Here is a 966,162-nt window from a genome sequence, read left to right on the forward strand (position 1 = left end):
AGACACCGGCTTGTCGTAGTCAATGACGTCACAGACTTGAGACTGGGGTGGAGGTTCATCTTTCAGCAGGACAACGACCCTAAACATACAGCCAGAGCTACAATATAATGGTTTAGATCAAACCATATCCATGTGTTAGAATGGCCCAGTCAAAGTGTAGCCCTAAATCCAATTGAGAATCTGAGACAAGACTTGAAAATTGCTGTTCACAGATGCTCCCCATCCAATACGAAAAAGTGTGAGCTATTTTGCAAAGAAGAATAGGCAAACATTTCACTCTTTAGGTGCACAAAGCTGGTAGAGACATCCCCAAAAAGACTGGTAGCATGCCACACTTTTCTCATATTTATTTGTAAAAAAAAAATTGAAAACCATTTATAATTTTCCTTCCACTTCACAATTATGTGCCACTTTGCTACAATTATGTGTCACATTAAATCCCAATAAAATTTGGAAAATTTCAAGGTGTAAGAATGCTTTTTCAAGGCACTGTATGCAACACAAACTGACCAGTGAGAAGTATCATAATATGATTGTGTTACAATCTGTACAGATACAGAGCTCTACACCTATAATGTGATCAGACCGTACCAGGATACTAGCACAGTTGTTTTAAACCCCCTTTTGATGTGATAGAACACAGCACATCAATATGGTTTTACCATTTTTAGAATTTAGAATTTTCAAAAGCCTATAGAGAGGATGTATCATGCATACCTGACTAATGTTTACCACAAGGCTATGAATTTGGTATTCTAGATTACAACAGAATTTCTTGGCACGTCAAACTCATGTCCAAGGACCAGCCCCAAAAGCAGTCGCATCTTTATACTGCGAGACACATTTTGACAGATATCCTGTTAGTACTCCTACGGAAAAGTATGTGTCTTTGATCTTCTGTTTGATTTGTGTGTTAAAGGGCAGTTTAATCTGCAGAGGCTGCCTGCCCCTTACACAAGGTTAAAATCCCTGCCAGTTTTTTTTTTTGTTTTTTTATAAATATTTTATTATTGCCAGTTCCCCTTGGGAAAAATCCAGGTTTTGTCAGAGGTGTAGCATTATATGTGTGTACAAAGGGCAATAATGTTCAGCTATTAGTTCATGCTGATGAATGTGGTATTCTATGGACTGGGCAAAGTGTAATTGAATTGCATTGTCCATTCTAATAATATCCTTTTATTCTTCTAATAAAAGTATGATCTGTGAGGTAAGTTTTCCTGGTTAATGACAACATAGGGTGTCACTGTGATACTGTATAATTAGGAGTGTTGGTTGGTTTGGGGGTATGTTGGTTTGGTGGGAAATAAGGATATGTAGTAATCTGTAAAAGTTGTATTGATAGCAACAGGGTCTGGCACAACATAATGCAGGTATATTGAATAAAAGAGAAATCGTTTTTTAATAATTTTGCCAGAAATGTCTCTGTATGGGCCCCCTGCTCATGAATATATTGTGTTTGATATGGGAAAGACTTTGGATTCACTGCAACTTGTTTTAAGTGGACATGTGCTTTAGCTCTACTTTACTGCCAGCCACTGCAGTTGCCTATTTTTACCTTTCCTTTACTTCCCAGTTGCCCCTATTGGTCACCAAGAGCAAAGAGAGGAAGCGCTGTGTAAGTTCAAGGTCATGACTTAGAGCTTTCACAGGATGGAGGGTTCTGTTCCCTCCCCCATGTGACAGTACTCCATGACTGAGTGGCCAGTAGCCAAATATCAGACCTGTGAAGGTTAGGAAGGAGTGAGGCACATGTTTGTCTTTTCCTGGAATTAATGGGTATTTTTCTGACGCTAAATACAAAGCTTCTGCAGGGGCCAACATTAAAATACACCTGTTGCTTTCCCTAATTCCCTGTTCTTAATACAGTCCAATACATATTACAGACTTCCATTGCCTTTAACCTTTACCAAGTCTTCCACTTCCAGTAAAAAGGCTCTTGAGTGGTGCCGCTATAGGACAGAAACAATGATTACATTGACACAGTGTCCCAGACAATGTGAGGTGCTGTCTAGTCCCCACTGTTTTCCCAGAAAGGTGAAATTATCTCAGATACACTGGATGAAATTGAACAGCTAGAAGCAGAACAGACAATATCGTTTATTTGAATTGCTGACCATATGTAGTAAGAATGAACACTAAGTCAGGTTAGGAATCAATCATCAAGTCTCGTCAGCAAATCACATGCCTAAAATAGAACAATGTATCAATCACAGTTAAAAAAGCACATAGCCCTTCCTTAGACAAACAGTGGTCACCTAATGGGTAAAGGGGGAGGGAAAGTGGGAAATTTGCGCTAGGTGCTAAATGTAAGTGAATAAATAAATATATATAAAAATGAATAAAAATAATCCCTAACGGATGTCCTGCTGCTAAACACCACAACCCTGATATAAGGTGCAACAAAAATATATACAAAAAGTGTAGCGCTGGAATAAATAATGAAACCATATATTACAATGAGTGAAAACGATGTGAAAAAAGTATAAAAAATCTATCAAAAAGTAAAAAATCAATCAATAGTGATAGATGCAGTCCACAGGTGAAAATTCCCAAGAAGGAGAACTTCAATCAGTGCAAATGAACATCCAGTGTGAAAAGGAAAATACATGGAATCCAATACGTGACTATACCCATCACCAAAGGATAAATTCAAGGCTTACCGACTAGCCAGTGACCGCCCTTCTCAGGGGGGTCAAACAGGCTAAGTAGATAGATGGTCCTCGCAGGGATGTTATGGAGTCCTCCTGCCTGTACTGAATCAAGAGGTTTAGATCCACGATTCCCAAGCAGAGTCAGGGTGTAATCCACAGAATTCTTCAGGGATGTGATGTACATACACCCGAGTTATTGGTGCCTGCTGTCATTGACTGTTCCTCAGAATGAAATGCTGCCTCTCTGGATGCTTGAATCTGAGGAACAGTCAATGACAGCTGGCACCAATAACTCCGCACCATCGGGTGTATGTAAATCACATCCCGGAAGCATTCTGTGGATTACACCCTGACTCTGCTTGGGAAACGTGGATCTGAACACCTTGATTCAGTACAGGCGGGAGGACTTCATAACATCCCTGCGAGGACCATCTATCTACTTAGCCTGTTTGACCCCCCTGAGAAGGGCGGTCACTGGCTAGTCGGTAAGCCTTGAATTTATCCTTTGGTGACGGGTATCTTCACGTATTGGATTCCACATATTTTCCTTTTCACACTGGATGTTCATTTGAAGTTGTCACCTAACAAATCAATTGGTTCCTACAGCACGGCTAAATAAAACAATTTGCAGAAGCTAAACTGAAGTGGATAGATCCCCAATTATCCAAATAAGAATGTGTCTACATAAATCGTAATGTTACCATAAGCCTGATGAAGAGGCTATTTTCTCTAACACTGTAGGTCTCTTTTATAATGTGATCAATCACACTCAATTGTAGGTGGGGTGTAGCGTCGTGCAGCGATGATAATTCACACAGTCAGGTGAAATAATAAACTTGTATTGAAGCAATGCAGCAATAGTTCACAACAATCCCGGTGGGAAGACTGTCCAACCAGGTGCACTCACGGTTCCAGCAACACGACCAGAGTAGGTTCCAGACAGAATGACAGCATCTGTAGAGAAGGTCAGAATGTGGCCTGGCCGTTTCATGCCCAATCGGGAAAATGTCCAGAAGAGATTAAACCCTACACTTTTCCTCCTCTTTAGGAACTTTCCCCTACCGCTAATACTGTCCCTAACAGACAGGGTACCTTTACCTGCACTACCTACTTGCATACAGCACGGCAATCCCGGGAGGCAGAGCCTTAAATAGGCTCTGCCCAACTGAAGGTCCACCAGAGTCACATGGGGCAACAGCATCCAACCAGAAACAAACTGCACATGCCTAAACACTGCTGTGTCATCCAGGGCCAATCCTTTTCTGGGCTGAATGATGCCTGGTGCCATCTAAACTACTTTCTGTGGACCTAGATTATCATGGATATACCCCCTGGGGTGTTTGCCGTCAAACCAGCTTAGGCTTAGAGTATTGCTAGCCAGAATGGTGCTTAAATGTCATTATGTGGGCACCACTTTGTCCAGCAGTAAAGATCACAGCCAATGCCAGAGGACAAGAGAAAGTGACTTGTGAGGTCATGTGACTGGTTAGAAGACTGGTGAATTTAAACAACATCTAAAACCTGTAGTTGGGCTTGAAAGTGAATTTAAAGGCATATTAAATATGCCAGCAGTATGTAATTCTAGGTATCTAAAAGTGTCTGCACATCATTTTAGCTTTCCTACTGAGTCCTTTATGATTCCCCTAATTCCAAGGAGCTGTGACCTGCTAAATTTGACTAGTTCCTGTGCTCAACAGCCTGACTCGGACTCCTGCTATACTCTGCGCCACTATTGGGCCATTGATTGTTGAGTAGTCTCCATCGATAATTGGTGGGAGGTAAAAGGGCCAGTCTTATCACTGAAAACTGGTTGATATTAGCCAGATCAATTGACCAAAATCAAACTGATGGCAAACTACTTAAAAGTGTATCTCTTACTCAAAACTGAAGATCTACCATGTTTAACCCCCCTGGAGGTATTCCAGAGTCTGACTCGGGGTTACATTTTCGTGCTGTGATCGGTAACCCCGAGTCAGACTCTGGCTCGCCTCGCTGACTCCAAAGGCATGGTTTACTTACCTTGTCTCTGGATCCAGTGATGCCACCGCGCTGTGTGAGCGAGCGGGTGCTCGCTCGATTCACACAGTGCCTCTGTGTGCCGCCGATCTCCGTTCCCTGCGACGTTACGACGCACTGGGGCGGAGAATGGCGCCAAATTCAAAAAGGTAAACAAACACATTACATACAGTATACTGTAATCTTATAGATTACAGTACTGTATGTAAAAAATACACACCCCCTTGTCCCTAGTGGTCTCCCAGTGCCCTACATGTTCTTTTATATAATAAAAACTGTTCTTTCTGCCTGAAAACTGTAGATTGTCCATAGCAACCAAAAGTGTCCCTTTATGTCAAAAATGGTTTTAGAGCAGCTAGAAAACAACGATAATAAATTATAATCACTTGCAGAATTGTGCGATAGCGATTTGTGGGGAAATTCGTCATAAAAAAATAAAAGTAATGACAGCGACAATTCTGCAACTGAGCAAATTTCAGTGATTTTGAGTTGATTACATTATTGAATAATTTTTATTATAATTATATTATTATTTGTTATAATTATTTATAATTATTTATTATATTATAATTTTGTTTTTAAAAACATTTCATACCCGGGAGTTATTCCTAAAAATTACAGGCCTACAATGTAAAACACCAAATTTCCTTGCAAATAATGGTACCGCTTTCAGCACCTAAAATCTGAAATAATCATACCGCTAGGGGGGTTAATATGGCCTCAAGATCACAGTAAACTGTTGTTAACTATATCAGACAGTTAGCGAGTCTCAATACTGTCACAGCATGCATGCATAGCATGGAACCCCTCTGTTCACCTTATCAGTATTTTGGTCAGTTAGCAGGATTGGGTTAACACTTTGCAAATTTCTTTGAAATAAGGTTGACAGGTTTTTTATGCTGTGTGTGGTTGATCAACAGCACCACTGAAACTGACTGCCACTCATATAGTGAGCGGAAAAATAGAACAATCATTATGGAGACTATGAAGGGCTTAACAGGCTTCAGTGAACAGTGATTGGTACAAGCTCCTGAAATGGACCTTTCACACCAGTGATTTTAGTATATGAGATGTCACTTCAGGAATGTGATTTACCGTAATGTTTTACTGCAACAATGTCCGAGAATTCGAGTGTCACAGCTGTCAACGTACATCACAATGATGAAGGCATCATTCATACAGCAGCATGATCAGTTGTCATGGCTTCAGAATATTATCCTGTCTAGTCTAAGGACAACCATTACAGTTATAGTTGAATACTGCTAGTACTCTTGGTATGATTATGCTATAAGCTATAAAGTTTAATGAAAGAGCACCAAACTGAAAATACATTTAGCAAGTAAATGCTAGCGTTATTGTGTTTTGACTGAAAAATGTACCCTCTATTGCTGTTTTTGTGGCAACTCAAACTTTTGGATTTACATCACTTTCATTCCCGGTGACACTGATGATCAGTGCAATTAGTGGGAGCAAACATCCCTGATGGAGACACACATAGCAATAAAGATTTGACAGCGGTGCTAACTCCTCACTTCTCAAGCCAAATAAAAATGCCTTTATTTGTACTGCAATTATGAATTTATATTACTCATTGAAACTAGATTTAGCAATCTTTACACATTATATCTGGGTAGGCCTGAAACCCATTGTCACATGACTGAGCTTTCCAACCTCCCGTTTGAAAAACTACACAGGGCAGTGGCTGGAACATGCATAGATGTCCATTAAACAGTACAATGAAACCAGTCTCACAGGTGCACACTGTATTAAAGTAAATCTAAACACAGTCACTAAACTCTCATGTCATTTTTAACATGCTAATGTAAGTGTTCTAAATATTACATTTTTTTATTCCAAAATTGTATGCAGGAACAGGGCTGCTATCTAAATGTTGTCATGTTGGGTGGTAGTCAGATTAGCTGATTTATAGTGGGTTTACTCAACTGGTTTTGCCCTATATGCATCCTGGGTGTCAATTCTCCCTTCTGCCAGTAGGTATCACTGGTACCTATCATTAGTGTGAAGATACACAGTGGGCTTGGGTTATGAATATTCATACCGTTTCCCAACCAGCCATTAGGATTTTTTTGCCAGTGGAGCATCATAGAAAAGGGTATACATATTTGAGGAATAAGAGGTGATTTCTCTCTTTCCCTGGGCTGCGACCTGGGGAAGGTGCATGTGAAGAACAGCTGAGTGATTAGGCCTAAGCCTTAGAGACCTACTGTATGCATGTGCTTGGAGCAGAGGGAGCCTGTCTGTCCAGGGTGTCCTGTTGCTTGAGGCCCTTGGCTCAGGGGCCTCACAGAGAACAGGAGAGGAAAATATGATGTTTGAGATGACGTATCAGAGGTGACTCTGCTGCCTGAGGTCCTATCTAGGAGGAACTTATGGAGAGCCTGGGAAAAACATCAAGATGGGTTCATCAAGGTTGCTGCTGCTGCTGCTGCTGCTGCTGCTGCTAATGGGAGAGATATGGTTGCTAACAGATGGGTGTTTACCTGTAACAAGTTATAGGCTGCTGGATTCAGCTTAAAGGCCCTCTTACTCTATTGGAGTCTATCATTGTTCTATGGAGTCTGCAGGTAGGTAACTGGTCTTCTTAACTCTCTTCCCAACCTTCCTGGAGTTTAAGTGTGAGTCAATAAACTTATTTTGTTTTGCATCTTAAAGTGACTGGTGCCCATCTGTTCACCTCCCCATTATTTCCTAAAAACTACACCCTGAGGTGAAATGTCAGCCTACCCTGTCAATGCAGAGATCACCATGCATCCAGGGGTCAGGTGAAAATATTACTTGGCATTGCTGCCATTAGGATCCTTGTTCAGAAATCTCTGTTGATGGCAATGCTGTGTCTCTGTCTCTCGCTTGCTGTCCAATGTTGCCAACCTGTAACTTATGCTTTCAGTGGAGGCTGTAAACAGCCTTACCAGTGCTTATTCTGCAGACATGTTCCATTGTTATCACCATTATACAAAATGGATGAAAAAAAAACTGTAACTGTTTATGATACACACAGGGGAAGACTGACCATTAGGGCTCTCGGGTACAGCCCAAGGGCCAGGGACCAGTAGGGGGCCCCATGAGCGTACCTCCATCCCAAGGAATCTGTGCTTATCCCAGCGCCCAGTGCCAGAACAAGATCCAGCACTAAGCTCTGGCAATTGGCCTGACAGGGGCTCGCTTGTGTCAGGCACTCAGGACACCTTCCCCGCATCTATTGGGGGGTGTCTGGGCTCCCTCTTGCGATCGCCTCTCTGTAGCAGCCGTGGCATCTCTCCCTCCTGAGCTTGCACACTACAGAGACTAACTGAGGATCCTCCTCCTCATCTTTGATGTACACAGACAGGAGGAGCCAGGAGGAGGGACATTGACTGCAAGAGCCACACTAAACATCTGAGGTCTGTGCATAGTTTATGGATAGATGAGGGGGACACAGTAACTAGAAAGGGGGGCAAGTAACAAGGATACAGACAAGGAGAAGTGATGGGAGAGGGGCTGCTCTCATCCCAGGGCCCCCCCCTCTCTCTGCTCTCATCCCAGGGCCCCCTCTTTGCTCTCATCCCATGGCCCCCCTCTCTGTTCTCATCCCAGGGCCCCCTCTCTGCTTTTTGTTTCCTTTGCCACCGCTAGAGGTCCGCCGGCCACCATTTTACAGAAGACCGGCTATCGTGAGGAAGAAACAAGAGGCGAAACCCAGGCTCCGCCTCTTCGTTCTTTTCTTCCGCCTCCACGAGCTGGTCTTCTGTAAATGGCACGGAGACAATAAGGAGGATGTAAGGAGGGACTGCCCTCATGTGGACACCTGTGATGTAAGGAGGGACTTTGCTGGGGATACCTGTGATGTAAGGAGGGACTCTGCTGGGGACACCTGTGATGTAAGGAGGGACTCCGCTGGGGACACCTGTGATGTAAGGAGGGACTCTGCTGGGGACACCTGTGATGTAAGGAGGGACTCTGCTGGAGACACATGATGTAAGGAGGGACTCTGCTGGAGACACCTGATGTAAGGAGGGACTCCGCTGAGGACACCTGATGTAAGGAGGGCCTCCGCTGAGGACACCTGATGTAAGACGGGACTCATAATCCTCTCAATATTTTGTTTAAACAACACCCTGCATTTTTCTTCCCCACTATGGCCCACCTAGAAATGAATGCCCCGTCCCCTAATTATAATAAGGCTCTGCCTACAGACAAAAAACTGTCCCTATACATTTTTTGACAATGTTGGCAACTATGGCAATGTGGGCAGTGTGATAGAGACACATGGGGGCCCCATGATCTCTGATTGCCTGGGGTCCCATGAGTTGTCAGTCCACCCCTGGATACACAGTAATTTAGTAAATTAATGGTGTCCATACACAAATACATATTTTCATTTGCAGGGTTAACAAATAAAATCTAACAGATTCTCCATCCACCTGTGGATGAATGAATCTCTCACTGTGCCTCCTTTTTTCTAACAGCTGATCCCTTTGGCTATCAAAATACTTGAACAGTGGCTACAATTGATTTGATGCAGGTGCTGTTTGGCTGACAATCTTCTGCCCGGCGCCTTTGATTTTCCAGTTAAAGGATGTTGGGTGTATGAATGAAGAAAGGGTCTCCCAACAAATCAAATTTTGTGCAGTTCTTTCAAATTTGGCCCTGGCGGGCTAGTATCTGTATAGCAACTGAACTGTGAGCATGTAGCCACCCTGCTATCTTGATATCTTCCCACATGTCCTTCAGCATTGAGGATGCTTTGAAATTGCCTGCTGAAAAACAGGGGTGAATAGGGGGCATGGAGTTTCCTATGACCTCATCCAAAGTTCCCTGGGCACATAAAACTATGCCATGCTCAGTTAATAGGTCAGTAATCAAACAGCAGTTTGAACAGAGAAGGGGGAATGCGCGCCTCCTTCCGTTCACCTATCAACTGGATGGATGCTGAAGGAGATCTTTGGACAGTGCTGTAAGATGGAAATATACATATTCATTAAAATAGATAACTGACATTTTTTGCAGTGTTTTTGCCTTTTTACAAATGTTATTATACTTTTAACCATGGGTTCCCTAAAACCAGTTCAGCAAAGAGTAGCTGAACACCTACTGCCCCCCAAGTAATCTTGTCTACTCAACCGATTCTGAGCTGCACAACACTTTTTGAGAACTTCAGAAGGTGACAAAGTTTCACAGATATATTCAAATGTATTCAGAAAATACAGGTTTAGCAAGAAAGATAACTAACATGGATTTAGCGAAGAGGGCATGAAAAATTCAAAGTTAAATGTTAGAGATACTAAGCAGCAGGCTATTTCCCCTGGGTAAGTTTAAACACAAAATGCACCTTGCACAAATTATTTTCAGCATCAGTTTTGTCAAACATAGGCTATTAATGATTACTGTAACACACTTATGTTTCTACAATCTATGTATGAAAGCAGTGAAGCATTTCAGACCACAAGTGAATGTGCTTAATGGTGCGTATATAGAGAAAATAGTCCCATAAAGAGAAATTAGTACTCTGCTATCATAACAATGACAATTGGCTTGAGCTGGAATAGACACTCAATGTAAAATAAAAAATAACAATTCCCTCGAGAAGTGGAAGAATTGTTTTATGTTTCCCATGTAGATACATCCTTTTCATACAGAGCCAGGAGGTATAGAGTGCATGGATTTATGTCCACTGATTAATAATTTTCTCCAAATGTTATAATTATCGTTAATTAGCTGCATCATCATCAGTTTTGAAGAGCAATTCCAAACAATAAGTGGAATCAATCAGTGAGCTAAACAGAAAAACTGCAAATTTGCTAAAATACGAACATCTACATAGTTCACACCCATAGTCAATACACATGTATTTCCTAAAACTTGTGTCATATATTTCCGCCCCTCCCTCTTTTTCTTGTTTTACCATTCACATTCAATTTTGTCTGGAGCAGTGGTGTGCAGAGGTCAGGGCCTCTCATGTGGCCCTCGGGCAATAGGAGATTATGGGCCCCCCAGGCAATAGGAGATTATAGGGCCCCCGGACAATAGGAGATTATAGGGCCCCTGGCAATAGATTATGGGGCCACACAGTATACACACACATACAGTATACATACACTGTATGCAGGGGCGTTGCTAGGTGCCAAGAAGACCAGGGGCTTCAGCCCGAAGCCTAACCGGGAACCCGGGGGGGGGGGGGGGTTTCGCGCGGTCGGTGGAGTGGCGCGGCACATGACACATGAGTGTGTGTGTGTCACATACACTGACATAACCTGCATACACTAACATGTGACCTGACTACACTGACCTGTGACCTGACTACACTGACCTGTGACCTGACTACACTGACCTGTGACCTGACTACACTGACCAGTGACCTGACTACACTGGCCAGTGACCTGACTACTCTGGCCAGTGACCTGACTATACTGACCTGACTACACTGACCTGACTACACTGACCTGTAACCTGACTACACTGACCAGTGACCTGACTACAGTGACCTGACTACACTGACCTGTGACCTGACTACACTGACCTGTGACCTGACTACACTGACCTGTGACCTGACTACACTAACCTGTAAACTGACTACACTAACCTGTAACCTGACTACACTAACCTGTAACCTGACTACACTGACCAGTGACCTGACTACACTGACCTGTAACCTGACTACAGTGACCTGTGACCTGACTACAGTGACCTGTGACCTGACTATAGTGACCTGTGACCTGACTATACTGACCTGACTACACTGACCTGACTACACTGACCAGTGACCTGACTATACTGACCAGTGACCCGACTACACTGACCAGTGACCCGACTACACTGACCAGTGACCCGACTACACTGACCAGTGACCCGACTACACTGACCTGTGACCCGACTACACTGACCTGTGACCCGACTACACTGACCTGTGACCCGACTACACTGACCTGTGACCCGACTACACTGACCAGTGACCCGACTACACTGACCTGTGACCCGACTACACTGACCTGTGACCCGACTACACTGACCAGTGACCCGAATACACTGACCCGACTACACTGACCAGTGACCTCACTACACTGACCTGTGACCTCACTACACTGACCTACATACACAATCACTGACCCCCATCCACTCCAGATCTGACCTCCCCCAGTACATTGTGTCCATTGTTTATTTTGGGTGGACTATTCCTTTAATATCATTAGATCATAGCTGGATCAGACACGGAGCATTGATCAGATTTGTGCACAGATCACCGATCCATCATCAGCCACAACACCGAGCACAGTGGAAATCAGACCAGATGAGCCCATTACACATCCCTCCTCCTCCCCCCACCTCGGGGCACACTGACCCACTGGACACCAGGAGGAAATCCGATCAGATAAGTGGGAGACATCCATCCATCCCCTGTCAGTGCAAACAGAGAGCTGTGCGTTTAAGGAGTTATTTTTTGTTTCAGAAGATTTGCAAAATCATTTGCTGTAGCCTTCTTGTACCTGCAGGCTGCAGTGCTCGGGTGTCCTTTTCTCCTGTCACACTGCCTGGATGGCCGCCGGCGCAACGATCCATCTCCTCATCACAGACTCCAGCCTGGCTGTGCGTGACGTCACGCTTGGCGCGATTTGTCTCCCGTTTTGAAGGGGCCAGCCGTGCATGACGTGACGCATTATCACGTCCCGGCCGCGAATCGCAATAGCCCATTGGTCCACTGTGATGTCCATCATAACAGAACAGCGCAGCGCGCGCCTTTGATGGACAGCTCACTGGCCAATCCTGGGATCGCGGGCGGGACCGTGGATGGACGCTCCCGACGCACGGCACAGACAGACTCAGTGACACTTATCCCTGCGCTCACAGTTTTTCAGGGGATTCGCATTCGCCGATTCGGGGCTATTAATGTTAATATAAATGGCCGAGACTCGGGGCTTTTCAGGGTACCATTCGGGGCTCCAGCCCACCAAGCCCCGCCCTAACGACGCCCCTGACTGTATGCACACAGAGACACACAATATACACACACAGTATACATACACGCAGAATACACATACACACACTGAAAAGGTACTGGAGAGGCGGGTCAGCTATAATCTTGGGATTTAAAAAAAAACACCGATTTTTACATACTGTCCCTGGTTTTACTGAGGCTGGCAACCCTGATGGGGCCCTCTAGTGGCATGGGGCCGAGAGCCCGAATGGTCACTCCCGACAGAATTTTGACTCAAACTTGTGTTGCATACACATGATCACACAAATGTTGTCGGAAATTCCGAACATCAAGAAAGTAGTGACGTACAACACTACGACGAGCTGGGAAAAATTTAGTCTAATGATCCCAAGTATGCGTAGGATTTTTGTGCGTCGGATTTGCATACAGAAGAACTTTTGCCATCGGGAAAACCAGCTCTCAAATTTTTCTTGGCGGAAATTCCAACAGAAAATGTCCAATGGGGCCTACAAACGGTCGGAATTTCCGACCAAAAGCTCCCATCGAACATATTTACAAATTCAATGGCTGACTCAATCATTTACATGTAGGTCCTTCAAGTGTAAAATGAAACTGTCTGAAATTAATGTCCTCTTAAAGTGAACCAGTCAGAATTGGGCCTAAGCAAGAATCTGGATACTCAGGCCCAGATTCACAACCGAGATACGACGGCGTAGAGTATGCAAATTAGGTAGATACGCGAATTCCCGAACGTACACCCGGCCGACGCAGTAAAGTTACGCTGTTTACGTTAGGCTTTTCCCGGCGTATAGTTGCCCCTGCTATATGGTGGCATAAGTGCGGCGTAACAATGTTAAGTATGGCCGTCGTTCCCGCGTCGAAATTTGAAAATTTTGCGTTGTTTGCCTAACTCGTCCGTGAATGGGGTTGGACGTAATTTACGTCCACGTCAAAACCAATACGTCCTTGCGGCGTATTAGGAGCAATGCACACTGGGAGATTTCCACGGACGGCGCATGCGCCGTTCGTGAAAAACTTCAATCACGTTGGGTCGCAGTACATTTACATAAAACACGCCCCCCTGATCCAAATTTGAATTAGGTGGGCTTACGCCAGCTGATTTACGCTACGCCGCCACAACTTACGGAGCAAGTGCTTTGAGAATACAGCACTTGCCTGTCTAAGTTGCGGCGGCATAACGTAAATCGGATACGTTACGCCGCCGCAGAGATACGCGGATGTACAAGAATCTGGCACTCAGCCTTTAATGTTTAAAATCATGCAAACTTGAGCTGGCCATACATGGCTCACATTTTTGAAAGATTTCTTCTGAATTGGCCAAAACTCGAGATGTGGATGGCCTTGTCAGCACCACCCAGCTCAAAAATGTTAACTGAAAATGTATGCACCAAAGCTGAGACCACAACATGCATTCCCCAAAAGGCCTGACCATTCTTGCCTTTTTTACCACCTGAACTAAGATTATCTTCTAGTTAGTGTGTTCATAACTGTATCTAATGACAGAACTCTACCTATGGAGCTAATATTCGATTCTGCATGTTAAAGTGGATCTAAAGGCGAAAGGCTTTTTATTTGTAATGCATTCTATGCATTAAGATAAAAAACTTCTGTGTGCAGCAGCTCCCCCCAGTCCCCATAATACATAAACCCCATCTCGATCCAGTTAAGTGTCCAAGACTCTCCCTACTGATTGGCTGAGACACGCAATGGGCACCATTGGCTCCCTCTTCTGTCAATCAAAGTCAGGGAGCCAATGAGGAGAGAGAGGGGGCATGGCCGAACCACGGTTCCATGTCTGAATGGACACACAGAGCAGTAGCTCGGCTTGGGTGACCCTAGAGCAAGCTGCTTGCTGTGGGAGCACTCGGCAGAAGCTAGGGGCCAGGATTGCCAGCGTGGGACCCAAGAAGAGGAGGATCTGGGCTGCTTTGTGCAAAACCATTACACAGAGCAGGTAAGTAAAACATGTTTGTTATTTTTAAACAAAAAAACAACAAGACTTTAGCATCTCTTTAAGGCTCTATTCTAACCTATGCACGCTTCATTTCAATGGACTGCCCTACACACAAAATTCACACCAAAGAATTGCAAGCACTTTTTTTTTATAATTGCAACACACCATAGCACGTGGTATTTTGTTATCACACATTTGATATGTCGGTCAGCAAGGTGCATTGGGCTGCCATAAATAATTTTTATGATTTTCGGGAATGTGTATGATTTTACAAGCATTCCCCCATCACACAAATATGAACCTAGAATTAAGGGCTGGGATGCTCTCCAGCATGAGGTCAAGCAGTTAACAAGGCATCATCTAACAAACCAAATAGGTCCTCTTGATACTGACTCCAAGCTCCAGAATAGACCTCAAAGTATGCAAAGCTAAATAGGGGGATACATATAAATCCTTCTGCACAATCCTTCTGCACAATAATATCAACATGCGGATTAATATGCAAACGCTTGGATACGCCTAGTTGTGACTAGTCCTCTTTCGAACACGCATCTTGACACATGCCTATACTCTGTATGAATGTGGTTTGTTGTATAAGAACATCTTACCTTCCCTTGCTTGAAACATGATGTCAATCCCGCTGTAAGCAAAACAATCCAGAGAAACTACAGATATAAATGTGTTACCCAGATCAAGTAGACACATGGCAGCTCCACATTTCTTGAGAGGTGTCATCCTATAATCATTGCATGCGTTTGAATGTACTGCTGTGCCAAGTTATCTTCTACATGGATTCGATTCACAGCTTTGTTATTGATTCCAGCAGTGTGTGAAGTGTCTCATTTTATGCTGATCCGTCTGATAATTGAGTCTGCAGATAAGGTTTCCCCACAAAGTGGCTGTAGATGGGAAGATCTTTTCTTGGCCAATGAATGACATGATTGACATATCTCAGGAATGTGTTTCTTCAAGTCTGATGTCTGTCAACTCAATGTAACACATTATTTTCTGTGAATGATCATCTAATGAATCTGTACTGGACTTAACTTGTATCAGAATGGACATTAGAGTTTCTTCTGGGCAAACAGCCTGGCAGTAAAATCGATTGGTTCTTTAACTGTTTCCTGTTTTAGCGCACAGACATGCTACACCTGAGATGTTGCACATCTTATTCAGCTTAAACACACAGTAGTGGAGCATAATCTCAAAGCTTGGGTTTTTGATTTTGTAGCTTTACTGCACCAGTGCACCTGCTTTGTCAGACATTGCTTGGCCTAGTAAAAATGAAGGCTAAGTGAACTTGACCTGACCCTTGTAGTCCAAGCAAAAGAGGTTGTACAGCATCCAGTTATGAGTTAAAAAATACCAGTTTCACACAGGGCCGTCTTAATAGCATCATGGACCCCTGGGCAAAGTAATACTCTGGGGCCCCTACAATGATGACAGTGCAGGTAAACAGACATCAAGTAGGTAGGAGGCAGACTGCCTCCTCTGTGTACAGACTGCCTCCTCTGTGTATCTATCACTCTCAGTGCCATCATGGGGTCCCCAATTTTGGGGCAGCGTGGGCTCAAGGACCAGCTGCTTTGGGGAAAGTGCAGGGCCCCCCATGCAGCTGGGACAGTGCCCAAGTGTGCCCTCTCATTAAGACAGCCCTGGTCTCACACAAAGTAGGGTGGTTAATATGGTTTCCTTGTGTTAGGTCAGCCACTCTCAACTAGGGTTCCTGCAGAGTCTTCTGGGGGTTCATTGAGCTCTAACGAAATGACCACCCTTCTGATGATGCCTGCATAGTTCTAGGGCCGGCACCACTTGGAAGGAAATGGGATACCTGGGGCTGCTCCAGACATGCCCCTGGTAAAGTAGAGAAACAATATCTCGGCACCCAAGGATTAGGCAAAGATTATAATTAAAATAACATTTGTTTAATAAAAAAGCATGAGAATTTTTCTTTTTTAATCATGCTTCTTTATTAAACAATTGTTATTTTAATTATAAACTTTACCGAATCCTTGGTAACAAAATCACTTTTTTGACTATAGATACAATATTTTTTGAGTATAGATACTTATCCTGGGTATGTTAGTTTTTTTAATTGAGCCCATAGTCTCCTGAAAACATAAAATGACTCCTGAAGGCGCATGCGCGGGGACTCCAAGATGGCCGCCGGCGTCTAAAGCTCCGCTCCACCGCGGCCAGCAATCACTCACCGGAGCTATCTGAGCGCCCCATCGGCTACATCACCGGGTCCCTTCGGTAGCGGACACTCGCTGGTCTCCGCGGATGTCATCGCCGACCGCCAGGACGACCGGGACGGCCCGGATGGCGGAATCTCCTGGCCCCCTCAGCTATGCCAAGATGGCGGCGCCGCGGGGCCTACATGAGGCGGACCAGCCTGGGGCCTCGATTGCGGATCAGGACCAGCCCCACCCGCAATCGCCAGGTACAGACTTCCCTCCCCTGGCTGTAGCAGCGTCCCCTGCCTCCACAGAATCCCTGCTGGGCAGGATGGGAGACGGATTCCCCACTACTCCCATGATGGATCCACACACAGGGATGCTGCTGTCTGTTTCCTCTGTGTGTGAGGCACAGGAGGAAACCCCTGTCCCCACGGATTTCCCATCCATGATGGCAGCCTTCTCACAAATGCTGTCAAAAAGCTTGGCTTTAAATGCAGCACAGATCACCTCATCCATACATGCGGATATGATGCACTTGGGGATGAGAATAGACACTATGGAACAGAAGGCAGATCAGGCGGTGGCACGGATTAACCAGAATTCTGACAGGTTGCAGGAGGTTCAGGACCAATTGGAGATGGCGTTTTCTAAGATCGACGATTTGGAGAACCGTTCGAGACGCTATAACTTTAGGGTACGGGGGGTCCCGGAGTCAGACAAGGAGGTGCACCTGGCGATTAAAACACTCATTAAAAGCCTCATTCCGGATATTGCGGAGCACCGTCTGGAGCTGGATAGAGCTCACAGGGCATTGCAAGCCCCCCGATCGGATGGACTCCCCAGGGACATTATAGTGAAACCGCACTTCTATGCAGTAAAAGAGGAGGTGATGAAAAGGGCTAGGCGCGCGGACAATCTCACTTTAAATGGTCACAAAATTCAAATCTTCGCGGACCTGTCTCCCTACACAGTACAGAAGAGGCGAGCTCTCAAGCCACTGCTGCAGGTCCTTATGGGACGAGAAATAACTTACAGGTGGTCCTTCCCGCTCCGTGTGAACTTTTCATACAGAAACAAAAGTTTTGGCTTCTCATCATTTCCAGAAGGAGAGCGCCTGCTAACCCAGCTGGGTCTGATCATCCTGGAACATCAGACCCCACAAAACAGTCGGGGGGCTCCCGGTTCCACGAAGAGGCCTCCGCCGGCAAGTCCGCTGCAGCAAACCTGGCTGACACAGAACCATAAGCGTTCCAAAGAGAACTGTCAAACATGAGAGCTTTTCCCCGAGGTCAGCTTTATCCGACGGCGACTCTGGCCTCTGGAGACATACCCCGTCCGGGACAGGATGGGGTTCCTCTGTCTCCCCCTGGTGAATCAGACTTTGCCTTACTGAAAACGGATGGTACCCTTTAATGGCCCGGAGGCATTAATGCGGCCTTGTAAAACTAGTTGAAAACTTTTTCTTTTCCCTTTTTGCATTAATGACTTTTTTTTTTTTTTTTTTTGTGTTTTTTGTTCGTAGTTTTTATGGCTATTAAGCTCCAAATCTCTTTTTTGGACTTGGGGTACCTGACTGGGACTAATTGGGGGAGGGGGGGAGGAGGTCTAGGATCACCGGTGCTCACGGGGGAACAGCACTCTTTACTTAGTTAAACTTGGTTCCTGTTTTTTTTTTTTTTTTTTTTTTATATACACTTGTTGGCATGTACTTCAGCCATTCCTGGGAGAGGGGTGGGCGTTTGGAGGTAGTTCACAGTGGTTGGGGAGGGGGAAGGGGGGCGCTAATTTTGGATTGTTTTATGCCTAGCGTTCATATTCCACATGAGAGGGATTTACCGGTTCCCCAGGAGGGGGGTAGGGGGGGCTGGCTAGGGAGGCTCAGGTTCTTTTTCCTAAACTCTCCCCTGTTTATATTTTTCTTACTGGTTTAGGGGCTCTGTAGGGCCTTTACTTGTCTGGGAGGGGCGTTCAGACACAGGGTATCATGGGCTCTAGGATAGCCCTCTGCTATGGTTTAAAGGTGAATTGGTCGCGGTGGGCTCAGTGCACCTCCATTGGATCAGGAACACCGCTGGTGTAGCCAGATCCGTATCCGGAATCCCGATCTTAGGGATTTACCGGCTCTCTAGGGCTATTGGGGTGGGGGCAGGCTTGCCCTTTTCACCCCAGGGTGGGGAGGGGTCAGGGGACCCCAAGTTTCATGTTACATACTGGTTGCTCTTTTTGGGCTATAATTTGATATGCTACTGCTATGTAATGACACTGTTTCTTTCCCCCTTTCTCTCTTTTTCATCTCTTTCAGTTCTACTCTCTCAGCATCAACAGTGGAGTTCTCCCAGGCTTCGTGATGGGTTCCGGTCCTCCATACCAGTCGACTGGTCACGGGTGCTCAGCAGACAAGTCCTCAGCGGCTCATTGGCCCTACGGGATAAAGGTAGGCTATTATTCTCTGGTATAGCTCACACACCTCTGATCCATGGCTGATGCACACTCTCCCCCGCCAACACTCAAGCTTATCTCCCATAATACGCAGGGCCTAAATTCTCCGGTGAAACGCAGGAAGCTCTTTCAATTATATCACTCTATGCACGCAGATGTACTTCTGCTGCAGGAGACGCATTTCCCATCCTCCTACAGACCTACGTTCCTACACCACCGCTATCCTCAATTTTTTCTCTCCTCAGCAGATAACAAAACTAAGGGGGTGGCCATCTGCTTCGCTAGACACATTAATTTGTCCCTGGTAGAATCGATAATTGACCCACAGGGACGCTACGTCCTTATCTCAGGACATATAGATGGGGAACTATACACTTTTGTCTCTTACTACACTCCTAATAAGGGACAAAGATTTTTTTTTGAAGCGTTATTACACAAACTGCAACCGCATTTTAGGGGCACGGTGTTTATGGGGGGAGACTCTAACACAGCGTTTGACTTTTCGCTGGATAAGTCAGCCAACGGCACGACGAAACCTAAACGACCCTCCAAACAGAGCAGCAAAATAGCCAAGCTCCTACACACTGCAGGACTTATAGACATCTGGCGGGAGGCCAACCCGCGCACAAAGGACTACACACACTTTTCTGCCCCCCACAACTCCTATGCCAGGATAGACCACATATTCACACAGGCCACGTCAATTCCTTTGCTGTGTACCGCAAAAATCGTTGACTCCCCCCTCTCGGACCACTCCATGGTGACTCTGGTTACACGGAGGCCACAGGGCTCTAAGAATCCGCCTCGCTGGCGACTGAGGGAATCGCTTTTAAGCGACCCTATGCATTGCTCGTTATTAGAGGAGGACATCAGGGAATATTTCCATATTAACGCCACAGGTGAAGTGTCTCCGGCCACGGTTTGGGCTGCGCACAAGACGGTCATCAGGGGAAAATTGATCCAATTGACCGCTAAACTTAGACGGGAACACAGGGCGGACAATTTTAAACTTACGGAAGACTTCCGTACACTGCAAAAAGCACACAAACGCCAACCTACGCCCGAGACACTGGCACGACTGGACGAAGCCCGCGCGCTTCTTAACCTCTCCCTCACAACGGCAGCGGAGCAGCATCTTCGGTGGTCCGGGGCAAAATTCTACTCCCAAAATGATAGGATGGGGTCTCGTCTGGCCACTAAATTAAGTCCCAAACAGAGGTCTTTGGCCTTCCCTAAAATCCGGGAGCCCACAGGGGACCTGACTCAGAACCCTACTAAGATAATGCACTCCTTTCTGCGTTTTTACTCAGACCTGTACAGCCCTGCTGGGGCGCCTCCCAGCCCGAGGAGGGGGGAATTCCTTGACGGACTCCCATTACCATCTCTTAATAGGGACCACAGGGATATCATGGAAGCCCCTTTTACCCAGGAGGAGGTTATGTCTACTATTAAGGCGCTCAAGCTGGGTTCTTCGCCGGGACCGGATGGCTTTTCCACCGGTTACTACAAAAAATTTGGTGAATGCCTAGCACCACACCTGACGCGACTGTTCAACTCTCTCCGGGATGGAGCCCGATTGGATACTGATCTAAACTCCGCCTATATATCGGTCATTCCGAAACCAGATAAAGACCCTAGCGAGGTGTGTAATTATCGGCCGATTTCCCTGATAAACAATGACATTAAGATAATGACAAAAATGGTAGCGAACAGATTGGCCAGCTTCATACCTTCCTATATCCACAAAGATCAGGTGGGCTTCATCCCTGGGAGACAGGGAACGGACCAGATCAGACGGGCTATTGATGTCATCTCCCTCCTTAGAGCACATTGGGATGGGGGTGCGTCACAGGAGGGCTACCTGCTATCTATTGACTTACATAAGGCCTTTGACTCTATTGACTGGGGGTACTTGACGGGGGTACTGGGAAGGTGGGGCTTTGGGCCTAGCTTCCTTAACCTCATTGGATCACTGTATGCGAGCCCCACAGCACAGGTACGGTTAATGGGCAGATATTCGGACTCCTTCCAGATAGGCAGGGGAACTAGACAGGGGTGTCCTCTCTCCCCTCTCCTCTTTGCAATAGCCATTGAGACTCTAGCGGTAGCGTTGAGATCAAATCCTGACATCAAAGGGGTAACATGCGGGCCTAGGGAGCACAAATGTGCACTGTACGCCGATGACCTCTTGCTCTTCGTTACTTCTCCCCTGCTCTCCACCCCAATCATTCTTAAGACATTACGGGAATTCAGTGAGATTTCGGGTTTGCGGGTCAATTTGGGAAAATCCCTGGCTATGAATGTCTCCGTCCCCCCGCTCCTGCTCAAACAGCTCTCCGGGAACTTCATTTTCCCTTGGGCTCCAGCTCAGATTCCATATTTAGGCGTCAAACTGACACCGGATTATACTGGCCTTTTTAAGGCGAACTATCCTCATACGATCAGTAAGTGCAGGGGGGACCTCGAGAGATGGGCCAAGTGTGGCTTGTCTTGGCTGGGTAGGGTGAATGCGGTGAAAATGACCCTCTTGCCACGTCTGCTGTATTTGTTCCGTGCCCTCCCGATCCCGGTAAAGAAACAGTTTCTCACTAAATTCCAGGCGGAGGTTGTCCGGTTCATTTGGGGGAAAAAGGGATATAGGTGTCCCTCGAGCGTCCTCTTTCGGTTAAAGACCCACGGTGGTCTAGGGCTTCCTAACTTTTGGGGATATTATCGAGCGGCACAAATGACAAATTTCGACGACTTTCTTCCGGGGCCCTAAGCCTGACTGGCTTGCGATGGAACGTCAAGCTATCCCTACGCATACCATTGACTATGTGTTGGGGTGCGACTCCAAACGCAGACCAGCCATTTTATCTCCCACGCTCTCCCACTCTGTAGCACTTTATACCAAACTATTCTCCATTGGCACCCTGATATCACCCTTGACACCTCTCTCGCACCTATTTCATAACCCTGACTTTCCACCGGGGATGGATATCAGGGCTTTTAGGTGGTGGACGGATAAAGGCTTGTATAGGATAGGACACTTTCTCTCCCCAGCGGGCCCACTTTCCCTTTTACATTGCAAATCTCAACTCGACATGCCCGACGGTGAAACCTTTAGGTTCTCCCAAATCTCCCACTTTCTCCGCACTACATGGACGGATAAATCAGTGCCCCCAACTATAACTCCATATGAACACTGGTGTGCGAACTCCAGGGATCAGAGGGGTGGGATATCACTGATATATATAGCACTAATGACCAGAACCGATAAACCCTCGTATGCAAGGGCCTGGGAGGAGGACCTGAACACCACATGGAACACGGAGGTGTGGCTCCGCGCCTCGAAGCAAGCGTATAAAGGTATTCTAAATGTGTGTCTCATAGAAGCTAGTCTTAAACTAATGTTCCGGTGGTACTACGTCCCCGCCAGGCTGGCGAGAATGTTCCCGGGGTCCTCTCCACTGTGCTTTCGGGGATGCGAATTGGAAGGTAATTTATTACATACCTGGTGGTCCTGCCCCCGCGTTAGATCATTCTGGAAAAGGGTGTTTCGCACCATCGGATCCTTACTGGGGATAGTGGTAACCCCGCAGCCTAATGTGGCCCTGCTGAACCAATGCATCCCAGGCCTTCCTAAACATTCCCGGATTTTGAGCACTTTTATTCTATTGGGGGCCAAAATGACCGTTGCCAAATCCTGGAAGAAATCCTCAGTTTCCTTCATGATGTTTAAAAGAAAAGTATCCTGGATCATGTCCCAGGAACAAATTGTAGCTAAGCGGGAGGATCAGGTGGATAAATTTAGGTTTATTTGGGAACCCTGGGCTACCTATTGCAAGGTGTCGCTCATCCCTGGGATGCCGCCTGGTAGCGAGTCCACTCCACTCACTGTCTGATTGAGCCTCTCTGTCCTTCTCCTCTCTCTCTCTCTACCACGTTTCTCTCTCCCTTACCTCTCTGACACCTCTCTTGGTGGTCTGGACTGCAAACTGGTTCCTTACAATGCTATTTTCGAAGCTCCATTCGATACTGTTTGACCCGGAACGGGCAAGCTTTAGCAAGAGGGCGTTTTGGCGGCTGCAGGTCGGTGGCGGCGTGGGGCCTGGGGCCCCGGCTCTCAGGACGCAGCATGATCCCTAATAGGGGCGTCCGGGGAGCGGGGGGTCGGGGGCGCCGCATGGCTTAGCGGGAGTGGCTAGTGCGCCTTTGGAACAGTCACAAGCTTAAATCTCCTTCCACGGCGTGTTTATTATAGGGGGGCTGAACTGAGAGTTTCTTTGGGTATGGTTAGACGGGAGACTTGCTCTCTGGACTTTATACAGCTGTCTGGAATAGCTAGAGCGTTTTAATTGTTTACATACCACTGTTCTTTTATGACATTGTATTGGAAAATTCTTCAATAAAAACTTTAAATATAAAGTTTAAGCTGAAAAAAAAAAATAAAAAAAAAAAAAATGACTCCTGAAATATCATAGGCCCAGATTCACAAAGCACTTACGCCTCGAGATACGCCGCGTAAGTCTAAATATGCGCCGTCGTATCTGTGCGCCGTGCCCACAAACTGAGATACGCCTAAAAATAGGCTTCATCCTACCGACGTAACTTGCCTACGCCGGTGTATCGTAGGCGCATATTTACACTGGGCGCATTTGCCACTCCCAAGGATTTTCTATGCATATATGCAAATGAGGGAGAAACGCCGAATCACAAACGTACTTGCACCCGGCGCATAATATACGCGGTTTGCGTAAGTCCTACGCCCGGCGTAAAGTTATGCCCCATAAAGGAGGTGTAACTCAGCAGCACCAATGCAAAAGGCTGCACCAGGGAACACAAGCCATCGTATTTTACGTTGTTTACATAGTACGTGAATAGGGCTGGGCGTAAGTTATGTTCACGTCATAGGCAGTGATCCGTCGTATCTTAGGGAGTAGTTCCCGACGTGATTCTGAGCATGCGCACAGGGATACGTCCACGGGACGGCGCATGCGCCGTTCGTTTTAAGTACTTGTATGGCGCTTGGCCCATCATTAGCATGGGGTCACGCCTCATTAGCATGACTCACGCCCACTTCCACCTACGCTGGCTTACGCCGAGAAAGCCCAGCGTAGATTTGAGAGCGAGTAAGGGCAAGTGCATTGTGAAAACTGTGCTTGCCTCTCTGCGCTGCGCCGGCGTGGCGTATATTAGATGCGCTACGCCGGCATAAATATGCGCCGATGTATGTGAATCCGGGCCATAGTGTTTAATAAAATAAGCTCCAAATAAACTCCAAAAAGTGCTTTCTTTTTATATGAAAAGACTCATTTGTTGCAGCATAGGCACATATTTGAATGGTTCTTTATTTATTTATATGCATCTATGAAACTGAGTTAATTTTTTTTGTTTTTATTATGCACAATATTTATCCAATTGTATGCCTTGAGGGTATGTACCTATAGATGATTGTGTATGTAATTGAACACAAGTGCATTGTGAGGACTAATACTATAATAATAACATAAGGCACATTTGGATTTGACACTTCAAAGGTTAAATACTATAAAGACACAACCTTATACATTGAATATTAATTGACAAGAGGTGGCATGACAACCAGGCATTTAGCAGAATGAGAAGTCAGCAGAGGCAGCCTCCACGTTTCGTTTCAGAAAAATTTCCTTCCTTAACTTTAGTAGGATAAATACAGTAAAATGTCAAGACAGTTTATGAGAAAGTGAGGTTTAAAGGTGTGATAAAATTGTGTGTTTTTGCTTCAAATGTACTATACCTGTGTCCTAAAAACAAGCCAGCAAACCTGCTAATTTGCTTCTGTATCCACATCCAGACTGTACTAAACCCTGTCCTTTCCCTGGCTTTGATCCCAACACCACCACCATTACCACCCAGAAATAATCCAATGCCAGCTGTCTAGAGCTCTTGGAATAACTAACTGTAAGGATATGGTGATGGGGTGGTCATCATGTACTCCATGTTGACCTCCACACTGGGTGCCAAGCAAGGGTCACATGATTGACCTACCCCTACCTACCCCTGGGCTATGTTAGGCACTTTATATAGGGTCACTGCCTTACACATTGGGTACCTTTGCTGGAACAAACCAACTGACCTCCTTATAAACTCTCTCAATGTAATGTACATCGCCGCGGTTTACGTGTGCATCAAGGAGGGACATGCAGAGCCCTTGCACTCTCCACCTGTCCAGCGTATAACAACTACCTCACTCCCAGTAACGGTATGGAGCCCCACCCTGTACCTAGCACTGACTCCATGAGTGCACTTCACTTAAAGCGGTTGTATCCCCTGCTTGCACATCTTTACCTACATGTAAGGCTATAATAAGGCTTACCTGTAGGTAAAATGAATATCTACAGCATACAACCGCTTTAACTCTTCCTCTTCCATACCTGTGTACAGTTTGGGGGCTTCTGTGGTGCTGATCTGCTCCAGTTGCTATAGGAGGCGGATCGCTGAGATGGAGTGCCGACATTATCTCCTGTGCTGCAATTAGCTATCCCACCTGTCACGTGCACATGCTTACAACAGGCTGCTAGAGGAACCTTTGTTACCCCTGGTAAGCACTTGTATTGTCACACTGTATTAACTCTTGTTCCGTTATCTTCATACCCCACAGTGTTTAGTGACCTGAGCTGTAGACTGTATGTGCCGGTTACTTGCATTACACCCCTTCAGTAACTTCAGACTTGGCAAAGGCAAAGTTTTACTGAAGAATAATTTAACATGATGATGTACAAAGGTAACAATCCAACATAAAGTGCAGTCTTTTCCTAACATCCCTAGTCCTTAACTTCAGTCTTGTGGCTGCCCCAGTGTACCTGTATATGATGAGAGTCTATACTTGGTAAAGTCCATAGGAGGCAGGGGCGGACTGACAACTCATGGGGCCCCCGGGCAATAGAAGATTATGGGGCCCCCGGGTTTACAGATGGCTGTCACACCAGGAGTAAGTAACAAACAAAAGAACATATAGAGTACAACAGTCAGGATGAGCTCCACGCTCACATCAGAGTCCCAACATTCTCCATATACATCACAATCCCCAGTGTGCCACCCTACGGCAGAGCCCCCCAGACTTCCACCTTCCATCAGTGTCCCATTACACACAACTTTGCACCTTAGTGCTTGGTGTGGCAGGCAGCTGTTGGGAAAAGGCTTTTAATTAGAAAAAATCCACTTGTTGCCGCCTCTGAACTGCACAAGTTAGTCGTAGAGCCAGCAGAATAGTGAACTGCTGTGGTTGGCCTCAGATTGGGCAGCGGGGCATGTAAATAAAGGCCACACTTAAAGGTTGCCATGATGTCACTGCACAGGTGTGCACCCAGCCCTGCCCTTCTGCCTGATCCAAGGTCGAGCTCTGCAGTGCACCATTCACATGGCTCCAAATGGTAACAAGTGCATTTTTCACAAGCATGCGATTGTTAGCTCGACTTCTGTTGAGCAGCAGTGGGCACACATGGAACATACTGTATACACAAACGCATGCACAGTATACATACACACGCATACACTATACATACATACACATATACAGTATACACACACAGTATATACACACACTCAGTGCCGATCCTGACCTCCCTGGGACCCTAAGCAAAATTCTGCTAAGAGGCCCTCTACGGTGGTAAGAAATGGGCGTGTTTACAGAAAATAGTGGGCCTAGCTTACATGGACGTGGCTCGCGGGTGTGGTTAGAGTCTGAGGGGTAGAGGGAGAGAAAAAAAAGAGGAGAAAGAAAAAAAAAAAGAGGAGAAAGAAGAAAAAAAAGAGGAGAAAAAAAAAAAAAAAGAAAGAAAGCCGAGATCCTACACCACAATAGAAATATGTGTATTCCAGAAAGTTTAACAAATCAGCAGAAAAAGATCCTCCAAACATCTGGTGTTAGCGCTTTAATCATCCCGGCACCATGGTTGTTATGGTGTCAGGATGATTGCAGCACATTATTTCTATTATTACATTGTAATATAAAATGAAATTATTCAACTCACCATAATGCCAAATCAGTGGAAGCCCGGAGTCCCTTCTTACATCAGGCTTTCCCAGCGAAGTCCCTCCTTACATCAGGTGTCCCCAGTGGAGCCCCTCCTTACATCAGGTGTCCCCAGCGAAGTCCCTCCTTACATCAGGTGTCCCCAGTGGAGCCCCTCCTTACATCAGGTGTCCCCAGTGGAGCCCCTCCTTACATCAGGTGTCCCCAGCGAAGTCCCTCCTTACATCAGGTGTCCCCAGTGGAGCCCCTCCTTACATCAGGTGTCCCCAGTGGAGCCCCTCCTTACATCAGGTGTCCCCAGCGAAGCCCCTCCTTACATCAGGTGTCCCCAGCGAAGTCCCTCCTTACATCAGGTGTCCCCAGTGGAGCCCCTCCTTACATCAGGTGTCCCCAGTGGAGCCCCTCCTTACATCAGGTGTCCCCAGTGGAGCCCCTCCTTACATCAGGTGTCCCCAGTGGAGTGCCTCCTTACATCAGGTGTCCCCAGCGAAGTCCCTCCTTACATCAGGTGTCCTCAGTGGAGCCCCTCCTTACATCAGGTGTCCCCAGCGAAGCCCCTCCTTACATCAGGTGTCCCCAGTGGAGCCCCTCCTTACATCAGGTGTCCCCAGTGGAGCCCCTCCTTACATCAGGTGTCCCCAGCGGAGTCCCTCCTTACATTGGGTATTCCCAGCGCAGTCCCTCTTACACCAGGCATTCCCAGCGGAGCCCCCCATACATCAGGCAATCCCAGCCCCGACTTACATCATCAGGTATGAAGCCATAGCAGCAGAGATTCACTCCGCCGCCATTACAGTACAGAGTGGACAGGAGTGTGGAGAGGCGGCCGGTTGGCTGCCAATAGGAATTGAGCTGCGGCATCGCCCGCCCCTTTCCCACATCATTTCACAGACAAACATCAGCGGGGCAGGAGGTGGGTGGTGCCACAGCTCAATTCCTATTATTTGGTCTACAAGAAAATGGCGGCCGGCAAAGAAATTGTCTCCGCCTGGCCACGGACCGCTAGCAGCGGTGACGGCGGCAGTGGGGAAGAATCGGGGGCCCCGAGTATTACTCGGGCCCTACGCAGCTTGCGTAGCTAGCGTATGGGGTGAATTGGCCCTGCACACACTATACATACACACACACACATGCAGTATATACACACACACACAGTATATACGCACTCTATACATACACACACACAGTATATACGTACACTATACATACACACACAGTATATACGTACACTATACATACACACACATACAGTGTATATATATATACATACACACACATACAGTGTATATATATATATATATATATATATATATATATATATATATATATATACACACACATATATACACACACACACACACACACACACACACATACACACACACTCTCTATATATACACATACAGTATATACGCACACTATACATACACACAGTATATACGCACACTATACATACACACAGTATATACGCACACTATACATACACACACACATACAGTAATATATATATATATATATATATATATATACACATACATACATACATACATACATACATACATACACACACACACACACACACACACACACACACACACACACACACACACACACACACACACACACACACACACATATATACACATACAGTATACATACTACAGCATTTTTCACCCAAAAATGTGCTTGATTGAACACACTGCTGCCCCCATCTCCTGACATGCTGGGACTTGTAGTTCCCCAGCAGCTGACAGGCACATTAGTTGGAAATACAGGAGAGGAGGGGGGCTGTGCCTGTGTACAGCTAATAAGTAGGGAGATGTAGTTAGTAGATATTGGGGAGACATTCAGGACATGTTCTTCCTCCAGGAGCATTGCACTTATCACACACAAAATCGATCTTATAGTCAGGAAGAGCCATGTTAGAGGTAACACATCCCCTCCCTCTCTGCTCTCCAGGGGAATCCACTGACAAGAATCCATCTTGTAAAACATAGCCAGTTTACCTTATCAGGCAGCAGTCCGTCCCACACTGTAAGCTGTCCCCGCCTCCCTCTCCTCTAGCAGTCGGACTCTGTCAGCATCTCCTGCTACTGTGTCAAAATAGCCGCGCTGTGGAAGGGGGCGTGTACAACATGTTCCTATTGGCTGAGGGGGCAGTGCAGAGGCGGAGCAGCTATAATCTTACGATTTCTACATCAAAATAGTGTCGGTGTCAGGCATTTCAGGAACAGATGTAAAAAAAACACTGTTTTTTACATTCTGTCCCTAGTTTTACCGAGGCTGGCCACCCTGATGGGGCCCCCTAGTGGCACGGGCCCTCGGTCACTGCCCGAATGACCGAATGGTCAGTCCGCCCCTGATAGGAGGTTTCTTCAGGGAGAACTGCAAGTCCCAGGGATCTCCCCTAATAGTGGGAACGCCGACCCCAGCATGTCACTGGTGATTCAGACTCCGGCAACGATGAAGAACAGTACATCTCTCCAAGCCCTAGGCCTCGGGACACTAGGGTACTAGCCCCTGTTTATATCCCAAGGAATCAATGTGACAGACCCAACAAAGCCCACCAAGAAGCAATCCCAGGAACATACTTAACCATATTCTTCCCAACCCTGGCAGCATTAACCTCTGCCTACCTGAATATCTGTATGCCAAATACCTTCAAACCTAGACATGCTATGTCTATATTTTGCATTAAAGTTCCTTACCTGCCAGTATGCCCTGTAAAATGAGCTGCGTACACGCAACTCAGTGTACAATATTGGTAATGCCAAGACAAATGAACTCTCACACATGCACAGGAGTAATGTGATCTTAGCCTCGTCAACGAAAATTGCCAAAGATCAGTTCCCATAAGCTGACCGACTGAAGACGTCAGCAGCCTGCAGGGAACTCCAGGACACTGCAGCCTTGGAAACAAGGTGACTTTAGTTCCACTTTAATACTGGTAAAGTCTAGTGTTATTTTATAAAGTGTTGTTTAGTATTTTAAATATATATTTTTTATTTTATTTATGAATTTTATTTTGTGGTTGTTGTTGGTGATTTTGTGGGTTATTTATTTATTTATATTTATTAAAATGCTTATTGAGAACGCAGTCTTTACCCGAGGGCCTCGATGCGCTCATAGAACCAACATATCCCATATACAGAAAAAGATCTCTCAGCATAGTACACAATAAAACAATCATAAAACCAGGTAAAAGCAGAATTTAAAAGAAAATTAAAAGTGATGCTAATGTCTGACCCTAATTTGGGTCATAAGCTTGTGAAAATAAAAAAGTTTTTAAAAACTTCCTAAACTTTAATAGATCATTCTCAAGTCTCATATATAGAGGTAAGGAATTCCAAAATGTGGATCATTGTACATTCAACGTCCTCCCTCCGCATTTTGCTTTTTGAATTTAGGAATGATCAATTTAGCCTGATTAGCAGATCTCAATGATCTGCTAGGAGCGTAGTAGGCAAATTTTTCCTGCAGGTACCCTGGGCCTTTCCCATGGATGGCTTTGTGCACAACACAACCCACTTTAAACAAAACCCGTTCAGTAACGGGTGGCCAGTGCAGGTCTTTCAAGGATCAAGTGATGTGGTCCCTACGACCCACACCCGTTAGTAGCCTCGCTGCAGCATTTTGAATAAGCTGGAGTTTGTGTAAGATGGTTTTTGGAAGCCCCATGTACAGAGCATTGCAATAGTCCAGCCGACTGCCGATAAAAGCATTGACCATGGGGACTTTATCTGCTTCGTCGATGAAATGGAATGTGGAACGCAGAAGTTTCAGTTGGTAGTAACATGATCTTACCACCTGGTGCCTTCAGTGTAAATTTAGAGTCTAGGATGATTCCCAAGTCCCGAACCTGGGTGGCCGGGGCCAGAGATGGAATAAACAAAGCCGGCCAAGAGGGAAAGTCAGTCAAACTGACTTTGCTCTGATTACTGAAGATGATACATTCAGTTTTGGAGCCATTTAGTTTTAAATAATTGGCTCCCATCCAGGACAGTATTTCCTCTAAGCAGGATGTCAGATCCAACTGGACTTCCTCATTCTTGGGCAGCTTGAATCTCCCAACTATCGGTCTCCCATTATGCTGCTAAAGCCACACTGAAATTATGTAACTTAAGATCGGACTCTCATAGGGAAACTGATGTGGGGGGACTCTCATGGGGACCGTGATGTAAGGGTGACTTTGATGTGCTATCGGACACTGTTGTAGAGTCTAATGTAAGGGGGAACTCTGATGGGGATCCTTATGATAGGGGGGCTTTGATGTGGACTGCAATGTAAGGGGGGATTATAATAGGGGCTCTGATGAGGAAGGTGCAGAAGAATGTATTTTTGATAAATCTATATTAACGACTCACGTTTTTATGGAATTTCTTTGCTTAGGTTTAATATCATGTTGATTGCAAAACTAAAAACACTTCAAGTAAAATATATTAATTCACTACTGATTTTATGGCCGTCATACTAAAAGGTTTGCAGACCCCTGGTCTAAGTCATTGTATTTTAGAACTGGCATTCAAATTTCAAACTTGTATGACAATAAAGGCTTTCTCATTTTAATTTATGGGAAGTGTGATTTGAATGTTAAGAGACAGCAGCAACTGAATGAAAATATATATTAAGCTAGTTGCACAATTTATATCAAGCAATGTTGTATGCGAAGTGCTGTGCTCAATAGTTAGGTCATTGCTATATTTCCATTAACACAGCTTATAATAACAGCCTGTTATGTTGTCCAGTTCTTAAAAGGGATCAGGACAGCCAAGTCATTTCCTTGTATTGTAATTAATATTTCCTCTAATTAGTATTATCTCTCCAGCAGTCTAAACATGGTGCATGACTGTGAAAATGTTAATTATGGATTAGCAAATGCGTAGAATTTTATAAATATATGTATGTTAATGCAACAAGGTCTTAAAAATAGGAGGAAAAACATGAGTGTATGCTGGGGAAGAAATAAAGTCCTTTCATGTGTCAGGTTTTTATGCATTATTTGGAAAGGAAAAAATTATAGGATTTCACATGTTCAGCATGATACAAAAATGAAAAGTCTTCAGCAGCATCCCGTGTAATGAAAACAACTATGCTTTCAGTTTATTTGCATGGGCAGCGAGTAATAGAAATTAAATTTAGTTTAGTATAGTATATCAGTCCATTTAAAGTGGTTCTAAAGCCTTATGCCCTGTACACACGATCGATCCATCCGATGAAGCTGACTGATGATCAGTCGTGCCTACACACCATTGGTTAAAAAAACGATGGTGTCAGAACGCGGTCATGTAAACCACGTACGACGGCACTATAAAGGGGAAGTTCAAATCCAATGGCGCCACCCTTGGGGCTGCTTTAGCTGATTTTGTGTTAGTAAAAGACGATTCGCGATTTTCTGTCTGTTACAGCGTGATTAATGTGCTATCTCCATAACGAACGCTAGTTTTACCAGAACGACCGCTCCCGTCCCCTAATTTAGTCTGAGCATGCGTGGATTTTTAACCGATGGACGTGCCTACAGACGTGCCTATCGGTTAGTTAACCATCAGATCATTTTAAAACAAGTTCCTAGTTTTTTAACCGATGGATAAAAAACCAATGGGGCCCACACACGATCGGTTAGTCTGATGAAAACGGTCAATCAGACCGGAGATCACGGAAAATGGCACAGTTATTTGGTTCTGTAGAAATAGCACTTGAAAAAAGTTGGAGAACGTTATCACTGATCAGGGCTCACATTACCACAGCAGCATCCCAGTAGGGAAGTGGCTGTTAGGTAGGGCACAGGGGCGTACCTAGGGCATTTGGCACCCGGGGAGGATCCTATTTCTGGCACCCCCCTGACAAAGTCGTAGCGCGCAAAATCTGTCGCTTGAAAAGGAGCAGGAGCTTCTTTTGAGCGACAGTGTGTGATTTGCCACGACTGCAGCTCAATTTAAGACGGTTAGAGTATTATAGTGGCAGGCTAGGGCTGTATAAGGTATTATGGTGGCAGGTCAGGGCAGTATAGGGTATTATAGGGGTAGGTCAGGGCAGTATAGAGTATTATGGTGGCAGGTCAGGGCAGTATAGGGTATTATAGGGGCCGGTCAGGGCAGTGTAGGGTATTATTGTGGCAGGCTAGGGGTGTATAGGGTATTATAGGGGCAGGTCAGGGTAGTATAGGGTATTATTGTGGAAGAATAGTGGTGTATAGGTTATTATAGGGGCAGGTCAGGGTAGTATAGGGTATTATGGTGGCAGGTTAGGGCTGTGTAGGGTATTATAGGGGCAGGTTAGGGCTGTATAGGGTATTATAGGGCAGGTCAGGACAGTATAGGGCATCATAGGGGCAGGTTAGGACAGTATAGGACAGGGACAGGTTAGTACAGTATAGGGTATTATAGGGGCAGATTAGGACAGTATAGGATACTATAGGGACAGGTTATGGCTGTATAGGGTACTATAGGGGCAGGTTAGGACTGTATAAGGTACTATAGGGACAGGTTAGGGCTTTATAGGGTATTATGGTGGCAGGCTAGGGGTGTATAGGGTATTATAGGGGCAGGTCAGGGTAGTATAGGGTATTATGGTGGCAGGTTAGGGGTGTATAGGGTATTATAGGGGCAGATTAGGGTCGTATTGGGTACTATGGGTGCAGGTTAGGGCCGTATAGGGTACTATAGGTGCAGGTTAGGGCTGTATATAGTACTATATGGATGGGTTAGGGCTGTATAGGGTACTATAGGGACAGGTTAGTGCTGTGTAGGGTACTATAGGTGCAGGTTAGGGCTGTATAGGGTACTATAGGGACAGGTTAGGGCTGTATAGGGTACTATAGGGACAGGTCAGGGCTGTATAGTAGAGCTGCACGATTCTGGCTAAATTGAGAATCACAATTTTTTTGCTTAGAAGATAGATCACGATTCTCTCACGATTCTCGCGGCATAATCTCATCTTTCAAAACAAAATAAATTGGGCTAACTTAACCGTTTCGTTTTTTTTTATTTATTTTTTATTAATTGAAGTGTATTTTTTCCCAAAATATTATTCCCCAGGGTCTCTGCTAAAATATATATAATGTTTGGGTGTTCCAAGTAATTTTCTAGCAAAAATATTGATTTTAATTTAAAGGGGTTGTAAAGGAAAAAAATGTTTTCCCCTAAATAGCTTCCTTTACCTTAGTGCAGTCCTCCTTCACTTACCTCATCCTTCCATTTTGCTTTTGAATGTCCTTATTTCTTCTGAGAAATCCTCGCTTCCTGTTCTTCTGTCTGTAACTCACCATCGTAATGCGAGGCTTTCTTCCTGGTGTGGAGAACGCCTCTTGAGGGGGCGAGCAGGAGTGTCAGGACACCCACTAACACACAGCTCCTTTATCTATCTGCAAAGTAGAGAGTGTCCTGACTTGCCAGACAGAAGAACAGGAAGTGAGCATTTCTCAGAAGAAATAAGGACATTTAAAAGCAAAATCGAAGGATGAGGTAAGTGAAGGAGGACTGCACCAGTGCGGGGGATAAAGGACACCCCTGTCTCGTCCCCCTCCTAATCGGAAAGGGGGGCGAAAGCCTGCCATTTAATTTAATACAGGCCGTAGGGGCCCTATATAATAGGCCGATCCATTTCCGGAAGGTAGGGCCGAAACCAAAGCCCTCCAGAACCTGCATCATATACGACCATCGAACCGTATGTAAAGCCTTTTCGATGTCGAGGGACACCAAGACTTGGGAAGCATTCTCCTCAGATGGGAGCTGGAGATGGGTAAAGACCCGTCTAAGGTTTATGTCTGTGGATTTGCCGGGCATGAAGCCGGTCTGATCTATATTGACAAGGGATGGTAAAACCTTCATGATTCTGTCGGCTAATACTTTAGTTTGTATCTTAAGATCATAGTTCAGCAACGAAATGGGTCTATATGATGAGCAGCTATTGGGGTCCTTCCCTGGTTCAGGCAGCAGTACTATGTGTGCCTGATACATGCTATCAGGCAACCTTTCGGATTCCAGGAAATCTGCAAATAACTGAGTTAGTCTGGGGACCAGTAAAGTAGCATGTGTTTTGTACCATTCCCCAGGTAGACCATTGGGGCCCGGGGATTTATTGTTGGGCAAGGAGTAGATTGCATTTTCTATTTCCTGATGAGATAAGGGTTTGTCTAATGCCTTCCCGTCCTCCTCAGAAAGGAGAGGCAAAGTAATTCCCCCTAGATCCTCCAATCTGGCATCAGCAGAGCCAGAGAAGGGGTCACCGTACAGGTTGCCATAAAAGAGATGAAATTAATTCAGTATACCCTCTGGGTCTGTAACCTGGCAACCAGTGGAAGTCTGAATTCTAGGGATTACCGTTTGAAGCGTGGGTTCTGCCACCCGGTTGGCCAGCAGTTTGCCATTTTTGTCCCCTGATTGAGATCATGATTTTTTTAACGATTAATTGTGCAGCTCTACTGTATAGGATACTATAGGTGCAGGTTAGGGCTGTATAGGATACTATAGGTGCAGGTTAGGGCTGTATAGGGTACTATAGGGACAGGTTAGGACAGTATAGGGTACTATAGGTGCAGGTCAGGGCTGTATAGGGTATTATTTGTGCAGGTTTCGGCTGTATACAGTGAGTGACAATGTGCTCACTTACAGCATAGCTGCAGATGCAGACACTCGTGGCTCCTGTGTGCTCTCCTCTTTCTCCTCCATGCTCAGCCAGTGAACAAGCCTTTGGGAGGAGTGGAGGTGGCAGCCACACCCCAGGCTCCGCCCACCAACTGCAGCTTCCTCGGGAGGCATTGAAGATCGTCGAGGGACAGCCTGCCTGATTGGATGACTGGGGAGACAGGCAGCTCCCCTCCCCCGCACTGCTGGACCCCCTGCCAACCTCATCCGATGCTTACAAAGCTGCAATCTCCTCTCACACTGCACACCCCTGGACTGACACCCCCTTATGTGCAGCACCCGGGGGCGGAGCCCACCACCACCCCCCCTCTTGGTACGCTTGTGGTAGAGCAGCGGTATATGTGGCACTTAGAGGACCGATGACAGGATCTATGTCGCAGCTCTGGAGTCCTAGCAGTAGTACACTACAGCCAGTAGCAACATCCTTAAAGCGGAGTTCCGGCCACAATTTCACTTTTTAAATATAAATACCCCTGTAATACACAAGCTTAATGTATTCTAGTAAAGTTAGTCTGTAAACTAAGGTCCGTTTTGTTAGGTTGTTACAGCATTTAGACACTTTATAAAATAGAAATTGACTGGGGCCATCTTAAGTGTGGTCATCATGAAGCCAGACTGTATGACTTCCTGGATTTCAGCCTTGCAGATCTCGCACATGCTCAGTGCTGCACAAGCAGTGTCAGATCAGGTTTCAGCACCTGTGCTGTCCAAGTCACATGATTCTTTGAGACTGGGGAGTGCACAGACTCCTGGAAAGTTACACCCACTACATTCCCAGGAGTCTGTGCGGCATAGGTTAAGGAAGCATTAAGCACCTAGGTGCAGGAAGTGGGAAGATTAACTATTCTGCCTAGCAACAACACTTTGAAGGCATCTAAAAAAAAAATTTTTTTTCGTAAAGGACTAATGACATTTTTTTAAAACTACTGATGTAATGTTATATTTATGGGTGGAACTCCACTTTAAAGGGGTTATAAAGGTTATTTATTTTTTCTAAATAGGTTCCTTTAAGCTAGTGCATTGTTGGTTCACTTACCTTATCCTTCGATATCCCTTCTAAATGTTTTTTTTTCTTTGTCTGAATTTCTCAATTCCTGTTTCTCCTCAGTAGGCTTGCCCCCATCATCCATGGGGGTTAGTCAGACAGAACAGCTTACAGAAGAGGAACAGGAAGTGAGAAATTCAGACAAAGAAAACAAAGAAAAAAAAAATTTAGAAGGGAAATCGAAGGAAAAGGTTATTGAACCAACAATGCACTAGCTTAATGGAACCTATTTAGAAAATAAAAAACAAACCTTTACAACCCCTTTAATCTGTCCCTCCTTGTCAAGAACCTTTCGGTAGGGCTAATTACGCTGACCCGATCTAGCGTAGATCCTGTCCCTACACTATCCACTTCAGAAATGCGCGCCAACTGCAGTGCTATTTATAACCACTGCCCTCACTAAAGATGACCACTGAGGTTATCCAGTGTTGCAGTGTCCAGTCAGACTGCTGCTCCCCTGGTGGCACATACGGAGGCTTTAGAGAAACAAAGTTCCTCTCATCCTACATTCTCTCAGCAACACAGGAGCCACCTACAGAGGGTAGGATAAACTGTACCTGCCTACAGACTATGGACATGTTACATTTGACTGCTAGAGATCTCTGTGGTTATATCCTCTTTACAGGGAGTGCAGAATTATTAGGCAAGTTGTATTTCTGAGGATTAATTTTATTATTGAACAACAACCATGTTCTCAGTGAACCCAAAAAACTCATTAATATCAAAGCTGAATATTTTTGGAAGTAGTTTTTAGTTTGTTTTTAGTTTTAGCTATTTTAGGGGGATATCTGTGTGTGCAGGTGACTATTACTGTGCATAATTATTAGGCAACTTAACAAAAAAAAAATATATACCCTTTTAAATTATTTATTTTTACCAGTGAAACCAATATAACATCCCAACATTCACAAATATACATTTCTGACATTCAAAAACAAAACAAAAACAAATCAGTGACCAATATAGCCACCTTTCTTTGCAAGGACACTCAAAAGCCTGCCATCCATGGATTCTGTCAGTGTTTTGATCTGTTCACCATCAACATTGCGTCCAGCAGCAACCACAGCCTCCCAGACACTGTTCAGAGAGGTGTACTGTTTTCCCTCCTTGTAAATCTCACATTTGATGATGGACCACAGGTTCTTAATGGGGTTGAGATCAGGTGAACAAGGAGGCCATGTCATTAGTTTTTCTTCTTTTATACCCTTTCTTGCCAGCCACGCTGTGGAGTACTTGGACGCGTGTAATGGAGCATTGTCCTGCATGAAAATCATGGTTTTCTTGAAGGATGCAGACTTCTTCCTGTACCACTGCTTGAAGAAGGTGTCTTCCAGAAACTGGCAGTAGGACTGGGAGTTGAGCTTGACTCCATCCTCAACCCGAAAAGGCCCCACAAGCTCATCTTTGATGATACCAGCCCAAACCAGTACTCCACCTCCACCTTGCTGGCGTCTGAGTCGGACTGGAGCTCTCTGCCCTTTACCAATCCAGCCACGGGCCCATCCATCTGGCCCATCAAGACTCGCTCTCATTTCATCAGTCCATAAAACCTTAGAAAAATCAGTCTTGAGATATTTCTTGGCCCAGTCTTGACGTTTCAGCTTGTGTGTCTTGTTCAGTGGTGGTCGTCTTTCAGCCTTTCTTACCTTGGCCATGTCTCTGAGTATTGCACACCTTGTGCTTTTGGGCACTCCAGTGATTTTGCAGCTCTAAAATATGGCCAAACTGGTGGCAAGTGGCATCTTGGCAGCTGCACGCTTGACTTATCTCAGTTCATGGGCAGTTATTTTGCGCCTTGGTTTTTCCACACGCTTCTTGCGACCCTGTTGACTATTTTGAATGAAACGCTTGATTGTTCGATGATCACGCTTCAGAAGCTTTGCAATTTTAAGAGTGCTGCATCCCTCTGCAAGATATCTCACTATTTTTGACTTTTCTGAGCCTGTCAAGTCCTTCTTTTGACCCATTTTGCCAAAGGAAAGGAAGTTGACTAATAATTATGCACACCTGATATAGGGTGTTGATGTCATTAGACCACACACCTTCTCATTACAGAGATGCACATCACCTAATATGCTTAATTGGTAGTAGGCTTTCGAGCCTATACAGCTTGAAGTAAGACAACATGCATAAAGAGGATGATGTGGTCAAAATACTAATTTGCCTAATAATTCTGCACTCCCTGTACAAGACAGTGCTCCCTATCCCAGTACCAGCTGCTGGGACCCAAGAGTCACACAATGGGAAGCAAAGGACTGCATGCAGGGCTGCTGTTAGAAACCACAGGGACCAATACAGCCTACCCGACAGGGCCCCCCAACAAATAAATAATATTTTTTCGAAACATACACTGAAATTAGTGCACACAAACACAACAAAATTCCAACTAAATCTAAAAGATAAGACTTTATTGTGTTAGTAAATAAAGTTCTGTGTGTGTTTGGAGCTGTGTGCAGGCAGCCTATGTTACACAGCAACACAGCAGCTGTACAACACAACTGTAGGTTTTCGTTTTACAGTTGTGTGGGTGTATGACCCTAAACACAGTGTTAATTTGGGGCCACTCACCTGTACCTACCTACCTGTCAAATCAGCATCTGCGGCTGTGTTTGTACACCTGCTACCTCCCTTTATAGTAACAGGTGGCCAGCCACATGAACAATCCACTCATTCACACAGTCAGAGTACCTTTGAAATGAGTCCTTAGTGCTTTTTTATACTTCTAACGTCGGGGTGGGGGTAAAAAAAACAACATTTTGCCACGCTTTTACCGCCCACCAGCCACTACCCTCGTTAGGCAGTGGATAGGGGTGTACACATGCCACAGCCATGATGCTATGTTTTCGCAGGCATGGCAGAAATTATACCCCTTTCAAAGTGGACCCATACAAGTGAATAGCACTGCTAAGCAAGTGCTACGCAACTACATGAAAAACATGCTGTTGCGGCGCACCATAGCGGGGTTAAAGCAGGCAGTGGGGAGGCAATATACCTCCTCACTCCGTTTTAACACCCACCCGCTGCAAAGATTTAGATAAGTATGATGATTTGTGGTCACAAGAACAGCAAATAAAAAACTAAAAAATGAATTATGTTTGGCGATTTTTATTATTATGGTAACCTGCAAAGCTAATGCTACAAGTCACACTGCCGTGTTTATAGATGTTGACCTATACAACTACTTTATAAAATAATAAGTAGCGTCTGAGTGTCTGAAAGTCCCTAGCACCACAACCCTGAAAATGCAAAATGAGCAGGTAGGGAAAATAATGGGGCGTTGAACTGGTGAAAATACACAACAATCATAAATTGTATAAAAGTATTCAATTTTATTAGTTGGCAGTAAATCCAGTTTACCTTGACATGTTTCGCTATACAAATAGCTTCTTCAGGAGATAAAGTATATGTACGCTGCACATGTAAACTACAAAAAGAAATGACAGTTAATCACTCCACATTAACTACTAATAGAACAATCCAAAAAGGATCAAAAAATTACAACTATAAATATAATAAAAACAATTGGTGCTTACATTAATTAGGTCCCCAGGGGGAAATAATTGTCTTGTATATACTTTATAGAATAACTGCACTTTCAGACAAAGTGCACTTTGTTCGTTTTTTTGCCCATTTGCCCTATCCTAAACGATCCTCCCCCTCCACAGATGTATATTTACTAAAATCTAATGGTATTGACCTCTGTTGCATTGCTGGTTTATATCTGGTGATTATAGGCTCCCTCTCATGGCCGCACCTGCACATTACAGCCTCATATAAGCAAAAAGCTAGAATTATCCATGCTTATTGCCAACTCAGAAGACACTTGAGTTTTGCTTGGTAAATAAAAACAAAATCAGCTTAGAGAAAGCCACTGTATTGGTCCACTGTAAATAATCCTACAATTTGCACTTATTTCTAAAATGAACTTTCAACAAGTAGAAGTTGGAAAACTGCCCTTTTAGTTCATTTGATGCATTGTCCTTATGGCTAATAAACATAATTAAAAAAAGGCCCAACTGGTTTAATTTCGGGACCGTGTAATTAACATAACAACTTGTCAATTTCCTCTTAAGAAATAATAATTGCGTACAGTTATTTGTGTTCAGCCTTTGTTAGAGCTCTGGAACCAAATGTAATTAGTTTATTCCTTGACGTAACACGTGTCGCAAGATCATCAGTAGAAACAGAGCTATGTGAACCTTTCCTGACTCTTTTGGATCTACAGAACTAAGAACAAATACATGCGATAATAAACCACTTAGTTGCTGAGATAATTGCTAGGGTTTTTGGACGTTGAGTGATTGCACAAAAGAGGCAGGTACAACTGTTTGATGCTAGAATCTGAGTTTCACGAAACAGCAAATTTAAAAATGACCCTGTCACCACAGGAACAACCTGAAAGCAAAAGCACCCTGTGAAATAAAAAGGTTTATATTTACCTGTCCGACTGGGCAGTGAGTTAAATTAATGCTCTCCTGAAAAACTGGTGTTGTCTGCCTGCTGTATTTTATTGTTCTGTGAATTGCCCTGCCCTAGTTTGTTTTAAACATTATTATAAGTGTACATTGACCTGAGTGGTTGCCATTTTTAGTTTGCTTGTTTTTCTGCAGATAGATACTAGAGGTATTTAGCTGCCATTTGAGCTGAGCTGGGTTTCTGGTCTGTCCCTGTAACTCTCTACATTTATTTATTCCTATGCATGCCCCAATATGGGAGCTCCGTTAGGCTGGAGTTAGGGACCTCACTAACTTTACAGAGAGGTTTTGATGGTTTACAGAGTTTGGCTTTGGTTGGAAGAACCCAGACTCTGCTTCAAGTGGATGAGTTTTCATATCTCTGCTGTGATTTATGTATCACTGAAATCTTTAACACAGCCAATCTCAACCAGGGTTCTGTGGAACCCAAGGGTGCCTCAAGGGGTGGCTAGGGGTTATTTGAGCTGTGACCTCCCAATTCATGTTTCCTTCATAGTTCCAGGTCCAGTGCCATTTGGCAAAGCCAGCGGCGTGACTGTTATGCCGCGTACACACGATCAGGCTTTTGCCTGGCCAAATCACATCGGAATTGCAACGGAATTCCATCTGAGAAAAATAGAACATGTTCTATATCTAAACTCTGATGGAATTCATCGGAATTTCCAATGAAAAAACTCAGATGGGGCTACACATGATGGGAATATCCGCTGGAAAAAGTCAGTCTGATTTTTTCCATCAGAAATTTACAATCATGTGTACGCGGCATAAGGGTGTCATTCTGGTCACCCTGTAAGGTGAGGGGCATATTTTCCACTTACCACCAATGCAAGGGGCATTTTCCCAATGACTGCCCTGATGAATAATCATACCAAAAGTTCCATGAATCCTGAAAATAATTTCAAGGGTTCCTCTGAGATAAAAAAAAAGGTCAGAAATGCTGCTTTAATACTTTGCATTTGTTTAAAGGATCCCAACAAAGTCTTCTAATTCAGATGGCAAAGTATGGATAATTATGAAAACAGAACAGTTCTCATGCAGCTGCACATGACTTCATAATGACACCTAATTAAATTGTTAACACAATTTATTTAGGACTGTGGTAATTCTATCAAATATAAAGTCAAGCTCTAGTAGACATCCTCTGGCCATATCTCATCACTGGCCAAAGGGCATGGAGAGGACAAAAAAAACTTGAATTTCAACAATAAGCTTCTGGTTAGGGCTGAAAATGGAAAACTCTTATTAAACTCAAAAATAATTCTAAATTCAAAGGGGCACTCTACCCAAAACGAATATAATTTGTTTGGCTGAAGCTAATGAGTTCTACAGTCCCCTGGCCTATTTTATCTCTTGGAAAAGGCAAACAGATATAATAATGAACCACTTGGTTGTTGAGATAATTACAAGTACTTGAGATGAAAGATCAACTAAGTAAATAAAGTATGTTGAGCTGTATCATGTTAGAACCTGTGGTATCCAATATACTGTAGCACATTTAAAGTAAACATATCTTCTTCACCCTGCTGAAATAAAAAAAAAATGTTTTATCAGTTAAATAAAAAGCTAAAAAAGCAATAAGAATTATGAAATCCCCACTCATAATTGCATTGAAAGTTGGGTGTGGCTGTGAACTCTATGCTTTTTAAATTTAGAGCTTAAAATATATATATTTTTTTTAAATAAAAAACATATTATACTTGCCTCTACTGTGCAGTTCACAGTTTGCACAGAGTGGCCCCAACCCTCATCTTCTGGGGTCCCCCAGCGGTGCTCGTGGCTCCTACTCGCATCGATAAACCCCCTGGGAGAAGCACTCTCCCTGGGGGTTACCTTTCGGGCGCACACCCGAGTGCAGCATTTGCGTGCATAGACACAGAATGCCGGACTTGGCCCCACCCCTGGCGCCCACATCATTGGATTTGATTGACAGCAGTGGGAGCCAATCGCTGTAATGCTATGAATCTATCCAATCAAGAGCCGAGAACCAAAGGCAGAGAGGTACAGCATGTCTCCGTCGAGGGAACAAATGGGTACAGGTGAGTAAAAAGGGGGGGCTAGGGGGCCGGTCAGTGTCAGACGTTTTTTTCACCTTAATGCATAGGATGCATTAAGGTGAAAAAAACACAAGGGTTTACAGCCCCTTTAAGGTAAATCCCTGCCCTAGCTAGGTTAGATTCAGTTTTTGGCTCTGCTGTACTCATAGGAGTAGTGATCTGTTTTCTAGGTATGGCCAGGTTTCCCCAATCTTGATAGTTGATTAGTCCTGTCTGCCTCTGGAAGAAGCTTCCAGAGAATAGTGTAGGAGGGTCAGCTACTGAAATTATGAATATTTATCTGCACTCAGTCAATCCATGGGAGGGGCACTGAGAAGGTGGCTGTGGGAGAAGATAAGTGTTTGGGGGGCTTGCTCAGAGCTGTTGGTGTACTGAAGTGGCTGTTTGGACTTTAGTGTGTGCTGGGCTGAGGGCCCAGAAGTGGTTAAACTAAAGAAGACTGCTGGAGGGCAGCACCTGGGAACACTGGTCTGGAGAAGGATCCTTTTTCCTCCAACACTGGAGACTGTCACATGGAAGCTGTCATTGGACTGTGTGAGTAAAGACAAATATTTGGGATCTCAGGTGTGCATGTGCTTGGGGAGGTAAGTGTGAGGACTGAAGCTGCTTTTATATAGTTCTAGATTAACTCACTATTCTCTACTACATCCAGTCAAAGCTGTTTCAAATGCTCAAAATCCTTATTAAAAATGTTTTCTGTAACTTTTTTGCAACCTCTAACCGATGCTTTATTGTTTGTGGGTGATCTACGCTTTATGTAGTAATTTTGCTCTGGTGCTTTTATTATGAATGATATCTACTGTCGTGCAAGACCTTTATTTAATCTCTTGTTCATGTTTTTTTTTTTTTTCGTACTGTCATTGTTTGTGCAATAAAATCTTTTCTGTTAAAAAAAAAAAAGGATTTAGTAGGACGTTTGTCCTCCTGTGGATTTTTGCTACTGTTTTGGAGTATCCTGAACCCTTAAATCCCCTCCTGTTCAAATTTCTAAAAATAAAATCTAATAAAAGATATCCCCTGATGTATTTTCAGTGTGTTTGAGAGGTAGTGTCTGTACTTCATGTAGAAAAAAATGATGCGCTAAACAAAAATCACATATCGTGTTATTAAATCCAACTGTAGAAAACACAAATCTGTGACAAGAAGTTGAATCCATAAAAACCTACACCTTGTGTGCGCACTGTCACCGCAGGCAATATAGACTCTTACCAGAGAGCCTGGACCCTTTATTATGAAGGGTCAAACAGGCTTGATGTAACAATCTTTGCAGGGGTCATCAGCTGGAGCTGTGTCCTCAGATCAAACAGGGCATAAGCAGGATATTCCAACCAAGCTCCATCCATTCACCACACGATCAGATTGATCATAAAATGAAAGACGCAAGATAGTGTAAGATGCCAAAAGGTTTGTTTAATATAAAGCAGGGGTCTTCAAACTATGGCCCTCCAGTTGTTCAGGAACTACAATTCCCATCATGCCTTGTCATGTCTGTGAATGTCAGATTTTTACAATGCCTCATAGGAAGTGTAGTTCCACCACAGCTGGAGGGCCGTAGTTTGAAGATCCCCGATATAAAGTATCGCACTTACATTAATTCAGGTAAAACCAGCAATGTGTACAATATAGGAGGCTGCCTTAAGATATCCAGGCACTGTGCAAACAAACGCAATAGCAGGAACATGTACATTACATACCCAAATGTTCATGAACATTTAATCTAAATTCAATATTTTGAGGAGGTACAAATATGTCTGTGAAGATTCTCGTTTATGCAGGTCATCGTACAGACACTGGTAGTTAGTCACATTCAAGGAAGGGAGGAAAAAAAAGGGGGGGGTTCCCTTGTGCACCTTCCTGTAAGTATTCACAGTATGGAAATATATGTGCTATCAAGATGTCCTGTATCTATAAGAATGTTTGATAAACTGGAAAGAGAGGAGAAAGGAGAAGAAAAGAAAAAAAAAGAAGGAGGGTCAGCCAGACGTTTATTAGGATGAAGATACATATTTTATCCACGGATCCCATATCACATCAAATGTCTTAGTAGTGTTGCGAATGATACATGTGAGTCTATCATTAACCATGATCCAGTTAAGCTTATTCTTCACAGAATCAAGAGTAACCATCGACTGCTTCCAATATTTAGCAATGGTTATTCTGGCAGCTTAAAATATATATATATAACTAGCTTCACCGATTTTTTAGGGACCCACTCAGGAAGCTTTTGGAAAAGCGCCGCTTTGGGGATCTACGGATATTAATCCCTGTCACAGAGTACCCCTGGGTTAAATACACAAATCCAAAATCTAGTATAGTTGGACACTGCCACCAAACACGATACATTGTGCCCACCTGGTCACACCATCTAAAGCAAATGGGTGATGCAGATGGATGCATTCTAGCGACCCTGGTTGGTACTAAATACTAGCGAAGAAGAGTTTTATAATTAGCTTCAATGAGCGACGTATTAATAGATACTTTGGATAAAGCATAAGCAATATCTTGCCAGTCAGATCATTTAAAAGTAGTATTTAAGTCCCGTTCCCACTGAGTCGTGTACGGGAGTTAAGTATTCGGGTCAGTAAGAGTAGCATGAAAATTCAAAGGGCCAGATTCTTGTAGAATCTGCGGCGGCGTCGCGTAAGCCATTTACACTACGCCGCTGCAACTTACTGGAGCAAGTGCCGTATTCTCCAAGCACTTGCTCCGTAATTTGCGTCGGCGTAGTGTAATTGGCCCGGCGTAAGGCCGCGTAATTCAAAGGGGGCGGCTTGTATTTAAATTAAGCGTGCCCCCGCGCCGATCGAACTGCGCATGCGCCGGGCTTAAAATAGTCCAGTGCGCATGCTCCAGTTCTCGACGGAAAACGTCAATGACGCCGACGTGGGTGTCATTGACGTAAAGTCGTATTCGCGGACGACTTAGGAAAACAAAGTAACCGACAGAACAAGCCGACGCTGACCCGACGCCATACTTAACATGGCATACGACGGGCCTACGTAAACTTGCCCCTCATATTAGCAGGGGCAAGTTTACGCTTATGTAGACGTTGTAAATTCTCTGCGTCGTTCGCGCGTACATTCGGGAATCGTCGTAAATTGCTAATTTACATAAGCGACGGGGAAAACGACGTCGGCGACACCTAGCGGCGGGAAAAAAAATGCATTTAAGATCTGACAGCGTAAGAGCCTTACGCTTGTCAGATCTAAGGGATATCTATGCGTAACTGATTCTAAGAATCAGTCGCATAGATAGGACGGGCCAGATTAGGACTTACGACGGCGCAAATGGCTTTGCGCCGTCGTAACGCCTTTGAAAATCTGGCTCAAAGTTTGTAAGTGTAAAGCACTGTACACACGATCGGTTTGTCTGATGAAAACAGACCGATGGACCATTTTCATCAGACAAACCGATCGTGTGTGGGCCCCATCGGTTTGTTTTCCATCAGTGAAAAAAAATAGAACATGTTTTAAAACTTTTCTATGGATAGAAAACCTATAGAAAAAAACGATCGTCTGTGTGGAAGTCCATCGGTCAAAAATCGACGCATGCTCAGAATCAAGTCGACGCATGCTCGGAAGCATTGAACTTAATTTTTCTCAGCACGTCATAGTGTTTTACGTCACCACATTGGACACGGTCGGATTTTTGACTGATGGTGTGTAGACAAGACTGAAGAAAGTCAGCTTCATCGGATATCCGATGAAAAAATCTATCGGGTTCGATTCCATCAGCTATCCGATCGTGTGTACAGGGCTTAAGAGGTCCATCTAACAAATTAAGTTTAGAATGTACAAAGGAAATAAGCTGATTGTACCTAAACAATTCACTAGAGGGCATCTGTAACGTGTCTTTAAAATATTGCAAAGAGTATGGTTGATCGCCATCAAGATAATCTCCTATCCTAAGAAGTCCTTTATTGAGCCACCACTGAAATAACAATGGAATCTGGCCTTGGGGAATTCAGGACTACAGAACAAGGGGGCTAGTGTGGTATGTGGAGACAACAGGGATCTACGATGTCGCACCCTGTCCCAAATCGCTAGGGTGTGAGACAGGGTGGGCACAAAAATGGGGGGGCAGAGGCGGTTTGGAAGCCAAGTTAGGGAGCCAATGGCAAATGGGTGGCATGAAAGAGCATCGATAGAGACCTAAAGGGGTGGGGGGGTCCCTTGGCCGTTGTATAGGTAGGCTGTGTTATTTCAGCTTCTTGATAGTAAGCTTGTACATTAGGGAGGCAAAGCCCACCACATGGCTTAGAGACATACGTCAGTTTGTTCATGCAAGGCTTTTTATTACCCCAAATAAAACGGAGAACATACGATTGTAGTCGTTGTAGATCTCCCCTCGGGACTGCAATTGGTAAAGTTCTAAAATAATAAAGTATCCTGGGTAGAAATGTCATCTTAATGGAATTGATAATAACGAACCACGATAAGGGATAATCTGCCCATCGTTGAAGATCTTCCCGAGTCGGCGAAAATGTGGAGAATAGTTAGCCCGATACAGAGTATCAATTGAAGGCATCAGCTGGATGCCTAGATATGGAAGGGAGTTTGATGCCCATTGAAAATGATAAGTAGTTCGTAATTTCTGTTAAGGGTTCAATTGCTACCGCAAAGAGTAATGGGGAAAGTGGACAGCCCTGTCTTGTACTGTGTCAGATAGGAAATGAAAGTGATCTATAACCCTGAATGGAAACCTGGGCCGAACGGGTTGCTGTATAGTGTTTTTAATAATGAGATAAAGGTAGAACCAAGCCCAAAGGCCTCTAAAGTGGTGAATAAGTAGTCCCAGTTCAAGCTATTAAAGGCCTTATGAAGGTCCAATGATAGTAGTAGCAGTACCCTAGACCAAGGAGCATCCCATTTAGAATAAACTGCAGAAATCAATGTTATAGCTCGGTCTAGCGTTTGACATTGATTTATAAATCCGGATTGGTCTTTATGGTTATTATATTGCGGTGGAAATGCACTAAGACGCCAAGCTAAAAGTTGTGTCTTTATTTGAGATCACAATTAATCAGCGATATAGCAGCTGGTTCTTTTTAAAGCATAAATACCCTTTAAAGTTGCACACAATGTTACCATGGAATTTGAGGCAGGAGTTAGCTGTTCATGGTACGTGGATGAATGTGCAAATTGATGTCAAAACCTATCCCACACTGCCCTCTGCAGAAAGTCCTCTCTATATAGCGCAAAATAATGTATGTAGTGCTTTGTTACGAAAATGTAGTGATAACATTATTGCCCATAGCTGTAATGTAGAAAATTCTCTGGTCCATAAGGAGTACAACGATACCGGAAATGTAGTGGTCCCAAGGACAGAAAAGAGTGACAAAATTAGTACCTTTTATCTCTATAACTTTTCGCCTTTGGTTTTTACTTAAAATAATATTCTTAGGTTGAATTCCATATGTTTCTAACAAGTTTACTTTAAATTGCAATAATATGACCTGAGATTGAATCAACACATAGCAGGCAATAAAACAGAGAATCACACCTGATGCAAGATAATAAAATGGTACAGCACTTCTATGTGGAATTGTACTACAGTGATGTATAATTATCAGAAATAATTGTTCTAACAAAATTCAGCATAGCAGCACATCTGAGCTTTCCAAAAATTCTCCTGTAATTATACACCCTCGTGAATTACTGCTGCGAGATTCTCCCTTATAATTATCCCTGCATTGTCTGATTTATCTGTGAAGAGGTGAGCCATCATTTCAACCCGTAGACAAGACTTCAATGCACCTTTCAACAACTTTATTAGAACACTGACATTTCACTTGACACAAATCTGAAAATCCATTTTCTGTTTTACAGCTTCCTATCCGACAAGTATGATAAAGAACGGTAATCATTTCTAAAGTGAACCTTTCATAACATAAATTAGGAATCTGCTATTGTCATTTTTTTTTTCTTAGATGTTGCTATTTCTTGGTCTGTAATACTGATCCTGAGATGATTGTTAAAGGAACACTAAAGGTTTGTTTTTTATTAGATCAATTGATTGCTGTAAGCTAGAGCATTTAAATATCACTTACCTCGTTTTTCCTTTTGACCTCCAAAATACAGTAATCCAGGTTTGAAAATGCCATTTACTGTCACTCCTCTTCTTGCTTTCCACCAGCATCTGAGCTGTTTTGCATGGTGGAAAGCAGAATGTGCTCACCCCCTCCCTATGACTACAGCCCTGCGTGAATGTGACCATACTGGTCGGAGTAAATGTTTATTGCAAACACTAGACTGTTATATATGAGTATATTTCAACCTGATTTATGCAAAGTTACATATATTAGAAGCACATGTTAAAACTACATGAGAGGATTAATAGCCACATGGAAAGGTTATACACTGCTTGTACATTTATATAATTGCGCCATCTAGTGGTCAAAAGAGAGAATTGCTTTAGGATGTATATATAGAACAGCTGTATAGCCTCGCTATTACGCTGAATGATGAAAGAGACGTGGACGTTCCATCAGTGACTGGTGCAAACGAAATGGAATTCGTTGAATTTATTGTAGACTACAAGTGATCAGCTGGCGAAGTTAGAAGATCAAGGCATGTCTTACCTGCTCATCATCCAAGACAAGATCGATTAACTAAAACTCAATAAGGAAAAGACACCAACTGTGAACATTGCAACCACTGCTAAAGAAATGAGTAGTGGGACTGCAAGGACTGAACAGGGATCGGAGGTGGTGAGATTAACTGATGTTGTTGCTTTATTGCCACGTAGGGAATTCAAAATGCATGGTGGTGTAATTTCAGATCATGGTTCGGACATGAGTTACAGTAGCGTGTGCCGTCAGATTGACGAGGGCCTAAGTGAAAAATTCCCTGAATCTGAAATTATACGCACAGTGTTGAGGATAATCAAACCTGGTCATTTTAAAGATATGTTGATTGACAAAGAGGATCTTACTGTTGTTGAATTGAAAAAGTTTTTGAAGTCACATATGAGAGAACGAAGTGGTACTGAGTTATTTCAGAAACTTAGCAATGCTACACAGCAAGAAAAAGAGACAGCACAACAATTTGTTTACAGGCTAGCAGGGTTAAAACAAAAAATTCTGTCTACATCACAACATGATAGGCTAGAGTTTAACTATGACAAAAAACGAGTGCAAGGCGTATTCCTTCATACACTGTATCAGGGACTAAACGAGAAAAATTCTAATGTCAGACAAGATATCAAGCCTTACGTGTCTGATTTGACAGTAACTGATGACTTTGTCATAGAGCAGGTCACCAGATCAGTTGATGAAGAAACAGAAAGGCAGAGACGCTTAAACAGTGCACCTAAACATAAACATCTTACTGTTCATTCGTCACAGACACCAGGGAATAGTGAAAAAGAAACAGTGAAAAAGAGAGTTGAGGGAGATGCTAGAGCAAATCACACTGCACTAATGGAACTAACAACACAGGTTTCGGCTCTCACGAAGAACCTGGAGAAGATGATGAAGCAAACTCCTGTTGTGGAAAACCGAATGACTAAGCCACTAACCAATGTTCAAGTTCCAGATACAGCTCACTGCAAGCCCAGGTGTGATGATTGCATCTAACGAGAGAGTCAGAACTGCTACCATTGTTTCTACTGTGGTTGGACAGGACACAGAGCAGTGGATTGCTTGAATAAAAGAAGGCAGTCGGGAAACGACAGACGGTCACTGGGAAAGGGACAACCAGTGACCACCTCAAATAATCTGTCCCATGCTAAGATAAATAGGGTATTCACCCACCGGTCAACTAGAACACTCCCAAAAGAGAATGGATGCTCCAAACAACGCGTAGCACAATTAATTGGAGGAAAATGCATATTGTCTTGTCGGATGAATGGTGTTACCGTTGACATGTTGATGGACACAGGAGCTCAGGTCAGCATTGTCGGGAAGGCATGGTTAGAAAAGTTTCTACCCAGTGTCTCTATTAGACACATACAAGATTTACTTTGTGACGACAACTTATCCATTACAGCTGCAAATGGTTCTATCATTCCATTCATTGGATGGATTGAAGTCCTCCTGGAATTCGAAAGTAGTGGACATGGAAACTCAGCCATCCATGTGCCAATACTGGTGAGCGACTGCTGTAATGACAATCCACTCCTTGGGTTTAATGTTATCGAAGAATTGATTAGAGAAAACCATGACCGATCAAACAGCACCCAAAACCTGACTATCTTGCTAAGTGAAGCCATGAAAGTAAGACAGAGTGTAGCGAATAACATTGTCAATGCTGTCAGTCAAGCAACTGACCCAGGAGAAATATCCGATAGTCGTGTGGTCAAAGTGGGGAAGAAAGGACTCCAGATCAAAGGAGGCGAGCTTGGTGAAGTCAAATGCAGAATTAGAGCATGGCCGAAAGGAGGAATTATGCCATTTGAACCACCAGAATATCCAGTTGAAGAAACATTTGAACTATTTCCTTCAGTGGTAGATGTACCAAACGGTTTCTCTAAACTAGTGAAGATACCCATACTGAACCATGCTGAACATGATATCTACCTTCCGCCCAGAACAGTATTGGGTACCATTTCTCCAGCAGCTGAGATTCTACCGTTTTCTCCAAATAAAGACGATGAAAAGGGAATTGACCAGAAGAAAAGAATGTTTCATGTAAACCAGTTGAATCAAGTGGACGCTGAAAATCAGCTACCCACTAACGAATTTGTTAAGTGGCACCCACCTGTCAATTTGGATAATCTCTCAGAAGAAGAACAGGAGATAGCGAGACAAATGTTATATGACGAATCAGATGTCTTTGCTCGAGATGAGGGAGACATAGGAAGCATTCCAAACCTGAAACTGAAGATAAATCTGAAAGATGAAACTCCTGTCCAGAAACGCTACAATTCGATACTGAAACCCCTATATCAGGAAGTGAAAAAATATGTCCAAAACCTTCTTGACCAAGGTTGGGTAACGAAATCTTCTTCCGCATACTCGTCACCAGTTGTCTGAGTTCGGAAGAAGGACAGGAGCCTACGACTACGTGTGGACTTTAGGGAGCTAAACCTAGACCTAGACTATTCCAGATAGACATCCACTACCTAGAATACAAGATCTGCTGGATAGCTTAGGAGGATTTACATGGTTCTCAATCCTGGACCAGGGTAGTGCGTATCATCAAGGCTTTGTAGATAAAGACTCCAGACACCTGACAGCTTTCAGCACCCCCTAGGGACTCCTGGAGTGGAATCGTATTCCGTTCGGATTAACTAATGCCCCAGCAGCTTTTCAGAGATGCATGGAGAATGTACTAGAGGGCATCAGAGACAAATGTTGTTCTCCATACCTGGATGACGTACTTTGCTACTCCAAAACATTTCAGGAGCATGTCGATGATCTTAGACAAGTGCTTAGCCGAATGCGCGAGCATGGTATCAAACTTAGACCGAAGAAGTGTGAACTCTTTAAACGACAGATTTGATACCTTGGGCGAATGGTGTCAGAAGAAGGCATAAAAATTGACCCAAATGATCTTGAAGCGGTATTGCAGTTGAAAAGGAAAGAACCAAAAACAGTTGGAGGAGTCAGAACTTTGTTAGGATTCCTGAGCTACTACAGGTCCTTCATTCAAGATTTCTCTCGACTTGCTAAACCACTGTATGAACTTTTGCAGAACACTGAGAAAGAATCTGCTACATCTACATCCATCACCAAAAACCGGCGCGGGGAACCTACAAAGAGAGACGGGAATAAAACACAAGTGCCATCTAAAACACCGATCCAATGGACACCCAAACATCAAGCTGTGGTAGTCAGATTGGTGGACATGCTAACCAATAGTCAGGAGAGTATAGTAGACCAGTACTGTGTGACTGCACAGAGGAGACCCACAATGTATGCGGTGAAGTTAAAAGGTGTTTATTAACAAATAAATGAAGACAACCAGTGCGTAACAAAATAGCATATACAATCAGGGGAAATACCGTATTCATAAACGAAGCCAGGCCGAGGTCATACACAGGGGAAGTCAGCAGATGGGTGAGGATGGGAACACAGCGGATCAGGGAGCGGATGGATGGACAGGCTGCGGGGCAGGAATCCAAGAGGGAACAGGAATCAGGACACAGGGAGGACAAGTCCAGGCAGGATGGATGGACAGGCTGCGGGGCAGGAATCCAAGAGGGAACAGGAATCAGGACACAGGGAGGACAAGTCCAGGCAGGGATCAAGGATCAGGTCCAGAAATCAGGGTCAAATACAAGCTCAGGTCCAGGAGGTATGACGATACCAGGGCGAGGAGTGATTACACACGCCGGGTATTTATAGAGGCGTGCTGATTGCATTCAGGTCACACCTGAACGCAGGAAGGGCTGTGTGCTCCACACTGCTAAGAACGCCCCGCTGGTGGACGCCAGTACTGCAGCCCAAGGATAACATAGCAGTAACACCAGCAGGGGGAACCTTCCCTGACAGTACCCCCCCCAAAGGAGCGGCCTCCGGACGCTCCAATTAGATGTTGCTGGGGAAAGTCCGTGGTGTCAAGCTGGGCAGCAGATAAAGTCACATCAGGTTGGGCCGGATGAAAGTCCATGACTTTTAACAGGGCAAAGTGCAGCTCAAGCTGGGCAGCGGGTACAGAAATCTTAAGTTGGGCAAAAAGTACATCAAGCTGGGATGCAGATAGGGGCAAATCAAGCTGGGCAGCAGGCTCCGGGTCGTCGAGCTGGGCAGCAGGCTCCGGGTCGTCGAGCTGGGCAGCAGGCTCCGGGACGTCGAGCTGGGCAGCAGGCTCCGGGACGTCGAGCTGGGCAGCAGGCTCCGGGACGTCGAGCTGGGCAGCAAAATCCGGGTCGTCGAGCTGGGCAGCAAGCTCCGGGTCGTCGAGCTGGGCAGCAGGCTCCGGGTCGTCGAGCTGGGCAGCAAACTCTGGGTCGTCGAGCTGGGCAGCAAACTCCGGGTCGTCGAGCTGGGCAGCGGGCAGGGACACCTCAGACTGGGCAGCGGATGGCACTGAAACAGGCAGGGCAGATGGCACTGAAACAGGAACTTCAGGCTGGCAAACTGGCACAGCAACTTCAGGCTGGCAAACTGGCACAGCAACTTCAGGCTGGCAAACTGGCACAGCAACTTCAGGCTGGCAAACTGGCACAGCAACTTCAGGCTGGCAAACTGGCACAGCAACTTCAGGCTGGCAAACTGGCACAGCAACTTCAGGCTGGCAAACTGGCACAGCAACTTCAGGCTGGCAAACTGGCACAGCAACTTTAGGCTGGCAAACTGGCACAGCAACTTTAGGCTGGCAAACTGGCACAGCAACTTCAGGCTGGCAAACTGGCACAGCAACTTCAGGTTGGCAAACTGGCACAGGAACTTCAGGCTGGCATACAGGATCAGGCTGGCAAACTGGCCGCATAGCAGGTAGAGGTTTGGCAGAATCAGGTTCAGCTGGCATGCAAGCAGACTGGAGCAGGTTGGTTGGTGTGGAGACAGGTTGGGTTACTGGCAGGATCATCTTGGTTGGGAAAAACTTTCGTTTTTTCTTGGGCTTAGCCACAGAAGCTCTGTAGGTAAGGGGTGCAGCAGACTGGAAAGGAGGATTGGGATATGGCAGAGTAGAGGGAACAGTAGCTGGAGGAAGTTTTTGTGGGTTAGTAGGCGGCTGAGAAGAGACAGATGGGTTGGATGCAGGATAGGTACAGGGAGCAGAGACTGGATATTGGTATCTGGTGGGAAGCAGTGTATACTGAGCTTCGACTGGGGTTGCCATTGGTGATGGACAGATGGATCTTTGGGAAGGTGAGTGGTTAATGGCAGGGCTGGAAACAGGTGGATTTGCTGGAATCAGGAGATCTGACCAGGCCTGCAGCACAGGCTGAACAAAAGCAGATTCACACACACCTTGTCTAATCAGAGACTGCACTGAACTAATGCACTCAGACAACTTCTGCTGGGAACAAGAGGAATAATGCTCATCAAAAGAAACTGGATCATCCTCTAATAACCATATCAAGGATTCAACTTGGTCACGACTGAAGGGAGGAGAGAAATCATCACTACCATCTGGAATGAACGACAGGGCCGGTTTAACACATAACTGGATTAATGCCTGAACATCATCATAAGACATATAACCATGATCCACCATGGAATGGGCTGATCGGATGGTTTCCATCAGCTGGTCACTTGTCCATCCCTCAAAAACCTGGCGACAATACTCCTCATCCTCCTCTGCCAGCAGAGAAAAGTAAGTGATTTCATTGAAATCCATCTTCAAAAAACGCACCGCAACAGGATGGTTCCTCAATGCAGGCACGTCTGGTCAGGGATGGCCCTGGTATACTGTCAGGAGAGTATAGTAGACCAGTACTGTGTGACTGCACAGAGGAGACCCACAATGTATGCGGTGAAGTTAAAAGGTGTTTATTAACAAATAAATGAAGACAACCAGTGCGTAACAAAATAGCATATACAATCAGGGGAAATACCGTATTCATAAACGAAGCCAGGCCGAGGTCATACACAGGGGAAGTCAGCAGATGGGTGAGGATGGGAACACAGCGGATCAGGGAGCGGATGGATGGACAGGCTGCGGGGCAGGAATCCAAGAGGGAACAGGAATCAGGACACAGGGAGGACAAGTCCAGGCAGGATGGATGGACAGGCTGCGGGGCAGGAATCCAAGAGGGAACAGGAATCAGGACACAGGGAGGACAAGTCCAGGCAGGGATCAAGGATCAGGTCCAGAAATCAGGGTCAAATACAAGCTCAGGTCCAGGAGGTATGACGATACCAGGGCGAGGAGTGATTACACACGCCGGGTATTTATAGAGGCGTGCTGATTGCATTCAGGTCACACCTGAACGCAGGAAGGGCTGTGTGCTCCACACTGCTAAGAACGCCCCGCTGGTGGACGCCAGTACTGCAGCCCAAGGATAACATAGCAGTAACACCAGCAGGGGGAACCTTCCCTGACACCAATCCACCGATACTAGCATACCCTGATTTTGACTTACCCTTCATCTTACACACTGATGCTTCCAATGAAGGCCTAGGTGCTGTACTGTACCAACGACAAGGAGAACACCTTCGTGTTATTGGATATGGCTCCAGAACATTGACCCCAGCGGAACGCAATTACCATCTCCACTCTGGTAAACTTGAGTTTTTAGCTCTCAAGTGGGCAATCTGTGACAAATTCAGAGATTACCTGTATTACGCTCCAACATTCACAGTCTATACAGACAACAACCCATTGACATATGTCTTGAGTACCGCCAAACTGAATGCTGTGGGTCATCGCTGGGTTGGTGAGCTGGCCGATTTCCACTTCGATATCAAGTACAGGCCAGGTAAACAGAATGCTGACGCGGATACACTGTCACGATTTCCGGTGGAACTCACTGAGAATCTGAGTGAGTACACAGAGCTTGTACCATTCGAGGTTGTGTCAGCTATGTGGCAAGGGAGCAAAGCTGTCAGCGAAGAAGAGGCACCATGGGTGGCCTCATTGACTCTTCACTCAGAAAGTGATGTGGCAGAAGAATTGCTGAAAGGATGGACAATCTGCCCAATGACTCAGGAGAATATCAGAGCATTACAAGAAGACGATACCAACATTAGAGAAGTGGTCTGGCTTAAGGAGAATAATTAGACTCCAAACCACAAAGAAAAGGAGAGTATGAACAGTAAAACAAGACGTTTGATACACGAATGGAACAAACTCATAGTGGAGGAAGGAATCCTATATCGACACTCTGGAACCCGAAAACAGCTAGTTCTACCAGAAAAGCTAAAACCATTGGTCTTAAGAAGTCTTCACAATGACATGGGTCACATTGGCACTTACAAGGTAATCCACCTAGCACGTGAACGGTTTTACTGGCCATTTATGCAGAGACATTGATGAATATGTGCTGAAGACGTGTAACTGCATCAAACAAAAGCGTCCAAATATCCCAGAAAGAGCACCTATGGGTGGGATCACTACCAGTTCACCCTTGGAGCTAGTATCCATTGATTACCTCCACTTGGAGAGAAGCAAAGGAGGATATGAGTATATACTCGTAATGGTAGACCATTTCACACGCTTTGCACAAGCGTATCCAACTAAGAACAAATCTGGAAAAACGGCAGCAGAAAAGATCTTTCAAGATTTCATACCACGTTTTGGATATCCAGAGAAACTCCACCATGATCAAGGAAGAGAATTTGAAAACAACTTGTTTCAGACATTGCAACGATTGGCAGGGATTTCTCATTCAAGAACAACCCCATACCATCCACAGGGTAACCCAGTGGAGAGACTGAACCGTACTTTGTTACAGATGCTTCGTACCTTAGAGGAAGAAAAAAGTCAGATTGGAAAGAACATCTTCCACACATGGTTCATGCATACAATTGCACCAGGCATGAAGCCACTGGATACTCGCCATTCTTTCTATTGCATGGGAGATCTCCCCGTTTGCCGATTGACCTAATGCTCAATCTAAATTTGGAAAAGGAACCAGAAAGTCAACCAACATTTACTCAGAAATGGGCATCCAGAATGCAAGAAGCTTACAAGATCTCATTCGAGAATAGCCAAAAATCATCTGCCAAAGGGAAGAAGTACTATGACAAGAAGATAAAAGGAGCACCTCTTCAACCGGGTGATCGGGTCTTTGTGCGAAATCTCTCTGAAAGAGGGGGTCCTGGTAAACTTCGTTCATACTGGGAAGAATCAGTACATAAAATAATAGAAAGAATCAAAGAATGGCCTGTGTACAAAATTCAGCCTGAAAGTGGTAAAAAGACTATTCGAGTACTGCACAGAAATCTGTTACTACCAGTAAATGACCTACCCATTGAAAGACACATTCCAAGAGTACCGATGAACAAAAGACAATCAAGTAACAGAAAGAGACTAGCATGGATCTGAACCAGGAGAAGGAAGGTTCCGATGATGAAGGATGGTATTATTCTTATGTACCGGAGACTACAGAAAGTCATGATCACGTTGTGCCTCAACAAAACTCTCAAAACGTACAGAAACCGCCATTAAGAATTTCTGCTCCAGAGTTCTATCCTACAACTACCACACCCAATCTTGAACAAGAACAAAATGATGGAACAGTAGTTGGCGACCAAGTTTGGGCTTCAGACATGGTGGAACTACACACTGCAGAATTACCCCCATTAAGTCAAGACTTGCCTGTGAGCCAAGGTATGCTAATGGAGAATGATATTGATGGAGAAGACTCAACTCCTGTAGGAAGATCTACCAGGCAAACTAAGTCTAAAGAGATCTTTACATATGATACACTAGGTCAGCCAACCTACAGACCAAGTCAGGTTCACACTGTACAAACTCCTACAATGCTAGCTACTGCCATGACATACCAGGTAGTTAACATAGCTCCGTGGTGGCAGCAAGTACCTATTTGGGTTTCTTAAATCACTCAATAGAGTTCAGAGAACAATTAAGTGTAATGTCAGGAGCCATTAACTAAAGGAGGGGAGAGTATGACGGGCTGGGGTATCACTTGAAAGACAAAACAGGCACCCCATAGCTACATTCATTTATTTTTATTGTTATTTTTTGCTATTCTATAAAACAACCAGTAGATGGCAGAGAGGGTACCCGAACAGAGTCTATATAAGGCCACATGCATCATGTGACTAAGTGAAACACATTTTAGTCATAAAAAGAGCATGGTCATATATCTTCCTGTTCGTGTATTCTTGCAGGTACAGTATGTACTTTAAATCATTCTCATTCTTACTAAACTGTACTAGAAAGATTCCTAAACATCTAGAGCAGATGCAGGAGAAAGTTTTAGTAGATTTTGTGCAATAGTTTTGTTGTGATTGTATTTTCAAAGCAACATGTGTTGAGAGCAGTGAAAATGGCGCCAAAAACCATACTGGTCGGAGTAAATGTTTATTGCAAGCACTAGACTGTTATATATGAGTATATTTCAACCTGATTTATGCAAAGTTACATATATTAGAAGCACATGTTAAAACTACATGAGAGGATTAATAGCCACATGGAAAGGTTATACACTGCTTGTACATTTATATAATTGCGCCATCTAGTGGTCAAAAGAGAGAATTGCTTTAGGATGTATATATATTATAAGCAATGCAGTGTAACTCTCATTATGACACAGCTAAAGTGTGCCATAGAGATAAAGATAAGTGTCTATAACAAGAAAAAAAAAGGAAAATGTATGTTTATTAAAATATAATGGTATTCATTGTTGCAACAATGTTTTAAAGTATTTCAGTCTAATCTGTACTGTTGTTATGTTGGCAATTATGAACATGTAACTATAAAAAACTGTATGTATTGTTATGTAAAAGTGAAACACATTTTAGTCATAAAAAGAGCATGGTCATATATCTTCCTGTTCGTGTATTCTTGCAGTACCCGCCGAGATGATCTCATCACATCAGTACGTCTACAATCATCGGTTCCCTTAATCTATATTTTGGGACCGGTAACATGAAGATGCTCTCTTATCCCTCACAGGCATGGAGGCCAAGCCTAAAGGGAACTGTAGTTCCCATTAGGCCGTGATGTAGCAAGAATGAATGCGCACCGCAAACCAGGAAGTCAGTGAGAATAATGATTCAGGAGTGACGGAGGTGAATAAAACCGCTCGATTTCAACAGGTATCAAACTAGTTATAATGCAAAACATTACTTTTTACTTCATCAGCTACTGTCAGACTTTCATTTAAGAGGAAAATATTTTTGTCTTTACAACCCCTTTAAAAGAGAAAAGGATGCTACACTGTGGTAAACATAGCCATCTCCTAAATTATGTAGATGTGTTGCTGCCATCAACTTCAAAATGACCTTGTTTTTTCCTAACCCCTTCAGCCCCAGAAGGTTTCACCCCCTTCATGACCAGGCCATTTTTTGCGATACGGCGCTGCGTTGCTTTAACTGACAATTGCGCTGTCATGCGGCGCTGTACACAAACAAAATCTAGGTCCTTTTTTCCCCACAAATAGAGCTTTCTTTTGGTGGTATTTGATTACCTCTGTGGTTTTTATTCTTTACGCTATAAACAAAAAAAGACTGACAATTTTGAGGAAAAAAAACAATGTTTTTTACTTTCTGCTATAAAACATATCCAATTATCGTCATGAATTTAGGCCAATATGTATTATGCTACATATTTTTGGTAAAAAAAAAAAACACAATAAGCATATCTTGATTGGTTTGCGCAAAAGTTATTGCGTCTACAAACTATGGGATATTTTATGGCATTTTTATTTAGATTTGTACTAGTAATGGAGGCAATCAGTGATTTTTAATGGGACTGGAACATTGCAGCGGACAAATTTTCTTCACTGGGCCTTCTGGTCCCTGATGCCAGTATACTAACAGTGGGCAGCTGGCTCTGACTGCTTGTAGCTTCACAGGTGGCTAATTGCCGTGCTGCGAGATCTGATTGGTCCTGCAGCCTTCTGTGACCTGTCACGTGTCCGACTCCAGGGATAAGGAAGGAGGCCAAACTTCAGCTTGGATTGCCACGGAGATCCAACCAGAAGTGGGGGGGTGGGTACCAGACAATTTTGGTACCCGTTCCTCCAAAAAATGGTGCCAAGTGTGAGGGGGGAGGATCATCTTTTGGGTGAAGTTCCGCTATAAACAGGTCAGTTGTCATTGCTCTAATTATATAGGGCACTTTTATGTTTCTTAGGGAAGTGGATCCATTTTTATTACTCCATAAAAGCTCAGAATCTTCTGTAATGTTTACTTTGATCAACAATTTATACTATAATTACTTGCGAAACCATGCTCTGGGCTTTTGTATAGTATAATTTATAAACCAGTGGCAGCTTGTCAAAACAAAATCAGCCCTAATTACTTCTTCATGTCAGTTAATTTGTCTGTTTTCTGCCCTTCTTGCTAATCTGTAGTCAGGAAACAAAAAGATGTCCTTATGACACCCATCTACTGATATGTTACTCTTTTTTCAAGGTTCACACCTTGTTCAAGCTATTTGGTATTCATCCTTCATATGCTCCGGTAAACATGACCATATTTTAATATAATTTGCATAACAAATGACAGTTTTTTTTTTGCCCACTTATGGTAATTCTGTGTATTGTTGATGGAAACCTGAAATGCAAAAACACATTGCGGACGATTACAGCTACTGTATGTGCTGCATTATCATGGTGATTATTATCAGGTATTATGGAGACTTATTTGACAAATTTCAAGCAAAATTAGCCACTGAATCACATAATTGTCACATATTCATAAGTTATAAGGAGTGAGCATTAGGCATTTTGTTGTATGAAAAGTAAAATGGAACAGCTGCAGTATCCGGAACACAGCACAGACATCAATCTGGAAAATATGTTTTTAAGGGGGGGAGATGTCCTTTTGGAAAACTAGCCATAGATAAGTAGGCAGAGGCTGTATAGATATTTTGTTCATGCAATATTTTACAGTGCACTACTCTATCATACTTGTCAGCAGACATGTGCAGAACGGAAAAATGTGTTTAGTTTCGCTATTGCCCAGCAATAGAAAAATGTCAAAGCGGTAGTAAACCCGCTACTGTTTTTTTTTTTTTTTACCTACCTGAAAGGCAAAAGCCATAATGAGCTAGTATGCACCGCATACTAGCTCATTATGAAATACTTACCTTGGAACGAGGCGTGGGGAACTTACCTGGTCCACGCCAGGGGAGATGTCATCTTGCCTCGGCGTGTCTTCCGGGTATCGCCGCTCCAGCGCTGTGAGTGGCTGGAGCGGCGATGTCGTCACTCCCGCGCATGTCGTCACTGCCGGGCCTTTAGCCGAGGATCCCCACTGCACATGCGCCACTGCAGTCAGCGGCGCATTTCGAGGGGAATATCTCCTAAATCGTACAGGTTTAGGAGATATTCTTTATACCTACAGGTAAGCCTTATTATAGGCTTACCTGTAGGTAAAAATAGTAGTACAGAGTTTACTACCACTTTAAAAGAAATGGCATAAGGTTCCCCCCCCCCCCAGTCTATACGGTATGGTATGGATTTTAAGGGGACTCCCCCTAAAATCCATGCCAGACCCTTATTCGAGTATGCAGTCTGGCAGGCCAGGAAAAGGGGGGGACATGAGCGAGCGCCCGAACCATACCAGGCACCATGCCCTTAACATGGGCTGGGTGCTTTGGGGCAGGGGGACAAGGGCCTCTTCCCGAGAACCCTTATCTGTGGTTGTGCGTGTTCCCCAGATCCCGACCCTCCCTATGTGAATGGGTATACCCATTCACCAAAAAAAGAGTCAAAAAGTAAGAAACACAGGAAACTGTTTTTGACAAATCCTTTATTAAAAAGAAAGAAAAGTGTCCCTCGATGTCCATCCATCGTCCATCGCGATGCCCGCTGACCTGAAAAATATCAAAAAGTGCTTTGCCTCCTAAGAGGCTACCCGCTGTATGCCCTCTCTTTGGCTTTGGCAGCTCTTATATAGGCAAGGGGCGCTGTACCCAATACCCATTCACATGGGGGGGTCAAGATCTGGTATGTTTTTTTGGGGAGTTTTGTTTGTTTTTTTTTGGTCTGTGTTTGGCCGTGTTTGGAAGAAGAAAAATGCTGACTCTGACCCGAAGAACACCATCCCTACAGTCAAGCACAGCGGTGTAAACATAATTCTTTGGGTCTGTTTCACTGCTAAATGTACAGGCCGACTTTGCCACATTAACCACTTAAGCCCCGGACCTTTAGGCAGCTTAATGCCCAGGCCAGGTTTTGCGATTCGGCACTGCGTCGCTTTAACAGACAATTGCGCGGTCGTGCGACGTGGCTCCCAAACAAAATTGGAGTCCTTTTCTCCCCACAAATAGAGCTTTCTTTTGGTGGTATTTGATCACCTCTGCGGTTTTTATTTTTTGCGCTATAAACAAAAATAGAGCGACAATTTTGAAAAAAATTCAATATTTTTTACTTTTTGCTATAATAAATATCCCCCAAAAACATATATAAAAATGTATTTTTTCCTCAGTTTAGGCCGATACGTATTCTTCTACCTATGATTGGCTTGCGCAAAATTTATAGCGTTTACAAAATAGGGGATAGTTTTATTGCATTTTTATTAATTTTTTTTTTTTTACTACTAATAGCGGCGATCAGCGATTTTTTTCGTGACTGCGACATTATGGCGGACACTTCGGACAATTTTGACACATTTTTGGGACCATTGTCATTTTCACAGCAAAAAATGCATTTAAATTGCATTGTTTATTGTGAAAATGACAGTTGCAGTTCGGGAGTTAACCACAGGGGGCGCTGTAGGAGTTAGTGTTCACTTAGTGTGTGTTTACAACTGTAGGGGGGTGTGGCTGTAGGACTGACGTCATCGATCGAGTCTCCCTACATAAGGGATCACTCGATCGATGCAGCGCCATAGTGAAGCACAGGGAAGCCGTGTTTACATACGGCTCTCCCCGTTCTTCAGCTCCGGGGAGCGATCGCGACGGAGCGGCTATAAACGAATAGCCGCGCCGTCGTCCCGGATCGCTCCCCGCGGGAATCCGACCACCACATGTAGCGGGGGGGGTCCCGATCGGACCCCCCACCCGCTAGAAGGCAAGGACGTACATGTACGCCCATGTGCCTGTACGTGCCATTCTGTGGACGTACATTTACATGCAGCGGTCGGGAAGTGGTTAAGGGGCCAATGGACTTAAGGTCATGGAGTGGCTGAGTCACTCTACAGACCTTAATCCTATAGAAAATTTATGGAGGGAGCTGAAACTTCGAGTTGCCAAGAGAAATCCCTCATGAGATATGTGCAAACCTGGTAACCAACTACAAGAAACGTCCAGGGGCGGACTGACAACTCATGGGGCCCCCAGGCAATAGGTGATTATGGGGCCCCCGGGCAATAGGAGATTATGGGGCCCCCGGGCAGTATACACACACACATATAGTATACATGCACAGTATACACACACACAGACACACAATATACACACACAGTATACATACACACTGAAAAGGTACTGGAGAGGCGGTTATAATCTTGGGATTTTTTTAAAAACACAGATTTCCATGGTTTTACTGAGGCTGGCAACTCTGATGGGGCCCCCTAGTGGCATGGGGCCCTCGGGCAGTGCCCAAGTGCCCGAATGGTCAGTCCGCCCCTGGAAACGTCTTACCTCTGTGCTTGCTAACAAGGGTTTCTCCACCAAGTACTAAGTCATGTTTTGCTTGGGGATCAAATACTTATTTTACACACTGAACTGCAGCTTAATTTCTACAGTAGCATTTGTTTTATGTGTTTTTTCTGGATTTTTTGTTGATATTCTGTCCACATTAAATGAAAAGAAAAGTACATCTGCCGGCCCATGGGACACATCCAAAATCCACATAGGCCAAAAAGGTAAATTGGAATTAAGAAGGAGCTGGTCATAGGCCACAGCAAAATTATTATATGTATATGTATATACTGTAAATGTACCGAAAAAAGGTGGAGATCTTACCCTAGGGGTTTGACTGATGAGATATATATTATAAACACCAGATGGATGATATTTTGGAACCCTTGTATTAGACTGGCATGTATGTATAAGATATCCGAGGGTCCAATCAAATCCCACATGAACCCGATACACTCAGATGGCCTCCATGATTTAGCACATTTATTTGGCTGTCTCCACTTTGTCAGTATTACTCTATGGCTGCTGCTAAATGGCCTGTTAATCCTGGGACTTTTCGGGAAGCTGTCCTCAGAGTCTCTTGTGCCTCAGGTATTCTGCATCCTAAACCCACTACCTGCTTTTGTTTGAGACCAGCAATAAACAGCAATCTGCACCCCCTCCCCCTTAAAGGTGCCAAATGTGACACCGGAGGGGGGGAGGGATCCAAAAAGTGGAGGTTCACTTTTTGTGTGAACCTCCGCTTTAAAGCATTCAACACACTACCATGTGGTCAACATAAGTAAACATAACCAGACACCATATAATAACAATAAACAAGTATTGTAGAAACAACACTGAATTTTTATTCATACTAATTAGGCTGTAGTCTTATAGACCATTGTGGCTCCGATACATGGAAATACACATGCTCCATGCTATATGTGGTAATCTTACATTTCTGCAGTAATGTTTTGTGTGTTTAATATGTTCGAGTGAGTCTCTTTAATATATTTTTTATACAACCATTTTATAGTGCTTAGAAGGTACGGTATTTTTTCATCATTATTTCACTATATTATATTTTTTTCTCTAATAAAGTTTGAATACCATGGCTTGGTCCTCCATTTTCAACTTCTTGTCCTTCCCCGTCTTTTTCCCTATTATTGTTAGGCTGTAGTCAGCTTGAGCTTTGATTTTTTAATGCTTTCTGCATTTGTTGGGTTTTCCTCAAGCCTAATGCCGCGTACACACGACCGTTTTTCGGGTTCTAAAAAATTTCATTTTTTAATGGTCTAGAAAAAACAAAGTTTTTTTCAACCTGATCGTTAAAACGGCCTTGCCTACACATGATCGTGAAAAAAAATGCTCTAGCAAAGCGCGGTGACGTACAACACGTACAACAGCACTATAAAGGGGAAGTTCCATTCAGATGGCGCCATCCTTGGGGCTGCTTTTGCTGATTTCGTGTTAGTAAAAGACGATTTGCGCTACAGCGTGATGAATGTGCTTACTCCATTACGAACGCTAGTTTTACCAGAACGAGCGCTCCCGTCTCATAACTTGCTTCTGAGCATGCGCGTTTTTTTCACGTCGTTGAAGCCCACATACGACCATTTTTTACGACGTTAAAAACGTTGTGAAAAATTAGAGCATGTTCTAAATTTTTAATACCCATTTTTTACATCGTGAAAAATGCTCTGGAGCCCACACACAATCGCTTTTAATGACATAAAAAAAAAACGTCATTTTTTACAACCCGAAAAACGGTCGTGTGTACGCGGCATCAGCATTTTTTATTTCTGCCTGCTAATGGGGAGTTTTTTTTCAGTAGACAGAGCAAAAAGCTATAATGTATAATGTTATGGGTCACTTATATTAACTGTATATCACTCCAGCCATTCATTAGGAGGATTGTTGCCAGTGATGTAGGCTAAGGAAGGCCCTCTGTTCCGGTCTTTATTTAGAGATGATGCCATTGTGAAGGCTTCAGTCATAGCACCCCAGGGCTGCATGCTGGAGAGGAGCCAAGTCTCAAAGATTGGAAATGGGCCTATGCCAGGAACTGGAAGATCTAAGTTTTGCTGATCTTGGAATAAAGTCATGCTATTAGCATGACGTTTCCTTGCTGGAAGTTCTCCTTGCTGGAAGTTCTAGAAAAGAGTATTTTAAAAATGGTAATTTGCCATTTTTAAAGATTTTTTGTGAATGTGAACATATAACAAATATGGAGCAGGTCCCATTTTCCCTGGAAATACCTCTTAGGCCCCATACACACGATAGAATCCATCCGCAGATAAATCCCAGCAAATGGGTTTCTGCGGATAGATCCTATGGTGTGTACACGCCAGCGGATCTGTTTCCGCGGAGAAATCTCCTCTGGGATGGATTCCAGCAGATCGGATATTTGCTGACATGCACAACAAATCCATCTGCTGGAATCCATTCCAATGGATGGATCCGCTCGTCTGTACAGACTTACCGGATCCATCCGTCCAAAGGGATTCCCCGCACGCGTCGTAATGATTTGACGCATGCGTGGAATTCCTTATATGACAGCGTCGCGCCCGTCGCCGCGTCATAATAGCGGCGACGGCGCGACACGTCATCGCCAGAGGATTTCAGCGCGGATTTCAATGCGATGGTGTGTACACGCCATCGCATAGAAATCTTCTGAAATCCTCGAGAGGATTTATCCGCGGATACGGTCCGTGTGTATGGGGCCTTAGGCCGCGTGCACACGATAGGATTGCCAGAGGAGAACGGTCTGAAGAACCGTTTTCATCAGTCCAAACCGATCGTGTGTAGGCCCCATAGGTTGTTTAACCTTTGGTCAAAAAAATGAGAACTTGCTTTAAAATTGAACTGATGGACTGGTAACCGATAGGTCAAAACCGATCGTTAGTATGGAAAACCATCGGTCAAAAACCTGTGCATGCTCAGAATCACGTCGTTGTGTTTTACGGCACCGCGTTCTGACACGATTGTTTTTTTAACTGATGGTGTGTACGCACGACGGACCATCAGTCAGCTTCATCGGCTAACCGATGACAACAGTCCTTCGGACCGTTCTCATCGGATGGACTGATCGTGTGTACGCGGACTTAAACAAATTGACTCACGTCAAGTCTATAATGTCAGGTGACCTAAAGTAAAAGAACATTTTACCATGGACAAACTTTCTTCTCTTCCTCAAAGCAGGCAAGAAGTGGCAGCTGGTACAATGAAATGCTTATAATTTTTGTTATGGAAAAGTTGTAATCAGCAGAACACCCATTATCTGTAATTGGTCAGCTGTGAACATTCACATTGTATGTGCATCATGTATTCCTAACTTTAAAGAGTAAGTGATAAGCAGATGTTCATCACAAATTCTGCTGAACTTCCAAATTATTTTGTAATTGAATCTACACCTGTGTCAAAGTTTCCTTGTTTCCGCCTCAGGAAGAACGTCTGTTATTATTTTTTTAACTACCATATGCTGCAAATTGTTCAGGGGCAATTTTATTTATTCACTTTCTTGACATAAAAGAATATGAACATTTTAATATTTAAATAGTAAGTCCATGCATATTTAACATGGCTCAGTGAGTGCACAAGCCAAAAAAAGTTTATTTTCATTTTGATAGAGTGAGCAAGGATTAGAACTTTTCTCTCTTTTCATTGGTGTCTATGGCTTCATTGAGCAGATGTTCCACACGTCTTGGTGCCACTAGGACAGAAAGCCAAGAAAATCATTCTCCAATGGGAAAACAGCAATTAAATATGTATTAACCCTACTCTACTCAATCCAAACTGGAAAAAATAAATGTCTGTGCTGGACTTACACTTTACCCACTGGACCTCCAGAAGATTTTACCCCCTTCATGACAAGGCCATTTTTTTATATTCTGCACTACGCTACTTTAACTGACAATTGCGCGGTCATGCAACACTGTACACAAATGAAATTTAGATCATGTTTTCACACACATAGAGGTTTCTTTTGGTGGTATTTGATCACCACTGGGTTTTTTTTGTGCTATTAACTAAAAAAGCCCCAAAAAAATAAATAAAAAAAAACAACAACATTTTTTACTTTTGCTATAAAACATATCTAATAACATTTAAAAAAAAAAAAATGTTCATAGATTTTGGCCAAAATGTGTTCTGCCACATGTCTTTGGTAAAAAAAAAAATCCAATAAGTGTATATTAATTGTTTTTTTTAAATGTTATAGAGTCTACAAATATATATACTGTAATTTTTTTCAAAACAAATGTATACAGGTAATGGCAGCGATCAGTGACTTATAGCAGGACTGTGACAGTGCGGCAGACAATTTGACACTAACGGACATTGAGTGGGAACTGACTAACTGCTACTGACATCTCCAGTGACACTAATACAGTAAAACCTTGGTTTGAGAGTGTTTTGCAAGACAAGCAAACATTTTTAATAAATTTTGCCTTGATATACAAGCGATGTCTTGATATAAGAGTAGTGTCATGTCACAACTGAGTATAAAAAAGAAGAGAGGAGCCTCTAAGTGTAGCAATATGGTTACATTTAATGAAGGTACAACATTTAGCAACTTATTGCTACACTTAGAAGTGCCTCTCTTCTCTTTTATACCCTGTAAAACAAATGCTTTGATACACAAGTGCTTTGGATTACAAGCATGTTTCTGGAACGAATAATGCTCGCAAACCAAGGTTTTACTGTACAGTAATCATTGCTAATAATATGCACTGTCACTATACTAATTATACTGGAAAAGAAAGGGTTAACATTGGGGCAATCAAAGGTTTAACTGCATGCCTAGTAAAGTGTTTACACACATCCTGCTGTCAGTAGAGAGATCTGTGTTGTTAACCAACACAGATCTCTTCCCTGTCATTCGCTCTGCCGAATGGCGGTCCCGGACCATGAATTACTTTTATGTGCTGGAGCCAGTGATGAACGTGCACGCCCCCTACCTGGAAGTAAACAATTACGTATATATACCTGATTCTATGCAGCCAGCCCACGCTGTAGCAGTAAAATGACAGTGCGCGGTCGGCAAGTGGTTAATATACAACGATTGCTAAAAAAATATTGTACTCGGTATGCAGTTAATACTGCTGTAATAATAGCATTCAATATAAGAATAACCTTTTTCTTAAGCATTTATTCATATTGTCTTAATTTACCTGCTAATAATGCTTACATACACTGACTGTACATACCAGGAATTACTTTGTACATTTTGAAAATTCTTGACCAAAATAATAATTTTTACACAAATAATTGAGTAGGAGCTGCACAGGAAAAGAGACACCGGTCAAAAAACAAGATGAAAAAGCTATCTCTTTTAAAAATAGAAAAAAATGTCTACAGTACATGTGAAAAAATATCAATATTAGCATATTAATATTTTAAATTAAATTGTTTGAGTGCTTACATAATGAATACATAAATTATTATTGTATACATTTTATTGTAGATTGAAGAAATATGAAATCCTATCTTAATCCTTAATAGTTAACTATTATTTATTGATTATTCATTATTTAATAATTGTTTAATATTTATTATCATTAGGAACTATAAAAATAAATTACATTCAATGGGTCATTTGTGCTTATACAGTAGAAAACAATATAGACTTGAAACATAACTTGACAAAATAAAGGTTCTTTAAGGTTTTTTAACTATACTGTACAAATACCATAGTACTGGTTATGTGTGGGATTACTAGGATTAGCCCATTTACAAACAGATTTACTGTATTAGTGTAGCAAGGTCCTGTGTACCCTCTGGTCTAATGAGAATCTCCAGAATTAGGACCAGCTGACATCCTTCTGTATAGAGTGGGTTACAACAATGCTGTATCCTGGCCTAGGCCAACAAGGCCCAGGCCTAGGGCAGCATTTTGCAGGGGGGCAGCACGTAAAGAGTCCCCGCCGATTTGCGCTACACTGTTAGTGTAGCACCAGTCTTATGGGGTGGACTGGGCTGAGAGGCAAATTAGTCTATCGCCCCATAAAGCGGCTGCACTGCTTCCTGTATGCGGGTGGCCGGCATTCCACAACTGTGGGGGCGGGGGGGGGGCTTCTAATTTTGACTGTCCTATCATGCTGGACTACAAACCTTCCACATTGTGCTATATGTTTTCTGTTGCACCATTGGCATGGTTATATCTTCTTAGTCCTCTCCATAAAATTATCAGAAATTTGTGCTTAAAGTAGAACTATAGGCAACACTTTTTTTTCATTTTGGATAGAGTAAGGGAAGGTTATTGCCCCGGTCAGTTCATTTTTTACCATCCCTGTCCCATTGCAGAGATTTCCCTTCACTTCTTGCCCCATAGCCAAACAGGAAGTGAGAGGAAATCTATGCAAATTAAGGAATTAAGGGAATCCATTGCCCCCCCCCCCCCCCCCCCCGGCCCTCAGAACTAGTGTCCCCACTTGAAAAATTCAAGGCGGGTCTTAAACAGCAAGGGGTGTGGCCTTGACAGGGAGGGATAGGTCATATTTAAATTAGGGGGTGCACAAGTTTAGTCAGGCCTAGGGAAGCACAAAACCTAAATACACTACTGGGTTGCATGGCATGGTGGGTGTAGTGCAAGATAGATTCATGGGCACCAGACACTTCTTGAATGCAAAGAAATCATTTTTTTAACAGAACTGTGGGAGAGAGGGTTAGGGTCAGGACACCCTTAAGAGGTTTCAATGTCAATTAGCAGACTCCGAGACTTCTACAGTTAGACAGCAATGCAGGGAAAGGCATCCAGCAGGACACCACATCTGCATGTGTAGGATCGCTGTCTCCTATGGCACAGTCTTATAACAGTTTCCAACACTAATTATAACAAACTCCTTTACTTCCTCTACAATCACTTCTTTTAGATCTTCACTCAACTGAGCTCCCAGTCTCTCATACTAGACTTGCTGATACACTGCCACTGGATCCCCTGAACTCTTCCAATCTTCACACTTAGTATCTTCCTCAAGCGTCACCCCACTTCCCTGCTGTGTCCCTAGCTTGGCATTTACAGATACTTCTCAAGCGTCACCCCACTGTCTTGCTTGGTCCCTGGCTTGGCACACAAGGCTGCTCTGCAAGCGTCACCTCCGCTGACTGGGTCCCTGGCTTGACACCTGCTGAAGTTTCCTAATTCTTCACTGTCCCCGGTTGGGGAGAATGCTGCTCCGGTACTTGCTACAGCTGTTCACTGTGGTCCCTGATAATAAGGTGGTTGGTTCCTTAGGGGCGACAGCTTCCCCTCTACCTCTGACCACGTCAGGTTCTCCGGCGAGCAGAACCGTCACTTCTGGTTGGACTGCAAGCCGCAATCCTAACCCTAGGCTGCTCACTTGCTTCTGGATTGGCCCTCAGACAGCCTAGCAGCCAGATGTCCCAGAGATAGGCCTCAGAATCTGGCCTAGCAGCCTGGGGCAGCACAACACACTTACACCCAGACAGCCATCCAGGTGGCACCGAACATAGATCACCTGACCCCACCAAAATATATATGTTCTACAAGGAAGGCAAGGGAATCAAGAAAACCCTTGTCCATTGGCTGAGATACCCAATATACTCCAAATCTGTCCTTGCATTGCCCTTATCTTATCTAATGTTGCCAGGTACCCGGCCACCTAGCGCCAGAAGAGAGAAGTGCATCAATTTCAGACTTAGGGTAAAATCAATTGATCCCTAACAATTGACCAAGAGAACTATACATGGCAGGTAAATTTAAGAGCAACCCTGCCTAAACATCAGGGTGCTACATCAGGCTGGTAAAAAGTGAGGTTGGAACAACCAAGGGAGGGAGTTTGAAGAGAAAAACGAGAGCCCCGAACCTAAAAAATAAAATTGCTCCCAGAAAACGAAAATCTACTCCCAATCCACCCGTCATACCCAGTCTTATACCCCTGGTGGGTATGTATCAATGTCGGAAACCTCAGTGCAAGACCTGTCGCTTCGTCCAACATGGACAAAAAACATTTAGCACAAAAGGCAAAACCTATCCTCTTAAAGAATTTTACAATTGCTCTTCAAATTTCGTGGTATATGGACTGAGCTGCCCCTGTGGTCTTATGTATGTAGGCCGAACCATACGACCTTTGAGACAAAGGTTCGGGGAACATAGGAGGAACATAGAGGGTGGCACAGACCCTCACAGTGTACCTAAACACTTTACCACTACACATCAAAAATCTACCTCAGGACTTCAGGTATGGGTCATCGAACAAATAAACAAATCTTTTTCAGCAGCAGAAAGATTCAAAAAAACTGTGCGCCCGAGAAACCTACTGGATTTACAGTTTAGATACACTCTCGCCTGGAGACATCAATGAGAGTATAGAAATCGCCACAATTTTATAATTTTACATATTATATATATTTTTTATATAATTCATAATATCCTTTAGCATTACCATAATCTTTTATATCCATTATCAGTCTTATATATATATATATATATATATATATATATATATATATTTTGTAAATCCTACTCTTCCCTTAAATAGAAACCTATTTGGTTTCTTATGCCCCCCCTTCTCCCTATAACAATACCTTCCCCTTATTTAAAACCCCAACCCTAAAATACCCATTATGTTTTCAGCTAATTTTATACATTTGTAATTTCAGGTGTCTAATATCAAAAGGCCCGTTTATAGCCTGGGGGTTGGCGGGATTAAGTATAGTCCCCCCCCCCTTTTTTCCCCTTCTTTTTTCTCCCTTCCAGCACCCCCCCCCCTCCCTCTCTTTCCCCCTCCCCCTCTTTTTTCCCCTTCCCATTCCCACTCCTCCCCCCCCATCCCTTCCCCTCCCCCTATCCAAAAGCTTCCTTCCCCATCTCTTCCCCTACCTCCAAAAGCCCCCTCCCCCCCTTCCCCCTCTCCCTAGTGCGCGTGTGCTTTTGCATATATGTGCGTGTATATATATATATATATGTATGTATGCGCATATGTGTGCTCAATTGTACACTATATTCTTGTTGTTGCTACCATATATTATATGTTTATTATATATCATATGTATAAATATATACTTTTTTTTTTTTTTTTTTTTATTATTTCTACTTAACTTCACAAATTTTTATATCTATTGTTCATACTTGTATGTTACATATTGTATTTACAATTCATGATGTATTCTTTATGCCATTTTTACATGTATATTGCCCATCTGTTTGGTTTTTAAACATCTTATATACCCCCATTCTGATGCAACATTCCTTACTCCTTAGTTCCCCAGCCCCCACCCCTTCAAAACCCCCCTCCCTTTTTTACTCTTTCATCATAACCTTTATCCCCAGACCACCGGCTCCATTTATCCTTATAATATGTCTTATACAAATGCCTTTACTTCCACATTACCACCTATGTGCAGTAATCCCCCATTAGTTCAATTACACTCAGTTAATCTAATATCCACTCATTTAGTTAACACCTTAAGTTTTTACACCTCCCGCGTGCGGCGCCCCCCCCCCCCCCCCATTCCGTTATCCTCTTCGCCACCCATATATCGTAATATCGCAATTTATTATTCGACTGTCAAATACTCTATTAGCCGGTCCTTATTATTTTATTTTATTATATTATTTTATTTCATTTCATTTTGTTCGTTTTCCTCCTTTTTTCATTTTTTCCTCCCCCCTGTTGCTTTAATCCCCTTCTTGCATTTCTGATGTCAGATTCTGCACGTCTGATACCTTTTACTGTGCGAGCCCTCCCCCCCTTCACCACCACCCCTGTTAGCTCCTTCCTTCTCGTACAGCATCACCCCTCCCACTCCCCGTTCGCTCCGCTCTGTCCCCTCCCCACCACTACCACGTAAATCTAGCTCCATGCTCCCCATCCAACAGCTTGAGAAAGGAGTGCGGCAGCCGCGTCACACGCTGCCTGATCACTCGGAAACGCGTCGCATACCCGGTAACATCATCATCCTCCGCCTGCTGTCCACCAGCGTTCCAGGCCTCGGTTTGAGGATCCCCTATCGCAGCCAGCTTTCTTCACCAGCGATGGAAGGATAACCTCACCACACAACACTCCAGCAGGACCAGGAAGTGAGCGACGGCCGTATGACACCCTTCCCTCCCTGGGAACTTTTTACATGCCTACCTGTCACTTCTAAAATGTGAGTGACCATTACCTGTGCTTATAATAAATTGTGTTTTAAACTACTACACCCAGAGGCGCCTCTTACCTTGTTGTCTTTTATAGAATTGGAACATGGTTTCTGTTCCCCTCTGATGGCAGCCCTGAAAGTGTGTACACCTATCAAACTTTACAGACTTTTTTACCCCTCTTGTCAGACCTTGTAATTTATTGCTTGCTGACACTGCCCATCTTGTGTGTACCTATGGTGCTGATTTGATGCCTGATGCATTGGCTTTACTGCACATTTTTTACTTGTTTTGAAGAGAAAAACGGAAAGCAAAAGTAATACCCCCCAGTTTAAAACAGTGATTGACAATGAACCAAGCCTGCAATAGAATTGGAAAAGACAAACCCTCCAAGTCAGTGTTTCTGAAACTTTTTTTCAGCCACAGGACCCTTTAAAAGTATGCAAAATCCTGAGGCATCTCATTTTTAAATGGGGTCCCCCTAATCATATTAGTGTCCCCCAGTTACATCAGAAGCTCCTCCTTCTATATTAGTTCCCTCAGCTCCTCTCCTTCATTATTTTCCACTCCCCTTCTCACATTAGAATCCTCAGCCCCCCCACCTTCACAGGAAAGTCTACGGTCCCCCCTTCTTTTACATTAGAGTTCCCAGTCGCCCCTTTCACATCAGAGCCTTCAGTCCCTCCCAATATTCTCAGTTCACCTCTTTTCACATAAGAGTCCTCAGCCCCCTCCCCAGGTCAAAGACAAGTAACATGGTTGAAAAATAGGTAGTCAACCAAATCTTTTTTAATTCTATTCTTCTGTTTGTGCCACTCCTCTCAGTGTAATCAGCCACCATTATACAGCAACATGTGTATTGTTAGCTCATGGTTAGTGGCCTGGCAATCAAATCATTCTCATTTAATATGTGACCATCACTCTACATCATTGACATGTGACATAAAGGCCCTACTTTTCCCCTCCACCCAGCCAGCACAAGAATAATGTATTGTATGAGGAGCTGGAGACATGTGACCCCGAGTTTTATATACAGTATAAAAAAAAATATATAAAGCTATGTACAGCAGTTTTTTACACTAATTATGTTTAGGGAGAAAAGATGGGGAAAACGTAATTTGGATGTGTTCGGCATTCAACTGAAACTGTTTCACCTTGGTGTTCTAGGCCATCATCTCTAAGTTTTACTAATCTTCTGGCCTGTGGACATCTTAATTTTTTTAGTACCATCAGGGTTGTATTAACCTTAACCACTTGCCGACCGCCGCCAGTACATATATGTCGGCAGAATGGCACAGCTGCGCAAAGCAACGTATAGGTACGTTGCTTTGAATTTGCCGCTGTGCGCGCATGCGCGCCCCTGCCGCGAGCTCCGTGGCAATGCCCGCGGAGCGACAGAACAGGGAGATGCCTGTTTAAACAAGGCATTTCCCCGTTCTGCTTTGTGACAGGACACTGATCTACTGCTCCCTATGATCGGGAGCAGTGATCAGTGTCGTGTTACTTGTAGCCCAGCCCCCACACAGTTAGAATCACTACCTAGGACACACTTAACCCCTTCTTCGCCCCTAGCGGTTCACCCCTTCCCTGCCAGTGTCATTTACACAGTAATCAGTGCATTTTTATAGCACTGATCGTTGTATAAATGACAATGATCCCAAAATTACGTCAAAAGTGTCGATGTGTCCACCATAATGTTGCACTCGCGATAAAAATCGCAGATCGCCGCCATTGGACCCCTTTTACACTGGGTCGTTTTGCAGGCGCTATTGCGCTAACAATAGCGCCTGCAAACCGACCTGAAACAGCCGCTGCTGTGTCTCCAGTGCGAAAGCCCGATGGCTTTCACACTGGAGCAGTGCGCTAGCATTACAGTAAAAAAGTCTTTGGAGCGTTGTGTATACCTCTCGTTGACCACTCCTGCCTCTTGCCTTGTGGGTTTATGTGAAATCTTCATTAATAGCTGTAAAATATTGTAATTATAATTATATTTCATTTAGCTTGCATCTATGAAAGGAGTGCAAAAGAGCGTCACAGAAGCTTTTGTTAAAGAAAAAAGAAAAAATCGCGCCAGCCTAATTAAATAACGATCAAGTCCTTGTGAATACACAAAATAAATGTGATAATAAAGTCCAAAAAAACACTGAAGATCTGGAACGAACAACACCCGGTGCACTGATGATTAAGTGAGCCACCACCACATGGACTGAGGCTTACCAGAAAATAAATAAATAACAGCGTTATCTATTAATCCACAGCAGGATATCCAGGGAATGTGGTCACAACACAGGATGAAATCAGATGTGCAGCATAGATCCTTAAGCCATAAATCCACGGAGGGATATACCAGACTTGACACAGACAGATCCTCTTAGACCGTTTCAGGAGCCCAGCAGTATGTCATATAGGAAGAGAACCGCACATAGCGTAATACGTCCAAAATGATTTTATTTAAAAAGTAAAAACCTACTTACATCATTAAAATGCAATACAGGCATATAGGAAACAAATGCCGGCCGGCATAGACAGGAGCCCTTCCTCCTCGTACGAACGCGGTGACGTCACTGCACGCCGTTGACCCAGACGCGTTTCGTCATACGTTGATGTTTTCAATGGGATTGGGCCTTGCAGTGATTCACCGCTTTAAATAACCAAGCCTCGCTTTGATCGCCAGGAAACGGAAGTGACAGAAACTCAATTTTGAAATTGGGAAACTGTATTCTGGCCGTATAACGAGACATAAGTCACTACGGCCAAAGACAGGGAGATCCATGCCCATGAAACTGGACACGGAAAAATGTAAAAACTTAAGAAAATCTATTTAAAGATGAGTCAATTATAGAAATAATAAATGTGTCATAAATTATTATTAACGATATGTTGAGGCCAAAAACGTGTAAAAAGTGCCTGTGACAATAACGAGCAAAGGCAATCAGTCCCCCTCCTGGAAAGGAAAGGAACTGCATGCTAAAATTAACTACATAAATAGGAATTAACCCATTAACAAATACATTAATATTAATCAACTGATAAGCCACATTGATAGGCCTTATAAAATAATTAAAAATATATAAAGTATATATATAAAAAATATGTAAAAATGTGGAAAAAATTTGAAAAAAATATAGCGAAAAGATATTTATAGTGAAAAAATATATGTTCTCCCATTTTGATATTAATAAAAGATACAATTGTGTAATGAAACAACAAAAAGCTCCCATCATGGTGAGATGAAAGCAAGGCTAATATGAATAAACAACCGATATATACATAAAATGGCCATACAGACCGACACCAATGAATACATTAAAACATTAAAAAACTTTAAAAACATACCATCAAGCATTGTTAATGAACGCATTCACATCGGTGTCTACATTGAGACCATGGGGTGTGTAGCATTTGAGGTGGTGTATCCAGGCCATTTCTAGCTTCGATATTTCCCTCACCAGGGAGCTACCCTGTTAAAGAGCAGACTATGCGGGCCCAAAACTTGTATATACAAACCATTGAGAGACAATTCAATTGTTACACCTACTCCCTTCAAAGGATCCAATGCTGGGATATGCATTGAAGAGAGGCCACCCTGTAATCAACACCTAACTTCCTGGGAATGTAATTCAATGTAATCTCCTGCCCAGAATAGTCACCGGGATTTGCATTAAAGGGGGCTGACTTATGTAGTAAGCCCTCCAATCATGATCCAGGCTAGGTCAACCTATGGGGCATCAACATGGAGGGATATAGGCAGAGGAGATAGGAGAGGGAGCTCTCTTGATGGAACACCAGCCTGCAGGATGGTTCTAAGGGGTATTTATGGAAAAAGGTCTGTCTTACATGTAACTGAATATGCTTGTACATTAATGTTTTAAAGGAATATACTCTGTATTCCTCCATGTAAATATTTGTATTTTAACCTACTATTTCATTCTTGCTTAAGACTATAGATATTATCTGTGTATTAGATATACTTGTCAAGAATACATAATAAATGTTATTATGTTAACTCTTTAACTTCTGGTCAAAAGAACGCTCATTTAACCCACATCATATCTTTGTAATCAATGGGGCATCGCGGCTATACCGCTGGCAAAGCACCTCTCCAGCTAGCTAGATAGCGGGGGGTAAAACCGAATAGTGCCGCAAATCCGACAGTAAAGCGCTGCTAAAAATAGCCCCAGTGTGAAAGGGGCCTAACTAATAAAAGAAAATTAAAGTAAAAATGCCATAAAACGATCCCCTATTTTGTAGACACTATAACTTATGTGCATACCAATCAATATACGCTTATTGCGATTTTTTTTTGCCAAAAATATGTAGAAGAATACATATCAGCCTAAACTGAGAAAAAAATTATATATTTTTTGGGGATATTTATTATAGCAACAAGTTAAAAATATTGAATTTTTTTCAAAATGATTGCTCTTTTTTTGTTTATAGCGCAAAAAACACAGAGGTGATCAAATACCACCAAAAAAAAGCTCTATTTGTGAGAAAAAAAAGGATTTCAATTTTGTTTGGGAAAGGGAAAAACTTGCACGCTACTATGTTCTAATTTTTAAGTAAATATAAACCATCAACCTCCAGTGAATATAGTTAAAATAAAATCAGAAAAAAAGATATATATGTATATGTATACATGTATAGTGACCGTGAATTAGCTGCAACCACTTAGTAGTGTCACTGGTCATCCCTGGGGAAGTCATGTGACCAGTGACGTTAAGCGTCGGGTAGAGCCTTGTGACGTCAGTTCTGGTGGTGTTTTAACAGAAGTACGGTGAGGAGGCCTGTGTGTCACTACTCCCATTGCTTTTTACTGTGGTTTTTATTCTTACTTGATGTAAGCAGTTTTTACTAAATAAATTTACTTTTCATTTGGCAATATTGCACTATGGCTGTTCTTTGTTTCCTTTGAGTGCCATTTATACAAGAAGTGCCATTCCTTTGGAGCAAGCGGTTTCCTATATATGTGGAATTACCCAAGATATTTTGATGCCAAGTTTTGGACGTACTTCTTTGTCTTCACTTGGAACATGGATGCAGATCCATCAGCAGGATTCCTTATCTGACTATCTGATGAGCCTTGTTTGACCCTTGGGTCATTGTTGGAGGTGAGCGGCCAAATGAATGGGCAGCGCTGCCGAAGCACGTGCAAAGCACTTCGGTAGTGCTGCAACACAGGTGCTTTTAACCATTTCCTCGGCCGTTAGTGGAGGTTAAAAGTGCCCAGCTAGTGGCCGAAAAGCACCACTATAACAGCAATATTGCCCCAGTGTGAGAGTACCCTAAAAAAACCTGAAACCAACTCTTATTATCTTGTTCTGTACCGTTAATAAGTTGCAATCAAGTAAAACGGACAGCATTCTTCCTCAAATACTATATTTCAGTTTTTACTGGAAGAATGATATGCTATAATGTTTAGAACTTAAAAGAGAATTATGGGTTTCATTAAAAAAATATATAATACCCACATAGGTGGATGCAGCATCCGTCCAATGCTGCATCTGTCCCTCACTGGCTCTAAGCCTGAGAACTGAGTGATCAAACACCACTGATTACTCATCTCAGTCTTCAGACTGCAGAGAGGTGGTGACTGTCAGTCACTGGCACTCTGCTCTGCCATGCTCTGCTGTGTCCTGCTCTCCAGCTGGCTCATGCTCTCCTTGGCTCGCAGAGAGGCTAAACCAGCTGTCAGGAATCTTTAGGTCGCTGTCAGCTGAAAACTGGTAACAGGAGTGCAAAACACACTGCACACCTGTGATCCATAGGAGAAGTACAGCCCAAAACACTTTGGCTATACTTCTCTTTTAAAAGAGAAGCATGGGGTTCTGAGTGTGAATGCAACATCGCTCCGATGCTGCATCTGTTCTTTGCCAGCATGGGGTTCTGAGTGTGAATGCAACATCGCTCCGATGCTGCAACTGTTCTCTGCCAGCTCTGCACTAAGAACTGAGCAATCAAAGACCACTAATCGTTCAGTTCTCAGGACCGCTTTCAGCAGAGAGCCTGTGACTGTCAGTCACTGATTCTCTGCTCTGTCCCTCCAGCGCTTACTGGAGTGTTGAGCTGTGTAGAGGGTGGGAGCAACTAGCTCAGGCTCTCAGCTGCTCACTTGTCCAGACATCTTGACAGGGGAGGGCTGGCAGCCCTAGGTCTGGGGGGCAAGTCCAGTCAAGTGGCCCATTGAACCATCAATGCAGCCTGATCAGTGCCCATTAACGTAGCCTCACCAGTGCAGACAGTGCCCATCAGTGAAGCCTTATCAGTGCCTATCAACACAGCCTGATTAGTGCCCAACAGTACAGACAGTGCCCATCAGTGCAGCCTGGTCAGTGCCCATGGGATGTGGGGGGTCAGCTGGGGCTGTCAGGAACTGTCTCACCTAGGTAGGTCCTTGCACTATCCATGGCCTCTTCGAGGGGGTTATGACAACTTCCAAGCTGCCTCTCTGCTTGTCTCTTGTTCAAAGACTTCGGGAGTGTAGTGGAGAGAGGTAAGAGGTAAGTAGTGAGATGAGCAGGCAGTGCCTCTCAGACATGTCTTCTCTCTCATTTAAGAGGGTAAGATATATTATATAAAGAAAAAAAATTAAAATGAAAAATGTTGGCCCATGTAGCCCAATACAACTAAACCCTCTGTGTGTGGGTGCTACTGGAGGTCCAGAATTATTTTCCAATTGCCCATCAGTGCAACCTGATCAGTGCCCATCAATGCAGCTTTGCCAGTGCCCATCAGCACAGACTCACCAGTGCCCAACAATGCAGCCTCACCAGTGCAGACAGTGCCCATCAGTGCAGACAGTGCACATCAGTGCAGACTCGCCAGTGCAAACAGTGCCTACCAGTGCAGCCTTATGAAATCCCATCAATGCAGCCTCACCAGTGCAGACAGTGCCCATCATAGCAGCCTCACTGGTGCCCATCATAGCAGCCTCACTGGTGCCCATCAGCACAGCCTCACCGGTGCCCATCAATGCAACCTCAACGGTGCCAATCAGCGCAGCCTCACTGGTGCCCCTCAATGCACTCTCATTGGTACCCATCAATGCAGCCTCATTGGTACCCATCAGCACAACCTCACCAGTGCCCGATAATGCAGCTTCACCAGTGCCTATCAATGCAGCCTCACCACCAGTGCAGCTTTTCAGTGGCCAACAGTGCGGCCTCATCAGTGCCCATCAGTGTAGCATATCAGTGCTGCATTAGCAGTGCAGCTTAAAGCGGGGGTTCACCCAAAAAAAAATTTTTAACATTAGATTGAGGCTAATTTTACTAAGCAGAATCGGGTGTTTTTTTTTAAATGAATGCAGTACTTACCGTTTTAGAGATAGATGTTCTCCGTGGCTTCCGGGTATGATCTTCGGGACTGGGCGTTCCTATTTGATTGACATCCTTCCGACGGTCGCATACATCGCGTCACGAGTTGTCGAACGTCGGTGCGGCTCTATACGGCGCCTGCGCACCGACATTCGGCTACTTTCGGGAACTCGTGACGCGCTGTATGCGACCATCGGAAAGGCTGTCAATCAAATAGGAACGCCCAGTCCCGCAGCCCATACCCGGAAGACGCGGAGAACATCGATCTCTAAAACGGTAAGTACTGCATTCATTTTAAAAAAAACACCCGATTCTGCTTAGTAAAATTAGCCTCAATCTAATGTTAAAAATTGTTTTTTTTGGGTGAACCTCCACTTTAAGGCTACTTTCACACTAAGGCGCTTTGCAGGTGCTATAGCGCTACAAATAGCGCCAGTAAAGTGCCCTGAAAGAGCCTCTCCTTTCACTCTGGAGCAGTGCGCTGGCAGGAGGGTAAAAAAGGTCCTACAAGCCGCATCTTTGAGGCGCTGTAGGAGCGGTGTATACACCGCTCCTACAGCGCCCCTGCCTGGAATCAATGGGCAGCGCCACCAAACTGCCAGCAAAGAGCTGCTGCAGCGGCGCTTTGCGGGCAGTTTTAACCATTTTTTGGCCACTAGTGAGGGTTAAAAGTGCCCTGCTAGTGGCCGAATAGCACTGCAAAAACGACAGTAAAGTGCCACTAAAAATAGCGGCGCTTTACCGCTTATGCCTCAGTGTCAAAGTAGCCTTATGCCTCGTACACACAATCCGAATATAGTACGACCGATCGTACGACTTTTTTCGCTTAATAGTCGCAAGTAAAATTGAATAGGTTATGAAAGTCACGAAAATTCTCGTACGACAGGAAAAAAAAATCCGAAGTGATGTCATGTATTGTAATGTATTTGTATTTTATTTTCGGACGAGAACTATACTGACTAAACGAAAATCGTACGATCTGACATCGTACGAGGAAAATTTTCGTGCTTGTCCGATCGAATAATATCGGATGAACTGTCGTGATCGGCTCTCGAAAGTAGTGTACACACGATCCGAAAATCGTACGATTCTTCCTCGGACGATCGTTTTTGTCCGATATTCGGATGGTGTGTACGGGCCATTAGAGTGCCGCCTAATCAGTGGCAATGAGTGCAGCCTCAACCTCCTTAATGAGTTTGCATTGATTTCAGCATGCATGAAACACTTTGCACATGCTGAAATCAATGCAAACTCGTTAAACAGACCACATTCAGTGAAAGTTCATTAATATACAGATCATGATTTTGCAATAAAGTGATCCATGCTGCAAACTCATTAAACAGTTTCCACCTTCAGTGAAAGTTCATGCACTGCAAAGTTTGCAAAACATGAACTTTCACTGAAGATGGAAACTGTTTAATGAGTTTGCAGCATGGATCACTTTATTGCAAAATCATGATCTGTATATCATGAAATGTCACCTGCTGTCCTTAGCAGGGGGTTCCCCTTGTGCTTCTCTGTCTCCTCCTCCTCCTCCTATCATCTCTGACTCGCTAGTCCAATATCGAATTCAGTGAGCAGTCATCGCTTATAGAGGTCGCTCCGTACAGGCCCCCCGCCGCAGCCGCCTGCGCCGCCCTGGCGCCGCCAATACACATTCACAATACTCGCAAGTACCGCTGCAAGCCGGCCACCACACTGCACAGACTGAACAAAAAAAAAGTAAAACAGGCTAAGGCAGTGCCGCGGCCGTTTTATCAATAAGGTAGGCGGCCTGGGGGGAAATCTCCACCCCCCCCCCCCCAGCCCAGCCCTCCCCTCCCCTACATCTGGGTGGATCCCAGATGCAGGGGGCTTTGCCCAGGAACCTTTAATGCTTTTCATAGAACGCCACATCCAAATATTATCCACAGACCTCTTACATTCCCGGTGAAGATAATAAAACGCAAAGCTTTGCCTCCAGGACATTACCGCGGTTGCTCTTAAAGGGGACACAACACGGGTATTGAGATCATTTCACTGGGTGTGTACAAGAAGAATCGTAGGCCGGCCTGGGGTTCCTCTTTAGCCACAGCATTCCACACACACCAATAGTTATTGGGGAGTCTATTTAATCTGTACATATTGTTACCTATTGCTTTTGTTGTTTGCATAGTGTTTCTGACTGTTTTCTTTAAACTGTTTCAACCAAGTCCTGGGTATTTACACAGGTCCTGGCTGACTAATGTTAACCTGAATTTTACTTTTCTTCAAGTAAACTACAAGAAGTGCTGCTGAGTTATTCCATTAATCACATTGCTAGGTGTGCCAGAGGGGCTGGTACAGTTCATTGGGGTTGAAAGGCAGAGTAACGAACTGAACAAACAAAACAAACAAAAATAGCTCTCTCTGGGGTTTGCTACACACAGTTTATACAGCGCATACAGCGCCACTGCATGTGTAAGTAACGGAAATAGATACTTAGACAATCTTAATCCAAACAAACAGTTTAAATTTAACTATAACCTGGAGTTAGGTTGTAAACAAACTGTTGTGTTTTCACTTATGCTTAAATGTGCAATCTGTTTTGTTGCCAGTAGATGGCAACAGTTACTAGCAGTTGTTATACATGATTTCTGCATGTTCTAGTCTAGAGTGGAAGTACTAAATTTTGCCTATGCAGTGGCTAAGCTAGACTATCTGCACTGGGGTAGATTCAAATAGAATTTACGCCGGCGTATCCATAGATACGCCGCGTAAATTCAAATCTGCGCCGGCGTATCTACTTTATGTATTCAGAAAGCTAGATACGCCGACATTTGCCCAAGATACGACTGGCATAAGTCTCTTACGCCGTCGTATCTTAGGGTGCATTCTCACGCTGGCCGCTAGGTGGCGCTCCCGTAGTTTTCAGCGTAGAGTATGCAAATTACCTACTTACGCCGATTCACAAACGTACGTGGGCCCGGCGGTAGTTTTTTACGTTGTTTGCGTTAGTCGTTTTCGTCGCAACGTTGCTCCTGCTATTAGCAGGCGCAGCCAATGTTAAGTATGGACGTCGTTCCCGCGCCGAGTTTTGAATTTTCATGTCGTTTGCGTAAGTCGCTCGCGAATACGGATGGACGTAATTTACGTTCATGTCGAAACCAATGACGTCCTTGCGACGTCATTTACCGCAATGCACGTCGGGAAATTTTAGGGACGGCGCATGCGCAGTACGTTCGGCACGGGAACGCGCCTAATTTAAATGATCCACGCCCCCTACCCGGATCATTTGAATTAGGCGGGCTTGCGCCGGGGAATTTACGCTACGCCGCCGCAACTTTACAGGCAAGTGCTTTGTGAATCAAGCACTTGCCCGTAAAACTTGCGGCGGCGTAACGTAAATGCAATATGTTACGCCGCCGCAGATCTACGTGAATCTGCCCCACTGAAAGGAAAGATGCTAAACAGTGGATATTCTCTAGAGTCTAGCACTGCATTTGTTTTATAGCATGTTATTTAAACAGGGGTCTCCAAAATTTTCAGTCTGGGGCCACATCATACATTTTACATATGTTTTAAGTGCTAAAAAAAAAATCTGTTTTATGAATGAATGCATAAAATTCAAATGAATGAATGCGTTTTACTTCCAGAATCTAGAATAATTTCAGTAACTTTTAGTATTTCTTATAGTGTATCCAGTTACCAGCAGCCACTTTGATGGACAGCATAGATTGTGTGTGTGTGTGTGTGTGTGTGTGTGTGTGTGTGCGCTACTTGCAGCAAATTTCAACTCTCTCTCCAAATCAGGCAGCCCATCTTGATGTGGGCACCTTACCGCCAGAGGTGTATCTAGTAAAAATGGCGCCTATGGCAAGCACTGAAACTGTGCCCCTTTCAAAACATTTGAAACACATCTTTTAGATAATACTGTCATTATATACAGGTATATAGGGAGAACAGTAGGTTAGTGGTTGGCACTTGCCTCACTTGGCTTGTATCTGGGCCAGGAAGCTATTTGCATGTTCTCTTGGTGTGGGCATCCTCCAGGTACCCCAGTTTCCTGGCACACTCCAAAGCCATGTTGGTAGGTGATGGTGCCCTGTCTGTATGAAGTAGCAATGTACATGGGTGATCACATTCTGCATGCCACCCCCCATGTCCAAAAAATGATCCAAGATGAGTGTCGGGCCCAAAATCCACCAAGAGCTGGACAAGACTGAATGGAAGTATACATAGATATGTGTAGGGTGCTCTATGATTGTAGTATCAGTGTAGAATGTGATCAACCGATCAGCCATGTACACTGTCAGTCTGTACACAGAGTACAATTCACCTACCTGCATATGTTTGGAGTGGGAGAGGAACCCCACAGGGAAAACTCCATGCAGCTAGTGTCAGGCGCAGGAGTGAAGCCCAGTGTGTATATGTGTGTGTGATATATGTAGCGCCACCTTTACTTTCAGTAAGGGCACTACGCTAAAGTTAGTGTGAGAATGAGAGAGGTAAGTTGCTCTCATTCTAAATTTTGCTAAATTTGGCTGTCGCCAAATCCTGGATTGTCTGTGGGTAAGTCTGTGTGTCCAGAGATACGGTCTCATCTCTGGACGGCAGGTGGCGCCAGAGGGATCCAGGCAGAGCCGCTTCTTCCCAGCAGCCAATAAGAGGAGTTGGGCCTCGCTGTGCATGCTGGGAGGGGGTATTTCTGTGGCCGAGGCCGTTGTTCTTGGTTCTTCGCGGGTTCCTGGTTCCAGGTGCGGCACCCACCTTTAGGGTGTGCGCACATCGCGGGCCCCACCACTATGGCCTACCTGGCCTGGGGTCGCGCGCTATGCGGAGTTCCAGACTCTGGGCCCTCCTGGTCTGGAGCAACTGATGCTACCAAGGGGCCCCAGTGACTTACTGGGTCCCCCTTCTACTGAGGAGATCCCAGGCTGTATGCCGTTTGGTGGGGGATCGGCTTGAGGAGAACCCGGAGGCAGGTTATCCAAAAGGGCTTGAACGAACCATTGAGGATCTGGTGACCGGGACATTGACAGGTACACTTCTACTGTAAACCGGTGACCCTAATGCTAATTACTGGGAGGATTTGCTCAACCGTTTAGCTCATCCAAGTACTAGGCCTGTGGCAGAGGTCTCACTAGAGCCAGGCCTGTGGCAGAGGCCTGTTCCTCCCAGCAACCTTAAAGTGACGCTCCGGCTGCCAGGCCTGTGGCAGAGGTTTGTCTGGGGGTACTTCACCCACTCTGGCTGGAGTGGCAACGAACTGTACTATTACAGAAAGCAGGATTGCTTTCCTACTATCCAAAGCCTGATACCGCAAAGTTCCTTTACTTCATCAACCTTTTCTGTCTACCTCAAGTTGATGTTGGTCGTGTTGGGCCAAGAAATAAAGCATCCAGAAAACCTTATCTACTGACTAGACATTCAATTAATGCTCTACTCACTACCTTCACCCCTAGAAAACACACAGAGGTAACTTAATACGCTGTTCCCAAATCAATCAGTGGCTCTTGAGGGGGTAGCGCTACATACATATATATATATATATATATATATATATATATATATATATATATATATATACCGTATTTTCCGGCGTATAAGACAACTTTTTGCATCTAAAATCATGCCCCAAAAGTCAGGGGTCGTCTTATACGCCGGGTACCTGTCTGTCAGACAGCGACCATCCATTATTCAAAAGCCGCGCCTCCTCCTCAGACTGTTCCGTGATAGGCGGAACACTAATTTTCCCAGCAGAGCCTCTGTTCAGTGTTCCGCCTATCCCTATATAAGAGGGATAATAATAAAGATAGGAGGGTTAACAATCAATAATATAAAATTATAGAAGTGAGATAAAATAATATGAAGAGATAATAATGATAATGTGTATATTGATATTGATATATATAATATATTATAATAATAATAATAGATGGGGGGAGTAATAATAATAATGATGTGTACACTGATATATGTGTAGCGCTCACCCCCGAAGGAGCTGCTGGTTATAAATTGGGTGGCATGTTACCTCTGTGACTCCGCCGTCTAGGGTAGTTGAAAAGAGCCATAGCAATGAAATGTCCACACAGCAGGTGTCTTTTTCTTGTGCTTTTATTCACTCAACAAGGTGAAACAGTAAAACTTGAGGTAGAGAGTAAAGATGTATGAGGAAAAGAACAGCAGACTCAGGCGAAACAGTATGGAAACAGTCCTGCATCCAACAACACTTTGCTTTCGTCGCCACGCCGGAGTGGGTATAGTGTACCTGGACAGGCCTCTCACACCGACCTGGCAGCCAGAGTATCACTCGGAACTTTAAGGGAACGGGTCTCTGCCACAGACCCTCCATAGAATTTAGATTAATGGAGACAATCCTCCTCAGTAGACTTTTTGCCTAGATCTTCTTCAGGTAGTTTTACAATTAGGTACCAACTGACAGCTGACTGACATCCAGCCTCTCAGTGTCTGGTTACCTCGATCCCCGGTGGATTGTCGAAATCCTATTGGAAGGCCAGCCTCTCTTGGCTCTCCTCAGGTGGACTCCCCACCGAACAGCTTTTCCACAGAGGAACAACGCTTGGGATCTTCTTAGGATTGGGGACCCAGTCAATCACTGGGGCCCCGCCACAGCTTAAATGTTCCGAACCATCATAGTCACGGAACCAGGAGCACCGCATGGCACGCGCACCCCGGCCCTTGCAGGCCATCTCGCCATGATGTGTGGTCACCCTAAAGGTGGGCGCCACAACGGAAAAAGACCCAGCCTCAATGGTGCCTGTCCCAGAAGTACCCCCTCCCAGCATGCCCCGCGAGAGAACCTCTGTCCTCATTGGCTGCTGGCAAGAGGCACCCTAACCTTGACTCCACTGCCACAACAGAATGGGCATACAGCACAGCCAAGCCGAAACAGAGACCCTTTTAGAATTCAAATTGAAATCAGAGTCGAACTACACTCTGATTAACCCAATAACTTTTATCAGCACCGGCACTTAGAAGTGACCCGGCGCTACATATGTATAGTACATATATGGCAGACACATTACAATGTAATTTGCTGTGCAGCAGAGGACCTGTATGGAGTATGAATGATGATCCCAGATCTCTAATGAGTATTGATATTCAGGAGCTACAATTGGCAGACTGGTGCAGGCATGGAGAGGCCATATAATGATATAAAATGTGGTGGTGGGGTATTTTATCATGCATCTACTAAAACAGGTTTCCCCCATGAAAACCGAGGGTGCACACGGGGGCAGCAGAAGGGTGAAAGAAATTCCGAGGGAGAGTGGGAGGAGCTGCAGTGCAGAGGGCAGGAGGGGCGGAGGATAGGCGGAGCAGGACGGCAGTTGGCTAGAGGGGTGGAGTTCCAATCTCTGCCGAGAGCCATGGGAAGCCGGCACCCTGGAGTACACCCCTCACATTTTTGTAAATATTTTATTATATCTATGTGACAACACTGAAGAAATTACACTTTGCTACAATGTAAAGTAGTGAGTGTACAGTTTGTATAACAGTGTAAATTTGCTGTCCCCTCAAAATAACTCAACACACAGCCATTAATGTCTAAACTGCTGACAACAAAAGTGAGCACACCCCTAAGCGAAAATGTCCAAATTGGGCCCAATTAGCCATTTTCCCTCCCCGGTGTCATGTGACTCGTTAGTGTTACAAGGTCTCAGATGTGAATGGGGAGCAGGTGTGTTAAATTTGGTGTTATTGCTCTCACTTTCTCATACTGGTCACTGGAAGTTAAACATGGCACTGCATGGCAAAAAACTCTGAGGATCTGAAAAAATAATTGTTGCTCTACATAAAGATGGCATAGGCTATAAGTCGATTGCCAAGACCCTGAAACTGAGCTGCAGCCCCGTGGCCAAAACCCTACAGTGGTTTACCAGGACAAGTTCCACTCAGAACAGGCCTCGCCATGGTTGACCAAAGAGTTGAGTGCACGTGGTCATCGTCATATCTAGAGGTTGTCTTTGGGAAATAGACATTTGAGTGCTGCCAGCATTGCTGCAGAGGTTGAAGGGGTGGGGGTTCAGCCTGTCAGTGCTTAGATCATACGTCGCACACTGCATAAAATTAGTCTGTATGGCTGTCGTCCCAGAAGGAAGCCTCTTCGAAAGATGATGCACAAGAAAGTCCGCAAACAGTTGCTGAAGACAAGCAGACGAAGGACATGGATTACTGGAACCATGTCCTGTGGTCTGATGGGACCAAGATAAACTTATTTGGTTCAGATGGTGTCAATCGTGTGTGGCGGCAACCAGGTGAGAAGTACAAAGACAAGTGTGTCTTGCCTACAATCAAGCATGGTGTTGGCAGTGTCATGGTCTGGGGCTGCATGAGTGCTGCTGACACTGGGGAGCTACAGTTCATTGAGAGGAACCATGAATGCCAACATGTACTGGGACTTAATGAAGTAGAGCATGATCCCCTCTCTTCAGAGACTGGGCCGCGGGGCAGAATTCTAACATGATAATGACCCCAAACTTACCTCCAAGACGACCACTGCCTTGCTAAAGAAGCTGAGGGTAAAGGTGATGGACTGGCCAGGCATGTCTCCAGATCTAAACCCCATTGAGCATCTATGGGGCATCCTCAAATGGAGGGTGGAGAAGCGCAAGGTCTCTAACATCCACCAGCTTTGTGATTTCGTCATGGAGGATGGAAGAGGACTCCAGTGGCAACCTGTGAAGCTCTGGTGAACTCCATGCCCAAGAGGGTTAAGGCGGTGCTGAAAAATAATGGTAGCCACACAAAATATTGACACTTTGGGCCCAATTTGGACATTTTCACTGAGAGGTGTACTCACTTTTGTTGCCAGTGGTTTAGACATTAATGGCTGTATGTTGAGTTATTTTGAGGGGACACCAAATTTCCACTGTTATACAAGCTGTACACTCACTACTTTAAATTGTAGCAAAGTGTAATTTCTTCAGTGTTGTCACATGAAAAGATATATAAAATATTTACAAAAATGTGAGGGGTGTACTCCCTTTTGTCAGAATAAGTAATTAGGGGGCAGGGCATTCATTCGTAGGCATGAAGGGGGGAATGCAGCAATTACAACGAGCCGCTGCAAAAAAAAATTGGCGTGGTTTAAACTAAATAGTAGGCGTGGCTCAAAGGGGGTGTGGTTCGAGTCTGAGATGAACCCTGAGATGGAGGGAGAGAGAGTCAAAGAAAGAAAGAGATAGGGAGGGAAGGCGAGAGAAGAAAGGAAAGAAAGAGTGATGGAGGGACAGCAGGCCCAGACCCTACACCACAATAGCAATATGTGTATTCCAGAAAGTTTAATCAGCCGATAAATATACTCCAAACACCTGGTGTTATCGCTTCAATCATCACGGCACCATGGTTGGTATGGTGTCAGGATGATTGAAGTACATTTTTTCTATTATTACATTGTAATATAAAATGAAATTGTTCAACTCGCCATAATGCTGAATCAGTGAGAACCCTGAGTGTGTCACTTGCCACGTCGCCTGCCACCAGATGCCATCAAGTGTCCCCAGCAGAGTCCCTCCTTACACCAGGCATTCCCAGCAGAGTCCCTTCTTACATCAGGTGTCCCTAGCAGAGTCTCTCCTTACACCAGACATTCCCAGAAGAGTCCCTCCTCACATCAGGTGTCCCTAGCAGAGTCCCTCCTTACATCAGGTGTCCCCAGCAGAGTCTCTCCTTACACCAGACATTCCCAGCAGAGTCCCTCCTCATATCAGGTGTCCCCAGCACAGTCCCTCCTCACATCAGGTGTCCCCAGCAGAGTCCCTCCTTACATCAGGTGCCCCAGCAGGGGTTGCTTGCTGCAGGGCTCTGAGCTGAGAGTGTATCTTTCATACAGCTCAGAGTCTGCACTGACAGTCCCCCCCTCTCTCGCATAGACAGGCCAGAAGAGACGATCTGCCCCTTTTCATCCCCCACTTCTCCACCTGTGTGCACCGCGGGAACTGTGAATCTAAGCAGCTGAGTTTGATCATTCAGCTGCTTTCATTACAGGTCAGACTTGTTGTCACTGAGCTTCACACAGTAGATCATACATTATCATAAGTATAAACACAGGAAACCTTCACACAATAGCAGGAGCTCCAGCAGGAGTCGGACTGTCTCCTACATTGTACAGAGGCCAATGTGATCAGCTCTCTCAACTAACTTGTTGAGTGCAGAATCAAATAAACCAAGTATAGCCTCTACATATATCCTGGGAGATATTGTGGATAAATATTACTGTCCCATTTTAAGAGGTGCATGGGGAGCTGAAACAAGGGTTTACCAACCTTTCAAAGGAATTCTGGGTTCCACGGGCCCCCCTGTCACAACAGCCATATCCAAGGTAGAGATGGGCTTGGGCGTGTTCGAAATCGACACTGCACATCGCTAATGCAGTGAGACATTTCCTGGTCCGCAGCTGCACAGATCGGGAAATGTTTCACTGCCTGTGATTAGCACTGTGCAGTGTCAGCTTCCTGGCATGGGATCTCGAACACGCCCAAGGCCATCTCTAATCCAGGGTGTAACATGTTACAAATACACTGGCCCACGCAACTAGGGTTGCCACCTCATCCCTATAAACACGAACACATATTTATTACACAAGTTCTGTGGCTGATTAAGGTGGTAATTAACCTCACTTAGCGCCTTAGCTGCATTAAAGTGGATGTAAACCCATTTCATGAAAATTGAGCTGGGCACATATATCTGCAGTGTTTTCTTATCTCTCTTCAAAGCCCTAAGTCCCATAGCTCTGTCTTGCCCTGTTCTGTTATCAGCTTTATAACTTCTGACAAGTTCTCTGTCACAGGAGATAAAAGCAGCCAGAGATTTGTGTTGGGGAGAATACTATAAATAGATTAGCAGAGCCCTGAACCATTCAACAAACAGAACTAAAAATCTCCACCTACTGTATGACATACCTACCAACTGTGCCTGATTTCGAGGGACTGCTCCTGATTTGGAACAGTGTCCCTCTGTCCCTCTTTCCACCTAATTTGTCCCTCATTTTGGTCTGATCGTCATAGTTGTATAAAAAAAAATGAACTATTTATCTTTTAAAAAGTGTTTCCTAGTGCTAAACCTTTCATCCAAAATGTTTTTTCCTAAATTGCTGCATTTATAGGTGTCAAAAGCCATTGTAATAGGAATAATAGTGGTAAAAAAAAGCAATTGTGGGTTTAACTAATCTTTTTTTGTAGAATTCTCCTTTAAGGGGGCATGGCAGGGGGTGTGTCCTATGCCTACACATTTTTGCTAATAGGTGTCCCTTGTGCAATGAGGAGAGGGGGGTGTGTGCCTTTTCTTCAGTCAGCTGTCTTGGCTGTATGCCCAGGCTTCACTGCAGTGCTGAACAGGAAGAAAATCTGCTAACAAGATCTGAACTTTCTAAAGAATATATAAAGCTGAAGACAGCAGATATACATGTAAAACTTATGTAGGGATATTTGTTTCATCCTTGTGTATCATCTGAGGCTGTTCACTTCACTGGGTATATGTGAGGGTTTACATCCACATTAAATTTGTCTCAGAACCTGTGTAATTAATATGTGCTCTGGTTTAAAGGGATGAGGTGGCAACACCTGCAACACCACGCCCCCCCCTTCTTTGAGTCCATGTTTTGACAGCGAGCACAGTATCTTCTCCCCCCACTCGCTACCACAATGTAAAGAAATCACAGCCTTGTGTGGCTTTGCCTGCCTGGCATTCATGGGCATCCGCTCCATAGGGCAAGGGGGGGCAAATGAACCCCCCTGGAAAATCAAGCAGGTGTTGAAGAGTCTCGCGGCCGCGGGCTGTCTGAGCAGTCCCGGGCCGGATGTCACACACGCACAGCGAGCAGTGTGAAGCCGCCTCCCCCTCCAATGTTTATGTGTACACAGGGGGAGGGAACCTGCTGCCTGTGCCGCGCTGATGGCTGATTTGAAGTACTGAATGGGATGGGGGAGGGGGGTCCGTCTGTGCTGAAGGGGGGTTGGGCTGAATAGGGGGGTCCATCTGTGCTGAAGGGGGGTCTGTGCCTAAAGGGGGTCCATCTGTGCTGAAGGGGGTGTCTGTGCTGAATGGAGGGATCTGTGCGGAATGGGGGGGTCTGTGCTGAAGGGGGGTCCATCTGTGCTGAATGGAGGGGTCTGTGCTGAATGGGGGGTCCATCTGTACTGAATGGTGGGGTCTGTGCAGAATGGGGGGGTCTGTACATTCTCTAGGCTATATTTATATGGGCATTGAGTGAAGCTGAATTATCTCAAGAGCTATTTCACACTGCCAGCTGGCCGCGTTATCGGTAACGCGCCGCTAAAAAGTGGCATTTTACCATCGTTTTAGTTGCGCTATTCGGCCGTTAGCGGCCACTTTTAACCCCTGCTAGCATTTGAAGAAAGGGTTAAATGTGACTGTATCGCCGCTGCCAAAGTGCCCCCCCTGAAAAAATTTCAGGGGATGCCCATGCTGGCATTCAGTGTTCTGTGAATGGGAAAACTCCATCCTTTGCAGCTGTCTGCTTGTAGTTTTCATTGAACTATAAGGCCACTGTTAATCGCTCTATGTAATTCATTGAGCTTCCTGCCTGCATGTATCATAGGTACAGGCAGACAGATACAAAGACAGTCTGCAGGACTGTAGCATTACACATGGGTGCAATGCTTGACAGGTCCCTACCAAAAAAAAATTATAATAAATGCATATTTTTGTACCTGCAACATAATGTGCGTTTATTATTAAATTTTTTTGTAAAAGTGAACTTATCCTTTAAAATAAAAAATACCACATTTGGCCACTAGATAGCACCATAGCATTTATAGGAATTGTCTAATAAAACCAAAAGCAAACATTTAATATATTGCAGCTTACCAATCATTAGATGTGGTGACTACATTAATTTTCTTTTTTGAGACTTTTTCCTTCATAGTAAGATAGTAAATATGTTACTATGTAACAAATTGAAGCTAAACTCCAGCTCACACTGCAGATCCACAAGCAGTGACAGCAACCTTTTTTTTCTTTTGGGATAAAAGTTTTATATGAATAAATAAAAGCTGATCATTGTAAGCACCTCTTTCAGTGGTAAATAATTTGTCTCAGCACTCTAACTTTCACATTTAAAGAACCTTTCACACTAGAGGTAGGATCGGGTCCGCCTGTCCATTTTTCAGGTGGACTCAATCAGACCCTCTATTCTCCTCTATAGAGTGGTGAAATGTGTCCGCTTACACCTGCTTACATTCCATTACATCGGCAATAAACAAACAGATGGGGATCTATTCCCATTCCATCTAGCAGATCGGATTGGATGGTGTAAACAAACAGGTGGTCTGCCCATAGATGAAAGTGGACTGTGTCTATGTCTGCTCTGCATAAGCGGAGCAGACACGGAACAGTCATCTGCCTGCTTTGTAGGGATCAGCAGACAGATTTCCTGCTGACTGAGTCCACCCCATGTGAAAGGGGCCTATTGGAGAGCTTGCTCTGTTAAAAAACGGACTGAAACGCACTGCTCTGGTGTGAACTATGCCACTGGAACCCATATAACCTACTGTAGCGCTACCCCCTCAGGAGCCGCTGGTTGTTGTTGGGATCGGCATATTAAGTTACCTTCTTAGTGTTGTCTAGGGGTGAGGTTGATGAGTAGATCAGTGAGCGAATGTCCAGTCAATAAATGAAGGTTTTCAAATGCTTTATTTCCAGGCCCAACACGGCCAACATCAACATGAGGTAAAGCAAGAAGGTTGATGAAGAGAGAGAGAACTTTGCAGTATCAGGCCTGGATGTGAACCGAGCAATCCTGCTCTTGGTAGCAATAGTTTCAGTTCGTTGCCACTCCAGCCAGAGTGGGTGAAGTGCCCCCGGACAGACTCCTGCCACGAGCCTGGCAGCCGAACCGTCACTTTAGGTTACTGGGAGGAACATGCCTCTGCCTCAGGCCTAAAACTTGAATTAGCCAAACGGATTGAGCAAATCCACCCAGTGGATTAGACTAGGGTCACCGGGTGACAGTTGTAGTGTACCTGTCAGTGTCCCGGTCACCAGATCCCCGATGGTTCGTTCAAGCCCTCTTGGAAAACCTGCCTCCGGGTTCTCCTCAAGCCGACCCCCCATCGAACGGCATAAAGCCTGGGATCTCCTTAATAGAGCTGGGAACCCAGTAAGTCATTGGGGCCCCTGTCAGTAACATGGAGCTCCGCGTTGCATGCGACCCCGGCCTGGAAGGCCATATCGCCGGGGTCCGTTGGATGCGCACACCCTAAAGGTGAGTGCCGCACCTGGAACCTGGAACCCGCGGAGAAGAAGGAACCACCCAAGATGGCGTCTGCCACAGATATACTCTCCCCCAGCATGCCCTGCAAGGGAAAACTCCTCTAATTGGCTGCTGGGGAAAAGCAGCTCCGCCAGAACCCCTCTAGCGCCAACTGTCGCCCAGGGGTGGTATCAACACCCCTGGAGCGCAGACTGACCTACAGGACAGTTCTGAAATGACAGCAGCCCAAATTTAGCAAAATTGTGAATGGGAGCAAAATAACTCTCCCATTCCCCACTAACTTTAGCGTAGTGCCCATACTGAAAGTAAGGGGGCGCTACACTACTGTCTATGCATTTTTGATGCAGAAAAAAATGCACTGGACTGCATCTGGTGTAAACCGACCCCAAACATATATGTAAATCAAAGCCCCAGTACTTCTTTCATATTCTAGTGCTATAAGACTGGCCAGATTTTCATCAACAAATTGAAAATTTAGAACAAGTGTAGACCTGTTTAAAGGCCAGATGGATAATTATTTCATAGACATGCTATTTCATTTTAATGAGTAATTGGTTTCCGTTGCTGAATGGGGAAACTCCACTGGAATGTGTCCTACCCTGACATTGTCTGAATATTTGCACTTAAATGATGAGCTCCTGGAATGCTGTGCTTAGGTTAATGGCCATGTTTCAAAAATGAAATGGCACAGGCACTATCCATATTTTTGCCAAAGGCCACTTATTCTTACCTCTTTTTTTACAGCTGTCTTCGTATTAGAGATCCTACCCAAGAGCGTATACAGTAATTTAGTCATGAAAATACATTTCTGGACAGTGCATGTCAGGTAAGGTTTTCACTGAGTGCCACATGTGACCATGGCTCTTTACATAATTGGAAAATATAGGCTTTAAAGGAGGGGGTACAGAGGGGTGATAGGGCATTTCAAAACCAATAATATATGTTGTCAGAAGCTGACTATTATGCATGCAATTTAGAGACATTTTTGCTGTGTTATTAATCTCTGGTTGGCACCCTCTAGTGTTTGCTGGATCTGTGTCATTTCCTTTATTTGTGACTCAGAATCAGAGCAAAGCATCGTGGGATGTGTAGTTCAGAATGCTAAAGTTTTAATGGCAGCAGGATTGATCTGAACTACAATTAACAGAATGCTGAGTGGACAGAACAGACTGCTGGGAAAGGATATAAAAGTGTTGGCGCAGCCTAGATCTTTCTCTTGGGATGCCGTTTGACTCTGCCAGCTGGAGGTCTGTGTGACAGTGAACTGCTGTTGATTTGCGGCCTACACAGCGCAGAGCCAGTCAGCTATACCCAGAGGGACCTCTGTGGACAGCATCGCTTCTTCCCACCCCGGGCAGCTAAGCCAGAGATTGGGCCTATCCGGGGGCATCTGGCTGCCAGGGTGTGTGAGGGCCTATCCAGAAGTAGGAGGACAACGCAGAGTTGGGACTGCGGCTTGCAATCCAACCAAAAGTGATGGTTCTGTCGGCCGGAGAACCTGTTGTGATCGGAGGTAGAAGGGGAGATGTCGCCACTAAGGGACCAACCACCTTTACCAGGGACCACAGCAGGGCTCAAGTCCTGCGGGAACGCGTGGGAACGGAGTTTCTGCACTTTTTTCACAGCAGGAACTCAGTTCCCTTTGCAGGACTAGAGCAGCCGAGAGCAGCCGAGCAGCCTGAGCCAATCCTTCACTAAGCGACGATGCCCAGCTCGAGTCACTGTCAGGGGCAGGCAAACCTTAGTAATCCTTATTGTTACTGGCCGCTTCCTGTATATGGATTCATCAGGTAGTGTGTGGGTATTCCGTCACTTCCTCGATGCCGCAATGTCTCCTGGGAGCTTTTGTCATTGTTCCCAGGAGACATTGCGGAGGTCTGCCGCGAGTTATCGTGGGATTTAGAAAGAACTTGCTTCTTTCTAAATCCCGCGATAACTCGCGGCAGACCTCCTCATAATCTTACTACCCGATGAATCCATATACAGAAAGCGGCCAGTAACAAAGCATTACTAAGGTACAGTGGATCGAAAAAAAAGAAAAACATGCGGTTGTCATAGAAAAATTAATAACGCACGTACATAATCAATAATCAGAGAAATATTAATATCGCACGTGAATAATTAAGATAAGCTATAAAAATCTTTTTGTCTATATAAAAATTAAAACAAAGAATAGCGCTGCGAAAAAGAGAAAAGTATTACATTTATTGATACAGAGAAGAAACTTGTATTACTCTAATATTTACAACTATAACATAAAGGATATCACTTGTTAAAACAGAGAGGATATTGCTGAATGCTGATACAACATACATTTATGGCTATAGAGAATTCAACAATAAGTAATACTAAGTGGTAGAGAGAGACAGAGAGACAGAGAGAGAGAGAGAGAGAGAGAGAGACAGAGGGAGAGAGAGAGAGAGAGAGAGAGAGAGACAGAGGGAGAGAGAGAGAGAGAGAGACAGAGAGAGAGACAGAGACAGAGAGACAGACAGAGAGAGAGAGAGAGAGAGAGAGACAGAGGGAGAGAGAGAGAGAGAGAGAGAGAGACAGAGGGAGAGAGAGAGAGAGAGAGAGAGAGAGAGAGACAGAGAGAGATTACATCACCAGACTTTTAGGTCAGCTCCTTCATCATGCTTCAGTCTGCTTGGTCAAGGCATCATACACTGGACCTCAGTTAGTTGGTTCTGCTATTCAGTGGATCAGCACATGTAACCCCCACTAGGTGGTCCAAAAACATAGCCAAATGGACTGACCACTAGACGTTCCCACTAGATAATGGTCATGCAAACCTAAACCTTGTGAAACCCGACCGACTAACCAACCTAAAGATTTCCTCTTATTCTGAAATCCTGAAAAACACAGTTATCGATTCTGAGGGATAAAACACAAAATAAAAGTTTAGTAATAAACATTCAATTTTTTCTTAACCTGGAAACAAAAAACAATGGTTATATATCTGTAACAAGACATTATCATATAAAACACAAATATACATTACATTATATTACATAAACCGTGCACTTTCTTTTAAAATACCAAAAATTGTTGAGCTCAACGTTTCATTAATATGTATTACTATAATACATATTAATGCCATATGGATTTTTGTTCTATGGTATACCAATAATTCCCCCCTAAAAAATGTATTCACCATGGTTAAAAATGAGCAGTTTTAAAACAAACACATTTTTTTATACGTTTCCCTTTTGTCTTGCAAGACAGTCCTACTTCATCACAACGTTTTCGCAGAACCTTCTGTAAAGAAAAACAAACAAATTTTTGTAATTGCCCTTTTCAATTCACCATTACAGAATGCAGGTCATTTGCAAGTCAATAAGCTCTCTTTTTCCACTCTCCCAGACCTAGAGAAAAAAAGGAGACCTGGAGAAAAAAAAAAAAAAGGAGACCTGGAGAAAAAAAAAAAAGAGACCTGGAGAAAAAAAGGAGGGGGGTAAGTTGGGCTGTCAGCAGCAGAGAACACACGTCACACACTCTCACAGAATAGAAGGATCTCACACATTTCCGCAAAACCTGTTTAGCTAGGTCAAATATGACCTCAAGACCTTACACAGATCCACATGTTCTATATCCTACTTAAACCCATAACCTCTGTTTATCACTTCAAGTTTTAGGCTCTCTGGGAATGTGGATTCTCTATTAAAAATACTCCCCTCATCAGTTCTGATATCCTACCATCCCTGCCCTCCAAGCATCTCGCATTTCTCTTAAAAATACAGTTTCCAGTCTAGCGATTCCCATCATTTATATATTTTACAGCCCAAGGTCCATATTTATCTATCATTTCTTCCCTCGGAGTCACGTGGTAAGGTTCCCCACAGTAACTCTGTTTTGAAGCGATTCGATTTCCCATCTTTTTACGAATGTAGGACTTTGAGCTGATCCCGCAACCCTTAGAGGGCGCTTATATTCCAAAGCTAGCTACACTTTGACATGATTGGGTCGGCGGGTACCTCCCCCGTCCACCTTTACCGATTTTTTTTCACTACTTGCCAGAACAATCCATGTACTGATTATAGTCCTTCAAAAAATTAGCACCGGAGATTTTCCAAACCAAACGGTTCAACCTCCCCGCAGACGTTCCAAAGTATTCTAAAAGAAATGCTTACTGTACAACAGGGCTTCCCAAGCGTTAAGCATGATTAGACCCTATTGGCTTGTACTACAGGAGGCAATTTTAACTGACGAACCCCTAATTACACTATGATTTTTTTTTTTAGTTACAATATAGCCAGTGTTTCCAGATTCAATTACACCGCTTACAATCCCCAGTTATTTGTTTAAACAGAGGAATAGATTCACATACATCCAGATAATTCAGTGTGATTTTAGTCTCCGCTTCCACTGATGCGATTTGCCATGCGACTTTGGACCCAAAGTCGCATTACAACTCGCAGCCCCTTGATTTCAATAGCACCCATTCCAATCTATGTGGCTCAATCCTGCAGCGACCGATAAAGGTACCTGCACCATTTTGATGCGACTTCTGGATCAAAAAAACGCATTCAAAGCCACACCACAGTCGCACTAAAGCTGCATTTCCAAATCGCACCCTGAATCAGGCCACATTGGAGTTGCACCAGTGGAAACGCAGCCCAAAAGCATAGGTGCTGACAACAACTGAAAATTAACATTTGTGAGATGGATAGGGAAGCTTTGCTCAACAAGAAAAAGCTTCATTAAGCAGCTACCATGGATCTGGCCTTTATCACAGTATACAGCAACCAATACCAACAATTGGAAAAGATCTTCAAATAGTATTGGCCCATTTTGCGAGAGCACAGAACTTTAGCAGCGGTATTGCCATCACGACCCAGACTCACCCACCGCAGAGCACCAACACCACTAACACACCCCGTCCACAATGCACTCGATCCCCCCAGGGAAGCGAACACCTGTCCAGAACCTGAAGGACTCCACGGATGCCAGAGATACCCACCGTGCAAAACAAATAAACCCCAGCCTCGGAGAAAAACAACATTCAAGTCCCATGTACCCAATAGAGAATTCCAGACAAAATAACATATTACTTGTAATAGCACCCATGTGACCTACGTCATAGAGTGCCGCTGCCGACTCCAGTATGTGGGCCGTATCACCAGACCCTTACGTGTAAGAACACGTGAGCACATCCAAAACATACGTAATGGATTCCCAAAACATAGTCTCTCTAGACATTTTGAGGAAAAACATCATAAGGATCCATCTTGCCTCACGTTCTATGGGGTTCACATTATTAAAGACCACTGGTGGGGGCAACAAGAAGATCCAGGTCTCACAAAATGAGACCCGTTGGATACACAGGTTGGGGTCTCTAGTTCCTAGAGGCCTCAACCTGGATATTCATTTGAACTGCTTTATTTCTAATTTTAAATGTTTTTTTTATCACAAGTCACTTCTCTTTGCTGGCCTGCACAGGGTCCTGACTTTATTCATTCATCTATTTCTCCTACTATCGTGGAGGTTTCTTGGACACCAACTATTGGTGGAGGTTCACCAACTGAGTCACATAGGTTTAATAACCACTACACCCACACCTTATTGAATATTAATCATTATAGCGGCGCCATCGCCCCACTGTTTATTTACAAAAGCATAGGTGTGTTTCACTCACAAAGATTGGCCTAATCTTATTCAAAGGGTCAACTGCATAGACGCACACAGGCCCAGATTCACAGTCAGCGGGGTAAATTTGTGCGGGTGTAACGTATCCGCTCTACGCTACGCCTCTGCAACCCAGACGGGCAAGCGCTGTATTCTCAAAGCACTAGCTCTGTAAGTTGCGGCGGCGTAGCGCAAATCAGCCGGCGCAAGCCCGCCTAATTCAAATCTGGATCAGGGGCGTGTTTTTTTTTTTTTTTTTTTTTTTTTTAAATCTACTGTGACTCGACGTGATAGGCGTTTTTACCGAACGGCGCATGCGCCGTCCGTGGAATTTCCCAGTGTACATTGCTCCAAAGTATGCTGCAAGGACGTCATTGATTTTGACGTGAACGTAGATGACGTCCAGCCCCATTCACGGATGACTTACGCAAACTACGTAACTTTTTCAAATTTCGACGCGGGAACGACAGCCATACTTATGCTTCATATACCAGGGGCAACTATACGCCGGGAAAAGCCTAACGTAACTTTACTGCGTCGGCCGGGCGTACTTTCGGGAATTCGCGTATCTAGCTAATTTGCATACTCAACGCGGAATTCGACGGAAGCGCCACCTAGTGGTCAGAAAAAAAAAAAAAAAAAAAAAAAAAATAATATGCAGTTACGATCCGACGGTGTAAGAGACCTGCGCCTGTCGGATCTTATGGATATCTATGCGTGAGCGATTCTAAGAATCAGGCGCATAGATACGACGGCTCGGATTAGGACCCACGGCTGCGCACCTGGCGTTGCGCCGTTTTAAGTCCTTTCTGAACCTGGGCCACTGTCTCCAAGATTCCAAACAGAAATCCCTGCTACAATTTCATTCTATATATATATATCTACATTATTCAAAATCAGTCTCATCAACCCATTCGCATAGACAAAAAAGAAAAGGTTAAGTTCTGAAGAGTAAGTTTGTTAGGTATTCAGACAGGTTAAAACAAAATAGACCTAAACCAGTTCTGTCTACCATACAATAAATCATATCTATCCAAACTTTAAACCCTCCTCACTACACGGGGCACCATCTTGTCATAGAAAAATTAATAACGCACGTACATAATCAATAATCAGAGAAATATTAATATCGCACGTGAATAATTAAGATAAGCTATAAAAATCTTTTTGTCTATATAAAAATTAAAACAAAGAATAGCGCTGCGAAAAAGAGAAAAGTATTACATTTATTGATACAGAGAAGAAACTTGTATTACTCTAATATTTACAACTATAACATAAAGGATATCACTTGTTAAAACAGAGAGGATATTGCTGAATGCTGATACAACATACATTTATGGCTATAGAGAATTCAACAATAAGTAATACTAAGTGGTAGAGAGAGACAGAGAGAGAGAGGGAGAGAGAGAGAGAGAGAGAGACAGAGGGAGAGAGAGAGAGAGAGAGAGAGAGAGACAGAGGGAGAGAGAGAGAGAGAGAGACAGAGAGAGAGACAGAGACAGAGAGACAGACAGAGAGAGAGAGAGAGAGAGAGAGAGAGAGACAGAGGGAGAGAGAGAGAGAGAGAGAGAGACAGAGGGAGAGAGAGAGAGAGAGAGAGAGAGAGAGAGACAGAGAGAGATTACATCACCAGACTTTTAGGTCAGCTCCTTCATCATGCTTCACTCTGCTTGGTCAAGGCATCATACACTGGACACTGTCAAGCTGACTTGACTGGCTTTATACCCTTCAGACTACACCTTTTCCCTCAAGTTCCCGAGGATTCGATTGGTTGCCTCTATGAGTCTTTTCAGTAATGACCCCCAACCGGTAACCTCCTCTTGACACCTACCAACTTCCCTTGTGATCACCCACTCACATATTTCCCACACTTAGTATCTCACAAGGACATCATTGGACATGTTCAATTAACACAGGGAGACCTATTGTGTTCCTTAATCAGACAGAAGATGAAAGTAACCTCTCTTAATATACACACACACCTGGTATTATTATCTAAATAACACAGTTCAACTAAATGTGGTCTTCATACAGGAGGTTGCAGGAAATTCTCTTAATTCAATGAGGGACAATTCCTATCAGATTCCACCCCCCCATTGAGATAACATCCTTATGCTAACGTAGGTTCAAAAGCCTTTTGTTTGGTGAACTTTAACACTGGGTCACGCTGTTGACAAAAAAAACCTGTCCCAGTCACATTAATAAAAAACCTTGTAACCGAACGACATATACCTCTTCATACAGATTTTTCATATGGATATGAAAAATCTCTACCACAGTTCCCCCTGAAGTTCATCCTTGAACTTATGTCCTCCTTCAATGATTCGGTACACACCCACAACGGCCCAGAAGCCCCGACCCTTCCCCCACCACCACTGCGGCCTCTTCCCTTCTTGAACTCGCCGTAACTCATCAAGGTAGACTTGAGACAGTCCTGGTGCCTTTGAGACTTCCGATCCGAACCCTGAGTGTCTGTACTGCAATGTTTCATCGCCCCTCTGCATTGGAGGAGTGGAATTCCAACATTGATGGCGGGATCCTTATATATTTAGTCCTGTATCTTGGAAAGATGGTGTTCTGATTGTCACCATTGGATCGGACTGCGAGACCGCACTTTTTCAGCATGATGAAGAAGGGTTTCAGAGTGTCTTATTCATGGCACGTTTGTCTTCTAAAAGAAAAATGACTTGGTTGTCGTTGTTTCTTCAGGTGGTGGTTGGGTGGGCCTCCAGACAGTCATGTATGAATACAAAAGGAGAAAGGAAAACGTCAGTGTACAGTTATTGGAGGAATGTCAGACAGGAGCCGTGGGGTGGCCTTTATAACTATAAAGCCGTAGGTAGACTAGGGGAGGTAGAATTACTTTAAGACATGAAAACCTGGATGTCCAGGGATACAATATGGCACTGGCGGGCAGGAATGCTCACGTGCCTTAAAAACAAAATATGACTGAAGTTCTAGTTACATTATCCTGAGAAGATGTATGATGGAAGCCAAAAATAAAAACTTAGAGAGCATAAAATTAAAGGAGGAAAGGAAGAGAGGTGAGTAATGAAAAAGAATATGGAGAATAGAAAAAAACAAAAAAATAAAAACTACAGATTTAATGCTGCTCCAACCAAGCTCTCCAGTTTAGATTCCACTTTCGATTGTTAAAGAGCATTGAATCGGTATTCAAAAAACGTAATAAAAAATAAAAAATAGAACATTGTTCCGTTCAAAAAAACGACTCCTCTCTCCTACTAGTAATTGGTGGTATTTTTGCTGGTCAGGTATACAGATAATAACGAGAGAGAGATGATTTAAATTTGTAGACTTTGGGTAAACCTGACCGCACGTTATTATTACAAATTGAAGAGGCTTATTCCTAGATCAACAGGAAAAAAATATAGTTCTAGGGTCCTCTCTTAAAAAAAAACAAGAACAAAACACAAAAAAAACAAACAAATAAATAGAAAAATTAAAACTGACAACAAAAAAACTGATAAAAATGAGAAATGAGAAAAATTGATTAAAAATTACTAAAAATTGAAATAAAACTGAGCGAGAAAAAAATGAATAAAAAAAATGAATAAAAAATTAAAAAAAATGTATAAAAATTAAATGTAAAAATTGTAATGGATAAAAAATGAATACAAAATAAAAAATAGAAATAAAAATTACTAAAAAAATTACATGAACATGATAAAAATTTAAACTAGGAGTATAAAAAAACGGTACGTTTGTACTGGTCTGGATTTGGACAGGCTTCTTCGGAAATTTGTTTCTGAGTTAGTGACTTTTCTGTTCCTTGAGAGAAGATACCTCGTTGAGGTGCACATTCTCATAGTTTTGGCGTTCATTCTCCTGATAGTAATGCACATCATTACTTGCATCAGGGAAAGCAATACAGCTACACAGATTAGGACAACGACAGGGTGGAGCAAAATGTTTAGGAACGCTGACGCGTTAGGACTATACCCAAATATACTTTCCCACCAGGAAATCTTAGCGTCTTCCTCTAAAGCGTGGGATACTTGGATCAACTTATTTTGATCATGGGTGAGTCGTATAGTGGCTTGTTTCTCAGCATCTTTCAGCACATTTAATATTTCATCCTGTTGTCCAAAATCTACCAGCCAAGCCTTTAACTCAGCCCCAAATCCCAGAGGAAGTTTCTGTAGATGTATGGGGGTGTCAGGTTTGATATCAAGCCTTTTCTCTGGGGTAATAGGGGTACGTCCTTGTGTCCCGGCTATATCTATTCCCAGGACCGGGGAAGATGTACAGTAGACTCCCTGAGGTAATGTACCCCGTTGAGTACAGTTCAACCCGTAGGCCGAATATAGAGCATCATTGGACATTTGATACCAGCACCAATACCCTTGCCCCAAGTATTTTACATAAGGTTGGGACAATTCCTCGGCATCCATGAGACATGACCCTTCTTTGTGCCAGCATTGTTGTCTCATGATCCTATCCTGTTTCCCTTGACACAATACCACCCCTTCCTTCCTCCAGCACCCATCCGTATCAATCATTTGAGGTTGTTTGGACTCATAAACCATCAGATCATGATGGACTCGGGGGTGTAACACGGTAGCCCGCTATCTGTCCGGTGAACTTCTGTTTCATTATCTCAGACAATGAGGCAGTAGCATCAATATGAGCATGTTGTAGATTTTCAAGAATATGATTCACCTCTAGCTGCCCCTCAACCCCTTCCCCAACCTGCTGTGCCAACCTACCTAGCTTGTTTATGAGTACCTCTAAATCCCTTGAGACGGGCCTTTTTATTCACACCTTGCACAAACTGTTGGCACCATTTAAATCCTGTTGCCCGAAGTTTAACTACCTAACTTTTAATTCCTCCCCGAATCCCAACGGAAGTTTCAATAAGTGTAAAGGGGATGTCAGGTTTGCTATAAAACCTTTCTTCAGGGCAACTCGGGGTGCAACCCGGGGTTCCGTCTATATCCATCCCAAGGACAAGAGAATAGGTACAATAGACTCCCCGAGGTAGCGTGCCCAGCTTGGTACAGTTCAACCTAGTGCTGATAACCGTGCATCATTAGACATGTGATACCATCATTCGGTATTGAGTCCCACAGCACATATACCATTGAAACAATGACAAAACCCACAAAAACTCCATCCCTGTGACTTGATTTCAGTGACCATGCCCCACTACCACCAGGTAGGTCCAAGGAACACCCTAGTTCCATGACTAACACCCCATCGGTATCCTCTAGGACAAAGAAACAAAACCCGCCTATGTCCTAAATTATACCTAGGTGTTTCCTCCCCCGTAATGATCTTCCCATCCAGAACCCACAGTGAAATACCTTCCCAACCTTCCTCCTTCACTACCGGGTATTGACCTGGAATGCAAAAGACATCGTGGTCACACTTCTGACAGGGGGAAATATCAACCTGCTCTCAGCTTCCGTGCCCTCTGATCACATGTGGGTCACTTAGCCCCAAATGCACCAAGATAGAATCCCCAGTCAGTAAGCTCATTGATGCCAACCTATCTACAGACCGAGTCTGCACTTCCGTATATGGGATCATACAGCACCTCATTTCTCACCATCCAAACCAGTACAGCCCATCCCGGCATTTGACTACCATTTTGGATTAGTGTACGCGACGAGTTTTGTCAAAGTCTTACTGAATGGTGATGCTAACTCCTCAGGCTACCGCCCATCATACAGAGATTTGGACACTCAGCATGATCCTGGTCAATAACTCCGCCTGCCCCTGCATGTACGCCAGAGCCAATGACATATTTTTGTTCTATACCCTTTCATACTCTCTTCCAACCTCTTAACATGGTCGATAAAATCGTGAGCCATATTGAACTGGGTTTTCATGTAACTTTGTTGCATGTTGTCACAATTGTCACCAATCTCTCTGAGCAACAAAGCCGTGCTTATTGTCTGAAGCCATGGCTGCGGGTCTGTTCCTCAGGAGACCGCTGTCCACTCTATTACTAACACCCATCCCAGCTCCTATTCCCCCTATATAGTGCTGAATACCCCCCTCCTCTGTTGGGTTACTCCCCAGAAAGAAGCGTCCTGCGTGAACCTTATGCTGTGTCTGCACATCTCTGGGAGAAAGCCACTGGTCACTTAACAATCACTTGATTCAGCGTATACTCAGCACATACAGGGTAATAGTCTTATCAACCACTCTGTACCCTGTTAGCCCGCGTGTATTCCCTTTATTTGACAGGGCATGTTCCTGTATGTAGTTACTGTCATTACTTGTGCAGGGATTCAACCTCTCAGGTGAGACATCAACTAGGTGTACCTCTCCCATGTCCAGTAAGCGAAAGCTTCTTTATAGGACTGATAAGCATGAGACACTGCCTCTACGAGGAAGTTTTCACCCTATTGATGTATCACCTGGCACCCTCTAGTTTGGCCAATAGACACCCTATTATGCATAGGTGTCAGTCTCCTGGGTACCTGCACCACATACCTTTATGTCATACTAGTCACCCATTCCAACATTTCTTTCAATTCCTGTCTGGACTCACAACCCTCGGAACAGGATGGACTCCAGGGTGTAACCCAGTAGAGTCTGATAGGATAGTACCTAACCTAACTGTGATATATGCCCAAAGTTCCGTCCATGCCCTTATGGATGAGAATAGAACGAGTTGGATTTTCCTAACCCTTCCCTGATATGTAGCCCAGGGCCTCCCAATGTGTTCCTGATTATCTCCAGCTCTATGGTGATTACGGTACCCAATGACCCATCTCTCACTCCCAAGACAGTCGCATGTATGAAGAGGTATATGTCGTTCGGTTACAAGGTTTTTTATTAATGTGACTGGGACAGGTTTTTTTTGTCAACAGCGTGACCCAGTGTTAAAGTTCACCAAACAAAAGGCTTTTGAACCTACGTTAGCATAAGGATGTTATCTCAATGGGGGGGTGGAATCTGATAGGAATTGTCCCTCATTGAATTAAGAGAATTTCCTGCAACCTCCTGTATGAAGACCACATTTAGTTGAACTGTGTTATTTAGATAATAATACCAGGTGTGTGTGTATATTAAGAGAGGTTACTTTCATCTTCTGTCTGATTAAGGAACACAATAGGTCTCCCTGTGTTAATTGAACATGTCCAATGATGTCCTTGTGAGATACTAAGTGTGGGAAATATGTGAGTGGGTGATCACAAGGGAAGTTGGTAGGTGTCAAGAGGAGGTTACCGGTTGGGGGTCATTACTGAAAAGACTCATAGAGGCAACCAATCGAATCCTCGGGAACTTGAGGGAAAAGGTGTAGTCTGAAGGGTATAAAGCCAGTCAAGTCAGCTTGACAGTGTCCAGTGTATGATGCCTTGACCAAGCAGAGTGAAGCATGATGAAGGAGCTGACCTAAAAGTCTGGTGATGTAATCTCTCTCTGTCTCTCTCTCTCTCTCTCTCTCTCTCTCTCTCCCTCTGTCTCTCTCTCTCTCTCTCTCTCTCTCTCCCTCTGTCTCTCTCTCTCTCTCTCTCTCTCTCTCTCTCTGTCTGTCTCTCTGTCTCTGTCTCTCTCTCTGTCTCTCTCTCTCTCTCTCTCCCTCTGTCTCTCTCTCTCTCTCTCTCTCTCTCTCCCTCTCTCTCTCTCTCTCTCTCTCTCTCCCTCTGTCTCTCTGTCTCTCTCTACCACTTAGTATTACTTATTGTTGAATTCTCTATAGCCATAAATGTATGTTGTATCAGCATTCAGCAATATCCTCTCTGTTTTAACAAGTGATATCCTTTATGTTATAGTTGTAAATATTAGAGTAATACAAGTTTCTTCTCTGTATCAATAAATGTAATACTTTTCTCTTTTTCGCAGCGCTATTCTTTGTTTTAATTTTTATATAGACAAAAAGATTTTTATAGCTTATCTTAATTATTCACGTGCGATATTAATATTTCTCTGATTATTGATTATGTACGTGCGTTATTAATTTTTCTATGACACGGTTTAGTAATTATGCATATAAGCGTATCATTTTTTTTTTTTTGGTGGGGGAGTGGATCTTGGGTGAGAGTTCCCACACTTTTTTCCCCAGGACTTGACCCCTGGACCACAGTGAGTAACTGAAGAAAGTACCAGAACAATATTCTCACTGAACGGGCACGGTGTAGAATCGGGGAAACTTCAGGTGGTGATCAAGTCAGGGACCCAACCAGGGGAGGTGACGCTTGCAGAGCAGCCTTGCGTGTCAAGCCAGGGACCGAGCCGGTCAGCAGGGTTGAAGCTTGTGGAGTATCTGGAGTGCCAAGCTAGGGACCCAGCCAGGAAGCGGGGGTGATGGTTGAGGGAGAGACCACTGCAAAGATTGAAGGAGCTCAAGGGTAGGGTGACCAGACATCCCCGGTTTCCAGGGACAGTCCCCAGATTGAGGACATTGTCCCCGGACCAAGTCTGTCCCCAGTTTTGTCCTCAGATGGGATTTGAACAGGGGCTGGGGCAATTTCAAATACAGTCAGTGCAGAATTAAAAAAAAAAAATCTGAATTACACCCCCCGCTCCGCCACTCCTACTAGCTTAGGGGGGTGAATTTTTTTCCATCATCTGTGCCCCTTTTTGTTGATCATGTGCTGGTTTGGGTGCATGCCCATTCAACTCCGCTCGCATGTTTTTCTGCCTTGGCTCAAGTCCCGGCCAGCCGCCTGCCTGCTTATCTCCTTGCCTTCCCTGGCAGAGTGACCTTCCTCTGCTTCCCACCCAGTAGGGGGCCGGAGAGAGAGAATTGACAGGCTGTGAGGCGGGCAGCACAGAGTCGCTGATTGTCGCCATTACTAGTAAAAAAAAAAAAATGTGTCCCCGGATTTCATTTTAAAAATCTGGTCAAAGCAGTTGTAGTGAAGCTGAAGTAACTGTTACGCTTGTGTTAGGAACTTTTAACCACTTCATTACTGGGCACTTAAACCCCCTTCATGCCCAGACCAATTTTCAGCTTTCAGGCCTGACGCATTTTGAATGACAATTGCGCGGTCATACAACACTGTACCCAAATTAAATTTTTATAGTTTTTTTCCCACAAATAGAGATTTCTTTTGGTGGTATTTGATCACCTCTGCGGTTTTTATTTTTTGCGTTATATACAAAAAAAGACAGACATTTTTTTTTTTATATTTTTTTCCTTGGTTTAGGCCAAAACGTATTCTTCTACATATTTTTGTTAAAAAAAAAATCGCAATAAGCGTATATTGATTGGTTTGCGCAAAAGTTATAGCGCCTACAAAATAGGGGATAGATTTATGATTTATTTTTTACTAGTAATGGCGGCGATTTTTTTTTTTGTCAGGCCTGCGATATAGCGGCGGACATATTGGACACTTTTGACACAATTTTGGGACCATTCACATTTATACAGCGATCAGTGCTATAAAAATGCACTAATTACTGAATAAATGTGACTGGCAGGGAAGGGGTTAACACTAGGGGGCGAGGAAGGGGTTAAATGTATTCCCTGGGTGTGTTCTAACTGTGTGTGTGGAGGGGACTGACTGGGGGAGGTGACCGATGCTGTGTCCCTATGTACAAGGGACACAGATCGGTCTCCCCTCTCCCTGACAGGATGTGAAGCTCTGTGTTTACACACAGAGCTCCACGTCCCTGCTGTCACCGCCGATCGTGGGTACCTGGCGGACATCGCGGCTGCCAGGCACGCGCGTCGGCTTCCCAGCGATGCGCCGGGCACAGTGTTTCCCCGCTGCGCTCCCCCAGTGGTGGGCACAGGGAATGTAAACAACAGGACGTCCAGGGACGTCCACCCGGCACTTGAGAGCCGCGCTGTGGACGTCTTTCGTCTACAGCGCGGGTCTCAAGTGGTTAAAGACTGTTGCCATAAGAGACAGCATTCCTGCATGTGCAGATGTGGTCGCCTTGCTGGGGCCTTTCCCTGCATAGCTGTCCTATTGAAGTCTCGGTGTCTGCCAATTGAATCTACAACTACTTAAGGGTGTCCTGGCCCAACCCCCCCCCCCCCCCCCAAAAAAAAAACTACAAAAAGTACTGTTAAAAGAATAAAACCTCTTTTGCATCCAGGTAGTGTCTGGTGCCTACTGACTTTGCACCCACTATGCCTCACAACCCGCTACATATTGAAGGTAGGGTGACCAGGTGTCCCGGTCTGCCTGGGATCGTCCCGTAATGTACATATTTGTCCCGGACACCTTCATTGCGGGACAATACAGTGTCCTGCAATGAAACTGACAGTCTGGGAACAGGGGCGGACCAAGCCGCCATAGCGTTGGCTCTGACTCCACCTCTTCCACCTACTCCTGATCACTGGTTGCTATAGCCGGTTGGCGTCTGGCAACCAGTGATGTCATTGCCCATGTTCACTTCCTCCTCCTCCGCGCTAGTGCTGCTGGGGAATCATGCTGGTTCTCTCACCTCCGCTTCAGTCCAGTGACTGGCTTGCTGCTTGGCTGTGGGGTGTTTCTGTTCCCACAGCTGCGAGGCATCTCTCCCTCTCACTTCCTCCCCCCTCCTGCCCACCTCACACTAACACACGGACTGAAGTCCCCCCCCCCTTCTCCTTGGCTCGGATGTCACAGGAGGAGAATAGACACACAGCACTCAACAGGAGGACGGGACAAGCTGATCTGAGGTTAGTACACAAAATATTAATGCTTGGCACTTGCGGGAGAAGGAGACACAGAGACAGGGGGCAAGTTGTCAAAAAATAATACTTGCAGTGATTTTGGGGAGAAGAGCATGTTGTATGTGCTAGGGGGCACTTTTTCTCTCCCCTTCCAAAGTGTGCCCCCTAGCACATACAGCATGCTCTTATCCCCAAAATCACTGCCAGTATTCTTCTTTGACAACTTGCCCCCTTCCCCATCTTCAAAGACAAACTGGAAACTTTGCTAGACATTCAGGGCAATTGCTCCAGGTGCCAGCGCCCCCCTGTCAGGCAAGTCAGTGAAGCCAAGTGCCTGACCTTTTTTCAGAAATGGGCTCCAAGACTCAGGGCCGGTTTACACCACAAATCACATAGGAACATGCTCTGTGTTCCTTTGCGATTCACATGCCTTCCAGGTGCTGTGCGATTTCAGCCCTTTCATTTGAATGGGCTGAAACCATGGCGGTCTGCACCAAGAGCTGTGCATGCGCTACTTTACAAAACGCACAGCAACTGGATCGCATGGTACTGCTGATTATACATTCTGGTGCAGGCAAACACTGCATTTGCTACCTGCATTTGGGTAGTCATTAATCCCTTGGCACCAGCCACACACAAATATGTGGCTTCTCTGTGCCTGGGCCTTGGCACAGAGAGGTCACATATTTGAATGAATTGCGATCAGTAGCGCTGTTCCCGAGTGTAATGCCTCGGCTGTGTGTGTTGCTTTAGGTACACAGCTTAACATCAAGTATAAACCAAGTCCCAATGAAAGACGCGCTGGTTGTTGAACTGATGCAATCTTTACTGAGATATAATGAACAGGAATGTGTACAATAGTATGATGATATGGGATGAGATGTGATGTGATTTGATATGATTTGATTTGATATGATATGGTAAAACTGTGAAACAAACATAGAAAACAAATGTAAGCATGGCTATTCAAGCAACATACATTATACATAGCTAATACAAAAGATAGGCCTAACATGTGCTTGCCTACTACTCTGAAACACACATTATCTATCTGCAATGTCTAGCATCCCTCTACACAAGCTGAACTAGCAAAACCCCTTTACTCACAGGCTTTGGTGTTCGTCAGGTTTGCAAATTGTGATAGCTTTAAGATGTCTTGTGGATCTGGTCACTACAGTAGCTAGAGCTGGAATGAAACAGGAAATGTCCCAGCAAGCCTTAGACATACAGAGAAGACCCGCCTCTAGGCATCAAGAAAATGGAGGGTCTTAAAGAAACAGACACTGCTGAGTGCCAAGCATGTAATATACATTGCAAAGGCAGCACACTCCCCACCTGGCATACCTTTTGTTATGCCACTAACCTTTGGACAGAAGTAAAACTACTTCGGAAATTGGCCTAGCATACACCTTGGGAATGCCCTGTCTAACAATTCTAACTTCAACCTTTCTAACTCTAGCATCACTACTAGGATCAGTCCCCACAATGAGTCCAATAGGCCATTCGTTCCTGTGGGCCTGAGTGTCTTTTAATAAGACAATGTCTCCAACTTGTAAGTTGGGTTTGTCATCTTGCCATTTCTTGCGTGGCTGGAGTGTCACCAGGTATTCCTGTCTCCACCTCTTCCAGAAAATGTCCGCAAGACTTTGAACTTGTCTCCATTGCTTGGTGTACAAGTCCTTGAGGTCAAAGTCTCCTGAGGGAGCTGTCACTGGTTCCATCTTCTGGGTCAGCAGCATTGCGGGTGTCAAGACTGACGGCATCTCCGGATCTGTAGACACTGGAACCAAAGGTCTGGCGTTCATAATGGCCATGACTTCAGCCATTAGTGTAGTCAAAGCTTCATGAGTGAGGCGAGTAGACCCAACCTTCAGGAGCATGGCATCCAGAATACGACGAGCTACTCCAATCATCCTCTCCCAGGCTCCTCCCATATGCGATGCGTGTGGAGGATTAAAAGTCCAAGTGCATCCTTGATCTTGAAGATAGGAACCTGTTTCAGAGTCTGTAGAGATGATCTTCAACTCCTTGCAGGCCCCAATAAAGTTTGTGCCACGGTCTGAACGAATCAATTTCGCTGGTCCTCTGATAGAGAAGAATCTTCTCAAGGCATTGATGAAACTTGAAGTGGATAAAGATTCAATCACTTCAATATGAACTGCTCTAGTACTCAGACAGGAGAACAGAACAGCCCAACGTTTACTTTCGGCACTGCCTCCTCTGGTCTTGCGAGAAGAGATGTTCCATGGTCCAAAAACGTCTAGACCTACGTGAGTGAACGGAGGATCTGAAGCAAGTCTGTCTGCAGGTAAGTTTGACATCTTCTGAACCTCAAGTTTCCCTCTAATCTTCTTACAGGTAACGCATTTGCTGATCACGCTGGAGACTAGTCTCTTACCTCCTATGATCCACAATCCTGCTGACCGTACTGCTCCTTCAGTGAAGTGTCGTCCTTGATGTGCAACTTGCTCATGATAGTGTCTTACCAGAAGAAGAGCGATGTGATGATTCTTAGGTATGATGAAGGGATGTCTCTCTTGAATAGTCATATCTGCTGCCGACAAACGACCTCCAATTCTTAGTACTCCGTTTTCGTCGAGGATAGGGTTCAACTTCTTGAGCGAACTGAGTCGAGAAATCTCTTCCTTTTTCAGAAGGCTTTGAATTTCTTCTTTAAAGACTTCCTGCTGGATGCATTTGATGATCGCGACCTTAGCTTGTTCAAGATGGTCGTTGCTACGCTGATCAGTATTAGTAGCTCTGCAGGAGTATCTAGCTAGACAGATAAGTTTTCCGATTGCACGGGTTAAAGACTTCCAACTGGAAAACCTTTCAAATCTATGGGCGCCCAGACTGTCTCTGGTAACTAAAGTCTTACAAACTGCAACTTGAGGTCTTACCTCTTTGTCTTGATCTGGTTCTATGAGCTGAAAGGTCTCTACCTGAGTAGTCTCTTTGGTTTCTGGCTTACCAAGAAACGATGGACCTACGAACCAGTTAGTTTGCTTGAGTACAGCGGCTGACACCAATCTTGTCCCATGATCAGCTGGGTTCTTGTCTGTGCTGATGTGATGCCACTGATCTGGACTTGTAGACTTTCTGATACGTGTCACTCTGTTGGTCACGTATGTGTAAAATCTTTTTGAAGCGTTGTGAATATATCCTAACACAATCTTGCTGTCTGTATAAAAGTTCACTGCATGGATCTCAATGTCCAGTTCAGTAGTAATCATGTCTGCCATCTCTACCGCTAAGACAGCAGCACAAAGTTCTAGACGTGAGACAGTGTGAGCAGGTCTGGGAGCTAGTTTAGATTTTCCCATGATGAACCCAACATGGCTTTGTCCCTCAGTGTCTATTACCCTAAGGTAAGTTACAGCTGCAATAGCCATAGTGGAAGCGTCAGAGAATACGCATAATTCTCTCCTCTTTGTAGCAGACAAGGAAACAAATACGTACGGTCTTGGAATGTTGAGTTGTTCAAGCTCTAACAATGAGTCTTTCCACAACTTCCACTGCATTTGCTTCTCTTCAGGAAGAAGTACGTCCCAGTCAATTTGTTCTTGCTCAGTAGTGATCTGTCTCAAAAGAGCTTTGCCTTGCATGATGATGGGTGCTACGAATCCCAGGGGGTCATAAAGACTGTTGACTGTAGATAGGACGCCTCTTTTTGTGAATGGTTTCTCTTCTCTGGAGACCCTGAAGGTGAAACTGTCAGTCTTTAGGTCCCAACTAAGCCCAAGACTTCTTTGCAAGGGTGGTGATTCTGTTCCTAGATCTAAGTCTTTGAGGTCTTTAGCACGGTCTTCCATTGGAAATGCTTCCATGACTCTGTAGCTGTTGGAAGCTACCTTGTTTAATCTTATGTTGGATTCTGCCAACATTTCTTTTGTACTTTTCAGGACGTTAATAGCTTCTTCGTTGCTGGAGAAAGAAGCAAGTCCATCGTCCACGTAGAAGTTCTTCATGACGAACTGTTTGGCTTCTTGACCATGTCTTTCACCTTGCTGTGCTGCTCGTTTCAGATTGTAGATAGCTACAGCTGGGGAAGGGCTGTTTCCAAACACATGTACCTTCATCCTGTACGCTGTGATGTCTTTGTTAAAGTCATTGTCTGCATACCACAGGAACCTTAAGTAGTCTCTGTGATCTTCTCGAACGAAGAAACAGTAGAACATCTGTTGTACATCTAAAAGAAAAAAAGAAAAAAGCAGTGCAGCGCTAATGAGTGATAATGTGCTCATAAAAATTAATAATAAACAAAAAAGTCATTCCGGGATAAACTGAAAATTTAGCCAGAAAAAAACTTTAGATTTGCAGATGGATATATGAAGAAAAAAGTCTTGAAAAGCCACGAAACAAAGTTCATATGACTCTATCCAGTAATTCTCCTTGTGAAAGAAAAGTGGATTGTGCAGACAATGTGAAAGACTCCTGATTGATGTGAGGTAAGCTGTCACCAATACACCCGTGAAGAAGGATAAGATTGCCTGCTTACCAGATGAAAAGACTGTTTTGCATCAGTCTAATAGGGCCTGTGGGAAGTCTGGTCTCCCAATACCTTAGCCGTCAAGATAACTGCGGTATAGCTCAGCATACAATCCGAAGAGTCATAAACCAAAAAAAAAAGAAGAAGAAGGACCTCTCATAGCGTATAACGTTTGAAAATAGAAGAGGGTTTAATAAAAAGTTGCACTTACAATTAGGCAATGTAAATACAGCATGGATAGCAAATCGTCTCCGATCTCTTGTTCCGATGCTTCTCGCTACTCGGTCAGGAAAACACAACCGGCGTTCAGGACGGAACGCGATGACGTCACGGCACCCTACGATCGTTTCGTCGCTAATGGACTTCAACGGGGGAGTAAGCTTACTCCCCCGTTGAAGTCCATTAGCGACGAAACGATCGTAGGGTGCCGTGACGTCATCGCGTTCCGTCCTGAACGCCGGTTGTGTTTTCCTGACCGAGTAGCGAGAAGCATCGGAACAAGAGATCGGAGACGATTTGCTATCCATGCTGTATTTACATTGCCTAATTGTAAGTGCAACTTTTTATTAAACCCTCTTCTATTTTCAAACGTTATACGCTATGAGAGGTCCTTCTTCTTCTTTTTTTTTTGGTTTATGACTCTTCGGATTGTATGCTGAGCTATACCGCAGTTATCTTGACGGCTAAGGTATTGGGAGACCAGACTTCCCACAGGCCCTATTAGACTGATGCAAAACAGTCTTTTCATCTGGTAAGCAGGCAATCTTATCCTTCTTCACGGGTGTATTGGTGACAGCTTACCTCACATCAATCAGGAGTCTTTCACATTGTCTGCACAATCCACTTTTCTTTCACAAGGAGAATTACTGGATAGAGTCATATGAACTTTGTTTCGTGGCTTTTCAAGACTTTTTTCTTCATATATCCATCTGCAAATCTAAAGTTTTTTTCTGGCTAAATTTTCAGTTTATCCCGGAATGACTTTTTTGTTTATTATTAATTTTTATGAGCACATTATCACTCATTAGCGCTGCACTGCTTTTTTCTTTTTTATGTTACCAAGTTGTTGTACACAATTTAGTGCTAGCAGCTATTTACATTTATATTTCAATATTTAATTTAGCGCAGCGTCAACCTTTTGGTTTTTCTTTATTTCTGTTGTACATCTGCTGTTACTGCTACGAGTTCTTTTCTGAACCTGATGAGTACTCCAAGGAGTGTGTTGTTCAGGTCAGGTCCGCTGAGAAGGACGTCATTTAATGAGATGCCTTCGTGCTTCGCACTAGAGTCAAATACTACACGTATCTGACCTGGTTTCTGAGGATGATACACCCCAAATATTGGTAAGTACCAGTGTTCTTGGTTTTCTTGTAGTGGTGGTGCCCTTTCTGCCTGCTTGTTGTCAAAAATCTTTTGCATGAAGGCTTGGAAGTGTTTCTTCATATTTGGCTTTCTTTGTAGAGTGCGCTGCAACAAACTGAAGCGTTTCTCTGCTTGTACCCTGTTGTCAGGAAGGCGATGGCGTGGTGACTGGAAGGGTAGAGGGGCTACCCAGCTGCCTGACTTGTCTCTGTAGACTTCTCTGTCCATGATCTCAAGGAAGAGGGTATCTTCCACCGAGGGTGCTGGCTTGTCGTCGTCTCGTGTTCTTTCAAACACCTTACAACCCAGTTTATCTGTATTTCCAGTTGAGGCTAAGTCTTCCATGCACCTCTGTATACTTCGATGATGTTTTGGGTTATCTAATCTCTCTTTAATGTGTAGACTGTTGGTACATGGGCAAAGACAAGATGTACGACCATTCTGCAACAGATGTGTTCTGTAGACATTTACCTTTGCTGGTTTGTGCAGTCCGTCTAGACATACTTCTCCAACGATGACCCATCCGAGATCAAGGCGTTGTGCAAATGGTGCATTGTGTGGCCCATTGTACTGTTCTCTGACTTTGTGCACTCTGAGAATATCTCTCCCGAGTAGAAGGGTAATTGCAGCATCTGGATCTAGTGCTGGTATTTGGTCTGCTATTCGCACCAGATGTGGGTGATGACGAGCAACTTCAGGTGTGGGAATCTCTGACCTGTCGTCTGGTATCTCATCACATTCTATGAGGGTAGGAAGAGTCACCTTTGTCTTTCCATCTAATGACTCGATGATGTAGTTATTTGCTCTTCTCCCTATTGTCTCTACAACTCCAGAACAAGTCTTCAAGGTGTATGGAGTTGGACTTCCTTTGTCACCGAAGAGGTCAAAGAATTCTGTTTTTGCCAGAGATCTGTTACTCTGTTCATCCAAGACTGTGTACATTTTGATTGCCTTCTCTCTGAAACCTGCTGGATACACCTTGACTAAGCATATCTTGGAGCATGATCTTGAGCGGCCCTGCTCTGTACAGATCTCAGTGCACTTTGAGGTTACTGCTGGCATTGTACTCTCGCCTTGCTCCCCACCATGGTCTTCTTGAGTTGCCGGAACTTCTTGTTTCCATGGTGGTGGTCCCGGGTGCAGTGTTGACAAGTGTTTGTCACTGTTACACTCTGCGCATTGTATTGTTTTTGTACAGTCTTTTGCAAGATGCTGAATTGAAGCGCAGCATTTGAAACAAATGCGATTGTCTTTAAGATAAGCTTTGCGCTCTTCTAATGTCTTACTTCTGAAACTGCGACATTTTCTTAGTGGATGAGGCTTGTTGTGGATAGGACATATTTTGTCTGGCTCCTCAACTTTCTTCCTTGTGTTGTCTTCCTGATTGGCTGCAGATTCAGGCGGAACTTCTGTCTTCCTTACAGAAACTGTTGCTCTGCGTTCTTTGTAAAGCCCTGGAGGTTTCTGCTCTACCTTTGGGAAGCTTGCCGTTCTCTTGTTCAGGAAAGCAAAGCTTGGGTCATTGCGTATTTCAGCTTGGTCTTCTATGAATTCAGCGAAGAAGGCGAACGGTGGAAATGCAACTCGATGATCTTTCTTGTATCTTGAAGCTTGAGCTACCCACCTTTCTTGCAAGTTGTAAGGAAGTTTCTCGATTATGGGCTCAACTCCACGTGCTGTATCCAGATATGAGAGACCTGGCAGATATCCACTAGACTTAGCGGCTTCTATTTCTAAGAGTAGGTCTCCCAAACCTCTCAGCTTTTGGTAATCCTTACTTGTTATTCTTGGATAGTTTTCTATCCTTTTCAGCAGAGCATCCTCGATCACTTCAGGTGATCCATAGCATTGTTCTAGTCTCCGCCACACCATTGCAAGTCCTGCTGCTGCGTCATGAACATGTACTGATCTGATCCTTTGGGCTTGCTCAGTGGACTCTGGTCCTAGCCATCTGACGAGCTGGTCAAACTTTTCTTTCTCTGTCAGATTTAAGTCTTGGGTACCACTCAGGAAAGATGACTTCCAGGCCCAGTAGTTTTCTGGACGGTCATCGAATTTCATGAGACCAGCGCCTACTATCTCATGGTGCATCAGGAATTTTGCCACTTCTATAGCACTTGTTGCGTCTGGCGAATACATCTCGGGTGTAAACTCAGGGTATGGCTGCTGCTGGTAAGGCTGATGAGGCGCTTGACTGAATCCACTTTGTTTAGGTGGTTGTTCTCGTCTGTTGTAAGTCTTTCTGCTATAGTCCAGACTTGTATTTGCTTGAGGAGGGAGTACGCGAGCATCCGTTTGCACTCTTGGAGGGTTGGCAGATTGGTCTCCGAGCATGCGACCACTTGACTTCCCACTCTGGGATCCTGATTCAGCCTTGCAATGTTGCGTAGTATCAAAGTTGCTTATTGCTAGTGGAGTCAATGAAGACCTAGGTGCGTCGTTGGACTGCTGGTCGGTGTACATGGTTGCTTGTGACTGTACGTACTCACGGGTGCGCTGGATTGCGCTGTGGGATGACGTCTGGTTTTCTATGCCATCGTACTGAGCTTCGGCAGCCCTTGTGAAAACTTCTGCCTCGGCTAAAGCTGCTGCAGCGTTTTTCTGCTGTTTGAGTAAGTGTAAAGATGCTTCCACTTCTGCTTTCTTTTTGAGTGCTTCAGATTCACTCTTTGCTTTTTCTCTCATCAATTCAGCTTCTTGCTCCGCATAAGAAGCCATGGCGCAAGCTGCCTCTGCTTTTGCTCTTGCCTTAGTCGCTTTGTCGCTAGCCGATGACAGACTGGTGATGCTTGAATGTCTAGAACTAGTACGCTTAGATCTTGCTGAATCTGCGCTAGCTGAAGTCAGATTTGTTTGACTAGATGCTCTAGACAATGTTGTGCATCTAGACTTGATTCTTGGCAAGCTGTGTGTGTCATCCTCCTTATAGGAGCATTGAGGGTTAACTGTCAGAGTGTTGTTCTCTGTGTTCTGCATCTTGATTTAGCTGGCAGAGTGGATAATGATGATGACTGGACACAGGCAGTATCAGTGTTGTAGTGAGTGAGAGAAATTAGTTTCACTTTAGCTTCACTCCACGTGGCTGAAAGGAGTTAATAGTTCTTTTACTGCTGAGGACGATTCAAAGCTGTTTAACTGCTTCTGACAACGATTTAAAGCCTTTTTACTGTAATGCCTCGGCTGTGTGTGTTGCTTTAGGTACACAGCTTAACATCAAGTATAAACCAAGTCCCAATGAAAGACGCGCTGGTTGTTGAACTGATGCAATCTTTACTGAGATATAATGAACAGGAATGTGTACAATAGTATGATGATATGGGATGAGATGTGATGTGATTTGATATGATTTGATTTGATATGATATGGTAAAACTGTGAAACAAACATAGAAAACAAATGTAAGCATGGCTATTCAAGCAACATACATTATACATAGCTAATACAAAAGATAGGCCTAACATGTGCTTGCCTACTACTCTGAAACACACATTATCTATCTGCAATGTCTAGCATCCCTCTACACAAGCTGAACTAGCAAAACCCCTTTACTCACAGGCTTTGGTGTTCGTCAGGTTTGCAAATTGTGATAGCTTTAAGATGTCTTGTGGATCTGGTCACTACAGTAGCTAGAGCTGGAATGAAACAGGAAATGTCCCAGCAAGTCTTAGACATACAGAGAAGACCCGCCTCTAGGCATCAAGAAAATGGAGGGTCTTAAAGAAACAGACACTGCTGAGTGCCAAGCATGTAATATACATTGCAAAGGCAGCACACCGAGAGTGCACGCCCTGAGCACCCCCTTCACAGTTACCGGCGTCTAAGCGAAAGCTTGCGATTGCTGCAAGCGATCAGGAGTTTTTGGACCGTGTGTGCCAGGAGGCAAAGTGTAAAGTTGACACCCACTACAGATCGCTATGGGAGTGCATTTTGAAATGCACACAAAACGCAGGATTCCCTCACAGCATTCTGGTATAAATAGACCCTTTAGTCCGGATACACAGGATTTAATTTGTATCTCAGGAAGGTCCCACCAAAATCTTGCACACTGGCCCAGCTGATTTCATACGCCCATTCCCCAAAAGTCGGCAAAAAAATATGTAAACAATCGTCTTTTTGTGGGGGTGGTGTCCCTGAATGGCAGTTTGGAAATGTGGTCCCCCTAAGGCTGGGTTCACAATATGATTTTCCCGTCCGTCAGCCGCATACGATTTATATGAAAAACCGTATGCGGCTGAAACGGACGGGAACGTATGGAACCGCACATATGTGCGTTTTCCATTGACGTTAATGTTAAAGAAAAACGTATGCGTTTGCCATACTGTTTTAAAAACGGCCGCAAAACCGTGGTTGAACACGGTTTTGCGTACGTTTAAAAAACGTTTTGCCAGCAAATCGTACGCACCCGGATGCATCTGAGTGCATACGATTTGCAATGCATTGTCTATCTATACGTTTTCCCGTCCGGGCCCGTACGTTTTCAATACTGAAATCGTATGCGGCTGACGGACGGGAAAATCGTAGTGTGAACCCAGCCTAACTGAAGGATGTCAGCTACCTTTGGCCTTGGAGGTCCTCATTAGACTGGAAGAGGTTAAAGACTTTGCTACACAGTAAACAAACTTGAACTGTTTTATTGATACTGCATGAGTCTCTCCTCATTAATACAGTTGGTAAAATGACAGAATCCAGGGTGTCAGAGGTAATGGAGGATTTGCAGCCTTGAGGTAATCAGTGGGGTACAGAGTCTATTAGCAGCCCTCATGGGAGTACTGCTACATATATTATACTCCCAGTGTAGGGCTCTCATTCTGAAGTTACAGCACACCAAGAAAGGACACCCTCTTGCATATTCAAACAGTTGAGACAGACTTGTTCAGCTGACTTATTTACCTTTGAGGCTTACCCAAGGATTGCCACCTAGTCAGTTCCAAACTAGACAGTCTAGTTTTCATAATTTGCAATAGGACCCATTAATTCCTTGACAATATGTGCAGATGTTGCAAAAAAAAAAAAAAAAACACTGTTTGCAGGCCTCATTTCTAAATTACTTTATTTCAGTGTTATAGTTGTTAGTGTTAAAGTGGACCTGAAAAGTGAAGATTTTCTACCTTTTGGGGACAATCTAAAAATGTAGATATACAGCTTTATAGCTGTATGCCTGCATGGTGAAATCTAAGGCACTGCTGCCTCTGACTCCTAGTCTAACAAGACAAACCGTGATAAGCCGAGATCATGATGATCACCGCTTATCACAGAGCATTGCCGGTTTAATAAACTGTGATAAGGAGCAGAGAACACATTCTCCACTTCACATCACAGCACATGGATGTTTTGTCACAAACGGCCAGTTTAATAAACCGTGATCTGAAGATTTCACAGCTCTTCACCTGAAATATCTCCCTTCCAGATTCACCAGCTCAGAGGTGGAGAATCTGGGAGAGAAGCTGGTGCGATAAGAGGAAGAAGGCTTATTTCTTCCTAATTTCAACACCAGTGGGTTAAAAATGAATATTAACAACAATATACATGTGTATATAGATACTGTGTGTATATACACACACATACACAGTATCTATATAACACGTGTGTGTATGTGTGTGTATATATATATATATATATATATATATATACACACACACACACATATATATATATATGTATGTATACACACATATATACAGTGGCCCGGATTCATGTAGAATGGCGTATCTTTGTGCGGGCGTAACGTATCTTATTTACGTTACGCCTCCGCAACTTTTACAGGCAAGTGCCGTATTCTCAAACGAAAGTTGCGGCGGCGTAGCGTAAATAGGCCGGCGTAAGCAGGGGTAACTTTACGCCGGAAAAAGCCTAACGTAAACAGCGTATCTGTACTGCGTCGTCCGGTGCGTACGTTCGTAAATTCGCGCCCCTAGCGGCCAGCGTAAATATGCAGTTAAAGCGGAGGTTCACCCTTAGAGGGCACTTTTCCCCCTTAGATTCCTGCTCGTTTTTACTAGGGGAATCGACTATTTATTTTAAAATATGTGCAGTACTTACCCGTTTACGAGATGCATCCTCTCCGTCGCTTCCGGGTATGGGCTTCGGGAATGGGCGTTCCTTCTTGATTGACAGGCTTCCGAGAGGCTTCCGACGGTCGCATCCATCGCGTCACGATTTTCCGAAAGAAGCCGAACGTCGGTGCGCAGGCGCAGTATAGAGCCGCACCGACGTTCGGCTTCTTTCGGCTACGAGTGACGCGATGGATGCGACCGTCGGAAGCCTCTCGGAAGGCTGTCAATCAAGAAGGAACGCCCGCTCCCGAAGACCCATACCCGGAAGCGACGGAAGAAGATGCAGCTCGAAAACGGGTAAGTACTGCTCATATTTTAATACAAATAGCCGATTCCCCTAGACCGAACGAGCAGGAAGCTAAGGGGAGAAATTTTTTTTTTTTACAAATGGGTGAACTCCCGCTTTAAGATCCGACAGCGTAAGAGACTCCGGTTGGATCTATGCGTTACTGATTCTAGGAATCAGGCGCATAGATACGACCGCCCAGACTCAGAGATATGACGGCGAATCTCCTTTGAGAATCTGAGCCAGTATTTATATATGTACACACACACACATATATACAGTATTTATATATATGTATACACACACATATATACACAAACACATGAATATATATATTCATGTATTTGTGTATATATATTGTATTTAAATCCGGTATATATATGTGTGTGTGTGTGTGTGTATATATATATACACACACACACACACAAACGTGTATATATACAGGATATATATATATGTGTTATCACATGTCTGAAAACTTTAATTACATGTTCTTTTAAACTTTAGTTTCACTTTTTGAACTGCACCATAATCTCACAACATCTCACGAGATTACAGGCAGTCCACCCACTTTTACACAGATCTCGGCTGTTTTTAGAGAACAAAAATCACCTCTGTTCACCATCTGAGAACTGAAGTTCTCAGTTTATTAACCCGGCTGCAGAGGAGATAATTTTCCTCCTGAGAACTGCTGTGAACTGAACTGAGAAAAAACTTCACAGTTTATTAAACAGACACCTTGGAGTGAGATTTGGTGATGTCCTTACTGTGCTGCTCATGGTTCTCCTTATTGGAGAGAAAGCTACAGTGCTTCTATTTTATCCAATCTGAAGATCTGTGCTTCCTGCACCTCTACATCTGCTTCTAATGATAATCCCCCACCAGGCAACAATCACCAATCATCATGAGGGGGTGTAGCACTGACATGAGGAAGTACAGTCCTGCGTCTACCAAAATGGTGGCCTCCATACCGAGTGATTGGTTACTTGTCTGTTGCACTCTGCCTGTCTTTTTTAGGCACAAGTTCCACAACTCGTGTCTTGATGCCAGGACCCTAGATCACTAGAGTGCAGGGGGTGCAAAAGCTGCAGGGACAGTCAAGCAGCACTGCGCCCTGAGCCCACCTAATTGCGTGACAATAGCGAATTATTATTTAATATTGCCTTCCTTATTCTTCTCATGGCCAATTAGGAAGCGGACTCCCGGTCAATCAGGTCTCAGGACCCACTTCCTGTTTAGCCGTGAGGAGAAGCGGTCCTACCATCTGCCTCCTAAGGTAAGGAGGCCTCTGTTTGCTGTCTCCTGCATAATAATTTGCAGCCTTGTTTAACTTTACCAGGAGCTGCACAGTTAGGCTCCTTTCACACTGGGGCGGAAGGCGCGGTGGCGGTATAGCGCCACTAAAAATAGCGGCGATATACCGTCGGAATTGGCGCGGGATTTGGCTGCTAGCGGTGCGGTATTAACCCCCGCTAGCGGCCGATAAAGGGTTAATACTGCCCGCAATGCGCCTCTGCAGAGGCGCATTGCGGGTGGTATTACCGCGGTTTCCCATTGTTTTAAATGGAACGGAGCGGTATACATACCGCTCCAAAGAGATTTTTTTCTCTCCTGCCAGCGCATCGCCTCAGTGTGAAAACCCTCAGGCTTTCACATTGAGAAGGCTGGGCAGGAGTTTTTCAGGCGGTATTTAGGCGTTATTTTTAGCGCTGTACCGCCTGAAAAACTCCTCAGTGTGAAAGGGGCCTTACACTCAGTATTTAAACTTAAAAAAAAATAAGTGCAACAGAATAATGGTCAATTTTGACTGACGCTATCATAATCCACCTACAAATAGGAGGAGAGCCATAGAAAGTATTTTAGTTTTATAACTTCCTTTTGTTATCAATTGGCCCTCTCCATGTTTTATTATACAGGAACATTTTTCTTTATTATAGATCTATATTTATCTAGCAAGACCATAGATGAAAGGGATCAAAAACAGATCACAAGCCACACCCTGTGCTGTAGACTATTGTGTAAATGAATGAACCAAATTTTTATCTGCTGATCTGCCAACAAATCTTGCAAAGCTTGTATACAGTCACTAATTCATGTTTTGAATTAATTAGTCTGCACTTTAGGAGTTCCCTGTGAGGTTGTCCAGTGAGGCTTGCCATTTGAGGATGAGGCTTCATTTCCACTGGCGTTTTTACAGCCACTTTTCTGAGCGTTTTTTACAGCTTAAAAACGCCTGTCCATGTTATTCTATGGCATCATGCCCACATAGGCGTTTTTGAGCTGCAAATGGCATAGGCGTTTTTGAGCTGTAAAAAAAACGCAGGACCAGGGCGTTTTGAAGCTCCAGAGTAGAGCTGTAAAAACGCCAGACGTTAAAAAACGCTTAAAACGCTCAAAAACTCGCAAACACGCTCAAAAACGCGACCGCTGCATTTTTAAAGCTGCAGCTCACAAAAAAAATTTTTTTTTTTTTTTTTTTTTACAAAATAAACATGGACAGGCGTTTTTAAGCTGTAAAAAAGGCTAACAACAGTGGCTGTAAAAACGCCAGTGGAAATGAAGCCTGAGAGTTACAAAACTCATGTATGGAGTCTGCAAAGATTTAGGCTGGGTTCACACTACTACACTACTTTCATCCTACTTTGCTCTGTGTTCAATGTTTCCCTATGAGAGCGTCTTGTAGCGTCCTACACAAGTCGGTCCGACTTTGAAAATGCTCCCTGTACTACTTTTGGTCCTACATTGATCCTACTTCAGGCCCATTGAATATCATTGAAGTCGGACCAAAGTAGTATCCTGTTCATGAAAGTAGGATGGATGTAGGACCAATGTAGGATAAATGTAGGACCAATGTAGCAGAGCAAAGTAGGATGAAAGTAGTGTAGTAGTGTGAACCCAGCCTGAGGCTGCATTTACACCTGTGAATGGGCCCAACACTGATTACATGCAGAAACCTCAGCAGGCATTTCTAGCAATTAGCTGCAGAAAGCAGCCCATTCAAAGCAATGAGAGACTGCTCCCACAGGTAATCGATTCATTAGCTGCTGCAGCCAGTAGTCTTAAAGGGGTTGTAAAAGTTCGTTTTTTTTATTTTCTAAATAGGTTCCTTGAGCCCTGGTTCACACTGGGTACAATTTGGAACGATTTGAGATGCGATTTGACATGTCAAATCGCATCTCAAATCGGCGGCAATTGTCGGCAATGGCACTGTCCTAATCAGTGCGACGCCGCATCTGCGATTTCAAAAAGTAGTTCCTGTACTACTTTTTGCGATTTCGGGCCGCGATTTACGTTAAATTGCGGCCGAAATCACGGCAAAATCACGGCAAAATCGCAGCCGCGATTTTGAATTCGCAGCAGTGTGAACCTAGGCTTAGACCCCATTCACATCTGAGCGACAGCCGCGTTCGCGTGTAGCGGCGTATTTTGCCGCGAGTACAAAACTTTCACTTTTTTTTTTCTCAAAGTCTTCCCATTGCTGTCAATGGGAAAACGCCTATGTCGCCTGAAAAAAAGGGTCCGGGACTTTTTTTCAGGCGACAGGCGTTCGGCGTCTATGAGATGTGAACCATCTCCATAGACAGCAATGGGAATTCTCCCCTCGAGCGACAGAAGCGTCCGGCGTCGGGCGTTTTGTCGCTCAGGTGTGAATGCAGCCTTAAAGGGGTTGTAAAGGTTTGTTTTTTATTTTCTAAATAGGTTCCTTTAAGCTAGTGCATTGTTGGTTCACCTACCTTTTCCTTAAATTTCCCTTCTAAATTATCTATTTCTTTGTCTGGATTTCTCACTTCCTGTTTCTCCTCAGTAAAGTGTTCAGTAAGCTGTTCTAAATGACTTTCCACCGCTCGGATGATGGTGGAAAGCTTACTGAGGAGGAACAGGAAGTGAGAAATTCAAACAAAGAAAACAAACATTTAGAAGGGAAATCAAAGGAAAAGGTAAGTGAACCAACAATGCACTAGCTTAACCACTTGAGCCCCGGGCCATCGTCAAATGACGGCTTCACGGTGGCTCTGAATATCCAACAGGACGTCAATTGACGTCCTGGATTCCTCCGGGCACTGGGGGGCGCGCGAGCGCGCCCCAGAGATGCCGATGCGCGTGCCTGGCGGTCGCGATGTCCGCCAGGTACCCGCGATCGGTAATGACAGAGCAGGGACGTGGAGCTCTGTGTGTAAACACAGAGCTCCACGTCCTCTCAGGGGAGAGAGGAGACCGATCTGTGTCCCTTATACATAGGGACACAGATCGGTCACCTCCCCCAGTCACCCCCCTCCACACACAGTGAGAACACAATACAGGCACACATTTAACCCCTTCCTCACCCCCTTGTGTTAACCCCTTGAATGGCAGTCACATTTATACAGTAATTAGTGCATATTTATCGCACTGATCGCTGTATAAATGTGAATGGCGCCAAAAATGTGTCAAAAGTGTCCGATGTGTCCGCCATAATGTCGCAGTCCCAATTAAAAAAATCGCAGATCGCCGCCATTACTAGTAAAAAAAAAAATTTAAAATAATAATAATAATAATTCTGTCCCATATTTTGTAAGCGCTTATTGCGATTTTTTTTATTTTTTTTTTTTTACCAAAAATATGTAGAAGAATACGTATCGACCTAAACTGAGAAAAAAAAATTTTTGGAAAAAAAAATTGGGCTATTTATTATAGCAACAAGTAAAAAATATTGATTTTTTTTTCAAAATTGTTGCATTTTTTTGTTTATAGCGCAAAAAATAAAAATCGCAGAGGTGATCAAATACCACCAAAAGAAAGCTCTATTTGTGGGGAAAAAAGGACGTCAATTTTGTTTGGGAGTGTTTGCCCTGAGGGGGGTCTGTACCAATGGAGGGGGGTCTGTATTGAGGAAGGTCTGTACTGAGGGAGGGGTTTATACTTAATGGGGAGTCTGCACTGACTGAGGGGGTCTATACTTAGTGGAGGGGGGTCTGTACCAGATGTAAGAAGGGGCTCCGCTGCTGGGGGCACCTGATGCAAAGACGGACTCTGCTGGGGGCACCTGATGCAAGGACGGACTCTGCTGGGGGCACCTGATGCAAGGACAGACTCTGCTGGGGGGCACCTGATGCAAGGACGGACTCTGCTGGGGGCACCTGATGCAAGGACGGACTCTGCTGGGGGCAACTGATGCAAGGACGGGCTCTGCTGGGGGCACCTGATGCAAGGATGGACTCTGCTGGGGGCACCTGATGGCATCTGGTGGCAGGTGACACGTTTAGGGGTCCCACTGATTATGCATTATGGTGAGTTGAATGATTTCGTTTTATATTACAATGCAATAATATAAATAATGCGCTTCAATCATACTGACATCATACAACCACGGTGCCGTGATGATTAAAGAACCAACTTTGGGTGTTTGGAGTATATTTATCTGCTGATTGTTAAACTCTATTAGCCAGATTCAGGTACAGTTACGACGGCGTATCAGTAGATACGCCGTCGTAACTCCGAATACGCGCCGTCGTATATTTAAGTGTATGCTCAAACTGAGATACGCTTAAATGTTGCTAAGATACGACCGGCGTAAGTCTCCTACGCCATCGTATCTTAGCTGTCTATTTACGCTGGCCGCTAGGGGCGTGTACGCTGATTTACACCTAGAATATTTAAATCAGCAAGATACGCCTATTCCCGAACGTACGCACGGCCGTCGCAGTAAAGATACGCTGTTTACGTAAGGCGTTTTCAGGCGTAAAGATAAACCACCAAAAAGATGGTGCAGCTAATGTTAAGTATGGACGTCGGAACAGCGTCAAATTTTTCACGTTTTACGTCGTTTGCGTAACTCGTCCGTGAATGGGGCTGGGCGTAAGTTATGTTCACGTCGAAAGCATTGACTATTTGCGACGTGATTTGGAGCATGCGCACTGGGATACGTCCACGGACGGCGCATGCGCCGTTCGTTCGAAGCGTCATTTACGTGGGGTCACGATTAATTTACATAAAACACGCCCACCTCTTCCACATTTGAATTAGACGGGCTTACGCCGGCCAATTTACGCTACGCCGCCGCAACTTACGGAGCAAGTGCTTTGTGAATACTGCACTTGCCTCTCTAAATTGCGGCGGCGTAACGTAAATAAAATACGCTACGCCCGCATAATGTTAAGCCGCCCTACCTGAATCTGGCTATATATTTCTATTGTGGTGTAGGATCTGGGCCTGCTGTCTGTCCATCCCTCTTTCTTTCTCTCCCTCTCCATCTCAGACTCTAACCACACACCTTCCGAGCCACACCCATTTAAGCCATGTCCACTATTTCACGTAAACCATGCCACATTTTTCTGTCACACTATGCCTGCAAACGAATGCCCTGCCCCCTATTTATAGCAAGGCTCCGCCTACATGAAAAAAAGTGTTCCGATTTTTTTTATTTTTTTTTGCAATGTTGGCAACTATGCAAGGCTAAGGGGAGTGTCTCTAACTGTGTTTAAAAGGTGTATGTTTTATACTTATGTAGCACTACCCCCGAAGAAACTGCTGGTTTGTTTTCGGCGGCATGTTACCTCTAATTCTTCGCTGTCTAAGGTATCAGATGAGAGTTGAAAAAAACTTCAATGTCCACACTTTTGGCTTCTTTTTCTTTGCTTTATTTACCCAACGTGGTAAAAGAATAGAAGTAGTAGTTGAAGAGGTGGAAGGGTGATAGGTAACAAGTTTAGGTGTATAACTTTTGTTCGGAAACACTCCTGCTTCCAGCAACGTAGCTTTCGTCGCCACTCTAGTCAGAGTGGTACTGTGCACCTGGATAGGCCTCTCTCACTAACCTTGCAGCCAGGATGTCACACGGAAACTTGGTAAAGTCTCTGCCACAGACCTTCCCAAAAATGAAGATATATTCGGTCCAGAATCCTCTCAGCACAGGATTAAAGCGGAGCTCCACCCTAAAGTGGAACTCACGCTGATCGGAACCCGCCCCCCCCTCCGGTGTCACATTTGACACCTTTCAGGGGGAGGGGGGTGCAGATACCTGTCTAAAGACAGGTATTTGCACCCACTTCCGGCCACACGTCTCGGGCAAAAGACGGGTTTTTCCAGACTTCCCGTCTGTCCCCCGTTGTGTGCTGGGAACACTCGGCTCCCAGCACACAGCATGTGAGCCAATCGGCGGGCGCAGCGCGACTCGCGCATGCGCCGTAGGGAACCGGGTAGTGAAGCTTGAGCGCTTCACTTCCTGGTTCCCTCACTGAGGTTGGCGGGGGGAGCAGCAGAGAGACGAGCGATCGCTCGTCTGCTGCGGACGGCGCTGGACTCCAGGACAGGTAAGTGTCCTAATATTAAAAGTCAGCAGCTGCAGTATTTGTAGCTGCTGGCTTTTAATATTTTTTTTTTACTGGCACGTCCGCTTTAAGCACCCGGATCTCTCTCTCTTGAATAAATTCTTGTGAACTTAGAACTGACAGGCGACCATCACTCAGCCTTTCAGTAATGGTGCGTCCTTCGATGAAGTTCAAGGCCTCTCCTGAGATTCCAGCCTCTTGCTCGGTGCTCTCCAAGACAGGTTCTTCATTGAGTGGCTTCCTCCCTCAGGACGGACAGCACAGGACCACTCTGCAAATGTAGACCCAGTCTGACTACCAGGCCTACTTAGCAGATCACAACCCCGGACCAACGTGGTCCCGAAGCCAGGAACACTTGAACACGCACCCCGGCCGGGAGGGCCACACACGGGGGGTGGTGGGAAGACAGACCAGGATCGGCGACGACCCCGAACTAATGACGTCTGTCCCCTAAGTACTCCTCCCAGCATGCACAGCGGAAGGATCAAATCCCTCTGGCTGCTGAAGGGGAAAACCCAAAACACCTTGACCTGACTGCTGCCAACCTCGGCCTGGAGTGATAAGGACACCCCAGACAACCATAGTGGTCACTCACGTGAGCGGGCGTGACCGGATGCAGGTGAGCATGGTGGAGTGAGTGAGCGTGTGTCCCTGTCTGCTCTCTCTCCCTGTGCGTTAATATCGCCTGGAAGCACAAGCGTTACTTGATGGACATAGGACCTGAGTGACCCGGGTGGCACCGTCTCCCTCCCTACGGTAGTACCAGAAGCCTTACCAGTGATCGGAGCCCGGCTGTACCAGCACTCTGTGCCCTGCGGAGCGCTGCAGCACTTTCTTTCAGTTTCTTCCCCCTGGTTTAGCGTGGCTGCGCCCCCCCCCCTCGTCTTACCTGGAGATTGGGTGCAGTGGGTGCAGATCGCGAGGAGACGCGGCGGCAGCGGGGCTCGGATTGTGGCGCTGAGAGAGCTCGGATGCCTGCCTGGAAGCAGGAGAAGCAAGCCCCATAGTGCACGGAGCCTCCCGGAAATCCCGCGAGATTTCGGGTGCCGCGAGAACTCGAGGGGCTAGCCGTGCACCACTGTGAAGCAGGACTCTGGGTAAAACAGGGGACAGTGGGGGACCTTGTAGGCGGTGGGCTAATCGTTCTATCATTAACTGCTACACTGCTTGTCACCCCCGAATGAGAGCTGCTGCCAGAGGTTCTCTCCTCCCCCTTTTTTTTTTTTGTGGCTAAAGTTTTTTAAAGTCCCATGCAGCCAATTTACTTCCCTATGGTATATTAACTCACTATCATACCTTCATGCCTATAATTTAACAGTAAAAAAATATATACATAAGGGGTTTGTACTTTACCCATTGGTCTCATTGGCTCAGCAGCCCAGGATTGTTTACCTAGTAAAACACAGTATTATCCCCTGCCTGCTATATTCCCCGCCCCAAGGGTGATGTGATAAGGGCTGTAAATTGCCCCTTAACCTTGCCTGCACTACTCCTAGCAGCCTTGCAGGGTTTTTTTTTTTTTTTTATTCCCCACATAGCGGCGGAAGATTGGCGCTACAGCTGGGCTTAACCTAAGGTGGGGAGAGGAGTGAAGGGAAAAGAAAAACCTAGAGTCATAACATGACCAATACAGCAAATACAGCTAAGAAACGGGGGCTTGAGGACCAACAGCTCCAGGACGCGATGTCAACTACCAGATCTGCTAAGAGCAACCAGGCAGCAGCAGCGGCTAAGTTATTTGCACATACAGCGTCTAATTCACCAGCAAAAGGTCATCTCCCCCCAGCTACATCACAGGCCAAGCCACAGACGGGATCCGCGTCTGATAGAAGAAGTCAGGGCCCAGCAGCGGCAAAATTAACCAGCACATCCAGTACAGCCAGCGCATCAAGCGTCAAAAATGTGAGTACCAAAGGGCCGGAGGGAGAAATCTGTGGAACCCGGTAATATCTGCTATGCCTGCGCCCTCAGCAGTCGCAGAGGAGGAACCCACATTAAGGGATGTGTTATGTGCAGTTAACTTGTGTAAGGACTATATAGTTAATTTTGATAACTAGCTAATAAGTCTTAGAGGAACTGTTAACTATGAATCAAGAGCTGCAAAGGACTGTGGCAAGGACTAACGAATTGGAGGAAAGATTAAGTGCTGTAGAAGATGCTTTGTATCCCCTTCAGGGTGAACTCAGGGGGTTTCAGGAGCAAACAGGCCTCCAAGCAATTAAGTTAGACATAATGGAAAATAGGCTCCGTAGGAACAACGTGAGAGTGATAGGCCTCCCTGAGCGTTGCGAAGGCCCAAATCCCATAGTTTTTATGGAGGGATGGTGCAGGGAAATCTTCGGTGCTAGTACTTTATCATCATTTTTTTCTATAGAGAGGGCTCACAGAGTCCCCTTTAAAGCACCTCAGCAAGGGGGGTACCCCAGGCCCATGCTACTGAAGCTTCTCAACTATAATGATAAAATGACTATGCTTTAAAAAGCTTGAGAGCTAGGAGACATCACATATAATGGAGTAAGGGTCTCAATATACCCTGATTTTTCCCCTGAACTACAGAAGCGCAGAGCTGCGTTTATCTCTATCAAACGGACTCTACAAAAATTTAAGGTCACTTATGCTCTTTTGTACCCGGCCCGACTGAGGGTAACAGCTCTGGGTAGGACTTTCTTTTTTGATGCTCCAGAGGAGGTGGCAAGATGGCTGGAAGACAAGAAAATAGAACTATAGCTTCCTAGAGACAGTGAGGCCTAGTATATAATTTTTTGGATTGTTTTGCCCCCATTTCTTTAGACGGGGAGAAATGGAAGATGGACATATACACGTCCTCTTTGTTGTTTTTTTTTTTTTTTTTTTTCTTTTATATATATATATATTTTTTTTTTTTTTGTTTCTAGCCCCTTTCCCCCCCCCCTTTTTTTTGTTTAATTTTTTCCTCCCCCTTTTTAGTATGTTTTTTTTTTTTTGTGTGTGTGTGTTGGAGGGGGTTTCTCCTCCCCCCCCCCTTTTTTTTTTTTTTGTTTTTTTTGGGTGTCTTTTTGTGGTGCTTAATAATGTTTTATATGTATGAAGGTTCACCAAATAGTTTAAAATGCAGCCCATTTAGGGCATAGACACTAGGTGGTTTGTTTACTGGGGGGGGAGCGTCTCCCTTCCCCCCCTTTTTTTTCTCTCCCCCTCTTCTTCCCCTCTTTTTGAGGGGGGGAAGAGAAGGGGGGGTTTGGGGGCTCTTATATTTTTTTTTTGTTTTTGTTTTTTGTTGGCTTCTTTTTTTGGGCCCTTTTTTTTTAAAGAGTGGAATGGGAACAGAGAAACACATATATGTAACGGCACCTTGGCACTTTGGTAGCAGTCTACGTAACACTTAAGTAATAATATATTTTTATGCTTCCTCTCTAAAAGTCTTTTCAGGAGGGGGGAGGTTTACCTTCACGCTCTTAACACTAGGTGATTCACCAGAGAGGGGGGTAGCACCCCTTTTCTACTTTTTTACATTACTAGAAGTGGAATGATTATAGAGAAACAAATACTTTTTGATGCCACTTTGGCAAATTGTTTTCAATATATTGGTGGTATGGGAAAAAATGTAGCAATGTTGATATGGTTTTTTTTTTTCTTCCCTTTTTATAATGATCATTAATTATTGAGGACCCTCACCTCTACGTCTTAAACATTAGGAGACTTAAAGAGGGGGGTTGAACCTTTTCCCCCTTTTTTTGGGGGGCTTTAATTTTTTTTTTTTTTTTTTTTTTACTAGTGGGGAAGGTCTACAGAGAAACAAATATTTTTTTTTTTTTTATCTTTTTTTATATGCCATTTTGGCAAAATGTATGTAATATCTAGGTAGCATTTGATAAGATGTAGGAATATAGGAGTAATGATGATTTGGGCTCTTTTTCTTTTTCTTTTTTTTTTTTTTTTTTTCTCCGCTTATTTATTAATTATTGAGGATGACTATGTTTATGTCTTAAACACTTAAATCACTAGGGGCTTCGCCCTTCTTTTTTTTCTTTTTCCCCTGTTAGGGGCAAACATCTTTAGGGGGGGAGTCTAGTCTCTTCTTCTTTGAAGTAAACATCAACTACTAGAGTATCTTTCTCTTACCTTGGGGGGAGAGAGGGTGGGAGGGAATTGGACGAGTGTCTTAGTTGGGATGTGTGAGGGAGTGAGAAGGGAGGTCACAGGACAAGCCCCAAAGGGGAGCCTAGTTGGGCAGGGCGAGGGTGGGTTGGGAGGGAAGGAGGGAGGGATTAGGGTAGGAACTAGGGAGCGTGCATCACAAACATTAATGTCTTTGAAGTTACAGGAGAAGTGGACGGGAAGGGGCGAGCCAAGAGGAGGAAGGTTAGAGCCTGATCTGGGAGACTGTACATCGTGGGGCAGGATAAATATAGATCTTTGCTACCGGAAGGGACTTGACTTGCTTGTCACTATATCTATATCCCCATATGCAGGATAAAACATTGGCTATTACCTCATGGAATGTAAGAGGTATGGGGGACCCAATTAAGAGGATATCAGCTATGTCACTCCTGGAGGGTGGAATGCCAGGACTTCTGTGCCTGCAGGAGACACATTTGACTAGGGATACAGTCGCTCTGTTAAATAGCCGGAGATTTCAAGCCCAGTACACTCCTCCTATTCAAGGGGGGTGAGTGTACTGGTGGGGAGAGGAATAATGTTCTCTTGCATAAAATCCTGTATTGACGATCAGGGTCGGTATATATTCCTTTTTTGTTCAATTGAGAATAGACCATATATTCTGGCTAATATTTATATTCCACCCCCATTTAAGTTTGAGGTTCTATATAGGCTCCTTGAGTTTACGTCAGACAAAACCGGAGTCCCAGTGATAGCTGTTGGTGACTACAACGAGGTGCTGGATAGAAGCCTTGATAGATTCCCCCCTGGGAACAAATCTACCACTTTAAGTGAGGGCCGACTGGCAAGGTTCCTGGAGGAAATAGGGTTGAAGGACATATGGCGCACCTGCAACCCACGGACACGTCAATATTCGTGCTATTCTAGCTCTTACCGAACCCTTTCTAGAATCGACATGGCGGTGGGTAGTGAGGAAATATTACCCTTGGTGAAGGGGGTAGAGTATGGCCTCAGGGGGGTTTCGGACCATTCCCCGCTGGTGCTGACAATCAAAATGGGGGTTAAGGCTCCCCGTAACGAGTGGAAAATAAACCCGGGCTGGCTTGAGTTGATTGGTGACTCGGGAGATCTGGTGCCTAGTTTGAAAGAGTACCTACAAATCAACACAGGGTCGGCACCGACGGGGGTGGTCTGGGACTCTTTTAAAGCTTTTTTAAGAGGCCTTTTGATCCAACAGGTAGCAAGAGTCAAAAGAGAAGGAAGAGAGCGAGAGGGTAAACTTGGATTGGAGGTGGCCCAAGCAGAAGTGAGGTTTATTGAGGAGCCTATTCCAACCAGGCAGAAAGAATGGCTGGGGAAGCAGCTGGAGTATAAAACGGTCATCATGAGGAAGTTAGAGAGCAAGAGAATATTACAGAGGCAGTGTCAATTTGGTGAAGGGGAGAAAGTGGGCCGTATGCTATCGCTTTTGTGTAGAACTAACTCCCCTCCATCAAATGTTCCAGCAATAAGGACAGAAGGGGGAGAAATCTCGACCAATGGCCAAGCGGTGATAAACACGTTTTGCGAGTATTACAAAACGTTGTATAAATCCAAAAAAGGGGAGAGGAGTGGTGATATGGAAGATTTTTTTCAAGTAATAACAGTCCCCACTTTACCAGTTAAGGACATGCAAGACCTGGAGGCACCAATCACCCTAGAGGAAATAAAGCAAGCAGTGGCTGGTATGCCTAACCAGAAGTCCCCAGGCCCTGATGGGCTACCAATAGAGGTATATAGGCGATATGGGGAGGTATTACTACCAGAATTGCTTAGGACCTTGGAAGGGGCAGCAAGTGGGGGGGCACTTCCTAGCTCAATGGCGGAAGCGACCATAATTGTAATCCACAAGGAGGGGAAGGACCGACTGGACCCTTCATCCTACCGCCCAATATCGCTATTATCTACTGATGTAAAGATCTTGGCCAGAGTACTAGCGACTCGTTTAAATAGATGTATCAATCACCTAGTCCATCCAGACCAGTCAGGTTTCATACCAGGTAGAGCAACTAGCACCAATATTAGAAGGCTATTTCTGAATTTACAGGCACCAATAGACAACGGGGGCTCTAGAGCGGTGTTGTCACTTGACGCGGCAAAAGCCTTCGATAGCCTAGAATGGTCGTACTTATGGAAGGCGCTAGAAAATTTTGGTTTTGGACCTCTCTTTATCAACTGGGTTAGATTACTGTATAGGGAACCAAGAGCTAAAGTTAGAATAAACAATGAGTTGTCAGAAGTGTTCCATTTGGAAAGAGGGACGAGGCAGGGGTGCCCTCTGTCCCCCCTGTTGTTTGCCCTTGCCATGGAGCCCCTGGCTATTATGACCAGGATGAGGGCGGACATAAGGGGGTTCAGAAGACAGATGGGGGAGGACAGGATCGCATTATTTGCAGATGACGTTTTGTTCTTTCTAGGGGACGTGGAAACTTCACTAGATAAAGTGATGAAAATGGTCGGGGAATTTGGGCAGTTCTCAGGCCTTACTATCAATTGGGAAAAATCTGCCCTGTTACCATTGGACCCACTCGGTCCTCAGACATTTCCAGGAATCTCGCAATTAAGTGTGGTTACCAAACTAAAATATCTGGGGATCTTGGTTACGAAGGATGTCACGCAATATGCAAATATTAATATCTCCCCACTTCTACTCAAATTAAAACAAAAATGTGATATATGGAAACGCCTACCGCTGTCGGTAGCAGGACGCTGTATTTTAATAAAAAAAATGATATGGCAGCCACAGATACTATATCTGCTCCATAACTCTCCGATCTGGCTAGGGCAATCTTGGTTCAAAAAAATGGAGACGCTATTCAGAGATTTAATATGGAGGAGGGGTCAAGCCTGGATTAGCTTGCAAACATTACAACTGCCGGTAAAAGAGGGGGGAATGGCGGTTCCACACCCTAGATTATACTTTGTAGCAGCCCAGCTGCAACATCTGGCGGGTTGTGGAACCATGGAGCTAGAAAATCCCAATAGCCGATTGCTGCTAGCAGGAAATCCCCATAGGTTACTCGTGGAAGCCTTAGAGGCAGATTTTTTTGTTTATAAATGCCCGACTACAAAATTAGTGAGTAAAATATGGCAGAGAGCAAAGGTTTTATTGGGGTATGCCGGGGCAACACAATTTTCCCCTCTATGGAACAATACAAATTTACAGGAGGTGATGAACATAGAGAAACCAGGGGAATGGGAGAGACAGGGTATAACCCGGTTAATACACTTATTCGAGGGGGATACCATAAAACCATTTTCTGTATTGACAAGGGAATATAACATCCCAAATAAGACATTTTATAAATATCTTCAGGTGCGCCATGCCATTCAATCACAATTTGCTTCACAGACACTTATATGGACCCAGATTCCCGCCCTCCTTAGATTAATTAACGCAAGAACAGCGAAAGGACTAATTTCAGTAATGTACATCACTCTGGGGACTAAAGCAATAAGCCGAGCGGGCCCCAATAAGAGCAGAGAAGGATGGGAAAGGGACAAGATCAGTGGGACAAGATCCTGCATCGAGGAGTTTTGGTCTCAATAGCTCTAGCGCAGAGACTGTCCCACCTGTTCTTATTGCACAGGGTGTACTATACTCCCCAAAAATTGTTCACACTAGGGTGGAGGCAAAACAATGAATGCCCAAGATGTGGAGCGAAAGGAGATTTCCTGCATATGGTCTGGATGTGCCCAAAGCTTTACAGTTATTGGGTGGAGATAACTGAGAGGATTAATAGGGTTTTCGGGTCTTCCCTCGACCCAGTGGCGTTGACCTGTCTGCTAGGATGTATGGAGGACAATCAAGTTCCACCTGGCAATCTGGAAGCAATATTAAGATGCCTTTTTCAGGCATGCAAGATAATAGCTCAAAATTGGCAAGCACATGTCCCCCCGTCAGTAGAAAATTGGGTAGCGACCATTAATATAACTATTTCCAGCGAGAGAGTGACCTTTACCAGACAAGGGAACCATGGGAAATTTGTGAGACTCTGGGGACCTTGGATGAGGGATGTGGGAGATCCCTCATGAAGGGACATAGCGGCAAAGATGCCCTGGCTCACTGAGACGTCACCTCCTCTGGCAACAAGGGATATCTATAGTTTAACTGCCCAACCGTCTCCATAGCGGTGACCCCTGGGGGAGGGGCCTAGATAGAAGGTGCGCTAGCCAGATTTTTTTCGACAATGACCCATGGAGGTAATGAGGTTAGCAGACTGACCCGCCCATCTCCTAAGCAAGGAAAAGATGAGGGTGGCACGCTACCTAGGATTGGGGGAGGGAGGGGGAGGGGGGAGGAAGACACAAGGTAATAGACACAGGGGGGAAGAGTAAAAGGAAGTTGGCTCTCTTTTATTTTACTTTCTTTTGCTTTCTTTTTTTTTTTGCTTTTCTTTTCCTCTTCTTCCTCTTTTGTCTTTTGTGGGTTAACCGCAATTGTATACTCTCTCAGCATGGCACAAGGTCGTTGTTTGATATACTATTGTTACTTTGTAATCATGAACCTGAACCGAACTTGTTAACCACTGAATCAAAAAAATAAAATAAAAATAAATGATATATAAAAAAATAGTGGTCACTCACAGTACAGCCATGGCTGGAACAGAGGCCCAAATTTAGTGAAAGATCATACAGTCTGTCTGAGTCAACTAACTCTCAGACTAGCCTCTAAATTTAAAGCAGCGCCAGCTAGAAAGTAGCAGGCCGCTACATTTAATAAACAGTTTATGCTCTGCATGTTTAACCCTCATTACCTGTGTGATTTGCCTTGTGATTGGCGGGTTAAGTCTGCCGGCTGCGGATGCGTTTGGCGTACAGGATACACAGATCTGGCGGAGGAGCATTAAAAATGTAGCATCTGATACGTTCTCCCAACATGTTGGTGTCAATCGTCCAATTGAAAAGAATGCATTTCTGATGTCTAATGCCGCGTACACAGGACTGTTTTTCGGGTTGTAAAAAATTTAGTTTTTAAGGGTCTAGAAAAAACAACGTTTTTTTTCAACCCGATCATTAAAACGGCCTTGCCTACACGCGATCGTGAAAAAAAAATCCTCTAGCAAAGCGCGGTGACGTACAGCACGTACGACGGCACTAACACTGATTTTGTGTTAGTAATTGACGATTTGTGCTTTTCAGTCTGTTACAGCGTGATGAATGTGCTTACTCCATTACAAACGCTAGTTTTACCAGAACGAGCGTTCCCGTCTCACGTCCCGTTTTTTTCACGTCGTTAAAGCCCACACACGACCATTTTTTACAACCTTAAAAACGACAACGTTAAAAATGTCCTGAAAGAATAGAGCATGTTCGAAATTTTTAATGCCCACAGACGATCGTTTTTAATGACATTAAAAAAAAAATTGTTTTTTACAACCCGAAAAACGGTATACCTGCATTTTAAAGCATAGTAAAATGCACAACAACACAAGCAGTGATAACGAACCCTGAAGCGTAAACTTCTCAGTTTTTTGTCATACTGAATACGCCCAAATATAAAATGTGGCAATCTTGCCAGAAACCTTAGCAGAGCTGTCACAATCATGTGAGCTATGGTGGTTAGAAATGAAACTAGGATGAAATGCATTTCAGATAAAATGAAACTTCTGCTGAATAGCAGGAAATACCCATACTTGCTATTCAGGTTTAGGCACATTTATCAGGATCGAAGTACAGAGTCATGGAATGTATATATCTCAAAAGATATGAGAGTTGAAATGATTTCTTTACTTACTACTTCACTCTCTAAACGTTGACTGTGAATAGGCAGTTACATTTTTGATAGTTTCAGTGAAGACGGATAAGAAACTTGGTGCTTTAGCCCTGGTCAGTGAAGACGGTATTAAAGTCATTAGTTGCCTGAGAAAGCCTGACATACTGTAGTTGCAGAAAAGTTTGCCTTGTTCAGGTAGGCTCAGTGTTGGTACAAGGTCATTTGGTGCACTGGGCCAGGATGGCAAACTGCCCCCCCCCCCCATGACATTTACTGACAGAACCACATATTTTTTACTGGCACTGCAAAAAAAGTACCTAAATTACAGTTTTCAGTGCCAAACAGTGCAAATATTAACATTTAAACTATAAACATATAGCTAGTGCTATTAGCAATATGTTTACGTTAAACAAAAGTAAAAAATATTTCTCCATTGACATGAACAGAGTTCCCTCTTACATCAGAGCCTGCGGGGATCCCCCTTACAGTGAAAGGAAACTCTTATGTAAAGGGGAACGCTGCAGATCATGATCTAAGGGGGAACTCTGATGTAGAGGAGGGCTCTGGTGACTGCTTTTATCCTTACATCAGAGTTCCCACTTAGATCAGGGTGTGCAGACCGAGTTCCCGCTTGCACTGTAAGGGGGAATCCTGCAGACTCTGATGTAAAGGGGAACGCCAGTAACTCTGATGTGGGGGGAACTCTGGTGACCAGAGACCACCTTCCATAGAGTAAATACACTAAGGTAAGGGGAGATCACTAATATAGGGGGGGACCTTTATATCTGTGCCCCTTACATTATTGTATTCACTCCCCCTTACATCAGACTCCCCCTCCCCTCAGACTGGCCTGGCGATGCTGTCACTGACCTCCTCTTAGGTGCACTGCGCAGGGCTCAGTTAGATGGCTTCAGCTTGGTGGCTCTGGTTTTTCTCCTATAGTCTCCTCTCCATGGTCAGAGGCTGCGAACATGATACAAGAGATGGTCAGAGGCTGAAGACATCATACAGGAGTTGGTCAGAGACTGCAGACATGATACAAGAGATCCTCTGCCCCCCTTCATATTACCATACTTCTCTACATCAGTGTCCTTTCTCCCCATCTTCCCCCCCCCCCCCCTATCTTCTACTCAGGAAAAAAAAATGTGTGATGGCGGTGGGCACTGCAAGCTTACCTATTAATCATGGTTACTGATCTTAAAAAAAAAAAAAAAAAAAACAGCAAGGGGAATAGCAGGAGAGAGAAGGGGGTTGCAGAAAGCAAGGTAGGTGGGTGGGTGTACAGAGCTAGCAGTGGGGTAGGATACTGCCAAACAGAGGGAGTAATAATATACAAGCCAGTATCCTTTCCAGCACCCTCCCAGCCCTGACATATGAGCTTGCTGTGGGAGGCTAGGAAAAAGAAAAATCTTTAGGATCAGTCCTCCTGAGTCTTCCAGACGACCGACCACTTTGTGCAATCTGCAGTGCACAGCCACTCACCGTCCGACTGGCTGGGCAGGTTATAGGCTCACGACAGCAGTCCAACTCCGCCGCATTCTCCTTAGAAGATGTCTGCTGCTCTGTCCACTGACACCAACACAAGGCTCTTCTGTCCATCCACCCTCAGATCCTGCTTTTTTTAAGTCGCGCGGGTGCCACGGCTGACATCATCGCATGGCGCCGGTGTCAATCCTGAGCAATTACATTGTACTGGGGACGCACACGGGGGCGGGGCGGCATTAGCATAGAGTAGGAGGAGCGGCAATGCAGAGGGCAGCCGAGAGCCAGGGGAAACCATTGACAGAGGGAGAGCGGGACGGGAGAGCTCAAACACATGAAGCCTGCAACTGTCCCGCTCTCCTGTTATAATGTGGCCTCTGCTTGGGAGTGCGGGGGGGATTGGCTGCTCTCGCTACCCTGGGAAAACTGTGGACAACGCAGGGCTTAAGAGTAGCATGACAGCCCTGACTGCGCCCCCCCCTTCCTCCAGTAAATGGTCGCGCCCAGGGCATCCGTCCCTTCTGCCCACCCCTTGTACCGGCCCTGGGTAGGCTGCATGTTGCATGCCTGAGATAGAGCTAGAACTGGATGCAGAGACCACTGTTAAAATAGGGACCTGCTCCCATGAAAAGAAAGTGTGACAGGAGTGACTTTGGGTCGGGGGTTTGTGGAACTCAGCTTGCCATGGAGAGTTCTGGAGGCTCCTTGTCCAGCTTCCCCGACGCCTTGTATATGTAAATCACCCTGTGTCTCTAATAGGGGCACAGGGTGAATGAGAACCCCACTATGATCTGTGCTAGTCAGACTCAATGCTGTATATATGTGTACATATAACCTGTTCTGTCTTATGCTATTGGACTATTTGCTGTGATGGTTTTGTTGTGACTGTATTCTATTGTCTATTGTGGCTGCCTGCCTCAACTATTATGGGATGTGTAAGTGTCTTGCTGTGAAGAAAGAGGGAGGGGGGATTCTTCCAGCACCCCTCTGCAGATAAGACTGTTTACTGATGAGAAGTTTGAACACACCTGACCTGTGTGTCCATTGTCATTGGACAGTTTAACCTGCCCTGTTTTCCAAGGGTGGGAGGGAAGTGTTTTGAAGTGAGATATCTGTGTGTCCATGTGTGATAATAAAATCAGTTTGTTTTTTCCACTTTACACTGAGGTGTTGTCTGGTGACTGGGGGGGGTCTGGAGATTCTTGGATGGGGCTGGTTCTGGACAGAGGAAGCATTGACGACGGACCAATTTTTGTTTGAGGATTGTGTCACAGGAAGCCTCATCACTTTCAGCAGTTTAAGTGTTTGCAGGCCTTGGGTAGAGCAAATGTTTATGAAGAAAATTGGGTTTAACGTATATCCCCACAGGGTGATACTTTGTGGATATACTAGTAATAATGTGCCAACGTCCCGATAATGTGTAGATTTTAACGAGGAGCTAGTGGATTTAGACTTTTAAAGGCACACAGTAGATATCATATAGAAAACAGTTTATATATATATATATATATATATATAAATCTGTGGGTGTTGTCACAGACGGGAGATCCATTTCTGCCTTGTTTAGACAATACACCAATTATTATTAGATGTCGGCTGCAGGAGTAGCCATAAAGGTTTAAGGGCGTTGGAAAACTTCAGCTGTTCAGAATGAGGCAATTAAGGCCTCTATTAGTAATCCAGAGGATTACCACTGATTGCTGCATCCTGAGGCTTTCTGAGTGAAGGAGTGCAGTGAACATAAATACTTCTGAAGAGGTGAGGTGCTGTTGATTTTTCTGTGTGATAAAAATCAAAAAAGACTTTGGTTTTCTGCTGTATGACCAGCAGTGTCTGCCCAGCAATAGGCTGTGCCAGACTCCATAGATAGGTTCCTGTGTGGTGAAGGTAGACGCCCCAAGTGGCCAGGGTTTATTTTATGTTTGATTTTGTTTATGCTGTTTGGACGCTTGCACTTGTTTCCAGCAAGATGGATGAATAAACCCAAATCTTTGTTTTCAACCGTCTTCGACTGCCTTTCTATATAAATTCAGTGTGTAGTGAACCCATCCAGGGGGTCACACACCCCACTACTGAGCTAACCCCTTACAATATATATATATCTCTCTCTCAAAAAAGAGAAAAGAACTCTGCGCTTGACCTAATAAAAAAGTGAATGTGAAAAATCTGATGAACGTCTGATGAACAGCTGAAGGTGATATCCTCATCCAACAAGACAGAAGCATCCCTCCTTGATCGAGGTGGTCGTTTATCGTGGTTGGCAGGCTGATGCACACGCTCTAGAGATCTCTATAACCTGAGGTCCTCTCAGTCCGGTAAGCGGCAGTAATATTACACTCTTTTGGCTGAAAATAAGACCAAGGCTCCTTCCAGATACTCCATTGAGTATTGCAGTAGCTATTGGATTAAATCCTAGAAGTGTCCTATTTTTATGCTTTGGGACTTTGTTCTTTTTTTCACACAATGAACATTCAGCACATAATTTACTTTTACATTTTGCCTCTTGTTGTTGTTCACTGTTTTTTTTGCGTATTTTTATATGCACAATCATTACTGATTTGACTATTTCACATAGGGATTTCTATAATGACACTTTATTGAAATTTTTTGCGTGCTTGTTTATAATTTATATATATATATATATATAATATATATATATATATATATATATATATAATAAATTAATAATCAAAGGAATTTAAATCAATATTATAACTGGTCCACACAGGTTATCACAATATTAGCGATGAAATAGAGTTTACTTATCAAAAATCCAATGAGTATAATAGAAACAATCAGAGATATAACTGTATAGTGTATAACCAGGCGGTGGGTCCAAAGGAAAGGAGGGCTGGCTCTACATGTTACGCTTTGTTGAAACGCTTCCTCAGGAGCATAGACATACAAATCTATTAAAATATATACCGGTACAAACAGAAAAAATATAAATAAACAACATTTTAATACATAGAATAATACATCATTGTACATAAATAATTGCTAGCATGTGGCAAGACAACAGCAGGACGGGCCCCAAGAGCCCCACGGAGCAGAAAAGCAGCACCTCTGTTAAGGCACAAACAAACATACCAATAAAAATTGTTCAATTAGAACAAATCAACTATAAGTGGCATAAAGGTAATGAATAAAGTAGAAGAAAAAAACATACTCGCACAGTTAGCCGTGTTGAAAGAAACAACAGTCAGCTTTTTTGCCTAGACAATGGCAATGTGTTGTAACATATAGCAAGTCAAGGAGGTAGTATCTGTGGGGGCGTGGCCAGGACAGGCATGTGAGAGGACGTATCTCCCACAGCTCCCAGCAGTGATCCGGTATTGATCCTCCCCCGGCAGCTTTTCCGGTTCGGAACCACCATATGCTGACAGCCAGCACTCCCGGGATCACAGCGGTACCACCACCGGCTCTCTGCACCAGGGGGATGACCCGCAAAGGACAGGCGGAGATCTCGGGGTCAGAGCTCCAAGATGGCGCCGCCGCCTCGCTGTGAAGGGGACGCCTTGTGACACGGACAAGCAGGGACCAGGGGCGGACTGACAACTCATGGGGCCCCCGGGCAATAGAAGAGTATGGGGCCCCTCTGGCTTACAGATGGCCACCACGCCAGGAGGTAGTGCAGAGGCGGGCAGCTAAAATCTTGGGATATTCACATTAAAAGCATGTCATTTTCGGACATATCGGGGACAGATCTAAAAAAAACACAGATTTTTACATACTGTCCTTGGTTTTACTGAGCCTGGCAACCCGGATGGGGCCCCCTAGTGGCATGGGGCCCTCGGGCAGTGCCCGAGTGACTCAATGGTCAGTCCGCCCCTGGCAGGGACCAAAGCACAGTAAGCTACCCAATTTCCCTGGCAAAGATCCCCCTAAGGACATGGTCTATTACGCCCAAAAGCTATCTGGGGACGTGGGGACAGAGATGCCTTCCCGATCAAGTGACCCAAAACTTAAACAGCCTGCTGTGCAGGAAGACATTGTCCCGGATCACTGGGGAGAGGAGGAGGATAGGGATCAGGCAGACCCCATGCTGGAGGGTAATCAGGCCACAGGAACGCAGGCTGTAACCGCAGCGCAACCCACTCTGGCAGATATTCTTAAGGCTGTAAATAAATGCACAGCCTCTGTTGATACCCTAAAAGAACAGTTTGGTTTGCTGCGACAAGACATGCAAAAAATCCGCGAACGCACCACGGCCGTGGAAAGCAGAGTTAGTGAGGTGGAGGATCAGATAAAGCCCATGGCCCAGGACACTAGAGCTGCTCTGTAGATGGCTAGAGACGCATACGATCGGGTGGAAGATATGGAGAACCGTCTCAGACGAAACAACGTGCGTATAGTGGGTCTGCCGGAACAGGTGGAGGGTAGAGATCCTACCACATTTGTGGAAAATTGGCTGATCGAGGTCTTTGGTAAAAATGCACTTTCGCCATTTTTTGCAGTTGAGCGGGCCCACAGAGTGCCTTCACGGCCGCCTCCACAGGGGGGCCCCCCCAGACCCATCCTGGCAAAATTGCTTCATTACTGGAATAGGGAGGCGGTGTTACACCAAGCTTGGGAGCGAGCGAATGTCCAACATAATGGCATCAGGGTGTCTTTCTATACGGATTTCTCGCCAGAGGTCCAGAGGCGTAGGGCTAAATTCTTTGATGTGAAACGTCGTTTGCGACTTCTGCAATTTCCCTATGCCATGCTCTACCCTGCGAAGCTCCGAGTAGTGGTGCGGGGCCAGGCCCAGTTTTTTTAATCTGCTAAGGAGGCCATGACCTGGCTGGATCGTAATGAACAATCCTTACAACGCCGAGCGCAGGAGGAAGGGGTATGAGGCCTGATTTTTCAGTTTGCCTTTGGGCACCTATTCTACATTATTGGCAGTTATCCTGTATTTCTCCTGTTTAGGGGGGAGCCCCTACTTTTTTGATCTTTTTTGGCTGGGGGACATGCTAAATGGCAGCGTAGCGCAAGGAGAGCTGTTTTTATCAAGAAGTTCACTATGCTGATAGTCAGCTTGACCAACATGAGGCGACGGTTAGTCGTACACAGAGTTACAACCGCCCTGTTGGCGGTCTGTGGAGTTCCAGGACCCGTTCGGTCCGAAGGTTTTACTAACTTTTATTTTTTCAGCTGCCATACATTGAAAGAGGTACATTGCACCAGACTTGGGCCCTTGGCCCCTTTGCACGCTACTGGACAGGTGTGGACAGTTCTGGGGGAGAGCTCTCCCAACCATGGGGACATTATGTGAGTTTTTGCCCGTAATTATCCGTTCATTTTATTTTAGAGGAGGATACTCATGGCTAAGGTTCCTATTGTTTCATGGAATGTGAGGGGTATGCATTCTCCCTTGAAGCGTACAATGTTGTTTATGTGCGTAAAGAAATTTTTACCGGGGGTGATTTGTTTTCGAAAAACGCACTTGACGGCAGAGACTGTGTGTTTTCTGAAATATTTATGGGTGGGTAAGGCCTATCACTCTACACACACCTCCTTCTCTAGGGGGGTGAGTGTATTGGTACACGCTGCTGTGGATTTCCAGGAGATTGACAGTGTCATAGACTCAGAGGGGCGCTATGTATTTATCCATTGCAAACTTGGTACATTGGTATGTGTATTGGCATGTATATATATCCCCCCGCCGTTAACGGCAGCGGTGCTCCGGCTCCTCCTTGCTTTTTTGGACGGTAGGCCGGAGGTTCCGCTGCTTGTGGTTGGCGACTTTAACTGCTGTTTGGACCAGGTGGCGGATAGACACCCGGGCCCTAGACCCTCTGCCCTCGCTAGGAGTACTCCCCTGGCGCGGTTGTTGCAAGAGGTGGGCTGGGTGGATATCTGGAGGCACCGTAATCCGGGGGGTAGGCAGTTTACATGTTTTTCAAAGACTCACGGATGTCTGTCCAGGATAGATCTGGGGGTGGGAAATCTGAGCATGCTCCCGTTGATAGCAGACTTGTCACATAGACCCCGCAGTGTGTCAGATCACTCTGCTTTGGTGGTACAGCTCTTTGTGGCGCCACCGACAAAATTAATTAGGGCACCCTGAAAATTCAACGCATTCTGGCTGAAACTGTTTCGTTCCCATGAAGAGATAGTGGAGGGCATACGAGGGTACTTTGCCGCCGGGGACGGGACGGAGCTTAATGTGCTGCAGTGGGACGCCTTTAAAGCGGATGTGCCAGTATAAAAAAATATTAAAAGCCAGCAGGTACAAATACTGCAGCTGCTGACTTTTAATATTAGGACACGTACCTGTCCTGGAGTCCAGCGCCGTCCGCAGCAGAGGACGAGCGATCGCTCGTCTCTCTGCTGCTCCCCCCGCCATCCTCAGTGAGGGAACCAGGAAGTGAAGCGCTCAAGCTTCACTACCCGGTTCCCTACGGCGCATGCGCGAGTCGCGCTGCGCCCGCCGATTGGCTCACACGCTGTGTGCTGGGAGCCGAGTGTTCCCAGCACACAACGGGCGACAGACGGGAAGTCAGAAAAACACGTCTTTTGCCCGTAGCGTGTGGCCGGAAGTGGTTGCAAATACCTGTCTTTAGACAGGTATCTGCACCCCCCTCCCCCCTGAAAGGTGTCAAATGTGACACCGGAGGGGGGGCCGGTGCCGATCAGCGTGAGTTACACTTTAGGGTGGAGCTCCGCTTTAAGGCATATTTTCGGGGCCTCTTGATAAGGGAAGTAATTGGGGTCAAGAGGGCTTCTTCTGCACTGATAATGGAAGTGGAAAATAGGGTTCAGGAACTGGAACGGGCTTTCATTGCGGATCCTTCTGATTTGACCAGGGAGGCCTGGCAGGCTGCTCAATCTGCCTACCAGCAATTGCTCTCCTCGTCGGCTGAGAAGAAGAGGTTCTTTGCTAAGCAGGCGTTCTTTGAGGAGGGTGAGAAAACCGGCCGTATATTGGCGCGGATTGCAAACTCCCATCAACACTCGCCTGCTATAGGGGCTATTAGATCTGGAACGGGTGGTGTGTTTTCTCAACCAGAGCAGATTATGCAGGAACTGGCGGGTTTCTATGAGACCCTGTACAGTTCTGGCACGGCGTATGCTCAGGAGGACCTGGAGCTATATCTAGCCCAAATGGTCTTCCCTGAGCTGTCCGATGACCAGCGCACCCAGTTAGAAAATCCAGTCACTGTTGAGGAGTTACTAGAGACAGTTAGTGCTTTCCCTAATTGTAAGGCCCCGGGGGAGGATGGTTTGCCCATGGAAGTGTACAAACAATATTCTGAGGTGCTATTGCCACAGCTGATAAAGGTCTTCAACAGTGCCATGGTGGGAGGGACTCTTCCCCCCTCGATGTCAAAGGCGAACATAGTACTGCTGCTTAAGCCAGGCAAGGATCCCGTAGATCCGGGGGCGTATCGCGCCATCTCTTTATTACAAAGCGACGTGAAGATACTAGCCAAGGTGCTTGCCATTCGGCTGAATGGGGTGATAACTTCAATAGTACATGGAGACTAGGGATGAGCTTCGAGTTCGAGTCGAACTGATGTTCGACTCGAACATTGCCTGTTCGCCCGTTCGGCGAACAACAAACAATTAGGGGCTGTTAAAGTCTATGGGAGAAATCTAAAGTGTTAATTTTAAAGGCTAATATGCAAGTTATTGTCCTAAAAAGTGTTTGGGGACCCAGGTCCTGCCCCAGGAAACATGTATCAATGCAAAAAAAAAGTTTTAAAAACGGCTGTTTTTTCAGGAGCAGTGAATTTAATAATGCTAAAAGTGAAACAATAAAAGTGTAATATTACTTTAAATTTCATACCTAGGGGGGGGGGGGGTGTAAAGTCAGCATGTGAAAAAGCGCATGTTTCCCGTACATAGAACTGTCCCTGCACAAAGTGTAATTTCTGAAAGAAAAAAATGCCTTTAAAACCGGCTTTGCGGCTCTAATGAATTGTCGGCTCTGGCAATTCAGAGATGATTCATTCATAATTTTTTTTTTTTAAAAACGTGGGGTCCCCCCAAATTCCATTAACAGGCCCTTCAGGTCTGATATGGATATTAAGGGGAACTCCACCCCAAATTTAAAAAAAAAATGGCGTGGAGTTCCCCCAAAAATCCACACCAGACCCTTATCCGAGCACACTAACCTGGCCGGCCGCAGAAAAGAGGGGGGGACAGAGTGCGCCCCCCCCTCTCCTGAACCGCACCAGGCCACATGCCCTCAACATGGGGAGGATGTCCCCATGTTGATGGGGACAAGGGCCTCATCCCCACAACCCTTGCCCGGTGGTTGTGGGGATCTGCGGGCGGGGGGCTTATCAGAATCTGGAAGACCCCTTTAACAAAGGGGACCCCCATATCCTGCCCCCCCTATGTGAATTGGTAATGGGGTACACTGTACCTCTACCATTTCACGAAGGAAGTGTAAATAGTTAAAAAAAACACACAGACACCGTAGAAAAAATTCCTTTATTAATAAAAATAAATAAAAACCCAGCGGTGGTAATCCACTCTCAACCGGACTTTCCCAGTGACGTACGAGGGTGCGTCAGAGTGGGCGGGGTCACGATAAGGGTTGCCGCTCCCCTATATAAGAAATGTCAAAGCTCCAGCGTGTCATTCAGCTGGGCTGAGTCCAGCGGAGAGTGGAGCTCACCTGCTGCGCTCTGGACAGATGGATCTTCTCATCGCTGGACCGGACCGCTGATCACCCGTCGCTGGATAGAAGACAACTTTGGAGTAGGAAACCGCATCGAAAGTGGATTACCACCGCTGGATTTTTTTTTTTTTTTATTATTAATAAAGGAATTTTTTCTACGGTGTCTGTTTTTTTTTTAAACTATTTACACTTCCTTCGTGAAATGGTAGAGGTACAGTGTACCCCATTACCAATTCACATAGGGGGGGGCCAGGATCTGGGGGTCCCCTTTGTTAAAGGGGTCTTCCAGATTCTGATAAGCCCCCCGCCCGCAGACCCCCACAACCCCTGGGCAAGGGTTGTGGGGATGAGGCTCTTGTCCCCATCAACATGGGGACATCCTCCCCATGTTGAGGGCATGTAGCCTGGTGCGGTTCAGGAGAGGGGGGGCGCACTCTGTCCCCCCCTCTTTTCTGCGGCCGGCCAGGTTAACGTGCTCGGATAAGGGTCTAGTGTGGATTTTTGGGGGAACTCCACGCCATTTTTTTTTATTATTTGGGGTGGAGTTCCCCTTAAAATCCACACCAGACCTGAAGGGTCTGGTATGGATATTTGGGGGGAACCACACGTCATTTTTTTTTTAAATTGACGGCGGGGTTCCCCTTAATATCCATATAAGACCTGAAGGGCCTGTTAATGGAATTTGGGGGACCCCCACTTTTTTTTTATGAATGAATCATCTCTGAATTGCCAGAGCCGACAATTCATTAGAGCCGCAAAGCCGGTTTTAAATGCCACTTTGTGCAGGGACAGTTCTATGTACGGGAAACGTGCACTTTTTCACATGCTGACTTTACACCCCCCCCTAGGTACGAAATTTAAAGTAATATTACACTTTTATTGTTTCACTTTTAGCATTATTAAATTACTGCTCCTGAAAAAACGTCCGTTTTTGAAACTTGTTTTTGCATTGATACATGTTTCCTGGGACAGGACCCAGGTCCCCAAACACTTTTTAGGACAATAACTTGCATATTAGCCTTTAAAATTAACACTTTCGATTTCAAATGTTCGAGTCCCATAGACTTTAACGGGGTTCTAAAGTTCACACGAACATTTGGTGTGTTCGCAAGTTCTGATGCGAACCGAACAGGGGGGTGTTCGGCTCATCCTTAATGGAGACCAGGCTGGCTTCATGCCTAATAAATATACGGCGGTTAATTTGCGAATGTTGTTCCTTAATATGCAAGCAGGAGAGGATAATATGGGCAGTAGGGCACTGCTGTCCCTAGACGCTACAAAAGCGTTTTACAGCATAGATTGGAATTATCTTTGGACGGTGTTGCAGAAATTCGGGTTTGGCCCTGTCTAGGTTTCCTGGGTGAGGTTGTTGTACAGTCAGCCGCAGGCGGCAATAAGGACCTTTTGGCTCCTTGTTGGGGAGCTTTGCATTGAGGAGGGGGACGCGGCAGGGATGTACCCTGTCTCTCCTCCTTTTTTCTTTGGCTATTGAGCCGCTGGCTATTAGTATTAGGGCAAATTCCCGCATCACTGGGTTCTGTTATGGTGACATGCAGGAAAAAGTGATGTTGTATGCTGATGATACCCTTCTTCTGCTGGGGGACACAGATTCCTCTGCTTCAGTCAGCTGTGCCGTTACCGGTGGCTCCCGCATGCATGCGCAGGAGTGAAGTCATAACGGATCCGGCCAATCACAGCACTGGAGCCTGCGATACCCAGAAGCAAGCCCCCTGGGAGAGATGTCCGTGGCTAGAAGGGGGGGGTACGAGGATGGCTGCAGGGGCTTCGATGTAAGGTAAGTAATACATAATGAGCTAGTGTAGCGCCTGGTTACTTCTAAGAACCGGTCTCGACCATCCACTGGGGATCAAGGTAACTGGTTACTGAGAGGCTGGACATCGGTCACCTATCAGTCAGTAACCTAACTGCAAACTACCCGAAGGAGATCCAGGTGTAAAGTCTATTAAGGAGGATTACCTCCGCTATCTCAATTCTAAGGACGGTCTGTGGCAGAGACTTTTCCCTACGTTCCGAGTGATGCTCTGGCTGCCAGGTCAGTGAGAGAGGCCTGTCCAGGTACACTACACCCACTCCGGCTGGAGTGACGAAGAAGAAAGTGTTGTTGGAAGCAGGACTGTTAACCTATTGCTACGCCTGAATCTGCTGTTTCTCCTTCTGCTGAATCTCTACTCTTCACCACAAGTTTTATTGTTTTTACCCGGGTGGGTAATAAAGAGCACAGAAAAAGACACCTGTCGTGGACATTTCATTACTACAACTTTCACCATACACCCCTAGACGACGGAGGAGCCACGAGGTAACATGCCACCCTAAACAAACCAGCAGCTCCTTTGGTGGTAGTGCTACACTAGTATGCTATGCATACTAGCTCATTATGCCTTTGTCTTGCAGGTTTTTATTTAAAACATTTTTTACCACTTCCATACCGCGTCATTGTGAAATGACCGCGGCAGGAACCCCTCGCCGATCCGGGTGGACCTGTATTCACGGCGATCTAGGGCGCGTGCGCCCGCGACCCGGCGCGGTTGCCCGGCGGCCGCGATTGCCGCCGGGTGCCCGTGATTGTCGGTAATCACGGCAGGAGTGTGGATCTGTGTGTGTAAACACACAGATCCACCTCCTGTCAGCGGTGAGGAGACCAATGTGTGTTCCCAGTACAGTGGGAACACACATTGGTCTCCTCCCCTTGAGAGTCCCCTCCCTTCTACAGTTTGAACACGCCTTAGGGAACATATTAACCCCTTCAACGCCCCCTAGTGGTTAACCCCTTCCCTGCAAGTCACATTTACACAGTAATCAATGCATATTTATAGCATTAATCGCTGTATAAATGTGAATGGTCCCAAAAAACGTGTCAGAAGTGTCCGATGTGTTCGCCGCAATGTCACGGTCACAGTAAAAAATCGCAAATCACCGCCAATACTAGTAAAAAAATTAATAAAATAAAAATGCCATACATCTATCACCTATTTTGTAGATGCTATAACTTTTGCGCAAACCAGGGCTTTTTTTCAGGGGGAACTTGGGGGAACTCAGTTCCACCACCTTTTGACCCTTTGGTGCCTGCTCACCACAATCACTTGAAAACACAGAAGTCTGGTTTCTGTGTTTACAAGTGACAGCTCTGCACTCTGTGTGTAACCCCCCTGAACTCTGCACTCTGTGTGTAATGCAATTCTGGTATTTAATGCCCCTTTAAGACCCTTTTACTGTTTGTGAAATCTGAACAGGGTCGTGGTTGAGTTCCTGCACCTATTTTCTGAGAAAAAAAGCTCTGGCGCAAACCAATCAATATACGATTATTGCGATTTTTTTTTTTTACCAAAAATATGTAGAAGAATACGTATCGGCCTAAACTGAGGAAAAAAAATGATTTTTTTTAAAAAAAATTGTGATATTTATTAAATAAAAAGGTAAAAAATATTGTGTTTTTTAAAAATTGTCGCTCCTCTTTTGTTTATAGCGCAAAAAATAAAAAATGCAGAGATGATCAAATACCACCAAACGAAAGCTCTATTTGTGGGGGGAAAAAAACATAAAGATTTAGTTTGGGTACAATGTTGCATGACCACGCAATTGTCATTCAAAGTGCAACAGCGCTGAAAACTAAAAATTGGTCTGGGCAGGAAGGGGGTGAAAATGCCCTGTATGGAAGGGGTGTAAGGTTTACAAACTACAAACACTGTATGTATGACCACTGATATAGAAGCCTATCCTTTCCTGCTCCATCAAAATAAAGAAGAAAAAATATGCTGGGTTTGCTCTTGAATAATATTGCCATCAAGGCTGCAGAGTATTCCCTAAATATATTATGTGTATGTATTTTATATATTTGTAAATTTCCCAAGTCGGCTCATACAGTTTGGAAACTTATGTCCCTTTAATATAAAAGGATTACCACTGAACAATAAATTTACATATTCAGTGCTGATTGGTTGCTTCATGATCACCTGATCCACTGCTATTCCCCTCCATGTGAAGACGGAAGTGTTGCTAGCTGGATGCTGCGCATTTTCTATAGGCTGGTGGGTGGATTTGTTAGTGTGCATCTAATCTGTCCTGTTATATGTCACTAATAACTGATCAGGTCGATCTGGTAGAAGATATTTTGGGCTGTAAATGTGCACTCCTCAGATCTCAGTGTGTATTTCTGTCTTTGTGTGATGAAATGCAGTGTTGTGTGTCTTTGGCAGTCTGTGTTAAACTATACAAATAGCAGCATATCTTTCCAACTACAGCAGATCTGTGTTTGCACTATATTGCTGGACATGCCCACAATGCAAACATAGTGCTTGTGTATAACTCTCACATACCGACATCACTTCTGTTCAAAGTCCAGTCATGTGATCATCATAATTTGTGCATCAGCATTTCCTGGAAACGCATCATCCCGCTCACCACGTAAGTTTTTACTGTCAGTAGTGTGATATAGTGCTTTGAGGCCTCATTCACACTGACAGCTGCAGTTTGCGCCGTGGTAGCGGTGGCCACTATTGCTGTTTACCTTACGTACGTGTTGCTTTGTGGCACACTAGTTTTGATTTGGTATGTTGAGTTTGCGCCTGACAAAAGTTCCCATTATAGGGTAAGTTCACCTTTACAGAAAAATCTGTAAGCTGAACTTACACAGGTCCTCCCCCAGGAAGTTGGCAACGTGCTGCGCTAATCACAGGCAGTGAGACATTGTCCCGATGTGCGGCTGCAGAGATCGGTTAATGTCGCTCTGCCTGTGATTAGCGCAGTGCTGACCTCCTGGCAGGCTCTACACGTGGGCTGTGCGAACACGCCTGAGCTCATCCTTGGTAGAGATGGGCTCGGGCATGTCCCATGTGCCTGATCCCTCCAGGAAGCCGACACTGCACACAGCTAATCACAGGCAGTGAGCCATTCCCCGATCTCTGCAGCTGCAGACTGGGAAATGTCTCACAGCCTGTAATTAGCCGCGTGCAGTGTCAGCTTCCTGGCGGGATCACGTACATGGGATTTCAAACACGCTCAAGCCCATCTTTATCTGCAAGGTCCCTCGCCGGCTCTGGCACCTTCTCTACTTTTTCTGGTCGCTGGCTGTCTTGATTGGAGGGTGTGGGTTGACGACATGCATTAGAGTCACTGATTCTGGCACGCTGTCACTGTGCAGGAAATATAAAGTGGGCTGTGCATGTGCAACTCGGTGTACAGTAGTAGATTCTGCAGAGGATTGCGAACTAGCAGGTATGTTTATTGCAAAAGAGACTTTGAATGTCTCTTTTACAATCAAGAGCCTGTCTACTCACTTTAGGCCTCATGCACACTGGACTTTTTTTTACAGCCGCTGCTTTTGGCTGCAAGCGGAACTTCAGTAAGTTTTTCAACCATTTTTTTTTCTACGAGTAAATACCTCATACAGCCCACTTCCTGTTTCTTGTCTGGTAAAAAGCCTAGGCTTATGACATAATGCACAGCTCTCTCTCTCACTTTCGTGAGAGTTTGACAGAAATTAGTCATAAGCGGGCCAATCAGAGCTGGAGGCGTGCATCTGTGTAAATCCAGGAAGTGAACAGGCAGCAGCTTCAGCTGCCCACAGTTAAAATGGATGCAGCCAGACTCAGTGGAGGGAGATTTCTGCAGCATATTTGGCAAGTACAGAATCACAGTATATATAAAATATTATGCAAAGTGGTTGGAGGGAAGCTTCAGAATGGCAAAGATGTTTTTATTACAAATTATGTGAGCAGACTGCAGTTCCGCTTTAACCACTTGCCGACCGCTGCATGCTGATATATGTTGGCACAATGGCAGCGGTGGGCAAATGGGCGTACAGGTACGACCACTTTAAAATGCAGTGCCGCAAGCTCTCCGTGACTAATCACCCGGGCCCGGCAAACTTGATGTTCACCGGCGGCCTGCGATCATGTCACAGAGAGGCAGAACATGGAGATGCCTATGTAAACAAAGCTCTATTTGTGGTAAAAGAACGTCAATGTTGTTTGGGTACAACTTTGCACGACTACGCAATTGTCAGTTAAAGCGTTGATGTACCCAAATAAAATGTGCTTTTTTTTTACCCCCACAAATAGAGCTGTCTTTTGGCGGTAGTTGATCACGTCTGCGGTCTTTATTTTTTGCATTATAAACAAAAAAAGAGCGACAATTTAAAAAAATTAACTATATTTTTTACTTTCTGCTTTAATATCTATCCAATAAAAAAATGTAATAACTAAAAAAAGAAAAAAAATCCAGAGAAGAGGGGGAGGGGGGAGGGGGGAGGGAAGGATAAACAAAACTTCCTGTTTTGCTGTAGGCTATTTTACTTGAAAGTTTCCACATAGTGCTAAAAAGTAGTGAAAATCATTTCATCGTTCACACTGTATTGAGTCAAGAAGAACTGATAGCTGGACTGCAGAGCCAAGGCAGAAGTTTTCTTTTATCTTAATGCATTCTATGCATTAAAGGGGCATCCTATACTCGGAGGGCGGGGTCAAGTGATACAGTCTGCGGCTGTATCACAGGAGCGCACCCACAAGAACTAACCCCCATGGGAGACAGCTCCCATGAAGGGGGTTGGTTCTTGCAGGGAGGCGCTGAAACAGCTGCCGAGGGACCCCAAAGGATCCGGATCAGGGCCACTGTGTGCAAAACGAGCTGGAGATAAGTATAACATGTTTGTTATTTATTTTTATTTTTTAAATGGGAACTTTTAGTGTCCCTTTAAGATAAAAAAAAAACCTAGTGTGTGCAGCAGCCCCCCCCCCTAACACTTACCTGAGGTCCCTATCTGTCCAGCGATGTCCACAAGTGTCTCAGGCCTCCAAGATTCTCCTTCCTGATTGCTGAGACACCGCAGTGGCACCATTAGCTCCAGCTGCTGTCAAAGTCAGCTAGCCAATCAGGGGGGGCAGGGCCAGGTCGGGGCTCCGTGTCTGAATGGACAAGGGAGCTGTGACTTGGCTTGGGTGCCCTCATAGCAAGAGGCTTGCTGTGGGGGTACTGAATAGGAGGGAGGGGACAGGAGCACAGAAGAGGATACAGACTGCTCTGTGCAAATCCACTGCAAAAGAAAAAAAAACAAGCCTTTACAATCACTTTAAGGTGGCTATAGATGGAGTGCTTTTCAGTTGCAGGAAAGAAAATCGCTTGATTTCTCCCAACAGTCCAATAGTCAGTGTTCTCCCAGTGGGGAGAGTTGTCGCAGCTGGGAGAACACACAGTGACTATTGCCATGAAAAATCTTACAGGCTGGTTGTCCAAAAGTTGATAGATCCATTAACTTGGGAACAATTAAAGGGGTTGTAAACCCTTGTGTTTTTTCATCCTATGCATTAAGGTGAAAAAACTGAGCCCGTTCGTTCCCATGCCGGAGATGCGCACACCCTCTCTGGCTGGGGTCTTGTCTCTTGATTGGATAGATTGATAGCAGTGCAGCCATTGGCTCCCGCTACTGTCAATCAAATCCAATGACGCGGGCGCCGTGGGGGATGGGCCCGAGTCCGGCTTTCTGTGTCTAAGGACACAAAATCTGGACTCGGGAGCCTACCCTGGGAGAGCGCTTCTCCTAGGTTGTTTCCTGATGCAGGGAGGAGCCACAAGCGCTGCTGAGGGACGCCAGAAGAGGAGGATCCGGGCCACTCTGTGCAAAAGATCTGCACAGTGGAGGTAAGTATGACATGTTTGTTATTTAAAAAAAAAAGAACACAAGGGTTTAGTAACCATTTAACCTGTCCATACATGGCTCCAATCTCGGCCAGTCCCTGCTGAATGGGCCAAGCTTCGAACCATTTATGCCCGGCTTAAAACTCAGTACATTGTTTTAGAACAAGCTCTTGACTGGGCTTAGATTGAATCCACTTGTAAGTGTAGAAATAATGGTCTGAATGACCACAGTGTAATGCCCTGTACACACGATCGGAATTTCCGATGGGATAAAATCCGATGGAATTTTCTGTCGGAATTCCGTTCAAGCTGTCTTGCATGCACACCATCAGACCAAATTCCGACCGTCCAAAACGCAGTAACGTAAAACACTTAGACGAGCCGAGAAAAATGAAGTTCAATGCTTCCGAGCATGCGTCTACTTGATTCTGAGCATGCATGTTTTTTTTCTCCGTCGGAGTTTGACACAGATGATTGGAATTTCCATCGGGAAAAAAATAAAACATGTTACATTTCTAAACTCCGACGGAAAAAAGTCTGATGGGGCCCACACACGGTCGGCATATCAGATGAAAAAATTCCGTCTGACTTTTTTAATCGAAAATTCTGATCAAAAAATTTCGTCTGACTTTTTTCATTCATAAATTCCGATCGTGTGTACAAGGCATAAGGTCTGGCTCACACCTATGCATTTTTTTGTGCGCTTTCAGTTTTGCAGAAACACTACAGTCCATTTATCATTGTTTCCTATGGATGTAGTTCACATCTGTGCATTTTATGGAAAGGGACATGTTTTAGGCCCCTTTCACACAGACGGACCGTTCAGGTCCGCCTGTCAGTTTTGATTGCGGACCTGAACGGCAGCTCCATGCATCTCTATGGAGCGTCGGATGTCAGCGGAGACTTGTCCGCTGACATCCAACCCGATCTGCTAAAAACAGACGTATGGGGATATGTCCCCATCCGTCCATATCGGATCGGGTAAGATCTGATGAAAACTGAACTTTTTTTACTTCAGATCGCTCCATAGGAGACATCGGCTAGCGACCACCCCCCCGGCTCAGTGAGCAGAGAGGAGACGGAGTCCACTTAGTGTGAAAAGAGCCTTAGGCCCCTTTCACACCTGCGGACCGTATGTCCGCTTTTTCATCCATCCGTGTGCGGATGAAAATACATTGGTCTCTATGAGATCGCGGGTGTCAGCGGATGAAACCCCTATTTTTCCTTCCGTTTGCGGATTGGATCGGGTGAACACGGACATACGGTCCGTTTTCATCCGATCCCCCCCCATAGGGGAGAGCGGAGAAAAGACAGTGTGCGGGGACCGCCCTGTCATACGCCGGCTCGGCGGTGATCAACGGAGCGATCCCCCCTGAGCAAGCGGAGGTTCACGGGGCGGATCATTACTGATCCGCCCCGTGTGAAAGAGCCCTTATGGTTTTTGGTTCCATAGACTTTAATGGTTTAAAGATGTGTATTGAAAAAAACGCAAAATGCACCTGGAATATGCAAACTGCAACCTGCACATTTGTGAATCAGGACTGAACGAGCCATAATGCATGCCTTTCTACAAACAGAAATAATATCAATGTATAGAAATATATATGAGCATTTTTTTTTTTTCAAATAATTTTTATTGATTTTCAAAGACATACAAGGGGAAGTAAAAAACAGAAAAATAACAGTAAGGCCGGGTACTCACGAGCAAACATGTACGGTGAAACCGGTCCGTCGGACCGTTTTCACCGTACATGCCTGCCAGAGGGCTTCTGTACGATGGTTGTACTAACCATCGTACAGAAGTCCGCGCGTAAACACTACGCGGGGCGTGTCCGCGTTGTCGCCGCGGCGATGACGCGGCGACGTGGGCGGGCCTGCCATTTAAAGGCTTCTACGCATGCGTCGAAGTCATTCGACGCATGCGAGGGACGGCGGGCGCTCGGACATGTACGGTAGGTCTGTACTGACGACCGTACATGTCCGAGCGGGCAGGATTCCAGCGGACGGTTTTAAAACACGTCCAGGAATATTTGCCCGCTGGGAAAAGGCCCCGCGGGCAAATGTTTGCTGGAATTCGGCCCGCTCGCTCCTACACACGACCAAACATGTATGCTGAAACTGGCCCGCGGACCAGTTTCAGCATACATGTTTGGTCGTGTGTACGTGGGCCTAAGGGACGGGATAGTGGCGGATGCATCCGCATTGTACAAATAGAGTACATACATTAAATGAAAATAAATGAAAGAAATAATTGAAAAAATAAACGGGTATAAGCATAAAGAGGGTATGCTGATAGCGGGTATAGGGGGGGGGGGGGGTAGATAAATGTGCATGTCGGATACCCATGCAAAGAACCATCATAGGACCTACCAGATGAGCGTGTAAAAAGAAAGGAACATATACACAGAGATATCGGTCAGTTAGTACCTTATAACAATCAGGCAACTGGGTGGATCTTGTAATTTAGTAGAGTCCTAAGAATACTACAGGAGCAAAATAAATACATACAACTCTTTATAGAAGATAACCTCGGGGGGGAGGGGGGGGGGCACTCAGGGGGGGGGGGGGGGGGGTTTATCGTGGCATTGTTGCCTAGGAAACCTCATGGGAGACTGTCACTCCTGGTTACGGATGGTGGGGGAGATTTGAAGTAGGAGAAGGTGTAGTGTTCGAAGTTGGAGCATTCCTCTGGAGATGGAGTAGAGCGCATGAAGGGTCCCCAGGTTGATAGAAAGCGAGATTTAGAGGTAACGCGGTTGAAGTCTGTGGTGGCACGTTCCTTGTAGAGAAGGAGGAGGAGCTCACGCTGTACTTGGGTTACAGAGGGACAGTGAGCAGAGGTACAATTTTTTAAGATGGCTCTCCTTTGCGACAAGGAGGCAGAGCAGAGACCAGTCTTTGTTGACACTTGCAGGAGTCAGGGGAGCAGATGAAGATGGGCATGCCTGCCGGGACCATTGTAGCAGTAGGGGGTCCCAATAACCAAAAATGAGGAGCAGGGGGTCTTTGGGCAGTTTTAGCAAGGTGATTCCGAAGATGTAGGCCAGTACCTGTTCCCAGAAGGAGGATATGTACGAGCATGACCAGAAACGATAAGTTAGGGAGGGACTCTGTTGGTGACACATGGGGCATTTAGCAGCAGTTTGATCCGTTGTGGAATGTAGAAAGGGTATGTGAGCCCGGTGGAGGATTTTCAATTGGGTTCCTCTCCAGATTTCGTTGGGGGTCAGGCGTTGGACTTTGTTGAAACCCTGGATCATCTTGTTGACCAAGTCATCATCTGGGAAGTCCTTTCCCCAGTTGGCTGCAGATGAGGAATGCAGAGTAGGGGTTGTTTGAAGGAGTAGTGGTTTGTAGATGGCTGAAATTTTGTAGGAGCCTTCCACTAGTAGTTGGTCAGAAGTTGGGAGAAAAACGTTTTGCAGCTTCATTGCAGGCAGCTTTCAGGTAGTTGGTACGCTGCCAGAAGTGGAACACATGGGAGGGGGGGTAATGAAAAGGTTGCAGCAACAGAGTCAAAGGGTAAGGGGCGACCAGAAGAAATGTCACATAGGGATGAGAACTTTGTGAGACCTTTGTCCCTCCAGATTTGGAAGGGCCTGTGGTCCAGACCGGGGGGGAAGCTCGGGTTTCCTTGGATTGGTACATGCCGAGACATGAAAGGGGGAAGCCGAAGGCTTTTTCTGATTTCTCTCCAAGCAATAACAGTGTCTCTTAGTAGTAGGTTATGTTGGTAGAGGGTCGGAACCGACTTCCATTTGCAGTGGAGAAGGGCTGTGAGGGAGAAAGGGTGTGCCATAGCAGATTCCAGGGGGTAATTAGAATAACGTGACGATTGCGCAATCCAATCTAAACCAATTCTCATCAAGCAAGCTAAATTATAGGTTCTAACACTTGGGAGACGAACACCCCCCTCGCGTCTGGGAAGAAAAAGTTTCTTTAGTGCTATGCGTGGTCTCCTTCCCCGCCATATGAATTTGGATACGGCCGATTCAATTTGTTTGACATCTTTATGGCGGAGGAGTAGTGGAATAGTTTGCATCGGGTACAACAGCCGAGCAAAGCTGACCATGTTGACGAGGTGACATCTTCCCAGAAGCGAAAGGGGCAGATCCAGCCAGTTCACCAGTTCTTGAGATATTTTAGCAATCAGAGGGGGATAGTTCAGGCAATATAAGGAGGAAGGAGTTTTCCCAATTGAGATACCAAGGTAGGTGATATGGGATCTAGCAACAGAGAAGATGGAGTTATGGGACCAGGAGGGGGCAGGTTTAGTCCCTAAAGGGAGAATTTCGCTTTTGCCATAATTAATTTGGAGGCCCGAACAGGACTGGAATATGTCGAAGACCTGTTTTATGGTGGACATATCGGAGGAGGGGTCAGCTGAGAAAATTAGGACGTCGTCCGCGAAGAGAGAGGTGCGCAGATCATATGTGCCGATTTGTATACCGTGGAGGGGTGCTACCTGCGTGAGGTGTCTGGATAAGGGTTCTAGGGCAATGTTAAATAAAAGTGGTGATAGGGGGCAGCCTTGGTGGGTGCCTTTATGTAAACGAAATTCGTCCGAGAGTAAGCCCGCGGCCACCAATTTTGCCGTAGGGGTAGAGTACATGGCGCTAATGAGGTGACAGAAGGGACCTGAGAAGCCCATCTTCGACATGGTCAAGGCAAGCCAATCGAAGCTGACATTGTCGAAGGCTTTCTCCGAGTCCAATGTAATGGTAGCGAAATCGCCGTTGGGATGTTGTTTAGCGTGTTCCAGGGCCAACATAACTTTCCGTATATTTAGGGTGGCCGTTCTGCCCTTTACAAAACCCGATTGTGCTGGATGGATTAGGGAGGGGATGATGTCAGAGAGTCGATTGGCTATGATTTTAGATAAGATCTTGACATCCAGGTTAAGAAGGGAGATGGGTCTATAAGAACCTGGTTCTAGGGGGTCCTTACCCTTCTTCGATAGCAGTTTGATGATGGCCTGATTCCCTGATGGTAGATAAGGGCCACCGGACCACATGCCAGCATACACCTTGTGAAGGGTGGGTTCCACTATTTTTTGAAGGGTCTTGTAAAATTCACCCGTGAATCCGTCTGGACCCTGGGCCTTGGAGGGGGTAAGCTTGCGGATAGTGTATGATACTTCGGAGAGGGTTATGGGAGCGTTAAGGGCCTCTAATTGGGAGGGGGTGACCGTGGGAATGGCCAAACTTTTTAGGAAGGCATCGGCCGCCTGCTTATCAATAGGGTCTGGGGCATATAGGGTTGAATAATATTGAAGCATTGCCTTATTTATCGTTTGGGGTGTGGTATTTACGGTGCCTTTGGGGCCTTGTGGGACGAAAAGAGCCCTTGCAGAGTCTAGCGAGTAGCTTGCCAGTTTTATTTCCGAACTTGTGAAGTGTAGCGTCTAAATTATCTTTCTTAATCGGTTCAAGGGTGTCTGCCCAAGTGTCGAAAGAGCTCTTAGCTGCTAGCCATTCCTCTCTGTCGCTTGGGGAGTCGGTGGAGTATAAAGCCCTCTGGGCCTGGTGCAGTCGAGAACTGGCTAGTTTGTATTTGGATAGGGTGTTTTTGGCGAAAGGAAAATGCATAAGAAATTATCTGACCCCTGAGGAACGCCTTGCCAGCGTCCCAGAAGAGGTTGGGGTTATCAGGTTGGTGAGAGGCATTTGCTGAAGAATATTCTAACCATGCCTTCTCCATAAATTGTTGGAAGTCAGCTAGATTGTGAAGGTACGAGGTGTAACGCCAAATCCGGGGGTGGGAGGTAGATCTAGGTTGTCAAGGTGAATGAGGATCGGGGCATGGTCTGAGATGGCAATGTCTAAAATATCGGTACCTGACAGGGGATTAAGTCGTCCGAGCCAAAGAAGTAGTCAATCCTAGTGAAAACGGTGTGGGGATTGGAGTAGAAGGTGAATTCCCTGTCTGCGGGGTGTTGCAGGCGCCAAAGGTCTCGGAGGTGGAGAGAGTCCATAGTGGATGAGAAAAGTGATGGGATGAGAGGGTCGGTCCCTGACCTGTGGCGTTTAGGGGAGGATCTGTCATCTACCTGATGTATAATGTCATTAAAACCACCCCCAACTAGATGGGGAAGGTGCGTGTTTTGTAATGGCCAAGCAGACAATTCGCCATAGAAAGTCTTACCAGGGCTGTTAGGGGCGTACACATTGGAGATCACCAATTCCTTGGTTCCTATTTTTACGTGGGCTGATAAGACGGCCTTGAGTGTCCGACTTTAACGCGAGGACTGTGCACAGGAGATTTTTATGGATCAGCAGTAGGACCCCTGCTTTGCGGCCAATGGCGTCTGAGCCCAGGACTGTACCTACCCATAGTTTCTGCATGCGATGGAAATCGGGAGTGGACAAATGGGTCTCCTGCAAGAGTGCTATGTCAGTTTTAAGTCTTTTGAGGTGACGGAGGACCTTCATTCTCTTATTAGGGGATCTAAGGCCCTTTACATTCCAAGAGACTATTTTCATGTTATGGAGTCAGCAAAAGGGGGAGTCTGAGGGGACGTTACATAGATATTACCGCGGTGTTGTTTAGCTCGTGGGGAGGTCTCCGGAGCGAGGAGAGGAGCGTTGTTTGCGCCAGGGGGGGGGGGGGTGGAGTTGGAGGACATAAGTGTATACCAGTGCCTGGGAGGAAGGAGGCAACGAGGGAGTGGGAGAGGGGAAACCAAAACCGAAAACATCAAAAGTAACAATAAATGTAGGAACTTCACTTTTTTCCGCATTGGATCACTGCGAGAGCCGGCTCCCATGTCACGACCCTGCCAGCATGATACCTGGGAGCCCGCGAATGGGTAGGCGTTGTCATGCGGCCAGGGAGAGTCGTAATAGGGGAGGGAAACACCATGCTGTGCGCAGTGAGGCCAGAAGGCGCTTGCAAAAATAAAATAAAAGCATCACAATGGCATTAAAGATTGAAACCAGAACATGTACAGTGCAACTGCTACTCACGCTAGATGAGCAGAACTGGATTAAGACAGTGTGTTGGGCAATCAAGGCCTAGTTAACGGGCATCAATAAAAGCAAACAATAAGCAAAAAGGGGGGTACCTCGGCCGGTCGACCGCCGAGGGTCAGTTCAAGTGCAGGTGGGGAGGGGGGGTCGAGGTGTCCCCAACGGGGCGAGTCACCGTGGACAGTCCCAAAAAAGAGAGCAAAAAAGAAAAGAGACCGGGGCGATGCCTCCGGTACAGTCGGAAGACAAATAAAGGCCAAGATATCACTTAGGCTGGATCAGGTCAGGTTCAGGGTGATCCGGGTGGGGTCCGAGATCGTGGCTCTGAAGCGTTTAGGGGAGTCCTTACGCGGGCTTCTCTGGTCCATGGGACGGTTGAGTGGAGGGGCTTTCGAAGGGGTCTGGGATTGTCGACCAGGGTGGTGTGAGCGCAGGAAGGCTTCGGCCTCAGAGGGATCGTGAAACGAGAGTTGATCGCCATTCGGGGCCCTGAGGCGAAGAATGGCCGGGAAGGCCAAAGTAAATTTGACTTGCTGTTTAAAGAGTTCCGTGCATACCTGCTGGAATGCTTTCCTCTTCTTCGAGACCTCTATTGAGTAGTCAGCAAATATCAGGATCTTTATTCCATCAATTTGTACCTGCCGGGCTTGTCTGAACTTCTGCAGTATAAGGGACTTGTCCGAGTAGTTTAAATATTTAGCGATGATAGGACGAGGTGTTTTGCGGTCAGAGTTAAACGCTCCCATGCGGTGAGCTCTTTCTACTGTGTAGGGGCCTGGATGGCCCAGGGCTTCTGGAATGCGCTGCGCGCTGAAATCTGCGAGTGCGGCGGATTGAAGTGATTCACGGACCCCTACGAAACGAAGGTTACTCCTTCTGGATCTATTCTCCAAATCATCCAGCTTTTGCAGTATATACTGATTCGTTTTGTCTTGTGCATGTTCGGTGGCCTGTGCTTGGTACATTTCATCCTCAGCATTAGATAAGCGGTGTTCCAGATCATTGATCCTGGTGCCATGCTCCTTGAGCTGGGATTTGATCTGCGCCATCCCAGCATTCACTGCCTTCTTTACAGACGCGGTGATCATGGGGTTTAAAAGAGCTGCCACTGCCTGGGCTATGCGCTCTGTGGTATTATCCCCATCTAATGGTGTCCCCAAGGTGTGTGGAGAAGGGGGGGAGGATGAGCTGCCGCTTACCTCCATCGCCGTTTGCGGCGCCGCCGCGTGTGTTGCTGAGTAGGCCGAGACTGGGGCCTCGATTTGCGGGAGAGCCGTCTGGGCCGTTTGGGTGCGAGCACCCGATTTTTCAATGAATCGGTCCATGACGACCGCGGTGTGTCCCCGGAGGTGGAGGGGGGTCTGCTGGGCGTTTCAGGCCGGTTTTTCAGGCAGGATGAGGTCGTGCTGCGGGAGCCGAGGAGAGGAGCAGCTACTCCATGCGGCGCCGGAACCGGAAGTCTATATGAGCATTTTATTCAACAATCTTACAGGTTTTTTTTCTTAAAGCGGAGCTCTACCATAAAGTGGAACTCCTGCTGATTGGAACACTCCCCCCCCCCCCCTCCGGTGTCACATTTGACACCTTTCAGGGGGGAGGGGGGTGCAGATATCTGTCTAAAGACAGGTATTTGCACCCACTTCCGGCCACACAGTCTCGGGCAGACTGCGGGCATGACGTCGCCTCACGTTTCTCCCCCCCCCTGTTGTCTTCTGGGAACACTCGGCTCCCAGTACACAGTGGGAGCCAATCGGCAGGCGTAGCGCGACGCAAGCGCCGTAGGGAACCGGTCAGTGAAGCCGGAGTGCTTCACTTCCTGGTTCCCTCACCGAGGATGGCGGGGGGCAGCAGAGTGACGAGCGATCGCTCGTCCTCTGCTGCGGACGGCGCTGGTCTCCAGGACAGGTAAGTGTCTTAATATTAAAAGTCAGCAGCTGCAGTATTTGTAGCTGCTGGCTTTTAATATTTTTTTTTCAGCGGACATCCGCTTTAAAGCGGGAGTTCACCCGAAAAAAGTAGTTTTTTTAAAAACGAAGCAGTACTTACCGTTTTAGAGAGCGATCTTCTCCGCCGCTTCCGGGTATGGTCTTCGGGACTGGGCGTTCCTATTTGATTGACAGTCTTCCGACAGTCGCATACATCGCGTCACGGGTAGCCGAAAGAAGCCGAACGTCGGTGCGGCTCTATACGGCGCCTGCGCACCGACGGTCAGCTACTTTCAGAAAATTGTGACGCGATAGATTCGACCGTCGGAAGCCTGTCGGAAGACTGTCAATCAAATAGGAACGCCCAGTCCCGCAGCCCATACCTGGAAGCGGCGGAGAAGATCGCTCTCTAAAACGGTATGTACAGCTTAGTTTTTAAAAAAAATACCCGATTCCCCTTGACAAAATGAGCATCAATCTAATGTTAAAAATTAACATTTCCAGGTGAAAACCTCCACTTTAACTTCTTTATAAACGTAGTGGCTTTAATGCCGCGTACACACGATCTTTTCAGCATGAAAAAAAACGTAATTTTTCAGCATGACAAAAAAAACGATGTTTTCCCAATTCATCATTTAAACGATGTTGCCTACACACCATCGTTTTTAAAAAATGATCTAGCAAAGCGCGGTGACGTACAACACGTACGACGGCACTTTAAAGGGGAAGTTCCAATCACCTTTGGGCTGCTTTAGCTGATTCCGTGTTAGTAAAAGACGATTCGCGCTTTTTTGTCTGTTACAGCGTGATGAATGTGCTTACTCCATTATGAACGGTAGTTTTACCAGAAGGAGCGCTCCCGTCTCATAACTTGCTTCTGAGCATGCGTGTTTTTTGCTTTTGTCGTTTTAGCCCACATAAAATCATTTTTTACAACCCGAAAAACGACAACGTTTAAAACGACGTTAAAAAATGCAGCATGGTCGAAAAAAAATGTTGGTCGTTTTTCAGAACCTTAAATGACGTTTTTGAAAAACTATGTTTTTTTTATGCCGAAAAATGATCGTGTGTACTCGGCATTAGTTCTGTGCCTCCCCATCAGCCCTTTGGGAATGAGACTGATGACCGCTCTATTTAGAGGTATATGCGATCATTCCTATAAGATTTGTACACAAATGAGTATTGATAAAAAGCCATAAGCACCAGATATCATTTGGAAAACACCAGCAATGTGATACAAATTGGGAAACACTGATATAGAGTAGTCAAGGTTCCTTTTCATTGAGACTTTCATTTCAGATCAATGTATCTTAGAGGAACTTCCCCCAGGGGTGGGGTAGAGCTGAGAAATGAAAGTGAAACTAATTCTAACATAAAAGTGCAGGAACAGCTTGTTTATTTCAGTCATTACTGTGAGCTCAGGCTGAGGTGATTCAAACGAATTTCTTTTCACTTTAACGGCGTGCCCCAACCAAGGTGAAGATTGAAAGGTAAGTGGGCATACTTCTGATAAATTTTTGTAAGTGGGTATGCTTTCTTTGCTCAAAAATGTTTTATTGTTTTCACAATATAAAATATAACAACAGATTGTTTAAATCACAATGGATTACATGGGTGTGTAAGGAGGTATGTTAAAAAATGAGCCTGTAGTAAGCAGGGCCGGATGAACAAGGGGGCTGATGGAGCTGCAGCTCCAGGCCCCTTTCTCAAGATAGGCCCATTTGCCCAAAAAAATAAAAAAAATAAAAAAAATTCTAAAAAAATGATCGACTTTGGGGGGTTGTAGCTCGACGACCAGAGGTCACAGAAACCCCATATTTGGGGGGTAGGCATGAGAAGACCTACCCCACAACTGGTCAAAATATGGGACGTCTATCATTTATGGTTCCGGAGATACGGGCCTGCTTGCACAGCCTGTCAGAAGCTACATTTAGAGCGGCCAATATAAATACAAGCTGACACACTGCAGCAGACTGATAGGATCACAAGGCTTATAATAATTATTTGTATATTACTCATGGTAATTAACCCCTTGTCACCCAGGCCAATTCTGACACATGTAAAAATCATCATTTGTTTTTTGCTAGAAAATGACTCTATGGTGGTCTTTGCAACTTTTTATGTTGCACGGTATAGAGCTGCACGATTCTGGCTAAAATGAGAATTGCAATTCTTTTGCTTAGAAGATAGATCACGATTCTGTCACAATTCTTGCAGGGTAACATCATCTTTCACATTAAAACAAAAAAACAAACAAAAAAAAAAATGGGCTAACTGCACCGTTTTGTTTTTATGGTTTTTATTATTCATTGAAATGGGCAAATGCAGTGTGACATAAAATATTGCAGCAATAGTCATTGTATTCCCTAGAGTCTCTGCTAAAATATATATAATGTTTGGCGGTTCCAAGTAATTTTCTAGCAAATAATATTGCTTTTTAACTTAAGAAACAAGTGTTGGACTTTAAAGAGGAGTTCCACCCAAATTTGGAACTTCCTCTTAACCCACTCCTCTCCCCCTTACATGCCACATTTGGCATGTAATTTTTTTAGGGGGGAGTGGGGGCTTCAGGAGGAGTGGGACTTCCTGTCCCACTTCCTCCTTCCGGGTAGACGATTAAGCCTAATCGCCTAGGCGATTAAGCTTAATCACCTACAGGAAGGGGCTGCTGTAGGCGATCGCCCAGGACACGTCACAGGTCCTCGGCGATCGCCTGTCCAATCAGACGGCGCCGCGCCGCTCGTGCATGCGCAGTGCCGCTCGCGCATGCGCAGTGGGTGCCCGGCCGTGAAGCCGAAAGCTGTCATGGCCGGGTGCCCACACTGAGCATGAAGACGCCGGCCGGCGAGGGGGGGCGAGGAGCGGAGCCCCGTCCGGCGCGTCGCTGGAGCCGTAGAGCAGGTAAGTGTCGGTTTATTAAAAGCCAGCAGCTACACTTTTTGTAGCTGCTGACTTTTAATAAACGTACAAAATGGGTGGAAAACCCCTTTAAGTGGTTACATTTAGTTACAATGTTAGTTAGTTACAATGTTTCATTTTGTTTACAAACTTCGCAGACTGCCCAGATTTTTTCTTTACACACAGAAGTGTATCCATTTGATCTAAGAAGGAAGCGTTCGTTACAATGTTTCCCTTTAAAAAACTTGGCAGACTGCCCAGATATTTTCTTTTGATAGCTGAAAGTCTCTCCACTTGTTATATGAAAGAATCAGCAAACTCTGCATTGGAGATCGTCAGGGGGGTTGAATCGAGATCACAATTTTTTTAACGATTAATTGTGCAGCTCTAGCATGGTATTTGCGCAGCAATTCTTCAAACATGTTTTTAAAAAATAAAATAAAAAATGTTATTCATTAAAAAAAAAACACTAGTTAGTTAAGTAAGCACAATTTTTTTTGGTATCCTAAGCGATGCTTTACATTTTTTTAGGTTACATGTTTAGAGTTACAGAGGAGGTCTAGTACTAGAATTATTGTTCTTGCTCTAACGATCGTGGCGTATGTAACCTGTGTGTATTTGGCTCTGATACTACCAGTGCCTACCCAGCCACTGACTAGTATCTCTCCCCAGCCTGTCCCCACACACCCTCTCACCTGCTGACCTGTGGATGGGGGAATCACTCCTGCAGTGTTATTGTGTTCTGCCAGTGAGTACAATGATCAGTGTTGCTAACTATAGCTGGCAGCACTGATTGTTTTGGGAAAAACCTAACAGGCTGGTTGTACTCGATTAATAGATTGACTTGTGTAAAACCAGCTAGCCCATACATAGATTGACTATGGCTGGTCTCTGCATAATTGGCGTAATTTCAATCCACGTATGACCCGCTTAACCACTACGCAGCCCCTAAATATCCTTCCACTCCTGTACATAGTGCTCACTGTCATACTCTCCACACTCCTCTCCTGAACATAGTGCCCACTGTCATACTCTCCACACTTCTCTCCTATACATAGTGCCCACTGTCATACCCCACACACTCCTCTCCTGTACATAGTGCCCACTTCATACCCTTCACACTCCTCTCCTGTACATAGTGCCTGCTGTCATACACTTCTCTCCTGTACATAGTGCCCACTGTCGCACCCTCCACACTCCTCTCCTGTGCATACTGCTCACTGTCATACCCTCCACACTCCTCTCCTATACATAGTGCCCACTGTCATACCCTCCACACTCCTCTCCTATACATAGTGTTCACTGTCATACCCTCCACACTCCTCTCCTATACATAGTGCCCACTATCATACCATCTACATTCCTCTCCTGTACATACTGCCCACTGTCATACCCTCCACACTCCTCTCCTGTACATACGGCCCCATCATACCCTCCACACTTCTCTCTGGTACGTACTACCCTCTGTCATCCCCCCACACTCTTCCTGTACATACTGCCCATTGTCATACCCTTCACACTCCTCTCCTGTACATACTGCCCCATCATACCCTTCACACTTCTCTCTGGTACGTACTACCCTCTGTCATCCCCCCACACTCTTCCTGTACATACTGCCCATTGTCATACCCTTCACACTCCTCTCCTGTACATAGTGCCTTTTGCCGTACCCTTTGCACTCCTTTCCTGTACATAGTGCCCACTGTTAGACCCTCCACATTCCTCTCCCTCACCTGCACATACTTCCCACTTATATACCGTCCATACTCCTCCCTTATGACGCTTACCCACAGAAACAGTTCTTTGAAATTATACTGAATACCCTCAATGTTACCAGCTCTAGAATAGACACACTTTTGTTAGTTCAACTAAAGGAAATCTCAGTTCTCATATTTGTTCTGCCCCATTATTAGTACTCCTTTAATTTTGTGATTACTACTGTGATGTATAGACGAACATCGGGGATCTCAGCTACTCTAAATATAGCACTTATATAAAAAAGTGTCCCTGAAAATATTTTTTAAATGTTGGCAACTGTGCACTTAGGCACTGCCCAAGGACCACTGGGTCAGTAGGGGGCCCCATGAGAGGCTCCTGGGATCCTGTGATAATAAAGCGGTAGTAAACTTTCCTGACATTACTACTTTTTAGAGGCCCTGGGGTAGGTTATGCCACAATGTACAAGTATGCACAGCATATTATCAAATTAGTGTACACTTAAATTTTCAGACTGAGCCCTCCAGTGCTGCGCTGTGATGAATCTGGCGGGGCCCGGGCGCTTCCATCTTCACCCGGTCTTCCTTTTGGGTTCTGTGCCATTGGTCACTTGCCTTGGCCGGGCTGCGTTCATGTCATTCCCACGCATTTATTATTTATAAAAGGCCCCACCAAAAAAATGGCTCATTCACACTGTTGGCATTAGGCTGACTTGGGCAATGCAGCCCCAATGCAAAAACAGGGCAAATAGCTTTATGTCTTGTGGCTTCATTTGTGGCAATGGTGCTTTGTTTATTTGTGCTGAAAAAATGAAGAAATGTACCATTGCAGAAAAGATGCAACGCAGAACATGTTGAACACGTTGCAGCACACCTTTTAGCAGGGCAACTTTTTAGAGATGGGGATCTACTTCAACAACACTGATGAAGTCAAAAATAACCGGGCATAGTTTTTTTACTAAAATATTTTTACTCAGAACAAAAATAAGTATTACGAGAGAGTGCAGGGTTTAGGAGTGTGTTATGTAGAGAATGCAGTGTTCACCAGTGCATTACACTCGGAATTCAGGGATCGGGGAGTGGGCTGTACTCAGAATACATGGTTCAGGAGTGTGTTACGCTCAGAATGCAGGGTTAATGAGTGCGTGATGCTCAGAATGCAGGGTTCAGGAGTGCGTGACGCTCAGAATGCAGGGTTCAGGAGTGCGTGACGCTCAGAATGCAGGGTTCAGGAGTGCGTGACGCTCAGAATGCAGGGTTCAGGAGTGCGTGACGCTCAGAATGCAGGGTTCAGGAGTGCGTGACGCTCAGAATGCAGGGTTCAGGAGTGCGTGACGCTCAGAATGCAGGGTTCAGGAGTGCGTGACGCTCAGAATGCAGGGATCGGAGGGGGAGAGGTGGGGGAGTTAGAAAGCACTGCTATAGAGGTGATCCTGCCCATAACCGTGTCCTCTGTCCCTTCACATCGCCTGCACACACACACACACACACACACACACACTGGTGTCATCTGCCCCCCTATAGCAGTAACCTCTGCCCCCCCCCCCCTCCAGTTCTCTCTCGTAGCAGTGTCCTACCTGTTTCCACAGCAGAGACCGGGAGGCAGCACAACTCTGGACAGCGGGTGGGAGCTGGCAGAGTGACTTTTCATATTAGCAATCTGGTGATTGGCTGCTTAGGCCCACCCTGTGTCTTGGCAACCAATTACCAGCAGTTAAACATAAACATTTTATTTGGCCCGCTTCTCCTCCTGCCCTCAGACCTGAGCTGTGCTTCCTCCCGGTCTCTGCTGTTCACTGATCACAGCGGCGTAGGAGGATGGAGGCGGGAGGGAGCGAGAGAGAGAAACCGGGACATAGAAGGTGCAGCAGAGCCGTGGAGGAGGCTCCAGGCTGGGAGGGGAGACAAGGACCGGCACCTAGAAGGCAGGGGTTGGTGGCTCAGAAATTTGGCAGGAGCTGAGCAATCACATAACAGCCATTGGAGCAAAGCTATAGTATTCAAAGCAGGTCCCTGGAAGTCTGTAAAACTGGAAGCTCACCATAAACCATATAATCTCCTGTAAATCTACTGTCAGATTTGTAGTGAAAGCACCTGCCCAATTGGATACAGAGTGATTGGATAGATAGGTGTGTTCTCCTGCTATATGGTTTTGGTAAAGTTGTATATACAATCAGATTGTGTAGTGTATGGTTACCTTTATACACCTAAAAATTAACTAGTCACACCCTTGGTGCCATTAATTGTTAATAGAAGTAAAAGTGCATTTTGTTAAGTGCAAACATTTTCAACAAACTTGGCAAAACGCACGATAAATGTGCAAACCACAACGCACCAAAATGCCCCATGATCCACCTTGCCAAGCTTGTTGTATGTAGGGTAAGCCATTGAATTAAATGAACTTGTCATATGTGTATCACAGGAAAAACGTGAAAAAAAATGTGCTCACCCAGTGCACTAGGACTGAATGGGGCCTGAAAGTGAAATTGGTGTGTTTACACTAGAACGGTGACAGCTGAGTGTCTCTATCCCACGCCCTCCCATGTACTTTGTATAAAGATGGCTGTACACTATGTAATCTGATTGTACAATATCTGTACAATTTCCTTAGGAGTCACTAGAACTTTGGAATCAGAGGACCCTCGTGAACATTCTATTCAGTTTTATGTCAAATCAGACAGGCCCTTGCTCTACATAGCTGAAGGTAGACATACATTAAAGGGGTTGTAAAGGTTTGTTTTTTATTTTCTAAATGGGTTCTTTAAGCTAGTGCATTGTTGGTTCACTTGCCTATTTCCTTAGATTTCCCTTCTAAATGTTTTTTTTCTTTGTCTGAATTTCTCACTTCCTGTTCCTCCTGAGTAAGCTTGCCCCCATCATCCGAGCTGTTGTGGCTGGGGGTTAGTCAGCATGCTCGCCCCTTCCCTTGAGACTACATCCCTGCAGGAGATGCTGTGGAGGGGGCGAGGACGCTGACTAACCCCCAGCCAGAACAGCTCAGATGATGGGGGCAAGCTTACTGAGGAGGAACAGGAAGTGAGAACATCAGACAAAGAAAAAAAACATTTAGAAAGGAAATCTAAGGAAAAGGCAAGTGAACCAACAATGCACTAGCTTAAAGGAACCTATTTAGAAAATAAAAAACAAACCCTTACAACCCCTTTTAAGCAAAAAAAAAAGGCTCAAGTCCCCATTCAACACAGTGTTGATGGAGGAATTACTCCTGCGGAGCTATTGTATTCTGACAGTGGGAGGTTTCCCAGCTGCCAGAGTGGAATTATCACTGCTGGCAGATCTATCTGCTGACTTGGTTGTATTTAAGTTGGTCATCAGATTGACGTCAGTACAACCAGCCTACACATAGATGGATTGAGATTTAGATCCATCTATGGCTGGCTTAAAGGAAGTTGTACAATCAAACTTTAGAATGTATGGCCCCCTTAAGTGGGTCTAATGCCGCGTACAGACGGTCGTTTTTTGTGATGGAAAAAAAACGACGTTTTTGAAAACGTCATTTAAAATGACCGTGTGTGGGGAAAACGTTGTTTTATGTCTTTTGAAAAACGACATAAAAAAAATTTGAACATGCTCGAATTTTTTGTGTCGTTTTTCAAAACATCGTTTTTTGTGTCAATGAAAATGATAGTGTGTGGGCAAAACGACATTTCAAAACGACGTTTTTAAACCCGCGCATGCTCAGAAGCAAGTTATGAAGCTAGCTTCAATGGAAAAGAGTGCCGTCGTACGTGCTGAACGTAACCGCGCCTTGCTAGAGCATTTTAAAAAACGATGGTGTGTAGGCAACGTCGTTTTTGAAAATTAAGTTTCAAAAACGTTGTTTTATTTCATGATTCAAAACGTCGTTTTTTTTTAATCACAAAAAACGACCGTCTGTACGCGGCATAAAGGCTGAAGATTTTTTATCTTCATGCATTCTATGCATGAAGATACAAAAAAAACCTTCTGTGTGCAGCCCCCCTAATAATTACCTGAGCCTGAGCTCGACCTAATGATGTGCACAAGAGCAGCAGCTTTATCAAATCTTTCCCGCCTCATTGGTTCAGAGACAGCAGCAGGAACTATTTGCTGGTACTATCAATCACAGACATTGAAAAGGAAAGGGTGGCTTTGGGATGGGTTGATTTACTAAAGGAAAATCCACTTTGCACTACAAGTGCACTTGTAAGTGCAGTTGCTGTAAATCGCTGTAGATCTGAGGGGAAGCTCTGACATGAGGGGAAGCTCTGCTGATTTTATCATCCAATCATGTGCAAGCTAAAATGCTGTTTTTTATTTTCCTTGCATATCCCCTTCAGATTTAGAGCGACTGCACTTAAAAGTGCACTTTCAAGTGCACTTGTAGAGCAAAGTGGATTTTCCTTTTGTAAATAACCCCCTGTGTACAATGCCTACATTGCAAGCAGATTACTGTGAAGGCACTCAGCAGGAGGGAGGAGCATGTGACCCAGGAAGCGGAGAATCCGGGGTTGCTTTGTGTAAAACCATTGCACAGAGCAGGTAAGGTTCACATGCTTTTTTTTTTTTTTTTTTAAACACCTTTTAGTATTTTTTTTTGTATAATCTTTATTTTATATTTTCAAAATAACATACATTGAGGAAAAAAAAAACACAAAAAAAAAAACCAATAAGGGGAACAAGGGGGGCATTGGGTTACAAGAGCAAAGAAACCTTTAATACATTCAGTAGGTAGCTTCATATGACTTCATCAAGTTATACCCCAACAATAGAGGGGCTTGTGGGCTTTTTAACTGTTGTATCAAAACAGGATTGCGCTCTCACATTTAGGATACAACACTACACGCGCTGCATCCATTATAACCCAAAATTAAATGGTGGGGGAAGGAACAAGTGGGAATGGGCATACCTGATAACATAACGATCAAGTAGCACAACAGCATTAGGTGTAAATCTGTAACCGTTATAAAGAACCTATGGCTTTGTGGCACGCAGGTCTCACCCTCCAGGAAATTATGTACCATCATCCTCTAATGAGCCTGCCTGGGGGTGGCATTAGGTGGCGTCTGCATCATATTGGATGTATAATGTATCCAAGTGGCCCATATAGCGTAAAATTTATCATACCTGTCCTTGCACTTCGCCATACACTCCTCCGCTGCCATAATAGAGTTGAGCAGACGCACCTAGTCAGGTCACCCCAGGACCAGGGCCGACTTCCAGTGTATGGGAATCAGACGCCAGGCAGCAATTTTAAGAGGTGTGGGAGAATCGATTCACGGTAAAGGCTGAGAGGAGAGGAATCCTGCAAATCTACATCTAAAGTAATTTTTTATCTGGGCCCTGATATCCTGCCAGAAGGGCTGAAGCCTCAGGCATTCCCACCAAATATGCAGGAAGGTGCCTCGAAAGCCCACAGCCCCTCCAACAGGCAGCAGAAGCCATCGGATATATATCCTAGCCAAGGTCGCTGGGTGCTAGGTGCAACAGAAAAATATTCCAGGATTTAAAAATAAAACATAAAAATGATAGTAGTTGCAATTGTTTTTACAGTATGTTGCATAACATTTGCACCAGAGTTTATAAAATCGAAATTTTCAGTTATAATAAAAATATACACTCAAACAAATGCGGAAGGCTACTGGCCAGGGCCCTTAACCACTTGTTTACTGGGCACATAAACCCCCTTCGTTCCCAGGCGAAATTTCAGCTTCCGGCACTGCGTCGCTTTAACTAAACAAAATTGACGTCCTTTTTTTCCCCACAAATAGAGCTTTATTTTGGTGGTATTTGATCACCTCTGCTGTTTTTATTTTTTGCGCTATAAACAAAAAAAGAGCGACAATTTAAAAAAAATATATATATTTTTTTACTTGTTGCTATAATAAATGTCCCAATTTTTTTAAAAAAAAAACATTTTTTTTCTCAGTTAAGGCCGATACGTATTTTTTGACGTATTTCTGTAAAAAAAAAAAAATCGCAATAAGCGACTGGTTTGCGCAAAAGTTATAGCGCCTACAAAATAGGGGACAGAATTAAGATTTTTTTTTATTTTTTTTTACTAGTAATGGTGGCGATCTGCGATTTTTATTGGGACTGCGATATTGCGACGGACGTATCGGACACTTTTGACACAAATTTGGGACCATTTGCATTTATACAGCGATCAGTGCTATAAAAATGCACTAATTACTGTATAAATGTGACTGGCAGTGAAGGGGTTAACACTAGGGGGTGAGGAAGGCGTTAAATGTGTATCCTAGGTGTGTTCTAACTGTGTGGGGGGAGGGGGGGGTGACTGGGGGAGGTGACCGATGCTGTGTCCCTATGTACAAGAGACACAGATCGGTCTCCTCTCCTCTGACAGCACGTGGAGCTCTGTGTTTACACACAGAGCTCCACGTCGCTGCTGTGTTCCCGACGATCGCGTGTACCCGGCGGACATCGCGGCCAACAGGTACACGCATCGGTTTCCCAGCGATGCGCCGGGACAGTGTTTACCCGTTGCGCGCCCCCCAGAGGCGCCCGTGGGTAATGCACTTTAAATGACGTCCAAAGACGTCCAGTTGGCACCTGAGAGCCGCGCTGTTGACGTCTTTTGTCAATAGCGCGGGTCTCAAGTGGTTAAATGACAACGCACGTCCGACCACGTTCATAACCTGCAAACTGCCTCAGGCTCCCAAACGGTACTGTCCTCCAAAATTGTGGACACCTTTCGGGAATTCTATGCCCAACTTTACCAGCTCCCTGCCACACTCACGGGTCACATGCCCTTACAGAAAACAGACTTTCTCTTATCGTCCATGGACGGACACCGCTCCTTAAATCTTGACAAGTGGGTTATGTTCCCTGTTTACAGGAGAGGACTAGGCAGAAACATGTTAAATTGTTAAATACATGTTACATTAACAGAGTTGAACAGCCCCGCCCAGGGGGCGGTCCCTCCAGACATAACCCTCCTCACTGCAGCTTGCAGCCTCAGTTTCGTTCTGCCTAGCAAAGGAGAAGGACGTATGGCTCCCTTTGGGCCCAGCGCCCTGAGGAAAAGATTTTATTTTATTTTTATTTTGTCTTTTGACTTCTGTCAACTGTCGGCTGAGAGACAGGCTGGATATTATAGATCCTTGTAGTCTTCTCAGTTCGGCCAGCGAGCGTGAGCACACCCTTGCAAAGAGGCTGGGTCTGCCACGACATGCCCCATGACTCCTGGGGAGGCCAGTGAGCTTGCGGTTGTATGCCTGTCTGGAATGCGTCAGCGAGTCGTCACGTGGACGGGTAAGTACAGTCCCTCCCTCTTAGGGGGGGTAGTATGGCTGAGCATTCCTGGGGTTTGAGTATCCTCTCGTCCCTGCTCCCTTTTTTCCCTCCGTTTAATTGCTGTCGGGGGGGGGCATCTGGGTGAGGGGACTGTGCGCCTGGCCTGTGGTATTTTACTGTGAGAGTCCACTTTTCTGGATGTTTTGGGGTGCTGGGCAGCCTTTCTAGGTGTTCCCCTTTTGAAATGCTGTGTTTTGCCACCGTTTCTGAGGCGCTGGCACAATTTTTTGGGTGATTTTCAGTTTCTATTTAAAATCCCATTGGTGGCCATTTTGTTGTAGCCCGCCATGATACAGTATATTTTGACCATGTGCTGCGCTCAGCGGCCATCTTCCCTGAGCCTCTAGCATGATTCCTACGGCGCGCATCGCCGTTTTCTTCACACAGCACCTCACAGCTTCCTCACGTTTTTCTTCTCACACGCACACAGTGGTTGTGCGGGACACGGGCGGCGGCGCTGGACAGTCCCCTCCGGTGTGGTGAGTGCGGGACACGGGCGGCGGCGCTGGACAGTCCCCTCCGGTAGGGTGAGTCCTGGACCCCTCTCCTTCCTCTCACCCCCCCCCAGGCAGTGCAGCAGGAGTGTTGGCTGGGAGGCTTTTATTACTTAAATGGAGTCAGTGGTTTTGTCTGCATGGACAGGTGCTGCATGCACCTGCATGTTTGCATAAGCCACAAAGCAATATCTGGGTTTTTCCCCAACATGATTCCCACACAGGGTTCATTATTGGTCCTGGATACTTTTGTGCCAGGGTGGGGCTGGAAGGCGGACGGGGGTTAAAAGGAGTGCTCCCTCCCCCCCTTATCCCCTGGGGAATGCTCTGTAATGGAGCCGTGGACCAGATCTCTGGGTCAGCAGGTTAAGGCATTATGGGTGCGCTTCTCACTGCTGTAGGGACTCTCTTCAGCTGGTTAGTGCAGCTGGGTTTCCGCCAAGGGCTCGGTCTTTTTTGATTCACAATTCAGACCGCTATGTGTAAACAGGTTTCTTCCTTCTGTGCCCTTCTTTGGTAATTTCTTAGATGCGGAAATGAGAAAAGCCGCTGAGGGCTTTTGTAGTCCCTTACCGCCGGGCAGTTTAGTGCTCCTTTGAGGGAAGCCCTTTCCAGAGGTGGGCCTCCCCTCCAGTGGTGGACCCTCCGGGCATGTATAGGTGATACTTCCCTATTGCACGGGACCCCCGCTTATATGGATCTGACTGAAAGCAGATCCGAAGTATTGACCCTTTCCATGTTTTCATGCTGGGGTCTGACCAGCGGCCTATTGGGCCACTACTATGGGGTCTCATTTACTCACAGACCTGTTCCCCCTTTTGGAGAAACAAAAGTGATGAATGGAGGAGGATGAGTGCTGGTTATCTCTCCCCCTGCCTTGAATGACAACACGGGGTGGTGTAATTCTGATGCTAATCACGATGTGGCATTTTGCACTGGACAGGGGAGGAGCGCGACTCTCTCCCGAAGTGATTAGGCTAGCGGACCAGGGCCTTCATATAGGTCTGTTTCAGAATGGTTTTACGCACACGGCAGTGTAGTGGTTAATTTCATTACTTGGCAGCAAGTGAGCCATTCTTTCGAATCGGACACTGACACCAATCTGCCTGGAGCTTGCATTGTCGCTCCCTGTATCTGTGTGCGTTTCCTACGGCACTCCGGTTTCCTCCAAGGGTGTGTGCATGCACCTACATAATATTCATATGCGCTATGTGTGTGTATTGATGAGGGGCAACCCTCCCAGCCCGTCAAGGGCCCAGCTGGGGGTCTAATCTGACCCTGGGTGTGTATGCGGCCACGCCGGCACCCTGTACATGGCCAATGTATGTAGCCTTCCCTCCCTGTCTCTAGGGGAGGGGGCAGCTGGCAGGTTCACAATTCGGTAAAACCTTTCTGCTCTCCAACCGGTGGGTCTGCGAGGTGGTCTCTTCGGAGTACTAGATAGGGTTTTCTCCTATCCACAGAACAAAGTTCTTTCCTCGTGTCTTCCTCTCCCGGCCCATCGGTCTGCCTTGGGCAGTGTTGTTAAACTGCAGGGTAATTTTAATTTTCCTGCAGGACGAGAGGTTGGGGGTGTTTTCTAGGGGCCTCAGGCCCTGAATACCTTTTTGAACATCGGGTGATTCCGCACGGAACCATTTGTTTGGTAGTTGCGCTCCATCCGGGGGTCGTCCTGGCGCCCTCTGACATCAGGGATACATGCATGCACGTCCCTTTTTTGCACATGTCAGTGTTCTTCCTGTGCTTTATGGTGAGAGAGGGTCTCTGTCAGCCTGTGGCCCTCCCTGTCGATCTTGCATCAGCACCATGGGTCTCCAGCTAGGACCTTGCACTTGTCCTAACTCTGTTGGGACAGCAAGGTTTTGCCTCGTTGGCCACTTGGACGACCTTCTTCTGAGAGTATCTTCTGTCTCAGACCTTGTGGATGTGTTATTCCCATTTGGTCCCTCCGAAGACTCGGATGGGCGTTAAACACCGGAAGGTGTAGCTCAGTGGCGGCAAGTCCGCCTCCATGTGTGCAACCCAGGATTCAAATTCTGGGCATCCTAGGTTCCGACTCAGCATTGGGGTATCTAGGGTTGGTCCAGACTCCTCATCGGCGAAGGTCCTTTTCTCCCTGGAGAAATTGCAGACTCTTCAGTCTGCAGTGAAGGCATCGCGCAGGCATCGCGCAATCGGTCTTCCTGCTGGTCCGGGACCTGTGGGTAGCCTCTTTCGAGGCGGTACCGTATGCCCAGCTCCGAACTCGGGTTTTCCGGGGGAAGTATTATCCGGGTGTTAAAGATTGCTTGTTTCTGGAATCTTCAGATTCCAGCTTCCTTCCGGTGGTCGGTATTTACGACGGATGCCAGCCTCAAGGGTTGTGGGCCTGGGGGGTCCCGTTGGGTCTAAATCGCTGGACTTTAAGAGACCAGGGTCTGTCAGATTCGGTCATCCCCACAATGCTGAGGGCACGGTAGTCTTCTTACGGGGGATCTACCGTCGCGCCTGGCAGGCTTTTATCTCTTGGCGCGAGGAGATGAAGTGGCGTCTACGGACGTACTCGGTGTCCAGGGTCCTGCTGTTTTTACAGCTTGGAGTGGATGTAAGAGTTGCTTAAAGCACCGTTTGGGGGCAGATTTCAGCCTTGGCTGTGTTCTGTCAGTGGCCTTTGTTTACGGCCCGTTCTCTGGTGGGCCCCTTGTTTGTGCAGGGGGGTTGTCATATTCTTCCCCTCTTGGCTCGTCTCTCCTCCCATGAGTTTTGACTCTGGTGCCCTTGGTTCTTCTGGAACCTTCCTTTTGGTAACATCAGAGAGATTCTCTCTTGACACTATCTCAGAAGGTGGTCCCTTTAGTGGTCTTTACCTCTGTTTGAGGGGTTCTGAGACGGCGGTCTTGTCTTGCAGGCCGCCATGCCTGATCCTCCATACGAATTAGGTGGTGGTTCACCTGCGACCCTCCCTTCTTCCGAAGGTGGTTTCGGCTTTTCGCAGGAATAAGGACATTGTTCTTCCATCCTTCTGTCCTCGGCCGGCACATCCTATGGAGGTTGTCTTTCATACTTTAGGCGTGGTACATGCTTTGCTACGACTCTGTTTCGGAGTTCTGACTCTCTTTTGTGTCAGTGTCTGGTCCACAAAAGGGCCTGACAGTCTCGTCGACCACCATATCTCGGTGGATCGGGTAGACTGTTACACAGGCCTATGCTCTTTCGGGGCGGGCTCCCTTTCCAGTCGCGGCACCTTCGACCAGGGAAATTGGTGTTTCCTGTTTTTTTTTCCGACATCATATGTCGGTGTTCACGAATACGCGAGGAGGCGTCTTGGTCGTCCGTTCACGTTTCTTTACAGAAAGTGGTTACTGTGAGTGCGTCAAGATTTAAGGAGCTGTGTCCGTCCATGGACCATAAGAGAAAATAGGATTTTTTGTACTCACCGTAAAATCCTTTTCTCTGGAGTCCATGGACGGACACAGCTCCCATCCCTCCTTTTTAGGTTTGTACTGCTTATTACAAACTGAGGCTGCAAGCTGCAGTGAGGAGGGTTATGTCTGGAGGGACCGCCCCATGGGCGGGGCTGTTCAACTCTGTTAATGTAACATGTATTTAACATGTTTCTGCCTAGTCCTCTCCTGTAAACAGGGAACATAACCCACTTGTCAAGATTTAAGGAGCTGTGTCCGTCCATGGACTCCAGAGAAAAGGATTTTACGGTGAGTACAACAAATCCTATTATTTCACAATATTTAGAAGAAGCACTAGCCAAGCCCCCCAACTGTTGACACAACTTAGTCAGCAGCTTGATAGGCCTATAGCTGTAACGGAGTTTGAAGCAGTTATTAAAGACCTTCCACTAGGAAAGAGTCCTGGCCCAGATGGGTTCACCAATACATATTCCTGCAAATTTTCACCTCTCCTGTCTGATCGCATGTGTACATATTTTAATGCCCTGGAATTAGGCACTTCCCTTCCAAACGAGGCACTGTTAGCACATATTGCTGTCCTCCTGAAGGAAGGGAAGGACCCATCCACCCCCAGTAGCTATAGGCCGATCTCGTTGTTGAACACTGACATCAAGATCTCAAAGGTCTTGGCAAATCGACTTAAACCCGTCCTACCGGCAGTAATTTACCAGGACCAAACAGATTCCTAAAGGGGAGGGAGGCTAGGGACAACTCCAACCGAGCTAAACAACTGATTCACTGGGCAAACCTGCAGCGGCCCAGCTCACCCTGTCTCCTATTATCCATGGATGCCAAAAAGGCTTTCGACCGGATAGACTGGGCCTACCTTCAGGTGGTACTATCCAGATTGGGCCTATGACATACAGTATTTTAAAGCAAAAGATCACTTTTTTTTTTTTTGATCTTTTCTTTTTAGGCTCCTTTCACGCAAAGCAGATCCACTCAGCGGACTCTATATCAGCGGGTGATCCCCGCTGTGCAGGCGGGTGACAGCTCTGTCTCTGCTCATTGTACAGGGATGGACCTGTCAAAGCCCCACTCTCCTGTAAGGAAAGATCGGATGATAGTGGACAGCATGTTCGTTTTTATCCGGTCCAATCCACCAGACGGATTGGCAAATGTATTGGCATTCTTCTGTTTTGAGCGGATCTTGTCGGATTGGATGCCAGGCGGGTGTCAGCGGACACATCTCCGCTGACATCTGCCTGCCCATACGAGTCATGGGGTGGCCTGCTTGGATCCGCCTGAAAAATGGACAGGTGGATCCGAGCAGGGCGATCATGTGAAATGGGCCTAAAGGTAGAGGAGAGGAGAGATTTGGGGTATTATTGACCCCAGATTTCTCCATAAAGAGGACCTGTCATGCTGTATTATCGCAAGGGATGTTTACATTTTATAGTGATGGCAATAAAAGTAATACATAAAAAAACTTTAAAGGGACAGTGTAAGAATAAAAAAATAATAAAAAATAAAAATGTGCAGTGGTGAATGCATAAGTCACGCCCACATATGTAAACGGTATTCGCACCACACGTGAGGTATCGCTGTGAACGTTAGAGCGAGAGCAATAATTCGAGCACTAGACCTCCTCTGTAACTCTAAACTGGTAACCTGTAGAATTTTTTAAAGCGTTGCCTATGGATATTTCTAAGTGTATTTACTCGGCGTAACATCATCTTTCATCTTGTACAAAAGAATTGGGGTATATACTGTGGCCCAGATTCACAAAGAGTTACGCCGGCGTATCAGTAGATATGCCGACGTAACTCCGAATCTAAGCCCGTCGTATGTTTAAATGTATTCTCAAACTGAGATACACTTAAACATGCCTAAGATACGACGGCCTGCGGGAAATTTTAGGGACGGCGCATGTGCAGTACGTTCGGCGCCGGAACGCGCCTAATTTAAATGATCCACGCCCCCTACCCGGATAATTTGAATTAGGCGGGCTTGCGCCGGGGGATTTACGCTACGCCGCCGCAACTTTACAGGCAAGTGCTTTGTGAATCGAGCACTTGCCCGTAAAACTTGCGGCGGCGTAGCGTAAATGTCATACGCTACGCCGCCGCAGTTTTGCGCGAGTCTGCGTCAATCTGGCCCTGTGTGTTTGTTTTTTTTTAGCAATAAAGTGTATCTTTTTAAAAAAATAATAAATTGTGTTTGAAAAAACGCTGTGCAAGAACCGTGCGACATACAAAATTGCAACAACCGCCATTTTATCCTCTAAAGCCTCTGCTTAAAAAATATATATATAATGTTTTTGTGGGTGCTAAGTAACTTTCTAGCAAAAAATACATTACATATCTTTACTTGTAAACAGTGTCAGAAAAAGCCCTGGTCTTCAAGTGGTTAGTGGAATTAAACTCGCTCAATCAACAAAAACTATTTTTAATGATTATGCTGCTAGCATTAGTTAATAGATATGAGGGCATATTCTATTACTTTTTACACCATGTCGATCATCCCAGGAGTCTTGGACTTTGTTTTTTGTTTTTTTTCTTTCAACTAGAGAAGGGACGAAGGGACTATGAATCCTCTGACCTTACTCAGGATGACTGCAGCTAAAATTGTAGGGGGTGTTTTTCAAAGTGGTTTCTCAGTAAAATAAAGCATGGAGTCGTGGATGGAGGGGTGAGCTTGCTTTTGAATATTAAAAATGAATTAAGTTAGTGTTTTCATTTTGTGGTTCTGAAATACACTTTAGTTCCTCTTTAAATTACACTGTATAGCAGGGGTGCCCAACCTTTTGAAGAGCGAGGGCCACCTAAGCAACTTGGTAACCAGTCGCGGGCCACAATGAGCGGAGCGGACAGATGGCAGGTCACGGCTACTCTATAGATCCTCTGATCTGCCCAGATGGAAGGGGATGAATTCCCTTCTGTTTTTCAGATTGGAGGTAGGTGGGCGTAAACGGATGTCTATCCTGCAGGTTAGCTGAACTTTGTCATAGACTCCGCCTGTCGCATAAGCCAGTGCTGTAGAGGAAGCATTGGCTTATGGGGCTCTGCTCCACAGCCACTTTCTTCCTCTACCACCAGCTTCATTCACAACACTGATGCTGTGGTATGGCGGTTCGGCAACCTGTGGTCTGGGCTTGCCATTCCAGAGCAGGAGGTCGCGGGCCACATCAGAGGGCTCCGCGGGCCACTTGTTGGCCACCCCTGCTATATAGTTTTCCCTTTTTATTCTTCACCCAGCAGGATTTTACTAGGGACACTTCCTAAAGAAGTTTTTTTTTTTTTTTTTTCAAATTCTATGCATTAGGTTAAAAAAAAACTTCTGGGTGCAGCTTCCCCCCCACCCCATCTTACACTTACCTCAGCACCATCTGGATCCAGCAATTTCCATGAGAACAGTGGCTCTCCCGAGTCTCTCTTTCCTCATTGGCTCAAACGGTAGCGGGAGCCATTGGCGTCAATCACAGCCAATGAGGAGAGAGCAGGGGGTTGGGCCTAACCTGCGCTCTGTGTGTGAATGGACCATGTCTATTCAGAGGAGCGAGACTGCTCGAGTTCCCTCATAGCAAGAAGCTTGCTATTGGGGGCATTTTGCAGGGGGGAGGAGCCAGGCCCGCCAGCAGGTGACCTAAAAAAAGAGGATCTGGGCTGCTCTATGCAAAACCATTACACAGAGCAGGTATGTTTAGCATGTTTTTTGTTAAAGAGGAAGTAAACCCTTGAATACATTTAAAACAAAAAACAAAAAAAACTGCAAGAGAAAGGCATAATGAGCTAGTATGCATATACTAGCTCATTATGAATTACGGTACCTGAGATCGAAGCCCCCGAAGCGACTCTCGTTCCTTGTCTCCCCCCTCATTGCGCACGGGAGCCGTCGGTGACGGCACGATTGCCTTCACTAACGGCACGCTCAGTGTGCCTGTGCCGTTGTCTATAGTGCGAATGCGCCGTAGACATCGGTGCAGTCTTTTCAGCAAATATCTCCTAAGCCGTGTAGGTTTAGGAGATATTTGTTGCACCTACAGGTAAGCCTTACTCTAGGCTTACCTGTAGGTTAAAGTGGTCTGTAAGGGTTTACAACCACTTTAAAAAAACAATTGCAACTTTAGAATCACTAAAGTGACTGTATTTTATTTTAAATAACAAACATGTTATACTCCCCTGCTTTGTACATTGGTTTTGCACAGCACAGAGAAGCACAGATTCTCCTCTTCTCGCATTCCCCCCCGTGCTTCTGGTTCCTCCTGAACCCCCCCCTAGCGTGTTATCCAACAGGAAGTTGCCTCCCATAGGGGCACTCGTGCATGCTCGATCCTGATCCAGACACACATCCTGGCTTGGCTCCACCCCCGCTCTCTGCTCAGAATGGCAATCTGTTTTGTTTACATAGGTAGACCGCCATTCTGTCTCTGTGCGGGATGATCGGCAGTTGCTGGCAGACATAAAGTCCGTAATACCTGCCGCTAGGCAGAGCGCATGCGCACACCCTACTCACAGGAGCCGGATCATGAATATATTCATGATCCGGCACACAGCTGTGACTTGTATCAGTAAAACTGCTATGGGGCAGACAGCAAGTAATTGCAATTTGTGAAATTGCTAGTCTCTCTGTTGGATGCTGTGGTTCCTCCTACTGGCCCCTAGTCACTGTAGGACACAGTAGTAACATTTAGGTCTGTGGGAGGAACCCCAGCAGTCGGTGAGGTACACATTATTCCACACACCCAGGAGCATTAAATGGGATTGGTGTTGGGAGCTCTGCTACAAAGCAAGGTTTTAATAAATTGGCCACCTCACAGTATTATGATACTTCACGGGGTACTGCCAGTGTAAATTTCTTCACCTCCTGACAGGGTCACTTTAAAGTAACCGTGTCATGAGACATATGGGCACTGCCATTTCTAACCTCTGTGGAAATGCAAGGCTGGGCTGACCCAGTCAAAAACAAGCACTCGGATCGCAGAAAAGTCTGTAAACTCTATCTGCATACTTGCTTCAGTTAAGTGACTCAGGAAGTATGGAAACAAGAGGGGCAACAAGACAGCAAGGAAACTAGCTTTGTCAAATGTAGACCTTCTATGTTTCTTTCATGAACTATACTTTTTTTTCTGTTTCTTTAATATAATGATTATTTATATGGTGCAATAGATTTACGAAAGCACATCGAAGGAAGATGAAGTGTTACCAATGTGGTCATCAATCAAAGGAAGAACACCCCAAATTCTGTTGCGAATGTGGGACGTTGCTACGTACCTCCTTGCCAGTCTCCGTGAATCAAGGTAGGTCATTCCTCATAGTAGATACAGCAAACACCTTCACTTTTGATGGTTGAGGGGTGAGCTGTATTTACCACAAAGTATTCTGAAAACAGTACAGAAGGGCTGCACCAGGCAAGACCATTATTTTTTGTGCTGAATTTTTTTTTTCCTGTTCTAAATTCATCTGGGTACAGTGAATATATCCTAAACGTACAACTTTTAGGAAATATTCACTTTTTCTGCAGTTGTGACATCACCAGCACTCTGAATTGAGGGCACACTAAATGTGCTGTCAGTCCAGAGCATTGTGCAGTAATAGTGACTCCCGTCCGCATGCGGGGGGGGGGGGGAACTTCATTGTGGCTCAGTCATTCAAATGGCCAGAGCCTGTGAACCCGGAAGGAAGCACGGGTGCGGATGGAAGCCCTGGCAGCAGTGATAGTATGATATTGGAGGAATTCTGTGATAATGTACCAGTGTGCAGATCATACTAGCACATTATGCCATTAAAGCGTTTGTAACCCTGTGCTCTGTAATTTGGCCCATTGTAACACCTGAAATACCTGGCTGATCCTGCCTGGTTCTTCTTTCACCCCTGTAAACTGACCACGGTTTATCACGGCTGCTGAGCCCTGACACTGTGGTCCATTTATGTGCCTCCGTCATCCACTGTGTCTCCTCTCTACCCCACCTGTTAGCTCTGTGTCAGTGCCTGCCACTCCCCCTGCTGCTGATATAACTGTGTAATGTACATGCAATCCTCTCTGTTAGAAAACATCCTATGCTCCTGCTCCATTGTCTGTGCTTTGTTAAAAATATGCCCATTACTACCTTATTTCATGTGACTTCTTGCTGCTCTCCTCCCCTCCTCCCGACTGACGTTAGCAGGGGATTCTTGGTCCCTCTCTCTGTAGCTGGCAGATCGGGAGAGGGAGCAGCAAGGAGTCACATGAGCGGCACTGTGAATTAAGGTAGAAATAGAAAACATTCTATGCTTTGTAAAAAATATGCCTAACAGAGGGGATTGCGTGTACTTTACACAGTGGCTTTAACAGCCACGTTAGCAGGGAGCCAGAATTATTATTTTTTATTAACCACTTAAGGACCCCCTACCGATCATATACATCGGCAGAATGGCATGGCTGGGCACAATCGCGTACCTGTACGTGTCTCTTTAGGGCCCAGCCGTGGGGTCGCAAGCACGCCACCGCCGGCGAGCTCGCGACCCAGTCCAAAGCTCCGTGGTCGCGCCCGCGGGACCCGCGGACCCAATCGCCGCCGGTGTCCCGCGATCGGTCACCAGAGCTGAAGAACGGGGAGATGTGTGTGTAAACACACCTTCCCCGTTCTTCATTGTGGCAGTGTCAGTGATCATCTGTTCCCTGATATAGGGAAAGACGATCACTGATGTCACACGTCCAGCCCCGCCCCCCTACAGTTAGAAACACATATGAGGTCACACTTAACCACTAGGGGGCACTGTAGGGGTTAACTCCTAAACTGCAATTGTCATTTTCACAGTAATCCTTGCATTTTTATAGCACTTTTTTGCTGTGAAAATGACAATGGTCCCAAAATGTGTGAAAATTGTCCGATGTGTCCGCCATAATGTCGCAGTCACGAACAAAATCGCTGATCCCCCGCTATTAGTAGTAAAAAAATAAATTATTAATAGAAATGCAATAAAACTATCCCCTATTTTGTAAGCGCTATAAATTTTGCGCAAACCAATCGATAAACGCTTATTGAGATTTTTTTTTATTTACCAAGAATAGGTAGAAGAATACGTATCGGCCTAAACTGAGGGGAACATTTTTTTTTTTATATATATATTTTTGGGGGATATTTATTATAGCAAAAAGTAAAAAATATTGCATTTTTTTCAAAATTGTCGCTCTATTTTTGTTTATAGCGCAAAAAATAAAAACCGCAGAGGTGATCAAATACCACCAAAAGAAAGCTCTATTTGTTGGAAAAAAAGGACGCCAATTTTGTTTGGGAGCCACGTCGTACGACCGCGCAATTGTCAGTTAAAGCGACGCAGTGCCGAATCGCAAAAAGGGGCAAGGTCCTTAACCTGCATAATGGTCCAGGTCTTAAGTGGAGAATGTGTAGGAGTTTTTTTATATGTCTAGCTTAATTTTTCTGGTGCTTCCAAGTGCCCGTGGAGCCATAGGTGCCGCATACAGCCTGCCATACAAGTAACTGGTCGTATGCAGCTCGTGTTGTAAACGCCAATGCTTCTTTGCATTGTGTTAACCTGCACACACATGTTGGACGTATTAACTGAAGGTAAAAATTCCACATTCGGTAAATGTGTTGGATGCACATGCATGGGTAAATGGCAATACAAAGAAGTATTGGCATTGACAAGAGTACAGCCCTGTACTGTAAGTCAATTGCATAACAGGCTGTAAGCAGTACCTGTGGCTCACCAAGAGCTGGAAAAATTCCTAGAAAACCTCCATGTGCATGAACTTTAAATGATCTTTTGTCATTACTTTCCTGGGAAATCTAAAGATATAGTGGTAATAGTAACCACAAAATCGCAAATTGTACCTGAATTGCGAAGTTCCTGCCGTTTTTTTTTTATTTATAATTTGGTGCATAGCCTGCCCCGCACAGCTTCATCATTCAACCCAATATCTGTCCACTGGGGCAGAGGGACCAATAGATCTCAATAGAGTACTGAAGTAATAAAGTGTGTGTTTGTTTTTTTCATTGATTATTTCCAGCCCCATAATGGTGGGTCCGTACCTCCGTGTATGCCAGGTTTTGGAAAAATAATTTGCAGGAACCTGCGCATTGTAACCACGATGCACTGCTTGCAGTTGAAATGCTTTGCCAGCACCAATGCAAAAAAATGAATACATTCACACATTTTTTTTTCTTAAAAGATAGAGTATGCCTTTAAGTAATACTTAGTGTAAAGCCATGTACACACGGGCAAGAATCTCGTCAGGAAAAAAACGTTGTTTTCCCTGACAAGATTCTTGGCAACAATCTCTTGCTGCCCGAGTGTACAGACTCTTGTTTCAAAAGAACCGCGGTTCTCTTGAAAGGAAAGAACACGGTGACGTCATCGCGTACGACGAGCATGCACCCGTCACATTCGATGCCGTCGCCGCCATCTTGCTGCACCCTACCTTTGCCTAGGAAGCTACCGCACATGCGTCAAAGTCATTTCAAGCATTCACGGGTTTCCACAGCGACAGGTAAGTATACACACTCTCGGGTTTCTCGGCAAGTAAACAGCCAAGAATCTTACGACGAGAAAAATAGAGAACATGTTCTCTATTTTTCTCGTCTAGATTCTCGGCAGTTTACTTGTCGAGAAACCTGAAGCCTCATACACACGCTCGGTATACTCGACAAGAAACCTCTGCCAGCAGTTTTCTTGCTGGTTCTTGCCAAGTAAACCGAGCGTGTGTACGAGGCTTTACACTTACAGGTACATGTTATTGCTTAAAGAGATCGCAGTACTCTCCTTGACAATGTCTTTGCATGTCTTTCTTGAAGGCTCTGTTCAACATCTATCTCCTGCACTGAGACGTTGTATCTCAGAGATGATAGAGCCATGTAAATCCTGGTACCTAATGGAAAAAAACTTCCACAGACAAGAGTAGACAGTTTTCTTAGTTCTATTAGAACCAAATTTTTATTAGACATTTCCCAAAACCTTACAGTCAATGTGCTGCTGAGAGTCAAGTATGGATGATGCACAGTAATTTCAAAGCACCCGTAATACTGTAAAAAGTGTATTTATAATATATGTGTGGCTAATTTACTTGTCTAATGTGCTTTTAATTACTTTGCAGAAATGAATGATGCAAAAATTGCTTCTGAAACTGGAGAACATACTCCTTATTTTCTAAATGAGTTGGAACCTGGAAAAGAATTGATTGCAGATATAACCAAAACAAGTAACACCAGTGACCAATTAAAAATAAGTGAGGATGAACCACAGTCCCTAAAGGATACTGGCCCTCCAGTTAAGAAAAGAAAGGCAAGAGTTTTATTTCTATGTGCTCTTCTCTTTTGGAAGACTACCTATGCTCTGCTTGCTGCATCCTCTTGTTCGGCTTGTTTTATGTTGTGTTTCTTCTATCCCCACTGGGTCATGCTGACTCTCTCTGTTCCTGTTTCTTTTCCTTTTTTTTCATTAAGTTTTTATCAAAGTTTTAATATGAAGTACAAACATGACAGCCATATGTTGAACATAAAAATAAAAGAAACAGAACAAGAAACAAAAGAATAATCTTCAGTTAAAAAGATATCTCTGCGACAGTCAGTAGAGAAAAAGAGATGAACAGAGTTCACCATGGTAGCCAGAAACCACATACAGCAGTTTTGAAAATTTCAGAAATATTAATTTTCACAAAGTCTGCTGCCTCAGTTTGTATGATGTCAATTTGCATATACTCCAAAATCTTATGAAGAGTGATCAGAAGAATCACAATTAATTGCAAAGTCCCACTTTGCCATGAAAATTGACTTCATCCCATAAAAAACTTTGTCCACTGCATTTTAGAAGAAGGTTTCAAGCCACCCAAGAAAGTCCAGCAAGTGCCAGGACCGTCTCCTACAGTTGATTTAGCTGCAGGATCGGGGCACCACCAGTGCAGAGTTTGCTCAGGAATGGCAGTATGCAGCTTTTGAGGCAAAGACTTTTGGAGGATGGCCTGGTGTCAAGAAGGGCAGAAAATAAGCCACTTCTCTCCAGGAAAAACGTCAGGGACTGATATTCTGCAAAAGGTACAGGGGTTGGACTGACATAAAGTACCATATATACATGAGTATAAACCGACCCGAATATAAGCTGAGGCACCTAATTTTACTACAAAAAAATGGGAAAACTTATTGACTCGAGTTTAAGCCTAGGGTGGGAAAAGCAGCAGCTATTGGTAAACAATGCCCATCTGCAGCCTCATTGTGCCTATCTGCAGCCTCATGTACCTTTTGATTACGGTCTTCCCCTATGTCATGCAGTCTTAAAGGGGTTTTAAAGGTACAATTTTTTTTCCTAAATAGCTTCCTTTACCTTAGTGCAGTCCTCCTTCACTTACCTCATCCTTCGATTTTGCTTTTAAATGTCCTTATTTCTTCTGAGAAATCCTCACTTCCTGTTCTTCTGTCTGTAACTCCACCCAGTAATGCAAGGCTTTCTCCATGGTGTGGAGTGTCGTGCTCGCCCCCTCCCTTGGACTACAGGAGAGTGAGGACACCCACTAACACACAGCTCCTTTATCTGCAACGTAGAGAGCGTCCTGACTCTCCTGTAGTCCAAGGGAGGGGGCGAGCATGACACTCCACACCAGGGAGAAAGCCTTGCATTACTGTGTGGAGTTACAGACAGAAGAACAGGAAGTGAGGATTTCTCAGAAGAAATAAGGACATTTAAAAGCAAAATCGAAGGATGAGGTAAGTGGAGGACTGCACTAAGGTAAATGAAGCTATTTAGGAAAATAAAATTGTACCTTTACAACCCCTTTAACTGTTCGGCGGCCGTCCACTGTAACAAAGCCCGCCTCTTCCACGTCCGTGATGGATGGAACACAGATCCAGTTTCCCAGCATTGTATCAGTGTTCCGCCTATCACGGACGAGGAGGGGGCGGGGCTTTGTTACAGCGGAAGGCTGCCGAACAGTTAAGACTGCATTAAACAGCGGGGGACCGTCACTTGAGTATAAGCAGAGGGGGGCTTTCTCAGCATAAACAATGTGTTGGAAAAAGTATATACAGTAATTTTCTCTGATGAATCCCATTTCCGAATGAGGCATCAGGAAAAAACCGTGTCCGGCGAAAAAAGGTGAGCCCAACCGTCAGTCCTGTGAATTTGCCAACAGTTAAGCATTCTGAGACCATTCATGTATGGGGTTTTTTCTCTTCTCAGCCAAGGGAGTGGGCTCACTCACAATTTTGCCTAAAAACGCAGCCATGAATAAAGAATGGTACAAAAACATCCTTCGAGAGCAACTTCTCCCAACCATCCAAGAACAGTTTGGTGATGAACAATGCCTTTTCCATCATGATGGAGCACCTTGCCATAAAGAAAAAGTGATAAGGAAGTGGCTTGGGGAGCAAAACATCAACATTTTGGGTCCATAGCCAGCAAACTCCCCAGACCTTAATCCCATTGAGGACTTGTGGTCAATCCTCAAAAGGCGGGTGATCAAAAAAAAAAAACACAAATTCTGTCAAGCTCCAAGCATTGATTATGCAAGAATGGGCTGCCATCAGTCAGGACATGACCCAGAAGTTGGTTGACAGCATGCCAGGGCAAATTGCAGAGGTCTTGAAACAGAAGGGTCAACATTGAAAATATTGGCTCTTTTGCATAAACTTAAAGCGGAGTTCCACCCAAAAATGGAACTTCCGCTTATCCCACTCCTCACCCCCTTACATGCCACATTTGGCATGTAATTGTTTTGGGGGGGGGAGTGGGGGCTTCAGGAGAAGGGGACTTCCTGTCCCACTTCCTCCTTCCGCCGAGGGGCTGCAAAGGCGATTAAGCTTAAGCGCCTTTTGGCAGCCCCTCCCTGTAGGCGATCGCCTAGGACACGTGACAGGTCCTAGGCGATCGCCTGTCCAATCAAACAGCGCCGGGCCGCGCGCGCATGCGCAGTGCTGCTCACGCATGCGCAGTGCTGCTCACGCATGCGCAGTGGGTGCCCAGCCGTGAAGCCGAAAGCTGTCACGGCAGGGTGCCCACTGTGACAATAAAGACGCCGGCCGGGGAGGGGGGGAGAGGAGCAGAGCCCCGGCCGGGGCGTCGCTCGAACGCTGGAGCAGGTAAGTGTCTGTTTATTAAAAGCCAGCAGCTACACTTTTTGTAGCTGCTGACTTTTAATAAACATAAATATTGTCTGGAACTCCCCTTTAAAGGGGTTGTAAAACCTCTTTTCTTTTAAAATAACAATCATATCATACTTGCCTCCACTGTGCATGTCCCCCAACGGTGCCCAGGGCTCCTCCCTGCATTGGTAAAACCCCCTAGGAGAAGCGATCTCCCTGGGGTTTACTGTGCGGGTGCACTCCCGAGTCCAGCATTTGTGTCCATAGACGCAGAATGCCAAACTCGCCCCGCTCCCGGCACCTGCGTCATTGGATTTGATTGACAGCAGCTGGAGCCAATGACTGTGCTGCTAACAATCTATCAAATCAAGAGCCGTGAACCCCAGCCAGAAAGGTAAAGTGTGTCTCCCGCGTGGGAATGAACAAGCTCAGGTGAGTAAAACGGGGGGCTGGTCAGTGACAAGTTTTTTTTTACCTTCATGCATCCTATCCTAAAAAACGCAAGGGTTTACAACCCCTTTTAATGTAATTGTCAATAAAAGCCTTTGACACTTATGAAATTCTTGTAATTATATTTTAGTATACCATAGTAATATCTGACAAAAAGATCTAAAAAACACTGAAGCAACAGATTTTGTGAAACACATATTTGTTATTCTCAAAACTTTTGCCCATGGCTGTAGAATGACTCTTCTTTTCACAAGGGGAACAATGAAAGGTTTTTAGTTTCAAAACGCAGGCATAGAGGTAATGCCGATAACCGCCACATGGGGTCTAAATACGAGGAGAGGGAAAGAAAAAAAGAAAGAAAAATTGCACATACAGGGGAAGGGAAAGATGTAATTGAATGGGGAGGGGAGACCAGTAATGCAGCAGAAGAAAGAAAAGATAGGAGTGGTTACAGTATATAAGTGGAGGAAGGTGGGGCACAGGAGAAAACATTTTACTTTCACCACTGACACAGCTTGGCAGCTAGCTATCTGCGAATTGAGTCCTCCATAGATTAAGCTCACTGTGTGGGCTCTCGCATCCTATGTTTCCTATTGTTCAAGATACACCTGAAAAGATATTTTTGTAGTAAGTGGTAATTTTAAAATTACACCAGTGTGAGCATATTTTACTATATTTGGAAATTCTGTCTTATGAATGATATATTGTCTCATCTATTTCAACTATCTTATTTAGTCTTGTTAAGGGGCAAGTTGATTCCACAAATGTGTAGGGATGTACATCCATGCCGCACTAACCATATGCATAGCTAAAGATTTAGCGTAAACTCTGCCTAATTTAATTGTGTGAACTTGTGTCCAATATTGTTAAATACTGGGGGCACATGCATCATGTCTCCTTTCACAGTCCTGCATCTCCAACAGCGATCTGTCATATAGAGATACATTTTGTGAAGTAGAGACTGAGTCCTGTATCGTTTTGAAAACATCTTGTAATTAAAGTGATTGTAAAGGCAGAAGTTTTTTTTATCCTAATGAATTCTATGCTTTAAAATAAAAAACCTGTGCTGCAGCCTCCCTAATACTTATCTGAGCCCCCTCTCTATCCAGTGATGTCCCTAATTGAATTGAATCCCTAAGCATGTGATTTCACCTATTTTCCAAACAAATATGAATTCTCTGTGGCAACAGTGAACCATGTCAGGTGTGAGTCACTTTCAACTCATATGATTTATTACAGGCCTCGACAAAATCCGGGCGCCCGGTCACAATTGCGACAAAAAAATTGGGACCTGGCGCCTGGGGAAGCTAAGGGCTGCAGAAGGCCACAAATATTGTGAAAGATAATGTTACACCGAGTAAATTGATACCCAACATGTCACGCTTCAAAATTGCATCCGCTCGTGGAATGGCGACAAACTTTTACCCTTTAAAACCTCCATAGGCAACGTTTAAAAAAATCTACAGGTTGCATTTTTTGAGTTACAGAGGAGGTCTAGGGCTAGAATTATTGCTCTTGCTCTACCAATCGCGGCGATACCTCACATGTGTGGTTTGAAAACCGTTTACATATGCGGGCGCTACTCACGTATGCGTTCGCTTAGCTGGCTCCTAGATTCCAAGCAAATTTGTCAAACCCTGATTTATTATTATTTATCTTTTGGATTTGATATTTGACTAAAATGTTCTTGGTTGGGTACAGTTATAAGAGGCTCAGGCAGAAAAAGGGGGATATCATTCGCATATGCTAGAATTTTGTATTCTTTTTCTGGGATAGAAATATCTTTTATGGTCAGGGTTGTTGCATAGAATATGTAAAAAAAAAAGAAAAGGTTCTAGTTACAGAACAAAAATGTGTGAGGGGGCACTTGTGCGGATTCCCGTTAAATATCAAGAATGCATCCGATAGGTGGCCCTTCACTTTAACTTTGGCCTGAGGTTATGTGTACAAATTCTTTTGCACATTTTCTCTTTTAAACCAAGCGCCATAAGTACTTTAGCCACATATGCCCAGACCATTCAATCGAATGCCTTCTCCGCATCCATTGCGAGGAAGAAACCTGAGTTCCCATGCTTAATTAACCAGTGATACACAGTATAATGAGGGCTTTTATAGTTTTATCGGACCACTCTCTTCTGGGAATGGAACAGACCTGAATGAGAGAAATTAAGGATGGAATTAAGGATAGCAGATGGTGTGGCGAGCGGCGGTACATTAGCTGGACAATGAAGACTGGGAAGACATGTGGGATTACCCGCTTCAGCCACTAGTTGCAACTAGGGACAAGCTAATCCAATTCAAAATCCTGCACAGAATATACTATATGCCCCAACGCCTTCACTGCATTTTCCCAACCTCATCAGCTGCTTGCTGGAGATGCTCTGACACCCCTGCAGGCTTCCTACACATATTCTGGGATTCACTACCAGTTCAAGAGCATTTGAGGGAGGTAACTCAATTCATTCATGGGTTAACCACCATACCTATTCCTCTGACAATCGGCGTCTGCCTCCTCTGGCTTGTGGAACATCTGGCGTTGGCTAAAGCAACCTGTACTCTAATAAATATTCTATTTTATGCAATGACAGCAGTGGTGCTAAAATGGAAGTCAGCCAATCCCTCTACACTGTCCTCATGGAAAATAAAAATCAATACTATGGTACCGCTCTACAAAGCAACATATTTGTCCCGAGGATGCCCCAAAAAATATGAAAAAGTTTGGCACTTGTGGACAGACTCAGAGTCTACGACGGATGATCAGCCCATGGGGGATCGCCCTGGTTAAATACACTTCATAATTACCTGGCCCTGTTGAGTGCTGAGGCCCATGCCTCAGACAAGTGAGTAGTGGGGTTAGTCCAGTGATCACACTTAACCCTAACCGTTCCCATAACGTCCAGCTCAGACGGATGGGAGGGAAGAGTAGTTCCACAGGAAAAGATGCCTCCTATGTGAAACCTGGGTACCAAATTTGTGGTTGTTTTGATTCTTTAGTTATAGCTATATATGTTTTAGTTTTGAGATGCACAGTAAGTTGTACGCTATTATGCACATGAAACAATTGGCCAGGGTATGCCCCAATGGCCCTGTTTTTGTACTTTCACAGTGAAAATTTCTAATAAAAAAAATAAGGGATAGCAGACGATTGGCTAGGATCTAAGTCTAGATTTAAAGATAGACATTAAGGAATAAAATAGGCCTGTAATTTGTGATCTGGGTGGGGTCTTATGTATGATCGTGGCATGGACCTTCAGTAGTAGTTGTGAGGGGCTAGGACAATCTGCAAAAGTGTTAAAATCTTTCAGAAAATGGGGGAGAGTAATTCAGAGAAGCATTTGTAGCGTAAGGCCATCTGGGCCCAGGCTTTTACCCACTTTCATCTGTTTAAGAGCCAATTTAACTTCTTCCTCCACAATAGGCATGCCCAACTTTGCCGCTGCTGACCGCAAAATAGTGGGTTGAGGGGCGGATATGCTTTCAGAGAGAAGGTGTTGTCATGATCAGGGCTGTGGAGTCGGAGTCGAGAAGTCGGAGTCGGGGGAAATTTTGGGTACCTGGAGTCGGAGTTAAATGTCCCAATTCACAAAAAGTTATAATTAATGACTTCTCTACTGTAAGAATAAAGACCAATGCATGCAGTGCCTCACGTAACCGCAAAACGAACACGTTAAGTGACCGTGAAGAAGCATGCTTTTTATGTGCTTCACTATATGGCACACAACGCACAATTAGGAGCTGCAATACTTATACTTTCCATAGTGATGTGTTCTGCTTTTACAGGGAACGCATGTTAGAGAACCAGTAAGTGTCCAAATAAAAAAATTCCAACAGGAGTTTTATAAAGCACTAAAAGAAGTTGAAAAGTATGATCGCTCATCAAAACTTACTGTTGAAGAAGCCATCCTTGTTTATCCAGAGATCGTTAGTGATGTGGCCAGAAAAGTTACTGCAATGCCACCCACCCAAGTCAGTGTCGAAAGATTATTTTCAGCCCTAAAAATAATAATGTCTGACTTAAGAGCCTCTATGAAAGAGGATCTGGCAGAGGCAATTCTCTTCCTTAGAACTCTACATTGAATTGATTTGCATTTGCTAAGCCTATAACTACATTTCAAGATTAATATAAACCATTTCTAGGTTTTACAGATTTTGTTTTTGGTTCATTATAGATAAGCTTTGTTTTTGTTCTAAAACAACCAAATAATGTGGTTTGTATTTTTGAACTGGTAAAGATCCTGATGTTTATGCCTGCTGCTACTATCCAGCCACTTGATTGATTAATACAAAAAAATTTATTAAACGTTGTTTTCATTGTGTTTGTCTTTTGCTTAATACAGTAGACTGTTGGCTTCCCAGCCAGTAGTCCTGTGGTAGGTTGCGTTTCTTTCCCTCAAGGAATGTATAAAATACATTCTGTAACAGGATTAACTTTAGGGGCACAGGGTGAATGAGAACCCCACTATGGTCTGTGCTAGTCACATTTAATGCGGTCAGATATTGTATATATTGTGTATATATATTGTGTGTTGGCTGATGTATACTAGTAAGCTTGCTGTGATGAAAGGGGTGGGGTGTGATTGCATTCCATTGTCTATTGTGGTAATTAAGTCTGCTATGTGGATTGGAGCTTGGTAGGCAGTCTGCGTACCTATTATGGGATGTTAAAGTGTCTTGCTGTGAGGAAAGGGGGGGAATCACTCCAGCAACCCCCCCCCCCCTGCTAAGACTGTTTACTGAAGGAGAAGTTTGAACACACCTCACCTGTATCACCATTGTCATTGGACAATTTAACCCACCCTGTTTCCCAAGGGTGGGAGGGATGTATTTTGAAGAGGAATGTGTTACCATGTGCAGATAATAAAGATTCATTCCCTGTTTTGAACCTCAAACCGAGCTGTGTGTCTCGTTTCTGGGGGAAATTCTTATCGGTCGTGTTCGTTTGCCTGATTGTGGAGTGTCGATAAGCTGTCTTGGGTGGAATGGAATATCGTGAACAGATTTAACCCCTGTCCCATTTGGGGTTCCGTTACAATTGGTGGCAGCAGTGGGATGATCCCACAGCCTTAAAGGACAGCTACAAGCACACAGGACAATGGAGACACAGTAGGAACGGCTGAAGCTCTCTACCCTCAAGGACTTACTGGAGAACCGGGGCAGACCGGCCAGCAACCATAAGAAGATGGACGTGATCACAGAACTTGTCCAAATGGATGGAGCGGAAAGACCCAACATAACGGAAAGGCCCAGCGTTAGACAGGACCCTGGAGGAGGCAAGCTTTGATCGGGCTGTTAAGCTAAGATTGGCACACTATGGTCCTAACCCTCCACCGGAGATCATAGACCGAGTTATAGCTGCTGTGGACGCAAATTGGCTACAGCAAAGACGTTCTGCAGCAGCAGAAGTCACAGCAGCACCAACTGAAAGGAGAAAGATACATTTTGCTGCTTTTAAGAACTTCATTGAAACGGAAGGGGAGATTGATGGGTATCTTGCTGATTTTGAACGGCAATGTGCCCTACACCGGGTGCCCACAGAGGAATGGGTTACCATTTTGTCTGGGAAATTGTCCGGCCAGGCCAGTGAAGCGTTCAGGGCCATCCCAGACAAGGATATTATGAACTATGGACTGGTAAAAGAAGCACTTTTGGCCAGGTATGCCGTCACACCAGAGGCATACCGGAGGCGGTTCCGAGAGACGAGCAAGCAGACTGGAGACTCATATACCGAGTGGGCATGCCGCCTACACCGCACAGCATCCCACTGGGTCGATGGATGCCAAGCAGAATCCGGGGAAGAGGTGCTGCAGGTGTTCCTGCTGGAGCACTTCTTTGACAAACTGTCCCGGGAAGTCAGAGAATGGGTCCGGGACAAAAACCCTTTCTCCTTGTCTGAAGCAGCTCGCCTGGCGGACGAATACACAGACGCCCGCAAACTGGACAACTCTGTGGTCAAGACCACAGCTCGGGTGGATTATCGATCAGCGGCACCCCCGCCGGCTATTGCCTACAAACCCCAGTCGGACCGTCCTACAACACCACCTCCAGTGGCCACATATCCTCAGCAGCCTAGGTTCAACTCCCAGGACTACTCACAGCCCATCAGGTGTTTTGGGTGTAAACAGCTAGGACACAGAAAGCTAAACTGTCCATTGAATCCACCCAGGCAGTCACAGTCATGGAGACAGCCAGAAAGGGGGAACCCCCGCACATCCATGCCTGCGGCCCACTGCGTTGAGGAGGAAGAACATTGGGGCGTCCTGCATGAGGCAGATCCGATACAAGCAGCTAACCAGGACAACAGGCAGCAACACATGCAGACTGTCTGGGTCAATGGAAAGGTAGCCAATGTACTACGCGATTCTGGGGCCACGATGACCCTGCTACAGAAGAAACTCATCCCAGAGAGCCAGCACACCGGAGACACCGTAGCCGTAAGAGTAGCGGGAGGCACCATCTTCCGGCTACCCGTTCCCCGGGTTCACCTGGATTGGGGGGTTTGTTCGGGACATGTGAATGTGGGGGTGATGAAGGATTTGCCAGCAGATGTACTACTGGGGAATGATTTGGCCCCCCTTGTTTCTGCGTACGCCCCGATGTGCCCCGCTGAAGCCCACACAGTGACTACCTGTGCCCAGAACCGCGTTGCTGGAACCAACTCGCTTGCTGCTGAGACCCGGGTAAGACTACCTTCCCCGACATGTACTGTAGATCCGGGACAATATCACAGTCTAAAATGGGAATGTGACAAGTTGGCCCGTGAGAAATCAGAGATGCAACGACACTACGTCATGTATTATGAGATGTCCCGTGGCTTGAACATTGAAATGCACAAACAGGCTGAAATTGTCAAAAGATTAAATGGGATTTGCATCCAGGTGGTGCCTTATCTGTCCCAAGAACATCAGCAACAGGTTTTGGGAGCCATTGAGAGAGCAAAGCAAGTGACTTTTCCTGAACTGAATTCCATTATTCACCTTCACCATCAGCTACAGACCTGGTAAGCCAAATGGCAATGCTGATGGGTTATCCTGGCAAACAGACGTCATCCCGGCCTCCTAGTTCCGGACATCCCCAAGTTGACCCGAAAAGGATCAAGCCGGGTCTGCCGGAGTGTTCCACAAGGAGGGAGCCATGTAACAGGATTAACTTTAGGGGCACAGGGTGAATGAGAACCCCACTATGGTCTGTGCTAGTCACATTTAATGCGGTCAGATATTGTATATATTGTATATATATTGTGTGTTGGCTGATGTATACTAGTAAGCTTGCTGTGATGAAAGGGGTGGGGTGTGATTGCATTCCATTGTCTATTGTGGTAATTAAGTCTGCTATGTGGATTGGAGCTTGGTAGGCAGTCTGCGTACCTATTATGGGATGTTAAAGTGTCTTGCTGTGAGGAAAGGGGGGGAATCACTCCAGCAACCCCCCCCCCCCCCTGCTAAGACTGTTTACTGAAGGAGAAGTTTGAACACACCTGACCTGTATCACCATTGTCATTGGACAATTTAACCCACCCTGTTTCCCAAGGGTGGGAGGGATGTATTTTGAAGAGGAATGTGTTACCATGTGCAGATAATAAAGATTCATTCCCTGTTTTGAACCTCAAACCGAGCTGTGTGTCTCGTTTCTGGGGGGAATTCTTATCGGTCGTGTTTGTTTGCCTGATTGTGGAGTGTCGATAAGCTGTCTTGGGTGGAATGGAATATCGTGAACAGATTTAACCCCTGTCCCATTTGGGGTTCCGTTACACATTCGCATATTAATACAGAGGAGTCGGAGTCGGAAGTACATAAAACTGAGGAGTCGGTGTCGGAACATTTATCTACCGACTCCACAGCCCTGGTCATGATGAGGAAAGGCGATTTGCTGTATCTAGAGACTCAAGGTTATGCAATTTCTCGTAATATTGTTTAAACTCTCTTTAGTTTTGTGATGCGCTGTTCCCTGTCTGTCATGGATAGCATGTACAGGCATGTCAGGTTTCCTTGCCTGTACAGATCTAGCTAGAAGGCTTCTGCTTTTTTTAAGCTTGTTGGTAAAATATTTTTTGAGCCAGAATGAAACGCTGCTTTTGTCTTTCCCTAGTTACTAAAGTAGTTTGCTTCAAAGTTGATGCTGGATGGTCAACATACCTGCTACCACTGATCTTTTTATAGACTGCTTCTACTTTTTGTATTGTATGAGCCATACTTCTGTTAATCATGAACTGGTGGACTTAGAGTAAACACACTCAACAGTAGTGGGTTATAGGCAGGTAAGTGTGTCTTATATGGAATAAAAGTACTGCCAAAGGCATACTACAAACATATCAGCAAGAATCCTGGTACCATTCTGAGATCTTCTGGCATCTGCAAGATGGCTGTTCTACCTTAATGTGTTGCAGAGAGGCCAAAAAGAAATTTCCACTGATAGGAGATGTTGTTCTCCCTTCGCACATTTAACAATGGTCGTAGTGCTCTACGGTTTGAAAAGTAATGGGGAAAAGATCTTGAAATACCTTTTCTCTTCCGTTCATAGACGGACACAGCCTTCTTTGACATTAGGGTTATGCTTCTTCCTACCAGGAGAGTTTAGGCAGAATTTAACAGCACTTAGTGTTAAAACCTTTCCTTCGTGCCGCTCCTCCCAGGGGGCGTGGCTCCCCCAGGCATAACCCACACTCTGCTCTAGGAGCCTCAGTCTTTTTCTGCCTAACGACAGGAGAGGAGTCAGGCACTTCTGGAGTCCCTGTACTCCAGTACTAGTTTTTTTCTTGCGATTTTTCTTGCTTTTATTATTTTGTTCCTGCATTTTTGAATCCTGTGATTCTTCTATCAACAGCCGACTGGGTGACAGGCTGGGTCTTGACTCTTGTAGTCCCCCCATGTTCGGCCATCGAGCGTGGGCCAGCCCTTAGCTCAGCTTTGGGACGTCCACGACAGGCCCCGTTGCTCCAGGGGCGGCCGGGGAACTTCGGTTCTAGGGCACACATATGACCGGTCTCTATGGCTTTGTCACAGTGTGTCTGGCCGACAGCCATGCCGTTTACGGACGTTGGTTCTGTCTGGAATACCTCCAGCCGGGTAGTCGCAGGACGGGTAAGTAGTGGGCTAGTGGCCCCTTACTCAGGTAAGTGGTCTGGCTGGTGTTTTCCCTGGGGAGGTCGACTGAGGGTCCGCCCTGCTTTCCTCTCCCTCCTTCCCCTGACTGGGTAGTGGCTGTGAAGGGGGGCCTCCTGGGTTTTCTTTATTACCACCGGGGCCCGTGTGTTGTTGGGGGACTGTGTTGTTACTCTGGGGGGTGCTGCTGTGTGCTGCTGTGTTCTATGAGGTGATTTTTACCTCAGACGGCGGCCATCTTGGAAAGTTTTAGTGCTGTGAAACGCTGTGATTCTTCCCTGAGGTGACAGACACATCACAGCCAGCACATCAGAGCACACCTCAGGTTTTCAGCTAGCTCTGCAGCTGGGTGGGGTGGTGAGTACCAGGGGCCCCCATGCTCTGCAATGGCAGCAAGGAGGTGACTAGTGTTTTTTTTTTGTCCTGCCTTGCAGGGTGGGTGACTCAGCGCTGACACTATGGAACCTGAGCCAGGTCTCCCTCTCCAGCTAAGCCTGAGTTAACCCTTAACGCCCCTTCCCCTGCCATATCTGTTATGTTGGCTGTCCTGGGTTTCTTGCCAGGTTTGAAGCAGCTAGTGCCCGGATGGGGGGTAAAAAGCGCCCCCTCCCTGAGCCTGCTTCTGGGGATGTCTCTGACACAGAATCGCTGTTTTTTCTGGTTCTGTTATGTCAGAGGCTGCGGGCTTAACCCTTATGGATAGTGAGGATGACTCTGCTGCAGTCAGTTGCTGGCAAGAATTTGTTGGAGCTCTTGTTTCTGCGGTGCGTGAGACTCTAAAAATTGAGGATGTGGCGGAGACACCTCCGTGTCAGTACCTTTTGGGTTTCCGCAGACCGCCACGCACCGCTGAAGTGTTTCATTGTGTTCCTTATTTGGACAATATGTTATACAAGGAATGGGATGCACCGCAAAAAGTTTGTCAAAAAACTTTGCAACCCGTTACCCCCTTAAGGGGGGCTTTAAAAAAAAAAAAGTAGGTCTCTCCTCCGCCAGTGGACCCTCCCGTGTCCAGACTGCGCAAGGCCACCACGTTGCCTGTCGAAGGGGCTCCTGCATTTCAGGATCCCGCTGATAGGAGAGTGGAGGCCGTGGCCCGCTCCCTATTCACGGTGGTGGGTTCGTCGGTGAGGCCGGCTCTGGCCGGGGCCCTGGTTAGGCCCCGACTAAAAGGGCGAAGCTCCTGCTGCAGGAGCTGGATGAAGGGGCTTCCGAATCCTCTAGGGACCTGGCTAAACAATTGGTTCAGGGTCATAATTTTCTCTGCGAGGCGGCCATGGATACGATCCGGGGCTTCCGTCTATGCAGTGGTTCTGCGCCGCCTTGTGTGGCTGACGAGCTGGTCTGCGGACTAGTCCTCTAAGGAGGCCTTGGTGATGGCCTTTAAGGGTGAACGGTCCTTTTGGGACTTCCCTGAATGGCATCATTGAGGATGCCACGGGTGGTAAGCGCATGCTGTTTCCACAGTCTGGGAAGGGCTAGGGACCTCGCCCTGTGCAAGGACCCTCCTTGCCTACCTCCGAGCGTTTTTTCGCCCGCCCTGTGCGGTGGGGGTAGGTCTACATGGTGCTTGAATCCCCGTTGCGGGGTAGCAGCGCACCTGATACCGCATGCCTAACAAGTCTACGGACATACCTGCTTCCGCCTGAAGGTCTGCTCCCGCCCGTGTCTCGGGTGGGAGACTGGCTTCGCATTGCGAAGTGTTTTCCTTGGGGTACAAGATTGAGTTTCTCTCTTGTCTGCCAAACAGTTTTTTTCCCTCCGGCCTCCTCCGGTTCGCCGGTTGGCTCTGTCAGGGGCTGTCCAGGATCTTCTGGTCAGGGGAGTGATTGTGCCAGTTCCCTCGTTGGAATGGTCTCGGGGTTTTACTTCATTCTGTTTTGTCAAGGTGCAAACTTTTAGGTGGTGTCGATTCGCTTGGTAATAGCGGCACTCCATCAGGGGGATTTTCTGGCATCCTTGGATGTCATGAACGTGTACCTGCATGTTCGCATATGCTCAAAGCACCAGAGATTCTGTGCTTTGCGGTCGGGGGGGGCCATTTTCAATTGGTGTCCTTCCCATTCGGCGGGTTTTCGCGTTTCGTGTTTTTCTCCTAACGGAAAAACTTCAGACTCTGCTATCTGCTGTGCAGCAGTTGCCGACCCAGAAGCGGTCATCTCTGCGATTCTGCAGGAAGGTTCTGGGTCCGTTGATGGCCTCTTTCGAGGCGGTTCCGTATGTCTAATTCCACACCAGGGTGCTACGGTGGGAATTGCTGTCACGTTGGGACAAGCTTCCATCATCTCTGGATTACCAGATTTAATTGAGTCATCTGCTCATGTCTCCCCTGGTGTGGTGGCTGGCGTTTCCGGTGCTTCAGGCCGGAAAGTCGTTTTTCTGCAGGCCACTGGACAGTGGTCACGACGGATGCCAGCCTCTCCGGTTGGGGAGGGGGCACCCAGTCAGCCCAGGGGCACTGGACTCAGGTGGAGTCCTGCCTACTGATCAACGTTCTGGAGCTCCGAGCAATCAAGCTTTGCCTTGCCAGGTGGTCCCTGGATCTACAGGGCCGACAGGTCGGGATCCTGTCCGATGACGCCACGGCCGTGGCGTAGGTTGATCATCAAGGAGGCACACGGAGTTCTGTTGCAGCGATGGGGGGTCACGCACATCCTTTCGATGGGGCGAAGGGTCCGTTCCGGCTCTATCGGCCGGGTACATTCCGGGAGTACGGAATTGGCTAGCCGACCTCCTAAGTCGCACTACACTGGGCCAAGGAGAGTGGTCTCTCCACCCGCAGGTATTTCGGGGTCTGTGCCAAAAAGTGGGGCACTCTGGACGTGGACCTTCTAGCGTCCCGTCTCCATTGGTAGGTGCCAGGTTTAAGGACCCTTGGGCGGACGCGTCAGGCGCGTTGGTGGCTCCTTGGGGTCACTATCGTCTACTTTACACCTTCACTCCTCGGAAGCTTCTTCCTCGCCTGCTGCGCAGAGTGGAAGCTGTAGGGATTCTATCAATCCTGATTGCCCCAGATTAGCCGCGTCGCTCCTTGTACGCGGACCTGGTGCGTCTGGTGGCAGATGCCCCCTAGCGTCTTCCCCTGGGAGTTGATCTTCTGGTCTTGCAAGGCTCCCTACTTGGTCATCCGTAAGGATGAGGTGGTGCTGCGGCCGCAGCCGTTTTTCTCCCTAAGGTCGTTTCGGCTTTTCACATTGATGGGGACATTGTTCTTCCATCCTTATGTCCTCGGCCGAAATGCCAGGAGGAGGCCACTTTGCATCCTCTGGATGTGGTTCAGGCCCTACGAGTGTACTTATATGTTACGGTTCCGTTACGGAAGTCGGACTCACTGTTTGTGTCGGTGGCTGGCCCTACAAGAGGGCCTGGCAGTCTCGTCGGCCACCGTTCCCAGGTGGTTCCGACGGATGGTGCTTCAGGCCTATGCCCTAAAGGGGCGTGCGCCCCCCTTTCGGGTTATGGCGCATTAGACCAGGGCGATCGGGGCCTCTTGGGCTTTCCGGCATCATGCCTCTGTGTTACAGCGGTGTTAGGATGCATCCTGGTCGTCAATCCACGCTTTTTCCAAGTTTTACGAGGTGGATGTGTGTGCATCTTTTGATGCCTCCTTCAGCCGCAGGTGTTACGGGGGCAGTTTATGATTGGAGTTTCTCCGTTGAGCAACTCCGGTTTTTGTTTGGGGGTGTAACCTGGTTTGCTGTGTTATTTTCCCACCCCTCAAATTTTTTTGACACTGCTTGGGGACGTCCATAATGTCAAAGAAGGCTGTGTCTGTCTATGAACGGAAGAGAAAATAGGATTTTTGTACTCACTGTAAAATCCATTTCTCTGAGTTCATAGACGGACACAGCACCCACCCCTCCTTGGTTTGTACTGCTTGTTACGGACTGAGGTTCCTAGAGCAGGGTGTGGGTTATGCCTGGGGGAGCCACGTCCCCTGGGAGGAGCGGCACGAAGGAAAGGTTTTAACACTTTAGATGCTGTTAAATTCTGCCTAAACTCTCCTGGTAGGAAGAAGCATAACCCTAATGTCAAAGAAGGCTGTGTCCGTCTTTGAACTCAGAGAAATGGATTTTACGGTGAGTACAAAAATCCTATTTTCATCTGAGCCGCTAAATGTTACAGCTTCTCGTTCTCTCTCCATTTGGGCTATTTCTTCTTTTAGGTGAAAGTCCACAAAGCAGCAAATGAAAATATTGTATTTCACCTCACAAAAAACAGGTTTTGGGGAAAGAGGGCAGTTGTTGGAACAAATTTCAGGCACAGAGCTTTTGAATTGAATGGTTTAGGCCATTGCCATAGATAAGGCTACTCCAGCCAAAACAGAAAAGTGTCAGGTGAAACCGCTTGAACAGATATAGGCAATAAAGCTGCTGATGAGCAAAGAATTTGGATGAATTGAAATTTTGATAATTTTTTTTTTTTTTATTTCACTTTTTTCTTGAGGCTACATTCAGAAGTTTACAAAATTTTCATAAGAAGGCTGTTCCAGTCTAGGAACGTTTTTGAAGGTAATATGTACAGAGAGAATACCTAGGCTGCCTTTTACTGAAGTTTACTTTAAAAAAATAGGAGTTGCCTGTTTGTTAAGTTGACCCAAAGGCCAAGGCCAATACTTTCTGGGTCATCGACTCAGGTCAAGTATACCGATCAGCAGTGCAGGCCTTTCTCCAGCTTTTAGTACTACTTGCTTTCTTCAGGTCAATGAGTGGGTATATATTTAGACAAGAGATAGCCAAGAAAAGTTTTTTTTTTTTTCAATCGTATTTGTGGTCTTGTATTAGAAGAAAATGTAAAAAGATATAGTACATTTTGGGACATCAAAATGCATATGTATATGTAACGGAATGACCCGTGACACCCAAAGACTTTGTGAGGATGGAGGATACTCCTGTGTCAGCGTCACTGATAACTCTTGGGTCTGAGTCCACTCTGTGCCCTTTGGGCATGGAGTGGCAAGTGAATCATAATTCATGTATTACATGAGATTTGACATCACTGATAGTTCGTATTGCAGGATTTTGAGACACTGCAAGATGTTGGTTAATTGTGACCCCAACCAGTCAATAGTGACTCATCTCTCTCTGAAGACTGTTAATATGTTAAATAAGGCTAGCTTTTGAAAGGCCTATAATTGTGTGATAACACTGTCTAAAACCTATTGATGCTCAGAGGTGTGAATAGGTGTCAAGCTGTATGCGGAGACGAAACGTCTGCCTGGGGAACTCAGTGGGTGAAGGTGTTTTGTTGTTATGCTGTTGATTAAGGAATGTTAAGTAATTAGCCTTAGTGTGTGATTAGGGGGGTGGAGATCTCATTGTTGCTTTAATGCCTTGTACTGTATAAAAAGCTGAGAAGAAACCATTAAAGTGTCATTACATTTGGAACAAGCACAGAGCTGTGTCTCGTCTTGATTCTGGGCAAATGAAATGGGATCGGGTCCTGTCGGTTGGAGTGTCGATAAGCTGTCTTGGATGTGATGGAAGGTCGTAAACGGTGGTGACCGTTACAGTGGTGGCACAGCAGTGGGATAATTCCATCCCTTAAAGGACAGCTACAAGGACACAGGACGATGGAGACGCTGTATGAACGGCTAAAGCTCTCTTCCCTCAAGGACTTTCTGGAGAGCCGGGGCAGATCGGCCAGCAACCGTAAGAGAAGGGACATTATCGCACAACTTGTCAAAATGGATAGAGCTGAGAGGCCCAGCGTAACAGACAGGACACCCGATGAAGAGTTTTGGGACCGGGCTGTTAGACGTGGACTGGCACAGTATGGACCTTATCCTCCACCGGAGATCATAGACCGGGTTATAGCGGCTGTGGATGCCACTTGGCTAGAGCAAAGAGGTGCTGCAGCAGCAGAAGTCACAGCAGCACCAACTGAAGAGAGGGGAGAGGTAGAGAGACCAGTCACCATGGAAGTGGAGTTCCAGGGAGCCGGGGGAAATTGGCCCCTCTCCCCAGCAACAAGCTGTGGTGGTAAAGCATTTATCCCCAGCTGAATCCCTGGCAGCAGGGCAGGATGCGACTGGCTGCGGCACACAACTGCAGCTTGAGCTGACATAGGGGGATGGGACTGTGGTCTCCACTCAAAGCGACCCAGCAGAAGAGCTGGCAACAGAGCAGAGTGCCACAAGCCTCTGCTCTCACCTAGCAGGAGAGGGAGTTCCTGGGGCAGTGGATGGGACTGTGGTCTCCACTCAAAGCGACCCAGCAGAAGAGCTGGCAACAGAGCAGAGTGCCACAAGCCTCTGCTCTCACCTAGCAGGAGAGGGAGTTCCTGGGGCAGTGGATGGGACTGTGGTCTCCACTCCAAGCGACCCAGCAGAAGAGCTGGCAACAGAGCAGAGTGCCACAAGCCTCTGCTCTCACCTAGCAGGAGAGGGAGTTTCTGGGGCAGTGGATGGGACTTCAGTCTCCACTGGTATACCCCAGGGATGGGGGCCAGTAGGCCCAGATCCCCAACCACATGATGGACTGAGCCCAGTCACCCTGTCTTCTCTCCAGCGGCTGAAAGGACTCCAGGGAGAAGGGCCAGTCCAGGCCTCTCCCCAGCGGCAGGCAGGTTCTCTGAGAGAGACAGAGGTTGGCGGGGTGAGTAAGGCTCTGTTTGGAGCAATTTATTTGGGGTACGGTATGGATACCAGCATTGGAGGACTGGATCTACTGACTGACTTCGGAGTCAACCCGTTCGGGGTCTCCTCCTGTGTCAGTCTCCCACCGAAAGGGGAGAGATGTAACGGAATGACCCGTGACACCCAAAGACTTTGTGAGGATGGAGGATACTCCTGTGTCAGCGTCACTGATAACTCTTGGGTCTCTGTGCCCTTTGGGCATGGAGTGGCAAGTGAATCATAATTCATGTATTACATGAGATTTGACATCACTGATAGTTCGTATTGCAGGATTTTGAGACACTGCAAGATGTTGGTTAATTGTGACCCCAACCAGTCAATAGTGACTCATCTCTCTCTGAAGACTGTTAATATGTTAAATAAGGCTAGCTTTTGAAAGGCCTTTAATTGTGTGATAACACTGTCTAAAACCTATTGATGCTCAGAGGCGTGAATAGGTGTCAAGCTGTATGCGGAGACGAAACGTCTGCCTAGGGAACTCAGTGGGTGAAGGTGTTTTGTTGTTATGCTGTTGATTAAGGAATGTTAAGTAATTAGCCTTAGTGTGTGATTATGGGGGTGGAGAAACCATTAAAGTGTCATTACATTTGGAACAAGCACAGAGCTGTGTCTCGTCTTGATTCTGGGCAAATGAAATGGGATCGGGTCCTGTCGGTTGGAGTGTCGATAAGCTGTCTTGGATGTGATGGAAGGTCGTAAACGGTGGTGACCGTTACAGTATATTTATATAACTGTTTTAAAACGGTAGTAAACTCTGCAAACACACACACATATATATATATATATATATATATATATATATATATATATATATATATATATATATATATATATATATATATATATATATATATAATATATTGTGTAAGGGGTTAGCTCGGTAGCGGGGTGTGTGACCCCCTGGATGGGTTCACTACACACTGAATTTATACAGACAGGCAGTCGAAGACGGTTGAAAACAAAGATTTTGGTTTATTCTCCCATCTTGCTGGAAACAAGTGCAAGCATCGAAACAGCATAAACAAAATCAAACATAAAATAAACCCTGGCCACTTTGGGCGTCTACCTTCCACACAGGAACCTATCTATGGAGTCTGGCACAGCCTAGTGCTGGGCAGACACTGCTGTTCATACAGCAGAAAAACAATAGTCTCTTTTTGATTTTTTTCACACAGAAAAATCAGTCACCACCTCACCTCCTCAGAAGACTTTCAGCTACTGCTCTCCTTCACTCACAAAGCCTCAGGAAGCAGCAAATCAGTGGTAATCCTCTGGATTACTTATAGAGGCCTTAATTGCCTCATTCTGAACAGCTGGAGTTTTTCCAACACCCTTAAACCTTTTCTGGCTGCTTCTGCAGCCGACGCCTAATAACAATTGGTGTATTGTCTGAACAAGGCAGAAATGTATCTCCCGTCTGTGACAACACCCACAGATTTACCTGACTTCCTGTCACAATATATATATAAAAAATAATTAATGGGCCCCTGCTGTTTTATGCCATTATGTGCTAGTATGTACTGAACACTAGCACATTATGACAGACCAACCTTCAAATAGAGCCCCCCATTACTGATCTGTAACAGCCCCCAGCTCTTCCATTTTGTCCGTTCTTCTTTCTGGACTTGCGCTCTCTGGCTGTTTGCTTGCCTGGCCTGCGATGACGTCACTTTTGCGCTTGTGCATTGGAGTCACTTTTACAGCAATGGCGCTCCTGTACAAGCACAATTCTCTAAACGTGTCATGAATGCAGAGCGTACAGTGCATATGCGGTTTATGTCATTGGCTGGGAACAATGTGAATATCTCCTAAATTGTGCAAGTTTAGGAGATATTCACAGTAGCTACAGGTAAGATTTATCATAGGTTTACTTGTAGAGAAGTTTATATTGTACTTATGGTTAGCTTTTGGGTAAACATGTATATAAAAGTTCTGAACTAAGAAGCTGTGTGGTCTCTTCTTAAGGAGTGTTCTCTGTTTTAGTGTCGCCATAGGATAATAAATACGGAATGGGGGCGTGCACACGTGCATCAGCTCTTTGACAAAAAACTATACAGCTTATCTCTTAAGGTCCAAAGTATGTGCAGTAACAAACCTTACGATTCCCGGCATCTCCTAAGCTGATTAGGCTTGATAGGCTAATAACATGTATAACCCATGGGATTCTATGCCACAAATAAATAATTTTTTATAGGTTTATGTTTATAAATACTGCAGATGGTAGTTCTAAGTGCCGGTTCATAAAAGGGCGACTTGTCAGGCGACTTAGCCGCCTGACAAGTCGCGATCCGTTCTGTACTATGGAACCGTTCTTCTTTTTTTTTTTTTCTTCCAACCAAAAAGATACACGAGAGTTGCTCACATTTTATTTGCTTATAACGTCTGCTATGGTTTCGCATCATTTGTGGTTATTCCTTTTTTTCCCCCCTTTTTTATAGCTTTTTTTTTTTTTCTGGTAGTCGTAAACACTCCCATTTGGTTCCGAAGTATAAAAATATCAAATATGTGACCATATATACAGACATTTAGGGAAGAAAAAACAAATATTAAATAAACTGCTCCCTATTTTATCCCACCCCCCCCCCCCCCATCCCTTCCCCTACTACCTCCACGTTGCTACCTTACAACCATACAATATTGTTCCTTCTTACCCTGAACCCTATTCAAGTCTTAATTCTTAGGTTTTCCGCATAGCTCCAGGTTTTCTTGAATTCCTTCAATTTTTGCCATTTCTCTTTGTATCCTGTTTTTCCCTCCTCTATGCTGTTCTTTAGTCCTTCCATACTATACGTTTCTTCTACCGAGTCGATCCACTCCCAAATAGATGGACAATCCACCTCCTGCCATTTCTTTGGGATCAGCCTTTTGGCCGCGTTTAACAGATGTGGTATCAGGGATTCTTTATAGGGTTTCACTGCTTCCATACCTCCATGGAATAACAATATCCATGGATCGTTTTTTATCTCCTTCCTGGTGATGTCTTTTATCAGACCTAAAATTTTCTCCCAGAATTTTTTAACTTTTGGGCATAGGTGGGCCATTGTGCCCAAGGACCTGCAGCCCCGCCAACACTTGGCCGACTGACCCTCTTTAAATTTACTCAATTTGTCTGGTGTTACATACCAGCCCGTTATGCACTTGTAATTTATTTCTGCGGTCCTATTGTCCATGGCCAAGGAGTGGGTCAGTTTTAAAAAATTTCCTACTGTAATATTATCCTTCTGTGTTCCTATTTCCCATTCCCATTTTTTGATGAATGGAGGCATCTCCAGTACGTCCACTGCTAATTATATCTTGTAGAGCCTTGATATATAATGCCTTTAGATTTACCTATAGTACATAACCTTTCCAATGGTGTAAGCTATTCTCCTGACCTTAATGGTTGGGGTAACTTTGGTAAAGTGGCACAACTGTCGATATCTCCACTCATCAATTCCCATTAATTCCTCGTTGTGTTTTAGCTCCTGTAGTGTTATTAATTTTTTTTATTATGTCCCTTAACTGTGCTTTCTCTTTTTTTATCCAATTCCCACCCACTGTTTTTTTTTTCACTGGTGCAAAATATTTGTTTTCCTTTAACTCTATAAGAGGTGAATTATATTCCTTATCTATTTGTTTGTGCAATATGTCCCATATTTTAAGTGCATTACATCTCGTGAGTATTCACATCCAGTGCTCTATACTGAGGGGGATTCTAAATTATGCTTCCCAATTTTGTCTTGGACAGAGCTTTTTCTATCTTTACCCATCTTTTTTCCTGATTATCTCTGGTCCACTCCACGACCCTAGACAGGACCGCTGCATTATAGTATTTTCTAATGTCCGGGACCGCAAGTCCTCCGTGTTTTTTTTCCTGTTTTAAAACCAGGAAGGAGATTCTGTGTTTTTTATTTTTCCATATGTAATTCATTAACATAGTTTTAAGTACTCGAAGGAAAGACTGCGGCAATGCGATTGATATCATCTGAAATTTATAAAGAATTTTTGGGAGCAGGACCATCTTCAGGATATTAATTCGACCAATCCAAGAAATTGGTCTGTTTAACATCCTATTTATTTCTGTTTTAATTTCATCAAGTAGGGGGATATAATTAATTTCATATATTTTCTTGATTGAATTGGCAAGTTTAATTCCTAAATATTTAAGTCCCTTCTGCCAAGGAAACTCAAACACCGCCCTTAAGAGCCGTTCTTCTGACTTGCTAATATTTATATTTGGGATCTCGGTCTTGGTTACATTAATTAAAAAAATTGAGATATCTCCATACTGTTTAAGTATTTTTAATAAATTCAGGATTGACGTTCTGGGGTTGACTATATAGAGCAATACATCATCCGCAAAGGCGGATAATTTATGCTCCTCTTCATCCACTTTAATCCCGTTTGACGTCTGGACTATTAGGGATACTGGCCAGAAGGGGCTCTAAAGACAGCACAAACAAGAGCGGCAAGAGGGGGCACCCCTGTCTCGTGCCGTTTTTCATTTCAAATACTGGGGATAGCCTACCATTTATAATTTTCCTGGCCATTGGGTGGTGGTGCAGTGTTTTAATCCATTGTAGCATCCTAGGTCCTAAGCCCATAGTTTCCAGGGTTTGAATCATGAGACCCCAGTCTACCCTGTTGAACGCCTTCTCCGCGTCAATCGACAGGAGTAGCCCTGGGGACCCATTCTCTTTCATCTTTCTAAGGAGTAACAGTGCTCTCACACCATTATCCATCCCCTCTCTTCCCGGGATAAATCCCACCTGATCCGGGTGGACCAGTGTGGTCATCGGCCGTTTCATTCGTTCTGCTAATACCTTTGCATACAGTTTAGTATCAGCGTTGAGTAACGAAATCGGCCTGTACCCTGAGCAGAGCCTTTCATCTTTCCCTTCCTTCGGAATTACTATGATTGTAGCTGCAAGGGCTTCCCTATTAATTTCGTATTCAGTCCCTAGTCCGTTGTAATACTGACACAGTCTTGGAATCAGGATCTCCTTACACTTTTTAAAGTAGAGCGTTGTAAACCCATCTGTTCCAGGGCTTTTGCCCAAGGCTGAGTCTACCAACGCTCCACTTATTTCTTCTTCAGTTATTGGTTTGTCCAGGGCCAATCTTTCGCTCTGTCCGATATTGGGCAATCTTGCACCTTCTAGGAGCTCTTTTGTTTTAACCTTTTTCTCCCCTTACCGCCAGCTTTTCTGCTCTACAGAGTATAGCCCCTCATAGTAATTTTTGAAGGTTTCTGCTATGTCCTTTATTGAATATACTGCCTCTACTTTCTTATTATTGATTTTTCCTATGTAATTTCTAGTTTTCTTTTTCTGCACCATTCTTGCTAGATGTTTACTGGATTTATTTCCCCACATATACCTTTCTTTTGCAATAATATTAAATTTCCTTCTAGTCTCTTGTTCCATAAGTTCTTTGAGTTTGTCTCTTTTTCGGACTAAATCATGATGGAGCTCTTGTTGCTTCCCCTGTTTTTATGTGCTTGTTCATTTTCAAATATTTCATCAGCCAGGCTGTTGATTTTCCTACTCCTTTCTTTTTTCTTTCTTGCCCCCTCTGATTTCAGGTTCCCTCTGATAAAAGCTTTATGTGCTTCCCATAGGGTTGCCCTTGAGATTCCTTCAGTATCATTTACCCTAAAGTAATGATTTAGCTCATGTTTCACCCTTTCTAGGCCTACTTCATCTCGGATCAGTTCTTTGTTCAATCTCCAAGTAAGACATGGCCTTTGGTGACCTGGGATATGCAATTTCATACTCACAGGAGCATGATCTGATAGTGAAACAATTTCTATACTCAAGTCTACTATCATTTCCAGCAAACTATGTTCTACCGTGATGTAGTCTATTCTAGAGTACGTCCTGTGTACAGGGGAGTAGAAGGTATAGTCCCGCTGTTTTGGGTGCAGTATTCTCCAGATGTCCACTATCTGGCTACTATGCATTTTTTTTGTATCTTTTTTAGCTGTGCATTGTTTTTCCCCTGTACCCGGGACGTACTATTAACACCCAGCTCCATACAAAAATTAAAATCTCCCATCAAGATAAACTTTCCTGCCTTAAAATCCTTCAGTTTCCCTAAGATTTTACTGAAGTATTTAATTGGACTCGCATTGGGGGCATAGATGTTCACCATGGTACACTCCATCTTCCCTAGTTTCCCTTTTAAAAAGAAAAACCTTCCTTCTACATCCGTCATCTTGTCCTCCAATGTGAATCGCACCCCTTTTGCAAATCCTATTGCCACTCCCCTTGCTCGTTTTGAAATGGTATCCCCATAGTACCATGTCGGGAAGTCTGGGGAATATAATTTTACATTGGATTCCAGGGTCAAGTGGGTCTCCTGCAGGAATACTACCTCCTCTCGGTACCGTCTAAGCTCCCTTAGTATGTTATGCCTCTTGGTAGGGGTATTTAGACCTCTGACATTATAAGACATAAACTTTATAGCCGTCTTCTCGTCCTCTCTTTGCTCTTTTTTCTTTCTTTCTACCCTGTACACTTTTGCCCTATCTGCCATCGGAATTTTCCTTTCTTTCTTGATAGCACCCTCCCATCTCCCTCCCCACCCAACCCCCTTCCTCCCCTCACCCTCCCCATATACCCTCCCCCCTTACACCCCCCTCTGACCCCCCCCCCCCAATGGCCCATTAATGGCCTCAGAACCAATTGTGGCCTCCTCCACATACGCCACTGATTCTCTTATTTGAGATGAGGCTCCGGCCACGCCGCCCATCCCCCCACTCCCGCACAGCAGAAGGGGAGAGAGGCGGGAGACACCAAGCAAAGCCGCATTGGCCCCCTCCACACCAACCCACCCCCAGCGTTTCCATACGATAATTTCCTATAGCCCTCTTGGCCTGACTCCTAATATCTTCTTTTTATGTCCCATTCTCTTTTCATAGCAAGTCTGGTATCTCTGGGGCCTGCAAGTCAAATTTGTCACAAAATCCGGACAGATCTTCTGGGAATCTCCGTCTGGCTGATCTTCCTTCTTTTTGGCCTATCAGACAGGCCGGGAATCCCCAGTTGTACTTGATATTCTTCAGCCGCATTTGCTCCAAGAGAGGTTTCAGATGTCGCCACCTTGCCAGTGTTTCTGGTGCCAAATCTGTAAAGATTTGTAACTCTGACACTTCAAACTGAAGCGGTGGTTTCCCCCTTAGTTTAGCCCAAATTTCTGCCTTATCTTCAAAATACCGAAACCTCACAATTATGTCTCTCGGCCAATCATCTTCTAAGTTTTTTGGTTTTCCAACACGATGTACCCTCTCGATTTTGAGAGCATCCTCTGCTCCTTTATCCCGTAGGGGTTTAAATATTATTAATACAATGAACAATCTCTACATACATAAATGGTACCATAAGGTCTGAAAAAATGGATGAATAAATAGAGTCCAACAATAGAGAAAGCCCACACAGTTCTTGATGGATCTGATGCAGCTGATGGATGAAGGTGAAGCAAGCACTCAGTAGAAGAAGAACCCACAACTAGAAACTGGTGAGATAGGTAAGCCGCACACCTATGTAAATTTCACACACACATCCAGTGATCCCAGCAGCTCACCTCACGGCTAGTATGAATAGCCTGTCAACCAAGCACTTGCATGTAAAGTTCTGATCTTAATGGCAGATATTATTCTTGTGGTCCCAGTACATGTAACAGAAGATCATACAGCAGGATGGTGTAATACTGATAAAACGGGAAGCTCGGCACATAACCAGAATAGAATGCACTCACATGAATGAAAAAATGTTGAGCTTATCTCCACGAGCAGCAAGCTCGTCAGTGTCAATGTCCTGATTCTCCTCTCTTTCAAATTTTCCCGTGGGTCAGACTGGAGACACTAGATGGCTCGAGTGACGATGTCACAACACACAACAAGAAAGAGGGAAGGAGGGCACATCGCATAATCCAGTAAACAAGGTTGAATTTTAATAAAAATGGCATAAAAACTCACATTTGAGCAGGTACAGCTTTTATATCTCCACGGGTAGCGAACTCGTCTTGCCGTCCGTCGGATGCTAGGGTAAATCCAACGCTCCAATCCCGACGCGTATCGTCACACCATGTGACTTCATCATCCCCTATAGTTTATAGTAGGGTTGTCCCGATACCACTTTTTTAGGACCGAGTACTACAGATACCGAATACCGATACTTTTTTTAAATGTCATGTGACCGTTTTCAAACCACAATACAGACTAAGGATATTTTCTTTAGAATTATGAAGAACTGGTACATCATGGTGTGGGGCTGTTTTTTAGCATACGGTACTGGAAAACTACATATCATTGAAGGAGTGATCACTGCCAGTGCCACCTATCAGTGCAGCTCATCGGTGTCAGTGCCCAAAAGTGCAGCTAGCCAGTGCCACCTATCAGTGCCCATTAGTGCATTAGTGCATCTCATCAGTGCCACCCAATCAATGCCAGTGCCACCTATCAGTGCCATCCATTTATGAGTGCCATTCAATCAATGCCAGTGCCACCTATCAGTGCCATCCAATGGCACTGATAGGTGGCACTGGCATTGATTGGATGGCACTCATAAATGGATGGCACTGATAGGTGGCACTGGCATTGATTGGATGGCACTCATACATTTGACACTGATGAGATGCACTAATAAGCTGCCTCCCTGCACTGATATAGCACCCCCCCCCCCCAAAAAAAAAGTTAACCACTTCAGGTTCGTTGCAGCCAGTACTGTACCCACACTTCTTCTGCACAATTATACATTATCTCATCTGTATGACAGTGACTTCCCCAGCGCTCATGGCTTACTTGCTTTTTACTGTACTTTTCCTGTCGATCGTGCGGTGCGGTCCTTTCGCAAGGCAATGGAGACTCCTAGGACGCCGGGGACGGCCTCTGGATGACGTCAAGCTCCGCCTACAGTCAGTGTCTGTGTTCAGTACAGTACTGAAGGGGAGGAGCACGCTCAGCCTCAGCACACTGGCACCGCCCGCGCTACAAGAGGCTGTGTTGTTGTGGATAGCCGCGGCTCTGCTGTGAATCATAGCAGCGGCTCGCGGCCGCTACTCGCGGCCCGTGATTAAATGTTGTTCACTGCGTCGATTGGGCCTATATCATAATGCAGGCTGCAGCTGCCTGGACGTGTGGATTTATTATATAGTGGTCGTCGGCCGGCCGCCGGGCCCTGGTGAGAGAATTAAGTTTGGGCCTATATTATGATGGGGGCCTGGAGCTGCAGCTCCATCAGCCCCACGGTAATCCGGCCCTGCCTCTATGCACCGCTCGATGTCACAAAAAAAAAAAAAAAAGTATTCTATTTTGGTATCGGGAGTATTTGCGCGAGTACGAGTACTAGCGCAAATACTCAGTATCGGTATCGGGACAACCCTAGTTTATAGTCTATAGTTTAAATAGATGGCAGCTTTCCCCTCAGTCAGTCATAGTCCAGTGAATCCTTACTATCATGCACAAAAGCCATACACTTGATCTCTGGTAAGTTGATTTAACCCGCAGAACAGATGTTTGTGTATGGTTTAATAACGGTGGTAAAAAAAAAGTAAGAGAGAATTTGCAATAAAACTGGCCTCGGGTGGATGGGCTGGCTGGAATTTGCTTGAGCCTCTTATTCTTGAGCTGATGCACAGGTGATTAAACTGTGTCTCCAACTCTTATGACTCTTACCACCCCAGCTCTGGGGCACCGTAGATTATTTGGCCCATGTCTACTCTCCCAGCAATTACAGGACTATAACTTATTTTAAGCACAGTATTAATGAGGCTTACACCGTCTCTTTAGTGCCGACTGCTGCAGCTCCTAGGGTTGATTATATATTAATCTATTACCCTCCGGCTGCTTCGGTCTAAAAAGTATATAGGCATATCATAGGCATATTATAGTAATGCTAGAATATACTTATTCCGCCTACCATTCCTTTCAATCAGTTCAGTTAGTATGAAACTTGCAGACTTTGCAGATATCATTCACATTCTAAGCCATATAACAGTTATATCAACTTGTTTGTCTTCTTTAGGCCGAGTGCGACAGAAAAAAGAGGAGATTTATAGCATGTATTTTGCCTGATATTTCCATGAGCCTGCCACTACCAACTCCCACATACTACGCTATACTCAGGTTACCAAGTACCTATACACGCGGCCACAGGCATACAGCTGTCGGATCGTAAAGACACGGCTATGAAAAAAAAGAGATCAATCAAAGCATTTATCTAGGCAAAAAGCATTCTAGTACTTTGCTGAGTCTAAAGTATTCATTTGGTCCTGGGAGCTTGCTTGTACACAGGTCCGGATTTGCTCCCTTTGCCGCCCCAAGGCCGAGTCCTTCAATGCCACCCCCCCCCCCCCACACACACACACCATCATTCTCATCCTTTATCGATGACTGCTACAATAGATCGATTAAAAACATATTTCCACACACAAGAACACTGAAAATAACTGGCTTTAATTGTACAGACTGAAAACCCCCTGTACCTCTGGACTCCCTTACATTACACAGCACTCTGCACCTCTGGACTCTTTTACATTACACGGCACCCTGGCTCTAAATCCCTTTACATTACACAGCACCCTGCACCTCTGGACCCCTTTACATTACTAAACCCCCTGCATCTCTGGACCCCTTTACATTACACAACCTCCTGCACCTCTGGACTCCATTACATTACACAGCAGTCTGGACCCCCTTCACATTACACAGCCCCCCACAGCTCTGGACCCCCTGCACATTACCCCCTACAGCTCTGGACCCCCTGCACATTACCCCCTACAGCTCTGGACCCCCTGCACATTACCCCTCTACAGCTCTGGACCCCTTGCACATTACTCCCCTACAGCTCTGGACCCCCTGCACATTGCACACACACACACACACACACACACACAGCTCTGGACCCCCTGCACAATAACCCCCACACACAGCTCTGGACCCCCATGTTGTATAGCTCTGTGTTCGTTCCTACCTTACTTTTTGCACTTTCCTATTCAGAATCACAAGATAATGATTGGTTGCTAGGACCACCTAGCAATCAATCACCTGCAACTCCTCTGGAATTTCCTGTCCTCTGTTCAACACTGCCTTACCGTCTGTCTCTCTCCCTCCAGTCGTTCACAGCTCTTCAGGGTGAAAACGTCTGCTCCACTTGCATCCTCCTATTCACCCTCCAGTCGCCTTGCTGTATAAGAGAGCGAGATACTGTTTTTTTTCCTCTTCTGCTCGCGGCAGCCGTTCCTGTGTGTGACTGTCACCCGGGTAGCGGTACAGTCCGCACTCGACTCGGGCACCCCCACACTCTCCCTGCATGGTCAGGGTTTTGCTGCTCTACCACGCCGCGCTGTTTCTGATGCATACAGGGCATTTGGAGGACAAGGGTGCCGCAGCCACCCGACACCCCCCCAGCGTGTGACACCCGGGGCGAATCGCCCCGCCCCTTAGTTAGTACGCTACTGAATAGCGCGCCGCGCGCCTGTCTTTCACGGCCTCACCAACCTAGCAGCAAGTGCCGGCCGGCTATGTAAATGCGGGGGGCGGCCGCAAAAGCCGAGAAGTCGCCGCAGGAGCTGTGCCGCCCCTGCACCACTGCCGCCCCGAGGCCTGGCCTCGGTGGCCTTGTGGCAAATCCGGCCCTGCTTGTAAAACGACAGCTCTTTAGAAAATACTTCAGCTTTACCTTATCTTCAGTGATTAATCACTGCTGGGAATCTCTCCTAGTCCCTTCGCATTGTTTGCTTACTTGGACAGGAGCTCTTCCGTCCCGACGAGACTTAGCGAGAGGGGGGGGAGCAGGGGGAGTAGGCACATTGAGCAGGCTAACATGGGCTTCGGTCCTCCTTTCTGTTTCGCTGCAGTTTGACTGGAGCTTAGCTAGGCACTGGTCCGGTGAGTCCCGGGAGCCGAGGCATCATCTGTCGTTTCACAGCCTCTCACGCTGTGAAAGATCCATGGGTCTTCTCAAGCATGCCTCGCACTCTCCTCAGGCACTATCAGGCCCCTCCCTCAGAACGTGTGTGTCATGTTCTCGCCTCCATCCCTCCACCCCCTATGGAACCGTTCTAATAGGAGCAACTCAAGTCGCTCAGACTTAGAAAAAGTTTCCTGTACGACTTTGGAACGACTTCAGGGCGACTTGCATTGACTTAAATACAGAAGTCATTTTGCAAGTCGCCTCTGAAGTCGTGTTCAGATCGCCTTGCAGAGTGGCGCAGCAAGTCTTGCTGCCCCTGTTGAACCGGCACTGAGGGCATTTTTTAAAATTGTTTGTCATGAACTATAAAATTAGGTTATAAAAATAGTTTCCATCGCAGAGGTTTAAGAATGTTATTGTCGCTGCTTTGACAAATGGATATGGGGAATTGTGTGTAAAAAGTGCTACATAGAATAAATATATTCAGCCTTAGAACGGATCTGGCAGTTAAAATGTTGGTGCTCAAAGGTGTGTGCCACCTATTGGTGATCGGTGATTAGTGTCCGTAATTGTTGATGTTGTTTTTTTCATCATAACATTGGTGGTCAAACCATCCACCCCTCCTGAACACTGCTGGGATGTATAACATAATTTTCCTAGGCCTGGAAGCCAGAAAGTAAATGAGGAAATGTAAAAAAAAGTTGGAAACAAGTAAATATAATATGCTTTCCTATCTATTTGCTAATGCTAGCAGTATAGGAATTGCAAATCGTCAATGTTGGTGGTCAATAACAGCAAGATTACAGAGAAGTCATTTGGCAGAAGGGTATGGCTTTGTTGACACTTTTTATTTACATTTGTGATCACTGTGATTGATTTATAGTGATCATATTTTGCTTGTAATCTGCCCTGTCTAATGACCGCTCGATCAGAGGTATTTAAAGGGCCACCCATTTGTGTTTTTAGCAGCACCGTTTATAAATGACGCTCCAAAAAATTGTCTCCACCAAGCTGCCATTTTTGTGTTAATGGTGTTGTAACATGGTGGTTAAACGAAACCTAATGAAAAATTGCTGCATTATCATTTTAAAGGTACCAATGAAGATAAAGACTCATAAAAAAACAATATGCAACCTGTATGAAATATTTGACAGTGTATAAATTCTGCAAACAATAAATGTCCAACAATGTGCATGTTTAACGCAAACATAGAAAAGTGCTCAACTGTGCTCAAATCCCAATAGCTTGTACATGTATTTACCGCTTCAATACCGGGCATTTTCACCCCCTTCCTGCCCAGACCAATTTTTAGTTTTCAGCACTGTCACACTTTGACAATTGCGCGGTCATGCAACACTGTACCCAAATGAGATCATTATGTTTTTTTCCCCACAAATAGAGCTTTCTTTTGGTGGTATTTGATCACCTCTGCGGTTTTTATTTTTTGCGCTATAAACAAAAGAAGAGCGACAATTTTGAAAAAAACACAATATTTTTTACTTTTTGATTTAATAAATATCACCATTTTTTTATTTATTTTTTTAAAGACTTTTTTACCTCAGTTTGGACCGATAAGTATTCAACATATTTTTGTTAGAAAAAAAAAAATCGCAATAATCGTTTATTGATTGGTTTGCGCAAATGTTATAGCATTTACAAAATAAGGGATAGATTTATGGTATTTTTTTTTTTTTTTTACTAGTAATAGCGGCGATCTGCGATTTGTATTGTGACAGTGACATTGCCAAAGGACATATCGGACACTTTTGACATGTTTTTGGGACTGTTCACATTTATACAGCGATTAGTGCTATAAAACGGAACTGATTACTGTGTAGATGTGACTGGCAGGGATGGGGTTAACACTAGGGGGCGATTAAGGGGTTAATATGTTCCCTAGCGAGTGATTCTAACTGTAGGGGGAGGGGACTTGCATAGGGAGGAGACCGATGTGTGTTCCTCTGTATTGGGAACACACATCAGTCTCCTCTGACAGGAAATTGATCTGTGTGTTTACACATACAGATCCATGGTCCTGCCATGATTGCGGGCAATTGCGGGTGCCCGGCGGACATCGCGGCTGCAGGGCACGCGCACCGGGTCCCGAGCGATGCGGTGGGCCCGCTTCCCCCCTTAGCCGCCTGGGAAGCCCAGGACGTCATATGATATCCAACCGGAGGGAGGGAGGGTTCCCACCGACGTCATTTTACAATGACTCGGTAGGGAAGTGGTGAATGATATTGAGGTCAGGAGACTGAGATGGCCACTTCAGAACCTTCACTTTATTCCGCTATAGCCAATGACAGGTTGACTTGGTCTTGTGTTTTGGATCAATGTCGTCCTATGCGCAATTTACGGGCTGATGAATGCAAATGTTCCTCCAGTATTTTTGGATAACATACTCAATTCATCTTGCCATCAATTTTTACCAAATTTCCTGTGCCTTTGTAGCTCACACCCCCAAAACATCAGCGATCCACCTCCGCGTTTTACGGTAGGAATGGGTGTACCTTTCATCACAGGCCTTGTTGACTCCTTTCCAAATGTAGCGTTTATGGTTGTGGCCAAAAAGCTAAATTTTGGTCTTCTAACTCCAAATGAATTTATGCCAGAAGGTTTGAGGCTTGTCTCTGTGCTGTTTGACATGAAGCGGGATACTTTGTGGCATTTGTGTAGTAATGGCTTTCTTCTTGCGACTCGACCAAGCAGCCCATCTTTCTTCAAGTGCCTCCAAACTGTGCATCTTGAAACGGCCACACCACATGTTTTCAGAGAGTCCTGTATTTCACCTGAAGTTATTTGTGGGTTTTTCTTTGCATCCCGAACAATTGTCCTCCCAGTTGTGGCTGAAATTTTAATTGGTCTACCTGACCGTGGTTTGGTTTCAACAGAACCCCTCATTTTGCACTTCTAGGTTAGAGTTTGAACACTGCTGATTGGCATTCTCAATACCTTGGATATCTTTTTATATATCTTTCCTGTTTTATACAGTTCAACTACCTTTTCCCGCAGATCTTTTGACAATTATTTTGCTGACTCAAAATCCAGAAATGTCAGTGCAGCACTGGATGAAAGATGCAAGGGTCTGTCAGGAGTCCAGAAACTCATTGACTTATATTGTTTTTTTTTTTCAATGGATCAAAAATGTTAAACGCTGTTGAGTGTTTATCGATGTTTTTCTGCGTTAGAGCGTTTTTACAGCTGAAAAACATCTCTCGGAACCCATCAGTTTTGTGTTTTATTTTTACTGCTCAAAAATGCCACTTCCCAAAACTGCTGGTAACAGCCTATGTGTGCATGGACACATAGGATAGCATGATAGAGAGTTTAATGACTATAGAAAAAAACGTCTACAGCCAAAAAGTGGCTGGTAAGGTGCTAAAAGGGCATGTCCGCATATTTACACTACAAATTTTGAATGGACCCTTTGGATACTGCTATACACCCTTCAAGCAAACCATGCAAATGTAAAATAGGGATTTTTAGTTCACATATATTGAAATACACGGTTAAGCTGACCAAAGTAATCCATCTTATGGTCAGTCCCACACTGCCTTGCAACTGTAAATGCTACGATGGACAGCCTTTAGCACCTGATAGTTTATCCACTTTAATACTGGGCACCCCCCCCCCCCCTTTCTTGCCCAGACCAATTTTCGGCTTTCTTCGCTGTCGCACTTTGAATGACAATTGCGCAGTCATGTAACACTGTACCCAAACAAAATGTTTATCATTTTGGTCTCACAAATAGAGCTTTCTTTTGGTGATATTTGATCACCAGATTTTTTGCTAACAAAATAAAAAAATGAAAAAAAAATGTATTTTGTTTTTGTTAGAACATTTTGTAAATAAGCAATTATTTCCCCTTCACTAATGGGTACTGATGAGGTGCCACTAATTGGCACTGATAGGCGACACTGGGCACTTAAAAGCGACACTGATAGGCGACACTGATGGGCAATGATTGGTGGGACTGATGGGTGGCACTGATGGGTGGCACTGATGGGTGGCACTGATGGGTGGCACTGAAAGGCAGCACTGATGAGGAGGCACTGGCAGGCTTTACTGCTGTTCACTGATTGGCAACTACAGTGGGCAATGATTGGCACAAGTTCATACCTGGTGGTTCTGAGTGGAATCCCTGGGTGGGTATCCTTGGTCAGCATCCCCGGGAGCCATGGGTGGCATCCCTGGTGCTCCTGGGTGAGCATCCTCGGGGTGGCTGCTGCACTGATAATAAGCACAGATCCCCCCTGTCAGGAGAGTAGCCGATCGACTCTTCTCTACTCGCATCTGGAATATGCAGTTAGCGGTCCTCCAGCTATTGCAGAACTACAGGTCCCATGAGGCATAGCAAGACTCTGACAGCCACAAGCATGACACCCAGAGGCATCATGGGATTTGTAATTTTGCAACAGCTGGAGGTCCGCTAATTGCATATCCCTGCGATAGTGGAAAAGCCGATATATTCGGCTTTTTCTGTTTTACACCGTGATCAGCTGTGATTGGACACAGCTGATCACGTGTTAACAAGCCTCCATCAGAGGCTCTTTAACCAGATCGGAGATGCGGTGTGTCAGACTGACACACCACATCAATGATTGCTGGGTTATCCTGATCACGTTATGTGACATCCGGTCGAGATAACAGAACCACTTTGTGCATGTCATATTGCTATATGGCGGTCAGCAAGTGGTTAAATACATGTACAAGTTATTGGGATTTTAGTGCATGTATATCTTTTTTCTTTGTTGTATTGAAAGTCAATGACCAGACCTGAACCTAGTAGCCCCTTTTCTCGCAGATCTTTTGACAATAATTTTGCTTTTCCCATGACTCAAAATCCAGAAATGTCAGTGCAGCACTGGATGAAAGATGCAAGGGTCTTTCGGAAGTCCAGAAACTCGATGACTTATATTGTTTTTTTTTTTTAAGAATTTTTTTTTTTCAATGGATCAAAAATGTTAAACGCTGTTGAGTGTTTATTGATGTTTTTCTGCGTTAGAGCGTTTTTACAGCTGAAAAACATCTCTCGGAACCCACCAGTTTTGTGTTTTCTTTTTACTGCTCAAAAATGCCACTTCCCAAAACTGCTGATAACAGCCTATGTGTGCATGGACACATAGGATAACATGATAGAGAGTTTAATGACTATAGAAAAAAACGTCTACAGCCAAAAATAGCTTCTACAAAAACATCCAGTGTGCATGAGGCCTTAGGTTCCATGCACACTGGACATTAAAGTGGATGTTCCCTGATGTTGTAAAGCGCTGCGTAAACTGTTGGCGCTATATAAATCCTGTATTATAATAATAATAATAATAATGTAAACCCACTCTCATCAATAGTAAACTACTGCCATAGTGCTGATCTATAAGGCGATACATGCCTCCTGCATATATCCTTACCAGTCAAATGTGTCCCGTTTATTAGTTAGAAGCCCCCAAAAACAGCAGATTCAGTGGGTGGGTCTGTCATCTGCGCTTGGTGGGCGGGGTCATGATGTCAGCAGATGCCCTGCCCACCTCTACACTCCCCTTGGCCAGAGCGTGCATAACTTGTCTATGTATATTCTGATGGCTGTTCACTGGAGCATTTCATCATGACATTGAACTGTGTCTCACCTCATGTTTTGAAAACATTTAATCAAAACACAGGACAAGCAGCCAATTCTAGGAGAGCTCGAAGGGAGAGGGGAGGGGGATGTGAATTGTGCACTGTTTACAGAAACTGTGTGTCTGCAGGCTAGTGCACGAGATATGTAAATAACCTGTCACTCAAAGCATGGGGGCGGAACGGACTTTGCTTTTTCTCTGAAAGTCCGTTTTATTCCCCTGAACAATAAAAAGCTGATTGCTCAGCGCTGGATTAACTCTGTGTGGCAAGACTGGGCACAGATGATAGGAAATCGTATTATCTTCATTGTGACATAAAAAAAAAACATTTTTGGGTTTACATCCACTTTAAAATAACGTTATACAAAGGCCAGTAGCTTTGCGTTGAGTCTTTCAATGTTTAACGTTTGTGCAATTGCGTTTATCGTTTTTTAGCGTTTAAAAAAATCATATTTTTTTTTCAATGGATCAAAAACGTTAAATGCTGGTGAGCCACGTTTCTGAGCGTTTATCAACATTTATCAGCCTTTATGAGTGTTTAGCATTTTTTGTGGTCAGAAAAAACACTCCATAACGCGATTTTAGAGCGTTCAGAAAACAGCCATGTGTGCATGGACACATAGTATAACATAGAGGGGAATTTATGGGATGTTATAAAAAAAAAACGCCCAAACTCCCAAAAAACTGCCATTTATGAGCTTCAGTGTGCATGGAGCCTAATAGCCATTCAAACTTCTTTGCGTCAACTTGCGTCAACTTGATTTAATAAATGGCTTCAGTCAGACACTAACCATGTGTGAAAGAAATATTTTTTGTGTTATCATTCATATATCCTCTGAAAAATTGTAAAGAAAAAATAAATTCTGACAGGGTTAATTTATGAGCACAACTGTGTGTGTGTGTGTGTGTGTATGTACATTATCATATAGATATTGATATATAGATATAAAACATTTAAAAAAAAAAAAGTCATACTTACACAAGAGTGTAATACGGCATACATTTGCACAGAGTAGTCTCGACCCTCCTCTTCGCGTGTCATCTGCTGGTGCTCCTGTCTCCTCCCCCTTGCCAAGTGCTCAGCATAGAAAGCTGCTTGGTATGTGGGCTTGACAAGCTGACGTGTTTCACACTAAACTTTAGTGCTTAATCATAGCTATGATTAAGCACTAAAGTTTAGTGTGAAACGTGTCAGCTTGTACCCCGTTTGCTGTGGCATGTATCCTGTGTTTTTCATTTTACAATAAAAGCAACAAGTTTTAGAGTGCGGCTGTCCAGAAACTGTACCCAAATACATTTTATATCATTTTTTGGATGGTTTTTAATCACCACTGAGTTTTTCCATTTTATTACTATATAAAGGAAAAAGGTTGACATATTTTGATAGCTGCGCTGGTCTGGCAACACTGGCACTAGTGTACAGTACCTGTTGCAGAGAATGTGTTTCCAGCACGACATCATCGCGCTTATTCTCGGCGACAGGGTGCCGACATCTCGCACTCGCTGGAATAGACAAAGCACATTCCAGCGAGCGCGTCATAGAAGCGACTGGGATCCGACTTGGATTCCTGCCAATTCTATCTGCGGCGTTTTGTTTGAATCCTGAGGGGGAACTCCCACGCCAAATTTCAAATAAAAAACCGGCATGGGTTCCCCCCAGGGGCATACCAGGCCCTTAGGTCTGGTATGGGTTGTAAGGAGACCCCCCCCTACACCGAAAAACCGCCGTGGGGGTCCCCCCACAATCCATACCAGACCCGTATCCAAAGCACGCTGCCCGGCCGGCCAGGAAGGGAGTGGGGACGAGCGAGCGCCCCCCCCTCCTGAGCTGTACCAGGCCGCATGGGGGGGTTGGGTGCTCTGGGGCAGGAGGGCGCACTGCGGCCCCCCCACCCCAGAGCACCCTGTCCCCATGTTGAAATGGACAGGGCCTCTTCCCGACAACCCTGGCCGTTGATTGTCGGGGTCTGCGGGCGGGGGGCTTATCGGAATCTGGAAGCCCCCTTTTAATAAGGGGGCCCCCAGATACCGACCCCCCCCACCCTAGGTGAATGAATATCGGGTACATTGCCTCCAGGTGAATGGGTAGGGGTACAAAGTGTAAAAGAAAATAAAAAAACACAGGGTTTTTAAAGTAATTTATTAGTCAGCTCCGGGGGGGCCCCCCTCTCTTCTTTAGCTCTTTTACCAGGGGGGGCCTTCTTCCGCTCTCCGGGGGTCTTCGCTGGCTCCCGCAATGGGGCTCGTAGGTGGTCAATCTCGCTGAGAAAGGGAGCGAGATTGACACAATATCGCGGTCACCCACTGTAGCAGTGATCAGAACATGCTGCTGGCTTACATTGGTCTGGTGACACTGGGACTGATGTGGCAAGCGATCATGAACTTTGCGGACTAACCGTGTTCTGCTGTTCTGTTAACTCCAGGATTGGTGTGGCTGCGATCAGGAGTGCTGTTGCTGGCTGAACTGGTCTGGTGACACTGGGACTGGTGTGGCAGTGATCAGGAACACTGTTTCTCGCTTACACTGGTAATGGTGTGACAGTGATCAAAAACACTGTTCCTAGCTTACACAGGTCTGGTGACACTAGGCCTGGTGTGGAGGCGATCAGGAGTATTGTTGCAGGTTGTACTGTTCTGGTGACCCTGGGACTGGTTTGGCAGCAATCAGAAACACTGTTGCTGGTGACGTGGCAGAATCTGGTTGTATGCAGAGCACACCGCCATTCTGCCTGTGCTATTAAGCACACACTTCATCTTATTGAAATAATCCATCTTTAAGCTAAAAGTTTCACTCGCCATTCATCCGATCTGCCATTCATTCAAGTCAAGAGACCTCAACACCAACTGTTCTCATCATAGCTCCCAGCAATCACTGCCTGCCAACGCCCACACAACGTGCTTTTATTATAAGTTTTCACAAAGCAGCTGATTGGTCACATGCTGTGACCTCCTCCATCGCAAGTGATGTCACAACATGTGACCTCCTCCATGGGAAGTCAGGATACAGCATGGGGGCTCTACACAGCAAATGCCCATATATGGATTTGACAACATATGATAACCCTTCCGACAGGGATATTTAGATACATACAATACATGAATACAACAATAACACAATACAATAATAATACAATAACGATACAGTAATAATACAATAACGATGAGCACAGTTCCTGATGAGGGGAGCTTATCTGCAGGTGTATGTTCTTGTCACAATACAATGTTGATCAGGCACCGAGAGATGACGAGCATATATCCGCTAAACCGACAATGCGTTTGCAGAGTGGACGCATCCCCACAGGCGAATTTCTGTGCATCACACAGGGGCCCTTTCACCGGCTGACATCCCCACTCCGCAAACACCCTTCTCCAAATCAGGAAGTTTATCTCAACCAGTCTAGGTCCGCCCCAGTCAGTTCTTTAGAGCTGGTTGCGGGAGAGCTAACACTGGGTGACGCTATGACAATACATATTAAATACATCTTCATAAGATTTCCACAACACTGGCTGCATTAGTTGTTTTGTTTTTTTAATCAAAAACAACTTTTATTGAGCATAAATAAATAAATGAACAAACGGGTGATAAGTGCAACATGCACTGCAAGTACAAGTAAATCCAATTGACATACACAGGGACATGCAAAAGGGGGGACAGAGAAAATAATAGAGGGAATTGTTTACTTGGCGTGGGCTACAAGGTGTCTATAGCGCCAGCGGGGCGGAGAGGGAAAGGAGGAGGGGGAGTCTCCAAAAAAAGGGCGGGTGTCCGCAGAGCAGAACCACAACTAGTCAACCGTATTAAACGAGGAAGATTCCTCCAGCCACCTGTCCCAGACTTTATTGTACTTCTTCGGGCAGCACCTGCGGGCATACATTGCTTTTTTGTATGGGAGAGTGTCGTTGACGGCACTGAGCCATTGCTGAAAAGTGGGGGGAGCCCCTCTCATCCACAACCTGGCGACTTGCATCTTGGCAAGGAATAATGTTTCCTGCAAAAATATATTTAAGTATTTTTCGCTTTCGGGGAGCGAGAGGAGCCCCAGCACACACTGACAGGGCAGAGGGACACAGGGGAGCCCATGTGATCATGGAGAAACTGAACCACCTGGGTCCAGAACCCTTGAATGGGGGGGGACAGGTCCAGAGCAAGTGAAAGAAGGAGGCGTTGGGGTGGCCACATCTGGGGCAGTTGGGGTCATAGTCTTGTCTGTATTTGGAGATGCGGTAGGGCGTCAGATATGATCTGTGGAGGATAAACAAGTGGGTAAGGCGGTCAGAGAGCTTGTGGGAGACGGTCCTGCAGTTGGCGAGGGCTTCCCCCCAATCCCCGTCAGTCACAGCGCCCAGGTCAGGCTCCCAACGGGTTTTCAACTGGTAGGCAGTGGTGGTTGTCACGGGCTGTAGAAGGTACGTATAGAGTTGGGAGATGAGTCTCTTATGGTCTGTTCCCAGTGCAATGTCTACTAGGAGGGGAACCTCAAGGGCTGGGATAGGGTTACCGAGCTGCGTGTCGAGTGCGTGTTGGAGCTGGAGGAAGCAGAAGAACATGTGATTTTGTAATGTGAAGTTTTCTTTAAGTGTTTGGAATGGCCTGACCGATCTGCGAGCCACCACCTGTGACAGGCATATAACGCCCCTGTCAATGCACAGGCTGTGGTCGGGGACAGAGGCAAGTTCGGGTAAGAGCGGGTTGTCCCAGATGGGTATGTGGGAGTGAGGGGAGGGTGCCCTACCGAAGCGTATAGCAAGCTGCCATATTTTACAGTGGTGGAATAACATGTGCCTGCCCTCATTGGCCCTGGGAGGGCCACGGGGCTCTCGGAACAGGAGCTGAAAGGGGTGGCTCAGGGGGCCCGGGGCAATGCGAGCAGACCAGGGCGGAGTACCAATCCCTGTCAGAGTGGTTGTAGTGGAAAAAGTGTGAGAGCTGGGATGCCAAATAGTAGAGGAGTAGGTCAGGGAGCGCAGAGCCACCCAAGTCGGCCGGGCATTTCAGGGCCCGCCAGGACAACTTGTGCCGGGAGGGACCCCAGACAAATGTGTTGAGGATGGCCTCCATGGCTTTAAATGTACGTTGGGGAAGATACAGAGGGGCCTGCCAGAACACGTAGAGCAGTTTTGGTAGGAGGATCATTTTGATCAGGTTAATCCGGCCCATTACCCCAAGGGGGAGACGGGACCATATCTGTGTTTTTTGTTTCAAAAGAGCAAATGAGGGTTCGAAATTGAGGGCAGCGTAGTCAGAGAGGGACCTAGATACAGTGATACCAAGGTATTTATTGGTGCTGGCTCTGACCAGGGGGAGCGCGGCTTGGTCGGCAGTGGGGGCACCCGCGTCTAGGGGAAGGATTTGGGACTTAGTCCAGTTTATCCGGAGCCCCGAGTAAGTCCTGAAGGCCATGACAACCTGGAGAGCAGTCTGGAGTGAGGGGCCCGCGTCGGGCAGGTAGAGAAGCATGTCGTCGGCGTAGAGGCTAACAACCTCAGTCAGCCGACGGCTGCACTAGTTTTGATCACTGCCACTGGTGTGGTGGCAATCAGGAACAATGTTACTGGTTCTTGGTGTGGCAGCAATTCGAAACACTGTTACTGGCTTACACTGCTTTCGTGACCATAGGACTGGTGTATCGATGATTAGGAACACTGTTGCTGGCTGCACTGGTCTAGTAACACAAGGATTGGTGTGATGGCAATCAGGAACACTGTTGCTGACTTACACTGCTCTGGTGACACTGGGCCTGGTGTGGCAGTAATTAGGAACATTGTTATTGGCTGACACTGCTCTAGTGACACTGGGCATGGTGTGGCAGTGATTAGGAACATTGTTATTTGCTGACACTGATCTGGTGACACTTTGACTTGTGCTATGGGATTCATGAACATTTTTGCTGGCTGCACTGGTCTGGTGACACTGGGAATGGTGTGGTGTTGATCAGTTGATGGCATACACTGGTCTGGTAACATTATCCCTGGAGTTGCAGCAATCAGGAGTACTTTTTATGGCTGCACTAGTCTGGTAACTGGTGTGGCGACGATCGGAACACTGTTGCTGGCTTAAGCTGGTCTGATGACACTAGGACTGGTGTGGCTAGTGATCAAGAATGCTGCTGTTGACTAGCATTGGTTTGGTAACTCATGGACTAGTGCGGCTGAGATCAGGAACACTGATGCTGGCTAGTGTCACTGGGACTAGTGTAGTGGCAATCAGGAAGACTATTTTTAGTGACACTGGGACTGGTGTGGTGGTAATCAGGAACACTGTTACTGGCTTCACTGGTCTGGTGACACTGGAACTGGTGTGACTGGTGTGGTTATCTCAGTACATGTCTCCTTTAAAGAGCTAGGTAACTTGGGCCTCCACATACTGTAGAAGGAAAGGTCCAAATAGTTAGTAATCAGCTGTACTTTGTTTTTAAACCCAGTTGGCAATATGGCCATTACGACTTGTCTAGTCCTGCTCCTATGTCTGCTTTTGCCAACATTTAATGGTTATTAAAAAAAAAGTACTAATTTATCTTTCAGAAGAGAAACCGAAAGAAAAGTAAAAAGAAGAAAGACAGTGACTCGGCATTTATTTCACTTCCAGCTAACTTGGAAAATTCCACTATTGTTGAAAGCGATGATGATGATGATGATGGATGTGGCAGCCTTACAGACCTTGTTACTAGTGAAAGCATACAACCTACTGCATTGACTATAGGAAATGCTGATGCTAATGCTACCAATACACCAGCCGAACCTGACGATGGTGAAACGGTACCAAAAGATAGGGAAGATCCTAGTACTGGACTAGAGAATGCAGTGTTAATACACAATAAAGATGTGCCACCTAACAAGGATGAGCACAAAAAGGAAGCTAAAGATGAAATGCCCAATGTGTCCAAAAGAGAGGAAGTTTTAATATCCTCAAATAAAGAAGTTCCTGAAAGCATAGTGACTAGTTCTTCTGATTTAGAAGTTAAGAGTGTCAGTGAGAAAGAGGCCTCCAAGGATAAGAAGATAATTGCTGTTCAGGTCAAAGAACTAAACATTTCTGAGAGTGCTTTGGACATGTCAACTGACTCTAAACTTAAAAAGGTTGAGCTTGGAAATGAGCATGAGAGTCAAAATGTACAGAACGACGAAGGATCAAAAAATATTCACAGCAGTAGTAAGAAGGACACTATTAACACATGTATGCAAAATACAGGCAAAAGCGGCATAAAACCTGATGTGGTTAAAAAAAATCAAAAGTCAGCTAGTTCTGAAAGAGCACTTGAAGTGGAAACAAAAGCAGAAAACGCCAAAAACAAGGTCCCACCTGCCCACAAGTGTGACAAGAAAGACAAACAGGTAGATGCTGCTACAAAGGTTTTAGCTCATGAAGAGAAAAACAACTGTGGACATGCGACTAAAGATAGTGAATATATTTCTGGTGGTAGAATTTGTGAAACTAAACTGACAACAAAATCACAAAATGAAAAGGAAGCTGAAGAAAGTACTAAAGACAGTCTCCCAGATACCTCTAATACATTAATCCAGAAGGATACAATCAAAAATGAAAACCGCAAAGGATCTAAAAACATAAATGAGAAAAAAGCATCAAAAAATGGAGATGCCAAACAAAATAACAAGGATGCTAAGGTTGGTTACTACAAAATTTTGTCAAACCTTTATGTGTTCATTGTGTTAGTTTGCTGTTGCAAATAGTTTCTTGGTTGTCTAAAAACATGTAGCATCTAACTGAATATGTTGACAGCAAAATAAATATTGCACTCTGCTTTAAGGGGAATCTAGCCTTGCATATTAACAATAGGATCTAGCCTTGGAGACCCAGGCATAATCACTTGACTAGAGCTTAAGAACTGTTTTTTAACATTATGTACCGTATGTTAGTGGCCAGGGGTGTGTGGCTAGAGATGAGTTTAGCTGTCAGTCAAAATGTGCAATGTGTAAATATACACCATGTGCTTAGCTGCACATTTTGGGGTAAGAAGCGGTGTATTTGAAAAGCTTGTTTGGGGGAGTACATTTTTTTTTAAATGGTTAAATTTTAGTGGTTGCTGTCCCCACAGCTTATGCTATTATTAGGTATTGGGTAAATATATCAACAACTTCCATATACAGAACCTTCTGCTCTCATTTGATCCGGCAGAAGGCAAAAAATAAATAAAAAAACTTCTAAAGGGTGGTCCAATTTATTCAACAGTGAAAAAAAACATTTCTTCCTGATTCCCAAATACAATTAGCTATTCCCTGAATCAACAGTCTCTATTATTACTTATACATGTTAATAGCCAGTTAAAGTCTGTACATTTAGGAATGCATCCAGCCTTTAACCACTTAAGGACCGGACCAATATGCTGCCTAAAGACCCAAGGTGTTTTTACAATTTGGCACTGCGCTGCTTTAACTGGTAATTGCGCAGTCATGCAATGTTGTACCGAAACAAAATTTGCGTCCTTTTCTTCCCACAAATAGAGCTTTCTTTTGATGGTATTTGATTGCCCCTGCGATTTTTACCCCTTTCCGAATAAGGGTGACACCAAGTCCCAAACGATCTTGCCAGCGCTCCCCATGTAATCTGGGCATCCTTCCGGCTCTACCTCACTATCTTTGCCCTCATAAACCCTAAAGCTCCATGTGTAGCCTGTTGCCCTGTCACAGAGCTTATAGAGCTTGACCCCGTATCTGGCACGCTTGCTGGGAAGGTACTGCTTGAAAGACAAGCGGACAGAAAATTTAATCAGGGACTCGTCAACGCAGACAACTTGCTGGGGATTAAACAAGGCTGCAAAACGTTTGTTGAAATGGTTTATGAGGGGCCGAATTTTGTAGAGCCGGTAAATTCAGGGTCTCCATGTGGACGACAAAGTGCATTGTCACTGAAATGCAGGAACCGCAGGATCGCCTCGTATCGTTTCCTGACCATGTGAGCAGAGAACACGGGCATATGGTCAATTGGATGTGTGGACCAATACATCCGCAATTCCGGAAATTGGTGTATGCCCATGTTGAGTGTAAGGCCCAGAAAGGTCTTAAATTCGGAAACCTCAAGAGGTTTCCATTCTTTGGTAAGGAGGGTCTGGGGATTAGCGGCGATGTAGGTACCAGCATATAAATTACTCTGGTCCACAATAGATCTATAGAGATCTTCCGTGAAGTACAGCGAATAAAAATCAAGTGGCATAAAATTCGCTGTATCCACCTGAATACCGGGTTGGCCAGTGAATGGGGGAAGTACGGGTGCTGCAGAAGTGGTGGGGACCCAATCAGGATAGGCAAATTTTTCAGGAAGGGCACTATGGGCACGACGGGCCTGTCTTTGTCTTCTTCTTGGTGGCAGCGGGACACTACTTGTGCTTGCCACCTCGCCAGCTTGAACTGCACTTATGGGACTCGCCACGTCACCCCGTCTCACTGCAGTGCTGGATGAACGACCAGGGTGTACTAGGCCGCTGGTGCTTGCCAATCCACCAGAAGGAATAGCGGCGCTAGTACTTCTCTGCTCCATACAAGGGTCCTGCGGTTCTTGCTGCTCCACAACATCAGAACGGGGTCGGGTACGCCTGGCCTTAGCAGGGACCACCACTCCGTCGTCAGAGCTATCTGACATGGAGCCGCTGTCGTAAACAGGTTCGTATTCTGAGCCAGATTCTGACAGATGCGTGACCTCCTCTTCACTATCTGTCATGCTCATGAACAAGTAGGCTTGTTCATCAGTGTATGTTCGCTTTGCCATTTTGGACTCTAAATTTAGTGGTACACTGGTGATGATTCACAGGTAAAAAAGCACCTGACTATAGAAAGGAAAATGTAGAAACCGCTTCAAAAAAACTGTTAGCGATCGCAGGGATCTGTCACTGCGAATGCTGCAGTTATGTTTTTGAAGTGACAGTGATCGATCGATACTGCACTTGGGTGGGTTGGGCTGGGCTGGGCGGCAAAACGCAGGTGCTAGCGGGTATCTGGGCTGATTCCGCTAACAATGCGTTTTTGAGTACCCTAAATTCCCTAGTACGCTAGTATAGATCTGATCAGATCAGGTATCGATCCGTTCAGATACTATACCACTAAGGGGGGTGTATGCTTTGCGAGTGGGTGTAAGCGTTACTGGCACTAACCCAACGCTGCCTGGGGCGACGCAGACCCTGACTGACGCTAAAATTTAATTGATATCACCCGCCGGGCGATCAGAGGGTTAAACCTTTATTGGGTTATATATGGCGGGTGCCCTGATGCTATAAACAGCAAACTAACTAACCAGCGTCAACCGTAACACTTATACGGTGATCACTGGTGAAAGGGTTAACTAGGGGGCAATCAGGGGGTTAAAACCTTTATTAGGTAATATATGGGGGTACCTGACGCTTTCTAAAAACCTAAATAACTAACTGCGTCACCAGTGACGCTTATATAACCTAAATAACTAACTGCGTCACCAGTGACACTTATATGGTGATCACTGGTGAAAGGGTTAACTCTAGGGGCAATCAGGGGTTAAAAACTTTATTTATGGGGGTACCTAATGCTATAGAACCTGGCGGCGAACCTCAAAAAAACTAATTGCCTAGCGGCAACAGTGACGCTAATACAGCGATCAGAAAACCGATCGCTTAGTGACACTGGCAATAGGGGGTGAAAGGATTAACTAGGGCAGTGATCAAGGGGTTAAACCTTTATTAGGGGGGGGTAGGGGGCTACCCTGGACCTAAAGGGGCCTAAGACTAACTGCCCTAACACTTTTTTCTGTCACACTGACACTAAATGCAGTAATCAGAAAATAAATGATCACTGCATTCAGTGACACACTGTGACAGGAGACTGGGGGGGCTGATCGGCGGTGACTGGGGGGGAGGGGGGTAAGTGTGCCTACGTGTACCTGTGTCAGTGTACTGTTGGTGCAACTTACTGTGTGATGTCTTCTCTCCTCAGCGTCGGACCAAAAGACCGACACGAGGAGAGAGCACACCACTTCCCTCTTCCTGTGTTTACAGTTAGCACAGGAAGAGGCGGGGGGGCGCGCACATAGGCTGAGAGCGATCGCGAGGGGGTGGCTGAAAACGAATAGCCGCCCCCTCATCCCGGATCGCTTCTGCAGTCTACCGAACCGCCGCATGTACCGGGGGGGGTCCCGATTGGACCCCCGACCCGCGTCTAGGCAGGGACGTACAGGTACGCCCACGTGCCTGTCCGTGCCATTCTGCCTACGGAAATATACATGCGGCGGTCCGGAACTGGTTAACCACTTGCCTACTGGGTACTTTCACTCCCTTACTGCCCAGGCCAATTTCAGCTTTAATTCTTCAGCTGTCACATTTTGAATGACAATTGCATGGTCATGCAGCACTGTACCCATATCAAATTTTTATATTTTTTGGTACACAAATAGAGCTTTCTTTTGGGGGTAATTAATTACCACTGAGTTTTTTTTTTTTTTTTCATTTTTGCTAAACAAATGAAAAAGACATAAAATGTTTTATATATATATATATATATATATATATATATATATATATATATATATATATATATATATATATATATATATATATATATATATATATATATATATATATATATTTTCATAGTTTGTTATACAATTTTGCAAACAGGTAATGTTTCTCCTTCACTGGTGGCCACGGATAGGCGGCACTGGTGGGCAGCACCACTGATGGGCAGCACTGATGATCGGTGCTGATATCCCTTTAACACAAGCCAGTTATCTATCGGCTTTTTTCTCCTCTCCTCACGCTGTCAGTGTGAGGAAAGAAAAGCCGTGAACCGGCTTGTGTTTGCTTGCATGATCAACTGTCATTGGACACGGCTGATCATATAGTAAAGGGCCAATGTGATTGGCCCTTTACCCTGATATGTGATCAGCGGAGTTGGAAGAACACTGTGCTCACAGAGCGTGCCACAGGGGGTGTGCGAGAAGCATGATCACGTGAGGACATCAGTATACTGCTTTCCGGCAAAGTAAGCCCGCGCTGTAGTCACCATTTGGCTATAGCAGGGGCAGGAAGCGGTTAAAACCATCCAACAGCTGGCTAGAACTAGTTCACAAGGTAGTCCATTCTGCATTTTTTTCAGCTCTAAATGGGAAGAAGCCTTTTTGTATGTAGAGGTTAAAAATTTAGTTGTCCTTTATTTGCAATTTTTCCAGTTGTCCAACATGTTTCTTGTGAACTGGTGTCCAAAACTGAACCCCATGTTCCAGATGAAGAGGTCTTACTAATGCTTTGTACAGGGGCAATAGTCATATTTTCTCTTTCTCTCTCTTAAAGGAGAAGTCCAGCCTGAGCTTTTTAGGCTGGGCTTTTCCTATGGGTCACAGGAGTGCAATTCGTTTTGCACTCCTGTGACCTGTTTTCAGCGGACAGCGGTCTGAAGTCCGCTCTTCGCTGACGTCACTGCCATCAGTCGCGGCAGCGCATCATCTCGACTTCCAAGTAGGGATCCGCCAGCTGCCCTAATTTATGGCAGTCTCAGTGTCTCAGCTCCCCGCTCCTCCACTGCTCAGTGCTCCAATGAGCGCTGAGAAGTAGAGCAGAAGCTATGCTGACTGACAGTTGGCATCGCTCTGCTCGAGGAGGTGAGAGAACTGAGCCATCGGCGGTGTTCGGTCGCCCGCTTCTCAGTGCAGAGACACCGGGGTACAGATGCAGCATCAGTCTGATGCTGCATCCACCGAGGTAAGTATGAATAGGAAAAACAAAACCCATACCTCCTTTTAATACAAAAAAGTATTTTGCTTTCTTTAGATACCTGCAGCTTGGCATTGCTCATTGTTATTAAAGTTGAACTACAGGTAAAAGAAGAAGCCACTGTTGCAGTGAGATGCATTCAGCACTGCAAAGGTTAAAGATTCAAATATGTCTAGGGTAAATTCCAAAAAGATTGGCGGTTCTGGGAACTCTGCAGTGATATGCTGGTGGAGGCCCAGTGTAGCAAGTGTGTGATCACAACAATGACAAAATTCCAAAAAAGAAAAACGTCTGCACATCCAAGAACTACCTCCTTAAATTTATTATGAAAAAATTAACATACAGCATCACAAGTCCCTCAACACCCCCCCCCCCCCCCCATCCATCCATTCTCCACATCTCATCCCACCAGCCATCCCCCGCCAATTAAAACTCTCCCAGGCTCTAAAACAACAACCCCCTTCCTCAACAGTAAATGCAACACCCCCCCCACCTCCTCTGACCTAGAGCTGGGACAGTTCACCCTACAAAATTACCCTCTAGAAATTCATGCTACTAGCACCTGCATTGGATATTAGGATATATCCTGCTCAAGCATTGGTCTAGCTGGCATACCACCTTACAACCACACTGAGCAAATGAAATGCCCACGCTACTCCAAGGCTAGAACCATACACATAAACCACTTAACGATGTGAATATATGGACAGAACTCTGCAGGAACCATGGTGAAATTGTACCCAATATACATGAAGATGTTAATACCCAACACCACGCTCTGCGTATGTAAGTCTAAGTAAGGTCCTAGTTTCAATGAGAACCAGCTAATAGTCCATGATCTATCGGACTGAATGGATGAGTGGATGCTCGGAGGGTAAATCACATGCAGGGAAGGCTGCAGTCAAAGTCCATATTTATGTAGCTCTAGTAAGTAGTGTGGTCAGGTCCCAGTAATTAAGCATTGTAATGGAGTTTGCTGTGAGTATTAGTATACCACCTAAAAGTGTCCACATGAGCCGGAGCCATATGCAAACTGAATAGAGCAGGGGACTAATGTAGTGAGAGCATCAAGAATGTCCATATGCCTATACCATGTACATGCAAACTCTTATTTCCATAAGTGTTATTGATCCGACCTGTGCTGCTGGGCTGGTCCCAAGATGTGGGACTGACCAGTATTGACACGAGGTGTCAGCTGGTACTCGCAGTCCCTGCTATAAAGGTCCAGTTTCCATAGGAATCGATAACCGATCCCACTAGGCTCTTCCTACGATAAGTGGTGTATAAACACCAGGCGCTGCCAGTAGTGGTTTGTGGTGTATTCCCGATTGCTGCGGCGGCTTCTGACTCCTTTCAGTACTGCTTAAACAGGTTGAGCTATGTAATCATATGTGCTTAGGATGCCATGCGGTGCTGCAGGAGGTGGGGAGGGGGCGTCCCGACACCAACATGTTTCGTTCTGCCCACCAGAAGTTTGTCAGGACATAGAGACCAATAGGCTGTCACTGGGTTAAATGCAGGGCTGAGTGCCACCCCCTAACTACATTTCTTACAGTAACCAATGTACAAGTGAGCTAAATTGCCTAATATAGTGCGATTGTGGATACCACCAGCTGCACATGCCAGTGAGGACATACAAAAGATTTTATATATGTATATAAATAAATGGAGTCTGTGTCCTTACCATTATAGCAATGGACACATTAAGGAGGAGCAAAAAAAGGGGAAAGAGTGACGGTAAACTGCCATTTTTGGGGTATAACAAATAGCATATGCAACTAATCGCTATTAGAAATTTTCCATATGTGGTCATTATGTCCACACATTAGCTAATTTTCAAAGGTATCAGCCTTGAAACCAATACCTAGACCTTTAAACATCCCCGGTCCCTATATAAACAGAAGGGTAGTGTACCATAAATAAGTCTAGAAAGAAAGAGAAAACGGCTTAAAACAGGAACTAAGAACATAGTATTAGTATACCTAGGCATTACAGCACTATGACTTCATTATACATAGGGTAACAGGGTAAAGTACTGTACAACAAACACATCTTTGTCAGAGAGGGGGATAGGGAGTGGTTTCAATTGGCAGCATAAGCTATCTGTTCCCTAATTCACAGGAAACATTGTAATGATAAATCACTGTTCAACCCCTTTGGGCACAGTAAATTTAAAATAAAAATCCATTTTACTTCTGTTTGTAATAGTACCTCGACTTAATCACCCCTTCTCTTCTGGTTTTCTCAACATATATCTTGCCACAAGGGCAGATGTTCTGATATACTATAAATGAAGACGAACAGTTAAAGGACTGTATTTTAAAGGTTTGTTTACCTTCAATATCTTTTTAAAGGTTTTTGTTTTCACTACATATTTGCAGTGTCTGCAAGGGTGCATACCATTAAGAGGTGCAATGGATGATAAGAGCAGGTTAGATTTCCTTGCCTGGTTAATACTCACTCTGAACCAGTAGGTCACCAATGGTTGAAGCCATTTTGGCTATTGGATTGATTCAATATTTTCTTAAAGGGGTGGTTCACCCTAAAAACTACTTTTTCTTATTCCACTGCCCCCCCACATTACAATCCGATTAAGGCTCTTATTATTTTTTTCATGCTGTACATACCTTAGTATAGCATATTCACCCGTGCATCCGGGTTGCGAGTCCCGCGGGAGTGGGCGTTCCTCACATGCTGTTGATTGACGTTTTGCCCAAAAACGAGCTCCACCCCTGTCGCGTAAGCCGCTTCACGGTTGGCGAAAGGAGCCGAACGGCGAGTCGGCGCTATACTGCGCATGCGCATCGCCGTTCGGCTCCTTTCGCCAATCGTGACGCGGCTTACGCGACAGGGGGGGAGCTCGTTTTTGGGCAAAACGTCAATCACCAGCATGTGAGGAACGCCCACTCCCGCGGGACTCGCAACCCGGATGCACGGGTGAATATGCTGTACTAAGGTATGTACAGCATGAACAAAATAATAAGAGCCTTAATCGGATTGTAATGTGGGGGGGCAGTGGAATTAGAAAAAGTAGTTTTTAGGGTGAACCACCGCTTTAAGTCTGTTATCTAATAACAGTATATGCCAGTGTTTTGTTCAATACCATAAGTTGGTTCCAATGAGTCCCATAGGTAGTGACTACTACTTTTTTTTGTTTGGATTTCCGTTTGGTACTGAAATCCTTTTGATCCATTTCCAAGGTTGTCTCTACTTGTATTTAGTGCCTTAGACATCAGGCCCTGATAACAGAGTTTGGAATATCCCCTTGCTCTAAATCTAAATATGATCACCTCTACTATCACCGTATAAGTCTTTTATATTTGAACAATTTCTAATTCTCAAAAATTGTCTTGCAAGGATTTCCCTAATCAACGGCCAAGAATGGTGGCATGCAGGAGGGTGTTACCGGCTGTAGGTTTTCTGAAGGTTTTTGTTACTAAGTTGAAACCTTCCTTTCGGCTCAGTATATCCAGGAATTTAATTTGGTATAGGTTCAACTTGAATGTAAGGTCGATATTTCTATTCCAAATTCTTCTTTACCAAATTGTTCCGATGAGCCCTTCCACACCAGCAGCACATCATCAATATAACGAACCCATAAGGCAACGTGTTTTTCAAAGACTGGGTGAACATAGACCTCCTCCCTCTCCCGCCATCCAAGATATAAACAAGCATAAAAGGGGGCACATGCAGCTCCTATGGCAACTCCTCTTCTCTGGCGATAGTACTTTCTGTTGAAAATAAAAAAAAGTTGTTATTCAACACCATATCCAAGAATTCCACCATATGTACAGATGTAAACCTCTCCATTATTAAAAATGAGTGAAAATGGTAATCAAGTTTCTTTAACTCATGATCATACAGTACAGGACACAGGCTGAGTATTCATAGACCCTGGGTTATAGGTGCATTTCTTCAGATGATTGGACACTGGCAAGCTTTTGAAGACACGCCTCTTCTCCCTTATGGAGAAATCACTCTTAACTTAAGCTGTATGTTAGCCCAACTTTTCATATTTCTGATATGTCTTTTTGTACCATGTACTTGTTTAAAAAAGTATCTCTTGTTTATTTGTATTGCTTGCTTTGTGTGAAATCCCTGGTGATCCTGCCAGTTCCTCTGCTTTCCTATTTCAAACTGACCATGCTAGGCATGAAAGCGCATCCATCACAGTTTAGTACATTTTCTGGCAGTGCTGTGAGCACAGCCTGTCTGTGCTCTAATGGTAAGTCTTTTGCGAACGCACCCCCTGTACAGCCATTTACTGGGAGTATCCGTGTACTGATGTTTCTCAGCTTTCTACTGAAACACCCCCCTGCAGTCTCCACCTTATTAGCGCTATAAGCCGCCTGTGCAGCTGGGACCATAGGTCATGTGATCATTAATAAAAAAAAAAAAAAAAAGAAAAAGAAAAGATGTCCTTTTACTGTTTAATACCACAATAGAAGGAGTACATCCGGGTTGGTGCAATCCCAGTAAAACCTTGGGAGCTGGACCCCACACTGCGGGTACAACTTGTAAACTTGCTTTGGGCACTGGATCCTGCAGGGGAGCTCACCTTGGCACTTTGTGTAACATGTATAGTCAGCCATAGAGTGCTGTCCAGGGCCATGGTTCATCCTTATGGAACTCAGACCTTAAATACCCCTATAAGGTTATTTACACTGGAATGAGTGAAGCCTGGGCTCTATATAGGGTCCAACATCATAACCAGGTAAGACAGGGTCAGCTTGTATCTCTGAACATTACTGTAAAAACAGGGCTATGTACCATACAGTGTAAACTTTTCAAACTTGGTGCTAAAGATCCATTACTCAGAACTTAGGCTATGGAGCATGAACAGTTGTTGAATCACACAACTGGTCACACACTCTACCACCACCACATTGAGCCATTATAAAGTACTCAAGTTCTCCCGCCTATTCACAACGAAGACTTGGCTGCAGGATGGTCTTCACTCAGGTTGCTGTGCATGCCTTCTGTACATGATTATCCTGTATTCCATACCCTACTCCATGAGAGCTTCAAAATGAAATACCCTTACCAGTAACAATGGCGAAAACCAGGTGAAGGGGAGCCATGGCAAAATCTCAAACAAACATTCGCCCTGCCGAAGGCCCACACAACACTGATAACACTTTTTAGCGCACACTGGCCCAGAAGAACCTGTTACACAGAAATACTATCGTCAGACAACCCCTGACCTCTTCCCAATAGGCCAGACCTGCTGTCTCTGGGCCTTCTGTTCCATCTTGATTCTCAGTCTCTGGCTTTAATGGCATGTTGAAGCCCAGATCTTAAGAGACAAAAAAATCTTAGGCCCCGTACACACGAGAGGATCGATCCGCTGAAATTTATCCGCGGACCGGTTTCAGCAGATAGATCCGCTGGTGTGTACGATCCAGCTGATATTTATCCGCGGATATTTTTCCGGGCGATGGATTTCCAGCGGATCAAAATTTCTTAGCATGCTAAGAAATCTATCCGCTGGAATCCAGTCCAGCGGATTGATCCGCTGGTCTGTACAGACTCAGCGGATCAATCCGTCCGATTCCATCCCTCGCATGCGTCGTAATGATTCGACGCATGCGTGGAAGTCCTTATATTACAGCGTCGCGCACGTCGCCGCGTCATCATCGTGGCGACGGCGCGACACGTCACCGCGGAGGGAATTCCGCGGGGATTTTGATCTCATGGTTAGTACAACCATGAGATCAAAATCCGCCAGAGGATTTATCCGCGGAAACGGTCCTCCGGACCGTTTCCACGGATCGATCCTCTCGTGAGTACTAGGCCTTAGAGTTTGTTATTCCTACCGTGCAAAAAGCAAGAAAATCCTTATTGTGTTTTCAACAAAACTTGCAATAAAAAGCATATTGAAAAAAAAGCAAGAAAATCCACTTCCAGAAAGATCTAATATTGTACCAGGAAATTCTTCTTGACTGGTGTGAACACAGGCACTTCAGTCCTGGAGATTCTGTGCCTTGCATTCTGGCCTTAAAGTGGAGCTTCACCCAAAAGGGGAAGTTCCGCTTTAAGCACTTCTAATTTTTTTTTTGGGGGGGGGGGGATCAGGTACATAGTTTTGACAGGTACCAGCTTCCACCCCTGCTTGGATTGCCTAGGCCTTACAAGTCCCAGAAGACTGCAGTCCCATTCAGCAGGCGCCGCGCACTGCTCACCTGGCTGTGAAACCGCAAGCTGTCACAGCCGGGTGACCACAGTTGAAATGCTGGCGCCGGAGAGAGGAGAGAGAAGTGATGGTTCGGCTGACCACAACACTGAATCCTGGGGCAGGGGAGTGTGTATTTATTAAAAGCCAACAGCTACACTTTTGGGGCTGTTGGTTCACCCAAAAATCAACTTTCTGCCATTAGATCCAGCATACTGCTGACATCTGCAGTATGTTGCAGTATGCTGTTTTTTTTTGTTGTACTTATCATTTTATCAGCCGTTGTTATCCGGCTCCGAGCGGGGATTTCTGCGGGGAATAGGCGTTCATAAGCCAAGCGGATTTGATTGACGGGCTTCTAAAGCGTTTCACGCCTTCTGAAAATACCCTTAGTGACACTCGGGTGTTTACGGCGCTATACAGCGCCTGCGCCTGCCGTGTAGAGCTGACTGCGCAGGCGCCGTAAACGCCCGAGTGTCGCTTCGGGTATTTTCAGAAGGCGTGACGCGCTTTAGCAGCCCGTCAATCAACTCCGCTTGGCTTAGGAACGCCTATACCCGGAAGGAATCCCCGCTCGGAGCCGGATAACAACGGCTGATAAGACGATAAGTACAAAAAAAACAAAAAAAAAACCAGCATACTGCAGATGTCAGTATGGGTGAACCCCCGCTTTAATAAACGCAAAAACTATTGGAGCTCTGCTTTATGCACTCTGAAAGAACAGGTTTTGTCCTTGTCTTTTCTTTTTCAAAAACCTCCTGGCTTCCAGTCTCCCTTGTCAAAACCTTTATCTTGTATTAAGCCCCCCTTGCAGCACACCACCTTATGCTTCCTTGAAATATCAATTTGATTCTCTCCAACCTGCAGAAACCTCCTTTTAAACCCATCAGGGATATCTTCTTAGACGACTTTTCCTGCAAAGTGGCCTGTTTAGTCTCTATCACATCTGTCAGACTTTACTCTGAGGTGGTAGATGTCTTGTAAGATAGTCTCATAACCACTCTGTCTTTCTAAGGTGGTATCAGTTTTCCACCTCAATGAAGACATAGTTTTTCCACGAGGTGGAAGTCAAGTCTTCTGCAAATGCAGTTTTTGGCCACAAGGTTCTTGCAGTGGCAGTCTAAAGTTTTTTTTTAGTCTTGTTGTTGAGCCTGTTGGCAAAGTTTTGTGTTTGCCAAGTTGTTGCCCAGCTGTCTCATTCAATGCTTTGGGATATCTCAGAGTCTTTGAACACTGAACCTGTGTCCTGTACTGTATAATTAAAGTGGAGTTTCCATCCCAAATTTTTTTTTTCATTATTGTGCTCATTAGACCTAAAAAAGTAAAAAAAAAAAACATTTTTTTTTTTTTACTACTCTGGAAATGCCTGTTATGGCCCACAAAATCTGCCTTTGAAACCACCTAGGATTCTGACATCATCTCCCTCTAATGCTCCTGGGAAATGTGTGTCATCATTTTCCAGGATGCAGTGCGCTGTCCAATTATCACTCCCCATCCAAGACTTCCAGGAAGTAAGTGCTTGTAGGCTTCACAATGCCCACAAGCAAAATGACAACGGTGTAGACATAGTTTTATAAACTCTCTTTTTTAATTATCTATGCAGATCGGCGGCGGATTGTAAAATAGTAAGTGACCGGATTTATATTATAAAAACGCAGGATGAAAGGACATACATTTTAAAAATGCTAATTGTGGTTGGAACTCCACTTTAAGATACGACTTAGTAAATTCCATATTTTGGAGTACAGAACAGGGCACAGGCAACCCCTTTTCCTATACCTTGGTTAGTCTGCATTGCTTTTTACAATGAGGGGTAGGACTATAGGGGGTGGGGTGCCCTGGCGGCATGTCTTGCAAGCTTGCAAGTGTCCAATCATATGAAGGTACAAGCCTTAAAGCTAGGGTCTATGAATACTTGGCCTGAGTCATGTGTACTATACTTCATGATATGGAATTTACAGACTAGTCAAAATTCTTCTTTTTCTAATTTTTTTCATCAGAAGGACAACACTGCTGAACTTTTGCAAGGTGGAGATGGACAAAATGACACAAAGGTTGATGCTTCTACGAAGGCTGGACAAAATGACACAAAGGTAGATGCTTCTACAAAGGCTGGACAAAATGACACACAGGTTTTAGCAAACAAAGAGAAAAACAACTGTGCACTGGAGAATAAAGATAATGAAAATTCTTGTGGTGATAAAATATGTGAAACTGAACCAACAACAAGGCCACAAAATAAAATTGACAATGAAAAAAAAACAAATGAAAGTACTATTGCCTGTCCCCCAGAACCAGGTAATAGAATGATTCAGAAAGATACAAAGAAGGAAGAAGAAAAAGGACCCAAAAACACGACCAATAAAGCACAGAAAAAAGAAAATTCCCAAAACAATAATGCGGATGCTAAGGTGAGTTACTACAGAACTGTGAAATCTTTGTGTTTGGTAGGCAAGTGTGCCATGTTAAGGAGTCTAAGCCCAGGTTCACACTGAGCTGTGGGAAGCTGAACTTGCACGATTTCACTCCCGTCTGTCAGTCCCGATTTCAGCTGCTATTACAGAGACATCTGTGCAGGTGCAAAAAGTAGTACAGAAACTACTTTTTGAAATTGGTGCAGCGCCGCAGATGCGGGGTCGCACCGATTAGGACGGTGCCATTGCCAGCAAATGCTGCCGATTTGACATGTCAAATCACATGAGTGTGAACCAGGGCTAAATGTTACTTGCAGTTTTAAAAAAACATATGGCACCTAACTGAATATATAAAATTATGTGACTTTTTTTGTTTGTGTTAAAGAGGAAGTAAACCCTCTGAAGAAAAAAAATGAAAAAATACACCCTGCAAGACAAAAGCATAATGAGCTAGTATGCAAAGGAGTGAATAGAGAAGCTGTTTAAGGGTGGAATGCAGGCGCTATTTTTAGCGCTATAGCGCCTGCAAAACGCCCTCAGTGTAAAAGGGGTCTTAAAGTATATCTAAAGCTAAAACTTTGTGTTTTATTTTTGTACAGAGTAGGGATAGGTTCAAACAACTGTCAGTTTTTTTTTTTGCCATTACTTCCTGCTCTTTAGAAACAACAGAAAAGCAAGAGGAAATCTATCCATGGAAATGCCCTTTTAAACCATTGGCACCAGAATACACTGACAAAACCTAAAAAATTTACTGGCGGATCACTTTATTATTTTTTTTTAAACTGAAAACCTGAAATATGACAAACTCCTATTATAAACTAAGGCAATCAATATTTAAACAGTAAAAACAATATGTAAACATTACAATACTCATAGCAATTAATATGCCTGACTTTACAATTAAAAACTCAAAACAAAGTGACAGTGTGTACATGACTGGGATTATGAACAGCCTGGGGCAACTTGAGAACAGAAATGTAACAGTATGTATGTCCAGAGGAATGCTACAGACCCTGATGTAAGGGGTAACTCTGGGGACTCTGATGTAAGGGTGGCTTCAGGAAACCTGATTTGAAGCAGGGTTCCACCCAAAAGTGGAACTTCTGCTTATTGTACACCTTCCCCCCTCCTTTCGGGGGGGGGGGCAGGATACCTGTCTTCCACGGTTATGCTGTCCCCACTTCCGGGAGGCTCAGTCGCGAGTATTGATGTCACCACGGGGCTCCTCCCTTCTCCTGCCCTGGCCGACGTCCAGTAGGAGAGAGGAGTTGAGCCCCACGCATGCACAGTAGGGTTACCGGCGTGAAGCCGTAAGGCTACACTGCCAGATTCCCTACTCGCAATGGAGGCGGCAGCAGTGGTGGGCGGACCTGTGCTTTAAACAGGGAGGGGTCACTGGGAACTCTGATGTAAGGGGGAACACTGCAGACCCTGATTTAAAGGAGAACACTTACATTAGAGTCCTGACAGTTCGCTGTTACAGTCCCAATACACAACAGGAATGCACAAGAAATTTTCACCTTTCCCCATCCCCTGCCTCTTCCCTCCTGAATTAAAGTGCCCAGGGTGTGCCCTGTATGTGGTCTCACCTGAGCTGTCCAGCTCTCCCTGTCTCCTTCTCTGCAGCGGACAGGTGTCGGTCATAGCTTGGAAGTGTGGGCACAGAGTGGTATAGTGGCGCTGTCTGTGTGATGAAGGGATCGGACACACAGGCAGACAGACTTGGGTGGTTCTGTGCTCCTTCCTGGAGATGGAGCGGTGAGATGAAATTCTCAACCCCCTAGGCTAGCCAGCTACATGAGAGGGTTGGGTGGACATGTGCTTGGGGCGGAAGGCAAGGCAGCTGACGGCGGGGACCTGGGCCCCAGACTCCCAGCACACACTGAACAAAATGCATGAGTAGAGACCGAGGTCAAACCACTCCACCGTGACAGGGCTACAGCCAGGACTAGAGGAGCAGTATTAGCAAATGTGGTTGCATACTCCTTCCATGGCCTGCGCCTGCTCAACGCTCCCAGTATACTTTGGAGATGGTACCTGCCACTTCTCTGCCAAAAGGCTCTGATTTTTACAGACAGAAAATGTCCATAACAGACATTTATGGACAGTTATAAAAATCACTGATTTGTACAAATTGTAAATTGCTGGATGGTTGGCAACCCTGCCAGAAAGTGTTTCCATTTTAATATTTCCTCTTTCATACATCACAGGACTCTGGGTACTTCATATACATGCCAAAAAAAGCCTCATTTGTCATCAAATTGAGATAGGCAAAAGTGCCTGTGTCTTCAACTATGAGGTTGTTAGTATGTCCCTTGAATTGGTTCTGCATGAGGTTTGTGGATATCTATCAAGATGCTGGATACAAGAGGAACCCTTCCTTTTGATAAATTGTGAGGTCTTAATGGCAGATGACATCTTATGAGACTGGGGAGGTGGGGAGAACCTCTTGGTTCAGGAAACATGGTCATCAGAGAAGCTAAAGTTGCTGATGAGCATCCTGCAAGTTTGGACGATTTGGCTGGCTCTCCTACACTGGTCTATTTGCCTTTTTGGAGGCTTCCCCTTCAGGGTGCAGTCCAAGATGCCACTGTTGCATACATCAGTTGTCAAGGAGGGAAGCAAACCTGATCTTATCTTGGGCAGAACTTCATGTTCCAGCCCTCTTTGCTGTGTTCATTCATTCCCAGTGTGAAACTTTGAAAGCAGACCTTCTCAACTGCCAGCAGCTGAATCAAGAAAAATGGGCCCTTCACATTAGAGTGTTTGCAGATTTTTCTGTGGTGCGGGACACTAAATTTGGATCTCTTGGCATTCAGATTCAACAACAAACTGGATAGGTTTGTGTCCTGAATCAGGGATTGCATTGGATTCACTGGTGACTCCTTGGGATCAGATTTTCTTAACCTATGCCTTCCCTCTATTGCAGCTTTTTCTTTGCCTGTTGTGCAGTATAAAGGATACGGGCATTTCAGTGATTCTGATTGCACCTGCTTGGTCAAGAAGAATGTGGTATGCGGACTGTGACAGACTCACCCAGGATAGAGGCTTTTGGAGGGGACTGAATGCTAGTCTCTTGCCTTGCGATCGCAAGGCAAGAGACTAGCATTCAGTCCCCTCCAAAATCATGGGCCCTGGCATTTGGTGGAACGGTGCTCTTTGTGAGCTGTATGCCTGGGGACCCTGTATATGCCATATTAGAGTGACTGATTCATACTGTTGGGACATACGGTGTAAGGAGATGCTAATGCCGTCACCTCCAGCCATCTGTCTGTTCTCTGTGCTAATTGACCCTACAGGTGAGCGAGGAGACGTGACGTCTAACCTGAAAGGTCTTCATATCTATGAGTCACCTAGTCTGGGTAAATGATTAGTTAATTAGCTCATGTTAATTTATGTTCTGGTTACCTCCTCTTTAACTGTATATAAGGTTGTATTCTTGGTTCTATGAACACTCCATGTTCAGCAGACAAACAAGTCTTGTCTCCTTGTGTGCTTGTGAGCAGCTGGAATATCTGATATTTATATCCAGACTGATAGGAAGCGGTCTATGACGGAAGCACTCAAGCGGAGTGTGGGACATTCCGTTACATGGACATTGTAATTCTTTTGGGGGACAAGCAGCTAAGGGCTACTCCAGATCAGTGTGACTTGCCATTGCAGGGTCCAATCTTCTGTCCTGTTTTGCAATCACTTTATTTGACAGCGTGGTGAAGCCCAAGACCTGAGGAAAGTGTACCATTGTACATGGAAGGCTTATGCCGCGTACACACGATTGGTCAAACCGATGACAACGGTCTGATGGACCGTTTTCATCGGACCAAAGCGATCGTGTGTGGGCCCCATCGGTTATTTTTCCATAGGTTAAAAAAAAGCAATCTTGTTTTAAATATAACCGATGGATACCTAACCGATAGAAAAAAAACGATCCTTTGTAGGCACGTCCATCGGTTAAAAATCCATGCATGCTCAGAATCAAGTCGACGCATGCTTGGAAGCATTGAACTTCATTTTTTTTCAGTACGTCGTCGTGTTTTATGTCACCACGTTCTGACTCGATCGTTTTTTTTAACCAATGGTGTGTAGGCACGACTGACCATCAGTCAGCTTCATCGGTTAACCGATGAAAACGGTCCATCAGACCGTTTTCATCGGATGGACCGATCGTGTGTACAGGGCTTTATTTTGCCTGCTGTGAGGCTTGTTGGTTTTATTCCCCACAGTATGATGTGGTGATGTGGTGCACATATTTGGCTTTTCTCTAGATTGGTGTGGAGATGTCTCTGGCTTCAAGCACTATCAAGTGACAAATTTAAGCCTTGACCATTGTTTCTGAGACATATCATGTCTTATTCTTTTGTAAAAACTTTTGTGCAGAGTGTCACAAAAATTGCTCTGCCTATGCGGCCTATTTGGTCTTGTCTGTTTTGCAAACTTCACCTTTTGAGTCTCTTTGAGAGATTCCCTTGTCGTTCCTTACACTCAAGGTTGTCTTTTTAGCCAAACTTAGCTTGGCTTGCAGAGTCTAGGCATTGGCTATGCTCCTCTCCAAGGAACCTTTACCCAAGGTGATTTTTGTGCTCCAACTGAATCAGCACATTGTGTTGCCCTTTGTCCTATTCCTAAGCATTGTAAGGATCACAGAAATCAGCCATAACATTAGGTGGGTGGTCATATTAGGTAGGTAGCCTTTTTGCCAAAACACACACTATTACCACCAAAACAACCCTGATCCATCAAGACATGCACCCCACTAGACCTCTTACCGTATGCTTTGGTATCTGGAACCAAGACGTAAATATCAGATCCTTGTCCTGTACGTTGCGAGGTGAGAGCTCTGTGGATCGGACTTATTTTTCCAACACATCCATCAGATGCTCGAGTGGATTAAGATCTGGAGAATTTGAAGGGCAAGTCAACATTTCCTCTTACAGGTAATCTGAAAAGGCATCTGAAAGTGGGTGGAATATATTAAGTAGCAAGTGAATATGTTGCCTCTGTAGTTGATGTGTTGAAAGGAGAAAAAAACTTTAAATTGTAAAGATCTGAACGACTTTGATAAGGGCCAAATTGTAATGGCTAGACGATTGGATCAGAGCAACCCCACAACTGCAGCTCTTCTGGGATTTTCCCGATCTGCAGTGGTCAGGACCTGTCAAAAGTGGTCCAAAGAAGGAAAACTGGCAAACTGGTAGGGCAGCAATGGTTCATTGATGCATATGGGGAGCGAAGGCTGACCCATGTAGTCCAATTCAATAGAAGGGCTACTGTACTGTAGCTGGAACTGCTGAAAAAGCTAATGCTGGTTCCAAAGGAAATGGGTCAGAAAGCACAGCACCGCTCAGTTTGTTGTGCATGGGGCTGCGTAGCTGAAGACCCATTAGGCTGCCCAAAAGCCACAGCCAAAACTGCCTACAATGGGCATGAGAGCATCAGAAACGGACCACTGAGCAATGGAAGAAGGTGGCCTAGTCTGATGAATCCTTTTTTTCTTTTACATCATGTGGATGGCTGGGTGTGTCCGCATCTCTTAAGTGGAGAAGAGACGGCAGTAGGATGCACTATGGGAAGAAGGCAAGCCGGCGGAGGCATTGATCTCCTACTGGCAGATTGGTGCAGAAACCACATTAAACCTTCAAAAGTCTAGTGGAGTCCATGCCTTAATGGGTTAGGGTTGTTTTGGTGAAAAAAGGGGACCCTACTCAATAATAGAGGGGGTGGTCATCGTGTTATGGCTGATCGGTGTATGTACCCCCACTAAACCCACCAATCGGCTGCTTCATCCAAGTCAAAATCCCCTGTGCAAACAAATATACCAGTAATGCTGCGCCTAAATTACATCTACCACCTTATGCTCTATAATTAACCATCCAAAATGACAAACTGTGAAATCTCTGTGCACTAAATCTGAATGTAAACACAACACTGTAAGAGCCGGTTCACACTGGGGCAACACGACTTTCAGCGCGACTTTGGGAGGCAACTTGAACACGACTTGAGTATGGATCACAACGCGACTTACAACACGACTTGAAGTCGCCTCCAGGAGGGGGAACTCGATGCCAAATTTTAAATAAAAAACCTGCATGGGTTCCCCCTCTAGGAGCATGCCAGGTCCTTAGGTCTGGTATGGATTTCAAGGAGAACCCCCTACGCTGAAAAAAACGGCGTGGGGGTCCCCCCCAAATCCATACCAGACCCTTATCTGAGCACCTAGACCGTGTGGTCAGGAAGGAGGTGGGGATGGGCGAGCGCCCCCCCTCTTGAACCATACCAGGCGTCATGCCCTCAACATGGGGGGGTGCTTTGGAGCAGGGGGGCATAATTACCCCGCCCCCTTATGTCATCACCACTCGGAGCATGCTGGGACTGTGACGTCATAAGGGGCCTATATAAATCGCCGCACACCCGGCATTACAGCAGGAGGGAGCGTCGAGTCAACATCGCAGAAGAGAAGAAGGCGATGCAGAAGACCGGGCCCCCGCTGGTGAAAGAGCTGTAAGAAGACAGCGGTGGTGCCCGGCAGAAGAGAAAATGAACCGAAGAGCGGGAGATGAGAGCGGAGAAGTCGGAAGACCCCCCGAAGTCGGAAGAAGACACCCAGAAGAAGGGAGAAGACCGGGCCCCCGCTGGTAAAAGAGCTGAAAGAAGACAGCAGTGGTGCCCGGCAGAAGGGAGAAGTCGGAAGACCCCCAAAGTTGGAAGAAGACCCCCGGAGCTGTCTAATAAACTACTTTAAAAACCTGTGTAGTGTTGTTTATTGACATTTTTTTTCCACCAGGTGAATGGATAGGGGTACGATGTACCCCATACTCATTCACATAGGGTGGGGGGCCGGGATCTGGGGGCCCCCCGCCCGCAGACCCTGACACCCAACAGCCAGGGTTGTCCGGAAGAGGCCCTTGTCCCCATCAACATGGGGACAAGGTGCTTTGGGGTGGGGGGCCACAGGGCGCCCCCCCTGCCCCAAAGCACCCCCCCCATGTTGAGGGCATGCCGCCTGGTATGGTTCAGGAGGGACGCTTGCCCGTCCCCACCCACATTCCTGACCAGCCGGTCTGCATGCTCATATTTGGGTCTGGTATAGATTTGGGGGGGACCCCCATGCTGTTTTTTCGGCGTAGGGAGTTCCCCTTGAAATCCATACCAGATCTGATTGCCTGGTATGCCCCTGGAGGGGAACCCATGCCGTTTTTTTATTTAAAATTTCCCGTGGAGTTCCCCTGTGGGTGGGAGGGGCTTGACTTAGAACAGGTTCACACTGGGGCGACTTCCTGTAAAGTTGCCTCACTGTGAACGTGGATCCGACTTGAAGGCGACTTCCATTGAAATCAATGGGTACAGGTCGCCTAGAAGTCGGATTGAAGTAGTACAGGAACCTTTTTGAAGTCGGTAGTGTACATTAAGATGGCTCCCATTCACTTTCATTCATTTTCTCGACCGGTCGACTTGAAGTCGGATCCCAGGTCGCCCCAGTGTGAACCGGCTCTAAAACAAATGAGTCCCAAATAAAACAAAGGCAAATGGAGGGTGAGTGAAGTTTCAGTTGTTGGGGAAGGCATTCATGTGTGTTTGGTTGAAAAGTTACCATCAGGAATAAATAATGGACAGTGTAAAAAGTTCTCACTGTGGTGGAGGAAGATTGATAGTTTTGTGTTGTTAAGTTCTGCATTATTGGTATATACTGTATATTTGATTGTACGGACACAGTATAGATGCCTTTCTGGCTTAGAAAATCGACTGATCTGAATATACAGTATATGAATTTGAGTCTCGTTATTTACTATGTTTAATGTACTTGGAGCATTAAACAGCTCACCATTAGAAATTATTTAAAAAGTTGTTTCATTGTTTGTTTTACTAAGCAAATAATCATATCTCGGTTTTATGATGTTTTTTTATTTTTAACCAGAAGGGCAAAGCTGCTGCAAACCTGCAAGGTGGAGTTGGAAATTCTTCCAGTAAAGAAAAAATAGATAACAAAGAACAACAAGAAGCTTTTAAAAGGTGCAGTATGTTGAAACTCTTTCTGACAGAGTTATACAGGAATGTATGTATTTACAGTTATGTGCAACTGTTTTATGAATTCATTTGAAAACGTTTGTGGTGATGGCTTTGTGTCAAAGCCATTGGAAGGTAAGCTGTTTGTTAGCCTAGTAGCAGCCTACCCCTTTAACCCAGCCGGCTGAATGAAAAAAAACTAACCTGATTTCCCTATTTGCACATTCGATGTGGATGGGGTAATCACACCCACTGAGCTATTGTGTTGTGTCAGCGGGGAGACTTCCTCGCTATAAGAACACTGATGAGTGCTGCTGACTATAGACAGTGGGGATGATCGAATGGAATTTATCCGACAGGATGGTTGCACAGAAGTAAAGATTGACTTCTGTGTAACCAAGGTGCCCTTGCATGGATTGAAAAACAGGTGGTCCATGGGACAAATTTTGATCTATGTATGGCCGACTGCACTTAAAACAAATGTGAGTGGTTAGGCTGCATTCTGTATGTAAAACTGTGAATTCCTGAAAGGCAGCAGTTACGATGCTGTGTCGGTTTCCCTGTGGACTTCACATCAACATTTCTCAAGATGGAGCTGTATTTTGGAGTGCAGGCAATGGGATATATGAGTGTACACAGTCTTCTATTGCTGTATTTGCAATTTTGTAAAGTGATATGGTTGCTTTAAGCTAAATACAAAAGTTTAAAATTCAAGTTTTTTTTTTAAACTACTTAAATAATGGATGCATACAACTTATTAATTCTTATGTCTACAGGGAACATGATCCTGACAATTGCATCACGTTGTATTTCCATGTCATTGTTTCTAAGTATTTTGATGTTAAAGTTAATGAGGACAAAGTGATCGTGAAAGGCGGGAAGATAAAAGGGTATCGTGAATGGACAGACGCCATCTGTGAGATGAATTACTCAAAGTAAGTTATGCAATTTATTGTTTTCTTATGTTAATAGACTTATAAATTTGCCTTATTACCCATAATTTATATCAATGTTAAATGCATAAACCGTCCTGCACATATAGCAAACCACACCGACCACCTCCCCCCAATGACTGCTGATCACAGAAGTAAACACAAGTCGGTTATCGGCTTTTCTTTCTTTCACAATGAGAGCGCGAGGAGAGAAAGAGAGCCGACAACCGGCTTGTGTTAAAGGCACATTGGCACTCATAATCAGGGCACTGATTATTGGTGCAGGCCCATCAGTGCCGCCTATGAGGCCAGCCTTATCAGTGCCCACCAGTGCCGCCCTATCAATGTAGCCTCATCAATGCACATCAGTGAAGGAGAAATATTACCGGTTTACGAAATGTTATAACAAACTATGGCAAATGTTTTTTTTTTTGTTTTTCAATTATTTTTTCCCCCATTTGTTTACCAAAAAAAAAGGTTGATTAAATACCACCAAAAAAAGCTCTATTTGTTTAAAAAAAACGTATGAAAATGTCATATGTGTACAGTGTTGCATGACCACACAATTTTAATTCAAAGTGTGACAGTGCTGAAAGCTGAAAAGTGGCCTGGGCAGGAAAGGGATAAAAGTGCCCAGTAGGCAAGTGGTTAAGTAGACTAGAGCAACGCTAGGAGTTGTAAGTGTAATACTTGAGATTTGTCAGTACTAATAACAAGACAAGGGTCTGCCGATGTTCACAAACAATAAACGCATGACTGGAATGCACAAGGACACACAAAATTTAAGCCATGCCCAAAATGGAACTAAATGCAAAACAATTACAGCAGACGGTCATCAAACCAGAGCCTTAGTGGGGTGTTGGTCATTATGCACAATATCCCCCCCCCCCCCCCCCCAAAAAAAAGCAAGAACTGACAGTAAATAATCTTACCTCTTCTCAGGCAAAGCAATCCCCACTACTACAGTCTGTTAACCACTTCAATACCAGGCACATACGCACCTTCCTGCCCAAGCCAATTTTCAGCTTTCAGCGCGGTTGCAATTTGAATGACAATTGCACGGTTATGCAACACTGTACCGAAACACATTTTTTATCATTTTGTTTCCACAAATAGAACTTTCTTTTGGCGGTCACCTCTGCGATTTTTATTTTTTGCGCAACTAATAAAAAACCCACCAGTCAAGTCTCCCTTATGTCCCTGGGATTGTCAGTCTTGCAAAATCAGCCTTTTGAACCTATCCACCATATTCCTTTGATTTTTTTGAGCAGGAAGTTTGCCTTTTTGATTGCTATCTCTTCAGCTAAAAGAGTATCAGAGTTAGCAGCTCTTTCTTATAAAGAGCCTTATTTAGTTTGTCACAAGGATAAAATTGTACTACGCCCCCATCTGACCTTTCTTCCAAAGGTGGTATCGGCGTTTCATTTGAATCAAGACATTGTTTTGCCTTCCTTTTTTCCTGAGCCACGGTCAGCGGGGGAAAAGTTATTGCACTCTCTAGATGTAGTGAAAAGTTTAAAAGTTTATCTGCAGGAAACTGCCCAGATACATAAAACAGATGTTTTGTTCATTGTGCCAGATGGTCCCAAGAAGGGCCAGCCGGCATGAAAATCATGCTTATGGTTTAAGGAACAAGATTTCTTCTTTTTCTGTTAAGGCACAATCTACCAGGGCTATATGTGCTTCATGGGCAGTGGATCACCAGGCTTCGATCCCTCAGATCTGTAAAGTTGCAACTTGGTCTTCGGTCCATACATTTACCAAATTTTATCAAATAGATGTAAGAGGATTCTGCCTTCGGGAGTAGTGTGCTGCAGGCAGCAGTCTAGGGCTTCTTGTCCGTTAACGGCCTGCTTGGATCTGTGTCTCCCACCCTTCATTGAGCATTGCTCTGGGATGTCCCTTTATTTAATGAATAGAGGCTCTGTGTCCTGTGGTGTACGATAAAGAAAATAGGATTTTTAATATCTGCTTACCTGTAAAATCCTTTTCTTGGAGTACACCATGGGACACAGAGGTCCCCCCCCTTCTTATGGGAACCTTACTGCTTTGCTACAAATACTTCCCTTATGGGAGGGGTTATATGGAGGGGAACGTGTCTTCATTGGTTGTGCCAGTGTCCAATCACCTCTGGTGACCATAAAACCCACTATGTAATGAATAGAGGCTCTGTGTCCCATGGTGTACTTCAAGAAAAGGATTTTACAGGTAAGCTGTTATTAAATGTTTTGTTAAGACTTACAGGAGTGGAGAAAAGCAAGGGTGTCCACAAGCAATGCTGACACTGAACCTGGAGAAGCATGGTATGTTGATACTGAGGATGTTTCGTTTGCACCCTCTGGTGAACAATATGCATGACAACATCTAAGGCCCCGTACACACGACCAAACATGTATGCTGAAACTGGTCCGCGGACCAGTTTCAGCATACATGTTTGGTCGTGTGTAGGCGCGAGCGGGCAGATTTCCAGCAAACATTTGCCCGCCGGGCCTTTTCCCAGCAGACAAATATTCCTGGACGTGTTTTAAAACTGTCCGCTGGAATCCTGCCCGCTCGGACATGTACGGTCGTCAATACAGACCTACCGTACATGTCCGAGCGCCCGCCGTCCCTCGCATGCGTCGAATGAGTTTGACGCATGCGTGGAAGCATTTAAATGGCAGGCCCGCCCACGTCGCCGTGTCATCGTCGCGGCGACGACGCGGCCACGCCCCGTGTATTGTTTACGCGCGGACTTCTGTACGATGGTTAGTACAGCCATCGTACAGAAGCCCTCGGGCAGACATGTACGGTGAAAACGGTCCGACGGACCGGTTTCATCGTACATGTTTTCTCGATAGTACCCGGCCTTACTCATACAAGAAGTCCATAAATAAAACTTAAAGGGTCACTAAAGGAATTGTTTTTTTTTTAGCTAAATGGCTTCCTTTACCTTACTGCAGTCCTGGTTTCATGTCCTCATTGTTCGTTTTTGCTCTGATGTTGCCGTAATTCTGCTCTGTTCTGGACACTTCCTGGTTGTCTGTTTCCTGATCACCACAGTACTGGGAGATTCTAGTTTTGTTTTCCAAACCAATACTGCTCTATGGGTCTGTCCAGCACAGAGGCATCAAATAACATGCAAAAACTAAGCTAGATGCAAAAACGAAACTGAAACTAGGAGGTACATTATATGATTGATTTTTATCTATTTTTAATCGTTTTTAAAAGGAATCCGTTAACTATTATGTCTCTATACCCTGTAAAAACAGTAATTTCAGCTAAAACATTTTTTTCCTTTAGTGACCCTTTAAGGATCTTCTTACACTTACCAGTCCTGCCACAGGGTACTGCTGGAATATCAGACATACCCAACCTTCATCCATCACGGCGGGTCGTTTCATGACAGACCTTCAAGGACTGGGTCCACTCTGTATAGAGTCTCACTGTCTTGGACCTATATAGCACTCTGCCTGGCGAAAAAACTGAGGTGCTCCCGGTATGGGAGGGGTTATATAGGGGGAACTTCCTGTCTTAATTATGCCAGTGTCCAATCACCTGAAGGTGGCCTATTACCCACATAGTAATTACTATGGCTGCTCTGTGTCCCGTGATGTACGATAAAGAAAACTCTTTTTGTTATGTTAAAAGGATTGTTTCTTTTGGGTCTGTTAGCTGTTGTTTGCTGTTGCCTGCGCCTCATAGGTTTGCTTTGTGTCATCCCAGTAGTCTAAGAATTAACTATCCTTTGTGCCATGATGTACACTTAAGAAAACTGGATTCTTGACCGACCTGGCCTTTAAAATCCCCTTCTTGGAGTAAACCCAGGACACACTCCCTCCTCTTTCAATTCAATATTTCTTGCTTACAAAACTGAAGCAATGCTGGGAGGGGTTATGCTGAGAAGCGTCAAGCTTTGCAGTTTACCAGTGTCCAATCACCTGGAGGTGGAACATAACCCAATAGTCTAAGGGCTTGTTTACACGTGACTAAATTTCTAACTCTTAACAAACTCTCCTATAGTGTGAATGTGCTTTAGTATGGCTTTTAGACTGGTGTTAAAATGCTTTAGTATGGGCTCCCTAAACGCCCTATGCATAGTTTTGCCGCATTTAATGCGTGTAAAAGCCGTTTTAAAAACTGCTCCACAAACGCCTATTTTTAAGTGACATAAACAATTTGAGATGTGGCTTCTTGGTGAATGTTTCATTTATTCTCCTCTTCCTTTGGAGAAAATTATTCCCAACTGTTTGCACAGACCAGTTCACGTATTTATAATCTATTCTTCATGCTTTGGTTATGCATCACAATTGCTTGGGTTGCTGGGATCGTATAATTCTAGACAGTTTCCTACCTCCTGGATCAATGGAGACACATTGATGTCAGCCATTTTCAAGCAGCACAAACAGGAAGTGCATAGAAGTGAGTGACTTCAGGACACTCTATGCTCTCCTTTATCATTACCGGGCATTGAGGGACATTCTATTTCTTCTGCATGATTTTCTTAAACTAATCTTAACGCTCGGTTGCAAATGCCTGCCATTGCGTTTGCGGAGCATCACCATAGACTTAAATGAGAGGCGTTGAAGGGTTTAAAACGCTTCCAGATTCGACATGAGGCTTCAATTTTGTCCATTCACACTCAGAGCCACGACTTGGCCCCGCCCCCTCCATCTTCTGATTGGCTCACCGGCTGTGATTGCCAATGGCTCCTGCTGCTGCTGAAAGCCAATCAGGCGTGCACGTCCCCAGAGAGGCAAAGCTCTCGTGGACATCGCTGGATCGAGAGGGCACGCAGGAAACTATGAGAGGGGCTGGGGGGGCTGCATCACAGAGAAGGTTTTTTTTAATTTCATGCAAAGAATGCATGAAGATAAAAAAACATTGTGCCTTTACAACTACTTTAACGCATTCCCTGCTTTAAGTATAACTAAAGGAAAAACTTTTTGAATTTTGGAAAGAGTGGAGAGGGATTAGTACACCTTTCAGTTCTTATTGCTGTCTGTGCCCCCCGTTAAGGAGATTCACCCTCTCTATTTGCCCTGTTATCTTTAAAAGTAAAAGAATATCCCAAAATGTGGGTTGTCCCTAGAAAAGTAATAGAGGGGAAATCTTCCAATGGGGACACTAGTTCAGGTGGCTTGAGGTTCCCCAAGGAATTCCTGTCTGGCCATGAGACAGGAAATGAAGGGAAATCTCAGCAATGGGACATAGATGGTGAAAACATCTGACAGGGATTGTAACCCTCCCTTGCTCTGTCCAAATTGGAAAAAAAAGTTATGACTATAGATCAAATTTAAGATAAAAATGTTCCAGCAGTAGTATAATTTTTTCCCCCGCTTCCAACTGCAAATACTTGTATCGATCCAGAGCAGTGCCTGTCTGCAGTGTATCTCTCTTCTTTCCCTTCTTTCACAGGCAGTAGTGGGAGCCACTGGCAATCAAATTCTGTGAGCAGAGAACAGGGTATGGGGCTTAACAATGCTGTGTGGGTCTATAGAACCACATAGCCTGGCTTGGGAGAGAGCCTTCACATGCACCCCCCATAGAAAGGTGGAGGGGCTTAAAGGTGGAGGTAGTAAAAGCACCAGAGAGGAGGAATACCATTGCACAGAGCAGGTAAGTATAATGAAATATTAAAACTGGTGACATGTCATGGGAACCATTGGCAAGTTTGCATTGGCATCATCCAATAAATATATTGGAAAATAGTACAGTATAGGGTGATGGGACTTTAAATATGCCAAATGAGAACAAAGTATATTTACATTTTATAGTAAAGGAAAAGAAAAAAAGTTACAGAAATAAATTATTAAAAACACTTTTATATAGAATAACCTTTTGGTTAATTTAGAACCATATCAATATACTGTTTACATCTACTTTCACTTTCACGGAATCCCCCACTTCAGGACTGTACTTGTATCGTAGATATGCTATATATAAGGTTCTTGCTATAAATTACAGAAAAATGCATCAATTAATATGAATAAGAACATGTGTTACAATACATAATTGCAAATATAAATTACCTTCAATGATTTTAACAGAGCGGCTCTCTCCCCCTCTCCCCCAGTTAGAACAAAGTAAACGTGTATATATAAATGTTATTGTTGTAAAAATATAGAAAAGGGATATTAATATACATGTACTTGTAAACAGTCTACGCTAATCAGTCAAAATTGGTACTCAGTGACTCTATATTTGTGTCACCTGGAATACATCATCCTGAATCTTTATCTCTAACCTAACTGGATAAGAAGGAATCATTTTATTTAATCATATAATATGCATAATTTTATACGCATACGTTTATTATTTTAATATATAAAAAAACAAAAACATAAGCCTTTACAACCGCCTTAAAGCGGGAGTTCACCCGAAAAAAATGTTTTAACCTTAGATTGATGCTCATTTTGTCAAGGGGAATCGGCTAGTTTTTTTAAAATCGAAGCAGTACTTACCGTTTTAGAAAGCGATCTTCTCCGCCGCTTCCGTGTATGGTCTTCGGGACTGGGCGTTCCTATTTGATTGACAGGCTTCCGACGGTCGCATACATCGTGTCACGAGTAGCCGAAAGAAGCCGAACGTCGGTGCGGCTCTATACGGCGCCTGCGCACCGACGTTCGGCTACTTTCGGAAAATGGTGACACGATGTATGCGACCGTCGGAAGCCTGTCGGAAGACTGTCAATCAAATAGGAACGCCCAGTCCCGCAGCCCATACCCGGAAGCGGCGGAGAAGATCGCTCTCTAAAACGGTAAGTACTGCTTTGATTTAAAAAAAACTAGCCGATTCCCCTTGACAAAATGAGCATCAATCTAAGGTTAAAAATTAACTTTTCGGGTGAACTTCCACTTTAAATATGCACAATATGTGCTAAAATGTTTAACTCATATGTTTGTTTCAAGCATAATGTTTTGTAAGATGTTGACTTGCATTTTTCATTTTAAAGAGAAATCAAGGACCATGGATTTCTGTATGAAGGGCAGACTCAAGTTTCTAAGGAAAGTTTGAATAGAGACATCCCATACAAATATGTCATTGTGCGGGCGAATGGGAATGAGGATTATGAATTCATCTATAACAATGTTTCTGAAATTCTGAATCGTTGCCTGTGTATTCAATCCAAACACCTTTATGGAAAAGGTAAGATTTCAGCAAACTGAATGAATGATGTGGCTGTGTGGGCTGTGCTTTTATTGAAATGTGTCAGCGGGTGCCAGGAAAAGGTCCCCCACCCGCGGTCATTGGGGGGGGGGTATAAGGGGAGTGCAAGCAGGTGCTGTACTGTGACATGTTACACCTACATATGGATGTAACAAAGGTGGACTTCTCCTTTTTAAACTTTTATTAAACCCTTCAAGGTAAATTCAAACCCAAAAAGAAAATCCACAAATTTCTGCACAGTGAGAGCATAAAAATGTTTTCATTTGCTCTTTAAATTCAAATCCATCCTGCCATTGCAAAGCAGTATGGTACAACAATGCTGCTAAAAAAGTGATAGATTTATGAATGACATCTCTGGTCTCTGGCAACGGGTGCAGATCTGGAGAAAAGCGTTGCCATTCACAAAAGATCATACAGCCTTCAGTGCTGTGTATTCAATCAATGGCTGCTTCTAAACGTACACAGTCTTGGCCAATAGATAATATAGCCCCACTTCACTGAGTTGGCAGGGGCCGATTGCATAGCTCCTATTGGGCTGAATAGAGGCTATGGAATCCACCCTGTGCCATGCACTGTCGATCACAAGGGTCACAGACCTGATGGGGAACTATGCTTTCAGAGTACTGTGTGACAGGTGCAGTGTTCAGGCAGGGAGCTCAGAGTTGATGAGCTGCACTGAAGATGAATTGTCCGATATTGACACTCTGACCACAGTGCTGGGCTCTGTGCCCCGTTTCCGACAGGTACATGAATCTGTTGCAAGCACTGGCTTTTGTTGTTCAGAGGCCTGACAGAATACGAAATAGTGCCCATCACGCTCACTATATATTCATGGCTTTTACTATGACTGACAGCAAAGCAACATTTGAGGGGATACAAGGGGCAGAGAGAATTACACAAACAAGGTCTGAGCTCTGTTGTATAAGGGACTGCAAGAGGCTTATACTATGTAAAATCCTGGTGTATTATGAACACAGAGGTTCCTTAATAAATTTGTAAACTTTAAACTTTTCTGCTTTACATGCGAGTAAACATTGAGAACTACAGTGCTGTGAAAAAGAATATGCCCCCTTCGTGACTTTTTATTTTTTTTGCATATTTTTCACAATTAAGACTGCTTTCACACTGGGGCGTGGGTGTTGACGGTAAAACACTGCTAGTTTTAGTGGCAATTTACCGTTTTAGCAGTGCTATTCTCACGCTAGTGGGGCGCTTTTAACCCCCGCTAGCGGCCGAATAAAGGGTTAAATGCGCCCGTGTAGAGCCACTGCCGATGTGCTTTGCAGGCGTTCGTCAGCGGTGTCCATTCATTTCATTTTGACAAATACGCTAGTATTTAGCAAGGGTTCATAAGACTAGTCCCACATATTCCTCAGAGTAGACGAACTCGTGCCAATAAAACCATCTTTTACAAAATCTCTCGTGGAGGCCCTTTTCTGTGGCTACCAAATCTTCCATCGCATGAATGTCAACAACCTTTTTGAGCCAGATGGCAATCGACAGAGGTTGTGTCTGCTTCCAGTACAAGCAGAATGCATCCCTTTGCCGCTATGATCAGGAGGGGCAAAATGGACTTCCTGTATGCTTTTCTTGGTATATCGTGGTGGCGCAAGAGTAAAAAAGCAGGCTCTTTTGGTAGGGTTCTGTCAGTGAATTTTTGGACAATACGATGTACTTCAGTCCAATAGGGCTGCAGAAGCCGACAGGACCAGAAGATGTGGAGCATAGAGCCAACCTCCTCCCCAAATCTCCAGCATAATTTTGAGCATTGGGGAAACATTCTATGGATCTTTTTTTGGGTATGATACCACCGGGTTAGTACCTTGAAACCCGCCTCCTGGTGTTTGGCACAGATCGAAGTCTTATAAGAGAACAGAAAGGGTCTACATGTTTCTCAGTTAACTCCAGCCCAGTTCTATTTCCCAACTGGCAATATATGAAAGCTTGTGGTCCACTGGTGGTGCTATCAGTAGTTGGTAGGTTAAAGAGACCATGTCGTGAAGTGGAGCTTGGTCAAGGCAAAGCAATTAGAAAGTGATGAGTCGCCTCTCAAACGAGTCCGGAGAGGGAAGAGATCCACAGAAGTGAGCCAGCTGTATTTTTTGCCAAAAAGACAATCCTGCCAGATCTGGGTCATCCACAATTTGTTGTCTAGTCATCCAATGACAACAAAATGTCGGGCCTGTGAACGATCCACTATTTTCAGGTCTTGGAAATTGGAGTCTCGGAGTCCGGGAGTAAAAGCCGGATTCCCCACTATGAGCATGAGTGGCGACGATGAGAGCGCTACCGAGAAATCTCGAACGCTTTGTGACAGATCTTCCTAGTTTCTCCTATCTTGGGGTGATCTAGTACCCGCTGGGCTAAATCTGACTGGCACTATGGTAGAGATTCAAGTGGCATTCTCGACAAAATATGCTCACCTTAACCCACTGTTTAAGTTCACTGTGGTGACACCAGTCTAAATGAAAAACAAGGGGGTAATCCTGCGCTAATAGTGGAAATTATTGAAATAATTGGTATGATCTAAATGAAGTGAAAAAAGCTGCAACACAAACCAACATGTGATAATCATGTGATAACAATAGAAAAAAAAACGATATATAGTTGTGCTAAATACATTGAAACAATGATAACTATATTATAAGTATTATTGAATTAAACACCAATATATAACCATATGTGAATGATCATGGTAGAATACCTCTACATAAGAATAAATAAAGAGTAAAAGTGGAAAATAACCCCTGTGATACAGTAGATCTCTCTGACACAATAGGTATATCACTAATTGAATATCCGCAAAAAATGAGTGCATCAAAACAGTGCTGAATGAACTTAATAAATTACAAAACAAATTATAAATCAGTATCCAGTGAGGACAAACCGTGAAAAAGTCCAAAAACATATGATTAGAAAAAAAGAGCAACCAAAAATTAATGTGTACACAGGTAAATGAACAAAAGAAATAGTGATTCCAGGAAAGGAAGTAGTCCAAATTCCACACGAAGGCAGGTAGGTGAGAAGGATTGAGAGCAAGACTGCCATACACCACCACCACACTGAGACTTTCTCCGGTGTAACACAGAATAATAGGGTGCCCTTACCAGATGGATAGGACCTCGGATGTCAAGGTCAGAAGCGCTTCTACAGAAACAAACCTCTGCAATGGTTATCGGGCAAACTGGATCGTCCGACCGCTCAGAATCTCCTTCCTCTGAAGACAGCAGCAGGGATGTGATCTCCTCCACCAATGCGGGTAAGTCCGTGGACCATGGATGAATAAATTAAGGGGCGTGGCCTAACTCCGGACCGGGATGGACGCTTGAGCCTTGTCCTCCGGCGCACAGGGGCACAAATCCGCCGCCATCGGCCACTAAGGTACTAATCAGGACTCAAAAACAGCAGTACACAGCCACCCACCTGTCAGGTCACAGATGGAGCCAGGCCATCAATCCGCCGCCACAATTCCGGCGATGTTCCGGACACCGCCGGGAGAAGGCCCAAAAGCCGCGGCCTCGAGTAAATCCCTTACCCCACACAGCGGTCCAGGACACAGCGCGAGCGGCGCGATCGCTCCAATTACCACACAGAGCCTCACATCCCCTTCCACTCAGCCCCCACAAGCCCTCAGCCTCGCCGATCTGCAGGCAAACCTACAGGCCATGACTACTGACATTAAGGCCTCCTTCTCTGCCGCCATTACAGAGATAAGGGCAGAGATACAGGGGATGGCTGCAAGAACAGGAGCACTTGAGCAAACATCAGGACGTCATGCAGATGCCTTAAAGCAGGTGCAAAGACATACTGACATGCACCTAACACATTTAATTGAAATCCAGCGCCATCTTGAAGATTTGGACAATAGGGGGCGGAGACATAACATAAGAATTAGAGGGGTCCCAGAAATGGCTGACCAGAACCCTGTTGAACAAACAGCCACAGCAATATTTAATGATCTGCTTGACAGACCCCTAGAATCCCCCATTGAGTTTGAAAGGATCCACAGAGCTCTCAGACCCAGGGGAAGGGATAATGAACCGCCAAGAGACATAATATGCTGTTTAGTGAACTTCCCTCTTAAAGAAGCGATTCTCAAAAAAGCCAGAGAAAAAAACAGAATCATCTATAATGGAATGGAGATTAAACTGTTCCAGGATTTATCAAATATCACTCTGAGACAACGCAGGGCTCTGCGTCCCATTACAGAAATGCTCCGCTCCAGGGGAGTTCCCTACAGATGGAAATTTCCATTTTGCCTTTCAGCCAAATGGAGAGGCCATACCGCACTTCTGCGCACACCTGAAGATATCCGACCGTTCTGTGAGGCGTTAAATGTCCCCTTCACAGAGGCTCCAGAATGGTATGAATCTTTTATGTTAAATGATCCATGGATTGCAGTGTCCTCCAACAGCACACCGAGAGCACAAAGAAACAGAGATCGCCGACGCAGATCACTGACTCCCCAACACAACAGGGGAGCCGGAGCCCAGGGAGGCCAAGGCGACTCGCCACCAAGACGAAGAGACCGGATGGATCGGCATGACCAAATGGACACTTAACTCATCTAATCCCAAGAAGGTAACAATGACTTTCCTGACTTCATCCCACAGATGTACGCTGCTTTTGAAATACAGCAATCTTACATGCTTTAACCAGAACACCTACTTGAATATCAGGATTTCTTCCTTCTGACGCCAGGTCCTGCCGCCCCACCTAATCCGCACAATCTCCTCATCATCCAGACCTACACTCACCCCCTTTTGTTCTGTTTTTGCTCTTTCTCCCCTTGTCCCATCTTCTTCTTGTAGAGCCCAGCGCTGCTGTTTTCTCCTTATGTTTTCTTGTTTGCTCGCAGGGGACTCACTCTACACGTATGTGGAGGCAGGGTAAGGAGAGGATTAGGGACAACGGGGAAGGGAGAAGACCGCTGCAACTGCTGAGACTACTAGACTATATACCAAGAAAAGTGCGTGGACTTGCATACGTAGGTATGAAAACAACTTTGCTTTTCACTCCAGGAAAAAAATATAAGGGACAGGCCTGCATTATATCTCACAAGTTTTATCGCATAACACACAGAAGACAAAGCTGGAGACAGATGTCTGAGGTATAGATACCCATGGCTACTATAATAATTTGAGTCTAGCATATGAGGTGGTGACCAGGGGTGTCTAGATCTCATGTTGACAGGAAAAAGCGATTTTCAAACCACGCTCCTTTGATATGGAGGTCAGGGTGTGTTATCCAGATCAACCACAAATATACACGCTGTGGAGAATTGGGGTAACACAACCTATTTACTAAAGACCTGGCGTCACCTATAGATGGTTATTTCTGTTAATGTTACTGATATATTCAGTGCACTTGTTAAGCACTGCACTGTTCAGTTTAAATTTCCTATTCTTATATGTATATGAATATAGCGTAGTACAGGACAGCTACATGTTACATAATTTGTTCTGAATTCGCTACACGGATGAGCAGGGGTATTGGGTAAGCCCTAGCCTTATCCTTACTAAGTTGTGGTGGCACCCAAAACTGGGAACTATTCAACAAAAAATTTCACCTAAGAAATTACGCGAGGTAATGATCTAAATTACGCTGAGTTGTGCTCATTATATTACCTTATTAGCGGATCATAATTTTATAGATTATTAAGCATATGAGATATGCCCTGTGCCTCAGTTAATATATAACATAGTCTAAGGAAAAAGCGAAGTGGATAAATATGTAAATGCATTTAATTTCTGTAGTGGGTTAAGATCCTTTATACACTCTATCTACTAGATAACTTAAACATCTATAGGAAAACACCGCCCTCCAGTGGCGAACTTATAATATTGCTCAAGTCCAATAATTAAGCATCCACCATAGCATATAGTTCACTTGTTTGTAGGCAGAAGTTTGACAACATTACCGAAACATTCGCTAAAAGTTTGCTATAACTTTAAAAGATGTAGCCTATAAGTTACCTTGACCCTAAGTGCAATTATAAGACTGATGAATAGGGTAAGAGGAAAAACATGCATTAGTGACTCGTGAATTTAATTACTATAACCTATACACATACTGCAATTAACAATTATTGGCCAAATTTAAGTCTTTTTATTTTTTATATTTGTCGGCGCATTGCTCCTGTGCGCCAGCGAGTAGAGTGAAATTACAAAACCAGTTAGAGAGATTCACTCTCCTCTATTTGAATCCCCCTGGTTCTACTTAGACCGCATCCCCACACAAGGGGTGTTCTTTACCTCACCTCTTGACCCAACCGGATCATTGTACATTTAGGATAGATTAGCGAGCCTAAATCTATCCCCGGTTTTTCCCCTTCCCGTCCCTAAATACAATACCTTTTTGTCTTTTTTCGCCCCCTAACCACTCACCCCACCAAAGGGGTTTCCCCCCTTTTTTTTTTTTTTTTTTTTTCTTTTTTAATATTCGCATAGACAGACAACACCGCTATCGAGACACTGAATCTCATGATGCCTCCTGATAACTCTAACAAAACGCAATCTATACCTTTATCGCTGAAACTACTTTCAATCAATGCAAAAGGACTTAACATACCGGAAAAAAGGACCAAACTAATTAATGAAATCCATAAACAAAAAGCTAACATTACTCTTATTCAGGAAACTCATTTCAGATCGGACAAAATCCCAAAGCTAGGAGACAAACGATTCCATGTAATCCTACATGCTACTAACCCAATAGGTAAGACAAAAGGAGTTTCGATACTGATATCCAGTCAGACCCCATTCCAGACAATAGACACCCTGATAGACCCTGAAGGGAGATACATTTTCCTGAAAGGGAAACTGGGCCAACACCCCATCACTATCGCTAACATATATGCCCCAAATGTTAGACAGGTAGCCTTCTTCCGCAAAATTAAAGAACTACTGACAACTTTCGCCTCTGGCACCCTCATTCTAGGAGGAGATTTCAACACCCCCCTAAATCCTCTCATCGATACCTCAAATGGAACTTCAAGTTTAACGTACAGGGCCTTGAAACAAATTAAGAACCAATTCCAGGAGCTAGCACTGCATGATGTCTGGAGAATTCTAAACCCTCAGACCAAAGATTATACCTACTTTTCTAATGTCCACCAAAAGTATTCTAGAATTGACTACTTTCTTCTATCACAACCAGACCTACCACTATTGACTAAATCAAAAATTGAGTCAATGACTTTGTCTGACCATCACCCAATCACCATGACGCTTACATTCCCAGATAGAAACAACATAACTAAAACATGGAGACTCAATACCACAGTACTGAAAGATCCAGTGGATATTTCAAAGTTTAAGGACACATTGAATGATTATTTTCTACGTAATGAAAATGAAGACACTTCATTCATAACACAATGGGAGGCGCACAAATGTGTCATTAGGGGAGAGTTTATTAGGAAATTGACAAGCATAAAAAAAGAACAACAGTCCAAAATAAAATCTCTACTAGAACGCATACATCAATTAGAACGAACACATAAAAGAACTGTGGCGGTTTCAACATTCGAAGAATTAACTAAGACAAGAATGCTGCTGTCAGAAGAACTGAATCTGAAAGTTAAAAGGCAATATATCCTGAGACACAGAATATACTATGAACAGGGAAACAAGTGTGGTAGATTGCTGACAAAAGCTGTCCAAGCTAAGAGAACTGCTAATACTGTTCATCACATAAGAGACAAGCACGGCGAGTTGCGTTCTTCGAATGAGGAAATTGCTAAACAGTTTGAGTTATATTATCATGATCTATACAATATTCCATCTAATCCAAAATGCCCACAGGGATCAGACAAACGAAACAAGCTCATCCAAGGATTTCTTGAAAAATATAGTCCACCCCATATTTCAGAGAATATTGCCAAGGAACTTGAAAATCCCATCTCTAGCCCAGAATTTGATAGAGCCCTAAAAGAGATGAAAATAGGCAAAGCCCCGGGCCCAGATGGCCTACCCCTACAATACTACAAGACTTTTACAGATATACTGAAACCAAGGTTTTTGAAAACATTCCAATCCCTGCATTCGGAACAAAACCCCCCCAAACAATTTCTAGAGGCCCACATCACGGTAATACCTAAAGAAGGAAAAGACGGGACACAGGTCAGCAATTACAGACCAATATCACTAATAAATGTCGATGTAAAGATATACGCCAAAATACTGGCAAACAGGATCCTCCCCCTGCTGACCTCTCTCGTAGCCTTAGACCAAGTGGGATTTATCCCGGGTAGGGAGGGACGTGATAACACAATAAAGGCCCTCAACATAAATCACTGGCTAACATCAAAACAGAAACAAGGCTTTTTCTTATCCCTAGACGCCGAGAAGGCGTTCGACAGAGTGGCCTGGGACTTCATGGACGCAGTGTTAACACACATTGGCTTTTTACCTCAAATGAGAGCATACATTAAAGTCCTGTACTCTAATCCCACCGCCAGGGTCCGGGTCAATGGCCACCTGTCGGGCGCCTTCAATCTGCGCAACGGAACCAGACAGGGATGCCCTCTTTCCCCCCTATTATTTGTTTTAACACTTGAACCCCTATTAAATAAAATTAGATCAAACGACGATATCAAAGGAATTAAGATCCAGAATAATACATACAAATTGGCAGCCTTTGCAGACGACCTGCTCCTCTTCCTTTCAGAACCCCACATAACCATACCTAACCTTCTTAAAGACCTGGAACATTTTCATTTATTATCTAATCTAAAAATAAACCATTCCAAATCTAATGCCCTCAACATCTCAATGCCTCCCAGTGTAATAGACCTATGTAAAAAAAACGTTTCATTTAATTGGGCAAAACGAAGCATCAAGTATCTGGGAATTGAAATCTCTTCTGATCTGAAAGACCTCTTCCATCTCAATTTCATCCCGGCAATGAAGGAAACACAGGAGGATCTGAAGAGATGGAATTCACTTAATATTTCTTGGTTCGGACGAGCTTCATTAATCAAAATGACTATCCTACCGCGGTTCCTCTACATCATGCAAACAATGCCTATCAAAATTCCCCTATCGTTTTTCACTACCTTTCGCAAAGCTTGTTCCTCCTTTATCTGGAGAGGTAGGCCTCCGAGAATTAGATTTTCCAGATTGAATCTGCCCAGGAATGGGGGAGGCATAGCTCTACCTGATCTTAGAAAATACCATCAGGCTGCACTATTAACAAGGATTGTAGACTGGAACCTGCATCACATGGTGAAAGATTGGGTGAACCTAGAACAAATACAATCCCCTCATGATTTAAAATATCTATCTTGGATTAATCCCAAGTATCACTCAAACTCTATCAAAACACATCCCATTATAGGCCCCACTCTAGAAATCTTCCGCTACACCTTCAAGAGCATAAATTCTTCCCCTTGGCTAGGCCCTCTAACACCACTTTTGAGCAACCCAGACTTTCCTCCAGGTCTGGAAAAATCGTTCCCGACGCATAAGTGGCCTCACGGTAATGTCCTATCAAAACACTTCTTTAAAAATGACAAGTTCCTATCTAGAGATGACCTAATCAAGACCATCAAGCCCGGTATCTTATCACACTGGAACTACATCCAAATCAAACATTTTTTAACCAAGAGAGAAAATACTCACCATTGGACAAGACCCTTGACAATGCTAGAGAAACTATGCACCAAAAAAACTCCACAAAGACACATTATCTCGTCCCTTTACAATTCGCTATTTGAGGATTCCAACGACTTCTCCAGCTCATCATGTAAGGCTTGGGAAAGAGATTTAGATACTACCCTGTCCACCGAAGATTGGGAGAAAATCTATATGTATGCCCAAAAAGGATCACTCAATGTGGCCACACAAGAAAGTTGTTTCAAGATCATAACCAGATGGTATAGAACCCCTTCTACCCTACACAAAATCTCACCTCAGGTATCTGATAGATGCTGGAGATGTAAACGCGAAGAAGGCTCGATGCTACATATTTGGTGGTCATGCCCTCTAATTCAATCTTTCTGGATATCGGTACACGAAACTATTACTCAGGTCACCTCAGAGAATCTGAGCTTCACGCCGCTTCAATATCTACTGCACTTTAACTCTATCCCTAAGAATCAATACTTGAAATCCCTCCCATGATCATGATCAACGCGGCACGACAATGCATCCCCTGTCACTGGCGTTCCCCCCATGTACCAACGAAAGCTGAATGGTTTAGGAGAATTAATAACATAGAAACAGTTGAGGAAATCATCAGCATTTCCCAAGAGAGAATTGTTAAATTTTCAGCGATTTGGTCCAACTGGACTTCATTTAAGGTTTCCCAAAATTATCAGCGAGTTATTACATAAAAGTGGTCTAAATACAGGAAAACACTTCAGTTTTCAGTATATATATATACTCTTTCCTTTATCTACTTATGTCACTAAGGTTAAAATGTCTGGGATTTTTTTTTTTTTTTTTTTTTATCTTCCCTCTCCCCCTTTTCCTACCCCCTTTCCATGCACCAGTAATAATATGCAACTACATGCGTATACGTATTCTTTGTTTTAGTTAGGAAAAAAAATAAAAAAAAACCATCTTAAGGTGATAGTTCTGCTATTTATGCTTGATTACCAAAGATACTGCTTGTAATGACTGTATGGATGTATTCTATCTATGCCAAAACTATTTTGTTATCAAATTGCCTACTTATTGTATTATGTACTATGTATGGTACACTGTTATCCACCCAATAAAGAATTTGTGAAATAAAAAAAAAAAAAGAATGAAGGCAACAATATGCATTACCTCTAAAAACTTGGTGGTTTATTCAAAGGGCTCAACGAAGCATTACAGACAAAATATTTTACGTTGTTTGCGTAAGTCGTCCGTGAATAGGAATTTACATCCACGTCAAAACCAATAGGCCAGTGCGGCATACGTTGCCGCAATGCACACTGGGATATGTAGGCGCCGTTCCAAAAAAACGTCAATCACGTCAGGTCAACCAAAATTAACATAAAACACTCCCCCTCAGCCTATTTTGAATTCGGCGCCCTTACGCCCGCCCGCTTTAGGCTACGCCGCCGTAACTTGGCAGGCAAGTACATTGTGAATCATGTACTTGCCTCTCTAACTTACGGCGGCGTAGTCTAAATGCCATAAGCTACGCCGCCGCAAGTATGCGCTTGCCATCCTGAATCTAGCTATTATTCTTTATTTATTCTTATGTAGAGGTATTCTACCATGATCATTCACATATGGTTATATATTGGTGTTTATAATATAGCTATCATTGTTTCAATCCATTTAGCGCAACTATATATCGTTTTTTTCTACGCCAGTCTAAAACCTGCGTCAGGTGACATGCTGTATGGTAGAGGTTGGCATCTGGCAAGGCCATGCCACCCCTCAGCTTCGGTAGTCTAGGGGTAGATTGTGCTAACCGGGGAGGTTTTAATGACCATAGGAAGGTGACAAAGGTTCCATTCACCGCCCTAAGGAAAGAACTCGGGACCCGAATGGGGAGCGCTTGAAAGTGGTACAACATGGGCATCGCGTTCATTTTCACAATGTTGCAGCATCCAAACCACGAAAATATTCCGCTCTGCCAGGAATGTAGACCTTTTTAAGAGCAGTCAATACAGGGGGGAGAGGGGGGTTCAGTGAAAACATCTCTTCTATCCGTCTGGGGAGGCGGATGCCCAGATATTTGATATACTCCGATGCCTACTTGAAGGGAAAGTCCCCTCCAACAGTGTCAATGTAGGGTTGGCATAGACACATTCAGCCCCTCCTGACTTCTGATAGTTGACAACGCTTCATAAGGCCCCGTACACACGAGAGGATTATCCGCTGGAAACGGTCCTCCGGACCGTTTCCGCGGATAAATCCTCTGGCGGATTTTGATCTGATGGTTGTACTAACCATCAGATCAAAATCCACGCGGAATTCCCTCCGCGGTGACGTGTCGCCGCGATGATGACGCGGCGACGTGCGCGACGCTGTAATATAAGGACTTCCACGCATGCGTCGGATCATTACGACGCATGCGAGGGAGGGAATCGGACGGATTGATCCGGTGAGTCTGTACAGACCAGCGGATCAATCCGCTGGACTGGATTCCAGCGGATAGATTTCTTAGCATGCTAAGAAATTTTTATCCGCTGGAAATCCGTCGGCCCGAAATATATCCGCGGATAAATATCCGCTGGGTCGTACACACTAGCGGATCTATCCGCTGAAACTGATCCGCGAATAAATTCCAGCGGATAGATCCTCTCGTGTGTACGGGGCCTTAGTCTTTAGCTCTGAAAGCAAGTTTGGAATAGAGGGTTGGACAGAAAGAATAGAAAGTCATCTGCAAATGCTGCAATATTTGGAGAAAGCATACTATCCAGATGGAGACCAGTGATGTCTGGATTGTTTCGAACAGTTCGCAGGAAGGGCTCAAGGATCAAGATGAATATCAAGGGGGGACAGGGGGCATCCCTGGCGTGTGCCATTAGTTATCTCGAATGATTGTGAGAGGTGCCCATTAACCTTCACTCGGGCCAAGGGGCATGAATAAATGGCCTGAATGCAGTGCATCATCCTCTGCCCCAGGCCAATGAAGCTTAGGGTCTCAACCAGAAAAGTCCAATCCACCCTGTCAAATGCCTTTTCGGCATCGGTTGAGAGAAGTATCAGGGATTTTGCGCATCTGCGCGACGTATATCAGGTTGAGCACTTTGGTCGTGTTGTCCCTAGCTTCTCTCGTTGGGACAAACCCCACTTGGTCTGAGTGGATCAATTGGGGTATACGCCCAATCAGGCGCATGGAAAGTATTTTGGTGAAGATTTTAAGATCTACATTTAAGAGAGATATTGGTCGGTAATTTTGTAACTGTAGAGAATCCTTGCCCTCTTTCAGGATCACGGCTATATGAGCCCGGAGGGTGTCCCCTTCCCCGCAGCATTGTATGCAGGAATGAAGTGTGGGGTCAACAGGTCTCCAAAGATTCTATAATATAGGAGAGAGTAGCTGTCTGGGCCCGGCGCTTTTCCCGGCTTCATTTGTGCCATTGCCAAGGTCACTTCATCAGCTGAGAGAGGCTCATCAAGGCCGGTAAGGAGAGGTTCAAGAGGCCAAGCTAACATCAACGGAAATACCCCCGCCCCCACCCTCCGCCCCCCAGGTGAGAGTAATCCCCATTACACAAGCTACCCCAGCACTATCCGGCCATCCAAGATGAGGCGAGAGCCACAGTCTGCCCCCCCCCCACTACATCCACTATCCCCAAAACCATATATTTTCTGAAAGCATATGACCCCTACAATTAAAAAGAAGGTACCCCTGATTTTTTTGACCACGCAGTATTTGCGTAAAAATGTGTATCAAACCAATATATTCCCCAAAAAAACACTAAAACCATTATTAGCAGATAAAAATACAGCTAATTTTACACATTTCCTGCTAAATCCTTACTAAATATAAAAGCTTAATTTGTAAACTTTAAATTGCGCCTTTTTGCAAAATGGTGAAAATCTAACGTTCCCAAAAGCATTTTTTTTATTTATTTTTTATTTTTTCCTTTTTTATATTTTGTTTTCCAGTCTTTGGTGAGATATCAGAGGTCTCTTTTTTTTGAGACAGAGAAAGGGACTGAAGATAGTCATTTTTTGTGTTTCACTTTACTTGAATGAATGCATGGAATCTGTATAGAGATTACATTAATTCGTAAACTGAGGCCTCGTACACACGACAGAGTTTCTCGGCAGAATTCACAGAGAAACTCGGTCAAACCCGGATTCTGCCGAGAAACTCTGTCGTCTGTACACTTTTGGCTCGATGGAGCCGCCGAGGAACTCGTCGAGAAAATAGAGAACATGTTCTCTATTTTCTCGTTGTTCTATGGGAGAAGGCGGCCCGCCGAGCTCCTCGGCGGCTTCATCCCTGAACTCGACGAGGAACTCGACGTGTTTGGCACGTCGAGTTCCTCGGCCGTGTGTACGGGGCCTCAGAGTCTGAAACAGCAGTGGTCATCAACCCTGACCTCAGAACCCACTAGCAGGCCAGGTTTTATGTATTACCTTGGGGAGATGTAGACTAGAATACTGCAAATCACTGAGCAGCATATTATATCACCTGTGATGTATTTCAGTTATCTTGCAAACCTGGCCTGTTAATGGGCCCTGAGGACAGGGTTGATGATCACTGTGATACATGGTAACACTCCCGGTTACTATTATCAGATGTCAGTGGGCACATAGCAGCTCACCGTTATCGCTGCATGCGCCCAGGGTGCCACACTTAGTGGGGTGGTAAACACGTTTACCAAGCCCCCCTAAACCCAAACTTCACCCGCACTGCTCCCCCCCCGCCGCTTTTCGCAGCCTGTCAGCTTACCGGAGCAGAAGCTGCAGGCTGCGGGAGAAGAAGAAGGCATGCTGCCAGAGCAGGGATGGATCGGGGGGTGCTGGGCCGGTATTGGGGGGCTGAGTGATGGGGGGACACATCTGGATCCCCCAAGCCCCCAGAAGAACCTGAAGCCGGCGGGAGCAGCAGAGGAGGGATAAGGTAGTAGCCACTCCAGGTGGGAACCCAGATGAATATCCTCCGCTGCAGATAACTCAGGTGCAGGCAATTCACTTAGCAAAGTAGGAACAAAAATTGTCTCTACAAATTGTAGCCTTTATTAAAAGAAGGACAGCACTACAAGTCACAGCAAAATAAAATAAAACCCGACTTCTGACGTGTTTTGCACTGAAACTAGTGCTTAGTCATAGCTTGCATTTCTGGACCATGGGACAGGTGAGTGTCTGATTATTGAAAGTCAGCAGCTACACTTTTTGTTGTTGCTGACTTTTAAATGGGTATAACTCCGCTTTAATAAATGAAATTGTCATTTAAATACTGCATTTTGTATTTACTCAGATTATCAAAGTAAAAGGTGAAACTAATATATAAGATAGACTCATTACACGCAAAGCAAGATACCGTATTTTCCGGCGTATAAGACGACTTTCTGGATGCAAAAAAATGCATCCAAAGTCGGGGGTCGTCTTATACGCCCGGTACGGTCTCAGTACTCACTTTTTTTTCCCCAGCGGTGACAGTCTCCATACGGCGAGCGCGAGCGTGAATGATTTCAAAGCCGCGCCTTCTCTTCAGAGTGTTCTGTGATAGGAGGAACAAAAATCTTCCCAGCAGCGCCTCTGTTCTGTGTTCCTCCTATCACAGATGCCTTCTCATCCTCAGACGAGATGAGAAGACGTCCGTGATAGGCGGAAACAGAACAGAGGCGCTGCTGGGAAGATTTGTGTGCCGCCTATCACAGAACACTCTGAAGTGAAGGCGCGGCTTTGAAATCATTCACGCTCGCGCTCGCTGTATGGAGACTGTCACCGCTGGGGAAAAAAAAAGTGAGAGTTATTGCACTGGGGGGGCAACAAGTTCAGGCATGTAATGGCACAGTGGCAATGTGGGGGCATGTAATGGCACAGTGGCAATGTGGGGGCATGTAATGGCACAGTGGCAATGTGGGGGCATGTAATGGCACAGTGGCAATGTGGGGGCATGTAATGGCACAGTGGCAATGTGGGGGCATGTAATGGCACTGTCTGGGCATGTAATGTAATGGCACAGTCTGGGCATGTAATGTAATGGCACAGTGAGGAATGTAATGGCACAGTAAGGAATGTAATGTAATGGCACAGTGAGATTTGAAAAAGCCTGTTTCTGTCAGCGGTTCTGGCACCCCCTCAGCTTCCAGAAAGACTAGAAGGAAGGGGGTAGTCTTACAGTGAGTATATCCCAAAATCAAAAATTTTCCTGGAAAATTAGGGGGTCGTCTTATACGCCGGAAAATACGGTAGTTAGAGCCGCAATTTGTCATAATTGTGATGATTATGGCTTACAGCTCATGAAAACCCAAAATCCACAATCTCAGAAAATTTTAATATTGTGAAAAGGTGCAACATTCTAGGCTCAAAGGGCCAAATCCACAGAAAAGCTGCCTTACTTAACTTTTCAGAGTTAAGTTACACGGCCGCAATTCTCCGAATTTAGGTAGCGATCCTCAAAGCACTTACCTGGAAAATTGCGGCAGTGCAACTTAACTCCGTGCATCCTAAGGCGTTCCTAATTAAAATGGGCGATTCCCATTTAAATTAGGCGCGCTCCCGCGCCGGACGTACTGCGCATGCGCGTGACGTCATTTTTCCCGACGGGCAGCGCGCGAACGTAATTTACGCCGGGCTTTGTGGATTGCGACGGGACAATAAAGTTGCGACGGGTTAAAAAAAAGTTACGCGCCGAAAAAAAAAATCAAAATTTAAAAAAAAACGCGGCGATCGAAAAAAAGGTCTGGTTTTACATGGTGTACTAACTTTACACATTGTAAAACCAGCCCTAATTTTGCGCAAGCAAATCGTAACTTACGCAGAAAACACAAAGCTTAAAAGCTTTGTGGATCTGCTTAAGTACTCATTTGCATACGCTAGGCGGCATTTCGACTCGAAATGCCCCCAGCGGCGGATGCGGTACTGCATCTTAAGATCTGACAGTGTAAGTGTCTTACAGATGTCAGATCTTCTGCCTAACTTTGGAAAAATCCTTTTGAGGATCGTTTCCAAAGTTAGGCACAGAGATACGCAGGCTGAACAGCAGTTCCGCCTGCGTATCTCTTTTGTGGATTTGGCCCAAAGTGTCCTACTCTAATCAGATAATTAAGCCATAACACCTGCAAAGGGTTTCTGAGCCTTCAGTCTGGTTCAGTAGGACCCACAATCATGGGAAAGACTGCTGACCTGACAGTTGTGCAGAAAACCATCATTGATACTCTCCATAAGGAGGGAAACCCTCAAAAGGTAATTGCATAAGAAGTTGGATGTTCCCAAAGTGCTGTATCAAAGCACATTAATAGAAAGTTGTGTGGAAGAAAAAGGTGCACAAGCAGCAGGGATGACCGCAGCCTGGAGAGGATTGTCAGGAAAAGGGCATTCACAAGTGTTGGGGACTTTCACAAGGATTCGACTGAGGCTGGAGTCAGTGCATCAAGAGCCACCACACACAGACGGATCCTGGACATGGGCTTCAAATGTTGTATTTCTCTTGTCAAGCCACTCCTGAACAACAAACAACGTCAGAAGTGTTTTTAAACAAAAACACACCTGGTCTGTTGCTCAGTGGTCCAAAGTCCTCTTTTCTGATGAGAGCAAATCTTGCATCTCATTTGTAAACCAAGGACCCACAGTATGGAGAAAGAATGGAGAGGCACACACTGCAAGATGCTTGAAGTCCAGTGTGAAGTTTCCACAGTCTGTGGTGATTTGGGGAGCCGTGTCATCTGTTGGTGTTGGTACACTGTGCTTCATTAAGTCCAGGGTCACCGCAGCCATCTACCAGGAGATTTTGGAACACATCATGCTTCCTTCCACAGACGTGCTCTATGGGGATGCTGACTTAATTTTCCAGCAGGACTTGGCACCTGCCCACACTGCCAAAAGCGCCAAAACCTGGTTCAATGACCGTGGGATTACTGTGCTTGATTGGCCAGCAAACTCGCCTGACCTGAACCCCATAGAGAATCTATGGGGCATTGCCAAGAGAAAGATGAGAGACATGAGACCGAACAATGCAGAAGAGCTGAAGGCCGCTATCAAAGCATCCTGGTCTTTCATAATACCTCAGCAGTGCCACAGGCTGATTGCTTCCATGCCGCACCACATTGAGGCAGTAATTGCTGCAAAAGGGGCCCAAACCAAGTATGAAGTACATATGCATGCTATACTTTTCAGAGGTCTGATTATTGTTCTATGTACAATCCTTGTTTTATTGATTGCATGTAATATTCAAATTTTCTGAGATTGTGGATTTGGGGTTTTCATGAGCTGTAAGCCATAATCATCACAATTATGACAAATCACGGCTTGAACTATCTTGCTTTGCATGTAATGAGTCTATCTCATATATTAGTTTCACCTTTTTAAGTTGCGTTAGTGAAATAAATGAACCTTTGCACAATATTCAAATTTTTCGAGTTTCACCTGTATATAGTGGTATTGCTTGGTTGATAATGGTAAGCCAGAACTTTATAGTTGGTGCGGAATGGGATTTCCAGTGCATGGTTATTGTTTTTTTTTCTGCGTAAAACATCACTATGCGTATAAAGGATTGCACATTTTTGGACAATGCTTCATCATCAACATATCCCAGCAGACATCTAAGAGGATTACAAATGTTTGGTCTCTCAGCTACAAAGCTGATGAAGACTGTAACATCCGACCAAAACTTCCTGATCAGAGCACATTCCCACATCATATGAAAGAACGTGCCATCGGCCATTCCTCATCGAGTGCACACAGGAGTGGATAATCTCTTTAGTCTATATAAAAAAAATATGGTGTAAAATACAATCTATACAGCAGTTTGGTCTGGATCACCTTGTCCCTTGAGGAGATGACGGAGGGCACCTGGAGCAGAAGAATTTCACCCCAGATCTTCTCCGACAGCTCAGGTATGTCCGTGCGCCATTTTTGTTCAATGGTGGTAAGCCTAGTGGTCGTGGCGTGTAGGAGAGCCTTATAGTAAGAGGAAACTAGTTTGGTGTGGGACGGATCAGTCAATACGTTTTTCAAGTGGAGACGTACACATCTCCTATACTTTGCAGCCTGGCAGCGGTATGTCGTATCTGTAGATATTGGAGTGGAAAGTATTGTCTAAAAATAGGTGCTATATCGTTTTTACCCCTTTCTTAAACCAGTATCCTCCATCGGTTCTCTGGTGAAATTCTGGGAGGCATGGGTTTCCCCATAGTGGGGCGTTGGGAGTATATTTAGCCGGGATGCTGGGTGGTAATAGTTTAGAGATTTTAAAGATCCGCATGGTCATGGCCAAAACATTTACCCCTTCCCTCCCCCTAAGCGACAGACGGTGTATTAGGTTCTGCAGAGATTCATATGAGGTGAGGATGGCCGCCTCTAGGGCAGCAGCCGCATTGTTGGCCTCAGGATGAAACCACCAATGGGCATGTGCCAGTTGTGAAGCAATATAGTATGTTTGGAGACAGGGGAGTGCCGTACATTTGTTAGTGGCTAGACCAAAAGATAATTAACACATTTATTTTTCTTTTATGAATTGGCTTCTTTTTGCGGCAATTAACTGTATTGAATTGATACTTTAAATATTGCTTGTTATATTTTGTGTAAAGCACCAGGGGCGGACTGACAACTTATGGGGCCCCCGGGCAATAGAAGATTATGGGGCCCCCCAGGCTTACAGATGGCCACCATGCCAGGAGGCAGTGCAGAGGCAGGGCAGGTAAAATCTCAGGATTTTCACATCAAAAGCATGTCGGTTTCTGACATATCAGGGACAGGTGTAAAAAAAACACAGATTTTTACATACTGTCCCTGGTTTTATTGAGCCTGGCAACCCTGATAGGGCCCCCTAGTGGCATGGGGCCCTCAGGCAGTGCCCGAGAGCCCCAATGGTCAGTCCGCCCCTGTAAAGCACAAATATCGCAGGCAAAAAGTCAGTGAATTGACAAAGAAGTCTTATATGGTTGGTTGTACTGCTGCCTTCAAGAGGACTGGACAATTCTCCCATCTTGCGTAAGTTTTTTTTTTTCTAGTCTCCCACCAGGATGAATATCTTTTTTGCAGCTTTGCTAAAAAAATGTTATCTTTTTTGATAACTTTTCTTCTTAACCACTTCAATATCAGGCACTTCCCCCCTTTCTGGCCAGGACAATTTTTAGCTTTCAGCACTGTCGCACTTTGAATGAAAATTGCGCAGTCATGCAACACTGTACCCAAACAATTTTTATAATTTTCTTCCCACAAATAGAGCTTTCTTTTGGTGGTACTTGATCACCTCTGTGGTTTTAAATTTTTGCGCTAAAAAGACCAACAATTTGAAAAAAAAAAGAAGGGCGGCACTGATAGGCGGCACCCCCCCTCTGAGAGGGAGAGCAGCCGATCAGCTCTCCCTGTCAGCGTGAACCAAGGAATGCTATTTACCGTCACTTCCTGTTTCACGTGATGGTCAGCTGTGATTGGTCACAGCTGATCACATGGTAAGAAGCCTCTGTCAGAGGTAGTGCAGAGGCGGGGCAGCTAAAATCTCGGTTTTACTGTCCCTGGTTTTACTGAGCCTGGCAACGCTGATGGGGCCCCCTAGTGGCATGGGGCCCTCGGGCAGTGCCCGAGGGCCTTAATGGTCAGTCCGCCCCTGCATATGACGTCGGTCTCATTTTGTAAGTAGGCCACTGGGACTGAGCGTCAGGAGGTACCCCATTATTTGGGCCACTCCGCGCCTTCAAAATTCACACTGTCAATTTCACTGCAGAAGGAGTTAAAGCCGAAGTGTTGAGTCATCTGCTGGGTCAAGTGTCGCACGCACTGCACTTTTTCCTGACATTCAGTGCTGCTCCTGCTTGCTAGAGTCACATGGAACTCCAATATCTGACGTGTTCCTACTACTTGCCCACAATGGCTAAATCGCCAGAACCAGCTAGGATCCATGAGTACCTTAGTTGTAGTCTCTCCTGGAATTGGTCTCTTTAAGATCTGGGGCATAGGAGGCGTTCAAGGCTCTATAAAATGCAGTGTGTTCTTATTGTGGGCGTGACTAGATAAAGGTGGCCACACCTCTGAAATTCACAGTCATAGCAACCTATAAACTGGAGTGCGGTACCAGCTAGTCCGTGCAATGTGCAGTAGATCGTGCATGCCACAGCTAAGTCCCAGCGGTCTGGGAACCGTCAGTTGACCAGATGGTGTCCAGCTGTCTCCAAGTGACATCTTACAGGGAAGATCCAGGAGAGGTGGATGAGGAGATATGTACATGCTCTTTTACTAATCGCCTAATGTGAGTGTATTGATTTATAAAGTGCAATAAACATTATCCCATAAGAGCAGACGTGCGCTCCCTGTTTCCCTTTCTCTCTATCTTGCCTTTCTGCCTTGCAGTGAAACTGATTCTAGGCATGGTCTATGATGGATAAAAATGTCTTCTAAGGAGTCACAATCTTTTGCCATTAGCCTTTTCCACCTCTGTATCTAGTGTAGGCTGCTTTAGAGCTCCTAAAGGTGGCCATAGATGACAATAATTTGTATTCAATCAGCCTGCAGGCTGATCGAAAATAGCCAACGGGTTCTTTCATCCACACAAGGGAGATAGATAGAGGAATTCTGGGACATTGTATTTTTACAGTGGGACTCATCTACTGTCAGAACACACTAATCCCTGCTAAGCTGGCCAATTCGATTAATCTATGGCCAGCTTTAGACTGCCAAGACCTTTTCAGTGCACCTGCTATTTGCAGTCTTCCTGGAGTCTGGAAACCTTGTTACAATGTTACATTGTATTTATTTAGTTTGTTATCCTGTATTCAGATAAGTTGAGTATAGTCTCCAGTTTATTTGTTTGAATCTACACGGTTATACGTTTTGCTGAGCGCAGAGTTTCACACAGTTCCCTTTCAACTCTCACTCACAAGACAGCATTTCTTTTTGCCATAATTTTTTGTGAGGCATGTTTCTGAGCTGGTGTCCTTTGTTCTTTAAGACCCCTTTCACACTGGAGCAGTGCGCAGGCAGGGCAACTAAAAAAGTCCTGCCAGCAGCTTCTTTGGAGCGCATTAGGAGCGGTGAACTCAATGGGCAGCACCGCCGGTAAAACTGGTTTTCGGGCGGTTTTAACCCTTTTTTTTGGCCACTAGCGGGGATTAAAAGCACCGCAAAAATGACGGTAAATCGTGGGCTAAACATAGCAGCGTTTTGCCGCCGCTGCCCGGGGGGGCTCAATGTGAAAGGGAAAATGGGGGTGTAGGTATTGCGCTGCTCTAAACAAACCCTGGGGGATAGATGTGATATAGACCCCAGTTTAAAGAAATGGTGAGGCTCAATTGAAGCGTGGAGTTTGCAATATAAAACAGTATTATAAAACATACAAAAATAAATGAATATAAAATGAAAAAAAAATTTGGAAAAAATGAATAAATATGTGTTAGACCCTTGGCCGGGTCCTATTGCAAAGTGCCCTTGTGGGGAATATACTGAATGCTAGGTAGATGCTATCTGTGAATGTGATGTCAGGTTTCAGTGAATCATCATATACATAAAAAGAAAAGTATTGAGACACATTTCTGTCCAGGTGTTAGACCCTCGGCCGGGTGTTAAATTGCATAAATTTTATATTTATATTTTTTCAGATTTTTTTGGTTCACAACACCCGGCCGAGGGTCTAACACCTGGACAGAAATTTGTCTCAATACTTTTCTTTTTATGTATATGATGATTCACTGAAACCTGACATCACATTCCCAGATAGCATCTACCTAGCATTCAATATATTCCCCACAAGGGCACTTTGCAATAGGACCCGGCCGAGGGTCTAACACATATTTATTCATTTTTTCCATTTTTTTTTTTCATTTTATATTCATTTATTTTTGTATGTTTTATAATACTGTTTTATATTGCAAACTCCACGCTTCATTTGAGCCTCACCATTTCTTTAAGCTGGGGACTATATCACATCTATCCCCCTGGGTTTGTTTAGAGCAGTGCCATACCTACACCCCCACTTTCTCATTCATTCTTTACTCCACCTAGTGGTAGTAAATCAGTATGGGCCGCAGCTCTTTTCTATTTTCTATTTTATCTGCTGTGGTGTGTTTGGTCTCCGCTGCGCAGATCCACACCCCTTTCTTCTATCAATGTGAAAGAGGTTTCTGGCCTTTCCGGCCTTGGACCAAGTACTGTTGATGCTCAGAACTTCCTTGCTTCCTTCCTAATGTAGTTTCTGCTTTTCACCTCAACCAAGACATTGATCTTCCATCTTTATCTGTCTGGCTGCAGTTCATCAGAAGGAGATCTTCTATTTCCTAGAACTATGTAGTTCTGGATGTGAGAGTTTATCTCAGAGCCCCTGCTTCCTTCAGAAATACTAACTCTTTGTCATTCCCGATGGTCTCCCTGAAGGAAATACCAGCTTTTTTTTGCAGAAATTTCTCGGTAGCCCAGACAGTCCGTTATTTAAATGCATGATCTTAAGGATCAGGTTCTACCCTTTACTGTCAAGGCCAGGGCTGTGGAGTCGGTAGATAAATGTTCCGACTCCGACTCCGACTCCTCAGTTTTATGTACTTCCGACTCCCCGACTCCGACTCCTCTGTATTAATATGCAAATGTATTTTATACATTCCTTGAGGGAAAGAAACGCAACCTACCACAGGACTACTGGCTGGGAAGCCAACAGGCTACTGTATTGCACAGTTTAAGCAAAAGACAAACACAATCAAAACAATCAAGTGGCTGGATAGTAGCAGCAGGCATTAACATCAGGAACAGGATCTTTACCAGTTCAAAAATACAAACCACATTATTTGGTTGTTTTAGAACAAAAACAAAGCTTATCAATAATGAACCAAAAACAAAATCTGTAAAACCTAGAAATGGTTTATATTAATCTTGAAATGTAGTTCTAGGCTTAGCAAATGCAAATCAATTCAATGTGGAGTTCTAAGGAAGAGAATTGCCTCTGCCAGATCCTCTTTCATAGAGGCTCTTAAGTCAGACTTTATTATTTTTAGGGCTGAAAATAATCTTGCGACACTGACTTGGGTGGGTGGCATTGCAGTAACTATTCTGGCCACATCACTAACGATCTCTGGATAAACAAGGATGGCTTCTTCAACAGTAAGTTTTGATGAGCGATCATACTTTTCAACTTCTTTTAGTGCTTTATAAAACTCCTGTTGGAATTTTTTTATTTGGACACTTACTGGTTCTCTAACATGCGTTCCCTGTAAAAGCAGAACACAACACTATGGAAAGTATAAGTATTGCAGCTCCTAATTGTGCGTTGCGTGCCATATAGTGAAGCACATGAAAAGCATGCTTCTTCACGGTCACTTAACGTGTTCGTTTTGCGGTTACGTGAGGCACTGCATGCATTGGTCTTTATTCTTACAGTAGAGAAGTCATTAATTATAACTTTTTGTGAATTGGGACATTTAAACTTGCTTTTTTTTTATTTTTATTCCAGTCTAAATTTAGTAGGAGTCGGAGTCGGTGCATTGTTTGCCGACTCCGACTCCAGGTACCCAAAATTTCCCCCGACTCCGACTCCTCGACTCCGACTCCACAGCCCTGGTCAAGGCACACGCCACTAGATCTGTAAGTGCGTCTTGGTCTTTTTTCAGGATTAAGCTATTGCAAGCGTATGCACCCAGCATGATGTGCACTTGCATATGCACATACTGTATGTGTGCTCAAAGTCACAGGTCCAGTTAGGCTTCAATGCCCACAAACATTCATGCTTATGTACACATGCATACGGCTGACATGATGTTCTTGACACATGGGTTCCACCCCACTGTGTTTATGATCGTGCTATTAGTATTGCTTTGCCTTAAAACTAAAGCATGCTTGGGACTAGGAGTTTTTTTTTCTTTTTTTTTTGCTATTGTCCAGTCTTCCTGTAGGCGACAGTATAATCCACACTTAATGGCTTCCTTTGGCCCTAAATGGATTCCAAGTGCCATTTATTTGGGTGACTAGGTAGGAAGTAGATAGCAGATGCAAGCAGAAAGATACCAACTTAGGATGATGGCACCTCTGCTCCAAGCAGCTCTGTCCCATCACCATTCCAAGCTAAATACTACAAATGAGCCCCAATTGGGGGAAATGCATAAGCAGGGGCAGTCCTAGGGCAGGAACTGTCGCTGCCATGTGAATGGTTTATACAGTAAACAAGGACATGTTGGCTATATCATAGTGCAGCAGCTTTTCTCACGGTTTCAGGTTAAGATGATGTTATACTCTTTCTCCATGTTTGCTGACATAACATTTAAAAATAAGAGACCACATTTTGGACTAGTCTTCTCAGGAGGGGTTTCTGCAAATGGGTGGAACGTGTAAAACTAATGATACCTGCCCTGAATGTAGGTGGGATACTGAAGAGTTTTTTGCAGAACTGTTTTGTGAGAGAAAATGCTTTTTCTATTGTCAGCTAGCACAGGGAACATGGTCAAATAGCTTAGTTTTTTTGGTGTTCCTATGAATATTTTGGAGAAGACAAAATCCATATTGGATGATGGACTTATAGGTGGTAGGGACATATGATAATTTTTGCGTGGAGTTCACACTGCAAAAATTGAGCTCCTGCTAAAGAGTGAGCAAAGCTGCTCAAGGCAGATGCACATTGCTTGTTGATTTACCTAATATATATTCTTTATTCCTTCGCAGAGTGGCACCAGTACGATGATGTATGTATGAGTGAGAATCCTGGGAAGCTGTATAAGATAAGGCACCTGTGGAAAAATCGATATGAAGTTATTTTTAAGGGAAGGATGGTCGCTGGTGAAGTCATGCTCAGTGGCATTTTCAGTGTTCTCACCAACAGTGATCACATCAATTTGTCAAATTTCTTTGCTCAACTTTGTCAGTTTTATGCTGTGTATGTTGATCCCATTATAATTGGAGACAAAAAAATTTCATGGAAGAGTCTTGACTTTGGAGTAAATCAGGTAATAGTTTTGTACCGTAAGAGACTAATTGCCACATCAAAATCAGTATGTTGTGAAACAATGTGGAGAGCCAGGATAATGAGCAGAGTCCAGCATCACACTCATTGAAAGATTAAAGTAGAACTACAGGTTCTCATTTTGGATAGAGCAAGGGATGGTTATAATTCCCCTGTCATATTTTTTTTTTTGCCATCTGTGTCCCATTGGGGAGATTTGCCTTCACTTCCTGTCCCAAAGCCAAACGGGAAGTGAGAGGAAATCCCTGCAAATTAAGGGAATTTTTTGGGGACCCCTAGGTCACCAGAGCTAGGGTCCCTATGAGAGGATTTCCCCTCTATTTCTTTTCTTGGGACAACCCGACATTTGGGGTTTTCTTTTACTTTTAATGATAATGGTGAACAGAACAAATAGAGAGGGTGACTCTCCCTAACAGTGGCACAGACTGCGATAAAAATGCACAGGTGTTCCAATCCCTCTACGTTATATTCAAGACTAAAATAAATGTTTTGCTTTTAGTTATACTTCTAATTCTAGTTGTTATGGAAGTTTGTACATTGCTTTTTTTAATTGATATAGCATTGCTATATATTGAAGAACAATTTATCAAGCACCAAAAAATTGTTAAGAAAATTAACAATTGTTTTGCCATCTGTGTCCCAATTGGAAGATTTCCCTTCACTTTCTGTCCCATAGCCAAAACTGCCATTTTAAGGAATCCCTTGTGCCCCCCAGGTCACCAGAATTAGTGTCCCCATTGGAAGATTTCCCTTCCATGACTTTTTTGTGGACAACCGAAAATATGGTTTTCCTTCACTTTTATTTCCAGCCCAGGTTCACACTGGGTTGCTGAAATGAAGCTGCGCGAGTTCAGCTGAACTCGCACGATTTCACTGCCGCTTGTCAGTCCCGATTTCAGTCGCGATTTCAGGGACCTCTTTTAAAATCGGTGCAGCCCCGCAGATGTCAAATCGCATGTCAAAATGCACCAGTGTGAATCAGAGCAAAATGATATTAGTAAACAGGACAAATAGAGAGGACAAATCTCCCTAATAGGGGCACAGACAGCAATAAAAACTGACAGGTGTTCTAATCCATCTGCCAAGTTGAAAAGTTTTGCCTTTTAGTTATACAGTACTTTAGGTCCTTCCTCCCTCTCCTCTTAGCTATTATTTTATTCTCATTATTTTCTTTACAATAGTTAATTTTTTTTTGCACCTATATTTGTTTGTTCCCTAATTCTGCCTTAGTGACACATTTAACAAAAAGGGCAAAAAAATAAAGTCTTTCAATTTATCCCTAAATGGCTTCACTATGCTTTGTAATACACAGAAGAAATTACAGAATTGAATGCACATTTTTTATCAAAGGTTATTTTAAAACTAGCAATGGCCACACTAGAGAAAATACACTTGTTTTCATTTTGTGATGCATCTTTTGTCTGTAGATTTGTAATTGCATAAGTAATGACAAAGTTATTGTCAAATTAGTAGGCGCAAAGCTGAGATTTAAATATTGCTCTAGTCCATAAAGAGGAGGTTCAGCCCCCCATGAAAAATTAAAAGTCAGAAACTACAAATACTGCAGCTGCTAACTTTTAGACCCCTTTCTTACTGAGGCGCTTTTCAGGTGTTTTAGCGCTAACAAATAGCACCTGAAAAGCGCCTCTCATGCCTCCCCAGTGTGAAAGCCTCAGTGCTTTCTGCACTGGGGGCGGTGCTCCTAAACCACACCTGCCTTTTGAAATCAATTTGCAGCACTGCAGAAGCGTCTGCAAAGCGCTTCGGTAGCGGCAGTGACGTAGCGTGGGTTGTCAGCGCCCAGGGCAAGGCAAGAAATTTGCGCCCCCTAACCTGCAGACTTTTCACACTCCCCAAATCCCTTCCCTTCCTACAATAGTACTGACCTACCTGATTCCTACACTGACCACTACACTAACCTACCTGATTTCTACATCACTATACTACACTACACTGTCCACTACACTGTCCACTACACTAAACACTACACTTCACTACACACTAAACTGCACACCACACTAAACTACACACTAAACACTACACTGCACACTACGCCAGTGGTGTCTGGTGCTAAAAAAAAAAAATTGGGGGGACGCAAACAAACTAAATTTTTTTTTGAAAAACACCCATCAATAGCAGCCACTGTGCCCATCAGTAGCAGCCACTGTGCCCATCAATAGCTGCCACTGTGCCCATCAGTAGCTGCCACTGTGCCCATCAGTAGCTGCCACTGTGCCCATCAAATGCTGCCACGGTGCCCATCAAATGCTGCCACTGTGCCCATCAATAGCAGCAACTGTGCATCAAATGCTGCGACTGTGCCCATGAAACGCTGACACTGACATCAAATGCTGTGACTGTGCCCATCAAATGTTGTGACTGTGCCCATCAAACGTTGACACTGTGCCATCAAACGTTGACACTGTGCCTTCAAATACTGAGACTGACATCAAATGCTGCGTCTGTGCCATCAAATGCTGCGACTGTGCCATCAAGCGCTGCCACTGTGCCATCAAATACTGGGACTTCCATTAAACGCTGCCACTGTGCCATCAAATACTGCGACTGTGCCATCAAGCGCTGCCACTGTGCCATCAAATACTGAGACTGCCATCAAATACTGAGACTGACATCAAATTCTGCGACTGTGCCCATCAATTGCAGCCACTACACTCTACACTGTCCACTACACTGCACACTACACTAAACTACACACTAAACACTACACTGCACTACACACTAAACTGCACACCACACTAAACACTACACTGCACACTACACCAGTGGTGCAGCCACTTTGCCCATCAAACACTGCCACTGTGCCCATCAATAGCAGCCACTGTGCCCATCAAACGCTGACACTGTGCCCATCAAACGCTGACACTGCCCATCAAACGCTGACACTGCCCATCAAACGCTGACACTGCCCATCAAACGCTGACACTGCCCATCAACGCTGACATTGTGCCCATCAAACACTGCCACTGTGACATCAAAATCTGACACTGTGACATCAAATGCTGCCACTGTGCCCATTAAATCCTGCCACTGGGCCAACAATAGCAGCCACTATGCCATCAATAGCAACAACTGTGCATCAAATGCTGCGACTATGCCCATCAAACGCTGACACTGTGCCCATCAAACGCTGACACTGTGCCCATCAAACGCTGACACTGTGCCCATCAAACGCTGACACTGTGCCCATCAAACGCTGACACTGTGCCCAACAAACGCTGACACTGTGCCCAACAAACGCTGACACTGTGCCCAACAAACGCTGACACTGTGCCCAACAAACGCTGACACTGTGCCCATCAAACGCTGACACTGTGCCCATCAAACGTTGACACTGACATCAAATGCTGCCTCTGTGCCATCAAATACTGTGACAGTGCCATCAAGCGCTGCCACTGTGCCCATCAAGCGCTGCCACTGTGCCCATCAAGCGCTGCCACTGTGCCCATCAAACGCTGCCACTGTGCCCATCAAACGCTGCCACTGTGCCCATCAAACGCTGCCACTGACATCAAGAGCTGCCTCTGTGCCATCAAATGCTGCAACTGTGCCATCAAGCGCTGTGACTGTGCCCATCTAATGCTGCCACTGTGCCCATCAAATGCTGACACTGTGCCCATCAAATGCTGACACTGTGCCCATCAAATACTGAGACTGACATCAAATGCTGCGACTGTGCCATTAAATGCTGTGACTGTGCCCATCTAATGCTGCCACTGTGTCATCAAATGCAGCCACTGTGCCATCAAACACTGAGACTGACATCAAATACTGCGACTGTGCCCCTCAAATACTGTGACTGTGCCCATCAATTGCAGCAACTGTGCCCATCAAATGCTGCAACTGTGCCCAAACTGCCCATCAAACGCTTCCAGTGCCCACCAAATGCTACCAGTGTGAGTGTGCCCCCACCTGTTTACCCTTTTGGAAGCCTATGGCTCTAATCAGGTGCTTCCAAAACACCCCCCGCCACTGTAATTCATATGCCCGGCGCCCAACAAGGGGCCAGGCACATGCACTCTATGGTGATTTAGAGAGTGACAGGAGAGGGGGGCGCTCCTGCAACCTTTATCGACGCACCGCCACTGCACTAAACTCTGCACACTACACTTAACACTGCACACAATATTCTACACACTACACATTACACACTGCACACTACACTAAACACTGCACACAAAACACTACACATTACACACTACACTACAAACTGCACTACACATTACACTACACCGTGCACATTACACTACACACTGCACTACAAACTGCACTACACATTACACACTGCCCACTACACTAAACACTACAAACTGCACTACACATTACACTACACACTACATTACACTACACACTACATTATACACTAAATTACACATTACAATACACACTACACATTACATACTACACACTACATTACACATTACAATACACATTACAATACACACTACATTACACATTACAATACAATACACACTACATTACAATACACACTACACATTACATACTACACACTGCACTACACTAAACACTGCACACTGCAGTGCCTGCACACTAAACTGACTTACTGGCTGCTCCCTCTCCCATGTCCACACCCCTTAGCCAGTAACGCGACTCACAAAGGAGTCTCAGTCTCACTCACCTGCTTTTTTTCCATGTGCTCTGCTCTGCCTCTATCTCCATCTACGCTATACTGTGCAGATGAAAGAATTTCCTGCTGCTGCTATTGTATTCTGACAGCTAGCCAAGTCAGCCATCAAATTATCCGAAAAGTGTCTGCACATGATTGGCTGCTGCCGTTATTTGGCCAACATTTTTCTGCCTGGCTTTTTTGATTTTCAAGTCAAGGGATGACAGGTGGGAGGTGTTCGACAAGGCCATCCATTTAGTGAATTTCAGCCAGTTAATCAGGAACTGTCTAAAATTGTGCTACCCAGTCGGGTTTCTTCCCTTATTCCTGTTATAAAACATGAAATCTGATTGGCCTTTTTTGCAGTATCTATCGTTTTATATAAATAACTTTTTATTTAAATCTAGGTATGCGACCTCATCTTGAAAAGTCTCAATAGAGTCTGTGAACCTTTCCTAGACCAGAGGCCACTGCAGGAGGATGATATCAAGAACAAGTTGACAGCAGGGTTGATCTGTGTCATAGTAGTAAATATGTTCAAAATTAATGTCCAAAGAAAGGGGCTTGCAGATATTTGCAGTGTTCTGTGTTTGGATGACATGTCCAAAGAAAACATGATTCTGCAACTTCAGGGTGCTAAAACTACATTCTGTAAAATTCCAGGGTAAGTTTTTCCTGCCTTATGTGTAGCCATTTAGAAGTCAACTGTACTGTTTTTTGTTCTTTTCAAGTGTGACGTTCCCTAGTTATTTTGTACATGTTTTCTTTGTTTGTTGTGGTCATAACTGAGAATGCGTAAACTTGCTCGGGTTTGGCAAATGTAGCCGTAAATCTACAAACCCTAAACCTTAGTACTGAACTCCTTTGAAGTCTATGAGTGGTAGGGTTGCACCGATATCGATACTAGTATCGGTTTTGGTGCCGATACCAAGCATTTGCACCAGTCTCGGTACTCGTGCTAATGCTCCGAGGCTTGATCCGATACCTGTTGTATTGGACCAGGCATCCTCAGCATAGCGGGAGGGTTCAGCCTCACAGGCGATTGGTGCGGCAATGGGGGGGGTACAAGCACCGATCACCCTGTATAGCTTCTCTGACAGACTTTTCCTCCTCTCCCTCCCGCAGTTGTCGGATGCTTTATTGAAAGCTATACAGGGAATTTGGTGCAGGTACCTCCCCTCACCGCTGCACTGATCATTCCCAATTGTCCCCCTGTGTGCTCCACGGGTCCCCCTCCAGCTCCCCCATGTGCTCGTTGTTCTCTCTGGGTCCCCTGCTGTGCTCCTCTCTCTCTCTCTCCGGGTCCCCCTCTGTACCCCTCGCTCTTTCCTGGTCCTCCTCCGGTCCCCCCTCATCCTGGGTCTGTCAGAATGGAGAGCGGAGGAAGGAGCTGGTAAATCTGTGATTTACCTTCCTTTTCTGAATGCACACTGACTCTGTCCATTTGTAAATGAGCATCATAAACTGTGATTACGATGCTTCAGTTTATGAATGGAGAGAAGCCTCTGTCTCCTGTTCATTCATCTTCAGTGCAGCCGAGGCTGCTGAGAAAGGGACTGGGTAATCAGTGTCCTCCAGTCCTTTTTTCTGTCCCAAGGGAGAGATGTCAGGGGTCTGTTTATCTCTGATCCCCTGATATCTCTCCAAAGCCCCACAACAGGGCTGATTAACCACTTCAATACTGGGCATTTCACCCCCTAAATGTGTGCCCTAGGGAGTGATTCTAACTGTAGGTGGAGGGGACTGACTGGGGGAGGTGACCGATCAGTGTCCCTATGTACAAGGGACACACCATCGGTCTCCTCTCCCTGACCGGATGTGGATCTCTGTTTACACACAGAGATCCACGTCCCTGGCTCTGTAACTGCTGATCGCGGGCTATATGGCGTGCCCCCTAGCGTCATATGATGTCCACCCAGGATGGGACGTTATATGTCAATAGGCGGGATGGGAAGTGGTTAAAAAAAAAAAAACACAGACACTGTCCACTCCCACTCCCTTCCCCCTAAAAAAAAGCATTGCAAAAAAAATATATATAAATTGTTAAAAAAAAAAAAAATTGTAATAAAAAAAATACCAGTCCACGCCTTATCAGTGCCTAGCGGTGCTGCATATTATTGCCATTGTCACGCGGCATTAAAAAAAAGTAATGGTTATCGGTATCAGCGAGAAACAAAAAGTATCGGTACTTGTACTCTGTCTTAAAAAAGTGGTATCGGTCCAACCCACCTTCATTCGTAAGTGCTTATCTGTCTCCACCTTGCCTCTCTAGCACTTTGTCCTGCTCCAGTGACCTTGCCTTCTACTTTCAGAGAATAATTTAAAGGCGGCAGAGCAGTGGCGGCCCGTAATGCAGGGTGTTGGGGTGCCGCCCCCCTATCCATGTGTCCGGCCCTCTAATCTACATGCATTTTTGATGTTACTACGCAGGGTTTGACAAATTTGCTTGGAATCTAGGAGCCAGCTAAAAAAGTTAGGAGCCAGAAAATGTGCCCCGTCCCGACGAGCTCGTGCACAGAAGCGAACACATACGTGAGTAGCGCCCGCATATGTAAACGGTATTCAAACCACACGTGAGGTATCTCCGCGATCGTTAGAGCGAGAGCAATAATTCTAGCTCTAGACCTCCTCTGTAACTCAAAACATGCAACCTGTAGATTTTTTTAAACGTCGCCTATGGAGATTTTAAAGGGTAAAAGTTTGTTGGCATTCCACGAGCAGACGCAATTTTGAAGCGTGACATGTTGGGTATCAATTTACTCGGCGTAACATTATCTTTCACAATATAAAAAAAATTGGGATAACTTTACTGTTGTCTTATTTTTTTAATTAAAAAAAGTGTATTTTTTTCCCAAAAAAGTGTGTTTGTAAGACCGCTGCGCAAATACGGCGTGACAGAAAGTATTGCAACGATCGCCATTTTATTCTCTAGGGTGTTAGAATAAAAAATATATATAATGTTTGGGGGTTCTAATTAGAGGGAAGGAGATGTCAGTGAAAATAGTGAAAAATTACACACATTAGAATTGCGCCAGCTCACAGAAACTTCCGAAGAGCTTGGCACTTCACAAGGCCGCAAAGCCGCAGCCTCAATTACCGGCCGTCGCGGACCCGCCACGATCGCGCGGCGGGGGAGGTAGGGGCTCACAGAGACACAAGATCCTGTGACTCCGTGCGCCCCACCTCCCCTGCCACGCGATCACGGCGGGCCCGCGGCGGCCGGTAATTGAGGTCGCGAAGGCGACCTTATAGGTCGCAAAGCCGCGGCCTCAATTACCAGCGCGCGCCAGGTCACAATTTCTTGTCGCCAATGCGACCTTGTGCCCGGGTATTGTCGACCCCTGTTACTACATATATCATATGTTCACGCTAACTTATAGTGATATGTTACTATTACATTGTAGCAAAGTGTAATTTCTTTAGTGTTGTCACATGAAAAGATATAATAAAATATTTACAAAAATGTGAGGGGTGTACTCACTTTTGTGAGGTACTGTAGCTCAGCCCCACACAGTCAAATATGGGTATGGTCCCCAAGGTATAACATCAAGGGGTACCAATCAGGAAACTGCTAGATAGCCCAGACCAATAAGCAGTGAGATCTTGATAGAATTACAAGAAAAAAAGGCACATTTCAAAGAAAAAACTTCTCCAAAGAAGATCTCCATCATCTTAGGAGTACAGCAAAAAAATGGAGTCTCATGGAGTGGGTGGGATAATATAGGCATAAACTGGGGGTAGCCCAAATAAGTGATCAATCACCTAGAGGTAGACTGCATATAACCAATGGTCTATGAGTACAAGCCCTGTGTCCTAGTGCCGGGTTTTGTGCTCTTGACCTAGCTATTGTCATACAATACTGTATAATGTTTGCTTTGGGGCTTGGATCCTGTGTTAGTTGCTAACATTGGCCCAAAGTGCAATGTGTGTATTTACCCACAGGGTGCTATAAAGGCCCAGGACTGTAGTCCATCTCTATGGTTCCCAGACCTTCTAGACCTCTTTGGGGAATCTCCAATCGGGCCCAGCAAAATTGATCAGGCAAGAAAGGATTTCTATGCGTTCCTGGCTATTGTTGTGATTGATTGACATTTTTGTAATAATAAAAAAATGGTGCCTTCATTCTTTTTTCTTTTTTTTATTATCAAATTTTTTATAAATTTTTCAACAACAATTCCTTTTAACAATATATCACATATCAAAAACATTATAATAATGTAAACCTCATTATCTATATTCTATACACCCCCTCCCAAAAAGAAAAGAAAGAAGAAAAACAAAAAAAACAAAAACAAAGGAAATTGTCCCCCTCACCCCCACTTATTCCCTGTGACTTTCTCCCCCCCCCCCCTATAGAAAAAATAAACAAAAAGGTTCGGGGGGTAGAGAAAAAAATTAATCTTTTTCCTTTCCCTTTTCTTTCTCCCTTTCTTAAAAAATAAATAAAACCCCTTATATAAGAGGCTTCTAAAAAACATTGTTTTTAAAAACGTCATTTAAAATGATCGTGTGTGGGCTGCACATCGTTTTTCAGTTTCTGAAAAACGACAATTTTTTTTTCGAACATGCTGCATTTTTTAACGTTGTTTTAAAAAAAATTGTTTTTCGGGTAGTAAAAAATGATCGTGTGTGGGCTAAAACGACGTTTTAAACCCGCGCATGCTCAGAAGCAAGTTATGAGATGGGAGCGCTCGTTCTGGTAAAACTACTGTTCATAATGGAGTAAGCACATTCATCACGCTGTAACAGACAAAAAAGCGTGAATCGTCTTTTACTAACAAGGATTCGGCTAAAGCAGCCCAAAGTGAATAGAACTTCCTCTTTAGAGTGCCGTTGTACGTCACTGCTCTTTGTTCATCATTTTTTAAAAACGATGGTGTCTGGGCAACGTCATTTTTAATGATGAAGTTGGAAAAACGTTGTTTTTTGGACATGCTGAAAAACAACGTTTTCTTTCATGCCGAAAAATGATCGTGTTTACGCGGCATTAGCCATACTTGAAGATATATGGCAGGGGAATAGTATAGACCAGGCCTCAAAATTTCAGGTCCTGAGCTACTAGCCAGGCCTTAAGAGTTACTCGCCACCTGTTGCCCCACCCAAACCCTACCTTGCCCCGTCCCTTAAACACGCCCTTATAAATGATCTCATGAAATAGCACTGTTAAATGTTTTATTCAGTATTAAGTTACAAAAATACATAACAACAAACATTCTATCATACCTATGCCTCCAATTCTGCCCCATTCTATCATACCTATGCCTCCAATTCTGCCCCCCTGCCCCCATTCTATCATACCTATGCCTCCAATTCTGCCCCCCTGCCCCCATTCTATCATACCTATGCCTAATAATTGGAGGCATAGGTATGATAGATTGGGGGAAGGGGGCAGAATTGGGGGCATAGGTATAATAGAATGGGGGAGGGGGACGGAATTATGGGCATAGGTATAATAGAATGGGGGGAGGGGGACGGAATTATGGGCATAGGTGTAATAGAATGGGGGGAGGGGGACGGAATTGGAGGCATAAGCATGATAGAATGGGGGGAGGGGAACTGAATTGGAGGCCTAGGTATGATAGAATGGGGGTAGGGGGGCAGAATTTAAAGCAAAAGCATGATAGAATGGGGGAGGGGACAGAGCTGGAGGCATAGGCATGATAGAATGGGGGCAGGGGGACGGAATTGGAAGCATAGGTATGATAGAATGGGGGAGGGGGACGGAATTGGAGGCATAAGCATAAGCCCCCCCCCCCAGTCCAGCACATTTGTTCCTTTAATCCCCCCTTACTCCCAGTGTTGGCACTTTGTGCTGCATTAGTGGCAATGTTTAAAAAGGGGTTAATTAACACTGATAGTGCCACTGACTGTCATTAATGCAGCACAAAGGGGTTAATTGCCACTGGTCAATAATACATAGGTGAGTACATTAACCCCCTCCAGGCTCCATGTGCAATATTACAATTAGCATTGTAAATTATTTACCCCCCCCCCTCCCCGCCCCAAAGCATTAACTACTTCACCCATCTAAGAAAAGGTGTTAAATATGGCATTGTTATGTAAATGAGCTACTTGATTACTCACTTGCAGTGCACGGAGCTCTGGCTGGCTACAGGTCCTGACTCTATCAGCAGCATCTTGTCTTCAATTCCGCGCTCCCAGCCTCTGAATCGTGACATCACACCAGCCGGGACTAGGAAGCTCCTGTCGGGTGAAGATCACTCCGCCTGACAGGGAAGTGAAGCAACACTCACCGCTCTGCTGCTACTCTGCCAGTGTGGAGTCTGCAGCGATCCACACCTCTATAGTGACACTACTCTAAATGAACTGATGGGGCAATTGTCCCGTTGCGCCCCCCCCCCCCCCCCGGATCCACCCCTGGTGTCCACTCTGCTGCTAGCCTGTGCGGGACGAAGATGAGTGGGAGGTGGAGAGGGGCGGTCCCAAGCGGCGATGTGGAGCGGTACGGTGCGGCAGCTGTAGTGTACTGCAGGTTAGAGACAGATATTGTACTGGCCGCACTGTGAGTGTGTGAGCGGCGTGACATGAAGGGAAGCCCTGTCCATACTCGCACTGAACATAAATTCCCTCGCCAAATGCGAGGAGGCGAGTACAAATTTTGAGGGCTGTTATAGACTTCTCAAAATTAATCTTAAAATTGGATGAAACTCCAAATTTAGATACTTCTACCATCAGAGCGGGTAATTAGGTCTGTGGTGCGGACAGGTAGAACAACAGGTCATCGGCGTATGCCGAGACCTTATGTTCATCCGGCCCAATACACGTTCCCTGGATTCTATTGTTTTTCCTTATTTTACTGAGAAAAGGTTCCAATATCATCGCAAATAGCAATGGAGACAGAGGACACCCTTGTCTCGTACCATTATATATTTGGAAATAATATGACAAAGTGCCATTCACCTTTACTCTTGCTCTCAGGGACGCATACAACGCCAGTACCCAGCCCATCATACGATCTCCCACTCTCATCCACCTCAGGACCTCTGTCATAAATGCCCAGTTAACCCTGTCAAAAGCCTTTTCGGCATCCATAGATAATATTATTCTAGGGGCTCTGTCTGGGCCATGTTGCATCCAGTGGAGGACATTCGATGCCCTTATGGTGTTGTCTCTGGCCTCACGGCCCTTCATAAAGCCCGTTTGATCAGGGTGAACTAGCTTCACTAAATGATCCTGTAGTCTAAGTGCCAACATTTTTCTTTTAATCATCTTTTATTTGATTTTAAACAGCAAAAAACAGAAAGTCACAGAAACCCAAGAGGCATTCCTCTACTTTGGCCCCCTCAATTCACATATAACAGGGATATCAACATACAATCCAAAGAAAAAATTCAAGAACATTTCCCCATCATATCATTCTCCATATGTAAACGAGGCAAAAGAAAACATGCTACATTTTAGATATTCTTGTCTTATCCTAATTTCCCTCCCAGCTATCGGTCCTCCGAGGTCAGCTCTCTACTCTAGTAGCACCATCCCTACCTCAGTACCGTTTTGTCCCCTTCCTGTCGGGATACCAATGTCCCGCCAGAATTGGGGCAATTAAACTATTAGACTGTCTCTCTCTGTTTTGCTTTACTTAATCTCCCTAATACCCCCCAATCCATAACCCCTCCCCTAGACCAAACAAAAACAAAACCCCCCCAAAAAAAAAAGGAGGAACAAAACCATGCCTGCTTGTCTCTCCCCTTCGCACCCCTCTGCGGCCGCCCCCCCTTCAATCCACATCCATCAGGGCTTTCCCCTCCTCTGAGTATCTAAATATGTTCCATTCCGTCCACGTTTCCAAGTAGACCTTCCTCTTCTGCCTTGAAGTCCATACTAAGTCCTCCATTCTGTTCAGGTCTTCCACTCTATTAAGCCACATCCTAATGGATGGGGCCCTTGTCTGTTTCCACAACCCTGGGATACAGGCCCGGGCCGCGTTTAAGAGGTGGCATACCACTGATTTCCTGTAGCGGCTCACTGGTATCCCCACATCCTGAAGTATAAAAAAGGACCACTCGACTGGTAGTTGTTCCCTACTAAATCTTTGCGTTATTTCCCGGACCTTTCTCCAGTAGGTTAGGATCTTAGGGCAGTCCCAAAAAATATGCATTAAAGTTCCTCCCTTCTTCCCACATCTCCAGCATCTGTCTGTCGTATCTGGGAAACATTTATTCAATATCTCGGGGGTACGATACCACCGAGATAAAATTTTATAATTCATCTCTTGTGTCTTTATACACATGGATGTTTCAAAAATATTCCCTATTATCTTAGTCTTTTGATCTTCTGTAAAGGGTCTTCCCAGTTCCTGTTCCCACTTATTAAAGAAGGGCATCTGAGAGCCATCTGTTGGAATATTGAGCAATTCACTAATTCTTGAAAGGGAGTGCCGTAAGACCCCTCCCCCACTACAAAATCTCTCGAACATTGTCAGTCTTCGGCAATATCTGGCTGGTGGTTTTAATGTATCTAAAAAATGGTGCAGTTGTAAGGATCTCCAATAGCCTAGTTGGTAAGGCAGATCCTCCCTCTCCATCTCCTGCCTGGTAATCCATGCACCCTCCCTCAGAAAGTGCGATGCTTGGAACCGCCCTTGTTCCATCAATTTACTAAAGGGGCCATTCATCGCTCCTGGTTCAAACTGCGGATTTCCCAAAATTGGGAAAAGCGGCGAGTCTTCCGTTGACAGTACCCCCCTCACAAATAGCTTATGTGCCACCCGCAAGGTGGGGCCTATCAACGGGTGCCTCTTCATCTCTATTGGGAGTCCCCGGTAGCACCATGCCGCCCGCCGTAAAATACTACCACACTGATCCTGCTCTAACCCTGGCCATAGCTTTTCTCCAGCATGTCGGCTCCAATCAATCAGTCGACACAGTAATGTCGCTTGATAAAATCTATAGATATCTGGGGCCGCTATTCCTCCGTCCCGTTTAGTCAATGACATTATACGAGCCTTGATTCTTGGGCGTTTGTTTGCCCATATGAACCTATTAATAATAGACTGAACCTGCTTGAAGAAAGATCTGGGTATTGCAATCGGAAGGGTCTGGAAGAGGTACAAAAATTTAGGTAGTATACTCATTTTAATGATGCTAGATCTCCCAAGCCACGAATGGAACCCCCTCTGCCATCCATCCAGGAGGGCCCGCGTTTTGGACACCAAAGGCAAGAAGTTAAGTTTAAAAACTTGTGTTAGGTCCGCCGGGATGGAGGTTCCCAGGTATGTAAGGGCAGTGTCAGACCATTTAAATCTGAATTTTGTTTTCAATATCCTTAATTCTCTCCCCGGAAGTGCCAACATTTTTGATAATAGTTTAGTGTCGGAATTTAACAAAGAAATTGGTCTATAATTGGCGCAGTGTTGGGGATCTTTTCCTGGTTTTGGAAGGACTGTAATGTGTGCCAATAAGGCTTCTGGAGGAAGTGGATTCAAAATGTTAATCGAGTTGAAGTAGTCACATATTTGGGCACCCAGGTTTGAAACAAATTTCTTATAATATAGATTCGTAAAGCCATCTGGCCCTGGGCTTTTCCCTATTGCCAAATTTGCTATTACTCCATTCACTTCTTCAACTGTAATCGGCCTATTTACCTCCGTTGCTTCAGGCGGCAGCGAAGGTAACGATAAATCCGCAATATAGTCCCGGATCTCCCCCAATCGATATTCATTCGTGACACTTGCCGATTCGCGTTGAATATTATATAAAGTCTCCTAAAATTTGTGGAATTCTGCCGCAATAGCCTGGGTTTCTACTGTTTTTTTATTTTGTATTGTTAAATTATGAACATGTCTGAAGTCTTGTTGTTTTTTAAGCTGCCTAACTAAAAGGCGACCGCATTTGTTTCCCTGTTCATAGAACCGATGCACATAATATCTATATTTATTTCTGTTTCTATAATCTAGACACTGTATCAACTTACTTCGCGCGATTTCCAACCTCTTAGCATCTGCTGGATCTAGAGAAGATTTATGTTTTATCTCCATCTTATTTATTTCTTCCAGCAGATCTGTTACTTCTTTTTGTTTTTCTTTTTTTTTCCTTGACCCCAAAGCTATCAATTCCCCCCCTAATCACCGATTTATGGGCCACCCAAATAGCTTGTTCAGAGGTTTCCCCAGACACGTTCATTTCAAAATATGTTTTAATTTTAATAGTTAAATCCTCCACAATGCGACTATCATCTAACAATGTCTCATTTAACCGCCATGTTCGTTCCAGGTGGCCTATTGAGACTGGGTGTAAGGTCATAATGATAGGTGCATGGTCTGAAATCGTTATTGGTTCTATCGTTCATGATCTGATCTTTTCTAAGTAGAACAGGTCCACAAAGAAAATATCTAGACGAGAGTATATATTGTGTATTTTGGAGTAGTAGCTATAGTCCTTTATCCCCTCGTGCATTACTCGCCATCCATCTACCAAGTGGGAAGACCGTAAGAGCTGTTTTATATGTTTTAGGGCCTTAAATGATATGGGTGTTTTGCCCGTTGATGTGTCTATACTTGGGTTTATTGCTAAATTAAAATCTCCCCCCAAAATCAAAAATCCTTCTCTATACTTCTGCAATAATTTCAGAGTTTTTATCAGGATTTTTTTTACCGTTCCTGTGTTTGGCGCATACACTGAGGCAAACGTATAGCAATAGCCGTTCAATTTCGCCTTTAAGAAAAGGTAACGGCCTTCGGGATCTATTTGTGAGGATGTTACAATAACTGGGCATGTCTTTCTAAATGTTATTGTCACTCCTCTTGCCCTTACGATCGGGGACAGAGCATGAAACCACTGATTAAATATGTGTAAGGGCATATTTGGTGTGGCCCCTTTCAAGAAATATGTTTCTTGTAAAAAGGCCACATCTATTGCATAATGGCGGAACTCTTGCCAAAGACGGCCTCTCTTCTGGGGTGAATTTAAACCTCTAACATTATATGTTATTACCTTTATTGGACCTGCCATTGCTAGTTTTTGTATATTATTTTCCCCTGCCCATGTGAGAGAGAGGAGATAGGGAGGCAGAGAGAGAGAAAAAGAAGCAAAAAAAATAAAAAATTCCCCAAAAGAAATAAGGCCGGAAAAATGTCCTCATCCCCAGCCCTCCCTTCCCCTAAGCCAGTACTCTCCTTTGGGTTACCCCCTAATCGGAAGAGTTGTCCGCAGGGGGTATACTCCCCCTCGCCGACCTCTCCACCTTTCTGCAATCTTGCAGATTTTCGTCATTTGTCCCGTATATCAGACCTGGCCTACCGGGTAAAACACCCATTTACCCCCCCCATTACTCTGTCCCTCCCCCCGGGCATTCCCCTTTTACCCCTCCCCCCTTTTACCACGTGCATTGGGTAACCATGACTTTTCCTCTCTACTATAGTTCCCCTCCCTTTCCCCGATACCCAACCACCTCCACATATAGATACCTCACATACAATATACAGTTGTATTCAAGATTATTCAACCCCCACTGAAATAGATTCTTTTGCCCAGTTTGACATTGATTTTGATAATTCAGTCATCCTGCTTACAATTAAATCAAAGAGGCACGTGTAGGTCAGACAAATATAACATAACATTTATAATGAAATAACCACAAATGTCTTTTCTGTGCTCACATCATTATCAGTTTTATTCAACCCCCAGTTGACATTCAATCTTAGTACAACATTCTTTTACAGTTAGAACAGCTTTTAAACTTGAAGCATAGCTTGACACAAGTGTCTTGCAGCGATCTACGGGTATCTTCGCCCATTCGTCATGGGCAAAAGCCTCCAGTTCAGTCACATTCTTAGGCTTGCGCACTGCAACTGCTTTCTTTAAGTCCCACCAGAGGTTCTCAATCGGATTTAAGTCTGGTGACTGCGATGGCCACTCCAAAATGTTCCAGCCTTTAATCTGCAACCATGCTCTAGTGGACTTGGGGGTATGCTTGGGATCATTGTCCTGTTGAAAGGTCCAACGTCTCCCAAGCCTCAGGTTTGTGACGGACTGCATCACATTGTTATCCACTATCTCCTGGTACTGAAGAGAATTCATGATACCTTGCACACGCTGAAGCTTCCCTGTACCTGCAGAAGCAAAACAGCCCCAAAGCATGATTGACCCCCCGCCATGCTTCACAGTAGGCAAGGTGTTCTTTTCATCATAGGCCTTGTTCTTCCTCCTCCAAACATAGCGTTGATCCATGGGCCCAAACACTTCTAATTTTGTTTCATCATTCCACAGAACACAATCCCAAAACTTCTGTGGTTTGTCCACATGATTTGGTAGCGTTTCAACAGTGCCCTTTGCCTTGAATTTGCGAATGTCGCTTCCTATGGTGTCTCTTGGTATGTTTAACATCTTTGCAATCTTCTTATAGCCATTGCCCTTCCTGTGAAGAGTAATCACCTCTTCTCTTGTCTTCCCGGACCATTCTCTTGACTTCACCATGTTTGTAACCACACCAGTAAATGTCTAGAAGGAGCTGAGTATCACAGTCATTTTAAAGCTGCCTGATTGGTGCTTATTAGGCTTTATTGCTGCTCCCTGACATCCACAGGTGTTTTCAATACCTGATTGAAAACACTTCAATGAACCTCTGTTCTTCACAGTGGTAGTCTTTAAGGGGTTGAATAATTGTGTAAATGAAGAATTCACAAAATAAACATTTACTACTGTATTACAAAACCAATTGATGTCATTTTAGTTGCATATGGTTCTTTAAGAAGTCCTTGTAGGATTTCATTCTGAATACAATTACAAATGTACACTAAATTCCCTAAAACCCTTTATAGCATTGGGGGGTTGAATAATTTTGAACACAACTGTATGTGGTCCCTGCAACCCCCTTTTGTTTATTTATTTTCTCCTTCTTTTTTCTCTCTCTCCTTGCCCTTCCCTTTTTCTCTGATAAATACAAATTGTGCTCTTCACCCCTATGCAGACTTCACTCATTATACCAACATTTATATTTAACTTCCCTAAATAGGGAACACCCAAAAACCATTTCCATATACCATTTTAAACAATTATATCAGTGTGTTAATAATTAATATCAACCTTCTCCACAAAAATAAAAACCAAAAAAGGGTAGGTAGTGCCTCAAGTGTCCATATACCATTTTCTCGCATATTATTTCATACACTTCTACCATTATTTATATAATTATTATCTCAACTATATGTATATAAAAAAAAAGGGAAAGGGGGTGGTGTACACCTTCAAATTCATATATTTCATACACCACCTTTTATATAATTATACCAACATTTAAGTTCTACAAATATGTGAGACCCTTATTCCCATATCCTGTTACAAACTTTTGTCCCAACAATCCCGTAATTTCCTTCACCCTTCTTCCAAAAGAAATATACATGTAATAAAAGGAAGGAGAAAACCCCCTCCCCCACCCTCAATCCTTCTCCATATGCCTTCTCTGATCCATTATTTCTTAAAGTTGTACCACCATTTATATAACTTTTAACCATCGGTTTTCTTCCCCATTTTACCTATAGAAATTTGACTCCTGAGGGGAGATAAACAACCCCCCACAAAAACAAACCCCTTCTATATATAAACACCAACAACATATACCCATCCCTTGCAAAAAAAAATAAAAAAATACAAAAACAATAATGCCGCGTACACACGATCGGTCAAACTGATGAGAATGTTCTGATGGACCGTTTTCATCGGTCAAAACCGATCGCGTGTGGGCGCCATTGGTTATTTAACCATCGGTTAAAAAAAAGCAAACTTGCTTTAAATTTAACTGATGGATTCCTAACCGATAGGTCAAAACCGATTGTTAGTAGGCACGAACCATCGGTTAAAAATCCACGCGTGCTCAGACTAAATTAGGGGGCGGGAGCGCTCGTTCTGGTAAAACTTGCGTTCGTTTTGGAGATGGCACATTAAAAATTTTTTTAATTAGTCCCTCGTTTATTGCAGCGCATTTTTTTCTTTGTTCTTTTGCTAGAATAAAGACGTTGTTTTCCTGATGGTATTTTGACAGAGTTCTCCCATACTGACATCTTTTATTTTTGGCTTGTGATCTCATGAATAATGCTTTTTTTGTTAAAAAAAAAAAAAAAAACAGATCTCCAAAATATATATTTTTTTTGTTTTAATTTAAAATTTCTGGTTTTTATTTTTTATCAAGTTTTCACACCAAATTTGGTCCCCCCCCCCAAGGAGGTTGTGTCCTTTGTTAATTACACATTGTATTTCTGAAATGGTTTATGGCTATTCACCAGAAAAACACAATAGACAAGTATTTAACTTAAATTAAATCTCCATTTATTCTGGTTCAAACAATTAAACATGAAGGGCAACAATTGAGCACTCAGCCAAATCTATGTAGACTTTGGAGCCCAAAGGCTCATTCCACCATGATAAACATCAAAATCAATAACCTCTAATTGGGGTCACAATGTGCTCCCCAAATCCCAGAAAGCTGTGGTACTACAACAACAACCTCAGTTTTCTGGCAGATCAGCTTGAAGTCACGGATTCACTTTCTGGTCTTCCTTGCAGCCTTCCTTCCACGGCTGTCTGCACGGCCCCTTGCAGGTGGTGAGAATGTGGAAGCAGGAGGAGGAGACTGGGCCTGGGCACCTGCTGACTGTCACTCGGCTCAGCCTCCTCCTGTCTGCCACTCACCCCTTCCTTCTCCTGGCTGATCTTTTCCTGTGTCTAAAAAAGGGACATGTTTTTTTTTTTGGGCTTCAAGCACACACACATTTTAAAGCTCATGACTGTTGCATTTTTTTGTTTGTTTTTTTGGTAAATTGAACAGACTCTCATTCTGACCCCTGCAGTTGGCATCCCTGTCAGTATATTTTCTGCCCACGACTTTTGTTTGTGTTTTCAAGCTTTCATTTTGGTTCAAAAAACATCTCGTTAAGCCAAAAATTATTTGAGGCCAAGAAATATGTTGGAAACTACTATACCTGACTGAAGGTGTTCAGATCTGGCTCCTCAATCTCAGCCAGCTCAGCGGCACCCTCTGCAGGGGTGGGGGGAACAGTGGAAGGAACGCTGGAGGGAACGGTGGAGGGATAGGTGGAAGAAAGACTGGAAAGTGATTCTCTGGCCTCGATCTGATCGTACAGAAAACTGAGGTGTTTATAGTACCACAGCTTGGGCTCCTGTACTTCATCTGCTGCTGCTCCTGACCTCCGAGAAGCATGGACCTGTATCAAACGCTTCTTGCAAGCATTCCTCATGTTATTGATTTTATTGCTTATCATGGTGGAAGTTAGCTCTGGTATGCAGGTCTGCATATAAGTGACCAATTGATCAATTGTTGCCCTTCGAACATTCTTGTTAGAATAGGATGGATTTTGGATTTCCCACAGGTTTTTAATAGTGCAATATTTGTTGATGAATCGCATCATATTCTCGGGCTAAAATATCCTCTGCCAGGGCCCGTTGTCGCTCATCCATTTTTTGCAGCTGGTCAGCAAGGTAGGTTCTGTAGCCCTCAATAGGGTTAAGGGGGCCCTCATGATGGAAGCTGCCTCCCTAATGACCTGCAGACACTCTTCCTCCAGCTGGGACATGCGCCTCATTTTTTTTGTTTGTTTTTAAAGAAATATGGTCTGGCATAGCAATGGCCCCCCTACCAGTGAAGTACTCCACGTATATATCACGGATATCTCGAGCAGTTCGGGGGGCCAATCCAGTACGGCCAATGTCCAGGCCAGTCAGGTTCTCAGATGATTGTCTGGCCTCAGGCCCAATGTTTGAAAGGTAGGTCTCTGAATGCCTGCGCAAATAATTATGAAAAATACAGCAGGAAAAATGACAGTGTTCAGATTATAGTCCGCCATGTGGATGGCTGTCTGGAACAGGCGGAATCGTCTGGCCATTATTCCGAAGGCATTCTTGACAACCCTCTGGGCTCTGGCCAGCCAGTAATTAGAAACCCTCCTCTCCGGGGTGAGAGTCCTCTGGGGAAACGGCCTCATGAGGTGTGGCCCAAGCCCGAAAGCTTCATCCGTGACAAAAAACACAAAAGGGAGTCCCTCCACATTGTCTTCATCCCGTGGCAGGGCCAGGCCACCAGTCTGGAGACGGTGGGCAAACTCCATCTGCGCAAAGACTCTATCGTCGGACATCCGGCTGTTCTTCCCCACGTACACATACAAAAACTCGTACTGTGCCGACACCATCAACACAATACTATGAAAACCTTTGTAGTTGAAATAGTATGACCCTGGCAAAAGCTGGCAAAAGCTCACGCATCTCCAAAGACTAATCAAGGTGGGGGTTCTGAAAGGTCTTATCTCGGAATTATATGAACAGATTAGCGATCAGTTAATAGGAAAAGAGAAGCTGAGCAGAAACAAACAGAGATGGGAGGAGGATATTGGACTTTTAACGAACGACCAATGGGATAGGATACTGGAACTAGGGACAAGGGTCTCATTAGCCCCGTCACAACGGGTCTCCCATTTATTCCTCCTACACCGGGTATATTATACCCCAAAGAAACTATATGGATTCGGATGGAAGCAGGATGATTAATGTCCCAGATGTCAAAACACAGGGGACCTCATCCACATGATGTGGAAATGCCCAAAATTGCATAAATATTGGGTTAAAATTCTGGACACTATAAATGAAACTTTTAGTACAACTCTGGAACTTGAAGCTAGGGTCTGTCTATTAGGATGCATTGAGGAGGGAATGGGGCAGAGGGACACATTAGAAGCAGTTATAAGATGCCTGTTTCAGGCGAGGAAATTAATAGCACTAAAATGGCAAGCACAAAATCCACCCACAGCAGAGGAATGGTTGAATGTAATGAATAGCACAATTGGGAAGGAAAGGGGAACATGGATTAGAAGGGGTAACCTCAAAAAATTTAATGCAATATGGGAGGACTGGTTACGTAAAATAGGCCGCTCACTTTAAATCAAGCAAAGATGGGTAAAAAAAATAATATAAGGAAAAGAATGGAACTAAAAACGTGTATGCACTTTAAAAGTAAGATGGGAGGGAGGGAGGGAGGGGAGGGGCGGGAATGAGATGAATGGACATTTTTAATCTTTGTATGCACATAAAATGTACTAAGTATATATATAAAAAAAAATGTACATGTAAATTTTTCTTGGCACTTGTATGGAAACAATAAAAAAAGTATTGAAGTTAAAAAAAGAAATAGTATGACCCCAAACGGGGTGGCGGCACTATGCGGACGTGTTTCCCATCTATTGCCCCTCCACAGTTAGAGAAGTCCTACCGCTGGGCCAATTGGGAAGCCACAGTCTGCCATTCCTGTGGCGTGGAAGTAAACTGTGGAGTCAAACAAAAAAAAAACTGTACTTTGGCACATAAACATTGCAATCACAATACAAAAGACATCCTTGTCCAACATCAGTATAACATGTATTAGTGCAGTGCTAATTTCATGCCAGAACTAAAATAGGCCCAATTATCAGACTCCTCACCCCTCTGATGGGCCATTAAACATTTTAAGGGGGGGGGGGGGTTTCTAGCCGAGTTTGGGCCCACAAAAATAAACCCTCTAGCACTCTGCCAAAATGGAATGCGAAAAAATACATTGAGACACATTTTAAGGGGGGGGGGGCAGAACTACAGTGGAGCAGACAAAACAAAGGTGAAAACAGACTAGGCTAGGTGTGTTTGGGCCTAGGATAGCATGCTGGACAGGTTAATGAAGGGAAATATGCATGAAGCCAAAAAAGGAGCCTTCAAAACTTACAACATGCATGGGGACAAAGGGGACATTCACAGCATATTACAATCATGGTAATTAGGGAATGATGCAAGATATACAACACATTAGCGTACATTTAGGACATGTATAGATTGTAATGTGAAAGGAGACAACTTACCTTCATATAGACCTTCTGTATCACGTATGATGGAAGAACACTTAAAACAGAAAGCAACCAAGTACAGCAACGCACTGCAAAACAGATACAACCTGACTGCAAGCACTGAAAAACGGATACGAACCCACAAGCACAAACTGAACCTGAGAAAACCATCTTTAAAGCACGGAGACTGAAAAGCATGAATCGGCTCGAACCAAACTTTTACTAACATGCAGTAACAAGGAATCGGCAAGAGCAGCCCCAAGGGTGGCGCCATTGGATATGACCTTCCCCTTTATAGTGCCGTCGTACGTGGTTTACATGACCGCGTTCTGACACGATCGTTTTTTAACCGATGGTGTGTAGGCGTGACGGACCATCAGTCAGCTTCATCGGTTAACCGATGAAAACGGTCCATCAGTCCGTTTTCATCGGATGGACTGATCGTGTGTACACGGCATAAGTGAGAGACTACAACCCTTTACCCCCCACCCTACCATCCCTCCCCAAGGTTATTCCAAAACAGGGGCCCCCTTCCCATTATCCATAATTTCATCGATTCTTTTTCCTTCCTTTTAATTGTTTTACTTATTTCTGCATGTTTTGGACGTTGTAAATAGTTTCCATTATTACTCCTTCTCCAGTTCACAAAATCTATTGGGGGTAGGTCTAATATTTCTGTAAACGACTGCAAGTCATCCTTTGTACGAAGGGTTGCTGTCCTGCCATTTCGCGACGCCGTGAGGCTAAATGGAAAACCCCACCGGTACTTTACTTCAACGGCTCGTAGGGCTTCCAAGACTGGCCTGACATTCCGTCTTTGCATTAGGGTTCGGTATGATAAGTCAGGATACAGTGATATATGTATTCCATCAAAGACAATTTCATTTTTACCCCGGGGCGGCTTTTATTATGGACTATGGATTCACAAAGCACTTATGCCGACGTATCTCGAGATACGCCGCGTAAGTGTAAATGTGCGCTGTCGTATCTATGCGCCGTGCCCACAAAAGTAGATACGCCTGAAAATAGGCTTCATCCGACCGACGTAACTTTCCTACGCTGTCGTATCGTGGGCGCATATTTACGCTGGGCACATTTCCTGCTCCCATTGATTTTCTATGCACATATGCAAATGAGGGAGATACGCCGATTCACTAACGTAGTTGCGCCCGGCGCATAATATACGCGGTTTTCGTAAGTCGTACGCCCGGCGTAAAGTTATTCCCCATATAGGAGGCGCAACTCATGCAAAGGTATGGACCAGGGAACACAAGCCGTCGTATCTTTTGTCTTTACGTTGTACGTGAATATGAATTGGCGTAGGTTACGTTCACGTCGTAGGCAGTGATCTGTCGTATCTTAGGGAGTAGTTCCGACGTGATTCTGAGCATGCGCACTGGGATGCGTCCCTGGGACGGCGCATGCGCCGTACGTCATTCGTATCTTTATGACGCTCAGTACATCATTTACATGGGGTCACGCCTCATTAGCATGGCTCACGCCCACTTCCACCTACGCTGGCTTACGCCGAGGAAACCCAGCGTAGATTTGGGGGCGAGTGCTTTGTGAATCCAGTGCTTGCCTCTGTGCGCTGCGCGGGCGTAGCGTAAAAGATATACGCTACGCCAGCATAAATATGTGCCGATGTCTGTGAATCCGGGCCATAAACTGCAAATTTGTGTAATTTACATATTATGGCTCGGATTCACGTAGCACTTAGGCCGACGTATCTCGATATACAAAATAGTGAGAGTGATTCTGCGCAACGTATCTCACAACGCTGTGACACACAAAAGTAAAACACAATAAAAAAGTGTGAATAAATATTAAAATGAGTAGTCCATGCAATAAAGTGATATAAGAGAGCTTATCACACTCAAATAGTGCAACAAAATAAAGGTGCAATAAAAAGTCCAAACTGAGAACCAAATGAATGGTTAAATGAGTGATGTGCAAAAAAAGCAAAAAAGAGTCCTCAAGTTCAATATTAAAAGGATGAGAGCTGCCAGATGATATGCTAAATAATGCTGAATCCAGTATTTAGATAATGACAAGCAGGTGATAGATCGTATCCTTTACTAGGCTCACAAGCCTCTTACCTCCAGGCAGATATAAATGAGCATCCAATCTCTCACACAGTGGCAGTCCTCTATGGATAATTCCTGTCCGTCCACCCCTTGAGCTGGCACCGCGTCTCTTTCACAGATCCATACAGTACTCCGCCCAAATTGTAAAAAAGAGAGAGAACAGAGAGGAGCCTCCGATAGTGAAGTACAGTAAACCAGGGTAAAATTTATTAAAGGAAAAGACCTGTGCTTACATCTAAAGACTACAAACGTGCAGCAATTTTTACGACACGGGGTCACGTGTCTTCATCTGGGGCATCTGATTGGCGGTCATTCTACTGTTTATGTATCTGAAAAACGGAAATAGTATCGCCGCCATTTTGTTGAAGTCCAAATGCTATGCATATTGTACCTATCTAGTAGGACGTACTGCATTGGAATGGCACATCTCCGCCTGAAGATATAATTCAAAGATAAACATCTACATGGCGACTAGATAATACAGAATGGCTAAAATTGAAGATTAAATAATATGTAACCGCTACACATCAGGCAAAAATACATATATCATTACAAGTTAAAAATTATATATTGAAAATGTATATATATCTCCGCAGCGTGAGGGGGAAAGGGAAAATAGCCATCCCCATCACGGAAGTATAAAGTATATAAAAATGGGGATAAAACCCTCTCGAACACCTATACTGCGGGAAAAATTATTATATGTATACAGGTCCACCAAAATATATAAATACATGATAACAATCATAATGGGGACATAACTATAAAGTGTTTAAAATAAGACAAGTTCATACACTCGTCAAACACTGAGCATAATATAGACGCAGTATATAAAAATACTATATAAGTATATATAAAAAATATAAAAAATGTACTCCAAATAGTACAATATATATATATAAAAATATATATAAATATATGTAAAAAAATATATATATAAAAAAATGGTGGTCGCACACCTGGTTTGTCGCATCACATAACCACAATCTATATATACATAAAGGTATTCCTATTCTATCATCATGTTAAAGCTAATCTCCCTCGAAATGGTGAGATAGCGAACATACACAGAACGACTTAATATATTGAAGAACTTAAATAGATCGATCAAAAGTTTCTAAGGAAACAATTGAGATCAAACTCAACGTTCATACCACCCGGTACAAGTGTACGCATAGTATGAATCCATTTAGATTCCTTTTGGCTAATTGTACGAATCTTGTGACTCCCTCTCCATAAGGGATTGAATTTCTCCACCCCCCAAAATTGTAATTGGGTGGGGTCACGATTGTGTACTTGATCAAAGTGTCTTGAAACACTGTGTTTCGGAAAGCCTTTTATTATGTTCTCCACATGTTCACTGACCCAAACCTTCAGGGCCCTCTTGGTTCTGCCGACATACTGAAGGTTACAGCTACATTGTAGCACATATACAACCGCCTCAGTATGACATCCAATAAAGTCTCTAATCACATGGGTTTCACCTGTGTTTGTGCTACAAACTCAGTACGTTTCTTTTGAAACCTCTGTGATTTCCGACATGCATTACAGTTCTTGCATGGATAAAAACCTTTTCCTGAAAAGAAGGTATAACCTGGTTTTGGTGGTGGTTCAACTACTGTTTTCACAATCAGGTTTCTCAAAGTAGGTGCTCTCTTGTACACTATCCTCGGTTTTTCTGGAAGTAGTTGCCCTAGATCCTTATCTCCCTTCAAGATGTGCCAATGTCTCCCAATCAATTTGGCCACATCTTTGTATTGGGAGTTATAGTCTAGAATAAGAACTGGTGCAATTTGTTGTTGATGTATTTTCGGTTTATCTTGCAACATCAAATTCCTATCTAGCTTTCTGACAGTATCTATTTGATCTTTCACCCATGGCCCTTCATAGCCTTTTTCTTTAAACCTCATACCAATCATGTCTGCTTGTAATGTGTAGTCACTCTCTTTCGTGCAGTTCCTCCTTATTCTAATAAGTTGCCCCTTCGGGATATTAAACAGCCAAGGTTTAAAATGGCAACTGTCCATCGAAAGATAACTGTTTGTATCAACATTTTTAAAATGTGTTTTGGTGACTACCTTGTCTTTTTCTATACTTATGTTCAAATCTAGGAAGTCTATAGTCTTCTCATCAATTTTCCACACTAGGGAGATATTCTTGTCATTCATATTGAGTGTCTCCAGGAAGTTCTCCAAACCTTCTCTACTCCCGTTCCACAGGATGATGATATCATCTATATACCTCTTATAGAGGGACAACTCAACTGGAGTGTTCTCATATATAGCTGACTCTTACCATAGTGCCATGAAGGCATTCGCTACACTAGGTGCGAACTTTGCTCCCATGGCAATACCAATAGCCTGATGGTAATAGCTCTGATCGTACCAAAAAGAATTGCAATTATTTTTGGTACGATCAGAGCTATTACCATCAGGCTATTGGTATTGCCATGGGAGCAAAGTTCGCACCTAGTGTAGCGAATGCCTTCATGGCACTATGGGAAGAGTCAGCTATATATGAGAACACTCCAGTTGAGTTGTCCCTCTATAAGAGGTATATAGATGATATCATCATCCTGTGGAACGGGAGTAGAGAAGGTTTGGAGAACTTCCTGGAGACACTCAATATGAATGACAAGAATATCTCCCTAGTGTGGAAAATTGATGAGAAGACTATAGACTTCCTAGATTTGAACATAAGTGTAGAAAAAGACATTGATTGGGAGACATTGGCACATCTTGAAGGGAGATAAGGATCTAGGGCAACTACTTCCAGAAAAACCGAGGATAGTGTACAAGAGAGCACCTACTTTGAGAAACCTGATTGTGAAAACAGTAGTTGAACCACCACCAAAACCAGGTTATACCTTCTTTTCAGGAAAAGGTTTTTATCCATGCAAGAACTGTAATGCATGTCGGAAATCACAGAGGTTTCAAAAGAAACGTACTGAGTTTGTAGCACAAACACAGGTGAAACCCATGTGATTAGAGACTTTATTGGATGTCATACTGAGGCGGTTGTATATGTGCTACAATGTAGCTGTAACCTTTAGTATGTCGGCAGAACCAAGAGGGCCCTGAAGGTTCGTGTCAGTGAACATATGGAGAACATAATAAAATGCTTTCCGAAACACAGTGTTTCAAGACACTTTGATCAAGTACACAATCGTGACCCCACCCAATTACAATTTTGGGGGGTGGAGAAATTCAATCCCTCATGGAGAGGGAGTCACAAGATTCGTACAATTAGCCAAAAGGAATCTAAATGGATTTATACTATGCGTACACTTGTACCGGGTGGTATGAACGTTGAGTTTGATCTCAATTGTTTCCTCAGTAACTTTTGATCGATCTATTTAAGTTCTTCAATATATTAAGTCGTTCTGTGTATGTTCGCTATCTCACCATTTCGAGGGAGATTAGCTTTAACATGATGATAGAATAGGAATACCTTTATGTATATATAGATTGTGGTTATGTGATGCGACAAACCAGGTGTGCGACCACCATTTTTTTATATATATATTTTTTACATATATTTATATATATTTTTATATATATATATTGTACTATTTGGAGTACATTTTTTATATTTTTTATATATACTTATATAGTATTTTTATATACTGCGTCTATATTATGCTCAGTGTTTGACGAGTGTATGAACTTGTCTTATTTTAAACACTTTATAGTTATGTCCCCATTATGATTGTTATCATGTATTTATATATTTTGGTGGACCTGTATACATATAATAATTTTTCCCGCAGTATAGGTGTTCGAGAGGTTTTTATCCCCATTTTTATATACTTTATACTTCCGTGATGGGGATGGCTATTTTCCCTTTCCCCCTCACGCTGCGGAGATATATATACATTTTCAATATATAATTTTTAACTTGTAATGATATATGTATTTTTGCCTGATGTGTAGCGGTTATATATTATTTAATCTTCAATTTTAGCCATTCTGTATTATCTAGTCGTCATGTAGATGTTTATCTTTAAATTACCGTATTTATTCGAGTATAACGCACACCCGTGTATAACGCGCACCCCTAATTTTCAATTAAAAATCGGTATAAAATCATTGTAATTGCCAAAAATCATTTATGTCCAGCCATGCCCCCTGTATGTCCAGCCATGCCCCCTGTATGTCCAGCCATGCCCCCTGTATGTCCAGCCATGCCCCCTGTATGTCCAGCCATGCCCCCTGTATGTCCAGCCATGCCCCCTGTATGTCCAGCCATGCCCCCGTATGTCCAGCCATGCCCCCTTACCTTTAATCACGCGGCGCGCGGGAACATTACAGACAGCGTTCGTTTGAACAGCTGTTTTCCCTGCCACGCATAGACACTCCCCCTTGCTCGCGATTGGACAGATCCGTCCAAGGGGGAGTGTCTACGCGCGGCAGGGAAAACAGCTATTCAAACGAAAGCTGTCTAATGTTCCCCCGCGCCGCGTGATTAACGTTGTAGCGGCGTTGGTGGCGGCGGCGGTAGCAGCGGCGTGTGCGGCGGCGGTAGCGGCGGGGGGGACAAAGTCCTCGAATAAGTACGGTATATCTTCAGGCGGAGATGTGCCATTCCAATGCAGTACGTCCTACTAGATAGGTACAATATGCATAGCATTTGGACTTCAACAAAATGGCGGCGATACTATTTCCGTTTTTCAGATACATAAACCGTAGAATGACCGCCAATCAGATGCCCCAGATGAAGACACGTGACCCCGTGTCGTAACGCATAGGGATTGGCGTACACCTGGAGTGACGTAAGCCGGCGCTGTGAACGCCGCTCGTTTTAAAATTGCTGCACGTTTGTAGTTTTTAGATGTAAGCACAGGTCTTTTCCTTTAATACATTTTACCCTGGTTTACTGTACTTCACTATCGGAGGCTCCTCTCTGTTCTCTCTCTTTTTTACAATTTGGGCGGAGTACTGTATGGATCTGTGAAAGAGATGCGGTGCCAGCTCAAGGGGTGGACGGACAGGAATTATCCATAGAGGACTGCCACTGTGTGAGAGATTGGATGCTCATTTATATCTGCCTGGAGGTAAGAGGCTTGTGAGCCTAGTAAAGGATACAATCTATCACCTGCTTGTCATTATCTAAATACTGGATTCAGCATTATTTAGCATATCATCTGGCAGCTCTCATCCTTTTAATATTGAACTTGAGGACTCTTTTTTGCTTTTTTTGCACATCACTCATTTAACCATTCATTTGGTTCTCAGTTTGGACTTTTTATTGCACCTTTATTTTGTTGCACTATTTGAGTGTGATAAGCTCTCTTATATCACTTTATTGCATGGACTACTCATTTTAATATTTATTCACACTTTTTTATTGTGTTTTATTTTTGTGTGTCACAGCGTTGTGAGATATGTTGCGCAGAATCACTCTCACTATTTTGATTTCTGTTTTTGTGTATGGTAAACACTGCTAGGTTTTGCTGCACTGTATATATTTTGTTGAGGTTATCGAAGATTAAGGATCTATATTAGCGCAGAAGCACTTGTCACTTTGTATCTCGATTTAAGCCGCGTAAGTGTAACTGTGCGCCGTCGTATCTGTGCGCCGTGCCCACAAAACTAGATACGCCTGAAAATAGGCTTCCTACGTCCGACGTAACTTTCCTACGCCGGTGTTTCGTGGGCGCATATTTACGCTGGGCGCATTTACCGCTCCCATTGATTTTGTATTCAAATATGCAAATGAGGGAGATACGGCGATTCACAAACGTACGTGCGCCCAGCGCAGGCTATGCGCGGTGCGCGTAAGTTCAACGTCCGGCCTAAAGTTATTCCACATAAAGCAGGTGTAACTCAACACCAGACGTGCACAGGTCAGCTGGACAGCAGCTGCAGCAGCACCGTTACTGACGAGCTGAGCAACCACACTTGCAGGACAACAACTCTATGCCAACATGCCAGGCAGGGCCACCATCAGGAATTATGGGGCCCCTTACACAGCTTCAGGCATGGGCCTGGGGGGGTGCTGCCGCGAATTGAGAAAGACGAAATAAAGAAAAATATATATAAAAAAAGGAACTCAAAAGAATAAAAAAATTTTTTTAAAAAAATTATCAAGAACATTTATTTTTTTTTTTTAATAAAAAAAAAAAAAAAACTTGCCATCTGGGGCCCTGTGCTCACACACACACCACATCCACATCACATTGGTTTAGCCCAAGTCCACCATGCAGGACTTGGGAGCAGCAATGCCACGCCAAGGCCCCAATGGTGTTGCTGTCCATTCATACCACATTCACATGGTCGTGGGGATAACCTCTCCCCGACGACCCAAGGTGACACACCTTGCTGGCAGGCATGTCACCCACACATTCACACACCAGTCACACTGTAGCCTGCACTACTGACCGTGCGCAGTCACTACTAAAATAAAAAAGCTCATAACCTGAGCAAACACAAATAAAAAAGCTCATAACCTGAGCAAAGAAAATAAAAAAATGGCACTCATTTGCCTTGTCGTGGGCCACGCATGGTGCTCCGGCTCCTCAGTTGTCTGGGGGGAACCTCGGGTGTAGGGGGTGGGGCATCAGGAGGAGGATCATTCCCAGGTCTGCCACTCCTGGCAGGTGCTGCCTGCCCTCCAACGCCAGGGCAATGCGGGTGAGGACCGCGTTAGTCTGCGCCTGCATCCGCAGCTGGCGGGTGGTGGTGTGACGCTGGTGGCGCCTCGTCTGCCTCCCCTCTGCCTCGATGGCAGCAGTATTGGCCTGTACAGCCACTGCCAGGCTCTTTACCTCTGCCACGAGGCCTGATGTTGTGGCCTGCAGCTCCCCAACGCAGATGACCAGAGCAGCGCAGTTACCACTCACATCCTGCAGGCTGTCAGTTATCTGGGCCGAGGAGGCCAGGCTGTCTGCCACACGGCGCAGGTCCCCCGCCAAAGCACCCATATGGTGGGTCTGGCGGGCCTGTCCCACTCGCAAGATTTTCCTGGAGGGATTGGGGTACACCCCTTGTCTTGTGTGTAGCCTTCCTGGGAGCAGGAGAGGCTTGGGGCCGTCTGTACGGGGAGGCCCTTGAGGGGCTTTCCCTGATGGGGGAGGCCCTTGAGGGGCTTTCCCTGATGGGGGAGGAGGGTGAGGGGCTTCCCCTGATGGGGGAGGAGGGTGAGGGGCTTCCCCTGATGGGGGAGGAGGTTTGAGAGGGTCCAGGGATGAGGTTCTCCTCATCGAGGTATACACCTTCCTCAAGGTCCCCATGCTCCTCAACTTCCTCTAGAGGAGAGGTGTGGGCACACTCCTTCGGGGATGGCATGGGTTGGACACTGGCAGCAGATGGCCCAGCTCCCTCCAGCACTTCTGTGGATGACACAAAACATTCACATGTTGGTGGACCCACACACTTGTCACATATTCCCTTCCACCCCCTTACATGCTACACACCGGATGGGGGATAAAACACACTTACCTGTCCTCAAGGCCTGGTCACCGGAGTCAAAGCCCTCCATGCCCTCCACCTGCTCCCTCTCCAGACATTGGGCGATGACCTCCTCCTCATCCGTCAACCGCAGAGCAGAGGCTGGTCCTCCCCTGGCGTGCCTCCTCATAAGGGCCAGCTTGTCCCGGACCCGACGTCTCATGTCCTTAATCGTTTTACAGATATCGTTGGGGGTCCTGGTCTCATTACCGATGGCATTGACCTCCAGGGTGATCTCCTCAAGGATCTCCCTCTTACATGCCCTGCTGGTCCTAGCACTGTGGGCACCATGGAGGTACTTGTCAAATTTGGCTATTGCCGAAATCAGGACATCCCTCTGAAAAATTCCTCTTCCTCCTCTCCTTGCCAACATTTGCAGCTGCCATCGCTCAGCAAAAGTACCTTGCTTCAGGGTGGGAAACGAGCAGGATGTACTTTTGCACCGGACAGGCGTATGGCTGGGCGTATTTATGTGCTCAGCGTAAGCCGGTGGGCCGGCGTATCCCAGGAAGTTGCGCCGGCGTAGTTGTGAGCATGCGCACAGGGGTACGGTCATACGTCCGCGTCACTGCGCATGCGCTGTTCATGATACGCCGGGCGTAAAACACTGCTCCACGCTCGGAGCATCATTTGCATGGGGTCACACTCACTTCCACCTACGCCGTCTTACGCCTACGAATTTACGTTACGCTGGTGCAACGTTGGGAGCATTTGCTTTGTGAATTCCATGCTTGTGTAGTGTAAAAAAGATACGCTACTGCGGCATAAATATGCGCCGATGTATGTGAATCCGGACCTATATCTCTTGGTCTTTCAGCATTGGGGGTAACATAGGATTGAGATACGATGTATTCTATCAACCTCAATAGTTTCTAATGCCTCCTCTCCCATTATTTTATGGAATATTTCTTAAACTGTCGGAAGTAGTTCTGCACTCTGAAATGTCACTGGTAGTCCTTTTATGCGAATGTTTTGCCTGCGATCCCTGTTTTCTCGATCGTCTAATTGGTCCCTGAGGGAACTTAGGAGCTCTTTTTTTTTTTTTTACTGCATTTTGTATATCTGCAACTGCCTGTGTCACTGCATCCTGTTCATTCTCAATTGATTCTACCCTGTGCCCCAGCTCACATATCTCCTCTCTAAGGCCCTCTACTGCTTGCTGGCATGATTGTTCTACCGCTGTTATTAATTGAAAAATTTCAGACTTGGTAGGTGTCATGGACCTTGGAATGCGGAAGTGTTCCTCCTTGAAATCTGTTATACAGTGGGGGTCTTCTGCTCTGTCTTATGGCTCCAGACGGCTCCATTGTTCTGTGTCTAGCTATTGTGTACATTGATTGCCCCCTGGGGCTTCTGTCTCATTACACATAGCAGTCCTTCTATTCAAGCTATCGGACCAATCCCTGCTGACTCATTTTCAAGTCCTCATTTGCATGGCTAAGAGGACCTGAAGGAGAACTACATGTACTTTACAATTGACCAATAGGAAAGCGGTTGTTGGGGGCGGGATGTTCCAAATTCTGTATAAAATTGTGTTGTGTGCTTCCAATAAAGGTCTTCCTGTTTGAACTTGCATACAGCCTGCCTGGTGTTTTGTTCTAATGGATTCCGAACGGCACATAAGCTGTAGTTCGGATCCCGGAGCCTTGGATGACCGAACCATCAGACGTTGCAATCTGCAATCTGATCCAATAGTAGCAGAGGAGTGTCGGCAGAGCGGAACTGAGCAAGCAAGCAATCGTTAAAAAACAAACAAAATAAATGTCCATCTAGTAGTGAATAATACTCCAATCGTGAAAGCAGGTTCATCTGCACACTTGACTCCTGTTCCAATCGGTACCCAAAATTGGCCTCTTTCAGCAGGATAATGTAGTCCTGCCACACTGCAAAAATGTTTCAAGAATGGTTTGAGGAACGCAACAAAAAGTTTGAGGTGTTGACTTGGCCTCCATATTCTCCGGATCTCAAGCCAATTGAGCATGTGCTGGAAAAACAAGTCCGATCCATGGAGGCACTATCTCGCAACATACAGGACATAAAGGATGTTACTGACGACTTGGTGCCAGATAGCACGGCATACCTTCAGAGGTCTAATGGCATCCATTCTCTTTCCCTGTCATAATACACTGATCAACAGCCATAGATCAACAGCCATTGATTGCAGAGGCTGATCGAATGCTGGTTTTCCAGCAGGACCATTCATCAAAAACTGGTCTAACATCTGACTTTTTTTGAACAGATGGGGCTAAACGTATACCGAAATTCCTGCTAAACCAACTGAATTCCAATACATGTACACCCATCTTTAGGCTAGCCATTGTGGCAGTGCCGCACCCTTCCAGGGTCTAAATAGAGGTTATAACCCAGGATTCTCAACAAGGCAGGTTGAAGAGCTCCAGGGGGTGCGTTTAATGCAGAGGAACTTGGCTTTTCAGTTCCCTCGTTGTTTCGTAAATTCTTTTTTGGGACCTGGAGCCTGGAGATTTTTTTTAGAGAACCAGGTGGGATAAAAGCTCTAATCTCGGGTCCAGGTTTTGTGAACAGTAAAAGGGGGTAAATACTGCGCTAATTGTACAAATATGACAAAATTAGATTAAGTGAAAAATAAGCTGCGAAACAAAAACATGTGATAATCATGTGAAAACAACTGTGCAAAAGGGAATAGTGGCGCTATAAAATTGCATATGGATATATATTTAGTGATCCAAATACTTATTGAAGTGTGAAAATGAAAAATTAAAAAAATGTATGAATAAAATTAAGAATAAAAATGTGTTAATTAAAAATAAATTAATCTGAATGCTTAAAGATGAAGTAAATAGCATACAATAAGGAGCAACATATATATATATATATATATATATATATATATATATATATATATATATATATATATGCAAATAAAAAGTTGTGATACAGAACGTCACAAGGACATCCTCTGCATGAGTCAAATATCTGTGAATCAAACCAACAACCAGTGTTCACATAAATACACAACGATAAAAATAGGACAAAAAAACAATGGCCCGGATTCAGAAAGGACTTAAGACAGCGTATCTCCAGATACGCCGTCATAAGTCCAAATGTGCGCCGTCGTATCTATGCGCGTATGCTGAGATACGCCTGAATTTTGCAAGATACGACCGACGTAAGTCTCCTTACGCCGTCGTATCTTGGGTGCATATTTATGCTGGCTGCTAGGGGTGCTTCCGTAGATTTACGTGTCGAATATGCAAATGACCTAGATACGCCGATTCACGAACGTACTTGCGCCTGTCGCATTCAGCTACGCCGTTTACGTAAAGGCTTACGTCCGGCGTATAGTTACCCCTGCTATTTGAGGCGCAGGTAATGCAAAGTATGGACGTCGAAACAAGCGTATATTTTTATGTCGTTTACGCAAGTCGTACGTGAATGGGGCTGAGCGTAGGTTACGTTCACGTCACAGGCATTGAGCCGGCGTATGTTATGGAGTAAATTCAACGTGATTGTGAGCATGCGCGCGCATGCGCCGTTCGTTTCGGCGCTTCATTTACATGGGGTCACGCTTCATTATAATACAACATGCCCACCTTACACCTACTTTGAATTAGGCGGGCTTACGCCGGCCGATTTACGTTACGCCGGCGCAACGTTGTCGGCGAGTGCTTTGTGAATATAGTACGATGCCTCTCCAAGTTACGTCGGCGTAGCGCATATGAGATGCGCTACGCCAAACTAAAGATGAGCCGATCTCTCTGAATCCCGGCCACTGTATCTAAAAAGAAAAGTCCAGTCCCACAAAGGAAGATCCATATAAGTTGAAGTGAGGGATGAAGGAGATGAAATGACGATACCTTGGATGAGTATTAAGACCACGCAGAGAGTTATCAATCTGGTAAGGTTCCATCTTTTCACCTGTGTGTGCTGCACGAGGAGGAATTCATCTTGGTGGTGGTGGACAACCTTTAATTTCCTTCATCCCTCACTTCAACTTATATGGATCTTCCTTTTTGGGACTGGACTTTTCTTTTTAGATGCAGAGGGCTAGATTCACAGTTGAAATACGCTGGCGTATCTACTGATACTCCGGCGTATTTTCAAATTTGCCGCGTCGTAGCGTTGTTTTGAATCCTCAAAACAAGTTACGGCGGCTTTAGGCTTCGATCCGACAGGCGTACGGCTTTGTACGCCTTCGGATCGTAGGTGTAATACTCCGGGGCCCGCTGGGTAGAGTTTGCGTCGTTTTCCGCGTCGGGTATGCAAATTTGCTGTTTACGGCGATCCACGAAGGTACACGCGTTCGTCGCATTGTCTTACGTCGTCGCTAGTCGGCTTTTCCCGTCGTAAAGTTGCGGCTTCTATTTCATGGCTTATATTTAGACAGCCCAAGTATGGCCGTCGTTCCCGCGTCGAATTTTAAAAAAAATTTTGTTTGCGTAAGACGTCCGGGAATACGAAAGGACATAACGCATGTCGCCGTTCCAAAAACACGTCGGGCGCCGTAATTTCGCGCAAAGCACGGCAGGAAATTTCCTAACGGAGCATGCGCAGAACGTTCGGCGTGGGAACGTGCCTAATTTAAATGGTACACGCCATTTGAATTAGGCGGGCTTGCGCCGGACGGATTTACGTTACGCAGCCGCAAGTTTACAGGCAAGTGCTTTGTGAATCAAGCACTTACGCTTAAAACTTGCGGCGGTGTAACGTAAATGACATACGTTACGCCGCAGCGCAAGTACCTGAATCTAGCCCAGTGTTTTTTTGTCCTATTTTTATTGTTGTTCATTTATGTGAACACTGGTTGTTGGTTTGATTCACAGATATTTGACTCATGCAGAGGATGTCCTTGTGACGTTCTGTATCACAACTTTTTATTTGCATATATATATATACATATATATATATATATATATATATATATTTGTTGCTCCTTATTGTATGCTATTCACTTCATCGTTTAGCATTCAGATTCATTTTTTTAATAATTAACACATTTTTATTCTTAATTTTATTCATACATGTTTTTCATTTTCACACTTCACATTTTAATAAGTATTTGGATCTCTAAATATACAGTCCTGATCAAAAGTTTAAGACATGTGAAAAATGGCAAAAAATCATATTTTACATTGTTGGATCTTAACAAGGTTCCAAGTCGAGCTTCAACATGCAACAAGAAGAAATGAGAGTGAGACAAAACATTTTTTGAGCATTCAATTTAATGAAAACAAATAAACTGAAACAGGCTGTTTTTCAGCTGATCAAAAGTTTAGGACCACATGCCTTTTAAAAGGCCAAATCTGTGCAAAGATGTGGATTCATTGTCATTTTCTGTCAGGTAGTCACATGTGATGGCAAAGACAAAAAAACTCTCCCTTTTTGAACGTGGTCGGGTTGCTGAACTGCATAAGCAGGGTCTCTCATCAAGACACTGGACGATCCTCGACCCAGATTAAGGCCCTTACTGGTGCTGACTGCAGCCCCATAACCATCAGACGGCATCTGAGACTGTAACCTTGATGGTCCTGATGGTTTCCAACGTTACTGGCATGACAAGCAGATCCCACCTGAGATGTTTTCTACGCGCCACAGTGGAGGGGGCGCCATAATGGTCTGGGGTGCTTTTTCCTTGAGTGGAACAATGGAGCTTCAGGAAGTGCAGGGGCGTCAAACGGCCGCTGGCTATGTCCAGATGTTGCAGAGAGCATTCCTCATGACTGAGGGCCCTCGTCTGTGTGGTAACGACTGGGTTTTTCAACAGGACAACACTACAGTACACAATGCCCGCAGGACAAGGGACTTCTTCCAGGAGAATAACATCACTCTTTTGGCCCATCCTGCGTGTTCCCCTGATCTAAATTGGGGGATGGATGGCAAGGGAAGTTTACAAAAATGGACAACAGTTCCAGACAGTAGATGACCTTCGTGCGGCTGTCTTCACCACTTGGAGAAATGTTCCCACTCACCTCATGGAAACGCTTGCATCAAGCATGCCGAAAAACAAATTTTTTAAGTGATCAACAATAACGGCGGAGCTACTCATTACTGAGTTCATGTTTGGAAGTTGGATTTCTGTTTTGGGGGGGTTTAGGATTTTTTTGGAGGTGTGGTCCTAAACTTTTGATCAGCTGAAAAACAGCCTGTTTCAGTTTATTCGTTGTTTTCATTAAATTGAATGCTCAAAAAATGTTTTGTCTCACTCTCATTTCTTCTTGTTGCATGTTGAAGCTCTACTTGGAACCTTGTTAAGATCCAACAATGTAAAATATGATTTTTTGCCATTTTTCACGTGGTCTTAAACTTTTGATCAGGACTGTATATCCATATGTAATTTTATAGTGCGACTATTCCCTTTTGCACAGGTTTTGTGAATAGCCAGTACACTGATTGCATGGGTGTGTGCAGGGCTTTTTGTAGAGACGTGACCATGGTTCTGGGCTCTACTCCAGCATACAGGAGGTTTATATCCAGGATTCAGGAGCGCTCCACCTAGGAGAGAGGTGGGAGCTAGAGCAGCAAAGGACTGCTAGCTTGTATGGACAAAATGTGTGTCTGAGCATACAGTCTGTAGGTAACAGGCAAGGCCTGAAGAGTAAAGCCAGAACCACAGTGCTGTATGTGTAAGCCAGGAGGCCCAATATCGTCTTGTTTGTATGGTAGACCGATGCTGAATACCCCTGTGAGGGAAACTCATGTTTTGTTTTTGAACTTTCTTTAACCGCTTAACGACCGCTGCATGTATATGTACGTCCACAGAATGGCACGTACAGGCAGATGGGCGTACATGTACGTCCCTGCCTTTCCGCGGGTCGGGGGTCCGATCGGGACCCCCCCGGTACAAGCGGCGGTCGGAAATCGTCGGGGAGCGATCCGGGATGAGGGCGCGGCTATTCGTTTCTAGCCGCCCCCTCGCGATCGCTCCCCGGAGTTGAAGAACGGGGAGAGCCGTATGTAAACACAGCTTCCCCGTGCTTCACTGTGGCGGCTGCATCGATCGCGTGATCCCTTTTATAGGGAGACACGATCGATGACGTCAGACCTACAGCCACACCCCCCTACAGTTGTAAACACAAACTAGGTGAAACATAACTCCTTCAGCGCCCCCTAATCCAGGACTCGGCTGATCAGGTGCCCATGTGCGATCCAGCCCGTTTATGCACTCAAGCAACCTTATGCGATTTTAGGCATTTCTGTGAAAACAAGCCCCTCTGTGTGACCAAATATCCCTGGTTAATCCAGGACTTGGGTGATCAGGTAACCATGTGTAATCCAGCATCTTTATGCATTCAAGCATCCTTATGCGATTTTAGGCATTTCTGTGGGAAAAAAAAACATGTATCTTTATGTGAACAACAATGAAACATGTTCTGTTACTTGTTTTTACCCCACATGCATTTTGAACATTTCAAACTCATGTATTTTATGCAAACATGTGGACTGGTAAAGAGGAAGTTATCCTCTGCAGATGTGCGATTCCTGCAATTATGAGACGTTAGCCATGTTCACCAGCAACTTTGTATCCCCCAGTTATGCATTTAGTTAGCCTGAAGCCAACACCAGGATGAGGACCCTATGGAGGACTTTCTATCAACCTAGGAAAAACCTACTAAACTCCAAGGAGGAGAAGGATGCTCTGGCCGTCTATGCTGAGGTAAGATATATGTAGTCTGATTATCTGAAAAAAGACTGCAGGTGCAACCAGAACTTGTTGGGCTTCTGATAGCTTCCTCGTTAGGCTGCAGCTGTTCCCTGTCCTCTGACAGTGAACCCTCATCCTCAGGTCTTTTAATCCCTTTGTTTAAGGATTTAGAGCAGGGAAAGGGGCTCACCCTGTTCCCTTCCCTTTTTTTTTTTTTTTTTGTGAGGATGCTGCGAATATAGCAGTGAACCTCTTATAGACCAACAAATGCAATGCAAACAAAAAAAAACATATGCAGAGTGGCTGCAAATGTTGGGGGAGGCTGCAATGCCTGACGGGGCTGATGGCTCAAACAATGAGCTGTCTCACTCTATAGGGGAGGATAGTATCATGCATGATAAGGGCCACCAGGTTCAGGTGGCGATGTCTTGGACCCGAGCCAAATGCACGGAGTGTTTGGTATCTGTTTCCTGAGCCAAATTAGATAAGAAGCGTTTGTACAAACTAAAGTAAATAATCTACACTCAGACTCAGGGTGAAGACTATTACTTCTGCTTTTTTATTGCAAGCCGTGTCTTTTATATGGTTTACAAGGTATTCAAGAGCACATGATCACAATCATTAATATTCATTAATATTCAACATTCTCATTAATATGTAATATTCTTGTGACGTCCTGATGACGTTCTGTTGTCTGGCATCTGTCTGGTTCTGTGGTTTCCAGGGACTTTTCATTGTTCTAAAATAGCTGTTTTGCAGACTGAGTTCCTGTTCTGATAAACCATGTGATGCATCTCTGAAATACAACATTATATTAGCAAAGGGGTAAATTATGCATTACGATTATATGTGATTATTCCTATAGCAATCAATAACCTATTTGCATACGTTATATATATATATATTCATATGTGATATGAAGCATGTGTTTGTGCATTGAAATAGGCATTTCATTATCTTAGTTTGACTATTTTTATCACATCCACTACAGCGATACTACCCCCAACCTTCTTTCTATGGGGAGACAAAAAAAGTCCTAAGCAGAGGAACTTAACCCAGGTGCAACAACAACTGAACTTAGTCTAGCAAAAAACAATGCCTGCTAATCTGCACAGCTAGCTGCTGAGTAGGCATCTTTAGATGAATCTGTATCCCACAAGGTGTTTACGTGCCCCCAAGCTACTGCATCCCCCTGGCTTTACAAAGCTCTGATGTCTGGGCCTTTTTGAAGAGCCCGCCCTGCGTCTGTACTATGAGAAGGCGAGCACATGCGCGTGCGCCAGTGGCAACCACATCGTCCCCCCGACTACAAAGCGCGCCCCCTCCTTGCGCACGCATGCGTAGGGAAATGGTGGAGGCGGGGGGAGAGAGAGAGAGAGATCGATCCCCCAAGGCGTGCCGTGGACCCAGACTACAGGGGACCCCCTCATACCACTGTGGCAGAGCCTTAAGCGGAGGGAGTGTGTACACAATAGACTAGCTAACACTAAGCTTCCATTTTATGGAAAGCATGGTAAGCGAAACACCAGGCATGTCTTTTTACTGCCCTTAGTGGTGGAAAACAGATAAGACATGCAGCTACTCATGGAAGGCAATCCCTTTACATCGGATTTAGCGGTACCAGCTCCCTCAAGAGGAGATATATAAGGGTACTACAGCCATCCTGTCTCAACAGACATAGTGGTTTCCAGGCACACATGCCAGCTAGGGGCGGTATATGGGTGTCCAGAGCCATCCTGTCTCAGAAGACATAGTGGTTTACATTGCCCATGCATAGAAGCATAATTTAGGCTAGACCCATAATCCCCAAAGGAAGACCTACTGTCGAACCAAGTTCAGTAGGTACCTCCTCTTACCTTTCCACGCCGCAGGGTATTGCCAAGCAAGAGGCCCAATCTTCACCCTTCACCATGGGTATTGTCCTAGACCTTCAGGGACCAGAATCCGTGGACAGGAACACCACGCCCCTGGACCTATAAAGCACCCTGGCAGCAGAAAACATTTGGTTCCTTGGTAAGGCACAAAGTACTGGAACCCAGGGTCCAGCCCTCCGAAGAGAGGCATTATAGGCAAAACCTCGTTCTTCGTACCGAGGCCCGGGTACCGTCCACTTTGGCCATAAAGCAGCTTGGACGGATCCGGATTTATGGAGGCTTTTTACATCCAGCATGGATCCCTCCAGTGGAGCTCCTTAGAGCACATGTTCACTCGTGACAAACACTGGTGAAAAAACTGAGGTGCTCCCAGTATGGGAGGGGTTATATAGGGAGGGAACTTTCTGTTTTTAATTGATTACACCAGTGTCCAGCACCTGAAGGTGGAATATAACCCATTTAGTAATGACATTTGGGTAGATTCAAAGAGAGCGCCGCAACTTTAAGGCGGTGTAGCATATCGTATTTACGCTATGCCGCCTTAAGTCAGAGAGGCAAGTACTGTATTCTCAAAGTACTTGCCTCCTAACTTACGGCGGCGTAGCGTAAATGCGGCGTGCGCAAGCGCGCCTAATTCAAAATAGACTGAGGGGGCGTGTTTTATGATAATATGCTTTGACCTGACGTGATTGACTTTTTTTTGGAACGGCGCATGCGCCGTCCGCCTACATTTCCCAGTGTGCATTGCGGCAACGTACGCTGCACGGGCCTATTGATTTCGACGTGGACGTAAATTACGTAAATCCCTATTCACGGACGACTTGCGCAAACAACGTAAAATTTTCGAATTTCGAAGCGGGAACCGCGGCCATACTTTAACATTACTATTCCAACAATTTTATGTAATATCTTTAGGCCTGATCAAGCGTTACGTAAACGGCATATCTGTACTGCGTCGGCCAGGCGTACGTTCGTGAATAGGCGTATCTAGTGATTTACATATTCTACGCCGACCGCTATGGAAGCGCCACCTAGCGGCCAGCCTAAATATTGCCCCCTAAGATAGGACGGCGCAAGCCGTCCTAACTTAGGTTTAAGTGTATCTCTGTATGAGAATACACTTAAACTTAGGTGGGCGCAGATTCCGAGTTAGGTCGGCGTATCTTCTGATACGCCGACCTAACTCTACCTGAATCTAGCTATAAGACTCTGTGTCCCGTGATGTACGATAAAGAAAAGAAGAAAGTGAGTGGCTACATGCTTAAACTGAAGCTATACTGATAGATACAGTTTCTAATTTTAAATCCTTATGGAGACCTTAAATCAAACACTATTTACCCCTGGTTTGGACTGTTCACTAATTTCTCCCTGAGAGATTATAATATCCACCCCGCTACTATGATTACCTTAACCTTATTCTCTAACCATTGAGCCCCCTGGACATTTCTTTCTCCTCTGTGCCCTATCCCCTCTACTAGGTTTATCCTTGTTAATTATCTGATGTACCAACTGTAATAGAAGATGCTTTGAATGGTTGGGATTTTTGACCTTCGCACCAGATAAAGCCAAGCCATAAGAAGGAATTTGGCCCTGGTTTTGCCTAATTTATTCCCCCAGCTATTCTACAACACATTAACTTTATATTTCTTTATAGGTTCATTCAATTCTATTCTCTTCATAGATGACATAATTATATTATATTATTTCTATCAACTTAATTTATTAATTACTTGTCCTCAAACAGCTGCCATGAAGCTACGATTATGAGACTTCCTGTTACATAATCGTATGTTATAGGTTATCTATTTTCATTTACATTTATAGGAGTTACTTTCCTGAATGATTTACGCCTTTTTCTACTATACTATTGTACATGTTCTGTCAATGGAATATCTATTTCTATTATATTATTGTACATGCTCTGTTAATTGAATTTTGTTGATTTGTTGATGATTATAATATTCAATAAAATATTTGAAACAAGAAAGCGAGTGGCTGAGGCCTAAAAAGCTCTACTGTTTGATGCTAGTTCTCACACCATACAACAGTTGGATTTCTCTCCTTCAGCCCCATGCTCTGAACAACAGAAAACAATTGATTTTTCCATCCTCCCTTTAAAGTATTACTAAACCCAGGACCTTCATTCACTATATCTGGTCTTTCACAGTACACAGAACATGGAAATGCAATTATTTTAGTAAATTGGTAAAAGTAAAAAACAAAACAAAGACTGAGCTTGCTTTAAACCTACCATTTGCTATTTCAGGTTAATATTGATTCAATTCTACATCTGAGCCTTAATGTGATCATAATTGCTGTCTCATTCTTGTTACAGGATGGATAACTATTTAAGGGCCTTGTGTCAGAAATGTATAGATGACAGTATTGATGAATGGGTATGGGTACTGCCTGTGTTTCATGCATTTACTGCTTCATCAAATCTGGATGCTTCGTATAAAGCAGCAAGAGACAAACAAGAAGATGTATGGGCAGGTCTGGAAGGCTTTGAATATCGTAAAGTGAAAAAATGGGACAGGTAATTAGGTTACATTATTTTTTTTATTTAACTTCCCTGGAATGACCCTGTCACACTTTTAAAAGTGAAAATAAAACAAATCCCTCCCTGCTCCTTTCCTGTACACACATTGTTTACTCCGATTTTACTGTACAGTGTAGATTAGTTAAAACCCCCAAATTATATAGTTTCTGAAATCTGAGACCCTGGAGCAGGGGTCTTCAAACTATGGCCCACCAGTTGTTCAGGAACTACAATTCCCATTCTGCCCAGTCATGTCTGTGAATGTCAGAGTTTTACAATGCCTCATGGGATGTGTAGTCCCACAACAGCTTAAGGGCCGTAGTTTGAGGATCCCTGCCCTGGAGGATAAAATAGTATTTCCAAATTTTCGTGTTATATGATAACGCAGTACAAATTTTCTGTAAAAAATAAATTTAAAGCAGAGCTAAAGTTTTTTTTTTTTTTTAAAAAGCTGCAAACAGGCAGGCTCTTTATTGGAGATGAGATATGCAACGTCTCTTCTGCAATAAAAAAAATACACCTGCCTGTTTGCAGTTATCTGTAGAACATCTACTGCGCGGGCGAGGAAGTGATGACATCCTGCGCTGGCCGAGGACAAGATGCTGAGGAAGAAGCCAAGGACAAGATACTGGCACCCATGAGACCAACCACTTGTCCCACCAAGCAGAAAACGATTACCCGCAGAAACCTTTTCCACTTTATTCCTTCTCTTTTCTACTCTGCAATTGAGCATCTCCATGACAAAATCTCACCCCAACCTGGCTACCTCTACCTACAACAGTTCACCTTTAACCTCACTGGACTCTCTTGCTCCTCTTACTTCACAAAATGTCAGACCCCGACTATTACAACCTTGGCAGACCGACAACACCAGAAAGCTTAAGAGACATAGCCGAGCACAGGAGCAAGTGTGGCAGAAAAAAAACAACTCCCAGCATGCATTCACCCAATATAAATCTCCCTTCTTTAAATACAATTCCTCCCTCCATGCTGCCAAACAAACCTACTTTGTCACCCTCATTAATACTCTGTCCTCCAGTCATCGTTGTCTCTTCTCTACTTTTAAATTTCTACTTTCTCCACTATCATCTCCACCCAGTAACTCGCTCACAAGATTGCCAATCACTTCAAAAACAGCTTTGATGCAATTTGTGGGGACATCTCCCCTGCACAGACATCTAACCCACTTTAACAAATCCACTCTCAACACTCTTCTCCTTTAACTTTGCTACTACCGAAGAGATCAGAAGTCCGCTTTACCACCTGTCCGCTGGATCCTGTTCCCTCTAATCCTACTATGGTCACCCTCTTTATTCTATCTTATGCTCCCTCACTCACATCATCAATCTCTCACTCTCTACTAGTACCTTTCCCTCCCCTCTAAAACATGCCCTTATCAGCCCAATACTTAATAAAGCCCTCACTGGATCCCACCAGCCTCAACAACATAAGACTCATCTACTTACTCACATTTGCGTCAGAACGCTTAGTCTACAACTGTCTTGGCTTCTCTCCCACTGACAACAACCTTCTTGACCCCTTACAGTTTGGCTTTTGCTTGCTACATTCCACTGAAACTGCCCTACTGAAACTCACTAATGACCTACTAACTGCTAAAACCAATGGCCACTACTCCATACTCATATTACGTGACCTTTCTGCAGCCTTTGATACTGTTGACCATCCCCTCCTCCTCAAAAAACTCCACTCTCTTGGCCTTCAAGACTTTGCTCTCTCCTGGCTCTCTCCCTACCTATCATAACACACATTCAGTGTAACCTATAACTCTGTTTGTTTCCTCCTCTCCACTCCCTCTTTCTTTAGGGGTACCTAAAGGTTCTGTCCTCAGACCCCTTCTCTTCTCCATTTACACCTCCTCCCGTGGTCTGTTAAAAAAACTCCCATTCCTTCCAGTACCACCTCTATGCTGACGACACACACAAATCTCTCTACGCCTCACCTCACTCATTCAGTCTCCTCTTGCATTACTTACTTACTAACTGTAATATCAACATGTATGTCACACCACTTTCTCAAACTCCATTTTCTAAAACCAAGCTCATCATTTTTCCTCCAGCCCGTGCCCCCCCCCCCCCCCAAACTTCTCCATCAAGATCAATAATACAACCATCAGTCCCTTCCCTTATGCCAAGGTACTAGGTGTAATGCTAGACTTTGTCCTGTCCTTTCAGCCCCAAATCCAATCACTATCCAAATCATCCAGACTTCACCCCCGAAACATCTCCAAAATACGCCCCTTTCTAACCTTTGACACCACTAAGCAATTTATTCACTCCCTTATTATCTCTCGCCTTGACTATTGTAACTCCCTCCTTATTGGCCTACCTCTCCACAAGCTATCTTTTCTTCAGTCTATCATTAATGCTACTGCCAAACTCCTCCACCTTACCAACTGCTCAGTGTCTGCCACTCCTCTCTGCCAATCCCTCCACTGGTTTCTTATTGCCCACTGAATACAATTAAAAACACTAACAAAAACATACAAAGCCATTCACAAAGCTGCTCTGATCTACAGCACCAATCTTATCTCCAAATATCACCCAAATCGTCCTCTCCGGTTCTCCCAATATCTTCTACTCTCTAGCTCCCTTGTCTCCTATTCCCATGCTCATCTCCAGGACTTCTCCAGAGCTTCTCCTATCCTCTGGAACTCACTACCCCAATCTGTCGGGTTATCTCCTACTCTGTCCACTTTTAGGCGATCCCTGAAAACTCAGTAGGAGGCAGGATAGGCCTTCCTGAAGAGATAACTGAATCTTCTACTCCCCTCATCCGTTCATCCCTCACAGTCCCTGTCTTTTTTTGTTTTACCAGCTCCTCCCTCTTAGATTGTAAGCGTGCAGGAACACCCTTTTGTTTTGATTTGTACTGTTGGTGTAGTCAAGTGTCTCCCTTTACATTGTAAAGTGCTGTGCAAACTGTTGCCGCTATATAAATCCTGTGTAATATAATAATTATAAACTTAAGTTCCAAGTTAAGTTATTTTGGGACATACAGACACAATATATTACCCAATAGTTTGGCAAAATAAAAAAGGATGAGGATACGCTGAGTAGATAGATACAAGTTGCACAAGAGTAATGGCCCTTGAATTATTGCTTTCTACTGAAGATTGCACTCCATTTTTTATATATTTTTCTTTGGAGCTCTGTGGTGTTGTCCTTTTGAGTCCTAGTGATCAAAAAAAAGAAAAACCAGAGTACATCTAAAAAAGGAAAACCTGCATCACTGAACGCCCAGGGGCTCAAGGCACCTGACAGGAGCAAGGTGCTCTGACTTACCTAGACTGAAGGGAGAAGAACCCCTCTCCTTTAGGGACCTGCTGAAACTGGTACACCAAGTACTTAGTGAGGGCTCTCCCGAAGCAACACCCCTTGTAGGAAGAGCAAAAAGACCTGAGGGACAAAGGATAAATATGTGCAATAAAAAAAAAAAAAAGTGCCATGCACAATACACTAGGAAGGCCTTTTGGCTACTTTAATAAAAGCTATGTAAAAAACTGTGTGTGTGTGTGTGTATATATATAATTTTCTGTTTTCTCTAATTTATACATGTAATGAATATGAATCTCATTTTTATTGGCAGCGATTTTCTGAAGAAGATGATTTCAAAAAAATATTTGCTACAGGCAGACATGACACTGATAGAATCTTGGCTGTGTCTGATTCCGATTAACCACATGGCTGAATTTTTGGAAAAGATTCCAGTGAAGATTGTTAGTGCTCTAAAAGCATGTTACTTCAAATTTCCTGAAGCTGAATTTCACCACAGAGAGGTCAGTAAAAACATGTTCATTCAAAGCTAAACTCTAGGCAAAGCTCTAAATACACAAATGAAGTGCATATGATGGAGGCGTTTTACCTGCAAAAGGATTTGTGTTTCTGTCCATCCTGTTCTGAGATTTACACAGCCTTGTAAATCTGATTCTTCTCCTCTCTAGGTGCCGGAAGTGGCATAGATCACCAAGGTGATCTATGCCAGGAAGTGGGAGCAAATACCTGTATTAGACCGGTATCTGCTCCCCCCTGAAAGGTGCCAAATGTGACACCGGAGGGGGAGAGGATTCCAAAAAGTGGAAGTTCCATTTTTGGGTGGAACTCCACTTTAATTTTTTTTTTTGGCGGAACTCCGCTTTAAGGCCTGTTTACACTTCCTGCACTCTAGTAGTTTCGTGTGTGGGCAACTGTCCATTTTGTCTGCAGTGAGTCATGGTGAGGGGGCTTTGTAATGCACATTTCAGGGCACATGACAGGTCCCTTTATTTTTTTCTCAACTTTATTTGTGTTAGGCAACTAGTTCAACTAGACCCGGGTTTAAGGATATTCTGAATGTATGGAAAGTCTGCAATGCATTGCCAGTCAGAAACACACGCACTCGTGGTATGTCCAAGACTAAAGTTTTATTTCTCCTGCGTACTTGTACATAAGAAAATCATACAAGAAGGGACACTCTAGTCCCAGCCAATCATATGTAATTAATTAGGTTATACAAGTAATATTCGTCACAATTATACTACGTGCATAGAATACAGCAATCCCATCTTTGTGCCCTGCTTATCTCATTTCTACTGCAGTTAAAATTAATGTTTTTCATTCTTCATCTAGAACATAATAACAAAATGGCAAGGTTGTTTGTCTATGTAACTTGTTCTAAAAGCTCTGGGTTAAAAGGGTACATAAACATACACACATTTATCACTAAGGGGGAACTCTAACAAGCCTTATAATGCATTTTTAGTATAGGGGAACTATTAGCCTATCAATACATATGGGGGAACTCTAACCGCCTTTCAACCCCTCCTTTTGATTGCGTCGGCTCTAGCCGACGCAATCACTCATTATACCATTACCGTTCTATGGTCAACATCGCCATGCTGACACTCTCACCCCTTTTCATACGGGGTTTAGTCAATTTTTCAATAGCGCAAAGGGTTATTATAGCAATCAGATATATAACAAAAGCGCAAATCAATATAATTTTCCTGGGGTTGCAATAAGGAGAACACAACATGTAACAATCGGTGACAAAAATATTCTGCAACTTGGGCCAATGTGGAGTTGGACGTGGTCTGGGACCGAAACGGGGGAGCAAATTGGGGGTCAGTCTTTGACAATGTTCCAATCCTTGGATCAAGTCCTCCTGTTGTGTGGCTTGTTGATCCCTCCTTTTCTGCTCTTCTGTCGGTGCCTCCGGAGTTGGAAGTAAAAGAGGGGACTTCTTTATCCGGGATGCATGGATCCATTGTGGTCCCTAGGAAGTAAGTACAGCAGTTCTGGAGACTTTTTCTACTTCGTGTGGCCCGGTGTAAACGGGTCCTATGGGCCAGATCCTCAAAAGAGATACGGCGGAGTAACTGCTGTTACTCCGTCGTATCCCTGGTCCTAACTATGGAACTGATCCACAGACTCAGTTTCCCATAGTTAGGACGAAGATCCGACATGTGTAATTGAATTACACTGTCGGATCTTAAGGATGCAATTCTAGGCCGGCCGCTAGGTGGCGAGGCCATTGAGGCCGGCGTAGAATATGCAAATGACCAGTTACGGCGATCCACGAACGCTCCGACGGGCCCGACGCTCTAAATCTACGTCGTTTACGTCGAGTTCCGCCGCGTAAAACTAGGGCTAAGCCCTAGTTGTCCTAAGCCATGTTAAGTATGGCCGTCGTTCCCGCGTCGAATTTTAAATTCTACGTCGTTTGCGTAAGACGTCCGTGAATGGCGCTGGACGCCATTTACGTTAACGTCTAAGCAAATGACGTCGGAGCGACGTCAGTTAGCGCAATGCACGTCGGGTAATTTACCCGACGGAGCATGCGCAGTACGTCCGGCGCGGGAGCGCGCCTAATTTAAATGGGACTCGCCCATTTGAATAGGAACGCCTTGCGCCGGACGGATTTAAGTTACAGCGCCGCAAAATTCCAGGTAAGTGCTTTGTGGATCGGCACCTAACTTGGGAATTTTGCGGCGGAGTAACTTAAATCCGAAAAGTTACGTTGCGCCGCGGCTTTGTGGATAACCCCCTATATGTCTTCTCACTGCGAGTTGTTTTATTAGGACTTGGTCTCCCGGTATGACTCGGTGGGTCGGATCTGTGGAAAGAGGAGGAAAGGTGACAGCCACTGCTTCATAATTTTCACTAAGTGTACTTACCAGATCTCTCACGTACTCTTCCTGTAAAGAATATAAGTTAGGATCCTGCCTAGGGTTCCTATCCTCTCTGTACCATTTCTTCTTCTGAATGGGCTTTCTCATTAAAGTTCATTTCTTGAACTAGGGGTGTTTCTAATTCGGTATAGTATCGAGGGTAAGTGTACTAACCAGTCTTTTAAAGTTCCTTGCGTGGCTTTCCTATTTTCAATTGATAGCCCCACCTAGGGATGATTCCCTGCGTGAGTATGCGCACTACTGTCTGTGTGTCTTCTCTTGTGGTTTTGAATGCTTCCACCCATCGTGAGAATACATCCACGATGACCAAAAGGTATTCTTGCTCTGTTCCTTTCTTTGGCATGTGGGTGAAATCTATTTGCAGATGAGTGAAAGGTGTAGTAGGATACGGGAGGTGTTCATGTTTCACCTTGTGTGATATGTTTGCATGTGATGTGATGATACATGTGATGCACCGTGACACATATGCTTTTAACAAGCTTGGCTTTGAAGAAATCCTTCAGTAAAATGTGTTCTGCCAACCTCTATGACCTACCCCTCTTCGAGGAAAAGTCCATTCATGTCTTTTCCGAGCCAGTCCCCGCCCAAACTTTCAAATCTTTCATGTGTCTGGAAATCTAATAATGAATAATCTAGCAGTGCTATTTTAGGTGTTTAGTACTGGCATTTGGCTATGTGCTGGCTGCTCTAGTAGCTGATTCTGCACTGCAATGTACTTTAAAAACAGCAGAATCTACAAAATCCTTGTGTATATCAGGAAAATCAGTGGAAGTCATAAGTGACCTGGGACAAATGTCCCGTTGAGCAATGTGTATACAGTCATGCTGTGACACTACCTTACCCTGTTCTCCTGCTTAATCCCAAAAAGGCATTTAAAATCCTAGCCTTTGGAATAACTCCATATCCGCCCAAACTTTGAGCAGACATGGGCGTGAAAATTTTAGGTAACATTATAGTTGGTCCGCCCAGGGTAAATGATGTTGCCATTCCCTACCACCATCGCTCAGGAGGTATGCCCTGAACCTGAACCACTCTTGGAAAAAAGACCCCACAGGGCAAAGCTCTCCACCATGTTCTTTTTGGTGAGGACACCTACCATAGACCCACAATTGCCCCCTGCATACAAAACATAACGAGGAGGTCAAATCTGGGTGCTACAACCACAGTACTATTCAGATACCTTCACTTGTGCACCCGGATATATCTCTCATATTTCTGGAAGGGAGGTTCAGCCTTTGGTAACACCTTTGGTAGCAGGTAAAACAAGAAGTGGTATATTATAAAACCAACTGTGGTGAACTTTGCCTCTTAGACTATGTTCATTTACCAGGGCAGCCATAACTGCTTGTGACTGAAGACACGTTCCATGTGTCAGGCTGCAGGGCTGTGGAGGGGCCAGAATCCTTGTGGGGGGGGGGGGGTTTGCATTCATGTTCTTTGTCTGGTTCGTTGGAAGTTAACAACGAGTGAAGGACACGGACCTGTGGGTTGGGGCATCAGGGGTGCTGTGGAGGGGCCCGAGTGGCTGACAGACATAAAAGATCACATTGATTTCGAAGATGCCCCCTGCGGACCACTTGTTCTTCTCGTTCTGGGGTCCTTAAAGTTGAATTATTTTTCCCAGCTATACTGGGCCAGAACTAGGTGGAATCTGTGAGTTGCACAGAACCATCAAGTGTCCGGGGCTGTAATGCAGCATCCTTAGCCGCCTGGCCTTGGGGCCTGGTCTGCTCTTCTGTAGAAGCTAGGGGCTAGAGGCTAGGGCCTGCGCTTCCACATGTGAGCCTCAAATGCTAGAATGGCTACCTCAGCAAGAACCTGGAAAGCTGAAAACAACCAATCAATCTAACTCATTGCTTGATTGATTTACCTGCCGAAGTAAAACAACTTCTGGCCCTTTATGTGAAACCAAGAAAAACCCTCTGTTTCTATACATAAATATATGCACCGACCCCAAGTAAAGGATCCAATGACTCTGAATACAGAGTGTCCTTCTGGGTGCAAACTCAACCCATCCTTACAACCGGCCTCCAAGGAGTAACTACATACTGTAGAAGGGCCGATCTGTGTGCAGGTGTGTCTTGTAGGTGGGCTTGCAAATGTAGTCTGGAGCATAATTGCGTAGACCCCAAAGGTATATAACCCTGTGGATATTATCCACCAGGTTAGTCATCAGCCGTGAAGGATACATTTCCAAAAGATTGGCTAGTTCATAAGGGGATGCCCTCTCCTCGTCTACCAGGACGCTAAAACATATTTGCTGAACCATTCACTATGAAGTGAAAATGGGTGGCATTAGATGGTGTGGCAATGGATTTTGCCAGAAACTTGGCATCCTTCTTAGGTTGGGTCTGAAGAGAGAATTCTTCTGCTCTGACCCTGAACCCATGTTCAAATCAGTGCTCTGCCTTTTTCCAAACTATCTCTTTCCACAAAAACCCGAACTCTACATACATCTACAATTTAAACAATATAAACAATACAAATAATAAATGCACAAGTTCCTTTTAATATTCCGGCATGCTCAACCCACCCGGTCACACAGAATATTCTTAATTCGTTCCAAACTCCTCCGTGAGGCTATTTCCTCATCAGAGAACCCTGAGAAACTTCTGCGGAACCTCACTCAAACTTGACATTTTTCAAATGCTTCCTTTCTGTATTAGCCAATGGACCCCAGACACCGATTAATTATTAACCCCTGATAACAAAAATGGAATGACAATAACCATTTGCCACCGCGGCCGCTCTTTTGTTAACAGCGGGATTCATTCATCTTTTTGGTCTGGGGGTCCATTGACCCTCACTATCAGCATTTGTAAGTTTTTCACATTTACTCATAGAACACCTTTGTTCATGGAGGTACAAGACTTTCATGTACCCTCACATAATCACAAACAATCACTTTGTTCACTTTAATTCAATATCACTCTTACAAACAAACAGTTTATTTTATATTAGTCACACGACAGAAAAGAACAGCGACAGAGGTCTGAGCTTTTTTTTTTTTTTCTCCCCTCACTCATAGTTCTTCCCTACTGTTTTAACAGTTAAACTGTTTTAGGCCTAACAAAAAAAAATCACAGATCCTACATAAAAACGGAACAGACCCGCCTTATGAGTCCTTTCATTTTTGAACCGTGCACAGTTCCACAGCTATGGCTGCAGGGAGGAAGGTTCTTACTTCCCTAAACAAATAACCTCTACCGATCCTATATTTCTACTTATAATATCTTTAATCACTTAATTAAAACTTTTTAAAACCCAGGGTCTTTTACTATGTGCTTCCAAAGCACCGTATATATTCTTGTATATATATGGGACACAGTCTATGACCAACAAAGTTATACAGATGGTCGCAATTTAGCCCCTTCTAGGGTAGACTTATCCCTGACCAGGTTGTCCCTTAAATCATCTTTTACTAGACAGTTTATTCAACCTACTGTCTAGATTCTGTCTACATACCTTTAAGATGCAGTAGGGGGTGTAACTTGTAAGTCTGACCCCCCCTGCTGCCCCCCTTAACGATCCCGTGTCCGTGTTCATACTCACTACTCCAGGAATATCCCTTTCTGCTATGGGGGAACCAAAATAAGGGATCCTTACTGATCCTTGAATGATACACACCCTGCACACTTAATATTAAATATGTGTGACTTCTGTAATAACAAAACAATACACCCACAACACATTCAGAACACATTCAGAACATCTATGAGACATTAATAATGTTCTTATACTCTAAAATATGTCTGATTTACTGAAATAACAAAACAATCCACTCACACTCTGTGCACTTACCAGGCACCAACAATATTCTTATACCTCTATACAAGATTATACTTATCCCTCTATGCGATAGAAAAATAAGCAAAAGCAAACAGAGATATGTATTTTTATGTATACACCTTTAAATTTAAGTTTCTCTTAATAGCCACCTAGGACCTAGGGGGATATAAAAACATATAAACAATAAACCAGTTAAGCAGTAATCACATTTAGATGTCATATATACATGTATATACTTTCAATCATACAGTATAACAACATTTAAAAACATATAAAAATGGCCAATCAAGAAAGAAATCGCGATTATATAACCCCTTAGATTTTCCTTACATCCGTCGTTTTGTGGGAGACATAAATAGCGCTCTAACTCCCTACTCTAGTCCGGCCATCCAAGCGGGACAATATCTATCTTAAACTAAGTCCGGCCAACCTAGCGGGACAATATATATATATATATATATATATATATATATATATATTTATCGGTGTAGAACATGCACAGGGGAATAAAACACACCCTAACTTTAAGAGGAAAGTTTCAGGGGAAAAAAAACCTTTCCACAGCCCCCTGCGTATAACATGCAGGCACAGTTTACCCTCCATTTTCAGGGTAAAAAAAATGAGTATTATACACCAACAAATACAGTATCTCTTAAACTAAGTCCGGCCATCCAAGCGAGACAATATCTTTTACCTTTATTCTGGCCATCCAAGCAGGAAAAATATCTCTAATCTACACAACCCTAACACCTACTACAGGGAAGGCCAACCTAGCGTCCCCTGAGCATATAATAAAAAAAATATTTTTAAATTAAAATATGAGTGCGATCAATCGCTGGCAGAGTAAGTGAATATTCTTCGCAAATAAAATCTTTACAAAGATCTTCACCTACCTGCAAGACGACTGTCCCACCGCTGCCACCATCTGTTAGGCAACTAGTTCAACTAGACCCGGGTTTAAGGATATTCTGAATGTATAGAAAGTCCGCAATGCATTGCCAGTCAGAAACACACGCACTCATGGTATGTCCAAGACTAAAGTTTTATTTCTCCTGCGTACTTGTACATAAGCAAATCATACAAGAAGGGACACTCTAGTCCCAGCCAATCATATGTAAGTAATTAGGTTATACAAGTAATATTCGTCACAATTATACTACGTGCATAGAATACAGCAATCCCATCTTTGTGCCCTGCTTATCTCATTTCTACTGCAGTTAATCTTAATGTTTTTCATTCTTCATCTAGAACATAATAACAAAATGGCAAGGTTGTTTGTCTATGTAACTTGTCCTAAAAGCTCTGGGTAAAAGGGTACATAAACATACACGCATTTATCACTAAGGGGGAACTCTCACAAGCCTTATAATGCATTATTAGTATAGGGGAACTATTAGCCTATCAATACATATGGGGGAACTCTAACCGCCTTTTCAATTTGAAATGCACAAAGAGACACTTCATACTCAGCCATCCAGTGCACTGCAAAAAAAAGGCAGCATGTCTTTATTTTATTGCAGCTCACTGCACCACACATACGGGCTGCATTGCAGTGTTAACGGGGCACATTGAAAACAATTGTTTTCATGGTGTCTTTTCAGTGACCAGTGTTCTTCCAGTGCGGAAGAACTCCTTACTATGTGTGAACAAGTCCTTACTCTGAAGAGACACTACAGATTCAGCAAGACACCTGAGGTACTTGCAACTTCTAAAGAAATGCAAAGGAGGTATTTCTTTCCTTCTTCCCCAAATCCCTTCTCCCAGCACAAATCCTCTTCTTCTCCAATTCCCCCTCCCAGCACAAATCCTCTTCTTCTCCAATTCCCCCTCCCAGCACAAATCCTCTTCTTCTCCAATTCCCCTTCCCAGCACCAACCCCCCCCCCCCCACATAACCCCTTCTAGCACAAATCCTCTCCTCCCCAAATCCCCCTCCCCGCACAAATAATCTTCCCTTCTCAGCACAAATCCTCCCCCCAAATACCTCTTGTAGTACAAATCCTCTTTTCCCCCAACCCCCCAGCACAAATCCCCCAAACTCCCATCCATCCCCCAGCACAAACCCTTTCCCCAATCTCCCCATCTCAGCACAGATCTCTCCCCAGCATAAATCCTTTCCCCCCTGCTGGCACAAATCTATCCCCATACATTTCAAACCCTTGTATTGCCCCCAAATCTCTTTTCCCAACACAAATGATCTGTCTCCCAAAATCCCCCCAGCACACATCCATCCACCCCCCCCCCCCAATCTCCCCTCCCAGCACAAATTCTCACCCTACTGCTATTACAACACCCCAACCCCCTTCTAGCACAAATCCCCTAAATCATCCAAGCACAAATAACCCCCCAATTACCCCCGAGAACAACCCCCCCCGGAAAAACACTCTAACCCTCATTTCCCCCTGTCCGTACAGATCACAAATCCTCACCCCTTTCAGCACACATTCTCCCCCCTCACACACACAAATCTCCCTTCCAGCACAAATACTCTCCACCTTTTAGCACAAATTCCCCCTCCCAGCACAAATCCCACCCCAATCCCTTCAGCACAATCTCTCCTCTGCTAGCATAAATCCTCCCTACCCATACTTCTAGTACAACATTTTTTCAGCCCCAAATCTACTATTCTTGCACAAAACCCCACCAAGCACGAATCATCTTCACCCAAAACTCCCTTGTAGTACAAATTCTCCTAAATCCCCTCCTCCCAACAAAATCCTCTTCCCCCTTCTAGCGCAAATACCCCCTCAGCACAAACTCTCAGCTCCCCACCCCCCTTTAAATCACCCTCCAGCGAAAATCCTCCACCACAAATTCTCCAATTACCCTCCCCTCCCAATAGAAATGCCAGCACAAATCTTTATTATACCCCCCTTCCCACAGGTCAGTTTGACCCCAGTCCCTAAAACTTACAGAGCTTAGATGTCGGAGATGTTCTTCCTCCTGGGCTCCTCCTACTGTGTATCATGCGACATGTCAGAGCCGAAGAGGAGCCTAGGGGAAGCTTCCCTTGGTTTTTATATTTTTTCTTCTGTCAGGCAGCTGGGGGGAGCACATTTTGGACAGCAGCATTGTCAGTCTGAGGGAGGGGAGTGTTGGATGTACTAGCAAATTAAGATACAGCCCTCATCGACACACTTGATGTGGATGTAGGTATTCTTCCTGCTGAGCAATTTAATTTAATGTTGAGACTTCCCTACCGTCAAAATACACTCCTCAGTGCTGCGGGCTATAGCCAGTGGCACTGATTGATTGGGAAAAACCCAACAGGGTGGTTGTACAAAAGTCGATCCGTAGATCAACTTCTGTACTACCAGCCTACCCATACATAGATTGAAATTCGGCTGGTCCCTGCTGAACCGGACGCATTTTGATCCATGCATGGATGGCTTAAGTCTCTGTCTAGGGGGAAAGTATGTCTAGGCATTAATACCTTCTTCTCTTGTTTGGAGTACCTATTTGAAATGGACACTTTGTGTGTTCATCTAAACTGCTTACTGCTATCGCTGAACTTTGAATTAAATTGATATATGAAGATCTACTCCTGTGGGACTTTATTCTAACTAATTTCTCTGCACCTTATATGTTGGACAGTTTATGAACTTATTTGAACAGGCCATTGATATTGCACAGAATTTGCACTTTGAAATTAATTACTGCAGTGAGAGAATTGTACTGTGGGGGGTTTATATGGACTTAGTCATGATCAGGCATCGGGCTTGAAGACCAGTAGCTATAGAAGTTGCAGGACTACCACCCAACCAGCAGGATATGTTTACAGGCAGTCACTCTGGCAGATGACACAGGCTCATCTGAGATGCAGAGTCTAAGTACTAGCCAGTGTTCACCAGAGCTCCTGATGGTGGAGCTAGTACCGTGCTAGTACCAGGTCGCGGTCCTCGGGTTTGCCCCACCAGGGTGTGAGCAAGCCGGGGTCCAGTAGCGGATGAGCAGATAAGGGTTAAACAGCAGAGTGGTCAGTAAAGCCAAAAGGTCGGTAACAAGTAGTTGCAGGTTGGGATCAGGCAGTAGAGTAGTCAAGGAACAAGCCAAGGGTCAATCGCGAGTGGTAGCAAAATACAGATGGCAGCAGGGAAGTCAAGAGCAAGGCACTGGCTGAGAAGGCACAATAACCTGGCAAAGAGGAAGTGCTGAGACAAGGCTTTTATAGGAAGTTCATGGGAGGAGCAAGATGTTCAAGGTTCAACAGCAATCAAGACACAAGACAGGGTTGTCCAATGGATCAGGTAGGATTGTCTGATAGATCAGGCAGGGAGCTGTCCAGCATCCCAGATAGCTCAGTGGGAAGAGTCAACGGTGGACACAGAAGAGGTCCCAGGTCCTGACATACTTTTCACTTCAAGCACTAGTAAACCGAAAAGCAAACCTTTATTATATTGCAGCTTACCAATTATTAGATGTGATAGCTGCATTCGTTTTTTTTTTCAAAGGTTTTTTTTTTCTATTTTTATCTGGCTATTAAAAAGTGTTTATAAACGATTGCCTTGTAAAACAACCCATTCAGGTTAAGGCCAGGTTCACATTGAAGAAATTTGGTGCATGCCAAATCGGTGGCAATTGGTGGCATTGGCACCATCCTGAATCTGTGCTGCACTGCACGGATTCCCAAATGTAGTTCCTGTACTACTTTTGGCGACTTTGGGGGATTTGTATAGACATCTGTGCAGGAACCCGCATAGATGTCTGAAGTCAGACTGCATTGCCGATTTCTAACCCGCATCAGTGTGGACCTAGGCTAAAACTGAAATGAAAAGCAAAATATTTGTGTATAGATATTAAAAAAACATTGCACGATTTCTAACCTGCATCAGTGTGGACCTAGGCTAATACTGAAATGAAAAGCAAAATATTATATAAAAAAAAAAATTATAAATTCTTTTTTTTTTTTTTTTATAAGTTATGACATAATCTCTGTTCTCAGCTGCATAGGAGCTGGGGGAGGAGCAGCAGCAGCAAACTGAACTTTCCAGTGAATGGCTGTGCAGGGACGGCATGTCAGGACAAGTCTGATCATTGAAAGAGAGCAGGCTGATCTCCCAGCATAGCAAGAGAACTGACCATGGTGGGCTCTCCAGCTTGTGTGGTCAGTTTCTAATCGGAAAGCAGAGGGACTGGCAGGAACACCGGGGATTTCACACAAAGGAAGCAATATAAATAGAACAGGATACTTTTCCATGCAAGTACAGCAGGCACATATCAGGAATATGAAATGCTGGGGTAACAAACACATTAAGGCTGGTGTGCGGTGCGCAATGATTTATATAGGTTTCTTATGACGTCACACTCCCAGCATGCTCCGGGTGGTGACAACATAAGGGGGCGGGGTAATTATGTCATCGCCACCCGGAGTATGACGTCATAAGAGGCCTATATAAATCGTTGCACACCGCACACCTGGCATTACAGCGGGAGGGAGCGTCGAGTCAACATCGAAAGAAAAGGGAAGAAGGTGACGAGGAAGACCGGGCTGGCCGCCGCTAGTAAAAGAGCTTCAAAGAAGATAGCGGCGGCCAGCCCCGAAGTAGACACCAGAGAGCGGGAGAAGAACCGGGGAGTGCGGAGAGCAGAAGAAGAGAGCGGAGAAGACCCCCGAAGTCAGAAGAAGACGTCCAGAGAGCGGAGAAGTCGGAAGAAGACCCCCGGAGCTGACTAATAAATTATTTTAAAAACCTGTGTAGTGTGTTTATTTTTTTGACACTTTTCCTCCAGGTGAATGGGTAGGGGTACGATGTACCCCCATACTCATTCACATAGGGTGGGGGCCGGGATCTTATTAAAGGGGGCTCCCGGATTCCGATAAGCCCCCCTCCCGCAGACCCCGATAACCAACGGCCAGGGTTGTCGGGAAGGGGCCCTTGTCCTCATCAAAATGGGGGCAAGGTGCTTTGGGGTGGCGGGTTGCAGTGCCCCCCTGCCCCAAAGCACCCCCCCCATGTTGAGGGCATGTGGCCTGGTACAGCTCAGAAGGGGGGGCGCTCGCTTGTCCCCACCCCCTCTCCTGGGGGTTCCCCTTAAAATCCATACTAGACCGAAGGGCCCGGTATGCTCATGAAGGGGGAACCCATGCCGGGGTTTTTTCCCCCAAAAAATTGGCGTGGAGTTCCCCTTCATGCACAAGTCGCATGCCAAAGTCGGTTCTGTTAATACGGATGCCGTGATGGAGACAAAGCCGTCATAGAAGCGACGGGGATCCGACATGGATTCCCGCCAATTCTAGCTGCAGCGTTTGGTATGAATCCTGAGAGGGAACTCCACGCAAAATTTTAAATAAAAAAAACGGCATGGGTTCCCCCCCCCCAGGGACATACCAGGCCCTTGGGTCTGGTATGGGTTGTAAGGAGACCCCCCCTACGCCGAAAAACAATCCCCACAATCCATACCAGACCCGTATCCAAAGCACGCTGCCCGGCCGGTCAGGAAAGGAGTGGGGACGAGTGAGCGGCCCCCCCTCCTGAGCCGTATGCGCCCCCCCACCCCAGAGCACCCTGTCCCCATGTTGATAAGGACAGGGGCCTCTTCCCAACAACCCTGGCCGTTGGTTGTCGGGGTCTGCGGGTGGGGGGACTATCGTAATCTGGGAGCCCCCTTTAATAAGGGGGCCCCCAGATTCGGCCCACACCCTATGTGAATGAATATGGGGTACCCCTACCCATTCACCTGGAGGCAAAGTGTAAAAGAAAATAAACACACAACACAGGTTTTTAAAAGTAATTTAGTAGTCAGCTCCGGGGGCCCCCCCTCTCTTCTTTAGCTCTTTTTCAAGGGGGGCCTTCTTCGGCGGGGGTGGTCAGTCTTCCGCTCTCCGGGGGTCTTCTTCCATCTTCTCCGCTGTTGTCTCGGCGCTCCCCGGTTCTTCTCCCGCTCGCTCTCCGGTGCCTTCTCCTTCAGGGCTGGCCGCCGCTATCTTCGCGTTATGCTGGGTATGTACCACGTGGGTAGGTACCGGAGCATGATGGGACTGTGACATCATAAGAGGCCTATATAAATCGGTGCGAACCACGCACCCGGCATTGCAGAGGGAAGAAGCATTGTGTCAACATCAGAAGAAGAGAAGAAGGCAAAAGACATCACAGAAGAGCGGGCTGGCCGCCGCTAGTAATTGAGCTAACACGAAGATAGCGGCGGCCAGCCCTGAAGGAGAAGGCACCGGAGAGCGAGCGGGAGAAGAACCGGGGAGCGCCGACACAACAGCGGAGAAGATAGAAGAAGACCCCCGGAGAGCGGAAGACCAACCCCCTCCCGCAGATGAAGGCCCCCCCTTGAAAAAGAGCTAAAGAAGAGAGGGGGGGCCCCCGGAGCTGACTAATAAATTACTTTAAAAACCCTGTGTCGTGTTTATTTTCTTTTACACTTTGCCTCCAGGTGAATGGCTAGGGGTACGATGTACCCCATATTCATTCACCTAGGGTGGGGGGCCGGAATCTGGGGGCCCCCTTATTAAAGGGGGCTCCCAGATTCCGATAAGCCCCCCGCCCGCAGACCCTGACAACCAACGGCCAGGGTTGTTGGGAAGAGGCCCTGTCCTTATCAACATGGGGACAGGGTGCTCTGGGGTGGGGGGGCGCAGTGCGCTCCCCTGCCCCAGAGCACCCAACCCCCCCATGTTGAGAGCATGCGGCCTGGTTTGGCTCAGGAGGGGGGGCCGCTCGCTCGTCCCCACTCCTTTCCTGACCGGCCGGGCAGCGTGCTTTGGATACGGGTCTGGTATGGATTGTGGGGGGGACCCCCACATTGGTTTTTCGGCGTAGGGGGGGTCTCCTTACAACCCATACCAGACCTAAGGGCCTGGTATGCCCCTGGGGGGGGAAACCATGCCGGTTTTTTATTTAAAATTTGGAGTGGAGTTCCCTCTCAGGATTCATACCAAACGCCGCAGCTAGAATTGGCAGGAATGCAAGTTGGATCCCCGTCGCTTCTATGACGCGCTCACTGGAATGTGCTTTTTCTATTCCAGCGAGTGCGAGATGTCGGCAACCTGTCGCCGAGTATCAGCACGATGTTGTCGTGCTGGAAACACATTCTCCGCAACAGGTACAGTAATGCAGGAACTACTTTGAAGTCGGCACGACTTAAAGTCGTGCCAGTATGAATGGTAGTCATTGAAAATCATAAAGAATGACTTGTCATACGATTTTGCCGTCCAAAATCGTGCTACAAGTCGTTTAAGTGTGAAAGGGGACGAAGTCTGTTTTTCAAAAGAACAAGCTCTCTTGCAGATGTATCAGTTACAGGGATGAGACAGACTATTTATCACTGGCAAGGGGTGTGTACACGGATCAGCTTTTATTTATGTAAATCCTTTATCCCAAAAGAAAGAAAATAATTTGCTGTAAGTGCTTATAAACAATTAAGTGGAGTTTGGCTTCTATTTGTTAGTGTACTTGAAGGGATTGTAAAGTCTCCAGGTTTTTCACCTTAATGCATGCATAAAGGTGAAAAAACACCTGTGCTGCAGCTGTCCCCAGAGCCCCCCCTTTCTTACCTGAGCCCATTTGTGCAAGCAATGTGCACAAGCCCAGCGACTCCAGCCGCTGTCTCTATCCTCATTAGATAGATTGATAGAAGCAGGAGCCATTGTCAATCAAATCCAGTGACACAAAAGCAGGGGGGCAGGGCCAAGTCCTGCTGCCTGTGTCAATGGATGCAGCAGCAGGACTCGTGAGCGCAACCGCATGGGTGCCCCAATTGAAAAACGGCTCTCTGTGGGGCACCTGATGAAGAGGAGGGGCCAGGAGTGCCACCGGGGCACCCCAGAAGAAGAGGATTGGGGGTGCTCTGTGCAAAACCCTTGCACAGAGCAGGTAAATATAACTTGTTTGTTATAAAAAAAATAACCTTTATAATCACTTTAAATCTGCCAGTGCATCTAACACTCCTCCCCCAAGCCTCACAATGCTGCTGTCCAAAGGTGCCACTTTTGCTCATTCATGGGTACTTTAATACAGGAGGTGTGTTACTGGCCAAATCACCAGGTGAAAACAGGTAAACATGCCTAAAAAAGAAAATAAATGCAACCACCACATCTAATGATTGGTAAGCTGTAATATATTAAATTTTTGGTTTTAGGTTTAATACCACTTCGTGGGACATTCACATTGGAGGCGGGTTTGAAATCGTGAGAGTTCACCTAATTTCAAACCCACACTTCATCGCGAGTTAGGGGGTGATTTGAAAGACACCTGTGCGGGTTCATGCACAGATATTTATTGAAATCGCCCCTGAAGTCGACTTTGCGGCGCCGCACCGATTCGGGCGGTGCCATTGCTGGCAATAGGCTGAGATTTGGCATGTGATTTGACATGTCAAATATCCCAGATGTGAACGGGGCTTAATGTCTTTGCACTTTGTTTGGGGATTTTGAGCACATATTTATTTATCTCAAATATTTTGCGCTAAGGTGTTATTGTTGGATTTTTTAGTAGTGTAATAATCTACTTATATCCTTAGCAAGATCTTTACAGCAGATAAAATATTTATATTTTTTATTTTAGATTTATTTAGCTTGGACTAATATATTATACTGTAAATACAAATTAAGATGCACAGAAGGATTTGGTTCCAAATAAGAGACCATCCCTTCAAATGAAGGATAGTTAGGAGCTAATTTTACAGGTTTACTTTAAGCTCTATCCACGAGATATCTGAATAAAAAAAGTTTTACACTAAAAAAAATATGGATTAACTTATGCCGCATACACATGGTCGGGCTTTCCAATGGGAAAACCTCAGTCGGAATTTTTCGACGGAAAAATAGAGAAGCTGCTCTCTATCTAAGTCCGTCAGAAATTCCGACAGAAATATCCGACCAAAAGCTCCCATCTGACCCCTTCTGTCGGAAATTCCGACCGTGTGTACGCATCATTAGAATATATAGAAATGGTGATGCACACCTGTAAGGTAAACCAGTCATGACAGATGTATTCAAGAAGCCATTGCTGACCATATCCTGAAAATTCGAGCTGCCTAACTTTGATACTGTAAAAGAAAAAGATAGGAATGGTGCACTTATTCAATAATGTGCCATAAAGTAATATACTCACAGAAAAAAATATGATGAGTATCCAAACATACAAATAAATAAATGTGAATAAAGTCTGACTAAAGCCCAATGGTAGGAGTTAGTTCATATAAAGGAAAAAAATAACTCGTAGAGATAACATGATAGAAGAAAAAACAGATAAAACATCTATCCAAACAACGACTGTTAAATCTATGAATTGGCCGCTCACCACCAACAATGACCCAAGGCTCATCAGATAGTCAGATAAGGAATCTGTAAAGGCATCCAGGTTTCAGGCGAAGACAAATAACTACGTCCAAAACTTGGCATCAAAACATCTTGGGTAATTCCACATATAGAGGAAACAGCTCACTCAAAGGAATGGCACTTCTTGTATAAATGGCGCTCAAAGGAAACAAAGAACAGCCATAGTGCAATATTGCCAAATGAAATGTACATTTATTTAGTAAAAAAACTGCTTGCATCAAGTGAGGATAAAAACCGCAGTAAAAAGCAATGGGAGTAGTGACACACAGGCCTCCTCACCGTACTTCTGTTTAAACACCACCGGAACTGACGTCACAAGGCTCCACCTGATGCGTTGCATCACTGGTCACGTGACTTCCGCAGGGACGCTCCTTCCCTCCCCCTCCTAACACACTTGCCTATTATCAGGCTGCTCCAGTCCGGTCACATGATCTCTGTGTCAGCCAGTGCCTGCTACAGGAGCGTGGAAAGAGCACATGACAATGTCTGGTAATGTCGCAGTGATGTCACCCATAGGCTTACTATGGACCATCCGCTGTTGGTGCTCCCTCTTCTCCCCTGCATTAGCGCTAGCTGACACAGGTGAACCAATCGCATGACCAGACTGGAGTGACGTTAAGATAGGCAAGTATAGATATCTTTTCTACACAGTTTAGTTAGTATCAGTGTTAGGAGGGTGGAGGGAGGGTTTTTAAGCATAGTTAGTAAATGCCCAGGATTCTACTTGAAGTGTTGACGTCAAACGACCAGCATGACAGTCAGGCAAGTAGTATTTTTAGAAGGAGCCTACCTATTTCGCTCATGATAGGTGCAATTAAAACCTGTGGTGTTCTTGTATAATGTGTCATTCTTCACATACTATTAGCTATACTGGGCCAGATTCATGTACAATGGTGCAGATTTGCACCGGCGTGGTGCATCATTTTTAGACTACACCGGTCCAGCGCGGAGCGGCAGTTAGGTGATTCAAGAAACTTTTTTTGTCTACGATGCCCCAGCGGGGCGGATTTTAGACGGCGTAAGGCGGGGTAAGGCCAAATGGGAGTCACCCTATGCTAATGAAGTGCCGACTGTGGCGCAGGGGTCACGCCGGGGCGCATCTTAGACCGCACATGCTCAGTGACATCCAGGGGTAAATGCCCCAATCTGCACATGCTCAGAACTGCGCCCTGGCTTGACCCCTGAGCTATGCCGGCCCACTACCAACGCCCAGTCCATAAATCAGCCCAGACTTCCGCCCTGCAGGTGCAAATGTACTGAAGCTTTTTCTTTCCAAGCTAGGTCGTTTGCATTGTGGTGGGGCAGTTATGGCTGATGAGGAATCCTCAGGTGGGCGGATTACCAATTTCAGCCCAGAGGAGACGGCTGTAATTATTGAGGGCCTCTCCCAACATGGGGACCGCCTCTATGGGCCACAGAGTGGCTGCCCCTGGCATGTTGGCACACAGATGTGTTGTCCAGCAAGTGTTGTTGCTCAGTTCGTTTGTAATGCTGCTGCTTTAGCTGCTCTCCAGCTGACCTCTGCAAGTTTGGTGCAAAGTTACCTCTGCTTTTATGAGGTGTAACTTGGCGCCGGAAATTTCAGCTCCGCGCACCGGGAGTAGCCTGCGCCGGTCAAGCTTAAGTTGATGAATCGGCCCAAAAACCTCATTTGCATGTTTAAAACACAAAAACCATGGCCGCGCCAGATCCGACCAGCGTAAATCTGCGCCAACGCCGCGCCGGCGTGGAAAGGTTACACCGAGGCGATGAAGTCTATTTGGAGGCGTAATCTGGTTCTCTGGGTACAGCGCAGCGATCCGCCGGCGCAAATCTGCACTTACGCCGCGCATCTACCAAAAAAACGGTGTAAGTGCTTCATGAATCTGGCCCACTGTTTCTAAATTGCTACTGGTAGACAAAAGTGCTGTGTACTATATCTAGAGATTTTACTTTTTATTTATTCTTTTTGTAATTGCAGAAAATTAAACCTATATTGAAGAAGTTGATACAACTTATGGAAAAGCAGGGCAAGTAAGTACTTTTTGTATTAATGTGAGCCTGTCCCTTCCCCCTAAGAATAGCTCTGCTCACTGCAATAGAAAACTGTGGATACTAACTTCTCTGGTAGCTGAACTGCTCTCCTCCAATGTTTTCAGCATTGGACAATGTTGGATGCCAGCATTCCCACTGCTCACTGGGGACACAGTAGTAATGTAGGGCCGGTAGGAGGAACCATTGAGCACAATTGTGGTTGTAGGCTTTTGACTCTCCTTGAAGTGTTGAAAGTGGAAACTTTTGCTGGAGGCTGCTGTGTTGGAAGACAGTGGAGTTTGGCTTGTCACCTGCAGTGAAGTATTTCACAATCTTTTATTACAGGGACCATTCTTTAGATTTTCTACGGGAAGCGGCAGAGTTGTGTTTTAACTGAGTAGCGCATTAAGCGGTTTTCAGTGGATGGGCGAGATGTGGTTCTCCCTGTAATTTGAACTCAATTCTGTATAGACCCCCATATAAAAGTTTCTGCTTTAAGCAGAGTATTGTTGCTACAATTGCTGGGAAATATATCATATCTCTCCCTTAGAATGTCCTTTGGCTCCAACCACTCCTGTAGCATGCAAAAATTTTGAGTATAGCCTCACATAATACAAAACGTAACTAGCCATAGTAAAGTACCATCATCCAAATTGGTATAGAGACAGTTGCTGAGGCTAACCCTACACAATTCCCACACAATGGATTATAATGGACAATCTTGGTACTGATGAACAACAACATGAAATGTTATGTAAAAATTTGATATTTATTACATATAAAAATTACATACAAAGTACATTTTAAAAATTGAAAAACAGAAACTTAGGATTCCCCCTAGAGATATCTGTTAATGCAGAGTTTAGATTGGCCTTGTTCTCGACTAGTTTTGCGGTGTAGTACTGCTTTCTCAGGAGGACTAATCTATAAAACAAATGGTACAATAAGTCACAAAGAAAATATAATACAACAGTGATAATAATACAGCAAAAAATTATAAGTTGCTCACCCAACAGATCGATGTCCATGTGTGGAGCAAAGCTGCAGGGGGAAAATTTTTTGAGCGGCTAGGCTCCGCAGATGGCCATCGATCTGTTGGGTGAGCAACTTATACATTTTTTGCTGTATTTTTACCATTGTTGTATTATATTGTTTTTGTGCCTTATTGTACCATTTGTTTTATAGATTAGTTCTCCTGAGGAAGTGGTACTACACCGCAAAACTAGTTGAGAACAAGGCCAATCTATACTCTGCATTAACAGATATCTCTTGGGGGAACCCTGAGTTTCTGTTTTTCGATTTTTAAAATGTACTTTGTATGTAATTTTTATATGTGTATTTTGTATATGTATTTTTTTACATAACATTTCACGTTGTTGTTTATCAGTACCAAGATATAGTCCATTATAATCCGATGGGCAGGCATTGTGTAGGGTTAGCCTCAGCAACTGTCCCTATATTCCCACCCCTCTCTGTTTCCCCACTCCTGTAGCATGTCTGCAATGGATCATCCCCTTTAAGGTGTATGTAAAATCCACTCTCTTGTTTTTGTTTTGGATCGAGAAGAGACGTTTTTAACAGTTTATCTTTTGTTGTCTGTCTCCTGTTGGGATAATTTACCCTAATTTTGGGGTCTGTTTATGAAAAGGATAAAAGCCGTGATACTCAGGATCACAGCTGATCTCTGGTGTGTACGGGTTTATGTAGCTGAGATGGCTTCTTATCACAGCACACAACAGTTCTGTCACAAACGGGCAGTTTATGAAAGTTACACTGAATTATCTCTGTCCCAGATTCGGCAGCTCAGAGGTGGAGAATCTGGGAGAAAAGCTGGTGCGATTAGTGGACGAAGCCTTCTTTCTTCCTATATATCCAAACCGGTCGGTTAAAAATGAATATAATGAATGTGTGTATAGAGCCCATAGTTATCTCTGTAGACTACTGTTGAGGCAATATTCTCCTCCATATATATTTTTTCTTACATCTTCTTCTGATCTTTGTCATCCTGTGTAGGCCTCCTAATGCTGATGCATTTCAGGCATGTTGCAAAGCTAGCCTGGACTTGCACAAATGTATCTGCTGCGATCAAATTTTGAAGAGACTACATGAGCTCCCAGCTCTTTCTGCTGAAATCATTTTAACATTGTTGCGTATTTCGGATCTATCGGTGAGTACATGCTGCAAATGCATAGTATTTTTTAAAAGAAGTCTTCCTGTTCATGAAACCGTTTACTCTTTATGGGATTGAAGGCATCAAACAGTCATGTATTGGTGTAATGTTTACTACACATGTAAGAGTAAAAAAATATATATATATAGGTTCATGATGTCCATTAGCAAAAGCATAGCACTTGAACTCCAACTTCTCCACCCCCCCCCCCCCCCGCACTCCCTAAAACCCCCTCAAATGTAGGTGCAGTAAGTCCGTGGAGGAGTGTTTTAAGGAGTAGGTGAATATTTCAGCTGCTTTTTACATTTTTATTAATTGTTTTTTTCCAGTACTGGGCAAAAGAAAAAAAAAGTTATGTTTCTGCTTACCCATGAAACCTTTGACCCTTGCATGGTAGCATGTTAATATTATTTTTTTTTTTTTACTTTCAAAGTTTTATTAAAGTCATAGTAAAAAAAAAACAATGGAGTACAGTGGAATTTGAATATACAAACATGAACAAAAATTGTATAGGGCATATACAACAAATAGTCCCGAATTGACCGTGCAAGGTCTGAGACAGGTAGAACGAACAGTTATTAAATCTATCACATTCCATAGCAACGGACATGGACTGCAAAATAGAAAGTGTTCAATAAATCTCGTATTCAAGACAAGAACCGTAATGTAAATATAAATTCAGAGGTATGAGAGTCCAAAGGAGAAAATATGAGAGGAGAAAATAAAGGAAATAAAGAAGATGTAGAGGCTCAGAATGAGCTAGCAAGAGAAACATAGAAAATAAGCTTAGCATTGTCTCTTTAAAATTAAGCAAATAATTCCAATTTTAGGATTGGATACGTAATAACCACCATGGATTCCATTTAGCATCATAAATTGGTACCGAATCATGTAATTTATGAAAAATTTGTTCTGAAAGCATGATCTGGTCCATCCTAGAGAGAACCTGAGGGAAGGGGACTGCAGGGGATTTCCAATTGAACGCCACAACCCAGAGAACCGCCGTGCAGAGTGTATATATCAAGCGTCTTAAAGGTCTAGGAGTGTCAGGGATCTTTTCAAAAAGCAGACAATGTCTATATGACAAATCAATGTGATTACCCGCCAATTTGTCTATAAGATCGAAGACATTCTTCCAAACTGATGAGATCTTCTCACAGTCCCAAAAAATGTGGAAAAAAGTGCCCGACGTAGGACATCCCCGAAAACAATTTGGGGAGGCCTGGGAAAAGATCTGGTGTATGCGCTAGGGAGTAGTACCAACGGGTAAACAGTTTGAGTGCAGTTTCCCTAAACGATAATTAAACTGTTCATTGCCGGAGATTTAGCCAATTCCTCTCCCAGTCCCTCCAGCGCATTATCCAGGCCCAACTCTGATTCCCATTTGGTCATATACTTCAATTTGTCCCGAACCTGATCACGTGCCATTGCATTATATAACAAAGAAATCAGACCCCTCTCTCTGGGCCCAGATCTGCACACAGACTCAAAGGATGAGTAAGAAGGGGACAGGGACTGTGAATAATGAGTCATGAAAAAATGCCTGATTTGCATAAATCTATAAAATTCACCTACTGGGGCCCCCTTAAGCGATTGCAGTTGATCAAAGGAGATAAATTTATCATTATGCTGAAAATCCTTCAGAGTTGTCAAACCAGAGGAAATCCACCAACCGAATGAACCAGGGTCCGAAAAGGCAGATGGCAGTCTAGGGTCCCACAGAAACGAAGACCCTGGGGGGGCCGCAGAGGCCAAAGATAAGGAAGAACAATAACGTCTCCATAGTTTCAAACCCTGAGCCACCAGAAGGTTGTGATCAGCCAACTCCGGAGGTCGTGGCCCAGAGAACCACAAAAGACCTGGCAAGTAGAGGGGATAGATAGAATCATATTCAAACTTGACCCATGAGACCTTAGGATTCCTGATGGACCATTGTGCCTATTGAGAGAACCTACCTGCCAAATAATAAAGCCATACCTGAGGGACTCCCAGACCGCCCAATTTACAAGATCTATATAGAACATCCCTAGAGAATCTAGCGGGTTTGTGTTGCCAGATAAATCTGTTGATGCTGGACTGAAACTTGAGGAGATATGCTTTGGGGACCAGAAGAGGGAGGGCACGGAATAAATATAATAAATGGGGAGGATGGTCATTTTGATCGCAGTAATTCTCCCCATAAAAGAGATACTATGAGACCAAGATTTCAGAAGTTTTTTTAAATTAGCAATTAGAGGGAGGAAATTAAGATTAAATAACTCATTATAATCTCCAGAAAGCTTTATTCCAAGGTAGGGAAGGGAAGATTTAGCCCAAGAGAAAGGGAATGTTTTTTTAATGGGTACCAGCTCAGCAGGGGAGAAACCAACCGGAAGGGCTAGAGATTTGGATATATTAACGGTCAGGCCAGAGACATCAGCAAAAATAGATAGAGTGTCAAGAAGGTTCGGCAATGTAACTAAAGGGTCGGTCAAAAAGAGCAGCACATCATCTGCATACATACAGGAGTTTGTATTCCGATCCTGCTTTAACATATCCGGAAATAAGTGGGTGTTGTAATAGAGCAATAGCTAAAGGCTCAATTGCAAGGGCAAAAATTAAAGGGGAAAGTGGGCACCCCTGCCTAGTCCCCCTACCAAGCTGGAAGAATTCAGAATTACATCCTGGAATTTTTATCCGAGTGCAGAGATTTATGTAGAGGGCTCGAAATGCATTAAGAAATTCTCCCCAAAATCCAAAGCGATGTAGCAAGAGGGACACAAAGTTCTATGAGACACAGTCAAAGGCCTTATTTATATCTAGGCTCAACATAAATAGTTTCCTAGAATAGAGGTTAACATCCTGGATGATATTTGTGACTAAGCGGATATTGTCAGTGATAAAACGGTGGGGGATAAAACCTGCCTGATAGGGAGAAATTAGGGAAGAAATCATACTACCAAGTCTATCTACCATAATTCTACTAAAAATGTTAACGTCATTATTCATGACCGAAATGGGCCTATAATTTTGGGGCATAGTATGGTCTCTATTGGGCTTGGGAATCAAGGACATATTTGCCAAAAGCATTTCGTTGGGAAAGGAACCTCCCTGTAAGACAGAGTTAAATAGCCGTGCTAATCTAGGGGAGAGAAGAGCTGAAAATGTCTTATAATAAGGGGCAGAGAATCCATCAGGGCCGGGGGAGGAGGTATTTTTAAGGGAACTAATTACTATAAGGACTTCCGTAACCGAAATAGGGTCGTTAAGCTTCTTTATCTGGGCCGGGGTAAGAGCAGGCAAAGGAAGATCTCTAAACCAAGACATGGAAGCTTCTGCAGGGGAGGGGTGTTGTGGGCCTAACAAAGTAGAATAGTAATCCTGAAAGATCTTCAGGACCTCCTGAGGATGGGAGACTAAACCCCCTGAAGGGGAAGATAACTTATAACTATGTGGAGGCCTGAAGGACTGGTTCAATTTCCTTGCGAACATAGTGGAAGCAGCATTACTATGAAGTAAAAATTTAGCTTTAGCCCAACGCAAAGCCTTTTCGGTCTTAGCGGAGAGCAAAGCATCCAATTCCAACCGCTTCTGCTCAATCAGAGTTCTAGTGGACTCCGAAAGCAGGGAATGCGGAATCTTTATATAATTTATCCAGCTCAGATGAAAGCTGAACAATCTTGAGCTTGTTCATGGCATTACGAGCCAAAGCCAATTTAATAAACACACCCCTAAGCACTGCCTTATGTGCGACCCAGACAGTAGAAATCTGAGTCTCGGGGAGATCATTGATGGAAAAATAGGAGTCAATAGATTGAGATTTCCGATTGAATTAAAGGGTCCGAGAGAAGGGCTTCATTCAACCTCCACGTGAACGCAGAGGGGGGCAACCTAATAAATTCCGTAGAGAAGGACGTGATATGATGGTCTGACCACACACAACTATGTATACTAGCCGAGCTGGAGTTGGCAAGGATAACTGGGGTGGTGAAAATATAGTCAAGTCTAGCGTAACTATGGTGGGGATGTGAAAAAAACGTATATTTCTTCGCACCTGCATTAAGGGCTCGCCAGGAGTCAATCAACTGAAAATCAGTCAATTTGCGAGAAAGGGACTTAGGGAAGGCCTTTGAAAAAGGAGAGGCATTACTTCTATCCAGGGATGGGGTAGATACCAAGTTAAAGTCCCCCCCAATAATCATATGAGGAGACAAAAACTTTTCCAGGACAGTAAAAAAAAGTGTAAAAAAAGTTTGCCGCTGCATCATTAGGGGCATAAACACTTGCTACTGTACACTCCCTATTGTGAAGAATACCTTTAATAATAACAAATCTGCTCTCCTTATCCCTATAAATGTGTTGAACATCAAAATGAAGAGAAGAGTGTAAAAATATAGCTGCACCCCTACTCTTAGTAGAATGGAGGGTGTAATAAGCCCGTGGGAAACCTTTGTTAAAGTATTTCGGATGGGATGCCTGCGAGAAGTGGGTCTCCTGTACAAGTATAATCTTAGCTCCAAGTTGTTTATATTGGGAAAATGCTTTCCTGCGTTTCAGAGGGGAATTAAATCCCTTAACATTATGTGAAACACACTTAATAGCCATAATAACAGCCAGCTAAAAGAGCACCCGAGATGGCCAAAGGGTGATCTAATCGGATAAGCATAAAATAGAAACCTCTCCAGACAGGCACCCTAACCACAAAAGGAACATCTTTATGTGTAAAACCACTAAAGCACACAGCAGTAAATTGTACAATAAACTCAGTATGGAGGCCAGGGATTTCAGAGATCCTTGTAAAATCTCTAAGATACAGGCCTGAATACACATCCAGAGGGCAATAATATTGACACAAGGAAAAAAGATAATGAGACTGCATAGCATAAAAAACAAGACAATATAAAAAAATGTGAAAAAAATGAGAAAAAGAGAAAAGAGTCATTAAAAAACAGATCAGGAAAATAGTAAATCCTGACAAAAAGAAACCTAGGAATCCTGAGACTTCCACGTCTCACAACCAGCTAGTCCAAGACTGCAAGCCAAAAAAGCAAAAAACCTTGTAGCAGCTTGTGGAGTCGCTGGGGGGGGGGGGGGGAGACATGCAGTGGCGCTCTGGAAAGGACATCCATACAGTAAAGTCATCCGGAACCAGAGAAGCATGGGCAGTGCAAACCGTGAGAAATGAACAAGAGTAACAAGTCCTGAAAAGGAAACATAAAAAACAGGGTTTCTGCTGTGAAAACCATAATCAAAAATAAGGACCTAGACTGGTCAGTTCTTCGGGGAGCCTTCACCATATCGAATCCTCCTCCTGTCACGTCTCGATGGTGGTGTCTGCCAGATCTGAGAAGGGTGAGGAGTCAGGGGGGGACGGCGAATCGCTTCAGCATCCAGCAGGCCAAGCTTGACCAGAATCTCCTTCCCCTCAAATACTGAAGTGGCTATATATGTAGACCTATTGTGGGGGATCGACAACTTGAACGGGAACCCCCATCTGTAGCGGATACGAGCCGATTGTAATACAGCCGTGACTTCCTTCATCCCCCTCCGTCTATCAAGAGTGGCGGGGGATAGATCTGGGAAGATTTGAACTGTGAACTCATCCAGGGTGATCCTCTGAGTATTCCTGGCAGCTCTCAAAATTTCCTCTTAAATCAGGAAGTCTTTAAGGCAGAGAACAATGTCTCTAGGAGGTTTATCATCCGGGGGCTTAGGTCTTAACGCCCTATGGATTCTGTCGCACGTAAAAGCTGCGGCCTCCCGATCTGGAAGTAGGGACTTGAATAGTCTAATTACAGCAGGGATCAGGTCTGTGATCGTTTCTGGGAACCCCCGCAGACGTAAATTATGGCGGCGATTGCGATTGTCGAGATCCTCGACTTGAGATTGCAGATGAGCAAAAGCTGCAGACAGATTTTCATGTTCCCTGCTCAGATCACTATATGCCAGGGCCAGCTCATCGTGTTTCGTCTCGAGCAAGTCTGTGCGGGAACCCAGAGAAGAGATCTCCTGAGATAAAGTATGTGAGGTTTTGTTTAGTTCCGATTGGAACTTTGAAGCCAAGCGGGTGTACATGGCCTCCAGGCTTGCATCCAGATCAGCCTTAGGCCCCATACACACCATAGAATCTATCCGCAGATAAATCCCATCAAATGGGTTTCTGCGGATAGATCCTATGGTGTGTACACGCCAACGGATATTTATCCGCAGAGAAATCTCCCCTGGGATGGATTTCCAGCAGATGGATATTTGCTGACATGCACAAAAAATCCATCTGCTGGAATCCATTCCAACGGATGGATCCGCTCGTCTGTACAGACTTACCGGATCCATCCGTCTAAAGGGATTCCCCGCACGCGTCGTAATGATTTGACGCATGCGTGGAATTCCTTATATGACAGCGTCACGCCCGTCGCCGCGTCATAATAGCGGCGACGGCGCGACACGTCATCGGCAGAGGATTTCAGCGCGGATTTCAATGCGATGGTGTGTACACGCCATCGCATAGAAATCCTCTGAAATCCTCGAGAGGATTTATCCGCGGATACGGTCCGCTGGACCGTATCTGCGGATAAATCCTCTCGTGTGTGTATGGGGCCTTAGAGTAGCTGGGTTCTCACAGTTCACGGGATGTGGAGAAGAACTCAGTTCAGGAGGCAAGGCTGGAGCCGAAGCGCCATCTTGGGCCATGCCGTACTGCTCCCTTGTGCGGAGGAGGTAGTGGATTAGAGAGGTTTGGGCAGCTCCCTTGTTTTTTTTCTTCGCCGCCGACATGCACCGTAGTCACCGGAGCCAGGGGGTGTTAATCTGGGAGATGGTCAGAAGAATAATAGCCCCTGGAAGGATGAATTAGTCCCACTGCGCCAGGAGCAGGTCTAATAGGCGTCCATCTCGTTCCGCGCCGCGCATGCGCCCCCCCCCCCCCATGTTAATATTATTTCGGTTTTAGGATCAATTGAAACAAACATGATCTGGGGATGTTCTAAGGTTAGACTATATCGGTCTTGAATTTATTTCTCAAAATGTTCTCATTCCCAATACTTGCAAAACAAAGTGCTTTTTTAGTCTCTTTCTTTTTTTTTTGGTGATATGAAATTAGGTGTGGCTAGGAAACCCTCCTACAACTGCTGCTTTTTTATGCCAGGAAAATTATAGTTTTAAATTGGATGCATACTGAAGTCTTGGAAGTCAACAAGTAGAATAGATTAATAAATAAAGTGCTCCTTCTTTATAGAATAACCTATGAGGCATGGGGATTATCTTGATAAATCTTTATATTTCAGTAAGTGGTAACACTGCTGTTGTGTCTACCTCCTTAACTGAACCTTTTGACTGTGATCATTTTGAATAACATCTACCTGTGTACCTTTTACTTAATACAGTTCATTGTAAAAAAATAAAATTTAAACCAGGAGTTTTGGTTTACAGCTTATTCTGGTTTGGTGTTAAGTGTGTTACTATGAGATGACTGGTAATAAAATCAGGAAACAGATCCAATATGTGTGGATGTACAATACAGATTCATAGGAAATAAGAGTATTTCTTTATCGTACACTGAGCCAGTCATTACATAATGGGTTAAGGGTCACCAGCGGTGATTGGACACTGGCACAACCAATCGAAGACAGTTCCCCTCAATATAACCCCTCCTATCAGGGAAATACCTCCGTTTTTTTTTTGCCAGTGTCTAAGGTGTTGGACGCGATTAGGATGTGCTAAAGTAGGCTCTGCCAAAGAAACCTTTAGGGGGTAAAAAAGCTACACTTATGGGTTCATTCAAGATGTCTAAAATGTTATGTCAAAACTGGATGGTATCCGGGCCTCATGGACGAGGTGTCGCCTGTAATGTCTCTCTTCGAAGGACTGGGCTCTAGGGTCCAGCACTTTCGTTATTACGCTAAAAGTCCTGGCAGAGTCTCTTACAAGGCCCAGGGAAGAGGCCTCCTTTAGGTAGGAACCCATAGCCCTGAAGGTTGGCACGCATACCCCGCCGTGATGGGGGACGATTGGTTCTGCTTGGCAGAAAACCTGCGGCGGGGACAAGGTAAGCCAGGGAAAAGTCCTAAGTTTTAATCTTAAGGGCCTTTCCTATTTAGAGTAGGTGTCTTTTTCTGGCAGCCACTGGGGGGAGTAAAGAGCTGAGTTTCACTCACCATGCTCTAGAGCAGTGTCAGTTCAGACAGCACACTCCTTCCGCTGCAGAAGCACTGCCATGAAAGGCTGCCTTCCTCCTTCTCTCAGGCAGGTATCAGGGGGATCTTCCTCATGTTTTGAGTACCGCCATTACCCCAAGGTCACACGCACGGGGGCGCGCTTTATGCTATCAGCAATGCAAGAAGGGGGGGGGGCCTGTGAGTGTGCGCGGGCACGAGGTTCAGATGGCAAACACAGGCAGAAAGTAATAAGAAGAGCCTCACATGCCTGGAGCTTTCCTTGAAGGGACACAGCAGCGTAAGGGCACGTGAGGTCTCCATGTGGTTGGCTGTGCACTCCCAAGCACTACTCTAGCATCAAACTGTGTGTTATTAGTTGCATACGTATATGTAGATTGCTAAATTAGCACAGTAGTATATGCATTTGTTGGTACCTTTTGGCCTTGCTTGGTAATATGTCTTCCCAAAGAAAAAATTCTGAGACTAAAATCAAAAAAGCATCGCCGCCTAAGACAGGAGGCTCTAGCCGTGCCGTACCTTCCTCTCCTGTAATATCTGATGCACCTGTACAGAATGAGCCATTGCCTCTATCTGGAGTAGCAGCCTCTCCTGTGGTGCCTGCATACAGGGCCGGCCTTAGGCCTTTAGGCGCCCTGTGCGAGAAAGATTTACAGCGCCCTCTAGTGACCATGCCCCTCAGTAACCACGCCCCTCCATAACCACGCCCTTTCAGTGTCCACACCTTTCTCCAATACCGGCTCCATTTAAAGCCTTCCATTCCCAAAAAACAGATTACAAGCTATGATAAAAATACAACTTTTATTCACATAATAACGCCATCTATACTGTATATCACACGCTATAATAACACTGCCTATACTATAAATCACACGCTATAATAACGCCACATATAAAATAAATCACATGGTATAATAACGCCACATATAAAATAAATCACATGGTATAATAACGCCACATATAAAATAAATCACATGGTATAATAACGCCACATATAAAATAAATCACATGGTATAATAACGCCACATATAAAATAAATCACATGGCATAATAACGTCACATATAAAATAAATCACATGGTATAATAACGCCACATATAAAATAAATCACATGGTATAATAACGCCACATATAAAATAAATCACATGGTATAATACCACTACCTGTAAATTTACTATCAAATATCAAACATAATTACAATAAAGTATTTTTTAACTTTTGTATTTACTGTTCCTTTAAGAAACACCCTATTTAAATAAGAAAATACAAAAACAGACAATAAGCAGTACACTGCATTTATAAAAAAATAATTTACTTACAGAAAAAAGTTTTTACATCCGCCGCCTGCTTCTGTGGATTCTTGCGCTCCTTTGTCTTCTCAGTGCGCATGGCATATGAGCTCCTCATTCCTGCTTCTCATAGCAAGGCAAGGACAGCCGCCCACGCCGTCTTTCCGGCAGAATACGCCTGTGGCCTGCCAGTACTTTGTCCAGTTTTAAAGATGGCCGCTGCACTGTTGCCGAGCGGTGGCAATCTTAATGAGTAACCCACAGACTGCCAGTGACAGTGATCTCCGACTCCTAACAAGGCAGGGACAGCCGCCACGCTGTCATTCCTGCAGAATCCGCCTGTGGCCTGGCTGTACCTAGAGCATTTGGCACCCGGGACGGATCCTATATCTGCCCCCCCACGGTAAAATTTAAAATCCCACTGTGCCCCCTGCATCCTTCGATATCTCTGTCACTACTGTGTACCCCTCTCCACAACTGCACCTCTGGACCCCTTTACATTATACATCACCCTGCATCACTTTACAATTCACAGCCCCCCACAGCTCTAGACACCTATATGTTACACAGACACCCCTCTAACCGTTCTGGACCCCCTGCATGTCACACAGACCTCCCTACAGTCTCCCCCTACAGTGCAGGCCCATCCCCCTACAGTGCAAACCCCCCTTACAATACAGACCCACCCACACACAATACAGATCCCCCCACACACACAATACAGACCCCCCCACAATGCAGAACCCCCTCCCCCCTACAATACATAACCCCCTCCCCCTACATTACAGAACCCCCCCACAATACAGAACCCCCTCCTCCCTACAAATCATAACCCCCCCCACAATGCAGAACCCCCCCCCACACACACACAATACAGACCCCCCCACAATGCAGAACCACACACAATACAGACCCCCCCCACAATGCAGAACCCCCCCCCCCCCACACACACACACAATACAGACCCCCCCACAATGCAGAACCACACACAATACAGACCCCCCCACAATACAGAACCCCCCCCCACACACACACAATACAGACCCCCCCACAATGCAGAACCACACACAATACAGACCCCCCCACAATGCAGAACCCCCCCCCCAAAATACAAACCCCCCACAATGCAGAACCACACACAATACAGACCCCCCCACAATGCAGAACCCCCCCCCCACACAATACAGACCCCCCCACAATACAGACCCCCCCACAATGCAGAACCCCCCCCCACAATGCAGAACCACACACAATGCAGAACCCCCCCACACACACAATACAGACCCCCCCACGATGCAGAACCCCCCCCCCCCACACACACACAATCAATATAGATCACCTGAGCCACGTGCTGCACACACACAGCACAGGAAAAGGGGGAGGCGGCTGCACTCAGTGCACTGTGCTGGGCTGCCTGCGACTGAGACAGACAGTCAGGCCGGGTACACACGAACAAACATGTATGGTGAAAGCGGTCCGTCGGACCGTTTTCACCATACATGTCTGCCAGAGGGCTTCTGTACGATGGTTGTACACACCATCGTACAGAAGTCCGCGCGTAAACAATACGCGGGGCGTGTCCGCGGTGTCGCCGCGTCGATGACGCGGTGTCGCCGCGACAATGACGCAGCGACGTGGGCGGCCCGCCTTTAAAATGCTTCCACGCATGCGTCAAAGTCATTCGACGCATGCGAGGGACGGCGGGCGCCTGGACATGTACGGTAGGTCTGTACTGACGACCGTACATGTCCGAGCGGGCAGGATTCCAGCGGACTGTTTTAAAACAAGTCCAGGAATATTTGTCTGCTGGGAAAAGGCCCGGCGGGCAAATGTTTGCTGGAATTCGGCCCGCTCGCGCCCACACACGACCGAACATGTCTGCTGAAACTGGCCCGCGGACCAGTTTCAGCAGACATGTTTGGTCGTGAGTATGGGGCCTCACAGGCAGCTGAGACTCATCAGACCTGCGGCGCTGCAAAGGGAAGGGGGATTATTGCTGCCGGGTCCCGGGTGTCGTGGCTCGCTCGGGTGCGACTTGCACCCTCCATGCCTGCTGTGTGTCTGGGGGGGGGGGGCGCCGCCCACGCGCCGTGCTGCGCTGCGCCGCCGAATCTGACTGTGACCATCGGAATCTGTGCAGGTCGTCAGGCGCCCATGTTGCTATGGCGCCCTGAGCGACCGCACACCGCAAAGGCCGGCCCTGCCTGCATATGTCACTGAGGACTCTCTGGCGACAGCCCTGGACAACTTAGAAGAGAGAATCTGCGCAAAGTCCCCAAAAAAGGACAAAAAGCAAAGCAGATCTCCTTCTGTTGTTTTGGATCTCCTTTCAGAGAAATCTAAGGAGGATGAGGCCCCATCAGGGGATGAGGACTCAGTAATATCAGAGGAACCCTTTTCTGCTTCCCAGGTTACGAAATTACAGGTGCAATGTTATGCTGAAGCGGTACGCTCTACATTCAGACTACCCTCTTCTGAATTAACTGAATCACCTGTCTCCTCTCTGAGTTCTTTAACCACTTCCATACCAGGTACTTACGCAGCTTCCCGCCCAAGCCAATTTTCAGCTTTCAGCACTGTCGCACTTTGAATGGCAATTGCGCGGTCATGCTACACTGTACCCAAACAAAATTGGCGTCCTTTTTCCCCCACAAATAGAGCTTTCTTTTGGTGGTATTTGATCACCTCTGCGATTTTTTTTTTTTGCGCAACAACTAAAAAAAGGCTGAAAATTTGGAAAAAAAATTACGTTTTTATTTTTTTCTGTTAATTTTTTTGTAAATAAGTTTTCTCTTTCAATTACGGGCACTGATATGGCGGCACTAATGGGCACCGATGAGATGGCACTGATGGACATCGATGAGGTAGTACTGACGGGCACAGATGAGGTGGCACTGATTGGCGGCGCTGGTATGCGACACTGATGGGCACACATAGGCGGCACTGATGGGCACACATAGGCGGCACTGATGGGCACACATAGGCGGCACTGATGGGCACACATAGGCGGCACTGATGGGCACTCATGGGCGGCACTGGGCACTCATAGGCGGCACAGATGGGCACTCATGGGCGGCACTGATGGATACTTATGGGTGGCACAGATGGGCACTGCTAGGTGGGCACTGGGCATGGATGGGCACTGTGGGGTGACACTGATGGACACTGGGGTGGCGCTGATGGACACTGGGGTGGCGCTGATGGACACTGGGGTGGCGCTGATGGACACTGGGGTGGCAGCACTGATTGTTGCCAGTCAGTGCCCATTTGTGGGCACTGACTGGCATCTTTTTTCTTTCTTTTTTTTTTTTTTTTTTTTTTTTTTTAGACATTTTTTTTTTTTTTTTTGCTTTTTTTTTTTTTTTTGCCCACCCTGGTGCTCCAGGGTGGGCATCCCTGGTGGTCCAGTGTGGCGATCCGAGGGGGGGCTGCGCTGATAAACAATCAGCGCTAACCCCCCCTGTGAGGAGAGCCGCCGATCGGCTATCCTCTACTCGCGTCTGTCAGACGCGAGTGAGGAAGAGCCATCGGCGGCTCTTCCTGTTTACATCGTGATCAGCCGTGGTTGGACACGGCTGATCACGTGGTAAAGAGTCTCCGCCGGAGGCTCTTTACCGAGATCGGAGATGCAGGGTGTCAGACTGACACCCCGCATCACCGATCGCCGCGATGCGCGCCCCCACGGGCGCGCGCGGCATGAAATCCTGCAGGACGTTCTAGAACGTCCTGTCAGGATTTCATAACCACTTCCCGGACGTAAATCGGCCATAGGCCGGGCGGGAAGTGGTTAAAATCTCCACAGGCTGCTTGTGCTTTTACGATTCATCTGTGATTGGAGAATCTGATTTACGCAGACTGCAAACACCCAGATAAGCATTTTTCTCCTCCTAGAAAGTTTGAAGTACTTTATCTTATGGAGGAGAATTTTACCAAGAAGTGGAGTCTACCTGCTGTGGATGCAGCTATTGTGTAAATAAAAGCCTAACTTGTCCGTTGGACAATGCCCAGGTATTTAAAGATCCTTCTGAGAAGTTGGAATCTTTATTAAAGGGCTTGTAAAGGTTTGTTTTTTATTTTCTAAATAGGTTCCTTTAAGCTAGTGCATTGTTGGTCCACTTACCTTTTCCTTCGATTTCCCTTCTAAATGTTTTCTTCATTGTCTGAATTTCTCACTTCCTGTTTCTCCTCAGTAAACTTGCCACCATCATCTGAGTGGTGGTTTGTCAGCCAGAACAGCTTACTGAGGAGGAACAGGAAGTGAGAAATTCAGACAAAGAAAACAAAGAAAAAACATTTAGAAGGGAAATCAAAGGAAAAGGTATGTGAACCAACAATGCACTAGTTTAAAGGAACCTATTTAGAAAATAAAAAACAAACCTTTACAACCCTTTTAAGGTCTTCCTTTCTCCTGGCGGGCGCAGTAATTCAACCTGCTGTGGCAGCGGTTGGTATGTGTCAGGCCTTCAAGGACCAGGTGAAACAGGGGATGAAAGATCTGCCTTCGGAGCAGATCAAATTTGGGGAAAATATGCCTAGGGCCTTATGTTTCTCATGTAAAAAAAGCAGAAATATAACACCACACTCGTACAGAGCTTGTATATAGTCCTGCAGCAGCGCTGCAAACCCCTGGTTTGCTGTGTGTGCTAAGTATAGTAACCAGATCAGAAGAATCAATATGTGCTCCAATCACCAAAAAAAGGAATTCACCGCGTGGGGGGATATGGGATCCCCTTCGGGGAAAGAACTCACCAGATGGTTACTTTAAAACCGCGTTTCAGTGTAACATGTCACTGTCAGATGGTAGATTGGGTCAGCATACCACTCTATCTCCTTGATCACCGTGTAGTTTTCACTCTCCAGATAATAGCAGTTATGTAAGGGAAGGAAAAATCCACATAGCGCAATATAGTTTTGATAATATTTAATATCACCCAAAAAAACATATAAAAGCGTATCCCCTTAAGACAACATGCGTACCAGATTTGTAAAATAGTCAGGCAAATATATAGAATTGATGTGGATGTTAGTGTCGCTCTCACTGTTAATGGTAGGACCCCTGAAGACCGCTTGGATGACCTTCCTGTAGCTTACTTCCTGGTTTCCTTCACCAAGTGGAGCGCATAACATCACTTCCGGTCGGGATGCTGGATAGCAGCGCTCTGACGTTTCGTCCGTTCGGACTTCCTCTAAGAGCGTGCTAGTCCTATGCATCCCCCGGAATTAAGTAGCATTGCGCCGCCCCCTAGCCAATGACAAAGCTCCGGGTGGTGCTGACACTCCCTCCGTGTGTCATTGGTGAACTCCTCTCCTTTGGGCGCCGTGTGTAACCACGCCCCGAAGGGGAGGAGATCTATGGGACTAGGCTTTGTACTGCGCTCCTATTGCAGTTCACTGCTCCCACCATAGAGCAAGTCTGTGAGCGGAGACCAGGAGCATTGCAGTACATGCTATTACAACAAAAGGGCTGGAACTGATTTCAGGAGCTGAAAGTGTTCAATGCCAGGCGTTCTGTCAAGTGAGGGATTACCCGCACTCACAAGAACAGCCCATGACACGTTTATGTTATAAGTATTCAAACCATAACATGTATGCTCTGAGAGCGTCTCACATATATATGACAGGATCATAACATCCATAAGTCAAATTGATCTGTGTAGTATACATCAAAACATAAATATATATTATATATGCACACATATTAGAAGGGATCCAATCATTACATATATAAAGAAATTATTAAATCATGAATAAAATTATACATATAGGTGATGCAACACAAACAGAGATGTGTGTGCATGCATATGAACCTATATCCATGTATACATATAAAATGAATTATATATATAAAAATTTATTAATAAGATATAGAGTATATATGTATAAAATATGTTAAATGTATTAAAATAATTAAAATTTATTTTAAACGTAGATAAAATAGAACTCTCAAATAATATATGAATGTAAGAATTAAAAATTAATAAAAATTAATAAAATACATCAATCTATATGAAAAAATCTAAAAGTTCTAAAAACGCATAGTGCCGCAGGGATATAAATTAGAGATTGCATATGTATACATAAATATAAGTACACTTGCATACCTCTGGAACACAATGGAAAAAACTTGTGTAAAGACAATAGAATAAACTTATGTAAAGATCTCTATGGCACCAGCAAAGCCCCATAAAATATATACCGTTATTCCATTCTTCCATTGATTTATATATACAGCCTCAATATATATGGAGTGTGTATGGGCAATGTGCGTGGGAAATAATGTATGGATATTTTTAGTCAGGGGTTCCAGTGTCTGGGGTACTGATAGATTTATTAATGCCCTCTTTTATAGTTATAGTTATAAATTGTTATATATATAATTCATTTTATATGTATACATGGATATAGGTTCATATGTATGCACACACATCTCTGTTTGTGTTGCATCACCTATATGTATAATTTTATTCATGATTTAATAATTTCTTTATATATGTAATGATTGGATCCCTTCTAATATGTGTGCATATATAATATATATTTATGTTTTGATGTATACTACACAGATCAATTTGACTTATGGATGTTATGATCCTGTCATATATATGTGAGACGCTCTCAGAGCATACATGTTATGGTTTGAATACTTCTAACATAAACGTGTCATGGGCTGTTCTTGTGAGTGCGGGTAATCCCTCACTTGACAGAACGCCTGGCATTGAACACTTTCAGCTCCTGAAATCAGTTCCAGCCCTTTTGTTGTAATAGCATGTACTGCAATGCTCCTTTTCTCCGCTCACAGACTTGCTCTATGGTGGGAGCAGTGAACTGCAATAGGAGCGTAGTACAAAGCCTAGTCCCATAGATCTCCTCCCCTTCGGGGCGTGGTTACACACGGCGCCCAAAGGAGAGGAGTTCACCAATGACACACGGAGGGAGTGTCAGCACCACCCGGAGCTTTGTCATTGGCTAGGGGGCGGCGCAATGCTACTTAATTCCGGGGGATGCATAGGACTAGCACGCTCTTAGAGGAAGTCCGAACGGACGAAACGTCAGAGCGCTGCTATCCAGCATCCCGACCGGAAGTGATGTTATGCGCTCCACTTGGTGAAGGAAACCAGGAAGTAAGCTACAGGAAGGTCATCCAAGCGGTCTTCAGGGGTCCTACCATTAACAGTGAGAGCGACACTAACATCCACATCAATTCTATATATTTGCCTGACTATTTTACAAATCTGGTACGCATGTTGTCTTAAGGGGATACGCTTTTATATGTTTTTTGGGTGATATTAAATATTATCAAAACTATATTGCGCTATGTGGATTTTTCCTTCCCTTACATAACTGCTATTATCTGGAGAGTGAAAACTACACGGTGATCAAGGAGATAGAGTGGTATGCTGACCCAATCTACCATCTGACAGTGACATGTTACACTGAAACGCGGTTTTAAAGTAACCATCTGGTGAGTTCTTTCCCCGAAGGGGACCCCATATCCCCCCACGCGGTGAATTCCTTTTTTTGGTGATTGGAGCACATATCATTGATTCTTCTGATCTGGTTACTATACTTAGCACACACAGCAAACCAGGGGTTTGCAGCACTGCTGCAGGACTATATACAAGCTCTGTACGAGTGTGGTGTTATATTTCTGCTTTTTTTTACATGTACAATTTTATTTAAGCAGCTGCTATCATTGTTTACATTGTGTCCTATTGTGAACAGATTTTATGATTATTTCCGAATTGTGAGAATCATCCTAAGCGCAGGGCTGTACTGAAGTAGGGGGGCCAGTGTTCAGTACTTTGCATACTTTGTCCTTATGTTTCTCAGTTGATGCCATTAGAGATTCTATCCAACAGGCATCTCGCCTTACGCTCCAGCTGGTGCATATGCGCAGGATTCTTTGGCTAAAGCATTGGTCAGCTGAAGCCCCATGCAAAGGACTTTTGGCCAGTTTCCCCTTTCATGGCGAACACCTGGGGATGATTTGAAAAATATATCCAAAAGATATCGAGCGATAAGACCACTCTGTTGCCAGAGAAGAAGAAAACCAAGCGTCCTTGATTTAAACGTTCTCTTTTCCCGACTCTAGGAAGATCTGCCTCCAACCAGTGGCAAAGGCATTTTCAGCCAGCCACAAAGGCTAAAGAAAACCAGGCCCAGAAGAATAAGAAGCCGTGGGGTTCAAAAGCTAACAAGCAAGACCCCAAAGCCTCTTTATGAAGAGGCACCCCCGCTCGGCCAAGTAGGGGGGACGGCTCCGTCAGTTTTCAGCTGCATGGCAGACAGAAATCCGGGACAAGTGGGTAGTATCCACAGTAACCCTAGGGGACAAGCTGGAATTTCAAGAGATCCCATCTTCTCAGTTCCGATGTTCAAGGATTTCCAAAGATCCACTTAAGAGGATCCTTCTTCAAAGGATTGGATCACTTGCTGTCTCAAGGGGTGATCATCGAAGTACCCCTAAAAGAGCAAGGTTCAGGTTTTTATTCAAACTTCTTTGTGATTCCAATGGAAACTATTCGATCCGTCGCCACCTTACAAGGTGTAAAATTTATGGTGTCTATAGACATCAAGGACGCATATTTACATGTGCCTATGCATCCCGCTCACCAAAAATTCTTAAGGTTTGCGGTAGAATATCGCCACTTCCAGTTTGTGGCTCTGCCCTTTGGTGTGGCTACCGCGCCCAGGGTATTTACAAAGGTGCTAGGCCCTCTGTTGAGGACACAGGGCCTAGCGGTAACAGCCCATCTAGACGATCTTGTGATAGATCAGTCAATGGCAGGTTTAGATCATGTTGTGCTGACTACAGTAAATTAACTGGAGCACTTAGGATGGTTTGTAAACCTACAAAAATCATCTCTACAAGCCCAAAGAAGGGTAGAGTATCTGGGCATGATCATAGACACAGTCCAAAGCAGGGTATTCCTGCAAGAGCCAAAGATCAAGTCTCTAAAGGACCTGATCTACAAGGTCAAGGCAAAAAAGGGCCATCATTTGCATGAGGCTATTAGGAAAGATGGTGGCCTCTTTCGAGGCTGTCCCTTACGCCCAATTTAATTCGAGACTACTTCAAGGCAGTATCTTGGTCGCCTGGAACAGAAAGATCCAAGCTCTGGATATACCCATGTGCCTGTCGCCACAAGTGCGCCAAAGCTTCAGTTGATGGTTAAAAACCAAGAACTTTCGGAAGGGAAGATCCTTTCTCCCAAGGTGGAAGGTTGTGTCTACGGATGCCAGCCTAATGGGCTGAGGAGCCGTTTTAGAAGAAGCTTCAGCCCAGGGAACCTGGGCCAAGACCGAAGAGAACCTGCCCATCAACATTCTAGAGATTCGGCAGTATACTTAGCCCTCAGAACCTGGACACACAGGTTACAGGGCCACCCAGTTCGGATTCAATCCGACAATGCTACTGCAGTAGCTTACATTAATCACCAAGGAGGCACCCGCAGTCAGGGTGCTCAGAAGGAGCTGCTAGCTTCCAGGTTCAACAGGAAGTTGGACAACTTTGTATCAAGGATGAGAGATCCTCTGGCCTACGGATCGGATTCTGGAATCAGTTCTCACTCATCTATGCATTTCCTCCGATCGCTCTTTTACAAAGGCTACTTTGCAGGATCAAGGAGGGAATTCCAGTAATCCTAGTGGCCCCAAATTGGCCCAGAAGGCCCTGGTACGCGAGATCATAAAGATAGCAGTAGGAAAACCTTGGAAGCTTCTGCTTCGTCACGACCTGCTGTCGTAGGGTCCAGTGTTCCATCCTTCCTTACAAAAGCTAAATTTGACGGTCTGGCTAATGAGACCTACATTTTGAGGAAACGAGGGATCTCGGGTCCAGTGCTTTCTTCATTAATGCTAGAAAGTCAGCCTCCAGGCTTATCTACTATAGAGTCTGGAAGGCATATGTTTCCTGGTGTAAAACCAAGAAATAGAATCCTCAGAAGTATGACATAAGTAAGATTCTCGCCTTTTGCCAGTTAGGAGTGTATATGAAATTAGCCCTTAGTACCATCAAGGGTAAAATATCGGCTCTATCAGTCTTTTTTCAAAGACTGCTGGCATCTCATTCCCTAGTTTGGGCTTTCATTCACGGGGTACTGCGGCTCAATCCGCCAGTCAAGTCTCCCTTGTGCCCATGGGATTTGAATTTGGTATTGTCAGTGTTGCAAAGGCAAACTTTTGAACCTATTCGCCATATTCCTTTGATCCTTTTGAGCAGGAAATTGGCCTTTTTGCTATCTCTTCTGCTAGGAGAGTATCAGAATTAGCATCTCTTTCTTGTAAAGAGCCTTATTTAATTTGTCACAAGGACAAGATTGTTCTACGACCCCCATCCTACCTTTTTACCAATGGTGGTATTGGCATTTCATTTGAATCAAGATATTGTTTTGCCTTCCTTTTTTTTCTGACCCGCGGACATCGGAGGAAAAGTTATTACACTCTCTAGATGTAGTGTAGGTGTATCTGCAGGCAACCGCTCACATACGTAAAACAGATGTTTTGTTTATTTTGCCAGATGGTCCCAAGAAGGGACAAGTGGCATCAAGATCCACCATTTCTCGGTGGATTCGACAAGTAATTATTCAAGCTTATGGTTTAAAGAACAGGATTCCTCCTTTTTCTGTTAAGGCGCACTCTACCAGGGCAATAAGTGCTTCATGGGCAGTGCATCACCAGGCTTCGATGGCTCAGATCTGTAAAGCTGCAACTTGGTCTTCAGTCCATACATTTTCCAAATTCTATCAAGTAGATGTGAAAGGACATGAGAATGCCGCCTTTGGGCATAGTGTGCTGCAGGTAGCAGTATAGGGCTTCTTGTCAGTAAGCTGCCTGCTTGATCTGTGTCTCCCACCCTTCATTGAGCATTGCTCTGGGACATCCCATTATGCAATGACTGACTGTGTCCCGTGGTGTACAATAAAGAAAACAGGATTTTTATAACGGCTTACCTGTAAAATCCTTTTCTTGGAGTACACCACGGGACACAGAGGTCCCCCCCTTCTTATGGGAACCTTACTGCTTTGCTACAAAACTGAGGTAGTTCCCTGATGGTAGGGGTTATATGGAGGGGAACTGTCTTCAATTGGTTGTGCCAGTGTCCAATCACCGCTGGTGACCCCTAACCCATTATGTAATGATTGGCTCTGTGTCCCGTGGTGTACTCCAAGAAAAGGATTTTACAGGTAAGCTGTTATAAAAAACCTTTTTTTTTTAACAACCTTGAATGAATGAATGAATGAAAAACGTATAAAGTGCGGCGCATGCGAACTGAATCGCTTAGTACCAGCCTGTATATATGCCTTCATTACCAGGTAATTTTTCTGTTTTCAGTGCTGTGATAGTTTGATTGACAATTGCATGTCACGCAACACTGTACCTAAATGAATTTTGGTGGTATTTATCAGCAACTGGGATTTTTTATTGTTTGCTATACAAAGGAAACCTGAATTCCCTACTGTCCGTTATAGAACGTGTAAAAAAATTGCAGTAACCGCATGTGATACCCCATTTTGGAAAGCAGATACTCCAAGGTGATCCATTTGTAGTGACATTTTTTGGAAATGAAGAAACCTGCTGGTATTGAGGTTGTTAAAATATAGAGTATGGTAATGGTCCACTGATACATTATTATTGTCATACACAGAAGGAGTATGAAGTAAATGGGTTAGTGAACGTGACAGAGCGGAAGAGGATGGAGATGAGTGGTTGATGTGCTGTATAAAGGAGGTGAAGGTGTTAAAGTCGCTAGAGACAGGAATGAGCTGAGATATATAGGAGAGGGGCAGGGTGAAAGTGTTACAATAGTGTTACAATAAAAGAGCCACAATCATAGTATAAGCCAACAAACAAGAAGAACCGAATTGCTGCTCCTTACAAAATTGGGAAAATCTACAAATGGCATACAAACGAACAGCACACACCAAGTGCAGTGGAGTTAAAAGCTTTAATATTAAAACCAAATGCAAATTGACCATTAACAAAATTAAAATGGGAAAGGCATGTACTCAACACTCCCCAGCATGGGTGTCTCTGTTTTCATACTTGTAGTCCTGGACAGCAGGGCTGTCAGATGGAGGAATACCTACAGCTGAAGGATGGACCACCACTCTATACTCATGCACAGTGTGTTACAGGGAATCTTCTGAATGCCATCACATGCAGGTGGAGCAGCGGGGTGGTAACACAGTTTGAAGAACCTCCTTCTTTGATAAGCCTACCTAGAGGGAATACTGTGATTGCTTTATGCAGGAGAAGAGGGAGGGCACATGACACAACACTGCAACCTGATATTCTCAGTGCTGACAAAGACAGCAGCAGATGGACTACGTTAACCAGCTGAACCACATAAAACATCTAACAAAACAAATGGTTTTAGTAAATGCACATAAAATAGGATAGCAGATAGACGTGAGCAAAAGTGCTGTGCCGTGTATATATGTGTATATGTATGTATGTGTGTGTGTGTATATATTAGGGCTGTTACTGATCAAAATTTTTCTGTTCGATTAATCGTTTTTTTTTTTTTACCGATTAATCGACTAATTCCGATTAATTATAACGCACACACAGATCCAACTACTTTTAGCTGATCTCCTTGCAGGCTGATTCCCAGTGCAGCTACCAACCACTGGAAAATAGATAGCAGGATACAAAAAACACACAAAGGCAGAGCTCGATGGGAATGGCATTAAAACTTTTATAGTCTTCAAGTAGGTAACCGAATAAATATTGCACTGGAGATAAAATCGATGTAGCTACATAAACTGTAAAAATGGTGCGAGTAATACCAAACAGTACCAAAAGCAGTCATAAAAACATGTAGCTAAGTATGATACTGTTATAAAAATGTGTATAACGATACCACTGCTGAATCCAGATGAGGAGAGGTTAACATCAGTCCGTCAGGCATGTAGATGTCCCATGAAGGGAACTATCACAACTCCCAGTGGATGGCTGTAGAACCCCAGGTTGATAAAGGGAAGTGTAACAGCCCTTGCTTGTGGCAGATAGTAAGGTCCCGCCGGCATGCAGATATGAAAGCACAGCTAAGGAGCCCTTCAGATGGACACTGCAAGTCCCGCCGGAGTCCGTGACGTTACTGGATCTCCAACGGAACTCCCTGAAGGCCCAGAAGCCGGCGGAGAGGTGAGTACCAATCCAAAAGAATTTTAATAGATCAAAAAAATTAAAGATTAATCGATTAATTAAAAGTTAATTTGCACAGCCCTAATATATATATATATATATATATATATATATATATATATATATATATATATATATATAGTGTACTGGGCATCAGCTAGCGAACTACATTACGTAGCAAACCTGGTGACTTGCTCTAAGGTATTCAAAGGTATATAAAGCTCTTACTAAAATGTACTAGAGAGACATATTGGATTTCTTCTGCCCTTGACTCTCTAGCACGATGGTGACTTAATGATGAACTAGAGATAAACACCATATTGTGACACAGTGGATTCAGAAACATGTACAATAAAAAAAACTCAATATATACAATAGCTATATATTAGGCCCCTTGCACACAGGTGGCTGTTCAAAGCATGTTTTGTTATTTTGAAATTTCAAGACTCCAGGTACAGCGATCACTTGCATTTGTACATTGCTATTAGCTGCATTTACTTGCGTTTACATGCGGATGCGTTTAGCTGCGTTGGAACATTCTTGCCATTTCTGATGTGCTTCCTGTTTTTTTTCTCTCCTTGTTTCCGCTGCTATCTGCAGGTGAAATGGTACACTGCGATTACCTGCAGGTATTTAGCTGCGGTAGATAACTTGATCTATCCGCAGCTAAAAGCTGAATTCTATCTATCCGTGTGAAAGGGGCCTTAATGTCGTTATAAGTTCACATTGTAGGAAAAGTGATCACCATTATTATTTCTGTTTATTACCGGTATTTATGTAGTGCAGACAATTTATGCAACGCTTTTCATGTATGTTGTGCATTTGCATAGGTCCCTGCCCTCAGGGAGCTTACAGTTTGAGATCCCTATCTCGCATTCATATACACACATGCTGGAGCCAATTTGGGACACAAGACAGTTGATTTGCCACCATGTCTTTGGAGTTTAGAGGGGAGACCCGAGCACCCGGAGGAAACCCACACAGGCCCAAGGGGAACATGCAAAAACCTCCCAACCACAGCACTATGTGTGTAGTGCTGTGGTTGGGATTCAAATCACTGACTCTGGTACTACCCTAATTTACAAATTAATATGAGGTCTTTAATTCATTATAGATATTTGAGACAAAACATATGCAAAATAGATTTTTTATAAGGCGGTATGTGTGAGTTTGTGTGTGTGTGTGTGTGTGTTTTTTTTTATATATACAGTGTGTGAGTTTATGTATTTATCTATGTGTATGCATGTTTATATGTGGGTGTGTATGTATGTTTATATGTTTGTATATGCAAGTTTATATCTTGACATTACTGTACTTAAATGTACACCATGCAAGTGATATGTATGTTTGCACGGATATGTAAAGGCATCCTGTGCATCTCAGTGCAGGCAGTCTTGTTCATGTTAGTTGGGGCACAGAGGTTGCACAGACACAACTGCTGCTCCCAATTTATACATCCATGTGGGTGCAGGTCCCTGAACACAGACAGTGTGATTTCAGGGACCCTTACCCACACAGATATCAAATTGGAAGCAGCAGCTGTGTCTGTGCAGTCACTGCATCCCAATTGACATGACTAGGACTGCCTACACAGGAATGCATGGAACAGCTGTGCATCCCTGTGTGAGAAAACATGGCTCTCACACAGATGCACACTTAAGCACACCATTCTCAATGAGGCCTTACTCCTGACCCCTAAACTTTGTATAAGTGTTTTTTTTTTTTTTTAAAGTAAGCAGATATGCTTTTTTAGACTGGGGAGCCTTGAGAATGCAAATACTTTAAAGGTTACCCTGACTGAAAAAAAGTTTGAGAAACACTGTTTCTATTCCAACCTTGGGGAAACGGTTTGTGGGAGGCCCATTTCTTTACATTCAGGCCTTGTACACACGGCCCAGAATCTCGTCAGGAAAAAAACGTTGTTTCTCTTATTGTCCATGGACGGACACAGCTCCTTAAATCTTGACAAGTGGGTTATGTTCCCTGTTTACAGGAGAGGACTAGGCAGAAACATGTTAGATAATTAAATACATGTTACATTAACAGAGTTGAACAGCCCCACCCAGGGGGCGGTCCCTCCAGACATAACCCTCCTCACTGCAGCCTGCAGCCTCAGTTTCGTTCTGCCTAGCAAAGGAGAAGGACATATGGCTCCCTTTTTGGGCCCAGCGCCCTGAGGAGAAATTTTATTTGATTTTACTTTTTCTTGAAGAATCTTCTTTCAACTGTCGGCTGAGAGACAGGCTGGATAATATAGATCCTTGTAGTCTACTCAGTCCGACCAGCAAGCCTGGGCACACCTTTGCAAAGAGGCTGGGTCTGCCACGCCATATCCCATGACTCCTGGGGTGGCTGGTGAGCTTTGCTCCGAGGTCCACATATGACTGGGCTGTGGTGTTGTCTCACTCACAGTGGACTGGGCCGACAGCTACCTCCATTGCAGTTGTAGTTCTGTCAGGAATGCGTCAGCGAGTCCTCGCTCAGACGGGTAAGTACAGTCCCTCCTGCTTCGGTAGGTTGGTACGGCTGGGCATTCCTGGGGTTCGGGGGTCCTCTTCTCCTCCCTTCCTTGCTCCTTTTCCCTTGCTGCATTGCTAACATTGCCGCTGTCAGGGGGGAGGGGGCCTTCCTGAGAGGACTGTGTTATCTGGCCTGTGTTTTTTCACTGTTAAAAAGCCCTGTGATGAGCACAGATGTTTGATTATCCTGTATTATACTTCAGCGAGTAGTTAGACGCTGACTGGTGATCCTTACCCACCTGTAACGGTTTTGTATGGTCATTTTATCTCATGTTCATTGCAATGTATCTGTGTCTTATCCTTAAAAAAAAAAAGCCCTAGGAGGCTTTTCCTGTTTAAACGCGGCATTTTGCCGCCATTTGGCACACAGGTCCCTGCAGATGCCGCACAGTTACCTCACGGTTCTTTTTCTCTCACACGCTGTGTGCTGAGAGCGGACGGCAGCACTGGGCAGTCTCCTCCTGAGGTGAGTCCCCTGGTTAACCCTGGTCAGCGCAGCAAGTGGGTGAGAGGGCCTGAATAGGGCTCTAGGAGCTTTTGTTTATTTGTAAGCACAGGTGTGCATATTATAATACACACTATGTAAATATTATTAATATCTGGAGTCAGTATCTGGGTCCTTCCCCACATGCTGTGGTGGCAGCAGGTGTTAGCACCTGGGATTCCCACAGAGGTTTTATTGTTAGTCCTGGACATGTTTGTGCCAGGGTGGGGGTGGACTGTGGACGGGCAGTAAAAGAGTGCCCCCTTTCCCCGTTATCTCCTGGGGAATGCTCTGTTATCGAGCCATGGACCAGGTACCTGGGTAGTAAAAAAAAAAAAAGAAAAAAGCCGGATAAGGCATTTATGGGTGCGCTTTTTACTGCTGCAAGGGACTCTCTTAAGCTGCATAGGGCAGCTGGGTTTCCGCCGAGGGCTCGGTCTTTTTTGGATCACACAAATCAGACCGCTCTGTGTAGGTTTTTTTCCCTTCTGTGCCCTTTGATAATTTCTGAGATACGGAATGAGAAAAGCCGATGAGGGCTTTTGTAGTCCCTCACCGCCGGGCGGGAACCCCCGCTTCTATGGATCTGACTGATAGAAGATCCGAAGTACTGACCTGTTCCAGGTTTACAATGCTGGAGTCTGACTTGCGGCCTATTGTGGCCACTACTCTGGGGTCTCAGTCAGCGCTGGCGCCATTTTTTGGGAGGTTTTTCAATTACATTGAAAACTCCCATTGGCAGCCATTTTGTCATAGCTGCGCTATGGCGCAGCTTACATTGCTGTCAGCCATTTTCCTGTGGCCGCGGTCTGAACGCTCGGCGGCCATCTTGGAGTAGTCTTGACCCCTAGTGCTGTATACAACTCACGGAGTGAGCATTTTGCATCAGACAGTGGAGCACCGACTCTCTCCCAAAGTTATTAGGCTAGCAGACCAGCTGGTCCAGGGCCTCATATAGGTCTGTGATGCTTCATTGAATTCTGCGCCCTTGTTATCCAGGGCTTCTGTTTCAGAATGGTTTTATGCACACGGTGGTGTAGTGGTTAACTCCATTACTTGGCAGCAAGAGAGTCATTGGTTTGAATCCGGACACTGACGCCAATCTGCCTGGAGCTTGCATTGTTGCTCCCTGTGTCTGCGTGGGTTTCCTCCGGGTACTCCGGTTTCCTCCAAAGGCATGTGTGCATACACCTACATAATATACATACACACTATGTGTGTGTATTATTTAGGGGTAACCCTCCCAGGCCGTTAAAGGCCCAGCTGGGGGACTAATCCGTCCCTGGGTGCATAAGCCGATCACGCCGGCACCCAAATCCTGCCAGTGTATGTAGCCTTCCCTCCCTGTCTCTAGGTGGGAGGGGCGGCTTGCAGGTTCACAATTCGGTGAAACCTCCCTGCTCTCCGACCAGTGGGTCTGCGAGGTAGTCTCTTCGGAGTACTAGATAGGGTTTCCTCCTATCCGCAGAACAAAGTTCTTTCTTTGTGTCTTCCTCTCCCGGCCGTCTGTCTGCCTTGGGCAGTGTGGGATTTGCTAAGCTGCAGGGTAATTTTACCTTTCCTGCAGGACGAGAGGTTTGGGTTTTTTTATGGGCCTCAGGCCCTAAATACCTTTTGTGAACGTCGGGTAGTTCCGCATGGAATCCATTTGTTCGGTGGTAGCTGCGCTCCACCTGGGGGACGTCCTGGCGTCCTCGGACATTAGGAACGCACACATGCATGTCCCGTTTTGCGCATGTCAGTGTTTTTTTCTGTGCTTCGTGATGAGAGAGGGTCTCTGTCAGCCTGTGGCCCTCCCTTTTGATCTGGCGTCAGCACCATGGGTTTTCAGCTAGGAGCTCGCACTTATCCTAACTTTGTTGGGACAGTGAGGCTTTGCCTCATTGGCTACTTGGACGACTTTCTTCTGAGAGCAGCTTCTGTCTCCGACCTAGTGGATGTGTTATTCCCATTCAGACCCTCTGAAGATTCGGGTGGGTGTTAAACATTTAGGCCAGAAGGTGTAGCTCAGTGGCAGCAAGCCTGCCCTCCATGTGTGCGACCCAGGGTTCAAATTCTGGGCATGCTAGATTCCGACTCAGCGTTGGAGTATCTAGTGTTGATCCAGACTCCTCGGTGACAAAGGTCCTCCTTCCCCTGGAGAAATTGCAGACTCTTCAGTCTGCGGTGAAGGTATTGGCATCACGCAATCAGTCTTCTCTCCGGGTGCCTGCTGGTTCGGGGCCTGTGGGTAGTCTCCTTCAAGGCGGTACTGTATGCCCAGTTCCACACTCTGGTTTTCTAGGGGAAATACTGTCCAGGTGGTAAAAATCTCTTGTCTCTGAAATCATCAGATTCCGGTGTGCCACCTAGTCAGAGTCTCTCTGAGTTGGTGACAGAGATCCCTGACTCTTCGGTCCGGGAGGTTGTTTCTTCCTTCCAGTGGTCAGTGTTTACGACGGATGCCAGCTCACGGGTTGTGAACCTGGGGGCTTCACAAACCTGGGGGGTCCAGTCGGCCCTGAGTAGCTGGACTTGCGTGGACCTATGGCCACACCCCCCTGGGTGTGTCTGGTCTCGGTAGCTACCCAGGGTTGGGCCTGGATAGTGCCTGGGTGGGAGACCGCCTGGGAATACCAGGTGCTGTCTACTGTTCATATTTTAGGCGATCAGGCTATGCTTCTCCTTGTGGTCGACCGATCTGGTTTCAGCCGGACAACGACACGGCCGTGGCTTCGGTCTACCATTAGGTATACCGGCAGGCGGACTACTGGAGTCGCCAGATGCTGGACCAGGGCGACTGGTCTTTGTGCTTGGGGTGTTTCGGCTCCCTTGCAGGAGGTGAGCCTCACAGGGCATGGATCTCCTGGCCGCCCGTCTCCGCAAGGGTGTCAAAGTTAGTGGCCAAGTCTAGTGATCTGGTACAGATGCGTCAATCACGCTGGTGGCCCTGTGGGGTCTGTATCGGCGACTTTTTTGCCGTTCCTCCATGGTAGTTGCTTCCTCTGCTGCTCCACAGAGTGGAGGCTGAGGAGATCCTGATGATTCGAATCGCTCCCGATTGACCTCGGTGTCCTTGGTACGCCGATATCGGGCGCCTGGTAGCGGTGGTACCCTGGCGGTTGCCAGGGCAGGAGTTCCCTCTGTCTCGAGGTCCCATACTTCCTCCTGTTGTACAGTCACTGACTTGCTCAACATGGTTATTGGAAGCCAGACTTTAGGTGACCGGGGTCTGTCTGACTCGGTCATCTCAACATTGCTGAGGGCACCATAGTCTTCCGGAGGATCTACCGTCACACCTGTCAGGCCTACAGCTCTTGGTGCGAAGGGATGGAGTGACGTACTCGGTGTCCAGGGTCCTGCTGTTTTTAAAGCTTGGAGTGGATCTAAAAATTGCTTAAAGCACGGTTTGGGGGCAGATTTCAGCCTTGGCTGTGTTCTTTCAGTGGCCTTTTTTGCAGCCTGTTCCCTGGTTGGCCCCTTTTTGTGTGCAGGGGGTTTGTCATATACTTTCCCCTCTTGGCCCATCTCTTCCCCCATGAGTTTTGACTCTGGTGCTCTCGGTTCTTCAGGAACCTTCCTTTTGGAAACATCAGAGAGATTTTCTCTTGACACTGTCTCAGAAGGTGGCCCCTTTAGTGGCCTTTACCTCTGTTAGAGGGGTTTCTGAGATGGCGGTCTTGTCTTGCAAGCCACCATGCTTGATCCTCCATAAGGATTAGGTCATGGTGCGCCCGCGAACTTCCCTTCTTCCGAAGGAGGTTTCGGCCTTTCATACCTTAGGCGTGGTACATGCTTTGCTGGTGTACCAGCCTACTACGGCTCCGTTTCGGAGTTCTGACTCTCTTTTGTGTCGGTGTCTGGTCCACAAAAGGGCCTGTCGGTCTCGTCGACCACCATTTCTCGGTGGATCAGGCAGGCCATCATACAGGCCTATGCTCTTAAGGGGCGGGCCCCCCTTTCCGGTCACGGCAATTGGTGCTTCCTGTTTTTTTTTTTTTTCGACATCATGCGTCGGTCTCACAGGTGAGTGAGTGAGTGAGTGCGAGACTTGTAAAGCGCAACACATGCAAACTGAATCGCATCTGCGAGCTGTATGCATTTCATGGGTAAGGATCCCTTGACCTCCGAAGAGATGTGTTTTAATCTTTCTCCTGAAGGCCAAGTGGTCCGACTCCAGTCGGATGGTGGTTGGTAGTGCATTCCACAGGCGAGGTCCCTGGACTGCAGATCTTCGATCTCCTTTGGACTTGTATCTGGGTTTGGGTATCTGGAGTAGGTTTTTATTGGTGGATCGCAGAATGCGATTGGGGTTATGGGCTTTTATTTTTTCGCATAGATATTGGGGGTCGTTGCCTTGAATACACTTATGTATTAGACAGAGTGCCTTGAAAGTGATTCTGTCTTTTACTGGCAACCAATGAAGGGATCTCAGTGAAGGTGAGATTGATTCCCATGGTTTTTTTCCAGTCACTCGTCGAGCGGCCGTATTTTGAACGACTTGCAGATGAGTGATTTGGTATTTCGGGAGTCCTAGATAGAGTGAATTTGCGTAGTCGAGTCTGGAATTGATGATTGTTCCCACCACGACTGCAATGTCCTCTTTCGGGAAAAAGGGCGTGAGTCTGCGTAGTAGGCGCAGCAGATGGTGGGATCCGCTGACTACTGACCCTATTTGTGCATCCATTGTCATGTAGGTATCGAAAATGACTCTGAGACTTTTGACTTTGGTGCTAGGGGTGATAGTTTTACCCAGAATGGGCGGGGGAGTCCATGTTGACGCGGGGTGATTTTTACGGTTAGCGTGAAACAGGAGAAGTTCTGTTTTCGAACCGTTGAGTTTAAGATAACTGTTTGTCATCCAGTTATCTATTAGAGTAAGGCATTTCTCTAGTCCAAGAGAATGATCCTTTTTGTTGCAGATGCGGAAATACAGTTGTGTGTCGTCTGCATAGGAGTGGTAAAGTAACTTCTGGTTACTGATGATTTCAAAGAGAGGGCGAAGATAGATATTAAACAATACGGGCGATAAGGGAGATCCCTGAGGGACTCCGCATGATACCGTACGTTTTTCAGAAGTGAAAGACCCCAGTTTCACTATTTGTGATCGGTTTTCCAAGAAGGAGGAGAACCAGGGTAAAACACCTTCAGCGACTCCGGCTACTTCATAACCCACTTGTCAAGATTTAAGGAGCTGTGTCCGTCCATGGACATCAGAGAAAAGGATTTTACGGTGAGTACAAAAAATCCTATTATTTCCTGACGAGATTCTTGGCAATAATCTCTTGCCGCCCAATTGTACACACAGTCCTTTCAAAAGAACCGCGGTTTGTTTTGAAAGGCAAGAATGTGGCGACGTCATCGCGTACGACGCTCGTCACATTTGATGCCTTCGCCACCATCTTGCTTTACCCTGGAAGCTACCGCGCATGCGTCAAAGTCATTTCGAGCATGCACGCTTTTCCACGGCGACAGGTAAGTATACACACACTTGGGTTTCTCGTCGGGGAAAAAAAGGCAGACAAGAATCCCCACAAGAAAATAGAAAGCAGGATCCCCATTTTTTTCGTTGAGATTCTGGCCAGATTTCCCGACGAGAAACCTGAAAGCCTCGTACACACGCTCGGTTTACTCGACAAGAAAGCTCTGCCAGCTGTTTTCTTGCTGGTTCTTGCCGAGAAAACCAAACGTGTGAACGAGGCTTAAGATTGTGCCCCTGTGCACAAAGCTAGATTTATGAATACATGGTATGATGAGTTTAGTGTGGAGGAACCCAAGGGGTGCCTACACCCTTTTGGGATGAATTAAAACGTTAAAACAATATCTTCTTGTCCAGCTTCATTACCTGACCACACAAATGCTCATAGTTTTGGAATGTTGTATGCTTCTATAGGTGTGATGCTCTGGTGTCCAAAAATGTTGCCCATATAGTGTGTATCTTCTTTTGTACGTGTACACTGATTCATCTTTGTTTTTATTTAATTTAGCATCATTGTAAAGAAGAGGCATCAGAATCTACTTCACAAGAGCCTGATCTAGAGAAGATTTTAGAAGATGCATTGCTGCTGACGAACAAATGGCTTGAAGATGTGTTTGGGCACAGATTTAATTTCTATGAGTATGGAAAGTTTTCTTCAGAGCTTTGGGTAAATTTTTTTTTATACTTCTATAATTGTTTAATGAAAGATAAGCAGTTACCAGTGCAGCTATTCTACTTATTGATAATTTGTCAGTTTCAATACAGTTTCAATACCCATTTAAAAATGAAAAGTCTGCCGACATGGACTCAAGCACATTAACATGCTTACAGTGTCTTTTAAAAAGTATTCATACCCTTTAAAATTTTCCACATTTTGTCATGTTCCAACCAAAAATGTAAATGTATTTTATTGGGATTTTATGTGATGGACCAACACAAAGTGGCACATAATTGTGAAGTGGAAAGAAAATGATAAATGGTTTTAATTTTTTTTTACAAATAAATATCTGAAAAGTGTGGTGTGCATTTGTGATTATCCCCCTTTACTCTGATACCCCTAAGTAAAAACTGGTGGAACCAATTGCCTTCAGAAGTCACCTAATTAGTAATCTGAGTCCCACCTGTGTGTAATTTAATTTCAGTATCAATACAGTTGTTCTGTGAAGCCCTCAGAGGTTTTTTAGAGAACCTTAGTGAACAAACAGCATCGTGAAGGCCAAGGAACACACCAGACAGATCAGGGATACAGTTGTGGAGAAGGTTATAAAAAAAATATCCCAAGCTTTGAACATCTCACTGAGCACTGTTCAATCCATCATCCGAAAATGGAAAGAGTATGGCACAACTGCAAACCTACCAAGACATGGCCATCCACCTAAACTGACAGGCCGAGCAAGGAGAATATTAATCGTGGAAGCAGCCAAGGTAGCCCTGGATGAGCTGCAGAGATCCACAGCTCAGGTGGGAGAATCTGTCCACAGTACAACTATTAATTGTGCACTCCACAAATCCAGCCTTTATGGAAGAGTGGCAAGAAGAAAGCCATTATTGAAAGAAAGCCATAAGAAGTCCTGTTTTCAGTTTGCGAGAAGCCACATGGGGGACACAGCAAATTGAACTTTTTGGCCTAAAAGCAAAATGCTATGTGAGGTGGAAAACTAACACTGCACATCACCCTGAGCACATCGTCCCCACCGTGAAACATGGTGGTGGCAGCATCATGTTGAGATGCTTTTCTTCAGCAGGGACTGGTCAGAGTTGATGAGTAGATAGATGGCACCAAATACAAGGCAATCTTAGAAGAAAACCTGTTAGTCTGCAAGACTTGAGACTGGGGCGGAGGTTCACCTTTCAGCAGGACAACGTTCCTAAACATGCAGCCTGAACTACAATGGGATGGTTTAGATCAAAGCATATACATGTGATAGAATGGCCCAGTCAAAGTCCAGACCTAAATCTAATTGAGAATCTGTGGCAAGACTTGAAAATTGCTATTCAGAGGTTCTCCATCCAATCTGACAGAGCTTGAGCAATTTTGAAAAGAAGAATGGGCAAAAATGTCACTCTGTAGATGTGCAAAGCTGGTAGAGACATAAACAACAAAACTTGCAGCTGTAATTGCAGTGAAAGGGGGTAAAATATTATGAAAACCATTTATCATTTTCCTTCCAGTTTCAAGTTTTTGGTTGTAACATGACAAAATGTAGAACATTTCAAGGGGTATGAATACCTTTTCAAGGCAATGTATGAGTAATGTCTCTACTATGCCAATCTGGCTCTGGGCTCCCCCTTGAGGCTCAGGCTAGAAGTATGTTATGCTTATTTACATTTTTTTTTTACTTGCCTTCACCTGATGTATTCAGTCCAGTCATGTGACATGCTAGTTCCCTTTTTTCTTTAGACTACTGCTGGTGGTGGTCAGTCCTGGGTGATGCAGAGAACAGTGCTAATGTGATGACATCAGAACTCTTCTCTACATAAATACACTAGATGTGCAGTGTGCTGTGCTCAGGAGGGGGGGGCATTCACAGTATTTTCTTCTTCTACCGGTTTGACCGATTTGAGTAATGCTGTGTGTCATATAACTCGGATGACTGAGAACACCTTGTGGAGAGGAAGAGGAACTGCAGGCAACATGTTGATTTAAGTATTGCGGACCAAGCTACTTTTTTTTTTATCTCCAGAGGGGGGATATTAAAGGGGGAGAGGGAACATTAAAATATATATGTTTAAACTTGGAGTTTGGATTTAATATTGTACCTTTTTCTGATTTTGTGATGCCATTGTATCCCTTTATATTTTCTAAAATGTTAATTATTGATGCCAAAAAAGAGAGTTATAATTAAAAGCCACAATTTGTATTTATGCAAGTATACATGCCATATAGAGAATTGGTGACATTTGCATAGTAATGATATTTTTACTGTTGTTCTGTATTTGATTCAACTTGTCCTGTTTGATCAAGGTATGGGATCAGATTCTGAAGGCTGGTGAAAATGTAACTCCAAAGTGGAAGGACTCTCTTCTGTGTGTTTTACACAGAAAGATAAAACAGGTATCCTATTTTATACAGACATTCACCTAAAAGATTTGTTTGTTTTCTGTTCTGTGTTCTTCCAAACCCTTCAAATTACAGCTTTCCATAGATTTACCTAGCTAACTCAAAGCTATGTTAAAGGGAAGCTACAGTGTTTTTGGTAATATTTTTTTTTTCTTTACTGTTTGCAATTTTTATGTTTTTTCCTTATTTGTATAAATTCTTTACTGATACATACGTAGTACGATGAGCATTTATTAAAGCAGAGTTTCACTTAAAAGTGGAACTTCCGATTATTTGTCTCCTCCCCCCCCCCCTCTGATGCCACATTTGGCACCTTTCAGGGAGAAGGGGGGAACAGATACCTGTTTTTGACAGGTACCATTTCCCACTTTCGAAAGACGGGGCCACGACTCTATCTCTCGAAATTTCGGCCCCCTTTCTGCCTTCACCGCCTGACCAATTGGAAACTGCAGCGTGCTTTGCTCATGCACAGTAGGGAACCGGATGTGAAATCAAAAGGCTCCACTGCTGGGTCCCTTAACAGGAATGGCGGCAGCTGCACCCGACAGCTGATCTGAAGATCGGCTGGGGTGTGGCCATCGTGGGCTCCCTGGATAGGCATGTGTCCATTTATTAAAGCTTGAATTGCAGAGCATGTTAAGATTTCTTATAAGGAAGCCCAGCATTGCCTGCTTTCTTGTTGATTGTCTCTGCAGATTGACCATTCTGACAGTCCAAAGAAGTGGAGTGTGTCTAAAGCCAGCCATAGACGGATTGAAATTTGTTCGGTTCCTGCTTGGCTAGCAGAATTTTGATATGGACTTTAGACAAACTTCACTTGTTTCTCAGAAGAAATGGGCCTGTCAAGATTTTCAATCTGCAGAGGCAACCAAGCAAGAAAGCAGGCAATGCTAGGTTTCCTTATAGTTGATCTTAACGTGCTCTGCAATTCAAGCCTATTGAGTTCTCAGCATATTTTTTATATATATGTATGTATGTATGTATGTATGTATGTATGTGTGTATATATATATATATATATATATATATATATATATATATATATATATATATATATATATATATATATATATATATATATATATATATATATATTAATAAAGGTTTTATTCAATTAAGGGAAGGCTAGCTGTACTGAAGTCGATCCATCAATCAACTTCAGTACAACCAGACAGGTTTTTTTGTATGATATCTGCCCCCGAATATAGTCGCCAGCAGTAATCAATTTATTCTGCTGGTGGGGAAGACTCTGCAAGTGGAATTCCCCCATCAAAACTGACTGTGTTGATGGGGAAATCAAGCAATTTTCTTTCCTTCAACTCGTGGTTGAAGGAAAGAAAATTGCATAATGTATGAGCTAATCACCTGTGTTTGCAATCCAATCTCCTGCTATTCGGGTCAATTCTCAAATTGGGCTATTCAGTCTGTTCACAATGTAAAAGAAGATTAGGCTTCATGAACTGGGGCTGTTACCATGACCTCGCCAGGTGCTAGTAGCAGGTGGTAAAATGTATAAAACATTCCTATGCAATATTTTATGTTTAGATGAAAAAGCAGAGAGGCCAGCTCTCTCAGTTAAATAAAAATAAGATGCAAGTGTGTACACTTGGCATAACTGTTTTACAGTGGAAAGCAGAATTTAAAAAGTGGCTGGACTCCCTTGCTTTTTTTTAAAGTGGAAATTCTGCCAAAACGTTTTTGGTTTGTAATGAATAGCATGGTATTTATTAAGCATTTATTGCTGTCTGCGTTCCATTTGGATGGTTTACCTTCACTTACTCTCCTGGTGACAGCATTGCCACAGGGAAAGCAAGGGACAAATGTCCCTAACAGGGAAACCACAGGAAACGAGCACGTTTTTTTATCCTTTGTAAAATGTCCTGTTTAGGTGACTGAGGTGATTGTAGCCGTATTAGTGCACTTGCAAAAAGAACAATTGAGTACTGTCCATGATACTTTTTTTTTTATTTGCACTAACATCACAATTTTCAGGACAAGCTTCCACTTCTTCAAGGTCAAAGCAGTACTAATACACAAAGTTTTAGCAGAATGTTAAGTAACAGTCTGAGAGGGGGAAAAAAACACATAAACGTACATACTCGGCAATGGTAATTAAACTTGGATCACTGGTACGTTTACAAAGTCCTTCTGTGGAAGGAGAGTTAAAGTGGATGTAAACCCACTCTCATCCTTTCTAAACTACTGACATAGTGGTTATCTATAAGGTTATACATGCCTCCTGCATGTATCCTTACCTGTCAAATGTCTGCCCTCTGTCTGTTATGAGACCTGAAAAACTGCAGATTCTGTGGGTGGGTCTGTTGTCTGAAGCTCGGTGGGTGGAGTCGTGATGTCAGTAGACTCCCCACCCTCCTCTACACTCCCCTTGTCAGCTTGCATTTTCACCTGTGTATTACTTGCACTAAATTCTGCTATGATCACTAACATACAGTCAAAACCCAGAAAAGTAACCACATGACTTCATCATGCCCAATCATGCTGAGATGTGGAACAGCAAATCATGGGAGAGCTGCAGAAGAATGGAGTGGGGGTGGGAAATGTCTCAGGCTCATGCATAAGATATGTAAATCACCTGTCCCAGAGCAGGGGGGGGAGAATAGACAGGGTTTTCTCTGTTTGTCTTAAGCCCCATACACACGGTCACACTTTTTGCCAACCAACTTCAAAATCTGCAAGTTTTCTAATTTGTCCGACCGTGTGTACGCTCCATCGGACCAACTTTTTCGGGTTTCATCCGACAAAAAGTTGGGTCTGCAAACGGACCAACTTTTCAGCAACAAAAGTCCGATGGTGCCTTGTCTGACCGTGTGTACAGCAAGCCAACCAACTTTTGTACAAAGTGAAAATACGCATGCTCAGAACCAATGTTAAAATCAACAAACAATAGCAGAAGTTAACCAAAGGGTGGCGGTAAAGAGCAGAAAAACCACGTGATGTTGGGTAATTTTTAGAAAAGTTTGCAGAAAAGTCTGACCGTGTGTATGCTATGGGTGTGACCGGACAAATCAATTAGGACAAAAATCCAAGGGAAAGTTTGTTGGATGTCTGATCGTGTGTACGAGCCTTAAGAAAGTAATAGAATTCCTGCGAGCCTCAATCAACCCAAAGCCTAATGGATATCACTAACCAACTGCAAGCGTTACACACATCTCATAAGCTCATGCACGTAGACAAAAATAGTAAATAAAATCAGGCAGAAATACCCCTCATGAAGATACGATTACCCTGTATCGAACACGTGTAGGGAAGGGGCCAAGACGACATGACGACCAGTCTACCTGCTTAGGAGGAAAACATACACCATTCCAAAACCAGCCGCTGTAATATTTCATGCCATACACAGAGTGGTGCACTAACGCACCTGGTACATGTGAGTACCCCATTGGGGGGTTGTTCTTATTTGTTTAATAAAACATTTAAAGCAATATCACACTATCAAGGTGTTTTATTCCCCATTATTCCGGAGATACTGGCCCGGATTAAGATAGCAGTTACGGCGGCGTATCTCTGGATACGCCGTCGTAACTCTGAGTTGCAGGGTCGTATCTATGCGACTGATTCATAGAATCAGTTACGCATAGATTTCCCTAAGATCCGACCGGCGTAAGTCTCTTACGCCGTCGTATCTTAGTTGCATATTTACGCTGGCCGCTAGGTGGCGCTTCTGTCGATTTACGCTAGGAATATGCAAATTAGGTAGATACGCCGATTTAGAAACGTACGTCCGCCCGACGCATTTTTTTATGTCGTTTACGTTAGGCTTTTTCCGGCGTAAAGTTACCCCTGCTATGAGGGGTATGCTTTGTTAAGTATGAACGTCGGGCCATGGTCAAATTTTACGTCGATTACGTAGTTTGCGTAAGTCGTTCACGTATAGGGCTGTACGTAAGTTAAGTTCACGTCTAAAGCAATGACGATTTGCGGCGTAATTTCGAGCATGCGCACTTTCGTAAAAAACTTTAAATACGTGGGGTCACAATTAATTTAAATAAAACACGCTCACATCATCCACATTTGAATTCTGCGGGCTTACGCCGGACCATATACGTTACGCCGCCTTAACTTAGGGCGCAAGTTTTTTCTGAATACGGAACTTGCGCCCTAATTTACGCCCGCCGATAGATACACTATTGTATCTGAATCCGGGCCACTGTGTGGGAAGCCCAGGATCCTGTTACCATTATAGAACCCAGGGGGGGTTCACAAGCGTGTACTGTCTGAGCATAATCGCTAAGTTGCACGCTCCAAGGTGAGCATTTAATACCTAGGGGGTCACTGGAATGAGAGCACCAATGCATGATCTGCAACACCTGTCAATCATTTTCAGACGCATGGATTTATAAGCATGTCAGCAGTGCTATTACTGGATACCACGCATATGCACTTTTTTCAACAGGACTGTCACAGCATTGTTTTATAAAACATATAAAACGTATACCACCGGACACTTATATCTGTGTTACAAAGCACATGAACACTTTATTATTAATGTTTTAATTGACATAATTATTATTTTTATTTTGGTCATATCACATCTATGTCACATATGTCACATTAACACTACATGTGTTTGTTTTAATCTTCAGCACACATTTATTGTGTGATATTCAAAAGCGCAGTGTATATATTTGTATTTTTCTCTGTCTGTTTTATCTCACTGACAAAAGATAAGAGGATTGCTCAGAGCTGAATTCTTTTTTTGTGGCAAGACTGGGCACAGATGATCTGAAATCCTATACTATACATTGTGCCAGCCAAAAAATAAATAAAACAATTCAGGTTAACGTCCACTTTAACCACTTAAGGACCGCCGCACGGCAATATACGTCGGCAGAATGGTATGGCTGGGAACAGGGACGTATATACACGTCCCCTTTAAGAGCCCAGACCCCGGTCCGAAGCTCCGTGACCGCACCCGCGATCGGTCACAGGAGCTGAAGAACGGGGAGAGGTGTGTGTAAACACACCTTCCCCATTCTTCTGTGTGGCAGTGACACTGATCATCAGTGACGTCACGCCTACAGCAAGAATCACTCCCTTAGGGCACACTTAACCCCTTAGTGCCACCTAGTGGTTAACCCCTTCACTGCCATTGTCATTTTCACAGTAATCCGTGCATTTTTATAGCACTTTTCGCTGTGAAAATGACAATGGTCCCAAAAATGTGTCAAAAGTGTCCGATGTGTCTGCCATAATGTCACAGTCACGAAAAAAATTGCTGATCGCCGCCATTGGTAGTAAAAAAAAATATTAATAAAAATGCCATAAAACTATCCCCTATTTTGTAAACGCTATACATTTTAGGCAAACCAATCAATAAAGCTTATTGCGATTTTTTTTTTATTTTTTTTTTTTACCAAAAATAGGTAGAAGAATTCGTATCGGCCTAAACTGAGGGAAAAAAACTTTTTTTTTATATATTTTTTGGGGATATTTATTATAGCAAAAAGTAAAAAATATTGCATTTTTTTCAAAATTGTCACTCTACTTTTGTTTATAGCGCAAATTTATTTTTTTGGGAGCCACGTCGCTTGACCGCGCAATTGTCCGTTAAAGCGAAGCAGTGCCAAATCGCAAAAAGGGGCAAGGTCCTTAACCTGCATAATGGTCCTAGTCTTAAGTTGTTAAGTGTATTTGCATAAGGATTTTTAATCCGGAGGCCATGTGGTATAAGATATATATATATTTTTTTTTTATTTCATCTTGGGAGAAAAATTATGTCACTGTTGATCTGTGTTTCCTTTGTGATCAGGTTAGTTAACTTCTTTTTCATTAGGCTATATGCAGGATCTTCCATCATGCTTGATGTGATTCTAGCCATATTAGTGCACTTGCAAAATGACTACAGTCTGTGATCCTTTTTTTTTTGTTTGTGCCAAAATGTTCTGTATTAGAACTGCTTGGACCTTGAAGAAAGGGACACGCTATAAAAGCTTGTCTGAAAATGTTTGTTAGTGCAAAAAGTATCACAAACCGTACTCGGTTGTTTTGTTTAGGTGCCAAAATTGTCACTGCAGTAAGTGAGGGGAAATATCCCTCAAGACAGCAGGTACTATCCAGACAGAGGTTCTTGCCCCATTGCCCCTTTATAAAGCACTTCTAAGAAAGGGTAATGTTGCGGTTATACTCTAAATTGTATATAAATGCTGTGGAAATGGCACCAATCCATGTTTTTTTATATTTTTTTATAGGAAGATGCAGTTGGTCAGATTAACTTGTACTGTAAAGAACAATATCAGTTTAAAGATCTTCATCCATCAATTAATAAATGCTTTGAAGACTGTGCAATTGGAGCTGTGCATATGGCTTGCCTGGTAAATTACTTCACACCAAAGTTTTTTCTTAAATGAATGTAATTTTAGATACATTTTGAGAGGCTGTATATTTTATGTAAGTACGCGATTATTATAATGATTACTTGGAAGCAATTTTTCATGCATATTTCATATGTTTCTAGTTTTCTTTCTTTAAGTACAACAAACTGTTCCCTGCAAAAAAAAATGTTTTAGGTTGCCCTCTCCCCAAGTCCCCGATTGTTGCAGTAGTGAAGATAAACTACTGGCTGAAGTATGTGCATAATCCAACACTTCTGGGAAGGGTTTAAATGTGTTCCCTGGGAGGTGTTTCTAACTGTGTGGGTGCTGGGCTGACTGGAGGAGGAAAGAGATTGCTGTTCCTAATTACTAGGAACAGAAAATCACTCTCAGCTCCCCTGTCAGAACGGGTATCCACTGTGTTTACACTGACAGATCCCCATTCTGTCTCTGTGTGGAGCATCCCACCGGCCACGTACACGGGCTCCGGGGCCGCCATTTGGGCCTGCTATATCTATTAAACGAAGCAATGTACAATGACGCTGATTCGCGTAATAGAGCCAACTTGCTGCAGAGCTTTAAGTGGTTAATATACTGCATCCTGCAGTTATACAGTTTACCTGGCACTAATAGTATCCAGCACAACATGCCTAACCATTTACAGGGATGCAGGAATGATGAAAAAACATTTCTTGTCATCAGTGTATCATTGTGAGGATTGAAATCTTTAGGATTGAAATTTATTAAAAATCAAAAACCCAAAAAATCCCATGTATATAAGTATTCACAGCCTTTACGCAATACTTTGTTGAAGCATCTTTGGCACCAATTACAAGTCTTTTTAAATATGACGGCACACCCATTTTTGGGCAGTTTCTCACATTCTCCTTTTGCAGGACCTCTCAAGCTCCATCAGGTTGGATGGGGAGCGTCAGTGCACAGCCATTTTCAGATCTCTCCCGAGATGGTTAATCGGGTTCAAGTCTGGGCTCTAGCTGGGCCACTCAAGGACATTCAGAGTTGTCCCATAGCCTCTCCTTTGTTATCTTGGCTGTGTGCTTGGGGTTGTTGTCCTGTTAGAAGATGAACCTGCCCTCACAGCGCACAACAGGCAGGAAACCTTTAAAAACACCTGGCAGCTCTGGGATATTTTTAGATACTCGGCTGAGGGCCAGGCACTGAGAGAGCCCTCAGCGGATGTGTGAACATATACCTGTGGGCGGATGCCCTCCAATCCCTGACCGGTTCTGTGCTGGCGCGGAGCGCTACATGCGAGCCCCCCCCCCCCCCCCTCCCTACGGAGGGGCGTGCGACTAGAAGAATTAAACCCCTACTCCCCTCTCTCCTTCTCCCCTCTTTCCCTATCTCTGACCGCCTTCTTCTTCTCCCTCTCCTTCTTCCGAGCTACACCTCTACTCTGTTCCTCTAACCTTGACCTTTTTACATGACCCCCACCTGGGGGTCCTCCTGTATAAAAAGAAAAAGTTGGGGCCGGTTGCGCGGTCCGGGCATGTTGTTATGATGCTTACCACAGGCTGGGGAGCTCCTCCTCCCCTTCCCTGGGGGCCGCCGCGGGCTGTTGGTGCGGGGCGGCTTTCGGGCCTTCCCCCGGGGACGCGGGCCCTTATCGGCGCTGGCGGCCCGCGGGGGGGCTTCCGGGGGGAAGGTAGCACTGTTTCTAATGCAATGTGTTCTGTTGATGTGTGATTCTATGCATTGCGTGCACTGTGTGTACTACTGTATTTTTTGCTTGTCGGCCCGCGCGGCCTTGTCCCTGTTTTTCAAATAAAAAAAAAAAAAAAAAAAAAAGAAGATGAACCTGCACCCCAGTCTGAGGTCCAGAGCGCTCTGGAGCAGGTTTTCATCAAGGCTGTCTCTGTACATTGCTGAATTTCTTGATCCTGACTAGTCTCCCAGTTCCTACCACTGAAAAACATTCCCATACCACCATACCACCATGCTTCACTGTAGGGATGGTATTGGTCAGGTGATGAGTGTTGCCTGGTCTTCTCCAGACATGACGCTTGCCATTCAGGCCAAATCTTTGTTTCATCAGACAAGAGAATTTTGTTTCGTATGGTCTGAGAGCCCTTCAGGTACCTTTTGGTAAACTCCAGGTGAGCTGTCATGTGCCTTTTACTGGGAAGAGGCTTCTGTTGGCCATACAGGTCTGATTGGTGGGGTGCTGCAGAGATGGTTGCTCTTCTGGAAGGTTCTCCTCTCTCCATAGAGTAATGCTGGAGTTTTGTCAGAATGAACATTGAGTCACTGATTAAGGCCCTTCTCCCTCAAAAACTCAGTTTGGCCGGGTGGTCCTTTATGGATTACGGAGGCCATTGGGACCTTCAATGCTGCAGAAGTCTCAGAGGTCTACAAACAATTCCTTGGACTTCATGGCTTGGTCTGTGCTCTGACATGCACTGTGGGACCTTATATAGACAGGTGTGCGCCTTTCCAAAACATGTCCAATCAACTGAATTTGCCACAGTTGGACTTTACTGTAGTAAAGTTGTGGAAACATTTCAAGGATAATCAGTGGAAACAGGATGCACCTGAGCTAAAAAATTTGTGTCATGGCAAAGGCTGTGAATACTTGTGTACATGGGATTTTTTTTATTTTTTATGAATTTGCAAATATTTCAAAAAACCAATTTCACGTTGTCAATATGGGGTATTGTTTTTAGAATTTTGAGGAAAATCATTGATATTTTCTTGGGCTGGTGAGGCAGCTACGTTAAAATGGAAAACACAGGCTTTGACAAGAAGATGACGCCTTTGACCTACTTTTCCCTCAAAAGCACCTTAACCGATTCCCAAAAGCTTCCTGTACATATACGTTGGCAGAATGGCATGGCTGGGCAAAGTAACGTATATATCGCCTGCAGCGAGCTCCGTGATCGGACCCGCGAACTTGATGTCCGCTGGTGTCCCGCGATCGGGTCACAGAACTGCAGAACGGAGAGAGGCAACTGTAAACACTGTCGGGAACAGCCATAAGTGACGTGTTACTCGTAGCCACACCCCCTAACAGTAAGAATCGCTCCCTAGGACACACTTAACCCTTCAGCGCCACCTAGTGGTTAACCCCTTCACCGCCAGTGTCATTTTCACAGTAATCGGTGCATTTTTATAGCACTGATCTCTGTAAAAATGACAGTGGTCCCAAAAACGTGTCAAAAGTGTCCACCACAAAGTCGCAGTCACAATAAAAATCACTGATCGCCGCCATTACTAGTAAAAAATAATTCAATAATAAAAATGCCATAAAACTATCCCCTATTTTGTAGATGCTATAACTCTTGCGCAAATCATGTTATATCAATATATGTTTATTGCGATGTGTTTTACCAAAAATATGTAGAAGAATACGTATCTCCTAAACTGTGGAAACACATAGAATTTTTTTCAAAATTGTCGCTCTATTTTTGTTTATAGCGCAAAAAATAAAAACCACAGAGGTAATCAAATACCACCAAAAGAAAGCTCTATTTGTGGGGAAAAAAAGATCGTCAATTTTGTTTGGGAGCCACATTACACGACCGCACAATTGTCAGTTAAAGCGACGCAGTGCCGAATTGCAAAATAGCATCCTATTAACCACTTAAGCCCCGGACCATTTTGCTGCATCGAAGACCCGCAAAGTAGGTTAATTGTAGCCTCTGAAATGGCTAGTACTGCTCCATTAAAGTCAATGGCAAATTTTTGACTTGCATTTTTGATGTGTTTTTTAAGCACACATCAAACACAGAAAAACAATGCCTGTGCACATGAGTTTTAAGTCTGACCATTAAATTGCCAAGAGTAAGTCTTGTAACCTTTTAGATTTGTTTTATGTGTGTTTGCAATTAAACGTTTTACATAAATCTGTAACTGAAGCTCAACTTTGCTCAATACTTTTTTTTTCCCTCTTTCTCAAATAGTCTGAGTCCAATATTCTTAGTCAGTTAAGTCTGCACAATCTGGGAAATTTTGGCCGTTTGGTTTCAAGTGTTATAGAAAATTCTTGGCCAAAGGATAACCAAGGAAATCATGTAAAAGACAGTGATGGGATTTTACAGCACCTGCTAACATGGCCCGATGCAACATACATATTTAAACTTTATGGTAAGTTACTTTGCTGCAATTAATTACAATGTATTGGTTATGTTTCACCTTAAAATAGGGATTTTAGTGCACTGTGATACTAAGACCCCAGTGCAATGTAGTTCTTGGTATGTGGTATTTGGTGGCAGTAGCAACAAAGGAAGAAAATAGCCCCCATATTATACCTTTATTGCTAATCATAGTCTAAAACCTTAGGGTTTAAAGCGGTGTTTCTCAACCTTGTCTTAGTCACGGAACCACAGCCTAAAGCCCTGTACACGTGGTATGTTTTTTGTCAGGGGATTGTCTGTTGCTGTTGTCCTAAAATCTTACCGGTAGTGCACTCCTTGTGACAATTTTTGACTAACTTTTGGATGGATGGAAGGCTAGTAAATTTTCGGCGGACAACGGTCTGTTGTCTGATTTTCCTATCATCAATACACAAGTCCATCACACAAAAGTCAAAAGTACAAACACGCATGCTCGGAATAGATGCTCACCAAACGCAAAATTAGCAGAAGGGGCCCAAAGGGTGCCGCTCAAGAGCTAAATTTCCTTGTAGTATGTCACTGCGTTTGTGTTTGTGGTACGACAGTTGTGTACTATTAGTATGCAAGACAAGATCCTGGCACACGCCCTATTGACAAAAATCGGACGCTCGGATGGCCAACAATCGTACCGTGTGTAAAAGAACTTTAGTGTTTGTTCTCATGTGAGTTTGGGGGATGGTAAAACCACCAACTACTCCCCGTTTAGCTGCAGCGGCTGGGCTCATGCACATGTTGCGGCTGCAGCAGGAATTGTGCCCCCTCTCACATGCAGCGAGTACTACCACCCCCCATACCATGATCCATTCAGGTGAATGGGGATGTGCTGCAACTGCCCTGCAACCATGCTTAATTAAGCCCAGTTACGGCATGGTAGTTCTGTATTTAAGGGGTTAAAACCTCACCACCGGTCAAATGCCTCTGGAAAAGGATCCGAACATTGATCGCTTTTCGGAAGAGGGGCAGTCCTTGGGTGGTTATGGATTCCCCCTATTTATATTTGTATATGTATTAACTTGTCTATTTCTATAATTAGCTAGTCTAGCAAAGCTCTGATAACGTTAATGGTGGTAGTACAATAATGAGGTTAGCTATTAAAAATAAACACACTGCTTCAGAGCCGGTTCACACACAGGCGGCACGACTTTGGGGGCGACTCGGCAAGGCGATCTTAAGGCGACTTGAGAGGCAACTTGCAAAATGACTTCTGTATTGAAGTCAATGCAAGTCACCCCGAGTCACCCCCAAAGTCGTGCAGAAACCTTTTTCTAAGTCGGAGCGACTTGCGTCGCTCCTATTAGAACGTTTCCATTGACTACTGCGGACCGCGACTTGTCTTGCCTGACAGGTCACCCCTGTGTGAACCGGCTCTAAATAAACAAGGGTCTTATTTATTTCGCAAGAAAATAGAAATGCTAACGTAAAACATTAAAAGTAAATGTTACAGACCATATGAAACAAAAGAACATCAATGATACTTTACATAAAGGTCGTCCTCGGTGTTCAGTAGCTTTCAGCTGGGCTCAATGGCAAAAGGAAGTTCCTCCAGCCAGTCAGAACTTTTAAAGCCCACTCAGACACCACCCACACATAACCCATTGCCAGCCTATCTAGGATTCTGACCAATCTAAATCGATAAGATTTTTACTTTTTTTCTTTTCTTTTCTTTTTTTTTTTTATAGGATTTATTTTTTTAGACACACTGTAACCAGAGCAAAATAATGTTACCATAATAACATTGTACTACTCTGGGGAAGTGATCAGGATTTTGTTTTTATTACACATTATGATAGCTTATAGTAGTGAATTTCATTGCTATCGACAAGCATTTTACTTAATGAGATTGATTCATTCAGTTTCTTTTGTTGTGTTTGGCTGTGATTGGCCAGAGCTAATCACAGGGTACTGATGGGCTGTGATTGGCCCTGTCTGTATCTTTGTGATCACATTGACCGATTACAGCTAGCAACACAAATGTACACAATGGATGGCATGAAAGGAAGCCATCCATTGTTTACAACTGTCATGTGTTCTACTGTGATTGGCATGGCAGTCACATGGTACTGGCAGAGAGTCGGTACACTGATCAGTCATTGGCTCATGACAGATCACGCCACAGCACAATCCGGGAGGACATCATATGAGGTCCACCCAGATTGATAAAAGTCCTACCCGGCTGTCATTATGCAAAAGAACAGGTGAGAACTGAATGAATGAATGACTTGTATAGCGCTACACATGCGAACTGAATCGCCTCTAGGCGCTTTTTCCAGCCAGTGTCTGCTTGGCTGGTGCGGTCATTTTACCCCGTAGGATCTGGACACACTTGGGACACACAGTCATACATATATATACTGGGCCAATTTGGACAAGATCCAATTTACCTACCAGCATGTCTTTGGAGTGTGGGTGGAAACCGGAGTACCCGGAGGAAACCCACGCAGGCACAGGGAGAACATGCAAACTCCAGGCAGATGGTGTCGTGGTCGGGATTCGAACCAGCGACCCTTTTGCTGCTAGGCGAAAGTGTTACTCACTACACCACTGTGCTGCCCCTGGTTAAAAATGCAGATTTACAGTACCTGCACTCGTACTGCCAGGTAAACTGTTTGTTTAGTACTGCTCTGTGGGGGAATGCGGATTAGGTCAGGACTCAGAAAGATGACTATACCTTACATGGTTCTGCCCCTCCCCTGATCGAGTATCCACTGTGCTATCCATACAGGGCTGAGACTGGCAGAGCTATAAACTGTACATTGGCACAGTGGAAACTTTTTTTTTTTTTTTTTTCATCAATATGTTTATTGATCTTTTCCAGAGTACAACAAGAAATCAAAGGTAACAAAGGTAATGTGACATATGTAACTACTGATATGAATCCATACAAATCGTGAAGAAAAAGAGTAAAAGTACCTTACAATGAAGCAACGTGGCAGTACATCATAAAATTTTGGGCCAAATAGCCCAGCAATCGTCAAATTGTTTACATCCCATAGAGTTAATGGCTATTAGTCTTTCAAACGTTTAGTTCCTGTGGGTTACTGTTATGATATCTGATATATTTATGGCCTGACTAGACTTCCAGTTTTGTAGGATCTTGGATCGTGTTTCTAAAAGTATGTGCGAGACCACTGGTCTCATGTTATGTTGGAATTTATCTATGTTCAAATGTAAAAGCGCTAGGGCCGGGTCTGGGGATGTAAGGCCCCGTACACACGACCGGATCGATCCGCTGAAACTGGTCCGCCGGACCAGTTCCAGCGGACAGATCCGGTCGTGTGTAGGCCCGAGCGGACAATTGTCCCGCGGATCGGACAGTTTCCAGCGGATAAAAATTTCTTAGCATGCTAAGAAATCTGTCCGCTGGAATCCCGTCCGTCGGACGTGTTCGGCCGTCTGTACAGACTCACCGGACACGTCCGACCGACCGCCATCCCTCGCATGCGTTGTACTGATTCGACGCATGCGTGGAAGCATTAAACTTCCAGGGCCGCGCACGTCGCTGCGTCATCGTCGTGGCCACACCCCACGTATTGTTTACGCGCGGATTTCTGTCTGATGGTGTGTACAACCATCAGACAGAAATCTCCGGGCGGACATGTCCGCTGAAAAGGGTCCGGCGGACCGTTTTCAGCGGATTATCCGCCCGTGTGTACGGGGCCTGAGAGATAATATGAGTTGGAAAACCTGGTTCCGTAGGCTTTTTATATTTGGACAGTGCCAGAGCATGTGTAGTAGATTTCCCACTTGTCCACAGTTTCTCCAGCAGCTAGGAGACACCCCTGTGAAGAACATGGCTATTCTGAGCGGAGTGTAGTGCCATCTGTTTGCTATCTCAATAGCTAATTCCCAGTGCTTGACACAATGTGAGGCCTTATGTATATTCCTAAAAGCGTGAGTCCATTGTGTGTCTGAAAAAATGGTGCCAAGGTCTGACTCCCACTTTTTCATTGCTGCGTTTTTTGAGAATGTTAGTTTATCCCGAAACAAATTATAGAAGAAGGATATGCCTTTTGTGTCAGGTTTGGCTGTAGAGTAGAAGTGCCATATTCTGCTCGGGAGTGAAATAATGGGAGGTGGTAAGGATTTTAGAAAGTGAGCGATTCTCATGCATTTGAACAGTTTGTCATTCGTGAGATGATATTGTTTCATAATTTGATGTAACGATTTGTGCCTAGATCCCTCATAGAAGTCTGAAATGTGTGTAATGCCTTGTTCCATCAAGTCCCTGATCTTTAACAGTGGGATTTTGGCTTCAAGCAACTTCAATGGAATTTTGAAGTTTGTGTCTTGTATATGTTGGTGATGTTGTTCTAGTAGGAATCTCCAGGCCCTCATGGAAGCCTTTCATTGTAGGGGACAGTGAAGTTGGGTCCCATTGTACCCATCTATCACTCAAGAGCAGCATTTTCAGGTCATTAGTCAGTGAGATACTGTTCTCAATATCCACCCAAAGGGGTTTATCATCCTCCTGTAGCCAGTATTTAATTTTGTCCAACCTCACCGCCCATAGGTAATCATAAATATCCACTAGTCCCGCCCCACCTACATGTCTGTGAGAAGTTAAGTTGTTCCGTGAGCATCTTGCTTTCTTACGGTTCCATATGTATTTCCATCCTATATTCGTGAGTTTCTTAAGATAATGATGGGGTATGGGGATCGGCAGTGTGCGGAACATATACAATATTTGCGTCAATATTAGCATTTTGTAAGCAGATATCCTACCCACCCAAGATATTTCCTTTTTTGATAAGTCCCTGAACTGGGCTTCCAGTTTGGCTATTAGCGGGGATAGGTTGGCTCTGGCAAGTGCCAAGATTTTGGTTGTAAGGGTTATGCCTAGGTATGTGACCTTCCCTGAGCTCGGAGGTTTGTCTCCCCCCCCACAAAACCCATCTGGTCGCGCTGAATGATTTGAGGAATGATATCAGTTAGCCTCTTGGCCAAGAGTTTTGCGTAAATTTTAGTGTCTGTGTTGAGTAGGGAGATGGGCCTAAAGTTCGCCGGCGTATTGGGGTCTTTGCCCGGTTTAGGTAGTGTCACTATGTGAGCCCTTAACATTTCTTGTGGTAGAGAAGCTGAGATTGTGGCTTTATTAAAGACATTTGACATGTGGGGAGACAGAATGGTTTTAAACGTCTTGAAATATTTGTTGGAGAACCCATCGGGACCGGGTGATTTTCCATTGGGGAGTGAGTGAATGATTTTCTCTACTTCCTGAGCCCTAATTTGAGCATTAAGTACCTGTCGCTCAGACAAGGAAGGAAGGTGTATTTTCTGTAGGAAATTTTGAATGTTTTCTGCATTTGGTTGAGGGGTGTTAGGGTCTTCCTGCAGGTTATATAGTGAGCTGTAATATTCAGCAAACTGGTTAGCTATTTCCTGGGGGTTGGTGATTTTGTGTGCGGATGTAGGGCTTTTTAGGTATGCTATTTTTGTTTTTGTGCGAGCTGCCTTTAGTCTATTCGCTAGGTATTTGCCTGCTCTATTAGCATTGGAATAGTAGTTCAATCTTAGTCTCCTTAAATGTTTATCATATTGTTGGGACAGGAGTTCCCTGATTTTTTTCTCTGAGGGCATTCAATTTTGTAGCTAAGGGTGCTGAAGGTGATTTTTTGTTTTGATTTTCTACATCTCGTAGTTCTGCAAGAACTGCGTTAAGTTGTTGTGTTTGTCTTTTTTTTTCAGAAGCTCCTATCTGAATCAGAAAGCCTCTCATGAAGGCTTTGTGCGCGTTCCATATGATAAATGGATCCTCTACCGAACCCGTGTTTTCTAGAAAGTAGTTGTTCAGGTGTTTAGAAATAGAATTCTGATAGTGTTGGACTTGGAGAATTTTGGGATTGCAGTGCCAGATAGGGGGTGAGGAGGAGATTCCCCTCTCCCTGATAGACATTAATATAGCAGCATGGTCTGACCATGTAATATCATGAATTTGAATCCGGAGTTTGAGGTTATTCCTCCTGGATCTGTCCTCGAGATCCGCCATTTTGTCTTTTATCCAGTCTATTTCTTCTCTCTGATCCGTGTGATTCTGTGACTTCATTTAACAGATGTCAATACAAGTTGCACTGAAATAGCACAGGAACCGATTTTCAAGGTCGCTGTGACTTGAGTCAAGTCACATGACCATTTGCATTGGTGTGAATCAGGCTTAAGAATGTCCCAAGAACAAAATGTGGTATTTTGCAGTTCAGCAGTTCTTAGGCTAGATTTGCATCTTTGTGCTGTTTTAATGTACACCCGGTAATGTGCAGAATGCCTAGCGTCTTAACCACTTAACCCTGGGTTGAAGTCATAGGACTTTGTCAGGTTTAAGTGGTTGGACTGGGATGATGCCTGCAGCTACAGGCTTCATCTCAGTATCAAAATGTTCATCAGCCGATACCCTGTAAAGTAGAAGTGATTTAGTGACCCATTTCCACCTCCTGCCGCTGCCTTTCCTGGGCTCCCCTGTCCCATCTGGGAGCTCGGGACTGCTCCAACCAGTGGCATCGGCTACATTTTACCGAGAGAGAGGAACTGACGACGTTCTGACCTCTCTGTGACATCAGAAACCATCGCTTCTGGTTTCAGTTTTGTGTTTACAAGCCACTACCAGCTTTTACAAGCATCTGATCAAACCGATCAGATATATTAAAAATAATAATAATAAAAAGTTTGAAACGGCTACAGGAGAATTGGACAAAGAAACCCTTGGCCAGCCCAGGATAACCCCTCCTGCTAGCAGCATGCCTCATTTTTGTAGCAAAAGAAGTACCGAGAGTATGATCATAAACCAAGGGGAAAGTATTTTATGCTGAATAAAACAAAAATCCTATTTTCTCTCTTGTCCATTGAAAGACACAGTAAATCTATAGCTTTCGAGACATCCACAATCGGTCATACTGAGGGGTGGTCAAAACAGCAAGCAAATGTTAACTGGCCCCAAAAATAAACAGAGCTTGGGGACTGCCTGGAGTTTAAAGAGCCATCTCAAGAGCCCTTCGTCTTTAACTGGCATTGGATTAGATGGAAACATTGATCTGGTAGAACTTGGAGAACTTGTAAACATTACAACAGGTGGCGGCCTTGCAAATCAGGGTTACTTGATGCTGAAAAGCCTATGAAGGACTCACAGATCTAGTAAAATGCTCCCCAACTTGGGAAGGGTGGAATGGAACCCAGTTCTTGGTACCATCAGCTTGGATAATGGTTGTTCAGAGCTGCATAGAAATGCTGTAACAAGAAGCCGGTGTACTTTTTCGGGGTGCATCTGGAATGACAAAAAGGTAATCAATATCTCTATTGAGAGGTTTAATAGGTAGATCCATATGACCACATGCACAAATGTTTCAATGAAATGTTGTATGCTATTCTTGCATTCACTAAATAAAAATGTATTCTGCAAAAAAACCTTGTTGATGCTGCTATTCTCTATCTCCCCTTCTGTCCAAGCCCCCAATTCAGCTAGGAATTTTGCAAAGCAGTTTTGGTAGCTCTGCACATGCTCAGTTTTCACTTTGTGTGTCTATGCTGAGCATTTCCTCCCCATCACATCTTAGCAGCCTATGTGACTATAGAGTCACACGTGGGCATGTCCTTTTTTGGAAACGGACAGCCTATCTTTGTACCATGCTGACTATCGGTAACAGCTGGAATCGTATTTTGACGATAGCATTCTGTTAAATTGTTTCATTGCAGGAACAGATAGCAGCATCATATCGCAATTTGGAGAGGAGATTCAAGAACTGGTGGCTCTTTCGGAATCTGTGTTTCTGGAAGCTGTAAGAAATGTTATAGATGGAGAGGTGCTGTTTAAACATATGGAAAGCATTCTAAATCACAGGAATCAATTTGTAGCCATCTGTAAACTGAGTAAGTCTTTTAATGCAAGACAAAACAATGTATACTTTACTTGACAAGATGAAGGCAGGGTATGTATAATAGAGTTTTGTGGACTGCTTTTCTTTTTAGAAACCGAAAAAAAAGAGAAGCTCTCCTTGTCTGAAATAAATCAAGTGTTGAACTGGAGGAGAGATGAACTACATACACTACATTTAGAGCGTGAATGGGTGGACAGCCTTCTCAAAATGATCCAGAGTGTTTATCAGCACCTAAAAGGTATCAGTCCTAAATAATTCTCTTGCCTTTATTCTTTATTTATGAAGTGATGTAAATCCACACTGGCTCTGAGGCCCATTTACTGCGTTCAGGCGGCATAAGAAAAAGTCTCATTCACAGTGTACGGGCATACAATGTACCTTAATAGTATTTTTCTACCTTGTTCCCTATAGTTACTTCTTATCTTAGCTTTTAAGGTCTCAGACACCTTACCAGGGGTGGAAAAGATTATTCCTCAATTGGTGTATTATAGTTTTAGCTTTTTAGTTTTTTTATGAATTACCGGTATGCTTTGATAAATTCCACTTACATATATGCCTATTTCTTCAAATATGCTAATATATATATATATATATATATATATATATATATATATATATATATATATATATAATATCTCTAGGATAGGATTAAAAGAAAATGAACATTTAGTACTTGTGACAGTGTTTAGATATCTAGCTACACGGCCAGTTCACTCCACATGCAGTCCAGTACATTTTTTTTTCTGCATCAAAGGGGTGTGGTAAGTAGGTTACATGGATTTCAATGGCATAATTGACACCACTGCAGTGTGTTTCAGTACAGTCAGCAAGTGTAGAACATGCTGCATTGTTTTCCACAAGGAACTGCACTGGAACGTGGCAAAATGCACTGGAATGTACCAGAATGCATCAAAAACATGCATGCTGAAATTTATCTGGAACACATTAGAACTGTGTTTCTGTGGTTTAAACCTGCCTTAAATGTGTGCAACAGAAGTGGAGCACTGCATCTGGACTCCTTTCACCCCGTCTGAGCTAGTTAAACTACTAAAACAAAAATGGATGTCTCTTCAAATATATCAGGATAAATCCAAACAAATCAATTATATGATGTGAAATTCAATAAATATATAAAACCAATTCATAAGTGTCATGTGATGATAAATATAATATATACATTCTACAGTGTAAAAATATATAAATACATATATACATTTCATACACCCCAAAAGTGCAAAGAAGTGCTATAGTGCATAAAAATTTATAAAAATTTGTTATTCTGATTTTATTTATACTTTTGACTTTTTCAAGAACTATTGAAGTGTACTTTCCATATTTTACTTAATTTCTCCTCTTTCCCTCTCTTTTTATTTTATTTTATTTCTCTTCCCCTTTTTGTTTTTTATGATGTTTGAGATTGGTTTAGTGAATTTTTTTCCTTAAATAGAACTAATCCTTAGTATAAATCTAAACATATAATCAGATTTATATTATCTATTACGTGTCCTTGTCATTATTCTTACTAATTTACATGTAATGATATACCAATGTATTCTTTCTGATGTTTATCTTGTTGTGTTTATATATGAATACTTGTTTAATATGTTGTTTACTCTAAAATACCAATAAAATCTTTAAACAAAAAAATTATAAAAATTCATTCACTTCATAAATCATCAGACTGGTGCTTGTTAAAAATTCTAGCTGCTGCTGGTGCTTTCCAAACTGTTCCACCACATTCAGAAGTACAACTCCTTACCAAACAGGCATACCCCTAAATTATAGGAGGATGTTACAGCATAAATGGATTGAACCCACAAGCACAGCAGCCTGTGTCTAGGATACACCTCTGGCACTCCACACTAGGTGGCTCTGGCACACTCTCAGGGGCTTTAGTATTCCATCAACTCGATCAGAAAAGCATGTCACTCGGAGAAAAAAGAATAACAATTTCATTGTCCAGTATCAATTCAAATTAAACAATTTATTAAAAAGAGCTACTCACAGGGCAAGGCATAAGATATAGCCAGTGTGATCCAAAAAATAATACATACAGCTGCCCGGTAAGGAGTTTGTATTTGTGAAGGTGATGGAGCACTTTGGAAAGAACCAGCAATAGTTGGAACATTTCACAAGCACCAGCCAGAGATGATTTATGGTCTGAATTAATTTTTGATTTCTTAATTATTTATGCACTATAGCATTTCTTTGTATTTTTGGGAAATACAAAATGTATTCATGTATTAATACATTTTTTTACACTGTAGAATTTATGTATTGTTATATTTATCATCACATAACACTTATGCATTGGTTTTATAAGTTTATTGAATCATATAATTGCTTTGTTTGAGTTGATCCTGATAAATTAGAATACACAGTGCACCCAACTTTTTCAGTTTTTAACATATCTTGTATTCCAGTATTGGGTTGCTGCAGTCTTCGATGATTAACCACTTAACCCCCGGACCATATTGCTGCCCAAAGACCAGAGCACTTTTTGCGATTCTGGACTGCGTCGCTTTAACTGACAATTGCGCGGTCGTGCGACGTGGCTCCCAAACAAAATTGGCGTCCTTTTTTCCCACAAATAGAGCTTTCTTTTGGTGGTATTTGATCACCTCTGCGGTTTTTATTTTTTGCGCTATAAACAAAAATAGAGTGCCAATTTTGAAAAAAATGAATATTTTTTACTTTTTGCTGTAATAAATATCCCCCAAAAATATATAAAAAAAAGTTTTTTTTTTCTTAGTTTAGGCCGATACGTATTCTTCTACATATTTTTCAAAAAAAAATCGCAATAAGCGTTTATTGATTGGTTTGCGCAAAAGTTATAGCGTTTACAAAATAGGGGGTATTTTTATGGCATTTTTATTAATATTTGTTTTTCACTAGTAATGTAACTAGTAAATCAGCGATTTTTTTTCGGTACTGCGAAATTATGGCGGACACTAAGGACACTTTTGACACATTTTTGGGACCATTGGCATTTTTATAGCGATCAGTGCTATGAAAATGCATTGGATTACTATAAAAATGCCACTGGCAGTGAAGGGGTTAACACTAGGGGGCGGGGAAGGGGTTAAGTATGTTGGCTGGGTGTGTTCTTACTGTGGGGGGGGGGGTGGCCTCACTAGGGGAAATTACTGATCTTCTGTTCATACATTGTATGAACAGAGGATCAGCATTTCCCCCCCTGACAGGATCGGGAGCTGTGCCCGCCGGGCACGCGCACGGGACTCGCGCCCCTAGTATCCCGCGAGAGAGCCTTAGACCAAATCTTGGGAAACCATGAAGAGTGTATTTCATCAATAAATGTCTAAAGCATAATTCTTGCATTTCTAACAGGCGCCTTAATGTGGTTGTAAAGGCAGAATTTTTTTTTTTTATCCTTATGCATTAAAGCGGAGGTTCACCCTAAAAAACAACTTTCTACCATGCCATCCAGCATACTAGCGTCAGCTACAGTATGCCTTTATTTTTTTTTTGCGCTGTACTCACAGTTTAATCCATTAGTTTCGTTTCAGACTCCCGCGGGAAGTAGGCGTTCCTATGAAGAGGGGAACATGATTGACGGCCGGCTATGGCGCGTCACGCTTCCCAAAAATAGTCGGAGTAGGACTCGGCTCTTCACGGCGCTATACGGCGCCTGCGCACAGACTAGGAGCTGACTGCGCAGGCGCCGTGAAGAGCCAAGTCCTACTTCGGCTATTTTTGGGAAGCGTGACGCGCCATAGCCGGCCGTCAATCATGTTCCCCTCTTCATAGGAACGCCTACTCCCCGCGGGAGTCTGAAACTTAACTAATGGATTAAACTGTGAGTTCAGTGAAAAAATTAAAAATAAAGGCATACTGTAGCTGACACTAGTATGCTGGATGGCATGGTAGACAAAAAAAAATTTTTTTTTTAGGGTGAACCCCCGCTTTAAGATAAAAATCCTTCTGTGTGTAGAAGCCACCCCAAAACTTAACCAAACCCCTTCAATGTTGCAGCAGTGCCTCGGCTGCCCGGGACCCCCATTCTCATTGGCCAGCCATGATACCTGCTGACTGCTGTCTGTGTAATATCATAGTGCTAATGATCTTAACCTGTTTTGTTTGTTATCAAGGCTTCTTTCGCGTGGGGCAGAATTTGCTTGTCCGCTTATCCCCCACTGAGTGGAATGGACAGATATCAGGTTTGTGTCCACTCAGCTTATGCAGTGCGGACACAGCCCGCTCTGCTCTAAGGATGGCTGGTGTAAACAAACCAGCTGTCCGGTTACACACAACCTTCCAATCTGATCCACAAGATGGTGGGGAACACATCCCTTTCCGTTTTGTTTAGTGGACCAGATTGGAGGTAGGCAGTTGTGAATAGACACAAGTCCATTTACATCCATAGCTCTATAAGAGTGAATTGAGAGCCAGATCGGTTCTGCCTGGAAAATGGACCTGACCTGATCAGACCTGTTGTGTTAAAGAAGCCTACTGCTAATGATCATAAGAGACAGGGTATTACCACCCCCAACCTTTCCCTTTATACTGCTTGCCGCCCTCAGTACATTTACTGCGGCAGGGTGGCAAGGGCAGGCTGAATCACATACGTGTATGTCATCCAGCCTGTTCTGGGTTAGAGATGCGCCTGCTGTTAACCCATGCTGTCACTGGCTACAGCAGGATTATGTCAGCAGGTCCCGACCAATGATTTATGGCCGAGACCAACCTGCACTTCAATTCAAGGCGGGTCTAGGGAGGGGAGTGGAGTTGAGGGGCATGATTTCTATCAGTGGCATGTTGTAGATGGCAGTATATCCTAGGATGAAAGACTTCCTTTGTCCCTCAGTGGCTTTCACGAAAAGGAAATGTAAATGCAAAAATCCTATTTTCCCACTTCAATATGCATTGTAGGATCAAGCAACCAGCTGACCCAGTGCCTTCCACCTATACATTTTGAAACATGTCAGGGCTAAAACATAAGTTGATTTTATTGACCTGTTATAAAGGTGCAAACATCCGTACAATCATCCTTAGGCCCCATACACACGAGAGGATTTATCCGCGGATACGGTCCACCGGACCGTTTCCGCGGATAAATCCTCTCGAGGATTTTGATCCGATGGAGTGTACTCACCATCGGATCGAAATCCGTGCCGAAATCCCATCGCGATGACGTGTCGCGCCGTCGCCGCGATGATGACGCGGCGACGTGCGCGACGCTGTCATATAAGGAATTCCACGCATGCGTCGAATCATTACGACGCATGCGGGGGATTGATTCGGACGGATTGATCCGGTGAGTCTGTACAGACCAGCGGATCAATCCGTTGGGATGGATTCAAGCGGATAGATTTGTAGACATGTCTTCAAATTTTTATCCGCTGGAAATCCATCCCAGGGGATAAAAATCCGCGGAAACAGATCCGCTGGATCGTACACACCAGGGGATCTATCCGCTGGAGCCGGTCCGTGGATCAATTCCAGCGGATGGATCCTCTCGTGTGTATGGGGCCTTAGGCATTATGTCGACAGGCTCCGATGGGCAAATGCAGCACGCATTTGACATCGGTTTGAGACTTTTGCTTCACCTGCTTTTGTAGCGGTATCATAAACAAAAGCAATTTACTATTTAGTAAATTATCAGAAATTATCACAAAAAGTAAGCCAAAAGAGTTACAAGAAGTGTTTTATTGAAGTAAAAAGAAGTAGAAAAAATCTAAATATCAGTTTTACAATAGAAATATACACAGGTGCAAAACAGAGGTTACATGCCAAATTGAGTTGGATTTTTTTACCTGTGTACTGTTTTCTGGTCACAAACTCACAAGAATTTTCAGCCCACAAATATGAGCTATGTCTTCTTACTCATTATAATGACATGTTCCCTTTAAAGGTAATTGAACACCTTTAAACTCTGAAAGATGAATTTGCTGTATCCAACAGCTACATTTTTTTTTGTTATTTACAATGGCATGTTTTTCAAACACAATGGATGCTGTAGTTTACTAGAAACGTATATCCTCCCTGTATCGTATTGTTTTACAACCTAGGGATTTCAGGATTGCTTATGCTAAGAAACCGATGTGGGTGCACTAGATGATGATGAATAGGGAAATGTGTTGGCAACACCAAAATTGGTCTCCGCTTATCACTCAGATAAGCTTTCGCAGGTGTGCTTAATATATTGCAGTTACTAAACCAGGATTAGATTGGCTTGTTGTAAGAAAAACTGGAGTCCATTGTGTCCCAAATGCAGTGGGACATCTGCTAATTTCATAAACTATGGTGGTGCTGCCCACATGTTACGTGCTACTAGAAACAGGTTGTCCAGTTCATATGATATAATAGGCTTCTCTCTGGCTTTGGACCCCAGGGCATGATTCGTGGGCTGCCCTATGGAGCCATCTGTTAGACAAATATGTATCAGATATACTATTTGCTATTGCTTGAAAATGTATTGCTAAATATTATATATCATCTGAAATCCCCACCATGGTAAATGGAAGAGTTGTGTTAAAGTGGTTGTAAATCTATGAGTTGAAAAATTAACAAAGCATAATCTTCTATTGTGTGTATTTGCCTCAATCCAAAGCATATAGTGTGATTTCTGTCTGCAGCCTGGTTTCTCTGCTATCTGCATGAGTCATTTCTGATGAGACTGTGTTGACTCCAGGTATTGGAGGGGGACAGGGATGGAGGTATCTAGCGCAAAGCCGTGAGATTGTGCAGAAGGAGCGTGTCCATTCCCTCTCCTCAGGTCTCAAGTTACACTTGGCTCTCCTCTCTTAGCTGTGCTGTGTGTGACATCAGATCCCCACCCCTGTCCCTGGAAGCTCAGAAAAGCTGTAAATATTCTGGACTATATTTGGCTGTAGAGAAGCAATAGATGTAGATAAACCAGTACAATTAATATAGGAGAGGTTGTTTCACCTCTGTGTCTCACCTGAGGATAGTCACTTCACTGGGTATATGTAAGGGTTTACAACCACTTTAATAGTAGTCTCCCATATTGAAAATTGCTATGTATACATAAGGGGTGCCAAGGAAAATTCAATAGAATTTGGAGGAAAAAAGTAATTAAACCTGTTAACAAGTTGCATCATATTTAACTGTAATTATGTTTTTTTCCTAAGTAAATGTTTGTGAAATCCTCTCAAAGCATTCACAAGACCTGGGACCACAGAAGCTGATGGATATGTTACCAGTGAGGACACTTAATTCATCGAATGAATTTGTGGAACTTGACACTTATTATAACCTCAGTGCCGATTCAATGTCCATGGCCAAATGCCTGAACACTTTCAGGATTAGCCACATCTTCACCACTTGTTGGGAGAGAGAAGCTAGGGCTCTTGCTGACAGATTCCCTAAAGAATCCACTGAAGAAAATAATGATGGCAATGATTTGGAGTTCACAGTTGAAGAAATAAATGATAAACTCTTCAATCCATGTTTTGAAAATTGTAAGGAGATTTATAATGACATTAAATCTGGAAACGTGACATTTGAAGTTGTGGATGAGTTTTTAAAAGATTTCAAAGACAGGTACCAAGAATTGGCAAAAGAATTTAAACACTTGTGTCCCTTGGGAGTCAAAAATGATGGGAAATGGATCTCTGATCGTGTGAGGCAGATAGAACAGTATCACCAACTTGATGTAGCCTTTCGTTCTGCAAAGGTCATCTTTGAATTAAAAGGGTTTTTGAAGCTGACGGGAAACTTCAGAACTTTGGAAACCCTGCTGCAATTTGTAAGTAGGACTAATCTTTGCATTTATGCATCAATATATTATTTTCTTAGATGGTGATTTAGTAAGTAGATTTTGTTGTTGTAGTAATAAATGTTGAAGTTTTGAAAGGATGAGAGCACCACACCAGCTTGTACAGACTTTTAAAAATATTTTTTTTATTTTTGTAACATCCAACACCTTTCAGAGACTCAGAACTCTCCCTTCACCAGGCTTTAAAAACCTAGACAATAAAGAAAATACAAAAAAATCCATAAAATGTGTTAAAAGCTATGGATGTATACAAGTTTTAAAGTACAAATATCTTAATGTAGTAATTATCAGAGCCAAAAATGACATGTGTTACTCAACTAAGAAGAATAAAAACAAAGAAGTAAAAAGAAAACATGTACTTATTAGGGCTAGTGATACGTGTGAGAACTGACAGTAGGCTTATGAACCAATAATTCAAAACTTTTAAGAATAAAGGACTCATTTAGAGCCTAAATTTGTCACACCCCTGATCTTAGTGCCCACAATGATCAGAGTTTTATAGATGCCTGTTGCTAGGGCTGTGTTTGCAGGTTGTTATTGAAGACCGACCCTACAAGATCCTTTAAACAAAAATGGACCTGCAACCTATGTCCCCCCATACCTGCCCATCTAATGTAGAACCCTTGTTTTATAAACCACTACACAGATGTTCCAGCGCTGCTTGTTTTTTGACCATTTGCCTACCCAATAAAAATTCTGATTCATCAATCATGTGGGCAACTGCTTTGGTATACCAAAATAGGGATTTATTTGGCTAAGGCCCCTTTTACACGGGGCGGATCAGTGATGATCCACTTGCTCAGCGGGGATCGCTCCGTTGATCCCCGACGAGCCGGCGGATGACAGGGCGGTCCCCGCACACTGTGTAGGGACCGCCCTGTCTTTTCTCCACTCTCCCCTATGGGGGGATCGGATGAACACGGACCGTGTGTCCGTGTTCATCCGATCCGCAGACGGAAGGAAAAATTGTGTTTTCTTCCTTCTACAGAATCGGATCATTGTGGAGGCAGGTGAGATCGGATGTCAGCGATCTAATAGGGACCAATGTATGTCCCTTTTTCATCTGCAAACGGATTGATGAAAAAGCGGACATACGGTCCGCAGGTGTGAAAGGGGCCTCATGCCGCGTACACACGATCGTTTTTCGGGTTGTAAAAAACAACGTTTTTTAAAAATGTCATTTAAAACGATTGTGTGTGGGCTTCAGAGCGTTTTTCGGGTTCTGAAAAACGACACATTTTTTTTTCAAAACATGCTCTCTTTTTTCACGACTTTTTAAACAATGTCGTTTTTCGGGTTGTAAAAAATGATCGTGTGTGGGCTTTAACGACGTGAAAAACCCGCGCATGCTCAGAAGCAAGTTATGAGACGGGAGCGCTCGTTCTGGTAAAACTACCGTTCATAATGGCGTAAGCACATTCATCACGCTGTAACAGAAAGAAAAGCGCGAATCGTCTTTTACTAACACAAAATCGACTCAAGCAGCCCAAAGGGTGGCGTCATCCACATGGAACTTCCCCTTTATAGTGCCGTCGTACGCGTTGTACGTCACCGCGCTTTGCTAGAGCATTTTTTTCTTTTCACGATCGCGTGTGAGCAACGTAGTTTTAATGATGAAAAAAAAACTTTTTTTCCAGAGGCTGAAAAACGTTGTTTTTTACAAGCCGAAAAATGATCGTGTGTACGCGGCATAAGGCTTATATTTCATGTGTTCTGTTACCTTTTATGACAATAGGGTAGTTGGGAAAGCAAGATAATATGGAGGATCTTATTTCACAATAGGTCTTTCCTGATGATTGCTTGTTTCTGGAGCATCAGAAAGTGACTCCTTTTAATGACCCTTGTGTCTCTCTTCTTTTCAGTTCCGCAATATAGATAAGCAAGAATAAAACAATCACATACTGCCTTTCTTCTGTTGCAACTCTTACCATGTAGCAGTCAGGTCCCTTACCCTACTTTTCTGTACTGCTTTTAAAGTCCTACAACTTTGTCAATGACCTGTGCCAGCCTAAAACTGGTTAGTAGTGGAGGTGCAAGTCAGTGGTGGGAATAATCTCTCTTGCTCTCTCTTCCCTCATCTACAAATCTTTGTAGATGAAAGCACTGTGCAAAGCTGTAGAACCTAATTGGTGCAGGAACAGTATATCAAATCCTACATGCTTTTGCTTTGCACCAAAAGATGCCAGCTCTGCTCTGCCAATGCCAAAAACTCATAATTTGCGATGGCCAGGTGCCTAGAATTTTTTAAAGGGTCAGCTGACCTAATTATCTCAGCACAGCTTTCAAATTAAATAGATTTAAAGGGCAACTCTACTTAAAATGACTAGTTTACAGTGGGGGAGTGTTTAACCATCAATCATGTTAACCTTCTTTGATTAGATCTTTCCTTACAAACCTAGTGAAGGGGAAATTAATTGTAAGTCTTAGGTGCTCTATACGCCAATCTTCCCAGGACTTTTTACCAGAGCATCAGCAAATTCTTATTGTCTTTTTATTGTTATTTGTGTAGGCCAACCAACACATTTCCATCTATGCTTGTATATTTTTAGCGACACTAAAAACGTTCCTTACCTGATGGAGTTATTGAAGCAGTATGCACTGTTACAGATCAGTAATCCTAAAGACTAATAAGAAGCTGGTGAATAATTTTAACTGTTTATAGCCTCCATGATTTGAAATATCAAGATTAGATAAATTTGCTTTGCAGTGTGGTAATTACTAGCCTATCTTGCAGGCGGATAACTTTGAAAATTTTAAGAAAAATCGTCTATCTTGCATCAGTGAAGAAGTAGTGAAAACCAAAAAATTGCTGTCCGAAATGAATGAAAATCACACTGCATGTCTTATGGAGGCTTTGAAAAGAAGAGAGTTTTTCCTCTGGGTTCAAGAAGCATTGGAAGGTATGTCTGTTTTTGTAAAAATTTGAAAATGAAGGAGCAGTAAGGCCTCAGTTTCGGTCATCCTCTGTTCACCCCTTCTTTATAGTTTTTCAAATATTATATTGACAGGACTCTGCCACTCACAATATTGGCCTTATCTCTCTCATTACTTGTCTTGGTGTGCAGAAGATTATGGAATGCTTATAATAAGACAGTTTTCACCTTTATTCAAAAAATAATTTCCTAGAAGTTCCTTTGGCTGCAGAACTTAGAATATCCTAACCCAAAAAACAAAAATGTAATATATTGTAGCTGACCAGTCCTTGGATAGTGGCTGCAGTTTTGTCTTTCTTATGCTAAGAACATTTCTAATGATCTTGCCAGAAATGCAGTGTCCTTGTAAGGCCTTTTTCATACAGAGTTTGTTTTCATCCGTGCAGGGCCATGCTTACTGGCATGGGGATGGACATGTTTTGCGTGCATCGCTGTGTTGCCAGTCCCATTGTTGTCTATTGGATCACAGTGGCTGCACGAACACAGATGCTTCTCTCAATGTGGCACCTGTGCGGGTACACATCCCTAAACACACCCAAGCTGTATGGCCCTGCAGGGGGCACGGATTACCAGCCATGTGTGAACTAGCCCCCAACTTGTGATATACTTTTCCTCAAATTTTTTTTTACCGGGAGGTTTTATTTTCATGTCAACACAATCAGAGGGTAAAGAATTCAACTTTTATTAATCAATGAAATACATTTTGTTTTGCATTTTAACTTTGTGTGTGTTTTATTTTTCTTATTTACATATTGCACCTTCCCATATTTCCAATTAGGATGAGATGCCTACTTGCTATTGTGTACTAACATATACTGTATTCTTTCAATTATCTTTGCTAGTTCTTATATTCATAAATCTGTATGCAGTCTCCTTCCAATTCTACCCTCTTTAAGTGTCAATAAAGTGCTAAATGTTCAAGGTACAATATAAACATTCACACAATTATAAAAAATGACCAAACAAAAAAATTTGTTTATTGATTATTAGGGTTGATTTTATGCCTTCTGATGGGGTTAACATAAAGTTCATACTCTATATGCCATTCTTTTTGCTGTTTTTACATATATTCCTTCCAAGCCATGTTGCGTAAATTACATATTCTCCCTCCCCTGTGTATAGAAGATAAATAGAGGAGGGCATAACTGTAGTTTAAATTGCGAAAGCAGCCTAGGTAGAACGATACTCCCTCCATAGATACAGTTGAGTGATTGTAGCCACCCTAGGACAGAAAGTGTGTAACCCAGGGGTGCCCAACTGCTGGCCCGCGTGCCCCTCTGATTTGGCCCGCCACCAGATTGTGGGCTGCCTTAGGCTCTTTTTACATGATCGGACTCTCCATTCACCTCTATAAAGTGGCAGATGTAAACAGACTTGTTTCCGTTTACACCTGCCTTTCTCCAATCCGATCCACTTAAAAAAAAAAGGGAATCTGTCCCCTTCTGTCTGGGCGGATCGGATTGAAGGGCCCATAGAGGAGAGTGGGTTGTGTCCATGTCTGCTCTGAATATGCAGAGTGGACACGGACCCGTCATCTCCCAGCTCCACTCATTGTGGCCCGTGGCCAGTTTTCAAGTTGCTAAAGTGGCCCTTGTTCCTCAAAAGGTTGGGCACCCCTGGTGTAACTCATAGGATTACCAGGTGAAAACAAAAAGAAAAAGAAAGCCTGAAAAAAAGAAACTTATACAGGCATTACATCTAGGGACTGGCACAACTGATTTGTTACCTGTCTTCCCTAGTCTGATCTTGGCTGTACAGGGACTGCAAGAGGCTGATACAAAATACCTAAAGTGTTTGTAAAAGCTGAAGGTTTTTTACCTTCATGCATCTATGCATGAACGTAAAAAAAAACTTCTGTGTGTAACAGCCCCCCAGCCCCCATTAACTCTTACCTGAGCCTGATCTTCCTCCAGCAATGTGCACAACGAGAGCCTCAGCTTTTCAGAGACTATCCCTCCACGTTGGCTAAGACAGCAGTGGGAGCCATAGGCTCCCACTGCTGTCAATGACAGACAGTGAGCCAATTAGGAGAGGAATGGGGCAGGACCAAGCCGTGGCTCTGTGTATGAATGGGCATGCAGAGTCACGGCTCGTGAAAAAGCCTGCTCAGGTGCCCCCATTGCAAGATGCTTGCTCTGGGGGCACTTGGCAGGGGGGAGGGGCCAGGAGTACCGGCGGGGGGACCAGAGAAGAGGAGCATCGGGGTGCTCTGTGCAAAAACACTGCAGAGAAGCAGGTACGTATGACATGTTTTTTTTTAACTTTGACTTTAATATCACTTTAAACTGCTTGCACTGAAAAATACACGTTTAATTATGTAATAATGAGTACAGAGCTATATTAATATGGGTCTTTTATATCTGCCTAGAATTCAGTTTCAAAATACATGTTGCAAAATAATACATGTACAGTATTGTAAACTTAGGGAATCGAGCCTAAAAGGCTGCTTTCACACTTCGCCATTGAAAAAACGCATATTACTTTTTGTTGTGTTGTGTTTTTGATGTGTTTGCATTGTGTTATTTCCCCATATCTCTGGACTGAACAAAGGTGTGTTGCATTTGTGTCCCAGCAGTGACTGGTATTTTTCCAGTGTGGAAAACTGCTGGTCAACACAGTGGGCCAGATTCAGATACAAGATACGTCGTATCTCTAAATGCGGGAGGTCGTATCTATGCACCTGATTCAGAGAATCAGTTACGTATAGATATCCCTAAGATCCGACAGGTGTAAGTGTCTTACATCGTCGTATCTTAGGCTGCATTTTCTGGCTGGCCGCTAGGTGTCGCTTCCGTATGTTTACGCGATGAATATGCAAATTAGTATTTACGCCGATTCAGAAACGAACGACCGCCCGGCGCTTTTTTTTTACGTTGTTTGCGTTCGGCTTTTTCCGGCGTAAAGTTACCCCTGCTATATGAGGGGTATGTGCGGCGTATCCTATGTTAAGTATGGCCGTCGTTCCCGCGTCGAATTTTGGAAATTTTACGTTGTTTGCGGAAGTCGTTGGCGAATAGGGCTGGACATCATTTACGTTCACGTCGATTCCACATCGATTCACGTCCTTGCGGTGTACTTTGGCGCAATGCACACTGGGATATTGAACGGACGGCACATGCGCCGTTCCAAAAATACGTCAAAAACGCGGGGTCAAGTACAATTTAAATAAAACACGCCCCCAACATCCCCATTTGAATTACGCGGGCTTACGCCAGACCAGATACATTACGCCGCCGTAACATAGGGCGCAAGTTCTTTCTGAATACGGAAATTGCGCCCTAAATTACGGCGGCGTAACGTATCTGAGATACGTTACGCCGTCCGGAGAGATACACAAATGTATCGTATATGTATATGTCCCTAATAATAACTGGCAAGCATGCTTAAACTAGCACTGAAAAAAATCATTACAATATTAATATTGTCCTGTAATTGCTGTCCCTTTCTCACACCTCAGCATTATAGCCTGATTACTGATAGAAAGGTGTCTTTTCCTAGCTTTTTTTGCAGCTTTGTCTTGGTGCCCCAATTTACTTTAATCATGCTTATGGCTAGATGAAGTTGGAGAACAGGCATTTTACATTACTATGTGTGGTCACTGCAGGGAGGTGGATGGTACACCTCTTGTAGGGCCTGGCATAGTGATAATGTGGCAACAATGCGACAAATGAAAGGGAGAAAAATTTGAGATCCCAGATACTTGCCAAAAGATCCAGGGTAGAGATGCCAAACCTTGGCACCCCAGATGTTTTGGAACTACATTGATGCACAGGCACTCTGCAGTGTAGTAGAGCATCATGGGAAATGTAGTTCCAAAACATCTGGGATGCCAAGGTTCTCCATCACTGACTAGGGAATATTCCAGAGGTACCTTGGTATGTAATCGCATTACTTCTTGGCCTATCCACAGGGATGCAGTAAAGTGAGCAATCATAAAGTGCAATCACAGTACTACAGAAAAAGTAGCCTGTATATCTGGTAAGAAAATATGGCTGTACAATGTACTTGTACAAGTGCATTTCCACTAAAAGAAAATTGCATTTCAATGCATTTCTAAGCAAAATCAGTTCTAAAAAAAAACATGGAAAACAGGACTATAAAGAGAAAAAGTGTATGATTTCAGTTAGACTTTAAAAATATTATCGTACATTAATACATATTGTACATTAACGGTAATGTATCTATTTAACCCTTTCATGGTTTATTATTTTCTATTTAGATGTCAATGAGCTAAAAGTGTTTGTTGATCTGGCCTCGATTTCTGCTGGAGAGAATGATATGGATGTTGACCGTGTTGCCTGCTTCCATGATGCAGTGCTGGGGTATTCACCATTACTCTATGACTTAAAGCCTGAGTTTGGGTTCAACGACTTTATGGAATGCCTGAAGAAATTATGGAAAGCCTTAAAAAGTGACCCAAAACTTCCAGAAAAGTTTGTAAGTCAAATGTGCACATCTTATTATTACAAGAGAAACCTATTGAGTTTTTATTTTATTTTTATTATTGAATGGAGAGCAATTAAAGCTGAATGTTTTTTTTGTGTTTCAATATTTTTATTGAGAATTTTAGAAAACATAACACTTACAATTAATTATGTAATAATACAGATGTACAGATATTAATAATTATTGCTTATTAATCATGAAAAGAAAAATGAGAGACAAAAACAAAAAACAAATATATATTAATCATTAAGTGAGTTCGAATGAGGATATATGTATTAAAAAGTAGTATGGTCATATAGACCAATGTAAGAAATAGAACATTTCTAATAAAATGTAAGAAAAGACAAAATATATTATTAGCATAGAGCAGAGAAAAAGAAGGAGAAGGAAGGAAAAAGGGAAGCAAGAGAGGGAAGGGAGGGTGGGTCAGGAAAACGACGAGAGTGCTCTCCAATTTAGTATAGACCATAAACTTCAAAAGATCACAGATAAATTTAAGTTTTTATATTATAATTAATCCAGGGTTCCCATACAGCTTCAAACCAAGCAATTGTATCCTCCTTGAGAGCAGATAACCTTTCATTAATCATAATCCACGACAGTTTGCTTTTTAATAAACTAAACGGAATCGTAGATGTCTTCCAGGATTTAGCTATAGAAATTCTAGCAGCAGGGGGCGTGGCTTGGCGCTTGATGGCGACGGACGCACACTAGAGGAGCTCCGTGAGGAAACCCGGCTTACAGCCTGAAACCCTGCTTTCTCAAAGCCAGACATGGGCAAAAAGCTGTTCCACACCCCACAGACCCGCTCTAAGCGAAGCACAGTGGCGTTATCAACTAGGAACATAACGGATCTCTTTAAAAACACCGCAGTCTCAGGCGGCAGCATGGCGGGGAACAAGATGGCGCGCCAGCAGCGGGAGGAAGACGAGACTAGCGAGGACTCACTCTCGGTGGCGGAGGACTCAGGTAGGGGATATAATCACCCAAACCACCCCCTGACATACGCAGACATGACTGGATTCGCTGCGGATATCAAATCCACGTTTTCTGCAGCCATCACTGACCTAAAGTCCAACCTGCTTGTTCTCACAGAGAAGCTCACGACGGTCGAAACTGCTGGGAGACACAGGGACAAGAGACTGCTTAAATTGGAGACCGTAGTGACCTCTCATGCCTCCCACCTCATCGACATAAATCGCCATTTGGAGGACTTAGATAATAGAGGGAGAAGGGCGAATATAAGGGTGAGAGGGATCCCCGAATCAGTGGAAAATGCGCAGATTATCCCCACTTTACGGAGAGTGTTCAACAGCCTCCTGGAGAGACAAGAGGATGCGGCCATTGACTTTGTCCGCGCACACAGGGCACTGAGGCCTAAAGGCCCTGACACAGCTCCCCCACGTGACATTATTTGCTGCCTACAGAATTACCCATTGAAGGAAGAGATTATGATCAAGGCCAGGAGGAACGACAGAGTGGTGTTCAACGGGGAGACTATTATGTTATTCCACGATCTATCTCAAATCACCCTACGGAACCGCAGGGCCCTGCGACCTTTATTAGAGGTGTTGAGAGGAAAAGAGCTAATCTATTCCTGGCGCTTTCCGTTCGCCTTGGTGGTCACAAAAGCGGGCAGGCAATATGTACTACGCTCCCCCGCCGATCTCCCTGAATTCTTTGAGGCTCTGGAATTGGACCCTGTCGCTGTACCGGAGTGGTATCAGGAGTTTGCCCTCCCCAGGATGGATAATGGCCCTTGTCGCTCGCCACTCTCCACACCAGAGAAGAGGCTCACCAAACGATCCAAACAGAACCGGGGTCACGGCTCGCAAAGTGGCACACCTAATCTCAGACAAGGCCCTTCTAGGGCTCAGGAGGAAGACTAGATGGAACACATCTCCTACTAGCCGCTTGTTGTCACGTTTTTGATGCTCCCCCTTCTTTATGTTTTTTACTTTTGTTTGTTCAATGCCCACAGTCCAAGCTCTTCTGATACAACCTTCCTGGTTTTTTTTTTGTTTTTTTTTTTTTCTGGCCCATATACGCTGGATGGCACACAGGAACATGATGGGCTTTTGTCAGCCTACACGTGCTTTTTCCTAAAGATTGTACGGGCACACATCGCCATCTTCTGGCCTTGCAGGAACTTGGCACGTTGTTAGTGAGGATCCAGCGCAGGCGGACTAAATGGCTGCTCTCAGGAGAATGTGCTCCACAGGAATCTGAGGTGCTATTGCAGCGCATCACCCAGCGGTGTGAAGTACCTGGATCACCCGGCCGGGTGATCCTCTCCTACTCAGATTTGACTCAAACCAGGGGTTGTTGCAATACAGCTCATAACTGATAACCTATAGGGTATACTAAGAGACTATTAGTATAAGGGGGTTTATTATGCTGGCTGTTTGAAAGTCTGACTCCAACAGCGGGTTATGTTTCTTATTAATACCTTGTTGAGTTCAACCTGTTGGGAGATTCAAACTAAGACTGTTAAATTTTTGCCGGTTAATCACTGTTTTTTCTTTGCAGGGTTTCTATTCAGCACCACCAGTCCGCGTGCCACATACGCAGGTGGACTGGTTATACAGTTTTCTTTTTCTTTTACAAGCCGGGTTTCCTCTCTTCTCACCTGTGCTGTGACAGAGAGTGTTATCCTTTTGTTTTGTTAATTTGTACTGGTTAAACGCTAAACCACCCAATTGTTGGTGGTGAAGGCTGTCTCAGGCTGCTGTTCACTGCGGTGTCACAGAACCCTGGGACGCCTCCTCAGAGGTGACTGAGTGACGTCTGCCTTCGTCGCTACCGTTCAGTCACACCACGACCTCGCAGAGTGGGTCCCGCAGGGGTTATTGCGCTTACGGGCCCACTACTTCAGACCTCGGGGTGCTTGACACATCCCGTAGTGCTATTTGTATACTCTCCTTACCCTTCCCCCACCTTCTATCCCTTCCTCCCTTCTCTTTGCTTGTACCTCTCTTTACCCCATCTTCCCTATCTGTATCTATACACTTTACCGAGATACGCAGTGCAAAACGGACCACTGGTCCACCACATCAGTGCTCTACCTAACTTGTTGTTTTATTTTCAGGCATAGTCAGCCGCGGTACGGGTGAGCGCCTCAGATGGCATACTCATCGGTAGGCCTGGGCTCTACGGTCATTTCGCACAACGTTCAGGGACTGAACATACCAGAGAAGCGGACCACACTGCTCAGGGAACTCAAGAAAGGTAAACCGCATTTCGTTTTTCTGCAGGAGACTCACTTTCAAACTAATAAGATACCGACACTGACCAACACATACTTCCCGACGGCCCTACATGCGACAAATAATTTGGCCAAGTCTAAAGGGGTAACGATCCTAATAAGTAAAAACGCGCCTTTTCAGTTAACTGACAGGATGACCGACCCAGACGGTAGATACTTATTTATCAAAGGCAGCTACGCGGGCACCCCAATCACGCTGGCAAATGTCTACTTTCCCAATTCTGCACATGCTACCTTTTGCCAGCGTATGATACGGGCCCTGGCAGGCTTTACATCAGGTTGCCTGATATTAGGGGGAGATTTCAACGTCCCATTGAACCCCTTGGTGGATGCGTCGACAGGTAAAACTTGCATTTCGTACAAAATCCTCAAAAAGATAAAAGTTCTTCTACAGTCCTTGCAACTGGTGGATACGTGGAGATTCCTTCACCCGTCAGAAAGGGACTTCACGTTCTACTCTGCTCCCCACAAACGATATTCTCGTATTGACCACTTATACATCTCACAGAGGGACCTAGCTAGAGTGACGGCGGCTAAAATAGGAGCTCAGATCCTATCAGACCATGCCCCCACGTCCCTGACGGTTGCTGAGTCCTCTCTTGTGAACCATTCAGCCTCCTGGAGACTAAACGCGTCGCTCTTGACAGACCCAGCACTACTACCTCAGATTACTGACAAGCTAGTGAGTTTTTTCACGCACAATGATTCTGCGGAGGCAGATCCTATGATGGTTTGGGGTGCCCATAAATGTACGCTGAGGGGCGACTTAATTCGCATGGGGGCTAGGCGAAAGAGACTACAGGAGGCTGAAACCACCAAACTTTTTCACACAATTTCCCTACTAGAAACTAAGCACAAACAGTCCCTATCTGAACAAACGGCAGCGAGCCTCTTGGAGGCCAGGAGGCAGCTACAAAACATCCTGGCTACTAGGACGAAACGCTTCCTTTTCTTCAGGAAAAAAATCTATTACGAGACAGGAGATAAGTCAGGTAGGCTACTGGCGAGAGCTCTGCGTGACCCCCGCTCCTCCACCCACATTACCGGGATCAGGAATGGTTCTGGTGTACTGGATGTTAGGACGGAGGACATTGCAACACACTTTCATAACTATTATTCTAAACTCTACAACCTTACGCCCAGACATAGGCCGCCTGGGTCGGAGGGGTCCAGGAAACAAGAGGTCCTGGACTATCTGAAACAGAGTGGTCTACCTAAACTTCCAGCTGAGGCTGTTGAGACCCTGGAAGAACAGATTTCGCTATCAGAGATCCGAGAGGCCATCGGGGCCTTGAAGTCAGGGAAAAGTCCGGGACCGGACGGCTTCAGCTCGATCTACTACAAGACCTTTAGCGACATACTGGTGGGCCCTATGCAGAAAGCCTTCAACTCATTGACAAACCCCAGACCCCTACCGAGGGACTTCCACGCCGCGCATATCACGGTTATCCCGAAAGCAGGCAAGGACCCTGAAACTTGCGCTAGCTACAGGCCTATCTCCCTTTTAAATATAGACCTGAAGCTGCTGGCAAAAATTTTGGCCAACAGGCTGAGGCCACTTCTGCCTGCGGTGATTGGTCCGGAACAGGTAGGCTTTATGCCCGGGAGGGAAGCCAAAGACAACATCATCAAGGCCCTCCTGCTCATGCAGGCTGCCCGCACACAGAAAGTCGAGAGTCTTCTCCTGTCCACAGACGCGGAGAAGGCTTTCGACAGAGTGTCTTGGGACTTTATGTTCGCGACCTGCTCCCATATAGGCCTTGGTTCGAGTATGATGACGTGGATAACGTCGCTATATCACCATCCAACTGCCAGAGTCAAGATCAATGGGTCACTGTCGGACGTAGTTGAAATTCATAACGGAACGCGCCAGGGCTGCCCCTTATCCCCACTGTTGTTCATCCTTACCTTGGAACCGTTCATCCGCTCGGTAAACAACAACAAATCAATTCAGGGGATCTCAGTACAGGATAGGATGTACAAAACAGCGGCCTACGCGGACGACCTTCTTTTTTTTGTGACAGGCCCGCATATCACCGTCCCAAACCTCCTGAGAGCCTTTGACCAGTATGGCTACCTCACCAATTTGAAAATAAATTTGACCAAATCCGAAGCCCTGAATCTTTCACTCCCTGAACCGACCCTCACTAAGACACAAGCCAACTGCCCCTTTAGATGGGAAAACAAAGCTTTAAAATACTTGGGTATTTGGCTGACTCCGTCGCTGACATCGCTGTACGACGCTAACTTCACACCAATGTTACGTAGCTTTGAAGAAGACCTAAAACGGTGGAATGAGAGATACTTTTCCTGGTTCGGAAGAGCAGCCATCATCAAGATGGTGATGCTACCCAGGCTTCTGTATCTGCTTAGGGCTCTGCCGATAGTCCTACCTAATAAGTTCTTTAAAAGACTTCAGACAGCACTGTTGACCTTCTTGTGGTCTCGCGGCAGAGCACGGATTAGGTTCGCTCTCCTGACTAGACCAAAGGAAAATGGGGGAATGGGACTACCCGACTTTAAAAAATACTACATAGCTGCTCATGTTACAAGGGTCGTGGACTGGCACTGCCATAGAGAGACGAAAGACTGGGTGTCCCTGGAAGATGACCTGAGTCCTCTACCGCTCCTTTTCTCCCCCTGGAACCCTGGGCTGAAAAAAGCCCATATAATGCCCCGCCAGCCTCTTCAGGCAAATACCCTGACGGTTTTTGCTTTGGGGATTAAATGCTCCTCCATATTCTCAGTCAAAGGACCACTTACCCCGCTGTCTGAGAATCCAGATTTTCAACCAGGACTAGGCACGAAGACACTACGTAACCTATCCACCGACAAGACACTCATAGCGGGAGACTGCTTCCGGGGGGGAACGTTTGTGGAATACCAAACACTCAAGCAGGCAAATGACCTCCCTTCCCTACCGTTCTGGACGTACCTCCAAATTCGTAGTTACACCAGTGACAGGCAGAACAAACCACACTTCACCAGACCAATGACCGACTTAGAAGAAGTTTGTATCAAGGGTGAGCTCCTGCAGAGAACGACATCGGTCATATACCAATGGCTACAGAAGCCCTCTACCTCCACGGTTGATAGGTTTCAGAAAGGCTGGTCCAGGGCACTCGAGAGGGACATCTCAGAGAAACAATGGCGAAACGCCTGTGTGCTGGCACACAAATGCTCTATTAGCACAAAAATGCAAGAAACGTCCTACAAGCTGCTAACGGACTGGTATGCCACGCCTGCTAAGTTAAACTCCTGGTATGCTCAGACCTCTGATAAATGTTGGAGATGTGGAGAGGGGGTAGGTACGTTGATACACATTTGGTGGCACTGCCCTCGCCTGGTTAGCTATTGGCGCCAGGTCACAAATTTAATTAAACAAATCACAGAGACCAGCTTGATTCTTGACGCGGCGTGCTGCCTCCTCCACATCTCCTCCTTCTCCCTGAAGAGATATAAGAACTCACTGACGAAACACATGTTGAATGCCGCGAAGGCCTTGATCCCTGGCCTCTGGAAGACCTCTAGGGTCCCCACTATTGCACAATGGCTCGGAAAAATCTCTGAAATTCGAGAAATGGAAGACACACTTGCACAAGCCTCTGAAAACGTGGATAAGTTCCACAAGACTTGGTCGCCCTGGTTTGAATTTTGTTTCTCAAAGGCCTATGAGACGCTTATGGGCGCTGACTGAGAGCCCACACGTCACTTCGTGACGATATGATTAGACCCTGAGTCACAGAACTGTCTTGTTCACTCATTGCACTGCTGCATTCACCTTCCTACCCCCCTTCACCTCTCCTTTTCTCTTTTCATATCTGTCTCCCCCCCCCTTCCCCCCCCCACACCTGTCCCCCCCAATCCGACCATCGCTAGATGGTGGGAATACTAAGCACCACTTTAATGGTATGGTAGTGAAAATACACATGAAAAGCGATGGATAATCTAGCCGAAATATAACGTCAGACGGCTTTAGGTGGTAGAGGTAAGGCCTATTCTCGTAGTAAGAGGTTATATGTATCGACAGCTTCTTGGGAACGGGCCACACTCTAAAGACAGCAGAGTAACGCCTCAAGCTTAGTCGCTAATTTGTGAACCTGTTAGATTTACGTGATTTGAGAATTTACAGACGTCAAATTTGTTGTTTGAGACTTTTGTGTACGAATGTCATTTTCATGCTGTACTGTTTTGATAATTGCACTATATTTTGTTCTTGACTGGAACACTAATAAACTTTGGAATGTCAGAAATTCTAGCAGCAATAAATATGAATGTTATAAATTTTACCATTTGCTTTGATGTACCTCTTACTTGTAATCCCAATAATGCATTCCATGGTGATTTTGTGAGATTCACATTAGTTAAGGAAAAAATAAAGTTATAGGTATGAATCCAAAATCTCCTTACTTTTTGACAGGTCCACCATATGTGGTACATAGTCCCCTCTGCGTTACAAACTCTATAACATTTAGGTGAAGCACCTTGGACAAACATAGCTAAACGAGCTGGAACCATGTACCATCTTAATAACACTTTATAATTCGCTTCAATCATTGAAGTATTAATAAGAGATTTAGAAGCATTTAAGGCCAATTTGTTCCATTCAATAAATTCCATAGAAGAACCAATATCTTGTTCCCATTGTTGCATATAAAATAGCTTGTTAGAATTCAAGGACAGTACGTTATATATTGAGGATATATGGCCAGATTGTTTATCGAAAGATTTGCAAAGATACTCTATGGGAGTGAGTATAGACAAATTAGAGACGTGTTGTAATTTCAATAAGAATTTTTTAATAAGAGTATAACGGTGAATTTCCGAGTCAGGTAAATTATATTTATCTCTCAGGACAGTTTCCGTTAATACACCATTGCGATCACACAGATCTGCAATCCTTATTAATCCTTTATTGGTCCACCACGAAAAGTCTTGCGGGCGCAATCCAGGGAGAAAGGAGGAATTATTAAGTAATGGAGCCAAGGGAGTATGTGGGGACTTAAGTTTGTGAATATTGGAGAGTCTGTCCCATAAATGGAGGGAAAAAGATAAAGACGGGCATAAAATTGCTGGTCTGTCTTTACATTTCATCCATATTAAGTGACTAATATCGGGATATAGGAAGGATTCAAGATTCATCCACACAGGCCTAGCCTGTCTAGTATGAAAGCGTATCAATTGAGATAGTAGCGTTGCTTGAAAATATTTTAGTAGATCGGGCATACCCAAACCACCTACATTTTTAGGAGTATATAACGTTTGTTTATTCACTCTAGATTTTTTACCATTCCATATATAATTGAGTAATTTTGCTTGGAATTTCTTCAAATCGCTATTAATTATTGAAATCGGAAGGCATCTAAATAAGTACAATATTTTTGGTAAAATTATAATTTTAATAGAGTACAGTCTACTGTACTGTACTATACTGTATAACTGCACTACAAAATTCCTTTACAAATAATGCATATTTTAAAATGTTATTACTAATAACATTTTAAAATATGCATTGTTTGTAAAGGAATTTTGTAGTGCAGTTATACAGTATAGTACAGTACAGTACAGTACAGTATATGGCAGGCCCAGCAAATGCATACTGTGTACAATTATCAATATCATTATCACACTCCACCTGCCCAGGCAGCGATACTGTACAATATAGATTCAGTGTGCACTGCAGCAGTGTCACTCACACTGCACACTGAATCTATATTGTACAGTATTGCTGGGCACTGGAGTGTGATGATGATATTAATAAATAATTGTACACAGAATTGCATTTGCTGGGCCTGCCCCCCACATACAGTATGCAGCCATGTCCCCCCACATACAGTATGCAGCCATGTCCCCCCACATACAGTATGCAGCCATGTCCCCCCACATACAGAATGCAGCCATGTACCCCCACATACAGTATGCAGCCATGTCCCCCCCCCCCCACATACAGTATGCAGCCATGTGTCTCCCCATACCTAGATGCCGTCGCCGCCTAGTTAATCAGCGTGCAGGGAACATTACAGCTTTCATTTGAATAGCTGTCTGTTCCCCGCCGCGTATAGACACTCCCCCTTGCTCGGGATTGGATGAGTGATCTGCACTTTGATAGACAGGTCACCCGTCCATTCCCGAGCAAGGGGGAGTGTCTATACGCGGCGCGGCGGGGAACAGACAGCTATTTAAATGAAAGCTGTAATGTTCCACGCACGCTGATTAATTAGGCGGCAGCAGCGTTGCGGTATGCGGCGACGGCGGGGGGGGGAGTGGGGCGGTAATCTCGGTAACGCCGCCAATGTAGTGGGAACGGCGTTGCCGAGAGGGTAAAAGTAATCAGGTAGATTACTAGTTACCCGCAGGAGGCCAATCGTTACGTAACAGCGTTTTTTTAAACGCTGTTACTTGCAACACTGATGAGGAAAGATTAGAGGAGATTAAGGGGGCATATGATCAACATGTATAAATACATAAGTGGTTCACATAGTAAACTTGATGTTGAGTTATTCACTTTAAGGTAATCACAAAGGACAAGGAAGCACTCTACGTCTAGAGGAAAAAAGATTTCATCTCCAAATGCGGAAAGGTTTCTTCACAGTAAGAGCTGTGAAAATGTAAAATAGACTTCCTCCAGAGGTGGTTCTGGCCAGCTCAGTAGATTGCTTTAAAAAAAGACCTGGATTATTTCCTAAATGTACATAATATAATTGGGTACTGACATTTATAGGTAAAGTTGATCCGGGGAAAATACAATTGCCTCTCGGGGGGGATCAGAAAGGAATTTTTTCCCCTGCTATAGCAAATTGGATCATGCTTTGCTGGGGTTTTTTGCCTTCCTGTGGATCAACTGTAGGTATAGGATTGTGTATATGGGATTGTATTTGTATTTACTTTTTTGGTTGAACTGGATGGACTTGTGCCTTTTTTCAACCTGACTAACTATGTAACCCTGGATGCAGCCAGTTATTTCACCTGCATATGCGCTCTGAAGGTCCAGCATACCTTGCAGGACCTTCAGAGCCTTTTTCCCGAAACTGAGGGCTCTCACGCGCATTTGCAGGCGTGATGCCATTGCGGCTCCGGCCAATCACATAGCCGTAGCTCACAAGCCTGGAAGGAAGACTGGGTAAAGATGGAAGCCCTCTCAGCGATGACAGCACGCCACTGGAAGGCTTCATTTCAAGGTAAGTATATAATAATGTGCTAATGTGCTGCATACTAGCACATTATGCAATTGTCTTAAAGGTGCTTTTTTTTATTTATTTTTTAAATGCAGCCGCGGTTTACTACTGCTTTAAGGAATCATTCTGTGAATAAAATGTTTTGAATTTGTATAATTTGTGTATTCTTTTCCTGGAGTTGTGTGGCGCCTTAACAATTTCCTGCCCACCATATAGCAGAATGATGGCCAGGAAAGTGGTTGCATTACCCTGACTAGGCGTCATATGACATCCAGCAGGATAAGCCGCTAGCGCGCCCGCCATTGTTGGTGTGTCCTGATGTAGACCAGGGGTGCCCAACTAGTGGCCCGCGGAGCTCTCTGATGTGGCCCGCGACCTGCTGCTCTGGGATGGAATAGAATAGAATACTGGGGTAGATTCAGGTAGGGGAGCGCACTGCTACGGCGGCGCAGCGTACCGTTTTTACGCTACGCCTCCGTAAATTACTGGAGCTACGCTTCATTCACGAAGCATTTGCTCCGCAATTTGCGGCGGCGTTTCGTAAAAGGGGCCGGCGTAATCGCGCGTAATTTAAATGATCCCGTAGGGGGCGTGGATCATTTAAATTGGGCGCGTTGCCGCGCCGAACGTACTGCGCATGCTCCGTCGGGAAAATTTCCCGACGTGCATTGCGGTAAATGACGTCGCAAGGACGTCATTTGTTTCGACGTAAACGGAAATGGCGTCCAGCGCCATTCACGATTCACTTACGCAAACAACGTAAATTTCGAAAATCGTGAAGCGGGAACGACGTGTATACTTACCATTGGCTGCGCCTCCTAATAGCAAGAGCAGCCTTACGACGAAAGCGACGAACGCAAACAACGTAAAACACGACCGCCGGGCGCGCGTACGTTTGTGAATCGGCGTGAGTATGCAATTTGCATACTCTACGCTGACAACTACGGGAACGCCACCTAGCGGCCAGCGTCAGAATGCAGCCTAAGATACGACGGCATAAGAGCCTTATGCCAGTGGTAACTTAGGCTGCAGTCTGCGTATCAAGCTTTCTGAATACAGAAAGTCGATACGCCGGCGCTACTTAGCAATTACGCTGTGTATCTATGGATACGCAGGCGTAATTGCTTCCTGAATCTACCCCACTGTTATTTAAAGGTAAGTTTATTACTAAAATCACAGTGTGCATATCTGTTCTGCAGTGGTTACTGGGCTGCTTTCAAACTGATCCGCAGGTGCAGAGCAGTGCACCTGCGGGTTACCTGCACTGAGTCATAGGCCCCTTTCACAAGGTCAGTCTGACCCAATTGGACCCTCCATTCACCTCTAAGGCCCCGTACACACGGTCGGACCGAACCGATTAGAATGAACCGAAGTTCAGTTTCATCGGACCAAACCGACCATGTGTATAGGCCATCGGTCTGTTTTCCTTCGGTCCAAAATTTTAAAACATGCTTCAAAACCGAACCGATGGACCGCTGCCCCATCGGACCAAACCGATGGTTAGTACAGAAAAGCATCGGATCAAAACCCGCGCATGCTCAGAATCAAGTCGACACATGCTTGGAAGCATTGAACTTCGTTTTATTCAGCACGTCGTGTGTTTGACGTCACCGTGTTCTGACCCGATCGGATTTTGGACTGACGGTGTGTACACATATCAGGCCGTACGGCCACTTCAGAGGTGAACCGATGAAAACGGTCCGACGGACCAGTCACATCGGTTTGGTCCGACCGTGTGTACAAGGCCTAAGTAGTAGCAGATGTAAATGGACTTGTGTCCGTTTACAAATGCCTACCTCCAATCCGATCCACAAAAAAAAAGAAAAAAAGTAGAGTGGGCTGCCATCAACCCGCTTCGCTCATTGTGGCCCATGACCTGTTACCAAGTCGCTTAAAGGAGTTGTAAAGGAAAACATTTTTTTGCCTAAAATTAATGTCTGCAAGGTAGACAGACAGAATGGTATAATGATTCTGTAAAAAAACTAGTAAATACCTATTAAATTCCTATATCACCTCTGGCGTTCTAGTTTCTGTTCTCTCATTCACTTCCTGGTTTGCATTGCTCGTTCATGTAAGAACTACATTTCCCAGTATGAATTGCGGCACGCCCAGTAATTCACACCTCCTTGAAGTCTCTAACATGTAGAGAGCGTCCTGCCACACAGATGTAGTTCCCAGGAGGGGGGAAGCACGTTACTGACCACCGCAGTAAAGCCTCCCATCACGGTGGTCAGTAAAATCAGACAAGCAGGAAGTGAACAGAATAGAGAAGAAATAGAGCAACTTCTGAGCAAAAACGAACAATGAGGAAGTGAAAAGAGGAATGTCTGCAGGTAAAGGATGCTTATTATGAAAAAAAAATTCCTTTACAACCCCTTTAATTTTACCTTGCTCTTCAAAAGGTTGGGCACCCCTGATGTAGACTCTTTATCATGTGATGAGCTGTGTCCAATCACAGCTCATCACATGGTAACCAGGAAGTGCTGTTTATCTGCTTTTCCTCTATTTGTGCTGACAAGGCGCGAGTATAGGAGAGCTGATCGGCTGCTCTCCTGACTGGTGGTTTGCACTGATAATCAGCACATTGATTATCAGTGCAGACCCATTAAGCGTGCCCACTAGAGCCCACCAGGGATACCAATCAGTGCTCATTAGAAATGCCAATCTGTGCCCATCAGTGATGCCTGTTCGTGCCTCCTAATAAGTGCCACCTATAAGTGACCATCAGTTCTGCATATAAGTGCCTCATCATCCATGCCCATCAGTGCCTGTCATTGCAGCCTCATCAGTGAAGGAGGAAATGTACTTATTTACAATGTTTTTTTAACAGAAATTAAGAAAAAAACTTTTTTCTCAAGATTTTCTGTCTTTTTTTTTATTTGTAGCGCAAAAAATAAATAAAAACCAGTGGTGATCAAATACCATCAAAAGAAAGCTTGATTTGTGGGAAAAAGACCCTGTCTAACAAATCACGTTAAATACAGTGGGTTTAATTTGCAAACATTTACAAAGATATGTGTAAGCCGCATTGCCTACGTCAAGGCACCTCTGTGTACTGCGATTCTAATTCTGTAATTTTCAGAGTTTCCCAAGTTGGAGCACATATAGCCAACGATAAATTTAGGGCAGGTTTGCTTCAAGGGAGCCCACCCTCTTTAAATGCACAGGGATGCATGGGACATCTTCAGATGCCATTGTGGGTTTTTTTTTTTCCTTTCAAATTATTTTATTTTCAGAAATAAAATAAAAATTACAATAAATCACAATACATATCAATATGGACATAACCTAGTAAATGTCAGCAGGAACTAAAAAAGACTTACAGAGAGCGGGAAAAAGTCGGAGAAAAAAAAAAAGGGAGGAAAGGGGATAAGACAAGCTATATACCTAATTTACAGTGTTTGTGGAAATCGAAGAGGCATCCTGAGTAAGAGAAATACCTATATATCTGGCCCAAGGTTCCCAGATCGTTTCGAATTTCAAAACAGTATCATTCAAAATGCTATCTAACTTTTCTTCAGTTATTATCCAAGAGTTTTTTTTTTGCTTCCGAGAAAGAGAGTTTAGGTTTCTTCCAATTTTTGGCAATTGGAAGCTTAGCTCCTGTAAGAATAAAGTGAGTTCATTTTTGAGAATGTTTTGGAATTTGAGATATATGCGCATTCAGGAGAGCTATTGGTAGAGATCTCGAGACCTGGCAACCTGTTACCTTGAAAATCATTGAAAAAGTTTTGTTCCAAAATGATCTAATTTTAGGACACTCCCACCAGATACGAGTCATAGGGCCAAATTCTCAAAAAGTCTGCGTAACTTAAATTTCAGCAGTTAAGTTACACTGACTTAAAATTTCTACCTAAGTGCCCGATCGTCAAAGCACTTAGGTAGAAATTTCAGGCCGTGTAACTTAAGTGCCGCCGTCGTAAGGCGGTCCTCCTCTCCTGGGGGCGTTTTAAATTTAAATGAGGCGCGCTCCCGCGCCGGCCGTACTGCGCATGCGTGTGATGTCATTTTCCCGACGTGCAGCGCGCGAACGTAATTAACGCCGGGCGGCTTTGAGAATTTCGACGGGACACTAAAGTTGCGACGGGTGAAAAAAAAAGACGCGCCGGGAAAACAAATAATTATAAAAAAAAATGACAGCGTCGCTCAGCATGCATTCCTGAGAGGGAGAACTCCATGCCAATTTTCAAAGAACAAAACGGCATGGGTTCCCCCCCAGGAGCATACCAGGCCCTTAGGTCTGGTATGGGTTGTAGGGAGACCCCCCCACGCCGAAAAATTGACGTAGGGGGTCCCCCTACAATCCATACCAGACCCGTATCCAAAGCACGCTACCCGGCCGGTCAGGAATGGGAGTGGGGACGAGCGAGCGTCCCCCCCCCTCCTGAGCCGTGCCAGGCCGCATGCCCTCAACATGGGGGGGTTGGGTGCTCTGGGGCAGGGGGGCGCACTGCGGGCCCCCCCACCCCAGAGCACCCTGTCCCCATGTCGATGAGGACAGGACCTCTTCCCGACAACCCTTGCCATTGGTTGTCGGGGTCTGCGGGCGGGGGCTTATCGGAATCTGGGAGTCCCCTTTAATAAGGGGGCCCCCAGATACCGGCCCCCCACCCTAAGTGAATGGATATGGGGTACATCGTACCCCTATCCATTCACCTGGAGGCAAAAAGTAAAAGTTAGTAAACACACAACACAAGGCTTTTTAAAATAATTTATTATTCTGCTCCGGATGCCCCCCCTGTCTTCGTTATTAGCTCAATTACCAGGAGGGGCTTCTTCTTCCACTCTCCGGGGGTCTTCTCCGCTCTCCGGGGGGGGGTTTCTTCTTCCGCTCTCCGGGGGGGGCTTCTCCGGACTCCGGGGGGCTTCTTCCATCTTCTCCCCTCTTCCGCTGTTGACTTGGCGAACCCCGGTTCTTCTGCAGCTCTCCGGTGCCTTCTTCTTCAGCGCTGGCTGCCTGCTATGTTTGTGTGTTAGCTCAATTAGTAACAGGCAGCCGGCGCGGTCTTCTGTGACGTCAGGGTCTTCTGTTCTTCTCTCTTCCGATGTTGACTCGTCGCCTGTTGTCGCTGTAATGATGGAAGCGCGCCTTGCATCCCATTTATATAGGCATCACCGTCCCATCATGCTCCGGTAGGTACCCACGTGGTGGGTGCACGTGGGTAGGCACCCACCACGTGGGTACCTGCCGGAGCATGATGGGACGGTGATGCCTATATAAATGGGATGCAAGGCGCGCTTCCATCATTACAGCGACAACAGGCGACGAGTCAACATCGGAAGAGAGAAGAACAGAAGACCCTGACGTCACAGAAGACCGCGCCGGCTGCCTGTTACTAATTGAGCTAACACACAAACATAGCAGGCAGCCAGCGCTGAAGAAGAAGGCACCGGAGAGCTGCAGAAGAACCGGGGTTCGCCGAGTCAACAGCGGAAGAGGGGAGAAGATGGAAGAAGCCCCCCGGAGTCCGGAGAAGCCCCCCCCGGAGAGCGGAAGAAGAAACCCCCCCCCGGAGAGCGGAGAAGACCCCCGGAGAGTGGAAGAAGAAGCCCCCCCTGGTAATTGAGCTAATAACGAAGACAGGGGGGGCATCCGGAGCAGAATAATAAATTATTTTAAAAAGCCTTGTGTTGTGTGTTTACTAACTTTTACTTTTTGCCTCCAGGTGAATGGATAGGGGTACGATGTACCCCATATCCATTCACTTAGGGTGGGGGGCCGGTATCTGGGGGCCCCCTTATTAAAGGGGACTCCCAGATTCTGATAAGCCCCCGCCCGCAGACCCCGACAACCAATGGCAAGGGTTGTCGGGAAGAGGTCCTGTCCTCATCGACATGGGGACAGGGTGCTCTGGGGTGGGGGGGCCCGCAGTGCGCCCCCCTGCCCCAGAGCACCCAACCCCCCCATGTTGAGGGCATGCAGCCTGGCACGGCTCAGGAGGGGGGGGACGCTCGCTCGTCCCCACTCCCATTCCTGACCGGCCGGGTAGCGTGCTTTGGATACGGGTCTGGTATGGATTGTAGGGGGACCCCCTACGTCAATTTTTCGGCGTGGGGGGGTCTCCTTACAACCCATACCAGACCTAAGGGCCTGGTATGCTCCTGGGGGGAACCCATGTCGGTTTTGAATTTAAAAATTGCCGTGGAGTTCTCCCTCAGGAATGCATACCAAATGCCGTCGCTGGAACGGGCCTTTACAATGTGTGACTAACTTTCCACATTATAAAACCATCCCTAGTTTTGCGCAGGCAAATTCGGAACTTACGCAGAAATCACAGTGCTGAAATGCTTTGAAAATCTGCTTAAGTCCTCATTTGCATACGCAAAGCTGCATTTCAATGAGAAATGCCCTCAGTGGCGGATGCGGTACTGCATCCTAAAATCTGACCGTGTAAGTGTCTTACACATGTCAGATTTTCTGCCTAACTTTGGAAAAAGCCTTTTGAGAATCGTTTCCAAAGTTAGGCACAGGGATACGCAGGCTGAACAGCAGTTAAGTCTGCGTATCTCTTTTGAGAATCAGGCCCATAGTTCCCAGGAGTTGATATCCCCTAAAACAATTCGGATCTACTGTAGGCAAAATAGAAACCAGCTTAGAGGGAGTTAAATACCACCTGGTTATTACTTTAATGTTGGCCTCCATCACTGAAACGTTTAGAATCCCTTTGAAGGATTTTGTATATGATCTATGCCAGGTGTCTAAGTCCCAACTAATTTGAAGATCATTTTCCCATGTCTCCATATAAGAAGCTTTTCCCTGTAGGGTGAGTGAGGCACGAATATGAAACCGAAACACCCCCCCCCCCCCTCTGTCCCTCAGCTCTTTCACACCACATCTCATAGTTTGTAAATTGTGGGGGGAGAGGTTTTTCCTTCCAGATCATTTGTAGAAATTTGTAAATTTGATCAAAACGACATTCCTTGGATTCCGGAAGTTTTAATGTTTTTTTGCAATGGGTTAATGACATGGGTTTATCAGCGTAAAAAAACTGTCCAATACGATAAAGTCCTTTATCCGTCCACCATTTAAAAGCCTCCAGATCTAGCTCAGGGGGAAAGTCCGGGTTCCCAAACAGACTTGCAAGTGGTTGAACGGTTGAGACAAGAGACGGATATTTTCCAAGTTCATCCCAGAGTGCAAGTGATTGGGATAGAGACGGGACTAGAATTGAAGGTCTATTTTTAGGGGTACACTAATATAGGTATTCAAGCGAGCATTGTGGAGCCGCTTGTTTTTCAATATTAAGCCAATCTGGTTGTTCGGATTTAGAATAGATCATCGAGATCTGTGCTAGTCTTGCTGATAGAAAATATTTATAGAGATCAGGAAGACCTAGACCCCCCTTTTTTCTATGACAAAAAAGGGTGTTTTGGGGTATTCTATAACCAGAGATGTTCCATGTGAATTTGACTATTTTACCCTGAAGTTTTTTCAACTGGAATTTACGGACAGGGATAGGGAGAGACCTGAAATAATATAGGATTCTAGGGAGTAATGTCATTTTAATCGAATTGATCCTGCCTAACCATGACAATTCATGTTTGGACCAAGTTGAAAGATCATTTTCTAACTTCTTGAATAGTGGGGGATAATTATGTGAATATAAAGTTTCTACTCGGGCCGTCAATGTAACACCCAGATATTTAATTGAGGTGTCATTCCACTCAAAATTGAATGATAGTTTTAATAACGAAACTTCTTGGGGAGTAAGTGAAACATTAAGGGCCCGAGATTTAGCATAATTGACCTTAAAGCGGATCTCCACTCTAAAGTGGAGTCCCGCTGATCGGAACCCTCCCCCCCTCCGGTGTCACATTTGACACCTTTCAGGGGGGAGGGGGGTGCAGATACCTGTCTACAGACAGGTATCTGCACCCACTTCCGGCCCTACGATACGGGCAAAGGACGGGTTTTTTCCTTCCTTCCCGTCCGTCCCCCCGTTGTATGCTGGGAACACTCGGCTCCCAGCACACAGCGGGAGCCAATCGGCGGGCGCAGCGCGACTCGCGCATGCGCCGTAGGGAACCGGGCAGTGAAGCCGGAGCGCTTCACTTCCTGGTTCCCTCACCGAGGATGGAGGGGGGAGCAGCAGGGTGACGAGCGATCGGCTCGTCATCTGCTGCGATCACCGCTGGACTCCAGGACAGGTAAGTGTCCTTATATTAAAAGTCAGCAGCTGCAGTATTTGTAGCTGCTGGCTTTTAATATATTTTTCCCGTGGCACATCCGCTTTAAGGCCTGAAATTTTAGAAAAATTATTTAGGACTAGGCAGATATTGGGAAGGGACATTAGTGGAGAGGTCACAAAAAGAAGTATGTCATCCGCAAAGAGCCCACATTTATGCATTTGAGAACCACATGTTACCCCTTTAATATTTGTATTTTGTCGGATGGCTATAGCTAGAGTTTGAATGGCCACGGCGAAAATGAGAGGAGAAAGTGGACATCCTTGCCTAGTGCCTCTTGAAATATTAAATGGGTTGGAGTAGTGACCTTGTAGACAAATTAATGCTTTAGGGCTAGAATAAAGCAAGTGTAAAAGACCCGTAAAGCGCTCTCCAAAACCCCAACGTTCCATAAGTGCGAATAAATATGGCCAGGACACTGTATCGAAGGCCAATGACAGGAGGAGACCCTGCTGCCTTTTACCTCCAACCCAATTTGATTGTAGTAATGATACTAAGTCGATTGCTCTTCTAATTTGATCTGGATCTTGTCTACCTGGGATAAAGCCTACTTGATCTTTATGAATGTAGGAATTAATAAATGATGATAATCGATTGGCCATAATTTTTGTCAGTATTTTTATGTCGTTATTTATAAGGGAGATAGGACGGTAATTACTGATTTCCTCTGAATTTTTGTCTGCTTTTGGGATGACCGTAATGTATGCTGTGTTTAGTTGTGTGTCCAAGGGATCTCCTTGTGTTTTATCATTAAAGAATTTGGTCAGATAAGGGACTAAGACATCAGCAAAGGCTTTATAGTATGGGATAGATAGGCCATCAGGGCCCGGAGCCGATCCCTTTTTGAGGTCTTTAATTACATCCCTGACTTCTTCCCCCGTAATAGGAGCCTCCAAGAGACTTCTGTGTGAGTCAGATAGGGTTGGAATAGGTAGGTCATCCAAAAACCTAGAAATTGAGTTTGTATCCAAATGAGAAGGAGAATTATACAAGTTGGAATAAAAACTTCGGAATTCTTCCAGGATTTTAGCAGGATTGGCAGTGGGGGGTTGACCTGATATCCTGATTTTAGGCATGGTATTGAATCTAATACTGGGAGATAATTTTGCCGCTAGTAGTGGTCCCAATTTGTTTGCTTGTGTATGAAATGTATTGCCACTCCATCTTGGTGCCTTTTCAGCCTGGGTAGTTAGAGCAAGGTTAAGATCTAGTCTAGCCCTGTCTAATAAAGCTATGGGAACCTTGGATGGATTTATTTTGTGCTTAGTTCGTAAAGCTTTGTATTCCGCTTCCAATCGCTCTATGTTAGCCCTACGATCTCTTTTGGCTTATGTGGCAATTTGAATGAATTTACCCCGAATAAAGGTTTTATGTGCAGCCCAAAGAACTTCATTTGAAACGTCACCTGTGTCATTAAGAGAAAAGTATTCTCGTAATGTCTTATCTAAAACTTCAATTGAGGCTGGATTAGATAAAATAGACTCATTAAGTTTCCAGTGACTTTGTTTCGTACCTAAACCCGAGGAGCGAAAATAAATCATAACTATTGAATGGTCAGACAGTGCCGTATCTTTAATGTGAGCATTGATTATAAAAGGAAGCATGGGTAAAAAAGTAAAAATATGGTCTATCCTAGCATATGTGTTATGAGGATAAGAATAATGCGTATAGTCCCTTTTAGATGGGTTTAATTCCCTCCAAATAGCCGAGAGGTTATGGGCAGAGAGAATTTTGGCAATTTTTTGGCTTTCTCTGGTTGGGCGAGTTAACTGGTCTTTCAGGGGTTTACATTTATCAAGTGCTTGATCAAATGCTACATTAGAGTCTCCCCCAAAAATCACTGTGCCCGCTAACATAGGATTTAGGATGTTCATCATGTCCCTGAAAAATGTAGCTTGACCCCTGTTAGGGGCATAATAGGAAATAAGGGAATAGAGGTTTCCATCATTGTACTCAAATGATTTTTCAAATTTACATTGTTTTGAAAAAATGATGGCTACCCCTTTAGTTTTATTCTCTGCATTAGCGAGGTGGAATTGAGTAAAATAAGGATGTATATCCTTGGGATTATATTGTGTAGGAAAGTGTGTCTCCTGGAGCATGATGACATCTAATTAGAGAGATTTGTAATAATCTAGAAATTTTCTCCGTTTTATTTGGGAATTCAAACCTTGGACATTATGAGATGCAATTTTAAGATGTGTCTGTGAACTAGCCATGGGAGTTCGGAAAGGTACATATACATAAAACGTCCCCACTCACCCTTAGAAGTTCTTCAATCGGAAACTTCACAGGAGTCAATTGTACCAGATAATTAGAGAAAAAGGCATCCATCTGTAGTCGAAAGAAAATAAATTCTGAATTATACCCGAAGATCAGGTAAATAGGAAAATGTAAAGTAAAATAAAATAACAAAGAAAAAAGAGGGGAAAAAGAAGAGAAGTGTGCGAGAAGTCTCCCAGCATATACGACCAAGAACCAGGAGGGGAGACACCTCCTGATTCCATATACTAATCACAAAAAGAGGTCTGACCCAAAAGGATCAGACAACCTAACCCTCGGAGGCCCGTATGCCACCAAGGAATAGGAGGTACATGTAAAACAGGAAACTACATCTTGAGCACAGCAAAACAATTGTTTATGCAAATCTGAAAGACAAAATTCAAGAAAAGAAAAAAAAGGGAGAAAAAAAATTATGTTAATTCAAGCAAGTCTGAGAAACTGCAGAGCTTACAATAAATACAGGATGAATTCGTGAATGGGGTGAACCCCAAAAAAGGAACCCAGACAAGTCTCAGGTCAGACTCTGAGTCTGAGATATATATAAAAAAATGGACATGTGGAAAAGAAAAAAAATAGGAAAAAATTAGTCAGGTGGGACCATTGTCCTTGAGTTTTTTCATCTTTCCTTTGTTCCAAATAGGAGATTGTGGGCTTCTTGGGGTAGGTATTTTGGTTGAACCAGTGCTGGGTGTAGAGGAGTCCATTTCCGCTTCTTGAGAGATGAGTTTAAGGTGGAGAAGAATACGTTCGCCTTCTTGAAGGTTAGTGAAGGAATAAAATGTTCCAATTAGAGAAAACTTGACTGCAAAATTGAAATTCCATCGGTATTTTATATCTTTCTGCGTCAGAAAAAGTTATAGTGGTTTTGTGGAGGGCGAAAGATCTGCAAATAACTGGACAGGGTGACCCTGGCACAGAATTTGGGTGGCAGATCTAGCTTGTTTCATAACTTCTTCCTTTATGGAATAGTAATGAGGCTTTGCAATAATGTCTCTAGGTTTACCATCCTTTCTGGGGGGTCCAAGGGCTCTATGAGCCCTGTCTATCTAGTTCAAGACGCTGCTGGGGGATGGTAGGTAATAATGACTTGATTATATCCTGAACTGCAGAATTAACATCTAGCACTCAGCTCAGCTCTGGGTCGTCCATGACATACCCCATTGCTCCAGGGGTGGCCAGGGAACTATGGTTCCAGGGCACACATATGACCGGTCTCTATGGCCTTGTCACAGTGTGTCTGGCCGACAGCCATGCCGTTTAGCGGATGTTGGTTCTGTCCAGAATGCCTCCAGCCGGTGGTCGCAGGACGGGTAAGTAGGCCCCTTGCCCTGGCAAGGTGGTATGGCTGGTGCTTCCCTGGGAGGTCGAATGAGGGTCCGCCCTGCTTTCCTCTCCCTTCCTCTCCCTCCTTCCTCTTGCTGGGTGGCGGCTGTAAGGGGGGCCCTCCTGGGTTTCTATCACTACCGGGGACCTGTGCTGTGAGGTGCTGTGTTTTTTTTACATGTGGGGAGTTGCTGTGTGTGCTGGCCGTGTATTTGCTGTGTCACTGTGTTTTTTAAACTGCGTATGGCCGCCATTTTGCCGCGGACACGGTTTACATTGTTCGGCGGCCATTTTCTTGTAGCCACATGGTGTTTTTTTACCTCAGATGGCTGCCATCTTGGAAAAATCTTGGCCTCTAGTGCCTGAAATAGCGCAGCAAAAGCCCGCGAATCACTTCCTGAGGGACAGCGCAGCCAGCACTTCTCAGCACTTCAGCTCACACTGCAACCGGGTGGGGTGGTGAGTTCCCTGGGGGTCTCCTGCCTTCTGTTTTGCAGCCGGGAGGTGACCGGTGGGTTTTTCTGCTTTGCAGTGTTAAGGGGGCATAGCGGTGGGGCAACATGGAGCCTGAACCAGGAGCTTCTACCCCAGCAATGACTGAGATAACCCTTAATGCCCCTGCCCCTGCCACCTCTGTAGAGGCTATGACGACAGTCCTTGAGGCGTTTCTCGCCAGGATTGAAGTGACAAGTGGCCAGAAGGGGGGTAAAAAGCGCCCCCTCCCTGAGCCTGCTTCTGGGGATGTCTCTGACACAGAATCAGGCCCTGCTATTGCGTCTGGCTCTGGTTCTATCATGTCAGATGATGGGGGCTTAACCCACGTGGACAGTGAGGATGACTCTGCTTCAGGGTCAGTGCATGATAAGGAAATTGTTGGAGCTCTTATCTCTGCGGTCCGGGATACTCTGAAACTTGAGGATTTGGCGGAGGCATCGGATGTGCCGGTCCCTTTTGGGTTCCGCAAGCCACCCCGCACCGCAAGAGTGTTTCCTTGTGTTCCATATTTGGACAAATTGTTATACAAGGAATGGGATACGCCGCAGAAAGTTTTTGCTGTTCCATACTTTGCGACCCGTTATCCCTTTGAGGAGGACTTTTTAAAAAAGTGTGTCTCTCCTCCGTCAGTGGACCCTCCCGTGTCCAGATTGAGCAAAGCCACCATGTTGCCTGTGGAAGAGGCTTCCGCAGACAGGAGAGTGAAGGCTGTGCCCGCTCCATGTTCACAGTAGTGGGTTCGGCAATAAGACCGGTTTTGGCCGGGACCCTGGTGTCGCAGACACTTACCGAACGGGCAAAGTTCTTGCTACAGGAGCTGGAAGCGCAGAATGCTTCCGAGACCTGTGTGGACCTGGCTGAACAGTTGGTTCAGGGTCTGAAGTTTGTCTGTGAGTCGGCCCTGGATACGTTCCCCTTGCTCTCCAGGGCCTCCGCCTACGTGGTGGTACTACGTCGCCTTGTGTGGCTGAAGTGTTGGTCTGCGGACCTGTCCTCAAAGTGGATTTACCCTTTAAGGGTGAACGGCTTTTTGGGGCGTCCCTGGATGACATCATAAAGGATGCCACAGGTGGTAAGAGCACACTGCTCCCACAGTCTGGGAAGGGCAAGGAGCCTCGCCGTAAGCAAGGGCCCTCCTTTACTACCCCCAAGCGTTTTTTTCGCCCGCCCAGTGCGTCAGGAAAAAGTTTTCAAGGTGCAAAAATTCAGGATGGAGTAGATTCGCTCGGTAATAGCAGCGCTCCATCGGGGGGACTTTATGGCGTCCCTGGATATCATGGACACATACCTACATGTTCCCATATGCACAAAGCACCAGAGATTTCTGTGCTTTGCGATCAGGGAGGACCCCTTTCAATTTGTGGCCCTCCCGTTCGGCTATTTTCGGCTATTCGATCGCTATCGTAGGATATCTGGACGACCTTCTTCTGAGAGCTTCCTCAAGCTCAGAGTTAGAAGAGAACGTGTCTATCATGTGTCAGACTCTCAGAGTTCGGCTGGCTTCTGAATATCCAGAAGTCATTGTTGGTACCATCTCAGCGACTGGAATACCTGGGGCTAGTCCTGGATTCCGCGGAGGCGAGAGTTTTTCTCCCAACGGAAAAACTTCAGACACTGCTATCTGCGGTGCAGCAGTTGTCGACCCAGAAGTGGTCATTTCTTCGTTTCTGCATGAGGGTTCTGGGTCTGATGGTGGCCTCTTTCGAGGCAGTTCCGTATGCCCAATTCCACACCCAGGTGCTACAGAAGGAAATTCGGTCACGTTGGGACAAGCTCCCTTCATCTCTGGATTACCAGATTCAGTTGAATCCTCCCTGGTGTGGTGGCTGACGTCTCCGGTGCTTCAGACTGGGAAATCGTTTCTGCCGTGCCATTGGACAGTGGTCACGACGGATGCCAGCCTCTCCGGTTGGGGGGACGTTTGGGGCACCCAGTCAGCCCAGGGGCGCTGGACTCAGGAGGAGTCCCGCCTTTCAATGTACTGGAGCTGTGCCTTGCCAGGTGGTCCCTAATTCTGCAGGGCCGACCGGTCAGGATCCAGTCTGACAACACCATGCCTGTGGCGTACATCAATCATCAGGGAGGCACACGGAGCTCAGCTGCAGCGATGGAAGCCGCGCACATCCTTCGGTGGGTCGAAAGGTCCGTTCTGGCTCTATCGGCCTTCCGGGAGTACAGAATTGGCAAGCCGACTACCTAAGTCGCCAAACACTAGACCAAGGAGAGTGGTCACTTCACCCGGAGGTGTTTCAGGGCCTGTACCAAAAGTGGGGCACTCCAGACGTGGACCTTCTGGCGTCCCGTCTCAATCGGAAGGTGTCACGGTTCGTGGCCAGGTCAATGGACCCGTGGGCGGACACATGAGAAGCGTTGGTAGCACCTTGGGGTCACGATCGCCTAATTTACGCCTTCCCTCCTCTGAAGCTTCTTCCTCGTCTGCTGCGCAGAGTGGAAGCCGAAGGGATTCCAACAATCCTGATCGCCCCAGATTGGCCACGCCGCTCCTGGTACGCGGACCTGGTGCGTCTGGTGGCAGACGCCCCTTGGCGTCTACCCCTGAGAGAAGATCTTCTGTCGCAGGGTCCAATCTTCCACCCTGCTTTACAGTCACTGGCTTTAACGGCGTGGCTGTTGAGAGCCAGGTGCTGAAGGACCGATGCCTGTCAGACTCGGTGGTTTCTAACATGCTGTGTGCACGGAAGTCTACTTCACGAAGGATTTACCATCGTACGTGGAAGGCCTACATCTCTATGTGTGAGGAGATGAGATGGCACTCCCGTACATACGTGGTGTCCCGGATCTGCTGTTCTTACAGCGGGGAGTGGATCAGGCTCTCGCCTTGAGTACGGTTAAGAGTCAGATTTCGGCTCTAGCTGTTTACTTTCAGCGACCCTTGGCAACGCACTCCTTGGAGCGTACGTTTGTGCAGGGGGTCCGGCATGTGGCCCCTCCTGTGCGTCCTCCACTGCCCCCATGGGACCTGAATTTAGTTCTCTCGGTGCTTCAAGAAGCTCCATTTGAGGACATTCGAAAGATCCCTTTGTTGACTCTGTCACAGAAGGTGGTTTTTCTGGTGGCAATTACCTCAGTCAGACGGGTGTCTGAACTGGCGGCCTTGTCCTGCAAGTCTCCCTACTTGGTCATCCATGAGGATAAGGTGGTGCTTCGGCCGCAGCCGTCTTTTCTCCCAAGGTTGTTTTGGCTTTTCACATTAATGAGGACATTGTGTTACCATCCTTATGTCCTCGGCCGAAAAACCCGAAGGAGGCCTCTTTACATTCCTTGGATGTGGTTCGGGCCCTACGTGTGTGCTTATCTGCTACGGCTTTGTTACGGAAGTCGGACTCACTGTTCGTGTCGGTGAATGGTCCTAATAAAGGTCTGGCGGTCTCGTCGGCCACCATTTCTAGGTGGATCCGACAGGTTGTGCTTCAGGCCTATGCCCTGAAGGGGCGGGCGCCTCTCTTTCAGGTTACGGCGCATTCGACCAGGGCGATTGGAGCCTCTTGGGCTTTCCGTCATCAAGCGTCTGTGTTACAGGTGTGTAAGGCACCGACCTGGTCGTCAATCCACACCTTCTCAAAATTTTACAAGGTGGATGTGAGTGCATCTTCGGATGCTTCCTTCGGCCGCAAGGTGTTACAGGTGGCAGTTTAAGGTTGGAGTTCCTCCGTTGGAAAACTCAGTTTTTTTGTTTGGGGTGTAACTTGGTTTGCTGTGTTGTATTCCCACCCCTCGAATTTTTTTGACACTGCTTGGGGACGTCCCTAAGGTCAAAGGCTGCTGTGTCCTTCCATGAACAGAAGAGAAAATAGAATATAGAATAGAATAGAATAGAATAGAGTTCATGAACGGACACAGCACCCACCCCTCCTTTGTTTGTACTGCTTGTTACAAACTGGAGCTGCTGAGGCAGAGTGTGGGTTATACCCGGGGGACCACGCCTCCTGGGAGGAGCTGTACTGAGGAAAGTGTTGTTAACACTTAAAGTGGTGTTTTTTTGCCTAACTCTCCTGGAAGGAAGGATATGATACCCTAAGGTCAAAGGCTGCTGTGTCCGTCCATGAACTCCTATTTTTTGGTGCATTTTCAGCACGTTTGTCACACGAAAACGTGCGCCTGCTAAACGCACTTGGGTAGCAAGCCATTACCATTTAACCACTTAAGGACCGCCACCTGCACATATACATCGGCAGAATGGCACGGCTGTGCACAAGCACGTACAGGTACGTCCTCTTTAAGTGGCCAGCCGTGGGTCGCGGGCGCGCACCTGGTCTGAAGCTCCGGGACCCGCGGACCCGATCGCCGCTGGAGTCCCGCTGTGTGTAAACACAGCTTCCCCGTTCTTCACTGTGGCGCTGTCATTGATCGTGTGTTCTCTTATATAGGGAATCAATCAATGACGTCACACCTACAGCCACACCCCCCTACAGTTAGAAACACAGATGAGGTCATACATAACCCCTTCAGCGCCTCCTTGTGGTTAACTCCCAAACTGCAATTGTAATTTTCACAGTAAACAATGCATTTTTTGCTGTGAAAATGACAATGGTCCCAAAAATGTGTCAAAATTGTCCGAAGTGTCCGCCATAATGTCGCAGTCACGAAAAAAATCGCTGATCGCCGCCATTTGCGGGCCGAGAGCTCCCATAGAACAACGAGAAAATAGAGAACATGTTCTCTATTTTCTCGACGAGTTCCTCGGCGGCTCCATCGGGCCGAAAGTGTACAGACGACAGAGTTTCTCGGCAGAATCAGGCTCTGACCGAGTTTCTCGCCGAATTCTACAGAGAAACTCTGTCGTGTGGACGAGGCCTCAGGCTCCAATCACACCTAGCAGAGTGGAAGGGCAGTTCTTTGGCTCCTTTTTCCTGCGACACACATAGGGCAGCCCATTGATTTCAATGGGATGCCATGCATGTGGCAAAGTAGCTCATAGGACATTTTGACGTGCTAAGATATTTTCAATTTTTTTTTACTGCTCTGTTTGTCGCTCTTTTTTTCACATGGCAAAATGTGAGTTTCGCTTCTGCGTTTGGGATGCCATAGGGACTGCTTACAGGAAAAGTACCAGCAGACTGACGGCAAGCACATATATTGCTATTTATTGCACATTATATTCAATCGTTTTTACACAGTTGTTGATATTTTTTTATATATTTTGTTTATTATCTACACATTTGATGCTATATCTTTAATGGGTGCTGTCATTGTGTACTTATCATATTTGGAATTTTTTTATAGATTTTAGTTATTTATTAAGAATAGCAAGTGCCATATTACCTATTTTTCTATCATATATGCTTTAGTGTGAGAACACCTTTATGTTGGCAGCTTCTTCGTTAGTTTTTTAGGTGATTCCTGACCCTTTGTGGTTTGCGCATTAGTTATCCCTCTTTACATTTAACTTCTTTGAGGACTCTCAGGTAAACCATATGGTCCTGGTAATGTTTACAGTACAGTTCCAGTACAGTTCAGTGTGCAAAAAATGCAGCATGTTCTAATTTTTTTTTAACTGCACTGGTGTGAACTATGCTATTGGAACCCATATAACCAACTGTCTATGTGTTTTTGATGCAGAAAAAAATGCCCACCCACTGCACTTAGATAAAGGGCGGTATAACATTTTCCAGAAAAAAAAAGGCTTACTGAACAACCAAGTATACAGAAAAAGAACACTATTTAAGAAGGTGAATTCCTTCTCCAGATGTTTGCCAGCATTTAATGTGGGAGGTTTTGACTAACTCTGCATACTTGGTTCTTCAATAAAATTTGGAATTCTGTCCTGATTGGATCCAAAGGGATTTGGGACAGAGTGGGGAGGGGTTAAAATGGATGTCACATTTAAATCACTGAAAATTAATCTAGGTAGTAATAAAAACAAATATTCTAGTACAACGATGAAGAGTTAAAACATCTGTCATCTTTTCACTGTTTTCTGTTCTTCCATTTAGAAGTTTTCCCCTCTCACGCTTTCTAGTTGACAAAACAGTACGTGAACAGAAATCTCATCATACCAACCTGTATATAGCCGAATGGGAGGAGGATGCCCTATATAACAAGAAAGAACAGAAACTTCTCCTATTCAAGAGATTTATTGATGATATTATCGTCATCTGGGCTGGGACAGAGAAAGTTTGATGGATTTTGGTTTTAACTTGAATACCAATAATAAAAATATTTAATTGACTTGGGAAATAAGCGTTCAAAAGATCAATTTTTTTAGATCTTAAGATCTCAAAAGAAGATGGAAGACTAGTGACGCAAACATATTTTAAATCAGTGGATAGTTGCTATTATGTCCCATGGCTTGATAACATACCCAAGGGACAACTAATTATATTAAGGAGAAATTGTACTAAGAAGGTGGTGTTCCTTAACCACCTCAATACAGGGAACATTCACCCCCTTCCTGCCCAAGCAATTTTTTTTATTTATAGCATTTTTATTATTATTATTATTAATTTTTTTTTTTTACTAGTAATGGCGGCGATCTGCAATTTATTAATTTTTTATTGTGACTGCGATATTGCGGCGGACATATCGGACACTACAGTAGGTGCTTGTGATATTGTGTTTTTAGCACGACAGCATCGCGCTGATTCTCTGCGACATGGTGCCGAGATCTCGCCGACATCTCGCACTCACTGGAATAGTGACAGCACATCCCAGCAAGCGCGTCATAGAAGCGACGGGAGATCCGACTTGGATTCCCGCCAATTCTACACGTGTGCGGCATTTGTTATGAATCCTGAGGGGGAAGTCCCCGCCGGATTTTAAATAAAAATCCGGCATGGGTTCCCCCCTCAGGAGCATACCAGGCCCTTAGGTCTGTTATGGGTTGTAAGGAGAGCCCCCCTACGCCGAAAAAAACGGCGTAGGGGTCCCCCTACAATCCATACCAGACCCGTATCCAAAGCATGCTACCCGGCCAGCCAGGAAGGGAGTGGGGACGAGCGAGCGCCCCCCCCCTCCTGAGCCGTACCAGGCTGCATGCCCTCAACATGGGGGGGGTTGGGTGCTCTGGGGCAGGGGGGCGCACTGCGGCCCCCCCACCTCAGAGCACCCTGTCCCCATGTTGATGAGGACAGGGCCCCTTCCCGACAACCCTGGCCGTTGGTTGTCGGGGTATGCGGGCGGGAGGCTTATCGGAATCTGGGAGCCCCCTTTAATAAGGGGGCCCCCAGATACCGGCCCCCCACCCTAAGTGAATGCGTATGGGGTACATCGTACCCCTACCCATTCACCTGCAAGAAAAGTGGTAAAAACACAAATAAACCACACGGGGTATTAAAATATTTTATTAGTCTGCTCCGGAGGCCTCCCCTGTCTTCTTTATTAGCTCTTTTACCAGGGGAAGCTTCTTCTTTGACGTCTTCGGGTGGGTGGGGGCCGCCGTCTGGTTCTCTTCCACCGCTGGGGGGGGGGGGTCGCTTTTAAAAAAGCCCCCACCCCCCGGCGGGTTTCCTCCGGCGTCTTCAGCGGGGGGCTTCTTCTTCCGCTATCCCGACGGGTCTTCTCCGCTATCCGGGGGGTCTTCTCAACTCTCCGGGGGTCTCCTTCTATGTTCGCCGCTCTCCGCTGTTGACTCGGCGCACCCCGGTTCTTCGTCTCGCTGTGGGTAGGTATCACATGGGTAGGTACAGAGCATGATGGGACTGTGAGGCCTATATAGGTCCGATGCAAGGCGCGCATCCGTCATTCCAGCGAGAAGAGCCGGCATGTCAACATCGGGAGAAGAAGAGAAGTGAAGAACATGACGTCACAGCACGGAAGAAGAACTCACAGCACGGAAGGAGAAGAAGACGTACAGCACGGAAGAAGACACCGGACAGCGAGACGAAGAACCGGGGTGCGCCGAGTCAACAGCGGAGAGCGGCGAACATAGGAGACCCCCGGAGAGTTGAGAAGACCCCCCGGATAGCGGAGAAGACCCGTCGGGATAGCGGAAGAAGAAGCCCCCCCGCCGAAGACGCCGGAGGAAACCCGCCGGGGGGTGGGGGCTTTTTTAAAAGCGACCACCCCCCGGCGGTGGAAGAGAACCAGACGGCGGCCCCCACCCACCCGAAGACGTCAAAGAAGAAGCTTCCCCTGGTAAAAGAGCTAATAAAGAAGACAGGGGAGGCCTCCGGAGCAGACTAATAAAATATTTTAATACCCCGTGTGGTTTATTTGTGTTTTTACCACTTTTCTTGCAGGTGAATGGGTAGGGGTACGATGTACCCCATACGCATTCACTTAGGGTGGGGGGCCGGTATCTGGGGGCCCCCTTATTAAAGGGGGCTCCCAGATTCCGATAAGCCTCCCGCCCGCATACCCCGACAACCAACGGCCAGGGTTGTCGGGAAGGGGCCCTGTCCTCATCAACATGGGGACAGGGTGCTCTGAGGTGGGGGGGCCGCAGTGCGCCCCCCTGCCCCAGAGCACCCAACCCCCCCCATGTTGAGGGCATGCAGCCTGGTACGGCTCAGGAGGGGGCGCTCGCTCGTCCCCACTCCCTTCCTGGCTGGCCGGGTAGCGTGCTTTGGATACGGGTCTGGTATGGATTGTAGGGGGACCCCTACGCCGTTTTTTTCGGCGTAGGGGGGCTCTCCTTACAACCCATAACAGACCTAAGGGCCCGGTATGCTCCTGAGGGGGGAACCCATGCCGGATTTTTATTTAAAATCCGGCGGGGACTTCCCCCTCAGGATTCATAACAAACGCCGCACACGTGTAGAATTGGCGGGAATCCAAGTCGGATCTCCCGTCGCTTCTATGACGGCTCTGTCTCCATCGCGGCAAGCCAGCTCGGCGCTGGCTCCCGCGATGGGGCTCGTAGGTGCTCAATCTCGCCGAGAAAGAGAGCGAGATTGACACAAAATCGGGTTCACCTACTGTATTTGCTAGTGGCTCGGGAAGGCGAGGAAGTCATATGACGTCCGCCCAGAAAGAGAGCTGCACCGTCCGGCTGTCATATGATGGCCGGCAGGGGAAAAGCAGTTAAACGAGCCAAATTTATTGGAGAGAGATTTATTCAAAAAGGGTACCAACACAGTTTTATTGAAGAAAAAAATAAAAGATGTAACCTCTCTTGATGGGGAAAACCTAATTCAAGATTCAATAAAAAATAAAGAATGCATGAATGGTGTCCCACTGGTTATGGACTACAATATACAGCACAAACAAATAGAGTGGATATGTAAAAAATATTGGAATAATATAAAGGCTGATCGACACCTTGGAGTTGCAAAAAGCTTGAATTCTGCAGTTACTGGGAGAGCACATCAGATTAAAGACTTTATTTCATGCAGGACAGAAGGTGTAGTCTATCTTCTAGAATGTTCTTGCCTGATCTAGTGCATTGGAAGAACAAAAAGGGAGCTATGGAAAAGACTAACAGAACACAAACAAAATATAAAGAACGGGTATCCAAAACATAGTCTTTCCAGACATTACGACCAGTACCATAGTAGAGACTCCTCCTCTTTACTGGTGTGGGGGAATAGAAAAATACAAACCTCACTGGAGGAGGGATAACAAAATCATAAAACTGAGCCAGTCAGAGTCTCGCTGGATACACAAGCTCCTTATTTTTAGCACCGCTAGGACACAGGGTGTCGATCTAAATTGTTTTATATCCAATTATTGATTTTATTCCTTTTATTCTTCACTCTTTTTCCTCCCCGTGTTTTTACTTATTGAGATGTCAATCCCCAAATAATCCATTGGATGTCACTGTTATTTTTATCTATGGCAGCTACCAGTATTTATTTTATCCATTTGAGGAGTCATTTTTGCATTTGCCCACTAAATGGAGCACCTTATTAAAATCAATAGTGATTGTGATTATGTTTAATTATATCTTTGGTTTAAGATTTATGCATGTTATATATCCGTTTTAAAAGCCTTTAGGATTATTACCTAGGTGGTATTGTAGGAATTCATGCAGTCATTTAGACGTATAATGGTTAGCAAGACAGCGGCTCCGCTACTTAAGTCACCTGACTCTAGACCCTTTGAAATAGTCACGTGAACAGTGATGCAATTCGTCATTAAAAGAGCCGGGTGAAATCATTTCTAGTCACGGGCGAGACCGGAAGTTTTTTACAATACAACGCTGTTTATTCTAAGGCCCCGTACACACGAGAGGATCCATCCGCTGAAAAATCTCAGCGGATAGATCCCCTGGTGTGTACGTTCCAGCGGATATTTATCCGCGGATATTTCCGAATTCCACAGATAAAAATTTGTAGACATGTCTACAAATCTATCCGCTGGAATCGGCTCCAGCGGATCGATTCGGTGGTCTGTACAGACTCACCGGATCGATCCGTCCGAACCCATCCCTTGCATGCGTCGTAATGATTCGACGCATGCGTGGATATCCTTATATGACAGTGTCGCGCACCGCCGACCACCGGCGACGGCGCGACACGTCACCGCGATGGGAATTCGGCGCGGATTTCAATCCGATGGTGTGTACACTCCATCGAATTAAAATCCGCAGAGGATTTATCCGCGGATACGGTCCGGCGGACCATATCCGCGGATAAATCCTATCGTGTGTATGGGGCCTAAACCTAATTGTAAGTTATTACGTTTTTAATCATTTCATTTTAATGATACTGCGCCATGGAGCCTTCCTCTTCTCTCTGCATGTTAATGAGCCTTAATACCCTGTGAGTGTGCCTGTGCTGAGAATAACCCGGGAGTCGATCGACCAGTGTGACATTATCAGAGAGGCTTGTTGGTTTGTTTTATGAGGTGAGAGGCTTGGGAAAACGGTGTAACGCACAGTGGATGGTGGAAAGCCTCTGGATGGTGGCACTTGCAGCTTATTTTGGATGAACTTTGCTGCATGGCTTGGATATATTGCTGAATTGGATTATTTTGCTCTGTGTATATAACTTTTTCAATTAATTTTTTCATATATATTGAACTGGGATATATATTTCTTCACACAAATAATTCTGCACATTCCCTTTGGGAGCTTCTGGACTGTCATTTGCACTTTTGTTTGCTCAAAGAAGTTAGCCATGTTGTTTCTAGATTGTTATTCCTAATCTATAGGGACTGCTTACAGGAAAAATACCAGCAGACTGATGAAAAGCTAACATGGTACCAATATTCAAAAAAGGGCCAAGACACACCTGGAAACTTCAGGCCAGTCAGACTAACATCTATAGTTTGTAAACTATTGGAGGGGTCGATAAGGGACCATATCCAAGAATTTTTAGATAAGAATAGTATCATTAGTAGTAACCCAGCATGGATTTATGAAAGATTGTTCATTCCAGACCAGCCTATTAACATTCTATGACGATATGAGCTGTAATCTGGATAACGGAAGACCTGTGGAAGGTAGTGTATTTAGACTTTCGCAGAAGAATTTGACACAGTACCCGAGAAACGCTTATTTTACAAATTGAGGTCTGTTGGTGTTGATGATGGTATATGTACCTGGATAGAAAACTGGCTACAGTGTTGTGTCCAGAGGGTTGTGATAACTGGTGCAACTTCAGAATGGTCTGTAGTTGTGAGTGGAGTGCCGCAGGGTTTTGTTCTGGGACTGATTCTGTTCAACTTGTTTATAAACGATGTAAAGGTTGGGATAAATAGTTCAATCTCAGTATTTGCTGATGATTCAAAGCTAAGCAGGGAAATAACCTCACAACAGGATATTGAAACCTTACAAGAAGACCTAGTTAGAATAGAGGTGTGGTCAAACACATGGCAAATTAAGTTCAATGTAGGAAAATGTACAATAATGCACATGGGGGCTTCCGGTCTTTCTATATATCCTTATCCTGTGTTTGTGACAAGTGGAAGGTTATCTGAACCTGAGAACCTGGTGTAGAGGTACTAATAATCAACTACTATAAACAGAGGTTCTCAGAGCGTTGCTGCTTTGTGTGTATGAATTCATTAAGAAGAGACGCCCAAGATGAGTTATTACCGCAATATGGAAATAAAGATTCTAGCATAGGGAGGAAACTGTTCAGTCTCTGGTCACTCATTAGTAAACATGGTCACTCGATGAGGTTGTTCAAGAAACACTTTAACTGCGCAAGGGGTTCTATACTGTCAGAACAGTAAGGATGTGGAACTCCCTTTCACAATCGGTGGTGTCAGCTGGAGATGTTGACAGCTTAAAAAACATATTAGATTGGCATCTTTGAGAACACAGTATACAGGGATATGGGAGGTGGTATAGACATACATGTATACACACACCCACTCAGGTTGAACTGGATGGACTGATGTCTTTGTTCAACATTACCAACTATGTAACGTGGCAAAACACACTGGAATGCATTTTTGTCTGTGATTTCTGTTAGTTAAGAGCAGCACCAGCCTAGCTTCATCCAGGGCACTCTCCTGACTTGTTTCACCCCACCTCTAGGGCTAAGTCAGGGAGGTGGGGATTCAATGAGGCAGGGGAGATTATATGCTTCATTAGCCGCTGTTGGATAAAAAGGAAATGGTCATCAGGTGGATTCTATGCTATCCTATGCCACTTACCTATCCTGTGCATATAATCTCCTCTGCCACATTGAATCTCCACCTCCACGACTAAGCTCCAGGGGCGAGATGAAATGTGTCGGCAGGGTGTGGCCTGGACAGAGCTAGGCTGAGACTGCTCTTACTTTCTGCAGAGCGCGGCGATCAGGGCTTTCTTTTCTTCCTGTGAAATGGTGTTGGGATTTTGCATTAACTTGTAGGCGAGGTTGAAAAAAGACACACGTCCATCAAGTTCAACTTGGATTTTCTACGTACAATTTGCCATGCTGGATCACCTATAGGAAAAAATAGATAATAGATCATAAAAGTGAATAAATAGAAAGCCTGTTTCACTTTTCAAAATTACAGCTATTGTGAAAGACTATTGGCACTGTAAGATGGGGAGGTCACATGTTCCCCGATACCCAGAAGTTGAGCGGTGAAGCAAGGGTTCCAATGGAACATGGAGACAGTGAAGTAATAGGGATCAGTAAGTATAATTTGATGGGCAGTGGGCAGACTCATTTTGCCTTAAAGTGACCCTGTTTTTTATTTTATTTTTTATAACTACTCTAAATACAAGTATAGATGTTTTTTTTATGTTAGACATGTTTTTAAACATATTTGCAGATAACACATTTCTCATATATTCTATCATTGTTAATTTAGGCAGACTCTGCTCGTCATATAGAATGGCTAAAGACTGTAAAAGAGAGCCATGGTTCTGTGGAACTGTCATCACTGTCCCTGGCAACAACTATCAACAAAAGGGGAAGCTACATCATCAGAGCACCCAAGGACAACAAAAAGGTAATTGCTATGTTCCAAGGTCAGATAGAAGATCACTAGATAAAGTCTAAATACAGTGTAAGCGTAAGAAACTCAGTTTTGCAATACAAGGAATAAGAAGAATGCATAACAAGATTTAGTACAAGGTCTATAGGTGACATGGCAAGTGTACCCAACCAGTTATGTTTAGCAGAAAAAGATGCTAGAGCGGGACAGGAGACCCTGCCAGCCAAGAGAAGTCTTTCACCTATAAAAAAACAAAAGTCTCCCCTAGCAGCTGATACTACAATGGGCCGGATTCAGATAGGTTAGCGGATCTTTAGAATCTGATTTACGATCCACCGGCACAAGTTTTTGAGGCAAGTGCTTAATTCAGAAAGCACTTACCTCAAAACTTGCGGCGGCGTATCGTAAATCCCCCGGCGGAATTCAAATTCCGCGGCTAGGGGGCGTCTACAATTTAAATCAGGCGCGTCCCCGCGGCGATCAAACAGCGCATCCGCGGTCTGCAAATTTTCCCAGCGTGCATTGCTCCAAATGACGTCGCTAGGACGTCATTGGTTTCGGCATGAGCGTAACTTGCGTCCAGCTCTTTTCTGAATCGACGTACGCAAACGACGCAAAAATTCAAAACTCGGCGCGGGAACGACGGCCATACTTAACATAGGATACCCCTCACATAGCAGGGGTAACTATACGCCGGAAAAAGCCGAACGCAAGCGGCGTAAAAAAAATGCGCCGGGCGGTCGTTCGTTTCTGAATCGGCGGAAATCCTCATTTGCCTATTCGTCGCGTGTAAAAAACGAAACGCCACCTAGCGGCTGGCCTGGAATTGCAGCCTAAGACTCGACGGAAGTCACTTACACCTGTTGTATCTTAGGGAGATCTATGCGGAACCTGATTCTATGAATCAGCCGCATAGATCCGACCGACGGAACTCAGAGATACGACGGCGTATCAGGAGATACGCCGTCGTATCTCTATCTGAATCCGGGCCAATGTGTTTTTTTTGTTGTGCAAAAAATCCCTCAATGTTCTCCTCTGATTTTTTTTTTACTTTTGATACTTGAGGCTTCACTTCTGTGACTTCTGAGATAAGACTCTCCTAGCTGCCTAAGACCCCATTGAGTAAAGTTTCCTTTATGGCCACAGAAGTGCTTTCACTGGAGAGGGGGATGGCAGTTGGGCTGAATTAGCCATGAAGTAGTGGTAGTCATCTTTTAAGTGAAGTGAAAGAAAAGGTACACCACAAAGAGGGTTACTTTCACTGATAAAGATAATAGTAAGCAGCTTTTATTTTTTTTTAAATGATAAGTTTGTTTTGAAGCTGGTCAATTACTTTTAGAGGTCAGTTAGAAGTGTAGGTATGATTTGATTTCCCTCAGGCTAGAATGCTTTTATAGCACTGCAGAAAGCTCCATAAACATTTAAAGTGGTTGTAAACTCCAAAAAATAAATACAAAACCTGCAAGACAAAGACATAATGAGCTAGTATGCATTGCATACTAGCTCATTATGAAATTCTTGCCTTAGATCAAAGCTGTTGCAGCAGTCCTGGGTCCAGAGTGTCATTTACATGGGCTACAAACTGGAGTTTTGACTCTACCTCCTACCGGTTTTATGTTTTTAAACTTGCCTTTCTTCCCACAAACACAGACGGCTCACCATTAAGCAGCTTCTGTCACAAGGTTTATCACTCTTGTATCAAGAGTATCACTTTCAAGGCTTTTATTCAAACCTCTTTATGGTTCCAAAAACAATGGGAGGATTCCAGCCTGTTCTGGATATAAAAACTCCCTATTTGTTCCTATGGGTTCAGAATTTCTGCATGGAAACTGCCAGATCAGTCATTGTCTCCCTTCTTCAAGGAGAGTTTCTAGCTTCAGTAGAAATTTGAGATGTCTGCTTGCATATTCTCATCATCAATGCTATCTGCATTTTACGGTGGGCAATCAACATTACCAGTTTGAATAAAACCCCTGAAGTTTCACCAATGTGCTTCCCCCAGTCATGCCCCTCAAGTTGTGGTTACCTGGACAATCTTCTATCAACCGACACAGAAGACTATGCAGAACTTCAGTTGGATTCTCAATGTGTCATCAAAGGAAACGTCTCACAGTTGAGGACCTGATGTTAGACATGGCCCTTTCCAGGAACTTCCTTTCACAAAACAAATGCCTGTCTCTCTGCTCTCATGCCCGGACCTTCAAGACCCAGGGGGGAGTGCCTTACTTCAAACCTACTTATGAGACATGGCGCCTCCTTCAAGGCTCTGCCATACACCAAGTTCTACTCCTGACCATTGCAATGCAACATTCTGTCAGGATGATACAAAAAGACCTTGTCCTTGGACTGTCCCATGCGCCTGACTCAAAAGGCCAGGCTCTCCCTGGTGTGCTGAATCTCCAACCTGGCGGTGGAGTTAAGGAAGCCCTTTCCCCCAAAGAAGTGGAAATCATGGTGGATAGAAGCGTGTTAGGTTGGGGAGGAGTCCTGGATGTCCTGTCAGTGCAGGGGACTTAGGACTTGGTTATGGGCCTTCTTCCTATAACATCCTGGAACTCAGGGCATATCAAGTGTCCCTCCATTGCACCAAATTGGCTCCTGGAAACTACTTGGACTTCTGGCAGATTCTCTGTGGGCCTCCCCAGATCATCTGGATCTTTTGTCCCAATACACCATACTGCTTCACAGTCACTGACTTTGATGGCAAGGCTGTTAAAGCCCAGGTTTTAAGAGACCAGAGCATGTTGGATTCGATCACCACTACCATCTTACAGGCTAGAAAGTCAAATTCCAAGAAAGTCTGCCATTGTACCTGAAAATAATACTTTGCTAGGTGTGAGATGAGGAAATGTTATCATAGAAAGTACTCTGTCCTACCAGTGTAGTCTCTGTTGGCATCTGGTCTTGAGTATTCTCAAAGGGCAAATCTTGGTTTTGGCCATTTTATTTCAAAGACCATTGGCCTCTCATTCCTTAGTTAAGGCCTTTGTGCAGGGTGTCGCACACATCTCTCCCCCTGTATGCCTCCCTGTGTCTCCTTGGAATATTAACCTAGTTCTAATAGCTCTTCAGAAGCTGCCCTTCTAACCTATTAGGAATATTCCTGTAGCTGACCTTACTCATAGTTTGCTTTACATTGTATAGTGCTTTTTTTGTGTTATACAAGGAAAAAATTGTCATGAGGCCTAAATCCTCTTTCCTCTCTAAGTTGATCTCTTCCTTCCATCTTAATCGGGACACTCTTCTTGCTCCCCTGTGTCCTACTCCCGAACATGCAAAGGAAATTTCTCTTTTGTCTTGACATTGAATATGCTGTTAGAGTAGATCTTTCCACCACTGTCTCTTTTAAGGCACCTGGATGTTTTCTTTGTTCTACCTACAAGCTCCTGTGCTTGATCATCATTGCTAGGTAGATTAGATCATCATTTGATGTCATAAAGTCATCATTTGAGCCTATGATCTGCAGTATAGGTTTTCTCCCTTCCTTGTTGAGGCATATTCTCTTAGATCTGTTAGTTCTTTGTGGCCTTTTTTGCATCAGGCATCTGTGTCTGGGCCTGTTGGGGCTATTGCTGTGTTGTCCACCCCTAGGGTGGACTGCTTTTGGAGATCCCATAGCAGTTTCCTTTAGATTTACCATCTACCATGTAGTGCAAGGGTCTGCCTGACTGCATACAAATTTAAATTGTTTAGGTTTGACATTGTATTATTTGGTTTTCGTAAATCTAAAGGAAATTGTACAACAGAAATTGTATAATGTATGGCCAGCCTAAAGAGCCTGTGTCCTGTATTGTACAACTTAGAAAACAGGACTTTTAGCTTACCAGTAAAATCTTTTTTTTGGAGGGCCCCTGCACTTTGTTCTTATGATCTCACTATTGCTTGGTTCAAACAGGCTAGCTGGGAGTGGGAGGAGGTATATAGGACAGGGGTGGGGCTGTGTATTTTTAGAGGAAAAAAAACTATTAAGCTCACAATAAAAATATGGCATGAAGAACACTGTGTATTACAGTATTTGCAAATGTTCAAATCTCATTTTAGCAGTATAGCAACAATTCAAACAACCACATCCTTTGTCAAGCTGAATTACTAAAATGTGATTTGTATAATTGCACTTGAATCTACAAGTAAGGCCCCATTCACATTTGTGCGACTTGCCATGCGACTTTGGACCCCAAAGTCACATGACAAATTGCACACCCACATTTCCCAATGATAACCATTCATATCTGTGCAACTTCAAGTCACAGCGACTTTAAAGTAGTTCCTGCACTACTTTGGTCTGACCATAGGCGTGCGCACATAGGGTGTAAGGTGTGCCTGGGCACACCCTAATCACCCTGTACTATACAGATTCCCCCTGCTGCCTGGCTGCAGATAAAGAGACTGGGGAATCTCTGTCCTCAGTCCCTTTCTCTGTCTCAAAAGTTAGACATCAGGGGTCTGTTTAGACTACTGATATTTCACCAAAGCCCCCAAACAGGGCTCGTAAAAAATAAAAATAAAATAATATTAAAAAAAAATAATAAAAATACATTTGTAAAAAAACAATAATAATAATACAGATAAAGATAAACTGACACCGATCTCTGCCCTGCTGACAAAGCCCTACTGACTTGCCCACTGCCATATATGGTATATTAGACACGCATGTGTGTTTGACACCTATGGGTCTGACTTTCATACGATTTGAGGTCCATAGACCTTAATGTAAATGTAAATGTTACAGCCCGCAGTTCAATGTTTTTTTTTTTTTATCTGAATTATATGTGATGGATCAGAACACACTAGTCTAAGTTGGTGAAGTAAAACTAGAAAAATATATACATAAAACTATTTTTCAGAAATAAAAAAGTAATTGTCTTGTGCGTATGTATTCACCCCCTTTGTTATGAAGCCAATAAAAAGCTTTGGTGCAACCAATTACCTTCAGAAGTCACATAATTAGTGAAATGATCTCCACCTGTGTGCAATCTAAGGCCCTGTACACATGGTCGGACAAAACCGATGAGAATGGACCGAGGTTCAGTTTCATCGGTCCAAACCGACCGTGTGTATAGCCCATCGGTTTGTTTTCCTTCGGTCCAAAATGTTAAAACCTGCTTTAAAACCAAACCGATGGACCGCTGCCCGATCGGTCCAAACCGATGGTTAGTACAGAAAGCACCGGTTCAAAATCCGCGCATGCTCAGAATCAAGTCGACGCATGCTTGGAAGCATTGAACTTCGTTTTATTCAGCACGTCGTGTGTTTGACGTCACCGCGTTCTGACCCGATCAGTTTTTGGAACGATGGTGTGTACACACATCAGACCACTTCAGCGGTGAACCGTCGGACCATTCTCATCGGTTTGGTCGGACCGTGTGTACAAGGCCTAAGTGTCACATGATCTGTTATTACATATACACAACTTTTTAAAGGGCCCCATAGGCTGCAACACCTAAGCAAGAGGCACCACTATCCAAACACTGCAATGAAGACCAAGGAACTCTTTTAAGTTATTTCCCTATCCACATTTATTTCCAGAGTACCAAACAAGTAAGGGACAACATTGTTGAGAAGTACAAGTAAGGGTTAGGTTATAAAAAAAAATATCCAAATCTTTGATGATCCCTAGGAGCACCATCAAATTTTTCATAACCAAATGGAAAGAACATGGCACAACAGCATACCTGTCAAGAGATGGCCGCACACCAAAACTCACAAACCGGGCAAGGAGGGCATTAATCAGAGAAGCAGCACAGAGACAGCACAGAGACCTAAGGTAACCCTGGAGGAGCTGCACAGTTCCACAGCAGAGACTGGAGTATCTGTACATAGGAAGACCATAAGCCATACATGCCATAGAGTGGGACTTTATGGCAGAATGGCCAGGAGAAAGTCATTACTTTCAGCAAAAAACAAAATGGCACATTTTGAGTTTGTGAAAAGGCATATAGGAGACTCCCAAAATGTATGGAGGTGCTCTGGTCTGATGAGACAAAAATGTAACTTTTTATCCATCAAAGAAAATGCTATTTCTGGCGCAAACACAACACATCACATCACCCAAAGAACACCATCCCCGGTAAAACATGATGGTGGCAGCATCATGCTGTGGGGATGGATGTTTTTCAGCAGTCAGGACTGGGAAACTGGTCAGAGTTGAGGCAAAGATGGATGGTGCTAAATACAGGGATATTCTTGAGCAAAACCTGTACCACTCTGTGTGTGATTTGAGGCTAGGAAGGAGGTTCACCTTCCAGCAGGACAATGACCCCAAACACACTGCTAAAGCAACACTTGGAGTGGTTTAAGGGGAAACATGTAAATGTGTTGGAATGGCCTAGTCAAAGCCCAGACCTCAATCCAATAGAAAATCTGTGGTCAGACTTAAAGATTGCTATTCACAAGCACAAACAATCCAACTTGAAGGAGCTAGAGCAGTTTTGCAAGGAGGAATAGGCAAAAATCCCAGTGGTAAGATGTGGTAAGCTAATAGAGACTTATCCAAAGCGACTTGGAGCTGTTACAGCCACAAAAGGTGGCTCTACAAAGTATTGACTTTAGGGGGTGAATAGTTATGCACTTTTTCTGTTATTCTTTCCTATTTGTTGTTTGCTTCACAATAAAAAAATAAAAATCTTCAAAGTTGTGGGCATGTTCTTTAAATTAAATGATGCAAATCCTTAAACAATCCATGTTAATTCCAGGTTGTGAGGCAACAAAACACGAAAAATGCCAAGGGGGGTGAATACTTTTGCAAGGCACTGTACCAAGATCTTTTCTGTCTCCTTTTTGGTATATTTGTTTCTCCACTTATTTATCATTCTTGTTTTATGTACAGAGCATGCAAGAACTGTTTGCTGCTCTGGAAACTGATCACTTACTTTTTGTTCTTTTCAAAATAATAATAAAAAAACGATTGAAACAGAACCCACACGTATTAATTAGACCACTGAATATATGGCAGCTAACCTTACTAAAACCAAGAAATAGTTGGATACCCACATCTTCCGTTTTCTGTAGATGATTTACTTCTTCAGAATAGTTATTAATGTATATTTTTTTGTTTCTATGAATTTTCCACAGATTACACCTGACAGTGTTTTACAGCTGATTCTTATGGAGAATGAGGAAAATAAGCGCAGTTACACGCTAGAGGAACTAAAAGAATTGCTCAACAAACTTATGCTTATGTCAGGCAAAGGAGAACAAGGCAACTCAGAAGTTGACAAGTTTTCTGAGGTAAAACAGTAGGAACTTATATTGGCTAAGAGCTGATGTTATGTGTTGCACATTAATTTGGGTTCGCAGGGGCCTGGGCACACCAAACCTTGATTTTTTTTTTGTGTATAATCATAACACCTTTGTCCAGCTGAATACAGATACGTTTTTTAGGTAGCAGTTTTGCTGAGGGATTACTACTTGTCTTGCATGCAACTCTATGTCCAGATTTTCAAAGTCCCCCAATGGACAAAATCTGCATGGAGTTTGCCCATTTTCGCTATGCTTGTGTGGGTTAGCTTTGGTTTCCTTCCACGTCGTAAAATCATATTTGTTATCTGTCACCCTACTAAATTGTACCTAGAATGTGTAGGTCTGTGGTAGGGACATTAAGTTTCTTCTAGAACAAGGTTTGATGTTAAAGCGGTTGTATACCCGCAATTTTTTTTTTTTTTACACCTGTAAGGCAAAAGCCATAATGAGCTAGTTTGCACCGCAGACTAGCTCATTATGAAATACTTACCTTAAACGAGGTGTAGAGAACTTGCCTCGTCCACACCGAGCGAGATGTCATCTTGCCTCGGCGTGTCTTCCGGGTATTGCCGCTCCAGCGCTGTGATTGGCTGGAGCGGCGATGTCGTCACTCCCGCGCATGCGTGCGGGAGATTTCATTCCGGCACAATGAACAATGCACAATGAACTTTAATGGTTCATTGTGCATTATTAAAGAGATTGTCAACAGCCAAAGTTGCAGTCTCCTGAAAGTCCAGTCTTATAATTACCTTCCTAGTGACCCCTTGTCCCTCTTTACCTTAGTCTGATAAGTTCTAACCTTACTGTTAAATGGTGTTGGAGATTACGCAGGTTTAATTAGATCCTTCTCATTGGCCTGCCAATTTGTATCCTGGTTAGGAGGTCATATACTTACCTATGCCGGGGGACCCCGGTAATTAAAACAAACCTTGCCTGGGTGACCCTTTCCTCTTTTCAAATCACTTACTGTAAATAAGTGCAAAATGTACCTGTAAAGAAAAAGGTTAGATTTAGTCTTACCTTACCCTTACCTCTTCCATATCGCTGGGCATGAAGTCACTGTCCTGGGTAATGTATTTGCGAGAATCTTCTTGTGAAATTTTGGCTGCTCTTCATTCCCCATGGTTTAACCAATATTTTAACTAATACTACTGTGATGCCATCTTGGCCTAGGTGCGATGAGTGAAAGACAGAGCTGTAGTAAGTGTAAACCCTAACCTTTGTGTTCACAGGTACAGTTTATACTTACTAATAGTAGATGAATTGTGAAGGGTGAGATGGCCCAGGTAATGTAAGTGGACCTTGCATTTTATTGCAAGGTCTACTTGAACCAAGGGCTCCAGAAGAGAGGTGGAGGAGCATTGCAAAGTTACAGTAAGTATTAGTGGGTCGAGGGGTGAACATTTCACTGTCTCTTTTTCATTTAGGGCAAAGTGAAAGAGTTTCTTTAAAGCGGGGTTCCAACCACAATTAGCATTTTTTAAATGTATGTCCTTTCATCATGCGTTTTTATAATATAAATCCGGTCACTTATTATTTTACAATCCGCCGCCGCTCCATAGTTATTCAAAAAAGATAGTTTATAAAACTATGTCCACATCGCTGTCATTTTGCTTGTGGCCTTTGTGAAGCCCACAAGCACTTACTTCCTGGAAGTCTTGGATGGGGAGTTTTAATGGGGTAGCGCACTGCATCCTGGGAAATGATGACACACATTTCCCAGGAGCATTAGCGTGCTGAGGAGCTGAGGGAGATGATGTTAGAATCCTAGGTGATTCCGAAGGCAGATTTCGTGGGACCGCATAGCAACAGGCATTTCCAGGTGAGTAAAACATTTTTTTTTTCTTTTTTCGGTCTAATGAGCACAATAATGAAAAAAAAAATTTGGGATGGAAACTCCACTTTAAGGGCTTATATTGTGTTGATGCCATATAAGGCCCCTTGTTTTTCAGGTGCACCCAATTGGAACCTCCTCTATGGAGCGGAGGGTGTAAACGGACATGTTTTCACAGGTGGTCTGTTTACATCGGACTACCCATAGAGGAGAGTGGGCTGTGTCCTTGTTTGCACTGCATAACAGATCTGTTCAGTGGGGATCAGCAGACAGATCCTTGCTGAGCAAGTGGATCGCAGGCAGAGTTCCACCCCATGTGAAAGGACCCTTAAGAAGAAAAATAAAAGTTAACTTTGTTTCAAAGGCGTTTATATATAATATAAAATTAACATAACCGCATAAGCTGTCTGAGACCATGCAATCGGTTTCTTAGCTGAAAAACGAAAAAAATAAACTACGTGAGCTAAGATAAACTAACTAGAGAGTGTATATTTAGCGAATCAATGTGGATTAGAACTAATCCAATGTTTTACATTTAAAGCGAAGTGACAGTGTCTTTGTTAAGGCCTATCTTGACATTTACCATGCTGGTACTTCCCTGCCATTCCCTCTGCTACCTCTGAAAATACCTGGTGAAAACTACAATAGTTTCTTCATGTCTTTCTCCTGATCCCCCGCTGCTCTCGGGAGTTCCGCCCATAGACCCCCATAAAATTACTGCGTCCTGCAGTGACAAATGAGTCAGTGGGAGGAAACATTAAGTACAGCAGTGGACCAGGGGATCAACAATCCTAGAAATGTCTTTCTGGAGAAACTTCATCTGGGGATTTCACTACAGTGAAATAGTGTTCATTGGCACAGGCTTCAGTACAGGTAAGTAAGGCACATTTTGTATTTGGACTTTTACATTTAGTGACAGAGTGGCTTTTAATTAGCTTTGTTTGCTTTAAATCTGCACTTATGCTTTGATAGCTTGGCTAAGGCAGAAAAAAGGATTTCACAGAGAACTGTATTTTATTGTTTAGTTTATGTATTTTATAAAATATATTGGGTTAAGACCATTCAGAAAGCTGCACCGATTTCATATCATATCTTGTTTTATCTAGATATTTTCCAATGTTCAGAGGCTGGCTGGATCTTTTATTGACCTCTACCTGGCTGGGAATATGCTGTTTAGAACCTGGGAAGCTGAAATTTACTGTGAAGATAATGCTAGTGTCAGTGTTTTCATGAACTTTAATATTGAAGAAATTGATAAGCTTCAGGGACAAGAAGCTCTTACTGATTTGCTTCCCGACATCTGCAAAACCATGGAGAGCTTGTTAGATGAGTGGTTGGCCTTTGTCAGCAAGAAGAGATCTCAGCTATACTACTTAAATTACTACACAGCGGAGCAGGTGGTGTACCTGTGCCAGCAGTATCAAAAGAGGGATATTAGTGAGGAAGCTCTTGTTATGTTGTCTTTTATTAAATCTGACTGTAAAAAAATAGACACCATCAACTCCTACTTTCAGAAGACCAACTCCCGTTTTCAAACTGCTGTAAACCAACCAGATATGATGGATTTTGCAATGGAACTTGAAAACTGTACAGATGTTTCAAAGAAACTAGAGCTGGTTTGGAAGTTCTCTATGGACAACATGAGCTCTTTTTTCCCAGGATGTCTGGATCTAGACACTTTAGGTACAAGCTTAGCTGCCCTGGCTAAGCTAAATAAGAAACCAATAAATCGTGACCTTCATCCCAGTTTACAACCAGGTCAGCCCAATCTTATTCTTTGTCCTCCCTCAGACATTTTGTCCTGTGCTATAGCCATATATATGCACAGCTCTGATGAGCAACTTCCATCTTATGATGAAGTACTTCTGTGCACGCCTCAAACCACCTATGAAGAGGTGGCCTTGTTTCTTTGTAGATGTCTAACACCAGGGTACAGCGGGAAGAAGATTTATAGTTTGGTCTATGCAGACCAGTTAAGCTATGACGTAGGGTATAAATCAGAGCTGTTATTCCAACAACTGAAGGACCAGGGCATGGACAATTACAGTCTTGTAATCATATGTAACTCTGATCGAGAGCATTGCTACATCCCTTCAGTTTTCAGCCAGTTCAAGATTCATATGATCCCCCAAGGGCAACCTGTGGCGATCCACCGTTACCTGTGTAAACACTTTAAAGTTGGTTCTGATGTGGTGTCGGCTGCCTCTGTATTTAAAAATGGAATGAGTGCAGGAATTGTGTCATCAAAGCGAGCAGGAGTTGGTAAGTACAAGCAGTGGTAAGAGTATGCAGTATTTTACCATAACAGAGACCCATGTGGCCTTTTCTGCATGGGGTACAACCTGGTCTTGCAGCTCATGCATTTAAAGAAGAACTAAAGACAAAACTTTTATTTTTTTGTTTATTTTGGATAGCGCAAGGTAGGGTTATAACACCTGTCAGATTTTTTTTCCCGCTATTTGTGTCCCATTTCAGAGATTTTCCTTTGCTTCCTGTTCCATAGCCAACCAGGAAGTGAGAGGAAATCCCTGCAAATTAAAGGAATCCATAGGAACCCCCAGGTCACCAGGATTAGTGTCCCCATTAGAAGATTTCCCCTCTGTTTTTCTGGGGACAACCCAAAATTTGGGATTTTCTTTACTTTCACGTTCAATGATAATGGTAAACAGGACAATTAGAGGGTGGGAGAGAATCTCCTTAACAAGGGCACAGACTGAAAAAAACAGTCAGGGATTCTAATCCCTCTCCGCTCTATCCAAAACGTAAAAAAACATTTTGGGCCAGATTCTCAAAAGAGATACGATGGCGTATCTCCAGATACGCCGTCGTATCTCTGAGGCCTTGTACACACGAGAGGATTATCCGCTGGAAACGGTCCTTCGGACCGTTCCCGCGGATAAATCCTCTGGCGGATTTTGATCTGATGGTTGTACTAACCATCAGATCAAAATCCGCGCGGAATCCATCCGCGGTGACGTGTTGCGCCGTCGCCGCGATGATGACGCGGCGACGTGCGCGACGCTGGAAGGTAAAGACTTCCCACGCATGCGTCGAATCATTACGACGCATCCGAGGGAGGGGATCGGACGGATTGATCCGGTGAGTCTGTACAGACCACCTGATCAATCCGCTGGACAGGATTCCAGCGGATAGATTTCTTAGCATGCTAAGAAATTTTTATCCGCTGGAAATCCATCGGCCCGAAAAATATCCGCGGATAAATATCTGCTGGGCCGTACACACCACAGGATCTATCCGCTGGAACTGATCCGCGGATAAATACCAGCGGATAGATCTTCTTGTGTGTACGGGGCCTGAGTCTGGGCGGTCGTATCTATGCGCCTGATTCTTAGAATCAGTTACGCATAGATTTCTATTAGATCCGACCGGCGTAAGTCTGTTACGCCGTCGGATCTTAACTGCATATTTACGCTGGCCGCTAGGGGCGTGTACGCTGATTCACGCTTAGAAATATGTAAATCAGCTAGATACGCGAATTCACGAACGTACGCCCGGCCGACGCAGTACAGATACGCCGTTTACGTTAGGCTTTTCCCGGCGTATAGTTACCTCTGCTATATGGTGGCGTACATGCGGCGTACCAATGTTAAGTATGGACGTTGTTCCCGCGTCGAATTTTGAATATTTTACGTTGTTTGCGTAAGTCGTCCGTGAATGGGGCTGGACGTCATTTACGTTCACGTCGAAACCAATACGTCCTTGCGGCGTACTTTAGAGCAATGCACACTGGGATATTCCACGGACGGCGCATGCGCCGTTCGTGAAAAACGTCAATCACGTCGGGTCACAAGTTATTTACATAAAACACGCCCCCCTGTTCCAAATTTGAATTAGGCGGGCTTACGCCGGCCTATGTACGCTACGCTGCCGCAACTTACGGAGCAAGTGCTTTGAGAATACAGCACTTGACCGTCTAAGTTGCGGAGGCGTAACGTAAATAGGTTACGTTACGCCCGCACAAAAATACGCCAAACTACGAGAATCTGGCCCTTTTGTGTTTAGTTGTACTTTGAGTATAATACTGCTTTCTGGACTGTATTATATCTTCCTGTATTGGTACAGTATGGTAGTAAACTTTGGGGGTCATAAGCGGAGATCTGTTTATAAAAGGAAAAACTCGGATCAAACACAGAGCTAGAGAATCCACAAGACAACCTAGGCAGTGGACCCAGCTACATTTATTCTCCTGCAGTAAACCAAGGGGATAGTGTGGTCTGTCAAAGCTATGTACCTGCCTATCACTTCTCAAGAGAGGATAAGGCCTCATGCACACTGGATAGCTGCTGTTTTGGTCATCAGATGTTTTATTTTATTTTTAACTGCCTCTAAACTCCCCTGCATGTTTCCTTCAATCATGCACGCATATGTAGGCTTTTAGCAGTGTTTTTTTGGCTGAAGAGTTTAGTGGCAGAAAGAGAAAAACCCTCTCCCAGCACGTTCGAGAGTAGCAGTGTTTTGGCAGAAACATTGACACCTCCTAAACTCCAGTGCCCAGCCTTTTCTTTTCTTTAAATAGCTGGTTGTTGAGGAGTGAACCGGGGAGTCATGAGCTGTGATTGGGGTTTCCCGCTGACAGATGAATGTGAAAAAAAATAATTGCAATAAAAAAAGCAGCGTGGGGGTCCCTCCCAACCAATCCATACCCCTTTGGGCGTGGAATGGATTTTAACTCCAAAATTTTAAAAAGAATGCCATGGGGTCCCCCTCAATATCCGTAACAGACCCTTCCAAGTATGCAGCCTGACAGGAAAGGAAAGTGGGGGGGGAGCAAGGAGTAAGGGAGGGTTATAACCTCTGTCAGTTTAATTTCTCTAAGGAGTGCTGGCTATTTCTTTGTGTGGATTCTGTGGTGCCTCTGTTGCCCATGTGCCCCACTATATTTACTATAGGTGTTAGTACGGATCAGGATGCACTTAAAACCTGACATGTTTTCTAATCCCTCTCTACTCTTCAGTCATACTTTAAACATCCTTATTAAAACTCTCATAAAGAAAGGTTGAACATCCCAGAAATGTTATGTGGCGTAAAAAATATGCTACTACCTAGCTCAGAAGGACTGTAAGAGCCTTCTGAATCTGTCAGCAATGAATCATATAGTTCTAATTGGGAAGAGTGTCTGATTTTAAACGAACTGGTCAAAAATTTGCAATTTATGCTTGCCCTATTAACCCCCCTGGCGGTATTCCTGAGTCTGACTCGGGGTGAGATTTTTTTGCTGCGATCGGTAACCCCGAGTCAGACTCGGGCTCGCCTCGCAGAATCCACAGGCATGGTTTACTTACCTTGTCCCTGGATCCAGCGATGCCACCGCGCTGTGTGAGCAAGCGGGACCTCGCTCGATTCACACAGTGCCTCTGTGTGCCGCCGATCTCCGTTCCCTGCGACGTTACGACGCACAGGGGCAGAGAACGGTGCCAAATTCAAAAAGGTAAACAAACACCTTACATATACAGTATACTGTAATCTTATAGATTACAGTACTGTATGTAAAAAATACACACCCCCCTTGTCCCTAGTGGTCTGCCCAGTATCCTACATGTTCTTTTATATAATAAAAACTGTTCTTTCTGTCTGTAAACTGTAGATTGTCCATAGCAACCAAAAGTGTCCCTTTATATCAAAAATGGTTTTAGAGCAGCTAGAAAACAGCGATAATAAATTATAATCACTTGCAGAATTGTGCGATAGCGATTTGTGGGGAAATTCGTCATAAAAAAATAAAAATAACGACAGCTACAATTCTGCAACTGAGCAAATTTCAGTGATTTTGAGTTGATTACATTATTGAATAATTTTTATTATAATTATATTATTATTTGTTATAATTATTTATAATTATTTATTATATTATAATTTATAATTTTGTTTTTAAAAAAATTTCATACCCGGGATGTCTACTAGACTCTTGTTTGGTCAGATTTAAGTGAGTTATTCCTAAGAATTACAGGCCTACAATATAAAATGCCAAATTTCCTTGCAAATAATGGTACCGCTTTCATCACCTTTTTTCTGAAATAATCATCCCGCCAGGGAGGTTAGGAGACAAAAACACAGGATACAATTGGAGTCAAACCAATTAGCAGTTTTAGAGCTGTAGGCAGCTAAATATATATGTTGATCTCCACTTTTCCTGGCCCTGGTCTAGCCTAGTTGAGAGCCCCTTCCTTCATGCGATGGGCTACCTTCCCCACCTAAAGGAATGCTTAGTGTACAAGGACACATTTCCGAGTAAAGAAGAGTGTTTAGAGACAGAAAAAATCAAATGCCCTTAAAAGTAGCATATTTGACGCCCAGTGTGCATCAAGCCTTATATAGGCGTATAACTTTCATTTGAACATTCTGGTCCAGATTCACGTATCCTGGCGTAAAACTATGCGGGCGTAACGTATCTCGTTTACGCTACGCGGCCGCAAGTTTTACGGGCAAGTGCTTGATTCACAAAGCACTTGCCTGTAAAGTTGCGGCGGCGTAGCGTAAATCCTTCGGCGCAAGCCCGCCTAATTCAAATGATCCAGGTAGGGGGCGTGGATCATTTAAATTAGGCGCGTTCCCGCGCCGATCGTACTGCGCATGCGCCGTCCCTAAAATTTCTCGACGTGCATTGCGCTAAATGACGTCGTAAGGACGTCATTGGTTTCGACGTTAACGTAAATGGCGTCCAGCGCCATTCACGGACGACTTACGCAAACGATGTACATTTTTAAATTACGATGCGGGAACGACGGCCATACTTAACATTGGTTGCCCCTCATAACGACGGCCATACTTTATACAGCAATTTGTGAATCTGGCCCCCTGTTTACAATTATCATTAAAAGTAAAAGAAAATTTCACATTTTAGGTTGTCACTAGAACAGTAAAAGAGGGGTAATCTTCCAATAGAGACACTAGTTCTGGTGAATTCCCTTAATTTGAAGGATTTCCTCTCACTTCCTGTTTGGCTATGGGGCAGGAAGTGAATGGAAATCTACACAATAGGACAAAAGTTCTACTTTAAAGAAGAATTCCAGCAAAAAAAAAAGTTTCCAGTGCAGTGGGGCTGTGCCCACATTGCATGGGTTAACTGCTCATTTGGATGAGGAGAGTGGAGCTATACTTGCCTAATTCGCGATCCTCCGATTGCAAGACTGGTCACACTAGCGGTCTTGTGCGGTGGACGGTTCTTGATGTGACCAAGCCCATAGACTGGCTCTGGATGTGAGTATGGCAGGAACAGTCCACCGCTGAACGAGGGTAGAAGGATCGGGTCAGTATATCCTTTCGGTGCGCCCCTAGACAAAACAAGCAGTTAACCCATGCAGTGCGTGCCCAGCCCCACTTTTTTTCCCTGGGTTCTGCTTTAAATGTCAACTGATAAGCTTCTAAACCTTAAAAAAAAATTATGGAAAAACTGGCTAAAAAGCACTGCAAGTATCCAGGGATAGAAAACTACTTTACAACTATTATGCCTCGTACACACGACTGGTTTTCCAAACGGGAAAACTGCCATGTTTGCATTTGGTCAGGAAAACCGGCCGTGTGTATGCTCCATAGCAGTGTTTTCATGTTGGGAAAACCGGCCGTGTGTACACGGGGAAAAGCAACCGAGCAGGTTCTCGGTTTTGCCCCCGGTTTTCCCGGCAGACTTTTGACCGCCTGGAAAACAGATCGTGTGCACGAGGCATAAAGCCCCTTTCAGACGTGCGGACCGTATGTCCGCTTTTTCATCCATCTGTTTGCCGATGAAAAAGGGACATACATTGGTCCCTATGTGATTCCGGGTGTCAGCAGATAAACATCCGCTGACACCAGTAATCACCCGCCTCCGCAAAGATCTGATTTTGCAGACGGAAGAAAACCCAATTTTTTCTTCCGTCATCGGATCGGGTAGACACGGACACACGGTCCATGTTCATCCGATCCCCCCCATAGGGGAGAGCGGAGAAAAGACAGGGCAGTCCCTGCACAGTGTGCGGGGACCACCCTGTCAGCTGCTGGCTCAGCGGGGATTTACAGAGCGATCCCTGCTGAGCTTACGGACACACGGAGGCAGATCATTACTGATCCGCCCCGTGTGAAAGGGCCCTTAGTCTCTTTGCCAGAGCCTTTGTGAGTTCTTACTCCAGGTACAGGACAGTGTCTGTCTATATAGCATCAATTTCATTTAGCCTTTCTGCAGCCTGCACTGTAAGCTAAGTAGTGAGCAACATGACTGCGGACCAGGTAATTCTAAGAAAAATGATGTCGTTTTTACGTTGTTTCTTTAATTAATCAACATATACTGTAGCTTAAAATAGGCTATAGTTAAACGTGTAAACCATTGTAACAATATTAAATGTCCCTGTTACCCTAGGAAAATCTTTGTATGTGAAAAGGCTTTACCAAAAACTTGAGTCAAGATTTTCAAGTAAAAAGCCACTTCTCAAAATAATTCGGCTCATTAAGCCAGAAGTGGATGGGAACAAAGTATTGGAATCCTTGCTTCCTTTTCTAGATGGAAAATTTAAGAGTCGTCCTATAATATTCCACATTGATATTACATCTTCTGTAAGTAAAATGATATCTGAGCAGTGTACAACTTGTATTATAGTGGTGGATACATTTATTAGTGCTGGGACCAGAAAAATGCCTTTGTGTGAGACTTTTAAAGCATCACTTATTGATCTCTTGATTTAACAATATAAAGAGGACCAATTATGTCTGGGCATAGGCAAGAATTTAAACTTTCATTACTAAATTATAATGGTTGTTCTTTGTTCTTTCATACAGTAGCTGTACTTAGGTTGTCCGTGTCTAAGTCTGCAGCTTGAATCAAATGGTGAAAGGTCACCTGAAATTTGATAGTTGCCTTCCTCTTTGCATGACTTCACGCTGCACACTCAGGAGCTGGGAGACAAACAGGTTGTTCACATTGAGGAGAAAAATATGCGTGTTTCAAAAGTAAACTTACCCTTCCAAAATGGTACCCTTTAAAAATGAATTAAAAAGGACTATGTTGATTTTTTTTTTCATCTCAGTCATAGCTAGTTTCCTCCATATTCCTGGGAATTCCACATGTGGGCCATTTGAGTAATTTATAAGAATAGAAGAGGGGAAGGAGAGTGAGGCGCCAGGTGATCAATAGTGTAAAACGGTTTAATGAGTGTATATAAAAAACTCAACTCAGAGGGTGATCAAGGAAGTCTGTCTGTGCCCAGATGGGCTGTGTGAAGCATCCCACATGGGTTTGTGGGATAGTCCTTGCTGCAGAGACAGCTCCGTGAAGACAGTAGGGAGGGAGCTGGAACCACGAGCTGCAGGGAGCCAAATGACAGCTGTCAAAACCTGGAGTAGAACTGACCAATCAGAATGCGTTTCAGAGGCTAGTCACACCTCATTCCCCAGCCAATGGAGAACACCGGACAAAGTAGTTTTTATGGTTGCTGACAATTAACCCTGACAGGAGTGCTGGATTGTCTGCGAGTTCAGAAAAAAGGGGGCAGAAAGCTAAAGTTACTCTGCAGAGCTCAGTAAGGAGAGCTCTGAGAGCTGATTGGAGGAAAGAGACGCACCCCCCTCCACACATTTCACAGGAACAGAGCTGAAGCTGTCAATCAGCTGGAGCTTTCTCCTCTGTCACCTTTTTTCTCTTGCTCTCAGGAAAACTTGTCATAAGTGATTTACGCTGATAGGAGAACATGAAAAACAGAAATGACACACAGTGCTCTTAACTGAGACAATTATACACTATAGAGGGATGCTCATTGTTCATATTTCATGTCTGATGTTTAAAAACACTTTAACCACTTCCCGTCCAAGGTACATCATATGACGTCATGGAATTTGAGTGGGGATACCTGGATAATGCCTGCAGCTACAGGCATCATCCAGATATTAAAAAAAATCTGCCGGCAAGTCTGTGCGCTGTAAGAACAATCATAGCGGCAGTTCAGGCGTTTGATTGTTCTTACAGGCAGCGGGGGGGAACGTCTCCCCGCCGCCCTTCGATGCTTCTCCCGTTCAATTGGTGAGCCGGAGAATGAATCGATCGCCGCCAGAAGTTTACCATAGAGATTTTGATGGGGATCAAATGATCACTTTTGTCATCCATATCCCACCACCGCCACTGATGTCATCCCTTTCCCATGGCCACCACTGATGTCATCCCTATCCCCACCACCACCGCCACTGATGCAATTCCTATCCCACCGCCACCACTGATGTCATTCCTAGCCTGCCACTGATGTCATTCCTATCCCACCACCGCCACTAATGTCATCCCTTACCCCACCACCACCGCCACTGATCTCATTCCTATCTCACCGCCACCACTGATGTCATTCCTAGCCTGCCACTGAAGTCATTACTATACCACCACCGCCACTGATGTCATTCCTAGCCTGCCACTGAAGTAATTACTATCCCACCACCGCCACTGATGTCATTCCTATCCCACCGACACCACTGATGTCATTCCTAGCCTGCCACTGATGTCATTACTATCTCCCCACCGCCACTGATGTCATTCCTATCCCACCACCGCCACTGATGTCATCCCTATCCCCACCACCACTGATGCCATTCCTATCCCACCGCCACCACTGATGTCATTCCTAGCCTGCCACTGATGTCATTCCTATCCTCAACACCCCCACTGATGTCATTCCTATCCTCAACACCCCCACTGTCACTGATGACATACCTATCCCACTGCCGCTACTGATGTCATCCCTATCCCTCCCCTACCACCCTAAGTGGACTGATCCCTCCCCCACCACCATGGCTGCCACTAATTCCCCCACCCCCCTCACCACCACCGCTGCCACTGATCCCATACCCCCACCACCCTCAGTGAACTGATCCCATCCCCATTACCACCGCTGCTACTGATCCCATCCCTCAATTGCTGCTGCTAATCCAATCCCCTCCACACCATCAGTGGACTGATCACACTCATCTCACCACCACTTCCACCTCTGCCACTGATCCTGTGATCCATGTTATCTGATATGAATAAAAAATATGTTGCGCTAAATAAAACTCAAATAGTAAGATGAAAATTAAACAGGTGAGTCCAAAGAGTCACAAACGTGACATAAATAAGTGAATTTTGACTGTTGTGACACCAACTTCCTCCACCAGTGGTGAGACCACCACCAGAAATCAACATGTGCCCTTACCAGAGAGCAGTGACCACCTATTACGGTAGTATAACATAGAAAAAGTATAGAATGGTGCAGCGAAATGTAAATGAGTCCATACACTTTTCAGTGAAATCGGTATGAAGCAATGTAAGATAAAAACACCACATAAGGAAGGATCTTCAACTAATACTGGATATTCAAAGTGACAAATCCTCCACCTTCAAAAGTATACATTCTTACCAGATAGGATGGACCACTGGGTGAACAGAGAGCACTTAGATTGCCTTAATTTTTTATTCCCACATATCCAATTTATCTCATGATTACATCCTTGCCTGCATCACTGCCGGATTGATTCATCATTTATACCCCATGTGTGGTAACAAGCGTGTCTGACCATCTGCAATTTTCATTGTTCGTTTATATATTGTGTCTGCTTGATTCTTTTATTTATATGGTCTACCAATCAGATTTCTTTTAGCAGCACAAGGGATGTTTTCCATTTTTTGGAACACAGGGAGGTCAGATTGAACAAAGTTTTTTCAGACACACCATCTCCCAATAAGCCAGATGATTTATCTGTATGTTTTAAGAAGTTGGGTTATGGTTTTGAAAAGAAAATCAAAGCGTGGTGGGATATTGCATCTTTTGAGCAGTATACTAAATGCAAATTAGTCCCTAGGAGGAGATTAAGGTGGAACCTTCCACCTAATGATGGACTTGTAGATAATGGGCCAGATTCACAGAGACTTACGACGGCGTATCTCCAGATACGCCGTCCTAAGTCCAATTGGGCGCCGTCGTATCTATGCGCCTGATTCTTAGAATCAGTTGCGCATAGATTTCCCTAAGATCCGACCGGCGTAAGTCTCTTACTCCGTCGTATCTTAGGCTGCATATTTACGATGGCCGCTAGGTGGCGCTTCCGTCGATTTCAGCGTAGAATATGCAAATTAGGTAGATACGCTGATTCACAAACGTACGTCCACCCGGCGCATTTTTTTACGTCGTTTACGTTAGGCTTTTTCTGGCGTAAAGTTACCCCAGGGTCTATGAGACGCAGCCAATGTTAAGTATGGCCGTCGTTCCCGCGACAAAATTTGAATTTTTTACGTCGTTTGCGTAAGTCATTCGCGAATAGGGCTGGACGTAATTTACGTTCACGTCGAAAGCATGACGATTTGCGGATGTCATTTGGAGCATGCGCACTGAGATATGTCCACGGACGGCGCATGCGCCGTTCGTTAAAAACGTCAAAAACTTGGGGTCACTACTATTTTACATAGTACACGCCCCCAGCCAGCCTATTTTGAATTGGGCGGGCTTACGCCGGCCCAGTTACACTGCGCCGCCGTAAGTTTAAGCGCAAGTACTATGTGAATACACAACTTGCTGCTCAAACTTACGGCGGCATAGTGTATCTGATATACGCTATGCCTGCCTAAAGATTATACCTGAATCTGGCCCAATGAGTCCATACTTGAATGGCAAAACTTTTTTAATAAAAAAGGTGAGGAGTTGCTTGATCTGTTATTAGTTAAGAAGCAAAGGAAAGTGAAATTATTAGATAAACAAATTGTTGACCTTAAAAATAAAATAGAACCATTTCAGGAGTGACCGGATTTTCCCAAACTGTTTGATGAACGTAAAAATAAAATGGTTAATGGGATAAGGAAACACAGGAGAAGAAGAAAACAAAATATATTATTCTTGAGGTGACATATTTAAGTGGCAATCTAAGGTTCATAATGCAGAACCTGTGCCAGTTAATATGCCTCCTGCCTGGATTCCTCTTACCCCCCCCCCTGTCTACACCTACCAATACTTCAGGGGCCCCCTCTGTTCGGGGTCCTCCCAACAGAGGATGGGTGCATCCCAACAATAGAGGCAGAGGTAATGAAGCCAAAGGTGGGAGAGGAAGAGGCAATTCATACACACATATGCCTCCCCAGGAACAACGGTACTGGCAGGAACATAGGGGTACCTCTCGACCGTTCAGAGGCCGCACTCCTAATGGTCCCCTTAATAAAGATAATTCCTATTATAATGGTCATGGCCAATATGGTAGGGGGGAACAAGTATCCTAGGGGCAATGAACAATATTACCGGTTCAGAATCGGTTTACACCCTTATTTCATGACAATAGACTACATGGTGAAGGTTTTATAGGGTCGCGCCAATCCCACTGGCAAGATCCATGGGGACAGACACCCACAGAAAACAAACAAGGTGGCAAAAGAAGAGAAAGAGAGAAAGAAGAGCTGGGAGAACAAAAAAGACAAAGGCCTAGATTCACATACGGCCGATCTACAATGCGCGGGCGTAGCGTATCGTATTTACGCTACGCCGCCGCAACTTAGAGAGGCAAGTGCTGTATTCACAAAGCACTTGCGTCCTAAGTTACGGTGGCGTATCGTAAATGGGCCGGCATAAGTGCGCGTAATTCAAAGTAGGCTGGTAGGGGGCGTGTTGTATTTAAATGAGGCTTGACCCCATGTAGATGCATGGCCGAACGAACGGCGCATGCGCACGCATGCTCAGTATCACGTCGTATTTACGCCCAAAGATACGTCGGCTCAATGCCTGTGAAGTGAACGTAACTTACGCACAGCCCTATTCACGTACGACTTACGCAAACGGCGTAAAAAGATACGCTTGTTCCGACGTCCATACTTTGCATGGGCCGCGCCACCTAGAGACCAGCTTTATCTTTACGCCGGCGTAAGTCTTACGTAAATGGCGTAACTAATTGCGACGGGCGTACGTACGTTCGTGAATCGGCGTATCTTGCTCATTTCGATGCGGAAATCAAGGAAGCGCCACCTAGCGGCCAGCGTAATTATTGCACCCCAAGATACGACGGCGTAGGAGACTTACGCCGCTCGTATCTTGGCCAAATCTATGCGTAACTGATTCTATGAATCAGCCGCATAGATACGCCGGCGGCCATTCGGACTTACAACGGCGTATCTGTAGATACGCCATCGTAAGTCTTTGTGAATCTGGGCCAAAGACTATAATAAGAACAGGTATCTATAATATCAGTGGTTCAGAGCTGTCTGAGGAGGAACAGTTCGCCCCAGTTCGTAATTTTAATATGTTTCAAAGTTATATTAGTTTACAAAAATTTGTCAGAATCATAAATATCAAATGTTCTTTTCTCTACAAACCAGGAGAATCTTTTCCATCACCTGTTCGTGAAGCTCTCTTAGGTGTTTACTCCAACTTAGCCAATAAATCTGTTTTTAACCCACCCAAAAATGACCATAGACACCTAGAAGTTTTCAAGAACTTTGGCCCAGATTCACGTAGAGCGGCGCAAATTAAGTTACTCCAAACGTATATCATTTAAGTTACGGCGCCTTAATTTTGTGACGTAAGTGCCGTATCCACAGCGCATTTGCGCCCAAATTTGCAACAGCGCAACATAAATACCGAGGCGTAAGGCGTGGTTATTGCAAGTGGGAAGGAAGTGGGCGTGCTCCATTGAAATGAGCCGTGACCCCATGCAAATGAAGGGCCGGCCGTACTGCGCATGCGCGCACGAATCTGCACCTCACTGGGCATGTGCAGAACTCGGCTCGGCGCAATCAGTGAGATAGGAAAAAGGCCAAGCATACTTAGTTTGAGAATCGCCCTGTGCTTAAATAGCCCCAGACAAACACACTTCCCTTGCAAAAGTACATCCCTGTGTTTCCCTTCCTAAAGCAAGTGTCTTTTGCTCTGTTGTCTGTGGCTGTTTGTTGGTAAATGTAGTGTTATATTAAAGATTTATTGTAGTAGGAGGTTGTAGTAGGTGTGTCAGGACCTGGATTTGAACCTGGGACCTCAGCTGTGTCTGGCAGTGAACCTTCTCACTGAGCTATCTGGGATGCTGGACAGCTTCCTGTCTTATCTGCTGGACAAACCCATCTGATCCATTGAACATTCCTGCCTTGTGTCTTGATTGTCTTGAACCTTGAACTCCTTGCTCCTCCCACGAACTTCCTGATATAAGCCATGTCTCTGCACTTCCTCCTTGCCAGAATATTGTGCTATCTCCAGCCTGTATCTTGCTCCTGTCTTCCCTGCTGCCGTCCATATTTGCTACTGCTCGTTATCGACCCTTGGCTTGTTATCGACTACGCTTCTGCCTGATCCCAACCTACAAATACTCATTACCGACCCCTTGGCTTGTTATCGACTACGCTTCTGCCTGATCCCAACCTACAAATACTCATTACCGACCCCTTGGCTTGTTATCGACTACGCTTCTGTTTGATCCTTACCTGCTTATCTGCTATTGTACCCCGGCTTTCTCACCTCCTGGTGGGGCAATCCTGAGGACCGCGACCTGGCGCTTACATGCAGCAAAATCCATCTTCACCTTCAGAAGCTCTGGTGAACAACGGTTTGTTTTTCGAGATCTGTTGGACCAATTTGTCATTGCTTATCTGGATGACATCCTTATCTTTTCTGATAACCTGGAAGAGCACCGCAAGCATGTTTGCATTGTCTTTGAAAGATTAAGGCAGAATCGACTTTACATCAAATTGGAGAAATGTGAGTTTGAACAAACCCAGATCCAGTTCTTAGGGTATATTATTTCTCCATATGGAGTGGGCATGGATCCTGAGAAGATTAAAGCAGTGGTAGATTGGCCTGCCCCCGGAAACATTAAGGAAATCCAACGATTTGTCGGGTTTGCCAACTTTTACAGAAAATTTAAAAGGAACTTCTCTAAGGTGATAGCTCCAATTACCCAGCTAACAAAGAAAGGGTGCCCTTTGTGTGGTCATCTGAGGCACAGGCTGCTTTTGGAAAGTTAAAAACTCTTTTTACTTCTGCACCAGTATTGGTACATCCCAATCCTGAATTACCTTTTATAGTGGAAGTGGATGCTTCAAACTCTGCCGTGGGAGCTATCCTCTCCCAACGACATGGTGAAAAGATGCAGCTACATCCTTGTGCTTACTTTTCTCGTTTAATGTCTTCAGCCGAAATAAATTATGACATTGGGAATAAGGAGTTGCTAGCAATTAAAGAAGCATTTTCTGAATGGAGGCATTTGCTGGAAGGCGCTAAGGATCCTGTAACCGTTCTCACAGATCATAAGAATCTGGAATTCATTCGTTCTGCCAAGAGATTGTCTTCTAGACAAGCACGTTGGTCATTGTTCTTTTCCAGGTTCAATTTTATTATCTCATATCGACCTGGGTCAAGGAATGGTAAGGCTGATGCCTTATCACGAATGTTGTCTGGGCCTCTCCAGGAAGACAACTCTGAATACACAGTCCTGCCTCAAAATAACTTTCTAGGTGTCACAAGTTCTAAAGCATTCTTGAGTCTTCTCAAGGAAGGGTACGAGAATGACCCACTCCTCAAAGATCCTCCTATGAACATCATCCTTGATTACAAGAATGGCTTCTGGACTCAAGCACATCGCCTCTATGTACCTGAAGTTACTCGGGTTGAAGTCCTCAAGTTGGTTCAGTTTCTAAGACGGAGGAACTTTTATCCCATTCCTTTTGGTGGTCTGGGTACAAAAGAGATGTCAAAAGTTATGTAGCCTCGTGCCTGGTCTGTGCTCGCAATAAGACACCCCGAGCTACTCCTTTGGGGTTGCTCCAGCCACTCCCTGTCCCATCAAGACCATGGGGATCAATTTCTATGGACTTTGTGGTTGTCTAAAGAAATGACCACTATCTTGGTTGTTACTGACCGCTTCACTAAGATGGCTCACTTCATACCAGTGAAGGGGGTACCCTCTGCAGAACAAACTGCAGAGTTGATGGTTCGAGAAGTCTTTAGACTACATGGAATTCCAGAAGATGTAGTTTCTGACCGAGGAGTACAGTTCACTTCAAAGTTTTGGAAAAGCTTTTGCTCAGCTTTAGGAGTAACAATTAATCTATCTTCTGCTTTTCATCCTCAGTCTAATGGTCAGACCGAGAGGACCAATCAAACGTTAGAGCAGTACCTCCGATGTTTTGTAAGTTATCTTCAGGATGACTGGGTGGACTATCTTCCTACAGCGGAGTTTGCTTATAACAATTCTAAACATAGCTCCACCTCTCAGACCCCTTTTTTCCTAAATACCGGGCTTCATCCAGCTTTTATCCCTGATCTCCCTATCTCAACTCCAATTCATGCTGTTACCAACAGATTAACTGCTTTACAGGAGATCCAGGGAAAATTGATCGAGACTTTGAGGGAAGCTCAGGAAAGTTACAAGAAGGCTGCAGATAGACATCGCAGAGCACTTCCTACCTTTCATGTGGGTGATCAAGTTTGGTTATCTACTAAAAATCTGAAGGTTCATGTTCCATCTGCAAAGTTGGGACAAAAGTTTGTGGGACCTTTCCAGATCTTGGCCCAGATCAACCCAGTTGCCTTTCGCCTAAAACTTCCAGCAAGTATGAAGATTCACCCTGTGTTTCACATTTCGCTACTTAAACCTTTTCACGAAAATACTTTTTCTGGAAGAACACTTCCACCCCCTCCACCTGTTGAGGTACAGGGTGAAGAAGAATACGTGGTGGAGAAAATTCTTGATTCCAGGATCTATAGGAACAAATTGCAATATCTGGTTCAATGGGAAGGATACGGGACAGAAGAAAATTCTTGGGAGCCTGAGCAGAACGTTCATGCTCCTAGATTAACAAGAGAATTCCACCAGAGGTTCCCTCACAAACCAGGCCCTAAGACGTCCAGTGGACGTCCTGGGAGGAGGAGAGTACTGTCAGGACCTGGATTTGAACCTGGGACCTCAGCTGTGTCTGGCAGTGAACCTTCTCACTGAGCTATCTGGGATGCTGGACAGCTTCCTGTCTTATCTGCTGGACAAACCCATCTGATCCATTGAACATTCCTGCCTTGTGTCTTGAACCTTGAACCCCTTGCTCCTCCCACGAACTTCCTGATATAAGCCATGTCTCTGCACTTCCTCCTTGCCAGAATATTGTGCTATCTCCAGCCTGTATCTTGCTCCTGTCTTCCCTGCTGCCGTCCATATTTGCTACTGCTCGTTATCGACCCTTGGCTTGTTATCGACTACGCTTCTGCCTGATCCCAACCTACAAATACTCATTACCGACCCCTTGGCTTGTTATCGACTACGCTTCTGCCTGATCCCAACCTACAAATACTCATTGCCGACCCCTTGGCTTGTTATCGACTACGCTTCTGTTTGATCCTTACCTGCTTATCTGCTATTGTACCCCGGCTTTCTCACCTCCTGGTGGGGCAATCCTGAGGACCGCGACCTGGCGCTAACACGCAGCAAAATCCATCTTCACCTTCAGAAGCTCTGGTGAACACCGGTTAGCGCTTAGATTCCGCACCTCAGGTGACCCTGTGTCATCAGCCAGGGTGACCTGCTCTGCTGCTATAGCTACTGGCCTCTGAGCCTGACCCCAGACCGTGACAAGGTGTGTGTATTTTCGGAGTGTTTTTTGTGTCTGTTTCTTCTGTGTTTTTTGTTTGAATTTGTATTAGCTGTCTGCTTGTGTTTTTGCTGTCTGATTTTTGTGTGTGTCTGTTCTGTGTCTTTTTGGCTGTCTGTTCTGTGTCTTTTTGGCTGTCTGTTCTGTGTCTTTTTGTCTGTTTGTTCTGTGTGTTTTTGTGTTTGTTTGTTCTGTTTGAATTTAGTGTCTGTTTGTTGAGATGGCACCTAAGAGAAGAAAATGAAACTTCTCGGTGCGAGAGAAGCACTTGCTGGCCAGGGCTATCACCCAATTTGGGAGATTTTTGCATGGCCCTGACAGCCGGGACGTCCCTCCGGCCAGGAAGAGGGCAATAATCTGAGAGATTACTGATCGGATCAATGCGGAGGGGGGGGGGGAGACAAGGACCCCCAGTGGGATTCAGAAGAAGATCAACGATCTGAGGAGTTTGGTCCGGGACAAGATGGCCAAGCAAGCAGCCCATGCCAGGGGCACTGGAGGAGGCCCACCTTGCCCCGTAAGGTGGACTGAGGAGGAACTTGCGGTGGCCCGTTGCTTCCACAGCTAGCAAGTGGTGGGCCTGCCTGGCTTTGAATCTGATGATCCTGTGAGGACAGGTAAGTTTTTTCGGATTTCCATCTGGTGAGTAGCATGTGTGGGTGGGGGAAGGGAATATGTGCCAAGTGTGTGGATCCTCCAACCTGTGTATGTTTTGTGTCCTCCACAGATGGCCAGGAGATTGCTGGCCCATCAGGCCAGAAGGTTGCTGGGCCATCAGGCCAGGCTGCACCACCCCCAGGACAACAGGCTGCTGAGGAGCCCCAAGAAAGGCCAGAGTCCTCAGGGGAGGGGAGTGGCCACAACTCCCCTCATGAGGAGGTTCAGGGGGAGGAGGATGAGGGGGGGGGTTGAGGATGATCCGATGGAGCTTGCCCGAGAAGTTATGTTGTGTTGGGATCAGGATTCCCTTGCGCCTGACAGCAGTCAGGCCACCATCATGGGTAGTCCCTCCCACTCCTCCACCAACAGGCCCCCCCCAGGGGGATCCCCTGCTCCCAAGCCACAAACCTCATCTGGAGGCAGTCAGGCCACCATCATGGGTAGTCCCTCCCACTCCTCCCCCAACAGGGCTGCCCCCCCAGGGGGCTCCCCTCCTCCCAGGCCACAAGCCTCAACTGCAGGCAGGAAGGCCACCCAAAAGACCAGGGGGGTGGCCGAGTTCCTGCCTGCAAATCTGCAGAGGGACCAGGCCCTTCAGACCCGCCATCTGGGTCAGGTCACCCGGACTTTGGCCCAGATAGAGGAGAGCCTGGCCTCCATCAATGATTCAGTGAGTGACGTCAGCACAAATTCATTAGCTTTTATTAATTGTTTTTCTGAGCTGCAGGCCGCCACAACAGGCGTGGCCCTTGAGGTGACTGCCCTGACCCAGGCTGTCCAGGACAACACCCAGGCTGTCCAGGCCAATACGGCAGCCCTCACTCTGGGCCTCAACAGGATCGCCGTGGCCTTGGAGGGCAGGCCAGCAGGTGGGCAGTCACCCGGGGAGGCTCCTCCTTCCCCTGCTCACCCCCCCATGAGTCTCCTCCTTCCCCTGCTCACCCCCCCCATGAGTCTCCTCCTTCCCCTGCTCACCCCCCCATGAGTCTCCTCCTTTCCTTGCCTACCCCCCCCCATGAGTCTCCCCTGAGGGCCCGTGGCCGTGGCCGGCCCAGGCGTAGCTCACGCCGCCGCCATTGAGATTTTGGGTGTACTTTTTTTTATTTTTTTTTACAGATTTTTTTTTTGTGATTCTGATTTGTTTTTTGTGTGTGAATGATGTATGAATGTGGGGTGACATTCCTGGTGAAAAAGGGTGTCACCCTCAGTTTTGGTGGATTAGGGATTCCCAGGACCAGGGAGAAGTGATCCCAGGTCCGTATGAAAGGTGTATGAATGCACAGTGACATAATTGGAGCCGTGGCGTGGTTTTCTAGGGTCCAATCCAATTAGATGTGCATGTGATGTGTCTGTGCTAGGGACCACAGTGGGTGTGCATGCGTGCATTCTCATTGTGCCATGATGAATGTGTGTGCTTACTGTGCAAAGATGCATTCTTAATAAGGATGTTGTTGTCTGCCTTGCAGACGAGGGGTGGGCTTGTTGTCATGAGTAAAGCTTTTTATAAGGGGGAAATGGACAGATTATTGGCTGACCGATCCACCTACCAAGTACTTAATAATGACCCAGAATTTTTGTACAAGAGTGAGCTACAGGGTCTCATATAGCAGGGTAAAAGCAATGGGATCCTCATAAAGAAGGAATCCCTATACAGTGGAACCTTGGATTACGAGCATAATCCATTCCAGAAGAATGCTCGTAATGCAAAGTACTCGCATATCAAAGAGAGTTTCCTAATTAAAGTCAATGGAAACGAAAATAATATTTTCACATTGACATCAATGGCATGCAATACCGCATGCGGCCAGAGGTGGGGGGCACCAGAGAGCCTCGGAAATGACCAGAAAGGCTCCGGCACCCCCCACCTCATGCCAAACGCAGTAGTTCACTCTGCTTTGACCTGAAACCTGCTCCTTTTGTGAGACAAACCGAGTTAGGATTTTACGAAATACAGTGCTCGTATTGTGATAAGCACGTGGGTAGGTACCGGAGCATGATGGGACTGTGAGGCCCATATAAGTCGGATGCAAGCCGCGCACCCGTCATTGCAGCGAGAAGAAGCGTTGTGTCAACATCGGGAGAAGGCAAAAGAAGAGAAGTGAAGAAGATGACGTCACAGAAGAGCGGACTGGCCACCGCTAGTATAGCGGCGGCCAGCCCTGAAGGATAAGGCACCGGACAGCGGGAGGAAGAACCGGGGTGCACCGAGTCAACAGCGGAGAGCGGCGAACATAGAAGAAGACCCCCGGAGAGTGGAGAAGACCCCCGGATAGCGGAGAAGACCCCCCGGATAGCGGAAGAAGAAGCCCCCCCTGCTGAAAGAGCTAAAGAAGACAGGGGGGGCCTCCGGAGCAGACAAATAAATTATTTTAAAAACCCTTGTGTCGTGTGTTTATTAACTTTAACACTTTGCCTCCAGGTGAATGGGTAGGGGTACGATGTACCCCATATCCATTCACTTAGGGTGGGGGGCCGTTATCTGGGTGCCCCCTTATTTGAGGGGGCTCCCAGATTCCGATAAGCCCCCCGCCCGCAGACCCTGACAACCAACGGCCAGGGTTGTCGGGAAGAGGCTCTGTCCTTATCAACATGGGGACAGGGTGCTCTGGGGTAGGGGGGCCCCGCAGTGCGCCCCCCTGCCCCAGAGCACCCAACCCCCCCCCCCCATGTTGAGGGCATGCGGCCTGGTACGGCTCAGGAGGGGGGGCGCTCGCTCGTCCCCACTCCTTTCCTGGCCGGCCAGGTAGCGTGCTTTGGATACGGGTCTGGTATGGATTGTAGGGGGACCCCTACACCGTTTTTTCGGCGTAGGGGGTCTCCCTACAACCCATACCAGACCTAAGGGCCTGGTATGCCCCTGGGGGGGAACCCATGCCGGTTTTTTATTTAAAAATTGGCGTGGAGTTCTCCATCTCAGAATGCATACCAAACGCCGGCTAGAATTGGCGGGAATCCAAGTTGGATCTCCCGTCGCTTCTATGACGGCTTTGTCTCCATCGCGGCAAGCCAGCTCGGCGCTGGCTCCCGCGATGGGGCTCGTAGGTGGTCAATCTCGCCGAGAAAGGGAGCGAGATTGACACAATATCGCGGTCACCCACTGTATGTAAAAAAAAAAGAAATAATGTTTTTTTAGTTTTTTTACATACTTTCATCACAGTAGTACAGTGTCACCATAGTGACACTGTACTACTCTGGGCGGGTGATCATTTTTTTTTTTTTTTTTACCCTGTTACTGCTTATAACAGTGATAATCACTGTTGCACACAATAGTTTAAACTGTCATGAATGGCTTTCCATTCATGACAGCTTGCTTATTGTTGACATGCTGTCATTGGCTACAGCTAATCACATGGTAAAGGGTACCAGGTACCATGTGATAGTTGTGGGTCAATCACAACATCACAACAGTAAGCAAGCCATTCGTGACAGTTTGCTTACATAATATCATGTGATCGCTATGATTGTAAGTTGCTGCATACCAAGCACTGTGATTCGTTGTGTACGGTAGAAAAAGCGGTCACAGGATTGTGCGTGCTAGTGTACCAGTACGTCACCATGCTTGCCTGTGCCACCTGCTCTCAGTACATTTATTGTGAGCAGGTCGGCAAGTGGTTAATATGGTTAACAGGCACATTCTTCTCGTTTTCAGACGTGTAGAGGTACCAATAATTTTCAGTGGCGCACCCACCCATCTGAAATTGCAGGTAGTTGAAGCCAAATAGTCCCATAGCACCAGGCAGTTCCATGCGGCTGCATTTTTACAAAAGGGTCAGGAACTTTTTACCTGCATTTCCTACAGGTACAGCAGTCCATGCAAACACGGCATGCAGGACCCCTTACGTTGTGAACCTAGGCTTACACAGGGCAAAGACCAGTATGTACAATTAATTTAGCATAGGAAATGTTTTTTCAGGGCAAATAACAATCGCTGTCAGATCTGCAGTATTTCATTGTGTGATATATTTGTGTTTGTGTAATACAGGTGAACAGTGGCATTCCAGAGTTCCTGTTTAAACTCCTGATTCTGCAATATCTGATGGATTCTCAGGGAAGAATATGGAAGCGCCTGCCCAGTCACTTATACATCATTGAAATTTTGGAATCTTCAGACAATTTTAAACCGTTCAAAACTGTAAGATTTGATTATATTTGTATCTAATGTGTATATCAATGCCAGCTTCTCTGAACCTCTCAAGTGCTTTTATCAACTGATTTTATGTTATAGATGCTCATTTTGAATGCCTGAAGCCCATCTCTGAGAAAATGATATATGCTCCTTTGCATTAGGGCTGCCACCACACTGTGAACGTTAAATGCTCTTTTAGATCTAGGGGTCTGCAAAAAGCAGTTTTGATTTTGACAATGGACTGACACAACTTCCTTATACTCTTGAGGGTTATTTTCCGTCTATCAGGCGAGGACTAGGCAGACATGTTAATGGTTAAAACATGTAATCTTTAGCAAAGCTGAACAGCCCCGCCCAGGGGGCGGTCCCTCTGGTCATAACCCCTCTCACTGCAGTGAGCAGCTCAGTTCTTTTCTGCCTAGTAGAGAAGGACCTGGCTCCCTCTGGGCCCATGGTCCTGAAGAACTTTTAGTTTTTATTTTTTGATCCTGAGATCTTCTATCAACTGTGACAGGCTGGATAATATAGATCCTGGTAGTCTCCCCAGTCCGGCCATCTAGCGTGAGCAGGCCTTAGCCACGCGCTGGGCCAGCCACGACATACCCCGTTTTGCTGCAAGGGTGGCCAGTGAGCTATTGCTCCGGGGCTCACATACCGGGCTACTGATGTCTGAGTCACAGTGAGTCGTGGCCAACAGCTACTCCGTGCTGCTCGGAAGTGGTTCTGTCAGGAACGCGCCAGCAGTCCTCGCAGGGATGGGTAAGTACTTTTCCTCCTGTCTTGGCAGGATGGATCAGCTGGGCTTTCCTAGGGGGGTCAATTAGGGGGTCTCTTGTCCTCCCTTTCCTTTCCCCCCCGTCCGGCCTGCTGTGTCTGACCGGGGTGTACCTGGGGTATTTTCGCTGTCCTGGCTGGGGGCTGCGATGGTGTCTGGTCCGCTCTGTGTGAAGGGGCTTCCGCTCAGGGGCCACTGCATTTTCGGCCTTCTCATCCGCCTAATTGTTTCTCAGCACCGGTTTTCTTCTAAACTTGGCTGGCAGCCATTTTCTTGTAGCCGCGCTGTGGCGCAGATATACACAGCGGGCGGCCAATTTCTTGGAGCTTGCGCTCTTTTTTTTACTGAGGCGGCCATTTTTGTGTGGTTTTTCCCTAAAGGTTTTGGCCTTTAGTGCTGGAATTGCTTTCTGAGTGGCACGAACAGTGCAGTTTACCTCAGAGACACCAGGACACACGCTGTGTTAACAGAGAGAGAGCAGGACACGGTGCTGAGCAGTTCTTGTCAGGGCGGTGAGTCCCCTGGGAGTCCCCTGGTCAGTAGCAGCAAGGAGGGTGGGCCCCTTGTTTTCAGTATACCTTGTGCTTGACTGTAGTCCCTAAAGCTGTCATTAGAGCAGGTCAGCATGGCGTCAGAAGCTGGCGTTTCTTCCCCAGACATTCCGGTGGTAGCAACCGGTGCCCCTGCACCTGCGGTTCCTGTGGACTCTTTTTCGGCGGTCCTGGAATCATTTGTTGCCAGGGTGAAAGCTGTGTGTGGGCCCAAGGGGGGTAAAAAACACCCCCACCTTCTTCAGGGGATAGCTCTGACTCAGACCTGGGCCTGGCTGTGCCCCAGGGCACTGGCTCTGAGGTATCAGAGGATGCTGACTAGGACCATTCAGACAGTAAGGGTGACTCTATGTCTGGGTCAGCGCAGGACAAGGTACTTGTTGGAGCACTTATCACCGCAGTGTGGGACACTCTTAAGCTGGATGATGCGGCTGGGACATCTGCTAAGATGTCTGTCCCTTTTGGGTCCCACAAGCCGGCCCAAACTGCTAAGGTGTTTCCTTATGTGATTTATTTTGATAGGTTCATAGACAAGGAATGGGAGCGACCGCAGATGACCTTTTCGGTTCCTAAACGCATGGCGGTGCGTTACCCTTTTGAGGAGAGCTTGCTGGACCCCCCCAATGTCTAGGTTAAACAAAGTCACCACAATTCCGGTAGAGGAGACCCCTGCTTTTAAGGACCCTGCAGATAGGAGGTCTGAGGCAGTGGGTCGGTCCATGTTCACCATCGTGGGATCGGCATTGCGGCCCATTTTGGCCACAGCACTAGTGTCACAGACGTTGACTGAGTGGGCAAAGTTACTGCAGTGGGAATTGGAGGAGCATCATGCTCCCCTGGGCTGCGTTTAACTAGCTGACCAGTTAGTGCATGGCCTCAAATATGTCTGCGATGCAGCCCAGAATGCAGCTCCTTTGATCTCCAGAGCCTCGTCATCTGTGGTTGTTTTGCGGTGCCTGATCTGGCTAAAATGCTGGTCTGCGGACCAGACTTCCATGAAGGCCCTGGCGGATTTGCTCTTCCGGGGTGGGAGGCTATTTGGAGCCTCACTAGATGACATTATTAGCATGTCACAGGAGGTAAGAGCACGCTCCTCCCTCAGTCCAGAAGAGGTAAGGAGCCACGCCGTAAGCCGGGACCCTCATTTTCCACGCAGAAGCAGCATTTTTGTCAGTCAGGGCCCGCAGATGGGTGTTGACATGCCAATAAGGGGCCGGCTGAGGGACAAAAGCAACCCTGGGTTCACAGGCCAAACAAGCCTGCAAACAAATCTGCTACTGCATGAAGGTTTGCCCCCACCTGACCCTCAGGTGGGGGGACGTCTTCATGAGTTTGCAGCTCGATGGACCTCCCTGCTTTCCAACCAGTGGGTTTGCAAAGTGGTTTCATCAGGGTACAAGATAGTTTCTTTTTGTTCACCGAACAGATTCTTTCCCTCAAACCTTCCTCTTCTTTCGGCTCGTCAGGGCACCCTAAGAGGGGCAGTACAGGATTTGCTGAAGTGTGGGGGTGATCATACCTGTGCCACTGCAGGAAAGGTTTTAGGGTTTCTACTCAAATCAGTTTTTGGTCCCGACGAAGGACAGAGTCTGTCCAATTCTGGAAATCAAAGGCTCTGAATACCTTTTGTAAAGGTTCGGAAGTTCAGGATGGAATCGGTTCGCTCTGTGGTCTCTGCACTCCATCCGGGGGATTTTCTGGCATCCTTGGACATCAAGGACGCGTTCTTGCATGTCCCCGTTTTCGTCAGGCATCAGAGATTCCTGTGCTTTGCGGTGGGGGACTACCACTATCAATTTGTGGCGCTCCCTTTTGGCCTGGCGTCGGCACCAAGGGTTTTCACCAAGGTGCTTCCCCCCCGATTCTGGCCTTGCTGAGACAGCGAGGTATTGCCTTCGTGGGCTACTTGGACGATCTACTTCTGAGAGCTGCTTCAAGCTCAGAATTAGAGGAGGATGTGGCGATTGCCAGTCAGACCCTCGGAGAATTTGGCTGGGTGCTGAACTTCCAGAAGTCTGTGCTGGTACCAACTCAGCGCCTAGAATATCTGGGCTTGATTCTAGACTCCTCAAAGGCGAGAGTTTTTCTCCCTTTGGAAAAGTTGCAGACTCTTCAGACTGCGGTGAAGCTGTTGACATCCCGAAAATGGTCGTCGCTCCGCTTTTGCATGCGAGTCTTGGGTCTAATGGTAGCCTCAATTCCACACTCGAGCTTTGCAGAAGGAGATTCTGTCCAAATGGGACAGATCCCCTTTGTCCCTGGATTGTCAAATCCGGGTGAGCCAACAGGTCAGGATTTCCCTGGTTTGGTGGTTGAGCTCTCTGGCTCTTCAGTCCGGAAAGCCGTTCCTTTCCTTTCACTGGACAGTGATCACGACGGACGTCAGCTTGACCGGTTGGGGGGAGTTTGGGGTGTTCAGTTGACACATGGTCACTGGACACAGGAAGAATCTCACCTGCTGATCAATGTACTGGAACTCCGGGCGATCAGTGCCTCTCCACATGGTCACTGAGGCTGCAGGGGTGTCCGATCAGGATCCAGTCGGACAACGCCACGGCGGTGGCGTATGTCAACCATCAAGGAGGAACAAGAAGCGTGACATCTTGCGGTGGGCAGAGAGAAGCGTACCGGCTCTATCAGTCATTTACATTCCGGGGTTAAAAAACTTGCAAACGGATTACCTCAGTCGCCAGATGCTGGAGAATGGTCACTAAACCCGGATGTATTTCACCTCCTTTGCCGTAGATGGGGCGAGACAGACGTAGATCTCCTGTCTTCTCGGCTAAATCGAAAGGTGTTGAGGTTCATGGCCAGGTCAAAAGATCCTTGGGCGGATGCGACTGATGCGTTGTTAGCCCGCGAACACACCAAATGTTTGTGTGAACTTTAGAACCCCGTTAAAGTCTATGGGACTCGAACGTTTGAAATCTAAAGTGCTAATTTTAAAGGCTAATATGTAAGTTATTGTCCTAAAAAGTGTTTGGGAACCTGGGTCCTGTCCCAGGGGACATGTATCAATGCAAAAAAAAAGTTTTAAAAACTGGGTTTTTTTCAGGAGCAGTGAATTTAATAATGCTTAAAGTGAAACAATAAAAGTGAAATATTACTTTAAATTTCGCACCATGGGGGGGTATAAAGTAAGCATGTGAAATAGCGCATGTTTCCCGTACTTAGAACTGTCTCTGCACAAAGTGTAATTTCTGAAATAAAAAAAGTAATTTAAAACTTACTTGTGGCTATAATGAATTGTCGGCTCCCGGCAATTCAGAAAGAATTCATTCATAAAAAAAAAAAAGTGTGGGGTCCCCCCAAATTCAATTACCAGGACCTTCAGGTCTGGTATGGATATTAAGGGGAACCCCGTCGTCAATTAAAAAAATTATGTGGGGTTCCCCCCAAATATCTATTCCAGACCCTTCAAGTCTGGTGTGGATTTTAAGGGGAACTCCACCCCAAATAAAAAAAAATGGCATGGAGTTCCCCCAAAAATCCACACCAGACCCCTTATCTGAGCACGTTAACCTGGCCGGCCGCAGAAAAGAGGGGTGGCAGAAAGCGCCCCCCCCCCCCTCCTGAACCGTACCAGGCCACATGCCCTCAACATGGGGAGGGGGACAAGGACCTCATCCCCACAACCCTGGCCGGTCTGCGGGCGGGGGGCTTATCAGAATCTGGAAGACCCCTTTAACAAAGGGGACCCCCAGATCCTGCCCCCCCCTATGTGAATTGGTAATGGGGTACCATTTCATGAAGGAAGTGTAAATAGTTGTAAAAAAAAAACAGACACCATGGAAAAAAGTCCTTTATTAAAAAAAAAAAAAATCCAGCGGTGGTAATCCACTCTCGATCCCGGGGGCTCCAACTTTGTCGTTGAAGGGTCTGGAATGGATATTTGGGGGGAATCCCACGTCATTTTTTAAATTGACAGCGGGGTTCCCCTTAATATCCATACCAGACCTGAAGGGCCTGGTAATTAAATTTTGAATGAATGAATGAATTCTCTCTGAATTGCCGGGAGCTGACAATTCATTATAGCCGCAAGTCAGTTTTTTTTTTAAATGTAATTGTTTTTTTATGTGATTTTAAAATGACTTAGTACAGCAGGCACATATTTCATCAGGTAACAGTGCTACACCATATAAGAATACATACAATACGGAAGAGACAAAAAAAAGACAGCTTCTACAGCCAATACTGCCCGTACTCCTAACTTAAATACCCTTAAGTACCTGATGCCTGCTATATCTCCTAGCCATACATCTATTCTTGCCCCTTCCCCGTCCCCCCCACCCTACCCCTATCTAAGGAAGCGTGTTACCCCTTTAATTGATCTGCTGTGTAGGACCACAAGAAGAAAAGGGAGGAGGCCCCTGCGCTTTTCTGTTAACAGAGTCCCCTTGTGTTAATATGAGAAGACAAGTTCCCCAGGGTGGTTTGCCCTATCAGAGCTCCCGGCAATCCCACCCCGGCATCGAAGGAAAACATCCATCGATGCCGGGGGGGGGGTGACGTTCTGGAATCGTTTACGCGGGTTCCCCTAAACTAGGTTTCCCGTCGTCCTCAACCACGGCCCCCATATTCTTTCAAATTTCCCATAGTTCCCCTGTCTGGTAAAGTACACTCTTTCATTTGAGATTGTTAATTTCATGGATGTTAGCCAGTTGACTACTGACGGGGGGGTCTGCGCCTGCCATTTTTGGGCTATCGTCTTACGTGCCTGGAAAAGGCATCTCAGTATAGCTTCCCCACTGTCTTGAGGGACTCTTGTGTCTTCTATGCTCCCCAAGAGGCAGGTCCTAGCCACTGGATCAATGGATGTTCCAAATGCCTTATTTATCCTCTCTACTATTTCCCTCCAGTAGCTATAGAGTTTGGGGCACTTCCAGACCATATGTATTAGGTTCCCTTTATTTTTACATCTCGGGCATTCGTTGTTTTGTCTCCACCCCATTTTAAACATTTTGTGCGGGGTAAAATATACCCTGTGTAGTAAGAACAAGTGGGAGAGTCTTTGCGCTGGAGCAATTGAGACCAATGCGCCTTGTTGAAGAATCCTATCCCACTGTTCAAGTGATATTATTCCCAAGTCTTTTCCCCACGCTGCTTTACTCTTGGCCGGTCCTGCTCTGCTTATCGCACTAGCACTCAAACTATTGTATGTTAGTGATATTAGGCCCTTGGCCATACTTGCCTTGATTATCTTCAGAAGGACAGGGATCTGGGTCCATATAATTGGTTTGGAGCTAAATTGTGCTTGAATAGCATGGCGGACCTGTAGGTATTTGTAGAATGTTTTGTTTGAGATATTAAATTCCCTAGTTAGATCTAGAAATGTTTTTAGGGTATTGCCCTCGAACATGTGCTTTAAGCGGGTTATGCCTTGTCTCTTCCACTCACTTGATTCTTCTATACTTGTTACTTCCTGCAGGTTGTTATTTTTCCATAGGGGTGAACATTCTGTTAGGCCAATGTATCCCAATAGGGTCTTTGTGATGTGCCATACTTTGATAGCTAATTTTACTGTTAGGTGTTTATAGGGGAAGAAATCTGCCTCTAGGGCTTCCACCAGCAGTTTGTGAGGGTTGTTTGTTAACATCAAACGGCTGATGGAGCCATCGCTCTCAGCGGTTCCGCACCCTGCCAGATGTTGCAATTGTGACGCAATGAAATATAGCTTTGGGTGTGGAAACGCCATGCCCCCTTCTTTTACTGGTAATTGGAGTGTTTGCAAGCTTATCCTAGCTTGGCCACCTCTCCATATAAGTTCTCTAAATAGTGATTCTACTTTCTTGAACCATGTAAATCCTAACCATAAGGGTGCATTGTGTAGGACGTATAGTAATTGTGGCTGCCACAACATTTTTATTAGGTTGCATCGTCCTGCTACTGACAAGGGAAGTCTTTTCCAAATATCACATTTATTTTTCCACTTTAATAACAATGGGGCAAGATTTAAGTTTGTATATTGGGTGACGTCTTTCGTTATCCAAATCCCTAAGTATTTAAATTTTGTGACCACACTTAATCGGGAGGTGCCTGGCAAGAGCTGGAAGTTGGCTGGAGTTCCCCCAAAAATCCACACCAGACCCCTTATCTGAGCACATTAACCTGGCCGGCCGCAGAAAAGAGGGGGGGGCAGAAAGCGCCCCCCCCCCCCCTCCTGAACCGTACCAGGCCACATGCCCTCAACATGGGGAGGGGGACAAGGACCTCATCCCCACAACCCTGGCCGGTCTGCGGGCGGGGGGCTTATCAGAATCTGGAAGACCCCTTTAACAAAGGGGACCCCCAGATCCTAACCCCCCCCCCCTATGTGAATTGGTAATGGGGTACCATTTTATGAAGGAAGTGTAAATGGTTGTAAAAAAAAAAAACAGACACCGTGGAAAAAAGTCCTTTATTAAAAACAAAAAATAAAATAAAAAATCCAGCGGTGGTAATCCACTCTCGATCCCGGGGGCTCCAACTTTGTCGTTGAAGGGTCTGGAATGGATATTTGGGGGGAATCCCACGTCGTTTTTTAAATTGACAGCGGGGTTCCCCTTAATATCCATACCAGACCTGAAGGGCCTGGTAATTAAATTTTGAATGAATGAATGAATTCTCTCTGAATTGCCGGGAGCTGACAATTCATTATAGCCGCAAGTCAGTTTTAAATGACTTTTTTTCCTTCAGAAATGAAACTTTGTGCAGGAACTGTTCTAAGTACGGGAAACATGCGCTATTTCACATGCTTACTTTACACCCCCCAGGTATGAAATTTAAAGGAATATTTCACTTTTATTGATTCACTTTAAGCATTATTAAATTCACTGCTCCCGAAAAAACGTCAGTTTTTAAAACTTTTTTTTGCATTGACACATGTCCCCTGGTGCAGGACCCAGGTCCCCAAACACTTTTTAGGACAATAACTTGCATATTATCCTTTAAAATTAGCACTTTAGATTTCTCCTATTGACTTTAACAGGGTGTTCCGCAGCTTGAATTCCGCAGCTTGAATTTGCCGTGAACACCCCAAATTGTTCGTTGTTCGCCGAATAGGCAATGTTTGAGTCGAACATGAGTTCGACTCGAACTCAAAGCTCATCCCTACTCCTTGGCAACTGCCGCTGCGAAATGATTTTCTGTCACAAGGTCCCATTCTTCATCCTGCTTTAGAGTCGGTAATTTCCACCATGCTGAGGGCATGGAAGTCTTCTTCTCGGAAGATTTAAAATCGCACATGGAAGGCTTACGTCTCTATGTGCGAGGAGATGGGGTGGCATCCACGTACATATTCAGTTTCCAGGATCCTCCTGTTTTTGCAGCGTGTCGTGGATCAGAAACTTGCCTTAGGCACCATTAACATGATTACATGTTTTAACCATTAATATGTCTGCCTAGTCCTCTCCTGATAGACGGAACATAACCCTACAGTCAAGAGTATAAGGAAGCTGTGTTCGTCCATGGACTTCAGAGAAAAGTATTTTACGGTGAGTACAAAAATCCTATTTTTACTTACCTGACCCTTGGCTCCCCAACCAGTTTAAAATAGAACAAAGGAGAGGAGGGAAGTTGGAAAGGTTGAGGGGGGAAGGGGCAAACAGGGGGCCCGGAAAGCAGATGAAGGGGTGCATGCACTAGGACCAATCCACCAGCAGTGCAGCCAAAAGAAGAAGAGAAGCTGGCAGTGCTGCAGAGGGAGGCAGAAGATAAACGGTGGCTGCAGTAAGACAGTACAGCCGGCCCTCCTGCTCTGCAGGTACCCAGGTCCCCTTTTGAGCTGAAGGTGACTGGGCCCAGTACAGAAGGTCTGACTGTACTGTCTTATCAGCGGCCCTGCCTGCTGGTATTTAAAAATATGTTCACACCAGTGTTCAAAAAAAAACTCTTAAAAAATATTAACTTTAACCGAGTTCATTGTTATCGTGTAAATGTCAGGATATAAATGTGAGTCCATCAAAAATATTATTCCACCATCAAAAAAGTAAATAATCCATTGATGACACCTTCCACCCGGAAGAAAAGTGAATACTTCTTTAAATTGGTCAGTAGGAAGGGAGAAGTCTAGGTGCCAAATTTTCATCTGGTGTAACTGTTCTCGGAATGTCAGCATGATCAGAATCAGGTGGTAGTCTGATAGAAACAAGGGCTTAATAGTGGCTTTGTGTAGGAGATACAAATCCTTTTGGGACCGAAAAAGATATTACATTTTGGAATATCTCTTGTGGGGCACTGAAAAATTTACCATAGTGCAGGGAGAAGTCCCCTTAGGAATTTGACAAAAGCTAGAATCTGGAAGTTCCGGGATTTCAATTATGTCAGAGAGGCTGGAGGGTAGGAAAAGGGGGGGGGGGTTTGGGGGATTAAATAAATGACATTTTTTATTTATAATTTTGAAAAAAAGATTTAAAGTGCGAGAGGGGGAGAAAGTTAAGGGCAAAAAAAGATAAAAGAGGAAGAAGAAAACAAAAGGCAATAGGAAGGAGGTGGGGGTCAAGTAAGGAACAGTTCAACTAAATGATGTCCCGCTCATGAGAGGTAGCAGAGCTGAAGTAGGGAGTAAGGTAAAGGGTTATATATGTAGTTTGGGGAAGCTTATAGCAGTGTTGCAGCATGTTGGAGAGTGCAGCAGGAGTGAGGCTCAGCTATAGAAGAGTTTACTAGAGGTTACTGCACATTATTACCGCTCACTGATTGGTTGCTGAAAGTTTCAGCCTTCTATCATTTTTTATCCTTTTAGCATCCATTTATTTTCCATACATGCCAGCAGAGAAACAATAAGTGCCATACTTACACACCAAAACATGTCAACAGACACAAAATATATATATATTATAAATTACAGAAACATGTAGTGAGTGTGTGGGTACAGGAACTCAAGGTAAATCGCATGGTGCAAAAACACCATGCGACTTCTCTGTGGCTACATTAAAAAAAAAGGTGCAGGCTCCTTTTTTATTTCCCCCTAAAATGCAGGCACAACTCCCCATACAAATAAATGGGCTGTCGTATCCAGCAGATGGGGGCCTCAAACCCACTCTAGTGTGAGCCTAGCCTTGGGATGCAGGGCAGAGTACACATGTCAGTAGTGGGTAGGGCAATGTACAGAGAAAAGTAGGGCAGAGGACAGAAAATGACAGGACAGAGGATAGGGGTCAATAGGACAGGGGGAAACAAGACAGTGTACAGATGTCAGTGGGATGTAGAGCTGTGTATGGAGTTAGTTCGAGCAAAGGACAGTTTGCAGGGTTTAGCAGGGCAGAGGACTGGAAGACACCAGGGCAAAAGACTAAGCGTCACAGGGGCAGAATACAGGGAGTCTAGAGAGAAAAGTACGGGGGGGGGGGGGGTCAGCATGTCACAGTAAAAGGGGTCAGAAGAGTGCTGGACACAGTGCAGGGAGTGAGGGAAAATTACAAGGGGTTCAGGAGGTAAGAGTATGGGGATGGGAGGGCACAGTATGGGCGTCAGGAAGGCACAGTACAGGGACTGGGAGGGCACAGTACGTGCATAAGGAGGTTACAGTACGGGCGTCAGGAGGGCACAGTACAGGCCTCAGGAGAGCATAGTATGGGTGTCAGGAGGGCACAGTACGGGCAACAGGAGGGTTCAGTATGGTCAGTACAAAGCATCATTAGAATGCTAAAGTCTTGGTCCACTGAACATACTGTATGTGGTGGGAGTCCAGCCTCATACATGCATGCTCTATGTTGGCATGCAATATATGGGAAGTATGTTTCAGGAGAGCTGTGGACTTTGCAGTAGCAGGAGGGGCAGCCTATCTCAAAACGAGGGGGCTAAAAGATGTTATTAGAAGAGGTGTGTCAGAGAGTGTAGTTAATGGAAAGATTAATGGGTTTAGGCAGTCATGTATTCTTTAAAACGCAATTAAATGTATTTTAAATACAGCTGGCAAAAGTGTGCCTTTTCCAGAATGGCAAGGGTGAGAGTTGTCAGGCAGGGTGTGAGGCAGCTAGGGGGATTAGTGTCCACATGGGAGTTGGGGATGATGGGGAGGGAGGGTTAATGTGCCCAAGAAGGAAAGGGTGTTACCGAGGTAATGAGGCTACAGGGAGGGCAATATTGTAAACAGGTTAGGGTTCATGCAGGGTAAAAGGAATGGACGGCAGTGCTCAGAAGAGTTCAGCTGCTGCTAGAGGGCATACATGTCCAAAGGAAGTTCATACAAAGAGCCCACAAGATGTACACAGTGGACAGAGCGAAAACACGCACAATGTTAGGAGAAAACTGTGTATGTAAACAAAAAAAAAGCTATCCTCTTTTACACACAGTGCCCTATGAAGAAATTCGTTGTGAGTTAAAGTGGAGGTTCACCCAAAAAATCTATTTTTAACATTAGATTGAGGCTAATTACGGGAAGCAGAATCGGGTGTTTTGTTTTTAAATCAATGCAGTACTTACCGTTTTAGAGATAGATGTTCTCCGTGGCTTCCGGGTATGGGCTGCGGGACTGGGCGTTCCTATTTGATTGACAGCCTTCCGACCGTCGCATACAGCGTGTCACGAGTTTCCGAAAGTAGCCGAACGCCGGTGCGCAGGCGCCGTATAGAGCCGCACCGACGTTCGGCAACTCATGACGCGCTGTATGCGACCGTCGGAAGGCTGTCAATCAAATAGGAACGCCCAGTCCCGAAGACCATACCTGGAAGCGGCAAAGAACATTTATCTCTAAAACGGTAAGTACTGCATTGATTAAAAAAAAAACACCCGATTCTGCTTCACGTAATTAGCCTCAATCTAATGTTAAACATTTTTTAAGCTTTAAGTTCTACTTTAATTACTGTGATTGCAGCAAAGTGACAGAATCACTGAGGAAGGGGAAGCTGCAGAAGAAACTGCAATTCTTAGATAGAAGCAAGTCACACAAAGGATAGCAAAAGATATAATCTGTATTCATAAACCCCAGCTATGTTTGCACATCTTGGGGAGAGCTACAGTGGGGAAAATTATTATTTGATCCCCTGCAGATTTTGTAAGTTTGCCCATTTACAAAGAAATTAATGGTCTATCATTTTTATCATAGGTGTATTTCAAATGATAGAGACAGAATATCAAGCAAAAATCCTGAAAACATTATACAAATGTTATAAATTGAGTTGTAGTTCAGTGAGTAAAAGAAGTATTTGATCCCCAAGCAAAACATGACTTAGTACTTTGTGGAGAAACCTTAGTTGGCAAGCACAGAGGTAAGACGTTTCCTGTAGTTAGTGACCAGGTTTGCACACATCTCAAGAGGTATTTTGGTATTTTTTTTTACAGATCCTAAATCCTTTATGTGATGAAAAAAAACAACGTTTTGAAAAACGTCAATTAAAATTACCGTGTGTGGGGGAAAACATTGTTTTATGTCTTGTGAAAAACGACCCAAAAAAATTGAAGCATGCTCGTTTTTTGTGTCAATTAAAATGATAGTGTGTGGGCAAAACAACGTTTAAAATGACGTTTTTAAACCCGCGCATGCTCAGAAGCAAGTTATGAAGCTAGCTTCAATGGAAAAGAGTGCTGAACGTAACCGCGCTTTGCTAGAGCATTTTGAAAAAACGATGGTGTGTAGGCAACGTCGTTTTTGAAAATGAAGTTTCAAAAACGTCGTTTTATTTCATGATTTAAAACGTCGTTTTTTTTCATCACATAAAGTGATGGTGTGTACGCGGCATTATAGTTTCTACTGTTTACTCCCCTCCGGTGCCACATTTGGCACATTTGGCACCTTTCGGAGAAGCGGGTACCTGTTTTTGACAGGTAACCTGTCCCCACTTCCGCCGGACCTCAACGCGGCGAGGTACATCAGAAGTCCAGCTCCCTCCTCCTTCCCCCGCCACCGGGGCAGTAAGAGAACACAGCGAGCTTCGCGCATGCGCAGTAGGGACCCGGCCGTGAAGCCGCTGCTGGGTTTCTTTACTGCCAATAGCGGAAACATCAGATGGATGGAAATGTCAGCTGGGACGCTGACATCGCTGGACTCAAGGATAGGTAAGTGTCCTAATATTAAAAGTCAACAGCTACAGTAGCTGCAGGCTTTTAATTTTTGGAGGGGTGAGCGGAACTCAGATTTAAGGATTAGAGAAGATTTGTAAAGAAGAGTGGACCAAAATCGCTCCTGAGATGTATGCAAACCTGGTCACCAACAACAAGAAACGTCTTACTTCTTGCCAACAACGGTTTCTCTACCAAGTACTAAGTCATGTTTTACTTTGGGATCAAATTCTTATTTTACTCACAGAACTGCAACTTAATTTATAGCTTTTTTTTTGTTTTGTTTTTTTGGGTTTTTGGTAGGTATATTGGGCCAGATTCACAGAAGAGATACGACGGCGTATCTCCTGATACGCCGTCGTATCTCTGTGATCCACCCGTCCTAACTATGCGGCTGATTCATAGAATCAGTTACGCATAGCTAGCCCTAAGATCCGACAGGTGTAATTGACTTGCACTGTCGGATCTTAAGGATGCAATTCTATGCCGGCCGCTAGGTGGCGAGGCCATTGCGGTCGGCGTAGAATATGCAAATGACTAGTTACGGCAATCCACGAAGATCCGCGCGTTCGCCGCAATCCCGTACGTCGTCGCTAGTCGTTTTTACCCGTCGCAAAGTTACACCTGCTTTAACATGGCTTATCTTTAGATAAGCCATGTTAAAGTATGCCCGTCGTTCCCGCATCGAATTTCGATTTTTTTTTTTGCGTAAGACGTCCGGGAATACGAAACGCCGTAACGCACGTCGCATTTAAAAAAAAACGTTGGGGCGCGGTAATTTCGCGCAATGCACGTCGGAGCATGCGCAGAACGTTCGGCGCTGGAACGCGCCTAATTTAAATGGTGCCCGCCCCATTTGAATTAGGCGGGCTTGCGCCGAGCGCATTTACGTTACACCGCCGCAAGTTTACAGGTAAGAGCTTTGTGAATCGGGCACTTACGCTGTAAACCTGCGGCGGTGTAACGTAAATGTGATACGTTACGCCGCCGCAGAGTAACGTAATTCTCTGTGAATCTGGCCCTCTGTCTCTATCATTTAAAATACACCTATGATAAAAATTATAGACCCTTCATTCCTTTGTAAGTGGGCAAACATACAAAATTGTCAGGGAATCAAATAATTATTTTCCCCACTGTATACAACAATATCCTCAACAATTTGGCTATCCTGAAATGATCATGCATTTAGAGGTTTATGGGGAAAAAAGCGACATAATTACGTTCGTATGGCCAAAAAAAAGAGGTGCAAGACTATACTAGTTGCTTTTAGATAATGGGGTTTATGTTAACTTATTCAAATGTCAAAGGTAAGATGTTTAACTGAACAATATTATTTATTTTTACCTGCAGGTTCCCCGAATAGTGCAAAATGGTTTCATAGACTTCTTCCCCAAGATTTCCTGCTGCTCACCAAAAGAGGTTCTCACAAAAACTACACAAACTGATGAGACCGTTTATGAAGTTCCAGGAATGGACATTGAGGAATTTCGTAGTGAATGTTTCCAGAGACCATACCAATACCTGACACTCTTTGACATGGGACAAAATCTAGATACCTTTGTGTACATAGAAGGTCACACTGAAGGTGACCCAGCAAAATGTCTGCAGATGTTCCTTCTTTACTGTGGCATAGTCGATCCTTCTTGGTCTGAACTTCGGAACTTTGCATGGTTTCTAAATCTTCAACTAAGAGACTGTGAAGCTTCAGTGTTCTGTAACCATGAATTTGTTGGTGATACACTGCAAGGATTCAAAAACTTTGTGGTAAATTTCATGATACTAATGGCAAAAGACTTTGCTACTCCTTCCTTGCATATTGCAGATCAAAGCCCAGGAAGATTTGGGATAAATCTTGATGGAGTTAAGGAACAAGACTTGGTACCTTTTTTATTGCGCAAGAGATGGGAGTCTGAGCCACATCCCTATATCTTCTTTAATGAAGACCACGCCTCCATGACATTTATAGGATTCCACCTGCAGCCCAATAATGCTGGTGGGGTGGATGCCATCAATCCTAAAAATAAGTCCATTATCAGAGAAAATGTTATGTCCTTGCAACTTTATGAAGGCTTGAGGCTTCAAAGAGTGCCCTTCAACACTGACTTTGACCAGTTGCCCAGGCATGAGAAAATAAGCAAATTATGTATGGTGTTGGGAATTCAGTGGCCGATAGACCCTGATGAAACATATGAACTCACCATGGATAACATGCTAAAGATTTTGGCAATCAAGATGAGATTCCGATGTGGAATACCTGTGGTTATCATGGGAGAAACTGGTTGTGGAAAAACCAGGCTGATTAAGTTTTTGTGTCATTTGTGCAAGGGATTTGTTGAAACGGAAAACATAAAACTTGTTAAGGTTCATGGTGGTACTACTGCTGAGACAATCTACCAGAAAATTTTGGAGGCCCAAGAAACTGCACAAATCAACAAGGCAGAAGGATGTGAAACTGTGTTGTTTTTTGATGAAGCAAACACCACTGAGGCCATTAGCAGCATCAAAGAAGCCCTGTGCGATCACACGGTAGAAGGAGTGCCTTTGCAAGAAGACTCTGGACTGCATATCATTGCTGCTTGCAACCCTTACAGAAAGCACACTGATGACATGATCAAACGTTTGGAATCTGCTGGTCTAGGTTATAAAGTGAGAGCAGATGAGACCAAAGAAAGACTTGGCTCTATTCCACTGAGACAGCTTGTTTATAGGGTGCATGCTTTGCCACCTAGCATGATGCCACTTGTATGGGATTTTGGGCAACTTAACAATGAGACCGAGAAGAAATACATTCAACAGATTGTGTTGCGCTTAGCCAAAGAGATTCAGCTTTCTACTACTGACATCCAATTATTGACAGACGTCCTTTCAGCCTCTCAGTCCTACATGAGAAATAAAAATGATGAGTGCAGCTTTGTAAGCCTCAGAGATGTGGAACGTTGCATAGAGGTCTTCAAGTGGTTTTTTAACCGTCATGAGAAGCTGTTGAAACATTGTCTATCCCTTGCACAGAGAAGGAAAAGTACTTACAGTGTGGTAGATAAATCTGCTTGGTCTCTAGTTCATGCTGTTGGCGTGTGCTATCAAGCATCTTTGGAAACCAAAGATTCTTACAGGAGGGCTATATGCAAATTCTTTCCTCTGCCTTATAGAGACCCCACAAATATTTTTCAGGAAATAACTTCCATTCAAGATCTATTCTTGGCAGGTGTACAGTTAAGGGACACCATTGCAAGAAATCTTGCATTGAAGGAAAACCTCTTTATGATGGTCATATGCATTGAGCTTAAGATTCCATTGTTTCTGGTCGGAAAACCTGGAAGTTCAAAGTCTCTTGCAAAGACTATTGTTGCGGACGCTATGCAAGGCCAAGCAGCTCATACAGAACTGTACAAGGACCTTAAGCAGATCCACCTGGTGTCTTTTCAGTGTAGTCCTCATTCAACACCAGAAGGAATCATTGGTACATTTAGGCACTGTGCACGATTCCAGGAGGGGAAGAATTTAAATGAATATGTGTCTGTAGTTGTACTTGATGAAATAGGGCTTGCAGAAGACTCTCCTAAAATGCCTTTAAAAACACTTCATCCTTTGCTGGAAGATGGATGCATAGATGATGACACCTCACCACACAAAAAAGTTGGATTTATTGGTATCTCTAATTGGGCTTTAGATCCAGCAAAAATGAACCGAGGGATATTTGTATCCCGTGGTGACCCAAACAGAAAAGAACTGATTGAAAGTGCAAAGGGAATTTGTTCTTCTAATAACTTAATTCTCCATAAAGTTGTACAACACTTTCTTAGCTTCTCAGAGGCTTATCTTGAAGTTTGCAAAACATTGAAAGAACAAGAAAAAGAATTCTTTGGTCTAAGAGATTTCTACAGTCTAATAAAAATGGTGTTTGCATTTACCAAACAGTCCAAAGACATCCTTACCCTGGATGAAATTGCTAGGGCTGTCCTGAGGAATTTCAGCGGGAAAGATGAGGTGAATGCCTTGGACATTTTCCTAAGCGATCAAAAGAAAAATATAGCAGATATTAATACAATAGATTTGATCATGGAAAACATCAGGAGTGACAGTGATGATTGTCGTTACTTGTTAATATTAACCAAAAACTATGCTGCATTACAGATCCTTCAGCAAGCTTTCCTTAAAGAAAACCAGCCACCAGAAATCATCTTCGGCTCCAGTTTTCCAAAGGACCAGGAATATACTCAGATTTGCCGAAATATCAACCGTGTTAAGATTTGCATGGAAACTGGAAAGATGGTTATACTGCTTAATCTCCAGAACCTGTATGAAAGCCTCTATGATGCTTTAAACCAATACTATGTTTATCTAGCTGGTCAAAAATATGTTGACCTGGGCTTAGGCACACACCGTGTCAAGTGTAGGGTCCATCCAAAATTCAGATTGATAGTCATTGAAGAAAAGGAAATTGTGTACAAGGATTTTCCAATTCCACTGATCAACCGTCTTGAGAAACATTACTTGGATATAAACACATTCCTAAAAAAAGAACACAAGGTTATTGTTCAAGAGTTAGAAGGTTGGGTAGAAGATTTCGCTAAAGGCAAGCAAAACTCCACCATTGGTAAAGCCCAAACATACCAGCCTTCAGATGTTTTTATTGGTTACCATTCGGACACGTGTGCCTCAGTTGTCCTTCAAGTGACAGAGAACATGAAACAATCTCATACTTATACTGAAAATAAAACAGATGTGAGGAACCAAGCAGAACAAGTCTTGCTAAACTGTGCCACACCTGATTCTGTTATCCGCTTAGGCCGCAAAGACTTAATTGATGAGTACTTCAAGAAGCAGAAACATGGTTCATTATTAGATTTCCTCTGCTGTCATGTGACAACTGGATATAATAATCATACCACTTTTACAGAGGTACTGTATAACTTTTCTTCAATTTCTTATACTTATACTTGCTATTAGTATTTTTTTGTAATGCACTTGAAAATTGTGGTTCATTTGGTAATCAACTACGTAAGGGCCTATTTTTAAATTTTAAAAAGTCCACCAAGGATTATTTACAAATAAAATGATTAACATAAAGTCAGTCCAGTGGCAAAAAAACTCCATACTTAAGGTAAGTCATATATTCCTAATTTTACATTACCTACAATTTAGAGAGGAATTTAATTTGTTTGGTATTAGGCACATACACAGTGACAATAGTGTAGCTGACATTGTCCAGGGTGCAGTCTAGGGCCAGATATCTACCGCCAATATCAAGCAGATTGTCGTGGAGTGTGAAGTTGACTGTGTTCTTGATTGCAATCATAACCCCATTTTTCTTAGTGGGGCCTGTGGCATGGTAGATGTGGGTACATTTTTTGTTGGTGCAGTACTGTTCTGCAGATGTTCTTCTAGGCAGGAAGGTCCAAAGATTAAGGTTCTAGTGTCCTTCTCCTTTGTGTGTTCTCGGGGGGGGGGGGGGGGGGAGATGCGGGTTAAAGAAAACTATGAGATAAAGGGTAAACGGGAATATAGCAAGAACTGACAGCAGTCAAATGAAACTGGGATTGCTGTGATGTTATGGGGTGCAAGTTCGTGGAGCAATTTGCAACGAGCAAGGCATCCGACCGAGGCTTGGCAAAGTGCATCACGTGTGAACCCAATATCCAGTAAGGAGTTAGTTGTTGTGCTTTTTCAAGGTCAGTTTGCCCCCACAGTATTTATTATGAATTATTTTTAACAAAGACATTTTTGAATACAAGTCAATCTATATGACATAGTCTATAATATGAAACTTATTCACGGAGACGTATGTTCATACAAAATAGCTACATTTATTGGTTGACAAAATATAAATATTTACATGAAATTAAAATACCAATTGCGTTACATGAACTACTTGAAAATCAATAAAAATACCCACAAAATGGGCATGCAGTCCCTTTGACATAATGCTGTCATGACACATTCTCAATTGGTTCAATAACCTTGTGTAAATGACAATGAATCAGAACGTCTGTATTTCACACAACCAACCGTTACTATACTGCAGGTAAGTAAGTGGTTAACAATGTGAAATAAATTGGACATTTTCATTTTTCGGCATGAAAAAAACTTTGTTTTAAAAAAATTTCGATCTAAAATGATCGTGGGTGGGCTTCACATCGTTTTTCGGGTTCTGAAAAACGAGAAAAAAAAATTCAAACATGCTGCATTTTTTAACAACGTTTTAAACAATGTCGTTTTTCGGGTTGTAAAAAATGATTGTGTGTGGGCTAAAACGACGTTAAAAACCAGCGCATGCTCAGAAGCAAGTTATGAGACGGAAGCGCTCGTTCTAGTAAAACTACCGTTCATAATGGAGTAAGCACATTCATCACGCTGTAACAGACCGGAAAGCGCAAATCTTCTTTTACTAACACGGAATCAGCTAAAGCAGCCCCAAGGGTGGCGTCATCCGCATGGAACTTCCCCTTTATAGTGCCGTCGTACGCGTCACCGCACTTTGCTAGAGCATTTTTTTAAAACGATGGTGTGTGGGCAACGTCGTTTTAATGATGAAGTTGGAAAAACGTTATTTTTTCTACATGCTGAAAAACGTTGTTTTTTTTCATGCCGAAAAATGATTGTGTGTACGCGGCATTACTCTCTAATACCATGGGGATTATTTGCTTTGGTTTAGACTGTTAGTCACAAGTAATTTCCATGTGTGATCAGATTTAGCCATATATGTGCATTGCCCTCCTTGTCCATTCAACCAGGGTAGGTAAAATGTTTTTTCTGGTTTCTGTGACAAGAGACCCTATTGTTTCAAGCAAATCTCTGTTCCAACATCTGCTTGTAAAAGTTTACAGATAGCTAATGTATTTGGGCACTTGGCAAATATGAGCTAAGGTGTTTTTTTTTTCTCAAAGGTCCCCAAAAGGACAAATGGACCGCTCATAGTTCATCTAAGCGACTCTCACATTTTTGCCAGTAAATTTTAAATGTATTATTTTTTTTGTTCTTCATAGCCCACGACATAGTGCTTACCAGCATGGCGAGTCTCGTCGGAGGGTTGGATGTTCCTCCTGCGATTTAGTTGTGCTAGTTGAGATGAGTCAGTGATGATTCCACATATGTTAAGTAGTTTGAAGCCTTCCTCCACTGTGGAGATGTTATGTTTGATCCCATTTTCGGTGACTATGATTTTGGTGGGGAAGTCCCATTGGTAGGGGATATTGTGGTTGTTGAGCGGTTTGGTAATAGTGTTAAAGGGGTGGTTCCCCCTAAAACAAATTTCTAACAATACATTCGTAAGACTGCTTACACTGCGGGTAGGCTGGCTTTTGTTTTGTTTTTTTAGTACATACCTCGATATCGCCGTTTCGTCCCTTGGCGGTGGGCGTTCCTAGTTGATTGACGTTCCTCCGACGGGCACATACGTGACGTCACGACTTTCCGAAAGAAGCCGAACGTTGCTGCGCAGGCGCCTTATAGAGCCGACTCTATACGGCGCCTGCGCAATGACGTTCGGCTTCTGTCGGAAAGTCGTGACGCGCAGTATGCGCCCGTCGGAGGAACGTCAATCAACTAGGAACGCCCACCGCCAAGGGACGAAACGGCGATATCGAGGTATGTACTAAAAAAAAAAAAAAAAGCCAGCCTACCCGCAGTGTAAGCAGTCTTACGAATGTATTGTTAGAAATTTGTTTTAGGGGGAACCACCCCTTTAAGTTGTCTCCTCAGTTGGCGGGTGTGCTGTGAGAGATCAGCGTACAGTTAGAGATTAGCGTATGGGGCTGAGAGTTGACCAAGATGTCTCAATTTGAGTAGAAGTTGGTCTTTGGCATGAAAAAATGTATTCTCATCAGAACATCTTGTGGGACTTCTGATGGGAGGGGTTTGGGAAGACAATGGATTCGATCAATGATGGTTTCCATGGGGGTCAAATGGAAGTGTGGAAATTAGTTTCCTGGCGTATGCATTGAGATCATGCGGCAGGATGGTTTCGGGGACCCCTCAGATCTTTACATTATTACGACGGGACCTGTCCTCAAGGTCCGCCATTTTGGCCCTTATCCATTGTTGTTCTTCTTGTGTATGGTTATGGGCGTCTACGAGATCGTTAACCACTTCAGTCATTTTTCCCACTTGTCTTTCGACAAGGTGCATTTTTTGTCCCATACAGTGCAATTGTGAGGAGAATGTGCTGAACATGGTGGAGATGTCGTTTTGAAGGGAGATGAGCATCTCCTTCATGGTGGTGTCTAGAACAGATTGGTATGTGGTAGGGAGGGCTGCGATGGGGGATAAAGGAGCTGGGATGGGATCGGATAGAGGGCTCACCTTGTTTCCTGCTGAATCTGTATCCAGTCGCATCTGCGATTTTGCAGGACTGTTGCTGGCTTATAAGGTGAGGGAGCATGGTGAGGCATCTGGGGGCGCCATCTTGGATTCTCGGCAGTGTAAAGAAATCTGTCAGTTTTTTTGGTTGACAATATTCTTTTCTTTTGCGTGTCAGGCCAGACATTCTGGGTGTTTAATCCAGTATGCTGGTATGTTTTTCAGTCACTGGAGGCTACTGGGATAGCGGGGATGCTGTGCTGTGTTCCAGTCGGTGCAGGAGCTGTGGAGTCGCGCGTCCATCTTGCTCGGTGGTTTGACATGCCCCCCGTGCGGTTGTCTATTTAGTGACCGCACTCCATTCATTCTTCGACCTTGGTAATAGATGAGTGCTCATAGTGACTGTAGTGGATGGTGCTGTATAAATCACAGTAAAACAATAAGATGTCATTAGTACTCCACTACACACATGTATACGCATTTATTAGTGCACATCAATCAAATAAGCCAATGTTTCGGGCAGAGCCACTTCTGTCACTGTGTTGCCTTGAGGAAGGGACCCTACATGACCCTGAAATGTTTGCTTATTTGACTGATGTGACGTGACATTACACTAATGAGTGCATTTGTTTTCAGCTGAATGCTGGTGATTTCTCCTTATGTTTCTGACCTACAGCCATAACTGGCTATAGCTCTGCTGTATTCTAACAATATCCCAATTGTGGGGTACATGAATGACCCCCTCCTGAAGCAACAGTCAGTACAGACTTTGCCAACATCTGTTGGATGGTGCAGGCCCTGCAGAGGTTCAGATAAGTCCTAAATCTCCAGAAGTCAGCACTGGAACCAACTCACCTATTACAGTATTTGGGCCCAGTTCTAGACACAGCTGTGCCCAGGGTTTTTCTCCCTCCAGACAAGCTACTGGCCTTCCACTGCCACTTTCAGACCCTATGGTCAAGGAGATGCCCCACCATTTGCTTTTGTATAGGGGTCTTTGGGCTGATGATAGTTTTTTTCGTGGCAGCAATGCACGCCCAATTTTACTCAAGACCATTGAAACATTCTGTTTGCGTGGGACAAGCATACTCCATCTCTGGATCATCTCATTCGACTGGTCCGTAAATCCAGGCTTGCGCTAGCATGGCAGATTTCCAATCTGGCGCTGGAATCAAGGAAGCCCTTTTATTCTAGTGATCCTTATTGCACAGACGTGGCCCAAGAGCAGGTGGTATTTGAACCCCCTCATATTCTTGGCAGACTGTCTTTTGGCCCTCCCAGATCTTCTGTCACAGAGGGTCCGCCATCCTGTTTTTGGTAGCTGGGTTTAATGGCTAGCTGTCATCCATACTCTCATGAAAGCTAGTTGATCGACTAAAGTCTACCATCACACCTGAAAGGGCTACTTTTTTGACGCATGGCTAGGAAATTTCATCCCTGAAATTACTCTGTGGAACGAAGCTTGTCTTTCCGCCAATGTGGTCAGGATCAGTATTTGGCCTTGGTACATCCAGGGTCAAATTTCTGCCCTAGCCATTTTTTTTCCCAGACACAATTTTCCTCTTATTCATTGGTGAAGGCCTTTGTGGAGGCTGTTACTCAAAGGGATATCCCACTGTCTTCCCTCACTCACAAAGTTGCCTTGTGGTTGTCACCTTTGGGAGACGTATCTGAGAGTTAGCTGTTTTATTCCAATGACAATAAAAGTTTGACGTTTTTATGCTGGATGTGTTGCCACATTTCTTTTCCCTCCATTTGTTCATTGTTTTCTGACCTCAGCAGGCACCCGACTTTTCACAGCAGTAGCAATTGGTTCCATTCATAGAAGTCAGGCATCTGTATGAATTACCTGGAGTGGTGCAACTTCCCTGTTATTTTCTGTTATTCTGGGACTAGCCTTGCAGCTTTGCTTGCCACTGCCCAATCCACTGTGTCCTGTAACTTACCATAAAGCAGAGTTCCACCCAAAAATGGAACTTCCGCTTTTCCCTCCGTTGTCACATTTGGCACCTTTCAAGGGGGAGGGGGTGCAGATACCTGTCTAAGACAGGTATTTGCACCCACTTCCGGTCAATTGTACAGGTTAGTCAAAAAGCCCATGTATTCTCCTTGACATGTCATAGCTGTTTATAGTGATGATGGAAGCAGAAATAACATGGCTCCAAAAAAACTCCCAATGTTAAATGAACCCATCTGGAATGAAACATCAGCATGAATCTAGAAGCATGTAATGATTTCCTATGGCTGAATTCATATTGGACATTCAGCAGGTTATGTGTGCGTTCATTCTAGATTTGTGTGTCCACTGTCCAGGGACTCTTTAGCCTTGTTTTAAGCTGGTAACCCCCAGAGACAGTAGACAAAAGATATCTCCCATGGGACTTTGTTGTAGCAATAGAAATCACACAATTACAAATTGGTGTATAAAAAATAGAAAAACTTTTATCGAACAGGTTTAAAATTGGCTGGTCTAGACACTTCACGTCCAGATCTTATACCATTCCTAAAATATACATATACTGCAGGGATACGTGAAATTTATTAAAATAAATTGCATATCCACCAAGTCCACCAACACGTTTCAACTTATATAAAGTCTTCATCAGATGATAAGGAAGTGGAAGCAATCATACATACATCCAAAAAAGCAAAACAAAATGCATAATGAAATGTATATTACATTTTACCAGATTGTACATGAATTTATTATTTTCATATGACATTCAAAGCAAGTATAATACTCTTACAAAAATATAAACGTGACTGGATGTCCAGACCGACGGATAATGGCTCAGTGCAGACCACACGGATTTCAGCCCAATCCAGACCTCAAGCCCCACAGAAGATCAATGGCTATCAAGGAGAAGGCAACAGAGGTGGCTTGCTCGCATTCACTGATCTAAATCAAAGCATAGGGACACTTTTTCTTTTGAAAGGTATTGTCATTTATAGATTCTTGTAGGCATTTGTTATCAATTATAAGAATCAGGAAGAATGTGTATTATATAAATTTGAAACAAACATCCAATAAAGTGTATCAAGTATAACATGCATTGTTATACTTGATACACTTTATTGGATGTGTGTTTCAAATTGCAAAAAGTAGTACAGAAACTACTTTTTGAAATCGGTGCAGATGCGGCATCACACCGATTAGGACGGTGCCATTGCCGGCAAATGCCACAGATTTACCTTGTCAAATCGCATGTCAAAACGCACCAGTGTGAACCAGGGCTTAAGGCCATCTAGCAGCCAAAAAAAAACAACAACAGCTGAAAAGCTGATTTTTTTTTTATGTTATAGTTCAATGAGCTATTCACTTGTGTCTTATTCTTAGCTGGAATTTTGCTTTAATCAGGATTCTTCTATTTAGATCACAACATTTTCCCGCCTTCTGACATCTGCTGACAGAAAGGTTCTGGAAACCGAGTTAAAACATCACATCGATGGCATCGAAATTTTATCCCTGCAGCAGTTTGATACAGAATTCTCGTTCTTGAAAAAGATTCGGTAAGTTTTGACTCAACAGTACAATAAACACTGAAATGACCATCACGGCTAGTCTTGACAGGTTGCTGGATGAACCTTGGTGATATTTGCAAAAGTTCCTTAGATTCAGTCAATGGTTTGGGATGTCATTTTCGGTCACTTTAGAGTTTGAAATTAATAGTTTTTCCATAAATATTTGGCAGGTTGGAATCAGATAATTGTAATATTGTTTTCAAAATTGTAACTAGTAAAGATTACAATTGCATATGGGCAAATGTAGTGAATATAATTGCATTTTAAATACAAATGTGGATCATATTAGGAACGATTCATAAGAATTTTAAGAGGGGTAAGTAATATGAAGAGATTAAAGAGGTTGTAAACCCCCATGGAAAAAAAAAAAAAAACCCTGCAAGACAAAGGCATAATGAGCTAGTATACATCACATACTAGCTCATTATGAAATACTCACCTTAGAACGAAGCCTTGCAGCAGTGTCCGCACACCACTGACACAGCCAACATCTTCCCCGTTGTGTCTTCTGGGTTTGCAGTCTCCAGCGCTGTGATTGGCCAGAGCTGCGATAACGTCAATCTCGCACATGCACACGGGAGCCGCTAGTCACGGCACAGGCCCTGAAGAAATAGCATGGACGGACGTTTTTTCACTGTGCATGTGCCAATGACGTAATCGGCGCAGTATACAGTAAAAATCTCCTAAACAGTGCAAGTTTTTTTTTTTCAATCAAGTTTAAGTTTATTTTGAAAATATAAACAGTACAATCGAGTTCATACATCAAGGATAACATCACAATGCATTACAGGAAGATACATTTCGACATCACATATTCCTAACTATACTTAGGTCACAATCGAATAAACGATCTTTATTCAAAAATAAACAGATTTGGAAGAAATAAAAAGATCATGTGTCCACAAACCGTTATAACGGAAATATAGTATTTACCCTAAATTTTCCTATATAAGGTTCCCCTGAGAGATATTCAAGTGCAACGTAAAAGTTGATACTTGTGATACCATAACACATGTGATATTAGTCAATAAAATAGAGTTCATTCTTAAATGACCCTCATATAACCCCCTTACCTTAGTAAGAATCCAATCATTTCACTAAGAGTAGGACCCCACCTTCTGTCCTAATACTCCCACCGTCTTCTCTCTTTTTCCCCCTACTTACTTATTGTAGAGCAAATTCACTTTGTGAATTAGAAGTAGATCAATGAAAAAAAATTTAAATTGAGAAGATTAATATTATGACCGACAACTCGTTAATTCCGGATCAGTGTAATAACCTTACGATACCTTAAAGCATCACTAAACATTTAAAGTAACAAAATGTTTGAGGAATTGACACCATTTTTAAGATTAAGTCTATGGATCCCGATAACTCAAAAAAAAATATGGCAAGTCTGGAAATCTCAAAATACTCATGGCGACAAAAGGTTCAATCAGAATGGACTAAGTAAAAAATATAGGAATATAGAGGATTAAATCCTCAAACAACACTATTATGTAATGAATGTACTTTACGATAGCAAATAAAATAAAAAATAGAGTAAAGAACTCCAATCATAAGAAAAAGATATAGAAAACCAAAAAAGGAAAAATAGAATGGAAATTTAGAAAAGAGAGAGATAAGAAAAGGGAGCCTACCTGCCAATTCCACATCACAAAAAGCAGTAAATCGTCTTATGAAACTATAAGTTGTTTATGATACCCATGTATTGTAACCATGGTCCCCAAATTTCATTGAACTGGTCTTCAGAATCTAACATCAAGCCTATCCTCTTCTCTTGCTCCATTATCCAAGTCACCTTTCTCTTCATATACAATATCGAAACAGACGTCCTTTTCCAGGCAGCAGCTATAGAAATTCGAGCTCCTACAAGTATAACAAGTTTAGGAGATACTTACAGTACCTATAGATAAGCATTATAGGTACAATCAAAACAGAGGAGTTTACATCCTCTTTAAAGAGAAAAGAAAGAAGATATTAAGTTATAATTTTTACATTAGTGTTCCCATATGATAATATTTAGTACATTTGTAATTCTTTTATATCGGGAGATATAAAAAAGTAAAGCCTTAATTGAATTTCTTTTTAGATATCAAATGACAATAAAATTAAGATACAAAATAAACATTTGTGTATTCACAAACATTTTCTTAGTCTAATATTGCATGAATTTGATGTAGATTATAACAAGTTAACATAGTTCATAGGGTACCAAACAGAGCAGTATTTGATGAATAACAATCTGTTTTTATTTCTGATGCAGGAGTTTTCTTGAGAGTCCATCTCGTAATCAAATACTGATTATACAAACTGATTTTGAAGAAGGATCCCAAGGAGCAAATCTTGTGGCATCAGCAAAGTAAGCTATTTTCTCATATCTCAAAGAAACTTTCTGATTCAATAGATATATTTTTGCCTATGAGTTATGTCCTTGACATTCAAGGGTTACCAAAGGTTTGTTTAAAAAACTAAAAAAAAAAAATAACACACGTCATACTTACCTCCTCTGTCCACAGTGGCCCAGACCCTCCTCTTCTGGGGTCCCTCAGCACCGCTCCTGGTTCCTCCTCCTCCTCTTCTCGAGTGCCCCGATAGAGAAGCGCTCTCCCTCGGGGCACCCATGCGGGCTCACTCCTGTGTCCTGCTGCTGCGTCCATTGACACAGACAGCAGGACTCGGCTTCGCCCCCAGCTCCCACGTCATTGGATTTGATTGACAGCAGCGGGAGACAATGGCTGCATTGCTATCAATCTATCCAATCAGGACCCGAGACACTGGCTGGAGCGGGTGTGCTCATTCCCGGCGCAGGAATGATCGGCTCAGGTAAGTAAAAGGGGGGCTCTGGGGGGCTGGTGCACTACAAAGGTTTTTTTCACCTTAATGTATAGAATGCATTGAGGTGAAAAACTGCAAGGGTTTACAACCCCTTTCATTTCGTAGTAGTAAATCAAATAAAACTGGCCTTTTTTTCCCAATAAAAAGCCTTATAAAGTTTGCTCACATTGGTCCACATAGTTAACACTGCTTGTTCAAGCCAATTAGATTAATTAGCATGAGGTTGATACATAAAATATAGGATTAGACAACTGTTAAGCAAGGTAGGCACGCATAGATTATCTTCAGTCATTCTGCGTGCTCAACAAAACAATCAAATTCTCCCAATCCCATACCGTGCGGATGGAGGAATCTCCCACTGCAGCCATGGTAATCTGATGCCTGTTGGTAAACTGAGCAGTAGCTGCAGTTGCTCTTCATCTAACAGATTTCCGATCAGCGTCTTTACTTTTTCTTTCAAAGGATGTCATGTTGGATGTAACTAACATAATCCACCACATAGCAAATCCTGGCAGATTCTTCAGGAACCAGACCAACTTCATATGGTGTCTATACATGGAGTCTATTCCCGGAAGTGGGTGCAAATACCTGTATTATACAGGTATCTGCACCCCCTCCCCCCTAAAAGGTGCCAAATGGGACACCGGAGGGGAGGAGGGTTCCGAAAAGCTGAGGTTCATTTTTTGTGTGGACCTCTGCTTTAAGCCTCGTACACATGATCGGATTTTGCACAGACAAAACGCCAGACTTTTGTCCGTGGCCATGATCTTGTCTTGCATACAAATGGCACATAATTGTCAGCCAACAAACACAAACGTACTGACGTACTACGTGAAATTTCAGCTCTTGAGCGCCACCCTTTGGGCACCTTTTGCTAATGTTGTGTTTGGTGAGCATTGATTACGAGCATGCGTGTTTGTACTTTGGACTTTTGTCTGATGGACTAATTCATAAGTCTGCCATCCAACATTTGTCTGCCGAAAGTCTGACAACAATTGTCTGATTGAGCATACAAACTGTCTAATTTTAGGCCAATAGTCTTCACACAATTCCTCACGTCACCTCACAATCGGGCCGGCGGGAACTAAATGATGCTGAGGGCGTGGCTGGAAAGGCCAAGACTGTTTATTTATTTTTTTGATCTCTGTGTTTCCAGCTTGGAGGAGAGATCTGGGGTCTTATGGATACCAGATCTCTCCATAAAAAGGACCTGTCATGCCCTATTCCTATTACAAGGGATATTAACATTCCTTGTAATAGGAATAAAAGTGATCATACAAATAAAAAATGTCAAGAGAAAGTGTAAAAAATAAATAAAAGTAAAATAAACAACAATTTTTTTTTTAAAGCGCCCCCGTCCCTGCATGCCGTTCACAGAAGTGAACGCATACTTAAGTCGCGCCCACATATATAAACAGCGTTCAAATCACACGTGTTAAATCGCTGCATGCATTAGAGCAAGAGCAAAATTTTTAGCCCGAGACACACATGTCCCTGTGCCTGTCCCTGTGCCTGCGATCACTCGTGGCCGACGGTTACTGCGACTGCTGGCCACGAGCATCAGCACCCCCGCAATGCAGCTGGCGTGTGCCTGCTAGCCTGCTTAAAGGGACTGACGTACAGCTACGACAGTTCGCGTGAGCATGCCGCCCTGCCGCCATATAACGGCGGCGGCTGGTCAGCAAGTGGTTAAGGGAGTTATGGACTCCAGAGAGAGATATCATTTTGCCCCTGTACAAATCATTGGTAAGATCTCATTTGGAATATGCAGTTCAGTTTTGAGCACCAGTTCTCAAAAAGGATATCGGGGAACTGGAGAAAGTGCAGAGAAGAGCAACCAAACTGATGAGAGGCATGGCGGAGCTCCGCTATGAGGAAAGATTAGAGGAACTGAATTTATTCACTCTTGAGAAGAGGAGAATAAGGGGGGATATGATCAACATGCACAAATATATAAGGGTTCCATATAGTGAACTTAGCGTTGAGTTATTCACTTTAAGGTCATCACAGAGGTCAATGGGGCACTCTTTACATCTGGAGGAAAAGAGATTTCATCTCCAAATATGGAAAGGTTTCTTCACTGTAAGAGCTGTGAAAATGTGGAATAGACTCCCTCCAGAGGTGGTTCTGGCCAGCTCAGTAGATTGCTTTAAGAAAGGCCTGGATTTAACTGACTGACATGTATAGGTAAAGTTTATTCAGGGAATATCCAATTGCCTCTCGGGGGGATCAGGAAATAATTTTTTCCCCAGCTGTAGCAAATTGGAGCATGCTTTGCTGTTTTTTTTGCCTTCCTCTTGATCAACTGTGGGTATAGGATTGTGTATATGGGATTGTATGATTTTTCTCTTTTATTGGTTGAACTAGATGGACTTGTGTCTTTTTTTTTAACCTGACTAACTGCATCTATGTAAAAAAATGCACTCAATGTGTGGTAGAAAAGATAAAGGCATATCAAGGGCTTGACTGACTAAGGAGCAATGCCAGAGCAGGAAAAAGTAACATGGCCAGTAGTGTATAATAGTGAATTCTTTGGCTCTACTCCTTGACAGTCCAGGATAGATAGAGCAAATCCGTTGTCTGTACTAGCCAGTATACCATAGTCAGCATAGCCCTAAAGGTTTACCCTAGTATACTGGCTACTACATGACATTTTTGCTCAATTATATTACCTTTTAAGTACTTATTACAGTCTTTACCTTTGTTTTTAGGTACTCAGCTGTGAATGAAATACAAAAGGCGAATCTCAAAGAAATGTTTGTATTTGTCTACTTCATAACTAAACTTCCCAGAATGCAAGGAGGCACATCTTATGTGGGCTTCCGTGGAGGTAAGTTACCCACGGTATAGCAGTCAATACAGGGGCTTCCTTTTACTTGATTCTTGCTCACATCTAAAGCGAACACTTTTTTGTTGCTACTTTACAACTGATTCTGTGTGAATATTTCAGTTAACCCATGCCTCTTAACATCTTAAAATAAAATTAATGTGATGATTAAACACCATTGTGATATATAAAAAAAAGTATTTTATAAATTTGTTCGTATTTGGTCCTAGCCATTAGCTAGTCCATTAGTACCCTGTGCTCTAGAATCCAAAAAATGTTAAACATGCTGACCAGAAAAGAAAAAAAAGTTTTTGTTTGTGATTTAGCCCAGGTTCACACTGAGCTGCGGAAATGAAGCCGATGAAACCGATTTCACTTCCGCATGTCAGTCCCGATTTCAGCTGCGATTTCAGAGACGTCTGTGCAGGTTTCTGCACAGATGTCATTGTAAATCGCAGCTCGAAATCGCAGAAAGTAGTACAGAAACTACTTTATGAAATCGATGCAGAGCCGCAGAAGCGGCATCGCACAGATTAGGGCGGTGCCGCTAACGGCAATTGCCACCGTTTTGACATGTCAAATCGCATGTCAAAACGCTCCAGTGTAAACCAACTGATATTTTAGTTAGGATGCAGATAGTTTGAATTATCTGCTAGCTTCCTTTATCTCTTGGACTCCAGCATCACCAGCTCTGCTTTACACTACAGGTTAGGAGTTGTTCAAGTTACTTACAGAGGTAAATTAGTCAGAAGAGGACCACACACCCATCCATCTGCTCTGCACATAACATTTTGGATTTTCAGTACAGTCCCGTACACACGATTTGATTTTCTACACACAAAGCCTCAGACTTTTGTCCAAACGGCGTTGGCCAGGAACTTGTTTTGCATACAAACGGCACACAATTGTTGGCCAACAAACACGAGCGTAGTTACGTAGTATGGGCTAGATTCATAAAGACTTACAACGGCGTATCGGTAGATAAACCGTCGTAAGTCCGAATCCGCGCCGTTGTATCTTTAAGCGGTATGCTCAAATTGAGATACGCTTAAATGTTGCTAAGATACGACCAGCGTAAGTCTCCTACACCGTCGTATCTTATTTGCATATTTACGCTGGCCGCTAGGGGCGTGTACGTCGATTTACGCAGAGAATATGTAAATGACGTAGATACGCCTATTCACGAACGTACGTTCGCCCGTCGCATGTAAGATACGCCATTTACATAAGGCATTTTCAGACGTAAAGATAAACCACCAAAAACATGGCACAGCCAATGTTAAGTATGGACGTTGGACAGCCGTCGAATTTCACGTCGTCTACGTCATTTGCATAAGCCGATTCAGAATGGGGCTGGGCGTAGGTTACGTTCACGATCGAAAGCAAGGAGTATTTGCGACGTGATACTGAGCATGCGCGCGCATGCGCCGTACGATCGGCGCTTCATTTACATGTATGTAATAAATGAATTCATTACCATACAACACGCCCCCTACCTGCCTATTTTGAATTAGGCGGGGTTGCGCCGGGCCATTTGCGCTACGCCAACGTAATTTAGGAGGCAAGTGCTTTGTGAATACAGTACTTGCCTCACTATCTTACGTCGGCGTAGTGCAAATGTGATGCACACTTCATTACATATTTGTTTATGATATAAAGATTTGCATATAAATAATGAAAACATTGTTATAAACCTGTAAACTTTTTACATAAAATAAATCAAGAATGAAAAATCCTGACCGCCTGGTAATACATTGAACATGGTAATTTTGAGGCAAAAATATTGCAATCTGATTCCGCATGAGGTTTTATCGGACAATTCAGCCCATCAACGATCATGATGGGCCCTTTAATGATTTGTGTTCTTTGTAGGATTGTGGCAGTCTATCCATATTGATGATCTAAGGAAGTCTAAGGATATGGTGGAAGATGTTACAGCACTTCAGGATCTCACTATAAGTCGTCTGTTCTATACTGAAGGTGAGCTGGAGTGTAGGAAATATAAGTGCATTTCAAAGAAATAGACCAGATATGTTGAATGATATGAACTACAAAAATTAGCTTGCAGGGGAAAAATCATAATATCAGGATCACAGTGATATACCACATATACAATACTGTGCAAAATTTATAGGCAGTTGTGAAAAAATGCTGTAAGTTAAGAATGCCTTATACGAAATAAAAGTGTTAACAGTTGTTTTTTTTTGTTTTTTGTTTTTTTTTTATCGATTAATAAAATGGAAAGTAAATGAACAAAAAAAAAATCCAAATTAAATCAACGATTTGTGTGATCACCCTTTGCCTTCAAAACCGCATTCATTCTTCTAGGCACACTTGCACACAGTTTTTGAAGGAACTCGACTAGTGGATTGTTCCAAACATCTTGAAGAACTACCCACAGGTCTTCAGTGGATGTAAGCTGCCTCAAATCCTTCTGTCTTTTCATGTAATCCCAGACAGACTTGATAATGTTGAGATCAGGGCTCTATGGGGGCCAACCACCACTTCCAGGACTTCTTGTTCTTTTTTAAGTTGAAGATAGTCCTTTATGACATTGGCTGTATGTTTGGGGTCATTCTGCTGCTGCAGAATACATTTGGGGCCAATCAGACACCTCCCTGATGCAGAAATGCAGCCCCAAACTTGCAAGAAGCCTTTACAATGTTTCACTGTTGTGTGCAGACACTCATTATTTTACTGCTGTCCAGCCTGCAGCAAAATATTTCAAATTTTGACTTCAATCCAGAGCACCTGCTGCCATTTTTCTGCACTCAAGTTAGCCTTGTTTCCATTTCGGAGGTATGACTTTTTGGTCACAATTCTTCCATGAAGACCACTTTTTGCCAGACTTCTCCGGACAGTAGATGGGTGTACCTGGGTCCCACCGGTTTCCAGCAGCTCTGTGCTGATGGCACTGCTGGACATCTTCCGATGTCGAAGGGAAGTAAGCTTGATGTAAGCATAATGTGTCTTCTGCTGCATTAAGTTTTCTTGTCCGACCACTGTGTCTACCATCTTCAACGTTGCCAGTTTTTTTTTTTTTTTTTCCAAAAGAGCTTGATGTATTGAATTGAGGCTGGTTTGAAGCCAAAGGGTAATCACACAAATTATTGATTTGTAATGTCACACACTCATAGACTTCTGGAAGAAATGGCTGCTGCAATTTTGCTTCCTTAGTCTCTCTTCTCTAGTCTGTAATTGGTCATTGAAGAAGACAGCCCCATGCTTATGGTCAAAATGAGACACGTTGTTTGTGCTTACTTTCCACTTTAATCCATTTGTTTTAATATTGCAGAGAAAAAAACAACTGTAAAGGATGATACTAAGCATAAAGCAAACATGGAAGTAGACATGGAGGTAGAAATGGCCCATGGGAATGAAGATGTTGTGATCAGAGGCAGAGGTGATAAAGAAGACATGGAGACAGCGATTGATATATATACGGATGAAAAAATGGAGATTGAAAATGACATTTCTGAAGACCATGAAATGGAAACTGATATTCCATTGCAAAGACCAGAGGATGTAAGAATGAATCCAGTAATGTTTGCATTAAATAGATTACAGTATGTAAAGCTTATTTTAACCACTTCCCTCCCTGCCTATTGCAAAATGATGGCCGGGCAGCACTTTTGTTTTTCCGGGTGGAACAGGCCTCGTGCGGCTGTGCTGCGGGCGTAATATTTCACTGGCTGTGTACACCAATCAAAGCAGATCACATGACAATTGTAAATAAGGGATGGCTTCCTTTCATGCCATCCATTGTGTACAATTTTGTTTCTAGCTGTAATTGGTCACAGTGATGTTTATTGCTTATCTTATTTGCTTCTCTATCCAAAATTGAAAAAAAAGTTTTAGCTTTAGATACACTTGAAAACTTTACAACTGTTTTCCAAATCGCGATAACACCTACTTCGCAGTATATTTGTTACATGTTCGTTACATGTTATTTAACCACTTAAGCCCCGGGCCTGTTTTTCAGATTCGGTGTTTACGAGACTAAAACATTTTTTTTTGCTAGAAAATTACTTAAAACCCCCAAACATTATATATATTTTTTTCTAACACCCTAGAGAATAAAATGGCAGTCATTGCAATACTTTTTGTCACACCGTATTTGCGCAGCGGTCTTACAAGCGCACTTTTTTTGGAAAGAAATCACTTTTTTAAATAAAAAAATAAGACAACAATAAATTTGGCCCAATTTTTTTATATATTGTGAAAGATAATGTTACGCCGAGTAAAATGATACCCAACATGTCACGCTTAAAAATTGCGCCCGCTCGTGGCATGGGGTCAAACTTTTACCCTTAAAAATCTCGATAGGCGACGTTTAAAAAATTCTACAGGTTGCATTTTTTGAGTTACAGAGTAGGCCTAATGCTAAAATTATTGCTCTCGCTCTAACGATCGCGGCGATACCTCACTTGTGTGGTTTGAACACCGTTTTCATATGCGGGCGCTACTCGCGTATACGTTCGCTTCTACGCGCAAACTCGTCGGGGCGGGGCGCTTTAAAAAAGTATTTTTTGGGTTTTCGGATTTATTTTTATTTATTTTACAATTTTTAACACTGAAATAAAAAAATTATCACTTTTATTCCTATTACAAGGAATGTAAACATCGCTTGTAATAGAAAAAAGCATGACAGGTCCTCTTAAATATGAGATCTGGGGTCAAAAAGACCTCAGATCTCATATTTAGGCTTAAATGCAAAAAAATAAAAAAATGTGAATGTAATTTTTTCAAATGACAAAAAAAATAAAAAATGTTTCTTTAAGACGCTGGGCGGGACTGACGTTTTGACGTCACTTCCGCCCAGCAGAGCTAAGGGGACGGGTGAAGGAGATTTTTCCTTCACTCGCAACGGTCCCGATCTTCTCCGCCGCTACCGACGGCTCCGGTAAGCGGCAGAGGGCGCGGGAGAGCGGCGGGAGGGGGGGGGGCCCTCTCCCGCCACCGATAACAGCGATCTTGCGGCAAATCCGCTGCGGAGACCGCCGTTATCGCTGACAGGACCGCCCACTGAAGAGATGAATATCTCGGTTGTGGCAGAAGCTGCTGCCGTTACCGAGATATCCATCTTCAAAGTGATGACGTATAACGACGGTGGGCGGTCGGTAACTAGTTAAAAAAGTATTTAAAAATTGCTGCCTAGCATTTTACTTGCTTGCATTTTAGGCCACCATTCAGGATTTGTTTCTCAGCCGGTTCAGTAGAAATCGGACAAGATTCGAACCATTAACCGCTTCCCGACCATCGCACGTCGATATACGTTGGCAGAATGGCACGGGCAGGCAAATGGGCGTACCTGTACATCGTTTGAAATTTGCCAGCCAGGGGGTGTCACATGCCTCGGGAGTGTGCTTGTGGGTCCCGGGAACTCGATGTCCGGCGGCCCGCGATTGCGGTCAGGAGAGGCAGAATGGGGAGATGCCTATGTAAACAAGTTATTTCCCTGTTCTGCCTAGTGACAGGACAGTGATCTACTGCTCCCTATCATCGAGAGCAGTGATCACTGTCATGTCACTGGTAGCCCATCTCCACCACAGTTAGAACACATCCCTTGGACACACTTAACCCCTTCATCACCCCCTAGTGGTTAACCCCTTCCCTGCCAGTGGCATTTACACAGTAATCAGTGCATTTTTCTAGCACTGATCACTGTATAAATGACAATGGTCCCAAAAAACATGTCAAAAGTGTCCGATGCGTCCGCCATAATTTCGCTGTCATGAAAAAAAACGCAGATCGCCACGCCATTTCTAGTAAAAAAAAAAAAAGAATAATAAGAATGCCATAAAACTATTAACCTTTCTCATGTCAGTTTCTGTTTTCCTGTTTTGGAGATTTCTGTCTACCTTTACATATTTCATCATGCTGTATTTCATTTTCCTTTATAATAAATGTTTATCCCTGATTTATTTTTAAGCCATACAAGCATTTATTTATTTTTTCATATATTTGCAGATGTTGGATACCACCATTCTCATCCGAAGCTGTGTTCAGAATGCCATAGGTTTATTAAGAGATGAAGAAAATGTTGAAAGCCGCAGCACTAGGAGGATTGAGATCCTGATAAGCCTGTTGAGCACAGAAGATCAGATAAAAAGTATGTTTATCTGATTTGTTTATACATTTATTTCAGGTTTAGATTTAGACCCCTTTCACACTGAGGTGCTTTTTCAGGCGTTTTAGCGGTAAAAATAGCTCAAGTAAAGCGTTTGAAAAGCACCTCTCAAGCCTCCCCAGTGTGAAAGCTGAAGTGCTTTCACACTGGGGCGGTGCGCTTGCAGGACAGAAAAAAAAGTCCTGCAAGAAGGGTCTTTGGGGTGTTTTGCGGGACCGCTGTATGCACCGCTCCTGAACCGCCCCTGCCATTAAAAATCGATGGGCAGCGCTGCCGAAGCACTTTGGCAGTGGTGCTTTTCAGGTGCTTTTAACTCCTTAACACCTTCTTTGGGGTTAAAAGCACCCTGCTCCCACCCGCACAGCACCGCTAAAACTAGCGACGCGAACACTCGGGCAGTCTGAGTGTGAAAGTAGCCTTATTAGAGTAGATATGGCAGGCCTTTTTCTGTTTTAAAATGCAGCATGTAACTGTGTAAACATGTAGTCTTTAATTCCACTGTACCCCAGTATAGGTGCTTTCTAATTTATAGTTTGGGGTATTTGAAATCTAACTTTACCCGCAACAGATTCTAGATGAAAAATAACTGACCTCTTTAGGTCGTGGAATTCTTAGCCTAACTTCAACAGATGGATGAGAGCCATTAATAACACCTTGAGTTCTCACTTTAGAGGGTAAAATATACATTGTTTACTCCACTTGCTACAATTTAGTCTGGAAAGAAAATATAAGATGTTGTTTTATGTAAATTGCAGAAAGTGAAATAATGGGGCTCATACCCATAGCAACCAATCTGATTTCATGGGAAAGACATGGAGGCTGCCATTGCTGACCTTTCTTGTGAAAATACTAGATGCCTGGCTGTTCTCTTGCTTCAATGCATTGAGCCACTAATCCAGGATAAGTATGCAGGTTACGTTTAACTTTTTCTCCATCTTTCTTGTTCTGCAGAAATATTCCAGGTAACTCAAAAAGTATTAAAGCCAGAGTTATAACAGCCCAGCAACTAGTAAATTCAGAAAGAGTTTGCGGTTTGTCTATTTTGCAAATTTTTCTATATATATATGTTTTATATATATTTTTAATAGTTTGCTAATGTGGATTACTATACCCGATATAAGCTCTTACTTTGTTGTTACAGTATGTGATGATTAGATATGAGAGACCATTCTTGGTTCTGTATTGTCTTTACGTGAAAACCAATAAATATATCTTAAAAAAAAAAGAAATCAGTAGGAGTTTAGTAATAATAGCTCCACATTTCTCACAGTAGCTTTACTTTAAAGTGTATGTCATTACCCAAATTTACCCAGTCATTACCCAAATTTACCCCCAGATCTTCCTCTCCTAAACGTCCTAAACAAAGGGCCACTTTACTGTCGTTCGGACCATAGGGGGGCCAGACTCTGGCCAGTGGGAGTAGAAAACGTCCCAGCGTCAGTGGTAGGTATAGTGCCCCATGTTTATTATTGGGGGAAGAGTAGTGTCCCATCATTGGTATCAGTTGGAGAAATAGTGCCCCATGTTTAGTATAAGGGGAAAAGTTTCCCATCATTGGTATCAGTGGTAGGAATAGTGCCCTATTATTAGTATCAGTGGGAGGAATAGTGCCCCACCATTGGTGTTAGTGGGAAGAACAGTTGTTGGTGTCAGTGAGAGGAATAATGCTCCATTGTTGTGTCATTGGAAGGAATACTGCCCCAACGACCGGATAAAGGCAAGCAAAGGACTGCATCCGGCCCCCATGCCACAGTTTGGAGATCACTGCTCTAGAGTATGTGGCAGCAATCATTTTTCTTTCATTTCCTTTAGAAAGAAACAGCTTTTATTGTTTCCTGTGACATCATAATTGGGCTGCTGGGGGCTCAGTTACTAGACAAACATCAGAACTACACTTTGAGTATGGAGAGAGGAGACCATGCCAGCAGTATTGTCTGGCTGAGTACGAAATCAATGTATGTACGAGGGACAGAAAATGGTGGAGATTAGTGTTGAGCCATACTGCCCTGGGTTCTGTTTTTGAGTAGGGTTCAGTGGAACGTCAGAAAAGTTCAAGTGCCAAACATGAACCCCACTGAAACCAATGGGGGCTAATAGGCAAGTGGGTGTAAAAGAAAATTGCACTGGGGAAGGTGGAGGGCACTGCCCTAGGGAAGAGGTACCAATGGAAGAAAAATGTTTTAAGCATGCCATTTGGCATGGGAGCAGTGATTTTTTTTTTTAAAGCCCTGACAAGAAACCAGCAATGAAGTTTTATTTTTCTGGCAATTCAAACTGTTTCTGCAGCCTAATTTCTAAACACATCTTGAACCATGTAATAGTTTTCTGTGGCTGAATGCACACTAGAAATTCAGCAGCATCTAGGTGCACTCAGTCTGGCTGCATTTGCAATTCCTTCCCGTTGGCATGCCACTTTTTGGAACAGATTTATTCTATACTTACTTTAAGGTGCATGTCCCACCTTTACCTTGGGGGGGATGTGTAAACCTTGGCCCCTAGGGGGCCTAATGAACAGATAAGCCTCAAATGCTTTTTATGATCCTTTGGAACTTTTGTCTGACTACCTTACTACCTGTTGGTGCTTTTGACACCCTGACTGAGGCCTGATTCACACCTATGCATTTTGTGTGCTTTTTGCATTTTGCAGATTTGCACTACAGCTCATTTAACATGGTTTCCTATGAAACACGTTCTGTAGAGCAAATCTGCAAATGCAAAAAGCACTAAAAATGCATAGATGTGAATCGGGCTTTATGGAGACATGATGGACAGAACATTTGGTGGCATATATGCTTTCTGACTGGAAGGATATCCAGGTGATGGCCTTCTTCATACTCAAAAGTTGGTAAAGAATGATGCCTGGCGGATGGCAGATCTGTGGTTGTTAAACCGATCCTTGAAAGGTGATAATCTTGCTTATATAGTATAGTATACAGGCTGCTTGAACAGCGAAGCAAGTATATCACATATTCTGATGTACAAGAAAGTCTGTGTTTAATACACACACATTTGCCTGATTGTGAGTGTAGAAAGAATTGACCGGTCAGCAATTGGTGAAGTGGTACAATCTGGACAGCGATAACAGCCGAAAGTCCTGGCAAACCCGACTGTTACTGCTGTCCAGATTGTACCATATTTTGCCATATGCTGACCAGTCAATTCTTTCTACACCCACAATCGGGCAAATGTGTGTATGTTAAACACAGACTTTCTTGTACATCAGAATATGTGATATAGGTGCTTTGCTGTCCCTGCAGTCTGTACTATAAAGGCAAGACTATCACCTATTTTGGGGATCGTTTCAACAACCACAGATCTGTCATCCAAAAGGCAATTGCTTCCCAGACTTCTAACTAACTGGTGGCACGCCACTTCTTGGAACAGAATCATTGTATACCAACTTTAAAGTGCATGCCTATTGAACATGTCCCACCCCCTGCTGTTAAGAGGCTTTTTGAACAGCTAAGCCTCAATTGCTTTTTATGATCATGTTTGGGATGTTGGAATGGCATGCCCCCCCCCCCAGTGGTGTTAGTCTTGGGGTTGTCACCATCATTCCTCCTCTGCTATTATACTATTGTATATCTGAGTCCTCTGGATTCTTCTATCTGGCTGTGGAGCATTGATTTATATAAAGTACAGTTGTATGAATTTCTATATTTGTGCTTTATTGGCTTATGTTGGGTGCTTTTCACGTGCCTACAATTGTTTTCTTTTGGTACATATGGGGTGGTTGGTCTTGGATAGTATTGTTGTTGCTATGTGGTCTTTTTTTCATTTGTTGCCCTAGCATATTACTTTTTTTTTTTTTCATGGTACTAATTATGGATGGTCCGTGTCTGCCTGGTGTTTACCATGTGCTATGGTGGCCATCTTGTGAATGTTTATTATATGCTTTGTTTGTTCCACTTTTTTTTGCAATTTGTCATTTTTATGTAGGAGTTATTTTGATAGCTTGATATAAGTTAGGACTTTCCACTTATCTGATTCACCCCCCCCCCCCCTGGTGCCACATGTGGCACAGGGGGGGGGGGAGCGGTTACCTGTCCCTACGTTCGTCGGACCTTGCCACGGCGAGGTACCTCAGAAGTTTGGCTCCCTCCCTCCTTCCCCTGCTGCCGGGCCAGTAAGAGAGGGCAGCACACTTCAAGCATGCGCAGTAGAGCCGCATGGTTTCACTGTCAGGGTTCCCGGTAATGGCGGGGGCAGCACCCGGCAGCAGATGGTAACATCTGCTGAGGTGCCGACATCACTGGATTCCAGGACAGGTAAGTGTCCTAATATTAAAAGTCAGCAGATACTTTACTTTACTTTAGTATGTGTAGCTGCTGACTTTACATTTTTGGAGGTGGGGTAGCGGGCATAACACTGCTTTAACCATTGCACTGTGTGAGGTCATCACTAGGGGGAGTGTTGTCGGTGGAGGGGGGGGTTGGTAATGGGGGTTTGGGGTTTATTAGTCTGTTCACTTGCATGTTATAGTGTTTTGAGAAAGATGGACTGAGCTCCATCAAAACGTTGACCATGAAAACACTGCTGTTTTTGATCTTCTTCCTCTGCAAGACCAGTGAGTGCCTCCTAAACCAGTTTTGGATATATATATTGACATTTTTAATGTGTTTTTCACTTATAGGTGCTTTCCTAAAAATGTTGATGTGGCGTCTGCATAACTTACTAAAGATGCATGAAGAAAATACCTTATTGCCTGACCAATGGGTCGTGCGAGAGGCTGCAAATCAAGATGCTTTGCAGGAAGCTGGAACTTTCAGGTATCGCAAAAAAAGAAAAATTATACCAGACGCCAACATTTTTTTTTCACTCCAGATAATGTTTAAAGGAGTTAGGACCTCTATTGGGTTGTTGTTGCTGTTTATATCCCCCCTGGGGAAATGTACCCTCTCTATCTGGTGACCAACTGAAAGCGAAGCAAATACTTTAATTCTGCGTTGTCACCAAAACAGGGATAGATGAGAAAGCATCCTATGGGGATGTGTATTTTGAGGATTTGCTTTACTTTGTTGAGATCTCCTATTCCATGCTATTGTGTTTTGAAACAGGAAGGAAAATCTCCCAAATTGTACATTGATAGCAAAAATAACACATAAGTGGTTTTAATCATTTACAAAGTTTGAGTTTAGATATAATTTAATCTCCATCTTTCATCTATGGATCACTTATTCCTAAAGCAGAACAGTAATGTTTTCTTTTTACCTTATTTAGTATTTATGAAATATTATTTTTGCATCAGTACAACTTTATTTGCTATGCCCCAATGCAAGATTTTCAATAGGCTAGTAGTTTTGATTATTGTAAGCTGCTTTATGATAGGAACAATATGAATAATGCAAAGTTCTCTAAATAATGCAATAAGAAATAATTCTATATTGTGTAGGCAAACCCTTTGGAAACGTGTTCAGAAAGCTGTAACGCCACTTTTGTCACAAATTTTGTCTGTGATCGATCGTAACGCCAACCTGGACCTCCTCGTTGACCTGAAAGTGGACAGCTATGTGAAATGCTTATGGATGTACATTTTTCACAATGAAAAGCTACTGCCTATCTCAAATACCCTCAGGTGAATTAAACCGTAACTACTAAGTAATTAATAAGCATAACTGAGTTTCTTTGTTTTTAACCTAAATTTACTTTTCTCCAGAAAAAATAAATCCTGTCACCTTGACGAGTCAGGATCTCTGTAATGTAACCCCACGAGCACCTTATACTTAACTTTACACTGCTTTCTCGCCATTCCTCCATCACAGATAATGCAAAATACTTGGTGTCATAGCTTACTTGGTGTAGTGTCACCTCATCTCTCAAGAGGAGGTCACATGCGTCTCTTTTACCCAGCAGCGAAAGGGTTATACAGCAGCTGTGATGGAGGAATGAGCTGCAGGGGAGCACTATGAATTCGAGTAGAATAGAGGAGGAGGTCAAAGTGACCCTGTCACATTGGCTTGAATGGGCAAGGTGACAGTGTCTGTTTAGAGTGTGCCTATAACAAAAAAAAAAACACTTCACATAAATCCATATGGCTTGTATCAGCATTACCAAATCACATTATTATAGTCAAAAAGCGCATTTTCCTTATTTTCATATGTTGATCCTGATCTCTCTTAGGTGACCTAAAGCTAGTCTACGAACACAGCATAATTGAGGGTGTTTCTCAGAATTCTGGACCGTTTTCTCTCTGTATGTAAGATAAGATGATGAACAAAACACAACGAAGAAGCAGAGCTTACTTGATTAATGAGTCTAATTGACTGTGCTAGGATCCATCTTGCATTAAGAATTCAGTGCTGCTTAGACAGTCCTTTAGGATGTGACTATATTAATTTCTAACTGTTTGCTTATCTGACTGTTTCTGTTGCAGTTCTCAGACTGAAACCGTTCTGGTGAAGAATTACATGAATATTTCTGTATTTGGGGAAAACCATTTACCTTTCAGCTGGAGGATTAAAGATTATCTGGAAGATATCTGGACTCAGGCCCAGCACATAGCTAGTGAAGCAGGTATTCTTAAACCTGTGTATTTCCCACTCTAGCGGTTACATCAATCTGCCATGTAAACTTAAAGTGTCACTAAAACCCCTGCATTCACTGTATCTGGTCTCCGACAGTACACAGAACATGGAAATGCAATTATTTCTTTATCATACACCACGGGACACAGAGCCTCTATTCATTACATAGTGGGTTGTATGGTCACCAGAGGTGATTGAACGCTGGCACAACCAATGAAGACAAGTTCCCCTTTATATAACCCCTCCCCTCTGCCTAAAGTATTACACCAAAACTGGATGGTATCCAGGACTCATGAACGAGGTGTCGCCTGTAATGTCTCTTTTCGGAGGACTGGGCTCTAGGGTCCAGCACTTTCAATACACTGTATGCTAAAGGTTCTGGCAGAGTCTTTTACAAGGCCCAGGGAAGAGGTCTACTTTAAATAGGAACCCATATCCCTGAAATGTTGGCACACATACACGCCGTGATGGGTGAAGTTTGGTATCTGTTTGGTCTCAGCAGAAAACCTGCAGCGGGGATAAGGTAAGTCAGGAAGGGAGTCCTAAGCATGAAGCTTAAAGGGGTTGTAAAGGAAAATGTTTTTTTTTTTCATATTAAGCATCCTTTACCTGCAGACATTCCTCTTTTCACTTCCTCATTGTACGTTTTTGCTCAGAAGTTGCTCTATTTCTTCTCTGTTCTGTTCACTTCCTGCTTGTCTGATTGTTGATAGAAAGTGAGGTGTTTTCCGCGCCAAGTAATTAAATATGTTGGGATTCACAAAGGTGAAAATGGTTGTTTTAAATATAATACAATGTGATAGGAATTGAGCTGCTTCTCATGGTACAGGGGTGAGCTGTGAGATATGTGATATAGGTGTGGATGAGGGCGCTAAGTTGTGAGACAACTAACTTGGATTCACAGAGGGTACTAGTGAATATGATTCACCTATGATGGTGGATCGGTCCACCATTATAGGTGAATCATATTCACTAGTACCCTCTGTGAATCCACGTTAGTTGTCTGATTGTTACTCACCACCGTGAAGGGAGGCTTTACTGCGGTGGTCAGTGACGTGCTCGCCCCCTCCTGGGAACTACATCTGTGCGGCAGGACGCTCTCTACGTGTTAGAGACTTCAAGGAGGTGTGAATTACTGGGCGTGCCGCAATTCATACTGGGAAATGTAGTTCTTACATGAACGAGAGCCGCAAACCAGGACGTGAATGAGAGAACAGAAACTAGAACACCGGAGGTGATATAGGTGAAGGAATTTAATAGGTATTTACTCGTTTTTTAACAGAATCATTACACTATTCTGTCTGTCTACCTTGCAGACATTAATTTTAGGCAAAACATTTTTTTCCTTTACAACTCCTTTAAGGACTCTTCCTATTTTTGGGATAGGTGTCTTCTTTTTGGGCACCACTAGAGGGAGTAAAGAGCTGAGTTCCACTCACCATGCTCCAGAACAGTGTCAGGTCCTATCTATCCCGCTCACCAAAAGTTCCTAAGGTTTGCGGTAGAAGATCGCCACTTCTAGTTTGTGGCTTTGCCCTTTGGTTTGGCAACCGCGCCCTGAGTATTTACAAAGGTTCTGGCCCCTCTGCTGGCAAAGTTGAGGGCACGGGCCATAGCGGTGATGCCCTATCTAGACGATCTACTTGTGATAAATCAGTCAGTGTCAGGATTAGGTCAAGCAGTACTCAATACAGTAAGATACCTGGAGCAGGATGGACCATAAACTTACAGAAATCCTCCCTACAAGCCCTAAGAAGGGTAGAGTATTTGGGCATAATCATAGACACAACCCCAAAGCAGGGTATTCCTGCCAGAGCCAAAGATCAAGTCTTTAAGAGAATTGATCCACAAAGTCAGGGTGAAGAAGGGACCATCGATTCGCCTCTGTATGAGGCTATTAGGGAAGATGGTGGCCTCCTTCGAGGCTGTTCCTTACACCCAGTTTCATTTGAGACTACTGCAAGGCAATATTCTAGCTGCCTGGAACAGGAAAAGCCAAACTCTGGATTTACCCATGCGCCTATCTCCACAGGTGCGCCAAAGCTTCAGTTGGTGGTTAAAGACCGACAACATGCGGAAAGGAAGGTCCTTTCTCCCAGTCACCTGGAAGGTGGTGTCTAGGGATGCCAGCCTGTTATGCTGGGGAGCAGTGTTAGAAGAAGCTTCAGCCCAGGGTACCTGGTCCAAAACCGAAGTGAGCCTGCCCATCAACATACTGGAGATTCGGGCAGTATTCTTAGCCCTCAGAACCTGGACACACAGGTTACAGGGCCACCCTGTTCGGATTTAATCTGACAAAACTACTGCATTAGCTTATATCAATCACGAAGAAGGCAACCGGGATCATGTTCCTGGTCTTTCTGCAATCTTCATTCCAGGGGTAGAAAACTGGCAAGCGGACTATCTAAGTCGCCAGCAACTGTCACCAGGAGAGTGGTCTCTACACCCCCATGTCTTTCAGGCAATATGCCAGACATGGGGGACCCCAGATGTAGACCTGTTGGCTTTCAGGCTCAACAGGAAGTTGAACAACTTTGTGTCCAGGACGAGAGATCCGCTGGCCTACGGAATGGATGCTCTGATAATTCCCTGGAATCAGTTTTCACTGATCTATGCATTCCCCCCGATCCCTTTCTTGAAGAGATTACTGTGCAGGATCAAGAAGGAGGGAATACCAGTACTCCTAGTGGCCCCAAATTGTCCCAGGAGGTCTTGGTACGCCGAGATCATAAAGATGGCGGTAGGAAGACCTTCCACTACGTCATGACCTGCTTTAGCAGGGTCCAGTGTCCCATCCTTCCTTACAAAGGCAAAATTTGACGGTCTGGCTACTGAGACCTACATTTTGAAGAAACGAGGGATCTCGGATCCAGTTCTTTCTACACTCATTAATGCTAGAAAGCAGTCTACTATAGAGTCTGGAAGGCGTATGTTTCCTGGTGTGAATCTAGAGGGTGGAATCCTCAAAAGTATGCTATAAGTAGGATTTTCGCCTTTTGCCAATTAGGAGTGGATATGGAATTAGCCCTGAATACCATCAAGGGTCAAAAATCGGCGCTATCAGTCTTTTTTCAGAGCCTGCTGGCATCTCATTCCCTAGTTCGGGCTTTCATTCAGGAAGTACTGCGGATATGGGCCAGTCAAGTCTCCCTTATGTCCCTGGGATTTGAACTTATCAGTATTATTATCAGTCTTGCAAAGGCAACCTTTTGAACCTATCCGCCATATTCCTTTGATTCTTTTGAGGAGGAAGTTGGCCTTTTTGATTGCTATCTCTTCTGCTAGAAGAGTATGAGAGTTAGCAGCTCTTTCTTATAAGGAGCCTTATTTCATTTGTCGCAAAGACAAAATTGTACTTCGCCCCCATCCTACCTTTCTTCCAAAGTTGGTGTCGGTGTTTCATTTAAATCAAAACATTGCCTTTTTTGCCTTTTTTTTTTTCCTAATCCGCAGACAGCGGGGGGAAAAGTTATTGCACTCTCTAGATGTAGTGAGAGCAGTAAAAGTTTATCTGCAGGCAACTGTTCAGATACGTAAAACAGATGTTTTGTTTATTGTGCCAGATGGTCCCAGGAAGGGCCAAGCGACATCAAAATCCACCATTTCTAGGTGGATTTGACAAGTAATTATTAAAGCTTATGGTTTAAAGCGGTGGTTCCCCCTAAAACTAATTTCTAACAATAGATTCGTAAGACCCGTTACACTGCGGGTAGGCTGGCTTTTTTTTTTTTTTTTCGTACATACCGAGATCTCCCCGTCTCGTCCCTTGGCGGTGGGCGTTCCTAGTTGATTGACGTTCCTCGGACGGGCGCGTACGTGACGTCACGACTTTCCGAAAGAAGCCGAACGTCGCTGTGCATGCGCCGTATAGAGTCGGCTCTATACGGCGCATGCGCAGCGACGTTCGGCTTCTTTCGGAAAGTCGTGACGTCACGTACGCGCCCGTCCGAGGAACGTCAATCAACTAGGAACGCCCACCGACAAGGGACGAGACGGGGAGATCTCGGTATGTACTAAAAAAAAAAAAAAAAAAAAAGCCAGCCTACCCGCAGTGTAACGGGTCTTACGAATCTATTGTTAGCAATGTGTTTTAGGGGGAACCACCCCTTTAAGGAACAAAATTCCTCCTTTTTCTGTTAAGGCCCACTCTACCAGGGCAATAAGTGCTTCATGGGCAGTGCATCACCAGGCTTCCATGGCTCAGATCTGTAAAGCTGCGACTTGGTCTTCAGTCCATATGTTTACCAAATTCTATCAAATAGATGTAAAAGGAAATGAGGATTCTGCTTTTGGGCATAGCATGCTGCAGGCAGCAGTATAGGGCTTCTTGTCTCCCACCCTTCATTGAGCATTGCTCTGGGACGTCCCACTATGTAATCAATAGAGGCTCTATGTCCCGTGGATTTTTAATAACAGCTTACCTGTAAAAATCCTTTTCTTGGAGTACACCACGGGACACAGAGGTCCCCCCCTTCTTATGGGAACCTTACTGCTTTGCTACAAAAACTGAGGTGCTTCACTAAGGGGAGGGGTTATATGGAGGGGAACGTATCTTCATTGGTTGTGCCAGTGTCCAATCACCTCTGGTGACCAAACAACCCACTATGTAATGAATAGAGGCTCTGTGTCCCATGGTGTACTCCAAGAAAAGGATTTTACAGGTAAGCTGTTATTAAAAATCCTATTTTTAGTAAATATAAACTGCTAAATACCTTTTCTCATCAGCAGTATATAGAAGTCATGTGACATCTATCAGTGCCCAGCCTAACACTGGTTAAAGCTTGTAGGAGGAGTTTTCATTCTACTCCGACTGTTTTATGAGGCTGTATATCCCTTGGCCCTTTGTCTGGATAGTGCTGATTGGCCCTGTGCTGATCACATGCAGTCTGAAAAAAAAATAAAAACTCTCCAGCAACACACAGAAAACTTAGCATATGCAGAGTGCCCCCAAGGCTCTATTCTATCGGGAGATGATTGGGGCCTGTGGAAGAATGGGAGGATCAGGGAAGACAGTATCAAACAGACTTTTTACACAATGCAGTAGAATTAACCCCTTAGGATCCACAGTGAGTATAACAAGCATGCTTTACTGCATATACCAGTGTTTCTCAACTCCAGTACTCAGGGCCCCTGAACAGGTCATATTTTTAGGATTTCCATTATTTTGCACAGGTGATTTGGTCAGTTTCACTGCCTCAGTAATTACCACAGCAGTTTCATCTGAGGGAAAACCTGAAAACACGACCTGTTGGGGTGCCTTGTGGACTGGAGTTGAGAAACACTGGCATATACAGACGGATTTTACTGTTGTTGGGTATAGTAACACTTTAAAAAGAAAAATAGCAGAGTGTGCACCTAAGTGCAGTAAAATGTACATTTATTAGTGAAAACAACAAAAAACAGGTCACATTTAATAAGTGCTTGTCATACAAACGTTTTCTACTAGGGGCTGTCATCAGATCACTAAGGCACATAACATCAGTAGCGATTCAGTCCAGAGACTCTGCATCCACTGGCTCAGAAATGCTCAGGGAGCCATGCAAGTCAGTGTGACATTAGATGCCTGAGAGCTTGAAGGGGGCATGGTCACGCATTTCAAGGCCTCTCTGCCTCTTTCTCAAGCCACAATAGAGCATGTTTACATGTAACTAGGGATGAGCTTTGAGTTTGAGTCAAACTCATGTTCGACTCGAACTTTGCCTGTTCTCTTGTACGGCGAACAACGAACAATTTGGGGTGTCCGCGGCAAATTCGAAAAGCCACGGAACACCCTGTTAAAGTCTATGGGAGAAATCTAAAGTGCTAATTTTAAAGGCTAATATGCAAGTTATTGTCCTAAAAAGTGTTTGGGGACCTGGGTCCTGCCCCAGGGGACATGTATCCGGAGCAGTGAATTTAATAATGCTTAAAGTGAAACAATAGAAGTGAAATATTCCTTTAAATATCGTACCTAGGGAGGGGTGTAAGGTATGCATGTGAAATAGCGCATGTTTCCCGTATTTAGAACTGTCTCTGCACAAAGTGTAATTTCTGAAGGAAAAAAAGTTATTTAAAAATGACTCGCGGCTATAATGAATTGTCGGCTCCCGACAAAAAAATGACGTGGGGTTCCCCCCAAATATCCATTCCAGACCCTATAGGTCTGGTGTGGATTTTAAGGGGAACTCCACCCCAAATTTAAAAAGAAATGGCGTGGAGTTCCCCCAAAAATCCACACCAGACCCCTTATCCGAGCACGTAACCTGGCCGGCTGCAGAAAAGAGAGGGGGGACGAGAGAGCCCCCCCCTGAACCTTACCAGGCCACATGCCCTCAACATGGGGAGGATGTCCCCATGTTGATGGGGACAAGGGCCTCATCCCCACAACCCTGGCCGGTGGTTGTGGGGGTCTGCGGGTGGGGGCTTATCAGAATCTGGAATACCGCTTTAACAAAGGGGACCCCCAGATCCTGCCCCCCCATGTGAATTGGTAATGGGGTACATTGTATGTGTAAATAATTAAGGATGTGTAAATAATTGTAAAAAAACACACACGCACCGTGGAAAAAAGTCATTTATTAAAAAGAAAAAAAAATCCAGCGGTGATAATCCACTCTCGGTCCCCACTCTAACGTTGTCGGTATCCAGCGTCAGGTGATCTCATCTCCGCCGGGGTCCAGCGATGAGAAGATCCATCCAGGTCCGGGATCCAGAGCTAGCATCGCCGGCCGCCTGTCTCCACTGGAGACAGCCCGGCGAATGACATGGCTGGAGCTAGTGACATTTCTTATATAGGTGAGGCGGGGCCACCCATCACGTGACTCCGTCCCCCTCTGACGCACCCTCTGCTACGTCACTGGGGAAGCCCAGGCTTCCCCCTTGCGTCAGAGGGGGTGGGGGTCACGTGATGGGTGGCCCCGCCTCTTTTTAATAAATTACTTTTTTCCACAGTGTGTGTGTTTTTTTACAATTATTTACACTTCCTTCGTGAAATGGTAGGGGTACAATGTACCCCATTACCAATTCACATAGTGGGGGGCCAGGATCTGGGGGTCCCCTTTGTTAAAGGGGTCTTCCAGATTCAGATAAGCCCCCCGCCCGCAGACCTCCACAACCACCGGCCAGGGTTGTGGGGATGAGGCCCTTGTCCCCATCAACATGGGGACATCCTCCCCATGTTGAGGGCATGTGGCCTGGTACGGTTCAGGAGGGGGTGGGCGCTCTCTCGTCCCCCCCTCTCTTCTGCGGCCGGCCAGGTTAACTGCTCGGATAAGGGGTCTGGTGTGGATTTTTGGGGGAACTCCACGCCATTTTTTTCTTTTAATTTGGGGTGAAGTTTCCCTTAAAATCCACACCAGACCTGAAGGGTCTGGAATTGATATTTGGGGGGAACCCCACGTCATTTTTTTTTTAAACTGACGGCAGGGTTCCCCTTAATATCCATACCAGACCTGAAGGGCCTGGTAATTGAATTTGGAGGGACCCCCACGCTTTTTTTTTTTATGAATGAATTCTCTCTGAAATGCCGGGAGCCGACAATTCATATAGCCGCGAGTCATTTTTAAATGACTTCTTTCCTTCAGAAATCACACTTTGTGCAGAGACAGTTCTAAGTACAGTAAACATGCGCTATTTCACATGCATACTTTACACCCCCCCCAGGTACGAAATTTAAAGGAATATTTCACTTTTATTGTTTCACTTTAAGCATTATTAAATTCACTGCTCCCGAAAAAACGTCCGCTTTTAAAACTTTTTTTTGCATTGATACATGTCCCCTGGGGCAGGACCCAGGTCCCCAAACACTTTATAGAACAATAACTTGCATATTAGCCTTTGATATTAGCACTTTAGATTTAAAACGTTTGAGTCCTATAGACTTTAATGGGGTTCTAAAGTTCACACGAACATTTGGTGTGTTCGCAGGTTCTGGTGCGAACCGAACAGGGGGGTGTTCGGCTCATCCCTACATGTAACCTTAAAGCCCAATTGAACTCATGTAAAATGGTGTTAATACAAGTTATATAAAAAGGAAAAAAAACCTGCGCTTGGAGAGTCCCGTGTGAAAAAATATAAAAATAAATGAAAAAATATGTGAAAAGGAAAACAGCAGCACTTACAATATTGTACACCGTAATAAACCAAAAATAAAATAAGAATGTATTACGCTGTTATATCTCTATGCATAAATCATTATAAATGACTACATCAATAATGAAATACAAATAAAAAAAAACAAATTATTGTTAAGTGTCCATAAAGTCCATAGAAGGCGATTCACAATCAAGTGCAGTTGTCCTCTAATTCTTAATTGGTGCAACATCCAGTGCTCCCCATAGGAAATAAGGACAAATATATCCTCTTACCAGATTCTAAGACTCACATCAGTGAGCTTAACCTCTCACTTCAGGTTTCTAAGCTGCCTTGTGGATATCAATGATGGAAATCCCCATAACTAAAAATCCTTAGAGAACCTCAGACCATCCATGTTATATATCAATGAGAAGAGATATTAAAAAACGAATTGCCCAACATCCAAAGTATTAAAAAATGGGTTTAATAAAAACGAATTACAAGAGCAATGTTAAAAAAGGCATTAGGAAAACACAACAGCCGTCTTACACCCTCCACGGGTGCCATGATGTCACCGCTGCCTCCTTGCCTAGCCTGACATACGTTTTGTCCGAATGGACTTCTTATGTGAGGCAGTACTTTGCCTTACCTACTGCTATGGGTGCATTTGTGTGGGCTCAATCCCAAGCCACTCTGTGTGTGTCCAAAGACACACACACATTGCGGTTGGCCCTGCCCCTCGCTCCCTTCTCACTGGCTGTGATTGATAGCAGCAGGAGCCAATGGCTCCAGCTGCTGCCTCCATGTACAGTGAGGAGAGATAAAAACACAGAGAGTTGCTGCTCTCGGCATAGTGCTGGATCGAGATCGGGCTTAGGTAAGTATATAAGGGGGCTGGGGGGAGGGAAGCTGCACACCTTTTACCAGACATTTTAAAAATGGCCATTGTGGTGCTTTGGCAGCCTAGTTGCACATTAATATGACATAGCACACCTGCTTTAACATACCACAATGGATGTGAATAGGGCCCCATCTGTGTTCTGCACCACCTTTAACTAGTTGTAAATGGATTTGAGTAACGTTCACGTTCTGCTTCCTAGATGTGTGTATGTCTGAATTAAAAATAATTATATGTTTTTGCTTTTTTAGGTCCTGCAATGAAATTTCTGGAGATCTTTTGTAAAACACCATTGGGAAAATATGTATCCTCTCAAGAAGAGAATGCACAATACAACATTTTCCTGGACTATAAGAGAGACTTTATCCTTATGACTATGAGCTTATCCTCTGGTGAAGAGTTAAAGGTAGAATTAGTAGTGTCATTTGGAGTTTAGAAGTGTACGATATACAGATTTGGATGTGTGCTCATAATACATACATTGCGTTCTGGATACAGTATATTAGGGATAGTGATAAAGGATTGGGTATAATTCCATGACCATTACTCTAGTGTGCTAACCCCCACTGTGGGTGAGTATTAAAGGGGTTGTAAATGTACAATTTTCTTTTCCTAAATAGCTTCCTTTACCTTAGTGCAATCCTCCTTCACTTACCTCATTCTTCTATTTTGCTTTTAAATGTCCTTATTTCTTCTGAGAAATCCTCACTTCCTGTTCTTCTGTCTGTAACTCCACACAGTAATGCAAGGCTTTCTCCCTGGTGTGGAGTGTCGTACTCGCCTCCTTCCTTGGACTACAGGAGAGTCAGGACTCCCACTTAGACACAGCTCTTTTCTCTATCTGCAACGTAGAGAGCGTCCTGACTCTCCTGTAGTCCAAGGGAGGGGGCGAGCACGACACTCCACACCAGGGAGAAAGCCTTGCATTACTGTGTGTAGTTACAGACAGAAGAACAGGAAGTGAGGATTTCTCAGAAGAAATGAGGACATTTAAAAGCAAAATGGAAGGATGAGGTAAGTGAAGGAGGACTGCACTAAGGTAAAGGAAGCTATTTAGGAAAAAATATATACCTTTACAACCCCTTTAATATAAAGCTAGGATTGTGATGAAAGCGGATGTCATACCCCTGCCCTTCTCACCAACTCATGACAAAGGACTGGCCAATCTCTCACCATGCTGTTACTTACGCAACAATGCCACTTTTAGTTGCACCTGGCTCAAAGATTTTCCAGCTCGCTAGACCACCATTTAGGGGCCAGCAGCCTGAAAGCGATTGTCACTGGGTTAGTTAGTTAAGTAATTAACTCTTTAACTGCCACCACAAACTTTTTACCGAAGAGTCATAACTTCCATTAGATTAGCAATAACAATTATGAAAAATAAACTTCTATACACACACGGGCCCGGATTCAGATACAATGGTGTATCTATCGGCGGGCGTAACGTATCTCAGATACGTTACACCGTCGTAAATTAGGGCGCAAGTTCCGTATTCAAAGAACTTGCGCCCTAAGTTACGGCGACGTAACGTATGTGGTCCGGCGTAAGCCCGCCTAATTCAAATGTGGATGATGTGGGCGTGTTTTATTCAAATTAATTGTGACCCCACGTATTTGACTTGCGCCGTTCGTGAAAGAATCCCAGTGCGCATGCTCGAAATTACACCGCAAGTCGTCAATGCTTTAGACGTGAACGTAACTTACGTACAGCCCTATTCGCGAACGACTTACGCAAATGGCGTAAAAAGTTTAAAATTCGACGCGGGAACGACGTCCATACTTAACATAGGATACGCCTCATATAGCAGGGGTAACTTTACGCCGGAAAAAGCCTAACGTAAACTACGTAAAAAAATGCGCCGGGCGGACGTACGTTTCTGAATCGGCGTATCTACCTAATTTGCATATTCTTCGCGTAAATCTACAGAAGCGCCACCTAGCGGCCAGCGTAAATATGCAGCCTAAGATACGACGGTGTAAGACACTTACGCCGGTCGGATCTTAGGGAAATCTATGCGTAACTGATTCTATGAATCCGTCGCATAGATACGACCCCGCAACTCAGAGTTACGACGGCGTATCCGGAGATACGCCGTCGTAACTGCTCTCTGAATCCGGGCCACTGTCTCCGCGGACCTGTGTTCAGAGATTTATACTACAGTAGCACTCTTCAAGAGACAGGGATTCTTTTAGTTTGCATTAAAAGTTTTAGAGACAGTTTTACATTTTTTAAAATAGGATTTATTAATGAAAAGGTCAAAGTTGTGCAAATAAAATATTTAAAGATAAAGGGTGTTGCAAAGAAATAAAGAGACAACAATGCAAAGGAGAAATAAAAAGGATTTGAAAATGAAGAATACTAAACAATGTCCTGGTTTGCAGAGTCCAACAAATAAGCATAAATGGTATGGCAGCTGTACAACCTTTTTTACCTACAGGTAAGCCTATATTAAGGCTTACCTATAGGTGCTGGAAATATCTCCTAAACCTCCACAATTTAGGAGATATTTACAATGAAGCCTTGGGCCGATGTCTATGACGCATGCGCCTATGTCTACGGCGCATGCGTACTTTAGAAAGGGCAGATCGTGACGTTTCTAATGGGGTCATGCGACTCCGGCCGGAGTTCGTGGCCCCGGAAGGAAGAGGGGTGAAGATGGACGCTCGCTGCCAGTGGGGACAGCGGTGACATCGCAGGCTTCGGTTTCAGGTAAGTGACACATAATGGGCTACTATGCGATGCATAGTAGCCCATTATGCTTTATCTTTGCAGGTAAATAAAGAGGAAGTAAAACCCATCAGGGTTTACTTCCTCTTTAATTTGATTTTAAACAAGAGCTCTCAAACTGTCTTGGCGTTCCCCTTTTCTCTGGTATCAAAGGGATGTTGACAGAGACCATCTGACCAATTGAGCATCTGAGGAGAGGTTTCTGTGGCTATGCAATCTTAGGACAAAATGGCAGGGCAGACTTGTGATGCAAACAAAATGGCTGCTACACACACAGCTATTCGAGTGGAGGTACGCATGACCATTAAAAGAACACTTCACATAAAATGTGCATGTCACATGGTAGCATTACTAAATTGCATCATTTTACTTTTTTTTTTAAGTTAACATTTACCAGATGAAAATTAGAAACCTTTGTTTTCAATCTCCAAGCCTAGGCAACCTGGATAACATGGTCTCGGATTACCAGTCATTACTTGAGAATATGTTGTTTGCAATTAGATAAATAACTGCCCTTTTGCTTTTCAGGGACAAAGCAGAAACTCTGTTTAAGAATGAGCACTTTAGACATAAATACCTCTTTCTTGATTAGAGCTGCTTAAAACAATCCGGACATGGCTTTGGAACCAGCGGTGGGATTATCAGGGTCACACCAGTCGCACTTGCGACCAGGCCCCTGAGTTCTGCCACTGAAGGGGGGGCCAGCCGCTGCCTGGGAGTACATTGGTCATGTACCCAAACTGTTGCCCGCCCTCACTTACGAGCACTCTGCAGTCCCCGCCCACTCCGCCCATCCTCGGCACAGTCCCCGCCCTCTCCATGTGGTCCGCCCATCCTCTCCTCTCGCACTCACGGTACAGTCCCTGCCCGCTCCGCCCATTATCTCCTCCCGCACTCACGGCACAGTACACGCCGGCTTCGCCCATCCTCTCTGCCCGCTCCACCCATCCTCTCCACCCGCACTCAGGGGCACAGTCCCCGCCCGCTCCGCCGATCTTCTCAGACTGGTTCTCGCAGGCCCACCTATCCTCTCTGCTCGCTCAATGAAGAACTATCATGGAGGGGGAATCAAGAGATCTGCAAGTGAGTGGCACCCATCCCTCTAAATCAACACTGCCACTGATTTCCCCCCCCCCTACATCACCACCACTACTGCCACTGATGCCCACCCCACCACCACTACTGCCACTGAACCCCCCTACATCACCATCACTACTGCCACTGATGCCCACCCCACCACCACTACTACTGCCACTGATCCCCCCACATAACTACCACTCCTGCCACTGACCCCCCCACCACCAATACTGCCACTGACCCCCCCCCCACATAACCACCACTACTGCCTCTGATCCCCCCCCCACGTCACCATCACTACTGCCCTGACCCCCCCCCACATCACCACCACTACTGCCTCTGATCCCCCCCCCACATCACCACCACTACTGCCACTGATACCCCCCCACCACCACTACTGCCTCTGATCCCCCGCACATCACCACCACTACTGCCTCTGATCCCCCCCACATCACCACCACTACTGCAACTGATACCCCCCCACCACCACTACTGCCTCTGATCCCCCGCACATCACCACCACTACTACCTCTGATCCCCCCCACATCACCACCACTACTGCAACTGATACCCCCCCACCACCACTACTGCCTCTGATCCCCCCCACATCACCACCACTACTGCAACTGATACCCCACCACCACTACTGCCTCTGATCCCCCGCACATCACCACCACTACTGCCTCTGATCCCCTGCACATCACCACCACTGATTCCCCCCCCCCACATCACCACCACTACTGCCATTGATACCACCCACCACCACTACTGCCATTGATACCACCCACCACCATTACTGCCTCTGATGCCCCCCACATCACCACCACTACTGCCTCTGATGCCCCCCACATCACCACCACTACTGCCTCTGATGCCCCCCACATCACCACCACTACTGCCTCTGATGCCCCCCACATCACCACCACTACTGCCTCTGATCCCCCACATCACCACCACTACTGCCTCTGATCCCCCCCCCCCCACATCAACACCACTACTGCCTCTGATCCCCCCATATCACCACCACTACTGCCTCTGATCCCCCGCACATTACCACCGCTACTGCCTCTGATCCCCCGCACATTACCACCGCTACTGCCTCTGATCCCCCGCACATCACCACCACTACTGCCACTGATCCCCCCCCCCCCCCCACACATCACCACCACTACTGCCACTGATCCCCCTCACATCACCACCACTACTGCCACTGCCCCCCCCCCCACATCACTGCCACTGATCCCCCCCCCTCATCACCACCACTACTGCCACTGATGCCCCCCACATCACCACCACTACTGCCACTGATGCCCACCACCACTGCTGCCACTGATCCCATCCCCACCCAACCACCACTGCTGCCTGATCACATCCCCACCCAACCACCACTGCTGCCACTGATCCCACCCCACCCCCCACTGCTGTCGCTCATCCTATTCCCCACCACCGATGCCACTGATCCTATCCCTCCCCAGCCACCACTGATCCCATCCCCCGCTGCCACTGACCCCCCCCCCACATCACCACCACTACTGCCACTGATTCCCCCCACATCACCACCACTACTACCACTGATTCCCCCCACATCACCACCACTACTGCCACTGATGCCCACCCCACCACCACTGCTGCCACTGATCCCATCCCCACCCAACCACCACTGCTGCCACTGATCCCCCCCCCACTGCTGTCACTCATCCCCTACCTCACCACCGATGCCACTGATCCTATCCCTCCCCAACCACCACTGATCCCATCCCCCACCACCACCGCTGCCACTGATCCCAGGGGCGTAACTACAGGGGTCACAATTGCAATAGCGCACATGTTGCCCCTAAACACCTGGATGGGGGGGGCATTTAAAGGAACCTTTAGGGTTCCAAACAGAGGCGTAACTAGAACCTTTAGGGCCCCAGTGCAAGAAACCATGGAGGGCCCCCCTGACCTCTGGCCAGGGCCCTTCCCACTAATCCCGGAAGCAGCAGGACCTGGATAGGAGGGGGAACAAATCCTCTTTATTTTTCTCCTGCCGTCACCAAAAGTCTGCTTCTCCTCCTCTCCCTCCGATAGACATTTAGTGGCAGCAGGAGGAAAATAAAGAGGATTTGTTCCCCCTCCTATCCAGGTCCTGCTGCTTCCGGGATTAGTGGGAAGGGCCCTGGCCGGAGGTCAGGGGGGCCCTCCATGGTTTCTTGCACCGGGGCCCTGAAGGTTCTAGTTACGCCTCTGTTTGGAACCCTAACTGTATCTGGTGCTAAAATAATTGGAGCAGAGAAAATCTGGGGGACTTTTATTGTCAGAACACAAGCCATGTCCCTTCTACCCTATGCAGTTGGAGCTAAAAGCTGACACTATGAATTGCTTTGTATGGGGAAACATACTTTTAACAATGAATGTGGCTAGCAGACAGCACAAGTAGGTTTTGAGGCAAAAGTCATTTTTAAACAATAGGGAGTTTTGTTAAATGTGTGAGTTAATTTGATAACCCAAGATACACCTACTCCTTTTATGTTACAGATCATGGAATTTGCTCTGTCTGCCTGTATCGAAGAATTAAGATCTTCTACAGAGGAACCCCTACTGCTTCCATGGGTTCATATTGGATATAGTACATATCAACACAGGCTGCAAAACTTGAACAGGATTTTGGTGGTCAACCCTTCAGTAGTGGATTCCCTCCTTCAAAAGATTGCTGATCCAAGGCCAATGCTAAGAAATGAGATGGTGAGGATATTGTGTTCCATGAAACTTGCTAGGTGTAGAGGAGTAGGTCAGTCTAATTGCTCGTGTTCTGCCCAAATAAGCAAATAGCAAGTGATTTTTTTAAAAGTAGAAGCTCAGTGAAGCTCAGAATTGTAAGTTAATCATTTGATGTTAAAAGCCATCTAGAGCTAGCTATTTTTGTTTTAGATAGAGTTGGCAACGATTTGAACCTCATGGAAAAATTACCTTTTACTACTTGTCCTGGTGACCATTGTCACTGTAACTGAAAATTAGGGAAATGCAAAAGCATAAGTTATCACTAGAACAGAAATAGAAGTATTTTGTTGAATGGTAGCACTTGCTCCGATGACAGCCAAGAAGGGGATTTTGTCATTTTGGAAGGATTTCCTCTCAACCTGTAGTGTTCACAGAAATAGAGTCAATGGAAATCTCCCCAGTGGGACACAGATGGCAAAAAACTGATGGGGTTTTACCCTTTCCCTACTCCATATGAAACAAAACAGTTTGCATGTTAGATTTACATTAACCTCTTGCCAACTGCCCCACGTACATTCACTGTGGGGCGGCGGTTTCTGTGCAAAGAATCGCATAGACGTACATGATTCTGCACTTCCAGGTCTGCAGTGATCTGCTCCCACTGTGATTGGACACAGCAGGAGCCAATCATTTCCAACAGAGGCAGAACGGCGGTCTGTAAACAAGGCATATCGCCGTTATGTTGGTAAGAAAGACAGAGATCTTGTGTTTCTGCAGGAACACAGATCTCCGTCTTTCCACAGTTGAAGCACCTCTCCCACAGTTAACAAGCGCCCCCTAGGGGCACATTTAACTCTTTGATCGGCCCTGATATTAACCCCTTTCCTGCCAGTGTCATTAGTACAGTGAGAGTGCATATTTCTTTATCGTACATCAGGGGACACAGAGCTGCATATTCATTACTATGTGGGTTATAGAGTCTACCTTCAGGTGATGGACACTGGTGTAATCAATTAAACAGGAAGTTCCCTCCCTATATAACCCCTCCCCTACTGGGAGTTCCTCAGTTTTTTCATCAGTGTCTAAGGTGTTGGTCACGAGTTAACATGTGCTCTTAGGAGCTCCACTGGAGGGATCCATGCTGGATGTAAAAAGCCTCCATAAATCCGGATCCGTCCAAGGTGCTTCATAGCCAAAGTGGACGGTACCCGGGCCTCGGTACGAAGAACGAGGTTTAGCCTATAATGCCTCTCTGCGGAGGGCTGGATCCTGGGTTCCAGAACTTTGTGCCTTCTAAGGACCAAATGTTTTTTCTGCTGCCAGGGTGCTATATAGGTCCAGGGGTGTGGTGTTCCTGCCATGGACCCCGGTCCCTGAAGGTCTAGGACTATACCCACGGTGAAGGGGGAAGATTGGGCCTCTTGCTTGGCAATACCCTGCAGCGTGGAAAGGTAAGAGAGGGACCTACGGGACTTGGTTCGACAGTAGGTCTTCTGTAGGGGACTATGGGTCTCGCCTATATTATGTTTTTATGCATGGGCAATGTAAACCACAATGTCTTTTGAGACGGGATGGCTCAGGGCACCCATATACCTCCCCTAGCCGGCATGTAGCCTGGGCCACTATGTCTGTTCAGACAGGATGGCTGTAGTACCCATATATCTCCCCTTGAAGGGGCTGGTACATAAAAAAAAAAAAAAAAAAATGCCCTTAATCCTATGCAAAGCATTGTCTTCTATGAGTAGCTGCAAGTCTTATCTGTTTTTCCACTACTATGGGCAGTAAAAGACATGCCTGATGTTTTCGCTTACCATGCTTTCCAAAGACGGAAGCTTAAGTGTTAGCTGGTCTATTGTGCGTCCCACTTCCTCAGCTTCAGGCTCTACCATGTCGCACGTGCTCACCGGCTCAGTGCAGTCGCAGAGAGGGCTCTTCAAAAAGGCCCAGACGTCAGAGCTCTGTAAAGCTAGGGGGACACAAACGCAAGCACCTTGTGTGAGTTGGATACAGATTCATCTAAGACGCCTACTCCGCATCTAGCTGTGCAGATTAGCAGGCATTGTTGCTGCCAGACTATGTTCAGCTGTTGATGCACCTGGGTTAAGCTCCTCTGCTTTTAGCTTAGGACTTTGGTCTCCCCATTGAATAAGGTCAGGGGTAGGAATATAAAAAGGAATTGCCACCTGAACCTGGTGGCCCCTTATTCTCCCCTGTAGAGACAGCTCACAGATTGAGCCATCAGACCTGTCAGGCAATCAATGCAGCCTCCCCCAACATTGCAGCCACTCTGCATGTGTTTTGTTTTTTGCATCACATTTGTTGTTCTACAAGAGGTTAACTGCTATGTTCGCAGCATCCTCACAAGAAGCAAAAAAAAAAAAAAAAAAGCAGGGTGTGTCCTTTTCCTGCTTTAATCCTTAAACAAAGGGATTAGAAGAGCTGGGGATGAAGGTTCACTGTCAGAGGACAGGAGACAGGAGCTGCAGCCTAACGAGGAGAAGCTATCAATAGCCCTACAGGTTCTGATTGCACCTGCAGTCTTTTCAGAGATTCATGCTGCATATAATTTCCCTCTGCCTACTCGGCCAAAGCCTCTATCTTCTCCTTAGATTGTAAAGAGAGTTTTTCCTATAGGTGGCTAGTAAGACCTCCATATGGTCCTCAGCCTGGTGTCGGCTTCAGGCTAACCAAATGCACATCTGAGGGATGCACAGTTGCTGGTACACATTGCTAACGTCTCTTAATTGAGGAAACGCACATCTACAGAGGATAACTTCCTTTTTACCAGTCCGCATGTTGCATAACATACATGAGTTTGGAATGCATGTGGGATAAAAACAAGTAACAAAGCATGTTTTATTGTGGATCGCATAAGGATACATGTTTCTGTCTGTATGGTGTTGCATGTTTGTTAGAGTTGCATAGAAATGCTTGAGTGCATAAAGATGCTAGTTACCTGATCACTCAAGTCCTGGATTACCCAAGGATATTGGGTCACACAGAGAGACTTGTTTCCACAGAAAGGCCTAAAATCGCATAAAGACGTTTGTATGTATAAATGCTGGATCACACACACATGGTTACCTGATCACCCAAATCCTTGATTACCCAAGGATGTTTGGTCACACAGAAGTGGTTTGTTTCCACAGAAATGCCTAAAATCGCATAAAGTTGCTTGGATGCAAAAAAGATGCTCCATCACACATGGTTACCTGATCATCTACGTCCTGGATTACCCAAGGATATTTGGTCACACAGAGAGGCTTGTTTCCACAGAAGTGCCTAAGTTCGCATAAAGATGCTTGTATGCATAAAAATGCTGGAATCACACATGATTACCTGATCACCCAAGTCCTTGATTCCCCAAGGATATTTGGTCACACAAAGAGGCTTGTTTCCACAGAAATGCCTAGAATCGCATAAAGAGGCTCGAAGGCATAAAAATGCTGGAATCACACATGATTACCTGATCACCCAAGCCCTTGATTCCCCAAGGATATTTGGTCACACAAAGAGGCTTGTTTCCACAGAAATGCCTAGAATCGCATAAAGAGGCTTGAAGGCATAAAAATGCTGAATCACACATGATTACCCGATCACCCAAGTCCTTGATTACTCGAGGATATTTTGGTCACAGAGAGGCTTGTTTCTACAAGAATGCCTAAAAGATCGCTTAAAGATGCTTAAATGCAAAAATAAGCTGGATCACACATGGTTGTCGGATCAACAGCGTCCTGGATTACCCAAGGATACTTGATCACATAGAGAGGCTTGTTTCACAGAAATGCCTAAAGTCGCATTAAGATGCTTGAGTGCATAAGGATGCTGGATCGCACAGGGGTGCTTGGTCACACAAGAGTCCTTGGTCACACAAGGGTTCTTGTCCGCACAGTAGTGCTTAAAATGCATAAGATGTTGATCGCATGGAAGATGCTGAATCGCATAAGGATGCATGATTACTTTAAAGTTGTACATGGCGGCCTAATTAAGCAATACAGGATTCCTTGTGTTTGCATAGAAATACGTGTCTGCATGGGTTCATGTTGCACATTGTTGCATAACACGTTTATATCGCATGCTTGCTTGCAAGATGCTTGTTCCAGAGCACACATGCTATATGCATGTTTTTCTTAAAACATATTTATATGAATTCATGCTTCCAGGAACACACGCTGCCATGTACACACACTTCCATTGAGGCATATGGCTTTAACACTTGCCACATACACACATGGGGAGCCAGTTGCATATGTGTTTATTTACTTGGGTCTGCAGAGGTTGTCTGCGTTTCGCAGGGGAACAGCACTATCTCCAGTTGGTGGTCTTGCCCTTTTGGGTTAGCCTCCGTGCCTGGGTTGTCAGGGTGCTAGGGCCCGCCTCTAGCAGGTCTGTAGGCCCAGGGTATAGCAGTAATGGCATACCGAAGCAAACTCCTGCTGATGGGTCAGTCAATAGCATGGCTGGACCTAAGGGTATCCAGCATGGTCAAGTATCTGGAACTCTAAAGATACATTCTTTCATTTGACAAGAAGCTGGGTATGTTTGGCACAGTCCAAAAAGGAGAGGTTTTTTTTTTTTTTGGCCTCAGACAAGACCATCGCTATAAGAAAACTGGTCTATGTGGTCACGGCAAGGAACAGTTCCTTACTTTTGGCCTTTTGATTAAGGCACTAGGGAAGATGCTGGCTTCATTCAAGACAGTTACCTATACTAACTTTTATTCAGGGCTGTTATAAACAGTATTTTGTCGGCCTAGAAAGAGTGGATCTTGACCTAGCATTATCCAAAGAACCCGGTCCCAGAGATATGCTGGAATTCCTCTTGGTGATTCTTAACTAAAAGGGTTTGCCAGGTCAGGAAGAGACCATGGCCCAGGGGAAGTAGTCAAGCTCCAAGGGAGCCTTATCTGTCAGCTAGAGCTACCGATGGAGCATCTGGCTTAGGGGCCTGAACGTTCAGGTGGCAGGTTGGTTCTGTCAGAGTACAATCAGACTATGCCGTACTAGTGATTTACTTAATTTACCAAGGAGGAGCTTGTGCCTTGCCTATTGGCATTCGTCATTTCATGAAATGCAGAATTGGCAGGCGATTCGCTGGAGCCGTCAACAGGTGTCTCCAGGAGAATGACCTCTACACCCCGATTGTTTTCCTGACCAAATGTCACAGAAATAGTACCCTGTACATAAGATGTATTGGCGTCCAGGCTCAACAAGAGATTGAACAGCTTGGGGTCAAGGATAAAGGATCCACCCGCATGCGGGGTAGATGTGTTTTTAATCCGAGGGGGGGGACCAGTTGTCACTGGTTGTGTCTCTCCCCCCAGGGCCGCGACTTTTGTGGCTTCTATGCAACATTTAGAGGAGAACGGAAGCTGGCCTGATTACTCCGGCATAACCCTGACGACCTCTCGGTGCAGGAACAGTAAGGGTGGTAGTAGAGGACCCACAGTCCCTTACATCTTGTCCAGGCCTACTTTGCAGGGGGTATTACATTCTGCCTTGCAACAGGTGAATTAATGGTCTGGCTATTATAGACCACATTCTCGAGGATCGGGGCTTTCAGAATCAGCGGCAATTCCCTTGATTCATACAAGAGAGCTGGCCTCCAGGACCAGATAGCCTACGGTCTGGAAGGCCCATGTTCCTGGTGTGAAACCAGATGGTGGCATCCGTGGAAGTTTGTCAAAGGTAAAATTCCTGCCTTCCTACATTTGGAAAGGAGACGGAGCTAGCCTTAAGTTATATCAAGGATCCGATCTCGGCCTTGCTTCCAAAGGTCGATTACTTCACACTCTTTGGTCCGGGCTGTTATGCACGTCACCCCTTGTATAAGTCCACCAGTTAGGTCGCCCTTGTGCTCGGAGGATTGGCTCTAGTTTTGTCGGCTTACAGGGTCAGCTCCTTGGGCCGATGCACCATATTTCCCTTCATCCTTTAACAAGGGAATTGGTGTTCTTGGTTGTGGTAGCCTCCAAGAGTTTCAGTATTGGCAACTTTCTTGGTATAGAGCCATACTCAATTATTCTTACAAGTAGAGTGATTTTCATCCTCACCCAACCTTATTTACTAGAAGGATCTAGTATTCATTTGAATCTAGATATTCTTACCTTCCCTTTTTTCAAAACCTTGTTTCACGGAAGGAAAGGTTATTGCTTTTCTCTCAATTGAGATGAGAGCAGTTAAATACCTATCTGAAGGTTTCAGATATAGAAAGCTGACGTTTTTATTGGGCTGCCAGAAGACCCTAGATGGGCAGGCAGTGTTCAGGTCAGCTATTAAAATGGTTACACTCTCTCTCTCGTTGGAGTAAGAAGGGTCTAGGCCTATCTGAAGCGGCTGCTCGGATACGGAAAACTGATGTTGCGCTACCAGGAGGCCCCAGGAAAGGGCAGGCAGCGTCTAAAATCAACTGTTTTTAAGGTTGATTCATCAAGTTATTATTCAGGCTTGTGGTTAGAGTAGGATTCCCCCTGTTTTTTTGTGGGGGTGCTCCCTACCAGGATGGTAAGCGCTTTATGCGCAATGCATTTCCAAGCCTTTATGACGCAGATTTTCAAGGCCGCAACTTGGTCATCTGTGCTTACGTTCACTAACTCCTATCAGGTGAACATAAGACGGCAAGAGGATGCAGCTTTTTGGCGCAGTATGCTGCAGGCAGCATTATAGGTCCTCACGTCTGATGGCGGTCTGCGTTGTTGGTGTCTCCCTCCCCTCAGTAAGCATTGCTTTGGGACATCCCACATAGTAATGAATATGCAGCTCTGTGTCCCGTGATGTACGATAAAGAAAATAGGATTTTTATAACAGCTTACCTGTAAAATCCTTTTCTTGGAGTACATCACGGGACACAGAGCTCCCACCCCTCTTGTTTGGGGATATTGGGACACTTATTGCTTTGCTACAAAAACTGAGGAACTCCCAGTAGGGGAGGGGTTATATAGGGAGGGAACTTCCTGTTTAATTGATTACACCAGTGTCCATCACCTGAAGGTAGACTCTATAACCCACATAGTAATGAATATGCAGCTCTGTGTCCCGTGATGTACTCCAAGAAAAGGATTTTACAGGTAAGCTGTTATGAAAATCCTATTTTTTAGCACTGATTACTGTATTCGTGTCACTGGTTTCCCAAAAAAGTATCAAAAGTGTCACTTAGTGTCCGATTTGTCCACTGCAATGTAGCAGTCCCGCTATAAGTCGCTGTTTACTAGTAAAAAATAAATAAATATAAATTCCATAAAAATATCCCATAGTTTTCTGGATGTTTTAACTTTTGTGCAAACCAATCAATATACGCTTATTGAGATTTTTTTTACCAAGCAGAATACATATTGGCCTAAATTGATAAAGAAATTAGATATATATATATATATATATATATATATATATATATATATATATATATATATATATATATATATATATATATAATTATTGGGTATGTTTTATAACGGAAAGTAAAAAATATTTTTAGTTTTTTTTTCAAAATTGTCAATCTTTTTTGTTTATATCGCAAAAAAATAAATAAAAAATACGCAGAGGTGATCAAATGCCACCAAAAGAAAGCTCTGTTTGTGGGAAAAAAGGACATCAATTTTATTTGGGTACAGCGCCCGCATGACTGCTCAATTGTCCGTTAAAATAACTCAGTGCCGTTAAAGAAAAAATGGCCTGGAGCGGAAGTGGCACAAGCTCTGGTGTTGGCATCCTTATCCTTGTTTTTTTTTTCCCATATACTGTATATAATTTTCAGTGACCCCTAAACAACCATGTAGTTGTTGAAACATTAGCATTACACATGCTTGTTCCCCACGAGTGAAGCAATGATCAAAATGACCTGAAGCTTTCAATATAACTCAATAGTAGCAGACAGACCCTCTGTTTTATTCTGACGGGTTCAATTACATTTTCAACATACTTTTATATTTTTAAATTCCTAATCCTGTTTTGTTAAAAAATAAGTCTGCCTGTACTGTATGTTACTAGAATTGCAGTAAACATTTTTTTTTAATGTCTTGCCTTACTATGTTCTGAATATATACGTAGATGTTTGTTTTACCATGTCTGTTATCAAACTAGCTGCTTAACCACTTAAGCCCCGGGCCTGTTTTTCAGAGTCGGTGTTTACGAGACAAAACCATTTTTTTTTGCTAGAAAATTACTTAAAACCCCCAAACATTATATATTTTTTTTTCTAACACCCTAGAGAATAAAATGGAAGTCATTGCAATACTTTTTGTCACACCGTATTTGCGCAGCGGTCTTACAAGCGCACTTTTTTTGGAAAAAATTCACTTTTTTAAATGAAAAAATAAGACAACAATAAATTTGGCCCAATTTTTTTATATATTGTGAAAGATAATGTTACGCCGAGTAAAATGATACCCAACATGTCACGCTACTCGCGTATACGTTCGCTTCTACGCGCGAGCTCGTCGGGACGGGGCGCTTTAAAAAATTTTTTTTTGCTTTTCGCATTTATTTTTATTTATTTTACAATTTTTAACACTGAAAAAAAAAAAATGATCACTTTTATTCCTATTACAAGGAATGTAAACATCCCTTGTAATAGAAAAAAGCATGACAGGTCCTCTTAAATATGGGATCTGGGGTCAAAAAGACCTCAGATCTCATATTTAGGCTTAAATGCAAAAAAAATTTGGAAATGTCATTTTTTCAAATGACAAAAAAAAAAATGTTTCTTTAAGACGCTGGGCGGGACTGACGTTTTGACGTCACTTCCGCCCAGCGGAGCTATGGGGACGGGCGAAGGAGATTTTTCCTTCAGTCTCGTCCCCGCTCAGCTGCCGGATGGTCGCGATCTCCTCCGCCGCTACCGACGGCTCCGGTAAGCGGCGGAGGGCGCGGAACAGCGGCGGGAGGGGGGGGCCCCTCTCCCGCCACCGATAACGGCGATCTCGCGGCGGATTCGCCGCGGAGACCGCCATTATCGTTAACACGGCCGCCCACAGAAGAGATGAATATCTCGATTGTGGCAGCAGCTGCTACCGTTACCGAGATATTCATCTCTAAAGTGATGACGTATAACGGCGGTGGGCGGTCGGCAAGTAGTTAACCACTTCAGCCCCGGAAGATTTGGATGCTCAATGACCAGGCCATTTTTTGTGATACAGCACTGCGTCAATTTAACTGACAATTGCGCAGTCGTTCGACGCTGTACCCAAACAAATTTGATGTCCGTTTTTTCCCACAAATAGAGCTTTTCATTTGGTGGTATTTGATCAGCTCTGCGTTTTTTAGTTGTTGTGCTATAAACAAAAAAAAGAGCGACAATTTTGTACTTGTTGCTATAATAAATATCCCCAATTTTTTTTTTCCAGTTTAGGCCGATATGTATTCTTTTACATGTTTTTGGTAATAAAAATCGCAATAAGCATATATTGATTGGTTTGCGCAACAGTTATGGCGTCTACAAAATAGGGGAAAGATTTATGGCATTTTTTTTTACTAGTAATGGCAGTGATGTGAGAATTTTATCGGGACTGTGACATTATGGCGGACAGATAGGACACTTTTGACACATGTTTGGGACCATTGACAATTATACAGCGATAAGTGCTATAAAAATGCACTGATTATTGTGTAAATGTCACTGGCAGGAAAGGGGTTATTACTAGGGGGCAATTAAGGGGTTAACTGTGTTCCCTAGTGTGTGTTCTAACTGTAGGGGGATGGGACTGACTAGAGGAGAGCACAGATTGTTGTTCCTAGCTAGTAGGAACTTACAATCTGTCTCTCCTCTCCCCCCCTCACAGAACAGAGATGTGTGTGTTTACATATACGTCCCTGTTCTGGCTCTTGTGCCCGCAATCGCACGTGGCCGGCGGTCATCAGGCCATGCACATCGGCACCGCCGCAGCGTATGCGTCTGCCATCCCACTTAAAAGACTTTCCGGGTGAATCCTAGTGTGGCACCTGGAGCGGACTGCCGCCCCCCAGTTGGTACTCCACTCTGCACTGCCCCTAGACAAAAATGAGCATTAAACCACACACTAGGATGACCACATTTCCAAACTGCCATTCAGGGACACTCCCCTCCCCCAAAAGATGATTTTTTACATTTTTTTTTGCAGATTTTTGCACTGATTATTGTGTAAATGTCACTGGCAGGAAAGGGGTTAACACTAGGGGGGCAATTAAGGGGTTAACTGTGTTCCCTAGTGTGTGTTCTAACTGTAGGGGGATGGGACTGACTAGAGGAGATCAGATTGTTGTTCCTAGCTTGTAGGAACTTACAATCTGTCTCTCCTCTCCCCCTCACAGAACAGAGATGTGTGTGTTTACATATACACACACGTCCCTGTTCTGGCTCTTGTGCCCGCAATCGCACGTGGCCGGCGGGCCATGCACATCGCCACCGCCGCAGCGTACGCATCTGCCATCCCACCTTTCCGGGTGAATCCCGAACAAGTGGTAACCCTAGTGTGGCACCCGGAGCAGACTGCCGCCCCCCAGTTGGTACTCCACTCTGCAATGCCCCTAGACAAAAATGAGCATTTAACCACACACTAGGGTGACCACATTTCCAAACTGCCATTCAGGGACACCCCCCTCCCCCAAAAGATGATTTTTGACATATTTTTTTGCAGATTTTTTGGGAAGGGACGTATGAAATCAGCAGGCCCCTGTGCAAGATCAAATATGGCCCCTGTGCAAGATCAAATATGGCACGCAAAGCGCATCGTGGTGAACAGTGGACATGTCTTAAATTGTGCTAAATATTGGCTTAAAGGGGGTGTTAAAGAGAGTCTGAGATGACTTATATATTGCAGAATGTGGTAATGTTAAATAGGGAATGCAGAGTGTATGGTGGTGAGTAGTATGTACAGGAGAGGAGTGTGGAATGTATGGCGGTGGGTAATATGTACAGGAAAGAAGTGTGCGGAGTGTATGGTGGGGGGGTAATGTGTACAGGAGAGGAGTGTGGAGTGTATGGCGGGGGGTAGTTAGTGGAGAGAGGAGGAAGAGGAGTGCATTACCACCTCCTGATAGTCTGTCAGCCACTGCTATACCAACTTGGTGGTGGGGCACTCCGAAGGATGTAAGGGGGCACTCTGGAGGAAGTAAAGGGGGCACTCTGACAGCACTAAGGGGGCACCCTGGAGGTTGTAAGGGGGCACTTTGGCGGTACTAACTTAATCAGAGGCCCCTTACGTCCTCCTGGGTGCCCCCTTGGTGCCTCCTTACATCCTCCTCCAGAGTGCCAAATAACAACAAAAACCTGGGGAATGCCCAGGGAAAAACCAAGCCTACTTACCGACCAGCTTGCAGAAAACCAATTAACCTGTCTACAGTATGTGTTAAAAACAGGGGTTCAGTCCGCACGCATTTGCAAACGCATGCGTGAGCCACAGAGCCGCGCCAAGGCACCCTGTAATATCTGTGGTCCGAACACTAAACAATGAGCTTCCCCACAGTGGAGGCACATGCATTTTAATGGATAGACAGGGGCAGGTGAACTGAAGGGAAGCCACCCCTCCTTTAAAGGTACAAGAGCACACCAAGCACCCAGCATATAGCACAATGGCTGCAAAGGTGTTGGTGCACTGATGGACCAATATAAACTCCAGAGTGCCCCCTTACATCCCCCTCCAGAGTGCCCCCTTAGTACTACTGTACAAAGGGGCACTCTGGAGAAAGTAAGGGAGCACTCTGGAGGCACACAGATAGTACCTTCAAAGTGTCCCCTGCAGAGAGTCCTGAGGAGTGATGGCCATTAATCCATGCCAGGTGAATGTTGAGAAAAGCAGAGCACACCACCCACCTCATGGCTGTCCTATTTCACTACTGCTTGCTCTCTCCCTGCCACAGCCCTGACATAAGCCCGGTCCAGCCTGTGGTGTATGTCCCCATGTTTTCTGGACCTGAATTACTGTAGTTCCTCCGGGGGATTCTGCACTCACTGTTGCTCAGGTCAGGGTGGCTGGGGGTGAGGTCCACTCCCTCCTGGGCTGTTTGTTCTAGCCAGCCTCGTGCTGGCTAGAACAAATAATCTTCTGGTGCACAGGCATTTTTTTTGTAGTATACACTATATAGACAATAGGATTGTAAAAGACCTTGCATACCTTTGGATGGCGTAAAGAGAGTAGTAACACAGTGTGCTGTGTACGCCATGGCAAACAGAGGGTGTAGCCAATTGTGTTAACCGTGGAAGGGGCCTACCTTACAACAACCCTTACTATTCAGTGCACCCTTCCACTGACAGTTCAAAGTAGCCCATCCTACCTATAGCAACCCACACTATCAACACCACACCAAAGTGGCCCATTCTATCTCAACACTGCAAATCAGTCCATCATATGACGTATTCTTTATTTGTTACACAACCTGACTGCATAACAATTTCAAAATGCTCTTATTGGGCTGTTAACTGGTGTAGCAAAATCATTTTGTTCTTTTTCCAGGTTCTTGACCTCTATGCTGCCATTGCTTGCTTAGAATCATTGAAACACACTATGCGCACTATGGAGAGTTCAGACTCTAAAAAATGGATGCAGCAAGTAAAAAACATACAAGTGCCTATTGAATTGACCTGTTCCGAAGGATATTTACAGGGTCAGGGTTCCTGGTGCGAAAAAGGAATCAAACAGATCAGGTACCCTGAGAATGTACATAACAATGAATGCAATTTGTTAAAGCTCAAAACTCTAGGCAGATATAAAGGACATACCGTACTGTATATACTCGAGTATAAGCCGACCCGAATATAAGCCAAGGCACCTAATTTTACCACAAAAAAATGGGAAAACGTATTGACTCAAGTATAAGTCTAGGGTGTCCACCTGCATGCCTCACTTTACCTCACTGTGCCCATGTGCATGCCTCACTGTGCCCATGTCTCACTTTGCCTCACTGTGTCCATGCCTCACTGTGCCAATGACTAGACTGACGTTTAACATGTGAGTCTATGGAAGTTTGGGGTCCAGGTGACCTACGACCGGCCGGTACCGGGTCCCCAAAGTCACCGGAGAAGTTAACAAACAAACTTTTCACACTTGTAGAGGAAGAGGGGGGCTACATGTGGGGCTATGGCCAGCTGGTACTTGGTCCCCAAATCCGGGAGATCAGGTGCAAAAAAGTGACTCGAGTATAAGCCGAGGGGGGCATTTTCAGCACAAAAAAATGTGCTGAAAAACTTGGCTCAAGGATTTCTTTATTCATCTTGCATGATTAAATCTATTTTTAAATGCAAGCAGTGCAAGTACCTGAATTTTACATGGTATAAGTATCTTTCTGTCTACCATACATCAGAGCGCAGGGAGGGAGTGGGAGAAACAGTACAAGGAGCCTATGAGGTGTGTTGCTGCACAAGGAGCATGCTGATATTCTGTCATAAATATGGGTTTCAAGATTGTAGTTTGTGAGGTTTTATAATATAATACAATGCATAGTGGCCTACAATGGTTTTTTGTTATTTTAATAAATTATATACACCTATCTCTTTTTTCATCACAGAAAACTCTGGAACTGTGTATATTCCATGTCACTTTTTATGGAACATCTGCTGGTGGAGGAGAATCTTCAGGATGAAAACATGCAGGGACTGATAAGAGGCCATACATTGTTCCTTGGGCAGGTGAGTGAAAGTGCACTAAATCACACTCCTGGGCATTAGTACATTGTATACACAGGTTTCAGCTTGTGTACATGCATTGTACAACAAGCATTTACAAAGCATTTGCAAACCTGACAACAGGCTTCAAGCAGCTTACTTAAGGGCCAGTTCACACCACATGCAGTTCAGTGCATTTTTTTTCTGCATCAAAAATGCATGGAAAGTAGGTTAATGGCATAGTTCACACCAGTGCTTGCCGTTCCAGTTACAGAAAAAAAAGTAGAACATGCTGCATTTTTCCTGCACTGGACTGTACTGGAACACTTTAAAGAGTATCAAAAATGCACTGGAGCGCACCAAAAATGCACTGAAACATACATGTCCTTTTAAGTTCAGGAAAAAAGAGGGGAAAAATGCAGTGGACTGCATCAAAAATTCACTGGAACGCATCAAAAATGCGTATAAAATGTGCATGCAGAAACAGTAGTGTATTTAGGTTTTGTGCTGCCCTAAGCCTGACTCAACTCGTGCACCCCCTAATTTAAATATGACCCAACCCTTCCTTTCAAGGCCACGCTTATTTCTATTTAAGACCCGCCCTGAAATTTTTAAGTGGGGGCACTAGTTCTGAGGGCCTGTGGGGGGCAAAGGATTCCCTTAATTTGCATAATTTCCTCTCACTTCCTGTTTGGCTATGGGGCAGGAAGTGAAGGAAAATCTCTGCAATGGGACAGGGGTGGTAAAAAATAAACTGACAGGGGCTATAACCCTCCCTTACTCTATCCAAAATGAAAGAAAAAGTGTTGCCTATAGTTCTACTTCAAGCACAAATTTCTGGAATTTTTATGGAGAGGACTAAGAAGATATAACCATGCCAATGGTGTAGCAGAAAACATTTAGCACAGTGAGGAAGGTTTGTGGTCCAGGATGATAGGACAGACAAAATTAGAAGCGGCGACCCCCCCAGTTGCAGAATGCCGGCCGCACGCATACCGGAAACAGTGTAGCCGCTTTATGGGGGCACTAGACTAATTTGCCTCTCAGTCCAGTCCACCCCATAAGACTGGCGCTACACTAACAGTGTAGCCGGCGTGGACTCTTTCCGTGCTGCCCCCCTGCAAAGTGCTGCCCTAGGCCTGGGCCTTGTTGGCCTAGGCCAGGATACAGCGCTGTGCAGAAAAGCATCTGGTTTGCATTCGGACTGCATTTCTTTGGTGTGAACTGGCCCTTAAACCTTTAAGCATCTCAACTCAATTTTAAGAAGTTGACATTTGCATTCTGTACATCAATGTTCCCATCCAGAGACTACATTAATGGACGTTGCAGCTGAGAACTATAAGCGCCCTCCATTGCACAGTTATTTCAGTGACAGCCAAGGTCACAGACTAATAATCAGACACCAGCCATAAACTTTTAGTTTTCTACATCTATTGGTACTGTGTGCCCTTAAAGCCCAACTTATTAGTCCTTTCCTCAAAGACACCAGCCAGTGTTGTTCCCAATTATGAGGTCACTAAAGCAGTCAACCATGGTGATCACATACAGGCTGGATATTTTCTTACAAATAAATCTCCAGCTTGCAGGTAGAACTGTTTCTCTTTCTCTGTTTCTCTTTCTCTCTCTCTCTCTCTTGTGTTTTCTCTCTCTCTCTCTCTCTCTCTCTCTCTCTCTCTCTCTCTCTCTCTCTCTCTCTCTCTCTCTCTCTCTCTCTCTCTCTCTCTCGAACAATGTCTGATGCAATTGCAGTATTTCAAAACAAATTATGTTTTAAAAGTTTTAGCTAAGTATTGATTAAACAGCGTGACAAAATGCCTTTAAAAAGTATCAATTATGCATATTATGCCGCGTACACACGATCAGTCCATCCGATGAGATTGGACCGATGGACTGTTTTCATCGGTTAACCGATGAAGCTGACTGATGGTCCGTCACGCCTACACACCATCGGTTAAAAAAAACGATCAGGTGTCAGAACGCGGTGACGTAAAACACACGACGTGCTGAAAAAAACGAAGTTCGATGCTTCCAAGCATGCGTCGACTTGATTCTGAGCATGTGTGGATTTTTAACTGATGGTTGTGCCTACTAACGATCGGTTTTGTCCTATCGGTTAGGAATCCATCGGTTAATTTTAAAACAAGTTTACTTTTTTTTAACCGATGGTTAACTAACCGATGGCGCCCACACACGATCAGTTTTGACCAATGAAAACGGTCCATCAGACCATTATCATTGGTTGAACCGATCGTGTGTACGCGGCATTAGTCATAGAGTGATCGGCAAGTTACCCAACAATGGAAGTGCTGGCTGTTAGCAGCAGACATTAGTAAGTTTCAAGGCTTGCTGAAGCTTGTGGAATCCTGCTAGATTTTACACACGCAGGAAACCTGCAGGAGCACAGATTTCATGCCATATTGCAAATGCAACAGTAATCTTTATCTGAAGCGTTACTAAACAGAATGATCTAAAACAAGTACCCACTTTTGCAGATAGAAATCCTACAATATGAGTCTCAGAGGACATTAGGTTGCCAATGTTAGTTTTGTATGTTTTATATGGCAATTTAAAAAATAAAGCAGGACCCCTTTTATAAGAATACTGTGTTTGTGTACGTCTGTTGAGCAGGATAAATACGGAAGTATATGTCAATTCAGTGGCGAAAAGGTGTATATTTATGCAGTTGAAAGGTGCCGGTGAAATGGCAGCTAGTGTGGAAATGTGTATTGGTGCTGTGGCCGGGAGTGGGCCACAGTACAGTGGCATAGTGTGCAGAATCCATAACATTATCCCGAAAGTTAATCCAGCACCAGGTTCCACACTATCATCTCTACCACTGCCTTTACTACTAACAGAACCCTGCTTTTGTGAAATAAATGTATTTGAATATAGCTTTACATGTGGGTGGACTTGTCTATAATTCAAGATGTCAGCAAAAAACTGTTGCAGCTATTAAAGCTGAACTCCAGCCTTACCTTGTACAGGCTCATCTTCTATACTAAAATTGCTTACTCAATGAATTCAGAGTTATCTCAGAAAAGTTTAAAGCTGATGTCAATCGGTTTTCATTCACAGAAGTCCAAATCCATTGACATAGACCCTTAATGTCCCTGGTCCACCCATTTCATTAATTGGACTTTAGTTAAATTTTGTGTCATTTTGCTGTAGCAATGGCAAAGAGTGGGGATTTCGGAAGACTTATGCCGCGTTCACACGATCAGTCCATCCGATGAGAACGGACCGATGGACCGTTTTCATTGGTTAACCGATGAAGCTGACTGATGGTTCGTCGCGCCTACACACCATCGGTTAAAAAAACGATCGTGTCAGAACGCGGTGACGTAAAACACAACGACGTGCTGAAAAAAACGAAGTTCAATGCTTCGAAGCATGCGTTGACTTGATTCTGAGCATGCGTGGATTTTTAACCGATGGTTGTGCCTACTAACGATCGGTTTTGACCTATCGGTTAAATTTAAAGCAAGTTTGCTTTTTTTTTAACCGATGATTAAATAACCTATGGGGCCCACACACGATCGGTTTTGACCGATAAAAACGGTCCATCAGACCGTTGTCCTCTGTTTAACCTATTGTGTGTACGAGGCCATAGAGTAGCCTATTAAAAAGCAGAACACACCAGAAAGCGCTCGGGCTTGGACACACCCCCTTGTGTGATTGAGCCCTCAGACTGGTGTGCCCTGGAATTGTGTGCAATTCTAAAGGGTGCCTTGACTACAAAAAGTTTGAAAAACACTGGACTAGAGAAGCACAAAGTTCATTTACATCACTGGATCTAAAATAAGATACTGTATGTAATAGAAACAAAAAAGTTTCATTTAAAATTTGTATTATCTTTATGAGGAGGGAAAGGAGGAACGACAGAAAGCAAAGTATACTGTAAGCAAGTTACAAGATATCAGTGAAGTTAGAATGTAAGTGTAATGTTCCCTCAAGTCCTTTTTTCAGTATAGTTTTTATTTCTGTGGCCAGGCTTATTTTGTTTTATTAATTTTTTTAGATTTGGCTTTTAAGTATAGCTAATATTGCATATTGTTTCCTTTTTTTTTTTTTTTTATCTTTTAGCATCTGGGAAACTTTACAGATATAAAGACAGTCAGACCTTTCATGGCTGTTGTAGATGCACTTCACAAATGCAGAAATGAAGTTGCTGAATCTGTATCAAGGTAAAACAAAAAGTCAAACATTGCATTACTTAAACAATGTCTTAAATGTTGTGGCAGGATCGTTTCTGCTACCAGAGCTACAGACTCTATTCACTTTAGTTTTTTTACTATTTTTACTGAAAAAAGTAGCCCACCAACTTCTGATCTGCAGATATTGATGTATGCCTTCCAACACTTTCTCAAATTAATATATACTGTATGGGTCTTTGATCATTCAAATTGTGTAAAAGTTTGAGGGTTTATGTTCACTCAAATCACCTTATTAGGTTTGGTGTTGTAATGATAAAAACTGCAGCCCTGGCATCTCTTCTGTTTGTGCGAAAGTATTCGACAAAAGATAAAACTCCTGTTACAGGGGCTGCTTGTAATTTTGACCTCCACCTCTGTGCAGAATTCTGGGAAATATAGTAAGTTAACAATATGCAAAAGGCAAGGTAAATTACTAGAGGCCCTATGCAGGCATAAAATACTTTTACACTTTTTTAGTTTTAGAATATCACAGTTGTCTACAGATTGAAATGGAAAGGCAATCTGTGAAAATATTAAAGTGGTTGTAAATCTCAGACACAAAATATTAAACAAAGCATATCCACCCATAGTTAAGAGAGCTTCAGCTTTGTTCCTGTATTGACGAGGGGGGGGGTCTGCCCTCCAATCAGCTCTCAGAGCTCTCCTCACTGAGCTCTGCAGAGTGTAACTTCAGCTCTCCGCCCCCTTTTTTTTGAATGCTTAGACAAGCTTTATAATTCAGCATTTGAACGGATTTAGAGAAGAGTAGACTGCAGACAAGGCAGGTACAACTTATATACGTTTCATCTCACTGTATCTCCAGAGACCAGTCACTTCACTGGGTATATATAAGGGTTTACAATCACTTTAAATGTTATATGATATAGTAATATATGTGTTATATATAAGGAGAAGCTTTAGGTTTTACTTTGAAGTCGGTGCATTTTAATAAAACCTAATTTGGAAATCCTAGTATGGCAAGTAAAGGAAAATGCTGGTGATATTCAAAATGTATGTGTAAATAGCAATGCGATTAGGTGAAAATAAATGAATTTGATTGCTCGAGCAGCTGCGATAAAAACGCAGTTCCAAGTGATCCAAAAAAATATAATAAAATAGTGCACCTTAATAAAATCCTTGTGCTACAAAGGCTAGTGATATCCACTCCAAAGGTGTAAGAAATGACAAAGAAAAAATTAATGAAGTGCCAATAATTATAAATAAATTAAATAAATAAAAATTAGAAAAAGTGCTTCATGCTGTTGTGAACGTCTAGTTCTATGCTTCACACAGTGATCCACTCCAATCCGTGCTCCTATATGGACTGCACTCACCATATTTGTGCCCCCTCTTGGTGAGTGTGGTCCATATAGGAGCACAGATTGGAGTGGATCCCTGTGTGAGGCATAGAACTAGATGTTCACAACAGCATGAAACACTTTTTCTATTTTTTTTTTAATTTATTTAATTTATTTATAATTATTGGCACTTAATAAATTTTTTCTTTGTCATTTCTCACACCTTTGGAGTGGATATCACTAGCCTTTGTAGCACAAGGATTTTATTAAGGTGCACTATTTTATTATATTTTTTGGATCACTTGGAACTGCGTTTTTATCGCAGCTGCTCAAGCAAACAAATTCATCTATTTTCACTTAATCGCATTGCTATTTACACATGCATTTTGGATATCACCAGCATTTTCCTTTACTTTCCGTACTAGGATTTCAAAATTAAGTTTGATTAAGATGCACCAATTTACCTGTATTTGATTATATGTAAGTGCGTTTTTCATTATTTTAAGTACAGGCGCCTGTAACACGATTTACCACATCAGCACTGCACTGATGTGCAGCGCTGATTCCTTCTTCCATCCTCTCTCAAATCATTATCTCACCTAGGTGAAATAAATCGGGTAGGGGCAGCTGCCTAAATTAATTAAGGGCGTAAAAACTCTATACTCACTCACAGGCAATATTTGGTCCTATTGCGCAGATTCATTTTTCACTTTCATCTTTTGATTTTGAAGTCGACATGAACCTAAGCTGTTTTGCATTCATTGAACATGTGACGGAAATTGCAAGCTTTGGCCAGTTCGATGTTGAATCTACATCATTGCACGTTATTTAGAAATTCTTTTAATAAAGACATTTGTATATACTATTTACAATTTTTTTGTGCTTGAGCAGTCAGTGGTACTAGGTACCCCTTACTCATTCACACAGGAGGGAAACCAGATATCTGTGTGCCTCCTTATTTTAACGGGGACTTTCAGATACTAAGTCATTCCACCAGGTCAAGAGTGTGCGGATGTGGCTCTTGTCTCCATCAAGTTCCCCATCCCCCTGGCAAGATACATTTTCCTTGTTGAGGGCATGTGGTCTGGTATGATTCAGGAGGGAGCGATGCTACAAACTCACTGCTCTTGCCTTTCCTGGCCAGCCAGGCTCCATGCCCTGATAAGTGTATGGTATGGATTTTAGAGGTATGGATTTTTTTGGGCTTGTGGCCTGGCATCCCTCAAGAGGAAAGGGGGTGCATGTTTGTCTCCTTTCCTTGCCAATCCATGCCTAAATAAGGGTCTGGTGTAGATTTTTAGGAGGGGGCTCACATGCCAAAGTCTTTACCGTCTACTAAAGTTTTTGACTTTGACATACATTGAGGGCCTGTGTGCTGCCCACTGCACTTAGTGGTTGCTTCTGCCGACCTCCTTGTCACTACAGGTAGCACTGAGTGCAGTGGGAGACCAAAAGATTGACACTCCTGCAATATCAGTTTCTTAGTGAACTTCAAAGGAAAATTTATCTTGAATAGGGTGGTATTAAGGAGATTAAGGCAAGATTGATCCCTTATTCTGTTCCTGTGATATTATACAACAGATTATAGGACAGAAAGGAAGGGAAAATCTCCCCAACAGGAACACAGTAATAACATGTGGCAGAGATTGTAGCCCTTCCATACTAAAATATGAAGGGTTCTTACTGATGCCTGTGTGTTCCCTTGAGGAAGTGAGGAAATATCTCCTTGATGGGGACACAGAAAGTAATAAGAACTATTCAGATGTTGGAGGGGGGGGGGCACAAGTTGCTTCTGCTGTGATTAATTACAGCAGAAGCCAATCTGCGGGTGCCAGGCAGGATGGATGTCCGCCAGCACCTGCCAGTCGTCGGGCAGAGACACAGAATGAAGCTCTGTCTATGTAACCAAGGCAGAGCTTCATTCTGTTGGTCTTTTTTTGTTTATAGCACCAAAAATTTAATATGCTGTGGCGATAACATACCACCAAAATAAATCTCTATTTGAGGGGAAAAAAAATACATACATTTTATGTGGGTACAACGCTGCATGACCACGCAATTGTCAGTTAAAGTAACGCAGTGCCCTATCGCAAGCAATGGCCTGGTCATGAAGGGGGTGTAAATCTTCCAGAGGTCAAGTGGCTGTACATAACTGAATTCAAACATTTTTGCAATGTTTTGTTTTTAAACCTTTTTATTTATTAAGCTGTTTTTCTATAGGTTTGGAATGCAATTGTGCACAGTTTGCCGTAGTGACCCAAATGAGCCTGTCTGCCTTGATTGTGGCCATTTTTTCTGCCGATCCTGTCTGAAGCAGTGGCTGGACACCCCTAACAGGACTTGTCCATTGTGTAAACATCCGGTGCCAGAAAATTTCACCATGGTTGTCTCTAAAGAAATCAGGTATTTTACAGTTATATTTATTTCTTACAGCCTGTCCAGGACTGGCAGTGTGATAATTGTGGCACATGCCAAGAGTGTCAGTCCAGGTGCCTTGGTGCCTAGTTTCAGTTTCCTTGTTGGACACAGAAAGAAAATAAATTTGTGTCACCTCCTGAAGGCACGAACAAGAACAGTAAGAAGCTTATTCTTTTCAATAACTGCACATCTCTGCCAAAACTCAAGAGCTGACTGATTTCCTTGGACAGCTCTACTGAAGCCCAAGATGAGTGAAGATCTCAGTCCTTCCTCTGCAGCTATTCTGTTCCAGAATGGCACCCTCTATTGCCATCTCTGACCTGGACAACCCTGGTTGTTTAGCAATCACATACTACTAGCTTTGGGTAGAAGCTCTACACCTCCATCTGGATTTCATCCTGGGCATACATTTGCACTCAATACTTAGTAAGCAGGTAATGCTGAGGGTAGTGGATACCAGCTGTGTCACACTGAGATGTGATCACAATTAATTTATCAACATGGTAGAGCAGTTGTAGTCCTCCCCACAAGTAAGCCCAACTTGAAAAGCAAAAAGTAGCACAATCGCCATTTTTAAACTGGACACCAAGAGACATATAACCATTGTGTCATTAGTGAGGTTGGGTTACTGCCATGTTTGCTATTGCTGAGCCCCCTTCTGAATATGCTAGATATCTGACTCTGTTATCAATAAATTTAAGTTACAGACCCGGAACGAGCATGCAAGAAATGAGTATTAAAAAGTTGCCAGATTATCCCCATTTGTTTCCGGGTTACTTTGAGTCGTACTATAGCCAAAGCATTAGTGTGCAAGCCAGGCAACTACTATTTTCCAAAGGAATGGTTAGCAATAGCAGCCATGGTTCTTTCAGGATCGATTTCTTTAAAAAAAAAAAAAAAACACTGCAGTACATCTTTGCCCAAAATGCACTTATCCACATCACTTGGTAGCAAAGCCATGATCTGTATGAAAGCCCTAAGTTTGGACTTTTAAAAGTTAGCAATGACAGCTCCCTTGCTTCTTGCTGGTTTAATTAAAATGTGTAAATATAATCAATTGCAATATAGTAATCATTGCATTCACCTCAAACTGTTATTTTTTATTGAATAATAGACAGTTAAAACCTTGACTAGCTTTCAAGTTCCAACTGCAAGATTTCATTATAATTCTTTGCTCTCCCCCTCAGAAACTTGTATCATTAAATCCAAGCAGGATTGTCAATCCCTTTCCTACTAGATTCTACACCAGAATAAATAGACGAAACAGCTGAAGGAAGAAATGTGGCAACCTTGCTGTTGAGGAATCACTGGTCTGCAATGCCATGTGTATAAATGTGAATAAGCCTTTAAAAGTCAAATTAGCATAAAGTGGCGTGATTCACAGAAATAAATGAAAACATTTGAATAAAAGTCACTCAGTGCTACTCATCTCTTTAATTATCATTTCAAGGGATTCCCTACAGAAAAATATTGAGTTTAGAAAACAATGCAATGGATTTTTCGTGGATATCGTATGCAACTTGTGCTTCAAGGACAACAGCCCACCAGATGACGAGGTCATACAACATCTACTATCCTTCCTGTTCAACACTGGTAAGCAGCATCTTTCATTAGGACAGCTAGGACTGATTTTGTATTATTTTTTACTGAGGACGTATAGTGGTTTTGAGTGTATATTCTTTATTATGGTCAGAACTAAAAAAAAAAATTACATTTTCTTTGCTGTCCATTGAGGGGCACAGGAATTCCATTATCGCTGATGAGCTAGTCTCTACATAACAGCTATCTGGATCTGCCTTTCCTTAGTCTTTGGAGTGCTATACCCGGACCATGCTGGACTGGACTTGTGGGGCTAGCCTGGATTGTTTCCTTCAGACACTGGATTGTGGGGCTTTCCAGACCTTCGTGTACTAGTAAATGTTTGCCTTGGAGCCCTTTCCAGGTCCAGACCCTTGGTATTGTCTCAGTGCTCAACACCAAGGCCATTCAGGCTGAAGCACCTGGAGCTACTTTGCTATTTGCACCACTAGGTGCATTTTTAATTTTCCTGATGCTGTTTATTGGGGAATAGATTAATACTGAGGGACTGAGTGCAGATGTCATTTGCTGGGTGGAGTTTCACAAACTTGTGCTCTTCATCTTCCCATTGGGAGTAGAGGAAGCATCATCCTGCGCTACTCCTGCTATTATAACCACCCTGTTGAACTTTGGTCACCAGCCTGCTTCCATTGCTGCCTGCAATTACCTGGACACCTGCAGCCAATTAACCCTCCACGGGACAAGCTGCCTGAGTTTGTGAGTACCTGAGCACTTGCTTCACATTTTGGGCATCACCGCTACTTGGTAGCAACATGTCTGACAAAGAGGGGAAAGTCTCGCTGCCACTGGTGGTTCTAGTCCATGCTTTCCTAATGGTTCCAGGGGCATAGATTTGTATCCTTTCAAGAAACCAATACATGCGATCTAGATTTCAATGACCTTGTAGTTGTAAGGTTCACATCATTGCAGTCTCTTCCAGCTCCATTGGGTGAGGCCCAGTTCCCTGCACTACTGTAAGGACTTGTCACTGTAATGCAGTTTTGTGGCCAGATTTTACCAAATTCCAAGGACGATTGTCATTCCTTTTTTAAACAAAAGTCTTTATAAATAAAAAAAATTCCCCCACCTTGGGGGGGGGGGGGAAACCGTAGCAACTTTACTGTATAGGGCAACTTGTGCTTCAAGCTTCCCTATCGTTGAGGACCTCCACAGCAATGCAGAATTTGGTAGCCAAGCTCCTTAAGGATGCTAACAGCAGAGGCTTTAAATAAGAAGTAAATAAGAGCTATAATCTATAGCATTTTAATATGTTGTATTCTTGTTTTTAGCAAACAGTTGGAGCAGCTCTAGGCTCCTTTTCAGACTATATTTATCTGCTTAGCTAAAAAAAAATATTAGGCTTTAAGCATTCCCCCAGAGTCCCCTATCCCCTTCAGAGTCTGTCTCTGACCTTCCTGAATTGTTCCAACAGGCTGGCCCACTCTTCCCTTTGACATTTTTAACTAATTTAAAGTTATTCAAAGTCCCAACTATCTGTCTGCAAAGACCACCAGGAGATCACAGTCTCCTCAAAATATCAAGGGGTAATATCAGTCCTTATTGATGCAGTGTTTGTTGGAGGATCAGCTGTCAAGACCTTTCCTTTATACCCACCATATTAGATATTCCTCTATGTGGACTTGAAGCACTTAAAGCAGCCATTGGTCCCATCTGAAAGCAAGCTAGAACTGTTCTAATTTGAGAGGGAATTTGTAAAGCTATGGACTATACCCAATGTTGGTCCACGAGTGACCCACCTAATAGAAAATCTACTAGACAGGTAGGGGGTAAGCTTATATTTAAAGATCCTACTGACAGGCAGTTGGAATTCCTTTCTTAAATCCCAGCTTGCTCAGGTGAATTGTACACCAGACTGTGACAGAATGGCCTAGGTCCCTCATATCGGATCTTTCGACTGCCAAGTTGAAACCTTTTTGTAATTGAATGCGTGGAATGACCGTATCTTTACGCTTCAGTTGTGATGGCTTGTTACAAGCATCCATGTCCTGCATGGGCCTGGGATGCGGATGATACCCAATGAACATCTGACACACTTGGCCTTTAAAGGATACTGCCTCTTTGGCTTTACACTCGATACCGTCATTAGGGATGCTATGGGAAGCCAAAGTGTACTCGTTCCTCAACGCAGGAGGTTTAATGAGAGTTTGGTGGGGTCCCATCCCTCTTTTTTATCTACTTCTGAGTAGGTGCTCCCTGACCCATAGAGCCTGTCTCACAGACAGCACATAGGGCTTGAAGTCAGACACTGGCTAAGTCCTCCCCCGTTTTTAGAAATGGGAGGCTGGTTGTGAGTTTTAGAGGGTCCTTGTGTAGTTTGCCCTTTCCAGCTTCCCCCTACTATCTTCCCTGAGCTACTGCACAGACTGTTGTACCCTTCTCCTTGGGTTCCATTCCCCACTGGTCCCTTTGATCCAGTCCATGTGTTAATATGATATCTGCAGCTGTGCCCAATCTGGACTACCAGTTTTAACGTCGGATAAATGTCCTGTCCTTGGGACATGTTAAGTCCTTGATGGTACATGGTACCCTTTAGCATCCCTTAACTTTAGAGGGGACCCCTGGCTTACCAGGTCGATATGGACTAGCTTTGACTGCTTCTTACCCATTTGAGGACCTGGATCCTCAGTATCACCCATGCTTACCTGATGCTGCTGTCAGAGCATTCGGTCCTGTGTTTTTTACTGAGTGCCTTTTCTTGTCATCCCCATTATGGAATGCTCAGATAAACTCTTGTGAAGAGAGACTTTTGCTCAAACCAATCAATAAACACTTTATTGCGATTTTTTTTTTACCAAAAATATGTAGAAGAATACGTAGACTAAACTGGAAAAAAAAGTTGGCGCTCTTTTTTTTGTTTATAGCGTAAAAAACTAAAATCGCAGGGGTGATAAAATACCACCAAAGGAAAACTCTATTTGTGGGAAAAAAAGGACGTTAATTTTGTTTGGGAGCCGCGTTGCACGGCCGCGCAATTGTCAGTTAAAGCGACGCAGTGCCGAATCGCAAAAAAGTGGCCTGGTCTTTGACCACCAAAATGGTCCGGGGCTGAAGCAGTTAAACAAAACATTTATGTAACAACAAGAAAACATAATTAAATTAAAACTTAGTTGAAATTGTTTGAAAACAATAAACTTACTGTAAAAAATTTAAAATTAAATGTACCCAAAACCTAAATAGTTACCTTTTAAGTAAGCTGTTTCTGTTCTTTCCAGATTTAGGGTCTGTGAGTTTCACACGTTCACTTTCCCCCTTTGAGGATGCTGTAGACAAAACCCCAGTGATACGCTCTGTCATTTTGAAACTGCTGCTGAAGTACAGGTAATAAAAAAGGACAATCGGCCATCTTGTACTCTTTTGCATTGACAGTAAGTGGCTAATTTATGTTTTTTTGGCTCTTCTTATTTTAGCTTTGACATCATCATGAAGCATGCGCAAGAATATTTTAACAAAGTTAAAATGAGCAATCTTCTTAAACTTGCAGACACAAAAGAAGTTTACGTGCTATTCATTAACTGTTTAGAGGTAAGACATTCTCACAGTAGGTCAAGGTCCCCTGACTTTTTTCATTTTAAGATATAAGAGGTGGTGGTACTAGCCACCACATAAACTTAGTGTTACTAAACCCACAACAGTAAAATCATTCTGTATATGCAGTAAAGTATGCTTGTTCTACTCACTGTGAAACCTAAGGGGTTAATCCTCTGCATTATGTAAAAATGTTGTTTGATCATGTATCCTCTGATCTTCCCCTTCTTTCTCTGTCCCCAAGCTATCTCCTGAGAAAACAGAGCCTTTGGAGTCGCTCTGCACACTCTGTTTGATGTGTATTGCTAGAGAGATTCTTTTTTTCTTCTTGGGAAAGTGCATGTGATCAGCACTGTCCAGACAGAGGATCAGGGGTACTGCAGCCTCATAGGACAGTCAGAGTAGAATGAAAACTCCTCCTACAAGCTTTAACCAGACACTGATAGAAGTCACAAGACTGCTATATACTGCTGATGAGAAAAGGTATTTAGCAGTTTAGCCACATCAGTGCCTGACCTCACAAATGCGCTTATGTAAGAATGGTCAAACAATTCCCATAGACACACTCCTAAACCTTGTGGAAGGCCCTCCCAGAAGAGTTGAATCTGTTTATAGCTGTAAAGGTTGGGTCAACTTAATATTGAACCCTAAGGACTAAGGCCCAGATTCACAAAGGAGATACTCCGTCGTATCTCAGATACTCCGTCGTATCTCAGATACTCCGTCGTATCTCAGATACTCCGTCGTATCTCAGATACTCCGTCGTATCTCAGATACTTCGTCGTATCTCTCAGAGTATCTATGCGACTGATTCATAGAATCAGTTACGCATAGATATCCCTAAGATCCGACAGGTGTAATTGTTTTACACTGTCGGATCTTAGGATGCAGTACCGCGGCCGCCGCTGGGGGGAGTTTGCGTCGTAAACCAGCGTCGGGTATGCAAATTAGGAATTACGGCGATCCACGACGGATTTTCGCGTTCGCTACGTCGCCGCTAGTCTAGTTTCCCGTCGCAAAGTTAGTCGTCGTTTTGGGTGCCTTAACTTTACACTGTATAAAGTATGGCCATCTTTCCCGCGTCGAAATTTAAAAATTAACGTTGTTTGCGTAAGCTGTCTGGGAATACGGAATTACGCTACGCGCGTCACCGTTCGAAAAAATGACGTCACGGCGGGTAATTCAAAAGGGAGCATGCGCAGTAGGTCTGGCGCGGGAGCGCGCCTAATTTAAATGGCACACGCCCCTTTGAATTACGCGGGCTTACGCCGGAGGCCGCCGGCGTAGTTTTCATCGCAAGTGCTTTGTGAATCAGGCACTTGCGATGAAAACTTGTGGCGGTGTAACGTATCTACGATACGTTGCGCCGCCGCACTTCTACCTGAATCTGGCCCTAAGATTGGGATGCCATTAAAGTTCATGTGGGGTGTAAAGGCAGGCATCCCAAAACTTTTGACAATATAGTGTAATTTCTAAAGTCCAACTGAACTTTAAATTTAAATCAGCTACATACATTCTAGTTGTATAAAAACAAAGGTGTGTAGAGTCTTACTCTAGGTTCACCTGTTGCATATTGTTTTCCATATATTTTTTATGAGTTTTTATGCTTATTTTTTTTTTTCTTGTAGTAGACTGGTTGTTAAAGCAATAGTAAACTCTGCCAAAAAAAAAGCCCCCTGCAGTGTTACGCTATAGTGTACTAGTATGCAGCACATACCAGTCAAACAGCGTCCTCCAGTGCTGCGCTGTGTCATCACCGCTTCCGCCTTCTCCCAGGCCCTTCAATCTTCACTGTCTTTCTTCCGGGTTCTATCTCTTTGTCCACTCTGATTTTACTCCTGCACATGTGCATGGAAGTCATTTTACCACGGCACAGAGAACCGTAAATGTGGTCTGAGCTGCATATGAATGGCTCAGATCACATTACTGCTGACAGGCAGGGGAAGACATTTATGACAGAAGAGACTATTCAAGTCTCTTCTGTTTTAAAAATCCTTCCTATCAGCATTTTTAAAACATTTGGATAAAATCGGCAGGCCTTTTTCGGTCATGCCCCTTCGACAGAAGCCAACCCGGCTGCTGTACGTATGGTCCAAATGTTTCAATAGCCACCGGCCGATGCCGCCCGTTATTTGGCTTGTGTATACAGCCCTTAAGGGCTTTTTGACATCACATCTTAATTTTTCTGCACTGGATAGACACAGGTCACTTCAAGGACACATAGAAAACATGGTTTTCTGTGTGCCTTGCTCTAAACACTTATAAATGCAATGCAACACACATAAAAATTACACAAATGCACATTTTCATTGCACATTTTTATGTGCAGTATGGCAGGGCTCAAAATTTCAAGTCCTGAGCCACTAGCCAGGCCTTAAGAGTTACTCGCCACCAATTGCCCCACCCAACACCTTCCCTGCCCCAGCCCTAAGTCTGCCCCTAAACACGACCTTGTAAATTATCTCATGAAATGACACTGTTAAATATTTTAAGCAGAATTACGTTCCAAAAATAAATAACAACTTTAACAATAGTAACATAAAGCAAATCAGTACCCATCTGTGCCTCACTGTGCCCATGAACGCAGCCTCACTGTGCCCCATCAATGCAGCCTTACTGTGCCCCATCAATGCAGCCTTACTGTGCCCCATAAATGCAGCATTACTGTGCCCGCATCAGTGCAGCATTACTGTGCCCGCATCAGTGCAGCATTACTGTGCCCCCATCAGTGCAGCATTACTGTGCCCCCATCAGTGCAGCCTTACTGTGCCCCCATCACTTGCAGCCGAGGCTGCAGCGCTCTCCTTCTCCTCTTGTATCACACACACAGCGTGCATCTTCCGCTGTGTGTCATGAAGCTGAGTCTGTGTTTGGCAGCACATTGTGACAAGGTCCCGCCCCCCTAGACCAGTTAATGTGATAGGCAGAACACTGATTCAATTTACTATCACCTTAGCCGATCTAGGGGAGCGGGACCTTGCAGCCAAACACAGACCCAGCTCCAGGACACACAGCGGAAGCGCTGTGTGTGTGTGATACGAGAGGAGGAGGAGAAGGAGAGAGCTGCAGCCATGGCTCAAAGCGGCGCCAGGGCAGTCCAGCCAGGGGCGTACCTAGAGCATTTGGCACCCGGGGCGGATTCTATATCTGGCACCCCCCACGGTAAAATGTAAAAACACCCCACTGTGCGCCCTGCATACCTTTGCATCCTTCAATATCTCTTTGTTACTACTGTGTAACCCCTCTCCACAACTGCACCTCTGGACCCCCTTTACATTACACAGCCCCCTGCACCTCTGCATCCCTTTACATTACACAGCACCCTACACTTCTGGACCCCTTTACATTACACAGCACCGCACCTCTGGACCCCTTTACATTACACAGCACCCTGTACCTCTGGACCCCTTTACATTACACAGCACCCTGCACCTCTGGACCCTTTTACATTACACAGCACCCTGCACCTCTGGACCCCTTTACATTACACAGCCCCTTGCACCCCTTTACATTACACAGCACCCTGCACCCCTTTACATCACACAGCCCCCTGCACCTCTGCACCCCTTTACATCACATAGCCCCCTGTACCTCTGGACCCCTTTACATTACACAGCACCCTACACTTCTGGACCCCTTTACATTACACAGCACCGCACCTCTGGACCCCTTTACATTACACAGCACCCTGTACCTCTGGACCCCTTTACATTACACAGCACCCTGCTCCTCTGGACCCTTTTACATTACACAGCACCCTGCACCTCTGGACCCCTTTACATTACACAGCCCCTTGCACCCCTTTACATTACACAGCACCCTGCACCCCTTTACATCACACAGCCCCCTGCACCTCTGCACCCCTTTACATCACATAGCCCCCTGTACCTCTGGACCCCTTTACATTACACAGCACCCTGCACCCCTTTACATCACACAGCCCCCTGCACCTCTGGACCCCTTTACATTACACAGCACCCTGCACCCCTTTACATTACACAGCACCCTGCACCCCATTACATTACACAGCCCCCTGCACCTCTTTACATTACACAGCACCCTGCACCCCTTTACATTACACAGCACCCTGCACCCCATTACATCACATAGCACCCTGCACCCCATTACATTACACAGCACCATGCACCTCTGGACCCCTTTACATTACACAGCACCCTGCAGCTCTGGACCCCTTTACATTACACAGCCCCCCACAGCTCTGGACCCCTTTACATTTCACAGCCCCCCACAGCTCTAGACCCCCTTCAGTGCGGACCCCTCTCAGTGCAACCCCCCCAGTGCAAACTCCCCCAGTGCAGACCCTTCCCCCCCCTCAGTGCAAACCCTCCTTAAGTGCAACCCCCCCCCCCCCAGTGCAAACCCTCGTCAGTGCAGTCCCCCCCCTTTCAGTACCTCAGATCAGCGAGCGGGAACATGCACAGAAGGTCCCCTTCCCCTTTGTACACATAAACAGAGGAGGGGGAGGCGGCGGCTTCACTCGGCTGTGCAGGGCTGTCAGTGTCACCCCCCGCCCCCCCCCCCTATAGCGGTATCTGCCTGCATCTCTTAGTTCAGTTGCCAATGCCACTGCCTAAAGTCATGGAGCGGCGGCGGCGCTTTCACTGCTTCAGTCACATGGGGGGGGGGGGGCACGCCGACCTGACAACCCCCCAGTGTGTGGCACCGCGGTGCGGCCCACCCCCCACTTAGTACGCCTCAATTTAATTTGTCCAAATGTCCAGCCCTGCCGCTCGCTGTGTCATTCGGCTGAGTTTCCTGGCTGATCGCTTCAGCCAGGAAAGTGTCAGCCTGGTTCACCCCCGCAAGTCCTCACTCGCCCTGGACTAAATTCCACTCGCATTTTGCGAGTGGAAATTTTGAGGGCTGCAGTATGGTATGAAAGGACTTTTAGGTAAACTAGGCATTCAAGAAAAGTCACCTCTCCCAGTACACTAAGCATATCCTGAATTTACCTGTCTTTAAAGCTTCATCATGCAGCCCACTGGCACCCTATAGCCTAAGAATAAATCCATAAATTCTCTGGTGAGCTGTAGTGGTGTATGTGCCCCACAGATCTATTCATTTCTTTGGCAAGTTCATCCCAAGGTTGACAGGTGGGCTTCCAAGTGAGGTGATTGGGGCCCCTTTGCACATGCGCAGTGCATCTTGGAGGATTTCTAAAAGCTTGAAAGCTGTATTTTATTTGGAGAAAAGAAACGTTCATATATCCATTACAATACTTTTTTTATTGTTGTTTGCATACAAAAAGATACAAAAAATATTACATCATCGTGCATAATATAAAAAATACACAACCATACATTTTTCCCCATTTTCCCCCTATCTTGTGCTCACCTCTTTCTTTGTACCATTTTAAATAAATGAAAGATCTCTTTATTCTAAACTGTCTTACCTCGCCTCCCCCCCCCCTCCCACCCACCCTCCCATCACACCGTGAGCCAATTTTGGAGATCAATATACTTTAAGTGAATCTTCCCCATGGAGGAATGCCCGATAGCGGGTTAAGATATTTATTGAATTTGAATGACGACAGTCCTCTTTTTATATAGAGCATCCTGTTTCATCTAGCCAGGGTTTCCACATCCTCACAAACTTTCTATAATTGCCCTGCCTAGTGAGTGTCACTCTCTCACTCCAAATCATTGTGTTAATGGACTTTCAACCCAAGATTTAGCAGTGGGTGGTATCTGGGCCTGCCACCTCAAAGCAATTAACTTCCTTGCCTGGAAGAGGCATCTCAGTACCACTTCAAGGGAGCTGGCTGGCACTCTGTTTTCCTCTATGCTGCCTTATAAGCATATCTTAGACTCAGCTTCAAGCTTAGTTTTAAAAGTTTTATTTATTTTGGCAACCACCTCCTCCCAGTATCTAAATAGCTTAGGACATTTCCACAGCATGTGGATAAGATTGCCTGTCGCTCTGCACCTTGGGCATTCGTCAGTACTTCTCCACCCGAGATTGAACATTCTCCTGGGGGTATAGTATACTCTATGCAAGAGGAACAAGTGTGATACTTTCTGAGATGGGAAGATCGAGACCAATACCCCCCTCCTCAAGATCGTACTCCATTGTTCCGTGGTCATTTGACCTAAGTCTTTCTCCCATCCTATCCTGCTCTTAATAAGGCCTGCCCTACTTATGGTTTTAGCTCTTATTCTAGAGTACAACTCAGATATCAGGCCTTTAGTTGTTTTTGAAGAGGTTATTTTCAGGAGGGTGGGGGCTGGGGACCATACAATGGGTTGTAGCCCAAACTGAGCTTGGATGGCGTGTCGGATCTGGAGATATCTGTAAAATGTTTTATTTGTTATGTTGAATTCCTGTCGCAAGTCTGCGAAGGATTTCATCTGTTCTCCGTTGTACAATTGGTTTAAACGGGTTATCCCTTGTCTCTCCCATTCTTTACATCTCTCAATGTCCTTTAATTCTTAAGTTTTGATTGCACCAGAGAGGGGTAAAAATTGTTATTCCCTTATAGCCCATCAATACTTTTGTTGTTTGCCACACTTTAAGGCTAAGTTTTATAGTTGGACATTTATGGACAAACGAGCCCACCTCAAGTGCCTCCACTATTGTCCTATGTGGTGCCCCTGTTAGCATCAATCTACCATAATTACCCCCTCCCTCCAGTCCGCAGTTCGCAAGATGTTGTAACTTCGAGGCTAGAAAGTATGTTTTCGGGTGTGGGACTGCCATTCCCCCCTCTTTAGCTGGTAACTGCATGGTCTGGAGACAAATCCTGGCTTGTCCCTTCTTCCAGATTAACTCTCTGAAGAGGGATTCTATCCTTTTGAACCATTTTTGATCTATCCAAACTGGGGAGTTCTGGAGGATACAGAGTAACTGGGGCAGCCATATCATCTTTATTAGATTACATCGCCCCGCTATGGATAATGGTAGTCTACACCAGGCGTCTCTTTTATGTTCCCATTTGGATAAAAGAGGGATTAAGTTATTTTGGACAAAGTTATTAATGTCCCTTGTGATCCAAATCCCGAGATATTTCAACATAACTACTACTTTTAACTGAGGGATTCCAGGAGGTATCTGGGCGCCAAGGGGATCAATTGGCAATAGTGCTGACTTTTCCCAGTTAATGACCAACCCGGAGCATAGCCCAAACTCGCCCACTGTTTTGATCACATTTTTTAACAAGGTTTCAACGTCTCCCAGAAAGAAGAGGACATTGTCCGCAAACAGTGCAATCTTGTCCTTTATAGTCTGTCTGTGGAACCCCTGTACATCTTTAGTATTTCTAATTTTGATAGCTAGTGGTTCCATCGCCAGAGCAAACAAAAGGGGGGAAAGGGGACAGACCTGACGCGTTCCTCTCTCTAGTTGAAAAATTTCTGAAAATTCATTGTTAATTTTAATTTTTGCTTTTGGTTGATTGTATAACAGCTTCACCCAACTCATAAACCTGGGGCCAAACCCGAATTTCTCTAGGGCCTTCCATAGGTAGTCCCATTCCAGGCTGTCAAAAGCCTTGGCAGCATCCAGGGCTTAAAAGGGCTCTGAAGCCCACTCCCTCTGTTGGAATTTGCATATTCAGGAACACTCTCCTGATGTTGGTACTGGTTGACCTATTGGGGATGAAGCCAGATTGGTCAGGATGTATAAGCGCATGGATATACCGGTTAAGACGAGTTGCTAACACTTTGGCCAAGATCTTGGCGTCAGTACATAGAAGCGAGATAGGACGATACGATGAAGCCTCAGTTGGATCCTTCCCCTCCTTATGTAAGACAATAATAGTGGCTTCTGTCATGGAGGTGGGAAGTGTTCCGTGAGTCAATGCCCAATTTAATGTCTTTAGGCGTTCTGGTAGCAGGGTATCCCCATACCTTTTATAGATCTCTAAGGGCATCCCATCTGGGCCTGGTGACTTTTGAATTGACATCCCCGCCACTGCCTGTTTTAATTCTCCTAGGGTGATTGGCGCCTCCATGTCGATATTATCTTCCTCCGAGAGGGTCGGGACGGACAATCCCTGGAAAAAAATTCCGGTCCTTCAGTCCGCTCCCTTCTCTTGGAGCTATAAAGAGATACAAAAAATTCTCTAAAAGTATTTAATATCACGGTTTTATCGGAGGAAATTTCGCCGCTTAATAACTAAACTGCAGTAACAGTGGAGGGGGGGGAATTGGTTCTAATAATCAGAGATAGTAGACGCCCCACTCGCTCTCCCTCTCCAAACTGGTTCTGTTTCTGGAATATTCGTTTTCCCTCGGTTCTTTTTAATATAGTCATTTTGTATATTTGTTGTTTTTCTAACCACTCTTTTAAACTGTGAGAGGTTGGGGCTTCAATGTATCTCTTCTCTGCCTGTAGCAACTGATTCCTTGTCTCACTCTCTCCCTCCCTGTTCTTCCTCTTAATCCCTGCTATCTTTTGGATCAGGAGGCCTCGGAGGTAGGCTTTTAGGGAGTCCCATACCACCCCCACTGGTGCAGTTCCCTCATTTATCTGTAAGAATTCTTTAAGAGCCGACGTCACCATACTGTGTTCACTCATTAGTTCGAGCCAGTGAGGGCTAATTTTCCATTCTCTTGGGTACCATTTACCCCTAGTTTTTATTTTCAGCTCGATCGGTGAGTGATCAGAGACTCCTCTTGGGCCATATTCTATATTTGTTACTAATGTTGCTGCCTCCTCGTTGCCCAACGCCATGTCTATTCTGGATAAAGTGTGGTGAGTCTTCGAGAAACAGGAGTATTGACGTTCCTGTGGATAGCGCGTACGCCACATATCACATAACCCCACTTCATCCAAAAGTAGCGCTAAGCGGTCCTCTCCTTTTGTTTTGGGTCTATTTCCTGGCGGGAACCTATCCTGGATCCTATCTAAGACTTTGTTGAAATCGCCTATAATAACTATCGGTATTCCTGGTTTGTCCAATGTAAACTCAATCAATTTATGTAAAACCTCAAATTTAAATGGGGGGGGGGGGATATAAACGCTGGCTATCACAAATAGCTTATTTTCAATTGAGCAAAGTAAAAATATAAACCTTCCCTGATCATCTATCCTGCTCTTTCTACAGGAGAATACCAATCCTTTCCCCACCAGTATACTCACACCCCTGGAGTAGGATGAGTGATACGAGTGGTATGTGGCCTGGAATTTTGGGCCACTCAACTTTGTAGCTGTGCTTGCAGTTAAGTGTGTCTCCTGTAGACAGAGCAGACCGGCATCTCCCCCCCCCCCCCAACATATCCAAGATAGTTGCTCTCTTGATTGGGTCCCTCATTCCACGCACGTTCAGGGATTTTATACAGAACGTCTTATCTACCATATATTATAGTTGATTTTAGTAGCCCTTGACCTTTGCCCAATTAGTATCTTGGTGAAAAAAGAAAAAGGGGTCCCGATAGCAAAAAAGAGAAGGGAGAAGGCCCAAAAACTGGACTGAACAGCATTCAAAAATTGTATATATTGAAAAAAAGGGGCACAAAAAAACGCGTACATCCAGGCATAAGATACTACTATAAAAAAATAAAAAAAACACCCCAGGGCACTGCTTTTAACATAAGCGAAAGCGTAATACGACTCTCCTGTCACTAAAGAAGCAGTAAAAAGAAGGGGAGAGAAAAAAAAGAAGAAAACCACAAGAAGTGTTTATGCACTTCGCCATACCTCAAAAAAGCAAAATAATGAAAACAATCTGTATAGGGGAATTGCAATTGTAAGTAGTGTCATCAAATGCTTAATAGTGGTGTGTAACCCAACCCTTCCTCCCCCCCCTTCCCCCGGCCCTCCCCAATGAATCCCTCCCTCCCATCCCCTCCCCCACTGCACCACCCTCCCTTGGCCCTCCTGGGCCTCCCCTGGGGGCTCCACCTGTGGCCTCCACACTACACACCATTGTTGGAACCTCCCAACTACCATACCTCCCTATACAAACCACAACCATACTACCCTCCATCCCCCCACCCCCTTCCTCTAACATCATTACAGTGCCGCTTACTTTCTCCCTTCTCCTCCTCCCATTTTGTGAAGTTTTAGTGCTATTTAATTATGTTTGAGGAGGGATTCCCTGTGTTTTAACTAGCCTATTTTCAGCAATTTACCATATTACTATTCATGTGCATATTTAAAAGTGCATTAAGTGACCAGAAAGAAAGAAAGAAAAAAAAAAAAAGTCCAATTTCCTCTCTTTCTCCCCTTCACCTCCTCTCTATGGGTCATAGGTCTTTCGTATTGTCCTCAGGCCACTTCGCAGTACTTGTCGGAGAGTCAAGGAAAAAAAAGTTCATATATAACATATTATTTAAATATAGCTGGTCTTTTTATTACAGGATTCACTATATGAAAAGAAGCAAAAAGTTCAAAATGAAAATGAAAAACTCAAATATTTGGAAGTGGAAGCACTGTTCTTGCAAAACTACTTAAGAAGCAGCGAGCAGCAAAGAAAGGAGGAGACATCTGTAAAGCTACTTCAGGATGTGGCCAGGGTGAGGCTGGCACTTGATGTGGCAGCAGAAGTGATGTCAGTCAAACCCAGAGGTATGTGGAAAAAGCATATACACAGCATCGTCATTTTGCAATTCTGACAGTAACAAGTTTCATGTTCTAGGGTGACACCATTGCTCACCTTGCTGTATCATTAGAGAAGCAGCATTGTCACCCTATGAAAGAAATACAGGACAAATCCACCCCTCCCTTTTTTTCATAAAATAGAAAAACCCATGGGTGCAGAAAAGAAAATTGAGAAATGCACTATTCATGGCAGCCTTTAGGGGCCAGAGTTTGTAATTCATGGATCCGTCGGCTTTCCCTGTGTAACAGCAGACAATGATAGTCACCCCTTCAGTTAAGGGTGGGAAATGGTCAATCAGCATGCAGTTGCTGGTATAGAATGATTTTGCTCAATAAAGTGGTGTGCCTCCAGTTGGTTAGAAATCCTGAAAGCAAGTACCTGGTGGATGCCACATCTATGGCTGTGGAACAGCTCTCTAAAATAAGCGATATTCTTGCCTATATACAGTAGTACAGGGACAGCAAAGCAAGTATAATACATATTCCAATTTACAGGAAAGTCTGTGTTTTATATACACACATTTGCCCGATTGCGGGCTTAGAAAGATTTGTCCAGTGAGCATATGGCAACATGCTGTACTATCTGGACAACGGTAGCATATGGTTTTGCCAGGAAGGAGTAAGCCAGGTGGATGTTTTAGTAATAGGTGATAGCTCTGTCTGCATCAGGAGGTCTTTCAAGCTTTGCCCCCTCTGATAACTTATAATAGGGGGATATGTGTTAGTTAAAGCTAAGCTTTAATCTCTGGAAATGAGCATCCAACAGCAATACGGCAAATCCTTCACTGTATGGCTCTCTGCTGGGTAACAACTGGGAGGATGTACATTACATGCATGAGGCACATTATTTCTGTCAGTTGGCTTGCGTTGTAGCTGAGTCCCCAGAATTGTGCGGTCATTGATGACTGTTATATAAATCTTAAGATCCATGAAATTGATGTCAATATCAGAAGCTGTAGGGGCAAATTTACACTTGCGTTGAGGTTGCGTTGCGTTTAGCTAGGGATGTACAATCGCTGTGACAGGAACTATACCCCCTGTCGTACTTGGCAGGTGCCCTTAACCATGCAAAATGCGTGCAGAGTGGTTGTACAGTATTTAGGGGGTTAAACAGGCGAAGAGGAGGTCATAGAATGTCTCCTCACCCCTTATCATATGTTTGCTGCAAAGTGATCTGGGTGCAGATCATTCTTTAGACAGCAAAGCAGGGGTAAACCTGCCCCTAGAGTCAACTTAATTGGGGTAGGCTTATCATTGAGATTATCAATTCTCAGTGTCAGTCCATCAACACTTCCAGACCAAAGAGTTTGTCTATCTAGCAATGATAAAACAACACATATGGTGCCAATCTAGGCTATAAGATGTTATGTTCATATTGGTGCATGTATATGTTTGCAAAAGAGGGTGCAACATTAGATCCCATTACAGTCCTGGAAGACTGTAGGTAGAATGTGTTGTCTAATTTAAAATGATTAAAGGTAAAGCTAAAGCCTAGGAGGTTAAGCAAGAAATAAATAGGGGAGTTGTCATGTTCTGTTTTTATAAGGTCTTTGTGTACTGTACTAGCTGTCTAGCATTGTTTAAGTCATTTATTATGTAACATTTGACTTATGTTTCAGGGGGCATAAATGAACAATACATGAGATGTGTGAAAGATTTATGTTCCAGGTCTGGCAATGATTGGTACAGAGTTTATCTAATCCGCAAACTAGCTAATCTGCATGGCATGGACACAGTCCAAAGACATTTTAAAGACCCTGCATTCAAATGGCTGTTCCCTCGAGAAATGCTGCAAAAAAAGGTAAAACATATAAAGTATGTCTAAACCCAAGAACATAACATTTTATATAGGTCAGTTTACCAGTCGTTGGATGTTGTGGCTGCATTTGTTTTCTTTTTTTATCTAAAAACATTGTCAGCATTTGCAGAAAACATCTATTGATCTTACCACAAAGCAGAAATCTCATTATAGCTTTTCTGCAAACTACTAGTCCCATCAATCCATCATGCTGCAGACATGAACAAAGGCAGGCTGTTTGTAGTCTGATAACATTTTAGATTTTGATGCACCTGAGCTGTTATCTACTTACTACAGGAATTTATTAGCCGACAAGTTTTCTTGCAGGGTCAACGAGTAGTTTTTTGCACTTATTGTAGACATATAACAAATGCTCTTAATTGTATATTTAACAGACAAAATGTATGCATTTAAGGTACATTGTGTGGGTTTACATAAACCTAAACCGCCTGTGTTCTGGGGTCATTGGGGGCCTGTGTTCTGGGGCTGTCTATATTTTTGTTTTGCTTTTTTGCTTTCTGGTCTGTTGGGTAGATTTTCCTATCTTCTTATTCTGGTTACCACTTATACAGGGTCAGAAAGTGAAGCAGGTTCTCTAATGGGAATACAATTAACATTATAAAACTAGATTTTCTAACAATTTTTCCTAAAAATATAAGCGTCTGTCTGGCAGGCGTCCATTGCCAATGGGACAGGGAGGACACAGAACAGTTGAACCTGACAGATATTCTGTCTTATATTTGATCTCTTCACAATGCGTGGTTCGTGCATTGCCATAACACACCTCGTATATGAAAAAACGTGACCGATTTTGTAGATTTCCACATATATTTAATAATTTTGCGATTTAATGTTTCCTATTGTTTGCAGAATAACTAATACATTTAAAAGCATTCATAAACTAATTAGCAAACTCAATGGGGTTTATATATTTAGGGAGTAGAGAATGCTCATTATGCCAGGGGAATTTTCACTTTGTTTATTGAATGAGGTAATGCCAAGTGTCAACTTACTTGTGCAAGACATTTTTTTTTGTTTGCACATGATTGGCTGATTGAAGTTAGCACAGCTTCACATTATTCACCTTGCAATGTGATAATGATCTTCTCCCTTAGGCCCCTTTCACACGGGCACCTCCGCTTAATGGAATCCGCTTGCTCACTGAGCAGCAGGCGGGTGACAGGTCCGCTGTGCAGAGCGGACACAGACACAGTCCCGCTCTCCTATATTGGGAAATCAGGTGGAAATTGACCGTCTGTCTGTTTTCATCCGATCCGCCAGACGGATGGAAAATGGGACCACCATCCATCTGGATTTAGCGGGCAGGATTGGATCGGATAGTGACGTGTTTCAGCGGCATGTGTCCAATAATATCTGCTGCTCCATAGGGTGAACTGGAGGGTCTGATTAGGTCTGCTTGAAAAAACCAACTGGCGGACCTGATCGGAAAGCCCATGTGAAAGGGCCCTAAGTAAATTCAAACAAACATGATAGAAATCATGCTGGCAGGTGCAAAATCAAGCCTCTGGCAAGAAGCAGTCAGATAAACTGTGTAGAAAAAGAAATAAATAACTTCCAACGCTAAACTGTGATGATGTGCAAACAAAATAATCACTGAATTAATGTGAAATCCCCCCCCCCCCAAAAAAAAATCCAATTTACAGTACATATGTGCAAAAAATAATTAGTCTCAATTGAATGCCAAATCACTGTTGTACTGTTACAAATATCGTATTTAATCAAATCTTGTGATCACCATATGGACCATCACCATCGTAAGAAATGGACTTTTACCGGAGCAGATAAGACCCTATTACTTAGTCAAATCGGCCTGTAAATGATAGTCTCATCATGAAGGGGTTCCACACACACTGCTTGGCTGGAATTCTGCAATATCTCCCACTCCAGTGTATGTTAAAATCAAAGGCAACCCATATATTTCACAAGATCCACTGCTGTACTGATAGGAGTTTGTGTCCATACTCATTGTTGCACTTTTTGGGGATTTCACATTAATTGAGTGATTATTTTGTTTGCACATTGTCATAATTTTCTTAGTGTGCAGACCTTTTTAAAAATGTTTATCAAGTACCTAGATCAAATATACTCTGTATATATGGACAAATCTTAACACTTGGCAAGAATGACATTCATTATTACCCTGTGCCATGTTTGTTTTTGCAGGACACTGAGACAAATCAAATGGACCATTTCTTGGTATGTGGTGAAAGCTACAAAGTACTGAGGGACGGTATAAGCAGAGCAATGATGGAAGGCAAAGAAGAAAGGCTTGCAACTGCCATAGAGGTATCTCAATTTGTTTTATATATATGTTTTACATCACTAAATTCGAATTCAAGGGCAAGTCTTCTAAAAACTCATTAGCGCAGTTATGGAAGCTATTATGCAGCTATTGGAAGGACCTATTTCTTGATCTCAGCCACCCATTCTTCCTAGCATATTGTTATAATTGAGTGTTAGCAGCACATGCTGTCATCACACAGTTTTGACTTGGAAAAACGCTTGTAGAAAATCACAATTCTTTTTTTCCCCCATAAGGTTTTAATGAAAAGTTACACCGTCTTAAGGAACAGTTGTTAGATTAGGTGCACACAGAGCGTTTTTTCTCAGAAAATAGGTGCAGGAACTCAAATACGACCCGTTTAGATTTCACAAACAGTAGAAGGGTCTTGAAGGGGCATTAAATACCAGCATTGCATTACATACAAAGTGCAGAGCTCAGGGGGTTACACACAGAGTGCAGAGCTGTCACTTGTAAACACATAAACCAGACTTTTGTGTTTACAAGTGATTGTGGTGAGCAGGCACCAAAGGGTCTGAGCCAGAGGTGGTGGAACTGAGTTCCCCCAAGTTCCCCTTGAAAAAAAGCCCTGGGTGCACATAACAATAGTGTCCACATTCCATTACACTACATCAATAAAATTGAATTATCGCCCTGCCCCCCAACGATCTTGTGGGCTATTTAGGCAGTACCATCAATCTAACAAGGATTATTTGAAAAACGATTGTTTGAAACTGTGCTTAATAACCCTCTTGTATGTGATCACCTGGCTCTGTGAAATCGGTGTCTGTTCTTGCGGGGTGACCTGAGCTAATTTATAAACAAAGGAAAACATATTTAGAGCTCCATATTATCATCAAAGACGGTTATAGGGGATGAAAGAAAGAGAAACATAAAGGGCCCTTTCACACATGCGGACAGTATGTCTATATTTCATCCATCAATTTTCGGATGAAATACGGACATACATGTATCCCTATGGGATAGTGGGTTTCAGCGGATGAACATTCGCTGACACCCGATCTCATCGGTCCCCACTATGGTCCGATTCTGCAGATGGAGGTAAATCCTATTTTTTCATCTGTCATCGAATCGGGTGAACACAGACAGACGGTCCGTGTTCATCCGATCCTCCCATAGAGGAGAGCAGAGATCTGAAAGGGTTGAGAAAGGCTGCTTTAGAGAGACATCACATGCTTCCAAAAACTGGGCCCCACTCAGTTCATGGGCCCCTCTTTGGGCTCCCAAACCCCTCTGCAAGCTCCTAAGCCCATTAGACTGCTAAAGTGTGTGGCCACCAGGAACCTATTCCTACAAACTGCAGTTACCACTCCCTGACAGGACTGTGCACAATGCAAATGGAAGAAATTCTGGACATCCGCACTATCCAAAAACTTTTTTTGGAGTGCGGCTGTCCAGAATTTCTTTCCATTTGCATTGTTACATGCGTTGCCAGCACCTGGGGCTTCTAATCTGGAGGAGAGGCTTTTACCTTCATTTGACCTGCCTGGAGCGGTAATATCCCTTTCTCTACTAGGACTGTGCACAAGTCAGGTTTCATTCTAGAGGCATAAAAGTGCTACACAGAACTGCAAAGGCCATTTTTTGAAGCTGACTATGAACACCATGACACGTATTTTTTGCACCCTATAAGGATTTTTGTTTTTTTTCTACACTTCTTAGCTCAGTATGTCTTGTTTTTTCTAAGGAATGTAAAAGCCGGGATCAGGCACTGGCTGTCCACCTCTTGCTTGCTGTATTCCGTGAAATAACCTTGTACTATGGGGTACGCAACTGTGGTCAACAAGGAACAGCACACACTGTAAGTAGTCAAAAGATTTGCTGAAATACAAATGTCTGTTGCTTTATTTATTCGATTTTATTTTCTTTGTAACATGTATTGTGTAACTGTACAAACACCAAAAAGATAAAGCATAATGACAGTGTTTAAGTGTGCACCAAGAGAATACAAATGACCATTAAACATAAAGAATATAACTTTTTTACCTCCTCTGCCCGGCCAATGCACAGGTACGGCTAAGTTGTTGTAGCTGGCCACACTGTTGCGTCCTCCTAGTTTCGGTGCTCGCAGCCCCGCCATCTGTGACCGCTGTGTCCACCAGGCACAGTGTATTACAGATCAGTGTACTGGGCCGCTATGAGTGGCCCTGGTATCATGTGTGAACCACTGTGATCAATCAACTGGTGGGGTTGACACTAATTAGAACTGCAGCTTTGCCCTGCTTTAAATGTTTTTCTGCTGCAATATACTGTGAACTCCTGCAGCATATTGTACCTAAACATTCACAACCTTGTAAATAATATCTTTTCAAATGTGTCTGACATAGGAACAGAAGGCTGTGATGGACTTTATAAAAAATGCCCAAATGTTCAAGGACAGATCTCTGAATCAGTTTTTGGAGACACTGCTGAGGAACAACCGACCATTCCTCCAAGCTGTTCCCGGGATGAGAGGGTCATACACAGCCATTTTTGGATTAGCCATGCACTTGGCCTCCATTCTTCTATCTGGAAATAACCAAATTTTAGTACCCTTGAAAAATCTCTCATTCTCTTCTGCTAGAATGCAGGTAAGTTATGTTTGTTTATTTCTGATTTACATTTATAAACATATTGTAAACTGAGGTACTGAGTTTCAGATACAGTTTTTTTTTTTATAATATAGAAGATAAGAAGACTGGAAAAATGTGATATGAAAATATATGAATGTTTTATAGTCTCAAATGCAGGCCGTAGTTGGCACTTGTTAGCGTATTGTACTTGTTTAAAAAAACAAGTAACATTCTCACTTTAGGACACTCACTGCTACAGCAGTACAGGTCATAGTGCGCAGGTGCTTTCAGCTTTATTGCTGCTATTAAGACTGTCCTCTTCAAAGCCACAGTGTCAGAACCGGCCACAGAGCAACAGACATGTGGTCCATAAAGAAGAGACTCATGGCTTTGTTCCCTTACTTGCATTCGGGGCTCTGCTGCTTGTGCACAAACTGGAATCCAACCTAGGAAGCTACAGTGCCAAACATGGCATGATTATGTAAACATACCTGAATGTAAAATGATAAAAAAGAGATTCCTCAGCATTTAACATGCTATTTTAGAACATCTGTTTTTAAAGGAGGGTTTAATTTATATTATAAGTTCAAGTGAGCATATAAATACGTTTATTTTTATCCTGTTTAAAGAACTCCTTTTTGCCAACCATGCCAGAGGACATGCTCTCCAATGCTAGATCTGCAGTGGCGGAACAGCTGCACTGGTATGGTAAGTATACTTTTTTTTTCTGATCATTTTGGATGTTGTTTATTGTATGGCTTGCCCACAGAGCAACTTTGGCAGGTGCCTCAGGATTAAGCTTCATCTGGAGATCAAATTGTTCTCAATGTGGAACATTGTAATGTACCAGTTGATATTTAAAAAAAAAAAAACATTATTTGATATTTAGGACAAACATGAAGTGGAAAATACCTAGTCCTCCTCAAGGTGTCTTGAATGCCACTGTGCTTTAATATGTATGTAGGTGTTTAGGCATGTTGCTTACTCGTGAAAGACTTCCCTGTGTAGTAATCTGAAAGTCCTGCATGGTTGCAGGGTGCCACCATTTTTGATTTCACATCAGGATAAGGAAGCTTAGTAGTACTGGGGATTTCTTTCTCGTACATCACGGGACACAGAGCGGCATATTCATTACTATGTGGGTTATATGGAGTACCTTCAGGTGATGGACACTGGCAATCTCAAACAGGAAGTCCCCTCCCTATATAACCCCCTCCCATAGGAGGAGTACCTCAGTTTTTTCGCCAGTGTCTTAGGTGTTGGTCATGGAATAGCTTTGCCTCCACATCCTTGGGATCAAGGCAGGCTAACCGGATCTGTCCAAGGTGCCTCAGAGCCAAAGTGGACAGTACCCGGGCCCCAAACCGAGGGGTTTTTGCCTATAATGCTTCTCTTTCAGAGAGCTGGACCCTGGGCCCAGGACTTAGAGCCTTTTTTAGTGCCTAAAGAAACCTGTTTGCCAGGGTGCTGTATAGGTCCAGGACAGTGGGTTCCTTCCAGGACCCCAGGGCCTGAAGGTCTAGTACGCCACCCACGGAGATGGGGGAAGATTGGACCACTTGCTATGCAACGTCCTGCGGCATGGAGCATGGAGCGGCTGCGGGACTTGGTTCGACAGCAGGCTCTCTAGGGGAAATCTTTGGGGGAGTTAGCCTGAGTATGCTCCTGCATTGGCAGTCTGGGGCCACTATGTCTGTATATAGACAGGATGGTCTGTGTTTGTACTCCCCAAATGTTTGATTTTCCTGGTCTATGTTGCAGGTACTATCTGGCTGCGCGCTAGGTTGGGGATAGGGGGGCTGTGTGCCTATACCTTACCCAGAACTAGGGAGGTGTCTAGGACCTACCTAGGGCTCTTACCTGATTGGGTGCCGTGCGGTGCTTGCTCTCCTCCGGTCGGGTCCTGCAGCAGGGCGCCGTGGTGGCTTCCAGCATGGCCCCCCCCCCCCCGTAACACGTGCGCGAGGATACGAAAATGTTTGCGCTGTTGCGGAGGGGGTGGGGGGCGGCAACGTCATGTCTTAGGAGGAAGGGGCGTCCCTTCCTCTGTGCTATACAGCTCAGTCTGTTACTGAGCTCTGAAGAGGAGGACACAGAGCGGCAGCGCTGCTGTTGATGCACAGTGGCACCCAGTGGCGCAAGGGAGTATTGCAGTTCTGGAACCAGAACTAGCTATTTCTATCTAGCCTAAAATCCCTTTCATGGCAGCAGGTGGATACTAGCAATTTTTTTGTGGGGGGACAGTATTGTTTAAAAAAAAAAAAAAAAAAAAAGGCGGACAAGATCCGAAAGAAAAAAAAAAAATGTTTAAAAAAAATAAATAAAACATACTGGGCTCCCCACCAGGTTTTTGGACATTAGTAGTCTCTACTGTTCCCTAAACCACATAGATATTTTCTCCTAGCTACAACAGTCAGTTGTTGTAAGCAGGGGTACCTCGGTATTGTACCATGGCTCGGGATCAAGGGATGTAAAAGGTGCCAAAAAACAAAAGGGTTCCCCCCCCCGGATTCTGAGGATACGAGTCAGGCTATGCCAGTACTCTCCCCACCTATTAACCCAGTGGTGGGCGCCTTTGTTGAGCCAGTAGGGGGGTCTGGTGCTGAGGCTGGCCCAGATCCACCCAACCCTGTGTTTGTCACAGAGGAAATGCTAGCCGTCTCCCTAGGAGGGCTAGAGAAAAGATTGGCGGCTATGATCACTAATTCTATACCAGGCAAGAAAGGGACTAGATCCCCTTCGCCTAAATGTGTATCCTCAGATGCTGAAGTTCTCTCTCCGGAGGAATTAGAATTTCAGGAGGACCAATTGGACCAGAACCTAGAAGGTTCATAGGTTGAGGAATCTACTGTGGAGGAACCATTCTCAGCCTCCAAAGCGGAGAGTCTGTGGGTCCAGTCTTTGACGGACATGGTCCGCTCGGCATTTAAGTTGCCCTTACCAGAGCCTCGGGTTACGGCAGTTTCCTCTTTGGGCTCTTTAAAAGCGACCTTGAGCAACACAGTTTTTCCGGTCCATCCTCTGTTAGAGGAATTAATCTTCCAGGATTGGGTACGACCAGACAGAATTTTTCTGCCGCCTAAAAGATTTTCGGTTATCTACCCTATGGAAGAGAAGTTTTCTAAAAGGTGGGCACTCCCAGCTGTGGACGCAGCAATCTCATGTGTAAATAAGTCATTAACTTGCCCGGTGGAAAACATACAAATGTTTAAAGACCCGGTCGATAAACGTTTAGAAACACTTTTAAAAGCTTCCTTTGCTACGGCAGGAGCAGTGGTACAGCCAGCAGTGGCTGCTATCGGGGTCTGTCAAGCTTTAAAAGACCAGACAAAACAGATGCTTAAAGACATTCCTGCCCAGCAGGCAGAGGAGCTATCTGATATTCCCAGAGCTCTGTGCTTTGCGGTGGATGCTATAAAGGACTCCATCCAGCAGGCGTCTCGTTTATCACTATTTTTAGTGCATATGAGAAGGCTCTTATGGTTAAAGAACTGGGCGGCGAGCCCCCATGCAAAAAACTTCTGGCAGGCTTTCATGGGGGAAGACTCTTCAGAGAAGATCTGGATAAATACATTCAGACTATTTCAAGTGGCAAAAGTACCCTTTTACCAGTCAAAAAGAAATTCTGGGGTCCTGCTAGGCAGCTCTCCCCTGTTCCGGGGCCCTCAAATTCCAGGCAGTATCGACGGCCTCCTGCGCGATCAAACTTTAACAATAAATCGCAGGGACAGGCCTCTGGAGGCAAAAAGCCATGGTATCGCAAACCAGCAAAACCAGACCCTAAGTCTGCTTTATGAAGGGGCGCCCCCACCCACGAGGGTGGGGGGAAGGCTTTGTCTCTTTACAGAGATTTGGGAAGCCAACATCCCCGACAAATGGGTCCGGTCTTCGGTGGCCACAGGCTACAGATTCGAGTTTCTAAAGTTTCCTCCACCTCATTATCAGGAGTCAAGGGTACCAAACGATCCGACAAAAGAGGCCTCATTACTGGCGGCATTGGATCGTCTACTTTGCCAGGGCGTGATAGTAGGGGTTCCAGCCCAAGAGCAAGGGCTAGGTTTCTACTCCAATCTGTTTATCATCCCAAAGCCCAACGGCGATGTCAGGCCAATTTTGGACCTAAAGGGTTTAAACGTTTACCTAAAGGTTCAATCTTTCCGGATGGAATCCATGCGGTCGGCAGTCGCCGCCCTCCAAAAGGTCGACTTTCTGGCTTCTATAGACATAAAGGATGCTTACCTTCATGTACCGATCTTTCAGCCACATCAAAGATTTTTACGCTTCACGGTGGCTCAGCGTCATTTCCAATTTGTGGCGCTCCCTTTCGGGCTGGCTACGGCCCCCCGGGTGTTCACGAAGGTCCTAGCTCCAATTCTAGCCAATCTAAGGATCCAAGGGGTCACGGTCCTAGCCTACTTGGACGACCTCCTAATCATAGATCACTCGCCTCCTTGCCTGGAGCGAGCAGTGGCCCTCACGGTTCAGTACCTCGAGAGGTTGGGTTGGGTCCTAAACCGAGAAAAATCAGCATTTCAATCCACAAAGCAGTTGGAATATCTCGGCATGAGGTTAGACACGGAACAGCAAAAGGTGTTCCTGCCTCTGGTAAAAGTCGAGGCTATCAAGGAATTGATACATCTGGTTCTAAGCAAAAGAGACCCAACTATTCGCCTATGTATGCGATTACTAGGCAAGCTAGTGGCCACGTTCGAGGCGGTACCTTACGCTCAGAGCCACACTTGCATCCTACAAGCAGCCATTCTGACAGCATGGAGCAAGAGAGCACAGGCCTTGGAATTTCCTTTACCTCTATCATCAAGAGTCCGGCAAAGTCTGTGCTGGTGGTTAAACCCTCAGAATCTGCTGAAGGGAAAATCTTTCAGCCCAGTAGCCTGAAAGATAGTGACCACAGATGCCAGCTTGAGAGGCTGGGGAGCGGTCTTGGATGGTCACACCCGCCAAGGTACTTGGGTAGAGGCGGAGAGGCAGTTGCCCATCAATATCTTGGAGCTCAGAGCTGCTCGGCTAGCCCTCTGGGCTTGGACAGCCAAATTGCAGGGGTCCCCGGTGAGAATACAATCAGAAAATGCCACAGCTGTGGCATATATAAACCACCAAGGGGGAACCAAGAGTCAGGCCGCTCAGAGAGAGGTGAGCTTGATTTTCCTGTGGGCAGAGGCTCATGTACCCTGCATATCGGCGATATTCATTCCCGGAGTGGACAACCTGCAGGCGGACTTCCTAAGTCGCCAAACTCTGTCGCCAGGGGAATGGTCTCTTCATCCCCAGGTCTTTCAGACAATCTGCCAGAGGTGGGGATTGCCAGACGTGGATGTCATGGCATCGAGATTCAACAAGAAGCTAGACAGGTTCATGTCCCGGACAAGGGACCCTATGGCCTGCGGAACCGATGCGTTGGTTTGCCCTTGGCATCAGTTCAAACTTCTGTATGCCTTTCCCCCGCTACAGTTACTACCCCGCCTGTTGCGCAGGATCAGAGTAGAGCACAGGCCAGTCATCCTGGTAGCTCCAGCTTGGCCCCGGAGGGCGTGGTACTCACTAGTTTTGAAAATGGCAGTGGGAGACCCTTGGACTCTTCCTCTATGACCAGACCTACTCTCGCAAGGCCCGATCCTGCACCCTGCATTACGGCGTCTAAATTTGACGGCCTGTCGGCTGAATCCCTGATTCTCAGGGGTAGAGGTCTGTCTAGGCAGGTAATCTCTACCCTGATTAAGGCTAGAAAGCCGGTCTCCAGAGTAATTTATTACAGGGTTTGGAGGGCCTACGTAGGCTGGTGTGAGTCCAAGAAATGGCTTTCCCGCAAATATACCATTGATAGTGTTAAGTTTTCTCCAGCTAGGAGTGGATAAAGGCCTGGCATTAAGCACAATCAAGGGACAGATTTAAGCTCTGTCAGTATGGTTTCAAAGGCCGCTGGCCACCCACTCGCTAGTTAAGACCTTCATTCAGGGGGTCTTACGTATTACGGTCAAGTCACCACTCTGTCCGTGGGACTTAAATCTTGTTCTGTCATCTCTGCAGAAACAACCTTTTGAGCCGTTGGCTGAAATTCCTTTGGTTTTACTGACAAGGAAGTTGGTATTTCTGGTCACCATAGTTTCCGCCAGAAGAGTATCAGAGTTGGCAGCCTTATCTTGTAAGGAACCATATCTTATTCTGCATAAGGACAGGGTGGTTCTCTGTCCTCATCCTTCCTTTCTACCAAAGGTTATATCCAGTTTTCACCTAAACCAGGATTTGGTACTACCATCCTTCTTTCCGAAACCCACTTCCAGAAGGGAAGGGTTGCTGCATACCTGGGATATTGTCAGGGCCATGAAGGCCTATCTTAAAGCTAAAGAGAAGATTCGGAAAACAGATGTGTTGTTCATTTTGCCAGATGGGCCCAAGAAGGGGCAGGCAGCTTCAAAATCCACCATCTCGAGATGGATTAAACAGTTAATCACTCAGGCCTACGGCTTGAAGAGGCTGCCTCCTCCTTTATCAATAAAGGCTCATTCTACCAGGGTCATGGGCGCCTCCTGGGCAGCACACCATCCGATCTCTATGGCTCAAGTATGCAAGGTGGCAACCTGGTCATCAGTCCACATGTTTACAAGATTTTACCAGTTGGACGTAAGAAGGAATGCAGATACAGCCTTTGGGCAGGCAGTGCTGCAGGCTGCGATTTAAGACCCTCAGAATCGGGGGCACCCTTGATTTAAATTTAAATTTTAAATGTATTTTCTTGACTAAGTTGGATTTATTATTATTTTGAGTGTACCTCTAATTTAAATCCTGTTGTCTTGGGAAGATGTCTCCCTCCCCTCAATAAAGCATTGCTTTGGGACATCCCACATAGTAATGAATATGCCTCTCTGTGTCCCGTGATGTACGAGAAAGAAAAAGGGATTTTTAATACAGCTTACCTGTAAAATCATTTTCTTGGAGTACGTCACGGGACACAGAGCTCCCACCCCTCTTATGGGGACCATTTTTGGGAGGCATACTGCTTGCTACAAAACTGAGGTACTCTTCCTATGGGAGGGGGCTATATAGGGAGGGGACTTCCTGTTTGAGATTGCCAGTGTCCATCACCTGAAGGTACTCCATATAACCCACATAGTAATGAATATGCCGCTCTGTGTCCCGTGATGTACTCCAAGAAAAGGATTTTACAGGTAAGCTGTATTAAAAATCCCTTTTTTTCAGTATGAAGGAAGGTGTCCCTGTGACCACGCATCCATTTTATTGTGTGCAGGGGTACAATACGGGGGTAGCTGGCAGGTATGGCAGAGGTGGCATAGTGAGGGTCAAAGGCATGCCCTTCACAAAGAAGGAAGCATGTCAGTAGAGTGACAGCCAACATGCATGGTGGAGGTGACCTAGTGAGAGTAAAAACCATGCCAGTCCATGGGATGCCAGCATATATGGCAAAGGTGGTATAGTGAGCTCAACTTCTCAAAAAATAAGCATGTCATTACAGTGACAGCCAGCATGTATTACATTGGTGGCATATTTAGGGTCAGGGCCATGCCAGTCCAGCAAAAAGTAAGCATGCAGGTACAGCAACAGCAGGTACATATAGAAGGGGTGGCACTTAGAGGATGAGCCATGTCAGGCACACAGAAGGAAGCATACCAGTACAGAGTTAGCCAGGTGGCATGTATGGCACATGGAGGTTGAGGACCATGCCATTTCATTGGCACGGCACTGAAGACACTATACCCAGCATGACATGCGCCCAACCGATGAAGGTGGTCTTTCCAGTACTGTACTGGCCCACTAGCATCACAATGGGCAGCCCTCTACTCAGCACTGCTCTGTTCCTGTCCAGCCTCCAGCACCACCCCCAAGAACTACTACTTCCAGTCATCAGTTACCTGATGCTGGGGCGGGGCATGCAAACTTGCACAGAGTGCATGGTACACAGGTATCGTCTGTCACAGTGATAGATAGGCGGCACACCATGTTACAGGGCACCACAGCGTCCACTGGCTGAGTCAGCAGGTGGCAGTGAAGATGTATTAATATGGAACAAACTGTGTAGCAATACAGGACACAGCATGTCAGCCTGAGATCTGGAACAATCCGGGATTATGTAGCACAGGTGGCAACCCTAGTGTAAGTGGACATAAAGCAAGATAGAAGTGCTTTTTTTTTACACCTGCCTGCAGATCTACCTTTAGTGTTTTAAACCTTTTATTTTCTCTTCTTACAGTTTGTCCCAATGGCCACTACTGTGCCATCGGAGAGGTAAGCTAGGCTTGATTATAACTTTGCACATATTACATTATTGTGAAATATTAATATGCCTGGTGTATTCTTAATAATAAGAGCATGGGTACAAGTGAGAATCAACCATAGAGACATGTCAAACATTGAAAAAATGCAAGGTCAAAGGAGCACCATGAGCATCGATCCACCCATAAAGTAGTGTTTGCTCCATTAGCAATGGCAAGGCTTAGTAATAAGAGAGGAGATGTAGCTGATTCTTCTGGACCACTTATTAGATTTGGCACTGCTTCCTTCCAACCTATTATACATACAGACGGCAGCTACAAGAAAAAGAGGCTGGAAAGGGATTTTAGGGTGAGACAAAGTGCAGATTTTCAGGCAGACAGTTGACAAGTTAATCTGGTCAGAGTCAATTTGTTGTAATCGGAATAACAAAATATAACATATATATATATATATATATATATATAAAGTTATTTCTTATTGGTTGCCATGCATTACCACATAATGTATATGAAGGCTTTAGTCTTTGGCTTCACACACGTGGCTGTACACAGGACCTACATCCGTCCATTGAGATGGAAGGGAAGAGGCGGCTGTACATAGTTGTTGTGGGGCTTGTGTAAAGCACTTGCATGCACAAAATGCAGTTCTTTCTCTCTCTCTTTCTCTATCACTTTAAATTGTTTTATTGCAGCTGGGGGTGACTTTGGACCAGCAACAACTCCTGGCTCTCTAATAGTGGCACAGTATAGCAGTTTTATCCACACAACCTGGGTTCACAGTGGCCTACAGGTGCTTGACAACAAGGCACACCCCACCCTCTTAAGCAAATAGGAAAACGGTCATGTAGACTTGCTAGCTCAGGCTCATGACTTTGACAGGGGTGATAGTTTATCTACCCAGGGTCCCAGTATCCTTTACTCTAATGGTTTTCCCTAATCTGAATAACACTGCCTTCTTCAGACCATCATTCTTGAGGATGATCCTTATTCTAAGGATTTGGATCTGAATGACACAATTGTAACATTAATTTTGCCCAAACTGAAGGATACCATTGCTACCCTTATTGACGCTCGATGCTCTTGCTTGGTGTTTGAGCAGCTGGGATCTGTCCATCCCAAGTTATTCATCATGGGGTCCAATAATTGCCTAAATGAAGACTTTCCCAGTCCACTCGCTGGTAGAGCCTGCCCTAGCTTCACCCAGGGAACATTTTTACTTCTGATACGATTTGCTCTGCAGTATCCATCTGGGGAAAGTTTCCTATGTAAGTGGGCAATTCCTCTCGTAGATCCAGCATTTTCTTGTCTTAAAGTGAAACTTTACTCTCTCAATAATTTAAACTAGTTTTAATCCTTATGCTTCTAGCCTTAGTATATAGATAATAAGTTATATTATATTTACTTGTTTTAAAATATATTATATTTACTTTTTTCTTTACATTTCTTCATTTGTTTTCTGGTTTCTGGACTAGGCCAAAATTATGTCATACATCCCAAGAGTCTTAATTTGCTCTTTTTTTTATTTTATCTGGAAAAGGGGAGGGGAGGGGTTTTCTCAGCTAAGCACATTCTCCTGCCTGCATGCCCAAGCTAAGGGCACATTTATTCCAGGAAGTAAACACTAAACAAATGATCAGTCCTTACTCAAGATAGGCATGGCTAAAAATGCTAGGATGTGTTTTTCAAAGTGATTTCTTAACATAAAGTTTGGAGGCATGGATGGATGGTAGAACTTAGTAAATGTATGGACCGAAGACCAAGTAGCAGTCTGACAGATCTGAGCCATGGAGGCCTGGTGATGCACTGCCCATGAAGCACCAACTGCTCTAGTCGAGTGCGCTTTCACCTGAAAAGGAGGAATCTTCTTTTGTAAACCATAGGCCTAAATAATGACTTGTCAAATCCAACATGCAATAGTAGATTTCGACGCTGCCTGGCCCTTCCTTGGGCCTTGTGGCAGAATAAACAGACAATCAGTCTTTTGTATTTGAGCCGTAGCTTTCAGATAAACTTTTACCGCTCTTACAACATCTAGAGAGTGCAGACTCTCTTCCTCCACAGACTGCGGATCCGGAAAAAAAGGCGGTAGGACTATATCTTCAGATGAAATCCTAAAACCACTTTAGGTAAGAAAGTCGGGTGAGGACGCAGCACCACCCTGTCATCATGAATAATCATATATGGTTCTTTACATGAAAGCGCCGCCAATTCCGATACCCTCCTTGCTGAGGATATGGCTACGAGAAAAAAATGTTTATTTGTCAAAAGACTTAAAGGGGTTGTAAAGGTAAAACAATTTTCCCTAAATAGCTAACTTTACCTTAGTGCAGTCCTCCTTTACTTACCTCATCCTTCGATTTTGCTTTTAAATGTCCTTATTTTTTCTGAGAAATCCTCACTTCCTGTTCTTCTGTCTGTAACTACACACAGTAATGCAAGGCTTTCTCCCTGGTGTGGAGAAAGCCTCTTGAGGGGGTGAGCAGGAGGGTCAGTGGCGCTGATCCACCGCAAACCTTAGAAATCTTTGGTGAGTGGGGACTATTGGCACATGTAGATATGCATCTCTGATGTCTATTGATGCCAGGAATTCTCCTCCCTGGAGGGTGGAAACAACTGAACGGACAGACTCCATGCGAAATGAGCGGATGTTCAGAAACTGATTCAGGCTTTTCAGATCAAGAATAGGTCTTATATCCCCGTTTTGGTTTTGGAATCGTGAAAAGGTTTGAGTAAAAACCTGATCCTTAAACCTCTGGGGCTAACTCTATGATTACCCCTTGGGACAACAGGTGTTCCAGGGCCAAAAACAAAGGCTTTCTTTTTTCTGGATCTTTGGCAATTCTTGATCTCCGAAAACGGGGTGGTGGAAGTACTCTAAATTCCAGCTTGTAGCCTGAGGACACCGTGGAGATGACCCACTTGTCCTGAACTTCGTCCCGCCAGGCGTTTGAAAAGTGCAGCAGCCTTTCCCCCACTCGGCCGAGCGGGGGTGTCCCTTCATAGGGACGTTTTGGAGTTCTGCTTTGAAAATCTTGAACCCCAAGTCCTTTTTCTGTCCTTGGGCTTGGCTCTGGGCCTTTACCATAGTAATAGACTGGGGAGGCTGTCGCCACTGCCTGGAGAATGAGGTTCCAGCGGCTGGGGAAAGAGAACGCTTAAATGAAGGACGATTACTCTTCTTTTTAAGCGGCAACAGAGTAGACTTGCCTCCGGTAATCTTTTGAATTTATCCAAATCATCCCCAAACAGGCGTCCTCCACCAAAGGGGAACGCTGCCAAGTATCTTTTGCAAGAAACCTTGGCTTCCCAATGTTTCAACCAAAGGGACCTGCACATGTGTGCCAGCAGGAGATTCAAGCGGGGTGCTTGCTCAACAGAGTCCATAATCGCATCAATCACAAAACACAGGGCCTTAGGAAGGTCCTCATAAACCTCAATCTCCTCTGTAGGGAGGAGCTTAACTATCTGCTTCATTTGTTTCTTACGGGAACTGACATTTACCAATCGCTGCAACTGCAGGTTGTACTACAGCACTGGCCATAGAGGAGGAGGCTTTCATTAAAGATTCCAGCTTTTTATCAGTTGGATTCTTTAAGCCCTGAGCATTGTCTATAGGACAGGTCAGGCTTTTGTTTGCACAAGAAATAGTTGCATCTATAACAGATACTCCCCATTTCTTAGTGAAACCTTCCTCCATAGGATAAAGGAGGGAAAACTGCTTAGGAGGAGAAAACAGTTTATCTGGGTGAACCCAGTCATCATGCATCAGTTTATCCAGCAAGGGATGAACTGGAAAGGAGCATGCAGCCTGTGGGGATTTCCGGGATCCCAAAGAAGAAGCAGAGGACATAGAAGCTTCAACAGGAGGCAATTTGTAAGTGGCACGCACCATCTCTGCATAATATTGCACCTGCATCTTTAGCGACTGAGAGGTAGAAGGAATCCTCTCATCCTCGGAGTCCTCAGACTGCACATGATCCTCATTCTCCAGAGAGGGATTTTTCACCCTTAGAATGCTCATCTGATGAGAGAGCCAGAGCAGATGAAGGGGGTCTACCCTGTTTTCTGCTACCTTTTAAGGAGTTTGCGATTATATTAGCAATGCTTTCTTCCAAGCCATCCAGGCAACTTTTAAAGTGTCCTCAGTGACGTATACAGGAGCTGCCATAGGAGAAGCTGCAAAACCAGACAGGGGCACATGATCATCCTGTGAGGCTACTACCAGACTGACAGAGGGGAATGGTAAACTGCAGGCAAGCTCAGAATCCTTAGCCATAAGCGGGGATTTCCTGGTGCCTCTTTTACTAGCCCTTGTACCTCTTTTGGGTGACTTAGTCCTTACTGCAAAGCAAAATGCAATCACTGTTTTGCTATAGTCTTACAATACACAAATATTAGCTCACTACACAACCTGATGCCGAGTAGGAGTCTTAGGTTTGCCTGGTTCAATCAGTCTCTTGGCGCCTGCACACAGGTGCGCCGTGCCTGTGCACGGGCACGAGCAACCACTGCCCTTCCCCTCTCCACCTGCCTATAGACAGTATAAAGCGTGCTCACGGCATGCGCGCGCGTCGACCGTCATGGCGTCGCCCTAAGGCGAAGAGGAAAGGAGAGCAGATCACTGGGGCTTCTTGGGGGGACCCCTGTATGCATTTTTTATGGCAGAGCCTGCAGCGGAGGAGGTGAGTGGTGTTTAACTGACTGACTTCACTGAGCGTGTCCTGGATGGCTATGTAAGAATACACCAGGTATGTACTTACTCCCTCTAGTGGTGAAAACCATAAAATACATCCTACTCACAGAAGATAACATTTATATAAAATTATCCTCTCTTACCTTATCCCCGCCGCAGGAAAGCTACTAAAAGTAGATCCAGCCTTCACCCATCACGGCGGGTATGTTGTGCCAACCTTCAGCTTTCCATGGGTTCTTACTTAGAGGAACCTCATACATGGACCTGTAGAAGACTCTGCCAGTAACTTTCCGTGCCACAGTTGCATTAGTACACCAAAGCCTGGATCCCAGAGCCCAGACCTCCGCAGAGAGACATTACAGGCAAACCTTGTTTCTTCTTTACACGAGGCCCGGGTACCACTCATCTTAGGCTTTTAATATCGGCCCTAGGTATGGATCCGGTAATAGCTCCTAGGCCTCAGCAGAAGACCATCAAAACAGCTTTTTCTTCTTAGCACATGTTCAGCGTGACAAACCACCTCAGACACTGGCGCTCTCCATTTTGGAGGGGTTATATAGGGGAGGAACTCAATTTTAATTGGGTTTAACAGTGTCCAATCACCTGTGGTGACTACATAACCCATTAAGTAATTAAGGCTCTGTGTCCCATGATGTATGCGCAATAAATTTACCTTCTTCTTTTCCCACAAATAGAGCTTTCTTTTGGTGGTATTTGATCACCTCTGTGGTTTTTATTTTTTGTGCTATAAACCAAAAAAATCAACAATTTTGAAAAAAAAAACAATATTTAAAAAATGTTGCTATAATAAATATCCCCCAAATTAAAAAAAAAAATCTTCAGCTTAGGCTGATATATATTCTTCTACATATTTTTGGTAAAAAAAATTGCAATAAGCGTACATTGATTGGTTTGCACAAAAGTTTTAGCATCTACAATCTATGGGAAAGATTTATGGCATTTTCGTAATTTTTTTTACTAGTAATGACGGTGATCAGCAATTTTTAGCAGTATTGCAACATTGCGGCAGACAGATCTGACACTTTCGACACATTTTTGCGACCATTGACATTTATACAGCGAATCCGTGCTATAAAAATGCACTGATTACTGTGTAAATGTCACTGGCAGGGAAGGGGTTAACACTGGGGGCGATCAAGGGGTTAAATGTGTGTTCCCTCAGCGTGTTCTAATTGTATGAGGATGTGACTTTGGCCTGATTCATACCTATGCATTTTTTGTGCTTTTTGCAGATTTGCACTACAGAACGTGTCCCATAGGAAACCATGTTAAATGGACTGTAGCGAAAATCTGCAAAATGCAAAAAGCACAAAAAATGCATCGGTGTGAATCGGGCCTTACTAGGTGAGGAGACATATCGCTGTTCCTACTTATTAGGAACAAACGACATGTCTCCTCTTCCCTGACAGCACAGGGATTTGTGTGTTTACACACACAAATCCCTGTGCTGGCTCTCGTGGTCACGCGTGGCCAGCCATGTGCATCGGGTCCCCCACCATGCAGCGGGCGCACGCTTTCGGTGGCCACCAACAGGAAAGGACGGACCCATACGGTATTTCCCCCAGGAGAGCCATTGTGCCGCAGTATATCTGCGCGAGCCGGTCGGGAACTGGTTAAAAATTAATGAAATATAATTTTTGGTTTGTGGTGCTCAGATACAGAGCACCCCCGGCCCCCATGGAGGATAATCCTGTGTTTAAAGCCTCAGTAGACAAAAAGTTAAAGGCCCTCTTTAAAGCTCCCTTTTCCATGCATTCTGTGGTTGCTTTTATGTCAGTTTGCCAGACCATTGCTGTCTTGCCTACACACATGGCCCAAGATCCTAGTTCCATCCTAAGGAATTCTTCAGGCCATAGTCTGTTAGAACTCCAGGTTAAGTCCCTATCAACATGATCATTTGCCTTCAAAGGGTAACTGCTTCTTAAATGGGTGGAAGCTCAACTGACCACTATTTAAGACCAACGCCTGTTTGTTCTCTCCTTTTGAAAAGTACATCAAGCTAATTACAGGTGGTAGGAATACTCTTCTCCCCCAGAAAAACAAAGCTTGCACCTTTACACAGACCCGTACCGCTCCTACTCCCGAGGTTAGGAAAGATTCCTTTCCTCCATTTCAGACTTCCAGTATCAAATCTAAGGCAGGAACATATTTTCATAAAAAGCCATGTCTGGTTTCAAGGCTTCTTCCGAGTGATGGGGCGTTTTCTGCTGTCCAGCAAACACTTACCTCAAAGGGTCATTTACCTCTATACCAAGAGATGTACACTTTCAATGTTTCTACTTGGAACGTTCTTGTTTCCCTATCTGAACAAAGGAGTGTGATCTATTCTGGATCTGAAGGCTCACAATTTGTTCCTATGGGTTCAAATGTTCTGCTGGGAAACTATCAAGATAATCACTGCCTCCCTACTTCCGGATGATTGTTTGGCCTCAATACACAAATACACATCCTGGATGCTTACTTTCTGCTTCATCAGTGATCTCTGCATTTTTGAATGGACAATCAGCATTACCAGTTTGTTATCCTTCCCTTTGACCTGTCTACAACCCCCCAGCTTTGGCTCTGCTTCATGGTCAAAGTAGCGATGTTGTGTGGGATACCTTGACAACCTCCTATTAAAGGATCTGTCCCCCTTTCCCTGCCAACTTACAACAGACTGCGCAGCCCAAACTGCTTGATCATTGCCTGCATGTCGGTCTTGAACCTAATGTAGACTGTGCTGTAAACTCAATTTCTCTCTAGACTGTTGCAACTTAACATTTTGGCAGCATGGAACAATCAGACTTGGTCATTCAATCATCCAATGCAAGACTCTCCCTAGTGTGGTGTATTACCAACGCCGTGTACAGAAGCCCTTTCTTCTAAGTTCATGGAAGATTCTTTTTTTTTTAAATCCAACAAAAGTTTTATTTAGTTTGCAGAGGTACAAGGCATACAGAATCCCCTCGACATGTCGGGGACATAAACAAAAAATAGAGATAAAAATCAAGGCCATACTAACATGTACAGATATAGCAATCCCGTTCTGGAGGTAAATCCCCCCCCCCCCCCGCCATCACTCCGGACAGCGCTTTTGTGGCATCCGCTCCCATTCCAAGTCTCACCCAACAATAATACCCAGCAACCTATCCATCACCAAGTCCACCGGGGTTAGGCCCGGTACATCCAGCCACTTTGCCCATAGCTTCTCAAACTTGTGGGCATTGCCCCTGTGTTGGTATACCAGTTTCTCCATCCTCATCGTTGTCCCAATGTTGGCGATCCACTCAGCACGGGTCGGGGGAGCCTCAGCTCTCCAATGAACCATGATGAGTTTCCTCGCCTGGAACAACACCCTGTGAATCACTTCCCTGTCCGCCTCTTCCCATTCGTACTCCTCCAGAGCCCCCAAGAGACATGCCCTCGGGTCCTGTGGAAGAGTCACGCCAAATGCTGAGTTAATGGTACTCACTACTCCTGCCCAATAAGTGTGGAGTTTGGGACATCTCCATAGCATATAAATCAAATCTCCATGGTCTCTCTTACAACGTGTACAAGTAGGGTCAAGTTGCGGGTTCATCTTACTAAGTCTGCGCGGGGTGTAATAGGTACGTAACAGGATATACAACTGGGTGAGCCTTTGTGATACATTCAAGGAGCACTTGCCCACCGCCTGAAAAATCTCCTCCCACTGTTCCCCATCCAACTCTCCCGCATCCGCTTCCCACCTCTCTCTTATGCTCAGGGGATGCTGCTTCATCACATATTGCAACAGAATGGTATAGCACTGGGAGATAAAGCCTTTCGACGTCTCAGCATCCCCTAAAAGATCAAAAGCAGGAGTAGGCGACAGGCACCACTCAGAAGAGCGACCCTGCGCCACCACTGCATGCCTCAACTGTAGATAGGAGAAGTACATTGACTGCGGCAAGCCGAACTCCTCTCGCAACGCAGGGAACGTACGTAGCACTCCATTACGGAATATGTGTGTAAGGTGTGTAACCCCATATCTTTTCCATCTGGTCCCCGATTGCAACTTGGCCAGTTCAGTGTAGGTGTCATTTTGCCATATTGGACTGTATTTCGTGTATCCTTCCGCATTCTGAACATATTTAACCTTGTTCCATACCTTCTGGGTTAGACTAAAAGTGGGGTATTTCTTATGTGGTTTAGCAAAGGCCTGTGCCTCCAGCGCCTCAGGAATCGGACTTCTGCCCACGGTGTGCTCCAGGAGTTTCTGAGCAGAGGATCGCACCGCCGGCCGAAACATACCGACCAGCTGCTGCATCTGGGCCGCCAAATAGTATAGCCAGGGGTTTGGCAGTGCCAATCCCCCACTATCCTTAGGTCTCTGTAAGTGTTCTAATTTGATCCTAGGAGCCCCGTCTCTCCAGATGAGGCCGCGAAAGATACTATTAACCGTGTGGAAAACTTTCAAGGGGATGACCATGGGGGTGTTATGGAGGAAGTATAATAACTGTGGCATAAGTATCATCTTGATTAAATTCACCCGGCCTGCAACCGATAGCAGCAGGGCCTTCCAAGTTTTAACTTTGTCCCTAAACCGTAGTAACAAGGGGGATATATTGAGATGAATGAAGTCCCGTGGCTGAGCCGTGATCTGTACCCCTAGGTACTTAAAGGAGGGAGTAATGGGAATAGGGCACAAGGGATTAATTACCTGCGTGTTATCACCGTCCAACAAAAGCAAGGCCGACTTTGACCAGTTAATAAGTAAACCAGAAAATCGGCCAAACTCCGTGATCGCTACCATAGCCTCTCTAAGGGAGGTGTCCGTATCCCCCAACAAAAGGAGGGTATCGTCCGCATATAACATCACCTTTTCCTGCTCGTCTCCATAGCAGAAACCGGTGATGCGAGGGTTGGCTCTGATACTAATGGCCAGCGGTTCGATAGCCAAAGCAAAGAGGAGGGGGGACAGGGGGCACCCCTGCCGAGTACCCCTCCTCAGTGCAAAGCTCCCTGACAGGGAGCCAAACGTCCTTATTGCCGCCTGTGGCTGGCAGTATAGCAAGCGCACCCAGGAAATGTAAACCGGGCCGAACCCAAATTTCTGTAACACCGTCCAAAGGTAGTTCCAATCTATACTATCAAACGCCTTTGTGGCGTCTAAGGATAGTAGCGCCCTACTGCCCATATTGTCCGCCCGTGCCTGCATATTAAGGAACAGCCTCCTAAGATTGACCACCGTGGATTTATTGGGCATGAAACCAGCCTGGTCTCCATGCACAATTGAAGTTATCACCCCATTCAGCCGCATGGCCATCACCTTAGCCAGTATCTTGATGTCACTTTGCAGTAAGGAAGTGGGGCGGTACGCACCTGGGTCTACAGGATCTTTGCCTGGCTTAAGTAGCAGGACTATGTTAGCCTTAGTCATAGACGGGGGTAAATTCCCCCTTTCCCTGGCCTTGTTAAAGACCTTCAGTAATTGGGGGAGTAATACTTCAGAATACTGTTTGTACACCTCCATGGGCAGCCCGTCCTCCCCCGGGGCCTTGCAGTTAGGGAAAGCGCCGACTGCCCCCACCAGTTCCTCCACTGTGATTGGCTTATCCAGCAAAGTACGCTGGTCAGCAGTCAGTTCTGGGAAGGCCAGTTGGGATAGGTAGAGCTCTAGATCTCCCTGAGTGATGGAAGATTCTTACTATGGATGCAGTCTATTGGGCTGCGGAGCAGTCCTGGATGCCTTCTCAATGCAAGGGACTTGGTTGTTAGAGGAAGCTCCTGCCTTCCCCTCAACATTTTGGTGCTCAGAGTGTTTTAATTACCTCTTCAACACTGGACTCCTCTTTTGCGAGGACACCTGAAAAGAATCCGGTTGGACAATGCCACGGCTGTGATAGAAATCAGTCATCAAGGAGGCACCCAGTCACACTGCCTCAAAGGAAGCAAACTTGATCCTTTCCTGGGCAGAACTCCACATTCCGGCCCTGTCTCCCGACCACATCAGAGGAAAATTGGCAGGCAGACTTTCTCAGTCAGCTTCTGGATCTGGGGGAACAACCTCTTTATCTGAAAGTGTTTTCAAGCCCTTTGCCACAGCTGGGGGATGCCAGACATCCAGATTCAAAAACAAACTGGGCAGGTATGTTGTCAGGTCTAGTGCAGGGACCCTCTGGAATTTTCAGTGGATGCTCTGGTGTCCCTGTGTGATCAGTTCAACTGAATCTATGCCTTTCCACCCTTCCAGATTCTTCCTTGACTTCTTTGCAGGATCAAAATGGAGAGCATTCAGATGATTCTCCTTGCACCAAATTGGTCAAGGAGAATGTGGTACCCAGACATATTGAGACTCCTAGTAGACTCTTCCGTGGGTTAATGTTGCATCCTGCTTCTCAGTTTCTGGCTTTAACGGCATGGCTGTTGAAGACAGAAACCTGTCAGACTTGGTCATCTCCACACTCTTGAAGGCTTTGTAATCAACTTCTCTTCCATTGAACTTGGAACACCTATTTTGCTGTCAAGGAACTTTCTCCCTAGAAAGTACACCATGGTATTGAGAACCATCAAAAGACAAATCATGACCATAACCATTCATTCCTTATGTCCTGTTCCAAATAAAAATAAATTACACTGTCTTGATGTGGTACATGATGTGGGAGTTTACCTCTCAGCTATATGTTCTTTTAGGCAATCACATTCCCTCTTTGTATTTCTGGAGGGGTCTGCAGGGGTTTCCCTACTTCTTGCTCCATTATTGCTTTGTGGTTTAAACGGGTTATCATTTATCAAGCTTATGCTTTGAAGGATAGTATTCCCCTCTTCCCTGTTAAGGCAAAAATTACTAGATCATGAGCTTTTTAGCATCAGGCATTTGTGTCTAAGATTTGCAAGTTGGCCACCTAAACTTCTGTTCACATTTCTTAAATTCCACCAGGTAGATGTTCAGGCCTCCTCTGATGCTATTTCAGGTAAAAACTGCTCTCTTTGCCTGTCAAGTCTTTCTTTTTTAAATCAGAAAAGGTATTTATTGAAAAAAAAGGACCATACAAAGTTACAAACATACACATTACATTGTGCAGCAGAAAGAACACAGAGTACAGGCTTTATCCTAACGCATTTCTCTACTCATACCAAAGGTTTACAAAGCAAGGTATTCTGCCCCACACAACATTCTAGACAGTGTCATTCACAGTGCTGCACTATATCACATCCAATTATTTCTCCTTTTTTTCCTCAACTTAGGGAAACTTATTGAGAAACATAAAATACAAAACATAAAAACGGAACATAGAAAAGGGGGGGAGAAAAAAAAGGGGGGGAAGTGTCACAGCTCCTATACAGGACACATCTGTAGTCATTCAAAGCCATCTGTGTTGCAAGAGGAAAACGGTGGCAGTACTGCAAACACCTGTCACCACGCATAAAAAAAAAAGATTCAGGTCTCGCTTTCACCGGGTATAGTCATTGCAGAAGCCCACACCACAATAAGTCATGTACACCACAAGAAGATCACCCTCTCTGCTCACCCATTGTTTACATCACTCACCCAACCTCTACATCAATAGTCGATCCATCACCAGGTCAACCAGAGACAGGCCAGGGGGTATCTAGCCAAGGTGCCCACAGTCTGTCAAACTTCCCCGACCGACTCCTATGCTGATATATACATTTCTCCAAACGAATGGTGTCACCCATTTGGGTAATCCATTCCCTCACCGTTGGTGGCTCAGTAGCCTTCCAATGCCTAAGAATAAGTTTGCGGGCCTGAAACAGGGCCCTAGTTATGGCCTGTTTTGAATTATCGTCCATGGGGATGTCATCCAAGACTCCTAGTATGCAAGGTTTCGGGTCTGTAGGTATGGTAGTCTGAAACACTCCGTTAACTGTGGCTAAAACCCCTGTCCAGTATAGGTGTAGCTTGGGGCACCTCCACAACAGATGGATTAGGTCCCCATGATCTCATACACATCTGGGGCAATTAGAATCCGCTCTGACCCCCATTTTACACAACCTGTCGGGCATATAATGTACTCTAAGTATAATGTAGAGTTGTGAGAGCCGCTGGGCCACATTTAAGGAACAGAGTTGTACCACTTGGAGCGCCTCCTCCCACTGCTCATCCTCAAACACTCCTACATCTCTCTCCCACCTACTTGAAACTGGGATACTTCAGCCATATATTTAAATATTGGTGTTTGTGAGATAATCCAAGGGTCCCCCCCTGACTGCGCCCTCACTGCGTGTTGCAACTGTCTATAATAGAAGAGCATTGACTGCGGGAGGTGAAATCGCTCGCCCAGCTCCGGAAAGGGAATCAGTCCACCCACCGCAAAAATGTGTCTCAAGTGTGTGACTCCGCACCTCCTCCACCGCGCACCGCAATCCAACGAGAGCAACCCCTCGTAGTACCCATTGGCCCAGATCCAGTCTAACCCTGGGGGGTTTATTTTTAACCAAAAAAGGACCTAAGAAGAGTTGATAATCCTGAACATTTTTAGAGGGATAACCATGGGTGTATTGTGAAGAAAATATAAATGCTGGGGCATAAAAATAATTTTTATGAGATTAACCCTGCCCACCAGGGACATCTTAAGACGCGACCATATTTTGACTCTATCTCTAATTCTGTTTAGTAATGGGGTCAATCTGGACCCTTAGATAATTGATATAAGTAGACACTGGCACCCTGTGTATCGACCGCTCCCCGCCACCCTGAGCAGCATCTAACAGCAGAAGTGAGGGCTTGGTCCAGTTAATGACGAGACCCGAGTAAGTCCCAAACCTGCCAACCACTGCCATCGCCTCCTTTAGGGATTCATCTGTGTCTCCCAGAAGCAGCATGATGTTGTCCGCATAGAGCATAAGCTTCTCCTGAAACCCTCCATAGTTAAAACCCCTCACTCTTTGGTTTGCCCTAATCAAGGCCGCCATAGGCTCAATGGCAATGGCGAAAAGGGGCGGGGACAGTGGACACCCTTACCGAATGCCCCTGTTCAGGGTAAAAGATTCAGAAATGTGTCCCGCCTCTCTAATTACCGCCCTGGGCGAGCAGTATAGCAGCCGCACCTATGACAGAAACCTTTCGCCAAAGCCAAATTTGCCCATGACAGCCCAGAGGTACCCCCATTCTATGCTGTCAAACGCTTTGTGGGCGTCCAGGGATAGTAGGGCCCTATTCCCCATGGTTTCGGACTGCATCTGAAGATTTAAGTAAAGTCTACGGAGATTAATGGCCGTGGATTTTTGGGGCATAAAGCCTGACTGATCCGAGTGAATAATAGAGGAGATGACCCTGATGAGTCGGAGAGCCAGGACCTTTGCTAGGATTTTAATATCACTCTGTAGGAACCCGGGTCTAGTGGATCCTTACCAAGTTTCAAAAGATGTACGATACTAGCTCTAGTCATAGATTCAGGCAGGCATTGGTGTTCTCTAGCATAGTTAAGGACCTTCAACAGACGTGGTAGGATTGGTCCCCTGTATTGTTTGAAAACTTCCATAGGAAGACCATCATCCCCGGGAGCTTTAGAATTCGGGAAGAGGTTAAAGGGCTTCTTGTAATTCCTCAATTTTTATAGGAGATTCCAAGAGAACCCTCTGAGAAGCCGACAGACAAGGTAATTCCACACCCTGTAGATATTCCTGTAAATCATCGGTCGAATAATCCACTCGGGACCTATACAAGTCAGAGTAGAATCTAACCAGTTCCTGCATAATAAGATTAGGGGTGTTTACCAACCTTCCACCCACAGTACATAGTGCACCAATGGACGGAGATGTTTGGGAGGCCTTTCTGTCAAGTCTTTCTTAACTTGTTGTTATGGACGCATTGTTTACTGTGTAGACCTGCGTGGCAATGCAAAACCCACTTGATGCAAGCAAAATGATGTTGACATCATTTGGATGTTCCTTTGTATGCATGAATTTGTTATAGCAGGGATCCTCAAACTACGGCCCTCCAGCTGTTGTAGAACTACACATCCCATGAGGCATTGTAACAAACTGACATTCACAGACATGACTAAGCATGATGGGAATTGTAGTTCTTGAACAACTGGAGGGCCATAGTTTGAAGACCCCTATGTTATAGAGTCAGAGCTTAGACCACAATTACTTCCCCCTCCTAACTAAAACTTGCCAGCCCACTGCTTCATATCTGATTAATACTGCTGATACCTGTACACCACCCAAACTAAAAAGGAAGGGAATGTAGAAAGGTGCAAGTGCATAATTATATTAGAGGCAATGTATTGCAGAGATGTTGTTATCGTTCTAATCCCTTCAGGAAAGGAACCCACTTATAACTAATCATCAAAAGTTTGTAATTCGCAACCAAATATAATTTTTTCACATAGGATGCTTTCATAATTCATTGTCATTTCTAAACAGTGTGGTCAGCCAATGCAGACTAGTCGATGTCTAGATTGTGGTGTCGAAGTTGGAGGCCAAAAGCATGCACCCGTTCCAGGATTCCTGAGAATTCAGTATGTTTGTGTTTTTCTTTAATTCTTTGCAGTCCTTTAATTCGTATGATTACTGACTAAATAAGATCAAGCTGGCATGAATGTGAACACCTTATAAAATAAGTCCTGTTGGTAGCCAAATTTCTGCTCTACTCCAGGCAAGGAGCTAAATACATATTGGAGGAATTGTGTTACCTGACAAAAGATTTGCTTTTCTGTCCAGTTAGTTGGTGATCCAGGCACCTCAGTGATCTTGCTTGGTGAGTGTTGCCTGCAACTTGTCTTTATTGAGCAGGTTGCTGCAGAAACTCTTGTGATACTGACGGTTCTTTGGGTTACTGTTTCAAACTGACCACGCTAGGCATGGAGGCATGCCACTGACATGCAGGTTTAGGAGATATTCATTTTACCTACAGGTAAATCACCAAGCGGGGTATACAACTGCTTTAACTGAAAATTACAGTTTTTAAAAAATTATTGTATTATAGTCGACTTTTTAATTAATATCATGAATATGAATTTGTCAGCCATTATTGGCATCTTTTGAAGCGGTGTTAAAAATCCTGCTGGCTGCATTTTTAAAGCATATTTAGTCAGTTAAAAAAATGCACCTCCCCATTGAAATGCATTGAAAACTCAGCAAGAACGCATAAAAAATGCACCAATATTGCGTTTTTGATGCATGTTTTGAGGCACGTGGCCTAAGAAAAAAACATCATAAGCATGGTAAAATTGCGGCAAAATCTCAGGCGTCTTCGGCAGCTATTATCTGTGCTTTTTTTTTCTTTCGGCACAACGCTGAAAACCCTATTTTCGCCAGTAATTTTCAGTGGCTGAAATTTCAGTTCATTACTACTGTGCAGTGTAGTAAAGCCTTACTGGCTTACAGGTCCATATTTTCCTCACCCATTTTACAGTACAAGGGATCACCAGAAGCTAATAACAGATTCTAGCTCTTATCATTGTATTTAAAATTACATGAAAAGTTGTCTTAATGAACACATAGCTGGAATAAATTGTATTCCTTTAGCGTTATCTTGACTTCTATTATATAACTTTTTTATAGCTTCACAATCTAAGCTCCCTTATTTGCCAGTTTCTTTGTGGAGGGTCAAGCCCTCACAGGCCTAGAGCTTTTAGTTATTTTAGTAAAATTATCCTGGCTACGTAATGACTTCTTTTTCTTTTATAACAGGCAGGATGTAGACCGAACACAGACTGGACATGTGTTGGGGGACTCGGCTCGTCAGGGCCCAGCTGTTGCACCAGACCGAGATATAGCGGCCCCTGCCTTTATTTTACTAAGGATGATAACGCATCTGGCAATGCTTCTGGGATCAGAAGAGGATAATCAGGTATGATGCTGAGAAATGCACTTAAATGTGGTCATAATGACATTTTCATGTTTATAGTCACCTGCAGGTGCTTCTTGATGGACTATCTTGGGGAGGGGGGAGTGGAGTAGTGTTTACCTGAAAACAATACCACCAACCATGATGGCATGCTCCTTCCTGCTCCACAATATTCACATAAAGGCTCAGGCATCCAAAATGTTTGTCTCAGACTGGATCTAAAGAAGTCCTTCGGTATTCATCATGCATGCCTGCCTAAATGTCTTATTAAGTCGTTGGCACGATTTAAAGCTGACTACAGATCATGATAAAATGGGCCTTATGCAAGTGTTTGTAGAAGGGACTTTTTCTGTTGCACAATTAACCAATTAAGACGGCTTTTGATTGTTTGTAATGTTGGTAAAAATAATAAATGGATAATCTTGGTTGTTATGAGCAATATAGATAGTTTCTTTCAGACAGGTTCAGTCATGGTGCCCAGTCTCATTTGACAGAACCTATTTTTACTACTGAATCAAATCTGTGGGCAATCCTTTCTGAAGAAAAAAAAGTAAAAACTGATGTGTATAGGGCAGGAATTGCTCAAACCGGACTCCTAGGAGTCTCTGTATAAGATGACCAGATCACCTCAGCTCTAATTAATGTTGAACTGACATTGTCACTTAAAAAATGGAATAAAAGCTCCCTGCAATAGAAGCCTTTACATTCTCACCTTGCCAGCAGTTGAAGAGTCTGAACTCTTCTTTCTTTAAAGGCTACCTCCTACTACATAGTCTTTGCCATTTGACATTTTCAGGAGTGCAGTGGTTCTGTGTGATGGATGGAATATAATAGGGACGTTGGGGACAGTGAGGGAAACCATTGAGTGAAGTGGGGGACTAGGTATCAAATACACCCAGAAGGGTGTCTCACGTGGAGGTTTTGCCAGATGCTGTAGTCCTTCAAGGAGAATGTGAAAAAATAAACTAGAGAATATTAAAGTTGCTGACTTTGTATGAACTATTTTCTTTGTCACAGAGCCTGATGCACATTGTGAAGCCACCAGTTCAAGATGTTAGAAATTTCATTTTCCGTCACATTGAAAGAGATCTGGAATATCTGAAGAACAGTCTTGGAAAAAGCACAGATGACACCACAACTGTTGTACATCTTGTACTTGACAAAATGTTGAACCCTCAACGGTCTGGACAGTGTAAGTAAGCTTTATTAATAACTTTACAGTATCTTTCCAGCTGTTGGCATTGCAACCAATCTGAGCATTATTCGTACCAACTGGATAGTTAATATGCTTATTTTTTTTTCTTCAGTTTTTTATAAACTAAATAGGGATAGAACATTTGTCAGGTTGTTATTGCTGTCTGGGTCTCTGTTATGGTGGTGTACCATCACTTCCTGTCCTATTAAACAATTTTTCCCAGGCAAAGGGAGGGAGTTCTCCAGAGTTCGAACAAAGCCAGGAAACCTGAAAGAAAATCAAAGTATTCCTCACTCTATGTAAAAAATAAAGCTTGGTGAAATGTTTATTTAATGGGGAAATCTTCATTAAAAATCTGTACTCATTTTATCCGCAGGGCCGGTCAACTTTGATGATGTTTGGTCAACCAAACAAATGAGGAACAGCTGGGAGAAGCATTTTGCATCAATGGTCATTACCCCTGTGCTCAGGGTAAGGAATGTGTTTGTATTTGTGTTTTAAAGTGTTACTAAACCCAAGACCCTGCATTCACTATATCTGACCTTCCACAGTACACAGAACATGGAAATGCAATCATTTTAGTAAATCTAAACTGCCAAATATCGTTTCTCATCAGCAGTATATAGCAGTCTTGAGACTTCTACCTGCCTGATTAAAGCTGGTAGGAAGAGTTTTCATACTGCACTGGCTGTCCTATCAGGATGCAGGACCCCTGACCTTCTGTCTGGATAGTGCTGATTGGCCCTGTGCTGATCACATGCACGTTGCTGTCTTGTGCTGTCTAATCTGTTCCTCTCTGTGCTGTAAAAAAAACTGATTGATCTTGCCTGTTCCTGTGGCCCCTGTATTGTGCTGACCACAGAAATCATGGCTGCTGATCCATGATTACCCTGGTCAGGTTACGTGTCTCTGTCATTCCGCTGCTCTCCTCTCTCTCCCCTCCCTTCCTGCCTTGCCAGCTTGTGTGTGAGTGTCGTCCCCATCACTTTAACAACTCTTTAAATTTATGTCCTGCTTTTTTTGTTTTGTTTTTTACCAGAATTCCTTTATACGCTTTCATTGCCAGCAACAATAATTTTAATAACAGCTTCACCTTATAATTGCATGCTCATCATCCCTTGTTAAATGTGACATCCACAGTGCAAGAGCTGTGAATGTGATCTGTCAGCCAGTAGGTTACCAATGAAATTCACATTGTGAGGGAACAGAAGCATGCTTGCTGGCACTGGAACCACTTCTCCGGAGTAAACTGAGAACCCCAACATTGATCACTTCCTGTGGGTTCACTGTGCTAGACAAATAAGGGCTCGTTCACATATAAGGTTGCGGGGGGGCGCTCTCCTGCCCGTTTTTATATACTGTTCTGTATATCCTCTGTAATCAAATTTATACTTTTTATATATTTAATCGTGTTATGCCTACAAAGTCCATCTGCCAACTTACCACTTTTAACAATCTACTTGTGGCAATCGGTGCGACGCCGCAAATTCGGCGTTGCATAGATTCGGATGGTGCTATTGCCGGCAATAACCGCCGTTTTGGCATGCCATTTGACATGCCATAAATATATTGTTTTTATGTTTTCAGAGCTTAGACAGAGACCTAATGGCTGTGAACAATTACATCCGTCAAGATGAGAGAATTAGTTCCAATCCTGTAGTGAAGGTGGTGTATGGTGACCCTCTGATAAGTGGAGAGAAGATGGACTTGCCAAAGCACAGTAATGTGTATTGCTCTAAGATATGGAGCTGCAGAGAACGGATCTCCATTGAATATATTCTACATGCCGTCCAGCAGAATGGAAAGGACACTCTGCCTCTACTCTGGAAATTCCTGGAGAAGGTAAGTCCTTGTTTTTGCTTTCAGTATGATATTTTCAAGATATAATTCACAATTTACTAGGGACTAAAAAATACAGCACGCCATACCTGTTCTTATGGTCAAGTGCTCACAACTCCCCATTTTTTGCCAGACATACTTTCTCATTATCAGACTAGATGGAGCATGATATCCTAACACAGGATTATAATGGGCAGTTCATAAAATGTATCTTTTGTGGTCTAACTGAAGAGCGTAGTGTGCAAGATACAAAGTTGAGACATTTGCTACCCCCTAAGTAAGACCCACCCAGCAGGGAACGGGAACTTACAAGGGGGCATGTTGAACCACAACAGATAGGGACATTGCTTACAAACCAAGCTCAGTGGTTTAGGTCCACTGCAAGGTGGTGGAGGACAGATCTTCAACTGGCATTGTCATCTTTTTAACCATATTCTTTGACCGCCTCTGCTCGATGGATCTGACATTAATCGTACCTGTTTAAGTGATTCTTGGATTTTAGTAAAGTATAATATTCTATACAAAGCTCACATGCATGATTTTTACCTATAGGTACTGTAAATACCTATACACCATTTAGGAGATGTTTACTGTACATGCAGCTGGTGATGTCAGCTCAGTATGCGTTCTGAGGGAAGAACTTACCCATGCCTTTTCTTCAGAGTCCTGTGCCGTAAAAAGCGGCTCCCACGCGCATGTGCGAGTAACATCATCACGGCTCCGGGCACACTCACACAGTCAGAGTCTGTGAACCTGGAAGGAAGACTAGGTGAAGATGGAAGTGCCTTCAGCAGTGACAGAGTACCAATGGAGGGCTTTGTTCTAAGATAGGTATCACATAATGTGCTAATATGCAATGCCATTGCCTTTGCAGGTTAGACAAAAAAGGGGGAATTTTGGAACTTTAAATGAGGCTATTGACTTGTGGAGGTTGAATTATATGTAGACATGTTTATTGGCATAAATAAATGTTGGAATGCATAACCATGATATAAAACATGTAAATAAGTAATTTCATATTTAAAAAAAATTGTAGTAAGCTATATATAGATACCTCATCCAAACAAAGATTTTAGAAAAAAAGGAGCAATTTTAAAGACTTAAACGGTATCAGAAAGAGACGTAGTAACCAAAATTATATCAAAAATTATTTATTTAAAAATGTGTTAAAATAACATAGATAAAATCATTAAGAGCAAATGCTCATGTATAAATATAAGCCGTTGGCCAAGCTATGTTGGCTTGTACTGTTCTGTCAAGAGGTTGACGCGTTTCACAATCTGCTTCCTCGTTATATCTTAACAGTAGGCATGCCCTCCAGCTTAGAGCGAGTAATGGCACACACCATGCACAATGCAGATGCAGCTCATGATTGATATGATACCATCAATAATTAATTGTTCTCTAAATCTTCTGAGAATAGGGGGTCTCACCCCAAGTCTAATGGAAGGAGGTACACAGAAAACAGCCAGATCAAATGGTGAAATAACCACATATGCACTTATAATCTCTATATAGTCAATAAGTCAGTCAGCTCAGAGGGTGTCCTCAAAATATATCCATTAATCAATGTCAGCTGATGCTATGCAGGAGATGACAGTCTTGTAGATACTGGGAATATTTTGTACTACTCACCCAGGAAAGATAACATTTTGAGGACAAACTGTGAGCTGACTGACGTATTGACTATGAACTATAGAGATTCTCTCGGTGCATAGAAGGATATTTCACGATTTGATTTGGCTGTATTCTGTGTACCTCTTCCATTAGAATTGGGATGAGACCCCTTATTCTCAGAAGATTTAGAGATTATCAATTAATTATTGATGGTATCATATCAATCATGAGCTGCATCTGCATTGTGCATGTCGTGCCATTACTCGCTCTAAGCTGGAGGGCATGCCTACTGTGGTCTGTTAAGATATAACGGTCCTGAGAAAACATATTGCAAAACGCGTCAACCTCTTGACAGAACAGTACAAGCCAACATAGCCTGGCCAACGGCTTAAATTTATACATGAGCATTTGTTCCTAATGGTTTTACCTATTAATTTAACAAATTTTGTATTAAATAATTGTTTATATAATTGTGGTTGCTACGTCTCTTTCTGATACCGTTAAAGGCCGTAAAATGGCTCCTTTTTTTCTAAAATTTTTGTTTGAATGAGGTATCTATATATAGCCTTCTATTCATTTTTTAGATATAAAATTACTTTTTTACATGTTTTATATCATTGTTATGCATTCCAACATTTATATATGCCAATAAACATGTCTGCATATAATTCAACCTCCACAAGTCAATAGCCTCATTCAAAGTCACAAAATTCCCCTTTTTTTGTCTACTTGAACCAGGTATGGGGGCACATACACCATGTGCTTCATCTAAAGTCCCAAAATCCCCCTCATATTCTATATGCCTTTGAAGGTTAACAAAAAAAACTGCGGTTTACTACCGCTTTATCTGAGTTTGCATTGAACCTTTATTTCTGCTTCACAGGGACTTCACAGGGACTTTATTATGACATCATCTTTTAAAGTTTTTTGTCCAAGCTACAAGATTTTATGTTCCTAGGAGATAGGCTATGTCTATGTATTAGATTGTTACATTTCAGCATTATTATGGCACATGTCCATAGGTGACAGGTTTGTATAGAGTTAGCAGGTATTTATACATAATTTCTGGACATCAGTATACATCAATAGACTCTATAGTGGCTATTATTGCTGTCAGTAGTGGATTGCATTATTAATGGTCATCTCTCACCATAGCTATTAACTAGATGAAGAAGGCAAGACCTCTATACAAATGAGATTCTTCCCCACAGTATGTGATGTGAAATGCACTAAGATATATAAATTAAAGCCCATTCTAAAATCTTGAGTGCACATTGATTGGAGAACTGTCTTAATGCTATCCTGCTTCTAAACGATGACCATTGGATATTGGCTTCAATCATACATCACAGGATTGAAACCTCTGTTGGGTTCCCCATGGAGACAGTTCACTTAAAGGGGTTGTAAAGGAAAAAAAAAATTCCCTAAATAGCTTCCTTTACCTTAGTGCAGTCCTCCTTCACTTACCCCATCCTTCGATTTTGCTTTTAAATGTCCTTATTTCTTCTGAGAAATGCTCACTTCCTGTTCTTCTGTCTGTAACTCAACACCGTAATGCAAGGCTTTCTCCCTGGTGTGGAGAAAGCCTCTTGAGGGAGGAGGGGGCGTGCAGGCAAGTCAGGACACTCTTTACTTTGCAGATAGAGAAAGGAGCTGTGTGTTAGTGGGCGTCTTGACACTCCTGCTCGCCCCCTCAAGAGGCTTTCTCCACTTCAGGGAGAAAGCCTCGCATTACGGTGTTGAGTTACAGACAGAAGAACAGGAAGTGAGCATTTCTCAGAAGAAATAAGGACATTTAAAAGCAAAATCGAAGGATGAGGTAAGTGAAGGAGTAATGCACTCCTTAAGGTAAAGGAAGCTATTTAGGGAAACAAATTACCGTATTTTTCGCCGTATAAGACGCACCTGACCATAAGACGCACCTAGGTTTTAGAGGAGAAAAACAAGAAAAAAAATATTCTGAACCAAATGGTGTACTAAAATATTTTATATTATACTACTACTATAGGTGGGTGGTGGGCACACAGCAATATCACCCCACCTATCAAATCAGCTCAGCTACACTATATCTGGTGGTGGTGGTGGTGGACACAGCAACCCCCCCCCCCCCTTCCCAGATCAGCTCAGGGTGGCAGGGCAGACACAAACACACCTTAAGCCTCTATCACATTAGCTCAGGTGATGAGCAATGGATACCATGCCAGCTCACACCTCCCACCCCCTTATCAACAGCTCACCTCAGGCAGTGGAGGACACTGCCATTATAATCCCCTCTGACTGGCTGGCTGGCTCTCAGATGTACCCAGGAAGCAGCTAAAAATTAGTTGTGGGACATCATTCACACCAGCAGCTGCGGGGGAAGGAGCAGGAAGTCAGACAGGACTAGACCACGGCCCCAAAAGGGGGGGGGGGGGTTCCGCTGGAAAAAAAAACACCCCCATCGCTACTGACATCCCCCATGTTTTGACACCCGAGTGCAAAACGTCTCCCCCCACTCCCTCTTGGTATGCCCCTGCTAGAAATGCATCAAAAGTCCTCTCCTCTCTCCTATGAGAGAGGGATTCTGACACGGCGGCAACGGGGGGGGGGGGGGGGGGGTCAGTGACTGGTCAGCATTCACCCTATAAGACGCAGGGACATTTTACTCCGTTTTTTGGAGTAGTAAAACTGCATCTTATACGGCGAAAAATACGGTATTTCCTTTACAACCCCTTTAAGTCTCTAACATGTTTTTTTTACATGCATTTTCTTTTTGCATGGAAAAGGATGGATTGACTCTCTTATCCAGAGGCTGCAATTGCCTGTTCCACAATATACATCTACCATACTGTGATATATACAGTATCTCACAAAAGTGAGTACACTCCTCACATTTTTGTAAATATTTTATTATATTATTATTATTATACAGGATTTATATAGCGCCAACAGTTTACGCAGCACTTTACAATATAAAAGGGAGACAATACAGTTACAATACAATAAAATACAAGATGATTAAGAGGGCCTTGCTCAGAAGAGCTTACAATCTAATAGGGTGGGGCAGGTGGTACAAAAGGTTGTAACGGTGGGGAGTGAGCTGATGGAAGTGGTAAAAGATTAGTTGGAGACGTGATAAGCTTCCCTGAAGAGGTGAGTTTTCAGGGATCGCCTGAAGGTAGCAAGAGTAGGGGATAGCTGGACAGGTTGAGGTAGTGAGTTCCAGAGGATGGGAGACACTCTGGAGAAATCCTGGAGACGAGCATGGGCAGAGAGGACGGTTTGGGATATGTTTGGAGACAAGATTGGTGATGTAGATCGGGGCAGAGTTGTGGATGGCTTTGTAGGTTGTGGTTAGTATTTTGAATTTGATTCGCTGGGTGATAAGGAGCCAGTGTAGGGATTGGAGAGGTTTGGCAGACACTGAGTGGTTGGTAAGGTGGATAAGTCTGGCAGCAGCATTCATGATAGACTGAAGAGGGGATAGCCTATAGAGAGGCAGGCCAATAAGAAGGGAGTTGCAATAGTCAAGGCAAGAAATAACAAGGGAGTGAATGAGGAGTTTGGTGGTTTCATTTGTTATAAAGGGGCGAATTTTAGAGATGTTACAGAGGTGAATTCTACAAACTTTTGACAACGATTGGACTTGAGGCCGAAATGACAAGTCAGAGTCTAGGATTACACCCAGTACCCTTGCGTGAGGGGAGGGACTGATGGTTGCATTGTTGATTTTGATGGAAAAGTCATGGAGGGGGGCACAGGCAGGGGGGAATATTAGTAACTCAGTTTTAGAGAGATTTAGTTTAAGGAAGTGGTGGGACATCCATGCTGAGATGTCAGTTAGTAATGCGAGAGGAGACTGAAGGAGTGAGGAGTAGACAGATAGATTTGGGTGTCATCGGCGTATAGGTGGAATTGAAAGCCGTGGGCGGTTATCAAGTGACCAAGGGAGGAGGTGTAGATAGAGAAGAGAAGTGGTCCAAGAACAGAGCCTTGGGGGACTCCCACAGAAAGGGGCAATGGAGAGGAGGAGACAACACTGAAGGAGCACTGTGATAGATAGGCAGAGAACCAGAATAGAGCAGAATCTTGGAGGCCAAGGGAATGGAGTTTATTGAGAAGGAACGGGTGGTCAATGGTATCAAAGGCTGCAGAGAGGTCAAGAAGGAGGAGTATGGAGTACTGGCTGTTGCTTTCAGCAGTTAGTAAATTGTTAGTTCTTTTTAGTAAGGCAGTTTCCGTGGAGTGCTGCGAGCGAAAGCCAGACTGTAAGGGGTCAATAAGGTTATTTTCACTGAGGTAGGAGCCAAGACGGTTGTAGACTAGGCGTTCTAGAAGTTTAGAGGTGAATGGGAGCAATGAGATGGGCCTTAAGTTGTTAAGGTTGGTGGGGTCCAGTGAGGGCTTTTTAAGTATGGGAGTGATCTGTGCATGTTTTAGAGGGGAGGGGAAGGTGCCACTAGAGAGGGAGACATTGAAGATGTGAGTGAGGGAGCATAGGATAGAAGAAGAGGGTGACCGTAGTAGTTGTGAGGGAACAGGGTCCAAGGGACAATTGGTTAGGTGGGCATCTGAGAAAAGTTTTGTAACCTTTTCAGTAGTAGCCAATTCAAAAGAGGAGAGTGTTGAAAGTGCCGTTAGGCAAGTTATGTTGGGTGGTGAAGATGTATGGACAGTGGGGGTGTCCTCACGAATTGCATAAATCTTGGCCCAGATTCACAGAGAGCAGGGCGCACATTACGCAGCCGTAGAGCAAACACTGTACACTACGCCAACGCAGCGCAGAGAGGCAAGCATTGCATTCAGCAAGCCAGTGCTCCCAACGCTGCGCCAGCGTGGCGTGGGTTTCGAAGGCGCACGTCGGCGTAGGTGGAAGTGGGCGTGAACCCATGCAAATGAGGCGTGACCCCATGCAAATGATGGGCCGAGCGCCAGACAGGTACGTATCACGAACTGCGCATGCGCCGTGACATGGACGCACCCCCATGCGCCTGCTCACAACCACGCCGGCAAAACTGCCTAAGCTACACCGGATCGTACGCCCAGCCAGACACACGTCCAACGCACAATACGCCAGCTTGTGTTCCCTGGTGCAGACCTGTGCATGTCTGTTGCCAGGTTGCACCTCCTTTATGGGGAATAACGTTACGCCGGACGTAAAACTTACGCGCATCTCGCGTAGTATGCGCCGGGTGCGCACGTTCGTGAATTGACGTATTTCCCTCATTTGCATATTTGAATGGCTAATCAATGGGAGCAGCACCATGTGCCCAGCCTAAATGTGCGCCCACCCTATGCCGGATTGAGCAAGCTACGTCGGCGGGGTGTAGCCTGATTTTAGGCACATGTCTGTTTGTCGGTCTGGCACACAGATATGACGGCGCACATTTGCACTTACGTCAGCGTAACTTGTTATACGTCGGCGTAAGTGCTTTGTGAATCTGTGCCCTTGTCTTTAAAGTGATTGGCAATCTCTTGGGCAGTGAATGAGTTAGTGGGTAGAGGGGGTGGGGGACGAAGCAGAGAGTTAAAGGTTGAGAAGAGCCGACGGGGACAGGATGACAAGGTATTAAAGTGGAGGTTCACCCAAAAAACTTTTTTTTTAACATTAGATTGAGGCTTGTTTTGTCAAGGGGAATCGGGTGTTTTTTTTACAATCGAAGCAGTACTTACCATTTTAGAGATGCATCTTCTCCGCCGCTTCCGGGTATGGGCTGCGGGACTGGGCGTTCCTACTTGATTGACAGGCTTCCGACGGTCGCATACATCGCGTCACAATTTTCCGAAAGTAGCCGAACGACGGTGCGCAGGCGCCGTATAGAGCCGCACCGACGTTCGGCTACTCGTGACACGATGTATGCGACCGTTGGAAGCCTGTCGGAAGCCTGTCAATCAAATAGGAACGCCCAGTCCCGAAGACCATACCCGGAAGCGGCGGAGAAGATCGCTCTCTAAAACGGTAAGTACTGCTTCGATTGTAAAAAAACTACCCGATTCCCCTTGACAAAATGAGCATCAATCTAATGTTAAAAAAAAAAATTCGGGTGAACTCCCGCTTTAATAAGAGAGCCAAAATAGTCTTGTTTGGCAGCATGGAGGCAGGAATTGTATTTTAGAAGGCAGATTTATATAAGGTGAAGTCCTGCAGGCATTTGGTTTTACGCAACAGTCGTTCAAGAGCACGGCAATGTCTCTTGAAATTTATAGTGTTGTGAGTTTGCCACGGTTGTAACGGTCGGGGCCTGATTCTGCGTGTGGTTAGAGGAGCAAGTGTATCCAGTGATGATGAGAGTGAACTGTTGTAGACAGAGGTGGTCAGGACAGGACAGGGGAGAGATTATTTCATATAGGTGGTCAGTATCAGAATAGAGAAGAGAAGGGTTAAAGTTGCGAAGGTTCCTAAAAGTAATTGTTTGCTGCTTGGAGGGATGGGAAGTTGGAGGCAAGGATATGGTGAAACTGATGAGGTTGTGATCAGAGAGAGGAAAGGGGGTGTTGGTGAGATTGGCAGGATTGCAGAGACGGGAGAATACAAGGTTGAGGGTATTACCATTGGAGTGAGTGGAAGTATGTGTCCATTGGGTTAGGTCAAAAGATGAGGTTAAGTTGAGAAGTTTAGCTGTAGTTGGGCTGTTAACATTGACAGGAATGTTGAAGTCACCAACAATGATAGTGGGCATTTCAGAGGAGAGAAAGTAGGGTAGCCAGGCAGCAAAGTCAAGATGTATCTTTTCATGTGACAACACTGAAGAAATTACACTTTACTACAATGTAAAGTAGTGAGTGTACAGCTTGTATAACAGTGTAAATTTGCCGTCCCTTCAAAATAACTCAACACACAGCCATTAATGTCTAAACCTCTGGCAACAAAAGTGAGTACACCCCTAATTGAAAATGTCCAAATGCCCAGTAATCCATGTCCTTAGCAGTGGCGGAACTACCGCCATAGCGACCCACGCGGGCGCTATGGGGCCCGCAGCCGAGTGGGGCCCGGTGAGCAGAGTCGGCTCTTTAATTAGGCGATCGCCATCGCGCGATTGCCTAATTTGCCTTCAAGGTGTTGTGCGGGACAGACAGAGACTGAAGAAGCTGAAGTGACATTGCTACTATCGTTCCTGGGGTGGATGGTGGGCAGGCTCGGGCTGCCTGCGTCCAATAGCAGGCTGCCTGGCTCCCAGGCTCCACCTAAAGTCGGCGATGGCGGCCCCAGTGCATGGCGGGAGTTGTAGTTCTCCCACAGAGTACAGGCACACAGACTTCAACTTGGCCGTCTGGTGCCTGTGCTCTGCAGAGAGACTACAACTCCCAGATTGCACTGCAGAGAGCGCGGGAGAGATAGAAGTTGCTTCTCCCTCAGAGTCCTGCTGCCTTTAGTCGTGGAGGAGGAGGACCAAGGTGAAGAGCAGAAGGTGGTCTCCGTGTGCCCCATTGTGTAGAGGAGTCTGTGGGAGTGGGACTACAATGTCCAGCATGTCTGTGGAGGACTAACTTAGTGCGAGGCTGGAGGGGGAAGTATAGTGTATCAGTCCAGGGTCTCTCACTCTCAGTATAACGTGTCTTTGCAGTGTGAGGAGGAGCACTGAACATCCTGATACCCACTGAACACTGTATCCACATATCCCAATTACCACATGTCAGCAGCCCCCCTCCCTCTGCCCCCTAAGCCTCTTATCTCCCCCTTCCATTCCCCCATTATTTTCTTCACCCCCTTTCTCTTCTCTCCTCACTTGCTCCATCCTCTCTCTCCCTCTGTCCTCTTCCCCCCCCTCTGTCCTCTCTACCTACATCCCTCTGTTCACTCTTGCTTCTCCTCCTCCTGCTGTCCAGGCTACCTTCCCCCCATCCACTCTCCTCTCCCCATCCCTCTCTCTATCCTCTCCCCCTCCCTCTAGCTAGCCTTTCCCCCTCCCTCTTTCCACTCTCTTCTCTCCACCCCCCTCTTTCTATTCTCTCCCCTCCCTCTTTCCATTCTCTCCTCTCCCCCCTCTTCTATCCTCTTCCCCTCCCTCTGTCCACGCTATCCCTCCCCTAGCCACTCTTTCTAGCCTCTCCTTCTCCCTCTCTGTATCCTCTCCTCCTCCTTCTCTCTATCCTATCCTCCTCCCTCTTTCTATTCTCTCCCCTCCCTCTTTCCACTCTCTCCTCTCCCCCCCTCTTCTATCCTCTTCCCCCTCCCTCTGTCCACGCTAAGCTCCCCCTATCCACTCCCTCCCTCTCTATTCTCTCCCCCTCCCTCTGTCCACGCTATCCCTCCCCTATCCACTCCTTCTCCCTCTCTGTATCCTCTCCCCTCACTCTCTCCCCTCCCTCTCTATCCTCTCTCCCCTCCCTCTCTATCCTCTCTCCCCTCCCTCTCTATCCTCTCTCCCTTCCCTCTCTATCCTCTCTCCCCTCCCTCTATCTATCCTTTCCCCCTCCCTCTCTATCTATCCTTTCCCCCTCCCTCTATCTATCTATCCTTTCCCCCTCCCTCTTTCCACTCTCTCCTCTCCACCCCCCTCTTTCTATTCTCTCCTCTCCCCCCTCTTCTATCCTTTTCCCCTTCCTGTCCACGCCTCTATCCTCTCCCCATTCCTCTCTCTATCCTCTCCCCATCCCTCTCTCTATCCTCTCCCCCATCCCTCTCTCTATCCTCTCCCCATCCCTCTCTCTATCCTCTCCCCATCCCTCTCTCTATCTTCTCCCCATCCCTCTCTCTATCCTCTCCCCATCCCTCTCTCTATCCTCTCCCCATCCCTCTCTCTATCCTCTCCCCCTCCCTCTCTCTATCCTCTCCCCCTCCCTCTAGCTATCCTTTGCGCCTCCCTCTTTACACTCTCTCCTCTCCACCTCCCTCTTTCTATTCTTTCCCCCTCCCTCTTTCCACTCTCTCCTCTCCCCCCTCTTCTATCCTCTTCCCCTCCCTCTGTCCACACTAAGCTCCCCCTATCCACTCCCTCCCTCTCTATTCTCTCCCCCTCCCTCTGTCCATGCTATGCCTCCCCTATCCACTCCTTCTCCCTCTCTGTATCCTCTCCCCTCACTCTCTCCCCTCCCTCTCTATGCTCTCTCCCCTCCCTCTCTATCCTCCCCTCCCTCTGTCCACTCTCTCTTCTCCCTCTCTCCTCTCCCCCTCCCTTTGTCCACACTCCCCTCTCCCTCTTTCTATCCTCTCTATCCCACTTCCCCCTGTCCACTCTGATCTCCCCACACCCTCTCTCTATCCACCCTCCCCTCCCTCTATCCTCTCCCTCCACCCTCTGTCCACTCTCTCCTCTCCCCCTCCTGCTCTCTATTCTCTCCCCCTCCCTCTATCTACTCTCTTCTCTCCCCATGCCCTCTCTCTATCCTCTCCCTCTCTCTCTCCCTTCCCTCTGTCCACTGTCTGCTCTACTCTCTCCCACCTCCCTCTGTCCACTCTGATCTCCCCCACACCCTCTCTCTATACCCCTCCCTCTGCCCACTCTCTGTATCCTCTCCTCCCTCTGTTCACTCTTATCTCCCCCCTCTATCCTCTCCCCCTCCCTCTGCCCACTCTCTCCTCACCCTCTCTCTATCCTCTCCCTCCCCTCTCTCTATTCTCTCCCACATCTCTCTGTCTGCTCTGATCCCCCCCACCCTCTCTCTACCCCCCTCCCTCTGTCTACTCTCTCCTCTCCCCCCTCTCTTTATCCTCTCCCACATCTCTCTGTTTGCTCTGATCCCCCCACCCTCTCTCTACCCCCCTCCCTCTGTCTACTCTCTCCTCTCCCCCCTCTCTTTATCCTCTCCCACATCTCTCTGTCTGCTCTGATCCCCCCACCCTCTCTCTACTAAACTCCCTCTGTCTACTCTCTCCTCTCCCACATCTCTCTGTCTGCTCTGATCCCCCCACCCTCTCTCTACTAAACTCCCTGTGTCTACTCTCACCTCCCCCCTCTATATCCTCTCTGCCCCCTGTCTTTTCTCCCCCTCCTTCTCTCCTCTCCCCCTCTGTCTACTCTCTGTCCTCTTCCCCCATCCCTTTCTCTGTCCTCTCTCCCTCCCCTCCCTCGGTTTCCCCCGTTCTCTTTCTGCCCTCTTGCCCCCTCCTTTTCTCTCACCTCTCCCTCTCCTCCTTATGTCCTCTTTCCCCTTCCCCTCTACTCCCCTTCCTCTGTCCTATCCCCCCCCTCTCCCTCCTCCTCCAGGATCATGTATTGTGTAAAGACCATGGACCTCTACATCGGAAGCATGGGGCCTCATGGACACTATGAACAGCGAGGTCTAGAGCAGTGTTTCCCAACTCCAGTCCTCAAGGCACACCAACAGGTTATTTAAATTTTTGTTTTGCTGTTCAAAATTAATATAAGCTGTTGCTTGGGTACTGTGCCACATGAGTGTAGTAATGTGTTGTTCAATGGCATTAGTTTATTTTTTTTTTGGAGGGGGGGGGGCCCCATACAACATTTTGCTATGGGGCCCTGTGATTTCTAGTTACGCCCCTGGTCCTTAGTGTGCTTGTCTTCAGCAAACTGTTTTCGGGCTTTCTTGTGCATCACTTTCAGAAGAGGCTTCCTTCTGGGACGACAGCCATGCAGACTATTTTGATGCAGTGTGCGGCATATGGTCTGAGCACTGACAGGCTGACCCCGCACCCCTTCAACCTCTGCAGCAATGCTGGCAGCACTCGTACGTCTATTTCCCAAAGACAACCTCTGGATATGATGCCAAGCATGTGCACTCAACTTCTTTGGTGGACCATGGCAAGGCCTGTTCTGTGTGGAACCTGTCCTGTTAAACCACTATATGGTCTTGGCCACCATGCTGCAGCTCAGTTTCAGGCTCTTGGCAATATTCTTATCTTCTTATAGCCTAGGCCATCTTTTTGTAGAGCAACAATTCTTTTTTTTTTTTTTTTTTTAGCTCCTCAGAAAGTTTTTTGCCATAAGGTGCCATGTATAACTTCCAGTGACCAGAGAGAGTGAGAGCGATAACACCAAATTTAACACACCTGCTCCCCATTCCCTGAGATCTTTTAACACTAACGAGTCACATGACACCGGGCAGGTAAAATGGCTAATTGGGCCCAATTTGGACATTTTCACTTATGGGTGTACTCACTTTCGTTGCCAGCGGTTTAGACATTAATGGCTGTGTTGAGTTATTTTGAGGGGACAGCAAATTTACACTGTTATACAAGCTGTACACTCACTACTTTACATTGTAGCAAAGTGTAATTTCTTCAGTGTTGTCACATGAAAAGGTATAATAAAATATTTACAAAAATGTGAGGGGTTACATTTGTTTTGTGTTTATCTTCAGCATTCACAATCTATATAATAGAGGTGACGGTATATTAAGTTCACTTTATTTTCAGAGGACATATATGGCTAAAGTTTTTAATTTTAAGTGTTTTTAAAGTTTTTTTTGGAGAGGGTTACAGTATGTTTTTCTAGGAGATAATCAACTAAAAAAAATAGCTTTTTGGTTATAACTACGTTTTTTTCCCCTGCTTATCTGAAGTTTGATTGATTTGGGAAAAAGTACACACAGCATTTTCTTTTTCAGTTTTTGCCATGTAGGCTTTTAAAATGTTACTAAACCCAGGGCCCTGCATTCTCACTATATCTGGTCTCCCATACTAAACAGAACATGAAAATGCAATTGGATGAATAAATGAATGATGAGTGCAAAAACCTGTGAATGGTGCACTTATGAACCAAACAAAGTGTAAAAAATATAATAATAAAATTATATAAATGATCCTCTAAAATGAGGAATATGACAAAGTGCACAACCACCACATAAGGCACTGTGACAACCAACGTGATAATGCAAACCAGAGTGAATCAAATAAACTGAAAATGGTGAATATGAATGTCCCAGGTAAATTGCATGAAGAATTTCAAGAGGCAGAGATAAACCGTAGATCCATGTACAGGTGTTGTAGAGAATCCACAAAGTAGCTGGGCTCACAGAGCGCTTACCTCCCTGACGTGGGGAAACAGCATGAGAATCCTCAGATGGATTATGGATACCCTTCTCTCTCTCTGGATGGGCAGCTACGATCCTGGATCTTCTCCCAAAAACGTGTCCTTCTCTCTGTGTGTCGACTCAGGGCTTCGAAAAAATGGAGGCTCCGTGCCCGAACATTGACAGGGAATCCACGAGGTATTAAAAAGAAGAGAATCCAATAGTGTAGTAGTTCTCAAAGGATTTTAATGAAATTCCAAAAGTATATAAAAATGTTCAGCATAAAACTAAAATTCAAACGTGGGCAAACGAGTTGCAAACAAGCTGCGGATGTGCGGACGGGATGTCACGACACTTCCGGTCACGTCTATCAGGGCCTTACGCTTTACGTCATGACACGTGACTTCATCAGAGGCTCTGATGAAGTCACGTGTCTTCGTGGCTAGGAGCATCAGAATCCTAGGATTCACCGGACCACAGCGAAACCCAGTGGCGGTATAATGACCTGCGGGTCTGGAGCTGGCTCCACATTGACTGTCATTATTATTTAGCCAAGGTCTCTTACAGCAGCCGGGATGTTTTTATTATCCAAGCTAACTCAGCATATAGGAGGGTGGTATTCCTTACTGATTTACCTTCCTAGTGACTTAAGGGACAATAGGTTTTTCCTAGACTACCCTTACCCCCTTGTTTGGAGTATTTTTGTGTATCTTCTTGCGACAACAGTTGTTGTCAGCGGAGTACCTCAATATTGTACCATGGCTCCCAAAGGCTCGGGAACAGCTAAAGATGAATGTTGAGAACAACAGGGTTCCCCCTCAGGCTCTGAGGATCTCGGTCAGGCTCTGCCAGGTCCATCCTCACCTGAAAGACCAGAGGGCGTCGCCTTGGATGAGCCATCAGGGTTGCTAGGTGCTGTGGCTGGCCCTAATCAACCCAACCCTGTCAATGTTACGGAGGATATACTAGCTGCCACCCTAGGTGGGCTAGAGCAGATATTGACAATGTTGATTGCAAACTCAATTCCTGGGATAAAACGGGTTAGATCCCCGTCTCCTAAGTTTGTTTCCTCGGATGCAGAGGTCCTCTCCCTTGAGGAGTGGGAATCTCAAGAGGATCAAGCAAGATCAGAACCTGGTGGGTTCCGATATGGAGGTATCCACTATAGAGGATCCTTCTCTCCCAGGAGAGTCTGTGGATCCAGTCCTTGACGGACATGATCCGCTGGGCATTTAAACTACCTTTACCAGGACCACAGGTCCCTGCAGTATCTTCTTTGGGCTCCTTGAAGCCACTACTGAGTAACGCGGTTTTCCAGTCCATCCTCTTTGGAGGATCTGATATTTCAGGACTGGGTGCGACTTGATAAGATTGTTTATCCCTCCTAAAAGGTTCTTGGTCCTCTATCCCATGTAAGATAGTTTTTCATGAAAGGGGGGCGCTCCCTACTGTGGACGCAGCTCTCTCCTGCGTTAATAAGCCCTTAACCTATCCGGTGGAAAACATACAAATGTTTAAGGATCTGGTCGATAAAAATTAGAATCTCTGCTGGAAAGCTCCTTTTCCACAGCAGGGGCAGTTATTCAGCCAGCAGTGGCTGCTATTGGCATTTGCCAGACATTGAAAGACCGGACAAGACAAATTTTTAAGGATGTTCCGGCTCTACTAGCGCGAGAACTGGCCAACCTGCCGAGAGCCCTGTGTTTTGCGGTAAAACGCTATTTAAAGACTCTATCCAACAGACTTCCCGTTTGTCTCCTTTTTATGGGACATAAGACTGCAGGGTCCCACATGGCGAGTCCTTGACAGTGAGACTTGTTTCCACAGGAATGCCTAGAATCGCATAAAAACGCTTAGAGGCTTAAAGATGCGGGATCACACACAGTAACCCGAGCTCTTGATTACCAATGGTTTTTGGTCACAAGGGGAGGTGGCACACATGGTTTCCTCATCGCCCAAGGCCTGGATTACCCAGGCATAGATGGTACCACAGAGAGGGTGTGTCCGCAGAAATGCCCAAGATCGCATAAAATGCTGAATCGCACAGTGGTGCTCGGTCATACAAGAGTCCTTGGTCTCACAAGGCTACTTGTCCGCACAGGGGTGCTAAATAGGCATAAGATGTTTGATCGCATGAAAAATGCTGATTCGCATAAGTTTTGCATGGTTGCTTAATGAGGCATGATAATTAGGTTCCTTATTTTAACAGGATTCCTTGGGCCTACATAGAAACACATGTCTGCAGGAGTGCATGTTGCACAATGCTGCATAGCATGTTCAGAGCGCATACTTGCTTGCAAAATACTTTTTCATAGCACACATGCTATATGTATGCGTGTATACTGCACTCCCCCTTTTATTGTGAGTTTTTGTTAAAACATATTTGTATGAATTCATGCTTCCATGATCACACGCTTCCATGAGCACGCTTCCATAGAGGCAGGTGGCATTAATGCTTGCCACATGCACATAGGGGGAGCCATCTGCATATATATTTATTTATACGGGACTGTCGAGGTTGTCTGCATTACGCAGGGAATCAGCTCTGTCTCTAGTTGATGGCTTACCCCTTGGGTAACCTCCATGCCTGGCCTCTAGCAGGTCTAAACGCCCAGGATATAGCAGTAATGGCATACCGAGGCAAACTCCTGCTGACGGATCAGTCAGTAGCATGGCTGGGCCTAGGGGAATCCAGCATTGTCAAGTATCTGGAACTCCTGGGTTAGGATCCCAGTCTGGAAGGACATTCGTTCATTGACAAAAATAGCCCAAGAGAGGGAAAGTTTTTTGGCCTCAGACAGAATCATCACTATGAAAAAAGCTGGTCTATGTGTTCACGGCAAGGAACAGTTCCTTACGTTTTACCTTTTGCTCAAGGTGCTAGGGAATATGCCGGCTTCATTCAAGACCGTTCCCTATGCTCGGTTTTATTCAAGGCTGGTATAAACACTATTCTGCCGGCCTGGAACGAGTGGATCCTAACCTAGCATTAGCCAATGGGTCTGGTCCCATTGGCTATGGGATATATGCTGGAATTTTCGGTTGATGGTTCTTAACTAAATGTTTGGCAGAAAGGAGGATCCTTCATACCCATTACCTGGAAGAGACCACAGCCCAGGGGAGGTGCTCAAGCTCCAAGTGAGCCTTATCTGTCAGCTTCTAGAGCTACTGATGGAGTTTTTTGCTTAAGGTCCTGAAACCTTAGATTACAGGTTTGTTCTGTCAGAATACGATCTGACAATGCCTCTCTAGTGGTTTACTTGGTTTACCAAGGAGGAGCTTGGCCCTTGCCTATTTGACAATTGTCATTTTGTGAATGCAAGATTGGCAGACGATTCGCGGGCGGGACTGATGTGTTAAGTGATCCTGGGGGACCAGTTGTCACTGGTTCGGTCTCCCCCCAGTGCCGCGACTTTCGTGACTTCCATGCTACTTCTGAGGAGAACGGAAGCTGGCTAACTGCTCCGGCATAGCCCATACGACCTTACTGTGCATGGACGGCAGAGCTGATAGTAGAGGACCCAGGGTCCCTTACAGCTTGTCCAGGCCTGCTTTGCAGGGTTACATCCTTTCTTGCATACATGTGGTATTAATGGTCTGGCTGTTAGCCCGCATTCTTGAGGATCGGGGCGTTTAGAATCAGCGGCAGTTACCTTGATTCATACAGGACAGCTGGCCTCCAGGACCAGATATCCTAGGATCTGGAAGGCCCATGTTCCTGGTGTGAAACCAAGAGGTGACATCCTTGGTAGTATGTCATAGGTAAAGTTCTTGCCTTTCTACATTGGAAAGGACGTGGAGCTAGCCTTAAGTTCCATCAAGGATCCGATCTCGGCCTTGTCATTATTTTCAAAGGTCGCTTGTGTCACACTCTTGACCCGGGCCGTTATACAAGGGGTGACGTGTATAAATCCGCCAGTTAGGTCGCCCTTGGGCTCGGAAGATTGGATCTAGTGTTGTCAAGCTTACAGGGTCGGCACCTTGGGCTGATGCACCATAATTTCCTTCATCCTTCTAAGGAGTAAATTGTTGTTCTTGGTTGCGGTTGCAGCCGCAAGAAAGTATTGGCAACTTTCTTTGTATAGAGCCATACTTAATTATTTTCTCAAGTAAGGTGATGTTAAATCCTCACCCAAACCTTATTTACTAGAAGGATCTAGTGTTCATTTGAACCCAAGATATTCTTGCCTTCCCTTTTTTCAAGACTTTTTCAAGTCCGCGGAAGGAAAGGTTATTGCTTTCTCTCAATAGAGATGAGAGAAGTTAAAGATCTATCTGAGGGTTTTCAGATATGGAAACCTAATGTTTGGTTTTGCTGCCAGAAGACCCTAGATGTGGGCTGGCAATGTTCAGATCAGCTATTTAAATGGCTACACGCTCTCTCGTTAGAGTAAGAGAGGTCAAGGCCTATCTGAAGCAGCTGCTCAGATACGGAAAACTGATGTCGTTGTGCTACCAGGTGGCCCCAGGAAGGGGTAGGCAGCGTCTAAATTCAACTATTGTCAAATGTATATTCATCATTCAGGCTCATGGTTAAAGAGAGGGCTTCCCCCTGTTTCTTTGGGGGTGCACCCTACCAGGATAGTAAGCACTTCATACGGGGTGCATTACCAAGCCTTTATGACAGATTTGCTAGGCCACAACTTGGTCATTGTGTTTACGCTCACTAGTCCCTATCAGATGAGCGTAAGATGGCAGGAGGATGCAGCCTTTATTTTTGGCACAATATGCTGCAGGCAGCATTAGAGGTCCTCATGTCGGATGGCGGTCTGCGTTGTTGGTGTCTCCCTCCCCTCAAAAAGCATTGCTTTCGGACATCCCACATAGTAATGGTTAAGACTCTGTGTCCCGTGATGCACGATAAAGAAAAAGGGATTTTTATATACAGCTTACTTGTAAAATCCTTTTCTTGGAGTACATCAGGGGACACAGAGTCCCCGCCCCTCTCGTTTGGGGATATTGGGACACTTATTGCTTTGCTACAAAAACCGAGGAGCTCCCAGTATAGGAGGGGTTATATAGGGAGGGAACTTCCTGTTCTAATTGATTACACCAGTGTCCAGCACCTGATGGTAGAACAAATAACCACATAGTAATGGTTAAGATTCTGTGTCCCGTGATGTACTCCAAGAAAAGGACTTTACAGGTAAGCTGTATATAAAAATCCATTTTTTTCACTTTAAGATCTTTCTTGTAAATGATATTTTTTCAAATACTTGTTACTAGCGTTGGAACCTTAATGGGACTTTGCCTTCGTTTTTTTTTTTATTTCTTCACATGTCATTTTGACAATTATTGTTAGCGCTGCATCTATTCTGTTTATATTTATGTTTTGAGTTTGGTACTAGACTTTCAGGTGCTGGCAGCTTTTATTCATTATAATTTTATTCATTATTATTTCATTTTTCAAGCGCAGCTCTAGCCTTCGGGAGCTCTGTCTCTGCGATCTTCACATGCTGCGCGCCGGCTCCGCTCCCTTTTTAACCCTTTATTATTTTGGATTTAGCTGTGTTTTTTTGCGCTAGTAAAATGTGTGTATTTTAATAATATACTGCATGGTTTCATGCGGTATTTAAGGCATAATTTGGAAAGATACCGCACGTGAGATATTAAGGAGAGTTTTTTTTGTGAATTGTTTTTTTTAGCTTAGTTAATTGTGGTCATAGACTGATTTTACTGTTGTGGGTTTAGTAACACTTTAACTATGGCTGTGAGTTGCTTTCAAACCTAAAGAAACAGTAATGCCCTGTACACACGATCAGTTCGTTCCGATGAAAACGGACCGATGGATTTTTTCATCAGATATCCGATGAAGCTGACTTTCATCAGTCTTGCCTACACACCATTGGTTAAAAATCAGATCGTGTCAAGCACGGTGACGTAAAACACAACGACGTGCAGAGAAAAATTAAGTTCAATGCTTCCGAGCATGCGTCGACTTAATTCTGAGCATGCGTGGATTTTTGACCGATGGATTTCCCCACAGACGATTGTTTTTTTCTATCGTTTTTTTAACTATCATACAATTTTAAAACAGGTTACATTTTTTTACCGATTGGGGAAAAAAAACAATGGGGCCCACACACGATCGGTTCGTCCGATGAAAACGGGACCGTTTTCATCAGACGAACCGATCGTGTGTACAGGGCATTAGACTCTGGGCTCCCATACTGTTACAATGCACTAGAAAGCTATCGTTTTTTTCCCCCTAGGGTTTAATTATGCTTTTAAGCGGAGTTCCACCCAAAAGTGGAACTTCCGCTTAATCCACTCCTCGCCCCCTTACATGCCACATTTGGCATGTAATTTTTTTTGGGGGGGGGGAGTGGGAGCTTCAGGAGGAGTGGAACTTCCTGTCCCACTTCCTCCTTCTGCCGAGGGGCTGCTAAGGCGAATAGTCTAATCGCCTTTCTGCAGCCCCTCCCTGTAGGCAATCGCCTGGGACATGTGACAGGTCCCAGACGATCGCCTGTCCAATTGGATGGTGCCGCTCGCGCATGCGCAGTGACGCTCGCGCATGCGTAGTGGGTGCCCGGCCGTGAAGCCGAAAGCTGTCACGGCCGGGTGCCCACACTTGGAATGAAGACGCCGGCCGGAGAGGGGGGGAGAGGAGCAGAGCCTCGGCCGGCGCGTCGCTGGAATGTGGAGCAGGTGAGTGTATGTTTATTAAAAGCCAGCAGCTACACTTTTTGTAGCTGCTGACTTTTAATAAACAAAAAAATTACTGGAACACCCCTTTAAGCATTGATGTTTGTGTATGCTGTTTTACCACCTGTGAAACATTTTTGCTATGTAGAAATATTTCCAAATAAAGAAAACGATTACATTACTTTCTGTTATTTTGCAGGAAACTGAACTTCAGATGGTGAAGTTTTTGCCAAATATTTTAAAACTTCAGAAGGATTTGGTGAAGAAGTTCCAAAATTACAGGGACCTCAATTATACAACTATTGAAGAATTCATAAAGAACATAAACTCTGGTACCCTTCAAACATTTATCAACATCTTCACTGTTAGATGGTGAACTAAAACAAATCTAAATATCCTAAACCCTCCTGAAAGAACAGTTTAAAAAGTGTACCTTTCATACCTTCTTTACGAAACAAGTATTCCTAAGAACACATCATAGGACATTATCGATAGTTCGATTTAAAGATACAAACTGGCAGCCTGTGCTATGAAAGACTATTTTTCATGATAAAGCAGATCTAAATACAATCACTAAAATCCCATATAAACTTTAACATGTTAATGCATAAGTTGGTTATTTTACCATAAGGATGCTTACCTATTTGTAGGGTGATAACTGTTTCCCAGCTGTGTTCCTCTCACATGCACCCTGAACAACACAAGCAGACATGCTAACACACACTGCACAGGCATAGTACTGCTTGTCACTACCCTGAATCCTAAACCCTAGCTGAACCCTCTTAATTTATTACTGTAATGCAGTCATTTTGTAATGAACAGTAACTAATAATAAGAAAAACTCTGTGCTGAAAACACTAAGGCCCCGTACTCACGACCAAACATGTCTGCTGAAACTGGTCCGCGGGCCAGTTTCAGCAGACATGTTTGGTCGTGTGTGGGCGCGAGCGGGCCGAATTCCAGCAAACATTTGCCCGCCGGGCCTTTTCCCAGCGGACAAATATTCCTGGACTTGTTTTAAAACAGTCCGCTGGAATCCTGCCCGCTCGGACATGTACGGTCGTCAGTACAGACCTACCGTACATGTCCAGGCGCCCGCCGTCCCTCGCATGCGTCGAATGACTTCGACGCATGCGTGGAAGCATTTTAAAGGCAGGCCGCCCACGTCGCCGCGTCATTGTCGCGGCGACACCGCGTCATCGGCGCGGCGACACCGCAGACACGCCCCGCGTATTGTTTACGCGCGGACTTCTGTACGATGGTGTGTACAACCATCGTACAGAAGCCCTCTGGCAGACATGTACGGTGAAAACGGTCCGACGGACCGCTTTCACCGTACATGTTTGTCCGTGAGTACCCGGCCTTAGACCACTTTCACACTGGGGCCGCGACATGTTAACAGTAAAGCACCGCTAGTTTTAGCAGGGCTTTACCGATGTTTTAGTGGCACTTTTCGGCCACTGGCATTTTTAACCCCCGCTAGCGGCCGAAGAAAGGGTTAAAAGCGCTAAAACGCTTTGCAGGCGCTTTGGCAGTGCTGCCCATTGATTTCAATGGCAGGGGCGGTTTAGGATCGGTGTGTACGCCATTCCCGCACCGCCCCAAAGATGCTGCTTGCAGGACTTTTTTCTCTGTCCTGCAAGCGCACCGCCCCAGTGTAAAAGCACTCCGGCTTTCACATTGGGGTGGCGCCTGAAAAACAAGTCAGCGTGAAAGGGGTCTAATAGAGTCAGGTTACCACTCTCACACACAAGCAGCAGCTCAGCTTTCTTCCACTTCCCACTGAATGCTGTTCTAATCAACAGTGCTGCTCAGAGAGTGAAAGTGATGATGATTAGAGCTCTGTCCAGTGGGTTTCTCAGACCCCAGAAAAGCTTGTGTGTGAGAGCTGAGGTCTGACTCCCCTACGTGCTAGCAGCGTGGGGTTTTTTTTAACGTATGCAGCAGCACTTAGCTGATACCAAAAAGTAAAATAGAAGCATATTTATTACTGTGTATACAGCCTGACTGTTCATTACAGTAATAAATTAAGAGGGTAGAATTTTCACATCCAGTACAATACTGTGTATCGTCCCCATGGCACAACTTTCCTACACACTCTTTATTTCCCTATAGGCCATCTCTTTGTTGTGCGGGCCTTGTATGTAAAATTTTCATTCGTTTGTTTTTTAGAAGGATTCAGTTTCAATCAAATATGGGTGGGTTTTGGCATCTCAGAATATAGAAGTTGATATAAATATATGTTTATAATTGTTATTTTGCTACATTGGTCTTATTCATTTTACAGGTGGAGCTGGCTATATTTTTACTGAGCGTATACAAGAATTCATGCTTGCTTGGAATCATCTACGGCTTTCCCTGCAGACCAACGGTGATTAGCAACTCTCACTGCAATTTTTCTGCTTTGGCTACTTTTTTGAAGTGCAGTTTATGTATTCATATATACAGTAATCATGACAATACTGCTTATTACGTAGAAGTAGAGAGTTCCTGGATTGGATGTTAGATCAGTGTATTGCGGCTGAAAATGTTTGCATGATGATGACTGCATCGAAAAGTTTTTTTGTAGTTTGTATTTGTGCTTATTGGGGTTTTGCATTTGTGGGTCAGCCTTGTTAGGATAGTTCACAACCCTATAGCAAAAGGGGAGCTAGGAAATGTTGTGTGGACTGAAGATATAGACAAAAGTACAGCAAATTGCAAGAGTTCGGAAAGCTAGGAGACAGCCAAATATACAGTAACAGTGAGCAGAGCTGACCAGCCAAGTGCTGGAGGATCAACTATACCACAAATTGGTAAACGGTCCACCACCAAGCACCCAGCAAGGGAACCCTTGACAGATAGATTTCCAGCAATAAGAAATACCAAATACCTCTGAAATTACCTTATAAACGGAAAACTATATGACTATGACAAGTGCACCTTAAACCAGTGAGCAGTACAAATAAATTAACTAATCTCATGCCTATAGTATTTTACTTAAGCTATTTTGTCTTTGTGTAAATGTTATAGGTGAAATAAAGCTCCCAGAAGGCATGTGTGATCAGATCCTTACCATGGACAGTGAATTTGAGTTTCTTCTTCCTCGTCGGCAGGGACTAGGCCTGTGTGCTACAGCCCTCACCAGCTACCTCATAGCACTGCACAACAGTTTTATTTACGCACTGGCAAGATACACCAACATTGAACAAATGTATGTTCTTGTTTTTTTTATATTCCTTAAAAATATGTTCTATTAAACTAGAAGCTATTTATTGTTAGAATTCATTAACAGAGTAAGATTGTGATTGTCACTGCTCCCTTCATTATACAGCCACCTGGGAGTCTTATGTCTATGGCCTCCATGTGATTCCTCATTCTGAATAGTACAAGCATATTGGTTAGTGAGATTTTAGAGGCTGGAGTGGTAAAGCATTTTGAATATGCAAAAAAAGTACATATCCCAGCCTATCACAGCCCAGATCCTAGCAGTCTCTCCCCCTCCGTTCTGAAGATGTAAACACAGTCTTTGCTGGCTAGCAAGGCAAATAACATTATACCTATACAAAAGGTTCTTAGTTCAACACCATTCTAGAGGCTATTTTTTTATATGTACGATATATAGTGTATGTGTGTATATATATATATATTTTACATTTCACTTTGAATTGTACCATTTTTAAAACCAAATAAGAAACAGGGACATAATACAGTTTTAGATAAGATCCCTGCTATTGCAACTTAAAGACAGTTCCTCCAGCCAAAGAAAAAACAAACGTGCAAAAGTACAAGTCAGTTGTAAAATTGCTCTAAACAGTAATTTTATATAGCTAATTGAAACCCATCATTGTACTAAAAAGATGCACACAAAATACACTGCTCCAAAAATTAAAGGAACACTTTTTAAGTAGAGTATAGCATCAAGTCAGTTCAACTCCTGGGATATTGATCTGGTCAGTTAAGTAGCAGAGGGGGTTGTTAATCAGTTTCAGCTGCTTTGATGTTAATGAAATTACCAACAGGTTCACTAGATGGGCAACAATGAGACGACCTCCAAAACAGGAATGGTTTTACAGGTGGAGGCCAATGACATTTTTTTCTCTACTTCTCTTTTCTGACTGTTTTTCACAAGTTTTGCATTTGGCTAGGGTCAGTGTCACTACTGGTAGCATGAGGTGATGCCTGGACCCTATAGAGATTGCACAGGCAGTCCAATTCTGATGGATTGAACAGTGCTCCCTGAGATGTTCAAAGCTTGGGATATTTTTTTATACACTAAGGCCCCTTTCACATTGAGGAGTTTTTCAGGCGGTACAGCGCTAAAAATAGCGCTGCTATCGCGCCTGAAAAACTCCTTCACTGCAGACTCAATGTGAAAGCCCGAGGGCTTTCACACTGAGGCGATGCGCTGGCGGGAGACAAAAAAATCTCCTGTCAGCAGCATCTTTGGAGCGGTGAGAGGAGCGGCATGTATACCGCTCCTTCACCGCTCCTTCCCATTGAAAACAATGGGAAACCGCGGCAATACCGCCCGCAATGCGCCTCTATAGAGGCGCATTGCGGGCGGTATTAACTCTTTATCGGCCGCTAGCGGGGGTTAATACCGCACCGCTAGCGGCTGATACCCACGGCAATTCCGGCGGTATAGCGCCGCTATTTTTAGCGGCGTTATACCGCCACCGCAGCTCCCGCCCCAGTCTGAAAGGGGTCTAAGCCTGCATTAAACTTCTCTACAACTTTATCCCTGACCTGTCTGGTGTGTTTCTTGGCCTTCGTGATGCTGTTTGTTCCCTAAGGTTCTCTACCAAACCTCTGAGGGCTTCACAGAACAGCTGTATTTATACTGAGATTAAATTGCGCACATAGCCAATTTAACTTCCTGCACCGAGTGTATTACACTCCGAGGCGGCTTCATAAGATGGGTAGGGTGGAATCCCCAGAGTGCAATAGATGTGTGGTGGAGATAGATGATTTTTTTCACATGGTATGGCTCTGTCCACAGGTGAGGGGGTTCTGGTCGAGTATTATGTCATTCCTGGAGGAGAGACTGGCTCTTCCGCACATATATAATCTGGCTAGATGCATACTAGGTATCTTTGGGGATGAGGAATTATCAGACTCCAAAAATACTCTTTTGAGAACACTTTTCTTCCATGCTAAGAAGGCATTGCCTTTGAAGTGGAAGGATGATAGGCCTCCTTCACTTCACTGTTGGATTGACCTGGTTAATGGAGCCCTCCCAAAATATAAGCTGACTTACATCTCCAGGGGTTGTCTGAAAAAATTTAACAAAGTATGGGCTGGGTGGATCAAATCGGTGTCAAGAGAGATAGTGGTATGAGGTGGCCTGGACAGACCCTAGAGGGACTCTGGACCTCCTCAGTTGGACATACACTAAGGTATCATAGGAATGTTGAACATACAGATTGGCTTCCAAATGTGGAAAACCTCCTTCACAATGCTCCTTTGGTCTTGGGTTCCCCCCTTTTTATTTTGTTTGCCTTTTTTTTATTATTTTTAGTAGTTTGTTTTTCTTTTATTGTTTACATATTCTGTCTTTATATGCATGTACATAGCGTTATTTACCTGCAGATGGGGGAAGTTATCCCTAAGCACAGGTGATTATTCAATCTATGTCTAATATGTGTTTCTGATATTGTACATATTGGTTACTGTTCTGACATCCGAGGGTTAATATCCTCCATGTAACGAATCTGCTTTGTAGAATGTAAACCTGTGTAATTTTATTTTTCTGAATAAAATGTACCCCTTTAAAAAGAAAATGTGCACACAGGTGGACTCTATTTACTAATTAGGTGCCTTCTGAAGGCAATTGGTTCCACTGGATTTTAGAAAGTAATTTTGTTGGAGATATCGGACTTTAAAGGTGCACCATGTACAAATTAACTCAAAAATGTATGTAAAAATATATAAAATATTTATTAACAGACAATATCATAAAAGTAAGGAATACAGTATAATCATAGCCATAGGTGTACACAAACATCCTAATTTTGACAATGAATTGCTGTAATCACGTACATATTTGCATCACGTCCACTTTTTTTAACATGTTTCGCCGAAACGGCTTGTTCAGGAAAGGACGTAAGGACTCATTTATTAAGTATAGAAGAACATTATTCAGCTTTAGGTGTATATGAAAAAAGAAACTGAAAATTAATATACCATAATAATAATGTTTTAACAAATTAACATTATAGATCTCATAAATGCATGACTGTAAATAACACAGAACAAGTAAGCTTCAATACAAAAAATCACCTACCTCTCAGGCTGAGTGTAGGAATTAATTCACAAAGGGAATTGTCCTGGAAAGCACTGCAATCTCACAGCTAGAGCCAGTTCATGTGGTGCCAGATCACCCATAGGGAGGGGGTATAACTCTTGTCACAAAGACTAATCTTCAAAAGTGTAATCTGCAACATACATTGGTCACATATCAAATGAATGAATAGAGCGTAGAAGTCCACAGCAGGTACCAATACGTGAACTTCATGAGTGTAGATTGAATAATGTTCTTCTATACTTAGTCCCTACCCCCAATTGTCTAGAGACTCAGCCAGGGCTGGACTGGGACCAAAATTTGGCCCTGGACTTCATCCAGACTGGCCCACTTTGACAGGTCTCTCCCATGGCGGCCGGACAACTCCCGCACCCCCCCGGCCACCCAAGCCCCCTCTCCCCCTTCACTAGCCACTAGCCATTCTACTTTATTAGATTAGAACGGCTGGTACTGATACTCTTATAGGCAGTACCAGTAGGGAAGCTAGACATTATTTCACCCGGGGCAAAGAATCAGTTCGGTGCCCCCCCTTATGGGACAAGATTAGTCAGAAGTGAGAAACTCCCAGGCCATAGCTGTTGAGTCAGCTGTCTGTCCCCTCCCCCCTGCGCCTCTGGTCCTCCCCCTGCTTCTCTGTTCCCCCCCAGATGAGCGCTGTGAAGAGGGAGAGGAGGTGAGCGCTGCGGGAAGGGAGAGACAGAGGAGCGGAGGGAAGGCGGCGGTCCGCTGTCACTAAAGCCGGCCCACTGAGCCATCGGCCCACCGGGAAACTCCCTGTAGTCCCAATGGCCAGTCCATCCCTGGACTCAGCTCAGTATAAGTTGATAATCACTAGGTCTCTGGGTAAAGTTTTCAGTGAGGAAGCTAGTGAAGTTTGATCCCTGTAAGGCCTCTTTCACACTGGGGCAAGAGGTGCGGTGGCAGTAAAGCGCAGCTATTTTTAGCGGCACTTTATCGTCAGAATTGCGGCGGTTTTCTTTTGTATTAAAGCTTACTCAGACTGACACACCGCACCACCGATCGCCAAACTGCCTGTCTCCACAGCCGCGTGTCGGCTGTTATTCTGAAAGACGTCATATGACATCCAGTCAGGATAACTGAACCACCGCCCAGCCGTCATTTTGCTATAGGCTGGGCAGGAAGTGATTAGTCTCTTTATTGATCAGGAGGGCATAAGAGAGTGACAAAGAATGTCTTACAGTTATGTCAAGGCATAGTTGTTCAAAGTAAGTGGGGGTGCGTACTATCTTACAAAACTCATGCAGGCTTGCTTCCCCATAAAAATAGTAGAAACTTAATTTGCAGACCCTTTAGAAAACCAGGTGGATCAAATATAACAGCCAGGGAAGAACATTAATTTTGGTAAGGCTGGGTTCACACTACGGTTTTCCCGTCCGTCAGCCGCATACGATTTCAGTATTGAAAACGTACGGGCCCGGACGGGAAAACGTAGAGATAGACAATGCATTGCAAATCGTATGCACTCGGATGCATCCGGGTGCGTACGATTTGCTGGCAAAACGTTTTTTAAACGTACGCAAAACCGTGTTCAACCACGGTTTTGCGGTCGTTTTTAAAACAGTATGGCAAACGCATACGTTTTCCTTTAACATTAATGTTAATGGAAAACGCACATATGTGCGGTGCCATACGTTCCCGTCCGTTTCAGCCGCATACGGTTTTTCATATAAATCGTATGCGGCTGACGGACGGGAAAACCGTAGTGTGAACCCAGCCTAATACTGTAGTGGCCCAGCCAGGTAAAGAATTCTTTGTTCTACCTATGTAAAGCTCATTTGATCAATTTTGCAAAAGGACTGAAATTTAATTAAAAAATTCACTGTAGTATTATAGGAATGTTATTTCAAAAGTAGCGAATATGAGAAGTAGACCAATTAAACAGGAAATGTTTAATGATATTCCCTACGCATGCCGTCATCCAATTTAATCGCCATTGCCACTGACTTGAAATCATTTATCTTAAAATTAGACATAGACCCAAAGCAAATAAGTTCATCCAATAAATTGAAAAGGGATGTTAATGGCCATGTTACAAAGATCAGGTTATCCGCAAAGGGTTTTTTATTCTTTTTTTTCTGTCTAGTGTGTGCTAGTAAATCATTATTTCTATTGGAGTTTTCACTTAATTTTACTTTCTTTAGGTACTCCATTAAAGCTTCAGAAGTAATGGATCTACATGTGATCAGTTATGAGCTGGAAAAGGATCTAGTGCCTATAATCTTATCCAACTGCCAATATAGTCTTGAGAGTGGCAAAGAGACTCTACAAGAATTCGACTTTCCAAAGATCCAGCATCAACTGACCACTCGCCTCTTCCAAGGGAAGCCTCTCATCACCATGGTTGTATGTGCTTTATTATTATATTATTATTATAGATGAACTACAGTCTGCCCACATAATTTGTAATAAAAATATCTTTTCCATTCTGAAGCTTTCCTCCAACCACTTTGCATATTATTTTATATAGACAGTGATTCTACTTGCCAAATATGCCTTCAGAAATCTTCCTCCACAAAGTCTGGCTGTAACCATTTCACCTGTAGGCATCTGAAGGTGCTGCCTGTTCTTTTCCTGGATTTACACAGACACAGGAACACACACACACACGCCCCTGCTTACCTGCACGTTTCTCCTCTCTTGATAAATACACATGGATCTCTGCAGTCTCCTCCTATCTTCGTCCTCATCCAGCCTCCTGTGACTCATCTGAACTCTGTATCACTATTGATTCCTGATATCTTCATCACCTACTACTGAGCTTAAACCCTGCATCACTTATTACTGACCCCAGAAATCTGTGTCACTTACTACAGACCTATGAACTTTGCTTACTACTGACCCCCTGAACCCAGTGTCATTTATCCCTGACCTATGAACTTTGAATATTTTACTGCCGAACCCTGAACTCTGCATCTCTGACTATTGACTCCTGAGCTGTGTCATTTACTATTGATTTTTAAACTCTGTGTTACTGACCTTGGAACTCTGTCACTAATGACCTCTGAACTCTTCATCGCTTACTACTGAACTTTGCATCATTTACTAATGACCCCTGAATTCTGCATCACTATTACTTTCTGAGCTCTGCATCATCATTGACACCTGAAATCTGCATAACTATTGATCTCGGAACTCTGTGTAACTTACTACTGACCCCTGTAATCTGTATCACTTACTACTGAACTTTACACTCTGCGTCACTCTCTACTGACCCCTGAACAGGTGCCCCATTATCTAAAGTTGGGCTCTAGCCCCTTCAGTGTACCGTCACAGATAGTGTGCTGTACATCTCTATTCAAAATGGCCTCATTCTATAAGTAAGTCATCTTGCACATAGGCTCACTGCTTTCAGAAAACACTTCTAATGAAGTACACAGAATATAAATTAAAAAAGTTTTTATTTATGATACCTAAAGCATTACTTTCTGTAAGATTAAATAGATGTTTGTACATTCCAGGGATTGCCAACTCTCACCCTTTCCCATGACAGAAACTACAAGAATCTGTTTGCAGATGTAAAGAAAAGACTTCCTCAGGTAATGTATTTCAAATAAGTGTTCTATGCATTAAAGTGGAATCCCCCTCTTTTAAAATCTTATTTATTTTTATTAATCTTTTTTTTTATTTCTTTTTTATCACTTTTATTGCTGTCACAAGGAATGTAAACATCCTTTGTGACAGTAATAGGCAATGACAGGTACTCTTTATGGAGGGATCTGTAAGACCCCAAATCCCTCCTTTGCACCTAAAAGCATTCAAAACATCAAGTTTTGCCATTTTGAATACTGTTGTTTTTTTTTAAATCTGGCACCTTTAAGTCTTTAGTAAACCGGACATGATGTCATGACATCACTTGCGGGTTAATAGATACGAGACCCGATCAAAGCTGATTCCAGCATTGTTTGGGTCTCCGGCCAGCCGGCGGACATACCGACTGGTCGTTTGGGTCTCCCGGTGGGACTGAAGAGCTTGGGCAAGCTGCGGAGGGCGGCGGACCTTCCCTCCCGCTGCTTGTAATAACAGCCGTGGCATCACCCTGGTACAACCCCTTGAAGCCAAAGGCCGTATATTTGCGTTACATTGGCATGAAGGGGTTAAACTGCTAATCTCATCAACAACCATGTAATAGAGATGAACAAAGGCAGGCATAGAATCCAGCCTGTGTGACAACCAAGGCTCCTTCCATAGATACAATGGAGAAATGAGCGTAGTCATCCAGAGACAGGAACTGTATCATGTGCAGGGTTATCAGGTGAAAATAAATGAAAAAAAAACTAGCAAAAGGAAAACGAATGCAGCCACCACATCTAAGGACTAGTAAGCGACAATATAATACATTGATGTTTTTTGGGTTTAGATATGCTTTGAGCTTTCCCCACCCTATCTAACACAAATCAAAAACAAAGTTTTGACTAGAAATATACTTTGAAATGCAGGAAGAGCCCACCGTACATCCACAACTTGAGCATCAATGTGAGTTACCATGCACGCTTTCTTTCACTGGTGAAATGTGGCAGATAGAACACTACTCAAATTCATATTATATTTTCTCAATAAGTGGAACAAACAGTACCACGTCTGCCTGTCTTTTCTTACACCAAAGGAGTGATGACATCCACCCTACTTGGCTGATGTATGACAATGTTCTACTTTGATTTCTCAATCAAAAAGGTTATGATCAAAGTAATAATGTTGCATTTTTGATGGGCGTGACCGGATGTGGAAGGTGTGAGCGTGTGAGCGTGTGAGGAGCGAGATGCCGGTGTGATCTCGGGCTGCCTCGCTCCAACCCCCCTCCAACCCCCCTCCTCCCTGCCGGGGGAATCCTCTATTCGACGCCGTGTAGGATGGCATAGTGAGCGGCATACTTTACCTCACCGCAGCAGCTGTTGAAATCGTGGAGCTGCCTTGCTCCAGCCCCCCTCCTCCTCGCTGAGGGGGAATCCTCTCCTCACCGAAGCTGATATCGTGGAGCCGTTGGCTCCCTCTCCCCTCTCATGTGAACACTTGCTGGGAGATCAGGTGACTTCCAGCTGTTCTGCCTCAGCCTCTCCTCCTCCTCACAGGGACAGGGATTCTCTCCCTCATGTAGATTGAAGCAGCGCTCGATCGCTGCATGGCTCAGCATGATACGACCGAAGGGAGGAGGGTGGAGTGAGTGAGGGAGTGAAGCATCTGTGAGCAGCTGTACATGTCCCCTCTCTGTGACTCCCCTCTGTGACTTGTCTCTCCATTGTTGCTGTTGCTGGCCCTTTATTGCAGCTGTACATGCCCCCTCTCTGTGACACATCTCTGTGATTTGGCCCTCCAGTGTTGCTTTTGCTGGTCCGCCATTGCATGCTCCCTCTCTGTGACCCCTCTCTGTGACCTGGCCCTACATTGTTGGTTTGCTGCACTGGTCAGGTGTTTTGGGCTCCCTGGACGGAGAAAGAAAAGCAAAGGGGGGGAGAGGGAAAAAAATAAAAACAGACAGCTGCTGTGGGTATATTTAAATGGATCTGATGTCTGTTAGTCACAGCCCATAAAGGCAGTCAAAGCTCAGACCTCTACATCGCCCCGCTCTGTTACCATTAGTTCCATACCATCTGGCCACAGGAGGAGGAGTGGGCTGCAGCACCATGTCAGATTCTCAGAAAATATTGAAGGATGGCAAGGGATCAATCTATGAGTGAGATATGGAGATTTACAGAGTAATCAAGGAACTGGGTCAGTAAAATACAGTAGCAAAAACAGGGTGCACACGGATACGCACGGATTTTGAGTGGATTACCGTATTGCTGTGCCTCCGTGACCAACAAATATCCCAGGATTTAAAGACTTCTATCTTCCTCAGGACAGGTCACGTGAGTAACGGACAGTAGATAAAGGTTAATTGGAATTAGAAGATCAATGGAATGAATATAGAAGTGCAAGTGCCATTACCGAACTGTTGTTGTCTTCTTTTTTTTCTCTGCTTCTCTGGTGTTACCCTTTTTTTTTCTCTCTCTCCTGCTCTCCCGCTGATGGCTCTTAAGGCCACATGAAGTAGCAGGTGACAGTAACACAGGACCTGTGGGAATTTGTGCAAATACAGGAGTAGTAGTAGAAACAGCAGGCACACTATTAACAAACGCTCCCCCCCTTTTTTTTTTTTTTTTGTTTTTTTTTTTTTTTTTTTGTGTCCTATCTTAATGAAAAAATGGCAGCAGCTATAAAAAAAGGACAGTCCAACCAGGAGAGCGGGTGCCCCCAAATAACACGGGCAGCAAAAGATAAAGAGAAGGCCGCGCAGGCTGCAGCAGCAGCGGTTGCGGCAGCTAAACTGGAACAGTTTTCACACACTTTAGCAAAATCACCTGTAAAAGTGGCACAGCATTCACAAACACAGGTTAAAAATCAAACAGGGGCAGCAATGGACAGGAAAAGTGGTGGACAAGGTTCATCAGCTCCCAAAGTAAAAAAAAACCCTGTGGTGGAGCCCCAAGGGGGGGGCGCAATGGCATCAGCAAAACTTACTGTAGAAGCTCCCTTTGTAAACATAGTCGATGACCCCAGGCGAGAGGAAGAGCCAACATTGAAGGAGATACTAAGCGCCATAAACGCATGCAGGGGGTCATTGAACAACTTGACTAACCAGATAAAAGAAATAAAGGAAGAATTAGTGATAATGGGCCAGGAACTACAAAAGACTGTACAAAGGGTAACATCAGCGGAAGAGAGAGTGAGTCAAGTAGAGGATGAGGTGTATATCTTAAAACAACAGATGCAAGAATTAAAGGAACAAAATGGATGGCAGGCATCTAAACTTGACGAAATTGAAAACAGGCTACGTAGAAATAACATCCGGGTGGTGGGCCTCCCGGAACATAGTGAGGGTACTGACCCCATAAAGTTCTGTGAAAAGTGGTTCAGAGACACTCTCGGGGAAGATGCCTTTTCACCGCTCTTTGCAATAGAAAGGGCCCATAGAATTCCGTATAGAGCACATCTCAAGGATGGACACCCCCGGCCCTTACTATTGAAGTTTCTCAATTTCACTGATAAGGCAGCAGCGCTGCAAAGAGCAAGAGAGAAAGGGGACATTTTTCATAATGGTTCAAGGATTTCATTGTTTCCAGATTTTTCTCCAGAACTCAGTAAACGCAGGGCGGAGTTTACACCTATAAAACGTAACCTATTAAAGAGTAAAATGAAATATGCATTATTATATCCAGCACGTCTAAGAATAATGACAGCAGAAGGCCCTCAGTTTTTTGATACACCAGGAAAAGCAGCACAGTGGCTGGAACAGAACAAAGTACAGGAATGACCTACGAGCCGATTGGATGGATAATATGGAGAAGACTGAATAAGGGTCACATATTGGTGGTGGGGAGGGGGGGGGGATCCCTTTTTTTTTTTTTTTTTTGAGTTTTGAATAATTGGGAAATTATTTTTTGAAAACCTAAGGAAGGGAAAAAATGGAAGAATCAATTCACTTTTAACACATATTAAAGGGGGAAGGGGGAGGGGAAAGAGGGGGGGAGGGAAGAAAAGGGGAAGGGGGGGAAAAAAAAAAAAAGTGAGAGAAAATTTACATAAATAGATAGATATGGGGTGTGGGGGAAGGGAAGAAAGGAGTATACACTAATATACACGTGTTAAGAACCTACCACTACCCCTTGGGGGAGCGGGGGGGGGATTTTCCCCTCCCCCCTCTCCTTGCCCCTTCCCCTTTTCTTTTTTTTTTGTTGGGGTGAGGGTAGGGGAAGACCTACACGGGATCTACACGGGATCACGATAGATATGGATGGTAAGGTAGGGGAGGGATGGAAGGGAGAGGTCACATGTATAGCCCTAAGGGTAGGCCTGGATAGGCAAGATGGGTGGGGGGATGGAAGGGGGGAGGTGGGAGGGGGGGAAGGGAGGGTAAAATCATATCATAGCACAAGTATCACGTTTTGCCTATTAAGTATAAGGGAAGGGATTAGACCTGTATATACATTTAAATGCTTTTTTCTTTTTTCTTCTTCCTGGGTAGATCTAAAAATGGTATATAAATTATTCTTTTTTTTTTTTTTTTTTCTCTTTTCTGATGTTAAGGGTTTGTTTTGGTTTGATATCTTTGGCTGGGTATGAAACCTAAAATGATAAATATAGGCTCCTGGAATGTCCGGGGGTTGGGGGACCCAGTGAAAAAAGCGGCAGTTTTTACTACCCTGGAGTGGTATGGGGTGGAGGTGATTTGTATTCAAGAGACCCATCTGACTAAAGAAACAAAGTTAAAACTGGTTAATAAAAGAAAATATCAAAGCCAGTATCATTCTGTCCACTCTTCCTACTCTAGAGGAGTGAGTATAGTGGTAAAAACTGGTGTATCATTTGTATGCATGGAGTCAAGAATAGATGAATTGGGCCGCTATATCTTTTTGTACTGTTTGATAGAAAATGCACCATATGTATTAGCTAACATTTATATACCCCCTCCCTTTAAGATGGAGGTTCTATATAAGTTGATGGAATTTGTGGTAAATAAGGTAAATATTCCGGTATTAGTGGTTGGAGACCTAAATAACGTGCTGAACAGAACGATGGATAGATTTCCACCGGGGACACAGAGCCTAGGGGAAGGAGAGGGGCATCTAAGCCAATTTCTGAAAGAGGTTGGGTGGTGGGACGTTTGGAGGGTGAAACATCCAGACCTACGGCAGTACTCTTGTTTCTCAGGCACACATTCTACGTTATCAAGAATAGATATGGCCCTGGGAAACGATGTATGTTTGCAAGCAGTTAGCAAAATATCTTACTACCCAAGAGGGGTCTCTGATCATTCCCCTCTGGTGCTGTCACTGAATACAGGGAAAAAATGCCCCCAAAGTAATTGGAAAATAAGTCCCTTCTGGCTAGAAGTCATGGGGAAGCCAGAAGAAATTAGTATCAAATTAAGGGAATTTCTGGACTTTAATAAAGGTACGGCGCCAGAGGGAGTGGTCTGGGACGCCCTAAAAGCATTCCTCAGGGGTATATTGATACAGCAGGTAGCTAAGATTAAGAGAAACTCAAGGGAATGGGAGGAGAAAATAAGGGAGGAGGTCCTAGAGGCAGAAAAGCAATATGTGGAAAATCCAACACTATCTAAACAACAACTATGGTTGGAGAAGCAACAGGAATACAAGTTAGTGGTTAATAAGAAAGTCGAAAACAAGCGTCTATTCCAGGAGCAGAGCGCTTATTCGGAGGGGGAAAGTGTGGGCCATACTTTGGCCCTCCTAGCGAAAACTAATATGGCACCCTCTAAAGTACCAGCAGTTAGGACGGTAGGAGGTGGGATTTCATCTGAAACATCTGTAATAGTGGACACATTTGCAGCTTACTACAAAGATTTATATAGATCAAAAAAGGGGGAAGCTAAAGTGCATATGGAAGAATTTTTTAGAGGAATAGGAACCCCAGTTCTGTCAGAGGAAGATAGAAATGATATGGAATCCCCAATTACATTAGTGGAACTACAACAGGCAGTCAAAGGACTCTCCAATCAAAAATCCCCAGGGCCAGATGGCCTGCCAGCGGAGATTTACAAACAACATGGTGAGGTACTGCTCCCGGAATTACTAAAAACGCTGAATTGGGCGATAGAAGGGGGAAGGCTACCCCCCTCTATGATGGAAGCAATTATTATAGTGCTCCAGAAGGAAGGGAAGGATCAATTAGATACATCATCTTATAGGCCCATATCTCTGCTTTGTTCAGATGTAAAAATACTGTCTAAGGTATTGGCAACGAGAATAAATAAATATATTCAGAAATTAATACATCCAGACCAATCTGGATTTATTCCAAATCGGTCAACGAGTATAAACATAAGAAGGCTGTACCTAAACTTACAGACTCCAACGGAGAATATGGGAGATAGATCTATCCTATCATTGGATGCCACCAAGGCCTTTGATAGTCTGGAGTGGGACTATCTCTGGCATGCTCTGGAGAAGTTTGGGTTTGGTCCATCTGTTATTAAATGGATAAAGTTATTGTATAATTCCCCAAAGGCCAAAATAAGAATAAATAATGAAATTTCACAGGCGTTCGAATTGGAAAGGGGAACGAGACAGGGATGTCCATTGTCCCCCCTTCTCTTCGCACTCGCAATCGAGCCCTTGGCGATTGCTATTAGAACAAGACAGGAAATACAGGGGTTTCAGAGAGGATCAGAGGAGGAAAAAGTTGCACTTTATGCGGACGATATCCTTCTTTTCTTGGGCAATTCTACAACCTCCCTTAAAATGGCAGTCCAAACAGTAGAAGCGTTCGGTCGATTTTCGGGCCTTGTAATAAACTGGGAAAAGTCAACACTTTTACCAGTGGACCCGGTAAGCAATAATGATGGAATAGGAATTCCTCAATTAAAAACTGGGGAGAAGATGGAGTATCTAGGTATTGTGGTAACATGTAACCCAGAACAATTTATAAATAATAACTTAGTGCCACTTCTGGGTAAATTTAAACGTAAAGCGGAGATATGGGGACATTTGCCACTATCGGTGGCCGGCCGCAGCAATTTAATTAAAATGATATGGATGCCACAATTGCTCTATATACTCCACAACTCCCCAGTGTGGATTGACAATCGATGGTTTAAAAAGATAGAGACCCTATTTAGGACCCTAATCTGGAAAAAGGGAAAATCAAGGATTAGTCTCCGAAAGCTGCAATTACCAACAAACAGAGGAGGGCTAGCGGTCCCACACCCCTATAGTTACTACTTGGCGGCACAGCTGCAGCATTTGGGGGGGTGTAGTATAGAGGGGGGAGGAAATGCAAGTGGGAAAATGATGCTAAGAGGATCTCCCCACGGCTCGGTAATAGAGACTTTAGAGGCCAACTCCTTCTCGGTAAAAAACCCAACAGTGAAGATGGTGGTAAGAATATGGCAAGCAGCAAAATTAGCTTTGGGCTTTAAAGGATTAACAGAATACTCCCCATTATGGGATAATAATAATCTGAAAGAAATCCTGGCCATGGGGAAACTAAAGGAATGGGACAAACGGGGGATAACCAGAGTGGTGCAATTGTATACAGGTTGCATTTTAAAATCCTTTTCAGAGCTAAGCAGGGAATATAGCATCCCAAACTCCATGTTTTTTACTTATTTACAGGTTAGACACGCACTACAAGCCCAATTTAAAGTACAGCCGATAAGATGGCAAAAGCTCACGCAACTCCAAAGGCTAATCAAGGTGGGGGTCCTGAAAGGTCTTATCTCGGAATTATATGAACAGATCAGCGATCAATTAATAGGAAAAGAGAAGTTGAGTAGAAACAAACAGAGATGGGAGGAGGACATTGGACCTTTAACGAACGATCAATGGGACAGGATATTGGAACTAGGGACAAGGGTCTCATTAGCCCCGTCACAACGGGTTTCCCACTTATTCCTCCTACACCGGGTCTACCATACCCCAAAGAAATTATATGGATTCGGATGGAAACAGGATGATAAATGTCCCAGATGTCAAAATACAGGGGACCTCATCCACATGATGTGGAAATGCCCAAAGTTGCATAGATATTGGGTAAAAATTTTGGATATTATAAATGCAACTTTTAGTACAGCTCTGGAACTTGAAGCCAGAGTTTGCCTATTAGGATGCATCGAGGAGGGAATGGGACAGAGGGACACATTAGAAGCAGTTATAAGATGCCTGTTCCAGGCAAGGAAATTAATAGCACTAAAATGGCAAGCACAAAACCCACCCACAGCAGAGGAATGGTTGAATGTAATGAATAGCACAATTGGGAAGGAAAGGGGAACATGGATCAGAAGGGGAAACCTTAAAAAATTTAAGGCAATATGGGAGCACTGGTTATGTAAAATAGGACGCTCACTTTAAATTAAGGGAGAAAAAAGAGAAAAAGGAAAAATAACCTAAGGGAAAGAATGGAATTAAAAAACGTGTATGCATTTTAAAAGTAAGATAGGAGAGAGGGAGGGAGGGGAGGGGGGGGCAGGGGATGAAAGGACACGTTTAATTGTTTGCAACCAATCCTTTGTACACACATAAAATGCACTAAGTATATAAAAAAAAATTGAATCTGTAAACTTTTTTGTATATTTGTATGGAAACAATAAAAAAAAGTATTGAAATAAAAAAAAAGGTTATGATCTGTTGGAAGCATTTTATTATTCCCCAAGTAAAACATCTACATAATATCCAAATAGACACAAGCAGTGTTCTGATTGTCCATATCATTACTAACCCTCTACCGCTGTATACCCCATTTGCCCACCATACTGCATACCATATAAGTGTCTATTAGGTGTATTTACTAGAGTTGTTCAGATACCACTTTTTTAAGACCGAGTACAAATACTTTTTTTCAAGTACTCGCCTAAACCGATACTTTTTTTTAATCTCATGTGACAGCGGCACATGTGTCAGGTTTTTTTTTTTTCTTATCTTTAACAATTTGTTTTACATTTTTTACAACATTTTTTATTTATAATGCTTTCTTTTTTTTAAGGGGGGGGGGTGGACCGTGTCAGTGTTTTTTTTTTTTTTTTTTTTTTTTTTTTTTTCTACAAAATTTTTTTTTATTATTTTGTTTTTTTATTCTTTATTTTTTTTTTTTTTTCGCCTTGTTGGGGAGCTTTGGTGAGATATCAGGGGTCTTAACAGACCTCTGACATCTCCCCTTTGAGACAGGGAAAGGGACTAGGGATACAGATTCCCCAGTCCCTTTCTCAGCAGCATCAGCTGCGCTGAAAATGAATGGACAGAAGACAGCATCTTCTCTTCATTCATAAACTGAAACATTGTAATCACAGGTTACGATGTTTCAGTTATGTGAATGCACAGAGTCAGTAATCACTGACTCTGTCCATTCGGAGCAGTAAGGAGCCGGATTTACTGGCTCCTACCCTGCTCTCCATCCTGACAATTCTAGGGGGTGGAGAAGGAGCACGGAAGGGGAGAGAAACACGGCAGGATACACGGAGGGATACACGGAGGGAGAGCGAAACATGGGGGACACGGAGGGATACACAGAGGGAGAGAGAAACACAGGGGAGGAGGAGGACACGGGACAGTCAGCGGTGATCGTGTGTGGGGGAGTTACAAGCACCGATCACCGCTGATTTTAAAGCAGCTGAAAGCCGTGCGGGGGGAGGGGTGTAGAGAGAAGCGGAGAAATTACTTTTAAATCTATACAGGCGGTGATCGGTGCTTGTAACTTCCCCGCGCACTGATCACCGCCGACAGTACAAGTACTCGGGCAAATGCTTGGTATCGGTCCCGATACTGATACTAGTATCGGTATCGGGACAACCCTAGTATTTACCATTAACAGCCACATCAGACTAGTATTGCACAGCATGGGTTGCAAGTTCTCAGTTTTCGCACAACATTTTGGCACAGTTGTAATAATAATTAGTAATGGGTGTGATATTGCTATATACACAGTGATAGAAGCCCATCCCTCTGAGTAGATATCAATGTCAGGTAAAAGAGGGATTGTTCAATAGTAGGATATTACATTTCCAGTGCTCCCTGGTACAATTTTACTGTGCCTGTGGCAATCAACTAAAAAATGAATTGATATAATTTAGTAGATTATATATTTCTTCTGTTTCTTTCTGTTATTTTAGGACTCTTTATCAAACTCCGCAATAGATGCCATAAGCAAAGACCTGAATGCATTCAGTGATGTCTGTGAGGCCTTAAACATTGTGGACATCTCACTGGGATTTCTGGCAACGTCAGGAGAAAATCCAGAACTTTCCTTAACAGAATATGTGGAAGAAATCTTACAGATGAGAGAACAGAGCAGCGCACATGTTCTCGAGGTAAATTCTGTTAAGTCACAATGCACTTCTTCTGTACTGCTGACCAATTAAATTGTCAGGATTTTTTGGTAACTGATGGAACGATGTAATAGTATACTAAGCGGGACCCAGAAAGTGATATAAACTAGATTATAATTGTTATCCAATATATTCAGAACTGAAAAACAAAGATTTTTTTAATAACGGTACACTTATTGGCTAGGTCATTAAGCTTGGCATTGAAGGGCCAAATCTTTGCATTTGAATCCACCATGAATGCATTTGATGTAATATACCGTATATGCCATTTGTCTTTTTTTTTTTTTTAGGCACTGAAACGCTGTCACTTGAAGAACACAATTGCTCTTTGGCAGCTTCTTACTGCACTGAAGTCACAACATCTTTTACATCTAAAGAGGGTAAGATAAGGTTCACATGTATTTGGCTTAAAAGAAATATCCAAAACATTATTTACAATGAAATCGGAACAAGAAAACCTCTGGTTTTGATACAGTGAAAATCCTGGCCCCTATGGAGGAGTTTGTCTAATACCGCGGGTTCAAAATGATTGAGCGAAATTGAAAGTTGTTATAAGTTTTAATCTTAAATTAACAAAAGGTATCAGTAGACATTAAATTATCATCACTATTTACCGACATCTTTCAAAGGATCGGGTATAGCGCAGGGTGTCAAGGGAGGGGTTCCCCAGATTGCTCATCGGACACTTTGATTATTAATATACAGAATTTATATAGCGCCAACAGTTTGCGCAGCGGTTTACAATGTAGGGCGATGCTACACCAACAGTACAATTCAAAATAAGAGGGTTAGAAGCCCTGCTTCTGCAAGTTTACAATCTAAGAGGGAGGGGCTGGTGAAACAAAATGTATGGATTTGATGTAAAGAAACAAAAGAATTTGATGAGTTTGACATTTTTAGGGCAAACCTTTGTTCAATATGCACAAGAGTGGTGATGCAAGTCCCATAAATATGCATTCTTGTAGGCAATGAGCATTTGTGTGCAAAAGATATGTTTTATTGACCAGCATCCACTGGCAATAGCTAGAGTTATTGCAGAACAATAAAGAAATACATTTTTCTTTAACCAAGTGTATTGTGATAATGTTTCAGGATCCATTTGAAAATGTGGACAAAGCATACAAGCAGGGACTAGGCAAGGAGGGGAAACACGCACTTAATGTGTTCCTGGAGCAGAATGGCACCAACCTTTTCCTTCTGGAGCTACATGAGATGATCGTGTTGAAATTACGAAATCCACAAAGTGCACAGGATTTCCCACCTTCTTGGATGTAAGTGAATCTTTGTTCTTGCAGGGATATTTTTTTTTTGTATTAGACATGGGATGTCAACTGATTTGGTTGAAATCTATGGCAGTAGTAGACAAGCCACAGCCAACTGCTGTACGGGGGAATTAGAGAGGTCTGAAAACATTTGCTATTTCTTTTTGACAGTCCAACACCAAGAGATGTCTGTCTGTGCTAATTCTCAGCCTTTCCTCAGCTTAGCTTTAGAGTGCCATACCTGGACCCCACTGGACTAGACTTACAGGGCTAGCCTGCACTGGGTACTATAAAAGGATTTTCAGATTCCTTTCTGCTAACAAGTTAGCCACCAAGTGTTTTCCAGGTCCAGAGCCATTGGCATTGGCTCTATACCTGCCTTGTGTCTGAACACTTACTCTTTGATTAGGTTGATGGGCCTGAGCATCAGGGGGCTACCTCATTATTTGCACAGCTGGACACCTTTGAATTTCCCACTCTTCTGGTTTTGGCACAGAAGGGGTTAATGCTGAGGAACTGGGAGCTCACATCATCCACTGGGTGAAGTGTCACTTGTACACCATTCAGCATTGAATGAAATCATTACCCCACAGTTGCTCCTACACTGGTAAAAAAAATGCATTCATTATAATGCAACAGCTGCTGGCAGTATAGTAACACCCCTTAGTGCAGGCATGTGCAAAGTCCGGCCTGCAGGCCAATCGCGGCCTGTGTTCCGGTTTCGGAAGGCCCGCCTGGTGATCTTGACATGTATATCTTTTGTGGCCCCCAATGAATCCCCGAGTGCCAGGGGCCACAAAGAATAGGTATGCTGGCTGCCTTGGAGGAGAGGGACGAGTGCCATACAGACAGGAGAGTATTTCCTGTTTACACAGAGTCCTGTGTAAAAGGATGTCCTGTCTCCTGCGCTGCCATTGGACAACTGTTCTGTCCATTACAGGAGGCGGGTCAATTAAAGAGGCCCGTCGAGAAAACAGGAGTTGTCTGTTGCTGCTCGTCCTGTCTCCACTGACGGCAATGTAGTGGGTGCTGCATTCCTGGCAATACGGTGGGTGCTGCATTCCTGGCAATACGGTGGGTGCTGCATTCATTGCAGATCGGTGGGTGCTGCATTCATGGCAATACGGAGGGTGCTGCATTCATGGCAATACGGTGGGTGCTGCATTCATGGCAATACGGTGGGTGCTGCATTCATGGCAATTCGGTGGGTGCTGCATTCAGGGCAATACGGTTGGTGCTGCATTTGTGGCAATACGGTGGGTGCTGCATTCAGGGCAATACGGTGGGTGCTGCATTCAGGGCAATGCGGTGGGTGCTGTATTCATGGCAATGGTGAGGCTGCAGATGGGCACTGATTAGGCTGCATTGATGGGCAATGACCCTTATTTTGCTTCACAGTTCTTTATTTAAAATGTTAAGATTTTTTTCCTGAAACTTCCTTTTTAAAGTGAAGGTGCGTGTTATAAGCCGATAAATACAGCATATCCAAATAACACGCCCAAGCTCATTTGTGTTGGGCAGTGTATTTGCTCGGACGAACACACTTAGACCGAATTTTAATGGTTTAAAGAATGTCAGGCAAAATGGTCGGCCCTCAAGCATGTTCACTTCATCAAATCTGGCCCTCTTTGAAAAAAGTTTGGACACCCCTGCCCTGGTGTTTAAAACAAATATATAAAAAACTGCCCTTGTGAAATTACATAGAGAAAAACAATCTGGGCTAGATTCAGGTAGAATTAGGTGGGCGTAGCGTATCTCAGATACACTACGCCGCCGTAAGTTTGAGCAGCAAGTCCTGTATTCACACAGTACTTGCGCTGAAACTTACGGCGGCGCAGTGTAACTGGGCCGGCGTAAGCCCACCTAATTCAAAATAGGCTGGTTGGGGGCGTGTTCTATGTAAAATACTAGTGACCCCACGTATTTGACGTTTTTAATGAACGGCGCATGCGCCATCCGTGGACCTATCCCAGTGCGCATGCTCCAAATGACGTTGGCAAATCGTCATGCTTTCGACGTGAACGTAAATTACGGCCAGCCCCATTCACGGTTGAGTTACGCAAACGACGTAAAATTTACAAATTTTGACGCGGGAACGACAGCCATACTTAACATTGGCTGCGCCATGTATTTGGTGGAATAACTTTACGCCTAAAAAACCCTTACGTAAACGGCGTATCTTTACTGCGACGGCCGGGCGTACGTTCGTGAATCGGCGTATCTAGCTGATTTACATATTCTAGGCGTAAATCAGCGTACACGCCCCTAGCGGCCAGCGTAAATATGCAGTTAAGATACGACGGCGTAGGAGACTTACGCCGGTCGTATCTTAGCAACATTTAAGCGTATCTCAGTTTGAGCATACGCTTAAAGTTGCGACGGCGGGGGTTCGGACTTACGACGGCATATCTACTGATACGCCCGTCGTAAGTCTATGTGAATCTACCCCTCTGTGTTCAACTTCATACAAATTCCATCTATGCTTCTACCTCTGTATTCCTTGTTTTCCCAAACAGAAAAAAGGCTTACTAGATAACCACGACCCCTTATAAAAATAAGTGGCTCGTGAAACACTTTTTCCAAAAGGGATAAAATTAGCAGAATGTTCAAAATTCTCCTCTCCGACAAATCTTTAATTTTGTATTAACCACTTAACCCCCGGACCATATTGCTGGTCAAGAGTACTTTTTGCGATTCGGCACTGCGCCGCTTTAACTGACAATTGCGCGGTCGTGCGGCGTGGCTCCCAAACAAAATTGGCATCCTTTTTTCCCCACAAATAGAGCTTTCTTTTGGTGGTATTTGATCACCTCTGCGGTTTTTAGTTTTTGCGCTATAAACAAGAATAGAGTGACAATTTTGAAAAAAATGAATATTTTTTACTTTTTGCTATAATATATATCCCCCAAAAATATATAAAAAAAACATTTTTTTTTCCTCAGTTTAGGCCGATATGTATTCTTCTACATATTTTTCGTAAAAAAAAATCGCAATAAGCGTTTATTGATTGGTTTGCGTAAAAGTTATAGCGTTTACAAAATAGGGGGTATTTTTATGGCATTTTTATTGATATTTTTTTTTTACTAGTAATGGCGGCGATCAGCGATTTTTTTCAGGACTGCGACATTATGGCGGACACTTCGGACACTTTTGACACATTTTTGGGACCATTGGCATTTTTATAGCGATCAGTGCTATAAAAATGCATTGGATTACTATAAAAATGCCACTGGCAGTGAATTGGTTAACACTAGGGGGCGGGGAAGGGGTTAAAGTGGAGGTTCACCCTATAAAAAATTTCTAACATTATATCCAGCCCAGTTCTGCAAATAAAATGACACTGACCTTTTTTTTTCTCCCCTGTAGATATCGTTTAGCCATAGAATTGACCGCGGCTTCCGGGTAGGGAATCCCGCGGGAGTGGGCGTTCCTATTGACATGCCAATCAATTGGCATGCTAAACGACGGCGCACACAGCGCGTCCCGATTTCCCGAAGGAAGCTCGAGTCGGCTCGGCGCCTGCGCATCGGCGCCGAATAGAGCCGAGCCGACCCAAGCTTCTTTCGGGAAGTCGTGACGCGCTGTGTGCGCCGTCGTTTAGCATGCCAATTGATTGGCATGTCAATAGGAACGCCCACTCCCGCGGGATTCCCTACCCGGAAGCCGCGGTGAATTCTATGGCTAAACCATATCTACAGGGGGAAAAAAAAAAAAGGTCAGTGTCATTTTATTTGCAGAACTGGGCTGGATATAATGTTAGAAATTTTTTATAGGGTGAACCTCCACTTTAAGTATGTCCCTGGGTGTGTTCTTACTGTGGGGGGGGGTGGACTGACTTGGGGAAATGACTGATCGCTGTTCATACATTGTATGAACAGAGGATTAGCATTTCCCCCCCTGACAGGACCGGGAGCTGTGTGTTTACACACACAGCTCCCGGTCCCCGCTCTTTAATGAGCGATCGCGTGTGCCCAGCGGCGATCGCGCCCGCCGGGCACGCGCACGGGAGTAGGGGACATAATCGGTGACATAATCGGCACAGTATACAGTAAATATCTCCTAAACGGCACACGTACATATGTAACATTATAGGATGGGTTTGTACTTATGTCTACACAGTTTTTTTATGTTTACCTTCACTTTTATAAAACATATTAAGGTGGTTGTAAACCCTTACAAACCACTTTATGCTACTGTAGCTACCCAAGATATCTCCTAAACCTGTACGGTTTAGGAGATATCCCCTGTCCTCTGCATGTGCCGATGTCATCGTATGTGCCGTTGTTTCAGTGACTGTGCCATTACCGGGAGTGACGTCATTGCGGCTCCGGCCAGCTCCGGAGCAGCTGTGCATGGCAGCCAATCAAGCTTCTATCTTCAGCTTGTTCAGTTAAAGTGGTTTTAAAGTCAGAAGCTTTTTTGTTCTAATGAATTCAATGCATTCAATTAAAAAGCCTTCTGGGTTTAGCAGTCCCCCCAGCACCCCCTATTACTTACCTGAGCCCCATCTCTCTCCAGCAATGTCCACGTGTTCCTGAGCCATCCGGGTCTTTCCGTCTGATTGGCCGAGACACAGCAACGGCACCATTGGCTCCCACTGTTGACAATCAAAGTCAGTTAGCCAATCAGGAGAGAGAAGGGATGGGGCCGAATCATTGCTCTGTGTCTGAATGGACTCAGGGAGGTGTGACTCGGCTCGGGTACCTCTATAGCAAGTAAGGGGCCAGGATTGCCGAAGAGGGACCCAAGAAGAGGCGGATCCGGGCTGCTCTGTGCAAAACCAACTGCACAGGGAAGGTAAGTATAACATGTTTTAGAAATAAACAAAACAAGACTTTTCAATCACTTTAAGCATTGCAAATTAACAATATAGGTTTATTGGTTGCCATTAACAGCTGATACAGATTTTGTCTGCTCCAGTTTTGCTACATTCCCCTCATTGTGTATCTTCACATCCATTCTTCACTATTATGATGTTTATTTTCATTTTGAGGAGACATAAACATTTTATAAAAAAAAAAAATGGTGGAAGGTTTGTCATAACATTATATCACCAGATAACTTGGCTTGGACTGCAGAGATTATGGACATTTTTACATTTATAGAATATTCCCTACCCCTTTTCATCTCCAAATGATACTAATGATAGCATTTGTTATTGCAGCCTAAGGGACGTGATGGTCCCCTTTCTTGATGATAAAGAGGTTACCTTCCCAGAACTGGAGAATGACTTCCCTGAACAAATTGCACTAGCCCACTGCATTGAAGCGTGGAAGGTTGCTGCCACTAAGAAATGGAATCGCATTTAGCCACTTGAAAGGGATAAAAGTGGCTGTGAAGTCTGTGTACTGCATTTCAAGACCTTATATTGCTGCTGCTATCTCAGGCTGTTTATTATTTTTATAAATGTTAGATTTTGTTCTGGTATAAACATGATATAGTTATCTACATATGCACAGGATGCATAATAAAATATATATAGCAATAATTAAATGTGATATACTAGGAAAAAATAAAGAACGACTAATAGCTTAAAATTTGTGCAAAATAGGTTATTGCAATTCTGTCTTTTAACAAGCTTAAAGCCAGTCTACAACTTAGAGTTTAACGTTGCCTTTTATTTATGTAGTAAGTGTCTGTAGTTTATGCATCAGAGAGTCTATAGATTACATTTTCAGTTCACTGCCCAGTGCCCATGCTAGACTTGGACACGCCACAGTCATTCAGTTATAAAAATGACAACAGAGGGAATGCAGAGATATTTTCATTCTTTAACGGCGCTAGGCTGTAAGTTATCAGTGCCTTACAGAGGCAAGTGTGGCAGCTACAAAGCTGTATGAGCAGAGCCCGGCTCTCTGCCTCTGATATTGTTACCATAACTCGGGTATAAATATATACTATGCTTACCAATTACAGACCAGAAAAAATAACCAGTCAGCACACTTCAACTTTTGTACTTTTCAAACAAACACATTTTACTGGTTATATGGAACCTAACAATACTGAATATGCACTTATAAAATAATCAATATAAAATGATAATTCAAAGACCTTGTGGCGGTCATTCCCAAGAGCTAGAGACATGGTTTTCCTAAAATATATCAGCTTTTTTTTTTTATTGTTAACTGTAGTGTATCATTTTGTATTTTACTGTTCTTTCATATAAAGGACAAAACATTTCCTGGGAAATGGTAAAACCAGGAAGCCACTAGTAGTGTCAGTTGATTTACAATTGACCTTGCCAGAAAGTCTATTGAACAGCTATAGGCGTAGAACCTTGTGAACATTCCTAGAACATTTTTAGTCATGCTCATTAACATACTGCAAAATCAGCAATGATGCTCAAAGTGCAGTAAACCTAATAAGCAATCAGGACTCGTTTGAAACAAATTTGTTTCAATTTGTTGCAGGTTATTGCGCTTGTCATATTGCCGTTTTGCACATACCAAAGAAAAATTCTGTATATACATTCCCAGTCTAATTTCAGTGGTATGTATTTACTGTGGCTACAGATGATTCATGTAATTGATACTGAAAGCATTATATGACATATTTGCCATATCTACGTACCAGGTTTACAAATGTAGCTTATGCCGTATATAGTTATGCACAAAAAAGGGTTTACACTTGAAAGTTAATATTGTTAAGTCATTAAAATACTCCAGCAGGCTACCTAAGCTAGGAACGTGCAGGTGGGACCTAACTATCCATACCACATATAGTATAACATGGCACTTTACGTTACTTTAACTTGCTTTGTGCCAACAAAAGCTGTACGATTCTAGTTATGTGCAATTAATGCATAGATTTTTTTTATGTTTTGTATCATTTAAAGAAAACAGGAATGTCATTAAAATGGAATTATGAGAAAAATTAATGTTGCAGTCTGTTAATTGTAATAGCACAGCATTTTTTGTTTTTCTGAGTCACCCCTTTACAGAAAAATTCCTGCCTAACACTTATGCCCTGTACACACGATCGGTTCATCCGATGAAAACGGTCTGATGGATTTTTTCATCAGATATCCGATAAAGCTGACTTTCATCAGTCTTGACTACACACCATCAGTTAAAAAAACGATTGTGTCAGAACGCGGTGACGTAAAACACAACGACGTACTGAGAAAAATGAAGTTCAATGCTTCCAAGCAATGCGTCGACTTGATTCTGAGCACGCGTGGATTTTTAACTGATGGATGTGCCCACAGACGATCGTTTTTTTCTATCGGTTAGTTAACCATCAGATATTTTTAAAACAAGTTCCTAGTTTTTGAACCGATGGATAAATAACCGATGGGGCCCACACACGATCGGTTAGTCTGATGAAAACGGTCCATCAGACCGTTTTCATCAGACAAACCGATCGTGTGTACGCGGCATAAGGCCTCTTTCACACTGGGGCAGGACGTGCGGTGGCGGTATAGCGGCGCTATACTGTCGGAATTGCCGTGGAATTCGGCCGCTAGCGGTGCGGTATTAACCCCCGCTAACGGCCGAAAAAGCGTTAAAACCGCGTTAATACCTTTGCAGAGGCGCATTGCCGGTGGCATTACCGCGGTGTCCCATTGTTTTCAATAGGAAGGAGCGGTATACACACCGCTCCTCTCACCACTCCAAAGATGCTGCTTGCAGGAGATTTTTTTCTCTCCTGCCAGTGCATCGCCTTAGTGTGAAAGCCCTCGGGCTTTCACATTGAGAATGCTGGGGCAGGAGTTTTTCAGGTGGTATTTAGGCGCTATAGGTGTTAATCTGCCCCCATAGTTTCCCTTTCACAGTAAACTGCAGTGGATAGATTTGTATCAGACAAACAAATAATGGGATGTCTACTTAAAATGCATTTGCATGCAGTAGAATGCAATAGTTTTGTGGCATGAAAAACGGACAAGTGTAAATAGACAAATTTTTTTCAGAAGAACAAAAACATGTTGTTTTACCTGTTTAAAAGTGTTATCTGTAGGTGGGCCTTAATTTGTATGTCTCCAACGTAATGTCCAATTAAAACTGCGTTCCCACCTAACTACTTCCCTAATCACAGGGTGACAACACTACTGTGCGATTTCACTGCAGACCGAACCAGCATTGTCACAGGAAATGGATAAATAATGGATTTGCTGGCAGGATAAACGGGTAATAAAACTATGTTACAGGTGGGACAAATGGCATATATAATCTGTCACTAGCATTAACACAGAAGTTTTTGTTTTTCTAATTTGCCAACAGTCCTATTTGAAACAGAATTGTGTATTAAAGGGTACTTTGTTAAAATGTAATCCTTTTCCAACAAGACAAAGAAGTGGTAGACCACTTGACCAGCCGCCCAAACTAATAGGGGAATTACCCACTTGGAATCACAGCATACATATTGGAGAATGGAAAGGTGGGCATTGAACCAATGCTCTTATGGCAGTCTCAGGCCTCGTACACACGATAGGTTAAACAGAGGACAGAGGTCTGATGGACCGTTTTCATCGGTCAAAACCGATCGTTTGTGGGCCCCATAGGTTATTTAACCATTGGTTAAAAAAAAGACAACTTGCTTTAAATTTAACCGATGGATTCCTTACCGATAGGTCAAAACCGATCGTTAGTAGGCACGACCATCGGTTAAAAATCCACGCATGCTCAGAATCAAGTCGACGCATGCTTGGAAGCATTGAACTTCATTTTTTTCAGCACGTTGTTGTGTTTTACATCACCGCGTTCTGACACGATCGGTTATTTAACCGATGGTGTGTGGGCGCGACGGACCATCAGTCAGCTTCATCGGTTAACCGATGACAACGGTCCTCCAGACCGTTCTCATCGGATGGACAGATCGTGTGTACGAGGCTTTAGACCTAGCTCAAATATTCTATAGGGCCAAAGGTATCCGGATACTCCTTAGCACACTACACACATGTAAACCACACAGCCAAGCAATCTCCTTCAAGCATTGGCGGTAAAGTATCTTACAACATAGAGCTTGAAAATGTATAGTTAATTGACAGTAATCATCTGAAATAACATTGCAAAACCCTGCTTTGTAATTAAAATGCATCTGCCTCTCACTGTCAAAAGGCAGAGGGAGAAAGGCTGCTGCAATGTGCAAAGCAATTCATAGCCACACACTAACACCTGGGGATCTAAACTCAATAAGTTAAAATTTGCTATCTTGTATGGAACAAATGTTATTTGTTTACAAGCTGTATACACTTAAAATGTAGTTTTTGTCTCGAATTCCTCCTGAAAAATATTGGTGCACTTCCTGTGTCTAGGGCACTCTTGTGCCTAAAGGCTCATAGCCGTATAACTGAACGGAGGTCATCTAAGTCACTGCTGTCTTTGACTTCTAGTTTTATAGGATTTAGAGTGAAATTTGATGCACTACTGTGTTGCTCATTTACTTGCTGGAGTGGAAATGTTATCTGAGGACCTTAAGTGCATGGATATCCTTGCTTACACATCCATGCTGTAGACTTTTGCTTACTCTCCTGCTGCTTTTTAAATACTCCTCCACCAGTCATCACATCACCAATCACCAGGGGGCCAGCTCTGACTTTAGGAATCCCCACTGCCCACCAAGATGACTGTCCCACAAAGACATAGTGAAGCATACATGCAATGTTGATGATTAGTTCTCTGTCCTCCTGCTATTTATATATATATATAGATATATATATATAAAAAAAAACAGTTCGGTCTCTGTAGTATTAAGATACACAAAACAGCACTAAAAGATCAATAATGATAGACTCGTGGCAAACAAAACACTGAATTAGAGAAAGTCTTAGATGTAGTCAAGGTGATGTAAACAGTTCAAAGTGTTGAATGGTGTCTTAATAGTAGTAATCCTAGCGTGCACCTTCCACCAGAGAAAACAATGATCTCAATCCACTGCGTAATGCATTCTCCCCCAGGGGGTTAAACTCACCAGAAGACTAAAAACCAGAGCCTTAAAGGGGTTGTAAAGGTTTGTCTTTTATTTTCTAAATAGGTTCCTTTAAGGTAGTGCATTGTTGGTTCACTTACCTTTTCCTTCTATTTCCCTTCTAAATGTTTTTTTTCTTTGCATTTCTCATTTCCTGTTTCTCCTTAGTAAGCTTTCCACCATCATCCGAGCGGTGGAAAGTCATTTAGAAAAAACAAACCGTTACAACCCCTTTAAGTAAGCAGATACATCTGCCACTTTATCACGGACCATCACCAACAGGCGGGAACAGCAGGTACAGGAGCTTCACACAAGTTCATAAAAACAAGGACCAGCAATATAGTGTAATCCTGTTTATTGATCCAAAGCCCATACACTAGAAGCCCCCTAAAACCTATATACGTACATCAATCACAAATAAAATAAGCATATAAGTGACCCCAGAGGGCGCTATCACCAAATCCAGCCATCCATGAAGAGCAGGCGAATCCCTGCAGACACCGCAGCAGCTTCCTGGTTTGGAGCGCGGAGTGGGTGAAGCGCACACGTCACTTCCGGGTTAGCGGGGATGTCGTGGGTCATGCTCTGACGCGAAGTTTCGTCTAACGACTTCAACAGAGAGCGTACTCCCACTGCATCATCGCAGGCCTTAAATCAGATCGCCTCTCTGTGTCATCCAATCAGGGTGCATGGCAACAGGTGACAGGGCTAGTCACTGCCATCTGATTGGACGCTGAAGAATCAACACAATAGAAAGGAGACAAACGAGATATGTATGAAAACAAATACAATCCAAGAGCCCGATACATCGACTAAAAAATTGATACATCGCATAGAAATTGTGGTTTTAAAATCCAAGCTTGGAAAACCACATTATAATACGCATATAAATACTCAAGTGGAAGGTCTGGCAAGGTTATAGTGAATATAGGGGGCGCTGTGTAGAAACTGTTGTGCATCCCTACTACACCATATAATAGTGAAATAGTGCTTGAATATATTGTGAACACATTGACATTTGAATCAATAAATCTCAGATGAAAAAATTCCTGTTTGAAATGGCATGTGTAAATATAAAAAAAACTTAGTCCCAAACGAAAAAAGTTTTGCAAAAAAAGTTGTGATTCAAACAAATGATGAGATTAGTCCTTCACCAGATATACGACACCCAAAGTGAACGATAAGATCTGCTTACCAGATGTATTGGACTTCTTTGGTTAGAAAGAAAGTCAAATATCGCCTTGACAGGATAGTTCCTGCTCACATAAATGTATGGCTTGGAGATATGTACCGTACCCTCCTCCTCAGAGTTGCAGATGGGAAATATGCAAAAAATATGTTTTCATCAGATCTCACCTGATCCGATCCACCATGGACGGATGGCGACATATCGACATCCATCTGATTTTAGCGGATCGGGTCGGATGTCAGCGGACATGTCACTGCTGACATCCGACGCTCCATAGAAAAGAATGGAGCGGTCGTTCAGTTCTGCCGAAAAAACTGACAGGCGGACCTGAACGGCCCGACCATGTGAAAGGGGCCTTACATGGAAGTCATCCATCACTTTGGGAGTAATAATGGTCAACATGGCATGGGACCAGCCTATCCTTTCTCATCCGACAGGTATGAAAACAACAGATGTGAACTTAAGAACAAAAAATATGTAAGGCAGAACACCAAATGTCCAATAGTAATATGATCTGACTCCATCTTGTATACCTGTATGGTATGTTGTAAGTGATGGGAAAAAAAACTTGGGGACATTGAAAAAAGCACAACATTTCCCAGCAGACAACAGATTTACTTGTATGATGTCTTTTACCAGGCCCAAGGCGCCCTCTTGAACACAGTCTATCACACCACGCATTTAAATCATTGTGGTCAGTTATAGTAAAAGTTCCATTCAGCCAGCAGCCCAGTCTTTCCTGACACAAGCATGACACCATATATGTATGGGCAGGCTCCGCCCCTTGCCCAATTCCAGGAATGGTTATACAATATAAGTAAGTCTCCTCACTGCAGGCAGCATTCTCCTTTTTTTCCTCACTGCTCAGCCGGTTATACTGCTGCTGAGAGCAGTTTTTTTTTCCCTCACCTTGCCGGATTCATCTGGCCAAGCTGCACAGGTTCAAGCCTCTCTTGTGGCGTAGCGCCCCGCTGTACAGGCTGTAAATCACCTATATGGGGGAGACCTCCTCCCATCAGGATCCAGGATGAGAGGGGTGCAGGCATCTGGCATCTAAGGATTTCTCCTTCATAATGACCCCATTGATAGACATTCATTGGACCTCCTGTTTGGCCATGGGGCGTGCAGGTGGTAAGGCATCACATTATGCACAAGTCTATAGTATTCAGTTCCTGTTATGTGGTTAGACGTTGTCTGCAAGTATGCTGTCAACTTGCACCACTGAAAGCAGATATCACACAGGTGAATCTTACTGGCTTGTCCATAGTGCCACTCTGTTTACTAATGCTTCACTGCTTGTGGTTTGTGTCTGCTAATGCTTAGGCTGATAGCAGGTGGTGCTGAGCCTTTCCTATTAACTCAGCAGGGCATGGCCCTGCAGGTTTGACTTTCTGTGTTTTAATGCTTGGTTATGGTAATGACCTTTGCAGTACGTCTGTCTAAGGTAGGTTTAAAGGAGTTGTAAAGGAAAAAAAAAATTGCCTAAAATTAATGTCTGCAAGGTAGACAGACAGAATAGTGTAATGATTCTGTTAAAATGAGTACCGTATTTATCGCCCTATTACGCGCTGCGGCGTATAGTGCGCACCCCTAATGTAGCCCTGAAATTCCTGGAAAAAATATGTTTTATACTTACAGTTTTGGTGTCTCGCAAGGGCATCCATCGGCGGCCTTGTCCGGTCCGGCGTCCTTCTGCGGCCATCGTGGTGTCCTCCCGCGCTGTCTCCGAGTCGAATCCCCGCTTCCCGCGCTGTTTTTGAACCACTCCGCCGACATATACCGAGCGCAGTACACTCAGGTATACTCGGACAGGCTCGGCTCCTCTCGCGTACAGGACGCACAGGATGTGACCGCGAGCGGAGCCGAGCCTGCCCGACTATACCCGAGTATACTGCGCTCGGTATATGTGGTTGATTTTAAGGGCAAAAAAGTGTACGGTATACGCCGATAAATACGGTAAATACCTATTAAATTCCTTCATCTATTCTAGTTTCTGTTCTCTCATGAGACTGCATACCCCACATACCCCACCCGGAAATTCCCAGATACAATGATTAATAAAAAACACAAAACATTTCTTAACTGGCAAAAACTTGGCCGTGACACCTTTATTGTTTTTTCATAAAAATTAATAAATCAATAATAATAATAATCCATAAACTTTATTCACATCAAAACTTCAATAAATCATCAATAACATATTACTACCTGCTCAGTTTTTAGAACTCGAGCAGTAGAATGATTTCCAATATAATAAAGTCCCCCCTGGATCCAGGGTGACCCACCACATAAAAGTGATCGCGACTGGGGCGGGGGGAGGGAGTTCACGCTTGATCCGCTGCCACAGCAAAGAGGAAGAGCCCCACACCTGCAGCCCCTTATATAGGCAATTACCCTGCTTCCAGAGAATTCCCTGGAAACCTTTTGGCTCCTCCAGCAGCGCTCTTCCCTGCTCCTTAGATAAAACACTTTATTCACATCAAAACTTCAATAAATCATCAAAAACATATTACTACCTGCTCAGTTTTTAGAACTCGAGCAGTAGAATGATTTCCAATATAATAAAGTCCCCACAAGCCGGACTTGAGCATCAAGCCCGGCCCACCCCAAGCGTCGCGGCCTTTTTGATAGCATTTTGCAAGCCCACATTAAATATGTCAATGCCCACTGCAGATAAATGGACACCATCCCGTCTATAGAGCCCGGGATAACCCCCCTCCAAATCCACATGTCGATAGGACACACCCCCAACCTGAAGCATAAACTTCTCCAGAGCCCTGTTGACTCTTTTTCTAATTTTTTCCATGACTCTCCGCTGTGTCGAGGAGAGCCATGAAAGACGAGGCACTATTTCAGAAAAAATTTAAATTGTATCTGGGAATGTTGTACAAAAACGCTGCAAATCACTCTTAATCATAAATAACAAATCTAAAGTCTTCATTTTACCTCCCAAATTAATCACTAAAATAGATGGTAAAGGCCAAACTTGACACAACCTAGTTAAATGAAAGTTCAACTGTGGCCATTGGAGACCTCTTATACCTTTCCAATATAAGTAAAATGAATCCGGATGAAAGGATAAATTCGTACAATAACTGCGGTGAGCTGCCCTCTTTTGGGCCCAGTAAACAAAAGAGTGACCCAGTAGCCATACTGTTTTCTGGGTACCTAAAATTAAATGAACAGATTAGAATGAACATATACTTTGAAACATTTCGACTTCCACCTCCCCATAGCCTTAATCTCAGATTCTGGGAAGCCCAACCGGGCTGCTTCCGAGGCTGCACCTATACGGAAAGAATGGGATGAAAACCTAAAATTATTTAAACCCAATCTAACCAAACACTTCTTCAGGACAGCTTCGAACTGAAACTTAGTAAGGGGAAGAAGGGTATCATGGATGAGAAAAAAAAACTCCCCACCGGTCCTGAACTCTAAAAACTGACCAATTCTACCGGGCACAGGAAGCTCTCCTCGTGTTCTTTAAGATGAACCCACCTACCCCTACTGAGCTGATCTGTTTTAGACTGCTGTAACCATATGTGCACCCCTGCTTGATCTACCAGCACCTGCTTGAAAAGAATCCCCAAGCCCCCTTTCTTATTATTCGGAACCAATTCTGAGATACGAAAGGCTCCAAAAAATGCGAGCACAAATGCTGTCCTAAAAAGTAAAACTTCATAAGAGGAAAAACATACAACTGCAGAAACCTTGCACAAACCCCTGAGGATGTCCAGAGAGATTGGTCTTCTGTCATCTGATAAAAAAATTTGCTTTCTTGTAACCTTTCAATGCTTGCTTTACCGAGAAGTAAGAAGAACAAGCCCTTAGGCCTAGTAAACGGAAGAAAAAAGAAATTCCGGCCAACATTTTTGACACATGACTGCTGGAAAAATGTTGCCTCATCAGACTGGCCAAAAAGGCTAAGATAGCACCCTCAGAGGACCTATTATATTGTAAACCTTCATTGCTAGTGAAGACTAACCAGCTACTCCAAGCTGCCGAGTAGCTTGCCCAAGTGTTGGGGGACAAGAAGCCCCTAATAGCATCAGTTACTATACTCAGATCAGGTCCCACAGGTGGGCCGGACAAGGGGTGCCTTCCACATCCGCCTCTGGAAGTAAAGCTCGAAAGCGTTTCTCCTGAAAGCGAGAAAGAGTCGGCGATGTTATTCAAGCACCCAGGGGTATACTTTGCTTTCAACCACACATTAAATTTGAGACATCTAAATACCACCTGCCGCAATATTTTCACTACCCACCAAGAGCTGGAAGACGGGCAGTTGACTGCATACAGAACTCCTTTGTTATCTGTCTCTACCAAGATCCGCCTGTTGGCAAACTCCGCGCCCCATAACTCCAGTGCCACGAAGACTGGAAACAACTCCAACAATACGACATTCCTAGTAGCCCCAGCGCTCACCCAGGCCTCTGGCCAGGCCGCACAACACCAGTGCCTCCTCCAAATGGCACCAAAACCTCTGGAGCCGGCTGCATCTGTGAATAACCAAAAATCATGCGCTACTACAAACTCATCTTGAAAAAAGGACTTCCCATTATAAATGTCAAGAAAACTGGACCAAACCAATAAATCCTCCTTAATGGGCATAGTTATCCTCACATGGTCCAGCGGAGATTTCAATCCAGCTGTGGCCATGTAGAGCTGTCGGGAAAAAATCCTGCCAACTGGCATGATTCTACATGCAAAGGACAGAACCCCCAAGAGCGACTGCATCTCTTTCAGTTGAACCTTCTTTTTCCGCGAAACTGATGCGATCAAAAACTTAAATTTGGCCAATTTTGACAATGGCAAGCGAAATTCCAGCTTGCAGGTATCAATTTTGATCCCTAAGAATTCCAATGTTGTGCTAGGTAAAAAGGTTTTCTCCTCAGCCAAGGGAACACCAAACTCCAGGCACATATCTTGAAAAGCCTCCAACAACGCCGCACAGCTCCCTGACCCTGCCGAACCAACAAACAAGAAATCGTCCAGATAGTGTACTATACTGTCCGACCCAGACTTAACGCTCAACACCCAATGCAAAAAAGTAGAAAACGACTCAAAGTAAGCACAAGACAAAGAACAGCCCATTGGTAGGCACCTGTCAAAGAAATAGCTACCCTCAAAATAAAAGCCTAAAGAATTAAAGGCTGCCGGGGAGACAGGCAATAGCCAAAATGCTGATTTGATATCAGCCTTAGCCAATAATGCCCCTGCACCGAACAACCTGATCTTATCCACCGCCTCCTCAAAAGTATCATAGGATACAGAACATAGCCCAACATCGATGTCATCATTCAATGAGTCCCCTTTGGGGAAGGACAGATGGTGTATAATCCTAAATTAGTTAGGCTCCCTCTTAGGAACTACCCCCAAAGGGGAAATCCGAAAATTCTCAAAGGGGGGTTGCTCAAATGGCCCTGCAATTCTCCCTTCTTTCAGTTCTTTACCAAGCTTGTCCCTAACTTCAAATTATCCACCATTTTACAACCTACACCTAAAAAAGGGTGGTAACGGAAACCCTTGCCCAAAACCTTCATTGAGTAAACACGCCTTCTCCCTGCTTGGGTAAATGTCTAGCCATGGGCGCAATTTTTCCAGCCTCACTGGCGTGCAGGCTTTTAGGAAAAATATGTTGCGGCTGACTAGGGCCTGCCACTGCATTCCTCTTAAAGAATTTCACCACTGGGTGCATCCCCGCACAAATCGAACATTAATGCCTATATTTACATGCATTATTCCAGTGGCACTGGCTATCGTTAAAGGCAAAGCAGCAGCCTTTTCTGAAAGCTGCTGTGGCAGAGGTGACTGCAAGTTGCCTAGGTGCCACCTGCCTCTGAGGCAGAATTAAGTTCAGCCACAAGCCCACATCTTTCATTCCCCATCTAAGTGTCGGGTGAATGGCTAATTTCTATCAGAATGATTCATCATAGTAGAACCACCCTAGGCCCCCAAAATTTTTGTAGGCTTCCAGAATATGGTCCATGTGCTGAAAAAGCCCCCCGCACTTATCCGGGTGTTTCTCAGCCATCACTCCCGAATAAATACAAAAGGCCTGCAGCCAGTTATTGAAAGACCTAGTGTCATGGATCTGCCACTGAAGGGTTAATGGTGCAGACTGATTTCAGTGATTGACAGCAGGCTGCCCTATTTAAACACCTCAGCAGCACAATGTCATGGATCTGCCACTTAAGGGTGCAGACTGATTTCAGTGATTAACAGCAGGCTGCCCTATTTAAACACCTCAGCAGCACAGTGTCTTCGCTGCCTGATCTGCAGTTCTGACGTGGATCCTATCTGAGACCTGTTTGCTATCTGAAACCTGATTTGAACACTGAACTTGGCTTGTTTACTACTCTACCTGAAACCTGATTTGAACACTGAACTTGGCTTGTTTTGACTACTCTACCTGAAACCTGATTTGAACACTGAACTTGGCTTGTTTTGACTACTCTACCTGAAACCTGATTTGAACACCGAACCCGGCCTGTCTGACTCCTCTCATCTCTCCTATCCTGACCCTGGCTCCGTTTGACCATCCGCCTGCTTGACTTCACTGCTGCCAGATCCACCTCACCCCTCTGTGCTCCGAGCCCGCTGTCCCATATCCAGTGGCTCGCGAACCAGAGTCGTAAGAGAGGCTACCCTGCATCAGACTCTGGAAACCAGGTACGTAACAGTATCAGGCAGCCATGACAGAGTCTGCAGGCGTAGTTCCGGCTATGGAAGAGGTGTGTAAACACTTAGCATCACTTACCCAGGCCGTTCAAAACCTACAAGATGGCTACCTGAGATTGGAGGGGCAGGTTCAGAACTTATCAGCTTCTGGGGACGCAACTTCAGCATCCACTGCTAGATCATCGTCATCTGCGGGTCCGTCAGTTGTGATGTTGCCACCTGAACCCAGGGTTCCCATGCCCGAACGATTCTCCGGGGATCGAACCAAGTTCCGGGACTTCCGAAACGCATGTCAGTTATACTTTGCTTTGCAACCCCGAACCTTTTCTTTGGAAGCCACTAAAGTGGGATTTGTCGTTTCCCTACTCCAAGGGGAACCCCAAAATTGGGCACATCGCTTGTTAGAGGAGAACGGTGTTCAGACAGAGACTTTGCTAAACTTCTTCCAGACTATGGCACAGCTCTACGACGACCCGCAAAGGACTGCTACTGCTGAAGCTGCTTTACTCGCTCTCCAACAGGGGCGTAGAGCAGTGGAGGACTATGTTACTGATTTCCGCTGCTGGAGTGCGGACACCCAGTGGAATAGCGCAGCCTTGCGCCACCAATTTCGCTTAGGTCTGTCTGAAGCCTTAAAGGATGAATTGGCCCGCATTGGGGTACCTGACACCCTGGATGATCTGATTGACAAAGCCGTTCAGATCGACCGACGACTAAGGGAACGCCGAGCGGATCGATCCTCTCAACAGAGTCGCCCAGTCTGGGTCACCACCCGGGCTCCCTTGCCTCCTTCTCGTTTTCCACCACCTGTTTCTTCCAATTCTGCTGGTCCACCCATGGATACTTCAGAACCCATGCAAATAGGTGTGATGCGACCCACCTTGCCACCTGAAGAACGCACACGCCGCCGTTGGCTAAACCTGTGTCTATATTGCGGTGAGGCCGGTCACTACGTACACAATTGTCCCGTCAAAATACGTAAGTTCCGTTCTTCAGTTCCTGGTAACATTTCTGCTATTACTACCAACCCCAACCATCTTGCGCTCTTCCTTTCCTTACAGCTTCCGGGAAAGACGGTGTCGGTCAACGCTATCGTTGATTCAGGGGCATGCAGTTGTTTCATCGATTCCTCATTTGCCGATCTGCATAACATTCCCGTCCGCACAAAGGACTTTAGACTTTCCGTTTTTTTGGCTGATGGCTCACACATCAAGTCTGGGCAAGTGACCCATGAGACCCTTCCTTTACCTGCTATTACTTCATCCAATCATAAGGAACTTTTAATTTTGGACGTCATTTCATCTCCTTTGTTTCCAGTAATCCTGGGTATACCCTGGCTTCAGGTACACAATCCTCAAATTGACTGGACATCTAAAAATCTTTCGTTCCCATCTCATTACTGTCAGGAACACTGTTTTCCCGAACGTCCTAAACCATCTTCTGCCCTGCTGTGCTTAAACACTGACCCAAGTTTGATTCAATCCATCCCCAAACCCTACCATGGATTTCTGGATGTCTTCAGTAAGAAAGGGGCAGATTCCCTTCCACCTTATCGGCCATACGATTGTCCGATTGATCTTCTTCCAGGGGCCGAGATCCCTTTCGGACGAATTTTCCCACTTTCTGAAAAAGAACAAGACGCGTTAAAAATCTACCTTGACGAGAATTTGGAAAAGGGATTTATCCACCCGTCCACTTCACCAGCAGGTGCCGGAATATTTTTCGTCACAAAGAAGGACCAAACTCTCTGTCCCTGTATTGACTACCGGGAACTCAACAAAGTCACCATGAAAAATCGTTACCCTCTACCTTTAATACCTGAACTTTTTCAAAAATTAAGATTTGCCGTTATCTTTACAAAATTAGACCTAAGGGGAGCGTATAATTTAATACGTATCAAGGATGGACATGAGTGGAAAACAGCATTCCGTACCCGCTATGGCCATTACGAATATTTGGTCATGCCCTTCGGGCTATGTAACGCGCCTGCTACTTTTCAGCACTTCGTCAATGACGTATTCCGAGATTTTTTGGAAATTTTTGTAATTGTGTATCTAGATGACATACTGATTTTCTCCCGTTCCTTGGAGGAGCACCGAGGACATGTCTGTAAGGTTCTGGATCGCCTCCGTCAGCACAGTTTATATGCGAAAGCTGAAAAATGCGAGTTTGAACAGCAAACCATCCAATTCTTAGGCCTGGTAATTTCCCCTACAGGAATTGAGATGGATCAAAAGAAGGTATCTGCAATCTTAGACTGGCCAACACCCTTGGATAAAAAAGGGGTGCAGCGTTTCATTGGATTCGCAAACTTCTATAGAAAATTTATTAGAGGGTTTTCGGCTATTGTGGCCCCTATCACACAACTCACGAAACAAAATCTTAGTTTCTGTTGGAACCCTGAAGCGCAGAAGGCCTTTGACATTTTAAAAAGACTCTTTACTTCAGCTCCGATCCTTAGACATCCCAATCCAACGTTGCCTTTCCTTCTTGAGGTCGATGCCTCCGAAGTTGCGGTAGGAGCCGTTCTCTCTCAGCGCTTGGGGGACAAAGATTTAATACACCCAGTGGGATTCTTCTCTCGAAAGCTTTCCCCCACAGAAAAGAACTATGATGTAGGAGATCGAGAACTACTGGCCATTAAGACAGCTCTAGAGGAATGGAGATATCTATTGGAGGGCGCCATTCATCCTGTACTGATCTACACAGATCATAAGAATTTGGAGTATTTGAAATCTGCCAGACGTCTTAAACCTCGACAAGCCCGTTGGGCTCTTTTCTTTTCTCGTTTTTGTTTCCATATTACCTTCCGACCAGGATCCAAAAACATTAAACCGGATGCATTATCCCGAATGTACGATAACCCAAAGAATACTTCTATTCCCGATACCATCCTGTCGGATGGCAACTTCCTGCTCCTACACACTGACCTAATCTCCATGATCCGAGGAGCATCTTCCGATTCGTCCAAACCCTCTAATGTCTCTCTAACTTCCAGAAACGGGCTGTTTTGGAGAGGAAGTCAGGTTTTTGTCCCAGAAAACATTAGTTTTGAAACTTCTTCATGATCACCCACTTGCAGGTCACTTTGGAGTTAATAAGACTCTTGAATTGGTACGACGCACCTTCTGGTGGCCCAATTTGGAGGAATTTTGCAAGTCTTACATTAGTTCTTGTCCGATATGCAACCGAAATAAAACACCCCGAAAACTAGCCTGGGGTTTACTAAAACCCTTACCAGTACCTAACCGACCATGGGAGATGATCGCAATGGATTTTATTGTTGAACTTCCTCGTTCCGAGGGATGAACCGCAATTTTTGTTGTCGTGGACCGTTTTACTAAAATGGCTCATTTCCTGCCTTTAAAAACACACCTTCTGCTGCAGAAACGGCCCGCGTGTTTATCAAGGAAATCATTAGACTACATGGGGTACCTTCCAACATCGTTTCGGACAGGGGAGTCCAATTTACTTCTCGTTTCTGGAGAGCCCTCTGTGAAACACTACAGATTCAACTTTCCTTGTCCTCAGCCTACCACCCCCAGTCTAATGGGCAAACAGAGAGGACGAATCAAACCCTGGAACAATATATTAGGTGTTTCACAGCCTTCTCTCAAGACGACTGGGTCTCTCTGCTGCATATAATAACACCAATCACTCAGCTACTGGGCAATCCCCTTTTTTCTCTAATTATGGCTTTAATTTAACATTTTTACCAGATTTCTTTTCAGAGTCAGCAGTTCCAGCTGTGCAGAGTACTATGGACTTTCTCCAACGCAACAATCAGTTATTGCACGACGCAGTAACTAAAGCCCAGGCCGATAGCAAGAGATTTTTTGACAAGAAAAGAAGGGGTGACTTGGACCTGAAACCAGACGATCAGGTATGGCTGTCTACAAGTAATCTCAAATTACCTTGCCCATCCAAAAAGTTGGCACCTAGGTTTTTGGGTCCATTTTCAGTTAAAAGAAAAATCAACTTAGCTTCTTACGAACTGTTTTTGCCTGACTCATTGAAAATTCACCCTGTGTTCCACGTTTCTCTACTCAAGCCTGCAGTGGCCGATCCTTTTCCCAACAGAGGATCCAGACCTCCCGAACCCATCCAGGTTGACGGTTGGGAAGAATACGTGGTGGAAGCTATCTTGGACTGTAGGAAGGGACAAGGCCAGAATCAATTCCTAGTCAAATGGAAGGGGTACGGTCCAGAGGATAATTCTTGGGAGCCAGAAGGTAATATACATGCCAAGAGGTTGTTAGGTGCTTTTTTCCTTGCTCATCCTGACAAAGAAGCCCGACTGGGCATCCGGAGGCTGCCCCTTGGGGGGGGGGGGCAATGTCATGGATCTGCCACTTAAGGGTTAATGGTGCAGACTGATTTCAGTGATTGACAGCAGGCTGCCCTATTTAAACACCTCAGCAGCACAATGTCATGGATCTGCCACTTAAGGGTTAAGGGTGCAGACTAATTTCAGTGATTAACAGCAGGCTGCCCTATTTAAACACCTCAGCAGCACAGTGTCTTCGCTGCCTGATCTGCAGTTCTGACGTGGATCCTATCTGAGACCTGTTTGCTATCTGAAACCTGATTTGAACACTGAACTTGGCTTGTTTTGACTACTCTACCTGAAACCTGATTTGAACACTGAACTTGGCTTGTTTTGACTACTCTACCTGAAACCTGATTTGAACACTGAACTTGGCTTGTTTTGACTACTCTACCTGAAACCTGATTTGAACACCGAACCCGGCCTGTCTGACTCCTCTCATCTCTCCTATCCTGACCCTGGCTCCGTTTGACCATCCGCCTACTTGACTTCACTGCTGCCAGATCCACCTGCTTGTTTACCGACCATTCTTCAGTCATCTTTCTGCACGATCACCTGTTATGACCCGGCTTGTTTGACCCTGCTTTCCCGGTATACCTGAACTATTACTAACTTGTGCCGCTGTAGTCGCAGCTTCTGTGCGGGTCGCTGACCCATCCTCCGCTGTACGTTCAGCATCTACTTGCCAGAGGTATTCGTCCACCTGCTTTTACACATCACCACCCGGCACTCCTACCCCTCTGTGCTCCGAGCCCGCTGTCCCATATCCAGTGGCTCGCGAACCAGAGTCGTAAGAGAGGCTACCCTGCATCAGACTCTGGAAACCAGGTACGTAACAACTAGGGACCACCTTGCGCCTATCCTCTTCACATCTCTCCTCTCCTGTCCGTTCTGACCGGGAGATCTCTATTAGCAGGCAAGAGCGAGAGGATTTCTATGAAATCCCCCCTCCAAATCTTCTCTTTGATGCTACTATTTAAATGGTAACTCAGCGGAGACATTTCACACGGCATTACCTCCTTCATGTAGGACTCAGGGACACTGGCTCTAATTAGTGCAGTAGACTGTAATGGATCAGGGGCTAACTTAACAGGCTGTGAACCAATATCCCACATGTTAGAGAGCTGAGGAGAACTGACAGAAAGAGGAGACATAGAAGAGCTAACAGGTAAAGTCACAGCAGCAGTAGATTGAGAAGGTACTGACACATTAGAAAGTGAATGAATTAGAGAGGACAGTGAGCCAACCAAACCAGATATTACAGATAATTGGTTTAAATCACCAGCTGCTGGAGGCAGTACCTGCTGCTGAGACCCCTGCTCCAGCAGTGAAGAAGTGTCCAGAACAAGCGGAGCCTGTACGCTTGGCAACCGCTGCGGCACCTCCCTTTGCTGAGTGCCTTGTCTGCGAGTAGCAACCTGTGCCACAGGAGCCTGCAGAGCAGGCTGTGTTCCTTTTGTCTTTCGCGGCTGTGACAGCCGACCGGTGCTCCTTGCTGGGGAAGCCGTCTGCTTCTTGTTCACCCGACGGCCGCGTGACGTCACTCCACCGGCTCCATTGTACTCGGGCTGCTCCGGAGATGCACAAATCACTTCAGCAGCCCGCCCTGTCCTCTCCGGCGGCGCGCTCCTCCTTGTCATGACGCGAGGGGGCGGCTCAAGGATTCCACACTCTGCCTAGAACGCCAACTCTCCACCTCCTGTTGTGCCGCCCTCTTCTTCCAACACAAGTTGTGCGTCCTCCTCCAGGGCAGCAGCTAGACATTGCTTGAGCCATGCTTCTCCTCCGGCGCTGCCCGCCTTCTCCAGGAGCTGTCTAATTAAATATTCCATCAGGTAAGGAGACAGTACACAGGGGGTGAGTTCACGCTTGATCCGCTGCCACAGCAAAGAGGAAGAGCCCCACACCTGCAGCCCCTTATATAGGTAATTACCCTGCTTCCAGAGAATTCCCTGGAACCCTATTGGCTCCTCCAGCAGCGCTCTTCCCTGCTCCTTAGATAAAACAGCTGCTACTAATTTTAACCCTTACCAGCTAACACCCAATACTTAAACCAGGAGGGGGCCGCAGTCTCAAGAAAGTGGCCCCATATTGTGACCCCTTTTTCATTCACTTCCTGGTTTGCATAGTTCGTTCATGTAAGAACTACATTTCCCAGTATGAATTGCGGCACGCCCAATAATTCACACCTCCTTGAGGTCTCTAACACGTACAGAGCGTCCTGCCGCACTGATGTAGTTCCCAGGAGGGGGTGAGCACGTTACTGACCACCGCAGTAAACCCTCCCGTCACGTTGGTCAGTAAAATCAGACAAGCAGGAAGTGAACAGAACAGAGAAGAAATAGAGCAACTTCTGTGCAAAAATGAACAATGAGGAAGTGAAATGAGGAATGTCTGCAGGTAAAGGATGCTTATTATGAAAAAAAAATTTTCCTTTACAACCCCTTTAACTTGCTAGTGCCAATTGTCTGATGACTATTAACTCCTGCTGCTTGCCTGTGATTACATTGACTCAGTACTAATGACTGCTTTGCATTTATTACTATGCATTTATATGCTGGTTCTGATACTAAAGTGAAATTCAGGATCTGCTTAGTTACATTTTCTTAGTTATCATTATCTGTTATCAATGTGTAATCGCTTCTGCTATTTGTGGTACACCACAGAGGGAAAGGTGATTTGCTGCTTGTAGTGATTTACTACTGATGTAGTATGTCTCCAGTCTTCAGCTCATCTGTGAGCCAGTAGCAATCAGCTTTCCTAGACACCAGCAACATTCACTAAGGTGAGGGCAGGTAGGTATATTTTATCCTAAAAAAATGCACAAGGGCATTATGGATTGTAAATCTCTCCAGCCCTCAAAACAAGCACCACTTCGTGGAAGAGAGTCAACCTGCATCTGCAACAGGGACAGGTCCTCCTTAGCCCTGAAGGAACCACTCTGTATTTTAACTGACAAAAGAGGCAGACTAAGGAAATCTTACTACAATAATCATCTGGGGCAATAGTGGGCTGGTGGTAGCTGGCGTGTCGGCCAAAATGCAGGCCGGAGACAGCGGCAAATGAGCAGAGACTGAGAAGGATTAATAGTCACTAATGGTTCCATACAAAGCCTAATCAAACAGCTGCATTCATTTAAAGCCAACCTCTACCTCAGAAACAGTTGGCCAGGGAGTCTTTATCAGACTGATCAGATGGGTCAGCCTTAGCTGGTGGTAGCTTGCTTCTGGGAAGTTGCTACGGCAAGTTGGCATATCAGAAGCAATGTTTTAATTAAATCTAAACTAACTGTGTGGATCTCTATTCAATAATACTCAGGTACTAAGCTAATCAAACAACTAAGTTGTTTAAAGGGTGCCTCTGCCTCAAAAGTAGCTGGCCAAACAGTCTTCATCAGATTAGCCAGGGGTGCCATTTTGCCAGCAGAAGAAGCATATCCTTTGCAGAGGCCCTGGAACAGCGATTGGAGCTGGAAATGAAGACGGTAGTGTCCTATGCCCTGCGGTTAAGTTCACTTCGGTAGCTAGACTGTCTGGATCTCAAACAAGATGAAAGCAAAGCTCTGGCCAGTGATAAACTCTCTATGATGGCTGATCCTCGAGTGAAAATTACGTAGTTATTGATGCAATTCAGCCAATCGAACTCGAAGCTCATCCCTAATGTCCATTTATCCCCCATGATGGGAGATGGCACATGTTGACATGAGGCATGGGATCAGGAGGAAAAAACCCATTTTGATGCACACTGTGTGCATCTTCAAAAATTTGGCTTGTTCAGGGGTTACATCACCCCATCTGTTGAAGGCAACAGCAACACATTTTTGCAACAGTATAATGTCTGATATTGCCTTCAGTTTTTCAAAGGTTGAACTTTGTAACTTCCATAATTGTATATGTTTTTATTGTTTGAAACATGACTGTTTATACAAAACCAAAAATACTTTTCCAATCTACAATGTGTGGCTTCTTCTTTCTATGCTCAATACCAGTTTGAAAAATAAGTTCTTGTTTACAGTGACAATGTTGGTTATTTACTGAAGACAAATCCACTTGGCAGTTAAAGTGCAGTAGGAGAACCTGGGAGCCAGATAAAAGAAACACAAGCAATAATGACAAATCCAGCTTTTCACAGACATTTTTTATTTTTTTTTGTAAAAAAAAAAAATCAGACATTGTCTGGCCTAGCGATGGCCCCCCTACCTGTAACGTAATCAACGTATTTCTCCCTTACTTCACGGGCGCTTTGGTGGGCCAAGCCAGGTACAGCTAATGTCCAGGCCCATCAAAAGATTTTCCGAAAGTCCGGCCTCAGGTCCAACTGTTGTAAGATAATTTGTAGAATTTCTCCGCATAAAATTATGCAGGATGCAGCAGCTGAAAATGATGTGATTTAGTTTGTATTCTGCCATGTTGATGGCTGTCAGAAACAGGCGGAACCGGCTGGCCATTATCAACAACCCTTCGGGGCTCTGGCCAGCCGGTAATTAAAAACCCTCCTCTCCGGGGTGAGGGTTCTCAGGGGAAATGGCTTCATCAGGTGTTCTCCCAGTCCGAAAGCCTCATCAGCAATAAAAACAAACGGAAGTTCCTCCACGTTGTCTTCATCAGGTGGCAGTGCCAAGCCACCAGTCTGGAGACGTTGGGTAAATTCCGTCTGTACGAACACCCCACCATCTGACATCCGGCCATTCTTCCCAACGTCCACATACATAAACTCATATTGTGCCGATACCACTGCCATTAACACAATACTATTAAAACTTTTATAGTTGAAATAGTATGACACCGAATGGGGTGGTGGCACGAAGAGGACGTGCTTCCCATCTATTGCTCCTCCGCAGTTAGGGAAGTCCCACCACTGGGCAAACTGGGGTGCCACAGTCTGCTATTCCTGTGGCGTGGTAGGAAACTGTGGAGTCAAACAAGAAAAAAATAGGATTTTTTTTATACAGCTTACCTGTAAAATCCTTTTCTTGGGAATACATCATGGGACACAGAGCTTTAATTACTTAATGGGTTATGTAGTCACCACAGGTGATTGGACACTGGCAAACCCAATTAGAATTGAGTTCTTCCCCTATATAATCCCTCCCAAATGGAGAGTGCCTCAGTTTTGTAGCAAAGCAATAAGTGTCACACGTTTAACTCCTAAGAGGGGCAGGAGCTCTGTGCCCCGTAATGTATTCCCAATAAAAGTATTTTACAGGTAAGCTGTATTAAAAAAATCCTATTTTCTTGCTCATACATCACTGGACACAGAGCCTTAATTACTTAATGGGATGTCCCATAGCAATGCTAAAATAAGGGGAGGGAGACACAGATCAGAAAACAAGACCGCCATCGGGCCAGAGGATCTATACTGCTGCCTGCAGTACACTACGCCCAAAGGCGACATCCTCGTACCCTCTCACATCTGCCTGGTAGAACCTAGTAAATGTATGGACCGAAGACCAAGTAGCAGCCTTACAGATCTGAGCCATGGAGGCCTGGTGATGCACTGCCCACAAAGCACCAACTGCTCTAGTCGAGTGTGCCTTCACCTGAAAAGGAGGAATCGTCTTTTCTAAACCATAGGCCTGAATAATGACTTGTCGAATCCAACATGCAATAGTAAATTTCAACGCTCCCTGGCCCTTCCCTGGGCCCAGGCAGAATAAACAGACAATCAGTCTTTCGTATCTGGGCCGTAGCTTGCAGATAAACTTTCACCGCTCTTGCAACATCTAGAGCGTGTAGACCTTCTTCCTCCGCAGACTGCGGATCTGGAAAACAAAGACGGTAAGAAAGTCGGGTGAGGACGCAGCACCACCCTGTCATCATAAATAATCATATACGGTTCTTTACATGAAAGAGCCGACAATTCCGATACCCTCCTTGCCCAGGATATGGCTCAGAGACTTGTCAAAAGACTTAAAGAAGCATGGTGTAATGGTTCAAAAAGGTAGCTTCTGTCAAACAGACAATACCAAATTCAAATCCCATGGGCACACGGGAGACAAAGGCCCGGACTAGGAAATGAGAGGCAAGTGGTTTTAAAGGAATACCAACAAGGCCGAGATCTGGCCCTTGATAGTGCTCAAGGCCAACTTCATATTTAAGCCCAACTGAAGAAAGGAAAGAATCCTAGTAATGGCATACTTCCTAGGATGCCACCTTCTGGGTTCACACCAGGAAACATACGCCTTCCAGATTCTGTAGTAGATGAGCCTGGAGGCCGGCTTCCTAGCATTAACCAGAGTGGATAGGACTGGACCTGAGAGCCCACGTTTTCTCAGAATGTGGGTCTCAACAGCCAAACCGTCAAATTTAGACTTTGTAAGGCAGGATGGAATATTGGCCCCTGCGATAGTAGGTCCGAGCGTAGTGGGAGAACCCAAGGTCTTCCCACTGCCATCCTTACGATTTCTGCGTACCAGGGTCCCCTGGGCCAGGCCGGGGTGACCAAAATCGCCGGCTTTCCTTCCCTCTTGACTCTCTGAAGGAATCGTGGAAGAAGCAGAACTGGACGGAACGCATAAATCAGAGACAAATTATCCCATGAGATTGTCAGGGCATCTGACCCTTGAGCACAGGGATCTCTTGTTCTTGACACACAGTTGTCCAGCTTGCGTTGAACCTGAAAGCCAACAGGTCCACATCTGGGGTACCCCATTTCTGACATATGATCTGAAATATGTCGGGGAGTAGAGACCATTCTCTATCCGCCTGCCAATCCCCTACCCCTGGAATGAAGACCGCAGATAGGTGAGGAATATGCCTTTCTGCCTAGGCAAGGATGTAATTCACCTCTCTTTAAGCATCCAGACTTCTGGTGCCTCCTTGGTGATTGATATAGGCCATGGCTGTAGCATTATCAGACTGAATCCGAACAGGCCAACCCTGCAGTCTGTAAGATCAGACTTTGAGGGCCAGATGAATTGCCCGAATCTCCAGAATTTTGATGGGTAGGAGCTTTTCAGCACCGGACTACTTCCCCTGGGCATATGCCTTTTCCAAAACTGCCCCCCCAGCCAAGAAGGCTGGCATCTGTGGTTACCAATTTCCAGGTAACCGGAGTGAAGGAATGTCCTTTTGACAGATTTTGGGGGAGCAACCACCAACTGAGATTCTGGCAAAGCTTTAGAGATAAGATCATAGGAAGGTCTAGGGCAGTGATGGCGAACCTTGACACCCCAGATGTTTTGGAACTACATTTCCCATGATGCTCATGTACTCTGCAGTGTGGTTGAGCATCATGGGAAATTAAGTTCCAAAACATCTGGGGTGCCAAGGTTCTCCACCATTGGTCTAGGGCCTTAACATCTTTGTTCCAAGCGAACAGAATTCTGCCCTGTAACAGCCTTGAGTGAAACTGGGCGTAAGAGACAGCCTAGAATGAAGCTACCATCTTTCCCAATAATCTCATTATAACAGAACGTCCCGCACTCCGCTTGAGTGCTTCCGTCATATACCACTTCCTATCAGTCTGGATATAGATATCAGATATTCCAGCTGCCCTCCACACACAACGAGACAAGACTTGTTTGTGTGCTAAACATGGAGGGGCAGATCCACATACATCGGCGCATATAGAGACCGGCGTAGCACATCTCATTTACGTTACGCCGGCTCAACTTAGGGAGGCAAGTACCGTATCCTCATAGTATTTGCGCCCAAATTTGCGCCGGCGCGACGTAAATTCCGAGGCATAAGCCGGCGTAATTGAAAGTGGGAAGGACGTGTTCCATTGAAATGAGCCGTGACCCCATGCAAATGAAGGGCCGGCCGGACTACGCATGCGCACGATGCTGACTATGGTCAGCGCCTCTCTGCGCATGCTCAGAACTCGGGCCGGCATAATCAGTGAGATAGGAACTAGGCCCGGCGTACTTAGAGAGATACGCCCAGGGCATAAATAGGCCCAGACATACGCCCTTCCATTGCAAAAGTACATCCATTTGTTTCCCCCCCTGAAGCAAGGTGCTTTTGTTCCGTTGTCTGTTGCTGTTTGTTGGTTTGTGTCGTGTCGGTGTGTTTTTTTGGATCGTGTGGTTTTTGGAGAGTGTTTTGGAAAGATGACTGAGAGGAAGAGGAAGCTGAACTACTCCTTGCGGGAGAAGGAGATCATTGTGAGGTCCATTACCCAATTTGGTCGTTTTCTGCATGGCCCTGAGAGTGCCAACACCACCCCGGCCAGGAGGAGGCAGATCATGCAAGACATCACAGACTATGTCAATGCATTGGGGGGTGAGACCAGGACCCGCAGTGGGATCCAAAAAAAGATCAATGATCTCAGGCGTGTGGTCCGTGGGAAGCTGGCAAAGATTGCAGCACATGCCAGGGGCACTGGAGGGGGACCTGCATGCACTATTAGGCTCACTGCTGAGGAGCGTGCGGTGGCCCAGTGCTTCCACAGGCAGCAAGTGGAGGGGCTGCCTGGCTTTGACTCCATTGAGGAGGCCGTGAGGACAGGGAATATGTGACAAGTGTGTGGATCCTCCAACCTGTGTATGTTTTGTGTCATCCACAGATGTGCAGGAGGGTGCTGGGCCATCTGGCCAGTCCGCAGCCTCCACCGGACATGAGTCTGAGGAAGACCCCCAGGCAAGCCCGGAGTCCTCTGAGGAGGGGAGTGGCCCCAGCTCACCTCATGAGGAGGTTGAGGAGGAGGAGGTTGAGGACGAGGAGGTGATGTCGGGGAATGAAGTACTTCTCCATTTGGAGGAGGCTCCCCCTAGGGCTGGCAGCAGTCAGGCCTCCATCAGGGGTAGCTCCTCCCACTCCTCCTCCAACAGGGCTTCCCCCCCAGGGGTCTCCCCTACTCCCAGGCCACAAGCCTCATCAGGAGGCAGGAAGGCGACCCGCAAGACAAGGGGGGTGGCAGAGGTTCTGCCGGAAAATCTGAGGAGGGACCAGGCCCGTCAGACCCGCCATCTGGGTCAGGTCACCCAGACTTTGGGCCGGATGGAGGACAGCCTGGCCTCCATCAAGGAGTAAGTGCAGGACATGTCTTGCAACTCACTGGCAGTGATTAACTGCTTCAATGACAGCAGGCGTGGGTCAGGAGGTGCGTGCCCTGACCCAGGCTGTCCAGGCCAACACGGCAGCCCTCAATGTGGGCCTCACCAGAATCGCCGTGGCCTTGGAGGGCAGGCCGCCAGGTGGGCAGAGACCAGGGGATGCTCCTCCTTCCCCTGATCCCCCCCCCATGAGTCTCCCCTGCGGAGCCGGGGCCGTGGCCGGCCCAGGCGTGGGTCACGCCAGTGGCGTTAAGTTTTTGTCTTTTTTTTTTCAGTGTTTTGTTTATTTTAATTGTTTTACTGTGATTATGATTTGTTTTATTTTTGTGAATGATGTATGATGTATGATTGTGGGGGTGACATTCCTGGTGGAAAAGGGGTGTCACCCTTGGTTGTGGTGGAGAAGGGATCCCCAGGACCAGGGAGAAGTGATCCCCAGGTCCGTGTGAATGGTGTATGAATGTACAGTGACATAATTGGAGCCTTGGCGTGGCGTTGCTGCTCCCAAGTCCTGCATGGTGGGCTTGTGCTAATCCAATTTGATGAGGATGTGATATGTGTGAGCTAGGGACCACAGTGGTGTGCATGCGTGCATTCTCATTGTGCCATGATTAATGTGTGTGTTTAACGTGCAAAGATGCCTACTGTGAGGCATCTCCTGACTGCTCTTCCCTCAGAAGACGGGGTAGCCTCGGTCAGGGGGGGATTGTCTGGTTCGGGGGTCAGGTCATCACGTATGTTAATCTCCAGGCCCCTTCTCACGGCGAAGTTGTGCAGCATGCAACATGCACCGATGATCTGGCACACAAAGTTTGGGGAATACAACAGGGTACCCCCAGACTTATCCAGGCATCGGAAACGGGACTTCAGGAGGCCAAAGGTGCGTTCCACCACTCCACGGGTACGTGCGTGTGCTTCATTGTATCTTTCCTCTCCTGGGGTTTGGGGATTCCAGTATGGAGTCATTAGATGGGGTCCAAGTGCATATGCCGCATCACCTGGAAGGGAAAAGACAGGAGGATGTTAGTCGTGCATGTGCCCCTCGTGATGTCTGCATCATGGGGGCGGACAGTCATGCCTGACTCCCATGGCACTCACCAACCAGCCAGCTGTCCCCATACATGTTCTGTTCAAATTCCATTGGGATGGGGCTTTGACGGTATATGTAGCTGTAATGGCTGGACCCTGGGTGTTTGGCACGGACGTGCCATATGAGGCATTGGGCATCGGCTATCACCTGTATGTTGATGGAATGCCAGTGCCTCCGATTGCGGTATAGGTGCTCTGTCTCATGGGGGGGCCATAGTGCCACATGTGTGCAATCAATGGCCCCCACGGTGCGTGGGAATCTGGCAATTCTGTAGAAATCACGCATTGCCTTTACCCGCAGGTCCTCCTGGGTGGGTCTGATGATTTGGTTGGCCATGCGTCTGAGGATTGCGGGGATAACCTGGTGCACACATCTGCTAATGGAGGATTGTGCCATCCCAGCCACCACTCCACTACGCTGAAAAGAGCCACTGGCAAGGAAATGGAGTGTTGCCAGTACCTTGACCAGTGGCTCCATTGCATGTTAGCGGTGTGTCTGGCTGGTGATGTCATCTTTCAGGGTTGTGGTTAATACCATGATGGCAGTAGGGGTGAATCTGAAGATGCGATACACCTCAGAATCACACATGCCAAAGACGTTTATGCGCGGTCGGTATATCCTCTCCCGTGCCCTCCTCCTCCTTCGTTCCCTCCTCCTTCTGCGCGCATCTAAAGCCAGTAGTATAGCTATGATCATGGATGCCCCTGGCATGTTGGCATACAGATTGTTGTCCTGCAAGTGTGGCTGCTCAGCTCGTCCCTAACAGTGTTGCTTTAGCTGACCTGCACACGTCTGGTGCAAAGTTAAAGCTGCTTTTATGAGGGGTAACTTTAGACCGGACGTACAGCTGATGCGCACCGCGCGTAGCCTGCGCCGAACAAACGTACTTTTGTGGATCGCCGTATCTCCCTCATTTGCATAGCAAAACAATGGTGCGTCTAGCGTATTTTTGCGCCCACGATGCGCCGGTGTAGAAAGATTACGTCGGTCGGAAAAATCTGGTTTTCAGGCGTATCTCGTTTTAGGGATACGGCGGCGCATATTTACACTTATGCCGCGCATCTCGAGATACGCCGGCGTAAGTGCTTTGTGGATCTGGCCCGGAGTGTTTAATAGAACTAAGAATGCAACCTTATACCTTATATACAGTTTAAAGAGGAGGCAACCAGAATATAAATTAACATGAGCTAATTAACTAATCATTTACCCAGACGAGGTGACTCCGCGATATGAAGTTTCAGAGAAGACGTCCCGTCTCCGCTCACCTGCTATACAATACACATTATCATAAGTGTAAACACAGGCCATCTTCACACACTAGTAGGGTCAATTAGCACAGAGAACAGAGAGATGGCTGGAGATGAGGTCATTAGCATCTAACAGTATGGATGAGTCACTCTTGCAATTAACCCGTTGAGTTCAGAATCAACAACCAGTAAATAGTTCTTTACAGATATCCTGGAATATATTGTGGATAATAATTACATAATAATCCCATCTCAGGTAGTCCAAGATATCATTCCTCAGTCATCCTATGCCCCTAGTGGACATAGGATGATTTTAGACATAAGAGGGTCTGAGTCTGTCACACTCATGCATAGACGGATGGAAGGCCTTTTCTTTGCCTTTATCACTCGGACCAAGTCTCCTATGGCTTTTTGCCTTTGGCTTGGGAAGTAACACCTTGCTTTGGGATGTGTCTATAACCATGCCAAAATACCCCAGCCTTCTTTGAGGCTGCAAGGAGGATCTCTCCAGATTGAGGACCCAGCCTAGGTACTCTAAATATTCCACTGTGCTATGCACATTGTGGCCCAAGCGTGCAGCGGACTGATCTATGATGAATAGATCGTTCAGATAGGCTGTTACCGCTATGCCCCCTGCTCTTAGCCTCGCCAGGGCTGGGGCCAGTATTTTTGTGAACACTCGAGGTGCCGTAGCCAGCCCAAAAGGAAGGGCCACAAACTGAAAGTGGCTCTGATCGTCGCAAACCTTAGAAATCTTTGGTGAGCGGGGAATATTGGCACACGTAGATATGCATCTCTGATGTGTATTGATGCCAGGAATTTCTCCTCCCTGAAGGATGCGAACAACTGAACGGAGAGACTCCATGCGAAAGGAGTGAATGTTCAGAAACTGATTCAGGTTTTTTCAGATCTAGAATAGGCCTGAGGTCCCCGTTTGGTTTTGGAACTGTGAAAAGGTTTCAGTAGACCCCTGATCCTCTCGGGCTAACTCCGTGATTACCCCTTGGGACAACAGGCGTTCCAAGGCCAACAAAAAATGCCTTTTTTTTCTGGATCTTTGCAATTTTTGATCTCAGAAAACGGGGTGGCAGAAGCTCTCTGAATTCCAGCTTGTAGCCTGAGGACACTGTGGAGATGACCCACTTGTCCCGAACTTCGTCCCACCAGGCGTTTGCAAATTGCAGTAGCCTTCCCCTCACTCTGCTGAGCGGGGGCGTCCCTTCATAGGGAAGTCTTGGGGTTCTGCTTAGATTTTGAACCCCAAGTTTTTTTCTGCCCTTGAGATTGACTCTGGGCCTTTCCCCTAGTGTTAGCCTGGGGAGGCTATTGCCACTGCCTGGAAACTGAGGTTCCAGGGGCTGGGGAAACAGAACGCTTAAATAAAGGACGTTTACTCTTCTTTTTTACCGGCAACAGAGTAGGCTTGCCTCTGGTAATTTTTTGGATGTATTTATCCAAGTCGTCCCCAAACAGGTGTCCTCCCTCAAAGGGGAATGCCGCCAAGTATCTTTTACAAGAAACCTTGGCCTCCCAATGTTAACGGGGACCTGCGCATGTGTACCTGCAGGAGATTCATGCAGGGATTCTTGCTGAACAGAGTCCATAATCGCATCAATCGCAAAACACAAGGCCTTAGAAAGGTCTTCATAAACCTCAATTTCCTCTGTAGGGAGGAGGTTAATAATCTGCTTTATCTGTTCCTTGAGGAACTGACATGCCAATTGCAGGTTGCATTACAGCACCAGCCACAGAGGAGAAGGCTTTCAATAGGGATTCCAGCTTTTTATTAAAGCCCTGAGCATTGTCTACAGGACAGGTCAGGCTTTTGTTTGCACCAGAAATAGCTGCATTATAGCAAGTACTCCCCATTTCTTAGTGAAACCTTCCTCCATAGGATAGGATAAAAGAGGGAGAAACTGCTTGGGAGGAGAACACAGTTTATCTGGGCGAACCCAGTCATCATACATCAGTTTATCCAGCAATAGATGAACTGGAAAGGAGCATGCAGCCTGCAGGGATTTCTGAGATCCCAAAGAGAACACAGAGGACATAAGTGGCACGCACCATCTCTGCATAATATTGCACCTGCATCTTTAGCGGCTGAGAGGTAGCAGGAATCCTCTCATCCTCAGACTGCAACTGATCCTTATGTCCAGAGAGAGATTTTTCACCTTCAGGCCCTGTACACACAACCGGATCTATCCGCTGAAACTGGTCCGACGGACCAGTTTCAGGGGACAGATCCGGTCGTGTGTAGGCCCGAGCGGACAATTGTCCGGCGGATCGGACAGTTTCCAGCGGACAAAAATTGCTTAGCATGCTAACAAATCTGTCCGCTGGAAACCTGTCCGTCGGACGTGTTCGGTCGTCTGTACAGACTCACCAGACCGACCGCCATCCCTTGCATGCGTCGTACTGATTCGACGCATGCGTGGAAGCTTTAAACTTCAAGGCCGCCCACGTCGCCGTGTCATCATCGCGGCGACGGCGCGGCCACGCCCCGCGTATTGTTTACGCGCGGATTTCTGTCTGATGGTGTGTACAACCATTAGACAGAAATCTGGCAGCCGGACGCAGCGGATCTGTCCGCTGAAAACGGTCCGGCGGACCGTTTTCAGCGGACAGATCTGATGGTGTGTACGGGGCCTCAGAATGCTCATCTGATGAGAGAGCCAGATCAGATGAAGGGGATCTACCCCATTTTCTGCTATCTTTCAAGGGGGTTGCGATAATAGTAGCAATCCTTCCTTCTAAGCCATCCAAAGCAACTTTTAAGCGTCCAGTGATTTATACGGGAGCTGCCATAGCAGAAGCTGCAGAACCAGACAGGGGTTCATCCTGTAAGGCTGCTATCAGCCTGACAGAGGGGGGATGGTAAACTGCAGGCAAGCTCAGATTCCTTAGCCATAAGCGAGGATCTTCTGATGCCTCTTTACCAAAATGGCCCACCAATGGAATTTTCAATAGAGAAAGGCAGGGACACTAAAAATGGCGTTGGTGCTACAAAAATGGCGCCTGAGCACCGCGATGTAGACGAGAAGGCTGTGGCAGAGACTTCCCAGGGAACAGACCACCCCTCACAGAAAGTGGACCCCGACACCCCACAGTCCCCAACAGGGACCTGGAGTCTCCCCACATCCCTGTCGCATCGGCCCTTAGGGCAGGATAGGAAAGGGTGACAGAGAGCAGGGAAAGGGAGGACAGGAGAAATCCTTAATCCTGGGAATGCCCAGCTGTTTCATCTCGCAGAGGCAGGAGGAACCATACTTACCCGTCCTTGCTGGCGCGTCCCTGACAGACCTACAACTGAGTGGTACGGAGTAGCTGTGAGTGAGACAGCAGCAGCCCAGCTGGAGCATATGCTCACCGGCCACCCCCGGAGCCATGGGGGTATGTCGTGGCCGACCCAGCGCATAGCTATGGTCTGCTCACGCTTGATGGCCGGACTGGGGGGACTACAAGGATCTATAATATCCAGCCTGTCGCCCAGCCGGCAGTTGATAGAAGAATCACAAAAGAAGAATCAGTAAAAACAGCAGGAAACCGAATACGTCCGTGGACGCCACCCCATCTCCTCGGACAAAGAGATGTAGGCCTTCCGGGGTGCGATGGTAGATCTTCCTGAAAGAAGACTTCTGTGCCCTCAGCATGGTTGAGATGACCGAGTCGGAAAGACCTCGGTCCCTTAGTACCTGGCTTTCAATAGCCATGCCGTTAAAGCCAGCTACTGTAAAGCAGGATGAAGTAAGGGACCCTGAGACAGAAGGTCCTCCTGCATTGGCAGCCGCCAGGGAGCATCCGCCACCAGGCGTACAAGATCGGTGTACCAAGGATGCCGGGGCCAATCTGGATGGATTAGAACCATCAGGATCCCTCTGGCCTCCACTCTACGGAGCAGCCAAGGAAGCAACTTCAATAGGGAAAGGCATAAATTAGCCGATACTGACCCCACAGGGCCATTAACGCATCTGCCCAGGGATCTCTGGACCCGGCCACGAACCTCGACACTTTGTGGTTGAGACGAGAGGCCAGGAGATCCACGTCCGGTGTGCCCCACCTCCTGCAAAGGAGTTGAAACACCTCTTGATGCAATGACCATTCCCCCTGTTCCAGCATCTGGCGACTCAGGTAGTCCGCCTGCCAGTTTTCTACGCCCGGAATGTAGACGGCCGATAGAGCTGGCACGCTTCTTTCCGCCCAGCGCAGGATGTCAGCGACCTCGGACGCTGCAGCCGAGCTCCGTGTTCCCCCCTGATGGTTGACATAAGCCACCGGCCGCTGTGGCATTGTCCAAATGAATCCTGATTGGGCGACCTTGCAACCTCCTCGACCACGAGGAGAGGCATAGCCTGATCGCACGAAGTTCCAAGACATTGATTGGCAGATGGGATTCCTGTAAAGTCCAGCGTCGTAATCACCGTCCTCTGGAAGGGAAGGAACGACTTCAAGGAACCGAAGAGTTGGGGATCTCAGCCACCAATTCAGGGAGACTCTGACTAGGTGGCTTACCTGAATCTGGCGATCCAGAGACAATGGAGATTTATTCCATTTGGACAGATCGTCTAAGTAGCCCACGACGACAATGCCTCGCTGTCTCAACAAAGCTAGAATCAGTGCGAGCACCTTGGTGAAAACTCTTGGTGCTGACGCTAGGCCAAAGGGAAGAGCCACAAACTAATAGTGGTCTTCTCCTATTGCAAATTAAGACATGCAAGTATGCGTCCTTGATGTCCAAGGACGCCAGAAATGATGGCGTCCAAGGACGCCAGCGCAGCCACCACTGAGCGAATGGATTCCATGCGGAACTTCCATACTCTCACAAAGGCATTTAGGGCTTTGAGGTCCAAGATTGGACGGACCCCGTCCTTCTTTGGGACCACAAACAGATTAAAATAAAATCCCTGAAACCTCTCGTCCTGTGGAACAGGTAAAATATTACCCCGCAACTCAGTAAGTCTTGCACTGCCCCCAATAGGGCAGATTGATGAGCCAGAAGGAGAGGGAGATTTGAGCAAAAGAATCTGTTTGGCGGACAGGAAAGAAAACTCTATCTTGTACCCCGAAGAGACCACCTCGCAGACCCACTGGTCGGAGAGCCGGGAGGTCCAGCGAGCTGTGAACCTGTGAAGCCGTGCCCCCACCCATGTGTCCAGCGGGGGCAAAACTTAATGTGGTGGTGGGTTTGGATGCCAGTTTGTTCGGCTTACGCACCCAGGGATGAAAAAATAAATAGGTTGCACTAACTATAAATTGTCAGCACAAAGTTTGACAAAAACACTATTATCAAAAAAGTGCACATAAATGTGTAAAAACACAAAAGCGAATATATTGATCCAATGAGCAGTGAAAACACAGGAAGAATTCCACATAAAACTACATAAAAATGTCTATTGGTGTGTGTACCAAATAAATTCAAAAACACAAATAGAATAAAGTCTGTGTTAAACTTGTGATTTGAAACTTAAAACACCCGTGCAGAAATAGTCTCTAATCCATTCCTCCATATGCTGAAGTTCTTTCACAGTAAAGGCAGTTTAGTGAGCTCCACCACCAATGCGATAAGAATGCCTGCTTACCAGATCTCAATGACCCCCCATTACAGAGGATCAAAGGAAGCCTTAAAATAGACAGCCCAGTCTGCTCCAGCCAGATTGCAAAAAAGGATGATTTCACGTCAGCATACTTCAGACTCAATAGATCCCAGTAGCAGATGACATGCCAAAAAGAACATATAGAGCTCCCATAGTGTAAAATAGTATTAGATTTATTGAGGAAAAGAGTAAAAACACACTAACATCAAAGCGATAAAAAGACAGCATTAAGCCTGCGGTGCCGGCCGGATACACGCAGGAAAACCCGTTCCTGTCGGTAGGTGGATGAAAAAGGGAGTGACGTCACAGCGCCGTTCTTTTCCGCCATACGCCGTTTCACAATAAAATTGCGTGTTCCAGGGGCACGAATTCCATGCGGAACTACCGTACTCTCACAAAGGCATTTAGGGCTTTGAGGTCCAATATTAGACAGACCCTGTCCTTCTTTGGGAACACAAACAGATTAAAATAAAATCCCTGAAACCTCTTGTCCTGTGGAACAGGTAAAATACTACCCCGCAACTCAGTAAGTCTTGCACTGCCCCCAATAGGGCAGACCGATGAGCCAGCAGGAGAGGGAGATTTGAGGGAAATAATCTGTTCAGCGGACAGGAAACAAACTCTATCTTGTACCCCGAAGAGACCACCTCGCAGACCCACTGGTCGGAGAGCCGGGAGGTCCAGCGAGCTGTGAACCTGTGAAGCCTGCGGGGGAAAAATAGCTGTAACCACAAGAAAACACCAGCAGTCAAAAGCAAAATAGTTTTTCACTTTCCACTCAAATTTCTCTCTTCAGCTTCCAGACAGCAAAATGTGCAAAAGCTGACCTCAATGCACTGTTTAGTTCTCATGCACACAACACAGGGTGTTAGAAAAAACGAGCTGCAATGCCACTACCAACGGCAGGAAAAAGCGGCTGTAAAAAAAGCTTTTTGCATTGGTGTTAATGCGCGTTTAGCCGTGCTAGCTTTTAGCAGCGTTTCTCTGCCTCTATTAAAAATCAATGGTTCCCTATGAGAGCCGTCTTAACTGATCCTACTTTCAGCCCATTGATTTGAATGGAAAACGCATCCAAGTCGGATCATGATGTTTCGACTTGTGCTCTGAGGAACTTGAAGGGTAATCACGCCAAAATAAATAAATAAAAATAGTGTGCCCCCACCCCCACCAAGATCCATACCAGGCCCTTTCAGTCTGGTATGGATATTGAAAGGGAACCTGTAACGGATCATGGACTATGCTGCCGGGACAGTTATAATCTTCATGAGGACTACAAGGAACTGCATGGCTTGTCACAATTGGATGTACCACATTGTATTCTGAGCTCAAAGGGTTAATTGGACAAGTCTCTTTCATTGCTCTTTCATTACCTCAATTTTGTGGAGGTAAACAGCCCCCCTGTGAGGTGTCTGCTGAGGGGGATTATGTGTGAGTGATAATTGTTTTAAAGGTTAATTGAATTCTATTGTCTGATCAAGTTAAGGAGCCAAAACGGCTAGCGGCTGATTGGCTCAAGGGAGTGCCATTGTTTCAAAGTGTGTGTATTGAAGTCCCCCCTGGGGGGGGGAGTGTCATTTGTTTCTGTACAGTTGTAACCAGATATAAGGAGGAAAAATGTGGCAAATAAAGTCAGTCTGCTTGACTCTGCAAACGTAGTCCGTCTCGTTTCTTGGAAGGGCGTTCGATGGGATATACCGGCGGTACCTGCATATCGCAGCTTGCCAGGGAAAAGGACGTCTCCAACGGCTGAGACCCTCACACCAGTGGGTAGCCGTTACAGAACCTAATGCTAAATAATAATAAAAAAAGGTGTGCCCCCCCAAGACCATACCAGATGGTATAGATTTTGAGGCAAATCCCCATGCCAAAAAAAAATCCATACCAGACCCTTATCCGAGCATGCAGCCCGGCAGGTCAGGAAAGGGGGGGGGTTAGCGAGCACCCCCCTTCTGGATCATAAAAGCAGACACACTCTCAAGATGGGGAGGTGGGTGCTTTGGTGCAGGGGGGCTCTGCACCTCCCACCCCAAAGCACCTTGTTCCCATGTTGATGGGGACAACCCTGGGTGGTGGTTGTTGGGGACTGCCGGCAAGGGGCTTATTGGAATCTGAAAGCCCCCTTCAAGAAGGGGGCCCCCAGATCCCTTCCCCCCACCCTATGTGAATAAGTAAGGGGTACAATGTAAACCTACTCATTCACCCAAAAAGGTATAAAAAATAAATAAAAACAGGAAGCAGGCAGAGCAAGGTTCAGTACCAGGGAAGCAGGCAGAGAATAGTAAAAGGCAAGCCAAGATCTGTATCCAGAATTTACAGAGAAAGGTCAGCAATGGAAGATCAGTCAGCAGGCAGGAACATGGGTCACAGGAAAACTGAAGAACATCCAGTGATTAGCACACACCAGGATCTCCTTTAAATAGGCAGCTGGCACCAAGGCGCATGGACTTGCATGCCAATGTGAGCTGGAGCACAGAAATGCGCCTACATTTCAATGCATGCTGCATATTAGCCCAAACTAATCTGTGTGCTGGTACACGAGCATTAGCTGCACAAAAATGAGCATTAGCTGTGCAAAAACAAGCATTAGCTGTATTAGCTTCCTGACACATATCTGCCTTCCAAGACCCATCCCTGGCATCCTGTATACCTCCCAAAAGGAAAAATAAAACTGTTGCTGTACCTCCTTAAAAAGTGTTAGCAGGAGTTCAGTTTTAAATTGTTATGGTGGCCTCAATTTTATTTGCTCTATGTGCGATTTGACCAAAATGATCTAATCTGTGAACAATCAAATATATTCATAACTTCCTTTTCGACTGATTAAACTCAATTTGGATTGGATTCAATTAATCTGTGTTGATCAGCCAGGGCAGAAAATAATTGTCCGCTTTGCGTCAATCACATCATGAAATTGTGGAAACAGATATACGCTTAATAACTATCACTTGTATCTTAACTATTGATCAAAATCCAGGTCACCGTGTGTGGCATATACTGTACATTGATCGGATTGGTTATTCCTATCAGAAGAGATGACTCAGAAAAACAACTCATCATTTATTAAAGCGTGTATGGCAACCATTAATTAAGTCCATCAAAATCTGGTCTCCGTTGTGTCTACATCCTGTGTGGAGACACCCTGACAGGAAGTGTGTTTCTAGCCTGATAAGGTGAAACTGCAAGAAAAAAGCCTAAAAGAAAATGAATTGTGATGGTGAAGGTGAGCAGTAACACTAGGGTTCTCTTAGTAATGTCTTAGGAGGTTTTCAGTCAGGTCTTATGAGGTGCGAAAATTACTACACCTATAGTAAGGGCAACTTTGGTCAAAGCTGCACGGTTTGTTTTTATCTACAGATGTCTTTTATCTGAAGAGGTAGGTTTTTGGTAAAAGCGAATGATGTCTTTACACATCTTCAAAGTACAGCAACCAAATTCAGCTCACATGGTCATTAGATTTGAGCAAACGTAAAGTGGAGTTCCACCCATAAATATAACATTACATCAGTAGTTTTAAAAAAAATTCATTAGTCATTTAAGAATTTTTTTTTTTTTTTAGATGCCTTCAAAGTGTTGTTGCTAGGCAGAATAGTTAATCTTCCCACTTCCTGCACCTAGGTGCTTAAGCTTCCTAACCTACACCGCACAGACTCCTGGGAATGTAGTGGGTGTAACTTTCCAGGAGTCTGTGCACTCCCCAGTCTCGAAGAATCATGTGACTTGGACAGTACAGGTGCTGAAACCTGATCTGAAACCTATTACACTGCTTGTGCAGCACTGAGCATGTGCGAGATCTGCAAGGCTGAAATCCAGGAAGTCATACAGTCTGGCTTCATGATGCCCACACTTAAGATGGCCCCAGTCAATTTCTATTTTATAAAGTGTCTAAAAGCTGTAACAACCTAACAAAACGGACCTTAGTTTACAGACTATCTTTACTAGACTACATTAAGCTTGTGTATTACAGGGGTATCTATATTTAAAAAGTGAAATTGTGGCCGGAACTCCGCTTTAATTGACCAGTCAGGGATAAAAAATGATTGAATCTATCACACCACTGAGCTGTATCTAATTAGGATACAGCAAGTGAAAATGTAGATGCAATTCATTATTTACGATTGTAGATTTCAGTAATTGATCAAAACCCACCTCACCATTAGCAAACAAACGGGTTAACAAGTATAGATCAAGACAGTATGAGACCACTATTACTGCTAAAGCCCGGTACGCAATATGGTTGTTCTTCCTGCATCCTGCTGACAGCTCTGGTAAGGAGCCACTGTACTAGCCATGCAAGGTTAGTCCAAAGATCTCCCCCGCTGAGCTGTTGTGTCCTGACAGGGGGGTGGCACCTCCGACAGAACACTCTGATCAGCGCTCTCTGCCTTTGGCTGAGAGCACTGATTGGGAGTTGGTCGGCTGCTGGTTTTCCAGCATGCATGTTCGACAGAAGCCGGCTGAACGACGGGCTTCTGTTGGACAGACAACATACACACGGGCAGAATGTCGGCGGGTATTTTTTGAACCAGCAAATGTCTTCCAACATTCTGCCCATGTGTATGGGGCTCAAATCACAAGGAATTGGGCAACTTTGCTAAGCTCATAATTATCCAAAAGAAGGGGAAGGTGGTGACATCCTCTCCCACCACCACCTTTACCTCTTACTGATCCCACCCCCCCCCCCACTGATCTCATCTCTATCCCCCCCATCACCTCTGTTGTAGAAGTGATGGGGATAGGGATGGGATCAGTAAGAAGCAGAGGTGGTGGAGGTTTGGATGGATCGATTGCACTGCAATCCATCACTTACTTCCGTCACCGTGCCTTTCCTCATGGGAAGAGCACCTCCCCTCCACTCGATTGGTGTCAGCTGACTTAATTTTTCAGTGTCCGTCCCGCCTCCCTATAGTCTCTCTCTCTAGATAGGCGGGCGGGACAGTGCAGAATCTCTCTCAGCCAGTGTTCTCTCCGCTCAGCGGGCGAAAGCCCCCCTCCCCGCGGCGGAACGAATGGGCAGGCGGCGCGGCTGGCCTCCCAGTAGTCAGCAAAGCCATATTGATGGCCCCTCGCACTGGCACACGGGTGGGCCCCCCTAAAGTGGCGGATCTGCAGGGCCCAGTCGCAAGTACGACTGTGGCGACCCCGATAATTCCGCCACTGATGCCTGCACTTACAGGCATCATCCCAGTATCGATTTTTTTATCCAGCGATTCTGAACAAGGCAGAAGTGATCTGAGTGGCTAATTAGCCAATGAATCACTTCTGCAGATGGCACCCTCCTGTTGCTTCTCCAGTACTCTCCGGTCTCATTGTAGAGGCCAGGAGCGATACGACAGCGGCGATAGTTACCGTACCCTATACAGAGAGAGAGAAACTGTTGTCGTTTCCATCTATTTGTAACCCTGGAAACCGGGAGCGACAAGTAGTTTGTCACTTCCAGTTCTGCCCCTATGTTTACCTGACCACCAGCGGCCAGGTAGGTGTCTGATTGGCTACATTGGAGGCCAGAGGAGAGATTTGGGGTCTAATAGATGCCCAAATCTCTCCATAGAGAGGAAAGGTCACGGCCCATGCAATCACAAAGGATGTTGTTCATCCCTTGTGTTAGCAATAATAATAATTAAAAAAAGTGTAAAACAATATTTTTTTTGTATAAATAAATATATATATATATATATATATATATATAAATAAAAATTAAAACTTCCTGTCCTTATGCGCAAATGCTACTCCCGCACGCAAATGTAAACGGCGGTAGAACCACACATGTGAGATATTATTGCAAGCTTCACAGTGAGAGCAATAATTCTAGGACCAGACCTCCTGTGCAACTTTAAACTGGTAACCTGTAAAGGTGTTTAAGTCTGGGTTCACAAATTTTACAAATTTGATGCGGCATCTCTGCATCCAATTCGCAATAGCAGGAGATTTTGACGGGCTCTCTATGGAGCCGGATCACATATCTCCGCAGCAGGTCCGATGCGTTTTGGTCCATATCAGGTCAAAATTCAGCCCAAAATTTGTGCTGAAATCGAACCTGAAACTTGAACCAGGATGCACCGGACCCCTGCTGTGAGCCGCATGCGGCTCATATGTGAATCGAGCCTGAAGAATCATCTTCGGAGAATTTTAAGCACCATCGTTTGCTGCCATTCCATGGACTGACGCAATTTTAAAACGTGACATGTTAAGTATTTATTTACTCTGCGTAACATCATTTTTCACATTATGCAAAACAATTGGGCTATCTTTAGTGGATTTTTTTATTCACAAAAGTGTTCCCCCCCCCCCCCAAAAAAATGTGTTTGAAAAAACGCTGCGCAAATACTGTGTGACATAAAAAATTGCAACAACCACCATTTTAGTCTATTGGGTCTCTGTTAAAAATATATGTATAATGTTTGGTGGTTCCAAGTTATTTTCTAGCAAAAAGGGTAGATTTTTACATGTAAGAGCGAAGTGTCAAAATGGCCCGGATGGCAAGTGGTTAAAAACCAAGAGCTTTAGATCCCTTTCACACTGCTTGTTTTAGCGGCGCTTTACCGCTATTTAAGCAGAGCTTTTCGGCCGCTTTTAACCCAAAAAAAAGGGTTTAAAATCGTCCGTGTTGTGGCGCTTCTGAAGCACTGTCCATTCATTGCAATGGGCGGTAAAGAAGCGCTTTTATACAGTGTTCCCAAACTGCCGCAAAGATGCTGCTTGCAGGACTTTTTCTAAGGTCCCACAAGCGCACCCCCCCGGGTGTGAAAGCACCCATTGCAATGAATAGGAGGCAGTTTTCATGGAACTATTTCTAGCACTAGAACTGCCTCACTATAAAAAGGGCCTTAAAGGGGTTGTAAAGGTTTGTTTTTTATTTTCTAAATAGGTTCCTTTAACCACTTAAGCCCCGGACCAAAATGCAGCTAAAGGCCCAGGCCAGGTTTTGCGATTCGGCACTGCGTCGCTTTAACAGACAATTGTGCGGTCGTGCGACGTGGCTCCCAAACAAAATTGACGTCCTTTTTTTCCCACAAATAGAGCTTACTTTTGGTGGTATTTGATCACCTCTGCAGTTTTTATTTTTTGTGCTATAAACAAAAATAGAGCGACAATTTTGAAAAAAATGCAATATTTTTTGCTATAATAAATATCCCCCAAAAACATAAATACATTTTTTTTTTCCTCAGTTTAGGCCAATACGTATTCTTCTACCTATTTTTGGTAAAAAAAAAACGTTTACAAAATAGGGGATAGTTTTATTGCATTTTTATAAATTTTTTTTTTTTACTACTAATGGCGGCGATCAGCGATTTTTTTCGTGACTGCGGACACTTCGGACAATTTTGACACATTTTTGGGACCATTGTCATTTTCACAGCAAAAAATGCATTTAAATTGCATTGTATTGTGAAAATGACAGTTGCAGTTTGGGAGTTAACCACAGGGGGCGCTGAAGGAGTTATTTTTCACCTAGTGACCGCCACATGTACCAGGGGGGGGGGGGTGTCCCGATCGGACCCTCGACCCGCGGAAAGGCGGGGACGTACATGTACGCCCATCTGCCTGTACGCGCTATTCTGTGGACGTACATATACATGCAGCGGTCATTAAGCGGTTAAAGAGGATGTAAAGCCACTCTCATCAATTCTAAACTACTGCCATGGTGCTGATCTATAAGGATGTACGTGCCTCCTGCATGTATCCTTACCTGTCAAATGTCCCCCATTTTGCTGTTTAAACCCCCGCAAAGTCCAGATTTGGTGGGCAGGTCTGTTCGGCGCTCGGTGGGCGAAGTCATAATGTCAGCAGACTCCCGCCCACCTCTACACTCCCCTTGGCCAGAGCGCGCACAAGACAGAAAGAGCGCGTTCTGGGTAATAGTAGAGCGCGCTCACGGCCCCCTGTAAGCACACGTTGATGTCCCTTGACAGTCGGGGATGATCGCTGCAACAAGACAGCTGTGAGCACCGACCCCCCTGCATGGCTTTTTATCATCTGCTTCTCCTCCTCCCTCCCACGGCTTTCATCTAATAAGTAATGCAGGGGGGATCGGTGCTCACAGCTGTACCGTTGCAGCGATCATCCCCGAGTGTCTTCTGTTCTCCTCCACCCCCGATGTCGTCCCCCTCCATGTGTCCACACACCCACCCCTCCTCATCCTGCTCCGTTTGTCCGCCCCCCCCCCTCGTCCTGCTCCGTGTGTCCAGCTCCATCCCCCGCAGCCATCGCCGGCTTCTCTCTCCTCTCCCACGGGCTGCGAGGCGGGGGGCTCTGTCGGGGTGGAGAGCGGAAATGGGACACAGAGCGTTCGTTACCGAGCGATGTGCGTCCCGTGATAACTGTGCAGAATAACCTGTGTGTTACTCTGCTCAGTGTATGAATGGAAGGGAGACGCTGTCTTCTGTCCATTCATCTTCAATGCAGAGAAAAGGACTGGGGAATGAATATCCTCTGTCCCTTTCTCTGTCTCAAATGGGAGATGTCAGGGGTCTCTGTTTAGACCCCTGACATGTCACCAACACCAACAGGGCTGATAAAAAAATGAAATTGTAAAAAAAATATAAATAAATCAGACACCACAACCACCCCCCCATACCAAGATGATCCAGAACCCCCTGTCCACTACCCCACTGTCCACTACCCCACTGACACCTTCCACTACCCCACTGACACCTTCCACTACCCCACTGTCCACTACCCCGCCGTCCACTACCCCACTGACACCGTCCACTACCCCACTGTCCACTACCCCACTGACACCGTCCACTACCCCACTGTCCACTACCCCACTGACACCGTCCACTACCCCACTGTCCACTACCCCACCGTCCACTACCCCACTGACACCGTCCACTACCCCACTGTCCACTACCCCACTGACACCGTCCACTACCCCACTGTCCACTACTTCACTGTCCACTACCCCACTGACACCGTCCACTACCCCACTGACACCGTCCACTACCCCACTGTCCACTACCCCACTGACACCGTCCACTACCCCACTGTCCACTACCCCACTGACACCGTCCACTACCCCACTGTCCACTACCCCACTGACACCGTCCACTACCCCACTGTCACCGTCCACTACCCCACTGACACCGTCCACTACCCAACTGACACCGTCCACTACCCAACTGACACCGTCCACTACCCCACTGACACCGCCCACTACCCCACTGACACCGCCCACCAGTGGCGTTACTAGGGTTGGTGTCACCTGGTGCGGTAAAATATGGTGTCACCCCCCCCCCCCCCCCAATAACATTTTTCAAATATTTGTTACCCTACTGTTTGCTCTCTGTTCTCCTTTCTTCCCCTTTTCTCTCTCTCCCTATCCATCTTTCTTGTTCGTTCTATCCCTTCTTCTTTCTCTCCATTTTTCTTTGTCCCCTCCCCCCACCTTTCTTTCTCCAGGACCGGAATTCACATCTCAGGAGCCTATAGGCCAGGGGCGTACCTAGAGCATTTGGCACCCGGGGCGGATCCAATATCTGGCACCCCCCCCACGTTAAAATGTAAAAACACCCCACTGTGCCCCCTGCATCCTTCAATATCTTTTTGTTACTACTGTGTACCCCCTCTCCACAACTGCACCTCTGGACCACTTTACATTGCATGCACAGCACCCTGCATCACTGGACCCCTTTACATTACACAGCCCCCTGCATCACTGGACCCCTTTACATTACACAGCCCCCTGCATCACTGGACCCCTTTAAAATTACACAGCACCCTCTATCACTGGACCCTTTTACATCTCACAGCCCCCTTCACCCCTGGACCCTTTTACATTACACAGCACCCTGCACTTCTGGACCTCTTTACATTACACAGCCCCCTGCATCACTGGACCCCTTTAAAATTACACAGTACCCTGCATCACTGCACCCCTTTACATTACACAGCACCCTGCATCACTGGACCCCTTTACATCTCATAGCCCCCTGCACCTCTGGACCCTTTTACATTACACAGCCCCCTGCACCACTGGACCCCTTTACATCACATAGCCCCCTGCACCTCTGGACCCCTTTACATTACACAGCACCCTGCATCACTGGACCCCTTTACATTACACAGCACCATGCACCTCTGGACCCCTTTACATTACACAGCACCCTGCATCACTGGACCCCTTTACATTACACAGCACCCTGCACCTCTGGACCCCTTTACATTACACAGCACCCTACATCACTGGACCCCTTTACATTACACAGCACCCTGCACCTCTGGACCTCTTTACATTACACAGCACCCTGCATCACTGGACCCCTTTACATCTCATAGCCCCCTGCACCTCTGGACCCTTTTACATTACACAGCCCCCTGTACCACTGGACCCCTTTACATCACATAGCCCCCTGCACCTCTGGACCCCTTTACATTACACAGCACCCTGCATCACTGCACCCCTTTACATTACACAGCACCATGCACCTCTGGACCCCTTTACATTACACAGCACCCTGCATCACTGGACCCCTTTACATTACACAGCACCCTGCACCTCTGGACCCCTTTACATTACACATCACCCTGCATCACTGGACCCCTTTACATTACACAGCACCCTGCACCTCTGGACCTCTTTACATTACACAGCCCCCTGCATCACTGGACCCCTTTAAAATTACACAGCCCCTGCATCACTGGACCCCTTTAAAATTACACAGTACCCTGCATCACTGGACCCCTTTAAAATTACACAGCACCCTGCATAACTGGACCCCTTTACATCTCACAGCCCCCTTCACCTCTGGACCTTTTTACATTACACAGCACTCTGGGCCCCTTTACATTACACAGCACCCTGCACCTCTTTACATTACACAGCCCCTGCACCACTGGACCCCTTTACATCACATAGCCCCCTGCACCTCTGGACCCCTTTATATTACACAGCACCCTGCACCTCTGGACCCCTTTACATTACACAGCACCCTGCACCTCTGGACCCCTTTACATTACACAGCACCCTGCATCACTGGACCCCTTTACATCTCATAGCACCCTGCATCTCTGGACCTTTTTACATTGCACAGCACCCTGCATCACTGCACCCCTTTTACATTACACAGCCGCCTGCACCTCTGCACCCCTTTACATCACATTGCACCTCTGGACCCTTTTACACTACACAGCCCTCTGCACCCCTTTACATTACACAGCACCCTGCATCACTGCACCCCTTTTACATTACACAGCCACCTGCACCTCTGGACCCCTGCATGTTACACAGACCCCCCTTCAGTGCAGACACCCCCTCAGTGCAGACACCCCCCCCTTAGTGCAAATCCCCCCTCAGTGCAACCCCCCAGTGCAAACACCCCCCCCCTTAGTACAACCCCCCTCAGTGCAAACCCCCCTTAGTGAAAACCCCCTCAGTGCAACCCCCCAGTGCAAACAACCCCCCCCTTAGTACAACCCCCCCTCAGTGCAAACCCCCCTTAGTGAAAACCCCCTCAGTGCAAACACCCACTAAGTACATCCCCCCAGGTGCAAACACCCCCCCCTCCCCATTCAGTACCTCAGATCATCGCAGGCAGCGCCACGGCACATGGACAGAAGGTCCCCTCGGCCCCTCCCCCTCTGTACACACAAACAGAGAGGAGGGGGCTGTGCCTGTGTGTCGACTGCCGATCACCGCTAACAGCCCGTGGCTGTGAGAGGAGGGGATGGATGGTGCTGCGGTGTCACCCCGCAACCCCCCTCCTCTTGTACCGCGGAGCTCGGTGCTCCGATTCCGCGGCGCTCTTCGCTGCAGTCGCGGGGGGGGAGCCCCCCCCACATGTCAGCTAAAAAAAAAAATCTGACACTGTTCACTATCCTGACACCATCCTGCATGTACTACCCACCTCTGTACCCTACGCATTCCTGTGATTCGCATCGCACTGCTGTTCAGATCACATGTGATGTCTGTGCGATGCGATTTCAGCCATACAAACTGTATAGCTGAAATTGCATCACATTCGGACCAAACACGCATCACACCTATGCGATCCGATTCATGTCCTGTCAGTTCGCAGTGCGATATGCGAGCTGAAATGGGGGTGTCATTACCATTGTATTACACTCCCCAGCATATGTGAACTGTCGTGCGAGTCGGGTGCGATGTGGGACAGTTAGGACATGAATCGGATCGCATAGGTGTGAAAACCTATGCGATTCTGGTGTGCACCAAAAAAAGGGTCCTGTGCGAGTTTGTTCCAAATGAGATGCAATTTCAGCCATACAGTTTGTATGGCTAAAATCGCATCGCACAGACATCGCACGTGATCTGGACAGCAGTGCGGTGCGAATCACTTGCGATCTCGTACAGCTCATTAATGTGAACTAGCCCTAAGTTCATTCAGCCTGGGTGTAAGTATAAAAAGTGAGAAATCCACCCTCCCCCACACAACACATCCTGGTAATATAGGAATTTTGCATATGTGATCAGGTGACCTCAGACACACTGCAATATAACAATAATTAGAAGATCACTCACGCTCGGACTATCTCCCCTAATCACTTGTCTATGTATATTCTGATGGCTGTTCACTGGAGCATTTCATCATGACATTGAACTTTGTCTCACCTCATGTTTTGTAAACATTTAATCAAAACACAGGACAAGCAGACAATTCTGGCATATTAGGAGAGGGGAGGGGAGGGGGGGGGTGATTTGTACACTGTTTACATAAACTGTGCATGGTCTGCAGGCTAGTGCACGAGATATGTAAATATCCTGTCACTCAAAGCATGGGGGCGGAACGGACTTTGCTTTTTATAGGAAAGTCCGTTTTATCCCACTGAACAATAAAAAGAGGATTGCTCAGCTCTGGATTAACTCTGTGTGGCAAGACTGGGCACAGATGATAGGAAATATTATTCTCTACATTGTGACATCAAAAATAAAAAACATTTTTTTGGGGTTTACATCCACTTTAAGCTAGTGCATTGTTGGTTCACTAACCTTTGTCTTTGATTCTAAATGTATTTTTTCTTTGTCTGAATTTCTCACTTCCTGTTTCTCCTCAGTAAACTTCACGCCATCATCCGAGCTGTGGTTAGTCAGACAGAACAGCTTACTGAGGAGGAACAGGAAGTGAGAAATTTAGACAAAGAAAACAAACATTTAGAAGGGAAATGGAAGGAAAAGATAAGTGAACCAACAATGCACTAGCTTAAAGTTTTTTTTCTGTTAATTTTTTTTTGTAAATAAGTATGTTTTCTTCTTCAATTATGGGCACTGATATGGTGGCACTGATGAGGTGTCACTGATGGGCACCGATAGGCGGCACTGGTATGCTGCACTGATGGGCATTCATAGTCGGCACTGATGGGCACTCATAGGCGGCACTGATGGGCACTCATAGGCGGCACTGATGGGTACTTATGGGTGGCACAGATGGGCACTGATAGGTACGCACTGGGCATAGATGGGCACTAAGAGGTGGCACTGATGGACACTGGACACTGAGGGGTGGCACTGATGGCATTGCTGGGCATCATTCCAGCCAGTGCCCATGTTGCCAGTCAGTGCCCATTTGTGGGCACTGATTGGCATCGATTGTCTTAATTTTCTTTTTTGCTCTATTGAGCACCGGGGGGCACTCCCTGGTGGTCCATGTTGGCATCCAAGGGGGGGGGGGGCTGCGCTGATAAACAATCAGCACGAACCCCCCCCTGTCAGGAGAGCCGCTGATCGTCTCTCCTCTACTCACGTCTGTCAGATGCGAGTGAGGAAGAGCCGATCAACGGCTCTTCCTGTTTACATCGTGATCAGTCGTGGTTGGACACGGCTGATCACGTGGTAAAGAGCTTCCACCGGCATGAAATCCTGCAGGACGTTAATAGACGTCCAGCCAGGATTTCACAACCACTTCCCAGACATCAATTGACTATTGACCGGGTGGGAAGTGGTTAAAGAGGAAGTAAACCCACCAAAAAAACCACACCCTGCAAGAAAAGGGCATAATGAGCTAGTATGCATGGCATACTAGCTCATTATGAATTACTTTCCTGAGATCAAAGCCCCCGCAGCGGCCCTTGTTCTTCTCCTCCACCGCTGCCATCTCACTTCCTTGTATCGCGGCTCCGGCGCCGCGATAACGCCGTTCCCGCGCATGCAGTCCCATTCAGAAATGGCACGCTCAGTGCGAATGCGCCGTAGACATCGGTGCCCTTTTTCTTGCAAATATCTCCATAACCGTGTAGGTTAAAGCGGAGGTTCCGTCGTTTTTTTTTTTTTTTTTCAAAAGCCAGCAGCTACAAATACTGTAGCTGCTGACTTTTAAAAAATGGACACTTACCTGTCTAGCGCGCCCGCAATGTCAGCAGACGAGGCTGAGCAATCGCTCGGTCCTCGGCTGCTTCCGCCGCCATCCTCGGCTTCACTGCCCGGTTCCCTACTGCGCATGTGGCGAGTATCGCGGCGCGCCGTCACTGGTCCCCGCTCTCTGCTGGGAACAGTGTTTCCCAGAAGACAGCGGGGGTGGGGGACGGACTCCCGAATCTCTTAGACAGGTATCTGCACCCCCCTCCCCCCTGAAAGGTGCCAAATGTGACACCGGAGGGGGTTCCAAAAAGCGGAAGTTCACTTTTTGTGTGAACCTCCGCTTTAAGGAGATATTTGTTGAACCTACAGGTAAGCCTTAATCTAGGTTTACCTGTAGGTCTAAGTGGTCCGTAAGGGTTTGCAACCACTTTAAATGCTCCTATGATTTGTTGAGTTGATACAGTTTCTTCTTCTTCTTTTTTTTTACACCCTCCCCTTTGGCCCCAGCGCTCTTTCTTACAAACCTAACGAACTGTAATGTATTGATCACTTTATCCGCCTTGCCATCCTCTACCTCAGGACACACGTGGCTAAAAGGCAGCTGCTGATTGGCCCTTGGCCTTTCATTCCCCGCTCCCATTGGTCGCTCCGCCCTAGTGGCGAGGCCGCCATCTTGGAGAGGGCATGGAGGAGACAGAGTGACTTTCTCAGCGGCGCTCGGCCTGGACTGCAGGTAAGGAGCTCAGACAGGGGTGCCGGGGCTCAGCTATCTGCGGCGGGTGTGAATGGGGCTTGTAGAACGGCTATAGGGAGCTGCGGAGGGCAGCAAAAGGCGAAGTCCGGGAGAGAGTTAATAAGGCGGCCGCTCATTGGACGTTGGGGAGTGCCCGAGTCAGTATGAAGGCACATGAATAGGCGTAGGGGGAGGGGAGAGAGAAGAGCAGACAAAACATATACAGTTGTGTTGTGCCCTCAGACAGGGTTCTTGTGTATTGTGTGGGACAGAGAGAGGAGAGACTCCTGAGACACAAAAAGGGTCGGGAGGGATGTCATAGAACTGGTGGAGGGGATTGATGTGTGATCAGTGTATAGATATAGACAACAAACACTCACATCATTGTACACAAGCAGACAGTCCTGTGTGCAGCAGCCAGGTCAGGTGTCCATGGGACATCAGCAGGCTGAGATGTCATTTCAGCTTCAACCATTTACAGTCATTTGTATTGTAGATTATTATCCCTTCCATTACTAAGCCTATTTTGGACATTTGTTGCTTAAAATCCGTATTTTTTGCTAGAAAATTACTTAGAACCCCCAAATAAATAAATATATATATAGCAGAGAATCTAGAGAATAAAATGGCGATTGTTGCAATATTTTATGTGACACGGTATTTGTGCAGCGGTCTTTCAAACGCAACTTTTTGGGGGAAAAAGACACTTTCTTGAATAAAAATAAATAAAAAATAGACGGTAAAGTTATCCCAAATTTTTTTTTTTTAAAATGTGAAAGATGTTACGCTAAGTTAAATAGAAAAAAAAAACAGTCACACTTTAAAATTGCGCACACTTGTGGAATGGCGACAAACTACAGTACCTAAAAATCTCCATAGGTGACGCTTTAAAAGAAAATTAGGGTTGTCCCGATACCACTTTTTTAGGACTGAGTACGAGTACCGATACTTTTTTTCAAGTACTCGCCGATACCGAATACCGATACTTTTTTTTAAATGTGTCCCCAAATGCAGCCATGTCCCCAAACATATGCAGCCATGTCCCCAAACATATGCAGCCATGTCCCCCCACATATGCAGCCATGTCCCCCCACATATCCAGCCATGTCCCCCCCACATATGCAGCCATGTCCCCCCGTACCTAAATGATGCCGCCGCGTTAATCACAGCTATTTTGGCATCGGGGGGAATTTGCGGGAGTACGAGTACTCCCGCAAATACTCGGTATCGGTCCCGATACTGGTATCGGTATCGGGACAACCCTAAAAAAAATGGTTACCAGGTTAGAGTGACAGAGGATGTCTAGTGCCAGAATTATTGCTCTTGCTCTGACGATCGCGGCGATACCTCACATGTGTGATTTGAACATCGTTTACATATGCGTTTGTAATGCGTATGCGTTTTCTTTGCTGCGTGAGCTTTGCGGGGATGGGGGGCGCTTTAAAAAATGTTTTGTTTTTTTTTCTTTTATTTAAAAAAATTGTTTTGATGACTTTTATTGCTGTCACAAGGAATGTAAACATCCCTTGTGACAGTAATAGGTGGTGATAGGTACTCTTTATGGAGGGATCGGGGGTCTAAACGACCTCCAATCCCTCCTTTGCACTTCAAAGTATTCAGATCACCAAAAAGGGCGATTCTGAATACTGTATATTTTTTAAAAGTCAGCGCCATTGGCAGCCGAGTAAACCGGAAGTGACGTTGTGATGCCGCTTCCGTTTTTACAGAAAGAAGACTGAAACAAAGCTGTTTCCGGCTTCGTACAAGTCTGTCTCTAGGCGCCGAAAGTGGCGGATCGAGGATCGGGTCTACCGGTGGAAGGGAAGGCCCGGTAAGAGCGTCGGGAGGGGGGATGTCCTCTCCCGCTCCTCTGGGATAACAAACGAGTGGCTTTTAGCCGCATCAGTTGTTATCCCTGGAAAGCCGACCTCCCGCTCTAAAAAAACGGTGCCTGCGGGCATCATTCTGGTATAACCCCCTAAAGCCGAGGCTGCAAATGTGCGTACGATCGGCGCGTAGGGGTTATAAAATACTTATACAACTTTTCACAGGGACTTTGTCTGTTGTGATCAGCAGCAGATCTGTGGACACATCCTCTGCTCAATCAGAGCGGCATGGAAAGGATGGCACTTTTTTCCTCCTTTACAACAGGCCTTGACAAAATCCTGGTGCCAGGTTGCAATTGCGACAAGAAATTGTGACCTGGGGAAGCTTAGGGCTGCAGAAGGCCGCAAAGCCGTGGCCTCAATTACCGGCCGGCACAGAAGGAAGCTGAGGCCTGCAGAAGGAATCTAGGAGTGGTGGCCATTGGCATTACAGGTTACATTACATTACAAGTAGCAAAAAACAGCAGTTCTAATGTGTTTTTTTCACTGCCATCTCCTTCCCTCTAATTAAAACCCCCAAATATATATATATATATATATATATATATATATATATATATATATATATATATATATATATATATATATATATATATATATATATATTTTATTCTAACACCCTAGATAATAAAATGGCGGTCGTGGCAGTACTTTCTGTCACACCGTATTTGCTCAGCGGTCTTACAAGCGCACTTTTTTTGGGAACAAATACACTTTTTTAAATAAAAAAATAAGACAACAGTAAAGTTAGCCAAATTTTTTTTATATTGTGAAAGATAATGTTACGCTGAGTAAATTGATACCCAACATGTCACGCTTCAAAATTGCGTCCGCTTGTGGAATGGCGACAAACTTTTACCCTTTAAAATCTCCATAGGCGACGTTTAAAAAATTCTACAGGTTGCATGTTTTGAGTTACAGAGGAGGTCTAGGGCTATAATTATTGCTCTCGCTCTACCAACCACGGCGATACCTCACATGTGTGGTTTGAATACCGTTTACATATGCGGGCGCTACTTACATATTCGTTCGCTTCTGCGCGTGAGCTTGGGGGGACGGGGTGCGTTTTTTGGCTCCTAACTTTTTTAGCTGGCTCCTAGATTCCAAGCAAATTTATCAAACCCTGCTTTACAAGATGTGAAGCCTAATGAACCCATGTTAGGTCTATGGATGGGTGGATTTAAATGGACATCCTATTACAGTACCTACAATCTGTCATGCTTTGTTCTAAAAAAAATAAAATAAAATGAAAGTGTGCAAACTTATTTTTTATTTTTTTTCCTACCAAGATGGACTCAAAGACAATTGGATTTAAACAGATGCGGTGGTTATCAGATCAGGCCAGCCTGACAGTTTTTCTGGTGGACCTGATTGGAAGCTCCATGCAAGTCTTCCTAGGTCCAAAAAAATACCTGAAAAAGACTACATCCTTTTCCATTTTTTTTGTGGCCCCAAGGCCTCCTTCACACAAGCGTTTACACCAAGTTTTAGAAGCAGGGATCAGCAACTGGAATGACAGGTGTGTGCAAATAGTGGCGGCCCCTCAGGAATGACAGGCTGACAGCGGCTGCAATTGTTCACATGTAGCTATACACCAAGCAGATACTTGCGGCTATGGAAGGATGTGCGAACCTGGACACAAGTACATGGTGTGCAGCTACAAGCAAACGGTGATGCCTGCTATTAGCCTGTTATTACTTTTATACAGGCTGAGCAGCTGCCGCTGTTTGCATGCACCTGTCATTTATGAAGGAGGTAGTGAAGGTCTGTTTACATCCATCAGCCCATAGATCCAGCACGGGTCCATTGTCAAAATGCAACAGGCAGGGATGTCGCAAAAGCTACATCTGGCCTGTTCTACTCTAAAACCCCTCTCACACTGAGGCGCTATAGCACCTGTAAATCGCCTCTCCTTTCACTCCAATGTGAAAGCACAAGGGCTTTCACACTGGAGCGGTGCACTGGCAGGACGTCAAAAAAAGTCTTGCAAGCAGCTTCTTTGAGGCGATTTAGGAGCGGTGTATACACTGCTCCTAAAGCGCCCCTGCTCATTGAAATCAAAGGGCAGCGCCAGCAAAGGCTTTTAACCCTTTTTTTGCTGTAGTGGGGTTTCAAAGCGCCCCGCTAGGACCCGAAAAGTGCAGCTAAAACAGTAAAACACCACTAAAATGGCTGCACTTTACCGCCGACGCCTGGGTGTTTTGAGTGTTAAAGGGCTCTAAATCGGCAGAGGATCCTTTCACGGATCCCATTCTGAATGGAGCAAAGCACACCTGTGTGCGAGAACCCTAAAAAACACAATTTTCCACAATGTTGACCACTTCTGGAACATTTGGCTGCTCAATAACCAGGACATTTTTTGCTTATACGGCACTGTGTCGCTTTAACTGACAATTGCGCGGTCGTGAGACGCAGTACCCAAACACAATTTTTAAATAAGGACTTGCATGTCCAGGGTTCTCTCTCCCTCTCCCTCTCCCCATAAGAAGGCCAATGAAAGCTGCAGGCGTGCCTCTGTGTAAATCCAGGAAGTGAACAGGCAGCAGCTTCAGCTGCCCACAGTTAAAATGGATGCAGCCAGACTCAGTGGAGGGAGATTTCTGCAGCATATTTGGCAAGTACAGAATCACAGTATATATAAAATAATATGCAAAGTGGTTGGAGGGAAGCTTCAGAATGGCAAATATGTGTTTTTTACAAATGATGTGAGCAGACCGCAATTCCTCTTTAAGGTGATACAGTGGAGTATGTCTCTCTATGTAATATGTTGGAATATCTTCTTGTAGTCTTCATCAGGAGGCTATGAGTGAGAGTAACAAAACAAGAGCACAGTGGGAAGACCTGAACAGAGCAAGGACAGAGACTTTCAAGGCAGAATTACCAGGTGTAACGCTCGTTTTGGATTCAGTCGGGGAAGTGTTAGTACCCATTACGTTTTTATGCCATCTGCTAGAGCTGTAGGATTCTGGATGAAATCAGAATTACATTTTTTTTGCTTCGAATAAAGATCACAATTCTAATACAGGTATTAGCAGGATCTGTGGCGATCTACGCTGTGTCCGGCCCCTCCTCCGTCCCCCCCGCTGTCTTCTGGGAGACACACAGGTCCCAGAAGACAGCAGGGACCACTCAGAATGCGCAGCACTACTCGCGCATGTGCAGTAGGGAACCAGGCTGTGAAGCCGCAAGGCTTCACTTCCTGATACCCTTACCAGTAATGTCGGCACCTGCACCTGGAGCCGAGAAGACGGATCAGCTGCGGATGAGGACATCGGGCACCCTGGACAGGTAAGTCCTTATTTTAAAAGTCAGCAGCTGCAGTATTTGTAGCGGCTGACTTAAAAAAAAATTTTTTAGGTGGAAGTCCGCTTTAAGTGGTTAAACTGACTTAATTTGCAAACGGAAGTTCATTCCTTTGATCTAAAGAAACTGAGAGATATATTGGGGGTTATTTACGAAAGGCAAATCCACTTTCACTACTAGTGCACTGCAAGTGCAGTCACTGTAGATCTGAGGGGGACATGCAAAGAAAATAAAAAAACACATTTTGCTTGTACATGATTGGATGATAAAATCAGCAGAGCTTCCCCTCATTTCAGATCTACCCCTCAGATATACAGCGATTGCACTTGTAGTGCAAAGTGTATTTGCCTTTTGTAAATCAACCCAATTGTTTCTCTTTATCGCTGTTGATAAACCTTTGCTGGCTGAGTTTTTTTATTTTTTTATTATTCATTTCACAGCTCTGTTTTTCTCAGCACTTGTTACATGAATCAGGGAAATGCTGGATTAAGATCGTGAGGGGGTTGAATCGAGATCCTGATTTTTGTTAACACTTAATCTTGCAGCTCTACCGTCTGTCTTTTCGCGAGAGAGATTTACTTTCTACATTTCTCCTAGTGACTATTGTCACCATAACTGAAAGATATGAATTGTACATTTTACAACCACTTTAACCATTACCCTGGAATTTGCAGAAGAGTTCTACAGACAGTGGTCCCACCCTAAGGTGGACTTGTTTTATTTCTTCCTGCTCCTTTCAGGTTACTGCCTGGAAGATGATTGGCGACAAAAAAAATCTCTTCCAGTAACCGTTTCTAGTTATCATCCAGGACAGCATACCTTGCTTCCCAATCTTTCTGTTTGTGGTTGTTTTATAATGATATTTTTTTCTCCACAAGCATTAGTGGAGATAGTCTAGTTTCATCTTAGTTGGAGTTGAAAGTTTTTTTTCTTCCTTGTATTTCCTGTAGAGGGAAGAACCAATCATCTGTCAGGTTGCAGTCCTGAATTTTCCTAGAAAAAACATTACTGGACTAATCGAGAATAATATAACTGTGTTTTCTTTAGACATGGACGATCCCTTTGATGGCACTGAGGTAACCGTGGAGTCTGAGGAAATAGAAGAAAACTATGTGCCTGTAAAACCACCTGTTAAAAAGAAGAAATACAGAGGATGTACTGAGCAGAGAGATTCCATGAAGAAACCCAGGTTAGACTTTATACCACATGCGATAAAGAAAGTGTCTTGTATCTTGTTGCCACTAGCATTGGAGCGTTTGTCAAATTATGCATCTTGCACAGACACAGTAATACCTGGAGATGGAGTGAGAGACAGGTGTGGAGATTGTAGATGAGGAGTGGGCCAGAGTCTGGCCAGTGTATGTGGCTCATAAATGCTGAACTGGAGGAGGATGTGGTAGGTGGATCCCATTCATATTCAAAGAAACAAGCCAAGATTGGGAGAGTTGAATACGGATTTAGACCCTCTAGAGCAGCGGTCACTAAATGGCAGACTGTGGTCCGGAACCGGACCGAGTGACAGTCTGTGCGGACCACGGCCGTGCCACTGCCATGGGTGGGTGTCTACTCCTGGGCTTCCTGCCCGGCCACCAGTGTTATCCTCACAGCAGGCGGGGGTGGGAGAAGCTGGAGATTGGGACAGGGGTGGGAGCTGCCCAAGTTATGTTAACAAGCAGGTAATTACCTGGCTTGTTAATATGAAAAGACTTCCACCCCATAGTCCCAATTTGCAGCTCATTCTGCCCCCGCCCGCTGTGAGGATGACATTGGTGGCTGGTATAGAGGCCCAGGTGAGGACACTCCAGGATGTTTAAAGCCGCGTACACACGATCAGTCCATCCGATAAGAACGGTCCGATGAAGCTAAATGATGGTCCGTCGCGCCTACACACCATCGGTTAAAAAAACGATCGTGTCAGAACGCGGTGACGTAAAACACGACGACGTGCTAAAAAAAAACAAAGTTCAATGCTTCCAAGCATGCGTCGACTTGATTCTGAGCATGCATGGATTTTTAACCGATGGTTGTGCCTACTAATGATCGGTTTTGACCTATCGGTTAGGAATCCATCGGTTAAATTTAAAGCAAGTTGGCTTTTTTTTAACCAATGGTTAAATAACCTATGGGGCCCACACACGATCGGTTTGGACCGATGAAAACGGTCCATCAGACCGTTGTCCTCTGTTAAACCTATCGTGTGTCCGAGACCTAATACCTCTGCCCTGCCAAAGGTACCATAGGACTGTGCAGGGGAGGGCTACATTAAAAAGGGCTGTTTTGAGTGTAAAGGGCCACTGTGTGGTATAAATGTAGGGTAAAGGGGTGCTGCGTGGTGTAAAAGGGGCACTGCGTGGTATGTAAAGCGTGTACAGCGGCACTGTGTGGTGAAGGGGAACTGAGGACACTGTGGGACTGCTTTAAAGTAGGGACTGTGATGTAAAGGGGACTAAGATGTGAAAAGTACGCTGAAGATGATGTACAGGGGACCATGATATGTTATATTGCTAACGAGATTCATACCTCTGCTGAAAGAAAATTTTGCCGACCGGACTGCCGTACATTTTTAAAGTGGTTGTAAACCCGTATTATTTTTTTTTTATTATTATTATTTATTTATTTTATTTTTAAATCCGGGGGGAGGTGGGCGTGGAGTCTACTGACATCACGACTCCACCCACAGATTTATTTTTATTTTTTATGTCACAATGTACAGTATAAGATTTCCTATCATCGATGCCCAGTCTTGCCACACAGAGTTAATACAGCTCTGAGCAATCCTCTTTTATTGTTCAGTGAAATAAAACGGACTTACAGAGAAAAACCTCAGTCCGTTCCGCCCCCTTGTTGTGAGTGACAGGTTATTTACATATATCATGCACTAGCTTCAGACAGGCATTATTTTTTAATTCCCACCCCCCACTCCTTTTCTGAAGTCATGTGGTTACTTTTCTGGATTTTGACTGATTGTTAGTGATCATAGCAGAACTCAGTGTAAGGGGAGTGTATAGGTGGGCAGGGAGTCTACTGACATCACAACTCCACCCACAGAATGTGCAGTTTTTCAGTTCTTATAACAGACAGAGGGGAAACATTTGACAAGTAAGGATACATGCAGAAAGCATCTATATCCTTACAGATCAGCACCCATGACAGTAGTTTAGAAAGGATGAGAGTCGGTTTACATCCACTTTAACGATACGTTCACCTTTGTTTAAAAAAAAAAAAAAGTAATACATGCACATCTTTTTGCAGGTAAAACAAATATGCACTATTTTTTTTATTATATATATTTTTTTAAGAGCCTGCAAAGCATTGCATCCTGTGATTAGAAAACAGCTGGTGCAATGCAGGGGTCTGCAGACTGCCAGTGTAAGTTGTCTGCTTGTACCTCATAGGGGCAGGCAGTAACACAGTGACAGGAAGCACCAATGAACTATCTAGATCGCTACAAGCTGAACAAGACTCTATTTTGCCATTTTATCTAACCGGGTTGTTGTGGTCCTCTAGATCTTATGCTTCTGACCTGATGGTGAGGAACCTGATTGTGACCCATGGATTAAAACTATGGGATAGGTTTAAATCTCGGTTAGCTCTCAAATTGGAGGTCCCCCTTGGGGCCTCTCTTTTTGGTGATCCTAGGTTTCCTAAAGCTTTTGGTGGTGGACCCTTAGTGGTCTGACATCTCTGGCAGATTTCCTTCAAGGAGACAAGTTTGTCTCTTTTTCCCATCTTCAGGCCCAAAGAGATATCCCCTTGGGTGAATATTACAGATATTTGCAGATTCGCCACTTTTTTCAGACACACTATGCGACAACCCCCTCAGACTCCAACTCTGTCTTTGAAACCCTCTGTAGCTCTTCCCCCAGACAAAAAGGTTTCATTTCAGTATTATATAAATCTATGGAAGGAGCAGGGGTGGCTCCACGCTTAGATATATGGCTCAGTGGGAACAGGAAATGAACCTTGGATATGACCATAGGGATTGGGAGGCTAATTGGCAGAACTTACGTAAATGCACTATTTCCCTCACCATCAGAGAGTCTGCTATTAAACTGGTACTATACCCCCCAGAGACTGAGCAGAAGTTTCCCGCAAAGTTCTTCCCTATGTTTCCGTGGCTGTCCTCTTCCGGGGTTCTCTTTTGCACCTATTCTGGGAATGCGAAGTGCTGCGACCTACATGGCGGGAGACCCTGGACCTGATGGATAGGTTGGCTGGGAGGCTCATGGCTTTGACACACACTCACTGTCTACTTTTTGAGAAAATCCCTGATACCCCGAAGCACTTAGTGAAGTTACTACATACTATTTGCATTGCTTTACATTTGACAGTGGCTCTTCATTGGAAGTCTCGCACTGTCCCCTTCGCCCAGGTTTTGGCGGGGGTCGATCAAATAATGTTATCTGAAAAGATATTCCACACTGCATGACACTATCCCAATTTATGATGCTAAATGGAACACTTGGTTTCTGCTCCGTTTAAATGAGTAACCTGAGTTTTTTGTTTTTTTGGTCATCCTTTTGTTTTTTTGTTTTTTCATTTTCTTAGTTTGATGTTAATCTTGCAGTTAATACTGTCAGTCCCTGCAGTTATTCCAATGGATGTGACTTGTTTATTGTTTATGTACTTTGGTGCAAACTTTTCTTTATGCGGTATGTTCACACACCATTGTATCATATCTTTTGATAACAGACTGCCTTACTCTTTTATGTACTGTAACCTTTTGTAATTTTCAATAAAAAACTTTCAGTATAAAAAAATGCAGGCAATGCACATGTCTTTAAAACAATGCCACACTAGGCCTAGTGGCACACCTCAGCGCCAGGTTGCACAGCCACAAATGATATGTTGACAAATAAATCAATCACCCAGAGGTTAATAATCTGACAAGTAACCTCTAAGCAGTTAGACCAATATAGATATATTAATATTTACCAAATTATACTAAAAATAGGCAAATGTTGTGTGAAAGCAGCTATTTAAAACATACTATCAAAAGACGTATGCATCAAAACATAAAAATGAAAGGACCACTATAAAAAACAAAAAGTTCAATATGGTCAAACAGCGCTGAAAAATTGGTTGTAAATGTCCAATTTCAATAGAATAAGAGCATTCATCTGGAAACGGATTTAGAAGATCAAGGTAGTGGAGCAAGTTGATAGAATATCCTACACCTCTTCCCAGGATAAGACACCACTTGTGGGGCACACTCCCCTTCGGGGTACTCACTCACTTTACCTTCTGGTGAGTGAGTACCCCGAAGGGGAGTGTGCCCCACAAGTGGTGTCTTATCCTGGGAAGAGGTGTAGGATATTCTATCAACTTTCTCCACTACCTTGATCTTCTAAATCCGTTTCCAGATGAATGCTCTAGACTTATTCTATTGAAATTGGACATTTACAACCAATTTTTCAGCGCTGTTTGACCATATTGAACTTTTTGTTTTTTATAGTGGTCCTTTCATTTTTAATGCACATGTCTATTGGATACTTTCCCATGGTTCAAGTGACCCAAATTCCAGTAAACTATAACATGTAAAATGCAACACTTCACGATAATGTGAAGAGCTTACTTTCCTTCTCCTTGGCCAATAATAATGACGGGACCAGTAGGCGTTTGGGAGAAGGCATGCAAGCTCTTGACACTCTTGGGGAAGTATTAAAATTTCCATGGTACAGCTCCCTGGGATTTGTACCACCATGCATCTCTTCTACCCGTGTTTATATAACATGCTGTAAAGCATGTTTTTCCTGCATTGTAATACTGTAACCTGGTTAGTGTGATTTGAGTAATGACAAGTTCACTTTAAATGTTTGTAAAACAAAAAAAAACATTTTTATTAAGTAAATTTAAGCATCTTCTCATGTTCCAGGTCAGCCTATTTGCTTTACTACTATGATATCTACCTCAAAGTCCAGCAAGAGGTACCTCATCTTCCCCAGTCCGAAATCAACAAGAAGATCAGTGAGAGCTGGAAACTACTGAGTGTGGCAGAGAAGAGCTATTACCTGGAGCGAGCCAAGTTGGAGAAGGAGGGTCTGGACCCTGTATGTGTACTGCCGCTTACAGCAGCTTTATCAGAACTATGATTTGAAATAGATTCAATAATTATTCTTTCAGTTAATTTATATAAAGCAAATATTGCAGTCTTTGTGTATATTAGATATTGTATAATTTTGTATATTGGAAGATTTTTGAGCAACTATTCAAGTTCATCCCAGAAAACAATATTTCTTCAATGAAGGACGCAGGATGTCTTTAACATTTTGGGGTTTACTGCTGTCTACAGGAGTATTGGATGCTGACAAACAAATCTGTAGGCCAGCACAATATAACCCCTTATACTACTAGCATGCCTTGTTTTTTTGCTAGTGGCCTAGAAGGATACACCTCTTTATTTCCCTCTTTTCTGCTGTGTTAGACTAACCTAATTTTTGCTAGAATTTTTTTTATTCTTTGTTTTTAAACTCTTCGCTACATTGCTGCTGGAGTTTTAGCCACTGTTGCAGCTATCCAATGAGATCATCCTCAGCCTGGCTTTTGAAGTACCGCATCTGAAGCCTGCTAGACTGGACATTGGTGGGTAGCCTTGAAGTGACTTGTGCACTGGGTAGTAGTGTGCTTTCCAGACTTGGTGCTAATAAAAGTAAGCTGCAGTGTACTTTCTAGGTCCAGTGCCACTGTGCTTGCCTCAGTGCTTGTCTTGTCTCACTTAAAGGGTCACTAAAGGATTTTTTTTTTAGCTAAATAGCTTCCTTTACCTTACTGCAGTCCTGGTTTCATGTCCTCATTGTTCGTTTTTGCTTTGATGTTGCTGTAATTCCTCTCTGTTCTGGACACTTCCTGGGTGTCTGTTTCCTGATCACCACAGTACTGGGTGATTTCTCACTGTGGTGACTAATCAAGGAGGTGTGATTGAAACCTCTCAGCACCAATCCAGTTTCGTTTTGCAAAACCTTCACTGCCATCTATTGGCTCTCTGGCTCTGTACATCAGAGAACCAGGAAACAACAGCAAAAACAAAACTAAACCGTAGGTACATTATATGATTGGTTTTTATCTATTTTTAATCATTTTTAAAAGGAATCAGTTAACTATTATGTCTCTATACCCTGTAAACAGTCATTTCAGCAAAACATTTTTTTTCCTTTAGTGACCCTTTAATGAGAAGGCAGGTCATGCCAAGCACCGGGAGCATATCTAATTTGCATAAGTTTCTGGACAACAGTATTTCCCTTTTCCTGCCTAAGTTAATGCTGTGCAAATGAGCAATGCCATCATCTGCTGGGAGAAGTGTCACGCCCATGCTCTCCTTTCCACCATACAACAATTATTAAGCATCTCACACTCTTCCCGCCTACAAAGAACCCCATGGAACTTTGATTTTCGTTCTGTTCCTGCTGCCTGTCTACAGTTATTTTTTGGTAATTTCTGACCATCTAATCCACACCTGCTACTAGCTGTCTGGAATTCATGAGTACTTGAGGCCTTGCCTCTTACCCTGAGCCTATGAGTTGCCTTGCCACCATCCAGTCTGGTTCTGGACACAGTGGACAATCCCACTGTACAGTGGACTGCACCCAGCTCACTTTTTACTAACCGATTTGAGGCTGCTTGCAGCCTACCTACTAACGGTTCCAACATTGCAGTCATATTGCCCTCTGCTGGCAGAGTGCATCTCATCTTTGAAATTCTCAATGGCTTTCATCAGGTGTGGCTAGAGGTGCTGTTTTGACTAAGGCGTTTCCAAACCACCCAGTTATTTGCTGACTCAGACTGTAGAGGTCACAAACAAGCTCTTGTACCTTCTCCATCATATTCTATACAATTTTATTTACGGCCCTAGTGACATCTGGGTCATGTCTGATTCTGCTTTTCTGAAGTTTTTGACTGATAGGCTTGTCCCTAAAGAGTCAAGTTCCAGTGCTATTATGCACAAATTATAGGCAACCTTTTTGACTTTTATTGATAGTGTGCTTCTCTCTGAAACTAACCAGTACCAGCCTGTTTCTCTGACCATTGTTCTTTTTAGTCTTGGGTCATTTAAAACTCCTAAGGCTGTAAAAATACTCCCTTTGCATCCTTTCTTCCAACTATTTATCTATAGAAAGTGGAAGCATCTTGTGTTTTATGTAGTATCTGTTTTGTAAGGATTTTATAAAGTATTTGCTTGCTGTGGTTCTGGCTGCGTCCCATTTTAACAAGGCACGTGCCATTCTGATAAGCTGTTAGATGCTCTTCCTAGATGTTTTCCCTGGCGGATCCTGCCCTTCGACTGATTCTGGCGGGGAAATGCTTCTTTAAACCACGTCTGACTGGCCAAAAATTTCTGTCTGTTGGTACATATGCAGAGGGCATAAATTGTGAAACCCTTGTGCAAGAAGCTTTTGATTTGCATAGCCTTTAAAAAACAATGTGTTTAGACCTGCTCTAGATAACATCATCAAGGATGCTACTGGTGGCAGAAGCACCCATTATCCTCAGGGGAAGAAGCCTAAAGCCCCGTACACAGGCTGAATTTCGAGGGACAACGACAGGTCTAAAAAAAAGAACTTTGTCCCTTGTGTATGTTGGTCTGTCTGACAGAAGCCGTTCAGCCTGGCTTCTGTCGGACGTGCATGCTGGAAAACCGGCAGCCGATTAGTGCTCTCATCCAATGAGCGCTGATCGGAGTGTTTTGGTGTGGGGGGGGGGGGCTGTCCCACTGTCAGAACACAACAGCTCAGCGGGGGAGATTGCGGAACTAACCTTGCATGGTTAGTACAGTGGCTCCGACCAGAGCTGTCAGGTTTTTTTTCCGGGCAACCCAGCAGGTTGCAAGAAAAAAGACTGTTGGTGTTTTCCCAGCTTTAGGAACATACTGTGATGTAATCTCTCTGAATGTAAAGAAACATCCCTTTTATTTCTCTACTCCCTCCACTTCCTTCTCGAGATCCTTCATACTTCGCTCCCCATCTATCTGCAAGGTCTGTTAATTTTTTAGAGGGAAAAAATGGAGAATCCCCCAAAGTGGGGCTTTTGAGGCAACAGTAGTTAAAGTAGTCAAAGTTAGTACAAAAATATAATTATTTAATAATCAACAAAAAATATACATATATGACATAATAGTTTAAAAACAACACATAGGGGAGTGTCAGTTGAAAAAAGGAAAGAGTCCACAATACAAATACAGGGCCCTGTATTCGTATTGTGGACTCTTTCCTTTTTTCAACTGACACTCCCCTATGTGTTGTTTTTAAACTATTATGTCATATATGTATATTTTTTGTTGATTATTAAATAATTATATTTTTGTACTAACTTTGACTACTTTAACTACTGTTGCCTCAAAAGCCCCACTTTGGGGGATTCCCCATTTTTTCCTGTCTACCAGGGGTGTTGGCAACCACTAGAGACCATATTACCAAAGATGTCCCATTCATACGTTAATTTTTTAGACAAACCATCTGGTGGAGAGGGGAGGAAGAAGGGGGGGACAGACCATTTCCATCCCAGACACTATCCCTGGGATACGAACTGGAATTTCACTTCCTGCAGCCCTGCACTGTTTGATACCTGCAACCTTTTTCTGCCGCTTTACAGACTAGCAGATTTTCATTAAGCCCTTGTGGGTCTTTCGGATCAAGGTGTCATTGCCCGCGTTCCAGTAGAACAACCGTTTCATGGGTTTTACTCAAACCTGTTCACTGTTTGCAGAACCGAAAGAGGACATTCCCCAACCTTGGATCTTGAGGCTCTGAATGACTTTATGTTCCTATCTTTCCGGTGCATCAGTAAATCCTATGTTTTGTTGTAGGGTCCCTGCCTTACCAGTTCATAGCCCTGCCCTTAGGCCTCTCATCTGTACCTTGGGTATTCACTAAGGTTCTGGCCCCAGTATTAAAGTTGCACTTTCATGGTATCCCCATTGTGGGATACTTTGACAACCCTCTGTTAAAGGAACAGTCTGCGAGGGCTCTGTTGAATAACATCTCTCTGATTGTCCCGATAATAGTGTCCTGAACCTTCAAAAATACTGTACATATTCAAACCAACTCATCGCTTGGAATATCTGGGTCTAGTTCTGGACACATCTTACACATAAGTGTCTCCTCCACAGGAGAAACTTTAGACCCGCTCTCGGTTATAAACTCTCCAGTCCAGAAACCATATACCTGTCCACGTTTGCTTGAATCCTAGACCTGATGGTAGCCTTCTTTGAGCCATCAAGGAAATTCCCTTTGCCCAGTTTCATCTTCGATGCAACATCCTGTCTTTCAGGGACAGGTGGGTCTGGTCTCTGGACTTTTTTTTTTTAGGTGGGGATACCTTTTTTAGGGGAGCAGCCCAAGCTTCTGCCTTTCTCACTTAGGCAAGACTGACAGCTTCCCACAGTCTACTGGGATCCCACATGAGTATCTCAGTGATTGTGTTTTGAGGATAACCCAGGAAACTAGGTAAGAGGGGCAAGAAGATTAAAAAAAAAAAACACATTAAGAATACAGAAGCCAACAAGTAGAAACTTAAATATATTACCGGCATTTATATGGCTAAACCTATGAGAAGTAGTGCGATGACAGCTTTGAGGATAGATGGTGATCCTAGTAGTTAAATGTGCACCATACACCCAGGTCTGCACCGCGTGAGTCACACTCCCCGAGGGGGGGGTTCCACTCGCCAGAAAACAGTATGTCACAAGCCTTAAAATAATCCTTGAACTACTTGAAGGAAAGTCATCCACAATATAGGCCAGGTTAGGGATGTGAATCGCTCCAATAATAAGAAAAGAGATTCCACATAGTGTGATCCTTTATAACAATTTTATTGTAGCCAACCCGACCCCCTTACAGATTATACGTACAAGCTGTTTATAACAATGAGCAAATTACCAGAGCGTAGTCACCAGTCCGCTGAATAGGAGAGCGACAGTGCAGGTTACACGGTTGCGCTGTTTCCTCCTGGTTGTCTCTTGCTGACTGACACGCAAACGCCACTTCTGATCGCCGTAGAGTTCACGTCTTGATGCATTACGACTTTGTCTAAGGGTGATGTAAAGACGAAACGCGTAACCTGCTCTGGCGCTCTCCTATTCAGCGGACTGGTTACTTCACTCTTGGTACATGCTCATTGTTAAAAACAGCTTGTACAGTATGTATAATCTGTAAGGGGGTCGGGTTGGCTACAATAACGTTGGTATACAGCATCGCGCTATGTGGAATCTCTCTTTTCTATATGTATTATTCGAGTGATTCGCAGCCCTAACTTGGCCTATATTATGGATTACTTTCCTTCAAGTAGTTCAAGGATTATTTTGAGGCTTGTGACATACCGTTTTCTGGTGAGTGGAATCCCCCTTATCTAGGAACAAGCTTGTGTTGATACAGAAAAAAGAGTCTATGTTGGATTTCATATGTTCCTGATAGACAGGGTGGGTGAGCAATGATTTGTTAAGTCTTCATAGAAAGCGCCTATGGTAAAAAAGTTTTCAATGATGACAGATGCATGGTCCCACCAAGTCATAAACCCAATCTGGGCAGAAGAAACATTCTGTAGAGTGTTTATCCATCAGGAAAAGATCAATCCATCAGTATTAGACCCCTTTCACACTGAATCGTTTTTTACAGCTTTTTGTGTTAAAAATAGCGCTATTAAAACGCTCTCCATGCATCTCACTGAGTCCTGCAAGCAGCATCTTTGGAGCAGCTTTTGGGCGCTGAAAAAAACGCTCCAAAAATGCCAATCTCCATTGAAATGAATTGAAAGCGCTGTAAAAACGCCTTACCCTTTCACACTGAGGCACTGCAAAAACGCCCTAAAACATTAGGGTCTTAGCGGTGCTTTACCAGCACATTGGGATTGCAGATGAGGCTTCGCTCGAATAACGCTCGCAAAATGTCCCAGTGTCAAAGGGGCCTTAATGTTGGGTATGCCAGTATAGTCCCTCTAATTGTCAGCGCCAGGGGTCATAAAGGTTTTATGCACTCAAATATGAGAGCGCTGTGGATATTCTTCTAAGCTTGTTGGTGAAATCTTAAACCGAGATGGCTACGTAATTAAAAATGCTGCAAAATAGTTTGGAACTCTGACCTTGTGATGTCCTGTAGGCTCACATTTTTGTGGAACATGGCCGACAGAGTGCCCAGGGGTGTGAGCAGTGTTGCGGGTGTCGTGTGAGGCGGGAGAGATTGCTGGTTCTTTGCTGTATGCTGCCTGGCAGGAGGAGCTGCAGAATCATACGGCTATCTTGCTCCGCTGCTGAGTCACGCCCCCCAAAAAAAATCCTAATGTGCATTAAATGCAATTTCACATTTAACTAATATTTATATATTTTGTAAAATAACAAGGTCACAATAAATTGTAAGAAAAGCTGCAAAAAATAAAACGAATGCAGCCACCCTATCTAAGGACTGAAAAGCTGAAATATGTTTAACATTTGTTTAGGGTTTAGATGTACTTTAACCACTTAAGACCCGGACCATTATGCAGGTTAAAGGGGTTGTAAAGGAAAAAAATGTTTTCCCTAAATGGCTTCCTTTACCTTAGTGCAGTCCTCCTTCACTTACCTCATCCTTCGATTTTGCTTTTAAATGTCCTTATTTCTTCTGAGAAATGCTCACTTCCTGTTCTTCTGTCTGTAACTCACCACTGTAATGCAAGGCTTTCTTCCTGGTGTGGAGAAAGCCTCTTGAGGGGGGAGGGGGCGAGCAGGAGTGTCAGGACGCCCACTAACACACAGCTCCTTTCTCTATCTGCAAAGTAGAGAGTGTCCTGACACTCCTGCTCGCCCCCTCCCCCCTCAAGAGGCTTCCTCCACACCAGGGAGAAAGCCTCGCATTACGGTGGTGAGTTAGACAGAAGAAGAGGAAGTGAGCATTTCTCAGAAGAAATAAGGATATTTAAAAACAAAATCGAAGGATGAGGTAAGTGAAGGAGGAAAAAAACCTTTTTGCTTTTTTTTTGCACTAAGGTAAAGCGCTTTTTAGGAAAAAAAAAATTCCTTTACAACCCCTTTTAACCTCTTCCCTACCGAGTCATAGTAAAATGTCGGCAGGAACCTCTCGTCTTTCAGACAGGACGTCATATGACGTCCTTGCTTTTCCGGCCGCTAGGGGGCGTGCGCCCCCGCCGCATTGCTCGGGACCCGATGCTCGTGCCTGGCGGCCGCGATTGCCCGCAATTACGGCAGGACCATGGATCTGTGTGTGTAAACACACAGATCCATGTCCTGTCAGCGGTGAGGAGACTGATGTGTGTTCCCAGTACAGAGGCACACGCATCGATCTCCTCCCCTTGTGAGTCCCCCTCCCCCTAACAGTTAGAACACACTTTAGGGAACATATTTAACCCCTTCAGCTCCCCCTAGTGTTAACTCCTTCCCTGCCAGTCACATTTACACAGTAATTAGTGCAGTTTTATAGCACTAATCACTGTGTAAATGTGAATGGTCGCAAAAATGTGTCAAAAGTGTCCGATATGTCCGCCGCAATGTCACGGTCACAATAAAAATCGCAGATCGCTGCCATTACTAGTAAAAAAATAAAAATGCCATAATTCTATTCCCTATTTTGTAGACGCTAAAACTTTTGCGCAAACCGATCAAATATGCTTATTGCGATTTTTTTTTTTTTTTTTTTTATTGATTTTTTTTACCAAAAATATGTAGAAGAATACATATCGGTCTAAACTGAGGAAAAAAACATAAAAAAATAAAATAAAAAAAAAAGATATTTATTAAATCAAAAAGTAAAAGATATTGTGTTTTTTTTTTTTTTTTCAAAATTGTCGATCTTCTTTTGTTTTATAGCGCAAAAAATAAAAACCGCAGAGGTGATCAAATACCTCCAAAAGAAAGCTCTATTTGTGGGGAAAAAAGGGCGTCAATTTTGTTTGGGAGCACGACCGCGCAATTGTCATTCAAAGTGCGACAGCGCTGAAAACGAAAAATTGGTCTGGGCAGGAAGGGGGTGAAAATGCCCGGTATTGAAGTGGTTAAGGACCTTGCCCCTTTTTGCGATTCGGCACTGCGTTGCTTTAACTGACATTTGCGCGGTCGTGCGATGTGGCTCTCAAACAAAATTGGCATCCTTTTTTTTCCCCACAAATAGAGCTTTCTTTTGGTGGTATTTGATCACCTCTGCGGTTTTAATTTTTTGCGCTATAAACAAAAATACAGTGACAATTTTGAAAAAAATTCAATATTTTTTTTACTTTTTGCTATAATAAATATCCCCCAAAAATACTGTATTTGCTGGCGTATAAGACAACTGGGCGTATAAGACGACTCCCTAATTTTCCAGCTAAAATCTTGGTTTTGGAATATACTCACCTTATAAGATGACCCCCTTGCTTCACTGTGCCATTACATGCCTCACTGTACTGTGCCATTACATGCCTCACTGTTCCCGTGCAATTACATGCCTCAGTGTTCCTGTGCCATACTGTTCCCCTGCCATTACATGCCTCACTGTTCCCCTGCCATTACATGCCTCACTGTTCCCGTGCCATTACATCCCTCACCTGGACGATCCCTTACCTTTTCCTGACATGCAGTCTCAGATTACGGTTGTCAATTGTTTAAAATCCGCGCCTCCTCCTCTTGCTGTTCCGTGATAGGCGGAACACTCAGTTTCCCGCCTATCACGGATGTCCTCTTGTCCGAGGCCGAAGATGAGAAGACAGCCGTGATAACACTGAACAGAGGCGCTGCTGGGAAACAGTGTTCTGCCTATCACAGAACAGCACCTGGAGGAGGCGCGGCTTTTGAACAATGGACACCCGCCACGCATACAGGTACCGGCGTATAAGACGACCCCCGACTTTTGAGGGAAAATTTGAAGTAGAAAGGGTCGTCTTATACGCTGGAAAATACGGTATATAAAAAAAAGTTTTTTTCCTCAGTTTAGGCCGATATGTATTCTACATATTTTTGGTTAACCACTTACCGCCGTAGCATTACGTCGGTAATTTGACCTAGAATACCGGGGTTATGGCAGCAGATAGCGGGCGGTTCTCTTTATGATAAAAGTGGTCTCTGTAGCGGATTCACCACAAGATCACTTTTATTAGGGGGGAAGAGGGCCAAAGTTTGTTGCAATTTCACGGGCGCAATTTTGTAACATGACATGTTGGGTATCGATTTTCTCAGTGTAGCATTATCTTTCATAATATAGAAAAAAATGGAACTATATTTAATGTTGTCGTATTTTTAATTTATTTTTTAATAAAAAAAAAAAGTGGGTTTTAAAAACAAAACACAATTGCGCTTGTAAGACCGCTACGCAAATACGGCGTGACATAAAGTATTGCAACGACCGCCATTTTATTCTCTAGGGTGTCATTATATATATATATATATATATATATATATATATATATATATATATATATATATATATATATATATATATATAATATATAAAATGTTTGGGGGTTCGAATTAATTTTCCAGCAAAAAAAAAAAAAATGTAACTTGTAAACAGATGTCAAAAAGAGGCTTGGTCCTTAAGTGGTTAAATAGGTTAACTCTTTTATTTGTTTTACTTTATGACATAATACAGACACAGGACTATAATCTGTGCTAAATATATAGGATATACATGTGATTTTTCTGTCTTTTTATCTGATGTTGCTGTATTTATTGTTTTGTTACTAAGTGACCAGATTGTTTCGTGTTTCCAGTTGTCCATGGATTGGGTAAAAATGTCATATGAGGTTCCAACAACTAGCTGGTGTAGATGGATGGTAAATGGACTCTGCATTCATTTAGGCAGGACATTTAGGTAGACGAGTTGGAGCATGAAGCTATAATTGCCTCTCCCAGCTTCACTGTATATTAGAACAGCTATTTTTTAACAAACACTAATTTCTAAACTTTTATTTCATTAACATTTGACTGTGATAATAGAAAGTGAGATGTTATGCATCTTTTTGCCAGCTAGATGGTTCAGTTACTATCTCATTTAACATGCAATAATGTCTATTTTTGTTTTGGGCAGAACATGAAATGCAGCCCCTCCACCATGATTTCTGATGTTCCCGGATTTAGAAAGATCCTTCCCCGTTCAGAGTACATCCTGGTGCCTAAACCTCCTCCTGAAGAAGATGTAAGCATGACCCATCTCAAGGAAAGTGCAATCTTGGCCCCTTCAGCTGCTTTGTCCCATAATGGAGGGCAGAATGTCTATACTTTGGGGGCAGGACTTTCTGAACAGCTCGTCGATCTCGAGGGACTCGCAGATGAAGGCGCAAATGCAGTGCGTGAAGTCTTGCCTGGTGGAGTCTATTCCCATTTTGCTGGGACTGATAAAGTAGCAGGGGAGATCATCCTGGATGATGCTACTTTGGAGATTGGAGAAACAAGCACTTATCCAGCCACTAGCATGATCATTGAGGAAGATGGAGGCCTTGCTATTTCAAGGTCAGACGTACCTAGAGGAATGTCTGTTGTCACAGTTATGGCCATCCAGGTAAGGGGACTAAATGGTTGTTTTTACCTAAAGTAAATATGAAGTCTGGTTATAAAAATAAAATTCTGAGAAAATTGCAGAACAAACGTGAAGTAGTTGCTTATGGTGACCACTCATTCTTATATAATTTTCTCTGTCGCAATAATTTCTCCCGCAGGACACAGAGGAGAACTCTACTCCATCTACCCCCTCCCAGTTCATTATGTTGCCCATGACCAATCGCTCCATTACCGAAACCTCTCGCTCTATTAAACTGGTGAGTACTAGCATATCCCGTACTCGGTTAATACATTAAGAAGATTTCAGGTTGTTGCAACACTTTCACTTTTGTTTGTTATATATATATATATTGCCAATAGTCCCATGTCAGCCCCAGAAGAATTACTAGGAACACACGATCCGTCTCCTCTCCCCTAAAACCATATAAGAAATGTGCATATCGCACAACAATCTTCCAGCTTACCACCAGGTTTCCACCAGCTGATGGATGCAAAACATGATGGCATCATCGACAATTAACCACTCCTATACCTGTTATGTCCTACATAAGACTTGTTCAGTACTACGGTGATGCTATTTTTTTATGTGTTGCGTCCTCTTCCTTAAAATTCATACCAGACCCAAAGCGCTTTGTATAGATTGTGACTTTAAAAAAAAAAAAACACTGTACCAGTTTGTTACATTCACTGGTCAGCCAGGGGTAGAGATAGGATGAGTTGCTCGTTGTTAGGATACCGGCGAATGCCAGCTGCCTAAAAAAACAGCATCTTTGAACTGGAACTGGCACATTTAGCAGTGGTAGGATTACCACTGCAAAATGTGTCACTTCCCCGTGCAGCCAAAGGTCTGATCTGTGGTAAAATAAGGTGTTAAAAAAAAAAAAAAAATTGACCACATGTGGTATTTAACGTATGTTCTTTAGTAAATTGCTTGCCCCTGAGATAAATGCTGCAAGTTATTTTAACCCAAAAATTATTGTGGTATGTATCTCTTATTGAATTAACACAAAGAGAGATCAGGATCATAAAATTATCAACATAGGACATAGGAGGATCACTCAAAATTGTAATGTGTGTGTGTGTGTGTTAGGCCTCCAGTGTAATGTATGAGAAAATTAACAGTTCCCTTCTGTCCTGCAGGCTACCACATACACCAGAAGAGGGCGAGGCAGCTGCACAAACCCCACCTGCACTTTTAGTTATGTAACTAGGCATAAACCTCCTATGTGTCCCCTGTGCAATCAGTTCCTCGGAGGAAAGTGGATTCCCAAGGTAAGCATACAGTTCTTCAACTTTGAATAAAGTGATTGTAAAACCTAGATCTTTTTTTTTATTTTTTTATATTAAAGCAGAACTATAGGCAAATATTTTCATTTGATAGAGCAAGAAATTATTATAACTCCTGTCAGATTTAATTTTTTTGCCAAATGTGTCCCAATGTGGGGATTTTCCTTAAAGTTTCACTAAAGCATAAAAAATTTTCATTTAAAATAACAAACATGTCATACTTACCGCCACTGTGCAGTTCGTTTTGCACAGAGTGGCTCGATCCACGTCTTCTTTGGTCCTCCCTGCAATTACTCACCACAGTCTTGGTCAGTAATTGCGGGCCATAGCCGCTCGCTGTATCACTCGGCCCCTCCCCTCGGCGCAGAGCGTCACTGGATGTGATTGCCAATGGCTGCGCTGCTCTCAATCCATCCGCTCTAGCCAATCAGCGGCCAGGCTGAGCGGCAAAGAGGATATCGGGACCGCGCGGGACTTTCGAGGGGTCAGGTAAGTATAACGGGGGGCGGCGGCAGAAGCATTCAATGTTTTTTCACCTTAATGCATAGATTGCATTAAGGTGAAATTTTTCTTTACAACTCCTTTAACCACTTAAGCCCCGGACCTTTAGGCAGCTAAATGCCCAGGCCAGGTTTTGCGATTCGGCACTGCGTCGCTTTAACAGACAATTGCGCGGTCATGCGACGTGGCTCCCAAACAAAATTGGCGTCCTTTTTTCCCCACAAATAGAGCTTTCTTTTGGTGGTATTTGATCACCTCTGTGGTTTTTATTTTTTGCGCTATAAACAAAAATAGAGCGACAATTTTGAAAAAAATGAAATATTTTTTACTTTTTGCTGTAATAAATATCCCCCAAAAACATATATACATTTTTTTTCCTCAGTTTAGGCCGATACGTATTCTTCTACCTATTTTTGGTAAAAAAAAATCGCAATAAGCGTTTAACGATTGGGTTGCGCAAAATTTATAGCGTTTACAAAATAGGGGATATTTTTATTGCATTTTTATTATTTTTTTTTTTACTACTAATGGCGGCGATCAGCGATTTTTTTCGTGACTGCGACATTATGGCGGACACTTCGGACATTTTTGACACATTTTTGGGACCATTGCCATTTTCACAGCAAAAAATGCATTTAAATTGCATTCTTTATTGTGAAAATGACAGTTGCAGTTTGGGAGTTAACCACAGGGGGCGCTGAACGTGTTAGGCTTCACCTAGTGTGTGTTTACAACAGTTGGGGGGTGTGGCTGTAGGTCTAATGTCATCGATTGTGTCTCCCCTATAAATGGGATGACACGATCGATGCACCGCCACAGTGAAGCACGGGGAAGCCATACGGCTCTCCCCGTTCTTCAGCTCCGGGGAGCGATCGCGACGGAGCGGCTATAAACGAATAGCCGCGCCGTCGTCCCGGATCGCTCCCCGAGGTAAGCCGCACGCAGCGGGGGGGGGGGGGTCCCGATCGGACCCCTGACCCGCGGAAAGGCAAGGACGTGTATATATACGCCCGTCTGCCTGTCCGTGCCATTTTGCGGAGGTAAATAGTCGTGCGGCGGGCGTTAAGTGGTTAACTTCCTGTCACATAGCCACACAGAAAGTGAGAGGAAATCCCTGCTAATTAAAGGGAATTCACTGGGGACCCTCAGGTCATCAGAACCAGTGTCAGCTCTGGAAGGTTTCCCCTTCTATTATTTTTCTGGGGAAAAGCCAACATTTGGTATTTTCTTTTACTTTTACTATCACTTTCAATGATAACGGTAAACAGGACAAACAGAGAGGGGGAATCTCCTTAACTGGGACACAGACGGCAATAAAAACTGACAAGCATTCTAATCCCTCTCCACTCTATCCAAATCTAAAGAAAAGGATTTGCCTTTAGTTCTACTTTTATGCAAGTCTGTTTATGTTATTGATTTTTGCTATGTTTGCTTCTGAAATTATCAGTATAGTCTGGCTGCTGTTTTAAAAATACCCTATTTCTGACTTTAGAAATAAACTTAAAGCAGGACTTTACACATAACAACTTTGATAAAAAATGTCCTTTAGCAAGTAACATTCATTCCGGAATAATATTTATGCTACCAAAATTAGTGTGTGCTGTAAATTACCTTCAGAATTTCTTCAGATTCTTCTTGCTGGAGGCTGCCATTTTGCTGAAGCCCAGAGCCCCTGAATAGCAGTAAATCATAAAGTGGAAATAAAGCCATCGATTTTAAGTTTAAAAAAACAATTACATTTTTGGAATGCTAGGATTGCGAACTGTCACATTTGCTTGTGTCCTCAACCAAACTGTCAAACCATCAAATGGCTGGTGTCATAGCTGGTCACATTTGTAGGAGTGTGACAGTTGTAGATCAAACAGAAGCAGCTCCCTTGGCTGTAAAGGATAGGAGGGTTTTCTTTTTCTTTTTAAGGCTGTCAGGCGGGCCTCTACAATCTTGGCAGTGCCTAAAAATGCCTAAAATTGGAGAGCAACTGGGCATGTGCAGAGTAGGGTGAGATCATGTATTACTGGATTTTATACAGTATAGACACTTGTTTTTAATAATGTTTACCATAGCTATACCTGCAAAACGGGACAGCCTGAAGTGATCTAGCAGGACATTTTGTGACTAAAGTTCCTTTAGGGCCCCTTGTAGGGATCAGCCAGTTGTGGCCATAGATCTGCAAGAGAGCATAGATTGAAGTTGCTGCCCACTGGATAGTTAGGTATGAGTACTCTGCTTTTGCAGGCTGCTTCTGTTTGACGATGAAACTTCCTTAGTGATAGGGTCATCGTTTTCTTCCCTTGTCTTTTTTAACACTTCAATGCAAATCTGCACAGGGAAAACAATCTAAAGATAAGCCAAACACCAACATTCGGACAACAGACACTACAGACAGTCAGGATCAGTCCACTACTGTTAGAGAGTCCAAGGCGTCTGAGAAGGAAAATTCGGAAGCGGTTAGTCAGCTCCTGCAATCTGCCTTGCCTGACCAAAACGAGGACTGGGAGGAGGTGATCATTTCTGATGCGCACTTTAAGCATGGAAAACCTCAGGCAAATGAATCGGCACTGACCGAGAAGCGACAGAGGTCCATAAAACCAGCCGAGAATAATGACACCAAAACTGACAAACCGCCTACAACTGGAAGCACCAAAGATGTGCCACAAGCCTCTGTTTCCAAGTGAGTATATTACTGTAATACAGACACAGAATCTTTTGTTGCTGCATGTTGTCAGCTTTACATACCCTATTCTGTTCCATGCACAGGCGCTCAGTGCGCCTGTGCCATTGTCTACGGCGTGCATGCGACGTAGACATCGGTGCGGTGTTTTCTGCAAATATTTAACAAGCTAAATATATCATCATATGAGAATCAAATGAGAATTTCGTGTTATAATTTAAATCCTAATCCAGGCTTTTACATTTTTAAAATAGTCACCCCTGACATATCCCCTGACGCTGGTCTTTTTGCTGGTCTCTGTCTTGTCTACTGCCCCTCTCCTTGACATCACACACATGCAAAATCGGTGAGCATGTGTTTAAGATGTGATGTGGCTTCTAAATAAAAGGACTTAGTGGGGTGGGGGGGCAATTTTAAAACTGTACCCTGGGCTGAAACAAAATTAATCAATTTAATTTCATAAATGTATTATTCTGGCAATTGAAATGAATTAACTCAAGTGCTTAATGCACCTAGCATTAACATATTTTAGACACATTTAGGCACGTCAAGCATTTTTTCTGCCAAAATGCTGCTGCTCCTGGACGCGCTGGCAGTGGGTTTTTCTCTCTCTAAACGCCTATGTTTGCTTGGACACCTAGGCTTACATGCAGGGGCGTTTAGAGGCAGAAAAAAAAGACTCCCCTAACAGAGTTAAAGGGGTTGTAAAGGAAATTATTTGTTTCCCTAAATCCCTAAATAGCTTCCTTTACCTTAGTGCACCTGCAGTCCTCCTTCACTTACCTCATCCTTCCATTTTGCTTTTAAATGTCCTTATTTCTTCTGAGAAATGCTCACTTCCTGTTCTGTCTGTAACTCCACACAGTAATGCAAGGCTTTCTTCCTGTTGTGGAGAAAGCCTCTTGAGGGGGGAGGGGGTGAGCAAGAGTGTCAGGATGCCCATTAGCACACAGCTCCTTTCTCTATCTGCAAAGTACAGAGTGTCCTGACCTGCCTGCTCGCCCACTCCCCCCTCAAGAGGCTTTGTCCACACCAGGGAGAAAGTGTCACATTACGGTGTGGTGTTACAGACAGAAGAACAGGAAGTGAGCATTTCTCAGAAGAAATAAGGACATTTAAAAGCAAAATCGAAGGATGAGGTAAAGGAAGCTATTTAGGGAAAAAAAATATTTCCTTTACAAACCCTTTTAAGTATGTCCAGTGTGCATGAAGCCTTACAGAGAAGACTGCAGTGAGCCGCTCCCACAAATAGAGGGAGCCTGCTAGAACATGGCATAAGGTAAGCAATGCTTCAGTATTCTGGCACCTCCTATACATAATGAGCATTTCAGGGTTCCGACCTTTTTAATACACATATAATATATACAATATACATTTATATATACATTTATTTATTTATTTTTTTAAGTTTAGTCTAGTAATAAAGTACTTTTTTTTTTTTTTCTACTTTTAGGACAAGTTCCTCCTCTGCTTCAGCTTCAAACAAAGCATCAGAAGCCAAGTGTTTCTCGAAACCCCTTGCGATTGCTAGGCCAACAAGAGCCATACTCCCAGCTCCTACCAATTCTAATAGGAGCATCACTGTGGATTGCACTGGCAGCACCCTGGCCTTCTTAAAACCTGGTAAACCAAGTGTTTTATACCCTACAATAGCACTGTTGGGTGTCTTGCCTCTGCCGCTTTCCCTAGTATGTGTCTCCTGTCAGTTCATAGGTCATGCCTTATGTTATAGGCCCCTATTGTGGGTGAAGGAGGTGCTTCGGTAGGGAATTCAGACACATGCTATAAGGGATGTCAGCATGCAGAAAGATAAATGTTGGCTTAGAAAACATAATGTTAGTGCACACCAACACAATGGAATCCCTTACTGAATGTGTGGAAGGGATCAAGCTGCTTTTTTCAGCTGTATCACTTCCACTAGAAAGCCAACAATTGGCTAAATTGATGTAAACAGCTGTAGCAACCAACAGTCCGATTACAGGGCTGTGCAGCAATGAATCTGCTTACATCTGTGACAGGGAAAGGGTTAAAGTGTGTATTTTTAGCAAAAACTTTTTTTTTTGGGATAGGATGTGGAAGGATCATAACTCCTGTCTGAATGTTATTGTTGTCTGTATCTCCACTGGGAAGATTTAACCTAGTCCTGGTGAACATAGTACAAAGCGTGATGTGAAATCCCAACATTTTCCCAATAAGATTTTTATTAGGAGTTTTTTCAAATAACAAGCATAAACTGGTAAAATCAAAAGTAATTATTTGAATGTAGTAAACAAGTCCACACTTTAAGCATAGTCAGTAAACAGATTATGACACGTAAGGATTGGAGTAATGCGATTGATAATACCAGGTGGTGAGCCATGATTGCCATTTGTTTTCTGAGTGCTGTAGACGCCTTTCGCTAGATGCTAGCAGCCTCTTTTAGGAACAATGAGTGTGCGAAACCCACATTTTTAAAAACTGCCGGGTCCCCCAAGAAAAAAGAAGGGGGGGGGAATGCACTGGACTGCACTTGGAATGTACCAAAAACACACTGGAACGCATCAAAAACTTGCATTTGGAACGCATCCAGACTGTGTGTCTATGGCGTGAACTGGCCCTCAATCCCAATCTCAGATCCGCCACATGTGCTTTGTTACACCACTCACTCAATGCACCTTACCTAATATAAGATATTTAGATGTGTATAAACTCAATCATTGTACAATGCTCATCTTTCTTAATTCCAAGATTTGTGCGTGCAAAAATCCTCAGCGAAAACAAAATATAAAAATCTAGTGTAATACTACTTTAAAGCAGAGATCCACCAAAAAATTGAACTTCCGCTTTTCCGGTTCCTCCCACATCTGTCACATTTGGCACCTTTCGGGGGGGGGGGGGGGGGGGCAGATACCTGTCTAATACAGGTATTCTTCTCCCACTTCAGGGCATAGATACCTGAGCCACCCGCGGGTTTCACTCGCCTTCCGGCTCCTTGAACCCCCCGCCCCCCCCCACTGGTCCTAGAAGACAGCAGGGACCAGTGGGAACGTGCAACACGATTCGCACATGCACAGTAGGGAACCAGATAGTGAAGCCGCAAGACTTCACTTCCTGATTCCCTTACCGAAGATGGCGGCGGCAGCACCTGAGAGCCAGCGATAGATCGGCTTTGGGTGCTAACACCGCGGGCGCCCTGGACAGGTAAGTGTCCTTATTTTAAAAGTCAGCAGTTGCAGTATTTGTAGATGCTGACTAAAAAAAAAAAAAATCGTCAGACCTCCGCTTTAAGAATTAATCAAATTCCTGTGTTTACCCACTCACATTTAACATGCATAACCATAGTAACTGTGAATTGTCACCAATCCAACTATTCCATGCACCTGGAGTGATCATCTGGTGAATAGTGGGACTGGTGACACAATTCATGGTTACTAATAAGAATGTTGCACATGTCCGTGCTCCTCATACAATATCTTTCCACATATGATTCGCCCATGCAGAGATAACAAAAAGAATCCATAGTGCAGCAATTCATATAAAATGATAACATTTATTACAGTGCCAATTCACTTACACATAGGATAGAAAGGCCCTTACACCTCACTCAATAGGGCACAACGGTACTTCCGGCGTGCGTGATGAAATCACTTCCGGTGCCTAATGTCACTTTCACATGTTTTGTCCAATGGGCGACTTTCTAGGATATTGTTCATTATGTTGCTGTAATGTCTCTTCCTCACTACTATTGTACAACATAACCTATATTTCTTTATCGTACATCACGGGACACAGAGCAGCATAGCCATTACATATGGGTTATATAGTGTACCTTCAGGTGATGGACACTGGCACTCTCCGACAGGAAGTTCCCTCCCTATATAACCCCAACCCCTAGTGGGAGTACCTCAGTTTTTTCGCCAGTGTCTTAGGTGTTGGTGCACGTTGAAGGCTGTGCCTATAGTTGTCCTTGGGACCAGGGCAAGCCGACCGGATCCGTCCAAGGTGCTTCATAGCCAAAGTGGACGGTACCCGGGCCCCAATTTCCTGGATGGGGTTTTGCCTATAATGCCTCTCCTTTGGAGGGCTGGACTCTGGGTTCCAGGACTGGGTTTTTTAACCCATCAATACCTGTTGCCAGCAGTGCTGTATAGGTCCAGGTGTGTGGTGTTCCTGGCTTGGACCCCGGTCCCTGAAGGTCTATGACCATACCCACGGAGAAGGGGGAAGATTGGGCCTCTTGCACATGCAATACTCTGCGGCGTGGAGAAGGTAAGCGGGGGGCTTACGGAACTTGGTTTGTCAGTAGGCCCCCCACAGGGGACTCTGGGGTAGCCTACTATATGCCTCTGTGCATGGGCAAGGTAAACCACAAAGTCTAGTAAGACTGGATGGTTCAGATACCCAGATATAGTTTTCCCCTGGCTGGTCTAGTGGGCTGCTGCTATTGCTATAAGGTGGGTCTGCTTAAACTGAATAAGCAAGGGACATACCATCCGGTCGGAAGCGGTTAAAAGCGAGTGTCCTGAGTACTTGTACGGGTGTCACTCCAGCAGCTCCAGGAGTCCTCTCCCAGCATGACTTCCTGCTTCCTCTGGGCGGCGTCTGGGACGCGCGCGCTGTAAATAGAGCAGCGGTGCGCGGCGACGCTGCGTGGGGGGGGCGGGAAACGTCTGGGTAAACCCCTCCTTCTCTGTACGTCAGAGAAGGAATCTCCATTTAGCCTGTCAGTCTGCCTGGGGCTGTGGAGGGACACTGAGCAGCGGTGCTTTCTAGCAGCACAGCATAAGGTTTGACCGAAGTCCTTCTGGGACACAGTGACACCCGGTGGCCGAATAAGAGTACACACCTATGCTAAAGAGCCTCTGGCTCAATTCACACACTAGAAAGCCGGTGTACTGAGCAGCAGCCTGAGCATTTACCCACTATCTGTTGCAGTGCTCTCAGCTAGTCCAGCATTTGGGTGGCAATACTTAACTTGGGAAAGTTGTAAGCCCTTGGGGCGCAGTATTGATCTATCCCTCTTTAGGTTGTGGGAAGTCTAGATTTTTTCTAACATTACCCTAGCCTATTTATCTTCACATTTATTTGTATGTGTTAGTCTCCAGCTGTTACAGTCAGTTGTATATCAGCGGAGTACCTCGGGTTTGTGTATTATGGCTCCTAAAGGTGCAGGGAACACTAAGAATGCTAAAGGTGTAAAGAAGCCAAAGGGTTCCCCATCGGGCTCTGAGGATCTCAGCCAGATTCCAGCTGCCCCTCCCTCCCCGGACAAGCCGGAAGTTGCTGCCCTGGGTGAGCCATCAGGGTTGCTAGGTGCTACGGCTGGCCCTACTCAACCAACTCCTTCCTATGTGACGGAAGAGATGTTAGCCTCCACCCTGGGTGGTTTTGAGCAAAGGATGGCTGCTTTAATTTCAGCCTCGTTATTGGGAAAAAAACGGGCTAGGTCCCCGTCTCCTAGATTTGAATCTCCTGATGAGGAAATCCTTTCCCCTGAGGAATTGGAATTTTCAGGAGACCGAGCAGAGGATCACCTGGAGCACTCAGGTTCTGAGGAATCTACGATAGAAGAGCCTTTTTCGGCTTCCCACGCAGAAAAGCTATGGGTCCAGTCCCTAGCAGATATGGTGCGGTCAGCTTTCAAGATGCCGTTGCCTGAGCCTCAGGCTTCCGCTGTATCCTCTTTGGGCTCCTTGAAGGCACCCCAAGCCAACTTGGTGTTCCCGGTCCACCCTTTATTAAAGGACCTGATTTTTCAGGACTGGGCTAAACCAGACAGAATATTTCTTCCTCCTAAAAGGTTTTCTGTTCTGTACCCCTTGGAGGAGGAGTTCTCGAAGAAGTGGGTTGTCCCTACAGTGGACGCGGCCATTTCATGTGTCAATAAAGCTTTAACTTGTCCGGTGGACAATATTCATATGTTCAAGGATCCGGTTGATAAAAGACTTGAGACCTTGTTGAAAGCATCTTTTGCCACAGCAGGGGCAGTAGTGGTTCAGCCGGCTGTAGCCGCCATTGGCGTCTGCCAGGCGTTGAAAGACCAGGCAAAGCAGGCCCTGAAGAACCTCCCATCTCAACAGGCTCGAGAGCTGGCCGATCTACCTAGAGCCTTATGTTTCGCGGTAGACGCGATCAAGGATTCAATCCAACAAGCGTCCCGTCTATCCCTATTTCTGGTTCATATGAGAAGACTCTTATGGTTAAAAAACTGGTCTGCAGAAACCCCCTGCAAGAAGCTCTTAACAGGATTCTCCTTTCAAGGAGAGAGACTGTTTGGAGAAGATCTAGACAAATATATTCAGAAGATCTCCAGTGGTAAAAGCACCCTCTTGAATGAATGTTGAATTCGGAGGTCCCTCTTTTAAACGCCCAACCTCTCCAGTCCCGGGACCTTCATCCTCTAGGCCAGGGTTATGCAATTAGCGGACCTCCAGCTGTTGCAGAACTACAAGTCCCATGAGGCATAGCAAGGCTCTGACAGCCACAAGCATGACATCCAGAGGCATGATGGGACTTGTAGTTTTGCAACAGCTGGAGGTCCGCTAATAGCATATCCCTGCTCTAGGCAGTATCGACGGCCCCCCGGACGCACAGCTGCAAACAGGCCACAAGGGCAAGCTTCGGGGAACAAGAGACTGTGGTCTCGCAAGCCGGTTAAGGCTGCCCCTAAGTCAGCCTTGTGAAGGGGCGCCCCCACTCTCGCAGGTGGGGGGAAGGCTCCGTTGCTTCTCGGAGTTGTGGGAGGCCAGAATTTCCGACCAGTGGGTTCTGTCCTCAGTGGCTCAGGGATACAGGCTGGAGTTTCGAGAATTCCCCCCTCCTCACTTTCAGGCGTCAAGACTCCCAAGCGATCCTCAAAAAAGAGTTTTGCTTCTGTCTGCCCTAGATCATCTCCTAACTCAAGGGGTGATTATGGAGGTACCAGCAAGGGAACAGGGACAAGGTTTTTATTCAAATCTGTTCATCGTCCCGAAGCCAAACGGCGATGTCAGGCCGATATTGGACCTGAAGTTATTAAACCGCTTTTTAAGAGTCCGTTCCTTTCAAATGGAATCCATTCGCTCTGTGGCAGCCGCCCTACAAGGGAAAGATTTCTTGGCCTCCATCGATATCAAGGATGCGTACCTGCACGTTCCAATTTATCCCGGACATTACAGGTTCCTGCGTTTCGCCCTAAACCATCGGCATTTTCAATTTGTGGCTCTTCCATTCGGGCTAGCCACGGCTCGTCGAGTTTTTACAAAAATTCTGGCCCCTGTATTAGCCATCCTAAGGGAACAGGGCATCCTGGTCATGGCTTACTTAGACGACCTTCTGTTAGTCGATCACTCAGCGGCCAGCTTGAATCAGGCGGTGTTGCTGGTAGTAAACTGCCTAGAGTCCCTTGGTTGGATTCTAAACCGGGACAAGTCAGCTTTGCAGCCCACAAGGAGGTTGGAATATCTAGGGTTAATTCTAGATACTATGCAACAAAAGATCTTCCTACCCCAGTCCAGGGTAGATTCGATAAGAGAATTAATCCAAGTAGTTCTGAGCAGCACAAAGCCGACTATACGCCTGTGCATGCGCTTGTTGGGCAAGCTAGTGGCCACCTTCGAGGAGGTGCCCTATGCCCAGATCCACTCTCGGAGGTTGCAGAGAGCGATTTTCACGGCCTGGGACAAGAGGGTCCAGGCCCTGGATCTTCCCATTTCCCTACCCTATGCGGCACGTCAGTCTGTGCTGGTGGTTGGTCCCACAAAATCTTCTGAAAGGAAGATCGTTCAGTCCCCTCTCGTGGAGAATAGTAACCACAGATGCCAGCCTGGACGGATTGACCCAACAGGGGAAATGGTCAAGAGCAGAGTCAGCCCTATCCATAAATGTCTTGGAGATTCGGGCAGCTCGGTTGGCTCTGTCGGGCTGGATAGAGATTTTGCAGGGCTCCCCAGTAAGGGTACAGTCTGACAATGCCACAGCTGTGGCTTATATAAACCACCAGGGCGGCACCAGAAGTCTGGCGGCCCAGAGAGAGGTGGACCAGATATTTTGTTGGGCAGAGACCCATGTTCCCTGCATCTCGGCGATTTTTATCCCCGGAGTGGACAATTACAGGCAAATTTTCTCAGTCGCCAACAAATGTCCCCAGGAGAATGGTCCCTTCATCCCAAAGTGTTTCAGGACATCTGCCGGAGGTGGGGGTCTCCGGAGGTAGACGTCATGGCGTCCAGATTCAATACAAAGGTGGTCAAGTTTGTGTCTCGGACGAGGGATCCATTGGCCTGCGGGACGGATGCCTTGGTATGCCCTTGGCATCAGTTTGCGCTAATTTATGCCTTCCCTCCGTTACGGATGCTACCCCGTCTCCTTCGCAGAATCCAGGTGGAGCGCAAACCAACGATTCTAGTGGCCCCGGCTTGGCCCCGGAGGCCTTGGTACCCCTTGATAATAAGGATGGCAGTGGAGGAGCCCTGGGTCCTCCCGCTGCGTCCAGACCTCCTCTCACAAGGACCGTTCTTCCATCCTGCCTTACAGGCTCTGAATTTAACGGCCTGGTGGCTGAATCCCTGATTCTCAGAGACGGAGGCCTCTCTGGCCAGGTCATTTCCGCTCTAATAAACGCAAGAAAGCCAGTTTCTAGGTTAATATACTATAGGGTGTGGAAGGCCTATATTGCCTGGTGTGAGGCCAAAAAGTGGCATCCTCGCAAATATGTCATTGGGAGAATCCTGGAATTTTTACAGCTGGGAGTGGAAAAGGGTCTGGCGGTTAGCACAATCAAAGGGCAAGTGTCTGCCTTGTCGGTTTTTTTCCAAAGACCTTTGGCTACCCATTCACTGATGAAGTCTTTTTTACAGGGTGTTATTCGGGTTAATCCTCCGATTGAGGCCCCCCTTTATCCTTGGGATCTAAATTTGGTGTTGTCTGCCTTGCAAGGGCAGCCCTTTGAACCCTTGTCTGAGATTCCTTTGGTCCTATTGACTAGGAAACTAGTTTTTCTGGTGGCCATGTTATCCGCCAGAAGAGTGTCGAAGTTGGCAGCCTTATCATGTAAGGCACCCTATTTGTTACTACATAAAGACAGGGTCGTTCTACGGCTGCATCCGTCTTTTCCTCCCAAAGTGGTATCTAGTTTTTACCTGAATCAGGATTTGATTCTTCCATCTTTTTTTCCAAAACCCTCTTCTAAGAAAGAGAGATTACTACATTCCTTAGATGTGGTCAGAGCTGTTAGGATTTTTTTGAAAGCCACAGCTCAGATTCGTAAGACTGACGTCTTATTCATTCTGCCAGAAGGGCCCAAAAAGGGTCAGGCAGCGTCTAAAGCCACTATTTCCAAGTGAATTAGACAGTAAGGCTCCATTCACATTGTAACGCTGCGTACGTGGCGTATTTTGCCGCGATTAGTTTACTTTTTTTTTTTTCACAAAGAATTTACATTGATGTCTATGGCCGAACGCCAATGCCGCCTGAAAAAAGGGTCTGGGACTTGTTTTCAGGCGGCAGGCGTACGGCGTTTATGAGATGTGAACCATCTCATAGACATCAATGGAAATTCTCCCCTCCAGCGGCACAGGCATCGCGCTTCAGGCGTTTTGTCGCCTAGGTGTTAATGCAGCCTTAATTATACAAGCCTATGGCCTGAAAGGGAAAAGTCCACCTTTGTCGGTTAAAGCTCATTCCACTAGAGCTGTGGGTGCCTCTTGGGCAGCGTATCACCAGGTCTCCATGGCTCAGGTCTGCAGGGCAGCGACCTGGTCGTCTGTTCACACGTTTGCAAAATTTTACCAAATTGACATCAGGAGGAACGCTGATTCCGTTTTTGGGCAGGCGGTCCTACAGGCCGCAATATAATTTCCTCTTGTCCGATGGCACCTACTGTTTGGTTTCTTTACCTGGTTTGTCTCCCTCCCCTCATTTGGCATTGCTTGAGGACATCCCATATGTAATGGCTATGCTGCTCTGTGTCCCGTGATGTACGATAAAGAAAAAGGGATTTTTAATAACAGCTTACCTGTAAAATCCTTTTCTTGTAGTACATCACGGGACACAGAGCTCCCACCCCTCTAATGGGGATTTGTTGGGATGCATATTGCTTGCTACAAAACTGAGGTACTCCCACTAGGGGTGGGGGTTATATAGGGAGGGAACTTCCTGTCGGAGAGTGCCAGTGTCCATCACCTGAAGGTACACTATATATCCCATATGTAATGGCAATGCTGCTCTGTGTCCCGTGATGTACTACAAGAGAAGGATTTTACAGGTAAGCTGTTATTAAAAATCACTTTTTCTAGGATGATGTTCATTATTTTGCTGTAATGTCTCTTCCTCACTACTATCGTACAACATAACCTATATCACTATAACTTTTGGAACCTATGCACTGTACTGTTCCCTGATGATGTTCTATTCTTTAGAAAAATAAAGAATTCATAAAAAATGTATGTAAAGCCAAAACTCTTGGTTATTATTTTTCATTTAGAGACCTACAACCCTATCACATCAGTTGGCCTAAAAGCCAGTACATTGAAACAACTCGGTCAAGCAGTTTTGCAACAACCAATGGCACAGGAGATCACGGTAAAAAATAAAAGGCAAATGTTATCTATGCATTTTATGTTTTCTGCCAAATACAATTTTTATATTCATAGAAAGTGTATGATGGCCCTTGTGTTTTAATATGTCAGGAAGATATTCTTTTTATGACCAGCACAATGTGGACACGTCCGTCTTACAAAAATGGTTGCTTTTAAGCCTCGTACACACGATCAGTCCATCCAATGAGAACGGACCGATGAACCGCTTTCATCGGTTAACCGATGAAGCTGACGGTCCGTCGCGCCTACAGACCATCTGTTAAATAACCGATCGTGTCAGAACGGGGTGACGTAAAACACGACGACGTGCTGAAAAAAATGAAGTTCAATGCTTCCAAGCATGCGTCGACTTGATTCTGAGCATGTGTGGATTTTTAACCGATGGTTGTTCCTACTAACGATTGTTTTTTTCCCATCGGTTAGGAATCCATCGGTTACATTTCAAGCAAGTTGGCTTTTTTTTAACTGATGGTTAAATAACCTATGGGGCCCACACGCAATCGGTTTTGACCGATGAAAAACGGTCCATCACACTGAGTGTGCAGGCTGGTGCCTGTTTTTTCTGTTCTGAGAGTGTACAAAGCTACACTTCAATCAAGTCTCCGAACTGCACCTGTACTGAGGTGCGGTGACCTGTGGTGCTGTCTGATGCTCATGTCTGCATTCTTCCACACCACACATCACTGCACCATTTTAGTGAGAATGGAGCACATTGATGATATGTACCCTAGTGGTGACCCAGGTCATTCTGTGCAGAAAAAAGCAGGCCACTGCTTATAGCGTTAAGGAGCCCTAAAGTCTGGGCTACTCTGAGTTCCTGAAATTGTATGTAGATTCCAAATAAAGGGATTTTTAAATACAGCTTACCTGTAAAATCCTTTTCTTGGAGTACATCACGGGACACAGAGCGGCATATTCATTACTATGTGGGTTATATGGAGTACCTTCAGGTGATGGACACTGGCAATCTCAAACAGGAAGTCCCCTCCCTATATAACCCCCTCCCATAGGAGGAGTACCTCAGTTTTGTAGCAAGCAGTATGCCTCCCAAAATGGTCCCCATAAGAGGGGTGGGAGCTCTGTGTCCCGTGATGTACTCCAAGAAAAGGATTTTACAGGTAAGCTGTATTTAAAAATCCCTTTTTCTTTATCGTACATCACGGGACACAGAGCGGCATATTCATTACTATGTGGGATGTCCCAAAGCAATGCTTTAATGAGGGGAGGGAGACATCTTCCCAAGGATTTACTTCTGAGATAACTCAAATAATAATAATAAATCCAACTTAGTCGAGAAATAAAAATTAAATTTTTTAACTCAAGGGTGCCCCCGATTCTGAGGGTCTTAAAAATGCAGCCTGCAGCAGTTCTTGCCAAAAAGGCTGTATCAGTATTCCTTCTTACGTCCAACCGGTCTGATTTTAGAACACTTGTGGACTCAAACCAGGTTGCCGCCTTGCATACTTGAGCCACAGGGAACTGATGGTGTGCTGTCCAAGGAGGCGCCCATGGCTCTGGTAAAAAGAGCCCTTACTGGCAGTGGAAGAGGCAGTCTTTTCAAGCTGTAGGCCTGAGTAAATAATAGCTTCCTCTCTCACGAGAAGATGGCTTTTGCAGCTGTCTGCCCCTTCTTGGCTCATCTGGCAAAAATGAACAACACATCTGTTTCCCGGAACTTCTCTGTAGCTCTAAAATAGGCCTTTATGGCCGTGACCATACCCAAGGTATGCAGCAACCCTTCCTTCTGGAAGTAGTTTCGGAGAAGGATGATAGTAACCAAATCCTGGTTAGGAAAGAACTGGATATAACCTTCGGTAGAGAGGGAGGATGAGGATGGAGGACCACCTCGTCCTTGTGAGAAAATTTAAGATATAGCTCCTTATAAGATAAGGCTGCTATTTCTGTTCTCTTTGGCTAAACTATGGCAACCAGAAATCCCAGCTTCCTTGATAGCCAAATCACAGGAATTTCAGCCAACGACTCAAAAGGTTGTTCCTGTAGAGTTGACCGAACTAGATCCAAGTCCCACGGCAAGTGGTGACATGCCCGGAGGATTAATGCGCCAGACCCTCTGAAAGAAGGTCTCAACCGCGAGTGGGAGTCCACCACTCCTAGCTGGAGAGACTTAACACTTCATTAATGGTTATACTTGCGGCAAGCTGTTCCTTCGACACATACCAAGCCTACCTAGGCTTCCCGGACCCTGTAACAAGTCACCCTGGAGACCCGGCTTTTTTTTTTTTTTTTTTTTTAAACCTGATCAGGGTAGAGATTATCTGCCCAGAACGGCCTCTACTACTGAGAATCAGGGATTCAGCAGCCGCCAGGCCGTCAAATTTTAGACGCCGCAATGCAGGGTGTAGGATCGGGCCTTGTGAGAGTAGGTCTGGCCGTAGAGGAATTGCCCAAGGTTCTCCCCACTGCCATCCTCAGGATTAGTGAGTACCATGCCCTCCTGGGCCATGCTGGAGCTACCAGGATGACTGGTTTGTGCTCCACCCTGATCCTGCGTAACAGGCGGGGTAGCAACTGTAGCGGGGGAAAGGCATATAGCAGTTTGAACTGATGCCAAGGACAAACCAATGCATCGGTTCCGCAGGCCATAGGGTCCCGAGTACGGGACATGAACCTGTCCTAGTTTTTTGTTGAATCTTGATGCCATGACGTCCACGTCCGGCATTCCCCCCACCTCTGGCAGATTAACTGAAAAATTTTAGGGTGCAGAGACCACTCCCCTGGCGACAGAGACTGACGACTCAAGAAGTCCGCTTGACGTTGTCCACCCCGGGAATGAAGATTGCCGATATGCAGGGCACATGAGCCTCTGCCCACAGGAAAATCGAGCTCACCTCTCTCTGAGCTGATTGACTTTGGTTCCCCCTTGGTGATTTATATATGCTACAGCCGTGGCATTGTCCGACTGAATCCTCACCGGGAACCCCTGTAACTTGGATGTCCAAGCCTCGAGGGCCAACCGAGCAGCTCTGAGCTCCAAGATGTTGATGGGCAACTGCCCTCTCCGCATGTGCCCAAGTGCCTTGGCCGAGTGCAACCATCCAAGACCGCTCCCCAGCCCGTTAGGCTGGCATCTGTGGTTACTATCTTCCAGGTTATGGGACTGAAAGATTTTCCCTTTAGCAGGTTCTGAGGGTTTAACCACCAACACAGACTTTGCCGGACTCTTGCTGACAGAGGCAACGGAAACTCCAAGGCCTGCGCCCTCTTGCTCCAAGCTGCCAGAATGGCTGCCTGTAGGATGCGAGTGTGGCTCTGAGCGTAAGGTACCGCCTCGAACGTGGCCACTAGCTTGCCTAGTAAACGCATACATAGGCGAATAGTTGGTTCTCTTTACTCAGAACAGCTGAATCAATTCTTTGATAGCCCTGACTTTTACCAGGGGTAGAAAAAAACCTTTTGCTGAGCTGTGTCTAACCTCATGCCGAGATAATCCAACTGTTGTGCGGGTTGGAATACTGATTTTTCTCGGTTTATGACCAGCCGAACCTCTCGAGAATCTGAACCGTGAGGGCAACCGCTCGCTCCAAACAGAGAATGAGTGGTCTATGATCAAGAGGTCATCCAAATATGCCAGACCGTGACGCCCTGGATTCTTAGACTGGCTAATATTGGAGCTAGAACCTTCGTGAACACCCGGGGGGCCGTAGCCAGCCCGAAAGGAAGCGCCACAAATTGGAAGTGACGCTGAGCCACTGAGAAACGTAAAAATCTCTGATGTGGCCGAAAGATCGGTATATGAAGGTAAGCATCCTTTATGTCTATGGAGGCCAGAAAATCGCCCTTCTGGAGCACGGCGGCTGCTGACCGAACAGACTCCATCCGGAATGACTGAACCTTTAGATAAATGTTTAAATTTTTTAGGTCCAAAATTGGCCTGACCTCGCCGTTGGGCTTTGGCACGACAAATAGATTGGAGTAGAAACCTAGCCCTTGTTCTAGGACTGGTACCTCTACTATCACGCCTTGATAAATTAGACGATCCAATGCCGCCAAAAAGGGGGACCTCTTTGCTGATCGTTTGAATTCTTGATTCCTGATAATGAGGAGGAGGAAACTTAGAAACTCTAATCTGTAGCCTGTGGCCACAGAAGATCGGACCCATCTGTCGGGGATGTTGGCTTCCCAGATCTTTGAAAAGAAACGAAGCCTTCCCCCTATCCTCGTGGGTGGGGGCATCTCGTCATAAGGCAGACTTAGGGGCAGGCTTTGCTGGCTTGCGATACCAAGGCTTTTTGCCTCCCGGGGCCTGTCCCTGCGATTAAAAATTGATCGCGCAGGAGGCCGTCGATACTGCTTGGCATTAGAGGGGCCCTGGCACAGGGGAAAGTTGCCTCTTAAATGTAGGACCCCGAGATCTCTTCTTGACTGGCAAAAGGGTACTCTTGCCACTTGAGATAGTCTGAATGTATTTATCCAGATCTTCTCCGAAAAGTCGACCTCCATGGAAAGGGAAACCTGCCAAAAGCTTTTTGCATGGGGGCTCGGCCGCCCAGTTCTTTAACCATAAGAGCCTTCTCATATGCACTAAAAATAGAGATAAGCGAGATGCCTGCTGAATGGAATCTTTTATAGCATCCACCGCAAAGCAAAGAGCTCTGGGTATATCGGACAGCTCTTCTGCCTGTTGGGCAGGGATGTCCTTAAGCATCTGTTTCGTCTGATCCTTTAAAGCCTGACAGACTCCTATAGCAGCCACCGCTGGCTGTACCACTGCCCCTGCCGTGAAAAAGAAGCTTTTAAGAGAGTTTCCAACGTTTATCAACCGGGTCCTTAAACATCTGAATGTTTCTACCGGGGCAAGTTAGTGATTATTTACACAAGAGATGGCAGCATCCACAGCTGGGAGCGCCCATTTTTGGCAAACTTCTCCTCTAACGGGTAGATAACAGAAAAATTTTTAGGCGGCATAAAAATTCTGTCTGGTCGTACCCAATCTTGGAAAATTAGCTCCTCTAATAACGGATGGACTGGAAAAACTGCGTTATTCAGGGGCGCCTTTAAGGAGCCCAAGAGGAAACTGCCGGACTCCGGAGCTCCGGTAAAGGCAGGTTAAATGCTGAGTGTACCATGTCCGTCAAAGACTGGACCCACAGGCTCTCCGCTTGGGAGGCTGAGAATGTTCCTCAATAGTAGATTCCTCAATTTCTGAACCCTCTGGGTTCTCGTCCAATAGATCCTCCTGAAATTCTGATTCCTCCAGTGAAATCAGTTCAGCATCCGAGGATACACATTTTGGCGAAGGGACCTAGCCCGCTTCTTGCCTGGAAAAGATTTAGTGAGCATAGCTGCCAATCTTTTCTCTAGCCCTTCTAATGCGGTAGCTAGCTTTTCCTCTGTGACGAACACAGGGTTGGGTGGATCTGGGCCCAGCCGCTGCACCAGACCCCCCTATTGGCTCAACCCAAGGCGGCCACAACTGGGTCAGGCGGGGAGAGTACCGGCATAGCCTGACTCGTATCCTCAGAATCCGAGGGGGAACCCTTTTGCTTTTTGACATTTTTAGATCCCCTTGATCCTGAGCCTTTGGGTGCCATGGTACAAAACCGAGGTTCTTAGCCTGCAACAACTAACTGTACGCAGCTAGGAAATAATCTTGAAAGGTTTAGGGAGCAATAGGATTACTAGTGTCCAAAAACCCTGGTGAGGCCGAAATCAAATATAAAGGAAAAAATTTTTTTTTTTTTTTTTTAATATGCTATATGTTCCTTTAAATTAGAAGTATTTATATTTTACTTCTTTTTTTTTTTTTTTTTTTACGGCCCCACCAATATCTTTTTCCAGCCCTTCAACCTGCTGACAAAGGGGAATTTTGGCTTAATAAGAAAAAATAGGCCAAGCCTATGATGTACTACCCCTTTCTTGCCACCGGGGGTCGCAGGAGTGCCGCTCTGTGTCCTCTCTCCTCCAGATCAGCTTCAGACTGATCTTATGCGCGCACCCTGTCACTCTTAACAGAGGCGAGACACGCCTCTTCCTGCGTGCTCCCGCCCTCCCCCTCCTCCCGATGCGCGAAATTCATCTATTCTTGCGTGCCCGCGACAGGGAGAGGAGAGAGAGACACATGGAGACGCCAGACGCGACAGGAGCTGGAAGAAAGGACGCGCTGCAGGGCGGCAAATTTGAATCCCCCGGACAGGTAGGCTGCAAATAGAGACTCTAAGGAATCAGTTGCTTAGCCCAAGGGTCTCTTCCCAGACCCTGTATGCCCAGCAGAACAGCAGGTAGCCAGAAGAAGATTGCTTGGACAGGGGGCCAGAAATGGGGAGGAACAAAACAAATCATCCTGTCCACTAACGGACATAGTGACCTGGTGCCCATGCCAGAGCATACTTAGGCTGCCCCCCCTTGTGGTCCCCCTTGGGAAGCTCGCAGTCGAACCAAGTTCCGCAGGCTCCCACTTACCTGCTCCATGCCGCAGGACGTTTGTAACAAACACAGTCCAATCTTCTCCCATCTCCGTGGGAAGTGTAGTAGACCTTCAGGCACTGGGGTCCTGAAAGGAACCGCTGTCCTGGACCTATACAGCACCTCTGGCAAACAGGGAACTCTTGGCTTTAGAAAAGCTGTGAGCCCTGGGCCCAGGGTCCAGCCCTCCAGAGAGGGCATTATAGGCAAAACCCCCTGGATTTGGGGGCCCGGGTACTGTCCACTTCGGCACTGAGGCACTCTGGACAGATCCGGTTAGCCCGCCTTGATCCCAAGGATATGGAGGCAAGCTATTCCGTGACCAACACCTAAGACACTGGCGAAAAAACTGAGGTACTCCTCCTATGGGAGGGGGTTATATAGGGAGGGGACTTCCTGTTTGAGATTGCCAGTGTCCATCACCTGAAGGTACTCCATATAACCCACATAGTAATGAATATGCCGCTCTGTGTCCCGTGATGTACGATAAAGAAATATAAATTTATTTTTAAATTCCAAATTAAAGTAATATTAAAACAATTTTTTTTTTTTTTTTTAAATACCGAACATGTTATACTTGCCTGCTCTGTGCAGTGGTTTTGCACAGAGCACCCCTGATGCTCCTTATTTCCAGTCCCCCGCCAACACTACTGGCGGGGGACCCTGATACTTTTGCTGCAATAGACAAAATTAATAGGTTTGCTTGATAGATAGGAAACATGTACATTTTTACTGCTCCTCTGCCCCCTAATTCACTGCTACGTTATAAAAACTCCTAAGCAATTTTTGACTTGACATTTCTTGAATCGTCTGCATATAATGAATATTACACAATGAATTCAACTAATCTGTCATATGTGTTCTATTACATAAAAAAAGAGCGCTACAGATTAGTGGAGCAAAAAATTGCACACTGAGTGATGTAGAAAATAAAAAAGAAAAAATTGTAAGAACAAGTGTCTTTAAGCGTATCCAACAAAATATATTGTGCAATGAAAGAGTCCTGTCAAGGAAGCATCAAGGCGCTGATTCATGTGTGATCTCACTCTTCCGTGGTGAGCGAATACATGTAACTTTATAGGCAAAGGACTATTGGGAAACGAGTGCAAGTCTTTCCAGCATCCGTTCAGACCGATCAGCTGGGAGCATGGTGACGTCAGCGATACTCGCTCCACCCGACGCTGCGTTTCTCCCAAAAGGGCTCCTTCCCTGTCGATGCCCTTTTGGGAGAAACGCAGTGTCTGGTGGAGCGAGTATCGCTGACGTCACCACGCTCCCAGCTGATCGGTCTGAACTGATGCTGGAAAGACTTGCACTCGTTTCCCAACAGTCTTACAAACTTTGAGACCCTGTGATAGTGCCGTTTTTTTAAAAGTGTTCTTTTTAAAGATGTCAGTTTAATTGGAATAAAGCACCAATTTTTTAATGAAACTACTGCACTATGAGGTCCTCTTACTGCTTTTGAAACCCACACGTTCCTTTGATCTGGAGAGGCTGTCGTTCTCTGAAGTAGTCTGTGTGAGCTAACAGGTGCGTTCCTGAGCTTCCTACAGAGGGGAATACCTTGAGCAACCACCCGGATCCAGTGACAGATATCCCTATCTCAGTGCCTAATTGATCCCTTCGGGGTTCCAACTGTTCTGGTAAGCGGCCATCCATTTCTCTACACGTGGGATTTGTGTTATTTACAAGCTGTTTGCCATTTGCCTATAAAGTTACATGTATTCGCTCACCACGGAAGAGTGAGATCACACATGAATCAGCGCCTTGATGCTTTCTTGACAGGACTCATTCATTGCACAATATATTTTGTTGGATACGCTTAAAAACACTTGTTCTTACATTTTTTTTATTTTTTTATTATTTACATCACTCAGTGTGCAATTTTTTGCTTCACTAATCTGTAGCGCACCTTTTTCCTTTTTTATGTATTTATTGTTGGAGCCCAATATTGGGTTTCTTTGCATTTAGGTACAGCACTGTCATTATAATTTCATTTTTTCATCACTTTATATCACAATTTCATTACCTAAGGGTTAGTGGGGATTGTCCTTGCCTTCCACATGTGTTCTATTGTCAGTGATCATCTTTTCATCTAGAATACTGTTTTTTTTTTTTTTTTTTTTTTATGTTTATTAAATATTTTTCGGAAAATTCATCATAATTTCTTTGGATATTACCAATAAGTACCCCATTTATTACTAATCATTGTAATGTACGGCATCTTTAAAAAGACAACATGTATCATTATTACAACTGCTACAGGAGATGATATATATATTCTCTCTTTTTACTACAATTTAGGTAAGGGCTGACCTCCCAGCACTCTTGTCACAGCCAGAGCTTAAAGTTGTGACTGATAGCTTCCCATCTTACAAGTACAGTTGTCCAGTGGCACTGGTGAGTGAACTGTGGAACACTGGTGGCAGTAAAGACTAAATTATCCCCCTAGCCTGCATATTTTATTTTAAAGTCGGCTTAACTTTATTTTTTTTAATTAGTTGCCTTACTTGCCTCCATTCCCAATCCAACAATTTTCACTGTGCCGCCCGGCTCCGAGATGGGCAGTATTTTATTTGAAAGTAGGAGCTTCGTACCATGTATGTGTGAAGTAGCCTCATTCATTCCAGTAGATAGCAAGACTCCAAGCGACTTCCTGAGGCACCATGAATACGGCGTTCCTAATGGAATGATTAAGCTACATAAATAAAATAAGTGAAAATTGAAAATACAACTGTACTCTGGAAAACATTGAAGTTGTAAACTAACATCTGCAGTAGATAGTTAACTGTACTGTTTATCACCCCATATGTAAGCCCTAAACAGCATAGTCCTTGACCTTTTTAGGCCTGTTTAATCATCCTGGATTCAATTGTGCATGTCAGCCCTAAGCCATTTATTCACCTTTCTGCCTTTAGTTGTCACTACAACTTGTTGGTAAGATCAAATGGCATTTCTACTACCTACAATTTATTTACAAGAGTTTTAATTTACCAATTGAGTTGAAAATTGTATGTTCTCATCAGACGCAAAACAAAAATAATTTTAATCCTCACGCATATCGCATAGAATAGACTGCATTTGAACAGACAATGTGTAATTTGTGTGCGACTTGGGTGCTCACAGTATTTATGGTTTTACCTTAAAATACATACTTTTTAGCCTGACTTCTTTCGTGGCCATCTAACAGGACCTAGGCCTGGCAACAAGAGAGGGAGAGGGAAGTGTAAAAATCCTTCTGCAACATTCATGAACCAACAGGCATAAGCCAAAATCTGTCCAAACTGTGCATCAATCTCAAAGACACGTAGGAAAAAGGACCAAAACCTTTGGTAAGGACTGTACAGTATTGTGTATTTATATATAATTTGGGAGGTACCGAGAGGAGAGGATATAACAATAGGCCATTATGCAGAAAAGAGAGGGTATGAGGATGGGCAGTGTGTGCAGGACAATGGGCATGTATATGCGAAACATGAACACAGGGGTATGGACATGGGGCAGGTAGTGTACCAGGATGTGAATGCACTAGTATCATGATGGGTAGTATGTAGAAGAGAGAGCGTGGAAGCTATGATGGTGGCCATAATACACTGGAGGGGAAAGAAAGGGTATGACAGCGGGTAAAATGTGCAGGGGACCTTTTTAAACTTTGCATTACGTTTAAAATAATACACTCTAGTACTTGTTGTTTAATTGTTGAATGATATTTTGTATCCCTTTTAAGGAAGCGGCCATCACTATTACCTCTAGTGTGAGTATACGAGAGCCTCTTACACAATCACAGAAGGAGATCCAACGACACTCTACTCTCCAGCTAATTCGTAAAACTGTACAAATACCTGAGAATGAGTGTGAACTATCAGACACTTTCACCCTCATCCAAGAACTTAATAGTTCTCCTTTGGTTCTATCTGATGTCAGCGATGGTACTGTGACCATAGAACAAACCTCCTGGGCTAGTATCTACGAGTCGCCAGCCGACCAGTGTCTACTCTGTGGCACCCAGCTATATAAAGGAGACAAACAGTAAGAGTTAATTTGTGTTCCTTCCGCCAAAATAATTTAATTCTCTTACAATTCTCAATAGGGTGAGCTCAGGCATGTTTGGATACTAGTATGAGTTATCCTGCCAGGGAGCTGTCACTTCACACTACCAATCATAAGCCACCAAGGTATTCCCAAGGGGCATGTATACGTGAGGCTGGGGAGCAGGGAATACCTCAGCAGCTTGTGATTGGTGGTCTGCAGTAACTGTTTCCTGACTGGTTTGGACTGTTATCCAAGCACACCTGAGCTCATCCTAGCTGTTCATGATAATCTATACTAATCTAAAGCTTCTTAGAGTTTCAAAACTACATTATAGAATTTGCCTATTTAACTCATAAGTTGTAGCAGTTTACGTTTCCCACTCTGCCATTCTTAAACATATCGCAGTAGTGAAGTGGTTAAATAATAGTAGATTCTATCAGAGGGTTTTGAACAAGTATTTTTTTATTTATTATTACAATAGATGTTATTGATTTTCAACATTTTCAAAAAACACATGGCTGGGAAGTGAGTCCTCCAATAAAATTTACATCATGATGTTAAAAACATAAGCATTATAATTAATAAAAAAAAAATGAGGAGGATACTATCCATTCCAGATAGGTATGCTCTCAATTCTCTCAGTTGATAAGTAGACATCGCCTGCTCTCTAGCTCCCTCATCACCTCCTCCCATATTAATCTCCAGGACTTCTCACAAGCCTCTCACACCCTCTGAAATACCCTACCCCAACCAGACTATCCCAAAATCTTTCTACTTTTAGGCGATCCCTGAAAACTTTTCTCTTTGAAGAAGCCTACCCTGCCTCCACCTAACAACTACACTTTTATTTTCATAATCGGCTCATCCCCCACAGCTGTTACCCTTTCTGTATCACTTGACCCTCCCTCTTAGATTGTAAGCTCGAACGAGCAGGGCCCTCTGATTCCTCCTGTATTGTATTGTAATTGTACTGTCTTCCCTAATGTTGTAAAGCGCTGCGCAAACTGTCAGCGTTATATAAATCCTGTATAATAAGGCTTCATTTCCACTGGCGTTTTTACAGCCACTTTTCTGAGCGTTTTTTACAGCTTAAAAACGCCTGTCCGTGTTATTCTATGGCATCATGCCCACATAGGCGTTTTTGAGCTGCAAATGGCATAGGCGTTTTTGAGCTGTAAAAAAAACGCGGGACCAGGGCGTTCTGTGGCTCCAGCAATAGAGCTGTAAAAACGTCAGACGCTCAAAAACGCTACCGCTGCGTTTTTGAGCTCCAGCTCACAAAAAATAAAAACATTTTTTTTTTTTTACAAAATTAAACATGGACAGGCGTTTTTAAGCTGTAAAAAAGGCAAAAAAAAAGTGGCTGTAAAAACGCCAGTGGAAATTAAGCCTTATAATAAACACCCGCCTGCCACGATTCAAAAAAGAACAAGGAGGATCAGATTAAACAAGAAAGGGGGAAAAGGGGTGGAATCCCGTCAGGCCAGCAGAGTGTAATAAGCCTCCCCTGCAATAGTGAGTTAGGTCAAAGCAAGGGTGCAAGATGGTGTGAAAATTCTATCCATGCACTCCATGTTGCAGTGATAGTGATCCTGTAGCTGAGTAGTACTTCCATCAGCAGTGGTTGACCTCCAGTACCTAAGGATCAATGCCTTACTGGTACAGGTTTTTTTATTCTTTCACAGATTATCCCCCCTGCCTGTCCTTTGTTTATACACCACTGTTCTCTGTATAAGAGCCTAATCACATTTTGCATTGGTGCAGGTTTTGTTTAACTCATCAGTTTTTCTGGCTTTTAGCATGTCGGGTAATATGTACCTGCCTTTCTCATGTGTTGCAGTTCAGTGGCCTGTGCTCAGGATTGCTGGCTTTTAACAGCTAATCGCCTGCAGCTGGTGACTGCCCAGGTCAAGGTTTGTCTAAACGCCCAGTGTCTGGCGATACATGGCTTTAACGACATGTATACAGGTAAGTTACGTTTTGGTTTGAAACTTTTTTTTTTTTTTTTTTCAGAAACATTACACAGATACACAGGGTAAATTCAAAAATACAGAAGTGCACATCATTGCATATTATTAGGTATAATGGTTAGGAAAGGGATGCATACCACCCCATTGTTTTTTAAGCCAGGGTGCATGAAGCCTTAAAGCGATTGTTAACCTAAACAAAAAAAAAGAATGGATCCTGTTCCTTTAAAGCATGAATAACAGTGCTTGTGCTGTGTAATTTGGACCTTTGTATCGCCTGAAATACCTGGTTAATCCTGCCAGTTTCTGCCCCCCCCCCCCCCCCGTAAACTGACCACGGTTAATCATGGTTGCTGAGTCATGTCATCTGCAACCCTGCTCTCTAGTCTCCTCTGTCCTCCTCCCCCTTCCTGCCTGTCAGTCTGTGTGTGACAGTAGCACTGTTTCGAGCACACATTGATTCACACAAGCACTGCCAGCCCCACTGCTAGTATAATCTGTAGGTCTTCTTTTTTTTTTTTTTGTGTAAAATTCTTCTTTCAAATACCTTATTCCTTCTCTCCGATCAGAGGTCACGTAACCGCCCATCGCTCTCTTCCTCCAATGTATACACTAGGGAGGGACGTCACGTGACCACCCAGCAGACGTCAGAGGGAGATCCCAGCCCCTCCCTCCCTAGTACATACATCGGAGGAAGAGAGCAACGGGCGGTCACGTGACTTGGAGAAGGAATAAGGTATTTAGAAGAATTTTGCAAAAAGGCATACAGTATATAGTACAGGTTATACTAGCAGTGGGACTTGCGTGCACTGACTTAACAACCCCTTTTTAATATATGTGACGCTTCCAAAAAAAATAACTCGGACCAGTCCCGGGGGGCCCTGATAATCTAGAAGGGTTATGGAACCCCTGGGGATAAGTAGGTAAGCTATGTGTACTTTCAGTTTCACACGTATTTGGGCCTTTTATTTGCTCACATCACCCCCAGTTTTTTGTTGTTTATTTCTTATAATATACATAAATGTTGCTTCTCTCTGCTCTTGCATAAAAAATTAATATATATTTTTTATTAAATAAAAAAATAGGGAGAATTTGTTTAACCACTTACAGAACGCCTTCCGTAGTTATATGTTGGCACTTTGAAGAGGAATATCGGGCGGTCTTCTTTCAGATAAAAGTGGTCTCTACTGCGGATTTGCTGCAAGATCACTTTTATCGGCAGTGGGAGAGGGCCGCTCCGGTGCCCTCCGGCGCTTACCGGAGGCGATCGTGTCCTTTCCCCTCCATAGTATGGAGCCAAGTGAGGGGAAGATGGCCCCCACCCGGCTCCATACCATTGCAGGGCGGAAGCCACGTCAAAACGTCACTTCTTCTACCCAAAGCTCTTAAAGTAAAATTGTATTATTATTTTAATTTTTTTTGAAACAACATTTTTATTTTTTATTTTTTTACCCCATCTCATATTTAAGAGGTCCTGTCATGCTTTTTTTCTATTACCTTGTAATAGGAATAAAAGTGCCATAATTATTTTTTTTTTTAAAAGAACAGTGTAAAAATAAAAGGTAAAATAAATAACAAAAAAAAACAAATTCTTTTTTTTTTTAAACGTGCCCCGTCCCGACGAGCTTGCTTGCAGAAGCGAGCGCATACGTGAGTAGCACCCGCAAACCACACATGTGAGGTACCACCGCAATCGGTGTAGCGGGAGCAATAACGATAGAACTAGAACTCCTCCTCTGTAACTCAAAACATTTTTAAATGTCGCCTATGGAGATTTTTAAGGGTGAAAGTTTGTCGCCATTCCACGAGCGGGCGCAACTTTGAAGCATGACTTGTTTGGTATCAGTTCACTCGGCGTAACATCATTTTTCACAATAAAAAAAATTTGGCTAACTTTACTGTTGTCTTATTTTTATCATTCAAAAATTCTCCCCCCCCCCCCCCAAAAAAAGTGCCCTTGTAAGACCTCTGCACAAATACGGTGTGACAAAAAATAATTGCAATGACCGCCATTTTATTCTCTGGGGTGTTAGAAAAAAAATATATGTATAATGTTTGGGGGTTCTAAGTAATTTTCTAGCAAAAAAAATGATTTTAGGCCTGATCCTTGGGTGGTTAAACTTGCGGGGGGTGGGAGTAGCTTTCTCTGTTAGCATTTCAAATTCCAATAAGACCTGGTGTGGAGTTTAACGTTAATTGTAGTGTTGATTTGTCATATACAATAACCTGCAACTAGAGTTATTTTCGTTAAATTTACTATATAATATATATATATATATATATATAATACCCGTATTTATCGGCGTATAACACGCACAGGTGTATAACACGCACCCTAACTTTTAAGAGGGAAGTTTCAGGAAAAAAAACTTCCCACAGCCCCCTGTGAGTGTTATACGCCAATAAATACAGTATATGTATGTGTGTGTGTATATGTGTATATGTGTATATATATATATATATATATATATATATATATATATATATATATATATATATATAAAACATAAATACAAAAGATGGATTTGGTTTTTAATGCCTTTTTAATATTTTTCACATGTCTAAGGACTTTTCAATGTGGGGAACAAACTGCTTGTGAGCTTAGATCTCCTTTTCTCTATTCGCAACCAAATTAAGGTGGGAGAAGACCCCAAAGTCTCTATAAGCAACATTGTGGAATCAGTGCAGGGACAGACAGGTAAGAATTTGTGGATGAGGACACAACATACACTTGACTTAATATGGACTTTTCTGTTTTTGCCTGGTTACTGGTTGAATTACGTATAGGACTTGTTCACAGCTGGAGAAGGGAGGGTGCATGCTAAAAACAGGCAGTTAATCCACCATTTACCCGCCCACCTAAATTGTGCAGTGGCAGCTGGTAAATATTGCATCATTTCCCAATTGGCAGGTATTACCGCCACCAAAAGCGGCCGGAGCTAGTAAGTAGGGCGGCATCACAACAACAAGCCAAACAAGCTGCCCAACGTCTCATTTACATTTTTTTACTTTCTCCTGGGCTGCTTCAGAGCAGGTCAAGCACCAAGAGCATATTCTTTTGCTGTGTATAAAATCTAGTCTAGTCTATAAAAAAAATGCATGAAACTGCATCAAAGACACATATAAAATCGCACTGTAAAACTCATAATTATGCAGCAGCACTAGTGTGAAACTAGGCTTAGTTGTCTTGCAGTAAATATGGGAAAACTTATGCCAATGTTGTTGTTTTTTTACAGTTTTTTTTTTTTTGGAAACCTGCACTGACTTGCAGTGAATGCTTCAGTTCTCATTCACTGACCTGAAATAAATATGCATATAATGAGTTCTGACTTCACTAGCTACATTTTTATTTTGGGTCCATGACTGTACAGAAACTCAGTATATCTAGCCAGCTGACATTTTCAATAGGGGGATCAGCAATGGTAGCCTCTCTTTCTCTTGTTATTGGTTCCCTTTTCAAGTGATTCTAAGGCTGGGTTCACATCTAATATCGATGCGGCTTTCAGAAGGGGTCCGGTGCATCCCTGTTCTCCATTTCAGGGATGAATCGGACCTGAAACGGAGCCAAAGACACACAGGACCCCTGTGCAATTTGCTTCGCAGCCACCATGGAGATGTGTGAACCGGCTCCAAAAAGAGATGGTCACAATCACCTTACAGCCGAATTGAATGCCGTGAAAACCACATCCAATTCGCACTAGTGTGAACCCATCCTAAATGTTGCTTTAAAAAAACAAAATAACAAGCATGTTATACTTGCCTGCTCTGTGCAATGGTTTTGCACAGAGCAGACCTGGTCCTCTTCTTTTTGGTCCACCGCCAGCTGCCCTGCCTCCTCGCCCCTTCCAAGTGCCCCTATTGCCAGGCTCGCTCCTGAGGCTCAGCCTCACCCCAGCTCTCTCCTCATTGGCTCACTGGCTGTGATTGGCCGCAGCAGAATGACCCAATGACTTCTGTTGCTGTGTGAGCCAATGAGGAAAGCAAGACATGGGAGAGCCACTGCTTTCATGCACATCGCCAGATTGAGATGGGGCTCAGGTAGGTATAATAGGGGGCTGGGGGAGCTGCACCCAGAAAAAACCTTCTGCCTTTAGAACCAATTTGTGTCCTTGCTTTTTGTGCTTTCGTAATTGTCCTCAAACTTCTGCTGTGCCTTTCTTTTGTCAGAGAAGATGCTGAGCCCAGAGGAGCTACTTTCAGTCCAGGATTTGCTGAGCTGTGGATACTGGGCATTTGAATGTCTCACTGTCAGGGACTATAATGATATGATCTGTGGAGTGTGCGGAGTAGCCCCAAAAGTGGAGATTGCACAAAGGAATGTGGATAACACCTTAACACTGACAAACATTGAGGTAAATTGCAGTGGCATCAAGTGGATTTTTATTATGTACTGAATTCAGTTTTATATGATCTTTTTATCAATATTATTTATTATAGATTCAAAAAAAATTTAAACCAAGTGTTATTGATGCAAAAAAGGCATAACCTCTAAATATGTTCCGGCTACTTTACCGTGAAATGTATGCAAAGCAGCCTCCCTAAATTTTTTAAGGCTTAGTGAAGTATATTATTTTATGGAAGACTACCTAAAATAGAGGTTGCAGCTGTAAGTTTGGAATGGTGTGGGGGCTTAAAGTGGTTGTAAACCCTGTTTATGAAATTTGACCTAAGCATGTATATCTATAGTGTTTACGTATCTCTCTTCAAAGCTCTAATTTAAATTTGTGTCAGGGAGGGAACTTAGAGGTAAATTAGCAGCGAGTTTGTCTATTCACAGTACAGCTCTGTTCCTGTGTTCCTCTGCCTATGTGAAGTGGGGGTGTGTGCCTTTCCTCCAATCTGCTCTCACACAGTGTATGCCAAGACTCCACACCCACTGCTGAAACAGAAACAAAGATTTCTAACACAATCTGCACTTTCCAAAGAATGTAGAAAGGTAAAGACAGCAGATATACATGTAAAACATATGTAGGGAGATTTTCATCTTGGTGTATCTTCTGAGGCTATTCACTTCACTGGGTATGGGAAAGGGTTTAAAGGTCCTGACTTACTGTGTAACCCGATAAGACTAAATTATGTGAGGGTGTAGTTTTGTGGTTCCTCTATTTGCTTAATTTTGGTGACAAATGAAAACATTTCCTTCCTGTGGTGATCAACAGTTTACTTGGCCTGAGTTTCTTACCACCAATGAGTTGGCATGGAGGATTTTCTGGGTCCACACTGGAAACAGAGGTGCTGGAACAAGCTGCCTTTCCCTCGAGCATCCCCATCACCAAGTTTGATGCCTCCATCATCTCTCTATTTTTCCCACCTCTCATGCGTGGCCCTGTAGTAGTGAACAGCGAGAGCTATAAGAACCTGGAAATACAGAAGGTTGCAGGTGAGCAGATGCAAATTTATTTTCTGCTAAAAATCTAATTTGTATGTCGTTGTAGTGTTTTTTTCTTTTTTTTTTTTTTTTTTTTTTGCAATATTCTGGGTAACAAGAAATATTCTTACCTTCAACATGAAAACTTTGTTTAGTGTTGCAAGGATGAACATTATGGGGCTAAATGGGCAAATTAGGTGGAGTAGGGGAAGTGTGACTTTTACTACTAGTACTCGCTTCCACCCTCCACAGGAAAACATAAATCAGATACAATTTAAAAGGCCCCTCCCTTTCCTCTGACCCTCAGTTGTTTTGTGTTTCCAGACCCTCCAGGAGCACCTGACACGTTTTTTGTTTTTCTTGGGTCTGGTCATGGTTGGTGGACCCCCCTTCTCTATTGTCATCCAGGACTAGTTGTGACCAAGTTCTGGGTGTTTTTTAGTCATGTACTCCCAGGAGGAGTTCTGTCCAGAAGGGTTCCCTATTCGGAGGTACTTGCTTACCTGGCTGAGGAAATGGTGGCAACTTCCTTCAGTTTTTTTTCCCCAGCTCTGCTGTGTGGAACCTTGTCCTCCTCGTGCTTTGCCGAGGTGTACCAAGATGGCATCTGAGCACTTCCGGTAATGCAGCAAGATGGCACCGGAACGGAAGTCACGTGACGCACTTCCGAGTGCTGTTTTTTTAAGGAGCACGGTGCAATACACTGAGGACGTGCTGCCTAGGTAACGATCTGCTGAACGCCAGACAGGCGCATTTCTAGCAGGACAACAGCAGCCTTTTTCTCCAGCCAATCTCTGCTCGCCTGTTGGAGCTTGAGGACAGGTCTGAGGATGGAGCACCTGCTTGGATGGAACCAGCGGCAGCCTCCGGGTCCCATACTGCCCCCAAGGTAAGCCCCTGTCTGTAGTTCTACAGCAAGGGACCTTTTTTTGTATGGACAGTTTTTTGTTTATGGTTCCTATTTCTTTTTTTTTCTAGGCCAGAAATGCAGGAAATATAGGGCCAGGGTCTCTGATAGTTATAAAAAAACTATTTTGTGAGGATTGTATTCCATCAGAGCTAGTTCAGAGACTGCCTCTTTAAAAGAGTTAATGTCTTCCATGAAAGAGGTTGTGTCCTCCTTCTGGTCCTTTTAATGATAGAGTAGCATGGCTGGGACCTTCCCCATCTAGTTCCATAGCTCAAGAGCCTTCAGCCTCGGCTAGATCCCTTCCTCTGTTAGTGTCCGAGACCATTAGTTCTCATAATGCTTCTGATATGGAAGAAGGGGAGAACCCAAGTTCTTCATCTGATGGGGATTGCGCATGGGAGGATGACACGAGTAGCTCTAAGTATCTTTTTCCAGTCAATATATACCTTGGAACAGATTGAGATGCCACAGCTGGTCCAATCTGTACAAGATAAAATGTATAGGGGTCTACAGGGGCGGAAATCGAGAGCTTTTCCGGTGCACCAGTCACTTAAGTATATGATTCTTGCAGAGTGGAAGGAACCCGAGAGGAGGTTATTCCAGTCTAAAGGGCACAAAAGGAGATTTCCTTTTCATTCTGAATTGGAGGAGGCTTTCTGTAAATTTCCTAGACTGGATGTCCCAGGTGTCCAAAAGGTCAGACCTGTCCTTTGAAGACTCAGGGGTCCTGAAAGATCAAATGGACAGGAAGGCCGATTCCTTGCTGCATAAGGCCTGGGATGCTTCAGATTTCTCCTTGGGTCCAGCTATAGCATCCATCTGTGTGGCTAGGAATTTGGACATATGGGTTCAGCGGCTGGATGATCTTCTTTTATCTGACACCCCCAAGAGGAGATTAGGGAGTCTCTCCCACTCATTGCCAAGTCAGTTGCCTTCTTGGCTGATGCAGCTGCAGATTCTGTAAAGGCTGCAGCCAGATCCTCTGCTCTCATTAATTCAGCCAGATGAGCTATCTGGCTCAAATCTTGGGAGGGTGATCTTCCCTCCAAAAACAAACTCTGCGGCATCCCCTTTGAAGGCAAGCTCTTATTCGGTTCCTCCTTGATACAGGTCCTAGCTTATTCCTCTGAGAAGAGTAAGCGGTTTCCTTCTTCTCTAAGAAATAAGCCACAGAATAGGAAGCCTTTTCGCAGTTTCCAGAGCAAGGTTAATTTTAAAACCAACAGGCGAAGAAAAAGTGGTCTTTTAACAAAGATAAGCAAAAAGGGGGGACTCTTTGCTCCTTCAGCCCCTTCCAAAAATCCCCAGTGACGCCAGAATAGGGGTAGGGGGAAGGTTGTCCCATTTCATCAAGGAATGGGTGGAGATTTCCAACAATTCCTTTATTCTTCAAACGTTAGAAAGGGGTTACAGGTTGGAATGCAAGAGACGCATCCCTCCTTCTAGAATTAGGGCTCATTCAATGAGATCCATGGCCACATCATGGGCAGAAAGAGCGGGGGCATCATGGGAAGAAATTTCTAAAGCTGCCGTCTGGTCCTCCTCTCATGCAATTGTAAAACATTATAGAGTTCAGATGCTTTCCAGCCAGGACCTCTCCTTTGGTAGGAAAGTGCTTCAGGCTGTTGTCCCTCCCTAAGGTATAGAATCTTGCTTATCCTCTCAAGTAGCTGTCCTGGAAGGTGTGGGGGGGAAACCCCCGTTAGACATACCGGTAACGGTATTTCCAGGAACCTTCCAGGACAGCGTCTTTATTCCCAACCTGTTCTACTTTTCACTGGTCGACCTTGTTTACCTGGTGGTGGTGTTTTTTTATGTTTCGATTTTTTTCCTCTACCGAGTGCACTTTTGATGGCGGTTTACTTGATCTTCTAAACAACTGAGGGTCAGAGGAAAGGGAGGGGCCTTTTAAATTGTATCTGATTTGTGTTTCCTGTAGAGGGCGGAGCCAATCATCTCTCAAGTAGCTGTCCTGGAAGGTTCCTGGAAATACCGTTACCGGTAAGTCTAACAGGGGTTTTATTCACCAGTGCAGCATGTATTTCATGTTTCCACAAGTTTGCAAAAGCCTTTTGTTCACTGCCAGGATCTTTGTACAGTCTGTCCACGTCCCCACCCTAAGCTAATATATTTCAATTGGATTCTGTAGCCCGCTTATGGCTCCCAAAGCCCCAGAGAGTCCAAGTAAGAAGGTGGTTTTATTGGGATCAGTTCCGTTTCTCTGACTTCAGTATCTGTGAACTACTTCGAGCACCCAATCGACCAGGGTGGCTGCCATCACTGTAGCCCTAATTGCAACCTCAGTGGCCACCATCCTTTACACCAAACCCCCCCCCCCCCCTACTCTCTTCTTTCCCACATCTCCTTCTTGCTCCTGTTCTTGTGTTCTCCCTGCACCCCTTTTACCCCCTTACAAACAGTAAAAATGTTGTTGAATTTTGGTACAGAGTATTGTAAGGCCCCGTACACACGACCGAACATGTTTGCTGAAACTGGTCCGCGGACCAGTTTCAGCAGACATGTTCGGTCGTCTGTACAGCCGAGCGGACAGGATTCCAGCGTACATTTGCCCGCCAGACCGTTTTCGAGCGGGCAAATGTTTCTAAACTTGCTTAGAAACATGCCCGCTGGAATCCTGTCCGTCGGACATGTTCGGTCGTCTGTACAGACTTACCGTACATGTCCGAGCGGCCGCCATCCCTCGCATGCGTCGAATGACTTAGACGCATGCGTGGAAGCATTGAACTGCCAGGGCCGCGCACGTCGCCGCGGCCTCGTCGCCGCGTATCGTGTACGCGCGGATTTGTGTATGATGGTGTGTACAGCCATCATACAGAAATCTCCGGGCAGGCATGTCCGCTGAAAACGGTCCGGCGGACCGTTTTTATCGTACATGTTTGCCCGTCTGTACGAGGCCTAACACTTTTCAGACATCTTATTCAGACATCTCAATTGGGGTTCTATATTGCAACTCATCTGTCAATGTTAGTTAAGCAATAGTTTTTTTTTCAGTCACTCCCTTGTCAAACGATCGTTTCAGAACGCGGTGACGTAAAACACAACGACGTGCTGAGAAAAAATGAAGTTCAATGCTTCTGAGCATGCGTCGACTTGATTCTGAGCATGCATGGATTTTTAACCGATGGACGTACCCACAGACGATCGTTTTTTTTATCGGTTAGTTAACCATCAGATAATTTTCAAACAAGTTCCTAGTTTTTTAACCGATGGATAAATTACCGATGGGGCCCACACACAATCGGTTAGTCTGATGAAAACGGTCCATCAGACAAACCGATCGTGTGTACGCGGCATTACTGTGAAGAAACCTTTCCGCATTTGGAGATGAAATCTTTTTTCCTCTAAAAGTAAAGAGTTCCCACTTGTCCCCTGCGATGACCGTAAAGTGAATAACTCAACACCAAGTTCACTATATGGACCCCTTATATATTTGTACATGTTGATCATATCCCCCCTTAATCTCCTCTTCTCAAGAGGGAATAGATTCAGTTCCTCTAATCTTGCCTCGTAGCTGAGCTCCTCCATGCTCCTTATCAGTTTGGTTGCCCTTCTCTGCACTTTCTCCTGTTCCCCCAATATCCTTTTTGAGAACTGGTGCCCAAAACTCAACTGCCTATTCCAGATGAGGTCTTGCTAATCATTTGTACAGGGGAAAAATTATATCTCTCTCTGGAGTCCATACCTCTCTTAATACAAGAAAAAACTGCATGCTATTACAACAACCAGGTTCCGTTCCAACGAACAAGTCGCCAAACAAATTGGTTGTTAAACGAGGAGCCACAAGTTATCAATATTTTAAGCATTCTTAACTACTGTACTGTATTGTGGACAAAAAAAGCCTAAACACAAAACTCCAGCTCAATAGCGTTGTTTTAATTTGAATAAGTACAGAACACAAATACTGTACTGTACAAAACAATGATTTATAACACGTCATTTAAGTGGGGAGAGCTGGTTGTAAGTCTGAATGATCGTTAAACAGGTAAGTTGTTAAACAAGGCATATCTGTATAGAGCTTATGACCTACCAAACCCCCCCAGATCCTTCTCTACCATTTGATTCCCCCAGTTGTACTCCCCCTAGTATGCACGATGCATGCATATTCTTAGCCCCCAAGTGCATGACTTTTTATTTGTCAACATTAAACCTCATTTGCCATTCAGTTGCCCTATTAAACCGTGCATTGATGTTGGATTGTAAATTGGAGACATCCTGTAAGCATGCTATTCCACTGCATAGCTTAGTGTCATCTGCAAAGATAGAAATGGTCTTTTAATCCCAGACCCTATATCATTTATAAAGATTTGTAAAAGTAAGGGTCCCAGCACTGAACCTTGAGGTACACCGATGATAACCATAGACCAGGGGTCTGCAACCTTTAAGACATAAAGAGCCACTTGGACCCGTTTCCGAATGAAAAAAAAAACTGGGAGCCGCAAAACCATTGCGACATTTAAAACAAATATAACACTGCTAATTGATATTGTACAGTATTGCATTTGCTGGGCATGTGGAGGTGGAATCTTATCTGATATTGTCAAGATTCCACCTCCACATGCCCAATATCGGATAAGATTCCACCTCCACATGCCCAGCAAATGCAATCATCATCATCATCATTACAAAATCATCAGCCCCCCTCACCATCATCATTACAAAATCATCATCCCCCCTCACCAACATCAGCCCCACCATCATAATTACAAAATCATCATCCCCCCTCACCATCATCAGCCCCACCATCATCATTACAAAATCATCAGCCCCACCATCATTAATTACATCACCATCAGCCCCCCCCTCACCACCATCATCATTACAAAATCATCATCCCCCCTATCCATCGTCAGCCCCCCCCCACCATCATCATTACAAAATCATCAGCCCCCTCACCGTCATCATCATCAGCCCCCTCACCATCACAAGCCAGCCGACACCATCATCATCATCAAAAAATCATGCCAGCCCCCACCATCATCATAAAAAAATCATCAGCTCCCCTCACCATCACAAGCCAGTCGCCACCATCATCATCATCATTAAAAAATCATGCCAGCCCTCACCATCATCATCATAAAAAAATCATGCCAGCCCCCACCATCATCATCATAAAAAAATCATGCCAGCCCCCACCATCATCATAATAAAAAAATCATGCCAGCCCCCACCATCATCATAAAAAAAATCATGCCAGCCCCCACCATCATCATCATAAAAAAATCATGCCAGCCCCCACCATCATCATCATTAAAAAATCATGCCAGCCCCCACCATCATCATCATCATCATCATTAAAAAATCATGCCAGCCCCCACCATCATCATTAAAAAATCATGCCAGCCCCCACCATCATAAAAAAAATCATGCCAGCCCCCACCATCACCATCATCATTAAAAAATCATGCCAGCCCCCACCATCATCATCATTAAAAAATCATGCCAGCCCCCACCATCATCATTAAAAAATCATGCCAGCCCCCACCACCATCATAAAAAAATCATGCCAGCCCCCACCATCACCATCATCATTAAAAAATCATGCCAGCCCCCACCACCATCATCATAAAAAAATCATGCCAGCCCCCACCATCACCATCATCATTAAAAAATCATGCCAGCCCCCACCACCATCATCATAAAAAAATCATGCCAGCCCCCACCATCATCATTAAAAAATCATGCCAGCCCCCACCACCATCATCATAAAAAAATCATGCCAGCCCCCACCATCACCATCATCATTAAAAAATCATGCCAGCCCCCACCATCATCATCATTAAAAAATCATGCCAGCCCCCACCATCATCATCATTAAAAAATCATGCCAGCCCCCATCATCATCATCATCATCATCATCATCATCATCATCATCAAAAAATCATCAGCTCCCCTCACCATCGCAGGCCAGCCCCCGCCCCCCCCACCATCATCATCAATGATGATGGTGGGTGGGGGGGGGGGCTGGCTTGGGATGGTGACGGGAGCTGATGATTTTTTAATGATGATGATGGTGGGAGGGGGGCTGGCTTGCGATGGTGACGGGAGCTGATGATTTCTTAATGATGATTCATCATTAAAAAAATCATCAGCTCCCCTCACCATTGCAAGCCAGCCCCCCCCCCCCCCACCATCATCATCATCATCATCATTAAAAAAAAAATAGCTCCCGTCACCATCGCAAGGCAGCCCCCCCCCCCCCCCATCATTATCATTAAAAAATAATTGGCTCCTGTCACCATCGCAAGCCAGCCCCCTCATTGTAAGCCCCTCACAGCCTTACTGTTCTGTGCTGTGTCACGATGCTCCCCCACACTGGCGCGCTGATAAATGTCCCGCCCTCCTCCTCTAGACCAGCTTGTGTGACAGACAGCACACTGGCTCTATCACACGAGCTAGTCTTCTAGCAGGAGGAGGGCGGGACATTTGTCACAGCGCGCCCGAACTGTTAACTCCGGGATCGCTGTGTAAAGTCCTCCGCTGGCCGCAAAAGGTGTCCCGGAGCCGCGGCAAAGGTTTAAAAGAGCCGCATGCGGCTCCGGAGCCGCGGGTTGCCGACCCCTGCCTTAGACCAATTAGAGTAAGAGTCATTAACCATTATCTATTTAGCCAGATTTCCATCAATTTTACATATTGATCTTTCCGTGTACATTTTACCTGACACATGAGCCGTGTCTGGGGAACTGTGTCAATTGCTTTTGCAAAATCCAGGTATACCACGTCCACAGCCACCCCCCTGTCCAAGGGTTTACTTCCCTCCTCATAAAAATAAATCGGGTTTGTTTGACAACTTCTGTCTTTCGTGAATCCATGCTGTCTGTTTCTTAAAATATTTTTTTCCAGCCAGAACTATGTGGTCTTTTATTAAACTCTCCAGTATCTTCCTGACTTTAGAAGTTAAACTAACAGGTCTATAGTTACCTGGCAAAGACTTTGATCCCTTTTTTAAATATGGGCACCACATTGGCCCCAATCCAGTGGTACCATTCCAGTTATTAACAAGTCCCTAAAAATTTGAATCAATGGCTCTAAAATGACAGAGCTCAATACTTTTTGGATCCGTGGGTGATGGCCATCTGGTCCAGGTGCTTTATCCACCTTTATTCTGTCTAAATATTTCTGGACCCTATCACTTTGAGCCATTGTGGATCATTTGGGGCTGTGTCACTACCACCCCCATTATGGACATGAGCTCCCAAATGCTCCTTTGTATACTCAGGGCCAGATTCAGGTAGACTTACAACGGGCGTATCAGTAGATATGCCGCCGTAAGTCCGAATCCCCGCCGTCGTATATTTAAGCGTATTCTCAAGCTGATACGCTTAAATATTGCTAAGATACGACCGGCGTAAGTCTCCTACGCCGTTGTATCTTAACAGCATATTTACGCTGGCCGCTAGGGGCGGGTACGCTGATTTACGCCTAGAATATGTAAATCAGCTAGATACGCCTATTCACGAATGTACCCCCGGCCATCGCAGTACAGATACGCCGTTTATGTAAGGGGTTTTCAGGCGTAAAGATAAACCATCAAAAAGATGGCGCAGCCAATGTTAAGTATGGACGTCAGAACCGCGTCAAATTTCTCAAGTTTTACGTTGTTTGCGTAACTCGTCCGTGAATGTGGCTTGCCGTATGTTACGTTCATGTCGAAAGCATTGACGATTTGCCGACGTGATTTGGAGCATGCGCACTGGGATACGTCCACGGACGGCGCATGCGCCGTTCGATTGAAACGTCATTTACGTGGGGTCACACTTAATATACATAAAACACGCCCACAGCTTCAACATTTGAATTGGGTGGGCTTACGCCGGCCCTAATACGCTACGCCGCCGTAACTTCGGCCGCAAAATCTTTGAGAATACCATACTCGCCTCTCAAAGTTACGGCGGCGTAGCGTATAGGACATACGCTACGCCCGCCTAAAGGTACGTGAATCTAGCCCACAGAGCTGAAGAAAGTATTTAATAAATTTTTCCTTCTCTTTGTCTCCAGTCACCCACTCCTAGATTATTTTGTGAAGGGCCTACATGCTCAGACCTGACATTTTTACTATTAATATATTTTAAGATTTGTTTGGGGTTGGTCCTATCTTTTGCAATCTGTCGTTCGTTCCATAGGTTTTATTTTTAGGCTTTTAAACGTATTGCCCATGGGAATATATTTTCCAGTGAGTTTACATACAATCTCTTTTTGAAGAATTCCCATTTCTGTTCTGTGTCCATTGATGCCCAAATTCCTTGGAAAATTTGCTCTTTTAAAGTTAAGTGTTTTTATCTTACCGGTATGTGTTTGTTGCTTACAGCTAACATTAAATGAAATCATGTCACTGCTACTCAGATGCTCTTTTATATGAATATTGGTAATAAGCTCTGCATGGTTTGAGATTACCAGCTCCAGCAGAGCGTCATTCCTAGTCAGGGCCTCAATAAACTGCACTATAACATTGTCTTGTAATATGTTTATAGAATTAATTTTGGCTGTCCCCGCAGTTCCATTACACCAGTCTATTTCCAGGTAGTTAAAATCCTCGCCCTTGCAGCACTTTCTATCTGTGCAAGGAGCCGAGTCTCCACCTCCTCACTAACACTGGGAGGTCTATAAAAAAAAAAAAAACTTCATTGCCAACCTTTGTAATACTCACACCCATGTACAGTTCCACCCATAATGCTTCAGACTCCTCACACTCTCCATCAACTGTCTATTGCTAGTTGATCTCTTAAAGCATTATTTTATCACTGTCACAAGAAGCTCTTTTTTCTGCTCTCCTCAAAGGACAACTCACTGAAATTCAAAGTTAAAACCAGGTAGTAGTAGTAGTAGTTTCCAGAGTGTTGACGCATGCATTCAAATACTGTAAAAGTCATCAAGATAACGTGAGCAGTAATGTCAGCTGATAAAGCAATCCAACACAATGATGTAAATTAATGTATGCATCATGCTTTTATGACATAAACCTCAGGTTTTTAGGCACACCATCAAAATATTTTTTCTCTTTCGTTCATGAATGGACACAGCCTTAATCTTGACATAGTGGGATTAACCTATCTATCTTTAGGAGTGACTAGGCAGAAGTGTTAACTTCAAAGCAGAACCGCCCTGCCCAGGGTGCAGTCCCACTGACTATATCCCCTCAGCCTGCACCAAACAATTCAGGTTTTCTGCCTAGTCTAAGGAGAAGACATGGCTCTCTTCAGGCCCTTGGCTTTGAGGCTTTTAGTTTAGATTAATTTTTTGGATTTTTTATTACGTTTTTTTCCTGCAATCTTCAATCAACTGCCGACTGGGCGACAGGCTGGATCCCAGATCCTTGTATTCTTCCCAGTTTCGGCCATCAAGCGTGTGCCGACCATAGCTGTGCGCTGGGTCATCCATGACATGCCCGTCGCTCTACGGGTGGCTGGTGAGCTATACAATCCAGGGCTTGCATAAAGACCGATCTACAGGGCCTAGTCGCAGTAGCCTGGCCGACAGTCATCTCCGTTACCATGCGGAAGATGCACTGTCCAGGATGCTTCCAGCATAAACCCACAGGAAGGTTAAGTAGCTACTACCTTGCTTTAGCAAGAAGACAGAGCTGGGCATCCTTGGAGAGGTGAGTAAAGGGCCTTATGCCCCTTCTCCCCCCCTCCTCCTTCTTCTAGGCTCTCTGAGCTAGCTGCTGGGCAGGGGTTCCTCTGGGGAGCTTCATTTGGGGAACCATAAGTCACTAAATCAGTGTATGAGCTGCATGTTCTGCTCCATGCTGTCGGCGGCCATGTTTGGTGTATTCATGCTGTATTTCTTTACTTGCACCATGTATAAAGCCGCATAAGAGATTCTGTTTTTCTGTGTGTCTTGCTCCATGCTGTCGGCGGCCATGTTTGGTGTGTCCATGCTGTATTTTTTTACTTGCACAATGTATAAAGCCACATAAGAGATTCTGCTTTCTGTGTGTCTTGCTCCATGCTGTCGACACCCAGGTTGGTGTCCATGCTGTATTCTCACTGGCGGCCATCTTGTAAGCCGCTTTTTTGGCGATTTCTGCTGAGGTGTACTGACTGCTGCATTACTCTGCTGCACCGTGGTTTTCTGCCCTGTTGGCCTCTAGTGTCAGATCAGCGGCCATTGTACCATGGATCAGACCATTTTAAAAACGGCAGATGAACAGATACACGCTGCGACTGAGACAAAAATCGCAGCCCCACAAACAGCCTTCGATCCCAGCTATGGAGAGCACAGATCGACAGACACCCTCTGCAGGCAGCAGCTTTGCTAGCTAAACCATCTGTTACGGTTCCTGGGTGGTGAGTCCTCTGGGGGGGGGGGGGGACCCCTCGTCTCTGCTACAGCCAGGAGTCGTGGGTTACTTGTTTGGGGGTCCCTGTATCAGGTGTGTGGACAGCATGGCGTCGGAAGCAGATGCTTTTTCCCCTGAGACACCTGAGCTGGCAATTGATGCCCCTGCACCCGATTTATCGGTGGACGCTAGGCAGCAATCCTAGATGCCTTCATAGCCAAGGTGGAAGCAGCGCGTGGGAGAATAGGGGATAGAAAGCGCCCCCTCCCTCCGCCATCTGCTGGGGACAACTCAGATGCGTTGCCGGGTCCAGCAAGCACTCATGACCCTGGCCCTGAGGTATCTGAAGATGCGGACCAGAAAACCTCTTTAAGAGAGTTTCTTGAAAAGATGGACCTCGCCCCCGATAGTGGACCCTCCTGTGTCCAGATTAAACAAGTTCCACCATACCAGTGGAGGGGGCTCCCGCCTTCAAAGACTCTGCGGACGAGAAGGCTGAGGCGATCACCCGCAACCTGTACACGGTCGTGTGTTGACGGTATGCCCAACCATAATTGGGTCCTGGTGTCTGACACGCACGGAAGGGGCAAAGATGCTGCTCTATGGTTTGCAAGCATCAGGCTTCCTCGAACGAGGTAGCCCTAGCTGACTTACTAGTACAAGGCCTAAAATTCATTTGTGAATCAGCCTTGGTCACTATTCCTCTGCTGGTCAGAGCTTTCAGGTCAGGCGGTGGCGTTACGCCGTCTACTTTGGTTAAGATTTGGTCCGCCAACCAATCTTTCAAGAAAGCACTAATGGACTTGCCCTTTAAGGGCGACAGACTTTTTGGAACTCCCCTGGATGACCTAATTAAAGATGCTACAGGAGGTAGAGCACACTGCTCCCACAGTCCAAAAAGGGGGAAGAAGCCACGCCATAGGCAAGAGCCCTTCTTTACCGCACGCAATTGTTTTTTTCATCCGCCCAGTACGGCGGGTAAAAGACCACAGGCCGATATAGCGCCTGCTCAGGGACTGAGACGTCCCTGGTTTCGCAAACTCAACAAACCTGCAGACAAAGCTACATCCGCATGAAGGTTTGCCCCGACCCATCTCTCAGGTGGGGGGACGTCTTCGCGAATTTGCGACCCGGTGGACATGTCAGGTCCCCGACCGGTGGGTTTGCAACGTAGAGTCTTCAGTGTAAAAGATGGAACTTCTATCTCGCCCACCAAACAAATTTTTTTCACTCCAATCTGTTTATAGTACCAAAGAAAGAGGGCGTTCACCCAATTCTGGACCTCAGGGCCTTCAATTGCTTCATGAAGGTACAAGATTCCGGATGGAATCGATTCGCTCTGTCGTCACTGCCCTCCAGCCGGGGGACTTTCTGGCATCCTTGGACATCAGGGATGCCTATTTGCATGTTCCCATATGCACAAAGCATCAGAGACTTCTGCGCTTTGCGGTCGGGGAAGACCACTATTAATTTGTGGCTCTCCCCTTTGGCCTGGCATCGGCACCAAGGGTGTTCACCAAGGTGCTTGCCCTAAATGCTCGCCCTACTAAGACAACGTGGCATCGCTGTCGTGGGCTACTTGGACGACCTGCTTCTGAGGGCCGCTTCAGCCTCAGAATTAGAAGTGAGTGTGTCTATAACATCAGACCATCAGACACTTGGGTGACTACTGAACATTCAGAAGTCAGTAATGGTAACGACTCAATGCTTGGTATATCTGGGATTGATTCTGGACTCCTCAGAGGCAAAGGTTTGCTTCCCTGTGGAAAAGTTGCGGACCCTTTGGGCTGCGGTGCGGTAGTTGACATCCCAGAAGGGTCGTCACTCCGCTCATGGTGGCCTCCTTCGAGGCGGTATTATAGGCGCAATCTCTTTCGCGGGTGCTACAGAAGGAAGTTCTGTCCAGATGGGACAAGCGCCCTTCATGCCTGGATTATCTAAACGGGGTGAGCCACTTGGTCAGGGCCTCCCTTGTTGGTGGCTGACCTCACCGGCACTTCTGTGTGGGAAGTCGTTCCTTCCTTTTACTGGATAGTCATCACGACGGACGCCAACCTTACCGGTGGGGGGAGTCTGAGGGGTTCAGTCGACCCAGGGTCGCTGGTCTCCAGAGGATTCCCATTTGCCGATCAAGGTCCTGGAACTTCAGTCGATCAGGCTGTGCCTCTCCACATGGTCTCAGACGCTACGAGGGCGTCCAGTCGGACAACGCCACGGCTGTGGCATATGTCAACCATCAAGGAGGAACAAGTAGCTTGGCTGCAGCGTCAGAAGTCGCTCACATCCTCAGTTGAGGAGCTCTGTTTTGGGGTGAAGTTTATTTTTATGTTCCCACCCCTCATTTTCACACTGCTTTGGGACATTTCACTATGTCCATCCATGAACGAAAGAGAAAATAGGATTTTATGCTCACTGTAAAATCTCTTTCTCTGAGTTCATGGATGGACACAGCACCCACTCCTCTTTGTCTGTACTGCTTGCTACGAACTGAATTGTTTGGTGCAGGCTGAGGGGATATAATCAGTGGGACCGCACCCTGGACGGGGCGGTTCTGCTTTGAAGTTAACACTTCTGCCTAGTCACTCCTAAAGATAGGTTAATCCCACTATGTCAAGATTAAGGCTGTGTCCATCCATGAACTCAGAGAAAGAGATTTTACGGTGAGCATAAAATCCTTTTTTTTTTTTTTTTTTTTTTTAGCAAGGCTAATACATTTCTATGACCATTTGACCTATTCTGATTTCTCCCATCCCTACACTGTGGTCTGCAATGTGACCATCGCTAATTGCATGTACCACTTCTGTCTATGCCTTTTTGGTCAGTGTTCTCATTCGTAATTTTTTATGTCGGTTGTACTGTTCTGTATGTTTCACTTTCTGCAGCGCTACAGCATATGTAGGGCAAAGGAAATTAATAATAATGATGCATAGTTGGATTCAGAGGTAAAAAATATGAATTGTGTTTTGGTTTGGTATAATCCGTAACTGTTTTGTGTGGTGTTGCAGGTAATGGCAGTGCTTTGGCCAGACTTCTCCATGACGGCACCCTGAAACTGGATGACCTAAACACGCTCGGCACTGAACAGCTGCAGAGAATACTGACACTTTGTGGCATTCCCTGGCATGTTACAGACACAAAGGTAAATTCTGGCTCTTGTCATTTCTGACTAATCGTAAGAAGACCGTTTACTCTCATCTTACTGTTTATCCACTCATGCAAACACGTGAGTAAAGTGTATTTTAACACTTAGTTCCATAAGGGCTACTCTACTGGATGCCATTGTAGACAAATCAATTGTGTGGGAGTTTATTTTCCATTAACCCCTCCCCACTCAGCCCTGGCTACCCTTTAACTGGGTCTTTATGCCCGGGGGGGGGGGGGGGGGGGGCCAGACGTTCCCGATCACTGCGATTGGTTGTCCCATTGGTCACCTGATCAGGAGCCCCTCCCGCCAGCTCCCGATCATGACTGGTCTGTCACAGTTTGGTCACACTCTCAGCACCGGAAACCTCAGCCTTTTATTTATGCATGCAAGATTTAAAGTTCACCCTCTTTGCTGGCGCACATATGCATTACATGGTGGCAAGAGGTTAAATCTCACTCTGTTGGCATGTGTGCATTGTTCCCTTCATCTCCCATAGTTACAGACATGGATGCTAAAACTGTGTGATATATATTAGTGTGTATTTTGGGTCTTTATGTATTTCTTTCTGTGTATAGGACAGCATGTGTTACTCAATCCTGGCCCTTTCAGAGTTTGTACAGAACGGGACACAGATCAAGCAGCCTCCATCTCATTTAACTGGAGGGAAGATTTACAAAATTTGCCCACATCAGGTACTTGAATTAAAAATCTTAGACTTGCAATGTACTTGTAAATTGTACTATTTGCACTGAAAAAAGTGTTCCTTTTTAAAGTATGTAAGATCTCATTTTGTGATATAATTTTACTGGGAGCTTTGCACTTCCTACCTAAGGCCATTAGTGTCTGATGAATTATTATGTTGCTTTCTTGGCAGCTTTGGTACAAGCCTCAGAATGTTATCGATGAATGGTACTATGTAAAATTTCTCTGTCCAGCTTCTTGACCACATACTGTTGTGTCACTGTAGGTGGTGTGCGGCTCAAAGTACATTGTGCGTGGGGAGAGTCCTCGGGATCATGTTGACCTTTTGGCGTCTTCACGTCATTGGCCCCCTGTGTACGTAGTGGACATGGCCACGCAGGTGGCTCTGTGTGCCGATCTCTGCTGCCGAAACCTGGCGAAGCAGATGTGGGGAAAAAATCAAGGATGCTTCTCTGATCCATCAGAGTCTCCAAAGGTGAGTACGATTTATAACTGAATGAAGAGCCAACAAGAAGATGAGAGAAATTTTGAAAGTTCCATTTTTCATATTTTGAAAACCATGCTAAACTAATGTAGAATTAAGGGCATTTTATTTTTTCATTTTTGGTAGAGTAAGGTGTGGTTATAACCCCTGTCAGTTTTTTTTTTTAGGAATATGGCATGACAGCACCTCTTTACAGTGAGATATGGGGTCAATAAGACCCCACATCTCACCAATAGGCTCGGAAGCCTGACATAAAAAGAAAGATCTCAGCTTCCCAACCGAGGCGGTGCCATTTGTTTGAATGCAGGGGCCCAGCGTGACGTCATAACATCGCGCCTGGCCTCCGACGATCATAGAGACTCCGGCGACCATCTGGTCCGCTGAAAATCTCTATGGCAAACATTCGGGGCCGGCGGAGCCGTTCTCTGACTCACCGATCACAGAGGTGAGTCGGTAGAAGTGGCGGGAGGGGGGACGTCTTTTCTCGCCACCCGTAAGAATGATCAAGCGGTGTAGGAAATCAGCGGCTGAAAAGCCGATATCTGAATGATGCCTGTAGCTGCAGGCATCATTCAGATATACCCCCACAAAGGCCAAAGACGTCATATGATGGCTAGCCGTCGGCAAGTGGTTAATATTTTTTTTATTATTGACGTATGACTGAATGATATGTCACACTAACCTTTCCCTTTTTCTTGTTTTTTTTCGTATATAAAAATAATTTATATATTTTTTAAATTTAAAAATGTTTTTTTTTTTCTATCTTAGTATGTTTCTTGTCCGGAGCTCCTCGACAGACATTATAACATGGATATGATGGGAAATGAGCCCTCTATTCAGCATCCTGTGACCAAATCAGCATCCCGTAGAATTGTCCATGCTGTGGCGGAACAAAACGGAACCTGTGACCCCACTTGTCGTCACCACTCTCTGTTACTTTGTCGTGAGCTGGAGCCATACAGCGCCATCATCACAGCCATTGGAGACAGTAAGACAAGCAACATCCGCCACCACTCCATAAACTTTGAGAACGCCACACACTATTACCTCTATAACAGGTTGATTGACTTTCTCACCAGTCGTGAAATTGTGAACAGGCAGATACATGACATTGTGCAGACTTGTCAGCCTGGGGAAGTGGTGATCAGAGACACTCTGTACCGGCTTGGTGTGGCACAGATCAAGACGGAGCTTGGGGATGAGTTGGAGGAGGACATTACAGTAGAGCAAACAAGCTCTGCTTGAACCTACCTATCACTGGTATCTTGCACTACAGGGATTCCAAACATTTCCTGATGAACAAATGGAGACAATCAGCTCTCCCAATGAGCATGCCTCTGTTCCACTGCACGTTCATTAAGGAACATGTGAACCAATGTCTTAATGAGTTGGTTGCCAAAGTTATGATGTGAAAACTGCCTTTATGGTGAGGAATCAAGGCAAAATGCACTTTTTTCTTGTGCTCTGTATCAGACAGCATTTTAGAATTCTTTGTGTATATTGTTTTTGGATTCTAGGATGTGTCTGTCTAGTATAGCCCATGACATATGGTGCCTTCTATGTCTGTAGTGGGACTATACCGAGATCTAGAACAGGCTGGGATACATTTACTTCAGCTCACTGCTTTTTTTTGTGAATTTACCTTTGGTGTTCAGAAGTGGTACATCCATCCTCTTAGAATCTACCCCTGGCCTTGTCTGTACACAAAGACTTCTAGTCACTCCAGTAGCAGTCAGACTACTGAACATTTTTTACCACATCCAGTGAAATTGCACGTGACACAATTGGAATGTGCTGCTTTGGGTTGTTTCTGCTCATTTAGCACAAAAGATTAGTAAAAAATTATGGCCTTACAGTCATTTTATGTACATAAGAGTGAGAGTATTGCATGATTGTATCAAGATCATTTAGATTGTGCAGCAGTTACCACCTCTGTGTTTTAAAATGTGTGTTTGGGTAAAAACAAATGCGAAGTCAATTATGAATATATGATTGGTGTTGCAAACAATAATACAGGGATACTGACAGGATCTCGGAATCGGAAAATTGCACTGCCAGGTACAAGTTTACTTAGTACTTGTCTCTATAAATGTTTTTTTTTTTTTTTTATTGCATTGTTATATAATATGTAATTTTCATAAAAAGCAATAGCCCACGAAGTCCGTCATTAAATATCTCTTTTCCTACTTTGATTGGATCAAGCAGAATATTGCCAGATGCATGAGCCAGTTAACTGAAGAAATCAAATCTGACACCATATTGGTTACATTGTCTTCTTCTCCTTTAGTTCTAGATTGGACTATGTTGATCTCGATTTGAGTATTGGCTTCAGCAGATGAAAAATCTGCCCTATTGTACGGAGTGCTGGTGGGGTTGTGTCTTAGCCTACATTATATATATATACCGTATACAGATTATATATATATATATATATATATATATATATATATATATATATATATATATATATATATATATATATATACTGTTCTGAGGGTTTCAGATGATCATCTGCATAAACCCGTTGTTCAGGGTTCATTCCTATGGCCTGTGGGGTAAAGCTCATTCATAAGGCAATGACCAGTTGGACTACGTATGGTGCAAGTATTTACTCTAGAAATGTATAAATACACTCGCTACATATTTTATTTTGGTCCCTGTTCGTTATGTGTATTGCACACAGCTTAAATGGGCTGTGAAGCAAAAAATATGAAAACAATTAATTACTAACATATTAATATTGTATACTGTGTGTTCTATGTAGCACTTTTGACTGTTTACATTGCTTTTCCTTACACGTGCTCACTTGCTGCTAGCCTTAAAGTGCATCTCTAGTGAAAACTTTTCTTTCTTTTAGTGTATGGCAGAGTGTGGAAGGGTCAGAACCTCTGTCAGATTGTTTTCATGTGTATGTCCTCTGGAGAGACTTGTCCTCTATATTTGTTCTAGACTTCTAGTGAACACTTGTCACTGGAACCAAAAGTAATGGAAATCCAAAACGTTATGTTCGTCATTGGAGTTGATGAGAAATCTTTTAATACGGATACATGTTTCAGTGTCAACTGGAGGAGGCTAAAACCAATAGAAGGTACTTTTTCGCGTTAGAAATAGATACTTGTCACTTCAAATACAAATAAGTTGTTTTGCCTGCCAAAGGATTTGTATTTGTTTATCTAGTCCTGGGATTTACACAGCTCTACCAACATAGAGCTGCCATGTCTAGCAAGGCAGGACACCTGATTTTCCGATGCCACAGTTCAGTAATGCCGCGTACACACGATCGGTTCATCTGATGAAAACGGTCTGAAGGACCGTTTTCATCAGACGAACCGATCGTGTGGGGGCCCCATCGTTTTTTTATCCATCGGTGAAAAAACTAGGTTTTAAAATTATCTGATGGTTAAAAAACCGACCGAAAAAAAGGATAGCCTGTGGGCACGTCCATCGGTTAAAAATCCACGCATGCTCAGAATCAAGTCGACGCATGCTCGGAAGCATTGAACTTAATTTTTCTCAGCACGTCGTTGTGTTTTACGTCACCGCGTTCTGACACGATCGTTTTTTTAACTGATGGTGTGTAGGCAAGACTGATGAAAGTCAGCTTCATCGGATATCTGATGAAAAAATCCATCAGACCGTTATCATCGGATGAACCGGTCGTGTGTACAGGGCATAACACTCGCAGACCTTTTCCCATCATCAGCCAATGACTGGACAGTGAAAAAAGAAGATGCACCCTGATGAGCATAGCAATCTGTTACGCTGCTCTCTCCTCCTATTGGCAAGCTCCTTCCTAGCACATAAGCTTTGTAGCACATATATTGGCTGCTTATGCTGCTTCTCCTTTTTCCAATCTTAGCTCTGCTATACAGGGATTGCAAGAGGCTAATACGAAGTCAAAATGTATTACAAATACTTTTAATAAAGTATTAATAATACAGAGCTGCATGAATGTTTCTTTTATGTTTGCCTGGATTCCAGATTTAAACACTTTAACACCCCTTCATTACCAGGCCATTTTTCACTTTTCAGCGCTGTGATAGTTTTACCGACAATTACTCCGTCATGCAACGCTGTACCCAAATTAGTTTTATATCTTTCTTTTTTTTTTTTAGATAGGCAGAGCTTTCTTTTGGCGGTATTTAACAACCACTGAGTTTTTTATTCACTAAAAAGACCAACAAATTTAGTTTCCCTCACTTTCTGGTAAAATAAAAATGACAGAATAATACAAAAGCCCCCAAAATTACCCATTTGTGGAAAGTAGAACGCATGAGATAATCACATTTTTTTGCCACAATTTTTTGGAAATTCAGAAACATGCCAGTACAGAGGCAGTTAAGCATGGTGCCCTGGATGCATTAAAGCGGAAAGTAAACCCTTTGATTTGATAGTTACAAAAAACAGTTAACATTCCCGGCATGCCAGAAATGCTAGCTGTCACATTGTGCTTGTGCTCTCAATCAAACTGTCAAACCATCCAATGGCTGGTTTCATAACGGATCACATGTACAGCATCATGGCAGTAACAGATTAAACAGGCCTTGGCTGAAAACTATAGGAGGGTTTTCTTCCATTTTAAATGTACAGACCATTCACAAATAGAAAAAAAGGAAGAGGTTATTGTACTGGTAACAGAGAGTGGCATCATAGAGTTGAAGGGGTTGATGTTCAAATGGGCAGGATAAGGAAGGTGATGGGCTAATATACAGGTCACCAGAAAAAGCATTGGAGATAGTATGTGTAGGAGAGGAGGGCATGAAAGGGTTAAAAAACAAAAAAAGCTCCCCTTGTCACTGAAACAGTATGAACGAATCTGCAGCTGCAGTCATTCCATCTCTATTGATAATTGCTCAATATCTCTCCTTCCTGTGTTTGTCCCCTCCTTCCTTCCTTCCTTCATTCCTTCCTAAAATTCAGTTTTAGTGAATTGATCCACTTCTCTTGATTGGGAGAATAGTGGAAGATGTTAAAAACCTAGATATTAAGTTTAGCCTTATATTTTATTGATAATAAAACAAGAGAGCTTAAAGCTGACAATGACATATGTCTAATGCCGCGTACACACGGTCGTTTTTTGTGATGAAAAAAAACGACATTTTAAAAAACGTCATTTAAAATGACTGTGTGTGGGGAAAACACTGTTTTATGTCTTCTGAAAAACTACGGGGAAAAAATTCGAGCATGCTTCAATTTTTTATGTCATTTTTCAAAACGTCGTTTTTTGTGTTATAAAAAATGACCGTGTAGCTAAAACGACTTTAAAAACAACGTTTTTAAACCCGCGCATGCTCAGAAGCAAGTTATGACGCGAGCTTGAATGGAACAGAGTGCCGCCGTATGTGCTGAACGTAACCGCGCTTTGCTAGAGCATTTTGAAAAAACGATGGTGTGTAGGCAACGTCGTTTTTTAAAATGAAGTTTGAAAAACGTAGTTTTTTTTTTCATGCTAAAGAATGACGTTTTTTTTCATCACAAAAAACTACGGCATAACGGTTGTCAAAATTCAAAACTAGTATTGAGGCACTCATGGGTCTTGCAGAGGAGGTAGATGAAAGACGAAGGCAACACTGCTGTTTTGATCAACCTTTTCTGCAAGACCCATGAGTGCCCTTCATACTAGTTTACAATTTGTATGGATTTCTCTGTGGGTGAGCACCTGGGTATTTACTTCAAACATAGTCCCATGGCTACCCTTGGGAATATCTATTTGTATTTTATATGCTGAACTTTGTGCGGTACATGCCATTGAACCAACAGTACTCCGAATGTTGAAAAACATTTTTATTTTATCTGAAGCTAAAATCCAGGCACAAAAACTTTCATTTAAATATATCCCTTACTGGCCACAAAGCATATAAATGCTCTTTGTGTGTACCAAATGCATTTGCAAATCCAGATATGAACATAAAAGTATCAGTGACATCAACAATGTGCTCCACATAGACAGTGTAGCAACAGGGGTCTCAAACTGGGTTTAAAAAATAACTTCAGCTGTTGCAAAACTACAAGTCCCATCATGCTTCTGCCTATGGGAGTCATGCTGTCAGCCTTGTAATGCTTCATGGGACTTGTAGTTTCGCAACAGCTTGAGGGCTGCCAGTTTGAGACCCCTTTGAGTAGAGAGTAAAGCTTTGGGAGGGACCCAACAGGCCCACCTAATACAGGCTGCCTATAATAAATTACAGGTGGGGATGGAAACAAGATCAGTCACCCCGAACAAGTAGAGAGAGTAGCAATGACTGGTCTTCATTACATGAAACTCCTTCACAGAGTCAATATTTCATAGTAGATTACTAAGATTCAAAGAAGAATAGACATGCTTCTTGTATTTTAACAATAATTGCTTATCCTGTGGTTAAGTTTTAACTTGTAAGACAATACAGATAAAGAAGTATCTTGCAGTGTCATTGATGATATGTATTGATTACCAAAGGTTGTAGGTGACCGCATTTCTGCCAGTAGAGTGTCTAAATCATTGAGACCTCCATTAATTTCCTTCAAAACCTGACTAATCCGCAGATGAAGACCAAGGGCCGGATTCAGGTAGATCGGCGCATTTTTAGGCGGGCGTAGCGCATCTCATATGTGCTACGCCGACATACAGCAGAGAGGCAAGCCCCCAATTCACAATGCAAATGCTCCCAACGTTGCGCGGGCGTAACGTAAAATCGTCGGCGCAAGCCCGCCTAATTCAAAGTTGGTGGAAGGTGGACGTGATCCATTTAAATGAACCGTGACCCCATGCAAATGATGGGCCGAACTAACGGCGCATGCGCCGTCCCGTGGACGCTTCCCAGTGCGCATGCTCAGAATCACGTTGGAACGAACACCTAAGATACGTCGAATCACTGAACGTAACCTACGCCCAGCCTTCTTCACGTAGTACTACGTAAACGACGTAAAATACGACAGCTGTTCCGTCGTCCATACCTTTGCATGGGGTGCGCCTCCAATATGTGGAATAACTTGACGCCGGACGTACGCCTTACGTAAACAGCGTAGATTACTGCGACGGGCGCAGGTACGTTCGTGAATCGGCGTATCTCAGTCATTTGCATATTCGACGCGTAAATCAATGGGAGCGACCCTTGCGGCCAGCTTAAATATGCACCCAAGATACGCCGGCGTAGGAAAGTTACGTCGGTCGGAGGAAGCCTATTTTCAGGCGTATCTAGTTCTATGGGCACGGCGCATAGATACGACGGCGCACATTTACACTTAAGCGGCGTATCTGTAGATACGTCGGCGTAAGTGCTACGAGAATCTGGGCCCAAGAGTTTAACATTTGGCAGAGCACAGCTCCAGATTTGGACATACATTTTTTTAAATAAATCTTTGAAGCTTGGAGTTTTGGTGCCTTTTATAATGGAGCTGCTTTTAGTACCTGCTGATTGGTGGGATGTCTCCTGGAACAGGAGGAATGGGGAAAAATAACTGGTTGTGGTCTGAAGCTTATACTAATTGCTATTTTGACCAAAGTGCTGACAGCTCTAAATAGCATTGGTCAGCGCCAAAACCAAGCCGCTATATTGCAATATATTTTATTCTGTAAATGTCAGGAATTCCATATGGCTGCTAATGGTTTCTAAGCAGCAGGTAAAAATGGAGGGATTGGGAAAGGGTTCCAAAATCATGCACAAAACTGAATATTCTAAAAAGAGAGCTGTGTGTTTGTGGGTGCTATGTCGGGTGAATGATAATGTGCATTCTATTCTTAACAGTTTAAAAGCCTTAAACTAGCAAGAGACTTGGCTTGTGATTTTCTGGTATTGTCCCCTCTTCATCTCCATCTCATCAGTGAATTTAATCAAAAGCATCCTGATCTGAAGTATTAGCTGGTGTGCAAAGGGTAATAAGGAATCAATAAAAAGTCAGATTACTGATAAAATGTAGCGCAAATCTTAAACAAAAAATAAATGAAGTGATGCTTAAAACAATATATAAATGATGTTAACAATGTTTAAAAGAGTGTTTTAAGTTTTTTATATTTTTTGCAGTGTTCACTAACTTCTTTTATACTTAACAGCTATTTATTTTTATTTTTTTACCAGTTTTCAGTAGCTATATTAAAGGAAATCTTTGTATATACCATGAAGATGCAGTAAGGCGTAGGTGGGGTCAGACAGACAGTTGCAGAGTGTCAAAGACCTATTTGGCACTGGTCTTCACTTGGCACAGTCTGAAAAGTGGCCTTCCTTTTAGCTAACTTTTAGCTGTTAAAGTAAAACTCCGGGATCAGCAAAAAAAAATAAAAAATGCCCATTAGTACACCCCCCTACACTAAACAGTTATTACATTTGTAAAATTCCTTACTATTGAAGAGAAAAGTCTAATTGATTTTTCAGAAAGTCCTCTCTAATTCTAAAAATTCAGCATGTATTCTGCCTAGGAGGAGGTGTTACATCAGGGATTGCATCATATCCCATCCTCTCCCTCTATAGTAAACTATAACTGAAACTACACTTCCCATCATTCTTTGGGAATTGCAGTGAATATGGGAGGGTACACTAGGCCTGTACATATTGAATGTGAACATCATGCCAAGTGAATGGCACTCGCTCCCCAGCAGCTATGCGGTCATGTCTGTACAACCGCCCAGTTCCTGCCCCCCCCCCTTCTCTGCTTATACAGAAAGACTATTACACTCTCTATCTCTCGCCTGTGTGTCTCCGGTGATCGGCAGTTATCACTGATCTCTGATGTCTGGGCTGTCGCAGTGCCTTCTTAATGTCACTAGTGAGATCTGTACCCCCTGCCTGTGTGATTGCCCAGCATGTATGGGGTTAAATGGTTTGAAGGAACTTGTCAGCTCCAAATGGGCTTGTGATGGTAGGAGGGGAGCACTTCACCTCTGTGGGAGGTTCAGAACGGGTATTTTAGATTTGTTGGTCCACCCACGGCAGCGAGCAGAAAGTGCTGGCTGAACTAAACTACAAGAGGGACGTGACAAGACCAGTGGAATGCCAGGCATAGCAGCTTGAGGTCTTACAAACAGGAAACCACAGGGAATCCACTACATTATTTAAAAAATGCACAGGTGGTTTCTCAAAAGCTACAGAGGCAATCAAAAGATGGACTACTTATTCTAGAAAGGTAGGAAAATGGCATTAAAACGATGAAATAACGTTTTTGCCCGGAGTTCTGCTTTAACTAGCTCTTTTAATGTATCCAAGGATACAATGCAACTTTGCAGACTGATGGACCGAGGAAGGAAGTATTGCATATCTATTTAATTCAATGTCTTTAGTGTCAGGAGCCAGAAATCATGATTTCTATACTGCAAAGCACTGATGAATCATTGATGAACACAAAGGGGGTTATTTACAAAAGGCAAATCCACTTTGCACTACAAGTGCACTTGGAAGTGCAGTCGCTGTAAATCTGAGGGGTAGATCTGAAATTAGGGGAAGCTCTGCTGATTTTATCGTCCAATCATGTGCATGCTAAAATGCTGTTTTTTATTTTCTGTGCATATCCCCCTCAGAGCTACAGCGACTACACTTGAAAGTGCACTTTCATTGCACTTGTAGTGCAAAGTGGATTTGCCTTTGGTAAATAACCCCCAAAGTGTCAGATTATCTACAGTCTAATGAGCACATGTCCAGACTTGACTGAATTTGGAGATCCCTCCGCTTTCCACAGTTGGCTGTCATGGCATGGTAAGAGCACAGCTGATGTATTTATGGAGCTAATGTGTTTTAAAAGTCCCATATGGTACTGGCATATACTCAGGACAACCTGAAAGGTAGCACTTCTACTAGCCACATGTATTGTTAACTTTATCTCTGTTAATTTATAGAAAGCAGATTTTCAAGTATAACTTTGCTGGACTGAGGAAAGAATTATTGCTGTCATGACATGGGAAGAGTTTAGCTGGATATAAAAATTAAGCTATTTAGTTGATCTTTAATGCGACATTATCAGGAAAATCAATTCTGGCTAAAAAAATACCCAGCAAAAGAAAGATGGTGTACTTACCATTCCCAGTGTCGATGGCGCGGATTTCTGCTTTAAGGAGTAACCCTGTGCTAAAGTCTGTTCTGAGACTGATGCCTCCAGAAGTGTCTTTCTCCTGTGGCCCTTGCAGCGCTCAATGTTTCCTCCTACCAACGTTCACATCACTACAGGACACAGAAATGACACATATGTCAGGTCAGTAGGAACAAACACTAAGGCCCCGTACACACGAGAGGATCGATCCGCTGAAATTTATCCGCGGACCGGTTTCAGCGGATAGATACGCTGGTGTGTACGATCCAGCGGATATTTATCCGCGGATATTTTTCCAGGCTATGGATTTCCAGCGGATCAAAATTTCTTAGCATGCTAAGAAATTGATCCGCTGGAATCCAGTCCAGCGGATTGATCCGATGGTCTGTACAGACTCACCGGATCAATCCGTCCGAATCCATCCCTCGCATGCGTCGGAATGATTCGACGCATGCGTGGAAATCCTTATATTACAGTGTTGCGCACGTCGCCGCGTCATCATCACGGCGACGGCGCGACACGTCACCACGGAGGGAATTCTGCGCGGATTTTGATCTCATGGTTAGTACAACCATGAGCTCAAAATCCGGACCGTTTCCGCGGATCAATCCTCTCGTGTGTACTAGGCCTAAGGGCTGTAGTAGCACAGGAGACCGAAAATCCCCAAAGTGTTTATAACTTGGCAGACTTCAGTGGTGAATTCCTCTTTTAGCCCGGGTTCACACTGATGGTGTGCGACTTTCACATGCAACTTGGAGTGCCAGTGCAGTGCAATTTGTGCTTTTCAGATGCGATTCTCACAGTTTATAGAGCTTAAAAACACACTGCTCCACACTAAACTAAATGGGACCCTTTTTTTTTTTGAACCACACCAGAATCTTACCGCATCTATGTGAACAGCCTTCATAGGAAGCAATGTTTTTTCACTTGACGTGTGAATCTATGTGTTCTGGAAGGCATAAGATTCTCATAAGTGTGAACTAACAGATTAGTATTCAGCAGCACAAGCAGGGGTAAAGATACATATTCCCTCTTTTCTTTTTGCATGGCACGCAGGCTTTGTATGGGATCTAGCTAGGTTGCTGAAGCTATGGCAATATAAAAACAATAGCAAAAAAAAGCCCCCCCCCCCCCCCCCAAAATCCCACAAAAGATTTCATGAGATTTCATTGGAAGTAGATATAGCCTTCCAAAAAGGCAATCGGGAGACCCTCGCTATGTCATCAATGCCTCGGTAAGCCAGGGAAGGAGAAATAATTTTGCGAGTTCCCAAAAATGTATTTTAATTTTGCGTATGATTGCAAAGTATTTATAGATCAGTATGCAGACCTACATGCACCTGTGAACTTTTGGTTTGGGGGCAAAAGACCAATTTAGGACTTGTTGAAGTCTTCAATTTTGCTGGTTGCTTTTGAAAACAGAAATTGTCCCATCAGAGGCGTTTCACTATGCTTGTTGATTAAAGGGCTCAAACTCTGTGGATGGGAGAAATGCATCTGCTTCCATATAAATTATGTTGAGAGCAGCCAAAGGAGAAGTTAGCACTCATGAGTTAGGGTAAAATTCTGCTGCTTGCTCCTTAATAATAATTAAAAAAGAACTGATAAAGTTATAGAATTTTGTGTTTAAAAGACACACATATCTATACATATTAACTAGGGTTCTAAAATAGATTATTTTAAAATGAAATGTCCGTATACTGCACTTATGTAATGGCATAGTGTACAGAGAAGTGGGCAGAATCCAATTAAGAAAAATAGGCTTGGTTCCTTATTTAAAAAATAAAGGACAGTTATTTTTGGCTTGGTCCACTTGAGATTTGTTATTATTTAACAGGATTTATATAGCACAGACAATTTGTGAAGTGCTTTACAAAATAAAGGCAGGCAGTATGGTTAAGAAGGTTAGCAAGGCCCTACTCATTAGTGCTTACAATCTAAATTGGTCACATGGCTGAAAATAAAATTCTTTATCCTTGCACTAAAACTTTATGAATTGAGCCAATAGTAACTAACCAGAATAGTAACTAATCAGCTGTTTTTGGTTGGCCTTATACAATCACCGGCCACTTTTTTAGGTACACCTTGCTAGTACTGGGTAGGACCCCCTTTTCCTTCAGAACTGCCTTAATTCTTCGTGGCGTAGATTCAACAATGTGTTGAAAACATTCCTCAGGCCCCATACACACGAGAGAATTTATCCGCGGATACGGTCCAGCGGACCGTTTCCACGGATAAATCCTCTCAAAGATTTCCGCAGATTTCTATGCGATGGAGTGTACTCACCATCGCATTGAAATCCGCGCGGAAATCCTCTGGCGATGACGTGTCGCGCCGTCGCCACGATTATGACGCGGCGACGGGCGCGACGCTGTCATATAAGGAATTCCACGCATGCGTCAAATCATTACGACGCGTGCGGGGAATCCCTTTGGACGGATGGATCCGGTGAGTCTGTACAGACGAGCGGATCCATCCGTTGGGATGGACTTCAGCAGATGGATTTGTTGAGCATGTCAGCAAATATTCATCTGCTGGAAATCCTTCCCAGGGGAGATTTATCCGCGGATAAAGATCCGCTGGCGTGTACACACCATAGGATCTATCCGCTGAAACCCATTTGCTGGGATTTATCTGCGGATGGATTCTATGGTGTGTGTGGGGCCTTAGAGATTTTGGTTCATATTCACATGATCGCATCAGGCAGTTGTAGATATGTCGGCTGCGCATGATGTGAATCCCCCATTCCACCACATTCCAAAGGTGCTCTATTGGATTGAGATCTAATGACTGTGGTAATTTGTGTGTTGTGGGTGTCTTTTTTTCTGATTGTGAGCTTCAGCAATACCTGCAAACTCTGATTCCAATACCTCCATAGTACCTGACAGCAATTTTCTCTCCACAGAAGCAAAACTGACCCAAATGTTTATGAATCAGTATTTTATTCTTTCAATATGGCATTCTCAGTTTGCCTCTTCATTGCTAATTTGTTTGTTTTGTTTCATATGGGTTCTACTTTAAGAGCTTTAATTGTTAAAAGTTCACATATTTGAAAGGTAGCAGTCATTCACCCTGAATGAACTTTGGCAGTAACAGAAAGTTGTGATCAGTGCTTTTTTCTGTACTTGTATCCATTTATTTATATCTAGGTGTTTTTTTTTTTAAGTGGTAATAAATTTTATTTATTTCACAAAATGCAATTAATGTGTGTTCTTTTACAGCCACTGATGACTCCACCCATCAATAATAAGGGTAAAAGGGAGCCAAATCTTCTCTTCCAGTTGGTTGTTTGCTAAGATCTGTACCAGGTTTTTTCCATGGTGGACAGAGTTTGTTGTCCATAAACAGGGATATCCAGATATGTCCATTTCAGTACCAGTGTGTCACAGTTTGTATTTGTCAGTGCCGATTTGTCTCTAAGGCCTCATTCACACTCGTGCGACTTGTCATGCAACTTTCGACATCAAAGTTGCATGACAAGTCGTTCCCCATGTTTTCCAATGATAACCATTCATATATGCACAACTTCAAAGTAGTTCATGCACTACTTTAGTCCAACGTTCATACAACTTGAGTTGTGTTGATACCCTAGAGCAAGTCATGACAGATCTCCAGAATGGCTCTAATGAACAGATGAGACTAGTTGCAAACCTCACCTCAAACCCATGGCCTTTGATGAATTTGCCCAGTGTGTTACCAAATAGAGGTCCTCCTTTAAAGATGTCATAGGTGGAAAAGTACTTCTTTCACAATGGAAGGTTCCTCCAGAACAAAAGTACCCCATTGCTCTCATCCGTTTTCATCATCAAGGCCAAAACTCAGTCCTTCCTTTTGGTGCCAGACTTGGACCATAAAACCCGCCAAATGCACCCCAATACTAAATAATCTTATCCTGGACCTAAAATTCCTAAATAAGTACCTTACGGTTCTAAAGTTGGGGTCTATTCAGATGTTCAATTGGGTTCTGAGGGAAAAGTCTCTTGTACTCTGCTGATGTATAAATCATTGGTGCTGTTCTGGTCACATGGATAGTGAAAAAATAATAGCAAAAACGTGTTTTCAATCTTCATACAAATCTTTATTTTAAAGCAAGTGTTTATTATTTCTTTGCACTAACATAGTGTAGGTGGAGTTTAAGTTAACTGACAATAGCTTCCACTTAGTTTACACTGTAAAGAAATCTGGAGAAGGTTTTGCCAATTACAGGTTTTGTCAGACTCCTCCAGCCTGCGTCTATGGTGTGTATGTGCTGGGACTAACAGGGAGGTGAAGCCGCCATCAATCACAATCTTATATTGTGCCCCTATAGTGTTTAGCAATATAAGGACATGGAGTAGGATGGAGGGAGGAGGTGAGTGTCATTTACCACTGTGTATACACCCACATGTGTTACGTTGTAGTCATATGGGCTGCACAATTAAAAAATATGGAAGAAATGAACAGCTTAAAAGGGAAATTAAATTGGAGCATGCTCAGTAGATGTCAACAGTAGGTCCACATTCTCAGGCTGCAGCGGTGGCACAAACAAGGAAGGAGGGACAGTGAAAACGGGAAAACAAATGAGAGTGAGAGAGTATGAACACAATGTAATATAGCATGTATAGACAGGTTTTGATGATGTGGGTTTAATGCTACTTAGACATAGACATTGTCATTACCTGTGCAATACTCCTAAGCACCCCAAAAATATTACTCTTCATTTGCCTGGACATTGTCAGAGCTAAAAGTTTATTTAAAAGCCACATCTTCTATAAGAAAGATGGATTCTTTTTTTTGTCTTGTCGTCCGGGCCTCACAAAGGACATTCTGCCTTTAAATCCACCATTGCTAGGTATATAAAGCAACTCGTCTCAAGAGATTCCAGTCTAAGTGATAAGACTCCTCCAGCAATTACATGCTCACTCCACCTGACCGGTGGGTATTTCCTGGCAATTCCAACAAGCCTTTGTTTCCCATTTTAGTAAGGTCACTTAGTCTTCCGTTCATAGCCTCTACAAATTTTACCAGGTGCTTCTGCTGATGCAACTTTTGGCTGCAAAGCTCCATTCAACAGCAATCTGGGGTTGTTGATCTTTTTACCGTTAGGCCTGTTGGCACAGTTCTGTTTGTCTTGTTTGTTGACATCCATTCTTATTTATTCAGTCTGAGTCTTGTACTGTATGATTAAGATAAGATGAATTTTGACTTGCCTGTAAATTCCATATCTTGGAGTACAATGCAGGATGCAGGGCACCCTCCTCTCAGTTTCTGTGTTACACTGCATTTCTTGCTTAAGAACTGATAAGTCATGGAATCAGGTAGGGTTATAGGAGTAAAACCTATAAACCTGGTTTTTATTAAACCAGATTGTAGGTTCTCACTGAACATCCACCCTGAACAGATGGGAGAGAATGCCTTTTCTCTGGCAATGGCTGATAAGCATTCTATGATGTGAAGTCTCATCATTCAGTAGGCATAAGGGATCAGAGATTGACTTGACTTTTACAGTAAAAGCTGAAATTTGTGTATGCATCTACTGATTGTTGGGACATGCAGTTTTCAATAAGAGCTTATTCATGCTTTGCCATACTGTATTATGGTATGTCAGCCCATTACATTTCAAAGGGCTGTCAACGCACAAGAACGGACAAAAAGCCTACATGCTTCATATGCCTCAAAGGTGCATTCAAAATTAATAGCACTGCAACAGGCTACCACTAGGGATGAGCCGAACACCCCATTAAAGTCTATGGGACTCGAATGTTTGAAATCAAAAGTGCTAATTTTAAAGGCTAATATGCAAGTTATTGTCCTAAAAAGTGTTTGGGGACCCGGGTCCTGCCCCATGGAACATGTATCAATGCAAAAAAAAGTTTTAAAAACTGAAGTTTTTTCGGAGCAGTGATTTTAATGATGCTTAAAGTGAAAAAAAATATTCCTTTTAAATATTGTACCTGCTGGGTGTCTATAGTATGCCTGTGAAGTGGCACATGTTTCATGTGTTTAGAACTGTCCCTGCACAAAATGACTTTTCTATAGGAAAAAAAGTCATTTAAAACTGCTTGCATCTTTAATGTAATGTCTGGTCCTGGCAATATGGATGAAAGTCATTGAGAAAAATGGTACCCAAATTAAAAAAGGAAAGGCGTGGGGCCCCCAGGCCCTATATACTATGAACAGCAGTACAAAGGCGGTGCAAACAACACAGGGACTGTAGGTTTGTTGTTCAGAAGAATCCAGTTTGTAAGTTTGAACTGGTACATTTTTAAAGTGTAGCTCCAGCCAAAAAATTATTTTCATGCTTTTTGGAAAACATAGGTAAGAGTTATCACCCCTGTAACACTTGTTTTGCTGTCTGTGCACCTGTTCAGAAGATTTCACCTCACTTTCTGCCCCAATGACAAATTTTTTTTTAGAAAATTTGGGTTTTTTAGTGAAACAAGGATTGGTGATAAAGCATCAGTGGAGAGGAGACACCTCTTACAGGAGAGAATTTCCCTTCCTATGGGTAGATTTCCTCTCACTTCCTGTTGTCTCCTTCCGTTTGCAAGTAGGAGTCGTTTGTAAGTTGGATGTTTGAAAGTAGGGGCCTGCCGTATATACTCTGCATAAATTTGGGCCTTAGGTGTTGGTGTTGCCACAACACTGTAAGCCCTCGCAGTTAGTCTTGGTGGGCGCTGGAACACCCTGCTGTGAACTATTATATTAAGAATTGTAATTGCATGCCATTTTTTAACAGTGGTAGAAAAATTGGGCTTTTGCTGCTGGTGCCACAACACTAAGTCCTCAGTTACTCTTGGTGGGCGCAGGAATGGGCCCTGTTGTGAAATATTAGATCAATAATTGTAATTACATACACCTGTTGAACAGGGACAGACAAATTGGGCCTTTGGTGGTGTTGGCACAACACTGTAAGTCCTCACAGTTACTCTTGGTGGGCACATGAATGGGCCCTGCTGTGAAATATTAGATCAATAATTTGTAATTGCATGCCCCTGTTGAACAGGGGCAGAAAAATTGGGCCTTAGGCACTGGTTCCACAACACAGCAACCCCTCACAGATACTGTAGTTGGAGCGCAGGAATGAGCCCTGCTGCAAGGTACTGCATCAAAAATTGTAATTACACACCCCTGTTAAACAGGGTAGAAAAATTGAGCCTTAGCCACTGGTGGCAGTACCCAGAACCAAAAATGTTCTTACAAGCTATCAGCATGATCATTGAGGATGAAGGGGATAGTCACTCGGTGTTAGATTTTAAATGTATTGATATTGTGTTATAAAGGTCTCTGAATCATTTGGTTTAGACATGGTAGCTTTTGAGGGCAAACAAGGTTATGACGACAGAACAGCTGTTATAGCATAGGCCACATCTATTCTTGAAAGTCTACGTCAAGAAGGAGGTTGGAGATGTTACTTAAAAATACATAACTGGGCGTTAAAGCTCATCGCAACCTTCTTTGGAAACGATCCAATTGTGCTTAGTTAGCTGTTTAACTTGTATAAGTATACAGGTGCTGAGCATAGTAAGTTAGGAAAATCCAGCGTCACCCCTGGACGGAAGCCTCAGGGTCATCGGACTCTGCAGGAGAGATGGGAGAAAGATCAAATCATCGTAACATCTATTTCCTCCTTCTGTAACTTCTGAAGTATCAACCTGCATTGATGTTCTTACCAGCTGTAACAACGTAAGCATTGATCTGTTTGCTGTCATATCGTTGGAAGAATAAAACATCGTATAATGAAATAAACCTATGTCTGAATATTTTGGAACCAAGAGAACCCCTGGAGAAGGGAGAGGTTTTTGTCACATCGCATGACACGTGTTAGAGGCATATGTCCATTATGTCTTCTGTATCTCTCACACCTCTTCCCCTGCCCCCCGGCATCTAACAATGGCGGACGCCAGCCAGACTGGTCATTTTTTTTCCTAAAGCCTTGACAAGGGGGAAATGAAGAAATGAAGTCAAAGATGTTCTTTCAAGTCTTGAAGAAAGATACGACCAAATGAACCTAGAAGCAAAAAGGTGTTTGTGTTCCAACAGAAGATGAGAAGGCTCTAAAACACAGGGTGAGTTTTTACGCTGTTTTGTTTTCTCACCTGTCAGAATGCTTGTCTGCTTACAAGCTTACGAAAAAAAAAAAAATTACACAAGGCTAACTAGCTATTTGGACAGAATGTTCAAGATATCATGGAAAATCCATCAAGGACCTTTCTGGTTATGGAGAAAAATCGTAGGCGTTTACGTACGTGAAGATGCTGCCAAGAAGATTCTTAAAAAGGTGAGAAGTCTCACAGAAGAAGTGTTGAAATAGAATCTAAAGCTTCACGTTATTTTTTAAAGGCCACCATTTATACACAGGCAGATGTATTTTGGTTGAGCTATTATGAAAGTCGGGATTTTTGATGTTTGAACTGTCCAAGAATACACTATACATTATACATTCCTTTTGCTACACAAAAAGGAGAAAGACATTATTTTTACGCACGCATCTTTACATTTGTTTACCTGAGGCTATCTACAAGCTTAAATAAACAGTTACACTAACACGTGAGCCAAAGAAAAAAGGAACGATAGAGGAACGGCGAGCCAGAGATGAACATCGTACAAGAACTGATAGAAAATTAATTCTTCAATGAATAAGATAAGGACATTATTCTTCCAAGAAAAGCAACGGACGAAGATACAGCAACATGAAAATGCAACAAGAAAAATCACCAAAGACAGTCAATGTAACAAACGAAAGAAACTAAAGTTAAAGGACATTACATCTCTTGTTTTTTTAAGTGCACAGGCAAATCATTCTAAAACAAGGGGTAAATATGTTTTTTATATAAGTGGTTTAACATGGGATGGTTAATCTCAAGGTTCAGAAGTATATCTCAGTAATATTCGGGAATTGATATATTAATATTTTAGCCCTAAAACAACAGAAATGTGTTATTGCATGTCATTCAAAGCGCATACAGGGGCAGAAGTTTAAGGAAAAACTATTAATTAAGATTATGTAAGAACTGTATAAAATTCAGTTAATGGAAAACAAGGTATTTAGTATTTAACAAAAATCCTACATATTTGGTTGTAGAAAATAATAAGTTAAGGATTGAGCAATTTTTATAAAGGATTCCAAACTTGGGTTTGGTTATTTTATTAAAAGTAGTAGATTGTTCTAAATTACTAAAGTTTACCCAGGAAAAATATTAAAATATGAAAGTTTTGTTCAATCTAAAATTTGCAAAAATAGAAGAAAAAACTATTGTTAAAAGTTTTTATAATTGACTATTTCTGATGAGAATTTTGTTTGGTGGAATTTTCTCAGGAAAATGGCCAATTCACAGTTCATCAGGCTGGAACTAATCTGTGAAGTTTCATGAGATTTTCTCCTAAACAATGTTTTGTCATTACTATAATCAAAGTCATATTATAACGTAATGTACATGATTTTTAGCAGATGTACAAACCAAATATGTTTTAAAATTTTTAAAAAAGGTTAAAAATTTTAAAAACGATAAAATGAGATTGGTTAGACAAATTGTATAGTGAATGGTAGCCAAGACTGACAGTGACAGATCTTTCTTTGGAAGTGTGTCATTAACAGAGAAATGGAGGTCGAGTTACTAAGCAGATGGTCAACACAAGGCCTTGATTAAGCTTTTGTCTAAGTGACAACTGGATGTAAGGTCAGTTGAAATGGGACATTGAAGCTACAATTATGCAGTGAGATAAGCCACAGTTATACAAATTAATCATGCAAAAGTTACTTTATCAATTTTTCAGTGGATATTTATTGGGAAGAATCCATGTATATCTATATACAGTATATGTATGTATATTTATATTGGCACAGATGAAACTTTCTGAGTATCTGTCTACACTGAAAAATTATCTTAAGACTTGTTTGTTTAGCAGTCAGAGTGACAGGGCATGTGGTTAAATTAACCATACTGTATAAGTTGGTTAAAAAAAGAAAAATACTTAAACATGATTTAAGTTTCTTTCTGATATAAGATATTTAGGATAACCCAACTTAAATGTTCTTTTGCAAAATTAAAGCTATTATAAGTAAAGTATAGTAAAGAAAAATACAATAATCTGATAAAAATATTACTTTTACAAAATATAATTAGTCACATAATAAAAAGGGGGACGATGAAAATTTTGTCTCAGTACAGACTGATAATGAAGATAAAATTCATTGTAAAAATAATTGATTCCAACAAAAATGGATAGTTATTTTTAAATGAAAATATTTATTTTTGCATATCCAGGTACCTGACAGATTGACTGACGAATTGATTAATTGATTTTTTTGTTTAAGCTAATGAAAGAAATTTTGAACTACTCATTATTAGAGCATTTTTGTCATCAAAATTCTGAATATTGTTTTATTATGTTTATAGAGCAATCCAAAAGGCAAAGAGTGATCTGATACTATAAAGTATTGAGAGATTTGTAATCTATGTAGATTGAGTATATTAGATTTTTTCACCTGCTGAAGGAGTATACTAGTGTGTTTTTTTCCTTTTTAGTTAATTTTTGATAAAATTAATTGAGGTAATTCTAGGAAAAAATAATATATTTTTAATGAAAGCTAAGTTATGAACTTTGTCACACTCCATTGGGGTTGTTTTCAACCATGGAATCAGATAATGATTTTTTCCATTTTTATAGGACAGGTGATGAAGGACATGTATGCAATTTTAGTATTTGATTAAGTTATTGTTTCTTATCATCTTTAGTACCCTGATATTATAGAACGCTACAATAGTATTTTAAAGTCTAAATAGGGTAAGATGATTCAAGAAAAGGTAAATACTAAGTGACTTATTTACCTGTTATATTTTTGGTTTAAAACCTTTTCTAAAGTAAGGGTTGGTTACATTTTTTTTAGTTAATGACAGGATGAAGAATGTCTGTTCTATGTTTTTTTTAAATTAGCATATGTAGTTATTTGCAATCTGTTGAATAGGACAAAGTACAAGTATAGGAATTTCAGAAGTTTGTTCACAAAATATGGCTAGGCCTTTGCTAAATTTGAATAGAAATTATGTTTTGAATAAGATTTCTACTTTTTATGAGTATGTTTCATAATTTATTCCAGTAGCAAAAGTTATGGTTAGGAATTATAGATTTTAAGGTACCAGGGATGTCAATTAGGAATGCCAACTGAAATATCAGATTTCAATTGGGAAGGTTATTTTATTTTTTGGATACTTCCATGACCATGAAACAAGCACAACTAAACTTCTATTTTGGTTATTACTTCTAGTTTTTTTCAAAATTATTTTTTGATTATGTTATCAAGGATCATAATTTTTGGATGAACTTCAATGATTTATTCATATGGACTTACATCAAAAGTGACATATTGGTCGATTGATCATTATGAAAGGGGGAGTTGGAATGTAATAATTCTAATATAGGAATTTTTTGAATTTTTTGAAATATGGAAAAAATAGTTGTTATATTTTGGTTTCTAAATCTTTTATAAGAATACATATTGATACACATAGAATTATTATTTCATATAGAATAATTAATTTTGTATTCATTTTTATAGAACACATAACTTGGGAAAATTGGATGGATAGTTTGTTATTACAAGAATGTATAACAAAGTATACATTTGAAGTATTAATATAGTTAAAAAACATACAGGCTTATGTGGAAGAAATTTTTTTTTTTTTAAAGTGTCTAAACAGAATTATTGTTGAATTAAATAATATGGAACATTGAAAAATAAATAAAAGAAGGAGTTGCTTGCTGGTCATGGATAGATAAATAAATTATATGTATAAATAAATAAAATGAATAGATTAAAAAGATAGAAAATAAATAGAAAAAAGATAGAATATATAAAAATACGACAATCAAAAATGGGAAAGTTATGTTTTTATGTATCCACAAACAAGTAGATTACATATTATGTTTATAATTGTTCAGTGTCTAGGGTAATGTATAAAAAACTTATACTGAAGAAATTTGGTTATTGAAATTTCAAAAGAAATGCAAAAAAAATTGTATTTATTAATTGATATTATAGAGTAATATAATTTGATACATCAAATATATTTATTTCTTCTTTATGATAAATAGTTATATGATATGGTTGAAGTTATACGAAGTAAAATTTATGAAGGTAAAGGAAGAAAAACTTTAATATTGCATCATTTAGATGGAGAATAAATTAAAATTAATTAATAATATAATAATTTATAATTTCTTAATGGAATGAAATGGTTAAATATTTCACAGGAATATCGCAGAATTTTGGAAAAAGTTTATGTACAATATCTGAAATGTTAAATTGTATTGTTTGTATTGGAAAAAAGTGAATCAGAAACCTTTATTATTTAAGATGAATGCACTTATTTTGTTTGTTAATTACAGTGCATTAAGGGGGAATTGTTAGATTTTAAATGTATTGATATTGTGTTATAAAGGTCTCTGAATCATTTGGTTTAGACATGGTAGCTTTTGAGGGCAAACAAGGTTAGTTATGACGACAGAACAGCTGTTATAGCATAGGCCACATCTATTCTTGAAAGTCTACGTCAAGAAGGAGGTTGGAGATGTTACTTAAAGCGGTAGTTCACCCCCCCGACACATTTTACCATCGAGACAGGCATTGTAGCGCGAGCTACAGTATGCCTGTCCCGATTTTTTTAACCCCGGACTCACCTTGTAATCGGAGATCGTATTTTTCGGCTCCCGCGGGGAATGGGCGTGCCTATGGAGAGGGAGGATGATTGACGGCCGGCCCTGGCACGTCACTCTCCCCGAAGACAGCCGGAGTAGGTCTCGGCTCTTCACGGCGCCTGCGCACAGGCTATGCGCACGCGTCGTGAAGACCAAGCCTATTTCGGCTATTTCCGGAGAAGCGTGACGCGCCAGAGCCGGCCGTCAATCATCCTCCGTCTCCATAGGCACGCCCATTCCCCGGTATCTTCAATCTACGAGAACAAGGTGAGTACGGGGGTAAAAAATTCGGGACAGGCATACTGTAGCTCGCGCTACAATGCCTGATTTTATGGTAAAATAAAAAAAAAAAATTTTTTTTTCGTCGATAGGGTGAACCCCCGCTTTAAAAATACATAACTGGGTGTTAAAGCTCATCGCAACCTTCTTTGGAAACGAGCCAATTGTGCTTAGTTAGCTGTTTAACTTGTATAAGTATACAGGTGCTGAGCATAGTAAGTTAGGAAAATCCAGGGTCACCCCTGGACGGAAGCCTCAGGGTCATCGGACTCTGCAGGAGAGATGGGAGAAAGATCAAATCATCGTAACATCTATTTCCTCCTTCTGTAACTTCTGAAGTATCAACCTGCATTGATGTTCTTACCAGCTGTAACAACGTAAGCATTAATCTGTTTGCTGTCATATCGTTGGAAGAATAAAACATCGTATAATGAAATAAACCTATGTCTGAATATTTTGGAACCAAGAGAACGCCTGGAGAAGGGAGAGGTTTTTGTCACATCGCATGACACGTGTTAGAGGCATATGTCCATTATGTCTTCTGTATCTCTCACACCTCTTCCCCTGCCCCCCGGCATCTAACACTCGGCATAACAGGATAGTCACTCAACATCAGCATAGGCAGTCTTGAAGGGATCTGACATTTAAAAAAAAAAATATTCGGTTACATTAGCATCAGGTGTTTAGTAGCTGGTGGTGATCCAATACTGATTCATTTTTATGAAGGTCAGTCGATCGACCGAGTCGGTGGACAGGCGCACCCTGTAATCGGTTACAAAGCATCCAGCAGCACTGAATGTGCGTTCCGAAAGAACGCTGGATGCAGGACAGGCCAGTAGCTCAATTGCATACTGTCAATTGATACAATTGATACTGTCAATTCATACTGCCAGTGATCCAACCTCAAGACCCAGTAACCCAGAGGATTTTCGGTGGGAAAGTTGTCTAAGTCTGATCTTGCCCCTAGGTATTCCTGCACCATGTAAAACAGATGCTGGCGATGGTTGCTGGAACTGATCATACCTTGGGGCTGCAGACTAAAAAATTGTCTGAACGCATTGATCAGATGGCCACCTTCTCCACCGCTCCTTCTTTGACTGACCGAAGCCTCAGTAACACGCTATAAACCTCCCAGTCTCTGGGAACGCGTTTGTCATGGATCTTAAGATATTAAAGTGTTTCTACTTGACATCTGTTACACAGGAGAGGGACATTCAATGCAAGGACACCGGCTATTGAAATGCTAAGTGGAACCAGCTAGAGAAATACCTTTTATTGTGCTCTGCAGGCTAAGAGCGGGTGTCGGAGACACTCCGTCTGGCTAAAAACTATGGATTGAAGGTTAATTGAATCTAGAATGTATGTGTGAAGATGTATGTGTTTATTGTTCTAAAGGTCAGAAGCCTCCTGTCAGCTGTATTGAATTAGCATTCTATTGTCTAAAGCAATGTAACCTCTCAGAGGTAGTAATTAAGTAGACCGGGTTATTGTGTACATTGATTACCCCCTGGGGCTTCTGTCTCAATACACAAGTCTTTCTATCCAAGCTATTGGACCAATCCCTGTTGACAATTTCAAGTCCTCATTTGCATGGTCAAGGAGGACTTGAGTGAAGACTGGATATACTTTACAATTGACCAATAGGAAAGCGGTTGTTGGGAGTGGGATGTTCCAAAATTCTGTATAAAAGTGTGCTGTGTACTTGAAAATAAAGAGTCCTGTTGGAACTTACATACAGCCTGCCTGGTGTTTGTTCTTAATGGGTCCGAATGGCACATAGCTGTAATTCGGATCCCGGAACCTTGGATGACTGGACCATCAGACGTTTTAATCTGCAAGCTGACTCACTGGTAGCAGAGGAGTGTCGGGAGAGCAGAACCGGGCGAGAAAGGATCTCGTCACAGCGTTGCACAGACCTTTCTGCAAGGCCTCCTCAAGATGTTTCATCCTCTGCGATGGCAAGATAAGGTCTGCAACCTTACCCTTGTAACGTGGATCAAGGAGGGTTGCCAGCCAGTAATGATCCCTCTCCTTGATAACACGAATACGAGGATCCTTCCGCAGACTTTGCAGGATCAAGGAGGCCATGCAGCGTAGGATTGCTGAGGCATTTGGTGCGGAGTCCTCTGGGTCATTAAGGATGTCAGGATCCGCAGCCACCTCCTCCCATCCACGTACAAGTCCATGTGTTTCTTGGGACTGTAATTGATCCCTTGAAGACTGATGCTGAGTGCTAGGCTCTACCTCCATGCTGACACAATCCTCCTCTTCCTGTGTGATAGGCGGGCCAGCAGGAACACTGTCTGGATAAAGGGGACCTTGAGAGGTAAGGAAGTTCTCTTCCCCCCTCTGTTCTGCCCCAAGTGCCCTGTCCATTATTCCACGCAGCATGTGCTCCAACAGGTGGACAAGAGGGACAGTGTCACTGATGCATGCACTGTCACTGCTCACCATCCCTGTGGCCTCCTCAAATGGTGACAGGACAGTGCATGCATCTCTGATCATGGCCCACTGGCGTGGGGGAAAAAACAAGCTCCCCTGACCCTGTCCTGGTGCCATATTGGCACATATACTCATTGATGGCCCTCTGCTGCGTGTGCAGCTGCTTCAGCATGGCCAACGCAGAGTTCCACCTCGTGGGCATGTCACAGATTAGGCGGTTCGTGGGCAGTTTGTATTCCTTTTTGGAGGTCAGCCAGCTGAGCACTGGCATTATATGATCGGCAGAAATGCACACAGTTTTCTGGCCTGCCTCAGGACCTCCTGTAAGCCCGGGTACCTGCCCAAGAACCGATGCACCACCAAGTTAAGGACGTGAGCCAAACAGGGCACATGGGTCAGTTGTCCCTGTCAGAGGGCGAAGAGGAGGTTAATGCCATTGTCACAAACCACCTTTCCTGGCTTAAGCTGGCGTGGCGTCAGCCACCTCTGAGCCTGCCCCTGCAGAGCTGACATAACCTCTGCCCCAGTGTGGCTCCTGTCCCCCAAGCACACCAGCTCAAGCACTGCATGGAATCTCTTTGCCTGCGTATTTGCATAACCCCTTGAACGCCTACGGAGCACCGCTGGTTCCGAGGATAAAGCACAGGAAGAGGCCATGGAGGAGGAAGAAGAGGAGGGGGTGGAGAAGAGAGGTGTGTCAGAATCACCAGTAGTAGCATTTTGGAGGCGTGGTGGCGAAACAACCTCCAACACTACTGCACCTTGCCCTGCATCCTTCCCAGCTGCCAGCAGAGTCACCCAATGCGCCGTGAAAAATAGGTAACGTCCTTGTCCATGCCTGTTGGACCATGAGTCAGCAGTAATATGCACCTTATCAATGACCGCCATGTCCAGCGAGGCCAAGACATTGCCTTCCACATGCCGGTAGAGAGCCAGAATCGCCTGGTGTTTGGGAACCTGCCACTGAGGAACCGCACATTCCACAAATTCACGGAATGAGGGCAGAGTCTACCAACTGAAAAGGAAGGAGTTGAAGTGCCAGCAATTTAGCCAAGCTAGAATTCAACCGCTGGACATGTGGATGGCTGGGAGCGAACTTCTTTCGCAGCAGCTCAGGCAGGGAAATTTGCCTGGTTCAATCTGATGTCGGTGTACCGATAGCAGATTGCTCGCAAGTACTTGGCTGTGACACACCTAGGCCATGTTGGCAGCTGCTTTGCCAAAGTACCCTGAGCCTGGGTGAGAGAGGATGAGGATGGCTTGGTCATCCACTCTACTAAGTCTTCGGCATGTTGCGGCTCAACGTGGCCAGCTGGCAAAAAAAAAGGACAAGGCTGTCCCACGGCCACGTGCTGATGAGGATGCACAAAGTCTGTTGCCTCTAGACACAGAGCCTGCTTGCCCTCTTTTATTGGCTTGTGACTGTCTGCCTCTCCTTGTTGTCCTTCCAGACATACTAATGGCCTGCAGGGAGATGTAGCTGCACAAAGCAGGGATGCTGACGCCATTAGCTAGTTTCGTTTTGGAATTGGGCAATTTACCTGCCATCTGCAGACTAGTTACGAATTCTTACCTCGGCTTTCCCAGCTCTCTACTCCATCTGGAATTATATTATACACCTATATTTGAAATTAGTCCAGCGTCCCTGCATTTTTTCTTTATTTTAATCGCCAGTCCCTCTAGCCACAACTAGGGGTTTCTGGTTCCGAATCCGCCCTCAGGTGGTTTTGGTTTTTCCTGAATGGTTCGCACTGGAGCCACTCACTGAGCTGGTCATGTCACAAATCCCCTGATGAAGCCAAAGGTTTGGCGAAACTAGTCGGGTAGACTTGACCAATGGCCTGTACTTTGATGTTTTGCTCCCACGTTCCTACTGTATTGCTTGTATGTTTGAACCGACTTTTTACCTTTTTGCAATTAATAAATCATATTTTTTATATTTACTGCGTTTTGATTTTCTATTTGTTGACACCGTAATAATCGCACACTCCTCTATTCCTCGTGTGTGTGTGTGTGTGTGTGTGTGTGTGTGTGTGTGTATATATATATATATATATATATATATATATATATAAACATTATACTGCAGCTAGCAGAATCAACTGCCTGCCTGTAGTATTATTAGTATGAGAATACCAGCAATTGTCTTCAGTTAGCTTTAGTTGCACACTGTGCAGAGGACACAGTACACTATCTGAAAATACTGCAGGTCCCTGCCTGTATTTGTATGAGAACACCAGCAATTGTATTCAGGTAAGCTTTAGGTGCACACTGTGAAAAGGACACAGTACACTAAGTGAAAATACTGCAGCTAGCACAATCACCTGCCTGCCTGTCAGTATATTAGGAAGAGAATACAGGAACTGATCTAGCTAAACTGAATACAGTGTATAAATATATATACAACACCTGGGATGCATATATATCCTCTACACACTGTAACTAACTGACTCGCCTGCCTGCTCTATCTAACTCAAATTAAATGACACTGGGCCAGATTCAAGAAGCAACTGCGCCCGTGTAACCATAGGTTACACGGCGCAATTGCTTACTTGCTCCGGCGTAGCGAATGCTCCTGATTCAGGAACATCGATACGCTGACTGCAGCCTAAAATCTGCGCGGCATAAGGCTCTTATGCCACGCAGATTTTAGGCTGCATTCTAGCGAAAACCGCTAGGGGGCGCTCCCATTGTGATCTGTGTATAGTATGCAAATTGCATACTAACACCGATTCACAAACTTGCGCGGGCCCTGCGTACGCAAATTACGTAATGTGCGTACGTCGGGTTTCGCGTAACGTTACACATCCTAATAGCAGGCGCAGCCAATGCTATAGGATGGCCACGTTCCCGCGTCGCGTCGCCCCTGGCGGGATCATTTACATTAGGCGCCTTTACGCCGGGCAAGTTAACACAGCGCCCCCGCAATTTACGGAGCTTCTGCTCCGTGAATCGTGGGCAGCGCAGAAAATTTGCGCGGGCGCAGGGCAAAAACGCTGCCCTGTGACTGCGTAAGAAAGGCGCAGATTCTTACTGAATCTGGGCCACTGTCTCTTTCTCTCTGTCTGTCTTTAACCACCACCGCAACACACTACGCAGGCGGCCTTATATAGTGTGGGGCGTGTACTAAACCCCTTGAGACATAATTGGCCAAAGCCACCCTGGCTTTGGCCAATTATGGCTCTCTGTACAGACGGCGCTGTGATTGGCCAAGCATGCGGGTCATAGTGCATGCTTGGCCAATCATCAGCCAGCAATGCCGCAGTGAATTATGGGCCGTGACGCACCACTCGAATTTGGCGCGAACGGCCCATAAAGTTCATAATTCGACGAATGATTGAACGTCCAATGTTCGAGTCGAATTTACGTTCGACTCGAAGCTTATCTCTGGCTACCACATGTAACATTACTGCATATACATACTGTGACAGTGTTAGGCCCTGCCCCTAGATAAATGAAGATGGAAATTGCACAAGATTCCCAAAGTTACAGTTTTAGAAGTATTTGTTATTAATGGAGAATTTTTTTTGTACCGCTTGCTCCGGTATTTGTCATGCTGGATTGGTGCTTGGAGCAAGAAGGTTTCAAAATGTTTTGAGTGGGATGAAACCTTCAGTCCTGTGTCCAGGTCTTGCTGGAGGCCTGCAGGCTGTGTGAGCACACAGGGGTACAGAATAGTTATAAGCCAGGCCTGATCATAGCTGATGCTCCCATTTGGAGACAGATCCCTGTCAGAGAGTGATGTGCTCCAGCCAGGAGGGACTTTTGTTCATGCCAAGAAACTGCACCCTTTGTTGGGGGGATTCCTTGCCCACGGGACTGGGAGAGTTGAGATCGCTGTGCAAGTCTTGGGAGACTGAGAAAGCTAAGGGAACTAGTGAGGACAGGGGAATGAAGGGAATCCATAAGTCTCAGGAGAGTGAGAAAGCTTGGGGTGTCATGATAACCCTTAACGAGGACCAGGATTGGGTACGTATAGCTGAAGGCTATAGCTAAACAGAAGACAAGAGCAGTGGTGCTGTTGGAAAGAAAGCCAAGTGGCTCGGCATTTAGTTTACATTTTTGTGTGTGAAACTGAAATCCCCAGCGAAGGCACCTTTGTTGGAACTTTTACTTTTGTTTGCCTTATCACAATACACACACACAAACATTCTGGCTGATCCAGTGGTGCCATGGATCCTTTCTTTTCTCCAGGGAAGGCAGTTCAGGATCTGTGAACATCATTTAGTGAAGTGGTTCTCTGAGGCCAAGCCAGCGCAAAGACGTACCCCAGTGAGCAGGTCTGTGACAACCTGAGCTCAGAAAGGGAGTTTATTGACACGAGCTGTCACTCATCTCAAGACTGGTGACATGAAGGGGTGAAAAGGAATTACTAAGGGACACAGCTTTGGACTAAAAATAAATATTACAGCAAAAGACGTTTTTTATATATATATATATATATATATATATATATATATATATATATATATATATATATATATATTCATTGATCTAGACATTTTTTTTTTCTTGGATTCTGCTTTAATGTGGTTGGTAATAATGATACAGAGTGTGCAACTATGATAGAGAAGCTTTAAATTAAAGAGATCTTTTTAAATAAAAATTCAGAAAAGCATAGTTAATCTCACTTTATTTGAATCCAATCAAACTGATTGTTTTACTGGCATCCCAAAAAGTTTGACATAGCTGCCCTCTAATTTATTAAAACCCATATGATTAGTTCTTAATTACTTCACAATACAGTACATGAACATCTTTATACGTATGTGATACTGTAAAAATATAACTTTCTTACTCTGTAATGTATTTTGCATGCTTAATAACAAATAACAATGACAGTACAATAAATGATATAATCCTTGTAGCATAAAAGTATAGCTTTATAAGTTGCATAAAGCTGTGGTCAATATAGAATAGACAAAATGTTAACATACAATCGCTGCCTAATGCAATTAACATGAGTATGTTACCGTGTAAATATTAAGATTTCTGTCTGTTTTAGTAAAAGCTTAGTAAAGTGCCCTTTTAGTGACATGTATGTACTAATCATTCAATACTGTCTATGGTATAAGCTTATCTAACTTTTTTATAGGACTACTTAAAGTCTGTGTTAGTATTCTAATCCAGGTATACCTGAAAATTAATATATATGAAGCTGCTGTATATATAAATGTACTATAATAACACTGAAAATTGCATTGCCAATCACAAGAAGCATGCAATAAGAAATACTTTTATTAAAGCTACCTCCTAGAATATAGACATAATGGCCCGGATTCACAAAGACTTACGCCGACGTATCTAATGATACGCCGCAAGTCCACGGATGCGCCGTCGTATCTATTCGCCTAATTCACAGTACAAGATGCGCCTGAATTTTGGCTTCCTACGACCGACGTAAGTCTCCTACGTCATCGTATCTTGGGTGCATATTTAAGCTGCCCGCTAGGGGCACTTTCATTGATTTACGCGTCGAATATGTAAATGAGCGAGATACGCTGATTCACGAACGTACTTGCGCCCATCGCAGTAAGCATACGCCGTTTACGTAAGGTGTACGTCCGGCGTAAAGATAAACCACCAAATAGCTGGTCTAAGTCATGTTAGGGTATGGACGTCGGAACTGCCGTCGGATTTTACGTCGTTTACGTAAGTCGTACGTGAATGGGGCTGGGCGTAGGTTACATTCACGTCGTTGCCATTGAGCCGTCGTATCTTAGGGCGTAAATTCGACGTGATTCTGAGCATGCGCGCGCATGCGCCTTTCGTTCGGGAATTCATTTACATGGGGTCACGGCTAATTTTAATACAACACGCCCACTACCTTCCTAATTTGAATTAGGCGGGCTTACGCCGGCCCATTTACGCTACGCCGACGTAACTTACAGAGCAAGTGCTTTGAGAATACTGTACTTGCCTCTCTATGTTACGTCGGCGTAGCGCAAATGAGATGTGCTACGCCGATCTAAGATACGCCGCTCTACCTGAATCTGGCTAATAGTTTATAAATGGTCCTTTAAAAAAAGGCCATGAATGCTTGAGTGCAAACTTTTTTATAAGTTGAGATATATTCGAATGATCAGTTTCAATTTTAAAGAGTACCTTAAACATTAAAACTTCACTAACTTACAGTTTACACAAGCCAAACACATTCCACGTGCATCAAAACAAAAAGGTGTGCAAAGTATTTAAGTTAATTTTCTTGAGAAAGCAGCCAAAGCCTGGCCCTACAGAGCAGGGCCCTTTCTCTGTGTGGAAGCAGTGGTCTTCCTGCAGAGATCCCACACATCTCTTGTGGAATCAGACCTATAGGTTTCCAATCAAGCAGAAAGCATGAAGCTTAATTATTGCAGAAGCATAGGGGTGTGTTGAATCTCTGCAGAAAGACTACTGCTTCCACACAGAGAGAAAGGATCCTGTTCTGCAGCATGTTGGCAGGGAGCAAGTTTACTACTCTGACTGTTTCTTTCCAAAGAAAATGAACTGTAATATCTTGAAAACCTTTTGCTTTGATGTACCTGAAATGTATTTAGGCTGTTTAAACTGAAAGCTCAAATGGACTTTAAATGGATCAAGCATTTAAAAGTAAGCTTTAATCTCTATCCCAGCCAAAGGTTTTTTTCATGTTTGCAATAAAGTGGGTAAGTATCAGAACCTCTCTGACGTTTTATTGCTGTCTGTGCCCTTGTTAGGGCGATTTCCCCCCACTCTCTGCCCCACTGACGCAAGACGAAAAATGAGAGGGTACAAGTGTCATTCGGACAGGAAAACAGACATCAATGAAAACCTTGCATTTTAAAAAACAGACCCTTACCTTGCTAATTACTGTATTTATTGGCCTATAACACTAATTTTTTACCCTGAAAATAGAGGGTAAACTGTGCCTGCGTGTTATACGCAGGGGGCAGTGGAACGTTTTTTTCCCTGAAAATTCCCTCTTAAAGTTAGGGTGCATGTTATATGCCTGTGCGCGTTATACGCCGATAAATACGGTAATCAAAAGGGAATAATTAAGAATTGCCATAATGGGTCTCCACAGAAAAAATATTCAAATAACTATAGTAATAATAATAAATTTGATACTTTGTGAATTAAATTTGACATAATGTATGTAATTAAATGTATTATTTAAAAAAGAAATAAAAAAAATGTTTTGACTTAAAGAAAAAAAAAACTATAAAATACAGTATAACCAAATATTATTTGAATTTTATTTTAAGCTTAAAATTGGTCATGGACCTATTGCTTCAACAAATACTGGGGCCTGACACAAGATAAAGATATTCACTCACACATGTAAATAATCAAGTCTTTATTATAGCAGGCACCATTCCAAAAAACACCAGTTTATCTAAAAGTCTGACTTAAAAAAATCTCAACTTTAAAAGGAACAACTTTCCACAAATTTTCTACAAACTGCAGATAACACCACCATTTTGAAAAGCATAAATTCTTGTAATTATTGATATAGAAGATAGACTTTAAAAAGCCCACATACGGGCGACTGTCCCCTACTTACAAACATCCGACTTACAAACGACTCCTAATTGCAAACAGAAGGAGACAACAGGAAGTGAGATGAAATCTACCCCTAGGAAGGGAAATTCTCTTGTGTAAGAGTTAATATGGGAAAAACGTGTCTCCTCTCCACTGATGCTTTCTCACCAATCCTTGTTTCACTAAAAAAAACACATTTTTAAAATCCAATTGTCATTGGGACAAGAAGTGAGGTGAAATCTTCTGAACAGGGGCACAGACAGCAAAACAAATGTTACAGGGGTGATAACCTTTCCTATGTTTTTCCAAAAAGCTTAAAAAATGTTTTTTTGTCTGGAGCTATACTTAAAAAATGTACATTTACCGACTTGCAAACAGATTTAACTTAAGAACAAACATACAGTCCCTATCAGCCTGTATATGATATTCCTGCAATCAAGTATGAATCCTGCTTTGCAATCCAAAGAAAGCTCTTACTGCTTTTACCAGGACATGGTGTTCAATAATCATAAACGTAGATAATCAGAGTATCTCGCTCAACTAAAATGTGGATTATATTGAACCACATAAGAACGTTATGCTGCATAAATCCAAGAAAAACTTCAGCAGTTCCTATTGGCATCCTCATTCGACCAATATCTGTGTAAAAATCCACCACTACTGGTTCACTCAATGGTTCAGAAAATGTAAACATGCATCTGGTAAGTAATGCAATTGTAGAAACAACTCCTTAGTTTCAAGTTTCCTTAGTTTCAAGTAAAATATTGGTTACTATTATATAACCGTAACATAAAAAACATCAAAGACTGAATGGATAATGTCCTAGAACTGCAAACATGTAAACGTGGCACCTGCCAAAGTGCAAAGTTCCACTGGTACAGAAAAGCAGCGACCCCCCCCCCCCCCCAGTCCAAACTCATTTCATTGTGCAGGCTTTATCAGGGAGATTGAGCTTTCATTTGATTCATGCAAGATTGCAGGAAAATCTAACACAGTATGTGGGCATCTTAGGTGACATCTCCTACATCATTTTTATAAGAACTGATGATTTTTAGAATGGTGGTGCATGTGTGAATGCTATGGTTGAGACTTGATTATTTACATGTGTGATAGAATAGATTTATCTTGTTGTTGGGCCCCAACATTTGTAAAACAATAGATCTATGACCAATTTTAAGTTTTCTTTGTGAAATTAATGAACTATGATTATATATTTTATAGATATTTGAGTAATTTATCTTTACAGATTTATTATCATGTTAATCTCTGATTGTGTTCTATCGAATCAAAAGAACTTGACATATATTCTAACCCAACTCTACTAAATAAACATTCTCAGTATTGCTGTCTCTGCCCCATTAAAGAGATAATCCATCACTTTCTGGCTTTGTGACACCATGCCACCAGGACAGGATGTAAGGATGAATCTACCTATTGGAACATAAATACATAAAAACTTAGAGCTGTTTTAGCCTTTCCTTACTTTTGCTTAAGTTGTGCTTGAAGAAGAACTCAAAAACAGACTGAGGTATCTCATGTGTCTGAATTTTTGCTTTTGATGGTTCCATAATATTAAGCCGTATATGTACTATAATCTGGTCATTTTGGCTGTACATTTGTTCACAAGGGCAACAAGGAATGATTTGCATGTCTCTGCTTCCTAAAATGAGGAACAAATGCCTTATTTTTTGGAATTGTGATGGATGTGAGACATGCAAGTATCTTCTGTGTACCTTCTGTGTCAAAAAGATGTTGCTGGTTTTCAGAAAGGTGCGACTTGCTGTGTTTGCATTCTCCAGCACTTCCGTTACTAATACACATGGTCGTTTTTCGGAATGGAAAAAAACAACATTTTTTAAAACGTCATTTAAAATGATCGTGTGTGGGCTTCACATTGTTTTTCGGCATCTGAAAAACGACCAAAAAAAAATTTGAACATGCTGCATTTTTTCATGTCGTTTTTTCGTGTAAAAAATCATTCTGTGTGGGCAAAAACGAAGTTTTATACCCGCGCATGCCCAGAAGCAAGTTATGAGACGGGAGCGCTCGTTCAGGTAAAACTACCATTCATAATGGAGTAAGCACATTCATCACGCTGTAACAGACAAAAAAGCGCGAATCGTCTTTTTCGAACAAGGAATCCGCTAAATGCAGCCCAAAGGCGAATAGAACTTCCCCTTTAGAGTGCCGTCGTACGTGTTGTACGTCACACGCTTTGTTCATCATTTTTCAAAAACGATGGTGTGTGGGCAACGTCGTTTTTAATGATGACGTTGGAAAAACAACGTTTTTTGGACATGCTGAAAATTTAATTTTTTTTCATGCCGAAAAACAACCGTGTGTACATTGCATTACACTTAAGGAAGGACAGTGTTCTCCAAAAAGAAGAAGATACAAGAGTGGGGTCTGCATCAGGCTATCCTTTAGGTACTGTACCCATCCTAATATTCACCCCGCCCCTGTTCCTGTCAGAGCTTGCTGCTTACATCTTGTATAAAGGTCAGGAAGACCTGGTAATGCACAAATGGTGCAATCCCTGAACAAACAGTCAGAAGTTGTTATTTTGTGAAAAGGTACCTGTTTTTATGTACAGTTTTGCAGCATGTTCGATCCGTTTCTTAGACCTACATTTGTGAATAAAAGTAATTATCCTGTAAGAGCTCAGGAGTTTATAGGCATTATTTTATGCTCCTTCCAAACAAAAAATCCATAGAACAGATTAAGAACTTTAACCTAGTAGGTTCACGTTTGAATTTTGATTTGCTTGCTGCTCCCATTTAGGAAAAAAATAAATAAATATGTCCAGGCAACTACTGTATAATAACCATCTTTCCTTTTTTGTATAGACAATTCCTCATACTTTCAATGATCTGCATTCTATATGTTGCTTTACTGCAAAAAGTAAGCCTCAGTTTTCCAAGAATACAATCACTTCTCTGTAAAGACAAACATTTGTACGCTTTTGGGAAATGTGCTTAAACTCTGGTTTAACTATGTATTCTGGCTATATCCACATTCACACCCAGTGCCTGAAGTTTGAAAATGGCAAAGCTTTGGTTGCAAAAAATTGTTTGCATTAATCACACATACTTTGGTCCCTTTTTTTCTGATTTCAACAGCCAGTGCAAGCACTCCCTTTGACAGCTTAACTTGACATTTTCACCTAATGTATAAATTGTATAATGACATGAAATATAAATAAGAACTGCAAGCATTTTACTTTGGGATTGTTTAAAATAAATTCAGTATGTTAAGAAGACATGTTGTGTGCATGGCTTTCATTTACCTGGAGCACTTTATTGGTCTGCATATCTAATCACATTGAAGCATTGCTACAGAATAGGTCAGTATGATTGTCAGTGTCTCTTGCCATGTTAATTGGTTCATTAGTAATTGCAGAGAGTTTTCAGTGCTGTGACATTAATGCTACATTTTTCCACACCCCTCTGAGCTTCTTGCAGAGAGCATGGGTGTCATTAGCTTAATACAATATAAAATGCCCTTTTATTAAGTCCACCTAATATATGGAATGTGGAAGTTGTATCACATCACACCCTCCTGTAGACTTGCCGATTGCTCCCTTCAGTTCACTGTGGCTGTATCAGGATCAGCAGAACTGGTAATTGTTCCCATTAATGAGAGGCTGCTGGGTATCTGTGCATTTTGCATCCACACAGTCTTCATCTTGTTGATCCTGAATGATGTTTGCATATTCCTTAAATAATGAAAAAATACATTATGCTTGTGAAGTAAAAATTATAGTACTCTAACGTAGTGAAATATTAACACTTGAAAAATGAAAAGCTTGGAAAATGTCCAATGTCCTGTAAATCCTATTCTAATTCAGAAGGGGATAATGGACAGAATTCAGTAGAATCTGCCACATTTGTTCCACCATCTAACTGTGTTTTTGGGACACAAATGCTGAAATCGGTATCTCCTCATCAGGTGAGCAGTTGGGTTGGATGCTTTTATACAATCATGCATGTATCTTCAATTCAAAAATTATGTTAAAGATGGCCATAGATGTACAAGAAACAAGTGGATCAGAAAATGGTTAAATAGGCCAAAATGTGTCACCACCTCCTTTGGCAGAACATTCCAATCTGCCTGTTCGTACTGTTAGAAAATTCTTAGTAGAATGTCCATATTGGTTTAAAGCAGGGGTAGGCAAACTAGGCAGCTGTGGTGAAACTACAAGTCCCATGAGACAATGAAAGACCCTAAAGCACCTGATAATGGATGGTTCATAATGGGTTCAAGAAAGCCACATTCTAGATCTATTTTCCTCAGTCTATTAGACTGGCTTCCACCTTTAAAAGGTTTTAAAATCACCTAAAAAAACATTTCTCCAAAGTGTCTTCCTTTCTACCCTAGTGATTATTACCCAGTAACAAAATCCTATCACCCCTACGCACTGATATCTGATATATATATATATGTTGCCCTACTTATAACACCATTAACTGTGGACAAAAATCTTACCTGATCTTTGACGAGACTCATTTGCTTGTTGATGAGATCAGTTATTTGGCTAAAAGTTGGCCGCTTAGTAGGTTCCAGGTCCCAGCATGCTTTCATGAGACGATATCTATAATAGAAGTATTCCATTTCAAAACCAATTGTAGCATTAGGATGCATTAAAGTGTATCTGTAGCTCGGCCACTAAAAGTCCTGCTCATCTACCAAGATGGCTGTCTCCAAACACATGCAGACACAGTGTGGAACAAGGCATGGTAAGTCAGTAATGGGGAAAATATTAGACGCAAGAAGACCACAGCAATACTGGCGAACAGTCCTTTTCCCTCTGCTTGCCTATTTTGGGCACAGCTTCCATTGAACGGGTACTTTTTAAAGACTGGTAAACATAGTAATATTTCACCAGTATATATTGCTCAAGTTTGCATGCTTATTAGTGTTTGATTCAATAAAAATCTATTTTATATAATAGTAGGGCAGATCTTATGCCGCGTACACATGGTCGTTTTTCGGCATGAAAAAAAAATGAAATTTTTAAAAACGTCATTTAAAATCATCGTGTGTGGGCTTCACATCGTTTTTCGGCTACTTAAAATGTTGTTTTTCGGGTTTTAAAAATGACCGTGTGTGGGCTAAAACAATGTATTAAACCCGCGCATGCCCAGAAGCGAGTTATGAGACAGGAGCGCTCGTTCAGGTAAAACTACCATTCATAATGGAGTAAGCACATTCATCACGCTGTAACAGACAAAAAAGCGCGAATCGTCTTTTACTAACAAGGAATCGGCTAAAAGCAGCCCAAAGGCAAATAGAACTTCCCCTTCAGAGTGCCGTCGTACGTGTTGTACCGCGCTTTGTTCATCATTTTTAAAAAACGATGGTGTGTGGACAACATCGTTTTTAATGATGAAGTTGGAAAAACGTTGTTTTTTGGACATGATGAAAAATGTCGTGTTTTTTTCATGCCGAAAACCGACCGTGTGTATGCGGCATTAGTGTGTTGGAAATGTGTCAGTTATACAGGTGAAAACTACTATAAGGCACTGCAAAACACAAATTTTCAGATCTTTGCCTTACTTACAAGTCTAAAGGAGAATAATCTGGGCAATCCATCTTGTAGCCTTCTTTTATCATCTTGTAAAACTTCCTGTTTACAATAATTCCAGGATAAGGGCTTCTGCCTGTAAAAAAGGACACATTTTACATGAAAAAAGTCCATGCAATATTATATTAGGTATTGATGTAATTGACATTATCTTGATTACTTAGTGCTTACCAAGAGAGAAGATCTCCCACAGAAGGATTCCATAGGACCAGACATCACTTTGCACTGTATAGATGCAATCAAAAATGCTCTCTGGGGCCATCCACTTTACTGGCAGACGAGCCTAAAAATGAAAAATTAAACAAATCTGTGGTTAGCTTTCTCGCCTTACATCATTTAGATCTATTCAGTTCTTATCTGGAAAACGGTATTCCTGAAGTTTATATGCTCTCCCCATGTTAATGTGAATTCCCTGTGGCTGATATTGGCCTTTAATTGCCGTTATGGCATTTAAAACCATTGTGACATCACTGCTACCCCAGACTTGCCAATGATATTTAATGCAGTTTCTTTGCAAAGTGCAAGGATGGATATGTGGCATATACACAGGGGTACTAAATGCAAAAGTATATTTATTTCTTTACTCCATGCAGTTTTAGTTATCTGTCAGAACCGTTGAAGTGGGGGTCTGAGTGGGAAAGCAATTCATATAAACTGTACCACTGTGTAAGGGCAGGTGCCACCCATTCTCATCAGAACCTTTGGCTGCTATCAGGTTGGCACTGATATATTTTATCCCATAGTTAACAGCACAAGTTTGAGGCTTTCAGGGCAGGTTACAGAGATTATTGCTAGGTTCCTAAAAACAAAAAAAAACAGGGGCACTCATAGCAAAAAGATGTTAAGGTTTTATCTTCTACTGTATTATCATCCCATCTCCTTTCATTTTTAAGCCTGTTAACAAAGACATTTTCCTACTACACTTTCCTTCCAATAGTTCTCTGGCCGTTTGCTCACAGGGATCCCAAGCCAAAGAACCTAAGCACATAAAACCTGAAGAAGAGTTGTCACGCCACATCCCAGTATATGGGAGTCTCGCAGCAAAAACAGGAGAGAGAGAGAAAAACAGACGAACCCTTACAGTGTATTGGTGTTAAACTAACAGAGTGCAAAGATATTGGTAATGGTGTGGAATAGGTAAAAAGTGAGTGAAAGGAGAGCCCAACAGAAGAAGCAGCAGTTGGCAGCAAAATAGGGCACCTCTGCCATTTAATGGGCTTTTTTAGCTACACCATACAACAGACATACAAAAGGTCCCCCAAAATTTCATTGCAATGTCACTGCTTCCATCTCACCATAATATTGTGCACCTTAATTAAGCCTCATAGGAGTAAGCGATACAATTTCATTTTCTTTAATTGTATTTAAGAAATTCTCTGTAGATCTGGGTCTAATAAAACTATTTTACTAAAAAAATTAATTGTTCTCATACAGTCGTAACTTCATAATTTTAATAATGTAATTTCATAAATATAAAAATGAAACTTATCATTATTGCTGAAAATTTTGAATGTATATACCAATGTTCAGCAACAATACAAAAAACTACTGTAATGCAGACCCATTGCACTCAGTAAAAGAAGAACCTGACCATGGGCCCAAGATGACAGGGCCTAGCAATGCCTCTGGCAGGATAAGATGATAATACAGAATTAGAGGTTAGTGTAAGGTTGATTATTTAGGTACGATTAGTGTTAGACTTATGAATAAGGAGGTTTAGGTGTGGTGTCAAGGTTAGATTTGGGGAAAATTTTTAAGGCTCGTGTTAGAGTTTAGGTCAAATGTTGAGAGTATGGATGGACTATGGCACTGCTCAACTCTAGGCAGTCACTGTGCAAGCCGCTGCTATCCTACCCAGATAAGAAAGCTGGGTGAATGGGGAGTCAGGGGTTAGCATAGGCTAGTTTAGCTAGGATGGCTGGGTTTTTGTATTGTTTATGATTAGAATAGTTGCCTTTTAACAACGATATGAGAATTCTATAATACAGAAAAAGTAGGAGTTTTTAGAAAGGAATATGATTTCCATATATATATTTGGGTCTGTCCCTGGAATTGAGTTATGGGTATTACCGTAGTTATTTATAATTTTTTTATTGACCACTGATTGAGCAAATTTAGCTTGTCAATTCACCAATAGCTAGTAGTGTCACTGTGCCATAAGGCAGTGGTTATACTCAGATGGCTCTTTCTTCCTGTAAGAGCTTACATATGGAACAAATGTTGCAGTAAACACAATTGTGGTGCCCACACTTTTTAAAGCTTATACCACAGAAAGGGTGACAGTATTGTAAACAGTAAGAACAGATCCATCTTTATGCTGATTGCTGTAACTATAGATCATTTCCTACTTGGTCAGCACTATATCAGCAGAATACAAACAGGAGTTTCTGTTTCTAAATTAGAATGCTGCTATTTAAGTTACAATATATCCACCTTGTGGGTGATAGTTTATTTTCATTTAGCATCTATATTCATAGGAATATTGTGATATCCTCAGTGACCAGAATCATTTAGGCTCAACTTGTGCAGAATTGCCTGTGCTTCCACAGGTTGATAAAAGTTTGTTTTGGACACCTGAACAATGCCCACAAATACTGCTTTCAGTCGTGTTCACTATCCAAATGTGTAACACTTCGTCATTCGTCAAGCTCTGTGTCCCTTTATCTATTAGGCCACACTGATCAAGCCTCCCATCTGGCCTTCCTATCTTCTGTCAGCCTTAGGCAGACCGGCTTCCCTCACTACTGCAAACCCTCTGCCCTTACTGAAAGCATCTCATGAACCTTTAAAACAGCAAGGAACTCTCCCCCTTGTGCAGTAGCACTCAAAAAAGTCTATTAACCACTTAAGCCCTGGACCATTCGGCTGGCCAAAGACCAGGCCACTTTATGTGATTCGGCACTGCGTCGCTTTAACTGACAGTCGTGTGACCTAGCTCCCAAACAAAATTGCCATCCTTTTTTTCCCACAAATAGAGCTTTCTTTTGGTGGTATTTGATCACCTCTGCGGTTTTTATTTTTTGCGCTATAAACAAAAATAAAGCGGCAATTTTTAAACAAAATTCAATACTTTTTACTTGCTGTAATAAATATCTCCCAAAAAATATATAAAAATAAATATTTTTTCCTCGGTTTAGGCCGATACGTATTCTTTTAAATATTTTTGGTAAAAAAAATCGCAATAAGCATTTATTGATTGGTTTGCGCAAAAGTTATAGCGTCTACAAAATAGGGGATAGTTTTATGGCATTTTTATAATTTTTATAATTTTTATAATTTTTACTAGTAATGGTGGCGATCAGCGATTTTTATCGTGACTACGACATTATGGCGGACACTTTTGACACCATTTTGGGGCCATTTTCATTTTTGCAGCGATCAGTGCTATAAAAATGCACTGATTGCTGTAAAAATTATGCTGGCAGTGAAGGGGTTAACCTGTAGGGGGCGCTGAAGGGGTTACGTGTGACCTAGGGAGTGTTTCTAACTGTAGGGGGGATAGGCTGTGTGTGTGACACAACACTGATCACTGCTCCTGATTACAGGGAGCTGTGATCAGTGTCCTGTCACTAGGAAGAATGGGGAAATGCTTGTTTACATCAGCATTTCCCTGTTCTTCCTCTCCGTGAGATGATCACGGGTATCTCCGCGGACATGGAGTCCGCGGGACCCACGGTTGGACTCACAGAGTGTGTGTGCCCACAATGCCGCTTCTTAAAATAGGCGTACCTGTATGCCCATCTACCCACAGGAGCCATTGTGTTGACGTATATCGTTGTGCACTGGTCCTTAAGTGGTTAAGAAATAACATATAAGGTAAAGTATAAGAAAAATATGAAAAGGATAAAATCACTACTGGTAAGGTAACACCTTTTTTTGGCAATGGCACCCGAACAACGGACTTGCAAATGGATAAAGATGCCTTCTGTCAATTGATATTAGCTCTGACCATAATCCTCCAACTTGGTTCAAAGGTTAACCTTCTTCATCAAAGGGATCCCTGTCATTTTACCTTTTGAAATGTTTGGGCAATAATGGTGGGAGCTAATTCCCATTGGGGAAGTTACCTTTACCAAGTTTGAAGTCCATCGTTCTGGTTCCAGACCCAAAACATGTTACCAGTGCTGATTTTATCCCTTTCAACATGTTATTATATTCTACATTTGTCAGTATGCTATATTATTTATTAACAAAGCCTTTTAAAGTGTTACTGATACACTGCAAAAAGGGTGAGAGGGAGGCTTGATCAGTGAGTCCACAAGAAGCAAAAAGCGGGACCCAGAGGGAGGCTTGGGACACATGAGTGGACTGCAGAGGATACACGTGAAGCATGGTGGAGACGTTTCCTGTAACTTACATAATGAAACTAGTATGTGTCATGCCTTAATACACAAGGAATGTGTTTTTCTATTGATTGCAAAAAGGAATCCGGTACAAAGACTCGGCTTGGAAGAAAGGAATTGTTTTGATATAATTAAAACAGAGTTTTGAGAGTGTGTAATTGAACACCAACACTGTGAGTGTGTTTGGGGAGAAAAGGACAATGGACATCTTTATGATTTAACTCCTTCCTTACTGGGCCATAGCAATATGACGCCGGCAGGAACCCTCCGGGTGGATGTCATATGACGTCCTTTCCCTTCTGGCCATTTAGGGGGCGCGCGGCACCGCTCGTGACCCAGTGTGCGTGCCCGGTGGCCACGATGTCCGCCGGGCAGCCGCGATTGGCCGTGATCACGGCAGGAATGTGGATCTGTGTGTGTAAACACACAGATCCACCTCCTGTCAGAGGTGAGGAGACTGATGTGTGTTCCCAGTACAGAGGAACACACATCGGTCTCCTCCCCTTGTGAGTCCCCCTCCCCCTACAGTTAGAATCACTCAATAGGGAACATATTAACCCCTTTAGCGCCCCCTAGTGTAAAACCTTTCCCTGCCAGTCACATTAATCAGTGCAGTTTTATAGCACTAATCGCTGTATAAATGTAAATGGTCCGAAAAATGTGTCAAAAGTGTCCAATATGCCGCCTCAATGTCACGGTCACAATAAAAATCGCAGATCGCCGCCATTACTAGTAAAAAAAATAAAAATGCCATAAATCTATCCCCTATTTTGTAGACCCTCTATCTTTTGCGCAAACCAATCAATATACGCTTATTGTGATTTTTTTTTACCAAATATATGTAGAAGAATATGTATCGCCTAAACTGAGGAAAAAAATCTTTATTTTTTTTTAAATTGTGATATTTATTAAATCAAAAAGTAAAAAATATTATGTTTTTTTCAAAATTGTCACTCTTCTATTGTTTATAAAAAGAAAAAACTGCAGAGATGATCAAATACCACCAAAAGAAAGCTCTGTTTGTGGGGGAAAAAACATAAAGATTTCATTTGGGTACAGTGTTGCATGACCGCGCAATTGTCATTCAAATTGCGACAGCGCTGAAAACTAAAAATTGGTCTGGGCAGGAAGGGGGTGAAAATACCCTGTATGGAAGAGGTTAAGATGATAAAATGGCTTTTCAACAAGTGTAATGCAATCACACACATAATTTTTTTTCTTTTGCACTTTTTTACCTCTCAAAAAATGTTTGAAACAGAAAATTCTTGTATTTCAAATTTGTGAATTGTTGTATTTGTTTTACGGTTACATGAGCTACAAAGTAGCATGTAGGCGGCTTAATTATACTGATTTCTTGGGTAACACATTATTGTCCCTAGTTGAGGCAATTGGCTAAAGATGCAGGTGATGACCTTGCTGCTGACTTTTGACAAAATGTTGATATTTGCATATGAGTAAGAGTGCAATTTAGTCTTTTTAGACTATAGAGTTTTGGGAAATGAGAGCATTTGAAGGAGGTTCCGTTCTGAAAGTTTCACTTTGTGTATATGCTTGGGTTTTAGAAGGGTTTACCTACATTACATACATTGTTTTAATTACATAACACAGGAATAATAATGTCAAGCAACCAATGGCAATGCATTTTATGATTTTCTGTACCATGGTACACAAGTTAACTGTACAGTAGACAGTGATGTCATAAAGGGTTCAGGATAAACAGTATGATGACCACTGGAGAACTTGGGAAGAGTGCTGGGAAAATACAGCTAAAAAGCTGTTATCGCAACAGAAACTGTTTACTCAAGAAAAGATGATTGCTTACATTTCCTTTTACAACATAGTTGCTGTCGTTTTCGATGTCCCTGGCCAGTCCAAAGTCACAGATCTTGGCAGTACGTCCCTGAGTTATCAACACATTTCTGGCAGCAACATCTCTGTGAATACACTGTAATGGAAGGCATTGAAACATGAGATCTCCACTCACTACAATGTCTACTCTTTACTACGTCACCTGTTGCCTCTATGTAAATGTATTAAAATATTTCCAAAGAGATTGAAAGCGGATCCTACCACATGGTCCACATATAATTTATCTTGGATAGGTAGAATTAATACAGTTAAAAATGCCACTCCTTCTAAAATTATTGTACTGCATTACTGTCGCTCCCAATTCTAATATCAATGGCAAATTTAAAGCATTTCCAGTCTACAATACCAAAATGTATCAGGTGTTCACAGGGGTTGTAAACTCTCCTGTATGGTTTTAGACTCCAGGAGGCAACTGGGAGGACTTGGAGTCTCTCATATAATACAGGTGAAACTCCAAAAATTTGAATATCGTGCAAAAGTTCATTTATTTCACTAATGTGACTTAAAAGGTGAAACTAATATATGAGATAAACTCATTACATGCCAAGCAAGATAGTTCAAGCATCTTGCAGTGTGTGCCTCTCCATTCTTCCTCCATACTCTGGGTGCTTGGTTTACAAATGAGATGCAAAATTTGCTCTCTTTAGAAAAGAGGACTTTGGACCACTGAGCATTAGACCAGGTCTGGTTTTCTTTAGGCCAGGTAAGACACTTCTGACGTTGTTTGTTGTTCAGGAGTGGCTTGACAAGAGGAATACGACATTTCTGCACAACTGTCAGGTCAGCAGTCTTTCCCATGATTAATAATGGGGAAGGTAGTGCTGCGCTATATGTGGAGGATGGAAAGGTGGAAAGGAAGTGAAGGGTGGTCTGACTGTGACAGTACAAACAAAAATGGCTTTAAAAAGAGCCGATCAGTGAGCGGGCTGACAAAATTATAACCATTCTAAGCAAAGGTGCAAATAACATAACTACATACGTTCTTCTTAGTAAAATGGGATACACAATCAATAAGGTGATGAGAAGTGCAAATAAAGATATACAATCTGTGTAACACAACACCCAAATAACTATGATGGGCTCAGTGATGAGCTAGTGAAAAAAAATCCATAAAGCAGTAAACTTGTGATAAAGATCGATAAGGCAAAACTTTAACAATAACACCAGAGATCTAAATAATAATTGAAAGTCCAAAATTGGGAAGTGCTGGTGTGGGTCCGAATAAATAATGTGAAGAAAAGGTGGATATCCAGTGATCCTTATTTTTATTTATTTTTTATTTTTTAGTGTATTTTGTGCGTGTACTCGAGAGAGGAGCCGGACTGCAGGAGTTGGGAGTAGGCAGGCCTCCCCCAGAGGCAATCTGCCACCTTTCTCCATGCCCCTCCCACACAGCCCGCCCTACCTGCTCCGCTTTGAAGCCCAACGGGGCAGAGGGACTCCCTACAAGGCAGTGAGAGGATCTAGCCCGCTCAACCAGCCCCGTTAGTCCTTCGTATCTCTTTTTAGAGACTGCCTGGTCAAAGTGCGTGCATGTTAACCCAATTTTGAGTGCGTGTAAGTGTGGTGGTTTTTGTGGGAGGGGGTGGGCGTACTAAGCGCAGGCTTACCTCACATAGCACACCCACCGGGAGCCGGGCTGAGACCACCAAACTCAATTCACATGTAGCCGAGACCGGGATCCGAACCCCTAGCTGCAGAGGTGAATGGCTTTTCAGCGCAGTGCCAATCACGTTGAGCCACCGCAGATCCTTTTAAGGTGACTGAGGGTGTCCCCTTACCTTACTGCTGTAAGGTAACAGCATATGACTCCAACCACATATGGTTATCCAAATGGGCTCTGGTCCAGGGAAACTGGGTCCTCCTTGGAAGTCGCGTCCCAGGATGGCCAATGTCTCGCGCCTTACTGCTGTAAGGTAACAGCATATGACTCCAACCACATATGGTTATCCAAATGGGCTCTGGTCCAGGGAAACTGGGTCCTCCTTGGAAGTCGCGTCCCAGGATGGCCAATGTCTCGCGCCCAGAGGGATAAAACCACCAATAGTGTGATATTGTTTTAAAACTTTTAATCAGCATAAAAATATAAACGAGGGTACTCACATGGTTAAAATTAAATCAGGCATATAAAAAAGAGGGGCAATCGTTCGCCAACGTCACCTCCGGTACCTCTCAGTGGGCTCAGAGCCCTCTTTTTTATATGCCTGATTTAATTTTAACCATGTGAGTACCCTCGTTTATATTTTTATGCTGATTAAAAGTTTTAAAACAATATCACACTATTGGTGGTTTTATCCCTCTGGGCGCGAGACATTGGCCATCTTGGGACGCGACTTCCAAGGAGGACCCAGTTTCCCTGGACCAGAGCCCATTTGGATAACCATATGTGGTTGGAGTCATATGCTGTTACCTTACAGCAGTAAGGCGCGAGACATTGGCCATTCTGGGACGCGACTTCCAAGGAGGACCCAGTTTCCCTGGACCAGAGCCCATTTGGATAACCATATGTGGTTGGAGTCATATGCTGTTACCTTACAGCAGTAAGGTAAGGGGACACCCTCAGTCACCTTAAAAGGATCACTGGATATCCACCTTTTCTTCACATTATTTATTCGGACCCACACCAGCACTTCCCAATTTTGGACTTTCAATTATTATTTAGATCTCTGGTGTTATTGTTAAAGTTTTGCCTTATCGATCTTTATCACAAGTTTACTGCTTTATGGATTTTTTTTCACTAGCTCATCACTGAGTCCATCATAGTTATTTGGGTGTTGTGTTACACAGATTGTATATCTTTATTTGCACTTCTCATCACCTTATTGATTGTGTATCCCATTTTACTAAGAAGAACGTATGTAGTTATGTTATTTGCACCTTTGCTTAGAATGGTTATAATTTTGTCAGCCCGCTCACTGATCGGCTCTTTTTAAAGCCATTTTTGTTTGTACTGTCACAGTCAGACCACCCTTCACTTCCTTTCCACCTTTCCATCCTCCACATATAGCGCAGCACTACCTTCCCCATTATTAATACTTATGGTCTGATACACCTTCCAGTGCCGCAGCTGTACCTCACCCCCCCTCCCCACCCTCCCCTTGATAGCGCGGTAATACCCACTCTCACACTTTCCCATGATTGTGATTCCTACTGAACCAGACTGAGAGACCATTTAAAGGCTCAGGAAAACTTTGCAGGTGTTATGGCTTAATTAGCTGATTAGAGTGGGACACTTTGGGCCAGATTCACAGCCGAGATATGACGAAGTATCTCAGATACTCCGTCGTATCTCTCAGAGTATCTATGCGACTGATTCATAGAATCAGTTACGCATAGATATCCCTAAGATCCGACAGGTGTAATTGTTTTACACTGTCGGATCTTAGGATGCAGTACCGCGGCCGCCGCTGGGGGGAGTTTGCGTCGTAAACCAGCGTCGGATATGCAAATTAGAGTTACGGCAATCCACAACGTTTTTTCGCGTTCGCTACGTTGCCGCTAGTCTAGTTTCCCGTCGCAAAGTTAGTCGTCGTTTTGGGTGCCTTAACTTTACGCAGCACACGTATGTGCTGTATAAAGTATGGCTGTCGTTCCCCCGTCGAAATTTAAAAATTCACGTCGTTTGCGTAAGACGTCCGGGAATACGGAAGTACGCTACGCACGTCGCCGTTCGAAAAAATGATGTCACTTCGCGCAAAGCACGGCGGGAATTTCTAAACGGAGCATGCGCAGTAGGTCTGGCGCGGGAGCGCGCCTAATTTAAATGGCACATGCCCATTTAAATTACGCGGGCTTACGCCGGAGGCAGGCGGCGTAGGTTTTCATTGCAAGTGCTCTGTGAATCAGGCACTTGCAATGAAAAATTGCGGCGGTGTAACGTATCTACGATACGTTACGCCGCCGCACTTCTACCTGAATCTGGCCCTTTGAGCCTAGAATATTGCACCTTTTCACAATATTCAAATTTTCTGAGATTGTGGATTTGGGGTTTTCATGAGCTGTAAGCCATAATCATCACAATTATGACAAATCACGGCTTGAACTATCTTACTTTGCATGTAATGAGTCTATCTGATATATTAATTTCACCTTTTAAGGTACATTAGTGAAATTTAATGAACTTTTGCAAGATATTCACATTTTTTGAGTTTCACCTGTACATTATTATTTTGCATCAAAAATAGAGCTACTTTCCATCCTGTATTCTACCACATACTCTCCTGACTGGGTTACAATAGAGGCAGGGTCTTGTGAGGCATATCTAATACATCCAATATGAATAACTTTGAAACAAAGACCATCTTTTATGTGCCCGACTCTGTCTCACTCTCTGAAATTGTGCAAAGCTACTTGCAAATGTTTTTTTACTCCAATTTTCCCACTCTCCATTGTCTCCCGTCTTAATTTTTTTTTTTGCACATGTTTACTTGTTAATCACCAAACAATTATATATTTTCTGAAAGCAGAAACTCCTGAGAATGAAATACTTGCAGTATTTTATGTTGCAAAATATTTGAGCAGCTGTTTATTAAAGGCATATTTCCAGGAAAAAAATACACTAAAATTATTTTTAGTGCAAATAAACACAATAGTATACCCACCATACCAGACATGTCAAGGCTCAAATTGCATACATCTGTAAAATCCCCAAAAAACTATAGTAACCAAGATTTTTCATAGGTGGTGCTTTAAAGGTACAATTTATCAATTTAGAGTTAAAAATGAATTATGGCTATTATTCTGATGTTCATGGTGATACCTCAAATGAGTGAAGTGATTTATGTTTAAATACACATGTAAGCCCTAGGCATTGCATTTGCATTGGGTGTGCATGGGGGCGATGGGTGTGCTTTATTTTTTTTTATTTATATTATTAAAAAAAAAAATAACACTTTTCTATGGTTTCACTCATTTAACTCTCATTTAACCCTCCATGTAATAGCGTGGCCAGGTGACAGGTCCTATTTTTGATGATCTATTAGTCCCCCGACTATCACATTACTTGCATTGTATGGCACAGAAAGTTACAGATGTAACTAGGATACAATGAAATCATCTCTTGTACACAAAGTTAGTTAAATCAGTTAACTCCCCTAATGAGATAATAGAAGTAGGAGAGGGATTTGAGCACCGACGTGGAAACTCAAGACTAGTTCAATTAGATTGACAGAATATATAAAGGCATTCTAAATCTGAATTTCGACAGTGTGGTCAAACACTGGAGATGTCTCATGTGTGGTGGCACTGTCTATCTGAAGGTGAAATTCTTGTGGACCCCTGAAAACAGTTATGGCAGCCTTTTTGAACAAATCCATTCCAGGAATTCCTGAGTCCTCCCAGAAACTCTTTTTATTTGAAGCTTTTAAAATAGCCATTGCTAAGGGGTAGACAACCTCTGTGGAAAGCTTAGAGTTTATAAAAAACAAATGATTGATGATCATGATCCATGAAAAAACTATCTAGTATAAAATAATGATGAACAAAACATTTTGCGGGAACATGGGAAACCTGTACAAAATACATGCCACTAGCAGACTGAAACCTTATGAGGGATGGGATGATTTTTTTCTTATGCTTTCTAGTTTTGGGGAAGGTGGGGTCCTGGGTTGCAAAGGGAGGGATGTGGACTGATGAGTGGCATCTTTTCTATGTGCCTATTTATTTGATTCCATGAGTTTGGGAATCAGAGCTGGGACACTTCGCCCAGGGCTGCTTTCATCAGACCTTTTGACTTTTCCTCTTGTTCTCTTCTTTTCAGTTCCTTCATTTTATGCAATGCTACACCAACCTACACTAGAATATTGAACATTATTCTGGGCCATACATAGGGTTTCCTCTCCAGGATTCACCAGGACAGTTCGGGTTTTTAACCAAGTGCCTGGGTTTCAGTCCTCCTAAAACCCAGACAGGAATGTGGCTCAGAACAGGGCCTGATAGGAGGGTGAGGGGGCACTATGCATGCCACTTTACTGTTTTCTTTGGAGCGCACAAAGGGTTTCCAGGTCTATTACAATCCTCTAGTCACTAATGTTTTTCCAAAAAAACAAATTAAAAATTAAAGTGTTCGGGTTTGGCTTGAAGAAAAAGTGGCAACCCTAGCCACACAATGTGAGTTGTAGTGATAGGTGCTGAATATTAGACATATGTGAAACCTTATTATTGATCCTGCTTTATCAATGATAGGTACAGGATCTCATTTATAGATAGCACGCTTATGTATCCAGTTATTGCTGTTGGCCAAATGTTACTCTATATTGCATTGTTTCATTGAAAATATTATTTTTTTTATTCTGTATTGGCTTGATTTATTAGGCATATTGTAATGTAAAATAAGTATTCTTTACGTAAACTGCTCACAAACCTAGCACGTTTAAGCTGAGAGTAAAAAAATGCATGAGAAGGCTTCAGGGAGTTTGGATATCAACATGATCAATACATTCAGAGAGTTAGGTAACTGTAGTCAAAACCAAACCTTCATTCAACATGAGCTTGAGTATATGCCTCCCAACATGTAAACCTACCTATTGGTCTCTAAGAAAGCAGGGAAGTGCAGAGTCAAGGATAACGCATGATCTGCAAATTCAGCTGACTATACCTTTTGATCTGCTGAACACATTGACATGCAACGTTTACTATATTGTATTTCACCATCATATGCCCAGTTTAAATTTTTCAGGTTTAAGATTGGTTTAGATATACATTCAGTTTCTCCCTGTGTATAAGCTGTATCCTATTGCACTAGAAAATTCAAATAGTATAGTTCAGACAATTTTGTTGTGTAATGGTATTACTGAACAGGAAGGCTGTCTTGTATAACAGCATAAAACTTCCCCATCCAGTAATGCTACCTTGAGTTGCTTAGTTATGTTGAACCATTGACATGTTTACCATTAAAAGCATTGAATTCCCCTACTGCAGTGTCCATTGTATGTTTATCAGAAGTTTTTTAAGTGTTAGATATCGTGACTTACATTCTTAGAAGCCAAAAATGACATTCCCTGTGCAATTTGATTAGAAAAGTTCAGAAGATCATGTAGGTCCAAAGGCAAATGGTCGTCTATGTCGTCCTCAACTTCATTCACTGAAGAATTTCCTGAAATAAGTTATTTTAAAGCCAGAGTGTGTGAAGGATTTAACATGTACAGGAGCTATTTATTTAACAGTTGTAAAGCATTAGAAGTTATATGATGAATTCCACAGTGACCCAGTATTATATTTTAGCTGATTACTAATTAATTGTTTGCTACAGCATGTTAATGGTTCTTTTAGCATAATAACATAAAGGTGGCTTCTTAAAAGAATGCAGTAATAAAATGTATTCTGTAATTAGCAGGTAAAGTGGATCTGCACTTAAAAAGTGAAGATTTTGTATATTAAAGGGAACATTGAGAAACAGTAATTGTGCCTAAAAAGTACCTTGAATATGTATGTTTTTGCTTTGAATTCCTGAAAAATATCTGTAAACTCCCTTGGCCTTGAGCCTCATAGCTGTATATTTGCAGTGTGAGATCTCAAGCTCTGCTGTCTCTGACTGCTAGTCCCATGAGATTTTAAGTGAGATTTTGTAATGCCACTATTGTGACCCTCATAGACTGTAAGCTGTACCTCAGGGCCTGCAGTACAGGGATCTTTCTACTTCTACTTCATTCATTCATTCTGTGGATCTCAGCTTCCTAAACCTTTACCTCTACTACAGCTCTTACATAGGAAGATTTGCACTGCTCTTTAACCAAGATGGCTGACACCACACAGAAAAACAAGGAAAACAAGGCATGATAATTCAGCAATGGGAAATAGACTAGCTGTCAGGGAATCACAGACAACATTGGTGTCAAGGTGCTTTAAAGAAGATCTATATTAATAAAAAGCTCAGGCCCCCCCCCCCCCCCCATCCTCTTCCTATCCAAATGCACCATTAGAAAAATAACCCCCAATGCAATGCCAGGCCCAGAATGGTGCCATCTTGAGCTATAGAAAAGGCTGTGGAAGGGTAGTTTTCCCTGATCATGACATGCTTCCAAATGCTGCATTTGGAGTTGGCATAACACCTGCCAAGGAGTGCTAGTAATATTTTGTTATCCCTGTGGGAATTCAACAGACACAGATGAGTATTTCTTAGCCTCTTCTTAAGGTATTATATTTCCTTACAGGGTACCTTTTACCGTCTAGGCTTTATGTATTATGCCTTATAACATACCTTTTGTTGACTTGTTGTTGGAGGTTGCTGGTCTCATATCAACATAAGTGGACATGCCCTCATTCCCAAATCCACTGTCACTATAAATATACACAAATAAAAAGAAAAGAGCTAAAAAACAACGAAAAAAACAAGATTATAGATAAAATCATCATTTGAGGGGGAGACATAAACTGTCTTTTTACAAACAGCTGGTGGGTGTAAGTGGGATACGAAGAGACCAACTGCATCTATCTATGCCAGCTTAAATTTCCATGATCTTTTTCTTTGGGTTAAATAGGTCATGATGGAACTGAGTGTGACTGACTTTGCTGTGCTCACTATTGTTTTGTGGTGTTTTTCTTTTTTATTCTTGTAAGTTGCTTATTTTGTACTTCTAGGCCAGGAATATGCCCACATGGCTAGGTTTTGGATCTCGAGAAATTGGTTAATTCAACTGGTCATTCCATTATTTCAGGAATAAATGCCCTAACAAGTATTTTTCACATTACATAGACATGCAACTTCAGAGGTTTGTTATACAATAACCGTCTTATATAAAAGACAACCTTGACCTGTTAAGAAAAGTGGACACTGTATGGACCTCTGGTTGTAGATGGTTAACAATGGATGTACAGTAGCTACACTTGTTAGAATATTCTTCACCAGAAAAGTAGAAAAGTGATTAAATATTATCTTCAACAAGACCATTTTATGCCAATGGGCCAACAGAATTGTATTTTAGACTGTAGAATGTACTCTAATCAAAAACAATTTTACATAGGCTTTATCTTCATATTAAGGGTACAAAATGAGAACAAGGTTTACAATGAGTTTTGCAAATCTTTATTTGGGGTTATTTTGAAATCTGTGTACAATTATCTTGATCTTGGTGCAAGTTTTGTGCTCTATTATTGCTTTATAGATGATATTGCCAACATTTGGAGTGATGATTCTTTCTCTATAGAGATTTGTTTCATAGGAACACAGAATAATACCAGTTGAGGCCTCAAGTTTACAGCTGGTATAACTTTTTAGATATCCCACTGACAGTAAAACCAGGTGAATTGATATCCATTAACACCCACGTCCTTTGGGGAACCAATGTCCCCTTTGGACAATTTCAAATACTAAAGCAAAAGAGCACTTATTTAGGCCTCCCTCTTATGTTTATTCCTATAGAAATTAGTGAATGGTCCTAAAAGGTGGGAGGATAAAATACCATTTCTTACAGCCTACAATTCCCATCATCAAGATATTAAAGCAAGATTTTTGTATATACAAAACAAATTCATGTAAACCATCTGAGACTGTGGAAATATTTAATTGAACTCTGTGTTATAGGGAGTTTATTAGAATGTATTTAATTTAAATACTCAGGGGCAGATCCACAGAGAGAGTACGCCGGCGTATCTACTGATACGCCGGCGTACTTTCAAATTTCCCTTGTCGTATCTTTAGTTTGAATCCTCAAACCAAGATACGACGGCATCTGGGTTAGATCTGACAGGCGTACGGCTTCGTACGCCTTCGGATCTTAGATGCAATACGTCGGCGTCCGCTGGGTGGAGTTCACGTCGTTTTCCGCGTTGGGTATGCAAATTAGCTATTTCCGACGATCCACGAACGTACGCACGGCCGTCGCATTCTTTTACGTCGTCTCTAGTCTGCTTTTTCCGGCGTATAGTTAAAGCTGGTGTTTTGCGGCGTATAGTTAGACTTGCCATGTTAAGTATGGCCGTCGTTCCCGTGTTTAATTCAAATTTTTTTTTTTTGCGTACGTCGTCCGTGAATCGGGATGGACGTAATTCACGTCTATGTTAAAAAAAATGACGTCCTAGCGACGTCATTTAGCGCAATGCACGGCGGGAAATTTAGGGACGGCGCATGCGCAGTTCATTCGGCGCGGGGACGCGCTTCATTTAAATGAAACATGCCCCCTAATCGCCGATTTGAATTCCGCCGCCAGAGATAGACTACGCCACTGTAACTTACGGTGCAAAATCTTTAAGGATTCGAAGATAACACAAGTAAGTTACGGCGGCGTAGCGTATCTCTGATACGCTGCGCCGGGGCAGATCTTTGTGGATCTGCCCCTCAGTTATTTAATGTATGGTTATTTTAGACATTACATTTAATTTAATTCTATGTTTATCCCTTTTACACTTCAGGGTCACATATACTGTATATTTTAGTAATTTTAGTTGTGGCACAATGGAATGCTTTTCCATTGTATTGTACTTTTATATGGTTTGTTAGGTCTAATGACCCATTTCAGCTTTTTACTTTCCCCCTGATTAAGTGTTTTTACTATGGCTATTTGGATGCCTATCTGATAATGTTATTTGAGCTAACTAGATTAATTGTGATCCGCCTCAATTGGCTAATTGTGGCTCAGTGGGGTGTGGAAAGCCAACAGTGGGGCTGTGTGGACCTATCAATGTTTCTGGCTCTGCCTTCATCCCTCACCAACTACTTACTAGGGGATGAGAACTATTCAGTTTTTCTTGCTGGTACGTTGATTGATATTTTTTCTTTTGGCCTGCAGAGTGGTGCTTTTGGGAATTAATTATATGGAAAATATTTAATTTACTGTAATTCTATTAGTGTAGTGATTTTTTGTATTATTATTTATAAATGTAATATGTGTTTTGTGAATGATCATGCAATTTGATATGGGATGTGCATTTTACTATAAACGATATAGTTCTTACCATATATAAAAACAAAATACATTTTGGTAATTAATGACCGGGGGTTTTAGAATTCCTCATTCGAAAGGAGGATTTCCTGTGAACTTTAATTGTGCATTCATAATATGTTGTTACTTCTAACGAGAGAGCGTGGATAGTGTTGAAATGCGTCAAATGGTTTTATTAAAGTTGGAGTATTATCTGCCGCTGTCTTCTGGAAATTGCCTATTTGCTTAATTTCTTACATAAAATATCAACAAGTTTTCATTATATCAGTGTTCAATCATTTTAACCATTTGTATGCTGCTGTGATTGTGGGATACACTGATTTCTGATTGAGCTTGTATGGTTGCTTTGAAACATGTAGGGTTATCTTAATGGTAGTGCTCTTAGCTGTGTTGTGTTGTGATTAAGAGCTTTCTAGCATTATACGCATCCACATATGTATCTCCTGGGTTGTAGTGCTGTGATGTTTTTATCTGGAACAATTTATTAAATAAAGCATTCAAGTTTTTGCTACAGTGTGCAGCCACCTACTATACATATAAACCACTGACACATATTTTTAAAGATTACCTGGGTGCATATTTTTGCTCCACTGACATATTTTTGTAGTTGCCGGTGGAATCAGTCAGATAGGCTGTAAAAATATCATTCACTCCCTCTGCTTTTCTTCTCAAGAAGTTCAACAGGTCACCATGTGGGCAGTATTCTGTGATCACAAGAATTGGGCCTGGGACATAGAAACAAACATAAAATGATAGCATTGCTTCAAATGTTATGCCAATGTGTGATTTGCAAATATAACAGATCAGTGTCAAATAAAATGAGTAAGCAACAATCTAATCTAAAGATGTTCAATGCTGCTGCATATAAAAAGTATAAAACTGCAACATGTATAGCATTATTCAAAACTGGCCATCTGCAAATTGGGGATCGTTGACCCATTAGGTTACATTAACACACACATTTTATACAGTCAGGCAAGCTGCGTTAAGGAAGCCCAGTCATTTTATTAGGCTACCAGGCATCCTCAGTGCATAAAAAAATGTACCTGCAACATTATTTTATTAATGCAGCACAACCCAACGCACAAATGATTCACATCAGTGCATTATGGTACACTAATAGTGCAGGTGAGTTTTGCTGTGCAGTATACCTGAGTTGGAGTGTCATTCATTCTCAACACACATACTGTATATCAATGGGCTAGCTCCCAGCTGTCCCTCATTTGACTGTTGCTATTATGAAAGCTCAATATAAAGGAAAACATGATTTTTGTACTTTTTTTTTAATCCAATGAGGCATGCTAAAATTATTTCTGAACAGAAGCAATGGACACTGGCAACATAAACCATTAGCCAGCACGGGATAATCCCACTCACAACCATTATGCCTCAGCTTTGCAGCAAAGTAGTACAGAGAACATGAAAAAACAAAGGGGATTTCAAGAAAAAGATTTTACTGTGAGTACAAAAATCCTATTTTCTTTCTTAAAAGCTGTCCAACTGAGGGGTGGGCAACATATCAATGAAGGCTAACAAACTTCAGAAAACTGGGGACTCCTTCAGATCAAAGAGTTGCCTGAAAGACCCAGCTCTCAAAGCTGGCATCAAATGAGGCCTGCATATCCACCTGGTAGAAGTTAGAAAAAAGAACATAGAACCTAGTAGAATGCATCTTGACAGGAAGGGGTGCCCCCCGATCCTTAAGTCTATAAGTTTGGATGATGGCCTTCCTGATGCACCAAGAACTAGTGAAATGAGAAGCTGGGGTACCCTAATGGGGTTCATCTGAAATTACATAAGGAATCCGCCTTCCTGAAGAAAACAGTGGCTGTTGGATAGACGCACTCAGCTCAAAACACATCAACAATGGAGGAAATTTTCCTTTTGGTGAACTGGAGCCAGATATAGCAAATGAACAATGTCCTGGTTGAGGAGAAAGATAAACTACCTTAAACAAGAAGGTGGCAGTATAACCCGACAGTCTAAGAATTCTTAAGAATTTTTGTCCTTTAAAGGACGAGAAAGAAAGTAATGTTAGAAAAAAGCACATATGGGTTTAAACATTTATTTTCTGTGTATTAAATCTTCATAATCTGTGTAACAGGTAGCGTAGCAGGGGTGTGCCCTTTGTCTAAGTACTTGTGCTAAACAGTGTCTCTTCTTCCTACCTCAAAAAGGTACGATTTGTTTACTTTCCTACCTACCTATCTAAGCATCTTCCTAGATGCTTAAGTTGGCCATCTTATCTGGTTCAGCAAGAAACAGCTGAGTTTTGATCCCTGTATGAGCATTCTGGTTGTACAGAAGTCGATTAGGTTTTTCCTGAACGATCATTACCGCTGGCTATAGCTGGCAGCACTGATCAGTGTATTCTGATGCCAGGCAAAGCTGTCACAAAACAACTCATCGGGAGGCATTCGATGTTAATGGGGAATCAGCACTTGATTAATGTATTGCCAGCCTTATACTGTATAACAAAATCTGACAGCTCCAGCCCTTGGAAGTGTTTATAGCCTGTGGTAAAAATATTAATTGCTGCTGACTGCAGGTACTTGGTAGACAGCATCATAAAATATCAGCATACACTGCTTATGCTACAGGCTGTAGACATTTTAGGGGGCCAAAACTGTCAAATCTGGCAGGAAGGGTGAGGATCAGCTATTTTATGTCAGAACTGCTAGGCAGATTTGGTAGGCGAATATTATATAAATATGCACTTATCCTTTATTAGACAGCCCATTGTTTATATAGTGCATCTACTGCATTTATAAAATAATCTAAGAGCCCAGTAGGAATGTGATTAATAATACCTCAGTATTTAGTTAAGGGCAGAATGTGTATAGCCTGTCAGTTTATTTTTCAGTTTATTTTAATTTACTGGGTTTGTCATCCCTAAAACTTTTTCACAATGTGGGAGGGCATGTAGGGCCATATATAGTGTCATAGCACCCGGGATTTATTATTGAAACAGAGTGTTGCCTCAGATCCCGTAAGTCTGAGAGAACCCCAGCTCCGACTTCCTTTTTTTTGCATTCTGTCAAAATTGCCTGTCTGCAGCTCCAAGTGAAGAAAGAGCTCCCATTAATAATCAAGGACATTTTTACAATTAAAAACCTCAAGCACCACAGCAATAAAACATTTTTTTTGACGAAGACAGTGCTGGGCTAGAAGTAAATATCAAGCCTGAATGAGAAAAATAAAATAATAGTGTAGAAGAGATAGCATGTAAGTGGTACCATTAGTTAGAAAATCACAGCATTTTTAATCAGTTGGGTAATGTCGCAATGAGTCCATGCACTACAATTCTTATCACCCCTTGCACCAGTCCAGAGAGCTTGGACAACTAGTCCTATTGTTGTTAATCAGAAGGGTTGATGGACAGGGCTGGCCAGGACAGTGTAGATGTTAGCATGGCCAACCTCTTCCTTCAAATGAACTGCTAACAGGAGGGGCTGCATCACTAATCCACTAATGTTTAGTAGCTAGGCAGAAACGGTCAGAACACTGTGGATAAGTGTTGTAATTCACAGAAAAAAAAAAGACTCTTGGATCAAAAAATCGAACCTGAAACACACCAAAACAGGCAAGCGTTTTTCCGGCACACCGCACCAGACCCGCGGCAGAGATATGTGAACCGGCTCCATAGAGAGCCAGTCACATTCTCCTGCTATGCGAATTGAATGCGGGGAAATTCGCATTAAATTTCCATAGGTGTGAACCCGGCCTTATATATTTAAACAAAATTTAAACAAAAATCTTACCTCCACATGTACAAGCACCCAGAAGGTTAACGATGTTCTGGTGGTTTCCCAAGTGACTGAGAATTTTCAGTTCTGACATCAAAGCCTCCTTTTCATCTGTATGTGCACTGGCTAAACAATATCAGACATGGGATCTTTTACTCACGACATATTCAACAAAATTGTTAACAAAACAAGATAAAAAAAATCAAAAACAAGATAAAAAATCAAAAATTCTTAACAAAAGAAGATAAGCAACTCACTTTCTGAAGGTTGAATTAGTAACACAATTGAGGCTGCAATTTTTTGGCAAATGAATCTAAATAAGGCTTTATCTTATGATTTTTTTTTTTTTTATTGCGGGATACGTGTTTTTTTTTTTTCAATTTTGCATATTGTAGGGAAGGGATATCATGTATATAACTTTTAATATTGCCGTGTTCATGCTGGTTGACCTCTACTTCATATGTCAATTACCTATCTCAAACTATCATGAGAAGTTAGAAGAGGGCTGCCATTGCTGATCTCTCCTTTTGGAATGCCAGTTCTATACCTTTCATGCTGTCTGAGATAGCATGAGAGGGATTCTGAAGATTTCTAAAGCTTACTTATAGTATGCTTGTTCCTGGGATGCATGTTGATTTAAAAGCAATGATGATTACACACTGAGTCTCATCCTGTGTATAGATTTTCTAGCTTGCGAGACAATTTAAGCACCAACAGACCGAGGATAATTGTCACTGGAGAAGATTATACCTTTACATACACATAGTAGCCATCACATGTTTTTTTTTTTTAAATATACATTATTCGCAGCATCTGCTCTTGCCATTTTGCCATTTAAAGAAAATTACTGTATCACTGATTGGCATGGCCAAACAGGAATGTAACGTAGCTTACATTATGGTATCTTGTTACTAAGAGAATTTTATTTAAACTCTAGTTAGAGCATTTAGAGATTCAAGTAGAACTAAAGGCGAAACGTTAAATAAATACTAAAGTAGAGTCCTGCCTGGCCTCTGGTTCAGTAGAGAGTTCAGATTCCTGCAGAGTAAGTCTAATCTAATATGGCAGAGTCACTGGCCCTCACAAATAACTTTTATAGCCAGATTCAGAGAGGTTTACGCCATAGATACGCCGTCGTACATTTAAGTGTATTCTCAAATTGAGATACACTTAAATGTAGCTAAGATACGACGGCCTGCGCTGTCGTATCTTAGCTGTCTAGTTCTGCCGGCCGCTAGGAGCGTGAACGCTGATTTACGCCTAGAATGCGTAAATCAGCTAGATATGCCTATTCACGAACGTACGCTTGCCCGTCACAGTAAAGAACTTAAAGTTAGTGGCGGCTATTGCTCCATTTTTTGGGGGGGTGGCAAACAAACCACCCACCCCCTTCGATCAGTCGGTCGATCAGTCAAAACCCCCCCATCGCTCACTCATCCGCCCACCAGCCCCACACTTATCCCACCTATCTCACGGGCAGCTTCGGCTCCTTCCTGCGTCTCCTCCTTGGCGGCTTCACCCTGCATCTCCTCGGCGGATTCATGGCGGCATCACCCTGCATCTTCTCCTCGGCGGCTTCACCCTGCATCTCCTCCTCCTTGGAGGCCAATGCAGTCGCTTCTCCTCTCGGCCAATCGGGTCTTAAGACCCACTTCCTGATTGGCCAGGAGGAGAACCAGGAAGACAATAGCAAATGTTAATTTGCTATTGTCACACAACTGGGCGGGCTCAGGGCACAGTGCTCTGCACCCCAATGCTCACCCTTTTTTGAAGCCAATTAGAGCCTCATGCTCTAATCTTGTGCTTTAAAGAAAAAAAAACCTTTGAAATCCATGCCTCCAGGGGCCTGAATGTAGATTAGGTGCCGGGTGCATGGATTGGGGGGGGCGGCACCCCTGCAACCCTTATGGAGGGGCCACCACTGCTTCAAGTGCTCTGCAAGTTTACAAGTGTACAACTTGTCATTGAAAATGTGCAGGAGATTAACAGACTTACAATTCAACACTGCCACAATTTTTTTGCAAGTTATCCTTGCTATCTGGGAAGACAATAGCTTTTCATTGACGCTCTAGGGGGCATCACTGAAATACCTCTACCCAATCAAAAAGTCTGGAAGGTGTGTTGCAGGTGGTCTGGAGACAATTTTATTATGCTTTGCAAATACATCCTTAAAGTGTTATTTACCCCCCCCCCCCCCAAAGCAAAATAACTTTCTTTAAAATCAACTCCTCTACCTGTGTACAGAAGCTCTCTAGTATGAATTTGTTCATTTTCTGTAAATACCTAGTTGATCCTGCCATTTACATGTATTTCCCCATTCTTAGTGGCAATGGCAACTCCATTGCAGCTGATCCTCCGGCTGCTGCATTGCCATTCTTACTGTACATGCTTCATCTACTGCCTCTCCTAAGGCAGGTGTTCCAGTACTTTTGGTAAAATAGTGTAGATGTGTTTAATGTAGAACTGATTTTTGTTTTACATTAGTGTAACTACTTTTTTCCGATTTCTATACTTCTTGGTAAGGTTGGGGGGAATGAACACCTATGGCAGTTAGGTTCATTGACTTCTCTTATATAAGGAGAATCATACTGTATATAATTACATTTTATATCAAACACAAATTTTTTTCTATTGAATTACCCATTCCATGTTGCCGTTGCAGTACTTCTAAATAATTTGTATAAATTATTTATACATTGATATATCAGCCACTGTTATAGCACAGCCATACCACACTAAGTATTGTATACTTACGTTTTAACATTTTCACAGCCACTGTGAGGGCGGAGTCATCTTTTCCCATTCCAAAGGCTGTCGCTTCCACGACTTTGCCAAATGCACCGGCTCCAAGGGTCTTTCCTGTGTACGATTTACATATATTAAATTCCATCAACTTTGCAAGCTACACACTTCTCTTTTTTTATTTTTTTACACAAACCACAAGAAAAGAGCAAGCAGAGCAAGATTTTGTGGAAGTGCATAATTTTGCTGCTAAGTTAAAAAAAAAATTGCAGGTGTGCTGATTTAGACAGTGCTGAAATTAGGTACACACAGTTGCAGAACTTCCTTCACAACAACGCATACGATACTTAAGGAAATGGTGCTTATTAAATACAAGGCACACACAGAAAATATTGTTATTGTATTCCGTACAGTGTTCCTCTTGTGTGGAGATTGCCTTATTGGTTAAGCTAGTATGAGCAAGTTGGAAAATGTTTATCCTGGAAACAATATTAATATGCACCATTATGTCCTTCTACTTGTGAGTGCATTTTGAGTATTTTTTCTCTCCCATATATATTCATTGTAAACACACAATGTTGCTGCTCCCTTGTTTTTTGGTTTTCTCTGTTATATTCTGAACCTGATTCCAGCAGTGTTTTTGCTCTGAAAACCTTACAGGATTGTGCAGTCTGTCTACCCTAAAAACACTTTGTTCAGTGTTATATTTTGCAATTCTGATGAAAATTATTGTAGCGCTACCCCCCCAGGAGCCGCTGGTTAGATTTGGGATCGGCATAATTGTGTTACCTCTTGATGTGTCTAGGGGTAATGACGATGATGAGAGCAATGACGGAATGTTCAGACAATTGGTTGACGTTTTCTGTGCCTTTATTTTGGGTCAAACATGACCAACAGTCAACTTGAGGTAGATAGTATAGGTTGGTGAAAAGGAGAGAACTTTTCAGATTCAGGCTATGGACAAAAAAAGCAGTCCTGCCTCCAATGATTAATCTTGCTTTGTCACCACTCCAGCCGGGGTGGGTATAGTGCCCCTGGACAGGTCCCTCTCACAGGCCTGGCAGCCAGGGTGTCACTCGGAACTGCTGGGAAGGAACAAGTTTCTGCCACCGACTTGGCTCTACTAAGATTTAGATTTGTAGTGAGACCTCTACCACAGGCCCAATACTCATGAACATGGATGATAGAGCGAATCCTCCCAGAAAGACACAATTTCGTCTGAATCTTCCTCAGGTAGACTTGTCAGCTTGGGGTCACCGACTGACAGTTTGCAACATACAACCTGCCAGTGTCCGGTCACCCAGATCCCCGATGGATCATCTAAGCCCTATTGGATCACCTGCCTCCGGGTCCACCTCAGACCGACTCCCCACCGACCAGCACAACTCGCTTTGGATCTTCTTAATAAAAGGTGGGGGACCCAGTAAGTCACTGGGGCCCCTTGGCAGCATCAGTTGCTCCGGGCCATGAGGGCCCAGAGTCAGGAACTCCGCGTAGTCCCAGAGTCAGGAACTCCTCCCAGTGACTTGCTGGGTCCCCCACCTCTTATTAAGAAGATCCAAAGCGAGTTGTGCTGTTCGGTGGGGAGTCGGTCTGAGGTGGACCCGGAGGCAGGTGATCCAATAGGGCTTAGACGATCCATCGGGGATCTGGGTGACCGGACACTGGCAGGTTGTATACTGCAAACTGTCAGTCGGTGACCCCAAGCTGACAAGTCTACCTGAGGAAGATTCCTCGACCTGGTAGGCCATATCGCCGGGGCCCGTGATGTGCGCACACCCTAAAGGTGGGTGCCGCACCTGGAACCAGGAACCCGCGAAGAACCCCAAAAAATGGCATCCGCCACAGAAATACCTTCCCCCAGCATGCCCCGCGAGGGAAACACTCCTCTGATTGGCTGCTGGGAAAAAGGCGCCTCCGCCTGGACAACTCTGGCGCCACCTGAAAGCGGTACCATTATTTGCAAGGAAATTTGCCATTTTATACTGTAGGCCTGTAATTTTTAGGAATAACTCACTTAAATCTGACCAAACGAGTCTTGTAGGCATCCCGGGTATGAAATTTTTTTAAAAACAAAATTATAAATTATATTATAACAAATAATAATATAATTATAATAAAAATTATATGTAATCAACTCAAAATCACTGAAATTTGCTCAGTTGCAGAATTGTCGCTGTCATTACTTTTATTTTTTTATGACAAATTTCCCCACAAATCGCTATCGCACAATTCTGCAAGTGATTATAATTTATTATCGCTGTTTTCTAGCTGCTCTAAAACCATTTTTGACATAAAAAGATACTTTTGGTTGCTATGGACAATCTACAGTTTGCAGACAGAAAGAACAGTTTTTATTATATAAAAGTACATGTAGGACACTGGGCAGACCACTAGGGACAAGGGGGGTGTGTATTTTTTACATACAGTACTGTAATCTATAAGATTACAGTATACTGTATGTATTGTGTTTGTTTACGTTTTTGAATTTGTCGCCGTTCTCCGCTCCCGTGCGTCGTAACGTCGCAGGGAACGGAGATCGGCGGCACAGGAGGACGCTGTGTGAATCGAGCGAGGTCCCGCTCGCTCACACAGCGCGGTGGCATCGCTGGATCCAGGGACAAGGTAAGTATACACTGCCTGTGGATCCAGCGAGGCGAGCCCGAGTCTGACTCGGGGTTACCGATCCTAGCACAAAAATCTAACCCCGAGTCAGACTCGGGAATACCACCAGGGGGGTTAAGGAGCCTATTAGAGTTTGGCTGTAAATACTTTTATTTATGTTGCCTATGTCCAGAGCTATAAGCACAGAATTATATTTTGTTTATATATATATATATATATATATAAAATCAGCAGGCATGGTTATGAGAACTTCCATTGGGCCCAGGGATATAAGGGGTTCAGTAGAGTTTGGCTATATGCAATTTTATTGATGCTGTCTTTAGGTATATTGATATGAACACTTTTTTTTATTTTGTTTACACATACACCAGCAAATGGGCACTAGCATGGGTCCCAGAAACACAATGGTCTTTATAGAGCTGACCTGTATTAAAAGCAATTTGTGTGTATAGAAATAAGCACCAAATTGCTTTTTTTCAAACATATGGCAGCAAAGGTGGCCATGTATATTTCTTTGAGGCCCTTGAACATAAGATTCATAATAAAATGATAAATAAATGTATAACATTTTATTGATGTTGCCTATAGGTATATGGATATAAACAGTCTCCCCCCCCTATGTTACTAAAATAGAAAAAACAAACACATTAAATTACCTTTCTTCTATTCTTATGCTAACAAGTATATTTTATTTCATAATTACCAAATTGTAGATTTGCCCTTGGGAACTCCCACTTGTCATTGTATGGTAACTGTGTTGGGTCAATACAAGTATAGTGGTTGCCTTCAGACACTTGAACTATCTGCCAGCGAACTTCAAATTTTGGTTTCTGTTGTGTGATGAAACATAAGAGAGTGATAGTAAACACTGTACTGATGTTCAGTCTAAACAGACCAAACAGTAAAATTAATGATATGCAAATTTCTAATTATTGTCAAAGGTCCGCAGCTAGGCTTTCATTTCTGTCTCTAATAAATCCCCAAGACACCAACCTAGAGACAATCAAGCTCAATTTCTACAGAATTTCATATACCGGTATACATTTTTCACTTATTTTTCAGAACACAAAATAAGAACATTTTCTTGTATAGTAAACGTAACCTATTGTTAAAAATTCACACTTTGTCACACTCAAGTAAGACACCTTCATGTTGCCATTAATAATAAAAAAAAAAAGTTCCATCTCTCAGTCTCTCGGATTAGGCATATAAAATTATTCTATTTTATATTGCATCTTCTATGCGCTGAAAAAATAAAGCATGGAGTCTGATTAGTTACTCTGTGCAGGTTTGTAAGGTTTTTAACAAATATGCCCAACAGCAATATTTTTTTTTTTTTTAATATATTTTGCTAGAGTGTGTTGTTTGTGAATCATGTGAATTGCTCTTCATAACATAACATTATATAAATTAATATAGGTAATCAATAAATTAAAGATGCAAATCATTACAAGTGATCAATTTTACAATACAATATTGTCTTAAGCATCTCTGTGGTTTGTCTTTCAGCTGCATGAACTATGTTACAACTATACTGTACTTTCAATACTTATTCCAATACATATTTCAGCTATTCTGACTAAAGTTGCAAGGCATTACATCCCACAAGGTTATCTATTTTGTGCAATGTTTTTCAAATATAGTAACTATAATATAGTTCATGTGGTTGGAAGACTTCCTAGGAATAGCTATAAGATGAAATTGACTTTTATTTACGTTACATTTATGGTGGAGACTTCTGATGCATTGATATGCACTGATAATTGTGTTTTTTTTACACCAAAAACAGAGTAAAAAACACATGATCCTAAATCGCTTGGACCATAATGACGAGGCAAAATAAAAAAGAAACATACGTAGTACAGCTGTGGAATATATGCAAACCCTTAAAACTCTTAACCCTTAAATGTAATCTAATAGTTAACATCCTAAAACATAATATGTAAAGCAGTATAAAGCCCAAAACCCAAAATGTAATACAGGTATATTGTAACTAACCAGTTCTTAGTAGTGGTGGCTTCATTAGATGTATTTTTAAAAAACTTTTTTTCCTTTAATGTCACCTGGTATATATGGAATGCATCAAGGTACATTTTCCTTGCTTATACAACCATTTAGGATGGGTTAACACTAGTGCGATTTGAATGCAGATTTTCCTGCTTCCAATTTGCATGAAAGGAGGTTGTGACCGGCTCTCAATGGCGTCGGTTCAGACATCTCCAGAGACGCTACAGAGCGAATTACACAGGAGTCCTGTACGTCTTTGGCTCCATTTCAGGTCCAAATTCGTGCAAAAATGAAGGCCTGATTCATCCCTGAAACGGAGAACAGGTCGCACTGGACCCCTGCTGGGAGCCTTATCTGTGTTTGGTGTTAACTTAGAGTGAATTGACAGGTACATTTGACCTGAGTTGCATCTGACCATCTTCTAAGCACTATCAAACTGGTTCAAGTTGCTTTTACATTGCCATAGATTTGTGTGGGTTGAGAAGCAGTTCTGATGTGACCAAAAATCCATCAACATTGGGATTTAAGAACACAGACATTGCAGAAGTTTGTATTTAATTATTTTTCATATGTCTGTAGTTGCTCGTATACCAAGCAGGAAAAACAGCACTCATTTGAAAATGCTGCCTGTGTGGTTTACAGGCGTTTCACATTTTTAGTTTCTCTTCCTATTTTGATAACCATTATTTAGATTTTTTTCCAATCTGTACTTCACAGAAAAGAGATCTAGCTGAGATTTCTCAAGAGTTAGAACACTGTTTCCTGGCGGGTTTGTGAGCATGCATCGTTTGTCTTCACACTTTCTGCAACATGCTTTTTTTTAGACTAATGTCTTATACACACGATCGCAATTTCCGAGGGTAAAAGTCAGATGGAATTTTTTCATCGGATATTCCGACCATGTGTATGCCCCATCAGAAATTCAGAGGAATCCCGTCAGAGTTTAGACAGTGTGTATGGGACATTAGAAAATCAAAATTATGACTTTGGTCCCTAGGGACTTCAATTGGCTTCAGTGACTTTTCAAAATTGAGCTTACTGTTTGCACCTCCTTCATATGCCAATGCTACTTTTTATTCTCAGTTTAGACCTGTGTTTGAGTAAAAAGTGGAAGCAGATTCTATTTCCCGCTGGTATTGCAAAAGTTGTAAATTACCCAAGCAGTTCAATGCTGAATCTAGCAATTCATGTTATTGCTTTAGAGAATAATTTTGAGTCAACGCTTCTAAAAATCTCCAATGACATGCGTCTGAATGCTAAGTTTCACAATTTATCCCACAAATGGCAATATGGACGTTACAACATACCTGCTGATACTTATAGAACAAAAAGACTGATAGCAGCAGAAGAGAAACTGCAACTGCGACCATTGCAATCAGTAAGGGGTCGAAGAGCTGGTGCTTTGTACTTATCACTAAGGAAAACAGAAAAATCAGCATAACATAAGCAAGTAAATCAATATATATAGTACATGCACAAAACGTTAACTTGATTAGTATCAACACAGTCCTATTAGAGCAAAAACAGAAGACTGCTTTCTATCAGTGGAGCACTGGAGCAACAGGTTGTCCTAAAAACCTAGATCAAGATCACTCAATGGGCTACCAATAAGTTTCAATGCACTGGGTGCAGCACATTCTAAAGAAGCCTATTTCCAAATACTAAATGGTCTTCAATTGTGTTTATGGGTTGCACTTCCATGCTGCTGTTGCTGTGTTCCTGCTGGACCTAGCTTGTTTCTAACTCTGTTTTCTGTCTGCTTTCTCAGCTTGACATCTTGGCTACCAATGACACAAAAAAGAGAAACACAGAGCAGACTTTTTAGGAACCCAAAAATGACAACTATATTCATATAACAGTACAAAGGTTCATTAATATATATGAAAAAAATAAGTATAAGCCAAGTTTTTCAGTACATTTTTGTGTGCTGAAAATGCCCCCCTCGGCTTATACTCAAGTCACCTTTTTTTGCCTGATCTCCCGGATTTTGGGGTACTTGGCACACATATAGCCCCACTCTTCCTATACAAGTGTGCAAAGTATGTTGTCCAGGGGACCTACGGCCGGGGAGCACTGATTTTTCAAAGCCAGGCACCCCTTCCATAGACTCCCATGTTAAATGGTAATTTCTCCGGTGATTCTGGGGACCCGGTACCAGTCGGTTGTAGGTTCACTGGACCCGGGAAATTGGCACACATGTAGCCCCATGTTTCCTCTACAAGTTCGCAAAGTTTGTTGTCTGGGGGACCTACGGCTGGGGAGCACCGATTTTTCAAAGCTGGGCACCCCTTCCATAGACTTCCATGTTAAACGTCAGTCTAGTCATGGACACAGTGAGGCATGGACACAGTGAGGCATGCACATGGACACAAGGAGGTACAGTGAGGCACGCAGATGGACACCCTAGGCTTATACTCGAGTCAATAAGTTTTCCCAGTTTTTTGTGGTAAAATTAGGTGCCTCGGCTTATATTTGGGTCGTCTTATACTCGAGTATATACGGTATATAAGAGAATTACAGATATTTACTGTACATTATTCTCATAAAGTCAATCCACACCAGTCAAGTTGGCAAGCATAATAATTTTTTGGGGGATTGAAGATGCAGTTGATCATCTACACGTTTCTTGGATGTGCTCCGGTTCCTTAGAAGGATGAGAGAGGCCAATACTATATTAAACATAGAAAACAGTTACAAGTGAAGCCTCTGCCGCTTGCCTCAGCGACCCCAATTACTACCATGTGTCCTGGAAACCTGCAGTTATTCAGCATGTGGTAGACATTGACATTTTTGTATTTCTGTAAATATGGATATATATTGAGACATATTGCTGTACAAATGGTAATGCAATTGTTTCTATGTTTAATACAGTATTAGCCTGACGAACCAAACCATATCTGCAAAGTGCATAGAGACACTTCAAAAAATGTATTATACTTTATAAAAAAAATACTTTTAATGTATGGGACAAGGTTACACATATGAATTTTGTGACCTGGTAGAATTTATGATATCCCTCAATAACAAACAAAGGGGGATTCAACTCAAATACGAGGCCAGCCAGACTGGGGTTCATTATCTTGACCTAAATATTGAGGTGAGGGAGGGCAAATTTATCACCTCAACCTATTTCAAAGAGACTGATAGGAATTCCTTCATACCTATGGACAGCTGCCACCATGAGACATGGCTTAAGGCTGTCCCAAAGAGTCAGTATCTTAGGTTGAGGAGGAATTGTACTGACCCTGAGAAGTTTCTTGTTCAGGCAGGAGTACTGACAGAACGGTTCCGTGAAAAAGGATACACTGCTGAGTCTTTACAAAACTCTGTGAACGAGGCACTTGTCACTGAAAGAGACAACCTCCTCCGGGAGAGAGTTTTGGTTGAAGGGGACAATTTCCCCAATGGTGTCCCTTTTGTTACCACCTACTCAGTTCAACATAGAGCTATTTGCCAACTTGTTAAGAAACATTGGCATATTGCTAAAAATGATCCGATATTGGGGGATATATTACCCCCCAATCCTCGGGTGGTTTTCAGAGGTGTTCAGTCCCTAAGAAACCAAGTGGCAACCAATATCATTGACCCCCCCTGTACGAGTTCTGGCTTCTTTGACCAACTTAAAGGCTTTTATGGATGTAGACGCTGTAGAGTATGCTCTTTAAATTTGAGCACAAAAAGATGCGTAACTACTTTTTCCTCTACCGCCACAGGGAATGAGTTTAAAATCAGACTTTGTATTACATGTGCCTCCACTGGGGTCGTATATTTATTGCAATGCCCTTGTGGGCTACAGTATGTGGGCCGGACAAAAAGGGCTTTTAGGGTTTGAGTCAACGAACATATTAGCAATATTTTAAGTGGATTTAAAAATCACTCGGGCTCTAATCACTATAGGTTGAAGCACAGGAGAGATCCATCAAAAACCCTCTTTCTAGGGATAGACAAATTCAAACCCCATTGGAGAGGGAGCCATCTCGTTAGGGAAATCTCGAGAATGGAAATGGGCTGGATTCATCGGCTCAAAACGTATGCTCCTTATGGGTTGAACATAGAGACCGATGTGAATGCATTCATTAATAACTCATAATCTGTAAATTCTGTAAATTCACTGTGATTTGCAGGAATGGAGGCGTAGCACTTATTTTTGTAATATTTATTTCGTAAGATTTTTTCAGAATATTCTTCTCAATATTTTTCACAATATATATTTTTTCACTTAACAATTTTTTTAATCAATCCCTATGATTCTCTGCTATTGATACTCTAGGGATGATTATATATTAGTCTCAATTAACACTAAATGTTCACTATGAGCACAGAGCACATAGAGAGAATTAATTTCTCAATGTCTTAACTTTTTTATACATCTCCCACTCATAGGAGATGTGACCTGTTCACTTATTAAATAGGAGTTGTTACCTCCTCACCTTATGGTGTGTGGACGATTCCCCTTTTCTCTTCACTTGTATTAATTAATTTATTTATTAATTTACTAATTCTCAATTTATATACATTGTTCAAGTTTTGTAACCTTCCTATTCCTTCCGACCCTGCCCCTGGGGTGGTAATGGTGTTGAGGTCTAAAATTATAGTTTTACTGTATGCCAGATCTATGGCGTTCAAAATCATCGATTAAGTATATAATTAAAATTCTCTATGTTTGTTCTCTACAGAGAAGAGACAGGTCCCTGCTTTAAAATTCTCTTTTGGATGCTTTTCTGTCTCTCTGCTGCTAGATGGCGTTAGATGGACAGGGAGTGTAATATGTGGCTTGTGCCAGGCCATGCGCATACCGGAAGTTCATATGTGTTCCTGGATGTTACAGCTGACGCTGGCGGAGCTGTCTGCTAGTTTTTTTCGTTTCCTGTTTTTTTCCAACATTTTTTATGAGTCTATGAAGGACGGGCGCCTAAGACAGTAAGCTATTACTTTTACATAATTATTTTTTAAGTTAGATAAGCGGTGCGACGCCACACCGGGAACTGTGGGCTACCTTCCCACAGTAAAAATGGCGTCCACGCGGCCATTCGCTCTGCAAATCACAGCGAGGCTAGCACTACATATATGGGTGAAGTACTGCTTAGCCCTACCCCCATTGAAAATGTCAGATGATGACGAAACGCATCTGGGAAGGACAGGCAGTATCGTCACCACGTTGAGGAGGAAGGGCTCCGTTTATCTTGCCGGCCGGCTTGTTTCGATTTTATTATATGCTGTTTTTACCGCGATGTTTGTGAGTACCCTCTAACTGTACTTCATTAAAACTTTTTTATCTACTGTATTACGCTATGGTGCATCCTTCTTTTGTTCCCTAAACCACATATGAGAGAGTGTCATCTAGCGGGTTCCTGAGTGCTGCTTCCCTTTTGAGACCTGGTGGATTAAAGGCCGAGGCTGGGTTATAGCCAAATGCCTATTTGGTTTACCCTCTGGTAAGCAGCCATTTTTTACTGGTGAAGGGATCACTTCAGTCAAGTCTTTCTGCACTTAGCGGTGGTCTGTTAAGGAGTATCTGCATGAGTGTGCCTGTTGGAAGATTCGTTTTACCATTTCCATGCTGTTTCAAAACATTCACTATTGGACTGTTGTTTCTATCATATATGAACTGATTACATTATTACATTATAAGGGTCATTCCCCATAATTGGTACATTTCTTGGCGCAGCTTTGTTTTTCTGATTGTTTTGTGTATCACACGTCTGTCTGCAGCCTTTTGTAGTTTTGTCTAGCGTAGTTTTTTTGTTTCCAAGGTTACACATATATATGTATGTATATATATATAATAAAAATATATATGGGGAAGGCATTTTAATGACTGCAATTCTCTTATTTTATGTAATTCATTTTAAAGATATATATATAGTATATATACTGTATGTGTTTGTGTATATATAACATTTGTGTTTTTATATGAATATAGTTGTAATTCTTGGGTAGCTCAAATGTCCTCTCAGTGTTTCTCTTATTTGTATATGTTATTAACCTTGGCATGTGGTACTGGTAATTGCCCATGTTTACAGTAAGTTAATGGCTTAATCTTGGTTACCAACATAAAATGCACTGCTAACTTATGGTATGTCTGTGATCAGAGCACTGGTGCCACATGCTTTAACATAGTCTATGGCTTCTGGCTTTGCACCTGGGCCTCCTGCCAGACCTGACCCAGCCTGTACTTTACTCCATTAACTAAGGTTCCCAGTTATGGAGGCAGAGCTTACTTGGATCTATCAGGTCCATCTTTATAGTACTTTGGAAAATTGTAAAATAAAAAATCAGTAGTTACAATGGTTTAAATGATATATACTGCTGCACTGGTATCTGTGTAAAATTTCTAAAAATCAGTTGTAAAGGTCTTAGTTACAGTGATAGTCTAGTACTGTATGAGCAAATAACACACACCTTAAAAGTAGACCTTTTCATCCTCTTAGTTTAAATTTTATGCTATCAATATGAAGGGACAGTTTTCCCCTTACCCATTTGATGTATCTCCTGCCTTACTTACAATCCTGGCAAAACTTTTAGGATTCAAACAAGTCTTGAAAGAAAATGTAATAAAAACAGGGACACACAGTAAAGCTAGTCATACATGGTTCAGTTTTTTGTTCAGCAAGCCGTACCCGCCATCTGCACACCCTAATATGTCATTGTATTCTGACAGTGGGGAGATTCCCCTGCCTCCCTGCCATCAGAATATATATATCGTTGCTGCAGCCCAAACTAGCAAAAAATGAAAGAGTCTCCATGGTCATTTTTCTTTGATTAACAGAGAACCAAGATGGGAAAGTTCCCTTTACTTCCCCCACCAATGGAAACAACAGAAGTACTTTTCTTCAGGTGGTTATTTACATGAACCCAACAGACCAGAGTCTGATAGAGATATGGTTTTACTCACAAAGGCATAGTAATATATACTATAGTAATAGTTTACTTGCATGTAGTTGTGCCCAGTTCCAATGAATCAGGAGGGGTCCAGGCAAATTAAGATTTTTCCCATGTAAGTTTTCAGAAGTAGGGTTTACCATTTATCAAGGCTAGGCTTAAAGTGTACTTTCAATTGTATCCAATCCCTTCTTGAATCTCTGTGTAATTCAAAGATAAAAAATATTCTGCGAGATATAACTTATATACCCGTGAGTAGGTGCAGCGCAACCTTTTATCACAAAAATAAAATCACCAAAATGCAATTATTACATGTTTATATCTAGGCGTCTATTCAGAACCTTTAAGACCTTAAATGTCCATAAATGTAATAAAATTTCATAAATCAATAAATGTCCATATATCACTATGTATCGGTGTCTTCAAATGTGACAATACAGTATATGATACCACAATCCTCCTCCTCTGCGTGTATTGTCACATTTGAAGCCACTGATATGTGGTGATATATTGACATTTTATTGAATTAGGATAGTTAAGCATAGACATTTAAGGTCTTGAAGGTTATGAATAGACACATGGAGATACATGTTAAAGCTGTATTTTGGTGATTTCGTTTTGATAAAAGGTTGCGCTTTTACATTTTTTTTCACAGTTTTTACTTTTATACTGTCACCATTGTAGTACAGCGGCATTATATTACTGGTGTGGCAGTGATCAGGGATAATGACTGCTGACAGTATGTAGAATTGTTTTTAATGATTTTTTAATTTAATTTTTTTATCATTTTTTTTTCTTTTTTTATGGCCCATGGGATTAGCCCATGCATGTGATAGCAGTGGGCCAATCACAGCATCACTCTACAGGAATCACAGCTGTTTCATGACAGCTTTATTGACATTGTGATCATATGATCACCTGGCCGCTGAATGCAGCCGGGTACCGGGAACCATAATCCTCTGTGTTCTATGGACACAGCAGTTTCCCAGAGTGGCACGCTACTGCACATATAAAAGGCAACAAATATTTACCTTGCTGTGCCTGGCTGTGCTGCCCATCCACAGTAAAAGAACTGATGGTGGGTAGCAAGTGGTAAATACCAATTTAAAAACAAATGCTGGCTGTCATTTTAAATAAAACTGCCCTTAGATAGGTAAAAAATCATTGTTTGAAACGCTCAGTCAATTGACTTTCTAATTGTTAGTGGGCTTATATAAATTCTAGAAATGAAATATATATTTTCGTCAATGGAACCGTTCATTTCGCCGAGATTCACATCACAGAGATTATGAAAATGGTTCCTGCACTACTTTTTGATGATTTAATTTCGATTTGCATAGACTTCTGTTAAAAGAATTTGCAAGCTGCAATGAAATAATCAGTGCAAATCGCACTGATGTGTGGCTTTGAAATTGCAACGAAGTAAAGCGATTTCAAAGCTGCAACGGTGCGAACTGGAACTAAAGGTTGAAGGTTTTTTCCCTTCATGCATTCTATGCGTGAAGGAAAAAACCTATAGTATGCAGCTCCCCCCGCAGCCCCCCATAATGCTTACCCAAGCTTGATCGTGAGCCAGCTATGTGCACCAGAGCGGCTGCTCTTCGAGGCCTCTGTCTCCTCATTGGCTGACAGCAGCGGGAATCATTGGCTCTAGCTGCTGTCAATCAAAGCCAGTAAGGAGGGAGCAGTTGGTTGGGCAGAGCCCCATTCTGTGTGTCTTGTGAACAAATAGATAGGGGCTTGGGAGCAAGCACGCACTTGCTATGGGGGCACTCAGAGAAAAGAAGGAGTAGTGTCGGCGGGGGACCTGAGAAGAGGAGGAGATTTTAAACTTGGAATCCCTTTTAAAGAGTAAGATGCAGAATAATATATATGGTGCTCTAGGATAACGTTATAAAAATTTACAATAATTAGATACCCCTAAAACAAAGCTAGCTAAACTAAAAAAAAAAAAAAAATTACCATATTGCAGCTTACTATTCCTTAGTTGTTTTCTTTTTCATGCCTTTTCCTGTTTCCCATTATTTTCACTTGATTAGTAACACAATTCCTCTCCTAACATGACAACACTCTTACTGCATTGTACAATGTACAGTATATATGAAGAAGCAGCATTGTCACCCTAGGCTGCTCTACTGATTTGGACTGCAAGCAGTCCCATTTTTCCCTATCGCCATTACATAAAGCATGGTTTTCTGTAGTTCAGAGAAGATACCGGTAGTTGGGAATGCTTATTGAGATTTTAGTTCAGTCCACAAGGTTTTGCTAGGTCACAATATTTTTAAATGGATCAACAGGTATTGTTTTATAGTTGCATCAAATGTACTTATCTTGGGTAAAGAAAGCTAAAGCCGCCACAACGTCGAGGGACAGATAAGCTTCAATTTAATACAATTTTTATTCTTGGGTTAAGATATTATTTAACTGACAGATGGACAAAATAACTGTTGAATAAAATGTAGCCTATGGCTTCTGTGGTGCATACTTACAAGGTGCAGTGCTAGTTCCGACCATTGGAACCGGAGTAGAAATGTTTCCTGCGAGGTTGGAAGCTAGACAGAATAAGTTCATGCTGCTGACACTCTCATTGAAGTTCAGAGTACTTGTCACTTCATTGTCATCTACGACTTCGGTCACTTCACCTTTTATTGGAACTTTTATGTCATCTTTACAACTGCAAAATGAGTCATTGTAGGTGATAATACATTTTATGCATGTTTTTATTTAAACTGAACCTATGTCCAGGCTATTCCTATCCAAGTGTTTAAATATCCTTTACAAGTAGAAAATGAGCTTCATTGTGCACCTGTTCCCAGACTATGGACAATAGACAGGCATTATTTTTTAATTCCTACCCCCCCTTTTCTGAAGTCATGTGGTTACTTTTCTGGATTTTGACTGGATGTTAGTGATCAAAGAAAAATTTAGTGTAAGGAATACACAGGAAAAAATGCATGTTAACAAGGGGAGTGTAGAGGAGGGCGGGGAGTCTACTGACATCACGACTCCACCCACAGAGCTCCAGATAACAGATCCACCCACAGAATCTGCAGTTTTTCAGTTCTTATAACAGACAGGGGGAAACATTTGACAGGTAAAGATACATGCAGGAGGCATGTATATCCTTATAGATCAGCACTATGGCAGTAGTTTAGAAAGGATGAAAGTGGGTTTACATCCACTTTAAACAGGCACTTAGATTTGTAGCTGTTTTTAATGTGAAGTTGCAGAATTTATTCTCAAAGGGCCAGATCCACAAAAGGGATATGACGGCGTATCTACTGATACGCCGTCGTATCCCTGTTTCTATCTTTGGAACTGATCCACAGAATCAGTTTCCAAAAGATAGGGAGAAGATCCGACATGTGTAAGGGACTTACACTGTCGGATATTAGGATGCAGTACCTCGGCCGCAGCTGGGGGCATTTCTCGTCGAAATGCTGCTTCGGGTATGCAAATTAGCACTTACGGAGATCCACAAAGCTTTTACGATTCGTTTTTTCTCCGTAAGTATTAGTTTGCAAACGCAATATTAGGGCTGCTTTTACAAGGCCTAAACTGTTTAGGCCTTGTAAAAGTAGACCCTTCTATCCTGCGTCGCTGTCTTTTTTTTTTCAAATTTTTTTTTTTTCACGCCGCAACTCGTATTTTTTTTTTTACGCCCGTCGCGATTCTCAAAACCCGGCGCAACGTAAAACCGCGCTAAGCACGTCGGGAAAATGACGTTGTGAGCATGCGTAGTACGGCCGGCGCGGGAGCGCGCCTAATTTAAATGGGACTCGCCCCATTTGAATAGGAACGCCTTGCGCCAGCCGGATTTAAGTTACACAGCCGAAAATTTCTAGGTAAGTGCTTTGTGGATCGGGCACTTAGGTAGAAATTTTGCGGCAGTGTAACTTAAATGGGAATATTTACGTTACGGCGGCTGGCTGTGGATCTGGCCCAAAGATCCTCAACAATCACAACAATGCTGTAAGGTTTGGGGTTCAGTCAGTTTTAACAGCTGAAACATCTGCTGTGTGTTTATATTATAGGGCTGTCGGGAAAGCAATATCTGCTTTTAAAGAAAAAAGCTAAAATGTCTGTGCCTGTGTTGTGAACTTTGAAAATATTTTTTTTCACAATGAGGTGAACATGGGCTTGTTTTAAAGTACTTTTACTATTTTTTCAGAATATGTGAATACTGGGTATGGGTTAACTTTATAGCCCAAATAAAATAGTTAAATAAAATAGTAAAAAAAGAAGAGCAGCCCAGTACTAATAATAACAAAAAATAGGCTATTACTGCCATACTCTTCTCCTATTTAGTGCTGCCCCCCACAGACTCACCAGTGCAGTTTTCCACCAGTGGTCCTCTTCTATGTTAAATGTCTCCTAGCATAATTCACATCATTCCTTTAAAAAAAGCCATTAACTAAGTTGCACCACTCTGTACAGTATTCAAACCCACCCACTGCTAGGAGAAAGAGGGCCCATAAGGGCATGTAACTACACCCATGGAAATTAGGTATGCAATCTTTTAAAGAAATAAAGGTGGCAGGAGGAGACCTTTTGTATAGGCCTAAAACAAACCATCACTGTACTCTGCAGCTACAATCATTATGGGACAGTTGATCCTAAAAGTTCATAATTTATTAGCATGCTGTTGCAAGTATAGTACAAGTCTTGACTATGACTTATATACATTTCAGGAGGCTAAATTCAGTTTTCTTACCTTGCACCCGAGCATAGGAACCACTTAATGTCTGGCAGTGGAGAGCCTTTTGCATTGCAAGTCACCCCACGGGTCCCATTATAATCTATTACAGATGTTTCAACTTTAGGAGGCTCTGTAACATATACGTAAAATACAGTTAGTAGGAGATTTCATGGATGGAAAACAATCCAGTCTATTTTCACAAGGTTCTGCAAAAAGTAATAGTGATTTGGAGAGTCTAGTAGACCAGCCCAACCAATTAAAGTTCACATTACTGGAGTTAGATATATGATATGGCCAAAGGTTTGTGGACTCCTGGTCATCAATCCCACATAAGCTTGTTGGACATCCTATTCCAAAGTCCATCTCTATGTAGTTTTACTCTACCCCCTACTCTCATTTGCTGCAATAACAGATTTCAGGCTTTAACCACTTGCTTACTGGGCACATAAACCCCCTTCGTTCCCAGGCGAAATCTCAGCGTCCGGCACTGCGTCGCTTTAACTGACAATTGCGCGGTCGTGCGACGTGGCTCCCAAACAAAATTGGCGTCCTTTTTTCCCCACAAATAGAGCTTTCTTTTGGTGGTATTTGATCACCTCTGCGGTTTTTATTTTTTGCGCTATAAACAAAAAAAGAGCAACAATTTAAAAAAAATATATATTTTTTTTACTTGTTGCTATAATAAATATCCCAATTTTTTTTTAAAAACCTATTTTTTTTCTCAGTTAAGGCCGATACGTATTTTTCGACGTATTTTTGTAAAAAAAAAAAAAAAATCACAATAAGCGACTGGTTTGCGCAAAAGTTATAGCGCCTACAAAATGGGGAACAGAATTATGATTTTTTTATTATTTTTTTTTTTACTAGTAATGGCGGCGATCTGCGATTTTTATTGGGACTGGGATATTGCGGCGGACGTATCGGACACTTTTGACACAAATTTGGCGCCATTCACATTTATACGGCGATCAGTGATATAAAAATGCACTAATTACTGTATAAATGTGACTGGCAGTGAAGGGGTTAACACTAGGGGGTGAGGAAGGGGTTAACTGTGTAGCCTGGGTGTGTTATAACTGTGTGGGGGGAGGGGGGTGACTGGGGGAGGGGACCGATGCTGTGTCTCTATGTACAAGAGACACGGATCGGTCTCCTCTCCTCTCACAGCACGTGGAGCTCTGTGTTTACACACAGAGCTCCACGTTCCTGCTGTCACCTACCGTGTCACCGACGATCGCGTGTACCCGGCGGACATCGCGGCCGCCAGGTACACGCATCGGGTCTTCGGCGATGCGTCGGGACAGTTTTTACCCGCCGCGCGCCACCCAGTGGCGCGCGCGGGTAATGCACATAAAGGCCGTTTTTAAACGGCCACTTGGCACTTGAGAGCCGCGCTGCGGACGTATTTCGTCTATAGCGCGGATCTCAAGTGGTTAAAGCTATGTACACACTACTATGCTTTTTCATTAAACCTGCTGGGAAAACAAATTGACAGCACTGGTCAGAGCCACTGTACTAACAATCTAATGTTAGTATAGCGATCTGCCCTTCTGTGCTATTGTGTTCTGACAGCAGTGGCGTCTCCAGCTTTCATATTTAGGGGGGGCACATGGGGGGACAGGGACAAAAGTAGGGGGGCCAACTATAAAATGCAATTTTATATATATATATATATATATATATATATATATATATATATATATATATATATAATCTCCTGGGGCCCTTTACTACGATCCCACTATGGGCCCTTTCACAGTTATCCCACTATGGGCCCTTTCACTGTTCTGCAGTGAGCTCCCTTCCTACTATACTGGGGCCCCCCAGGGTGGCAGAAAACAAGAGATATATGTCACCAGCACACCAAGAAAATATAAGGGTCCAAAGCAGTGGGAGAACTATCAGGGTTGCAAAGGTTGTCTTGCCACCGGGCCCTGGTGTTCTGCCACAGTGGGGGATCCCCAGCTGTCCTGTCCCTGCTATTTACAGCGCTGGTCTAGCATCTGTCTCCTTGGCAGCGGCGGCAGTCTATTAGGACCTAGTGCTGGTGACATTATGGGGGCATGCAGGGGAAGGCTGGCACTATTGGTTATAGAGAGCCGAGCCCCCAGCTGGTCACCTAGCAGCAGTAATGCTGTATAACCTTCTCTGTTGACATGCTGATCGGCATGTGATCCAGGTGATGCTCCCAGTCAGATCTAATAAACACAGTATTTATTAGCATCAAGAGTACAAGCACATAAATATAATCAACCGTATGATCAGCAGCCATGTGGGCTCTATGCCTGTAAAGTGTGGGCTTTGATCAATAAAATCACTGATATTTATGACTAGGATTTGACTAAGAGCATCACCTGGATTGCATCCCGATCAGCTTGTCAGAGAAGGGTCCACTGCTGCTAAGCAACCTGCAGGGAGCTCAACTGTCTACAACCAATAGAGATGGGCTCGGGTGTGTTTGAAATCCCACATGCCCGATCACGCCAGGAAGCCGACACTCCACAGTGCTAATCAATGTATGGGCTGCCTATGAGCTAAGACCAGCCATAGACAGTTTAAATCTCAGCTGGTTCAGCAGAAACTGGCTGAGATTTGAACCATTAATGAGCAGATTCTCTTATAATTATCACTAGTGGTTGCTGTATAGCCACTAGTGATAATCACTGTTTGTCAGGAGAATATAATTGCTGGGCAGGAGGGATATTCCCCTGTCACCACTGTCTGTTGATGGGGGAATCATGCAAGTTTCTTTCCTGCAATCTGTGGATGCAGGAAAGAAATTTGCACCGTATATTATCTGCCTAACTGAAAGTGAGAGTAAATTGTGAATGTTTTGAAAGAACAGGAGAGGGGGAGGGAGACAGATGGGGGGAGAGAAGGGATGGAGATAATGTAGTTCAGTGATTACAGTGTACTGCAGTCTGCAGTGCACACACTTAAACACGGTCCAGGCTAGAATATCTGGTTGTGTGAGCGCTCGCATTATGCAGCATCGGCGAGCACAGGGAGGGGGAGGAATCCCCCGCAGAGCTGACTGGGGATGCTCTCCCTCTCGGGGAGCAAAATACAAAAATTGGGGGGCACATGGTGGGGCACAGCATGATGTTGGGGGGGGTCAGGGCCCCCTCTGGCCCCCCCCTAGGGACACCTCTGTCTGACAGGGGGACTGCCCCTGTTGCAGAACACTTCAGTCAGTGCTCACAGCCATTGGCTGAGAGCACCAAATGGGAGCTGGTCGGCAGACCTTTTTTTGGTCATGAGCTTTCGACAGAAGCTGGTTGGCTTCTGTAGGACTCGTTCCCATACAAACAGGCTGAATGTCCTCTGTTTTTTATTGAATCGGCCGATGCTGCCAGACATTTGGCCCATGTGTACTAGGCTTTAGGAATGCTTTCCACAAGATTTTGGAATTTCTGTTGGAATTTGTGCTCAGACTATGTTTTTACAGACTTGGCTTTGTAAAAAGGGCACCGTCATTCTGGAACAGAAAAGGGACTTCCTTAAATTGTTGTCACAAAAAATGTGTATGCTGTAGCATTAAAGTGATTGTAAAGTCTTGTTTTTTTTTGTAACAAAAATAACAAACATGTTATACTTACCTGCTCTGTGCAGTGGATTTGCTCAGGGCAACCCAGATCCCCCCCTTATCGGTTCCCTCTTCGGCTCTCCTCGCCCCTCCCTCCTGACGAGTGACCCCCACAGCAAGCAGCTTGCTATGGGGGCACCCGAGTCGAGCTGCATCTCCATGTATCCATTCAGACTCGCAGCTGCCACCTGGCCTGGCCCAGTCCCCTTTTTCTTCTCATTGGCTGACTGGCTTTGATTGACAGCAGTGGGAGCCAATAGTGCCGCGCTGCTGTCTCAGCCAATGAGGGGAGTCCCGGGCAGCCGAGACGATCCTACAACATCGCTGGATAGAGAGAGATCTCAGGTAAGCATTAGAGGGGCTGACAGAAGGCTTAGAATGCATTAAGAATGCATTAAGATTAAAAACCTTCTGCCTTTATAATCACTTTAACTATACCCTTACTGGAAACATCAGAACCCAATAATTTGGAGGGTTGTCCACAAACATTTGGTCATATAGCATATGAGTGAAGATATAAGCAAAGAGATTAAGGACAGAATTCCTGAATAGTCAACGTCTCTTTACACCTTGCTTGAGGTGATAGTAGCCATATCAGTGCACTTGTGACAGAAACAATTGAGTACTGTCTGTGATACTTTTTTTTTTTTAAGTTTAATTTACTGTTTTTTTTAAGAAAATACTCTCAGCAGGACTGAAGGTAGAGTCATGCCAGCCTTTTATCCTCATCATCAGTTACAGAACAGATCTTATTTGACAATGCTTGCTGGGTTACTTACTGTACAGGGCTATTTTGAAGGACAAAGAAGCTTTGGCCTGTGAATTGGCTGCATGAAAGGTATAGGTCCCTTCTTCATTTTCCTGGATTCGGTTTAGAGTCAAAGTGCTTGTGCTCCTTAAAGAGTAAAAAAAAATTATAAATGTATAAATGATCTGGAATAAAATAATACCAAATTTGCGGTTGGGTGTAAACGGACAGGCGGAGCCCATAAAGGACAGTGGGCAGTGTCTGGGTCCACTATGCATAAGCAGAGCAGAAACAAACCAGTCATCCGTCTGTATAGCAGGGATCAGCAGATACATTTCCTGCTAAGCAGGCAGACTCCAACAGAGCCATCTCATGTGGAAAGGGCCTTAGCCTCTTTTTCTTTTGGAAGGATGTCTTATAGCTTTTCTCTGTGACATCCTGATAGGACTATAAAAACACACACAGCAAAACAAGCCTGACACAGGTTCTAAACATTCTCCAGTCCATCCAAAAAATCTAAGGAAGTGTTCAATGCTCTACCACTTTTTTTTTAACTCCTAAAGGGTTCACTTAAGAAGAAATGTCCCGAATAGAGAAACAGACAGCAGTGGCGGTGCGTCCATAGTGGGTGCAGGAGCGCCGCCCCCTCTCTCCTGCACGCACCCGTCACTCAACAATAGATATATTCATGCATTGCATGAATATATCTATTGTCGCCGCTGCCGCCCACTATTCAGGTGTCCGGACCCCTGTTGAGCGCCAGACATCTGACTAACAGCGGTGGGTGTGTTTTGGAAGTGCCTGATTAGAGCCATCGGCTTCCAAATAGTTAAACAGAGGACGCGCTGTGTGTTCCCCGTTTAAATCATGCTGTGTTAGGGAATCGCTTCCCTAACACTGACCCACCTCTCAGCCAATCAGGTGCACCGGGTCTGGTTACCGGTCACCTGATTGGCTGAAGCGACATCGAGGACGGGAGAAGACATCGAGGGAGCGGAGGGACCGTGGAGGAGGATGGCTCTGACCCGAGGAAGGTAAGTGCCGGCTGAGGGGAAACTGGCTGCATTTGGGGGCACAAACTGGCTGCATTTGAGGGGGCAAACTGGCTGCATTTGGGGACAAACTGACTGCATTTGGGGGCAAACTGGCGGTGTTTGATGAGCACAGTGGCTGCGTTTAATCGGCACAGTGGCTGTGTTTAATGGGCACAGTGGCGACCAATGATGTTTTTTGTTTCAGTTTGTTTGCGCCCCCCAAATAAATTTGAGCACCAGCCGCCACTGACAGACAGCAAAAGATCCAGTGGTTCTAACCTTTCCACACTCTGCTAAGGAAAATCATGTTTAGTGTTGTCTGTGAGCCCTTTGGGAAGTGTTCTTATAATAGTGATGGACACAGATTGCCATGAAAACCTGGACGAGGTTCTAATCCTTCTGCACTAAAAACAAAAAAAAACATTTGTATTTATTTTTTACTAGCCAGGCTTCAGGCTGCTTGAGTTGGTGTGTTCCACTGTGTACCTTTGTGTTTAATAATATTCTATTTCAGTCCTTACCCATTCGACTGTTTGGCTATATTGTGCTAGCCTGATTAGGATCACCCTGCCATAGATGCAAAGGCTAGGACACAGAACAGCCTATAACCTTCTGGAAACCAGAAAGACAACATTTGTAAGGACACTAGTATCCCAGTACACTACATAGTACTTATGTATTCTTGGTGAGTTCAACTGTCTGTGGGTCTTGATAAGGAGCTGTGCAACCATATTATCATGGCGGACTGGGTTTTATGAGATATGTCAGTTATACAAACTGACCTTTGGAGTAAATATTAATAAATATCAGGCTACGAAAAAATCTCTCCAAAGTCAAACCTGTAAGTTCCATTGGGCAGCAGATCTTTTTGAGTAGAAACATTCGGCGCATTGTCAGAAGTGTGATGTACCCATTTCCAGGATAGAACATTGGGATATGCTTCGATCATGACTGTCAGTGCCACAGACTGACCAATGTACAATGAAATATTTCTTTCTTCTGGAGTGTCAATATTAATGAAACCTTTTTCTGAAATAAAAGAGACGCAAAAACACTGTTTTACTGTGTTAGACACAAAAACACAACTTAGAGAATAGTTGCCCTATTAATGTATAGCTACTGGACATTTGATTGCAGGTAATGTGGCTACTAAGTGACTATTTTCAAGGTTAGATTTTGACATCACATATTAGCCACAATGGGATATCCTGATGTAATACTAAGGCCAAAAAGTATCCATTAAACACCTATTTTTCCAAAGAACTAGTGAAACAAATGCATTTCTCCTTCCCTATTCTTTGAATGTTATGTTTGTTTTTCATGTTTTAGGGAGTTTTATTAGGTTGTTATGGCCAGCGAAGTGGGAGATCTTGACTTCTTTTGTCTGAACTGTGCTAAATTACCTGCTCACTATATTATTTATTATAGGTACTTATATAGCGCTGTCAATTTACAAAGCGCATTACCGGTATATTGTGCATTCATATCAGTCCCTGCCCTCAAGGAGCTTACAGTCTAGGGTCCCTAACTCACATTTCATACATGCACATACTAAGGCCAATTTTCCCACCAGCATGTCTTTGAGGTGTGGGAGGAAACCCGGGCAGGGAGAACATGCAGACTCCAGGCAGGTAGTGCCGTGGTTGGGATTTGAACTGATGATCTTAGTGTTGCCAGGTGGAAGTGCTAACTACTTAGCCACTGTGCTGCCCCTCCTATAAGCTGTAAGCGGGGTGGTTGTTGTTGTTGTTGCTGCTATAAACATATGGTGAAAGCTACATTAAAGTGAACCTGTTGCTTTAAAGTTTAGGCTTCCCTTACATTTACCACTCTCTTGTATCCTTTTGCTTAACTTTAATAATTTGGTCTAAAAAAAATGTTTTTTTAAGTAGTTACAGTTCGTATGCTTACATACTTTGCTAGTCCTATATAACAACGGGAATCACAGTGAGAAGCGAGAACTAAATATCATACTGTCAACTCTTTCTGACCATATGGACCAAGCTTGCCCGTTACCCAAGTAAAGATTACAAAATAACATTGCTGTTTGATCTCCCCAGGTGTACAATAGGCAATAAGTCACAATAAACCTTGAATTGCCCACAGCCTTCTTCTACCATCTGTGGTAGAAGTAAAAACCACCAATTTACATACAGTTAGTCCCCTACATACAAACTTTCAAGTTGCAAACTTTCAAAGATTCTTTGTCCAATTGGTTGTGCTTTTGTGTACTTTACTGTATAAAGTACTTTATCTTTATTTTCAACCTTTTTTTCCCATGGATTTTGTGTGTGTTTTATTGGGTTGGTTGGGTTGGACTTACGAACATGCTCTTGGAACGGAACTCGTTCATATGTAGGGGACTTACTATATAACTTACTATATATGTAGGGGACTTACTATGTAGGGGACCTTAGATTGTAATCTCCTTGAGGGTAGGGACAGATGTGAATGTACAATGTATATGTACTGACTCATGATCTCTTCTTACTTAAACTCCACCATGCACAGTCCACCTGATTGAAAGGAATACACTCTCTACAGTCTTTAGTAATGTAAAACACCCACAATGCCCCTGGTATGCAGTGATTATGTGATATTTTACCTAGGCTTTATTTCATATATAGGAGTTTAGGAAAAGTGTTTGTATTTATGGCAAGAAATACATTTTCAATCCATCGATCGACTTGGGTACAACCAGTCTGTTGGATTTTTTACATATAACTGCCAGCAGCTAGCAGAAACCATTGTATTTTGCCGGCCAGGAAGGCTATGTGAGCCCCCCTGCCAGCATAATACAATAGTGTTGAGGGAGGCATTCCATTATCAACACTGACTGTGTTGATGGGGATATGGTGAGATTCCCATTTTTCCATCCAATTTACAAATGGGATATCCAACAAGCTTATATATCTGGGGTGGCAGATAATTAGATTGTGTCTATGGGGTTGATTTACTAAAGGAAAATAGAATGTTAATTTTGAAAGGAAATGTTCACTTTGCAAGGGCGTTTACCCAGAGATTAGTAAATGAGGTGAAGCTCTGCTGATTTCCATTATCCATTACTGCTTTTTTTTTTATTCCCTTCCTTATGATTGGGTATCCTTTGCAAAATGAATTTTAACCACATCCATTAATCTAGGGCGTGGGTGCCCAACCGCTGGCCCGTGGCACCCTCTGCTGTGGCCGCCACCTCCTGCTCTTAGATGGTGGGTTGGCAAGCCCAGATCACGGGTTCCTGACCTGTCATCCTCGAGCATCATGATCAGTGTAAAGAACGGAGCTGGTGTTCTACCAAAAACTCCAACTCGCTAAAATCTCGTGACTCTGCAGCACCAATAATTGGAGATTTTGAAGAGTTTTCACAGAACAGTGGCAGCCTATACACTTCTCCATATAATGAGTGGACTTTTAGTCCGTCCGATACTATCCAACGACATGGCCGCCTCCAAGGCAGAAACAGCTTTTTTCCTCCTTACTCGTTGTTCTGTTAAAACAGCCAACACGTCATATACCCTACTGTATACGCTGCCGTTGTTCTGTCAAAACAGGCAACTCATCGAAACCTCCAATTATTGGTGCTGGAGAGTCACCGGAAGTGATGTGGTTGGAGATTTTGGCAGAACACTGGCACCTAGTAGAAGCAGAGCCGATGCTTCCTGTATAGCGCTGGCTCATGTCACGGGCGGAGTGATACCAAATGCACTCTGCCTGTGACAGGAGCGGTACAGGAAGCATTTACTCTGCTCTCTACTGCAGCTGCATGCTTTCTCCAGCACCAGCTTCTGTCACACTGATGCTCAGGGATGGCAACAGTACCCAGCAACCGTACCCGCCAGCAGTACCCAGCAACAGTACCCACCAGAAGTACCCAGCATCGTTACCTGCCAGCAGTATCCAGAAACAGTAGCCACCAGCAGTACTCAGCAACAGAACCCATCAGCAGTACACAACAAAGGTACCCACTAGCAGTACCAGGCAGCAGTTCCCAGCAACAGTACCCACTAGCAGTACCAGTCAGCAGTATCTGCCAGCAATTTCCACCAGCAGTACCAGCCAGCTATATCAGCCCTGGAGGACAACCAGCAGCAGCCACCATCCATACCCACCTGCGGGACAGCAGAAGCCAGCGATACCTGCATTAATCCTGAGGAAGAAGTGAAGACTGAGATCAGTTAAGGTGCAAGAAAACGCAGTGCATCAGTGTGAAAGCAGCCTTAGGCCCTTTCACATGATTGGTCCAATCGGGTCCTCCTGTCTGTTTTTCAGGTGGACCCACCAGCAGTACCCAGCAACAGTGCCTGCCAGCAGTACCCAGCAACAGTACCCACCAGCAGTAACCGCCAGCAGTACCAGACAGCAGTACCCACCAGCAATATCCACCAGCAGTACCAGCCAGAATTATCTGCCAGCAGTACTAGCCAGCAGTACCAGCCCTGGAGGACAGCCAGCAGCAGCCAGCAGCCATACCTGCCTGGGGAACAGCAACAACCAGCGATACCTGTAAGAATCCTGAGGAACAAGTGAAAATTGAGGTGCAGGTAAACCGCAGTGCATCAGTGTGAAAGCAGCCTTGGACCCTTTTTGCATGATCGTTCCGATCAGGTCCGCCTGTCTGTTTTTCAGGTGGATCCAATTGGACCCTCCATTCACCTCTATAGAGCGGCAAATATCTCCAATCCGATCCACAAAAAACAGAAGGGGACCTCTATGGGCCCTCAGATAGGAGGGCCCATAGAGTATAGCGGGCTGGGCCTGTGTCTGCTCTGCATATGCAGAGTGGACACGGACCTGTCATCTGCCCGCTCCGCTCATTGTGGCCTGTGGCACCCTTGATCTAGGGGATACATTTCCTTGCAAAGTGAACAACATGTTGCCTTTAGTACATCAACCCATATGTGTCTGATTATACTTTGAATGAATGAATGACTTGTATAGCGCTACACATGCAAACTGAATCGCCTCTAGGTGCTTTTTCCAGCCAGTGTCTGATTGGCTGGTGCGGTAATTTTACCCCCTAGGATCTCGACACGCTTGGGACACACAGTCATACACACAGATATGCATATATATACTGGGCCAATTTGGACAAGATCCAATTTACCTACCAGCATGTCTTTGGAGTCTTTGATGTCTATGTACATAGCCAAACAACATGAAGGGGTTGATATACTAAAACTGGAGATTGATAAATCTGGTGCAGCTGTGCTTGGTAGCTAATCAGCTTCAATCTTCAGTTTGTTCAGTTAAGCTTGACAAAAATAAAATAAAATAGAAGTTGACTTGTTTCTATGCAGAGCTGCAGCAGATTTTGCACTCTCCAGTTTTAGTAAATCAACCCCAAAGTATTACTGTAGAAAGACGATGGGGTCTTGTTGGGATTGCAATATGTTATAAAAGATGTGCCGGTCCATTATCCATTACTGCTTTTTTTTTTATTCCCTTCCTTATGATTGGGTATCCTTTGCAAAATGAATTTTAACCACATCCATTAATCTAGGGCGTGGGTGCCCAACCGCTGGCCCGTGGCACCCTCTGCTGTGGCCGCCACCTCCTGCTCTTAGATGGTGGGTTGGCAAGCCCAGATCACGGGTTCCTGACCTGTCATCCTCGAGCATCATGATCAGTGTAAAGAACGGAGCTGGTGTTCTACCAAAAACTCCAACTCGCTAAAATCTCGTGACTCTGCAGCACCAATAATTGGAGATTTTGAAGAGTTTTCACAGAACAGTGGCAGCCTATACACTTCTCCATATAATGAGTGGACTTTTAGTCCGTCCGATACTATCCAACGACATGGCCGCCTCCAAGGCAGAAACAGCTTTTTTCCTCCTTACTCGTTGTTCTGTTAAAACAGCCAACACGTCATATACCCTACTGTATACGCTGCCGTTGTTCTGTCAAAACAGGCAACTCATCGAAACCTCCAATTATTGGTGCTGGAGAGTCACCGGAAGTGATGTGGTTGGAGATTTTGGCAGAACACTGGCACCTAGTAGAAGCAGAGCCGATGCTTCCTGTATAGCGCTGGCTCATGTCACGGGCGGAGTGATACCAAATGCACTCTGCCTGTGACAGGAGCGGTACAGGAAGCATTTACTCTGCTCTCTACTGCAGCTGCATGCTTTCTCCAGCACCAGCTTCTGTCACACTGATGCTCAGGGATGGCAACAGTACCCAGCAACCGTACCCGCCAGCAGTACCCAGCAACAGTACCCACCAGAAGTACCCAGCATCGTTACCTGCCAGCAGTATCCAGAAACAGTAGCCACCAGCAGTACTCAGCAACAGAACCCATCAGCAGTACACAACAAAGGTACCCACTAGCAGTACCAGGCAGCAGTTCCCAGCAACAGTACCCACTAGCAGTACCAGTCAGCAGTATCTGCCAGCAATTTCCACCAGCAGTACCAGCCAGCTATATCAGCCCTGGAGGACAACCAGCAGCAGCCACCATCCATACCCACCTGCGGGACAGCAGAAGCCAGCGATACCTGCATTAATCCTGAGGAAGAAGTGAAGACTGAGATCAGTTAAGGTGCAAGAAAACGCAGTGCATCAGTGTGAAAGCAGCCTTAGGCCCTTTCACATGATTGGTCCAATCGGGTCCTCCTGTCTGTTTTTCAGGTGGACCCACCAGCAGTACCCAGCAACAGTGCCTGCCAGCAGTACCCAGCAACAGTACCCACCAGCAGTAACCGCCAGCAGTACCAGACAGCAGTACCCACCAGCAATATCCACCAGCAGTACCAGCCAGAATTATCTGCCAGCAGTACTAGCCAGCAGTACCAGCCCTGGAGGACAGCCAGCAGCAGCCAGCAGCCATACCTGCCTGGGGAACAGCAACAACCAGCGATACCTGTAAGAATCCTGAGGAACAAGTGAAAATTGAGGTGCAGGTAAACCGCAGTGCATCAGTGTGAAAGCAGCCTTGGACCCTTTTTGCATGATCGTTCCGATCAGGTCCGCCTGTCTGTTTTTCAGGTGGATCCAATTGGACCCTCCATTCACCTCTATAGAGCGGCAAATATCTCCAATCCGATCCACAAAAAACAGAAGGGGACCTCTATGGGCCCTCAGATAGGAGGGCCCATAGAGTATAGCGGGCTGGGCCTGTGTCTGCTCTGCATATGCAGAGTGGACACGGACCTGTCATCTGCCCGCTCCGCTCATTGTGGCCTGTGGCACCCTTGATCTAGGGGATACATTTCCTTGCAAAGTGAACAACATGTTGCCTTTAGTACATCAACCCATATGTGTCTGATTATACTTTGAATGAATGAATGACTTGTATAGCGCTACACATGCAAACTGAATCGCCTCTAGGTGCTTTTTCCAGCCAGTGTCTGATTGGCTGGTGCGGTAATTTTACCCCCTAGGATCTCGACACGCTTGGGACACACAGTCATACACACAGATATGCATATATATACTGGGCCAATTTGGACAAGATCCAATTTACCTACCAGCATGTCTTTGGAGTCTTTGATGTCTATGTACATAGCCAAACAACATGAAGGGGTTGATATACTAAAACTGGAGATTGATAAATCTGGTGCAGCTGTGCTTGGTAGCTAATCAGCTTCAATCTTCAGTTTGTTCAGTTAAGCTTGACAAAAATAAAATAAAATAGAAGTTGACTTGTTTCTATGCAGAGCTGCAGCAGATTTTGCACTCTCCAGTTTTAGTAAATCAACCCCAAAGTATTACTGTAGAAAGACGATGGGGTCTTGTTGGGATTGCAATATGTTATAAAAGATGTGCCGGTCACAGCACTCTCCAGTGAAATCTCCATCTTGGGAGGACTAGTTTTAAGCATTTGCTGTAATTTGACAATGGCAGCTTTACTGTTGCAGTACCTATAACTCGAAGGTTGGCTGAAGCTCTGTTGGATTTCCCTTTGACGTCTCCAATACACGTGTAGTCTCCACTGTCGCTGAAGTCTATCTTCGGAATTCGTAAGGTGGAAACACTAATCCAAGTATTTTCGTCTATATCATATGTTACGTTTGCTGTTACCTTTAGAAGATAAATAGTTAATTACAATTTATTTTTTCTACTTAAGCTGATCATATAACAAAACATTTTTTTAATTACATTTTTGATTGTGTGTTCCCATTTGATCTCAGAGGCCCTGATAGTGCTAATCGAGGTGCATGTGATCTCGAAGACTTCTCCTTGGATTCTGATATTCTCCAATGATGACAGAGCGACAGATGGGGGCTCCTTCGGCACTAAGAAATAAATCAACAGTTTTAATTTTTGTTGCAGAGCCATCATAACCAAAATTTGAATACAAAGCTCATTTCAAACATGGTAATTATTAATTCATATTTGAATTAATATTTAATTTAAACATTAATTGATAATTAAACATGGCATTAGTAGGACTGCCAAGATAGTGAAATGTATTTGGCATGCATACTTTGTATATGTGTACAGTGGAACCTCGGTTTAAGAGTAACTTGGTTTGAGAGCATTTTGATTTGCGAGCAACTTTTTTTATTTTTTTATTCTGACTCGGTTTGTGAGATGAGCAGAATTCAAGCTAAATAGGCCTGCAGTACCTCATTTGGCCTGAGGTATGGGGGCGCAGAAGCCGAGCAGAGCCAAAAATAGGCCTGCAGTACCTCATTTGGCCTGATGTACGGGGGCGCAGGAGCCGGGAAAAGTTGAACATTGGCCTGCAGTACCTCATTTGGCCTGAGATATGGGGGCGCAGGAGCCAAGCCGAAGTGTCCTTGAGCCTTCTCTGTCGCCCCCCCCCCCCAACTCGGGCTGCATTCGCTATTGCATCCCATTGAAGTCAATGCGGAACAAATTATTTTTGTTTCCATTGACTTGAATGGGAAAACTCGCTTTGATATGTGAGTACTTTGGATTACGAGCATACTCCTGGAACGGACTATGCTCGTAATCCGAGGTTCCACTGTATATACACACACATATAGTGGAACCTCGGATTGTGAGTAACGTGGTTAAAGAGCATTTCGCAATACGAGCACTGTATTTAAAAAAAATCCTAACTCGGTTTGCGAGTGTTGTCTCGCAATACGAGAAGGATTCAGGCCAAAGCGGTGTGCAGTACCACATTTGGCCTGAGGTGGGGGTGCGCCGGAGCCCAGCGGCGCCGTTCTGAAATGTTTAGAAAGACTTGGAAAGACACGGAAATACTCAGTTCCCAAGCCTTTCCGAGGTTTGCCGAGGTTAGCCATGCTGTCCTTGGGCCTTTCTGGCTATTTCCACTACTCTCTGACGCCTCCCCACCTCTGGCCGGTATTGCATGCCATTGAAGTCAAGGCGGAATAAATTATTTTAGTTTCCATGGTCTTCAATGGGAAACTCGCTTTGATATGCGAGTACTTTGGATTACGAGCATTCTCCTGGAACGGATTATACTCGTAATCCGAGGTTCCACTGTATATATATATATATATATATATATATATATATATATATATATATATATATTCAGGGCCGTTTGAAGGAATTTGGGGGCCCCAAGCAAAATGGGGGGCCCCCAAGCACCCCCCCCGCATGCAAAGCCTACGTTAACGCTACACTAATTAATTTTTCTATTCTTACCTCCCGTTCTTCCCTGTAGTCTGCCGCTGTAGCGTGGCCAAGCTTCTCTTCCCCCTGCCTCTTTCCCAGTCCCGTATCAGATAGTGCCGGGTACCGCGCGTGGTACAGGAGATTCAGTTTCCTGTCTTCCCGGCCGGACTGAAAGGAAGTGAGCACTCAGTGTGCATTTCCTGTCAGTCCGGCCAGGAACAGGAAACTAATTCTCCTGTACCACGCGCGGTACCCGGTCAGACTGACAGGACTCCAGGTGGAAGGAAGAGGAGCTCGGTCACGCTACAGCCTGGGAAGGGGAAGTTGAGGGCCCCAGGCCAGCTCGGGGCCCCAAGCAATTGTTTGTTTTGCCTGTCCTGTAGCGACGGGGCTGTATTTAGTGTTTGACAAAGGACATAAGTTACTTTCACGCATTGTTGTCTGCTGTAGATTTATGTACTCGCCCCCCCCTCCCTTGTTAAAGCGGTTATAAACCGCTGCTGTTGTAAAAAAAAAAAAAAAAACCTGCAAGGCAATGGCATAATGTGCTAGTATGCATCGCATACTAGCACATTATGAAACATTATGAAACACTCACCTCTTCCGGGTTTATGCACGCCAGCTATTTGATTGGGCAGGTCCTGCAATGACGTCGCTCCCGCTAGTGCGTGCAGGAGTCCATTCTGGCACAAAGCTTTGAAAGCCTGGCAAGGTATGGCTGCAATCCTGGGTGAATATCTCCTAAACTTGCAAATTTAGGAGGTATTCATTTTACCTACAGGCTTACCTGTAGGTAAAAATTACCAAGCGGGATTAACTATCGCTATAACATTTGTGAATTTTTGCCCCCTCAGTGAAAATGCTACCCCATCCATTATGCTGACATAGTACAATCCACACCCCTTTTCCTAATTGTCCAAACACAGACTATTGCAGAAAAAGAGAGGGGTGCATCAGACCAGGTGTGCTACTTAGTACTGATTACTAAAACTGGAGAGTGCAAAATCTGGTGCAGCTGTGCATGGTAGCAAATCAGCTTCTAACTTCAGCTTGTTCCATTAATCTTTGACAAAAAAAAATAAAAAATCTGGAAGCTGATTGGTTTCTATGCAGAGCTGCGCCAGATTTTGCACTGTTCAGCTTTAGTAAATTAACTCCATTGTGTCTGACCTTGGTGCTCATTAGACATATTTCACAACTGTTGTAACAGGTAGTAAGATTAAAACAAAGAGTCTGTGGAGCTGGAGTCTATGAGTGTGCACACCTCTCTTAACGAAAACTGGATATTGGAACAAGAATGCTTTGAGAGCCAGTTCACACCACTCCAGTGGTCCAGTGTGTTTTTTTCCCTGCATCAAAAACGCATAGAAAGTAGGTTATATGGGTTTCAATGGCAACTCCAGAGGCGTTGCTAGGGGGGTGCGGTCCGCACCGGGTGACACCCGCTAGAGCGGTGACACCATCCCGTTTTTTTTTGTTTTTTTTTTAGCTGACATGCCCAGCCTGCTCTGTGCAATCCCAGCCTGCCCTGTACCACCCCAGTCTGCTCTATGCCACCCCAGCCTGCCCTGTACCACCCCAGCCTGCCCTGTACCACCCCAAACAGCCCTATACCACCCCAGCCTGCCCAGTACCCCCCCAAACAGCCCTGTACCACCCCAGCCTGCCCTGTACCACCCCAGCCTTCCCTGTGCCACCACAGCCTGCCCTGTACCACCCCAGCTTGCCCTGTACCACCCCAAACTTTCCCATGCCACCCCAACTTGCCCTGTGCCACCCCAGCCTGCCCTGTACCCCCCCAAACAGCCCTGTACCCCCCAAACAGCCCTGTACCACCCAGCCTGCCCTGTGCCACCACAGCCTGCCCTGTACCACCCCAGCCTGCCCTGTACCACCCCAAACTTTTTCCATGCCACCCCAACTTGCCCTGTGCCACCCTAACTTGCCCTGTACCACCCCAATCTGCCCTATGCCACCATAACTTGCCCTATACCACCCCAACCTGCCCAATGCCACCCTAACGTGCCTAGTACCACCCAAACCTTTCCCATGCCATCCCAACTTGCCCTATGCCACCCTAACTTGCACTATACCACCCCAACCTGCCCTGTACCACCCTAACTTGCCCTATACCACCCCAACCTATGCAACCCTAACTTGCCCTATACAACCCCAAACTACCCTATATCACCCCAACATGCCCTATACCACCTTAACCTGTCCTATACCACCCCACTACACCAACCTGCCACTATACCACTCTATACTACCCTAACCTGCCACTATACTGCCCTATACTATCATTTACAGGGGCTGGTTTGGGGTGCGCCCCATGCGCTGCTTGCTTGGTGCTGGGCAGCCTAGACAGAGGGGGAGTGACACCATGTTTTACCGCACCGGGTGACACCAACCCTAGTGAAGCCACTGCATAGTTCACACCATTGCTTGCAGTTTCAGTTCCAGAAAAAACATGCTGCATTTTTCCTGCACTGGACTGTGCTGGAACGCTGTAAAAACACAAAAAAAAAACGCGCTGAAATGCACCAAAAACGCACTGGAACACACATGCCCTTATTTAGGGCCAGTTCACACCAGATGCAGTTCCGTGCAGTTACGTTTTTTTCTGCACCAATACAGTCTGCACTGGAAACTGACCGGAAACTGACTGCATGGTGTGAACTAGAGACATTGGAATACATGGAAAACAGTATGCATGCATTTTTAGTGCAGGAAAAATGCGCACGAAACTGCGTCTGGTGTCAACTGGCCCTTAGGGTTAAGAAAAAACGAAGGGGAAAAAAAGCACTTGACTGCATTAAAAACGCACTGGAACACATCAAAAAACTAGTCAAGAACGCGCATGCAGAAAAGCATCCGGAACGCATCCGGACTCCGTTTCTATGGTGTGAACTGGCCCTGAGTAGATGTGAGGTATGAATGCGTTGTGTCTCAAGAAAAGCTTGCTGGTTCAGAGGCTGACACTGTATTGTCTTGAAGCAGAATTTCCATTTGTTCCATTGGCTTAGTTCCTTACTAGTAGCCAGACATATGCTATACAGTTATATACAGTGGAAGACGAGCAACTATTTTTTTTATATTAATACTCAGTTTGCGAGTGATGTTTCACATAACGAGTAAAATTCAAGCTAATGGGGTGTGCATTACCGCATTTGGCCAGAGGTGTGGGGGCGCCGGTGACATTCGGAACGGTTTGGAGCCGTTCAAAAATTCTCAGAATCACTTGGAAATATTGGAAACACTTGGGAATACTCAGTTCCCGAGTGTTTCCGAACCTTTCTGAGGGTTTTCGAAATCAGCCGCGCTGTCCCCGAGTATTTCCGAGGCTCTCCGGCTCTCCCCACCTCTGGCCACCTGCGGTATTGCATGCCATAGAAGTCAATGCTGAACAAATTATCTTTGTTTCCATTGACTTCTATGGGAAACTCGCTTTGATATGCGAGCGCTTTGGATGACAAGCATTCTCCTGGAACGCATTGTTGCTCGTAACCCGAGGTTCCACTGTATACTATAAAGTAAATACGCCAATTGGAATCTACCTAAAAAAAGGAAGAATTTTTCTACTTTACATTTTATCTCCCATACTATTCCTTGGATCTTGCCTAAATAACTCAAAATGGAATTCCCAACTTACCTGCATTGACTACTAGCTTAATTTTTGAGTCTTTGTTCAACCCATTCACAACAGCCCGACACAAATATTCTCCTTTATCAGTCAACTGAACTTTGTGGATAGTGAATCCTTTCTTAGGGTCAAATGGTGTTTTTTTGTTCCTTAGACCTTCTAAAGTTATTAGCGATATTTCATGTATAGATGGATCTGTTATCAGACATGGAAGAAGAGCATTTTCATCTTCAGCGACACGTACTGTGTTTGCCAATGTGTTCCACACATTTGAGGCATCTAAAGAACAGATAAAGATAACTTGGTGTCAACGTCATGACTTTTTAAGCAGGTTAAAGAAAATGTAAACACAGCTTTTCATATTTCTGATATGTGCCTGCTGTACCATGTACTTGTATGAAAAAGTATCCCGTTCTCTTTATTTTGCCTCCTCTCTGTGAAATTCCTGGTGTTCCTGCCAATCCCTCTGCTTTCCTATTAAAAACTGACTACACTAGGCATGAGAGCTAGGCGTGGTCAGTTTTCTTGCTGTGCTGGGAGCTAATGTAAGCATCAGACTTGTGCTGAAACATCCTCCCTGCACAGCCATTCACTTGGAGTACTGCTGTTTCTCCTCTTCCAGCTCTCTGAGCTCCTTATGCAGCTGAGAACGTATGGGTATGTGCTCACTTATAAAAAAAAAGGGTAAAAAGTGTGTGTAAAGTTTTTGGGGCAGATCCACAAAAGAATTACGCCGGCGTATCTATTGATACGCCGGCGTAATTTTAAATTTCCTGCGTCGTATATTTGTTTTGTATCTTCAAAACAAGATACGACGGCATCTCGGGTCGATCCGAGAGGCGTACGTCTTAGTACGCCGTCGGATCTAAGATGCAATTTTTCGTCGGCCGCTAGGTGGCGTTTCCTTCGAATTCCGCGTCGAGTATGCAAATTAGCTAGTTACGGCGATCCACGAATGTACGCCCGGCCGGCGCATTTTTTTTACGTCGTTTGCGTTTGGCTTTTTCTGGCGTATAGTTAAATCTGCTATTATGAGGCGTACTCAATGTTAAGTATGGCCGTCGTTCCCGCGTAGAAATTTGAAATTTTTACGTTGTTTGCCTAAGTCGTTCGCGAATAGGGATTTGCGTAGAATGACGTCACCGTCGGAAGCATTGGCTTGTTCCGGGTTAATTTTGAGCATGCGCACTGGGATACCCCCACGGACGGCGCATGAGCAGTTAAAAAAGAACGTTGTTTACGTCGGGTCACAACGTATTTACATAAAACACGCCCCCATCACAGATATTTGAATGCCGCGCCATTACGCCGCCAAAGATACACTACGCCGTCGTAACTTACGGCGCCGATTCTTTGTGGATTTGAAAAAAACAAAGTAGGTTACGGCGGCGTAGTGTATCTTAGATACGCTACGCCCGACGCAAAATTACGCCAATGTACGTGGATCTGCCCCACTATATTTATACATAAATGTTTTGCTTTTCATTTCTATTTTAAACTCAATGGGTTGTTTTACAGGGTTCATATATACTTTAACACATGTGCTTGGTTTTTATTATTTATATGGGGCAATTTACCTCTGTGCTATGCTTGGACATGGACATGCATTGGCCAAAAAAAGAAATATCGTATCTGTGTATACATCGTTTATGTTTTTATCCACTAAATGCACTTGAACAAAGCCTTAAAAAAATGCACATGGCAAAGGGATGCAAGAGAAAGGCATAATGAGCTAATGTGCATAGCATACTAGCTCATTATGAATGACTTACCTGAGATCGAAGCCCCTGAAGCGCTCCTCGTTCCCCTCTGCCACCATGTTGCCGACGAGTCCCTTCTGTGTATCGCCGCTCCGTCGCTGTGACTGGCCGGAGTGGCGATGACGTCACTCCTGGCACGATCTCCGCGTATGCTCGCGGTTCCGGCATTATCCCATTGATAAAACCGTCACGCTTAGTGCGCCTGCGCTGTTGTCTATGGCGCGCATGCGCCGTAGACATCGGTGCAGTCCTTTCTGCAAATATCTCCTTAACCGTGTAGGGAGATATTTCTTGCACCTACAGGTAAGCCTTAATCTAGGCTTACCTGTAGGTGCAAGAGGGTTTACAACCACATTAAACCCAAAAGTAAACATTTATTATATTGTCCCTTACCAATGCTTAGATGTGGTGGCTGCATTCGTTTTCTTTTTAGGCTTTCTTTCCTTTATTCACACCTGGTGACCATGCCAGTAAGTCTGTTGTATTATTATTAGAGGGTTGAGACAAATCATTTACCACTGACAGAGGTGCTTACAATGATTAGCTTTTATTTATTCATGTAAAACCTTTACCCGAAAAAGGAACAAAACTGTTTGCTGTAACTGCTTAAACGGTTCCCGACCGGCTCACGCAGATTTATTGCGGCAGGACATGCCCGCTGGAATCCTATCCGTCGGACATGTTCGGTCGTCTGTACAGACTTACCGTACATGTCCGTGTGTACAGCCATCATACAGAAATCTCCGGGCGGGCATGTCCGCTGAAAACGGTCCGGCGGACTGTTTTCATCGGACATGTTTGCCCGTGTGTACAAGGCCTTACGGGTACGTCCTTGGACTTTTCGGCCACCAGAGGGTGTGCGCGGCCGCTGCATGGTGGGGGACCTGCTTCGCGTGGCCGGCCGGGACGATTGCCTCTGGCCACGCGCGATCACGTGCAAGAGCGCCAGCACAGGGTTTCGTGCGTGTAAACACACAAAATCACTGTGCTGTCAGGGAAGAGGAAACATATTGTTTGTTTCTACTAAGTAGGAAACATTATATGTCTCCTCTTCTAGTCACTCCCATTCTCATACAGTTAGAACACACTGAGGGAACACACAGTTAACCCCTTGATCGCCCCCTAGTGTTAACCCCTTCCCTGCCAGTGACATTTACCCAGTAATCAGTGCATTTTATAGCACTGATCGCTGTATAATTGTCAATGGTCCCAAAAAAGTGTCCGATCTGTCCCTCGCATTGTCGCAGTATCGCTGAAAATCGGTGAGTCTCACCACCATTACTAGTAAAAAAATAAAATAAAATAAAAATGCCATAAATTTTCCCATAGTTTGTAGATGCTATAACTTTTGCGCAATTTTTTTTACCAAAAATATGTAGAAGAATATATATAGGCAGTAGCGGTTCGTCCATAGAGGGCGCCGGAGCGCCGCCCCCTCTGGCTTTCGTACAGCCACTAAAATACATAGATTCATGCACTGCATGAATCTATGTATTTTCGGCGCTGCCGCCCACTATTCAGATGGCCGGATGGTGAGCTGGTTGGCTGTGTGGAAGTGCCTATTGGCTTCCCGAATGCTTATCCTGGGGACGTACAGGTGGTGCGTTCCTTGGATAAGACTGACAGGCGTCTCAGCCAATCAAGTTCACCGGTTCTGGCCACCGGTAACCTGATTGGCTGAAACGTCATCGAGGGCGGGAGAAGACATCGAGGGAAGTGGAAGGAGGATGGCTGACCCCCAGAAAGGTAAGTGCCAGCCGGGGGGAGGGGCATTTTACAGGGCACAGCGGTGACATTGGGCACAGTGGCGACAATGGGCACAGTGGCATCAATGGGCACAGTGGCGACAATTAAAGGGCACAGTGGCATCAATGGGCACAGTGGCGACAATTAAAGGGCACAGTGGCATCAATGGGCACAGTGGTGACAATTAAAGGGCACAGTGGCGACAATTGATGGGCACAGTGGCTGCGTTTGATGGCATGGCACAGTGGTGACAATTGATGGCACAGTGGCTGCGTTTGATGGCATGGCACAGTGACTGGGTTTGATGGCATGGCACAGTGGTTGTGTTTGATGGCATGGCACAGTGGTGACAATTAATGGCACAGTGGCTGCATTTGATGGGCACAGTGAGGCGGCAATTTTTTTTTTTTTTTTTTCGTTTGCGCCCCCGAAAAAAAATTTGAGCACCAGCCGCCACTTTATATAGGCCTTAACTAATGAAGACATATATATTTTTTTTTTTTAATTTTGAGGATATTTATTATAGCAAAAAGTAAAAAATATTTATTTTTTCAAAATTGTTGCTCTTTTTTAAAACTGCCGCAGAGGTGATCATATACCACCAAAAGAAAGTTCTATTTGTGGGAAAAAAAGGACGCAAATTTCCTTTGGGTACAGCGTTGAATGACCGCGCAATTGTCAGTTAAAGTGACGCAGTGCCAAATTGTAAAAAGTGCTCTGGTCAGGAAGGGTGTAAAATCTTCCGGGGCTGATGCGGTTAATGAGTTAGTTAGATCTAAATCTTGTGTGTCTAAAGTGGGGTACACACTATAGGAAAATTGGGCAAACATTTTCGTCCACGGAATGTTCGTACGATTTTCGTATAGTGTGTACACAATTTTTGACAGCCGATTCTGAATTTTCTGTCCCGATTTGCTGTGAAACATCAAGAAAAATTGGACGAACATTCGCCCGATTTTCTTATAATGTGTACCTTACTTAACTCTCCCTCCCGATTGACAATGCTGCTGTCCTAAGGTGTCTCTGTTGCTCCTTCATTTAGAGTGGGGGGGACTTTAATACAGCAGGTGTGTTACTGGTCAGATGGGCAGGTGAAAACAGAGGTCAAAAATCCTAAAAAAGAAAACAAGTGCAGTCACCATATCTAAGGATTTATAAGCTGCAGAATATTACACTTTTGGTTTTATTACCGCCTTAAGATATTCGTGAATGCTAGGCCATTCTGATATGAAAAGCTTTAGCACTTTTGAAGCTTTCCCACCCCTTTCTGCATCCTTTATAGCAGTGTGGTCATCAACCTTGTCCTGCAGGGCCCACTAACAGGCCAGGTTTGCAAGATAACTGAAATACATCACAGCTGATATAATTTGCTCCTTAGTGATTGCAGTATTCTAGACTGCATCTCCCCAAGGTAATACATAAAACCTGGCCTGTTAGTGGGCCCTGCAGGACAGGGTTGATGACCACTGCTTTATAGGACTAGGAATGTGAGGAAGCGCATGGGCGTCCGCTGACTAGGAATGTGAGGAAGCGCAGGTTCTCTCCCCCTGTGTACACATAAACACTGGAGGGGGGAGGCGGCTTCACTCTGCTCGCTGTGCCTGTGTGACATCCAGCCCGGGACCGCTCAGACAGCCCACGGCCGCGAGAGAAGGGGTTGGTTGGTCAGGTGCTGTGGCGTCACCCCATACCAGACCACCCCCCGCCCCCCCCCTGCAATGCCACGGCCAGCAGCTCACCTCTCTCTCCCTGTTCTAACCTGCCTGTCACTGCGGTGCTCTTCACTCTTCAACACCTTCTTAATTTTCCAGGGGGGGTCAATTGCCCCCCCCCTTGCCCTATGGAGCGGACGCCCATGAGGAAGCGGCAAGCTTCAACACTTCTACCTGAAGGCTTTTAGAAGCTGCTGTAGATTTGCAGGCATTTCTATGGCATGCACTATATACCTGCAATGGTTTCTAAAAAGCCGGGTTTATTTTGTATATACTGCCCCATACCATCTAAAATGACTGCATTAAACATCAAAATACATAAAAGAAATAAAGTTACATTTTTTTTGCTGTTTATTAACATTTACCTTCTCAGAGACTATTTGTTGAGTTATCTTTATTTTACAACTCGAAGGTATACAAGTCTATTTACAAAAATATTTTTCAATGGACTTTGCTATCAATGAGTGGCATAGTAAATCCTGGAGCAGTATTTGCTATATACCTCTGTACAATTGTTTTTCAAAGTATTTGTTACCTTTTACAAAGACATGCACTGATGCTTGTTCTGTGGAATTGGGGGAGGTATAGCTGCATTTGTATGTCCCCGTGTTTCTGTACGATGCTTGTGATATTTTCACTGTGTTATTTTCTGGTTTAATGAATCTCTGTTGACTTTTTGTGAGATTCCATTTCACATTTCCATTTCCAGAGCATGATAAAATTAGAGGATCCCCATTCTGTAGCACAATTTCACTCACAGGAGGCTCGATTACCAAGGAGGCTAGGCCTAAAAAAGCAAGAAAGCAAACAAAGTGATGTTAACACAATATAGAATAAAATATATGTGTGCCTTGATTTGCAAAACTATAGATGACTATACATGTTCTGGTTAAACCCAACTCCAGCCAAAGGGCCAGATCCACAAAGAAGTTACGTTGGCGTATCTATTGATACGCCGCGTTACTTCTATGATGCGCCGGCGTATCTTTTTTCTGTATCCAGAAAGCAAGATACGTCAGATTTTTGCTTAGATACGACTGACGCAAGTCTCTAAAGCTGCCGTAACTTAGTTGCATATTTACGCTGGCCGCTAGGTGGCGCTTCCGTAGATTTACGCGCAGAATATGCAAATTAGGTACATACGCCGATTCACGAACGTACGTGCGCCCGGCGTATCTATATGCGTCGTTTGCGTAAGGCGTCGGACCGGCGTAAAGTTACCCCTGCTATAGTGAGGCGTACGCAATGTTAAGTATGGACGTCGGGACAGCGTAAAATTTTCCGTCGTTTGCGTAAAACGTTCACGAATAGGGCTTTGCGTAAGTTACGTTCAAGTCGTCTAGGCATAATTTAATTTGAAAATTCGACGTGATACTGAGCATGCGCGCGCATGCGCCGTTCGAAAAAAGCGTCATTTACGCGGGGTCATGCTTAGTTTACATAAAACATGCCCCCCTGTTCCTCATTTGATTTAGGCGCGCTTACGTCGGGACATTTACGCTACGCCGCCGTAACTATAGACGCAAGTGCTTTGTGAATACAGCACTTGCCTCTCTAAGTTGCGGCGGCATAGCGTAACTACGATACGCTACGCCCGCTTATATTTACGCCTATCTACGTGAATCTGGGCCAAAATGTTTTACTTTTGGTAGGGAATGGTTAATCTCTGTTGGCTTTTCATTGCTGTCTAGGTCCTGAGTGTGGAGATCTCCTTTCACTTCCTAAAAGGTCAGCGTGTGATGAAAAATCTCTCCTAAAGGATCACAGACATAAACAAACTCATATTTTCAGCAGAAGAACTTTTGAAAATGTTTTTTATATCTTTTTTTTTTTAATACGTTTTTATTTTATTCTTTCACATGTCTACATCCGTCAATATTATTATATTTCTTCATTAAATCTTTTCCCATTTCATCAATACAACCACATCAACAGAAAAAGTGTCATTATACATTACATTCCACCTTGAAAAAGAAAACCTTCCTGTCCTGGTAATTTGTACAGGCATCACAAAGACAGGATGTAAGGAAAACAACTCAACCAATGGTGTCATAAAAATGTATAAAACCTGTCAGAAATCTTTAATATTCCTCATTGTCCAAAAATTGGCTGATTTAGGCTTTTAGGAAACTGTTAAGATATACAGTGCATCTGGAAAGTATTCACAGCGCTTCACTTTTTCCACATGTTGTTATGTTGCAGCCTTATTTTAAAATGGATTACCGTAAATGTATTATTTTCCTCACAATTCTATCAACAATACCCCAAATTTTGGAAATGTATTAAAAATAAAAATTCAGAGACTTTGCCATGACACTCAAAATTGAGTTCAGGTGCATCCTGTTTCTACTGATCATCCTTGAGATGTTTATTCAACTTGATTGGAGTCCATCGTGGTAAATTCAGTTAATTGGACATGGTTTGGAAGGGCACACACCTGTCTATATAAGGTCCTACAGTTAGCATTGCATGTCCTGTTCATGGCGTACGCATTGCTCCAGCGTATCTTAGGCAGTTGTTCCGCCTTGGTTGTGAGCATGCACAGGGGGATGCGTCCACGTCACGGCGCATGCGCAGTTCGGTAAACGTACTTGTCTGGCGCTCGGACCATCATTTGCATGGGGTCACGCCTCATTTGCATGGGTTTGCATGGGTCAAGCCAACTTCCACCTACGCCAGCCTGCGCCTTTGAAACCTACGCCGACGCAGCGTTGGGAGCACTGGCTTCCTGAATTCCATTCTTGCCTCTCTGCGCTGCGTTGGCGTAGCGTATATTATTTGCGCTACGGCAGCGTAATGTGCGCCCGCTCTCTGTGAATCTGGGCCAGTGTGTTTATGGAAAGTATAAGCCTGCCTTGCCCTATTCATCCATATCAGCAGGTGGAAAATGTGGTGGAATGATTGCCTTCACTAACGGCACGCTCAGTGCGCCTGCGCCGTTGTCTACGGCGCGCATGTGCCATAGACATTGGTGCCCCTTTTTTGGAAAATATCTCCTTAACCATGTAGGCATGAGAGTGCAAGGTGTTTTTTCACCTTAATGCATAGGATGCATTAAGGTGAAAAAACACAAACCCATACAACCCCTTAAGATGTGTCAAAACAAGCAATGTTTTTCCATCCCTCAGAAGTCACCTATTCAATACCCACTATAGACTAATTTTCCTGTTTGTAGGTAATTTACCTGCAGTGGTATCCAGCATGATATTCTGCTTGTGCCACACCTGCTCTTTATTGTTCAATGTGCTGTGCATTGACAGAGACAAACCGCTGTTGTAAAGAGTGGGTATTGGAGCAGTTGTTGACTTCTCTCACCTTGAACAAGTCTGGCCCTTCTCCCACAAGCTCTCTCATTAACAAAGTGTTTTGGCCCACAGTGTTCTTGCTTACTGGATTTTTTTTTCTTCACCACTTCACCACTTCCTTTTAAAATGTAGCATTTGCAAATTCCAAAAGATCATCTGTTTCCAAAATGCTGCCACCACCATGTCAGGTACCAACAATCATTCCAAGGCCAAGGCTTCTTAGGTCACATGCAGGGTGGTGCAACAAGTACACCTCAACAAAGGCCCTGCCAGTTGCTTAGACTTGCCTTCCATTTGCTCCATTGCCACTTCATCCAGGACCTACAAGTCCAAGTCCAAGTCAAGCTAATCAAAGCATAGACGGGACTTAGAAGAGTCCTTAGGAATCTCTGTCCACACTCATGTGACAGATCTGGTGCCCACTGATTGGCTGTTTAAGTACCCGGCACTGCATTATGGGAGGAAGAGGTGCAAGTCACATGTTTCCCTATACCTATAAGTACTGAGTATTAGATTTCCCTGGCAGCTAAACTAAACAGTGGGGGGAGGTAGGTATATGTACAGAAGGAAAGGTCTAAAGACTCTCTCCCCATGTGACAGCACTGGAGTTTTACTTTAACCAACTAAGGCATTACATATTTTGCTTAAATAAGATCCTCATTGCAGTTAAATATTTGTTAACCTAATTAAAATTGGAAATGCTCTGACAAATGAATCTTTTTTTAGTTCAGCTTTTGCATCAACAAACGCAGCACTTTCCAGTGTGCATTTTTAATTTGAATATATCCTTTAAAATCTTCTTGTCTTCCAATAAATATATATATATATATATATATATATATGTAAATATCGATACGTCGCACAGCTAGTTTAAAAATATAGCCCTTTTTTGGTGAATCTCACAGTACTTCCTTTATTCATTTCTCAGTGCTGAAATAAGTGAAGTCGGAGTAAAACAAAGGGGGATTCCAAGGTGCTATCAGGGTTGGACCACTTGCTTTGTTTTGCATAGAGATTGCATACAGTAGATTCAATCTAGGTATCTGTGGATGGATGGTGATTTGCTTTACTGAACTTTGTTTCAGTATGACATATACCGATTGTGATTCATAATCGAAAGAGTCAAGGTTTTTATCTAAATGCATTCTCTGCATTCTTCACTTCTGTGCCTAGGGTGCCCCTCCCCCTTATACTTTCCTGAGCCTGATCTCGATCCAGCAATGTGTACAAGAGCAGCAGCTCTTTTGGCTCTGTCCCTCCTCACAGAGCAGATTGATATCAGTGGTAACCATTGGCTCCTGCTGCTGTCAATCAAACCCAATGGCAAGGGGGTGCCAACAGGGCACCCAAGAAGAAGAGGATTGGGGCTACTCTGTGCAAAACCATTGCACAGAGCAGGTACGTATAACATTTTGTTATAAAAAAAAAACCTGAACCTTTAATATGACTTTAGGGAAGAAACAATGTGAAAAACAAGAGAGAAAATTTAGATTTATGCTATTCTGTTTGGAGTAAAAGGCAGTGGCATTACAACACATAACGCTAGGTTCACGCTAGGTCATGGGCGTCTGCTCCATAGGGCAAGGGAGGGTGTTTGCCCCCCCCCCCTGGAATTAAGAGTAAGACACCACATTCAGCCGCGGGCCAGGGCCGCCAGTGCCGCCGACTGTCACTGTCATGTCTGTCAGTGTCATGTGTTGCATTGCATTTACTATCACGCTCCTGTTTGCTGCCAGCCAATAGATGATCATCGCGCTGCTCGCTCCCCCTAAGTTTAGGGAGGGGATTATCATGGGACTGATGGGAGCTGGCCAGCGCTGCCGAGGAGGAACAACTTGATCTTCATTGCAACTTCAGACAGCACTGCACAGCAGCATCACAGTCAGTAGTGTACACTATCTATCGCAAATAAGCACTAAACTAACTAAATTAAGCTGATGGAATGCCATACGGAATGATGCAGTCAGTCTGAAGATTATTAACTGTGATGTCTGTGATTTTTTTTAATATGCAGCATGGCGACGGGGGGGGGGAGTAAATGTCCTGCACTCAGGGCCGCCATCAGGGGAATTATGGGGCCCTTACACAGCTTCAGGCATGGGCCCTCCTGGAATAGAGAATTGCGAAGTGGAAGAAGAAATAAAGAAAAATATATATAACAAAAGGGGGGTAACCATCTGGGGCCCTGGGGACCTCCGGGCCCTTTAATAACAAAAAATAAATAAATATATATATATATATATATATATATATACACACAAATTATTATTATTTTTTTTATAAAAAGAAATTACAAAAAAAGGGGGGTCGCCATCCCTCTGGGCCCTTTAATAAAATAAAAATAAAAAAAATATATAAAAAATAAATAAAATAAACATTTATATATATATAAAAAAAGGGGGTTGCCATCCAGGGCCCTGGGGACCCCTGGGCTCTTTAATAATAAAAAAAAAAAATGTATAAACAAAAATAAAAAAACATTTATAAAAAAAAAAGAGCCCTTTAATAAAAAAAAAAAAATATATATATATATATATATATATATATATATATATATATATATATATATATATATATATATAAAAGAAATAAAAAGAAAATAAATAAATAAAATAATATAAAAAAATAATGTAAAGGGGTCCAGAGGTGCAGGGTGTTGTGTAATGTAAAGGGGTCCAGTGATGCAGAGTGATGTGGGGGGGGGGGGGCGCTTTTAAGCCCTGCTAGCGGTCAAAGAAAGGGTTAAATCAAATGTGACTGTGTATCGCCACTGCCGAAGAACACACCCCCCCCCCCTGAAAAAAATTCAGCGGACGCCCAAGTGCTAGGCCTTGCCTCCTGAAACAAAGGTCCCTGCAGCATTTCAGAAACCGCATGGGAACTGCAAGTGCAGTGCATTTTCCAGTGCGTTTAATTAATTTAATTAATGACATTTGATTAACGATTAATGACACCCGCACACTGCTCTTGAGTTTTTCTTTCCTGGTGGCTGCAGAAACTGGAGGCATATCTGAAGAGGATGGTAATGTATATGTGAACCCTAATGCCGCGTAAACACGGCCGCTTTTCTTGTCCTCGAAAAAACAACGTTTTTCGTGACCTGATTCTCGTCAAGCCGGCCTCGCCTACACACGATCGTGAAAAAAAAAAATGCTGGAGCAAAGCGCAGTGACGTACAACACGTACAACGGCACTATAAAGGGGAAGTTCCATTCAGATGGCGCCACCCTTTGGGCTGCTTTTGCCGATTTCCTGTTAGTAAAAGTTAGGTGAGAGACGATTTGCGCTTTTCAGTCTTTGTGCTTTTCAGTCTGTTACAGCATGACGAATGTGCTATCTCCATTACAAACGGTAGTTTTTCCAGAACGAGCGCTCCCGTCTCATATCTTGCTTCTGAGCATGCGTGTTTTTTTCCCGTCGGTAAAGCCTACACACGATCATTTTTCACGACGTGAAAAATGACAACGTGAAAAACGAGACTAATATTTAGAGCATGTTCTAAATTTTTAATGCCCATTTTTCACGTTGAGAAAAATGCTCTGGGTCGTTTTTAATGACATTAAAAAATATATAATTTTTCACGTCATGAAAAACAGTCGTGTGTACGCGGCATAACAGAAAACAACAGGAAAGTTGTACAGCTCCGGGTAATCTATACGGTCATGTGTACGAGGCCTTAGAGTACCAGTCGTTCTACTCTAATAAAGTAGAACAGCTAGTGGCTAGTAAAGGAGAGAGGTGGCCGGGGGGGGGGGGTGCAGGAGTTGTCCGGCCGCCATAGGAGAGACCTGTCAAAGTGGGCCAGTCTGGATGAAGTCCAGCCCTGGGAACAAATGCAGGGAAAAAGCAGGTGGCGGCACAACCAGCATAAAAACTTCAAACTTTATTGTAAATCCATAAAAGACGAGGACATGCAGTGCAATGACTAAGCACAGGTGTGTGAAACACATTTGCTGAAATTTCTCTTGAACTGCAAGTGCATGTTATGTCCTCATCTTTTATGGATTTACAATAAAGTTTTTATGCTGGATTTGCCGCCGCCTTCCTTTTCCCTGTATATGTGAACCCTCACCATGTAAAACAACCCATTCTGTTTAAAATAAAAATGAAAGGCAAACATTTATATATACATATAAAAACACATTATAAATACAATTTTCCTCCTTTTTTATAATTGATTACATACTCTCTGCTCTCAGCTGCATAACTCTGATTATTGGATTAGCTTTTAGCACAGCCAGAAGACTGACCACGCTTTTCTCTCCTGCCCTAGTGTGGTCAGTCTTTAATAGGAAAGCAGAGGGACTGTCAGGAACACCAGGGATTTCACACAAAGGAAGCATTACAGAGAGAACAGGCCCATTTTTTATACAAGTACATGGTACAACAGGCACATATCAGGAATATGAAATGTTGGGTTTACATATTCTTTAGGCAACTCGTTGGTAATGCTGGAACATAAAGTAAATAAACAAATGATAAGCGCTTCAAATAAGTGATCAAAATCACAATAAAAGATAATACCAGTGATGAGTGCACAAACACAATAAGTGACTGAAGTGTGATTGGTGAAATAAATACCAGCTGGGAATATATATCCCAAAATAACACAAAGAATGTGAACCTGAAAAGGTGCAAATAAACCTTTGTGCAATTAAATGTCCTTCAGCAGTGAATGCAAATAATAGTTCAAAAAATCAAATAGATCAAAAAATGAACAGATGGATGATTGTAGGATCAGAATATGACCGACAGTCTATAAAAGATGGATCAGATGAAATCAATTTCTAAATCTCTGCTCTCTTCCCTCAATAGGCTAGTGGGCTATCCTCATAAGTAATGTAGTTCCCTTACCTGCAGGGTACTATATATGAGCATATAGTATTATCTCCACAGCGTGATGGTCTTGCCTCTCCAAATGTGGGTTACTCCTACTGCTCCAGCTGCTGGGTATTTCCAGGCTCCGTGATCCAGAGTGAGCGGTGGGTTGAGGGAGAAAAGAGAGAGTGCCTCCAATGGTGTAGTGGGTTTGAGCTCAATCCAATTTATTAATGTAAATACCATGCAGATACACTTAGCAGGGATGGGCGCATGCAGGTAACAAATTTTAAAATTCCCGGGGACGCGGCGTTCTAAGTACCGCCTGACGTCCGATGGCCTCCGGCTTGTGCGGGTGTGTGAATATCGGTCTGACTCCCTACGGCGTTACGTCACGCACCTCGTGACTTCATCAGTTCCCCTGATGAAGTCACGAGGTGCGTGACGTAACGCCGTAGGGAGTCAGACCGATATTCACACACCCGCACAAGCCGGAGGCCATCGGACGTCAGGCGGTACTTAGAACGCCGCGTCCCCGGGAATTTTAAAATTTGTTACCTGCATGCGCCCATCCCTGCTAAGTGTATCTGCATGGTATTTACATTAATAAATTGGATTGAGCTCAAACCCACTACACCATTGGAGGCACTCTCTCTTTTCTCCCTCAACCCACCGCTCACTCTGGATCACGGAGCCTGGAAATACCCAGCAGCTGGAGCAGTAGGAGTAACCCACATTTGGAGAGGCAAGACCATCACGCTGTGGAGATAATACTATATGCTCATATATAGTACCCTGCAGGTAAGGGAACTACATTACTTATGAGGATAGCCCACTAGCCTATTGAGGGAAGAGAGCAGAGATTTAGAAATTGATTTCATCTGATCCATCTTTTATAGACTGTCGGTCATATTCTGATCCTACAATCATCCATCTGTTCATTTTTTGATCTATTTGATTTTTTGAACTATTATTTGCATTCACTGCTGAAGGACATTTAATTGCACAAAGGTTTATTTGCACCTTTTCAGGTTCACATTCTTTGTGTTATTTTGGGATATATATTCCCAGCTGGTATTTATTTCACCAATCACACTTCAGTCACTTATTGTGTTTGTGCACTCATCACTGGTATTATCTTTTATTGTGATTTTGATCACTTATTTGAAGCGCTTATCATTTGTTTATTTACTTTATTTGAATTTTGTGTTATGTGAACACTCCTAGATATAGCGGCCTCAGATATATTTTGCACACCCAATATCACTGCTTTATTATCATATCTGTTTACTCACAGTAGCGCACTGAATTCTTTCACTTATAATGCTGGAACATAAGCATGCTATGACATGTCAAAAGAAGTGAAAATTAATTTTGACGCCTCGAAATAGGAATTTGATTGCATTGCTGGAAGATAGGGGAAACAAGTCATTTTGTAGCCACTATAACTTTTGGGAAAACCAATCAATATAAGCTTATTTTTTACAAAAAAATATGTAGAAGAATACGTATCGCCTAAACCGAGGAGAATTAAAAAAAAAAAAATTTGATATTTATTATAGCAAAAAGTAAAAAAATATTGTGTTTTTTCAAACTTGTCCCTCTTCTTTTGTTTATAGCTCAAGAAATAAAAACCGCAGAGGTGATCAAATACCATCAAAAGAAAGCTCTATTTGTGAGAAAAAAATGTCATTTGGGTACAGTATTGCATGACCGCGCAATTGTCATTCAAAGTGTGACAGCGCTGAACGCTGAAAATGGTTTGGGCAGGAAGGGGGTGAAAGTGCCCTGTATTGAGGTGGTTAAAGTGGTAGTAAACTCTCTACAACCACTTTTACCTACAGGTAAGCCTATATTAAAGTGGATGTAAACCACCACAAAAAGTCTGTTCCTCTCTCCTTGCTTTGAGTGACAGGTTATTTACATATCTAGCTTGGACATGTTCATCATATGTTATGTTATGTTTATCATAATATGAGGTGATCCACAGGTCATTGTATATTACCAGGATGTGTTATGTGGGGGAGGGGTGGATTTCTCACTTTTTATACTGTGGATCACCTCATATTATGGTAAACATAACATATGATAAACATGTCCAAGCTAGATATGTAAATAACCTGTCACTCAAAGCAAGGAGAGAGGAACAGACTTTTTATTTAGACAGGGTTTTATCTGGAAGTCTGTTAATTTTCACTGAACAATAAAAGAGGATTGCTCAGCGCTGGATTAACTCTGTGGCAAGACTGGACACAGATGATAGGAAATCGTATACTCTACATTGTGACATAAAAAAAAAAAATGTTTGGGTTTACATCCACTTTAACCACTTAAGGACCGCCTCCTGCACATTTACATCGGCAGAATGGCACGGCTGGGCACATGTACGTTCAGGTACGTCCTGTACTAGTACCCAGCCGTGGGTCGCGGGCGCGCTCCCGCAACCCGGTCCGAAGCTCCGTGACCGGGACCCGCGGACCCGATCGCCGCTGGAGTCCCGCGATCGGTCCCTGGAGCTGAAGAACGGGGACAGCTGTGTGTAAACACAGCTTCCCCGTTCTTCACTGTGGCGCCGTCATCGATTGTGTGTTCCCTTATATAGGGAACCACAATCAATGACGTCACACCTACAGCTAGAGTTAGAAACACAGATGAGGTCATACATAACCCCATCAGCGCCCCCTTGTGGTTAACTCCCAAACTGCAATTGTCATTTTCACAATAAACAATGCAATTTAGATTAATTTTTTGCTGTGAAAATGACAATGGTCCCAAAAATGTGTCAAAACTGTCCGAAGTGTCCGCCATAATGTCGCAGTCACGAAAAAAAACGCTGATCCCTGCCATTAGTAGTAAAAAAAATAATAATAAAAATGCAATAAAACTATCCCCTATTTTGTAAACGCTATAAATTTTGCGCAAACCAACCGATAAACGCTTATTGCGTTTTTTTCACCAAAAATAGGTATAAGAATACGTATTGGCCTAAACTGAGAATTTTTTGGGGGATATTTATTATAGCAAAAAGTAAAAAAATATTGTTTTTTTTTTCAAAATTTTCGCTCTATTTTTGTTTATAGCGCAAAAAATAAAAACCGCAGAGGTGATCAAATACCACCAAAAGAAAGCTCTATTTGTGGGAAAAAAAGGACGCCAATTTTGTTTGGGAGCCACATCGCACGACCGCGCAATTGTCAGTTAAAGCGACACAGTGCCGAATCGCAAAAAGGGGCAAGGTACTTTAGCTGCATTTTGGTCCGGGTCTTAAGTGGTTAAGGCTTACCTGTAGGTGCTGGAAAGATCTGCTAAACCTCCACAGAGATATTTCCAATAAAGCCCTGTGCCAATGTCTTTGGCGCAAGTGCACTTTATAAAGGGCGCAGTCGTGCCATTACTAAAGGGGTAATGTCGAGACTGTCGGCTCCCGCATGTGGGAGTGACATCACGTGACTCTGGCCAGTCACGGGGGCTGGAGTTTGCGACCCCCGGAAGGAAGAGGGGTGAAGATGGACCCTTCCTGCCATTGGGGACAGCGGTGATATCGCAGGCTTCGGTTTGAGGTAAGTGACACATAATACGATGTATAGTAGCCCATTATGCTTTACCTTTGCAGGGAAATAAAGAGGAAGTAAAACCCATCAGGGTTTACTTCCTCTTTAAGGTTGGATGATTTTGCGCGTTTATTTTGTTGGAGCATGCATCATTTATTTCAGGAATTGCATTAGCCATTCCCTTGTTGAATTGACCGTTATTGTTATTTGTTTGAGGAAGTTGAGGAAAACAAAGGCATTATCTACTTACTGTATGTTTATTTTGTATATATTTCTGTAACCTTATTTTAAGCCTTTTTCAACTGCATTTTTTTCAATCACGTTTGTTTGCTTGTAACATGCCTTTATACTGAGTGGCAAATATAATAACTTTCCTTCCATCAGCTCAATGCTCAATAATATTTCTTTGAAAAAAAAAAAAGAAAAAAAAAATTGAGGAAAATTGTGCTCAAGTGCCAACACTGCATACAGTAATTAATTTCTACCCAAAGGAGTGGAGCCAATCTGGTCCGGTCTCCAGTGGTGGTTGCTGCGTGGAAGAGATGGTCAACAACGGCTGTGAAATGCCTGGGAAGTGACGTCACCCATAGACTTACTATGGGGCTTCCGTTGTCAGCTGTCTCTCCTGCACACGCCTACACAAAGAGGCCGCCGCTGACAGCTCAGCATGGGACTAGAGTGAATTGGCTGCAGAAAAGGTATGTATAGCGATTTTTGCTTTGCAGGATTAGATTTAGTTAGTTTAGTTTAGTCTTGAAATTTAGATTCCAGTAGATTTAGAGTTAGTTGGTTGTAGGTTGAAGTTCTACTTTAAATTTACTTAAAGTGGAGGTTCACCCTTTAAAAAAAATTCTGACATCACACAGAGTCGCGGCATCCTACCGACAGAATGCCAGTGTTTTTTTTTTTTTTCTCAGCACATACCTCTTAATCCCGATTTTCACCTCACGGCAATCCCGCGGGAGTGGGCGTTCCCAAGCACTGCCTGTGATTGACAGGCTTCCGAACGGCGCATACTGGGAACGCCCACTCCCGCAGGATTGCCGTGAGGTGAAAATCGGGATTAAGAGGTATGTGCTGAGAAAAAAAAAAAAAAAACACTGGCATTCTGTCGGTAGGATGACGCGACTCCGTGTGATGTCAGAATTTTTTTTGAGGGTGAACCTCCACTTTAATATTATATGTTAAACATTGCTGTGCTATATTGTGATCATTGTCTGTTGTTTTACTAGTTTCTATGTATTTTTGAAAGAAGGGAGATGTAAAATACTGTGGTGAACACAGGGCTGGTGCAAGGATTTTTGACACCCTAGGCGAAACCCCATTTTGCCGCCCCCCCCCATAGGCTCCGCCCCTCACTGAGATTTTTGCGGTGCCTCTTCACCTATTTCTTCAGCCGTGGTCCTCTGCACCCCCCCTCCGCACCTCGGTTCCCCTCTGCACCCCCCCTCCGCACCTCTGTTCCCCTCTGCACCCCCCCTTCGCACCTTTGTTTCCCTCTGCACCCCCCCCTCCGCACCTCTGCACCCCCCTCCGCACCTCTGTTGCCCTCTGCACCCCCCCTCCACACCCCCCCTCCGCACCCCCTTCCACACCTCTGTTCCCCTCTGCACCCCCTCCGCACCTCTGTTCCTCTCTGCACCCCCCCTCCGCACCTCTGCACCCCCCCTCCGCACCTCTGTTCCCCTCTGCACCCCCCCTCCACACCTCTGCACCTCTGTTCCCCTCTGCAGCCCCCCTCCGCACCCTTGTTCCCCTCTGCACCCGCCCTCCGCACCTCTGCACCCCCCTCTGCACCTCTGGTCCCCTCTGCAGCCCCCTTCCACACCTCTGTTCCCCTTTGCACCCCCTCCGCAACTCTGCACCCCCTTCCACACCTCTGTTCCCCTCTGCAACTCTGTTCCCCTCTGCACCCCCCTCTGCAACTCTGCACCCCCCTTCCGTACCTCTGTTCCCCTCTGAATGCCCCCCACACACACATATCCTTTCCTCTCTGTACCCCCCTGCACATCTGTCCCCCCTCCCCCTCTGTACCCCCCCTGCATGTCTGTTCACCCCCCCCCCACACACATATATCTGTACCCCCTGTGCACCTCTGTTCCCCTCTGCACCTCTACATGCCCCACACACCTATCATTTCCTCTCTGTACCCCCTGCAAGTCTGCCCCCCCACCACACAAATATCTGATCCCCCACTGTAACCCCTCCCACACACATCTGCCCCCCCCCCTGCCCGTCTGCCCCCCCCCCCACACACACACACATCTGTCCCTCATCTGTATACAGTGCAACGCACTACAAACTTCATTTTTTATTTGTGACCGCAGGCTGCAGCATGTATGACCGTGCTGCCTATGCTTCCACTATACCTGTCAGCGGCGGGTGATGGCTTTACTATGAGAGCGGCGCTGCTGCTGTCTGCCTGTCCTCTCACAACAGATCCCCGAGCGACCAGGAGGAGGGGGAGCGAATATCGCGGCAAGCCCGTATGCAGGGCTTCCATCTCATCCGCCCCAGCCAGTTCCATCGAGCACTCCTCGGCTGCTCCTCGTCTTGGCTCCTCTCCCCTCATCTTCTCATTGCTAGGGCGGCACTGCAGAGTGGTCCGGGATGTCTTCGCAGGCGCCCCCTAGCCTGGCGGCTGGCGCCATAAGGCACTATGTTACGTATTTTAAAAAAAGTCAGTCCTGGATGTTCTTTAACAACCTGAATCCCCAGCAAGTGGCTGGGGATCCGGATTTTGCCGCTCCCCTTACCCTGGCGCTCTAGGCAGCCGCCTGATCGGCCTATTGCTAGCGCCGGCCCTGGGTGAACATGAGGTGGCATGATAGGAGAGTGTATGTACAATCTTGATGTTTGGAGCTGTTGGTTAGTTAGACCCATGTTACCCACTTGACGTCAAGGAGGTTTTACCCCCTTCATGACCAAAGCATTTTTTGCGATTCAGCACCAGGGGCGCACTGACCATTCGGGCACTGCCCGAGGGCCCCATGCCACTACGGGGCCCCATCAGGGTTGCCAGCCTCAGTAAAACCAGGGACAGTATGTAAAAATCTGTCCCTGAAATGTCCCTTACCGACATCCTTTTGGTCTAAAAATCCCAAGATTATAGCTGCCCTGCCTCTCCAGTACCTTCTCAGTGTATACTGTGTGTACTGTGTATCTGTATGTGTATTCTGTGTGTATGTATACTGTGAGTATATTGGGTGTCTGTGTGTGTATACTGTATGTGTGTGTGTATACTGTGTGGCCCCATAATCTATTGCCTGGGGGCCCCATAATCTCCTATTGCCCGGTGGCCCCATAATCTCCTATTGACCCGGGGGCCCCATGAGTTGTCAATCCGCCCCTGTTCAGCACTGTACTTTAACTGGCAATTACACGGTCATTGAAAATTTTAACACTTACCCCCACAAATAGAGCTTTCTTTTGGTGTTATTTGATCACCAATGTTTTTTTTTATTATATAACATTTTGAAAAGAAAAAAATTATGTTTTCTACTTTCTGTTATAAAACATATCCAAAAATCCCATTAAAGCGGAGTTGTGCATAAAACAATTAAAAAAAAAGTCACCAGCTACAATTACTGCAACTGCTGATTTTTAAAATAAGGACACTTATCTGTCCAGGGTGTCCATGTTGTCCTCACCTGAAGCTGACCCGTCCCTGTGGAGACACCGGTATTGCTAGTAAGGGAATCAGTAAGTAAAGGCTTGTGGCTTCACAGCCTGGTTTCCTACTGCGCATGCGCAAATTGTGCTGCGTGTTCTGACTGGTCCCTGCTGTCTTCTGGGACCTGTGTCTCTCCCAGAAGACAGCGTGGGGGGGGGGGGACCAGACATGGCGTAGTTTGCCGCGGATTCTGCGGCGCTGTTTTGCCAGAAGTGGGAGCAAACTCCTGTATTAGACAGGTATCTGCTTCACCCTCCCCCTGAAAGGTACCAAATGTGACACCGGAGGGGGGAGGAATCCGGAACAGTGGAAGTTCCATTGTTGGGTGGTACTCAGCTTTAAGTGTATATTAATTGGTTTGTGAGACATTTATAGAGGGGGATTTAATAAAACTGGTTCACACAGATTTTGGTACAGGTGTGTATAGAAACCAATCAGCTTCTAGGTTTTATTGTCAAAGCGTAATTGAACAAGCTGAAATTGAAGCTAATTGGTTATAATGCACAGCTGCACCAGGTTCTGTGTGCACTGGTTGTAGCAAATCTCTGCCATAGTGTCTACAAACTATGATATAAATACTGGAATTTATGCAGCTATAGATGCTATTCTGTAATAGCAGTGATCAGTGACCTATGGTGTGGCTGTGATAGTGTGGCAGACAATCTGGCACTAGCAGAGCCTAGCTGGGAGGTACCAAGTAACTGACACCAATAGTGACACTAATACAGTGATCAGTGATAATACTGTACCCTGACACTGTAATAACATAGCTCCCAACTGTCCCTGATTTGGAGCAATGTCCCTCTGTCCCAAATTCTCCTCATTTGTCCCTCATTTTGGTCTGATCCATATAAATCTATATAAAATGCACTTTTTATCAATCAAAAAGTGTTTGCCAGTGCTAAACCTTTCATCTAATTTCTAAATTGCTGCATTTATAAATTCCAAAAGCCTATATAAAGGAATAGTAGTGGTAAAAAAAAGCACTTATGGGTTTAATAAATCTTGTTTTTTGTACAATTCTCCTTTAAAGGGGCGTGGCAATGGGGTGTGTCTTATGCCTGCATACTTTTGCTGATAGCTGTCCCTCATTCCCATCTCAAAAAGTTGGGAGGGATGTAATAATGGCACTGGCTGGGAAGGGACTAACATATATAGCTGGATTCACATAGGGCGGCGTATTTTTGAGCCGGCGTAGCGTATCGTATTTACGCTACGCCGCCGTAAGTCAGAGAGGCAAGTGCTGTATTCACAAAGCACTTGCCTCCTAAGTTACGGCGGCGTAGCGTAAATGGGCCGGCGTAAGCGCGCCTAATTCAAATTGTGAAGAGGTGGGCGTGTTTTATGTAAATAAACCATGACCCGACGTGATTGACGTTTTTAACGAACGGCGCATGCGCCGTCCGTGGACATATCCCAGTGTGCATTGCTCCAAAGTATGCCGCAAGGACTTATTGGTTTTGGCGTGAACGTAAATTACGTCCAGCCCCATTCACGGACGACTTACGCATACAACGTAAAATTTTCAAAATTCGACGTGGGAACGATGTCCATACCTAACATTGGCTAGGCCAGATTTTTGTTGGATTAACTTTACGCCTGAAAGCGCCTTACGTAAACGGCGTATCTTTACTGCGGCGGGCAAGCGTACGTTCGTGAATAGGCGTATCTCGCTGATTTATGCATTCTAGGCGTAAATCAGCGTTCACGCCCCTAGCGGCTGGTGGAACTAGACAGCTAAGATACGACGGTGCAGGCAGTCGTTTCTTAGCTACATTTAAGTGTATCTCAATTTGAGAATACACTTAAATGTACGACGGCGCAGATTCAGAGTTATGACGGCGTATCTACTGATACGCCGGCTTAACTCATTGTGAATCTAGCTCAGTGTTTCTCAACTCCAGTCCTCAGGGTGCACCAACAGGTCATGTTTTCAGGATTTCCCTCAGATGAAACTGCTGTGGTAATTACTAAGGCAGTGAAACTGATAAAATCACCTGTGCAAAATAATGGAAAGCCTGAAAACAAGACCTGTTGGTGCGCCTTGAGGACTGGAGTTGAGAAACACTGATCTAGCTAATAGGGTCAATCAAGGGGTTAACTGTGTACCTAACAATGTGTAATGAGTACTGCTTTTAGTTTACTATCTGTCTGTTTTTTCTCCTGCTTTACAGGGAGAAGAAACAGCCAGATCGCGGTTCACAGTACACAGAGTTCTGTATTTTTGTGTGTGATTGGCCACAACTGATCAGCTGACTTCAGACAAAATCATTATCTGAAATCAGCTACTAAACTTATGCTGTATCCAATCACTGCACAGGTTGGCAGGGGGCACACCCAGGCACACCCCTGACTTGGAAGAAAGGCCGCGATGTACAGGTAGTAGGTAAAGTATATGTGATGCAATTGCCTATATGCTTCAGTCTAATGCTCTCCCTGCTAACTTAATGCTGTGGGTTACAGGTAACAGGTGTTTCATGTGTGATTCATCTCTCTCTGTAAAGACTGTTCATATGTTAAATAAGGCTAGCTTTTGAAAGGCCTTTAATTGTGTGATAACCCTGTCTAAAAACCTAGTGATTCTCAGAGGTGTTAATAGGTGTCAAACTGGAAGCAGACGAAACGTCTGCTTAGGAAACTCAAGTGTGTGAAGGTGGTTTGTTGTTTAAGGAATGTGCAGTGATAAGACATGATAATTGTCGGTCGGTGCCGACCTGTCTAGAATGTTTTAGTAATTAGCCTTAGTGTGTGATTAGGGGGGGCGGAGATTTGTCATTGTAACAGTTTTGGAAATGACATATAAGCTGTGTGATTTAACATTAAAGGCTGTGTTGTTCAAGCAGTAAGCGTGTCTCATGTGTGGCTTTCTGGGTGATCCCAGGGATATCCCTCCTCGTGGAATATTGGGGTGATTTTCGTTATGGGAAGAAGGGAACGTTGACGGGGATATCATACCGATACCGTCACAATTGGTTGGTAGCAGTGGGATTTTCCCTTCTATTCCCCTTCACACCCGGATTCCAAGCAGACACTGGAAGAACTACTGGAAGTTCGTGGAAGGATTGCTAGCAACAAAACCAAGCGGGTCATCATAGCAGAATCAATGGAGCTAGACCAGGAGGACAGGATTGCAGCAACGCCAGCAGTACAAGAGATGGAGACACCAGTGATTCAGGAGGAGGAATCGCCAGCCAACAAACTAATGAGAGAGAAGCTAGCTTGGTTCGGCCCGAACCCAACGCCGGATGTGGTGCTGAAAGTGATGGACCTATTAGTAAACGCAGAACTACAGTTAAAACTGGCAGCAGTCCAACAAGCAGCTGCACATTCTCCAAACAGTGAGTACAGCACAGCAGACGCAAGGAAGATTCCGTTTAGCGCTTTTAAAGCTTTTGATGAAAAGGACTGTGAGATTGATAACTTCCTGGCGGATTTTGAGCGACAATGTAACCTGCACCGAATAGCTAGAAGAGAGTGGGTTGCAATATTGTCAGGCAAACTGTCAGGCAAAGCTTCTGATGCTTTCCGGACCGTGCCAGATCAGGATATCCATAGCTACGCCAGGGTTAAAGAAGTGCTCCTGGCTCGTTATGCAGTAACCCCAGAGTCCCACCGACAGAAGTTCAGGGACTCACGCAAAACCACGAAAGACTCTTACGCGGAATGGGCATGCCAGTTGTCCCGGTCGGCCTCTAACTGGGCTAACAGCAGCCAGGCCACCACCGCAGAGGACATTTTGCAACTAATGCTCCTGGAGCAATTTTACAATCACATCCAGACGGATGTCAAAGATTGGGTGAGAGATCGCAGGCCCATGACTCTACCAGAGGCCGCGAAGTTGGCGGATGAATATGCGGATACTCGCAAGACGAACCAGGTCACACCACAGGTACAACCTCCACGACCAACAGTGCCCTCACACCCACCAGCCGCTAGATACCAACCTCCTAACAGACCGATGACATCGAGCCCTCGCTATCCACGCCAGGAGGACAACGAACAACGCTGCTTCCGGTGCAAACAGTTGGGTCACTTCAAGCAGAATTGCCCCCTGAATGACAACACCAGATCAAATTGGTCTCAACCTGGGTACCGCCCACCAGCAGCAGCCCATTGTGTAGACTCGGCTTGGGATCCCCAGGAGCTGGGTCCGGAAGAACCATCGGACACCATTTACGAAGTCCTCACGGTACAATCTGGTATTACGGACAACAGGGAACACCATTGTCAGCTGGTCATGGGCGACAGCCCTGAGCCGGAGGGGCCCTGGAGGGAGCGGGGCAGAAAGAGGCACCGCCGGCTACCCCCCAAGAAGAAGAGGTCCTGGAAGCCGTATAACAAGCTGACCTGGGAGGAGAAGAAGCCACTGGAGGAGAGGGAGTCGCAGCGGGCGTCCCAGATGCGGGCCGAGATGTTCGCCAAGGGCCCACCGGTGGCCCCTTACACCACCACCCAGTTCCTGATGATGAAGGACCACGTGGAAAGCCTGCAGGACATGAGCAAGCAGGAGCTGATCCGTGAGTACATGGAGCTGGAGGAGTGCATAAGCCGCATGGAGGAGGAGAACAACCACCTGAGGTCACAGCAGGCTGACCCCCCCAGGCTCCATGAACTGGAGATGGAGCTGGAGAAGCTCAAAGAGGAGAACTGGCGGCTGCGGAGGGAGCAGAGGGTGGCTGACCCTATGGGGCCCTGATTCCTCCCCCCGAAACTCTGAGCACCGGTGCTACAGCATTTCAACAAATATAACTTTTTCTTTTTATGAATCTCCTGTGATTGTCACTTCAGAGCCATAACCTGCCCCTCCCATAGCGGGACACCTAGATGGCGGCGCACAGACCCATTCGCCGTCTTCACACTGACTTCTGGTGACTCTGCAGATCGCACAAAGACTTGGGGACTGACCGCGTGTGATCTGACGACCCGGTGGCATACCTGAGTCTGAAGCAGTTGCCAAGGGAGGTCAGTCACGCCAAACAGAGTTAACCTCGGACTAAAAGCTCTGAACCCGTCAACCCTACTGGACCAGGGAAGGTCCAACCGGGTTTGCCGGAGCAGGGAGAAAAGGGGGGCCATTGTGATGCAATTGCCTATATGCTTCAGTCTAATGCTCTCCCTGCTAACTTAATGCTGTGGGTTACAGGTAACAGGTGTTTCATGTGTGATTCATCTCTCTCTGTAAAGACTGTTCATATGTTAAATAAGGCTAGCTTTTGAAAGGCCTTTAATTGTGTGATAACCCTGTCTAAAAACCTAGTGATTCTCAGAGGTGTTAATAGGTGTCAAACTGGAAGCAGACGAAACGTCTGCTTAGGAAACTCAAGTGTGTGAAGGTGGTTTGTTGTTTAATGAATGTGCAGTGATTAGACATGATAATTGTCGGTCGGTGCCGACCTGTCTAGAATGTTTTAGTAATTAGCCTTAGTGTGTGATTAGGGGGGGCGGAGATTTATCATTGTAACAGTTTTGGAAATGACATATAAGCTGTGTGATTTAACATTAAAGGCTGTGTTGTTCAAGCAGTAAGCTTGTCTCATGTGTGGCTTTCTGGGTGATCCCAGGGATATCCCTCCTCGTGGAATATTGGGGTGATTTCCGTTATGGGAAGAAGGGAACGTTGACGGGGATATCATACCGATACCGTCACAGTATATTTAAGGAAAATACTTTTTTTATATTTGGAAGGAGTGGAGAGGGATCCCCTATTTGTCCGGGTCGCCATTGTCACCAAAAGAAAAAAAAAGTACAGAGGGTAATCGTTCTATGGGGGCACCGAAATCATAATTTTTTTTTTTTGTTTAAATTAAATCCAACTCTTGCATTGTGCAGACAATAACTGTATTTTGCAATGTTTACAAGAAGTATAACCACAACTTCTAGGGAGAAGACATTTCACGTTTTGATACCTCAGCAAAATTCTCTCTGAACTGTTAGAGATGAGGAAGTGAGAATTCAAGGCTAGTGGGAGAGCTGAGGGAACTTGTTTCTGTACCCCATAGATGCTTGCTTACTTTGTGACACAGGAAACATGTTGCTTAAGGAAATTGCATTATTATCCACATCTTCTTGGCCTGACTTCTCCTTTCACACCCTCTTACCTTACTTTTTTTATTTATTCTTTGGAAAGTGCCTTTTAAATGTTAAATATTTTTAGTGGTAAACATACAGATTATTAAATAATCAGTTTTTGAAAAAACTGGATCAAAAATGTTATTTGATTAGCTAATACTTTTCTTTTTTTCCTTTTGGTATATTATGTGATTAATCTAAAAAAAAACCTTGTATGAATTCATTATTTCTATAATGGGAAAAACAAATTAACTATTATCTTCACATTTATAGCTAGATTCAGATACAGTTACGCCGGTGTATCAGTAGATACGCCGTCGTAACTCTGAATCTACGCCGTCGTAAATTTAAGCGTATTCTGGAAACCAGATACATTAAATTAGGCTAAGATACGAGCGGCGTAAGTCTCCTACACCGTCGTATCTTAGGGTGCATATTTGCGCTGGCCGCTAGGTGGCGCTTCCGTTGAGTTCGACGTAGAATATGCAAATGAGCTAGATACGCCGATTCAGAAACGTACGTGCACCCGGCGCATTTTTTTACGTTGTTTACGTAAGGCTTTTTCCGGCGTAAAGTTAGTCAAAAAAATAGCTGGCCTAGCCAATTTTAAGTATGGCCGTCATTCCCGCGTTGAAATTTGAAATTTTTACGTCGTTTGCGTAAGTAGTTCGTGAATGGGGCTGGACGTAATTTACATTCACGTCGAAACCAATACGTCCTTGTGGCGTACTTTGGAGCAATGCACACTGGGATATGTCCACGTCGGGTCACTAGTCAATTACATAAAACACGCCCCCTATTAAACATTTGAATTAGGCGCGCTTAGGCCGGCCAATTTACGCTATGCCGCCGTAACTTAGGAGGCAAGTGCTTTGTGAATACAGCACTTGCCTCTCTGACTTACGGCGGCGTAGAGTATATGCAATACGCTACGCCGCCTCAACATTAAGCCAGTCTCTCTGAATCCAGCTATTAGGGTGAGATTTACTAAAACTGGGGTGCACAGAATCTGGTGCAACTGTGCATAGTAACTAATCAGCTTCTAACTTTAGCGTGTTCAATTAAGCTTTGTCAATAAAATCTGGAAGCTGATTGTTTTTTAAGAGTCGATGGTCGGCTCTCTTCTAAAAGCAATCCTAGTGACTAACTAGCTGCTGGATTTCTTTTACAAGCAGTGGGAGGCGACTCTACCCCAAGCTCCCCTCCCGCCGCCTTCCGTGGCTTTATCCTGTCCCACTAGGAATACCGATCGACCAGCCAGCGGAAAGACCGGATGGGCTTTGCTCAGCTCTCGTCTATAGTAACACGGAAGCAATGACCTGACATCCCTTCCGATTTACCAGAATGTCAACTGCTCTATTCTTAAAAATCAATCGTATTTGAACACCGTTCTTGGTATAATTGAATGCTTTTAAGTGCAGAGTAGGGATTTGGGGTCTTATGGAGTCTTAAAGAATACCTGTCACATGTCAATTGCTGTTACAAGGGGTGTTTACATTTCTTTTGACAGCAATAAAAGTGATAAAAAAATTAAATACATTAAAAGCGACAGTGTCAAAATCAAAATAAATAAAAAAATTGAACGTGCCCTTCATCCTCACGCTCAAAGGCAAATGCACTTATCGATCCCGCACACACGCAAACAGCGATTGTTCCACACATGAGGTATTACTGCGAACATCAGATCATGGGCAATAATTCCAGCACCAGACCACCTGTGTACATCTAAAGTCGTAACCTGTAAGGGCTCGTTCCGTTCCGTTCGTCCGTTTTTTGGACGTCCGTTAACGGACCGCAATGCTTCCCTATGGGCTAGCGTCCGTTAGCGGATGAGCATCCGCTAACGTCCGTTAGCATCCGTCTGCGTTCAGTTCCGTTTTGTTGGACGGAAGTAAACCCTATTTTTCTTCCGTCTAAAAAACGGAACGGACGAAAAACGGATGATCCGTTTATCATCCGTTCCGCTAACATCCGTTTTTCTATGTAAAAAGCCCAAAAAAAAAAAAAAAAAAAAACGATGAAAAAACGGATGGAAAAACTGATGCAAAAACTGATGCAAAAACTGATGAAAAACTGACGAAAAACTGACGAAAAACTGATGGAAAAACTGATGGAAAAACGGATGGAAAAACGGATCAACTGATGAAAAAAAAACTGATCTGAAAAACTGAACGGACGTGTGAAAGAGCCCTAAGGGCTCTTTCTCACGTCCGTTCAGTTTTTCAGATCAGTTTTTTTTTCATCAGTTGATCCGTTTTTCCATCAGTTTTTCGTCAGTTTTTCGTCAGTTTTTCATCAGTTTTTGCATCAGTTTTTGCATCAGTTTTTCCATACGTTTTTTCATTCGTTTTTTTTTTTTGGGGCTTTTTACATAGAAAAACGGATGTTAGCGGAACGGATGATAAACGGATCATCCGTTAACGTCCGTTTTTCGTCCGTTCCGTTTTTTAGACGGAAGAAAAATAGGGTTTTCTTCCGTCCAAAAAAACGGAACTGAACGCAGACGGATGCTAACGGACGTTAGCGGATGCTCATCCGCTAACGGACGCTAGCCCATAGGGAAGCATTGCGGTCCGTTAACGGACGAACGGAACGGACGTGTGAAAGAGCCCTAAGGGACGGATCATCCGTTAACGGACGTTAACGGATGATCCGTTTATCATCCGTTCCGCTAACATCCGTTTTTCTATGTAAAAAGCCCCAAAAAAAAAAAAAAAAAAACGGATGGAAAAACTGATGCAAAAACTGATGCAAAAACTGATGCAAAAACTGATGAAAAACTGATGAAAAACTGACGAAAAACTGACGAAAAACTGATGGAAAAACGGATCAACTGATGAAAAAAAAACTGATCTGAAAAACTGAACGGACGTGTGAAAGAGCCCTAAAGGCCTTTAAAACATCACCCATGGATAGTAAAATTTACGTCATTTGTCGCTGTTGCACGGGCATGTGCAATTTTAAAGTGTTACATGTTTGGTATCTGTTTACTCGCCGTAACAATGATCTTTTATATTTTCCCTCAAAAATTGGGTTTGTATTGTGTTTTTTTTTTTTTTTTTGCATTAAATTGTATTCTCTAGGGCCTATGCTTTAAAAAAAAAAAAATCTATAATGTTTGAGGGTTCCAATTAATTTTCCTGCAAAAAATACAGGTTTTTACATCTAAACAAAAGTGTCAGAAAAAGGCCTGGAGGTAAAGCGGTTAAATACCTCAAGTGTGTTTATTACTCCCTGGTCCTTCTCCCCATTGCAGCTGTTCTGCTACTATGATCTGCGATACCTGGCTATCATTTTGACAGCTGTGTAGTCTCTAGTTGTTCCTATGTAGAAAATGCCTGCAGTGCCTCCTATGTGAACTTATAGCTGGATTCAGGATGGCGAGCGCATAGTTGCGGCGGCGTAGCGTATGGCATTTACACTATGCCGCCGTAAGTTTACAAGGCAAGTACTGTATTCACAAAGTACTTGCCTGCAAAGTTACGGCGGCGTAGCGTAAATGGGGCCGGCGTAAGCGCGCCTAATTCAAATGAGGATGTGGGGGGCGTGTTTTATGTATATGAAGTGTGACCTGACGTGATTGACGTTTTTTAAGAACGGCGCATGCGCCGTCTGTGTACATATCCCAGTGTGCATTGCGGCTAAGTACGCCGCACGAACCTATTGGTTTCGACGTGGACGTAAATTACGTCCAGCCCTATTCATGGACGACTTACGCAAACTACGTAAAATTTTCAAATTTCGACGCGGGAACGACGGCCATACTTAACATTGGCTACGCCACCTAGGGGGCATGTTTATCTTTAGGCGGCCTATCTCTTACGGAAACAGCGTATCTTTACTGCGACGGGCGGACGTACATTCGTGAATAGGCGTATCTAGTGATTTACATATTCTATGCCGAACGCAATGGGAGCGCCACCTAGCGGCCAGCCTAAATATTGCACCCTTAGATAGGACGGCGCAAGCCATCGTATCTTAGATAGGTTTAAGTGTATCTCTGTTTGAGAATACACTTAAACTTAGGACAGCGCAAATTCCGAGTTAGGTCGGCGCATCTACTGATACGCCGACCTAACTCTTACTGAATCCAGCTATTAGCCTGGAAACACTGAAGGCATACCAGCCATATAACAATATTATTGTTACAAAATATTATTATTATTATTATTTAGGCACTTGTATAGCGCTGTCAATTTTACACAGCGCTTTTACATATACATTGTACATTCACATCGGTCCCTACCCTCAAGGAGCTTACAATCTAATGTCCCTAACTCACATTCATATACCAGGGCCAATTTAGAACAGAAGCCAATTAATATTTAAACTAATGATGATGAAAGAAATCTACATATAGCAAAATAAATGAATATATTTTTTAATAAAATGTTTTTTATTTAACCCTTATTGACCCAAATCAACCCTAATTATTACTTTCAGTCCCTTCCCCCTGAGGATTAATGGTAGATAATTTGTTTAATGTTTATTTTTTACCATTCATATGGAAGATTTTTTCAGTATTGTTGCTCCTGTTCATAAATTTGTGTAGTGTCACTTAAAAACAAAACAAAAAAACAAAACAAAAACAATAATACGCAAGATTTTTGAAAAGTCTTGATGTATTTATTAGTATATAGTGTTGCCCTGCTTTGAACCAAACCTTGAAACACATTTCATTGTAAACTGACTAAATTATACAATTTGTACATTTTACCTACAGTATTTGACAATGGTTGTTTTAAAACTATCATTGGCCAAAGTAGAAAAATAAATAAATTGTGTTGCATATTTGTACCTGTAGATTGTATACAAAACAAAATTCAACACATTATTGATACAAGAAAGCCATGTTTTTCAACACCAGCAAAAAAAAAATGATATATACCGTATTTATCGGCCTATACCACGCACTTTTTTGCCCTGAAAATCAGGACAAAATCGCGGGTGCGCCATATACGCCGATACCCGCTCCCCGCGCTGTGTTTGAACCACTGCGCCGGCATATACCGAGCGCAGTACACTCAGGTATAGTCAGGCAGGCTCGGCTCCTCTCGCGGTCACATCCTGTGCGTCCTGAACGTCCTCGGGAGGAGCCGAGCCTGACTGACTATACCCGAGTGTACTGCGCTCGGTATATGTCGGTGCAGTGGTTCAAACACAGCGCGGGAAGTGGGGATTGAGCAAGGAGGACACCACGATGGCCGCAGAAGGACGCCGGACCGGAGGAGGCCGCCGATGGGCAAGACACCGACGAGGGGAATTCAAACTGTAAGTATTTTTTTTCCATTAATTTTCCTTCAAGTTCGGGGGTGCGCGCTATACGCCGGGTTGCGTTATAGCAAGATAAATACGGTATGTATTATTTCAGTATAAGGCCTCATGCACACTGGACGTTTTTTGATATTTTTACAGCAGCTGTTTTTGGCAGTAGACATTTTTTTCTACATTCATTAAACTCTCCATCATGTTATCCTATGTGTCTATGCAAACATAGGCTGTTATTAGCAGTTTTGTGCAGTGGCGTTTTTGAGTAGTAAAAAAACCCCAAAACTAGTCCGTTCTGAGAGACGTTTTTCAGCTGTAAAAACGCTCCATTGCTGATAAACATCGATAAACGCTCAAAACACAGCTCACCTGGGTTTTTGGACATTTTTGATCTATTGGAAAAAATCACAGAAAAAAACGCTCATGCGGAAAAACGCTAATAAACCCTAAAAAATGCTATTGCAAAAACTTTTAAAAACTCACTGCAAAGCTACTGCTGTTTTTATAGTGTTATTTTAACGTCCAGTGTGCATGAGACCTAATAAGCAATTACTAATTACGTTATATTTTTGATTCTGAATTAGTAACCGCTGGGCAGAAATTTAAAAATCGCTCTGGTCTATAGGAGATATACAGGTGTGAGAGCTAAAGTGGTTTAAAAAAATAGGTCATGCTGCAATTTTGAGCATTTTCATGAATCAGGCAGACCCACTGAAGTGAATGATAATTGGTGTACGTTTATCAAACAGAGAAGAGCTGAGATCCTGATGATCATGGCTGATCTCTTTTAGGTGTGCCAGTTTATGAAGCTGGGATGAGGAGTGGAGAACATGTTTTTCACTTCTCATCACAAGACACACCCTTCTGAAAATGACTTCTCACCAGGCAGGGCCTCTAGTAATTTGGGGGGCCCTTTGCAGCTTTGCGGGGCCCTAATCGGCTTGCATAGTGAGCCTATAAGGAGGATCGGCCCTGTATATATATAATGTATTACACACACACATACACAGTATAGTTATAATGTATTTTCTTTTAGGCTCGATTCACACCTATGTATGTTGCTTTTGAGCGTTTTTGCAATGCTTTTTGTGGTGCTTGCTGCATTTTTGATGTGCGTTTTTACCGCGATTTTCGTTCTTTTTTTTTTTTTAGCCAGTAATTTTTAGTTTTTTACATTTCCTTTAACAACCAGCTATAAACAGGTTAAAAAAAATGAAAATCGCGGCACTTGCGTTTTGGATGCAGGTCCATTGAATTCTATTGCATGCAAAACGCTGCTTTTTGCAGGAAAAAAAGTCCCTGACCCTTTCCAAAATCGCAGAGGCACAAAAAAGCATTGATGTGTACATGTTCCATAGGAAACCATGTTAAAAAATGTCCCTGCATTTCTGCAAAATGCATAAAAAAAAGCATTAGTGTGAATGGAGCCTTGGGACCCATTCACATCTGAGCAATGCAGAATTGTTGGCAGAATTGTGCAATTCTTTCCACAATTCCAAATTGCTCTAAAATTCTGTCAAAATACGCAATGCGTTTTTGGGTGCCATTCATTGTTAATGGCACCCCAAATGCAGTTAGCAAACATGCATTTTGCCACACATTTTGTCATTTGACAAATACTCTAGCAACTTGCCAAAATGCGCATTGAAAAAATGCACAATGCTCCATGCCCAAAATGTACATTTTGGTGCTTTTTTTAACGTATTTTGGGTCATTTCTTTACCTGCGTTTTGGAGTGCGTTCCAGAAACACATGCAAAATGCATGATATGCTTGCGGTGTCATTAATTGTTAATGGCATCCCAAAAGTGGCTAGCAAATGTGTGGTTTGCCAAAATATGCACAAAAAGCAAATCAAAATGCACGTTAAAAAGGTGTCAAACTATATGCTAAAAAAAGCACCAAAGTGTGCATTACAAACCATACCAAAATGCATCTTAAAATAACCTGTGCCAAAATGTGTGCTAAAGGACCAAAATGTGTTTAAAAAAATGCACAATAAAAAAACCTACGGCCAGATGTGTGTTAAAAAAATATGCCATGTTAACAAAAAAGGCCAAAATATGCATAAATAATGCCAAAATTAGCAATTAAAAACACACATTTAAACAATGTGCCAAAATGTGTGTAAAAAAACTGAGTTAAAAAAGCGCTTATTATTTTCATGTAATAACACAGTCCTTTTTAACTTTGCTTTTACTTTTAAAACTCAGCTGCTCTGTAATCACACAGGTGTATCAGGAGATCACAGGCAGCCCCTCCCCCTTCTACTCAGATCTCAAGTGTTCTCAGAGGAAAAACTTCTCATCTATTCTCCTTCTGAGAACAAATGTTTGCCGCTTCATAAACAGGGTGCCAGAGGAGAAGATTTTTCTCTGAGAACTGAAATGAGATAAATTATCAATGTTTGATAAATGTACAGTATGAACCCAATCATGTATTTTTGTGCATTTTTAACTTGTGTAGAGTATGGGGGGGTTATTGCAGAGTATGTTTTTTTTTCGCAGAGTATTGCAGAGTATTGCACAGGGAGGGATGGCTGGATCTGTGACTGCAGTTGTCACAGATCCAGCCACAGCAGCTGCTGCTGCCACTAGGGTTGCCACCTCATCCCTTTAAAAAGGAACACATCTGAATTACACATGTTCTGTGGCTGATTAAGGTGGTAATTAAACTCACTTGGTGCCTTATCTGCATTAAATTAGCCTCAGAATCTGTGTAATTCAGATGTGTTCCTTTTTAAAGGGATGAGGTGGCAACCCTAGCTGCCACCCACTCTCCCCCTCTCCTCTCACACTGTACCGATCGGTACAGAGAGGAGAGGGAGGAACCGGCGTCATGACATGACGCCGGTTTGTTTACAAGTGATCGCTCCATCATTTGACGGAGCGATCACGTGGTAAACGTCCGCTATCAGCGGCAATTTACCGCGATCTGTGATGCGCCGGGTCTTTTAGACCCGGCGCTCACAGATTATTCCGGGAGCGCGCCCCAGGGGGCGCGCGAGAGGAGGATTCTGGGAGGACGTCCCAGGGACGTCCTCCCAAAATAACTCCACCGCGCTGTAGACGTCTTTTGTCTATAGCGCGGTGGTAAAGAGGTTAATGCATGCAAAAACTGTGTTACTTTATGAAAAAATAAAAAGCTTTTATTTAGCGTGAAAGGGCCCTAAATTGCAAGAGCGTTTTGAAATAAAGTGCAATTACTCTTTACACCCAACCTAAAGTACCCCATCTTCTATCTTCCTAAAAGCATACTTACCTTTATTCTGCAGCCTTCTTTTTTGTTTACAACTTTTGTAGAAAAATTTCTCTGCACAGTAGATCCCTATAGACTACTATGAAACTGTCTTTCAAGCATCTCTGGCCATGCAGGGTGGAGGAAAACATACATCTAACAGGACTGAGCCCTTGTTCACACTGGTGTGATTTAACATGTGATTTTACATGTCAAATCGCATGTCAAATCGTCGACATTTGACGGCAATGGCACCGTCCTAATCGGTGTGACGCTGCATCTGCGGCGCTGCATCGATTTCAAAAAGTAGTTTCTATACTACTTTTTGCGATTTTGGCACAGATGTTTCTGTCATCGCCGCCGAAATCGGAACTTACAAGCGGGAATGTAATCGCGCAGGAAGGAAGGCGGAGCAAAAAGCAAAAGTGTACTTTATTTTGGTAAATGTAAGGTGCCTAGTGATAAGGTCCACTACCTTGGTTGCCCAGTAGTCCCAGTTGCCCAAAGAAAAAAGCAGCACAAGTATTTGCTCTTAAAAACATCTGTGAGCAATCACAAGCATATCTTACATGTAATAATATTTGTAGCAGCCAAGCCCATAGGGCTGATTTGTCTCTTATTTGCACCCTTTTGATCTATTTATTATACCACTGGAAGTGTTATCAGCCCTGCCTAGTTTTCTTCTCTGAAGTACAGAACTCATCCCTATGTTTTAGAGATGAGGAGAGAGGAAGGTGTTATATATTCCTACGGACATATTCAGACAGACAAGTAAGCCTGTCCTCCATGCAGAGCCACTAACAGATGTGTGTGCAGCTCTGTGCAGACAGCCCATAGAAGTGGGTGTACACGCAGTGGCTGCACAGACAAAATTGCATGTCAAAGTTCATGGGAAGGAGCTGGGCACAGAAGATTGCAGAGCCTCAGCGTTTAGATCCGTGCATCCTCTGCAGTCCTCATGTCAAGCTTTGACATGCAATTGTGTCCTTGCAGCCCCTGCGTGTGCACCCACTTCTCTAGGCTGTCTATATCAGATGATGTCCATGCGGACGAAACATGTTGGAAGACGTTGGTGGCAATCGTTTTTTAGCCATTTAAGAACAAGCTTGTTTTAACAAGTGTGAACCCCTCTTTTTTTTAAAATAAAAGACCTTACGGTATTACACTATGTGGATTCATTTGTTTCTCATGTTCAATGTCAATGGCACGTTTTAACATTTGCTATATGCATTGGAGCTTGCCGATCTGAAGTGCAACCATCCACCATCTACCCCTGAGGTCTACTCTCCACTCAAAGCCCTGACTTTTCCTGTTTGACCCATGCACTGTACGGTACATGTGTCCACCACATCCGGTAAGCGCGCCAACCTTACTCAATTTCACGATCAAGAATTTTTTCAAGATTCACTTTTTTCCTGTGTTAATTCACTTTATACCACGATGGTATCTCCTAATAAGATGGACTAATACGTTCTGTCATTACCCCTTTTATTTGCACATGTTCATTTGCCGTTCAATATTTATTATATTCATTTTATTAATTCACTGTTTGAGCGCTAGACTGTTGTTTTGTTATTATTGTTTCACTTTGTGTCTGGTGGAGTTTTGGCTGCTCACCTATTTTTCCTTTGCACAGTTTTTTCTCTTTGTTTATCTGCCTATGGGCTGTTCACAAAAAACAACAACTTTTTTCTCAGAGAATAGGTGCAGGAACTCCCCCTTTCACAGTCACCCCTTATATCCGCCCCTACCCACCTTCTTGCACCATCCCTTGGTTTCAACCCTCACCCATCTCCCAGTACCACCCCTTTTAGAGAATACAGAATCAAGTAACATGTGTGGTGCTGTGGAATTTGTCAATGATAACACAGTCACCCCTTGCATCCGCCCCCCCCCCCACCCACCTTCTTGCACCATCCATTGGTTTCAACCCTCACCCATCTCCCAGTACCACCCCTTTTAGAGAATACAGAAGCAAGTAACATTTGTGGTGCTGTGGAATTTGTCAATGATAACACAGTCACCCCTTGCATCCGCCCCCCCCCCACCCACCTTCTTGCACCATCAATTGGTTTCAACCCTCACCCAGATCCCAGTACCACCTCTTTTAGAGAATACATAACCAAGTAACATTTGTGGTGCTATGCAATTTGTATGGAATGTGTCAATAATAACAAAAAAGCAGTGAGATAGATCCTCTGCAGCCAGCAACAATAGCCCCCCCCCCCCATCAACAACAAATCCCCCAAGCAACAATGGACCACTTCCAACATCACCCCCCCCCCCCAGCAACAATAGACCCCCGGCAGCAACAGCAAATCTCCCTGCAGTCAGCATCAATTGACCCTCCAGCTGACAGCAATAATAGACTCCTCCTTCAACAGTAGATCCATCCTAGCAACAACTAATCCCCAAGCAACATAAGACCCATCCCCAGCAACAATAGATCCCCCACCAGCATCAACAGGCTTCCTGCAAAAATAGATCCCTAGCAGCCAGCATCAATAGACCCTGCAGCACATTCCAGCACCCCTTGCCATTACATACATTCAGTGCTGGAGGTGCTGAAACTGCGTTTCCCCGCATTCCTGCACAAAACTATACTGTTCCATAATACCACATATAACTTGGCATTCCCAAGTTTATATAAAGGATTGTGTATTTTCAAAGTTGTGTTTTGTTTTGCATTGATACATATCCGCAATGGCAGTGCTCAGCTCAATGTGCCTTTATCAGGGCCGTCTTTAATATGGTTTGGGCCCTGGGCAAACATTTTTTTTGGGCCCCCCTCCAGCTTATTTTGTGCCTGGCTGGTTCACATGTATGTTTTGGCGGTCCTCATTTGTGCAGGCACAGCAGCCCATTGATTTGAATGGGCTGCCATGCCTTCGTTTCCTGCAGAAAAAAGGTGCATTCAGCATTTTAAAAATACAGTTGCCTTAAAATCCATTCTGCTTTTGCACCATGCTACTTACCTGCAGTTCTTGCACACACAAACGCACTGTGTTTTTAAAAGCGTGACCTAAACGTCTAAAAATGCAGCAAGTTTGACAGTGCGGGAACTGCAGATAAGTCACAGCAGAATGGACAGACAGTGCTGTATTTCAGTGCTTGATGGGCATAGGGGTGCCATGTGCGCAGCCTATTACATGAGGCATGCGCTTTTCTTTGCAGGAAACGCAGGCATGGCGGCCCATTCAAATGAATGGGCTGCTGTGCCTGCGCAAATGTGGGCCGCCAAAACACATACATGTGAACCAGCCAGGCCCAAAATAAGCCCATCAAGCAGTTAAATACAGACAGTAATGCCATGTGCTCTGAGGCCTTACTCAGCCTGGACTGCAGGTCTGGTCTGTGATTTAAAGAGTTCCTTTATTTTACACATGGCATGGCATGGGGTCCCATGGTGCTAAAGCAGAATGGACAGACGGTGCTGTGACCCCATGCCATGTGTAAAATAGAGGAACTTTTTAAAACACTGACCAGACCTGCAGTGAATCATCAAATATTATAAAGACTTCGGGCACACTCTACAGAAAACTTCTATTTACAATATAGATTAGCAAACCGTGACATACCTTGAGGAGCAGGACATGAAGAAGTCAGCCTTGGGAAGAGCAAACTGGGGATGTTATAAAATCACATTCTAATTCACTTTTATATACAAGCAGCACCCAGTGGCAGGAAGGGAGAAGTGCACGTCTAAAGGGAAGCCAGGGGTGCTGTACATTTTAAAACACTGGGAAGGGAAGCAGTACTGTCACTGGCTGTGTGCCGCTGATGATTTTCAGCCTGATTTGTGGGCAGCACAGGGGCTTAACGGGGCGGCAGGGCCGCCATCAGGAATTATGGGGCCACTTACACAGCTTAAGGCATGGGCCCCCTGGAGCAGAGAACCGGGATGGGGGGTGCTGCCGCCTGAAATTGAGAAGCAGGGGGGGGCTGCCGCGAATTTAGAAGCGGGGGGCTCTTTACAAAAAAAGAAATAAAGAAAGAAATAAAGAAAAATATATATATAAAAAAGGGGTGTAGCCATCCGGGGCCCTGGGGACCTCTGAGCCCTTTAATAAAAAGAAAAAAAGAAATAAAAAATATATATAAAAAATATATATATTTTTTTTAAAAAGGGTGTTGCCATCTGGGGCCCTGGGGGCCCCTGGGCCCTTTAATATATTTTTTTTATAAAAATAAATTACAAAAAAAAGGGGGTTGCCATCCGGGACCTCTGGGCCCTTTAATAAAAAATAAAAAAAATATATATAAAAAATAAAAATGTATAAAAAAAAGGGGGGGGGGTTGCCATCCAGGGCCCTGGGGACCTCTGGGCCCTTTAATAAAAAAAAAAAAAATATATAAACAAAAATAAAAAAATAAACATTTATAAAAAAAATAAAAAAGGGTGTTTGCCACATGGGGACCTCTGAGCCCTTTAATAAAAAATATATATATATATAAAAAAAGAAATAAAAAGAAAAAAAGAAATAAAATATGAAAAAAATATATATATAAAAAAAGGGGGGTTGCCATCCGGGGCCCTGGGGACCTTTAATAAAAAATAAAAATATATTTAAAAAAAATTTTTTTTATTTAACCACTTGCCGCCCGCCAATGACAGATTGACGGCGGCAAAGTGGTTGTAGAATCCTGACCGGACGTCATATGACGTCCTCAGGATTCTTAGCCGCTGCGCGCCCCCGGGGGCGCGCATCGCGGCGATCGTTGTTGCGGGGTGTCAGTCTGACACCCCGCAACACCGATCTCGGTAAAGGGTCTCTCACGGAGACTCTTTACCACGTGATCAGCCGTGTCCAACCAGGGCTGATCACGGTGTAAACAGGAAGAGCCGTCGATGGCTCTTCCTCACTCGCGTCTGACAGACGCGAGTAGAGGAGAGCAGATCGGCGGCTCTCCTGACAGGGGGGGCTGCGCTGATTGTTTATCAGCGCAGCCCCCCTCGGATCGCCACATGGACCACCAGGGATGCCCACCAGTGAAGGGCAAAACAAAAAAAATTGTGAAAAAAAAAAGTCAAAAAAAAAAAAAAAAAGGTTGAAAAAAAAAGTCTGGGGGGAAAAAAAAGGATGCAAAAAAAAAGATGCCAATCAGTGCCCACAAATGGGCACTGATTGGCAACAAGTAAATCAGTGCCGCCCCACAGTGTCCATCAGTGCCGCCCCACAGTGTCCATCAGTGCCACCCCACAGTGCCCATCAGTGCCACCCCACAGTGCCCATCAGTGCCACCCCACAGTGCCCATCAGTGCCACCCCACAGTGCCCATCTGTGCCACCCATGAGTGCCCAGTGGTGCCCATCAGTGCCGCCCATGAGTGCCCAGTGATGCCCATCAGTGCCGCCCATTGAGTGCCCATCAGTGCCAACTATGTGTGCCCATGAGTGCCGCCTATGTGTGCCCATCAGTGCCGCATACCAGCGCCGCCAATCAGTGCCACCTCATCTGTGCCCGTCAGTACTACCTCGTCGATGTCCATCAGTGCCATCTCATCTGTGCCCATCAGTGCCACCATATCAGTGCCCATAATTGAAAGAGAAAACTTACTTATTTACAAAAAAATTACAGAAAAAAATAAAAACTGATTTTTTTTCAAAATTTTCAGTCTTTTTTTAGTTGTTGCGCAAAAAAAAAAAATCGCAGATGTGATCAAATACCACCAAAAGAAAGCTCTATTTGTGGGTAAAAAAGGACGCCAATTTTGTTTGGGTACAATGTAGCATGACCGCGCAATTGTCATTCAAAGTGCGACAGTGCTGAAAGCTGAAAATTGGCTTGGGCAGGAAGGTACGTAAGTGCCCTGTATGGAAGTGGTTAAAAATAAATAAAAAAAGGGGGGTTGCCATCTGGGGCCCTGGGGACCTCCGGACCCCTAAAAAAAATAAAAAAGGGGGGGTTGCTTTGGGGCCCCAACAGTGACAGGGCCCTGGGCAGCTGCCCCATTTGCCCTGTGGTAAAGACGGCCCTGGCCTTTATTGACAGTAGTTTTTCTATTAGTTCTAGAAAAGGTCTGGAAGTATCAACAAGATTCCCTCATCCTTCATAGACTTTAATTGGATTCACCTCTAAATTCGGGTTCATCAAATATTGAAAAAGATTCATCTAACCCTTGTTGGAATAAACCTGAGCAGATTCTGGTCACCAGTATACTTTAAAAAGAAATTTAGCAAACTTCATTATAAATTCCTACTTACTTTGGTTTTGTAGGTATAAAGAATGACCCATCCAGTGCCCTGGCTGAATGTGAGTGCTTAGTGGGGAGAAACATATAACCTTTCTATCACACAATCAAGTCCAGTGTTGTGATACCAAACATCACACTTGTGACAAACCCATAGATATGCAGCACCCTTGGCAAGTATCTCACCAAACATGGAAACCTCACTACTTGCATCAACAATCACCTACAGTAAGGAAACCACAAGAGCATGATGATGAGAATTCTGGAAGGCTCTGTCTACAAAGTGAGTGCTACTACCCTGTTTCCCCCAAAGTAAGAAATCTTCCGAAAATAAGACCTATTTACAGTTTTGAAAAAAATATATAACGTGTTTTAAACAAATAAACCACAAAATTATATACAAACAGCGCTCAAGTGTGTGTGAATCACACTGTGATAAGGTGATAAGTAATAATAATCTTCAATATAAATGCAAATGAATCAAAAACCCGTGATAAAAGTGTTCATAGGAAAACATAAAGTTCATTGAGGAGCAAAAAGGAAAAAACGCTTCTTTGCTTCTTTCAAGGTGTAAAATCTTCAAATTATATTCAAAATAATCTTCCACCACACCCGATGTGAAACAATAGTGAATCCTCCACCAATAGAAATGGCCACTCACCAGAACAATATGCCTAGCACTCTCGTGTTTTGGCACAGAAGCTTTGTTATAGTTAGTTTAAATCAGCAGGCGAGCTTCCATTCCCAGACAGGTGGACAGATAAAATCCTGCCGACGCCTCCTTCATTTGCATTTATATTGAAGATTATTATTACTTATCACCTTATCACAGTGTGATTCACACACACTTGAGCGCTGTTTGTATATAATTTTGTGGTTTATTTGTTTAAAACACGTTATATATTTTTTTCACATTGATATCTTTAGAACAGCAGCTTTGATTACTATTATTGTCTTTGTCTTGAGCGCAGAGGTGTGATTCAATAGGGCGCCATTTTTTGATCACACTTTATCTCTACTTACAGTTTTGCCTCTCGCTGAAATATGAGGCATCTTCCCGAAAATATGACCTCCCTGATAATAGGGCCTACCCCGAACATAAGGCATCCCGATAATAAGGCCCCCCCGAAGCTACCGTAACTCTTGTACCCTGGACCGTAGCGGCGGGCGCCGCCGCGCAGCTAATTATTGGCCACAGCGCAGACGGAGCAGACAGGAAGTGCTTGGTTTCTTTTCATCAGAGAGCCCACGCAGCCTCCAGGACAATCTGCCGCCTGCTTTTTTGCTCTGCCCTGACGGAGTCTGGCCGACTCACAATTAGACAGTGAGTAGCGCGGAGCAGGAGTCGGGCACATTGTGTGGACACACAGGGGTGACTGAGGTAGGGGGAAAATGTCTGATAAAGGGGTGGGGGGATGTCTGGTGAATGTGTCCACTGGCACAGGGATGGGGGAGGGGGATCACTTAAAATGACACAGGAGGATCAGAGGGGGAATCAAAATGACACAGGAGGATCAGAAGGGGGAAACAAAATTACACAGCAGGATCAGAAGGGGTTATTAAAATGGTAACCCCCCCCGATTCTCCTGTGTTATTTTGATCCCCCCACTCCCCCCCCCCTTCGTATACAGGTAATACATTTCCTTTTTTTTTGTTCAACAATCGTATTCTTCTTCTTGGAAAAATAAGACATCCCCTGAAAATAAGACCTAGCGCATCTTTGGGAGCAAAAATTAATATAAGACACTATCTTATTTTCGGGGAAACAGGGTATGATAGTTAGGCTTCTTTCACACTATGGATTGTATGTCCGTTTTATAATATCCGTATTACACCTATTAACGGACGTTTATTAACGGATTTAATAACGGATACATACGGATAAATATTTTACCATTCTTCCTTTATTGAAAACGGATAATGTTTATCCGTATATATCCGTATACATCCGTTATATCATTCCTTTCTAACGTCCGTTAATAAAAAACATTTCACCCTTTCTTGAAGTCCAGCTCCAGAAGTCGTATGGATATTCAGGGGAACCCCGCCGTCAATTTAAAACAAAAATGACGTGCGGTTCCCGGTAAATATCCATAACCAGACCCTTCAGGTCTGGTATGGATATTCAGGGGAACCCCGCCGTCAATTTAAAACAAAAATGACGTGCGGTTCCCCCTAAATATCCATAACCAGACCCATTATCCGAGCACGTTGACCTGGCCGGCCGCAGAAAAGAGGGGGGGACAGAGTGCGGCCCCCCCTCTCTCCTGAACCGCACCAGGCCACATGCCCTCAACATGGGGAGGATGTCCCCATGTTGATGGGGACAAGGGTCTCATCCCCACAACCCTTGCCCGGTGGTTGTGGGGGTATGCGGGCGGGAGGTTTATCAGAATCTGGAAGACCCCTTTAACAAAGGGGACCCCCAGATCCTGACCCCCCCTGTGTGAAATGGTAATGGGGTACACTGTACCTCTACCATTTCACGAAGGAAGTAAAAAGTATTGTAAAAAAAACACACTGACACAAAAGAATAAAGTCCTTTATAAAAAAAAAAAAAAAAAACTCCAGCGCTGAAAAATCCACTCGTTCCCGGCTTCCTGCGTTGTCCTGATCCAGCGACGGGTGCGGGTGATCTCCCGCAATGAGAAGATCCAGCGTCGGGTGATCTCCGCTCCGGCGATGTGAAGATCCATCCATCCGGCGCAGCAGCATCCCGGACCTCCTCTCACCGCTGGGCACAGCCCAGCGAATGAGCGGCTGAAACTGTGACATTTCTTATATAGAGGAGGCAGAGCCACCCGTCACGTGACCCTGCCCCCTCTGACGTACCTCTGCTACGTCACTGGGGAAGACCAAGAAGAGGAAAGACCTTTCCTCTTCTTGGTCTTCCCCAGTGACGTAGCAGAGGTACGTCAGAGGGGGCAGGGTCACGTGACGGGTGGCTCTGCCTCCTCTATATAAGAAATGTCACAGCTTCAGCCGCTCATTCGCTGGGCTGTGCCCAGCGGTGAGAGGAGGTCCGGGATGCTGCTGCGCCGGATGGATCTTCACATCGCCGGAGCGGAGATCACCCGACGCTGGATCTTCTCATCGCGGGAGATCACCCGCACCCGTCGCTGGATCAGGACAACGCAGGAAGCCGGGAACGAGTGGATTTTTCAGCGCTGGAGTTTTTTTTTTTTTTTTTAATAAAGGACTTTATTCTTTTGTGTCAGTGTGTTTTTTTACAATACTTTTTACTTCCTTCGTGAAATGGTAGAGGTACAGTGTACCCCATTACCATTTCACACAGGGGGGGGGTCAGGATCTGGGTGTCCCCTTTGTTAAAGGGGTCTTCTAGATTCTGATAAACCTCCCGCCCGCAGACCCCCACAACCACCGGGAAAGGGTTGTGGGGATGAGACCCTTGTCCCCATCAACATGGGGACATCCTCCCCATGTTGAGGGCATGTGGCCTGGTGCGGTTCAGGAGAGAGGGGGGCCGCACTCTGTCCCCCCCTCTTTTCTGCGGCCGGCCAGGTCAACGTGCTCGGATAATGGGTCTGGTTATGGATATTTAGGGGGAACCGCACGTCATTTTTGTTTTAAATTGACGGCGGGGTTCCCCTGAATATCCATACCAGACCTGAAGGGTCTGGTTATGGATATTTACCGGGAACCGCACGTCACTTTTGTTTTAAATTGACGGCGGGGTTCCCCTGAAGATCCATACCAGACCTGAAGGGTCTGGTTATGGATATTTACCGGGAACCGCACGTCATTTTTGTTTTAAATTGACGGCGGGGTTCCCCTGAATATCCATGCTCAGTAAAATTAACGTCCGTTAACATAACGGACATTTACGGAAACATTTACTAACGTCCATGTGCCATAGACTTCAATGTTAAAATATAACGGACGTTAATATATCCGTTACTTGCAACGGAGAAAAAATTGACAAAAAATAGTGCAAGACCCGTCACATATTCCGTTATAACTAACGTCCGTATGTTATAACGGACTATTACGGATCTTTACGGAACATAAAAAAATCCCATAGACTTTAATGATATTTTATAAAGGACGTATAACTTCAGTTTTTTAACATTATCTGACGGATTTTAAAACGGATTATTAAAACGGATTTATTTTGTAGTGTGAAAAGGGCCTTACACAGAAGAAAGTAGTATTGGCAGTTTTAGAAAAAATCCTAGCTCCAGAATGATATGCAAAAGTAATTTTATTAACACATTGGCTTATGTTGCATTGTATTTGCTTAGTTAGATGTTTAGCACAACTAAGGTTTTCCTGTACAAAAAATAAAATACTAAATAAAACCCGAAAAATCTTTTTTTCACTGTAATGATTGTGCCATCTTAATTCCATTGACTCATTTTAACCAAGCAAACATGGCCAGTCAATGGACAGGATGTCTGGTAAGTCAATAGGGGAAGCTGAATCAAAAAAGGAACACCTATTTATAGAACGTGCTAAGTTCTCTAACCTAAACATTGCAGCAACTACAGTCATGTAACATTAAATGTACTAGAAAAAGATGGTAATGGTGTGATTATTCAATAATGTGCCATAAAGTAATATACTCAAAGAAAAAATATGACGAGTATCCAAACATACAAATAAATAAATAAATGTGAATAAAGTCCAACTAAAGCCCAAAATTAAATGTACTGCTCTTTAATACTGCAGAGCTACTTCTGGAGTCTCAGCCAATCCAAAATCTTCAACAAAAAGGAGGTATCTGAGATACAGAGTCCCTGCATGTAAATTCCTCTCTTTTAAGCCTAGTACACATGGGCCGAATGTCGAGCTGCATCGGCCGGTTCAATAGAAACCAGTCAACATTTGGCTCGCGTGTACTGCAGTCGGTTTGACAGAAGCTGGCCATTCCCCCGGCTTCTGTCGAAGGGGTATGACCAAAAAAGGTCTGCCGAACAGCTCCTGGTCAGGGCTCTCAGGCAATGGCTGAGAGCCCTGACCAGATTGTTCTTGCTGTCCCCCTCTTGTCAGAACACAATAGAACAGCAGGGGAGATCAGTGTACTAATGTCGGATAGTTAGTACATCGGCTCCTCCTGAGCTGTCTGGTTTTTTTTTCAGCCCTGCTGGGTTGAATGGAAAAAACTACCAGTGTGTACAGAGCTTTAGCCCTACTGTTGGATCTACGTTCTGTAGATGACTATTCTGTGGTGGCCAGATAAGAAAAAAATATAAGAAGAAAAAAATCCTAAAGCATAACTACACTATTGCTGAGAAAAAACATTCCCCTATCTATGTACCGATACATTGCAAGGATTTTAACAAACTTTGTTGCAGATTCCTACCTTTTGTTATTGTCTACCTTTTAAGTAATCCCTGTATGTTCCTCTGAGCCTCTGGTCTGAGTGGGTCTAATGGGAGTGGTTTCATAATTATCTATCAGGTGTGCACCTGCAGGGCACTAATGAGAAAATCTGCTGGGCCTGTATCCCATTAGACGTGTTCCTACAGGAAGTATCTCATCAAAATTAAAATTTTTGTTACAGGGAATGCCTGATATCTGACTTGTATCTTATGCAGACTCCTGCGAAAATTGGTGAGCCAATCAGACAAGCAGGAAATTATGTTTCTGGGGGATGTTCAGTACACACTGTACAGAACAACTCCGTGTAGCCATATTGCAATGCATTCTCAGAAAATTACAGTGGCTTCAGATTGAAAAGGTTAGGTAATTTTTTATAACATTAAATTACAATATGACTTGTGTCGCAATTGTATATGCTATAGTATTTTTTCTTTAGTTGCTATTTACCCTTTAAATGTTGTGCTTTGTTGCTGAACCTGCTTATCCCTCCAAATGTAAGTAATAGCCTACAATGGTAAGCAAGGTTGAGATGTGACACGTGCAAGTTCACTTTTTGAAGTGTATGAATGTAAGTGAATAAGGTAAAGCAATGTTCACGTTGGATACTGAATCTTGTTGTCAGAAACCATGAATCAGACCGAGACAGAAGTACAGTTAAATCACACTTGTTTAATAATAATAATAATAAAAAGATAAACAGAGTAAGCGTAGTCAAAACATAGCCAGAGTTCAGGAACCAGATCGGATAGTCAGCCAAGTCAAATGTTAGAGAGCCAAAGAAGAACATGTAGAACAGCAAGCGGGATCAGAAGCCAGAAGAAACGTCAACCAAGCAAGTCTTCAACAGCAACACAGGAGATAGTCTCTGTGATGTTGACCAAGGCGAAGGCAGAGAGCAACTGAGCTGGAAGGCTTAAGGGCTCTTTCACACGGAGCGGACCGTTTCCGGGTCCGCTCCGTGTGTCCGCCAAAGCTCAGCGGGGATCCCCGCTCAGCTGTCGGCGGATAGGGCGGTCCCCGCACATAGGGATTCATTACAAGTCCGTTAACGGACTTGTAATGAACGGACAGACGGAGCGGACGTCTGAAAGGGGCCCTAGTAGGCAGGACTGACGAGCAGGATATCATCAACAGGTGAGTCACTGTGGAGAGATAACAGCTGGCAATTAGCCGACAGCTGAGCTGCAAGCTCAGAAAAGGAAGGGCTGAGCCCAGCCCTGACACTTGTGCTAGCAAAAATTGTTTTTCTTTTAATTCCCCCTCTCACATGAGAGGGCAATCAAATTAAACATGGTTTCACCTTATTTACCAGGCTAAGTGAACTATGGTATGTTAGCAGTCTTTATTCTGTTATGTACTATTCTATAATACTATCAGGCACCAGAAACTAAAGCACCCAACTGTTTATTTAAAATATATTTAAGTGTGTTTACAGTAGGTATATATTATGAAGCACTGGCTGGCAGGATTGTGGATGGTCACCAGGCTCCAGGGTTGGTGTAATATTGAGAAAACACACTTTTTTTGTTTTCTCAGAATCTTAATAAGGACTAGTCCTGGAGCCTAGAGACTTTGTAGAGCTTTGTGTTGGAAAAAAACGTTATTCTTAGGTCAAGATCTTAGCTGGTAGTCAGAACTTTTATTAATCTCAGCATGAATGGAAATACAAGCACAAGTCTGTGGTAGACCTATTTTTCTAAATGTTACCAAGAGTCCCCTTCTCTGACCCGAAATGCACATGTATAATAAACCACCTTCTATTACTTTCCTTGTGGATGGTCGTTTACCTTTGTGGTCATAGAAAAAGGAACATGACTTTGTAAACATACCTGACAAAAAGCACATTTTCAGGGGGTTGACCAAGCAGACCAAACAAGAAATTACTATTCACAGATTGTCAAATGAAAATTATAGCCTATTTCTAAATCTTATCAAAATTATCCTTTTCAACCACTTAAGACCTGGACCAGACTGCAGCTAAAGGACCCTAAAAGACCAGGCCCCTATATAAGGGAACACACGATCGATGACAGCGCCACAGTGAAGAACGGGGAAGCTGTGTTGACAACTTGTATGTGCTGGAAAGTGCTCACTATGCTACATGCAAAGAGAGTAACATCACCAATAGCTAACACCAGCACCACAGTGGATATGAAAAGTTCATGATAAGAATGGCTTACATGTTTCTGGAGACCTGCCACCTTACCTCAGAGCATTTCTGTCCCATTTGGGGATATTTCCATTAATTTCCTGTCCTAAAGACATGACAATATTTCCAAAGTGAGGACAATGTTCCTTTTGGACTGTTGTCACCAGAACTGCTGTCCCAATTGTGACATATTCCCACACCTTCTGTGCTGGTGATACCTGTAAAATGCTGGATTTCCCATTGCCTTTGGTAATGCTGAAAATGGCGCCAGGACAAAGAGAAAGGGGGAATCTCATAATAACGGGGACACAGACAGCAATAAAAACTGTGCAAGGGTTCCAATTCTTTACCAACCTATACAAATCCAGAAATAAGGGCATACATACACTTTAAGAAGTGTGAAGACAAGCAACATTAAAACAAAATCATCAATAGTAAACTATGGGGCAGATCCACAGAGATCTGCACCCGCACAGCGAATCAGAGATACGCTACGCCGCCGTAACTTACCCGGCTTTAGTTCGAATCCTTAAAGATTTTGCGCCGTAAAGTTACGGCGGCGTAGTCTATCTCTGGCGGCGTAACGGCGCGTAATTTAAATCGGCAATTAGGGGACATGTTTCATTTAAATGAAACGCGTCCCCGCACCAAATGAACTGCGCATGCGCCGTCCCTAAATTTCCCGCCGTGCATTGCGCTAAATGACGTGAATAGACGTGAATTCCGTCCATCCCGATTCACGGACGACTTACGCAAACAAAGAAAAAAAATTCAAATTAAACGCGGGAACGACGGCAATACTTAATATAGCAGGTGTAACTATACGCGACGAAATACCAGCTTTAACTATACGCCGAAAAAAGCCGACTAGAGACGATGTAAAAAAATGCGTCGGCCGCTCGTACGTTCGTGGATCGTCGAAAACAGCTAATTTGCATACTCGACGCGGAAAACGACGTGAACGCCACCCAGCGGACGCCGAAGAATTGCATCTTAGATCCGAAGGCGTACGAAGACGTAAGCCTGTCGGATCTAACCCAGATGCCGTCGTATCTTGTTTTGAGGATTCAAAACAAAGATACGACGCAGGATCTGCCCCTATATTTTTTGCTGCCCCTACTGTAATATATAATAATAATAATAAAAAATAAATAAAAAAATGACCTAACTAATGAGTTCAAAAAAGTTTATTCACTTTGTACCCTTAAAATACGCACAATTTGAAGCCAATAGAGGAAAGAACCACACATGCTGAATCAATACAACAACAGCACTGTCAGCAGACACAGAGGTTAAAGCTTTGATCACACTGATTGCAACATTACATTAACAGCTGCTTTAGTTATTCTGAAATATCATTCAACACTTAAAGCATATATAAGGTAACATTTTTAGATCAGACTGTATATTAATTTCCGTATTGTATTTCATTAATTTCTAGCCTACTCCTGATCGTGAAGCTTGTCAACTTAGCTGGTGAAAATCTCCACACATTTTCATCCTTGGGTTTTATGACATGTATTCAGCGTGTTTGTAAGTAGGCACTGCTGTGTCACACATTTCACAGCCTGCCTTCTGAACTGCAGAGGTGATGAGAGGAGGAGTTTCAGGAGGAGGAGTCATTACAGGATCCACTGCTTGCATGCAGCAAGGTACTATGGGATATGTAGTCCTTAGAAATTAAAATAAACAGCAGAGGAGAAGTTGCAAAGCATGAAGGGAATCCAGGAAGCTGTGGAAATAGATGGCCAGCAGACAGGCAGAACTCACAATATAAAAGGTGATTTTTCAAGTAAACTTATACTGGATTCATAAAAAATATATATATTTTGTATTGTTATTACAACGCTGGTGATATAAAATTTTAATGTATTCCTATTATTTAATGTATTCTTTGACCATAGATTCTGTTTAAGAGTATGATTCCTTATTTCAGAACAGTGGGCAAGTTATTTCTTTATGCCCCAACAGCCTAATGCAGGAGGAGGGCTTTTAGTCTCTTGTCATCAACATCATAACCTGTATGGTCAACGTTTACTGGGTCCCACGTTCTACTTAATGGAAGCTATTGTTCAATACACTGCACGGATGTTGGCCAAAAGGTTATTTTCCCTTTTGGATGCACAGCAGCCAGGCACATAACAGCTTCTCAATCTCTTCACCAAATAAACAGTCTCTTCCATATGCTGTAATTGCTTCACAAATAGAAGTGTTTGATAAGATCCACCACAGAGAGAAGTGCCTGCTTACCGGATCTCAATGACCCCTTATTACAGAGGATCAAAGACAGCTTTGAACAGATGCAGCTCACTCTACTCCAACCAAATCCGAATGATGATAGGTCAAGTCAAATCACCCACAGACTCGATGGACTCCAATGGCAGAAATCATACCAAAAAGACAACAAAAATAGCTCCCATAGTGTAAAACCGTATAGAATTTATTTTTAGAAAGGATAAAAAAACACACTTACATCAATTCAATAGAAAAACAGCCTTAAACCTGCGGTGCCGGCCGGTCGCCTGCAGGTAAACCCGTTCCTGTTGGTAGGTACAATGGGGAGTGACGTTTACGCACCGTTCCGCCCTACGCCGTTTCGCAATAACTTGCGTCTTCCAGGCCCCTCTCAACCAGGGATTGGTTGTGCCTACATGAATATTCAGCCCAGTGTCTGCCTGTCCCAACCCACTACATTCCAGAATTTACTGGAATTCAGGGGGAAGTAGGCATACCTGCAGCCGGTAGAGACCAGAACAGCCAGTAACAATCAAATCCTGATCCAATGGCTACTGCAGAGCCAAAAATGTAATTTTCTGAACCTTATTAGCTGCTTAACTAAGTGGGTGCTATAGATCAGCGGATCTGAATGTGTGTTTGGCCGTTGGGTCATAAAGGAATAATTTGCATGGATCCGCCCGATGTCCTGAAATTAGGAGTTATTTTTGTTTTTTGGGATATTTGATGGAATGAGACATGTGAATACCTTTTATTTTAAGTAGGCCTTACTGTGCTGATTAGGTCTGAGGACTTTCTTATTCCTTTAATCTCTTCTTACTATAAACTGTATGGTTATACGTACTTACTACCTCATTCAACACTTAAGAAATTCTGATCTGCACAAATAAATGTAAATCCAGTAAATCTGGCATCATATGAAGCAGTAGATTCCATCCACTTTTTTATCTGGTTCAATTTAGCATGCCATTAGACACCAGAGGGCAGGCACATGAGCAAGAAACCACCCACAAAACAAATAGATATCATAACCCCTTCCAACACCCTCCCATTGGCCCTTTAAGTGGGACTCCATAAGGTGAGACAGACTTCCAGACCATGTGATCATTGTCATTTGCCTTGTAATCGAGAGCCAATCCTCCCAGCTCCTGATAAAAAAAGAGACCAGGAGACATGCTCTTGCTTTAAATTTAAAGGGAGGGGTTGGTATTCTGTAGTACTGGCCCACTTGATGTCCTAGGGTGACAACACTGCTTCAATGGATACAGGGGGGTAAGTGAGCATTGTCATCCTCAATCATGAAGTGTCTTACAGGCAAGGGTTACCAGATAAAAAGAAAAGAAAAAAGAAATGCAAAAATTGCAACCACCACATGTAATAACTGGCAAGCTGCTATATAATACATTTTTGTTCTTAGGCCTTGTACACACGAGGGGACATGTCCGATGAAAACAGTCCGCGGACCATTTTCATCGGACATGTCCGCTCGGAGATTTCTGTCTGATGGTTGTACACACCATCAAACAGAAATCCGCGCGGACAGGATACGCGGTGATGTGGCTACGCCGTCGCCACGACGATGACGCGGCAACGTGCGCGACCCTGGAAGGTCAATGCTTCCACACATGCGTCTAATCACTTCGACGCATGCGAGGGCTTTCGGCCGAGCGGACATGTCCGGTGAGTCGTACAGACGACCGAACATGTCCGACGGACAGGCTTCCAGCGGACATGCTAAGAAACATTTGTCCGCTGGAAACCTGTCCGATCCGCCGGAAAATTGTCTGGTCGGCCGTACACACGACCGAACATGTCCACGGAAACTGGTTCGCCGGACCAGTTTCAGCGGACATGTTCGGTCGTGTGTATGAGGCCTTAGGTTAGATATACTTTTAGATTGTTATGGATTTCCTGATTTAGGGTCTGTGTCAATGGGCTTATGTCGATGACATCAATTTGAGACACTCGTGAAATCATTCATATTTCATTGAGAGGTGCAGTTGACCTCCTTCTCACCTGAATTTAGGTCATTGAGATCCGGAAAGCTAAAGTTGAGATATGGCACTTTTTATATAGTAACATTGTTTTAGCTTGGGCCAATATATCCATATGCCATACCTGGCTGGTCCCAGTGGAAGCTGGAAATCTTTGTAGCATTCCCTGCTACTACAGTGATTAACGCTAGCTTCCAGGTCCCATGCCGAGCGACTGCCCTTCTGCTTATGCAACATAGGAAGTCGGTTTTTTTTTGTTATGCATGGGCGCCTTTCAGAGAACACTTTGCATTCTCTCAATAAATGTAAAGTGTTTTCTGATTGGACAATGTGGAGATTGTGTCATCACTGCCCTGCCTCTCCATCTTGTTGAATCAGACAATACTTTTCATCCACTAAGAAAGCAAGTGAGGGATCCCCCTGTGTTCACAATGAGGCCAGGACAAGGAAGCTAGTGGAGATAACTGCAATAGTGTTGCCTACTACAGTGATTTCCAGCGACCAGGGGGATCCTACAGATATGGCACGTCCATCCTTACATTGGTCCAAGCTAAAGCTAAAAATGTATATACCTTATATACCTAAACTTCATCAACCTGTTTCAAGTTCACATTCCAAATTGTATGGAAATGTAAAACCTTTCTGAAGAGACCTAAAGCTCATTGACTCAGCTCACTAGTTTTGCGGAGGTCTGGCTAAGCCCTGGCCAACAGCTATATCACTACCCAATAAGAGTGCCCTTACTGGCCACTGAGGCAGGCGAATAGCAGCTGGCAGGGCTTAACCACAAAATCAGAGAAAGCTACAGTAACAAAGTGAAACAAAATCAGAGAAAGCTACAGTAACAAAGTGAAACGAAATCATAGAAAGCTACAGTAACAAAGTGAAAAGAAATCAGAGAGGGCCACATTCACTTTTTCCTGCTAATATACTGTATGTAACACCAAGCATGTTGTTGGGTCTGCTCTATGGCTCCACTTTTGCTTTCAAAAGTTTAAAATACATAGATTCACCTTATGGAAGTAATCAGGGATGGACTGGCCATCTGGACAACAGGGAGTTTCCCGGTGGGCCGATGGCTCAGTGGGCCGGCTTCAGTGACAGCGGCCGCCGCCCCCTCCGCTCCTCTGTCTCCCCCTTCCCCGCAGCGCTCACCTCCTCTCCCTCCCCGCAGTGTTCAGATCCTCTCCCTCCCCGCAGTGTTCAGATCCTCTCCCTCCCCGCAGCATTCACCTCCTCTCCCTCCCTGCAGCATTCACCTCCTCTCCCTCCCTGCAGCGTTCACCTTCTCTCCCTCCTGCAGCGTTTACCTCCTCTCCCTCCCCGCAGCGTTCACCTCCTTTCCCTGCCTGGCCGCCCACATTGGAGAAACCTGTCAGTGGGCCGGTCTGGATGAAATCCAGGGCCAAATTTTTGTCCCAGTCCAGCCCTGGAAGTAATCTTATATCGCTGTATGGCAACTTTGGCAAGATTTTTCCTGCTAAAACCTTCAGAACCCAAAAGGTAATTTAGAGATTATGAAAGTTGCCTTATTGTGTGTATCTTTCAGCTACTGAATCTGCCAGCTGTTATCTGAGGTATGCAAGGACACCCATCTATAATTTGACTGCTGGACGCCGTTCTTGCTCCCTACGGTGAAACATGCCAAAAAAGGAGTCAGGTCAGTCTTTTTCAAGTAACAGTATTCATCTACAGTGTCATCTATTAATAGTTCAGCTGTCACAAATGCCATATTTAAAAAAAAAATATATATGAAAAAATTTAAAGAATACATTTTTTACATGTTTGCGCATTTGTCAGCCTATTATAAAAACAGAGCAGTGTTTTTAAATCAAAACCGTATAACAGTGTCAGCGACAGCTGGGTCCCTACTGCTAATCAGGAACCAATCAGAGGGTTTCCTGATCATGTGATGACAGCAATCAAAGCAGGCTGAAGGCTCTATTGAAAAAAATGAAAGCTTTCAGCCTGCAAATGAACACTGCCACCTTCAGCTGCCTTGTTCTTCTGCAATATCATGCATTTTACAGTTCAGCTATCACAGCTGTACTATTAAAATATTATAAAACGAATAAAAAAAAAAACATTAGAACAGGATGTTTTTGCACATCTGTCTGCCTATAACAAACACAAAGTTGCTTTTAATTAAAATAATGCACCAAATAAAATCCTTGGGCTAGATTCAGAGAAAATTTACGCCGGCGTATCTATAGATACGCCGCGTAAATTCAAATCTGCGCCGGCGTATCTTCTTTCTGTATTCAGAAAGCAAGATACGCCGACATTAGCCTGAAAACCGACTGGCGTATCTTAGGGTGCTGGCCGCTAGGTGGCGCTTCCATCATTTTCGGCGTAGAGTATGCAAATTACCTAGATACACCGATTCGCAAACGTACGTGCGCCCGGCGGTAGTTTTTTACGTTGTTTGCTTAAGGCTTTTTCCGGCGTAACGTTGCTCCTGCTTCTATGAGGCGCACGCAATGTTAAGTATGGACGTCGTTCCCACTTCGATTTTTGAATTTTTTATGTCATTTGCGTAAGTCGTTCGCGAATAGGGCTGGATGTAATTTACGTTTACGTCGAAACCAATACGTCGTTGCGGCGTACTTGGGAGCAATGCACACTGGGATATGTACACAGACGGCGAATGCGCCGTTCGTAAAAAATGTCAATCACGTCAGGTCATCACACATTAGCATAAAACATGCCCCCCCTTCCACATTTGAATTACGCGGGCTTATGCCGGCCCCATTTACGCTACGCCGCCGCAACTTACGGAGCAAGTGCTTGGTGAATACTGCACTTGCTCCTGTAAGTTGCGGCGGTGTAGCGTAAATACGATACGCTGCGCCGCCGTAAGATCAAGCGCAGGTACCTGAATCTAGCCCCTTATCTCTAAAATGATGCATAAAAGGGATTTGTGTATTTTTATTAAGTTTACTGGCACATACTACCGGTAACACTACAGCAAAGGGCATCAAAGACCTCTGGTCGCAAATTGGTTAAAAATATACTTGCAACCACTGCAACATACCTGTACTTTAACAGTGTCATTATTATACATTTTATGAAAATGTCTTACTGAACAAACTGACACGTCTAATTTAATACATTCCTTTTTGGATCACATTATTTTAAATAAAATTATTCAATCCATGCTTTTGTGGTGTCATTCTGATTTGCATGGTATACAGTAGTCCACAAAGCATTACTGTGTCATTGAAAATATGTTATCATCGTTGCCAGAACACATTTCAGCACTGAATAACTGTTCTTTTCTATATAGAAAACAAGCAAGCCTGCTACCACTTTACAACACTACAATAAAATGATTGTGCTCTGTTTAAATAATGAAGCTTTGTTCTATCTAACACATTTGGGCTCAGACAAAGCCCTCTGTTGGTATTTCTCTGTATTAAAGCAGAACTAAAGGCAAAACTTTTATTTTTCATTTTGTATAAAGTAAGGGAAGGTTATCACCCCTGTTAGTGGTTTTTCTTTGCCATCTGTGTCCCATTGAGAGGATTTCCCTTCACTTCCTGTCCCATAGCCAAAACAGGAAGTGAGAGGAAATCTCTCCAAAGCAGGGGGGGATTCCTAGTTGTGACCAGGGTCACCAGACTGAGTGTCCCCATTGGAATCTTCCCCTTCTAATACTGTTCTGGTGACAACCCACAAGGTTAGTTTAATTTTTATTTTCACTTTTGTTGATAACAGAAAAAGAGGACAAATAGAGTATTTCCTTGTTCACTTAAATCAATGTCAGACAGGCAATTTTAGACCTCATTCTCACAGGCCTCCTGTCTCTTTTAATTAAACAGAATTTCTATTGCATTTACTTTTCCTTCTAAACTTATGCAGAATATCTCATATGCCCCTGAATGCACACATTACAATTTTTTTCCTAAATGCAATTAAATGGAATGCACTTGAATGAAAGTAAACTCAGTGTGCATGATACCATTTAAAATGACTACATGCATTCATCTGCATTTAGAGTGGTCCTATAAAAGAAAATAGATGCAAATAAACACATGTATGTCATTGCCACTGTGAATTAGGCTTTTCGTTTCGTTGTATCATTTGTAGTGTGAACATGGCGCTTCTCAAAGAGTGATTCCCACTAAAGCACAACCCCAACCATAACATTTTTGCTGCGTTGTACAGAGTGGGCAAGAGTTAGAAGTTTTTATTGTCTGTGACCCCACTGGATGTATTGACTTTATTTTGTTGGTTGAACTAGATGGCCTTGCATCCTTTTTCAACCTAACTTCAACCCAACTATGGGCCAGATTCACGTAGATGAGCGGCGGCGTAACGCATCGTAGATACATTACACCGCCGCAATTTTTCATCGCAAGTGCCTGATTCACCAAGCACTTGCGATGAAAACTTACGCCGGAGGCGGGCCAATTTAAATGGGCGTGTGCCATTTAAATTAGGCGCGCTCCCGCGCCGGACCCTACCTCCGCCCTCCATGTTCCTGTCTATCTGATAGACATTCATTTGTGTCTTTGTCCTCAATGGGGACGTGTCCCCTCACTTTATATCCAGGTGATGGGTGTAAAAAATAAAATAAAAAAATACTGAGTATATTAGGTGGGTTGGGGATGAGTTTTCAGAAAACACCTAAACTTGAGGAATTGTGGTAGGGAGGTCCAGAGGAGAATAGTGTCTCTGGAGAAATCCTAGAGATGAGCATTGGATGAAGTGGCTAGATGCATATACAGTACTGTAAATGCATGTAATAATTTTAAATGGAGTAATGAACACCTCACGTTTAATTTAACAAGGGATCTAGAAGGCAGAAGGTCTTTGGAGGAGCAAAGAGAAATGTTTTGTTTGACATTTTGAGATGAGGCTGGTTAGGTAGCTTGGGGCAGAGTTGTAGATCGTTTTGTACCTTATTAAAGCGGGGGTTCACCCTTAGAGGGCACTTTTTAGCCTTAGATTCCTGCTCGTTTTGTCTAGGGGAATCGGCTATTTGTTTTAAAATATGACCTGTACTTACCCGTTTACGAGATGCATCCTCTCCGTCGCTTCCGGGTATGGGCTGCGGGAATGGGCGTTCCTTCTTGATTGACAGTCTTCCGAGAGGCTTCCGACGGTCGCATCCATCGCGTCACGATTTTCCGAAAGAAGCCGAACGTCGGTGCGCAGGCGCAGTATAGAGCCGCACCGACGTTCGGCTTCTTTCGGCTACGAGTGACGCGATGGATGCGACCGTCGGAAGCCTCTCGGAAGACTGTCAATCAAGAAGGAACGCCCGCTCCCGAAGACCCATACCCGGAAGCGACGGAAGAAGATGCATCTCGAAAACGGTAAGTACTGCTCATATTTTAAAACAAATAGCCGATTCCCCTAGACCAAACGAGCAGGAATCTAAGGGGAAAAATTTTTTTTTAATAAAATGGGTGAACTCCCGCTTTAAATAGACTCGGTTTGTAACAAATTGATTTTTGTACAAATTTGTTAGTATTCGTACATTCGGATCGCTGAAAAGAACCAAAATACGAAAATTACGAAATTATGAATAAGCAAAATAACGAACATGCGAAAATACGAACTTACGAATGGACAAACTTACGAAAATATGAAACACCGAAACAGTAAAAGAACAAAAATGACATCTATTACGAATGATTTGCATTCCGTATTTTCAATCATTCGTCTGTTCGTAATTTCGTATGTTCGTATTTTATTTGTGTGTTTGGAATTTCGTTTCTTGTATGTTCGTAATTTCGTTTGTTCGTGTTCTCGAATCGTTCTTTTGAATGGACAGTGTAAGGCCCCATACACACGGGAGGATTTATCCTTCGGATACGGTCCAGCGGACTCTCGAGGATTTCAGCAGATTTTAATGCGATGGAGTGTACTCACCATCGCATTGAAATCCGCGCCTAAATCCTCTGGCGATGACGTGTCGCTGCGATTATGACGCGGCGACGTGCGCGACGCTGTCATATAAGGAATTCCACGCATGCGTCGAATCATTACGACGCATGCGGGGGATCCCTTCGGACGGATGGATCCGGTGAGTCTATACAGACCAGCGGATCCATCCGTTGGGATGGATTCCAGCAGATGGATTTGCTTGGCATGTCAGCAAATATTCGATCTGCTGGAATCCATCCCAGGGGAGAAATATCCGCGGAAACAGATCCGCTGGAGTGTACACACCATAGGATCTATCCGCTGAAACCCATTTGCTGGGATTTTTCAGCGGATGGATTCTATGGTGTGTACGGGGCCTAGGAAAGTGTATCTTAATATGTATGTTCATAGTTTCGTATGTTCATATTTTCATTCGTATGTTCGTAAATTCGTTTCTTTGTCTGTTTGTAATTTCGTGTTCTCGAATTGTTCTTTCGAATGAGCAGTGTAGTGAGTGATGTATCTTACTTAATATCTTAGCCAATCAGCTTATATCTTATATCTTTTGTGTCTGAGTCACAATGCATTCCTGAATCTTTTTAGATTCAGTTGAGGAGGAGACTGAGTCAGGTCTCGTGACTGAGGGAGTGGACTGGGAGTAAGTACAGGACTTATTAGAAATTAAGCAAGATACACCCTCTCAAAATGGCATACAGGGGCAGAGGCTATAGCCCCATGTTGAAAACGAAACTAAAATACATTACAAATGACTGCGATGTATTTACGAAAGTACGAATGTATTCAAAGCACGGTAGGAGGCTATAGCCACGTGTTGAAAACAAAACTAAAATACGAGATTGGGAATGACCGCAATGTATTTACTAAAGTACGAATCTATTTTAAGCACGGTATTAGACACGAATCAACGAAAACAAAATAATGTTACGAATCAACGGAGAAGGCAATCTCACAAAAGTAACAATTACGAGTAGTGAACCGAATAAACAAAAATTATTAAAAAATTATGAATTTCGAATCAAAGAAAATAAATTAGACAGAATTACGAATCATTCAGTATCAACGAAAATAAAACTGTTACGAAAATACGAACAAGTCCAAATATGAAAACTTGTGTCTTACGAAATTACGAATCTACGGAAACGAAACGAAACAAAACAAAAATTTTTGTTGTGCACGTGTCTATTATTAAATAAACTCAATACAACATTTCAATTTCCAACTAATGAATCCCAAAGACTGGTGACACATAATGGCCAATAGAGATGAGCCAGTCTACGGTTTGGACTACAATGGTATGAAGGAATATAATAAATAATCGATTAGAACCTTTTACTGGAGTAAAAAACATTACAGAATGGAGGACCAAATAGTCAGAGGAAGGAGTGGTGGGGAGCACTGGAAATGTGAGTTTTAATGGGTTGGAAGGTATGTCCTTTATACTGTTATTTTTCCCAGTTTAAGAAGGGGATAAAGAGTCGATGAAGTAGACTATTTACTATGTGATCAGCTCTGTCCAATCACAGCTGATAACATGTAAGCAAATGCTGGTTATCGGCATTTCCTTTCCACAGCGCTGCCAGTGTCTGAGGAAAGGAAAGTCAATAATCAGCTTTCTAGTGGTGACAGGGGCATTTACACTGATAATCAGGGCACTTGATTGGTAAATTCTGTAATGTTTTTTATACCAGGAAAAGGTTCTAATCGATTATTTATTATATTCCTTCTGATATTAGTTGCCATGTCAGAATTTCATTCAGAAGATATGGGGAAGTGATTATTCATTGTTGACCCTTCTCTTTAAAAAAAATGTATATATTGAATCATATGTTGTCGTGTTTTTAAAAAAGGGTTACAATTAAACGGTTAAACTAATTAAGTAATTAAGAGATTGATTTCAGGCTTTGAATATATATATATGTGTACATTGTATGGTTACTTGTATTGTGGCATATAATCTCATCTGAGGAAGGGCGCTAACAAACCAGCCCAAAACTGTCATAAAATTGAGCAAATTATGATTTTTTTTAACTTTTTGACCTTTTTAATACATTTTAAGTGCAGCAATCCTTAGTGTTTCTTATCTATATATTGCATATGGGAAACCTTGATTGCTTTGCACTGGAAACAATTACCGGAGCACACTTCAACCCTTATATTGGACTATCTATCTATATATATATATATATATATATTAGTGAGTACACCCCTCACATTATTGTAAAAAAGTGAGCACACCCCTAAGTAAAAATGCCCAAATTGGGCCCAAAATTTCAATATTTTGTGTGGCCACCCATATTTTCCAGCACTGCCTTAACTCTCTTGGGCATGGAGTTCACAAGAGCTTCACAGGTTGCCACTGGAGTCCTCTTCCAATCCTCCATGATGACATCACAGAGCTGGTGGATGTTAGAGACCTTGCACTCCTCCACCTTCCATTTGAGGATGCCCCACAGAAACCACTGCCCAGCCACTTATATGTAATGACTGGACGGGAGGCAGTTAAGGAATTATTCCAGGTATGGGTATTTTATACAGAATTACATTGTTGTTTTTGCTTGGACCAATGTAACTAAGTATATACCTTACCTGGCCAATGCCCCTGGAAGCTGGAAATCAATGAAGTAAACAAAGCTAATTTGGGGATCTCCACTTTCTCCCGGGACTTACTGAGCACAGGAGGATGGTCACTCAGTACTGGCACCTTTCAGAGAATGCTTTGCATTTTATGAATTAATGCGAAATGTTCTCTGATTAAAAAAGGTAAAAATCATGACTTCCGTTCCTCTCCACCTCGTCCAATGTAACTATGTATAAATTTATCTTTAAACATTCTGATCCCTGAGATCCCATAAAACTGTGTACATTAGAAGTAACCAAGTTGCAGTAGTGAATTTGACAACAAAAATTGTAACTGATTTGAATAGTCTAGAAAAGCATGTAAAAAATATACTCTTTAATTTGAAAGTAATACTTTGTTGCCCGAAAGGGTATTGACAAAATGATGTTTAGAATTCTTGTGTTGGGCAAAAGATCTGGCAATATTGATAGCTGAGAACTATAAAGGGTATTTGTATGTCTTTCATTGTATTGCTGGTACGTATTAAGATTCTTACCCAAACAGTAAAACCATCATATAAACAAAGAAGACAGAAGGATTGAACCCACTCCCAGATTTCCATAGGTTTTAATTCATTAATCAAAGAACAATTATGAAGGAGAATATTTGGAGCTTGGATTACAATATCATTAGTGCCAGCACTCATCTTTTATTGGAAAGGGAAGATGATGTGTTCATGTATGGGACTTGTAGATTGTAGGTGGTTTAATACATGCCATTTTGGTAATATCAGACAATAATTGTGATATTTGAGGGTAGGATTGTAACTATATGTGTCGGGGCCCCAAAGCAAAACCATTAAGTTGCCAATCTATTTCATGAATTTTCCACCTCAAACGCTTTTTTTTCTAGTAAAACAGAAAACACATTGTGTTGATAACAATTATATAGAATAGAGTTTCCTAAATTCTATGGCCCTGATTCTTGAAACACTTACGCCGACGTATCTACAGATACGCCGCGTAAGTGTAAATGTGTGCCGTCGTATCTCTGTGCCGTACCCATAGAACTAGATACGCCTGAAATTAGGCTTCATCCGACCGACGTAAGTTTCCTACGCCGTCGTATCTTGGGTGCATATTTACGCTGTCCGCAAGGGGCGCTCCCATTGATTTACGCGTCGGATATGTAAATTACTGAGATACGCCGATTCACGAACGTACTTGCGCCCATCGCAGTAATATACGCCGTTTACGTAAGGCGTACTTCCGGCGTAAAGTTATTCCACCTATAGGAGGCGCATCCCATGCAAAGGTATGGACGACGGAACAGCCGTCGTATTTTACGTCGTTTACGTAGGACTACGTGAATAGGGCTGGGCGTAGGTTACGTCAGGTCGTAGGCAGTGATTCGACGTATCTTATGGAGTATTTTAGACGTGATTCTGAGCATGCGCACTGGGATGCGTCCACGGTACGGCACATGCGCCGTTCGTTCGGCCCATCATTTGCATGGGGTCACGGTTCATTTAAATGGATCACGCCCACCGTCCACCTACTTTGAATTAGGCGGGCTTATGCCGAATAGTTTATGTTACGCTGGCGCAACGTAGGGAGCAAGTGCTTGGTGAATACTCTGCTTGCCTCTCTGTGTTACGTCGGCGTAGCGCATATGAGATGCGCTACGCCGGCAGAAATATGCGCCGATCTACCTGAATCCGGCCCATAGTATACTGATATCTTTAAACGTTATTTGCCAAATTATATTGCTATTTGCAGTAGGTCACTGTGCAACATGCACAGCTCTTAGCCCCATAGAAGTCATGTTGTCTGCTATGACTTATGCCCTGTACACACAATCAGAATTTCCAATGGGATAAAATCCGATGGAATTTTCCGTCGGAACTCCGTTCAAGCTGTCCTGCATACACACTGTCAGACCAAATTCCGACCATCCAAAACGCGGTGACGTTAAACACTACGACTAGCCGGGAAAAATGAAGTTCAATGCTTCTTCGCATGTGTCGACTTAAATCTAAGCATGCATGTTTTTTTCTCCGTCCGAGTTCCACACAGACGATCAGAATTTGCGATCAGAATTTTTTTCTATTGAAAAACATGCTCTATTTCTAAACTCCAACAGAAAAAAAATCTGATGGGACCCACACACGGTCGGAATAATCAATGAAAAAAATCTGTCTGACTTTTTTCATCGGAAATTCCGATCGGGTGTACAAGGCAGAAGATAAAAAGGACACTGCAGACGTTGGGCTATTACAGTCAAAGAGAAAGATATATCAGGGAAACATCAAGCCAAGTGTTTCAGGAGCCAAAGCCTAGGAATCTGTACATTTGTCACATAGACACATATAGAGAGAATATAAGACCTGGCTGGAGAAAGGTCCAAGTTTTTTAGACTTCACAGAAGTGGGAATTCTGTAGTTTGAGGGAACTCTGAAGAAGGTCATGAGATTATATTGTGGTGCTGAGTGACTTTTTTTATGCTGGAGGAAATGCCTTCAATTATTCTGGCAGTACCCATCTGTGATGAAGGTAGCTGAGCAGGACATGGTAAACATTACACATACACATATAAGGAATACCACAGTGTGTAGAGGTGTGACTGTTATAAATAACCCAGTACCAGAACAGCTAAATATCAAACAACATGCACTTTATGTGATGAAAAAACCCCGAAATTTTCTGTGAAGTAAAAAATGACGTTTTTGAAACTTCGTTTTTCAAAGACGAAGTTGCCTACACACCATCGTTTTTCTCACAATGTTCTAGCAAAGTGAGGATACGTTCCACCACGTTTTTCCATTGAAGCTCACTTCATAAGTATCTTCTGGGCATGCGCGGGTGTAAAAACGTCTTTTTAAACGACGTTTTTTGCTACACACGGTCAATTTCTGTGAAGTAAAAAACGACGTTTTGAAAAACGACACATAAAATTGAAGCATGCTTCAATTTTTTTTGGTCGTTTTTTAGAAGACATAAAACAACGTTTTCCCCCACACACGGTCAATTAAAGTGACGTTTTTAAAAACGACATTTTTTTTCATCACATAAAGTGATGGTGTGTACGGGGCATAAGACACTTACATAGCACTTCTAGTTATATCATGCAACAGTGAGACATTTTATCTCCAAACTTTTATCCCACAATAAACCATAAAATTGCTAACATTCTGTGAGTATACAACACAACTCCAGGACTGAGTTCAATACATTATTATTATTATTATTATTATTATTATTATTTATATTATTATTTATATTATTATTATTATTATTATTATTATTTTTGCAGCATCTAAAATTGTACAGATTGGATTCTTCATTCTCCTCTATGGTATGCAGCTTGCATGACATTGCATTTCAAACCAGTTGAGGCCTCTATCAGAAAATAATCATTCAATGGTCAGTTAGTTAAAGTAGTAAAAGTCCAAAAATGAACCCAAGTTTGCTGGTATTTTTACCCTAAAAAATATAGAATACTATATTTTAACCTGGTAATAAAATAAGGGTTGTTTAGCATCTCTGAAATCGAGAACTTACCATGCTTGAGGCTTGCCAAGACGATCAGGGCCAAGACCCCTGTGCCCATTGTGCCTCTTACTCCTACACGTCAGCTGTGCTTATCCAGTGCAGTACGGTAAGAGATGTATTAATTTAAGCAGCTCCTGCCTGACAGAGAGACCTTGGTGTTCTGAGAGTTGTATTTCTGGTACATCCTTTTATCTGGCAACTTCTGTTTTCTTACTTACCACAGATGTGGAAACTGAGTCTTCTAACCCAAAATGAATGACATCTTCTTCTTTAAGCTGGACTCCAGGCAAATATAATGGACACACATTAATGCATCTCATTGTTTAATATTACATCATGGACCTATTTTTTAAAATGCAAGCAGTATTTATCGGCGTATACCGTGCACTTTTTTCCACTTAAAATCAGGGGAAAATCGTGGGTGCGCAATATACGCCGATCCCTGCTGTCTAGAGCCGAGCCGAGCACTCGGCTAGGCTCGGCCACGCTAGGCTCCGCCCGCCGCAGCCTAGAGCCGAGCCGAGTGTACTGCGCACTCGGCTAGGCTCGGCCACGCGAGAGGAGCCGAGGGAAGCCGAGACAATCCGAGAGGAGCCGAACACACAGGAAATCCGGCTCCTCTCGGCGCCAAATCCAAAAAACAAACACCGCTGCAACCCCGGGCAAGGTGCAGATGGACACGCTGGACGGAGATGGACACGCTGGACGGAGACGGACACCTGGATGGAGGCTGCAGACGGAAACCTCCAAAGCCGCAGACAGACACCCAGAAGGCTGGACGGACCCCACGCAAGGAAGCCACAGACGGACACCCACAAGGCTGGACGGACCCCACGCAAGGCCGCAGACAGACGCTGGACAAGGCCGCCGATGGACGCAGGGCAAAAATGTAAGTTTTCTTTTTTTTCTTTAAACTACCTCTCCAAGCTTGGGGTGCGCATTATACGCCGGCGCACGGTATACCCCGATAAATACGGTACCTTCACTTGGCCTATTCAGCAAATATTAGATAGGGTAAGAAATAAGATGGAGATAATCAGTTGTGCTGCACTGCTCATGTGCTAACCAGGAACATGATAATGGTAGGAAAGAGCAGGGTGACAGGGAGATAAGCTCATCAGTCTGCTGCTTCTCTTTTCACTGTCCAGTCACAGTACCCAGACTATGGACATTAAGCTATATATATATAAAACAAATAGTGAAAACGTTTAAAAACAATCCCTTACTGACCTAACCTATGTTGTGAAGTTATTCATTCTCAAAAATACTCAAAGATCACAGCAAATACTCTACAGGCCCTCTAACAACAGTGGGCCTGCGTTATGCTATGTATGGGGACTGTGGAGGCCATTGGAGTACAGCAAACTCATTGTCATGTTCAAGAAACCAGCGGTGAGATGATTTGAGCTTTGTGACATGGCGCATTATCCTGCTGGAAGGAGCCATCAGAAGATGGGTACATTATAGTCATAAAGGGATGGCAATTAACCACTTCACCCCCAGAGGAATTGGCTGCTCAATGACCAGGCCATTTTTTGCGATACGGCACTGCATTACTTTAACTGACAAGTACGCGGTCGTGCGACGTTGTACTAAAAAATTCCCACAAAGAGAGCTTTCTTTTGGTGGTATTTGATCATCTCTGTGGTTTTTATCTTTTGCGCTATAAACAAAAAAAGGGCGACAATTTAAAAAATATATATATATATTTTGTACTTTTTGCTGTAATAAATACCCCCATTTATTTTTTTTAAAAGCAAGTTTGGCCGATATGTATTCTTCTACATATTTTTGATAATAAAAATCCCAAAAAGCTTTTATTGATTGGTTTGCACAAAAGTTATATCATCTACAAAATAGGGAATAGATTTATGGCATTTTTTTATTATTATTTTTTTTACTAGTAATGGCAGTGATCAGTGATTTTTATCTGGACTGCGACATTATGGCGTACATATCGGACACTTTTGATACATTTTTGGGACCATTGGTATTTATACAGCGATTAGTACTATAAAAATGCACTGATTACTGTGTAAATGTCACTGGCAGGGAAGGGGTTAACAATTGGGGCGATTAAGGGGTTAACTATGTTCCGTATGTGTGTGTTCTAACTATGGGGGATGGGACTGACTATAGGAGATGAGTGATCGTGGTTCCCAGCTTGTAGGTACTCACAATCCCTGTTCTGCCTTTCGTGCCCACCATCGCGTGTGGCCGGCGGTCATCGAGACCGCCGGCCACAAGCATCAGCACCCCTGATGTGCAGCGGGCGCGTGCCTGCTATCCCACTTAAAGGAACCGACGTACAGCTACGACGGTTCATGGGATCGTGCCGATCTGCCACAGTATAATGACGGTGGCTGGTCAGCAAGCAGTTAAACAATGCTCAATTGGTACTAAGGCGCCCAAAGTGTGCCAAGAAAATATCCCCCACACCATTACACCACCACCACCACCATGAACTGTTGATACAAAGCAGGATGAATTCATGCTTTCGTGTTGTTTACACCAAATTCTGAATGTTGCCGCTTAAATTGAGACTCATCAAACCAGGCAAAGTTTTTCCAAACTTCTATTATCCAATTTTGGTGAGCCTGTGCGAATTGTAGCCTGCGTTTCCTGTTCTTAGCTGACAGGGAGTGGCACCCAGTGTGGTCTTCTGCTGCTGTAGCTCATCTGCTTCAAGGTTCAGTGTGTTGTGCATTCATAGATGGTATTTTGCATACCTTGGTTGTAACAAGTGGTTATTTGAGTTACTGTTAGCTTTCTATCATCTTGAACCAGTCTGCTCATCTCCTCTGACATCAACAAGGCATTTTCATCCACACAACTCTGGATATTTTCTCTTTTTCTGACCATTCCCTGTAAACCCTAGAGATGGTTGTGCGTTTAAATCCCAGTAGATCTTTTAAATACTTTGAAATCCTTAAAAGTAGGCCCCATACACACCATAGAATCTATCCGCAGATAAATCCCATCAAATGGGTTTCTGCGGATAGATTCTATGGTGTGTACACTCCGTCGGATATTTATCCGCGGATAAATCTCCTCTGGGATGGATTTCCAGCAGATGGATATTTGCTGACATGCTCAACAAATCCATCTGCTGGAATCCATTCCAACGGATGGATCCGCTCGTCTGTACAGACTTACCGGATCCATCCGTCTAAAGGGATTCCCCGCACGCGTCGTAATGATTTGACGCATGCGTGGAATTCCTTATATGACAGCGTCGCGCCCGTCGCCGCGTCATAATAGCGGCGACGGCGCGACACGTCATCGGCAGAGGATTTCAGCGCGGATTTCAATGCGATGGTGTGTACACGCCATCGCATAGAAATCTTCTGAAATCCTCGAGAGGATTTATCTGCGGATACGGTCCGCTTGACCATCCCGTCTTGCACCAACAACCATGCCATGTTCAAAGTCACGTAAATCCTATTTCTGATGCTCAGTTTTAACTTTAGCAAGTCCTCTTAACCACATCTAGATGCCTAAATGCATTGAGTTGCTGCCATGTGATTGGCTGATTAGCAATTTGTGTTAACAAGAAATTAAACAGGTGTACCTAATAAAGTGGCCGGTGAGTGTATGTGCCCACTTCAACCGTGTTTGATAATTAATTGTGCAAAAAACTCATAAAAATAAATACATAATAAATCATATTGAATATAAAGGAATATAGCAGCCTCCTAATCACATAATTTTATATTTTATTATTTATTATCGAATAACTTCATCTGGGGTTCAACAGAGAAAAAAAAAGGTCCCATTACTGCAAGACCTTGTGGATTTGTGAAATGACAAGCCAAGCCACGCCCCCAAAACGTTTCACTCTGCCCCAGAGCCTAATGCCGCGTACACACCATCACTTTATGTGATGAAAAAAAACGACACTTTCTGTGAAGTAAAAAATGACGTTTTTGAAACTTCAATTTTCAAAGACGAAGTTGCCTACACACCATTGTTTTCTCACAATGATCTAGCAAAGTGAGGTTACGTTCCACCACGTTTTACCATTGAAGCTTGCTTCATAAGTAGCTTCTGGGCATGCGTGGATGAAAAAACGTCTTAGAAAACGACGTTTTTTGCTACACACGGTCAATTTCTGTGAAGTAAAAAGTGCACTTTTGAAAAACGACACATAAAATTGAAGCATGCTTCAATTTTTTTTGGTCGTTTTTTACAAGACATAAAATGACGTTTTCCCCCACACACAGTCAATTAAAGTGACGTTTTTAAAAACGTCATTTTTTTTCATCACATAAAGTGATGGTGTGTACGCGGCATAACTCCTATAGATAGCTGTTTGAAAGGGCATTTGTGCTGTGCCAGCAACCTGATTTGATGACCTTTCAAGATGAGCCTTTTAAAAAGCTGTGTATATGAGTCATGAATCACTGGCGAGTATTCCCTGACCCACAGCGACCGAGAACAATGTGTCTTTCACTGGTTTAAAGAGAAACTGTAATGATTTGGGGTCAATTTTATTTCATTTTTTTAGTTTAAAGTTTAAAAAAAAAAGTTTTAATATTTTTTTACTATTCATAAATTACAATATTTATTTTGCAAAAAAAAACTTGAACACTACAAATTATTCCCAAAGCCCTATGGGCTAACAAAAGAGACACACTTCAGTCCAGGAAGGATTTGCCCCCTTAATGACCAGGCCATTTTTTACGATACGACACTGCATCGCTTTAATTGACAATTGCGCCGTTGTACCCAAACAAAATTGAAGTCCTATTTTTTCCCACAAATTGAGCTTTCTTTTGGTGGTATTTGATCACCTCTGTGGTTTTAATTTTTTGCGCTAAAAACAAAAAAAGGTTGACAATTTTGAAAAAAAAATACTTTTTTTTTTTTACTTTCTGCTATACATATCCCTCCCAAAAAAAAAAAAAAGTATTCATTAGTTTAGGCCAATGTATATTTTTCTACATATTTGTGGTTAAATAAATCGCAATAAGCGTATATAGATTGGTATTTGCAAAAGTTATAGCATCTACAAACTAGCATGCCTTCTGAATATAAAGAGAACCACTTACCAGGAACGTCGTCATCGCAGCCTAATGCTGCGTACACATGATTGTTTTTCGGCATGAAAAAAAACGACGTTTTTAAAAACTTCATTTAAAATGATCGTGTGTGGGCTTCACATCGTTTTTCGGCTTCTGAAAAATGTCGTTTTTCAGGTTGTAAAAAATGATCGTGTGTGGGCTAAAACGACGCTTTAAACCCGCGCATGCCCAGAAGCGAGTTATGAGACGGGAGAGCTCGTTCTGGTAAAACTACCATTCATAATGGAGTAAGCACATTCATCACGCTGTAACAGACAGAAAAGCGCGAATAGTCTTTTACTAACAAGGAATCAGCTAAAAGCAGCCCAAAGGCGAATAGAACTTCCCCTTCAGAGTGCCGTTGTACGTCACTGCACTTTGTTCATCATTTTTCAAAAACGATGGTGTGTGGGCAACATCGTTTTTAATGATGAAGTTGGAAAAACTTCTTTTTTTTGACATGCTGAAAAACGTAATTTTTTTTCATGCCGAAAAACGATCGTATGTACGTGGCATAAGTCTCAGGGTTATCGCTGGCTCCATCAATGCAGGTGTAGGTATACACCAATCCCTCTACAGGAATTCCAGTTGGAGAGCGAGTCCCTGACAATCATCTTTGCCTGTTTGACCCACCGCCGCTGGCGTGTGCGTCCACAGCTTGGGGTAAGAGTACCCATCCCCCTCCCCTGGTGTTGGATGCACGTTCCCGGGTGCTGTGTGTGACTGCATCTCATGAATGTCAGCACCCTGTGATTATGCCCATGGAATTGAACGTGATATATTGAACTTTTTCAAGGACTTACAAGTGGTTATCTAAATCATTTTGTTCTGTAGTAGGTTTTGTCTACCAACCATTCTATGTGCAATTCATGTTTGGGTTATTTCATGTTTGTTCATGGTATTGCACTTTGAAAGATTTTGTTTTATCTACAGGATTATTTCTCATATATATATGCACGTAGCACTTTATTTTGCACCTTGCTATATTTTCTGTTATTTTATATACTTTTTTGAATGTTCACTCATTTCCCCACTTAATGTTGTATACTGAATAGTGTTGAGCAGAATACGCCATATTCGATTTCGCGATATATCACGAATATATAGCCGAATATTCGAGAAATATTCGCTAAATTCGAATATTCGTGATATTTTATCGAAATGAAATTTTTGCGAAATTTCGCTATTGCGAATGCGAAAATAATTGCGAAATTTCGACAACAGCGGAAGGAGCACTCTGATTGGCTCAGAATATTCGTGATATTTTGCACTCTGATTGGCTCAGAATATTCGTGATATTGTATCGAAATTTCGCAAAATGCGAATGCGATATTGATGACGAAATTTCGGAAGGAGCACTCTGATTGGCTCAGAATATTCGTGATATTTTACAATACAAAATAATTGCGAAATTTCGACAAATGCGGAAGGAGCACTTTGATTGGCTCAGAATATTCGTGATATTTTACAATACAAAATAATTGCGAATATTCGGCAGATGCGGAAGGAGCACTCTGATTGGCTCAGAATATTCGTGATATTTTACAATACAAAATAATTGCGAATATTCGGCAAATGCGGAAGGAGCACTCTGATTGGCTCAGAATATTCGTGATATTTTACAATAGAGAATAAAAAGTGTTTTGCATTGGTGGTGATTGTTTACTCTATCCATCTGTCACAGCCGTTTGTCAATCAAACACCTTGAAGATTGAACACGTTCATGCTGCATGCTTTGGACTTTTTTTCACTTCACATATCAAAGACATTTTTATGAAAGATTATTTTTTTATTATTGGGACTATATTTCTTTATATATTTGTTTCACTGTGTATTTCACAAGTTATTTGCGCTTGCTTATTTTATAATTTGCCTACATGTCTTGTCACTAGACATATTTTTTATTCTTGTAGAGCGACTCCATTTTCTGTCTTGTATTAATTTATGTTGTATAACATTTTTGAGTTGCTGCTGTATTCTCCCCTTTTTTTAAGGTATGCGCAATTTTTTCCTTCTTACAAAAAAAAATAATATCAAACATACAAATATTCATAACAGAAACATACACAAAGCCCCCCCCTTTTGCATCAGAGACAATCAGAGTTCTCCTACCACAGTTATCGAAAATTCGCAATCATTTTCGCATTAGCGAAATTTCAAATTAGCGAAATTTCACATTTTTTTTTTTTTTATATTCGGCAACATAAAAGGATCGCCTCAGCTTAGCTACTCGGCCCAGGGTCTCTAATCATACCAGCAATGCTTTTAGACGTCGATAGGATGTGATCTGTTTTAAAAATAAAATTGAAAAAATGCGAATATTCGGAATAGCGAATATTCACCGCGAAATTCGAAATATATCGCGAATACTCGAATATGCCATATTCGAGCCGAATATTCGCAATACGAATATTCGTGAGCAACACTAATACTGAACACTTATCCCTGATACCCATCCTGGGGTTTCTTACATTCCTTATAGCGCTGCATCTTTTTTCCTTTTTTATTTTCTACACAATTAGTCCCATTGTTGATGCTGGCTGCTTTTCTGATAGTAGCGCAACTTTTTTTCACTATATATTTTTACTAAAGCATGCTTGTTATACTCACTGTGGAACCTAAGTGGTTAATCCTGTGCATTTTGTAAAAAGGTTGATTGATCCTGAATATCCGCTTTATCAAGAGTACCCAATATATCTCCCAATAAGACAGAGCCTTTGGAGTCACTCTACACATGCTCAGTTTGGTGTGTTTTGCTTGAGTTTTTATTTTTTCTTGGGAGGGTGCATGTGATCAGCACAGGGCCAATCAGCACTATCAGACAGAGGGTCAAAGGTCCTGCAGCCTCATAGGACAGTGAGAGGAGAATGAAAACTCCTCCTACACGCTTTAACCAGACACTGATAGAAGACACACGACTGCTATGTACTGCTGATGAGAAAAGGTATTTAGTCATTTATATTTGCTAAAATATTTGCACTTTCATGTTCTGTGTACTGTGGGAGACCAGATATAGTGAATGGGTTTAGTAACACTTTTAGTGTAGTGTCTGCCTGTATTGTAGCTCCTTTTTCTGACTGATACCGTGGACTGAGTCATACAATATAAGTAACTAAGAGCCGTCTTTCTATCTTTGTGTTATTGAGTTACAATAATTTATTTATTTATTTTTTTGTCCCATTAACTAAAATTAGGCTGGATTAGTTACTGTAGGTTACAAACTTTTTTTTCTGCTACTTTTCATTCTATTTTTCTTTCCAGATAAAGTATTCATGAACTGTTAAAATTTCAAACAGCAAGTTTTAAAACATGCATCTTGTAACCAAAGTTGTATTATAGAAGACAGTCTTTTCTTTGTTCACAAAAGTCAAAATGTTAAAACAAAGCTGTTCTATGCTGCAATTTATCTAATCTGTTAAAAACAGACAGCAGAGGTGGAGGAGTCAGGAGGGGAAGAATTTGCACCACGTTTATATTCTTTACATCACCTTGGTATTTTGGAGTTTTTGTTTTTTTTACAGGATCATTTATTTGTTTTCCTTTTTATGCTTAGTACTGAAAAAGCCTTATTTTACTATGTATTTATATCAGTGGCGGTGCGTCCATAGAGGGCGCAGGAGCGCCGCCCCCTCTCGCTCCCGCACCGCCACTGAATACAATACACAGATTCATGCATTGCATGAATCTGTGTATTGTTGCTGCCGAAACAGAAAAGAAAGGAGGGCGCACCGACCTTGTGCATTACCACTTAAAATTTTTATTAAAACAGAATAAAAAGCAATGGTCCTACTCACAAGACAATCGTAAGTAAGCGCTTTTCAGACAACTGGACTGGGCCTCGCGGCACCTGCCAGTGGAACTTCAGACATCTGAACGGCTGACGCGTTTATCTGATGCGGTATCACGGACTATCCAGGCTTTGAAGAAGGGGGTACGCCCCAGAAACGCGTCAGCCGTTCAGATGTCTGAAGTTCCACTGGCAGGTGCCGCGAGGCCCAGTCCAGTTGTCTGAAAAGCGCTTACTTACGATTGTCTTGTGAGTAGGACCATTGCTTTTTGTTCTGTTTTAATAAAAATTTTAAGTGGTAATGCACAAGGTCAATTCGCCCTCCTTTCTTTTCTGTTTCGTTTTAGCCATATGAACACCCTTTGTTCTGTGGAGGGCTGCAAGACTTCTGATTTTTGCCAATAGACTACACTGCTGTACCCGGTTTGGCGAAACACCAGAGCGCAGGAGGTTTTGTGTTTTTTATTGTTGCTGCCGCCCACTATTCAGATGGCCGGCTCCCAGGTGAGCGCCGGCCATCTGAATAACGACATCTGGTTGGCTTTGGAAGTAACTATCAGAGCCAGCGTCTCTGATAGGCTGTAATTGGCTTCCAAATAGTTTTCCAGGGGACGCACAGGGATGCGTTACTTGGATAAGACTGACAGGCGTCTCAGCCAATCAGATTCACCAGTTCTGGTTACCGGTAACCTGATTGGCTGAAGCGTCATCGAGGGCGGGAGAAGACATTGAAGGACCGTGGAAGGAGGGTGGCACAGCGGTAACAATTGATGTGGGCACAGTGGTAACAATTGATCGCATGGCACAGTGGCTGCGTTTGATGGCACAGTGGTGACAATTGATGGGCACAGTGGCTGCGTTTGATGGCATTGCACAGTGGTGACAATTAATGGGCACAGTGGCGACAATTGATGGCACAGTGGCTGCGTTGCATGGCACAGTGGCTGCATTTGAAGGCATGGCACAGTGGCGACAATTGACGGCATGGCACAGTGGCTGTATTTGATGGGCACAGTGAGACTGCAATTGTTTTTTTGTTTTGTTTTCCTTTTTTTTGGGCCCCCCAAAATGTTGAGCACCAGCCCCCACTGATTTATATGTTTGCCATTAACCTGCTTTCTGGGAGAACATGGCTATTCCAGGGTAAAGAGGGAGGACTGGAGGTAGGGGTTAAAACTGGAATTGCACTTTGTTAATAAAATAGACATGGGTATTTTTAGATGGAGCATTGAGGCTTGACGATGGGGTCTACTAAAAGCCCAGTCCACCCAAAAATTATATTTTACTTCTTGGAAAAGCCTTTTGGACTTGGTCATCCACTGGCTTCTTTCACGTTCTAGATATTCCAACAGCAAACTTCTCCTGCCAGACTCCACTATCTGTCTGGCAATTTTGATTGTTCTTGTCCACATTTGCCTTTTCTAGATCACCTTATAATAGGTGCAGCAGGTGTTGGGATCTTGGGACTATAGTACAGGTATCTCCCTGAAGTAGCTCAACTCTCCAGTGTCCACCAAAAACAGTTAGCAGGTGCATGGACTGACCCTTGAAGCCTTGGGGTTTGATTTTGTAATTATGATGATTAAACCAAATTTACCTGAGAAATATTTACCAGAAATCATTACACAATACTTTTGCGTGCTTGTAAGTATTGAGAAATAGCAGTTTGTGTACGTACGATATTACCACATGTACTGTTCACTGTTTTGGTTCCCATTTTTTATTTTAACTTTCTTTACTCGTGGCAAGCTGTAATAAAACATAGAACATGTGCAAGAAAAAAGCTGTCTTCATTTTATAGAAGCCATACCTAAAGCAACTTTGTCAGATAACAAGTTAAAACAGTTTGCCAATGAGACAGCCAACCATGATGATGGACTAGTAGGAATGTGTGGGAGGCATGCTACTACATAGTAAGAAGTACCAGAGTTTTGCTCATTAGAACTGGGCTGTACACACAGGCAAGAATCCCGCCGGGAAAAAAAAGTTGGTTTTCTCAACGGGATTCCTGTCAAGATTTTCTTGCCAAGCCCTGTGTACAGACGCACATTCAAAAGAATGGCCGTTCCTTTGAATGGCAAGAACGCGGTGACATCATCGACTACGACAAGCATGCGCTCATCACATTCAATGCCATCGCTGCCATCTTGCTACACCCTACACTATGCCTTGGAAGCTACCGCACATGCG

At 44.1% G+C, this 966,162-nt stretch overlaps 4 protein-coding genes across 8 annotated transcripts; 2 read left to right on the forward strand and 2 right to left on the reverse strand.

Moving 5' to 3' along the window:
* Nucleotides 1-113,145: 113,145 nt before the first annotated feature.
* Nucleotides 113,146-121,168, reverse strand: LOC120930485. The gene is made up of 2 exons (XM_040341664.1): nucleotides 117,997-121,168; nucleotides 113,146-116,530 (listed from the first exon to the last, which is right to left on the reverse strand). Exons 1-2 carry the CDS (start codon nucleotides 121,166-121,168, stop codon nucleotides 113,700-113,702), a joined length of 6,003 nt encoding a protein of 2,000 aa, XP_040197598.1. The 3' UTR covers nucleotides 113,146-113,699.
* A 34,610-nt stretch (nucleotides 121,169-155,778) lies between these two features.
* Nucleotides 155,779-676,128, forward strand: RNF213 (ring finger protein 213). 5 transcript variants are annotated; one of them, XM_040345008.1, is made up of 67 exons: nucleotides 155,779-155,835; nucleotides 189,284-189,414; nucleotides 193,212-193,399; nucleotides 250,741-251,151; nucleotides 259,067-259,161; nucleotides 259,932-260,090; nucleotides 267,022-267,215; nucleotides 292,442-292,722; nucleotides 297,792-298,048; nucleotides 336,583-336,783; nucleotides 340,393-340,582; nucleotides 359,010-359,062; nucleotides 361,076-361,229; nucleotides 392,789-392,947; nucleotides 395,246-395,335; nucleotides 401,553-401,675; nucleotides 405,596-405,779; nucleotides 413,489-413,662; nucleotides 413,762-413,908; nucleotides 420,783-421,399; nucleotides 424,164-424,329; nucleotides 428,582-428,799; nucleotides 464,689-464,829; nucleotides 471,886-472,041; nucleotides 474,994-476,149; nucleotides 482,241-482,434; nucleotides 497,077-497,226; nucleotides 511,876-515,427; nucleotides 522,197-522,333; nucleotides 524,612-524,707; nucleotides 527,895-528,013; nucleotides 529,883-529,990; nucleotides 531,306-531,535; nucleotides 533,981-534,122; nucleotides 538,774-538,909; nucleotides 539,533-539,715; nucleotides 540,514-540,653; nucleotides 549,866-550,020; nucleotides 555,931-556,143; nucleotides 568,544-568,734; nucleotides 569,595-569,715; nucleotides 573,775-573,875; nucleotides 577,403-577,585; nucleotides 579,051-579,193; nucleotides 582,412-582,517; nucleotides 582,607-582,721; nucleotides 593,044-593,251; nucleotides 594,904-595,085; nucleotides 597,267-597,389; nucleotides 599,093-599,206; nucleotides 599,733-599,975; nucleotides 600,587-600,665; nucleotides 608,182-608,216; nucleotides 623,253-623,347; nucleotides 624,522-624,681; nucleotides 625,696-625,870; nucleotides 626,250-626,344; nucleotides 627,461-627,715; nucleotides 648,069-648,201; nucleotides 650,157-650,240; nucleotides 650,882-651,062; nucleotides 656,315-656,516; nucleotides 657,632-657,709; nucleotides 667,774-667,971; nucleotides 668,280-668,369; nucleotides 669,082-669,260; nucleotides 674,416-676,128. In XM_040345008.1, the coding sequence occupies exons 2-67, from the start codon at nucleotides 189,309-189,311 to the stop codon at nucleotides 674,558-674,560; spliced, it is 15,189 nt and encodes a 5,062-aa protein (XP_040200942.1). In that variant the 5' UTR covers nucleotides 155,779-155,835; nucleotides 189,284-189,308; the 3' UTR covers nucleotides 674,561-676,128. The 5 variants fall into 5 exon arrangements, with proteins under 5 accessions (XP_040200942.1, XP_040200941.1, XP_040200940.1 ...); XM_040345007.1 differs by lacking the exon at nucleotides 155,779-155,835 and adding an exon at nucleotides 169,717-169,822; XM_040345004.1 differs by lacking the exons at nucleotides 155,779-155,835; nucleotides 189,284-189,414; nucleotides 193,212-193,399 and adding an exon at nucleotides 235,520-237,505.
* A 47,023-nt stretch (nucleotides 676,129-723,151) lies between these two features.
* Nucleotides 723,152-795,424, forward strand: HMGXB3 (HMG-box containing 3). Its single transcript, XM_040345010.1, is given in 22 exon segments — nucleotides 723,152-723,255; nucleotides 729,492-729,633; nucleotides 734,320-734,494; nucleotides 744,422-744,892; nucleotides 745,050-745,148; nucleotides 746,032-746,163; nucleotides 749,007-749,350; nucleotides 750,804-750,973; nucleotides 759,792-759,889; nucleotides 768,634-768,729; nucleotides 769,520-769,605; nucleotides 769,607-769,661; nucleotides 770,057-770,358; nucleotides 772,202-772,329; nucleotides 774,895-775,026; nucleotides 776,496-776,680; nucleotides 777,488-777,541; nucleotides 777,543-777,708; nucleotides 791,912-792,045; nucleotides 792,627-792,743; nucleotides 793,019-793,228; nucleotides 794,006-795,424. Coding segments are annotated over 21 exon segments (3,771 nt in total). The 5' UTR covers nucleotides 723,152-723,255; nucleotides 729,492-729,493; the 3' UTR covers nucleotides 794,483-795,424.
* A 33,897-nt stretch (nucleotides 795,425-829,321) lies between these two features.
* On the reverse strand, nucleotides 829,322-955,299 carry CSF1R (colony stimulating factor 1 receptor). Its single transcript, XM_040345011.1, has 21 exons — nucleotides 955,132-955,299; nucleotides 895,822-896,073; nucleotides 890,078-890,347; nucleotides 884,968-885,104; nucleotides 884,730-884,889; nucleotides 877,710-877,899; nucleotides 875,868-875,983; nucleotides 871,518-871,632; nucleotides 869,293-869,477; nucleotides 861,229-861,335; nucleotides 858,618-858,744; nucleotides 855,302-855,406; nucleotides 852,563-852,673; nucleotides 849,370-849,526; nucleotides 846,122-846,201; nucleotides 844,896-845,017; nucleotides 837,878-838,000; nucleotides 831,884-831,995; nucleotides 831,689-831,788; nucleotides 830,614-830,719; nucleotides 829,322-829,843 (listed from the first exon to the last, which is right to left on the reverse strand). The coding sequence occupies exons 1-21, from the start codon at nucleotides 955,178-955,180 to the stop codon at nucleotides 829,736-829,738; spliced, it is 2,832 nt and encodes a 943-aa protein (XP_040200945.1). The 5' UTR covers nucleotides 955,181-955,299; the 3' UTR covers nucleotides 829,322-829,735.
* Nucleotides 955,300-966,162: the final 10,863 nt, after the last annotated feature.

The sequence above is a fragment of the Rana temporaria genome, chromosome 3 (assembly GCF_905171775.1).
Source record: "Rana temporaria chromosome 3, aRanTem1.1, whole genome shotgun sequence".
NCBI lineage: Eukaryota > Metazoa > Chordata > Amphibia > Anura > Ranidae > Rana > Rana temporaria.

Coding starts and splice junctions, on each gene's coding strand:
- LOC120930485 (XM_040341664.1), bottom strand. CDS start 121,168: ATGCAGAACACAGAGAACAACACTCTGACAGTTAACCCTCAATGCTCC. Junction 116,531..117,996: donor ACTCGTAGCAGTAACAGCAG/ATGTACAACAGA, acceptor TTTTTCTTTTAG/ATGTACAACAGATGTTCTAC.
- RNF213 (XM_040345004.1), top strand. CDS start 236,750: ATGCCCAATGTGTCCAAAAGAGAGGAAGTTTTAATATCCTCAAATAAA. Junction 251,152..259,066: donor ACAATAATGCGGATGCTAAG/GTGAGTTACTAC, acceptor ATTTTTAACCAG/AAGGGCAAAGCTGCTGCAAA. Junction 298,049..336,582: donor ACATTCTGTAAAATTCCAGG/GTAAGTTTTTCC, acceptor TTCTTGTTACAG/GATGGATAACTATTTAAGGG.
- CSF1R (XM_040345011.1), bottom strand. CDS start 955,180: ATGGGCACAGGGGTCTTGGCCCTGATCGTCTTGGCAAGCCTCAAGCAT. Junction 869,478..871,517: donor TTCCTATGCTCGGGTGCAAG/GTAAGAAAACTG, acceptor CTCATTTTGCAG/TTGTAAAGATGACATAAAAG. Junction 829,844..830,613: donor TGAGTCTCGTCAAAGATCAG/GTAAGATTTTTG, acceptor TCATTATTTAAG/GAATATGCAAACATCATTCA.